Source organism: Lepidochelys kempii, chromosome 1 (assembly GCF_965140285.1).
Source record: "Lepidochelys kempii isolate rLepKem1 chromosome 1, rLepKem1.hap1, whole genome shotgun sequence".
Taxonomy (NCBI): Eukaryota; Metazoa; Chordata; order Testudines; family Cheloniidae; genus Lepidochelys; species Lepidochelys kempii.
This window is the reverse complement of record NC_136380.1, coordinates 49,553,173-50,706,605: the sequence shown is the minus strand read 5'-3', so window position 1 is coordinate 50,706,605 and position 1,153,433 is coordinate 49,553,173. Positions and strand designations below refer to the sequence as shown.

General features: G+C 42.8%; 4 protein-coding genes across 15 annotated transcripts; 2 read left to right on the top strand and 2 right to left on the bottom strand.

The window, feature by feature from the left end:
- The first annotated feature begins 252,260 nt into the window (after window positions 1-252,260).
- On the top strand, window positions 252,261-347,540 carry LOC140902194 (putative tRNA methyltransferase 9B). Of its 2 annotated transcripts, XM_073322058.2 has the most exons (5): window positions 252,264-252,473; window positions 299,101-299,238; window positions 308,865-309,061; window positions 312,338-312,511; window positions 346,265-347,540. In XM_073322058.2, exons 3-5 carry the CDS (start codon window positions 308,908-308,910, stop codon window positions 347,284-347,286), a joined length of 1,350 nt encoding a protein of 449 aa, XP_073178159.1. In that variant the 5' UTR covers window positions 252,264-252,473; window positions 299,101-299,238; window positions 308,865-308,907; the 3' UTR covers window positions 347,287-347,540. The 2 variants fall into 2 exon arrangements, with proteins under 2 accessions (XP_073178244.1, XP_073178159.1); XM_073322143.1 differs by lacking the exon at window positions 299,101-299,238 and having other exon boundaries at window positions 252,261-252,473.
- A 17,973-nt stretch (window positions 347,541-365,513) lies between these two features.
- On the bottom strand, window positions 365,514-384,437 carry RFC3 (replication factor C subunit 3). Of its 3 annotated transcripts, none has more exons than XM_073341759.2 (9): window positions 384,292-384,437; window positions 381,129-381,266; window positions 379,016-379,083; window positions 376,050-376,147; window positions 374,467-374,648; window positions 373,938-374,074; window positions 373,722-373,820; window positions 370,281-370,350; window positions 365,514-367,274 (listed from the first exon to the last, which is right to left on the bottom strand). In XM_073341759.2, exons 2-9 carry the CDS (start codon window positions 381,195-381,197, stop codon window positions 367,083-367,085), a joined length of 915 nt encoding a protein of 304 aa, XP_073197860.1. In that variant the 5' UTR covers window positions 381,198-381,266; window positions 384,292-384,437; the 3' UTR covers window positions 365,514-367,082. The 3 variants fall into 3 exon arrangements, with proteins under 3 accessions (XP_073197860.1, XP_073197841.1, XP_073197851.1); XM_073341740.1 differs by lacking the exon at window positions 384,292-384,437 and adding an exon at window positions 384,058-384,278; XM_073341750.1 differs by lacking the exon at window positions 384,292-384,437 and adding an exon at window positions 384,105-384,277.
- A 48,374-nt stretch (window positions 384,438-432,811) lies between these two features.
- Window positions 432,812-924,173, top strand: STARD13 (StAR related lipid transfer domain containing 13). Of its 8 annotated transcripts, none has more exons than XM_078852676.1 (18): window positions 432,812-432,897; window positions 533,142-534,061; window positions 581,775-581,921; window positions 596,028-596,165; window positions 657,590-657,623; window positions 871,337-871,408; window positions 873,760-873,841; window positions 887,297-887,360; window positions 893,418-894,802; window positions 896,792-896,965; window positions 900,381-900,540; window positions 904,557-904,755; window positions 908,991-909,198; window positions 910,357-910,471; window positions 911,256-911,477; window positions 916,737-916,954; window positions 919,696-919,872; window positions 921,465-924,173. In XM_078852676.1, exons 2-18 carry the CDS (start codon window positions 533,303-533,305, stop codon window positions 921,580-921,582), a joined length of 4,272 nt encoding a protein of 1,423 aa, XP_078708802.1. In that variant the 5' UTR covers window positions 432,812-432,897; window positions 533,142-533,302; the 3' UTR covers window positions 921,583-924,173. The 8 variants fall into 8 exon arrangements, with proteins under 8 accessions (XP_078708802.1, XP_078708804.1, XP_078708801.1 ...); XM_078852678.1 differs by having other exon boundaries at window positions 596,007-596,165; window positions 916,737-916,900; XM_078852675.1 differs by having other exon boundaries at window positions 596,007-596,165.
- An 18,923-nt stretch (window positions 924,174-943,096) lies between these two features.
- On the bottom strand, window positions 943,097-1,016,444 carry KL (klotho). Of its 2 annotated transcripts, none has more exons than XM_073341681.2 (5): window positions 1,015,647-1,016,444; window positions 967,999-968,509; window positions 960,895-961,163; window positions 956,252-957,368; window positions 943,097-945,052 (listed from the first exon to the last, which is right to left on the bottom strand). In XM_073341681.2, exons 1-5 carry the CDS (start codon window positions 1,016,412-1,016,414, stop codon window positions 945,003-945,005), a joined length of 2,715 nt encoding a protein of 904 aa, XP_073197782.2. In that variant the 5' UTR covers window positions 1,016,415-1,016,444; the 3' UTR covers window positions 943,097-945,002. The 2 variants fall into 2 exon arrangements, with proteins under 2 accessions (XP_073197782.2, XP_073197772.2); XM_073341671.2 differs by lacking the exon at window positions 943,097-945,052 and adding an exon at window positions 946,140-948,899 and having other exon boundaries at window positions 1,015,647-1,016,443.
- Window positions 1,016,445-1,153,433: the final 136,989 nt, after the last annotated feature.

Genomic DNA, 1,153,433 nt, shown 5'->3' with positions numbered 1-1,153,433 from the left:
AAGGGTCAGTGACATAGGGGCAGCAGGGAGCTGGAAGCTATTAACTTCAATAGGAGCGAGACCAGATCATTTCCAATGAGGAACATGTTTTTTTTTATTCCAGCCTCTTATGCTGTTGGGCATATAGAAGAGACTGTAAAACAGCTGCCAATTCACTTTAATTCAGATTCGATGGCCATTGAATTTAACGGGGCCAGGATTTCACCCTTGGATCACGGGAGAAATATACCGATTGCATACTTTTATAAATTCCAATATCCAAATATTGGGACCCTCAGAAATATTAAGTCTATTGAAATCTTAATTCCAAATAGCCAGAAAGAAACGCTTCAGATCTTATGCACTCTGCCAATGTTTTGAACAAAACCGATGCAGATTTCCGTTATGAAGCACATTTCTCTCTACCATTATCTAAAACTGATCACGTGTTCTTTATCTTTTCAAATCTTTTTAAACAGTTAATGCTTTTTACCACCAATATCCTGTTAACTGTGACTTCATCACTGTGAAATGCTGATGCAGTTATAGTTCACTAAACTGGAGCAAAAGGCCAAGTGCTATTGGCATTAGATAGCATATAACTATTTAGGTATACTAAACAATGACCCTTGGTAATTTGTTGACTCTAGGCAACTGAGACCATCAATACAGTTTCAGAGATTAGGCTTCAGTTACTGCATCTGGAACCAGTAATAAATTCAGTGAAGTGGCTTTTATAGTCATTGCAGCCAGAAATTAAAATCCCTGCTATAATAAAGACTTTACTACCATCTAAGACATTTACATTAAATTGAAATTATCCCTAGGTCTCATGTATATATGCTTTAATTAAAATTATGGTGGACATAATCATTGTTGCCAGGTCCCAATGCAAAACTCCCTGTTCCTGTATTGTCAGATACTATTGCAGCATCATCCATCTCCACTTCTTCTGGGTCCTCCAGAGATCACTCTGCAGATCCAGGTATGTTCTCAGGTAAGGAATGAAAACTGGTTGAATTGGAGGTAGGATAAAACATTTGTAATTAAAACATTAAGGATCTAACACATTTATATTAAAAGTCTTTACTAAAAAACCAAAACTATGTTGTGGCAAAACAAGTCTAGCAAGCTCTAGTACAGGTAATATAATAGAAAGAAAAAGAGGACAGCACTTAAAAGCCAAATCACTGCCTCAAAGGGAGAGAGAACACTGCAAACATTGCAAGCAAATATTGAATCAAATGAACTGAAAGGGAGCATATTAATGAAGCTAAAGCAACACTGACTAAATACTGAACTCTCTCGTTATGAATGACCCTTATCGCAATACAAGATCAAACATTTAAACAGCATTATGTGGGAACAAATGTAACCGGAGACACCAAGCTAGCATTCATTGGGATACATTAGATAAGGAGACATAGACATTATCTATCTTACACAGACTTCACATTCACACTGTATGATCAATAGTCCAGACTGGTGTTGCATGGGGAAAAGCTGACTGACCGGGGCCAAAGTTCAGAGTGTAAGAGCGTATATTTCATTTAAACAGGTTATGATGATGGAAATCCCACACAGAATTTTCTTAAAATGTAAGCTAAAGCCCTGTACTTCCCTATTGTAAACGATGTAACAGAAGACCACAAAGACAATCCTTGTACCATATAGGCATTACATAGTATGTTAGTCCTACTGGTGAAAAAAAATGCAGACTTGCAGTTCATAGCAGATGTCTTGCTCAAATATGAGGAGTCTTACCATGTTCATCATTGGCTCCATTTCCTGTCCTTGTGTTTGTCAGCATCTGTATCTGTCCTGGCAACTCAGGATATTATTAGGCAAACTAAGAACACCCGCAGAGGCCTTAGGCTCTCAAAGCATCGATATCACTGTTACATTTCAAAACCGTCAATTACATTAAAAAAACTGCCTCCTTCCATAATCATAGAATCATAGAATATCAGGGTTGGAAGGGACCCCTGAAGGTCATCTAGTCCAACCCCCTGCTCGAAGCAGGACCAATTCCCAGTTAAATCATCCCAGCCAGGGCTTTCTCAAGCCTGACCTTAAAAACCTCTAAGGAAGGAGATTCTACCACCTCCCTAGGTAACGCATTCCAGTGTTTCACCACCCTCTTAGTGAAAAAGGTTTTCCTAATATCCAATCTAAACCTCCCCCACTGCAAATTGAGACCATTACTCCTCGTTCTGTCATCTGCTACCATTGAGAACAGTCTAGAGCCATCCTCTTTGGAACCCCCTTTCAGGTAGTTGAAAGCAGCTATCAAATCCCCCCTCATTCTTCTCTTCTGCAGACTAAACAATCCCAGCTCCCTCAGCCTCTCCTCATAAGTCATGTGTTCCAGACCCCTAATCATTTTTGTCGCCCTTCGCTGGACTCTCTCCAATTTTTCCACATCCTTCTTGTAGTGTGGGGCCCAAAACTGGACACAGTACTCCAGATGAGGCCTCACCAATGTCGAATAGAGGGGAACGATCACGTCCCTCAATCTGTTCGCTATGCCCCTACTTATACATCCCAAAATGCCATTGGCCTTCTTGGCAACAAGGGCACACTGCTGACTCATATCCAGCTTCTCGTCCACTGTCACCCCTAGGTCCTTTTCCGCAGAACTGCTGCCTAGCCATTCGGTCCCTAGTCTGTAGCGGTGCATTGGATTCTTCCATCCTAAGTGCAGGACCCTGCACTTCTCCTTATTGAACCTCATCAGATTTCTTTTGGCCCAATCCTCCAATTTGTCTAGGTCCTTCTGTATCCTATCCCTCCCCTCCGGCGTATCTACCACTCCTCCCAGTTTAGTATCATCCGCAAATTTGCTGAGAGTGCAATCCACACCATCCTCCAGATCATTTATGAAGATATTGAACAAAACCGGCCCCAGGACCGACCCTTGGGGCACTCCACTTGATACCAGCTGCCAACTAGACATGGAGCCATTGATCACTACCCGTTGAGCCCGACAATCTAGCCAGCTTTCTACCCACCTTATAGTGCATTCATCCAGCCCATAGTTCCTTAACTTGCTGACAAGAATACTGTGGGGATCACAGCAGGGACCCTGATACCAGCTATATAGTGCTGGTATCATCATCCCCACTGTACAAGTCACACTGGGTCACCTTATCTGTCTAAATGGCTCATGCATCCTTCACTGGCACCTGAATTGCTTATGCAAGGGATGCTGTACTGTTGTCTAGTTATCTTCAAGGAACTTTCTATAGCCCCAAAGTGTGAAAAGTTCTGACTGGATTTGGATACTGCACCTCAGTGGACAGAAAAGCAATGCAATATAAGCCGTTCCACAGAGGTACCCAACGGCAGGGCATTTCTGCCATGCTGTGGTAAACCAGTTTCCTAGATGTTTGGCAGCATGCTGACCATACCAAGAACTCAGAGGCAAGCACAATAGGTGCTCCCAGTAAAAACAGTCACAAATTTCGAATACGTACGAGGATTCCTTTACAGGGGCTGCCAGAAGTAAATGGTGCAAATATCCTAGACATATTTGCTATATTGGCTTACACACACACACACACACAGATAATCACAACATTTCCCAACCCAGCACTTAGGAGCAGTCCCATCCAGGTGAATGAAGGTAACAACATCCCAGTAAGAAAAGGAGTACTTGTGGCACCTTAGAGACTAACAAATTTATTTGAGCCGTGAGCTACAGCTCACTTCATCGGATGCATGCATCGGAGCTGTAGCTCACAAAAGCTTATGCTCAAATAAATTTGTTAGTCTCCAAGGTGCCACAAGTCCTCCTTTTCTTTTTACGAATACAGACTAACACGGCTGCTACTCTGAAACATCACAGTGTAACTACTCCACTCTGTCCTCCCACCTGCAGGCCACAGCTATGTGCTCTTGTTGCAGTTACTACTGGCCACCTGCAGGCAACAATGCATGCTTCTATCCAGCTTTCAGGCCTTCCTTCTCAAGCCCCAACCCCTGCTCTCAAGACTCCTGTCTCCAGCCTGCTACTCCAGCTCGCTTGCAGCCTGTGAGGCTGTCCTGAACCCAGTCCCCTCAGACCTCAGGTTGTACTTCCCTTTTCTGTGCTGGAAGGCCTATGGAGCCCTTTGCTGGCAGAGTAAGAGTGCCAGCAGGATCATTACAATATGACTACAGCACCAGTATCCTCCTTTATGAGGTGCTTTGATACCCTAACTACCTAAGGTATAAAGAAAAGGAGTACTTGTGGCACCTTAGAGACTAAGTTCTTGGTATGGTCAGCATGCTGCCAAACATCTAGGAAACTGGTTTACCACAGCATGGCAGAAATGCCCTGCAGTTGGGTACCTCTGTAGAAGGGCTTATATTGCATTGCTTTTCTGTCCCCTGAGGTGCAGTATCCAAATCCAGTCAGAACTTTTCACACTTTGGGGCTATAGAAAGTTCCTTGAAGATAACTAGACAACAGTACAGCATCCCTTACATAAACAATTCAGGTGTCACAAGTACTCCTTTTCTTTTTGCGGATATAAACTAACACAGCTCTTACTCTGAAACCTACCTAAGGCATGTTTCACAGTATTGTTTGCAAAGGCCAATGCACCTCAGCAGACTGTATTTTGGTTGATGTGGCAGATATGTTATGCTGTGACAGTTGCACATATCACACACATCATTTCATTAGGTGTATGTTTCATAACAGAAAATCATTACAGAGTTTGGCACTGTTAATAAGCTCAACAATGACATCAATTAAGGTTAGGACTTTCAATGGAGCCTAAGGGAGCTCAAATGCTTTTATGTAATAAAGCTATCACATTACTAGTAAGAGAGTGCTACGTTAATATCTGTGGTAAGCTGAATATGCACAATGTGAAGCAGACATTTCCAGAAACCGTAGGAGACTCAGAGTGCTTGTTAAGTTAATAAAAACGCTATGCCTTCTCTCCAATCAAACGACTGCACAGAGCTTACTAAATCTATCACTGTCACTGAAAGGAATGTGATAACTTAAACAACTGGGGTTTGGGCTTTTTGGGGGGGGGGATGTTGTATAAGGGAAAACCACTGTATCAAACACTATCCAATTCCCCCCAAATTACTGTTAGGAGCAGTGTTGCTGAAGAAGTTATGATCAGTGACCTTTATCTTTGAACACAGTGATGTTATATAAGAACTGAAGACAGAGCTGCATGTGGGTGAACCAAATCCAGATCTGGTGTAACTCCACTGCTTTCAGTGGAGTTACAGCAGGCATGGATTTGCTCCTGTATGCAAACATTGGTCATTTAAGTGGAAGCCTAGATAAAGTCAGTGCTCTGTGGTAATATGCCAGTCACTGACAAGATTGGAATCTTCAGATTGTGGGGAATGTCTATTATGATGGCTACAGCATAGAAATTTAGTAATATGTGCGTTTTTCTTTAGTCACTTGACTTCATTCTCCTCTCATGCACAGTGGTGTAAATCAGGGGTAAGGTCATTGGAGTCACACCAGTGTAAAACCAGTATAATTGAATGGAAAAACAGGGCTACTGCATGTAAAAATGTTGTGGTCTCAGTTTGCACTGCAACTGAGCAGAGCAAGAGTTCTAAACAATGATAAATGTAAAAGTCAGTTACACTGGTGTTTCTAGGCTGAAATTTTAAAAGATGAGTTCTTAACGTTAGGCATCTAAATCTGTATTTAGTTTTTTAAATATAAATAGCCGTATTTTCAAAGGTAGTCACTTTAGGCACTCAGATTTGAAAATTTGGACCATAGTCTCCAGAGCATCACTGAGGCTAGAGATGTATTTTGAGTTTCTCATACTATTCAGAATGTGGAGCTCATTTATAAAAAATTATCATGCTACCTGACACCTTTTGAAAGGCATGGCACATGTATTGTAGTAAACAAAGCAGGCATACATTAATTGGTTTGTTGATAATTAATGAAGCTGACAGATTGGTTGCTGACGTAGATTTAGGGCACACTCTCATCAACAGGTATAACTTTTAAAAAAATCACAAGTGCTAAAGCCAAACAAATAAATATCTGGTTTTAGTCCTGGGTTGGATGTTTGAAACTTTAACCAAATGAAAAGGGCACTCAAAATTCCTTTTACTAGAGTAAAGAGTTTACAGTAACTGTCCCTTACCTAGTAATCTACAGTCTTGAAACCTTAACCACCAGTCTTTCAGCAAAGTTGTATTTTATGTTTATTTGTTTGTTTGTTTATTTGAATAGAAGCATAGTGAAGTTAACCCCTCAATTTCAGGAAATCCTCCAGAGAACAGGCAGAATGTTATGGCTCTCTCATTTGCCTTTAATTTGTAAATGCATTGCTTCCCTAGTGTTCCCCATGAACTGTAACAGCATCCTTTTGCTAGAATTGTTTTGGTTACAGATGACCCATTGCTTCTGTTAGATAAGTGTTATTCTCTTTACAGTGGTTTGTGTTAACATAATATTCTCTATGGATGGATTTGTGCCTCATCCTGAGACCCTTCACAGCAATGCTAATCATCTTGGTTTCAGTAATTTAATTTAAGCAATCAACAGCACACCGACTCCTTGTGGTAACAACTGTAACGTATTGTCTATTGGCTGTGCGTGTCAGAGCTGTAGAATGTGCTAGGGAATATCTAACCCCTTGCTAAAAGTAACTCAGCTGAGTTATTTCATATTTGAATGTCCTCAAACTATGAAGTCAACGGAAGCTGACTGTGCTCAGCATCTCTCCAAATTTGGCAGTTAGCACTTATAAGGTCATCTCTACTACAAATTGAAATGTCATAGGATTGACCTCGCTGCAGCACCCACCAGGAAGCAAACCTAGGCGTGTGACCCTGCAGTTTACCTGATCTGAGGATAACTACTTATTCAGAAATAAAATGTGTATAAAAATCTAATAATATAAGTAGAGGCATGCAAATACAGTCTTGTTTAATCTCATGGGCAAAAGGTGATTTTAAATGTTGCAATGTGTCCAGTATAAAGGAGTGTTGTATAACTATATTTGTTCTCATTATTAGCTTGCTAGTGATGGCAGGCAACCAAAGTACGTTTTATGGCTAAACGTTTCCCCCCTCATCAACGGTTGATTGCAAAAGTCACAAAGGAACATAATTATTATTGCAGGTTTTATAAAGGTGCATAGCTTTGTAGTACACATTGATAAGGAAATGGATGTAAAACAATAAGAGGGCTTAACTCTTTGTTGCATCAGTAGAATTTACTGATACCAAATAATGCAAAATTGAAATTACAAATTAATGTATGCTACATTATAGTATACGAACCTATTACAAACACTATGACTGAGTAATTTATTAAATAATACCGAGTAACTCAAACAAATACTGAAACTTTTACCATCAATAATACTAGCAGAATTTACAAGGGCCAGTTTAGTGCACAGAATTAGAGTGGTTATGCTCTGTTACCTGCAAGGTGAGGGCAAGTTCAGTGCTGACCCCGCCTGGAAGTCTTCTGCGGTGTGTTTAGCAAAACTGCAGAATGCATTTCCTTTCTATTGACTATCTGACTGGCCTGAGTTCTTGTTTATGTGCTAGCATCTTCCTAGATTCATTGATGACCTGCATGGTCATCCATCAATTATTGCACGGCTTCTTGCTCACATAATTATACTGGATGGTGGGTGTGGATCCATCACTAGCTATGGCAAACATCTTAATCCTCATAGGCTCTAACTCAACCTCATAGGTTGAGCTGTGAATTTAGGAACCACTGGTGCAGGTTAATATGATGTACCAGTACATCACATTCAGAGCTATAGCAGGATACAGTTGTGGAGAATGAGGATATCTGTATTTCTAATGAATTTATGTACCTCAGTTTACCTACTAGATATTATTGTGTCTGACTGCATGGATTTAAATCATTCTAAAGGGACTGTTAGGAAGAGCAAACAAGAAACAAAGCTATGATAGAGAGAAAATATCTCCAAGCCCAAATGGACTTGCTAGAGGTGCCGTGGTTATCAAACAGTGGGACTGCAACCCAGAGATCTGGTCTAAGAACAGTTGAACTGCAGGGCTCCACCCTTTAGAGAGGTGAAAGAAGCCAGGCCTGTCACCTGAGGGGTGCATTCAAGTTGGAATACCAAGGAAGTCTAAAGCACCACTCACCCTGTAACCTTGGCAGCTGCCTTTTTCAAAAACCCTAAACTTAGAACTGTAACCAAGTTACTGTGCTGTGTGTGTGTGTGTGACCATAACAGAGATCCCCTAATGGGGGTGGCTACTCCCAGAGGAGAAGGACTACTGGCCCACGTCGTCAGCCTGAGAGGAAAGTCAGGTGAGGGGGTATGCTTCCTGCTTGGGGATGGGGAGAGGAGGCAAAGGGCTTGAAGTCAGCAGCACAAGCAGGAGAGCCACCCTCTTACAGTAATAACAGCGATGTTCTGCTGTTACTGAGTTCAAGCCTGCAACATCATTTCAGGGATTCTGCCTGCTTATACTCACCCACCACAAAGGAGTCTGCAAGTCACCCAACAGTATTCTGCCTTTACATGGAATATGTATATTAACACAACCTTTCTTAGCCACACTTGAGCAACTTATTATCATAACCATCAGCCATTGTGGGATATCTACTGTAATCATGCTGCTACACAAAGCCCTGTCCCTGGATTCAGCAGGGTTTGCCATTCTCTTTCCATTCACAGCTACTATCACATATCTACATGCATGCAAAATTATTAGGCTAACAATAAGAATACTCTTGTAGCTAATGCACTGGCCTGGGACTCCTGAAGCCAGGGTTCAGTTCCCAGCTCTGCCTCAGACCTGGTGTGACCTTGGACAGTCACTTGGTTCCCAGCCATGCCCATGCTTCACTTGAAGCATGTGAATGGTCTCACTGAGGTCAGTGGGAAAGTGCTGTGCGTGCACTAGTAAGAAAAACTAGGGAATAGCGTAACAGGATGCAGCCGTACTTACCAGCAGAAATAGAGGGAGGTACAGCAAGCAACAGCCAGGTGTAAAATGACCACTTAGGAATACAGCTGCTTGTCTCTACCAAATTTAAATAGTTAACCACCAGAAAGCCATGCTAGAAAAAAGTCCCCTTAAGAGGTCAACCCTGAACTAGAGAGAGTTAGCAGGGATGAGGCAGTCATGAAAGAAGGTATGTTTGGGGAGCGGGGTTGTTTCTGTGTCTCAAGGCAACATGTCACAGGCATGTGAATCCATATTTAGGCAGATTTTTTTCCCCAGAGGTACTGAGTACCAACAGTTACCATAGTCTTCAATGTGAAGTTTGAGTGTTCAGCACATCCGAAATTCATACACTTAACTGGATGCTTAGTAAGGATTTTAGAACCAGATCCACTAAGGGACCTAGGCACCTACATCCTGCCGCCTAATCCTGTAGATGCCTAAACTCACTTGGCACCAAACTTTTTGCTGTAAAAGTCCCTATGGCACCTAAGTTTCTGCCTCTGGGCACATGCACTGGTGCCTCACTCTAGGTGTCCAAATGCCTATCTCATGCCTCATCCCTAGCGTGATCCTCTAACTGGGAGGAGATAGACATTCCCCACCTATCTTGCCTTTGGGTCTGAGCCAGTAGGCATGCTTAAGGCACACCTAACTCCACACAAAATGGCTAGAAGCAGAAGGAGGCATCAGACTTCCTTGTAACCTTTAGCCCAGTGATTAGGTTGATCACCTGGATCTGAGAGACCCCAATTCAATTCCCCTCAAACATGGATTTCCTACCTCTCAGTTCAGTGCCCTAACCACTGGCCAGTAGAGTTATTCTTTATGTAGCCCCCTTAATATTTAATTATTTAATACAAAGTATAATAGCATCAACAGGAAAGATTGAGAAAAGCCCATACCCCATAATCCAGTGGTTAGGGCCTATTGATTAATTTTGGATAATTAATGTGTTGAAGGAAATTGTGATCTGGTTGCAGACAAACAAGCAGCAAGAGGCTAAATTCTTCAATTAAATTATTTACTTCCAATTAGTCACTGACCTCTGTTCATGGGCATGTTTCAAACCAACCACAGAGTAAACAAACCTGAACAATGTTGGTGAAGCTAGTTTAGTCACTCTGTCTGTTGTGAGGTTTCACCTTGTGTAGATGTTTTATGGATAGATTTGTGTGCAGAGATAAGCTGCATGTGCTGACCCCCTCTTTTTGGTACGAATGGATGCAGAGTGAGCAAATACATCCTGGGTGCCTAGCACTACTACATATGTGACCTGAGACTCATCTCTGAAACTGATTTTATTATGGTGTAATGGCACTGACTAGAGTGGAGTGATGGTGGTCATTTCTATATGAACCTTTATTGCTTATACCTGCGGTGGCTGATAGGCATATGTTTTCCAGATAATAAGCCACTTGGATTTGAGAGACTGTCAACATAAATGGATTCTGGAGCTCACCACCTTTGCCATCCCACCCATGGGGCAGGTGTTCCCACAGCCCCTTGTCTTATCTGATGATTCCCAGGTAATAAAGATATAATGATCTTTTTGCATGAAGAATAAATCTAGTGCTGTCCTGTTCCTGTAAAGAGGAACATCAAAACACACAGGCCTGGATTACCCTCTCCCACAGTAATACCCACAGAAGGAGGTAAGGCAGGGAGGATCATCTTGCAGAGTTTCCCCCAGCTCATTCTGTCAGGGTGGTGGTTGTCCATATTTGGAGTGAACAGGGGATTCACTATAACCCCAAGCCCCACTCACCTCAGGAGAGATCACGGAAGACGCTCTGGGTCATAGGCTTCTGTGATGAATCAGGGTGGGGCAGGCTAGGGTTGCCAACCCTCCAGGAATTAAAGATTAATCTTTAATTAAATATTATGTCATGTGATGAAATCTCCAGGAATATATCCAACCAAAACTAGCAACCCAGGGGCAGCCCCACCCCCACCCCCTGTCTGGGTCCCTGATAATATGGCTCCATTACAACCATGCTGCCAGAGCTTCTACCTTGTTCCTGGAACTCCTCTCACTTACCCAACACAGAGGGAGTTCCATCCTAAAGGTAATACAGCATGATGAAGTCCTCACTCAGGCAAACTCTGAAGGACTTCAAATAGTTTTGCTTCAGTGAGGGAGGACATGACTGGTCCCAATAATATTTTATAAGTGGTCTGATTTGGAGGGGCCTTGTAGTAGTCAATTAAATGACCCAGCCAGTCATCATGCATCAGAGTATATTTTTTCAACCTTTTATTTAAGCATAAATAAAAAGGATACAGAGTCTTTGAGCCTAATTATCCTTTTACTTACCCCTATATAAATGAGGAGTTATGCTACTGAAGTCAATGTAGTTTTCGCTAGTATAAAACCACTGAAAGTCAGAGGAGACTCAGGCACATTGTGTCAAGTTAAATTATAAATAGTTTACATTCAGATGAGGAGAGGAACTAAGGACTGAGGTCTGCGTTTGGCAATGCAACACACAGATAGGCCACTGGCGTGTCAAGACCATTGCCTATCATACTGACCAAGATTGTCTCATTGTTTCCATGTACTCCCCATCAGTCTGTCTGTATCCATCTGTTGTCGCTTCTCTTAGACTATAAGCTCCTGGAGGCAGGGACTCTCTCTTTGTTTTGTGTTTGTACATTGTCTAGATCAACAGCATCCAGGCCCATGACTGGGACTTGTAGGGGCTATGGTTATACAAACACAGCTGCTACAACTAAGAGTGCTGGGGTGCACCCCCTGGCTCGACATGGTTTCCATCATATACAGGGTTTACAGTTTGGTTCAATGGCTCTCAGCACCCCACTACAAAAACTGCTCCAATGCCATTGTATACAGATAAATAATAATAACAATTTATAGCCGCTCATTTAGCCCCAAACATAGGGCTAACTATTGGTTGAATATTGCCCGCGTGCAGATGTTGTGTAGGTCTGGAAAGCTTCCAGCCATAGGCCTCTCAGAGCCACATCTACCACAGCCTGACCTGCCTGACAGACAGAGGGCTATTCAGAATCCCTTTTTGCTTGCAGTTGTGCTCATATGTAATACATTTGTGCAATCTACAGTGGATCATCCCAACAGGAGCTAGAACTGGACAGCCCTCAACAGCACTACACTGAATAATAATATTTGGAATTTCTATAGCACCTTCTCCCAATGATCTCAAAGTATTTAATATTCATTCACGAATTTAGCTCACTGACCCCTGGCTGATGAATAATATTAGTCTTATTTTACAGAGAAAGAAACATATACAAAGCTACAACACAGTTCTTTTCTGAGTCTGTAAAAATGGTATCCGTGGGTTCGATATTTATCTGTCCAATGAGTTCCATAACAAATGTGCTCAGTTTACAAATAAAAACATGTTTTTCTAACTAACATCCCTGCAAACTCAACCTGGGATTTGAGAGTCAAGTGTGATGCTTTCCTTTTAATATATTAGAAACAGCAATATAAGCCCTGAAGGCCATAAGAGGCCCTTCATATTTGAAGCCCTTTGAGCCCTGTGCAGCCTCATTTTTCCCCCACAACTGGACCTATTGGAACATAGCAAACAATTGTATTGACAATACATAAGGAGGAATAGAATCCAGTTCACAGCCATATATCTGTGCTGCCTGTGTGGGGTTAAAAAAATAAAAATGTATTTTTATTCCAAACTTAACAGATAGAATTCTGCATACACACTGGGAGCAGATCTGTTGACTAAGAAGGTGCCATTTGTACATAGCTTGCTTTTGAAGGTAGAATACTATATTAAGTGGTTTGTGCAGCGTCCCACACAAAATGGGAGTCTCCAGATGCCCAATCCTGTACTTGTACCCCATGATTGCCTGTGCTTGCTAAAAGAGAGAGAATATATAATTAAAGAAAGAATATGCTTGACATTACATTTTTATTTGGTCACTCACAAAGAAGCAGCTTGGTTTGCCAGTTACGTTAGGACTCTTTGAATGGTAGTGTCACTACACCAACCAGTGTGAACAAATTGATATATAAAACAGGATGGGACACATAAACAGGGGAATCTCAAGTAGGAGTAGAGAGGTTATTTTACCTCTGTATTTGGCTTTGATGTGACCACTGCTGGTCAAGTTCTGGTGCCCATGATTCAAGAAGGATGTTGGTATATTGGAGAGAGTTCAGAGAAGAGACATGAGAAGGATTATAAAACTTGCCTTAGAAAGACTCAAAGACTCAATCTATTGAGTTTAACAAAGAGATGGTTAAGGGATGATTTGATTACAATCTATACATACCAAACGGGGAACAAATACAGTAGAGCCCTGTTTAACCGAGCCTCCATTATTCGGCTCTCCATATTAACCAAAGCATCAGCTGCCCACAGCTGATAGTGGCAGGGTTCCTGGTGACAGTCCCAGGCGGCTGGGGCTCCCACTGACAGCCCTGGGGAGCTGTGGCTCCCTTTGACAGCTGGAGCCCTGGCTTCCCATTCTCTGGTTTATCTGGATTTTTGGTTATCTGATCTGGCCCCAGCCCCAGCTGGATCAGATAATTGGAGTTCCGCTGTATTTAACAATGGTCTCTTCAATTCATCTGAGAAAGGTATTACCTGATCCAATGGCTGGACATTGAAGCTAGGCAAATTCAGACTGGAAATAAGGGGTAAACTTTTACTGATGAGATTAATAGTCCCTACTGGCCTTGGAACCTATGAATCGATAGGTATGAGGTTGGGAGTTGGCAGAAGGCCTAAAAGAGACAAAATCAGCCTAATTTTTGGAAAGGCTCTGAAGACCTGGAACAAACCATCTCTATGAAATTATATCTTTTTATAATCCTACTTCTGCAAAAAAAATCTCTGCATTTAGAAAAAGATCTCTGCAAATAGAATTTCTATTTATTAACTAACATTTCTTTGTTAAGAAAACAAGAAAAGTTATTGAAATGTACATGGAGCAGACATTTTGTCTCATGAGCAGAGTTCCAATGCTTTGATATAAAGCATTTACTATTTCCTCAGAAACCTATGAAGCCTTGTCTAGTGTTCATTGATTAAAAGGGTTTAATATAAGAAGCCTTTCCTTAAGTGCTTTCCAAAATTATTTTGATAGCAATCTGCTGTTGTGACATCAATCACACATCTGTATGATGTGGAATAAGAGTTTGAGGGATTAATCTCCAAGATTAAGATACCTGGTATGATGGAAGGAATTTTACATTCTTCGTACTATGCTTAATAATCTAGCCCAAAGTTTTAAGTGAGTTTGATGATCTTTACGTAGTTCTGCAAAACTGCAGTCCATTGTAGTGCCATTATTCGGAACCAGAGCTGTGTAATTGAGCTGAGCAACCTTCCTCCTAAACTGACTGTTCTTCAGATGTGAATTAACTCATAGCACTACAATAAAGTTTTGTTATGAGTGTTATTTTAAATGTGTTCGGATTAAAGCTGCCATCTGATAGCTGCTAAATCTGGGTGTAACTGGGGCCAGATTCATTCCTGCATTAACATACGTCATCATATGGACAGAGAGGAAGAAGTTTGTGCCTCCTTTGTGAAAGGGCTAGCAGGAGCCAGCATGGCCCACTAGGGTAGTCCTGAGGGCTTTCCTAACTTGTGCTCCTGTTTCACTGGGCCCAGTATTTATAATAAGGCCCCCTTTCTCATGTGGGATACCTTCACCCACTCTCTGTCCTGCTCACAGCCTTCCCAGAATGCCATCTAGGAGGAGACAGAGGTCCCTGGGTCTATGGGCATTCTCTGGGAGGAACTAACACGAGAAGGGCCACAGGACAGTGTTGAATCAGGCCCCAGGGGTTTTAACATAAGCTTGTGAGTCCCAGTACAAAATGTGACCTTTGAAAACTCCCCTTCATCACAATTAAGGATTTGATACAAGAAACCACCTTTTTGGCTTCTTGAAAATCCAGATTTGCATTTTTTGGTCAGTTTCACCAGCATTGCAATTTTTTTTTCCAAACACAATAATAATAGTGACTCATGCTGCAGCATTCCAAGTCTCGGGCTCTTACAGCATGTCCATAAACCAATAAAAGTGAGTGACTGTGACTGAATACGGGGCAGGGCAGTAGGAACATTACGATTTTCTTCTTTATTGGTAGAGTTGCTGTTACAAATGAAGATCATAGTAATATGCCTAGCTTGAGGGTCATTAGTAAGATACACATTAGTCATTTGCTTTTAGCCTGTGTGTCATCTCATGCAGCTAAACCTGGTCCAAACCCATCCCCCAAGCTTGGCCCAGCTGCCACATTCCAACACATTTCTGTGATAGGCAGGTCATTTTGAACCTTCATTTTCTATTAAAAGAAATAGATAGTATTCAATACTTCCAATCTGCTCTTTTTAAAGAAGAAGCTGAAAGCCCACAAAGGCCTAGTTACAAGAGAAGAAAGTTGGAAAGAAGAGGCAGCCGGGCTGAAAATCCTGAAGGGGGGAAAAAGGGTCTTGAGCGAATGTATTTAAAAAAAGAGACTGTCAGCACTCAGGCTTTCTGGTGGCTGGGTCACTTAGAAATTTCATTTTCTATCAAAAGAGAATTGAAAATATCTTCTTAATGGAAAATGAAATTCCTTAATGCTCTGGCAACCGGAGAAACACAGAATGAATAGCTAGGCCAAGGCCAGAGGGAGAAATACCAGGAACCCTGGACAGGGCCAGATTCTGGAAAGAGCAAGGATGAAAACACTCTCCATTGCCCTGAATCATTTGGTACATATTTTCTCTACTGCTTTTAGTATCCTCTTACAAAGTTTCTCAAAGCAGGATCCTCCCACCCCAATAAATCATATTCAAAGTAACAATCCCCACCATCCCCAAAACAAAACAGAGTTCCATTGAAGGAGCTAGCCAGAATTCAGAAAAGATTCATTGCATGAGTTCACAGTTTGGAGGCCATGTGTAGAGATTGTTCATGCCAGAACTAAGGCAGATTTAGAGCTCCAAGCAGAGATATAAAGTACCTCTCTCAGGTGGGGAGCTGAGCTCTCTACCCTCCTTTACTAAATCAATAACACTAGTGTCATAAATACAAAGGGAAGAGTAAACCCCTTTAAAATCTCTCCTGGCCAGAGGAAAAACCCTTTCACCTGTAAAGGGTTAAGAAGCTAGGATAACCTCGCTGGCACCTGACCAAAATGACCCGTGAGGAGACAAGATACTTTCAAAGCTGGAGGGGGGGAGAAACAAAGTCTCTCTCTGTCTGTGTGATGCTTTTGCTGGGGACAGAACAGGAATGGAGTCTTAGAACTTAGTAAGTAATCTAGCTAGATATGCATTTGATTCTGTTTTCTTTAAATGGCTGAGAAAACAAGCTGTGCTGAATAGAATGGATAGTCCTGTTTTTGGTGTCTTTTTGTAACTTAACGTTTTGCCTAGAGGGATTCTCTATGTTTTGAATCTAATTACCCTGTAAGGTATTTACCATCCTGATTTTACAGAGGTGATTCTTTTTCTTTTTCTTCTATTAAAATTCTTCTTTTAAAAACCTGATTGCTTTTTCATTGTTCTTAAGATCCAAAGGTTTGGGTCTGTGTTCACCTATGCAAATTGGTGAGGATTTTTATCAAGCCTTCCCCAGGAAAGCGGGTACAGGGTTTGGGAGGATTTTGGGGGGAAAGACGTTTCCAAGTGGGCTCTTTCCCAGTTATATATCTGTTAGACGCTTGGTAGTGGCAGCAATAAAGTCCAAGGGAAAAAGGAAAATAGTTTGTACCTTGGGGAAGTTTTAACCTAAACTGGTAAAAATAAGCTTAGGAGGTTTTCATGCAGGTCATCACATCTGTACCCTAGAGTTCAGAGTGGGGAAGGAACCTTGACAACTAGAGTTACAACACACCCATGCAATCACACAAGAAAGCCCCTTTGCACAGCTAATAAGGTATCCAATGGCAGTAGTCCCTATGCTCCCCCAGGGAACAAGCTAGTAATAAAGGAATGGAGAGGAATGAGGGTCATGCCCAATCCCATGAGGGTGAAACAACCTGTTCCATTCTAATAATGGAACAGATTGCACACACACCCATTTACAATGGCAATACCAAGCAAACCTGTCTGCCTAAGACACAGTCTGTCTGGTGATCATCCAGGGGCAGGGCAGCTGTACCATGTCTGGGATTGGGGTGGGGAGAGGGTGGGAAGGAGTCATTTTGATCACGACAAGACAAGAGGACGTTTTGTACTTTGCGACTAAGTAAGCTGACACTAAAATCGCAGCTGACTCATAGCCCGGATTTCTCATCCAAACAAAGCCCCGGATCCTGGCTAAGTGCTCAGTCCAACATAGTTAATGACAGACCAAGGCCTAAAGAGTGTATGCTCTAAAAGGGGGATGTAACCAACAAGTGGGTGTATGGAGGACCAGGGGTGCATGCAGCAGCAGGAGGGAAGGAAAGATCAAGGTATCACAGTAATAGGATGCTTCAGCATCAGCTACCTGCCAGCACAATTCATAGGTATAATAAGCTGCTGTGGTGAAAATATGAGGGGTATTCTAGGCCCAACAAGGGATAAGATTTTACTAAAACTCTAACAGTTAATTGAGCTCACTAGTTGTGTCAAGTAATCTATGGTTTACTCCCACTGTAGTCACCGTTCATTTTTAACCCTTCGTTAAACACAAGAGAAATCAGCTGAAGCATTTAAAACTTAAAAATTAAGTAAGGCTTTCATTGCAACAGTTTCCCTGTCCCTGTATCATCATGTAGTCATTTATCGTCTTACAGTGGGAAATCCCCTTGACAATCTTTTTAAATGGCATGAACTGTTCTTAAAAGAAAACATTCATTTAGATCAGTGGTGAGCAACCTGTGGCCCATGGGCCACATGCAGCCCGTCAGGGTAATCCGTTGGCGGGCTGCGAGACAGTTTGTTTACATTGACCATCCACAGGCACGGCCGCCCACAGCTCCCATTGGCCAGGAACGGCGAACTGCAGCCACAGGGAGCTGCAGGCGGCCGTGTCTGCGGACGGTCAATGTAAACAAACTGTCTCGCGGCCTGCCAGCGGATTACCCTGACGGGCTGCATGTGGCCCGCGGGCCGCAGGTTGCCCACCACTGATTTAGATGGTCTGAGCTGTTGTAGCTGTTGAAATCCAATCCAGCTTTCTTTAAGACAAACGTAGGAAGTGTAAGGAAGAGCATAGAACAGCTAGCATATGCAACTTCTGTCTCTGATGCTGACTATCACAGGCAACCCAGCCACTGGAGAAACACAGAAGCAGCACATGGTCTTATTAGCTAGCCTGAGTATGTTGACACTCCAATTAAAAACCCGTGATTGGCCTGTGCCAGGTGACTCAGACTTACGGGGCTCGGGCTGTGGGATGTTTAATTGTGATATAGAGAGTCTGGCTCGGGCTGCAGCCAGAGCTCTGGGAACCTCACAGGGTCCTACAGCCCAGGCTCCAGTCTGAGCCCAGACATCTACACTGTAATTAAACAGCCCCACCGCCTGAGCCCCACGAGCTCGAGTCAGCTGGCATGGGTTTTTAACTGCAGTGTAGACATACCCACTGAGGCTGAAAAACTTTTACCAGAGACAGATTGTCTAAAGCATTATTTTACCTGGTCTTTCTGGTCCCAGGCCTGTTGCAAAGCGAGGTATTGTCTTGGCCAGTTAAGCCAAATTCTTTTTGGACAGAAGGAAAAAAGAGAAAGAAGGAAAGCAGAGCGATGAGGTAGGGGGAAGAAGCCACTAGTCAGGGAGTGGGAGACTGCAGGAACTGGGGACACAAATCCCAAGTGTTTAGGATTTAGCCAAGCCAATGGAGTCTATGTCATCATTGGGGTTTTTTTCCTGGCTCAGTCTGATCAGGACACCTTGCAGGCCAAAGATGAAGGCCCAATAGTTGCGATAGATCCCCGGAGATGTTGGGGACTGCACCAGTGATGATGGTGAAAATGGCTCCTTCCAATCTGCCTATCCTGCTGTCTCCATTTTGCTTTTTCAGTGACCCCCCTACAATATTCAATGTCCAAAAAGTGGTTGCAACTCTGTTCTATTAAAACTAAACTAAACATTGACTATGAACATTTTCTCCCATTTCTTGGATCTTTCAGCTTGTTATGTCAAGCCATGGCTTTACCAGGAACCATGGAAACCTCTTATCACAGGGTTTGAAGGGTTTTTTTTATTTTTTTGGTTTTTGTATTTTTTAAATGTAATCCAGTCTATAACTAGTCTGAATATTTTGCTTACTTTATAGCAACTTTACATGATGGGTTGAGTTGGACTTTAGCTACTTTGGGCAACTCAACTATAGGCCTCTTCCCAGGGCTGGATTAAGACCTTTAGAGGCCCTAAGCACTGAAAAGATTATGGTGCCCCCCTATATGTAATTCAAAATAAAAACAATACTATACTGTAAAATAAAAATTTATTTTTTGAAATGACAAAACTTACATGTATGCTGAAATTAAAATAGTTTCTTTCTAGATTTTCTGATTGCAAAATTCTGGATAAGTTCATTGACGCTGACTCGATGAAGCATGTCCGCTTCCATATACAATATGGGGGGAGGGATAGCTCAGTGGTTTGAGCATTGGCCCACTAACCCCAGGGTTGTGAGTTCAATCCTTGAGGGGGCCATTTAGGGATCTGGGGCAAAAATTCGGGATTTGTCCTGCCTTGAGCAGCAGGTTGGACTAGATGACCTCCTGAGGTCCCTTCTAACCCTGATATTCTATGATTCTATGAATAGGAAAAGTGAATCAAGTCTGTCCTGATACATTGTTGTTCTCTGAGGGTTTTTTATTCTTTTCAGCTGAGAAAAATAGTGTTCTGCAGAGCAGTTAGTAATCATCAATGTTAGAAAAATACATAGTGCAATCTCTACATTTGGAAATACACATTGTATTCCATCTTTCAATATTGTGTCATGAAGATCAATGTGACTGAATTTCATTTTTCCTGTTTCATTAAACTTTGCACGCATATAACAGTGGAACTGCCGTACTTCTCCACAGAGATTCAGGTTCAAGTCAACAGGGTATGAGTCAACTAGCTTTTGGGAACCTTGTGAATATTGTTCATCAGATAAGTCCATATCATTTAGAAAAGAAAATCTACTTGATACTTCTTTGTACACTTCACCTCTCCTCTTCATATGAGTGTATCAATTATAATGTAGTAAGTAGTAAGTAGGTACGCGAAATTTGTCTCTAGGATTCAGTGCTGTTTCTGTTGTGGGGATAACTAATAAAAAGAGAACAGAAAAATGGGGGAAGAGTGTGTAGTGGAGTGTAAGGAAGTCTAACAAAGTTCTGATTTTTCCCATGATGACTACTTCAATGTTTATTTTTGAAATATCAATTTTTTTCAAAAAAAAACCCCACATCTCTTTTTTTTGTGCCCCCTGCTTTGCTGGTGCCCTAAGCATGTGCTTAGTCTGCCTATTGTGTAATCCAGCCCTGCCTCTTTCCAACATCAATTAGTAATCACAATAATCTCAAACCATTACATGTTTGAGTGTACTCACTGTACCGTCCTTTCTTTCAGATCTTCCAGGGTTTTGATGGTTTTTTAAACTGGAACTTTAACCTAGTTGTCTTTCAAATGTTTGATAACTCCAGTATTCCAAGAAGGTCATTATTCTTGGTTGCCTTTCCAGTGGTAATTCAGTGTTCCCATCTCCTGCCTCTGTCAGATGACAAGAAACTTTGCACACTTTATAAACTATCAGTAAATATACCTTTTACATTAAAGTCATTAGTTTAGGACCACTGCAGTATATAGCATTAGCATTTGCATAGCATTAGTATATATCATCACTCTTAGCAACTTGTCATCCTGTTGGGACACCAACAATCTCTTAATAATTTGCCCTTTATAGACTGGATCCTTAACATAAAGAGTGACCAAGACATTTCTTTCTGGAAACCTGTTTTTAAATTCTCATTAGAAGTTTTCAATGTCTCTTGTCGCTAAGTACTGCTTATCTGCACATAAGACACAAAAGAGGCAAGGGGATTGTTCTTGTATGTCTTAGTCCATGTGTGTGCTACATAGGTATGTGACTAGAATTATTGATAGACATTTAGTGGAGGTGAGTAATAATCATATGCCTCTTCATAACCCCTTCTGGCACTGCTGAAGGGAGGCACACAAAGTTGTTGTTCATGTGGGCTTGCAAACATATTGCCTGCAGTTCTGAATAATTCCTCTGAATGTACATCACCTGAAGTACATTTGAAAGCCATTTATACCTGCCAGAGTTTACTTTTGCTGTCATTATCCTGTATATTCTTGTTTCCACTAAGTGCTATTGCCCTCAAAGCAACAGTCATAAAACCTGTGCTAAAGCAAATGACAAAAGAGATTCAATGCTGTCACAGCCATTATTTTTCATGACAACAGCCAAATGATGCTACCATACATACGGATGTAAGCAGGATCTGAATGAATTCTCCACTGACAGCTAGCTGGAGGTGGGGGAACAGATTTCAGGAGCAAACTGTATTTATATGAACACATCTACTCTGCTTAGATATCCAGCAGATAAAGCAGTGTTGCTCAAAGTAATCAACTTTGGCCGGTGTTGGGTTACAAATCACTTTAGTATTGAATGCAGGGGTAGTGAAATTCTGTTACATGGGCCACGGGTGAACAAGGGGCTTGGGGAGGCTAGCCCCAGCTGGCCTGCCCCTTCTGTCCAGGGTCCTGCCCCTCTCCCGCCAGAGCCCAGAGCCTCCCCCACCAGCCCCAGGCCACCCGAACACCCCCTGCAACCCCAGAGCTCCAGGCGGGCAGGGAGCTGTGCGCAGCCCGCAGCCCTAGCACAGCGGACGGTGCGGAACTCAGCATCCCCAGGCTTCAAACACCAGGCAGGCAGGCAGGCAGCATGAGCACTGGCTCCATCTGCCCGGAGTCCCTGCCTGCAGACCCTCCACCTGCCCCAGGCCGGTGGGGAGCCCAGGGGGTGGGTCATGGGCTGGGGGTTGCTCTCAGCCTCCACACCCCAGGCAGGTGGAGGGTCCGCCGTGGCTCCCCACAGCTGCCCAGGCTCGCCCACCAGGCTCCATGCTGGCCCACCAGGCTCCATGCTGGCCCGGGCGAGGGTGAGGCCTTGTGGGGGAAGAGGAGGGGAAGGGAGCAGGGTTTTTTTTAAAAAGTGGGAAGGCCCTGGCCCCTAGCTCCCCTCAGTTCCAGCACCCTGGCTCAGGCCCCGGCCACAGGGGAAGGGAGATATTGTTGTTGTATGAATAAAAGGGAGCAGAACTGTGCTTAACCTGCCTCAAATGAGGGGGTCACCCTCAGCTGAAAGGACCTTGTTAAGCCAGGGGCTCGAATGCCAGAGCCCTGTGAAAATAAGAGGGGTGGGGACAGGTGTCCCAGCCATGAGGTGTGGACTTTCCCCAAGGGTCCCTGGTCTGGTTTAACGTGTTCCTCTCCACTGCTCAAAGAAGAGCTAAATAGGCTTCATTGGGAGCCTCTTTATTATTTTAAATGCTCAGTCAAAGCTGAAATCAGTTGTGGAGGGACTGTGTTTCTGCCCAGCCTTCTAAGAGCTAAAAATTACTGGGAGACTGATGTGCAGAGGTCACAGCAGAGAGGCAAGTGAATGAGTGGCTGGTAAGGTGGTGAGCAGAACGAGTAGCTGGCAAGCCAGCAGAGAGGAACTGCAGCTGGCAGGATGGCCAGCGGAGAGGAACCACAGCTGGTGGGGCAGTCAGGTGGCAAGAAGCAGCAGCTGGCGGGGCGGCCAGGTGGTGAGGAGCAGCAGGTGGCGGGATGGCCAACCAAAGCAAGTGCTCAGATTGCAGAGCAAGCAAGGTGCCTTCTTCCACAGGTGGGAGGTGAACTGTGATGCGCCTCACACAGATGCGCCTCTGAACCCTGGGTCCTCTTGGATCAAGGACAACCACTGTGAGTGGGGTATAGTGAGGGAGCAGAGGGGCACATAAAAAGAACTTTTAGTTGTAAAACTCAAGAACATGAGGTGGAAGACACTGTCCCACTCACTCTGGGGTGGGTGTCCTGTTCACAGTTTTATGATTATGAATCCCGCTTGTGGCATTTCCCTAATTAATGTCGGGTGACTTCCCTCCTTTCATTAAAAGTTTCCTTTCTACACTGAGACTCTGCTTACGAATGCGGAAATATTGCCTCTCAGAGGTGCCCAGGGGTGGTGTGTAATTTTCCCAGGTTACTGGATGGGAGCTCGAGCTGGTTCAGTGTTGTATTGTTGAAAAGGAACCCCTAGATATTGAACCCTGCCCTGGTTGCTGCCAGCTCCACCTGGCAGAAGTGTTTCACGGATATCACTAAGTCTCCTGCCTGTGACTAGAGAATATGAAAAGTAAAGGAACAATACAAGACAGTTTAACACATAGGCCAAATGTGTCATCCACTCCATTAGCAGTTGCCCACCTAGACAATAAGAGCCTGCTACTGCTACAAGCTAATGAAGTTCCAACTTTAGCTCTCGTGGTAAAGACCTGATTCTGAATATCCTGGGTTCTATGCCCACTGGCAACCTATGAGGGACAGGAGTTACTAAAAGGGAAGAAAGAAACAGCCTCAAGTATTTATGACATGTAGTTCTTAGGTTTGTCGCTATCATTAAGTCATTTTCTAGCTTTAGATGTGTCTACCTATCCCATGATGAAATTGCATTTCTACACCTCTGTTTCCCCTCTGAAGTAAATCCACTGTCTTCCCCAGGTGGAGAAGTGATATAGGCATTGGGGATTTGGCCCTCTAGCTAAGGAACTACACGAGTCCAGCCCCTTTTGGGAATCAGCCAAAATACAAACACTACTAATGTAAGAATTCACACATGCACCAGCAGGCTCAATAAGTCCTTCTGCCACTTATTAAATAGCCTTTTCACTGGCCTCCCCAGACCATTCAGTACCTTGCAAGACTCAGCTCTCTATCTCATGGTGCAGCAGAAGATATATGGCAGTTTCTTCCACACCATCTCCAGGGGGCTCTTTCTTCTCTGGGCTCTAGCCCTGAGACCATATACCACAAACAGGCTGTCTGGCCTCAAACTCTGCTTCACTCCTCACAAAGCCACTTGCTACCTTGCCTCCTTCTTAAGACCTCTTAAAAGTCTCTCCAGTTTACAAACCCCTCCCAGGGACTTTCTGTAGCTCCAGTTACAGGCTTTAGCTCATGCAGCTCTCACAACAATGCTACAGTCTCCTCTTTTTGTGTGATTAATTTTTTTATTGATTTTCACAAAGAAATAGATAATGCAAAGTACAAAAACCATAATTGACCCATGGCTTGTATATGTTTCTGAATACCACACACTTCATGGGATCTCCAGTAGACCAGACAATACAAAACCAGACCACGCTACAAAGACATAACATATTAGGGAGAGGGCAACAGTAATGAAATAGGAGTAGACATCCATGAATAGGGAGAGGACCATGGGAAAGAGGGGAAAAGAGAAGAGGTTCAGTGGAATGGAGGTCTGGCATTCTTTGAGCCATCTCAATATTTTTTATCCAAACATAGCTACAAACGGGGTCCAAATTTCTTCAAATTCATATAATTGCTCTTTCATACTGAGTCCAGGTTGCTTCTTATAATTTCTAGGAGGACTTCTGTCAATCACATGATCTAGGACTCTCAATACCCTCACCAAAGAGGTGGACTAATCAGGCAAGGACGGGCTGAGCCCAACCCCTTTAAAAGGCTCACTTCCTCTGTGGTGGTGGTGTTATGGATTTGGGAGCTGCTGGGACTCATAATTTTATCACTGTGCTATGGGATGCTCCCATCTGAGCAGAGTTTGATACCTGCTTGACTTTTCTACTCTTTTTTTTTTAATCATCCTTTGTGGCTACTCAGTGGTACCAAAAGAAGCTTTACCAGTAAGCTGACTTTCCAGTTATATCATACTGTCCTTGATTAAACTCAGTCTGTATCTGAGACTCTTATCCAAGGGGATTACTTGACAAATGATAGCTGTGTCTCACTTCTACAACAATTCCTTCAAAAGCCCACAGGATTTAGATGCAAAAATTCGAACATGGATGCACTGCAGAGGAATCTCAGAACTATTGTTCAGCATGTGCACCACTCATTGGCTCTTTTTTCTCCAGCAATTGAAAACTGTATTTTTACCTTCTGATGTTATCCTGATTTGCTAGTATACAAGCTGATTATATTTCCCTTGTATTTTATGTAAATGCTGTTATGTGCATATACTTTTAGTTATGCAAGTGAAAGATCTGATTTACCTTGCATTCTTCAGTGAAGGAGTACAAACACCAAATTCAAACAGCAGATAAAACAATATCTATGCACAAAGCCCCAATATCTATGCCTTTTCTAGGTTGGAATGGTTGTCAGCTACAGTAAAACCATGGACAGATTCTGCAAAATAAGCCAATAATGTCTCTCTCTGTTCAGCTCATCCAGGGTTTAGTCTGAGGTTTGATCCAAGAGAAGTGCTACATTTGGAGAAGAGCCCGTATCTGGGGATTTTTTTCATTTCCATCAGATGTAAAAGAGACCCAGTGTGCTGCCAAATGCGGTATAGGTCCTGGCTGACAGCTTCTCCAGATGTCTGAGGTTGCACATACCACACCACCAACTGTATCTTTGAAAGACATGTTCAGTCTGGGAGCCAATGCTTCATATGTTGCAGAAACACTTATACTTGAAAAATATTCTCTGGATGGCATAAGGTGCTTTGGTGCCAAATAGTTTAAAAGCTCTCTAAAACACATGTGTGTTACTTTGCGCTGAGGCACCAAGTCCAGTACAATCATTTCAGTACAATGTTACGATGGTAACTGCTTCAGAATGATTGAAACTATTTTTCTTTTTCATATGTCTTTGAAATAGCAAGTTGCTGTCTGGCAAATGAGTTTGGTTTCATAAAGCCTGAAGGAAAGGTGAGAGAGACAGAAAGTGGAAAAGGACTTCTGACTAGAAAACTACTAGGATTAGCAGGTCTAATGGAGAAGCTGGACACTAGTGGAGATGCAGCAACACTGTTGCAGTCACACCTCTTTCACAGTTCTTGATGTCTTCCAAAAATATCCCATATATATGGGATATTACAGATGTTTTAATGCTGCAGAAAAAAGCAAGAGCCTCCTTCTTTGCTCTTCTATTGATCCATTTTTTATAACTGGGACATATGACTCACTCACAGTTCATTACATGTATTGTCATATGCAGCACAGTGTACTTTTCTGTGCATCTTAAGTACTTGCATTAGTGCTGATGTGCTATTTCCTTCTCTTATCACCTTTCAGATGTCACACTTCACTATCTTGAGCTACCTATATAGCTCACCTCTGATCTTCCACTGCACAGCTGTCCTCTTTATTTCCTTTCTCTAGTTCTGAATGGTTCCTCTGTACTGTCACCTTAATCAGATCATCATCTACAACTGAGAGCTGATAGCCAAATATACCATTTTAGGGTTTGTCACTCTGTGCAGTGGTCCTTACGTGTTTATTTTTAATTGAACAAACTATTAAAATGTTCAGATTTTTTTTAAAAAAAACCTCTCATATTTCAGCTTGCTCTTTCCATACTAACAGTTTCTCTCTCTCTCTCTTCCATATATATATATACATATTAGTTGAGCTGGTAGTAACCATACCAATGATTTTGATGTTTTGGACAGCTGTGAGTACTGCATAGTATATGATATGCTTCTAGCAGCAGCATCCTGCATTCCACTAGAAAGCTTTTGGATGCTGTGTGACAATGGAAAGAATGCCTTTTTTACTCTTCTTTCCCTCTCCCTCTCTTCACCTGGTCTTATTAGCCTCCCTTGGGGTCAGCACTGGTAGCTGTAACTCTTTCAAACACACACACCACAGCTGTTGGCCAGTACCTTAATGCCTTAGGCTACCCTGAGGACTATTTCTCTGAGACAGTGTCTAATGTGATTGCATGTGTTTCATTCCCATTTTTTAAAAAAGCCTTCCAATTGATGTACTGTGACCTGTCTGTTGCTTTCATGTTCAACTGAACCTTGTAAAAGACTGTTTTTTGAGCGAGAACTTTTATAAAGCCTGTTTTAATTTTTTTTCCCCGCATCCGCAATGCTTCTACCTGTAGCCAGCTCCAGGGTGCCCCTCTCTCGAAGTCTCTGGCCTCAGGCAGCTCTCTGCCATGACTTATCTTTAGCCTTCAAATGCGAGTGGAGCTACTCTCTGGTTAGTGCAGTGACAACATTCAACTGTTACTTGTACTTTTCCGCATTTTAAAGGTTGTTTTTAAAATAATAACCTTTAAAAGAGAGTCAACTAACTTTATCGCACCAGGTCTCCCAGCACTTGAATTATTCCTCTGTATGCTGGGGCCTACAAAATGCTAAGTCTGGCTCCCTCTCTCAAACACACACATATACTTACAGCAACTAACTGGTTGCATGAACAGGAAAGAGAAAGTGTAGAATATGCAGAAGAAATATTCCTACATCTTTGAAAAATGAAAGCCCATTAATTAATCAGCACTAAAAGTGATTACCTATTAGCAACCGCCCTGATTCATGTCAGCCCAAGTAGGATTATCAAACATAAATAAACGGAATTAGGGATTAAATACAAAGGTCCTGATTCTGCCCTTAGCTACGCTGGTTTTACAGTGTTATAACTCCATTGACTTCAGTGGGGTCACTCTTAATTTAAATTTCTGTGCATTCAAAACATATGAAAAGCCAGAATTAAAAACAAAATGTGCACCATTTTGCTCCAATAGAAGTCATTTGAAAACCCCTATTGTCATTCATGGAGACAGACTTCCATGCTACATTTTTAGATTTGTGAGATGTGCATGCATTCATTGTGTTATCACGCCCTGGATTTTCATTAGAAAGAAACTGCATGCAGAAAACAGGTACTTATGAGTAGAGCTGTGTTGATCACTGATTTTTCATTTCACTGAGGCAAGGTGAGTGAGGAAATATCTTTCATTGGACCAACTTCTAGTTCAATAAAAGATATTACCTCACCTACCTTGTCTTGCTAACATCCTGGGATTGCCACGGCTACAGCTACACTGCATACAACAATGCAAGTTTTTGTTTCATTGGCAGTTCTGAAAAAATTGAAAAAAAGTTTCAGTTCATGTCAAGCCAAAACTGATTTTTTTTTAAAAAAAATGTGGCATATCAAAAGCATTGGAAAAACTTCATTTTGGGTTAATGGAACTTTTTGTTCTACCTGTAATGAAACATTTCATGTTGGACCATTGTTAAGCTTTTTTAAATGCAAAGAAAATGAAGGACTAGCTTCACAAAACTGAGACAGAGGAGGTGGTGCCTCCCTCCCACTTGCAATCATTTAACCTAGTGGTTAAAGCAGTCACCTAAGATGTGAGAGAGCAAAGTTCAAATCCCCACTCTAAAGCAGGGCCTAGCACCCACCCATTCCCCCTCATAGGGAAGTGCCATAATCACTAGTCTAAAGAGTTATTTTCACACACTCTCTCTCTCTCTCTGGCCCAATGACTACTCAAGTGTTTTATACAAAATGGAACAGCTTCAACAGGAGAAACTGAGAGAGCCCCGTTAGAGCTCTGCAAATCTGCGGGTGTTCGCTTTATATCTGCGGGTGCGGACATCTGTGGACCATTTCTGCGGATAGCAGCGCAGATGTGGATAGCAGCGCGGAGCCAGTTCGCGGAGAGCCGTGCTGGCAGTTGTGGGGAGCCTAGGTCCCTCCACCTGCCCTGGGTGGAGGGTCTGGGGGGCAGGGACACTGGGCAGCGAGGACTGGGGGGCAGAGACACTGAGCAGGAAGGCGGGGGGGGCAGGGATATTTGGCAGGGGGCCTAGGGGGCAGGAACACAGGCTGGGGGCTCTCGGGCTTCCTGCCCAGGGCAGGTGAAGAGTCTGCCACGGCTCCGCATAGCTGCCTGCCCATCTCTTATCATGGTCAGGTAGGTGGCTCTGAGCCGCCCCCCTGTCCGGAGCTGGGTCTGGGAGAGTTGTGCTGGCAGCTGTGGGGAGCCTTGGTCTCTCCACCCACCCTTGGCGGGGTGGCTGCAGGGCAGGGACACTGGGTGGGGGCCCAGGGCAAGTGGAGGGTCGGCCGCAGCTCCCCACAGCTGCCAGCATGGCTTTCCCAGACCTGGCTTCAGCTGGGGGGACGGCTCGGAGTCGCAGCCCAGCCACGGTAAGAACCGGCCAGGCAGCTATGCAGAGCCATGGCAGACTCTCCTCCTGCCCTGGGCAGGGGGCCCGAGCAGCCCCCGGGCAGCTCCACAGGTCTCCCCCTCCCCCAAGCCAGGCCAGTGTGGAGCCATGCAGTGCCACGGTGCACAGGAGGAGCTGAGAGAGGCTCCCGGCCATGTCCCTGCCCCCCCTCGCTCCCCGCCCAGCCGAGGGCAGGTGGAGGGTCCACAACTCTGCTCCGGCTCCCCACAGCTGCCCACGCGGCTTTCCCTAACCATGCTCTGGTGGGGGGGTTGCCTCGGAGCGTCAGCCTGGCCCCCAATGTCCAGCCCTGCAAATCCGCGGATATCTGCAGATACTTGCATCCGTGGATGCGGATATCCGCAGATAATTTTTGCGGATCAGATGCGGATACACCTTTGTGTATACACACAGGGCTCCCACATACCCTATAGACTAGTGGTTAAGGACAGGAAGACCTACATTCAAGTCCCTACTCCAGAAGTGAGGGCTCTAACTACTGGGCTAAAAGTTATATGGGAAGCACCATTACCTCATCTTCCTCCTGTTTTCTGAGTGGTGCCTCAATGCTCTTGTGAATTTAGGCTGAAAAAACATCAAAATATTTCTGAAGTTTTCTCTTCTCATTTCAACCCAAACAGGTGGCCAAAATCTACATAAACTTGCAAAATTTTTCAGTTGACTCAAATCTGTTTTTCGGCAAAAAAAAGTTTTAGCAGAAAATTCCGCCCACCTCTACCTATGAGTGCAATTTTCCATTTTCCAAGGACAAATGTCCTTTTGTACAGGTCTTTGGAAATCTGGAGAATTCAACAAATGCATGTGCAGATTCTTCACAGACATCCAGTGTCCAAAGTACGGCTCCATATGTCAATGATGACATAGTCTATTATCATCCACTGCGATTCTGGTTTTCATCTGGACTGATCCCCTGCTTTTAGTATTCCCATGTCAAAGCTTTATGTTGATACACAGCATTATTGACAAAAATGACATTTCGTCTTAGCAAATGTGCATAATCTGCTAGTCAAGATGTCTTAAAAACTAATCAAAAATGCCTACAAAATATTCCTGCTTAAATTTTGATTTTTTAAGAAATATATTTCCCAACTGTTCTTTGATTTGTTATATCTTTTAGGAAAATAGAAAGTATCAGTCCTTAAAATCTCACCAGCATTACCATTAACTTACATAACTTAATCATCCTACATTTCTGTGGTAATTGTTTGCATAATATAAACAGCAGAGGTGATCAGATAACACAAAAAGTGATTCACTAATACATTTATGCAAATAAACATGAAGTTCATTCTCCTGTTATTTATGGGCTCATATTGTTTGCCCTTTGGAGAATTAGGATGGATACCAATTTATTCATTCAAATTGTTGTGAATCCTGAAAGTTTCAGGAAATTGAAAAGCATGAGTGATTATTGGTTCAAGAATTTGTACGGGAAATGCCTGTTTTTCATTATTAGCTGTTAATTGCTTTCCTTTTTAAAAAGTTTGTCCTCCAGTCTGAGAGCAGAAACAACGTCATGTTAAATTGGGTGACCAATTAATTGGTGTGAAAAGCAAATAACTAAATTGAACGGTTCTCTAACAACCCATAGGCTGAAATTTCTTCATATAAACTGTGCAGCAAATACTCATGGAAGATTAATATATTCTTAGAAATCACTGTCATCTTGTAAACAGTAAAAAGGGCTAAATTTCTCTATTTTACTTGCAGTGAATAATTTGACCAGTTTTAGGAAAAGGCCTGACTATGATACAACATTGATTGTACAGTATCTGCCTTTTCCCCAAAGTAGGAAGTCAGGTAGTTACTCCACATCTTTTATCAAGGAACCTTATAAATCCCCTCAGTTTCCCACCAGTTTTAGTTTACAAACCCATCCCTTCACCCAGCTTTACAGCTGCTCCTTTACATCATAGGAGGACTGGACACAATTCTGTCTGGCATGCTTGACGCTCTAAGGATTCCTTTCATCGTCCTTAAAATTCATTTTCTCTTTTTCAATATTCCACTTCAAGCATCACTCAGGCATTTTATCAAAATGTATGATTTCTCTGTTTTTGTTGACAGGAAGTTTAAGCTTTACCATCTCCCGTTACAAAGATTTTTATCGAAGCTTTGAAATTGTTATTCAGTGAAGTGAAGTGGTAAATCTGTCCTCATCCATGGTGTGTTCAGACTACTGACTGGAACATTTTGGCTGACATTATTAAAAAGAAATCTAACCCCAATCTATTTTATTTTCAGTTTTCCTTATCTCCAGTGATGTATGAAATTTCTTTTAGGTTATTACAAATCTTCATCCGAATTTTTTTTTACCTTGTCATGCTGAGGCAGTCCTCTGTTATGTTGCTATTTTCACTAGTGCAAGATCATGACCTGAAGCTTGATACAGTGAACACATTTGCCTGGCTTTGGAGCCAAGCACATTTTTTGCTCCAATGAACCCCTAGCAATACGGTGCTAAATCTTGGTCCCATTGACGTAACTGGGAGTTTCGTCTGACTCAGAAATTGACCCAAGATTTTGTTGAGACAAAGGGCACGATCCACAAATCGTGTAAACTGACTTTGATGGAGCTCTGCTGATTTGTGCTGGCTGAAGATCTGGTCTGAAGTGTTTGGAACTTTGTCCGAAGCCTTTCTAAACTATTTGTACATGAGGTCTCTACTGTGTTTTTCAGACATAGGCCCACATTTGGGGCAATTAGGAGGCAGATCACCCAGCAGCAGTTCAAGACTGGGGTGTTCTCCACCTGTGGGGGAACATCTTACCTGCCCTTGGCATATTGCTGAGTGAGGGGAGTCCCAGCTAGATCCTGACAGGATGGAATATGGACCCCTGGGTGGTGTATCATATGACAATGGGGGCTATGGTCTGGTAAAGTTTGAGAACCACTGCTCTAGGAGGCAGTGAGCATGTAGTCATCTTCCCGAGGGGTCACCAAATGAAATTAATAGGCAGCAGATTTAAAACAAACAAAAGGAAGTATTTTTTTCACACAATGCACAGTCAACCTGTGGAACTCCTTGCCTAAGGATGTTGTGAAGGTTAAGACTATAACAGAGTTCAAAAAAGAACCAGATAAATTCATGGAGGATAGGTCCACCAAAGGCTATTAGCCAGGATGGACAGGGATGGTGTCCCTAGCCTCTGTCTGACAGAAGCTGGGAATGGGCGACAGGAGATGGATCACTTGATGATTATCTGTTCTGTTCATTCCCTCTGGGGCATCTGGCATTGGCCACTCTTGGAAGACAGAATACTGGGCTAGATGAACCTTTGGTCTGACCCAGTGTCATAAATATAAAGGGAAGGGTAAATCCCTTTGAAATCCCTCCTGGCCAGGGGAAAGCTCCTCTCACCTGTAAAGGGTTAAGAAGCTAAAGGTAACCTCGCTGGCACCTGACCAAAATGACCAATGAGGAGACAAGATACTTTCAAAAGCTGGGAGGAGGGAGAGAAACAAAGGGTCTGTGTCTGTCTATATGCTGCTCTTGCCAGGGACAGAACAGGAATGGAGTCTTAGAACTTTTAGTAAGTAATCTAGCTAGGTATGTGTTAGATTATGATTTCTTTAAATGGCTGAGAAAAGAATTGTGCTGAATAGAATAACTATTTCTGTCTGTGTATCTTTTTTGTAACTTAAGGTTTGCCTAGAGGGGTTCTCTATGTTTTTGAATCTAATTACCCTGTAAGATATCTACCATCCTGATTTTACAGGGGGGATTTCTTTATTTCTATTTACTTCTATTTTTTATTAAAAGTCTTCTTGTAAAAAAACTGAATGCTTTTTTCATTGTTCTCAGATCCAAGGGTTTGGGTCTGTGGTCACCTATGCAAATTGGTGAGGCTTTTTATCCAACATTTCCCAGGAAAGGGGGGGTGCAAGTGTTGGGAGGATTGTTCATTGTTCTTAAGATCCAAGGGTCTGGGTCTGTAGTCACCTAGGCAAATTGGTGAGGCTTTTTACCAAACCTTGTCCAGGAAGTGGGGTGCAGGGTTTTGGGAAGTATTTTGGGGGGAAGGACGCGTCCAAACAGCTCTTCCCCAGTAACCAGTATTAGTTTGGTGGTGGTGGCGGCCAGTCCAAGGACAACGGGGGGAATATTTTGTACCTTGGGGAAGTTTTGACCTAAGCTGGTAAAGATAAGCTTAGGAGGTTTTTTCATGCAGGTCCCCACATCTGTACCCTAGAGTTCAGAGTGGGGGAGGAACCTTGACACCCAGTATGGCCATTCTTATGTTCTCTATGCCTAGCCACCTTCACTGACCACTGGGGGGAGGGAGGCTGGACTATTGCCCCACCCCTCCCTGCCCAACTAGTACCAGCAGCAGCCCTAGGCTTGCATAGTCCTTAAGTAACGCCTGTGGAGCTGACTTTGGTTTCTGGATGTCTGTGCTAATAATTCAGGGAGATGCATGTTGTCCCCAGGAGGCAGGGGACCAAGGGCAGACTCAGAGTCCTGAATGCGAGACAATTGAGAGGGAGATAGAGGAGACACTAATTTGAGTGAGAGAGGTCTCTGTCAGCTCAGGGGAGTTACTGCAGCATGTCCTTGCAAGGTCACCCATACACCTGCTCAAAGGAGGAAGATGAGAAAGAGAAAAGGATTAAAGTGAGAATGATTGACAGGTTAAGCCTAGGGAAATGAGTTGGCCTAACCAGTGAGGGAGGTTCTCCTGATAGGCCAGCCCCTGAGGAGCCTATCAGGAGATAGGAGAGGCGGAGGTTGTAAGGAGAGGAGGAGCCAGCACTGAGGGGAGGACATGCTTTCTGGTGAGCTTGGGAGTCCTATGCCTGCATGCAGGGTCATCCCTGAAAACTGGCCTCCAGATACTTGGAAGCAATAGTCCTAAGCTTGTTCTGGTCCCTGTTCATGGTTGCTCTTGATTTATAGGAAGAAAGCCAAGGAAAGTGTGGGCCCCTTACTGAATGAGGGAGGCAACCTAGTGACAGAGGATGTGGAAAAAGCTAATGTACTCAATGCTTTTATTGCCTCTGTCTTCACTAACAAGGTCAGCTCCCAGACTGCTGCGCAGGGCATCACAAAATGGGGAAGAGATGGCCAGCCCTCTGTGGAGATAGAGGTGGTTAGGGACTATTTAGAAAAGCTGGACGTGCACAAGTCCATGGGGCTGGACGAGTTGCATCCAAGAGTGCTGAAGGAATTGGCGGCTGTGATTGCAGAGCCATTGGCCATTACCTTTGAAAACTTGTGGCGAACGGGGGAAGTCCCGGATGACTGGAAAAAGGCTAATGTAGTGCCAATCTTCAAAAAAGGGAAGAAGGAGGATCCTGGGAACTACAGGCCAGTCAGCCTCACCTCAGTCCCTGGAAAAATCATGGAGCAGGTCCTCAAAGAATCAATCCTGAAGCACTTGAATGAGAGGAAAGTGATCAGGAACAGCAAGCATGGATTCACCGAGGGAAGGTCATGCCTGACTAATCTAATCGCCTTTTATGATGAGATTACTGGTTCTGTGGATGAAGGGAAAGCAGTGGATGTATTGTTTCTTGACTTTAGCAAAGCTTTTGACACGGTCTCCCACAGTATTCTTGTCAGCAAGTTAAGGAAGTATGGGCTGGATGAATGCACTATAAGGTGGGTAGAAAGCTGGCTAGATTGTCGGGCTCAACGGGTAGTGATCAATGGCTCCATGTCTAGTTGGCAGCCGGTGTCAAGTGGAGTGCCCCAGGGGTCGGTCCTGGGGCCGGTTTTGTTCAATATCTTCATAAATGATCTGGAGGATGGTGTAGATTGCACTCTCAGCAAATTTGCGGATGATACTAAACTGGGAGGAGTGGTAGATACGCTGGAGGGGAGGGATAGGATACAGAAGGACCTAGACAAATTGGAGGATTGGGCCAAAAGAAATCTGATGAGGTTCAATAAGGATAAGTGCAGGGTCCTGCACTTAGGACGGAAGAATCCAATGCACCGCTACAGACTAGGGACCGAATGGCTAGGCAGCAGTTCTGCGGAAAAGGACCTAGGGGTGACAGTGGATGAGAAGCTGGATATGAGTCAGCAGTGTGCCCTTGTTGCCAAGAAGGCCAATGGCATTTTGGGATGTATAAGTAGGGGCATAGCGAGCAGATCGAGGGACGTGATCGTTCCCCTCTATTCGACATTGGTGAGGCCTCATCTGGAGTACTGTGTCCAGTTTTGGGCCCCACACTACAAGAAGGATGTGGATAAATTGGAGAGAGTCCAGCGAAGGGCAACAAAAATGATTAGGGGTCTAGAACACATGACTTATGAGGAGAGGCTGAGGGAGCTGGGATTGTTTAGTCTGCAGAAGAGAAGAATGAGGGGGGATTTGATAGCTGCTTTCAACTACCTGAAAGGGGGTTCCAAAGAGGATGGCTCTAGACTGTTCTCAATGGTAGCAGATGACAGAATGAGGAGTAATGGTCTCAAGTTGCAGTGGGGGAGGTTTAGATTGGATATTAGGAAAAACTTTTTCACTATGAGGGTGGTGAAACACTGGAATGCGTTACCTAGGGAGGTGGTAGAATCTCCTTCCTTAGAGGTTTTTAAGGTCAGGCTTGACAAAGCCCTGGCTGGGATGATTTAACTGGGAATTGGTCCTGCTTCGACCAGGGGGTTGGACTAGATGACCTTCTGGAGTCCCTTCCAATCCTGATATTCTATGATTCTATAGGGTTCAGATTGGAAAGCTCCCATTTAGTTTAGGACTAATTTTGCCATTTGCTCTCTAGCTAAAGCAGCTACCACATGGCAAGAAATACTTCTTATTGCTCGATCTGGAGTTCCTGCTTGCTCTAACCTACAGTTGGGCTTTATAGAATAAGAAATTAGGATTTTGTCAATTATTTGTCTATAGTCTGCACCTATTCCCTGAGTCCCTCTATGGGGACAGGTACCTCAGGGGCAAAATCAGTAAACGTTTGGCAGTGAAAATTCTACATGACCAGCATAGGATAGTGTGGACCTCAACTGAGTCCCCTCCTACAGCTGCTGAGGGAACCACACCAGGATCTGAACCTGAGGCTCATCCACTTCATGGAGACTGTGAGTGCATCAACTCTTAGTTAGGTAATCAGGTCCATAGTGGATAGGTTCTTCTAAACAGACTGTATAACTTGCTCTCTGCTACCACTGAAAACACCACCCTCACCAGCCAGCTAGAGCCCCAGCATAGCACATGTATCAAGGTGACCTTATTCCCCTCTGGCGTAAGTCACAGGTTTGGGCACCGGTGACCCTCAGAGTATGTGTTTGCATTGCTAATTAATGTTCACCTTTTGTTGAATACAATTACCTGGTTTGATATATTGTTTATGTCTCTGTTATTTCTTGGGAGATGTGGCTGGTTAGGGGGTTAGACAAGAGTTAGAATTTTTTTCCTTTCCAGCAGCACCCCTGGTACTTCCACAGAGACAGAGTGTGTGTTTGTGTATTGGGACAAGATGAAGAAAACTCTCAGCTGAGGCTGGAGGAAGGACCCAAAGGAATCCATTGCCTCTCCATCAAATCTACAAGAACAGTGGTCCTAGAGGAGGTAACTGGGTAGGATAAGGGCATTACATTTATGCTCAGGGGACAGGTCACCTCACAGATTACGGAAAGTAAGAGAACAGGATTTTACTAAGACATAGCTGGTGAAATCAGTAAAAATGAGAGAGGAAAAAACCCCTCTACCTCTTCCAAAATATTCCTAGATCCAGTCTCTACACATGCCTCTTTCTGCAACAAAACTCTCTATAGCTCAAACACTGAATGCAACGTGGCAGCTAATTAGGTAATTATAGTTATTGTCAAGAATAGAACCTGCTATTGTTGAGTGACTGTGATGATGCGAGACTCAAGTGTGTGTTGTTGGCTCAGTTTAAGAAAGATGCAGATGCAAATGAAGGGAGCTTGTCTGGTTCAGATGAAGATTTATTAGTGAATACTTTTCTCCCTGGTTTTGGATCATTTCAGTTATTTTTCCCTGCTAAAGCATTTAGCCAGTCATTTTTCTGTCCTTTTTACTTTGAGAGTATAAATGTAAGAATTAAATTTCATTTAACAATAGAGGAGTTTCTCCTGTCACTCAATCACTTTGTGTCAAAAGTTTTTTAATATCTTGCCCTTCCTCCCTGAGTTCAATGGATGACACGAAATGGCCCAGATAGTCTGGCCAAAGGAAAGAGGTATCCAAACTACAGCTCACCTGAGGCTCCACAGCACCATAAGCAGATGCAATTTTGTGTTGAACTGACTCAAAACAAGGCATTTTGATTTGGTTCAAACAAACAGAAATATTTCAACAAAAAATATCAAAGTAAAACATTGTGACATTTAACTGAAGTTTTTTGAAAACTTATCATTCCACATAAGATTGTGATATTTCAACTTTTCCCCCTGCATTAGAACAAAAATAAGTGTTAAAATATTGGAATTTCGAACAGGTTGGAAATTCAATTTTTCATTCAGCTCTAGTCTACGCTCCCTGTCCTTGCACTCTCCACAAAACAGTGAGGAGTAGCCCACACCAAACCCCTGCCTTCAGCCGGCTGAGGGCTTGCCATGGCTTGCCATGGGCAGGAACACATTTCACCCCATCAAAGGGTGTATCAGTGACTGTGTTTCCTCTGAAATCTTGGAGGCACAGTGAGTGCCTCAGTCACTGTACTTCTGGGAATTTCCTCTGGGCTGGTGCATCTCTATGCTTCCCACTAGGATGTGCTCTAATTTAACACCACAGTTTAGTGTTAAGGGGCCGCTAACAGGGAGTTTTCAGAGGGAGTTCTCCAGGTGAAGGAGGAGCAAATAGGGGACCCTTGGGATAAGTGGCTGTCTGTAGTGTGTGTTTGTGTTTGGGGGTTACGTACTGTGTGCTGAGCTTGTGTGTGTGTGTTTGTTTGTTTGTTTGAAGGACCATGTGCTGTGGCTGGCAGTTGGAAGCTGTGAGCTTCTAAACAAGGTTTGAAATCTAGAAGCCTCTGTTAATTGGCTGAGCCTTAGTCAGGGCGTGGGGCTATCAAGGAGGCGAGGGCTTTATAAAGCAGTGAGCAAACGACGAGGGAGCTTTGCAACCAGGGGCCACTAACAGGGAGTTTTGAGAGGGAGTTGGGAAGGGGGCAAAGTACATTTGCCATTCTTTAAAACCTTTACACTAAACTATAATAACTTCTTGATTTAAACAAAAACCCCACCATTAACCAAGGTAATGGTAGGAGAAAATGCAGGCAGAAGCCCAGCAGCAGAGTGGGGGCTATCCTGTTTATTGCACTCAGTGTAGCATGCATGATTACCGGCCCTGTGGGTGGGTGGCATATGCGTGCACTCGGTGCAAGGAGCTCCTGGCCCTCAGAGACCATGTACAGGCTTTGGAGGCCAGGGTGGCAGAACTGTAGGAGCTAAGGGAGGCAGAGAGGTATGTTGATGAGGCTTTCCAGGACACTGTAGATTTGTCCCACCTCCAGTCAGACAACCCCTGCGCCATTAAGGAGGATGAAAGGCCCAGAGAAAGAGCAGTCAACGGGAACAGAGGGAAACCTTCCCATAGTTGGGACCCTCCTTCCAGATGATGTTGGGGTATCCTCTCATACTGAGGTTACCTCTCTGGGGGAGGGAACTCCAGTCATTAGGAAAAGGCAGGTGTTCGTAATGGGAGATTTGATCATTAGAAACCTAGATAGCTGGGTTTGTGATGACCGGGAGAACTGTACGGTGACTTGCATGCCTGGTGTGAAGGTTGCGGCTCTCTTGAGGCATCCAGATAGACTTATGTGTAGTGCTGGGAGGAGCCGGTGGTCATGGTACATGTAGGTATCAATGACATAGGGAAGGGTAGGAGAGACGTCCTGGAGGCAAAATTTAGCCTGCTTGGAAAGAGACTGAAATCCAGGACCTCTATGGTGGCATTCTCAGAAATGCTTCCAGTTCCACGTGCAGGGCCAGGTAGGCAGGCAGAGCTTCAGAGTCTCAATGCGTGGATGAGACGATGGTGTAGAGAGGAGGGATTTAGATTTATTAGGAACTGGGGAAACTTTTGGGATAGGGAGAGCCTATACAGGAAGGATGGGCTCCACCTAAACCAAAGTGGATCCAGACTGCTGGCACTTAACATTAAAAAGGTTGCAGAGCAGTTTTTAAACTAAGAGACGGGGGAAAGCAGATTGCTGCAGAGGTGCACGTGGATTGGACAGAGACTTCTCTTAGAGGAGAGTCTATTGATAGAGATTCTCTAGGTTTTAGTCAGGAGGAGGGGATGAAAGAGGACAAAGTATGGGCCAGATCAGACGAGAAACATGCACCTAAAGAATCTGACACATCAGAAAAGGGCAGACAAATAAACAGTGACAAGTTTTTAAAGTGCTTGTACACAAATGCTAGAGGTCTAAACAATAAGATGGGTGAACTAGAGTGCCTCGTGTTAAAGGGGAGTATTGATATAATAGGCATCACAGAAACCTGGAGGAGTGAGGAGAATCAATGGGACACAATCATTCTGGGGTACTAAATATATTGGAAGGACAGAACAGGTCATGTGGGGGGTGGGGGGGCGGCAGGAGTGGCACTACATGTGAAAGAAAATGTAGAATCAAATGAAATTAAAAATCTTGAATGAATCCACATGTTCCATAGAATCTCTATGGATAGTAATTCCATGCTCTAATAAGAATATAACAGTAGGGATCTATTATTGACCACCTGACCAGGACAGTGATAGTGACGATGAAATGCTAACAGAGATTAGAGAGGCTATCAATAAAATAAAAAAATCAATAATAGTGTGGGATTTCAATTATCCCCATATTGACTGGGTACATGTCACCTCAGGACAAAATGCAGAGACAAAATTTCTCGATACTTTAAATGACTGCTTCTTGGAGCAGCTGGTACAGGTACTCATGGGCGGTGGGGAGACTCTCGATCTAGTCCTGAGTGGAGCGCAGGATCTGGTCCACGAGGTAATTATAACAGGACTGCTTGGAAATAGTGACCATAATATAATAACATTTAACATTCTTGTGGTGGGAAGAACAGCTCAACACTGTGGCATTTAATTTCAGAAAGGGGGACTATGCAAACATGAGGAGGTTAGTTAAACAGAAATTAAAAGGTACAGTGACTAGAGTGAAATCCCTGCAAGCTGCATGGACACTTTTCAAAGACACCATAATAGAGGCTCAACTTAAATGTATACCCCAAATTAAAAAACACACTAAAAGAACTAAAAAAGAGCCACCATGGCTTAACATCCATGTAAAAGAAGCAGTGAGATAAAAAGGCATCTTTTAAAAAGTGGAAGTCAAATTTTAGTGAGGTAAATAGAAAGGAGCATAAACACTGCCAATTAAGTGTAAAAAATGTAATAAGAAAAGTCAAAAAGGAGTTTGAAGAACAGCTAGCCAAAAACTCAAAAGGTAATAACAAAATGTTTTTAAGTACACCAGAAGCAGTACATTAGTACACTGCTAAACAACCAGTGGGGCCCCTGGACAATCAAGATACAAAAGGAGCATTTAAAGACAATAAAGTCATCGCAAAGAAACTAAATGAATTCCTTGCTTCAGTCTTCGTGGCTGAGGATGTTAGGGAGATTCCCAAACCTGAGCTGTCTTTTGTAGGTGACAAATCTGAGGAATTGTCACAGATTGAAGTGACACTAGAGGAGGTTTTGGAATTAATTGAGAAACTTAACAGTAACAAGTCACCGGGACCAGATGGCATTCACCCAAGAGTTCTGAAAGAACTCAAATGTGAAATTGCGGAACTATTAACTATGGTTTGCAACCTGTCCTTTAAATCAGCTACAGTACCCAATGACTGGAAGATAGCTAATGTAAAGCCAATATTAAAGAAGGGCTCTAGAGGTGATCCTGGCAATTACAGACCGATAAGTCTAACGTCAGTACTGGGCAAATTAGTTGAAACAATAGTAAAGAATAAAATTGTCAGACACATAGAAGATCATAATTGTTGCACAAAAGTCAAGATGGTTTCTGTAAAAGGAGATCATGTCTTACTAATCTATTAGAGATCTTTGAGGGGGTCAACAAACATGTGGACAAGGGGGATCCAGTGGACATAGTGTACTTCGATTTCCAGAAAGCCTTTGACAAAGTCCCTCACCAAAGGCTCTTATGGAAATTAAGTTGTCATGGGATAAAAGGGAAGATCCTTTCATGGACTGAGAACTGGTTAAAAGACAGGGAACAAAGGGTAGGAATAAATGGTAAATTTACAGAATGGGGAAGGGTAACTAGTGGTGCTCCCCAAGGGTCAGTCCTAGGACCAATCCTATTCAACTTATTCATAAAAGATCTGGAGAAAGGGATAAACAGCAAGGTGGCAAAGTTTGCAGATGATACTTGTCAAGGTTCCTTCCACACTCTGAACTCTAGGGTACAGATGTGGAGACCTGCATGAAAACCTCCTAAGCTTACTTTTACCAGCTTAGGTTAAACTATTTTACCTTTTGCCCTTGGACTTCCACTGCCACCACCAAATGTCTAACCGGGTTTATTTTTGAGAAAGGTTGTTTGGAAACGTCTTTCCCCCCAAAATCCTCACCAAAACCTTGCACCCCCCCTTCCTGGGGACAGTTTGATAAAAATCCTCACCAATTTGCATAGGTGAACACAGACCCAAACCCTTGGATCTTAAGAACAATGAAAAAAGCATTCAGTTCTTACAAGAAGAATTTTAATAGAAGAAACAGTAAAAAGAATCACCTCTGTAAAATCAGGATGGTAAATACCTTACAGGGTAATCAGATTCAAAACATAGAGAATCCCTCTAGGCAAAACCTTAAGTTACAAAAAGACACACAGACAGGAATATCCATTCCATTCAGCACAGTTTATTTTCTCAGCCATTTAAAGAAATCATAATCTAACACATATCTAGCTAGATTACTTACTAAATTCTAAGACTCCATTCCTGTTCTGTCCCCGGCAAAAGCATCACACAGACAGACCCTTTGTTTCTCTCTCCCTCCAGCTTTTGAAAGTATCTTGTCTCCTCATTGGTCATTTTGGTCAGGTGCCAGCGAGGTTATCCTAGCTTCTTAACCCTTTACAGGTGAAAGGGTTTTTCTTCTGGCCAGGAGGGATTTAAAGGTGTTTACCCTTCCCTTTATATTTATGACAATACTAAAATGCTCAAGATAGTTAAGACCAAAGCAGACTATGAAGAACTTCAAAAAGATCTCACAAAACTAAGTGATTGGGCAACAAAATGGCAAATGAAATTTAATGTGGATAAATGTAAAGTAATGCACATTGGAAAAAAAACGCCAATTATACATACAATACGATGGGGGCTAATTTAGCTACAACTAATCAGGAGAAAGATCTTGGAGTCATCGTGGATAGTTCTCTGAAGACGCAGTGTGCAGAGGCAGTCAAAAAAGCAAACAGGATGTTAGGAATCATTAAAAAAGGGATAGAGAATAAGATGGAGAATATCTTATTGCCCTTATATATATCCATGGTATGCCCACACCTTGAATACTGCATACAGATGCGGTCCCCTCATCTCAAAAAAGATATACTGGCATTAGAAAAGATTCAGAAAAGGGCAACTAAAATTATTAGGGGTTTGGAACGGGTCCCATATGCAGAGAGATTAAAGAGGCTAGGACTTTTCAGCTTGGAAAAGAGGAGACTAAGGGGGATATGAAAGAGGCATATAAAATCATGAGTGGTGTGGAGAAAGTGAATAAGGAAAAGTTATTTACTTGTTCCCATAATATAAGAACTAGGGGCCACCAAATGAAATTAATGGGTAGCAGGTTTAAAACAAATAAAAGGAAGTTCTTCACTCAGCGCACAGTCAACCTGTGGAACTCCTTGCCTGAGGAGGTTGTGAAGGCTAGGACTATAACAGGTTTAAAAGAGAACTGTATAAATTCATGGAGGTTAAGTCCATTAATGGCTATTAGCCAGGATGGGTAAGAAATAGTGTCCCTAGCCACTGTTTGTCAGAGGGTGGAGATGGATGGTAGGAGAGAGATCACTAGAACATTACCTGTTAGGTTCACTCCCTCTGGGGCACCTAGCATTGGCCACTGTCTGTAGACAGGATACTGGGCTGGATGGACCTTTGGTCTGAGCCAGTATGGCCATTCTTATGTAAATATGCTAAGGAAATACCAGTTGTGTTTTCAAATCTTCAGAGTTGACACCATAGGATAAACCAACCATAAATGTTGATGAGAAAAAAAATATATTCGATAAGGGCACAGAGCCATATATGATTTATCTAACATGAATAGCCCTGTGACGCTGGCAGACCACGTACCACTCATGCCAAGGCTCCTAGGCCCTCACTGAACAGTGACAAATGCATAGCTGGAAATCACTGTGGCTCACTTATAAGAATTTGTTTAGTGTTTAGACTTTATGAAAAGCTTGTGAGTTGCTGCATGTATTAATCTCACTTATACTATCTATATCCCATGTTAAAAGGTAATATTTAAGTGTTTGTAACCATAACAGTGTTTGCTATGAAACTGGAACCCCCCTCTCCCCAAGTCAGGAGAGAAGCATTAGCAAGTGTGAAACACTAGTTTACCACAAGAGGTGTCATCTCCTGCCCCAAAAAAGAAGGCCTATAGACACCAGATGAACCCTTGGGGAACATCAGTGGACAAAAGACTTTGTTGATTGCTCCCTCCATGCCCATGAAGAGCGGCTGCACACAAACCGTCATTCCATCACAATTTGAACACTTTTTGAAACCTAAGACTAATTAATTTGTGTGTGTATGTTTACCTGCTTCAACCTTGTAAATAACTCTCATTTCTTTTTCTTAGTTAATAAATCCTTAGATAGTTTATTACAGGACTGGCTACAAGTGTCTTTGCTGACAGAGCTGAAGTACTACTGACCTGGGGTAAGTGACTGGTCCTTTGGAACTGGAAGTAACCTGAATATTACTGTGATTTTTGGTATAAGTGACCATCTACCACTAAGCCCAGCTTGTCTGGGTGGCAAGATAGACTGGAGTGCCCAAGGAGACTGTCTGTGACCCCCTGTTAAAGGCTGTTATAGTGCTTGAGGAGTTCATATTTGACACTTGATTGGTGATTTAATTATAGAACATACAACCAGTTTGGGGTTTGAGCCCTGGTTTGTAACAGTCTGCCCTGAGATTTGGACCCACATTCGTGAGCCACTCCAGACAGCTTGATAAGCCCCACTGCCTGGAGTACTCCCAGGAGGAAAGCAAGCAGAATTTGGCCTATAATTTCCATAAACACTTTTTGTATTTAGAGATGGGTCCATGATCTCTTTCCCTCAGATCACTGAAAATAATCTCCTAAGGAAGCACTGGCAATTACTCCATATAAAAAAATATATTGAGCAGATGTTTAACTTACACTATAATGAAATAGTGCCAATAGTTCACTTCTTGAATTTTTTGTTGTTTTGTGAGGATCGAATGCCCAATAGCTATAATTGCCTATTAAAAAATGGTCATATGATCAAAAGATAGGATTGGTCCATAGTGAAGCTATGGGGGCACTTAGAGCCAAATGCTTCCCTCACCTTCTAGGGTGGAAGGGAACAAAAATGGACAGAACAGGGTAACAGTGGCTTTGCAGCATGCTTGCCTCTCTTCCTCTCCTCTCTGTGTTCAAAGCAAGGAATGGGCTCTGCATGTGAGGAAAGGGTATTCCAGGGGAGAGGGAAGCTGCTCTCTGAAGCACTGTTCTCCCCATTGACACTACAGGGATTTACAATGCAAATTTCTGTCAGCGTTAATTTATGCTGGTCTCCACATTCCTGAGTGACACCATCCCTGAGGCACAGCCAGATTGGGAAGTACACTGGAAGCAGGGGTTCAGCTATGAAAACAGGATGGTAAGGAAGTACTGCAGTGACCAGAGTCTCCATGCAAATGGCCTTTACATTCTCCCAAGAGCTGTGGGTTTTGCGGGCTGAGTTCCCTTGTCAGTTCTGCGGTGGGGCAAGGCCCAAGAGAACAGTCAGTCAGAAACTCTGAGTCCAAATTCACTGATATTACAGTCTTTGGAGGCAAGTCACTTAGTCCAGGATGTTAAAAAATGGGGGAGAACGGAGGGTGCCTAAAGTGAGTGTAAAAATAAGTGGCCTGTTTTCAAAACTCCCCTCCAAAATTGCAGCCCATCTTTTGCTAGCACTCAGCAGCTCCCATTGACCTTCAAAGGGAAGCATTAAAAATCAGGGAAAATGTTGGCTGCACAACCTTAATTCTGTGTATGCATTACGATTAAGAATATGCATTATGAGAAAAGGCCACATCCTTGGGTTTGGTGCAGGACCAGTGTGGAGGTGGGGGAATAGTGACACTGAGCTGTGCTTTAGTTCTGCATTTTGTAAAAAGGAAATAATAGTACCGCAAGCTCAGAGATATTGTGTGAATAAAATCCTTTGTGTTGGTGGGTGCTCAGATACTACCCCCTAGAAAAGCTTAAAAAGGAAAATAAAATACCTTGTCCAGGGCAGGTTTTAGGTGGTGTGCATGAGGCATGTGGGCCACAATAATAATATCTAGTTCTAATCTTTTCATCTGTAGATTTCAAAGTGCATTCAGTGAGGTAGTATGATTATCCCCATTTTACAGATGGGAAAACTGAAGCACAGACAGGTGACTTCCTTCCACCCAGCAGGCCAGTGGCAGAGCCAGGAATAAAACCCCCAAGACCCCACCCCCACTCACTCCTCTCCACCCCTCCCCCCACCGCTCACCCTTACGGCCAGTAAAAAGGGGAGGGCATATCCCTACCGCTTTTAGAAGACATGGGGCCATGGCCCCTTGGTGCCCCCCCCATTCCGGTGCCCCTGCATGACAGGTGAGAGGCACTGGGAGGGAGAGGGAGGCATTGATGGGGGGCTGCCAATGGGTGCTGAGCACCCACCATTTTTCCCCCCATGGGTGCACCTATGAAGCCCTGAGCACTATGGAACTGGTCTCTATGCCAGGCTCTGTGGGGCCAGTATGGATTGAAGATTTTGGAGTGGTCTGAGGGCCAGATAAGAGGCAGCAGATGTACCTTTGTCCACACCCCACTTGGTTTCACTAAGAAGAGATCTAGTGCAGGTGATCATATGGCCCAGTATGTGATCATCCCCTTTCAATGGGAGATAGGCACCTAAATACCATTAAGGATCTGGGCTCTAAACCTTAAAGCTGTGCAAAGGGAGTCTCAAATGCTTCTGAAAATTCTCTATCCCTTACACTAGTGGAAGCGTTTTAAATACCTGCACATAGTATAAGACAGCAGAAGATCAGGTCTTCTACAGCAATAACTCTGACTCTCTCAAATTGAACTTGAGACACTGCAGAAGTGTGCTTGGACCCTTGCAGTTTATTATTGTAACTTCGAGGAGTGTACCCTGAAATTTCCATTTGCATACTAATAAATGCCTTCAGGTAATACAATTTATTTATGCCTTTTTGCATAGAAACACTCAGAAACTTCATACATAGTCATGCTGCATTTAAGGAATGCATCACTAAACTTCTAATTAGGGCAATGATATTTTCCCAAGAGATTTTTTAAAAAGCCTTGGGGTAGAAGAAGCCTATACGCTAGTGTTTCTGGGAATGTAAATGTGCCATGAGGGCTCCACATGAAAGTGGAAAATGCGAAATACAGTGGATGAAAGAAAATGAATTAGAAGAACTTTTCTTGCAATATTATCTGCTTACATGACAGCAGATATACCAGCAGATATATACCAGGAGCAGCAATATAAGGTAGCAGAAAAAAATGTCATAATTGATTTAGTGGCTAGATGCATCAATGCAGAAAAATATCACAGTGATGCAAGTGAAACCATGCGACAAACTTCCAGAAATGCATCAGGACTTGAAAGGAAACAGCAAATACCGCCTGGAGCATGATAACCATATAAACTGAAGCAGACAACACAAGAACATCATGATCAGAAAGCCCTGGACAGTTATCCGCAAGTATCATGCATTGAGATTTAAGGGGGGAAAAGCATTTAGAGACAAACCACCATCATAGGTGGGCATTTGAGGGAATTACAAAACATCAAGATTTTAAAAGTTCCTCATATCCAATAAGCTACCACATTTACCATTTCCTGGTGGTAAAGGTGTATTGTTTATTTACTAGAAGGCCTGAATCAATTCCCCACCAACATTTATGCTGGTTGGCGATGCCCATATGGATACTGAGGGCGCTGAACGAATATGCGGGCTTGGATTTTCAAAGGGATATAAGAGAGCTAGACTCCCAACTCCCATTGAAAATGGGGCACTGTTAATTGTGTTGTGACACTTTCCATGTCACAGATTAACTTTCCCATACTTCCTTATGCCATGCGCACACGTGCACACACAAAGAGCTGGCTGATTAGGGGGTAGTGATCCAACACAGCATGAGAGTCAGAAATTGAGACATGTCACCCAATGGCACACTTTGAAATTTAATTCTATGCACATTATCAAAATAGCAGGAAGAAAACTAGTGTGGAATATTACTGCAGTTCTTAGTTATGGTGTAGAGCCAACATTCTGTTTGCACTGTGGCTTTAAATGTAAGAAGTCTGTCTGCTAGAGGGCAGAAAAGATTCAAGAGGAAGGAATGCTCTGCTTTCCCTTTCATGGGGTTTGTAAATGTATGCTTTGTTGTTTTCCTTAAGCAAAAATAAAAGTCAAAGACAGAAAGTATAGGTTTTGATCTTTGTGTATGTAAAATATGATAATGTACCCAGCAAATCTACTCATGAGTCATTTCAGCATCTCCTCCCTCTTTTCTTTCTCCTACCCTGGCTTTAAGAATATATTCTTGTTTCCAAATGACAATGTATAAAATGAGGTCTAACAGTCACTTTTTCCTTCTTTACGTGATTTAAGAAAAATACAAACCTGTTCCTTTTGAAAAACAAATGGGAATCACCCAGGTAATGCTACCAGTGGTCTCAAACAACAGTCTCCGGAACTCTGAGATTTCAGAACAGTCTCTGGATTGCCATATCAGATGCTGCTTTTTAGCTTTGCTCTCTGAAAGGAGGTGCTGTCCCCTTAATCCTGAAGCAGCCCCCACTTCCCAGCTGATCACACACAGAAAACAGATTAGTGGAGGTGGGGTGGTGTATGTTGGTGGCCAGGACTGCAGCTCAGGAGACAACAGCAATTATATTCATAACTGCTGTTTTCCCCACCACAAAAACATCTCCAGGTTGGAGGGTTAACTGCTTCTGTTTCCCTCCTGACTTCTCTGGATAAGTGGAACCAGCAGGAGGCATTTTGTTTTGCCTTTAACTCGATTCAGTAATATGATCCACTACTTGAACGTTTTTTCCTTTAGATTTTTAAAATAATAACCCTTCAGGCCCAATATCAAAATGGCCTTGGTCCCCACAAAATACTTCTCAAATATGAATTGAGATATTACTATATATGAAGATTCATTAAAGTTTTTACAATTTCTCACCTGTGCTGGAAGATGTACAATACAACATGGAGGAAAGATGTGCTTCACATATAATACAGAATGGCAGATGTCCAACTCCCACATGACATTATCATTGGGAAATGTGGTCTAGATCAAATTACTATAAGGTGGGTGCACAACTGATTGCACCACTATCTTCAAGAATAGTTACCAATGGTTTGCTGTCAAACTGGGAGGTTGTATCTAGGGGAGTCCCACAGGGTCACAGTCTTGGGTCCAGTCCTATTCAATATTTTCATTAATTAACTGGATAATGGAGTAGAGCATATGATTATAAAAATGTACATATTACATCAATTTGCAAGCACTTAGGAGACCAGGATTAGAATTCAAAATTACCTTGACAAATTGGGGAACTGGTCTGAACTCAGCAAGATGAAATTCAATACATATAAGTGCAAAATACTGCACTTAGGAAGGAAAAGTCAAATGCACAACTACAAAATGGGCAATAACTGGCTGGGTGGTTGTACTGCTGAAAAGGATCTGAGGTTTATAGCGGATCCTAAATTGAATGAGAGTCAACAATGTGATGCAGTTGCAAAAAAACGCTAATATCATTCTGGAGTATATTACCAGGAGTGCTATATGTAAGACAAGGGAGGTAATTGTCCCACTCTACTCTGCACTGGTGAGAGCCCAGCTGTAGTACTGTGTCCAGTTCTGGGCACCACATTTTGGGAGAGATGTGGACAAACTGGAGAGAGTCCACAGGAGAGCAACAAAAATGATAAAACATGTAGAAAACCTGACTTATGAGGCATGTTTACTCTTGAAAAAAGACTGAGGGAGGACCTGATCACATCTTCAAATATGTGAAGGATTGTTATAAAGAGGACAGGGGATTCTCCATGTCCTCTGAAGATAGGACAAGAAGAAATGGGCTTATTCTGCAACAAGGGAGATTTAGGTTAAACGTTAGGAAAATATTTCTCATTATAAGTGTAGTTAAGCTCTGGAATTCACTTCCAAGAGAGGTTGTGGACTTTTTAAAGAACAGGTTAGACAAACACTGTCAGGATAGTCTAGGTTTACTTGGTTCTGCCTCAGTGCAAGGGGCTGGACTTGATGACCTCTCAAGGTCCATTCCATCCCTACATTTCTTTAATTCCATGCTTACTGCTCTGGAAGCTGTTAGGCAGTCTTCTCTCTACCTCTTATAGGAAAGGCCCAATGCTATAGCCTCTGTTGTTGTATGTCAGACATCTTCTTAGGAGAACACTGGGCCAATCAGACTTTCAGCCTCTTGAAACAAATACCTGCATGTTCTTCAAATACTTGTAGATTATTATGATGCCTCCTCCTACTTACTGAATTGGTGGACAAATTAATCATTTCACTCTTATCCTTGAGAAGGACTCTACGCTTTCTTGCTGCTTTTCTCTGAACTACCTTCAATATGTCTAGGCTTGCCAGAAAGGGAGAATTTGTGGTTGCTTACCTGGAAAGTTTCCCTTCTTCAAAGGCATAGATCCACAGATCTTCAGTGTGGGTCATCGCCTGTCTATAACTGTAGGGGACAGAATCAAAGCTGATTGGACGGCTGACAAGGAACCAACCTCCCAATTCCAGAGCACCCCTCAGTTTTGAGAGGTTTCCAAAGCTAGCCCCACTGGACCATGAAACAAAAAACGAATCTCTTGCCCTGCCTCAGCACCTTACAAAAATTATTCTCAGCAAGAGAACATTATGAACGAGAAAAATTTAACTGCTGCAGAGGACTTTAGTCATAAGTGAAAGATCTTTTCTTTTCAGGGAGTGCCAGATCTGTGGGAACTTTCCCTTCTTCTAAGGGATAAATTTGCAATTAAGCGACCACAAATTCTCCCATTCTGTCTCAGGGCTAGGTCCACAGATCCTCAGTGTGGGATTTTCTCAGAAGTGACAAAATTCTCAGGGAGGGAACAAAATATCATTGAGAGAAAGGATTCTCTTACATCCAATGAAATGAGCTGTAGTTCACAAAAGCTTATGCTCTAATAAATTTGTTAGTCTCTAAGGTGCCACAAGTACTCCTTTTCTTTTTGTGGATACACTAACATGGCTGCTATCCTGAAACCTGTCTTACTCTAAGGAATCACCACAGTGTACAGAACCCACCTGCCAAAGGCTATGTTGGCTGAAGACAGTATCTATCTTGTAAAACTTGGTAAATGTATGCATGAATGATCATGTTGCAGTTTTACAGATTTCATGCCCTTGTCCTTTATCCGGGGCTTTGGAGCAGAGCCTGGAGCTGTAGCGCAGAGCGGCTTCAGAGCAGTGGAGCTGCAGGTTTTTGCCTGGAGCTGGAGCAGAGCTGGAGCACAGCTCCAAAGCCCTGCCTTTATCTTTCATGCCCCTTTCTCAGCCCATGATGCCACCACCGCTCATACTGAGTGAGCTCTGGTGCAGATTGGAGGATTGATTCTTTGGTGTGTACATGTCAACAATGCACTAGTGTATTCATCATGACACTGATTATTTTGATGCTTTAGCACTGCATTTTCTTGGATGAAATAAAACCAGTAGGCTGTTTCTTACTACTTTTCTAATAAAACTTTAAGGCTCAGCTCACATCCAGCAAATATCATAGCTTTATCCTTTGGTTAAGAAGGATGTGGACAAAAAGGCAGGCAATGAGATCTTTTGTGCTCAATGAAAAAAATCAAATTTACTTTTGGAACAAAGGTGGGATCCATTCTCAAACCATCTTATCTTTGTGAAAGATGCTGCAGGATGGATCAACTGGAAAGCCCCCACACTAATACCTTTCTTGCCAAAGTGATAACTATCAAAAATTGTTTTGATAGTCAAGTAATATAATGAAATGGATGTCATAGTCTCAAAGGGTACCTGCATTAAGGCATTGAGCACAATGTTCAATTCTGAGACCTGAGCTCTATGCACCTTAGGAGGACAAAATAGCTGAACTGCTATAATGAAGTGATATATGTCCTTATGGTGGGAAATGGAAGATTTTCTAGATACACGTACTTTCAAAGTATGATATCAAAACCATCTTGTGGAAGCTCCAAAACACAAGACACTTTAGCTACATGATGATGAATGTCTCTTTCAACACCAAACTTTGAATTCAGACCAGATCCTTGAGTGAGCCCTGCCTGTTGATTGAAACTCTGATAGCATCTAGGAGAACAATGAGACCAGCAGAGTAACCCTTTCATTCTAGAAACTTTCTTTGAAATGCAAAGCTACTGTATTAAACTTGCTTTGATTTTGGTGAAGAATTGGACACTGGGATAACAAATCTGGCCTTGGATTTAGGAACAATGTGGGCTCCACTGGCATGTTCATGAGGTTGGGAAACCACTAAGATCACGTCTACTGCCTTCTTTCTGATCCTCTGTATTTATCCGGATGATGGACACTGGGGGAAAAGCATAAAGTAAGTCCTTTGGCCACTTGAGTAACAGGAGATCTATCCCTAGGACTTCTGGCTCACTTTTTTGAACCTTCCAGTTTGCCTTGGATTAAAAGAGATCCAGCACCAGAAACCTTAAGTTTTTGATGATCAGTCAGAAGGATTTGTTGTGGAGAATCCATTCCACCTGATAGAGTTTCTTTCTGCTCCACCAGTCAGCTTTCGCCTTGCTGGTTCCTTTGATATGCAAAGCCCTGATAGATCATAAGCAGGCCTCTGTCCACTGAATTTATAATGCTGCTTGCTTTTGTACAGGTCTTGACCTTGAAACCCTGAAAATTTACATATACTATTGCTGATGTGTTGTCAGTCACTACCAGACTATATGACCATTTGGCAACACTGGGCCAATTCTTGAAGAATTGCCCTCAGCTCTAGAAAATTTATGTATTTCTTTCATTCCAAGGAGGACCATGTCCACTGAACTCCTGACTTCTTAGAGAACACTCACCATCATTCTAGACTGGCAACTGTTATGACATACCTCTCTGGCTCAGTCATGGCCATCCTTCTCTGGACTCATCCACCAGTTTGGGGATTTCAGCACAAGTGGCAGAATATTCACTTTCCAAGATGAAAAAAATTCAGAAAATGATGGGGGGGGAGGGGAAGATGCAGAAAACTCTGGAGAGTTCTCCTATACATTCTTGCCCAAGGCAGTATCCCTATGCAGGACACGATCATCCCTAGAACTCTCATCAGGGTGCTTGCTGACATCTTTGGGCATCTCCTCACTGATCTTGTCCCATCTTTCAGCTGACAAATATTTTGTGGGCCTCTACCAACACTCAGAGATGAATTAGGCACTGAAATGGTTAAAGACTACTCTTTCTAAAATTTACTATAAATCCATGTTGTTGCAATATTTGGATCATTGACCAAGTCTCTCTCGTGGACCCCTCCTTGGACAGGGCTCTGTCTAGAATGTCATCCAGGAAAGGTTATATCTGTATCCCCTTTTGCCTGAGAAAAGCCACTAGAATGAGGACTTTCATGAACACTCGAGGCACGGATGATGTCATAAGATAATACTTTGTACTGAAAATGATCAGTCCCATGAGTGAATAGCAGAAGTCTCCTGTGCATCTGGTGAACTGGTACATAAAAATAGGCCTCCTTCAAAACAAATGACCACCACCATTATGGACTCCACCTTGAATCTGGTCCTTCTTATGAACTTGCTCATGTTTCTTAAGTCAAACACCACTCTGTCCTCTGCAGATCTCTTGTGTACCAGAAACAAGAGTGAGTAGTAGCCAGAAAACATCTCTGCCTTGGGAATTCTCTATTGCACTGATTCACAAAGGTGATCTATGGTCTTTAGCATATCTTGCTTCTTTTATGGATTTAAGGATAGTGAATAAGGGAGAAAATGATCATTTGGAATCTTTGAAAATTCTATGCAGCACCTTTGTCGACGCATACCCAGGACCCATCTATCTGACATGGAGGGAGATCCTTGAATTTGAATAGTCTTCCCCATAGGTGTTCCTCGTCAGAACTCTGACCATAGTTAGGTATTGTTTCTAGTGTTAGAATTTACATTGTGGGAAGACTGGTTCTCCCCTTTTCAAGGTTAGACATGTTTCATTTGTCTTTGTTGTAGTTTCACCTTCCATACTTAGAGGAGTAACCATAAAAAGGATATGTAGACATGTAATAAGGCCAGGTTGTCATTTTCCTGAATTTGGAGTTAGGAAGATTCTGTAAGGTCTTTTTTGGATGTATCTGAGGATTCTACCACCACTTTGTCTAACAGGTCCCCAAATAACTGACATCCTGAATATTTTGAAGCTGTTAATGTGATTTTTACCTGTATATCAGCCTTGCAGGCTCAAACAGAGGTACCATCTGGTCACAGCATTGGAGGCCATTGCATGTGCTGAAAAAAAATCAAAACAACTCTGGTTGCATCAGTTATGAATTCTGAAGTCACTGAGATTTTCTTTAACTCTGAAACTAACCATGACGATTTCTGCAGTCTGGCTGCTAAATTGTCAGGCCAGGCCAGTACTGCTCTTGCAAAATATGTTCCTGCAGCAGAAATCCTCAGAGAGGAAGACACAGCCACAAACATACAGTGCAGGGATATTTCCATTCTGTAATCATTAGGGTCTGTGACGGGGTTTGACTCACCACCACTGGCACCTCACGCTGGGTGCTCCAGGAATTAGCTCTGTCCATCATGGAGCACCTTTTTGCGTGTGGTGCCTTTCCCTTTGTCTGCTCTGCTGCTTTGGGGACCCACATTGCTCCCCACTTGGCAGCATGCTCTTTAGGACACTGCCCTCTGGCAGTGCCCACTGCTCCGGTCTCACCCCCTTCCAGGGGTTTGGTGTTATCAGCAGTCTTTGATCTACATCAGCTCTAGTGGCCAACTGCAGCTTCAAAGTCTAGCCCCTTTTTCGCAGGGGCCAGCCACAGCCTGCATCAGACCATGCTCCTCCTCAGCCAGATGTAGTACAAGGGGGGGGACCCAGGCCCACCCACTACTCTGGGTCCCAACCCAGGGACCATCTAGCAGCAGCCTCTCTGCCCTCCTTCTCTCCCCTTGTCAAACTATTGTCCCTGGGCCGCTTCCCCTTTGGCCCTGTGCACCTGCTCAGCCCTTTGTAGCAAGGCCTGCAGCCTGGGGTTTTCCTTGGCCGGAGCTCCCCAGCTCCTTCCGCCCTTCCCCAGCACTGCTCTGTCCAAGGTGCTACCTTTCCACTCAGGAGCCTCCCTTACCAGTGAGGGAGAGACTGCCCTGCTCCCTAGCTGGGCAGCCTTTATATAGGACCTTGCCTGGTTCTGATTGGCTGCTGGTTCACGCAGCCTCTCTGGCCTGGTTCAGCCCTTTTCTCAGGGGGTGGGGCTCTGCTCCACCACAGGGTCTTTCAGGAAAATGTCGCCTTTCATTGGGATAGCAGCATCTTTAATGAGTTCTGAAACTGCCCCATCCATTTTGTGGAGAGAAAATCTGCTTTGTCATGGTGCCTATCATAGGATTTTTTGGCACACCTGAACAATCTCAGTCTGTCAGTATTTCCCCTTTGGCTTGAATTACTTTTTCCAAAAAGATATGAAGGGGAGTGTGAGATTCAGATTTTGACTGAGTTAGAAAATACTTTTTTTTGTAATTTCTGTATCAATCACCTCTTCGTTGTCCTTTAGAATCTTTTCTAATGGGCTCGTCGAACAGAAAACCCGGAGTATCTAATCAACTTCCATAATATTTCAAATGATTGGGTTGGAAAAAGGGCCTCTTGCTTTGCTTCATCCTGTGATTCAGACTCTGAGAATAAGAATTCATGTTCCACTTGTGAAGATCCTGACTTTCCTCTTGACCTTTTTTCTGTCTTGGATTTAAATTGACTAGATTTTCTATCCTTCTTTTCTTTGGTAATGCCCATGTAGATGATGCTGAATATTAATTAAATGATGATGAAGCTGAATAAGAACCACTCACAAACAATTCTATTCCTTAACTGTTTGTTCTTTCCATATATGAAAACCTTGTGAGCAGAGTGTTGTTGATGGGTCGGAGGAACTGCTAATGCAGAAGAATGGGCCAGTTTTCTCCTACGTTTCTGAGTTAATTTCTTGAACCCCTTTTCCCATTTTTAAATGTATACTTCATAGGGAAGGTGGGGATTTGGAACTTGAGTCAGACGAGGAATCCTGCAAGCCTCTTCTGCTAGCAGGTTTCTCTTTATCCTTTCCCTTTTTGAGAGTGGATAGCATGCCTGTAAGGGGACACTGTAGCTGTTGCAAGGAGTTCACAAGATGGCAGCCACTGAGGTAAACACACTTTTCATGCCAAATCCAAGAGCGTCCTAGCCCAAGAGGAAATTTCTTGCTGAGATGGAGATTCCCTTCTCCCCTCCAAGCAGAATTCCTGACTTCCCCTGGGGCTAAAGGAAGTAGAACAATTTGTGCAACAAGGGAAGAGAGGGTAGGATGATGAAACGTGTGCTGCAGGAAGGCTCATTTCCAAAACGGTCTGACTGGCCACGCCTTGCTCTGTCTGTGCTGTATTTAGCTGATCCTGCTCATGGTTTCCCTTTGCGGGCCTGTTGCCTTTGGCTGTACTTACCTTCTGAGGCCAAAGGGCTCTCTTAATATGTCCACCGTCCCTTATGGCATTCACAGCCTGGCTATCAGACTCGCTGTTGGTGGGGAACTGTGGCCAGGGTAGGGCAGCCAAGTGAAACCTTTCCAATGTGGCGGATGAGGCGACTGGAGTTCACAAGGCACAAGCCTCTCCTTCTGCACCCTGGAACAGGAATACAGAGCAGGAGGAACACAACCTCTTGGTCTCCTGTTTGGACCTTTTTCCACCATCCTCCTTGCCTAGCACCTGAGCAGTCGGAAACAGGGAAGAGGGGCACTGTGGTAATTCCAGGCATGAGACAAACTGCCTCTTCAGGATTATTGTTTTGTTTTTTTAATGCTTTCGTGCAGTAGGTGCTGGATCCCCCTGACCTGCCAGTAGCTACAGGAGGAAGAACAAAACTGATCAGCAATCGAATCATTTTTAATTCTGCTCCCTACAGCTGCAGACAGGTGACAACCCATACTCAGGATCTGTGGATCTAGCCCTGAGATACTTCTATTAATTGTTGAAATTACAAAAAAATTAAGCATTTAACAATTTTAATTTTCACAGTTTCAGGAAAATAACGGGGGTTAGAGCTAGGGCAGCACTGACAGTGGGGTGCAGGGAGCTCCCTGTGCTAGCAAGAGGCCCAAGATATCCGGGTGCAAGGGAGGCTGCAGTCCTAGCAGTGAAACAGAGACCAGGCCACAATGAGGACGACAAGATGCCACAGCTCTGCAGGGGCCGCCACCCTGCTGCTGAACAGCTCCTGCCTGGGGATAGCCCCCACACGCCCAGCCATGAGTGACTGAGTGGGGCTATGACAGTAGGGCTGCAGGCGGTTCTCTGCATGGCCGTGGGGCTGGTGACCCCTGATCTTTATGGGGGAAGGCCCTGCTTGCTGAGTGTTATCAATGGATTTTTTAAATCGTGTGTGTGTGAGAGTGAGAGAGAGGTGAAATTGATATTTACCAATTACTAACCCTTTAAATCAAATCAATCCTACCAACCCTAAATACGTCAATATTTTCCTGGGAGTGTGGTGCCCAAAGCTGAAAACAGTAGTTGCCAGAATCAACAACTTCCTTGCACCATGCCTCTGCATATGCAATCCCAAATCAATCACTTGGCCCATCCCTGTCACACTGCATTGCAAGTTTGTCTAATTTGCTATACTTCATAATTCCAATCTTTTCTGAAGAGCTGCCCCTGTGTCTGCAAGTGCCTCTTATCTTGTGTGTGTCTAAAATCTCTAGACCAGAAAATATCTTCATATTTTTGACAAGTACAGTGCAGAGCACACTGTCAGTACATAAATTAAATAATAAAACAAGTCTTTCACCACTACTGCTTTCCCCTCCTCACACCAAAATCTCTTTCAGATTATTTTCCCTCTGATTTATTCGATTTTTCCAAGATGAATCTCAGCTTATTTTTGCCCTTTGTTTCAAATCTCTGAAGGTCCCATTCATATAATTTCTGTATCCATGCTAGTGTTCTGCTCCACCCAGTTAAGTATCAGCTGTGAGTTTAATTAATGTGCTATTAATTGTCCTTTCCAGATCATTATTGAAAATATTAAGGCTGGGCCTAAAACAAATTTCTATTACCCGAGTTGACAATTAGTTTTTTTTGATACTCTGCTGCTATCGCATCCCTTTTCTTATGGTCTTTCTGCTAGTTTTCAGTCCACATGACAGCTAGGTCAATCTGAATTAATTCTGAGTAAGTTTAATGAAATACAGTATAAGTGCTTGACACATCATATATATATATGGATTCTATAAATATCTATTGCTTTTTCTCACCTGCTGCTTCAGCAGAGCTATCAAAAGAATCATGTTTGTCTGGCAAATCTATTTTTATAAACTTAGATTATTTATTGCTCATGGTTCCATTATCACTGGAAGTTTAATGTTTTTGGGGCCTGATTCACCATGTTACTCCAGATTTTATGCAAGTGTAACTCCACTGAGGCAATGTAGTGGAGAATCAGGCCCTTTAATTATGGGATTTGTTCCATTATTTTGCTAGGTTTATATTTTTTCTATTTTATAATATCAGATAAATGCCTTAGGCTGGACTCTTAGAGGTGCTGAGCAGCCACAGCTCCAACTGAAACCAATAGGTTCTGCACATACTTGGCACTCTGGACATTCATGGATCCTCAGCTGGTGTAAGTTGGTGTTGCTCCAGCGAAGTGGGAGTTTGCTGCAGCTGTGGATCTGGCCTGGGAAGTGCATATCTAAATAATTACTGAACTCCTCAGGTGGTTGAAACCATCTGACATGAGGCCTCTTCCCCCAGGAGAGGCATAAGGTGTGCAGTAAACAATGTCTGAGGAAAGCACTGTCTGTCATTTTGAATTACAGGCCCAATAATAGGGCTATTGCCATGAAAAAAAGTAAACAGGATTTCTCCCTATGGGTATGTCATAAATATAAAGAGAAGGGTAAACCCCTTTGAAATCCCTCCTGGCCAGGGGAAAGCTCCTCTCACCTGTAAAGGGTTAAGAAGCTAAAGGTAACCTCGCTGGCACCTGAGCAAAATGACCAATGAGGAGACAAGATACTTTCAAAAGTTGGGAGGAGGGAGAGAAACAAAGGGTCTGTGTGTCTGTCTATATGCTGGTCTTTACCGGGGATAGACCAGGAATGGAGTCTTAGAACATTTAGTAAGTAATCTAGCTAGGTATGTGTTAGATTATGATTTCTTTAAATGGCTGAGAAAAGAATTGTGCTGAATAGAATAACTATTTCTGTCTGTGTATCTTTTTTGTAACTTAAGGGGTTCTCTGTTTTTGAATCTAATTACCCTGTAAGATAGCTACCATCCTGATTTTAGAGGGGGGATTTCTTCATTTCTATTTACTTCTGTTTTTATTAAAAGTCTTCTTGTAAGAAACTGAATGCTTTTTCATTGTTCTCAGATCCAAGGGTTTGGGTCTGTAGTCACCTAGGCAAATTGGTGAGGCTTTTTACCAAACCTTGTCCAGGAAGTGGGGTGCAAGGTTTTGGGAAGTATTTTGGGGGGAAGGATGCGTCCAATCAGCTCTTCCCCAGTAACCAGTATTAGTTTGGTGGTAGCGGCCAGTCCAAGGACAACGGGTGGAATATTTTGTACCTTGGGGAAGTTTTGACCTAAGCTGGTAAAGATAAGCTTAGGAGGTTTTTCATGCAGGTCCCCACATCTGTACCCTAGAGTTCAGAGTGGGGGAGGAACCTTGACAGGGTATCTATTGGTAATTCTAAATTTGAATGCCTTCTACCTCTGTGACTGTTACATAACCAGACAGTTTTGAGTACTGTACGTTACTCTTGATTGTGTTATTTTTGCATGTGAATTGCTCAACCGTTTCACTTTTTAATTTGTTTACTTGTAGTTATATTTAACCTTATTGTTCTCAGTATGTGTTTTAAGGCATGACATGACATACAATCATTTCCTTCAGAAAGATGGACGTTTTTACCTGCTGAAAACTTAGGATTCCACCCCCAGCTCTGTCTATTTAATGTGATTTTAACTATTCATGTTGTTTCAATGCTTTATTTCAGTGACTTTCATTGTGACCTTCCATTCTTTTCTCTGTTTGAATATTAAGTGAGTACGTATGTTCATTTATCTATGGGAAAACATTTTTAACAGATGGGACACCTATTTAAAAATTACAATGGAAGATCTGAAATAACAGCATGTAATAGCCTCCAAATCTGTGAATCTCTTCCTCCCTATCAAGCATGGAATTAGAGATATGATTTAATTTAGACCACACAATTCTTATTTATTTTGATTCGACATATGAAAAGCCACCTCCCCAAATCTCTGGGGTAAGATTTTCAAAGGAAGGAAAGGGTAGTGAGGCATCCAATTTTCACTGAAAAAAATCAATGGCCTAGTTGCCATTTGTGACTTTCTAACTCTTTCCCAGCTGTCTTGCCAGGTCTTAAAATCACATACAAAATTATACAACTAAGCATCCGAGTCATCCACACCTCTTCACAAAAAAACAATGATCAAATACCAACAAGCAACCAGTACTCCATAATACCTCAAACTATACCCCATCTCTTCAGCACTCTCACCCAGCCTCACAGCCTGGGAAAACAGCCCTTGTAGTATGCCTTGAATGAAGGGCAACACAATTCAGGCTATTTTGCACCGAAGGAGGGAGGGATTTTGTTCTACTAAAGAGAACTGAGTGCAACTATGGCAATGATTACAGACGTAGAGAGAGAATCACTCAATAGGCAGGTCCCAGACCATATAGAGCTTGCTAAATTAAATCCATCCCAGAAACTAACCAATCATCAGTACACAGCACACCAGCTATATCATGTACACCCAGTAAGCCAGGCCACTTAGCAGGTAAGCAGCCATGTCCTGCACCAATTTCAGTTTTTAAGTAGTTTTATTGTATTGTATTAGAACGAGCTAGGGTCTATTTGCAGCTAACCTTCACACCTGGCGCCAATGAAAGGCTCCCATGTGTGGCTCTGGCCAAGAAGACAGTGCCTCACATCACCGATGACTGCCCTCTGACCAAATTTGATGGTGATCTGAGGGCTCTACACTTCACCGATGAGGCTGCTGCAGATTGGCTTGACAAGCCTTGCATTCAGTAAGAATAGATTTATGGTGTATCTTCATGACGACCCCATTGTACCAGTCTGATTTTAAAGTGAGGAACAATTAGAGATGACAGGAAAAAAAACCAGAAATATTTGGAAAAATGTTTTTTCTCATTTTTCTGACGTTCCATATGGAAAAATGGGGAGTTTGGGGGAAATTGAAAAGAAACTTATGAAATATATTCTCTCAGAATTAATAGTGAAAGAGGAAGGAAAGGGGAAAAAAGAGCTATGCTAGCATTTCCAAGACTACATTCATAACTCTTTATTATATTATACTGGTACGTAGGATCGCTAGTTCTTTCTACAGTTATGACACCATATATATGATAATGCAGTGCTAAAGAGTCTACTGTTGTGACTATAAAGTTTGGATATATATCCAATTTTACTGTTGGTCCTTAATGTTGTACTCTGCTAACTACATTATAGGAAGTTCCTTTTTCTCTAGAAACATGAATCTGCATGATAACGTTAGGTCAAGTTTATTTACATACTATTTCTGAGCCCAAAGGGTATAACCTTCCTTTTTGTCTAAACAGTATCGATGTTTTCCATTTTCAACATTTTCTACTTTTCTCATATTTGAGAACAGGCAAAAAATACAATTAAACACCTTTGTGTGTAGCTGAAGCACCATCCCCAATATTAGCAATATATTTAGCATTATTACTTGATTCCAAACTAAATTTATGCTTATTTATTTAATAAGCATACCAAAATGCGCTAACTGAAATGATATGTAATACATTTTTCATTCTTAAAGAAGCAAATAACATTTAGTTTTTGATAAGCAAGTAACTTGCAGATATTTCAATTTTTTCCCCAAAATTCAGTGGTTTTTTCCCCCCACAGAAACAAAATTCTTTCCCCCCATGCCTGCAAAACTTCCAGAAATTTTGAATCTCTTGGCACAATCCCGCCCTAAGCAGGGCAGCGCTGCAGCATGCCCCATTCAGAATTATGGATAACTGTCCTAATCTTGCCCATTGTGTTCAACCAACTAATGCTATTAGTTACTCATGTAACTTTTTGCATTTGTAAAGGCTTTCAGATCAATTATGCTGCACTATGATGGACCATTCTGCCCTTGGAAGGAATATTGTATCTATCAGCATATTTAAAGCCAAACTGATGCCTTCATTTTTTAATGTTATGTTTTTAAGTGCAGTTCTATCCTGAAAAATGACTATGTAAACCTTTAGAGAGAAAAGGTAAGGTAATACCTTTTATTGGTCCAACTTCTGGTACTGAGAGACAAACTTTTGAGCTTACACAGAGCTCTTCTTCAGGTCTGGGAAACTTACTCAGGGCAAGTCTACACTACAAAATTAAGTTGACTTAAGTTACATGGATGTACAGCCACCGCAGTAATAAAATCGATTTTTCATGGCCACACTATGCTCTCTGTTGGTGGTGTGTGTCCTCACTAGGAGCACCAATTTAACAGACAGTGTGGGGCATTGTGGGGACTGACAGCTTGGAGCCCCGCCACCCTGGGGCTTACAGATGGAGGCGGGGCTTCAGCTGTCATCTCTGGGGTGGCAGGGCCCCACCAGGTTGATTCTCAGAGCCCCACCACCGTGTAATTGGTGACTTACATCAGTGGGAGGGACATTTTAGTGTAAACATTTACAGAGTTAGGTCAACGTAAGCTGCATAGGTTGACCTAACTCTAGTGTTGCACAGGCCTCAGCATCACAGACAAATACCAGATGGAACAGATTGTTTAGCATAAGTAGTTGACACATATTTCAGGACACAATTCAAGGTGAAGTGGCCCATTAACACTTCCATTCATAGGGAGGAGGAAAAGGAGTTGTGGGGGTTTCAGCAGGTTATAGATTGTTGTAATAGTGATCCAGGGGATTAAAATATCATTGATGCATTGCAGGCATATCATTGGTTTCATGGTGATTAGTTCAGAAATTCTTCTAAAGGTGACCCATGAAGAGGTTGGCATATTGGAGAGCCATCCAGTACCCATGGCTGTTCCCATGGTTTGGGCAAAGTGTTTGTTGTTGAATGTAAAATTGTTATAGGTGAGAAAGAAGTGGATGAGTTTAGCAATGTATTTGGGGTGGATATCAGAGTGTTGTCTATTGTCTTGTAAATATTTGAGGCAGGCAGCTATGCCATCATTATGAGGGATTTGGTGTGTAGGGAGGTGACATTGATGGGGCAAGGATGGTGTTCTGGGGGAAGCCCGTTGTGTCCCGGAGGAAGCTGGCCCTTTGTGTTGCGAGTTGTTTGGGGATGGTTTTCAGGAGTCCCAATATTCCCAATATTCTTCAGTGAGAGTGCTGTGGCTAGATATGATGTGTCTGCCTGGTTTCCCTTGTTTGTGTATCTTGGGAAGCATGTAGATGGCTCTTGCGGGGAGGGTGGGATTGTAGACTCTCTTGGAGTTGTTTGGGGAAGGATTTGATGATATCCTTAAATTCCTGAGTAAATTGTGGTGTGGGGAGTCTTCTTTATAGTAGGTGGTTTCCAAGTTGTCGGTTGGTATTTTTAACATAGTCATCATGGTTGAGAACTATGATGGCACTGCCTTTGTGTGCTGTTTTGATCACTATATGGTGGTTACATTGCAGGGTCTGTGTAGCTGTACTCTTGTCAGTAGAGAGATTGTGGTGGATATGATGTTTGTTAAGAAATTTATAGCCAATTTTTTTCCCTGAAGCAATCAATGTAACGATTAAGACTGTGGTGTCATTCACTCTGTGGTGTCCAGTCAGATTATTCTTTTTTCTTATGATTGTCAGTGGGGACACGGTAATTGTGAGTGGTGTCGTCATTGTTGTGAAAGAATTCTTTGAAAGTGATTACTCTATATCTGATCTATCAGTCCTCATCCTCACAGGAGACCTGCACAACACTTTCAAAAGACAAGCCTGGGAGCTTAAATTCATAAATTTGCTAGACTAAAAGTCATGGACTGAGCAGAGAAACTGAATTGATGGCCTATTACAACAATTGACAAACAACTAACACCACCTCCCCTGCCCCTGCCACAACTGCTTCCTCTCTCCACCAACACTCCCTATGAGTGCAAGAGTGAGTTAATGGGCTACTTCACCTTGAATGGTCCTTGAAATGTGTTAACTATTTATGCTAAACACTCTGTTCCATCTTGTATTTAGCTGTAACACCTTGAGCAAGAAGAAAAGGAGTACTTGTGGCACCTTAGAGACTAACCAATTTATTCGAGCATGAGCTTTTGTGAGCTACAGCTCACTTCATCGGATGCCACGGTATGCATCCGATGAAGTGAGCTGTAGCTCACGAAAGCTCATGCTCGAATAAATTGGTTAGTCTCTAAGGTGCCACAAGTACTCCTTTTCTTTTTGCAAATACAGACTAACACGGCTGTTACTCTGAAACCTTGAGCAAGTTTCCCAGACTTGAAGAAGAGCTCTGTGAAAGCTCAAAAGCCTGTCTCTCTCACCAACAGAAGTTGGTCCAATAAAAAGATATTACCTCACCCATCTTACCTGGCTAATATCCTGAGACCAACATGGCTACACCAACACTGCATATGTAAAAACTTTCACCTTCTTACTACTCATTTTTGCTACTTTTAGGTATTCAGAATCAGATCTACTCACTCTGACAAAAATAATTTAATACTTTTCAATCCTGTTAGCCCTGCATCGCCAACACAGTTAAAAGAGGGAGCTGGATTCTATTCCTTCTGAGCCCTGTCAGAATTATTTAAACTCCAGTCACAGAGCCAAATATAAATTATAGTTAGCAAATTCCAATCACAGATACACATCTACAAACATATGGAAGGCTGTAAGATAAATAGGTCTCAGTGAAGGCTTACTCTATAGACCTTGATGTTGCACAGATGTCACTGAAGTCACAATTGGCCTGAAGAGTTTTTTGCACGAGTGATGATGCACAAGGAAAGAAAGGATCCGGGATGGCTTTCACACCTCAGGTTGGGCTTACAGGGTTGACAGTAAAAAAGAAAAGGAGTACTTGTGGCACCTTAGAGACTAACCAATTTATTTGAGCATAAGCTTTCGTGAGCTACAGCTCACTTCATTGGATGCATACAGTGGAAAATACAGTGGGGAGGTTTTATATACACAGAGAACATGAAACAAATGGATGTTACCATACATACTGTAACGACAGTGATCAGGTAAGGTGAGCTATTACCAGCAGGAGAAGAAAAATACCCTTTTGTAGTGATAATCAAGGTGGGCCATTTCCAGCAGTTGACAAGAATGTGTGAGGAACAGTAGTGGCGGGGGGAATAAACATGGGGAAATAGTTTTACTTTGTGTAATGACACATCCACTCCCAGTCTTTATTCAAGCCTAAGTTTATGGTGTCCAGTTTGCAAAAAAATTCCAATTCATTAGTCTCTCGTTGGAGTCTGGTTTTGAAGTTTTTTTTGTTGAAGAATTGCCACTTTTAGGTCTGTAATCAAGTGACCAGAGAGATTGAAGTGTTCTCCGACTGGTTTTTGAATGTCTTAATTCTTGACATCTGATTTTTGTCCATTTATTCTTTTATGGACAGACCCTCCGGTTTGGCCAATGTACATGGCAGAAGGGCATTGCTGGCACATGATGGCATATATCACATTGGTGGATGTGCAGGTGAACGAGCCTCTGATAGTGTGGCTGATGTGATTAGGCCCTATGATGGTGTCCCCTGAATAGATATGTGGACACAGTTGGCAATGGGCTTTGTTGCAAGGATGGGTTCCTGGGTTAGTGTTTTTATTGTGTGGTTGCTGGTGAGTATTTGCTTCAGGTTGGGGGCTGTCTGTAAGCAAGGACTGGCCTGTCTCCCAAGATCTGTGAGAGTGAGGGATCGTCCTTCAGGATAAGTAGTAGATCCTTGATGATGCATTGGAGAAGTTTTAGTTGGGGGCTGAAGGTGAAGGCTAGTGGCGTTCTGTTATTTTCTTTGTTTGGCCTGTCCTGTAGTAGGCAACTTCTGGGTACTCTTCTGGCTCTGTCAATCTGTCTCATCACTTCAGCAGGTGGGTATTGTAGTTGTAAGAATGCTTCATAGAGATCTTGTAGGTGTTTGTCTGTCTGAGGGGTTGGAGCAAATGCGGTTGTATCGTAGAGCTTGCCGTAGACAATGGATCGTGTGGTGTGGTCTGGATGAAAGCTGGAGGCATATAGCAGTCAGTAGGTTTCTGGTATAGGGTGGTGTTTGTGACCATTGCTTATTAAAACAGTATTGTGGATCTCTTTTGTGGACTGGTCCAGGCTGAGGTTGATGGTGGGATGGAAATTGTTGAAATCATGGTGGAATTCCTCAAGGGCTTCTTTTCAATGGGTCCAGATGATGAAGATATCAATGTAGCGCAAGTAGAGTAAGGGCATTAGGGGACGAGAGTTGAGGAAGCGTTGTTCTAAGTCAGCCATAAAAATGTTGGCATACTGTGGGGCCATGCGGGTATCCATAGCACGGCTGCTGATTTGAAGGTGTACATTGTCCCCAAATGTGAAATAGTTTCTTCTTCTTACTATGTCTATGAGCTCTTCCCTTCTCCAGGCCTTTCTGATCCAACTCCTCTCCCCTCCCCCTTCTTAGATGACCCCATGACATTGTTTGTGCAGTCTCTCATGATCCTAGCACCTGTCCAATTAACTCTCACAATGCATGAGGGGGATCTGAAAGGTTCAGTGAAGGACACAGGATAGGTAACAGCTAGAAGCCAGTTTACAAGGACTGTGCTGGAATACAGAGAAAAAGTTTAACAGGGTGGAAAACCAAAATGTTATTAGGAGGTTGTAAGGAATGATGGATTTGAAGGAGGGAGAGAGTAAATGAATATGAATGATTTGGAGACATTTGAGATCTGAAACCTATTTCAAAAACCCACAATATATGTGCTATTTCTTTTTAATGTCTGCAGACATTCCAAATAAAAGGTGATGTATGCATATTGCATAGTACCAGAGTACTTTTACTTTGTCCAAAAAACACATAGAAATGATCTTCAGGATGGTAGGAGTAGTAAACAAGTGCCTTAATTGACAACTTTGAGCCTAGTAATGCCTCCTAATTCAAGCAAACTCCTGTGCTGTTGTATTTTACTCTATAAGAGATACTGGGCCAAACTGGTTTTACGCTGGGGATGAATTTGTCCTTCTACATACAATACAGTTTTCCTTTTCGTATTCCAACTCTTTCCTTGCAGAGTGCTGTTAATTCCCTTTCATTCATATCAATGGATGAAAAAAATACAAACATTACAAAACAACTCAGTTATTAAAATAACCCAAGATCCAAAAATTCAATTCATTTCCATTTTATAGCTAATATTATAATGTTGTTTATATTAAAATGTCAGCCAATGATCTTGTAATCAAGCAATTGTCAGCTCTTCTCTTATGAGTTTTCACATACAAAGTTTTGTCATTTTGACAGTGAGAAAAAAATCACTCTGCTGAAACTTAGCACACAAGGAAGTCTTTGCCTGGCAGCGAGTTTTATTTTTACCAGTTTAATAAAAAAAAATCAAATCAGTCATGTTTCAGAGTGACAGCCGTGTTAGTCTGTATTCGCAAAAAGAAAAGGAGTACTTGTGGCACCTTAGAGACTAACCAATTTATTTGAGCATGAGCTTTCGTGAGCTACAGCTCACTTCATCGGATGCATACCGTGGAAACTGCAGAAGACATTATATACACACAGAGACCATGAAACAATACCTCCTTCCACCCCACTGTCCTGCTGGTAATAGCTTATCTAAAGTGATCATCAAGTTGGGCCATTTCCAGCACAAATCCAGGTTCTCGCCCTCCGCCCCCCCCACCCCAAACTCACTCTCCTGCTGGTAATAGCCCATCCAAAGTGACCACTCTCCCTACAATGTTCATGGTAATCAAGGTGGGCCATTTCCAGCACAAATCCAGGCTTTCTAAACCCCCCACCCCCCCCGGGAACACACACACACAAACTCACTCTCCTGCTGGTATGCATCCGATGAAGTGAGCTGTAGCTCACGGAAGCTCATGCTCAAATAAATTGGTTAGTCTCTAAGGTGCCACAAGTACTGCTTTTCTTTTTGCAAATCAGTCATGTAATTTTTGAAACTCTGAGCAACCACAAAAGGTATTTAGAATTCTCATGCTTTTTTGTGCTTGTAGGAAACAAAAATGACTTGTTTTTTAATCTTCTTTATTCTGGTGAAGCTATTTGGAGGTGGTGTTCAAAAACTATTCTAATCCAGGTAATTTAAAAAAAAAAAAGATATGGAATAAGGGAAATTGTGTCCATCTCTTTTTTTCTTTTAATTGGTTCAAACAACTAGGCCTGAACATGAGAGACTGCTTTATTGAGTACAATTATGACAAATTAACAATTGCACATGCACTGGAAAAAATGGTTCTATTTTAGCTTGAGGCATTAGGGCCTGATGCAGAGCCCACTAAATCAGTGGGAGTCTTTCCACTAAATTCAATGGGCATTGGATCAGGCCCTTACTCATAATAAGCCATACACTGCATATTATATGTGCCTGCTTTTACCATGATTTTTCAACATAGCAATGGGCAGATCAGTTCTTATAAAATAAGGACCAACTCAACCTCCTTCCTTTTTCTGAGCTGTTTTTAAAATTCAGAATAGGCACGCTTATCAGGCAGCTCCTATGCTTTCATCTCTGCCCACAATATTAATGCTGGTTCAAATGCTTCGTAGAAAAGTTTTCCAGGGGAAAAAAAGGCTCTCAAAAACAGAACTTTTGTGAAAAATTGTTGACACAATTTTTTTCCATTTTTCCCCACAAACACTTTGGTGACATTTTTGCTAATATTTTTGATCAAAATCATTGTGTTTGAAGTCATTAGAGAATGGTTTTATCTACTGAAAACATGTCTTTTACTAATTTATAATTATAACTAACTTTATAATTTCTAAGCCAGTTTGGAGAAATATTTTGATAAAAAAAATTTAGTGTGTGTGTAAAATGAAAATGGGGATATTTTGAACCCAGCAAAATGGAAACAGTTTTGAAATTACTCATGACATCCCCTCCCCCCCCATTTTCAACCAGTTTTACCCAATATAAGCCAACAAACTCCTCTTCCCATTGATCTGCTGATGAACGCCCAACGTACCGCTCTCAGCAAACACAACACTCCTTAATCCTGCTCCTTTCAGACCCTCCCCCACAACATGGTGCTGCTTGCCTCCCCTAGATTTCTTCTGGCTCCTGCTCTTAATTTTTAAAATCTCTTGTGGAATCCAGCAACCTTTTAACTGTAGTTTTACCACACTGCTTTAATTGAATGAAATCTCTTACTTGCACTGCAGGTAGGTAAAAACATCAAATTCTAGAGCAGGGATCGGCAACCTTTGGCACATGGCCTGCCAGGTAAGCCCCCTGATTGGCCGGGCCGCTTTGTTTACCTGCTGCATCTGCAGGTTTGGCTGATTGCAGCTCCCACTGGCCACAGTTCGCTGCTCCAGGCCAAATGGGGCTGCGGGAAGCGGTGTGGGCCAAGGGAGGTTTACCGTTTTTCCCCCCCATCTAAAGAGTAACATTCTCTAATACCAGATGGCTATTGGCAATAGCCACTGTTACTTGTTTGTTTAGTAGTCCTCATGCCAGATACCGCTGTAATAGGGCACCATGGTAACAGGCATATTGTAAGAACCTACACAGATGCATGTCTGAGCCAGAAGAACATGGGTTCAAGCACAGTATTGATAATAGGCTACTATCTAATGCTGATGCTTCAATGCAGTAGAATGGAGTGCTCCACTACCAGAATCTGTCAAAAAGCTCCAAAAGGCAGGAAATTTACCAAGAATTATAAAATTAGATAAAATTTAGTTGCAGTGCAGCTACCTATAAGAAATGCAATACCAGATGCTGAACTATATTGTGCCTTTTAAGTGGATTTAAGCAAGACTTTTAATACTGTTGTAGTTAAATAAATCAGAGTCCACAATGCCTCTATCCTCCTTGCACTCAAATTCCTTCTGGAGACTCACTGCTACCAGAACACCTATTGGAAATCCGCTTACTGACAATAGCTGGTTTGCGAGTACTTGGGAATGGTTTAAATATGTTTTTAAAAATCATGTTCTCAAACCATGGATCCAATCAACCCTATGATCAATCTATTTGTTATTGTTCTAGTTTTCATCTGTCTCTCGTCTATTTGCACCGTGCCTAGCACATTATAGGTGCTTCCTAAAACAAGTGATAAGTAATAATAAACATACTGTGGGGCTATTAACTATAAACATTTTGACACAAACTGAAATGCCATTAAATGTCTCTTGTTATGGTGTATATTGGTTCATAGCAAAGTGTGGATATGAATCCATATTAGTATCACCTATCTGTATTACAGAAGAATCCAGTTCCCAATGTAGACTAGGGCCCCATTGTGCCTAGCATAGTACAGACATATAGGAAGACAGTCCCTGGCCTGAAGGTTTTACAATCCAACAGCCCCAACCTGCAAAGAGACTTATGCACTGTGACTAGTCTCACTGACACCAACCGGACTACTCAAAAAGCATAACATTTAGTACAGGGCATAAAGGGCATTTAGTCTTAGCAAAACTGAGGCCTATGATAGCCAAAATGTATTAATCTTGAGCAAAGCAGATAATCAAATCCTTTCATTATTTAGAACCCTCACTTCCTTAGTAGCACAAAGTCATACCCTATAATATTTCTCTAACCCTGTAATGACAGCCACAAAAGAGAAAACAAAGGATGGACTTCTCAAATTCCAATTGACTTCACTGGGAGCAGTTAGACTAGTTGTGAAGGGTGAAACCCTATCATGGGATAGAAAGGTTCAGAGCCAATAAGTTACATCAATTGCACCTATGCCATAATTAGTTGGTTTGCAGCCAGATGTGTGGAACTAAGAGGCATCAGGAGATAACTTAATGAACACTTGGGCCTCATAGAAGAGAGTTCAGTCTGAGGCAGGAACCAGAGTGATTCTTACGATGGGGTCTGGGCTTCAGGGAAATAGATGCTTCAAGAAAACAGTCTGAGGGGCCAGTGCTCAGTACCAGAGCTGGGGAGAATACTCCCAAGTAGCTGAGAAAGGAGATTGAAGACAGAGCCCACAGAAAGGGCTGATTTGTTGAGACTTTGGATATTAGTTTACCTCAAGAGGGAGCTGAACTTGATGCTTCTCAGCCAGAATGCTAAATTGCACAGAGGCAGGTGGTCTACAGTAAGTGCTGTAGGTGTAGACTCCTGCAATTCTGTGACCTGACAAATGCGAATGCATATCATAATGCAATACAGTTATTTTGTGATTTTGAAAATACTTCATGCTCATTTTGGAATTAATTGGAACAATAGAAAATTAAGATTTTTCCATCACTTTTTGACTGACAATAAATATTTGTGGGTGTCGAGGTTCCTTCCCCACTCTGAACTCTAGGGTACAGATGTGGGGACCTGCATGAAAGACCCCCTCAACTTATTCTTACCAGCTTAAGTTAAAAACTTCCCCAAGGTACAAACTTTGCCTTGTCCTTGAACCCTATGCTGCCACCACTGAGCGTTTTAAACAAAGAACAGGGAAAGAGCCCACTTGGAGACGTCTTGCCCCCAAAATACCCCCCCCCAAGCCCTACACCCCCTTTCCTGGGGAAGGCTTGATTAAAAATCCTCACCAATTTGCATAGGTGAACACAGACTCAAACCCTTGGATCTTAAGAACAATGAAAAAATCAATCAGGTTCTTAAAAGAAGAATTTTAATTAAAAGAAAAGATAAAAGAATCACCTCTGTAAAATCAGGATGGTAAATACCTTACAGAATAATCAGATTCAAAACAGAGAATCCCTCTAGGCAAAACCTTAAGTTACAAAAAGACAAAAACAGGAACATACATTCCATTCAGCACAGCGTATTTTACCAGCCATTAAACAAAAGGAAATCTAACACATTTCTAGCTAGCTTACTTACTAACAGAAGTTCTGAGACTGCATTCCTGATCTGTTCCTGGAAAAGCATCACACAGAGACAGACAGACCCTTTGTCTCTCCCTCCCCCTCCCCCCGATTTGAAAGTATCTTGTGTACTCGTTGGTCATTTTGGTCAGGTGCCAGCGAGGTTATCTCAGCTTCTTAACCCTTTACAGGTGAAAGGGTTTTTCCCTCTGGCCAGGAGGGATTCTATAGTACTGAAAACAGAAAGGTGGCTACCCTTCTCTTTATTTTTATGACAGTGGGTCAGGGACAGTATTCCTGTTCCAAGGCCTGAGGATGGTTAGGAGTGTACAGCTACAAGGCAGACTGAAAAGAAGCTTAATTTCCTACAGACATGACTGGGCCTGCAAGGCTGAATAGCAAATGGCTTTTTTTGTTACTGGATGCTGATTCAACCTGAAATGGAATCACATTAGAGGTTTCTTCAGTGTCTGTATGCAACCGTGGGGGGGTTGCATTTACATAGTGACCATAGGAAGAATGTCTACAAAGAGAAAAATAAAGCAAGTTAGAAAAGCTAAAGATATTTTGTATTTGTTTAGTTAGTGGGAGAAACCCTTATTATGGTTATAAATTTCAAACCTTTTAAAAATGGTACTGACCTTGATGGGAACTGGTGGGGGCTCAGCACCTTTTAAAATCACTTATTCAGGTGCCTAATATGGACTGTGGAGCCTCACTTTAAGCATCCTCTTTTGAAAATCTTGGCCTGAATACTTCCCTTCTATCCCTTACCCACATAAACAATTGCTCTAGCTATGACAGAGATGTTCTATCTAGGATGACAAATGGGAGGGAGAGCTGTTCCTTGCAATCATAGTCCAGAGCAAGGATGGCCATAAGACAATCTTGCTAGGCTTAAAACATCAGGCTATGTCAGGTGTCCTCAATCTCCAACTGCTGCATTACCTCACTTGATTAGTTCCTTTAAAAGAATTCCAAACTATCCCCACAACTCTCTCAGATAATAGGCCTCCTCGCTATACACAAGCTCCCTCTTCTTCATGTGGAGCTACGAGGAGATGAGGCCAAAAGATTCTTCTACCCTTTTACTGCTTTTCCAGGTGCCAGGTGCATGAGGGAGGTAAATCCATTGATCATATAGCACATCCTCTGAGGGACTGGTCAAATGCTGGGGCCTGCCATAAATCCATGAACTAACCTCTTACTCAGTGGCCTCCTCTGCAAACACATTCTCTTCACACAAATCCACAAAGCAGCTCACAGAGTCTGCAACTGCTGGCATCACTAGCACCTGATTCCTGAAACTGTAAAGGTATATAGTTTCCCCAGAGTTGCTGGGAGACTAGATGAAAACATGATCATGACCACCCCCTTTCTACATGGGCTTTAGAACTGCTCTTGTCATATAAATAATTTGAGAATTATCCCAGATGAAGCATAAACTATAACAAAACTGAATTGTGAAATACAGCCTTGTAGGAGGTAATCTTTGTGATGGGGTAGCTAGAAATCTTCAGCCTGGTAAAAGTCAATTTTGTGAAAGTTGTCAAACTGACAGGGTTGGAAACAGCAAACTTCTTTAGTCCATGGGTACAGCATATGTAAGGTTCTCTACACCACACATGCCTCCAGCTTGTGCCAGAGATGCCACCTCTAGCAGCAAGAAGATCATTCGGCAATCAAGCTCACTTAGGTCTTGGCCTCTCTGCTGTGACTGTGAATAAAGGTACAAATCAGTGTCCATGGTAATGGTATTTTCCATCACATGGACACCTGTTCTCTCAAAACTGGGCAGACATCAGCAGATGGCCATAATGACTCCCAATCACTTCTGACCTGGACAATGTTCAAGTAATGAACTGAATATGAAGGACTCAGTCACCCATTGCCAATCCACTAAACCAGGCAGTCTCCCTGGATCTTTTTTATTCCTCAGAATTCACTAAAATAGCTTGAATACAATTTTTTTTTAATTGAAGAGCCCTGGAGTTTTTAGGCTTTCTGCTGCTTTATATATAGGCCAAAGAGTGCTTTTCTGCAGGATTGAAGAGGGAATCAATCAGCAAAGTTGACTGCAACCTCCTTCAGAAACAAAATGTTAAAAAAATCAACTACTGTATTTTTATGGTATGTATGAGATTAAGAACTGATTTAGTGCCTTTCAGCATGTGACTCATGTTCCCTTGTAAGTTTATATTGCAGATTTTATCTTTCCTCCTTTGATTTTAGTCTTTACACACAAAGAGCCCAGTCAGTCCTGAGTAAAATCCCAGTCTTGCTGATGGGAAAACTCCATCAGCCAGACATGCCACGTGTCATGTAGCTTATGTGACACTCAGGTGTTTGGCACCCTGTCATACCCGCCCACCTCTCAGGTATGATCTTAGAGACACATCCTCCTTTACAGTTTATGTTTTAACTCAGGGGAAAGTGCACTCAGTTGAGAGCCAGGAGATTGTGGATTCTGGTCTCCTCTTCTACTCACTGGGGTTAGTTTTGTGCAGATCACAACTCTTATTACTGAGCAAGACCCTACACTCCTCCCCTAGGAGTTGGCCCATATCATCCAGCCATTTTATAAATAAGGTAACAGTTTGTACAAAATCACTTCAGGCAGAACCGTGAATAGAACTAGAGCCTGTAATATGACAAGTCTGATCCACATATCACGCTGGCTTTCAGAATTAGTATGCCAAATCTATGTCCTTTGCTCTAACCCAGCTTTATCCATCAGACCATACTGTGCCAGCAATAGATAGGGCTGGTCAAAATTTCATTTTCATGAGTAGTTTAGAATGAAATTACAATTTTTTGGTTCTTTCAAAATTTGTCTGGAGTGTTTGTTATTTTTAAATAGGAGAAACATGAAAAATGGGGGGGGAGGAGAATTTAGAAGACAAAACAGGTCAATTTTCATTTAGTTTTGTTTAGAATCTTCTTGAAAAAGCCAAAACATACGACAAAAAAATTTACCTCCCCACCCCTGGCAAAAGCTATGTAAGCCATTGCATAAGCACAGAATTGCTGGGGCTTAAGAATGTATCTTCCACCCCTAAAGTGGGGGAGGTCTAGGTTGGATATTAGGAAAAACTTTCACTAGGAAGATGGTGAAACACTGGAATGGGTTACCTAGGGAGGTGGTGGAATCTCCTTCCTTTGAGGTTTTTAAGGTCAGGCTTGACAAAGCCCTGGCTGGGATGATTTAGTTGGGGATTGGCCCTGCTTTGAGCAGGGGGTTGGACTAAATGACCTCCTGAGGTCCCTTCCAACCATAATATTCTATGATTCTATGAATGCCTCTGCACCAGCGCCTCCTACAAGGGATCAGATACAGACTGGCTCTGCAGCTCCTGCCGAGTGCCTCTTGCACTGGAGTATTCCCCAGAGGTCCTATATAGCTGGTTTGTACCCCATTTGTGCTGTTACACCTAGTGCAAAAGGGCAGCAGGGCAACCACACATGAGGCTGAGAAAGTCCCCGCTGCATGTGGATCTCCAGAGATAAATGGGTCCTGTATTTATTTTTATTTCTGCTACCTGAACTCTTCCTATTCCTTGCTATTCTTAAATCACGTTGGTTCTAATATTAACTGTAAAGAAAGGTAAACTGCATTCTGCTCCTCCTTTACATATCATATCAGACAACCACATTGACCTGAAGAACGTAAATGTTCAATGATAGCAACAAGACATTTCTTCCACCAGCAATGTAAGACCCTAATCAAGGCCTACAGAAGCAGGGAATGCAACACTGTACTACTGTAATGCATCAGTAACACCAAATGCCAGCTGTGACAGTCAGCTAGACTAATCTTAGACAAAACAGCTAGTAAACTAGGCTATAAGAATCTTTCTAACTTGGATTCAGTTCAGCTATAGACAGAGTCTATGAAAACATCCAACATCCATCTATTTTTCTTTTCTCATTTTTGTTTGGTGTGTGGAGGGTAGAGGTTTTTTTAAAGTTCATTAATATACACCGTACACAGTTATTTACAAGTCACCTTGTTACAGCCTCTGACAATGTGACATTCCATAAGAATGTTTGAGCACTCTGCTTTATTGCCTTAATTTACAGTTTTCATGTGTTCATTAAATAATGAATCATTAACTATATACACACACATTAATGAATGTGTCACAGCCCTGTTTAAGTCCCCTCCCCCTGCTGGCTATTCACCAGGCTGCTGTGTTTGGGTCCTACACATTGGGCCTGTGTGCTCTTAGGCTTCCCTTGGTCCACGTAGGCTGCAGCTGTCTCTCTACTTAACCTCTCTGGCACCCTCACTGGGAACAGGCTCTGTTTGTTACCCCCTTCATGGACATGGGACCTAATGGTTCAGCTGCTCTAAGCACCCAGGAGCTGAGCTCACACACACCCCAATAACTTAAGCACATCCTTTCCTAGAGCTCCACACATGGAGGCATTCCAGTTTACAGTTCACCTATCTAGGAACACATGATAATTGGAGCATGTGATAGACAGACTTTGCTAATGATTCCAAAACTAAAATTCTGGGGTCCACCAAGCAGAGCCAGCACTAGACTCGCTGGGGCTCAAGGCAGAAAGCAGAAGTCCCACCATGTGGAGCAGCAGCCCGGGGCCCTGAGCCCCATCATCTGGGGCTGAAGCCAAAGCCGAAGCCTGAGCAACTCAGCATCACAAGGGCCCCTGTGGCATGGGGCCACAGGCAATTGCCCTGCTTGCTACCTTCTAATGCTAGCCTTGGCTTTCATATGCAGAAAAACATTTGTTGTGGCACAGGTGGGCCATGGAGTTTTTATAGCATGTTGAGGGGGCCTCAGAAAGAAAAAGGTTGAGAATCCCTGCTTTAGAGATTACAAGACAGATACAGATTCAGACAAAACAAAAAATACACCTATTACCCCCAAGGAGATTAGATTCCTGGGGCTCTTTGTGCTGGTAGCTCAGGGAGAGGCATGCTGTCCCGGGTAGGGAGGGGCAGCCAAGGCAGACTCAGAGTCCGCTTGGCAATCAATAGGGAGTGAGATGCCTTTCCCTGGGAGCTCAGGAGAAGGGACAAGTCATTTTGGAGCATTCTGGAGCCAGCCCGGGAAAGGGCAGGACTGGCTGTGTAGGGAGCTGGTGAGTTCCAGGTCTGCAGGGAAATTGTTTGGAAGAGCCCCCCCATGCCCTGAACTGTGTCCTCAAGCCGGGGTGTCAGGGTTTGGGGATTTTATTACCCGCTTCCCTATGAAATCTGCAGAGGGACTTACCACCTTATCCCATTTGGGAGTCTTTTGGGCTGTACTGAAACCAGTCAGCCACATAGCTAACTGCTGCACAGAAGATATTGTGGTCAGAGGTCAAGGGCCACTACAATGTACTCATACCAATGGGACACTAATTGTACATTTGCTATATCAGGTCATGTGACTGGGGAAATTCACAGGTGTTATCAGCATGGGCACAAATGACCCTGAGAATACTGTATTTATCTCCTGTTTAATATCATTACTGCATTATATTGTATGTGCTTGTGTTATTTCTTGGAAGTCTCTAACTATCTGGCAAGAAAATGGGGGTTACCCTGTGATTAGAATTTTCCTCCCAAACTGCCCTGGTGACCCTGCCAGAAGAACCCAGGCCTGTCCATCAACACTCGTAAGGAGATTGGTGCTAAACAAGGTAACCAGATGGATAGGGGAGCAATGCACACCTATTTGCCCTTTTCTACCTCAGTGTCCACACCACTCTGGAGCGGACTTTAGACTCAAGAGCCGCCTCCATCTTCTTTGGCACAGCCTTGATTTCTATTTCTGGAATAGTCTCCATCTGTTTCTAAAATGGCTGGTGAGTAGTGGGAGAGTCTACCTTTTATAAAGTTGCAGTCCCTTCTGTCATGTGACTCCCAATCAGGTGTTCAAACTCCTGCTATCAAGTGATCCATTGCTTAGTTGCCTGCCAGTTTGGGCAAAGTGGTTTAGTGGTCTGGCCACCTTGTTTGTCCAATCAGGCTTCTATTTCAAAAGAAGACTGTCAAGGTTTTATGACCCTCATTGTTAACTCTGAGTTACCACCCCTCAGAATTTCATCCCAAAACCAAAATGAAAAGACAGCAGAGAAGGCAGACTAGCCTTTCGATTCAATGGAATTTACAGTTTGGCAGAGAGTTCATAAATTGTATAAAGAGTTTCCCAAATTATCACAGTATGTAAAGCTTTTTGAAGATGTAAAGTGCAAAGCTTTATAACAGTTTACATTTTGCTTTCCCCTTAATAAATAGAGTCTATTGTGCAGCCAAAGTGTCAGTCAGCAAATATTTATGAACCAAAACAGGATAACACCAAGTAGCTGATACTAATAACATTAGAATGGAAATACAGCTCCTGTTTGTCGGTCAGCCAAATACTGACCCAGGCCCAATGCTTTTCTTTTGCCAAGACTGCTGAGCTTCTCCATCATCTGTCATCCCCTGTCTGTGATATATGGAAGATTACCTGAAAAGCAGGTACCTGGTGATCATTACTCATGTTCTGAATGCCAGGTTCTGTGCAAGGAGAAGCCAAGTTTCTTGAAAGAGCAACATTATCTGAAAAAAACCTGAAGAGTGGTTAAGAGTTATAAGTATGTGTGGGAGCCACAAAGGGACTTAGGTATTGAAATGCTGAGCATCACACAGGACTAGAAAAATCACAGGCACAACACTGAGATCCACAAAGCTGAGTTAGGTGCCTAGACTCCCTATACAAGGAATGGGGAGAAACAGGCATCTAAAAATGCAATCCACAAAAGCCAGCACACTAGGCAGGGAGCTGCCTATGCAAGCCAATGGGGGATGCTGATGAGAGGTGTGTGCACAGCCTTGTCCTCTCTTGGAGATAGGCAGCTATGCCTGGGCTGCTTGGAGATTCCTGTTTAGCAACCCACAAATGGGAATCTGCTGCCTGGAGTCAAACGACTTCGGCACCTGAGGCATTTCTTGTGGTAATGACTTAGGCACATGCCTCATTCCACACGAAATGGGTAGAGGAGGAGGTAGTGGTGCCCACTTTATAACTTTCAGCCCAGTGGTTAGAGCACTCATCTGAGACATATGAAACCCATGTGCCATTCCCCTACTCTGCCTGAGAGGAAGAAAGGATTTGAACAGCAGTCTCCTACATCTCTGGGGAGTGCTCTCACCACTAGGTTATGGGATCGTCTGCTATGGGACTCCTTCAGTCTCTCCCGTTGAAGTCGCTCCACTGTGGAGCAAATAATGGAAGTGATTGGAGCAGGGGGCTGGACGCTGGGTTTCCCACCTCCCAGATGGATGCCCTAACCACTGGATGACAGTCATTCTCGCTGACTATTCCATCATGAATAAATCATTCACGAGCCTGGGTGGGGGGAAGAGACTATCCCAGAACTCAAGGGTGAAAACACCCTCCAGAGTGATGGGAGTTCCTGCTCAAATAATTTTTTCCCCTCAGGTAGAGAGGAAAGAATTAAAGCTGGCTGTCTCACATCTCAAGTGAGTGCTCTCATCACTGGGCTAAAAAGATAAGGTAGGCACAACCCACACCTTCTCCTCCCCCGCTGTTCAGATTTTGAAAGGGATCCAGTAGGTGTGCTCTGAGGCCATCTACCGGGTCAGGCCCCTCACACAAGATAGGCATTTGGCCACCTATCTCGTCCTTGCACGTGATTTGAGCTTAGGTGGGAGATAGGCATCTGGACACCTGGAGGAAGGCAGCAGCATGCATGCTCAGAGGCAGAAACATAGGTGCCTAGGCAACTTTTACCCTGAAAACTCAGGGGCTGAGTGAGTTTAGCTACTCATAGGGGTCAGCAGGAGTTTTGTGAATTGCTGTGGAGCCAAAACTAGGACATAGGCACCTAAATACCTTTGTGAATCCCACCCTAAAAGTCGGTCTGAAGGCTCCTGGAGGAGACTACCCCTGTGCTAAAAGGTATTCAATAGACCCATCCACATCCTGCAGCCACACAAGAAAATACAAAATTAAATCATAAAAATTCATCAAGTAACCAGGGTTCTCTAGCAAATAGTTTGCTGACTTTTGTTTTCTGTGGATTGGACTAGCATCAAGTATTCTGAAAGGATATGGCCAATCTCTCCTCTGCACATTGTTCAAACAGAGGAATGATTAAACAGAACTCATTTTTATTCAAAAGGAGTCCAATGAGTGTTTTAGTTCATATTAAATGGAAAATACAGAAAGTGGAAGAAATACTGTCATCTAAAAAAGCTAACTTTATCATTGTAGCGATCTCCTTTCACCTCACTCCCAACAACATAGTCTCATTGTTAACATTGCTACCATCTCTGCAAGGTGCCTTGAGCTAATGTGCTAAAGTGCCATGACAGATGGATATGAAACAATAGTTTTAATACAAGTACGGACTTTAAAGTACTATTCACGTTCAGAAAACTCAGCCAATCTACGAAGCATTAAACAGACCCCTTTGTAGCTCAGAGTGCTGCTGCTGCCTAGAAATACTTTAATTCTATTAGGTGCAGTGACTTTTTAGCATAAGGCCAGGATTTCACTCTAGGACTCAATGATAGGTATCTCTGCTGAGTCTTGGAGGTTAGATTAAGAGTATCCCATTAGGTTCAGTCTAGAAGTATAAAAGCAGTTGGATCTCTCTGGGACAGGGGGATGGTAACTTGTTTGTGAGCAGCTCACTGTTAGGAATACATCACATGACATGTTCAAATAAAAGAGCTCTCATACCAAATCCTAAGTATTACATTCATCCAATCAGGGCACAGATTCTGATTTCCATTGACCTATAAATTGAAAGTTCTCTTTCTATGAAAATTCCCCAATATTCACTTAAAAATGGCTGTTGTGGTAAACATTTGAGACTCAATGTGTAACCCTTCCGCCAGGTGGTTAATGGCAGCAATAAGGACTGGGTTTAATATTTCTAGGGTCCCTCTTGACAAATAACTAAACTGGCTTAAGCCCCCCCACTCAGAAAAACTAAATGCACCCTTCCTGGGTCCCCCTCACAGGCAGAACTTCCCTACTTAGAAGCACTGGGGGATTGTGTACAATAAGGGATTATTTATTAGGGGAAGAAAACAGACAAACTTTGGAAGATACAGCAACACAGTACAGTAGAAGCGCAGGGTTACAAACACCAGAGTTATGAGCTGACTGGTCAAGCACACCCCGTTTGCAACCGGAAGTACACAATTGGGCAGCAGAGACAACAAAAGCAAATACTGTAGAGCACAGTACTGTGTTAAATGTAAATTAAATAATAAAGGGAAAATTAAAAGAAAAGATTTGGAAGGTAAGGAAACTGTCTGTACTTGATTTAAATTAAGATGGTTAAAAGCAGTATTCTTCTTCATAGTAAAGTTTCAAAGCTGTATTAAGTCGTGTTCAGTTGTAAACTTTTGAAAGAACCACCGTAACATTTTGTTCAGAGTTACAAACATTTCAGAGTTATGGACAACCTCCATTCCCAAGGTGTTTGTAACTCTGAAGTTCTACTGTATATACAAATAAAGAGTAAAATATCTGCCTCTTCCAGTAACTCTGACAAAAGTCCATCTAGCTCCCTTCCCACCTATTGGTGACCATGTTTCACATGTAACAGACTCTTGACCACATCACCTCACTCCACACATGCCACAAACCCACTAGCAGTTTTGGACTGGCCTCCATTTGCAAGGAAGCAGCTTGCCTGGTACCACCTGAAGGTAGCATCAGCTAACCCAGTTTAATGGATTCAGCTTTTTTAATGTCGTGGATAGGTAGGCCCTCACGAGAGCCTACTCAGATTTGTTGTTTTCCTCAGCATCCTCTCACACCAAAGTCCTTAGACTGTATTGTTGCCCTACAATACAAAGCCCCACAGGAGGGGAGTCAAGAGCACTTAGGACCCTTAAACAGAGTCTAGGCTGCTTAAAAATGAGCTCTTTGCACTCTTTAGGAGCCACCAAAATTCAAGTACATTTATAGGCATGATGACTTCCCAAGTGTCACTACCAGGATTATGGGGAAGGTAGCCTATGCAAATGAAGCTCTCTATAGCAGCATTTTCCCCCTTTTCATCAATAGAGGGCTCTTTCCACTCCGCAGCGTCTCATCACAGGACTTTCTAATGTATTTGCTGGAATACTAATGGAGGGCAAATGGAAAAGTTTCAAAGTAATATTTGTGTAATGTATTTTCTCAGCTCTTTCCAGTTCCAATTCTGTCCTTGACTCACTGGTCTTGGGAAAGTTACTTAACCTCTTTGCCTCAGTGTTCCCCCCTCTGTAAAATGTGTATGACACTTGCTAACCTGCCTCACAAGATGTTTTGAGGATTCATTAGTTTAATTAACTGTGGAAATGTGAAGAATGACATAAGTGCTAACTATGATCATAAAACTAACTTGGGTCCACCCTCTCAGACATGACATGAGACATAGCCAAATAGGTTGTTATACTCCCTGTAATCAACAGCCTGAGTAATGAACTAGTCTTACACAGTATCCTGAAGCTCTTTGAAGTGGTTTTGCCCCTATTCTTTCTGCTTCTTGTGCCTGACATTCTGTGGCAAAGAAAATACTAGTTAGACATTTATTATGGTATCTTTTAAGATCATATAGCCTTTCCCCTCTCCCCCCACTATAATAAACTTGAGTAGTTTGTGTTTGCTGGTACCAAGCTCTCTTATTGTCAAGTTCCTTTCAGTCTGGCTTCTCCTATGGTTGGATCCTCTACTTTCTGGATCACGACTGTCTGTCTGTAAGTAGATACCTTGCTGATGTAGCCTTTGGCTCTATTGCTCAGATGTCTGTGGAGTTAAAATCTCCCACACTGACTCAGAATACATTTTGCTTGCTTGACATTCATTAGATTGCTTTCCATTTGAATATATGTAGGCATGTCTCCTTTACGCATTGCTAAACCACATGACTAAAATAGTTTAAAAAAAGAACTATAGTGAAGATCTCAGATGCTTTGATGACAAGGCTATACAAGTACCTAGACATGTGAATAGATAGAAAACTTCCCATAAACATTTACAGGGGAGAAAAAAATCACTAAGGACCAAAGAAGGGCTCCCAAGTTTCTGGTAGCTCCTGAGCAAGACTAATTCATATGCTGACTAGAATGTGCTCTATGAGTAGTTACTCTGCTGTTGAGCAGAACTGTATAATTACAAGAAATGCCACTTCATATGATGCATGAATTCTCTAATCTGAGACACTCCCATGCAAAGCACAAACGTAGCAACTCATATGCCATGTTCTTCAGGGTTTTGGTTTTTTTTTTTTTAAAAGAAACTATAAATAACAGATGTTTTTCCATTTACAGCATTAATCACTTTACTCATTTTACAGTCTTCTGTAGGCCTTCATTTTGCTGTAATTCAAAGGAGATATTTTTGTTACGAAAGAAAAAAGGAGAAATATAAGATAATAGTATTCTGGTTTTGTATTTCTGTGAGACCAAGTCATCTATTCAGTTAGATTTTAAAGTCAGAATGGTCCACTATGATCTCACACAGTCTGATCTCCTGTGCTTTAGTTAATCCCTATGTAAAATCAGCCTAAAAATACTTACCTTCAGTACTGCACAAGGGGCATTATTATTATCAATTTGTTTGTCACACATGTTAAGATCCTTAGAGAAACACTATTCAAGTGCATATCATTGTATGGTCTCAGAATCATATGTACAATATATATCCAATATGAAAATACATAAATTATGCAGTAACACATTGATTATAATGCTGACCTATTGTGTTTGGTCCTTATATGGTCTGCATTGCCATGCCTTGCTTTACCCCTGTGAGGCCATAGTTTCTCCATTTCACAGATGGGGAACCCTGGCACACACTGGCTTCCTCAGGATCACACAGAAAATCTGTAGCAGAGCCTGGCACTGAACCAGAGTTGCCCAGCCCTAAGCAAGTGGCCTGACTACCGGACCAGCCTAACAGTTTATATTCCTTATATTAAGATAGTATGGCAGGGACAATAGCAACTCCATATCTGAGGTTGCACTCAGTTGCCCTGCTTCAATAATTTTTGAAAGTCGAGACTAAAGCATTTTTTTTTTTTTTTGGCAAATAGTTTATTTGCTGAAAAACACAGTTTCAGTTGTCCTGCAACTATTAGTGAATTTGTGTGGAATTCTGCACATAATTTCAACTGAACCAAAACAAAATGTTTCATTTCAACTGCACCCAACATTGTTTTTCAGTCATTTTTACAAAAGCAAAGGAGCTGCATAAATACGTGGGGGGTGTGAAACGAAGGGAAGAGGACATCCCTTATAATGCTTAGCCCACTTGTGAGGGCAATCTCAGGTTCAATTCCCTACTCTTCCTTTGCAGAAGCATTTCTTACAATCTGGGCTCTGAAGTGGGTCTTCAATTTCCCCTATTGAAGCTGTTGCACGGTGTATAAGTAATTAGACATTTGAGCAGAGACTTGAACTTGGATCTTCTATATTCCTTGGTTCAATGATTAGGGATTGTCCTTCATAATGGCAATTTGTAGTCATTCATAAAGACAATGACTAGTCCTTGGACTAGGGAAAGACTGAGAATGATTCTATAGCCTGGTATTTATGGCACTCACCTAGGGTTGCTGGCACACAGACGCACTGCCCTAGTGTTTTGTGAATCTAGTCCTTTGCTGTAGTAAAAGTGCCCAAAGCAAAATATTTCAGGTTGGGTCAAAATGAAACACTTTGTTTTGACTCAACTTGAAGAATTTTCAATTCACTGCAAAATTTCAAAGTTTTTCATTTTTGATGTAACAAAAGGAAACTTTACATTTTTTGGAATTTCTAGAGAACTAAAAAAGTCCATTATTCATCCAGCTCTAGTTAGGCATAGTAAGGATGGGCTTCCACTCCACAGTGGCAGAGAAGGAGTTAATTGAGCCCTGGAGAGGCTGCATGGGAAGCAACCCATAAAAGAGGGGCTGTGAAGAACAGCCAACTCGCAGGCCCATATAAAAAGAGCTGCACAGCAGAGTAGGGTCAGTTCCTGCTGGGAGCCCGGGGAATAAGGACTGTGTCCCTGGAGGGCAGAAAGACCTGTAAGCATCTTGAACACAAAGCAGTGGCTGGCTATGGTACTCTGTACTTCAAAGCAGAACTGTGAAACCCCCATATTCACCCCTGTCATATAATTGATATCTTACATGGCATACTTTGTATGAAATATATCACATGAAAAGTCATGATCTGCTGAAACCCATTATTCTTTCCAAATATGTATATCACTAGTGTGTATGAAGTTATGAGATTTTGCTATATGGTTGTTACTGAAATATGTTGTTAGTTTGTGAATCTCTACTGCTAGTTCCCCAGTGACAAGGGTGCTGATCCATTCCCAGGATGTTAAGTGACCAGTAATCAGCAGAGGAGTTGTAAAGGGATTTACAATGCTGTAAGAGGGCTGCACAAGAATCACAATTGAGGATTGCTCAATTCTGTGATTCAGCAAAGCCCACCAGTACATGTCTGGGCTGGTATTTTCCAGACACGTGGACTGAGGATACAAAATAGGGGACAGTGGCATCATGCAGGGGCCTCTCCTCCCCCGACTTATGTTGGAAGCAACAAGAATGCTGGGAAGACAAAAACTTGAACTGAGGAGACTGGTCCCAGGCTTAAAGAGGAAGCCTGTGTATTAAGAACTGCAACCTACCTACAACATCCAGTGGGGTGAAAAAACTGCTTGATCCAAAACACTGCTTAGTCTAAATCTTAAACTTTATTCAGATAGCACACTTACTTACCAAGGAAAATAAAAGTATCTTGGACTTTTGTCCAAGTTTTTCCTTGTGCCTACCATTTATAGATTTTTTTAAATAATTTATCTTTATGTAGTTAAGAAACCTGCTTTATATTTTATGTGAAACAGTGTGTTTTGCTTGAAGTGCTTGGGAAATCTCAGCTCAGTTTACAAAGGCTAGTGTGTGTACTCTCCACATTGAGGGAGGAGAGGAGTGGGTAATAAACATGTCCTGGTCAGAAGCCTGACCAGTGTAAGATTGTACAGTTCTGGGGTGCAAGGCTGGGGACATAGAACATTTGCTGGTGTCTGTGTGATTTGAGAGTGGCTTTGGGACCATTCATGCAATTTAGCTGGGTGTGGGGCTCCACATGCTGTTGTGCTGAGTGATAATAGCACCTGGAGGGGTTTGCTGCTTGTCACTAGAAAAACATTGAGAGACAGCCCAGGCTGGAGAGTTAAAGGGGTACAGTGGTACCACAGTTCCAGGTTGTACCCTGGAGATCCCATGACACTGGCTCCTGTGGCTGAGCAGCTGAGGCCTTGAGATGAGAGCAAAGAAGGTGCTGGGGCCATGGGAAAGTGGCCCAGGGAAATAGAGCAGTATTGACTGAGATTACAGAGAAGCAGCAGGCTGCTATTTATAGTCATTGGGTTGAGGCCCATAGTAGTGAGTGGACCTGGGTGCCCTCCACTTGCCACTGGCGAAGTGGCTGGACTGTTAGACAGCGATACCGACCTCTGGAAGGGGGAAGACAGATGACTGTGGGGACAGGGAACTGATGGGCAGGATCCCCTGGAAGAATAACATGAAGAGGAAAGGAGTCCAGGAGAGCTGGCTGTATTTTAAAGAATCCTTATTGAGTTTGCATGAACAAACCATCCCAATGTGTAAAAAGAATAATAAATATGGCAGGCGACCAGCTTGGCTTAACAGTGAAATCCTTGCTGATCTTAAACACAAAAAAGGAGCTTCAAAGAAGTGGAAGATTGGACAAATGACCAGGAAGGAGGATAAAAATATTGCTCAGGCATGCAGGAGTGAAATCAGGAAGGCCAAATCACACTTGAAGTTCCAGCTAGCAAGGTATGTTAAGAGTAACAAGAAGGGTTTCTTCAGGTATGTTAGCAACAAGATCAAGGAAAGTGTGGGCTCCTGACTGAATGGAGGAGGCAACCTAGTGACAGAGGATGTGGAAAAAGCTAATGTACTCAATGATTTTTTTGCCTCTGTCTTCACGAATAAGATAAGCTCCCAGACTACTACACTGCGCAGCACAGCATGGGGAGGAGGTGACCAGCCCTCTGTGGAGAAAGTGGTTTGGGACTATTTAGAAAAGCTGGATGAGCACAAATTCATGGGGCTGGATGTGTTGCATCCCAGGGTTCTAAAGGAGTTGGCAGATGTGATTGCAGAACCATTGGCCATTATCTTTGAAAACTCATGGCGATTGGGGGAGGTCCCGGATGACTGGAAAAGGCTAATGTAGTACCCATCTTTTAAAAAGGGAAGGAGGAGGATCTGGGGAACTACAGGTCAGTCAGCCTCACCTCAGTCCCTGGAAAAATCATGGAGCAGGTCCTCAAGGAATCCATTCTGAAGCACTTAGAGGAGAGGAAAGTAATCAGGAACAGTCAGCATGGATTCACCAAGGGCAAGTCACGCCTGACTAACCTAATTGCCTTCTATGATAAGATAACTGGCTCTGTTGATGAGGGAAGAGCAGTGACATGTTGTTCCTTGACTTTAGCAAAGCTTTTGACACGGTCTCCTACAGTATTCTTGCCAGCAAGTTAAAGAAGTGTGGGCTGGATGAATGACTATAAAGCGGATAGAAAGCTGGCTAGATCATTGGGTTCAGATAGTGATCAATGGCTCCATGTCTAGTTGGCAGCCGGTATCAAGCGGAGTGCCCCAAGGGTTGGTCCTGGGGCTGGTTTTGTTCAATATCTTCATTAACAATCTGGAGGATGGCGTGGATTGCACCCTCAGCAAGTTTGCAGATGATGCTAAACTTGGAGGAGTTGTAGATATGCTGGAAGGCAGGGATAGGATACAGAGGGACCTAGACAAATGAAAGGATTGGGCCAAAAGAAATCTGATGAGGTTCAACAAGGACAAGTGCAGAGTCCTGCACTTAGGACGGAAGAATCCAATGCACCACTTCAGACTAGGGACCGAATGGCTCGGCAGCAGTTCTTCAGAAAAGGACTAGGGGTTACAGTGGACAAGAAGCTGGATATGAGTCAGTGTGCCCTTGTTGCCAAGAAGGCTAATGGCATTTTGGGCTGTATGAGTAGGAGCACTGCCAGCAGATCGAGGGACGTGATTGTTCTCCTCTATTTGGCATTGGTGAGGCCTCATCTGGAGTACTGTGTCCAGTTTTGGGCCCCACACTACAAGAAGGATGTGGAAAAATTGGAAAGAGTCCAGCAAAGGGCAACAAAAATTATTAGGGGGCTGGAGCACATGACTTATGAGGAGAGGCTGAGGGAACTGGGATTTAGTCTGCAGAAGAGAAGAATGAGGGGGGATTTGATAGTTGCTTTCACCTACCTGAAACAGGATTCCAAAAAGGATGGATCTAGACTGTTCTCAGTGGTAGCAGGTGACGGAGCAAGGAGTAATGGTCTCAAGTTGCAGTAGGGGAGGTCTAGGTTGGAGATTAGAAAACACTATTTCACTAGGAGGGTGGTGAAGCACTGGAATGGGTTACCTAGGGAGGTGTTGGAATCTCCTTCCTTTGATGTTTTTAAGGTCAGGCTTGACAAAGCTCTGGCTGGGATGATTTAGTTGGGGATTGGTCCTGCTTTGAGTAGGAGTTGGACTAGATGACCTCCTGAGATCCCTTCCACCCTGATATTCTCGGAGTCTATGGCTACCTAGCCAGAGGGCTAAATTGAGAAGAGGATGCTGTGTTTCTGGGAGCTGAGAGAAGAGCCATAAGCAGGAGTAGACATAGAGTGCCAGTGTGTAGACTGCGGACATGGGTGTCAGCTTCAAGCTAATTCCCAGCATGACCAGGAGGATGTGGCAGTCTGACGAGGAGGGTTGTACCCTGTGACATACAACTTAATCAAATTTGCTTGATCGCAAACAAAATAAAGCTAGGTTTCAGAGTAACAGCCGTGTTAGTCTGTATTCACAAAAAGAAAAGGAGTACTTGTGGCACCTTAGAGACTAACCAATTTATTAGAGCATAAGCTTTCGTGAGCTACAGCTCACTTCATCAGATGCATATCGTGGAAACTGCAGCAGGCTTTATATATACACAGAGAATATGAAACAATACCTCCTCCCACCCCACTGTCCTGCTGGTAATAGCTTATCTAAAGTGATCATCAGGTGGGCCATTTCCAGCACAAATCCAGGTTTTCTCACCCTCCACCCCCCCACACAAATTCACTCTCCTGCTGGTGATAGCCCATCCAAAGTGACAACTCTTTACACAATGCGCATGACAATCAAGTTGGGCTATTTCCTGCACAAATCCAGGTTCTCACATCCCCCCACCCCCATACACACACAAACTCACTCTCCTGCTGGTAATAGCTCATCCAAACTGACCACTCTTCAAGTTTAAATCCAAGTTAAACCAGAACATCTGGGGGGGGGGGGAGGAAAAAACAAGAGGAAACAGGCTACCTTGCATAATGACTTAGCCACTCCCAGTCTCTATTTAAGCCTAAATTAATAGTATCCAATTTGCAAATGAATTCCAATTCAGCAGTTTCTCGCTGGAGTCTGGATTTGAAGTTTTTTTGTTTTAAGATAGCGACCTTCATGTCTGTGATTGCGTGACCAGAGAGATTGAAGTGTTCTCCGATTGGTTTATGAATGTTATAATTCTTGACATCCGATTTGTGTCCATTTATTCTTTTACGTAGAGAATGTCCAGTTTGACCAATGTACATGGCAGAGGGGCATTGCTGGCACATGATGGCATATATCACATTGGTGGATGTGCAGGTGAACGAGCCTCTGATAGTGTGGCTGATGTTATTAGGCCCTGTGATGGTGTCCCCTGAATAGATATGTGGGCACAATTGGCAACGGGCTTTGTTGCAAGGATAAGTTCCTGGGTTAGTGGTTCTGTTGTGTGGTATGTGGTTGTTGGTGAGTATTTGCTTCAGGTTGCGGGGCTGTCTGTAGGCAAGGACTGGCCTGTCTCCCAAGACTTGTGAGAGTGTTGGGTCATCCTTTAGGATAGGTTGTAGATCCTTAATAATGCGTTGGAGGGGTTTTAGTTGGGGGCTGAAGGTGACGGCTAGTGGCGTTCTGTTATTTTCTTTGTTAGGCCTGTCCTGTAGTAGGTAACTTCTGGGAACTCTTCTGGCTCTATCAATCTGTTTCTTTACTTCTGCAGGTGGGTATTGTAGTTGTAAGAAAGCTTGACAGAGATCTTGTAGGTGTTTGTCTCTGTCTGAGGGGTTGGAGCAAATGCGGTTGTATCGCAGAGCTTGGCTGTAGACGATGGATCGTGTGGTGTGGTCAGGGTGAAAGCTGGAGGCATGCAGGTAGGAATAGCGGTCAGTAGGTTTCCGGTATAGGGTGGTGTTTATGTGACCATTGTTTATTAGCACTGTAGTGTCCAGGAAGTGGATCTCTTGTGTGGATCAAGAGATAAACCAGTCGGAGAACACTTCAATCTCTCTGGTCACGCAATCACAGACATGAAGGTCGCTATCTTAAAACAAAAAAACTTCAAATCCAGACTCCAGCAAGAAACTGCTGAATTGGAATTCATTTGCAAATTGGATACTATTAATTTAGGCTTAAATAGAGACTGGGAGTGGCTAAGTCATTATGCAAGGTAGCCTGTTTCCTCTTGTTTTTTCCTCCCCCCCCCCCCCCCCCAGATGTTCTGGTTTAACTTGGATTTAAACTTGAAGAGTGGTCAGTTTGGATGAGCTATTACCAGCAGGAGAGTGAGTTTGTGTGTGTATGGGGGTGGGGGGGGATGTGAGAAAACCTAGATTTGTGCAGGAAATAGCCCAACTTGATTGTCATGCGCATTGTGTAAAGAGTTGTCACTTTGGATGGGCTATCACCAGCAGGAGAGTGAATTTGTGTGGGGGGGTGGAGGGTGAGAAAACCTGGATTTGTGCTGGAAATGGCCCACCTGAGGATCACTTTAGATAAGCTATTACCAGCAGGACAGTGGGGTGGGAGGAGGTATTGTTTCATATTCTCTGTGTATATATAAAGTCTGCTGCAGTTTCCACGATATGCATCTGATGAAGTGAGCTGTAGCTCACGAAAGCTTATGCTCTAATAAATTGGTTAGTCTCTAAGGTGCCACAAGTACTCCTTTTCTTTTTTTGAAAATAAAGCTATTTATTCTTGGAGTACATGTTTGGGGATAAATCATTCTCTTAAGTAGAAACTCCTCTGGAGGGGCCAGGAAAGCCTACAAGGGTCCCTCTGCTTTTTTCAATTGGGAGCATATGGTGTGCTTCCTCATGGGAAAAACAGATGTTTCTTACAAATCTTGCAAATCCCAGGAAGTCCATGAAAGACATAAAGCCATCACGTGGAGGCTCTGGCCATACAGCTCTGCCTCCTCTCCCTTAAGGGACGTTAAGATTAATGTCACTTCCCCAGCACAGAGAGAAATTTGCAGTACAGTTAATAGAGCTGAAGGCTGACTATCAGCATTACTCTGGATTATTGGAAGGGTGCTGAGAGGAGGCAGGAAATTATGTGCAGTGATGTGATTAGATAATGGCATAGAGAATACACTTATAAAGTTTGCAGACAATACCAGGCTGGGAGGGGTTTTGAGTGCTCTGGAGGCTAGGATTAAAATTCAAAATAATCTGGACAAACTGGAGAGATGACCTGAAGTAAACAGGATGAAATTCAATAAGGAAAAATGCAAAGTACTTCACTTAAGCAGGAACAATCAATTGCACACATACAAAATGGGAAATGACTGCCTAGGAAGGAGCACTGTGGAGAGGGATCTAGGAATCATAGTGGACCACAAGCTAAATATGAGTCAGTCTAACACTGATGCAAAAAAAACCAACCACACACACAACCAACACCCCATTCTGGGATGTATTAGTAGGAATGTTGCAAGCAAGACACAAGTAGTAATTCTTCTGCTCCACTCCATGCTGATTAGGTCTCAGCTGGAGTATTATGTTCAGTTCTCTGTGCCATTTCAGGAAATGTGGACATATTTGAGAAAGTCCAGAGAACTGTGACAAAAATGATTAAAGGGCTAGAAAACATGATCTGTGAGGAAAGATTGAAAAAATTGAGTTTGTTTAGTCTGGAGAAGAGAAGACGGAGAGGGGACATAACAGTTTTCAAGTACATAAAAGGTTGTTACAAGGAGAAGGGAGAACATTTGTTCTCCTTAATGTCTAAGGATAGGACAAGAAGCAATGGGCTTAAATTTCAGCAAGGCCAGTTTAGGTTGAACATTAGGGAAACTTCTTAACTGTCAGGGTGATTAAGCACTCAAATAAATTACCTAGGGAGGTGTGGAATCTCTATTATTGGAGATTTTTAAAACCAGGACAAACAAACATGTCAGGGATGGTCTAGATAATACTTAGTCCTGCCGTGAGTGCAGGGGTCTGGACTAGATGACCTCTCAAGGTCCCTTCCCATCTTACAATTCTGTGTGCATGTCCAAGTAGAACAATGTATAGCAGCTATGAAGACACACTGAAAACCATACCCCTATAAGGCCTTGCTTAAGATGAGAGAGACACCTACAAACATAGGCCCTTATCTATGATTGGAACCGAGATAGAACCAGAGCAGAGGAAAGAAAAACATTGAAACTTGCTGTGTCTCAACGTTCCATGCATGCTACATGTTATAGTGCTTAGATTTCCGTTTGCGTCACTGTTTTCCCCAACACTGTGTTCCTGAGGACTTCCTGCAGAAATGTAAATTCCCCAGACAGATGGATAGTACAGGCAATTGTTTTCTATGCCATCATTTTGTTGCTTCAGAACACAGCAAAATGCTGATTGATTTTCAATGACTAAGAAAAAAAATATCACAGGAGGAGTCAAGATCATGCAACCAGAGCTTATTACAGACAGAAAAGAATATTTTTCCCTATGCTCACGTTTAATCTCATCAAGGGGGGGAAAAAACCTGATCTCACATGCTGTAAAGACCTCCTGCATGCCAGTCTTAGCCTGCATTAGTCAGATGCTTTTGTAAACCAGTATCTGCTTCAAATAGTGCTTAAATAATCATGGAAATAATAAAGAAAAGGAGGACTTGTGGCACCTTAGAGACTAACCAATTTATCTGAGCATAAGCTTTCGTGAGCTACAGCTCACTTCATCGGCAATGCAGACTAACACGGCTGCTACTCTGAAACCTGTCATTATGCATGGAAAGAATGTGACCTGACTGTGAGAAACATTTAATCCTCATGAAAAAAATGCAGGTTCATACAGTACTCCTGTACAGGATTTTAAGCACATCTTTCCCCTTACCACTTTTTCCTCCTCAGCCCCATTTAATACAATTGGTTCCCTCTGCAATATATTATGTAATATTTCTAACAGCATAACAAATTAACTCCATGATTCTTAAGGTCCTGAGTTGCTGGGGAAGTAGACAAAGTCTGTATTTTATTTAATAGTGATGAGAAAAATTTTTGCAGATTTCTATGAGGAACAGAAAAAAAAAAAAAAGGTGGCCAGGCTGTGACATCTTTAATACAAAAATGTAGCCTATCGATGGTGCAGGTCATGTGGATCAAGATGGAGCATCATATGCTAGGACCTGTAGGCACACCTACATATCAGTAATGAGGCCAACCACCACCTTCTCCCTTTTATACAAGCTCCTGAATGGTTACCTGAACAGTACTGCAGTACAATAAAACTTTTTGGGATATGAGGGAGTGAGAGGTCAGTTTGCTTCCTCTCCTAACATGGAGACACTCCATTTCTCCACAAATGCTATAATTTTGCTCCTAGTCATACTATTGTCTGGTTATCACTGGAGCCATTTTATCCTACTTATGCAAAGGACAGCAGGAATGGCAGGATAAGTTGCCATTAAGTTATAACGATTGCCTGAGTGTGGGGTTTCTTGGAGGATGGTACCTGGAGCTTTTCTCCTGTCTAACAACCCGATTTCTCTTCGAAATGCTTTACTCCATTGTCACAGAGAAAAGGAATAAAGAAATCCCACTGTTGCTTCTGAACAATTCTATATAATGATGTACCATCCGGCCAGCTTGCTGTCAAGCTTAACAGACCACTTTAGGACAAAGGATCCAATGGTACTATATCTGCCAGCATACTGAGAGATTTATTCAGAAGCCTGCATCTTTGTTCAGTACAGATGGTGAGTGTGAATAGTCAGCCAAACCTGTCTCTCCATTGATCATAGCACCATACTAGAGCCTGGCAGGGTTATCATCCCCAATGGCTTCACTTCAAAGTTTCTGTATCAGACAGAGTGCTTCTGATCTATGAAATGTGTCAGGGTTTCGGATTAGAATGTCAGCGCCCCCCTAACCCCTCCCCCACACACACACCCCAGCACATGCTTAACTTTAATGGAACTAGTCAGGGACTTAAAGTCAATAGGGCTACCTACCTGCTTAAAGTTAATCATGTTTGTAGCCACTTTATGGAGTGAGGTATAAGTTCTATTTTGGCCCTTGATTCAGTTACAATCTAATTCTTTTAAAAAATGCATAAAAGGGAGTCACTCCAGTGACATCCTCAGTTTTCCTGATCCTCAAGCATTGTAGAGTTGCCAGTCAGGGTCCTGAAATGAATGAATCCTTTTTGAGAGCCTCCTAAAGATCAGCATAGATAGCAGTCTGGCATCACACTCCCTACACAAGGGAAGATACCCTGACGGCTACCTTAGAGGGAAGAAAACAGAATAGGAAATTTGGGAAAAACTTAAGTCCCCCCCATGACATGGCCTTTGGATCATAGCCCAGCACACCAGCCTCAGAAAGAAAGTTGTAATTCTATTGAAGTAAACACTTGGAATAAACCAATTAAAAATATCTGATGTTGTTCACTGTACTAATTTTATATGCAAAGTAAAATTTTAAGTCAGTTTCTGATGAAAGAATAAAATTGCTATCAATAAATCCTGGGACCAAATGATGAGTTACAATGCTCTAGTGAATGAAGGAATCTGCTCAGTACATTATTAATCAACCTGTTGAAGAAAGTGATTTTGACTGAGTCTCTGAATTTAAAAGGCCTTCACTAGAAAATTTAAATTCCTGAAGTGATTTGATCTGGTGGGCCAAATAGAAAGAACAGCAGCCTGTTGAATCTGCCCTCTCCAGCTACATCTTCCCGCTGTCTCTTGTAAACAGGGCTGGCTCTAGGCACCAGCAAAACAAGCAGGTGCTTGGGGTGGCACATTACTAGGGGCGGCATGGCCGGCGCTGGAATGCCGCCCCTAGTAATGTGTCCCTACCACCCCAGCTCGCCTCTGCCTGAGCACACCACTGCTGCTCTGCTTCTCCCCCCTCCCTCCCAGGCTTGCCCCGCGTGAAACAGCTGTTTGGCGTGGCAAGCCTAGGAGAGAGGGAGGAGAAGCCAAGCGGTGGCACGCTCGGGGGAGGCAGCGGTGGTGGAGTGGATGTGAGCTGGGGCGGGGAGCGGTTCCTCTACCCCCCCATTACTTCCTGTGCTCCCCTCGCTCACCTCCGCTCCGCCTGTTCTCCTAAATGTGCTGCCTCTCCCTCGCCTGAGAGGGAGGGGGAAAAAGCGGAGCGGCAGCATGTTCAGGGGAGCAGGCTTAGCAGAGGTGAACTAGGGCAGGGGGTTGTGGGGGGGAGCTGCAGGAAGCAATGTGGGGGAAATGTGGTACGGCCGGGGAAGGAGGCAGGACTGGGATTTGGGGAAGGGGTTGGGAAGGAAGGGAGTTGGGGTGGACTGAGGGGCAGGGCATGAAAAAAAAGCAGGGGCAGCCAAAAATTTTTTTGCTTGGGGCAGTAAAAATCTTAGAGCGAGCCCTGCTTGTTAAGGAGGGCAGTTTAGCAAAATTGTCCAGGCTGCTTTGTCTAAATTTTTAGAGAGATTCATCAGACCTAAAACCTTTTCACTGAAGGGGAGAAAAAACAAAGGCATCCCCCTTCTAGCAAATTTCTAAAGTATTTATGTTCCCATCTGGAACAGAGATGCTTCTAAAATCCTCAGAGGGGTGAAGCTGCACATTCCATGATTCTTCTGTTTCTAGGCACCATGTGAGCTGGATTAAGCTTCCCAACTCAATCTTAAGTAAAATTAAAGGATCTGAGCTGCCTGCAAGAGAAGCAGCTTGTGTTAGGGAGGGGGAAGAATTCAGATGAAGAGGGGAGGGAAAAGAAAAAACCACACAGGCATCTGGACTGAGAGGAGAGATCATGAAAGAGGTTCTTGGTTTGGAGGTGTATGTAATTTTGGAGGCTGCAGAGTGCTCAAGTACACCCAACTTCTAAGGTGCCAGTAGCATACCAAGTGTACCACGATGTGGGGGGAAGTCAACTAGTCTTTGTAGGCACTAGCCTTGGTAGATCCCAATAACCACTCAGACACTGTTCCAAGTGAAAGGGTATTTTAATAAGGCTAGCAGGAAAGGGAAAGATTGCAAATACCCTTGGTACAGAGGCTTAAACAATTACAGCTCAAAGTGAGCAACAGTGGTAATTGTGTGGGCTTCTGGGGCACTCCAGTTGAGAGTTAGGGCTCTTCAGACCTAGCATGTGGTGTGTCCTCTCTAGTGCAGTCTCTATTCAAACAACTAGGAGCTTGCAGGTTCCAGGCCAAACTCAGTGTCTTTCATTGGGGCCCTTGCATGCTGGCACCCTGCCCAGCCGGTAATGCTCCCTCATAAGTTCCACACAGACCGGCCTCCAGCTGTAATCTCCAGCAGTCACAGCCTGTTCCCCAATCAGCTCTGGTTCAGGACCCTTCTTCCCTCCTGCTCAGGGGAAAAGGGAAATGCAAGGGGGAGAGGGCTGATGGCGTTTTAGACCCCTGTTTAGCAGGACCCTCACAAGTAGAAAGGGAAAAAGTGATCATTTATACTTACTCCTTCCATCTTTCTTCCCCAACACCCCAGAAACACAAACAGGCTAATGGTTCTCTGCCCACTGTCAGCTGTCATTCTATTATGTGCAGTGAGGCCCTAATTTTGCAGAATTTGACGTGCTTGACTTCACTACAGTAATCCCATTGACTTCAATAGGGCTACGTGCAGTTGTAAAGGCATTCACGTGAGCAAGCATTTTCAGAATCAGGGTCTAAATTCAGATCCATTCAATATTCCCAGTGTTTATTATAGAAAGTGTTGAAAATGGCCACTAGGCCACCAGCTGCTGAAGAAAAGTTCAGGGGTCTCCTTGGGGAAACAAGAAGAACATAATATCCTACATATCTTAAGGAACTTTAAACAACATTATATTCACATTAGTAGAGAAAAGGTATATCTAAGCTTTTCCCTTCTATTTCCATGTCTTTTGACTAGGAATTATTCTGCAGTGCATAAACCCCTGAAAAGAGCTACATACACATAATACATATTATTAATACCAATGAGCTATGTCCAGGTATGTACCTGGATGTTAGAGGGGCAGTTTAAGTGGCAAAAGGTATCAAACCATCACAACGCACTCAGGAAGCTAATGGTGAATTTAATAGCATATGCCCTGTTGTGTCAGATATCTATATCTATAACAAACTAGTATAAACACCATCGTTTAAAGTTATTTGAATTTCCTAGAGTTTGGTTGAGCTGATTCTTGAGGGTTTGAAAAGGCCAGGTTGCTCCTCTCTTCCTCAATTAGAGTGTAGAGTTATTCATACTTTAGACACTTACTGATACAAACGGATATCTTAGGAACCCCTTTAGAGTTCCAGAAACCTTCGTTACAAGCATGGGATTGCAATATTGATTTGGCAGTATGCAGCTCTTTTTGCTAGCAACATGACATACAGGAGAATAGGCAGCCCATTTGCTTCCTTTGTCAGCTCTTTTTACACAACCATCTATTTTAACAATTCCTTGGGTAAACCTGGCAGCTGGAGGGGTCAGATGTCAAAGCCTGGATTTTACTATCATTCTCCAGCACCGGCATTTGCTATGGCATTGGCTAATTTCTGGGTAATTTATTAGTTAGGCAATAAGTTGGTCACTGTAGCCTCAGCTATCTAGCCAATTATTCACTGCGTGGGCTTTCTAGCCAAGAACTACATGGCTGCCATTAAAAAGTCAACATTTTACACATTCTCCTTATCTTTAGGCTAAGTAGTAACTGCAATAGCTCAATAGTGGGGTGTGGTAACTCCTTAGTAATGTACATTTGTTACTACTGACACTGAACACCCCAAACTGTAGAGTATTCAAAGCATACACCCAAGTCTGGATCTGTGTTTGTAGATACACTAGACGCCTGTAAACAGTATAGAAATGGCAGGTGCCCAACATAATACCAGTGGCTTGAGTTAAAGATTAGGGTGTGTCTTTTAAAAAAATAAAAAAAATAAACATGCACCACACAGTGGAGCCACATAAATCTGATGTTTGGAATTGTTTTTTTCAAATAATTTGAAAGCATTGCAGTGAAGTGCTACTGAAATCAGTGACAGATATACAGCCAATTTTGGAACCCTTCCTCATGACTTTAGTGGAGCCCCAGTACTCACATCAATGTTTTTTAGCATGAATAAGGGATGCAGAATGGGGCCCTAGTAGAGAGTTTTGAAGCTTGAACAAGCAGCACCTATTTATAAAAGACGGTGCATGTCAAGGTTCCTCCCCCGCTCTGAACTCTAGGGTACAGATGTGGGGACCTGCATGAAAAACCTCCTAAGCTTATCTTTACCAGATTAGGTCAAAACTTCCCCAAGGTACAAAATATTCGCCCCGTTGTCCTTGGACTGGCCGCTACCACCAAACTAATACTGGTTACTGGGGAAGAGCTGTTTGGACGCGTCTTTCCCCCCAAAATACTTCCCAAAACCTTGCACCCCACTTCCTGGACAAGGTTTGGTAAAAAGCCTCACCAATTTGCCTAGGTGACTACAGACCCAGACCCTTGGATCTTAAGAACAATGAACAATCCTCCCAACACTTGCACCCCCCCTTTTCTGGGAAATGTTGGATAAAAAGCCTCACCAATTTGCATAGGTGACCACAGACCCAAACCCTTGGATCTGAGAACAATGAAAAAGCATTCAGTTTTTTACAAGAAGACTTTTAATAAAAAATAGAAGTAAATAGAAATAAAGAAATCCCCCCTGTAAAATCAGGATGGTAGATATCTTACAGGGTAATTAGATTCAAAAACATAGAGAACCCCTCTAGGCAAAACCTTAAGTTACAAAAAAGATACAGACAGAAATAGTTATTCTATTCAGCACAATTCTTTTCTCAGCCATTTAAAGAAATCATAATCTAACACATTCCTAGCTAGATTACTTACTAAAAGTTCTAAGACTCCATTCCTGGTCTATCCCTGGCAAAGACCCAGCATACAGACAGACACAGACCCTTTGTTTCTCTCCCTCCTCCCAGCTTTTGAAAGTAGCTTGTCTCCTCATTGGTCATTTTGGTCAGGTGTCAGCGAGGTTACCTTTAGCTTCTTAACCCTTTACAGGAGAGAGGAGCTTTCCCCTGGCCAGGAGGGATTTCAAAGGGGTTTACCCTTCCCTTTATATTTATGACACACCCCCCAAATCTCAGCTAGGGTGAAACACTGGCTGGGATTTCTTCCTAGAGCTCTAGGAAAAACAGAGTTAATAAGACACATGCATCTCTAAATATACTACCAAGTACATAAAGACTAAATATTTTCCACATCTCAAGGACGATTTTAACCAGTTGATTCTGGGAAACTTTCACGGGAGAGTGCATCAGCCACTTTGTTAGAAGCTCCTGAGATGTGTTGAATGTCGAAATCAAAATCTTGGAGAGCTAAACTCCACCGAAGAAGTTTTTTGTTAGTCTCCTTGACGGTGTGAAGCCACTTCAGTGCAGCATGGTCGGTTTGCAGGTGGAAACGCCGTCCCCAAACATATGGGCGTAGCTTTTCCAGAGCATAGACAATGGCGTAACATTCTTTTTCAGTGACTGACCAGTTGCTTTCCCTCTCAGACAGTTTTTTGCTGAGAAACACTACAGGGTGGAATTCTTGATCAGGTCCTTTCTGCATTAAAACTGCTCCCACACCACGCTCGGATGCATCTGTGGTTACTAGGAACGGTTTGTCAAAGTCTGGGGCCCTTAGTACAGGGTCAGACATGAGTGTTGCTTTAAGCTTGTTAAAGGCCTTCTGACACTTTTCGGTCCACTGAACAGCATTTGGCTGTTTCTTTTTGGTTAGGTCTGTCAGTGGGGCAGCGATTTGGCTGTAGTGTGGTACAAATAGTCTGTAATAACCGGCCAAGCCTAAGAAGGATTGAACCTGTTTCTTTGACTTTGGGACAGGCCACTTTTGGATAGCATCCACTTTGGCCTGTAGGGGGCTGATAGTTCCTTGACCCACCTGGTGTCCAAGGTAAGTCACTCTGTTTAGGCCTATTTGACACTTCTTAGCCTTAACAGTTAGTCCTGCCTCCCTTATGCGCTCAAGGACTTTTTGTAGATGTTCCAGGTGGTCTGCCCAGGAATCCGAAAATATGGCCACGTTGTCAAGGTAGGCGACTGCATATTCTCCTAATCCCGCTAGGAGACCATCTACAAGTCTTTGGAAAGTGGCGGGTGCATTTCGCAGCCCGAAAGGGAGTACATTAAATTCACACAGCCCGAGATGTGTGATGAAGGCTGACCTTTCCTTGGCAGATTCATCTAGCGGTACCTGCCAGTACCCCTTGGTTAAGTCCAAGGTAGAGATGAACTGGGCCCGTCCCAGTTTCTCTAATAGTTCATCTGTGCGTGGCATTGGATAGTTGTCTGGGCGAGTTACAGCATTTAGCTTACGGTAGTCCACGCAAAAACTTATTTCCCCATCTGGTTTGGGAACTAGAACCACTGGAGATGCCCATGCACTTTCAGAGGGGTGGATTACACCCATCTGTAACATATCCTGGATCTCCCGTTCTATAGCAGTTTTAGCTTGAGGAGACACCCGGTAAGGTTGGACCCTAATTGGGTGAGCATTACCTGTGTCAATGGAGTGGTATGCCCGTTCAGTCAGTCCTGGAGTGGCTGAGAACGTTGGCGCGTAGCTAGTGCACAGCTCCTGGATCTGCTGTCGCTGCATACGCCCAAGGGTCATGGAGAGGTTCACCTCTTCCACACCACCAGCACATTTCCCTTCATAGTAGACACCTTCAGGCCACTCAGCGTCGTCTCCTCCCTGGGCTGTAAACTGACAAACCTTTAATTCTCTGGAATAAAAGGGCTTTAGAGAATTAATATGGTACACCTTAGGCTTTCGGTTGGAGGTGGGGAATGCTATGAGATAATTAACAGCTCCCAGGCGCTCCTGGACCATGAAAGGCCCTTCCCACGATGCTTCCATTTTATGGGCCTGGAGCGCCTTTAAGACCATGACCTGGTCTCCTACTTTGAAGGAACGCTCTCTGGCATGTTTATCATACCAGGCTTTTTGCTCTTTTTGAGCATCCTGTAAGTTTTCTTTAGCAAGGGCTAAAGAGGTTCGGAGGGTGTTTTGTAGGTTGGTTACAAAGTCCAGAATGTTAGTTCCTGGAGAAGGTGTAAATCCCTCCCATTGCTGCTTCACCAACTGCAATGGCCCCTTAACCTCACGGCCATATACAAGTTCAAATGGGGAAAACCCTAAACTGGGATGTGGTACAGCTCTGTAGGCAAAGAGCAACTACTGCAATACGAGGTCCCAATCATTGGAGTGCTCATTTACGAATTTACGTATCATGGCCCCCAAAGTTCCATTAAACTTCTCCACCATGCCATTTGTTTGATGATGGTAAGGAGTGGCAACCAAGTGATTTACCCCATGAGCTTCCCAAAGGTTTTTCATAGTTCCTGCCAGGAAATTAGTCCCTGCATCTGTGAGGATGTCGGAGGGCCAACCTACCCTGGCAAAAATGTCTGCTAGTGCCTGGCACACACTTTTAGCCCTGGTGTTGCTTAGAGCTACTGCTTCCGGCCATCGGGTGGCAAAATCCATGAAAGTCAGTATGTACTGCTTTCCTCTGGGTGTCTTTTTCGGAAAAGGACCCAGAATATCCACAGCTACTCGCTGAAATGGAACTTCAATGATGGGGAGTGGTTGTAGAGGGGCTTTGACCTGGTCTTGGGGTTTTCCCACTCTTTGGCACACCTCACAAGACTGGACATAGGTAGAAACATCCTTGCCCATTCCCTCCCAGTGGAATGACCCCCCCAAACGGTCTTTGGTCCTGTTCACCCCAGCATGGCCACTAGGGTGATCGTGGGCTAAGCTCAAGAGCTTGGCCCGGTATTTAGTTGGAACTACCAACTGTCTGAGGATGCCAGTCTTCCTGGTGTCCACCAGAAAGAGTTTCCTTGTATAAAAGTCCTCTTTCTACAACAAACCTGGATCGATTAGAAGAGCTGAGAGGCAGTGGGTTGCTCCGTGCCGCCGTCCAAGCTCTCTGGAGGCTTTCATCTGCTTCCTGTTCGGTCTGGAACTGTTCCCTTGATGCTGGAGACATCAGTTCCTCATTGGATTGTGGACCTAGGCTTGGTCCCTCTGGAAGCGATATAGGGGATGGAGCTGTTTCTGTTGACTGTGAACCGCTCTCCGCTGGTGCACTATGTTGGGATTCAGGCTCCGGCTGAGCCTCTTGTGTAGGGTTATCGGCTGCTGCCAGTTCAGGTTCAGTGGGGCCCTCTGGTGTTGAGGTTGCAAGTACTGGATTCAGTGCTGACACGGGGTCTGGTGTTGGTTGTTCGGCTGGTTCCGGTTCAGGGACTGGTTCTGTCTGGGTCTCTGGGACTGGATCCACTCCTGCTGTTGCAGACATTGGCCTGGGGTCCAGGTCCATCACCTCTGACCGGGTCCTGATAGAAGTTTCCGGAACAGAGCTAGGCCTCACGGCTTGTTTAGCCTGGCTGCAGGTGACCGTTCCCACCCTCTTGACCTGCTTCACATGCTTGGCCAAGTCTTCCCCCAACAGCATGGGGATGGGATAATCATCATAGACTGCAAAAGTCCACATTCCTGACCAGCCCTTGTACTGGATAGGCAACTTGGCTGTAGGCAAATTGAAAGAATTGGACTTGAAGGGTTGAATCGTCACTTGGATCTCTGGGTTGATTAAATTGGGGTCCACTAAGGAAGCATGGATAGCTGACACTTGTGCTCCGGTGTCCCTCCACGCGGTGACCTTCTTCCCGCCCACACTCACAGTTTCCCTCCGCTCCAAGGGTATCTGGGAGGTATTTGGGCCTGTGGACCTCTGGTGTGATTCCGGTGCAATGAACTGTAATCTGTTGGGGTTCTTGGGGCAGTTGGCCTTTACATGCCCCAGCTCGTTACATTTAAAACATCATCCAGCTGACGGGTCACTGGGGCGAGGAGGGTTGCTGGAGAATGGGGTGGTGGGACGATAAGGGGTCTGGAGGGTTCTTTGGGAGGTAGGTGGGGCTTTGGGCGGCCCCCGGTAATAGGGTGTGGTCTGGGGTGGTCCCTTCTGGTCTCCACTCCAACTGCAACCAGTTTTCTTCTTCTCTGCCACCTCCACCCATCTGGCTCCAATCTCTCCTGCCTCAATTACAGTTTTGGGTTTCCCATCTAGGATGTATCTTTCTATTTCCTCAGGAACCCCCTCTAAGAATTGTTCCATTTGCATTAGGAAGGGCAAATTTACTGGAGAGTCAACACTTGCTCCTGATATCCAGGCATCCCAATGTTTCACAATGTGGTAGGCATGTCGGGTAAATGACATGTCTAGTTTCCACCTTAGGGCTCTGAACCTCCGACGAGACTGCTCGGGTGTTATCCCCATTCTGACTCTCGCCTTGGATTTAAACAGTTCATACTTGTTCATGTGTTCTTTAGGCATTTCAGCTGCCACCTCAGCTAAGGGTCCACTGAGCTGCGGCCTCAGCTCTACCATGTATTGGTCAGTAGAGATGTTGTACCCAAGGCAGGCCCTTTCGAAGTTTTCTAAGAAGGCCTCAGTATCATCACCTGCCTTGTAGGTGGGGAACTTTCTGGGATGGGAAGTGGAACTTGTAGAAGGATTGCTAGGGTTTGTTGGGATATTCCGCTGAGCCTTTATCTTCTCCACCTCCTCCACATACTTCCTATCTTTTTCCTTCTCCTCCAGTTCTTTGGCCCTTGCTTCCATTTCTTTGTCCCTTGCTTCCATTTTCAGCCGCATGAGTTCTATCTGTCTTTCATGTTCCCTTTGTTTTTCCTCAGCCTGAAATTTGGCTAATTCCAGCTGTAGTCGAGCTGAGGATTTGGTCATTCTAACCTCTGTTTTTACTTAACTTTACACCCGAGGTTTAGAAATAAACAAACAAAACTTGGCTGTAAAATTTTGCTGTGCTGAAATAGAATACCTATTCTCTGATAGTGATTGTCAGCCTACAGAAAAAGACAATTCCCTTGTCTCTGCTCTGGGCCCAAATCAAAGCAAAAAACCTTCAACTACTTGGAAACCTGCTTACCAGCAGCCCAAAGGAAAAAAAAATTCCTTTTCAAACCTGTGCTCCTTGTAAAACAAAAAAATCAAAATCCTAAAAAAAAAAACCCTGCCACTTTTGTCTCCAGGCAAATGGGTAGAACACACACCCCCTATTTACTTTTAGGAAGAAAAGAAAAAAAAACTCTGGGTTGGAAGACTGAATTTCCCTGCAGGAGTTAAGTACCCTGCCTCCAGGCAAAGAAAACCTGCAATTCACAAAGATAATCCCCTTTTGTCTCTGCTTGGCCACAAAGCAGAGAAAAAACAAGCTGCTTTCAGTTTCAGCTGCTTTCTGGATTTCCTTTCCAAAGGGAAAAAAAAATTTTCCTTTTTAAAATCTGTATTTCTAGTTCAAAAAATCTCAAAATGATTTTAGGTTAATCCCACCACTATGCCACCATGTCAAGGTTCCTCCCCCACTCTGAACTCTAGGGTACAGATGTGGGGACCTGCATGAAAAACCTCCTAAGCTTATCTTTACCAGCTTAAGTCAAAACTTCCCCAAGGTACAAAATATTCCACCTGTTGTCCTTGGACTGGCCGCTACCACCACCAAACTAATACTGGTTACTGGGGAAGAGCTGTTTGGATGCGTCCTTCCCCCCAAAATACTTTCCAAAACCTTGCACCCCACTTCCTGGACAAGGTTTGGTAAAAAGCCTCACCAATTTGCCTAGGTGACTACAGACCCAGACCCTTGGATCTTAAGAACAATGAACAATCCTCCCAACACTTGCACCCCCCCTTTTCTGGGAAATGTTGGATAAAAAGCCTCACCAATTTGCATAGGTGACCACAGACCCAAACCCTTGGATCTGAGAACAATGAAAAAGCATTCAGTTTTTTACAAGAAGACTTTTAATAAAAAATAGAAGTAAATAGAAATAAAGAAATCCCCCCTGTAAAATCAGGATGGTAGATATCTTACAGGGTAATTAGATTCAAAAACATAGAGAACCCCTCTAGGCAAAACCTTAAGTTACAAAAAAGATACACAGACAGAAATAGTTATTCTATTCAGCACAATTCTTTTCTCAGCCATTTAAAGAAATCATAATCTAACACATACCTAGCTAGATTACTTACTAAAAGTTCTAAGATTCCATTCCTGGTCTATCCCCGGCAAAGACCCAGCATACAGACAGACACAGACCCTTTGTTTCTCTTCCTCCTCCCAGCTTTTGAAAGTAGCTTGTCTCCTCATTGGTCATTTTGGTCAGGTGCCAGCGAGGTTACCTTTAGCTTCTTAACCCTTTACAGGAGAGAGGAGCTTTCCCCTGGCCAGGAGGGATTTCAAAGGAGTTTACCCTTCCCTTTATATTTATGACACCAGTACTCACATCAATGTTTTTTAGCATGAATAAGGGATGCAGAATGGGGCCCTAGTAGAGAGTTTTGAAGCTTGAACAAGCAGCACCTATTTATAAAAGACGGTGCATGTCTGTTATGTTGTGCCAAATTTGGTAAGGCTTTGTGAATAAGATATCAGAGCTGTGTAAGAGATGCACATTTCCCCCCACACTAGCTTTCATGGATAAATATAAGAAGAATGGATGAAACCTATTTACCCACCTACAAAGAAGAGTGAAGCCCTTGTATAATCAGTTGGGTGTGGATTAAGCTGGTATTCCCAGAGATCAGAAAGACAGAGCCTCTAGAAAGAGGGAGGATCTTGTATTCACTATGGTCACAGCCCTTATTTGACCATGCAGGGGACAGAGGGGGTGCAAGTCACACCCCTTATGACCCAGCAGAGATTGTGACTCTGGCTAAGATGGAGAGAGGCAAAGCTACACACCTGGTGCTCCCTGCCATGAGCAAATGAGTGGGGAGGTGGGCAGGGGAAGAGTGAGGAAACCTTGGTCTGCTCCGCACTGACTGGCCAAAGTAGCTGGCTGGGCACCTAGATGGGAGAGTGAGATACTTCATCAGAAGGGTGGAAGCAACTTACTCCTCCCCCAGAATAAGGGGGAGCAGGGGAGGACTGTAACTGAGTTCTCATGCATTATCTCTGCCTTGTGGTGTTGCAACTACAATGCCCCCCCTTACTCAGGGCATGGGGTATAGTGAAAAAATAGCCCAAAAGATCTTTATAAAGGTTTCACCCTAGAGGGGGCAGTATGACAGGGCACAACTCACCACTGCAGCACCTCCTGCTGGCTGTCCCAGGAATTAGCACTGCACCTTCTTCTGGTGGTGTCTCACCCACTGTCACCACTGTTCCTGGACCCATGTCACTCCCAGGACCATGGCATCCTCTTCAGTGACACTGCCCTCCAGCTGTGCCACACTCTATATTCCTCCCACTTCCAGGCAGACTTGCAGTCTACTGTCCAGCCACTCCCTTCAGTAGCAAACTGCAGTCCACAATCTAGGCAATTCCTTCAGTGACAAACTGAAGTTCACTGTCTAGCCACTTCCTTCAGTGGCTCCAGCACCCTCTTTGCCCTTGCATCAGGGCCTCAGTCTCCAGATCCCTGCAGCTTACCGGGGCTGTCTTTAGCTCTCTGGGTCTCTTCCTGCAGCACTGCTCTGTCCGGGGTGCTTGCTGCCCTCTGCCTGCAAGGCAGCCAGTCCTCCTCCCTTTTCAAGCTCTTTTCTGCTTCCCTTCTTATATGGGCCAGCCTGGCCCTGATTGGCTGCCTCCTGCGCAGCATCCCTAAGGCTGCTTTTAACCCCTTTTCTGCCAGTGTGGGGCAGATGCCCCATCACAGGCAGACACATGGATTTTATAGAAGTACAGCACATAAGCTGTGCTTACAAAGATGGGAAGAAAGACAGAACTCTGAGGTACAAGGACTACCCACTACCTACCTGTGACCTTTTATAAATAGACTGCTCTAGAAAAGGTTTGTGTAGCCTTTGCCTAACTGAGACTGAGTAAATGTGGTATTTCCCCTCTCTTTCTTAAGTAACTGATAGTTCATTAAAAAGCTCCCAGTTTTTGGATCTGACTGTTAATTATGGGGAACAAGTGTTGACTGTGTCTTAGCGAAGATTTTCTACCTTTGGGACAGAAATAGAAATAAGTGGGAAATCATAGTTTCCTTCTTCTTATCCCACCAACTGTGAGTCAGATCATCGTGCAAGTGTCCACTTCCTTTGTCTGCCCAAGGCAGCACTAAGGTCTACTTGCTTACCATCTTTGATGCAATCCATCCCTTGCTTCCTTTAGGTCTCTTTCCAACTACCTTCTCCTGTCATGCTATCTTCACCCAGCCATCTTCATTCATCCTCTGCCTGTGTCTGAACCAGCGAAGGTGCACTGCCTGGATTTTGCCAGCCACCTCATGGACTTTGACTTCTCTTGTAATACTAATTTCAAATTCTCTCTCTTTGTGTAACTCCTCTTATGGTGTGAAGATATCTCATCTTAGACACCTCTAGGTGATGAATTTGCCATCTCTTTATTGCCCATGCTTCTGCATCATACAGCGTTGTGGGGTGCACAATTGTTCTACCCAGTGGGGCTTTCAGTCTCAGTGGTATAGGCTTTTCGTACACAACACATACAATGTTATTCCACTCGTTCAGCACTTCCCAGTCTGGACTGTATCTCACATACAAGCTTGCTGTCTTCCATGACCCAGTCACCAAGGTACTTCAACTGGTCAGTCAGGTTTAGTCTCTCTCCATTAATTTCTATGTCCACTTTCCCTGTAGCACCTCTAGTGACCCACATGACCTCAATCTTAGTAATGTTCCTTTTCATCCCATGCCATCTTAGCTGGTCATACCACTGGGGATCCCAGTTTCCGTTGTTTGCCAAAAAGGGCAGGGATGGGAAGGCTGTGATTTTGATCCAACAAAGTATCACAAAAGGCAGATTATGAGGAGGTCCCAGCTGGTAAAGAGTGAGCTTTCAAGTCCTTGTGGTGCTGGGACCTGGTGACACACGATTACAAACATTCCCATGGGGTCTACACATAGTTTTGTTTCACTTCTTTGGCTCCTTTCATATAGTGCAACACTCAAGAGCAGCCTGCTTGTAAAAGGGTGAGTCTGAAAGTCAGCTGTGGCCATGACTCCACAGTCCTTTCAGTCACTCCATTCTGGAGGGGGCCCTGTTGGGTCAAATACAGCAAGTCTCAGCCTCTCCTGCATGTTTCCTCTTCTCCCCTTGGGGCTCTGTTGCTACAGAGGGGGTGGGGAGAGCAGGGTAAGGGGACCCAGAGTCCCAACCCAGAGTCCTAGAGGAGGGGTTGTAGTGTTTGCACCACCTGTTGGTCCACCCCAAATTACACTCCCCCCAGGTCTCTTCTTATCAGGCAGGCTCCATTTGGGGTGTAGTCACAGTCTTTGTAGTAGCAGTTTAGTCAGTCTTGGGAGAGGGGAAAACATCCCACTCTTCGGGACCTCTCATGATTTCCCCACTCTGAAGTGGTGGGGAGGGGGGAGACAGGGAAATCACTGCTTCTGGAATGGTCTCACCAGTGCCATAGTCACTCTGCCCACGGCTCCAGGTGTCAACCTCATTTCCTGGTGCAGCCCGTAGCTTCCCCGCCTCCCCATCCTCTGGACTGACAGTGCCCTTTTAAAGTTGTCCCTTCACCTGGGGCGTACCTCACAGTTGCTGAGGGGCGAGGCCTCGCTAGCTGGATATTGCTCCATGCTTTGCTCAGGTTTAGTGTGGAGCTTGTAAACCCCATCACACTGCTGCACACCACCATTCTGATATATCTATGCAGTTGCATATTGATGCCTAGATATCAGGGGAGGGAGTCAGAGCAGATGTGTCATCACTGCAGTTTCTAAAAAAAGAATGAAAGCTATTAATCGGAAAAATAATTCCATTATTACTAAGAAGAATGAAGATTGCAGGGAAAACGCAATTGAAAGCAAATGCATCACCGTGTATTTTGAAATATTCATTTCTATGAACTAAAGCTAATGTTCATTTATATCGACTAAAGGTGCTTAGATTAATATTGGAAACTTCTATATGAAATGCACTACATTTTAATTATTTCTTGCTTTGCCTGGTATATGAATGTTGTGATTACCCTTGAAAGGATATCACCACGGGTGATTTATGCAAACTCAGTTAGCTCTATGACTCTAACAGTTTCAGTTAAAACAAGCAATGGAGGAAGTATGCTGCTTTCATGTAAGCTGTAGATCATCATTATTTTCAATAGCTAGTATGGTCAGTTTACTTAAAGCATTACCTTTAGTCAGTGTTCTGGAACCAGTCCTTTCACAGAGCAACAAATCACTGAGGGAGAAAAAACTTAGAGATTTGGCACCATGGCCTTAGATTTAGGGCTATAATAATGCCATAAAGTAATCTGTTTCATCTGCTGTGCTTTGTTTAGCTTCAGCATATTTTGGCCCACACTTTTATAGTTTGACTGTTAATGGCTGAGCTGGCCAGAGAGTGTATTTAATAGATACAATTTTCTGATTGTGTTAAGCTCTGTATGGTCCATCTCCTGGAACTGTGGGCATTTGGATTTAATCATAAAGCATTTGTACTCACTGAAACCGAGTTAGTGGAGATGCCCAATTGGCTCATTTATCTCAATGACTTAAGGTATCTGGAGGTCAGAGGTTTTTGTGGTGAATCCCAAATATCCTGTTTCTCTAATTACTAATTTGGCTATGGTCATTTTAAATCTCATCTAGAGTTGGCAGCTCTTTCCTAAACCTAATCCAAAGCCTGTCAGAGTTTGCTTTCCTGGTCTGTGAGGAGCTGTTCTGTGATTTCCTGTACAATGAAAGGACAGGCAGTAAAGCCTGCTTTTACTGGCAGCTTCATTTTAACCCCTATTTAGAAACTCTCAATTATAACATTTCCTTGCTACTTCAATGTCTTAAACTTGATAAACTTGCCAGGAGTCTCTGGGTAACATTTAATGTGTGCAGTGATGCAGAATACAGGCATCCTCTTCTCTTATATGGTGGTGGAGCCTGCAGAAGCAACAGATCATAGCAAGTGATGCTTTATCTTGACCTCAAAGAACATCCACAACATGCTGGCAACTATCATTTTCACTGTGCCTCCACATTCCTGATGGCGGCTGGATGCTTTGTAGAACACATTTTGAACAGCCCTGTGTTAAGCCAACTGGAGGTATTAGTATTATGCCTGAATGTCAGAACTAGAGCCGAGCAAGAGGACAGGATTCGTTTTGGATACCATTTTATGACTTTTCATGTTGCCTGTGTTTTTCTTATCTGTAACTCCCCTGCCTGAATTTGGGTAAACAAGGTCGATACTGAGGGTCAAACACAGTAGCTCTATCCCACATACAGAGTCTAGTCCTTTCAAATTGCTCTCCATGGAGCACTAGACAAAGGCCAGCATGAGCCCAGCTGATTTCTCTTGATGACTCCATACCCAGCAGGGGATCTCCCTCAAAGTCTCTCCTATTCTGGCTTCTACCTGCAGCCACTACTGAGTGGCTGTCTTTGATATTAGGTATTATAGCTACAGCTAACATGAGAGATACTGTTTAAGCAACTGCAACAGTTAAGATTGGCACTGTGCAGGTAGGTGGACCTTACAAAAGGTACAGCAAAAAGTAGAAGGGATTGGAAGGGACACAGTACCCATTACTCATGGGGAGTTGAGAGGGAGGAAACTGAGTGAGAAATCAAGAGACAAGAACAGAGCACAATAGGCTACTTGAATTTAGGAAGAAGTTGGTTTAGGACCAAGGACGAGAGTTGGAGTGTGCGCGCATAGTACTCTCTCTCACTCACTCACTCACCTGGAAGATAATGTGTTGGGCTGGGAGGACAGGTCTGTCTGTGGTGGAGTCCGACCTCCTGACATTTTGTTGGACCCAGTTTAGGCCCTGTTTTGTCTGAATCTGCCACTGCTTAAACTATCCTCCCTAGATAGATGCATTTTTTGGTTATGCTGCTAGTGTAATTCAGTAAAAGATGGCTACTGATATATTTGTATTTTACATCTGTCTGTAATTTGTGTTCCAGTGTAACTGGTATTAGTGGTATAGAGTGAGTCACTGTGCAAAAACATTTTGTTTTAAAGTATGCCATGCAAAGTGAGGGGCGTGTTGTGGCTGAGTCATGCAGATGGGATTGGGGGCGGAGGTCCTTGTCATTGGCCAGGCAGAAGAGATGCAGGCAGGGAAAAGGAAATGGAAATGTGCCCTCCCTTCATTGATTTTCGGGGTGTCAGCATGAGTTAGAGGCAGACAACTGGGCCTACTCACCATTTTGACAATGTGTTCTAGAGGGGTTGGGAGGAAGGATGACAAATATATAAATATATAAGAACCCATATTCAAGAGGTTGAGCAGCAAACACTGCAGTTTATTGAGGATGAGAATCAGGTTGAAACATTATATTCTGAAAAGCAAACAAAAGAATTAATTGAAGAGCAGGCAGATATCAGAAGAGCTGTTTAACAGATAAAACACCAGACTGAATGAGAACAGTGCCATCAAGTTATTAAAGGTAAATGGATCTCCGTTAGTTCCCCCACCCACACAATTTGAAACTTTCTTTGTACCAATAGCATGCACAATGGAAACATATACTAATTAGCAAGACCCCTAGACAGAAGTGAGGGGCTACATTCATAAAGGGACCAAATGAGGCACCCAACCGCCTCTTTATGAATGTAAGTCCGAGATCTAGGTGCCATTTGATATTCACAAAGCCACGCAATAACCTGCTGTCTTTCCCTGTGCATAAATTCCCATTGGTGCCTACATTTCTGCGAGTGGGCATGTGCAAAGCGACCTTAAGTCCTGACACTGCTGAGTTGCTCAGCAGCCTAGCTCATGCGTAAGCCCCAGTGAGATTCCCCCACGTATCTTCCCTACAGGGCCTGATCTGATAGTTTGCTCAGTGCACCACCTAACCTGCACAGAAGACAGTCAAGGACAAGCAGGTTAGGAATTTGGGGGGCACACAAAGTATGTATGTGTGTGTGTCAAATAGTCCAGCACCTAGGGCACTGACATGAGCTGTAAGAGACAGGTTTGAATCCCCTTCTGCCTGATTTGGAACAAGAACTTAGGTCTGGATCCACCAAGGTATTTAGCTGCCTAAGTCCTGTTTTAGTCTCCACTGCAATCCACAACACCCCATTCAGCTGCCGCCTAACCCCATAGGCTCCTAAGTTCTCTCAGTGCCTGAGTTTTGGTAGTAAAAGTTTCACCTAAGTTCCTGCCTCTGGGCATGCACCCTGCTGCCTCCCTCTAGGTGTCCGGACATTTATCACCCACCTAGCCCCCAGCACAATCCAAAAACTAGGGAAAGACAGGCAGAGGAGCATCTATCTCACCTGCAGAGTCTCATCCAGTGTCATTCAAAGTGTGGCCAAAGGAGGCCTAGCTTTTAACTTTTAGCCCATTGGTTAGAGAACTCACTGGGGATGTGGAGGTTCAGTTCCCCCTTCCCTCCTGCTAGGCAAAGAGAAAGAAGACACAAGTTCAAATCCTATTTTGTAGGCAAGTACCCTAGCCATTGAGTTATGGGATATTCTGCAGGGGGGGGGGTCTTCCCTCAATCTCTCCTGTTGAAGTTGTTCTACTTGGATAAATAATTAGAGTCATTGTAACAGGGGGGCTGAATGCTGGGTCTCCCATGTGGGTGCCCTAATCACCAGGCTACAGAGTCTTGCTCGCTGTGACCCAATGACTCAGTAATTGTACACAGTGGAATAGCTTTGCCAAAGTGAAAGAGCTTCACATTGCAATATCCTTTAACTTGGTGGTTCAAACACTTGCCCCAGAGGTGTAGCTGGACCCGGTTCCAATCCATTCTCCCCTTTAGGCAAAGGGGGAATTGCACATGGGTCTCCTAGGTGAGTGCTCTAAACACAGGGCTATAAATTGGACACCACCTCCTTCTCCAGCCATTTTGAGTGGAGAGAGGCAGAGTCCTAACCCATTCTCACAAGAAATGACTTACATGCCCAAGCTTCCTGACTCCCGGAAAACATGCTGGCTTTGGTGGATTGGATTGTTAGGTGCCTGTCTCTCAATTCACTGTACTGGAGCCCAGGTGCCTAACTCAGGCTTTGTAGATGGCCATGTTGTTCCTGTGATTTTCTAGCTAGCTAAAAGTTAGGCGTTGCAGTGCTGAGTGTCACAATGCCTACATTCCTTTCTGGATCCAAGCCTACATTCCTTTGAGGGGCAGGACTTAGGCCACACCCCTCTCCATGCCATTTCTGATTGGCTAGCTTTGGCAGCTCCCTGCTCAGCTTGCTGACTTTTTTGAATTCCATTGTTAGGGGCTTGACTTTCCCCAGGCAGTGCATAGGGAGCCTCATTTAGGTCTCAGGATTCCACTACATGGCAGAGCGCCTCACTGTCAGGCACTGCAATGCTGAGCCCAGTTCCCCTTTGGGAACCTAGCCTTTGTGTACTGTCCTCTCCAATGCCTCTATCTGGCCCTCAGGGTGTAATAGATGCCAACCTGTGTAATTTCAGGCCAAGCACCCACAGGCATACACGAGAGCGCTGAGTGAATTGTGTCCTGCCTTTGGAACTCAGCCCCCCTTGGTCTGCCAGAACCCAAGCCAGGCAGCACTGATTTAAGTTAGACACTTTTGTTGGGACGAGCATTTGGTTGATTGATTTTTGTCTTGTCTTGTCTTGTCTCTTTTATTTTCGCTAATTTATTTTTGGCAGCTGCCATGGTTTAGTAGGTACATTGTGGAAAATGTTATATGGCTTGGGTCAAGTTCATCCTTGGCACAACGTGGCTGAAATCAAGATAGTTACATCAGGGATGAACCTGGCCAATTATGTTTTTAATCTGTGTGAATGCCACTTCTAGCATTTGGTGCTCTAGCAACTATAAGTCATTAAAAAGAAACAGAGAGACAAGGTGGGTAAAGTAATACCTTTTACTGGACCAACTTCTGTTGGTGAGAGAGACAAACTTATAGAGCTCTTTTTCAGGTCCTCAAGCTCTGAGTAAGCTTGTCTCTTTCACCAACAGAAGTTGGTCCAGTAAAAAATATTACCTCACCTACCTTGTCTCTCTAATATACTGGGAGCAACAAGGCTACAACTACACTGCAAATAAAAATACATATTCAGGGCCAGATCCACAGCTGGTATAAGTCAACATAGCTCCATTGGAATGACACTGATTTACCCCAGTTGCGGATCTGGCCCACAATACCTGGGCAAGATGACATGAACACTAACTTTTGACTATTTACCCAGTGTGTCCCATTTAGGTACTATCCAAGTCCTGGACTCTTCCTTTCTATGCCTTAAGGTAATTTTATAATTGCTAGCAGCTCCCACTCTTGTCTTTCAGTACAAAAAAGACATTTAGTTTACAGGATTACACAGTATTAGAAAAGTGACATTTTCATTTTTCCTCAAGTTCCATAAAATGTTTGTAAAACATGCCAAGCATTGCTCCCTTGGTTTCTGAATGACAGGTAAGTTATAGTAACTGAAAGGAAAAGGTACAGGTTAGATAACTATTTCTACAAAACTTTTTTTCACTGTAAAATTTTCTAGCAGCAGCTGGTATTTTATTTATCGTATTATTGAAAAGTTTGGGGCTTTCACTCGTCTTTCACCTTTTGCATCAATAAGGGGGGAATGGCGTATATTTGACAAACATACTTCATTTTGTAAAACAATACACTTTCATGGCATTTTTGCATAATTCTCATTTAACACTAGCATCACAATCCTGGCTGAGCTGCCTTTTGTGAATGTTCACCAGGCAGCTGTGTTTGGATCAACACACTAGATTGGAGTGCTCCTGAGCTCCCCAGATGTGGGCACTGTCTTTGGCCTTTTGGGCATACATCCCGGGCACAGGCTGCCTGGTATCCAGGGAATGGGACCCTACTGTCCAGCTGCCTTTTGTCCCAGTATTAGTGCTGAATGACCTCCTTCCCTGAAGTCTCCCCAGTAGACCAAGCACACCCTCCACCCTGCCCCCAGATACTCCAATTTATAGTTTAACCCTTCAGGAACCATGTGATAGTTGAAGCAACTAACAGGGATTTTGCAGAGGGATTTCTAAACTGAACAAGCTTTACTCAGACAAGTCACAAGAGATACACAGATCTAATATAACAACTGCATGCAAAAAACCTGCCTCAGTTTCCTCACCACTCTTGAGCATTCTTTGGGATTTGGTCAATGTCTTTTCAGGGTCCCAGGACCCTCCTCATTCCTGCCCAGTCTTGCCTTTTTGTTCTGGTTGGTGAGGGCATGACTAAGAGCAGATCTTGTCCTTATATAACTTTCAGTTCCCTCTGTCATGTGTCCCTCCTGGTCAGCCTCCAAGCCTCTTTCTTGTGACCAAAGTCCCCTGACAGATGGTCAGTTGCTTGTTGCTGCCCATCTGGAGTCCTAACGAAATCTGGTTTCTTGTAGCTTTGGCTACACTCTTTAGCATACCCATTGTGTTGCCAGGGTAAAGTCCTTCAATTTCTGTCCAAGATGTAGATAAAAAGACAACAGGGAAGATACAGGACAGTCTTGCAATCAAAATGGTATGCATAAATCAAAATGGGGTTTGTAGTACAATATAGGTACATATAGACATAAACTGAATTGTCACAACTAGGTTACTAGTTCAGCAGAAAGTAAACAGCACTACAGCACTAACATCAACTCATCGGCCTTGTTTCTTCCTCCAAGCACAATCCTCCAAAGTGTTATGCAACTCCCACAGGAGACGGACTACCTTCATCTTCTAAGGCCACAACTCTGTGTGGATCCCAGGGATATTTTCATTAAAGCCAAAGTCCTCCCAAGAGGCACTCAGCACCACAGCACTGAAACAATGAATATTCTCCTTGTCAGAACCATAAACCCCTTATCTTCTACTATCATAAATCACAGGACTGGAAGGGACCTTGAGAGGTCATCTAGTCCAGTCCCCTGTACTCAAGGAAGAACTAAGTATTATCTAGACCATCTCTGACAGGTGTTTGTCCAACCTGCTCTTAAAAATCTCCAATTACAGAGATTCCACAACCTCCTTAGGCAATTTATTTCAGTGCTTAACTACCCTGACAATTAGGAAGTTTTTCCTAATGTCCAACCTAAACTGCCCCTGCTGCAATTTAAGCCCATTGCTTCTTGTCCTATCCTCAGAGATTAAGAACAACTTTTCTCCCTCCTCCTTGTAACAACTTTTATGTACTTGAAAACTGTTATCATGTCCCCTCTCGGTCATTTCTTTTCCTGACTAAACAAACCCAGTTCTTTCAATCTTCCCTCATAGGTCATGTTTTCTAGACCTTTAATCATTTTTATTGCTCTTCTCTGGCTCTTTTCTAATTTGTCCACATCTTTCCTGAAATGTGGCACCCAGAACTGGACACAATATTCCAGCTGAGTCCTAACCAGGGCGGAGTAGAGGGGAAGAATTACTTCTTGTGTCTTGCTTACAACACTCCTGCTAATACATCCCAGAATGATGCTCACTTTTTTTGCAACAGTGCTACACTGTTGACGCATATTTAGGTTGTGGTCAACTATGACCCCCAGATCCCTTTCCACAGTACTCCTTCCTAGGCAGTCGTTTCCCATTTTGTGCATGTGCAACTCATTGTTCCTTCATAAATTGAGTACTTTGCATTCTTCTTACTGAATTTCATCCTATTTACTTCAGACCATTTCTCCAGTTTGTCCAGATCATTTTGAATTTTAATCCTATCCTCTAAAGCACTTACATCGCCTCCCAGCTTGGTATCGTCCGCAACCTTTATAAGTGTACTCTCCATGCCATTATCTAAATCATTGATGAAGATATTGAACAGAACCATACCCAAAACTGATCCCTGCAGAACCCCACTTGTTATGCCCTTCCAGCTTGACTGTGAACCACTGATAACTACTCTTTGGGAATGGATTTCCAACCAGTTATGCCTCCACCTTATAGTCGCTCCATCTAGGTTGTATTTCCCTAGTTTATGAGAAGATCATACGAAACACTATCAAAAGCCTTACTAAAGTCAAGATATACCACATCTACCACTTACCCCCATCCACAAGGCTTGTTACCCTGTCAAAGAAAGCTATCAGGTTACTTCGACATAATTTGTTCTTGATAAATCCATGCTGACTGTTATTTATCACCTTATTATCTTCTAGATGTTTTAAAACTGATTGCTTAATTAATTTGCTGCATTATCTTTCTGGGTACTGAAGTTAAGTTGACTGGTCTATAATTCCCTGGGGTGTCCTTATTTCCTTTTTTACATATGGACACAATATTTGCCCTTTTCTAGTCTTCTGATATCTCTCCCGTCTTCCGTGACTTTTCAAAGATAATCACTAATGGCTCAGATTATCAACCCAGTCAGCTCGTTGAGTATTCTAGGATGCATTTCATCAGGCCCCAGTGACTTGAAGATATCTAACTTATCTAAGTAACTTGTTCTTTCCCTATTTTAGCCTCTGATCCTACCTCATTTTCACTGACATTCACTGTGTTAGACGTCCAATCACCACCAACATTCTTGGTGAAAACCAAAACAAAGAAGTCATTAAGCACCTCTGCCATTTCCACATTTTCTGTTATTAATTTTCCTCCCTCATTAAGTAATGGGCCTATCCTTTCCTTTTTCTTCCTCTTGCTTCTAATGTATTTGTAGAATGTTTTCTTGTTACCCTTTATGTCTCTAGCTAGCTTGATCTCATTTTGTGCCTTGGGCTTTCTAATTTTCTCCCTACCTACTTGTGTTATTTGTTTATATTCATCCTTTGTCCTTTGGCCTAGTGTCCACTTTTTGTAGGACTCTTGATTTTTAAATCATTTACGATCTCCTGGTTAAGCCAGGGTGGTGTCTTGCCATACTTCCTTCCTTTCTTATGCAGTGGGATAGTTTGCTCTTGTGCCCTTAATAATGTCTCTTTGAAAAACTGCCAACTGTCTTCAATTGTTTTTCTCCTTAGACTTGTTTCCTATGGGATCTTAGCTACTGACTCCCTGAGTTTGCTAACGTCTGCCTTCTTGAAATCCATTATCTTTATTTTGATGTTCTCCCTCCTACCATTCCTTAGAATCATGAATTCTACCATTTCATGATCACTTTCATCCAAGCTGCCTTTCACGTTCAAATTCTCAACCTGTTTCTCCCTATTTGTCAAAATCAAATCTAGAACAGCCTCTCCCCTAGTAGCTTTATCCACCTTCTGAAATAAAAAATGGTCTCCAATACATTCCAAGAACTTGTTGAATAATCTGTGCCCTGTTGTGTTATTTTCCCAACAGATGTCTGAGTAGTTGAAGTCCCGCATCACCACCAAGTCCTGTGCTTTGGATGATTTTGTTGGGGTTTAAAAAAAACATCATCCACCTCTTCTGCCTGGTTAGGTGTTCTGTAGTAAACCCCTACCATGACATCACCCTTGTTTTTTACCCCTTTTATCGTTACTCAGAGACTTTCAACAAGTCTGTCTCCTATTTCCATCTCAACCTCAGTGCAAGTTTATACATTTTTAATATATAAGGCAACACCTCCTCCCTTTTTTCCCTGCCTGTCCTTCCTGAGCAAGCTGTACCCTTCTATAGCAATATTCCAGTCATGAGTATTATCCCACCAAGTCTCCGTGATGCCAACAATGTCATAGTTGTGCTTATTTTACTAGCATTTACTGAGTTCTTCCTGCTTATTCCCAATACTTATCACATTAGTATACTGACATCTAAGATACTGATTTGATTTCTCCCCCTAGTTTTGTCTTGTCTCTCCCTTATCCCTGCCATAGCAACCTATGCTCCCCCCGAATTCCGACCATGTTTTTGACTTACCTGTGGGCTTTGGTCACCTGCCCCCTTTGAACCTAGTTTAAAGCCCTCCTCTCTAGATTAGCCTGCTCTTCCCCTTCCTCGATAGGTGGACCCCATCTCTGCTTAGCAGTCCTTCTTCCTGGAACAGCATCCCATATCAAGGAAGCCAAAGTCATCCTGGCAACACCATGTTCACAGCCAGGCATTCACCTGCAGGATGCATCTATCTTTGCCTGCGCCCCTACTGACCAGAAGGATCGAAGAGAACACCACCTGCTCTCCCAACTCTTTCACCCATAGTCCCAGAGCCCTGTAGTCACTTCTGATTTGCTAAGGGTCATACCTCTCAGTATCATTAGTGCCCATATGGATGAGTAGCATGGGGTAGTAGTCAGAGGGCCAGATGATCCTCAACAATCCCTCCATAACGTCTCAGATACTGGCCCGTGGCAAGCAGCATACCTCCCAGGATGCCATGTCAGGGTGACAGATGGGTGCCTCCATCCCCCTCAGAAGAGAGGAACCAACCACCAGTACCCTATGTTTTCCTCCTGGGAGTGGTGGCTGCAATCTTCCCATGGCCTTGCTAACCCTAAAGTGACCTTTGGGCTCTTCCTCTCCTCCTTTCCTTACCACCACCACTACAGCTATTTGTCTTCATTTAGGAACATGTTGGCCAGGAAATGTTTTTCTTAAGTACACAGTGTTTTCCCAGCTTCCATGGGACATGGAAGTGCTTACAATGTTGGAAGGAATATAAGGAATAATAGGACAACAGTGTGTTTTGCAGAAGAATTAGGTATGGGATTTTGCTGCTGTGACCTGCAGCATGCTATGATCTGAGCACTATACCAGTCATTGGACTACATCCTTTGGAGCACATATCATTAGGACAGTAGGTCACTGGAGTGCAGGTGGATGCAGCTTTCTTTTCTAATGTAAGATCTATAATTACCCAGAATATAATCTTATAGAATGTGTTTTATACTCATATTTGAAAAATTTGTTTCAAATGTTATCACTCCAGTGACCCAGCGTCCCAGTACCTTACTCTTCAAATAATGTACTTCAGGGAGCAATGCTTTTAAGTCAGGGCTTGGATCACAGTCCTCTTTGTTACCACAAGCGGAATGTCATAAACCACAAACTGAATGGTATTCTTTGTTCAGCTACAGCAGGTTTTAGCAATAAGAACAGAGTGCTGGATTTGCTACATGCAGGCCTGTGATATTGTCAGGATATTTTCTATGGCTCAATAAAAAAAAAATCCCAGTTCTCCTTTCAAATGCACCACAAGAGTGACTAAAGGTGCTACTTTATTCTTGGCCATTTTCATTTGCACTCTGTTTTTATTTGTATTATAGTATTTAAAGAAATAGAGGAAAATATAACAGTAGACAATGACGACTTATGTTCCAGGAATACTAATCTCTTGTAACCCTCACCTATGGTAAGTGATTAGGATAAGAAACAACAATCTGTTTCTTACTGGCCCTCCTGTGTGTTGCACATTTATTGCAAGTTACATCACATTATTCAATGTTTGTTACATGCAGACTTTTTGCATGCTAAAGGAAACCTGACTTTTCTACGATGACTCTTTATACATTAGGTCCAATATTTTTAACATGATAAATGTTTTTCAATCAGATACGGTAATTTTGTTAGATCAAAGATCACTTGACGATTACTTTAATTATTGCCATTAAAATTAGCTGTGTTTGAAACTCAAATGTTGCTTCCTGTTTAAAATACAGTTTGTTAGTTAACTTTAAAAAATGTTTCAATGTAGTTTGATTTGTAGGATTCATGCTTTATTAATCAAAGAGGAATTACAAGTTCATGAAATACCAGCTAAAGAAGGAAAGCATTCTTCATTAATAAAAGCAATTAGTGATTTATTCAGCTGTGTGACCAAGCAGTCTGGCTTCTTCTAGGAGAGGCCCTTGGCATGTAAATATAGCCTGTTAATTGTAATAATCAAGGCAGGAGACTAAACTCTGTCTGTATTCTTTTAATTGTCCTCTGTTCATAATTAAATATCAGTTTCAGGTTTCAGAGTAGCAGCCGTGTTAGTCTGTATTCACAAAAAGAAAAGGAGTACCTGTGGAAGTTTCAGGTGTACTTTGAAAGAAGATAAAAGTTTGATTTATTCCAAAATCATAGCTTGGCAGAAGCTCAGATTACTCTAGATTTAAACATTTCTAAAAGATGATGTTAGTGAAAGCCTGTGAACAAACACAGAGTGATGGGACAAAACTCTTCCTAGCATTTGTGTTTCTTTAGTTTCCAGTGTGTGTTCCCACCCTGCCCTCTTTGGTCCAGCTTTTGTGAAGAGACAAGCCAGTGCTATAGTGTACGTTAGAGGTCTCCAACAAGCTATTGTGGCCACATGGCCACACTGTCAGAGTCAAATATACAGCTCAGGAGTTTCCCTTCAGACCCAGACAAGCTGCAGAAAGAACTCCCACCCAGTTGTTATTCAGGAATTCTATTCCCATTGATCCATAAGGCTCAGCTAGAATTTGGGTCAGGCTTCACTGTGATGCATTCAAACTCCCTCCTGGGACCAGTTGTTGGTCCTTGGATCACTATACATGGCTATTTTTAAGTACAATATGGTTTGTCCTGGTGTAGAAATCAAGGCCAGATAATTATTGCACAAGAGGTTTCACTAGTTTATGTGTTGATCCCCAAAAATGTTTCTACCACACCATCCAGTCACACACTAACTTTGTTGTATGCAGTGTTGTTGTGTCCATGTTAGTCCCAGGATATTAGAGAGACCTGGTGGGTGAGGTTCCTTGAAATATGTGTTAACTACTTACGCTAAACAATCTGTTCCACCTTGTATTTAGCTGTGACATGCTGATTAAGTTTCCCAGACCTGAAGAAGAGCTCCGTGTAATCTCGAAAGCTTGTCTCTCTCAGTAAGGGCTAGTACTTACCATGGCACAGCTGCACCAATGCAACTGCACCGCTGTAGCACATCTGATAAAGACACTCTAAAGCCGACGGGAGAGAGCTCTCCTGTTGACTTAATCATTCCACCTCCACAAGAGGGGATAGCTATGTTGGCAGGAGAAGCATAGAACATAGTGTTGTCTACACTGTTGTTTAGGTCAGTGTAACTTACATGGCTTGGAGGGGTGGCTTATTCACACCCCTGAGCGACGTAAGTTATAACTAAGTAAGTGGTAGAGTAGACAAGCCCTAACTTTGTTGCTTATTAGAGTGCATACAAACTAGAGAAAAGGGGCAAGGATTTATTAACACAGAAGCCCAATAGAGAACTTTACATGCTAAAAACATCCATATTGACAGACTCCCATCAATTTCAGTGATATCTTAGCATCACCAAGGTGGAACTTGCAGCATACTTGAGTGCTTTCCCTTATTCTTTAAAGTTAATATACAGTTTGTGGGCAACCCAGCTTATCAACTCCCCTGCCCCCTAACTGTGAACCACAGTATACTTTATGCTTTAATGCACCTTCTTCAGGGAGCATTTGAAAGTTACAGGCCACATTCTCTGCTGACTTACATTATGTGCATCCCCATCACAGTGAACTGCATTCGGTGCAAGTCAGCATAAAATGTGGTCCTATACCTTTTACTCAGGCAGACTTCTCCAGAAAGTCACAATCTGTACTTCTGAATACAGTTTCTTCCTAACTGTATTAGGTTTAAAGGGGAAGTGTCCTCAAGCTCTGGGCTAGACAAAATTAATTTAATTAACAGATCTTCAGATAGTAGTTGTCCCAAATAGTATACAAAGTTAGACTACATCACTACATATCTTAAATGTTACTTTATGTACAAATATTTTACAAGAACAAGGTTAAAATGGACAGAATGAAAAAAATTGATTAAAGCTATAAATGCATATGCATAGACTAAACATTTTATAATACTTTGTTATAGGTCTTTCCACTTCTCAATTAAGTCTCCCATTCATCATTGAGAAATGAAGGCACAAAAGGCTAGATTTTTAAAAGTATTTAGGTTCCTGAAGATGCAGATACTTGAATTTCAAAAGTGCGTAGGCACCTTACTCCCCTCCAACTAGGTTGCCTATCTGCAACTTTAGGCACTCAAATACTTTTAAAATCTGTCCCAAAGAGACCAAGGTCACATAGCAAGTCACTGGGCACAACACTATACTTCTGGTATAAAGCAGGTGTAACTTCCTTGTAATCAATGGAATTACACCAGTTTAAGTGACAATACAAATAAGTCCATAAAGTCAGCATTGACACCAATTTGTCCAGCCTCCTGATCTGACTTGGAAATTCTTAGTCACAGACATTTCGCTCTCTCTTACAGTGCTTCCCTCTTCATATTAGTTATCCCGTTGACTGGCAAACGGGAATCAGCTTGAGGCAGAGAAAACTCCCTGTTTGTTTAAGCAATATTTACCAAGCCAGACACCTGAGTAAACATCAATCAGAAAAATGATTTGTCAAAACCAAACATAGCACAATCTAAATATTAGATATTGAATATAAAGATTCCTTGGGTGCACCCTTGTAAATAACATTCTAGCAATTTTTTTTAAGTCTGTTTGCATATTACTTGTACAGTATGGAAATAATCATCAGTTCATTCAGGTCATATATAGGCAAACTTCAAAGCCATAGATCAAGTCTGAGACTGCAAATAGAGGGGAAATTGCCTTTCAAATGATATACTGTACAGCATCAAGATTGACTCTGAACAAGCTAGGATGACTTCAATGCTGACCATTAATTAAGAATGTCCACATTAGTTTTATGTTTTTTTAGATTATAGTTGGCATATTTCCCACCATGGTTAGGCCTCTATTTCAGGTCCCAAACTCTCTCCCTATCATATTTTCCCTTACAATGCATAACCTTGCATAACCTGCTTCTGCAGCTGCATTCATGAACTCCTTCTACGGTCATCCTTAACTAGTCTACGCATATGCATAGACTAAACATTTTATAATACTTTGTTATAGGTCTTTCCACTTCTCAATTAAGTCTCCCATTCATCGTTGAGAAATGAAGGCACAAAAGGCTAGATTTTTAGAAGTATTTAGGTTCCTGAAGATGCAGATACTTGTATTTCAAAAGTGCGTAGGCACCTTACTCCCTTCCAACTAGGTTGCCTATCTGCAACTTTAGGCACTCAAATACATAAGAAAATATTTCTTATGCCATACTTCCCACTGTTTTGGAGTGTCTCTTTATATTAAAATAAAACCTATTATGCTCCAGCTGGTGAAATATATAGATTAATCTGAAATCTCTAAAAGATTAGTTCTGACCTTCATAGATACAGGTCAAATCTATCCATGAAAGGAAACAACTTAAACGTCCGCAGAAAAAAAGCATAAACCCATTAAAGAATAAATTGAATGCACCCAGGCTGAGTATTTCAGATCTCTCTTGCATCAAATTGGATTACAATCAGAGCAAAACATTTTAAAGGACCGCAGCTGCTGGGAAAATAACAGTTATGCGTTGGTTGTAGCTTGGTGCAGAAATGCTCATAATACTATTCCACAGTAATACTATTTACTCGCTTTCCGTACTGAAACACAACCTGACAGCAATCTGGGCAAAGATAATATTTTTCCTAATTGCCTGTTGTGATGGTTTGGGGGACCTAGCTATGTTCAACATATGAATCCCAGTTTGATTTTATGCACTTTGTATTGTTATGCCTCATGTTTGCATCACACTTCTTGTGCTAAGGAGAGGGTGACTGGGGCCTGTGCATCTGCTTCTTGAAGGGACAGTCCTTACGGACCATCAACAACTGGATACACCTTGCCCGAGCAGAATAAAGCGTAGCTGCAACTGCAACCTAAGTGAAACCAGTTCTCAAGAGGAGAATGGAAAATCCCATAAATCGGAACAAAGAGACAGAAGTGTCAGTACAAGCCTTTTAAAACCAGAGACTGAGAAGTTCAAGGAAAGAAATACAAATGGACATGCTTGCTGAAGAAGAGGAAACTTTTGATTGCTGGCCCACCCAAAGCTGAAGGACGTTAGCTGTAGGGGTCCATCTTCCAGAGGAGAAGGCATGAACTGGAGGAGTGAGGTCCCGGAGACTGTACTTGGAACTCTGAAAGAACATTGACCCATATCCCAAAGAATATTCAAGAGTGATGAGGAAACAGTCAGGAAATGGCATACAGGTGTATATTGTTTTCCACAGATTTGTATCTCTCTTGTGCTGTCTAAAGATTAGAGTGATTGTTTTAGAAATCCTTCTGAAAACTCTGTGTGTCTATTTGCTTCTACTATCACATGTCTCTGGGAAGGAGCTCTGAGAAGGGTACACTAAGCTACTGGGGAGTCTTGGGAAGGGAGGCCACTCACCCAGAAATAAACCAGAGAGTCCTCTTTCTGAGAGGTTTGTCCCCCGTCCAGTACTGGGGCCAAACTGGGATGGTTTTGTCTGGCATCATATTGGGGATGCCACTCCACCTCTTAAAAAATGAGACACAGACCCCCCAGGAGGCGTGACCTAGTATGCACCATGCATACGAGGTCATGCCATTAGGGGCAGGCCCATGCATTTCCAGAAATACCAGAATGTCAGTATTCCAGGAACATGTGAGTGGCCACCTGAGTCTGGGGAGGGGAAGATGGGCAGCTGGACCATGAGGTCCCAAATCCTAAGAGGAATAGTAGACAGAGAATCTATGCCCAGAGTGAGCCGATTGATCAAGGAAAGATAGAGCTGGAGCCAGTCCAAACAAAAGGAAAATTTAAAAGCACATGGATCCAGCATTGGGAACCAACCACAGCAGTGAGTGTCCAGTGGGGAGAACTCAAGCAGGGTTTAACAGCTTATAAAAATATCTTGAGGCTCTAACAGAAGCCACTAAACTTAAAGTCTGGCCCATAGCATTTAGCATTTACTTTATAGCCTGGCCTGTGCTGGAAGTTGCCTGAGGAGGCATAATCCTTCCCCAAACTCTGACACTCAGAGAAATGAACTTGCTATACTAGCCTTTAGGATGCCTGCTGTGTACTCATGTACAGTCAGCTCTGTGGGCTGATGTGATGGAGAGGGCTAAGACCATGGCCGGTCTTCTTCCCCAACACAAAAAAAAATCGTCCTAACTTTTAGGGGCAATTTGTGCTTCCAGGGGTACATACAAGGTGCAGAATCTATGCTCTTCACAGTGCAGACCCTGCAGTTGACACTTGCCTTTCTGCAGGCTGCATAGTAGATATGGAAGGCTCCTTGTGCTCCCCCTCTGATATGCAAGAGCCGGGGACAATCTGATCATGTAGTACCAAGTGAAAGTCTTGCTCTGGCAAAGTCTGGACCAAGTGGGCATTACAGTGGTGGGGTATTATAAACTCCATATAGGCCTACATGGGCTGAGAGGAAGGATTATCTGGTGGTTAAGATTTCCTGTGTGGTCTTGGGCAAGTCACTTAATCTCCCTGTGCCTTAGTCCCCACAATCATTAAAGATGAGATAATCCTTCCTCCCCCATCTGTCTGTCTTGTTTATTTAGACTGTATGATCTTCAGGGCAGGGACTGTCTCTTACTATGGATTTTTACAGTGGGTAGCACGTGGGCCATGATTTCAATTGGGGGCCACCAAGCAGTACTGCAATACAAATAAGTGCATCGTCAGCTCTCTGCTGGGCTCTGACAATTTCTATCTGGAGACCAATACCGGGAAGTGACTATGCAACATAAAGAGTTACTTGAAAGCAGGAGTTATATGTTTCCAGGAATGCAGAAGAAAGGCAAGTCTTGTCTGGAGTGTAGAAACCTACGATGGCGTCTGGAATGCACAGACAACCAGTACCCAGAATGGCATAACATGCCCATAAAATTAAATCACAGACCACAACTGGAAATAGTGGGTTTAAACCTATTACGAAAAGACTGTTAAGTGTCATTTTTGTAATCTAAATAATAATGCATTCTACCTTATATTTTATATCATTTTAATAGTAAAGGGAGAAATGATGCATCAGTAGCTATTTTACAGCTGATGGGCATTGATCATATATAATTAAAAATGTTTTCTCCAAATGAAATGGATCTTAAACCAGTGCAAGAGGATGTTGGCATGTTTTCACATGAGGCACTGTTATCGTAATTTTGTTACATAGCAATGCAAGTTACAGAATTAAATGTTAAAGTTACACAGACCAGTGGATAAAGCATTTACCGCAAATGTATCTGGTAAAGTGGGCATGATTTGTTTAAAACGTTGCTTGAGCAGACAGAGTAAACAAAAAAGATTTATCTTCAGCTTAACTTCAGTACCCTAGTTTAATTTTTTTCTCCCCTTAACTTTTCCCTTGCTGAAATTTAGTGCACAATAAAAGGACCAGATTAGCAACCCTTGGATAATGAAATCCTGTATCCACTATGGCACAATAGATTAAACACAGCAACACCTCAGTCTTTGCTATGCTGTTCCTCTAACAGGATTCAAAAAAATCATAGGGCCTGATTCTCAGTTCCTCTGTTTGGCAGGAATGAAGGGATTAGGGGGGATGTGAAGGGGAAAGGCAAATGTGACTATAAATTCCCCATAGTCTCTGGCTGTTCTAGCTGTCCTCAGATGTGAATCAGAGCAATCTGATCTTCTTCCCATACCCTTACATGGGCCAAATAAACAGAGGACAGCCTTAACTTAGGGTCTGCTGGCCACACCTCTTCTCTGCCCTTAACACACTCCCCTTGCTGATGGCTAGAGTAGGACAGGTGTAGACCTCTTACTCCAGCTGTACACTGGGAGGAGGCCCCCTGTGCAGTGAATATTCTCAGGGGCAGTGGCATATTAACACCTAGGCCGACAATTTTATAGTAACAGCCAGGGGCTGCTTCCCCCAGCGCCAGTTTGCGCCCTCTTCCCTGGCCCCGCCCCAACTCCATCCCTTCCCCACACCCCCCCTGCCCCTATTGGTCCCCTTCCCCAAATCCCCACCCCAGCCCCGCCTCCTCTCCTGAGCGTGCCGTGTTCCCCTCCTTCCCCCCTCCGCGAACCTGTTTCACGCACAAGCACTAGCAGGGTGCAGGGAGAAGCAGGACCCAGCGGCACACTCAGGGGAGGAGGTGGAGGCGGAGCAGAGGCAAGGTGGAAGGGGGGGGCACAATTATTTCTGGGCCTAGAGGCGGCTAAATCATTAATCTGCCACTGCTCAGGGGGGCTGTTTTTGGCCCCCTTAAGGACTCTTATGCTGCCAGAGTGGCATAATCGGGTCTTAGGGTAAGAGAAATAGGACCATAAACTAGAGATGGAAAAGATTTATTAGCTCAATTGTTCCCTAATGTCTGTAATACTTCTGTCAGCTGGTGTAGGCAGCAACAAGGATGGGTTCAGTATCTAGGGGTTCCTCTTAACAACACAAAGTCAGCTTAACTTCAGTACCCAGAAAGATAATGGAACAAATAATCAAGCAGTTTGCAAACACCTAGAAGATATAAGGTGACAAGTAACTGTCAGCATGGAGAAAAGGAGTACTTGTGGCACCTTAGAGACTAACCAATTTATTTGAGCATAAGCTTTCGTGAGCTACAGCTCACTTCATTGGATGCATACTGTGGAAAGTGTAGAAGATCTTTTTATACACACAAACCATGAAAAAATACCTCCCACCACCCCACTCTCCTGCTGGTAATAGCTTATCTAAAGTGACCACTCTCCTTACAATGTGTATGATAATCAAGGTGGGCCATTTCCAGTACAAATCCAGGATATAACAAGAACATCTGGGGGGGGGGGGGTAGGAAAAAACAAGGGGAAATAGGTTACCTTGCATAATGACTTAGCCACTCCCAGTCTCTATTCAAGCCTAAATTAATTGTATCCAATTTGCAAATGAATTCCAATTCAGCAGTCTCTCGCTGGAATCTGGATTTGAAGTTTTTTTGTTGTAATATCGCAACTTTCATGTCTGTAATCGCGTGACCAGAGAGATTGAAGTGTTCTCCGACTGGTTTATGAATGTGTTAATTCTTGACATCTGATTTGTGTACATTTATTCTTTTACGTAGAGACTGTCCAGTTTGACCAATGTACATGGCAGAGGGACATTGCTGCACATGATGGCATATATCACATTGGTGGATGTGCAGGTGAACGAGCCTCTGATAGTGTGGCTGATGTTATTAGGCCCTGTGATAGTGTCCCCTGAATAGATATGTGGGCATAGTTGGCAACGGGCTTTGTTGCAAGGATAGGTTCCTGGGTTAGTGGTTCTGTTGTGTGGTATGTGGTTGCTGGTGAGTATTTGCTTCAGGTTGGGGGGCTGTCTGTAGGCAAGGACTGACCTGTCTCCCAAGATTTGTGAGAGTGTTGGGTCATCCTTCAGGATAGGTTGTAGATCCTTAATAATGCATTGGAGGGGTTTTAGTTGGGGGCTGAAGGTGACGGCTAGTGGTGTTCTGTTATTTTCTTTGTTAGGCCTGTCCTGTAGTAGGTGACTTCTGGGAACTCTTCTGGCTCTATCAATCTGTTTCTTCACTTCCGCATGTGGGTATTGTAGTTGTAAGAATGCTTGATAGAGATCTTCTAGGTGTTTGTCTCTGTCTGAGGAGTTGGAGCAAATGCGGTTGTATCGCAGAGCTTGGCTGTAGACAATGGATCGTGTGGTGTGGTCAGGGTGAAAGCTGGAGGCATGTAGGTAGGAATAGCAGTCAGTAGGTTTCCGGTATAGGGTGGTGTTTATGTGACCATCTTGTCATGGACAAATTGTGTCAAACCAACCTAACAGTTTTCTTTGACAGGGTAACAAGCCTTGTGAGGGTGAGTGGGGGGAAGCAGTAGATACGGTATATCTTGGCTTTAGTAAGGCTTTTGATACCGTCTCGCATGACCTTATCATAAACAAAGTAGGGAAATACAACCTAGATGGAGCTACTATAAGGTGGGTGCATAACTGGTTGGAAAACCATTCCCAGAGAATAGTTATCAGTGGTTCACAGTCAAGCTGGAAGGGCATATCAAGTGGGATCCCACAGGGATCAGTTCTGGATCTAGTTCTGTTCAATATCTTCATCAATGATTTAGAGAATGGCACGGAGAATACATTTATAGTTTGCAGATGATACCAAGCCAGGAGAGGTTGCCAATGCTTTAGAGGATAGGATTAAAATTCATAATGATCAGGAGAAATGGTCTGAAGTAAATAGGATGAAGCTCAGTAAGGACAAATGCTCCACTTGGGAAGGAACCATCAGTTGCACACATACAAAATGGGAAATGACTGCCTAGGAAGGAGTACTGCGGAAAGGGATCTGGGGGTCATAGTGGAAAGCCAAATATCATTCAACAGTGAAACACTGTTGCAAAAAAAGCAGATGTCATTCTGGGATGTATTAGCAGGAGTGTTGTAAGCAAGATAAGAGAAGTAATTCTTCCGCTGTACTCTGCACTGATTAGGCCTCAACTGGAGTATTGTGTCCAGTTCTGCGTACCACATTTCAGGAAATATGTGGACAAATTGTAGAAAGAGAAGAGCAACAAACATGATTAAAGGTCTAGAAAACATGACTTACAAGGAAAGATTGAAAAAGTTGAGTTTGTTTAAGCTGGAGAAGAGAAGACTGGGAGGGAGCATACATTTTCAAGTACATAAAAGATTGTTACAAGGATGAGGGAGAAAAAATGTTCTTGTTAACCTCTGAGGATAGGGCAAGAAGCAATGGGCTTAAATTGTAGCAAGGGATTAGGCTGGACATTAGGAAAACCTTCCTAACTAGCAGGATAGTTAAACACTGGAATAAATTGCCAAAGGAGGTTATGGAATCTCTGTCATTGGAGATTTTTAAGAGCAGGTTAGACAAACACCTGTTAGGGATGGTCTAGATCAGTGGTTCCCAAACTTGTTCCGCCACTTGTGCAGGGAAAGCCCCTACCGGGCCTAGCTGGTTTGTTTACCTGCCACGTCCACAGGTTCGGCCGATCGCAGCTCCCAGTGACTGCGGTTCGCTGCTCCCGGCCAATGGAAGCTGCAGGAAGTGGCGGCCAGTACGTCCCTCGGCCCACGCCACTTCTGGCCGCTCCCATTAGCCTGGACCGCGGCCACTGGGAGCCGCGATCGGCCAAACCTGCAGACATGGCAGTTAAACAAACCAGCCTGGCCTGGCAGGGGTTTTTCCTGCACAAGTGGCAGAACAAGTTTGGGAACCACTGGTCTAGATAATACTTAGTCCTACCATAAATGCAGGGGATTGGACTAGATGACCTCTCCCAATCCCTTCCAGTCCTACACTTCTATGAAAACAGAGCTGGTTTGAGCCCCCACCCAATAATCTGGAAAAAATAACCATCCCTGGGCACCTCTAAGAGGCAACACTTCCCCACTCACAACCACTGTGTCTAACAGAAGGCAAACACAGCATTAATTTGCGGGGGGGGGAAACAGTGCAATAGTAATTTGAAAGTACACAACCAATATATAATACCCCCACCCACAGTATAGACTAACAAACTTAAAGGCCAGAAGAGACCATCTTGATCATCTAGTCTGACCTCCTGCACATTGCAGGCCACAGAACCTCACCCACCCACTCCTGTAATAGACCCCTAATCTCTGGCTGAGTTACTGAAGTCCTCAAATTATGATTTAAAGACTTCTAGTTATAGAGAATCTGCTATTTACACTAGTTTAAACCTGCAAGAGACCCATGCCCCATGCTGAAGAGGAAGGTGAAAAAAACCCCACGTTCTCTGCCAATCTGGCTCAGGGGAATTAGACTGAGAACAGTAACTTCACACGGGTCACAGAACAGCCATGAGATAGAAACAATTTGTAGTCATTACTGGCCCGAGTTGGATGTAAACAGATGACCTAGAATTAGGAGGTGCCGTTTCATTACAAAATCCTTCAACCATCTAATCCCTCAGTATATGCAGTTCAGGTTAAATTATACTCTTATTCTCATCAATAACAAATCAGCAGGGATATGTCTGATAGCAAGTACGGACAGCAATCTGTTGAACATACATACCTATCATGAAATTTAACTTTGAAATAGTGATAGACCCAACTCAACACCATTTATCAAATTCCTCTGTGAACTTCAGAGGTTTGACGTATACCTATTCCATATCTCTTCTGCTTTGGAGTTTTTCAACTTTTAACAGAGCACTCACCTGTGAGACCACCTCTGAGCAGCAGGGTGCAGTATCACAGTCCTTTTATCACCCCTAGTGCCCCCTGCAGGCCAACCTTGTTGGGTCTTCAGAGGGTTGACCCTCTGGCCAAGTCACAAAGTACAAATGAAGCCCTTCTGGGGTATTAAGGAGTTCAGTAAACAAACTATCTACCCTCAGTAGGGTCTTCAAGCCCTGCTCTGGGCCCTTTAAATTCAGGCTCCCAAATAAACCCTGTCCCCTTCTTGAGGTTACGCCACTTCACCTGTGGCAGGCAGTAGGAGAACTCAGACCACCCACTACTCTGGGTTTTAGCCCAGGAATCCAATAAACAACACCCACTTGCTGCTCAATTCAATTAATTTATGCTCCTTCCCTGGACCTCTTTAGCTTCACTCTTACCTTAGGTTTAAGGTTCTCTCTCTCATTTTATTTGACCCAGAAGAGCCCTGATTGGCTACCCCTTCTAGCCTTTGGAAGACCAGGTTTCTGTGATTTCCAAAATGGTTGCTCTAGAGAGTCCTTGCTAGGTGACCTTGGGAGACCCACCTTCACTATTCTTTTTCCTCTCAGTTTGGGGTGGGGTATGGCAGAGCAACCAACATGGGATTTTGGTCTAATCACAGCACTGGGAGCCAGGAACTTCTGAGATATAATTCCTAACTTTGACTCCCTCTATTATTATTGTTCTATTTATAATTTTAAAGAAATCGTGTGTTTGTGAAGTGCTTCAGAGAACATGCTTGGAAGCCATGGAAACCTATCTGGCCTTAAGATTAAACTCGATAAGTTTATGGAGGAGATGGTATGATGGGATAACATGATTTTGGTAATTAATTGATCTTTAAATATTCATGGTAAATAGGCCCAATAGCCTGTGATGGGATGGGGTGGGATCTGAGTTACTACAGAAAATCTTTTCTGGGTATCTGGCTGGTGAATCTTGCCCATATGCTCAGGGTTTAGCTGATTGCCATATTTGGGGTCAGGAAGGAATTTTCCTCCAGGGCAAACTGGAAGAGGCCCTGGAGGTTTTTCGCCTTCCTCTGTAGCATGGGGCATGGGTCACTTGCATGGGTCTCTGCTCCTTGAAGTCTTTAGACCACGATTTGAGGACTTCAATAGCTCAGACATAGGTTAGAGGTTTATCGCAGGAGTAGGTGGGTGAGATTCTGTGGCCTGCGTTGTGCAGGAGGTCAGACTAGGTGATCATAATGGTCCCTTCTGACCTTAGTATCTATGAATCTATTAATCTAAGTTTAAATATAAAGGCTAGATCATGGTATGTAGGCACAAACCTGAACTGGGGGTGATATAGAGCCTCTCAGAGCTCTCTGATGGCACGCTAAAGGACCAAAAACATTGCTATATCCCTTTAAATAGTGCAGTATACTCCTCCCTGCCCCTCTATGCAACTGGCCAGCTCTGCTGATTTGCCCATGGAGATGGGAGGGGGATGGCTGAAGCCAAGGCTCCACCTATTTTTGTCCCTCATCATATTTTTACCTGAAGTTAATGGATTGCTAACACATGCATTGGTGGATTTTCCCTCAAGCATTTGTTCCAGGCTACTAATGGTTGTGATTTATCCTAGGGATTAACATTGGCAATTAATTAACTTGAGGTAAAAAACTCTAGTGAAGACCAGGGCCAGATTCTCAATGATTGCAGTTCATGTGCGCAATACAGGAACCACATGGGGTAAGAGCGGAAGGAGTAGGGGTTGGTAGGAGAGCAAAGATGACTTTACACAACCTTTGTGCCTACTGTATTCTGGGCCCTACTGGGGTCCAACCTGAGGTCACTAACTTACTCTTAGCATCTCATGGCCCATAAAATAGCCAGCATTCAGCAGCGGTCTGGTCACATTCTCTCCTGGCCTGCCTTGGCACAATCCCTATGGATTGAGCTGTGAAGGAGACCTGTTGAGAGCCACTACGACAGCTCTACGCCAGAAAGGTGCCATCTTCCACAGAGAGTACTGCCTGGTGACAACAAAAAATTGGATCCTCATTATTTTACCCCTTTCCAAAATCAAAATGTTAAGATGAAATTAAATTTATCCTAGGCGCCCATTGCTATATCACTTCACCTCAGTGCATTTCAATAGGTAAATCTTAGCAATGGAGGAAAAATTGGAACTGCCTGGGCACATGGCCTGCAACGCACAGTTATGAACTACAATTGCCTATATCTTTAAAAAGTCCAAGCAATAATTTTCTCTGCCACATATGCTTGATGAAGAGATCCCTACGGTATAGTATAAGATTTTTCTCTGCATCTCACTCTTATTATAAACAATTTCCCCCAGATATTTATGGATGTTTGTAGAGTACTATATTCCATGTCTCCATTACCAATAGATCTCTAGCAAATTTCCGGGGCGGTATCAGGCCAGAATTTTCCCTTCTCTTCTCTTTTCTTGAAGGATCTGAAGCAAAATCAATCTCAGATGTTGTGGTGAACTTTACAGAAACGTAAATATTCAAGACTCATTTGTTTTGAGGAAAAGGTCTCACACGCATGGAGTAAGATTCTGTTTTGAGGCAGCATATGAGAAGTACTAAACTGCCTGCAGATAAATACATATATTTGATCACACACTTCATACAAAATTAGGGATTAAGCATACATTCGCTGTAACTGTTAATTAAGAATGAAACACAGATGTCTTTCCAGGCATGCATTTCTATGAGAAAGGAATGTGTGAATCTAATATGCAAGTTATGGTCTTGTGCCCAACAAAAGCTGGCACAGCCTTAATTAGTCTTGTTAAAAAAAAGAGTTATGTAAGATCCATTATTATTATTCATGACTATTCTGCTACTTATCAGGCCTATACTTAGATATAGAACTGTGTACTGGCATACAAATTTGTTTTCATGCACTATTCTGTCTATATTTTGTGTATTCTGTGTACAGAATTCTGCAAAGTTACTGTGCGAGAGAATCATTGCCTAGACTCAGATTGAGAGAGAGAGAAAGGAATGGCAGAGCTGTTTATACCTTTTTCACAAAGGTCAATCCCAAGGCCCCTGTCTCCCACTTTGGGGCATAGACAGGGGCGAAAGTAAGTCAAGTGACTTACCAATATGCTGGGGCCAGCTCTGGCCCCGGAAGGGGCGGGGCCTAGGGCAGAAGTGGTGGGGCTGAGGGGGTCAGAGCCAGTCCCAGCCCACCCTGTAAGGTAAGTGCCCTCCCCACCAGGGTAGCAGCAGCAGCCCAGGGCTCCAGGGGCTATTTAAAGGGCCCGGGGCTCCCCTGCTTCTACTGCCCCAGTCCTTTAATTAGCTGCCGGAGCCCTGGGGAAGCGACGGGGCTCCAGTGGCTATTTAAAAGACCAGGGTGGCAGAGGCAGCTGGAGCCCCAGCCCTTTAAATAGCTCCTGGAGCCCCCGTTACCCCAGGGCTCTGGGGGCTGTTTAAAGGGCCTGCGGCTCCCCTGCTTCTACCGCCCCGGTCCTTTAAATAGCCCCTGGAGCCCCGCCGCCACTACCCCAGGACTCCAGCAGCGGCGCTCTGCAAGCAATTTAAAGGGTCTGGGGCTCCAGCCAATACTGGGAGCCCCAGGCCCTTTAAATTGCCCCCTGGGGAAGCCGGGCTGCCCCAGTATGGTGCACCGGCTCTTGCCAGTACGCCATACCGGGGTGTACCGGCTTACTTTCACCTCTGGGCATAGATAAGTTAAATGGAAGAAAAAAGTCAACAAGGAATAGAGGGCCCTTTAATTGACAGCTAAAGCAAACTCACTGATGAACAATTCTGAACAATGATCTATGTTAATGAGCAATTGGTGTAATTTAATTGAACAAATGAGAGAGAGATTTCCAAAGGTACACAGGAGAGCTAGCCAGCACCCAAGTCCCATGGGCTTTCACAGGAGGCTCCCAAATTTTCTTTTGTGCCTTTGAACATCTCCTATTAAGTTCCTGGGACAGTCTCTACTACAGAGTTTTAGAAAAAGAATTTGTGAGAATTAAAGTTACAATCCAGACTCCTAAGATGTGGAAAGTATTTAATATGCCATTAAAAAACAGGAAAGCAAAAAACCCTTACAAGACATATACAAAAATGTATTTCCCTATCTTAAGTTCCCCATTCTCCAGTCATTTAGAATGGAATTACCTAACAAAACAGAGCAGCTGTTTTCTGATCCAGTTGTGAGAGGTGCACCTGAAGACCAGATAGTGGTGAACTGAAAATGCAAGGCTTCACCACAGAAGAGAGAGATATGACCTCCAAAACAAAATGGAGCCCTCATCAATACAGTAGCTTAGCTAGGGAGGATGTCATAGGACCAGATCCAGAGCCCACTGAAGACAAGAGAAAAGTTCCCATTAATTTTAGGGGGCTTTGGATCAGCCCCTATTACTTTGAATCAGTTCCTCACCATAAATCCAGACAGCAATTTTGAAGACCAGATGAAGACTCAGTGGTAGGACTCAGTGAGATAGACAGTAGTGAAAAACACACTGCCCTAGAGACAAGTGTTCTTGTTTCCAAACAAGCAACTATTCCCACCTACTCACAGTTTACTTTCTTTATCTCTATGTGAATGATACCTGTGTCTGTACCTAATATTCCTAGTTTACCTAACATTATTATGGTGTCTAAGTGCTAAAGAATCCTTAAATAATCAAATTATCCATCTAGTCTGATGGTAACTGATACTAAGGGTTGAATAATAAATTCTCAAACTAATTAGGAAGTCTTTTAAACAGTCTACAAAATTTAAGCTTTTTGCAACCACATAGTACCTTTTTGAGGCCCAGAGCTGTCAGAGGGTTGATTGTAATTGATAATCCATAAAGTTAATTGTTCCCATATGATTGGTGATCAACCACAACATGAGTGCGTAAGAGCATAGTAATGGATGTTTTGATGGGTTTCTGTGCTAAATGCAATTTGCCTTGAACAAGCCAACTCCTCTCTTCTGTTGGACAGTAAATAAAGATTTAAGCTGTCCCCTAGAGTTTTACCTAGAAAGGGAGAGCAGATTTTATATTCTATGTTCAGTTAAAAACCTGGGTTTAACAAAATTCATAGTTTAACTGCACACGATACAGTAATAATACTACTTCATACTTACATAGCACCTTCCATATCAAAAATCCTTACAAATGATTAAGCCTCAGAACACCTCTTTGAGATAAGTAATTATTATACCCATTTCACAGATGAGAAAATCATTAGTACCACTCCCAGGTGTTTAAAAATCAAGAGATTCACTTAGAAATATTGAGATATTGTTAAAAGAACTGAACAGTTAATTTTTTTATTTGCCTTTTGGTTTTTCATCCTTTAAGGTGAACTTGGGACACATTTTCAAGCTTTTCTCCACAACCATGAGAGCTAAAAACAAAAACAAAATGATTCTCCCATAATTGTACAATTCCAGGAGCTGGAGCTTTAAGAAAAAACTAACATAATGAGACTCACAATAAAATCATGAGGGTTGACAAAAGAAGGTATGGAGATGTTTAAGTCCAGATTTTTAAAGGTATTTAGACACCTAACTCCCAATGATTTAGATAGGCACCTAAATAGCTTTAGAAATCTGGGCCTCCATAACCTGCCTAAGGTCATTCAATGAATGTATGGCAAAGTAGCAGAAGCTAGACATCCCAGCTTCCAGTTACATGCCTTAACCACAAGACCATCTGTCAGGGTTCCCTCCCCACTCTGAACTTTAGGGTACAGATGGGGGACCTGCATGAAAGACCCCCTAAGCTTATTTCTACCAGCTTAGGTTAAAACTTCCCCAAAGCACAAATTCTCCCTTGTACCTTGGATTAGGTAAACGCTGCCACCACCAAGTGATTTAACAAAGAATCAGGGAAAGGACCACTTGGAGTCCTATTCCCCCAAAATATCCCCCCAAGTCCTAAGCCCCCCTTTCCTGGGGAGGCTTGAGAACAAACAAGATGAGCACAGACCAGCCTTGGGTTTTTTATGACACTAAAAAAACCAATCAGATTCTTAAAAAAAACCAGAACTTTATTAGAAAGAAAAAAAGATAAAAGAAGCACCTCTGTGAAATTAGAATGGGAGATAATCTCACAAGGCAATTAGATTCAAAACAGAGAATTTCCCTCTAGACAAAACCTTAAAGTTACAAAAAATTGAAACCAGGAATACACCTTCCTCTCAGCACAGAGAAAATCACAAGCCAAAACAAAAGATAATCTGACGCATTTCCTTGCTAAATACTTACTAAGGAGTTGGAGTGCTTGCTTTCTTGTTCTGTCTCCGGCAAAAGCCACACAGAACAGACAAAGCCTTTTTCCCCCCTCGGATTTGAAAGTATCTTGTCCTGTTATTGGTCCTTTTGGTCAGGTGCCAGCCAGGTTACTTGAGCTTCTTAACCCTTTACAGGTAAGATGTTTTTGTGCCTCTGGCCAGGAGGGATTTTATAGTACTGTATACAGACAGGTGGTTACCCTTCCCTTTATTTTTATGACACCATCTTTCAGAGAGCTTTCTGAAGATAGATGAGATTATAGATTGCCACCTGCTTCAGCCTCACAGGCGAATTTCATCCACGGTGCTTAATTTTTGAGATTTAAAAAAAATCTAACTTTTCAAATGTAGACTTCATCAAGCACATGTAATAACATTGTATATGTTATCAGATCTATGTCCTTTCTATATCCTTAAGTAGGTCCAGCTCCAAGCCCTACCTCTTTGTATTTAGACACTCATTAGTCTTACTGGGGCATAATGCTTCCAGGAACTCTTGCTGGAAAGGTGCTTCTTTACACAACTCCCCAGTGTGAGGTAGAGTGTATTGGGACAATTAGTGAAGCAATTTTCCTTGAAGGGACTCCGGGAGATTATGGCAGTTTTGAGAGGGGCAATGCCATTTAAATTACTTGAGAATAAGCGAGCACAGAAAAGGCCACTAGCCCAGGATACAGTTATCAAAAGAACTAGAAGTGCTCTCAGATTACTATCATTGTACTGAAAATTTAAAATATTTTATTTTAAATTTAAGGGGGAAAACTGACACAAAACAGGCAGTCAAACTATTGAAAAGTAAATTTTTGCTTTTGGCAAAAAGCTTTTGTTCCTTTCTTCCTAATCCTACATTGGGGTTGCGTTCTTGAAAAGGGCAATGGATACCGAAACGATGTATACCGAGGAATTTTTTTCCATAAGAAATAATGGAATAAGGGGGGGAATGCATTCACAACTTCACCAAACTCGTCTATGACAATGCTCTTTTCGTCTAAACGGTGTATCTTTTTACAATGACAGGTTATAAAGTACATATTTTACACATAAAACACTGAAAAAAATAATGTAGAACCTTACTAACACCGTTCAAACACATAGTACATTTTAATACAGCAAATACAATACAATAAGACAGTATAAAACAGTGTCAATTACACTAAACTTAGGTAGGGGTGGTGGCTGGGTTTTCTTGGGCTGGCTTTTCTGTGGCTGGCTTTTTGGTTGCAGAAGTCTTTAAAAAGGATTTTATCGATGTCTGCTCTCCTGCATGGCTCTTTGAACAATAGATCTCCTTGTAGCAAGCCACTGCATCATTGACAGCCCTGGAGACTTCGGCAGACCATTCACGAAAAGGATCACCGCTCTGTATGATTTCCATCATCTCATCCAGCAATCCAAAGAAATAGGAGAGATTCTTGGCTTTCTGCCTTACGTCATCGTCATCCTTGCTTTCTTCAGATATCCGTTTTTTGTCCAGCTCAATCAGTTCTTCATTTGTCAGTTGCTCAATGTGAGACTCCAAGAGCTCCTGTACATCATCTTCCTCCACCTCCTTGAAGCCAACATCCTTCGCCAACTTGACAATTTCTTGCTCGAGAGCAGGAACGGCATCAAATCCCATTAAGCTGTGGACAGCATCTGGCCATGCACCGTGCCGTTCATACATTGAAAAGTGACCTCTTCCCATGGCATGTCAATGTTTTCCATGCCCTTCAAGATGTTGTAGGACTTCCAAAACTCCTTTACACTGGGCTTTCCTTCACCTGCCATCTCCTTAATCAGCATGGAGAACGTCCTCTGTAGGTAATAAGCCTTGAATGTGGCCAGTTGACGTATAACCCTTCTGCCCGTCACAGTTGGCAGCAACTAGGGCCGGGTTCAGTATCGAGAGGTTCTGTTCCAATAATACAATGCACAACCGGCTCTAACCCCAACCCAGTGACCTGGGACAAATATATACCACCCCCCTGGATGACTCTAAGGGGCAATACTTCCCCTCTTGCAAGCACAGAGTCTGAGTGTAGCAAAAGCCTTTTAATAACAGAGAGAAACAATGTGGCATTATGTTGGGGAAACACCACCAACAGGATTCATAACACAAACCATGAGCAAAAACCCACCCCAAGCAAATTGGGCGGTGTCCTTTCCCTTTGGTTCTTGAGTCCAGCAACCCAAAAGTCACCCAAAGTCCAACAACCCCAAAGTCCAGCAATCCCAAAGTCTCTGGTTAGTCCAGAGTTCAAAAGTTTCATAGATTCATAGATTCATAGATATTTAGGTCAGAAGGGACCATTATGATCATCTAGTCTGACCTCCTGCACAATGCAGGCCACAGAATTTCACCCACCACTCCTAAAAAAGACCTCACACCTATCTGTGCTATTGAAGTCCTCAAATTGTAGTTTGAAGACCTCAAGGAGCAGAGAATCCTCCAGCAAGTGACCCGTGCCCCATGCTACAGAGGAAGGCGAAAAACCTCCAGGGCCTTCCAATCTGCCCTGGAGGAAAATTCCTTCCCGACCCCAAATATGGCGATCAGCTAAACCCTGAGCATATGGGCAAGATTCATCAGCCAGATACTACAGAAAATTCTTTCCCGGGTAACTTGGATCTTACCCCATCTAAAAACCCATCACAGGCCATTGGGCCTATTTACCATGAATATTTAATTACCAAAACCATGTTATCCCATCATACCATCTCCTCCATAAACTTATCGAGTTTAATCTTAAAGCAAGATAGATCTTTTGCCCCCACTACTTCCCTCGGAAGGCTATTCCAAAACTTCACTCCTCTGATGGTTAGAAACCTTCGTCTAATTTCTAATCTAAATTTCCTAGTGGCCAGTTTATATCCATTTGTTCTTGTGTCCACATTGGTATTGAGTTTAAATAATTCCTCTCCCTCTCTGGTATTTATCCCTCTGATATATTTATAGAGAGCAATCATATCTCCCCTCAACCTTCTTTTAGTTAGGCTAAACAAGCCAAGCTCCCTGAGTCTCCTTTCATAAGACAAGTTTTCCATTCCTCGGATCATCCTAGTAGCCCTTCTCTGTACCTGTTCCAGTTTGAATTCATCCTTCTTAAACATGGGAGACCAGAACTGCACACAGTATTCCAGGTGAGGTCTCACCAGTGCCTTATATAACGGTACTAAAACCTCCTTATCCCTACTGGAAATACCTCTCCTGATGCATCCCAAGACGACATTAGCTTTTTTCACAGCCATATCACATTGGCAGCTCATAGTCAACCTATGATCAACCAATACTCCAAGGTCCTTTTCCTCCTCCGTTACTTCTAGTTGATGCGTCCCTAGCTTATAACTAAAATTCTTGTTATTAATCCCTAAATGCATGACCTTACACTTCTCACTATTAAATTTCATCCTATTCCTATTACTCCAGTTTACAAGGTCATCCAGATCCTCCTGTAGGGTATCCCTATCCTTCTCTAAATTAGCAATACCTCCCAGCTTTGTATCATCTGCAAACTTTATTAGCACACTCCCACTTTTTGTGCCCAGGTCAGTAATAAAAAGATTAAATAAGATTGGTCCCAAAACTGATCCTTGAGGAACTCCACTGGTAACCTCCCTCCAACTTGACAGTTCACCTTTCAGTAGGACCCGTTGTAGTCTCCCCTTTAACCAATTCCCTATCCACCTTTCAATTTTCCTATTGATGCCCATCTTATCCAATTTAACTAATAATTCCCCATGTGGCACAGTATCAAACGCCTTACTAAAATCTAAATAAATTAGATCCACTGCGTTTCCTTTATCTAAAAAATCTGTTACTCTCTCAAAGAAGGAAATCAGGTTGGTTTGGCACGATCTACCTTTTGTAAAACCATGTTGTATTTTGTCCCATTTACCATTGACTTCAATGTCCTTAACTACCTTCTCCTTCAAAATTTTTTCCAAGACCTTGCATACTACAGATGTCAAACTAACAGGCCTATAATTACTTGGATCACTTTTTTTCCCTTTCTTAAAAATAGGAACTATGTTAGCAATTCTCCAATCATACGGTACAACCCCTGAATTTACAGATTCATTAAAAATTCTTGCTAATGGGCTTGCAATTTCTTGTGCCAATTCTTTTAATATTCTTGGATGAAGATTATCTGGGCCCCCCGATTTAGCCCCATTAAGCTGTTTGAGTTTCGCTTCTACCTCAGATATGGTGATGTCTACCTCCATATCCTCATTCCCATTTATCATGCTACCATTATCCCTAAGATCCTCTTTAGTCTTATTAAAGACTGAGGCAAAGTATTTGTTTAGATATTGGGCCATGCCTAGATTATCCTTGACCTCCACTCCATCCTCAGTTTTTAGCGGTCCCACTTCTTCTTTCTTTGTTTTTTTCCTATTTATATGACTATAGAACCTTTTACTATTGGTTTTAATTCCCTTTGCAAGGTCCAACTCTACTTGACTTTTAGCCTGTCTCACTTTATCCCTACATATTCTGACCTCAATAAGGTAGCTTTCCTTACTGATCCCTCCCTTCTTCCACTCCCTATATGCTTTCTGCTTTTTCTTAATTACCTCTCTAAGATGCTTGCTCATCCAGCTTGGTCTACAACTCCTGCCTATGAATTTTTTCCCCTTTCTTGGGATGCAGGCTTCCGATAGCTTCTGCAGCTTTAATTTAAAATAATCCCAGGCCTCCTCTACCTTTAAACCCATAAATTCTTCAGTCCAATCCACTTCCCTAACTAATTTCCTTAATTTTTGAAAGTCAGCCCTTTTGAAATCAAAAACCCTAGTTGCAGATTTATTTTTGTTAATCCTTCCATTCAGTTTGAACTGAATTAGCTCATGATCACTTGAGCCAAGATTATCCCCTACAACCATTTCCTCTATGAGATCCTCATTACTCGCCAAGACCAGATCTAAAATGGCATCCCCTCTAGTCGGTTCAGCAACTACTTGTTGAAGGAATCCATCAGCTATCGCATCTAGGAACATCTGAGCCCTATTATTATTACTAGCACTTGTCCTCCAGTCTATATCTGGGAAGTTAAAGTCTCCCATGATCACACAGTTTCCATTAGTATTTACTTTATTAAAAACATTAAAAAGGGCTCTATCCATATCCAAATTAGATCCCGGCGGTCTATAGCACACCCCAAGCACTATCCCAGGGGAGGCTCTAATAGTTTTCTTCCCCAATTTAATTATTGCCCAGACAGACTCAGTCATATCCATTTCATCGCTTCTTATTTCTTTACATTCTATCTCATCATTGATATACAATGCTACTCCACCACCTTTACCTTTATTTCGGTCTTTCCTAAACAGCACATACCCTTCAATACCTGTAGCCCAGTCATGACGACTATTCCACCAGGTCTCTGTTATACCTATAATATCTGGTTTCACTTCCTGCACCAGTAACTCTAGTTCCTCCATTTTGTTACCTAGGCTCCTTGCATTAGTGTACAAACATCTTAATTTTTGCTGTTTGGCCTCACTCACATTCTGTACCCTATTAGGCACGGTTATTTTACTACCAGTATAACCTATTAGACTTGTATCTACACTGCCCTTCCTCCTACCTACAGCTGTATCCACTCTTACTTCATTTTCTTTCCACTCTATGCTAAATTCTGGCGTGGAGATTACCTGGACATCTCCCAACCATCTCCCCCAAATTCCTAGTTTAAAGCTCTCTTAATCAGTTGTGCCAGCCTCCATCCTAGAAGTCTATTTCCTTCCCTACTCAGATGAAGTCCATCCCGAGAGAACTGTCCTCTATCCATGAATGCCTCCCAATGGCCATACATCCCAAAGCCCTCCTTATAGCACCACTGCCTAAGCCATCTATTGATAGTCATAATCTTGTCACACCTTTGTTGCCCTTCTCTAGGAACAGGCAGAATCCCACTAAAGATCACCTGAGCCTCAATTTCCTTAAGCGTCCTCCCCAGCCTAACATAGTCTCCCTTAATACTTTCCAGTGAGAATCTAGCCGTATCATTTGTTCCCACATGAAGGATAATTAGGGGATTCTTTCCCGCTCCCTTTAGAATCCTTTTTAACCTCAGGTCTACATCCCGTATCTTAGCACCTGGAAGACAGCACACCCTCCTATTTTCTGGATCAGCTCTGGTTACAGGCCTATCTATTCTTCTCAATAAAGAGTCCCCAATCACATAGACCTGCCTTTTCCTAGTGACGGTGCTATTCTCTAGTCTATCCCCTGTTCCCTCTGGCTGCAAGTTTTTTCCATTCCCATTCTCCCTTGTAATCCTTTTTAACCCATCCTGTATCCTCCTGGGGCTCATATTTGGTGTAATCTCCATTAACTCTTCCCCTTTTCCTATAGGACTAACCGCTCTTCTCTTCTTCCTTGCCCTGTCACCTTCAGTGACTACCTGCTGAGCCCCTTCTTCATTTTCCAACTCTGCAAACCTATTCTGAAGCTCTATTTCTCCTTCACTAGCCCGTCTTTTCCTCTGCCTAGTTCTTTTAGTCACATGCTTCCACTGACCACTTTCCTCACCCAGTCTCCCCTCAGAATTCCCTAGTCCTGCTTCCATCTGCAAGTCTGAGCTTTTCCCTTCAGATACCTCATGTCTTTGCTCCATAATCTGCTCAAACCCCTTCCTAAACTCTACCAGACTTTCCACCTGCATCTCCAAACCTCTGATCTTTTCCTCCATCAGCTCTATCAGACGGCATTTCATGCAGACAAAACTCTTACCAGGTGCCCCCTCCAGGATCACGTACATACCACAGCTTCCACATCCAGTCATCTTCATTGTGTCATCTGCTACATGGGTCACTCCCACCTCTGAATCTGTCATAGCCTTCCCATCTAAATCCTGTTAATCTGGGAAACACAAACCACACCAAAACACCACCACCCACAGCAAAACCAAACCCCACACAAGCACCACAAGACAAACTCCCCTTTCAAACTCCCACTCAAACTCCCCTGTTTACAGCTCTGTTTGCTAGCTCCTGTGCTGCTGCAGCTGTCTGTGCTGCTGCCTGACTGGCTGCTACCTTTATAGGACCCCTAGTCAGTGAAGCCCCGCCCCCTAATCAGGGCTCAGCTTCTCTCCCAGCACAAAGCCCCTACAAGCCTCTACACATACAAATACTACCAATACAAAGCCAAACAAACACAAATACCTTCTCCTCCAACAGAACTCCCACTCAAACTCCCCTGTTTACAGCTCTGTTTGCTAGCTCCTGTGCTGCTGCAGCTGTCTGTGCTGCTGCCTGACTGGCTGCTACCTTTATAGGACCCCTAGTCAGTGAAGCCCCGCCCCCTAATCAGGGCTCAGCTTCTCTCCCAGCACAAAGCCCCTACAAGCCTCTACACATACAAATACTACCAATACAAAGCCAAACAAACACAAATACCTTCTCCTCCAACAGAACTCCCACTCAAACTCCCCTGTTTACAGCTCTGTTTGCTAGCTCCTGTGCTGCTGCAGCTGTCTGTGCTGCTGCCTGACTGGCTGCTACCTTTATAGGACCCCTAGTCAGTGAAGCCCCGCCCCCTAATCAGGGCTCAGCTTCTCTCCCAGCACAAAGCCCCTACAAGCCTCTACACATACAAATACTACCAATACAAAGCCAAACAAACACAAATACCTTCTCCTCCAACAGAACTCCCACTCAAACTCCCCTGTTTACAGCTCTGTTTGCTAGCTCCTGTGCTGCTGCAGCTGTCTGTGCTGCTGCCTGACTGGCTGCTACCTTTATAGGACCCCTAGTCAGTGAAGCCCCGCCCCCTAATCAGGGCTCAGCTTCTCTCCCAGCACAAAGCCCCTACAAGCCTCTACACATACAAATACTACCAATACAAAGCCAAACAAACACAAATACCTTCTCCTCCAACAGAACTCCCACTCAAACTCCCCTGTTTACAGCTCTGTTTGCTAGCTCCTGTGCTGCTGCAGCTGTCTGTGCTGCTGCCTGACTGGCTGCTACCTTTATAGGACCCCTAGTCAGTGAAGCCCCGCCCCCTAATCAGGGCTCAGCTTCTCTCCCAGCACAAAGCCCCTACAAGCCTCTACACATACAAATACTACCAATACAAAGCCAAACAAACACAAATACCTTCTCCTCCAACAGAACTCCCACTCAAACTCCCCTGTTTACAGCTCTGTTTGCTAGCTCCTGTGCTGCTGCAGCTGTCTGTGCTGCTGCCTGACTGGCTGCTACCTTTATAGGACCCCTAGTCAGTGAAGCCCCGCCCCCTAATCAGGGCTCAGCTTCTCTCCCAGCACAAAGCCCCTACAAGCCTCTACACATACAAATACTACCAATACAAAGCCAAACAAACACAAATACCTTCTCCTCCAACAGAACTCCCACTCAAACTCCCCTGTTTACAGCTCTGTTTGCTAGCTCCTGTGCTGCTGCAGCTGTCTGTGCTGCTGCCTGACTGGCTGCTACCTTTATAGGACCCCTAGTCAGTGAAGCCCCGCCCCCTAATCAGGGCTCAGCTTCTCTCCCAGCACAAAGCCCCTACAAGCCTCTACACATACAAATACTACCAATACAAAGCCAAACAAACACAAATACCTTCTCCTCCAACAGAACTCCCACTCAAACTCCCCTGTTTACAGCTCTGTTTGCTAGCTCCTGTGCTGCTGCAGCTGTCTGTGCTGCTGCCTGACTGGCTGCTACCTTTATAGGACCCCTAGTCAGTGAAGCCCCGCCCCCTAATCAGGGCTCAGCTTCTCTCCCAGCACAAAGCCCCTACAAGCCTCTACACATACAAATACTACCAATACAAAGCCAAACAAACACAAATACCTTCTCCTCCAACAGAACTCCCACTCAAACTCCCCTGTTTACAGCTCTGTTTGCTAGCTCCTGTGCTGCTGCAGCTGTCTGTGCTGCTGCCTGACTGGCTGCTACCTTTATAGGACCCCTAGTCAGTGAAGCCCCGCCCCCTAATCAGGGCTCAGCTTCTCTCCCAGCACAAAGCCCCTACAAGCCTCTACACATACAAATACTACCAATACAAAGCCAAACAAACACAAATACCTTCTCCTCCAACAGAACTCCCACTCAAACTCCCCTGTTTACAGCTCTGTTTGCTAGCTCCTGTGCTGCTGCAGCTGTCTGCAGAGTTTTAACGCCCCCAGCCTGTGTGGAAATGGCGGGGGGGGGAGTAAAGGGGCACCTTACATGCTTTAACGGCCAACTGCCCCGGGGGTTTCTGCTGCAGCCTTCACTGCCAGCCATTCCTCTCCAGTAGTCATCCAGCGAGCCACTCCGCCAGCTGCTCCTCCCCAGTAGCTGTCCTGCAAGCTGCTCACAAATATATCTTCAGGCCCCCTACTACTTAACACAATACTCAGTGATTTCAGTTCTTTAGTGATTTCAGCTCACAGTAGGGGAGCCCCAGTGCTGGTGCACCATTCGCCAAAATGAATTCAGCTCTGCAATCTGTAACCAGACTCCTAGTAGAATTAAAATTAGCTCTACTATTACACAGTGGAGAGAGAAGGCGGTACAGTTGGCATTTAAGGCCCTTAGAAGGGACCCATACCACAAGGTACAAATGCCTGTCCCCAGCCTCTCTTCCTTCACTGAGTTGTGGAACCCATGTCCCTTGCCTAGCGAGTGCTACTTAGTTGATGGCGAGTCCCTTCGTCATAACAAAAAGCCAAGTACAGTTCCACTGTCCTTGATTCACATAATCAGGATACTAACACTTTATTCTTCCTGCCCCAATAACAGAGAAACTGGGGATCCCACAGCAGCCAAAGTGACCATCTAGGTGGGGTGGGTATGCCTATGCAAATGAGATCACCCCTTGAAGTTCTTTTCCACAACCCACCAAAACTCACCACCAGATATCAGGGTAGAGCTCATCCTGACTCTGCTTACAGATGCAAGTACAGTACTGTACTGTGCAATAGGGGAATGTTAGGTTTTAGTACCGTTATACAAGGCACTGGTGAGACCTCACCTGGAATACTGTGTGCAGTTCTGGTCTCCCATGTTTAAGAAGGATAAATTCAAACTGGAACAGGTACAGAGAAGGGCTACTAGGATGATCTGAGGAATGGAAAACTTGTCTTATGAAAGGAGACTCAAGGAGCTTGGCTTGTTTAGCCTAACTAAAAGAAGGTTGAGGGGAGATATGATTGCTCTCTATAAATTTATCAGAAGGATAAATACCGGAGAGGGAGAGGAATTATTTAAGCTCAGTACCAATGTGGACACAAGAACAAATGGATATAAACTGGCCACCAGGAAATTTAGACTAGAAATTAGACGAAGGTTTCAAACCATCCGAGGAGTGAAGTTTTGGAATAGCCTTCCAAGGGAAGCAGTGGGGGCAAAAGACCTACCTGGCTTTAAGATTAAACTCGATAAGTTTATGGAAGAGATGGTATGATGGGATAACATGGTTTTGGTAATTAAATATTCATGGTAAATAGGCCCAATGGCCTGTGATGGGATATTAGATGGGGTGGGATACGAGTTACCCAGGAAAGAATTTTCTGTAGTATCTGGCTGATGAATCTTGCCCATATGCTCAGGGTTTAGCTGATCGCCATGTTTGGGGTCGGGAAGGAATTTTCCTCCAGGGCAGATTGGAAGAGGCCCTGGAGGTTTTTCGCCTTCCTCTGTAGCATGGGGCACGGGTCACTTGCTGGAGGATTCTCTGCTCCTTGAAGTCTTTAAACTACGATTTGAGGACTTCAATAGCACAGATATAGGTGTGAGGTTTTTTGCAGGAGTAGTGGGTGAAATTCTGTGGCCTGCGTTGTGCAGGAGGTCAGACTAGATGATCATAATGGTCCCTTCTGACCTAAGCATCTATGAGTACACAGACAGACAGCTGCAGCACCACAGGAGCCAGCAAACAGAGCTATAAACAGGGGAGTTTGAGTGGGAGGTCTGTTGGAGAAGAAGGTATTTGTAGGTATTTGTATTTGTATTGGTACTGGTATTTATAGAGGCTTGTAGGGGCAGTGTGCTGGGAGAGAAGCTGAGCCCTGATTAGGGGGCAGGGCTTCTCTACTGGGGTCCTATAAAGGTAGCCAGCCAGTCAGGCAGCGGCACAGGAGACAGCAAACAGAGCTCTACACAGGGGAGTTTGGGGGGAGGAATAAGAGCCAGGCCAAGGAACAGAGAGGCTAGTGAAGTGAGTGTGTGGTGGGCTGGCAGTGTTTTGGTGTCAGAGTAACAGCCGTGTTAGTCTGTATTCGCAAAAAGAAAAGGAGTGGCACCTTAGAGGCTAACTTGTGGCACCTTAGAGACTAACCAATTTATCTGAGCATGAGCTTTCGTGAGCTACAGCTCACTTCATCGGATGCATACTGTGGAAACTGCAGAAGACATTATATATACACAGAGACCATGAAACAATACCTCCTCCCACCCCACTCTCCTGCTGGTAATAGCTTATTTAAAGTGATCATCAAGTTGGGCCATTTCCAGCACAAATCCAGGTTTTCTCACCCTCCGCCCCCCCACACACAAACTCACTCTCCTGCTGGTAATAGCCCATCCAAAGTGACCACTCTCTTTAAAATGTGTATGATAATCAAGGTGGGCCATTTCCAGCACAAATCCAGGTTTTCTTACCCCCCCACCCCCCTCCAAAAACCACACACACAAACTCACTCTCCTGCTGGTAATAGCTCATCCAAAGTGACCACTCTCCCTACAATGTGCATGATAATCAAGGTGGGCCATTTCCAGTACAAATCCAAGTTTAACCAGAACGTGGGGGGGGGGGGTAGAAAAAAACAAGGGGAAATAGGCTACCTTGCATAATGACCTAGCCACTCCCAGTCTCTATTCAAGCCTAAATTAAGAGTATCCAATTTGCAAATGAATTCCAATTCAGCAGTTTCTCGCTGGAGTCTGGATTTGAAGTTTTTTTGTTTTAAGATAGCGACCTTCATGTCTGTGATTGCGTGACCAGAGAGATTGAAGTGTTCTCCGACTGGTTTATGAATGTGTTAATTCTTGACATCTGATTTGTGTCCATTTATTCTTTTACATAGAGATTGTCCAGTTTGACCAATGTACATGGCAGAGGGGCATTGCTGGCACATGATGGCATATATCACATTGGTGGATGTGCAGGTGAACGAGCCTCTGATAGTGTGGCTGATGTTATTAGGCCCTTTGATGGTGTCCCCTGAATAGATATGTGGGCACAGTTGGCAACGGGCTTTGTTGCAAGGATAGGTTCCTGGGTTAGTGGTTCTGTTGTGTGGTATGTGGTTGCTGGTGAGTATTTGCTTCAGGTTGGGGGACTGTCTGTAGGCAAGGACTGGCCTGTCTCCCAAGATTTGTGAGAGTGTTGGGTCATCCTTCAGGATAGGTTGTAGATCCTTAATAATGCGTTGGAGGGGTTTTAGTTGGGGGCTGAAGGTGACGGCTAGTGGCATTCTGTTATTTTCTTTGTTAGGCCTGTCCTGTAGTAGGTGACTGCTGGGAACTCTTCTGGCTCTATCAATCTGTTTCTTCACTTCCGCATGTGGGTATTGTAGTTGTAAGAATGCTTGACAGAGATCTTGTAGGTGTTTGTCTCTGTCTGAGGGGTTGGAGCAAATGCGGTTGTATCGCAAAGCTTGGCTGTAGACGATGGATTGTGTGGTGTGGTCAGTGTGAAAGCTGGAGGCATGTAGGTAGGAATGGCAGTCAGTAGGTTTCCGGTATAGGGTGGTGTTTATGTGACCATTGTTTATTAGCACTGTAGTGTCCAGGAAGTGGATCTCTTGTGTGGACTGGACCAGGCTGAGGTTGATGGTGGGATGGAAATTGTTGAAATCATGGTGGAATTCCTCAAGGGCTTCTTTTCCATGGGTCCAGATGATGAAGATGTCATCAATATAGCGCAAGTAGAGTAGGGGCGTTAGGGGACGAGAGCTGAGGAAGCGTTGTTCTAAGTCAGCCATAAAAATGTTGGCATACTGTGGGGCCATGCGGGTACCCATAGCAGTGCCGCTGATCTGAAGGTATACACTGGTGCTCATTGGGGGTTTGTTTTGCTGTGGGTGGTGGTGGTTTGGTTTGGTTTGTGTTTCCCAGACTAACAGGACTTAGATGGGAAGGCGATGACAGACACAGAGGCAGCAGTGGGAGTGACCCATGTAGTGGAAGACACAATGAAGATGACTGGATGTAGAAGCTGCGGCATGTACATGATCTTGGAGGGGGTACCTGAAAAGAGTTTTTTCTGCATGAAGTGCCGCCTGATAGAGCTGATGGAAGAAAAGATCCAAGGACTGGAGATGCAAGGGGAAATTCTCGTTGAGTGTAGAAGGGGGTTCGAGCGAATGATGGAGCAAAGACATGATGAGGCTGAAGGGAAAAGCTCAGACTTGCAGATGGAAGCAGGACCAAAGAACTCTGAGGGGAGACAGCTGGCTGAGGAAAGTGGACAGTGGAAGCATGTGACTAAGAGAACCAGGCAGAGGAAAAGACAGGCTAGTGAAGGAGAAATAAAGCTCAGGAACAGGTTTGTGGAGTTGGAAAATGAAGAAGGGGCACAGCAGGTGGTCACTGAAGATGAGAGGGCAAGGAAGAAGAGAAGAGCAGCTAGTCCTACAGGAAGAGGACAAGAGTTGATGGAGATAACACCACCAAATATGAGCTCCAGGAGGATATGGGATGGGTTGCAGAGGATTGCAAGGGACAATGGGAATCAAGAGGACTTGCAGCCAGAGAGAACAGGGGATAGATTGGAGAATCACACCACTGTCAGGAAAAGGCAGGTCTACGTGATTGGGGACTCCTTGCTCAGCAGAATAGACAGGCCTGTAACAAGCGCTGATTCAGAGAACAGAAGGGTGTGCTGTCTGATGGGTGCTAAGACACGGGATGTGGACCTGAGGCTGAAGAGGATCCTAATGAGAGCGGGAGAGAATCCACTGATCGTTCTTCATGTGGGAACAAATGATAGGGCTAGATTCTCACTGGAACATATCAAGGGAGACTATGCCAGGCTGGGGAAGATGCTTAAGGAAATCGAGGCTCAGGTGATCTTCAGTGGGATTCTGCCTGTTCCTAGAGAAGGGCAACAAAGGTGTGACAAGATTATGATGCTCAACAGATGGCTCAGGCACTGGTGCTATAAGGAGGGCTTTGGGATGCATGGCCACTGGGAAGCATTCATGGACAGAGGACTGTTCTCTCGGGATGGACTTCACCTGTGTAAGGAGGGAAATAGACTTCTAGGATAGAGGATGGCACAACTGATCAAGACAGCTTTAAATTAGGAATCTGGGGGAGATGGTTGGGAGATGTCCAGGTAATCTCCATGCTGGATTTTAACATTGAGAGGGAAGAAAACGAAGTAAGAAAGGATATGGCCGTGGGTAGGAGAATGGACATAAGGAGGAAGGGGAGTTTACATACCAGTCTAATAGGTGATACTGGCAGTAGAATGTCTGTGCCTAATCGGGTAAAGAATGTGAGCGAGGCGAAACAGCAAAAATTAAGATGTTTGTACACTAATGTGAGGAGTCTAGGTAACAAAATAGAGAACTAGAGCTACTGGTGCAGGAAGTGAAACCAGACATTATAAGGACAACAGAAACATGGTGGAGTAGTCGTCATGACTGGGCTACAGGTATTGAAAGGTATGTGCTGTTTAGGAAAGACCAGAATAAAGGCAAAGGTGGTGGAGTACCATTGTATATCAATGATGAGGTAGAATGTAAAGAAATAAGAAGTAATGGAATGGATAAAACAGAGTCTGTCTGGGCAAAAATCACATTGGGGAAGAAAGCTACTAGAGCCTCCTCTGGGATAGTGCTTGGGGTGTGCTATAGACCACTGGGATCTGATTTGGATATGGATAGAGACCTTTTTAATGTTTTTAATAAAGTAAATACTAATGGGAATTGTGTGACCATGAGAGACTTTAACTTGCCAGATATAGACTGGAGGACGAGTGCTAGGGCTCAGATTTTCCTGGATGCAATATCTGATGGATTCCTTCACCAAGTAGTTGCTGAACTGACAAGAGTGGATGCCATTTTAGATTTCGTTTTGGTGAGTAGTGAGGACCTCATAGAAGAAATGGTTGTAGGGGACAACCTTGGTTTGAGCGATCATGAGCTAATTCAGTTCAAACTAAATGGAAGGACAAACAAAAATAGATCTGTGACAACGGTTTTTGATTTCAAAAGGGCTAACTTTAAAAAATTAAGGAAATTAGTTGGGGAAGTGGATTGGACTGAAGAACTTGTGGATCTAAAGGCGGAGGAGGCCTGGAATTACTTCAAGTCAAAGTTGCAGAAACTATCAGAAGCCTGCATCCCAAGAAAGGGGAAAAAAATTCATAGGCAGGAGTTATAGACCAAGCTGGATGAGCAAGCACCTTAGAGAGATGATTAAGAAAAAGCAGAAAGCCTACAAGGAGTGGAAGATGGGAGGGATTAACAAGGAAAGCTACCTTATTGAGGTCAGAACATGTAGGGATAAAGTGAGAAAGGCCAAAAGCCATGTAGAGTTGGACCTTGCAAAGGGAATTAAAACGAATAGTAAAAGGTTCTACAGCCATATAAATAAGAAGAAAACAAAGAAAGAATAAGTGGGACCACTAAACATGGAGTATGGAGTGGAAGTTAAGGATAATTTTGGCATGGCCCAGTATCTAAACAAATACTTTGCCTCAGTCTTTAATGAGACTAATGAGGCGCTTAGGGATAATGGTAGGACGACAAATGGGAAGGAGGATATGGAGGTAGATATTACCACATCCGAGGTAGAAACCAAACTTGAACAGCTTATTGGGACTAAATCGGGGAGCCCAGATAATCTTCATCCAAGAATATTAAAGGAATTGGCACATGAAATTGCAAGCCCATTAGCAAGAATTTTTAATGAATCTGTAAACTCAGGAGTTGTACTGTATCACTGGAGAATTGCTAACATAGTTTCTATTTTTAAGAAAGAGAAAAAAGTGACATCTGTTAGTTCGTTTGTTAGGCCTGTTAGTTTGACATCTGTAGTATGCAAGGTCTTGGAAAAATATTTGAAGGAGAAAGTAGTTAAGGACATTGAGGTCAATGGTAATTGGGACAAAATACAACATGGTTTTACAAAAGGTAGATAGTGTGAAACCAACCTGATCTCCTTCTTTGAGAAGGTAACAGATTTTTTAGATGGAGGAAACGAAGTGGATCTAATTTACTTCGATTTCAGTAAGGCATCTGATACAGTTCCACATGGGGAATTATTAGCTAAATTGGAAAGATAGGGATCAATATAAAAATTGAAAGGTGGATAAGGAACTGGTTAAAGGGGAGACTACAACAGGTCACACTGAAAGGTGAAATGTCAGGCTGGAAGGAGGTTACCAGTGGAGTTCCTCAGGGATCGGTTTTGGGACCAATCTTATTTAATCGTTTTATTACTGACCTTGGCACAAAAGGTGGGAATGTGCAAATAAAGTTTGCAGAAGACACAAAGCTGGGAGGTACTGCCAATACAGAGAAGAACCGGGATATCCTACAGGAAGATCTGGATGACCTTTTAAACTGGAGTAATAGTAATAGGATTAAATTTAATAGTGAGAAGTGCAAGGTCATTCATTTAGGGATTATTAACAAGAATTTTTGTTATAAACTGGGGACACATCACTTGGAAGTAACAGAGGAGAAGAAGGACCTCGGAGTATTGGTTGATCACAGGATGACGATGAGCCGCCAATGTAATATGGCCATGAAAAAAGCTAATGCGGTCTTGGGATGCATCAGGCAAGGTATTTCCAGTAGAGATAAGGAGGTGTTAGTACAATTATACAAGGCACTGGTGAGACCTCATCTGGAATATTGTGTGCTGTTCTGGTCTCCCAGGTTTAAGAAAGATGAATTCAAACTAGAACAGGTACAGAGAAGAATGATCCGAGGAATGGGAAACCTATCTTATGAAAGGAGACTCAAAGAGCTTGGCTTGTTTAGCCTAACCAAAAGAAGGCTGAGGGGAGATAGGATTGCTCTCTATAAATATATCAGAGGGATAAATACCACAGAGGGAGAAGAATTATTTAAGCTCAGTACCAATGTGGACACAAGAACAAATGGATATAAACTGGCCATCAGGAAGTTTAGACTTGAAATTAGATGAAGGTTTCTAACCATCAGAGGAGTGAAGTTCTGGAATAGCCTTCCAAGGGAAGCAGTGGAAGCAAAAGACCTATCTGGCTTCAAGACTAAGCTTGATAAGTTTATGGAAGGGATGATATGATGGGATAGCCTAATTTTGGCAATTAATTGATCATAGAATCATAGAATATCAGGGTTGGAAGGGACCTCAGGAAAAAAAGTCTATGATTCTATGTGTTCCATTTCACGCCGGTCCTGATCCATGCAAATGACAGATATGAGGATCAGGGCCAATGTAAATTGGAACACGTTCCCCTATTCATGAGCGACAGATATCTGAAACAGTGGATAAGAGGGAGACTGATACCAGGGAACCCCTGTACAGCTTTTCCTGTCACTCTACACCTCTCTCTCTCCTCATTTGCATCTTGAGATATCGCAAGGAAATTTATTTTTTGCCTAGACTATGCTCAATATGGAGAAAAAAAGTTCCATTTGATTCCAGATATCTTGGGTGAAATCCTGACCCCACTGAAGTTAATGGGCGTTTTTCACCCCTTATGTATCTTTCTCACCTCACCCTTCCTGTGGGTCAGCTACATTGAGATTAAAAAAAAAACAAAGGCACAGAGTATCAGAGCCAGGGACAGATGATTTATGCTGCAGGGCTAAAAATTGCACTGTAGAAGTTCAGGCTCAGGTTCTGAGACCATCACCTTAGCATGGTCTCAGGGCTTAGGCTCCAGACCGAGCCCAAACTTCTACACTGCAATTTTATAGCTCCACTCCCTGAGTCAACTGAGCCAGGCCAGCTGTGGCCCTGCTGTGGGTCTTTTATCGCTGTCTAGATGTACCTGTAGGCTCCTCTTTCTGGAATAAATTTTTGTTACATTTTGTTTACGTATTTTATCAAAAATCCTTCAGTGCTATCAGTCAGGTGTGGCACTAGACTTCCACCACTGGTGCTTTATCTGTGTTCCATCCTGCTCCAGAATTTTGCAGGTCATCTCTAATCCATGGAAATTTATAAGGATGAAGAGGAGAGGTGTGGACACCTACCAGCCAATTCACTGATAGTTGAGGACCAAAAATTGTGAAGTTCTATTAGGCCATTGATAGAGTGGTCTGTTGGAGGAACAAGATTTTTCCACCGACCATCTTTGAAACTTTTAAGTTCCATTAAAAAACAAATGTGGAGAATCATAATTGATCCTCACACCAACAGGAAAGCTGTGCCCCATCCCAGAATTGCAAGAGGTACTCAGCAGTCTTCAATATGGGTAAAATTTCCAGATATCTCCATCTCTAATCTCAACCCAAACACCAGATCAAGAGTGTGCCCAGTTGTATGAGCTGAGCCAGAAGACACCTGGGATAGTTCCATGGTTGACACATGCCTATGAAATCCTGCACTGTTTTGTTACCCTCACATGCATAACATCTAAAATTTGGCTTTAAGCTGTCCAAAGAAAGTGCTATGTCTTTTTCTTTATTCCACAATGTGATTAGCAGACTTAGGGTGCTGCAACAACAACAAGCAGGTGGTGGTTTGTATATTTGCTGGTGTTTTATCTATTAAAAATAAAAGGGAAATGCTTTTTGGCTTATTTTAGCAGTACTGTGCACATTTTTCCCTGCCTTGAAACCCCACTACCATGAACCTTTGAATTATGTTGCCTTCAATGCATACAAGAGATTTTAGGCTGAGTAATCACGGGGGGGGGGGGAATCCACAAAAGTATGTGTCAGAATTGAACTAATTAGAGCTGAAAATATGACTTGCAATATTCCCCAGTGCTGTCACCTTTCTGCTTTTCGGGATATAAACCTCTTTAATTGCAAGCCAAATATTAAGGAAGCCTATTGTATTCTGAACATCTACTGTAAACCTCCATGCTAATTTAATCATAGATTTAAAAAAGGAAATGCTGCAGGAAGCTAGCCCTCTGACTTACATTTACTTTGAATATTTAGAATCAAAAGGAACCCTTCTCCCCCACTACTAAAATAGTGCACAATATCTAGGGGGAAAAATAAATTTCCCTGCAATATTGCAATATGCAATATGCGCAAAGGTGAAAGTCACATATTTTAAATTAACAGTATAATGACAACACTTTATTTATTTATTTTATTCCTGGTTCCTGTTAGAAAGTTTGGTACTTTCTAGGCATCTTGGTATAAGAGGGTGCTAATGCAATTCTCTGTGATGTTATGGACCAAAAAACAAACAAACCCATTGTCCTAAAGGGCTTCTTAAGCAAGTGGGGAAAGGCTTAACGAAAACCAATGTCTGGAAGCTAAACCCAGACAAATTCAAATTAGAAATCAGACACACATTGTTAGCAGTGAGGATAATTAACTGCTGGAACAAACTATCATGGGAACTGGTGGATTCTCCATCTCTTGACATTTTCAAATCAAGACAGGATGGCTTTCAGGAGGATACTCTTTAGTCAAACAAGTTATTACGCTTAATACAGGATTGGATCAGACTCTGGCCTTAAAATCTATTAATCTATTTTTCAGCACCCAGCTCAACTAAAGCTACCTTGCCATGAAGAAAACTCTAAATATTGCCTTTTAAGATTTCCATATATTTCTGTTGTTTATGAATGTTTTATATTTCAAAGTCTCATCTCCAGTCCTTAGCCCATTGTTCTGGGCCATTGATTAGAAATAAAACACTCTCTCTCTCTCTCTCTCTCATTATATTACTTACATTTATATAGAATCATATAAGATTAGGGTTGGAAGAGACCTCAGGAGGTCATCTTGCCCAACCCCCTGCTCAAAGCGGGACCAACACCAACTAAATCATCCCAGCCAGGGCTTTGTCAAGCCAGGTCTTAAAAACCTCTAAGCATGGAGATTCCACCACCTCCCTAGGTAACCCATTCCAGTGCTTCACCACCCTCCTAGTGAAATAGTGTTATCTAATATCCAACCTAGACCTCCCACACTGCAACTTGAGACCATTGCTCCTTGTTCTGTCATAGGTCACCACTCAGAACAGCCGAGCTCCATCCTCTTTGGAACCCCCCTTCAGGTACTTGAAGGTTGCTATCAAATCCCCCCTCACTCTTCTCTTCTGCAGACTAAACAAGCCCAGTTCCCACAGCCTCTCCTCATAAGTCATGTGCCCCAGCCCCCTGATCATTTTTGTTGCCCTCTACTGGACGCTCTCCAATTTGTCCACATCCTTTCTGCAGTGGAGGGCCCAAAACTGGACGCAATACTCCAGATGTGGCTTCATCAGTGCCGAATAGAGGGGAATAATCACTTCCCTTGATCTGCTGGCCATGCTCCTACTAATGCAGCCCAATGTGCCATTAGCCTTCTTGGCAACAAGGCACACTGCTGATTCATACCCAGATTCTTGTCCACTGTAATCCCCAGGTCCTTTTCTGCAGAACTGCTGCTTAGCCAGTCAGTCCCTAACCTGTAGCGGTGCATGGGATTCTTTCGTCCTAAGTGCAGGACTCTGCACTTGTCCTTGTTGAACCTCATCAGATTTATTTTGGCCCAATCCTCAAATTTGTCGAGTCACTCTGGACCCTATCCCTACCCTCCAGTATATCTATATCTAGAATAAAAATCTCAGTATTGGAGAATCCAGAAAAAAAAGCTTTCTTTATTTGTAAACAGCGAAACATTGACACTTCTCTCTTTTCAGCATTTTTCTGGTGAATATTTAGATTATTTGCTTCAAAAAAAAAAAATCAGGATTTTGCACAAATACCATCTTTACCCTGTTCCCTGTATTTACAGATAGATATGACAAAATGCCACCCTGGATCATGATTTATTAAAGACCTTTGCTGAGGGAGAAGTCTCATTGTACCAAGAGCTGTGCACTGATATTGATCTTAATTTAAAGTAATCAACAAGGCATTTATTATTTTAGTGTGCACACTTCTGCAGGAAAAGCTACAAAATATAGTTGAACCAGGATTTGAACCCAGGTTGTCTCACACCCACAGCAGTGTCCAGTGTATTAGACCACCCCTCCTACCTTTAACAAGGTCTGCTCTGCCCCCATTATAGCCTTCCTCTGGGGCTCCCCCAAGACTAGATAGCTTGGAAAAGGAAAGGGGTACATCAGAATGCAGAATACTTGTGTAAATCCCCAAAAAGGGAGGACAACAATCTTACTGCAGAAGGACACTTCCATAATACAAGATAGAAATATTTGATGGGGCACTCCCTTTATCTGAAATAGTATGCACCAAGGGGGTTAGTTTAAGAGGTGGTGAACACCAACAACTCCACTGACTTCAGCAGGAGCTGCAAATACTCAGCACATCTGGCTATCAGGCCCTAGGGATGTCCGTACTCCTTGATAAAGAATCTACAGATTGCTGGTGGGGAGAGGGGCTGGTACATTATATCACTTCTGAATTAGAATTCAGATACTACATGAAAAAGCACTTAATCAAACCCATTGTCACAAATTAACCTTTAGAAAAGGAGTAGTTTTTATTGTACTGAACAAAAACCCTTCATGAAACGGGGGAAGAAAGTCTGAACCATGATGCTCTAAATCTCCAGCTCAGATTGTGACCTTTGGGTTCTAATTACATGAGAGCTTAATATGACATGTGGCATTTTTTAACCTTTGAGGTTTTATTATAATAAAATTCCTGCGATAAGTTAAAGATGCAGGATTTTACAGGTTAAAAAGCTTTACTAGGAACTTGCATATTCCAGATTTAACTGTCTGCAAGCACCACAGTATGGAGTAGGGAATTACTTTATAATGATACAGACACATGAACTGTTACCTCTGGGTTATGCAAATTATATCTGAGACTGGTGTTTATTATTACCATAGCACTGTTCAGATCTTTTTAGTTAAGGCTGTACATATATTTTTATTATAAAACCTGTTTTTAAAGGCTGAATTATTTTATTTGGTTGTAGAAAGTTGGTCAAGGTGGAAAAATGGGCATGTAAGATCTTAGCCTGAAAGATATTTTTGTTTCAATATGTAATCTAGAAGATCACTGATTTACGACTGCCTTGTGTGTATGTAAACTTCAAAGACCTGGCTGAGGACTCCCATTGGAGCCTGTCCGTACGGCTCATTAATAAGACATGGGAGTTATCCTAGGGGATGAATGCTCCCTGTCATAAATATAAAGGGAAGGGTAAACCCCTTTGAAATCCCTCCTGGCCAGGGGAAAGCTCCTCTCACCTGTAAAGGGTTAAGAAGCTAAAGGTAACCTCGCTGGCACCTGACCAAAATGACCAATGAGGAGACAAGATACTTTCAAAAGCTGGGAGGAGGGAGAGAAACAAAGGGTCTGTGTCTGTCTGTAGTCCTCTTGGCCAGGGACAGAACAGGAATGGAGTCTTAGAACTTTTAGTAAGTAATCTAGCTAGGTATGTGTTAGATGATGATTTCTTTAAATGGCTGAGAAAAGAATTGTGCTGAATAGAATAACTATTTCTGTCTGGGTATCTTTTTTGTAACTTAAGGTTTTGCCTAGAGGGGTTCTCTATGTTTTTGAATCTAATTACCCTGTAAGATATCTACCATCCTGATTTTACAGGGGGGATTTCTTTATTTCTATTTACTTCTATTTTTTATTAAAAGTCTTCTTGTAAAACACTGAATGCTTTTTCATTGTTCTCAGATCCAAGGGTTTGGGTCTGTGGTCACCTATGCAAATTGGTGAGGCTTTTTATCCAACATTTCCCAGGAAAGGGGGGGTGCAAGTGTTGGGAGGATTGTTCATTGTTCTTAAGATCCAAGGGTCTGGGTCTGTAGTCACCTAGGCAAATTGGTGAGGCTTTTTACCAAACCTTGTCCAGGAAGTGGGGTGCAAGGTTTTGGGAAGTATTTTGGGGGGAAGGACGCGTCCAAACAGCTCTTCCCCAGTAACCAGTATTAGTTTGGTGGTGGTAGCGGCCAGTCCAAGGATAATGGGTGTAATATTTTGTACCTTGAGGAAGTTTTGACCTAAGCTGGTAAAGATAAGCTTAGGAGGTTTTTCATGCAGGTCCCCACATCTGTACCCTAGAGTTCAGAGTGGGGGAGGAACCTTGACACTCCCACAGACTACCAAACTGGTCCAAAGCGTTTTGTTTTTTTTTTAAATGAGCTACTTTTTGTACTATATTTAGGATTTCTGTGGAATTTAAATTTTATGCCAAAATTACAATTCTATAGTATGTTTAAGTGTGTTCTGCACAGTAGTAAAAACATCCAACATTCCATATCTCAGCAGAGTTCACTGTTAGCTGCAGAATGTCAAGATCCCTGGCTTTTCAAAGTGTCATGGTTCTTAAATGATCCTATTAAATTTTTAACACCGCGACTGAAAGAGCTTCTGCCTCCCTGCCAAAAACGAATGGACTGGAAACAATGGAGGACAGACTGTTCTTGAAAAGGTGTCTAAATTATGTAGCTCAAACATTTTCTTACACTGTCATGTAATAGCTTTCTTATCTGAAGGGTAGTTCCTTCCAATACTCTCATGGTAGACAGGTCTGAGGGAATGGAGGCCTGATCCTTAGAGGACTTTCAATGACGTTATTAATAAATACAGCATAAGTCACAGTGTATTTTAATAATCCTTTAAATATGCTCCTCAGGAGAATTGCCAGGCTTCATGGCCAACTTTGTCATGAATGTCCTAGAGCGTATGAACTAAGAGAAACATGAATAAGGAATCTTGTCCTCTATGAAATCTGTGCCTTGCACAATGGCACTCTTTCTATTTTTCATCCTGTAATTTGGAGAGCACAGAGTATTGTTCAGTTTCACTGTTGCTTTCTTCCTGCTCCTTGGGCAATTCTAAAAACACCTGGCAAAGATGTTAAATGAGCCTAACTCCACTCATGATGCTGCTGTCTGGAAAAACAGCCTGAAGCATACACAGTAAAGCAGCTTCAACAGCAAACTGCAAACATGGTAAAGGTGGAAGTCAAGGCACTACCCCCAAATGAAACATTGTTTGCATGCGACCTAATCTATAAACAACTTTAATTGGAGAAATAATCAAATAGCCACCATACCTAAGATTAGCTCTAGAATATTCTGCACAGACAGAAGTTTAGAAGTGAAAAGGCTGCATGCAATTAGTAAAACTCATTATGACCTAGCTGTCTGATCCAGTGAGTCAAGTTTTATATAAACTTTCAAGTAGCAGAGAAGAACAAATTGATCAGCAGCTCACAGCTAAGTATAAAAAACGGTTTCCACACAGAGAGTTAGATGTTTGGGGTGGGGTACATGTAATTTTCCATGTAATCCTTCTCCAGGTTAAGCTAGCAGCAACAAGGGCCAGGTTCAATACCTAGGGGGTTCCTTTCCATCGATACAACACAAAACCAGCTCAAGCCCCAACCCAGTAACCTGGGGAAATTACACACCATCCCTGTGCGCCTCTGAGAGGCAATACTTCCCCACTTGCAAGCACAAAGTCTGAATGTAAAAAAGAAACCTTTAATGGAAGAAGGGAATTCACCCAGCATTAATTAGGGAAAATGCCACAAGTGAGGTTCGTAATCATAAAACTGAGCAGGTCACCCACCCCAGAGTGTGTGGGGCAGTGTCTTCTGCCTCATGTTCTTGAGTTCTACAATCAAAGATTCCTTTTCTGTGCCTCTCTCTGCTCCCTCACCTTGCTTGCTCTACCAGCTGAGCACTTTCTTTGGCTGGCCGCCCCACCAGCTGCTGCTCCTGGCTGCCCTGCCAGCCGCTGCTGCTCCTCGCCGCCTGGCTGCCCCCACAGCTACGGTTCCTCACTGCTTTGCCAGCTGCTCATTCTGCCCTCTGCCTCACCAGCCACTCATTTGCCAGCTGACTGTCAGTCACCTTCTGCTGCCACCCACCTCTCTGCTGTGACCTCTGCACATCAGTCTCCTTCAGCTCTTTGCAGGCTGGGCAGAAACACAGTCCCACCAAAAGTGATTTCAGCTCTGATTGAGCACATTTAAAATAACAAAGAGGCTCCTAATGAAACCTATTTAGCTCTTTCTTTAACAATGGGGAGGAACAGGTTAAACCAGTCCGGAGACCCCTAGAGAGAGAGAGAGAGAGAGAGAGAGTCCACACTTCCTGGCTGAGACACCTGTCCCCACCCCTCTTACTTTCACAGGGCTCTGGCATTCAAACCCCTGCCTTAACAAGATCCTTTCTGCTGAGGGTGACCATTTGGGACAGGTTAAGCACAGCTCTGCTCCCTGTCATTCATACAATAATGACAACACATTAATAACAGCATTTCACTACCCCTACATTCAAGAACAGATTTAAAAATTTTATTAAAGCTAATGTTAAAAAATTATACAATACATAGATTGGGAAAAGAGTGTCTGTACATCTGGGTATAGTGCTTAGATTATCCACAAATATAGTTAGTTTTTAAAAGTTGTATGATACATAGAGTACATAATCAGCAATAACCCAAATTTAGGTGACAAGATTTAACAATACAGTTTAGATATTAGAATCTGAATACTCATGAATACATCACTCATGAAAAGCTGTGCAGAGATTTGGTTGTGGAAAGAAAAATATATCAATGAGTGGAGATTGTCCCTCAGTAATTGAGAATTAGGTTGGTTGTCCATTTAGAAAATACAATCCATGAGGAAATATTTCAGTTACTTTCCTCACTGTGCTTTGCATCGGCACTCCAGCTCTTCTCTCCTGGCATTGCCGATGTTCGGTGATGTGTTCTATGGCATCCAACACCATGAGTTGCCACCTCAGCCGAGCATAGCATTGACTGATTCCGCATTCCCTCAGCACTCGCCCATTACTGGGGTCACATGTGCCTAAGGCTCCGACAATCAGTGTTTGTGTCTGGATACTAAAGTGATTTGTAACCCAGAACCAGCCAAAGTTGACTACTTTGAGCAACATCGCTCTATTTCCTGGATGATAGATTTCATGATTCTAAGGAAGGAAGGAGTGAAAGCAGCAGAATAAGGATAATGGACTTCAAAAAAAAAGCAGACTTTAACAAACTCAGAGAACTGGTAGATCAGGCCCCCTGGGAAAAAAATATAAGGGAAAAATGAGTTCAGGAGAGATGGCAGTTCCTCAAGGAGACAATATGAAAGGCACAACTGCAAACTATTCCATTGCAAAAGTAAGATAGGAAGAACAATAAGAGACTAATATGGCTCCATAAGGAGCTCTTTAATGACCTGAAAATCAAAAACAAATCTTACAAACAGTGGAAACATGCTTAAATTGATAAGGAGTAGTACAAAACAACAGCATAAGTATTTATGGACAAAATCAGAAAGACTAAGGCACAAAATGAGTTACAGCTGGCAAGGGACATAAAAGGCAATAAGAAGAGTCTCCTCAACAGCCTGCTACCTATATGTCATTTTGTCCTTGGTCCTGCATGGTACATCCTTCCACTGACAGTGCTTTACAACGATGAATAAATATGATTGTGATGTTTTGGCCACTGCAAAATCCTACCTCAGCACCTCATCATGGCGCAGTGGTGACCTTGGCCGTCTGACAGCTATGATAGCGGGGCATATGCCCTGTAGGTCTAACTATGCTTCAAAGGTGTTGGACTATCCAATCCAGGGAGGGGGATTGCTCTCTCAGAGAAAAGAGTGCTTTTCCTTCTCCTTAGAGGTTGAAGGCTAGCTAAGCTTGAGGAGGTACGCATGCCTGCCTGCCTAGCCAGTGGGATAGCTTGAAGTTAACGGCTAAAACAACACGAGTAAATGGGTCTTAGTTCCCTGCGTGTCATCAAACCGTTCTACGGTGGCGGAGCTGTTGCGGTTCAATGACAAGACAGCACAGAGCTTTAAGCAAGCAAGCAAGCTGGTCTGCTAACGGGCTTCTGCCTGTCAGCATTCCACCTTCCCCTTTATTCTTTCTCTCCCCCCGCGCATTACATTCTCCAACAGATAAAAGGAATACACTGGCTTTGTTTAACATTCTTATTTACCAATTTCTATCTACCGCATTCCTTGCTCTCGGGCCTTGAGCCCAGTCCTGGGAGGCTTCCCACGGTTCATGTCATCTGGGCGAGATTCCAAGGTTCGTGCCCTTGAGAAGAGCTGTGTGTGCACAGCTCCTATACAACACTCCGGGTGTGCCCTGAATGTTGCCAAGCACATGAACCTTATATGAATCCTACATGGAGCGGAAATTGAGCGACGAGAGGTTGCTAAAAATGTCACATGCTAGGCCAACACAGAAAAGGACAACCCTTGCTGCGTATACTTACAATTGTAGGTTGCTGGCAAGGGAGGAAACGTTAAACCATCTGATGGAGGAGAAGAAAAGGATAAGATGTGATATCCTCAATGTCTTTGAAACCCGACAAAAGAAGGAGTTGGAAGTCAACTGGAAGGATGGAAGCGCTGTGAGGCTCAGAAAGGGAGATGGCGCTAGAAATGTTGGAGGATTCGGATTTATCGCCAGTATGGATTGGTCTTTGAAAGTCATATCATGCCAGCTAATATCATCACATATTGGTGTGCTGCATCTTCAGATGGAACCAAAAGCTACCCTCAAGGTCATCCAGGCCTACACTCCCACAAGTGCAAGTGAGGACAAAGAAGTGGAAGAATTCTATCGAGAGCTCAAAAGAGCCCTCACGTAAAAGTCCACTTACACTGTCATGATGGGAGATTTCAACGCCAAGGTCAGGCAAGGGAAAGCTGGCGAAAAGTTCATAGGGAGATACGGCGGCGGCGAAAGGAATGAAAGAGGAGAAAGGCTGGTAGCGATGGCAGAAGCGAAAGAACTGTACGTGGCAAACACCTGGTTCAAAAAGAAGACTGCAAGAAGGTGGACGTGGATCATGCCAAACGCGAAGAGCAAGAATGAAATCGACTATATTTTAGTCAATAAAAGGTGCATTGTTCAAGACATCTCTGTGGTGCAGCCTTTCAACACCAGCAGTGATCATCACCTGCTTAGAGCGAAGTTGATTGTTGACGAAGCGGTGGAAAAAAAGGTGTTACAGATGGCAAACAGGAAACAGCAGCCAAAGACATTCGATGAAGCAAAGCGGAAGAAAGCGATTTCTGGGTTTGACTGGAGCCAGACGGAAAAGTGTGATGAGGACTATAGTATCTTTGCTGACAAGCTGAGACATTGCATAAAAGCAGCTGAAATTGAAAAGCTGAAGAAGGCAAAGGGAAGAATCTCGAACGAAACGAAAAGCTTGCTGGAGAAGCGGAGAAACATGAAAAGGAGCTCGGATAACAACCTCGAGTACTCCGTTCTGTGCAAGCTTATACGGCGAAAACTGAAGGACGACTTTGAGAACTTCCAGAAAGAAAAGCTCCTCAAAACAGCTGAATCACACAAGAGCCTCAGAACCTGCAAGCGGGAATTGACGCAATATAGATTGAGCGTAACAGCATTGAAGAACAAGGATGGAGAGATAGTAATCGACAGAGCAGGGATGGAGGAGGTCTGCAAGGACTTCTATACAGAACTGTTCAAATCAAGAATCAACGTCCCTCTCCCAATGCTCCAAGAGTCAGAAGAACGCGTCCCCCCCAGTAATCATCAGCGAAGTCTGAAGCGCATTACACCAGATGAAGAAGGGAAAAGCTCCAGGCAAAGATGGAATAACATCAGAAATTATTTCTGCAGGAGGCAAAAAACTTTGGAAGGCCCTCGCTTTAAGATCTAGTCAATATCTTGAAGGAAAAATACCATCAAGCTGGAAGGAGTCAAATACCATCTTGCTGCATAAGAAGGGAGATGGAGAAAATCTTAAGAACTACTGCTCTATATGCCTGCTCTCTCACATCTACAAGCTCTTTACAAAAGTGATAATGAACCAACTCTCGCAGAGTCTGGATGAACAACAGCCGAGAGAGCAGGCAGGGTTTCCAAGAACTTTCAGCACTATCGACCATATATTTACCCTTAGCCAGCTCCTAGAAAGAGCAAGGGAATACAAACTCCCACTGTGCATTGCTTTCGTCGACTATGAAAAGGCCTTTGATAGCGTCAAGTTTAACGCAATATTAAAGGCGCTCGCAGAGCAGGGCATTAACACGCAGTACATCAGTTTGTTGAAGGAAGCAAATACTGGATGTACAACGGACATTACTCTCTTCGAAACTCCCCTCCACATCCCAATTGAGTAAAGCAAGGAGATATGATTTCACCAAAACTATACACCGCCTGCCTCAAAATGGTTATGAACAAGATCAATTGGAGGAGCGTGTCAACATAAACGGAGAACGATTATCCCATCTCAGATTCACGGATGACATCATACTAATCGCCAAAAGCACCAACCAACTGCAGAGCATGCTACGAAGACTCGACAAGAAAAGCAGTCAGGTCGGCCTGAAAATGAACCGCTGCAAAACGAAATACATGCGATCAGACGTCTTACAAAAAGCCCGAATAGCGGTAACAAGAGAAGAAATTGAAGAAGTGGAACAGTAAATATATTTGGGCCAAGAAGTTAATATGTGCCAAGACCTGAACAGAGAACTCTCGCAAAGGATTCGGGCAGGATGGTGTGCATTTAATTCCATCAAGGATGTCCTCAAAGGAAAAATTGACATGACCACACAAACAAATATCTTCAATTCAACAGTGCTGCCAGCCATGCTCTCTGGCAGTGAAATGTGGGCACTGACAAAGAGAGAAGAACAGCGGCTGTCGGTAGCTGAAAGGGCAATGGAACGAGCTATTTTGGGAATTTCCCTTCTGGATCACATCCCAAATGAAATGATCAGAGAATGCAGCAGTGTGAAAGATATTGTCATGGAAAGCAGACATAACAAGCTGCGATAGGCGGGCCACACAGCACGGCTCACTGACAATAGGTGGACCGCAATCATTGCTGAGTGGTACCCGCGAGAACAGAAAAGATCCCCAGTCGGCCTCGAAGAAGATGGGAAGATGACATTGTTAAATGTTTCGGACGAACGTTGAGGAGAATGGCAAGAGTGCAAGAAGAATGGCGGACTTGTTGTGATCAGCGCAGTCTTAACAACAGCTGAAGACCGATCGATCCAGGTGATCAAGGTGATGTTTTGGGTTCCATCTCTGCCTGCTCTGTAACACTGGGGGCTTTGTGCTGTAGCTATGATTCAGATCTCTGACACCAGTAGCCTGCCCACAAGTATAAGGTCTCACCCTGGCTCTCACTAGCCTAGGTACACTTTGAAGGGTGACACCAACAGCCTTTCCAGTTCCGGGTCTCCCCAAATATGTCCTCCCCAAGCTCTTAATAACCAGACACTCAGACTATTCCCCTCTGGTTTGTCACCCCCGAAGGTGTGAAACCAGCCCCCGTAGTTATCAGCTCACTTTGGCACACACACTTCATACAGTTTGCATAACAGAGAACTACTTGGGATGAAAATAAAAAACAGTGTATTTAACAGAAAAATCTCAGATTCAAAGATGCACCCGATGAAATGAGCTGTAGCTCACGAAAGCTTATGCTCAAATAAATGTGTTAGTCTCTAAGGCGCCACAAGTACTCCTTTTTCTTTTTAAGGATGAAATAGTAAGGGAAAGCAAACATACGAGTTACACAGAAAACAAACAAAGATACAGCCTCAGGCTTTACAAGTTCATATTAGATAAAATCTCTTTTCTAATAAGGGTTACCTTATAACAGTTTCCAAGTACACTACCTACAGGAGGGATCCACTATTCTCAGACAATCCCCTCAACTTCTAGATGCTCTTCAGTTCAAACACCTTCCATTTTAAAAGGGCTTGCTCTTTTTTCATCAGTCACCATAATATTCAAAGTAGGGAAAGCTTCCTCCTTGTCTTAGTTTTTGAGGTCTTAGTTCTTTTCAATTTCAAGCTGTTCCCATTTCCTTTGATGGTTCCTCACTGTTTTTTCCTGGGCTGGACAATGGATAGGTGCTTGAAACCAGTCTCGTCTGGTTGGAGAAGTCGTTCCCCAGAGCCGGATTTAGGAGGCAAGTGATCCAGCAATCGCCTGAGATACTGGGCTTGGGGGGCGCCGGGCTCAGATGCTGTTTTTGTTGTTAGTGACAAAAGTGAAAATAGAATGTTTGAAGTAAAAACTTCAGGTATTCCATATGTGGATTCATGTTTCACTAACCTCTAAGAATGTTCTGGACCTTTGTAGAATCTCATGGAACCTTCCAGACTCTCTGAGAACTACATTTTCCTCGAACCTATTAGAATGTTGTCAGCCATGCCCTTGCGGATATATAAGGGGTGGGGCTTTGCCAGTCAGTCTTATATGACAGGGATAAATCATGCAATAAAAAATAAGGTATTCAAAAGTTTAACAAACGGAGGGGGAGCTGAAGACACTCCTCGCATGCGGCAGTATTTGGTCTAGAGCCAGCCCTGATAGCCCCTCCCTGCCTGATTATTTCACCACTTTTTTGTGAAGTGGTGCTAAAGTCGTACCACAGTTACAATTTTTTATGTATACATACATAACCATAACCTGAACACATACCTCATGACAACTATTACGTTCTGTGCATTACAAGCTTTTCATATCCTCTTACAGTAAAACATAGCATGCAAACAATTAGTTTAACAGCTTATTTTTCAGTGTTTGAACCTTCTGTTCTTCCTTAGCGTGTCTGGGCCCTGATTGTCACAAAGTGAGGAGCCAAAACTCCGTAAGACTGAATGCCCGTGCAAGCTAGGTCAGACAAAAGGACAAACTGCCATCATTTTAAAGTCTAAATTATTGGTACACAAAATCCAGAGTTAACAACAATATAGATCTGGTGAGAACAGAGAATGAAATTGTTTTAGCCGTCTTATCTCTCTAGCTTTGTCAGAGTGAATACAAAATCTGTACATTTCCCCTTGTGGAAGAAAATCTTGAATAATCTGCAGAAGTAACTGGATTTTATTATTTGTATTATGGCAGCACCTATAGAAGCCCCACTGTGGAACCACTGTGCTAGGCATTGTACAAACAGCCAGACTCAGTCTGTCATACCATATGTTTGTACATTGTCTTTCACAACTGAACGGGGCCCAATCTTGAAGTTGGGCTAGTAAGTGCTATCAGAATATAAATAATGATAATGGTAAGGTTTAAAACCTTGATTCAGATGTACAAAACATGAAGGCAATTTGAAAAACAAAATATAAAAGTTTCCACTCTGTGAAAATTAGAAATCCCCAAAACAGAACTTATTTAATGGATTTGACATCAAAGGAGGACTGTTCTGTTTTTCAGTTTTAAATCCATCTCTTAAAAAACTCAGTAACTGCAGACATCCAAGAAAGCATGTGCCAGATTCCCTGCTACCTCTAGGTTATGTTAGAGTCCAGTTTTGTTTTATTCCCCATGATTATGATCAGAGCTTTCTTCATGTCTCTCAGGAGATTTCCAATTATATTTCTTGTATTGCACTTTGGGCTACAGGTAGAAGTAAATGATGGAAAGATACGATTTCTGGGGAAAATTCAATACAGGATATAGAAGGCATAGATATAATAGTTGGAAGCAATTCTTTTTTGAGAATTCTTGATGAAGAAATTCCTACTAAGAAGGGAAAATTCTGAAAAATGAAGAGCTGGGAAGCTGTCTTCCCAGAGCACCACATTAGCATTAGCCTCAGAATTATATAAATATTTGTAAAGGATTTCAAATTCTTTTCAGATTTCAGTGGACTGGTAATAGGCTTAGATTCCTTATGCTGGAATAAAGCGAGAGTGTTAGCATTCTTCCTTTACTTAATCTTATTTGCCAGCATTTTATTCGTACCTGTTTCTGTCTTCTTCAGTATAATACTGCTGTTTCATTCTTAGAGGAGAGGTGTTCATATTGCAGACAAAATACATATATACACACATGCAATCAATACAAAAATCATAGAAGTGACACAACACAAGCTTAACATTATCATTTAGTTGCACTGCACACAGAGGTGAAAGTAAGCCGGTTCGGTCCGGTACAGCATACCAACAAGAGCCGGTACACAGCCGACCATACTGGCAGGGGGCAGCTTCCCCAGGCCAGCAATTTAAAAGGGCCCTGGGCTCCGGGCAGCGGCCTGGGCCCCTGGCCTTTAAATCACAGCCAGAGCCCCACTGCCGGAGTCCTGGGGTAGCGGCCGCGAGCCCTGGGGCTCCAGTGCCGATTTAAAGGGCCCGGGGCTCCCAGCCGCCGCTACCGCAGTGGAGCCCCATGCCCTTTAAATCATCGCCAGAGCCCCAGGGCACCTGGCCGCTGTCACAGCTACTGCTACCATGGGGCTCCAATGGGTGATTTAAAGAGCTCGGGGCTCCCAGCCGCCACTTCCTCAGCCAGAGCCCCTGGCCCTTTAAATCGCTGCTGGAGCCCCGGGGCAGCAGCAGCAGCCAGGAGCCCCAGGGCTCCAGCGGTGATTTAAAGGGCCCAGGGCTCCCAGCAGCCACTACTGCAGCAGAGCCCCAGGCCCTTTAAATCGTGATTTAAAGGACCCGGGGATTTAAAGGCCCTGCCCCTTCCGGATGAGGCCTCGCCCTGCTGCTCAGGACCCCGGCCCTGCATACTGGTAAGTCCCTTAAGTTACTTTCACCCCTTACTACAAACCAGTCAGGGTTCCTTTTCCCCACATCTTCTTTGTTATTGTTTATTTAGGGCCCACTCTTGCAACACACAAGCAGACTGCTACTCCTACATAGAACCCCAGGACAGCCCCAATAGAGACTTAGTTTGTGAGGTCTTTAAGGCCTGGACCTTAACTTCATGTCTGTCTATAAAGTACGTAGAAAGACAAGATGGGTGAGGTAATATCTTTTATTGAACTAACTTCTGTGGGTGAGAGAGACAAGCTTTCAAGCCATACAGATCTCTTCTTCAGGGCTGGGAACCCATAGAAGTTGGTCCAATAAAAGATATTACCTTACCCACCTTCTCTGTAATATCCTGGGACTGACATGACTACAATGACACTGCATATAAAGTACCTAGCACACTGTTAGTACATTCAAATATATAAAACATAATAACAATTCCCACATATAAACTAAGTTAACTTAGAGTTAACGTTGTTCAAATATATTCCATCACAATGGGCAAGCAAATAATAGGCTAAGGCAACATTCCCCCCCAGGAAAAGTCTCCAACCACTAGCCCACTACCATCAAAATTCTCATCCACACTAATACCATCTCTAACATATACACCTACAGTTCAATAATGTTAGCACCTCAGTGCACATATCAAATAGCTTTAAAGAACCTGCTAGTCATCAATACATAAATATCTTTTGTGACATCTGCTTGGGTAGTGGAGCATCTAATTTTGGCACTGTGTCTATGGTGATAAAAAGCTAAGTAGTGGAAGAGATGTATTGAGTAAAATAAAGCTCCAGGTCAAGAAACAGCAAGATTCTTTATAGAATTTGTTGAATTCAATTAATCCCATGCAACTGCTAAAAAGCAAGGAGTTTATCTAGTTCAGTCTATGCCTGGAGCCAAGTAGAAGAAACTCAGAGATTGAGACCAAACCAATTATTTATCAACCAGGTCTAAATTTTCAAGAGACACTGGGACAACATAGAGGCTGCTAGTCCAGGTTTAAAAGTATTGTCACTGTTTTGAGCAACATCAGTAGGCTTGGTGTTGCACAAAATGTAGGAGAAAACTAATCCCTTCCCCAAAGATCTTAAACCCTGCATTTTACGCCCACTTTTAAGACTCGGTATCAAGTGGAGTGCCCCAAGGGTCAGTCCTGGGGCCGGTTTTGTTCAATACCTTCATAAATGATCTGGAGGATGGTGTGGATTGCACTCTCAGCAAATTTGCGGATGATACTAAACTGGGAGGAGTGGTAGATACGCTGGAGGGGAGGGATAGGATACAGAAGGACCTAGACAAATTGGAAGATTGGGCCAAAAGAAATCTGATGAGGTTCAATAAGGATAAGTGCAGGGTCCTGCACTTAGGACGGAAGAACCCAATGCACAGCTACAGACTAGGGACCGAATGGCTAGACAGCAGTTCTGCGGAAAAGGACCTAGGGGTGACAGTGGACGAGAAGCTGGATATGAGTCAGCAGTGTGCCCTTGTTGCCAAGAAGGCCAATGGCATTTTGGGATGTATAAGTAGGGGCATAGCGAGCAGATCGAGGGACGTGATCGTTCCCCTCTATTCGACATTGGTGAGGCCTCATCTGGAGTACTGTGTCCAGTTTTGGGCCCCACACTACAAGAAGGATGTGGATAAATTGGAGAGAGTCCAGCGAAGGGCAACAAAAATGATTAGGGGTCTGGAACACATGACTTATGAGGAGAGGCTGAGGGAGCTGGGATTGTTTAGCCTGCAGAAGAGAAGAATGAGGGGGGATTTGATAGCTGCTTTCAACTACCTGAAAGGGGGTTCCAAAGAGGATGGCTCTAGACTGTTCTCAATGGTAGCAGATGACAGAACGAGGAGTAATGGTCTCAAGTTGCAGTGGGGGAGGTTTAGATTGGATATTAGGAAAAACTTTTTCACTAAGAGGGTGGTAAAACAGCGTTACCTAGGGAGGTGGTAGAATCTCCTTCCTTAGAGGTTTTTAAGGTCAGGCTTGACAAAGCCCTGGCTGGGATGATTTAACTGGGAATTGGTCCTGCTCCGAGCGGGGGGTTGGACTAGATGACCTTCTGGGGTCCCTTCCAACCCTGATATTCTATGATTCTATGATTCATGCCACTTAGATTTATTATTCTGGCCAAGGTATAATTTTTAACCAAACATTTATTTAGAAATCTGATTTTTATATACATAAATGTTGGGCTTATATTATCAGTATACAAAATGACAAAGTGGAACTTTATGAAATAAATGGGGGAAATGTACTGAAATTTCAAATATTTATAGTTAATTGCAATGCTAGTTTTTCCAATATATAAATTCAGATTGTGAGCCTCTCATAAAAATGCTACAGTCCAGTTATACAAAAGGAGAATTCTGTTGTGGGTTATTCATAGCCTGAGAAACTAGGTTTTTTATATAAAACAGAATGAACACAACCTTGTCACTTAGTTCTCCTATTCAAACTACACAAATTCTTTGGAGAACTTAGGGTTACACTGGGCTATTGGTTGGTCTAGATGTGAGATCGGAACATATTCAAATGGAGTCAGAAGAAAGTAGAAAAAGACCGGTGAATTGCAACCAGAGATAAGTGAAATTAATAATTTCCATCCCACCTGAAATTTTAATATTTCAACATTTGTTTTCATCCTAAATCAGCACAAAAAATCATAATGAAATTTTTCACAGAATGAAATATTCCCAAAAAACATTTATTCAGAAAGAGTGAAATATTTCACAAAACATTTCAAGAGTCCAAAAATCAAAATATTTTGTTATGTTCAACTGAGATAAAACATTATTTTGAGTCAGTTCAACAGTAAACTATTTGCTACTTGGTACTGTGGTACTTGACCTCATGGAAATTGTAGTCAGGAGCCTGAATCCCCCACTCTCCTCTATGGGCCAGGCTCCCTGGCCAGTCTTCATTTCCCTTGATGCACCCAGAATTATACAACTTTCCTAGTGCACCACACAGTCTGGTCATTGGGGAGCTGACATCATGGGAAATGTAGTCTTCCAGGGACCCTGGCCTATAGCAGAGAATCAGGGCCCCGCAAGGCAATACCCCACAAAAGGGAAACAACTTATTGTTTTGTTGAACTGACCAATTCAGGTCAAACCAGCCTAAAACAGAATATTTCATGTCCTTTCTCCCTGATTTAAAAATTTCAACAAAATGGAAAATTTCAATGTTGCGGAAACTGTATTTTATGTCAGAAGACCATAACAATGGTAAATTCCCATCCAGCTATTATTACAACTAATTGGAACTGGATCTGCCCCAAACAGATGGTTCCCCCAACAAACCATCTCCTGACAAAAGTGTTCATAACCCATGTGCAGTTACTATATGATTCTAATATGTTGGGCCAGATTCACAGGACAATGAGAGAATGGGTAAAGCCTACTCACTAATGCAAAAATTTGGAGGAAATTCCATGAGGTTGCTATGAAGTATTTGTCTTCCCTGTTTTTGTTTTTTTTCCCATTGACTTTTCCTGCAGGAAGGAATGATCTGGACCATGAAGATAGCGTTTAATTGCACATTTATGCAGAGTACATCTTCTCTTTAAACAGAATAGTTTGTGGCCAATACACCAATCCTTGCCTTGTCATATCTTTTTAGAATATTTTACATAAGTGTTTGAACTGTATTATGTACAACCACTTTCACAGTAGTTCACCTGAGTCAATACTTAGGCCATATTTATAGGACAGGGGTCTCTATCCTGGGAAACAGTGACTCTGAAAGACTTGAGGTCTTGGTTTATACTTAGCTGAACATGAGCTCCTAGAGCTATGCTGTCACTACATGGGCTAATATAATCCCTGGATGTATAAATAGGGGAATCTTGAGTATGAATAGAGAAATTATATTGCTTCTGTATTTGGCACTGGTGCTACCACTACTAGAATACTGTGTCCAGGTCTGGTGTCAGCAATTCAGCAAGGCTGTTGATAAATGCAAGAGGGTTCAGAGAAAGATTAAAAGGATTAGAATCAGGAAACTCAATCTATTTAGTTTAACAAAGAAGGTTAAGGGGTGAGCTGATCACATTCTACACATATTTACATGGGGAACAGAAATTTGATAATAGGCTCTTCAATATGGCAGACAACAGTCTAACAAGATCCAATGACGGGAAGTTGAAACTAGACAAATTCCAATTAGAAATGAGGAATAAATTTTTAACTGTGAGAGTAATTAATCACTGGAACAATTCACCAAGTATCATGGTGAATTGTCCATTACTGGGCGATTTTTAAATTAAGATTGGATGTTTTTCTTAAAAGATCTGCTCTAGTTCAAACAGGAATTAATTTGGGGAAGTCCTGTGGCCCCTGTTATACAGGAGGTCGGATATATGAGCAGAGCAGTCCCTTCTGACCTTAGAATATCTGAATCTATAGCCTTTGACTCAAGAGACCCAGGTTTGATTTTTTATTATGCTACCAATTTCCTGTGTGACCTGGGGCAAGTTGTTTACTCTTTCTGTGCCTCAGTTCCCAGTTAGGACAATGGGGATGTTGTGAAGATAAATACATTATAGTTTGTGAAACTAAAGATACTATAATGATGGGGCCATTTGTAAACAGAATTCATGGCCTCGGGGCTGAACTCTGTCCTCCTCTAAACACCATAGGCTTCTCTAGCGCACTGCCCATTTATCTGAGTTGAGTGCTGGATCTAGGATTTAGCCCTTTGTGAACTGAAAAAAGATGGCATAAATTTCAGTGGTATCTCAACATGTGAGAGGAAGAAATCTTGTTATACTGCACTTCAAATAGTTCAGTCCATTCAAGACAATCTAATTTACATTTATTAAATGAGACATTCTCAAAATGACAGCATTTCAACCAAAGACATAAACAATGTTTCTCAAGACATAGGCCAGAAGCAACACAGTGCTTTAAATAATGCTTCCTGTTTTTTTCAGAATCCTCATTCCCAGTTCCTAATGATCTATATAATAGGGAGATTTACTGATATACATTCACAGTGCTCTTCAAGTCACTTCCAGGTGTGAATTAGTTTCTTCAAATAACAAACCTTTCATTTTCACTAGTTACAATGTTGCTTTAGGTAAATGCCTTTTTCAATCATGTAAACATAATATGAAGGTGAGATATTAAAAATCCAAGTTAGACTTTCCAAGTATGTTATCCAGTCCTGAAGATGAAAGAGATCATACCCTAGACTACCAGATTAATATCAAATATGCTTTTAAATGTTTACTCTTCCAATATAACTTATACTGGTAATATAGACTTAAAATCAATTGTTTTTGCTAATTCTTTAAATAATTCTTTAAACCATTAATAGTAGCAGGAAGTAGATGTAATAGCCTGGCTCTGGGTTTGATTGGGATATTAATTGAAAGGATTTGAGAAACCAGCCTTCAGTAAAGTTTTCTTTGTGTACAAAATGTTGCAATGAACGCAAACTTTCCTTCAAAACAAGAAAGAAGCTAAATTGAGAGAGCAAAACCAAAGGGGTTCTCACTCTCTTATTAATAGGCTGAGTGTCAAGAGAGGGGAGAAAGGAATTTGTTTTAATCTCATCTGAGAAATAGCAAACATACCAATTTTAAAAGAAACACATTAGCTTACATTTGAAACTGCCAGTATTGCAAGGACAGCAAACACGGGTAACATCTGTACATACCTGTTGAACCAGACATTCACATTTTTTTAGATTTTACCCCTGTTTAATCCATTAACGCCCCGATCCTGCAAATACTTAAGTATGTATGTGTAGTGGTCTCTCGCTCTCAAGTGGGGAGAGAGGCCACTCCGCCTCACTGCGCCAGGTCGCAGCACCCGGGCCCCGCTGCCGGTGTGGTGTATACACAGTCTCGAGCTCTGCAGCCCCCTAGCAGAGGTAAACAACGAATAGCCTGGTGCTCCAGCCCAGCGGCTCTCAGCCGTCCGCGGCTCAAACCCGGAGCCGGAGCCCTAGCGCCCCCGCGGGGCTGAGGCCGGGAGGTGCAGGGCTCCAATCCCCGGCGCCCCGCCATCGCTCTCCACAGGGCTGAAGCCGGGAGGCATGGGGCTGAATCCCAGAGCCCCGAGCCGTGATTCTCCCTGTGGGGCAGAAGCCCTGAGCTCATCCGCAGAGTTGGGGACATGGACGGCATTGCCCCCTCCCCCGCCAAACGGCAACACAAGAGCAAGACAGTCCCGGTGGCAGCTCCGCACCTCCCCCCAGTCTTCTCTCCCCACCCTCTGGCGAGGTCGGAGGCGGGAAGCCGGAGCCAGGCAGGGCAGGGCAGCCGCTGCTGTGGCTGGTGCCATGCGTTCCCTCATCTCCTGCTGGTGCCTCGATTGAAGCTGCTCCTCAGCTCCCAGCCCCCTTTGTCCCTGGGGAGGCAGCCGGTAAGAGCCGCCTGGGTGGAAGACCTGGCTCCGTGGCTGGCAGACCCCTCCCGGAAGCGGGACCCACCGCAAGGGAGCCCTCCCATGAATCATATCATATCAGGGTAGGAAGGGCCCTCAGGAGGTCACCTAGTCCAACCCCCTGCTCAAAGCAGGACCAACACCAACTAAATCATCCCAGCCAGGGCTTTGTCAAGCCTGACCTTAAAAACCTCTAAGCATGGAGATTCCACCACCTCCCTAGGTAACCCGTTCCAGTGCTTCACCACCCTCCTAGAGAAAAAGTGTTTCATAATATCCAACCTAAATCTCCCCCACTACAACTTGAGACCATTACTCCTCCTTCTGTCATCTGCTACCATTGAGAACAGTCTAGAGCCATCCTCTTCGGAACCCCCTTTCAGGTAGTTGAAAGCAGCTATCAGATCCCCCCTCATTCTTTTCCGCAGACTAAACAATCCCAGTTCCCTCAGCCTCTCCTCATAAGTCATGTGTTCCAGCCCCCTAATCATTTTTGTTGCCCTCTGCTGGACGCTTTCCAATTTTTCCACATCTTTCTTGTGGTGTGGGGTCCAAAACTGGACACAGTACTCCAGATGAGGCCTCACCAATGTCGAATAGAGGGGAACGATCACGTCCCTCGATCTGCTAGCTATGCCCCTACTTATACAACCCAAAATGCCTTTGGCCTTCTTGGCAACAAGGGCACACTGTTGACTCATATCCAGCTTCTCGTCCACTGTCACCCCTAAGTCCTTTTCTGCAGAACTGCTGTCTAGCCATTCGGTCCCTAGTCTGTAGCATTGCATGGGATTCTTCCTTCCTAGGTGCAGAACTCTGCACTTGTCCTTGTTGAACCTCATCAGATTTCTTTTGGCCCAATCCTCTAATTTGTCTAGGTCCCTCTGTATCCTATCCCTACCCTCCAGTGTATCTACCACTCCTCCCAGTTTAGTGTCATCTACAAACTTGCTGAGGGTGCAATCCACACCATCCTCCAGATCAGGGGTCCCCAACGCAGTGCCCGCAGGTGCCAGGGCATTTTTGTGCGCCTGCAGGACATCCCGCCACCAAAATGCCACCGCTGCGTGTCACCATTTCATGGCGGCATTTCTGCAGCGACGCTTCTTAACCAGCAGCTGCATTTTGGCGCCCACCACAGTCTGCTGGAAATAGCAATATGCTATTCCCACAAGAAAGGCTGAGGATCACTGCTCCAGGTCGTTAATGAAGATATTGAACAAAACCGGCTCCAGGACTGACCTTTGGGGCACTCTGCTTGATACCGGCTGCCAACTAGACATGGAGCCATTGATCACTACCCGATGAGCCCAACAATCTACTCAGCTTTCTATCTACCTTATAGTCCATTCATCCAGCCCATACTTCTTTAACTTGCTGGCAAGAATACTGTGGGAGACCGTGTCAAAAGCTTTGCTAAAGTCAAGGAACAACACGTCCACTGCTTTTCCCTCATCCACAGAGCCAGTTATCTCGTCACAGAAGGCAATTAGATTAGTCAGGGATGACTTGCCCTTGGTGACTCCCAACCAGCACACAGCCCCTAGCTACTCCCTCCATGCACCCTGAGCTACCCCCTGCCCACACACTGCCCCCAGTACCTCTCTCCCTGCACCCTGAGCTACCCCCTGCCCACACACAGCCCCCAGTACCCCTCTCCTTGCACCCTAAGCTACCCCCTGCCCGCACACAGCCCCCAGTACCCCTCTCCCTGCACCCTGAGCTACCCCCTGCCCACACACAGCCCCCAGTACCCCTCTCCTTGCACCCTGAGCTACCTCCTGCCCACACACAGCCCCCAGTACCCCTCTCCCTGCACCCTGAGCTACCCCCTGCCCACACACAGCCCCCAGTACCCCTCTCCCTGCACCCTGAGCTACCCCCTGCCCACACACAGCCCCCAGTACCCCTCTCCCTGCACCCTGAGCTACCCCTGCCCACACACAGCCCCCAGTACCCCTCTCCCTGCACCCTGAGCTACCCCCTGCCCACACACAGCCCCCAGTACCCCTCTCCCTGTACCCTGAGCTACCCCCTGCCCGCACACAGCCCCCAGTACCCCTCTCCTTGCACCCTGAGCTACCCCCTTCCCACACAAACCCCCCTTCCCTGCACGCTGAGCTACTCCCCTGTGTACACACTGCCCCAGCTACCTCCTCCCTGCACCTTGAGCTACCCTCTGTCTACACACAGACCCTAGCTACCCCCCTCCCTGCCCCGTAAGCTGTTTTCAAACTTTTTGAGCTAAGCCCCTGACCTTTGAGCTATAATTTTTGGTTGCGTTCCCCCACCCCCTCGAACCCAGACAGGCTGGGTGGCCTGCTGAGGTGAGTCGGGGGTGGAGGTGGCACTCCCTCCCTGGATCCCGCCATGCGGAGGTAGCTTGAGACCCCCTGCCCCTCCCAAATAGAATTCAAACTACACCTGTGCCCAAGACCCCTGCCCTGAAGCTCTCCCACCCCCGCTGGGCCCTGGAGTTTTTATAGTATGTTGAAAGGGGCCTCAGAGAGAAAAAGGTTGAGAACCCCTGCTCGAGCCCCCTCGGGCAGGGCAGAGCAGTAAGCAGTCTCTAGCCCAGAGTCTCCCAGCTCAGACGGCAGCCAATCAAGAGGGTACAGCTCTGGCCCTCTAAGTGGGGCTGAGCATAAGCAGTCTTTAGCCCACAGCATTCTGGCTGGGATAGACAGCAATTAATAGTCTGAGACTCTGGCCCTTTGAGCAGAGCAGGGAGTGGGCTTTAGCCTAAGCCTCTTGGCTAAGGCAGCCAGCAAACACAGTCTAAATGGTCACCATCTTGTGACAGGGCAGGCCACAAGCCAAGTCTGGTTTCCCTGGGCTAATTCCTACCACAGGCTGGAGAAGGGGTTCTGTGGTCCAAGGGTCCTCTGTCTCCTCAGGGTATATATTGCAGACAGCAGTCCTGGCAACTCCTTCCCAGGCTCAGTCTCCTCCGGAGGTAGGGTAGGGTGCTGCGCTGAGCCATAGGCTCAGATCCAGCAAAGCACATAAGCAGATGCTTGACTTTAACCAGGTAAATATGTCCTCTTAAGCCTGATTTAAGTACTTTTATGAATAAGGAGGAACATGAGCATGTACTTCCAGGCTCAGATTCATAGGCGCCAACTCCGTGGGTGCTCCGGGGCTGGAGCACCCACAGGAAAAAAATAGTGGGTATTCAGCACCTACCGGAGGCCCTACCAATCAGCTCCTCCACACCACACAGTGCCTCCCACTCGCCAGTGATCAGCTGTTTAGCAGCATGCAGGAGGCCCTGGGGCAGACGGGGAGGAATGGGGGCAGGAAGAGGTGGAGCAAGGGTGGGGTGTGCTCGGGGGAGGGGACAGAACAGGTCAGGAAGAGGCAGGGTGGAGGTGGAGCGGGGAAGAGGCAGGTCATGGGTGGGGCCTTGGGCGAAGGAGTGGGATGGGGGTGGGGGCGTGACCTGGGTGGAACAGGGCTCAAGTACCTAGAGAAACCAGAAAGTCGACACCTCTGCTCAGATTTTAAGCTCTTTGGAGCAAGGGCTTATATTTATCTTCTGAGAAATGGATCTTAAAGTGCCCATAAACCAATATCATGTTTTAATGTCTCAAAAGAGATTGTAGAATATGTTTGAAGCATTTTTCCTTCAAACAAACAGACACCTTTGCCCTTGAAACAAGCATGGAAAATTTCAGCCCAAAAGGAATTTGAGGAAATGAGGAGCAATTAAACAAGGGAAGTTAGCCTGGAAGCTGGAACTCAGCCTGAGCTACAGCATGTGTTCAGCAAAGCATGTTATAATAACCATTAAAATACTGAAGTCAGCACTGCCTCCACACCACCATAACACCGGGTGTAGACTATCAATGCACAGTAATGCCAGAAGTCACTGAGTGAAGCAAAATACCTCAGCATGGGGTTGTTTTAATTAAAGTTGTAAGCAAAAAGATCATACTCAAGAGGCTCATTAAATGACAAGGAGGGGTCTAGACTGACAGATTTTTCTGTCAAGATGTCTACCTGTTTTCTCTGGTATTTTACATATCAAAACATTTTTTCCCTTTCTAGCCTTTGAGCACTAATTCTTCCTATATTTTGACGAAGCTTCCAAGAAAGACCGGCCATTGTAGTTCGCATGCAGTTTCAGGACTCTAATATGCTCTGATGGGTAAAACATTTCTGCTGTCTCACTGCAAGAGACATTTATGAATGGATGGGCTGATAAAGCTTATTATGTGCCTGAGATAGCCTCAGAAGAGCCAGAGAATACAACTGTAGGTGAAAAATGTCTGTTCTTGTGAGGGTTTCTTAGCAATAAATTGGATTTTCAATGCAAAATGTATCTCATTTTATGGAGAAAAAGCAATCAGACCTTTGAGAGTCTACTAACAGTAGAAAGAATTAGAAAAATAAGCAAAGACAGACAGCATGTTTTCAGAGTCACACAATGCATCAAAGGGAAAATAAATCAGAATCTAATTGAGGCCCAGCCTTCTGTATCTTTTTGTTCTGGTTCACCTGAGGAGGGGAATGCTAGTTTTCTAGTATTAAGTGCTGTGGTAACTGGGACTGAAAAAAATACAGTTTTTATTTATCTCAGTATTAAAACATGTATTTCATTAAATACATTTGAAAATATAATAGTCTCTAGTATTCTAGAATCTTAAGGATAAAAGTCACAGCTACTGTTTATGTTAAAACTTGTTAAGTTGTATCTAAATAGATGGATGTAAACAAAATTATTCTTCAGGGCTTAGTTCTGAGACAACTGCTATTTCTCCTGTATGAAATCTACTCCCTAAGGAGATGCAAATTATTTGGTGGTACTTAATGGCCTTGTGGTAATTACTATGCCATTTGAGTTCTCAAAATTGCAATATCTAGTGTATAACCATGGCATCAAAATTTCATATAGCTGCATCTGAAATGAGATGCTTAGACAGGGAGTTGTAAAATGACATAATTTGATATATATAATTGTAGCATGAATTCAGCTACAAGCCTTAGGCCACCACCAGTTCAATAAGGGATCAGACACAGGTCAGTTAGATGCTCTGAACATTTTATTCGTAGAGAGCTGCAAGTCTTCAGAACAGTTTAGAAGAGAACTGATGCTCACAGTTATACATTATGTACTGATATACTATTATCAGTTATAAATTGAAAATAGTTTTAGCCCAGATAAAGCCAAAGGGAAACAATTTAAAGGTAGGATCAGATTCTGCAAATCCTACGTATGTTGAATAGCATTTATTCACAAGTAGTCCTGTAGGACCACTTGTGTGAGTAAGTGCCATTTTGCATGATTAAGTGTTGCAGATTCTGGCCCTAAATAAAGAGGAAATGGAGATCAAACCAGGATATATTACAGAGTTATTTTGGCTAGTCCCTTATTCTGGCATGGATGAGGGAGCAATCCAAAGCCCTGATTCAAGAAAGCACATACTGAACTCTAAGCACTTGCTTAAGTCCCATTGACTTAGAATTTGAGCACATGCCCAAGTGCTTTGCTGAATGAGGACTCAAATAGGGAGACTGTGTTCTCGTTGCTGAATACAAAGGCCCATTCCTTCTCTCACTGAAATCAGTAGGAGTTTTGCCATTGACTTCTATGGGAGCAGGATTTGGCTCTTACTTCTTACCGCTATATACAAGTTTGCCTGGATTGCACTACATATGTAAGAATAAAAAAATAGTGTTTAACTCCTTGGATCATTCCAATGGCATCTTAAAGGCAGTGGGTGGGATATTAAGTTTGTTAAACACCTCACAGCATCACTTTTAAGATAGCACTGGAAAGGACCCAACACATATAGTGGCCTTTCTGATGCCCCAATCTCCTCCTAGCACCACATTTCATATTTTGTGTGCTCTTGGGCTGCACTGCAATCTGAGGCATAATGCCCCAGATCATAGAAATGTGGGACTGAAAGGGACCTCAAGAAGTCATCTAACCCATCCCCTCACACTGAGGCAGATTTAAATATACCTAGACCTTCCTTGACAGATGTTTGTTCTTAAAAACCTCCAGTGACAGAGATTCCACAATGTCCCTGGGCAACATCCCTGTTCTACTGCTTAGCTATCCCTATAGTTAGAAAATTTTTCCTTATATCTAACCTAAATCTCCCTTCCTGCAAACTAAACCCAGTCCTTTTTTTTCTACCCTTAGTGGACACGGAGAACAATTGATCACCGTCCTCTTTATAACAACCTTTACATATTTGAAGACTGTTATCATGGCCCTTCTCCTCTCTAAACTGAATATGCACAGTTCTTTCAGCTTTTTCTCATAGGTCAGGTTTTCTAACCCTCTTATCATTTTTGTCCTCTCCTCTTGACTCTCTCCAGTTTGCCCATATTTATCTTAAAATGTGGTGCCCAGAACTGGACACAGTACTGCAGCTGGGGCCTCACCAGTGCAGAGCTGAACAATTACTTCCTGTATCTTACATATGATATTCCTATTAATATATCCCAGTATGATATTAGGCAGGTCGCAGGCTGTGAATTTTTATTTATTGCCCGTGATCTGTCCATGACTTTTACCAAAATACCCTGGACTAAATATTAGCCTTAACATAACCCCCAAATCTTTTCCTGTAATATTACCACCTTGCCAATTATTCCCCATTTTGTAATTGTGCACTTGATTTTTTTCCTTCCTAAGTGCAGGACTTTTCTTTTGTCTTTATTAAATTTCATCTTGTTGATTTCAGACCAATTCTCCAACTTATCAAGATCATTTTAAATTCTAAACATGTCCTTTGAATTGCTTGCAACCCCTGCCAGCTTGATGTCATCTGCAAATTTTATCAGCATGCTTTTCACTACATTTTTCAAGTCTCAATAAAAATATGGAATAGTACCAGAACCAGGATGGACCCCTGCAGGACCCCTGTCATAGGGCCCTCAGTGGCTGGGGAGCCTACTGGCTAGATCATTGGTTAGGGAGGCTGTAGGGCAACTTGACTCCTCCTTCTCCCTCAGGTCCTGGCCCAGGGTCCTGTGTCGCTCAACCCCAAAACAGGGGAGATGGATCTTTCTCCCAGACATGAGGGGGTGTTCAGGGCCTGTTTTCCTGGCCTGCTCTCTATGCAAGTCCTCTTAGTTTGGGGCATGGCCCCGCTAGTCCAGTTGCCCCACAGTTGGGGCTTATCTGTAGGTTCTCCTTGACAAGGGAAAATTTACTTGCCTCCAGTGGCTGCTCTGGCAGGCAGGCATACAGAGATCTCCTGCCTCTTTGCCAGTCAGCCCCTGACTGAGCCAGGCTCCCTTCTTTTCTCCCCCTCCAGGCCTGGTATTGGCTGCAGGAATAACGGGGCAGGGTTAGATGAACCACAGGTGTTTTTTAACCCCTGCTGTGCCCAACTGCAGTCTCTCTGCTCCTTCACAAGCCCACTTATGTCCTCCCAGTTTGACAACAAACCATTGATAACTAGTGTTTGAAAATGGTCTTTCAACCAGTTATGCACCTATCTTAAAGTAATTTCATCTAGACTACATTTCCCTAGTTTGCTTATGAGAATGTCATGTGGAACAGTGTCAAAAATCTTACTAAAGTCCAGGTATATCACTTCTACTGTTCCCTTTTATTCACTAAGCCTTGGTCTACAGTAGGAGTTGAGATCAAATTTATTTAACCTTGCACCTGTCCATATGACAAAGCCCTTTTTTTCGACTTAAAGGGCTCTTAAAATCAATTTCCTTACTCCACCCCCGACAAGGGGATTAGCACAGAAATCGGCCTTGCCAGATCGAATTTGGGGTACTGTGGACACAATTTGACGGTATTGGCCTCCGGGAGCTATCCCAGAGTGCTCCATTGTGACCGCTCTGGACAGCACTCTCAACTCAGATGCACTGGCCAGGTAGACAGGAACTTTTGAATTTCAATTTCCTGTTTGGCCAGTGTGGCAAGTTGCAGGTGAGTGCAGAGCTCATCAACAGAGGTGACCATGATGGAGTCCCAGAATCGCAAAAGAGCTCCAGCAGGGACCGAACGGGAGGTACAGGATCTAATCGCTGTATGAGGGGAGGAATCCGTGCTATCAGAACTACGTTACAGTTTTCAAAATGCCAAAACATTTGTCAAAATCTCCCAGGGCACGAAGGACAGAGGCCATAACAGGGACCCAAAGCAGTGCCGTGTGAAACTTAAGGAGCTGAGGCAAGCCTACCAGAAAACCAGAGAGGCGAACGCCCACTCCAGGTCTGAACCCCAAACATGCCACTTCTATGATGAGCTGCATGCCATTTTAGGGGGTTCAGCCACCACTACCCTAGCCGTGTTGTTTGACTACTTCAATGGAGATGGAGGCAACACGGAAGCAGGTTTTGGGGACGAGGAAGATGATGATGATGAGGTTGTAGATAGCTCACAGCAAACAAGCGGAGAAACTGGTTTTCCTGACAGCCAGGAACTGTTTCTCACCCTGGACTGGAGCCAGTACCCCCAAACCCACTCAAGGCTGCCTCCCGGATCTTCCAGGCAGAGAAGGGACCTCTGGTGAGTGTACCTTTTAAAATACTATACATGGTTTAAAAGCAAGCATGTTTAATGATTAATTTGCCCTGGCATTCGTGGCTCTCCTGGATGTATTCCCAAAGAGTTTGCAAAAGGTTTCTGGGGAGGGCAGCCTTAATCCCTCCACCATGGTAGGACACTTTACCACTCCAGGCCAGTAACACGTACTCGGGAATCATTGTAGAACAAAGCATTGCAGTGTATGTTTGCTGGCGTTCAAACAACATCCGTTCTTTATTGCTCTGTGTTATCCTCAGGAGAGCGATATCATTCATGGTCACCTGGTTGAAATAGGGTGCTTTTCTTAAGGGGACATTCAGAGGTGCCCATTCCTGCTGGGCTGTTTGCCTGTGGCTGAACAGAAATGTTCCCCGCTGTTAGCCATGGGGAGGGAGGAGTGTTGAGGGGGTAGCCACGCGGTGGGGGGAGGCAAAATGCAACCTTGGAACAAAAGCACATGTGCTATGTATGTAATGTTAACAGCAAGGTTTACCGTGAAAGAATGTACCCATTGTTCTATAAAATGTGTCTTTTTAAATACCACTGTCCCTTTTATTTCCTCCACCAGCTGCATGTGTTTCAAGGATCACAGGATCTTCTCCTTCCCAGAGCCTAGCGAAGATTAGAAGGCGAAAAAAACACTCAGGATGAAATGTTCTCTGAGCTCATGCTGTCCTCCCACACTGACAGAGCACAGACGAATGCATGGAGGCAGACAATGTCAGATTGCAGGAAAGCACAAAATGACTGGGAGGAGAGATGGCGGGCTGAAGAGAGTAAGTGGCAGGCTGAAGAGAGGGCTGAAGCTGAAAGGTGGCGGCAGCGTGATGAGAGGAGGCAGGATTCAATACTGAGGCTGCTGGAGGATCAAACCAATATGCTCCAGTGTATGGTTGAGCTGCAGGAAAGGCAGCAGGAGCACAGACCACCGCTACAGCCCCTGTGTAACCAATCGCCCTTCTCCTCGAGTTCCATAACCTCCTCACCCAGACGCCCAAGAACACGGTGGGGGGGCCTCCAGCCACACAGCCACTCCACCCCAGAGGATTGCCTAAGCAACAGAAGGCTGGCATTCAATAAGTTTTAAAGTGCTGTGTGGCCTTGTCCTTCCCTCCTCCTCCACCCCTCCTGGGCTACCTTGGCAGTTATCCCCCTATTTGTGTGATGAATTAATAAAGAATGCATGAATGTGAAGCAACAATGACTTTATTGCCTCTGCAAGTGGTGATCAAAGGGAGGAGGGGAGGCTGGTTAGCTTACAGGGAAGTAGAGTGAACCAAGGGGGGGGGAGGTTCATCAAGGAGAAAGAAACAGAACTTTCACACCGTAGCCTGGCCAGTCATAAAACTGGTTCTCAAAGCTTCTCTGATGCGTATCGCGCCCTCCTGTGCTCTTCTAACCTCCCTGGTGTTGGCTGTGCGTAACCAGCAGCCAGGTGATTTGCCTCAACCTCCCACCCCGCCATAAACGTCTCCCCCTTACTCTCACAAATATTGTGGAGTGGACAACAAGCAGTAATAACAGTGGGAATATTGGTTTTGCTGAGGTCTAACCGAGTCAGTAAACTGCACTAGGGCGCTTTTAAACATCCAAATGCACCTTCTACCACCATTCTGCACTTGCTTAGCCTGTAGTTGAACAGCTCCTGACTACTGTCCAGGCTGCCTGTGTACGGCTTCATTAGCCATGGCATTAAGGGGTAGGCTGGATCCCCAAGGATAACTATAGGCATTTCAACATCCCCAACGGTTATTTTCTGGTCTGGGAATAAAGTCCCTTCCTGCAGCTTTTGAAACAGACCAGAGTTCCTGAAGATGCGAGCGTCATGTACCTTTCCCACGTTGATGTTGGTGAAACGTCCCTTGTGATCTACCAGTGCTTGCAGCACTATCGAAAAGTACCCCTTGCGGTTTATGTACTCGCCGGCTTGGTGCTCCGGTGCCAAGATAGGGATATGGGTTCCGTCTATGGCCCCACCACAGTTAGGGAATCCCATTGCAGCCAACCCATCCACTATGACCTGCACATTTCCCAGGGTCACTACCCTTGATATCAGCAGATCTTTGATTGCGTTGGCTACTTGCATCACAGCAGCCCCCACAGTAGATTTGCCCACTCCAAATTGATTCCCAACTGATCAATAGCTGTCTGGCGTTGCAAGCTTCCACAGAGCTATTGCCACTCGCTTCTCAACTGTGAGGGTTGCTCTCATCTTGGTATTCTTGTGCCTCAGGGCAGGGGGAAGCAAGTCACGAAGTTCCGTGAAAGTGCCCTTACGCATGCGAAAGTTTCGCAGCCACTGGGAATCGTCCCAGACCTGCAACACTATGTGGTCCCACCAGTCTGTGCTTGTTTCCCGAGCCCAGAATCAGCGTTCCAACCCATGAACCTGCCCCATTAGCACCATGATGCCCGCATTGTCAGGGCCCGTGCTTTGAGAGAAGTCTGTGTCCATGGCCTCATCACTCTCGTCACCGCGCTGACGTCGCCTATTCGCCCAGTTTCGCTTTGCCAGATTCTGGTGCTGGATATACTGCTGGATAATGCTTGTGGTGTTTAATGTGCTCCTAATTGCTAAAGTGATCTGAGTGGGCTCTATGCTTGCCGTGGTATGGCGTCTGCACAGAAAAAATGCGCAGAACGATTGTCTGCCGTTGCTCTGACGGAGGGAGAGGCGACTGACGACATGGCTTACACGGTTGGCTTACAGGGAATTAAAATCAACAAAGGGGGTGGCTTTGCGAGAAACAGAATGGCCCCCTCAAGGATAGAACTCAAAACCTCAAGGATAGAACTCAAAACTGGGTTTAGCAGACTGTTGATTTCACGGAGGGAGGGAGGAGAAAATGAATACAAAACAAATCTGGTCTATTTCTTGTTTTGATCCACTTCATCTATCTTTATACATCTAGCTGGCAGCAGACTGTGCAGTACGACCACTAGCCATCGTCAACTCCTGGGTGCTCAGCAGAAGACGATGCAGTATGAGTGCTGGTCACTGTCTTCTGCTGGCTGCAGATTAAAAGTACAGTACTGGTAGGACTGAATCGCCATGAAACAAAACTTAAAAGGGAAATGACTTGGCTGAGTCACTCCCATGTTTGCCCAGGCGCCCCGACCTCATTGAGGTTGGTTAAAAGAGCACCCTGGACCACGTCAACGACGGCTACCAGTCATACTGCACTGTCTGCTGCCAAAAGGCAATAAACTGCTGCTGTGCAGCAATGCAGTACTGCGTCTGCCAGCACCCAGGAGACATACGGTGACGGTTAGCTGAGCAGGCTCCATGCTTGCTGTGGTATGGCATCTGCACAGGTAACTCAAGAAAAAAGGCGCAAAACGATTGTCTGCCCTTGCTTTCATGGATGCAGGGAGGGAAGGGGGGCCTGACGATATATACCCACAACCACCCGCGACAATGTTTTAGCCCCATCAGGCACTGGGATTTCTACCCAGAATTCAAATAGGTGGCAGAGACTGCAGGAACTGTGGGATAGCTACCCACAGTGCAACGCTCTGGAAGTCGATGGTTGCCTCGGTACTGTGGACACACTCTGCCGACTACATGCACTTAGAGCATTTGTGTGGGGACACTCACAATCGACTGTATAAAAACGCTTTCTACAAAACCGACTTCTATAAATTTGACCTAATTTCGTAGTGTAGACATACTCTAAGATAGTTACACTATCGAAGAAAATTATGCAGCATTCATGTTTTCCTTCCCCTGCTTCTTTTCTCTTGTCTCCCATTTTTAGTGTTTTTAAAAGGAAATTCAATGCAAAACAACTATATAAAAGCAAGTTTCAGAACAAAATTAATGCAAATTGAGAATTAAAATTCACAAAAGCTGAGTTTATTATTTTTGTAAACCCCCCATTGGGCTAGGTGCCTCACAAAAACAATTATGGACCTTGTCCCTGCTCTGAAGAACATACAGTCAAAATTATGGTTCCCCCAAGCAACAGTAACTCAGCCACTCAGCACATGTATAGTCATGCATGCATATATTACAACTGTTAGTATAAATAGATCATCTTTATCACCAACCACATTTCAGGGCTGAAAACCAGCGGTTTGGCTTCGCAGGAATAAAAAGGTTGATGCTTGTGCAATACCTCATCACTTGAAGTCTCATAATAGAATTTTATTTCCAGCCTCCTAAGGCACAATGGTTTGCTGGTAGTGTCACCTTCCCACTGTTACAGGAGTGGTTAGAGGAAGAATTACTAAAATAAAATAAAAACAGCATTTTTGAAAGAGGACAAAAAGAAAAGGAGTACTTGTGACACCTTAGAGACTAACAAATTTATTAGAGCATAAGCTTTTGTGAGCAGCAGCTCACTTCATCGGATGCTGAAGTGAGCTGTAGCTCACCAAAGCTTATGCTCTAATAAATTTGTTAGTCTCTAAGGTGCCACAAGTACTCCTTTTCTTTTTGCGGATACAGAGTAACACGGCTGCTACTCTGAAACCTGAAAGAGGAAAAACTCAATTAATTCTTTAAGAAGATTTAAAGAGAGAAAGTATTGAAAATAGGTCACAAGTTTTCTCCATTTGACCAGAGTCGCACCATAGTCCAACACAGCACTACTGAAGCTTCTACATTTAAATGACTACTGGCTCATGCTTTCAGGATTTGGAACAATTTCATCACGAAGACATGTGAAGGAAGAGAACGTACAAGGCCGGGGTGGCTGAAGTTTTGTTTCAGTGAACAAACAGGCTGTTCTCCACAATTTACAAAACAAACTATATTAATAGGCCAACATTTTCAAATCTGATGTAACAGAGCGCTATCTCAGGGTGCACCCCCTTGTGGCACAGCATGGTCCTGCAGGCACCCTGCCCTCAGCTCCTTCATGGTTCTTGCAATTACTTACTCATAGGCCAGAATACTTAAGTAAGAACCCCTGCTGTGGGCCATATTTATTAAGTATTTTTCAGTACACAGGCACTTTTGTCCGTCAGTCCCAAACCTTTCTTCTCCTTGGTTCAGGAGTCCCACAGCCCTCTTCCCTGAGGCCTTCCCTAGTAGGTATTTTTAGTAAAACTGAGCACCTACAAATCATAGTGAAGTTGATGTGAGCTGAAGCTATTCAGCATCTTTAAAAATCAGACCATTTATATTTATAGAGAACCAAAAAATCATAGAAATGTAGGGCTGGAAGGGACCTCAAAAGGTCATCAAGTCCAGCCATCTGCACTGACGCAGGACCAAATAAACCTAGACCATCCCTAACAGGTGTTTGTCTAACCTGTTTTAAAAACTTCCAATAATGGGGATTCCATAACCTCTCTTGGAAACCTATCCCAGCAGTTAGCTGCATTTATAGTTAGCAAATGTTTCCTAATATCTAACCTAAACCTCCACTGTGGCAGATTAAGCCTATTACTTCTTGTCCTCCCTTCAGTGGACATGGAGAACAATTGATCACTTTCCTTTTCATAGCAGCCCTTCACATATTTGAAGACTGTTGTCAAATACTTCCTGCTCCCTACCTTCTTATCTGAAGCCTAGGTCCTGATCAACTAAATATGGACCTAGGAGCCCAACTTTGAGCCCTCTGCTTTGAAAATTTTGCTAAAATGCATAAATTAGCATATTCTTAACACAAAGTATTAATAAGCAAAAGGGGTTGACACCAGGTTCAGGCCTGGTAACACTGTTTCCAAAGAGATGCAGCAGAACAAAAAAGGATTCAAAGACAGGTAGTAGAAATAAGGAAAAACTTGGAAAGATTTCCATTTGAGAGAGACTAAAAATTATTATGATTATTATTTGTATTGTGGTCAGCGTGAAGTCAGAGCCACCTTTGTGCTAGAGTTTACAGTCTAAAAGCAGATTCATAAATTTTGTTTAGAGAGCAGGGCCCGGATAAACAAAGGGACTCAGTATTGCAGTGCCTATATTGTAAGGGCCTTGAAAGTCATTGGAATCCATAAACCTGAGTGAGGTACCTTGGTTCCCTATACAGTGAATGAGGGGGTGGGGGAACAGGTGCCTGAGAATGAGATCCGCAAAAGTCAGTATGCTAGGCAGGCAGCTGCATACACTACCCAATGGGAAGTGCTACGGAGAGGAAGTTCTGAACCCTGCTTGGCTCACAGAGTAAAGCATCTAAGTCTGAGCTGGAGGGAGGTAGCTATCTCTGTGTGCAGTCCACAGCAGGGAAACCCTCTCCTGGAGTCAGGCGGCTCAGGCATCTATGACATTTCTTGCGAGAATGGTTTAGGTGCCTGCCTTGCTCCACACCAAGTGGCTAGGAGTGGGGATAAAGAGGAGGAGGAGGAGGTGGCCTTCCTGATAATTTTTAGCCCAGTGGTAAAGGTATTCATCCAGAGCGTGGGAGACTCTGGTACAATTCCCCCTTCTCCCTGACAAGTAGGGATTTGAGCAGTGGTCTCTCACTTCTCCGTGAATGTTCTAACTATTATGTAGTGTGACAAAGCTCTGTCCTTGCCTCCATGGGTCCCCGTTTCCTGGCGGATTTTGCTAGCCTCAGAGGTTCACTGTGACCCTCCACGTAACCCTTCTCTCTCTAGAGACAAGGGTCACGGTCTACTGAGCCATTTTCATCATAAGCCAGCGAGGGAGGTAAGGAGAAGTTATCCTTCCTTGCACAGTCTCTGTTGTCTCCCAGTCTCAGTGATTAATCAGGGGGCAAAGGTGGGTGGGGGGGAGAGCCCGGGCCCACCCTCTACTCTGGGCTCCAGCCCAGGGACCCTAATAGTATCAACTACGGTAGCTGACCTTTTAGAAACATAACATGTACAATTCCCTGGGCTACTTCCCCCAAAGCAGCCCTCACTTCCTCAAACTCCACTTCACACTTACCTCAGGGCCTCCTTCCTTGTGCCTGATATGGTGTGTACTACTCAGCCTCTCCAATTTGAGCATAAGCTTTTGTGAGCTCACTGTAGCTCACAAAAGCTTATGCTCAAATAAATTTGTTAGTCTCTAAGGTGCCACAAGTACTCCTTTTCTTTTGTGAATACAGACTAACACGGCTGCTACTCTGGCTCCTGTTAATACATCTCAGAATGATATTAGCCTTTTTTGTAACTGCATCATATTGTTGTCTCATATTCATTCTATGAGCCACTATAATGCCCAGATCCTGTCCCAGAGTACAGTGATCACTTGTTTGGAGCCTGCTCCTGCATGGTACTGAGCACTTGCAGAGAGGAGTTGAGTGCCCTCAACTCCCATTAATTTCGATGGGAATTGAGGGTACTCCGCATCTCAGGATGATCTGCGACTTTCTGCGGAAAAGGACCTAGGGGTGACAGTGGACGAGAAGCTGGATATGAGTCAGCAGTGTGCCCTTGTTGCCAAGAAGGCCAATGGCATTTTGGGATGTATAAGTAGGGGCACAGCGAGCAGATCGAGGGACGTGATCGTTCCCCTCTATTCGACATTGGTGAGGCCTCATCTAGAGTACTGTGTCCAGTTTTGGGCCCCACACTACAAGAAGGATGTGGATAAATTGGAGAGAGTCCAGCGAAGGGCAACAAAAATGATTAGGGGACTGGAACACATGACTTATGAGGAGAGGCTGAGGGAGCTGGGATTGTTTAGCCTGCAGAAGAGAAGAATGAGGGGGGATTTGATAGCTGCTTTCAACTACCTGAAAGGGGGTTCCAAAGAGGATGGCTCTAGACTGTTCTCAATGGTAGCAGATGACAGAACGAGGAGTAATGGTCTCAAGTTGCAGTGGGGGAGGTTTAGATTGGATATTAGGAAAAACTTTTTCACTAAGAGGGTGGTGAAACACTGGAATGCGTTACCTAGGGAGGTGGTAGAATCTCCTTCCTTAGAGGTTTTTAAGGTCAGGCTTGACAAAGCCCTGGCTGGGATGATTTAACTGGGAATTGGTCCTGCTTCGAGCAGGGGGTTGGACTAGATGACCTTCAGGGGTCCCTTCCAACCCTGAGATTCTATGATTCTATGAGGCCCAAACACAGCTCCTGTTGAAATCAGTCACTTTATATACACTCAGGAATTTGACATGCCAACCACCATGTGGTCCCTCTCACAAACCTATTACACACCTCATATCCACATACAAAAGTGCTCCCAATGGCATCACTACTAGAGCTGTACAAGTCATTGATTTTTTTTGGTTTGCTAGCCAAATTACCAGTAAAATAAAAAAAGAAATTAAAATAAAGAACAATCAGGTTTAAGAACAATAAGGCTGAATAAGGATGGAGTGGGAGAAAGAAAGAAAATGAACTGTCGGCTGTGGGAACTGAAGAACTGAAGAAGGATGAGTGGGAGAAAATGAGAACAATCACAGAGAATTAAAAATAAACCCCACCAACTTTTCATGTCAAAAGCTCACAAATAACAAGCTGATTAACATCAAACAACTCTTCCCAAGTTCTATAGAAAGAGCATTTGATGTTATCATCATGTGTTTTATGCATTTAATAATCACATTTTTAATTGGAACTTGCATAATTTAATATGTACTAAGGTCTACTACTTTACCATTAGAGTCTAATTAGTAAATCTTGGAAAGGAAGGAATGCAAGCTGATGCTTTGCTCAATAAGCTTGTAACAGTGCTGGAAGAATATCCCTAGGATTAAATGCCAAGTAAAACTAAAGCTTTATTAATTTTCAGTGAACTCTGCCACAACATATTAACCATGCAATTATTTTAAAAGCTGAGTGGCGTTAAACTCCCCACCACCACCTCTTACCTCTCCCCCACTTCTCCTTTCACCCAAAGTAACAGAGAGAACCTCATCCCATTAATCAATAATATACTCTCTTCACAACATCCTGGAGAAGGAGCTCTGCTTAAACTTAAAAAAGTAAATGAGACAAGACTGATATTATTAAAATAGGCCAGGCTAATTGTTCAGTGTGACAACCTGAATTCAGCCCATCAAGGGAAGAGTAAGAAATTCTCTTCTAGTTAAATTGACTGAAACACTGTGCAACACTGGAAAATAATAAAGCACAATTAAAAGTGAAAGTGACCTGCGGCTTTAAGTACCCAAGTACTGTTTTAATGGAACATGAAGACCATTTAAAGGTCAATGCCTTAGGAACAATCTCCTCAGTACAATTTATAAAAGGAAAATCTCTGTTAGCTTTAAATGGACCTATCTTGTAGTTTATAAAAGTGAAGTGTTCTCTTTTCTGAAGGAAACCAAGAAAATAAATATACAGTACTGAATAGCCCAGTTTTCCTAATGACAGGCTTCAGAGTAGCAGCCGTGTTAGTCAGTATCCGCAAAAAGAACAGGAGTACTTGTGGCACCTTAGAGACTAACAAATTTATTTGAGCATAAGCTTTCGTGGGCTACAGCCCACTTCATCAGATGCATAGAATGGAACATATAGTAAGAAGATATATATATACATACAGAGAACATGAAAAGGTGGAATTAGCCATACCAACTGTTAGAGAGCTTATTTCTTCACTCTCCCACTTCCCTGGTCCTTCTCGCATGAACAGAGAGCAACAATACCCGAAGTCCAAAGGTGCAAACAATTCGATGTTTATTGGGGTGAACTTCCACCAAGCTTAAATACAAGTTCCTTTTTCCTTATTTTCGCATCCCAACTTACTTCCTGTTTGCCCCTAATTTATATAGTAATATTCTTAGCTATACCTTAACCAATCATTCTACTGAAATTTAACCAACCAATCCTAACATATTGTAACATGATTAGCTAACCAATTATATCCCACCACCTTAATTAGTTTACACCCAGCAAAATTAATTATACAGCAGACAGAAACAATCACAGAACCAGACAGAGACCATGCCAATAAACAATAGCAAAGTGAGAACTATAATGACAAAACAATACAGAAATGAGGATTTCACAACTACATCTATAAAGACATAGGAGTTTCCCAGCTGTGTCTATTGATAAGTGAGTTCTTACCAGAAAGAAAACTATCAACCTCAATTTCCTTTTACATCTTCTAGGCACTTCCCTTTCTCTGGAGGTGATAGGCACTATCAGGACAGGATTGTATTCCTAACAGCCCAGTAGCACCTTCTTTCAATGTAACTACTTGGGAATGTGAGGATGTGACCAGTCGCTTCCCAGCTTATAGCTGCCTCTGTTGCTTAGCCAAAGGCCTTAGCCTAAGAACAGGGCCTCAGACTGTCACAGTAAGAGAAGGACCTTACACTGGCAGACAGTGATTTTGATTCTTTCTTTTATACCTCTAACTAGCTAAGTGATAAGAATACATCTAAATTCTTAAAGTACAGGCCTTTGCAGACAGGCCTGAATATCTATATCCTAACACCAACTGTAAGAGGTATGGCTAATTCCAGGACACACCACACGATCCATTGTCTACAGCCAAGCTCTAAGAAACAACCACATTTGCTCCAATCCCTCAGACAAAGACAAATACCTACAAGATCTCTATCAAGCATTCTTAAAACTACAATACCCACCTGCTGAAGTGAAAAAACAGATTGACAGAGCCAGAAGAATACCCAGAAGTCACCTACTACAGGACAGGCCCGACAAAGAAAATAACAGAATACCACTAGCTGTCACCTACAGCCCCCAACTAAAACCTCTCCAGCGCATCATCAAAGATCTACAACCTATCCTGAAAACTGATCCCTCACTCTCACAGATCTTGGGAGACAGATCAGTCCTCACTTACAGACAGCCCCCCAATCTAAAGCAAATACTCTCCAGCAACCACACACCACACAACAAAAACACTAACCCAGGAATCTATCCTTGCAACAAAACCCGATGCAAACTCGGTCCACATATTTATTCAAGTGACACCATTATAGGACCTAATCACATTAGCCACGCCATCAGGGGCTCGTTCACCTGCACATCTACCAATGTGATATATGCCATCATGTGCCAGCAATGCCCCTCTGCCATGTACATTGGCCAAACCGGACAGTCTCTATGGAAAACAATAAATGGACACAAAAATTGACATCAGGAATCATAACATTCAAAAACTGGTAGGAGAACACTTCAGCCTCTCTGGCCACTCAGTAATAGTGGCAATTTTGCAACAGAAAAGCTTCAAAAACAGACTCCAATGAGAAACTGCTGAGCTTGAATTAATATGCAAACTAGATACCATTAACTTGGGTTTCAACAGAGACTGGGAGTGGCTGGGTCATTACATATATTGAATCTATTTCCCCATGTTAAGTATCCTCACACGTTCTTGTCAACTGTCTAAATGGGCCATCTTGATTATAACTACAAAAGATTTTTCTCCTGCTGGTAATAGCTCTTCTTAATTAATTAGCCTCTTACAGTTGGTGTGGCTAATTCCACTTTTTCATGTTCTCTGTATGTATATATATATATCTTCTTACTATATGTTCCATTCTATGCATCAGATGAAGTGGGCTGAAGCCCACAAAAGCTTATGCTCAAATAAATATGTTAGTCTCTAAGGTGCCACAAGTACTCCTGTTCTTTTTGCAGTTTTCCTAAGACACTCTTAGCAATCAGAGTTTCAAGTCCTTGGTTCAAGAAGAACAGCTAACTATTCTAAATGGCATGACAGTTAGACAAGGGAGGTCTAAGAGTATCGTGCTTGTCAAGTATCATAGTTTCCAAAACCCTTTTTTCTTTGGGCGAAATGATGACTGGCCCAGTACAGATTGGGTAGCGGGTACAAAAAGCCCGTACTTCTCAGAACTCCTACACAGAAAGCAGCAATTAGCTGGTGGACTTCCCTTCCTATGTGTGAGATGGAGAGCACACTGTTGATGCTGGCAGTATTCAGAAGGCATTTCTGGGTGAAACTGGGAATGGCCACTACCTGTCCCTTCTGTCCCCTGTGCCTCAGACAGTAGAAAGGAGCACTCACAGAGTGCAAGCTACAGCTTTTCTGTAGGAGTTGCAAAGGCCTCCGGTGAATGCACATCCCACAACGCACATCAGGGCATGATACCGGGTCCTGCCCTACCTGGGTACTAATGTCTCCAGTCACTGCACCTCTTTTTCTCAGCCATGTGCACAGCTCTGCATCTAGAACCTTAATTTCATCCCTTCTCCCTAGAGACCAGCTGTCTTGACTATACTGGGGTTGGGACTTATAAGACTAGGACTTGGGGGTCAGAAGCACAAAGATACAGCTGTGAAAATGGAGTATTTCACCTGTATTTGCCATTATACTGCATCTTTCTACTGGAAATAATCCTTCTGCAGTTGAAGTCTTCTCAGTCCTATCCAATCCAATGCATTTTCTCTCCCCTGTGTGAACTCTGGACTACTGTACTGTGTTCTACATGGGGCTACCCTTGAAAATCACTTAGAAATAACCATTAGTGGAGAATGTGGCTGCTCTCTGACTTGGTGTTGTTAACCAAAGGAGACATAATACTCCAGCTGTTCTCTTTTACACTTTTGGCTCCCAAAGAAAACAGTACTTACTGGGAGAGTAGCTAACATGGTGGAGTGTGACGGGTGCAGACTTCTCAAGCAAGGATCCAAGCCTGCAAAGCCATGTTCACATGAGTAGACCCATGTCAAAAACTATTTCTATGCTGTATTTAATGTTTCATTTTTTTTTCTCACCACTTAGCTAGGTGCTCTACAAACACAGGGAGATGCAACCTCTGCCCTGAAAGTTTATAATCTCGTTGACTATTCAGGAGAAGAAGACCTGCTCCCATGAATATCCATTCCCTGTTTACTAGGTTCACAACCTTCTTGATCTTCACAAACCTTGGTCCTGACCATTCAGCTATGTCTGTCAGAAAAAGTCCTTTCTCACACAAACATCCCTATTGACTACAGTGAGCCTTCAGCCATGAGTAAGGACTATTGATCTGAGAAAAGTTTTGCAAGATCAAGTCAGTTGTTTCCTATTATTTAAATCTATATTGAATTTAAAAAAATAAACCTACATTTGTATCTATCTCAAGGGAAGCCTATGCTATGTATTAGCCAGAGTAGAATACCCCATTATCTCACCCCCCAAAAAGCTAGGCTGGCAGAAGCAGCCACTGTACACATAAGGCATAGTTGAAACATGTCTTCAACCATTCCTTAAAGATGGACAAAATCAGTAGCTTAAGACAGGAGGCCTTCTAAAAATGGATCAGAATTTTACTCAATACATTAGGGAATTCTTTGGGGGTGGTCTTTTAATATTGGAGTTTGTCTAATAAAATTGTTATCCTGTACAATACAGGTTTCATGTCTATCCAGAATCTCTTATTTCTCTCTCTCACTCACTCTCTCTGTTCTCTTTCTTCTGCTTTCACAGTCACTCTGTATTTGTTTTTCATTCTCTCTACTCTGTTCCATTTCATGTACTGTGATTTCATTGGATTGACTCCCTGCCCTTTCTCTGATCTCCCCCTCCCCACCCCCGCCACAATTTATCCCAAGCAGAATAACACCCTGGCTTGAACTTTAGAACCCAGAATGTTCAAGTCCATCCAAAAATAGACAAAATTCTTTTGTCATTATAGTAAAGTGCCATGAGGTTCTTGTTAAGCTATTCGATGGTATTATTGATATTTTAAGATAAAGAATCTCCTCTATTTTTTCTCCAAGTAAAATTCATTCATGGTATATTGAGCATGCATTCTGTGCCCAGACAGTTGAGTATCAGACACAGCTGATCAAATATAACCAACAACTTAAATTCAGCTCAATACTTTTCCCATTGCCTGTAAAGGAAATGAGATTTTTATATATTTTATCTAGGTATTTCTTCTGAGTTACAAACATAGGGATAAAACAGGAAGCTGGGTTGATTTACTTCCATCAAAACTGTAAAACAGTTTGTAACAGGGGCCTGTCTCTGCCCATGTCCTCTTCCCTGCAAAAACTGCACGGACTCCATCGCGTGTGCTCTCAGTGAAACTTTATTTGGATACCCCTTCACCACTATCTCCACAGTTCCCCGTGCTCCTGCCTATTTACAATATTTGATGAGCTTTAGGCTCTCTCAGCAGGACCTGAGGGGAACAGAGGTCTCCCTGTTCTGGGGCCTCTGTATGACTAGACTCAGCTAGCCCTGTTTTTCTTCCTCTCCTCCTACTCTCTCCACCTGTGCTTCCTTCCTGTGCCTCTTTTATCAGCCCTGGGCTGATGGGGCCAATTGAGTTCTTACCCCACCCAGCCCACCAGCTTGATCAGATAATTACCCAATCAGCTTCTCCTTGAGCACTAGTTAGCACCCAGGTGATCAGAGTGCAGGCTCACCTACTCACTCCCTGCACTCTGCCACAGAGCTCAATATACTTACTTCTGTACTAAAACAAGTACCAACCCTTAAAAGGATGGGTGAAATCCTGGCTCAATGGAAGTCAATGATAAAACTCCCATTGACTTCACTGCGGCCAGGACTTCACCCAACATTTCCACTGATCTCCCCAACCACTAATAGCTCCAAAACTACCACACCTAATATGCTATCTTATGGTTCCATATAACACATAAGTATAAATGACGTACTTTTCATCAGAAAACTCCCCACAATGTTTGACTAACCTTATGAAAACAAAAATTGTTTCATCCACCATTAAAATGGTGAGAATTAAGAGTGCACAGCAACACCACACAGCAGTTTAGCACAGGAAATTGTGAAGAATACCGTCTGCCTTGTTTCTGCTGAAAGATGATATAACAAGAACCAGACTACACCACTGTAGTTCAACAGTGACCCACAGAGACGTATGACATTACCAGCACAAATTCCTGTTGCATAAAACTTTAGGAACGCCTTTCAATTTTCTAGTGGGATGTGTGCTTGATTTGGTTAGTCTGTGACCTAATGTATATATTATAACCTCCCAGACAGGTATGTCTAAAAAACATTTTCAGGCACACCGCAATTTTGCCAATTACAAAAATGCCAGAGTAAGTGGATTTTGGAGAGAATGCCATTCTGTGTTCCCCTTACTTATTCTCAACATGTATGAATGTACCTCAGGCTAGACGTAAGGGGAATTGCAACTGAGTGACCTTTTTGAGCTACCACATTAATGAGTCAAATGCCTGCATGGATTAGGGTGATCAGATACCAAGTGTGAAAAATCAGGACAGGGGAAGGGGGGGAACATGCGTCTAAATAAGACAAAGCCCCAAATATTGGGTCTGTCCCTATAAAACCAGGTCACCCTAACACAGATAGATATACAGGCCAAGACAATAATCACCTCCAGACTTCACACAGCTTGTCTACAATTGGAAATTTACTTTGTTACAACACGACCTTGAAGATTCATGATAACAAACACAATATTCAAAACTCAATGTAGACAGTTAACATGGTTAACTCTGTGGTTCTCTTTAGGGTTTACTATGACCGGCTGACATGGTGGTAAACACAACAACAGTCCCTGCCTATAGGAAGTGCTATGTTGTGTTTAGCATCATGTTAGTTACTGTGACTCCATGGGGTCATATTCTAACACAAAATACTCTCCTAATGTGAACAAGCCCACAGACAGCAGAGCAGAAGCACTTAGAGAAGAATGAAAAATAAACTACAGAAACATGGCTTTCAGCAGGCAATTTTAGGGACAGGATGTGCCTGGCTCTTGTAGCAGTGTGTGGGTGTAAAGGAAGAAGTAATGAGCCTTTCCTTCCTTCACAGGTTTTATACAGGAGCCTGGCGTTATAGCAGTCCCTCTACACAGTGAGTGCACCCTCCTCCTGCCCCCTAGAGTGCAAAGAACTCAAAAGGAGACAGGGAAGAAGAGATGTCAGAATTGCAGTACGCACACGACCCCTGCATGGTGGATAACTGGGGGAGGGATTGGGCTTCCTCAGTAATAATCCTTCTGGCTATTGCGTTGGGGTGGTGTGACTCTGCAGCACCCTGACACATCCCATTCATAAACTACATTATCAGGCCACTTGTGTTTGATCTACACTGGCTTCAAATATTTATTTTCAAGGTGGTAAGGGTCTTTAAAATGAAAGCATTCTTCTCTTTACAATGGACTCTTCATGGCAAACGTATAACATTTATCTTCGCTGTCCCCCCAGCTCAGCAAATGAGATCACCTTGTTCTAGACCGCAACTTCCAAAACAGCAAACTCTCTATAACTTTTCATCTGCCCAGATGCACTACAAAAGAAGAAAAATATATTTTTACAGCCAGATGGCTGGAAGGATTTTCCATGAGTGCTGCTACATTTGCACTCACTGTTCACAGAACAGGGTTATATCACACTGACTTGTCTACCATTACCTGTAAGTTAACATGAGATATAACAAAGTAGAAGATAGGAGTACAAACCAGCTGATTTTAAGCAGAATGCATAGTAATGAAAATATAGGCTATATTTTCTCAGCACCAAGCTACCCTAGGTGCAAAAAAAGTGGGAGGACCATCAGACAGCCATTTATGGTTTCCTGATTCTCAAGAAGCGTGGCCCTGACTCCACTGACAGCTGGCTATTTCCCAGGGGTCCATACAGCAGATGAGAAATGCTTCTAGTGGAGCTCTGCTCTGGTTTCTTCTCCCAGCTCCCACTGCTTAAATTCCTTACGTTGGGATAGCACCAGCTATGGCAGCTCCTCAACGGGCTAGTTTCAGCCAGATTAGGTCCCTTTTGCACCACTCATATGCAAAGGCGACAGAACTGGGGCTGAGAATCAAGCCCACAGAATACACTAGATCTCAACACACTTTGCAAAGGTGGCTAACCATTATTTCCCTCATTTTATGGGTGGGGTAACTGAGACACTTTGGGTATGTCTACACAGTAAGTGGCAGCCCACAGCAGTGAGTCTCAGGTTATGTCTACACTGACATTAAAAACCCGCCTCTGGCTCATGACAACTCATTCAGGCTCATAAGGCTTAGGCTAAGGGGCTATTTAATTGTGCTGTAGATGTTCAGGCTCCGGCTGGAGCTTAGGCTCTAGAACCCTGCTAGGTGGGAGTGTCCCAGGCTCAGACTGCAGCCTGAGCCCAAACATCTATGCTGCAATTAAACAACCCCTTAGCCCAAGCTCCATAAGCCTGAGTCAGCCTTGGGTGTCTGATTGCCATGTAGACGTACCCTCAGAGACTGGGTCCACAGACTCAGATGTGCTGGGCTCATGCTACAGCGCTCAAAATAGCTGTGTAGACATTGCAGCTTGGGCGGAAGCTTGGGATCTGAAGCCCACCTCCTCCCTAGGCTTCAGAGTCTGAGCTTCAGCCTGATCCACAACATCTACACAGCTATTTTTAGTGCCATAGGGCAGGCCATAGTCTGTCAACACAGACTCTGAGACTCACTGCTGCAGGCTGCTGCAGGCTGTGTAGATGGACCCAAAGAGAAAGAAGGCTCAAGTATGCAAGAATGACCTCTAGTTTGGGTTGCCTCCAGGCTGGATTCCAGACTTCGGACACCCCAGATGTATAATACTAAGTATACAAAGATGGGGGCCCCCAAAAAATGAGAAAATCTGCAATGTGAGAATACCAGGCTTGATGAGTAAGTCAGCACCAGAGTGAGAAATAGAATCCAGAGTTAGAGCTTGTTGGGAATTTTCTGTCAGATAGAAAAAATGCCCTTTTTGCAAATTCAAATTTTTCAGCAGGAAAGGTTCAATTTTGACTAAACTGTTTTCCTGTGGAGGCTTTTCCTTCCAGGGCTTCCAGAAAACCCCCTCGCTGCCTACAGGGGTGAAAGGTAGAAGATGGGCACAAGAAGGGCACTTGTAACAAACATCCCTGGAGGCCGCAATATTTGTGTTTCAAGAAGAGTTAAAAGCTTATGAGCAGAGCTGTTTATTTTAAAGTATACAAAGAATGATGGTATTGGTCAAGGAAGTGATTCATAATCTCTGGGCTGGGGCACATGTCATTGCTTGAAACATGAATCTCAATTATTGCTCCAGTCTCCTCCTCCTCCTCTTGCTGCTCCTGCTGCTGCTTTTTATGCCAGTTGAGTGATATGTCAGTATATTAACCTCACTAGTAAAATCTAGCCCTTGAGTGTAATGAAAATCTCTCCTTTATCTGCATATAAAGAAGATTATATTGCTACATTAGCTAACAGAGACTTCCACTGTAAGCTCTGGTTTAGGTCCTCCTGATCCTACACTGGGATACACACGGGCACACATCTCAGTGCAGGTTTGGTGCCTTACCGGGACCCTATCCACCTATATGCTGGTGCAGCACCTAACACAATAGGGCTCCTGATCCTGACTGGCACCTCTTGGCATTACCAAAACAGAAGTCAATAAAGCAATAGTAAATCATATCGAGGAGATATGCATGCTTAATCAATAACTCTTCTTAATAAGTTCCAATTGTTTAACTTATTGTCAGCATCTCAGTTTGAGGTTGGTGTTAGAATGGGGTTGCTTGGGTGGTAGGGGAGGATGTCACTGAGCTCATTGGCAAAATATATGAAAAGCAGGCTCTGGTAACATGCATAGATAAAGGCCTAAAATTTCAATCTTGTCCACTCATTTTTGGAGGTCTCCAATTTTTGGAATATACCATGGGACACCTAGGGGTTGAAGTTCCATGCATGAAGGGCAGGGAGAGAGAAGCAGAAGAAAGCGGGGGCTGGGAGAGCAATATATCACAGCAATGTGGAGTAGGGAAGAGTATTATGCAGCTGCTCTGAAGGAATTAAAGGAGGAGAGGCTGGAAATGGTAGGAATCAGATAGATGCCATGAGGCCACCACAGTCTCAACTGGGGCAGGGGGTGACTAAGAGATGGAGAAGAAGACTTCCACGGGCTAAATTCACAAGGGGGACTTAGGTGCCTAAAGGAGAAGTTAGGCACCATAGGAGTTCATAAACCCACCTAACCCTGCCACCTAACCCTAGTAGGCACCCAATTTGCCAGTGGTGAAGTCACCTAAATTTCATCCAGTGGGCATGTACAAAGCCATCTAAATGCTGATGGCACAGAGCAGCTTGGCAGCTAAATCGTGCCTAAACCCTAGCAGGATTCTCAAACTAGATGTTCCCCTGCTATGTCCCCTATGGAGCCCAATCCGGCAGGCGTGCACTGAGCTCACCTAACCCATACTACCAGAGAAGAAGATGATGATAGTGATCCCTTCATACCAAATAGCCCATAGTTAAAGCACTCACATGGGATGTGAGAAACCCATGTTCAAATCCCCACTCTGCCTGAGTAGTAGCAGGGACTTGGGTGTAAGGGTGTGGGGGGGCAGGTCTATATCCTCCTTAGCATTTCATGTGACAGGACTGACCTAGCTTAGGTGCCTAACTCCAGGTGAGGGATCATAGATATTAATCCCAACCAGAGACAAGGTTCTCCCTTCAGCCTGGAGTTAGGTGTCTAACTGCCTTTGAGGAGCAGAGCTTTGGCCACACCCCTCTACTCAGCATTTCCTACTAGGTAAATTAGGAGGTTCTCTGCTCAGTGTGCTGGCTTCAATGAATCTCTTGTTTAGGTGTCAGAGTAACAGCCGTGTTAGTCTGTATTAGCAAAAAGAAAAGGAGTACTTGTGGCACCTTAGAGACTAACCAATTTATTTGAGCATGAGCTTTCGTGAGCTACAGCTCACTTCATCGGATGCATACTGTGGAAACTGCAGAAGACATTATATATACACAGAGACCGTGAAACAATACCTCCTCCCACCCCACTCTCCTGCTGGTAATAGCTTATCTAAAGTGATCATCAAGTTGGGCCATTTCCAGCACAAATCCAGGTTTTCTCACCCTCCGCCCCCCCCCCAAACTCACTCTCCTGCTGGTAATAACCCATCCAAAGTGACCACTCTCTTCACAATGTGTATGATAATCAAGGTGGGCCATTTCCTGCATAAATCCAGGTTCTCTCACTCCCTCACCCGCCTCCAAAAACCACACACACAAACTCACTCTCCTGCTGGTAATAGCTTATCCAAAGTGACCACTCTCCCTACAATGTGCATGATAATCAAGGTGGGCCATTTCCAGCACAAATCCAGGTTTTCTCACACCCCCCCACCCCCATACACACACAAACTCACTCTCCTGCTGGTAATAGCTTATCTAAAGTGATCATCAAGTTGGGCCATTTCCAGCACAAATCCAGGTTTTCTCACCCTCCGCCCCCCCCCCCCCAAACTCACTCTCCTGCTGGTAATAACCCATCCAAAGTGACCACTCTCTTCACAATGTGTATGATAATCAAGGTGGGCCATTTCCTGCACAAATCCAGGTTCTCTCACCACCTCACCCCCCTCCAAAAACCACACACACAAACTCACTCTCCTGCTGGTAATAGCTTATCCAAAGTGACCACTCTCCCTGCAATGTGCATGATAATCAAGGTGGGCCATTTCCAGTACAAATCCAGGTTTTCTCACCCCCCACCTCCATACACACACAAACTCACTCTCCTGCTGGTAATAGCTAGGGAGAGTGGTCACTTTGGATGAGCTATTACCAGCAGGAGAGTGAGTTTGTGTGTGTATGGTGGTGGGGGGATGAGAAAACCTGGATTTGTGCTGGAAATGGCCCAACTTGATGATCACTTTAGATAAGCTATTACCAGCAGGAGAGTGGGGTGGGAGGAGGTATTGTTTCATGGTCTCTGTGTGTATATAATGTCTTCTGCAGTTTCCACGGTATGCATCCGATGAAGTGAGCTGTAGCTCATGAAAGCTCATGCTCAAATAAATTGGTTAGTCTCTAAGGTGCCACAAGTACTCCTTTTCTTTTTGTTTAGGTGCCTAACTCTCCCCATGCCTGCTATACGGTGCCTGGTGCCTACCTTGGGGCTGTGAATTCCATTAGGAAGCAGGGCCCATAAAAGTAAGGGGTTGCAATGCTCGGCGTTGTGACACCAAACTCCCCCTTGTGAATATCACCCCATGTGAGAGGGCAGGAGCAGAGGTGGAGTCTGGAGAAGAGTTGTATTAGTGGAAATAGGTGAAAGGAGTGGGAAATGTTGAGAAGGCAAGAGGAACTGGAGGTGAGGAAGGTAGGCTGGAGAGGAATCATGGCTTCTCCTGACCACTAATGAACATTGCTTCAATAATTAATTAATTAATTCAATTGAAGCCTTGAAGAAATGGGTGTTTTCCATAGAAACTGATGTATTTTCAGTGCATCAGACTGCAACGATTAATCTGGCTTCTGGTCAGACTAGTCTGTGGTTTTGCAGCCTGCTGTGGCACAATTCTTTCTGTGCTCCTGCCTTGCTCCAGGGGTGGTTGTAATCTGCTACTTGTCTGTACTCATGGCCACTACATTGGTGAGGGTGGAGCCCACACTTCACCCACCCACTTACTTGGGTGGGGAGGAGGGCAACCCTAGCAGTGACATTGTACATCCACTTATTCCTCTACTCAGAATATGGGAAGGCCACATGGAAGGTACAGTCTTACTTATACCCGTGCATAATCATGTAGCCTGGCCTATATTCTAGCCCTTAAGGATTTAGGATGAAATTTGGTCATGGTCACTGTGGGAGGAATGCTATGTTTATTCACTCACTCGCACAGGCATCTGAAGATTACTCACTGCCTTGACCAAAGAGCCTCCCTCCCCCAAAACAACACTGCAAGAGCTAACTCACATTTATAAATGACTGTATATACTTTACCGCATTCTCTACTGAACAAATCTTTCATTTTGTCGGCTAATTTCTTTTTAATGTACTGGCTGCTATTATTGCTTGATAGTGATAAAAGACCTGAAGCAATTCAGAGAATTCAAGAGGAAAAAAAATCTTTGTTGGATGGGGGAGCATATTTAATGCATGCAGAAGGTGTTAATTAAAAATCTCTTCATCTGACATTATAGCCCTCAAATCACGAGTACTTTGAGTCCTGAATGTCTCAGTTATCATCGTAGAATATATCTGCCATGGCACCCAATTTCTTTCCCCTCAGGCATAAGTATAAAATTAAAAATAGGCATTTGGAACAAGAATGCTTTGATCTAATTGAATTAGTTGCCGGATCAAATCCTAATGTACCCACAATTTGCTGATCTCATCCCTCCCTTCTGGCAAATGATACTAATGGACACTTTAACCTACTAAGAGATTAGCTATAAAGTAAGCTGCTTGATCAGTGCATGACATATCATCATACTAGTCCCAGCAAAAAGTCAAATCTGCATGTTTTGTAAATGACACAGAAAGAATCAACACCATTAAAATTTGGAAGGTATTTTTGCCTCATGTTTTTCTTTTGCTGGTTGGTGCACACTGCACTGTCTAAAGTTGCAAATCAATTAATTTGGAAATGATTTCTTTTTAATCCCTCTCCTTTGTGGCTCCAATTTCTCTTCTGTTCAGAGAATGAGAACAGTTTGCAGTGGAGAAATGCTGAACATTAAGTCTGAAATCTAATAGAGAGCAATACATATCCGGGTTACATTGAAAACAAAAATATATATGTTTTTCAAAGCAGGAAAATTGTAAAGCAAAAATTGTATATGTGTTTTTTCACCCCAAAGATTTTTACTATGAAACAGTGAATTCTGCAAATGAAAATAGGCACCAGTCATCAGTGGAAGACACATATGGAATCTGAAATAGCAAAGTAAGGGAACATTAAAAGTTTGGCATAGAAAAGATGGGTGAGTAATTTAAGACCACTCAGGAAGAAGTGTGATTTGTTCATAAAACTGTTATGAAAAAAATTGCTACAATTGTTCCTCTGGTAAATAAAAATTACCATAGCAATTCCATCTTCAAAAAGACATGCATATATTTTAGCTGAGAAAAGTTTCTCTACAATGTTTTTCTCTTACAATGCACTTCTCTATAATACTATTCTCTTTTTCAAATAAATTTTATATGCAATCCTATGAGTTTCCTGGTATTCATTTCTACACATTGCTCTTTGGACTGTCCCTTAGCCTTGACCTGAAAAGACTGCCTGGAGCAGGGGTTCTCAAACTGGGGGTCAGGACCCCTCAGGGGGTTGCGAGGTTATTACATGCGGGGTTGCGAGCTGTCAACCTCCACCCCAAGCCCCACTTTGCCTCGAGCATTTATAATGGTGTTAAATATATAAAAAAGTGTTTTTAATGTACAGGTAGGGGTTGCACTCAGACACTTGCTATGTGGAAGGGGTCACCAGTAAAAAAGTTTGAGAGCCACTGGCCTAGAGGATGAGAATATAGCTCAGCCTTCATACTTAATAATCCCTAGTCCTCTTCACTGACACAGTTAAACTGGGCCAGTTCTGACTGTGATTTGTGTGATGTGGACAATTAGTAAACAGTTATTCAACAGTCATAAAGCCATCCGATACTCATTTGTGGGCTGGATTCTAAATAGTGTCTTAGAAGCGAATGGTTTTATAGCCAATTATAAATACCCTGAATATATGTGCTTGTACATTCCATATTTTTAAGAGATAGAAGGTGGATATTCCAGATATTTACATAGAGAAGGGGAGCTGCTCAATGTTTGTGTTTAAACACAAAGTGCTAGACTGTTGAATTTAACCACAAGCCCTGAGTAAGTGATGGTGTGGACTCAGACTGTCCAAGGAGGCAACAGGAGATTGAACCTCAGTGGTTTTCAATATTTATTGACTGGGAACACACCTTAAATTTCTTTAAAATTCTAAGTCAGACCTTTCCAAATGAAAAAGTCTCTAATCTCCATCAGACTCACTTGATATGAGGTTGATGGAAAAGGAACTGAACATCATTGTTGAAAAGTGCATCTCAGACAAGCACATAGTGGCAAAGAACAATACTAACATGGTTTGTGATCAGTTCTGGGGAAGCTTTTTCTATAAGCAACAAGAACTTATCCATTAAACTTGTTCATTCAGCTTTGGACCTAGTTCTACATATACCTATGTAAATCCACTGAACCCAACGGAATTTCACCAGCATAAAACTGCTGGATGTAAGAAAGTGGAGAATTAAAGACAGTGTATCTTTAGTATATGGTCTATATTTATCTTGACTAGCTTCTTCTTGCATCTTTATCACCCATGCATATGTCAATGCGTTTCTCACCCCCTCAAACCCTATTACCTGGAATGAGGGAAAAGAGCATCCAAATGGCTCTTCAGGAGTATAGAGGTGACCAGTAATTACTGCTACTGACAGGTCTGAAATTTGGCTCTACTTCAGCAGCTACTGGGAACATATTTAGTGTACCTGCATCCATATGTTGCCTCCACAAGGTTATTTCAATCTGAAACCTTCTATCCATTCTACGCTTAGTTGATTCAGATGGCCAAAAATATCAGCAAGGTTAACCTACTTAGCACAGCAAAAATCTGTGAGAAAAAATCAACAAACATTGATTCCTTCAACTTGAAGATTATCTCAAGTTCATCTCTTACTCCATAACCTCTACAAGGATCTTTTCTCAATAAAGACATCCTGCTTCTGTTAGATAAGAGTAAGCTCTGATACCCTGCCCCATTTCTCCACATAGAAAGACAAAAGTAGGGTAAAGTATGCGTGCTGATGCAGTTTACCAATTTCCCATTTTGATCAATCTTTTTTTCCCAGTTCTTTGCACATTGTTTTGACGATAAGAGAGTCTCTGTATCAATGCCCTGAGTTACCAAAATGAGCACTGAAACAAACACAAATTTGATTGCAAATGCTCCATCTGTGCAAACAGCAATATATCACTGGTCTAAAGAAGAATTTGTTGCTTTTACACACTGGCATTTGTCTCACGGAACTGGTTTGCTCTGGTTATTCACTTCAGCAGCTCTTTCAATAAAAGAAGGAAATTCTCATCCACAAATCTTACAATCAGCTGAGTGTGGTCACTTATATCCAGTGACTCAATCAACTGAATTGCAAACCTTCTCTCTGATATTGCTTCCCTGCTACCCAGAATTCTACATCATAAACTCAGAGAAATGTAGGGCTGGAAGGGATCTAGAGAAGTCATCAAGTCAAGTCCCCTGAACAGAGGCAGGACCAAGTAAACCTAGACCACCCCTGACAGGTGTTTTTTCAAGTGTTTTTAAAAACTTCACATGATGGGGATTCCACAGCTTCCCATGAAAGCCTATTCCAGAGCTTAACTACCCATATAGTTAGAAAGTTTTTCCTAATATCTAACGTAAATCTCCCTTTCTGTGGATTAAGCCCATCACTTCTTGTCCTACATTCAGTAGACATGGAGAACAGCTGATCGTCATCCTGTCTTTAACAGCCCTTAACACATTTGGAGATTGCTACCAGGTCCCCCCTCAATCTTCTTTTCTCAAGACTAAAATGCCCAGTTTTTTTAACTGTTCCTCATAGGTCGGGTTTTCAAAACATTATAAATTTTGTTGCACTCCTCGCACAGCTGTTAATATGCCCCAGAATGATATCAGCCTTTTTTGCGCTGTATTGTTCACTCATATTCAATTTGTGATCCACTAAACCCTCAGATCCTTTTCAGTAATACTACCATCTAAGCAGTTATTCCCCATTTTGTAATTGTGCATTTGACTTTTCCTTCCTAACTGTAGTACTTTGCACTTGGCTTTATTGAATTTCATCTTGTTGATCCCAGACCAATTCTCTAATTTGTCAAGGTCATTTTGAATTCTAGTACTATCTTCCAAAGTGCATGCAACCCCTCCCAGCTTGGTGTCCCTGATGCTGGTCGACCAGGTGCCAGCTCATTCCAAAGTCCAGGTCCTCACTGAACAGTGACAAATGCATAGCTGGAAACCAGTTTGGACCTGTGGGTTAGTATAAGAATGTGTTTAGTCTTTATGGAATGTTTGTAGGATGCTGCATGTATTAATCCTACTTATAATATCTGCATCCCATTGTCATGCTGTCTAGAGTGGCTAATGACCACGAGTGCCAACTTCAGGGCAGACTGTCAAGAACCAGGGCAGAGACCCCAAACTTGTGATATGTTCTATAATTGGATTTCACCAACACAGCAACAAATGTGAACTCCTAAAGCACTATAACTGTCTTACCATGGAGTCACAGACAGTCCCGATGGGCATTCCAGTCTATCTTTCCACCCAAGCAAGGTGGGCTTAGTGGTAGAGGGTTGCTATGCACCAAAGATCATAAAATATTCAGGTTGCTTCCATCCCAAGAGACCAGGGACTTACCCCAGCTCAATTTGTACCTTAGTGCTCTCACCAAAGACAACGCTTGTAGCCCGTCCTGTAGTAAACTACCAAAAGTTTTATTAACTAGGGAAAAGAAATGAGATTATTTTTACAAGGTTAAAGCAGACAAACATATACATACAAATGAGTTACAGTATATGGTTTTAAAAAGTGATCGTTGTAGTAATCTGGCAGCTCTGAATGTCTTTTAGAGCTAACCCAGGTTGACCCTGGGGATCTCTGCTTCTGTTTCATAGCTCCAGTCCTATGAGAGTCCAAAAAGCAAAAGAGATGAAAAATTTTCTTGTGAGCCATTTTTATTTCCTTCTCCCAGAATTCAAGCTGATGGGATGTGCCCTTTTGCACATCGCCTCTTCATAGGTGTGAGGGGGCAATTAACAAAGTCTTCGTATTGTGATGTCCACAATGGCACATTTAGTTTTGATAGGGCTTCTTGTTTTGATACTAGAATAAAATGGCACTGTGTAATTTTATTTTTTTCATTTGTAATTGCCCTATTGCCTTTGAGAATAATGGCACTCTATTATTGCATGTGAGCTGCATTCATTTTGTTACATTCCCTAAATTTGTGCAGATAGTATAAGGCCTCATGCAACTTACAAAGGGACAGATTGTTCCTATTTCTTTCAATTGCATGAGTTTGAATATACTGTTCACAAATGAAGACACTTGCATTTTTCTTTTTCCTAATTAGAAAAATTACAATTAATTATGTGGTTTAAAGTATGATGTATTTTGTTAACGTACTTCTTTGATTTAATTATCAGTACCATAGGTTACTTTTTTTTCTATTCTAACGTATTCAAAAGACAAGTACATAACACACATGCACACACCCATCCTGTAACGTCTGTTTTTTATTGCGGTTGCTAATTTAGATCCAGATTGTCACAGAAATACAAGTCTACTTGAACCCTCTAAAGCACCCCCACTTTTGATAGCACCCCTACTGGGGGGCCTGATCCAAAGCCCACACACGTTTTTTCCCTTGATTTCAATGAGCATTGGATCAGGCTTCAAGTTCAGAACCTCCCTCATGTGCCTGTGCAATTCAGTACTGCACAGCTACATATGCTTGCAACCTTGACTTGCATGTGTGCATCAATTTCTATGCTTACACTGGGCACGTGCAGGAGTGCTGCAACAGTATGCTCTTTCATGGCATGATGATTAGTCATGAACTTCTTGACAGGGCCGCCTGGGAGTGGGGGGGCAAGTGAAGCAATTTGCCCCAGGCCCCACACACAGGGCAGGGGCAATTTCAGCTGCAATTCGGTGGCGGGTTTTTCAGCCCCTCTCTTCCTCATCGGCGGCACTTCGGCGGCAGTTCAATCACTCCGCTTCAGTCTTCTGCGGCAATTCAGCGGCGGGTCCTCCTGTCCTCTTCTTTCTTCGGCAGCACAACTTGGGTTTTTCTTTTTTTGTTTCTTCACCGCTTGGGATGGCAAAACTAACTTTTTCTATGGAAGGGGTCCCCAAAATTGCATTGTCTCAGGCCCCCTGAATCCTCTGGGCAGCACTGCTTCTTGAGCATGATAGATTGCAGGGCCACTCCTAGCAGGTCAGACTCTGGTACCAGATATGGGCTGGCTACAGAGCTTCTTTAGAAAGAGATATACCTGATGTGTCCTACATAAGATCCTTTAATGTACTAGTGGCTATAGCTATTACAGTGGAGTCACATCTTATACAAGGGTTAGGATCTAAAGTCAGCGCGTAAGTCAGCGCATTTGTGTATACAACCCTGTACAGTAATGAATAAATGCATAATGTATACAGTAATAATAAAGAGTAGATATGCAAAATATAATTTTACAGTACTGTATTTTTAATTACAGGGGGTTGTCGGGGCTTGATGTTGATCCAGGAGATGGAGGTGACAGAGTGCTTGGGTGACGGAGAACGAGTCATAGATGAAATGGTTGGCTCTGGTTCAGCTCGAGAAGTTGATAGCGTAGGCTCATCTGCTGCTGGTTCTTTTTCCTTGAAAAACATGGTGATCGGCAACTGTCGCTGTTGTCTCTTGAGCTGCTCAAACATTTCTTGATCCAGTCTCAAATCATCTGAAATACTATCTGTGATTTTGAGGCTTCGTTCCATAGAGGGATCTATTCAGAAATTAAATCATTCTTCATTGCCAGATGCAGCTTCACCAGTAGTCTGCACGTTTTTGAGGTTGAAGCGGTTCCTAAAACTGTTAAGCCAACCTTGGCTGGCTTTGAACTCCTTCTCATCAGAAGGCTGTCCCTCTTCGGTGGGAGGTTTAAACAGCGTGTAGAGGCTAAGAGCCTTTTCTCACAATGTGTTGCCATTGATAGGCACACATTTACAGTTCATGTCTTCCAGCCATAAGTTTAACGCCTTTTCAGTCTTCACTAAAGTCTTATCACGCACCTGGCTCGTCACCTTAGCAGTTATTGGAGCACTTGATGACATGGCTTGACGAATTTCTCTCTCTCGAATCTTATGGCATGGATGCCAGATTCGTTGCGGCCATATTTACGCCCCACGTTGGAGACTGACATACCTTCTCTCAATCAGTCCAACACAGCCAGTTTTTCCTCCAGCATTGGAATAGATCGCTGTTTTTTCAGCTGAGCACCAGATGAAGTAGTTGGCTTGCATTTAGGGGCCATGTTGTACGAAAAATATATATCTTTAAACTCTAGAATCACACTCAGCATGGCGAGATGCTCACTATGATAGGCACGCGGGAACTGAGACCAACTGAGGGAACAGCTGATTCACGTCTCCCATCTCACGCTCACGCCGGGGCATACGCTCATTGAGTGGAATGGTGGGCAGAATCTCCCACACTATTTACAGGTATCTTGTTATTTTTCTTTTCTTTTTTTTTTTTTTGCCGAGAGCATATCGTTGAATTTGAGTAAGTTAAATGCACATATGATGCGACTCACCGGTACAACCTCGGGACAGGTATGTTGCACACAGTGTCACCTAGAGGCTGAACATTATAGTACAGTTTAAGCATTCCATCACATCTCACCCTTTAAGTTTTAAATTCCTCCCATTTACAAAATGTACGTTATCATGCTATCTTTAAAGTTCAGTACAGCTCAGTCTTTTAAGTGTCTGTGAATCATATTGGTTTTCTAATTACACAACCCAAATATGTAACAACTTGGTCATCTGACTCTCCAATAGTTACAATGACTGTCTTTGGTTGGTTTGGTATCTTTGAGTCCTCTTCTTGTACTCCATCCACCATCTACAGAGTTTGGTCTGTTGATTGTTCTTTCTGAGAAACAAACTGTAGATGCCGATGTTTTCTCTCTGCTGTCGGTCTCGATCACATGTGAGCTGGAACATAAATACTTTTTCTGTATGAGAGCTGGAGTTGTCTATCCTTTTTCTCCATCCAGTTTGACACAAACAGAGTCACCAGGTTCTAAACCTGGCAGTTCTCCAACTGAATGACGTCTGTTATAAAAGTGTTTGTAAGCTCCTTTTGCCCTTTTATCCAGTTTGGCTACTGTCTTCATGTCTGGCCATTTTTGAGATAGGTTCTTTTCCAAAGTGAGAACAATAGTTCTGAGTTATCTTCTCATTTTTGGTGATGCCTGGCCACCACACTGACTGATTGGTCTGTTCACAGCATTTAGTTAGTCCTTGATCTCCATCATGGATGAGGCTTAGGATTTCTCCTCTCATTGCATTTGGAATTACTTTAATAATGAGTCCATTTGACTCACTTAATTGTCCACATACCACAAAGTAGTCTCTTATCATTTCCTTATTGTCCTTTAGATATTTGGATCAGCCAGCACTAATGTAACTTAGAACTTCTTGAAGAAGTGTCTGCCAAGGTTGCTTTTTGTAGCTGGTGTAGTCTCTTTTCTGATACTGGTCTGTAGGCATCCACACATCTCCTAACATCATCTTTGCACTCACAGTTAGTTGAGTGTGATGCTGGGCTTCACAAGAGAGTTTCCACTATTACCAGATTTTTCCCAGGAAAGTATTTAGCCATTGGATTAAATCTCATTAACATTATCAATAGATGTTGGCATCTCTGTATGAAATTTGATTCAGGTCTTTTCTGTTGATGAGCGTTTATGGTCTATCAGTGTAAAAAAATCCAGTTCACATAGATATTTGTAAAAGCTCTCCATGAGCTTGCCAGGCACTCCTTTTCAACCTGTACGTGTGTGAGAACCAAATACAACTGGCTTCCTCTCAGAGCCATACTGTTGCAATAGCACATCCCTTAGGCCATAACTGCTTGCATGCACACTGACCTTTGTGGTTTTGTTCACATCATAGTACTTGAGAATTGGAGCTGTTGAGATCATTTCTTTTATTTTTTTGAAGACAATTTCTTGATTTGGCCCCCATAGCCATGACTTGTAGGGCTTTAATGGTTCATTCAGGGTTTTTGTCACTGTAGAAAGATCTTGAAAGTATTGACCAAGGTTATTCAACATCCCCAGTATGTGTCTTCGTTCTGTTACAGTTGTTGGTACATTCAGTTCTCAAATTGCTTTTACTTTCTCAGGGCTAGGACTGATTCCATCTTTGTTTATTGTCTGTCTCATAAACTCAATTTGGTGTAGATGGAAAATGCACTTTTCCTTGTTTAGCTTCCATCTGGACTGACAGATTAAGCTTACAACTTGTTGAGGGCTTGTTATGTTCTGTCAAGGTTCCTCCCCCACTCTGAACTCTAGGGTACAGATGTGGGGACCTGCATGAAAACCTCCTAAGCTTACTTTTACCAGCTTAGGTTAAAACTTCCCCAAGGTACAAATTAATTTTATCCTTTGTCCTTGGAATATCCACTGCCACCACCAAACTCTAACTGGGTTTACTGGAAAACGTAGTTTGGACACGTCTTTCCCCCCAAAATCCTCCCAACCCTTGCACCCCACTTCCTGGGAAAGGTTTGGTAAAAATCTTCACCAATTTGCATAGGTGACCACAGACCCAAACCCTTGGATCTGAGAACAATGAAAAAGCATTCAGTTTTCTTACAAGAAGACTTTTAATAGAAATAGAAGTAAATAGAAGTAAAGGAATCACCTCTGTAAAATCAGGATGGTAGATACCTTACAGGGTAATTAGATTCAAAACATAGAGAATCCCTCTAGGCAAAACCTTAAGTTACAAAAAAGACATACAGACAGAAATAGTCATTCTATTCAGCACAGTTCTTTCCTCAGCCATTTAAAGAAATCATAATCTAACACATACCTAGCTAGATTACTTACTAAAAGTTCTAAGACTCCATTTCTGTTCTATCCCCGGCAAAAGCAGAGTACCGACAGACACAGACCCTTTGTTTCTCTCCCTCCGCCCAGCTTTTGAAAGTATCTTGTCTCCTCATTGGTCATTTTGGTCAGGTGCCAGTGAGGTTACCTTTAGCTTCTTAACCCTTTACAGGTGAGAGGATTTTTCCTCTGGCAAGGAGGGATTTTAAAGGGGTTTACCCTTCCCTTTATATTTATGACATGTTCTTTCATGGAAAACCCATAACACAAAATATTGTCCATGAACACTGGAATTCGATTTGTTTTCATTAACAGTTCTGCCATCTTTCTTTCGAAAATTTCAGGTGCACTAGTAATACCAAAAAGTAATCTTTGAAATCAAAATCTCCCAAAAGGTGTGATAAATGTCATCAGTTTAGCACTCTCTTTGGCTAAAAGAATTTGCCTGAATTTACTTGAGGCATCCAGCTCAGAGACCACTATAGCTCCTTTCACTTTGGGAAGGAAGTCATCCAGTGCTAGGATGGTTCATCATTGTCTCTTAAGGTCATTTGTACTGGATCTCCTTTCAAAAGTCCAGTATCACCATCAAGTTCTTTCACCTTTTTCACTATGACAATCATGGCTGCCACACTGAGGCTGAAAAGGTTGTTGGTCTTTGATCATTTGATCACATGCACTCTTAATGCATAGCTTTGTCTTCTATGGTGAACTGGCCCATTAAGTTCAGAACACCTCTAGGGCTAGTCAAGGCTGTGTCAGATTATTTCAGCTCTGAGAGGGGTTGAAGGTGATTGTAAGTCCCTTCTGATATAACTGTCATGTCTGCTCCTGAGTCAATTTTAAAGTCAACATTCTTTCCATGAATATTCAGTTTCACCCTCCAGGCAGGCTCTGTGCCATCCCACATGATACATCCCAGAAATGATGGCTCCCTAACTGCCTTAATGCAGCAAACAGCTGCAAAATGTCTGTATTTTGTGCATTTATTACATCTCACACTTTCGGCTGGACATACCTCTCTTGGGCTATGAATTGTTCCATATCTTGTGCATTTAGTCTGAAAGGCTTTGTAATCATCCTTGACTTTGTCTCTCCTTGTCTCAGGGGCTTTATAATATTGACATTTAGCACTCGTGCTGTGTTTGGTTTCTGTTTTTCCAGGTTTGTCACGTTTGTCTTCCTGCTTCACAAGTTCAGACTGCTTTGCTATTTGAGTAGCTGTGTCTAGATTTAAATCTGTCTTTAATTGTAGCTGTTGTCACAGATTCTTGTCTGTAAAACCAACAACTAATCTCTAATATTTTCATGTTTTACAATCCAACAATCACAGTTTTCTGCCAATGCATGTAAAGCACTGATAAAAGATTCAACAGATTGCCCTGGTTCCTGAATTCTCTGGTGAAAGTACCCCTTTCATAAACCACTTTTCTTGAGGTATAAAGTATGCATCAGACATAGTCAGAACTCTGTCGTAGTAATCTGTGTGACTGTCTTCAGCAAAAGAAAAGGATTTAAAGATATGCTCTGCCTGATTTCCCATAGAATAAATTAAAGACAATTAACTGAATGTCTCCAGTTTCCTTTATAGAGTTTAGTAGCAATGTGAAACCTTGCAAAATGCTGCTTTCCGTCTGTCCATTCTGAAGCTGAAGTTCTCTGGGACACTGCATGTTGCTGAGATCCTGCAACCTTTGTTGCTTTTTTTTCCTCTTCTGTTTGCATCCTTTGTTGCTGCTTTCCTTCTGTTTTTGTTCTCCTCTGGCCCCCATTAGGCTGCTCCTAGCAGGTCAGGCTCCTGTACCTGGACTGGCTACAGAGCTTCCTTTATAGAGAAATATGTCCTTCATAATATCCTTTAATGCACTGCTGGCTATAGCTATTACCATTTTAGGTAAGATATCTTATACAGGGCACCACCTAATGGTTGAATATAAATAAAGTTTAAGCATTCCATCACAATGACATATGGCAATAAGGAACATAGCTCATAGAATATGTGGGTCTTTACTTCCTCAGTATTCTACAAAGGTACAGTGATAAACTAAACCAAGAAACACAGGTCTGATTCTCCACTGCCCTTCACTTTGCACAGTCATTTGTACCTGTATAAAATGACCTTGTTTCTAGCCCCACAGCATCTGCTTTGCACTTGAAGACTGCTGCAAAGCAACCAGAAACCCAGCTAGCTGAGGATTCCCCGAGCATGGGTCAGCATAGTGGCTCCTATAGTGCCTAGCACAAAGGAGTCTCATGCTTGATTGAAGCATGTAGGTGCTATTGTAATACAAATAATAAATACCACCACAATACATGGTAAGAGACCAGTAAATGTTTAATCTTGGAATTAAATTTTAAACCTACTTTTTGACCCCTCAGAAACTCGTGTGAAATGGAAATGCTGAGAGGTTCTAAACTTCAGTAGGGCTGAATCTGAATCCTTCCCACACTGTCAAATGCTCTTTAGGCACAAACAAAGCTCTGCCATCCCTGTCACTCCTGGGCCACTCTTTGCATGGTCTCTGTGGTGTTAAGTCACATAAGTTTTCCCTTGCTGAGTAATGTTCAATGGAGGAATTCTTTTGGTTGGCCCCTTTTTGGTGTGTTCCTCCCACTGCCCAATGACACACTTCTGGCTTCATTCTTAACACATATCGCACATAGTTACATCTGCTTTGCTGGATAACTTTAGAGAAAAGGGGTTGTTGAACTCTGACAAATCTCAGGTTTTGTTATAAATTAATTCCATTTAATAGCTCATATTTTTCTAAGGAATTTGTTTTCAAAGGCATTTAGATTTCTGTTTGTACCTTTGATGGATTTCCAGCTTTCACATCCATATGTTAACATGGAAATAACTTTTGAGTTGAAGAGTCATAAATTGGTCTTTCAATTTTAGATTTTTGATGACTAAACGTTGTTGAAGCTGGTGAATGCAGCTACCACCTTGCCAATTCATTACATTATTTCCTTCTGGGGCATTTTATCATTAGCTTCCCCGAAAGGGGAAAGCTGGCATCCCATATGCTGTACACTATGGACAAAATTCTGTCTGCCTTGGCATAGGAGCACTAGATAACAAAAAAGGTGCATGAGGCCAGACCCAGTAAAGATCTAAGTGCTAGACTTTGGGGCCAGCTGGTTCATCCTGCAGTGCTCCATAGCCCCAAAGAGGCACTTGCAGCTAGGCGTACATCTGGCAGCAGAAACTGGGGGGCCAGGCACAATGTTGTTTTCAAAAGGAGGAGCCAGGCGTATAACAGAGCACACCTCCTTTCAGCCACTGCAGCTCAGCAACCCTGCTCCCCAGAGCACTCCAGAGAAGAACAAGTCCACTGTCCGACTCAACTGTATTTTTTGTTTTTGACTTTTTTACACTATTTACCCAAACTTACCATTTATTTGCAAAATGGAGATTAACAGCAACTAAGTGATTATTGACATTAGCAATCATTAGACAGCTGAATAGTTCCACCCATGCGCACACTTTGAAAGTCTACAAAATTAATGTCCGCACACAGACATTTAAATCTGAATTTAAATCACAGTAAAAGACAGTCTTGCCCTGAAGCAGTTTAAATAGACAAGTCTGCCAAAGGGTAAGAGAAAGGAAGAACTTATGTTGTTGTCTTGGTTTCTTCATGTCTACAAATCATTTTGCATATTTCATGCAAGGAGACTTTTTAAAAAGAACACAGAAATCAATTCTTTCCCACTTTGGAGAAAACAAGCTTGCAGCAGATTTCAGTTCATACATATTGCAAATGTCTTTCCCTGATAAACTTGATCATCAGGCAAACATAATTCCACTTCTGATTATAGTAAGTAGAAATATACTGACCACCAAGACTAAAGTTATAGAGTTATCCTTATTTTAGTTTCAGAGTGGTAGCCGTGTTAGTCTGTATCAGCAAAAAAACCGAATACTTGTGGCACCTTAGAGACTAACAAATTTATTTGGGCATAAGCTTCCATGGGCTGTCTATAAGCGAGGACTGCCCTGTCTCCCAAGATCTGTGAGAGTGAGGGATCATCCTTCAGGGTAGGTTGTAGATCCTTGATGATGCGCTGGAGAGGTTTAAGTTGGGGGCTGAAGGTGACGGCTAGTAGCGTTCTGTTACTTTCTTTTTTGGATCTGTTTTGTAGTAGGTAACTTCTGGATACTCTTCTGGCTCTGTCAATCTGTTTCTTCACTTCAGCAGGTGGATATTGTAGTTTTAAGAATGCTTGATAGAGATCTTGTAGGTGTTTGTCTCTGTCTGAGGGGTTGGAGCAAATGCTGTTGTATCTTAGAGCTTAGCTGTAGACAATGGATCGTGTGATGTGGTCTGGATGAAAGCTGGAGGCATGTAGGTAAGTATAGCAGTCAGTAGGTTTCTGGTAAAGGGTGGTGTTTATGTGGCCATCACTTATTAGCACTGTAGTGTCCAGGAAGTGGATCTCTTGTGTGGACTGGCCCAGGCTAAGGTTGATGGTGGGATGGAAATTGTTGAAATCATGGTTGATTTCAACAATTTCCATCCCATCTACAACCTATCCTGAAAGACAATCCCTCACTCTCACAGATCTTGGGAGACAGGCCAGTCCTTGCTTACATACAGCCCCCCAACCTGAAGCAAATACTCTCCAGCAACCACACACCACACAACAAAAACACTAACCCAGGAACCTATCCTTGCAACAAAGTCCGTTACCAACTGTGTCCACATATCTATTCAAGGGACATCATCATAGAACCTAATCACATCAGCCACACCATAAGAGGCTCGTTCACCTGCACATCTACCAGTGTGATATATGCCATTGTCAAGGTTCCTTCCCACTTTGAACTCTAGGGTACAAATGTGGGGACCTGCATGAAAACCTCCTAAGCTTACTTTTACCAGCTTAGGTTAAAACTTCCCCAAGGTACAAATTATTTTACCCTTTGCCCTTGGTTTTCCACTGCCACCACCAAATGTTTCTCTAGGTTCCTGAGAAAGCATTGTTTGGAAATGTCTTTCCTCCCAAAAATCCTCCCAACCCTTGCACCCTACTTCTTGGGGAAGGTTTGGTAAAAATCCTCACCAATTTGCATAGATGACCACAGACCCAAGCCCTTGGATCTTAGAACAATGAAAAAAAGCATTCAGTTCTTGAAAAGAAACATTTTAATAGAAGAAACAGTAAAAAGAAAAGGATCACCTCTGTAAGATCAGAATGGTAAATACCTTACAGGGTAATTAGATTCAAAACATAGAGAATCCCTCTAGGAAAAACCTTAGATTATAAAAAGACACACAGACAGGAATATTCATTCTATTCAGCACAACTTATTTTCTCAGCCATTTAAAGAAAGCATAACCTAATGCATATCTAGCTAGATTACTTACTAAGTTCTAAGACTCCATTCCTGTTCTGTCCCTGGCAAAAGCCTCACCCAGACAGACACAGACCCTTTGATGTTCTCCCTCTTCCCAGCTTTTGAAAGTATCTTGTCTCCTTATTAGTCATTTTGGTCAGGTGCCAGTGAGGTTACCCTAGCTTCTTAACCCTTTACAGGTAAAAGGGTTTTTTCCTCTGGCCAGGAGAGATTTAAAGGTGGTTAGCCTTCCCTTTATATTTATGACAGCCATCGTGTGCCAACAATGCCCCTCTGCCATATACATTGGCCAAACTGGACAATCTCTATGCAAAAGAATAAATGGACACAAACCAGACGTGAAGAGTTATAACATTCAAAAACCAGTCAAAGAACAAAAAGAAAAGGAGTACTTGTGGCACCTTAGAGACTAACCAATTTATTAGAGCATAAGCTTTCGTGAGCTACAGCTCACTTCATCAGATGCATATCTGAAAGCTTATGCTCTAATAAATTGGTTAGTCTCTAAGGTGCCACAAGTACTCCTTTTCTTTTTGCGAATACAGACTAACACGGCTGTTACTCTGAAACCAGTCAAAGAACACTTCAACTTCCCTGGTCACTCAATTTCAGACCTAAAAGTCACAGTTCTCCAACAAAAAAACTTCAAAAACATACTCCAATGAGAAATTGCAGAATTGGAATTAATTTGCAAACTGGACACCATTAAATTAGGCTTGAATAAAGACTGGGAGTGGATGGGTCATTACACAAAGGAAAAACTATTACCCCATGCTAATTTCCACAGCCCCTACTGTTACTCACACCTTCTTGTCAACTGTCATCTATATCTGATTATCGCTGCAAAAGGTTTTGTTTGTTTGTTTGTTTGTTTTGTTTTTGTTTTTTTCTCCTGCTGATAATAGCCCACCTTAATTGATTAGTCTTGTTAGAGTTGGTATGGCAACACCCATTTTTTCATGTTCTCTGTTTATATATTTATCTTCCTACTGTATTTTCCACTGCATGCATCCAATGAAGTGGGTTTTAGCCCACGAAAGCTTATGCCCAAATAAATTTGTTAGTCTATAAGGTGCCACAAGTACTCCTTACTTTAGTGTAATTAAGGGGAAGGTACAAGATAGATTTTTTTTTTAAACTAAGTTTTCAGTAGTGGTCTGAGTTATGATTGTATTGTCTGTTAGGCAAATCTCTTATCAGGATATTGACTTACTCTCCTAGTTTTCAGTCCAGCCAGCCCATATATCATTTGAAAATATATCTGATTAGTTTATTTCTTTAGCCAAAGAGTGAATGAACAGGAAAAAGTAAGAAAGGTTAAAATATTAGTTATTGATTTTTGGCAGGCAAAATTAATAGAGGTTTCTCCTCCTCCCTAGTTAAATCTATGCTGCAGCTAAAGCCCTTCCTTCATTTGGAAAGTGAAAGGAACACGTACAAGTCCTTAGGATTGCTTCTTTGTGTGAACCAATTAAATCAAAATTTTATTCTTCATAGGAGGTTGACTTGGTATTTGGGCTGCTGATCTAAAACATTTCATTTCATTTATTCTATCAAGGAACTCCTGGCCCAGCTAACAACACTATTTTCTTAGCTTGGGTTTCCAGAGTTTCACAGCCTAGCTTGATATGAGTAGACAAATCATGATTGCATAAGAATCCGAAATAAGATGTATATATTTTAATATGTAGCAAAAAGGAAACTCAGTTACCTAGGATCCAGTCATCTTAAAACAAGTGAAATTTCCATAACCTGAACATTTCTGATTTCCTACAAGCCTAATGTGACTACTGACATATACGGAAAGAGCCTTTAGGAAAAAGCTTCTAAAATCTTTTTCAGTTTTTTTTTTTTCTGGCCCTGGGTGCACACATAACAAAGACGGTGCAATATAACTACTCATGACTTACAACGTTAGAGTCAACTTCATTTTTCTGAGTTATAATAATGAATCACTATTAACCTTCCATGCCTACTCAGGTGAGACCCTTTTCTTTACTTACTTGATCAGTTCATGACATGGTATTGCATTCCCTTTCTTCTCCCTAATTATTGGTTTTATATACATTTTTTAAAGCAGCATCAAAACATTCATCATCTAATATCTCAAAGTCCATGCATTCCTACCTGCTTCAAAGTTTATATTAATAGTTTTTCCTCTATAAACAAGATATTACACCTTCTAGGTGGTTCCGATGTGTTTTTTTTTACCACGGTTTCTGTTATTATTCCCCATGTGGTTTTTCATTTGTATTTTATCATACATTTTCAGTAATTCAAATATTCTGGGTCCAATTCAGTGGTTCATTAATGTTGCTTTGCACTGCACTGGTGGCATAAAGTCTAGTCCATTGTGAGTTTGTATCTGGTATTTCCTTCACAGCCCTTATGAAAAGTCTTTGTTCTGGGCCCCAGTACCTCATTGCATCCTGTCTTTTTTGTGTTTAGAGTAAAAGTATTTAAAGTCACTCTTAAGGTTGTAACCAGATTCCATTACATAAAATCTATTTTTAGCCCCTCTTCCTACCCCTCCATATCTTTGACTAGCAACATCAATTTGACCTGAAAACTGCTAGCTTTATTGTAAAGACTAAGTAGATTTTTTCAGTGAAGACTGAGGAAAATTCTTCAGACTGTTTTTTGAGTGACTGGTCCTTTAATATAGTCTTGTTTCTCATGTTTCTTTGTGTCCCTCTATCTTAAAAAGTCTGCACTAGCCCCAAAGTGGCATTTATGCCATCTGTGAATTGTGGGAGCACAGCCTTCTGAACTGAGTGGGCTGGAAGGAGTCAATGGTGTAGAGCTGGCTTTGATGGTTCTATTGCAGCCATGAGTTTCCCCACACCAGGAGACTCTCTACAGCCTAATTAGAATAGCTTTAAACCAGATCTGTGTTTACAGAGCAGTGCCTTCTCAGTAGGTTTGCCAACCCTCCAGGATGGGCCTGTAGTCTCAAGGAATGAAAGATTAATCTTTCATTAAAGATTATGTCATGTGATTAAATCAGGAATTCGAACAACCAAAATTGGTAACCCTACTTCTCAGAGGCCATAATATAGCCCTATATCTTACACAAACGTTCAAATGATAATACATAGACAATGAAGAACTTTCATGGAGAGCTCCATTTATATGTAATGCAGTCTAAGTACCTTACAAGTACAGAAGCTGATCCTGCAGTCTTTATTTACCCAAAGCTTTCACAGAAGTCAGTGGGAGTTTTGCCTTTGCAAGGACTGCAGCACTGTGCCCTTGAAAAGAAAAGGAAGTCACCAAAAAGTGAGCCAAGAGTAGTCAATAATACAACATACAAAATAAGAGGAGACAAAAAGCTTGGTTCTACAGGGGAAGGAGTCTTCATTAAGACCATCACAAATGCAAAAGGGATCAGCAAAGAACTGTCAGAATTGTAACCTATTTATCTTTAATAGAAATTATACCAAATTTGAAATTGATTTTGTTATTTTTTCCTATAAGAAAGGAAAGTTACAAAAAATGTAGTAAGGTACCATCCCATTAGCTTACTGTTCTCACAAACAGTTACAACCTTTTTGTGAAGATGCTAACCAATAGCATCAGTTATGGAGAATTTGATATGACAATCCCCTCTATTTGGCAGAATTCACTCAATTTCCCATCGTCAACTTGTATATCAAATCCTAGCATTGCAGTCCTTGTGTACCCAACCCCCCCTGGCCCAGTGGGAGTTTTGGATGCATAATATCTACAAGATTGGACCCCTCACAAAATAAAAGTGTTGAAGATCAAATAAAATCATTTGCCTTAGCTTTGTGTACTCATTAATACTCAAGGCTATGTTAGAAGTAGTACAAGAACAAAAAGTGGAAAGTGGGCATACCTGAATTTATAGATGTAAAGGCCAGAATGAACCATTGTGATCATTTAGTATGACCTGTGTAATACAGGGTATAGAATTTCACCCAGTAATTCCTGCATCAAGCCCATTAATTTGTTGTTGAAGTAGAGCATATTTTACCATATCAACAATTCTAAAGACAGCAACAACAAAGTATTACAAAAACATTAGAGAATAGAGGTAGAGAAAGGAGTTTGGTAATACAGCTCCATCTTATCTGCCTTTTTCTTTGCATGCTTGGAGAAAGTTTCCAGAAGGTTAGAGTGCAGTAAGATTAGAGTGAGAATAAATGAAGAATACCTATGCAGTGTGCACATGAAAATGAATTTTTTGTGTATCCAGAGGCTATAGAAAGAGAGTAATAAATTACCTTCATGCAGCAAGCAAGGAATGCAAAGCTAAAATAAATATGAAGAAAACTAAAGGTGACAAAAAACATTTATGCACAAGACAAAATAATCTTGGTAAATGGAAAGTAATAAAAAAGCTGAAATGTACATTTACCTTGGACAGCTTTTCAGTTTAGAAACTGATGATCATGAGAAAAAAATTATAAAGAAAACCTTGGCTAGATGGAGAGCATTTGAAAGGATTAATTTGGTTCTGAAAAGCAACCAAAATATCCTTTATAAAGGAGGTTATTGAATTAATAGATATTTCGCTCTCACTAAGACATATGGAAGAGAGGGAAAGATGGAAGAAATAATGCAAAAGTTGAACATAGAATGAAAAAAGTATGTTACATATTATACAGCGGAACAGAGAGACAAACACATGGATCAGAGAAAGAGTAGATGACATCACTGGGTCAAATCCTGACGTGCTTGCTTAGTTTTTACCAGCAAAATACCACATCTTTTTAATTGAGTCATCAAGATACACAGGCCCAGATCCTCAAAGGCATTAGGCATATAAATACCTTTGAAGACTGGGTATCAGAGTTAACCATGTGATCTTGTTGCTGTTGCATTGTCTTTCCTCACCCCTTCTCCTCATTATTTATTATCTTTTTTACCACTTGTGTGATGTCTCAAACTAGAGTGTAAGCACATTGAGTCAAGGTCAGGGACCATGCCTTTCTGCTTTTCCTGTGAAGCAAGCATCTAGTATGCTTCTGGATGTTGTAATAATAATAATATAAAATTAGAAGGGATCATTCAAGTTGTACCTAACTGACCAAAGAAAGAATCTCTTAAAATAAGGAATGAAATTAAGAATGAGCAGGGAAGTCAAAGAAATGAACTGAATGAATGCTTTGGTAAAAGTAACTTGTAGATGAGATTCTACTAAAATCAACTGTGAAGTACTAACTTTATAGGGATACCATCATGAGATAGAATGACAGCAAATTAACAATGGTGATGAAACAACTATGCATGTTAATTGTATTTCAAATAATTTATTAGCTTTACCTAAAATTACCACATAATCTTTTATGATATAAGTACTGTCTAAATATATGTCACTAATATATCAATTGTCTCTGTGAGTGCAACTGCATTGTAATGAAGAATAATTATTTTTTTCTATTTTCTTAAGACTCTTAGCAATAGACATTTGAATAAATGTAAGACAGCATCATTCTAATAAACGACTGTAGGGAAAGTAAGTGTGTGGAGTGTGGAAGGGAGGCAGGGGACCAGAAGTTATTAATCAGTCACCTAATTTAACTTTTTTTAAAAAATCTTGAGAGCCTCCAGGACTATGGGTATGATTCAATCCCCATTAAATCAATGGAGTTTTGTCACTGACTTTAATGGTAGAGGGATCAAGTCTTGTTTGCCATCATAATCACTGTTATCATGACAACAATACTATAAACTACATATTATTACTTTATTTTTATTGTAGTGGCACCATGAGTCCTCAATCTATTTGTGCTAAGTTTTGAACACACACAGAACAAAAAGATGGTCCCTGCCCCAAAGAGCTTAAATTATATTCTTTAAACAGGCAAACACTTAAAATATGAGGTACACAGAAGCATATTTTCCACTGGTTTCTTTCAGCGTTTCTGTCATTTGGCTTTCCAGAATCACCCCTTCTTGCAGCGTTGGTGAGATGAAAAGCATTGGATGACAGTTTATAGCTAGAAGATCAACTGGCTATCGGAGAACATTATTCTAATTTCTTACCTGGTTCTAATGTCTTGTGTCTCTCCCCCTCCCTCCCCCACAAATCTTCTCAAGGCAAGGATTTTTTTTCTTTTTTTTTACCACTAGATGGTAGTAATAGGTAGCTGCTTGCCTCCCCCCCCCCTTTTTGTTTACTGTCTCTGAGCAGTGATTGAAACACTGATTCCATTTAGAATGTTTGCTGCATTTTATTCAATGATCAAATCATTATCCAGGTACTATAAATCTAATATTCATTGTTTGCAAAATACCCTTTACTATTCGTTACTAATGCCCTTGTCTATATTCCTACATTCTCACTCATTGTACATGTATCTGTGAGGTGTTTTAGAACAAAGACAAGGCCTGATCCTGCCACCATGACTCTTGGGAGTAAGCCTTTCTTGTCTGTGTAATCCCATTGACCATTTCCTCGTGTGAGTAAATATGGCAGATTGAGCACACAATCTGTAATGGACATTTCAGTACTGATGTGTTGTTTTGGCAATGGCAGTGGGTCCCTCCCTTGATCATCAGTCCCTCAGTCAGACACAAGGCCAGCGATCCTCACTTCTTCAAGCAGTAATTTAGAAATATGTCCTCATTCTCCCAGCATCTGAGGTCTGACTCTAGCTTGTCTTTCATATTTACCCCACCACACACACACACACACACACACACGCTTTTGTTTTCTTTTTTTTCTCATTGCAACATAGTCAACGACAATAACCCCTTTCTGATTCTTCAAGGCAAGGCTGTCAAACCCTATGCAATTTGTAGCATGAATGAGCCAAAAGAGGGTGCCCGAGGAGTAGATCAACACTCAACACCAGATAGTGAATGTGTCCGTTCTGTGGCTCCTGTTCCTCCACTTGTGGGCAGGGCCTGAAGTCACTCAGGCCCAGATCCACACAGGCAGTACGGTGCCTAAGTCTGGCGTTTAGGCACTTAAGACAGAGTTTTAGGCTCTACAGAGGTACACTGCTGCCTCACGCTAGGCACTTAGATGCTTGTCTCTCCTAAACCCCAGCGTGATCCAGGGGAAAACAGACATTTGCTCACCTATCTTGGGTGCGGGGCCCCATCTGGTAGGCAAGCTTGGAAGCTGCTTACCAGATTGGGTCCCATTTAAAATCTGACCAAAGGAGGAGCAGGAGAAAGAGGTGGCTCCCACCTTGTAACTTTTAGCCCAGTTGTTGGAGAACTCCCCTGGGGGGTGGGAGATCCAGGCTCATTTCCTTCCTCCTCCCCCACCCGCCTGAGGGGGAGAAAGAATTTGAACTGGGGTCTCCCTCCTCTCAAGAGAGTGCGCTAACTGCTGACAATGGGCTATTCTGACATGGGGCTTCTTCAGTCTCCCCTGTTGAAGGTGTTCCACTGTGGAAAAATAATTAAAGAGTGATTGGAGCAGGGGGACTGGACCTTGGGTCTCCCATGTGGGCATGTTAACCAACAGCCTACAGAGTCATTCTCTCTCTCTCTCTGGCTCAAAGAAATAATTGACAAGTACCTGTATAAATCACAATAGGAAAAAATACAATGAATTATACTATATGGTACATGTAACAAAACTCCCATTGGCTTCAACAGGGCTTCGGAGAAGACTTGTATTGCACTAGCCTGGGCAAGCAGCATGATCCTTGCACGCTCAGCTAGCACACTGATTCGGCATTGTCGGGCTGTCATTAAACCCATATTATGGCTCAGCCCTTCATGTCTCCTACACCCAAAACTGTCAGTGATTTTTAGTGGGAGTTCAGGTGTAAGGAATGCAAAAGTGGATCCAAAGTCTGCTCTGGTGTAAACTGGCACAATTCCATTGAAGCCAGCGGAGTTACTCCATCTAACACCAGGACATAAAATTTCAGTACAGTTTTAGTTTCTAAAAGTATGTATAGGGACACTTCAGGTTCAGTTTTCAGGTATGTTTCAGCTGAGCTTGATGCATATGAGGGCAAAGATGCTGTCAAACTCCCTTTCTACCTTCTGGCATTCTCTGGCCCACAACAAAGCAATTTAACCAATGGTGTAAATTAGAGCAGCTTCAGGAACCCTGAAAGAGCTTATGTCAATGACATCCCTGTAGCTCTAACTTTCACTGGCGCTAGGTGGCTCAGACTCAGAGAGCTGTAAACCATCTTCCTGACACTCCAACCTCTCCTCTGCACCTGAATGGACCTCATGTAGGTTGGAGAATCTGCCCCTAAATATTCAACCTTAAATTCTGTATTTCCTGACTTCTGATTGTTTATATGTTCAACCTTAACATTGCATTAACAACAGTTTGTCTCAATGAAGTCAAAATTTTACCTTAAATGCACTGTTACTCAAATAGAACTGTATATCATTTCAAACCCTTATCTTCTGAGCACTCTGTCTCAAGTGTAATATTGCTGCAAGAATAACAATTTCATTCCTGGCACTGCCAAGAATTTTGCTGAAAATTAGAGGAAATGAAATCATAAATTTTCAGTGGCTTCAAATGCAGGAGCAGCTGCATGATTTTTAAATTGGGCATGTTTTGCTCTGGAGATGAAGCATTAATAACACATTTTTTTAAATTGTAAAATTTTCAACATCCTCACTGACTCCCATTGGCATGTAGGTCATCAACATGTGCGGTACTGAATCCGTTTGACACAAACACCATCCCTCAGAAATGAGAGAAAATACAGACAACTTCGGCTGTCTCAACCCTAATATTACTCTTTGCTATTGATAAAGTACAACTAAAGTAGAGTTTAGTGAGCTCTTGTTCACAATTATATCTTGAAGAGGTGTTTTCATAATAATTTCTATATTATAAACTGATTATATCAGATTAAATAACATACATTGTAATAAGCATGAAGGCTCCTCCAATCCTTCGAACATATGTGCACGCCCAACTTCACTCATGAGAGTAGTACCGGTGAGTAGTACCGGTGAGTAGTACTCATGAGAGTAGTACCAAGAGGCCTGTACATGTGAATAAACTGTGCATACTATTGGGGCTTAAATTACATAGCCACATAAACTAACATCAAATATCTAATCGGGCATAATTAAAATAATGGTACATACAGAAGATCAATAATCTTTAATTAGAGAGCAAATATTTTTTAATCCTATCAGTAAAACTAATGTCAAAATCACGTCATTCCTATCCATCAGAGTATGACTGAGTACGCAGATTGTCCAAAGCTGAATTCTGATTCATTGTTTGGGGTTTCTTTATTATGTCACAGGTATACACCAGACAATAAGTATATTCCTCCATGTATTGGTGTTGAAAAGGAATTAAACCCTTGCCCCTGCTACCTCTGTGCTTTCAGTGAAGTCAATGGAGCTATGCCAATATACACCAGCTTCGGAGCTGAGCCCACGGGGTTTCAGAGCTTCAGGTGGTTAAACAGAAAATCAGAAGTGACATGCACTTTAAACAGCCTTACAGTTTTAACTGAAAAGAGGTTTTCTTTCAAATATTAGTATTTTTTGTAAACTTTACATACTTCATTACCATCTCCAAGTATATTCAGTAGATGATAATTAGCCAAGAAGTGTTCTGTGATATTTTTGTATTGATGCAAAACAAAAATAAACTTTATCAGAGAAAATTGTATGATCTTGTGTTTAAGGCATTTGCACTGGGATTCAGGAGATTTGGGCTCAGCTGCTGGCTTTACCTGAGACTTCTGGGTGACCCTGGGCAAATAAATTAAGGCCTGATCTTGCTCCCATTCAAATCAATGGAAAAGTTCATATTCACTTTAATGATGCAGCATCAAGTCCTTAATCTTGCCTTAGTTCTTCATCTGTAAAATGGGGACAACACTTACTTTCTCCCACAATGCCTGTCTTGTCTACTTAGATTTGTACAGCACTTAGCACAATGGGGCACTGATCTCAGATAAAGCAAGAGCTGGTCGTGATCATGAATCTTCCAACAGACCATTTTTTTAATAGACAATGCAGCTTCTACAAAATCAAAATTTTCTGCAGAAAAATTTAGATTTTGCCAAAATGTTTCAATTTTCCATCAGGAAATTGAAATAAAATATTTCCTTGCAGGAGAGTTTGACCCTAATCAAAATATTTTGCTTTGCTTGAACTGGCCCCAAAATGTTTAATTTCAAGACAGTTTGACTTTAACCTGTGTTTCCCTACTGTGGTGCATTGCATCATGGGAGTTGTAATTCGAGGCCCCATTCTCTCCTATGGGCTGAGCTTTCTGGCCAGACTACATATCCCATAGTGCAGTACAGTCTTTCCTCTGACTAAGCAGCGTGGTACTTCATGGGAATTACATGTTTGCAGGTGCATGTAGTCCTGTCAGGGCACCTGGCCCATGTGGGAGAACGGCAGCATCAGGCAACCTGAAGAACAACTTCATGAGGCTATGTGCCAACATAGGAAAATGCAGTTTAATGTTGTACTGACTCGAAACAAAAGGTTTGTTATCAGAATTTCCTGTGGGATGCAAATTTTGCTTTTCACTCAGTTTTAGTTGAGGCCTCTAGAGACTACTCTAATACAAATAACACTATATCGTTTTAAATGAATAAAATAAAAACACTTTTTAGCAGGCAATCATAGCCAATTTAATTGTCATTTGTTCAATAACATTAATACTTTTTCACTAACATCTTATTAAAAATAAATTCATACTAGAATACAAAAGGAAACCAAAACTCTAAGACTGAAAATGGCCAGTTCTTCTCTGCTGACTGTGTTACATTTCAGTGCCTGTTACATTTTGTCTTTGCCTGATTCATGACAGGATTTTCAATGTGAAATGTTCAGTATACTGTAGGGGTGAAGTCTGCTCTCCGTTACAGTGGTACAATCCCATTGACTTCACTGTCAAACCCTGAGCCTTGAATTCCATTCCAGTGACTGTATATATGCACACACTGAAGTCAAACATGGTTTCTATTGAAACCCTTTGGGACATAATTTCAGGAGTCAGTCACAATGCCTAAAAAAGGAATTGTAGTTGTTGTTCAATATGGTTTCCTCCAGACAATTGTCATCATTAATCAAGATTCTTGCTTTCACTGCCAGTGTGGTTGCTTCTTCTGAGTTGTTATTTCAGCAAGATAGAGGACAAAGAAAAGATCATTTTTAAAAATAAATCCCAGGAAAGGTTATTATACCATGTTGTGCTATTGCTTGGAGTGCTTTAAAATTGGCAGCCAGCTGATGTTTTGGATTCAGATTGCCGTGCTAACTCTTCAGAGGGTAGCGATTTTACAATATAGTAAGTATAGCCTGAAGACATAATAAAAGATAATGAATCAATGTGTTCTTACCAGCAACCAGGTCTTTGCCTTCACACTGATTATGAGAGGATGCATTTTCTAAAAGGCACAGACTACTTATAGCTTTGTGATTTATTGAATTGACAACTCTCTGAGATATTGAATTAATATCTACATATATGCAGCACTGTCACTCACGAGGGCAGATTTTTAAAAGCCTTTTTTTTTTATCTTTGATTTGTTGAAATTTGGGTCAGATAACTGACTGCAATACTAGAATACTACTAAAATAAAAAAAAATCAAACACTGTTTTTCACAAGCAGTGACTTTTCTTTTTTATGCCGAGGAACTTCAGAGTATGAGAGATCCTACCAGGTAATCAGGCTGGCTGTTTAAAAATCAATGGATTGATCAAATGGTGGAAAAAATAGTAAGAAGGTAATTGAAAATACCTCCTGCCACTACGGTGTCAAAGGATTCTGTTATAGCAACAGAAAGCGGTGAAAAAGCTCTACTGAAGAAAAGCTTGTCCTGATATTGAAATCCTGTCCCTGCTATTGTAGCTATGTGAGTTGCTTTTGCTTGCTCATTTCACATTATTAGCTATCACACTGAAGGCAAATTTCTAATAAATGGATAAAGCTTTTAGCATCTCATTTAGTATAAACATGAATCTGTGTATGTATAAATCACAAGATAGATCTAAGTTTGAAGAAATTTCTGAAGATGTTACAACCATTCCTATAGGTTTGGTGGTGGGATTGTACTCAGTGACAAAGTTGCTCCCAAATCAATTTACTCATTTATTCATCCCCTGCAAATATTATACAGTGCTGTTACTGATAAGGTCACACTTGCTTGCAAGGACACCTTCTCTGGGCACATTTTATAATTAAATCTGAGCCAATGGATCATCGACAAACTTTGTATCTTGCCCCTTGAGTTATTCATAATGAGTTTTATTGCAATCAAGAGGATCTGAAATGTAGAAAGATATAAACATTGAGCTTATCAATCAAAGGTGGAAAAGCTGCACTGGATTTAGCTAGGTAATTGCAAATTTTCAGTTTCTTTAACAAATTCCATACAAAAAACTACATTAAAAGAATGTTACAGATGCAAAGTTAGGAGATGATAAAGTGAAGGTCTTTTGATGAAGGGAGAAGAACCAGAAGACAGTCATGCAAAGCAAGGGAAGGCAAGATTCTGTGAGTTAGGGTACGAGTGTCAAAAGCAACAGAGAGGGCTACATAGACTGAGGTCAGTGAGCCGTGAGATTTAGCCAAGATAGGTTGTTCGAGATCTCAGTGAGAACAGTTGTAGTGGACGGAAGATGGAAGAAGTCAAACTGAAGGGGAACTCTGATGGAGCTATAAGATGAGAACTCAAAACAATGACTGTAAATGGTATGTTTGATAAGTTTAGAGAAGAAGTAAGCTGAGACAGCAGTTCAGGGCAAAGGTGGGTTTTGGAAGATGGAAGACCACAGAATTGTATTTTGAGGGTAACGGGACAGAAGATAGAGTGTTTCAGGAAAAGGGAGAGGGAAGTGGGGGGAGGGGCACAAAGGGTAGTAGATGAGTGTGCCTGTATTTGATATGGCACCCAGTCAGATGGAGGCAGAGAGCAAGAGAGAAACCTTGGCCTCAGTAGCATGGGCAAATGATGAATTTACCCTCACAATTCTCCCAGAAGGCCAGGAATTGTTATCCCGGTGTCACAGATGTGGAAATGAAGCACCAAGAGATGTAACTCACCCAAGGTCACCCTGGAAATTTGCAATTACCTAGCTAAATCCAGTGCAGCTTTTCCACCTTTGATTGATAAGCTCAATGTTTATATCTTTCTTACATTTCAGATCCTCTTGATTGCAATAAAACTCATTATGAATAACTCAATGGGCAAGATACAAAGTTTGTCGACGATCCATTGGCTCAGATTTAATTATAAAATGTGCCCAGAGAAGGTGTCCTTGCAAGCAAGCGTGACCTTATCAGTAACAGCACTGTATAATATTTGCAGGGGATGAATAAATGAGTAAATTGATTTGGGAGCAACTTTGTCACTGAGTACAATCACCCTGAATCGGGGAAAAACAAAAACAGATCTCTTGGGAACCAGAGAATGCCTTACACACAAGACCATTCATCCTCTTCTGTTGGACCCCTGCCTCGTTCACTGCACACTACAATACTTCCATGAGAATGAGAATTAATAAGACATCCGCCTTACTAAAGAGATAACATACAGTTATTAGTGTGTCAAATTGTTAACAATGATGCAGAAAAGGCAGAAGTGTTCAATAAATATTTCTGTTCTGTATTTGGAGAGCAGGGTGATGTACTTGTATCACACAATAATGAACTGTTTTCCAGTCCACTGGTAAATAAGGAGCAGAATCTAGTAGGGATAAACATTTCAAAATCAGCACACCGCGATAAATTGCACCCAAGAGTCCTAAAAGAGTTTGCTGAGATCTCTTTTGATAATAAGAGATGATAATTTTTTTAAAGATCTTGGAATTCTGGGGAAATTCCAAAAGAGTGCTGATTTTGGCTAATATTCAAGAAGGTTAAGCAGGATCACATGGGTAATTATAGGCCGGTTACCCTGACATCAATCCAGGGCAAAATAATGGTAAAATGTACATGGGATATCAATCAATAAATGTATGATGTGGCTGGAGCAGCGCCCCCTTATGGTCCTTCTGGGCAAACTGATGCGAGTTGGGGTCTCCTGAGGATGTGGGAGGAAGTCTCTATCACCGGGGTCCACTGAGGCAAAGTCCAACCACTGGCTAATTGTCTCTTCAGTCAGATCCCCTTGTAGGCAGAGCTGAGGGGCTCAGCTGCAAACATTTCTACAACCCAAAAGCACACATAACTCAGTAGAGGGTTATCCCCCAGTCTTCTGTGGGCAGGAGGGGCATTCCTGCCCTTTCCTTCAGGCTTGGTTCCCAAATAGTCTCTGCTTCAAGGTGGCTCACTCCTTGGAGTCTCGCTGTTCCTCCTCAGTGGCTGCTCTGGCTAACAGGCCTATCTCTGCACCTCCACAAGTGACACTCCCTTCAGGCAGAGAGGCAGAGTTCTGTCCTCTTTCTTGGCCAGTCTGCAGCCCTGAGGAGCTAGGCTCTCTCCTTTTATTCCCTCTCCAGGCTTAGCATTGGCTGCAGGTATAGTGGGGCGGCACTATCTGGGCCCAAGGCTCTCCTTAACTCCTTCTCAGCTAATGTGGGGCTGCTTTGCCCCATCACACATCCCCCTCCTGACCCCATTATGGCTTTCCCCCATACCCCCTGAAAAATCAGCATTCAGGTGGGCTTTTCTGGCCCTGCATTGAACTCAGAAGGAGAAGGGCCATAGGGACAGATACCACCTTACACATTAGGGGTTGGTGTCCTTCATGGCATGGAGCCAATGCAATGGGGCATAGTCAGTGACAAAGGTAAAATGATTGCCAAAAAGATAGTATCAGAGGAAGTCCATCACCCACTTCACAGTCAATACTTTTTTGATTACAGAGTGAGCCTTCTCCCTTGGGAATAATTTTCGAAACAGGTAGAGGATGGGGTGTTGTTTGTCTTCCACTACCTGGGATAAAGCAGCCCCTAATCTCACCACCGAGGCATCAATCTGTAGCAGGAATTCGCTGGTGACATCGGAGCTATACAAGACTGGTTCTCAGCAGAGGTGTGCCTTAAGGGTTTGAAAGTCCTCTTCACAAGCATTGGTCCACTAGATCTTCTTCGGGCTACTGTTTGGAAGGAGATCTGTAGGAGGGGCCACAATGGTTGAGAAGCTTGGAATAAACCTTTGGTTGTATCTGGCCAGTCCTAAGAAGCAGCATACCTATTTCTTTGAGGCTGGAATGGGACAATTCCATGGAGCAATTCTGTAGGGCTTAGATCTTATCCAGACCTTATCCCACAAAGATCACACCTTGTCCTTTCCCAGAGTGTACCTGAGCTAGGTTGTCTCATTTTTTGCTCAGCTGGCATTTAGTGGGGCTTGTCGTTAGGCCAGCTGCCTTGAAGAACTAGAGTATGGTAGTTACATGTTTTAAATGGTCTTCCCAGATTTGCCTATGGATCTATGGATTACAACATCTTCTAGGTATGCAGCAACCTACCCACTATGGGGCCAGAGGACCTGGTCCATCAGTCCCTGGGATGTGGCTGGGACCTCATGTAATCCAAATAGCTTTGTCTGAAATTGAAGAAGACCAAAAGGGGTGGCAAAGGCTGTTTTCTCCCAGGATGCAGGTGTGAGGGAGATCTGCCAATACCCCTCGGTCAGATCTAGAGTGGTAACATACTCTGCCTCACGTAGCTGGTCAAGTAATTTATCATCAGAGAGTAGAGTATGCATCAAATTTCAATATGGCATTCTTCTTTCACATGGCTTGGGTAGGTAGCAACGACTACAAATTTATATCTAGATTTGATAGCCAGCACATTGCCGCAGCAGTGAGCTCATGAATGTCCTTCAGGCCTCTGGAGAAAGAACAAAGGGGACACTCAGATATGATGTGCTCCATCATTTGTGCCTGGTGACCCCAGTCGCATACAAGTGTTTACCTCATTTTCCATTTTAAAAGGGTTTGTCCACACCTCCCATGAGATGTCCTGATGTGATTCAATCTGCATCAATCTTTCCAACATAAATCAAAACCCGGTGGTTCCTTGGCAGGGTCAATGATGAGCTCTTTGGTTTCAGTGCTTGAAACACTCCATGTGATTCTCCAATGAGCCTCAGCGTCGAAGATGGATGTAAGGGTCTTGATGCCATTCCATAGAGGGTTGCAGGATTTTAATCTTGTCTTTGTCGGGTTCTGCAGGTCATCATGCAGCAGGATACTTGTGTTTGCATTGACATCGTTAAGAAAGCAAGATGTCTGAGCAGCTATCCTAATCTGTGAAGGCTGGATGTGCAATAGGACCAGGAGCCAGTTGACTGGAGTCAATTTGAGTGACCCTGACACTACGCACACAGTGTTATTGAGTTGAGTATCAAGGAGTTTAATGTGACTGCTGTGAGACCACACAGGCACAAAATATTCAGCTGCAGAATATACCAAGGCAACTGTAGCAGTTCATAAGGTCAGTGGACTGGAGCCCTATGATGTTCTGGCCAATTTTCTAATAAGCGTGACACGAGATCTGACCTTATTGCAGGTGTTCTCGAGGTGTTGTCGAAAGGTCAAACTCCAGTCCAGTGTAATGCCAAGATACTCTGGGTCAGCCACATGGCTGAAGCTCTCACCACAGAACTGCACATCAAGTTTGGGATTAGACATTTTATTGTTCAGATGGAAAGTAGTTACCATGGTTTTTTTCAGGTTAGGCCTAAGTTTCCAGCATTGGAAATAATCACCCATTGTGCTAAAGATCTCGGGTTTGGGTGCAGCTGATGGCATAAAGGATTGTATGCAGAACAGTTAGGGCAATGTCATCTACATACATGAATTTCCTTGACTTTGTCGCTGGTATAACCACGATGTATAGATTAAAAAGTATCAGGGCCAGGACAGAGCCCTGAGGGATGCTTGAGTTAAGAGTTCTTGGTCTACTGACCTGGCCATTAAGATGTACCTTAAAGTGGCGGTCCCTGGTCATCACTGCCAAGAGGCAGATCGTTCGCCAGGAGTGAATGACGCGGGAGATCTTTAGGAGGAGGCCCTGTCTTCAGACGGTGTCGTATGCTGAGGGAAGATCAACAAGGGTGATCCCTGTCTTTGATTTATGTTATAATCCCACTGCAATGTGGCCAGTAAGTGAAGCTATTTGGTCACAGCAGTTCCTCTTTAGGTGAAATCCTGCCTGCTCTGCTGGGAGGATGTCTTCAATAATATCAGATGGTGGAGTAGCGTCTGTTCCATGAGCTTGCTGGTGGTTGAGAGGAAAGAGATGGGGCAGTAGCTGGCTGCATCCTCTGAGGATTTTCCAGGTTTCTATAGGGCAACCACTGTTGCCTGTCACCAGCTTGTTGGCACTTCTCCGGTTCTGTCATGGCAGTAAAAAGCACTGCCAGCCATTCCCATCCCTGTCTCCCCAAATTCTTGAGAAATTTTGGAGAAATGCCATCAACCCCTGCAGCTTTCTGACTTTTGGTTTCCGACAGCACAACAATCATCTCCTCAACAGAATACGGAGAGGAGAGGAGAGATTCGTCCAGGCATTTTTGAAGGTTTCTGTGGAATTCCTGCAGGACCTTCTGGTGTGTAATCTTGTCTGTCAGCATCTTGCTTTTAGAAAGATTAGAGGTGACAGCATTTGTGGTCACCTTTGCCGGGTGTCGCATTACTGCCTGGGATCCTCCAAGTTGCCACAAAAGAGCCCATGCCTTGCGGCCCAAATGGTTGAAATCAAGGCTTTGAACAGTCTCTTTCCAACTTTCCAGGCACGTCGAATTTGAGGACTCAGGAAGCACAATGGGTTTATCTGGGTCACCACTCCTTTCATATTGCCTCAGAAGGGATGCAGGTTCTTTTGTCCAACAGGGGGTGAAAGCCTTGTGGTGACCACACGGGATGTACTTCTTAGCGGTCGATTTTAAGATCTTTGTAAAACTGCTGAAATTTCTAGGTGTCGGTTCAAGCCATGAGATCCTATGTTCTTTTTCTGAATTGTAGGCGGGCCAGTCGGCCTTGTGGAAATTCCAATGCAGCTCTGGCACCAAGCACGGAAGAGGCACTTCCAGACCAATCTGGAGGATACTTGGGCAATGTTGGCTATACAGGAAGTGACTCAGGATGGTTCTTGTTGTGGCCAGTGGGATACCTGGACTGTGACGGGTCACAAAACACAGGTCAGGGTTGTGATATGTTGTCCACCTTGCAGACTGAAAAGATCTGGATGGCTTTGGATCATGGAGTAGGTGGAGGTCTTCGAGAAAGGCCCATTCTGTGATCTGTTCCCTCCTGTGTCATTTGAGCAGTATCCCCAGTCTTTGTGATGGCTGTTAAAGTTGCCTACATAAACGGCCGGATGAGGAAGGGAAGGGAAGATGGGATCAGGCCACATGATGTTAGGTGGCTTGTATATGTTTAGTGTAATGATGTCCCTGATTCTAACTATGTTGATCTCTCTTCCACCTGTCGATGATTCTTCCAAAACTTCCACATCCTCTAATCCATTTTGCATGTACACTGCTAGTCCATGTTTTGAATGGTTGACAGCAGCAATTTTGGTATAGCCATAGATTTTATGTCTGGCAGCTTTATCTTCTTCTTTCAAGTGTGTTCCTTGGAGGGCCACAATGTCAATGTGATGGTCTTTGAGGGTCCTCAAGAGGTAATCCGCTTTTCCCCTGGACATGCCTTCTACATTAAATTGATATATTCAAAGGACTGGCCCAACTATTCTTTTTTGGTCCTGAAAAGGGTGGTCTGAGGAAGTATAATCGTTATTACTTTCACTGGGAGGTTGGTAATATGACGTCCAGTGGCCAATGGATGACATTGGTATGTTAGTGAATTTGCACAAAGCACAGAGCATGAAAAACACCAACACTGAACAGAAGCACCACGTGAAGGTTGTCATATTTGCTCCCAATTTGGCATTGACCTTCCTGGAATTGATGCAAATATGAGTGGTTCCACTGGGCTTAGAGACCAGCACTATTGGGATCTTTCAATCACTAAACAATTCTGCAATTACTCCTAGCTCTAGCATTGACTGAAGTTCTTGACTCCCAATTTCTCTTATCCTCGGGGGAAAGGACTGTGGATTTTCTCTGACTCAGTGTTCTGGTTCAGTTTGGATGTGATTGTAAGTTATTCCAGGCTGCAAAGAAAACAAAGTGGAGAAGGCAGTGATCAGCTGCTGGTCCTGGGCCTTCTGTTCTATTGCTCTTGATTTTGATCATCCCTGAGGGTTTGGTATTGTGGGCCCAATTCAGGTAGGGGGCTATAAAAAGGCTTTATTGAACCTTCCATGGTTTTCAAAGATTCACATGGTAAATTTGCTGGAGTTTCTGTCTGTCTGGTTGTTGGATCTCGTAATTCACAAGCCCCCCTCATGATATCACCTCATCAGCCCTTGCCAGCAGGGTTGCAGCTTTGAGTGTGCACTTGGAAGTAATAAAAGAACCTGATCCCTGGTTTGAAACACCCAAAAGCAGGCCCCTTTACTATAGGCTGCTTCCTGGTGCTCTGGGCATGTAGAAAGTTCTCCCGGGCAAACAAGCCGAAAGCTTCAAGCTTCTCCTGAAAGTTCAGAATGTACTATACCACAGAATGTATGCATCCGATGAAGTGAGCTGTAGCTCACGAAAGCTTATGCTCAAATAAATTTGTTAGTCTCTAAGGTGCCACAAGTACTCCTTTTCTTTTTGCAAATACAGACTAACATGGCTGCTACTCTGAAAAATATACCACTCTAGTGGCTTGAGGTGACTGTCCTCCCCATATCTCCCAAATGAGTTCTAAAATTTCTCATGGCTGTCTCCCATATAATAGCTTCAATGGTGAGAAACTGTGGTACCTCTTGTATGGTGAACAGGAGGGGAGGGAGCAATTGGTCCCAGTGGCAGATATTCATAGCAATGAACCTTTGTAGCGTATTCTTTAAAGTCCCGTTGAACCTTTCCACCAGCCCATCAGAATGGGGATGGTGAATGGAAGTTTGGAGGGTCTTTATTTTCAACAGTCAACATAGTTATTTCATTGTCTGGGACACGAAGTTTGTTCCCTGTTCCATTATAATTTCCTAGGGTACCCCAAACCAGACAAGACCTTCACAAGTTCAGAAGTGACTGCTTGGCATTCATAGAGCACAGGGGTATGGCCTTAGGATACTGGATGGTCAGTTCATGTCTACTGTACTGGTAGCCTGCAGGGCACTTTTCAAGGGGGCCACTGATGTTCACTCCAGTGCATTCAAAGGGGATGCTCATCAGTAGGAGGTGACCTGGGGAGCTTTCTCTGCTGGTTGGGGTGCCATGAGCTGGCACTCTGGACACAAGGATGTTCCCATATTTTGTACCTTATAGACCATTTTTTTTGGCCTGGAGTCTAAAGTTCAAGCCAGTGTTTTCATCCTTCCAAGGTGCCCAATGAAGGGTATGGTGTGGCACCAGCCGTTTGACTGCCCTCCAGTAGGTGTCAGAGTCACAACCAGGATGTGGGCTGTTGGGCCTTATGGTTGGAGCCATGGGGGTAGCCAGGCCTGGAGGTTAGAGCTGGGCTGAGCAATAATCAAAGATCAGGACCATAGGACCTCTGGGGGCATAGTTGACAGCAGAGGATCAGCTGTGCGCTGTGCACTGCTGTAGGTCACCTCACGAAGACCAGTGATGTCTCCCACGCCAGCAAGGTTCACTGGTTTATGCAGAACTGAGGGTGGAGACTCAGGAAGGGAGCCTTATTGCTCAGGAAATCCTGAGAATCCCTCAACAGATCCCTAAAGTATTCTCAGTCATTGCTGATAATAATGAGATAAACGAGGGATGGGGCCAGGCTGACCATCCCCTCTGCCAGTTGGGTCATTTGCATTCTTACAGACAACCATTTTTTCTGTAGAATTTGCATCCTGTCTTAAAGGGACACAGTTAATTTCCACAAGCATATCACGAATAGCGTCCTGAAAAACTGGGACCTAGACTGTGGTACCCTCCGTTACCCCTTTCTCTGTCCCTGAGAAGTCAGCTGTGTGACTACCCCCTCTGGGAGGTCAGTTACACAGTTCCTTCTCTGTATCTGTGTTCCAGTCTGTGTGCCTGGGTGTAAAGTTGCTGAATCAGCCACTCTGTCCTGAGCATCCTCTCCCAAGTGACCAGTGAGGGGACATTCCTGTACTCCCCCATTCTTTCCCCAGTTTCCTTTCCTGGGTCCCCCTCCAAGACACATCTCACTTTGCTCTCTAGAGTGGGATCTCTCCATCTGTAGAGGGCTCACAGCTAACAACCTGGACAGTTTTCTCATTGACAGATCCTACACCCCCATCCCTTACTGAAATGGTGTTGCCTTCAGCTGCTGTGCAGGAGCTGGTCTCGACTACCCCCACACCTAGAAGCATACTGCTTCCCCCTGCTGCAGAGGAATTAAAAAGACTCTGTTCCATTCCTTTAGCAATTCCTGGGACTTTACCTTTTTCCTCATGTGTCCCAGCATAATATTCTTTCTTGCTGTGGGTAAACACCTTAACAGCCTGAGCTACATGGAAAAAATCATTCCCAATTAACATGTCTATGGAGTTATCATCCACCACATCCACCCACAATTCGATTTCTAAACCTTCAGTTTCTATGTGCACTTTGGCCAAAGGCACAAGAATCCTGAAACCTCCAGCTAATAAAAGATCTGCCATCTGTCCTAGCAGTTTGTCACCTTCTTGAATTATACTCTGCTTGACCACAGAAATTTGTGCACCTGTATCTTCCCACCCTAAGTATTCCTTGCCATTAATCTGGACAACCTTTATGTGCTCCATGCCTGGTTTTACAGAGGCTAATCCCACAAAACCAGTATGGTAAGTGACAGGCGCCTGAGGGGCTTCTGTGCTCAGGCCAGGGCAGCAGCATTAACATGGACTATTTGCTGCCTGCTTCCTCCCACCACAGGGCACTTGTTCCTCAGGTGATCAGTGGAATTACAGTGAGAGCACCTTTGGGGCTCTCCTGTTTTCACAGGAAATTTGGGATGGTTCATGAGTGGCTGGGAGACCATTCTTGTAACTCAGTTGGGTGTGTCCCTGTCTGTGGATGTCCATGTAAGCGCAGTGCCTATCAAAGGTTTGTAATTTGACATCAGCATCACACAGTCAGAGGCAGCCCAGATTGGTGGGTTTGGAGGACATCAGTGGTCCCACTGTCCAGGTTGCACCCCGTCACAATTGTATACACCCAGGGGACAGTGCGAAGTCTGCACTGGCAAACTTCACCTTGAAATTTCCTAATGTCTCAGTGCTTCACTTTGAAACCTTAAATTTCTTTTAATGCAGTTTTTAATGGAATTTCCTCTGAATTTTAAAAGCTGTATAGAATGATGAAAATTGGAGCCCATGTGCTCCTGTTGTTTGACAGTCAGTGATAGAACTCGCCACACAGCAGAATATGTGTAATCGCTAAAGCAAGATCTTTGCCTCATTCCATATACATATTTCTACATCACATGGAAGGAGGCAGGATTTCCACAGAGCTCAGCCTTCTTTCATACTATAACAGGGGACACTGATGTCTTGAGTGCCTCCTACTGCTGCGAGTGGTACTGCAGTCCTTTTCCTGATACTGGCGCCCCCTGTAGGTTATTGACGTCACTTGTCAGGTCTTCAGTGCCTTGGCCCTCTGGCTGGGTCATACAGTCAAAATGAATCCCTTTCAGGGTAACAAAAGTCAAAGAGAACTATCTGCCCTCACCAGGATTTTCAGCCCCAGTTCTGGGCCCTTTGAATTCAGCCCTTTGCTCTGGCTTTCAAAAGACCCTCGATCCCTTCTTGGGGTTTACACCACTTTGCTGGTGGCCTGTGGAGGAACTCAGGCCCACCCATTACTCCAGGTTCCAATCAGGCACTCTATAAACAGCAGTCATGTACTGTTCACTTCAGTTCACTGCTGCTGCTCCTCTGGGCCTCTTCCCATCTGGTCCCTTGATCATCTTGTCTTACCTCAGGGTTAAAAGTTCTCAGGTCCTCTCTCTCCCAGCATAAGCAATTGCAGCCAGAACCAAACTCTAGTTTTCCCTTGAGCTACTTTGGACAGAGAGGAGCACCCTTCCCTGACCCTCCAGGCCCAACCAGGAACTAACCTGCTAAGCCTCTGAAGCTCCTTTGGTCTGAGCCTGCTGGCCTCTGATTGGCTTCTTCTTTGAGGATGCTCTAGGCAGGCCCAGAGGACCCACCTTCACTGCTCCTTGCCTGGGATGAGGTACAGTAGGACTGCTTGGCCTCCTTTAAGGAGCCGAAAAGGCCAGGTTCACCCCATCATACATACACACCTTTACAGACTATCTTGCATAGTCCTCTACTTAGTCTGATATTGCGCTCCACCTTTTTGTGTTTACATGTTCACATCTAATAGAACACTAAAACATCTATTCAGTGGAAATTTTCACTCAACTTATATACTCATACATGTGTTGTTCCATGAAAAGCTGGAAGATGGTTATATTCATTTAACATAATCTTAAGTGCCAATGCACAAAGTATGTTATTTAAACCTTTACAAACTAGCCAAATCAAATCTGATTTTCACTAGACCAATGAAAGGCAAATCTATACTCCAGGGACAATATCCTTGCCAAAAAAATTTTCAGCATCTTCTATTGAGCTGCTAGTGCTGTTCAAATAAAGATTGGGAAAAAATCTCAGCAGCAAAACTGCTTCCTGCTCCCCCAACTCCTTCCAAGCTAGCAAATGGCTTAACACTTTTTTTGTGTGAAACCTTTAAAAAAAAAAAAATACTGATCGCTATCTGGGAACAAGGATATCAAATTTCAGCTGAAAAGGTAAAACTTTGAAAAAATTATTCATAAGCAACTGAACATTACCCTTTGTATTAGAAATACGGAGGTAACTTTAATGGTAGGTATCAGTGCATGTGCCACCTATAATCCATCATACTGATATTGTCACCAATCACAACAAAGTATCTAGATCAGGGGTCGGCAACCGTTCAGAAGTGGTGTGCCGAGTCTTCATTTATTCACTCTAATTTAAGGTTTTGTGTGCCAGTAATACATTTAAACGTTTTTAGAAGTCTTTTTAGTGTTTTATAGTCTTTCTATAAGTCTGTAATATATAACTAAACTATTGTAGTGTGTAAAGTAAATAAGGTTTTTTAAATGTTTAAGAAATTTAATTTAAAATTAAATTAAAATGCAGAGCCCCGCAGACCGGTGGCCAGGACCCGGGCAGTATAAGTGCCACTGAAAATCAGCTTGTGTGCTGAAGGCCATAGGTTGCCTCCCCCGATCTAGATTTACAGTGGCAATAGTTAGATGCAGGCATATCCTCTAATAGTAGCATCAACTACTGGTCATCTAATAATGTAATATTAATTGATTCATGGGACTAGCTGGCCATCTATTCCAATTATCTTGTTTTAAGTAAAAATAATGGGTAAGATTCTCTGCTGGCCTAAACTTGTATAACTTTATTGAAGTCAATGGAGCTAGCATGTCTTATGTCATCCGAGAATCTGGCCCTGTATTTGACATTATTATTCTCCAATCTGTGTGGTTGTTGTGATCTTCTTGAGTCCTTATACTGACAGCCAATAGGAATGACACAACCTATTTCAATCCAGTTTCTTGAGATAAAAATATGCTCATATTATACAATAAACACAAACTGTCTTTCGCAGCACAGTATATAATGCAATGTGAGAACAAAAAGAGGGTTCTATCCTGCAAAGAGCAGAATGCTTTCACCTCTCACTCTTGACAGCAGTGGGAGCTGAGGGTGCTCAGCACCACACCGGACAAGAAAGTGCTGATGCCATGATAAAGATCTATGTACAATATAAAAGTTGCTAATATGGTAAGATTTTTAGACCCTGATAGAAAGCTGAATTAAATTAATGGGAGTCCTTGAATTGATTACAATAGGCTTTGGATTGGGCCCTTATCAGATAAGCAAATTCCTGCAACGATTTGATTGACTTCATCTCTCATATATGCTCCTAAGAAATGAAATCCCCAGAACAGTAAAAATTAGGCTCAGAAAACATATCGTACTCTTTATGTTGATAATTTTTTCAAAAACTTTTGTAAGATTTACAGGCACCTTTCAAACCAGTTTTACCAGCCATGCAAGTTACATACCTCAAATTTTTTTAATTGTGCTTCAAGCTACAAATCTATTGTTAATCATCTCTCTAGTCAAGTATCCATTCCTGGTAATTAAAGTGTGGTTTTGTACAGTAGATTGAACAGTACACATCTAACAATACACTTCCACTATAAAACAAAGGGTCAAAGTTAACAATGAATGGGCAGTGTCTGTTGGGTGGGGTGATAATGAGCAATGGAGGATTATATGTTAGTGGGGAAGTGACTGGATCCCCAGTTTATTTCCAGACATTCTAATGTTTTGTTTTGAATTGAAGAATTATGTGAAAAAAATGTAACTGTGTTTGGAGCCATTCACTGCATTCCTTTGAAACATATGTTCAACCTTAACTGCTTTTATTTATGAATTTCCCAAGTTTTTGTATGAGCACCAATAGCATCTGATATAAATGGGCATAGTTCCATTGACTTTAATGGAGCTGCAACAATGTACTTTGAGGATGTGGCCTCCAAAGTTTAAGTTGGGTTGTCATATAAGGCAGGAATAGCCTCCTCTGGAAGACCTTTTGAGGCTCAGCAAAGCAGAACTCCATTCCTCCAGATTGGGTAAGTGCATAGGATGGGAGAGGAGGGAGTTATAATTGGGTGCGGGGTGAGGGAAGAGCATAGCGAAGGTGAACAGAGAGTGAGGCTTTTATTTACATTGAAAACTTTAAGCTCTTAAAGTTTTATAACTAAAAAATTTTAAGCATTTAAAATGATAAAAGACCTGACCTCTCCTGGGTCAGAGCAATAACTCTTTATATTACCCCCGACACAAGCAGCCCAGGAGCAAGGACACAAACTTGGGACCCGATCCTGGATACTTGTACTCAGGTGAGTTGCCCTTATTCATGCAGAGACCCACTGTAAAGGCTGAATTGTGATGACCCTACATAAACCAAAAATAGCAGTAAAAAGTGATGGGAGAGAAAAAGAAAGAAAGATGAGGAGAAAAAGGAAAAAGAAAGAACAAAGAGAGAGAAAAGAGAGAACAGGGAAAAAAGAGACGAGAGAAAGACAAAAGAAGAGAAATATACAGAGAATGAAGGATAGACAAGAACAAGGATAGAGAAGGGACAGCGAAGTCCACACATGTGAGGTTAGGACTACTCACCTAAGTAAGAGTTTGCAGTCTGAGCCCTTGTAAATCCCACATGATAGGACAGGTCAGCCACGCAGAATTTAGCCTCCGATTCTGCAACTGCAGGGGAATCCCCTGAATTTACACAGCTCCCCATGGAAGGAAAGGGTCTCACAAAGACACATGCATTTACAAGACTGGGCCTTACTTTGTTGTCTTTGGTACAGTAGCTTTTTTTTTTTTTTTTTTGCAACATCATCAATAAATTAAAATAAATATTGAAGAAATGCTGAAATTGAAACATATTCCTTTTCCTATTCTGGTATATTTGCTTGGTTGTTCTATAAAGAGGATTATATAAAGGATTTACTGTAGGGTTTGTATATTTTATGCAAAAAAGTATATTTCCCTAGACAGTTTGCTTTGTTTCTGCAGATGCTGAGTTTCTTCAGTTTGTTCTTGTGGGTTGGTTTTAAAGGTTTTTTGATGCAAATAGGCTGTTGCTGGAGATAGTCTTCTGGATTTTATTTACTGCTGTTAGTCAAAGATAATTCTTTCTTTCTCCACACCGGGTTCATGTGACTCAGATTCTTTAACAAATGTACAATAATAACACTTAGTTCATATGTAGCACTTTTCTTCTGTGGATCTCAAAGCACCTTACAAAGATAATGAGTCACCAGGAGAGGTGAAATGACTTGCAGGTCAGTGCAAAACTGAGAACTGAACTCAGGTCTCCTGGCTATCAGTCTAAGAGTCTACCCAATGGACCAGTCTGCTACCAGAAAGGGACCCCTGCCAGAAGAGCACAGAATAACGCAAAATAATTATTTTTGTTCAACTGGACAGAGAGATAATTCTTCCTTAAGAAGAATTCACTAGCTCTCTGATCACTGACCACATGCACAATGTCACTGTACTATATGCTACAGTTGATTTGCGAGTCCTTTTTACCCTGTGTAGCGAAAAGTTCTGTGGTATTTTGTTTTATGGTGTTCTTTTGTTTTTCTACTTCTCCTGATTTGTACTAACTGTAACAACCTACTTCCTTTATCTTTTTAATGCATTAATTAAACTAATGATCTTGTTTCCTCAACCTATTTTTAATACTCTATTAAAAATAATTACAGCAGTTCCTTGCCATTCTACATTAACCCCGAAAAGCAGGTGCCACGACAATAACTGCTATTAATACAGCCATCACCTTTATATTCACGACTATCCTTTACAGCTTTGAGGAGAATTGTCCTAATGGACCAGGAAAATGCAACTAACACTAATGGAAGTTACATATCAAAGTGGGATTATAGGCCTGATTCTCCATGGTCTTGCATCTTGTGTAGCCATTCACACACATCCAAAGTAGGTGGGAGTGCTACCAACTCAAGAGGGCCTGATTTGCTTCTCATTTCCAAGGATACAAACCAGGAATGACTCCACTCAAATCAGCAGCATTACATCTGTGGAAAAGTAAGAAGAGAATCAGTTAAAGATAAATGGCTACAAAAGACAAGAGAAATCTGTAAATCAGAGGGGCAAGCCCCCACTCACCAATCATCCTAAACTATCCCTTCGTCACTTCAGTTTTATACTGTGTCAATCTCACAAAACTGGCACATAAATACTTTTTTGTGTTAGAAGTGTTATTAGCATACTCAGAACATCTAATGACAGGTTTCAGAGTAGCAGCCGTGTTAGTCTGTATCCGCAAAAAGAAAAGGAGTATTTGTGGCACCTTAGATAAATTTGTTAGTCTCTAAGGTGCCACAAGAACATCTAATATTACATATAATAGAGATATGAGAATATCTGCATATGTTACAAGAAACTCTATGAGGGAAATGTTGCAGATTTTTTGTTGGGGGGGGGTAGGAGGGAGTAGTGTTTGTTCTTCTGCAAATCTGACCAGAGAATGGCCTGCAAAAACCATAGATCCACCAGATCTACAGGGATCTTCCAGATGCCCCTTGTGCAGAGGCCCTGGGCCTCTAAACTGTTTCTAGGTGCCCTGACTGACCCTTGGCTCACTGACAGCATGACTCCAGTGGAGTGCTGCCACCAGGAACTATCATGGGCCCCTTCCCTTACAGATGGGCTGAACACCAAAGCTATGACTCCATTAGTATTAACTTTGGTGCTGAATCCCTGCAAGGTTGTAAGCAGGATGATGCATGGAGAGTACCCATCCGCTTCCTCTCCTCTCACACAGATTCCCATCTCTGTACAAGAGTTTAGACTGGGTGTGACGTAAGCATGGGAATCAGCATTAGGTATAAGAAACATAAATGGCTGCCTCGGGCATTACATTTTTACGGTGGCTCTAGCTCAACTGCTCCTCTCCATATCCAAGACAACTTTTCATGGCCTGGCTGCCCCTTTTAAAGTACCCCGCATGCCAGCAGCAACAGCAAGCCAGAAGTTATCATGACAGTGCAGCTCTAGCTCCGCTGTCTCTGGTCAAGATAGCTCTGGGGGGCTGGTCATATTGAGTGATCTTCCACCCTAGTTGTGGTACCCTTGTCACAACCAGGACATCAGAACTGCAAGCACCAGCCTGTGTGGGACACGGGGAACAATAATATACAATTGACATTCTCCTCCCATCATCCTACACCCTAGGTGGAGATTTGTGGCGTTTTGTCTTCTCTGCTCACAGCCATTGATGGGGTGATCTTGGTGGCTGTCTGGAGGAAGGCAGATCCTGGATCTCCCACATACCTCAGCCAAAAGTTACTTGCAGTTGTGGTGCTTCTCTGAGATCCCTGGAGGTGCATAAGGACTGAGGGCAGGACAGTGCAGGGAACTATAGTGAGAAGAGGCCAGCTTCTCCCACCCCTACTCCAGTACTCCTAGTACTCCCAGAGGAGGGGAAGGGGAGCAAAGTCTGCCCCCAAATCAGAGTGAGCCAGCATGGCGCACTCAGGCCCCAGCCAGCTCCTCCCGGAGACATGTACTACACTAAGGATGGCAGAATCCGGCCTAAGGGGATCCTAAAGGTAAATCTACGGGCCCACGGCGTCAAATGCAGGCAGTCCGCTTCGGAGGCCTTCTCCGGAGCCCCTCTGCATCTGCCAAACCCTTCCCGGTCAGGAGCACGTGGAGGGACCCCCCTGCAAGGTTCCCCCGGGTAATCCCCCTCCCAAACACGAAGGCTGGGCCTGCGGCGCCGCTCCAGGGAGTCACAGGACAAAAGGCTCCAATAGGGACCCGAGCGAGCCCGTAACCTAGGAGAGCAGCATTGTTTGGGGGCGGAGGAAGGGCGCCGCGCCGGCTGAGGCTCCAGGGAGACTGGCCCTGGGAGTGAGCCCCGCGTGGCCACTGAAGCGCGCGCCGACAGCCCCCCGCCCGGGGAAGGCGCCTGGACCCGGCGCCAGTGCCTGCCCGGCGTGCGGCAGGAGGGAGTCGGGGTGAGTAGCCGCAGCGACTGGAGCAGGCCGGGCCGGGCCGGGCCGGGCCGGGCGAGCCTCGCGCGGGGAGGGGGCCGCTGGCGCTGTGCGGGGCGAGAAAAGGAGCATCACATGAGGGGAGACGCAGCGGCGTTGCCACTTGACTGGCTGCTTGTGCAACGCGTATGGCGGGAGAGGGGAGTTAGTGTCTGGTGCACAAGGTCGCGGGGGCGGGTGGGCATAGCCTGGTCCCACCTGAGGGAGGGAGGGGTGGCCTTGCCCAGCGCTGTCCCACCCCACCGCCGCTGGTGCACGGGAAGCTGTCGAGGTAGTGCCGGGCCGGCCAATTCTAGCAGCCCTTCCAGGGTCGGAGCAGGGGGTTACACCACACTGGGTGGCATGAAGTTCACCGGAACAGACCGTTGCCCGGGGGAGTTGGAGGGAGCTGGTCCTCCCCTCCGCGCTCGTAGAATAATTAAAATCGCTGCTTTCGACAATGTAAATCAGTTTCCCTCTGCTCCCGCCGCTGGGAAGCCCGCGGAGCATCTAGCCCGCGTTTGCAGAGGAAGTTCTGCAGTTGCAAACTTCAGTTTTACTCAGAAGCAGACCCATGGGCCTTGATTCTCAGTGACTCGGTTCCTGAAAGAAGGGGAAAGGTGCTTTGTAGCTGGGGTCCTCTAGACCTCTCTCTAGTGTAAATTTGCATGTGAGCTGCTTCCTCGGGCCCCTCAGGGGCACGGGAAGTGTAATAGTGCAGTGCCTTCCAGGCATGCCCTCTCTTTGCCCTTGGCCTGTCCCTGACATCCCAGCTGGGAGCAGGAACAGTACAAGAGTGCACAAGGGAGGGGCAAGGCGGTGGAGAATCAGTCCTGGGCAGTTCATCTGAGGTAAATTTCATTCTAAAGTGTAGAGTGCATTAGTGTTTCAGGTTTGCTACAAAGTATCTGAAAGCATTATTTTGCATTTCTTATCTGTCTTAAACATAGCTGTACCAATTTAAATAAAATAGTAAAAACATAATTTGCATCTGGACTAAGAAAGCATATGCTAAATTTAAGCAATAAGCTATCCCAGTAATTTGCATCCTAACATGCTATATAATCTTATTTAATATTTACTTTGCAGTATTGCATAGAAGCCAGCCAGGTCAGTAACCTATCTTGCTAGGTTTTGTAAAACAATATAGTAAACGGCAGTCCCTGTCCCAAAGAGCTTACAGTCTAAAAGACAAGATGTAACAGTGTGTGAGACAAACAAGCAGGTCAGGGTGCGATGAGAGTAACATGAGGTAACAACAACAAAATCCCACAATAGCATGTGCACAGTTCTTAGTCAGGAGCCACACACACAGTTTCCCTTTCAAATGGGGGATTCAACATTTGGTGGAGTGTGAATTGCAGGTTGGCAGGAGCAAAGCTTATGAGATTGCTGCCCACTGTGGTATCACACCTACCTCATTCCATTGGTATTTGCTTTTGTAAGTAAGTCAGTGCAGACCGGATGAAACCCCCTTACTCAAGGTGTGGAGGAAAAGGTGGGGAGAGGAAGTGGCTTGTGGGATAGCTCATGGCAACTGGAGCTGTGCTGCTAAGGAGCTGGAAAGGGCAAAGGGAGTTGTGTTCTTCTTATTATTAAGGCACGGATAGCTTGTATTTAACAGCTACGTTATTTTTAGTTAAACATTACATAACACAGCAATGAGAGGCTTCTGTAGGCTTCTGTCTGCCACAGTCTGTGCTACACCAAATGGTTCAGAACTCCACCTTCCAAAATGGAGGATGACCTTTGGTGTCTGCCACGGCACCTCATGTCTTTACACAACAATAAAGCTACTCCACACAGTGGTGGGACAGGAGCTAGTGTGTAGGCACAGTGCTTCTGTGTACGTGATCCAGGCTCTGGTAGATCTCCTGTGTAGAGCTTGGTTCTAGAGGCAGAGCATGACAAAATCTTAACCTTAATTATTACTGAAAAATTGCTTACTTTCTCATTTTACCATATACTTATAAAATAAATCAAGTGGAATATAAATATTGTACTTAGTTTTCAGGATATAGTATATAGAGCCGTATAAATAAGTCATTGTATGAAATTTTAGTTTGCACTGACTTTGCTAGTGCTTTTTATGTAGCCTGTTGTAAAACTAGGCAAATATCTAGATGAGCTGATGTACCCCGTCACATTCTATGGCTTGGGGGAGCATACTGTAAGCCCCATATTCCTCATTTTCATATAATCGTGATCTTACACATAAAGCATGCCTTGTAAGGTATAAGGGAAAAGGTTATGATCTGCTGAAAGTCATTTCTCTATCCATATATGTATATCATTAATGCATATGAAGTTATGAGAATTGTGAGGTATGGTTGCTGTAAGTTGGGGAATCAGTCAGATATTAACTCCCCAGAGGCAACAGCAAGGAAAGTAACTAATGCCTGGGCAGGGTGTGAAACAATCCATCAACAGCCATTGTCCAGCAAGGGAGCTACAATGCAATGACTCACCTTCATGAGGCCACACCAGAGGAATTGCTCAACCTTGCTGGGTGACGGAGCAATAGCCCCCAGGCATGCCTGGACTTTTGTTCTACAGGCACATGGACTGAGGGTATAAAACAGACACAGTGGACACATACTGGGCCCTTCTCCTGCCCCCACCTATGCTGCAAACAACCAAGATACTGAGAGGAAGACAAGACTCCAGCACGGGAGATTGGCCCAGGTTTAAGGAGCAAACCTGTATATTAAGGACTGCAAGATCCAGTGGGGTGAGAAAAACTGCTTAGTCTAGATGTTGCCCAGCCTAATAGGGTTGAGAGTTTAGACTGCGTGCTTATATTGTATTTTATTTTATTTTGGTAACCACTCTGATTTTTGCCTTTCACTTAATATCACTTAAAACCTATCTTTGTAGTTAATAAATTAGGGTAGAATAAACAAATTTATTAACTACAAAGAGGGGGTAGAATAAACAATCTTTGTAGTTAATAAATTTGTTTGTTCTACCTGAAGCAGTACATTTGGTTTAAAGCGTGTCAGAGATTCCTCTCAGGATAACAAGCCTGGTGTATATCAATTTGTTTGTTAAATTGACAAACTCATATAAGCTTGCAGCATCCAGTGGGCATAACTGGACATTGCAAGACGGAGGTTCCTAGGGTTGTGTCTGGGACTGGAGATATTGGTTAGTGTCATTCAGTTGCACGATCCATGAAGCAGCTTACATACCAGAGACTGTGCGTGAACAGCCCAGGAGTGGGGGCTCTCACAGCAGAGCAGGGTAAGGCTGGCTCCCAGAGTCAAGGACTGGAGTGACCTAGCAGATCACTGGTCCGGATAACACCAGAGGGGAACATCACAACCCCCTGGAAGACCTCTGTGTACTCCCAGAGGTACACGTACCCCTGGTTGAGAACCACTGGAATAGTCTGTGAGATGATGATATGGCCCTTACAAATAAATCAGTACAGGTAAAAATCTGCCCTCCAAATCATGCACATAAGTCCCATGGGCTTCAGAATTTGGTCCATTGGGTACAGCTTGGTTTTATTTCTATGTCTGTGTTAGAGAAGCTTGAGGTTTCCAGTGAATTTTAATTAAACAAGATACAAGTAAATGATTATTTGAAATTGGTCTCTGCGAGTAAGCTCATATAGACATAAATATTTGTATTGAATTACATTTTTTAATATTGTGTAGCAGAAAGATGAAATCAAAGCCGAACTAAAGAGGTTAGTGAAACATGACATTTTAAATGGGGTATGGTGATGGTTACAGTTTGCCCAAAAGCTGAAGCAACTACAGTATTCAGAACATTCGGGTTGGAAGAATATTGCTATGGCAACAAATTACTTTTATATTCACCTAAAGCAAAAATAGATCTCTCTCTCCCTCTGTGGGAAGCACATTTTAAAGTGCTTGAAAGATTAAAGGTGATAGGCAGAAACAGTTGCATGAATATATTTTCATTTTTGTTCATTTGCTTTATATATATTTCTGTATGAATCTGAAATGTAGAAATAATTTAGAGCTAGAAGCATCTTATTGCCAAAATGTAGGAATTGCTTAGGTAAGTGGGGGGAAGGGGAAAGTATAATTCAGACAGAACTTCTCTTCTGACTGTGGTATAACATGTTGGGCTTTAATTTATTAAAAGAAATATTCCCAACAATCTTAAAATAGAATTTTTGTATATATTTGACAAGACTCTTCTCGCATGACCCCACACAAATTTTTTATTCTAGATCAGCTACATTGTATGTTACACTAGTGGATTTTCTGGCAAGACAGAGATTAGTTCATTTCATCTTTTATTTTTCTTTTGAAAAGGTATCTGACTTTCATTTTTCTGAAAGTGAGCAGCTAGCGGGGCTTTGTGCCTGTGTCTCAAACGGTGAGCCTATGTGCAAGGGGGCAGAGTGGCTGAACAGGAGCCGTGTGTCTCATTAGGAAATACCCAATGTGCAAGAGGCCCTCTGCTGGAGCCACAGAGTTGGCTGTGCACCTTGCTCATCCCATTGGAAGACCTGGCAGAGGGGACATTCTGGGGTGGGCCAGGGCAGACATGGGTATATTGGATACAGGAGGGGGAATAAGAGGGTGTTCTCATGCCCTGGCTATTCTGCATCCATGCAGTGTCTCAGATGCTATTGCATCAGTTACCCTGGCCCCATCAGCCCCTGAATAGTTGAGGTAGAGGTTGCCTCCCTTCAGTCCCTGTGCTCAATTTGGATCTTTGTTAGCTGGAGATTGAGGCTGCATGAGGTCTAAATTGAGGTCCAGTTTGGACAAGAGTTAGCTAATTTTGTTTCGTTGGGGAAACAACGAGAAGGAATGATAAAATACATAGCAACTCCTTTAATTGGCTGCGGGTGGCTGTTACTTGTGAATCATGTTTACAATATAGGATAGCTATTAGAACAGAGGCTACTGCTGGATGTGCAGGTAGCAGCCACATCAAGAATACTTTTTACCATCTGTACCTGTTAAAGTGAATGGGACCTTCCATTTCATGCTTAGACCAGGTCATGCATATATGTGCCTTTGTCACCTTGAGATTATACTACTGTAATGTACCTTAACAGGGCAAAAAAGTATATAAAGGTCTATTCTCTGTTCTCCTACAGACTTTTTATAGCACTCAGATGGCATGAGTGGGCTGTAAAGGCAGCTCATCATCCCATCAGAAATATGCCTAAAGGACAATGCAGAGTTCAAAAATTCTTCCACAGCCCCATCAACCTTCTAGTTGGCTTGCTAAAAAAGGAATGTTTCTTAATGACAATAGAACTCTTAGGAAGATCCAACTACTGTAAGTATGTTGAAGTTTGCTCTCAGCAGAGTTAATTGCAGGATTAGGGCCTTTGTCATGTTTATCCATACTTTGTGCCAAGCATATTCAAACAGAAGAGATGGAAAAAGAAACCCTCTAGCTCAGTAGTCTCAAGGAACACCAAAGCAACCTCATGATTGAGAGACTATGCGCAAAATTCTCCTCTCAGTTACACTAGTGCAAACTCATTGACATCAAATGAAGAGGAAAGGATTACAGAGGCCTTTTAGAGGTGCAGCCACTGGAGGGGGTGAGAGGGACTAGTCTTTTTACATCCAGTGATGACCCTCTCCAAATTGCTGCAGGACTATTGATTCTCACTCCTGGTTTCCCCTGATTTCTCCCCAACTTTTAGTGTGGTTGTACCATTGCCTTGAATGGGGTTCCACTGGTAGATCAAATGAGAATTTTGACTCTGTCACTAAGGATGGGGGTAGCATAAGCCTCTCATACTCCTCCATCCCATGGCCTTTTTCAAAGAAAGTGGGATGTAATGTAAGTTCTCTTTTTCTCTTTGTGCCTTTTCTCTCCCTAGAAAAGGTGGTAGAATAGGGGAGGCGGCCTCTGCAGCACATGTACACAGATACCTAAAAGCATAACTAGGGCCCCTCATCCCACTTCGTAAAAAATAAGTGGGTCAGAGTGAGTTATAGACTGATCTTTGTCTATTTTTAATAAATATCCAAGTAGCTTGTATTTACTAGTTTCATCCCCCCATTCCCTCCTACCTAGTTTTGAACAGTCCTCCAAATACTGCTCAGCATTGCTTTTAGATGTTTAGGATTATGGTATTTTGCATGAATATAATTCTATGGGGCTATGCTGCACTTATAGCCTCTTCTACCCTTTCTTTCAGTGTGGGACCCAAAGGAGGATGATACCAGTATGTTCTGGTAACAACTATAGCATTGGCTCCCAACAGTAATAGATTGATGGATGCCTATGCCTATGAGAATCAAATACACAGATAGTGAATTTTCCCATTTTTGTCAAATCCAACTGCTGTTATTTTATAATAGCATAAATTATTGTATATTAACTCTATGACCACATTGATAATGCACATGTGTGTGATAGATCTTCTTCTGTATTAGACTTAGATCAGTTGTACTATCAAAGAAAAAAAATCTGCAAAGGTACCATTATAGACTGTTGTTGGGGTTATTTAATAGAGTTGCTGCATAAGGGTCTCTCTCTCTTTTTTTTTTTCTGTTAAGCAGACTCGTGCAGAATATATATATATATCTCCAAATGCCTTTCTTCATTGCTCTACTAGAAACACAATGGCATCTATGACCCTGTTTAGAGGAAAAAAGCTTCTGTTTGTCTCCTGCTCTTTCTGTCAGCATTCACACAGTAAGTTCTCTAGAAATCCCTGAGGTATTCCAGTGTCAGACCACAAAGCCATTTCTGCCTTTTAGAAAAATAATTGTGTTTCAAGGAACAAAGACACTGGGGAATGTTCCTGTGAAGTAAAGACTTGTAGCAATGCAGATACAGGAACTGAAAGGTTGGTGGGGGAGGGGTAAAAGACTGAAACAGAAGCAAAGTAAAAGGAGAAAATACATATATTCTGATTTTAGTTACTCTTGTGAAAATCCAGAGTAACTCCAGGAAGTCAATTAAGTTCCCTGGGGTAGTGCAGATCAGAATATGGCCTTGCATGAAGAAAAGGTGAGCAGTGATCAAGAGAGACAGAAGAAACTCTAACCCATACCGACAGCAGAGTATTTTGGGAGGAAAAATAAATGGGGTTATGAAGTGTTCCTTCCTTCTTCCCAAAGTATTAAAAACAATTTGGATCAAATTCAGATCTGAGTAAGCAAGTACACATCCTACTGATGTAGATTATTTATTATAAACATTGCAGTAACTCGATCAGGCCCTCTGTGCTAGGGGCTGTACCAACACTTAACAAAAAGAATGGTCCATGCTACAAAGAGCTTACAATCGAAATATAAAAGAAGAGACAAACAAACAGATGGGGGGAGCACAAGGTAACAATGAAACAAAATTGGTCAGCATGATAAATACTGGTCAGACAGTACACCAGCTGCTTAATCTTTGTCAAGTTTTTGTCAGTTTCTCAGAAGAGATGTAAGAAGGGATTTGAGGAGGATAGAAGTTGTGCCTGTTTATAGCAGGGCTGATGTTCTCTCTCTGTCCTAGATTCTGTGCTGAACCCAGTTTTTACTGGGTTCTCTGAGGGGGCCACAAAGGAGTTGGTTGCAGCTCCCAGATTCTGGGGCCAGTTATATACTGACCCTAACGTAGATTAGAGCAGCTTGGGGACTGCAATAAACTTTACTGGTTGGCTATGGCCCCCAAAAGGAAGCTCTGCCAACTTGGGATTGCCAGAGCACAACACTCCAGCTACGCTCTCTTTCTCCCCACCCCTGCCATACACCATCCCTACAGCTGTAGGAGCATTTAATATTTATAAAACAACTATTTTCAGGTTGTTTTTAGTATTCACACTTACTACCCATCTAATCCCACAGCTGTAAGAAAGTATTGGTACAGTGGATAGTATCAGTTCTGCCTGATTTTCTTCTTGTTTACCTCAGTGGAGTTACGCCGGTGTAAAACTGGAGTATCGGTGAGAAGAGAATCAGGCCTAGATTGTCCAGCTCATGTAAACAACTGTGAGGGGAAAAAACAACTCTCTTTTTCTATAACAAAAAAGGTGTTTAGATTTTCATTGCTTCATCTTCCTGAAAGGTGTATTGTTGAACGCTAATCTCTAATTGGTTTAGCTCGTGGGAACCGTCGCCTCTTGAACTTCACATTCTTCATGGATTCTGTGTGACTTTTCAGAGGGGAAGGACACTTTTCATGCTTCACATGAAGAAACCAATAATATGATCTCATCAGGAGATGAAGGCGTTCGAAGTCCAGATTTCCAGTCCCATTGATGCAGAATGTTTACTTGTCAGATCTCGTTTGTTGTCAGTGTTCAAATGCATGTAATTTCTTGCAAGACAGGGTTTTGGAATGTGAGGCCCCAGCAGTAATGAAGGACATTTATATGGTGGTTGAGCAGATAGTATGCTTTTTTTTTTATAAATTGACTTAGTAAAATCAACACAATGCCGGCATTAGTATTCAGTTTAAATTTAGGCTTCTATGAACAGGCGGTCATGCAGTCAATTTCTTAAGCAAAATCTTCAGTGTTAGAGTATGCCTCTGGTATCTCAGATATTTCATAAGAAGAGCACAAGGCAATTTTCAGTATGTTGGGAATGTTCAACCTTAGACTGAGATCCCATTTATCTGTAGAGCACACTCTGAATTCCTGGTATCCTCCTACTCTTTGACTCTTATCTGTTTGTAGCAAAAGTAATTGGTGTATACTTCAACTATTCTTGTCTGACTGCTGCGCATGTAGTTTCTTTAGGTCTTGTTGAAAGCCGGATTAGGAAATACATTACTTAAGAGCAGAACTTGAAACTAACTACTATTAGGATGTCTACACTACAAACAGAGGTGACTGCCACGTATGGAGACAAACCCAAGCTAGTTAGCTCAAACATAAATAGCAGTGAAGCATTGGCAGAATGGGTGGCAGCAGGGGCTGGTCACTCAAGTGCATATCCAGGGTCCTGGGTAGGCTTGTATAGCCCATACTGTCGTGGCTTCACTTCTGTTACCATTTGAACTAGCTAGATCAAAGCTAGCTTGAGTGTCTCTCCATGTGCAGCAGTCAGACTTCTGATTGCAGTGTAAACATACCCTTTGGCTGTTATGGATTTTGGATAAAATTCTGAAGTCCTTACTCAGGTCCCATGTTGTCCACTATATCTGTGAGTGTGCAGCATATTTGCCCTGCCTTCCAGCCCTGAGGAGCTGTTCTGCAGGGTTCCAGCCATAGGTTGTCTTAACTTCTGCTTGTTTCCCCCATGGTTTTGGCGAGAGGGAATCGGGAGGAAGCCAGATGACTTGCAAGCCCTATCCGTTCCTCACCATTTGAGGAAAGGATGGGCCTGCTGAGTTATCTCGCCCCCTCCAGATTCCCTCTTCCCCAAGCCATGGGGGAAGCCAGCAGAAGTTAAGACAACCTATGGCTTATTAATATCACGTTTTCCCCCCTCCACACTGTGGAACATCTCCGTAGGTGGAAAGGCAAGAGACGCCCACATGGTTGTCTTTTGCCTCCTGAAAATCCCCCAGGATCTTTGCAAACTTCAGGGGTGTGTGTGGTTTAAGTGTTTGGAACACCTCACTACTTCTCTAGGGGGAAAACTTCCCTTTCCCACTGTGAAAAAATTTTTAGAAAACTAAATGTTAACTGGTGTGCACTTCTATTCTAAGTTCATATTGAAAATTCCCAATTAGCCTCCTTTCTGGAGACAAGGAGACATGGTAACACATTAAGGGACCCTGCTTAGGGGAAAGAAGACTCCTCAAGTTTGGATTTTGAATTTCCTCATTGTCATTCCTTTAGGACAGTGGTTCCCAAACTTGTTCCGCTGCTTGTGTGGGGTAAGCCCCTGGCAGGCCCGGCCGGTTTGTTTACCTGCTGCGTCTGCAGGTTCGGCCGATCGCGGCTTACAGTGGCCACGGTTCGCTGCTCCAGGCCAATGGGAGCCGCTGGAAGTGGCAGTCAGTATGTCCCTCAGCCCACGCCACTTCCAGCCGCTCCCATTGGCCTGGAGCAGTGAACTGCGGCCACTGGGAGCCGCGATCGGCCGAACCTGCGGTCGCGGCAGGTAAACAAACCAGCTGGGCCCGCCAGGGGCTTTCCCTGCACAAGCGGCAGAACAAGTTTGGGAACCACTGCTTTAGGAGGTGATATTCCCCTATGGAACTAATATGGGGCTTGCCCCCATAAATTTGCATATCTTGATAGATCTTTGGAGGCAAGGACCATCTGCACAGAAGCCTGGTGCCTCAGCACATCTTCCTCCAATAGAGTGGAGGAAGATGGAGTGGAGCTCTTTCATGATTTGTACTGCCAATGCCTCCCCCCGCCGGCCATCTGGTGGGTATACTAGTGAGCCTTTAGCATGGAAAAAAGTAGTTCAGAAAATCTTTGCTTGGTTACAAAACAGAATAGAGAGAAAGCAGCACAGCTGCTATAAATTGTGCCTCTGTAACCTATTAGAATTCTTTGAAAAATATCCACAAAGTAGGGCATAAAAGAACAAATGGATATAATTTTAGACTTTCAAAAGGCTTTTGATAACGTTCCTCAGAATGGGCTATTAACAAAACTTGTTAGCCATGGGGTGATAGGAGAAGTCTTATCATGGATTAAAAACAGATGGGAAATAAAGTGGAAGTAGGAATAAACTGTCCATTCTCAGCATGCAGTGAAATTAATACTGAAGTGTACCAGGGAGCAGTACTACCAACAGGAGCAGTGTTTAATACATTCATGATCTGGAAATGGCTTTGTGAAAAAGTGGACTCACCACTAGAGTGGTTGGGTGTAGCATAATGTATCTCTGACGGGCACTCCCAGCTGATGGCCTCTCTGATGGTCCGCCTCTTCCCATGACTTAGCCCTGCAGCCAACCCTTCCTAGGTAACAGCCTCTCAAAAATAAAAGTCTAATATCCTTGTATCAAGATTCCAGATCTGACTCTGAGCCCCATGGTCCTTGCATCCTTCCGACGGGGCTCTCCATCGATCCATATCCCTGTCTCAGAGCTTCACACTGCTTTCTCCTGTGGCTGGTAGGGGAACCGAGGCCTTCCCACTATACTGGGTTCCAGCCCAGGGACCCTATAACTAGTAGTCAGCGACTGTTTCATCCAACTCCTTGCTGCTGATTCCCTGGACTTCTTCCAGCTCACCCTTTCTCAGGCCTTCACCCCCCACAGCCTGTCTAGGTTCACCCTTCTTCTCAGGGCTGGGACTGTCAGCAAGTTAGGTAGACTCGCGCTAGCAGGGCTTGAGCTAGTGTATTAAAAATAGCGGTGGCACACGGTGCCTCTGGCAAAGACTGCGGCTAGCCACCAAAGCTCAGGCCCATGGGGTCAGGTGGGCCCGAGCTGCTGTGTTCATTCTGCAATTGTTAGCACAGTAGCTCAAGCCTCACTGGCATGAGTCTGTCTACCTGGGCTGGGAGCTTGACTCCCAGTGCAGTATAGACATACTATCAGGGCTGTCCCCTGGAATCCCCTAACAAACCCAGTCCAAAGGTACAAAACAAACCAACTTCTGCTCTCCTCAGGCGTGGCCCTTCATGCCTCTTAAATGCCCCTTGCTGTTCTTCCACTGAACAACTCCCAGAGCTCTCTCCCTGGAAGTCCAGATCTTGCCCTTTTATCAGGGCTTACCGCTGGAACCTGCTCCACTTCCCAGGAATGCCTCATCTCTGTCCTGGCCTCCTGCCTAACTTGTCTGTTCAGGAGAGGGTCCCAGGGCTTATTCTCTCTCCTGGGTTTCCTCCTTGACCGTCCGAGTATCTTTATTCTCTGTAAAAAGAAAAGGAGGACTTGTGGCACCTTAGAGACTAACCAATTTATTAGAGCATAAGCTTTCGTGAGCTACAGCTCACTTCATCAGATGCATATCGTGGAAACTGCAGCAGACTTTATATATACACAGAGAATATGAAACAATATTGATAAATGAAATCAATACATGAATATTGTTTCATATTCTCTGTGTATATATAAAGTCTGCTGCAGTTTCCACGATATGCATCTGATGAAGTGAGCTGTAGCTCACGAAAGCTTATGCTCTAATAAATTGGTTAGTCTCTAAGGTGCCACAAGTCCTCCTTTTCTTTTTGCGAATACAGACTAACACGGCTGTTACTCTGAAACCTGTCTTTATTCTCTGTAGTCTCAGACAGTGACTGCAGACTCTCCATGTAGCCCTCTGCTTCTTGCTTCCTGTTGATGACCATCATGCACTGTACTTTGTATCTTGTTCATGATTTAGAGTCTCACGCCCTTCCTGCTATTCTTAAACTTTTTAAAGAGTTGCAGAAGAGCTTTTCTTATTTTCCTTCTATTCTTGATGTTACAAGGAAAATTGTTACTCTGAAACCTGTCAGGTCTTAATGTAACAGCCGTGTTAGTCTGTATTCGCAAAAAGAAAAGGAGTACTTTCCACGGCATGCATCCGATGAAGTGAGCTGTAGCTCACGAAAGCTCATGCTCAAATAAATTGGTTAGTCTTTAAGGTGCCACAAGTACTCCTTTTCTTATTAAGACCTGAGTTTTCTATATAAACACCTCCTTCACTGGTACAGTCGTTATAATTCCAAATGATATGATCTATTGCGTCCTGGGTTATGCATAATTCATCTTTATGCTTGTTAATTAGAAATAAATTACTATTTAATCTGCAATGCTGTGTTAGAATTCTTAATAGAACCGCTTCGCTCTTCCTCTCAGGGCCTTGGATTACATCACCATTTTCAACAGTTGGGCATACTTATTGGAATGTTTTCCCTTCATTTCATTTGCTCACAGTTCTTGCCATTCCTTCCTTTATCTCATTTTTGATTAGGTATTTAAATTCCAGTTTGCTTAAGGGGATTCCTAAGTCAACTTGTGCATTATCAGTAGCACTTTTTGCCTGTTTGTCCGCCTAGTACAGGTATACCCACGTGCACCAGGATCCCTGCTAGTACTATGGTTATAGCCAGTTGTGTGCCTGTTTGGTTATTAGCAGTAATACTTCATTAAGAATATCATTTCTGCTGTCAGATTTACCACCATAAATTGCCCGCATCCCTGACAAGGAATCAGAGAGGGTGGCCATGGTAGCTGGCCACATATCTATAGCTCAGTTTAGTCCTAGCATAATCCCTGTTAGCTCAGTCATAATGACAGATAAAGTTATTAACCTTGCGGCTTCCTTGAGTCAAAGTGAGTGCACACAGAAGGCTGTTCCCACTCTTCTTGTTCCATGCTATCTGCATATATTTGGCAGTAGTGTCCCCATTTATCACAAATACATAGATTTGGTAAATATACAAGATATAGCAATCTTCTCCTTTTATTAATTTAATTATATAATTCCATGTCTGTCTCAGGGGATGGTTTTCCAATGATAAAATATTTTCCCATAGCTATAGATTTTGTTCTTTTTCAGTCCTTTCTTTACATTAAGATGCTTTATCCACTTCTATACAGTAACTCCTCACTTAACGTTGTAGTTATGTTCCTGAAAAATGTGACTTTAAGCGAAACGATGTTAAGCAAATCCAATTTCCCCATAAGAATTAATGTAAATGGGGGGGTCAGGTTCCAAGGAAATTTTTTTTTTTTTGCCAGACAAAAGGCATTATATACATTTTAAATAAGCAATTTAATACAGGGTATTAAACAGGCTGGCAGCCCCCCTATCAACTCCCCTACGTGCTCCCCCTAGTGCCTACTGCCCGCCAGCGGACCCCATGGATCAGCGCCTTCCCCTGCCTCCTGCCCGTGGCAATCAACTGTCTTAGGGCGTTCAGGAGGCTTTGGGGAGAAGCAAAGACACGGCGCGCCAGCTCCCCCCTCCCTCCCCTGCCTTCCGCCCACAGCAATCAGCTGGTTTGCGGTGTTCAGGAGGCAGGAGAGGGAGGGGGAGCCTGCGTGCCGCATCCTTGCTCCTGCCTCCCGAATGCTGCACACCAGCTGATTGCCGTGGGCAGAAGGCGGGGGAGCAGGGTGAAGGTGCTGATCTGCAAGGTCCGCCAGCGCGTGGGGTGGTGGGGGCGTAGGGAAACTGACGGGGGCTGCCAGCTGTGGACAAAGCAGACGGCCAAATGACGTTATAGCGGAGCATTGCACAACTTTAAATGAGCATGTTCTGTAATGGAGCAGGGACGTAAGATCAAAACAATGTTAAGCAAGAGGATGTTAAGTGGGGAGTTACTCTACTCTACTTTTGTGGGGAATTTTGATATTTTTTTTTGTCCTACCTGACTTCCACTTAATCCCCAACAATCATTATATATTATTAGGGTCATGTTGTTGTCTTTGCAATTGTCTACTACTTTGGCCCAAAAAGTTAAGTCTAGGAGTTTCATTCTAAAAATGACCGGAATTTCACTGGCTGCTATCTGTAGTGTACACACACAGGTGTAATAATGAAGGCATCGCATGCAATACGCAATGCCTGCGCTTGGATATAGTCTAGTTTTCTCAGATTCCCGATCACGGCTGACCCAAAGGCCTGGTATCTATACTCAGTAGTTGCTCTAACTAGAGCTCTGTATCACATTATACCACCATTTTCTTATCCACTCCCCAAAATGTTCCAGAGATACTTTTAGTTAATTCTACCTTTGTACCTTATCTTTAATATTTTCAGTGTGGTCCCTCTCAGTGAGCTTGTTATCAGATATCTCACTTAAGAATTTGTAATTTTTTACTATATTTATCTGTTGTTTATATAGATATAACTTTAAATCTTTTGGATTTTGTTGTGAAGATCATTCCCTTAGTTTTATCTGCAAAAAGAAAAGGAGTACTTGTGGCACCTTAGAGACTAACCAATTTATTTGAGCATAAGCTTCCGTGAGCTACAGCTCACTTCATCGGATGCATACTGTGGAAAATACAGAAGACGTTTTTATACACACAAACCATGAAAAAATGGGTGATTATCACTACAAAAGGTTTTCTCTCCCCCCACCCCACTCTCCTGCTAGTAATGGCTTATGTAAAGTGATCACTCTCCTTACAATGTATATGATAATCAAGGTGGGCCATTTCCAGCACAAATCCAGGTTATCATATACATTGTAAGGAGAGTGATCACTTTACATAAAGAAAAGGAGTACTTGTGGCACCTTAGAGACTAACCAATTTATTTGAGCATGAGCTTTCGTGAGCTACAGCTCTCATGCTCAAATAAATTGGTTAGTCTCTAAGGTGCCACAAGTACTCCTTTTCTTTTTGCGAATACAGACTAACACGGCTGTTCCTCTGAAACCTGTCACTTTACATAAGCCATTACTAGCAGGAGAGTGGGGTGTGGGGAGAGAAAACCTTTTGTAGTGATAATCACCCATTTTTTCATGGTTTGTGTGTATAAAAACGTCTTCTGTATTTTCCACAGTATGCATCCGATGAAGTGAGCTGTAGCTCACGGAAGCTTATGCTCAGATAAATTGGTTAGTCTCCTTTTCTTTTTGCAAATACAGACTAACACGGCTGTTACTCTGAAACCTGTCATGAGTTTTATCTGTGGAGACCTTGAAGCCCTACCTGTTTCCCCATTCTGCACTCCTTTTAAGTGCATTGTTTTTATGTCACTTTCAAGGTTTCTGGTTTTGGTCCATATGGCACAGTCATCGGCAAATAATGTGATCACTAGTCCTCTATTCCTCTCCTTAGGGAGGCCATTTATCATGATGTTGAAGAGGGTTGGGCTAATTATGCTCCCCTGTGGAATTGAATTTCCAATTGAATATACCTTGGCAAAAGTAACCTTATTTAGACTTTTGCTTACTACACTACAGAGTTAGGTTGATTGTAATGCAGCTTATGTCCACCTAATTACATCAGTGTACACACTACAGCCTTGCTTCTGCCGATGTAAGTGCCCTACTACACTGACATAATAACTCCTCCACAAGAAGTGTAGGGCTTATGTCGGTGTAGCTAGGGCAGACGCAGTGTCCATGTAGATGCTGCAGGTTACTTACATCAGCTGTTGGCTGTCATTCTTGCCATCTTGGAGCTGTGAAATTGACAAGAAAGCCTAGTTTCCCCACTCCCAGCTGAGCTGCTGCCTGATTTCCCTGCTCCCAGCCAGACTGCTGCCCATGCTTCTGGCTTCCAGCCCAGGCTCCCTGGTCCCCTCAGGGAGCCCTGCTGGCCCCCAGATTCCTGGCTTCCTGCTCAGAGCCGGGCTGCTGCCAGTGCTTCCCGTTGAGCTGCTGCTGCCTGGGCTCCCCACTGGGAGCCCTGCTGCCCACTGAGCTCTTAGCTCCCCACTTCCTGCTAGGAGCATGGCAGGTGCCCGGGCTCCAGGCATGGAGCTCCCTACTGGGCGCAGCAGGGAACCGGGAACCCAGAGCCTGGGCAGCTGCCATGCTCTCGGTGGGGGGGGAGTGGGGGAAATGGGCTCTCAGTGGGGAGCTGAAAGCTCAGGGGGGTGGAGGAGCGGAGATCTGGAGCCTGGGTGACTGCTGTGCTCCCGGCAGGGGAGCAGATGGACTCTCGGTGGGGAGCCAAGAGCCAGGGGAGGAGAGGAAGCCAGGCTCCCGGTGGGGAACCAAGAGCTGGGGAGCAGCTGAGGCTTTCAGTCCCCCACACTGCCCCTTGTAAGTGGTTGGAAGCACTCCTGGTGAGGACACATACCACCAACAGAAGGAGGGTAGTGTGGACATGAACCACCACAGTAATTACTGGGGTGGCTGTAAGTCAACATAACAGGTCAACGTAAGTTTGTAGAGTAGACATGCCCTTAAGAAGCCCCTTATCTATGGGCAGCACGTGAACCACTGGTTAGGGGAGGCTAGCCCCCAACCCTGCCCCTTCCACCCAAGGCCCTGCTCCTTCTGCACCCCCTGGAACCCAGAGCCCCACCAACTGCAGCCACTGGGCCCTGCCCCAGGCTGGCTATTGCCCGCAGCCCCGGAGCACCGGGAGGGAGAGTGTGCGACAATGCCGCTGTACCCCCCCCCAGAGCACTGGGAGAGTGCACGGCGGTGCTGCTGCCTTTCCAACCCCAGGAAGGTGGGCGGCGTGGCCCCAGCCCTTGAAGTCCAGCGGCACTGCTGAAGTTGAGCCCTGGGGGCAGAGTGTGGGCAGGGCCACGCCTGGCTGTTTGGGGAGGCACAGCCTCCCCCACCCGCTGCCCATGCCCTTATCCATCTGTACGTTCTTCCTAGAATACTCATGGAAGCCAATTTATGTAGTAGTCTTTCTCTATAACCTATGTCCAGGAAGTTTACTATAGTGAATTCTTTGGTTCTCATGCTTTTTTATGCTTCTGTCTCTATCCTTACAATGTGGTTAATCTCACTCCTACCCTGTTTTGAACCCATTTTGATTACATCTAGGAACCTGTTTCTTTCTAGTGGACTTCTAATCTCCTTACCATTGTTTCCATGGTTTTATCTAAACATGCTGTGAATGCAATTGGTCTGTGTGCCTCAGGTCTTGAGTGCAACTTACCTGGTTTCCTAACAGGGATGATAATCACATGTTTCCGGTCTTTAGGTATTTCACCTTATGCTATATATTTTTAGTATCACTCTCAAGCTTCCTTCGCTTAAGTGTTTAAGCATTTCAAAGCTTATTTTGTCCTTGCTGGTGCAGTGCTTTTGCTCCTTTATAGTTTTTTGGTGATCTTTCATATTAAAGTTTTCATTTAAAATAACTGCTGCTCCTCCCACCTCTTCATGATTTCATAATTATCATTAATGAACTTATTTTTCTCTCCCTAATTTCTATCATCTGATCCTTGTCACTACTGACGTTTTGAAACATGGTGCCCAGATTTTCTGCTTTATCTTTGTTGGAGCTTGTTACTCCGAATACTGCAACTCCTAAGTTTGGTATTATGAGGTTCTTACTCTTTATGCCATTCATTTTCCTAATTTGTTTAAGTATTGGTATCTTAGCTTTCCTGCAGTAGATTCTCCAGCCTTCTCTTTTTGTCTTTTATATAATCCTTTGTGCAACTGCCTTTTTAAATATTTCATTGTCTTTGCTATTTAAGGATTTTTTTTGCAGTCTTATTTGCTTTATTCCTTTCCTTAATTACCATTTCACATTTCTTGTTCCACCATCATATATGTGTAAATATATATATGTCTTTATGATTCCCTTAGTAATAGTCCTACAGAATTCCTCAAAATCTTCATTTATACATTGCTCAGTCACATTGCCCTCACTTCTGTTTCAAATGCATTTCCAGTTTGCTTATTTTTAGATTTCAGGTGGGGATATTATCTTCATCTTCAGTATTTCCTTTCCCTTGATATGTAAGTAATGTTAGGAAGTGGTCACTACCAATTCCCTCTTCTTTGTAAATTTTCCAGCTGCATTTACTTGCTATGGTGCTAGACGCTAGTCCCAGATCCAGGCATGAGACGCTTCCATCAGCTGTATTGAACCTGGTGGGGGCTTCATCATTTAATATTACTAAATTATTCTCTTCAAAGAATTGCTCTAAACATTTTCCATTTTTATCACTTTTCTTACTTCTGAGCAATCTGTTGTGACTGTTCATATCACCACAGATAATGAATGGGCATGTGACATCTGCAATTCATTCTTTCAGGTCCATAGCCTCTAGTTTCCTGCTGTCAGACTTAAGGCCTGGCAGCTGCACCTGCTCAGTATTCCTGACACCCTAATGAGGCAGCCAGGCTGCCTGATGGACCCGCCCTGTCTGATTGGCTGAGGAAGCTAGCAGGCTGGTTCTTCAGCTCAGCAGCAGCTCAACACACTCCCACAGACTCCCTGTGTTTGTCTCTTGCCCTGCTCTTTCACAGCTCCAGTCAGCCTTGTTCCCATCCTTGCTCCTGCCCTCCTTAGCATCTGGCAATCTTGGTCTGACCCTTGACTCAGAGTCGGACTCAGGAATCCGTCTTGACCTTTGGCACTGGTATTTGGCTTTGAGCACTAGGCTTCACTGCCTACAACCCAGTCTTCTGAGACCTGCATGGGTCATAAACATTATAAAGTCACAGAGACATAGAATTGTTTTGTATCAGTATCTCAGTAGCATTATACTCAATATTTAGCTTTTTAACCTCTACTTCAGGGGTTCTCAAACTGTGGATGGGGACCCCAAAGTGGGTCATGACCCCATTTTAACGGGGTCACCAGGGCTGATGTTAGACTTGCTGGGGCCCCGGGCCAAAGCTGAAGCCAGAGCCCCACCACCTGGGGGTGAAGCCGAAGCCCAAGTTATATGTCCTCTGGCTGGGGCTGAAGCCCTTGGGCTTTGGCTTTGGTCCCCCCGCCTGGGGCAGTCGGGATTGGGCTTTGGGCCCCCCCAACCTGGGATGGCAAGCTCAGGCTTCAGTCCCCACTCCTGGGTCATGTAGTAATTTTTTTTGTTGGAAGAGCATTGTGGTTCAATGAAGTTTGAGAACTGCTATTCTAATTTAAGGTCGTTCAGGCTTTCCTTAATGCAGGTTTCAGAGTAGCAGCTGTGTTAGTCTGTATCCGCAAAAAGAACAGGAGTAATTGTGGCATCTTAGAGACTAACAAATTTATCTGAGCATAAGCTTTTGTAAGCTACAGCCCACTTCATCGGATGCATAGAATGGAACATATAGTAAGAAGATATACACACATACAGACAGGTTTCAGAATAACAGCCGTGTTACTCTGTATTTGCAAAAAGAAAAGGAGGACTTGTGGCACCTTAGAGACTAACCAATTTATTTGAGCATTAGCTTTCATGAGCTACAGTTCACTTCATCGGATGCATACTGTGGAAAGTACAGAAGACGTACTTGCTCTCCTGCTGGTAATAGCTTATGTAAAGTGATCACTCTCCTTACAATGTGTATGATAATCAAGGTGGGCCATTTCCAGCACAAATCCAGGGTTTAACAAGAACGTCTAGGGGGGAGGGAGTGGTTAGGAAAAAACAAGGGGAAATAGGTTACCTTGCATAATGACTTAGCCACTCCCAGTCTCTATTCAAGCCTAAGTTAATTGTATCCAATTTGCAAATGAATTCCAATTCAGCAGTCTCTCGCTGGAGTCTGGATTTGAAGTTTTTCTGTTGTAATATCGCAACTTTCATGTCTGTAATCGCGTGACCAGAGAGACTGAAGTGTTCTCCGACTGGTTTATGAATGTTATAATTCTTGACATCTGATTTGTGTCCATTTATTCTTATGCTCAAATAAATTGGTTAGTCTCTAAGGTGCCACAAGTACTCCTTTTCTTTTTGCGCACACATACAGAGAACATGGAAAAAGTGGAGTAAGCGGCTAATTAATTAAGATGATCTATTATCAGCAGGAGAAAAAAACTTTTGTAGTGATGATAAAGATGGCCCATTTAGACAGTTGACAAGAAGGTATGAGGATACTTAACATGGGAAAATAGATTCAATATGTGTAATGACCCAGCCATTCCCAGTCTCTATTCAAACCCCAGTTAAAACGGTATCTCATTTGCATATTAATTAAAGCTCAGCAGTTTCTCGTTGGAGTCTGTTTTTGAAGCTTTTCTGTTGTAAAATTGCCACCTTTAAATCTATTACTGAGTGGCCAGAGAGGTTGAAGTGTTCTCCTACCGGTTTTTGAACGTTATGATTCCTGATGTCAGATTTTTGTATTTATTCTTTTGCGTAGAGACTGTCTGGTTTGGACAATGTACATGGCAGAGGGGCATTGCTGGCACATGATGGCATATATCACATTGGTAGATGTGCAGGTGAACGAGCCCCTGATGGCGTGGCTAATGTGATTAGGTCCTATGATAGTGTCACTTGAATAAATATGTGGACAGAGTTGGCATCGGGCTTTGTTGCAAGGATGGGTTCCTGGGTTAGTGTTTTTGTTGTGTGGTTGCTGGAGAGTGTTTGCTTCAGGTTAGCCCTGTTAGTCCTCTGTAAGCGAGGACTGGTCTGTCTCCCAAGATCTGTGAGAGTGAGGGATTGTCCTTCAGGATAGATTGTAGATCTTTGACAATGCACTGGAGAGATTTTAGTTGGGGGCTGCGGGTGACAGCTAGTGGCGTTCTGTTATTTTCTTTGTTGGGCCTATCCTGTAGTATGTGACTTCTGGGTACTCTTCTGGCTCTGTCAGTCTGTTTTTTCACTTCAGCAGGTGGGTATTGTAGTTTTAAGAATGCTTGATAGAGATCTTGTAGGTATTTGTCTCTGTCTGAGGGATTGGAGCAAATGTGGTTGTATCTTAGAGCTTGGCTGTAGACAATGGATCGTGTGGTGTGTCCTGGATGGAAGCTGGAGGCATGTAGGTAAGTATAGCGATCAATAGGTTTCTGATATAGGGTGGTGTTTATGTGACCATCGCTTATTAGCACTGTAGTGTCCAGGAAATGGACCGCTTGTGTGGATTGGTCTAGGCTGAGGTGATGATGGGATGGAAATTGTTGAAATCATGGTGGAATTCCTCAAGGGCTTCTTTTCCATGGGTCCAGACGATGAAAATGTCATCAGTGTAGCGCAAGTAGAGTAGGGGCATTAGGGGACGAGAGCTAAGGAAGCGTTGTTCTAAGTCAGCTATAAAAATGTTGGCATACTGTGGGCCATGGGGGTACCCATAACAGTGCCACTGATTTGAAGGTATACATTGTCTCCAAATGTGAAATAGTTATGGGTGAGGACAAAGTCACAAAGTTCAGCCACCAGGTTTGCCGTGACATTATCTGGGTACTGTTCCTGATGGCTTGTAGTCCATCTTTGTGTGGAATGTTGGTGTAGAGGCCTTCTACATCCATAGTGGCCAGGATGGTGTTTTCAGGAAGATCACTGATGGATTGTAGTTTCCTCAAGAAGTCAGTGGTGTCTCGAAGATAGCTGGGAGTGCTGGTAGCATAGGGCCTGAGGAGAGAGTCCACATAGCCAGACAATCCTGCTGTTAGGGTGCCAATGCCTGAGATGATGGGGCATCCAGGATTTCCAGGTTTATGGATCTTGGGTAGCAAATAGAATACCCCTGGTCAGGGTTCTAGGCATGTGTCTGCACAGATCTGTTCCTGTGCTTTTTCAGGGAGTTTCTTGAGCAGATGGTGTAGTTTCTTTTGGTAATCCTCAGTGGGATCAGAGGATAATGGCCTGTAGATTGTGGAGTTAGAGAGCTGCCTAGCAGCCTCTTGTTCATATTCCAACTTAGGCATGATGACGACAGCACCTCCTTTGTCAGCCTTTTTGATTATGATGTCAGAGTTGTTCCTGAGGCTGTTGATGGTGTTGTGTTCAGCACGGCTGAGGTTATGGGGCAAGTGATGCTACTTTTCCACTATTTCAGCCCGTGCACATCGACGGAAGCAATCTATGTAGAAGTCCAGTCTGTTGTTGCAATCTTCAGGAGGAGTCCATGCAGAATCTTCTTTCTGTAGTGTTGGTAGGAAGGATTCTGTGGGTTAGTATGTTGTTCACAGGTGTGTTGGAAATATTCTTTGAGTCGGAGACATTGAAAGTAGGATTGTTAGGTCACCGCAGAACTGTATCATGTTCGTGGGCCTGGAGGGACAGAAGGAGAGACCCCGAGATAGGACAGACTCTTCTGCCGGGCTAAGAGTATAGCTGGAAAGATTAACAATATTGTTGGATGGGTTAAGGGAACTACTGTTGTGGCTCCTTGTGGCATGTAGCAGTGTAGATAGTTTAGTGTCCTTTTTCTTTTGTAGAGAAGCAAAGTTTGTGTTGTAAATAGCTTGTCTAGTTTTTGTAAAATCCACACAAACTTCCTCATGGATAGAAGGTTGGTTGTGAAGATGTAGGCATCCATACTCTTTCCTGTTTCTCTGTCTTGTCCATATGTGCCACAGTTGGGATTTTATTGTCTAGTGTCTCTATTAGCCAAATCTTTTGTATGCATGTTATTATCAGGCTTTGTTTTCATATCCATAATACTTTTAATTTGTACCCATGCACCACTAGGCTATGGGCATTCCAGCTGAAAATAGTTACCTCCTGTCAAGGTTCCTCCCCCACTCTGAACTCTAGGGTACAGATGTGGGGACCTGCATGAAAAACCTCCTAAGCTTATCTTTACCAGCTTAGGTCAAAACTTCCCCAAGGTACAAAATATTACCCCCGTTATCCTTGGAATGGCCGCTACCACCACCAAACTAATACTGGTTACTGGGGAAGAGCTGGTTGGACGCGTCCTTCCCCCCAAAATACTTCCCAAAACCTTGCACCCTACTTCCTGGACAAGGTTTGGTAAAAAGCCTCACCAATTCGCCTAGGTGACTACAGACCCAGACCCTTGGATCTTAAGAACAATGAACAATCCTCCCAACACTTGCACTCCCCCTTTCCTGGGAAATGTTGGATAAAAAGCCTCACCAATTTGCATAGGTGACCACAGACCCAAACCCTTGGATCTGAGAACAATGAAAAAGCATTCAGTGTTTTACAAGAAGACTTTTAATAAAAAATAGAAGTAAATAGAAATAAAGAAATCCCCCCTGTAAAATCAGGATGGTAGATATCTTACAGGGTAATTAGATTCAAAAACATAGAGAACCCCTCTAGGCAAAACCTTAAGTTACAAAAAAGATACACAGACAGAAATAGTTATTCTATTCAGCACAATTCTTTTCTCAGCCATTTAAAGAAATCATAATCTAACACATACCTAGCTAGATTACTTACTAAAAGTTCTAAGGCTCCATTCCTGTTCTGTCCCTGGCCAAGACGACTACAGACAGACCCACAAACCCTTTGTTTCTCTCCCTCCTCCCAGCTTTTGAAAGTATCTTGTCTCCTCATTGGTCATTTTGGTCAGGTGCCAGCGAGGTTACCTTTAGCTTCTTAACCCTTTACAGGTGAGAGGAGCTTTCCCCTGGCCAGGAGGGATTTCAAAGGGGTTTACCCTTCCCTTTATATTTATGACACGCCCCCCAAATCTCAGCTAGGGTGAAACACTGGCTGGGATTTCTTCCTGGAGCTCTAGGAAAACAGAGTTAATAAGACACATGCATCTCTAAATATACTACCAAGTACATAAAGACTAACAATATTTTCCACATCTCAAGGACGATTTTAACCAGTTGATTCTGGGAAACTTTCACGGGAGAGTGCATCAGCCACTTTGTTAGAAGCTCCTGAGATGTGTTGGATGTCGAAATCAAAATCTTGGAGAGCTAAACTCCACCGAAGAAGTTTTCTGTTAGTTTCTTTGACGGTGTGAAGCCACTTTAGTGCAGCATGGTCGGTTTGCAGGTGGAAACGCCGTCCCCAAACATATGGGCGTAGCTTTTCCAGAGCGTAGACAATGGCATAACATTCTTTTTCAGTGACTGACCAGTTGCTTTCCCTCTCAGACAGTTTTTTGCTGAGAAACACTACAGGGTGGAATTCTTGATCAGGTCCTTTCTGCATTAAAACTGCTCCCACACCACGCTCGGATGCATCTGTGGTTACTAGGAACGGTTTGTCAAAGTCTGGGGCCCTTAGTACAGGGTCAGACATGAGTGTCGCTTTAAGCTTGTTAAAGGCCTTCTGACACCTTCCGGTCCACTGAACAGCATTTGGCTGTTTCTTTTTGGTTAGGTCTGTCAGTGGGGCAGCGATTTGGCTGTAGTGCGGTACAAATCGTCTGTAATAACCGGCCAAGCCTAAGAAGGATTGAACCTGTTTCTTTGACTTTGGGACAGGCCACTTTTGGATAGCATCCACTTTGGCCTGTAGGGGGCTGATAGTTCCTTGACCCACCTGGTGTCCAAGGTAAGTCACTCTGTTTAGGCCTATTTGACACTTCTTAGCCTTAACAGTTAGTCCTGCCTCCCTTATGCGCTCAAGGACTTTTTGTAGATGTTCCAGGTGGTCTGCCCAGGAATCCGAAAATATGGCCACATCGTCAAGGTAGGCGACTGCATATTCTCCTAATCCCGCTAGGAGACCATCTACAAGTCTTTGGAAAGTGGCGGGTGCATTTCGCAGCCCGAAAGGGAGTACATTAAATTCATACAGCCCGAGATGTGTGATGAAGGCTGACCTTTCCTTGGCAGATTCATCTAGCGGTACCTGCCAGTACCCCTTGGTTAAGTCCAAGGTAGAGATGAACTGGGCCCTTCCCAGTTTCTCTAATAGTTCATCTGTGCGTGGCATGGGATAGTTGTCTGGGCGAGTTACAGCATTTAGCTTACGGTAGTCCACGCAAAAACGTATTTCCCCATCTGGTTTGGGAACTAGAACCACTGGAGATGCCCATGCACTTTCAGAGGGGCGGATTACACCCATATGTAACATATCCTGGATCTCCCGTTCTATAGCAGTTTTAGCTTGAGGAGACACCCGGTAAGGGTGGACCCTAATTGGGTGAGCATTACCTGTGTCAATGGAGTGGTATGCCCGTTCAGTCAGTCCTGGGGTGGCTGAGAACGTTGGCGCGTAGCTAGTGCACAGCTCCTGGATCTGCTGTCGCTGCATACGCCCAAGGGTCATGGAGAGGTTCACCTCTTCCACACCACCAGCACATTTCCCTTCGTAGTAAACACCTTCAGGCCACTCAGCGTCGTCTCCTCCCTGGGCTGTAAACTGACAAACCTTTAATTCTCTGGAATAAAAGGGCTTTAGAGAATTAATATGGTACACCTTAGGCTTTCGGTTGGAGGTGGGGAATGCTATGAGATAATTAACAGCTCCCAGGCGCTCCTGGACCACGAATGGCCCTTCCCACGATGCTTCCATTTTATGGGCCTGGAGCGCCTTTAAGACCATGACCTGGTCTCCTACTTTGAAGGAACGCTCTCTGGCATGTTTATCATACCAGGCTTTTTGCTCTTTTTGAGCATCCTGTAAGTTTTCTCTAGCAAGGGCTAAAGAGGTTCGGAGGGTGTTTTGTAGGTTGGTTACAAAGTCCAGAATGTTAGTTCCTGGAGAAGGTGTAAATCCCTCCCATTGCTGCTTCACCAACTGCAATGGCCCCTTAACCTCACGGCCATATACAAGTTCAAATGGGGAAAACCCTAAACTGGGATGTGGTACAGCTCTGTAGGCAAAGAGCAACTGCTGCAATACTAGGTCCCAATCATTGGAGTGCTCATTTACGAATTTACGTATCATGGCCCCCAAAGTTCCATTAAACTTCTCCACCATGCCATTTGTTTGATGATGGTAAGGAGTGGCAACCAAGTGATTTACCCCATGAGCTTCCCAAAGGTTTTTCATAGTTCCTGCCAGGAAATTAGTCCCTGCATCTGTGAGGATGTCGGAGGGCCAACCTACCCTGGCAAAAATGTCTGCTAGTGCCTGGCACACACTTTTAGCCCTGGTGTTGCTTAGAGCTACTGCTTCCGGCCATCGGGTGGCAAAATCCATGAAAGTCAGTATGTACTGCTTTCCTCTGGGTGTCTTTTTCGGAAAAGGACCCAGAATATCCACAGCTACTCGCTGAAATGGAACTTCAATGATGGGGAGTGGCTGGAGAGGAGCTTTGACCTGGTCTTGGGGTTTTCCCACTCTTTGGCACACCTCACAAGACTGGACATAGGTAGAAACATCCTTGCCCATTCCCTCCCAGTGGAATGACCCCCCCAAACGGTCTTTGGTCCTGTTCACCCCAGCATGGCCACTAGGGTGATCATGGGCTAAGCTCAAGAGCTTGGCCCGGTATTTAGTTGGAACTACCAACTGTCTCTGAGGATGCCAGTCTTCCTGGTGTCCCCCAGAAAGAGTTTCCTGGTATAAAAGTCCTCTTTCTACAACAAACCTGGATCGATTAGAAGAGCTGAGAGGCGGTGGGTTGCTCCGTGCCGCCGTCCAAGCTCTCTGGAGGCTTTCATCTGCTTCCTGTTCGGTCTGGAACTGTTCCCTTGATGCTGGAGACATCAGTTCCTCATGGGATTGTGGACCTAGGCTTGGTCCCTCTGGAAGCGATATAGGGGATGGAGCTGTTTCTGTTGACTGTGAACCGCTCTCCGCTGGTGCACTATGTTGGGATTCAGGCTCCGGCTGAGCCTCTTGTGTAGGGTTATCGGCTGCTGCCAGTTCAGGTTCGGTGGGGCCCTCTGGTGTTGAGGTTGCAAGTACTGGATTCAGTGCTGACACGGGGTCTGGTGTTGGTTGTTTGGCTGGTTCCGGTTCTGGGACTGGTTCCGTCTGGGTCTCTGGGACTGGATCCACTACTGCTGTTGCAGACATTGGCCTGGGGTCCAGGTCCATCACCTCTGACTGGGTCCTGATAGAAGTTTCCGGAACAGAGCTAGGCCTCACGGCTTGTTTAGCCTGGTTGCGGGTGACCATTCCCACCCTCTTGGCCTGCTTCACATGATTGGCCAAGTCTTCCCCCAACAGCATGGGGATGGGATAATCATCATAGACTGCAAAAGTCCACATTCCTGACCAGCCCTTGTACTGGACAGGCAACTTGGCTGTAGGCAAATTGAAAGAGTTGGACTTGAAGGGTTGAATCGTCACTTGGATCTCTGGGTTGATTAAATTGGGGTCCACTAAGGAAGCATGGATAGCTGACACTTGTGCTCCGGTGTCCCTCCACGCGGTGACCTTCTTCCCGCCCACACTCACAGTTTCCCTCCGCTCCAAGGGTATCTGGGAGGTATCTGGGCCTGTGGACCTCTGGTGTGATTCCGGTGCAATGAACTGTAATCTGTTGGGGTTCTTGGGGCAGTTGGCCTTTACATGCCCCAGCTCGTTACACTTAAAACATCGTCCAGCTGACGGGTCACTGGGACGAGGAGGGTTGCTGGAGAACGGGGTGGTGGGACGATAAGGGGTCTGGAGGGTTCTTTGGGAGGTAGGTGGGGCTTTGGGCGGCCCCCGGTAATAGGGTGTGGTCTGGGGTGGTCCCTTCTGGTCTCCGCTCCAACTGCGACCAGTTTTCTTCTTCTCTGCCACCTCCACCCATCTGGCTCCAATCTCTCCTGCCTCGATTACAGTTTTGGGTTTCCCATCTAGGATGTATCTTTCTATTTCCTCAGGAACACCCTCTAAGAATTGTTCCATTTGCATTAGGAAGGGCAAATTTACTGGAGATTCAACACTTGCTCCTGATATCCAGGCATCCCAATGTTTCACAATGTGGTAGGCATGTCGGGTAAATGACATGTCTGGTTTCCACCTTAGGGCTCTGAACCTCCGACGAGACTGCTCGGGTGTTATCCCCATTCTGACTCTCGCCTTGGATTTAAACAGTTCATACTTGTTCATGTGTTCTTTAGGCATTTCAGCTGCCACCTCAGCTAAGGGTCCACTGAGCTGCGGCCTCAGCTCTACCATGTATTGGTCAGTAGAGATGCTGTACCCAAGGCAGGCCCTTTCGAAGTTTTCTAAGAAGGCCTCAGTATCATCACCTGCCTTGTAGGTGGGGAACTTTCTGGGATGGGAAGTGGTACCTGGAGAAGGATTGCTAGGGTTTGTTGGTATATTCTGCTGGGCCTTTATCCTCTCCATCTCCTCCACATGCTTCCTTGCCTCCATTTCCCTCTTGTGGGCAGCCTCCTGTACCTCCTTCTCCAGCCGCATGAGTTCTATCTGTCTTTCATGTTCCCTTTGTTTTTCCTCAGCCTGAAATTTGGCTAATTCCAGCTGTAGTCGAGCTGAGGATTTGGTCATTCTAACCTCTCTGTTTTTAACTAACTTTACACCTGAGGTTTAGAAATAAACAAACAAAACTTGGCTGTAAAATTTTGCTGTGCTGGAATAGAATACCTATTCTCTGATAGTGATTGTCAGCCTACAGAAAAAGACAATTCCCTTGTCTCTGCTCTGGGCCCAAATTAAAGCAAAAAACCTCCAACTACTTGGAAACCTGCTTACCCAGCCCAACGAAGAAAAAAAAAATTTCTTTTCAAACCTGTGCTCCTTGTAAAACAAAACAAAAAAATCAAAATCCTAAAAAAAACCCTGCCACTTTTGTCTCCAGGCAAATGGGTAGAGCACACACCCCCTATTTACTTTTAGGAAGAAAAGAAAAAAAAAAAAACCTCTGGGTTGGAAGACTGTGAATTTCCCTGCAGGAGTTAAGTACCCTGCCTCCAGGCAAATGAAACCTGCAATTCACAAGATAATCCCCTTTTGTCTCTGCTTGGCCACAAAGCAGAGAGAAACCAAGCTGCTTTCAGTTTCAAAGCTGCCTTCTGGACTTCCTAAAAATTCCTTTTTAAAATCTGTATTTCTAGTTCAAAAAAATCTCAACTGGATCTCAAAATGATTTCAGGTTAATCCCACCACTGTGCCACCATGTCAAGGTTCCTCCCCCACTCTGAACTCTAGGGTACAGATGTGGGGACCTGCATGAAAAACCTCCTAAGCTTATCTTTACCAGCTTAGGTCAAAACTTCCCCAAGGTACAAAATATTACCCCCGTTATCCTTGGAATGGCCGCTACCACCACCAAACTAATACTGGTTACTGGGGAAGAGCTGTTTGGACGCGTCCTTCCCCCCAAAATACTTCCCAAAACCTTGCACCCTACTTCCTGGACAAGGTTTGGTAAAAAGCCTCACCAATTCGCCTAGGTGACTACAGACCCAGACCCTTGGATCTTAAGAACAATGAACAATCCTCCCAACACTTGCACTCCCCCTTTCCTGGGAAATGTTGGATAAAAAGCCTCACCAATTTGCATAGGTGACCACAGACCCAAACCCTTGGATCTGAGAACAATGAAAAAGCATTCAGTGTTTTACAAGAAGACTTTTAATAAAAAATAGAAGTAAATAGAAATAAAGAAATCCCCCCTGTAAAATCAGGATGGTAGATATCTTACAGGGTAATTAGATTCAAAAACATAGAGAACCCCTCTAGGCAAAACCTTAAGTTACAAAAAAGATACACAGACAGAAATAGTTATTCTATTCAGCACAATTCTTTTCTCAGCCATTTAAAGAAATCATAATCTAACACATACCTAGCTAGATTACTTACTAAAAGTTCTAAGGCTCCATTCCTGTTCTGTCCCTGGCCAAGACGACTACAGACAGACCCACAAACCCTTTGTTTCTCTCCCTCCTCCCAGCTTTTGAAAGTATCTTGTCTCCTCATTGGTCATTTTGGTCAGGTGCCAGCGAGGTTACCTTTAGCTTCTTAACCCTTTACAGGTGAGAGGAGCTTTCCCCTGGCCAGGAGGGATTTCAAAGGGGTTTACCCTTCCCTTTATATTTATGACACCTCCATTCTTTTAACCTTCAATGTTTCCTTCACTTAAGAAAATATGAAGTCTTTTCACTGATATGTTGCTTACCTGAATGTACTTTTCAGCACCTTTTAATTATAACTTTAACTTTCTCTGTGTTTTTCCCTGTGTGAGACATCCAATTTATTACTTCAATCATAAATGCAATGAAGCTCTCTCTTTCTGTAAGTAATATGTCCTCTCCTTTTACCCCATTGTCACTCATTACTTCCATCCCATAATTTGTTGCTGGCTATTCCATTTCTCCAAATCAGGTTCTCTTTGTTTTTTCTTTTTTTCTTTTAAGTATCTCCTAGTAACTTCTTCAGCTATAATTAATGACTTGGTGGTTTTGTTACTCACTTTGTCTCAGTACATCCCCCCGCATGCGGAGCTGAATTTTCCTTCACAGTTGCAACATTGTTGTTCTGTCCCTTCCTCACAGTTTCCGTATGAATGTTCACTTCCACGCTTGCTGCGCCACATTTTTACTTTGAAATTGTTTGCTTTGGTACCTGTAACCTCTCACAGGAGAAGGAGTATATCCAGAAGAACTGATACACTAAAGTTCCTCTATCTGGTAGCATTCTTCCCTTAAATGTGAGCAGCACAGCTGTCGAGAGAGCTTGCTAGCCCCTCTTCTACTGATTAGCCTCTTGTATGCACTGTTGTTGTAACATGTAGGTCCAAGGATATCAGGGAAATAAGGTAGGAGAGGTAATATCTTTTACCTGTGGGTGAATGCTTTTCACAAAGAGATTACTCTACTCTATATCTGACCCCTGAGTCCTCATCCTCAAAGGAAACCTTCACAACTCATTCAAAAGACTAGCATTGGAGCTTAAATTCATAACTTTGCTAGACACTAAATCCAGTGTCTCTATTCACTCCATGATTTTTATGGCCTAATACCACCACCTGTAACCCACTAACAATCCCCCACCAGCTTCTTCCTACCCCCAACCCTTTCCTCCCTATGGCTGTAGGGGTGTTAATGGGCCATTTTACCATGAATGATCCCTAGAAATGTGTTTACTATGTCATACCTTGTATTTAGCTGTGACACTTCAAAACTTGGTTCCCAGACCAGTTTGTGGAAAAATACTGACATTCCATGATGGAGTCCAGAGACATTTGGTCTGGTCACCTGCCCTTGCAGTGTTATGGAAGCCATTGTTTACAAGCTGGCCAAAACGCCCATAGGAAGGTTAAGCTATTCCATTGTCTTTGCTGATGGCCCATCAGCCCTGTCTGGCTTCTTCATTGTTGTACCTGAAAGGCTGGCTGTGGGTGTTCTCCAGAGTAAGCCCATTTCTGTATGGATCCCTAATATCACTGTGAAGAATATGGGGTGCAGTGTCACAACTTTCCATTAGGGATTGTCTACACATACAGTGCTGCCATGGCACAGCTGCAGCTCTTAGGGAAGACGCTACCTATGCTGACAGGAGAGCTTCTCCACCTAGGTACTCCACCTCCCTGAAAGGAGGTAGCTAGCTTGAACCAATCTGTAAACCCTGTATATGATGGAAATGACTTCAAGCCTGGGGGTGTGGCAGGACCCCTAGTTCCAGCACCTATGTGACTGGCTCTAGACAGGGTTTGTTGTCTGCACACAGTGGTCCAGATCCTTAAATAGTGTGGTCTTATGGTGAAAACTCAGTTATTAATTGTGACTGCTAACATCTTACCAGAGGTCTGGCACAGAGTAGGCCTCCTGTAATCTATTTGGCACACTTGTTTTTTTCAGTGTGGAGAGAATCCCCTAACCAGTTTTGCCTGTCATTCCTGACACCTTAAGTACCACAGAAGCCCCAGCTATTGATTTTGGGTTTTTTTTTATTTTGTAACTTGAGGAAGCATGTAGGAGGTGCCTATGATGGATCTGTGGAGTGAGAGTAAGGGAAAAATGTGGTAACTGGAAAACTGATTGCATTATTGTTATCATAATCATCAAATTTTAACAGTTAATAAAATACATGCAGGAATGAAAAACAGTTCTAAAACATAGATAAATCAAAGTTTAAATAAAAATGTTTCAAAAGTTTTTAAAAATGGAAGCTTAAGTTTAAATATAATAAAATAAAATAGACCAGGTAAGAGTTAAATATTGCTAGCATTAATTATAAATAACACAGAGAAACTAGGATTTAATACATACATATATATGCTTTATTCAGATATGAGGAAAATAAGAACTATTTGGATTTATGCTAACTAGGATGGTTACAAATTTTATCAGTCCCACTGACTCCATATTGTGAACATTCTTCCTCCCTCATCCCAGGGGATAGCAGTGCACAATTGTCTGGGTGTATCATGAGAGTTTACCCTGAATTATCTGGATTAAGCTGGAGTCAGAGACAGACTTCCAGACAAGATGGACCTTGGTCTATTCTCATATGGCAGTTGCTTTGTTCATAGAAATAAAACTTGCCTGCAGTAGCGTTAGGAGCAGTTGACTTCATTGCAGTTTGGTGACATAATGTGATCTAAATTAATAATTTTTTGACTGTGCCTGTTAATAATATTGTAGAATATGGTATGTCAGTAGAGAATAACTTTACTCATAAGACTTTCAATTTTCCAAATGAATAATTTAGGGTTGTAATTAAATGAAAGACACCTTCCCTTGTTATAAAATAATTTCTGTGCCTTCTGAAATGTGGGTTATAGTTAAGGCTTGACTGTGTAATTTATATGCACACCATTATTCTGGACTGGATGGCATCAGAGCTATTCATCCTTATGTCATAAGCCCTATATTGGTAACAGCTAATGGAGATTCTCCTTTGGCTTAAGTGGAAAGGGTCTCTACTTTAGGAAGCGTGGAGAGAAAAGTAACTTTTGTGTCCCCTTTTTGGCTCCCAGGGACTAGTCAGGGAGTTGGCCAGACGTTGGCATAAGTTATTGTAGCCCATAGCTTCTTTAACCTATGCCTAGCGGCATAAGTCACTGAAGGACATTCTGGCAGCTGAAGACTGCTGGGGCATACAGATGCCATCTTTGCCCAAGGCATATCCTCTGTATTAGGGGCTGGAAGGTGCGTGATGATTAAGTACAGTGGCTCTATGCCCTTCAGTGGTTCCTCTGTGCTGAAGGAAATTGTCTACCAACTTAGTTGCCTTTATGGTTGTTTTGTGTAGGCAATGCAGGAGGCCCAAGATCCGCCCCACTTTTATTGTTTTATTTATTAAGTACAGTACCTTAAAGTACTTTAAACAAAAATGAGGTCCCTTCAGAAAATTCTAAGTTCTGTTAATGCAAAAATGGTGGTTTTGTTTTTGTTTTCTCTTTGTAACACTGTGTCCCACCTGGAACTTCCTGTACTGCATGCATCCGATGAAGTGAGCTGTAGCTCACGAATGCTTATGATCAAATAAATTTGTTAGTCTCTAAGGTGCCACAAGTCCTCCTTTTCTTTTTGCGGATACAGACTAACACGGCTGCTACTCTGAAACCTGAATGGACTGTGAAAGTTATACAGACTTAACCAGCTCTTATTAGGTCATGACATCAAAAATACCCATCTTTTATATCATCAAGCCATTTTCAGTTGCCATGGTTTGATCTAATAGTTATTCTAGGCAATAGCTCTGTAAAGCAGGAAATGATTGTTTTAGCAGAGGAGACATATTTCAGATACCAGGAGGTCTTAATATCTGTCTAAGCAGCAAAGGTTTTTCTTTTTGCCTGAGAACCCTGGATTTAATGGCATACTGCATGGAACTGGCTCTTTAACATCAAACAGTTCTGAAGTATGTTTCTATACAGGAAGATACAAGTCCCCTTTATACACTAGCTTGTAAATTATTTCATTGTCTGTCTTTATTCCAACGAAGAAAAAATTTAAAGGAAAAATGAGGTTTTCTTTTGCCAATGTCCTAACTTCGGCACATAATTTTACTGAATTTCTGGCTCTGTATGTGCCATATTACCCTGTTAAGGCAAGGGTATAGATTCTAGAATGTAGGAAAGATTGCACAGGCAGAAGAATATACCATTCTTAGTATTTTGGCTGTAGCCTTGTTTACATGGAATCTTTCCTTGCCCATTTGAAGAGTCTCCTTTATTTTGAGTTTTAAAACTGTTTATTCCAAAAGGCCTTCGTCATGGTCTATTGTAATATTTTCATCTATTTACCCTGTTTTATATAAAGGCATAGAAAGCCACCAGTAAACACACACTGAAGAAATAAATACATTTCCTGATAACTTCTTCTGCAATCCCATAAGTGACACTTGGTTTGATTAGTGAATGTTTTATTGGAACTCGTTCAGAGGCATTCACTTGTCTTGCAGACTTAACAATGATGCCAGATATAAATGAAAATAATAAAATGTAACATGTAATTCTTTATCCCCACATCTCAATTGAATTGCCAAACTTTTTTTACAGAAATTTACAAGAGCATACCAGGGTGGATTTGATTTAAATCAAATTGATTTAAATCAAATTGATTTAAACCATGATTTAAATCACTAGTCAGGAAGATGCGATTTAATCATGGATTTCTACATAAAAGTGCATTCTTGTTGGTTGTTATAACCTTAACACACATTCTTCAAAACTCCGAGATAGATGTAGGTTTCATTTTTAGAAGATACACACTATACATTTTTAAGTGATTTATTCTGAAAACTTTTCAGATTATTTTTACAGCTATATCAGAAAATGAATGATTGTTTGGTTATTTCATTTACCAAAGGTAATTGAAGCAGATATTTATGAAGTCATTGGGAGGTGAACTATCTCCAATTCAACAGGTTAATCATTAATATTTGGAATATTTTCTTGTTGTGCTGTATTAGGAGGAGAACATCACTAGACAGACATTTAAATTGTTTCAGTTACCTAAAACAACAATGTTATGGATTTTTTTCTTCAACAGCAAACATATAATATTATAACAAAACAAACATATGTATTTTTGAATTTTGTTAAACATACAAGTTTTTTAAAATCAAGTTTGTTTTTGTTAAAATTGTTTTTAACTAAAACGTTACATGAAATATTAAAAAAAAAATTAAATTGACAATGTCAGCCAGGTCAACATGAGAAACTTAAAGTATTGGCTTCTGCAGCTAACTCTCAGTCGTCCTCACCTTCATTTTCCTGTTTGTTCATAATCTGGAAAAGAAAAACAAGCTTTCCTGCTTTTTCAGGTCCCAAACAATTTCTCAGTTTGGAATGAATTAGTACAAAGAAAGAAAATATTCTTTCTACACTGGCAGAAGAAGTTACTGCTGTTAAAAGTGAGATTATTACTTCAACAGTCTCTGAATCCAAATGCTTAAGTGACTTTCACCAGTTCACTGGTGCGACTTTCTTTAAAACATCATCAGAAAGCATATATTTCTTGAATGGTTCACCCTTAGCTCTGAAGTTTATTATAGTTGGCATTATGGAGGGATGATTGCTAGATGTCCATGTCATAGCCAACCCCTCTTCTTCAGCAGTTAAGATTTGACCCTGGTTGTGAGTGTTCAGAATATTTGCAAGAAAATGAGCTGGAGATAGTGCTTGTCCCATTCATTTTTTTAATGCTCGTAATTTAACTCTGTCATTGCATATTTCTTTTTAAGATCTCACTCAGTTCCTTCCAAATTTCAACCGTATCAGCAATAAAACAGCAATTTCCCTGCATTTTGTTCAAGGCTACAGAAATAGGCTTCAGGGTACTCAGCATGTGTAAGACATTCCTCTTAAGCCCCATGTTGAGAACTTTGGCTGTGACAGTGCCATCTATTTTTTCATGATTTTGTTCACAAACTGTCCTCAGATTAGGCCAGTTCTTGATATAGTGCTCAAAACAGTCCACTACTGAGTTCCATCGCACGTCTTGTGGGAGAGCTAGCTTGGTTCCTCCCCCTTTTTTCAGAGCAGCTACTGCAAAGTGGGGATTGTTACGGAAGTATTTTGCAATTTCAACAATATTAGCCTTTATTTCTGGAACACTGAAGTCTTTGGCTAGGATGTGCATCAAATGAGCCCTGCAACCGTATGTTATTAGTTTGGGACTCTCTTCTTGGATACATTTGCAGCATTGTCTGTGACCAAGCTGCGTACTAGACATTCAAATTTTTTTTCCACAGTTTGTTATAGCTTTTACTGCTACTTCTTGTAAGTATTCTGCTGTGTGTGCATTTCCTGATCTATCAATTTTCTGTAAGGAAGGCATTCCCTTCTTCTGTTGTCACACAAGCACATAGAACAGGATCATTGTGGACATTGCTCCACCCTCTAGACCTTTTGCATACTGCTCAATTTCTCTTTCATACACTTTACTGAGCATTTTGCCTGCGACATCTGCTCTGTTGGGTGGACTGTATCCTGGTCTTAATGACTGAAGCATGTTAATGAAGTGTGGGTTCTCAATCCTAAAGAAAGGAGAGTTTGGTGCATAAACAAACTGGGCAGTTTTTTCATGAATTACCTCTTTTTGTAATCTGCTGGTTCTTATCACAAACTTATCTTTGGTTGTTTCACAATGATGGAGATTTCTTTTTCTTTTTTGCTACAGGTGATATACTGTGGCTATGTGACATACATGATGTGACTGAAACACGATCATTGGCAGATAACTCTGAAACTATAGAAAATGATGGTGATCCTGAAGGTGGATAGTCTTCAGAATCCTGTATGTTGAGGATGTATTCTCCTAAACAAAATAAGTCAATGCAGTTATTTAATTATTATTACCATACTGCTCATTTAGTATTACTCATTACATTCACTGATACTCAGTACTACTTTAAAGGTAAAATTGTGAAAGGAAGATCTGCCTATTTCAGCTATTTAGTTTTTGCCACAACCACATCTAAAATGATAGTACCATAGAGTAACAACTATATTTTTTGCTCAAACATGAGAATTCAAGAATAGTCCAGAAGGAAGTCAAGCAGTCCTTAAGAAAGAAGTATGAAATAAAAAAGTTTACCAACCTAAACATCCTGCATGTTCAGACATGTTCCGTTCATCATCTTCAACGCGGCTTCCTCCTGAGAAGGAACACTTTCATTCGGGAAACCAGGCCTTGCATTTCTTTGTTGCACTGTTGGCATTTTGCACAAATGCCTATCTTACCCACAGGTAGAGGAACTTCATTAAAATATTCCCAAACTGGGTCTCTTATGGCCTGCTGGCATTATAGGTTTTCCCTCCTAGTGAGAGAATGGCATGGTAGATCTCAAATTAGTGACGGCTACACTCAGAAAGACCTCAAGACTTCTGGAATATGCTACTCAAACAGGTTTCAGAGTAACAGCCGTGTTAGTCTGTATTCGCAAAAAGAAAAGGAGTACTTGTGGCACCTTAGAGACTAACCAATTTATTAGAGCATAAGCTTTCGTGAGCTACAGCTCACTTCCTCAGAGATATCTGAGGAAGTGAGCTGTAGCTCACGAAAGCTTATGCTCTAATAAATTGGTTAGTCTCTAAGGTGCCACAAGTACTCCTTTTCTTTTTGCTACTCAAACAGTTTCACTTTTGTTTCTACTGCCTGTCCCTCCCTTCTCACATTTATCTCCAGACTTCTTCTCCTTGTCCAGATCTATTCCGCCCCAACCATCTTCTATTCATAGAACTTTTTGAAACTTTGCACTTTTAGAGAGAGGTAAGGGATTGACTGTGTATACACAAATTTGCAGAGGACAATAGAGTTGAGGTCTGTTATTTCTCACCTCTCTATTTATTTATTTTATTTTATTTTATTTAAAAACATTTTTGCTGTTAACAAGCATGTTATCTCTGGAGGCACAAATCCACAATTTGAGAACTGCAAAACTAAGCATCTCTGATGGTATCTTCTAAACTGAGCACAAGTACTCCTTTTCTTTTTGCGAATACAGACTAACACGGCTGTTACTCTGAAACCATTTGGTAGATAGAAAGATTAACCTAAATAATCTATACAGAAGCCCCTGGAACCCCATAAGATTGGGTCCCTAATCCATGAACTATTGGAACATTTACAAAACTTTTCTTAAACATTATATGAATATATCGCCTTATGCTATAGAATTAGACTTTATGATCCCTAGTCCACGATGGGATATCTTTGAGGAATAATGTGTCTTAATTAAAACTATCTTTAGGTAGGTTTTTTTTCTCAAAAAGCATTTTATCAAATACATCCGATTTTAAATAAAAAAAATGATTTTTTTTTAATTTAAATAATTGATTTTTATCCATTCTGGATGATACCATAGTTCCTGTTTATAAGGGCTATTTTGTTATATATCAATACATAATGGACCTGATTTTTCATCCCTTTGCCCTTGAGTAAAACTAGTGTAACTCCATTGATTTATGCTTGATTTATAGATTTATTTAGTCTTGTCAATGTGGGAGTACCTGCCAGGGCTTTCATTGTTTTTACACAGTTTCAAAGTTGTTGGCTTGCCTATTTCTAACAGAAATAAAAAATATTGGAAGTGAATTTGCTTTCACAATGTGACTTTGAAAATGATGCTTATTGACATTTCTGGTTTTATGTAAAATGTGTGCATGTATAAAAAGCCCTTTTCTTTAGCAATAATTTTGGGGGCAAATTGCTCTGTGGTATAAATATAGAATACATACTTTATCTAGCACCCCTACTCTACTTGCTCTACATTGATGACATCTTCATCATCCAGACCCATGGGAAGGAAGCCCTTGAGGAATTCCACTAGGATTTCAACAATTTCCACCCTACCATCTACCTCAGCCTGGACCAGTCCACACAAGAGATCCACTTCCTAGACACTACAGTGGTAATAAGCGATGGTCACGTAAACACCACTATATACCAGAAACCTACTGACTGCTATACTTACCTACATGCCTCCAGCTTTCATCCAGACCACATCACACGATCCATTGTCTACGGCCAAGCTCTAAGATACAACCGCATTTGCTCTAATCCCTCAGACAGAGACAAACACCTACAGGATCTCTATCAAGCATTCTTAAAACTACAATACCCACCTGCTGAAGTGAAGAAACAGATTGACAGAGCCAGAAGGGTACCCAAAAGTCACCTACTACAAGACAGGCCCAACAAAGAAAATAACAGAACGCCACTAGCCGTCACCTACAGCCCCCAACTAAAACCTCTCCAGCGCATCATCAAGGATCTACAACCTATCCTGAAGGACGATCCCTCACTCTCTCAGATCTTGGGAGACAGGCCAGTCCTCGCTTACAGACAGACCCCCAACCTGAAGCAAATACTCACCAGCAACCAAATACTAACCCAGGAACCTATTTTTGCAACAAAACCTGATGCCAACTCTGTCCACATATTTATTCAAGTGACACTATCATAGGACCTAACCACATCAGGAGCTCATTCACCTGCACATCTACCAATGTGATATATGCCATCATGTGCCAGCAGTGCCCCTCTGCCATATACATTGGCTAAACCGGACAGTCTCTACGCAAAAAAATAAATGGACACAAATTTGACATCAGGAATTATAAAATTTAAAAACCAGTAGGAGGACACTTCAATCTCCCTGGTCACTCAATAACAGACCTAAAAGTGGCAATTCTTCAACAAAAAAAACTTCAAAACCAGACTCCAACGTGAAACTACAGAACTGGAATTAATTTGAAAACTGGACACCATTACATTAAGCCTGAATAAAGACTGGGAGTGGTTGGGTCCTTACAAAACCTAAATCTAATTTTCCCCATACTAGTTTTCCCCCTACTGTTACTCACACCTTGTCAACTGTTTTGAAATGGACCACTCTCTCATTACCACTACAAAAGTTATTTTTCCTCCCTTAGTATCCTACTGTTAATTCAGTTGTCTCGTTAGACTGACCTTGATAAGGCAACTCCCATCTTTTCATGTATTTATACCTGCTCCTGTATTTTCCATTCCATGCATCTGATGAAGTAGGTTCTAGCCCATGAAAGCTTATGCCCAAATAAATTTTAGTCTCTAAGGTGCCACAAGTACTCCTGGTTGTTTTTGGTGATACAGACTAACACGGCTACCACTCTGAAACCTGAGCAGATTTTGGCTTCAGTGTCTTGAATGTATGCATAACACCCTTTTTAAAGAGAAATGCTCTATATCTATAGTATAAAGGCATGTGTATAATGAAATGGATTTGTGCACATTCTTCGGAGAATGGGCCAGATTCACAGATTTTTACATTACTTCTGTAATGCAAAGGTTCCATAAACCCGGTTTAACTGGCCTAGAGCAGCACACAGCAGCCAGGGGATAGTGGTTAATATTGCACAACGCTGGCAAAATCTTCCCAAGTAACCTGGCTGGGTACTTGGCTGAGGAACCTGTACGGAGGAAGAAAGTGGATTCCTTCCTCCATGCTGTGGAGTCTTTCCAAAGCCCTTCTGAGCTGAGGTTTCCATAGCTATCTACAGGACCTGAATGCCCAATTTCCATTGGGATTGTGAATCTGTATCTTTTAGGCAGCTTTGAAAATCTCAGTCCATGAACCTAGTGCTCCCATCTGTGATATGAAAGGGTTGGAACATAGTTAAGTGATGAATTCCCTCTCCCCAGGCTCCCCTCTACTCTGTCCCTTTCTTTTCTATTCCTGTCCCCATTTCTCCACAACAGCACTCTGGGAGCTGCAACATACATACTTCCTTGCTTTGGGAAGGGGTACATTCCTTTTATACAGCTGTCGCCAATCTTAGTCCTTCTCACACACCGGCATTGCAACAGCTACCCTGCATGTGGTCCCCTCCAAATCTATGGAGGGGAGAGCAGGATTTCTGCCATCCTCACAGCTTGGATATTTTGAAGACACAAGTAATTGCTTTTTATTTTAATTACTTTACATTTATTGTGACTGTTTTTATTATGTTGAATAGCACCCTGGCAAGGGCAGAGAAATGTTTTACGAAGCTGTTATGTGTTAAATAATATATGCAGATGGGACCATAGCTATAGCTGGTGTAAATTAGCTCCACTGAAGTCAATTTATGCCAGCTGAAGACTTGGCCCATAACTTTGTGGTGAATACCTAAGGCAATATCCATATGTTAGTACTTTTTAGGAGCTCGCTTATAGCTTTACAACGCCTGTAAAATAGAGGGGTGTTGTGGAAATGCTGATAGGCTTTTACAAAATACGTACAGTGCCAGATTCCTTGCTCGGTCATATTGGAATGATGCCAGAGTAACTGTTGATGTCTGAGTTACGCTGTCAGAGATGAGAATCTAGCCCACAAATGATCGACAACCCTTAAAGCCTAAATATTGGTTTTGAAGTCTTTATGGATTTCCCTTTGAGTCTCTCTCTCTCTCTCTTTGTATTGTGATTGTCTTGACCTGGCTCACTGCAGTAATTCAGGGTTTATTCATGGCGCTTCCTCATTTTTTATCTTTGTCTGAAGATAGTTCTAGAAGTTTTGTTTAGTTTCTCTCAAGGCAAAAAGAAATGCTGCTATCATTTCCTTTGTGTGGTAGAAACCAGTGGAGAAGAGCTTCCTTGTCCTGGAGATCTCTAAGGTTTTTTAAGTACTATCTTTCTAAAGCTGAAAGGGTTTGCAAAATGATGATCCTCTTTGTCTGTCTGTTTTCATCCCAACAACAAGGGCCTTCGGCCTATTCAAGTGAATATTTGCAGACCGGTTAAATTCTCGAGGCCTACAAAGCCAGAGCCTTGTGACTCAGCTGTCAGAAGTAATTTTGTAGTCAATATCCATATAGCAGCCACTTGGAATTGGCTGTGAGTGGAGGACAAGACAGTAGGCACATAGGTTGTATTATCAAAGGCAGCTGAAAGAGTGGAATCCTGCAGGCGGTATTTTTTAGCATCTCCTGTCTGGACCATTTTAGTGCTACCGTTCAAGTTCTGATGATCCTTCCTGTGTGGATGTAGGCTGCTTTGTGTCTTCTTTCACCTTCTCTGTGCTAGTCTTCCCTCAAGCTCAAGTACTGGCTGTATATTAAATCTATTGTGAAAGCAGTTCTGTACGCAAATATTTGAAGTCCTGTTCTGCTCCTGTTGATGTCACATGGAGTATGATTGGTCCCTAACTTTATCAGTTTTGGCCATGCTGTATATCTTGTCATGTCAGTAAAGGTGTTTGATATTGACTTGAATACTAATTCCTGTCTCTTTTTCTGTGTGCTGGTGTACATCAGAAGATACAAAATTTTCAAGGATAATAGGTCAGTAAGTAGATAGAGCCCAGTGTTTTTTCACAAATGTGAAGCAACATGAAATAAAACAAACAACCTATAAAATGGGGAAAAAACAAAATTCCTGTAGCTTCCTGTCCCTCAGGGCTGGGTCCAGCTTCTCACTCTGGGCATTGGGCCTGGATAGCCTGTCTGCTCCTGTGTCATGACAGGCTGGACGTGGGGCAAAATTTAAATGATGGTGGTAGGTCCTGGCACACAGGGTTGCAGCACCACTCAGTTAAATTTGGCCTATCCACTCCCCCTGTCATTATGGAGGGGCAGACAGCCCAAACCTAAGCAGTGCTGCCACACCATGGACCAGGTGGCAATACCCAGGACGGGGAGCCAGGCCCAGCCCTGCAGGACAAGAGCCACTGCTGACAGCTGAGTGCAGGGTGGGCATGCTCTGAAACCTAACCTGCCCCCTGACCCCATGGCTTTTCTACTCACCCCCGAGGCAAGACTTGACACATTTTCCCTGCAGATCTCCTGTAATAGAAAAAAATCCAACAAAATCCCCCCCCCAAATAAAATGAAAAAATTATAAAAAGAATGTCAGCATTCTATCAGTAAGTTTATTCAAATGTGCAGTGCAACTGTGTTCTCGGTTTGCTTTGGTCTTCTCATCCTGAACAAAGCTATTCAGGTTAGTCCACCTTTGATCATTTTGGCTTCAAAACTTATTTTTCACCAATTCTTCCTTTATATTCATTTCCCCCGTTTTGGCCCAGATTCCACAAACACGTACGTGCACAAGTAGTCCCATTGAAGTCTCTGAGGCTATTTCATGCCTCAAGTATTTTCACGACTGGGATCCATTTTTGTATGTTGGGGTGGATGGACATAGATTCTAGTTTGATATAACTTTTTGGTTTATTATGTACATTGTCCCAGACACTGTTGTGAGATAAGTGTTCTATAAACCAGTTGAGGACCTGATTCTGCCACCCTTAAGTTAGATCAGTGTTACTCCCAGACTGCAGTGCACGAGTCGCAAGTGGTTCTTTAATGTGTCTCCTGCAGCTTTTTACAACACATGTTGTTAAAACACTGTGCTTTAATTATTAATCAATAAAGATGCTTTTACTATGTTATTAGTGCAAGTTGATAACTTAGTTGGTTAAGTTAACTTATTTGCTCTGAGAATTGTGTGTGTGTATATGTGTATGTATATATATATTTAAACAGCATGATGGGAAATATTTAGTTTTTTATATATATAACTAAATATTTCCCCTGTCATGCTGTTTAAATATGAATTGTACTATGGTAAATTCACACTACTGTGCCTCTTTTGGGTAATGTTGATTGCAAATTTGGCTCCTGAACCTCTGATGTGTGAATATCACTGGTTTGTAACTTATTCTATAAGTAGTCCCATTATTACTGGGCATCAAGAAAGGTGGTAGAATCAGATCCTAATTAAGTAAATGAATTAAGTGAAATCCTGTCCCTATTGAAGTTAATGGGAATTTTGCCATTGACTTTAATGGGACCAGGATTTCACCTCTAAGATTTATTTTTTTCTAAGCTGCTGAACTTTCTCTTTTCAGTCCTTACATATATTAGATTTCCCATCTTTCATCTTCCAGGCATTTTCCTGTTCATCTTGTTTATATATTTCTTCATACACTTTTCTTCCCTCCCTCCCCGTTTTGTCTGTTGTCAACTAGGCATACTGATCTTTGCTGCCCCTTGGCTACCTGCTCAACTTTACTTTTAGTGTGTATGGTATAAATCAATATTCTAGCAGATAGAGAGCAGAGGTAGCAAGAGAACCTTCTGTTATGGAGCTGTTTTACAAAAGATATATTAAGATGGGCAATGGTTTCATTTTTAGACTAGCTTATGTTTTTATGACAATTTAAACATAATTTAGACGTCAGGTTATCAACTTCTATTTCATTACTGCTAATCTTAATTGCTGTTTTGTACCTGCTTTGAGTTTCCATTTACTATATGCTTTTGAAAGCTGTGTAATCAAATAAAGCATGTAGTGACGTGTTTATTTAAAACATTTTATTTCAGAAGCAAACAAATGAGCTGTTGCATTACAAAAGTAGCAACTGTCACAAATAAAATACAGCACTTGGTTTGACTAAAGTTGTGCAAACCCTTTTATTATAGAGATGCCCTTTTTAAACTGGTTGTAGGTTTAGTGAGGAAGGTCCATTTCCTTTCTGCCCACCTGCTCACAGGGAAAATATCAGGCAAGGAGCCCCTGTCATCCACCCATGGCTAGAGTAAGAATCAGGGGGGTAGCTAGGGAGTGGGCAGCTTATTTGACCTTACTCCTACATGCTCCAGTAAGTATGATCTCAGTGCAGCCTTCACTATGGAGTTGCTGCTGCTGTCTCCAGAATAACAGCTGTGATCAAACAGAGATCAGAAAACACAGATGAGATTGGGGATGATCCAATAGCATTATAAATCTCTTGTATCCAAAAGACACAGCTAGATTTGTTAGAGGTGCCATATCATCACACATATGGGGTGGATTAACAAGAACATTAAACGGTATTTGTTTGTAGTAGTAGAACAAGAACAAAGCTGTATCAACAAAGGAAGGCCCTGATCCTGCATGTGGAGTTGTTGAAGTCTGCTGCATGGGTGTGGGAGAGGAAGCTGCTTACCTGGGCAGCTGGCAATGTTTTCTCCTCTTGTTCGCTGCCATCTGCCTTCAGGAAGCAGCTTTAGTTACTTCTGCATGAATTAGGGGCAACTTTTTTTTCTTTCCTTACAGCTGCTCTGAACCCAAGTGAGAGGGCCACAATCCAACGGTAATCAGTCTGGCCGTAGCCCTCTGATAAATAAAGGGGGGTAGCTCCCTTTGGTGGACACCCAGCCAGCCAGTTAGCTGTAAAATCCCTCTTGGTAGCTGTTTTCTACTTGCTTTACGTGTAAAGGGTTAAAAAGTCCCCCAGGTTTTAAAAATAATAATAATAATGGGCATCTGACTAAAAGAGCCAATGCGTGGGTTAGAACTTTTTAAAATTGGGAAACAAACTTTCCTTTTGTCTGTTGTTCTCTCTGGGCTGCAGGGGCATGGAGCAGCAATGCTATAAGCAGGAATGCTGTGTAAGGTTTGAACCAGGTATGAAAAATTGTCTTTCATACCTAGAAGGAATCATTTGGATAGGGAATGTTTAGATAAACGCGATCAGGTTTATTTCTTTATTTTGGCTTGTGGATCTCCTCTGTGCTAAGGTGAAAGGGCTGAGAGTATCCCACAGGGAGGAATTCCCAAGTGCTCCATCTGGGTCAAAGGGGGTTTTATGCATTTGGGTGCTGACAGCGTTCACCAAGCCAAGATTAGAGAAAAGCTGTAGCCTTGGGAGTTTAATATAAGCCTGGAGTCGTAAGTATTAATATTTTAGAATCCTTGCGGGCCCCCACCTTCTGTACTCGAAGTGGCAGAGTGGGGATTCAGCCTTGACAGGCCCCTACCTATGTGTCGCCCACTCTGTCATCATTTCCCTTTTATGTGTCTGCTTGTAATATTGAGGTGTTGCACAGACATTTCCACAGGGGTAGACTGTTGTCGACACTGGCAATGCCTCATTGTGAACTAGGTGCCTGATCCTGTTTGGGTCTACTACTCCTCTGCTCCTGTTGCACTCAGTTAGATGTGATGGAAGGCAGCACCTTTCAGGATCATGTCCCAGCCAATGTTCCCTCTAATTTTTATGTCCATGTGCGGAATGAGTTTTGTTGTGTGCACCAATATGGAGGTGATGTGGTGGAGCTGGGGCCAACGGGTTTGGACAGTCTGTGGGAGGGGACTCTGGGTGGGGCAGAGGGTTGGGGTGCGGTGGGGGTGTGGGCTCTGGGGTGGGGCCGGGGATGAGGGGATTGGGATGCGGGAGGGGGCTCAGGGTTGGAGCAGGAAGTTGGGGGGTGAGGGCTCCAGCTGGGGGTGAGGGCTCTGTGGTGCAGGCTGTCCTGGGGCAGCAGGGAGAGAGAGGAGTTCCCACAGCCCTCTCTTGCTGCAGCAGCTCGCGGTTGGGGGAGAGGCTCTTCTCCTGAGACGCAGCAGCTCCAGTAGGGCTAGGCCAGGCTGTGGGAGGGGTACCTCTCCCCAGCCATGGCAGCTTCGCCTGGGCTGGGCCAGGATGGGGGGCGGGTGCCTCTCCCTTCCTGTGCGGCCCTTGATAGCCTGCTGCGTGGCCGTGCAGCTTAGAAGGAACTTAGGTCCCAGCTAGGTTTGCATAACCTCTCAAAACACACATCCATGTCACATATGGCAGGGCAGGATATGGTATCAACACAACTATCTTGGAACCCATCTATTGTCCACCAAGGCAGCTGTGTTCATCAGGAAGGATGAAGCAATTAAGGCCTGGACTGAAACTTTCATGAGCCAGAGGAAGAGCATTTTCAGCTAAAGATCCTCATCTGTGGGACCTTCTGCTGGATGACATCCAAATGAGCCTAATCCCTTACTGATTTCAGGTCCCATTGCAAAAAAGCCTTCCTACAATACCAGCGCCTGTGGGGAGGGCGGAAGAAGAAAAGAAAAACATGCCAAATCTAAGCAGCTAAACCAGAAATGGAAAGTATAAGGATTTATGTAGTACACATTACTGTTTTGTAAGTATGACCTACATTCTTTGATCCTAGATATATACATTTACATTTAGCTGTATTAAAATGCAAATTGTTTGCTTGTGCCTAATTTACCAAGCAATCCAGATCACTCTGTATCAGAGACTTGGCCTCCTCATTATTTACCACTCCCACAGTTTTTGTGTAATCTACAAACTTTATCAGTGATGATTTTGTTTTCTTCCAGGTCATTGATAAAAAATGTTAAATAGCATAGGGCCAAGAATTGAGCCTTGCGGGACCCCACTGGAAACACACCCGCTTGATGATGAGTCCCTGTTTACAGCTACTATTTGAGACCTATTAGTTAGCCATCTTTTAATCCATTGAATGTGTGTCATGTTAATTTTATATTGTTGTAGTGATGGCGTGGGCACTTTCACCCCCTTGCACAAGTCACAGAACAAACTGGTTTGTAATCCTTGATTTATCTGAATGATTGCTATGAGGAGTGTTGGGTCCACATTTCTATCTGAAAATGTCATGTATTGAAGAACCCTCGGAAATGCAGATTGCATTAGTCATCTCACTAAACAGAGAGCTCAGAATATGAAAAATTCACCATGTTTAGTTTCTTGATAATCTGGTCAGCCTACTTTTGTACATAGGTTTTTGTTTTGTTTTTTAAATACAGGGTTCTATACTAACAACTATTTCAAAGGATTTTTGTATGTCTCAGACAATTCAAAGGATGCCAATCATGTCACATACTATTTTACTAAATTGACTCACTGTGTTTGCATCTATGCAAAGAGAGACAAGGTGGGCTATTAATATCTCTTATTGGACCAACACAGCTACAACAATACTGCAATCTATAAAAAGATTCAGTCTTCAGTGATCAGAGGCTCAGCTTATATTTTCTTCCCTCTAAAGATTTTTTCCCCCCACAAAACACTGAAAATGTAAATGTGGGTTCTCTGGTTATTGAAATTTCTTATAAACTTTAATCTTTCAGGTATACTTCAGCTATGCAAAATGCAGATTCTGAGTGTAAATATTGGTGTGGTTAATGGAAATTGCATGCATAAATGCTTAAGTATGAAGCTGAAAACGACTTCCTTTCTTTGTTCCTAGCAGCACAATCCCCTTTCAATGCTTCAGGCTTGATGGGAAAGGGGTGGGCGGGGGGAGGGTGTTGGAGGGTTTGGCCATAATGCAGCATGTAAAGAGAGATTTTTTTAAAAAAGAACTGTGGAAGAAAAAGTGCAAAATTCTTATGAAATACAGTTTATTATTTTTAGTTTTTCATTTGTATAAACATGCCCATTTTATAATAGTACAAAGTAGCACTATAGCATTCAATCCAAGATAATCCAATTACTGTTTCACTCTGACATGTCTCACTGTTGTATAGGATAAAAATAAAAGAATCTCAAGCTTGATCATTCTATGGCTTTGTATACACATTTGATCATGTAAATAAATTGTAGGAGTGTATGGAGGTGCCCCCTATTTTCCTGTCCATCTCTTTAATGTGTTGCTATATAAGGTTCTGTACCATCAAAAGAGATTATGAAATTACTTCTTAAAGCTAAAACTATTAATGAAAACACTTATTGCAAACAAATTTGTCAGTGTCTCAAATAGCTGGAACTTGACTTTCTAAAAAGCGGTGTACCACTGTGCAGAGTTTAATTTAGGCACTTGGGGTTTTGCATGACAAAGAATTTGATTTTGTAATTTCACAGAAATGCTGCAGGTCAGGCTCACAGCTTGTTCTGATGGAAGTGCATTTTGGGGGGCTTATTTAGTTGGATGATGGTGCCACCAAGCCTCTGCAGTAGTTGCCTTGTTTAAAATTTATATGCCATTTGGCATGCTGCTATCCGGCAATGTCAGAGTCTGCTATAATCTGGGTATTCATTTTTATGTCCATTTACTTGGTATTAATACTCATACTTTCTTAGCTGTCCTACAGATTCAAAATGTGGTATTGTACTGACTATTTGGCACTTTGGCATGTTTCTACCCTGCACTCTGCATGGATTTACTGAAGAGGGATTTGCAGAATGGTTTGAAAGACTATATTATATTTTCTCTGCCTACTGGGGGTTGGTTTGTTTTTTGTTCACATTTGTTATGATCTATATGTCCAGAATAGCATCAGCTTTCTCGGAAACACTAAGATTTGTTGCAGTGTCTCAAAGTGAAGTTGAATTATACAAGTCCCTCTGCTGGTTAGGTTTCTGGATCAGGCAGGCAAGGGTTATATAGGCTTGTTAATTACCAATGGCGGCTGCCATTGTGTGTTTTATAAAAATTCTCTTTCGATGACAAATGAATTGGGCAGGCCATCCAATTTTTGTCATAATTGTAGTTAAATAAAATTAGGGTTTCTGTTTTAAGTTTTAACCATTAAACGCCCATAAAACCCCCCTGATGATGATAATGATAATAAAATTGGTGATCATAAAATTAACATAGGCGGGGGTGAGGGGGGGGGGGACACCAGAAATGGTTACTTGTACCTAAGGACTTGTGCAGTAATGAGGACTACGGGGTTTGATTTCTAAAGTACATGAATGCATTGCACATAAATTGGACTATACATATCCTGCACTATTGGCTCCCTAGTACACTTTAATATAATGCTGTTTGAAACAGTACAATGTTAAAATGCACTACAGAACATTACAAAGAGATTATTCCTTACAATATATACAAAGAGAGAGTCCCCAAATCTCCCAATTTTTGGACATCTACATAAAACTCAAAAATTGCAAAAAATGAAATTAATAAACCCCCCAAAACAGAAGCCCACATATATCAACAGAGGTGACAAACCACATACAGACCTCAGAAATCTTTCAGGGTAGAATAGAATCATAGAATATCAGGGTTGGAAGGGATCTCAGGAGGTCATCTTGTCCAATCCCCTGCTCAAAGCAGGACCAATCCCCAATTTTTGCCCCAGATCCCTAAATGGCCCCCTCAAGGATTGAACTCACAACCCTGGGTTTAGCAGGCCAATGCTCAAACCACTGAGCTATTCCTCCCCCCGCTCTGAATATATGAATCATATTTGGAAAGAAACTGTTCCTGCACTGGGACCACTAGGGAGAGAGATGTGTGTTAATACCCATCCTCAAAGAGGCTGAGTTTGGGGGGCCCTGCTGACCCAAGAAGTGAACAACCAAGCTTGGTACCAGATTTTGAGGATCTGCCACCAGCCCAGCCCTCTTTCTGTTGGAAGGAGAGGCAAAACCTGACCCTGTTTGCTTAGTGCCAGCCACATGATGCCCCTCTTTTTTTTTTTTAACCACAGTCATCTTTGTACAAGCATATTTTTACACTTATATTATCATTTTTAAGACAAGAACATTGCTGGTACAGGTACAAGATAAGGAGAAAAATTAAACAGTCCTAAAAATGCTCAAGGTAATAATACCTATTTAATGGAGAGCAAAAAAGATTGTCACCTTCTCTCACAAAGTAGTAAAATAGCTATGTCAGAGATGTTGGGCTGGTTTTTTAAGTGCATTAGGCCAGCTTTGCACCATTCTGCTGGTACAAAGCTACCCTAAAAACAAATTTACCTGCTGTTGGAAATTTCCCCTGTGTAGCTGACTAGCAGCTGCTCTTATGCCACCTCTCTAGTCAGCACACGGGGGAAGGCGTCTCTGTGTCCTGTTGCCAGAGTGGTTTGTTGAGACCTTAGGCAGCCAGGTCTCGTAAGATTCTGCAGGCTGTTCCAAACTTCTCTTGGAGGAGGGGTGGACCAGTGCAGAGTAGCCCTCGGGTGGGAGGTAAAGTGTAATGGTGGCTTCAGGGATAGTCAATTATTTTTTGCCAAGGTCCATATTTCTTGGTGAAGGTATAGTCAAGTCCAGACTCCAGAGAAAATAATAATTATTATAAAATAATAATAAGTAAATAAAAACATTTCAGGGTCCATTGAAAAGCATCTGGCGGTCTGGATTTGGCCCACAGTCCGCCTGTTGACTACCTCTCTTTAGGCTACCTTTGCACCTCCCCATTCTGATTTGTACTAAGTGCTCTTGAGCTGAAGGTCAAGATCTTGCCCAAGATTTGCACCATCCTTGACAACATTCACTCCTGGAACTATCTCCGTAACCACAAGCATTCAAATAGTGATAAGAATTTCAATTAACTAATAATTTTATAATCTGGAGGGGACAGAGAGACCTCACAGGTAGCTCTGAGGCAAATAAGAATTGGCATTTTATAAAATTTGGAAAATCATTACATTTGGAAAATCATTACATTTGGAAAATCTCTGTCAGTGGAAGATGTTTCTCTAAAAGAGGCCCTGTATCAGAAGGAAGCCCCCTTACATTAACAATCCCAGCCTTTACAGCCCACATTAAGTCATAGTTTAGCTAGTCAAATTGACGTCATTGACCTCTACCCAAAGTGGAGAATTATTTCTTGATTAAGATCAAAAAGAAAAAATCCTACCATTTTATTTAAAAATAATTTCAAGAAATCTTTCAGAAAAATAGAAATTGCAGCACACACAGGAACAAATTGTGCTCTAGATCCAGAAGTCCAACTACAACCTCCCCACACTGGGATGGGGCAGGACTGCATTATAGCTGAGTGGATTGGTGAGCTGGTGAATTGGCGTTTCTGTCCTAGTTCCCCAAACAAAGTGAGGTAACTCAGGCTTTTGGGGGCTTTCATCTCATGAGGACAGTCGTACGTTTCATAAAACATACATAAGTAAGAAATAATCACATATGAAGACAGCCGCTTATAATTAATCTTAAATTGTTTGATAAGCACCAATTTAATCTCATTTTCAATAATCTTTTGCTAAATTTGGCACAATTTTATGAGACAAATGATCAAGGTGAACTGGTGCTGTGTGCCTCTTAATTTTACTTTTCACCCAGTCCTTCAGAGGAGCATATTTTATTTTATATAAGGTAATGGTTTGTGTACTAAATAAAGTATTTACATTCTCAAAAGCCCTGCTTATGAACAGCATACAGTCCAAATATAATTGATATTACATAATATATACACCACAGAAGCTGCCTCTTGCTTAGTGACTGCTTAGTTCCTACTAGTTCTCCCCACGTACAGGAACTTTATTCCCAGAATGCCTTTCTGGATTAGGCCTTTACATTTGGCAGAGACAAGCAGCCACAGTCCTAAAGTGGCTATTCTCTAATTAGATGCTGCTTCTTTCTTTCTTCCAGCTGGTAAGTACTCATAATTCCTATTACATTTTCCTCTAATTTTCCTTTTCTTATTCCAGAGGAGAGGGCATCTTTACACGGAATACTTGTTAAATTATTTTGAAATTTCTTGCTTTTTTTTTTTAACATCTAAAGTAAAACTTTGTTTCTCACTTTTACCTGTCACGTACCTATTTTTTTTTTGTATTATTGCATAATTGTTTGTTTTAATGTGTCTCAAATAGGGAACAAGTCTTAGGACGTTCATCGTTTGAAAGTAAGGTGTGCTTAGCAGGTGCAAACTTGAAAACTTAAACTCCTGCTTTTAAACATAAAATAAACAATACCTTTCCATCACTCCCTTTGGTTGGTATCAGTCTACAAGTTATTTCCTCCTGTGTAATAAACCGATAGCAAACCTTTGAAATGATGTTGCAGGTTCTTCAAGGAACAGTTTCCCTTTTTATTTCTCTCTCAATACATTTGACAGTACATCATCTTCCCCTTGAAATTACCCCCAGCAGAGCATTTCAACTATTTCATTCTGCATTTTTCTGAAGGCATTTTTTTTTTCTACAAGCTTCTATAGCAGTTTGGTTATTATGAAGAGTAATAATAGTAATTAAAAAGCCCTTCTCGTCCAAAGCTCCTTACATACACTAATGCATGTGATTTAATTTTAGGCCCATGAATAGTCCCATTGAATTCACATTCAGCAAGATTACTCTCACATGCAGAATTAAGTACCTATATACATGCTTACAGGATGGTGATTTTAAGCCTCTGTAACAGCCAAAGAGGAACATATTGCTGTGTAAGAAAGACTAAAGAAAGACAACTAATGGTCATTACTATTTCTCTGTTTCTTTGTATATGCATTTCTAAGGTAGTCATCATTGCATTATCTAGACACCATCACTTACATTAAAAAGAACAATAATGGTCTTCCACAATGGGAAACCACTTCTCCACCCCGCTCCTATGCTTTAAGACATTTTCTTGGGAACATAAAAATAGCCATACTGGGTCACACCAATAGTCCATCTTGCCCAGTATCCTGTCTTCCAGCAGTGGCCAATGCTAGATGTTTAAGAGGGTATCAATAGAACAGGGCAATTACTGAGTGATCCATCCCAGTATCTGGCAATCGGAGGCATAGGGACAACTAGAGCATATGTTGCATCCCTGACCATCTTGGCTAATAGCCATTAATGGACCTGTCCTCCATGAAATCATCTAGTTCTTTTTTTGAACCAGATTACACTTTTTGTCCTTCACAACATCCCCTGGCAACGAGCTCCACCGGTTGTGCGTTGTGAAGAAGTATTTCCTTTTGTTTGTTTTAAACCTGCTGCCTGTTAATTTCATTGGGTGACTTCTTGTGTTATGTGAAGGGGTAAATAAGATTTCCCTATTCACTTTTTCCACCACACCTTTCATGATTATATAGACCTCTATCGCATCCCCCTTTTTAGTTGTCTCTTTTTTTTTTAAAGATGAACAGCCCTAGTCCTTTCAGTTTCTCCTCATATGAAACTGTTCCATATCCTTAATCATTTTTGTTGCCCTTCTCTGTAACTTTCCCAACTCTAATATATCTTTTTTTGAGATGGGGTGACCAGAACTGCATGCAGTAGTCAAGGTGTGGGGTGCCATGGCTTTATATAATGGCATTATGTTATTTACTCTTATTATCTATCCCTTTCCTAATGGTTCCTAACATTGTTAGCTTTTTTGACTGCCACTGCACAATGAGCAGCTATTTTCGGAGAACTATCCACAATAACTCCAAGATCTCTTTCTTGAGTGATATCAGCTAATTTAGACCTCATCCTTTTGTATATGTGGTTGGGATTATGTTTTCCAGTGTGCATTACTTTGCATTTATCAACATTGAATTTCATCTGCCATTTTGTTGCCCATTCACCCAGTTTTGTGAGATCCCTTTGTAACTCTTTGCAATCTGCTTTGGACTTCACTATCTTAAGTAATTTTCTATCATCTGCAAACTTTGCCACCTCACTGTTTATCCCTTTTTCCAGATCACTTATGAATATGTTGAACAGTATGTTACCCACTTAATTTAGGGCACCCCGCCTATACCCTACCGAGAGCTCAAGGCGTGACCTGGTCAATTTATTGCACCCTGCCTATACTCTATGGGTCTGTGGAAACTTTTCCTTGGAAAGAGCCTTACACAGTTGTGCTCTAAACCTCTATTTGTTATCAACACACACACACACACACAAACAAACAAACAAATAAATAAATAAATATATATATATATATATATATATATATATATATATATATATATATATATATATATATATACACACACCAAGCAAATACCTTATCCTCACCACTCCCTATATACAGACAAATTTCATCTGATGACCAGTCAGGATCCACTCATCTGGGGGTTCCCGGCGATGCCTCTACACATCCCGGTCACGTAGAGGGGTCAGAGTTCCAGTAGCTTGATGTTGCACTGTTGTCCGGAAATGGTTCCCAAAGAGCATTGTTTTTCATTTACATTATATGTGTAAAACTATCACATTATCCCACACTCCTAAATAAAAATTTTAACCAATTACATACTGGCACCTATGTGTCCTTCTTTCTGCCCAAGTTTTTTTTACATTTTATCTTTCATGCCCAGATTATAACAAATTATTAGTTGTGACCTTCTCAGTTTATGCAGATGGTCAACATAAAAACACTGGTTAGAGCTTATTTTACCATTTATTGAGTCTCTCTCTCTCGTCCCTAATTTCCTAGTGCCTGGGTGTCTCTACTTTATAACCTTGGTGGTTTTAACACTCGTTAGGGACATTCCTCTGATATGGGCGGGGTGCTTTATCAGCATCAGAACAATTTTTTTTTTTTTAATTTTACTGTGTACCCCTGGTTGAGAACCACTGTTCTAGGTCAAGGCATAGTAATCCAATCTAAAGGTGACAAAAGGATGGATTGCTGTGGCTCAGAAGTGCAGAGTGTACTAGAATTGGCTGTGGGTGTCTCCTCTGGTGGTTGTAATGACTTCCATCAGCACGCAGGGATTGTAGTTCAGCAATGATGTTATTAAAGGATTTTCTTAATGGCGATGGCCCTGATTTTGCCACTGTTTCTGACCTTGAAATTATGCTGGATCGTCCTGTTAAAGTATTGTTTACACCATGGGATACTTCTGGGGGAATTCTGCACCACTGTGCACACACATTTCATGTGCCATGCATATTTTAAATATTTTTTGCAGAAAATAGCTTCTGCTGAAAAGTTGCTGAAGTTCCACGTTTTGCTCACCAGAGGGCGCTGTGGCACTGAACAGAGCAGCAGCTCCTGCTAAGCCCCAGCTATGATAGGGAAAAGGAAGAGCTTGCCTTCTTCACAGTGCCTGTCGGGCCAGGTCAGAAGATGGAGTCTATGGAGAGAGAGACAGCGTGAGGCTGCTGGGGGGTTAGACAGGGGCTCATAAGGGCTAGTGGGGGAGAACAGACTGGGGTAGTTGCTGAATGGGAGTAGATATGCAGGGCCACATGGGTGGGGTGCGTGTGTGGAGAGCTACAGGGGGTAAGAGAATGGCTGAGTGGGGGCCCAGAGACACACGGTGACAGGGGCAGATGTGCCTGACCGAATGGGAGAGGCTAGGGGTCAGCCAGGGTCTGCATGGGGACGCTCCCTAACAATCCTTCCCCACCCCCGCAAAAAACCTGTTCCATGCTTTTCCCACACATACCCAACAACCCTTCAAGTTCATGCTCCTTCCCAGCAATTACTTCCCTCTCCCTCAGCTCCTCTGTTATCCCTGACTACCCCAATCCTTTGCACCACTTCTGGGGGGTGCGGGAAATACGGTTCTGTACTGTAGTTTAAGTGAATTATTACTCAGTTCTGTATTAATATATGCCTAGTAAAGAAATCTGTTTGTCAAAAAAAAATTCCTGAAACTTTTTTGTTGTCTGTATTGTTACATACATACTTGCTGACAGATATTTTGAAATAAATTACTAAAATAATTGAAACTGGTGTGATTATATTGTGTTATTTTGACAAATAAAATATGTTGAATTTTGAAGAAATTTGAAATATTTGTTTACAGATTTTTTAAAAAATTTTTGGTGCAGAATTCTCCCAGGAAAAATGTGAAAAATGTGTTGCTGAATTGGACGCAAAATTAGCAAGTCTTAGTCATGAGGACAGGTCTTGAGTGTGAAACACTTATTTATATCATACAATGTTGTATAACGTCAGAAAGCAACACAGATTAAACAATGCTTTTTGCCTTAAAAATCCCAGTTTTTTCTCTTTGTTTATGATGATAACTCATCCCAAGTTGTAAATGGAGATTCAAAACTAACTGCATAATACTACTAAAATTTTATGGTTGTATTTTAGAAAACGAGACCACACAGGTTTCTGAGATGACTTTGTTTGTTTGTTTTTCCCTTTCCGCTTCTTTAGGACTGTTGCACTGGGTTCAATGAGTTAGTGTAGCCTTTTTGTGATGGAGAAGGAGGCAAGCCAGTTGGAGAAGGACCACGTCCATAGAGTGTATGAGAAAATTGCTCCTCACTTCCATGATGCACGCTACAAGGCTTGGCCAAAGGTACAACAGTTCCTTTCAGATCAGGAACCAGGCAGCCTGATTGCTGATATTGGTAAGTTGAGTCCCTGAGTATGACAACTGTTTTAAAAAAAACCTATTATTATTTTTTTAGTGTTGATAGTGATCAAAGCCAGGCATGCCTCTTCTCTGTATTAAGCAGTACTTTTTGGCATGGTCAGAGTCACCTTGCCTTAGGCTGCAGGGTTTGAAATGAGTGCTCATCTGCAAATGAGTGTGTTTTGGAGCTGGCAGGTACACTTTTAATCATCATAGCCTGGCTGCCTATCAAATTTGCCTCCTGCTGCCTGCTCTCCCTCTTTCTTCTGTAATGGACCTGCTTCCAGAGCCATCCATACATATGTACAAGCCATGTGGCTGTGCAACTTTTCCCATTACCTACTTGTGAAGGAGTGTACCAGGCCTTTGTGTCCCCTCGCTGGAGGGCCCACGGTTCTACCATACTCTGCCCCAAGAAAGGAGTAGTGAAGATGGGTCCTTCAGGCCTGCCTAGAGAGGCTGCACAGAAGCAGCCAATCTCAGCCCAGCAGTCTCAGCTAAAAGGAACTACAAGGCCTTAGCAGGTCAATAGGACCAGAAGAGCAAGGAAGGATGCTTCTTCCTGGTCACAGGAGCTTGAGAGAACCAGAGGATGGTTTGTGGTAGCATTTGCATTTGGTGAGAAGGAAGAAGATCTGAGAAATTCAGCCCTTAGGTAAGAGTGAAGAAAAAGGGGCTACGTGGGAAAAGGGCCAGGCTAGCAGCAGTGAACTGGAGGCAACTGCTGTTGATAGTGTCTCTGGGTTGGGACCTGGAATAGTGCGTGGGCCCTGATTCTCCCACTGGTGAAGTGGTCTAAGACTCTAGAAGGGGACAAGGCTTAGAATCCCAAAGGCAGGGCAGGATTTAAAGGGCCCAGAGATGGGGCTGAAGACCCTGCTGAAGGCAGGCAGTGTGTTGAACTCTTTGCTATCCCAAAAGGGGCTCATCCATTTGACTGTGTAAGTTGGCCAGAGAGCTTAGCCTCTGAAGACCTACAAAGAAAGGCTGACACCCTACTGAAGGCACCAGAGGCCGGAAAGGCCTGCAGTATCACACCCAGCCATAAAGGAGGCACTTGGGAGGTGAATGTCCTGTCACCACTATTAAAGGAAAGTATGAAAGGACTAAATAGCTGAATAATGTTGCAAATAATTTTCCCTTTTTTATTTTAAGATGTTAGTGGATATGAAAAGTTTAATATATAGTATAAATAACTCTGGAATTTGAAATTTTCAATTTTTCTAAAGTTAAAGCATGGACCGTGCCAGGGCAATTTTCCCTATACTGCCGTGCCAATGTGCTTCCATGCCTGCAGGGACAACAGGTGCTGGCCAGCTGGTATTTTTCCACAGTCCTCCTTCATTCTTTAAGAAGTAACATTATCTACAAGGATGCTAACAGTGATATGGACACCTCCCCATTAGAAACTGAACTAAGACCATGGAAGGATTTCACGTTGACCACCAAACAGGAGTCTGATATGGCCAGCTCATGACCTGTGCTGGATTCAAACTAAAAATAAATAGCTTCTCTACTCCTTTTTCAGTTTGCTAAAATCATCTCTCCAGACCCTTTCTTTTTTTCCTTTCAATTCTTAGGGTGTTAATGAAAGTGAAATATCAATAACAATGGCTTGGGCCAAACATGTAATGTCTGATGTTACACAGACTTCTCTACATTGCTCTGTGTGCGTACACTGGGCTTTCTGCTTTACGTGTCTCTGTTATTTCTGAGTGTTCTCATGAATGACTGAGCTAATTTCATAGTGGGTTTTAGTGTATTGTGAACTGTGAAAACATAAGGGATACCGTTCCTCTGGGGCCAGAGACCTGTGACTGGCTGGCTGATTAGCCCCACCTGCTGCACCTGAGAAAGAGTTGGAATTTAATTAACTCACTCTTGGAAAAAGAGGGCAGAAGGAAATGGAGAAGAGGATTGCAACAACCTCCAGAAAGCTGAGGGACCAAGGGCTATGCCCTCAGTAGACTGCTATGGGAGCTATTACACAGAAGAATTGCTCCAGGAACCACATGGACAGAAGGGCGATACAGTAGGGTCTTTTTATTTTGCTAAGCCTCCGAGGTAAGAGCCGGGAAATGTTGGTTACTGGTGTGCGGGACAAACTTGGGGAAAAGGACTACTTGGTCTCCACAGACTTTGAAGGAAGAGTCTGCAACGTTTTTTGATTTGTTTAAAAACACTTAAAATAAATCAACTAACCCTGCTGGAAACTGCTTCTTTGGATTAATTGAGAGAGCTCAGACAGAATTAATCCAGGGAGTGAGCTGACTCAGCAAGAGCAAAGCCTGGTCTGGTCGGAGGAGGGCACTATAAAATAGGCCTCATCCTTTTACATGAACAAATACATAGCATTATGAACCATCAAATTGAATTTTGTCTGTGAAATAAAGAGGATTTGAACTGAGGTCTCCAGAAGTGAAAGGCTATTATATTAACCCAAGGCACTTCACTCCCTTTTCTTAATTTGATCTGTGATTTCAATGACAGTCATTCAAGCAAGAGGTGAGAAGTCACATTTGGTAACTTCTTAGATTTTTTCAAACTATCAGACTTAATAGTATAAGGATTCAGATACCTGAGCCCCAGATGAAAATGTTAGCAGTAAAATAGTTTAAGTTGAAAGTTTTGTTATATTATTTCAACACAGAATTATTGTAGTGTGGGAAGGCTGTACATCTCTACATCAGAAGCATACAGTTATGAAGAAGAAACTGCAGGGAGATATCAGACAAAGAAAGTTCCAGTTGTCATGGCAACAGCAATTAGCAGCAGATAACAAGGAAACAATGGGTTTAACAGCTTGGTCTGATAGTGATTTAATTATTTAGCCTTCTAATTTGTCTGTTTGAATACACAGGAATAATTCAAGGCTGTGCTGCTGCCATATGATGCTTTAATACAGTATTTTTGGTCTTTTACAAGCAGAAGTGTAATAGCGTCATAACATAAATGTTATTGATTCTGTATGCCACGAGAAAGCCAAGATAAATGCTCTTTAGCAAACCCATCTCATCACTTAACGTCACACAGCAAAGAGCCCACTGTTTGACAGATAGGAACAGTCTGTGCTCATTGTGCTAAAATGATCACAAGCCACAATAAATTCCACTATAATGTCATCTTGGTTTTTTTTTTTTTTAAATGGGCAGAGAATTTCAAATTATTGAGGTCAGACACTGGCACATTTCATTGCTCATGTCAGGAGAATATTCTCTTGCTTATAGAAACTGAAAGACACTCTTTTCTCCTCTTTATTTTACTACTTCAGGCTGTGGAAATGGCAAATACCTTCATATCAATTCTCAAACCTATAAGCTGGGCTGTGATTACTGCTTCCCTTTGGTGGAGTCAGCACGAAATGATGGCCATGAAGTAATGGTGTGTCATAGTCTGTGCCTGCCATATCGGAATGAGTGTTTTGATGCAGTCTTATCCATTGCTGGTAAGTTTTGTACATTGGCAATTTCTGTTGGCCAAAATTTCAAAGGATAATCCTGTTTGGAGCTTTTAGGCTGGCTTCACAGTCTCTGCCAAGTATTTTGGCAGAGGGCAACACAAGACTTTGGTGCATATTTCCTTGGTCCACCCATCTAGTTACACCACTGGAAACCACTCCTCAGTTTGCCAATGCAAAAAGGGGGCTTGCAGTGCTGTTAGTAATTTGCTAGGGTAGGTTTCAGAGTAGCAGCTGTGTTAGTCTGTATCCACAAAAAGAACAGGAGTACTCGTGGCACCTTAGAGACTAACAAATATATTTGAGCATAAGCTTTCGTGGGCTACAGCCCACTTCATCAGGTCCTATTTGGGCTTTTCCCAGTGGTACAAATATGAAATGCTGACCACCTGCCCACAGGAAAATATGATGAAAAGCCACTCAGGAGCCAGCAAAGGAGTCTCTGGTTGTCATAAATATAAAGGGAAGGGTAAACACCTTTAAATCCCTCCTGGCCAGAGGAAAAACCCTTTCACCTGTAAAGGGTTAAGAAGTTAAGACAACCTCGCTGGCACCTGACCAAAATGACCAATGAGGAGACAAGATACTGGAGGGGAAGGAAACAAAGGGTTCTCTCTGTCTGTGTGTTGCTTTTGCTGGGACCAGAGCAGGAATGCAGGTCAGAACTCCTGTAAAAAGTCAGTAAGCAATCTAGTTAGATATGCATTAGATTCTGTTTTGTTTAAATGGCTGATAAAATAAGCTGTGCTGAATGGAATGTGTATTCCTCTTTTTGTGTCTTTTTGTAACTTAAGGTTTAGCCTAGAGGGATTCTCTATGTTTTGAATCTGATTACCCTGTAAGGTATTTACCATCCTGATTTTACAGAGGTGATTCTTTTAATTTTCTTTAATTAAAATTCTTCTTTTAAGAACCTGATTGCTTTTTCATTGTTCTTAAGATCCAAGGGTTTGGGTCTGTGTTCTCATACGCAAATTGGTGAGGATTGTTATCAAGCCTTCCCCAGGAAAGGGGGTGTAGGGCTTGGGGGGATTTTCGGGGACAAGACGTTCCCAAGTGGGCTCTTTCCCTGTTATATTTGTTAGACGCTTGGTGGTGGCAGCAATAAAGTCCAGGGACAAAAGGCAAAATAGTTTGTACCTTGGGGAAGTTTTAACCTAAGCTGGTAAAAATAAGCTTAGGGGGTTTTTCATGCAGGTCCCCACATCTGTACCCTAGAGTTCAGAATGGGGAAGGAACCTTGACACTGGTAAAACAGGTTTATGTGGGCCCTGAGTTGCAGGGCCAGCATTCATTCAGCCACAGTAGTGAGAGGTGCTGCCAATTTACTAGCAAATGAAGGATTGAGACCCAAAACTTACCATTTTTTCCTGTTGTTGAACTCTTAAGATGCTTGCAGGGCTTGGTAGGGAGGCAGGGGCAGAGTTATCTTGCTTTTTAGTTTGTCAGAGGTGGAACCCTTATCTTTTGGACATGTGGAAACCCCATATTTGTACATTCAGATCAGGTAATTACAAGCTGCATGTTTCTATATGCAGGAAGGTGCACATGATAAGGGAACCCACTGGAAAGATGGCACTGATGGCTTTGTACGTTTATCCAGGGTTTTGGGTGAAGTTGTGGTAACGTTAATTTCTCAGTCGAATTTGTAAATTGCATGAAATAGCTAGCTGTTCAATACTTGACAAATATCAGTCACTACAATATATTGTGAAATTTTAAAATAATCACCAGTCTTCCATCTTTTCATAACCTGCTGTAGTCACCTGCATCACCACCAACTCCTGTCTCCTCTCTGCTCTTAAGGCTTCTTTTATTTTGTTCCTCTACCCTTTTCAGCTCTCCGTAATGGGAGAGGACGTCTGTCCTTTCTCCTGTAACTGAGACATCAAGTAAGAGTGAGGCGGCAGAAACTTCTATATCCTTCACTACTTCTCCTTAGAAGCTATGGGGCTCTCCTATCTTTGGGGCAATCTTCAGGAAATTACTTAACCAACTGTCCACAAGTCAAATAATCATAGTAAAAACAGGGTTGATTAAAAATAGAGAAATAGTGGAACTAAAACAAAAGTTATTGTTTGCTTAGCAGAGGAAGATTTACTTTTCCTATAAATTAAACAAGATGAGACACACTTAGTTTCATTAAAGCACAATTAAATGTGAATATCTTACATCTCTTTAAATCAATCACTGATTAGGCTGACAGCTTCCACTCCCTGTCTCAGAAAGTCTTTCTTTCAGCCTCTTGGGACTCTGGTTTTCAAATCCCAGATCCATGTCAAGTTCTTCGAAGTTCAGAGGAGCTTCCAGAGTTCATTATCATACTAGATACAGTGTTCTGTTCTGTGTAGGTATTCATGCTCATCACTCAAGTATCTGAGCACCTTCCACTAGTTTATTAAGCAACATGACGACACATTGTAACATGTTTGTTCTCTCATCCTTTCCTCAGTTAGAGAAGTGTGTGTTGCTTGTGTGTGCAGTGGGGTGTTTTTCTTTGGAAATTTTTGTGTGTGTGCATGTGTAATGTTAACACACGCACATTACGTTATGTTTGTTAGAGAATGCAAGGTCACCAACATGTGGCTTGCACTTAGAGCAGAAGGTGGTGAGGTTTGTAATGTTCCTTAGTTCCCATGGAAGTTTATTCCACAGTCTAGGGCCAATCCCCGAGACAGCTTTGTCTTCTGTACAGAGTTTTTCTCAAAGCTCAAGTTCTTGGAGTAATAGGATTATGTGAGAATCTCAGCTTATGGTTGTAACTTTTTTTTTTTAAAAAAAGAAGCTTCTAGCCCACATGGTTGCTGAGAAAAGCTTAAAAACGTGCACTTTAAAGGATCAAAAACCAAAAGGCAAATAAAAAGAACTCCAGTCTTCTTATTTCAATCTCATGATTTATAACCCAATCTCATGGGTTTTGGACCTGACTCATTTTTATTTATTTATTATGAGCAGTGGGTTTTGGCAATACTGCAGATAGCCCTCCCCCCCCATCTCTGAGTCCTATTTGTCACCACATAATCTTCTGAAGATAGATACACACCAGAGGTGATGGTAACCATTTGCATTCCCTATCTTCCAGGAGATTGTTGAGCGACGGGAATAAGGTCCTTCAGCAATGCTAAGGCCAGGACTAGACTAGAAACTTTTGCCAGCATGGCAATGTTGATTAGAAGTAACTAATTTTTTGCCACATTTCTATGCCAATAGAAGCCCTAATGTAGATGCAGATACACTAGCATAAAAGTGCGTTTGCCACTATAGCTTATTTTGCTCAGGGAACTGGTATAACCTACACCAGCAAAAGCGCTTTTTGATTAGTACAAGCTGCATCTATATTCAGAGGGTTTTGCAGTAAAGCTACACTAGCAAGACTTATAAGCATAAAGTAGATCTAAATAGATTCCTTTAAAATGCTTAACTCCTAACAGGCAAATCTTCCACAGTTCTTTGCCTGCATTTGGAAAGGTATCTTGTACATTTTCCCCATTTACTCATAATATAATTTTATTCTAGTTTAAAAATCTTCACTGACAGAAACCAGCCCCTTGATCACAGTCACACATACTGGTGGGTTTTTTTATGATTGTATGCATCACAGTGCCAACCCTGTCCCATTGAAATCACATGGAGGTTTGCCATTGACTTCAACGACAGTAGGATTGGCGCTCATGTATCTCCCCTTCTGTTAAGGAATTATTAATACTGTCTAAATCCACTTGGCATATCTATAGCTGTTTCAAAATGGCTTTATCTCTATCCTAGTGAGATCATGCTCTTTATGAACATAAGAATGGCCACACGGGGCCATTGTGACATTCCCCAGGGTACAATCTGGACTGCTGAATAGCTGTTCCTATCAGTTCTCCAGTCTGGGGTGCCTTTTACACTGCCTCACTGTTAAAGCAACCGCTCCTGGCCTTGCTCGCTCACACACACACACAGAGCTTCTAACATGCAAACTACTCCCAACTATACTGCAAGGGTGCTTCAGGTAGCCATTCCTGAATTATATTGGAGAATGACACCAGCAAATTCTTAGTCCCAGACTTGTCCCCAGAAATATGCGTCTTGTACTGCCCAGCTGTTTCCTTCTGTGCAGTACAAGCTCATAGAAAGTATGTCATCTCAGTAATTGAAAATGCTATGCACAAACCATGTGATCTTAAATCTTCTTAGCATATGTGCAACGTGCCTTATCCATCACCGAATTTGGTCCACTGGTTGGATCATTAGTTTCCCTGGCTTGGGCTGGGTACTGATGGGGAGTTCGACTTGAACGCTGATCCATGCCCCCCATTGGGAAACTTAATTTCAGATAACAAACACTTTAATCCAAACACACGCTGGTGTAGATAAAACAATAAAACAAGTTTAACTACAGAAATATAGATTTTAAGTGATTACAAGTAATGAGGCATAAAAGTCAGAATTGGTTACAAAGAAATAAAAGGTAAAATGCAAACTAATACCTAACTTACCAAGCTTAGCCCTGGTCTACACTAGGAGTTGAGGTCGAATTTAGCAGCGTTAAATCGATTTAACCCTGCACCCGTCCACACGACAAAGCCCTTTTTTTCTACTTAAAGGGCTCTTAAAATCTATTTCTTTACTCCACCCCCCGACAAGGGGATTAGTGCTGAAATTGGCCTTGCCGGGTCGAATTTGGGGTAGTGTGGACGCAATTCGACGGTATTGGCCTCCATGAGCTATCCCAGAGTGCTCCATTGTGACTGCTCTGGACAGCACTCTCAACTCAGATGCACCTGCCAAGTAGAGAGGAAAAGGCCTGCATACTTTTGAATCTCATTTCGTGTTTGGTCAGCATGGCAAGCTGCAGGTGAGTGCAGAGCTCATCAGCAGAGGTGACCATGATGGAGTCAAGAATCGCAAAAGAGCTCCAGCATGGACCGAATGGGAGGTACGGAATCTGATTGCTATATGGGGAGAGGAATCCGTGCTATCAGAACTCCGTTCCAGTTTTTGAAATGCCAAAACATTTGTCAAAATCTCCCAGGGCGTGAAGGACAGAGGCCATAACAGGGACCCGAAGCAGTGCCGTTTGAAACTTAAGGAGCTGAGGCAAGCCTACCAGAAAACCAGAGAGACAAACGGCCCCACCGGGTCAGAGCCCCAACTATGCCACTTCTGTGATGAGCTGCATGCCATTTTAGGGGGTTCAGCCACCACTACCCCAACCATGTGCTTTGACTCCATCAGTGGAGAGGAAGGCAACACGGAAGCAGGTTTTGGGGACGAGGAAGATCGCTCACAGCAAGCAAACAGAGAAACTGGTTTTCCTGACAGCCAGGAACTGTTTCTCACCCTGGACCTGGAGCCAGTATCCCCCGAACCCACCCAAGGCTGCCTCCCGGATCCGCCAGGCAGAGAAGGGACCTCTGGTGAGTGTACCTTTTTAAAATAGTATACGTGGTTTAAAAGCAAGTGTGTTTAATGATTGATTTGCCCTGGCATTCGCTGCCAGTACAGCTACTGGAAAAGTCTGTTAACGTGTCTGGGGATGGAGCGGAAATCCTCCAGGGACATCTCCATAAAGCTCTCTTGGATGTACTCCCAAAGCCTTTGCAAAAGGTTTCTGGGGAGGGCAGCCTTATTCCGTCCACCATGGCAGAACACTTTACCACGCCAGGCCAGTAGCAGGTAGTCGGGAATCATTGCAGAACAAAGCATTGCAGTATATGTTTGTTTGTGTTCAAACAACATCCGTTCTTTATCTCTCTGTGTTATCCTCAGGAGAGCGATATCATTCATGGTCACCTGATTGAAATAGGGTGCTTTTCTTAAGGGGACATTCAGAGGTGCCTATTCCTGCTGGGCTGTTTGCCTGTAGCTGAACAAAAATGTTCCCTGCTGTTAGCCACGGGGAGGTGGGAGGGATGAGGGGCTCGCCACACGGTGGGGGGAGGCAAAATGCAACCTTGTAATGAAAGCACATGTGCTATGTATGTAATGTTTACAGCAAAGTTTACCGTGAAAGAGTGTACCCATTGTTCTAGAAAATGTGTCTTTTTAAATACCACTGTCCCTTTTATTTTTCTCCACCAGCTGCATGTGTTTCAAGGATCACAGGATCTTCTTCTTCCCAGAGCCTAGCGAAGATTAGAAGGCGAAAAAAACACACTCGCGATGAAATGTTCTCTGAGCTCATGCTGTCCTCCCACACTGACAGAGCACAGGCGAATGCATGGAGGCAGACGATGTCAGAGTGCAGAAAAGCACAAAATGAACGCGAGGAGAGGTGGCAGGCTGAAGAGAGTGAGTTGCGGCCTGAAGCTGAAAGGTGGCGGCAGCATGATGAGAGGAGGCAGGATTCAATGCTGATGCTGCTGGAGGATCCAACTAATATGCTCCAGCGTATGGTTGAGCTGCCGGAAAGGCAGCTGGAGCACAGACTGCCATCCCAGCCCCTGAGTAACCAACTGCCCTCCTCCCCAAGTTCCATAGCCTCCTCACCCAGACGCCCAAGAACGCGGTGGAGGGGCCTCTGGCCACCCAGCCACTCCACCCCAGAGGATTGCCCAAGCAATAGAAGGCTGGCATTCAATAAGTTTTAAACTTTCAAAGTGCTGTGTGGCCTTGTCCTTCCCTCCTCCACCACCCCTCCCGAGCTACCTTGACAGTTATCCCCCTATTTGTGTGATGAATTAATAAAGAATGCATGAATGTGAAGCAACAATGACTTTATTGCCTCTGCAAGCGGTGATCGAAGGGAGGAGGGGAGGGTGGTTAGCTTACAGGGAAGTAGAGTGAACCAAGGAAGTGTGGGGGGGTTAATCAAGGAGAAACAAACAGAACTTTCACACCGTAGTCATGAAACTGGTTTTCAAAGCTTCTCTGATGCGCACCACACCCTCCTGTGCTCTTCTAACCGCCCTGGTGTCTGGCTGCGCGTAACCAGCAGCCAGGCGATTTGCCTCAACCTCCCACCCCGCCATAAAATTCTCCCCCTTGCTCTCACAGATATTGTGGAGCACACAGCAAGCAGTAATAACAGTGGGAATATTGGTTTCGCTGAGGTCTAAGCGAGTCAGTAAACTGCGCCAGCGCGCCTTTAAACGTCCAAATGCACAGTCTACCACCATTCCTCACTTGCTCAGCCTGTAGTTGAACAGCTCCTGACTACTGTCCAGGCTGCCTGTGTATGTCTTCATGAACCATGGCATTGAGGGGTAGGCTGGGACCCCAAGGATAACTATAGGCATTTCAACATCCCCAACGGTTATTTTCTGGTCTGGGAATAAGGTCCCTTCCTGCAGCTTTTGAAACAGACCAGAGTTCCTGAAGATGTGAGTGTCATGTACCTTTCCCGGCCATCCCATGTTGATGTTGGTGAAACGTCCCTTGTGATCCACCAATGCTTGCAGCACTATGGAAAAGTACCCCTTGAGGTTTATGTACTCGCCGGCTTGGTGCTCCGGTGCCAAGATAGGGATATGGGTTCTGTCTGTGGCCCCACCACAGTTAGGGAATCCCATTGTAGCAAAGCCATCCATTATGACGTGCACATTTCTCAGGGATCACTACCCTTGATATCAGTAGATCTTTGATTGCGTTGGCTAGTTGCATCACAGCAGCCCCCACAGTAGATTTGCCCACTCCAAATTGATTCCCGACTGACCGGTAGCTGTCTGGCGTTGCAAGCTTCCACAGGGCTATTGCCAGTCGCTTCTCAACTGTGAGGGCTGCTCTCATCTTGGTATTCTGGCGCTTCAGGGCAGGGGAAAGCAAGTCACAAAGTTCCATGAAAGTGCCCTTACGCATGTGAAAGTTTCGCAGCCACTGGGAATCGTCCCAGACCCACAACAGTATGCGGTCCCACCAGTCTATGCTTGTTTCCCGGGCCCATAATCGGCATTCCACAGCATGAACCCCCCCCATTAGCGCCATGATGCCCACATTGCCAGGGCCCGTTCTTTGAGAGAAGTCTGTGTCCATGTCCTCATCACTCTGGTCACCGCGCTGCCTACTCGCCCGGTTTCACTTTGCCAGGTTCCGGTGCTGCATATACTGCTGGATAATGCTTGTAGTGTTTAATGTGCTCCTAATTGCCAAAGTGATCTGAGCGGGCTCCATGTTTGCCATGGTATGGCGTCCACACAGAAAAAAGGCGCGGAATGATTGTCTGCCGTTGCTCTGACGGAGGGAGGGGCAACTGACGACATGGCTTACAGAGTTGGCTTACAGGGAATTAAAATCAACAAAGGGGGTGGCTTTACATCAAGGAGAAACAAAAACAACTGTCACATAGAATGGCCCCCTCAAGGATTGAACTCAAAACCCTGGGTTTAGCAGGCCAACGCTCAACCCACTGAGCGATCCCTCCCCCTGGTATTCGAGGCAGGACTGAATCTCCATTAAACTTTTCAAGGTGCCCCTGACAGACCTCACCGAAACAATTGTTGGCCGTTGATTTCATGGAGGGAGGGGGGAGCAAATGAATACAAAACAAATCTGGTCTATTTCTTGTTTTGATCCACTCCATCTATCTTTTACATCTTTGGCTGGCAGCAGACAGTGCAGTAGGACTGCTCGCCATCCTCATCTCCTGCCTGCTCGCCAGGAGACGGTGCAATACAACTGCTGGAAGGACTAAAGAGAATGACCTGGTCAAGTCACTCCTATTTCAGTCCCTGTGCCCATGTCTGCCCAGGCACTCCTCACCGACCTTATCAAGGCAGCCAAGAGCACCTAGGACATGATGATGATGGTTATCAGGCCTGTTGCACCGTCTTCTGCCACAAGGCAATGAACTGCTGCTGTGTAGCAATGCAGTACCGCATCTGCCAGCACCCAGGAGACGTACGGTGACAGTGAGCTGAGAGGGCTCCATGCTTGCCGTGGTATGGCGTCTGCACAGGTAACCCAGGGAAAAAAGGCGCAAAACGATTGTTTGCCATTGCTTTCATGGAGGGAGGGAGGGCCTGACAACATGTACCAAGAACCGCCCGTGACAATGTTTTTGCCCCATTAGGCTTTGGGATCTCAACCCAGAATTCCAATACGTGGCAGAGACTGCGGGAACTGTGGATAGCTACCCACAGTGCAATGCTCCAGAAGTCCACACTAGCCTTGGTACTGTGGAAGCACTCCACTGAGTTAATGCACTTAGAGCATTTTGTGTGGGGACACACACAATTGACTATATAAAAATGATTTCTAAAAAACTGACTTCTATAAATTCGACCTAATTTCGTAGTGTAGACGTACCCTAAGTGAATTCAAAGCAAAGATTTCTCTCACCGCATGCTTATAGCCATTTGACTGGATCTTTTTGGCCAGTATCCCTCCCCCAGTTCAATGATGCTCCTTAGAGATGGGGGGAGAGAAGTAATTTGTGTCCTCTCTTCTCCCTTATAACATTTCTGGTCTTTGAGAATCCTCTTCAGCTGGGGTTCAGGCGACAGCAAGTCTGTTTGCCAGTAAATTTCTCACTCACACCCTTCTTGCAGCCATTCTTTGGCAGGTTAACCAGGTGATAATCCTTTTTATTATGCTCACACCTGGCAGAGGCGTCATTTTGCTTATTGTCTCTGAGGAACTATTTTGTGCCTGCTTTTCTGAAATTGGAGCATGTCTCAGTAAAGTCATACAGTAGAGTTTTATAATTTTACGTACAACGTTGTCACACATATTTTACCAGGACAATAATGTTTAGCACATTGAGTTTTCAAATGATACCTCACAAGGCATGCTTTGTACAAAATCCATTATAGTCTTGTAAAAGTGGTGAACCTAGAGGTACAGTCTGTCACAGCCGTCTAGCCTAGTATCTTTTCTTCTGACGGTGGCCAATGCCAGGGGCTTCAGAGGGAGTGAACAGAACAGGCAATCGTCAAGTGATCCATCACATTGTCCACTCCCAGTTTCTGGCAGTCAGAGGCTAGGGGTTGAATCCGTGACCATCTTGGCTATTAGCCAGTGATGGATCTGCCCTCCATGAACGTATCAAATTCTTTTTTGAAGAGTTATACTTTTGGCCTTTAAGGCATCCCCTGACAATGAGTTCCACAGGTTGACTGTGCGTTGTGTGAAGAAATACTTCCTTACGTTAGTTTTAAACCTGTTGCCTATTAATTTCATTGGGTGACCCCTGGTTCTTGTCTTATGTGAAGCAGTAAATAACACTTCCTCATTCGCTTTCTCCGCACCATTCATGATTGTATAAACCTCTGTCATATTCCCCCTCAGTTGTCTGATTTCCAAGCTGAAAAGTCCCAATTTTTTTACTCTCTCCTCGTAGGGGAGCTGTTTCGTACCCCTAATCATTTTTGTTGCCCTTCTCTGTAGCTCTTCCAATTCTAATATATATATTTAGATGGGGTGACCAGAATAGCACACAGTATTCAAGATGTGGGTATGCAATGGATTTATATATGGATGAAACCTTGTTTAACTCTCCTATGTATTGAGTTCCTGGACTACTTGAGGTGGGGGCAGTGTTGAGACCAAGCTTTTTCTTTTAATTAAGATATGCCATTTATTTCCTTTGTATGTAAAGGCAAAGCCATCATGTGCTGCTTCTTTCTCTCTCTCTCTCTCAGCCAGATACTCTGATAATTTGGAAATAAATAGAAATTACTTCACTATTTGATCAGTTCCCTTGTCCCACTAGGAGGAAAGAAACTGCTGGAATGAATAGCAAAGGGCTTCCCTTAAAGTTAATGCCATTCTATGAAAGCTAACTTCAGTTTAATCTGTCATATTTTTGGCAGTACAGCAAACTAAACAGAAGGCCAGATCCTGAACTGGTGTAAATGTGCCTAGCCTCACTGAAATCAATGGAGCTATGCCAATTTGCACCAGTTGAAGACTTGGCCCAGTGTTGCTAGGAAGACTCTTCTGCCCACACTGCTTTTTTCGTTGGAGAAAGCTTTAAGAATGTTAGCAAATGGGGAAAGATCTGAACGTGTGAAATGAGAGTAATTAGCCTCTCTGTGACAGTGAAATCAGAAGAGTATCGGTTGTGACTCATCGGGCATATTATCACGCAAGCCATGACACTTCTTCTCTGCATGGAAGAGATTGTTAGAAAAGGGATCGCTTTTATAAAGGGAAAAATTCTCCTGTCAGAGCCGCATTGCAAATACCTGTTGCCTAGAAAACTCTTGTGAAATGTGTTAGTTGTCAATACTACAATATAGAAATCTGCTGAGACGTTCTGCATTAATGGAATCCCATTCTGACATTTTATCACAATGAGGAATTTTTAAAAGCACTCCACTGAAGTTGAAAGGCCTAAAATTAGCTCCACTAGCTGTGGGTGGACATCATATTCTATCCTTTGCTCTAGCTGCCTCTTTCTCTTTCATCACCCTGCCTCTTCACAACCAGGAAGAAGGCATGCAAGGTCTAAACAAAATGCAGCATGCCACTGCTTGTGCTTGTGCTTGTGCTCATACAGAGACCTGCTGCCCTGTTGGGTGGTTGTAAGGGCATCCAAGAGAGAGATTTCGGTTGTCATTGTTGCAGCCCAGCTTGCAATGGCAGTTTAAAAAAATGCAAAATGGTTTAAATTACTGTGTGTATTCTAATACAAGTTAACTGTTATTTCTTTCAGGAGTCCTTTTAACACCTTCAGTGTTCCCTGTGGCTTTCATGGGGATTCTTGCCTGAAGGGCAAGATTCTGATCTCACTTACGTTGGTGTAAATCCATAATTAACTCCAGTGATTAATGCCAGATTTAAACCCATATAACTAAGGCTCTATCAAATTCACAGTCCATTTTGGTCAATTTTGTGATCATAGGATTTAAAAATCAGAAATTTCATGAGTTCAGCTATTTAAATCTGAAATGTCACGGTGTTGGAATTGGAGGGGTCCTGACCCAAAAAGGAGTGGTGGGGGGGTCACAAGGTTATTGTAGGGGGGGTTGCGGTACTGCTACCCTTACTTCTGCGCTGCTGCTGGCGGCGGCACTGCCTTTAAAGCTGGGCAGCTGGAGAGTGGCGGCTGCTGGCCAGGATCCCAGCTCTGAAGGCAGAGCTGCCGCCAACAGCAGTGCAGAAATAAGGGTGGCATGGAATGGTATCGCCACCCTTACTTCTGTGCTGCTGCCTGCCGAGCTGGGACCTCAGTCAGCAGCTGCCATTCTCTGGCCACCCAGCTCTGAAGGCAGCAGCGCAAAAGTAAGGGTGTCATGGTCTGGTGTTGCCACACTTACTTCTGCACTGCTGCTGGTGGGGCACTGCCTTCAGAGCTGGGTGCCCAGCCAACAGCCGCCGCTCTCCAGCTGCTGAGCTCCAAAGGCGGCACAGAAATAAGGGTGGCAATACCAAGACCCCCCGCTAAAATAACCTTGTGACATCCCCACCCCCAAAAAAACCTCCCTTTTGGGACAGGACTCCCAGTTTGAGAAATGCTGGTCTCTCCCTTGAAATCTGTATACTATAGGGTAAAACCACACCAAAGGCCAGATTTCATGGGGGGAGGCCAGATTTCACAGTCCATGACCCATTTTTCATGGCTGTGAATTTGGTAAGGTCTTATGTCTAACAGCAAGTACAGCATTATACAGAAACCAATGACAAACCCACAGTATAAAGTGGTGTAGGTGACCCTAAAAACAGCCTTTACAATTTTTTTTTCTTTTTTTATTTCACCATACACTCATGCCTCTCTGCAAACAATTTCAAAAGCTCTACCAAACCAGAGTGGCAGCGTGGTAAACATTGCACAGTTATAAATGATGGTGCGAGGCAGAGGAGAATAAGGTCCCCTCTCTATTCAGAGACCATTCTATTAAATAATTTCTCTTTTATTATTATTATTATTTATTATTTATTGTTAATAGCAGTGATGATGCTTAACTTTTATATGCCCCAATCCTGCACATGCTTAACTTTTATCCATGTGAGTAGTCCCAATTGAAGGCAGTGATTCATCTGAAGTCAATGGGAATACTTTACTCAGATGGACGCTCCCACTTCCTGACTCTTGTTTTTAAGAGTTCATCTGTTCCTGCTGCATTTTCTCCTCCTGAAGTCATAATCCTCCCGTTGAAAATTATAATTATTGCCACAGCAACTAATTTTTATATTGCAAACAGGGGATTAAGGTTTTAGGTGAGTAAGAGATAGCAGGAGAAAATGAACTCCTAAACCACAATATCGTATTTTTATACAAATGTATATTACATTGTGCTCCATCCTCCAGTTTCCAATGTGATATGCTAACATGATGTTCCTAAGTGCAGGAGTTTTAATGGAAGCTCACAGTCTGACTAACGAACCCCTCTGCATAGTCCTCTGCAGCCAACATCTGGGAGTGCTTCTATGAAAGGAAGTAAACCAAGAATCCTATTACTTATTATGGTAAACCCAAAGGACCCAGTCAGGACTGGGGTCCCATTGGGATAGGCATTAAATAAACACAGACACAGGTACGGTCCTTGCCCCACAGATCTTGCAGCCTAATTGGAAGATGGTAGTTGCAGTTTTTGGTGGGACTGGCAGGACATCCCTGCAGTCTGTTGCTGAGGAGTGCTGTCCTTATCAGCTCACACCACTGCCTATCAGTGGAATTCTTGCTAACTGTTATGGGCTAACTGTTCTTTTCTCACTTACACTGGTACACCAGGAGTAACTCCATTGAACTTCTGTGTTCTAGTGTCCCTGGCACTGACAGATCTTTGAAAAGAGGCAAGTTGTAATGGATTTATGAAGTAAATTATAAGTTTACTTCTAGTGGATGTTACACAGGTAGCTCTGCCTGGTGCATCCCAGAAAGCTCGACCATGCTATTAACTAGAGTTGCTGCCTCCTCCTTCCTCTAGGAACTTACATCAATGGGGAACAACTCTATCTCTAAGCTTCCCTATTCTGTTACAAGTTAGAGCATTGTAAAACAGGTGTGAGCCCAGAATCAGGTCTTGTGTTTTTCCATGTTTCCATTGGACTGTCAGTGGCCTGTTAAGCTTTTTTCAATTTAATTATTCATTTTAGATTGTCATTGGTCATTGGTGGTCTTATTACTGCTGTCATGTTGACAATCTATCTTTGTTTCAAATCTTAGCCACATGCACTTAACAATCTGTTACCTGGTTACTAGGGCTTGGCCATCTGTTCCATGTCATTAAGCTAAGTGACAGCTTGTCACTGACTGAGCAACTTGTAAATATGACTGTTGTCCTCCAGTCGCTCACTGCACAGAACAACACAGCTATTGCTTTAGAATAAGGAAACCGTTTTCAGGTTTAAACAACCTTCACAAGATTTCTTCTCAAGTTCATATTGTCAGGCTAGAAGTTCTAAGGAAGCCAAAGCACAGAATTTTCATGGCATAACTCCATAAAATCACTGCCCTGCTGGATAGGGCACTAAAACAGCTCTAGTCTTTACTTGGGCAAAACTCCCATTGACATCAATAGGAGCTTTATCTGAGAAAATGTGGTGACTTTGGAGTAGGTTATGCTAACTGTAAGAAGAGGCAGAGGCAAACCAGGACAAGGGATCATTTTAAATTTTTAGAACTTTATAAGGGGAAACCCCAAAATTGTACCAGGGGCATAAATAATATAGAACATTACCAAAGACTTACTACTTAATATGGTTAGATATTTGGCTCTGTGTGTGTGTGTGTTTTCTCCCTGTGTGCTGTCCCAGCTCTGCGCAGACAGTTGGCACAGCAGACCTCAAGCGAACCGCCCAATGTCCACAAGATCTGTTAAGGTACGAAGGCACCCAGCCAGGTTTATTGTTGACGAGGCATGGGAATAGCACCTGGCAGACTCTACAGGGATACTAAGACATGTATACCCATGACAACGGATGCAACTCAGTCAGTGGCAGGACTTACCACTGCTCGCTAGGCTGGCCAAGGATACTCCCTCTGAGATACATCTTTATACCCTGATAAAAGCAAGTTGCGTACTGTCCTCCTGACTTATCATTTAGGAGGGGTCAATGTGTTTCTGTTATCCTTGGGGAATGTTTTTGTACCGTCCTTGATATCGGGATGTTCTGGTACCACTTGATACCGGAATGTGTTTGCATGACAACTCGTGTACTTAGCACTTCTTAGGAATGTGTATTTCTGCAATATCAGCCCTGTTCTTGCCAGATTCTGGAGCAGGTCCTGCCACAGGCCTCTGATACAAGGGTTTATGTCTCAGGCTCTCTTTCTACTACACTTATAATAATAAACAACTGTAGGTTACCAACACATTAACTGTTGTGAGCTTGTACATGCTGTGCAGTTAGTACCAAATGCATTATTATTAATGAGAGATCACTGCAGAGAAGAATCAGCTTTTCCTCTCCTTGGCTGTATGTCCAACTGTCCTGTTCTTTTGCTTCTCTTGGACTTGAAGTGCTCCTTAGATTCAGTGTTCTGTGGCTGTACCTCTTTTCATTGCGTTCATCCACAAATGGGGTTTCTTCACGCCTTGGGCCCTCGCTTCTCCATTTAGGCACCTTTGAACTGATTTCCATCAATAGATGTTCAAACAGTCATTCTCTCTGTTCATATACTTGAGATCCTTTGTGGATGGACTTCTTGTTTTACTGCTTCCAGGATCTGTTTTCATCTAACAGAACTTTGTGATCAGTTCTCTTTGTCAGCAATTCTATTTCCTTTCAGTTATTTTCCCTTAATACTATTTCTGGTACAGCTGTAGATTTTATTTCCCTTTACTTCCCTTCTCTAACAGTGTCTGCTAACACACCCAGGTATATTTTTGTTTCTGCTTCTTCTGTCCTGAAACCTTTCCTATTTTCCTTCTTTCCTCCTTCTCACTTCCTAGTCCCCTACTTTTATTCTCCTGTTGTTGTTTTTATTTTATCACCTCCCCTCCTACCCAGGATCCAGTTCATCCACCAGCTCACATCTCAATTCTTATTCTTCCCTAGCAGTTTTTTTGTCCAGTTGCCCACCTCTGGTGGGTTCCAAGCCCCCACCCCAGCTCGGGCTGCCCTTTCATTGGCTGTTTCTCACCCCAGGACAGTGTTCTGTGCTGCTGCATTGCAGGTGCTGGTGCCAGGGTGAGGGTTACTATAAAATGAATGCAGGGTTGCACCCTGCATGGAGAGTGTCGTGAATAATGTTATAGCTGTTTCCTTCCTCACCTTATGCTCCATTTAAAATCCCAGCCCCCTCCTTGGGCCTATCAGTGAGCAACTCAGATTGCTCTCCAGTAACCCCCTCATCCAGCTGACAGAGCAACACTGAAAGGGAGCCACAGCTGCCTGTGTTAAGTACTTACGCTGAACAATCTGTCCCACCTTGTATTTAGCAGCGATGCTCTGAGTACATTTCCCAGACTTGAGGAAGAGCTCCGTGTAAGCTTGTCTCTCTCACCAACAGAAGTTGGTACAATACAAGAAATTTACTTCACCCGCCTTGTCTCTCTAATAGACTGTCTCAGTGAGTGTCATTCCAGGCTCACACTTAGCAATAAGCTCTCCTTGTTACAGAAAAGCAATTTAATATGAAGAAAGAACCAAAGGAAGGGAAGTGAATGTTTGTAATAGATTTACCATTTGAATCATGAGGTTGCCTCAGTGGGACCAGTCCTGCAGACCTGACTGAGGCAAAATTTCAATTGATCTCAGTGTAAATTTAGGATGACTAAAGATTATGGGATCAAACCAGTGTAAATTCTTTGAGAATAGAATTAAGTAGAGAGAGAGATAAGAGGCTCAAAAAGGATTCCCCCCCCCACCCCAGCTTTTTTTAAACCCAACTCGCTGATATTTTACAGTGGTTACCCCTACCTCCCTGTGACCAGGGAGTCTTTTGGTGATGCTGACTTCACCCCTTTATAATTGCGCTTAACTTTAAACACAAAGTAATCCCTCTGTAGCCATTGTAGCCTGATTCTTAAAGTTAGGCACATGAGTGAGTACCTTGCTGAATCAGGGCCTTAATAAACTGACAGTTTATAATTATAATTGTTTATATTAAGATTGCATCCACATGTGTTAAGTGCTGTCCCCAAATATAGGAAAAACCTAAGATGGCAGGAATTTCACCATCTAAGAAATTTGTAAATGGGTATGTTGTGGGGAAAGAAGTAATTATTTCTTATTTGGAAAATAAGAATAATTTTAAAAATAATTTAAAAATAATTATTTGGAAAATAATTTAATTTTAGCTAGTAAATTCTCTGCAGTAAGTCATAGGGAAAAATAATAATAAACTAAAATGCCCGACATTCTTTTAATACTATTGTAAGGAGGAAAATGAAATTGTATTTTACTTGGAATCCTACATTCTGTATCTATTCCGAGTGTTCCTATTACTGGAACTGTCAAAAATAAAGTATATATACAGTCTATAAAAAAGGCTCTGAGATAGTGATTCTCTGATCCTTGAATATTTTCAAATGCCTCCTAAAGGGATTTAACTTTAGTATAAAAATTTGACAAAGTAATTTCTGAATACACCATTTTCCTTGCAGTTTAACAGGGTTTAAATTGAATCAGTGACCTAAAATGCTCATTTTGAAAAGTACCGCTTAAAAAAAAAAAAAAAAGTTGTGGATGCTTTCAGTTTTGTTCTTTGAAGACAGCTGAATGGCATAGACAATGTAAGATACACTTTTGCCTTTTCTAAATAATCCCTTTTAGTAGGATTAGTCACAGTATTAAATTAACAGAAGAAGCAATTAATTATATTTTTATGAAGTGAAGAAGAGGAGAATCTTTGAAATCCTGTCCCCCCCACCAGCATTTCATCTCAGAATTACATTATGCATTTTTCAGATGTGAGAAATCTTTTAGACTTCAATTTAAATGAAAGTGCTGGGATGAACAGCACCCAGTACAAAATTAATTTGGAAAGACTTTTAGATCTGCTGGGGAGAGTTGACACCTGGCTGAAATTAAAAGGAATGTGTAATTTAGAACAACTGTTAGTCTACAAAGAAAGGTGCAAATAGTTTTGTTAATGCAGACCCCTGTCAATTAAGTTTCTGTTTGGCCATAGATATGTTACAGTATACCCTACTTCAATGGGACTCCTCATCCATGCAGGTGTCCACACAAGTGCAACTGTTCACAAGAACAGGACCTAAGTCAGGACAGAATACTTTGATCCCAAGATGAGCATAACCAGAAAGTTAGGAAACTTTAGCTCACCCAAATCAAGTAGTTACAGCCTGGATCCACAAAGGTACTTAGGTGCCTAAGTCCCAGTTCCACAGTAATCCATAAAACTCCTGCTCAGCTGCTGTCTAACCCTGTAGGTGCCTAAACTCACTTAGTGCCTAAAGCTTTTGCAGTAAAAATTCCATCAGTGCCTATGTTCCTGCCTCTGAGCATGTGCATGATGCCTCCCTCTAGGCAGCCAGAGACCCATCTCCCGCCTAAGCACCAGAATGATATGTGAACCAGGGGAGGACGGGTGCTCCTCTATCTATCTTGCTTGATTTGGTATGTTGCTCATCGGCTGCCTCTCTCTCCACAGAATAGTGGGGCAAGGGAGGATCTCCCTTATAACCTTTAGCCCAGTGGTTAGGGTGTTCACTGGGGATATGGGAGACCCCTACTTCAGACCCACCACCCCACCCCCAAATGAGAAGGGATTTGAGGAGAGAGCTGCTACCTCTCAGGTGAATGACCTCACCCCTGGACAATGGGATATTCTGATATTCGGGCTCCCTCAATCTCTCCTATTGAAGTTGTTCCACATTAATTAAATAATTGATGGAATAAATAAATATGAATTTTGCCAGAGAAAGAGGGAGACTCTTTCTATGGTCTGATGGTTAAAGCACTCGCTTGAGAGATAGGAGATCCCTCTTCAAATCCCTTCTCCTCAGGCAAAGGGAGGACTTGAACCCATGCTTGTCCACTTTTCTGCTGAGTTCCCTAACCACTGGGCTAAAGGTTATAAGGGAGAACAGCCTTCCCTAGCTGTTGTGTATGGAGTTAGGCAGCTTCTGAGCCTGCCACCCTGACTCAGGCACCTATCTCGGGAAAAAGAGTGGTTCTCTCATTGGCTCCTGAGGCGGTTCCTGGTCTACTGTGCTGGCTTTTGTGGATCACATTTCAAGGCACCTACCTCTCCCAATTCATTATACAGGGAGTCTAGGTGCCTAACTAAGGCTTTGTGGATTGCAGTGTTATTCCTGTGGTTTTTCTAGGTGCCTCAGAGTTAGATGTTGCAGCGCTGAGCACTGCAATGCCTAAGTCCCTTTTTGGCTCCAGGCCTTTGTATCTAGATTTCTCCTTCACATTGACTTGTTTGGGGGAATTGTAAAATTCAGTGTGTTCCTACTAGTTCCCATCATGTACTACATGGTGTAGGTTCCTAGCTTTAACCTTTCATACACCGCGACCACACAATGCTATCTTTTTTTCCTAAGGTGCCTGTCACAATGGTATCTAAGCACTGAATAAGTTACAGAGGGCATTGAGTGCCGCAATAGACAAAGAACAAGGTTTTCAAAAGGGACTTGTGATTGATTTTTGGGTACCTTAAAGGGGCTTCGTGTTCCAGAAAGTTCTGAACACATAACCTCTAAAAATCAAGTCCCTTTAAGATGTCTTAAAGTTCAGGAGCCAGAAGTCACTCGTCACTTCTGAAAATCATGGCCAGAATTCTCAAAGCTTCCTCTGTTCCTGGTGTACGAGCTTTTTGTTTTGTTTTTTTGTTTCCTCTTCATCCCTTTTTCTTTGTTTCCTTCTCTCCATTCTTCCCAGTTGTGGGTTACTCCTGCTTGAAGAAGAGGCTATCAGTGGGTGAAGATTAAAGCTCCTGTTGAAACCGAACCGTGTACGCCATAATGAGAACATGCTTTCTCCCAATGCATTTAGACTGTATATAGTAACTAACCCATTGCTATACAGAAAGTTTGGGGCAGCTCCTTACCTGGTGAAATCAGCATAGCTCTATTGACTGTAATAAAGCTGCACCGGCTGAGAGTCCGGACCTCAGTGTTTGTCATTCTAATGCAAACCAGGGCCACTCAGAGCCAGCCAGAGACATCAGCCAGTAAGAGCAGAAGCAAGCAAAGCAGGGACTGGATGGAGGGGGTAAAATGGGGGCTAACTGGACCACCTCTACCCCCAGCACCCAGAACTGTGCAGGCTTGAAAGACTTCCCCTGCCCCGCACTCTGAGGGAAGTCCAGCCAGTAGGAGCAGAATCAGCTAAAGCAGAGACCTTTGGACACTTAGAGAGCTTTCCACAGTTTTGACTGAACTTTCTCTGCTCTGTGCTGTTTGGCTGCTTGCTCCAAACCTCCAAGTCTCTTCACTTCAGATTCACTCTACTACCCCTCTTCCTTTCTTCTCCCCTGCTGTGCCCTCTTCCCCCTCCCTTTTATTTCCATTTAGCATAAACGCCCTCCACACACAAAATTGTGGAACTGACATGACATTTGGTGCCATCACATTGTTCACTCAGCTTGTGTGTTCCACCCCTTCTACCACCACATGTCTGTCTTGTTTATTGATATTGTAAGCTCTTTGGGGTAGGGACTGTGTACTATTCTGTATTTGTACAGTGCCTAGCACAATGAGGCACCACTCTTGGGGTTGGCCCCTAGACACTGCTATCATAAACATATTAAATAATAAATAAACTCATAACTCCATGGTGGGAGCAGAGGTAGAGGCCTTAAACAACTGAGGTACAGAATTTCCTTTAATTATTACCAGTATAGAGGCTATAACACTGTCATAAATATAAAGGGAAGGGTAAACCCCTTTGAAATCCCTCCTGGCCAGGGGAAAGCTCCTCTCACCTGTAAAGGGTTAAGAAGCTAAAGGTAACCTCGCTGGCACCTGACCAAAATGACCAATGAGGAGACAAGGTACTTTCAAAAGCTGGGAGGAGGGAGAGAAACAAAGGGTCTGTGGGTCTGTCTATATTCTGTCTTTGCCGGGGATAGACCAGGAATGGAGTCTTAGAATTTTTAGTAAGTAATCTAGCTAGGTACGTGTTAGATTATGATTTCTTTAAATGCCTGAGAAAAGAATTGTGCTGAATAGAATAACTATTTCTGTCTGGGTATCTTTTTTGTAACTTAAGGTTTTGCCTAGAGGAGTTCTCTATGTTTTGAATCTAATTACCCTGAAAGGTATCTATCATCCTGATTTTACAGGGAGGATTTCTTTATTTCTATTTACTTCTATTTTTATTAAAAGTCTTCTTGTAAGAAAACTGCATGCTTTTTCATTGTTCTCAGATCCAAGGGTTTGGGTCTGTGGTCACCTATGCAAATTGGTGAGGCTTTTTATCCAACATTTCCCAGGAAAGGGGGGGTGCAAGTGTTGGGAGGATTGTTCATTGCTCTTAAGATCCAAGGGTCTGGGTCTGTAGTCACCTAGGCAAATTGGTGAGGCTTTTTACCAAACCTTGTCCAGGAAGTGGGGTGCAAGGTTTTGGGAAGTATTTTGGGGAGAAAGACGCGTCCAAACAGCTCTTCCCCAGTAACCAGTATTAGTTTGGTGGTGGTAGCGGCCAATCCAAGGACAAAGGGTGTAATATTTTGTACCTTGGGGAAGTTTTGACCTAAGCTGGTAAAGATAAGCTTAAGAGGTTTTTCATGCAGGTCCCCACATCTGTACCCTAGAGTTCAGAGTGGGGGAGGAACCTTGACAAACACACAGGTGTGTAGTTCTAATTTTTTCCTGTAAAGGAGCATCATATACATACGTACTAGTCAATTCCTTATCATTGATACAATTTAGTAATGGAGATCATGGCAGTCATGGATTCTGTGACTTTACCAGACCTCCGTGACTTCTTCGGCTTCAGCTGTCAGCGCCTGCTGACACCGGGGCCAGAACCAGGGCTGACACCGGGGCCAGAACCAGGGCTGTGCACTGTACCCTCCCTCTCCCTCCGGCACAGCTGCTCCTGTGGCTGCAGTCGGCACCGGAGCCTGGACTGTGTGCCCCGTCCCACAGCTTTGGGGCTGTGCCTCCTCCCCTTGTGGCTGGAGTTGGGGCTGTGCCCCCACCCCATGGCAGTGGGGCTTGGGTTGTCAGTCTCCCCTATGGGGCTCCAGCTATCATCCCCTCCCCCCACCAGTTCTGCTGCCCGGTTACAGGCACAGGTCACAGGCTCTCATGAATTTTTGTTTACTGCTTGTGACCTGGCCATGATTTTAACTAAAAGTAACCGTGACAAAATCTTAACCTTCCTTATCACACTTGTGAGATGTTCATCCATCATTGATGTGCAGCAGCTTCTGAGATGAATCAGAGCAGCAAAGCTAAACAAGTTTAGAACAGAAATTGAATAATACCTTCTGCAGATCAGCCAAAAGGGGGAATTTAATTTATAATTACCCATGCTTAAATTTAACAGTGGCACTTGGAACAAAACTCCTACCTAGGAGAGAGACACTGAATCGCTAACCCTCAAGATAGTGGCTAATTTTAGAATGTAAAACACCTTCAGGACTACCCATTTACTTAAGAAATTCAGGGGGTTACCACAGCATGGTGGAGGTGGAGTAGGGCAAAGGACCAGTGAGTGGGTGGTGGAGGAGTAAAAACCACTGATTCATAGAGTCCAGGGTTGGAGGGGACCATTGTGATCATCTAGTCTGATCTCATGTATAGCACAGGCAATAGACCTTCCCCAAAATAATTTCTTTTGAACTAGAGTATATCTTTTAAAAAAAAAATCCAATCTTGATTTAAAATTTGTCAGTGATGAAGAATCCACCTAACATCTCCTCCACCAGTAATCAGGCCCTGCTTTACCCGGCTGCCCCATCTCTTGCCAGGAGCCAGCAGCAGTCCAGTGACAGCAGAATAAGCTATGATGGGGAGAAGCTGGCACAAACATAAAAACATAAGAATTGCCAGATTAGATTAGACCAGACCACTGATTCACCTTGTCCAGCATCCTGCTCATGAGTGATCAGCATCAAGTGCTTCATGGAAAGGTGCAAGGAACCCTACAGTAGGTAGTTATAGAATAAGGAAATTTGATTAGAAATTTTTGTCCTAACCCACAGTGACTAGAGGTTGGCTTATGCCCTGACACATGAGATCAGTTCCAAAACTCTTTGCTTTTGTTTTTTTAGCAGTTTTTGTAACACTGGATGCAACTTTGTACAGCTCTGTGCAAGCTCTGAAGGTGCAAGCAGAGGCAGGTGAGTGGTGACAGGCTAGTTCACTGAGAGGGAGGGCTCTTTTCTAGTGGTCATGGGGAAAGAGGCTACACTGAGCAGCTGAGAGGGAGTGGAAGAAACAGGGAGAAGGGACTGCTGCATGCAGGGATACAGAGGAGGAGAGAGACAACAGTATAGCTAACTCACTCCCCTCCCTCACCATAGCACCCTAAGGATGAGCGTGTGTTTTAATGGTCGATGACCACAATTGTTTGGGAACTTGAATATAGCTTTCTGAAAGAGAGCACCTCTAGAATTACAGCACGCTTAAGCACCATGCTGGGATTCTAGTTCAGTACTGGCTGTAAAGTGCCACCTACTAATGTGCGAGCACCACTTTTTGCAGCACCTAGATTTTGCCTTGACAGTCTCCCATCCCAGAACAGGCTAGGCCCACCCTAAGTAGGTTGTGAGGTCCAACACACAATCAATGGCTGTAGGTAATTTAGGCCCTGCACTGTGTTTTCCTCTACTAGACAGTACACAAAAGTTAACCAGTAACCTCTGTTCTTCTTTGAGTGCTTGTTCATGTCAATTCCACGGGCACGGTAGCAGGAAGATTTTTTCCATAGCAGCATTCATCGGGTCGGCCTGGGCGCCCCCTGGAGTCATGACTCCATGGTGCTCAATATAGGGCCCTGCCGAACCTCCACTCCCTCAGTTCCTTCTTGCCACCAGTGACGGTTAGCTGGAACGTCCCATAGCCCTTGCTTAAGCTATTGCCTCTATCTTCGTCATTTGTATATAGTTGGTCGTTAGTTTAGAGTTAGTTGGGGGTCTCACCCCCGCTTCTGAATCCCCAGAGCCATGGTATGCTGTGGTCCCCTGTGAGGTCTGCACTAAGTGCATGCCAAAGAGCAACCCTCATGCCTCTTGTTTAAGGTGCCTAGGAGAAGGTCACTAAAAGGACTGTTGTAAAATCTGCTGTGAGCTGCATTCCAGAATTCTTAAAGAAAGGGAACAGCGACTTAAAGTGCTACTTATGGAGGCAGCTCTCTGCCCCTAGTTGGATCTGGGGTCAGGGGACCCCGCTCCCAGCATGTCCTCATGGATGTGGAGCGCCCCAGCACCATCATCCTGGGAACTGGTGCTGCAAAAGGACTCTTCCCGAGATGCTCAGCACTGGAATGGCTCCTCCCGCAACCACTCAGCAGGTAGGCACCGGTCTCACTCACCGGTGGCTTAGAAGAAAAAGAAGCCGGAGAGGGTTCGTTCTCCCTGAGCTGAATCCAAGGAGCCGATGACTGTGAGATCCCAGTCGGGCCACAGCACTAGATCCCCGGGCAGGGCCATGTCGACTCCTGTTGACTCGAGGCCCGCCATGCTCGCCGGACCCTAGTGGCCAGCAACTGCCACTCCCCTCAACTCTGGAGGCTTTTGCAGCGGCTCAGGACTTGCTGACTCCTTGCTCAGGACTCCTCCCCCTAGGATGGAGGACACACCAGCACCTTCGGCACCACCCCACCCCACAGGTGCAATCAAGAGGGAAGCCGGCAATGATGTCCCAGTGCTCTCCTTTTCCACAGCACCCTCCGACACCAGCTCCTCCAGAGAGAACCCAGTCGGTTCCCAAGCTCCCAATGATTGGTGCCCTGAAGTACGGCTCCTCTGTGGTCTTCCTTTTTGGAGACCTCAGAGTCAGAGTCTGACTTCTACTCCTACCACTCCAATAGGAGCAGGAGCCAGGAAGTCCAGGTCCGCAGTGCAAGAGACGGGCTTACCCAGCATCGTGGCTGCCGCAATGGCAGAATCCATCATAGTAGCCCTTCTGGACTCCCTGGGCCTTCCACCAGAGCCAGACTTTGGTAGTTTGGCCACCTTTATTCCGCCTTCAGCCGAATGACCAGCCACTGAGCCGCCACCACCTACGTCAATGGCTTCAGCACTGAGGTCAGCTTCAGCACCGTTAGTGGCATGGGCACTGACGTTGGCTTCAGCACCATCGTGGCACCGACTGAGGTTCCAATACTGATTTTGACACTGAGTTCGGAGCCGACAGCCCCAACACCGAGGGGCATGGCACCGTCAGTGTCGGCACCTGCTTGGGACCCCCGAGAGTCATGGGACCCCTTGGGTGCGGACAGCAGGGAGCAGCCACCTTTCATGGGGGCCGCCTCCTCGTCGCCGGACAAGGCGCTGGCAGGCACTGCCATAGCCCTGGCGCTTGAAGACAACAGGGTGTTACAGCATCTGCTGCACCAAGTTTCCCAGGGTCTGGACATCAAGGCAGAGGAGGTAGTCGAGGATTCTGATCCCAAGGTGGATATCCTCACGCCCTCTGGACTTTCTCGTATTGCCCTGCTGCTCATAAAAACCATCGTTGACACAAGCAAGACCCTGGTCTGAAACAGGCCATTTGAAGGTGCAGTTGAGGATGGCGCATCAGAGCGAGATCTGGATCCACCCCGCCTTACCTTTTTGTCCCGACTATCCCCTTTCTACCCTGCATGGTCCCATATTACTTCAGACCACTGGGTGCTCCACACAATAGAGAGGGGAAACTCCATCCAATTCTGTGCTCTCCTGCCCTTCCACCCTCTTTTCTCAACTCTTTTCAGGGACCCCTCTCATGAGCAGGGGCGGTGGAAGAGGATCCTCAGGAGCAGAAGGGAAAGGGCTTCTATTCCCAGTATTTCCTAATACCGAAAGCCAAGGGCGGACTCAGGCTCAGGCTCATCCTAGACCTGCAAGAACTCAACACGTTTGTGAAGAAATTCAAGTTCTGCATGGTCTCCCTGGCCTCCGTCATCCCTTCATTGGATCCAGGAGACTGGTATGCCACCCTCGACTTGAAGGATGCATATTTTCACATAGCAGTAACTCCGTCCCACAGAAAATACCTCAGGTTTGTGGTGAACAGTACCCACTACCAGTTCACAGTCCTCCCATTCGGCCTGTCAGCAGCATCTTGAGTGTTCACCAAGTGCATGGCAGTCGTGGCCACGTTCCTGCGCAGGCGACACGTACAGGTGTTCCCGTACCTCGACAACTGGCTGATCAAGTGCCGATCCAGGACTCAAGTGGAGATGCAAGTCGCCTTCATAAGAGCATCTTTCCACAAGTTGGGCCTTCTGCTGAATGAGATCACTGAATGAGAGTTGGGCCTTCTGCTGAAATCAACACTGTCCCCAGTTCAGAGGATAGAGTTTGTGGGGGAGGTACTGGACTCAACACAGACCATGGCATTTCTTTGGGAAGCAAGATTTTGAGCCCTTGGCAACATCATTCGAGGTCTCAGGCAGTTCCCCACTACCACAGCAAGGAATTGCGTGAAACTTTTAGGACACATGGCTGCTTGTACCTACGTAGTACAACATGCCAGACTCAGACTTCAACCTCTTCAATCGTGGCTAGTGTCAGTGTATCGGCCAGTCCGGGACAGCTTGGACAGGATCGTAACCCTGTCTCGCCCGGTACTTGACTCCCTCCTGTGATGGCTCGACCCACAGGTAGTAGGTGCAGGGGTCCCCTTCACCAGCCCTCAGCCGTCGCTCTCACTAGTGATGGATGGGTCAGCCTTGGGCTGGGAAGCACGTTTGGGAGACCTTAGGATACAAGGCCTCTGGTCTCAGGCAAAACTCGCTCTCCAAATCAATGTCAGAGAGATGAGAGTGGTATGCCTGGCATGCCAGACTTTGACAGGGAGATGTGTATCACTTATGACAGACAACACCACAGCGATGTTTTATATCAACAAACGGGGTGGGGGGAGGGTGCACATGCCTCTCCCCTGTGCCAGGAAGCCCTCATGCTGTGGGACTTCTACGTAGAGCATTCAATACACCTGCAAGCATCGTACCTCCCCAGAGTACAGAACAAGTTGATGGACTATCTCAGCAGGTCGTTCTGCGGCCACGAGTGGTCCCTTCACCCGGATGTTGTGAACTCAGGGGCTTTCCCCAGATTAGACCTGTTAGCCACGCGACGCAACAGGAAGTGCCAGCAGTTTTGCTCTTTCCTGAATCTCAGCCCGGGTTCCATCACGGACGCGTTCCTCCTCCCATGGGGAAGCCATCTCTTATATGCGTTTCTGCCTCTCCCTTTCATTCAAGGTGTGGAGGGAGCAAGCTTCGGTGATGTTGATAGCTCCAGCCTGGTCCCGCCAGCACTGGTACATATCACTCCTGGAAATGTCCATGGAAGCTCCAGTCACCCTGCCGCTCTTCCTGAACTTATTAACTCAGGATCACAGCCATCTCCAACACCTGAACCTCGAGTCACTGCACTTCACAGCATGGAAGCTCCATGGCTGAATCTGACGAAGCTTTCTTGCTTGGATCAGGTTAGACAAGTCCTCCTTGGCAGCAGGAAGCCCTCCATGAGGGCTACCTACCTTGCCAAGTAGAAGAGATTTTCAATCTGGTCAGCGCAGCACCGTTCGTCCCCAACGCTCACCTCTGTGCCACTAATACTGGACTGTCTTCTCCATCTCAAGCAGCAGGGACTGTCCATGTCGTCAATAAGGGATCACTTGGCCGCCATCTCTGCCTTCCACTCAGACGCAGAGGGCCACTTAGTCTTTGCTAACCCTGTGGTTAGCTATTTCCTTAAAGGTCTCGACAGGCTATATCCGCATGTCCGACAGCCTGTCCCGGTTTGGGACCTCAATCTGGTCCTTTCCAGACTCATGGAACCGCCCTTTGAACCTTTGGCGACGAGCTCCCTACTCTGTCTCTCATACAAGGTGGCGTTTCTGGTAGCGATAACCTCAGCCAGGAGGGTGTTTGAGCTCAAGACCCTAACATCAGAGCCCCTTTATACTGTGTTCTCTAAGGACAAGGTTCGGCTCAGGCCTCACCCAACTTCCCTCCCCCAGAAGGTTGTCTGCCAGTTTCACATCAACCAGGACATCTTCCTCCCTGTATTCTATCCTAAGCCACACTCCAGCGGCAGGGAGCAGAGGCTTTGCTCTTTAGATGTCCACAGAGCGCTAGCCTTCTACATCGAGAGAACGAAGCCATTCTGGAAGTCTGTCCAGTTATTTGTGGCAGTGGTGGACAGAATGAAAGGTCTGCCTGTCTCTTCTCAACAGATTTTGTCATGGATCATGTCCCGTATCCGAGAGTGCGACAACCTGGCTGGGTTGCCTGCTCCTCCGATCACCGCACACTCCACCAGGGCACAGGCCTCTTCAACAGCATTCCTGGTGCAGGTTCCCACCCAGGAAATCTGCAGAGTGGCGACATGGTCTTCCATCTACCCTTTCACCACGCACTATGTGATCGCCCAGCAAACCCAAGACGATGTGGCCTTTGGACAAGCAGTGCTCCAATCAGTGGATGACTCCAAGCCTGCCTCCTGAATTTGGGCTTGAGAGTCGCCTGATTGGAATTAACATGAACAAGCACTTGAAGAAAAAACGGTTACTCGCCTTCTCGTAACTGTTGTTTTTTGAGATGTGTTGTTCATGTCCATTCCAATACCCACCCTCCTACCCCTCTGTCGGAGTAGCTGACAAGAAGGAACTGAGGGGGTGGAGGGTCAGCAGGGCTCTATATTGAGTGCCATGGAGGTGCAACTTCAGGGGGCACCGAGGCCGACCCTGCGGCTGCTGCTAGGGGAAAAATCTTCTGGCTACCGTGCATGTGTGCGCACATGCTCCTGATTGGAATGGACATGATCTCACCCTCTGTGGAGAAAGAAGTGGTTAGGGACTATTTAGAAAAGCTGGACGTGCACAAGTCCATGGGGCTGGATGCGTTGCATCCGAGAGTGCTAAAGGAGTTGGCGGCTGTGATTGCAGAGCCATTGGCCATTATCTTTGAAAACTCATGGCGATCGGGGGAAGTCCCGGACTGACTGGAAAAAGGCTAAAGTAGTGCCAATCTTTAAAAAAGGGAAGAAGGAGGATCCTGGGAACTACAGGCCAGTCAGCCTCACCTCAGTCCCCGGAAAAATCCTGAAGCACTTACGGGAGAGGAAAGTGATCAGAAACAGCTAGCATGGATTCACCAAGGGAAGGTCATGCCTGACTAATCTAATCGCCTTCTATGATGAGATTACTGGTACTGTGGATGAAGGGAAAGCAGTGGATGTATTGTTTCTTGACTAGCAAAGCTTTTGACATGGTCTCCCACAGTATTCTTGTCAGCAAGTTAAGGAAGTATGGGCTGGATGAATGCACTATAAGGTGGATAGAAAGCTGGCTAGATTGTCGGGCTCAACGGGTAGTGATCAATGGCTCCATGTCTAGATGGCAGCAGGTATCAAGTGGAGTGCCCAAGGGTCGGTCCTGGGGCCAGTTTTGTTCAGTATCTTCATAAATGATCTGGAGGATGGTGTGGATTGCACTCTCAGCAAGTTTGCGGATGATACTAAATTAGGAGGAGTGGTAGATACGGTGGCAGGTAGGGATAGGATACAGAGGGCCCTAGACAAATTGGAGGATTGGGCCAAAAGAAATCTGATGAGGTTCAACAAGGATAAGTGCAGGGTCCTGCACTTAGGACGGAAGAATCCAATGCACCACTACAGACTAGGGACCGAATGGCTAGGCAGCAGTTCTGCGGAAAACGACCTAGGGGTGACAGTGGACGAGAAGCTGGATATGAGTCAGCAGTGTGCCCTTGTTGCCAAGAAGGCCAATGGCATTTTGGGATGTATAAGTAGCGGCATAGCCAGCAGATCGAGGGACGTGATCGTTCCCCTCTATTCGACATTGGTGAAGCCTCATCTGGAGTACTGTGTCCAGTTTTGGGCCCCACACTACAAGAAGGATGTGGATAAATTGGAGAGAGTCCAGCGAAGGGCAACAAAAATGATTAGGGGTCTGAAACACATGACTTATGAGGAGAGGCTGAGGGAACTGGGATTGTTTAGTCTGCGGAAGAGAAGAATGAGGGGGGATTTGATAGCTGCTTTCAACTACCTGAGAGGTGGTTCCAAAGAGGATGGTTCTAGACTATTCTCAGTGGTAGAAGATGACAGGACAAGGAGTAATAGTCTCAAGTTGCATTGGGGGAGGTTTAGGTTGGATATTAGGAAAAACTTTTTCACTAGGAGGGTGGAGAAACTCTGGAATGCGTTACCTAGGGAAGTGGTAGAATCTCCTTCCTTAGAAGTTTTTAAGGTCAGGCTTGACAAAGCGCTGGCTGGGATGATTTAATTGGGGATTGGTCCTGCTTTGAGCAGGGGGTTGGACTAGATGACCTCCTGAGGTCCCTTGCAACCCTGATATTCTATGAACCGTTTTCCCCCCTATATTGCGGGTGGTATCTGCACCAAGAAGGAAATGGGGTTTGATCTGCAAAGCCTTACTCATGTTGAAGTCAGTGGTTCTGTGACAGAATGTGCAGGACAGAACTTTTATTTCATATATGGCAACACTCATTCTGTCTCTTTCACTTCCCCTAAACCTTCATTATTCTTATGGTTGAGGACAAAACTGGTAATTTCAGCCAATGGGATTTTTTTTTTTAATTTTAAAACAAAACAAATAAACACCACTTTTCATTTAAAGTATTGGTCACTGTCCTATTAAGACATAAATATATTTCAAGGTCATGGCAACAGGGCCAGATTCTGGCCTTTTGTTAAGGCTCTTTTGTGGTGTTCTGGTACCTTAAAACAACCTTAAAGGTAGCTTGACTAACTAACTCAGGAGTTCCCTGGAAGCATAGAGCTAACATATCAATTCCTATGCCCCCTGGCTCTTGTGTAGGGAGTGCTGCTGGAGAAAGTGGGGGAGGGTGATTGGACCACTGCTGCGCTCTGCTGATCCATGATTGTCTGACTGGCCCTTTGGGGGTTGGTGCTCCTAGTGTAACTTAAGCAGTCCTGAGGCTTTAAGAGAATGAAGAATCAGGCTCAATGCTGTTTAATTTGGTGCTAGTGGAGGGTGAAATCAGGTTCAAAATGAATATTTATATATCCTTGCCAACAAAGTTAAGAAAGCAAGTAGGTCTGTCTTTGAAACAAGACCTTATTGTAAATTAACTAATATTTAGTTATATGTAGCTTCCCTCTATAAAGATTTGAATATTAAAGAAAAAGTGAAATATTTTTTCCCATAAGGAGCCTGCTTTGAGTGGCTGGGAGTGTTCTAATTGTGGTCCCTGACAAGTGTACCTTTGGTTAAAAAGAAAAATGCATAAGTCTCATGAGGATCTGAGATTTAAGTGCAACTTGATGTTATCGTAGGAGAACACTTTCTCTTTGCTTCCTCAGGTTATGCCTTTTTGAATGTAATGAATGCGTCACTCAGGGAATTTGAAACTTACTCCTCATTTCCACACACATTCATTGTACCAACACTAAACTTTTTCTAAGCATATGAAGGTTTTAATAATAAACTGTAACCCTTTAAATGCTACTGGAAGCCTTTTTAATTAAAATGACCATAATGTTTCAATGTCAGACTCTCAGCTATTGCTGTAGAATTTGAGCATTTTTGGAATGGATTTCTGTTCTTCGAGAACCAGTGAAACATACAGGCAGAGTAGCTGAATAACTAGATGTTGAAAGAGCCTATTTCTTTAAAGATTAGCTTTTGATCTTCGCATTGCTGCAGAGAAGGTGAATTCATCATTCTTTCAGGCAGTGTTTCCCTATTTTAGCTTGATTCCATGCTGTTATTCTTTTCATTGTAGAAGTGTCTCTTTTTTTCTTTTCTCTGAGGGAAAGCAGATCTGACTGGACATTCCTCACCCTGACAGATAAGGATGTGCTGAACATCTAGCTATGCTGCCAGCATTTGTGCACATCCATTTCTGTAAGGGGGGAGACAGTGTTCCCCAGTGAGATGTATAATTTGCATATGGGGGCAGGTACTTCAGCACTATAACCCAAAGTTACTTTATCACCGAAGCTTGAGGTGATAGTGCATAAAAACACAGGCAGTAATTTATGTGGGCATTTTCACTAAATAAAATTTAGGGAACAGGTTGGATAAAAATAACAAGTAATACACATGAGCAAAACCATTTCCATACCCAGATCTCATGAAGATGTGTAGTCATAGCTTGTGTTCAGCATCTTCCCCATCACAAATGTTCACAACCTCAATGTTCTGTTTGACTTCTCTCTCTCTCATCTTCCTATATCCAGACTTGCATCAAATTTGGTTGCTCTATCTTGAACAACTTCTTTAATATTAGTCCTTTTCTCTCTGCCACTACTGCTAAAATCCTTGACTGCTCCTTAGTTATACCTTGCCTTCAACGTAAATATGGAATTCATACCCCTATTACCAATCGGCCAAATCCTGAAGTCCCTACTCTATACCAGAATCTGATATCTGTTATTGTCTAGCATGGAATTTTTCCAATATAATTAAGATCAGAATCTGGCCCTCAGTGTTCACTCAGGCAAAATGCTGTGCCAGATCCTGAGCCCTACGCAGGTGGTATTTGGGCACATTTTTTACTGATGTCAGTCAAATCCTGAACTCAGTTCTGACTCAAGCAAAGCTTTTGTGGGTAAAGTCTTTGGGGGATTTGCCCGAGTTTGACTTCAGAATTTGGCCCATCCAATGACAACTATTTATTGCAACATTCTGTAAATAACTATCCACCCAGACACAGCATAAAGGGGAGACTTGTAGACATAGGAACATTTCTACTGTGCATGCTCATTATGCAATCTTCAAATAGTTACGTCTTTATTTAATCAGAACTAATTTGTTTTCACACTTGGCTTCAGTGAGGACTATGGCCATGTTAAGTTTCAAACTTCAGCCATTTTTTTCAGTAGTGTTGTCTAAAAGAGTGAGATGATGATTTTTTGTGATAGGAAAATGTATTTATTTTTCATTTTCTCATAACTTTAATGTGGCCTAAAGGGTTTTGGATCAAGCATGGAGAATTTCAGCTGTGAAGGTGAATGGTTCAGAAAGTTATGAACATAAAAACAAGACCATATCATAGTAAAATAATAATAATATAGCACTTCTTATCAGTAGATCTCAAAACACTTTACCAATGAGGTAATAAAAATCGTTATGCTACTGAAACTACCAAGTTCTCACTATCCTTTAACTATTGATAATAGCATATATATTTTACTAAATAAAAATAGGACTGTAATTATTCAACAAATTATCTTTAACACTGTGAACTAGCAAGACTAGATGACTGGTAACTGGCTATGGACCCTTTCACTGCTATATCAATGGTTTAAATTCACCCAGAACTAGTAGTGACAGATTATCTTTATTGTATTAGTTGTTCAGTGGCTGTTCAATTACTTAAGCAAAATGAATAGGTGATTTCAGTCCAGTTTTTATTTAACAGGTGTCCACAATAATTGGCATCCTTGTTTCACTCTTATTGGAGTAAATTTATATAGAATGGGTAGACCCTTATTCCTTTAAAAGCACTCTCTTCAGACCACAGTTGAGCCATGCTAACAGGGTAAAAAATAGGGAAGCTACCAGTTTTTTCCTTATTTCATGGGTAAGTGGAACCGCAGTTGCTGTCAATCTGGAACTTGTCACTAGCACCAATACATGCATTTTAATTTCATTGTATTTATAAAATAAATCTGCTCTGAGTTCCTTTCACATATGGAAAGGCTGTAGCATTGTGTAGTACAGTAGAAGACCGATGATCCTTTCCTGGGGTTCAAACCAATGTGTCAGAACCAGTATTTTTCCGTGTTCTATTCATTAGTGACTTGATGGATATTTATTCACTTTATATGTTCTGTTCCAGTGATCCACCATTTTTCAACAAAGGAGCGGCGTGTGCGAGCAATAAAGGAGATGGCTCGCACCTTGAGAGTAGGTGGCCAGATGATGATATACGTGTGGGCAATGGAGCAAAAACGGCGAAAATTTGAAAAGCAGGATGTCTTTGTTCCTTGGAATCCTTCACCACCTTCCTGGACCTTGAGTAACACTTGTTCGCGTGGAATACAGAAATCAATTAATCAAAAGGACAAAAGGCTGGCTTTGGACCAACACTCCGCTAAGTTAGCTGGCACTTTGAAAGCAAGAAGCTCATCTTTTGTGAGGGAGAAGGAAACCATGCAAAACTTATTTGAAAAATCCTTGAGATGGTCTCTCTTTTCAGGATCACTTGATTCAGTATTAGACTTGAGTAATCAGTGGCACCAAAGAGAGCTTAGCACATTTTCCAATTGCAATATTCAGCTGGATGAATCAAACAGGGGAAAGCTTTTTGAACAAATCAGGCAAGGTGGCTTCATGAAGCATATTTCCAACTTGTCTTTGCGTTGTAGGCAGAATTCCGAAGATAAGGCTTCTGAAGTAGCTGTAGAACCAGGGTCACCTATGATATTTCACCCAGTGCCTTTCAAAAGTTGTTGTTCAGAATTAGGCCAGGACACTAAGCAGCCCCCAATGTCTCCAGCTATAATTCATGACTGCAGCAGAGTGTGTTTACCTGATCTGCTTTCCCATCAAAAAGATATCAAACAGCAACTTAAAATAGATTATCACCCAAAACAATCAAGTTTCCACAAACTCCAAAACAGAAGCAAAACAGACAGCTCTCTGCAGGATACAGACAATGATTGTTCCATGGCCACACGGAACAAACAGCTGCAAAGGAGTCCAAATGGGGCTTGTCTTAGGTACTACCATGTTTTTAAAGAAGGGGAGTTGGTTGAACTGATTGAACATCATGTTCCTGAGCTACATGTTATTCATTCATACTTTGACCATGCAAATTGGTGTGTGATTGCAGAAAAGATTCATGTGTGGAAGATCTAGGGGAAGATTTTCAAAGGCACAGATGCCTGACTACATTTGAAAGTCAATGGGAGTTCGGTGCTTGGTGTCTTTGAAATCGTCCCCCAAGCTTTTTATCCCCATCTTGTGCTTTGACTCTCTCTGTGACTTTTGTTTCTTTTGTTTTGTACTTGACTGTCACTTTATCATTTTATAGAAACATTTCCTTCTATAATGGTAATTTCAGCTTGGATACATTTTAAGATACATTGGATATGATTACAGGTTGGATACATTTTTCCAGGGCTTTTTAATAGTAGCTGTCAGTTTTGCTTTTTGTTGTTTTAGAATAGTTAAAATGCATTTATAAGTTTTCCCTGTTGGGATGTTTTTATATGAATATTAAAGATGTTTGTTATTCATTTATAATAATTTATTATCTTTAATGTCTTTTTATAATTAAAACGTATTATGTGTTGGGGCTTGGAGTAATATAAGGCTGATGGTACTTTGAGAAGGATTAATTATTTTATTACAGTCTGCCTATCATTCTATATGATACCTCAAGTCACAGTTGAGAGACAGTCCTCCTAAAAGAAGTACCAGGTATATATAACCCAAGTACCAGAGACAGTAGCTGGGGACACCCAGTCGGATAAGTTTAGACAGCTCATCTGTTGCCCCCTAACGGTCACAGGTAAGAATACAATGGACCTACTCAAGTATATATCACAACATAACCTCCCACCACCACCACCCAATAAATCTTAAATCTGTGTATTTCTCTGAGTTTGACATGTATGTTCAAAACAAAAATCTTCTTCTTCTCTGTCACAAAATCTGGGAGAAGAATCAAGGGAATTCTTAATAAGCCATTTAAATTGCTAAAATGGATGATGATGATACAGAAAAATGCTTGGATGACAACAGGTGAATGCAAGGAAATAGTATTTATCAACACTAGCATGCAGTCGTTATGCTTTTAAGACTTTTTTCATCTATAGACAAAGTTTTCTACAGGGGAGGTAAGTTTCATTATTCCCGTTTTACAGATAGGGAAACTTGCTCAAAGCCACATAGCAAGTCAGTGGCAAAAATCATCAGTTATTGCTGTCCCTAATGGTCACTGCTTTAGGTGGTTTGTGTTCTTCCTCCAAAGGTTTTCACTAGTTTCTTTTCTTTAGGTTCTGGAATCACGAAACTAAAAAGTAATCCTGTTTTCTCACTGGGGAAAGACACTGTCATGTCCAGTGCCTTAGGAAATTCTTAATGTGTCTTACTAAGAATTTAGCCTTATGTATGTTGTATCTTAAAGAGTAGTAAGGAACTGTACAGTAATCAATGTTTTTAATGTAACTTTAATTCAATTTGGCTGTAATATCTCTAATGAAATTTTCTCTACTTCCTGAAATAGAATTTATGTAATCTGCAGAGTACTGTGCTACATATTATATTTGCAGGGAAACAGACTGCTTAATCTAATTGGTCTCTTCCATCCATAGTGTCTGTTTCCACAATACTGGGCTTTTTCCCATGATGTTAGTACTTTTGTGCAAATGAACAAAAATCATTATTAGCTTCAAAATATAAATACAGCTATAATTATGTTATATCATTGTTCCACAGTGAAAGGATTTTAATAGTTTCCCGAACTGTGACTTTATAATGTATTAAGTGGCAGTGATGTCATTCTACTTTACAGACTTTCACTAATGTGTCATCCATTTTCCCATTGTTTAACAGATTGTTAACCTGCAGAAAAGCTATGGATAAGTGTGTTTGTCTGGAGCAGCCAATCTCTCCCCTTGAACTCTGGTATTTCCAGAGCAATCTGATCCATTGTTCTCCCAGAAAATGTTCAGTCCTCCCAGACACCAACTAAAGTATCTCATCTTGACTTTCTTCTCCCAGTTACAAAGTTGCACCCTGCTGCTCTTACTAATGGTACCATCCACCCCAGCTACCAGTTGTCTCCCTCCCTGCTCCAAAATGTGATATGCCACCATCTGAGTTCTAATACTTCTGGTCCTGCTGCTGTTCCTCCTCCCACAGACATGTGCCTGAACCGCACCCACGTGACAGATGGTAGCCAGCTTATCTTAAAGGAATTTTACCTTCTGTAGAAATACTTAGGTTTCTAGCAACTTCTGTTCTTTATGTGTGCTTCTCAGAGAAATTAATTTCTCGAGTGAGGGCCTACCTTCATGCGCATGGTGCTACTAAGAATGTTGATTAGTCAGCCTTAGAGAAGAACAAGAAATAATGACTTTTGGTCCAATGCTGAAGTGGTGAGTGCCTTCGACTCCTATGAAGTCCAGGGGCAGTTTAGGGTACTTAATCCGTCACAAATGATGTTCAGCACCTCACAGGATAGGGCCCTAATTATGTGAGGTTTGCAGTAGAGAAAATAAAAACAGCATTAACATGGACAGAGGAAAAAGGCAATATTATAGGACAATGTCCAAACATCGATGCATGTTTCTAAACGTTCGCAAGCCGAAACTGCCATTTATAAAGGAGTGTGTTTTCTGTGGTTACCATTGACAAAGCCCAAGAATCAGTTATCTCAGGATTTACCACTTTATCAGGAAGGCAAAATCATACCTGGAGTTGCAGCTAGCAAGAGATGTTAAGAGTAACAAGAAGGGTTTCTTCAGGTATGTTAGCAACAAGAAGAAAGTCAAGGAAAGTGTGGGCCCCTTACTGAATGAGGAAGGTAACCTAGTGACAGGGGATGTGGAAAAAGCTAATGAACTCAATACTGTTTTTGCCTCTGTCTTCACGAACAAGGTCAGCTCCCAGACTACTGCACTGGGCAGAACAGCATGGGGAGGAGGTGACCAGCGCACTCTGGAGAAAGAAGTGGTTCAGGACTATTTAGAAAAGCTGGACGAGCACAAGTCCATGGGGCCAGATGCGCTGCATCCAAGAGTGCTAAAGGAGTTCGCGGATGTGATTGCAGAGCCATTGGCCATTATCTTTGAAAACTCATGGTGATCCGGGGAAGTCCCGGACGACTGGAAAAAGGCTAATATAGTGCCCATCTTTAAAAAAGGGAAGGAGGAGGATCCTGGGAACTACAGGCCAGTCAACCTCACCTCAGTCCCTGGAAAAATCATGGAGCAGGTCCTCAAGGAATCAATTTTGAAGCACTTAGAGGAGAGGAAGGTGATCAGGAACAGTCAGCATGGATTCACCAAGGGCAAGTCATGCCTAACTAATCTAATTGCCTTCTATGACGAGATAACTGGCTCTGTGGATGAGGGAAGAGCGGTGGACATGTTATTCCTTGACTTTAGCAAAGCTTTTGACACTGTCTCCCACAGTATTCTTGCCAGCAAGTTAAAGAAGTATGGGCTGGATGAATGGACTATAAGGTGGATAGAAAGTTGGCTAGATTGTCGGGCTCAACGGGTAGTGATCAATGGCTCCATGTCTAGTTGGCAGCTGGTATCAAGTGGAGTGCCCCAAGAGTCGGTCCTTGGGCCGGTTTTGTTCAATATCTTCATAAATGATCTGGAGGATGGTGTGGATTGCACCCTCAGCAAGTTTGCAGATGACACTAAACTGGGAGGAGAGATAGATACACTGGAGGGTAGGAATAGGATACAGAGGGCCTTAGACAAATTGGAGGATTGGGCCAAAAGAAATCTGATGAGGTTCAAGAAGGACAAGTGCAGAGTCCTGCACTTAGGATGGAAGAATCCCATGCACCGCTACAGACTAGGGACTGAATGGCTTGGCAGCAGTTCTGCAGAAAAGGACCTAAGGGGGGGAAAAAACCTTTTGTAGTGATTGAAAGGCCTCCCCCACCCCCGCTCCCCTGATGGTAATAGCTCACCTTACCTGATCACTCTCGTTACAGTGTGTACGGTAACACCCATTGTTTCATGTTCTCTGTTTATATAAATCTCCCCAGTGTATTTTCCACTAAACGCATCCAATGAAGTGAGCTGTAGGTCACGAAAGCTTATGCTCAAATAAATTTGTTAGTCTCTGAGGTGCCACAAGTCCTCCTTTTCTTTTATTTAAATATGCATTTTCTATATAAGAAAAGATGGAGTTCTTCGAGTGCTTGCTCATGTCCATTCCATAGTAGCTGTGTGTGCTAGCCACATGCACTGGTGCCAGAAGTTTTTCTCTCAGCAGTGTGGAAGAAAAACGCAGTTTTCACTTTTAGGTTGTTTGCAACAAGTCAGAGACAGTTTATTTTCAAGCAATTGCAAGGGGGAGAGTGCGCATGGTCATGGCTTCCCCCTTCCTAGGCAGGTCTCCGCCAGGTAAACAATTAGGGCAAGCATTTATACCTTTTGTTGCATACAAAATGATCAACAGCCAAGTCTTGTTTATACGTATTCCTTCCTGATATCTTACTGTTTTAAGCAGTTCCTGCTACAGTCTGCATTTCATTTTTATGTAACACAAGGTCAAAACAGCATCTCTTACAGTTTTTCCACTCACTTCCCACTCGCCCAGGCCCTGCCGTAAAGTCTCCTGTTATTAGAGTTAGCCTGACTTTTGCTCTATTCCTAAGTAAACTAAGTTGTCTGCGTTTAAAATTTCCTTTATCCCTTTTTCTGCTTTCACAGCAGTATCCTTAGGGGTCTGGCTCTGGTGTCTCCTGGAGTGGCACCTGCATGGCACGGTATAAAGGGCACCACCGGCTCCCCCCACCTTCAGTTCCTTCTTGCTGCCAGTGATGGTGCTGGAACATCTGCTGCTTCGGCTAGCGTTGTTTCGTTTTCTGTTCTTGTGAACTTTGAAAACCTTTAATATATATATAGTTAGTAGTTTCTTAGTTACCCTTAGTAGTAGTTCTCAACTTTTTGTTAGTCCCAAACAGGACTTGGACGGGGCATGCCCTGGTCCCCAGGCTATAAGCCCTGCAATCATTGCAAACGGCCTATGCCCATTAGCGATCCACATACCAGCTGCCTAAGGTGCTTAGGCAAGGGGCACATAAGTGACAAGTGCCGTATCTGCAAGTCCTTTAAACCTAGGACAAAGAAGGAGCGCGATATCCGTCTAAGAGTGCTCCTAATGGAGTCGGCACTTACTCTGGCACCAGAGCAGCAGTCCGACTCTGCACCGAGCACCGCAGCCTCCATGCACAGTGCTCCGTTAGTTCCAAACAAGCCGGCACCAGTCCCTTTCCATGGCTCTGGTGAAGAAGCCGAAAAACACAGGGAGGAGAAGATCTATCTCCTGTAAGGGAAAGGAGAGGGCTGGGGGTTAGCCACAACCTGTGCTGGACAGCTCAAAGCCCCCATTGGGAACTCAGGCCCCAGCTCAAGTCAAGTGGTGCAGCCCATCCCATGCTTTGCCTGAGACCCCAGATAGCGGTGCAGGCCCAAGCCAGCTTCAGGTGTCATCGACATCTGAAGCTCTTCGAGCGGCTCAGGAGATCCTGACGCTCCCAGTGCTGCCCACAATAGCTCCAGCAGTACCCTGGTCTCAGGGAAAACCTGTGTTAGGACCTGTGTGTATGTCCCTGCCTCAGCAGCACTATTCCCCATTGAGAGGGACATCCCACCAGTGTTCACCCGCCCACAGCTGCCAAGCCTCAGGAATGGAGATGCAGGCTCAGTGGAGCCCTCTTCAGTCCCCACATCGGGGGCACCGATCAAGGAACTCGAGGCGTACCTCGCTGGTAGATTGGCGCAGACCCTGTGAGGCACGCGCCACCTGGCAAGAACTCTGGGACCAGCCCCGACCATCTCCAAGGGCCCAGTATGATCCCAGGACCGATTGGGCACCAGAGACCACTGATTGCTGGGCCGTCATCACCTATCTCCAAGAAGGAGGTCGCCCTACTCAAGACGATCTGGCAACCAGCCCGTAGTAGCTCCTGGTCCCGTTCAACGTCCCAGTACCGGTCGAGTAGCGGGAGGCATGAATCGCTGGGTATACGCTGCAGATCCACCGAACGCCATCGATCCGTGAGAACCCGACCAAGTCAGTCTCACTCGGACAGGTCAGCTTCGGGATGCAGCGACCAGCACCAGTCGGACAAGAACCTCCGCTCAGCCCAGTCCTGGTCGTCCAGTACCGACCACTCCACTGGTGGCCCCGGCTCGGAGCGTGTTTCCCTGACTGCGGGACAAGCCCCGGTACCGGCAGTGCCGACTATGTTATCAGCACCAAAACCTGTCCAATGGCCCCAAGTGCAGTGGCTGGTGCCATGGTATCCATGGAATCCTTGGCGGTTCACCCAACCTTCCCAGGCTGCCTGATTTGTGTCGGGAGCCTCGAAGAGGCCAGCAGCCTCGGTATCCCATCCCCCTCCAGTGCTCAAGGCTTTGGGGGTAAGACTGCACAGGTTCAGGAGGACCCAGGGCAGTAAGCTGCTGGACCACCAATGGACATGGAGGTTCCCGCAGCATCATCATCGCTGGATGAGGCTATCACGGGGCTACTTCTGCCAGTTCCTCAGGATGACGCTGAAGCACACCAGAGACTTTTGAAGAGGGTCGCTTCTAACCTGGGGCTTCAGGCAGAGGAACTGGAAGAGCCCTCGGATTCTCTGTTTGATGTCCTCTGGTCCTCAGCTCCTGCCAGGGTGGCTCTACCCCTTTGTGAAGGGGTTTCCAAAATCCCTAATGCCCTGTGGCAGACCCCCTCTTCCCTGGCCCCTATCTCTAAAAGGGCCGAACACAAGTTCTTCGTCCCAACCGAAGGGCGTGAGTACTATTATTCCCACCCAGCCCCTAAGTCCCTTGTGGTTGAAGCAGTTAACCACAAGGAGAGTCAAGGACAACCTGGGCCACCCCCAAAAATAAAGACTTGAGGAGGCTGGATCTCTTCGGACATAAGGTTTATTCGTCTTCCAGCCTTCAGCTGAGAGTGGCCAACCACCAAACCCTCCTTGGCCAATATGACTTTAATTTGTGGCAAGCCATGACCAAGTTCAAAGGGTCGCTCCCTGAGGCTTCTAAGAAGGATTTCCAAGCGATCCTCAATAAGGGCACAACCGCGGCCAGGGCGGCCCTCCAGGTGGCATCGGGTGCTGCTGATGCTGCTGCCCACAACATGGCTTTTGCTGTGTCTATGTGGCGAGCCTCCTGGCTGTTTCTCTATGGGTTGTCCACTGAGGCCCAGCAGTCCTTGCAGGACTTGCCCTTTGATGGCAGTGCCCTATTTGAAGAGCAAACAGGCAGCAAGTTGCATGGCCTCAAGGACTCCCACACAACCCTGAAAACCCTGGGTCTCTACGTCCCAGCCCCAGTGTGTAAGCAGTTCAAACCACAGCAGCCTGAGAGCCAAGGTAGCCAGCCTTGGCAGGACCAGCCCCACAAACGAGCCAAGGGCTACAAGCGCCACCTGCCTCCACCCTCTACCCAGTCGGGATCGACCCACAACAAGCAAGGAGCCAAATGGTTGCTGTGAGGGTGCGCCCGAGAGCAACCTACCAAACTATTCCCGGATCCACCTTTCCCTTTTCCTTCCTGCTTGGGCAGTTGTAACTTCAGACTGCGGGGTCCTCAGCACAGTGGAGCAGGATTATATGCTACAGTTCCTTTCTATCCCCCTTCGCACCTGCCTTCCCCATCCCTTTTCAGGGACCCCTCTCCCGAGAGCCTCATAGCACAGGAGATAAAGTGGTTGCTCCAGCTGGGTGCAGTGGAAGAAGTTCCTCTCGAGTACAGGAACAAGGGGTTCTATTCCCAGTACTACTTGATCCCAAAGGCCAAGGGTGGTCTACGGCCCATCTTGGATCTGCAAGCCCTAAAGATGCTAAAATTCCGCATGGTCTCTGGCTTCTATTATCCCCTTTCTGGATCCGGGAGACTGGTATGCCGCCCTCGGCTTGAAGGACTCATACTTCCACATAGTGATCTTTCAAGGACACAGACTCTTCCTCCGGATTACAGTGGGACCCCCACCACTTCCAGATTACAGTCCTCCCATTCGGTCTGGCGATGGCACCGAGGGTGTTTACCAAGTGCATGTCAGTGGCAGTGGCTTACCTCAGGCGCTGGGGCATCCAGATCTACCTGTACCTTGACGACTGGCTTGTCAAGGGTAGCTCCAGGTCTCAAGTCTAGAGGGATGTTGTGATACTTCAAGCCACGTGCCGCTCTCTGGGCCTACTGGTAAATGACAAAAAGTAAACGTTAGTGCCAGTGCAGAGGGTAGAGTTTATCGGAGCTGTCCTCAACTCGACCTGCGCCAGAGCGTTCCTGCCACTGGAAAGATTTCATACGTTGACGAACTCATCACGGAAGTCTCCGCATTCCCTCTGACTACAGCCAGGGTCTGTCTGTGCCTGCTGGGCCACGTGGTCCACCATGCCAGGCTCTGGATGCGCCCCTGCAACAATGGCTGGGGATCGTCTATTCCAAGTCCCGAGACCCCTGGAAAAGATAGTTACCATTTCCCAGGCATACTTACCTTGCTGCGATGGTGGACCAACTGGAGGACAGTCCTGGAGGGGGTTCCGTTCGACAACCCTCCTTACTCCATCAAGCAGATGTCAGATGCCTCGGACTTCAGCTGGGGTGTGCATCTTGGCATTCTCCAAACTATGGGGATGCGGTCCCCTGAGGAGGCGTAGTTGCACATAAATGTCAAAGAGCTCCGAACAGTCCGGATGGCATGCAGAGTCTTCCTGCCCCACCTGTTGGATAAGGTGGTACAAATCCTGATGAACAACAGAGCCTCGGTGTTCTACATCAACAGGCAAAGGGGAGCACATCCATTGACTCTCTGCCAAGAGGCATTCCATTTCTGGGACTTCTGCATCAGCCACAAAATCCACCTGGAAGCTCGTCACCTTCTCGGCATCAGGAATATGCTGGTGGACCAGCTCAGCAGGCAATTCTCCTCTCACCACGAGTGGTCACTCCATACAGAGATAGCCTGCACCATCTTCCAAAGGTGGGGAACTCCCAAAGTGGACCTGTTTGCTACCAGACAGAACAGGATATGCCACCGGTTTTGCTCAAGGCAAAGTCTGAGCAATGGCTTCCTCCTGTCAGGGAGCCTTATATACACATTCCCTCCGATTCCACTCATCAGCATGGCCCTGGCAAGGATCAAGAGAGACAAAGCCCAGATTGTCATGATCACCCCGGCGTGGCCTCACCAGCATTGGTTCGGCACGCTCATGAACCTGACAGCAGCCCCTTTCTGGGCCCCGCCCAACCGACTGACCTTGCTGTCACAGGACTACAGTTGGCTTTTACACCCCAACCTTGGCTCCCTCCCCCTCTCAGCGTGGCTGAACCCAGAGGAGTGGACCTGTTTGGAAGGGGTCCAACGGGGGTCCTGAAAAGTAGGAACCCTCAACTAGACTGACTTACCTGGCCAAGTGGAGGAGGTTTTCCCACTGGTCCCACAGTGGGATCTTAACTTAGTCCTCTCTAGACTCACTGGCCCACCCTTTGAACCGCTGGGTTCCTGCTTTCTTTCCCACCTGTCATAGAATCATAGAATATCAGGGTTGGAAGGGACTTCAGGAGGTCATCTAGTCCAACCCCCTGCTCAAAGCAGGACCAATCCCCAACTAAATCATCCCAGCCAGGGCTTTGTCAAGCCTGACCTTAAAAAATTCTAAGGAAGGAAATTCCACCACCTCCCTAGGTAAGGCATTCCAGTGTTTCACCACCCTCCTAGTGAAAAAGTTTTTTCTAATATCCAACCTAAACCTCCCCCACTGCAACTTGAGACCATTACTCCTTGTTATGTCATCTGCTACCACTGAGAACAGTCTAGATTCATCCTCTTTGGAACCCCCTTTCAGGTAGTTGAAAGCAGCTATCAAATCCCCCCCCCTCATTCTTCTCTTCCGCAGACTAAACAATCCCAGTTCCCTCAGCCTCTCCTCATAAGTCATGTGTTCCAGTCCCCTAATCATTTTTGTTGCCCTCTGCTGGAAATTTTCCAATTTTTCCACATCCTTCTTGTAGTGTGGGGCCCAAAACTGGACACAATACTCCAGATGAGGCCTCACCAATGCCGAATAGAGGAGAACAATCACATCCCTCGATCTGCTGGCAATGCCCCTACTTATACATCCCAAAATGCCATTGGCTATCTTAGCAACAAGGGCACACTGTTGATTCATATCCAGCTTCTCGTCCACTGTAACCCCTAGGTCCTTTTCTGCAGAACTGCTGCCTAGCCATTCGGTCCCTAGTCTGTAGTGGTGCATGGGATTTTTCTGTCCTAAGTGCAGGACTCTGCACTTGTCCTTCTTGAACCTCATCAGATTTCTTTTGGCCCAATCCTCCAATTTGTCTAGGGCCCTCTGTATCCTATCCCTACTCTCCAGCGTATCTACCTCTCCTCCCAGTTTAGTGTCATCTGCAAACTTGCTGAGAGTGCAATCCACACCATCCTCCAGATCATTTATGAAGATATTGAACAAAACTGGCCCCAGGACCGATCCTTGGGGCGCTGCACTTGATACCGGCTGCCAACTAGACATGGAGCCATTGATCACTACCCATTGAGCCCGACAATCTAGCCAACTTTCTCTCCACCTTATAGTCCATTCATCCAGCTCATACTTCTTTAACTTCTTTCATGGAAGGTTGTGTTCCTGGTGGCGATGACGTCGGTGAAACGGGTCTCCAAAATTAAAGCCTTGACCTCAGAGCCTCCATACATGGTGTTCTGCAAAGATAAAGTTCAGCTGCAGCCCCACCTGGCCTTCCTGCCAAAGGTGGTGTCCCCCTTCCATATGAACCAGGACATCTTCCTCCCAGGGTTCTGTCCCAAAGAGCACAAGACCAGTGAAGAGAGGCATCTCCATGCCCTGGATGTCTGGAGGGCCTTGGCTTTTTACTTGGAGCATACCTGCCTTTCCATAAATCAAACCAATTCCTCATTGCTACAGCGGATAGGAGGAAGGGTCACCCAGTGTCCTCGCAGAGGATTTCCAATTGGATTACCTCGTGCATAAGGACCTGTTACCACCTGGTGGGTGTTCTGCTGCTGCCGATTGTCAGAGCCCACTTGAAATCGCAGGGGTCTTTGGTGGCCTTCCTGGCACACATCCCTATCCAGGATAGCTGTAGAGCCGCAACGTGGTCCTCTGTCCACACGTTTACCACTCATTATGCCATCACTCAGCAAGCCAGGGACGACACTGAGTTCAGCAGAGCTGTGTTGCAATCTACACGTATGTGAACTCCTATCCACCTCCAGGGGTACTGTTTTGGAGTCGCCTAATATAGAATGGACATGAGCAAGCACTTGAAGAAGAAAAGACAGTTACCTTTTCCGTAACTGGTGTTCTTCGAGATGTGATGCTCATGTTTATTCCTCAATGCGCCCTCCTTCCCCACTGTAGGAGTTTCCAGCAAGAGGGAACTGATGGTGGGGGGAGCTGGCGGTGCCCCTTACACCGTGCCATGAGGGCTCCTCTCCAGGGGGTGCTAGAGCCGGTCCCCTATGGATACTGCTGAGGGAAAAACTTCCGGCACCAGTTCATGTGGCGAGCACACACACCTAATATGGAATGGACATGAGCACCACATCTTGAAGAACACCAATTATGGAAAAAGTAACTGTCTTTTACTCCAGGGCTGTCTGATATCACTAGCAAGAAGCGAAATGTTCATGAGAAGCAATTTTGTTTTGTTTTGTTTTTTCCTACATTTTTCCCAGCTGGATCAAGAGAGCTCCAGACAACTTTGGTACAACGCTAATTGAAAATGGCTTTTATTGCACAGTGGCATGTGACCTTTCTCAGCAAAACAGAAACCAGCTTGAAATGCACAGTGAACAGCAGCCCGATGAACTTCAGAAATAGCTACAAAGCAGTGGTTCCCAGCCTTTCTGAGCTGGAGCCTCCCACTAATTACAGTGAATTGGCCTGTGACTGTCCCTCCCATCAACATGTTCTATCCCCGCTTCTGTTTCTTCCCTCCTGTTTGGTGCTTGCTCTCCATGAAACCATCTGTTCTTGCTCCCCTCCCCCATTTACTGACAATCAATTAAAACATTTAAAATTCAGTTGTAAAGCAGCTGGGGTTCATGCTCTTCCGCAGCTAGCTAGTCACTAGAATCGGGTAGCACAGAGACAGTTTGAAATGACCCTCAACAGAGCACAGCATATGTAGTAAGACTTCAATACTAATGCCAGGAACTAGTATCAGAGCAATTATAATCACAGTGGGAACATTGTGAATAACATAGCAAAGGTAACAAATATAATAAAATTAATTGAATTAGGCTAGTTTTAGATGCTACTGTGAGTTGTTACTGAGCCAGAGAGTGAGAGAGAATGACCCTATAGTCTGGTGGTTGGGGCCCTAACCTGGGAGGTGGAAGACCTAGGATCCACTACATTGATTCCAATTGCTCTTTAATTATTTATTCAAACTGGAACAGCTTCAAGAGGAGAGATTGAGGGAGCCTTACATCAGATAAGCCCATAGCTCTGTGGTTAGAGCAGGCTCTATGCTCCTCACTGGTGGGAGATGTCCTGTTCAAATCTGTTTTTCCCCAGTCAGGCAGAGGGGGGAATTGAACCAAGGTCTTCCACAGCCTGGATGAGCCTGTGAAACCCTGGGATAAAAGTTATCAGGTGGGTATCACCTCCTCTGGCTATTCAGCAAGGAGTGAGGCAGAGCCTAACTCATTCTCATAAGAAATGTCTTAGGTCCCTAAGCCACCTGACACCAGGAGACAGGTTCCCAGTTGTGGCTTGCTAGCAGAGACAGGCACCTACCTGAGAGGGGTGAGACTTAGCACTCACCCCTGTCATTAGCATCTCTCAGTGGCCAACTTAGGTGGCTCCCCACCTAGCATGCTGGCTTCTGTGGACTGCATTCCTAGGCACCTAGCTCTCCCCATTTGTTGTATAGGGAGTGTAACTCAGGCTTTGTGACACAAATTGTTCCAGTGATTTTTCTAGGCACCTGAAAATCAGATGGCACAACACTGTGTGTTGCAAAACCCAGGTCCCTGTGGTGATCCAGGCCTAAGTGCTTACAGCTATTAAAAAGAGGAACAGAGACACTTACAGCTGATTAAGCTTCTTTCTAATGTCTCAGGGGCAGAAGTTCCCCTGGTGAGGAAGAATGGCTTGACAAAGGGCTTGACAAAGCCCAGGCTGGGATGATTTAGTTGGGATTGGCCCTGCTCTGGGCAGGGGGTTGGACTAGATGGCCTCCAGAGGTCCCTTCCAACTCTGTTATTCTATGAATGGAGACACTTCTCTGAGCTGCAAATGGCTCCCTTTTGTCAATGTAGGCAACTATAGATGCATTGGTACCTGCCTACCAGACCTAAGAGTGAGTCTGATGGACCTCACCAGTGTGACTGGAACGATGACTTTGACAAGAATAGCTCAGCGATACAGGATTTAGTTGGTTGTGGTAGGAAACGCTTACCACACCACAGTGGTTGGAAAAAGAGGATACAGAGAAACAGTGGTACTCAGTGCTTTTGAACAAGGAACTTGGAAGTAGAGCCCTGCAGCAAGCTGGGGATCCCACAGGATCTGCTGCCATAATAGCAGGAGCGGGTGGGAGCAGGATTAAAGAATAATCCCACACAAGGCTCTACTTGAAAGTTTTGAAAATGTTTTCCTACGTCTTATGGACCAGCACAACTACAACACTTGTTACAGCTTTGCATCCCCTCCCTTGTGTCCTCTTCAGGGGCTTGATCCTGCAAGATGCTGGGCACCCTAAACTTCCATTGCATTCAGTGAGCATTGGGAGCACTTTAAAGTCTCAAGCCTAAGAGCGTACCTTCCTGTAAATAAAGTCGTTTACATGATACAGCATCCTGTATCTACATCATCCCATTTGTCTCTCACCACATTAAAAACATGCAGCTATTCCTGATCACTCTTTAGGAGTTCAACATATACACTGCATGTAAATGTGGTACAAGCAAATCTGACAAAGGCCTTCTTAATTGCAAATAGACTAATTCTTCAGCCGTGGAAAGCAAAGTGCTTAAAAAAAAATGCTGATTGGCTTAGGGCCCTGAGTGACCTGGCTAATTTTGAGAGAAAATCCTTTCAATTTAACCACAGAAAACTCTCTGCATGATTTCCAAGCCCCGTTGAAGTAAATGGCAAGCCTCCTTGATCTTAGTCTTTTTGGAGATGTATGACCAAATTATCATATATTACATTGGTAAATATGTACAAAATATTGCTGATAATCCTATGGGACATACCCAATAGTGGAAAGTTAATTCCTTATTGCTTGCTAATACATTTATTTCTTTCTACCCACATTAACAAAATATTCAAAGATCAATAGTGAAATGTTTAGAATTTGACATTTAATTGTCATCTTAGTTTTTATCTTGTGAACTGCATTGTTGCCCCTTATTGTTATGATATTTCAATTAGTTTTGTTATGCTGGACAATGCCCCAAGAATGATGGTGAGGAAGAGGGATACGGGGGATTTAATTGTCACTTAGTTTTTATCTTGTGAACTGCAACTTTAGGCTGTTATGGGTCATTGACTGCAATAATTTGGAGGAAGGGGAAGTATATGGCTGATCTGTGCTAACTGTATTCTTTTAATATTATTCCTGAGGTGAGAAAACATTGTAAGTTGCACTTTCATGATAAAGAGATTGCACTACAGTACTTGTATGAGGTGAACTGAAAAATACTGTTTCTTGTTTGTCATTTTTACAATACAAGTATTTGTAATAAAAAATAATATAAAGTGACCACTGTACACTTCGTATTGTGTTGTAATTGAAATGAATATATTTGAAAACGTAGAAAAAATTCAAACAATATTTAATAAATTTCAGTTGATATTCTATTGTTTAACAGTGCGATTAATCACAATTAATGTTTTTTAGTTAATCACATGAGTTAACTACAATTGACAGCCCTAATTAAAATTCAAAATGACCCGGACAAACCGGAGAAATGGTCTGAAGTAAATAGGATGAAATTTAATAAGGACAAATGCAAAGTACTCCACTTAGCAAGGAACAATCAGTTGCACACACACAAAATGGGAAATGACTGTCTAGGAAGGAGTACTGCAGAAAGGGATCTGGGGAGTCATAACGGATCACAAGCTAAACATGAGTCAACAGTGTAACACAATTGAAAAAAAAGGAAACATCATTCTGGGATATATTAGCAAGAGTGTTGTAAGCAAGATACAAGATGTAATTCTTCTGCTCTACTCTGCGCTGACCTGAACTGGAGTATTGTGTCCAGTTCTGGGTGCCACATTTCAGGAAAGATGTGGACAAATTGGAGAAGGGCCAGAGAAGAGCAACAAAATGATGGAAGGTCTAGAAAACATGAGGGAAGATTGAAAAAAATGGGTTTGTTTAGTCTGCAGAACAGAAGACTGAGGGGGCTGGGGGGGGGGGAAGAGAGACATAACGGTGAATAAAATGTTGTTACAAGGAGGAAGGAGATACATTAGTCTTGTTAACATCTGCGGATAGGACAAGAAGCAATGGGCTTAAATTGCAGCAAGGGAGATTCAGGTTGGACATTAGGAAAAACTTCTTAACTGTCAGGGTAATAAAGCATTGGAATAAATTGCCTAGGAAGGTTGTGGAATCACTGTCATTGGAGACTTTTAAGAGCAGGTTGGACAAACACCTGTCAGACGGTCTAGATAATACTTAGTTCTGCCTTGAGTGCAGGGGACTGGACTAGATGACCTCTCAAGATCCCTTCCAATCCTACGATTCTATAATACAGGACACTAATCGGCTGAAAGAGTTTGATTTTAAAATGTAGTTTATTAAATAAATAATTTGACCAAGACTGATGTGAGATACGTCCTCTTCTTTATAAAAGAAGCAGCCTAATTACTATAGGTTAGAAGGCCAGGTGGATAAGAGAAGAATTCATTATCACAAATTCTTTCCAGCACAGGAAATTCAAGATTATTACAGTTCATTGACATAAAGTAATTGGTGTAATTCATCTTGTTGGATAGCGCTCCAGTATGCTTCAGCAATCTTTAATCCTTTGTGCTTAACAGTTTTTTGCCTGCACTAACAATTAGTGCTGCACAAAATTATTGCAGTCAATGACCCATAAGAGCCTAAAGTTGCAGTTTACAAGATAAAAACTAAGATGACAATTAAATCCCCCGTAACCCCCTTCCTCACCATCATTCTTGGGGCATTGTCCAGCATAACAAAACTAATTGAAATATCATAACAATAAGGGACAACAGTGGCCATAATGACCCTTCCAAATAAAAAACCTCCAAGTTCTCATTCTCCAGTAGGGAGAGGGAGGTGTGGAGTATTTCCAAGGGCCCACTGCAGCAAAAAAGACTTTCCTGCCCAAGTATGTCTCAGTATGGAATCCCACATGGTCTCAGAGGCCAGGTAAGTTGAAGGAAGTGATATCACCTAGAGGCAGGGCATTAAAAAAAACTCCATTGCCCATTGCCCACTTAGTCCATCCTGGTAGAAGAGGCCAATGCAGGGCAGGCTTAACACCCACAATTGCTCAGGCCAGTTGAACATGCGCAGACTGCAACAGCGTCTAAGACAGGCCTACCACTTGCAAACAAAGTTACAAAATTTGAGTCATACACCAATATGCATATGTGGTGGTAGGCAGCTATAGGGTACAGCCTACACAGATTCACTTCAGTTCCATGTCCAGCATGGTTTTCAGCAGAAAAAGTGATACTAAGAATCCTAACCTCATTACAGCTGAGTCAGTCTCAGGAAGTGGGGTTTTTTTTTTGCCCCAACCTGCCACCAGGTAGCCACCAATTGCCTACGTTCTTGTAGACACCTGAACAAGGAGCTCTTGCAGATAGATTTGAAGGAGAGGGTAGTGGCCTTGTGAATCAGTTTAAAAATGGTGATAGAAGATGTGAACAAAAAAGCAGCTGATGGCTGGTATAATCAACAGATCAGAAGGTTTGTTACAATAAGAGAGAGGAACAGATAAGTGGAAGGGGCAGAGCTGTGAAGGACCTTGAAAAGGAGGTCATGAAGCTTGAACTTGATGTGGTGGAAAACAAAGGAGCCAGTAGAGGTGGGGGTACCATATGGTGGGGGTACGATATGGTCAGAGCACTATCCCAGGAAGATACCTTAGCAGCTGTGTTATTTATGGACTGAGGAGCATGATATGGGCATCAAACCCAACCAGGAAGCAGCTCCCAACTGTGTGATCACCTTTTTTAACAATGCCATTGTTTCTGAGGAGCACAACCTGTTGAGCAACACTGGTCAGGGACAGGCAGGTCCAGATGCAACCTGGGCCCAGCCTCTTGCGAGCCTTGAACATTAAGACTAGAACCTGGGATTTGATGTGGTATTCAACGAGGAGCCAGTGGCATCTAGTGCATGAGGGCAATAGACTCATACCATCCTGTGTTGCTTTGCAGCTCCACTGCTGTATTTGCAACCAGCCAACTCTTTATATCAATTAGGCATTTGCAGAGATGTGCAGCAGTAGTGAGCATGGAGGCCAGGAATGCCTGGCTTCCTGTGGCCAACTTGGCATCTGATAAGGTAAACTATAGTTTTCTGGCAAGAGATGGATGAAAGGTGGTGATATAACTTTGCTGTTGTTTTACCGTCCTGTCTTGGCAGCTGTTGCTACTGGGGAATGAAGTGGCAGTTAAGAGTCTATGAAGAACCAAATACTGCAAATAACCATGAGACCAAAAACCCTTCTTAGCTTAGAGTGACATGATTTTGGGGTAGGAGGATTTGAAGATTTCCTGAGAGTATGTTATTCCATAACTGCCTACAGTGGTGAGTTTGCTGCACCTTTCTCTGAAGCACTACAACATCCACTACTAGAGCCTAGATGCAGAGCTGGACTGATCCAATATGTGATTAATTTCAATTTTGAATACAATAATGCAGATTAAATCTGATGTTCTACCCCCTGTTCTGTGCAGAAGTTAAAGGGGGTTTTGGATTTAAACATGCACAATGAAACTGACTGATTTCTGAAAAAGCCATGAGGTATTAGAACGAATATTAATTATCATACTGTTTTCATCATGCTCTATTTGTCCCTGGAGTAGAAAACAGTTGAAATGTTCATTTTCACAGTATCTACTCTGGTGGATTAATCCAATTCAGTATTGACAACAATGATAAAATGATGGCTCAGCATCTACTGTAGTCGTCCTACAAGAAATGAAACACCTTGCACTATGACAACATAATGCTGAGGTGTATTAACAGAGTGTTGCATGTAAGACAAAGGAGGTAATTGTCCCACTCTACTCGGCACTGCTAAGACCTCAGCTGGAGTATTGTGTCCAGTGCTAGGTGTCACACTTTAGGACAGATGTGGACAAACTGGAGTGTCCAGAGGAGAGCATATATAAAAATGATAAACAGTTATGAAAACCTCACCTGTGAGGACAGGTTAAAAAGCTGGGCAAATTTCATCTTGAGAAAAGAAGATTGAGGGGGCACCTGAAAAGTCTTCACATTTTAAGGGCTGTTATAGAGGATTGTGATCAACTGTTGTCCATATCAGCTAAAGGTAGGACAAAAAGTAATGGGCTTAATCTGCAGCAAGGGAGATTTAGGTTAGATATTAGGAAAAACTTTCTAACTATAAGGGTAATTAAGCTCAGGAATAGGCTTCCAAGGGAGGGTGTAGAATCCCCATCATTGGAGGTTTTTAACACGTTGGATAAATACCTGTCATGGATGGTCTAGGTTTACTTGGTCCTGCTTCAGCAGAGGGCTGGGATTGATAACCTCTTGAGGTCCCCTCCAGATCCACATTTCTGTGATTATTCATCCACCATTTCAATGCAGCTGCTTTCAAGTAAAATGCAAAAGATATTCTGTGCCAGAAACTTTCAGAAGAGGAAGAACAACTTCAGCAACTATATTCTGTCTACCTAAAATTCCTCTGGTAGTTGGAGTTGGAATTGGCCAGGACACTGGAGCAAATCTCTCTTATGCAAAACTGTCATTGGTTCTTCAGTGAACACAAGTGGCAAGAACTCATTTTAAAGCACGCCTCTACTCTGAAAAAGAACTGAAGAAATGGCATTGTGGGATTTTTTGTTTGTCTCCCACTGACTGTCGTCATCAAATTTTCCAGCCCTGTAAACTTGGTGTGGGACCTGAAAGTCTAGCTGGGTTCTTGCCTTTTCACATACATCCTTATGTAAAGCCAACTGCAATAAAAAATGAATCCTTTAATTGGTTTCAGCTCCGGCTCATATATCACCAACAAAAGAGATGTTGCAGGCCAAGTTATGCTCCCAGTTACATTTCTGCAATCCCAATGGAATCATAGTTTAACCACCACCATCTTTATTACACAAGGAAAGAATCCAACTGGATTTTCAGATCCTAGGATAAGTTTTGCAGGTGTGACAGTTAGAAAAGCCACTTATAAACTGACAAAAACTACATATGGGAGCTATTAAGGGACAGCATACATGGGATCCCCTCAAAGCCTTTTTACAGTACATTTTCAGAGTAGAACAGTTCTTCGCGGGTCTTCTTAGAGAGTGCATAGATGCACAATCATTAGACATTGGAAAAATCAATTTCATTTCATGGAGCACATGGGTTACTCTCTGTAAGCCAGGTACTGGCTAGACTTAACACTGCTGAGCTTAGAATGTGACCTTGCCAGATATAACTAAAGTCTATAACTGTCTTTCTGGAAAGCTTACATGCTTTCTAGTTAGTTAAAGATGACTGGGCTGCCTTGAAGACGTAAGTGTTCAGGATAAACAAAGTTCTGCTCTTATTTGGCTATTATTACCAAATGCAATGATCATAATGCAATGAAGTAAATGAGAGTTTATTGACTTTGACTACAGCTTGTACAACATAAGTCTCATAGGAGTAGACTATGTTATTAGCAGAACTGTCACTGTTGTGACATATTTTATACTATTTAAGTTCAGTGATGTCTTAGAACATCATGTCTTCTAGTCCATCCTCCATAAACTTCTTATAAAGTGCCATAAACTTTGCCACAAATGCTTCCAGATGATAAATGACTTTGCTGCCCAGTTGCAGTCGGTGCTCATAGAAGGCTGCCATCTGTGCAACCTCTCCTTTTAGTTGCCCATCACAATTATTTAGAAGTTCCAACAAAAGGCCCTAGAAGAGAAAAATATGGCAGTTTTTAAAAGGATGAAATATTTCAAAAACAGGGTAGCATGACAGATACTATTGTTAGGCATAGCATATACTATATTCACTAGTATTACACATGGTATATGTGCAGGTATTGGGAAATTATGTTATCTGAATGTATTATGCTCTCCCCACAATTCTGTTCACGCAAATCAAGTACCCTACAATACCTTGCAAAGCTAAATTCAGTCAGCTTTGGCATTAGAAAATAGGAAACCTATCAAAGACAAGATACATTAGTGCTCTGCCGTAGGTACAAGCTCAGGAGGTGCCTTCATGCCTATTAGTACCTAAAATGCTGTATCCAAAACAAAAAGAATAAGGGGTATGCCGTGGTACCAGAAAACAAGTTGAAACTGATGGGTAGAGTCTTAGATGATGTTAGAGGGTTTTAGCTGGTGAATAGCCCCATTATAAATAGAGGTAGTAAAGTGGTGTATTTTGGGAACATGCCTTAGAATCATAGAATATCAGGGTTGGAAGGGATCTCAGGAGGTCATCTAGTCCAACCCCCTGCTCAAAGCAGGACCAATCCCCAATTTTTGACCCAGATCCCTAAATAGCCCCCTCAAGGATTGAACTCTCAACCCTGGGTTTAGCAGGCCAATGCTCAAACCACTGAGCTATCTCTCCTTGTAAGCTGAACTGAACATGCTGCGAGAAGAGAAGTCCCGGAAGAACTGGTGGTGTATTAACTTTCTTTCCTGTATCATACTGTTTTGTTTGTAGGTAATAAATTGCCTGAGCCTGGTTGTTTGATCTTGAACATTTTTAATACTGAACCACAACTGTAACCAAAATCAATTGGCTATGCTATTCAACACCATCATTTTCCCAGAAATAGCTGAGCAAGTAACATCATGATTTTGAACTCACTCAGTGATCCAGCAGAGCAGAAGTTTTCAAGAGCTATCACATCATTTATCCAATAGAACTAACTTTGAATTCCATAAACACTTGTGGAACATTGTCTTTTCAGAAACTTCTCTCTCAGGATAAATTCCTCATCCTGTAAAATCAGGTGACACAATGGTGCAACTGAACAATTTCTGCCTCACTAACAACAATAGATTAATAAACTGACTGTGCACAACCCCTACTAATGTCATTGCAAACTGCAAGTAAGTGTATAGCCTTGAGGATTCTTCATTTGACAAGGGAAGTGAATCTCAATAGCATTAATCAGGAATGGATGTAAATAAGCTCATCCCAACAGAATGACTTATTTTAAAAAAACAAATCCATGAGAGAGACTACTGCAATACTTCACCTCAAAAATGACAAAGGTCTTAATATTAAAATTTTATATTTGAGGAAGAAGGGGATAAAGCTATTGCAGAAGCAGCTCTAATGCAATAAAAAGTGTAAGAGACAAGGTCAGTGAGCACCAACACGGCTACAAGTGGACTGCATACAAAGAGTTTAAGTTAGTTAAGCACTTAAGGACACTGCCAAATATTGGTGTCTTCAAACATGTTAGTAACAAGTATTTGAATTTATCTTTAAGACAGAGAGCACTTGCACAGCAAGACAACTGAAGCTCTCAATGGCATCAACCCACAATAGAGCAAAAAGGACAAGGAAAAGCATAACTGAACAGAATGTGTCAGGAACACGAGTCAGTTGACATGTCAAGGATTTTACCATAATTTAATCAGAGCTGTGTTTTGTCAATATAAATAGAGGTTAATGCTGTTGTTACATTTTCCCAATATTATCTTTAATCTCAACTCTGCCCTCATTTCCTCCAGTATCCTTTCATGCTGACTACACTCCACACCTCCTGCCTGGTTGTTCCATTTGTTTCCATCTCCCATAGCAACTTCTATGCTTGAATCACTGTCCCTTTCTTAAAATGTCACACTTCCTTCATGAGGCCTTTCGATACCATTTACACTTACAAAAAAGCACTGACTCTTGAAGTTGACTCCCAACCTGTGTATCACATCTGTTTAGATGTAATGTCTGCCTCTATTTTAGACTGCAAGCTCTTCGGATGCAGGGACTATGTCTTCCACTATGTTTTCTCAGCTCTGAGCATACCGTTGGTACTCAAAGAATGATCTTGTTTTAATAAGATATTACCTCCCTTTTTCCCAATAAATAATGCACCTTGTCTCCCATTTCAGTCTTGCACCTTTGCTATTTCAGGCAACCATCCATGTACCGTACAGGCTGGGACGCTATCCTCCAGGGCAAGTCCAGGTGTTTCAGTGCTGACCCTGTAGGTGTTCCTCAATCTTTTTTGCGAGCAGGTGGCTGCCACCTCTAAAATGCTGTGGCAAGAACACTATGAATTATGGAGCTTCCCCAATAACACCCCATAATCAATAGCATATCAGCCACCAGCAATTCAAAAAACATGGGGATGCCTTCTAGCATGCAATTATCAGGTAGAGTAGAAGAGTCCTGTATTTTTTGTTGTGTTCAGTTGAGCAAAATGCAGATTATCTAGTAAACTAAGTAGACACTCTTAGCATTCCAAATTAGTCAGCTTTAAACCCACTTATCCAGTCCCCAAAACTTGGATAATTCAATCTAACAAAGGCAATCAAGCTGTCACTGGCTTTGGCACACAGATATTAACTAAAAACATTTGTTAAATAAACGGATTTGAACTAGATAGAGTAGCAAAGACTTCTGGCTCACAGACAATCTGATCTGTGTCTTGTAAAAGCTGGACCTTATTGTTAATGTTGAATTATTTAGATTACAGTTGAACCATGCCTTGTGCTAGATATTTTCCAAAACAAAGAAGAAAACAAAATTTCCTGCCCTCAGGAGCATACAATCTTGTGCCCTGATCTTGCAAACACTTGTGCACATGCTTAACTTTAAGCACTTGAGCTGTCCCTTTGAAGATCCTGAAAACTGTTTTTAAAAAATGTCATTTTAATCCTTTTGCCCCAAGTTTGGATTCTCCTAGCTCTGGTTGAGGTGAACAAAGTAAGTGCTGACGAATTAAATTACCTTCATTATTATCTCAGGAGGAATGCAGTGGGTTAAGAGTTCATAAAGCCGTCCACGAACTTCAAGTAACCTGTTGGAATGAAATCATGAAGTGTTACAATAATGTCCACAAAGCCTATTTTATATTTCTAAAAAACATTTGCTCTGTTATTAGACAATGTTATTGAAATCCCAGACATGGACTGCCAAGCATAATTAAGTTCCCTTAGCCTGAAGCCTTCCTCTAATATTAATCAACCTGCAGTACTCCCACGATGTAAAGTCAGTCTCAATATGCATGTTACATAACTCAGAAGTGGGGAGGGGGTTAATAAAAAAGTTTTGGACAGTAGTTATGATATGCTCAGGATGAATCTGGAAGATACAAGGCTCCAGAACAAGCTGTTCTTGGCGCCCCCCCCCCACTTTTTTTTTTTTTTTTTTTAACTCTTAGTGTGACTTTTGTCCAAGTTCAATGAGAAGTTGCCACAAAATGATTAGAAATCAGGATTCATTTTTATGTTGCTGGTTTACACCTTTCAGTCATCTTGCCCACATAACTGAAGAATCGCCAGTGATAAATTCCCACCAAATTCACCTCTGGCAATAACTGTCTCTTGATAGCCACTTTGTCTCATCTTATCTGAAGTCTGATACCCAGAAATGCTAGCACTTACTGTAGGTGATTACTGTTTTTTCCCCATCTCTAGATCATACAGCAATGACACAGATCACAGAAAAAAAAATCTACATTACAAAAGGAAGGTAATTTGCAAAGAGGAATGTGAATAGGTAGAGGAAATAACAGAATAAGCTTGTCCTTTACAAAGAAAATTTATTAGGGACAATTTGATCTTACAGCAGTTACTGTGCCTTGGCATCTGTTATTTTTACCGTTATGTCACTTATGTGTGTTCTCAGCCTTGTGAATTGTTTTTTGTTGGTTTTTTTTAAAATATAGTTGTGACTCCATTCCAATTACTGTCGATATCTAACTTATGAGTCAGACTCTTAGTGACAACACAAGAGCTTTCTTCCTTAAAAATTACACCTACAAAAATAAAAGGATTCTTCGCCGAAGATTTGAGGGAGGGCTTGGAGGAAGTTATCCTTTGGTCTCTATATTCCAACAACTTATTGATGTGAATTTTTAAAAATAAATAAATAAATACACAGATAAAACGGAATACATTAATTTAGGCAAGTTAAATGAGGTGCAGGGAGAAGGCTAGGCACTTGAGTTTAAATAGAATCATAGGGAGCATGCCTCCCATTAGGGCTTCAAAATAGTGCAATTCTATTTCTGCCAGCACTATATATTTAAAAAATGGGCAACTGTTTCCAGTGACCATAAATGCACCAGAGCAACAGAGAACTAGTGCCAACACTACTGCTCTTCACAGCTAAAGAGGGAAGTTTCATAGTACTATGGAAAAAGAACAACCACATCCATCAGCTTCAGCTGGAAATAGCAGTGCTGTGAACAAGCCAGTTTGTTACCTGATACTGTACAATGTTACAAAGAGCTGTTCAGCAACTAAAAATCACATCTACCATGCTGCCTCACTAGGACAGACGCACACACACATTGAAATTATTCTAGATCCAGCAAAACCAAAAATAAGTATCTACAATTCCATTATTCAACTCATTTCTTCTGTGATCCCCAGTGAGTCAATACTATTTTAAAAAAAAACTTTAACTGCATGAATCCAACTGAAAGGGAGCCACAAAGGAGCCAGTTACCAGTTTTTGTTATTGTGCTTGCTGATGGGTTCATTAATATGTCTGTTGATGGATTTCACTATGTATGCTAGGTTACTACGCAAGCCAGAGTACTGAAGATAATGTTCAAAAATCATCATCATTTGGCTGTCACTCATTTGGTACAAACTACAGAAAGTGATTCAGGGGATGATGCAGCCCAAATTAGAGACATCCTGAAGAAGATTAAGATACGAAAATTTGTGGACGCATTGCATTTGGTGATAGATTTAATTGCCAGGGTAACTGAAGTGTTACATTTCTACTTTGTAAAAAAGTAAAAAATTATATGCTGGAACTCTCAGCAACAAAAGACAATCCTTGTTCCTTATGTCTAAAGAAAAACTTGCCTTAGAGATGACAGATTTGAAGTAGTACATATTTTGGGGTCTTTACAGACAATGCAGCAGAAAAATCAGATCTGTATGCTAGAAACTGCCATTTAATAGATCAGTGCCAGATTCCCCAGGCTATATGGCCTCCACCATTCATATGGTTTCAATGCTTTGACGCCACTCAATGGCTTGATGAAAGAAAAAGAACTGGCTCATTATTGCAATGTACAAGTTTAAATCTTCTAAATAACTTTACACAGGCATTGAGACAAAAGGGAAAAAGGAGAGTACCCTGTATCAGTGACTGCATCTAAAATGTCATATCAGAATCAAATCCACAATAGTAGTACAGGTATATGATCAAAAAATCTTTTAGCTACCAGGTCTTCCAGGATATATTGCAGTTAGTGGAAATATTGTCATTGTCCTACAACACTGCAGTTGTAGAATATGGGTTTTACCCACCAACTTAATTAAAACAAGCCCAAAGAAGTAAAGCACACTCCAGAACTTTATGCATGTGTTAATGGCTCTAGTAAAGATGCTTTCTTGCTCCATCATGATACTATCTATTGACTTGAAGGGAGACTAGGGACAAAACATTCATAAACAAAGCAACATTAGGCAGCACTAGATGTTTTCAGACTGGTGGTGGTAGTGGCATTTTAACGTATACTAAGCAGAGGACAAACTGAATGGAGCATAAGACCAAGCGAGGGTCAGAACAATTTGAAACACTGGCACAATAATCCAAAACAGAATAAGGAAAATACAGAGAAATTATGTTAGACAATCACAGTAGCAACAGTGTTTTATTTCACTTTAACTAAGAAATGAGACAACATCCAGAAACTAGGACAACTTTATTGTCTAACTCAATTTTGAAGTCTTATATGTCTGTGGGCAAATTATCAGAATACTTTCCCCCAAAACTTCCATATACTTTTGGCTACAAAGCTCAGTCATGATTTAAATTTCATGAGGTAAATAACTTTTAGCTTGTTTACCACTTTATCATTTAGAGCAAAACAGACCAGAACTGGCTTCCAAATTCAGACTAGTGCTACTGAACTCCAGGGTACCTGGTCTGTGTTTATAATGAATATATAAATTCAGCACAATCACATCATAACTGTGTGTCCTGCTTATTTATTTTGTGACAGAGGCTAACTTTATTAGTTTCTGAAATCCAATCTACCCACCTCCGTAGGCTTTAAACCCATTTCCTTTGGATGCAAAGCAGAGGCATTCCAGTACAAAGCTATTAAAATGCCATAAAACATTTAATATAAAACACTTCTTACGCTCAGAAGTACTCTGATACCCTAATAATTTACAGTCAGAACCAAATAGCTCCACCTACCTCTGGGGAGTCTGCTGACTGACAATAGCATTTGCAGTCTCTCTCAGATATATCTCCCAGTCTGTCTCAGGGATGTCCTGATCTGAAGTGAAAGGATACCTGCACAACAAGTAATCTCTCATATTTTAGTAACAAGCTTAGAGCGAATGTGGTTTTTTTTTTGTTTTGTTTTTTTTTTACAAGGAGTAACCTACATTAGTTTCTCCAGTGACTTACTGCTGGACTCTGCAAGCCTCACACATAAACAGTGCCTTCCGAAGATTCCTACCAGACTTTTCTGCTAGCCTCCGAGCCAGATCCTGAGGAAGAGTTAGCCCCTCCTTCTTGCACACACTGGACAACACATGACAGATCTAGATGGGAAAAAGGTACCATGATGATATAGCTAACATATGTATTGTAGTTGTAGCTGTCAGTCCCTGGATATTAGAGAGACAAGGTGGATGAGGTCCAAGAAAAGATATTACCTCATCCATCTTGTCTCTCTTTAGTGAAACAGTTCAAAGCCCAAAGACCGTTTTCAGGCTTAAGCATCTCTAGAACAGCCACTGCTTTCTTGCAAAGGTCACCCAGGTATAAGGGAGCAGCTCCAGTTTGCCCAGTCAATGGATACTGTGCATACTGATCAAAGGCAAGTCCTGGACTACAGAGACGGGTCATTTTCTGTAATATACTTTACATACACACAGTCAAAACTTGTCTGATTAAGTTTCTACTGGAGGCTCATTTTTGCTTCCAAACCTACATCTTCAATACTGGGAGCAGGCACTCGCACTGCCAGACATCTGCTTTGAATAGGTGCAATGATTTTTGAAACGGAATTGCAACACAAGATCAATCTGCAGGTGGCCATATACTTCTCCATGGTTCTTCGCAACGCATGCTGAGCATCTTTAGTAAGTTTATCAACTTCTGTCAGCAGCACCACTGCCAGAGGGAAAAAAAAAGTTTAAATTATCTTTATTAGAAGAGTTTCACAGTAAACAAAAGTAATTTTAGAAAGATAATGAAGCAAGGCGCACAGCAAGCAAGGTGCAATGTGGTCCCATGGACCACTGGGCTGGGACTCAGAAGACCTGGGTTCTATCTTCAACTGTCACTGAGATGAGGAGATACCTTGCTCAAGCCATTTTATCTTCTACATCTGTTTACCTCCTACTCTTCATCAGTCTTGCCTATTTACATTTTGCTCTCTTCAAGACAGGGACTGTAAGTGCTACTGTGATGCAAATAATCAAATTAGGTTTGAAGGCCAAGACAGTCACTGTACTGCTTATACTATAGCTAATACAGTAGCTAGCTTGTTTTCCCAAGAATTTTAAGAAAGGGTTGCAGCTGAATTTTCTGAGAACCTATGGTGTAAGGAAGTATTAAAGCAAATAGTTTATCAGTACACTCCTTTGATTACAAACTCATACTTTAATTTTAATGAGTGGGGGAGGTAGAAAACCCCTTGTGCTGAACGTAGGAGGCCCTTCCATGCACATTGCTCTCCATGTTTATCCAAAGATGTTTCAAAGTAGTTAGTGGGCATATTTTACTGGATTGTAGCAGACTGGTAAAATTTGGTAATAGCTCAAATTTAATGTTTCCCTGAGAACGGTGAAGAAAATGGTATAGCATATCAAAGGTAGGACCACTAGTACATTATTTCTACTCTATTCTCTCATCTTTCTTGGGTTTGTCTCATTTTTCCTTTTGCGTTTATCTGGTTGTGGGGTTTCTTGGTTTTTGCGAGGAAAGCAGCTGTAGCAATTTATATTTGGAAACAGTGAAGAGGAAAATGGATATCTTTCAGATTAGCAGCCACCTTCTCTCTGTAGTTCTTCCACGTATGAAGTATTTCTGCACTGAACACTTCATACATAGTAGGACAGCATAAAGAAACTGAAAGTGACAAATATATATGAAGGACACTCAGTCCTACTTCATTTCCCTTTGCTACCAATGCCACACGAAATAGGCTGCTACTGATGGGCTGTCTATCAACCATCACACATACATCCATAATGGCCACCACTCTCTGACAAAGAAGCATGAAAGGTGACCAAGTTTTGGGAAGGCTGATATGTAGCTCACAGTAACAATAAGCAAATCAAGAGCTGCATCTATGCGACGTCAACATCTTTTGCTACAATCATAGAACTACTCTTCACTGTCAAATACAAACCAATGCCATAAAGAGAGAAATGTCTGAGGCAACTGATGAAGATACAAGGTGGAAGAGAGACATGTTTACTTCTCAAGTACATCTTCAGACCTGGTCAAAACAGTCACAGAACTTTTCTCCTCCAAAGTTTTGGCCCACATTTAACTTGTTTTACTAACCTTTAAAATCTCTTTGAGTACTTGTCTCAAGTTGTTGGGATTGTGCTACTGTCTTCAATAGCTCCTGAATTACCACACGGTCACTGTTTCCTGCATCACTGTACAAAGAGTTCAGATAATTGATTTTGTTAGAACACTTATTTCTTTTAAAAATGCCCACACCATATCTACAGTACATTCTTTTAAGTAGCGACTCAGGCAGTTTGTTTTTTTAAAAAAAGCCTAAAATGTAGCTTTTTAAAGAAAGAAAGAACACAAGATGGACTGAGTTTAGAATTCATTTAATCTTTAATCTGTACATTAAGTGGCTATTGACAAGCTATTGTCCTAACATTTTGAAACTCATACCCTACATAGACTTGCATTTTATACGTATGTGGGGAGGGAGACCAGTTAGTAACTGCAACAAATGATGTTTGTGCCTGCATGATTTTAATGTAATGGTATGAGAAATCCGCTTTTAACATCTCTTCCTACCAACAATTTAGGCATATAAATCCAGTATTTCTTGTTTCTCAGCTTTCTAAAAGGTCATTTTGTCTTTGGCAAAAATGCTAAATCAGCCAGTTGTACACATGGCTTTCACTAAACACAAACACTGATTCCAGCATTATGAAGTCCTCCATATCATGTGGCCATGGAAAGGGCTAGAGATTTCATAAGTGGAGATCTTGTTCAAAAGAAACTACAGGTTTAGTGTCAGCTTGAAAGTTTCTGAAGTACGCCGACTCAGCCCCCAACATTGCTTGTTTTCTTTTTATCTGAAATTGTTATAAGAAGGTAGAATCATGGAATATCAGGGTTGGAAGGGACCTCAGGAGGTCATCTAGTCCAACCCCCTGCTCAAAGCAGGACCAATCCCCAATTAAATCATCCCAGCCAGGGCTTTGTCAAGCCTGACCTTAAAAACTTCTAAGGAAGGAGATTCTACTACCTCCCTAGGTAACAGTGTTTCACCACCCTCCTAGTGAAAAAGTTTTTCCTAATATCCAACTTAAACCTTCCCCAATGCAACTTAAGACCATTACTCCTTGTCCTGTCATCTTCTACCACTGAGAATAGTCTAGAACCATCCTCTTTGGAACCACCTCTCAGGTAGTTGAAAGCAGCTATCAAATCCCCCCTCATTCTTCTCTTCTGCAGACTAAACAATCCCAGTTCCCTCAGCCTCTCCTCATAACTCATGTGTTCCAGTCCCCTAATCATTTTTGTTGCCCTTCGCTGGACTCTCTCCAATTTTTCCACATCCTTCTTGTAGTGTGGGGCCCAAAACTGGACACAGTACTCCAGATGAGGCCTCACCAATGTCGAATAGAGGGGAACGATCACGTCCCTCAATCTGCTCGCTATGCCCCTACTTATACATCCCAAAATGCCATTGGCCTTCTTGGCAACAAGGGCACACTGTTGACTCATATCCAGCTTCTCGTCCACTGTCACCCCTAGGTCCTTTTCCACAGAACTGCTGCCTAGCCATTCAGTCCCTAGTCTGTAGCGGTGCATTGGATTCTTCCGTCCTAAGTGCAGGACCCTGCACTTATCCTTGTTGAACCGCATCAGATTTCTTTTGGCCCAATCCTCCAATTTGTCTAGGTCCCTCTGTATCCTATCCCTACCTGCCACCGTATCTACCACTCCTCCTAGTTTAGTATCATCCGCAAATTTGCTGAGAGTGCAATCCACACCATCCTCCAGATTATTTATGAAGATATTGAACAAAACCGGCCCCAGGACCGACCCCTGGGGCACTCCACTTGATACCGGCTGCCATCTAGACATGGAGCTATTGATCTCTACCCGTTGAGCCCAACAATCTAGCCAACTATCAAGTAACCAGCAGGCAATGCCCTGAGTGTCACAGATGAAATCTGTATAACAGTTTGGAGGAAATAAAACTGCTTTGTTTAACAAACGTTTATAATAGATTTAATACCTGTATGTTTCCACCCCCTTCCTTTAAGTTCATTTTCTCTCTGTTGACCTTTTACTGTGCTCCATATTACTTAAATGTACCAGACTACTTCCCTGAACATGGAGTGATAATTCAATCAGAATTCTATAGGCTGTACTGATACTGACATTCATGAACATTAGTAGAACACAGATTTATATGCTGTTTGTTCAGTAACATACACATAGAAAGATACAGATGGCCAATTCAAGACCTAATTATTCAAACTGTTAGGTTTTAGCTCCGATCAATAAAGCACAATGGTAAACAACATTGATACTAACCAAAAAACACTAAAGTAGGCACTGGTATTGTATACATTTAATAGGTAGTCTACATTTTAGGATATTTGCATTTGGAGTAGAATATTTAAATTCGTATATCTACAAGTAGTTTCTAAAACATTAGGAGAAAGTCAACTTATTTGATCAGAAGTCCTGTGGCCTGTGTTATACAGGAGTTCAGACTAGATGATCACAATCCTCCTTCTGACTATATAATCATGAATCTATGAATCAGCAATATCATCAGAGAAACACTAAAATTCTCTGTATTTTAGACCAGAAACACACTTGAGCTTTTTTTTTTTTTACTACAAAATACTTTGTATACCATGCTTACTTTTAACTTTAGTTTTTGCATTCTTATTAAAGGAGGAACAAAACAAAACAAAAATCATTCAGGGCCATGTTTTCAAAATTGTCTTAACTTGACCTCTGAATTTGCAGATCCACCTATCTGTAAGACCCAGCACTCACATTTGTATGCACAATCTGCTGGTAAGACAGCAAACTACTCGATTAACATAGGAAATCCAAGTTTTTCATCATCCAAAATCATGTATTTCAAAAACCTGGTCTGCACATTTAGGGCCTAAACCTCCAAACAAAAGTTTTTCTTTAAACAAACTACTTGCTTGAGTAAGAGGTTGAATCCTTAGAAGTCAAGGCTTTTTGAAAATGTGGTCATTCAAGTACAATATCTAAATTAAATATCCTTTTTATTATTAACTTACCTTGGGTTAACTTCAAGATGATAATTGCTTGCAATGGTGCTAATTTCAATTTTCTTTTTAGAGGGTGTCTGTGTAGAAAATAAAAAAGTTAGATTTCAAAGCATCTTATTTTAATATTAAAAAAAGTCAATTTTTGGATTTGAAGAATTATAATTGGCAGATTTGGTAGCCTGACAGCAGCATTATGGCAAAAGACCTGGATTTGGGGTTAGGTTCGTACATCTTTCTCCCCACGTGAGTGGAGGTCAGGAGTATTGGGATGTGGTTAAACCTCAAAAAAGATAACGATGGCTGTTTACTACAAGAGTTGATCTACTATCAGAATTAATAGAGATTCTGGACATGATAATGTGCTGTCTCTTTCAAACAATCATTTTAGAGAAATAGTTTGCAGACATCAGGAAGGTTTCCTCTCAATGATTTTTTGGAGGGAAGTGTGGGGACATGGGAGGAAGTCCCTTTATCACAGTATGTAATTACAAATCTGTTATTGATGTAATTTATAAGAACATTTATGTTGCCTCTGAATTTGGATCCAAACTGGTATATTTCTACCACTAACAGGATATGTTCTCACTATGTCCAGAACAGTGTTTAAGTGTATTTCTTCCTATTATGGTGACAATGAATCTCCTCCAATTCAAGTGACTTATCAGAAAATTTTTCTAGGACTAATTAGATGGGGTTTTTTTTCCCTATAAACATCATAATCTGTTTCTCTTTTCTAGCTGAGTCACAAGGAAGTAGTACAGTTGATGCGCCTATCCTCACACCAATACCCAGAACATTCTACTAGTTTGTTTCCACTGTCATATGCCTGTTCTAACACAGAAGGAAATGACTAGTCAAGCAAGGATACTATAGGTGTAATCGTTACTAAATTATTTCCTTTAAGTAACAGCAATGAAAAAGAAAAACTACCTTGTAATAAGATGTTAGAATCAGTGATAATGCTCTACCTACCATATCAAATATGATATTCAGACCACTGCTGAAGGAATTAAAAAGTAATAACGGGAGAAATTCTATTGACCATACTATGAAATTTTAGTGTTCCTCTGACGATTTTGCTGATTCATACATTCATTATGTAGTCAAGACGACTGTGATCATCTAGTCTGACCTTCTGTATAACACAGGCCATAGTCTCTGAATTAATTCCTGTTTGAATGTTTTTCTAAAAGACATGCTCTAGAGTTCACTCTTGATCTAAAATTTGCCAGTGGTGAAGAATCCACAACAACCATTGGTAAGTTGTTCCCATGATGAATTACCCTCATTGTTAAACATTTGTGCCTTATTTCTAGTCTGAACTTTTCTAGCTTCAATTTCCAGCCAATGGATCTTGTTATACGTTTGTCTGCTAGATTAACAAGATCTTTATTATCAAATATCTGTTTCCCAAGTAAGTACTTAGACTGATCCAGTCACCCTTTAAAACCCCTTCCCAATAAGGACTTTTAATTGATAACACAGCATCTTAAACAATAGATTTCAAGTGGCTGCCTTGTTCCTGGGGCAGCTAATTACTGAAACAAATCTCTTCTCCTATTGAAATTGTCACTATGGGAATGATTAGATAACAAATTATCACAAACATAAATGGGAGAAAGATAACGTTAATGGTTTATAAGTAAGGGCCACAACATAGATGAACTGAATTCTATCAATTGAAAGTTAGTTTAAATTTGAGTTAACATGAAGCAAAAATTCAAGCGCTGGGCCCAATTCTGATCTCAAATACACGAGTACATTCAAAGTAATGCCAATAAAAGGAACATGAAAGAAATCAACCTCAGAATCTGGTCCTCAGTACTTAATGCTAAGGACATACCCTGCGGTGCAGCCTGGCCACAAAGTGCAAGTGTGAGGGAGACTGACAAACTAAAATTCACTTGGTCAGAGGAAAATGTTCAAGTGACCAATTTTTCAAGTGAGCTTGAACTTTCTACCGAGGTGAAGAAATATGAACATTTTTGAATTTTATTGACTTTCTTTTTGCTATTGTGGACTTCTCTATAGGAATACATACTCAGCATGTTAGTATATAAAAGAGAGGATGTATATATACACAATTACTTTCTTTAAAAAATGCACATGATAAATGTCTTACTGTTATGCTCTGATGTTCAATTCTCAGTTTCTCCACTCCTGCACCATAGAGCTCCCTTAACAAACACATTATCCTGGTCTTTTTTCCAGCTCCGGATGGTCCATACACTAACAGATGAGGGAAGTCACCACACTGAACCTGCAAACAGTACAATAAAACTAATTATAGTAATGTTTCCCCTATGTTAGGAAATTAACAAACTGCATCAGATGAGGACTTTGCTTACAACATTACTATTAAATAATTTTTCATATACAATTCTACAGTACTTCAGTTTAAAATATAACCCAGAATTAGTGGCTCCTTGAATTTCTTTCTTCCAGGTACACTTCCATCATATATGCTGTGTGCCTCTGAAAATTAAAAATGATGTTTTGTTTTGGTTTTTTTGAGAAAGAGTTTGAAGTACTTTCAGGTATTATATTTGCTCCTGAGACTCCTGCCAATTTTTGTGGTTACACGATCACTTTCATCTTTTTAAAAAAATGTTTCTGTCGTGCTTGTTGCTAAGTGAAAAGCTCTCACAAATGGGAAACAGACTGACACAGGGAAACAGTAAAATTATCCACAAAATAAACTAATAGAGAAAACTATGTCTCTGCTCTCTTTCAGCTACAATATACTATGAGTATTACTTGTAATATAAAGATATTCAAACAAAAGCATAATTTTTAAGTTGAGTGTCTCTTTACAACGACAAAACCAGTTTTTGTTTCTGAGAGCGCCAGTAGTCAGTTTTAAAAATATATTTCACTAATATCTACCTTCAAAGTTAGTTTTAGTTAGATATACCAAGCACAGAATGCAAAGAGTGAATCTAGTAGTTAGACAATCTGGATAATACTCAGGACATCTGGGGGCTTGAACATACATTCAGTTTTGTATCCATGGGTTTTATTCCCATCTTTGACCTTAATCCCTGTGACCCTGACCAAGTCATTTATGATCTGATGGTTTCAGAAGTGCTGGACACCAAGAGTTTCCGTAGATGTCAATGGATGATGTGGGTGCTCTGCACTTCTGAAAATCATACTAATAAATCTCTTTGTGCTTCTTTCCTCCCCCATCTGCTTAATGGTAATAGTGATGGTGTGAGGCTTAATTCAATAACACATGTAAAATGCTTGCAAACCTTTGCATGGAGTGCATTCTAAAGAAGAGAAATGTTTTTTTCCCCTACACATTGGGGCTTGTCTTCACTGCAAGTTAGTTTGAGTTAGTCCATATGAGTTGCTAGTCTAACTCAAGTGAGGGTATGTCTACAGTACTACAGAGCCTATGTCAGCATAGGTATGCCGACACAGCCCCGTGCTGTAGATGCAGCCTACACCTACAGGAGTAGGTCAGTGTAGGAACATCACCTCCATGAACAATGTTATGTATGTTGACAAACCCCTCTTCCATCAACATAACTAAACTGGAGGTTTTGTTGGCATAGCTATGTTTGTCAGGGTATGGGTATTTTTTCCCTATCTCAGACCAATGTAGCTATGCTGACGTAACTTAAGTGCAGACCAAGCCTGAGAATGACGACACTGTGAAACAACATTCAAACACCCAGAGCAATCTGATCAGCAAAATGGTGACTGTATTAGCAGCTTCATTGGAGAAACATCTGATGAGTTGTAACTCACTGCTCATCCCCACTGCACTACTAAAGCACAGGAACATCAAACACCATCCCCATCCCATCCCACCCACATCAGACAAGCCAGTTAGAACTCAAGCTAGAGAAATGTGTGTGTAGAAAGAAAGTTGGGCAAAACTTCAGTTGTACCTTGAGCTAACACTGCTGTGAAGACACCACACCAAGGTGCCATCCTGGGTCAAAGAACAGGTGTCATTTTAAATCTGGCTATCAGCTGTTACAATTAATTGTTTGTAAAGCACACTGAAGATTAAAAGAGTTCTGTTTATTGTTTGTGGCAGGGATTAAATGGTCATAATGAGAGCCAGGAAAGTACTATTTGGACTGTTCGCAAATGATTTCCTCATTATCAGTTTTCATATTGGGATATACATTTCCAATAGGGTGACTGTATTACAGTGCACAGTTTCTTCCCAGACTTATCTTTATTCAGATATTGCACTTTTCATTTTGTATTAGCAAAAAAACCGAGGAGTACTTGTGGCACCTTAGAGACTAACACATTTATTGTTATTTGTATTGTAACAGAAGTAAATATACAGTAGTGAAGAGCAGGCAAGTCTGATGTCAACATCCTGCTACCTGAGACAGCCCTAACACACAGTTCCAATGAAGTGAGCTGTAGCTCAGGGAAGCTCATGCTCAAATAAATTGGTTAGTCTCTAAGGTGCCACAAGTCCTCCTGTTCTTTTTGCGTATACAGACTAACACGGCTGCTACTCTGAAACGTAACACAAACTGTAGCTCTTACCCCTTGCTTTAATAAAACAAAGTCACATGCACAAACAGAGTTTGCAAAACTTCATCTCCTTATTCGCCTCCCTAAGCAAAGCAAGCAGGAACTCAGCACCAATAACTGGAGGGCAGAGTCTGCTCGGTTGGCAGCTGTGCGTGACTGGGAACAGCACCAGACTCTAAGCCAGCACTTAGGGGACAGCAGCCTCCCACCAGTAAAGCAGAGGCGCCTGGCCCAGCCCCAGGAGACGCGTAACACGGCTACCGCGGGGCATGTGTTGGTTTAAAGAGCGCGCCCCCTGCTGCCCCAAGGGGGTGGGGGCGGTTCCCGTGCCATGCTGAGAGATTTGGGGAGGGGGCCGGAGGGGGGTCCCCGAGGGAGACGGGGCTAGCAGGGAGGCAGTGGTCCTCGCGGAGGGGAGAGTACCAGCGGGGGAGGGGGTAGCAGATGGGCCGCGGTCCTGAGGAGGGGTTTCCAGAGGAGGGTCGCAGGGGCTGCCCCCGCGCGGCCCGGAGGTGAGGGGGGCCGAGGGGCGGGTCCCTCACCAGGTTGCGGAGCTGGGCCGCCTGCTCGCGGTGATAATCCACCCTACCGAGGGCGCAGGGCCGGTACTTGTCCGCCCAGAGACTCATCGCTGCGAGGCCCAGGCAGAGCGGAGTTGAAAAGCGCGCGCCGCCCCGGCTCTCCCGCTCCCCTCAAGCCCCGCCGAGAACAGCCGCCCCACTACGGAGGCCGCCTCGGGACAGACCTAACCGACATGCGGAGCGGACGGAACGCACCCAGGCAGGCCGCGAGGGCGGGGTCGGGGAGGAGAGCGAAGGCGCCGGGGGCTCGGAACCGCCCCGCCCAGGCTGGGGAGGGGCAGATCGCTCCGTGCCCAGGGCGCGGCCTTTCCCTCAGGGGGACCCCGCACCACAGCGCAGAACACGCCCCCCTCCCCCCGCCGCCGGGCATCTCACAGCACCGTGAGCCCCCGCCCGGGCCAGTGTCCTAGTGCCGCGAGAGCGCAGCGCCCTGAGCCACCGCAGCCCAGCCTGCGGCCGGTGCCTCCCGCCGCCCAGCCTGCCTGCCGCCCTCTGCAACGCAGCACCATTTCCTGCAGCGCGCGGGCAGGCCAAGGTCTGCAGCGCCACTCCGTGACACTCCCCTTGGCATCGCCTCTCCCCCCCCCCCCGACCGCTGTGCAACACTGTGCCTCCTAACACACCTAATGCCCAAGCCCCCGTTGCCCCGCAGTGTGGCAGATTGCAGCGCTTCGGCACAACATCCCAGTTCTGTGGCGTCGCAACACCACAGCCTGGCACGCTGCACAACATGCTGCAGCTCCAAAACAGTGCCTCCGCATCACAGCTGCAAACCCCCTGCAAACCAGTGCCCTGCCCCACTACCACAGCACTGATGGCAGCTCCACCTGGATCTAGCACTCTGCCGGTATCAGGAAATGTTCTCACTCATCCATAAAGTGGTCAAGGAATCTCTTACCATTATTCACAATTGATTTCCATCTCTGGGTAAATTCAAGTCATTCCCATGTAACACTATTTTAAAAAATCATCTCCATTTTCTGTGCATTATATACTTTATTTGTTTCGTGCTGGAAAAATTAAGAGCACAAAATCCACTTGAAGCACCAAGTACTGAGAATACTTGTGCACCCACCATCTTTGGAATTAAGTACTTTCCTGTGGTTTTGAACTGCTTCACAATTTCATATGTGACTGTTATTAGTTGTATGCAGTGTACTTGTAGCTGTGTCTGTCCCAGGATATGAGAGAGACAAGGTGGATGAGCTAATATCTTTTATTAGACCAGACCAATATTACCTGGCCCACTTTCCAGTACATCACATCTTCAAAGTGCTGCAATCTACACAACCACCCAAATCACTACCTTAGTTATCTAAGTGTTTCTCCAAGGCTATCTAAATTAAGTGGGGGCAGGGATTGTTTGGATTGGTCAGTAATATAGTTTTATCCATCTAAAATAGTTACGTCTATCATATTTATTCTAGAATCTGTTTTAGTTGCGTAGTTTGCTATGAATTAGAAAATTCACCCTGCACTGCTTTTCTGCATTGTCACTACACAAGTCTGAGCTTGTGGAGACAGATGCATCAGTATCCTGTACAGTGCTTCACTCTTCAGTCCCTTTAGTTATGCACAGCGCTCCAAAGTAACCTATTTTGTGCCAGGTTTGCATTTTTGGTTCAGCAGTTATTCTCACATGTGGGCGCTATCACACATCACTACCTGCTGCTTTTTTACCAAGTTCCATTATGATTTAGCTTTGCATTTTTGTTTTGCTTATGCACTTTTCTTGGACAGCAGTATTTATGAGTGATCTCTTAAAGCTCTTTCAGAGCCCTTTGATCAGTTACCTGACTTTTTAATAATTTCTAAGTGATGTGCCATTTCTCTTGCATCTGTCAGTGTCATGGCAGATTTATAATTGCAGATTCTGTAATAATTCCTTATCGGAAATGCCAGTTAGTGTTGTCACAAATCTATTCACTTTTCCCAGCGCAAAGATACTGTTTTTTGTTAACTCATGTCAGCTAACAACTGCTTTGACAGATTCCACAGGCTTCAGAAAGTACTAATGAAAACAAAACCTTTATGAATGAGGTTAGTCTTAAGTATCTAGGGCTCAATCCTGGGAGATAATGTGTCCTATGTGGGAGGTGCTGTGTGCGCTTGATGACCACTGAAATCAAGGAGAACTGAAGAGATTCAGCAGCTCTCAGTACCTTGCGGGATCAGATCATTATCAAATTTCTTTAGGACTATATTAAAGTCTTTCCTAAGAAGAAGATGGTGGCATTCATACCCTGATTCAGCAAAGCACTTAATAATGTACTTAATTTTAAGCATGTGCTTAAGTCTGTGATGAGTTACACAAACCCCACACTGGAGTGGAAGGGGTTAAAGGACTATACTGGGCCAGCCAGCCTCACCCCTCCAACCCTGCAGAGCATGCTCAACTGGAGACAGGGTTGAAAAGGAAGCAAGCAGCCCTGATCAGAAGGAGGAGGGTGGGGAGGAGTGCAGACTTATCCTGAAAGGCTCCTGTCAGAAGAGGCTAGAGAAGAATCCTTGAAGGAACAGAACTGTATGCAGAGCTCAGTGGCGGACAGTTTGGTTTCCTTTTTCTTTATCTGTGACCAGAAGCGGAGGGAGAAAAGCAGTGGTAGGAAGTGACCCAGGGAAGGTAGCTCAGAGCCCACCCCTAGGCCAAACACCGCTGACCCTCCAAGGGTCCTGGGTCGGAGACCAGTGAAGTGGGTGGACCCAGGCTCCCCTATCACTGCCTCATAACTAAGTGGACACTAACCACTAGGCCCCTTGGCCCACTGAGAACCCTATTACAAAGTCCATCCTTCTTTTGCAAAGCAGTTAAGCATAGGCTTGAAGTTGTAGACCTTGGATAAACAATGCAAGGAGAAGTAAGGAATTAGAGGTTAACTGTGGACAAAGAATGAACTCATAAATGGCCTTGTAAATAACTAGGATTACCAACCCTCCTGGTTTGATCAGGAGTCTCCCAGACTTGGACTCTTATCTCCCAGAGGCTACTGAAGCCAAACCGGGAGATTTTAGACTGCTAAAAGTCTGGCAGTACAGCGGGGCTAAGGCAGGCAGGAAGCCTGCCTTAGCCCCGCTGCACCGCCGACCAGGAGCCACCCGAGGTAAGCGCTGCCTGGCCGGAGCCTGCACCCCGACCCCCTCCTACACCGCAACCCCCTGCCTCAGCCCTGAGCCCCCTCCAGCACCCAAATTCCCTTCCAGAGCTTACACCCTGCACCCCCTCCTGCACTCCAACCCCCTGCCCCAGGCTCAGCCCGGAGCCCTCTCACACGCTCTGAACCCCTTGGCCGCAGCCCAGAGCCTGCGCATCCCAACCTCCTGCCCTAGCCCAGTGAAAGTGAGTGAGAGTGGGGGAGAGCAAGCGATGGAGTGAGTGGGGCAGGGTCTTGGAGAAGGGACTGGGTGGGAGCAGGGCCTTGGGGAAGGGGCGGGGCAAGGTGTTTGGATTTGTGTGATTAAACAGTTGGCAACCCTATAAATAACATGTAGTTAATAATGAAATAGTAAGAAGAGTGATGTGTGATAAGCTTGCACGTGGAGCTTTGCTTACTAACATACTTTGCAGCTCGTGGACAGTTCATTATCTGTACAGGGATTGATTATAAAAATTAGTAGACCAGTCATAAATAGTATTAAGTGTAAGCGTGTACATAAGCTGATTCATGACTCTGTACATTGGATGTGTGGAATATCCTGTACTCATCCCCTACACTTGAGCCTGATCAATTGAAGTGTAGTTTGATTGTATGCTGGTAAACTTCACTGATGAGTCTGGAGATCAATTGATTCATTGGATTCCAAAGAACTGGACAAAGTGTTCTCCCAGAACTGTATGAGCTGTTCTGGATAAGCCATGTGAAAAAGGTCTCAGAGGGAATCATAACAACAGTTTTGTGTGTTTAAATGGTTTGCAAAATTGGGGCCTTAGCACTTTATAGGATTGGACCTGCAATTTGGTGCCCACTCACCGAAGACTCTTAAGCAAAGTAAGTTGTTGGGTTGGGAAGGTCCTCTCATGGATCAGTAACTGGTTAAAAGATAGAAAACAAAGAGTAGGAATAAATGGTCAGTTTTCACAATGGAGAGAGGCAAATAGCATGGTCCCCCCAGGATCTGTAATTGGGACCAACGCTGTTCAACATAGTCGTAAATGATCTGGAAAAAGGGCTAAACAGTGAGGTGGCAAAGTTTGTAGATGATACAAAATTATTTAAGATAGTTAAGTTCAAAGGTGATTGTGAAGAGTTACAAAGGGATCTCACAAAAGTGGGTAACTGGGCAACAAAATGATAGATGAAATTCAGTGATGATAAATGCAAAGTAATGCACATTGGAAAACACAATCCCAACTATACATACAACATGATGGGGTCTAAATTAGCAGTTACCACTCAAGAAAGAGATCTTGGAATCATCGTGGATAATTTTCTGAAAACATCTGCTCAATGTGCAGCGGCAGTCAAAAGGCTAAGAGACTATTAGGAAAAGAATAGATAAGACAGAAAATACCACAATGTCCCTATACAATGCCCACTTCTTGAATACTACATGCAATCTGGTTGTCCCATCTCAAAAAAAGATGTATTCAAATTGGAAAAAAGTACAGAGAAGGGCAACAAAAAGATTAGGGGTATGAAACAGCTTCCATATGAAGAGAGATTAAAAAGACTGGGACTTTTCATCTTAGAAAAGAGACTAAGGGGGGATATGATAGAGGTCTATAAAATCGTGAATGGTGTGGAGAAAGTGTTATTTAACCCTTCATATAACACAAGAACAAGGGGTTACTCAATGAAATTAATAGGCAGCAGGTTTAAAAACAGACATAAGGAAGTACTTCTTCACACAATGCACAGTCAACTTTTGAAACTCATTGACAGGGCATAGTGTGAAGGCCAAAAGTATAACTAGATTATAAAAGTATAAAAGTTCATGGAGGATAGCTATTGATGGACCTATTAGCCAAGATGGTCAGGAACACAATCCCATGCTCTGAGCATCCCTAAACATCAGACTGTCAGAGCTGGGGCTGGGACTGGACAATGGGGTGGATCACTTGATAAATTGTCCAGTTCTGTTAATTCTCCTTGATGAATCTGGCACCGGCCCCTGTCAGAAGACAGGATAGTGGGACCATTGGTCTGACCCGCTGTGGCCATTTTATGTTATTATTCTAAATGGTATGAAGCATTGTGTGGTTTGTGCCTTATTAGTCTTCCGTGTCTTATTTAAGTGGTTTTCAACCTTTTTTCATTTGTGAACCCCTAAAAAATGTCAAATGGAGGTATGGACCACTTTGGAAATCTTAGACATAGTCTGCGGATCCCAGAGGTCTGCAGATCACAGGTTGCAAACCACTGCGCTAGAAAGACATAGTTTGCCACCAGCTCTTTTTTATTTACATCTGTTTTTCTGATTCCAGTGTAAGTCTAAATAAAAAGGAGTGATTGTGTAGCATGGAATGGTTCAGGGGAGTGTATTGTAAGTGAACAAAAATGCTAGAAAGATATGTAGTACTTTCTATTACCATCAGAACTGACTCCAGTATGAATGCCTTCCCCTATTTTGCTCAACCCAGCAGAAAGTTCAAGAAAGTAAAATGTTCTGCTCTGCATGAATAAACTGTGGAAGGTATTTGAAAATAAAGATTTTAATTAGAAATGGCATTTCTGAGCCTCCTGCTGCTGCCAACCATGTTGCAAAAGCAACATGTCATGCAGAGTGAAAAAAAGAGTCTCCATCCTACAGTCACAGAATTATAAAAACGTAATGTTTAATTTTATATACTTTTTAAACAGTTTTTTCTCCTTATTGTTAAAATAACATTAAAGCAAATTAGAACCTTGTTACTGTAAACTCCCAAATACCTTTTCAGCAAGATGGCTGTCACCGGCAAGAGGGCCAAGGACTGTCTTGCTGAAAAGTGGCCTTATTTCTTCATATAGAAAATTGTGCATTACTTTTTGATCTTTCAGACCGCTAAGCTGAGCAAAATGGATTTTCCTTTCAAGTTCAAATATTGTAGTGGATTGTTGCCATTCTGTCAGCTGTCACTCTAAGTTACATCACCCTGGCCCTGCCACAGTGGCAGTCTGGCTGCAAGTGAATTGTAGTGTGCCTCAGAGCGGTTGGGCCACTAATTACACAGCACAAAGTGAACCTAACAAACTGACAGCTGTTCTGGAGATAGGCTAATGTCACCCAGATTGAATGTGACAGTGAAAAGAGCAACATTAGTGGTGCTAGCCAAATAAATATGTAAAAACAGCAGCAACAAAAATATTTTGTCCAAAAAGGCAGCACTTGAAGCAGCACCTGCTCTTTAAGGGCTTAAAAACCAAGAGTTCCTCTTTCACTCTCCATTTGGATAGGTTTACCTCACATCCTTTCACTTAATCATGTAAAGCAAAATAATGAGAATGACAAAGAAAAAAGTACATTTCTGTGCAATGGCAAGGGATACAACAGGGGAGAATTTGCAAAGTGATGTCATCACAGCTGCTGGAAAGAGCATGTGTCCAGGCAGCAATTTACAACAGATGGTTGTGTGGATTCGTGTGGAACATCAAGCCATACCATGTCCTGCACATTTGTCTGCACTGAAGAAGCTTTCTAGGTGCATTGGTTGACATGGAAAAGATTAAGAGTAGCCCTTTGTTAAAAAGAGTTGGGGAGAGAGGATTTAAAAAAATATGTCCCTGTGTAAAGAAGAGGCAAAGCACTTGGAAATAGGAAAAAAAAACAGGACAATTTTGCTTCCCTATTCGGGACAATTGGCTATTTTACAAAAGGTTCTGATTTAATGAGTACTTCTTTGTGTTCTAATTCCCCATTAATAAGAGTCAGGACCTGTTCAGGTTCTCGATTCTCTGGTGTGCCTGGAAAGTGAGAAGAAATGGAGATGGGATATATTTCACTGCTATCAGTAGGCCATGGCCTCAATTGTGTGTGGCTGTGCAAAGCAAATGTCTTTTCTTCTACCATTAGGGACTGTCAAACTATCTGTTTAAGTAGGATTTACTGCAGCACAGTTAATCAGAATAGAAAAATGTAAGGTGACGGTTTAAATTTTGTAAACGTTCAGAACATAAATCTAAACATATCTTTTTAGAACATTTAGAGTTACAAAGCCTTTCTTCAGATGGACTGCAGCTACGTTGACTAAGTGCTTATTTTCTGCTTAAGGTTTTGATAAAAACTATAGGATATTTTGATTCTTAATTTAGATTGTCTCCCCAGAGATCTTCAAGGTCACTGACTAAAAGATAGTTGTGTTCTTTTATTTCCTTGCAGCCTGCACTTGATAGTAACAGAAGGACAAAGGAAGCTGTGTCCACTCAAAAGGATTACAGGATAGAAAATACAGGTATTCTCTATACCTTAAGAATTATTCAGTAACTGATGCAGGACTCTGTGATATTCTGAATGATATAACTCAGATAATAGGCTTTTGCTGGATTTGTAGAGTATGTGATATTTTTAAGCTTTTCTGTAGATGAATTCTGTAGATGAATTACCCAATTCCTTTAAAAATTAGAGATTAACAACTGCCACCTAAAGATTGAAATGCAAACACTTTTGACTGCATCTTGGCATATTTCCAAAGATGAACGTATAATGTATGACATAAAAATGAATCCTCTCTTCCATTCTTAAGAAGTATAGTGCTGTAGTCTTGATTTTCCTTCAAGTTTCATCCATTCTGTATGATTGGCAGAACATACTGGTATTCCCTGATCATACTCTCCATACATTTACTAAAATCTAAATGTTTTATGGTATCTAATACATTTTATAAACTCAACAAAACTTTAGGGATTAACAACCTTAATTCCATTTTCCTATAAAATTTACTATTCCTAGTGCAACCAATTATACTAGCAGGATCTCTTCTCTTTGGGCCATAGTACTCTTTCAGGTCTTTTCCCTTGAGGAATGATTACATTTTTGTTGGATCAACTGACATTTAGAAGCTTTTGAATTTCCAGTTTCTCCTGAAACCCTTCTCCATACATGAGAGATTCATTTTCAAAAAGAGGTTTCATCTCAAGTTGAGGGGCAGTTTCAGAAAAATTCACTTTTCTTTCAAGTTCTGACATTTTCTTCAGCATGCTTGGTATTATAGGTTCCAGTCGTGCTTTTATTAAAGTCAGTGACAAACTCCAATAGGCTTAAGTGGGCAGCAGGAGCAGACCATTTGAAATCTCGATGTGAAGTTATGCAAGGTGTTATGCTAACCTATCACAATTTGTACCCATAATTTATTTTTTTAGTTAGAAGCTGTAAAACCTCACACTTTTAATAAAAATTCATATATTTGTGTTGTAAATATATGCAAAAACAACAGAATGTGATAGATTATACTGCTATTACATATGTAATGCATATTGCTTGTTTATAATAGTAATGGAAGTCCAATATGTATTAAAAAACTGAACTAACAAAATAATTTTGGAAAACATTTACTAGAGATATATCTGGCTTTGAACTTCAGTAACCAAAATAGGTCAGTACATAGCACTAATATATAATTGTTGGGAAATTATCACAAAATAATAGATAGCATGAAAAGTAGTAGTAACATCAATACTAATATGGCTTTTCTTACAGTTATGTTACTATAGATTGGAAGTGGAATGAACCACAATCCCAGGGCTCTGATGTTGAGAAGCTTTACTAGCTGAGCTACTAGTCTAAATGAATTTCTCATCTCTCATGTTGTAAATCTCTAGTGATGAATCTGTATTGCTACAAAGAAAACTCTTATTTCTACTGCCAGAAAAAAAGGATCCTATGTCAGAAGGTTGCCAAATAACTCCTGAAGGTTCCCATCCTGCAGCTCTTACTTAGATAAAGCTCACTTTGAAATTAGTCAGAGTTTTTCCTGACTGAGGAAAGCAGGAGCAGGCACTGAGTGTTGATAGTACGTCTGTCACTATAGACACGTACTACTCTGCTGTAACACTGAAATTAAGGAAATTAAGGAAATCTTTGTCAGACATAGTCCTTTGCATTTAATGACCAGGGCTAAGGGAATGTGTTAAGTATCACTGTCTTATTTCTTTTTGTGCTCCATTTTTCCACTTTACCTCAAGGTTGCCCTAATTTAGGTTTCTCATACTATACTGGAGATTTGGTACATTGGAGTCATTCAGGTACTGAACCTCGTTTGAGAGTCTCCTATTGATTTTAATGGGTTGTATCAAGCATTTATGAATAGTTTGCCAGAAACATGGGGACCATTTCACTCTTCTTTTTTCACCCCAGATCTCAGTGATTAGAATGATTCAGCTAAAAATATTATGATATTCAGGCCCTTAGGGATTCATTCGGGCTTCAGATATGCAGCAATTAACATTTAGGGTTTTGTTTTTAAAGTGCACATGTGGAAAACTGTACTGGCTGCATGTGGTAGGGGTCCAGGACAGAGTGTGCTTAATATAGGATGGTATTTAAGTGCTATTTGCCGTAGTCCAGCTCTTAACTTTATTCTGCCCTTCTATGTAGGTAGGCACACAACAGCACTTTAGGGGGTTGTAGCTGGCCTGTTTCATGTACCACATGCTGGGTAGTAATAGGAGAGGACTCCATATGTCTCAAACTAAACAGGCTCTTTATTAAGAGAACTATAGAGATGCTGCAACTGTAGCTAGCATTCTAGCCATGTGCAGACAGACTGACTTCCTAGAACCTCCTCCAAACTCTTCCCTCCTGCAATCTGTGCTCCTCCTCCAAGTAATTTGCTACATCTTTCCTTTTAGCAGTCGTCGAGTCTTCTGTGCGAACATTTACTTAGTTGCTGGGGCCAAAGGTTATTAGTACATAGTGCACTCTAGGGACATGGGCTTTACCGCCAGCCTATTAGGCCTGTAACTGGATTGACTAAGCCATCCCTCTGACCTATCAGGGCACAACCCACCTAGCCATGGGACTCTGACAATCAGCTGATGCCTCTCTCTGGTCCAGTGTAGTAGTGCCTGAGCCCTGCAGGTGGGCATACTCTTCTGGGTTATTGAAGTCCAAGAAAAACAAAGGCAAATTGTGAACTGAAAACTCAGGGTCATCTGAGGAATCTTTGGTGAGACCCTAGCCTTCTTCTCAGGGTTTGTGCAGCCAGTCTCTTTTGACTGTCTCCCTGGATCCATTTGTCCCCTTCACTGGGAGGCTTCTCCAGGTAACAGTTCATCTCAGGTTTGGGGCTGGACCCAGGCTTCTCTCCAGGTAGCAGTCTGTTTCAAACTTCAGGTTGAAACCTGACTTCTTTCTCTGGGAGTGATATAGAGCTCTGCTCTCCTCCCTGGTCAGCCCTGAACTGAGCTAGGCCTCCAAATCTTATCTTCCCTCTTCATGGCTTACACTGGCTGCAGATGTAACAGGACGGGATTAGCTAGGTCCAGAGTTCTCTTCTTAACCTTCTTGTCCCTAATATGTGGCCCCCTCAGAGGCCTCATGGTCCTTCAGATATGCTGGTTTTCAAATCAATCTCCCGTTTCTTGTTTATGTTTTTCTATTTATGTGGTTTTGGGAAAAGGGCGGGCCTATGGGTGCATATAGCTAAAGGCCCTGTCTCTTAGCTGGAGGGGAGAGGCCAGTGAACCCAGGCTGCAACTGAATACTGGGGAAAACAAATGAAAAGCAGGGACAGCAGTGAAGGTCATAGGGCAAAAATCAGGTAACCAGAGGGACACTGAGCAGAGAACTCCCAACAGTGCCCACTTCTCAAAGATGTTTAAGGAGTCAGTGGACACTGCCCAAAGGAGTTGTGCTCAGAAGCGTGACTGAACAAGGGAACTGAAATAGGCCCTGCAGTCACAGAGTATCTGCTTCCCCTCCTCCCCCCCGCCACCATTCAACTTCCTCCTCCAGATATGATGGATGGCCATCTTGGCTAGCACCAGGAGGAGGTTGATGAGGAGATCCCATGACTTTGTAGTGCCATGGATTGGGTGTGCCAAGATCAGGAGGTGCAGGGAAAAGTGCAGCCAGAACTTCAGTAAGAGGTTCTGGAGGAACTGGAAGAGGGGCTTCCTGCTTGTGTTATTGCTATTGGTTGGGCACTTGTTTCCATCTTATTGCTGCCTTCATTCTATTGGTTGCTGTCCTGGTGGTCCTTTATGCAGCTCATATACCTTGTTTCTTCTAACTCGTACATCAGGCCAGCTGATGACTGAGGCTTTTTCTAAGTTTTCCTGGTCCTTGCTCTTGGTCTTGTCTGTCTAGGTGTGCGAGCTGTCTGACACTACTCTGAAGCTATCTTAAGTTGTATCTCCATCACTGACCTGAGTCTGTAGCTACTTCATATGCTGTGCATCCCACTGCAGTTTGGATGGCTGCCTTTTGCCATTCCTTTGTGTGCCTATGTGGTGGTTGGATCCAGACTTGCTCACCAGTGAACAGCGACTCTTGTGTTGTAGTGTGCTACCTGTCTAACTTGGTGTTCTTTTAATGCTTTTGTGTCCTATCCATCATTCCTCCGCTGGGCTGGAAAGCCAAGTCTTGTTTCTGTCACAGAAAGCAGAGTTTTGTTTCTTCTGCCTAGGGACCCTGTGCTGGGCTACTTGTATTTAGTCCCTGGGAGGATGTATTGCAATGGTCCAACATCACCAGGTTGGGATCCCTTCATGTCTATTTTACCCTTAGCATCAGTCTCTTGACTGTCTTTATTGCTGACAGTGCCTTCCTGTGGCTTTTATGGTACCCACAGGAACACATCTTGTGCTCAAATTTCCATGTGGCACTGAATCATTTGACTACTGCTGCAGTGTTCTGTGGCCCATTGTCTGAGAGTAGTGTGTCAGCTACTCTAGATCTTGCAAAAGGCACCTTCAGTTTCCAGATCCTGGTTCTTGATTTAGGGTCCTCCAGATACTACTGCAGTTTCTGTGACATGTGCTAATCTACTGTGACTATGTAATTCCTGTCATTAAAAGTGAACAAGTTTGTTCTGAAGTCAGGTTGGGAATTCATGATACTGTGGAGTCTCCATCTGTTGTTGATCACTACTCTCTGTACACAGCTTACACTGTACCATAGGCGCCAACTTCTCATGGTGCCAGTGGGTGCTCGCGCCTCCCCCCGCCCCCTGGGTCCACCCCCATTCCAACCCCTTCCCCCAAAGTCCCCGCCCCAACTCCACCCCCCCATTGGACCCCTCCCCAAATCCCCACCCCGGCCCTCCCCTCCTCCCCTGAGCGTGCCCCATTCCCCCTCCTCCCCGCTCCCTCCCAGCGCTTGCCATGTGAAACAGCTGTTTCGTGGCAGCAAGTGGTGGGAGGGAGGGGGGAAAATGGACACACAGCGTGCTCGCTGAGGAGGCAGAGGTGGAGTGGAGGCGCAGGTGAGCTGGGGCGGGGCGGGGAGCTGCCAGTGGGTGCAGAGCACCCACCAATTTTTTCCCATGGGTGCCCCAGCTCCGGAGCACCCATGGAGTCGGCGCCTATGCACTGTACCATGTATGTTCTCAGTTGGATAGTCATGCCTGATTAGTAGATACTCTCATTGGCTTGTCCCACATATGCCTGTGTCTCCAGCTGCAAAACATGTATCCATCAGATTATGACAGCTCTTAAATCTTCTGGGATTACTGCTCAATCCCCTTTTCACAGAAGTTGCTATAGGCAGACACCCACCCCAGTCAGGAAGGATTAAAGAGCTCCTCTGGGCACACTCAGCCTCAACCAATGCAGCTGTTAGGCTTGTCAAGCTTAGAGATTGGCTGGTCTTTAAAAGGAAGGATCCCTGTGCAGGGTAGACCTTGAAGGAGCCAGTCTGCAACTCAGAGCTCCCTCGTTTCTGGACACAAAGGTTGCTGACCAGGGAAATGGTTTTATAGCTTTGGCCATCCGGTTCCTATTAAAAGGGCAGGTACTTTTCTTTATTTTCCTCTTTGGCTCCCCAGAGGCCTAGAACCCTGCTTTTTGTGGGCTGCGGAAGCATACTGCTGTTTTGTTTGGACTACTTTAACTTGCTGCCCACCCCGCAAGGGGGCTGACACCTTGAACAGCTTATATGTCAACAGTGCCCACAACACAACAGTGCCCACAATCTCCCCAAGAGGGCACTAGAGAGATATAGCCTACTACCAGGGGTATAAGTGAGTGAATTTTCCCCACCCCTCTCTCCCAAGATATGGACTGGCTACAGAATCTACTGTGGCATCTCACAGGTGAATATATGGAAATCTGTAGGAGCAGATCCTCCAGCAGCCCTTCCCCTTGACATTCGCCAAGCTATGTGTGGTTCCATCACCACCAACCTGGGCAATCTTTGAGTGTACCCTTGGAATCCTTAAAATCCACATGTCTTTCCCTTGCCCAGTGGAACTACACTGATTCCAGTGTCAGGGGAGCTTTTGCACCATGGGAGGAAGAGGCGGGATTTAACCTTATGAAAATTATGAAGTAACTTTATATACTGCAGTTTTGAAAAACTGCTGATATTTACAGTCTTGGGACAAATTAAAATCTCAGCAGGAGTAATACCATGCTGTGTGAATAGATTGCAACTGATGCTGCTATTTTTTTCATTGTCAGCATTTGACAGCCAGGAGACTATTTCCCCAACATTTAAGAAAAGTACATTGTTAACCCTATGGATTTCTGCTGTAAATTGATGGTTGCAGAGTCCCTGGTTTTAAAAAGGGAAAAGTTACTCTATATGTGGCTTTAGAACATGGAATGGCGTTTTTAATATAAAGTGACACTCCCACCTCTTTTACCAACTCTGTCTTTCATAAACAGGAATATACTTAGACTCTTGTTATGTGTATGACTTAGAACCACATGACATTCTGATTAAAAAATTAGCATTATACAATATCAATAAAGCACATGTTAAATGCATTAAAAACAGGCTAACTGACAGATCTCAAAAGTAGTTATCAATGAGGAATCATCATCGAATGGGGGTTTTTCTAGTGAGGTTCTGCTGGGATCAGTTCTAGGCCCAGTGCTATTGAACACTTTAATCAATGATCTAGAAATACATATAAAATCACTGCTAATGAAATTTGGAGATTACACAAAGACTGGAAGAGTGGTTAATAAGGATGAGGACAGTGAAGACAAACAAAGTGATCTGGATCATTTGAGAAGCTGGGCTCATTCAAATAAAATGCATTTTGGTACATGATGCATCATGCAAGGTAATACATCTAGGAACAAGGAATGCAGGCCACACCTACAGAATGGGGAACTGCATTGTGGAAAGCAGGGACTCTGAAAAGCAGGGCTTAAATTCAGCTCAAAGCTGACTGGAGTAAAGCTGAAGCCCCAGCTCACCCCCTAGGGCTGAAGCCCCAAGCCTTGGTGCCTCCTGGGGAGAAGCCCTGGGCCACAAGGCTCTGGGAAATACTCAGTGAGAATTTAAGCACTGCTGTAAAGGATCTAGGATTCAGAGTGGATCTCATAGAATATCAGGGTTGGAAGGGACCTCAGAAGGTCATCTAGTCCAACCCCCTGTTCAAATTCCCAATTTTTGCCCCAGATCCCTAAGTGGCCCCCTCAAGGATTAAACTCACAACCCTGGGTTTAGCAGACCAATGCTCAAACCACTGAGCTATCCCTCCCCACCATCTAGGGCTAGTAGTGCAAAAGCAACTCAACATGAGCTCCTAATGCAATCCTGTGTTACATATGTAACCCTTCTGCCAGGCCAAGTTGATAGCAGCAAGGGCCGGGTTCAGTACACAGGGGTTCCCTCTCATCAAAGCAAATGCAAAACTGGCTCGAGCCCCCACCCAGTGACCTGGGAAAATTTTACACACCCCCTGGGCGCCTCAAAGAGGCAATACTTTCCCTCTCGCAAGCACAGAGTCTTGGTGTAGTAGAGAATCTTTAATAACATGAGGTAAACAACATCAGCATTAAATTGGGGAAACACCACAACTAGTGTTCATTAACCAAACCATGAGCAACGACCCACCCCAGAAAAATTGGGCCACATCCTTTCCCTCAGGCTCTTGAGTCCCAGAACCCAAACGTCTCTTGAGTCCAGCAATCCACAAATCACCCAAAGTCCAAAAAGTCCAGCCCCAGAGTTCAAAAGTTCATCTGCAGAGTGTTACTCCCCAGTCTGGCTAAAATGTGCCTGTGTGGGGGGGAAAGAGGTAAGGGGCACCTTACGTGTCCTGAAGCTGACTGCCCCACAGGGCTCTGCTCTGCTACGCTGTCTCACGAACGGCTCTGCTCCACCACGACCGGCTCCGCTCTGCACAGCTTGTGAAACACACCGCTGTTTCACGACCGGCTCCACTCAGCTCACCGTCTCACAAACAAACCGCCGTCTCACGAATGGCACCGCTGCACACTAGATCTTCCGGCTCCCCACTACTTGACACAGTGCTCAGTGATTTCAACTCATAGTAGTGGGAGCGTTAGTGCTGGTGCACCATAAGGCTAAAGTGAATTCAGCACAGTACCTGTAACAAGACTCTTAATAGACCCAAAATTAGCTCTGACATTCCACAGTGGAGAGAGACAGAGGTGCAATTGGTTCTTCAGGCCCTCACAAAGGGGCCTTCACCACCAGGCACTAATACCTGTCTCAAGTCTCTCTCAATTCACAGAGTTTTGGAGCCCATGTCCCTAGCCTAGCGAGTGCTACTCAGTTGATGGTGAGTCCCTCCATCATAACAAAAGGCCAAGTACAGTTCCAAGCACAGTTCCCATAATCAGGGTAATAACAATTTATTCTTCCCGCCCCAATAACAGAGACACTGGAGATCCCACAACAGCCAAAGTGACCATTTGGGCAGTTATGGCCTCATTCTAGGCGGGGTGGGTGTGCCTAAGCAAATGAGATCAGCCCCTGAAGTTCTTTTCCACAACTTGCCACACCTCACCACCAGATGTCAGGGTGGAGCCCACCCTGACTCTGCTTACACATAAACAAGGGAGAGAGTAACAGCCGTGTTAGTCTGTATTCGCAAAAAGAAAAGGAGTACTTGTGAACTGTAGCTCACGAAAGCTTATGCTCAAATAAATTGGTTAGTCTCTAAGGTGCCACAAGTACTCCTTTTCTTTTTATAAACAAGGGAGTAATCAGTAGGAGCAAGGTGGTGGCATTATAGGGCATTGGTGAGACCAATACTAAAATATTGCATGCAGTTCTGATGTCCATATTTTAAGAAGGATGTTGAAAAATTGGAGAGAGTGCAGAAAAAAGCCACCAACATGATTTGAATTCTGGAGACAATGCCTTAGAATGCCTGGAGACAGTGAGAAACTTAGATTGAAATCTGCTTAGTTTGTCAAAAAAGATCGAGGACTTGATTCCAGTGTATAAGTACCTTAATGGACAGAAAATACTGGGTATTAAAGAGCTTTTGTGATCCAGTAGAGAAAGGCATAACTAGACCGATGGGTTGGAAGCTAAAGTCAGACAAATTTTAGATGTAAGGCACAAATTCTTAACAATGAGTGTGATTAAACATTGCAACAAACTACCAAGGAAAACGGTGGATTCTCCGTCTCTTGACGGAGAAAGCCCAGGAAAGTGTGGGCCCCTTACTGAATGAGGGAGGCAACCTAGTGACAGAGGATGTGGAAAAAGCTAATGTACTCAATGCTTTTTTTGCCTCTGTTTTCACTAACAAGGTCAGCTCCCAGACTGCTGCGCTGGGCATCACAAAATGGGGAAGAGATGGCCAGCCCTCTGTGGAGATAGAGGTGGTTAGGGACTATTTAGAAAAGCTGGACGTGCACAAGTCCATGGGGCCGGACGAGTTGCATCCGAGAGTGCTGAAGGAATTGGCGGCTGTGATTGCAGAGCCATTGGCCATTATCTTTGAAAACTCGTGGCGAACCGGGGAAGTCCCGGATGACTGGAAAAAGGCTAATGTAGTGCCAATCTTTAAAAAAGGGAAGAAGGAGGATCCTGGGAACTACAGGCCAGTCAGCCTCACCTCAGTCCCTGGAAAAATCATGGAGCAGGTCCTCAAAGAATCAATCCTGAAGCACTTACATGAGAGGAAAGTGATCAGGAACAGCCAGCATGGATTCACCAAGGGAAGGTCATGCCTGACTAATCTAATCGCCTTTTATGATGAGATTACTGGTTCTGTGGATGAAGGGAAAGCAGTGGATGTATTGTTTCTTGACTTTAGCAAAGCTTTTGACACGGTCTTCCACAGTATTCTTGTCAGCAAGTTAAGGAAGTATGGGCTGGATGAATGCACTATAAGGTGGGTAGAAAGCTGGCTAGATTGTCGGGCTCAACGGGTAGTGATCAATGGCTCCATGTCTAGTTGGCAGCCGGAATCAAGTGGAGTGCCCCAAGGGTCGGTCCTGGGGCCGGTTTTGTTCAATATCTTCATAAATGATCTGGAGGATGGTGTGGATTGCACTCTCAGCAAATTTGCGGATACTAAACTGGGAGGAGTGGTAGATACGCTGGAGGGGAGGGATAGGATACAGAAGGATCTAGACAAATTGGAGGATTGGGCCAAAAGAAATCTGATGAGGTTCAATAAGGATAAGTGCAGGGTCCTGCACTTAGGACGGAAGAACCCAATGCACAGCTACAGATTAGGGACCAAATGGCTAGGCAGCAGTTCTGCGGAAAAGGACCTAGGGGTGACAGTGGACGAGAAGCTGGATATGAGTCAGCAGTGTGCCCTTGTTGCCAAGAAGGCCAATGGCATTTTGGGATGTATAAGTAGGGGCATAGCGAGCAGATCGAGGGACGTGATCGTTCCCCTCTATTCGACATTGGTGAGGCCTCATCTGGAGTACTGTGTCCAGTTTTGGGCCCCACACTACAAGAAGGATGTGGATAAATTGGAGAGAGTCCAGCGAAGGGCAACAAAAATGATTAGGGGTCTGGAACACATGAGTTATGAGGAGAGGCTGAGGGAGCTGGGATTGTTTAGCCTGCAGAAGAGAAGAATGAGGGGGGATTTGATAGCTGCTTTCAACTACCTGAAAGGGGGTTCCAAAGAGGATGGCTCTAGACTGTTCTCAATGGTAGCAGATGACAGAACGAGGAGTAATGGTCTCAAGTTGCAGTGGGGGAGGTTTAGATTGGATATTAGGAAAAACTTTTTCACTAAGAGGGTGGTGAAACACTGGAATGTGTTACCTAGGGAGGTGGTAGAATCTCCTTCCTTAGAGGTTTTTAAGGTCAGGCTTGACAAAGCCCTGGCTGGGATGATTTAACTGGGAATTGGTCCTGCTTTGAGCAGGGGGTTGGACTAGATGACCTTCTGGGGTCCCTTCCAACCCTGATATTCTATGATTCTATGTCTCCAGATCAAGACAGGAAGCCTTTTTAGAAGATACGCTTTTGCCAAACACAAGTTCTTGGGCTCAGTACAGGGAAAATTGGGCAAAGTCTAAGGTCCTATGAGGTACAGGAGATCAGATGCTTCCTTCTGGCCTTAAACTCCATGAATCTACAGAGGAGGAACCAAATTAGCTCCTTATACTGCAATTGCTGTTACTCACCCATTTCCAGTTTTTAGTGAAATTATTGCTTGTGAAAGGTTAATGATGGTCAGCTTTGGAGATGGATGCTCTCCAATTACCCATAGAGAAAACAATGCAGCAGTTGTTGCAATGATGCAAGTTTTGCCAGTCTCTGCACTGCCCCTTCTAACATGCTTCAACCCTGAACTGGAGATACCATCTCTAGAAATGAGAAGGTACAGTCTCTGTGCCCATTCACTCCCTGTCCCCTCTGCTGAATGAAGCTGCCAGTTAGTATCATGGTGGTTTCTGTGATGTGGACACTTGTCAAGTGGGGGCAGTCCACTAAAATCCTTTCAAATGAGCTATCAGAGAAATGTTATGTAGGACCAATTGCTGATGTCTAGGTGTGGAAAGGAGCAAAGAGTCTTCTGCCTCCCTGTGTTCCCTGCACAAAGGCCATTGACAATCTCAGCAACTGTGCTCTGGAGGAGTCAGGGAGTGCTCCCTTCATGTCTCTGGGTGCCCAATCCTCCCCAACAGAGAAAGGGAGGAGGCACACTCCAGATTTGGCTGTATTTGTGGACAAATTGGAGAGAGTCCAGTGGAGGGCAACAAAAATGATTAGGGGGCTGGGGCACATGACTTATGAGGAGAGGCTGAGGGAACTGGGCTTATTTAGTCTGCAGATGCGAAGAGTGAGGGGGGATTTGATAGCAGCCTTCAACTACCTGAAAGGGAGTTCCAAAGAGGATGGAGCTAGGCTGTTCTCAGTGGTGGCAGATGACAGAACAAAGAGTAATGGTCTCAAGTTGCTGTGGGGGAGGTCTAGGTTGGATATTAGGAAAAACTATTTCACTAGGAGGGTGGTGAAGCATGGGAATGGGTTGCCTATGGAGGTGATAGAATCTCCATCCTTAGAGGTTTTTAAGGCCTGGCTTGACAAAGCCCTGGCTGGGATGATTTAGTTGGGGTTGGTCCTGCTTTGAGCAGGGTGTTGAACTAGATGATCTCCTGAGGTCCCTTCCAACCCTAATCCTCTATGATTCTATGTATATGGAAAGAGGAGCAAGCTGTATTGCACACTGCACGTAGGAGCTCTCAGGGTGGGACTGTGCCTTTGAGGCATGGTCTCTCTCCCCAGTTCCCACTGGTACAGTGTATATTCTCCCTATCTCCTATGCAGGGCTGTAACCTAAGGTTCCCACAAATTCGATTTTGATTTAACTGCTGTCTTAGAGATGGAAGGGTCTACTTAAAGAGAAACTGGCCACAATGTCACTGTGAACTGGTGGGATGACTAAGCAGAAGAAACCATACCAGTAAATTCTGTTCAGCAGGAAACAACCTTTATAGATACAAATCGGACATAAACAAAGAGTGACATAACCAAACAAGGGGACATAAACAAAGAGAGGAACAAATGTAAACTTCCCCAGTATGGGGATCAACCCAGCCCTGCTAGGATGTCTGGGGAAGGCAGCGCACCCTATCACTGCCCTGTTATCGGACATCTGTATTAAACAATGAAGATGTAATGACAGGGATTCAATTAATTGTCAAAATAGGTGCTGTAGCTTCAAATGCTTACACATTTCATCTATGTAATCAGTTGCTAGAGAAGATCTTTAACTTTCTGCCATATCACCTCAGAGAACTCTACTCTGCCTGCCATAAATGTAGTGTTAAATAATAGTTTGGTGCCCCTGATTTGTGCTACTGTATTTATATTTCCCTTCCCCCCAACCTCACAATTATCTCACAACTCTGCTAACATCAAGAGAATATTATAAAAATAAATAACAATGTAAAGAAATGTCACAGACGAAAGCTGCAGTGCTTCTGTAGTTTACCACATGAATTTGTGTAGTAGCTATTTTAAATAAACATTTTGTTTACGGAAAGTTTTGAGCGTGGATAATGGAGGCAATAACTTTGTTACATAAACACAAATCTAAATGCTTCTGTAATGGCACTTTAATTCAGCTCTTTTTGTGCCCATGCAGGCACCCTTCTGTAACACTACTCCTAAGGGAAACTGCAGCTTTTTCTGGACCTTTGACCCATAGTACATAGGTCATGCCATTGGTCTTGCTCTGCCTGCTTTCACAAGACAGAGATAACATTCTGTTTACAATCATCAGCAAGCAACTCACATCTAACAACCAATTCAGTTTAACCTGAGCAGAGTAATGCGGTGGCATTTTTACAGAACAGAAAGCAGATAGAAATTTAGGTTCTGATTCAGCAAACCACTTCAGCCCATGCTTAAGTCCATCACTATTCAGCAAAGCACTTGTGCATGTTTTACAATGTGCTTGAAGCTAAGCATGTGTTTAAGTGTTTTATTGAACAGGGGCCTACAGTATCTTTAGAATTATTCTAAGCGTTAGATTACACAGAAATGCAAGATTACCTAGTTTTATCAAAATATAGAAATCTGTCGGGCCTTTGGCCCTTCTCAGAAAAACTGCAAGTTAACACGCTCTTCAGAGGATGTGTTGGTTTAGCAAAAAGTGTCCTCAGTTACAGAGAATGGAGATTGTTGATCTCTGCAGGGACACATTATTACAAGAGGTGAGAGAACAGCATATAATTACATCAACTTTTGAACCACAGACAAATTGGAATTACATTTGCTTTACCTACCTATCTCTCTTAAGGATTTATACTGCTGCCCATTAACTGTAGTTATCTGAGCATCTTCTACATAAAATCAATAGTAATAGCAAAGTCCCTGGTAGAGTCACGGAGTCTCTGGCACGTCTCCCTTTTCAGTAGATTTGATTAAGTTATCCTCTGAAATCATTTCTTTACAAAAATACACGTCCTTGTTCCTGGTACATTAAGATATATTACGATTTGTGTCTTTCATTCTATTGGATCTGTCACAGGGAGGCTAGCCCTTTAAGGAGAGAGAGGTCTTAGCCCCACCTGTGACACAATTAACTGGTAGGGAAAATGGCCTTTGGGATAACTAAGGAAGATTCCTGGATAGTAGGAGAGAGAAGGAAAGATTCCAGAGAAAGAAGCAAACCCTGGGAGTTGCTGCTCAGGACCCCAAGGAAGCCCAGAGGAGCTGATAGGAAGAGGATGAAGAGAGTCTGGGAAAGGTTGTAAGTAGAAGCACCAGGAAGGAATGTAGTGGGACTCATATGTCAAGGAGTGGAATATTGCTAGGACTATCCCACAGGCTCTGGGAAAGAGGGCTGTAGGTCTCTGGATCCAGTGAGACAAAGGGCTATTTTCAGGGCCTGTGGGATAGTCCAAGCAAGAGTCCATTCCTTGACCCAGGAGTCCCCCTGCTCTCCTTCCTGGTCCTCGTACTTTCATCCTTTCCCATTGTGCTGAGCCCAAACACAGAAAAAAGACAATCCCTGCTTTAGAGGACTGTATGCCCCTTGTCTTCGTAGACTATAAGCTCCTTGGGAGCATATATAAGATATGCTTCTCTATAAGTTGCTTTTGCAAGAGGCAGGAATGATTGTATTGCTTGTTTCCTTTGTGACAAAGGGAGTTGTATTTACTACATTTAATTATGGTATGGGAGGGGAAGATGAGTGGTAGTTATGTATATGTTGCACATTTCAATTGGAAATATCACAGCTTCTAATAAACCTGTTAGTACTACAGTGGTAATAGTGGTACTGACACAAAATACCAACTGTATTTAAGATCTGTGGTTCAACATGATTCTGTTAAAGAAAATGCTTCCGTAGATATATACGGGTTCTAATGTTTATGACTTCTGTTTTATTGATCTTTACTTCTCCTTTTTAAAAGTTTCTTTGTTCTTCCTACCATATCCATTCCTAGATTCTCATCTGCGAGAAGGTAGCTGACCACAAGGTGGCATAGTTCATCATAGCGTAACTGTCTTGCTGCAAAACCACTGTTTAGCAAGCACAGAGTTACCTTCCTCCCAAGTCTTCCGGTTACTGATTAATTAAAAAGTGTAGCTTCCTCTTTTGCACATAACTCATAGTTTCCTTAAACTAACAAAGGAAAAATATTTGGACAAATATAGGGGTGGGGACATGTTTTGATACAGCCTCTGACTCAAAGACTTTTCTTTAAACAAAATTGGAGTTGTGCATAATTTTAAGTGTTTACCTCATTATATTTTCAAACTAGTTAAACAAACTGGAATTTGTTTAACCCCATTTAACATCAATAAATGCAAAACTTGTCCAACTGTTCAGCTTTAGAATACCTTCAGTGGTTTTCTGGAAACATTTTACGAAGTAGAACTATTTGTCATTTAGATATTATTGCATTTTGCCCTGCTCCCCATGCAAAGGCTGTATCTGTGGCCTAGTTTATCTAATTTGAGCAATACAAAGGTAACTGAACATGACTGAATTTGAATGTTCCTTTCTGTTTTTACAACTTAGAGGCATTATGGGGTATCAGTTTACAGATTTCACTAAAATAATTCTAAATTAAAGTCACAGAATAGTATTGTAGTAGGAGTGCAATATACATGCTAAGTCTGTAGATCCCTATAAGAAGGCTGAACAGGAGAGTTATTTAGAGAGGTTAAGTGATGTGGAATAAAGCCTCCAAAAGCTGTAATTGAAAGTGACAGAAACATTAGTTTAGAAACAAGTAACATTTAATCACACAGATTATACAGGTTTCAGAGTAGCAGCCGTGTTAGTCTGTATCCGCAAAAAGAAAAGTAGGACTTGTGGCACTTTAGAGACTAACAAATTTATTTGAGCATAAGCTTTCATGAGCTACAGCTTATGCTCAAATAAATTTGTTAGTCTCTAAGGTGCCACAAGTCCTCCTTTTCTTTTTACAGATTATACAGAAGCATAATTTTGTATGTTGTTTTCTTCAGTAGAATTTACATTGTAAGCTGTTGAGACAGTTTATCACTTTTGGCTGTCTAGTTCCACCAGCCTGTCAGAATATGTAAATGGAACAACTGATGTAAGAAGTGGGACTGGCTCTTTCAAAAACTGGCCTCTACTTGAATCACACCTAAAATTGCAGTTGCACATACTTGCGCCTGCATTTTGCAAATGTAAATGCCTGCAGGTCCACCAACACTTGCACATGCCATAATCAAGCATCTGAGCCAGCACAAGCATTTGCACCTGCAAAACCATGCCAACATTTGTGTAATCACAGGTCTAAGAATGTTAAGGGTGCATGATGTGTTAGAAACTGTAGCAAGAGTTTTCATAAACTAGATGCAAAAACATATATACAGGTGTATATGTACAAACTGAGGCTGGGATGAGCTGACAGTTTATGAAATGCAATTTTATTTTAGCCTGTCACAGATAGGCAGGAAAAAACAAATAGGATAAAGTCACAGTTAATGAACATAGAAGAGGAACTGATTATTACAAGTGAACGATTGTTACAAGTGGATCGATTAGCCAGGGCAGACAGAATAATCATCAGTATAACATAGTGGGTCAAGATATTGTAACAGGACGTTGGTCTTGTTACAGCCCTGAGCTCTTTAAAACTGGGAGCTGTAGTTGTAGAACAGATGATTAGGAGCATGAATGTGACATTCAGGAAGTCAGATATGGAGCTTCCTGGATAGCAGACAGGAGAAACTTAGGTTCAGGTATCAGGTTAGCCCTAAGGTGGGTGTATTCACTGTAGCTAAGAAGGGATAGATGGCATGGTGGAAACTGGAAATGTCCTGAGCTATTAGCATCTAGTGTTTTGAGTTTATTTGCTCTTGTTTTGGAGTTCTTGTTTGAAAATAAAGCCAGTCCTAGGAAAGAGTCTTGGATTGAATGGTTGTTGGGGGCTTTATTCTAACTTTCCCCAGCCAATATCTTTGCCCACCAGTTTACAGGTACAAAGAATTATACTGCAAATGCGACCCTTCCTCTGAAGTCTATGTCAGTTGAGGATGCTTTGCATCTTGCAGGAAGTTTATATCAACAAGCTAGCAAGATCAGGTTCTAAGACAATACAGTGTTCTGGAGGCCAAGGAAATCATTTTACCTTTTGGTGAAGACATTAAATAAGAGCAGCTTTCAGGAGAGGAGCTTACTAGAATTAAGACTAGAAATTAAACAGTGAATCCAAAATGAGAATGAAACGGCTTGATTATGGCTTTAACATCACCCTCTGGAAGCAACCCTCAACTGATCTGGTGAGGCAGAACTTGAAAGAGAGGTTTTATTTCAGGACAGGATTCAGCAAAAGTAAGAGGGGAAGAAATAAAAAATCCCAGTAGATTGAGATCTAGCAAAAGTTAATAAGGATCCAGTATGGTATAATCCAATAGGAGTGAAAGGAGAGAAAAAAGACCCACGATGAATTATTTTGTCTGTATTTGAAATTGATCACAATCTCTTTAGGGCAGGTCTCTCCTCATTTGTTTGTATAATTCCAAGCACACTGTCCCTTTATCCATGATAGGTAATAATAATGCAGTGGAAGTGTAAATAGGGGACTTCCTCCCAGGTGCTCCCTTGTGGTCTCAAGGCAGCGTGCAAGTGGCTCCTCGCCGTAGTTTCCCTGTTGATTCCTCAAATGAGGCTAATTTATTACTGAGTCCCACTACCATAAACCCACTACTGAGTCCCAATACCATATTGGAGATCCTACTTCTGTAAGGGGAAACCACTAGTGGAAAAAAGCCAAGCATAACCTGAGGCTGCTCTAAGTTATCATGGCATAGCCCAGCCCTAGCTCAGACCTCACTGACTCAGATCCAGGAAACTGCAAAGGTGGTGAAAAGCCATCTCCTAAATCAAGTCCTGTGCTGAGCATAAACGTGGCTGTATCCTGCAGTTGTGCCCACAGTGTCCCAAACTGATTCTTTCTGATACTATTGATACAAAAGTTTGGTTGATTTGTAGTAAGACAGTGGACGAGAAGCTGGATATGAGTCAGCAGTGTGCCCTTGTTGCCAAGAAGGCCAATGGCATTTTGGGATGTATAAGTAGGGGCATAGCGAGCAGATCGAGGGACGTGATCGTTCCCCTCTATTCGACATTGGTGAGGCCTCATCTGGAGTACTGTGTCCAGTTTTGGGCCCCTCACTTCAAGAAGGATGTGGATAAATTGGAGAGAGTCCAGCGAAGGGCAACAAAAATGATTAGGGGACTGGAACACATGAGTTATGAGGAGAGGCTGAGGGAGCTGGGATTGTTTAGCCTGCAGAAGAGAAGAATGAGGGGGGATTTGATAGCTGCTTTCAACTACCTGAAAGGGGGTTCCAAAGAGGATGGCTCTAGACTGTTCTCAGTGGTAGCAGATGACAGAACGAGGAGTAATGGTCTCAAGTTGCAGTGGGGGAGGTTTAGATTGGATATTAGGAAAAACTTTTTCACTAAGAGGGTGGTGAAACACTGGAATGCGTTACCTAGGGAGGTGGTAGAATCTCCTTCCTTAGAGGTTTTTAAGGTCAGGCTTGACAAAGCCCTGGCTGGGATGATTTAACTGGGAATTGGTCCTGCTTTGAGCAGGGGGTTGGACTAGATGACCTTCTGGGGTCCCTTCCAACCCTGATATTCTATGATTCTATGATTCTAGCAGGGTAAAATTGCTCCTGAGTGGCTTCACCCTTACCTTTCTGACATAATCCAGATGGTTTGTTGTGGGTAATTGTTTCTTTGCTCCAAGGGTTCTCTCCTGCTGTTCAACAATTATCTGAGGCCACTGTGGTGGGTGGCTAGTGAGACAACATGGGATGTGGTGTGTTCAATATGCTGATTGTGTCAGAGTAATGGAACAAAGAAACCAGTGCATTTGGGATTTGGATGAGGGTTAGTCTGTGACTTAATCCCGACAAGACTAAAATAATGTTGGTGGGTTGGGCAAGCAACTGGGAGAGTTGGTGAAATTTGTACTGGTGCCTCTTAGAGTAACCACCATCTATAAAGGTGTGCATGATCTAGACCAGGGGTAGGCAACCTATGGCATGCGTGCCAAAGGCGGCATGCGAGCTGATTTTCAGTGGCACTCACACTGCCTGGGTCCTGTCCACCGGTCCAGGGGGGCTCTGCATTTTAATTTAATTTTAAATGAAGCTTCTTAAACATTTTAAAAACCTTATTTACTTTACATACAACAATAGTTTAATTATATATTATAGACTTATAGAAAGAGTCCTTCTAAAAACGTTAAAATGTATTACTGGCATGCAAAACCTTAAATTAGAATGAATAAATGAAAGGTTGCCGACCCCTGATCTAGGTGTTATGAGATCCTGGGCTGCTTTTGGATGCTCAGGTGCCAGCTGTGGCCAATGACACTTTTTTTTAATCTGTATCTCGTGTGCAGATGTGTGACACTTTCTCTCCAGTTTGGGCCTTGCCACAATCATCCTGTGTTTTGTCACCCCAAACATGGATTACTGTAAAGCATTTTACATGGAAACATCCTGTTGTCCGGCCATGCGGGTAGAAAGATAGGAGGCAACTGATGTGGTTTAATTAGGCAACATCATTATTCACTTAAAAGATCTGGAAGCACCTGGCAATAAATTGTACAGTGCAGGTTATAATCATTTTCTTAATAATTTCCACATAATCCCCAACCTGGTCCCAGCCATCCCATTGCTGGGACCCTGTCTCCCTCCCATCATGAGGTAAAAGGGGACTATAAAAGGAGTGGAGTTGGCTTCACACAGCTGTGGGGAAGGCAGAAAACCACACACTGTCTGGGCCAATCTGCAATGAGGTAAAAAAAATTTCCCAGCACCCAAGTAAAAAAGAGGAACTAGCATAATGCCTGTAGCAGTTCCTGAGGAAACCCTGTCCTTTTGCACATTTCATGGGTGAATGGGTGCTGCCAGCATGATCCAGGTAAAATAGGGCTTCTTTGGGGCTGCACAGGGTATAAATACTTTCCCCACACACACACACTCTTCCAGTCAGTGCCCCTTTCCTGACCTGACCAACTGCTTCCTGCTCTTCCCTGCTCCATCCCTGTAAACTTTCTCCCTTTTCCCCCTCTGCTATTCTTTGTAGGTGGGAGTCCTTAAAAGGGCAACAACCCTTGTCTTCTGTCAGGTAGCAAGGACCCACCACATCAAGCTGCAGTGAGCACATTCAGTCCAGATTCTTAGACAGCCCTCATCACTGTAAGAAGAGCAGTAGGGGCCTCACCTGAAGACTGCTCAGAAACATAAGCTAGCACAGAATGGAGCACTTTACACAAGTGCCTCTAAGAACTGTATTGGATGCCTGTACACTTCTAGGTGGAATTCAAGGTGCTGGTTTTAACCTATAAAGCCCTATATGTTTTGGGACTGGCTTCATTGAGAAGTCACCTCTCTCTCCATGTCATATGGCCACATGGGGTACTTGAGACAGAGTTTTCTTGTTATGAACAGAAGGGATCTGCTGGTGGGGTCTTACTTGTGAGCAATCCTCAGTTTTGGAATAGACTGCTGTGACATTTCCTGGGGATTCCCAGGGTTGTGATGCACATCACTGCCACCTGCCAATAGTGTAAGTAGGCCTTGTCTGTGCCTGCCAGGGGTCAGTGTCCCAACCCCACCGGCCACAGGCAACACAAGCACTCCCCTCGAGGCCTACGCAGACCCTTTCCTCTCTTTACAGGTTAGCTACGGTCAGGATACCCAAGGCTGTGAGGCACGTCGTTACCACCTGCCCTTATCCAGAGGAAATCTTGTCTGTGCCTTCTGTGGGCCAGCTTCCCAAAGTCTTTGCAACCTCTTCCAGTCAGGCTGGCTGTATCGCTACTTTCATAGGACAGAACAAACTGACAGGATGTGTCCTTGCTGAAGGATCCTGGGCATACCTCAGTACCCCCAGTTATGCCCCCAAAATCCATTGTCTTTACTCAAAAACAGAACACCGCCTGCTGTTTTTATTTTTTCCTGCAGATCTTCTCTTATGTGAATTCACAACTTCTTCATTAGCATTATACTCAATAATGCAAATAGACTTACACTGTGAGATACACAATGACCAGCCAGAGAGATAAGTATTTACTACTCCCAGCCTGAACAGAACCAGTTCATCACTTCTCCTGACCTGTCTTAACTTATCTATCTGTCAGGGACTATAGATCTCAAACCTGGGTCCACAGGAATCTTAGAAGCTAGTAAGTTCAATCTGCCATCCAGCTACCTGATAACAGGGGCTAAGGTAGAAGCTGAAACCCAATAGAGGACTCCAATCATGGAATCTGACTGGCAGGATGCTGGAGGTTCTGATTGGTCCACAGCTCCTACATAAACCCAGCACAAGCACAGGAAGCTGTCCATACAAGTGGGATCCACCCTTCTCTGGACTTTGTGCTTCCTGCTCCTGCTTTTCTGGCTTGACTTCCTGGTATCCTGACCCAACCTGACTCATCAATCTGTGGTTCTTCTTCGAGTGCTTGCTCATGTCCATTCCATTGTAGGTGTGTGTGCTCACCACATGCACCAGTACCAGAAGTTTTTCCCTCAGCAGTATCCGTAGGGGACTGGCTCTGGCGCCCTCTAAAGTGGTGCCTGTATGCCACGGTATAAGGGGCACCACCAGTTCCCCCCACCCTCAGTTCCTTCTTACCTCCAGTGACGGTGCTGGAACGTCTTCTTGCTTTGACAAGCCTTTTCTCTCTCAAACCATTGTACAGACTTTTCTCCTGTAAATAGCTGAAAATTGTTAATAGTTTCCCTTAGGGTAGTAGCTACTAGTAAGTTAGTTAGTCCCAGACAGGACCAAACCTAGGGACAGGGCATGCCCCAGTCCCCAGGCTTCAAATCCTGTGACCGCTGTAAAAAGCCGATGCCCATCAGCGATCCTCACAGTAGTTGCCTGAGGTGCCTGGGCGAAACCCATATCAGCGACAAGTGTCGTATCTCTAAAGGCTTCAAATCTCGGACTAAAAAGGAGAGAGACATAGGTCTCTGAGCACCCTTTATGAAGTTGGTGCTGGCACCAGCTCTGGAGCTGTCCTGATCGGACTCTGCCTCCAGCAGTGTGGCATCTGTACATACAAAGGTCCATCTAGCCCAGTATCCTGTCTTCCGATACTGGGCTAGATGGACTTTTGGTCTGACCCAGTGTTCTTGTGTTCTAAGGTTAACAAATCTGTTCTCTGATATACCAAGAAATAGGGGGAGCTGTGACCCCAGCATCCTTTGGTGCTAATTGGAGAGGTCATAAGGGGGTTACAGAGATCCCCTGGGCGGGTCTCTATGTAATAATTCACCAAAGAGTGTCATGTGAAGTCTCCACCGAGAGCCAGTAGTGTATTGGTCATCATAATAATTGTGAAATGTATGTACAGATGATATTTCAGGAATTGTGTATCTGTATTGAAAACTATGTTCTTAAAATATTGTCAGGACCAGGACATGGGCAATCTGATATAGTGGTCAAAGCAGGAGTCAGGCTGGGTCAGATACCATGAGGTCATTGTCCAAACCAAGAATCGAGGATCAAGAAACAGGTAGGGTATGCCTTCTGGGCATGCTATAAAGCCCATCATTTCCCAAAGGTTTTGGGGTTGGGGCTGTGTTTAGGCTTGAAGAGTTAGGTTTCTTTTACATATTTGCTAATGAATATTTATTCATCTGTCCAAGTGGGATGAATAGTCCTTTGAATTGTATTATTTGTATTATATATTTCACATTTATGAAATAAATGCCTTATCATTAGATAAACAACTAGAGAGGCTTTTAAACATCAAAATAAATGAGATTTTTATACACATATATCTGAGACGATAAAAGAAAACCCTAATATATATGGCCTGATTCTTCATTTTATTACACTATTTTCTACCAGAATAACCCACATTAAAATCAATGGCGTTACAACAGCACAAAACAGGAATAATACAGTAGTGACAAAAGTCATAACTGACAAATCTGTGATTATGAATGGAGGGGGAGAAATTAGATAAGCGGTTCCTTTGTTTTTGTAATGAACTGCTTCAGCAACAAAGATATCTGTTAAATAGTACATCCAGCAGCATTACATTAGAAAAGTCACTAATACTTTTTATGGGAAGATATCACAGATCATAGGCCAGTTCCTCAGTGAATTTTTTAAAAGCTTGAAGACTGATAATTTCTACTGTTAGCAAAGTTCATCATATCAACTGAAGACCATTTCCCTAGACCTTTATTAACTCATTTGATAATTCCCAAAAGAAAGAATAGATCCACAGGGATGGATTCTCAGCTGGTATAAATTGGTTTAACTCCATTAGTTGAGGATCTGTGCCTTAATTTTTGGTTTATTAATTTCACATCCAAAAATATTGTCAAACTGATTTCCCTATAAAGATGTAGCTAGAAGGGAAATCTAGAGCATTGTCTGAACCAGGGGTTCTCAGGACAAATTATTTGGTAGCCTCAGAGTATGGCCACCAACTCTTGCTGGTGGCTGCTTTCACACTTTTCCCTAAAATACTTAATTAGCTTTAGGAAAAACAAATAAATATGTGCACATACACGTCTAAATCATTGTAATTTATGTATTGCTAGCTAGTAAATCTGTTGTGAAAAGTGATATTAATAAGCATACAAGTATCACTTTTCACAGCAGACTTATTCAGTCCCGGCAAGTCTGGGGGCTAATTAAGCCCTGGATGGGGGGTCAGGGGAGGCAGCAGGGGCCAGGGGTGATGGGGGTGGGCAGGTAGCTGGGGGAGGCAGAAGGGGGTGGAGCTTGAAGCCCGTGGGTGTGGGACGGAGCCCCAAGCTGCGCAGCCGGAGCCTAGGGCTGGAGCCTGAAGCCCTGTGCCCAGAGCCTTCTGTCCCACAACCCCAGGGCTGAATCTGGGGAGCTCACCAGCTGCCTGCTCCTCCAGCATTGTGCCCAGGTGTCTCCAGAGGTGGGCAGGGCCCAATCTCTAAGCCCAGGCTATTTAAGAGATCGCCCTGCTCCCTAGGTGCTGCTCTGACAGCTGAGGTGAGATAGGGAGCTCTCACTAATTGGGAGCCCCAGCAACCAACATCAAGGCAGTGCATCCAGGAACATGGGGGAAGGGAAGGGGCTGCTGCTTTGCCCCCCTCCAAATCACAACCCAGGAGGCTGTGGCCACAAGAAAAGCCCCTGATGGCCACACATGTGGCCACGGTGGCCACATTTGAGAAACTCTGGTCTAGACAAAAATAAATAAATAAAAATAAATCTTTTTTGCTGTAAAATCACTTTATGTACTCCTTCAAAAGCTACTATCCAGCAACTTCCCCAGCTGTTTTCTTATGTCTTAGTAATTAAATTGTAATCTGTGAGCTGTCTTTTCTTCTAAGTTTTCAGGAAATGCATCTTCATTCTTGTCGTGCACACTTTAAAATGTCCTGCTGTTTTATTTTCAGAATTTGTGGCTTCTTTCAAAGAAATCTAGTTTCCTCCTTTGAACTCTTTCAAACGGAGGAGAGCAGGACACAAAAATAATTTGAAGAACTGCTTCTAAGGCGTTTCATGTTGGAGCAGGAGCTGCTCTTTCTCAGTAGCTAGTTATTTCTTGCAGTATCACCTTATAAACAAAAAACTTTCTTGCACGTTAACTATATAAAATGTGCCCCATTACGAAGTCTCAGTGTTTGTGTACTGTATTTAAATCAACACTTATATCATAGTGGTTGAGAAAACAATAAAGTCTTCCCTCTACAAAATATATACTGACCCCACACCTAAACCCTCAGGCAAGAGCGACAGAGGAGATAGTCAACAGTGTTGGTCTCTTTTGGATCAGTACAAAAATTAATCCCAGAATCTAATGAAAAAATTGTGCCTCCAGCTCCTTGATGTTCAAATCTAGGGACTATTAGTGAGAGTTCCCTATCTCACCTCAGCTGTCAGAGCAGCACCTAGGGAGCAGGGCGATCTCTTAAATAGCCTGGGCTTAGAGACTGTATAAGGCCTTATAAATCAGTCAGCACCTTGAACAGCACCCATAGGCAACAGGGAAGGCAATGCAGTCTTCAGATAGCTGTTCCAGTTTCAGCTCAACAGGCTGGCAGTGCATTTTGGTCCATCTAGCTAGGTTTCGCATGGTCCTGTGAGAGAATGGTCACCACTCACCATGGTCCCACCACATGTAGATTAGAAAAGGTGCTTTTGCCCATTAATGGCACCTGGAACTCCAGAAGCAAAGGGTCCAAAACATACAAATTGTGAACCCCATGGACAAAGGGTGGAAAAACTACTTCAGGCCTCACCCTCACCATACTTTCCAGCTCCTTTCCCCAGACCACTAACATCACCTCAGGCTTGTCTGAATTGAGCTTCGTCTACCTTGTTTCTGTTTGAGGACTGAGAAACCATACATGCCACCATCTTGGTAGCACATACAATGTAAACCTAATAGATATTGTTTCTCCCCATTGGCCTCACGTATATGTTGGAGGGGAGAGGTGACAGAATAGAACCCTGCAGAATCCCACAAAAAGAGGACTTGGGTCAGATGAGCAATTGCTTGAAACACCCTTTATAATCTCTCAGAAAGGAAGAGGAGAGCCACTCAAGAGAAATATCTATGCACTGTAGGTATAAGAACCTACTGGACTAGGACCTGGGACTGTGTGGTGGGGGCGGTGCCAGGTGACTGATATATCCACATAACCATTGGAACCTTACACTAGGTTTCCACTGGGGGAACCCTATGAAGCTAGATGCTGTAGGACATACTGCCCAGCAGGCCCGGAGTGGCAGGCCCCCTCCCAGCCCACTTATTGGCCCATGCCAGTATGTAAAGCAGGAAACCATCATCACCAAGAGCTGCCTGAGCAACGACGCAGACAGCCTGTTTGCTTCCACCCCAGACTTTGCCTTGCTGTGAACCCCAAACTCTGGTTCATCCTGACACTGCTACTTGTCTCCTGTCGGCGTCTTGGTGCCTCATTCTGACCCCGCTTCTTGTGTTTAGACTGAAGCTTGGTAACTGACCTGTGCATGCAGGTCACCCATGGTCCAGCCCTGACATTTTGCTCAGGCTTCCTTTGCACCCACCTCCCCCAAACCAACCCCTCCACAGAAGATGGAAGAGGCTGGCTGCCTTCCAACCAGAAGTTCCCTGAGGGCCAAGGGCCTACAGGACTAAGTTACCCATCTGCAGCTGGAGAACTTTATGCTACAAACCCAAGCTTCATAGTTTTCAACTAAAGCACAGACCCTACATGAGCAGCTAGCCCACTCACAGAAAGAAGCAGCTATACTGTGTGCCAGAGCAGACCACCATTGTCCGAACAGGCTCCTGCAGTGTAGCTGCCCAAATGGTTTGATGGGAACCATCGGAAATTCTGCAAGTTCCTGCTCTGCCCCAGAATGAACACGACAGACCAAAGATGGGACTCATAGTCAGCCTTCTCATTAGCTAAGTGTTCAATTGGGCTTCCCCCCATTGGACCAGAACAGCCCAGTGCTCTCTGACTGAGATGCCTTCTTGTGAGCCTTCTAGACCATCTTTGAGGACCCCCATTGCATCGGCTCTGCAGAGGCAAGGACCAGCCACTTCCTCTGCTGCTTGCTTCAAACAACTTGTGGCTGATGTTGAATGGAATGAGGCAGCTCAATACACCAATTCAGTGAGGAGGTAAAAGATGAGCTAGCCCACCCTGAAAACCCTAGAGGCCTTTATTGATCTCACCCTATGCATGAACTCTTAGTTGCAGAAGTAGAAGGAGGAAAGAAGGGGCAGACCTATGCCAAAGACTGTAAACCAAGTCCAGAACCCATGCAGGTTGAAGTCATCCTAGGGTACTTAAGGAACTAGCTGAAGCAATCTCAGTGCCATTAGTAATCATCTTTGAGAACTCATGGAGAATGAATGAGGTCCCAGAGACGGGGAAGGGCAAACATAGAGGACCTGGGGAATTATAGACCATCAGCCTAACTTGGATACCAGGAAAGATACTGGAATAAATTATTAAACAATGAATTTGTGAGTACCTAGAGGATAATAAGGTTATAAGGAATAGCCAGCATGGATTTGTCAAGAATAAATAATGCCAAACATACCTAATTTCTTTCTTTGACAGGGTTAGAGTGAATAGATAGGAAGCTGTAGTTGTGACATATCTTGCTTTTTAGTAAGGCTTTTAACACAGTCTCACATGATAGTCTCATTAACTAGGGAAATGTAGTCTCAACGAAATTACTATAAGGTGGGTGCGCAACTGGTTGAAAGACGATACTCAAAGAGTGGTTATCAGTGGTTTTCTGCCAGACTGGGAGGGTGTATCTAGTGGTGTTCCACAGGGGTCAGTCCTGGGCCCAGTACAAGTCAATATTTTCATTAATGACTTTGAAAATGGCATGGAGAGTACACTTATAAAATTTGCAGATGACACCAAGCTGGGAGGGGTTGCAAGCACTTTGGAGGACAGAATTAGAATGCAAAACAAATTTAAGAAGCTGGAGAATTGGTCTGAAATCAACAAGATTAAATTCAATAAAGACAAGTGCAAAAATAACTGGCTAAACAATAGTACTGCAGAAAAGGATTGGGGGGGTTAAAGTGGATCATAAATTGAAGATGAGCCAACAATTTGGTGCATTTGAGAAAAAGGCAAACATCATACTGAGCTGTATTAAAGTGATTGTCATATCCAAGACATGGTAGGTAATTGTCCTTCTCTACTTGGCACTGGTAAGGCCTCAGCTGGAGTACTGTGCCCAGTTCTGAGTGCCACACTTTAGGAAAGATGTGGACAAACTGGAGAGACTCCAGAGGAAAGCAAAAAAAAAAATGACAGAGTTTAGAAAACCTGACCTATGAGGAAAGGTTAAAAAACAGGGCATGTTTAGTCTTGAGAAAAGGAAACCGGGGGGACCTGATAAGTCTTCAAATATGTTAAAGGCTGTTATAAGGAGGACTCTGATCAATTGTTTTCCATGTCCTCTGAAGGTAGGGCAAGAAGTGATTGGCCTAATCTTCAGCAAAGGAAATTTTAGGGTAGATATTAGGAAAATAATTCTAACTATAAGTTAAGTTCTGGAACAGGCTTCCAAGGCAGGTTGTGGAATGCCCATCATTGGAGGTTTTTAAAACAGGTTGGATAAACACTTATCAGGGATGGTCTAGGTATTCTTGGTCCTGCCGCAGCAGAGGGGGCTAGACTTAATGACCTCTTAAGGCCCTTCTAGCCCTACATTTCTATGATTCTATAATTTAATGTATTTATTTTAAATAGTTTTTATTATGTGTCCAAACAAAGACAGTTTGTGATCATGTGCTATCATGAACTTCTCATATAAAAGAGCTATTGTGTTATATCACAGCATCATATTTCTTGCTATTCTGCTTTTTCCTGCCTGCTGTACATTTTCCTTTCTAATTATGCTCTCTGTTGTATTTAGTGGTTTCTTACAAGATGGAAAAATGTACTTTTATGTTGATAAACACCTAAGTCATTTGGCTGAATTTTGATTGTTTATACAGGTGAATCCTCCACAAGAAGCCCCTTAGAAATGACACAAAAAAGTTGAATGTGCACTTTGCACAAAGAAATTAAATGTGTGATCAATGCTAAACTGTTTAGAACTGGTAAGCTCAATTTGTTCTTTTCTAATTCAATGGCAATAGTAAGATTTTTGGTTTTATTAGAGTGATCAGTAGGTGGAATCTAGAAATCTTGACAGAGGCTTTTATTATTTCTACCATATCACCTTTCTAACGTCTGCATTTCTCAGAAACGTTGAAGGCACAGACCTTTCTAGCATCGCTGAGAATTTCACATAGACTACAGTATACAATTGATTTACATCATTAAGACAATTAACTGCACTGTTTGTTGTTTCTGTTTATCATTTAAAATGTTCAAACATTCTTTAAAATGTGACAGTGTATTAAATTTGAGTCTCTCTTAACAAATCCCAGCAGTTTTGTTCCATTCTTCTTGTTTTCAATCTGATGAATCAAAGGCTTGCAATGCCAATTTAATACAAATTACCATGAGTTATATTGCAATGAACTTTTCTATACATTACAAATTTGGACATGTACTGGAATAAGAATTACTGGCATAATTTTACATTTTCTGGCTTCTTAAATGGACTACAGTTGTAGTCTTGAAAATAGAAGATGAGTAAGCACAGCAAAATTAATTTAAAGATTTTTCTGTAACCTGAGTGCCAAATTTGTTTCACTAAGGAAATGATCTGTGGACTCATTTTAAAAGTTAAATTAAGTTCAAAATGCTTCGAAAAAAGCAGCAAACATTTTCTCAATCTACAGTAAGAACCAAAATCAGTTCATCTTTATTTCCAAGAATGGAAATTTCAGTAGTTTTCTTTTTTGGTTTATAGAGTTTCTCCAAAAATAAAAGTTGGCCTGAATAGGCTATTGTCACTAACAGGACTTTTCTTCATCAGTTCAATAAATAGTTGAGCTGTTATATCATATAGCTTCAGTTTGTGTATTGTACATCTGTTAAAGTTTTGGCAGACTGAGAGTGGCTGTTTAAATAGTCCATATGCTAACATTTCCTAGCTAGTGATTTCATTCTCTGCTAATGATAGAAGAGGAATGGAGCACCAACAGCTAAAGGAGGGGGAAAAAATCAATATGAGAGTTGTCAGGCTAACTACAGATGTTTAGTATCAGACTTATCTCAAAAATATGAATGACACCGAATGTTGGAAACAAAATATCCTGATCTCACTGCAGCTGTCCTAATACCATTGTCAAAGCTAAGCTTATGAAATACAACAGATTGTGTAATTCAGTCAAGTGGATTTCACCTGATCGTCAGCACTGTTCGTGTCCCTTGATCCATGTATACAATACTGATTGACATCACACTGGAATTTACTGAAGATCAAGATATTATCCAAAGAACAGAAAAAAGGACCTGGAAAATGTCAAACTAGGAAATGAGTAAATATTTAGTTACATCTGTGCTATATTATAAAATCACATTTTTTTCCAGCAAACCCTCCGCCCCCTGAACATTTTGGAGGGCTTTCTTTGTTTGCTTTAATGAGACTGAAATATAATTTACATTGAATAGTTCATATAGATTTTTACTTCATTGATTGAACTGAAATTTCTGATTCATAATGTTTTATATATTTATCTTTGCAATATTTATGTTGTAGCCATGTTGGTCCCAGAATATAAGAAAAACAAGGTGGGTGAGCTAAAATCTTTTTTTTGACCAATTTATGTTGGTGGAAGAGACAAGCTTTTGAATACCTTGCACTAAGTTTGACCACCCTAGTTTCATTCTCCAGACCTGAAGAAGAGCTATGTGAAGCTCGAAAGCTTGTCCCTTCCACCAACAGAAGTTGGTCCAAGAAAAGATATTATCTGACCCACCTTGTCTTGCTTAAATATTTATGATTAATAGTAAGGGCAGTGGAAACATGGAAACCCACAGAGTTATGATCAGCATAATACTTATAGTATGCATTGGATGCCTTACTGAGTGTCAAGTTCAGTGGGCACTGTAGATCTTAACTGAATTCCACTGGCTTACATTTAGGGCCTCTATAGCCATGCTTGTAAAGGTATCTCTTTAAGGCTATCTTACAACAGTAACCTGAGAACACTAGTACTACTGGTAGGATAAGTCAATAGTATATGAGCTGTAACAAGTGTGAAGTGGGCTGCTGCTGGAGCTCTGCAAACAGAAAAGTGCTGGATTGTTCCTGTGTGTAAACCTGGATTTATTTTACACAGGACAAAATAATCCAAAACACTGAGAGAAGGCCATATGATAACAAGCAGTGTCATACGCTGAAAGAGATCTAGGGGTGAGAGTAGACAGCAAGTTGTACATAAGCTTGAAATGCAGTAAGGTGGCCAAAAAAAGCTAAGATAATTTTGGGTTACATGATCAGAGGTATCACCTCAAGGACAAAGGAGGTGATTGTTCCTCTTCAGATGGCTCCTGAGAGACTGCACGTGCTACAGGTAGTTCCCAAAACCTCAGTATGACAAATAGGCCTGAGTTAAAACTCTGGCTGGATATTATATGAATGAAAAGGAATTTAAGAGAACGCCTGAACCAGGATCTAGCCCTGAATTTTGCAGCTGCTCCCCCTCATTCTAAAAACACCACATTTTGGTGGGCTCAAAATATTGATCCAGATATAGATCTAAATTTTGCAGCATGGGGACATTTTTGTATCAGCTGGGCACCAAGCCTTTGGAGAGTAAGGTTCTGGAGAGAACAAGGCATTAAAGAACGAGATTAAAACTTGTTTCTGTAGTTTGGCTAGCAGATTACTGAGGAGAATATAACTTGCTGGAAGTACTGACAAGATCTGAATACCAAGGAGGAAGAGAAATTGTTAGGGTGATCCAAGGGAACCTTGGATAACTAGCAGTAATGGGATGAAATACAGCAAAGGAAGATTTGGGAAGATATGCTAACTGTGAGAACGAAGGGCTAGATTCACAAAAGGACTTAGGTGCCCAGTTTAGGCACTAAAGTCCAACATTTAGACATCACTGATGTACTACTCCAAATTCCCACTCGTGCTGCCAAACTGTAGGCACTGTGGCCAAAAGAGCTAATGTGATCCTGGGATGCATAAACAGGGTAATCTTGAACAGGAGTAAAGAGATTATTTTACCTCTGTATTTGGAACTGGTGCAACCACTACTAGAAAACTGTGTCCAGTTCTGATGCCCACAGGTAATTCGAGTAGGTTTAGAGAAAAGCCATGAGAATGATTAAAGGATTAGAAAATATGCCTTATAATGATAAGACTCAAGGAACTCAATCTATTTAGCGTCACAAGGAGAAGTTAAGGGGTGACTTGATTACTGTCTATAAGTACCTATATGGGGAACAAATATTTAATAATGGACTCTTCAGTCTAGCAGAGAAAGGTATAACACCTGAAAGTTGAAGCTAGACAAATTCAGACCGGAAATAAGGCATACATTTTTAACAGTGAGAGTAATTAATCACTGAAACAACTAACCAAGTATTGTGGTGGATTTTTCATCACTGACAATTTTAAAATCAGCCCCCGACTCCCCCTCCCCCCACCCGAGTAGGCCAAGTAGAAATCTGAGGGGGGCACTTGACCCCACATGCCCCTCCCCACATGTTGCCTAGGCAAGCCTGCGTACCTAGGGTATTTGCACCCGCATCTCTTTCCGTCAGCCCTAGTAAAATACCCTTTTATCTGGCCACGTGTCTGGGTGGTTATTGGTATCCACCAGAGCTAGCACCTACAAGACCTAGCTGCTGAAGCACCTACTCTGCTTGCCTCCCAGCTGTGGTACAGCTGGCATGCTACTGGCACCTGAGAGGTTTGGTGTACTTCTTTTAGTCGCTTTGCGAAAGGAAAGGCCAAACAAAGATTGAGAGAGATTGAAAGGGGAGATGTGATAGCCTGATTCCTTTCACTCCAGTTGGTTTTGGCAGGATTTTATTTGTCCTTTCTGACAGAATTTGTCAGTTCCTTTTCAAGAGATAGAGAAAAGAAGACATGTTAAGAAAGGAATAGCTGTTTTTATTTTTGTATCCTTGGCTGTGGCCATTTGTTGTATTGAGCTGTCTTAAATTCAGGATGATGCTGATATCATATCTGGATCTTTTCTTTTTCCTATCAGTATAAAAATCTGTAAACAGTTATCTGGAAAATTAGTCCAAAGAAAATATAATCCTATTTGGGGAAGGTTTTGCCTCCCTGGTCCCCAACATTTGAATAAATGCATGCAGCCTTCATTGAAGGGTGGTACTGACACAGACTTGAGAGTTCCCCATTCTTTTGTGATGAATCTTATTGCTACCAGATTTCTACAATTATGATACTCAGAGGGCAGATGTGCTTCTCTGAGCTGGATGTCTGTGGCTCATTGGAGCAGCTGCAAGAGCTTTTGGCACAAATAAATAAATCAGCACATCTCTGATATTACATGTCGAAGCTTCACTGTCGTGGGAAATGATTGCTCCAAGTTCACTCCTAAACCTGCCACAGTGCTGAACTACAAATAGACTCCAGTTTATATTCCCATAGCAGCTTTCCTAGAACTTCAGCCATCTCATTCTGTGTTGCCTTGTTCTTTCAGGCCTGTTTACTTCCAGGACTGTCTCTATTATTAACTGTTTCTCTTCTGATACTACCTTTCCTGTCTTCTTCCATCACTCCCTCCATCACTCTCTAAAACCCTCTTTCCTACCTCTATGTCTTCCACACCTAGTCATGCACTGTTAGCTTCACTGCCTGTCATTCCCAACACGGATGCCCCACTAATAACTTGCACTTAGAGTGAGTGAGTGCCTTAAGAGTTTCCTTTCACATCTTTACTATTAGGAATGATTTTACCAGGATTCCCATTCTAAGTATAGGGAACACTGTTCAGACTGGCAGAACCTTACCTTATGGGGAAAAAGATAAGAGAACTTAAGGGTGTCTATCATACCAATATATAGATTTCATCTGTAGATCCTGAAACATTTTGCAGAGGTGGGTGCATATACCTATAAGAACTGGTTGAAAAGGGGAAATTGTTCACAAAACATATATGACCAGTTTTATCTAAATTTAAAATATTACAGATTTGTTGAGGGGTCAGTATTTTGACCAGCTCTGTACCTCGTTCAAAAATAGGATTATTTTTTCCCCAAAAAAATGTCACCCTGTTTTTTTGTTGACATTTTGAAAACAATTTTGTGGAATCATTGAAATTCAGAAAACCTCATCCAGCTTACATAATTATCCCTATTTTACCGATCTGATATTTATGCTCTGCTTATCAGCATGGTGGTTTAGCAGTGAGGAGTTAAAGACCTGGTTATTTAGAGGTTCTGAGCCCTTACTAGTCCAGTTGAAGTCAGTGAGTAGCTGCAGATGCTCAGCACCTCTGAAAACTGGGACCTAAGTGGTTTATCCAAGGTCATACAGGAAATGGAACAGAGCTGGAACTAAGAGCCAGGACTCATGACTTATGCCCTCCCTCTCTCCCTCCCTCCCTAAATGCAATTCCCATACTCATGCTGATGGTGCTTTCCTGGCAAGGAACGGCAGATTATTTTCACTGGCATCCATCCTAGAAGATGATGTGATGAAGCTGCCCCAGTGCTGCTCTGATATTTAAAACAGTTGTATTCGTAAAACAGGGATCTTTCAAAGTTTTCAGTTCTATGTCCACATTTTAAACTGAGAAGTTTGAAATTTCAAATTTGTTCTCCAATACTAGCGGACCTTTGTCCTAAAATGAACACACCCAGTGAATTTTTAACAGATCACTCCTTGGAAGATGAAAACTGAAGCCAGTGTATGTTAGAAGGAAAATGAGAGTCCTATTTAGAGTGCTGTTAAAAGTAAGCTATTGTATCTAGAGCTAGCATTGTTATGAGCGCTTGTGTGGCGACTATGAAAGGGAGGCAATAATGGGACAAAAGTCTAAAATACGTCAATGAATACAATTAATAAACTTAAGTTACAATGTGCGAATTAATACAATATTTATTATTAATAATAAAATTTGTATTATGTTAGCACATAACAGAAGGTGGAGCCTGATTGTCCTTAGTTCCTGGCCTGAAGAGCTTACAGCCTATATAGGCAAGACAGATAAAGGGTGGGAGAATGGAAATATTATTTCCATTTTACAGCTGGAGAAATGAGGCTCAGAGAGATTAAGTGATTTACTCAACATCACAGATGGAGTATGTGACAGAGCCAGGAACTAAACCCACATCTCCCGAGTCCCTATATAGTTAGTACCCTAAATATAAGGCCATCTTTCCTCATGCACATATTTAGAATATGGCCATCATGCTAGAACAACTAAGAAATAGGGTAGTTTTGTTTTCTGTGTACTGAACCTTTTTAATTTCTGAGGAATCTGTCTTCTGTACAGATTTCTGGAGAGAAAAAAACGTAAGAACATAAGAATGACCACACTGGGTCAGATCAGTGGTCCATCCAGCCCACTGTCTTCTGATAGTGGCCAATGCCAGATGCTTCAGAGGGAATGAACAGATCAAGTGATCCATCCCTTGTTGTCCACTCCCCATGTCTGGCTGTCAGAGGCTTAGGGACACCCAGAGCATCTTGACAAATAGCCATTGACAGATCTATCCTGCATGAATTTAGCTAATTTTTCTTTGAACCCAGTTATACTTTTAGCTTTCACAATATCCCCTGGCAATGAGTTCCACAGGTTGACTGCATTATGTGAAGAAGTACTTCTTTTTGTTTTAAATCTGCTGTCTATTAATTTCATTGGGTGACCTTAGGTTCTTGTGTTATTTGAAGGCGTAAATTACATGTAATAACTACTTGTTGTCTCAACACCATTCATGATTTTATAGACCTCTAGCATATCCCCCAAATTGTCTCTTTTCCAGTCTGAAGAGTCCCAGTCTTTTTAATCTCGCTTCATATGGAAGCTGTTCCATACCACTAATCATTTTTGTTGCCCTTCTCTGTCTGTACCTTTTCCAATTCTAATGTATCTTTTTTGAGATTGGGTGACCAGAACTGCACATAATATCTAAAGTGTGGGTGTACCATGGATTTCTGTAATGGCATTATGATATTTACTGTCTTATTATCTATCCCTTTCCTAATGGTTCCTAACAGTCTGTTAGCTTTTTTGACTGCTGCTGCACATTGAGTGGATGTTTTCAGAGAATTATCCACAATGACCACAAATTCTCTTTCTTGAGTAGTAGGAGTTAATTTAGACCCTATCATTTTGTATGTATAGTTGGGATCATGTTTTCCAATGTGCATTACTTTGCATTTATCAGCATTGAATTTCATCTGCCATTGAGTTGCCCAGTCTCCCAGTTTTGTCAGATCCCTTTGTAACTCTTCGCAGTCTGCTTTGGATTTAACTATCTTGACTAATTTTGTATTGTCTGCAAAGTTTGCCATCTCACTGACTACCCCTTTTTCCAGATCATTTATGAATATGTTGAACAGCTCTGGTCCTATATCCCCGTCTTTATTTTAATTTGGTGAAAGGAGATATGCACTAGTGCAATCTAAGGACGGTAAACCCTAAGGCAGTGGTTCCCAAACTTGTTCCACCGCTTGTACAGGGAAAGCCCCTGGTGGGCCGGGCTGGTTTGTTTACCTGCTGCGTCCACGGGTTCGGCCGATCACAGCTCTCAGTGGCTGCGGTTCGCTGCTCCAGGCCAAGGGGAGCTACTGGAAGTGGCGGCTAGTACGTCCCTCGGCCCGCACCGCTTCCAGCAGCTCCCATTGGCCTGGAGCAGCAAACCGTGGCCGCTGGGAGCCGTGATCGGCTGAACCTGCGGACGCAGCAGGTAAACAAACTGGCCCGGCCCGCCAGGGGCTTTCCCTGCACAAGCAGTGGAACAAGTTTGGGAACCACTGCCCTAAAGTATACTGAATAACTAATGTTTGAATTTTCTTAAAAATTAGTTCTTGTCAGTAAAAACATTATAAAGCCTACTCTTTACTAGAGCTGGTCAGGAATTTTCTGTTGGAATGATTTTCTGATAGAAAATAAAGTTTCCAGAAAATCAGAAATTTCCATTTTTTGAACTGACCCAAAACATTTCATTTTGAATCAGTTTAACAAAACATAAATGGCATTTCGCTATATGCATTGCCTTATGGAAGATGTAATTTGGGTTTCCGTTCTCTCCTCTGGACCATGCTCCCTAGAGGACTACATCTCCCATAATGCAATATGGAATGCCCTCTGACTGAGTTGCTGGTGCAACATGGAAGTTGCATAACAAGATGCATTATGGGAGATGTAGTCCACCCAGGAAACCTCCCATAAAGCAGTGTGCCTATATAGGAAAAATGCAGTTTAATATTGAACTGACCCAGCCAGAACAATTTGTTTCATGTCAATTCAATAAAGTGAAATGGCTGAAACAAAATGTTTTGACACTTCCAAATTGAAATTTGTAGTATTTCCATCAACAAAAGACTTCAACTTTTCAGTCCTGATTTGGGATGAAAACAAATGTTGAAATGTTGGAATTTCCCATGGGCCAGAAATTCTGAATTTTACTCACCTCTACTCTTTCGGAATTAGATGAAATGATATGTTTCAGTACTCATTTATGTTATAAGATCTGCTTGTTTTGAGACCATGCAAGAAATTTTAAAAAGATATAGCTCTTCAGTCCAGAAATGATTTTGGCACACAGGCTTTTGATTCAGTTAACAGGTGGCGTGTGGTATTTATGAGCGCAGTTGTTAAATGCTTTATAATGTGAGTCAGAAACTGATAGCTGGCTGTTGAAAGAAACTGAAAGACACTATCATGTTTAAAATGTCACTGAACTGAAGAGAAGACATTGTTCAACTAACCTCATATTTTCTGTTTTATGTAACTGGTTACAGCCAGCAGTCCTCTCTCTCTAAAAATATTTAGTGTCCAAAAGAATACTAATCGTGGGTCCACATCCTGCTCACCTTAATCGCTCACCCCGGTAGTCTCTCAGAACGCATTTTTGTGTGTGAGGTCAATTGCATTTGGCTCTTAGTTCGTGAAAGAAATGGTAGCTTTATAACTGAGTTTACTTGCAGAACAAATACAGTCCCGTGTAACTGCTAGACTTAAGTTTCTTTTCTAGGCCGAGTTTGGTGCAGTTCCTAGTCAATAACTGCAAAAATCTGGGGGGAAATGCAACATAAAACTTGTCTGTAATGTTGGCAGTGGTGTATAAAGTGGTAATTAGAAATCAAATCACTTAAATGGTGTTTTGGCTTCTTGGTGATATGAATTTGAATGAATTTTAGACAGACAGGAGAATGCTTGTCCACATTCATAGTCTATTTAGAAAGTGTAATAGAACAAGGTGGTAACTGAAACTTACTATTTTTAGCAGTTAACTATGCTTTTGAGATTTATTACGAGGGTTTTTAGAGGGAGTGCTGTATATGCCTTCCATAATTATATTCACTTTCTTTACGAATTGGAGGAACCATTGAAAATATGCATCACACACCTTATGAAATCATAGGGATTATAAATCATTCCTACTTTAATGGAGTCTATGACTTAATAGCCTACTGAAAAAATGCCGAACAATGTGAAATGACTGCTAAGTCATCTATGTTCATACAGTTGTTCTGTAGGTTTATTTCAACAAGTTATTGTTTAGGTTCTCTTTTGTGTTTTTAAAATGGTAATGCAAGCCTAATTAAAAGCTTTCTGCTAACATTGCATCTGGCTCAATTTACTCAGGCAGCTAAAGTGACATCAGTAGAGCATTACAGGTTGTTGTAGTTCACTAAAATAAAATTTGGCCTAATATGGCCAGTATTAAACCATTGGTCACATTCACTCTAGGTTTTTGCCAGTTTCTACATAATGTTGACAATCTGTGCCCCAATGCAAATAATCCCTGATGGGGCAAGGAAATGTAGGGTGTGAGTGTAAATTCATCCCTTCTGATTTTTGCCATGGAGGGACCACAAATGCAGCTTCCTCTCCTTCCCCTGGCCCTTTAGATGTCCCTTTGTGTCAACTCTGAAAATTTGAAGTTTTTTTGGCTTTAACGGAACGTGATTGAGTGGGAAGAGACCATGATCATGTTTACTAGCAGCAGCCTCCAGCAAACCCAGGAGGAATTAATATTCCTCTATTGCCCACAGACTCAGTCAATACTTGTTTGATTAATTTTTTTTAATTCAGCTGCCCTCTCAAGCTTACCAGATGTGATGGGATTTCATTGGGGCATTTACAGGGTAAAGTACTATGAGCAGCTAAGCTATGCTTGATTGCAAAGGTTGGGGAAAGACAAATAATGGAGACAACACTGGAAGCGTTGCCACATGCATTCTGTTTACTCAGAAGCCATTTTATTTTATCGGTAAAAGCCCAGAGGACAAAGTACTGGAGAGCTAGAGGCAGAAAAACATTATTGAATGTACTGCACTGCTCAACCTGAGTAATGACAATGGAATTTGGTGCTAAATTACTTAGTATTTATTTGTATTTCAGTACAAGGAGGTCAGAAGCCTTGCTGTGCTACGAGCTATCTAAACACATAGGGAGACATGATCCCCACCCTGAAAAGCTTAGACTCTCAAACTTTGACTGAGCAAACACTTATGAACATGTTTAACTTTACTTGTGTGAGTAGTCTTTCTGAAGTCAATGGATTTCTTGTGGGGCTAAAGTTATGCATGTGTAAGTATTTGGGGATTGATATTAGACAACTAATGTCTGTAACAATCTTGAAGGGAACAGTAGTAAGTTGACAATTACATAGGTTGGCTGGTGCACAACTTTATCTTAACCTCTCTTTCTGTTTTTAATACACCTCTGCCTTTACCTGCACCCAACTACTGCCTTTCTTAAAAAAAAACAAAATCTCCGCCTCAGTCCATTTTTGTAAAACCTCCCTCTGCCTATTTCCATTTTAAAAAAACAAATTGGAGCAAGTTCACAAAAGAGTAACAAAGATAAAAGGGTTGGTGGTATTGACTAATGAGGAAAGATTGACAACTAAATGTAAAGGTTGGCTAACAGGTGGAGATGTGGTAAATCTACAAATATTTGCAGACTATAAACACCAAGGAAGGAGAGGAATTTAGTATGATACATGAGAGCATAACTAGGGCTAATGGCAGAGGGAAAGATATATGCTGAGTATTAAGAAAAACTGCCTGTTTTTTTATGGCATTAAAAAAATGCCATAAGAGGCATTACGTTAGGGAAATAGTGGCTAGGATGGATGGAACAAATGTCCTATGGTGACCATCCTGAACTGGCAGGTAGATGGGCTGGTTAAGCCATCAGGCTTGCTTTATCTTTAACTGCTAAGATTTTTAAATGATTTTTTGGGATCAATTCCTTACTATGAGTGCTATGGGAAAGTCACTTTAGAATTACTTGTTACCGTGACTACAGCCTACTAATTTATTTGTTGCTGCATTACTAGAATTCACTAATAAATTTACTAATAAATTACAATCACAATCTACTGTGAGGATAATACGATGTTCCTATATTGAATGTACAACTTTCTTGATTTAGAAGATTAGGCTTATTTAGGGCAGGATTTTCCTCAAGCCGTAACCTTGACTTTTGGTTGCTAGGCATTCTGAGAGCCAGTCCACTGCATGACCTAAATCCTCTACATACAAGTAGGAATATCTGATCAAATAAAATCAACATAGTGGATCAGTAAAGATAACACTGAGGATGGTTTAAGAATAAGGTGACTACTAAGGCTTGTAGGTCTTGTATTTTTGCTTGGAATGAATGACTTTAACACTGAGATGTGTTTAGTCTCTTTCCCTCTCAGCATGTTGACACTTGTAAATAAATTTACAGATGTAAACAATGTGCAGATATTTATTCATCATACTAAAAGTTTTACAGCCTGATTTCATATGGCTAATTTATTGTACTGTATTATTATTACATTTTACATCTACATAAGTGTGTTCATATCTTTCCACTCCCTGGATATACGGGAAGGCTTGGCAAGCAGCTAGTCTGAAACTTGTGAATGTCTGTCACTATATACGTTTTGCAAGTTATCTGAGAAACAGTTGATCTAAATTTTGTCAAGGTAAACGGATTCAGAAACAAACGTTACCCTTTACTAACAAACATATAGTAAAGTTCTCTGGGGAGGGCATGGTCAGAATTAACCTATGCTGTTGGGGGTAAGAAGAAAAGGGGGGAGATGAAGAACCTTCTTCTGGAGGGAAAACCTAAAAGGGACAGAGCATGGTGGAGAGCTAACAGGGAAGGGAAGGGAAAGGAGGAGGAGAGCGAGAGCGAGCATACTGAGGGAGAAGAAACAAAGTAAGGCCCAAAACTCCAAGTCCATATGCACAGGAAGACCTCCATTTACTTCAGTGGAACTCCATGCAGCACAGGGGTCTGCCCCACATGATTTTGCAGGATCAGGGCCGAAAATTAAGGACAGAAAACATAAACAGGAAAAAACCTAAAGAAAAATACTGAAAAGGAAGATACAATGCAGCAGAAAGAGGGTGAAAAAGATAAATCTTTAAAGATTTCATTAAAAATGTATGAAAAAGGACAGAAATGAAGCAAAGCCCCAAGAGCCATGGTGTGGCTTTACAAAAACTTACTTTATTAAAAGTAATTATAGTGGTTTAGTTTATGAAAAGAAGCACTATTTTGCTTCCACTTTTAAAGGCGGCATAACCCTTCAGCTTTCCCCTGTAGGTCTGTCTTGACATGAGTAATGAAACATGGGGGAGGCCTTATTTTTGTCACCCTCTGCTGTTGTATGGCTAGGATGATGAGCCGGGCACTATGGTTGCATGGGGCGCCCACAGTGAAGTGCTTTGTGACACTAACACCAAGGTTAATTTGGCACCTCAGTCACAAAGAGCATATGCTGATTGTGACAGGCTCTCAGGGAGGCAGCTTCCCACATGTGCTGCCCTGATCTTCCCATTGGTGTGTTCAGCAAGAAGGGGCTGGCCCGTTGCAAGTCATCTTGTGTGCCTCTGACAGATTATATTTTTAAGCAAGAAAACAAAACCAGGATGTCTTATGGGCTGCTTTATCTTTAAGGACAGCTTGGAGCTGCAACTGCGAGGTAAGAAGTCTCATGCCTGAACTTTAAAACTGGGAGTGTAATTAGCATGTCAGCCTTTAAACACTTTAATGTGCAACTTTACATGACATGTATATGATAAATTGTCTGTATAATAACATTTCCCTGACAAACTATTGTGAATCTTCAGCTGATAACAGTTCTTGCTTTGAAAAACTCCACAAAAGGTTAGCTGTGTTTGTTGTGATAATAAATGTGTAGTAGGAAGAGGAGGTTTCTTTCAGTGAATGTAACCAGTCTAGATTGAAATGACTTCGATTATCTATGCCATTTGAAAATGGTTTTATGTGCAGGGCCAGTCCTGCTGAGGGGGGAATCCCATGGGAGTTGTCAGCAAATGTCAGACTGGTTTGTGTGTGTCTTTGTCATGAGCGGTCATTTGGTGCTTGCTTGTGTGTGAAGAGGGATTAGTTTAAATCCTGCTGTCACAATTGTGTGGCACTGCATTCACTTAGATGAAAAATCTGTTCATATCAGGTGTTGGCAAGCTGGCCAATTAATAATGATTGTGGCAAATTAGCTTGAGAGATTATAGCTCATTATGATGCAGATTTACAGAAGTCTTTTTATGACAAAATGATACAGAATGTTTACTAATGTGTGAGAGAATTATCCATGGCAGTTAAAAACAAATTACTGCCCCCTTCCCCCCAAAAAATCCCTTTCTATTTATTTTTTAAATAAATAGGAATTGTTAAATGTTTTTCCGCAGTAGAGCTTTTGGGGCTGAACACCAGTTCTTAATGATCCAGTTCTGCAGGACTGGGCAAAAATTCTGAGTCCAAACTTGAGGAGTGTCAGTTTCCTACTTAGAGAATAACTGAAACTGGGGGGCAATTTGGTCCTAAAATGTTACTTTATACTTTCTCCTATGTAGTTAAAGCTAATGTGTTGGAGCTTTTTTTGGTTTACTAAGTCCTTGATAAAAGCTGAAAGTTACACTATTAAACAAGGTTGTTTTCAATCTTTCCTCAAATAAGTTGCTTTTCCAGCTTCACCCTTCTCTTCTGCCCTTTAACATGTGCATTACACCATCTTTGACTAATCTTTGACTTTGGTCCAAAGTGTTTCCTTTCCATTTATTCGCCACCTTCTGCTGACCACTACAGGATGAACATTTAAACTTTGGCCAAAAGGGAAAAAAAAGTAGTAGTTTTCCATTAATCTGAAGTTGGTATTTATGTGAAGACATTCCAGCAGGAGGTGCTGAAGAACAATAAAAACAACACATATTTTCCAACCAGACAAATGCCCCAGTGCTGTGTGCTGCTGTTCTGACATCAAGAGGCACTTTTAATTGGAAGAAGATTCTTATTCTAAAATCCACAAACACCAACATCTACTTAAGGGTAAATATTTAGAATTGTTTTAACCCTGTGTATCACACAAACCACACTACATTTTAATAATGTTAAAATCAAATGTCTTTTCAGCCATTTTCTTTCCCTTTTCTCCACTAGTAAATTAATGTAAACAGCTGTATAAATAATAGAATATATGTTGATATGCGTTAAGTTATATAGTTTTTAAATGTTAATTAAAAAAGTCTCCAAATTGAAGGGCTTCTATAATCCTTATGTTACAGAGTGTTTCTTCTTTATATGAGTGCTCACTTGGGTTCTTTTATTCAATGAATTTGATAGCGTTTTCACTGTCGGCTATTGCTATATACATACAGTGAACCAGATTCTTGGTTACACAAGTGTAAATAAACAAGAACTCCACTGAAGTCAGTGAAATTACTCTGGATTTGTTTCAGTTTAACTAGGATCAGAATCTGGTCTAATATTTCCAGCTGGTATGTGTGCCAAGCTAGGGTATTTTGACAAAATAAACAAAGCAGTACTGCAATTATAAATATTACAAATAGAAGGGCTGCCAGTTAACTACAGGGTTGGCAGTTGTTTTTCTAGTTAGAGTTTCTTCCAAAAGAAAAGATTAAATTGAACAGCATAGTTAAAATTCTGCACAAGATTGTGTTCTCTCAATTCTTTTCCTGGGAATTTCATTTATTGTTAACAGCACCCTGCAAAATCATATTTAATTCTGGTTTTACACCATGTCCGTCACCATTGTATGTATAACCTCAAGTTATAAAATGTGCACATGCTTATATTTCTTTCTCTCTTCCAGTTTGCAGGGACTGACTTTGGGAGGGTTTTTTTCTCTTTATTTTGTTGTTATTATTGTAAGAAAGTTAGAGAGTGAATTCTGGGTTTTTCTCTGTAAGTGCTGAGGTTCATGATTTCCTAGTTCCTTCTGGAAACAATTTCCAGATTGATGGGCCAATCACAAGGAAAGTTCTGTTACCTGCCCACAGAAGTCTCATTCTTGAAGGTGATAATTGCGTTTTTTCAGTGGCCATCCACTCTGCAAGATAATCATGTGAGATATTTGTGCTAGAAAACCCTAACATGATTATTTTGCAGCATGGATGGGATGTCCTAACTGTGACTTTGACTTCTCAGCTTTCTGTGCAGTATGATATCCCAAAGTGCATTGCTCCACAAATTTCAGGGACGGTTTGTGTGCATATCTGGGCATGCAATCCATCCTGTAGGGATATGCTGACTATGTTTCAGGTGTGGAAGGGAAGTTTATTTTTCTACTGCTGGTCATAGAAATCACCCCTGCATCCATTTCAACTGAAAAGATTAATTCAAACAAAAATCTTAAGTATCTTTGGGGGTCTTGGACCCTAAACCAAAGACAGCTCAGGTGGGCGCTATTCTTCTCCCAATTCAGCTTCACCATTTCATGCAGTCCGGGGACCAGAAATGGAAATGTAGATGCTGTATCACATAAAGGGGAATATTAGCAAGGGAATGAAGAAACCCAACTTGGAACCACCCCATTTCCTGAAGCCTCATAACTCATCGACACTGCAACCTGCCTATACATAATGACACTGCTTCAGACAGACTCTCAGGAAAGTAACTCTGCCAGGGCGTCTCCACCTGAGAAGGGAATGGCTAAAATGCAACAATCCATATAGGATGGATTAACATACATCAACAGGCACATATACATTCCACAGGGGTGCACTCATTTAAAAGTATTACATTTAAGCTACGATGCCCTGGAGACTTCCAGAATCAGCATCGTTCTCCCGGTGACTGTTGAAAGCAATCCAGGAGATTTTAAGAAAATGACATTACGTCATGTTGGGGGGAAAAAAATCTCCTGGAATATCTTCAGTCAGAGGTGGCAACCCTTGCCACTTTGCCTAGAGTCTCTAGGGTTATTATGGTTCTCTCAGGCTTTACATGGGGGGCATGACGAAAAGTAGATGCGCCAGGCCCATCCACTTTCAAAAAGTGGGAGGGCCATGGCCCCCTGGCCTAAGTCTATCCAGGGCCGGTGCAAACACTAGGCGAACTAGGCGGTTGCATAGGGCGCCAAGTGGTTGGAGGCGGCCAAAAGCGCGCTCTGGGGAGGCGGTGGAGCGGAAGTGAGCTGGGGCAGGGGGTGTGGGGAGGGCCGCCTGCAGCAAGTAACTGGGGGGAGGGGTGGCGGCGCATAGAAGAACTGCTCCCCACCCCAGCTCACCTCTGCTCCGCCTCCTCCCCTGAGCATGCCGCCCCCCTCTGCTTCTCTCCCTCCCAGGCTTGCGTGCCAAACAGCTGTTTGGCGTGCAAGCCTGAGAGGCGGGAGAAGCAGCGACGTGCTCAGGGAGGAGGCGGAGCAGAGGTGAGCTGGGGCGGGGAGTTGCCGCACAGCTCCCCGGGCCGAGGGAGGGGGTGGTGGGGAGTTGCCGCACGGCTCCCCGGGCCGAGGGGAGGGAGGGCGCGGTGTGGAGCTGCCACGGTGGGGGGGCGCCTCAGGGCAGAGAGGGGGGCGGGCACAAGGTGGAAGTTTCGCTTAGGGCGCAAAACATCCTTGCACCGGCCCTGGGCCTACCCTATTCCAGCATCAATGCCACAGACTCCCCAAACCCGGGAACCATCAATTGGGTCTAGTAAATTCACCGTCTCCAAGATGAACTCCGGAGGTACCTGGAGGAGGCTAAAGAAGCCTACAAATGGTTTGCAGAATGATGATGCCAAGAGCGTCCAGTATTTGCTGGGGGCTAGAAGGTCTGGCTCACTGCAAAACAGCTTAGGAAAAATCAGCCTTCCCAGAAGTTAAACCACCAGTTCGTTGGTCCCTTCCAAATATGCAATCTGGTCAATCCAGTTGTGTTTACGTTGCAACTTCCCCAGTCCCTCCACATACATCCAGTATTCCATGTGTCACTCCTCAAGCCCAATATAGAGAGTCCCTTGCCAGATGGGTCTCAACCCCTCTGCCAATTGGGATTCAGGGACACAAAGAATATATAGTGCATGAGATCCTTGACTCCTGTTTGTGGCAAGGTTGCCTCCAATACCTCACACTGGGAAGGTAAATGGGAACAATCCGGGGAGCCTGCAACCCATATTCACCCCCCTGAGCTAGTGAAAAAGTTTCACCAGCATCATCCTAACTAACTAGTCCCAGTGGCAGCTCAGAAGGGGGAGTGGTGTAAGGATCAGAGGAAGCAGGTCTAGAACCCGGGGCTGTGAGTACCCTGAATCTCTGACATGCCCTTGTCACCACTAAGGTAGATAGGTAAAGTGCCATCTCAACAATCCTGGAAGGTCATGACCTACAGGCAGTCCTATCAAAGTACCCAAGGTCTGCAGCCACCTGATTGGCTTGCTCCTGCTGCATAAGCCAGGAAATGAGCTGGGTTGGCTGTCGGAGAAATTGAGCAGACTTACTATTGCAATCTGCATTTAGCCCTGTTCCTGCCTCATCTCTGCCCTTGCTTCTAGCTCCCACCTTGCTGCCCCTCTGGTTCCTGCCTTTATGCCTTGCTCCTGACCATCAGCTACCATTCCTGGCTCTAACCCTCCAGCTCAGACCTCTGACTTCCACTTGGCTTGACCCTTGGTTCTGGCATTTGGTATTTGACCACAGCTCTGATCCTCACCTTCCGTTTCCAGTTCTGATGCTGGATGTACCCCAGGCTCTGCTGTTTGTTAGCTGACTCTGGTTCGGACCTGGATGCCTGCTCTGCCCACTAGGCCATACTGCCTATGTTCCAGTTCCTAACACTCTCATTGTGTCAATGTACTGGGGAGTTATGTGCTTGTTGGAGATGGTGAGAAGTAGGGTTGCCAACTGGCTGTTCTTTGTAGTGCCTCAGCAGTGGCTGGTGAATATGTGCCAGAAGCCTTTTCTTTTTTTCCATTAGACAGTTAAGCACAAGTGAGCTCCCTGCTCTGGAGAGAGATATGGAAGCCCAGTAAGTGGTATCCTCCCCCCTTCCACTTTCACAGAGGTCTTCTTGAGTTCAGGATGGTCAGTCAGGCTGCTGGCAGCCTTACTTGGAGAGTTGCATGTGCATTGCATCCACTACCCCCAGACACCCAGCATCCCTCAGACACCCAGCACCCATCAGCTCTCCTCATGTATTGATCACCCACAGCCCTTTACAGAGTTCTTGGCACCACCCATAACCTTGAGTCCTACTCAGAGCCTCTTGCACACACCCCAGCCACACTTAACTAATAATTAGCTATTGTCTGCACCAGTATCCATTTTGTTGGGAGCAGGCAGAGAAGAGGTGGGCAGTGGCTGGTTTTCTGCATCTCCAAGGTGGCAACCAAAATGAAGAGTTGGTCTTCAGCATAGTCATGATGATGAGAAGATACCAGTGCACTTTGCAAGTATTTACTAGTTCTTTCATTTAGAGGGTGTGTGAGTGGGGTTTATGGAAAAGCCTGGCAGAACCAGTATTAACACAGGAGGATACTCCTGTGTGAAAGCATCCCTGTCCACATTGTTAATTTAATAGCAGAACCAGTTGCTGGGGAAAGTAGAAATCTGTTGATATTCCTGCCCCGCCCCCTCTCCAGCCAGGTCTGCTGCTATCCGTGTATCTGCAGTGTTATGTTAAGACCAAATTTTCCATCATTCCAACAAACAGACGTTTCTAGAGTCCACTATTGCCCTTTGTTACCAACCAGCAGTTTGGACAGAAGCATTGTGCCATGCCCTGGACTACCACAAACCACTGACTCCTATTTCTAAAATAATGTTCAGGGATCACTGGTTTCAAAACACCAAAAACAGAACAAAAGTGAATCAATATATTGAGACATGATAGGGTGTGCACCCCACACAAGGCACATCAAGTTAAATTAGGTTAATTAGCCTGTTAGACTGCACCTGAGGGTGAGCGAGGGGTTGAAAAACTGATTGATAATGGAACCCAGCTGAGAGGGCACAGGTGAGGCTGGTATAAAGCCTGGAAATTAGCAGTAGAAAGACACTCTATGTGAGAAGGAAGGTGTATTTGGGGGCCTATGGAGTTAAGTAGTGTGCAGTTATTCCCCAGGAGGAGGGAGTTTAAGCTGGTAAACTGAAATGGGGGGAAGCCAGAAGCTGTAGGAAGGAGTCTAGGGAAATAGCAACAGAGTCTGGGAGAAAACAGATCACAGTTATTAGACATAGGGTCTCTGGACTGGAATTTGGAATACAGGGTGGGTCCAGGTTCTCCTGCCAGCCACTGGAGAAGTGGCACAGTCTGGGCAGTGAATGGGAAGACTGCCTGAGACAGTTTGTATGGAGAGACTTTGATACCCCAGCAGGGGAGGATGATAGAAACTTGGCTGGAGGGCAAAGTCATGAAGAGAGGAACTCTGAGGTGCAGAGAGAGAACGTGGTAGGGTGTGTGACCAAGCAGTAGAATAGGGCATTGGACCTGGAAAGAGCTAATCCTAAGGGTGGCCAGAAGGAGGTGCTCTTGCAGTGAGCAGACCTGTGATATGAGACAATTGGACTGCTGGCATTGGGATGTTGTCATTATAGCCAGTTAGTGCTATTCAAAGCCCTAGTCTCGGATAGGCCCAGTGATTCACCAACAGCTGAGGTAAGTTTTCATGTGCATCTCTTGCCAGTAACAGCAGATCACTTGAAAATCATCTGAATCAGGTTAAATGATAGTGTTACAGTCCCACCTATCCCAATGTAATTAACATTTCAGGCCAATTTATTTATCTATTATCTTGGTGTAAGTCTTAGTCAAAACATTGCAAGAATGTGTAATGTTTTGGTGGTGGTCAACTTTTTCATCTACCTGTCTGTAGACTAACTCCTGGATACTTAGCTATATGTAAGGCATGCAGCTAACTGGGTAGGCCTTCTGCTCACCCTGCTGACTTGCCTGCCACACAAAGCATGCACGTCACAAATGCCCCCTAATTACAAAATAACCACAGAGATAATTGAAGTGAGTGCCTACGTGTGTGTGTCATTATGCTGGCATCTGGATTCTGTTACAGGAGTGAACTAATAGTTTTCAGGTGTTACCTTGAAATAAACTATTAGAATAGGGTTTTCAACATAATCTGAAACACAAATATGTCTGTCATAAGTGGTGTCCTGAAATAATAGGAACAGGAGTCTCATTTCACGGATTGCAACAAATATGTTTTTAAAAGCATATGGCTTGACTTGCTGAGACAGCACAGTCTGTGAGCAGAAAAAACAAGGGTGAGGGGGATGTCCCAGGCACTAACCTAGTGGTTGGTGTCGGTGAAGTGTAAGAATCACAAGATGCACGTACAGAGCCCTCCTTGCAGACAGATGCAAGGAGGAGAGGTGTGCTGCTTTCTGAAGCTGTTTGCAATCTGTGCAAGGGCAGGAGAGAATTCACAAGAAGTTCTTGTGAACTATTTGCAGGAGGTAGTGGATGACAACAACAAGATGCTCAACTGTTGAAGATCGAGGGAGGCTTGGGAATTTAGGAGAGAAGCAAAAGAGCAGCACAGAGGGGAGGAACAGAGCCATAACAAGGCATTTTAGCACCCAGAGCAAGTGAGCACATTTGTGTCCACAAAGATGCAATGCCTCTGCACAGCTGGGCACTCCCTGAGCAGGGCGGGCTGCACAGCTTCGAGCTCCGTCCCTGGCACGCTCTTACCTCTCCCTCAAAGGAGCCTGGCACTGGCTGGTGATGCCCCCTGGAGCCAGCTCTTGCTCATGGAGCCTGGCTGCCAGCAGCAGAGCCAGGAGTACCAGGGTAGTGGTGAGCCAGCACCTCAGGAAGCATCTTATGGCATCTGGGCTCCAGGGGCAGGGGCCGGGGACAGGGGCATTGCCAGCTAGTGCCGGGCTTCAGAGGAGAGGCAGGAGCACATCAGGGCACAGCTCAGAGCTGTGCCACCTGGCCTCCCTGCAGAGCAGAGGCAGCCTGGCTCCGGGAGCAGGGCAGGGAGGGTTGCCGGGCAGCCAGCCAGCACCCCGACTCCCACAGCATGGAGAGCCAGGGGCCCCCAAGAGGGGCGGGCAGCTTCCAATCCACTGGCTCCTGGAAGGAAGTGACTTTTCTTCTTGGAGAGGTGTGCCTGTGGGTGCTCCACTCCAGGTGTGGGTGCATCCCTGCACCTTTGCTCGGAGATTTTTACAGCAGTACTCATATCGGTTGTGCATGCACAAAGCCTGGCCCACCCCGCTCTGAGTGTACCTTAATAGTACGTGTGCACAACCGGTCTCCTCAGTTCCTTCTCTTCCGTCCCTATCCTGAGACAGGGCTCAGCAGACTTGTTAGAGACTCTCTCCCCCTTTGTTCATATACCTTCCCTGTTAGTTAGTTACCAGTAGTACTTAGATACCACTTTCCTGTCTTTTTCTCTCTAAAACTAAAATAAAAAAAAAATAAATTTCTTTGTTCCTGTCAGCCTCAGCCGCTTCCGATATGCCTGGCTTTAAGCGCCGCTCTAACTGCAATGATGCCATCCCTCTTTCAGATGGCAATTTAAAACGTTTGGGAGAGTCCCACATCTGCCAAAAATGTGGCCACTGCAGTAAGCTTAAATCCAGGGCACGTAAGGACAGGGAGCTGAGATTAAAACTCCTCCTTCAGAAATCTTTAGGGTCAGCTTCAAACCCATGTGCCGACTCTGCTATATGCTGCAATCCCACCCTCCACCGCTGCCTCAAAGAAAGACAAAAAAACTTTAAAAAGCGGCACCCGCTCTCACCCACAAAGTTCTTCACAGGGCAAGACTTCTCTGGGCAGGTCTACCACCTCCCTCCCGGCGCTTCCCCGTCTGAGCACTTTTGACGTGCTGGGCTCCTCCGGCGCCAGGCAAAACCCACTTGCAGTTGCGGTGGTAGCACAAAGCTCCGGTGCCGAGGCTTCAGGCTTCCAGTTGTCTGCCTCTCTCATGGCGCTGTTCGGCACCGCTTCCATCGCGGTGCCGACCCATGTCAACATGCCTGACATCCCTCGCACCCCGCAGGCTATTCTTGCTGTCCCAGCACCGTCACCCGCTGAGCTGGCCAGCAGTGAAACAATGATCAGGACACCGGTGCAGCAGATTCCTCTCGCACAGCCCTCACCTCACAGAGGGGCTCCAGCACTGCAGTTTACACAGTCAAGGGACTTGCTGGTGTCACCGATCCTGCAGTCACTCCTACTCAATGCCTACTTCTCTCCAACTGCTCAGTCAGGGTCTGGACAGCCTTCCTCCAGTGATGAGGAAGTTGGACTGCAGGGAGAGTTTTCACCATATCAAATCTCCCATCCTCAGACCCCAATCAATAAAGATCACAGAAAAATTACTTTGTCCTACTCTCAGGAGCCTGCCCCATGGTGTGTAAACCCCTGGATGGCATGACCCAGGCCCTTTCCACCACAGTGGCAATATTGGGCTCCATGGGCATCTTATCCTCAAGACCACGCTTGCTATGCCACCACAGCCAGGCACGACACCTGCCTGCCACCACATCAGTGGAAGATTCATCAGCTGGGAAGGGACCAGGCAGCATCGTCACAACTGCAGGATCAGTCACCACCTGCCTCCAACCCAGTAATGCCTGATGAAGCCCTACTTCCTCCTCCCCCATCATCTTTGGACGACTTCTCAAAATTTCAAGACCTTTTCAAAAGAGTTGCTAGTGAGTTAAGAATTAACTTGGAGGAGGTTCCTGAACAGCAGCATGAGTTAATGGACATCCTGCAGCCCTCCTCTTCTTCTAGGATTGCATTACCGATCAACACAGCCCTTTTGGAACCTGCTAATGCCATCTGGCAGACTCCCCCTGGAAGCCTACCTACCTGTAAGCAAGTGGACTACAAGTACTTCGTCCCTTCCAAGGGCTCTGAATTCCTTTTCATCCAGTGCCAAACTCACTGGTAGTAGACGTAGTGAACCAAAAGACCAAGCTCCAGTTTCCCCGCTCCACTCCATCCAACAAGGGCAGTAAGCGATTAGATCTGCTCTGACGTAAAGTATACGCATCTTCTACATTACAATTTTGCATTGCTAATTATACTGCCGTTCTGGTAAAATATGACCACAAAAATTAAAACAAATTCATGGACTTTATTGATGACATTCCGGAAGAAACGAAACAACATTTATGGCTCTAGTTTCCAAGGGACAAATCATCTCACGTACCGCTCTTCAAGCAGCCCTCGATGCAGCCAATACAGCAGCAAGATCCATTGCTACAGCAGTTGTCATGCACAGAGGTTCACAGCTCTCCTCCTCTTCCTTTCCTCGAGAGGTCCAGAGTACCATTGAAGATCTTCCCTTCGACAGTGACAGACTCCTTGCCTCCACGAAGAACGACGTACTTCACTCAATGAAGGACGCAAGGGCAACTCTTCGGTTCCTAGGAATTCAAACCCTTATGACCAGAAGGCGACAATATAGATCTCAACCTTACCAGCGTCCATGCAACCCTGCACACACCCAGCAACTCCACAGGTCACATGAGCAACACCAGCAATGGCAGAGACCCAGATATCAGCATCACCATCCCAATTCCTCGGCAGCATCTCAATCCCCTCCGACTTATAAGCAGATCTGAAGCCTTGGTCGAGGGTATGGAAAACAATGTTCCCACTTCAGCTCTTACATGCCAAGTCCCTAATTTTGGACACTGCCTACGACCATTCTCCCATCAATTGCAGAACATTACCACTGACAAGTGGGTTATAGAGGTCGTCACAATTGGCTATTCCATCCCTTTCCTATCCCTACCTCCTACCCACCGAACTGCCCCGTTCCTCTGCAGGGACCCCTCTCACGAGCAACTGCTCCTCCAAGAAGTACAACGCCTCCTTCAATTGGGAGCAGTGGAACTCGTGCCTGAACAACATAGAGGGAAAGGGTTTTACTCCCATTATTTCTTAACAGAAAAGAAAACCAGGGGATGGTGACCGATCCTCTACCTCAAGTGGCTCAACAAATTTATCAAAAGCAAAAGTTCAAAATACTTACCTTCACCACCATAATCCCAGCGCTGGAGCAGGGTGATTGGTTTTCAGCCCTCGACCTACAGGACACCTATTTTCATGTGACTGTACATTGGCCCACAGACGTTTCCTTTGTTTTACCCTCAGCCCGACACATTTTCAATACAGGGTGCTACCCTTTGGCCTATACACCACATCCCAAGGTTTTTTCCAAGCTCCTAGCCATAGTCACTGCCTACCTCAGGAGACAAGGGGTCATAATATTTCCTTACCTCGACGATGGTCTCCTCAAAGCCGCAACGCTCAACAAAGCGCTTCGATTCACCCAGCTCACAGTCACTTGCTTCCTATCCCTCGGCCTACAAATAAACAAAACCAAATCCACATTCTCTCCTACCCAGCACCTGGAGTTCATAGGAGCACACCTTGATTCCCAGATGGGATTAGCATCTCTCCTGCTGGACTGCTTCAACAACATAAAACTACTGGCCACAAAACTTCGCAACAGTCCTCAGGTCACTGCACGAGACTGTCTACAACTATTAGGTCACATGGCCTTGTGCACTTTTGTGGTAAAAAATGCACTACTATACACAAGGTGCTTCCAAGCTTTGTTGGCCATGGTTTACAGACCAAATGTACACACTTTCTGAACAAGCTTCTATCCATACTTTTTCAGAGTCAAAGACTCTCTCCTGTGGTGGACAGTTCCCTCCAACCCCTACTCTGGAGTCCCCTTTCTCCAGGATGCTCCATCCCTCATAATGACTACCGATGCATCCCTCACAGGGTGGCGTGCATACATGTCCCACCACACAGTCCAGGGGCTATGGTCTTCAACTGAAACCTCCCTACACATAAACGTCCTGGAACTTGGAGCCATACACAACACCTGCTGTCACTTCCTCCCATTGATCTAACATGTATGGATAATGATAGATAACGTCGCCTGCATGTTCTACAGGCAGGGAGGAGCTCGCTCTCACTTGCTTTGCACAGAAGCTATGAAGCTCTGGAATTGGTGCCTTGTGAACAACATCTGGATATTAGCCACTTATCTTCATGGAGCTATGAATACCACAGTGGATGAATTAAGCAGACACTTTCCCTGGGATCATGAACGGGAGATACACGACACAGTCATCCGCAACATATTCAGCATTTGGGGCTACCCAACCATAGACCTTTTTGCAACTGTAAAAAACACAAAATGTCCCAAATTTTGCTCCAGAGCGGGACTGGGCAACCATTCCCTGGGAAATGTGTTCATGGTCTCATGGGACCAGGACTTACTATATGCATTTTCCCCAATACCAGTTCTCCACAGAGTCCTGACAAAGATATGAACAGATCATGCCACGGTAATTCTGATTACCCCGTCATGACCCAGACGACCGTTGTTTCATTCCTCACCAGAATGTTAATTCACCCACCAATTTTGTTGCCCCTCACACCGAGCCTCCTATCGCAGCAACATGGCTGATTTCTTCATCCCAACCTGTCCATGCTTCACCTCAAAGCTTGGTTCCTACATGATTCTCCCAAAACGAACTAGCATGCTCCGAGTAGGTTCAAAGAGTGCTCCTACATAGCAGAACACAATCTACTTGAATCATTTATCTCCGAAAGTGGAAGCGATTCACACAATGGTGCTCAACTAAACAACATCCTCCTACTTCTGCACCTCTTCCACTCATACTTGACTACCTATTAGATCTTAAGCAATCAGGCCTTTCTTTCAGTTCCATCAAAGTCCACTTCACTGCTATTACAACTTTTCATGACAAGATCAATGATACCTCTGTTTTTTGCTCATCCAACCACCAAGCGTTTTCTCAAAGGGCTCCGATCCCTATACCCGGACATTAAACCTCCTACCCCTCCATGGGACCTTCACTTAAGCATGATAATACTAACTCAACAACCATTCGAGCCCCTAGCCACTTGCTCCCTCTTACACCTCTATGAAAACAGCATTCTTAGTAGCAATCACGTCTGCCAAAGGGGAAGGCGAAATAGCAGCTCTCATGGCAGACCTCCCCCCTTATACACTATTTTTCAAGGACAAGGTTACCCTCCGACAACACCCAAAGCTTCTTCCAAAGGTGCATTTGTCATTCCACATCAATGAGCCAATACACCTACCAACCTTCTTTCCTGAACCATATGCAAACTCTTTTGAATCCACAGTGCATATGTTAGATGTACGCAGGGCTTTGTCCTTCTATTTGGATAGAACCAAGCCCTTTCGGAACTCTTCTAGACTCTTTGTCTCCATTGCGGAGCGCTCCAAAGGGTCACCTATTTCTACCCAGAGACTTTCAAACTGGATTTCTGAGTGTATCCAACTGTGCTACCAGATAAAGAAAGCTACATCTCCTGCTGGAGTCAGAACTCACTCCACTAGATCTGTGGCTACCTCCGTGGCTTTTCTACACAAAGTTCCTCTGGCTGACATCTGTAAAGCGGCCACTTGATCTTCTGAAAACACACTTGTTAAACATTATGCCCTTACTCAAGGCACTCTCTCTGATACACAATTAGGCAGAGCTGTATCATCTACTGCATTCTTACCAAATCCGAAGTCCCTACCTCTTTGAGATACACCTGCTTTTAAGTCACCTGGAGTGGAGCACCCACAGGGACATCTCCTGAAGAGGAGGAGGCTACTCACCCTGTGCATGATATCACTTAAGTATGATAATACTAACTCAACAACCATTCAACCCCTAACCACTTGCTCCCTCTTACACCTCCGCCAGAGGGGCAGTAAATGATGTTCTTCGAGATGAGTGTCCCTGTGGGTGCTCCACTACCCACCCTCCTCCCCTCTACTTTGGAGTTGGGGTAGCCTCCGTTGTAGAGAAGGAACTGAGGAGACCGGTTGTGCACGTGTACAATGAAGGTACACCTGGAGCTGGGTGGTAGGCTCTGCACATACACGACCGGTATAAGTACTGCTGTAAAAATCTCGAGTGAAGGCGCAGGGACCAACACCTGGAGTGGAGACCCACAGGGACACTCATCTCGAAGAATGTCAGTTACTGAACAGGGTGAGTAACCTCCTCTTTTCAAACTGTGGGGTGTCCCTACCCCCACAACTTGAAAACCTCTGTGCTAAATGGAAATCAGGGGGTGGAATGGACCACATGTGCCGCGCCCCCTCACACACCCCATTTTTCTGCCCTGCAGCTTTGCACCCTGGGTAGCTGCCATGCTTGTCCTGGCATGGTTACAGCCCTGGGGAGGAGAGAGAAACAGAAAAGGGGAAAGAAAGATATAGAAGCAGAGTGGCCCTGGAAAAAGAACCCAGTCCAAACTGGAGACTTCAGACAACCCTCTCAATCACTGCCATAGTGAGGCACTCAGTTCCTCTTTCCCCACCAACCCTACAGCAGAGTACTCCAAGACAATACTGTCTAATGCTTCGCCTACGTGTCAAACTTGTCCTCCCAAGCACCAGTCCACAATAGTGCTACAGAGGAGTATAGTGATGGTACACACACTTGCACACCTGTGATAGATGACATCTCTAATTAGTGAGCTCTGATTTTGCTAATGGACTTACCTGATTGTGAGTTGGTCTTTTGGGCGTGTTCTTGTGATTGGTTGTTAACCTTTAATATTTTTTTAAAGACTTTTTGCTCCATCTTTATCAGTAGCTATTGCGCAGCCTTAAATTCTGTAACTGCATATAGGTTGTCATGGGATGATGAGGCAAAGTCCAGATGGTTTTATTTCCAGTTATAGGACAGATTTACTTTAATTGATCAAAGGGAATCTAGAAAGCCCTTCACACATAGTTTTAGCTCAGATCACTACAGACAATTTGAATTCAAATAGAAATGTATGAATTTATTGAACATAAATAAAAATAGTCCTCTGCACCCTGCCCCCATCTTTTGGTCACTGTTAAGAAAATAATGGCATCCCTTACACAGGCTGGCTTGCTTACAACCAGCAACTACTGCATTTCCACCCCCTAGTGAAAGAGTTTCAGGCATGAACTGATCGAATAACTGTTGCTGCACCATGCCAGGATATGCTGTAGCAATTTCCATCCTGTTGGCAGAGGTTGTGGAGCACACAGCATTGACTGATGGGATTTTTATTGAGGTTATTCTCACTTCAGTTAGCCACCTCCCTTCTAGTGTCACAGCAAACTCCTCTCCTTCCTCCTCCCCCTTCAATGTGCATGTGCACACATACTTGTCTAGAAAAAGCTTTTGCTGTCTGTACAATATAACATAACACTTACACAGAGGCACTTTAGTATCTTTAGTGTCATACAAACGTTAGCCTGTTAATATAGCGATATATTGTATTTCCAAGACTTTAATTGCTTAGGATTTAAAATGAATGGTCTCTTAGATATTGGATGTTATATTTTAAATGAGGAGAAAAGCACTGTTGTAGTGGTTAATACACAAGACTTGTCAGAAGATCTGGGTTCTCTTCCTATCTTTCCTACAGCTTTCTTGTGTGGGCCAATGAGTAAATTTGGTGCCTCAGTATCCCTATCTAATACAGGAAACACATCTGTCCCACAGGGGTGTTGTGGGTATTAATTCATTCATGTTTCTAAAGAGCTTTGAGCCTTTCAGGTAAGGTACTATAAGCGTGTGTATGTGAGAACTGTTTGAAAAATGTTGAGTGGTGTCACAATGGGGAACAGGAGAGAATTCCCCTTGAGTTTGACAACCAGTCTGAAAACTTTTAAAATTCCGGAATTTTAAAATGTAAGACACACTTTTGCAAAGATCTTCATAATTCTTCCCCGAACATTTCAGTGATCAAAATGTTTTTAGAAATCTGAAATTTCTCTGTGTATCAAACAGAACATGCACAAAGGAGATTGAAAAAAGCATCGAGGGACAAGTTTTACCCAGATACAGTCCCGCTTATCTTTTATTTTTAGTTTTAGTTAAAGGCCCAGATCCTGGAGACAATTTTGAGACACTATTTTTAAAAGAAAGATTCTAGTCTTTATGGTTGTGGAGAAAAGGTTGAAAATTACTTAAATGCACCCTAAAATCTCAGATAACAGAAGGAAAATATAAACACCACCAAAGGTGGGCCTGTAAAAATATATAATTGAGGTAGCCTCTTCTATCCTTAAGCACTGTACATAGGCCACCACTGAAAGGCAACTATTTCTGCAGCGAAACATAGCAATTCTGCACAGTGATTCTTTTTTTTTATTTTATTTTTATTAGAAGTTACTTAAGGTAGCCCTCTACAGTTTCAACGGAATAATGTCATGAGTAGTGTTAGTTTGGACAGAAGTTAAGCATGTCATGTTTTACAAAGTGCCTTTGAATCTTTAGTGTCCACATGTGATCAGGACCCTAGTATTTTACTCTTAAAAAACAGCATCACTGTCAAATGAACACCATATTGGGCTGTTCTTGTTTTATCTATATTGTGGTAACAGCTAGAGGTCTCGACCAGCAAAGGCCCCTGTTGTCTTAATTACTGTACAACCATATAGTAAATGAGGAGACCCTGCCCTAAAGAACTTAATCTCAAAGACCAAACATAACAGGTGGATGAAACAAACCTGCTGGCAATGGGGGGGTGGGGAAGAGAGGCTGGGATAACAGGACATTTTAGCATAGACTGTCTATGAATTGTTCACATGAATAATCTTGCCCACGTGATCAGGTTCTAACTGATTGTTATATTTGGGTTCAAGAAGAAATTTTTCCTGGTGAGGATGGCAGAAATCTTGAGGTTTTTTGCCTTTCTCCACAGCAGGGAGAGCTTGCACATTTAAACTAATGTAAATGGTAGAATCGCTAACCTGAAGCCTATAAATGATTTGAGGACTTCAGTAACTCAGCCAGAGGTTATGGGTCTATTACAGGAGTTGGTGGGTGAGGTTCAGTGGCCTGCTATGTGCAGGAGGTCAGACTAGATGATCATGATGGTCCCTTAAGACTTTAAATCTGAGTTTAAATACACCTTGGTTTAGTGTTAGTTCCAAGGGAAGCATGCCTCTTACAGAATCACCCATACAATTTCCTGCAGCACCTGTTTACTGGAAGTTTCCCATCGATATCCTGTCTTTGTCCCAGTAGTAAGTCCTGCTGAGGTATGTCACGGTGTGAGACTCACCCCTGCGGCACCTCCTGCTGGTCTCTCAGAGAATTAGCTCTTCCAGCTTCTGGAGCACCCTCTGCAGGCAGGGTGTCCCACTGGCCCCCATGTCCCTCCCAGACCCCAATACCCCTTTTACCCAGGGTGCTGCCCCCTGGCAGTACCCCACAGTCTCTGGTCTCCCCTCCCCAGGGTACCCCCACCCACTATCCCCACCTCAGTCTTGGCTACTGCCAGTCACCACTGAGCCCACACACACTGGGGCGGACTGCAGCGTATAAGCCACTCATCACAGGCAAGGGGAGTTTAGACCTCCTGCATCTGCCTACCTGTGGGCTACCCTGTTGCAACCCCAGTACCCTGGCTTAGGCCATCTGCTAGGCCTGGAGCCTGGGGCTTTTCCAGTCTGGAGCCTCCCAGATCCTCTAGCCTTTCCCAGCCCTGCTCCACTCTAGGTATCTTCTCAAGCTCCCCAACAGCCAGGCCCATCTTCCTCCACAGCTAGAAGAGACTCTGTACTTTTGGCCCATTGTCCTCTTATAAGGGCCACCTGGGCCCTCATTAAGCCAGCTGCAGCCTGATTGGGGCATGGCCCCCACCTGAGGCTTTTCTTTCCTTGCCACAGCCCTCTCCCCAGACTGTTTTAAGGCAGGAGTGGGTGACCACCCCGCTATAAGGTCATAGCACAAACTGGTAGGTCATGCAGTGGTGTATGTAGCTCAAGAAGAGTTTATACTCTGCGGTTAGGTACACTTGTTTCTATTCTCAAATTGTCTTCCACTAGCTTTTTGAAAAAAATCCTAAACTAACTCATGCTCATGAGAAGCATCCTCTTTGGGAGGTGAGATGCTGTTATGCCTTACAAATGTAAATTAACTAATCTTCCAGGAGTAATTGATAGAAAAGTAATTTCCATTATCATGACAAACAGTTTTTCAGCACATGAGTAATGACTTCAATTTAAAAAACACTATAAATTGTGTATTAGGGAGCTCCAGGTCTGACTGTTATTCACCGTGAAATATAAATGACACTTTTCTGCATCTAGGTGATTATAAATAACACTGCAGCTAGGACAACATTCTTTTTCTTCACCAGTTTGTTGTAATTGACAATAGGAACAAAAGATCTAGGGTTGTTTATTTTTTAATAAGCTAACATGGTGCTGCTTAGTGCACTAAATAAAGGTCAAAATGTTCTTAGTAGTCTCAAACTTTATTAGAGATCGGCATGAACCAAACCTACCACCTCAAAAGTGATGGTGGGTCAAAATCCCAGAATCCATATTTCACAAGTTGAACCTATTTCTGTAATAGGCCAATGGGATCAAAATCCTGATCTGGATCCAACTTTTTTGCTCAGGCCCATCTCTGAACCTAACAGCATTTATTCTCTTTAGGGAATGAGGGGGAGGGGAAATAGGTTAGTTATTCTGAATACGTATTCTGGTGGCAACCATTACGTATGCATGCCCACATACAAAAACAGTCTTTGCTCTGAAGAGCTCAGTCTCAGAAACCAACCACTATGCCATAGGTAGGACAGAGGAATGCAATCAAAAGGCACGCATTTATATACATTCATTAAAAAATATCCCTGATTCCTCCAAAGTTGAATAATGGCTAGATTGACTTCTTGTTATGGTAGAAGTGGGCGCTGCGAATAAGGAGAGGAGAGGATGAAGGTGCTTGTGGGAGAAGCAAACAAACTGAGAGGTTGGCATCAGGAAATGCAGAGGAGATGTGGGTACCATAAAAAAAAGTTGTTTGGGCAGTTTGTTAACTCAATTGAGCGAATGTGGTACTTTAAATTGTAAAGAGAATTCTAAATAGAGACTAACCAGCGTCAGTGCAAATATGAGCTTTGCTATGTGTGCTTTCTGGTAATGAGATACTTTCCTAGCGTAAACATTTTCACTGCAGTCCGTGAACTAGGGGATATCATAATGTAAGGAGGATATAAAGGAGAACTGTGTTTTCCTAATGATCCTCATGCAGAGGGGGAAAAGGTCATGGATCTAAAGGATCCTGATTCATTTAAAATTAAAGAAATGTTTTAATATCAGGTGCTGCAAAGATCCACGGGAGACCCATTAAAGAGCCACTTGTGGCTCGTGAGCCTCAGTCTGAGTATCACTGCTTAGACCTATTTCTACTGTACTGCAACTTTAGATAGACATATATGAATACTTTCAGATAAGGTGATTTGTAGCAGTGTCCATGAACTAGAACAAGTAGCAGAAACATCCTGATGCCATATATCCTCAGACACCCAGAAAGCAACATATGGTGATTAGAAATTTCATGGAAGAAATAGTCTCAGATGACCATTGGAGAGACTTTAACTTGAACAAAAGGGATATTTAGTCCAATACAAAGTTAATGGGACCTTAAGGTCAAGACTTAAAGCCACAAAAATCAGGCAAATTTGGAAATCTCTTTTGAAAGTATTTTCTGTGGCTGAGACCAAGCATGTCAAATTTGAGCTCAGAAAAAGTATTTCGGGTCAAGTTAAAGTCTTTGTGGTCGGAGTTTATAATCAGGGCCACCTTAGTCATTTCTTTTCAATCATTGCTGTTATACTTTTTATCCACCCACCCGCCATCCTTACAAAGAGCTCACACTTTATTAGCTGTTTAATCATTTGAAATCCCCTATTACCAAATGCATTATGAGACCCATGTGTGTCAGAGCATTCAGGTGTTGTTTTGTGTATTTAATAACCTGTCATATTTTAGTCCCTGTAGAAATTACTAGTCAATTGTTTTTCCTCTTTTTAATTAATGTGGCCAAACTAAACATTTCTTTGAAATTAACATCACTGATTCTTTGTCTACACCTGAGATCTAGTGTACAGCTCAGAGACAAAGCAGTTGTGTTTATCCAAAATAAAAGTTGCACTTTTAAGGTCCAATCATGTTTCTCTTGAAGTCAGTGGGAATCCCAGTAAAACCCACTCCCCCGCTTCCCCATTTATCTGAAGGTGGTTCATCCCTGTCTGAGACCTTGCCTTGCTGTGTTGCATAGATCTCATAATGCAATAAAATTAACAGATGATTCAGAGATCTAAAAAATGGTGGTGCGCTTTATTAAACTCTGAAAGACATATATAGTCCTCTAATTTACAATACTGCATGCTGTTTTCTTTCCTCTCTCTCTCTTTTTTTCTATATGCAATTAATGACTACAGGCTTGATTCATTGCCTGGAATCTGCTGGGGAAACAGGAAATTCAGAGTTCTTTAAGTGTGCTCTTGGGCTGACAGCTGTAAAATGACTGGCCTGCTGCTGAGCCAGCTTCAGGGGCTCCCATAGCTCTAAAGGCCAAGAATATTTTCTCCTGGATCCAGGCCATGCAATTCAACTGGAAAACTAAATTGTAATAGAGCAACAAATATCTGAATTTGGACGGGGAGGACAAGCTTAATGCTTGTCTTAATTACAGCACAAAATCATATAGCATTAAAAAAAATGTTGGGACATTTAATCCACCCTCTGCCAATGCAGGATAGTTCCTGTGACTATAATCACCCCTATATTTGCACACGAGTGCAATGGTGTTTGTACAAAATATTACTTTCATTTGATATCTCACAAGGCATAATACGCTGGTTATTAATATAATTGTATAATGGAGGTGTTAATGTTATATGTAAAGTTTATGAATTCCCTGCAATGTTTCTAGAATATGTTTAAGACAAGATGGCTGAGGTAAAGGTAATAAACAGGTCTGTCCTAGACAAAGCAATGTGGGTTTACCTCAATTTATATATTAGCTCTAAAGAAAGGAATCAAGCTTAATAAGTGGAGATTATCCTGATCCTGAACTCAAGAGATGGAGAATTAACATGTTCCATGCACCCCAGAGAGATATTGGAGCCTGAATCCCCAGGAGGCCTTCCTGACTCCCCCTTTGGGGATATAAGGAACATAGACTCTATCCTTATCCTTCACCTCAAGAGATGAAGAAACCAAGCAATTTGATCTCAGTGATGGGTCCTAGCCAGTAGAAAGATGGAAAGGTGACCGGGGTGTAAAAAATAATCTTGAACAAAGACTTTATCTTGCTAGATTAAATTTTAGACTTTAGATGTTTTAGACTTGCTAGATTAAGTTTTAGACTTTCACTTCACTCTTATTTGCTTGTAACTATCTCTACCTTTTATCTCTTCAACTTGGTATCACTTAATCCCCACTCTTTTAATAAACCTGTTTTACTTGTACTGTAAACCAATTCAATGCTGTGTTTCAAGGGAAAGGTGTATTTACCCCAGTTAAATTGCTAAGCTATGATGTACTGACTCTTTAACAGAGCAGCAAACTTACTATGTTCTGTGAATGCACAGTGGTAAGAGCTGTGCATTGCAGAGAGATATCTCTGAAGAGTTTGGGGGCTTAAGTTCACTGTTACATACTAGGTGGGGTTTGGACTGGGAGAGCCCTGAGGAGTTTGCTGGTGAGGAAAACAGACTGGTGTGGGAAGGAGCTGACACAGTCTAATCACCAGCAAAACTCACTCATGAGAGGCAGAGCGGTAGTACAGTGGCTCATAGCTGTGGGTATCCCCAGCAGCATGTTACAGTTTCCGACAATACACTTTCTGTCACGAGTTCAACTGACATTCATAGATTCATAGATGCTAAGGTCAGAGGGGACCATTATGATCATCTAGTCCGACCTCCTGCACAACACAGGCCACAGAATCTCACCCACCCCCACCTGCGAAAAACGTCTCGCCTATGTCTGAGCTATTGAAGTCCTCAAATCGTGGTTTAAAGACTTCAAGGAGCAGAGAATCCTCCAGCAAGTGACCCATGTCCCATGCTACAGAGGAAGGCGAAAAACCTCCAGGGCCTCTTCCAATCTGCCCTGGAGGAAAATTCCTTCCCAACCCCAAATATGGCGATCAGCTAAACCCTGAGCATATGGGCAAGATTCACCAGCCAGATACCCAGGAAAGAATTTTCTGTAGTAACTCAGATCCCACCCCATCTAACATCCCATCACAGGCCATTGAACCTATTTACCATGAATATTTAAAGATCAATTAATTACCAAAATCATGTTATCCCATCATACCGTCTCCTCCATAAATTTATCAAGTTTAATCTTAAAGCCAGATAGATCTTTTGCCCCCACTGCTTCCTTTGGAAGGCGATTCCAAAACTTCACTCCTCTGATGGTTAGAAACCTTCGTCTAATTTCAAGTCTAAACTTCCAAATGACCAGTTTTTATCCATTTGTTCTTGTGTCCACATTGGTACTGAGCTTAAATAATTCCTCTCACTCTCTGGTATTTATCCCTCTGATATATTTATAGAGAGCAATCATATCTCCCCTCAACCTTCTTTTAGTTAGGCTAAACAAGCCAAGCTCCTTGAGTCTCCTTTCATAAGACAAGTTTTCCATTCCTCGGATCATCCTAGTAGCCCTTCTCTGTACCTGTTCCAGTTTGAATTCATCCTTCTTAAACATGGGAGACCAGAACTGCACACAGTATTCCAGGTGAGGTCTCACCAGTGCCTTGTATAACGGTACTAACACCTCCTTATCTCTACTGGAAATACCTCGCCTCATGCATCCGAAGACCGCATTAGCTTTTTTCACGGCCATATCACCTTGGCAGCTCATAGTCATCCTGTGATCAACCAATACTCCAAGGTCCTTCTCCTCCTCCATTACTTCTAATTGATGCGTTCCCAGCTTATAACTAAAATTCTTCTTATTAATCCCTAAATGCATGACCTTACACTTCTCACTATTAAATTTCATCCTATTACTATTACTCCAGTTTACAAGGTCATCCAGATCTTCCTGTATGATATCCTGGTCCTTCTCTGAATTGGCAGTACCTCCCAGCTTTGTATCATCCGCAAACTTTATTAGCACACTCACACTTTTTGTGCCGAGGTCAGTAATAAAAAGATTGGTCCCAAAACTGATCCCTGAGGAACTCCACTGGTAACCTCCCTCCAGCCTGACAGTTCACCTTTCAGTAGGACCCGCTGTAGTCTCCCTGTTAACCAATTCCTTATCCACCTTTCAAGTTTCATATTGATCCCCATCTTTTCCAATGTAACTAATAATTCCCCATGTGGCACAGTATCAAACGCCTTACTGAAATCTAGGTAAATTAGATCCACTGCGTTTCCTTTGTCTAAAAAATCTGTTTCTTTCTTAAAGAAGGAGATCGGGTTGGTTTGGCACGACCTACCTTTTGTAAAACCATGTTGTATTTTGTCCCAATTACCATTGACCTCAATGTCCTTAACTACTTTCTCCTTCAAAATTTTTTCCAAGACCTTGCATACTACAGATGTCAAACAGGCCTGTAGTTACCTGGATCACTTTTTTCCCTCTCTTAAAAATAGGAACTATGTTAGCAATTCTCCAGTCATACAGTACAACCCCTGAATTTACAGATTCATTAACAATTCTTGCTAATGGGCTTGCAATTTCGTGTGCCAATTCCTTTAATATTCTTGGATGAAGATTATCTGGGCCCCCTGATTCAGTCCCATTAAGCTGTTCGAGTTTCGCTTCTACCTCAGATATGGTAATATCTACCTCCATATCCTCATTCCCATTTGTCATGCTACCATTATCCCTAAGATCCTCATTGGCCTTATTAAAGACTGAGGCAAAGTATTTGTTTAGATATTGGGCCATGCCTAGATTATCCTTGACCTCCACTCCATCCTCAGTGTTTAGCAGTCCCACTTCTTCTTTCTTTGTTTTCTTCTTATTTATATGGCTATAAAACCTTTTACTATTGATTTTAATTCCCTTTGCAAGGTCCAACTCTACTTGACTTTTAGCCTGTGTCACTTTATCCCTACATGTTCTGACCTCAATAAGGTAGCTTTCCTTGCTGATCCCTCCCATCTTCCACTCCTTGTAGGCTTTCTGCTTTTTCTTAATCATCTCTCTACAGTGCTTGCTCATCCATCTTGGTCTACAAATCCTGCCTGTGAATTTTTTCCCCTTTCTTGGGATGCAGGCTTCAGATAGCTTCTGCAGCTTTGATTTAAAGAAATCCCAGGCCTCCTCTGCCTTTAGATCCATAAGTTCTTCAGTCCAATCCACTTCCCTAACTAATTTCCTTAATTTTTGAAAGTCAGCCCTTTTGAAATCAAAAACCGTAGTTGCAGATTTATTTTTGTTAATCCTGCCATTCAGTTTGAACTGAATTAGCTCATGATCACTTGAACCAAGATTATTCCCTACAACCATTTCTTCTATGAGGTCCTTACTACTCACCAAAACCAAATCTAAAATGGCATCCCCTCTAGTCGGTTCAGCAACTACTTGATGAAGGAATCCATTTGCTATCGCATCTAGGAAAATCTGAGCCCTATTATTATTACTAGCACTTGTCCTCCAGTCTATATCTGGGAAGTTAAAGTTTCCCATGATCACACAATTCCCACTAGTATTTACTTCATTAAAAACATTAAGAGGTCTCTATCCATATCCAAATTAGATCCCGGCGGTCTATAGCACACCCCAAGCACTATCCCAGGGGAGGCTCTAATAGTTTTCTTCCCCAATGTAATTTTTGCCCAGACGGACTCTGTCTTATCCATTCCATCGCTTCTTATTTCTTCACATTCTACCTCATCATTGATATACAATGCTACTCCACCACCTTTGCCTTTATTTCGGTCTTTCCTAAACAGCACATACCCTTCAATACCTGTAGCCCAGTCATGACGACTATTCCACCATGTTTCTTTTATCCCTATAATAGCTGATTTCACTTCCTGCACCAGTAGCTCTAGTTATACAACCCAACTGTTGAGCCTAGGTTAAGTTAGCCCAGAATTCAGTTATTCAAAGAGGCAGAGTGCAAGGGAAGCTGTTGAGTTCAACAGACTGGAAAAGAACAGTCAGTATAGTTACCACATGTTGGGACTCCAGGGCCAGTAGGCCTGATTCATGCTCGATTAGGGAAGATTCTCCAGCTGGTTGGAGGCAGGGAAAGGGAACAGTATTTTTATGTTTAAACTGTTCATGAGGGAACAGGGTGGGGTCTACAGCTGGGAAGGTGGAGGGCAAATGGAGAACTGTTTGTTTGTTTTTTAATTGGTTCAACAATAATGTTTACAGCCGTCCTGGAGGCCACTGTAATAAAAACAAATAATCAGATTGTGCTGCTAGATCAAAAGTTCTCAAACTGTGGGGCACCCCCACCCCTGGGGGCATGACGAGGTTATCAGGAGTGTGCGAGGACCTAAAGGGGGCCATGTCTTGTCCAGCAGGGGAAGTGGATGGAGCTCTGTGCAGGCAGTTTTGGCTGTCAGGACCAGGGTCCCTGGCTGTCTTGCTCCCCCACTGCCGCAGCAGTTATCCTCCTGGGCTGGCAAGGCCAGTGAAGAGACTGCAAGTGGGAACACAAAGACGGTACTCTGGGAGGATTGAGCTCTTCACCCCCTCCCCCAATCCCATCCCTTCAGTGGGGCCCAGAGCCTGACAGGGGAAGCAGACAGGGCTGTGCTGAAGGGCTGGGGTTTGGAGGGGGTGAAGAGATCAATCCTCCCAGAGTGCACTGACTCAGAGGTGATCCTAACAGCTGTGTTTTTTACTTGAGAGGTTTGACAGGTTTTCCCAGGGTGCAACCTGAACCGTGGGACCACTGAGCCCTGTCTTACCAACTTGTGGTATCCCTCTCACACTGTGATGCTGTGACAAGCTACAAACCACTTACACAGACATCCACAGGCAGGGACACACCCAACTGAGTTACATAAATGCTTCTCCCACCCACTCATGAACCAACAATAGGGATCCAGCCAATTTCTCCCCAGCCTGGTACACCAGAAGTGTACCTTCTTGTACTGGTCAGAAGCCTGACCAGTGTAAGCTCATTACTCAGTCTGACTCTCCCTTGATGTGGAGAGGGGACACACTAGCCTTTGTAACCTGAGCTGAGATTTCCCAAGCTCTTCAACCAAACACACTGTTTTAAATAAAATATAAAACAGATTTCTTAACTAGAGTGAAATGGATTTTAAGTGATAAATAGTAAGCATAGAGATCAAAGTTGGTTACCTAAGAAATAAAATTAAATTCACAATGTGAGTTCTATAAATTAAGCAGGATTTGAATCAAGCAGAGTCTTACCCTGATAGTACAAATGGGTCACAGATCTTCAATATACAGGCTGGATCTCTCCTTCAGCCCAGGACCCCCTCTCCAGTTCAAAGTCTTTGTCCTCCACACGTGTTTCCAGATGTTGAGTTGTGGGGAGAGTGAGATCAAGGCATAATGTCACTCCCCTTCTTTTATAGTTTATTCCAGCTTGCTGGAAATATCTTTTGCTATGACATGGATCAAGCAGCCTCCATTATATATATATATATATATATATATGTCTCACTGAGACATGTTCATTGTAAACAGTTCCTTGGATAGTAGTTGGGAGTATGGATTCCCTTTAAGGGGTCACCAGCATGTCTGGCTATTCCATTGTTGTATCTGAAAGGCTGTGTGTTCTTATGTGTGTTCTCAATCCCACAACATATTTCAGTAACATACAGCATAACTTCACATACAATGATAGCACCATATAGTCCAACAGGATATTGATGTTCAACAGATTGAGACTTTTAAAATGATACCTCACAGGGCATAATTTGTGCAAAACATATCATAATTATGACAGTGGTGAATATGGGGCTTCCAGAGTGTTGATTTGAGGCACAGAGCGTCAAAGGGGGTATTGCAACTACCATTAAGTCCAGAGAGGAGGTGATTACAGTAATTGAGGGCTGGCATAAGATGACTAGGGCCTGAATGAGAGCTGTTGTAGTCTAGACAGACAGAAAAGGCCAATAGAAATGTTATACAGGTAGAAGCAGCAAGACTTGGACATGGCCTGGATGTGTGGGTCTAGAGAGAGGGCTGTTTCAAAGATGACACTCAGATTATGGGGTACAGACTGAAGGGATGGTTTAAAAAATGGAGAGGGGAAAGTTCAGTTTTAGCCATGTTGAACCTTTGTCTAACTTTGAGCACAGGAGTAGCCCCATTTACACCATGCTTAAGTGCCTTGCTGAATTGGGGCCCAAATAACTTGAATGACTTTGTACATGAAGACTGAATTCCTGCTCATTTACAAGGTGCTGTACAACTTTGCTCCATTTGTATCTCTGATTTCTACCTGGTCTCCCCCTTGTGACCTACATACTGCCAGCTCGCCTCATTTTGAAAATTCCCTTTGTCTTCTCCCTTTGTCCCTTTTTCCATGCTGCTCCATGTAACTAAAGCAACTTCCCTCTCTGGGGGTCTGACACATACTGTGGTATATTCTCTACATTCAAATGCCTCCTTAAAACCCCCTACTGTTGTCTTGTCCCTGGAAAGGTACCTCTGCTCCAGTGCTATCATCTGCTTCCCAAATCTGTTCTTTAAAGGGTCAAGCACATCTGTTTCCTTTATTTGATGTTACCCTCTTTCATTTCCCTTCGTGCTCTGTTCTTTTAATTCCCTATGTTTGTCTAACATGCACTGTAAACTCCCTAGGGCAAGAAGCACAGGCAGATTCTCATCCTGACTACACTGGAGTAACTTCATAAAAGTCAAAGGAGTTACTCTGGAGTTACCTTGATGTAACCAGAGGCAGAGTCTAGACCTTTTTTTTTTTTTTTTTCCTTTCTGTAAATACATAAATGTGTTTTATGGCAACTAACAATATCAAATCTGCTTCATTTAGAGAGTTTAACGTTGAATTTAAAATCTGCAGAATGATGCTGATCCTGAAAAGTATCTTATTCATGAAATACAGCTACTAACCTACATCAGTTGTCAAACAGGAGCAGTTAAATAGTTTCAGACAGGCCATTGACAACTAGAAGTCAGATGAGATCTTTACTGTTTAACACACTAACTTTAAATGGAATCTGGGGCAGGCTGGAGAAGCATATATACAATGAAGACTTAGCAATTGACTCATGCAGATCGTATCTGACTTCCTCTGGAGCCCTGTCAGCCACCTCAGTTTTTCAAAAAGTATTCTTCAAATTTATCTGAGGAATGTAATGGATGCTGAGATCCCTGGATCTGGAAGAAGAGGTGAAGCTACAGGGGTACTGATCCAAGCTTAAGTAATTGAGATCAAAATATTTATTTTCCATTATGTGATGAGCCCCAGAGGTTGTACCTTACATGGTGCTTCAGTTTCATCTGAAATTCAGCTTCTAGAGTGAGCTTGGGTTACTAAACGTAAACTTTCTCTGCACATCGCACCCTGCTGAAGACACAGCATGGCTTCCTTCCAGAAAAAATGATTTTTAAAATCATTTTATGCTTACTGGACGTGCTGTGAATGAACATAACTGCTCTTTTGTCCTGTCAGCTCCTTACATCCCTGCAGGCATCTCTCTTCTGTTATGCCCCCAAACTCTTTGCCTCTGCAGATTAGGGGACATTGAAGAATGGTGTAACTCTGTCATTGTGATGACAGCTTTTGCAATTGACACGTACTGATGCCTAGTGATGGTTGGTTTGTATGGAAGTTTACCAGTATGCCCAGGTGTGTAAGCTGTTCCAAAAGGAAGAACTTTATTGTATAATTTTGGTCTTACTCATTGAATGAGTCTCCCATCCTATATGAAGTTCCTGGCACAAGAAGGCCACACAGCCATCTTCCGTGGGGGAAAAGGGAGAGAGGAGGGCAGAGAGGGACATAACACTATGCCATACAATGACTAAATAGCAGAAAGGCAAAGAAACTACCACGACTAAGATATTGTTGCAGCTATTGGCATTAATTACCACGAGGGAGTCAGTATGGTTTGAGGGACACAGTGGGAAAACCATGGACAGCTGGTGATCTGCAGCATCTGGCAACAAATCCATGCCCCTTCTCTGTTCACAGGGTTGTGGAAACCATTCCCTGTACCAACTACTGCTTCCTGCTGTGATCTGTAGCTAAATTTCTTTGCTGTCCGTGCCTGTAGTGTTGGGGTGGTACCGGCATTGGAAACAAGCTGTGATTTGGTACTGAGATACTACCAGGATAGATCCATTAAAAATATTTTAGGAGACTCAGTATTGTCCCTTGTCCTCTGTATTACCCACATTCCTTTCAGCCAGGCTTCTTTTGGCTCTCTGTGGTCCTGCCAGTTCTGAGCTGCTGCTGTTGCTGCATAACTAACCATGAGTTATGTAGAAGATATTAGTCTGGGTTCTCCCTTGCTAGTTATTATTATTTATATTAGTAGTAGGGCCTAGAGGCTTCAAGTGAGATCAGGGCTGCGTCATGCTAGTCACTGTGTAAACGTAGTAAAAGATAGTCCCTGCCTTTAAAAGCTTGCAGTCTAAATCAACTAAAGGTGGGTGAGGAAACAGTCCAGGAATAAAACATAGATCTCGGCCCAGTGCTCTAGCCATTTGACTATGCTACCTTCTGCTAGTCCACTCTCTTATGGACATGGGCGCTTGCACTGCTTCCCTTGATCAACTGTTCAACTCTAAGATACAGCTGCACTTTAGCCTACCATTTATTGGGGCTTACAGCTGAGTTCTGGCTACGCACACCACTTCCCCTGCTAGATTGTCTTTGCAGTGTAAATGGGGTAATTGGGTTGCATTTTTCTTCTTCTAAGTATTATGCTTGGTGGCCTGACTGGGGCCCATATGAATATGAAAAATCTCTTTTTGGAGCTTGTCCTGAAGGTTGCTGCACCAAGCATGTATAACTATGAACTACAAATTGACCATGTCATTCAAAACCTTCAGGTGAACTTTTCTAAAGTGCAAAACTGAGAGTACAGAGGGGGGAGAAAATGGTGATGCATAGTAAGACCATGGACTTTCAGAGAGAGAAATGCTGGGGCACTACTTCGTTGTGCCCTCCAGAAACACAGGTGTAAGCACAAGCGGTGGGTGCAAAAGGTAATTCACAGAAGTTTGCTACTCAGGGTTTGTGTTGCATTGCTAATGGATGGCAATAGTAACATGGACAAAAATGTACAGGCAATAGGAATAGCCTGATTGTGCGGAATTAGGAGTCCTAGTACAGGTTAGCAGTGCCAGGTCACAGGAAGCTCTCCAGTGCTCGGGAGCAGACACTGGAGACTTGACAGAGGAAACAAAAGAGGTTGCCTGGAAGGGAACATGAACAGAGTGAATAACATCCAGGGAAGATGGGAGCTTTGGTCTGCAAACTGGAATGCTCTTGTAGTTTCCTGACAGAGCTGCCCGCCGTGCAGTAAATTAATGTAGTGACTCATCTACTTGACAGTAACACCCAACCACTTCTGCCTGCAGACTGCAGTGGCAGACTGGCTTGCAATACTGTCCCTGATGGTTTTCTGACAGAATCCTGTCATATACTTCCAGACAGGTGTCTTTAACCACCATGTAGCTTGATTCCTCTGTGATCCCACTGTAATTTCTCACTATGGTTCAAGATAACTTGTGCATGCCTTTAGGACAAATTTTTGTCAGATAAATGGAGGAATCAAACCCATAACCCACAGGCTTTGCATAATCCCAGGGGCTCTTCCTCTTACATTTTCAAGCATCCAGGCATGGCTACAGCATGCGGTTGGAGCAGGTCATTGCTGTATTATCAAGCAGACACAAACTGCTGCTGAGTGATGCCTTTTTTTTCTCGTAGGGCTTGTGGTTATAAACTGGATGGACAATGAGTCCGTACAGGATAAGTGGGGTGGGTGGGTCACCTGATGGAGGCAATTGTGGGCTAATTTTCTGGTGCAAACTTTCAGGGCTCTTGTTCTCCCTTGCCCAGAGGTAGGTCCCTCAAAAATTCCCTCAAAAATATTTGCTCCACAGAAGGGCCCTTCTTTGCAAATACACAGTAGGTACAACCACAATAGGAACAGTGAAAAGTTTGGGACCAAAATTGGCTTTATTGACTTCACTGGAGAGGCCCCCATTTACACCAGGACTGAAGCTGGCTCACTGCGACTTACTAGTAATATACAGGGGAGCTGGTCTGGAATGTGTTGGTGCAATTTTTTTTTTTTGGGTGGAAAATGCTGATTTGTTAAAATCTGAACGTTACAGCAACTTACCGGTTTTGACAGGAAGGTTTCACAGATCCCGGATGGAATTTCTGATTAGAGAGAGCAAGTCAACAGTGTGCCCTTGTTGCCAAGAAGGCCAATGGCATTTTGGGCTGTATATGTAGGGGCATTGCCAGCAGGTCGAGGGACGTGATTGTTCCCCTCTATTCGACGTTGGTGAGGCCTCGTCTGGAGTGCTGTGTCCAGTTTTGGGCCCCACACAACAAGAAGGATGTGGATGAATTGGAAAACGTCCAGCAGAGGGCAACAAAAATTATTAGGGGACTGGGGAGTTATGAGGAGAGGCTGGGGGAACTGGGATTGTTTAGTCTGTGGAAGAGAAGAATGAGGGGGGATTTGATAGCTGCTTTCATCTACCTGAAAGGGGGTTCCAAAGAGGATAGATCTAGACTGTTCTCAGTGGTAGCTGATGACAGAATAAGGAGTAATGGTCTCAAGTTGCAGTGGGGGAGATTTAGGTTGGATATTAGGAAAAACTTTTTCACTAGAAGGGTGGTGAAACACTGGAATGCGTTACCTAGGGAGGTGGTAGAATCTCCTTCCTTAGAGGGTTGGGATGATTTAATTGGGGATCAGTCCTGCTTTGAGCAGGGGGTTGGACTAGATGACCTCCTGAGGTCCCTTCCAACCCTGATATTCTATGATTCTAATATCCAGTAGCCCAGTGATTAGGGCACTCACCTGAGATGTAGGAGACCAGGATCAAGGCCCTGCTTTGCCTGATTCAGGACAGAAACTTGATGCTGGGTGTCCCACATCCTCAATAAGAGCATTAGCCAGCAGGCCATACAGTCAGTCTCTCTCTCCGGCCCAGTGCTTATTTAATTATTTATACAAAGCTCCACTGGGAGAGACTGACTATAGCCTGGTTATTAGGGCACTCACGGATGGAGGTTCAAATTACTGCTCCTAATCAGGCAGTTGCAGGGACTCGACCCTGGGTCTCTCACATACCAGATGCATGCCCTGGGCTATTGGCTGTTCTCTGGAGGGTCATTTGCTTACTCATGTTTTTTCATGATAAACTTCAAAAGACTCATTTTGGTTCTAGTGTAGAACAAAAACAAATTGTGAAACCTCAACGTTTTCCATAAAATAGAATTATTGTATTCTGACCACCTCCAATATACCAATCATTAGCATAACTCAGGGAACACAACTGCCTGATCTTGCAGCCCTGTCTCACATGAATATCTCTCGCTTCTACAAGTAGTTCAGCTGACTTTAGTGTCATTATCATGTGGATAAAGATTACTCACATGTGGCAGAGATGCAGAATAAGGCTTTGTGCAGTCTGCATTATAGTTATATGGCAAGATTACAGTTGTAACACTATGGAGTGTTAAATGTAATTGTGTATAAAATTGCACAATAATTAAATTGTCTATAAATTGTGAGCACTCAAATCAAGCACAACCATATCTTGCCTGACACCCAAAGTATTAGCTTACTATTGGTGCCATATGGTTGGTTTTTCTGTTTCTCATAACTGTCATTCTTCATCCTTGTCAGCTGCTCATGTAGACTTGCCAGATAATATTTGCACCATAGCCAAAAATCTGTAACAGCTGGTGTAGTACTGGTTAAACACTATAACACTTCAAAGTTTAATGCTCCCATATACATGTTAGAAAGCTGATTCACAGAGCAGATGTTTAGCTTTGTTTTTGAAATTAATTTCACAACTGCTTTCTTGTCAGTTGCTGCCTCTTATGATCAGTTCTGCTGCTGCATTCCAAAAGATGAATGAGCTCATCAGAATCCTGACTTTGAGATTTTTAAAGACACCTAAACTAACAGTATAAATATCAGATTTTGTAGACATTTGTTTAAGAATAAGGGACCTGCTCATGATCATATTGAAGTCAATGGTAAACCTCCCATTGATTTCAATAGAAGCAGGATTGGATCATAAAGACTCTATTCCTTGTAAGATACCATATGCAGACTCTTGAGCTAAATATCTTGTGGGGGACAGGGGATACCCTTGTAAGTTACAAAATAAAATTACAAGAAAAGCCTTGACACATAGCAATACATGTCTTGTATTTGTGGGGGGGAGATCAAGCTGAGTTAGAAGGAAACATTACCATACCATAGCCACATATATATCTCTCACATTTCAAGAATTGCTAGTTAGTATTTACATATGTAAGCAGAGTCAGGATGAGCTCTACCCTGACATCTGGTGGCGAGTCATGGTGGGTTGTGGAAAAGAACTTCAGGGGCTGATCTCATTTGCATAGGCACACCCACCCCGCCTAGATGGTCACTTTGGCTGCTGTAGGAGCCCCAGTTTCTCTGTAAGTGGGGCAGGAAGAATAAACTGTTATTATCCTGATTATGTGAATCAAGGACAGTGGAACTGTACTTGGCCTTTTGTTATGATGGAGGGACTCACCATCAACTAAGCAGCAGTCGCTAGGCAAGGGTCATGGGTTCCAAAACCCAGTGATTTGAGAGAGAGTTTGGGGGGTAGGTATTAATGCTTGGTGGTATGGGGCCTTGGTGAGGGTTCTCTATGGTAATTGCTGTGTCTCCTCTCTCCACTATGGAATATCAGAGCTAGTTTTGATTCCACTAGGAATCTAGTTACAGACTGCTAAGCTGAATTCATTTTGGGCTAATGGTGGACTAGCACTGAGGCTCCCCTACTGCAAGCTGAAATCACTAAAGAGTTAAAATTACTAATTGCTGAAATCACTGAGTGTTGTGTTAAATAGCGGGGGGCCCTGAAGCTATATTGCGGAGCAGTTTGCGGGACGGCTGGAGCAGCTTATGGGATGGTTGGTAGAGCGGAGCGGCTGGCAGAGCAGAGCGATTTGTGAGACGGCTGGCAGAGCAGAGCGATTTGTGAGACGGCTGGTAGAGCAGAGCAGTTTGTGAGACGGCTGGAGCGGCTCATGGGATGGTTGGTGGAGCGGAGTGGCTGGCAGAGCAGAGCGATTTGTGAGACGGCTGGTGGAGCAGAGCAGAGCCCCACGGAGAGGTGGGGCCATTGGCTTTGGACCACGTAAGGTGCCTCTTAACCCCTCCCCCCCATTTCTACCCAGGTTGGGAGGTAAAACTCTGCAGATAAACTTTTGAACTCTGGGGCTGTACTGACCAGGGACAGAGACTTTTGGGTTGTTGGACTTTTGGGACTTCGGGTGACTTTTGGGTTGCTGGATTCAAGAACCAAAGGCCCAATTTGCTTGCGGTGGGTTTTTGCTCATGGGTTGTGTTATGAATCCTGTTGGTGGTGTTTCCCCAACATAACACCACATTGTTTCTCTCTGTTATTAAAAGGCTTTTGCTACATTCAGACATTGTGCTTGCGAGAGGGGAAGTATCACCTCTTAGAGGCGCCCAGTGGAGGTGGTATATATTTGTCCCAGGTCACTGGGTGGGGGCTCTCGCTGGTTTTGCATTGTGTTATTGGAATGGAACCCCTAGATACTGAACCCGGCCCTTGTTGCTGCCAACTCTGACAGGCAGAAGGGTTACACGTAAGAGAAATACTTTGATTCCATTATGGTGTTTAAGTGGATAAATGATTCACAACCCATTTATCTGAGGCCACCAGCTGTGTGGTTAACAAATTGTTGGTTGACTTTTAGTGTACCCATTCAGTCTTGTAGTGAAGGGCAACCAAGGCTTTTTGCAAAAGTCTGTAGGGTCTAGAGAAGGCCTTTCCCTCTGGGATTAGAGGTCATTTGATAAAAACTAATCTTTTAATTTAGTATAGTGCTGATTCTTATGTTGGTGCATTATGGCTCAAATTCTTCGCAGTAAACGTGCAATCAAGTTAGCTATCTTGTATGCAGGTAGTGTTGGCAACCACATGCATACAACTCTAAAAATCTGTGCCCAGGGCCTGATTATGGGCCAAACTGTAGAGGGCCTCATTCTGTGTGCTTTATGCATCCACATCGTGCCATTGGCAGAATGCAAGGAGCTGAAACACATTTCTGAATCTAAAAACACACATTTAAGATGAGGTAATAATGATTAAATTGGGAATTCTCTAATGCCGTCTTTTTGGAAATCAGCTCTAATTCTAAACCTGATGAAATCTATGTACCTTTGTGATTTATGCATTTAAGATTTTATAGTAAATGAGGCATATGCTCACTGATGAATTAAACAACCATACAATTTCATAAACAATATGACTTTATGGATAGCATATGTAGTTCCCTTGAGGCGGTGAATTTAAAGGGCTAATTTATGCCTTTGGAAGGGAGGACTCCTTGCATTTTCATCTATAGTTTCTGTCCCCGCCTCACCATCTCCCCAAAGACAAGGATTTTTTTTCTCTTTTTTTCCTGGCAGATGGAGTCACCAATCCATGGATGATGGTAACCAGGAAGAAATAGTTGCATAGTGTATGCTCAGTCTTCATAGTAGGAGATATTTCTAGAAAGGCTGCTAAAATACCTCTCCCTCCCTCCAGACAGAAGCATTGTAGGGACAAGGTGGGGAGGACAGACCACTGGAAGCCTGTTCTCTCTTCTCCAGCAATGAATAATGCGATCCTGCGAGACTGCTTTTCCCCCCATATAGGGAGACATTGTCTATACCTTCCCAGACACAATGGGCTAAAATCCTCTCAGCTGCACCTTTGTGAATGAAAGGAATAATTTTCCCTATGTGTGTCCTCTTGTAGCTGCACTCTCCCCTGCAACTGTTTTTGCATAGGATGCATGCAAGAGTGCATGAGACACTAGCATCAGAGTGGCTGCAAGAGAATGTTACTAACTTCCATATACAGTTCAGCAGTGTTGTTAAGCTATACATTATTTACATCAGCTGTATGAAACTGTTACTTACAAGAAATCATGTGATACATCCTGCTGTGTCTTGCCATGTGGGATTCATAAATACCAAGCATTCAGAGAATGGATTGTATGTCTTTTGTTTTGCCCTGCATTGATGTTGTTTTACAGCACGTGGAGACCCACTGAGATGAAATGAAATAAATAAATAAATCATGCATACACATCTCTGGAAATGGACTTGTATGGTTCTTGTTTTATGCATTCATTCCCACATTTTTATTATATCTTTGGAAATTACTCATTTTGGAGAGTGGATGGAATTATGCAAAAAAAAAAAAAAGGACCTAATGCAATTATTCACGGATGGAGAACTGGATAAAATGGGCAAAATGGAGACTGCACCTGGGGATGTGCATGTCTGGTTTGCATATGTGTGGAATCACAGGGGATTTTATCCTTGGCATTGACTGTAATAGGATTAACAGATTTTCCATTTATTGTAATACAGCATTTTACCCACATTAAAAAGCATTAGCAAGCCATTACAATCTATCTGTAATGGTTGGTGTTAGTTCTTACAGTAAGGGGTATTCCATGTATCATGCCCTAGCTGAAGAAAATTGATGTATTTAAAAAAAAACCTCAACAAAAATAACCCTCTACATTTGCTGAGGAAATAGGGAAGAAATGAGAAAAATAGTTATTTTATGCCCCAGTCCTCCACTGAGAGAGATGCAGGCAGATTCCTGTATTCTAGTGTAGCCCCTTTGACTCCAATGGGCACAAAGATCTGTTCATGCAGTTCTAGGTGCAGAATTTATTCTCTTCTATTCATGTTCATATACTATCTATATCACTGTAATATCAAAGCACAATCATCTGTGTACTGGAGTTTGGTTATTGTTACCTATATTACTTTAGTTCTGGCATGGAGATGGGAAAGGTTGAAGAGGTTGCTGTCAGTCCCATATTGGATGCCAATGCCCTGTGGTAGATGGTCTTGGGTTAGTGTTTTCATAGCTGCTAAGAAAATGGAGAAAAGGGTGGGTGCCCGTATACAGCTTTGTTTTACACCAGTTCGGATGACAAAGGGCTGAAAGGTAGAGCCACTGCACAGGATGGAGGCAGTCATCTGGTTGTGGAGGAGTCTTACAATGGTGATAAATTTGCTTTGGCAGCCAAGCTTTGACATGATTTTCCACAGAGCCTCACAGCTGACAAAGACCATAGTTTCACACTCAAAGGAGGATCTACAAACAGCCCTTACTTGCTTCTCTGAAGCTTACAAAAGCCTAGGTCTAACTCTGAACATGGGCAAAACAAAAGTTCTCCACCAGCCAGTCCCCGGTTAATCATCAGACCCAGTAAGGAAGATGTACATTGACAAAGAAGAACTGGAAAATGTAGAATACTTTGCCTATCTTGGCAGCCAACTCTCACAGAGGGCAAACATAGATGCTGAGATTCAGAATCCGCTGTGCCAGCCTTGCCTTTGGCAGACTGTCTCACCAGGGGTTCAACAATCACAACATCAGAACATATCCTAGACTTAATTTATAAAGTGGTGGTAATCCCAACTCTCCTCCACGGCTCTGAGACTTGGGTGACCTATTGAAAACACCTGGAATGCCAGTACCAGCACTTTCTTCGGAAGATCCTCAACATAAAGTGGGAGGATCATTGCACTAATATCAGTGTCCTCACAGAGGCCAACATCTTCAGTGTTGCGGCCCTGATTATCCAGCACAAGCTGAGGTGGAGCGGGCACTGTGTGCGCATGCCGGATATATGCTTACCGAAACAACTGCTGTATGCCCAGCTCACCAAAGGAGAAAGGAAAGGGGGAGGCCAAAAGAAACGCTTTAAAGACACCATCAAGATAAACATCAAGAGATGTAGCATTGACACCACACATTGGGAGACAGCAGCCCAGGATGGGGATAACTGGTGAAGAGTTGTGAAAGAAGGAATGTCCACTTTTGAGGAAAATCACCTTGCCCTGGTCACAGAAAAATGCCAGAAAAGAAAGGAAAGACAACGGTCACTCAGCAATCGTGGCCCAACCCTGTCTTTCAACACTACCTGCAGTGTCTGCCAACGAGCCTGTGGCTCAGGAATTGGACTCCTCAGTCACCAAAGGACCCATGAAAAATAAAACCGGTGAAAGAGATCATCCTTGACCTCAAGAGACCGCCGATGAATATCAAAGCACTTTCCTATAGTACCTTAAGCAGTGTGACTAGCATTTGTCATGTGTCAGTTTGGGATCTATTTATCTTACTGTAAATTCTGAGCACCACATAACCTTTTTTATGTTTATCCTCACAAAATCCCTGTGAGGGAAGGAGGTACCATTATTCCCATTTTACTGATGGGAAATTGAGATGCAGAGAGACTAAAGGCCAGATTTTCAAAGGTATTTAGGTGCCTAAAGATGCAGCTATACACCTACTGGGATGTACAAAAGGCCCTAGGCAGGTTGCATGCTAACTCCTGTGAGAGTTAGGTAACTCAGGTGCTTTTTGCAAAGCACGCTAGGTGCCTCTTTGCATCTTCAGGCACCTAAATATCTTTGAAAATCTGGCCCGAAGTGACTTGCCCCAGGTCACGCAGGAAATCTCTGGTGGATTAGAGAAATGAGCCTGAGTCTCGTGACTCCCAGGCTAGCACCCTAATTGCTAGACCATCCTTCCACTAGACTAGGGTTTTATTGTGGTTAATAGCAGTCCAGTTAAAAATATACCATGTGTTGTACAGTAGAAATGAAAAACAGTTGTAAACAAGTTGTTCCAAGCTTTCCCACCAGATAGTTGAGGGTAACTAGCGCTATGTATCTGAAATGAAAGGTGAGGGGGCTTAGTGCCATAAATGTTGTTTTATAAAAACTACAGTAGAACCTCAGAGTTACGGACACCCTAGGAATGGAGGTCATTCGTAACTCTGAAATGTTTGTAACTCTGAACAAAACAATTCTTTCAAAAACTTACAACTGAACATTCACTTAACACAGCTTTGAAACTTTACTATGCAGAAGAAAAATGCTGCTTTTAACCATCTTAATTTAAATGAAACAAGCACAGAAACAGTTTCCTTAATTTGTCAAATTTTTTTTAAACTTTCCCTTTATTTTTTTATTAGTTTATGTTTAACACAGTACTGTACTGTGGGTTTTTGTTTGTTTGTTTTTTGTATCTGCTGCTGCCTGATTGTGTACTTCCAGTTCCAAATGAGGTGTGTGGTTGACTGGTCGTTTCAGTAACTCTGAGGTTCTACTGTAACTGGAACAGTTGACTTAATATGTTTCCAAGTGGGCCCTGTATGTTTAAGAAATGTTAAGGTCTGAGCAGTCTAGTACCATTCTACATGAACTGGCAACTAAAAATGAAGTAGAAGTAGAACTAGAAATGAAGTAGATTCTGCCACCCTGGCTCATGTTGAATAGTAACTTACTACTTAAGTAATCCCTGTAACTATTCATGTAGTTTAGTACTACTCAACATCAGGGTGTTCTTGTCAGCAAGTCAGTATTCTTGTCAGCAAGTTAAGGAAGTATGGGCTGGATGAATGCACTATAAGGTGGGTAGAAAGCTGGCTAGATTGTCGGGCTCAACAGGTAGTGATCAATGGCTCCATGTCTAGTTGGCAGCCGGTATCAAGTGGAGTGCCCCAAGGGTCGGTCCTGGGGCCGGTTTTGTTCAATATCTTCATAAATGATCTGGAGGATGGTGTGGATTGCACTTTCAGCAAATTTGCGGATGATACTAAACTGGGAGGAGTGGTAGATACGCTGGAGGGGAGGGATAGGATACAGAAGGACCTAGACAAATTGGAGGATTGGGCCAAAAGAAATCTGATGAGGTTCAATAAGGATAAGTGCAGGGTCCTGCACTTAGGACGGAAGAATCCAATGCACCGCTACAGACTAGGGACCGAATGGCTAGGCAGCAGTTCTGCGGAAAAGGACCTAGGGGTGACAGTGGACGAGAAGCTGGATATGAGTCAGCAGTGTGCCCTTGTTGCCAAGAAGGCCAATGGCATTTTGGGATGTATAAGTAGGGGCATAGCGAGCAGATCAAGGGACGTGATCGTTCCTCTCTATTCGACATTGGTGAGGCCTCATCTGGAGTACTGTGTCCAGTTTTGGGCCCCACACTACAAGAAGGATGTGGATAAATTGGAGAGAGTCCAGCGAAGGGCAACAAAAATGATTAGGGGTCTAGAACACATGACTTATGAGGAGAGGCTGAGGGATCTGGGATTGTTTAGCCTGCAGAAGAGAAGAATGAGGGGGGATTTGATAGCTGCTTTCAACTACCTGAAAGGGGGTTCCAAAGAGGATGGCTCTAGACTGTTCTCAATGGTAGCAGATGACAGAACGAGGAGTAATGGTCTCAAGTTGCAGTGGGGGAGGTTTAGATTGGATATTAGGAAAAACTTTTTCACTAAGAGGGTGGTGAAACACTGGAATGCGTTACCTAGGGAGGTGGTAGAATCTCCTTCCTTAGAGGTTTTTAAGGTCAGGCTTGACAAAGCCCTGGCTGGGATGATTTAACTGGGAATTGGTCCTGCTTCGAGCAGGGGGTTGGACTAGATGACCTTCTGGGGTCCCTTCCAACCCTGATATTCTATGATTCTATGACAGATTTGGCCCCTAATGGCTGGATATTCAAAAGCTCTGTACCCAGCAGTTCCTTTTGAGAACAATGGGGGCTGTTGGGTACTCTGTTCTGTAGAGTATTCAGTCTTAACTGGTCAATAGTAAATACAGTTATCACATCGAAGCTTTGAATATAACCTCAGAAAGGTAAATGGGGAACTGGTGCTGGTGGTTGTTGTTGTTTCATTTTTGCAGGTTGTAGAATCAATTATTTAAATACACTTTTTATACGATATTAGAGACAGAAGATGCTGCAGAATACAGCACCCAACTGAAACCTAAAGTATCTGTATTTCTGGTGCCTGAACATTTGGATTTTATCTATTAAACTGTCTTATTGATTGGTTGAGATGTAGCAAATCAAGGTGATGTGCTGCAGAAAAGAAAATGCAAAATGTGACTTAAGTAGATTTTACCGGTGGCAGAACATACAGTGCAATGCAGCTCATTGCTTAGTACTGTAGCAAATATACATGTGATTGCAATGCATCATTTTTATTACCCTTTGAAATGAATAGGATTGCAGCCAACCTGTAGGGCTGTACAGACATCTGTGTTCCGAATCAGCAAGTTCTTTTCAGTGCAGTCCAATAGCAAATCCTTCATTTGTGTTTGTTCTGCTGTTTTTCTGTTCTCTTGTTTATGTCTGAGAGTCATCTGGAAGGAGGTTTTTCTAGTGTTTAGGTAACCAGTCAATGCTTTTGGATCAGTGCCAAGCCAAACACTGCAGGAAATCAATGTCAAACGGGAACATAGTTTTGCATTTCTTGCATGCTGATAGGCTTTGTTAAGGAAGGTGTTAAGCCTTTTGCCTTGAGAGCCTGAAGTGAAGTTTCCAAACTAGAAAGCACATGCTTAACTTTAAGCATCTGAGTCCTACTAACTTCAGTGGAGCAGATTGTGTGCTTATGGTCAAACATTTGCATAAGAGTTTGCAAGATCAGGGCCTAACTGAAAGTAGAGGTGTAAATGCAGGCAATGCTTTTGATTTGTCAAATGTTTCCTCTTTTAGGTAGCAGTCATGCCACTGGATTAATGCGGGCAGACCCCATTGACTTCAGTGGAGCTCACTGTGGGCACAAGGATCTTCCACACAGATCCAATGGCAGGATCAGGTGTCTTAGATTGTACTTAAAGTGGAAGAGTATATGTATCAGCATACACAAAAAATTCTAACTAGAGGGAAGAAAAAGAGAAGGACGGGAAAAATACATAACAGGTATTCTGTTTGCCTATTGGTCTGCTGGCTTTATACTGCTGCCCATCATATCTGTATCTGAGTGCCTTCCATGTAAAACAGCAATGGCAAAGTCTGTAGTGGACTTCATGAAGTCTCTGGCGGTTACATGCTGCTTGGGGTAGCGTTATTTTGAGGGGGTGGGTTGGTTGGTAGGAATTTAAGGGTAGAAGAGAGTGCCATTACTGAGTGTCATTCTTATGTTGGAAAGGCTTTTTCGAAGGGCAAGATTTTGCAGCATTTCCTATAGATTGTCAGAGTCTGGATTTGCATGATCTCTGGAAGTTTGTACTGAACTGTTTTTTTGCTTAGAGTATTTTCCCCATTGTATATTTCTTCCCTTCTTATTTAACATAAAAATAAGTAACTTAAAATGCACTGACTAAAAACATTGAAAAATGATTCACACTTCACAAAATTATATTTTTGTTTTGATTGTACTTTAAGAAACATTTAGCTGAATCTTAACAAGGAAAAAGTTATTGTTGTCTATTTAAATTTCATAAATAACTTGTAAAGGTTTCATTTGGCTGACACTACTTGGCCTTGCCTTAATCTTGGGACTTTTTCTCAAGAGATCTAGGGAACACCCACTGATACCAATGTAAAACATTCAGTGTATTTACCAGCGTTTCCACTTGCTTGATCATTCAGGCATGCTTTTACTATGAGGTCAGCAGTGTTGTGTAAGCATAGAATTTATGGGGTGATTTGTACTGTAGGGGAGTCCTGACATGTTTTTGGCAAATACCTTTAGATACCATGGACTGATGCCACTCAGAATTTTAGCTCTGGGATATAATCAGGTTCTAGCATGAATGTGTTGCATTAGAATTCAAACCCTCTGATTGCAGGGAAGATGGGGAAAAGGTTATCTAAACAATATGTGAATACATCATAGGGATTTTTTAACTGAACACATTTTCCAGTCTGTTAAAAGATTATTTAATCATAAAGCATTTTCCTTTTTGCAAACAACAGTGACAATGTTTTTAGAAAACCAGAGAAATTTATCTAGATGAAAGGCACCGCATACATGTAAGCGACTATTGTTGCCGTGCCCTTTAGAACCCGACATGCAGAGCTAAGGGAGAGCACTAAAAAACAAGACTATGGTTAAGAGAGCTGAAATAAGAACACACACACTGTTAGTATGTGAACTAGTGGTAAATGCAGTGGCCTGGATAACAGCATTCCTAGGTTATATTCCTGGTTTTGCCACTGACTTGCTCTATGACCATAGGCAATTCACTTAGGGCCTAATCCAAAACCCATTGAAGTCATTGTGAGTCTTCTTTGACTTTGGTAGGCTTTAGATTATAGCCCTTATTAATCTGTTTGCCTTAATTTACCAATTTTACGTACACCTTATGGGTCCTGTGAGAATTAACTAAGGTTTGCAACCCTTTGCTGAAAGTATATTGGTACATGGGCATATGCAATGCCTGCCACTACCACTGAGCTGCTGTGTAACATGGGGCAAGCAACTTTACCTCTGCATGTTTCTGTTTCTCTTCCAACCCTTTTGTCTTGTCTATGTAGATTGTAAACTCTTTGGGGCAGGGACTGTTTCCTCACTCTATGGTTGTACAGTGCCTAGCGCAATGAGGCCTCACCTTATTTGGGGTCTATAGTGAGACAAATAATCAGGGTTCAAAAAAGACCTCAGGCTTTAAAAAAGAACTAGCTAAGTTCATGGAGGATAGGTCCATCAATGGCTATTAGCCAGGGTGGGCAGGGATGGTGTCCCTAGCCTCTGTTTGTCAGAAGCTGGGAATGGGTGACAGGGGGTGGATCACTTGATGATTACTTGTTCTGTTCATTCCCTCTGGGGCACCTGACATTGGCCACTGTCGGAAGACTGGATACTGGGCTAGATGGACCTTTGGTCTGACCCAGTATGGCCGTTCTTATGTTATGTTAATCAATACAAGTAAATGTAAGATATCTTTTAATTTAAACAGTTCTAGCAGTACTTTTTAGCAATCTATAAATAAAGCCAATGTTGAGTCTGGAGTGCATTTAGCCCAAGAAGCAATACCAAAGAGGAGTCATGCAATGAAAATGTTAATGCTTTACAAAGGTGGCAATCCTAAATATTTATGGAGTTTGTTTCATTAAATGTTTTGGGTTTTTTACTTAGCTTTTTTTAAATTAAAATTTTAATAATTTGTCACTGGTCAAGTATAGGCGAATTACACCAGTAAAGGACAATTATATACCACAATTGGAAGTTTACTATTGTACTATTTCAGGGTGGTGTGCGCAGGAAACATCTCTTTAAATACTGACTTATTGGGGAGGGCTGTGGAGTGAAGGGATCTACAATACAAAAGAAAATGACGAAGGACAGAAAATGCAGAAAGAAATAAGATAAAAGCTAGGAGGAAAAAGTTACTCCAAGAACTTGAGGATCTAACTGTTGTATAAAGATTAAATTAAGGCCAGCTGACCCATGTCCAGGCTGCATGCATGGAGGAGATCTGACTGATATGCCCAATATTGAACCCAAGATATATTTTATACGTCTTGCTGGCTGCACATACAATAGGGATTTTCAGAAATACTCCCTCTATTGATATAACACCCATGAAGCTCCACAGTTGCTAGCAATGTTGAAAGGGCTAGTATAGACCAGGTGTAGGAATTTTTACCACTGTGCTGTCTAGCTTTGTGAGCTATTCCTCATTATAGACAAGGCTACTGAGTCATATAGTTAAAAATTCTCCTCCGTATTGTGATTGTGTGATTTGTTTTTATAAAATAACTTTGTTTTACAGAGTGATTTGCAGGTGAGTGAACTGATAATATAACTGAAGGAAAACACAGTAGCAGAAAAAAATAAATTCCTATTGGGGTTAGACCATCCTCTCTCATAGGAAATAGTATTATAGTTATAAGAAGAACAAAGCTTAATCTCCTTTGACAAACAGCACACAGATTGTTTTCTATTTATACAAAGTAGACCAGCACTCTACAACTGTCTCGAGGAGCTAAATATTATAAAACTAGAGAAACTGGTGTAGTAAAGCTGCCAGTATCAAACACCATTATATCATGTATTTACAATTCAGCACACAGTTATTAACTATTAATAAGAGTTGAACAATTTTTGGGGAATGTTCAAGACCAACACACTATATCCTATTAAATGTCACTGCACAAAGCATGTGATCACTGTAATAGCTGAATAACGTGATGTGGTTAAACACTAGCAGGACATTTATTTTGCTTCTGAACAACTTTTTTGCCTTATGTAACTATAGTTACTGACTTTACTATTTGCATTTTTTTTATTCCCGTTAAGTATTTCACATTAAATACCCCCTTCCCCCCAAGAATGGTCATACTGCGTCAGTAAAAGGTCTGTCTAGCCCAGTATCCTGTCTTCTGACGATAGCCAATGCCGGGTGCCCCAGAGGGAATGAACAGAACAGGTAATCAAGTCGTCCATCCCGTCGCCCATTCCCAGCTTCTGGAAAACAGAGGCTAGGGACACCCAGGCGTGCTGGTTCAGAATCTCAGCTGGTGTAAATTGAAATAGCTCCATTGTCTGCTGTGGCGCTACACGGACTTACAATAGCTGAAGATTTGGTCCATGGGATATTAAAATACAAACCCCTACATTACAATAACACTAAACTTAGGATTTTGAATGCATACAACTTTCCATGGTAAAGTCTTTAAGGAATGTTCTGCACTTAAAGACTTCAGTGCACATTCCCACAGGCAGAAATGTAGGCATCTAGGGAACTTTTACAGTGAAAATGTAGGCGCTGAATGAGTTTAGGCATCTACAGGGTTCTGCAGCAGCCAGGCAGGGGCTTTGTGGATTGCAGTTGTATCTAAACCTAGGACTTAAGTGCCTACATTTGGGGATTAGGTGCCTAAATACCTCTGTGAATCTGGGCCTTTGGCCCTGATCCTGTAGTCTTCTCAAGTTGAATTCCCATTGACTTCAACCTGCCTGTCAGTATCACATAATGCCACCTTTACTGCCCAGGCACTCTTTGAGTTGTGCACCAGGTGGAACTCAGCTGAACCTAAGGATCAAACTTAGCTATTTCAAGAGAGGTGTAATTTGGTTCATTCCCAAGTTTTGGAATGGGTCCAGAGAACAAGACTAATTTAAGAGATGGAGAGTGTGTTTCTGAAGAGATGGTTTTGAGAGCTTAACATGTTGAGCTGTGAAAAAGCAGTAGCTGAAATGGGATCTAATTATGGTGTACAAATATCGGTGGGGAGAAACAAGAAGTTGGGTGTGAATCTACAGGATAAAGGTAAAACACAGAATTGTAGAAATGTAGGGCTGGAAGGACCTCAAGAGGTCATCGATTCCAGCCCTCTGTGCTGAGGCAGTATACCTAGACCATTCCTAACAGGTGTTTGTGCAACCTGTTCTCAAAAACCTCCAATAATGAGGATTCCTCAGTCTCCCTTGGAAACTGATCCCAGAACTTAACTACACTTACAGTTAGAAAATTTTTGCTATATCTAACCTAAATCTCCCTTGCTACAGATTGACAATCGCTTCTTGTCCTACCTTCAGAGGACATGGAGAACAATTGATCACTGTGTTATAACAACCTTTAACATGTTTGAAGACAGTTGTTGGGTCACCCCTCAGTTTCCTTTTCTCAAGACTGGTCTACCAGGTTACATGGCTCTGAGGGAGCCTTGCCATGTGGACTGCTCTGGGCTGAAGAGCCAGGACTTCCAGAGTCCCCAGCTCCAGGGCAGCATCACCATGCCAGGGCTGCCAGGCTGCCTGCCATGGAGCTGGGAGCCCCAGCTCTAACCAGGGCTCAGCTACTGCCTCTGCAGTGGGGAACCTGGAAAGTGAGAGAACCCCAACTTGAGACAGGGCTCTCAGAGCTTCTAGGCTCCCTACCGTGTAGCCATGGAAGTCCTGCAGCTCCAGGTCAGCTCTGCCAGAGAATCACAGGACTGCAAGGGACCTCAGAAGGTCATTTCTTCCAGCCCCCTCACTCATGGCAGGACAAAGTATTATCTAGACCAACCCTGACAGCTGTTTGTCTAATCTGCTCTTAAAAAAACTTCAGTGATGGATATTCCACAACCTCCCTAGGCAATGTATTCCAGTGCTTAACCACCCTGACAGGAAGTTTTTCCTAATGTCCAACCTAAACCATCCTTGCTGCAATTTAAGCCCATTGTTTCTTGTCCTATCCTCAGAGGTTAAGGAGAACAATTTTTCTTCTCCAGACTAAATAAACCAATTTTTTTCAATCTTCCCTCAAAAGTCATGTTTTCTAGACCTTTAATAAATTTTGTTGCTCTTCTCTGGACTTTCTCCACTTTGTCCACATCTTTCCTGAAATGTGGCACCCAGAACTGGATACAATACTTCAGTTGAGGCCTAATCAGCTTGGAATAGACCAGAAGAATTACTACTTGTGTCTTGCTTATAATACTCCTGCTAATACATCAGAAAATGATGCAAACTGCTCTGGTGACTGGAGACCCCAGAGTTTCTAGCCTCTCAGGCTAGCTGCCTCCTCCTGCTACCCAATGAGTGGACAATCCAGGGGACGAGCTGGTCCAGGAGTCTGGAAGCCCTGGCCTCCCTACAATGGGACAGTCCACATGGTGGGGCTGCTCCAGAGCAGCAGAAGCTGGAAGACCATCCCAGGATTTCCAGACTCTTGGCTCCATTGCAGGGAGCCTGGAAGCCTTGAGAGTCCTGGCTGCTCCTGATGGGCATAATTCTTGTCAGTTCTATTGCAGTAGCAATTGACACAAAACACATTCATTTCAATCATTTCCTTTTGTGGAGCACAGTTCCTTCCAGAAATACCATGTTTGGTGTTTCAAAAATGAACATTTTCAGAATTTTTGGTTTGCAGGAAATTTCCAAAAACTAGATTTGGTTCTGAATCAGATAAAAAAACAAATTTTGAAATGTCAACATTTCCCACAAACTAGAAATTCTGCATTTCAGTCAACTCTAATATTAATATGTAAAGAGCACTGTAAGGATTATGTAGTTTTTTGTACAGTTCTTTGAAGCTTCGTGTATGCAGTATTTTAAACCTTGCAGAGGCCTTAATCCTTGCATATGCTGGTGCTGTAGGAGAATATAAAGAATATTCCAAAAATATTCTATTTTAAAGTGGTCAAAAAGGGACTGAAGAACACTATCTTCTGTTATACAAAACAACAGACTAATGTAATATTGGCATATTCATTATTCATTCTTTTCCTGTATTTGCAGCAGAGCAAATAAATGCATTCTGAAGGGCTGTATAGGGCACACACAGCATGAATTTAGACTGTCTTAAGAAATATATCTGTTTACCTTCATTAATTTGCCATGCCTTTTATTTAAATCTTTGAGTACTTTTATGCAAAGGGATGTACAATTTCTGGTGGAACTTGTTATATTTGAGTGCAATGGCTCTGAAAAATATCAGATATATGAGGACCACTTGGAGGTTTGGCTGCCAACCAACAGGCTGAGTAACTATTTCCACTTTCCTTCCGCCCATTTTAAGTAATATATTAATGGAAAAAAATTGTTCAGGTAAAAGGTTAGGCAAAGCATTGTGAAATCAATAAAAATAAACTGATTTACTCATTAGGACAATCTAAATTCATGCTGTGTGTACCCTAAGCAGCTCTCTGAATGGATTTATTACTCCACTGCAAATACAGGAAAAAACATGAGTAATACCTAGTGATTGTTCATGCCAATGCTGCCTCAATGTTGTTGTTCTTTGCTTCTCTAGGGTTTTAGATAGGGTTACCACCTGGCCATTATTTGACTAGCTTGGGCTGGTTTTTTACGGATTTGCCAGTTGACAGAAAAATAATTTAATCTGCCAAGTTTTTTTTATGTGGGTCTAAGGATTTGCGTTATCATCAAAATGCACTGGGATATCTAATGTTAAAAGTTTCTGTGTCCAGCTAAAGACGCTGCAGTGTTCCCACTTCTGCAGTTTAAGCAATAACAGATCAAAACTGCTGAAAATACAGCAGCTGTCTGTCCACCACCAAGCCTTTGGACTGATGAGAGGAAATTGCCTAGGTGTTGAAGTGGTCAAAAGTGAGCTTTGCATTAGATGCAACCTCAGCTATTCCAGTCTGGAATTCTACAATGTTGCCTTTAAAAATAATAAATTGCTAGAAACAGCAAAATCAAATGGCAAATACAAATACAAGAAATAGACTCAAATGGATTTTCTTTATGTGTAAAGTTCTAAAATGTCCACATTCAAGTATATAGTTAAAATATAAAATCAATGCAGTTTGGGGGAAAATAATCTCAGTGAAGACTGACACAAACAGTGCAGTTCGGAGAAACACAACCAATGTAAGAAAATTGTTATCAATCTTATCTATATGTGTTCTGTCTCCAGATACTATAAGGGGGGGTTCTGGAGTTGCCTTGTGGTTTAGGGTTGTGGTGGGCTCGCTTTGTGAGGGGATGTGAACTTGATGTAGCCGTCTACTTCCCCTTACCAACGGGGCTGTGCCCCAAGAGAAGAGGCACAACTTTTGGGCCCCTGTGGGGTCCACCGCAGAGTCCTCCTGGACTGTTGACTTCCCCTGCAGCAAGAGGGGAGGGGTGGGGGATGCGACCCGCCCCATCACCCCAGCAACCCTTCTCCATCAGCCAGTGGGATGAGGGGAGGACAACAGCAGTCCCCAGCAGCCAATTAGAGGGCAGGAGACAGCCAGGCAGACTGCAAGCTGGCTCTGGCCTGTGCAGAGCCCCAGTTGCTGGGAAAGCAGGAAGGAGGCTAGCAATAGTCCCATGCTCCTTCCACGTAGGGTGACCAGATAGCAAGGGTGAAAAATCAGGATTGGGGTGGGGGGTAATAGGTGCCTATATAAGAAAAAGCCCCAAATATCAGGACTGTCCCTATAAAATTGGGACATCTGGTCACCCTACCTCCACCTGGCAGAGACCAGCTGAGGAGTGGAGGGGAGAGGTCTCCCTGCTGCCTGCCAGGATTACAGCCTCCTGCCTGTAACCTTAGCTTGCAGAAAAGCCTCAGGAGGGGGCAAGTAACTGCTCCTGCCCCCAGCCTGCTAGCAACAGGAGGAGATGGCCTATCTCTCCAGCCCCTCACTGCCTGAAGCCTGCCTGCCCTGCAGCCAGCCCACAGCAGATCTGGGATTTTGGATCCAGAGACTTGATCTATTACAGCTGAACCTGTGGGTTCCAAGCTTTACAGACCGCCAGCACCGTTTCAGGAGGGAGTGGGTGGTTAGTCCCTCTCCAGCCACCCTCAGGGAGGATCTGCTTGCCTGCATCAGTCTCCTGACTGCTCTTCCAGAAAAGGAACCTGAATAGTACCCTGTATTGTAGTAGGTAGGTAGTTAGGGATTAATTTTGCACTGTTAAGGCACGTTGCACCTGTAAAAGGGCTTTCATCTACCTTGAATATCAAGACCAGCACTGCCAATTCCCAGTATAATAGTGTTTTTCTAACAGCATCTCCTTACAGGCCTGCAACCTGTCCCCACATGCGTCACCTGGGTAGCTCAGACATAGGGGACAGACAGAACTGAGCAGGTAGACGCTTGTATTTAGAAACGCTGGGGAAGTGTGTGGTCATGTGACATAGTATGCTTACTGGCATAGCCTTTAGTAATTAAAAAGCATGATTGATAATTCTCTAATCCTGTTAATCATTTACTGTTTTTATTGGTCATATATTTCTCTAATCAAATCCATACAGGAAGTTTATAGTTAATTGTTTGAGTTCAAGTGCAGTAGCCACTGACTTAGCATGGTTAACTCCTTGCCTCGCTGGAAGCACTGCCAAGTAGCTTTATTCTTTAGCACAGCGGTTCTCAAACTGGGGTCTGCAGACTCCAGGTAGTCCTTAGAGACCACACTGGGGGTGTACAAAATATTTTTAAAAAATTTTAATTGTCTTACCACATGTCTATATTGCCTAATGATTAAAACTGAGTTACTGATAAATCTGTTGTTTCTGTTTACACAACCTATTCCACAGTGCATGAACAACATGGTAATACTCACATTGCACGGTGGAAGTGGAATATATTTTTACAGCGTGTTAGGAAATTCCATTGAAAATGGGTAAGTTTTTAAAACATCCTCATTCTAGTACTGCTTGTTGTGCTGAAGCCACGGACAATGCAGAGTCAAGTAGTAAGAAACAAATGAAGAACAGAAAGTTTGATGAAAGTTGTATGGAATTTAGCGATTGACGACTGCAGTGATTTGTATGCTTACAAATCCTATCAAATGAAGCGATGAAACCCGCAAAGTTGAAATGACACCTCACAACAAGGCACCTGGAGTATCTTTGGATTGCAAAGAGTAAAAAAATCCCATACCATTGGAGAAGAACTGGTTCTTCCATCTGCCGTAGAAATGTGGGAAGTGATGGTAAGTGAAGATGCAGTGAAGAAACTTAAGGCCATACCACTTTCTAACGATATGGTAGGAGAATTGAAGAGCTTTCAAATGATCGAAAATGCCAACTAACTGAAAGCCTACATCCATGTGAACAGTTTGCAATTCAGCTTGATGAGACCACCGATGTTGGTAATGCAGCACAATTATTAGTTTTTGTTCATTATGTTCGGCTGGGGTAAATTTTGGAAGATTTTCTTTTTTGTCAAGAGTTACCAGAACAGAAAACAGGTCAGCAAATATTGAAATTACTGGATGATTTCATAAAAGCTGAATCGCTTTGAAGTGTGTTGCTGTTTGTGTGAACGATGCTGCTGCTATGACGAACAGTAGGAGTGGTGTTGTAGCAAGAGTATGAGCCATAAACCCGCAGGTAATTGTAATGCTCTGTAAGTTGCATCGCCAGGCCCTTGCATCAAAGAAAATGGAACCCAAGTATCATGATGTTATAAATGCAGCTGTGACAGTTGTGAATTTTGTAAAGTTCTGGGCTTTAAATTCATGCCTTTTTGCAAAGCTCTGTTTAGAAATGGGTGAAGGACATGAGAAATTGTTTCATATGTAAGTGCATTGGCTTTCTCGTGACAGAGTGTGGGAAAGAGTTTTTGAGCTTCGCAAAGAGTGGCTGGGTTTTCTTTCTGTGCAAAATCCCAAGATCGCTGCAAACTTTTCTGACCTGATATGGATCGCAAAGCTTGAATATCTCGCAGACAATTTTAACTTGTGAATGTACTGAACTGTCCACACAAGGGAGAGATACAACCATACTTCAGGTGAATGACAAGATTGCAGCATTTCAGAAGAAAGTACAGATTTGGAAAATTAGACTGAGCAGTGGAATCTCCTATGTTTCCATTACTGTTCAGAATTTCTGGATACTAACAGCAAGACAATCAACTGTGTCAAAGACAGGATTGTTGCTCACCTTTCAACTTTGGCAGGGTACTTCAGTATTTACTTTAAAAATATAAACATGGAAGAATATAATTGGGTTCCAGATCCATTTTCAACTTTGCTATGTCATCTTGCAGAACAGGAGCTGCTCGAACTATCCTGTGACTGCACACTGAAAATTAAGTTTCAGGAACAGACACCTTGCCAATTTTGGCCAACTGATTCCCGGGAGCACCCAGTTTTACTTGCTACCTTTCCCAACAACATGTATATATGTGAAGCATCATTCTCTGCCATGCCAGCTGTGATGACAAAGTTCAGGTCCCTACTGGAAGTGGAGAATGATTTATGAGTTTGCTTGTCAACCATCACACCAAGGATAGATAGACTCTGCAATAAGAAGCAGGTACACCCATCTCACTGATATCTGTGAGTACTCTTCTTTTTTTCTTAAAACATTACTAACAGAACGTGTTTACATGTGACTGGAACTGTCCAGAAACTGTGAGGTAGCTCTCTGTAGTTTGCACATCACACAGGTATTAGGCCAGCACCAAAAGGGAGATTACACTGAGGTGTAGGGGAAATCAGAGGAGGGCTTGGGAGTATTTGATCCTCTTGATCCAGTCTTAAGCTAAGATTCAGCATCCCCTTTCTCCTGTTAGGGGAAAAGGGAGAGGTGCAGTTTAGGGCCGTCTGCACAGTCCTGCCTTCAAAACAGTTTGAAACAGGATTATGTTAACACAAACGAGGTACCTTTTTAGTTCATGCTACCGTGGTTTTCTTTGGGCAGTTACAGCCCAATATTTTAGTATGTGCTGCACTTCACCTCTCGCCCCTGCACAGTCCATGCTGCAGGGATGTGCAGACCGTTGCTTGGATTACAGGTGTGTGACACATTACTATTCAGGGCCTCCAAGGGTCTTGTCAGTGGCCTTCAGGGAGGAGAGGACCTGGGCTTTCAAATGTTAAAGACAAGTATAAAAACATTCTACCTAAATAAAGCTTAAGGCTGTTTTTATACATAGTAAAAGAACAGTAAAGAGCATAAACAATCTGGCTGGTTTTGTTAAGGCAGTGGGCTGGGAGTCTGCTCTGTCACAGATTGTGTGTATCTGTCTTTGGGCCAGGCTCTGGGTCTCAGTTCTTCACCTCTTGAGTAGGGATCACAACATTGCTTTTATCCCAACCTTTATTGTTTTTGTTCATTTAGAGTGTAAGCTCATCGGGGTGGGGACTGTCTCTACTACGTGTATGTAGAGTGCCAAGCACAATAATGCTGTAGTGGCATGGCTGGAGCAGTGCCCCCTTGCAGCACTTCCAGACTCCCGTACACAGCCACAGGTCTCCCTCATGACAGAGTCATGTCTATTTCAGGTGTCCACTGAGACAAGCCCCAGCCCAATGGCTAATTATTTTTTCAGTCTCATCCCCTTCTGCATGGTTTTGAGAGGCTTAGTCCCAAAATGTCCTATGACAAAAAGCAAACCTAACTCAATAGTGGGCCATCCCCTCGCCTGCCAGGGGGCCATTCCTGCCATTTCCTTCAGGTGTAGTTTCCAAACAGTCTCTGATTTGTGCATCACTTGCTACTTGGTGTCTAACTGTTCCTCCCCAGTGGCTGCTCTGGCTAGCAGGTCCATCACTCCACAACTCTGCAGGCAAAACTCCCTTCAGGCAAAGGGGCAGAGCCCCATCCTCCTTCATGGCCAGTCAGTCCTGAATTGAGCCATGCGCCCTCCTTTTATTCCCCCTCCAGACTTGGCACTGGCTGTAGGTATAATGGGGCAGGGCTAGCTGGGCCCATAGTGTCTCTTTAACCCCTTCTCTACTGGTGTGGAGCCTCTCTGCCCATCACAGGGGTCCTGATCTCATTTGGGGCCTCTAGATAGTACTGTAATATAAATACATATATTTTTGATTTTTGCTTCATAGTTATTAATGTAGTGACTTGGAAGTCAATGCCATGAGTAAAGTAATGTTAAACTTTCTTAGAACATGTTAAACATTTTGGCTGTGGAATTCCTTACTAGCTGAAATATGAATGTTAGAATCTGAAAGTCCTGCTAATTAAGATCTAGATAAATTAGTAGACCTCGGCAAAACAGATCTTGAAGGCACAGCTGTACAAGTGCCGAACCAAGATCTACAATCCTAAACAGAAGGCAGACATCTGCAACCAACTTTCTACTGGCTCTGATTCATTTATTTATTGTGAACAAATTATCTGTTGGATTTAGCCTTTTTTCTTTTTTGAACAAGACAAATTAACACAGGATGTAGGCTCTGAAAATACTGCTTGATATTCTTTATAGGTAAAGTTCAGCCCTGCTGTAACTCCACTGATGCCTTTTGCATATCTTTATTTTTCAAAATCCATAAGTAACTCTACACTGGCAGACTGAGAATATGTATTCACAATCCAACTTGGACAATAGACAATTCAGCATTTAATATTAGGAAAGCACATGTTAATTTGGGATGCCTTCTCTGTTACTTAGCATTTGCACAAATTTAGTATTTCTGGGGAGGTTTTGCTCTTAATAATTAAAAAATCATGTTTATGAAATTGAGTCTCCCCAGATTTCTAGCAACATTAATAACAGTGGCATGTAAAACTCTAAGGATTTATGCCTTAAGGCTGATGTAAAATTTAATTCCAGAAGCTTTTTGTAATTAGTGCCAAGTTGGGAGGGAGATGCCAAACTGTCCTGAACACTGTATAAATCTCCATGTTCTTGCTTTCCTAGGAGTCCTTTGCCCCAAGAGTGTGAATACAATATTTATTCTCCTTATACTTTATGGAGCTGCAGGAAAAAGAGGCACAAATCTCGAAAATGGTCTGGAGTAGTATGAATTTACATTATCAAAAAGAATGAATTTTAACTAATTTCTTGCCTGTGGCTGATTCGTTCATTAATCTTAAACATGTCAGACTGAGAACTCTGGTTATATCAGACAGAAGAAGAAATGAGATACCAAAGACACAATAGAACACAGTGGGGTTGTATTAACCATCAGCAGGTTGAAAATACTTATTTGGGATGGGAAAATTAGTTCAGGTAAATTAGACAACCCAAATGCTCACTGAGACCGACCTGTTTGAAAATAGTGCATCTATAACAATCAGCCAACCAACCAGTCTTCCAGTTTTTTTACTAGAAATGTTCTGCACGGTATGCTCCTATTTTTCTGCTTATAGATCCTGATTCTACAGGAGTTTAAGTTGTGGGGAGAAATCAGAACAGCCTAATAATGCATTTTTTAAAATTGAGCCCTGATGTGACTATTTCACTAGTTCCCTGTGACCCATCAGTACGTAGAGCCAAATTCTCCTCCTGTTGGTTAGCCAGCACTTCTTCTTACTCATTATGCTAATCAAGGTTGTTTCACTTGTCCTCGCTTGCATTTATTTGTTTTATCCACCCATTTTATCTCCTCATATGTATAGACTGGAAAATTTTTGAGGCCAGGACTGTCTTTTGTGTTATGTGTCAACAGTACCTAGCATAATGAAGCACTAATCCTCGGTAGGAGCCTTTTGACTCTACCATCTGGCACTACTCCACTCACTGAGTTGAAGGAGTAGTGGAAAGGTGGAGTGTGTGCATGTGTGTGCATTCATGGAGAATTTGGGCTGGTCCATACTGAAAACTTACATTGGCATAGCTTTGTCACACTTCTGAGAGACACAGTTAAGCCAGCCTAAGCTTTGGTGTAGACAGTGCTAGGTCGACAGAAGAATTCTTCCATTGACCTAGGTACCACCTCTCAGGGAGGTAGATTAACTTCAGTGGTAGGAGAACCCTTCCCATCGCTGCAGTGAGTGATTACACTGAAGTAGTCCAACAGTGCAGCTGTATCACTGCAGCGTTTTAAGTGTGGACATCCCCTTAGGCCCCTAGCAATCGTAATTCTGTAACACATCTTCTGGTGAGGTGGGTTTGTTTTTCTAGAGGGGCAGCAAATCTCAGGAAGTTTATTTTGAAAATGCTAGCAACACTGTTTAAACCTCCATCCAGCTAGAATTAAATGCATTTTGATCCTTTTTATGGATTGACATGATAGCAAAAATATGCCTTCGGCCACTTTTTTTCTAAACCGCAGAGTGAAACAGTAAATCTGATGCTTTTAGTACATTGACTGAGGATGCTATAAGAGTGGCTTAAATCACTCATTTTATTCCTCTGGGCAGAGTCCCAGGTCTTTTCTGATTTGCCCTGGTGCTCCCTTATCAGTAGGTGCAGCATTGTTAGTGTAGAGCATATGGAGCTAAAGCAATTATACAGTTGTTGTTGCCCTCTGGCACTGACAAATCTTCAGCTCCCTTTAGAATGGATGCTACTTATCTGTGCCAGCTCAGGCTAAAGCACTGTATGTGAGTCATCTTCACATCACATCATCTTCAGTTCTGCATTTTCAGAATCTTTTGGTTTAATAAGATTTATATATTTGTATTGGTCTTCTCACTACATTCAAGTCACTAACCCTGAAATATGATTTCAACCATTTTACTGTTTCAAAGACAAATGGGCTTACATTCTTTTTCTTGTTCCTCGCTCTCTCATCTTTTCTCTTTTGCAGCAGCAAAACTTGCTTTTTTCGAAGTGTGCCTGTTCGTTATAACATTTACAGGAGTGTACAACAGAGATAAGATAGTCAGATTTCCCCCCTGGTTTTAGGGGAAGGGGTTGTTGAAGAGTTGTGTGGGGTAGTTGGAAGAATTCTGCACCAAAAAAATTAAAAATTCTGCACATAATATTTTAAAATCCTGCACATTTTATTTGTTAAAATAATACAATATAATCACACCAGTTTCAATTTTGGTAATTTATTTCAAAATACCTGTCGGCAAGTATGTCTGTAACAATACAGACAACAAAAAAAAAAGATTCATGAAATGTTTTTTCACAAACACATTCCTTAGTAGGCATATTAATACAGAAGTTTGAGTAATAATATATCCTGCTCCTCTCAGAAGCAGTGCAAAGGCTTCGGGGAGTCAGGGGTAATGGAGGAGCTGAGGGAGAGGGAAGTAATTACTGGACAGGAGCCTGGGCATGAACTTGGAGAGTTCTTTGGGTGTGAGTGTGAAAGTATGGAACAGGGGGGTTTTTTTGAGGGAAGGGAGGGATTCTTAGGAAGCCTCCCCATGCAGACCCTGGCTGACCCCTAGCATCTCATTCAGTCAGGCATATCTGCCCTGTCCCCGTGTGTCCCTGCACCCCCACTCAGCCACCTCTATTCCCCTTGTCCCCATGCCCCCCGTCCCCAAGTGTTTCTGTATCCCCACTTGGCCACTCCCTCCCCTCCCCATGTGTCCCTTCACCCACACTCCCATTCAGCCACTGCCCCAGTCTGTTCCCCCCAACTAGCCCTTCTGAATCCCAGGCTCTGACTCCCCATTATCCAACCCCCCCCATATTATATACCTCCTGACCTGCCACATGGGGCCACTTCTCTTCCCTATCTACAGCTGGGGCTGCTCCCACCTGGGAGTACCTGTTGTCAGTTCTTGTGCCACAGCAGCCCCTGGTGGGTAAAAGACGTAACTGCAGCACTTCTCCAGGAGAATGTGTTTTCTGCTGAGGAAAAAAAAATTCTGCGCAGGACATGAATTCTTCATGTGCACAGTGGCACAGAATTCCCCCGGGAGTATGTCTTGTACCTTCTCCATTACCCGTGGGTAATCTAAAGATAGTCCCCTACAGCAGAGTTGTGAAAGAAGATGATATGATTTAATTTACAGTTTATTCATAGACCATCTATTTTCTATTGTTTATAGTTTGGAGATCCACCATGAAATTTCTTGATGAACTGTGACAAAGTGGGAATTTTTTGTATTTTTTTTTAATTCCTATGTGTGCCTCACTTTCCTCTTACACCTACACCATGCATGACTATCCAGTGGGGAAAAGGATTGTCTGCTCTGAGGCAGAGCAGGAAACATAGATGGGCATGTGTCACCCAGCTGCCTGGTTATTAAAGAACAGGCTGAAACCAACACAAATCAACAGAGGATCCAGCAAGACAAAGACACTCTGCCTCCAGTGATTGAACAATCCACACATAACAGCAGGAAACCCTGGCAGATGGGACATGTGAACTGAACTGGAGAGCAAAGGGGGAAAAGTGTCAGGTGATGGGGTGGAAGAGCTTCCTTTTGGAGGGATTCAGGCGTCTGGACCTGTGGAGACAAAGAGGGACAGGGTTAGAGAGCCAGCAGCTTGGCTGGCTCATCGAATGCACGCTTGCCCAGGAGGGAGTTTGGTATGACTTTTGCCTTACTTTGCTAACCTAAGCACTATAAGAGTCTGTGTGCTAAGTGACTTTGAATGGCTACATTGTTCTGAAAAGGCTGCCTGTGTCACTGCAAATATTCTCTGAGAGCATTGCACTCCGAAGGGTACAGCACAAGCCTCCCACAGAACTCTGGTTTGGCTGCAGTGAGCCATGGAGTCAGACAGGGTTTGCTGGTGTCAAAAGCACGGGCCTGCTTCTGCAGAACTGTGTGCATCCTTAGGGCCCGGCACACTAATGGGTCCTGAGAAACTCATGTCAGGCTACCAAAGTAAGGTATTAGAATATGTAAGGGGGAAAAATCTGGCCCTTACTTTGTATGTTAATGGCACTGAGGTCCTCAAATGCCAGGTGCATGGTGTTTTATATATTCAAAAATGTGAATGATTACCCAAAACCTTCACCAAACTTCCTAGTCTCTGGAGGTCACCTCTCACATTAGGCCTGTATGACCCTTCTGAAAAACCCCTCCCTGCTTACTTCCCTCCGAATTCTACTCCTCAACCTCTTCCCTTTCTCCTTTATCTTTCATCTCATCTGCATTTTAAGATGGGGAAACAATGGATCTAGTAGCCTCCCCAGTGTATCATGCACTGCCAATTTCCCAGCACTATAGGGTTTCCTCACTCCCTTGTGCCCCAGAATATAGTTATAAGGGGAACCTTTAGAACATGAACAAATCTGAGATCTGTAGAACATGGGGGATCACAAGGGAGGTGAGAGAAGCAGAAGTGGGGATGGGATGTTGGGGATTGAAAGGGAGAGAGAACCAGAGAAGATTTGATTTGGTGAGAGAGGGGAACTATTCTAATGGATTTGAGAAGTTAGACTTTGGTCTGATCAGGGTATGGGTGAAATACGGAGTTAGTGCTTGTATTTTTTTGAACAAGTTCACTCATCTCTAATTCTGCCCCTAATATATTTTTTTCTTGGTACCCTTGTACCAGACAGATGAATATACACCCACATGTGACATAATATAACATACTTAACATTAATGTGTTGTCAACATACTATACCAAGCCAGTAATTCCTGTTGATATTAATTTCATACTTTCATCTGAGATGTGCATTTTAATATATCTCTTAATAATGTAATCAGCATTGCCCTATAACCATACTGCTGTTGTAGACATGATCTTCTCTTGAGTAGATACCATTATTGCTAATCACGGTGAACAACAACAACAATAATAAAAAAGCAAAGCACTTTCTGAAGACTTCAGAAGAAACAACTGTCCAGTGTGCCCTGATTTTGCATTCATTGTACACAAAATCTGCAGTTCAAGATCTCCTACTAACCTATTATACAGGTACAAGTTTCTAGTAACAAATGATAATGTGTACAAAATAAGCATTTAAATAACTGTCTGATTTATTCTCTTCCTCTCCAATCACTTTCTTTAGAAGTAACTTTCTTATTGGCAGGATCTTAAATTACATTGCTAACTAAAAGGTAGTTACAATTCCCACTTCTACTGGCTGTGCCAGGTACTGAAGTGCAGTCTCTCAAGCCCAGTAAGATTTATAGATCAGAGGCGCTTTGCATTATACATATCCGAACTGTAATAGAAAAGGCTGCAGTGCTATAACTTAGATAAATGCATTGCAAAGAAGAGAAGGTTTTTAGGCTTGGTTTTTAGGCTTTAGAGATCATAAAAAATGACAACATAAATTAAGTTCTGAAACAAACATTTTGGGTCAGGTGCAGAAGCCAGACCTTTTTACTTTTGCTTCAGAGATCAGTGTTGTATTTTGGATGTTCTGGGTATCTAGAAACAAGCTTTTAGATTTGAGGGGTTTGGCACTGGTGTGAGGATGGGGAGCTCTGAGGGTGATACAGAGACCAAAGGTGAGGTTGGGCTTATTGTATATTAGAGAATCCAAACTTTTTAAAGTCTGCGGAAGTTGAACTTTGCACCCATGTAGCAGAGTGGTACTCAGCCCTGGCTGTTTTGCAGCACAGCAACCTGCTCAGACTTCATTGGGTGGATAGCCACACTGAGCTGTTTATTTCAGACCCCTCCACTAACGCCTTTACAGTGTTGTACAACAATATTATGTACATTTGTCTCTTGTATCCTCAGCCCTTTCCCCAGGGCCCAAGAGATCTCCCTTCCTGGCAGTCTCCTCTGTGCCATTAGCTCCCCACCCCACACACACGCTTCCTTCGCCCCTTTTTTATTAGTCTTGAGTCAATGGGCTAACTGGCTCTTTAGCTTACGTAGCCTCACCATTTGATTAGATCATTAATTTAAATTACCCCAACCGACCCTCTCCTGGGAACTTATGGGTGGCAGAGTGATCAGAGTGCAGGCTAACTGTTAACTGCCTGCACTGTGTCACAACCGAGTTTACTACAACAGAAGTAAATGATGAACCACAATCACCTTCCCAAAAAACTGGTTTCCTTCTGCTGGCTTGTATGGTTAAACACAGAGATACGAGTGACTGGATGAATCAGAGACCTCTGGCTGGCTGTGAACGCACCCTTTTGTTAACATAGCTAAAATAATTTAATCACAACTGCTCACCTAAGACAAAAGGAGTGTTGAACTGAGTGGCTGGAGGTTGCTGCAATTTGTGAGTCATGGGTGGCAATTTCATTTTGGAGGGAATGTAATCAAAGTATTTGGGAAGAAAAAAGGAGATGTGAGTGCTTCTGGGAAGGAGACAGGGAGAGCGTTAAATAGGAATGGGTAGTAGGGGAGGCGAGAGAGGTTGGGGGCTTAGGTGGGGGAGGTGTGGCACCCCTCAACTCTGCCAGTGCATCCCAACCCCCCTGCACCCTTCAGCTCTGTTAGTGCACCCCAACTCCCCTGCACCTCAACCTCTGGGCAGGCCCAGCTCTGCCAGTGCACCCCAAACTTCCTGCACCCCAACCCCAATGCAAGCCCGATTCTCCCAGTTTACTCCAACTCCCTGATCCCCTGCACTCCACAGCTCATCCAGTGCACCTCAACATTCCAACTCCCATCTCTGCTGGTGCACCCCAACCATCCTGTACCTGAACCCCGCAGCTCTGCCAGTAGACCCCAACCACCCCTGCATGCCAATCTGCCTATGCCACACAACTCTGCCAGCGCATCCCAACCCCTCTGCATCCCAAACCCCCTGTACCCCACAGCTCTGCCAGTGGACCCCAATTACGGTGTACCCCAACCTCCTGTACATCCCACCTCTACTAGTGCACACCAACGTGCCTGCACCCCATCCTGAATGCACTCCTCTCTCTGCCAGTGTACTCCAACCACATGGCACCCCAACCACCCTGTACCTCAGCTCTGCCAATACCCCTGAACCCTAATGCTCCATCTCTGCCAGTACACCTCAACTACTCTGCACCCCACCCTTCCGGCACTGCATACCTCTGCCAATGCACCCCAACACTACATAAAAGCTATTTAATAAGTGTTGGAAGAATATTAATTGCGAAATTGGAGGGTTTGTGGCTGACCGGAAAAAGTACAATGTGGCATTACAAGCTCTGACAACTCAGTGTTTCGTGGAGATGGGGCTGGGGTTGGACAGAGGTCAGAGGATCTTTCTCTCAGACATAAAACAGTCAGTATTTTGGAACAGATACCCTGTCTGTGATTTCTTTTGCTGGCTCTTCCACAAACTCCACCCTCCAACCATTGTGAAACACAACTAGGAACACCATTCCACGGTGACCTAGTTGTCCTTTACTCCAGGCACTACAAGTGATTCGGGTTATAGGAAGGGGGAAGTAACAGCAATAGAAATGGCAATAAAAGAAGACTTCAGAGATGTATTCCCTGCTTGTGGTAGGCAAGTCCGGGTGGAGTAGTGGGAAGAGTCCAGGCTGGAGGAGGGAACACATTATATGGATCAGGGACATGGCTGGAGAAGTGTGCCAAAGCAGGGCTGGTAGGGCACAGCTGATGTTGAGGGGAAGGGGGGGAAAGGGAGTGAGGGAGGTGGCTGGATAGCTCACTATGTTAATTGCAGGACATGAGATCTACAACTCCCTAAATGACTACCAAATCCTACCAACATCTGTTCCTTAAAAAAAACAAAAACAAAACCCTGGGAAATCCAATGGCAAAAAATTATGTTAGTGCAGAGTTAAGGTTGCTTGGTGGTGTGTTGTCCCTTTGCAGAGTGCTGAGTTGAGCAAAACTTCAACTTCTGAAAAACCAGGAAATGCAAAGTTAAGATTGCCTATGCTCAGCAATGCCCCAGTATGCCCTGTTGTCACACATACCTTTCCTCTGCCAGTTGAGAGGGGATGGAAGGCATGGGGGACACTAACATTTTTATTTTGCCTAATTTTGAACCTCCTCAAACACTGTAGGTTTGAAAACTTGTACAGAAGTTTAATATTATTTTTGGCTCATATTCTGTTTAGCAGAGAGTATTTCAGGAGAAGCAGAGAGAAAAATCTGAATCCACAAGATGCATATGGCTCATGATCTCTTATTGTTGTAGCCCTGATCCCATACCTCCTTGTTCTTTGTCCATCACTTGCTCTGTTTTATGACTAATGTCGAATTTTAAACTCCCTGAGGGACTGGTCACATGATTTGTCTGTAAAATGCCATATACATATTTAAATAATTCTGATAAAAGTCAGTGGGAGCTTGAGTGTGCAAGGAATGTAGAGTCAGGCCCTCAGTCTTCCCGTATGATACGTCTATGCATGGATCTTGAGTATTATATGGGTTTTTGCAATACAGTGAAGAAGATTCAGTCCATTTGGACTGTGAACTAAATTCCACCTTTAGATATTAACGGTATCAGATATGTGTGTGTTTGGCTTTATAGCTAGTATATTTAGTACTGCTGCTGGATAGACATGGAGTCTTCCATGGTAGAGCAGAGTAGATAGTCCAAAAAGCAGAGTGGGTTAGCCCTAGTCATACAGATTTTTCTGTCCAGATAAAGGTTTGATTGAAGGCCAGTCCAGAGGAATTATTGTAGCCTATACTTGGAAAAACTGACAAGCAGCAGCCTCCTTAGATATGTTCCTATTGGGAAGACAGCCTCCTTAGATATGTTCCTATTTCACCACAAGCATAAAAGTCCTTCAGATATCACTACTCATGGTTATGATCATTTGTATATTTTCCAATAAGAGAAGAAATAAGGAGACACTTCTGTGCTTCACATCTAGAACAAGGCACAAACACATGCTTAAATCTAGCCCCAACTCTAAAGCAAGCTCTTGGTTACATAACGACCATGTGCTGTAGCAGTGCTGATGTAGAAACCCATCTCACAGTGATGCTGACACAGAAAAATCTGCATTGCAGACTGGACATAATTTTGTTTGATTGCCACTGCCAGATGTGAGCAGAGTCTTCAGATAGTTGGCAGACTTGTCCAGGTATCTCCCCACCCTACAATTTTACCCTAAAAATAGAATATTCTCATACAGTGTGCATTTTAAGATCAAATTTAAAAAACACTTGGACTGCTGCTTTGATTGACATAACCTGTACATAAGAGGAGGAGAGACTAAAAAAAATAGCTCTTCAGTTTAGAAAAGAGATGATAAAGGGGCGATATGATAGAGGGCAATAAAATCACGAACGATGTGGAAGAAGTGAATAGAGAAGTGTTGTTTACGTTCTTCCACAATACAAAAGCCATGCATCACCCAATTAAATTAATAGGCAACAGGTTTAATACAAACAAGAGGAAGTACTTTTTTATACAAGGCACAATTAACATGTGGAACTTGTTGCCATGGGATGTTGTGAAGGCCAAAATTATAACTGGGTCAAATACAGAAGTAGATAAGTTTATGGAGGATAGGTCCAGCAGTGGATATTAGCCAAGAGGTCAGAGATGCAACCCCATGCTCGGAGTGACCCTAAACTTCTGACTGTCAGAAGCTGGAAGAGGAAGATGGGTGGATCTCTCCAGAATTGCCCTGTTCTGTACACTCCACCTAAAGCTCTGGGACTGGCCACTGATGGAGACAGGGTATTGGGCTAGTTCGACATTGGTCTGACCCAGTAGGGCACTTCTTTTGTTCAGCATTGCCGAATGGATAGGGCACTGGGATGGGACTCAGAAGAGGTGGGTTCAGTTCTGGCTCTGCCACTGGCCTGCTGGGTGACCTTAAGCAAGTCACTTTAACCTCACTGTGCCTCAGTTTCCCTACCTGGAAAATGGCAATAATGATAGTGACCTCCTTTGTAAAGTACTATGAATATTTTCTAATAAAAAGTACTTTATAAAAGCTAGGTATTATTATTGATACTATATTCCCTGAAAATGAAGAATGTACAAACAGTTGTAAAACAATGCTTATTATCCTACAATGAAATGCTAACTCTGTCTTTCAGTGAGCCAAAGCCTGGAAGTAAGTGGGCCAGCCTATTATCTTAGTTACATAGGTGTAAATTCAGTAAGTGAAGTTATTCTGGATTTACACCACTGTAATTGAGATCAGAATCTGGGTGAATGGAACTTTTTGCTTGAGTAGAAAATGTCTTTAATGAATGAGTACTTTATATGACAGATCGTTAGCTCATTTAAATGGGAACTAATCTATGTATGCTCATTTGATTTATTGGATTTATGGTCTGTATTATGTGACAGGGTCAGGCCAGCTGGCTACAGGAGAGTGATAGAAGGCAGATATATTAGCCCCAGGTTAAATAGGTCCCTTTTCTCTAGGTAAGGTAACAGGGAAGGTTCCAGAACTTTCTGGAAACAATTAAGGCAGACAGGCTGATTAGAACACCTGCAGCCAATCAAGAAGCTGCTAGAATCAATTAAGGCAGGCTAATCAGGGCACCTGGGTTTAGAAAGGAGCTCACTTCAGTTTGTGGTGTGCGTGCGAGGAGCTGGGAGCAAGAGGCGCAAGAAGCTGAGAGTGAGAAGGCGTACTACTGGAAGACTGAAGTACAAGCATTATCAGACATCAGGAGGAAGGTCCTGTGGTCAGAATAAAGAAGGTGTTGGGAGGAGGCCATGGGGAAGTAGCCCAGGGAGTTGTAGCTGTCATGCAGTTGTTACAGGAGCCACTGTAGACAGCTGCAATCCACAGGGCCCTGGGCTGGAACCCGGAGTAGAGGGCGGGCCTGGGTTCCCCTCATTCCCCCAACTCCCTACTTGATACCAGAGGAGTTGACCTGGACTGTGGGTTCCACCAGAGGGAAAGGTCTCTGGCCTGCTCCCTGATCCACTAGGTGGATCAGCAGAGACTGCGGGGATTGTTCTTCTTCCTTTTCCCCATGCTGGCCAGTGATGAGGCTAACTGAGTGAACGGCAGATTTGAGCCACGAAAGTGGTCAAACTGGGGGCTGCTGTGAACCTCTGAGGCAAGCAAATCTGCCAATAAGTGCAGGACCCACCAAGGCAGAGGAGGAACTTTGTCACAATTAAAAATGTGAAAGATCCAGAATGTAATTGAAATGAAAAGAAACTTCATTTTAGACATTAAGTTTTCTTTATTATACCCACAGGGTTTCTAAATCTATCTCTTTTGAGTAGAATTTAAAGGTTCTCTTGTGTATAATCACTTTTTGAAATTGCTCAAATTATCTGCTGATTAGGAACATTATGACTTGAAAAATAAAAAGTTTCATTTAATCAGCTCTTAGATCATGACAGGGTTACATAAAAATACTTAGTACAATGTATTGGTTTGCATGTATCGTAGGCCAAGACAGTCTGAAACTCAAGACCAGAGGCACTAAATACCTTCCTCCCACCACACTTGCTGATTTTTGGGACTCTCTTCATGCTAATCTCATCCTTAGTTTATTTTGTAGCAGTTTTCATTATGCAGGTAGCCTTGAAAATGTAAACCAATTACTAGGGTTAAAAGTGTAACATGATCACTTTTCCTAAAAGTCCCATAAAACCCATTTCTGGTGGGGAATCAGACCAATTAACAGATAGCCAGGGGGTCGTTTGGGCTGCTGCTGCTGGTGCTAGGGCAACGACAGTCTCCCCCCCTAGCCCCTGGACATCTGCCTGAAACTGAGGCCTGGTCTACACCTCAAAGTTAGATCAACATTGCTCAGGGTTGTGAAAAATTCACAATCCTGAGAGTCAAAGTTAAGCCAACCTAAGCTCCAGTATAGATACTGCTAGGTGAGGGAAGCTGCCTCTCAGAAAGGGGGATTAATTACAGCAATTTCTGTAGCAATTGTCCACTACAGTGTTATAGCTGTGCCTCTGTAGTGTAAACATAGCCTGAATTATTTCCTCTGCTGAAGGCCCAGTTTGACCTTCTGGCCACTTCTGGAGGAATAATGGGACAGATTAAGATACTCCTGCTTTCTGATTCCTTCTCTGATAATGCAGTTCCCTCTGTCACCTGGATCACCTACCTTTTGTCCTATTAAAAAGTAAGGACATTCAAAACCTCTTGCTAACAAGATATACAAATTGAAATCTGGGTATTAGATCTGAGTAACATCAATGAGCAAATAAGTTAAAAGTTAATACATAAAATTAGCTGAAGCATTCAATTAAATTTTACTGAAAAATATAGTCTGACCGTATATTATTAAGGAGGAATGAAAAAAGGTAGATACAGTGTTTTGGCCAAATGAAGGCTTTGCAAAGGAGCATTTAGAAATCCTGAAAAATTACATGAATAACTAAAATGCTCCATCTCAGTTAACAGTCCCCAGCCTTTTTAATTATGTTTTAAAAATTCCTTCTATTCAATTAAATCATCATATGAGTCTTTGAAAAAAGACTGGATTTGCATTCTAAAAGTCATATCTATCAAGTGAAAATAAATAATTTTAGACTCCTTTCCACTATATCCTGGAGTAACAGTGAAAAAAGCAAGCTATACTAAAACTTTCTACTATGAACCAATAAAATATTCACCAATAGTCTAATAGTTCCCAAATTTGCGGGAAATAGATTCATAAACAGGAGCCAGTTAACGTTGCATGGGAGACTTGTTTTGCAGGCCCAAAATGCTAAAGCTAGTTCTGACTCCATGATCATTAGCTCCAAGACTGTGAAAAAGGCAAATGAGATCCTAGGATGTCTGAGGCAAGGGATTTGCACTAGCCATAGGGAAGTACTAATACCATTGTACAATGTACTGGTAAGACCTCATCTGGAATACTATGTACAATTCTGGTCACCCATGTTCAAGAAAGATGAATTCAAACTGGAACAGGTGCAGAGAAGCGCTACTATGATGATCAGGGGACTGGAGAGCCTTTCCTGTAAGACTAGATTAAAAGAGCTTGATTTGTTTAGCCTGAGACGGGATGTGATTGCTCTCTATAAATACATCAGGGGGTAAATACCAGGGAGGAGGAGAACTGTTTAAGCTAAAGGAGAATGTTGGCATAAGAAAAAATGGGTACAAGCTGGCTATGAATATATTTAGGTTGGAAATTAGAAGGTTTCTAACCTTTGGGGGGCAGACGGGGGGAGATTCTGGAACAGTGGCGGTAAACAATTGAACTAATTTTAAGATGGAGCTTCATACGTTTATAAAAGGGATTATATGATGTGGTTGCCTTTGATAACAGGGGACTGGATTAATATTTTTAATATTTTATTTTATTTGCTCTCACTAAAAAATTTACTATTTTTAGTGAGAGCAATGTGATTGAAAATGCTTTATTATTTTTGAAAATCTTGGTTTAACACTTTGTGATACAGCAGGCGCTCATGGTGGCGGGCAGGGTCTGGGAGAGAGTTAGGGTGTGGGAGGGCGCTCAGGGCTGGAGCAGGCAGGAGGTGCAGAGCACTTACCTGGGGCAGCTCCTGTTTGGTGCAGGGGGTGTGCAGGTGGCTCTGCGCAGTCCTGCACCACCCCATGGCCACGATTCTGGGAGCCACTATTCTGGGAACTGCCCCCCCCCCACAGCAGGCAGGACCACCCGGAACGCAGGGACTTTAGGGGCTTCAGGTCCCTGGGCTAAGTGGGCCCCGGGGCCCTCGCTTGCAGCTTTAAAGCCCCTTTCGGAATGCGGCCTTGCGAGCATGGGCCGGAGGACTCAGGAGAGCAAGAACAGCCGCGCAGCCAGCGGCCGGAGAGAAGCGGCACTTTCCCTTTCAAAGCGCCGCTTCTCTACGGCCGGCTTTGAAGGAGAAAGTGCCGCTTCTTTCTGGCTGCTGGCTGCGTGGCTGCCCCTGCTCCTCCACGGGCTGGAGGACTTGGGGCCACCCCCCCCCCATTTTTTTCCCCTCCGACGGTACTCCTGCCGCACTGCCCTTTTGCTCCAGCGGCGCTCCTCCTGCTGGACCCCCCAATCAATCATCTTGTGCACCCCTTGGGGTGTGAACACCCCACTTTGGAGACCACTGGTCTAGGTCACTCTGGAACCTATCCCTACCTTCCAGTGTATCTACTTCTCCCCCCAGCTTAGTGTCATCCAAGAACTTGCTGAGGGTGCAATGCATACCATCATCCAGATCGTTAATGAAGATGTTAAACAAAACCGACCCCAGGACCGTCCCCTGCAGCACTCCGCTTGATACCAGCTGCCAACTAGACATCGAGCCATTGATCACTACCTGTTGAGCCTGATGATCTACTCAGATTTTTATCTACCTTATAGTCCATTCAGCCAATCCATACTTTTTTAACATGCTGGCAAGAATACTGTGGGAGACCGTATCAAAAGCTTTGATAAAGTCAAGATATATATCACGTCCACTGCTTTCCCCATATCCACAGTGCCAGTTATCTCATCACAGAAGGCAATCAGGTTGGCCAGGCATGACTTGCCCTTGGTGAATCCATGCTGACTGTTCCCGATCACCTTCGCTCGTCCAAGTGCTTCAAAATGGTTTCCTTGAGGACCTGCTCCATGATTTTTCCAGGGAATGTTCCCCTCACCACCTTGGAGAGGCAGGGGTGAAGACAGAGGAGCCCCTCTTCCCCATAGTACTTACCTCAGAACCCAGGGTGTTTTTGCTTGGGTCAGCGGAGTAGTCCACCTACATTTTTCCCCTCCTGAAACTCAGAGAGCAAGTTGGCATGATTTGGGGTTAACACCCTATTGAGATGTATGCGGTAGTTCACACCTCTCAGAGCTAGTTCCCTCTCTCCGCAGAAACAGCTGTTGTTGCATGCTTGCTTCACCTTTTCAAGCTTTTCTTCACAACCATTAGCATAGGCACCGACTGCGTTGGTGCTCCAGGGCTGGAACACCCACAGGGGAAAAATGGTGGGTGCTGAGCAGCTCCCACCATCAGCTCCCCCTTCCCTCCCCCAGCGCCTCCCACCCACTGGCGGGCCCTGCGGATCAGCGCCTCCCTGTGCCTCCCACCCACCGCAATCAGTTGTTTCATATCATGCAGGGAGGCTGTGAGGGAGGGGGAAGGAACAAGGACACAGCACGCTCAGGGAAGGGGGTGGAACTGAGCGGGAAGAGGCGAAGCGAGGACAGGGCAGGGGTGGGAATGGGTGGGGTGGGGCCTGGGGCAGAGCTGGGGGTTGAGCAATTTGAAAAGTCGGCACCTGTGACCATGAGTACTTGAAACTCTCTTTTTAAAAAATGAAAGGTGATGTTCTGATGAAATCAAATTACTCCAGGATGTGGGTCCCAGGCAAGGACCTTTAGTTCATATGGCCCAGATTTTTAAAGGTAGATAGTTGTTGCTCTGGTCAGCATTGCAATGCCTAACTGATTTAGGACCCTGTCTCATTTTCAGAAGGGATGTAGGCACTTAGGAGCCTAAATCCCATCATTGTTGAATGGAATTTAGGCTCCTAAGTTCCTAAATCACTCTTGAAAAGGAGATTTAGGCTCCTAAAGCAATTAGGTTTAATGTCTGGCAGTCACAGCCTATTCTATACACAGCTCTTTATACACTTCCTGGGGATAGCTTTCTGCAGCTCATGGCTCGCCATGTTGCTGCTGCTTCCCCCAAAGAGCTGGGAAGAAGAGCCCAGGAACTTCCTGATCAGGACCCTTATAGCAAGGGGAAAGAGCAGTGCAGTGGGGTGGAGGCTGATGGAAGTTGTAGTGCCCTGTTTAACTAATTCATCACAAATGTCATTGAAGTCAATGGGATTACACGCATGAAGGTTAGTAGTGATGGGACATCTAACATAGTGAACACCAGTGAAAATGAGGTACAATCTGAGAGAACGAACAAGCTAAGAATTACTTAGACAAGTTAGATCTCTTCAAGTCAGCAGGGCCTGATGAAATACACCCTAGAATATTCAAGTTGCTGACTGAGGAGCTATCTGAGCCATTAGTGATTATTTTTGAACACTCATGAAGTGGGTGAGATTCCAGAGGACCGTAAAAGGGCAAATTTAGTGCCCATCTATAAAAGGGGGCCTAAGAACAAGCCAGGGAATTACAGATCAGGCAACTTAACTTCAGTACCCAGAAAGATAATGGATAAAATAATCAAGCAATCAATTTGCAAGCACCTAGAAGACAATAAGGTGATAAGTAACAGTCAACATGAATTTGTCAAGAACAAATTGTATCAAACCAACCTAATAGCTTTCTTTGACAGGGTCACAAGCTTATGGATGGCGGGGAGTGGTAGATGTGGTATATCCTGACTTTAGTAAGGCTTTTGATACTGTCTTGCATGACCTTCTCAAAAACAAACTAGGGAAATGCGACCTAGATGGAGCTACTATAAGGTGAGTGCATAACTGGTTAGAAAACCATTCCCAGAGAGTAGTTATCAGTGGTTCACAGTCAAGCTGGAAGGACATAACAAGTGGGATCCCGGAGGGATCAGTCCTGGGTCTGGTTCTCTTCAATATCTTCATAGATTGTTGAAATAATGGCATAGAGAGTATATTTATAACATTTGTGGACTATACCAAGCTAGGAGGGGTTGCAAGTGCTTTGGAGGATAGGATTAAAATTCAAAATGATCTGGATAAACTGGAGAAATGGTCTGAAGTAAATAAAATGAAATGTAATAAGGACAAATGCAAAGTACTCCACTTAGAAAGGAACAATCAACCACACACATACAAAATGGGAAATGACTGCCTAGGAAGGCGTACTACGGAAAGGGATCTGGGGGTCATAGTGGATCACAAGCTAAATATGAGTCAACAGTGTAACGCTGTTGCAAAAAAAAAAAAAGCAATCATTCTGGAATGTATTAGCAGGAGGATTGTAAGCAAGACACAAGAAGTAATTGTTCCACTCTACTCCACACTGATTAGGCCTCAGATGGAGTACTGTGTCCAGTTCTGGGCGCCACATTCAGGAAAGATGTGGACAAATTGGAGAAAGTCCAGAGAAGAGCAACAAAAATTATTAAAGGCCTAGAAAACAGGACCTACAAGGAAAAATTGGGGGAAAAATGGGTTTGTTTAGTCTGGAGAAGAGAAAACTAAGGGGGAACATAAAAGGTTGTTACAAGGAGGAAGGTGAAATTTTTTTTTCTCTTTAACCTCTGAGGATAGGACAAGAAGCAGTGGGCTTAAATTGGGGAGGTTTAGGTTGGACATTAGGAAAAACGTCCTAACTGTCAGGGTAGCTAAGCACTGGAAGAAATTGCCTAGGGAAGTTGTGGAATCTCCATCATTGGAGGTATTTCAGAACAGGCGAGACAACACCTGTCAGGAATGGTTTAGTTATTTAGTCCTGCCATGAGTGCAGGGGACTGGACTAGATGACCTACTGAGGTCCCTTCCAGTCTAAACTTCTGTGATTCTATGAATTTCACCCTCGCCATATTCACAGAACCCTGTTTCATCATGGAGTGGGCTCAGTGTAAAGGCTTGGAAGGGCTCTCGCTTTTTATCGAGAGCCCCACTAAAGAAACACAGGTGGAAGTCTCCAGAATGTTATGCTCTTGCTGTTCTCCCGTAGCAGCTATTTCGGTCTCTTGTGTGTTGAAAGGTTTAAAAATCTTCATCTGGAAATTTTCATTTAAAAGGGAGTTAGTAAACTACAAACATGTCATAGCACAGTGTGTGCCTTGAGCCCTCTTTTAACATGATTCTATTTCTGCTCTTCCTGCCCTTCTGATTCTCTGTATTTCAGCTCACAAATGTGCTCAGTGCTTAGAAATCAAAAGGAGCTTGGCTAACTAAAAATATGTGCTATCAGACAGTAATGAAATAAGCACAATAGTGTCCCACCGTTCTCTTTCCTCTCTGATTCTTTCAGCTGCCTTTATGTTGCTCTGTTCTTCTCAGCACTTCAGCTACCGATTCTCTGCTCCCCTAGTGTTACTCTGTATAAAGTCAAAGAAATAGAAATGTAAGTCCCTATTCCACAAACCAAACACAGCATGGGTTAAAACATAGCTTCCCCACGCTGCTCCATCAGCAAGCCTGACTTTCAGGGGACTGTTTGCAGGAAGGAGAGTTAAATCCTGTGGTGAGCTGGAGCCGGTTTGCACTGGTTCGTGCGAACCGGTTGTTAAATTTAGAAGCGGGTTTAGAACCGATCGTTAAAGCGGTGGGCAAACCGAGGCCCGCGGTCCACATGCGGCCTGCAGGACCGTCCTGCCCGTTCCGGCTGGGGAGGTTCCCCTGTGAATTTTTACTCACCCAGCAGCACTCCGAGCCTTCGGCGGCGGGCCCTTCACTCGCTCCGAGCCTTTGGCGGCACTTCGGTGGCGGGTCCTTCAGTGCCACCGAAGACCCGGAGCAACTGACGGAACTGGTTCTTCAGCTTCTGGCAGCTCATCACTGGTTAAATCCCCATGTGCATTCCTTCTGTCCCTGGGCTGAGAGAAGGATACCTCTTGGGACTGGTGGTGGTAAATGGACTGAAACCACCAACTCATTTTACAAAGACTACCTACTAACTGGCAGTAGCTCACTACTCGCCTGGGGTGGAACTAAACCAGTGACCTTTCCGCTCTGTTGACTGGCTATTTGTTGCGGCTTCCTTCTGCTTCTCTCACTCATAGTCCCTCCCTTACTGGCCCTACCCTCCAAAATCCTCTCCAGGTGCCATCACTCCCCTTATATTCTCTTCCTCTCCCTCCAACATTTGCCTTTACTTCCTTTTCCTAAACCCATGCTCCTATGATGCATTCTCTCTACCACCCCCAGAATATACTATACATTGGTATTACAAGCTCCATATTTAAGGCTGAAGCTAGCTCTCTTTTAAAAGCCTGGTTTTCAAACAACCCCCTTCTCCCTTAATTTCTCCAGAAAGAACCCAATTCTCCTGAAATGTTACATGCTGTACCTAAGATATGAGATATGTTTGCTTTTCTGAGAAATGTAGTAACATTCTGACAGAGTGTTAAATTTAAGGTGTTGTGAATATTTAGCTGTACTTTGCTTTTAGAAATTATTCTAATACTGTTTGGGCTCATCATATCTCATAAATGGCTGGGCCTAGAAATCTTAAATATGATTTGGTTTTGTAGGCCATGCTGAGATGGGCCTTTTAGTCTTTTGGGGAGGGGGAATGGGGAGACTTTAAAAATCTAAAGAGTTATTTTAAAGTATATAAATGTCAATATGTGTAAACTGAGTATCTGACTTCAGCTACTGGCCTCAGCCAGAGATGATTGGAGGGGTAGTGAATGGGTGGGAGACAGGGGGGAAACATAGCAGAAGCCTGGGAAGGGGCATGGAGCAGTGGCTTGGAGATGGGGGCAGGGGACTGAAAGGGACTTGGATGGCTAGGTCCAAGGAAGAGTAGCATAAAATCATGCCTCCCAGTCTCAGAATGGTAGGGGCATGTGTGGAGTCAGGAGAAGAGGGCAGAACACTGAATGGTCATGAAGGGAGGGTACAGGTGACCCCAGCAGCATAAAGGAGGCGGGCATGGAAAGTAGTTGTAAAAACTAGGGTAAATGTAGCGGGGACCTGGGGAGATATAGAAGACAAGAAAAGGCTTAAAGGATTTCCATGTGGATAAAAGTTTCCACTTCCTACTTTATTCCAATCAACCATCCACTGTCACCAGCTCCTGTCACTACATAACACATTAGATTAAACAATGCCCGGATGAGGGGAGTCTTGTTTTGATGGTGTTATAACATCTGTTGGAGAAGGATTCCACTCCTGCAGACCTTCTGTGGCAGCTCCTCTTGCATTTGGGAGCTCATTTTTTTTTTAAAAAAAGGAAATGTATAAACAAAAAACTTGGATAGAAAAAAGTTGAGGTTGAAAGTGGGGCACCAAGGGACCCCAGCTATCACCCAAACAACACTATGACACTTTATTGATAAACGTTCAACACATCAAAAAAAGCCCTCAAACCAAAACAAAAAGCCCTACGAAGTCTGGAAATGAACAATTAAGGGATACAGCCAATTTCCCACTGCTATACAATCCTTCATAACTATTTTGATCTTTCTACAGCTTCCCTATGATCAGCAAATCCTTTGTAATTTAGCTTCAAAATGCACTTTTCATAAATAAACTTCTGTTGAAGATTTACTAGATTAAAAATACAGTAGTATGCTACTTGGACATTATAAGCACATGCTTTTATAGGATAGCATGCCCGCTAGTGCCACCGCACTGAGTTAACCATTTGCAAGTAAACCAGTTTTTTGCAAACACATTGATACAATCTTAAAAAAATACATGTTGTTGAATGCTCACTGATATTTTTTTCAACTCGGATCAGGTCAAGAATTTCCAAAGTGATTAGTGATTTTTGGTGCCCAGCATGAGATACCGTAAAGAGGTCTTGATTTTTCAAAATGTGGGTCCTCAGCACTTTCTCGTCAGGCTCCTTTAAGGTGTCTCAAGTTGAGGACCCAACAAGTTGCTTTTGAAAATTTTGGCCTTTATCCATGCAAAGCTACTTTCAAACTAATGAAACGAAAGCTAATGAAAATGTCAAAAATCTATCCATTGAGCTGCTTTTTAACTAAAAATGACTTAAGTGATCTTTATTCCTTTTGGTTAAAAAAAGTCTGTATATAGGATGACAAATACATGCAAAGGTTTCAGCCTTATTTGATTTACAATAGCTAAGGTGCCACAAGTACTCCTTTTCTTTTTGTGGATACAGACTAACACGGCTGCTACTCTGAAACCTAAAAATAGCTAAGTTATACATCCATAAGAAAACTGGTTTACTTGCAAATCGTTAACTCGGTGTAGTGGTGCTAGCGGGCATGCTATCCTATAAAAGCATGTGCTTATAATAAGCACGTAAAATATACAGATGAACACACTAGGATTTTTAATGAATGAAGATTGCATCTGGATTCTTGACACTTCTCAGGCTGGGTCAGGACTTGAAACCATGCAGCTAGTCTCTCTTTTTTATCTCCAGGGAAGAAATTAATTAATTTTGCCCTGCTCTGATGTCAAAATAGGATTAATGACTCTCAACTGCAGGGCTCTGATGTAAGGAATATCTCTAAGGATAGTACAGCACACTGTGTAGTTGCAATAGAAAGATGAAGGGAATAATTTTTCTCCGTGGTAATTTAATACAGTTAGAGCTGCCAAAGCGGTTGGCTTTTGAAAGAAGAATGGTGGCCTTTATATTTAATGATGGTGGATAGGCTCTACTTACAGAAACAACCATTTTTTTCTTTCCAGGACTTGGTGTCAGTAATTAAATGCATACCAAAGTCCATGGGGTTTGGTGTATATGACTGTCATGTTGATGTCAATGGGAGTTAGGCACCTAAATACCTTTTGAGGATTGGGCCCACTTGCCTATCTGAGTCTGAGTTCTGCTCCATATCATAGTAAACATGTCGAGAAGCCAAAGGAAATGTTGCTCTGCCTGGAGTCATGCTCCCAGGGGTCAGGAGGAGGCCAAGAAGAATCATGGGGCAGGGGTTGGGGGTCAGTGATGTTGAAAAGTAGGAAGGGGTTCAGAGAAGAGCTCCAAAAATTATTTGAGGTCTGGAAAACATGCCTTACATTGAGATACTTAAAGAGCTAGATCTCTTTTGTTTATCAAAGAGAAAGTTAAAGGGTGAATTGATAATAGTCTAAGTGCTCCCTCCAGAGAAAGAAATTTGATACTCTTTAATCTAGCAAACAAAGACATAACAAGTTTCAATGACTGAAAGTTAAAGCTAAAAAGTTCAAACTGGAAACAAGATGCTAGAGTTTAACACTGAGGGTGATTAATCATTGGAACAGCTAGTAAGGATAGAAATAAATTCTCCATCACTTGGAATAAAAATTAAAGAATCAAGTTTGAATATTTTTCTAAAAGATAGGCTCTGAATAACTACAAGTTATTGGGAACAATGTAAGAATGACTGAATGAAATTTTGTGGCCTGTGTTGAGCAAGGAATCAGACTGGATGATCATAACAGACTCTTCTGGGCTTAAAATGTACAAAATATTTTGCATGCAGCTGGTTTACGTGTGGGAAGTTGCATATGTACAAATGGAAGCCAAGATGAGGCTGTGATGGGGTATATCAACCCCACACTGGCAATGCAGTGGTGAACAAAGTACTTTGGGCCCTAGAGGCATACCCTTGCTGGCCATGCTCCCAGTGTAGGGAGCATACAGAAGGAAGCGGCTCAGCTCAGTCTGGGTTGGCTGAGAAGGACAGCGGCTATGTGCAGCAGGCTCCTGCCAAGAAGCTGCCAGAACTCCAAACCACTGAAGCCAAGCACCCTGACTATGCCACGGGAAGCCAGGCAACCACAGGGACTGAAGGGGACAATGTGCTGCAAAAAGCAAAAGAGCTACCAGAGATGGAACAAAGGGTAGGAAGCGATCCAGGGGATGCGCTTCGGGATAGGGAGCCCTGTAATAAGGTAACTGGTTTTAAAGGGCCCTGGGTTGGAACCCATTGGTGTAGGGTGAGCCTGGGTTCCCCTACTCTCCCTACACTTGCTACTGGGAACTACAGCTGCTAGAGAGAGCAGCCCCTGTTCGACTCTTGCCACTGGGTGCTACATCCACAAGAGAGAGCAGACCCCAGTGGACTTCCGCCACCAGGTAATACTACCGCTAGAGAGAGCAGTGCCTTGTACTTCAGCTACTTACTCCTGCCAGAGGAGCACCTTCTTAGACTCTCACTGCTGGGTACTACTGCCCTTAAGCAAAGTGGCACCTTGGACAACTGCTGGCCCCCTGACAGAAGCCCATTTGAAAACTTGGCCCTAGAAGTCAGCGGACACTTTGAAAATGAGGGCTCAAGAACTAGACACATACTTTACTCAGAGATTCTTTAGTATGGTTACATGTCACCAATATGTGTGGAGGAGATCTCTGGGACAAGTTGGTAGAAAACATAGGATCAGAGTTAAGTAACAGTTATCCACTTACTAGGAGCTGTATTTAATCATTTCTTGCAAATACAAGGTGTCTTGTCCAACCCCCTCTTCAAGAAACCATTCTTTGCTGCTGGACCCCTTGTCCTTTTTAGGGAAGGTGATTAAGACAGCAATTTTAGTCAATCCCATAGAATCATAGAATATCAGGGTTGGAAGGGACCTCAGGAGGTCATCTAGTCCAACCCCCTGCTCAAAGCAGGACCAATCCCCAACTAAATCATCCCAGCCAGGGCTTTGTCAACCCTGACCATAAAAACTTCTAAGGAAGGAGATTCCACCACCTCCCTAGGTTACGCATTCCAGTGTTTCATCACCCTCCTAGTGAAAAAGTTTTTCCTAATATCCAACCTAAACCTCCCCCACTGCAACTTGAGACCATTACTCCTCGTTCTGTCATCCGCTACCACAGAGAACAGTCTAGATCCATCCTCTTTGGAACCCCCTTTCAGGTAGTTGAAAGCAGCTATCAAATCCCCCCTCATTCTTCTCTTCCGCAGACTAAACAATCCCAGTTCCCTCAGCCTCTCCTCATAAGTCATGTGTTCCAGTCCCCTAATCATTTTTGTTGCCCTCCGCTGGACGTTTTCCAATTTTTCCACATCCTTCTTGTAGTGGGGGGCCCAAAACTGGACACAGTACTCCAGATGAGGCCTCACCAATGTCGAATAGAGGGGAACGATCACGTCCCTTGATCTGCTCGCTATGCCCCTACTTATACATCCCAAAATGCCATTGGCCTTCTTGGCAACAAGGGCACACTGTTGACTCATATCCAGCTTCTCGTCCACTGTAACTCCTAGGTCCTTTTCCGCAGAACTGCTGCCTAGCCATTCGGTCCCTAGTCTGTAGCGGTGCATGGGATTCTTCCGTCCTAAGTGCAGGACTCTGCACTTGTCCTTGTTGAACCTCATTAGATTTCTTTTGGCCCAATCCTCTAATTTGTCCAGCTCCCTCTGTATCCTATCCCTACCCTCCAGCATATCTACCACTCCTCCCAGTTTAGTGTCATCTGCAAACTTGCTGAGGGTGCAATCTACGCTATCCTCCAGATCGTTAATGAAGATATTGAACAAAACCAGCCCCAGGACCGACCCTTGGGGCACTCCACTTGATCTCGGCTGCCAACTAGATATGGGGCCATTGATCACTACCCATTGAGCCCGATGATCTAGCCAGCTTTCTATCCACCTTATAGTCCATTCATCCAGCCCATACTACTTTAACTTGCTGGCAAGAATACTGTGGGAGACCGTATCAAAAGCTTTGGTAAAGTCAAGGAATAACATGTCCACTGCTTTCCCTTCATCCACAGAGCCAGTTATCTCATCATAGAAGGCAATTAGATTAGTCAGGCATGACTTGCCCTTGGTGAATCTATGCTGACTGTTCCTGATCACTTTCCTCTCCTCAAAGTGCTTCAGAATTGACTGGTTACTGACATCTTAGATAGGAATCCAGGCCAGCTTTAGCACTAAGACTGCACTTAGCAGGAGGTAATTCCTGACTATGAGAGTGTTTTTCAACTAGGGATAGCTGGCCATTTTGGTCCTGCTGGACGACTCAACAGCTTTTGTCTAACTTAAGTGCAAAACTCAAACTTTTATTCTTTTGCCTGTCTCTGGGAATGGACCATGCAAGGATTCACTGCAACTGCCACTCATGCACATTGTGAAGGGACACGCCCTTGCCCTGGTATGAAGGAGGCTAACGAGCTAATGAGGCACACTTGCAAAGCTTGCTTAGCCTGGAGGGAGATGAGCTTAAAAGGGGGAATCTTACCACAGAAAGGGGCAGTGAATAGGAAGAAGGTTGCTCTGCCCAGGGACTGCTGGGAACAGAGTGAGTCCAGCCAAGGAGTAGACAGCCTGGTGGCACACTATGTCCAAAGCCATCCTGACGTACGGTAGAACAACAAGCCCCAGGAAGAGGGGTAGAAGGTAAATCCTGTAAAGGGGCAATAGACTCTTTTAGACTGAGCGTTTAGAGCTGACTCTGTAGTCTAGGGGCTGCCTGAGAGAATGATCTGTGTTCCTGCCAAATCTTCTCTCTCTTGCAAAGGGGAAGGAGGAGCAAGAGCCAAACCCTGGACTGTGGGCAGTAGCCCACAGAGAGATCACCCCAAAGACTGTCAACCGGGGAGAAGAAGGGGAAACTGAAGGACCATGTAGGGTGACCAGATGTCCCGATTTTATAGGGACAGTCCCGATTTTGGGGTCTTTTTCTTATATAGGCTCCTATTATCCCCCCTACCCCCGTCCCGATTTTTCACATTTGCTGTCTGGTCACCCTAGGACCAGGGGACGCTGGGGGATCCAGGGAGCATGTTCCCTCCCACAAATTGGTGGAGAATATGGGCAGTATTATGCCTGATACAAGGGTTCTAAAAAAAAAAAAAAAAAAAAAAGACTTGGAGGTAATACAGCTCAGCTGCTCCATACAAGATGGAGCCAGAGCAGTTGTACATTGTGGAAATGCAGCGGCAACAAGCTACAGAACAGCAGCAGCAGTTTCAACACCAGTTGCTGCAGCAGTAGGTTCAGATCACCCAATGACAACAGCTGCTGAGGGAACTGATGACCCAGCAGCAAGAGTTCTGAAAGGAAATGCTCCAGCAAATTGTAGTGGCCATACGCCTGCAGGGAGTGCCAGAGGATCATGCTTACACTGGTACCTCTGCCTATACTAGTGAAGTTCACCAAGATGGGACTGGAGGATGACCCTGAAGCTTTTTTAGTCACATTTGAGAAGTAGAACTGGCAGTCCAGTGGCCCCCCCGGAACAGTGGGCCCTAATCCTAGCCCTGTGCCTAACAGGTCTGGCACAGGCCACCTACCATGATCTAGACTTGGAATGAGTGAAGGATTAAAAAGAAGTTAAGTAGGCCATCTTAGACTATCTGGATATTTCAGATGAGATCCACCACCAATGGTTTAGGCTCAAGAGATACCCCAAGGGAGCATAACCCTGCATGGTAGCAAAGCAATTGAAGGAGCACTGCTAGAAGTGGTTCCACTCAGAAGAACACTCACCCAAGCGGCTGAGACCATTGTTACAGAGTAATTATAAAGATATTGCTCGTGGAAGGCAGGGAATGGGTACTAGAGCATTGCCCAGGGACACTATCAGAAGCAGTCAGATTAATGGATGACTTTGTAGAAGCTGGTGGGTCACTCAAGGCAGATTCACTGTGAACATCAGCAGGGCAAGGGGTCCAGGGGAGAGGGGATGTGAGCTAGCACCTACAGCAGACCCCCACAAGGGACCAATCCGAAATGGGTCCTCCCAGGCAGGCAGACTGGCCTTTGGGACTGAGACAGGCCTAGGAGCACAAGGAGGCCGAACTTGGGGGTCATGCAGCCCGTGGAATCGCCCGGCACTCCAGATGATGGAGGAAGGGCTCACAGATGGAGGTCTGGCCAGCATCCTGCCGTTTGGCCTCCCTAGACCTAGGCAACAGGCTGGTGATTCCCAGCCCAATAATATGCTAGTCTTGTGGGCTGACAGGGCACATAAGAGAGAACGCCCAGTGATGGAATGTGGGTATGCCCAAGGCTGGACAGTAGAAAACTGGGCCCGTAAAAAAAACTCCCTCTAAGTTGATTGTACTGGTGACAGTCCAGGGGAAGCTGGTTCAGGAACTCTGGCTGCAGCCAGGTGGTGGTCCAGGCCTCCATGGTGGGAAACGATGCGACTCCCAAGAACATGATCCAGCTTCAGTGTATCCATGGCAATGTGAAGACCTACCCGAGCCAGCAGTTAGAGCTGTTAGCGGTAGCCCATACTGTGATTGTAGGCTGAGACTGGCCTTTTTTCTGGCAGGTCATTAATAGCCAGATTGAGACTGAAAACAAGAACAGGGAGCCAAGTGGCGACCCCAGCTCCCTGGAGCTTGGTAAACCTTGGAGAAGCCGATGACCCGGGGGAAGGGATGTCCTGACCAATGCAGCCACAGACCCCCTGGGGGAGGAAGAGACAGACCATTGGGACCTGGAAGCCTTCTTTTTGGACAGGAATTTTGTTGAAGAACAAAGGAGTGACCCTACATTAAGCCATGCATACGAACAACTGGACTCCATAGATGAAAAAGTGACAGTCTCAGGGAGACGATCTGTATCCACACTTTGCACTCAAGAACGAGCAGTTGTATCATATCATATCAAGAAGAATCATCAAACGGGGGTGATGTGGGACCAGCTGCTAGTTCTGCGCTGCTACTGCTGAGCGGTGTTGACATCCCCAGCGGGACATCTGGGGAGAGAAAAGACTTTGGATATTAGCCTGATTCTACTGGCCAGGCGTACACTATGAAATGAGAAAATATAGTTCCTCCTGCCCAGAATGTCAACTAGATAGCAGCAGAGGAACCCCAAGGTACCCTTGGTCCCCCTGTCCTTGATCGAGACCCCGTTAGAAAGAATTGGGCTGGACATGATTGGACCTCTAGGAAAAAAAACGCCGCAGGGCACCAGTATATATTAGTGATTGTACACTACGCAGCCAGATATCCAGAGGCCGTTCCTCTCTGCTCCCCAAAAATGACAGCTATATCTCCAGTGCTCTTAAAGCTCTTCTCACACTTAGGATTTCCCCATGAAATATTGTTGGACCAAAGGACTGACTTCACTTCCTAACTGATGCAGGAATTATGCTCCCTTCTGAAGGTCAAGTCTCCGAAGACCTTGGTGTATCACCTGCAGACCAACGGTCTTGAAAAACGGTTTAATAAGACCCTGAAGTGATGTTGAAGTGCTTTGTTAGTGACCACCCCAAGCAGTGGGACCAGCTACTCCCACCACTCCTATTTGCCACAAGGGAGGTCCCACAGGCCTCTATGGGATTCTCCCCATTTGAGTTGTTCTACGGTCACCAACCGCAGAGCATCTTGAACCTGTTGTGAAAAGGGTGGGAAGAGCAAGATGTGGGGGGCCTTACGCGCAACCCAATATATCCTGCAGTTAAGGGAGCAACTCAAAAACATGGGGGTGTTCACCAGGGAGAATTAAAAGGCCAAGCACACCCAGGAACAGAATTACAATAAGGGGGCATGGCTACAAACTTTACAGCTAGATGACAGTGTTCTTCTACTAATGACCTCAGCCAAGTCTAAATTAATGGCCTGATGGCAGGGTCCATTTGAAGTGGTCAGGCAGGTAGGGCCTGTGGACTATGAGATCAGAGTACTTGGGAGAAGGAAGGAAACCAAGGTCTACCACATGAACCTTCTGAAATCTTGGGGGGCATGAAAGGTCCTGCTGATAACTCCTATTTCAGCAGAACCCAAACTGGGGCCCCAGGTGCCTAGTGGCAAGGCCCCAGCAACTGTATCAGGGGCAAAGGGCTCTCCCCTGCACAAAAGAAACAACTGATCCAAGTAATTGGAGACTTTGCCACAGTGTTCTCCAACTTCCCGGGGAGGACGCAGTTGTTCCAACATCACCTAGAGACTACCCCTGGCCAGGTAGTCCAAGAGAACCCTAGATCTTACCCCGAAAGATGTGGGAATGACGCTGGAGATTGGGGGAGGGGAGGATTATAGAATCCAAAAGCGAATGGAAGAGGCCCATACTTCTGATTCCCAAACCAGACGGTACAGTTCCATTCTGCATCGACTTCAGGAAGGTCAGTGTCATCACAAAATTTGACCTCTACCCAACGTCAAAGGTGGAGAAGTTGTTAGAATGACTGGGACCAGCAAAATACCTAAGCACTTTTGACCTGATAAAAGGTTACTGGCAGATTCCCTTATCCTCTTCCTCACAAGAGAGAACTGCTTTCTCCACTCCTTTTGGGCACTTCCAATTTAAGACCATGCCTTTCTTCTCCATGGAGCTGACGCTACCGTCCAGCGACTTATGAATAAGATCCTGAACCCCCACTATCAGTACGCTGTGGCCTACATTGATGACATCATCTACAGTCCCACCTGGGAAGACCACTTACAGTATTTAAGGGAGGTGTTAAAAGCCCTACAGGAGACAGGACTTACAGCCAACCTGGCGAAGTGTAAGGTGGTTCTGAGCGAAGTGACCTATTTGGAGTACTGCATAGGAGGTGGTCTTGTGAAGGCAGTGATCGATAAGGTGCAAGGCCTCACAGCATGTCATGGTGCATCCCCCAGACGAAGAGGCAAATCAGACGTTTTCTTGGTCTGGCAGGATATTACCCGTGGTTTATCTTTGGCTTTGCCTCAATCACGGTCCCAGTTATGGACCTAAGTCAACAATCCTAAGAAGATCCACTGGGATAGGCAGTGCGAGGAAGCATTCAGAGAACTGAAAGCATGACTATGCCTGGCACCCATGCTATTCAGCCCCTATTTCTCTTTGGAATTCCTATTGCACTTGGATGTTGGGTTTGGCACCGTCCTTTCATAAGACTTTGAAGGGGAAGAACACCTGGTCCTTTATCTAAGTAGAAAACTATTCCTTAGGGAAAAATTGTACTCCTAATGCAGACTTCTTTTTGTGGGAGACAACCCAACCCCGGACAGTCTTCCCGTCTTGAGGGGTGGGGTATGTGAAAGGACATGCCCTCACTTTGGTATGGAGGCTAATGAGCTCCTCTGGGCCTATTCCAGACTAAGGAGGCACATCTGCAAGGCTTGCTCAGCCTGGATGGAAAGGGGCTTAAAAGGACAAATTCCCCACAGAAAGGGGCAATAAACAAGAACGTTGCTTTGTCCTGGAACTGCTGGGGACAGAGTGAGTCCAGCCAAGGAGGAGACAGCTGGGAGACACACCACACCTGAAGCCGTCCTAGAATCATAGAATAGAATCATAGAATATCAGGGTTGGAAGGGACCCCAGAAGGTCATCTAGTCCAACCCCCTGCTCGAAGCAGGACCAATTCCCAGTTAAATCATCCCAGCCAGGGCTTTGTCAAGCCTGACCTTAAAAACCTCTAAGGAAGGAGATTCTACCACCTCCCTAGGTAACGCATTCCAGTGTTTCACCACCCTCTTAGTGAAAGTTTTTCCTAATATCCAATCTAAACCTCCCCCACTGCAACTTGAGACCATTACTCCTCGTTCTGTCATCTGCTACCATTGAGAACAGTCTAGAGCCATCCTCTTTGGAACCCCCTTTCAGGTAGTTGAAAGCAGCTATCAAATCCCCCCTCATTCTTCTCTTCTGCAGACTAAACAATCCCAGCTCCCTCAGCCTCTCCTCATAACTCATGTGTTCCGGACCCCTAATCATTTTTGTTGCCCTTCGCTGGACTCTCTCCAATTTATCCACATCCTTCTTGAAGTATGGGGCCCAAAACTGGACACAGTACTCCAGATGAGGCCTCACCAATGTCGAATAGAGGGGAATGATCACGTCCCTCGATCTGCTCGCTAAGCCCCTACTTATACATCCCAAAATGCCATTGGCCTTCTTGGCAACAAGGGCACACTGCTGACTCATATCCAGCTTCTCGTCCACTGTCACCCCTAGGTCCTTTTCCGCAGAACTGCTGCCTAGCCATTCGGTCCCTAGTCTGTAGCTGTGCATTGGGTTCTTCCGTCCTAAGTGCAGGACCCTGCACTTATCCTTATTGAACCTCATCAGATTTCTTTTGGCCCAATCCTCCAATTTGTCTAGGTCCTTCTGTATCCTATCCCTCCCCTCCAGCATATCTACCACTCCTCTCAGTTTAGTATCATCCGCAAATTTGCTGAAAGTGCAATCCACACCATCCTCCAGATCATTTATGAAGATATTGAACAAAACCGGCCCCAGGACCGACCCTTGGGGCACTCCACTTGATACCGGCTGCCAACTAGACATGGAGCCATTGATCACTACCCGCTGAGCCCGACAATCTAGCCAGCTTTCTACCCACCTTATTGTGCATTCATCTAGCCCATACTTCCTTAACTTGCTGACAAGAATACTGTGGGAGACCGTGTCAAAAGCTTTGCTAAAGTCAAGAAACAATACATCCACTGCTTTCCCTTCATCCACAGAACCAGTAATCTCATCATAAAAGGCGATTAGATTAGTCAGGCATGACCTTCCCTTGGTGAATCCATGCTGGCTGTTCCTGATCACTTTCCTCTCATGCAAGTGCTTCAGGATTGATTCTTTGAGGACCTGCTCCATGATTTTTCCAGGGACTGAGGTGAGGCTGACTGGCCTGTAGTTCCCAGGATCCTCCTCCTTCCCTTTTTTAAAGGTTGGCACTACATTAGCCTTTTTCCAGTCATCCGGGACTTCCCCGGTTTGCCACGAGTTTTCAAAGATAATGGCCAATGGCTCTGCAATCACAGCCGCCAATTCCTTCAGCACTCTCGGATGCAACTTGTCCGGCCCCATGGACTTGTGCACGTCCTGACTGACAGTAGACCAACACACCCCGTGAAAGGGCAATAGACTCTGTTAGACTGAGCCCTTAGAGCTGACTCTCTAGGGGCTGCCTGAGAGACTGGTCCTTGTTCCAGCCAGATTTTCCCTCTCTTGCGAAAGGGAAGGAGGAACAAGAGCCAAACCGGGGCCAGTGTGTGGTAGCCTACAGAGAGATTTCCCCCATCCCCAAAGACAATCAACTGGGGGAGAAGAGGAGGTAAATGAAGGACAGTGGGACGCAGGGGGGTCCAGGGAGCCCCTCCCTTCCCATACACATACATATTGGGTGCATAGGGAGAGCCACTGAAACCAGACATTTTCATAGCAGCTGACACAAGCCCTCACTTCTGTTAGTTATCTCAGATCCACCAAGCAGATCTCAGAGAAGGAGCTTGCCCTTAGGCTTGAATCATTGTACTAGGAGGTGTTTATTTCTAGGGTCACCTCTTTATAGAATCCATTATCACTGATGGGAGAGGAGGAGGAGAGACATTACCAGTGTCCAGAATCAGTTTGGAAGTGGGGAAAATTTGTTATGTGAAATGGCACATTAATTAAATTATTGTGTAAGCACCTGCAGATATTTTCATGTAAAGAGCTATCAGAATCTGTTTTGCAGTATGTGTGTGCTATTGGATTTGGAAAGTATCACCAAGACTTTACTTTGTTACAAGCTCTGAATTACCAGGTACAAGAATAATAAAGAATTCTTAAATACTGAACTCAGAATTGACCTGATAAACCTTTGCATTCCTAATAACAAGAGCTGGTGTGGGCTTATACAATTTAAAACTAATTGTCCAGCTAAAATCCTCATTATCATATTGATGCATTTCATAAATCAAAGCTCTGCTTATTCAAGCTTTGTTTGCAAATATTGTATTAAACAGTCTACTTCATTTGAGAAATGTAATGTGGTGCCACAAATACTGCAGAGGTTTTAAAAGACCAGTAGTGTATAAACCTGGGAAGTTAAGCTATCATGAACGGATTTAATACATATAGTACTAATGGTCTTGTTCTCTCTGACTTTTTATTGTATTCCTCTTTAGCCCTAACATTTTCCACAATAATAGTAATGCTGAGGTGTGGATACAGGTTTCTACACCGCAGAATACTGCCAATGAGAGGGTTTTTTTTTTTTTAACCTGTTGATCTATCTGGCGCAGTAAAGCAAGTGCTCTCTTATTTCAGCTCTCTTCTTTTTTCCAAGTCTGTGGCCCTAATTTACACTTCTTTGACGTAAAAAAATATAGCTTCTTACTAAGAGTCTATTGATCTATTTAGCTGATCCCTAGATATCTTGTCAGATACTACCATATACTATAATATCTGAGTACCTTACAAGGACTATTACAACCATATAAGATCAGTGGTCTACATTCCTTTTTACTTCCCCTACACAGCTAAGACTTCTATATTTTCTCTTTCCTTTTATCTCCTCCTCTTCCATCTTCTCCTTTCTTCATTCCTCCCCTGCCCCTTCTGTTGTAACTGTGGGAAGGCTAAACTGAAGAAGCAAATTTTATGCTTTGCTCTGAAGGTAGGGAGTGAGATTTATCTTTTTTCCAATTTCTTTTAGAACGGCATTCCATAGCTTTGGGCCAAGGCTGACAAATCTCTCTCCCATTTTCTTATGGGTTTTACCTTTGCAATTTGACATATGCCTATTCCCAAGGAGCACAAATGTTGAGGAAGATCATCATAGTAAAGAGGAAGGTGATCTCCTAAGTATCTTGAGCCAATTCCATGAAGGACTTTGAAGATTAACAGATAGAGACTTTGAATTTAACCTGATGCCTTATGGGGAGCCCAAGTAGTGAGCAGAGCACTGGAGGGATGTGTTTTTGGAGGCTGGTAGTGTTGCACTGTGGGGGCTGATGCATTCTGGACCAAGTGAAGCTTTTTAAGGTCAATGTGTTCATCCTTATATACAGCCAATTACAGTAATTTATAAGAATGGCCAAACTGGGTCAGACCAATGGTCCATCTACCCAGTATCCTGTCTTCCGACAGTAGCAGGTGCCATATGCTTCAGAGGGAGTGACTAGAACAGGGTAATTTATGGAGTGATCCATCCCGTTGGCTAGTCCCAGCTTCTAGCATTCAGAGGTTTAAGGAGACCCAGAGCATCCCTGACTAACTTGGCTAATAGACACTGATGGACCTATGCTCCATTAACTTACCTAGGTTTTTTTTTTTTAACATAGTTGTACTTTTGGACTACACAACATCCCCTGGCAATGAGTTCCACAGGTTGACTGTGCGTTGTGTGAAAAAATACTTCCCTATGTTTGTTTTAAACCTTCTGCCTATTAATTTCTGGGGTGACTCTTGGTTCTTGTGTTATGTGATGGGGTAAATAACACATGCCTATTCATTTTCTCAAAACCATTCATGATTTTATAGACCTCTAGCATATTCGCCCTCTCCTCCCCTTCTCTCTTTTTCAAGCTGAACAGTTCCAGTCTTTTTAATGTCTCCTCATACGGAAACTTTTCAATACTCCTAATCTTTTTTGTTGCCCTTTTTTATTGTACTTTACTTTTTTCCAATTCTAATATTTTTTTTAGATGGGGTGACCAAAACTGCATACAGTATTCAAGGTGTGACTATACCATTGATTTATATAATGGCATTACAATATTTTATGTCTTATCTATCTCTTTCCTAAAAGTTCCTAACATTGTTAGCTTTTTCTGACTGCCAGTGCATGAAGAATGGATGATTTCAGAGAACTATCCACAATAACTCCAAGATTTTTCTTGCGTGGAAACAGATAATTTAGATCCCATAATTTTGTATGTATAGTTGGGATTACATTTTCCAGTGTGCATTACTTTGAATTTCATCTGTCATTTTCTTGCCCAGTCACCCAGTTTTGTAAAACTCCTTTGTAACTCTTCGCTGTCTGCTTTGGACTTAACTATCCTGAGTCATTTTGTATTTTTTGCAAACTTTTGCAAACACCTCACTGTTTACCCATTTTCCAGATCATTTATGAATATTTTGAAGATGCTCTGGTCCCAGTACAGATCCTTTGGAGACTCTGCTATTTACCTTTCTCCACTGTGAAAACTCAACATTTATTCCTACCCTTTATTTCCTATCTTTAACTGGTTACTGATTCAAGAGAGAACCTTCCCTCTTATGCATGACAGCTTACTTTGCTTAAGAGCCTTTAGTGAGGGAACTTGTCAAAGGTTTTCTGAAAATCTAAGTACACTTTATCCACTGTATCATCATTGGCTACATGTTTGTTGACCCCCCCACCCCCTCAAAGAATTCTAATAGATTGGTGAGGTATGATTTCCTTTTACAAAAGCAGTGTCGACCCTTCCACTACATATCATGTTCATCTATGTGTTTGATAATTCAGAGTCAGAGGTGGCTGTCTTATTCCATGTCTGTTTCATCAGTCCTAAGAGCATCTTGAAGATACTTTGTCAAGGGCAACATGACCCTAAATTAGCCCACTTTATATAAAAGCATTTTTCAATACAGGAAAAATGTATTCCAGTTTCTAACCAAAGTGGTCAGATCCCAGCACATCTGTTGGGCAACCAAGAAACAAACTTAGTGCAATTCTCTTAACAGTTTCAAGAGGAGAGGCCGTATGTAGAGTAGAGGGTCAGCAGATTCACTCACACACATTCCTAGTTGTAACAAACTCTGTGTCCTGGAATTGTTTTTGATTGGCATTCCAGATGAAGAGCTAGGATTTTAACAATGGTACGGTTATCATTCTGGAGGGAGACAGATATTTTCCTGCATAGCTCATCCAGGGTTCATTTTAAATTATAAGGTACAATTGGTTCATGTGACTCTAGGAACAGTTGCCTTATAGTCCTTGTGCTGGTTGTACAAAAACAAAGCAAAGATATTATAGGGCCATGAATAAAGTGTCTACCATCTTACTTGTTTAAAGACAAAATGAGATATTTTACACTAACCTTCTTTCCCCAAAGTATTCGGAATTTTAGCAATGATCCCACGAGATGATAGTTTTAAGGTAACTCAGATTTTAAGACTAACCCACTGGGAAGTTCCTGTAGCCATACCACTCAAGCCAAAATCTTATAAGAGTTTGATCCTGTACATCATAAGTAAGGCTACGATTTAGTCATGGAGGTCGCAGAAGTCATGCAATCCATGACTTCCAGTGACCTCTGTGACTTCAGCCTGCAATGCTCTGGAGCTGCAGGGTCACCCCCGCCCCACACCGCCCATGGAGGCAGGGAGCTGTGGGGTACCCTCTCACCTCTAGAGGCCCCTGGAGCTCCAAGCCACCACGGGCAGTGGGGTACTCTGGGGCTCCTGGCCTCCACGGAGCTGCCAGTGGCAGGGGAACCCCTGAGCTCGCGGGGGCAGCGGGCGAACCCCCGAGCTCCCAGCTGCCACGGGAGGCAGGGGAACCCCCAAGCTCCTGACCACGGGGGGCAGCTGGGGAAGCCCCGAGCTCTCAGCTGCCAGGGGTGGTGGGGGAACCCCTGAGCTCACCGGGGTAGCGGGGAACCCCCGAGCTCGTGGTGGTGGAGGAACCTCAAGCTCCCAGCCAATGCAAGCCCTCGGAGCTGCAGGCAGCAGGGGTACCCCACAGGCCCCAGCTTCTGCAGGTGGCTCCTAGCTCCTGTGCAGCTGCCCCGCTTCAGGCAGTGTGGGGACCAACAGATCCCCATTTTGTCCTGGATATTTTTAGTAAAAGTCACGGACATGTCATGGCTTCCGTGAATTTTTCTTTTTTGCCCATGACCCCTCTGTGACTTTTACTATAAATATCTGTGACAAAACGTTAGCCTTAATCATAAGTGCAAGATAAAATATGCTGAATAGGACAGGGAGTGTATGGGAACTGAAACTGGATTAATAAATACAGTGCTGCATGGCCACTAACTTACTCCTGCCCAGTGGCAGGAGTAAGGCAGAGAAGGACCTGAATAGGTAAGTGCTCTAGTTACATGCTGAGGATCATATTGAAAACCATGTATCCTCAGGAGCCAATTGTCTCCTTTATACCCTGCCTCTTTCTTGCTGTCTTGAGAGTAAGGGATCAGGTAGGCAAGGGGCTTGAGACTGATGTCTGCTAAGTGCAAATCACTATGTCTAGTGCTTAAGTTTACTTGTGCCCCTGCAAAGCTGCTGCTTCCTTTGCTCTACTTCACAACAACCTTTGTCTCCCAGCTGCACATATCATAAAGATTTGTAAGGTCAAGACCCAGATTACATAAACTAACAAGGAAAAAGCTTCATCCAGTAAATATCTAGGTTCTCCAAGTAGTGTCAGTGATTGTGTAGGTGTCATTCTTCCCTCTAAGTCACAACTAAACCATTGTTCCAACATGGTGTTAGGGAGCTGGTATAGCTCCAGTTGAGCTTCCCCCCTTGACCACTGAACAGATTGCTGTGAGAGGATCCACCTGCTCAATCCCATTAGTTTTAAGCCTCCAGAGCTTCAACAGAGTCCAGGCACTGTCCCTGTCTTGGGGTCCTTAGGCACACTCTCCGGGTACAGATCTTCTATCTGGGTCCCCTCCTGAGAGCTGAGATCTTTGCAGTCAAACTGTCTAAGCTCTGTTACAAAAATAATAAACCCTAAATGCATTTCCCTGCTTCAATTTCCTGACCACTCCAGGGCATTCTTTAGGCTGGGATCAGGGTCATCCAGGGTCATTCTGTTGCAGTACGTGGCCTGGGTTCTGAAACATGGAGCCTTTTTTGACCTTGGCCAGTCCATCTCCTGCCCAAAACTTCTTGTGTGTGTCTCTTGAACCTTCCACCTGTTCGTCCTTTTAGAACCTCCTGCTTTGTCACCCCGTCTCTTTGTCCTTCTTGGAGAATTTCTACTCTCCAAACCTCGAGTCCTCTGTTGAGGAAAGTTGGAGAGAACTGGGTTCCCTTAGATCACAGTCACTCTTTTTTGTTCTCATTGAAGTTTGGCTAGTATTCACTTTTGTCCCTGGTTTGAAAGGTAGATGCTTCAAGGTTTGTTAGCAATGGTGGATAGACAGAGAGGCCATCCGTGATACAGAAATGTCATAACTTTATAATATCAGCCAGTATTAATAAATTGTACAGACTGCGTCCCCACAATCCTTGCATTGGCATTGGCAGTGCTGTTGAGGATGTTGTTGTTTTTAGACTGAAACACAAATCCAAGGCAGATTTCACAGCAGCAAGGGTGTTAACATCCCTGACCAAATTAACTTCAAACATGTCTAATGTATGTTCAGCCTATGAAAAATGTCCCTTAAAGTTTAAAGTGGAAAATAGATTCTTTACTTCCTCTGCTAACAACTAAAACTGTTGTGTAGTATACTTGTTGAAGAATGGCTGCTTTGTTCTACTCAAGAGATGGCTGCATTTTGCTGAGTGAGTCATTCATATATATGCCAAGTTCTGTGATGATTGACACCCTGTGTAGCCCTAATCAAGTCAATCTGGCTGCATCAGGCTTAAATACGCCCAACATTTAGAGCTCTCCCTCTAGCCTAGAGATCTATTCTGACTCGGTGAAATGAGTCGGTGGAATTGTATAATTTGCCACAGTCTGTAACGTGCTTTTGGCTATTTAAGGATGAAAGATGTTGTATAGATCTGAAAAACTAAGGAAAAGTTAAAGTTCCTCAGAGGAGAACTAGTATTGCAGCTTTTCCATTTGTACTATCTGTTCTGATCAAAAGCAACACAGAACATTCTTTTATAATTTCTAATTCATTAGAATTCTCCTACATAATGTTCTGTGTTCTCTTCATGGTTACACTTTTCAGACTAGATTTTCAAATTTCTGATTTGTAAATACTGTCAGGGACTTGGATGTCCCAGTGACCTAAATTGTGTGCACACTTAATAGTGGGTGCAAAATTATCTGTAAAACTATGATTGCAAAAAGGGAGAGCTACTGAAATTTGGGCTGTAAAGGCAGCTCTTAAAGTCACTCTCAACACAAACAAAATAGTAATGGAAGTAATTTGGGAAGCTGCTTTTGGTTTCCTTCATGCTGGCTCGAAAGAGCTTCCAAAGGAGTTTCTCAGCCTGTCCTTTCAAAAACTGACAGCAACAAAACCATCCTGCAGTCAACATGAAACTGACTCCAGGTGCTTCAGGTGATAAAGGCAATGTTAGGGTCTGGCATAATATGAAGAATGAGGTCACACTGTATTTTTAGAAGTGGCTGGTATTCCTACCAAGCATGCTCTCTCCCTCTCTTTCTCCCCCTTTTTTTCTGTCTGTCTCTTTCTCTGAATAATTTGGCCAGTGCTTGCAGAAGGCTGTTCTAGCCCCAGGGATTCTCACACATACTTCTGTTGACAGAGTCCTTGTGCAGCAAGCTAGCTGAAATGCCTTTTGTTAAGGATCTATTCACTTCTTTTTCTGTTCTGCCCCAAGACTTGGAGGATCTTTCTGTCTACTGAATTCCTGTTGTTACGCTTATGGAAATTAACTGACTTGAAAAATATGGGGTTATCTTACAAAACAGGTAAAAATATCCTCCGTATCAGAAGTATTCCTGACCACCTAGTTTGTACTGGTCTGTATTTCTCAAATCTTTTTGCTTCATTTGTAAGGAAAGAGAGTTTCTAAGTGAATAGTAGTCCTTAAACAAAGTTACTGTAAAATGGAGACAAACGTATAAGACAGTTTGGGGGTTAAAGCCAGTTATTTAAAAGGAGATGTGTGCTATTGCAGCCTAGGTCGGTGCTTGTTTCATTACTTTAGTTTGTCAGCTCAAGCCTAAGGTCGTTTCATGAAAAGTAAAGAAATTCCACACATTGATCTACTCTGTCAACTTTTTTAACATGCCAACTTTACTGAAAATGAAAATACTAAAATGTACCAATTTAACTAATGCCTGCAGAGATAACATAAGTTATCTATTATTAGAGTTACCATATGAAAAAGTATGCTCATTTGCAATGCAACATTTGCTACAGAAAATAATTCTTTATTAAATAAAGAAAATGCAATTGAGAATATGTATATTAGATGTTTTTGTCCATTTTCCTCAGCTTATGGTTAAAACTAATATGTACACTGGTTATGGTCTCCATCCAAAATTTGATGGACTTGAATAAGAGTTTTGGGTGTGAAAGAAAAACAGGATCAGGCCAAAATATCATGATGATTGTGACTGTGTGTATGCTTGTACATACACATTTCCAGGCATCAGATTGCAAGACATTTAATATTCTTTAGCATTTTAATTGCGCTATTAAAAATCCCTACTGAATGTAATGTTGATTTGTATGAAGTTTTCTTTAGAAAATAAAATTGAGGCTGCCAGTATAAATTTCTTATTATGTAATGAGTGGTATATGTTCTTATGCTTATTGTATTGCACTTTTTACCTCTTGTAATGCTTCTGTGCAGCTTCTTTTGTGATTTTTCTTAAGCCGCTTTGGGGGGAATCTTAGTTTGATTCCAGTCAATTCAAAGTAGGCTAGCTGAGAAACTTGGAGATAGCGTCTGTTTTGTTTTTCTCCTGGATTAAAAGAAAACAAGCATGTCCTAAAGATTTTTATTTCTCTTCAAAATTTTTACCTACATTAGTGCCTGGTAATAGCAAGCATTAGAATACAGACTGAGGCTCTCCCAAATATGATTAAGTTAATGTCTCCATTCATCAAGGTTTAAGGACCTTTTCCAGCAAGTTTACTATTGCATTTTAGAACCTGTAAGTTCAGATATTCATACCTGTGTTACTAATTCTGCTGTCTTGCAGATCCGTGTTGCAGAGCTTTTTATGTGAGTGACTAAAGCAACAGAACTTAGGTTGACTCACCTCTGAATTTCCAGAGATCTGTACGTTAAGATCCTGCAATGGGTGGGCCCTTCTAAATCCACACTCCTGCCAAATATGATCATTGTTTAACCTATAAATGTCTATATGTCAATCCCCACTTACTTGTACAGTAAAACCTGCCTTGGAGATCACCTCTGAAGAGGAACCACTGGTCACGAGCGACTATTTGCAGAGGCCTTGGAACACCACTGCTCTCTGGTGTGCAAACCTTTGAAGAGAGACCACCTCTTAAAAGCGACCACTTTTTGCTAACTCCTATGAGTGGTCAGTCTTGGCAGGTTTTACTGTATTTTGGTCATTACATTCACTCACCCCTGGGGAAGGGAGAGGGGTAAAATATGAAGCTTGGAGAACCACATCCTCTCCTCTCCCCACTGCTTCTCTCTGAAGTACCCTCCATCGCAGCACAGAAAAAGCCCAGTCCTAGGTTCTTCTGTTCTCCCAGTCTGATGATACAAGAACAGGGAGACATTCAATGAAAATAAAAGGTGGGAAATTCAGAACTGAGACAAGGAAATATGTTCCCTCACTATCACTGAGGCCAAGACTTTATCCAATCCCTTTTTGAATCTTGCTATGTATATGGCTAGCAAGAATAGCCAGAGCTGTTATACTTGATTTAAAAAATGTGAGAGATATTACATGTCATGCTTCAAGACTTAAGCTAATCCCATATGTGCCTACTAGAGGGGTCTTATACATTCCTCTGAAACATCTGGTACTGGCCACTGTCAGAGATAGGCTACAGGATTAGACAGACCTTGGGTCTGTACCATTATAGTAATCCTTAGGTGACATGTATGGTAGGGTAGGAAAGTGGCTCATAAGGGTATGCCCTTCATCAGGATATGCGGTGCCAGGGGAGTGGAGGGCAAAGATACATCTTCAAATATATATAACAGGGTTTAAAGAGAACTAGATAAATTCATGCAGGTTAAGTCCATTAAAGGCTATTAGCCAGGATGGGTAAGGAATGGTGTCCCTAGCCTCTGTTTGTCAGAGGGTGGAGCTGGATGGCAGGAGAGAGATCACTAGATCATTACCTGTTAGGTTCACTCCCTCTGGGGCATTTGGCATTGGCCACTGTCGGCAGACAAGTTACTGGGCTGGATGGACCTTTGGTCTGACCCAGTATGACCATTCTTATGTTCTTGTTCAAATGAGGAATAAACAATACTCACATGAACTGGCTTAGGGCCCCAAGCAGCACTAGCCACCCCTCGCCCCCCAATTATTAGTATGTGTGGTGGTGGTGGGAATATACCTGCTCAGGGTCTCCAAAGGGCTAGCATCGGCACTGCAGATGCCTAAGGTTAGCCACCTACGTTTGCAAATGTTGGCCTGTTCATCCTGTCTAACCAAGAAATGGAGTGTGTGTACAAGTTGAAGCTTGTATAATAAAGCTCCTAATGAAGAAAATGTTGTGCATACATTTTCTCTATTCTTCATATCCTAATCATGACTGTTACAATAACAGTATGTATAGCCCAGCAATAAAATATGCTTGGCCTATGTCCATTGGTTATTTTTGATATGTGCAGTGAAAAGCATGTCATGTGCCAGTTTTGTACTTTATCTGCTTTTCACTTTGACAGTCATAATGCTGGCTTCTATTACGCCTTTTCTCTGTGGCTTGCCACATAGCATTAAAGGTTGAAGCATCCATTAACATTTTGAATAGGTTCTGTTCTGTTTTGTTCTCACATGTGACATCCTGACACACACATTAAAATGAGAATCATAGAATATCAGGGTTGGAAGGGACCCCAGAAGGTCATCTAGTCCAACCCCCTGCTCAAAGCAGGACCAATTCCCAGTTAAATCATCCCAGCCAGGGCTTTGTCAAGCCTGACCTTAAAAACCTCTAAGGAAGGAGATTCTGCCACCTCCCTAGGTAACGCATTCCAGTGTTTCACCACCCTCTTAGTGAAAAAGTTTTTCCTAATATCCAATCTAAACCTCCCCCACTGCAACTTGAGACCATTACTCCTCGTTCTGTCATCTGCTACCATTGAGAACAGTCTAGAGCCATCCTCTTTGGAACCCCCTTTCAGGTAGTTGAAAGCAGCTATCAAATCCCCCCTCATTCTTCTCTTCTGCAGGCTAAACAATCCCAGCTCCCTCAGCCTCTCCTCATAAGTCATGTGTTCTAGACCCCTAATCATTTTTGTTGCCCTCCGCTGGACGTTTTCCAATTTATCCACATCCTTCTTGTAGTGTGGGGCCCAAAACTGGACACAGTATTCCAGATGAGGCCTCACCAATGTCGAATAGAGGGGAACGATCACGTCCCTCGATCTGCTCGCTATGCCCCTACTTATACATCCCAAAATGCCATTGGCCTTCTTGGCAACAAGGGCACACTGTTGACTCATATCCAGCTTCTCGTCCACTGTAACTCCTAGGTCCTTTTCCGCAGAACTGCTGCCTAGCCATTCGGTCCCTAGTCTGTAGCGGTGCATTGGATTCTTCCATCCTAAGTGCAGGACCCTGCACTTATCCTTATTGAACCTCATCAGATTTCTTTTGGCCCAATCCTCCAATTTGTCTAGGTCCTTCTGTATCCTATCCCTCCCCTCCAGCGTATCCACCACTCCTCCCAGTTTAGTATCATCCGCAAATTTGCTGAGAGTGCAATCCACACCATCCTCCAGATCATTTATGAAGATATTGAACAAACCCGGCCCCAGGACCGACCCCTGGGGCACTCCACTTGACACCGGCTGCCAACTAGACATGGAGCCATTGATCACTACCCGTTGAGTCCTACAATCTAGCCAACTTTCTACCCACCTTATAGTGCATTCATCCAACCCGTACTACTTTAACTTGCTGACAAGAATACTGTGGAAGACCGTGTCAAAAGCTTTGCTAAAGTCAAGAAACAATACATCCACTGCTTTCCCTTCATCCACAGAACCAGTAATCTCATCATAGAAGGCGATTAGATAAGTCAGGCATGACCTTCCCTTGGTGAATCCATGCTGACTGTTCCTGGTCACTTTCCTCTCATGTAAGTGCTTCAGGATTGATTCCTTGAGGACCTGCTCCATGATTTTTCTGGGGACTGAGGTGAGGCTGACTGGCCTGTAGTTCCCAGGATCCTCCTTCTTCCCTTTTTTAAAGATTGGCACTACATTAGCCTTTTTCCAGTCATCTGGGACTTCCCCCGTTCGCCACAAGTTTTCAAAGATAATGGCCAATGGCTCTGCAATCACAGCCGCCAGTTCCTTTAGCACTCTCGGATGCAACTCGTCCGGCCCCATGGATTTGTGCACGTCCAGCTTTTCTAAATAGTCCCTAACCACCTCTTTCTCCACAGAGGGCTGGCCATCTAGTCCCCATGTTGTGATGCCCAGCGCAGCAGTCTGGGAGCTGTCCTTGTTAGTGAAGAGAGAGGCAAAAAAAGCATTGAGCACATTAGCTTTTTCCACATCCTCTGTCACTAGGTTGCCTCCCTCATTCAGTAAGGGGCCCACACTTTCCTTGGCTTTCTTCTTGTTGCCAACATACCTGAAGAAACCCTTCTTGTTACTCTTCACATCTCTTGCTAGCTGCAGCTCCAGGTGCGATTTGGCCCTCCTGATTTCATTCCTACGTGCCCGAGCAATATTTTTATACTCTCCCCTGGTCATATGTCCAACCTTTCACTTCTTGTGAGCTTCTTTTTTATGTTTAAGATCCGCTAGGATTTCACCGTTAAGCCAAGCTGGTCGCCTGCCATATTTACTATTCTTTCGACTCATCGGGATGGTTTGTCCCTGTAACCTCAACAGGGATTCCTTGAAATACAGCCAGCTCTCCTGGACTTCTTTCCCCTTCATGTTAGTCCCCCAGGGGATCCTACCCATCCGTTCCCTGAGGGAGTCGAAGTCTGCTTTCCTGAAGTCCAGGGTCCGTATCCTGCTGCTTACCTTTCTTCCCTGTGTCAGGATTCTGAACTCAACCAACTCATGGTCACTGCCTCCCAGATTCCCGTCCACTTTTGCTTCCCCCACTAATTCTTCCCTGTTTGTGAGCAGCAGGTGAAGAAAAGCTCCCCCCCTAGTTGGCTCCTCTAGCACTTGCACCAGGAAATTGTCCCCTATGCTTTCCAAAAACTTCCTGGATTGTCTATGCACTGCTGTATTGCTCTCCCAGCAGATATCAGGAAAATTGAAGTCACCCATGAGAACCAGGGCGTGCGATCTAGTAGCTTCCGCGAACTGCCGGAAGAAAGCCTCATCCACCTCATCCCCCTGGTCCAGTGGTCTACAGCAGACTCCCACCACTACATCACTCTTGTTGCTCACACTTCTAAACTTAATCCAGAGACACTCAGGTTTTTCTTCAGTTTCGTACCGGAGCTCTGAGCAGTCATACTGCTCCCTTACATACAGTGCTACTCCCCCACCTTTTCTGCCCTTCCTGAACAGTTTATAACCATCCATGATAGTACTCCAGTCATGTGAGTTATCCCACCAAGTCTCTGTTATTCCAATCATGTCATAATTCCTTGACATCACCAGGACCTCCAGTTCTCCCTGCTTGTTTCCAAGGCTTTGTGCATTCATATATAAGCACTTGAGATAATCTGCTGATCGCCCCTCATTCTCAGTATGAGGCAGGAGCCCTCCCCTCCCAGACGTTCCTGCCTGTGCTTCTACCCGATATCCCGCTTTCCCACTTACCTCAGGGCTTTGGTCTCCTTCCCCCGGTGATCCTAGTTTAAAGCCCTCCTCACTAGGTTAGCCAGCCTGCTCGCAAGATGCTCTTCCCCCTCTTCGTAAGATGGAGCCCGTCTCTGCCCAGTACTCCTCCTTCATGGAACACCATCCCATGGTCAAAGAATCCAAAGCCTTCTCTCCGACACCACCTGTGTAGCCATTCGTTGACTTCCATGATTCAACGGTCCCTGCCCCGGCCTTTTCCTTCCACGGGGAGGATGGACGAGAACACCACTTGCGCCTCAAACTCCTTTATCCTTCTTCCCAGAGCCACGTAGTCCGCAGTGATCCGCTCAAGGTCATTCTTGGCAGTATCATTGGTGCCCACGTGGAGAAGCAGGAAGGGGTAGCGATCCAAGGGCTTGATGAGTCTCAGCAGTCTATCCGTCACATCGCAAATCTTTTTTAATCTTTCTTAATAATGTAATAGACTAAAGCTGCTCAAGTTTTCAATTTCATCTGTTTGCGGCAAAAATGTTATGAGATGATCTAGCCCTAAATTTTGTATGGAATTTTAAATGTTCAGATTGCTTCCACTGTTGCACTCAAAATGCAAGTGTAGTAGCATCAATAAAACCTACCTTTTTTTATTTCAGGAACAGAGAAGATTTGGATCATTTGCATCAATCTCCAAGCATTAAGAATGGTGCTCTGACCATGGTCTTGAAGGAATAATACAAAGACATTTTCTGACTTAGCATGGAAAATAGAGGCTCTCAAGACATCCAGCAATGAAGTGGAGTATGACCTCTGATGGATGAAATCTACTGGAATGGAAGCTAAGCTCTCTGAAGAGGAGCAGGTGTCACCTTATTTTATATATGCCACATGTCTGGGGACTTCAGAGGAGTCAAAAAATGCAAAATATGAAACAAAGGTAGAAGACTGTGATTGCCATCTTGAGTTCCATAATGTTCTGCTTGAATCCGAATTGAGTTCTTCATCTATGTCACAGGTAGTAAGCTACACTGAGACATCCTTGGAACCTAGCAGAGTTACAGGACATGTTGCTGCTGCTGCTGAGCCTGAAATAAAGCATCTTTGTGGAAAATTACTGTATTCTTCAGGGCACAAACCTAAGGACAGTCCTACACACCTGCCCTCACATGAGGCATTTCCCTCACCGCTCCTTCCAAGAGAAAGCTCAGCTGAGAAATCAGAGAGGGTTCAAGAGATCAGAGTAATAACGCACAAACCAAGTGCGATCACTTTTTCTGATTTTGAATTTTTATCACATAGCGCTAACTCTAAACTCCATATTTGTGAGGTCACAGACACAGAGCCTTCTTCATCTGAAGAGGAGGAGGAAGGTGATCATGATGATGACGTTTTTACAGAGCTGCCACTGTATGGGGCATTTTACAGTGGTCTTTATAAAAGGACTATTCTCCTTGGGAAACAAGATAAATGTGAGCATACCAGAAGCCAGTATGTCTGTCATTTAGATGTCTGCAATGATCACTCTGGAAAGAAATTGAATGACCATGAAAAGGAAGAAAAACAAATGGACATGGTGGTAAGATGAACTAATTTCTTGTTCCAAACAGGCAATCTGTACTTTAGCAGCTTGGTTAATGGGGGATTGGTTATTTTATTATATATTTACTAATGGATTATATTGCTGTCACTGGTACAGAGTCAATCAACTAACTGGGTAGTTTAAAGCACAGAATGGTTATAGTTCACTTGAGGAATGCCTTTAATCATATTTTTTCTGGAAACTCACCATAGAGAATATTCAAAAGTTGGGCCTCCATCCCTCTCTGTATAAATGGATCAGGCCTATGTTTTACACGTTACTGCTAAATCTTTAACAGAAAAAGTTACGGGACAGATTCATTCATTTATTATGCTCTGGCTGGTTTATGCTGCTTTGGTGACACAAAGCAGCTGTAAACCCATTTTAACTGGCTGGTTAAGAGGATTTTGCAGCTGCTTATCACTGTCAGAGTGGCACAAAGCAGCTGGAAAGTACCAATGAAATTGGCCCAATATTTTTTATATTAAAAATTGTCAAAAATAAAACTTCCTCCAATCGGCATATAAACATTCTATGAATATATTTTTGATCCTAAGAAACATTCATATTTCTAATAGGAAAAATGGTAATTACACCTGTAGTGCATCCCATGCTACGTATAGGAGTTTCCCTTCATGATTTCTCAAAATAACATAACATGGCATAAGGCCAGTGCAAAACATTATATCATACATTGAGAGTAATAAGACAAAAAGCTTTTGAACCAACCAATTCTATTTCTTCAAACTTCCTACCGGGGTGCTGGAACAATTTGTATAGCGGGGGTGCTGAGAGCCATTGAACTAAACTCTAAACCCTGTATATAATGGAAACCATTTCAAGCCAGAGAGTGCTACAGCACCCCCCGCAGCCCTAGGTCCAGCACTTATGCTTCCTACATTTCCATTAATCTGAGCTTTCAACTTGTGTCATTTTTCTTGTTTCCTTCTAAGGTGGGGAAATTGGCTCTCTCATTTTCCCCTGATGTGGTAAGGCCATACCCTGCACCAGCTCTATAGCTGGTGCAAAATATATCTGCCTGTGCCCTGTTGTGGCTGTGCTAGCCAGCAGTGGAAACCATTCCCAGTGAGTATTGCCAGCTCTAGGGGGCAGAGTTGAGTTTTCCTTGTGGGGATGGAGTATACTGCAACTTTCGTTTTCCTGATTTTTTTCAACAGTTTCCTAAGAGGAAGTAAGAGTAGTGGCTCTGAGGAAGCTGCTTCCCACTTACCATGCACATAGTCAATATCTTATCCATTTACTCCCCTTTGCTGGCCCATAATATATTTAAATTAAAGCAATATCCTCTATCGATTTATTGTGCCATGGATTTTATTATTATTTTTAAAAAACCTAGAGAGGTTTAGGACAACTGCAAAAACATACAGTAATGTGAACCACCTAACAATATTCTTTCCAGCAGAAAGAGAGTAATTACCCATCTTCTCTGGAACTGCTGGAGTATAAAAGAATTTCATAGATGCTTTCCAAGTGAACTCTCAGTAGTCTGGAGAATTAGCAAACAAATTCTTTTATAGTTGGTCACAGACCAGGCATGTGGATCCAAACACGCTGAACTTTGGAGAAGTTTGGTCTGAATCGGAAATACACAGCTATCTCTGTAATGGGAGAAACCAAACCCACAAATTCCAACACTCTTGAACCTTGTGGCACAAGTTAATCTTAAACTGCCTGTTCAATCATACTCTTACACCTCATCCCCCCCTCCCCTTTTTGTTATTAGATCAGTGCCTTTGAAATCATGGTATAGCCTCTAGTACGTGACCTACTGATGGCCACAGCATTTTCCACTTCTGTTGCTCCATTTTTCTCACTGTGTTTGATTCTCCTCTCACTTACACCGACTTTACATCAGAATAGCTCTATTGACTTCTGATTTACACCAGTATAAGTGAGAGGATTCTGACACCATACTGTCTTGAAGACATTTTAAAAATACTCTTGCTTAATTATTTTGAGTCTGGAAGTGTGTATATGATTTTAGCCTCTTTACATCAAAAATATGATCTGTATAATATTTAGCCTTTTCCCTCATCTGCTTGAATTCTATTCCAATGCACCTTGAATCTCATCTTGTTTCTTGGGGTACAATTCTGCACCCATTGAAGTCAATAGGAGTTTTGCTGTTGACTTTCAGGAAGAAGGATCAGACCCACCACTTGTTTCCATTCTTCTAAAATAAGATTATGAAGGCATCTGTGTGGTCGTATTTATATATTTGCAATATTAATAAAATAAACTGGAACAGCAGTTACAAACGTTGGGAGATACAGAATGTTAGATTTTTATCTAGTCATGCCTTTGATTCAAATCCAATCCAGTATTCATTTTGAGTAATGTAATACTTTTCCATATTTGGCACTGCTCATCTCCTGGCCTTTACCAAAAGGCCTCGGTCAAATACTGTACTCATCACATGGGTTTCTAGTAATTTTATGTAATCTAGATGATAATAGTTTTAACTGGATGGGCAATTAGTGGGGTGTGGGGAGGAAGAATTAACTAGCCCATTCACTCTAATACTTCACTCAACCCCCAATGCTAGAGGGAAACACGTCCTCCTGCCCGAGCTACTGATGTATCAGTAAATTCAGCTGAAGTAATTGTTTTATCTTGAAGTAATAATAGTTTAAGTTCAGGTTTCAGAGTAGCAGCCATGTTAGTCTGTATCCGCAAAAAGAAAAGGAGGACTTGTGGCACCTTAGAGACTAACAAATTTATTTGAGCATAAGCTTTCGTGAGCTAGAGCTCACTTCATCGGATGCATGCAGTGGAAAATACAGTGGGGAGATTTTATATACACAGAGAACATGAAACAATGGGTGTTACCATACACACTGTAACGAGAGTGATCAGGTACAGTGAGCTATTACCAGCAGGAGAGAAAAAAAAACCTTTTGTAGTGATGATCAAGGTGGGCCATTTACAGCAGTTGACAAGAATGTGTGAGGAATAGAAGGGGGCAAAAATAAACATGGTGAAATAGTTTTACTTTGTGTAATGACACATCCACTCCCAGTCTTTATTCAAGCCTAAGTTAATGGTGTCCAGTTTGCAAATTAATTCCAATTCAGCAGTCTCTTGTTGGAGTCTGGTTTTGAAGTTTTGTTGTTGTAATATTGCCACTTTTAGGTCTGTAATCGAGTGACCAGAGAGATTGAAGTGTTCTCCGACTGGTTTTTGAATGTTCTAATTCTTGACATCTGATTTGTGTCCATTTATTCTTTTACATAGAGACTATCCGGTTTGGCCAAAGTACATGGCAGAGGGGCATTGCTGGCACATGATGGCATATATCACATTGGTAGATGTGCAGGTGAACGAGCCTCTGATTGTGTGGCTGATGTGATTAGTATCTGACTCTTTGCCACTCCATCTAAATGGATGCTTTGGCTTCATAAACGTCTGCAGTTCTCCTGTCGTCATTATAATCATTGTTTCATTTTTTTAACTGTATTGAGATACCCCCATCCGCTCACAGAGATGAAACTCAGTGATTAAGAACTGTTCTCAACCTCTGCTGTTAGAAAGCCCAAGAACTGAGCTTTTTCTGAAAGCTGCTCAGTAAGATCCAGTGACACTCAGTTCAGTTTATTAAATAGCTATGTTGTCACCATAGTCATCTATTCCAAGTCTTGCGTCTTCATTCAGTGAAGAACACTACTGCCTACATTCCAGCTAATCTAAACATATATCGAAATGCAAGAGTGACATCCCCGGAATTTAATATACTAAAGGTCATTCCTGTAGATAAAAGGAAAAAGTCAGGCATTGTTGTCATTTAGTTTACTTTATTCTTAGGCCATAAAATAAACAAGGATGCGGTTCATAGAACAAAATAATGGATTGTACATTTCCGGACAAGCTGGTGGAATAACATAGTAAATCTTGGAGAATATATCTAAACATTTAAAAACCTTTGTAGATTTAATGACGCAGGGCTTGTTTCTGACTCTTGTTCCATTTAAATAGGCAGAAATCACTGTAAGAAAGGTTCCAGTAATTTAAAAAAAAAAAAGTTTGTGCAATTTTAGCAATAGTGACACGTTATATTAATACTAGATGCTTTCATCATGACTCTAGGTTAGCCCCAGTCCAATGTGTTATTATCTAGTTATTCCCATTATTTTGGGGTAAGGCTATGGAGTGATGTCTTTCTAATGGAAAAACTTTAACAAAGTAAGAGGGTGTAGGAGTACAACCACTATCAATAGCCCTGAAACTTAAAAATAATGTAACAAACAAATCACCTTTACCATATAGATACATGCCTACCAAACATAATAGTGTGACTGATATCCTGACTAACCTCACACTACCAAAGATGGCTATGAAATCGTGATTAGGCTCTATCCTATGGGGCATTCCTAAGTATGTACTTGTGATTGAACTACCCAGCATTAGATGTCAATACTGATCCAAACAGGATAAGACACAGCTTAGTTGCTAAGGGAAAACTAAACTAAAGGCTCTTAATATACAAAGATTTACTATTTATTTCTTATCATGGTAACAAAATATTGGGTGCTGCTTTGCTTTCTTTACCGTGGGCTCCATTGCATAGTGTTGCTAGAACTGTGGTGGTAACTGCTAATAAGCATACCAAGGAACACATTCTGCACCTTATTCACACTGAGTAGCACCTTGCTATGCAAATAATTCCATTGAAATAATCAAATGGGGAGGTACTACTCAGAGTGAGTAAAGGGGCAGAATCCGGCCTTAAGTAGTTGCTGCAGGTGTCTGGGGTAATGAATGTTGAGTTTTTAGCTATGTCATAAATATAAAGGGAAGGGTAAACCCCTTTAAAATCCCTCCTGGCCAGAGGAAAAATCCTCTCACCTGTAAAGGGTTAAGAAGCTAAAGGTAACCTCGCTGGCACCTGACCAAAATGACCAATGAGGTGACAAAATACTTTCAAAAGCTGGGAGGAGGGAGAGAAACAAAGGGTCTGTGTCTGTCGGTACGCTGCTTTTGCCGGGAATAGAACAAGAATGGAGTCTTAGAACTTTTAGTAAGTAATCTAGCTAGGTATGTGTTAGATTATGATTTCTTTAAATGGCTGAGAAAAGAACTGTGTTGAATAGAATGACTATTTCTGTCTGTGTGTCTTTTTTGTAACTTAAGGTTTTGCCTAGAGGGATTCTCTATGTTTTGAATCTAATTACCCTGTAAGGTATCTACCATCCTGATTTTACAGAGGTGATTCCTTTAATTCTATTTACTTCTATTTCTATTAAAAGTCTTCTTGTAAGAAAACTGAATGCTTTTTCACTGTTCTCAGATCCAAGGGTTTGGGTCTGTGGTCACCTATGCAAATTGGTGAGGATTTTTACCAAACCTTTCCCAGGAAGTGGGTGCAAGGGTTGGGAGGATTTTGGGGGGAAGATGTGTCCAAACTACGTTTCCCAGTAAATCCAGTTAGAGTTTGGTGGTGGCAGTGGATATTCCAAGGACAAAGGATAAAATTAATTTGTACCTTGGGGAAGTTTTAACCTAAGCTGGTAAAAGTAAGCTTAGGAGATTTTCATGCAGGTCCCCACATCTGTACCCTAGAGTTCAGAGTGGGGGAGGAACCTTGACAAGCTATATACAGTGAATACTATTTTCTAAAATTAAATAAAACAATACATGCCTTTGTACTTGGCCTTAAACGGTTTTAGCCTAATTAATATTAAGCAGAGGAAAATCACTGTAAATACAGGAAATTGCTAAAACTGCATAAACTGCACATCAGTTCTTTTATAAATGAAACAAACACTCTAAACAATTTTGTACTGTATAGACTTTTAAAAAAAAAAAGGTTTTCCCGCTCTTCCCTTGTCAAGTACACAATCAGGCAGCAGCAGAGACAACAACAAAAAGCAGAGACAGTGCAGTACTGTGTTAAACATAAACTACTAAAAAAATAAAGGGAAAGTTTAAAAAAAAAGATTTGACAAGGTAAGGAAACTGTGATTGTTTCATTTAAATTAAGATGGTTAAAAGCAGCATTTTTCTTCTGCATAGTAAAGTTTCAAAGCTGTATTAAGTCAGTGTTCAGTTGTAAAATTTTAAAAGAACAACCATAATGTTTTGTTTAGAGTTATAAACAACCTCCATTCCTGAGGTGTTCGTAACTGTGAGGTTCTCCTGTAAAGTAATTTAAAATCTGTTGGAACAGTCTCCAAAGGGAAGTGGCGAAAGCCCATCACTTGGGACATTTAAAACTAGATTGGGAATAACCCTGGAAAATATGCAATAAAGAACTATCCTTCATTGGCAGGCAGTTGAAGTGTATGATCTCTCTCTTGGTCTTGATTATCTGATGTCTGTTCATTTGGTAGTTCCATCCTGATACTATATTTAGTAGAAAACTGTCTTCATTATATAATCACTGTTGGGAGACAAAGCCTAATAAGCATTATAGCACGACAGATCATTTTTAGGATTAGACCATGATGGTAAGGGTAGTTCAGATTAAGGCTGATCAAATGGGTCAGGATCTTATGAGAAGGTGTTCATGGCATTGTCCTACATTTTGCCTCTGTTTCATTTTTCTATTTCACAAACACTAAAAAGCTCAACAAATGAAGGGAAAGTATGTAGATAAGAAAAAATAAATTCCACAGAAACCCATGATTCTACAACTATATTCTTTGAAGTTGATTAATGATTCTCCAAAAGAAATGCATTTAATCTGTGTAACTTTTGGATATGTTAATCAATTAAACATCTCCCATTTAAAACAAGTTAGTTTTCACTTACAGAGTTGGACCTTTGACAGCAAGTGAACACAGAGGAACCATTAAAGGGGAAAAAACCATCAGCATGGGAATAACTAATTCAGTGTAAATTATCTAAATAGGGCAGCAACCAGACCTACGCTTATCATAGGGCTGCCAGTTAAGAGTTTTATTGCCAAAATCTTTCCTTCTCTAATTCAGTTATGCAAGAGGCAAAGCCAGTGGAGATTGGCCAGAGGACCAGGGAGGCACAGGTTCCATGTCCTGTTCCCTCATTTTCTCCAGTCCTATGGGAGCTCTGCCTCCTCACACCCCACATCAAGTTAAAACTCCACAGTTGTTGAGGGAGAATGGCTGCAAGGCCCTAGGGACTCCCTTATGAAAAATAACAATGACTATGTTATCCTCCCTTGGGTTCCTCCTGTGCATGGTGAGTGGATGAGTGTTGGAATAGTAATTGTCAGGGAAAACACGGCAGCAAGATCTGGAAGGGGTGGTGCAACTGTAGGGATGGTTTGGAGGTGTTGGACCTCTGAGTTCTTCTCCCCTTTTTATGTGTCTCAAGATTTATGGGATTAGTGGGTCTCCTTCTCCCTTGCCAACTCCACAGGTAGACAAACCTCAGCCACAGCACCTTGGAATGGATAGAAGGAAACTTTCTGAGTTGAAATTTGTGGCATTCATAGCTTCTAGATGTGTTTTTCCCTCACATGGAGGAAGGACTTGGAGGAAAACACTGTGGATTAGCTCACTGGACTTGATCACTAACATCAAAAGCATGTGACTTTTAGAAAAAATAGACACCAGACACATTCTGTTCCAGAAATGGCAGAAACTTTAATTTGAATTTAAAAATTAACTTTTCACAAGTTTCAGAATTCCACACATCTAGTGTGGAACATGATTGTACACAAGGAACATTTCCCCCTTTTGGTGCAATCCTGTTGTTCTCAATACTATACCTGTTCCACAACCGGATATGGCCTATCTTGTGACGTGCTGCTTACTGTGGTCATACAGAGGTGTGGGTTCAAATTTGCTTCTTATTGCAGAAGAGATCAGCAGGACGAATGTTGTACTTAGTCAACTGTTCATCACAAAAATCTCATGCAGTTTGGAAAATATTGATACAGTTGGTAGCGGTATTTCTTGGAGATCCAGCATCATAATATTAAGAGCTTGTCACGATGGAGGTGCAAAGACATACTGTGGCTGTGTAGGAGAGCATGTGCGTAGTCCGAATACTGTCTCTCTCTTCTCAATAAACATGTATGGTACCTATTGCAGCTTCTGTATGACAGCTGCCATACAAAGTACAACACATGCAGAAGAACTAATGATTTATAAAATGTGTATGTGTCAAACAAAAAAAAATACACCTTTCTGGGAAGTTGCAGAAACCTGTACCCTAAGACATTAAGAAGACAAATCACATGACTATCTTTCAGAACTCCTGGTGAGGAATTGAAAAAGAACGGAGTTTGGTCATCCACATGCCATAGTTGAGTAAATATCTGGGCTAGATTCTGCTGCCCTTATGCTTAATAGTACCTCACTCTGCAAGTGGTCACATTGAAGAAAATGGGATAAGATACTGCTCAATAATAGTAAGGGTAGTAGAATATGTCCCTATGTAGTCCTGGTTCAGCAAAGCACTTAAGCACATTTCAGTTCTTTTCTAAAATGGGGCCTGCATCAGCACTATGAGTACTACTCATCTAACAAGTCAATTATTTATTATTTATTTATTTATTTACTTATTTTGGAACAGCTCTCAACAGTTTCTTAGTTGAAATACGTTCTTTTGTGCTGTTAGCTTGAGTCTACAAATCACCATCATTTTGCAAGTATCAGTAATCAGTTATCTAAACTATGATATTTTTAACAAAATTAAAATGCCAAAGAAATGAAGAAAAAAAATCCAAGAAAATGTAACAGGTAGCAACAGAAAAACATACCTATAGATTTTCAAACTGCCCAAGAAGACTGAAGTGTAAAAAGAGTTATTTTTCAACGTGGTGCAGCAATTAAGTAGTAAGGAATGACAGGAGGTGGGATCTTGATGAGTTATGTGGCACAATATGTAGCCCCAGGCTGGGGTTAATGTGTAATAACCATGGCCCTCAGAGTTGTTTCAATAACACTGTGAATTACCTTTAGATTGTTCATAAGGTTTTACTGTGTTTAATTTTACATCTTTGAACTGCAGGAGGATTAGGTAATGTAGTTACAGGTGTAATTTGTTTAGGATTTAGCATGTAAAAGGGGTGACCATTTTAGAGGTTTAAAATATTAAGACATTTACATTTGATTTATATTGGAATGTTTCAGAATCATGTTGTTACAGTTCTTGGAAATCAGCTTATGAAAGTGGTGCTGCCTTCTGAAAGCTCTACATTTCATACACACAGTGATGTAACTGGAACATAGAGGAGCAGTAACACTATAGGCAAATGACGGCATTACTGTATTCATAGAAAACATTCAGAATGTGAAGTACTTGTCAGCATGGTAATATCATGGAATTATAGCAATAAACATGTCCTTTATAAATGTTTGATGGAAATAGTTGTAAACTGTGCAGTGGAAGATCTGTTCAAGTAATTCATTTATCACTACAGCAGAATAAAGCTACAGCTGAGCTGTTTGCCAAATATTTTAACTTAGGTGAACAACCCCAGTAGGATCAATTTCTTGTTTACAATCCTCTGTTTAATCGTTAGTTAATGTCTGGATCAGTGGCCAAGATTCAACAGAAAAATAAAATCCTTCTCAAGTCTTGACTTTGTGGTGGACTAATTACATCAGGAAGAGACACACTCAGCATAGCATGGAAGCTGGGTGTGTGTGACAGAAAGAGAATTACAGCTCCAAGATCTACCAGCAGAGAGAAACCTGCAAAAGATAGACATTCTCCACTTTGGAGGTTTATCTTCTCTAGAGGGATCCAAGCGTAGCCACAGCAGTGAACATGTGTACGGAGGACCGGCCAGACAGATATCACTGTGAGGTGGTAGTAAGCAGAGAAACTTGTGAAACTAAAGAGAGAAGTGGTCAGCTCCCAGACTACTGCACTGGGCAGCACAGCATGGGGAGGAGGTGACCAGCCCTCCGTGGAGAAAGAAGTGGTTCGGGACTATTTAGAAAAGCTGGACAAGCACAAGTCTATGGGGCCGGATGCACTGCATCTGAGGGTGCTAAAGGAGTTGGCGGATGTGATTGCAGAGCCACTGGCCATTATCTTTGAAAACTCATGGTGATCTGGCAACGTCCTGGATTACTGGAAAAAGGCTAATGTCGTGCCCAAAAAGGGAAGGAGGATCCAGGGAACTACAAGCTAGTCAGCCTCACCTCAGTCCTTGGAAAAATCATGGAGCAGGTCCTCAAGGAATCAATTTTGAAGCACTTTGAGGAGAGGAAAGTGATCAGGAACAGTCAGCATGGATTCACCAAGGGCAAGTCATGCCTGACTGGCCTGATTGCCTTCTATGATGAGATAACTGGCTCTGTGGATGAAGGGAAAGCAGTATTCTTGCCAGCAAGTTAAAGAAGTATGGCCTGGATGAATGGACTATAAGGTGGATAGAAAGTTGGCTAGATCGTCGGGCTCAATGGGTAGTGATCAATGGGTCCATGTCTAGTTGGCATCCAGTATCAAGCGGAGTGCCCCAAGGGTCGGTCCTGGGACTGGTTTTGTTCAATATCTTTATTAAAGAGCTGGAGGATGGTGTGGATTGCACCCTCAGCAAGTTTGCAGATGACACTAAACTGGGAGGAGTGGTAGATACTCTGGAAGGTAGGGATAGGATACAGAGGGACCTAGACAGATTAGAGGATTGGGCCAAAAGAAATCTGATGAGGTTCAACAAGGGCAAGTGCAGAGTCCTGCACTTAGGACAGAAGACTCCCATGCAATGCTACAGACTAGGGACCGAGTGGCTAGGCAGCAGTTCTGCGGAAAAGGACCTAGGGGTCACAGTGGACGATAAGCTGGATATGAGTCAACAGTGTGCCCTTGTTGCCAAGAAGGTTAACGCCATTTTGGGCTGTATAAGTAGGATCATTGCCAGCAGATTGAGGGACATGACCATTCCCCTCTATTCGGTATTGGTGAGGCCTCATCTGGAGTACTGTGTCTAGTTTTGGGCCCCACATTACAAGAAGGATGTGGAAAAATTGGAACAGTCCAGTGGAGGACAACAAAAATTATTAGGGGGCTGGAGCACATGACTTACGAGGAGAAGCTGTGGGAACTGGAATTATTTAGTCTGCAGAAGAGGAGAATGAGGGGGAATTTGATAGCTGCTTTCAACTACCTGAAAGGGGGTTCCAAAGAGGATGGATCTAGGCTGATCTCAGTGGTACCAGATGGCAGAAAAAGGAATAATGGTCTCAAGTTGCAGTGGGGGAGGTTTAGGTTGGATCTTAGGAAAAACTTTTTCATAGGAGAGTGTTAAAGCACTGGAATAGGTTACCTAAGGTGGAATCTCCTACCTTAGAGGTTTTTAAGGTCCAGGCTTGACAAAGCCCTGGCTGGGATGATTTAGTTGGGGATTAAGTCCTGCTTTGAGCAGAGGGATGGACTGGATGACCTCCTGAGGTCCCTTCCAACCCTGATATTCTATGATTCTATTCTATGATTCTAAGTGAAATACAGGAAATAAAACTTGTGGAACTGGAGAGATAGGGTGCTTGTTTGCCTTCCAGGTGAGGCAGCTTTTGCAAACTTTCGGATCTCAGTAATAGAACTGCAATATATTATAAAAGTTGAAATCTAAATGTAAATTAACAACCTTGGAAACCAGATTTCAAAACAGGAGACCATTCTTGACACAGAGTTAGGTATGCACATTTCAAATGCCCCATAAGTACCATTGAAAGTCAATGGGATTTAAGCCCCTTAGTTACTTTTGAAAATTTTATGTGGATAGCACTAGTTAGCAACACTGTAATGATACCCAGAGTCCTGCAATCCTTCCTTGTATGGAAATCCCACTGAAGTCCACATGGCAGCTTTGCATATGGAAAGAGTAGAGTGAAGGTCAGAAGTGAAATGGCCCCTGTTCTAATTAACCCTTTTCAATGGCTTATACCACCAAAATGTTTTGAGAGGATGATTTTCTCAAGCTTTGTGTCACCGTGCCTCAGTGAGTCACAGCTGAAAATACCAGGACAAACTGCTGAAAAATAGGGCAGACACCCCAAACTAGTGGTTATTTTATCATTAGATTATACCAAGTGTGACAAAGTTCCTCCTCTGCCTCGGTGGGTCCTGCGCTTATTGGCGGATTTGCTTGTCTCAGAGATTCACGGCAGCCCTCAGTTTGGCCACTCTTGCTAGTGGCTCAAACCTGCTGTCCACTCAGCTAACCTCATCGTTGGCCAGCATGGGGAAAACGGAGAACAATCCCCACAGTCTCTGTGTCCCACCTAGTGGGTCGGGGACAGGGCAGATCCCTTTCCAATTTAGACCTTCCCTTCTGGTATTTCTCACAGACCAGGTCAACTCCTCTTGTGTCCGAGTTGGGGGGGATGGGGTGCAACCCGGGCCCACCTTTTACACCGGGTTCTAGCCCAGGGCCCTGTGGATAGTAGCTGTCCACAATGTTCCCTGTATCAGCTGCGTGACAGCTACAATTCCCTGGGCTACTTCCCCATTTCCTTCCCCACAACACCTTCTTTATCCTCACTCTAGGATCTTCCTCCTGAAGCCTGATCACGCTTGAGCTCTTCACTCCTCCAGCAGCACACCTTCTCACTCCCTGCTCCTGGCACACCCCCCTACTAACTGATGGGAGGTCCTTTTTAAACCAGGTGTCCTGATTAGCCTGCCTGCCATAATTGAATCTAGAAAGTTCGTAATTGGCTCCAGATGTCTTGATTAGCTTGCCTGTCTTAATTGGTTCTGGCAGGTTCCTGATTGCTCTAGGGCAGCCCCTGCTCTGGTCACTCAGGGAACAGAAAACTGTTCATCCAGTGGCCAATATATTTGCCTTCTACCAGACTCCTGTATCCCACTGGTATGGGTCTGTCACACAAGCCAGTAACAAAGGTAAACTTGTGTCTCACCCCATTGGTCAACAAGAAGTCAAAGATGCAGTCTCCTTAGGCATGCCAGCCCTAGCTTTACCACCCGGATACTAGACTTTACAATGAGTGATTACTGAAAACCAATTTTATCACATATAGGGTTCTACTAATCCCAAGAAATCAGCCGCATAGCCAGGTCAATATATAACTCAGATCTTATCCAATAATCATGCTGCTGCCAATCCTTTAGTAACTAAAATCTAAAGGTTTATTAATAAAAGAATAGAGTTAAAATGGTTAATAGGTCATATACATACAATAATTGCAATGTTCTTCTATAAGGTTTGTAGCGGTGATGTTATAGACTGCTGGCTTGTAAAGTCTCTTTGGTAACTTCCAAAAGGTTGGAAGGTCGTCAGTCCATAGTTCAATATGCTCCTTTAGTTGTAAATCCACAGTCCAGAGAATCTGAGCAGGAAAAAAGGCAAAATGGAGTCATCCCAGGGGTCTTTTATATCCTTTGCCATGTGCCTGGAAATTTTCTGTTTCAAACAAAGCTCACAGTCCAGTTGTGGAAAGTTTACTGGCACAAGATCGAGTCTAGGGTCACATGAGTATATCATATGACCTTACATGGCTTGATGACTCACAAGGGTTAGCCATTGGCACCTTGGAGGGTGAGGCATCTGCAGGAAGAGGCATCTGGGCAGACTGAGTTTCTTCTATGGGCCATTGTGAGAGCTAAGTGTCTTTAATGGGCCATCAATATAAAGCTGTCTAGCCTAGATGTAAATCTCATCTGGTAGGTGTTGCTTAGGAATTCAGCACATATGTAAGATATGTTACATGTAAGATACCAGTGCATAGTCAATATTCATAACTTCAGATACAAAAATGATATGTGCATATAAAAAGGCAGCTAGCAGATGGATGCAGCTGGAAAAAGGGTGGGGGTGGGGGAGCAAATAGTTCAGAAAAGTTGGAAGAAATAGAAAACATTAGAAAAATAATTTACCACTACATATGGTCTCAAGGTGAACTCTTCAAGTGGTTAGTGATTTTGGGTAGCTCAAATTCAGGATGCTCCAGTCGAGATATTGGGGCCTGATTTTCAGAATGAGGATGATCAGCACATTCTGAAAATGTCCTCCTTTAAAATGTCTTGGGTTGAGCACCTAAAAATGGAAGCACCCAGAATCAGTAGTCACTTCTGAAAATCTGGGCCTCAATGTACAAATATTGTTAAGTTTAGCCTTGTGCCACACACTTGCTTATTCATGTGCACTACCTCATAGCTTGTTGCTGTATTAGTGTCCAACTGAAATACGAAGGTCAAAGTTTGAATCCAACTCGGAGAAACAAAAACACTCAGAAAATGTAATGGGTGCCTTAGAATCTACATAGGGCCACACTATTCCCTGCATGGTTACTAGGGTGTGTATGTGAAACCAATGCTTTCTGCATACATTTTGTCATGTGGAAACTGAGCAAATGCAGCAACATCATACCTCTTCCTCCAAATCTGCAGCATATTTTGTATTCCAATGACTTTTGGAAGAACATGGCTGGGCAAGGAAGGTGCAGGCCTTGAGGAGAGCTACTCTGCATAACTTTTCCCTACAAACCATAGGAATTGCCCTGTGCTTATTCAGACTCCAGCTCTGCGCATGAAAACCTCCCCTAAGGTGCAGTGTCTGAGGGAACTTAAGCACTAGGACTCTGCACAATGTTCTGTCCCTATGCACATGTGCAGAGATCTGTGCTATTTCCCCACTGACCATGGCACATCTGCAGGTAGGGAGGCCAATTCCCTCCCCTGCTGGCTCTGGTGGGAGTAGAGTGGAGCAAACCCTGCACATCTGGTAGAAGCATAAGTGGGAAACTCCACTTCAGGAGTGCCAGAAAACTGAATTTCAACTCATAGTGAGGTCTTCTCTCTCTGTAGAAGAAAATGATTTTACCTTCATTTCTTTTCTTACTGATGGTTCCAACTGAGGATGGAGTGGAGGTTAAGGATAATCTAGGCATTGCCCAGTATCTAAACAAATACTTTGCCTCAGTCTTCAATAAGGCTAATGAGGATCTTAGGGATAATGGTAGCATGACAAATGGGAATGAGGATATGGAGGTAGATATTACCATGTCTGAGGTAGAAGCAAAACTCGAACAGTTTAATGGGACTAAATCGGGGGGCCCAGATTATCTTCATCCAAGAATATTAAAGGAATTGGCACACGAAATTGCAAGCCCATTAGCAAGAATTTTTAATGAATCTGTAAACTCAGGGGTTGTACCGTATGACTGGAGAATTGCTAACATACTTCCTGTTTTTAAGAAAGGAAAAAAAGTGATCCGGGTAACTACAGGCCTGTTAGTTTGACATCTGTAGTATGCAAGGTCTTAGAAAAAATTTTGAAGGAGAAAGTAGTTAAGGACATTGAGGTCAATGGTAATCGGGACAAAATACAACATGGTTTTACAAAAGGTAGATCGTGCCAAACCAACCTGATCTCCTTCTTTGAGAAAGTAACAGATTTTTTAGACAAAGGAAACGCAGTGGCTCTAATTTATCTAGATTTCAGTAAGGCGTTTGATATGGTGCTACATGGGGAATTATTAGTTAAATTGGAAAAGATGGGTATCAATATGAAAATTGAAAGGTGGATAAGTAATTGGTTAAAAGGGAGACTACAGCAGGTCATACTGAAAGGTGAACTGTCAGACTGGAGGGAGGTTACCAGTGGAGTTCCTCAGGGATTGGTTTTGGGACCAATCTTATTTAATCTTTTTATTACTGACCTCGGCACAAAAAGTGGGAGTGTGCTAATAAAGTTTGCGGATGATACAAAGCTGGGAGGTATTGCCAACTTAGAGAAGGACCAGGATATCATACAGGAGGATCTGGATGACCTTGTAAACTGGAGTAATAGTAATAGGATGAAATTTAATAGTGAGAAGTGTAAGGACATGCATTTAGGGATTAATAACAAGAACTTTAGTTATAAGCTGGTTTCAGAGTAGCAGCTGTGTTAGTCTGTATTCGGAAAAAGAAAAGGAGAACTTGTGGCACCCTAGAGACTAACCAATTTATTTGAGCATAAGCTTTTGTGAGCTCACGAAAGCTTATGCTCAAATAAATTGGTTAGTCTCTAAGGTGCCACAAGTACTCCTTTTCTTTTAGTTATAAGCTGGGGACACATCAATTAGAAGTAATGGAGGAGGAGAAGGACCTTGGAGTATTGGTTGACCACTGGATGACTATGAGCCGCCAATATGCTGTGGCCGTGAAAAAAGCTAATGCAGTCTTGGTATGCATCAGGCGAGGTATTTCCAGTAGAGATAAGGAGGTTTTAGTACCGTTATTCAAGCCACTGGTGAGACCTCATCTGGAATACTGTGTGCAGTTCTGGTCTCTCATGTTTAAGAAGGATGAATTCATACTTGAACAGGTTCAGAGAAGGATGATCCGAGGAATGGAAAACTTGTCTTATGAAAGGAGATTCAAGGAGCTTGGCTTGTTTAGCCTAACTAAAAGAAGGTTGAGGGGAGATATGATTTCTCTCTATAAATATATCAGAGGGATAAATACCGGAGAGGAATTATTAAAGCTCCGTACCAGTGTGGACACAAGAACAAATGGATATAAACTGGTCATCGGGAAGTTTAGACTTGAAATTAGATGAAGGTTTCTAACCATCAGAGGAGTGAAGTTCTGGAACAGCCTTCCAAAGGAAGCAGTGGGGGCAAAAGACCTATCTGGCTTCAAGATTAAACTTGATAAGTTTATGGAGGAGATGTTATGCTGGGATATCATGATTTTGGCAATTAATTGATCTTTAACTATTCATGGTAAATAGGCCCAATGGCCTGTGATGGGATGTTAGATGGGGTGGGATCTGAGTTACTACAGAGAATTCTTTCCTGGGTATCTGGCTGGTGAATCTTGCCCACATGCTCAGGGTTCACCTGATCGCCATATTTGGGGTCAGGAAGGAACTTTCCTCCAGGGCAGATTGGAAGAGGCCCTGGGGTTTTTTCGCCTTCCTCTGTAGCATGGGGCACGGGTCACTTGCTGGAGGATTCTCTGCTCCTTGAAGTCGTTTAACCATGATTTGAGGACTTCAATAGCTCAGACATAGGTGAGAGGTTTATTGCAGGAGTGGGTGGGCGAGATTCTGTGGCCTGCATTGTCCAGGAGGTCAGACTAGATGATCATAATGGTCCCTTCTGACCTTAATATCTATGAATCTATGAAAACTATTGAATATTTTTAAATTGTAATTAAAAGGTGTATTGATTGATGCTATGCTACCCCTATTTCTGGGCTGAAAATGGTTGCCTTATACACTGTCCAAATTAAAAGTCTTGCCCAGATTTCAACTAGTTTAAAACTAAGACTTTTAGGCTCAAGGCAAGGGAAACCCTCCTCTGGGTTATTCTGGAGACTTCCAGAGATGGGAGCAAAGGACAGAAAATTCTGAGTGGCAAGCACCAGCCTTCGGCATATATTTCCTCCAGAAATACACGTAAGCCATATGTGGCCAGGTTTTTAGAGTGTGTTATCCCTTCTTTGTTCATACTTTCTTCAGATCTTGACATTCCCTGGCATTTAGTCTCCTAGCTAATATGCCAAGTATTTGGTCTAGGCAGAGTATTTGTTTCAGTTCTGGAGAAGGTCTAGGAGCATCTATTCTGTATTTTTGGAGAAATGTTGCGTGGCCTTAATCTAAATTCTGTAAGCGTGCCCTGATACCATGGAGACAGGCCCCTTTATAAAGGTGTATAATTGTCTATTTCTATCCAAATAATATAAGTTAAATGTCAAAGATTTGCAAAGGGATTTACCACTATAGACTAAGGATCCAAGGCTTCTGCAAATGACTGAAAGATTTAAATTAACTTTTAAAATACTGCTAGAGCTTTCACTAAAAAGTACTAAATTGTATTCATCTTTTTAAAAACATTTTCATTCATTGCATTAAAACTAAAGGCAAAATGTGCAGAACCTGTATCGGGGATTGGAAGCGTACAATGCTGTGTAAGGTGGCAGTATAAAGATAGCAAGCAAAAGTGAGATGTGCTGTTTGTCAGCAATGTACCTGACCCCGAGTAGAGACTATAGTGAGTGAAACAGGAGTATCAGTGGGGCTTTGCAGCAGAGCAAATCTGTAGCTGTGGTAAGAGACTACTTCCTCTTTGATTGCAACTGTGACTCAAGATTTATTTACCTCACACTGTACATACATCTGCAATATTACCTGAACTTGTTAAAATATAAATCACTGCAGAGGTGGTAAACCGAAAAGTGAAAAGGCTAACTCCAGAAACAGAAAAGTGTAAAGCAAACACAGTTACCCTGAGGAAAAGTTCTTACTTGTAAAGCTGTAGCAACATCCTTGGTCCTGTACAAAAGACACAATGAAAGCCTTACCTTGGGGAGCATTAATACTCACACTAATAATAATACCACTGAGGTAAAAAGAAAGAGAAGACAAAACAAACTGGGAAATACCCCATACTCTAAACATGACAGTACAAACTCTGAGGTTCATGGTTCCTTCTGAAGATAAGGGAAAAATGCATTATACATGTGCTGAAAACTATTTCAAAACCAAATGTCTGCAAACAAGTCAAAGCATGCATTTCACACACGAGGTGGGAGCGAGGGGGGAGGCAATAGTACAGCTTTAATTAGGGTGACCAGATGTTGCGTTTTTAAAGAGACAGTCCCATTTTTTGGGACTTTTTCTTATATAGGCGCCTATTACCCCTCACCCCCGTCCTGTTTTTTCACAGTTGCTATCTGGTCACCCTAGCTTTAATTATAACTGCTACTGTAATGCTCTAATATAGGTTGGAGCCCTCTGTTTTATTTACATGAATAAAAAATAACTGCAAATTCTATAGGGATGTTTTAATAAAAACCATCAATGCTGTATAATGCTTGATATAAATATATATAACGTTGTAGTATTTTAATTTACATTAATTACATTATCTTACGTGCAGTGATTTGCAGTTTTGCACAAAGTTCCTCTTAAAAAGATGAGCTTAAATCACATTAGGTTGAAAGCAGATGTCTGCGCTAGCAAAAAAATACACTAGAGTTTCTGAAAATAGAAAAGGAGTACTTGTGGCACCTCAGAGACTAACAAATTTATTTGAGCATAAGCTGCTCATGCTCAAATAAATGGGTTAGTCTCAAAGGTGCCACAAGTCCTCCTGTACTTTTTGCGGATACCGAATAACCCGGCTGCTGCTCTGACACCTGGAGTTTCTGATATTCCCGAGCAAATTCCCATCTTATTCAGAAATTGTGCCTGGGTGCTTGCTTTGTCTTACGCATAAAGGCTTGATCAGGCAAAGAGCTGATGGTGCTCAGCACTTACCACCTCTAATGGGACCCCAAAAGGGAGCTCAGCAGCAGGCAGGATCACATCTAAAATGGAATAAAATAAAGGAAGGGTAAAATTAAGCTGAGTATCAGGGAAAAGCCTCCTGAGAGTACAAATATATAAGGCTGGGCAATAGCCTTCTAAGCAGAGCTGGGCAGAAAAAGGGATTTAATTTCATCAGGATTTTGCTATTCTAAAATTTGATTTTATTCCTATTTGGAATGAAAACCAAAAATTTTAAAATTCTCCTTGAATGGGGATGGGACGTACGCTTATAAAAGTTGTGGATGACATCAATCTGGGAGGGGCTGCAAGAACTTTGGAGGACAGGATTAGAATTCAAAATACCTTGGGGTAAATTGGAGAATTGGTCTGAAATCAACAAGATGAAAGTCAATAAAGACAAGTGCAAAGTACTACACTTAGGAAGGATAAATCAGATGCACAACTACAAAATGGGAAATAACTGGCTAAGCAGTAATACTTCAAAAAAGGATAGGGCAGGGGGTTATAGTGGATCACAAACTGAACATGAATCAACAATGTGATGCAGTTACGAAAAAGGCAAACCTCATTCTGGGTTGTATTAACAGGAATGTCATATGTAAAACACAGGAGGTAACTGGTCCATTCTACTCAGCTGGAGTACTGTGTCCAGTTCTAGGCACTACACTTTAAGAAAGATGTGGACAAACTGGAAAGAGTTCAAAGGAGAGGAACATAAATGATTAAAGGTTTAGAAAATCTGACCTAAATCTGAGGAAAGGTTTAAAAAGCTGGACATGTCTAGTCTCGAGAAAAGAAGTCTTGGGGGTAGGGACTGTGTGTGGAATCTGATAGTCTTCAAATATGTTAAGGGATGTTAAAAGAGGGTGCTGATCAATTGTTCTCCATGTCCACTGAAGATAGGACAAGAAGTAACTGACTTAATCTGCAGCAAGATTTAGATTAGATATTTAGAAAAACTTTGTAACTGTAAGGATAGTTAAGTACTGGAATAGATTACCTAGAGCCGTTGTGGAATCCCCATCACCAGAAGTTTTTAAAAGCAGTTGAGATAATCACTTGTCAAGGAGGTCTAGGTAGACTTAGTCCTGCCACAGTACAGAAGGCTGGACTAGGTGACCTCTCTAGGTCTCTTCCACCCCTACGTTTTTATGACTCTAGGTAGGCCTGATTCTTGGCAGGCTGCTTTGGAGCCAGAAACCCTGGAAGCGCTGAAGTCCTCAAGCAGCCCACCAGGCCAGCAGCTGAGGAGCTGGGTGGGTGAGCTGGCAGGAAACTAAGCAGGTTTCTGTTGGAAGCCTGCTTGGTTTCTGGAGGAACGTTGTAGAAATTGAACTGTATCCACAGAACATTTTGATTTTTGACAAATTCCAATGAAAAATTGTTTAGTTGGAATTTTCCAACCAACTCTACTCCTAAAGGAACTGGTAGAAGCACCATCACTTGAGGCTTTTTAACTGTGGGTGATAGTGCGATATTGAATGATCTTGCAGGATGGACTAGATATTCAAATAGGTCTATTGCATCTGTAAATTGCATAATTCTAGCTTATTCCTCCTATTTATAGAAAGATATTGATCACTGGTGCTGTGTGTGGCTCTCTTACCTTCTACAATATGATTTTTGCTATGTATATGCACACATTTGGAGAATGTTGAGTGAAATCCTGGCCACACTGAAGTCAGTTTCTAGATATGTGTCAGTTTCTAGATTCTTGCCAGAATTTAGCTCAAAAGGTCCAGAAGGGTTTTGTTGTGGTTGTTTGTTTTTTATTTGGGGAGAAGGCTATGATAGGCTGAAATCTTTCTTATGACATATAATAATGAAATATATGCCCAATTCCATAAAGATTGATCAGTATTGACTTTATTATAATCAAGTTGCTGAAGATTTGCACACACTAAATCCTCTTAGTATTTTTAAACCATGTGTGATAAATGAGAGGGGGGATAGTTCCCTTTTGTGGACACCCAGCCAGCCAGTTAGCTATAGAATCACTCTTGGTAGTTGTTCTCTATGTCCGGGGTCAGCAACCTTTCAGAAGTGGTGTGCCCAGTCTTCATTTATTCACTCTTATTTAAGGTTTCGTGTGCCAGTAATACATTTTAACGTTTTTAGAAGGTCTCTTTCTATAAGTCTATTATACATAACTAAACTATTGTTGTATGTAAACTAAATACGGTTTTTAAAATGTTTAAGAAGCTTCATTTAAAATTAAATTAAAATGCAATTCTTATCAGTTTAGTGTGATCCTTGCCCTTGCTTTTCCTTGCTGAGTTTTCCAATGTCTGGAACGTATTTGGATATTTTAAGTTGCACACAGGCTTCCGAGTGATCAGTTTGTTAACCAGCTCAGAGAGGGACAGAGGACAGATTTCTTGTGTGAAAATACCTGTTCACACAGGTATGTGGATCCAAATGCTGGAAGCATTGCAAACACAATTTTCTTCAAACAGTTAAATTTCACTGGCAGGGACGTCCAGCAGGTCAGAATAGAGGCCCCATGATCTCTCTTAGTAGCTTCAAGTGAACTCCGCAGATCTCCAAACTTTGATGCCCACAATTCTGAGCTTTTTAACTGAATGAGCTGCATTTTGAAATCTTCAACACCCATCCACTGAAATACAGACAAATCCAAGTTGCTTTTGCTGAACTTTTCAGGTTTAATTAGAAAAGAAAGCATTGGGCCAAATCACTGGAAATCTTGAAATCTGTCAGAAAATTCAGCCAGTTCTTGCGTGTACATTCTAATGTCAACGTCAAATGCAGTGCAGTGTTCCAAGTGGCGTAACAGTGATGTAAGCAGCAAATCAAGACTTAAAAATATCCCAGCACAGTGGTGCTGGAACAATTTTTAAGGTGGGGGTGCTGAGCTGCACCCCCTCTTGCTCCTGTCTGCACCCCTCACTGCCCCAGGCTGGGGCCAGTGGGTCACAGCTGGGGGCGGCTGCAGAGCCCCAGGCTGGCGGTCGGGACCCCAGGCCGGCAGCAGAGCCCTCCGGACCAGTGGCTGGGACCCAGGGCCGGCAGCGGGCTGAGCAGGCCCAGCGGATGGAACCCCGGCTGGCAGGGGGCAGAGAGCCAGTACCCCAGGCCAGCAGCGGAGCCCCCGGGATTGGTGGCCAGGACCCAGACAGTGTGAGTGCCACTGAAAATCAGCTCACATGCTGCCTTTGGCCATAGATTGCCTACCTCTGCTCTATTTGTTTTACCTGTAAAGGGTTAACAAGCCCACAGGTAAAAGGAAAGGAGTGGGCACGTGACCAAAAGAGCCAATGGGAGGGCTAGACCCTTTTAAAATTGGGAAAAAACTTCCCTTTGTCTGTGTGTTGTGGTTCTCCAGGAAAGAGGGGAACAGGGAGCAGTTATATTGTGAGAAGCTTAAGCCAGATATGAAAAACGATTAGATCATACCTAGAGATTCCTTATCTGAAACCCCAGATATGTAAGGAAATTAGGGAATGTCTAGGAAGTCGTGATTAGGCTTATTTCTGTTAATTTCTTTTTGACTTGTGGACTCCTCTGTGCTAACCCTACATGCTTTTTGTTTTGCTTGTAACCTTTAAGTTGGACCTCAAGAAGGTTATTCTTGATGTTTAAATTTTGTAAGTGGGTTTTTTTAAATCTAGCAAAAGCCTCAGTTCCAGATGTATTTTCCTTCTTTTTGTTTTTAATAAAATTTACCTTTTTTAAGAACGGGATTCCATTTTTGGTGTCCTAAGAGGTTTGTGCATATGTTGTTAAATTAGCTGGTGGCAACAGCTGATTTCCTTTGTTCTTTTTCTCAGCTCTTTGCAGGAGGGGCGGTGAAAGGACTTGAGGGCACCCCACAGGAATAAATCCCAAGTGTGCTTTTCTGGTTTCAAAGGATTTTTTTGCATTTGGGTGATGGCAGCATCTACCCATCCAAGGTCAGAGAGGAACTGTAACGTTGGGAGATTAATACAAGCCTGGAATGGCCAATATTAATTTTTAGAATCCTTGCGGGGCCCCCACCTTCTGCACTCGAAGTGCCAGAGTGGGGAATCAGCCTTGACACCATGGTATTTATCTATTTGTCTTGGTATGACTATTTTCCTTCAAAATAAAGGTCACACTATATCCCAGGGGTCGTCAACAGGCAAATCGCAGGTCAAATCTGGACCACCTGATGCTTCTAAATGGACCCCAAAATCTTTTTATTTATCATTTTTTAAATTATTTTCTCTGGAGTCTGGACTTTGACTATACCTTGGCCAAGAAATTTGGACCTTGACAAAAAACAGTTGACTACCCCTGCTATATCATCTATTCTAGTCTGGAGAAACAAAATTGTTGTTATATTTGCCCTAACAAAAAGGCATCAAAATGCAAATTTTACAGAAACATATTCAAAGTGTAGTTTCTGAACAATTTAAAGTGCTCTTCTATGTTGAAAATGGCAACTGTTTTATGCCTATGGTCTTTACAACAAAACTAAATTAATACAATAGCGAGACTGTAACAGATTTCTTCAATGGTGGGCTGATTCTGCAGCCCTGGCTTATACAATACAGATATTTTTGAATAATACAGTATGTGTCCATGCTCTGGGGATTCAGAAATCTTTCTTTTCCTGAAACTGTAATGCCAGAGGCATCCTATCAGAACTATCAAAACAACCATTCACCAGAAATGAAATCAAACTGAAATACTTTTTTTCCATCAAGGAAAATGTTGGTACTTTTTAGCTCTCCTTTTATAGTAAAAAAAAAAAAAAAAGTGTGATCAGTGTTGTATTTCTCTGTTTATCATTTGAAAAGCAAATATAAAAACTGCCTGGAAAATAGGATATCCTACTGAGTAAAATAAACAATTTTACATATCCTGGAATATTAGCTCACCCTTCACTGTTGCCTATAATTTTATCAGTAGGGGACTTCTCTTGCTTAAAACTAACATGAAACATGGTATTTGTAACTTCTGAAAGAAACACAGTTAAGATTACAAAAGTTTTGGATATACTACTACAGAAACAACTTAAAAGTGTAAGCCATACAAAGTACATTTTGCATGTGGTAACAATGGGCTAAGGGCCATATCTACATAGAGGAGGATGACTATATCTGCATTTAATATAAATTATCTTAAATTCTGCATTTAAACTGTAGCAGCAATAAGCAGTTGTCTTTGCTGCAGGGTGGGGTGGCAATACAGTACATTAATAATTTTGGGACACGATCCAATGCCCATTGAAATCAGTGGAAAGACTCCCCAGGGGCATCGATCAGAACCTCTAGTAAAAAGCCATAAGAGAGAAAGGGGTTATTTGATTACATAATGGCTGGTAAATTTAAAAGAAAAGTAATTTTTTTCTGTAGGGAGTCGTCAGCCTCTAGAATTCAGTACTGCAGGAAATCATACAGTTAAATACAGCGGCTAGATTTAAAGGTTTGATAATTTTATAACCAATAATGTGCAAAAATAGGATTGTGCAGGGTCAGAAAGAATTTTCCATTTTCCTCAGGCATAGTTCTGCACAAGGTCAAGTGCACTGTGGGATATTTTAGCTTTAATTGGAAGCATCACTAATAAGCCACTAATAAGTTGGAGGCAGGTAGCCAAACTTGATGAAGCATTGATCAGATCTGAGATGGCAAATCCTATGTTCCTAGGGGTAGATTATCTGAGGTGCTGAGCACTTCCTGAAGGCACTGAAAGCACTCACCCATTGAGCTCAGAACCTCACGGGATCTAGTCTTCAATCTCTATTGCTTCTTAATTCGTTGGATAAAATTTTGGTGTAGGTATTTCCACTGTTTTCAAGGGAAAGGGAAGTGCTATTCAATAGCACAGAAGGTGCTATTCATGAGTTTCTTATTTGTATCACGGTAGCATCTAGAGGCCACAACTGAGATTATGCCCCCATTGTACATAGTAAAAGAGCAAATCCCTTATAACGCTTGTAATTTAAATAGACAAGACAGACAAATGGTGAGAGAGGAAACAAAGGCACAGAGAAGTGGACTGTTGTAGATCAGCGGTAGAGTCCAAACTAGAACTTGAGTGCACTGAGTTTCCTCCCAGTTCTGTGCTATTTCCACTGGACCACCCTACCTCTGTAGTTTGAAAGATTCCATCAGTTCCAATGAATATTATTTCTGTGCAAAAGTACCCAAAATCCCCAAACAAGCCTAACTGCAAAGACAATCTCACCTCTCACCTTTACTGGAAGTCTATTTTAGAATTTTGGAGGTTGGGGGAAATGGGGAGAACCTAGACAGTTAGCTGCTTAAAAAAATATTTGGTAGGCTTTCAACTCTTGATCCTTTGTCTGTTTATGAAAGAAATGCCAGTATAGTTGATTGAGTTGTTACATAGTATAAAGGAAAGGCCTCCAAAAAGGCAGGGAAATAATTACACGAAATATACCCCAATAATACTGGCAAGTGACCTGCAGCCACAAGCTGCTGAGCAGGGTGAAAATACCCCAAGGTCACTTCCAATCTGACCTGGGCGGAGATTCTTTTACAACCCCACATATGGCAATCAGTTAGACCCTGAACATGTTATCACAAACCAGCCAGACATGCACCTGAGAGGATGCTTGGTGCCATCACAGAGCCCTGGCCCTCCCCACCCAATGTCCCATCTCCAGCTGTGACCATCCATGACGCTTCAGAGGCAGGAGGAAGAAATAAACAAACAATGCAGAATAAACTGGGGGGCGGGGGCTGGCGGGGAAGAATCCCTGACTGCTGCAGTGGCTGGCTGAAACCCTGAAACATGAGCTTTTAGGAACATAAGACATAAACCAGAAATGAGTCACAGAGCAGCTGAGCCCTGCTCCCTACCATGACAAGCAGCCGCAACATACCATAAATAAAATTGTCCAGCTCTCTCTTAAAACTAATTACGCTGTTTTCCCCCATAACTCCTATCAGGAGTTGGTTCCAAAACCTCACCCTTCCGATGGCTAGAAACCTTCTTCTAATTTCTACCTTGAATGTTCATGGCCAGTTTAGATCTATTTGTTCTTGTGACAATGCCAACATTGTTCTTTATCTTAAATAGCAGTTCTCCCTGATATTTACTCCCTTAACATATTTAAAGAGCACAATCATATCTCCTCTCAACCTTCTTTTTGCTAGACTAAACAAGGCAAGCTCTTCCAAGCTCCTTGCATAAGGTGGTGGAGGGATAGCTCTGTGGTTTGAGCATTGGCTTGCTAAACCCAGGGTTGTGAGTTCAGTGCTTCAGGGGGCCATTTAGAGATCTGGGACAAAAATGGGAGATTGTCCCTGCTTTGAGCAGGGGTTTGGACTAGATGACCTCCTGAGGTCCCTTCCAACCCTGATAATTTATGAATCTATAGGCCTGCCATTACCCTGATCATCCTTGTGGCTCTTCTCTGCATCTGTTCCAGTTTAAATTACTCATTTCTGAACATTATTCCAAGTGTACATAATATTCCAAACGAGGTCTTACCAGTGCCTTTTACAATGGCATTAATACTTCTTTCTCTTTACTGGAAATGCCTCATCTGATGCACCCTAGGATCACATTTGCCTTTTTCACATCCACACCACATAGGTGACTCAGTCATTCTGTGATCAACCCACACACCAAGGTCTCTCTCCTCCTCTGTTAGTTCCAGTTGATAAACCCCAGCCTGTGGCAGAAATTCTTATGACCTTGTACTTTGTACTGGTGAATTTCATTCCATTTCTGTCACTCCAGCCTTCAAGGTGATCCAGGTCTTCTTGTGTAATATTCTGATCCGCTTCTGTATTTACGTTGCCTCCCAACTTTGTACCATCAGAAAATTTCATTAGCGCACTGACTTTTTGTGCCAAGGTCATTAATAAAAATTGTTTGTCATAATCTACCTTTGATAAACTCATGTTGAATTGCATCTCCTTTACAATTTAGCTCCATGAACTTAATTATTCTTTCCTTCATAATTTGTTCTAAAGCCTTGCATACTACTGAGGTCAGACTAACAGGTCTCCAATTGCCTGGATCACTTTTTCCCCCTTTCTTAAATATAGATATATTAGCTATTCGCCAGACATGCACTACCCCAAATAGATTTACTAAAAAGCCTTGCTACCAGACTAGCAATCTCATGTGCCAGTTTTTAGTATTCTGGGATGGAAATTATCCAGTTCCCCAAGGTTGACCACATTAAACTCTTCAAGTTTTTCTTCGATCTCAGATTTGGTAATTTCCATTTCTAGACACTTATTTCCATCAGCCATATTGCCTTTATGGATATGTTTCACTTTATCATCATTACTGAAAAGAAGAAATTATTCATTTAGTTTTTGGGCCATACCTAGATTATTTTTAATCTCCCTCCCATCAAGACTCCATATTATTAGCAAGAGCTAATTCATCTTTACTTTTAGAAATTCTCATCTTCTCCCTACATTTTCTAACCTCCATGATGTAGCTTTCTTTGTTGATCTACCCATTTTTCTCTTGCCTACAAGCTCTCTAGTTACTCCTAATAACCTTTTTGAAATGGTTATTCATCCACCTGGGTCTGGAGCCTTTTCCTACCATTTTTTCCCCTTTGTTTGGGATGCAAATTTCAAACAGTTTTTGTATAGTTGATTTTAAGAAATTCTAAGCCTCCTCCATGTTGAAGTCCTTGACCTCTTCTGTCCATCTGACTTCTTTAACTAATTCCCTTACTTTCCCAAAGTTTGCCCTTTTGAAATAAAAAATCATAATTGAATACCTGGTTTTGATTATCCTTCAATTTAATTTAAACTGAATCAACTCATGATCACTCAATCCAAAGTTATTTCCTACGACCAGCTCTTCTATGATATCCTCACTATTTACCAAAACCGTGTCTAAAATTGCATCACCTCTGGTTGGTTCAGTGACGATTTGATGAAGTAAACTGTCATCTATCCCAATGGTTCTCAACCAGGGGTATACGTCCCCCTGGGAATACGCAGAGGACTTACAGGGGGTACATAAACTCAACTACATATTTGCCTAGTTTTACAATAGGCTAAATAAAAAGCACTAGCGAAGTCAGTACAAACTAAAATTTCATACAATGACTTGTTATACTGCTCTATATACTATACACTTGAAATGTAAGTATAATATTTATATTCCAATTGATTTATTTTATAATTATATGGTAAAAATGAGAAAGTAACCAGTTTTTCAGTAATAGTGTATTCTGACATGTAGTTTTATGTCTGATTTTGTAATCAAGTAGTTTTTAAGTGAGGTGAAACTTGGGGGTAGACAAATCAGCTTCCTGAAATGGGTACAGTAGTCGGAAAAGGTTGACAGCCACTGATCTATCCAGTAAACTCACACCCAAGAATAACTTGTCCCTACCAGTATTAGTAGCATTTATTCTCTAATCTAGGGGTTCTCAAACTGGGAGTTGGGACCCCTCAGGGGGTCACGAGTTTATTACATGGAGAGTTGCGAGCCATCAGCCTCCACCCCAAACCCGGCTTTGCGTCCAATATTTATAATGGTGTTACATATATTTAAAAGTGCTTTTAATTTAGAAGGGGGGTCACACTCAGAGGCTTGACCAGGAATTAATTGTCCTAAAACCTACTCAGAATCAAATGTCTGAAGTTAGGAAGTAAAAAACTATTTAACTCCTGTTTCTACAGGATTTCCCTGAGTATTTCCATCTCATGATGATCTTATTGGACAAGCCAAGATTTGCAGGTTTATTCAAAGAGCATTTGTACAAATTTTACACTACAAAAATGCAGCACTGGCTTGGAAATTGTGAAAGAATTATTAAAAGTCATGCTTACTGTACATACAAATAAATTTAATTAAAACATTCTAAGTTGTTTTCTATCACTTTAATTACAAGATGTAAATCTCAAATAATGAAAATGAGAGGTCCCTTACAAAAAGTGGATATACAGCTGAACATCTTGAAACAAACATTGAGTGGCTTTTTTTAAAACTATTTTAATTAATTTTGATGTATGCAGTCACATACATTTGATTTTTACTACAAGAGGAAAAAATAGGGATTTGGGTTTTATTTGGGGCATTATCTGTATTGCAGTAGTGGCTAAAGTATACAGTTAAGATCAGTTGTGCTAAGTGCTGTACAATACAGAGGTCCTTGCCCTGAGGAGTTTACAATCTAATTTAAATAACATGGGCTAGATTTGCTGCTGCCAGTTTCTCCTAGGCAGTGTGTGAGATGAGCTGCAAGGGATTTGGGGCTGCCTGATTCTGGGGCTAGTTCTACACCATTCCCTCCCCTTGTGTAACTCTCAGGCTAATCTTCAGTGGCTGACTATGGCTTCTAAAGGGGCCAGGGCCTCCAGCTGGGACACGTCCCGGTTCCTGACACACACCTTGTGTACACCCACTAGGCAGATCAGCCTGTTCTCTGGCCCATTGCACCCCAAAGGGGCCAGATCACTAAGAGAGAATATGGCCCTATAACTTCTAGTTAAATATGTCAGAACAAAAAAGTTGTCTCAGTTCCTTCAAGGAACGTACAACTTACATATTCTGCTCTGCCTATGTGTGCAGAACTCACAGGGAGTTTGTGTAAATTGTGCCTAAAGAGTCTTCTTCAACCCACATGACAGAGCTCAACTCAATCTCACTATTCATAGGAGCTAGTATATTCTATAACAGAGGTAAATGGTTATTTTTCTCTCACTGGACAGATACCAGCTATGATAGCCAGTGTGGCACTGATCTCGGAGTTTGGTTAAATTTGACATTCATATGTAAAAATATTGTCTAAATTATCCATTCAGATCCTTAAGTATTGCACACATGGAGATGGCAGAATATCTGAATCAAATTACCATAGGGATTTGAGAGTTTTGCCCTGAAACTGAGCAGAATCAATCTCTATAGCCATATATTTGTTCTGACAACTCTCTTCAGTGCCATGAGAACAGTTTGCGCATTCAAGATATTATAGCTTTGATTTTCAGAAATGTGTGTGTAATGAATATATGCAAAAGACCACTTAAACATATAAGTAGCCATTGTGTGAGCAACTATCCTGCTTATTTGAGAGCATGTAATTGTATTGTACTCCCCCTAGGTTCTTTACTGTCCTGCCAGGGAACATGGTGAGGTGTGGCCCTGCCCTTCTTCACCCTTTGCCAGAGCTGACTGGGTCTCCCAGACCCTCTCCCATCGCCAGAGCATGAGGATCAAAGAGCGTGCAGCCTCCAGCCTCGCCAGGCTGGGCACTCCGCTTTCTGTGAGCTGGGCTTTGCAGAGTCCAGTGGCCCCTAGTGGCAGCCAGAAATTGTGTGGAGGAAAGAGGAAATTCTGTATTCCGCAGTGGTGCAGAATTCCCCCTTGAGTAACCGTACTTGGAATTATGATTTCTATTTTACATATAGGGAAACTGAGACACTTAGGGTATGTCTACACTACACAGACTATAACAGCACATCTCTGTGATATACGTGCAGCCTACACTGACAGGAGTTTCTGTTGGGGTGCGAACATCATCTCCTCAAATGATGTTAGCTATATCAAAAGAAGTTCTCTTTCATTGACATAACCCCCAGTGCACACACATAGCAATGCTGATATAACTTCCAAGTGTAGACTAAGTCTCAGCCTTAAGTTTAGTAGATATTAGCTAAGCCTGACCTAAACTCTACCACTTTTCCTACTCAAGACAAAGTCAGAGAAGTTGTGATATGCATACAGCAGGGATGGAAGCTCCAGGAATCCCGATTTCCAGTTGGGTGCACTAAGGCTTGGTCTGCACTGAAACATTAGTTCGACAGCTACATTGGTTAGACATGTAAAAAAACCCACATCTGTAGTCACCATAACTATGCCTACCTAACTCCCAGTATAAATATGCTCTGTCAATGGAATAGTACTTTTGTTGACATAGCTGCTATCACTCAGGGACATGGAGTTCCTACATCAACAAGAAAAATCCCTTCTGTCTGTGTAGGCTCCATCTATACTATAGGGTTATGCCAGTATAGCTATGGCACTCCAGCTATGCCAGTCTAGTCTCTGTGGTGGCAGACATACCCAAATATCTAGCCATCTTTCCTGCCACTACAGGGGACAGGGTGAATTTGGGAGCTGAATTTAGGCCTGTCACACTATGGATACAGTTCAGACCAGTAAAGGGTCACCACTTACCCTGCAATCCTGGGTGCCTTACAGTGCTTTGCGGCTGTACCTCCCCATTTGGAACACTCACAGCCAGCCTACAAGCATGCAGGTCACCCCCTAAGAGTATGTCTACATTGTAATTAGACATCCGTGGATGGCCCGTGCCACTGACATAGCTACTGTCACTCGTTGGGGGTGGTTTAATTATGCCAGAGGGAGTGTTCTCTCCCGCCATTATAGAGTGGCTACACAGGAGACCTTACAGCAGCATAGTTGCAGCAGTACTGCTATGCTGCTGTAAGGTCCATAGTGTACACATAGCCTAAGTCATTATTCCAATGTATCCAGAACTCTTAATACGCTGAATATACAACACACAAGTTTAATGCCCAGTGCATTATTAGTTTTCCAGTAATATATTACATGACACCTTTTAGAGTATAACTATAGTAATTTGGGGTATATTGGTCACGGCAGCTAAACCTCACTACCTGATACCAGTAAGCTCCTTGGCCTCTGGCACTGGGATGCTCTTAGGGTCACACCTCCCCTGTTACAAAGCTGCAGGAGGGTTAGCTACTAGCTGACCCACAGAGATCAAGTCAGAGGCACCTCTATCTTGGATAGGGCCCTCCCATCATATTTTCTTTCCCTTAAAAAAGAAACTTGTTTTGCTACCTTTGTCTGTTTACAGTCTCCCAGAGATAATATCACAGCACATCCATATTTTTTCTTAGTTGTTACAAACATTTTGCAGTGACATTAATAACCAGTATCTTATTGACTTTCAAACAATATATTTACTACATGTCATCTTTTAAATAAATATAAGGATACCAGTGTGTGAGGTGCAGTATGCCAGGCCTGAGGAGTTGCTGATGCAGAGTAGTGAACCACAAATGGGTCTCCAAATCACAGGCCCTAAGAAAAATATGGTGGCTGCTGCTACTCCTGCTCCCTTTGAGAGGGGTAAAGGTGTTGGCAGTTTTTTACTTTCACCTTTTTACTTTTGGCTAATTTTCCCTAATTTTATAGGGACAGTCCTGATTTTTGGGTCTTTTTCTTATATAGGCTCCTATTATCCCCCCACCCCCTGTCCTGATTTTTCACATTTGCTGTCTAGTCACCCTACTTCCACCTCCCCCACCCCAAATCCACAGCGTGGCTCATTGCTGCTGCTTCACTGCAAGGAATCCTCACTCCTTCACATACCGGGGGTGGCTCCTCCCTGCATCCCCCGCCCGGACAGACAGCTGGGGGCTCCTCCCTGCCTCCTTCCCCCCCCCCAACAGAGCTGGGGGCTCCTCCCTGCCTCCTTCCCCCCCCCTCCAACAGAGCTGGGGGCTCCTCCCTGCCTCCTTCCCCCCCCTCCAACAGAGCTGGGGGCTCCTCCCTGCCATGCCCTCTCTCCGCACTCCCCGCGAGTCCGGTAGCGCCTCCCCGCTGTACCCGCTCCGTTCTCCCCCGGCTGGGGGCTCCTCTCCACCGTACCCTGCCCCTCTCCCATCCCTTCCCCTTCCGGCCGCGCCCTCCCCTCTCCGCGGCGCCCTCTCCCTTCCGGCCCCCCGGGCTGGGGACTCCGCCCTGTCTCCGCGGCGCGGCGGTTCCTTTCCGGAACGTTGGGTTGCAGGCGTTGTCTCACGAGACCGACCGACCGACCACCCGGTGGCGCTACCTCCCCACGAGACAGCAGCCTATGACCACGCCTTTTATCACATGACGTCGCCAAGATCTGCGCGCGCGGGAGCGCACACCCGCTTGGAAGAGGAAGCAGAAGCCGTAGGAAGTGCGCGCGCACCTGAAGAAGGGCGGTCGCGCCCTTCAGTCGGAGGGGTCGAACGCAAACTTATTTTACAGGGCTGGCTCGAGCTGGAGTTTTCTGGCCGTGCAGGCGCGCTACAGGCTGGGAAGAAATTACTGTTATTGTTCGAAGGGGTTGCACGCGCGGGGGGATCCGTTACAGACACTGTCGAACTAAGGCGCCTATGTGGAAAGGGCAGGGCGGGGCTGTGCTCGGCTGCCGCCTTACTCGCCCAGCGCTCAAGGGGAGTCGTAGTTACAGGCTGTCCCGTCCCCCTGCCTGCCTGCCCGCCCGCTGCCGTGATGCGCTGCAGACGCCGGTCGCCAGGGCTCTCCGTTCGCCAGTCTTGGGGGAATCTGGTCATGGGGGGAGGAGCCCTAAGCGGGAGCCCCGGCCCGTGCTAATGGCGGAGTGGAGCCGCCCCGGCGTGTGCTAATGGGGGGGAGGGGGACTGGAGCCGCCCCGGCCTGCGCTAATGGGGGGGGACCTGGCGCTACCCCAGCCTGTGTTAATGTTCCTGCCTTGTTTTCTCCTCTAGCGCTGTGGTGTTCAGGGGCCTGTAACCAGACAGAACACGGGCGTCCCTGCCAGTGTCTTCCACCCTGTGCTCCAGCCAGTCTGTGGGCTGGGGCCGCCATGTTTTCAGATGACCTGTCGCAACAGAGCCTCCCACTGGCAGGTCCCTGTTGAGGGTTTCACGTAGTGAGGAACAGGGTCCCCGTATGTTCATACACAACCCCCCCTCCCCCCCATCGATAGGCAAAAATACTCATGTTCAACCACGTCCCTCTCCTGTAAGGCGGGCACTGAGAACTGCGGCTAATTTCCAGCACCCGCGCTCCTGTGCTCATTGCACACGGAGTGATGAACTCAGAGCACAAACTGGCAGTGACAGGGACTCAGTTTTTGACCATGGGCATGACATCACCACCTCTAAACTTCAGATCTGTGGCATGGAAATAATAATACGGCATGTGAGGCTTATTTAAACTATGTTAGTAAAGGTCTTTGAGGTCCTCAGACAGAAAGTACTCTAGAAGTGTGATGTATCATTATAATGCCTACCTTTCCTGCTTCTCTTTTATAAAATTTTTATAGGTAGAACTAGAAGGAAAAATGTCATTGTTAGTTTTCAGTGGACATAAATTAATATAATAAACAAATAGTTCTGCTAGGTCTAAGTCCTGGGTTTTTTAAAATAGAATTAATTTTCAGTGTGCTGTTTATCTGTAGGACAACTTATTTCAATAAAAGTAATTGTTTGCAGTGTTATAGGCATGTTGATCCCAGGATTTTAGAGAGAGAAGGTGGAGAGGTAATATATTTCACCAACAGATATATATATTATATAATATACAATATATATCTGTTGGTGTGAAAGATAAGCTTTTGACCTATACAGAAGAGCTCTGTGTACCTCCAAAGCTTGTGTCTTTCACCAACAGAAGTTGGTCCAATAAAAGATATTGCCTTAGGTTCACCCACCTTATCTCTAATAAAAGTAATTGTCATTTGAAAGCCATTACTTGGTATTTAGTTATTAAATAATGTTATGAGTGTGTGATAAATGCATATAAATTAATGGATTCAGCACCTTTTTTGGAGCAATTATACTTAGGTGTTACAAGACAGCGTTGGGCCTGTATTACACTAGGTCAACCTCACTGACTTCAGCAGAAAGAAAAGGAGTACTTGTGGCATCTTAGAGACTAACAAATTTAGTCTCTAAGGTGCCACAAGTACTCCCTTTCTTTTTGCAGATACAGACTAACATGGCTGCTACTCTGAAACCTGACTTCAGTGGAGTTATACTGATACGTAACAGAGGAGAATTCAGCCCATAGCATATAAGATCAAACTGATCCCTCTCTTCCCCTAGACCTTTTTAACAGTAATTTTTTATATTTCTGTAAAAACTTCAAGAGACTTTTAAGTATATGTAATATATTGTTTATCTTTCATGTGAATTGAAAGGTATCAATAGATATTTGATTCAAAGCAAATATGTAGATCTATTTCAGTGTATATTTGAACAGTCCTGAATTCCTTAAGTCCTTTCTTAGATGTTGTCAGAGTCTGAATGCAACTAACTTCAAAGCCTTACATGATCTCACCAACATCTTTTTTTCTCTCTGTCTTACTCCCTTTAACACCTTTAGGTCTCCCAGTACTCTTCCCTTAAATCTCCTCCTTAGCACTACAGACAGTGTCATATTTCTTTTCTGTCAAACATTCTCTCCCCCTTCATATCTAGGGTGACCATATATCCTGTTTTGGCGGGGACAGTCCCTTTTTTAAGCCCTTTCCCAGACGTCCCAACTTTTTTTTTTTTTTTTGCAAAAGTGGGCATTTGTCCCATTTGCTCTTGCCGACTTGGGGTATGGTGCAGTACGGTGCGGGGGAGGCAAGCAGAGATGCGGGGGAGGCAGGGTTCCAGCGACCAGCAACAGCCCCTGGGGTGAGGGGGGTTGGCAGGATTCCAGTGACCAGTAACAGCATCGCAGGGGGTGGGCTCAGGCAAGTAGCTGGGAGTGTCTCATTTTCCCTTTGGGAAATATGGTCACCCTATTCATATCCCTCAACTTCAATAATTTTTCCTTCATTTGTTTTCTCACTGTTAAACTTTGAATGCTGCCTCTTAACTGATTTGTTTGCCTTTATATTTTTTTCTCAATTTTAGACTGCAAGATCTTGAGGGTAAGGAATGTCTTCGGTAGGGCACTGTGAATATTCATGATCCTATAGAAATATTAAGAATAATTTGTATGCTGCAAATATTATAATATATACTTAGTAAGAAATAGATTCTAAAGCATTAACGGTTATTAGGAAATCATCAGTAAACTACCACAGAACTTTTCAAACTAGGATTTCTCTGTAAAGTTCTTTAGTCAAATGTAAACCTCAGAATAGGCTTTCCTCATTTCCTCTTGTAACTTATAATGTCTTGTCTTTCTTCATAGTGTGAAGAGGTCCCAAGAACAATATTGACATCTCTTTACTTATTTTCTATTTATATGTAGTATTTTGTAAATTAATTTTTGTGTAAATGTTGTAGACAGCACATAAATGCAATATTAGTTGTATTCCAAGAAATGGTCAATAACTGAAATAATTGCTATTCTAATTTTCTTGCAATCTGCACTATGTCATACTTAAAAAAATTCATATATATGCAGCTGAGACAGTTATACAGATGTATATAAGAGCAATATTTTCAGAACAAAAATCTAATATTACAGTTCCTTACAAGGAGTGTGGGGGAGAGTCTTTAAAGGTATATAGGCAGCTGAAGATACAGATAGTGGGATATTAAAAAGTGCTTAGGCACTTAACTCTGATTGGGAGTGCCTAAATACCATTGGCCTGGAGTATTTTGATTGAAATGTTGACCCTTCATGGATGTTTTTGGGAAAATGGCAAATCTTTGCTTCTGCTGATTCGTTTTTTGTATGTGTTTCTCTGATGTTTTTTTCCTGGACGTGGAATACAAAGCTATTAGCTGATAAGTTGGTTCTTCAATTTCTATTTTTAGCACGAGGGAAATCTCGTCTTTACATCTAGAAAGACACATCATGAAGACAGGAAACATGGCACTTCCTATTTACTAACCTAACCAGAAAGTAAAATGTCAAGACACTTTACTGCATAAACTGTTTGCACCATTTTACCAGTTTTACACCAGAAGGGGCTGTATATAGCATGCAGCTATAATGCCTCAGCTTGTGGACTCATTAGCTCACAAAGCTTATGCTCAAATAAATTTGTTAGTCTCTAAGGTGCCACAAGTCCTTCTTTTCTTTTAGCTCTTATGAGTTATGCATGGTTCGCTGATCACTGTTTGGAGAGGAGATTCCAAAGAGAAATGCTCAGGTTCGTTTCCTTGTCAGTATATCTCTTGCATTGGTAGTGGTCACTGGAGACAGGGGACCTAATGCTCCACTTAGTTACACCTGTGAAAAATGGTGTAACCGAATGAAGACTCAGTCCCTTGATGTTTATCATCAGGAAAATATAGCAAATCATGGCTAATGGATTGTTCGAAGTTCACTCTGGTTGTATTTGCTGACCTGCATAGGCAGCAAAGCAATAGAACTAGAAGTTACCTTGTGAGCTCCAAATTTGTCATTTAGTTGCATGAGTGAAGCATTCATAAATAGTAAATATAGTGAGCATCTATAATACTGCTGCACAGAGTTCAATGATACATTGTGTTGATATTTGCATTTGATAATATGGGGCTTTTAAAACCCTAAGCCAACATCTCTTCCTACTTGATTTGCTTTTGCAGAGATTTTTGTCAAATTCATCAAAATTTTGAGGCTAATCTCTCCTTCACCAGCTAGTTAGTTGTGTGGCACTATAATTCTGTGCTTGTGCTTTTTGTTTTACTCAAAGCTGACCATACAGAATCTTTCTGTTCCTTTCAATTTTATTATAATTGATTTAATTAAGATGATTACAAATGTCAGATATTCCTTTTGGTACCCACCATGAAGATCTTTTTCAAGTCATGTTCTTGTGATATTTTTGGTTTGCTATGATCTGAGAATATATTCAGAGCTTTGCTGAATTTTTTAAAGGACTATGTCACTAACATCCCCCACCTTTTGTGAATGATGACTGGTTATATGTGCATTCTTTTGGCCCAAGAACACTTGCAGGAAAATACCCTTCTGTAAATTGGAGTATGGTATTCAATTATATTTCATAGTGGTCATGATGACAAAGTTACCATTTTGCTGTAGTAAGTAATTTTTGATGGAGTGAAGCATAACTGGTGCAGTCTGGTACCTTCCTGAGCAGTAAAACATCTGGGCATTCTTGGTCACTAATTTTGATATTCAGGAGCAATCTAATGTCTCTTGAAGACCATGCCAAGAGAGGTGTGAATGGGCAAAACTTAGAAGTTTGAGTGTGGTGCAGGTGTAGATGGGATGTGAAAAGCAGAGTTCAATTGTTTAAAGGTAAAAAAAATAGTGGAATAGATAATGCTGATGGGGCATTGGTTCTGAGGTAGCTGAAGATGGGATAACCCAAGAGGATCATTCATATGCTGAACAGGAGCAGATGTCAATAAAGACAGCTTCTCTGGTTGTTCGAATGCCAATTCCATAGCGTGTGTTCACAATGCAAATTTGTCAGCCTGTTTGTGAAATTCACTGTTGCCTGACATCATTGTTTGTTAGAAGGTAAGGATGTTTTGTTGCAAGCAGTGTGAACTGAAGAAAAATATTTTTGATAAACTTGTTAGAACAAAGAAACTTTCTATTTTCTGTTTAAAAAATAACCCCCACATACACTTCCAACCATTGTAATTTTTAAAAAGAAAATTCCTTCACCAAAATTAGTTTTCTTTTTAAAAATCAGAGTTCTTATTTATAGAGTATCGCTCTTTAAAGGCTTTGTGGCTGCATGCTAATGTTTGAAAGGCTTTGCTTACCACCAAGAGAGCACTTTTGGGGGAACTAAGTCACAAACAATGGGGGATTCCTTAAAAAGACCTGGGAATCAGGGACTGGGCTTCCCCTACCCCTTATTTCATGTTACTGCCCTTAAATATAAATAATTAATGTAACTGTGTGGTATGTATAAAAGTTCCCTTTAGAAATCTGTTATGCTCATTATGGAAGTAGGGCTGTCAAGTGATGAAAAAAATTAATCGCAATTAATCGCACAATTAATTGCGCTGTTAATAATAGAATACCATTTATTTAAATATTTTTGGATGTTTTCTACATTTTCAAATATTGATTTCAATTACAGCACAGAATACGTGTCCAGTGCTCACTTTATATTTTTATTACACATATTTGCACTCTAAAAAACAAAATAAATAGTATTTTTCAGTTCACCTAATCCAAGTACTGTAGTGCAATCTCTTTATCATGAAAGTTGAACTTACAAATGTAGAATTACATACGAAAAAACTGCATTCAAAAATAAAACAATGTAAAACATTAGAACCTACAAGTCCACTCAGTCCTACTTCAGCCAGTTGCTCAGACAAAATAGTTTGGTTGCAATTTGCAGGAGATAATGCTGCCCGCTTCTTGTTTACAGTGTCACCTGAAAGTGAGAAAAGACGTTTACATGGCACGGTTGTAGCAGGTGTTGCAAGATATTTATGTGCCAGATGTACTTAAGATTCATATGTCCCTTCATGCTTCAACCAGCCTGATGACAGATTCTGCTTGATAACGATACAAAGCAGAGCAGACCATTTTTATCATCTGAGTCAGATGCCACCAGCAGAAGGCTGATTTTCTTTTTTGATGGTTCAGGTTCTGTAGTTTCCACATCCGAGTGTTGCTCTTTTAAGACTTCTGAAAGCATGCTCCACACCTCGTCCCTCTCAGGTTTTTGATGGCACTTCAGATTCTTAAACCTTGGGTCAAGTGCTGTAGCTATTTTTAGAAATCTCACATTGGTACCTTTTTTGCATTTTGTCAAATCTGCTGTGAAAGAGTTTTTAAAACGAACATGTGCTGGGTCATCATCCGAGACTGGCATAACATGAAATATATGGCAGAATGCTGGTAAAACAGAACAGGAGACGTACAGTTCTCCCCCAAGGAGTTCAGTCACAAATTTAATTAACACATTTTTTTTAATGAGCATCATCAGCATGGAAGCATGTCCCCTGGAATGGTGGCCGAAGCATGAAAGGGCAGACGAATATTTAACATATCCAGGACGTAAATACCTTGCAATGCTGGGTACAAAAATGCCCTGCGGACGCCTGTTCTCACTTTCAGGTGACATAAATAAGAAGCAGGCAGCTCCTGTAAATGTAAACAAACTTGTTTGTCTTAGCGATTGGCTGAACAAGAAGTAGGACTGAGTGAACTTGTAGGCTCTAAAGTTTTACATTGTTTTGTTTTTCAGTGCAGTTATGTAACAAAAAAAAATTTACATTTGTAAGTTACACTTTCACAATAAAGAGATTGCACTACAGTACTTGTATGAGGTGAACTGAAAAATACCATTTTTTGTTTAGCATTTGTACAGTGCAAATATTTGTTATAAAAATAATATAAAGTGAGCACTGTACATTTTCTATTCTGTATTGTAATAGAAATCAATATATTTGAAAATGTAGAAAAACATCTAAAATATTTAATAAATTTCAATTGGTATTCTATTGTTTAACAGTGCGATTAATTGGGATTCATTTTTTTTTTGAGTTAATCACGTGAGTTAACTGGGATTAATCGATAGCCCTATATGGAAGGTTTATATAAAGCTATTTTGAGCATAAGAGAATGCACTGTAGCCCCAGTTACTTAGAAAATGGTCAGAGAACATCCTCTCTGGGTTTGGTCCTGCTGTCTTCTTACAGGCAAAACTGCTGCTACTGATTGCAGGGTTGGTTTGTATCTTTATACAAAACTCCCTTTGAGAATCTTGGGAATGCGTGAGTGGAACAAGAGGCAGATGTGGTATTGAGTCATTGGAATACTTTCAGTAAGTCATTTATTTGGGATTTTCTCCATAGATCAGACAGAATTTGCCCTTGAATATTTGTATTGTATTTTTACATATACGTGTATATATAAACACACACTCACACACAGAATATGGCATTGGTGTTTTTGATCTAGGGTTCAGTAATTTATTTTATTAGTGAATGACTACATAGTTATACATTACAGTTACATTAAAACAATTGGCTTATTGAAATTATCTGAAGTGAAAAACATGAGACATCAACAAAATCTACAATTTTGCAACCTTCTCATAACCCAAATGCATGTATAGCTCAAATCAAAAGGCTTTCTAATTTAAGTATGTGATGAGATCTGGCTGCAAGGTTAACCCTGACCTCGGCGTATTCTATAAGAATGTATTCATTCCTTCAGTTTAAGTTTAGATTTGCTGGCAGCCAGCATGCCTATTGCAACAAGCTTCACAGGCAAAATACTGAAATAAATGTTCCTTTTATCGCAGATGTTTTTGCTGAATAGGATTACTGAAGAAAACTAAGCAGCCGAAAAACAGGGTGCAGAACCTTTTCTGTCCCGGAGGCATAAACAGCCATACTGAATGTCTGGAATGTGTTTACTTCTCATTCTGAGAAAATAACAAATTGTTTTGTAGATTATGGGAAAAACCCTCATGTCTTCATTTCCACCCATGCATTCTCACTGACTGCAGTGGAGTTCTATGTGTGCAAGTGAGCACAGAATGTAGTCTTACATGCTTAATGTTTCTTAGATTAGATTCGCTTGCTGTTCAAAAAACAAACAAAAAAACAAAAAAAAACCCCCAAACCAATGTTAATCTCTGTTAGGAGACAACAGGCTGTAACTATGTTTTATATTTGGTTGATTATCCAATATGTCTCACTAAGTTTGGTGCAGTTAGGTTAATTCTACATATGTAGTAACTATCTGAAGCATAATAATGTTAGGTTTCAGAGTAACAGCCGTGTTAGTCTGTATTCGCAAAAAGAAAAGGAGTACTTGTGGCACCTTAGAGACTAACCAATTTATTAGAGCATAAGCTTTCGTGAGCTACAGCTCACTTCCTCAGATGCATATCGTGGAAACTGCAGCAGACTTTATATACACACAGAGAATATGAAACAATACCTCCTCCCACCCCACTGTCCTGCTGGTAATAGCTTATCTAAAGTGATTATCAGGTGGGCCATTTCCAGCACAAATCCAGGTTTTCTCACCCTCCACCCCCCCACACAAATTCACTCTCCTGCTGGTGATAGCCCATCCAAAGTGACAACTCTTTACACAATGTGCATGACAATCAAGTTGGGCTATTTCCTGCACAAATCCAGGTTTTCTCACATTCCTCCCACCCCCATACACACACAAACTCACTCTCCTGCTGGTAATAGCTCATCCAAACTGACCACTCTTCAAGTTTAATATCAATAAAATAAAAACCAGCAGGATCTTATTAAAGGGAAAAAGGCAAAATACCACATTTATTGTGAATAAAGAAAGAATCATAGTAAGCAGTTAGTTATAGTTATAACATTCCATTCAATCTCATATTTATTCACACACACACACACACGTTCTGCAAGGTTGTTATCATAGTTGCCATCCTTAGAGTTGCTCATGCCAAGCCACTGGCCAGGTGGCCTGGACATGAGGAGGGAGCAGGGCCTTGTCAGATGCTCATCTGATGCTCCTGGAAGTTGGTTTGCAGAATCAGACCCCAAAGTTCTCACTTTTTAGAGTCTATTTTTATAGGAATTTCTTCCTATGCCAGTCTATGGGAATTGCTTCATCATGCTGTTGCTGAATCAATCAGCAGATAGCACATTCCTGACGGCTCCAAGATGTTATCTTGTTCTTTGGTTCTCCCATCCTTGAGGCTGTTGGGTGGATTCCAGTCTTCCCTCCGGGGGGTCCTCTGGTTATTTCCACTTGACGCCGCCTTCAGCCGATGGACACTGGATTCTTAGGCTGGCACCTCCCTGATCATTCAGTTATTATCCACACCAAGCAACCATCCACATACATCCTCTATCTCTATTTTAATCACAATTGTTAATATAACAAAAGGGCATGAAAGTCTCTGGGTGCTGTTTCTGTTGTTAGAGTATTGCTTTGAGTCTCTCTCTCTGTGAATTGCTTTGAGAATAGACTCTGTCTTAGAATGTACGAACACAATTAGCTTGCAAGTTTCACACATAGAGGGAGAGAAACAGTACCAAAAACCAAGAGACCTCTTAATTAGTAATACCCTGGAATTTAAACTCTGGGGAATCAAACTCATTTGTGATTTTAATACAGAACTTCTTTAATATGATCCAACAATAATACATTGGTACTCTTCTGTTCTCCGATTAAGCACAGATCTTATTTTTACTAGCAAGTGATTACATATTTCATTGGTTTTATACTTATGACAGAGGAATGTTTTCCCCCCACATTTAGTGGAAAATCCAGTTGTCACTGTGCAGCCTGACTATTTCAGTTAGGTGGTAGAGAGCCACAGTACAAAGGAATCCACACCCCCAGGCCAGTGTGCCTGCTCTTGCTTACTAGTGATGTAAACTTCATGCTCTAAGTGTGCCCACTCCACAGGGCAGATAGCCTGGAAGAACTGCATCTAAATGGATCCTCTGGCCTCTCTCTTCTGTTCCTACACTATGCCCAAGCACATACTGGTGTGAAGGGAGGCCCTGTGGAGCTAGGCTCCACACAACATAGGAAGTGTTCTTATATGCCCCCTCCAAAACTCTACACCAGCTCCATTTCCATGAGGCCCTCTGCATTCACAGATATAGTCGCAGACCCCGCTGGACCAACTTGGTTCCAATGAATGGGGGAGATTTTGAGAGCTTATGCAGGGGTGTGCTCCCACCACCTCTGGGGCAGACAATGGACAAAGGCATGTTGTTGACTCTGCCCTTTACCAAAGTAGGGCGGGGGCACAAAGACCACTGAAGACAATCCAGCCTGAAGGCCTGAATAGTAGCTATGGAATGGATTCACTGCTGCTCCAAAGCTTGTGAGGTGAATCTGCCATTTCTCTTGTACTCGGAGATCTCAGGCACCCAAGTCAGTTATCCAGGCTAGGTACTAGGGAGTGGATTTGGTCTTTACGATTGCATTCAGTGCAATGTCTTCTATTACAAGTCCTACTGTGGAAGCTGTATGTACCATTAGTTTTTTGCAATTCAGCAATAATTTGAGGCATCCTGAGAAAATACATGGGCTATCAACAATTGTTCCAAACGCAGTTTTTGTGCCAAATTCCAATTAGTGGATGCCATTTTATTAACTAGGCCTATTTAGTTTTATCCTATACAATAATGAAAACTATAAATAATAGAAAAATAATTTTCTCCTCTTTCCCTTAATTTAATGGACATAATTTAGAGTTTTATTGAACTAGAAAAGAACAAATATTAATGGAGGAATCAAAGACAGTTTTACTTTTTGGGAACTCTTTACACCTTATATTTCTTAGCTCCTTAACTACAATTTCTGTCTCTCCTCTAATAAACTTTATATGAAGAATGCAATGGTTTGTTCTTGGTATTTGTTTAAAAGAAAAAGTAAAATTATTTGTAAAAATGGTTTTTGGAGCATACTATATTAATCAGCTATTGGTACAGTACAGACGCGTTTACGTGCAGATGTCGGGAGTCAAGCCGTCACAACCGAGTGTTAACGGATTGCCGGTTAAGAGGGCCAAGCTGAAATATCTTAAGATATCTATATATACATGCATAATTATCTAGGATTACATACGTATTCACAGCATCCCAAATGCTGCAGGCCTATCTGTTAGCGGTGCTTTGCAAGAATATAAATTCAAATGTGTAATCTAATAAAAACATTATTTTTACTACATAGGGGTGAAAGTAACTCAAGACACTTACCGGTACGGGGTGGGGGTGGCTCTGGCCCCCGGAAGGAGTGAGGCCTCGGGCAGAAGGGGTGGGGCTAGGGGTCAGCATCCCCCAGCCAGCCCCTCCAGGCCACCTGGTCTGCGCTGCCCGGGGTTCCCGTGGCGATTTAAAGGGCCCGGGGCTCCGGATGCCACTGCTGTGGTTGCAGCGTCCAGAGCCCCGGGCCCTTTTAAATCGCCAGCCCAGGGGCAGCTCGGTGGCCGAGGGGGGCGCAAAAGGGGCAGGGACCTTAAAGTGTTGCAGGGTCCTTTGCCGCGGCAGCACTTTAACGTTGCTGCCCCTCCCCCCCGGTCAGCGGTAAAGACGTACAACATGTTTCTGCTCCACACTTACTCTCGATTTCTATGTCAGTGAATTAGTGAGCAAATCTGTAGTGCTACATAGCATGTTCCTGTACCGTGTGTTAATGAGTCTCGCTTGTTAAATAGGTAGGGCTGGGAGGTATGGCACTATTGCGCGTTAAGCAGATTCACGCGTAAATGGGTCTGTACTGTAATTGTTGAATAAATACAAAGATGTATTGATTCAAGAGGTAAATACTTACCAAGACAAAGGCAAGGTTGATACGTTCTTCCCAGGACAATAAATCTTGTTTTCTGCCATATTAGTTAATATATTGGCTGTTGTGACATTTAGAATGTCTTAATCAGAAATATCTGTAAATCGTACTCACTCTCTTTTATGGACTGACATCTCAAGTAGAGGACTTTTTTTTTTCTCACTAACTTTCCAAAAGAGAGATTAGAGACCCAGAAAAAACATTATTTTATTCTTCTGGATTTTTAATTGAATCTTTGCATGCTTGTCACCTGGATGGTCAATATAGTCTTCATAGGACTCATTGAGGTCAGACACAATTTTCTAATTTCTGTATTTAAACTGACTCATTAGTATTATCCTATATCTGATTACCACTGACATATGAGGAAGAAAATTTTTATAAAACCGTTTTGTCAAGTTATATCTCAATAATGATGTCTAGAAACTTCCGATTGGATTTTTCCATTAGATTTTGGTAGACAACTAAATGTGTTTTTTGTTTTTACTTGTTTGAGGCATTTTGAAGAAAATATTCACCCTTTCCTTAGTTTTGTAAAGACAAAGTTATCAAGATGCAAAAATTCAGTAAAATGCAAGACCTTTATTTTGATTTAGAAATTGACTTTATAGAAGTACCAAATATTGACATTATATCTTGTATAAGACCATCTCAAACAGAATGTGGCATGACAGATTCTTTTTTGTAGTGTCTCTTTCTGCATATATATATTGTGTATTCTGCATATGTATATTATACTTGTCCCTAAAAACAATATAAAAAGTTTAGTAAAATACAATAAAGAATAGTATAGGAATATATCCAAGTAATGTAATTTTGAGTAGGTACAAATCTGATCTTCCCTACTGTTTAGGACTTTTGACAGCACTCCTGGAAAAAACATTCACTATTATGAATTATAAAAATATTTAAACTGTGCTTGGAAAAAATAGTGACATTATGTCCAGTTTTCTGTTCTCTGAAGCAAATACTAAATGAATACAAATAGAGCCAAAACTATCTCCCTAAGTAAGGAAGCATGGTTTTCTTGTTAAGACACAGGACTGGGAGTCTGAAGATCTAGGGCATTATTCTTCTCTCCTTTATTCTGGGGCAAATCAGGAGTAACTCCATCAGGGACAGGATAGTTACAGTGGTGTAATATTGCTGTAAGATGAGAATGATTCTCCTAGGTTCTATTTCTGCCTGTGTTTTGTGATTGTGAGCAAGTTACTGTCCTCTCTGTGTCCCAATTTCCAGCCCCCATAAAGGAAATGATTCAGCAAGAGGATGTATAAAATGGGAATAATAATACTTACCTCGCACACAGGGATGTAGTATGGCTTGGATCTTTAATGTTTGTAAGGTACTTAGAGCTCTTTGGAAGGACAGTGCTATTGTGCTGCAAAGTAATGTTAATATTAGTGTGCAGTCTGTTAACATTGACTTGTGAAATGATGCTTATGTGAAAATATATATAGCCAAAGTAAGATGGGTGAAAGAAGAATAAATCAAAGCAGCTCAAGATGGGGGAATAGTTTGCACTATCCAGAAGGGGCTGGCCTTGATGACAAGGGAATCCTTCAGCTGCAATTGATGTGATTCTTGTAGCCTCATATTTAGAAATGTTTCACGTAACTAACAATTTGAACACAGAAGAACAGGAGCTAGTTTCTCAGGTCTGAGATCCATCACCTTTGCATTGCTGCATCTTCCTAATCTGGTGATTCCCCCAGAGCCCAATTTGCTACCCCCCCCCCCCAATTAAGAATAGTCTAATTTGTGCTCAGTTTCATATTCTCCCTAAAAGTCATTCTGGCAGTTGGCATTCAATGAAGTGCAATGGCCCACCACCATGCCCCCTTCACTGGTGTGAGTCATAATGCTAACATTTAATGGTGTGAATTACTCTTTATAGGCATCTGGGAAGAAGTGGGCCTTTAGGAGTGATTTGAATGAGGAAAGGGAGGGAGACATGGTGCTCTTGGGATTTAAAGTCATTGCATGTATAGGAAGATGGCTGAAGAGGAATAAGCAGAGGGGTTTGAATGGGGATGATGTGGTTCAATAGATGTCCAAAGATGATGATTTTAACAGTTGTGCTTTGATGGATTAAAGACTCCCACATGGAAAGAAGCAATATATATATATCAGGGAGGAGGTTGCAACAATCAAGGCAGAAAATCAACAGGAAGTAGAGTAGTGTTTTGACCAGACAGAATTTCAAATTGATGTGAAGGAAAAAGCAGCAAGATTTGATGATAGCCTGGATGTATAGTAGGAGGGAAAGTAAGGAATTCAGGATGACCTTCAAAGTTATGAGTCTAAGTGACAAAGAGAATGGGGATGTTGTCCACTCTGATGGAGAATGTTGGAAGTAGAAAGGGCTTTAGAAATAATAAGGAGGTTCTTCAGGGGGAATTCTGAGCTTGAACTGGCAGTGGATCATCCCATATCATATGTCAGAGAGATATTTGGATGTGCACAACTGGATGGAGTTTGATTGGTCAGATATAAAGAGCATCTAACACGTGTGTCAACAGGATAGAAATGATAGTTGAAGTCTTCTAAGTAGATGAGGTCAACCCAGGATAGGCAGAGAGTTGATCATCCAGACTTTGTTGGGGTTTTTTGCAGTGTAGTTTAAAAACAAATCTACAAATCATGAAGAGCTTTAATGTTTTCAGACTTCATATGTGTTTGGTTTTCTTTTAGACCCAACCAGAAAAAGGATCTGAGTGGTCAGACTCTATGTCATCTCTCATGAAGAAACTGGAACAATTGAATTTAGATATTGAAGAGGCTCTCAGTGCTGGCTCTTCTCCTTCCAGCACTCCTTCTACCAAAAAGCGCAAACAGCCGGTAAGAATGCACACCCCATTTACAGAATGTGACTGATTTTTAAAACCTTGTAATTAGATTTTAGTCAAGGAGGGGTGTTCAGATCCAGATTTAGGCTATATTTTGGATATTAGGTTCAAGGATGATCCAGGCTACAGCTCAAGTTCAATAACATTGAAAAATGATGAGCTGTTCTCAGGCTATTGCAGCCCAAATTGGCAGAAATCTCATGTGATCCCTATTCTTTCTGCTTTCATGGGCTGTATTAATAATTCCAGTCCCCTCTGTAGAGGTGGGTTCAGACTCAGATGTATCAATATGGACACACTTCCCTAATTAAGGGGTTTGAATCTGAGGTTTTGATTCAAGCCCTCCTGCACTTGTAATAGTTTTTGTACAGATCTAACAGGAAGGGAGATGATATCTATCTTGATTAGGGGTATAATTAGTTTTTGGTTTTTATTTGACTTGAATAGTATTTTGTCAATATCTGTGTGAACATTGTTATGGCAGGTGTCACTATGTGGTGCTATTACACATAGTTTCCCAATTTTTTTCTTAGTGTGTGAGCATATGTTCAGTCTTTGGAAGACATGCTGTATTGTTGGTAGTTTTTAGTTAGGCAAGACTCTGCATAGAGGCAGGTCATTGGAGAAGCAGCTGGGGAAGTAGCAGGAGAGTCTGGTCTGATTAGAGTTAATTCTTGAGGCAGAATTGGTCTGTGAGATCTGGGCATTGGTGTTGGGCTGAGATGCCTGAAAGAAGGGTTTGACTGCAATGCTGTTTGTAACCATGCCTCCTATTCTCTGCCTGTGGCCTATATAGTTTAGTCTCCCTGTGAGCTGTAATATTTTGTTTGTTGGGTTTAGTGTGCGGGTGCTGGGTGGTATGGGTAGCCTGTGATATACAGAAGATCAAACTAGATGATTTGGTGGTTGACTGCACAAGTTTTCTTATGTAAACAATACAAAAGAGGATGTCAGATGTACAAACATAAGAGAATGCAGTAGAATCAAAGCAGTGTATAGTAGATGTTGATATCTACACAGTGAGTAGGTGGTATGATTCTCAGCTCAAGGTGACATACTTGCGCTAGCTCTCCTCTAGCTAGCAAGTGAAAAATAGAGTGTAGCCACAGCAGTGTGAGTGGCGGGATAGGCTAGCTGCCCTGAGTACATGCCTAGGGCTTTGAATGGGCAGATACTCAGGGCATCTAGCCCATCCCACAACTCACACTTTCTCAGCTACATTCGATTTTTCATTTACTAGCTAGATGAGAGCTAGCACAAGTATTTCTTCTTTAACTGGGAATCACAACCCAAGCTCAAAATGTAGACATATCCTGTGTTACAGTAAGGAAACATGCTGTTATTTTAAGTTGCATATGTAATTTGTCTTTAACTATTCATCCCACCTGGTCCATGTTTCTTCAAAGAGATCTGTTAATTTAATATAGGCAGTAATTTGTTCTACATCCATTAAATATTTTATTCTTGTCATCTACATTTATGTTTTAATGCTAATTTAATAAAAAGAAAAGGAGGACTTGTGGCACCATAGAGACTAACCAATTTATTAGAGCATAAGCTTTCGTGAGCTACAGCTCACTTCCTCAGATGCATATCGTGGAAACTGCAGCAGGCTTTATATATACACAGAGAATATGAAACAATACCTATTCCCACCCCACTGTCCTGCTGGTAATAGCTTATCTAAAGTGATTTCCAGCATTATGCTGGAAATCACTTTAGATAAGCTATTACCAGCAGGACAGTGGGGTGGGAATAGGTATTGTTTCATATTCTCTGTGTATATATAAAGCCTGCTGCAGTTTCCACGATATGCATCTGAGGAAGTGAGCTGTAGCTCACGAAAGCTTATGCTCTAATAAATTGGTTAGTCTCTAAGGTGCCACAAGTCCTCCTTTTCTTTTTGCGAATACAGACTAACACGGCTGTTACTCTGAAACCTGCTAATTTAATGATTTCAGCTTATTTGTGTAATCTTTTGCTTCTGTAATGGAAACTGTGTGTGGCAGATCGATTGTGGATACTTCATATATTTCTCTCTCCTTTTGATTGCATAAATTCTGTGAGAGAGGCAAATAGCTGGAATGCTGGTAAAGAAATGTTTTGAGAAAAGTAAGTAAGTGCAGACAATGGGGCGGCTCAGACCTGTGATGGTAGGGAGGGTGTCATTTGATGATGATGGATGGATATGCAGTATACTGTTCAGGAGCTGAGAAAATGAGAGAAAATAGGGTTGCATTTACCCTATCCAAGGAAACATCAAAGTTTGTGCTTGGATATAACTCAGTCAGCAATTGAATCATTACAATTTGCCTTTGAGCAAAGCCAGTCAATATGTCCGCTATACAGGTTTACACTCCTGCTACAGCACTGGATGACTACACAATTGATTAGTTTTATGAAAGGCTTGAAGAGACATTCGTTGAAATCCTAAGTAAACAAAGATACCTTTGTAATTGGGGACCTGAACAAGACAATTAGAAGTGTAAGCTGTCATAAAGAAGTAATGGGAAACAGTGGTCTTGTTTGCAAAATGAGAGAGGAAGGTGTTTAGTGGAATTTTCCTGCTCTAATTACTTTGTCATTACAAACACCATTCTCTCCCAACATTGTAGACATTTACACCCATTGAGGTCACCAAATCAACTATGTAATAAAACAGAGACGAGATGAGTCAGGTAATATCTTTTGTTGGACAGACTTCCACTGGTGAAAGAAACAAGCTTTCGAGCTATGCAGGGCTCTTCTTCAGGTCTGAGAAAGGTACTCATAGGGCAGGCCTATTAAATTAAAATGCTGCATCAGCTCAGCTGTGCTGCTGTAGCGCTTAAGCGAAGACTCTCCTATGCTGATGGGAGAGCTTTTCCCGTTGGCATAATTAATCCAGCTCTAATTTTAAAGTTCTTACAGTTTTTTCATCATTAAGTTTTTCCTTTTGTTTCTTCATTTCTTTCTTCTCTTCATTCTGATCTATATGTTCCTATCTTTTTCTCTTATTTTTCCTGTGTCCCTTTCAATCTTTCTACCTTTCCCCTCTTTGGATGTCTCTATTTTCTTTTCTGACAATGCTAAAAATTACAGAGAAACTGAACAAGGAGTTTTACTAGAATATGGAAAACAATATTATCTCTAAAGGTAATCTGTTTCTCTTTATTTCACTGTAGAGCTTTTCCCCAGGCCCTCCCCCCTCCCCCCATCTCTCCTGCTCCAGATTTAAAGGAACACATAAAATCCTATTTCCCTCACTCTTTTTTGTCACTCCAGCTCCCTTACTCCCACCTCCCATTGTACTTGCCCAGTCTCTTCAACAGTCTTCAAACCATTGAGAGATAGAGGATACAGATAAAATAGATACCCTGGCAATAGGCCAGCTATGTCAACGGGAGAAGCTATTCCAACCGACATAGCACTGTCTACACTGGGGGTTAGGTCGGTATAACTATATTGCTCAGGGCTATGGATTTTTGTAGTTATACCGATATAAATCCATAGTGTAGACCTGGCCATAGTCTCACAGCTAAATAAAAGGTGGAACAGATTGTTTAGTATAAATAGTTAACACATAAGAGACTTTTCAAGGTGAAGTGGCCAGTTAATACCTATGCAGTCATAGCACAAAAGAGGTGGATTAATAGGTTACAGATTGTTGTAATAAGCTATAAATCCAGTGTCTTTGTTTAGACCATGATTTTTAGTGTCTAGCAAAGTTATGAATTTAAGCTCCCAGGCTCATCTGTTGAAGGTGTTGTGATGGTTTCCTTTGAAGACAAGGACTCAGGTCAGATATGGAGTGATTATTTTGTGAAAAGCGTTTGCCCTTTGGTGATATGTAGAGCCCTGCAAATCTGCGGATATCGGTGGACCATGTATGCAGATCAGAGATGGATGCAGATCCAAATTTTATATCTAGAGCCATGCAAATCTGTAGATATCTGCTTTTTATCTGCGGACCATGTTTGCGGATTGCAGATCAGATGCAGATACAAATTTTCTATCCACCCGGGACACTAATGATGTGGTGTTTTGTCTTTTATCATTTTTCTATGACATCATCAATGGGCGAACACTTTTCACAAAATGATCACTCCATACCTGACATTTAGGTACTTCCCCTCAAAGGAAACCTGAACAACCTGCAGGTTCACTGCATTTGGGCTTGTCCAGAATAAAAAAAAAACTACATGATTTCTCTCCAGAATGGGTTTGAAGCATTCTCATCAGTGAAAGAATGCAACAACTGGAATGAACTTTGGAACAAAATGGAAACTATTGTGCTCAAAGGCACCAAAGCACCCAAGCCAAAAGGTCAGTGTTGGCTTGTGAAAAAATGATGCAGAGTGAAAGAGAATGGCTTATACACTGAAAGATGTAGGGGAGAGCACAAAGAACTGAACAGACAGATCCAAAGGTAGACTAGACAAGACATGAGTGAATACATAAGGGCAAAATGCACAGAACTTGATTATTACAGACAAATAATACAAAAGGTATGTTCACAGTGGTCAGACTTCTTTCCAAAAATATTCTTTGCAATCAAACATAAAGGATCATGATGGCAAAGTCCTCAATGAAGGTGATGTAATCAAACACTGATGAAGAGATTACTGTGCCAATCTGTATGCTTCATCAAAGCCACTTGCAATACAGCACGTGAGGAGAGAGTATGGAAAGGAGAGTATGAAACAAGAGCTATCAATCCTGCAAGAGGAAGTGATGCACGCTATTATGAAAATGAAGCCCGGGAAAACACCAGAGATAGACAGTGTACAGGTTGAATTGTTAAAAGTGATTTGGTGACTGTTGTATTGATCTTACATTACTCCTGAGGGCATTCTGCGCCAAAAAATTAAAAATTCTGCACACAATATTTTACAATTCTGCAAAATTCTGCAAATGTTATTTGTCAAATAAATGTGGATGCCTCTGCATGGCATTGGGGAGCACAGGCCACTGGAGATCATTGTGCAGCTTCCCCCCCACCCCGGGATATAGACTCAGTAGTGAGGCTGCACCCAACCCTGACAAGGTGCAAGGACCGGGCTGGCTCCAAAACACCCCAGGGCCATGCCCCTCCGTGCCAGGTGCACCAGGTGTGGGCAGGCAGGCTCAGCAAGGCAGGATCCAAGTGTGGAGGGGCTTATTATGGGAGGATCCAGGTGTGGGTGAGAGGGTGCGGGTGGCTCAGTGTGGGATCCAGGTGCAGGAGGGATCTGGACGCACAGGGAGTTGTTGGAGGGTTCTGGGTGCAACAGTAATGGGACTCTGGAGGGGGGTCCAGGTACAGGTGGTTGGGGCTCAGCATGGGGGGGTCGTCCTGGTTTGCAGGGGATAGAGCTCAAAAGTGTGGGGGCTCAGTAGGGGGTCCAGATGCTGGGAGAGTGGGGCTCAGTGGGGTGGGGATCCAGGTACAGCTGGTTGGGGCTAGCTAAGGTGGGGATCCAGGTGTGGGTGGCTTGTTGGGGTGGTCCAGGTGCAGGGGGAGTGGGCTTGTCAGGGGAGTTCTGGGTGCGGGGGGTGTGTGTGTGAGGCTTAGTGGGAAAGTCTGGGTACGAGGGGGCCTGGATGCACAGGGGTTGGGTGGACAGGGGAGCAGCTCCCTGTACAGGGATCCCTCCCCCTGCAGCTGAGGAGCAATGGATGCAGGAATCACAGGACAGGGGAGTTTGCAGAGCTTCCTACAGCCAGGGGAGAAATCTGGTGGTGGGTCTGACATGGCCCTGGATGCTGTTCAGGGAAAGAGGAAGTCCTGTCCTCCCCAGACCAGGCCGGGACTAGCAGCTGAGCCTGGCACAGGGTAGAAGCCACCCACTGGGTCTTCCCCCGTTCTGACCCCTTCCCCACAATGATTTACCTCTCTGCCGGCTGCCCTGGGCACCTGAAACATACTGCTGGGGAGGGATGCATGACCGCTCTTGGGGCTTCCCTTTGCTTCCCCTTCAGAAAGTCATTTTTCTGCGGGAAAGCAACGAAATCTGTAGGGGACATAAATTCTGCACATGCACAGTGGCTCAGAATTCCCCCAGGAGTAGTGTCACATGCAAAATTTGAAAGAAATTAGCCAGATGATTGGAAGAGGGAATCCTTCTGCTCTTACCAAAGAAAGGCAACACAAGAAAGTATCGTAACAGTCATAGCCCTGATATCTCAGGTGAGCAAAGTACTGCTTTACATAGTCCAGGATCATATGATGCTAATATTAGAAACAGAAGTGCCATCACAGCAAGCTGGTTTCAGAGAGGGATGAAGTACATGTGATCAAATCACTAAAATCTGTCTCATCATTGAAAAATACAGGGATTTTAATGACCCATTGATTGTGTTTCATTGACTACTCAAAAGCATTTGATATGTCTGACATGACCGTGTTTGGAGTGTCATGCTGCCTAGAGTACCTTGCGACCCTGAGTGCCTATCTCAGGGCAGACAGATACCCCAACTGGGGGTATGTTCTATGATTAGATTTTACCCAAGTTAGTGGCAAATGTGAACTCCTGGATCATTATAACAGTCTTACCGTGGAGTCTCAGACAGTCCCCTTACAGTCTCAAGTCTATCTTGCCAGTCAGATAAACTAGATTTAGTGATAAATGGTCACTTACACCAAAATAATCACACAATATTCAGATGCTTCCAATCCCCAGAGACCAGTCTCTGATACCCTGGATCTTACACCAAAGGAACACCATAGTCAATCCTGTAATAAATTATCTAAAGGTTTATTAACTAGGAAAAAGAAATGAGTTATTTACAGGTTAAAGCAAGCAGGAATATACACACAAATGAGTTACTGTCTAAATCCTAAGAGTTACAGAGTTGTAGTGAACTGTCAGTTCAAAGTGTCTTTCAGGCCAGACCCAGGAGGTAACCTCTGGGGATCTCTGGTTTCAGTTTGGTAGCTCTGGCTGTGTGAGAGTTCAAACAGTAAAGAGATGGAACGTTTTCCTGTGACTTTGTTTTATTTCCTTCATTCAGCTTCCAAGGCCACAGGATGAGCTTCCTTGCACTGGTAGCATTTCCAAGGTGTGATTGGGCTATTAACCAATCCTTTGTGTTGCAATGTTCCTTGATGGCCTGTGTGATTTTGATAGTCCTTCTGGGTTGGGGGTGGAGATGACAATTCCCTTGCCTGGGTTCATAAATTCACAGCAAACACTTTTAAAGCTATAAAGCAAAACTTACATATTTTCTTATAGCATGGAATATTGCCATTACAAGTAAGATTAATGCATGCAGCAACTTAAAAGCATTTCATGGAGTCTAAATACTAAGTACATTTTTAAAGAATAATACCTATTTTGAGCAAAACTGACATACAGGTGAACTGGTCTTGTCTCCAGTTATGAGTTTGTCAGTTCTTAGCTAATATCTGCAGCCTGGGCAAGAGCTGGCATCTGGCCTGCTCATGTCACATGCTGAATACTGGCAGATGTGGGGATTCTCATTGAATTCATTCACAAGTCTCTGGTTTCAGAGTAGCCGCCGTGTCTGTATTCGCAAAAAGAAAAGGTGCCACAAGTACTCCTTTTCTTTTCACTAGTCTCTATCATCAACAACACAGGTGACAGCAAGTGATTTTCCACGGAGCAGTGTGTGAGACAAGGGTGTTTTCTGTCCCCAGCCTTTTCCACATGAACGCAGAAAATATTATGAGACAAGACCTAGAAGTTTGACAAATGGTAGGAGCTGAAATTTTTATTGGTAGACACCTCTTAACCAATGTCAACTATGCCAGTGATGTCACACTCTTTGCTACAACGACTGATGCAGTTCAACAAAAGTTGGAGTATGTAAAAAGGGGTGAGGATTAGGGACTATCCCTCAATGAGGCAGAAATGAAATGCATGCATGTTGACACGATTAACAAAAACAAGAAGCAAATGGACATCACAATTAATGGTCAGGTAGTAGAGGCAATAGATGAATTCAGTTACCTGAGATCATATCCAACGAAGAGCCTGTTCCAAAGAAATTGGCAGAAATCTTGGAATGATTTGGCTTCCCTCATGAAAGTTTGGAAAAACCATGGCATCTTGAAATGTACAAAGATTTGATTGGTAAAAACTTCAATTTTTTATATTACAACTTATGCATGTGGATCGTGGGGAATTAATGGTGCTGACAAAAGAAAATTGAAGCCTGTGAGATGTGGTGCTGACAACGATGCTTGCATATCTCCTGGACTGAAAAAAAGACAAATGCTTTTGTTAGAAATATTAGTATAGAGAAACAGACCCTGGTGTCTGAAATCAACATCATGTTCGTTGGTCACATCAGGCATAGAGGGTGAGAAAATTATCGTGGAAGGAATGGTGGTGGGTCATCGTAGCGGGAGATGACCAGCGAAGAGATGGATAGATGGTGTGCAGCAGATCCCTGGGAGGGCAGCTGCTGAGAGCTTGAAGCTAGTGATGGATTGAGAAAGCTCCTGAAAATTCCACTATGATGTTACAAATATTCAGACATAAATAAACTGATTTTACTTAATGGGGCAAATCACAAGTACAAGATCTCAGAGGCAGGTAACTGTACTGTATACATAACCTCATGTTTGTTGGAGCGGTTAGTCTGAAGATTGCTCTCTTGAAGATGTGGGAAATTTTTAACAAATGACAGAACATTTATTTTGCACAGCAGATGTTGTCTCAGGAGTATAGCCCATGATATAATCATGTAGTTGAATCAGGCCACTGTTTTGTGAAGTGTCTTTTTTCTGTTAATTGAAGAACTCTGTGATTCTCTAGGTCTTCCTTTCTCACAAATTTATTTCATGAATAATTCTCTGTTACATCGAATTTTTGTGTGGGAGGAGTAAAACTTACTTACCGTGTACAGAAAACAATACACACTGCTAATTAATTATCATAGAATCATAGAATATCAGGGTTGGAAGGGACCCCTGAAGGTCATCTAGTCCAACCCCCTGCTCGAAGCAGGACCAATTCCCAGTTAAATCATCCCAGCCAGGGCTTTGTCAAGCCTGACCTTAAAAACCTCTAAGGAAGGAGATTCTACCACCTCCCTAGGTAACGCATTCCAGTGTTTCACCACCCTCTTAGTGAAAAAGTTTTTCCTAATATCCAATCTAAACCTCCCCCACTGCAACTTGAGAAAAACTGGATGTGCACAAGTCCATGGGGCCGGACGAGTTGCATCCGAGAGTGCTGAAGGAATTGGCGGCTGTGATTGCAGAGCCATTGGCCATTATCTTTGAAAACTTGTGGCGAACCGGGGAAGTCCCGGATGACTGGAAAAAGGCTAATGTAGTGCCAATCTTTAAAAAAGGGAAGAAGGAGGATCCTGGGAACTACAGGCCAGTCAGCCTCACCTCAGTCCCTGGAAAAATCATGGAGCAGGTCCTCAAAGAATCAATCCTGAAGCGCTTGCATGAGAGGAAGGTGATCAGGAACAGCCAGCATGGATTCACCAAGGGAAGGTCATGCCTGACTAATCTAATCGCCTTTTATGATGAGATTACTGGTTCTGTGGATGAAGGGAAAGCAGTGGATGTATTGTTTCTTGACTTTAGCAAAGCTTTTGACACGGTCTCCCACAGTATTCTTGTCAGCAAGTTAAGGAAGTATGGGCTGGATGAATGCACTATAAGGTGGGTAGAAAGCTGGCTCGATTGTCGGGCTCAACGGGTAGTGATCAATGGCTCCATGTCTAGTTGGCAGCCGGTATCAAGTGGAGTGCCCCAAGGGTCGGTCCTGGGGCCGGTTTTGTTCAATATCTTCATAAATGATCTGGAGGATTGTGTGGATTGCACTCTCAGCAAATTTGCGGATGATACTAAACTGGGAGGAGTGGTAGATACGCTGGAGGGGAGGGATAGGATACAGAAGGACCTAGACAAATCGGAGGATTGGGCCAAAAGAAATCTGATGAGGTTCAATAAGGATAAGTGCAGGGTCCTGCACTTAGGACGGAAGAATCCAATGCACCACTACAGACTAGGGACCGAATGGCTAGGCAGCAGTTCTGCGGAAAAGGACCTAGGGGTGACAGTGGACGAGAAGCTGGATATGAGTCAGCAGTGTGCCCTTGTTGCCAAGAAGGCCAATGGCATTTTGGGATATATAAGTAGGGGCATAGCGAGCAGATCGAGGGACGTGATCGTTCCCCTCTATTCGACATTGGTGAGGCCTCATCTGGAGTACTGTGTCCAGTTTTGGGCCCCACACTACAAGAAGGATGTGGATAAATTGGAGAGAGTCCAGCGAAGGGCAACAAAAATGATTAGGGGTCTAGAACACATGACTTATGAGGAGAGGCTGAGGGATCTGGGCTTGTTTAGCCTGCAGAAGAGAAGAATGAGGGGGGATTTGATAGCTGCTTTCAACTACCTGAAAGGGGGTTCCAAAGAGGATGGCTCTAGACTGTTCTCAATGGTAGCAGATGACAGATCATCATTATATGTAGGCTCATGGGGGATGAAATGGTTAGCAGCATTTTTCATTGTTGACAATATTTACATGAGGATTTACATGTAAACTGTGTTCTAAAATTTTAAAATTATTTTTCAAAATAAAATGTTAAAGATTTTTCATTTGCCATGCCCTGTTTTGCATCTGTACAAGCTGCAGGTTGCTGCTAGTCAGTTTCACATGGGGAAATGGCACAGGGAATAGGACTCAGAGTCTGGTCAATAGAAGTATGAGAGGAGGGAAAAAAGTTCAACAGGCATCACATTCTTTGCTGAAAAAATTTCTCTCAGACCCTTTTATTTTTTACATGCTGCAAGTACCACCACTCAAAAATGGTCTAACTTTCAGCTGAAAGCTCACAAGTTTTGGAAAACTGCAATTAGTAGTAAAGCTCCTCTAAAACATCTACATTTCCCGCCTGGAAAATATTTTTCAGCATTTCTTATATTTGTACATGAAGTACAACATTAGTGGAAGATACTGTGCATAACAAAAGAGCAGCAAAGAAGTTTTGCTGTGCACAGTATCTTCCACTACTGCTTAAACAATTTGTCTAGTTTCCATGTTACTTCCAATACCTTGTGTTTTAGTAGAAAAAACACCAGATTTGAGAACTGTGAATCTCATCTGTGAGTTTTTATAGTCTCATATCAGTCATGAATATAGTACTGATATAGAAAAAATAGAAAAAATATATAGATAATACTGTCTGATTTTTATTTCAGAGATAGAATTTTCAATAAAATAAAACTCTGCCTTCAAAATATATATTTTTCTTAATTCTTTTCTCAAAATGACAAAGCATTGTACACTAAATTCTGGTCCGTTGATTTCTTTCATTTCTCCAACCCTACAGCACACCATTCTCCAGCCCCACAAATGTACCAGAGAAAATAATCCATTACTGGCATAAACTAGCAGTAGATTACTGCCCCCTAAAGCCAGTGGGGAGCCAGAGAATGAGCTGATTTTAAGACTCAGTTCTCTCCTAACTTTGTTCTTGGTGCAGTGTAGCTACATGTTATCCCAACTTATAAGATTAAAGACAGGTTTCAGAGTAACAGCCGTGTTAGTCTGTATTCGCAAAAAGAAAAGGAGTACTTGTGGCACCTTAGAGACTAACCAATTTATTTGAGCATGAGCTTTCGTGAGCTACAGCTCACTTCATCGGATGCATGCCGTGGAAACTGCAGCAGACTTTATTTATACACAGAGAATATGAAAAAATACCTCCTCCCACCCCACTGTCCTGCTGGTAATAGCTTATCTAAAGTGATCATCAGGTGGGCCATTTCCAGCACAAATCCAGGTTTTCTCACCCTCCACCCCCCCACACAAATTCACTCTCCTGCTGGTGATAGCCCATCCAAAGTGACAACTCCTTACACAATGTGCATGATAATAAAGTTGGGCCATTTCCTGCACAAATCCAGGTTCTCTCACCCCCTCACCCCCCTCCCAAAAACCACACACACAAACTCACTATCCTGCTGGTAATAGCTCATCCAAAGTGCCCATTCTCCCTACAATGTGCATAATTAAGGTGGGCCATTTCCAGCACAAATCCAGGTTTTCTCACATCCACCCCACCCCCATACACACACAAACTCACTCTCCTGCTGGTAATAGCTCATCCAAACTGACCACTCTCCAGGAGAGTGAGTTTGTGTGTGTATGGGGGTGGGGGGGATGTGAGAAAACCTGGATTTGTGCTGGAAATGGCCCACCTTAATTATGCACATTGTAGGGAGAATGGGCACTTTGGATGAGCTATTACCAGCAGGATAGTGAGTTTGTGTGTGTGGTTTTTGGGAGGGGGGTGAGGGGGTGAGAGAACCTGGATTTGTGCAGGAAATGGCCCAACTTTATTATCATGCACATTGTGTAAGGAGTTGTCACTTTGGATGGGCTATCACCAGCAGGAGAGTGAATTTGTGTGGGGGGGTGGAGGGTGAGAAAACCTGGATTTGTGCTGGAAATGGCCCACCTGATGATCACTTTAGATAAGCTATTACCAGCAGGACAGTGGGGTGGGAGGAGGTATTTTTTCATATTCTCTGTGTATAAATAAAGTCTGCTGCAGTTTCCACGGCATGCATCCGATGAAGTGAGCTGTAGCTCACGAAAGCTCATGCTCAAATAAATTGGTTAGTCTCTAAGGTGCCACAAGTACTCCTTTTCTTTATAAGATTAAAGTAAACTTTCTATCTAGCCCTTAATGAATAGCTATAACAAATACATATATATTTTTATTTAAAATGCTATTTCACATACAGTTTTAAAATCATCAAAAATCAACCAAATGTGGATTGTATATTAATTATTTATAAACACAAATAACTTTATTTTCATTGCAAAAATAGAGTTGTTGCTGCAGTATCAAAGATTCAGAGTTAAAATAATAAATCAGAAAATGGAAATCTTTAGATTATAGCAATTCATATTAGCCCATTTTGTATTATTTAAGGTAGACATTTTTCAGCAAACACAATAATGTATTAAGCCACACACATAACCAGAAAAACTGGAACGGAAGGTACTAGATATGTAGGATATGGCTAAGTTAACATTGTTGTTGGAACATAAATTGTTGCATTTCTTGACTTTTGTTATTTTAAACCCTTAATGTTCCAGACAGATTTGTATTTTTTTTCTTGTATGTTGTAACAAGACAACTAGAAACATTTTTTTAATGTTTGCTGTTGTGACAGAGTGCAGAGAACGAATAGATGAACCTGCACTCTGATCTCTCAGATGTTAATTAAGTTCCCCTGGAGAAATCTGATGGAGGTAATTAGAGAATCAGGTTGGCTGGATGGATGGGATAAGGAGCCAATTAGCTTATCAGCCCAGGGCTGATAAAGAGGAAGGAAGGAAGGAAGTGCTAGAGAGAAAGGGGACCAGGGCTAGTTGAGCTCAGTAACATGGAGGCCTCAAGGGAGGGAGACAGACATGTGTTCCCTCAGGTCCTGGGGAGATGGTCAGAAAGTGCTGTTGGTGCTGTAAATAGGCTGTTGTGGAAAAGGTGAAGGTAACTTAAAAGGGCACAGTGAATGAACAGCCTCTGGAGTCCATGCAGTTTCTGCAGGGAGAGGAGCTATGTCCTGTGGCAGCTGGGAATTAAAAGCTGTTTTTGTACTTCAGAATTGCCAAGACTGTCAAATCTGGCCTGTCGTGGTTTGGGGTAGGTTTCTTAGTCCTCAAAGGATCTAAAGAAGTGGATAAGGAGCATTCTTAGTCTCTAATTTGAAGTGGCATGGATGATGATTCTTTAACAAAAAGAGCTTTTTCTCTTAACTGTTTGTAGGATGCTTGAGTTACAGTAAGTGGATGGGGAGGGGGGCGGGGGGGAAGAAACCGCAATTTTCCACGTAACTTTCCCCTCTCAAAATACCAGGTTTCATTTGCTTAGTGTTTATGATGTCATATGTAATCCTACTAGTTCTCCACAGAGGCTTCTAGAAAAAACAGCGTAGACAAGACCTGAATTTCTAATATAAACAGATGCAAAAAATGAAATTAAAAAAAATAACCTTTCAGGCCTGACTTATACTATACATCATATAAACTTAATGGACACAATCTCAATTGTATTTTTGTCTTTGTTTGCATTTTTAAAAGACTTTTTATTTTTTTATTTTTTTTTATTAAAGGACTCATTTATCCCCTTACAGTCCCCTGTTAAGGTGGAGACAGGCCTTGTTCACAGAGATCATCAGAGAAAGGGAAGCTGTGGGAATAAGAGGGCAGGCTACCAGGATTTAGATGGTTTGCCAAGCTCAGTGTCAACTGGAGCACGACCAAAAACTGAAGTAAGTAGCTATTTTTTATATTACAGCATATTCTGGCTTCAATTCTTTACCACAAGACTTGCTATTTATCATTAAAATCTTCATTGTATTTAATTTAAAATAAAAATACAGTCTATAAATACAATGCATCACAACTGTAAATCTTTTACAATAAGACTGGCAAGTGTTCCCAATACAATATGACAGAGTATTCAAGGTCAAGAATCTGAGTCCCGTCACTATTTTTTACTAGCATGTTATCTGCATTATTTTGTTCATTCACTGTTTAAGAAGACCTGAAGTCTCTTGGGAGTCTTTCCATTGACTTTAACTGGTTGTAGATCAGGCCCAAAATTTGGATCCACATCTGAATGTCCCCAAATTTCAGGACTGTTCAAATCAAGAGTTTTAGTCTGGGCCCATTTCTAATCAATAGTATTAATTTCACTTTGTTTCTTTGCCTGTGAGATGGTATAAGCCCTCATCCAAAGCCTATTGACACTAATTGACTTCAACAGACTTTGGAACAGGCCCATAATAAGCTAAGTAGATAGTGATATTTATGTAGATCTATGGAAGGAAAGTAATTCTAAGATCAAGCTCCTAGTTACAAAATAGCAAACCTTTTTATTTGTCCTCTGTAAATTTCTTTGGTGCCTGCAATGGTTAAGACATTCTCTTTCTACTAATGTCAAGTAAAATGTATGCACTTAAGATACGTTGCCTAAGGTGTTTTGATTCAAGTAAAGGTATATTGCCTTAAAAGAAAGATAACTATAATATGCCCCTTTTATCCTAGCGTGAAATTACATAGTTCTCTGTAAATTCTATATTCCATTACAGCTTGAAGGTCTGCTGCTGTCACTCAGACTGAAGTTTGAAACATTGGAGCTGACTTGTTTGTTTGAAATACACTAATGTACTTTCAGAAGAGATTCTCATCTTAGTTAAATAGTTTTCTGCTTCTCTCTTTTGCAGCTGCCCAGCTACTTTAATTTGCTCAAGTTACATTAGATCTCAGAATCCACTAGAGAAAATGAGATATTTGATTGCACTTAATTGTTTTAAGTCAGATGTTCAGGCAAGCACTAATATCTTTGCTTATGTTTCCACCCTACCAATACAATCTATATAACTTTGAAGTGATGTTACAGTAATTTTGGGTTTTTGTCCACAAGTGACTGTGTGTTTGCGGTGGGAGATGCTGGAAGAGAAGGAATAAGTGTGAACATATCTTATTCTTCTTTCCTGATCTCTACAATCCCTCCTAGTATTGTACTTCAAGGAATGTTGGTATAATTAATACCAAACTCAGAAAACTTCACTGATACAGGTGATACGTACATACAGTGTCAGTGATAACAATAATGTAAGTTAGAATGTACTTACCATTGTTTACAATGAAGTCCCTAGAATCATACAGTTTAGAAATTGAGAAGACTTATTAGATGACACAATCCATCCCCCAAGGTCCAAGTAGAACTCTTCCATACCGTACACTTTTTTTAACACTTGATCAAAGTTCCAAGCGTTTTGCTGCATAGTAGCTTACGACATGATTTCTGCAAAATGCTAGTGGTCTTTTTAATAATTCAATAGTACTAGCCACTGCTGTAATTTGGACATAAATAATGAAATTTGACTTCGCTAATTTTGTCTGGAGGATAAAACATCTTATTTTTTCTTTCAAAATTAGATTTTAGTTCAAGTGGTCCTTTTTCAGGCCAAGAGGGAAGAATGAAAATAATGCTCTCTAGTTTCAGAGACTCTGTACATCTGTTAAAAGGCTGTTTCTAAAACATTTTTCTGTTATGGTTAAAAGGCATAAAAATAATGTATTTTTAAATGGACATAGCAAAACTATTTACATTAAAAAAGAGGGATTAATGGGCCTGGTTTGTCAATGTATTTCTCCAGTTTTAACCCTACGTAACTCCACTGATTTGAATGGAGTTACACAGGCAGAAAACTGGCATAATGCAGTGGTAAATCAGAGCAAATATGTTTTAGTGCACGAGTCTATTATCTCTCAAGATTGGAGTTCAAATCTTGGAATGAGTCAAAAAGAGTTTAGCTTTCTCAGCCTTCTCCCTATATAGTCCCACACAAATCCCCTACGCTGCCCCAAACCTGAAATAATTTTGTCTTGATTTAGCAAGTGCAGCTCAAGAGACCGATGTTGGAAATTGCAAGTCAGGAATGAAATGTATTGGCAGAGCTCTGCAAGGGCGTTCTTGTACAATACCTGACACAAGCTAGTGCTGTTAGCCCCTCGTTTTCATGACTACAAAGTTCACTGACTGTTTAAGAACTATAAAAAAGAATAAGTGGCTGTGGAAAATTCACAGTTCAGGAACTATATTGTTTAGATATTTTTAAAGGAAGAACATAAATGCATTGCAACATTTCTGATGAAATACTATTGAACAGAACGTTTCCCTGGCTATGAGAGGGCTTGTCCTAGAAAAGAGAGCATAATAGTTGTTTTAATGAGACATATCCTAGACACAAGTACAATAGAAGACTTAACTGAAAGTTTCATCATGTTAATTTTTCTCCTCCAGTTCCAATGTATAAACTAATATGGGAAATACTAGTTGTGAGGCACTCAGTGCTCTGCTTACTTCTGTAGATTACACAACTGCGGTGTGTGTAGCACACAGTGTGACCAGTAAGAAAACAAGGTTATGAATGCTGTGACCAGTTAGTTTCCTTTAGCTGTAATGCTAGCACTTAGATACAGTATCACAGTTATCACTATTCTAACGTTAGGCCAGTGCTTGGATTTCCTTAACCACCTGGTTCAGAAAAAGGAAAACAAAAATGGTTTCTTGCAATGTACTGTGCTGAAAGACTTTCTGCTCTTTTTTTTCTATAGCAAATATCACTATTAATTGTTTCTCTGGAAGACGTTAGTTAGATGATGTTTTAAAAAAAAAATTGGTGTTTTAGAGATGTCCACAAGGAGTGTAGACAGCGACATATTAATGCCTAGGCTGACAAATTTCAAGGGGCGGCAAATTTATAGTAGCAGCCAGAGGCTGCTTTCCGCAGTGCCAGTTTACGCCCTCTGCCCCTGGCTCCACCCCAACTCTACCCCTTCCCCAAATCCCCGCCTCCTCTCCTGAGCGCGCCACATTTCCCCCCCCCTTTCCCCTTCCTTCACGAACCTGTTTGGCGCACAAGTACTGGCAGGCAGCGGGGAGAAGCAGGACCTGGCGGCGCACTCAAGCGAGGCGACGGAGTGGAGGCGGGGTGGGGGGCGGCAATTATTTCTGGGCCTAGGGGTGGCAAAATCATTAATCCGCCGCTGAGTGTAGAGATGGCTGATGTTATCTACCATTGTTTAGATACGTATAACTAATGATATTGTAACCCACTGGTCAGTGTGTGTTACAGGTCCCTTATTGGCCAGCACAATATTTGCTAAGGTAAACATATAAAATGAGAATTAATATGTGGTGATTTATTTAAATAAATCCTTCTACCAGAATCTGAGGATCTCAAAATGCTTACTGATACTCAGTTGATTCTCACCACATTTCTATGAGGTAGGTAAGTATTATTTCCATTTTACTATGGGGAGGAGGTTGAACCCTCAGCTGGGGGAAGGAAAGCCTGCATTGCTTCTGCAAAAATCTTGTTGCACTCAGTGAGATTTTTGCAGGATTAAGGACTGCAGGATCAAGCCCATTCTCTCTCTGTTCACTTGTCTCCACACATTCAGCATCTGCGTTCTTTCTGTTCCTTCATGCACAATTTTCTCTACGAAACAGAGCACATTGCATTTAATGTTCTACAGCTATTCTGGCATAGGAAATGTCATTTAGGCCAGGTCTATGATAGGAATACTTGGAAATATAGCTATAGTGGTATATTATACCAGCAAAGCGCTCCTAGGGTGGATGTGGCTTATGCTGGCAAAACTACACTTTCACTGACATAGCTTATTCCAGCATGTTGCACCCCTCCGCGCCTCCCCCTCCCCCAACCTTTGAGCAAAACAAGCTATGCTGATGAAAGCACAGCTTTGTCAGAAAAACGGTGTTTACTTTAGGGGGTTTTTGCTGAGACCGGCCCATTGGTCAGGGATTACCCCTCTTCACACCCCTGATGAACATAGCTCTGATGGCAGAAGTCTGTTGTGTAGACATGGCCTACAAGTGATTGAGGATAGTTAGGGTGTGTCTACACAGCCCACAGCAACAAACCTTTCAGCCCAGGTCAGCAAACTTGGGCTAGCGGGGCTCATGCTGGCACTCTAAAAATAGCAGTATAGACAGGGTTTTGAAGTTGCAACTCAGGTTGGAACTCAAGCTCTGAACTCCACTCCTCAGGCTTCAGGGTTTCATTTTTATTGGCGTTAAGCAGAAGTTGTTTTGCTTCAAGTTTGTCATTATTTTAATTAATAAAATGAAACGTTCTGTATAGGAAAGTTGCTCCCTGCAAGTTTTTCAGTCTTTCCAAACAGGCCAAAGTTGAGTGACCAGGAAGTGAATCCAAAGGGACATTACATGATTTTGGCACTTTTAAAACTGGATTGGACAAAACGTCAGTAAGTGTAGTGCAGGGAACAATGCCATCTCTGGTAGCGAGAGACACTGGATGACCTAAGAGGTCTTTTCTGTCTCTTGAGTCTGTTTGTACTGGTAAAGAGCTCTCTCTCTGTGTTTTCGGAGTGGTAATTTTAGATTCCCTCTGTACTGAAAAGATCATGTGGTTTCATGATTAGTTAGAATCTTGAATAACTGTCAGTTCCAAGTAAATAAAGTGTGTGTTTTATGCAGTTTTTATAGATGGATTTTTCATGACATTGTTTTTTTCACAAGAATATTATGTCAGGTACTGTAAATGATAGACGCATTAAAGTTGCTATGCTACATTTCAGGCTTACTGCACTCAGTCTTAGAAATACATTGTTAATTTTCAAAGGCAATTTACAGACTCCGTATCAACAGACTTGGGGTGTAAGTTGTCAGACTAATTTCTTTTATAAATCCAGAGCAAGAGGTAAACAGGAATGGTACTGATAGATAATATTGTGTATATATGCAAATAAATAAGATAAATAACTTCATTTCCCTGACAGATGACTATATACTGTACTCAATCAAGTGAGCAAAGGAAGAAATTTATTTCCCCTTTCGTTTATTCAGGCACTATACATAAGCAGCTGAACTCGTGTTTCTTTAGATTCAGCACATCTGGTTTTTGACTGGGTGACAAAGGCAATTCTCAGCTGTTTTGTAGCAGCCACAAATAAAGGATAGACTATGGGCCATATCCTGTGAGGTGCTGAGCACATTCAGCTCCTGTTGGTGAGACATGAAGATGCTCACAAGATTGGGCCCTAAGAGATCCTGTAAACACTGGCCTTGTTAGTTGGATCTGAAGATGACCTGTGTGCATACCTCTGGGAGGAAGGTATTGCTACACTCTGTGTCTTATCTGTCTAACTAGCTATCGATATTCTATTTACTTTTGGTCTGCCCCTGTAATGTATTTGTTGCCCCAATGTGAGAAAACGGAGTGAGAATGTTCTATCTGTTAATATAGTTTAATCAAAGACATTTCCTCATCAATGTAACCATCATGCATTTTTATTGCAGTGGTCCCTATTTGGGGGCCCAATCCTGTAATCCTTGTTTGCATGGGACTTCAGTGGGACTGCAACATGAGTAAGGGTTGGTCCTTTGTCTTTAACAGTAGTTATTTGGAGGAAGAGAAAAGAGGAGAGATTTTAAAGTTAGTACAGAGATTGTTTAGACAAAATCATCTGGGACAGTGGCAATGGTCCTTGCCGGGCTGCACAGGACATTGGGGTGTACAAGAAGCTGTGCATCTGTGTCAGGACCTCTGCTAATAGCAGTCCCGATGCTCCCTGAATTCTGGGGAGCATAAGGACTACTAGCTCCTGCTCCCCACCCTAAGGAACAAGCAGAGACTACTCTGCACACTAGATGACCAGAGAGAGAGGCCAGCACACACAGTGGAGGGAGCAAATGTTCCACTAAGGGATAGAGCAGATTGCACACCCCACTGCCCATGGAGTAGCTTTTAATAGAGATTGTGCTCCTCTTGCAGAGGTTCAGCTCTACATAAAGGCCACAATCCAGTCCTGCACATAGATGGTATCTTGCAGCAAAATATGGTGTCCTACAATATTTATCAACTATTGCTACCAGTATTCAAAGCTTGCATTATTACTCATTGCAAAGTTGGATATTTCTCTAGACATTTTCTTTCTGTATAAGCCATGTAGCCTGAAGCTGTAGAGGATAGGGAGCTAACTGTAGATGACCAGGGGAAAGAGCGAACAGAACTCCATGGGGGCAGGAGCTATCTGCCACCATCTGTTGGTGAACTGGGGAAAGTATCGCTACAGAGTTCATTTGCATAAGCTTTCTACCCAGAAAGCCTCCAAGTGACACTTAAGGGATGTCTTTAGAAATGTATCCAAACTCCAAATTGGTGGGCTATTGAGACTGAACTGAAGGACAAGATTAGACAGCGTTTCCTATAAGGGCTAAAGACAGGCCTGGCTGAGTACATTCCTAGACTCTGGGACTACACTAACTACTGACCCCTAACTGTAAGTGGAGTGAAGCAGTGGAAAAAGGGGGGAGGGGGGGAGTGATGTGTTAAAGAGATATTTGTGTATTGAACGTTCATGCCCCTGGGTGGCAAATTAAGATAAAAGACTATGACTAATGATACTCTTGTTATGGGTACTTTACTTGTTGTTATTCATATATTGTTGTGTTTTCCGAAGTTGATGATGTGTTCTCTGGTCCCTTAATAAAGTATTTCCTTGTTTTAGACTCAGACTCAGTGCTTGCAAGAGGGGAAGTATTGCTTTTAGGGGCACTCAGGGAAGATACATAGTTTTTCCCATGTTTCTGAGTGGGCATTCAAGCTGGTGGTTTGTGTTAATTATAAAAAGAACCTGTAGACATTTGAACCTGACCCTTGATGCTGTGGACCATGCCTGGCAGAAGCTTACATTTGTTTGAAGCAACCAAATGTCACAATTGTAAACTTCTTTACATCAGCAATTTCAGTGTTACAGTGATTAACCATCTCATATACAGCAAAAAGTGTCTGGTAACTACAGAAGCCCAAGCCTACTGAACTGAAGGACATACTGGTTCAAATTGTTAAAGAGGCCACAAACTAGCCTTTGAACTAGAGCATCAAAATTGTCTCTGATGGCTGTCATCTTGGCCAGCACACCAGGGTTTGAACTAGGCACTTCCAGACTTAAATATGCGAGTGTCTCCAACAGCTTAAGCAAAAGAGCAAGCTCTGTAGCTAGGGGCTGTAACCGAATCACATCCTCTGTCCACTAGGCACAGAAAAGGGTGGCGTAATACACACAGTGGGTTACCTGTATACACAATTGTATAGTTGTACACACTTCTGTGCACTTTCAATGAATTATTGACACTCATACAAAAGAAAAAGCAAGTGCCACCTGGAACCTCAGAGGTGAAGAGCAGAAATTACTATGAAATCCTAATTTGAAACGACTATGCACATTTTAATTACCCCAGTTACCTCTTAAGGCTTGTCTTCACTACCGGGGTAAGTCAACCTAAATTATGCTACTCCAGCTACATGAACAATGTAGCTGGAGTCAACGTAGCTTAGGTTGACTTATTCCCGTGTCTTCACCGTGCTGCGTCAGTGGGAGATGCTCTCTGGTCGACTTACCTTACTCTTCTCCAGTAGCTGGAGTACCCATCTCCCTCCTTGCATTTCAGAGCCCAATCTCCAGCCCAAGTGCGAACTTCTACATGGCTATTTTTAGTATGAGCCCAAGTCTGTAGACCTGAGCTCTGAGACTCACTGCCTTGTTGTTGGTGGTGTGTTTTTGTTGTTTTTTTCTTTTTTTCACGTGTGGACATATTCACTGTTTGTTGTAGGTAACTGGGACCGTAAAATAGCAGAAGTGGAATGTAGATTCTGGGTGGAAAGGTCAACATTCAACCACTAGGTGTAATGTGGAGCTCAGCATCCCAGACATGGCATTTAGGATGAGTCGAGCAAACTGTGCTGTTAGATGTTTTCTGTGTAACCTTCTTTCATTTAAAAAAAATCACTTGTTGTTCAGTGTATAGAGACGGAAGTGAAGTCTTTTTTTAAGACCAGTAAATACAACACTGATGTTGAATCAGAGAGGAAGAACAGAGAAGGGCTTAAAATAACCAGGCTGGCACAAAACTAGAGAACCCTGGTTTTTTGGTTTTGTTGTTTTTTTTTTCTTAAGAGATGGTGGTCAAATTTATGGGTATATTCTCAGCTTCTCCATGTTTATGGCTGTAGTAGCTGCAAATTCCCCATTAATGGCAAATAGCATTGTGGACTCTAACATCCTGTGTGTCATTAGCTTATCCCGTTAATGTCCTAAGAAATGTAACTTGTTTGTTGTTGGTTGACCAAATTTAATCAGTGTGGTTGCACCTGCTTATGCAAAGGTTGAATAATATGGCATGGTATCTTAATTGTTTATGTAAACATGAAATTCAGCAAAACAGTTATTCGTGGACAGAGAGATCCCTGAGATCTGAGGCCTGATTCAGATCTTGTGCCAGTTTTACACTCCTGTAAGTGATGATAGTCAATCACCCTTTTATTTGTTTATGTTGCATTCTGTGTAGATACAGTACAGCAGATAAGGTTTATTGATTGCAAGTACATTGGTATCTGTAGCTCTGCCTCTGTGAGCTCATAAAATCTGTGAGAGGAGCAGCTTTAAGAATGGATAGTTGGGCTGAAAACCACCCGCAAGTTACAGGAAGTATAATTGATAACTCAGTAGGTGGCACTCTTCCCTCTGAATCAGTGGTGAACCAATGTCCCAGAAAAATATTAAGCAACTCTATACAGCTTGAAGTGCTTACTTCTGGATGAGATGTGAAATCAAGGCATTGATCTTTAATTTTCGAGAGTTGGCCTTGATTTACATTTAAGAGTAGTTTAACACTAGGTCCCTTGCCAAATTTCAGCTCCAATAATCTGCCTACCTATAATTCTCCCTATAGCTTCAGTTAAGTTATTCTTTATATCTTGTTCTAAAAATGCTGTCCCATGGTGGTTGTGCTTTGATCTCAGAAATGATTGCATTTCCATAATGGGTAAAATGATTCTTTATGTACAGTGTGTTGAGTGTTTTGAGATACAAGGTCTTGTACAAACTATAAGCTGTTTTTTGACATTATTACCTGAGATCTTCAACCAATCATAGAGTAAACTTAAATTGCCTATTTAAAGGGGTTTTTTTGCCTTAAATTAGATTTAAAAAATCCAGATGAAATTTTTTTTTTGCAGTTTTAAAACCTAACAGCAACTAAGATATTTGTGTATTTTTTTTTGAGTTCTTGATAGTTCTAAAATCTACAAAGGGTATAAATATATCCTATCTTTCTGGCAATGAAATCACTCTAAACAGTAAATTAAAATATTTTTCTTAACTTGAATCGTATTTTCAACTCTTAACATAACATTATAGCTTCAGAGGGGTAGCCGTGTTAGTCTAGATCTGTAAAAGCGGCAAAGAGTCCTGTGGCACCTTATAGACTAACAGACGTATTGGAGCATGAGCTGTCGTGGGTGAATACCCACTTCGTCGGATGCATTTAGTAGAAATTTCCAGAGGCAGGTATAAATATGCAAGCAAGAATCAGGCTAGGGATAATGAGGTTAGCTGAATCAGGGAGGATGAGGCCCTTTTCTAGCAGTTGAGGTGTGAACACCAAGGGAAGAGAAACTGCTTTTGTAGTTGGCTAGCCATTCACAGTCTATAATATTATAGAACAGTTTACCGTATTTTCCCTTTGGTCAGTTGTTGCACTAAAACATAAATTATTAAATGTTTCCCTAGCTCTGGAATGTTTTAGTGGCATCAAATGTTAACATAAATTCTGCACCTTAGGGACATCTGAGACATAATGTGGAAGCAAATAGTATGCATTGTATGGCAACCCTGTACAGTATTTTGAAGAAGTTTAAAGTAGTGTTTAGAGAAAACAAATGTTCTAGATTAACCAGGCTGTGAATCTTTCAGGGCTTAAAAGTCATTTTGGATAGAAGAGGACGGGGGATTACAATGTATTTTGTGCATTGCTTCCTCTTAAATGAAAATTTTGTCAAACTGAGCCTGGTTGTATGGTGTGTGGTTGGTGTGTGGGTTGCGCCGGGGGTGGGGGGGTTTGCATCATAGAGAAGCAAGTGTCAGAACTTTTGAAACTACAGAAACTAATAATAATTTGGCATTTGTATAGTACCATCCATGCAAAGATCTGCAAGCACTTAAAAAAATATTAATGGATTTAGATTCAAAATATCCCTGTTAGTATGTTTGTAATACCGGGCTGTATTCACCACAATGGACAAAAAACTGGCATTTCGCATCTCACCCACTATGTGCTTGCAGAAGAGGGGGTTATCTGCAAGGAGCGTGGTTGCAATATTTTTTTAGGATGGGTAAAAATTTTTTAAAAATTAGATTTTTTTTTTAAATTACACACTTTTGTTTTTAAGAATAAACTTATTTAAAATTTTAACCCTAAATGTTAAAGCCTAAACACACTATAATCTGTTAAAATAATTTAAATGAAATAAAACAATTAATATTAGCCGTACATATTTACTGCCAAAGTTTTAAAGAAAGAAAGACCCACTGATCTGGTGAAGGTCACCAGCTGAGCACCTGGATCCAGAGTTTGCTGAAGTGTTAAACCAGCTTTTGACAGCAGTCTCCTCTACTGCAGGTGCCGAGAGAATGTTTTCTTCATTTCAGTCTATTCAACTTGTACAATTCAATGACTACTTCACTCAAAGTTTAAAAAAAAATAATTGGGAGTAGGCACAAGGAGGAAAGCTTGTTTTCTTCCTCCAATCCATGAATAAAAACTAGGTGTGAGTGGATGAGATCTACTAGTTCTAAAACTATGAAGGACATGGTGGCCAGAAACGATCTCTGCAATTCACTAACTACAGATAATACTCCCTCTGTTAATAAATCAGTTAGTTTTAAATGCAAAGCATGTTTTGATAAACTTTTTCTTATGATCGTACACATAAGCATTTGCACATTTTCATTGAACTCCAATTTCCTTCCAAATAGAACTTGACACAAATCACAAGTAAGGAAGCTACTGTGAAGCAAATCCTGCTGCACAAAGCATTCAGGTGATCTGTCAGAACTGCTTGTTCTTTCCTTTTTCTTTTTCCTTTCCTCTTGAGAAACCCAAACAAAGTGGCACCTCCCAAAATGAGGCTACTGGGATCTATATATTTTTAGTTATACAGCTTTTCACTTTCTGTGCATTCAGTACTGCCACACTTTATTATACAGTTAAGGTTGCCAACTTTCTAATTGCACAAAACTGAACACCCTTGCCCAGCCCCCTTCTCTGAGGCCACACCCCCACTCCAGCCCCACTTCTCTCCGTCGCTCGCTCGCTCTCTCCCACACTCACTCTTTCACTAGGCTGGAGGTTGGGGTGCAGGAGGGAGTGAGGGCTCCAGCGGGAGGTGCAAGCTCTGGGGTGGGTCTGGGGCCAAGGGGTTTGGAGTGAGAGAGAGGGCTCGGGGCGGGGAGTTGGGGTGTAGGAGGGGATTCGGGCTCCGGGAGGGAGTTTGGGGATGGGATGGGGCTGGGGCAGGGGGTTGTGTTGCAGGAGGGAGTGCGGGCTCTGGGAGGGAGTTTGGGAGTGGGAGGGGGCTCAGGGCTGGAGTAGTGGATTGGAGGTGGGAGAGGGTGTAGGGTCTGGGAGGGAGTTAGGGTACAGGAGGGGATTCTGACCTGGGACAGGGGGTGGGATTAAAGGTGCAGGATCTGGGAGGGACTTAAGGTGCAGGAGGGGATTCCGACCTGGGGCAGGGGCTTCGGAGTGCGGGGTATAGCTGGGTGGCGCTTACCTCAGGTAGCTCCCGGTCGGCAACACAGTGGGGCTAAGGCAGGCTCCCTGCCTGACCTGGCTCCGTGCCGCTCCTGGAAGCAGCCGGCATGTCCGATCCCTAGGCGGAAGCATGGCCAGGCAGCTCTGCATGGTGCAGTGCTGCCTGTGCCCACAGGCGCTGCCCCCACAGTACCCACTGGCCACAGTTTCTGGCCAATGGGAGCTGCGGGGGCAGCGTGCGGAGATTCCCTGGCTGCCACTGTGCCTAGGGGCCACAGGGACATGCTGGCTGCCTCCAGGAGTTGCATGGAGCCAGGGCAGGCAGGGAGCCTGCCTTAGCCCTGCTGCGCCGCTGACCAGACTTTTAACAGCCTGGTCAGCAGCCACCTGGATGCCTTTTTGACCAAGCATTCCGGTTGAAAATTGGATGCCTGGCAACCCTAGTTAGCATGAGGATACTTAATCTGTCAGTTACTAGTTGCTTGCTCTTCATATGTGTCCAGTGACTTTATAAAAGTGCTAAATTATTCCCTTTGGTCATATAAAATAGAACCACCCCTTTATCACACATACACACAATGTGCACATGCACACAATTTGCTCACTGTGGAAATGCGGGGTAGATTGTGACTAGTATCACCCATGGGTGTGCAATGTGGTGACAGGCTACAAGAAGATGCTGCTCATGGGAAAGCCACAATTCCAGTCATTGTGTTGTGCAAGCTTTCCAATGATTTCAGGGGGACTTGGATCACGACCTTTAGGGCACAAGGCCCTGTGGAATCTAGCATGGCCAGCAGCCCTAGAAACCTCAAACGAAGAAGTAGGCCATGTCCTCATTTTTCCCTATTCCACTGGCTGAGTTGGCGCAGGGAGGAGAGATGCTATGCTTCAAGGGGGCAGGACGTGGTATGTTTTCACCCTGTTATCAGGATCTTTGGCTTAAAAGCACAAAAGGGGCCTTAAATAGTAGACCAAGGCAGAGAAAACAGAACTACAGTACAGAGCTTAAAAAAAATACATTTAGACTTTAAAGTAAGCATTTTTTTAAAAAATCACAGTAGTATTCCTTTGTTTTACAGATATGTTTTTTCTTTGGGATATGGTGTGATTTCATTTTAAGTTCAACGAATTTTAAAGACATGGATTCAGCTTACCCACAGTGGAAAATGATTTATTTCCGTGTATTCCATATGGTATTTAAGAAAATTAAGTAGAGCAGAGCAGTAACAAAGAATCTGCTGACAAGTGAAATAAAAGGATTTTTATTCGTCTCTGCTTGAGAATTTATAGTAGGTTGAATTTTCTTTGGATGCATATACCTCAGAGTAAGAATTTGCCTTATAACACTTGGTATAAATAGTGTCATAACACTTCTCAGAGCCTCAACTTATCAGGAGAATTCCAAATTCTTACACCAACTGAAGCACACTTGTTGCCATGCTATCCTTGTAAATATTTTATATTGGCTTAAGGCTCAAGGGCAGATATCTATTTTTAATCTGTGCTTATGAAAAACCCTGTGCCTAAAAAATCTTTTGGTATAAAACATTTAAGAATAGCAAAGTCAGTTGAAAGCCATTTCCAGAAATAGAAATTGTGACACAGCTCTTTTATTAGTTGTTGTGTTAAATGATACTTTGCTAAGCTTCTGTCACCTTTACAATAAATAGCTATTTAAAACAAAAGAATCCTCACACAGTACATTTCAAAATAGCATGGATGTTTGTATTATGAAACATCAGCACACCTGGGTACTTAGGGCAGGTTGTATATCAGCTCTAGTAGCTGGATCTCTTACACTTCCATGTTCTACAGTAACATACTTGTTTTTCCAAACTACACTAGCTTTAAAATCTCTGACACTCCCCAAACCATGAGTTCTGATGACTGGTAAATACCCACAGGTTTGGGTTATTCTTTTAGTTTACCCTAAAAAGCTTTCCTAGATCTCTGCTTTTATTGATTTATTTTCCCCCAATAAGATATTTTTTATCTTCATTTGGATGCAGAACAAACAAAAACTAAACTCTGTAGAAAGAACATCAATTTCTGGCAATTCTGGGATACTAGAAAAGAGTGGAAAATATCTTTGATACATCTAGTACAGTACATGAGACTCAAAACTGAGGTCTTGAACACTTGAGGTAATATCCCATGGCTTTTTAAAAGAGCAGGATGTTAATCAACACCTGCTTTACAGAGACTCAGGCCCAGATTTTTAAAGGTGTTTAGGCATTGTTCTGAAACAGTGAAATCCCATTTTCAGAGGTGATTCAGGCACTTCAGAGCCTATGGGAAAATCTACACTCGAGTGCTGCATCGTCACAGCTGCACTGATACAGCTGCGCTGCTGTAGTGTGTCTGGTGAAGATGTGCTAGGCCAGTGGTTCTCAAACTCTAACAGGCTGTGAACCCCTTTCACTAAAATGTCAAGTCTCGCAAACCACCTCCTAAAAATGAATATTTCCAGGGATTTTCTCCTTTACCCGAGTATACATTGTAAAAGCAGTGATATTGGAAATATAAAATTTGTTTTTATGACATGCTTATTACACACTATTATTATTATTACAGTATTTGTATTACGTTATGAAAATGGCAACACTCTTCCAAGATCTCACTTTCGTAGCTTGTATCACTTTGAATAAGCCCCTTAATAAGGGCTCCTATGTTTCAAGGAGTATCAGATGTGAAACAGCATGAAGGTATTTAAGAAGCCAACTCAGAGTTCCTCCTACACAAGCACTGAGATCTTGACCAGTCCAGGCAAACTGTGCACGTTACAACAAAGCTTAAATTTGTTGTTCATAATAATTTTAAAAACAATACTAGCTGCCTATTTAATTTTAAAAACAGCAAAAAATATCCACCTCCCTTTCCATTCTTATAAGGAATCTTGAAGTTTAAATCACCTCAGTGTGATAAGAAAAGGAGTACTTGTGGCACCTTAGAGACTAACCAATTTATTTGAGCATAAGCTTTCGTGAGCTACAGCTCACTTCATCGGATGCATACTATGGAAAGTGTAGAAGATCTTTTTATACACACAAAGCATGAAAAAATACCTCCTCCCACCCCACTCTCCTGCTGGTAATAGCTTATCTAAAGTGACCACTCTCCTTACAATGTGTATGATAATCAAGTTGGGCCATTTCCAGCACAAATCCAGGGTTTAACAAGAACGTCTGAGGAGGGGGGGGTGGAGTTAGGAAAAAACAAGGGGAAATAGGTTACCTTGCATAATGACTTAGCCACTCCCAGTCTCTATTCAAGCCTAAGTTAATTGTATCCAATTTGCAAATGAATTCCAATTCAACAGTCTCTTGCTGGAGTCTGGATTTGAAGTTTTTTTGTTGTAATATCGCAACTTTCATGTCTGTAATCGCGTGACCAGAGAGATTGAAGTGTTCTCCGACTGGTTTATGAATGTTATAATTCTTGACATCTGATTTGTGTCCATTTATTCTTTTACGTAGAGACTGTCCAGTCTGACCAATGTACATGGCAGAGGGGCATTGCTGGCACATGATGGCATATATCACATTGGTGGATGTGCAAGTGAACGAGCCTCTGATAGTGTGGCTGATGTTATTAGGCCCTGTGATGGTGTCCCCTGAATAGATATGTGGGCACAGTTGGCAACGGGCTTTGTTGCAAGGATAGGTTCCTGGGTTAGTGGTTCTGTTGTGTGGTATGTGGTTGCTGGTGAGTATTTGCTTCAGGTTGGGGGGCTGTCTGTAGGCAAGGACTGGCCTGTCTCCCAAGATTTGTGAGAGTGTTGGGTCATCCTTCAGGATAGGTTGTAGATCCTTAATAATGCGTTGGAGGGGTTTTAGTTGGGGGCTGAAGGTGACGGCTAGTGGCGTTCTGTTATTTTCTTTGTTCGGCCTGTCCTATAGTAGGTGACTTCTGGGAACTCTTCTGGCTCTATCAATCTGTTTCTTCACTTCCGCAGGTGGGTACTGTAGTTGTAAGCATGCTTGATAGAGATCTTGTAGGTGTTTGTCTCTGTCTGAGGGGTTGGAGCAAATGTGGTTGTATCGCAGAGCTTGGCTGTAGACAGTGGATCGTGTGGTGCGGTCAGGGTGAAAGCTGGAGGCATGTAAGTAGGAATAGTGGTCAGTAGGTTTCCGGTATAGGGTGGTGTTTATGTGACCATCGTTTATTAGCACTGTAGTGTCCGGGAAGTGGATCTCTTGTGTGGACTGGACCAGGCTGAGGTTGATGGTGGGATGGAAATTGTTGAAATCATGGTAGAATTCCTCAAGGGCTTCTCTTCCATGGGTCCAGATGATGAAGAGAAACTGTTGAATTGGAATTCATTTGCAAATTGGATACAATTAACTTAGGCTTGAATAGAGACTGGGAGTGGCTAAGTCATTATGCAAAGTAACCTATTTCCCCTTGTTTTTTCCTAAGCCTCCCCCCACGCCCTCCTCAGATGTTCTTGTTAAACCCTGGATTTGTGCTGGAAACGGCCCAACTTGATTATCATACACATTGTAAGGAGAGTGATCACTTTAGATAAGCTATTACCAGCAGGAGAGTGGGGTGGGAGGAGGTATTTTTTCATGCTTTGTGTGTATAAAAAGATCTTCTACACTTTCCACAGTATGCATCCGATGAAGTGAGCTGTAGCTCACGAAAGCTTATGCTCAAATAAATTGGTTAGTCTCTAAGGTGCCACAAGTACTCCTTTTCTTTTTGCAAATACAGACTAACACAGCTGTTACTCTCAGTGTGATAGACATACTTGCTTGATCTGCTTAGCTCTTGGAAGTCCAGGGGCTCCAGGCTGCTGGCCCCGCACTGCCTGGAGTCCCTAGGGACAGCTCTATCCACTATTAGGGAATTTTTCCCTGAGAACCCCCTGTAACATTTTGTGAACCCCAGTATGGGAACCACTGTGCTAGGCCAATGGGAGAGCACTCTCTCCTCAGCATAATTACTCCACCTCAGCAAGAAGCGGAAGCTATGTTGGCAGGTAGTTCCTGTGTGGAAGCATGAAACTTGTGTTGCTCCAGGGAGGGAGTGCTCACACCCCTGAGCGACATAAGTTAGGTCAATTTAAGCAGTAGTGTAGACCTGCCCTAAGCCTCATTGACTTTCAATGAGACTTACCCTCCTAGATGCATAAGGGTACATGTACACAGTGATTTTAAAAAAACCACGGCTGGCTTAGCCCAGCTCAGTTGACTCGGGCTTGCGGGTCTGAGGCTCTGGGCTGAAAAATTGCTGTGTAGCTGTTCAGGCTTGGGCTGGAGCCTGAGTTCTGGGACCCTGCGAGGGTGGGGGATCCCAGAGTTTGGGCTGGAGACTGAGCCTGACCATCTATACAGCAATTTTTAGCCCTGCAGCCCGAGCCCCACCATGAACCCAAGTCAGCTGAGCTGGGCCAGCCACATCCATGGGTTTTTTATCCCTGTGTAGATATACTGTAAGTCACTTTGAAAATGGTACTTTAGCCATCTAAATTACTTAGGCCTTGCAATGCTGAGCAGAGTAATGTCTAAATACCTTTTAAAAAGGTCTAGGGCTTAGGTCACTTTTGAATTTGAGTGCTTTTACTAATTTTACCTATTCTATCTTCATACAGTCTCCCATGGTTTCAGATGGATAGGGTATTCTTCTTCACTACTTCTCCTCTTGCTTCCCCTCCACTTACTGACTGGAAACTCTTGTGTTGTTGTATTATACAGTGATAAATGGTTGCTGTGTCCACCCCAGAAGTGGCTGCAGTTCACCGTGGAAATAAAATGATTCCTCTATATACCTGTAAACAGTTTGTTTACAGAGCTTTGCAACCTGAATAATAAATGGCACTGATATAATTTTTTAATCTGGGATCTTAAGTAACTTTTAAAAAACAATGCCATAGTACCACTATGGTTGGGTAGGAAACGGTTTTCCCATCCTGCAAGAATTTTTGAGATGTGGAAAATTTTTCACATCTTACATTTTTCTGGTTTCCATTTGGGTCAATCAAAATGTTTAATTTTAATAATTCTGAAATATTTTGTTTTGATTTCAACCTTTTTTAAAGCTTCTTTAAAGTCTAAATTTATGAAAATTTCCAAACTAAACGTTGTTTTGACTCAGACAGACGCTTTCTGTTTCAGAAATGTTGAGGTGGGATGTTTCAACAATTTAAAAAGAAAAAAAAGTCCCCCGAATTTGTCACGTCGAGATTTGTCAAAACTGACCCTGTTTTGGTTTCAGTGAATTGGCATTTTTGGGTGAAAAACTGGTTTGTTGACAAATTCCCAACCAGCTTTAATTACTTTACCCCAGTGAGGTAAGGAAGTATTGGCCAGGCAAATGAGAAACCCCAGAGTGGAAGAATCAGGGCCATGGCCTCATTTTCCCCTACTGCACTGGCAGAGTCCTTACACAAACGTTAAAGCACAAATTTTAAAGTATCCCTTCATATCGGGGGTGTCAGTTTTTGGGTGCCCAGTTCTAGACACCTAAGCCCTGATTTTCAGAAGCACTGAACCCCTCAGCGGAAGTTAATGGGAGCTTCCAACTGAAGTTAATGGGAGTTGCCAATGCTCAACACCTAGGATGCTAAGTCATTTAGGTGCTTAGACAAGCCCTAAGTGCCATTTTCAACATGAACATTTAGTTCAGAGCAAGCTGGGATGTGGATCTACTCCACGCTAGCCTTGGGTGCACCATGCTGATGCACTAACAATTCCGTAGTGCACTTTGATCTACCCCAATTTGAAAAGGGAGTTGAGTCAAGCACACTAAAGAACATGCCTGCAAGGTCCACACAGACAGTTAGTGTGTGACAGGCTCATGGGGTTGATTCACATCCCAGCTTGCCACAAATGAAATGTTCATATAAACAAGCCCTTAGGCTCTTAGATCACATAGGTGCTTTTAAAATGGCTATGTGGCTTTAATATTAATTTCAGAAAACCAAACTTATAGTAACAGCTTAATGCATCCCAGCATTTCTGTCTTTCATTGGCAAACTTTCAAATATCAATCGAATTGAAAAATCAAATAAGCTTGTCTATTTGCAGGCCTTATTATACATGATTTATTGAGGGCCTGGATTCTACTCTAGTTTGAGCTGAATGTGTGTGACATTATTATTAATTAAATCAGAGCACAGAGCTAGGTTTGGGAGCCAAAGGAAGTATGGGCAGGAAGTCCAGTGTGGGTGAGTCATGTCATGTGAATGCATGGCGAGTAATTATTGATAACATTCAGCCAAAGCACACTGTTGATTTTGGAAGATTTGGTGTGGGAACTAGAAGTAGAATCCTGATCTATTTTGCATTTTGTTTGTATTTATTTTTCCAATAATATTGTTTTGTTTTTGGCATAAATGTTTCTTCTCAGATACTTTGTCCTTATATATTTAACAGTTCTTACTAGAACTAGGAGCCTTACGTACTATAATGCTTTATACATGTGAAGGAGGTATCAGCATTTTTCAGGAGACTTTATCCAGTTTTCTTTGTGAAAGGGAAATTTCCTTTTCGTGGCAGGCAGCCTGCTTTGTAATTTTCGCTGTGTGAGCTTGGACATCTGTCTAGTGATCTTCTGGGAATCCTTGCAGCTTGACATACAGTCTAACTATGTTTAATCACTGCATTTCAAGTGTCTGTAGTGAGTGTGATTACATGAATGCAACTAGTGTTCCCCAGATTTTACTGCTTTGGCATCTGCTCCTTCTACTTCCTCAACCTCACTAGAATCTCAAAGTAATACAAAGGCTATCAGCTTCCAACACTCCACTTTCCAGGAAACTTTTTATTTTAAGTTTCTTTAATTCACAGTGCCAGCAAAATTGAGATGTCAAGTCACATTGTCATATGATCAGTAAAAATCATGTTTCCAGGTTATGAATATTCTTATTGTTGACATAGGTGTCCCCAAGATGTGGAAGCTAATCATCTCTTTAGATTTTAAAACTTACTTTTAAAACAAAATGTGATTGTATATACAACATGGCTTTGATCTGTGGAAAAGGCACTAATTCTGCACCAGCAATCACCAGCACAGTGATTCATCTTGCTTCGTAATAATCATGACACCTGTTCTGTCCCACACCCTGGACCAAATGTATCCTAACTCCTATTCTTAACTGTCCTTGCCTATCCCTATCCTTGGCAGTTGCAGTTACAACAACTGTAGCTTAATTGTTACTACCATGAGGACATGTCCCATGCCACTTGCTGTTGTGCTGAAGTAATGGTCTTGGTTGCAAACTGTACTTGAAGACTAAGGACCAAATTCAGGTCTTAGCTGACTGCAGTGGGAGCCACAGCAAGTTAGTGGGAGCTGCCTACACATATCCAGGGCAGACTGTATCTCATCTATAGTTGGAAACTATGGATCCTATATACAGTACTGTGCAACTAGCTGTAGCAAACATGACTGAGATGTCTTCTAATTTATAGCTTATTTTTAATCGGCTTTTATACGTACTCTCAGGTTAATGAAACACTATTTTCAGGGAGGATGTAGTTGACAAACTCTGACAAAAATAATATAAATGTCACATTTCATTTATCAAGTCCTGGGGCACATTGTAACAGTGGTCATGGTTTATAGTAAGGGTCCCATTTATATATAATTTACAAAATGGTTAATAGATGTCTTAAGAAGGTTGTAGGCATAGAATCATAGAACTGGAAGGGACCTCGAGAGGTCATCTAGTCCAGTCCCTCGCACTCAAGGCAGGACTAAGTATTATCTAGACCATCCCTGACAGGTGTTTGTTCAACCTGCTCTTAAAAATCCCCAATAATGGAGATTCCACAAACTCCCTAGGCAATTTATTCCAGTGCTTAACCTCTCTGACAGGAAGTTTTTTCCGAATGTGCAATCTAAACTGCCCTTGCTGCAATTTAAGCCCATTGCTTCTTGTCCTAACCTCAGAGGTTAAGAAGAACAATTTTTCTCCCTGCTCCTTGTAACAACCTTTTATGTATAACTATTATGTCCCCTCTGTCTTCTCTTCTCCAGACTAAACAAAACCCAATTTTTTTTTCAATCTTCCCTCATTGATCAGGTTTTCTAGACCTTTTATCGTTTTTCTTGCTCTTTTCTGGACTTTCTGCAATTTGTCCAATCTTTCCTGAAATGGTGCCCAGAACTGGACACAATACTCCAGTTGAGGCCTAATCAGCGCGGAGTAGAGCCGAAGAATTACTTATTGTGTCTATCTTACAATACTCATAGAATCATAGAATATCAGGGTTGGAAGGGGCCTCAGGAGGTCATCTAGTCCAACCCCCTGCTCAAAGCAGGACCAATCCCCAACTAAATCATCCCAGTCAGAGCTTTGTCAAGTCTGACCTTAAAAACCTCAAAGGAATGAGATTCCACCACCTCCCTAGGTAACCCATTCCAGTGCTTTACCACCCTCCTAGTGAAAAAGTTTTTCCTAAAATCCAACCTAAACCTCCCCCACTGCAACTTGAGACTGTTACTCCTCGTTCTGTCATCTGCTACCACTGAGAACAGTCTAGATCCATCCTCCTTAGAACCCCCTTTCAGGTAGTTGAAAGCAGCTATCAAATCCCCCCCCCCCATTCTTCTCTTCTGCAGACTAAACAATCCCAGTTCCCTCAGCCTCTCCTCATAAGTCATGTGTTCCAGCCCCCTAATCATTTTTGTTGCCCTCCGCTGGACTCTCTCCAATTTTTCCACATCCTTCTTGTAGTGTGGAAACTACATTCCAACTGGAGGGAAGGCCGACTTCCCTTATCATCTCATCAGATATGACCAGCACTGTGAGAGCTTCATAAAACATTCTTTACAAATTATTATTAGGGCCCAATTGTGCTAGGTGCTGTACCAGGACACCCCCACCCCCTCAAAAAAAAAGAAGGTTTACAGTCTAATTTAAGACAAGATACGCCAAACAGTAGATGAAGTAGGGGTGGCAGGATGAGGGTCGCAGGCACAAAGGTGGTTACATATGTTGACAATTTCAGAACCTGATGGTCAGGAGACATTTACTTTTTTTTTTAATACATACATACATACAATGGTAAACATGCCTCCACAAACCTCACTGGTGCCCTATCTGGCCGTTACCTGGGCAGTGTCCTGTATGCATCGAGGCAGAAGTGGGTCTTAAGGAGTGACTTGAAGGAAAAGATGTTTACTGTATCGATTAGTTTGGGCCTGTTGCCAGTGAGAGTTTTTCTGTTGAATTCAAAGAGAGCAGAATCTGGTCCTCAGAGTGCCTCAGGCAGATAGGAAAATCCTGAACATGCCTAGTGACGAGATGATGGTTTATAATGTAAAACTCAGACACTGCTGCTGTGGGGAGTGCAGGAAAAGTAACTGGTACAGCTTCATTAAGGTCAACTTGCCTTTTCTATAAACAGAATATTACATATCTGAAAGGTTGATATGGCTGAGTTCCCTGAGCTTAGAAAGTCATTTCACTTCAAGCTTTCATTTTTGTCTTTGTTTCCTTGCCTTAGCAAAGTTGTGCCTGGTTAAATCTCCCTACAAAGCAAGTCTCTTTCTGTATCTTTAGTGGTTCATTTCATAAAACCTCCATGGGGTTTTTTCCTGCTCTGTCCATCCCAGGCAATAAAGCAGTGGGTGTTTTTTTGGTTTTTTTTTCTGGTATGGAGAAAATTACAATCACCCTCTGCATCTCACCCATTTTGTTCACTACGCTGGCTTCTCCACTTCTACCTCAGTGGCCAGTTCCTGCTTCCATGATGCAGAGCCTCCTAGAGCTGTGCAATCCATGGAGGTCTGTGACTGCAGAAGCTTATATGTATCCTGAGAAGATCAGAGAACTGGAATATGATGGGTCTAATTGAGGCATGTTGTGAACACAGTGGATTATAAAGCCTTTAGGTATGAGGAAAGCAGCTGGCAGGTCTGTCTATTTTTCAGTCTGTGCTGGCTTGGTTTGTCTCATGGCTCAATTTTAAAATATTTATTTTCAAAGCTCTTCATCACCACCACCTAAACAAAGCAGTTTTTGTGGCACTTGATTTGATTTCTGGACTGAGTTATTTTCCTCCCCTTTAGAACAGATGTATTCAGCTTCTGATAAAATTCCTTTTATGCAGTCTTTGATTAATGAGTAACTTTGGCTATGTAGTGCTGCAAGGCAACTTATTCAGAGGAAGCTGTTTCACACAAAGCAAAGTGAACATATGGTAAAGAATATTTGAAAAGACTTAAAACAATTAGCTTTAATGAGCTCTACAAACATGGAGAGAAGGGGTGTTTTTATTTATTTATTTATTTTTTAGGATACTGTCAAAGTTTTTATGACTTTGTTAGCTGTTTGTTTTTCTCTTTACCCTGCAAAATAACATGAAGAAACCGCATGGGCACGTTGGGACCTAAATAACCATGTTTATTAAATATACTACCCATGTCCTATACCCTGCACTCTTATTAATGATAACTGCTTGCAAGTTTAACATTATAGTCTGTTTCTTTATAGAGTTAGATCTCAGTCCTGCAGTGAGCACCATCTGCCTACAGGGAACTGCCTACGGAGTAGAGGCCTTAGTTTTCCTCCATCGTGATTCACTAGTTTATTATTATAGGATTTCTCAAAAGCAGCAGGATGCTGGCATTATTTATTTATTTTTAGAAAAAGAAGAGAAACTTGTGTGAAGGGAAACGTATGGAAATTACATAGATCTTGCAAAAATTTAATTCAAACAAATTATAAAATGTAGGTCACATTTTAAGCTTACCTATTTTCAAATTGCCTCTTTTAAATACAAAGCGAGCAGAGGAAATAGGCAGAAGGGAGTAGAGAAAAGGAAAATGAGCCAAAGTGATTAGCCTGGTGATCCTTCCTTGTGTCTTGAGGTTTTTGTGCGCATTGTGCCATTGTTTGATGAATAAAATTAACATACTCAATTTATATTCAAAAAGAGGTTTGAATTAATTAATTTATGTAGTGCTGCAACACTACACTACTTAAACGTTAAAAACCAAATTGAAGGTGTAAGCTTTAACTTTACAAATGATTTGTTGTACTTATCTTCTGTTTTTTTTGCATATTCAGTGCTGCGACACAAAAATGAAGAATAATATTTTAAAATGTAGCCGCAGGATTGACTAAGAAAAGAATATCGCTCCCTCTCTTGGGTTTTTGTTAAAAATGGCATATGAACAATTGAACATTGATCTACTTAATAATAGGTTAGGTTATTCTTCAGCTCTCTAAATGCGAAATTTCAATAGAATTATCCCATTGTTAAATGCTTTAAAATGATTTACATGAAGGAAGGTTTTCATTATGTTGGAAAAGGTTTTCCAGTACAAGTTTCCAGGTAAAGCTCAGTTAAGCAAATTGAAGTCTGTATGGTAATTTAACTTAGGCAGATGCAACAAAGACTGAACAGCCCAGACCATCTAAAGTATTTTACTAAGGAAAGTAGTTACAAGCAAAGAAGTTAAAATGAAAAGTTGAGGTCCTAGCTCATAAAGAATCAATGTATTTGTGGTCTTTAGATGCTACTATAAAACAAATAATAATAGTTAATGATAACCCTTATTTGTACCAGTTTATGTATCTTCTAGTGATATATTCTGCTTTTTGCTGGAATGTGTCGGGCATTCTTAAGAACATAAGAATTGTCATACTGGATCAGACCAGCAGATCACCTCGGTCCCTGGAAAAATCATGGAGCAGGTCCTCAAAGAATCAATCCTGAAGCACTTGCATGAGAGGAAAGTGATCAGGAACAGCCAGCATGGATTCACCAAGGGAAGGTCATGCCTGACTAATCTAATCGCCTTTTATGATGAGATTACTGGTTCTGTGGATGAAGGGAAAGCAGTGGATGTATTGTTTCTTGACTTTAGCAAAGCTTTTGACACGGTCTCCTACAGTATTCTTGTCAGCAAGTTAAGGAAGTATGGGCTGGATGAATGCACTATAAGGTGGGTAGAAAGCTGGCTAGATTGTCGGGCTCAACGGGTAGTGATCAATGGCTCCATGTCTAGTTGGCAGCCGGTATCAAGTGGAGTGCCCCAAGGGTCGGTCCTGGGGCCGGTTTTATTCAATATCTTCATAAATGATCTGGAGGATGGTGTGGATTGCACTCTCAGCAAATTTGCGGATGATACTAAACTGGGAGGAGTGGTAGATACGCTGGAGGGGAGGGATAGGATACAGAAGGACCTAGACAAATTGGAGGATTGGGCCAAAAGAAATCTGATGAGGTTCAATAAGGATAAGTGCAGGGTCCTGCACTTAGGACGGAAGAACCCAATGCACAGCTACAGACTAGGGACCGAATGGCTAGGCAGCAGTTCTGCGGAAAAGGACCTAGGGGTGACAGTGGACGAGAAGCTGGATATGAGTCAGCAGTGTGCCCTTGTTGCCAAGAAGGCCAATGGCATTTTGGGATGTATAAGTAGGGGCATAGCGAGCAGATCGAGGGACGTGATCGTTCCCCTCTATTCGACATTGGTGAGGCCTCATCTGGAGTACTGTGTCCAGTTTTGGGCCCCACACTTCAAGAAGGATGTGGATAAATTGGAGAGAGTCCAGCGAAGGGCAACAAAAATGATTAGGGGACTGGAACACATGAGTTATGAGGAGAGGCTGAGGGAACTGGGATTGTTTAGTCTGCAGAAGAGAAGAATGAGGGGGGATTTGATAGCTGCTTTCAACTACCTGAAAGGGGGTTCCAAAGAGGATGGCTCTAGACTGTTCTCAATGGTAGCAGATGACAGAACGAGGAGTAATGGTCTCAAGTTGCAGTGGGGGAGGTTTAGATTGGATATTAGGAAAAACTTTTTCACTAAGAGGGTGGTGAAACACTGGAATGCGTTACCTAGGGAGGTGGTAGAATCTCCTTCCTTAGAGGTTTTTAAGGTCAGGCTTGACAAAGCCCTGGCTGGGATGATTTAACTGGGAATTGGTCCTGCTTCGAGCAGGGGGTTGGACTAGATGACCTCCTGAGATCCCTTCCAACCCTGATATTCTATGATTCTATGATCATCTAGTCCAAGATCCAGTTTTCAGTAGTGACCAGTCCCATATGCATCACAGATGATATAAGAACCATGCAATAGGCAAATGTGGAATAAACTGCCCCCCTACCTGGGTCTCATCCTGATCTCTAATTGTCAGAGATTGGCTTAAATCCTGAAACACAAGGCTTAATACCGCTTTCAAAATTGGCATGATCATTAATAACTGTATATTCTTGATATCCTCTAAATGTCCAGTCCCTTTTTGAATCTTGCTAAATTCTTGGCCTCAGTGACTTCCTGTGGCAATGAGTCCCACAGCTTAATTACACATTGTATGGGAAAGTATTTCTTTTCTCAGTTTTTAATTTCCTGCCTTTTTATTTCATTGACCGTCCTCTTGTTCTTGTGTTATGAGACAAAACAGAAACTCCTGATCAGCCTTCCCTAGACTATTCATTATTTTATATACCTCTATTATGTCCCCTCTTATCTGTCTCCTTTCTGAAGGTGTATCTGCACTCAGGGGTGGCAGGTTTGTAGAAATTTTGGTGGTGCCCAGAACCGGCCCCCACCTGCCCAAGGCTCTGGGGGGGAGTTTGGGTGGGGGAGGAGGTCTGGTGCACAGGCTCTAGGCTGCGGCAGGGGATTGGGGTGCAGGCTCTGGGAGAGAGTTTGGGGATGGGAGGGGGTGCAGAGGGAGGGGTGCAGGCATGAGGGCAGTGGGGTGTGGCTGTCGATGAGGGGTTTGGGGTATGGGAGGGGCTCAGGGCAAGAGTAGGGGGTGAGGACTTAGGCTAGGAATGAGGGGGTTGGGTGTGGGGGGGGGCTCAGGGTGAGTAGGAGTGTGCGAGCTCTGTCTGGGGCTGGAGGGTTAGAGAGGCTCAGGGCTGGGGCGGAGGGTTGGAGTGCAGGGGGATGAGGGCTCTGTCTGGGTCTGGAGATGAGGGGTTTGTGGTGTTGGAGGGGCTCAGGGCTGGGGCAGAGTGTGCAGTGGGGGGTGAAAGCTCTGGCTGGGGTTGTGGGCTCGGGTGGGGCAGTGCTGGGGATGAGTCTGGGGTGCCGGCAGGCTGCTCTGGGACAGGGGCCAGAGAGGAGAACTCCCCCCAGCCCTTTCCCTGCCAGCAGCAGCGAGCTCTGGGGGAGGAGCCCCCCTTTCCCACCCACTCCCCCAGCAGCACACTCAGCCCCACCACTGTCACTGCATGTGCTCCTAGGGCTCCTCTCAGGTCCAGGAATCTCCCTCGCCTCCCCTGTGGTGGGTGCCAGGGGGGTCCTGCGTGCGCCTCCTCCCCTGCTGTTGCCTCTGACTGTAGCCTCACTGGGGGTGAGGGATGGGGCTGCCTCCTTGCTGAGCATGGGGCAGGAATGGTGACTGCGGGTGGGGGTGGCCCTGTGCTGGTGGAGGGTCCCGCCGGAAAGGGGAAGGCTCTGAGGTAGAAGGGCAAGCTCAGTCAGTCTTCCTTGGCAGTCAAGAGGAGGGGTGGGGGGGCACTAGGACCCTACGGCAGCAGTTGCTACAGGGAGTCAGCATGGAGTTTCAAGGAAGAGGCAGAGGCAGGGACGCTCTGCTCCAAGGCCCCGGGGAGGCGCATGGCAGGGGCCGGGGGCAGCAAGAGGGGGCCGGGGGGGGACGACACCCGGCCCCAAATATTGGTGGAGCTGGGCCCCAGGGCTCTGAATTTTGCTGGTGCTAAGGCACCACGGGGAGATATAACTCACTGCCCCTGCCTGCACTGCAATTGAGAGATGTGATCGCAGCACATGTAGACATACCTGAGCTAGCTTTCATCTAAATCAAAGCTGGATCCAGTAACAGTAGGAGTGAAGCTGTGGTAGTCTACACGTGCTGCAGTCACACCTCCCAACTGCAATGTAGACATGCCCTAAGGTAAACAATATAAATCTTTTCAATCCGTCTTAATATTAGTGTGTTTCCAGGCCCATGATCATTCTTGTCACTTTTCTTTGAACCTCCTTCAGTTCTGCAATATCCTTTTTGAGATGGCACCACCAGCACTGCACACAGTATTCCAAGTCAGGCTGCACCACTGATTTATATAAAAGCATTATAATGTTTTTGGTGGTATTCTCTGTCCCATTCCTTATGCATCATAGCATATCAGGGTTGGAAGGGACCTCAGGTGGACATCTAGTCCAACCCCCTGCTCAAAGCAGGACCAATCCCCAACTAAATCACCCCAGCCAGGGCTTTGTCAAGCCTGACCTTAAAAACTTCAAAGGAAGGAGATTCCACCACCTCTCTAGGTAACCCATTCCAGTGCTTCACCATCCTCCTAGTGAAAAACTTTTTCCTAATATCCAAGCTAAACCTCTCCCAGAGCAACTTGAGACCATTACTCCTTGTTCTGTCATCTGGTACCATTGATGACAGTCTAGATCCATCCTCTTTAGAACCCCCTAACCATTGGAACCATCCTAACATCTTGTTAGCTTTGTGGACTGTAGCCGCACATAGAGCAAAGATTTTCAATGAACTGCCTACAGTGATGTTTCTTGAGTGGATACAGTTAATTTAGAACACTGTCAGGGGCTAAAGTAGATTGTTTTTTTCCTCCAATATGCATTGCATTGCATTTGTTGACATTTCTTCTGTCTGTGTCTAAGGAACTCATCAGTGTAAGACCATAGTAAATATATCTGTAAGTTTTAGTTGTACTACATACATCAAATTCTAAGGTTTCAGAGTAACAGCCGTGTTAGTCTGTATTCGCAAAAAGAAAAGGAGTACTTGTGGCACCTTAGAGACTAACCAATTTATTAGAGCATAAGCTTTCGTGAGCTACAGCTCACTTCATCAGATGCATATCGTGGAAACTGCAGCAGACGTTATATATACAGAGAGAATATGAACCAATACCTCCTCCCACCCCACTGTCCTGCTGGTAATAGCTTATCTAAAGTGATCATCAGGTGGGCCATTTCCAGCACAAATCCAGGTTTTCTCACCCTCCACCCCCCCACACAAATTCACTCTCCTGCTGGTGATAGCCCATCCAAAGTGACAACTCTTTACACAATGTGCATGACAATCAAGTTGGGCTATTTCCTGCACAAATCCAGGTTTTCTCACATCCCCCCCCACCCCCATACACACACAAACTCACTCTCCTGCTGGTAATAGCTCATCCAAACTGACCACTCTTCAAGTTTAAATCCAAGTTAAACCAGAACATCTCGGGGGAGGGGGGTAGGAAAAAACAAGAGGAAACAGGCTACCCTGCATAATGACTTAGCCACTTCAAGTCTCTATTTAAGCCTAAATTAATAGTATCCAATTTGCAAATGAATTCCAATTCAGCAGTTTCTCGCTGGAGTCTGGATTTGAAGTTTTTTTGTTTTAAGATAGCGACCTCAGATAGAGACTGTCCAGTTTGACCAATGTACATGGCAGAGGGGCATTGCTGGCACATGATGGCATATATCACATTGGTGGATGTGCAGGTGAACGAGCCTCTGATAGTGTGGCTGATGTTATTAGGCCCTGTGATGGTGTCCCCTGAATAGATATGTGGGCACAATTGGCAACGGGCTTTGTTGCAAGGATAAGTTCCTGGGTTAGTGGTTCTGTTGTGTGGTATGTGGTTGTTGGTGAGTATTTGCTTCAGGTTGCTGTCTGTAGGCAAGGACTGGCCTGTCTCCCAAGATTTGTGAGAGTGTTGGGTCATCCTTTAGGATAGGTTGTAGATCCTTAATAATGCGTTGGAGGGGTTTTAGTTGGGGGCTGAAGGTGACGGCTAGTGGCGTTCTGTTATTTTCTTTGTTAGGCCTGTCCTGTAGTAGGTAACTTCTGGGAACTCTTCTGGCTCTATCAATCTGTTTCTTTACTTCTGCAGGTGGGTATTGTCGTTGTAAGAAAGCTTGACAGAGATCTTGTAGGTGTTTGTCTCTGTCTGAGGGGTTGGAGCAAATGCGGTTGTATCGCAGAGCTTGGCTGTAGATGATGGATCGTGTCACAGACATGAAGGTCGCTATCTTAAAACAAAAAAACTTCAAATCCAGACTCCAGCGAGAAACTGCTGAATTGGAATTTATTTGCAAATTGGATACTATTAATTTAGGCTTAAATAGAGACTTGGAGTGGCTAAGTCATTATGCAGGGTAGCCTGTTTCCTCTTGTTTTTTCCTACCCCCCCCCCCAGATGTTCTGGTTTAACTTGGATTTAAACTTGAAGAGTGGTCAGTTTGGATGAGCTATTACCAGCAGGAGAGTGAGTTTGTGTGTGTGGGGGGGTGGGGGGGATGTGAGAAAACCTGGATTTGTGCTGGAAATGGCCCAACTTGATTGTCATGCACATTGTGTAAAGAGTTGTCACTTTGGATGGGCTATCACCAGCAGGAGAGTGAATTTGTGTGGGGGGGTGGAGGGTGAGAAAACCTGGATTTGTGCTGGAAATGGCCCACCTGATGATCACTTTAGATAAGCTATTACCAGCAGGACAGTGGGGTGGGAGGAGGTATTGGTTCATATTCTCTCTGTATATATAACGTCTGCTGCAGTTTCCACGATATGCATCTGATGAAGTGAGCTGTAGCTCACGAAAGCTTATGCTCTAATAAATTGGTTAGTCTCTAAGGTGCCACAAGTACTCCTTTTCTTTTTATCAAATTCTAAGTTTTCAACCTGTTGGAAGTATCAGTTTTTTGAAATGCTTACACAAACATCTACTGTCTGCTTGGAGGCAGTTTTGATACCAAACATATGTTTTTAACTGAGATGTATTTAGATTTCAATTTGGAATCAACCATTTTGTCTCTGTTAGCAACTCTATTAAAATAATTCCAGTGTTTGAAAGTTGCTGCTGTTATCTGAAGGATACAGCATCATGTTCATGGCAGAGCAGTACACATACAAGATGTACTATATAGGGCAACAAGATTGGAATGAATCCAGATTGGCTAGACATTTTACTTATTCAAATCTAAAGTGAACTAGTTTTCTTTGCCTCCCCCGCCCTCCATGAGTACCTCAAGGTTAAATCTTACAAAGATAAGAAAAACACCTGAGGGATAAGAAAAAAGAACACAATTTTTGTAGAGGTGGCTGGGAATTTTCTGTTGAAATGATTTTTTGGTGGGAAATGCAGTTTTTGCAAAATCAAAATTTTTCTGTTGGGGATAATCTAAATGAAAAGATTTTTGGTTCATTGAACTGAACCGGAACATTTAATTTTGAGTCAGTTCAACATTAAACTACATCTGCCTAAGGTGCCATGGAGACTCAAGGGAATAGTAAGTAGTTTGGGTGTTTCAAGTCCCTATTCGTTCCTATGGGCTGGAACTGAATGATCTTGGGAAGTTGATGCCATATTCCCAGGTTTCAGAGTAACAGCCGTGTTAGTCTGTATTCGCAAAAAGAAAAGGAGTACTTGTGGCACCTTAGAGACTAACCAATCTATTTGAGCATAAGCTTTCGTGAGCTACAGCTCACTTCATCGGATCACCTCCAATTACTCCTGTTTCCTTCTGCTTGCATATTTACAGTCTTCAGTATTTCATTAAAATAATTGTCAGGCCCAGACCTTGGCATTTCTTAGAACTGTATGACTAACTGATTTTTTGATTCACTGGCTGAACAAAAATGTTGAAGAAAAATTCATTTTGGGTTGAACAAAATGTTTTTCAACCTAAAATAAAATTTCATTGGTTTTGAGTTTAACCTTTTAAAATACATTGAAGTAAACTTCTAACCTAAAAGTCATTTTGAATCAAACTATTGAAACATTTCATTTTGAAAATGTTGAAATGAAACTTTTCTGATTCTCCCTCCTCCCTCCCCCTCCCCAAAAAAATTCGACAAGTTTGAAAAAAACTGACAGGAAAAAAAAGCTTTGTCTGAAAATTTTTCCCAATTCTAGTTAGGACTTCATCCCCAGCACCTCCAACTACCTGTCCTGACTATAAGAATATCATTGCAGTAACCTGAAGGGAGATGCTTTCATGTTCCAAAATAGCTCTTCCCCCCAGCTCTGATTCTTTTGTGAAGACCAGAGAAAGTCTTCTCTCTCAAATTTGTCATGATCAGAGCTTGAGATACATTTCTTGAATTAGAGTAAAATAATCTGTTAGTCTTATACTTTGAGGTTGTTCATAATTAATGTTACGTGAATCATAATTACATGTTAACAGTAAGGTTTGGACACTAAATTATTGAAATCTAGGCAGTATATAGTTAGCAAACATTTGAGATGCGATGAGAGGGGGAGCAGAGGTCTATTAAGACAGACTATATGAATGTTGAATGTTCCTTTCTGTCTTGCTCCAGAAATCCCCAGGAGCATGCTCCTATCCTTATCTATAGTAATTGAAAATATTTATTGAGGTAAGCTGTTCTGCTGTGAAAACAAAACACTAAGGGTGTGATATAAAGCTCACTGAAGGCAATGGAAGTCTTTCTATGGACCTTAAAAAGGCTTTGGATCAGGCTCTGTTATAACTGGGTGTTGGAACGGTCAGAGCCGCCCCTGGAAATGACATGACTATGCAAGAGGAGTAAATGGCATCATTGGTATCAGTGTGTTCTGACCAATAAAACCTCACACTCCTCTTTTTCCCCTTCCCAACTGCCACTCTCCAACAATACAATGAACCTAGCCATTCAGTGGTTGTGCAGTGTTATGACCATGGGGTACAGACATTAACCAAATGCATGCACATCCTGTCAATACTTGAGCTTATCTGGCCAACACTACTTCTATCCTAAACCAGACAGAATGCAAAAATAAGCTTTCAACAGCACTGAAAAATGGAGGAAGCACTTGTGTTCAGTTCTGAGCTGCAGCAGCCGCTCCTCAGGGTCTCCTATGCCACTCCTGTCCCAAGGACTCCTATCCTGCAGCTCACAGCCACTTCTGGACCTCATAGGTGGCAGGTGGAAGAGGCTTCTGACAATTTCCTGGGCTTCTTTCTGCAGCTCCTGGGCTGGGTTGGCTAAACCTGTTTGTGTGTTTTTGGATTAAGATTAAAATAAGATTTTCTTATTGTGGCAAATTGCCGGCACTACTATGATGGGTCCCGCGCTTTCTCTTCTTGTGGGGGGATGTTCAGGGCACCATTTCTCACCCCTGATCTGGGGTATTAACTGTCCCACTAGTGTCCCAGAGAAGGGGAGTGGAGAGGGAGGGACCCAGGCCTGCCTTCTACTCCAGGTCCCAGCCCAGGGGCCCTAGGGATAGCAGCAAACCACTTGAACTAGCGATTTACTTCCCTCTCCAGCCCTTCAGCTTATGGGGCTTCCTGCCCTCTCTCTGCTTGGGCCAGGTTTCTTCCAACCCCTTGTGTCTGTGGAGTCCCTTTGCTCTGCACAAGCCGGGTTTCCCTTTACCTAGGGTCTTGGTCTTCTGGCCTGCCGCAGCACTTCTCCAAACTCTCCTCTGCTTCCCTCGAAACTGCTCTTTGCTCCAACATCAAACCACTCTGCTTCAACTCCTCCAACTGTCTGATTGAAGCAGGGGGGGTTTATCAGGTGACTGGCTTCAGGTGCTCTAATTAATCTATAGCAACCTCTCTTCCCTCTACAGGGAATAAGGCTCTCATCATCCTGGGGCTTATATATCTCCCCTCAGTCACCCTTCTGCTGACCTCTGGCCATGCTGTGTCATGTTATATACTGAATACATTTTTACCACTTACCTCTTTTAATACACTTCATAGAACTCCCTTTCCATAACAGTCCCCGACTGATCCATTCACTTCCACCCATCTGTCCATGTCATTCTCATACACCAGACCCCTTGATAAAAACAATTCTCCTCTGTTCCCCCAGCCAGCTGCCCTTGTCTTCCTACTCACTCACATCCTGTAATGTAACCTCTACTGCAGTAACTTTAATGAAAGTCTCTCTAGACAGTAAGCTCTTTGGCAAAGAGACCATCTTTTTATTATATGTATGTACGTATAGGTTTTTTTCATCATCTGTTTCCAGTACAATAGGGATGTGATCCTTGATTGGGGACTCCAGCACTGTTATACTACAAATTTATGATTGTTGTTAATAATAATACCCTGGTGCCAGATGCTTCTTCATTCTACTGTCGCTACCTTGGACCTGTGCTTTGGTCTTGCACATAGAGGGCTTCCACAAGGTGTCCTGGAATGGATTGTGCACCTCGCAAGAGTGCAAAATCACAGCATAGAATCAAGGAAGGAGAAAGTAGTGGAAATCATAGAGATGGGTAGGTTCTGTTATCAACCATGGGGCATGATTATTTGCGATGAAGGTCCTTTGGATAAAGGTAGAAAGATTTTCATTGTCATCTCTTCAGAACCTTTTAAGATTAAGCCAATCCTCATACTGTATACAACTGATGTAGCTGTTTACTTTTATAATTAGTCATTTGCAAATATAATGGGCTTCCTGTTAGAAACCCAGAACCGTTTTAGTTTAGATGCAAGACTTTCAAAAAATAGGCTGGAATAAGTGGCTTCATTTTCAAAATTTCTCAGCACCCCCAATAGCTCCCATTAAAGTCAAAAGGAGTTTCTGGATGCTCAACACCTATGAAAATCAAGCCATTTACGTATGTGCCTAAATATGGACTTAGGTGCCTCACTGTAGGCAAGTGTTTTTGAAAATCGTGACAACAGGATTTCATGTTTCAAATAATTGTGTTAATTTGTAGCTATTATACTTCAGATACAAAGATAAGGAGGGATGATCTGGGGGGAGTAGTTGTCTTAGGGTCCGTCTATATAAATACTTAGTTTGCAGCAAGCTAGCGTGTAAATCTGTCCCACACAAGTCTGCCACACACTAGCTGTCCATGTGGACCCTGCTGCTGTGCACTAAAAGTTCCTCAGTGCTTTTTGATCTGGCGTAGATCAAAATGCACTGGGCAACTTCTAGCACACAGCAGGGTCCACTAGGACACTTAGTGCAGGCAGAATTGTGCAGGATAGATTTACATTCCAGCTCGCCGTGAACTAAGTGTTCATGTAGGCAAGGTCTTAATAGCATCTAGTACTGAAAAATGTGGAGTTTGGTCTCCTCTCAATGTCTAGTATTTAGTCAGCAACTCCCTGGTTAAACATTAAGATGAAAATACACATTTTACCCCTAAATCTTTCAGTGAAGAACATTATTATCATGAAGATATTTTCCTGCTATTATGGTTCTCAGTGAAATGAAAGTTAAAAGTTGCTAAACCATGCCCTTTTTGACATGGGTTACTCCAGAGCAGGGGTGTCGCTTGCTATGGGGTGGAGGGGGCAGTTGCCCTCCCCCTTCCCCCTCCCCAAGGCAAAGACCTTGATTTGCCTCCTCCTGCACCAGACCTTTCACAGCTCCTGGCCAGCTGTCACAGTGGTTTCTCCCCTAGTCCTGCAGGGGCCACTGTGGGGTGGGTCAGCCTAGGGCACCTAATCGCTGCATTGTCAGCTCTGCCCCCGTCTCTGTCAGCAGTGGCGGCAGCAGCCTAGCTTAAAACTGAGCGCAGAGCAAGCCAGCACCTCCCCCCCCGCCAAGCCCAGCATTGCTCTAGGATGCAACCAGCCCACAGGTAGCTGCAGCGTCAGAGGCACATATTAAATGCATTAAAAACTGGCTAACTGATAGGTCTCAAAATGTAACTGTAAACAGAGAGTCATTACTGAATGGATGTGTTTCCCATGGATTCCCTTGGGGATCACTTCTTGGCCCTATGCTATTTAACATTTTTATCAATGATCTTGAAGAAAATACAAAATCATCACTGATAAAGTTTGCAGATGACACACAAATTGGGGGAGTGATAAATAACAAAGAGGACAGGTCACTGATTCAGAGCAATCTGGATTTCTTGGTAAACAGGGCACAAGCCAACAATATGTGTTTTTAATATGACTAAATGTAAATATATACATATAGGAATAAAGGATGTAGGCCATGCTCACAGGATGGGGGACTCTATCCTGGGAAGCAGTGACTCTGAAAAAATATTTGGGGGTTATGGTGGATAATCAGCTGAACATGAGCTTCTAGTGGGATGCTGTGGCCAAAAGCACTAATGCAATTCTTGGATGAACAAACACGGGGATCTCAAGTAGAGGTAGAGAAGTTGTTTGTTTTTTTTACCTTTATATTTGGCACTGGTGCAACCGCTGCTGGAATACTGTGTTCAGTTCTTGTGCCCATAATTCAAGAAGGATGGTGATAAATTGGAGAGGGTTTAAAGAAGAGCCAAGAGAATGATTAGAAAACACGCCTTATAGTGATAAACTCACAGAGCTCAATCTGTTTAGTTTAAGGAAGAGAAAGTTAAGGGGTAACTTGATTACAGCCTAAGTATCTACATGGGAAACAAATATTTAACAATGGGCTCTTCAGTCTAGCAGAGAAAGGTATAACACAAGCTAATTGCTGGAAGTTTAAGCTAGACAAATTCAGACTGGAAATAAGGTGAAAATGTTTAATGGTGAGAGTAATTAACCAGTGGAACAGTTTGCCAAGGGTTATGGTGGAATCTCCATTGATAAAATTTTAAAATCAAGACTGGATGGATTTCTAAAGGATATGGTTTAGGACTTATTTTAGGGGAGTTTTATGGCCTGTGTTACACAGGAGGTCACAGGCCTTGGACGCTGTGACTCTTTGTCTCAGCCATACTGGTAAAAGCACATATTTGCTGGTATATATTTTTCCAGCACAGCTATGTCAGTCAGGGATCTCCCCTCCTCACACCCACATAGCTATCTGTGCAGAAGTCTGTAGTGCAGACATGTCTTAAATAAGGACTGCAGCAGCAACACTGGGCACTTGGATCACTTAAGAGGTGTGTACTCCTCACCAAAGCTGCACATCTTCCTTAGGTATTAATGTAATTATCAAAGAAGGCTGAAATGATTCATCTCTTTTGAAACACCAGAAGAAAAATTAAAGAAAAGTTTGTCCAGAGATAAAATATTTAAAAAAGACAGACTCCATTATAAAAAAAACCAAAACCTCTTAGGTCTATTTAAGATAAATATAAACTGGACTAATTCCTCATAGTATTTGTTAGGATGGTTACTTGAATATTATGGGATTAAATACTCTCTTCTGTGATCAAACTTTAGTTCCTGAATAGCATAGCGGGCTGCACAACTATGTATGGAGATGAAATGAAAAATAAAAAATATAAATGAAAAAAGTGAGTTAAATAATGGTGATTTCCTAAACTCACAAATCTAATAAATTCATAGCTAAGGCTGCTTCTCCATTCTTAAATTACCTGGCCATGCCCTACATATTCCCATTCTTTTAATCATTTGAATGAGAAGGAGTCTTGAAACAGTTGATGATCATTGACACTTGATCAGAAACATGTAGGCATAACGTGCTTCCTTGACCCTTTTTTCTTACTGTTGAACCTTGTCCAGTGTAAACATTTAATGTTGTTTCAATTAATATTTTAATGTAATGTCATTCCTTTTCATCAGTTGCAGAACTTGAATGGGGTGTTGTGACAGTGACAGATGGGTTTTATAGTTCAGTTCAGATAATAAGCCTCTGCATATTTTTCAAATTCAATTTATACCAAATCTCTCTTAATTCTTAGAAAACGTTGATTGAATACAGCTAGGAGACTTTGTGCAGGATCACAAGCGCTACTTAATCAAAACCTTGTGTGTTCTAGGATATGCAATATGCTTTGGAAAATAAAGTCTCAGAATGTGTGAAATTTGAGTTAATTAGCAGTGGATATTTGCAGGGAGGTTCTAAAAGGTGCTGGGCTCTAGGTTCAGATATGGCTATCTGGATACCAGACCTTAATAACAGCTACTCTGAGACTTCACTCCTCAAAGACAAGTTGCCAGTTTCAAAGGAGATTCAGGCATCCCCAATTCTTCACTGTGGTTCTGGAGACTCAAGGCCAGAACTTCATCTGTTGTAAATCAGCATCGCTCCATAGATTTCTTCATACATAACTGAGGATCTGGCCCACAAACATGTGTGATGTGATGTATACTCGTCCTTTCTGTGCCTACTAACTGAGCTAACAGAGATGTAGTATAGGTTTTTTCAAACCTAAAATGCCAGGGCTGCTATCACAGCAAGCCACTGAGCATGTCTGGGGTTCTGTGCTAGCAACAGCAAATGTTGCCATCCAGAACTTCCATAAATATAAAAATTTTTCTAAGTTTAATTAAAAGCAATTTTTGCCAGGTGCAAGCCAGAATAACAAGATGGGATCCAAGTTGTAATTACAGTAATGCCCTTTAAACAATGTTTCACATATGCTAGTTATTCCTGGAACGTCAGAATCCAGCTGTCTGGAAATAGTATTAAAATTGAATAACAATAGGTATTTGCTGAGTTCCTCTATCATATTATGAATTATTATTTTTTTAATCCATTGTGGATTGCTCCATGAGACTAGATGGAGGGAAAACAAATCCTATAATCATTTAAGTGGGACATATATGGGTGAGAAATTGACAGCAACAAAGTTTTTGCTTTAAAAATGTGTGCTCTTTGGACCTTATCTTAATCTGCCATAAATCAGAGCAACACCGATTCACCCCAGCTGGGGCTCTGGTCCTTTTGTCTAATGACTTCTCATACAAGTTAAAGAGGAATCATGGTTTAAATCTGGCTGCTCATTGTGGCTTAAATCAGGTGCTGGCCATTGAGTTGAATTATGAAATGGAAAATGGAGAAGGGGGATATATGTCTAACAATTTGATTAAAGACTATGAGCTATATCAGATGATAAAACTCTTCATCATTTCCTTCTGATAGCATTTAGTTGTAATCACTGATATACATACAGTATCAACCTTGTCATAGATGCTATGCAGTTCATCCAAAATGAGGTATTTTTCTTATATTCTATTTTAAACTTACCCTAATCAGTTACTTGGAATTATATAACCTAAATTCAGTTCAGAAATGTCCTGTGGTTGCCAGGAATAGTAACACTGCAGAAGGGTTGCGGTGTGTTTCTCTAAAGGATCCTTGAATCTTTCTCGGGAAGGTCATTTTGCTCAGCTAAAAAAGAGAGAGAGAGAAAGATATGTTTATCTGCATTGCAGAGAGGCATAAAATCAGTTGATCACATGGCTTCATCCCCAAGGAGCAAAAGGTATGGCAATAATATGACTGTGTTATGAATACATTGGCCTGGCAATCTTCTACATCTGAGATGTAACGTATGCCAATTTTTTTAAAGCACTCTAAGGGAGCATTAGTTTTTTCTTCTGATTTGATAAATCCTGTATGCCTTAAAAAAAAAAAAAAGAGAGCGAATAGTTCATGCATATAAATAGGTCTCAAGCAGCTTACAAGGGAGTGTGTGTGAGAGAGAGATCCAGCCAGTTTATGTACAATCTGATGAATAAGCTCAACCTTTACTTTTTGGGGAGGAGTGGGGAGCACAGGCAATTAAAGAGCTCATCACAAATACTTAAGATAAATGTAAGATGTTGGTTATGGTCCATAAAGCACAGGACTTGCCTACCTAAGATAATGTCTCTCTCCCCTTGACGTATTGTAAAAGCTGTGGTCAATGGAGGTGCTCAAGCTGGATCCTCATTAAAAGAGAGGGAGCAACCTGCTAGGTGATCTCTGTGAGAGCTTGGGACTTTAGAATTTGCTGCTGCCTTGGACCAGACCACCCAAACCTGAGTATTCTCCAAAAGTCATTTATTTGACCAGGTTTTGGGGCAGGTTGAGGTATGTTAGAAGGGCTAAAGGGGCTACTTTAATTTGTTATATGGCTAAGTTAATTGATTATATATGATTACATTTTGCTGCAGGGTGAACCCGCTTTGCAACTGTAAGTCTAAGTAGTTGTTAAGGTGCTTACAGCTTTTGGTGTGGGCTTTTTAATTATAATTTAAATCTAAAGAAATTATAACAAAGCCATGATCATGCTTTGACGTGTGTAGCATCTTTCAGCTGAGACTCTCAGAGGACTTTGCAAAGATGGGCAATTATTGTTATTCCCAGTCTACACACATGGAAACTGGGGTTCAAAGAGATCAAGGCTCAGTCTTTCAGTGTACCAAGGGCTAGAGTCACAAAGGGGATGTTGATACCCAACTACCATTTTAGGCGCCTAAGTCCTACAATCAAGCACCACTGGTATTCAGAAAACTCCTGCTCAGCTGCTACCTAAACCTGTAGGCACCTACACTCACTTGGCACCAAAGGTTTAGCAGAGTAATTGTACCCTAGGTGTCTATGTTTCTGCCTCTGGGCATGCACACAGCTGCCTCACTGTAGGGCATCTGGGTGCCAAAGTCCCCGTGCAATGCATGAATAGGAGGAAGATAGGCTTTCCTCTGCCTAATTTCCCTGCGGGGCCTTATCCGGTAGGCGTGCTCAGAGTCACTGAGACAGAGAGAGAGCATGTGTATGACTTGGTAACCTGGTGGTTAGAATACTCACCCAGAACGCAGGAGACCCAGCATCCAATCACACTGCTTCGTGATTAGTTAGCAGTGGAACAGCTTCAACAGGAGAGAGTGAGGGAACCCCACATGAGAATACCCCATAGCCCTGTGGTTAGGGCAGTCACCTGAGAGGTGGCAAATCCCTGTTCTAACCCCTTCTCCTCAGGTGGAGGAGGAACTTGACCTGGATGTCTCCAGCAAGGCAAGTACCCTATACACTGAGCTAAAAGTTATGAGGGAAGCTCCTCCTCCTCTTTGCTTCTTTCAAGAAATGCCTTAGGCACCTAACTCCCAGAGGAATTAGGTTCACAACTGAGAATCCTAAGCAGAACACAGTGCCTCCCTGCAGCTTAGATTTAGACACCAAACTTTCTGAGTGGGGAGAGCAGGGATTAGGACATATCCCCTTTCTTTGGTCTCTCCCAATGGCTATCTTAGGTGGGGAGCCACCTAGCATGCTGGGTTTTGTGAATTCTTGGTTACCTGTCTCCCTCCATTCATTGTATACGGAGCCTGAGTGCCTGGCTCAGTCTTTGTAAATCCCAGTGGTTTTCCAGACGCCTCAAAGTTAGGCATTGGGGCTAGATTCACAAAGGGAGTTAGTCACAAGTGTCTCAATGGGAGCTGCGGTGCTTGGCACTCAAAAGCCTAATCCAACTCCCTTTAACATCAATTGAAAAACTACTGTTCATTTAAGTGGGAATTGCATTCGGCCCTAGTTGACTTGCCAAAGGCCACACAGCAAGCCAGCAGCAGATCCAGGAATAGAAACAAAGGCTGAAATTTTCAAAGATGCCTATGGGATTTGGACACCCAATTCCCATTCTGCCCAAATCTCTTAGGAAGATTGGAAATTTCTTTCCAAGTCTCCCAACTCTGAGTCCCCTGCGGTAACCACAGCAGAAGGCTGTGCTGCCACCCAGGTGTCAGATTATAAACAGTATTGTTGTAGTCATGTTGGTGTCTGGATATTAGAGAGACCAGGTGGATGAGGTAATGTTTTTTTATTGGACCAACTTCTGTTGGTGAAAGACGCATGTTCTTGGGCTACACAGAGCTCTTCTTCAGATTATAAACTGAAATAGACAGTATATTTTTTCTTTCCATTGTTTTTAGCACCCTTGAATTTGTGATTTATTGCATAATTAGATCTTTAAAGTCTTTTATCATAAATTAGGCAGTTCTCAAAATATTGTAATTTACTCTGCACTTATTAGAGATGCATCCAAATCATGCCATGAAAGATTTTTGCCTATTAGACAAAATAACAGTATTGAAGTTGATTTAAGAGTTGGCCTTAGTATATATTCTAAAAGCTTTTTAAATATGTGTAGCTGAACAGTATTAGAGATATAGGGATGAGAATTGCTTTGTACATACTATGTACAGGTGTACTGACTCAGTTAAGCTTTGCCCTAAAGCATGCAGCTTTTAGCTCTTTTGTTTACAGTATTGGATACAAATATAGTTGGTACTTAAGCACATGCTTAACATGAAGCATGTGAATAGCCCCATTGACTTCAGTTGGACTATTCACACACTTAGTTATGCATATGTTTAAGTACTTTGTTGAATCAGGACAATAATATCCCCCTATTGGGCACGCAAGAATTCTCATTACCCAGTATGGCATAAAATTACACAGCTGGTCTCACCTTCTTAGAGTTGCCATACTGAGTAATGAGAATTCTTGCGCCCAACAGGGGGATATTATTGCCATACATTATCAAGAGTTTGCAGCATGCTTCCCCTTTCCTAAGCTAAGAATCACAGCTATCCAAAGTATTGCTTGGAAATATAAATTGCAGCTATCTAAACTGCACTAGGTCTGCTGCATGAAGCATTTCAGACTTAACTGTATCTATTACCACCAGTGGATGTTGTTGCACTGTGAAATTTGCACTTTCACCGTGAAAATATTAATTTTCAATTATCACAAAAGTTCAATGTCCTTGAACAGAGGCAGAGAGGATTATTTGTAAAACAATCACTATTAAATACTGTATACTATACATCACAAGAGAAAATTGACTTCTGTGCTTATTCTCTTTTGGCCTGGAGCAAAACTAGGTACTTCCAATTTTTGGCAGTTTCTGAATTTGGTTTATAAGGAGTTCACTTTGAATTTATGAACTAGAAAGACAGTTCCATTTTAGATACTTGATACCTCTATTGCTGGAATACATTAAATTCTATATGAGGAAGGCGGAGCTTATGAAATCTACAAAAGAGGCAACATGTCATTTACAAAAGAATTGTTTCTTTTAAAATCTGGCATTATTGCCAACTGCTAAACAAACAGGAAACTCCAAGGCAATCAGAGAAAACGGAATACAAATGACAAGTGTTGTAAAATAGGACTCCAGTAAAGAAATTTCACACTGGTCTTAACATTCATAAAGCCACCCACAAATCCTGCTTTTGTTGGTACGTTCGGGGAAGCAGAGATGCTGCCTAATACATCCCCTACAAAAGGACTTCTGCCGTCCAGGGTGTCTTGAGTGATTCTTGGAGAACGAAGATTGCTGCCCTTCAGTGTAGAAAGTGTGCTTCTGCCTGCTGCCAGCAAGCACTTACATTTGTACTGGTCAGCTTGGTCCCCTAGTTCCCTAATTCACACTCGTGTTAATACTACCCAGAGTGAGATTAGCCTTTTTCACAACTGCATCATATTGTTGATTCATATTCAGTTATGATCCACTGTAAGCCCCAGATCCTTTTTAGCAATACTACCACCTAGCCAATATTTTGTAGTTGTGAAGTTGCTTTTTCCTTCCTAACTGAAGTACTTTGCACTTGTCTTTACTGAATTTTCATTGTGCTATTTTAGATCAATATCAAAGTATGTATCAGATAAGATTTTTAAAATGTCATCTACTAGCAAAGTCTATTACAAAGAAAAAGTTAGAAATAAGTGTGTGTGTGTGTGTATGCGCACATGCATGGAAAGAGAGATGTGCATCACTGCCTTCTGCAGGATGGAATCAGATCTGCTTAGCTGCTATTCACTCTGTCCCTGATGTTGCTAGGTAGTTTCAAGTGGCCATAGAGTGCAGTATAATGACAACTGTGAAGCCCTACACCCCTATCCACCATGGATTTGTTAGAATAATGTAACAGGTTTCAGAGTACAGCCGTGTTAGTCTGTATCCACAAAAAGAACAGGAGTACTTGTGGCACCTTAGAGACTAACACATTTATTAGAGCATAAGCTTTTGTGGGCTACAGCCCACTTCATCGGATGCATTGAATGGCACATATAGTAAGAAGATAGATAGATATATACAGAGAAGGTGGAATTTGCCATACAAACTGTAAGAGGCTAATTAATTAAGATGAGCTATTATCAGCAGAAGGAAAAAAAACTTTTGTAGTGATGATCAAGATGGCCATGTAGACAGTTGACAAGAAGGTGTGAGGATACTTAGCATGGGGAAATAGATTCAATATGTGTAATGACCCAGCCACTCCCAGTCTCTATTCAAACCCAAGTTAATGGTATCTAGTTTGCATATTAATTCAAGCTCAGCGGTTTCTCATTGGAGTCTGTTTTTGAAGCTTTTCTGTTGCAGAATTGCCACCCTTAAGTCTTCTACTGAGTGGCCAGAGAGGTTGAAGTGTTCTCCTACTGATTTTTGAATGTTATGATTCCTGATGTTAGATTTGTGTCCATTTATTCTTTTGCATAGAGACTGTCCCATTGGGCCAGTGTACATGGCAGAGGGGCATTGCTGGCACATGATGGCATATATCACAATGGTAGATGTGCAGGTGAATGAGCCCCTGATGGCATGGCTAATGTGATTAGGTTCTATGATGGTGTCCCTTGAATAGATATGTGGACAGAGTTGGCAATGGGCTTTGTTGCAAGGATAGGTTCCTGGGTTAGTGTTTTTGTTGTGTGGTGTGTGGTTGCTGGAGAGTATTTGCTGCAGGTTGGGGGGGGCTATCTGTAAGTGAGGACTGGTCTGTCTTCCAAGATCTGTGAGAGTGAGGGATCATTTTTCAGGATAGGTTGTAGATCTTTGATGCTCTGGAGAGGTTTTAGTTGCAGGCTGCAGGTGACAGCTAGTGGCGTTCTGTTATTTTCTTTGTTGGGCCTGTCCTGTAGTAGGTGATTTCTGGGTACTCTTCTGGCTCTGTCAATCTGTTTCTTCACTTCAGCAGGTGTGTATTGTAGTTTTTAAAATGCTTGATAGAGATCTTGTAGGTGTTTGCCTCTGTCAGAGGGATTGGAGCAAATGCGGTTGTATCTTAGAGCTTGGCTGTAGACAATGGATCGTGTGGTGTGTCCTGGATGGAAGCTGTAGGCATGTAGGTAAGTATAGCGGTCAGTAGGTTTCCGGTATAGGATAGTGTTTATGTGGCCATCACTTATTAGCACAGTAGTGTCCAGGAAATGGACCTCTTGCATGGATTGGTCTAGGCTGAGGTTGATATCATGGTGGACTTCCTCAAGGGCTTCTTTTCCATGGATCCAGATGATGAAGATGTCATCAATGTAGCGCAAGTAGAGTAGGGGCATTAGGGGACGAGAGCTGAGGAAGCGTTGTTTTAAGTCAGCCATAAAAATGTTGGCATACTGTGGGGCCATGCGGGTACCATAGCAGTGCCTTTGACTTGAAGGTATATATTGTCCTTAAATGTGAAATAGTTGTGATTGAGGACAAAGTCACAAAGTTCAGCCACCAGGTTTGCTGTGACATTATCGGGGATACTGTTCCTGATAGCTTGTAGTCCATCTTTGTGTGGAATGTTGGTGTAGAGGGCTCCTACATCCATAGTGGCCAGGATGGTGTTTTTCTTGAAGATCACCGATGGATTGTAACAGTCTCCACAGATAAAATTTAGAAGTCCCAACAACACTGTAAAATAATTATGATATATTCCAGGAAATTCACATCCTACATCTTTAAATGCTGAAGCTGCTGACTTCTTTGTAAGAGAAACTAATTGATAAATGTTCCCCTCACCTTTAAAATTGGAAGAAGCATCCTTAAAGCTCTTCATCAATACTTTACCAAGAAGGTATCCAACCCTATTACATTCCTTTGTGGTATCCAACATGTCTCTTCTTTATGGAAGACGTTGTTGATCATTTTATGCAGTGTTGTTCATAGGCACTGACTTTTATTTTTCCCGGAGAACCCACAGAGTCTGCACTTATGGTGGTGTTGTAGCCGTGTTGGTCCTAGGATATTAGTGAGACAAGGTGAGTGAGGTAATATCTTTTATTGGAGCAGCTTCTGTTGGTGAGAGAGGCTTTGTCTACGCTACAAAGTTTTGTTGACAAAAGGCAGCACTGTGATGCAACTTTTGGCAGCAAAAATGCCCTCTTTTGGCAGCAAAATAAGACAAGAGACATAAGACTCTTTGCGCAAAATTTTGGTCGACAAAGTGCCAGTGTAGACACCATGCTTGATTTTATCACTTTGCCTCCAGGAAGTGTCTCACAGTGCCCATCGTGACTGCTCTGGTCAGCAGTTTGAACTCCTCTGCCCTGCAGCCAGGTAAATAACCATCCACCCCTCCCCCTAGAAGCCCTGGGAATTTTTGAAATTCCATTTCCTGTTTGCTTGGCGTGGATATGTCTCATCGCATCTTCCCCGGTGACCATGGCAGGTTATCACAGTAAATGCTCTCCTGCTTGGACCACTGCGGAGCTGCTGGATCTGCTCAGTATCTGGGGAGAGGAGGCTATGCAGTCCCAGCTGCGCTTGAGCCATGGGAATTTTGAGATCTAAGGGCAGATTTCTTGAGGCTTGTGCAAAAAGGGCTATGATCAGGACACAATGCAGTGCAAAGTGAAACAGTCACTCCGGTGAGGCATCTAAGACCTGCTGGTTCTATAAGGAGCTGGGCGCTATCCTATGTGGTGACCCTACCTCCACTGCCAAGAGCCCTGTGGATACTTCGGCAGGCATGGAAATGGTGGAAAGAGGACCTAACCCGGAGGATGAAGTCATGGATGAAGAGGTGGAGTTAGACGATGATGTGGAGCTCCTGGTGGGCCAGGCACCCAGGAACTGTTCACCGCTCCAAAGGTATCTAGCCAGTTTCAGCAGTTGCTCTCCGGCAAGCAAGAAGCAGAAGAGATGCTTGGTAAGTGGCTGTAGTTTGTGTAGTGCGGAGGTGGGTTCAGGGTATAGAAATGTACAAGGCTGGCTGTGTTTCTCTGTGCTGGACATTTCCCTGTGCATGGTGGAACAGGGCATTGATGCATGTCGAGATCTCAGGGGAGTCCTCCAGAGAAATTTCCAGAAAGGTTTCCTAGAGGTACTTGGCAATCCTCTGCCACAGGTTCCTTGGCAGAGCTCCTTTGTTCCTTCCCCCATTCTTGGAAACTTTCTGCGCCACTTGACAATCACTTGTGCAGGGACCAAAGCGGCACACAGGCGAGCAGCATAGGGACCAGGGTGGAAGCAACAAGCATGTAGTAGATGTGCCCTCGTTTCCCTGCTTATCCTCAGCAGTCAGATACCTGCTACAATGATCCTGGCCTGTGGACAAGTGTGGGAAAATTTTAGAATTTTTTCCCTAGTTGGCTGCACCACAACCCTTGAAGAGTGCTGTTTTCCCCGTGTAGAGCGCCCCCTATCCCCCGCATCCCTCTCCGTCGCCAACACTCACTATGCTTTTGTGTTCACAGATATGTGTGCTTGCCAAGGGTCAGTGAGAAAGTGATTATGTTTCAAAAGGTGTATTTTACTGAAATGTTTCAATGCTGTGTGTAAATTTAACAATCATGCTTCTGTGCATTGTTCCTTCTGCTTCAGCCGATGTGGCCTTCAGGAACACCCAGGCACACCACAGAGTGTCTCTGCCAGATAAGCAAGTGTTCAAGATGGAGCAAAGAAGACATATTCCGGGAGGTACTGCACTTCTCCAATGAAGAGAAAAGGGGTCGCAAAGAGTGAAGGGAAGCCGATAGGCAGGACAGAAAAGAAAATGAGGAGTTTCTTAAGGACACTACTGAGCAGATGATTAAAGTCATGGAGGGAGCAAATGCAGATGCTGAAATCCTTAATAATGCTGCAGACTAAGCAGATGAGTGCCCGTCCTCGCCTGCAGCACGTTCAGAAATCTTTTCCATGCCTCCCCCAACTCTGCCCCCACAGTCCTTTCCGCTTTCCAGGACTTCTCGGTTTCCCCTTCACTCCGTCCCCTTAAACAACTTTCAAAATGATAGCTGGACCTTCAGCTCTGAAACTCTCCCTGCCCTTCCCTGGTACCTCCCTTCCCACCAAGCATCTTTGTGTGTGTTCTTGTTCTTGTTAAATAAAAGCAAAGTTTTTGAATGGTACCTCATCTTTATTTGTTTCCTACAAATTGAGATAGCAGGCACTACCAATACATACACAGGCAGTTTATTCATGTTCTTACTGGAATGTAAGGCCCCAAATATCACCATTACTTTCTAGAAAAACTACACGTAATGTAACATTGCAGCACCAATCACAGAGAGATACATTACTGGTTCTCATTTTCAAAGAGTTGCCTCAAAACCTCCCTGATTCAGATTGCCCCATCTGGGCTCCTCTGATAGTCCTGGTATCTGGCTGATCAAAATCAGCAGCCAAGTGGTCTGCCTCAGCACTCCACCCCTGAGCAAACCTTTCACCCTTAGCATCACAAAGATTATGCAATGTACAATATGCGGCCATGACCATGGGAATATTATCCTCATTGAGGCCTAAGCTGCCGTAAAGGCATTGTCAGTGTGCCTTTAATCTGCCAAAGGTGCATGCCACTGTCATCCAGCACCTACTCAGCCTGTTGTTGAACTGCTCCTTACTGCTGTCCAAGTTTCCTGTGTAAGGTTTCATGAGCCGCGGCTGTAAGGAGTATGCCGGGTCTCCCAGGATCACTGTGGGCATTTCAACATCCCCCACTGCAATCTTCTGTTTTGGAAAGAAAGTCCCCACTTGTAGCTTTCTATACAGGCCAGTGTTCCTGAAGATGCATGCGTCATGTACCTTCCTGGACCACCCCACATTGATGTCCGTGAAATGCCCATAGTGATCCACAAGTGCCTGCAACTTGGAGTAGTACCCCTTCCTATTGATGTACTCCGTCACAAGGTGGTCTGGTGCCAAAATTGGAATATGTGTGCCATCTATTGCCCCTTCACAGTTAGGGAAGCCCATTTCTGCAAAGCCATCCACTATTTCATGCACATTTCCCAGAGTCATGGTCCTTCATAGCAGGATGCGATTAATTGCCCTGTACACTTGCATTAACACAGCCCCAACGGTTGACTTCCTGACTCCAAATTGTTTTGCGACTGACCGGTAGCAGTCTGGAGTCACCGTCTTCCACACAGCAATTGCCCCAAGCTTCTCTACCAACAGGGCAGCTCTCATTCTGGTGTCCTTGTGCCACAGTCCTTGGGCGAGCTCCGCACAGTTCCAGGAAGGTGGCTTTTCACATCTGAAAGTTCTGTAGCCACTGCTCATCATCCCACACCTGCATGACAATACGATCTCACCATTCAGTGCTTGTTTCCCAAGCCCAAAAGTGATGGTCCGCCCCTGCAACTGTTCCGTGAATGCCAAAAACAACCTAAAGTTGCTCCTATTCATATCACACAGCATGTCAGGCAACTGGAAGTCATCTTCAGTTAGGAACATCTTGATTAACTGCACTGCCATCCACTATGTCTTCATGACAGTTATCAGGACATAGGAGAGCAGTGCTGGATCCATCCCTTCTCACAAAGATGCTGGGGTGCCTAGCAAAGAAGGGCCATTAAAAAATGCCACCAAAGAAAACCAGAAGCCCATGGAATTCTGGGACAGAAAGCAGTGCATCCTGGGACATTGAGCCCAGTCCCAAGAAGTGCCACAATCTGCTCTGCCTTCCCACAAGACCTAGCAGCAGAAGGTGTTGAGCTGGACTGTGGGATAGGTACTCACAATGCACTGCTCATGCTCTCGATGGTAGGTCCCCAAGTGTGGACACGTTCTGCTGACAGAGGGAGTGAATGTGAACCTGCAATACTGATTTTTATTACAGGGCTTTTTGAGTGTCAACATAACTTTTGTTGACAAAACTGTAATGTAGACAAGGCCAAAGACAAGCTTTTGAGTTTACACAGAGCTCTTCTTCAGGCTTGGGAAACTAACTCAAAGTGTCACTGCTAAATACAAGGTTTGAACAGATTGTTTAGCATAAGTAGTTAACACATATTTCAATGGACCATTCAAGGTGAAGTGGCCCATTAACCTGGGGGTTCTTAGTGGGTCATATATTGTTGTAATAAACCATAAATCCAGGGTCTCTATTCAGTCCATGATTTTTAGTGTCTAGCAAAGTTGTGGCTTTAAACTCCCAGCTCGTCTTTTGAGAGTGTGCAGGTTTCCTTTGAGGATGAGACCTGATAGGTCAGATATAGAGTGATCACTGTCAAAAGTGTTCACCCGCAGGTGATAATGGTGGTTTTTGTCTTCTATCATTTTCCTGTGTGAGTTCATTCCAGAGAGTAGTGATTGTCTGGTTTCAACCACATAGTTGTTGGTGGTGCATTTAGTGCACTGGATGAAGTATATCACATGTGATAAGATCCATGGATCTTGAAAGGTGTGTTGTGGACGGAGGGGACTTGATCATTGTAGCAGTAGAGATATGTCTACAGGTTTTGCATTTCTTGTTCTGGCATGGTCTGGTGGCACTTTGAGTTGCTATGTCCTGGTCTTTGGGCAGATTGCTTCTGATGATGAGCTTGGAGAGTTTCGGGGGAGTGTTTGAAGACCAGAAGCGGGGGTTCAGGAAAGATTTCTTTCAGGATGGGGTCCCCATCAAGTATGACTTGTAGTTGTTTGATGATACACCGTTCCAGCGTGAGGTGGTAGGTGACAACTAGGGGTGTGTGATCGGAGGGGATTTTATTTCTGTATTGAAGCAGGTTCTCTCAGGGTATTTGGGTGGTCTTTCCATGATGCAATCTACTTCCCTGGTAGAGTGTCCTTGTTTGGGAAGAGCAGTTTTGAGTGTGATAAGGCGTATATCCTGGTTATTCCCCCTGGGGCATATTCCATGGTATCTGAGTGCCTGCCTGCAGATAACAGACTTTTTGGTGTGGTTGGGGTGGATTTATGAAGGTAGGGGAGGATTTTTTGTATATAGTTATCTGTAAGGTTCCATTGTTGAAACTGGTCATGGTATCCCAGTTGATGCTGTTGTAGGTGTGTTCCAGAAAGAGTGTAATGGACGGGTGGTGGTTGTCCAGAGGATGAAAATATTGATGTATCTCAGGTATATCATTGGTTTCATGGTACATTTGTCCAGAAATCTACTTCGAGGTGGCCCTTAAGAGGCTTATTAGGGAGCCATCCTAGTAACCAGGGCTGATCCCCATGATTTGGACAAAGTGTGTGTTGTTGAATGTAAAATTGTTATGGGTGAGGATTGAAATGGATGGATTTGGCAATGTGTTTCGGGTGGATATCTGAGGGTTGTACGTTGTCTTGTAAATATTTAAGGCAGGCAAGGGTCATTGTGAGGGATGTTAGTGTATAGGGAGGTGACACCCACGGTGGCGAGGATGGTGTTCTCAGGGAGGTTGATAATGTTACGGAGCTTGTAGAGGAAGTCACTTGTGTCCTGGAGGAAGCTGGCCCTTTGTGCAGTGGGTGCTTTGAGGATGGTTTCTATGAGTCCTGGTATTCCTTGAGTAAGAGTGCTGTGGCCAGATATGATGGGTCTGCCTGAGTTCCCTTGTTTGTGTACCTTAGGAAGTATGTAGAAGGTCCTTGGGGTGGGTTCCTGGGGGATGTTTGTAGAGTTTCTCTTGGAGTTGTTTGCGAAAGGACTTTAAATTCCTGGGTCAAATATGGTGTGGGGTCTTCTTTGAGTCCTTTATAATAGATGGTGTCAGAGAATGGTCCCTTGAAATAGGTGTTCACTGCTTATGACAAACAGTCTGTTCAAACCTTTGTATTTAGCAGGGACACTTCCTTTGAGTTCATTTCCCAGACCTGAAGAAGAGCTCTGTGTAAGCTCAAAAGCTTGTGTCTCACACCAACAGAAGTTGGTCCAATAAAAGATATTGCCTGACCCAACTTGTCACTCTTGATCATTCTCTATCAACCCCTTTTGGAATTTATGGATCTGTTGTAAACCACAGGAACATTTTCTTTCCACAGTATACACATTATGGTGGTATCTTGAACAAATCGCAGTGATACAGTGTATTGAACATTATGCCAACATACTAGTAAGAGAAAAAAACACTTCACTACTAGTTACATAATTAAATACTTTGAAACTGTATTCAGCTTGGGTTCAAATTTAGCAGACAAAGCAGTTCGTGTCTGCCATCCCTATCCTCCTATAACTTTTGTGACTTCATTCACTTGCATTAGCCAAATAGGTCAAGGCCAGAGGCATGTGGGTTGATACTAAATCCCACGTGACAAGATCCATGAGGAACAGCATTAACTGAAATGTGCCATGTTAGCCTTTTGAGAAGATCAGTCTTGATAAGCAAGAGTATTGCAGAGTGATGGTGACAGAGAAGCAGTGTTTCTGAAAGCAAGACAAAACCACCAAATCAAATACAACATTAGAGCCGCAAGTCACAGAAAGGATCAAGTCAGTTGTGACAGGTATGATGGAAGGGATTAATGAAACCCCTTTTTTGGAGTACTTTCTGCTTATGCTTCTTATACTGATAGCAGGTAGATGTTCCTGATGCACTAAAAGTAAATCCTTGTACTAAATGGGCCTTGGCTCTTAAAACTTGGATCTAACCTCTATTGTTATAATTTCTGGAAGTTTATGAGGAAGATTATCAACTGCTGAAAATCTGCATAATTCCATTCTGTAAATTAATCAGAGAACTTTTTGATGTTCAAACGTGATAAATGATAACTTACTAAAATGGCAGCTCTTCTAGTATAAACTATATTCGCTTTGTTTTCTTTTGATGGCAGTTTTAATATTGTTAAAAATGGTTTTCATCATTGTAGACATTAAGATACTACAGAATTTGTTCCAATCGCTCAGACAGACAAACACCTACAAGATCTTTATCAAGCATTCTTAAAACTACAATACCCACCTGAGGAAGTGAGGAAACAGATTGACAGAGCAAGATGGGTACCCAAAAGTCACCTACTACAGGACAGGCCCAACAAGGAAAATAACAAAACACCACTGGCCATCACATACAGCCCCCAGCTAAAACCTCTCCCGCACATCATCGGCGATGTGCAACCTATCCTGGAAAACGATCCCTCACTCTCACAGACCTTGGGAGGCAGGCCAGTCCTCGCTTACAGACAGCCTCCCCCCCTCCCCCAACCTGAAGCAAATACTCACCAGCAACTAGACACCATAGAAACACTAACGCAGCAACCAATCCCTGTAACAAACCTCATTGCCTACCCTGTCCCCGTATCTACTCTAGCGACACCATCAGAGGACCCAACCACATCAGTCACACCATCAGGGACTCATTCACCTGCACATCTACTAATGTGTTAGATGCCATCCTGAGCCAGCAATGCCCCTCTGCCAAGTACATTGGCCAAACCGGACAGTCTCTATATAAAAGAATAAATGGACACAGATTGGACATCAGGAATGGTAACATACAAAAGCCAGTAGGAGAACACTTCAATCTTCCTGGACATTCTGTAACAGATTTAAAAGTAGCCATACTTGAACAAAAAACCTTCAGAAACAGACTTCAAAGAGAAACTTCAGAACTAAAATTCATTTGCAAATTTAACACCATTAATTTGGGCTTGAATAGGGACTGGGAGTGGTTGGCTCAGTACAAAAGCAACTTTCCCTCTCCTGGAATTGACACCTCCTCATCAATTACTGGGAGTGGACTACATCCCCCTGATTGAATTGGCCCTGTCAACACTGGTTCTCCACTTCTCTTCATGTGTCAGTATAATAATACTTGCATCTGTAATTTTCACTCCATGCATCTGAAGAAGTGCATTTTTTACCCACGAAAGCTTATGCCCACATAAATCTGTTAGTTTTTAAGTTGCCACCGGACTCCTTGTTGTTTTTATAGACTTTATTGTTACTCTGCTTCAATTATTGCAAACCTTTTTTCCCTCTAATTAACAGGTTATTTAAAAATTGTCACTCTGAGGTCCTTTTCAGCTACATTTCTATTTGATCAAAACTTCAAACACTACACCAGCACTAAACATTGCCTTAGCTCCCACGTCTCTGCCTCATCTCAATGATGAATACACTAGCTGGCCAACTGTCCCCAGTACATGGCTTATTAAAAACCTTCTATTACATATCTGCATGATTCAGTGGATCAGAATATATACAAAGTAGTAGTAGGTAGAGGATAAAGAACCATACAAATCTGGTCTTCTCTGACAGTTGATCTGGGCTTGGAGAAAATCTAGGGGAAGAACTTGAAGAAAACATTTGTAGTGGAAAAAAGGTAATAACAATGGAGGCTATGTTCAAGCTTTAAGAGACAAGGGTCATTTAGTACAGGGATTTATTTTTAGGGTATGTCCTTCACCTTACCAATTAAAATATTATGCTAGAGAAAACTGTATTTAGATCTTTATTAATAAGGAACAAATTATTTTAATACATTATTTAATGATGAAATTACCCTGAAGCCTTTGAAATTACATACAGTGACTAACTCTATTTTTGTACTTGCAGGCAAAATTTACAATTTTCTGGATTTTTAGAGCTGAACTTTGAAATGTCCAGGAAGTTTCAATGAACTTTGAATTTGAATGGGAGTTGGACGTTTAACTCCTTTAGGATCATTTAAAATCCTAGCCTAAAATATTAACTTCAATTCCATTTTCTGTTGTTGCACAATGTAAAAAATTCTGCATGCTGCAGATATCTGGATTCTGTGAGACAGAAACCAGGAAGGGCAATGCAATTTGTGTCACTTTGCCACTATAATAAGAAATAATTTATGGTCTTTAAATTGAACCCTTTGCCAAGACACCAAAAGAGAAACCCACTTCCTTTTATGTACATTCTTACTCTGATTGCTACTTGAAACTTTTCATGAGTATAGGGGAAACAATATGAAGTGGTGGAGTTTTAAAATGTTTGTGACTTCCATTAAAACACTGTCACTTCAATGCTTATACAGAATTGAATATATTTATGAAAGGTTTTTATTTTGATAACATTGCAGAATGCAGGTTTGATCCATGCGGCTAGATGCCCCCATCTCAATTAGTTCTTTTCCTAAGCAATAAAAGTGCCTTTAGGGTCATCCATTAAAGATGTCTATAGTGGGGATTTTTAAAATCTTTTTATATTCACCTATGACAATGGATTAAATCCTACATGCCTTTCTCTAGTGAGTACACCCATTGAACTCAAGTGTACTGATCCATCTAGATTTGACTTTGACAGCTAGAAATTCCGGTCATGTGACTTTTCCACAGCAGCCAGAGTAGTAGTAATTTTTATTATTTGTACAGTATCAACAGTGTGCTAGGTGCTTATGTCTAGGGTCCTAAGGTAACCATCTGCCACTGTGATAGCTCTGTCATAAGCTGATATGGAGAAAACATTTTTAGTGCTTGTTCAGGATTTTTGTTAAATGTGGTGCCATGCAACAGAATCTGCAGTGAACAGCACTTGGTTTGGCCTACAGCTGGAAATTTACATGAATTCCATGGATTATGTTTAGGGGATGGGTTTATTTAGGAACCAGTGGTTGTTGGTTATTATAATGAAGGTCATGTGGTTCATGATCCATTTTCTCTGAAGCTGGTCTAGGGATACCATGGGCCCAGTCCTGCCGTAAATAATCCCACTGAAGTCGATTATTCACAGAAGGAAGGGGACCAGGATTTGGTCCAATGGTAGTGTTACCTTCTAGATGGTTTCCCTGACCAGTGTAGAATATGTTCTTAATGCTACATTATTTAAAAACTTTATTTTGAGAAAAATCTTGAGTACAGTAATGTGTTACACACTGTTCCTTATTACTTAGGGCATGTTTCTACCCTCCATTAGTAGCTTCAACTCTCTGTGTGGTGCAGAACAGCATGTGCATTGAAAAACTGCCTGACACTGTTTATACCACTCATTGGAGGGCAGGATGAAATCCTGAGTGACTGACTTGTCTTATAAGTGTCAGAAGATAATAAGGCACAGATCCTCAAAGGTATTTAGGAGTTTGAGGATCTGGGCAAAGGTCCCTTATTTTGCACAACTATATAGTCCTGATATCTGTTGAGTTTTCTTTTTCTATCAATCTTGTAAAAATGTCTAGCAAAAATGCTGATCTGGTGACTCAGTTTTGTATGTGAATTTCTAGATTGCTCCTTTAGAACAGGGTATATATATGTATAGTTTTAAATTAAGGTCTAACAAACTATTTAATCAATAATATTAACAACAAGCATGATTTCCAGTCTATTCCAAGCAAAGTTAAGTGATGTCCTTCCATAACTATTAATCAACAAGAAAAGTCATCTAACTATATCATATGCCATCTTCAGACAACGTTACGCTTCATAACTGTGCTGCAATTTTTTTCCATAGAATGTAAACCCATAGAATAGAAAACCCTGTTTTTATTAGCATCAGATGTCAAGTGGGCCTGTCAAAATGCCAGGGTTTATTAGATAACAATGATATTTTTGAGTCCCTATCTATGTTGAATTAACTTCTTGGCTTTTTATTAAATGTCGAAAGAATCACTTTCATGTCGTACAAATAACCTAATTATTTTTCTTCTTCTTTTGATGGAGTGATTTGCTTGGAATCAGTGATTGGAGTTTGACAGATGTTCTCAAATACCACTGTCAGATTGAAATGTTTACAATTTGGTTTTAAAATGGCTAATAACTAATGAAATTTGATGGGGGAAGAGGGAAGTAAAATTCTTGGACACAACTGTCATTTTTATTTTTGTGAAAGTGGCAGATGAAGTTACAGGACTGGCTAGCATTGCAGAATCATTGTGCTGTTGCAGATTACAATAATCCTGAGTTCATTAGAGTTCCCATTTCGTGGTCATTTTCATTGTCAAAAAAGGCTTTTATGTGACAAGAAGCTTACTAGGACAAAATCTTACATTATTAAATCATCTAATCCAGCTGTACCATGTAGGTTTCATGCCCACACAATTTATGCATGTCAGAAATAGTGTATATTTGAGGAAAAAATCTTTGAGCATGTTGATCTGTTTTCATTGCTGGATTTATATTACTGGTGTTTTCCTCCTATCCATTTCCACATCATTTTAATTGTTTGTTTGCATAACTTATATATGTGAAATTGCTTTCAGGGATATCTTTAGAATTTTGGATTATTCTTGGGGGTTGCAGGGTGCGTCTACACAGTCTCCTTTTCTTTACCTGCCCACACACTATGAATCATCTTTCCTGCTCTCTTTTGCCACATACCCCAAATATTCTTTCCCTGATTCAGAAAGGTGGCTTCAATGGGACCAATCATGTGCTTAAAGTTATGCCTGTTTTAAAGTATCTTGCTAAACCAAGACTTTTCCCTCTCCTGCTTAGCATGGTCTGGGAAAGGCCTGGCAGCCAGGACTTTGCCCAGAGTGAGCTAGCAGAGATTACACTAGACACAGTGGATACAGCTGCCAGTGGAGCAGGGATCAGTGTTCTCAGACCGGAGACCCACCAGGTGAGGAGCTGTCTACTAAATTGTTGGCTGTTCTGAGAGCAGAGAGATAACAGACACACACATGCCAAGTGCTTTAAAACAGAGCTAGAGAAGGACCTCCCACTCAAGTTTCCCATATTACACGTCCTTTTCTTTTGTAGGAACTGGAAGACCAAGAACTCTGAGTTTTTAACTTAATTCCACAGTGGCCCCAAATGAACTCAGGGCCCCACCCTTGATCATACATTTCTCAGATTCCATAAACCAGACTTTATCAATGTCCTGTGATCATAAAACAAAGCGGGTCTGAGTCCTCTCTCACAGAGGTGAATTAGAAGTGAATCCATTGAGGTCACTGGTGTAAAAGTGGTATGAGAGGAGGACTGAGGCCAATGTCTATCGGAAAACTCTTGGTTTCTGTATTCTGGTTTTTATAGCTCAGGTAAATGGTTTTATCAATGCAAGATATTTGTCTTTGGATTCTATTTAACACTTCCATTTGCAAAATTACTACAGCTGGAGTTGTTAGTGAATTTTCTTCATTATTGAGAACAGCAGGTGCTGGAAACTTGAACTAATCTAGTCCATGGTTTCTGTGGATTTGATTGGATATTGCCATGCAGTACAGATGGGATGCTAGTGCTCCAACAAATGTATTTTGTTCGACAGTCAGTTATATAGTGCCTTACTATTACAATTTCCATAAATCACTCTTAGTCTGGAAGATTTCTGTTGCCATCTGGGTTTGCTCCAATTACAATTTGCATCTTTTGTTGTATGCTGTTCGAAAAAGACACTGGAAGTTGTTGTAGCCTGACTTTGATTGGAAAATAACTGGTGCCCCTAGGGCTATGTTAGAACACTAAAACTGAGGATGAGGGCAGGACTGTGTTGTTATTTATTTTGACTTATATACTCTGAGAAAGTACTTATTCCTGGACTTAGGTGCTCTGATTTAAAAGCACAAACTAAACTAAACAAATAAAATCTAGCAGTTTATCCCCGACTTAAACAACAAAGTTAACCAGGTTTCAGAGTAACAGCCGTGTTAGTCTGTATTCGCAAAAAGAAAAGGAGTACTTGTGGCACCTTAGAGACTAACCAGTTTATTTGAGCATAAGCTTTTGTGAGCTACAGCTCACTTCATCGTACACACAAAGCATGAAAAAATACCTCCCCCCACCCCACTTTCCTGCTGGTAATAGCTTATATAAAGTGATCACTCTCCTTACAATGTGTATGATAATCAAGTTGGGCCATTTATAGCACAAATCCAGGTTTTCCTCCCCCCTGTTAATAAACAATGGTCACATAAACACCACCCTATACCGGAAACCTACTGACTGCTATTCCTACCTACATGCCTCCAGCTTTCACCCTGACCACACCACACGATCCACTGTCTACAGCCATACTCTGCGATACAACCGCATTTGCTCCAACCCCTCAAACAGAGACAAACACCTACAAGATCTCTATCAAGTATTCTTACAACTACAATACCCACCTGCGGAAGTGAAGAAATAGATTTATAGAGCCAGAAGAGTTCCCAGAAGTCACCTACTACAGGACAGGCCTAACAAAGAAAATAACAGAACGCCATTAGCCATCACCTTCAGCCCCCAACTAAAACCCCTCCAACGCATTATTAAGGATCTACAACCTATCCTGAAGGATGACCCAACACACTCACAAATCTTGGGAGACAGGCCAGTCTTTGCCTACAGACAGCCCCCCAACCTGAAGCAAATACTCACCAGCAACCACATACCACACAACAGAACCACTAACCCAGGAACCTATCCTTGCAACAAAGCCCGTTGCCAACTGTGCCCACATATCTATTCAGGGGACACCATCACAGGGCCTAATAACATCAGCCACACTATCATCAGAGGCTCGTTCACTTGCACATCCACCAATGTGATATATGCCATCATGTGCCAGCAATGCCCCTCTGCCATGTACATTGGTCAGACTGGACAGTCTCTACGTAAAAGAATAAATGGACACAAATCAGATGTCAAGAATTATAATATTCATAAACCAGTCGGAGAACACTTCAATCTCTCTGGTCACGCGATTACAGACATGAAAGTTGCAATATTACAACAAAAAAACTTCAAATCCAGACTCCAGCGAGAGACTGTTGAATTGGAATTCATTTGCAAATTGGATACAATTAACTTAGGTTACCTTGCATAATGACTTAGCCACTCCCAGTCTCTATTCAAGCCTATTTCCTCTTGTTTTTTCCTACCCCCCCCCGCCCCTCAGACGTTTTTGTTAAACCCTGGATTTGTGCTAGAAATGGCCCACCTTGATTATCATACACATTGTAAGGAGAGTGGTCACTTTAGATAAGCTATTACCAGCAGGAGAATGGGGTGGGGAGAGGTATTTTTTCATGCTTTGTGTGTATATAAAAAGATCTTCTACACTTTCCACAGTATGCATCCGATGAAGTGAGCTGTAGCTCACGAAAGCTTATGCTCAAATAAATTGGTTAGTCTCTAAAGTTAAAGGTATTAGATGGTTGACCTCAGTCCCAAATACATCTCAACTTTCTCCAACAGCTTTGAAACATAGATAGACCTTGCCCTAATTCAGACCTTGCCAGAGGTAAGCGAGAATTACAAAGCTGAGGGCTCTTTATGGAGAATACCACCAGTACTGACCCTTTTAAACTGAGGAGGTCCCTAGCTTGAGCACCTCTGCTGATTGCATCTGTGAGAGTATGGCTCAGGGAGAGCAGTGCTCTGTCAAGCAGGCAAGACTAAGACCATGTTGGGGTTTTATAGGCTGACACAAACTCCTCAGATTTCATCTAGAAGCTCATTGCAGGTCATGAAGCGCTGGTGTAATGTGCTCCCAGTGAGACACACTGCACCAAAAGCAGGCGGCCACACCGTGTACCACCTTCCATTTCTGCACAGACTCAAGTTTTTGTTCCGTTGCTATAGTCTGATCCAGAGATGACAAAATCCTAGATAATAGAAATGGTTTCAGCTCCAGAAGAAGAGGTTGCAACCTTCTAACCAAATGTATCTCCTCATCTAACAGCTTTTGGGGATCTAACCAGTGATGATATCTCCAACATTGCTTCCAGTTGCTGTCTCCAATTGAGCACCATCACCTAAATCACTGGATTGAGTTTACAGCCAGCTAGTTCTTCCGCCTGTACTGCCTAGGAATTGGGTAGTATCCCTTTAAATAGTTTGTGAGCCCTCTAGAGGGCATCCTTGTCTTCTGTCGCAGAAGCCCCCAGGACCTAACAGAGTATCCGTGTATATATGTAACTAGGCCGTGTATGTTTGTATGTAGTTAATAAACATGGTTATTTAGAACCCAACTCTGTCCATGTTTAAAAGTGGTTGGGGTTAGGTCAGAGTTAGCTAATACACGTTAATTAAATGTCGTCAAATCTCACTCCCATGCTAAGCTAAACCCAACCTAACCTTGACTACTTTTGCTAGACAAAACCTAAACTGTGATCATAACTGGGCTTTTACAAAGTAAAATTGTCTTGCAGTATTTCTTAGGTTGGGAAAACAACTCCATGCTGCCTCACCTAGAAAGAGTGGTTTTTTTTCTAGTGTCAAAATCAGATTCAAGACTCACTGAATTTGTCAGACCACTCTGTTTATTAGCAAAGCGCTTTGCCAATGCACCCAGATATATGTGAGCCTTCTGCAAAAGCTCAAGCTAACTTATTGATACAGATAAGCCAAAGCCAATTTAACATAGGAGACAAAAGGAAGCAGAAACTGACAAATATACGTACATATCTTATTTGCATACTAACGTTTACCAATCTTCTAGCTCAGTAGAAGCTGTAAGTTAATTAGTTTGAGGACCCATTGTCTCACACTCCTTAATGTTTCTCTTCCTGACAACTATATTTCAACAAACTCTTCAAGCAGCATTTCTTTAATGAATTATAATTTCAATATAATTCATTCTACTTTCACACTAGTATGAAAGTAGAAAATTTAATTACATTTTGTATTTAAGGGAGGACCTTTCTGATGTTTCAGTAAAACGTGCATATAAATTAAGAGCTGAGGACTCTCTTTTTTAACTTAAGTTTGTATGGAGTGATCCTCATCAAGGCTGGAGAGGCAGCATTTAATGGATGAGGCAATGTAGCAGTTTAGTGCTTTTGAGAGAGCTGCAGATGATTTTCATGTAGCAGGACCAAAGAATGCACACTAGCTTGACAAAGCCCTGGCTGGGATGATTTAGTTGGGGATTGGTCCTGCTTTGAGCTGGGGGTTGGACTAGATGACCTCCTGAGGTCCCTTCCAACCCTGATATTCTATGATTCTAAGACATGGGAATGGCTGCATCTCAAGCAAATTGCGGATTCTGTGAGGTTCTCATCTGGAATCTTCTTGGTATCCAGAAGGATCAGTTCAGTCTTTTGACTTTACATAAATTGGGTGAAAATTAAGCTTATCTTGTCCCCAGGGCCTTTAAATTAAAGTTATGGGTTGTACTGACCCAAACAAGATGGTGATGTTTCTAAGTTTAAAGTCCGTTCTTACTTTTGTCATAAAATTATATCCTGAGCCTTTTGGGAAAATGTTAAACTAAAAAAAGAATTATTTCTTACAGGTGTTGTCTCAGAAGCTGAGCAAAGAGAAAGCAGGTAAGTCCATAATCTTCTGAAAAAGACATTCTGCTACTTACAAGTTATACCCTATTGAAAGTTTCTTGAGAAACAAGGTAAACATGTTAAAAGAATATACATCGTGATGGAACATCTGTGGGACTCTCTGATGTTTATACTAGACTCGGGTTCTGTATTTTTTTCAGTGCTGTTGTTTTGGACAGTTTTGTACTATTGTCCATGAACACGGTGTATATATATTTATTTAGCCACCGTTAGGCCATAAGGAAGTTGCAAATTCTGCTACTTTGGATTTACAGCTTGTAAAGTGGGTTCTGAAATAAGATAAAATATATATTTCTAGAGAGTCAGTGTTAGTGATGTGGAATTAATCTGGCCTCTTTCTTGTAACTATTTAAAGTGTATTTATTTAGCTAGGACTTTTGCAAATCATTTATGGGACATTAAGGAGGGATCACTGGCAGACTGATGTGGCCATTAAATATTAATGATACCCGCTTATTTGATTAGTACATAGGAAATTATTTCTCTTGTAATTAATTTTAATTATCTGAGGCACCCAAGTTTATGGCAATAATCATTACATTTGTGGAAATAAATAACTAGAAATCCAAACTCACTCAGTGTGACTACTAGGAGCTAAAATAAAGGTTTGGATATGCATCTGTGTGCATAGAGGTCCTCATTCAGCATGGCACTTAAACATATGCTTAAATCACATTGACTTCATGAATCCAATTGATTTCAGTGAGATGTAAGCCTATGCATCAGTGCTTTGCCCAAGTAAGTCCAGAGTTCTTTATTATATTGTAACTGAGAGCAATGAAGAAATGTAGAAAACGGCAGGTGTTTCCAAATGTGATATTAGTATTTAATAGCAGTAACAGAATTTTGCAAAGAAGCCCAAAGAATGACTTGGTGAATCCTTATTGTCACATAACCCTACGTCCGTTCGAACCCTTTTAAAAATCATGAAGTATGGGATTTCTGGATCTGCACAAATCAGAAAAAAAAATGAATTTCCTTTACAGTGCAAAGTACAGTGAATATGCAGTACACTCTGATTAAACATAAAGTAATTGTGGATCATTATTTTAATGATTTTTTTCTCCATATTACCCTACTTCTCCTCTTTATCTGGCTGGGGGACTGGTTTGAACAGGTCCTCTAACCCTGTGATCTCTTCTAGTTTAAATTAACATGTGCCCCCGTTCCTTCAGTTCCCAAATTGCATCTTCTGTCTTTCCAAGGGCTATTTTAACTCTGCTAGATGAGGGAATCATTTTTATTGCCAATGTCACCAGTTCAACGGATCAGCTGGCAAAGGTGCTGATTTAGCACAATGGTTGGAATCTGGCCTAGAAAACAGAGGTCTTAATTGGCAGTTCTGTGCCCATTTACTTTACCATTGTGTCAATGATATGTGATGGTTGTTAATTGTAGTATAGTTCTATTATGTTTTTGTGCACGTTAACTTTATCTACTGGATCAATTGTGTTTTCAGTAAATAATGTCGATACTTGCCTATGAAAAATAAGTGTACATTATTCTAAAGGTGAACAGCTTCCATCAGATGCTGGTATTGATTTAGTGATGAAATATTTTCTTCAGCTCTTTACTGAAATATCTACTTGAATCAAAATCTATATGTTGCACTGAAGACTGGGAATCTTAAAGGATTTACAAGCGTGTACATTTTAAACAAAATGGAGTATTTAAACAGCATTTCCAGTATTTTGACTATGATACATTTCTTAATTGCTTTTCTTTTACAGTAATATATCCTTTGTCTCTGCAAGAGAAATAAGATTTATCACCCATCTTACAGTTGGGGAATGCTTGTTGCAAACTGGCTACCAACAGGCTTTGTGACAAGTGATTTCCTGACATAATTTGATCACTGAAGTTTAACCATGGCATGTTGTCATGTAGTAGAGCTGGTTGGGAAATTTTCATCCAAAAATTCATCCAAAAATTCATCCAAAAATTGTAATTCATCAAAACCAAAACTTCTGACAGAAAATCTGTTTTGACAAATTTCCCATTTAAATTTTTTTTGAAAAATTTATATATCATTAAAATATCATCATGTTTTGATACTTTCAAAAGGAAAAGTGTGTTGACTTTGATTTGAAATTTGAGTTACATTGTAGTAAAACAAAATGTAAAAAGTCAGAATCAAAATGAAACATTTTGAAATGACTGAAACAAAGCATTTCAATTGACCTGAGCTGAATTTTTTCAAATGTTCTAGTTCACAAAAATTTTCAAGTTTTGACATTTTGTCCCAATTCAGGTTGGGAAAATATGTTGAAATCTGAAAAATTCTGTCCGGATGGGAAACCAGTTTCCTACCCTGCTCTGTTATGTACTGCAATACAGTACTTTTTGTTTAATATGGATCTGATCAAAACACAAACACTGGAGTTTCCCTGCCATTGTAAGTTTCCTTATCATTATCCATTATAGGCAATACTTTTTGTTGTTGTTTTTTAAAGCGGAATATTTTTAAAGGCAAACAGAATTTGCAAAAACCTATATTAATGCAATGTCAAGGTTGTGAATTTAAGGAATTTAAGGTTTGTGTTGCAAAATGTACTTTCCCATAATGGGCATGCTACTTATTAAGGTGTATCTTTAGCAGGTGAAATAGATGGTCAGTTTTTACAGGGAGAGATGTAGTGGGGTCCCCCAGGATCTGTACTGGGACCAGTGCTGTTCAACATATTCAGAAATGATCTGGAAAAGGAGTAAACAGTGAGGTGGCAAAGTTTGCAGATGATACATAATTAGTGAAGTCCAAGCTGACTGCAAAGCGATGCAAAGGGATCTTACAAAACTGGGTGAGTGGGCAGATGAAATTCAGTGTTGATAAATACAAAGTAATGCACATTGGCAAACATAAATGCCAACTATACATACAAAACAATGGGGTCCAAATTAGCTGTTACCCTCAATAAAGAGCTCTTGGATTCATTGTGGATAGTTCTCTGAAAATATCTGCTCAATGTCAAAAAAGCTAACAGAATGTAAGGAACCCTTAGGAAAGGGATAGATAATAAAAAAAATCATAATTATTAGTATTATGAAAATATAAATATAAATTATTAGTATTCCCACACACACAGTTCTGATCACCCCATCTCAAAAAAAAAATGTTAGAAAAGTACAGAGAAGGGCAACAAAAATAATGGATGACTAAGGGGAGATATGATAGGTTTATAAAATCACAAATGGTGTGGAAAAAGCGAGTAAGAACTTTTTTTTTTTTTTTTACCCCTTCATATCACATACACACCAGGGGTTACCCAATGAAATTAATAGATGCCAGGTTTAAAACAAACAAAATAAAGTACTTCTTCATATAATGCACAGTCAACCCGTGGAACTTGTTGCCAGAGGATGTTTGTGAAGGCCAAAAGTATAACTGGGCTCAAAAAATAATTAGATAAGTTCATGGAGGATAGGTCTATCAATGGCTATTAGACACGATGATCAGGGATGCAACCCCATGCTGCGAGTGTCCCTAACCCTCTGAAGCCAGGAGCTAGGATGGGATGATGGAATAGATCACTTGATAATTGCCCTGTTCTGTTCATTCCATCTAAAGCATCTGGCACTGGCCACTGTCAGAAGACAGGATAATGCATTAGATGGACCATTGGTCTGAACCAGCGTGGCCGTTCTAATGTTCTTACGAAATAGTCTTCAAAAATACCAAACAGCTATGTGCAATCAGCCACTTAATTTTGCATTTCCTGACTGTTTTGTGTTTAACTTCAAAATCTTAAAGTTGCAATAATAGAATTTGTGCATTCAGTTTCTTTAGTGTGTTAAAGCTCTCTTAATAAAAGAAGAACAAAAGCAGAGAAGAAAGTCCCCAAACTTCACCTCTCATGCTTATTTCTTTGCACTCCTTTCTTTCTCCTTGACATTCCTCCTCATTCTTTTTCCTTGGTCACCACTTCCACATTCCTCTCATTTTCCCTTTATCCTTTCTTTCTCTTTCCTTGGCCCTTTCCTCCTTAAAGATCCCTTCCCTTTTCTTTCAACTTCGGTGTCCCACCCTCCATATTCTCTCCCTCTAGGGTTGTCATGGCCTAAAAAAGTGAATTCCAGGTAATGCTAGAATTGCTCAGCGGTTCATCATCTTCTTCCCCACCTACTATGAAGCTACCAGTTGTTTAGTAGGGAGTCCTCACTTCCAGCCTTGAATAAAGAAGGAGCTAGTGATCAGAGACAGTGCTACTAGAATACTGGACAGTAGGAGTTTGGAGTGGAAATCAAGGCCTTTCCCTGTCATTGGTTGGCACCAGTGTTCCTCTGGTCAGGTCAGGGGCATACATATGTTGTTTTCCTTGGCCTCTAGTCATCTCTCCACAAAACCACATTTGTCTGTGAGGGGAAAATACTTTTCTTTGTACTGTTTTTCTTTCTTTTCTTTTGTATTTTTTAGCTTTTAAAAATAAATTAAAAGATGTTTGGGATGCCATTTCCTGGAGTTTCAGAGTGAGTTCCTCACAATATGTTTATCAGAACACTTGCAGCTTTTCTTAGAAAACATTGTAATGCACAGAGTCACTTGGCCCCTCTGGGAAACCTTTTATGGCATACCAGCATTGTTAGAAATGTAGTGACATGTTCAACCCTCAAGAATATGGCAATATTTTATGAGTATGAATATTGTAAATAACGTTCTGCACATTAAATATGATATACCTTAGGAGAAAATATTAAATACTGGCAAGTGGTGAATTAGTAAAGGGATGACTTGGTCTTCCTGTTCTACTTTCTGATTTATTTCCCTGATATTGTATGCTGTGCTATAAGAGTTTCCACTTCTAAACAACAAATCTAAACTTTTGAACCAAACCCGCCAAAAATGATTTTCAAATAACTTAAACAGTAAATTAGAGGATACTCATTTCCAGAGGAGGAGATGAGTTTTCTCCAGCTTTGGAGTTCACATTTCTGTACAGTTGTGAGTGCATGTTCCTATACCACAGTTAGCTACAATAATTCAACTTGCGTTTGCAGCCCTGGCAGCTTTTAATCGTTTAGTAAAGTAGCGTGGCCAAAATGTTCAAACTTACCATACTTAGACACCCAAGTAAGGGCCCAGGTTGTCAGAGGTATTGAGTAACTGCTGCTCCCATTGACTAATAGGAGACCAGCATTCCTGAAAAAACAGGCCAGTTTTTTAGGAGGCCAATTTTTCAAATTTGGCCTGTGTAATTCTGTGGCGCTAAATTAATGACTTCTTATTAAAAGTTGTAACCATGCTACAAATGTTGTATAATGAGAACATCAGTTGCTTCCTGAAATCTTCTGTCAACTATATTGTTGCTGTCATTTCATAGGGGAGCTGCTTGTCTGCCCTGCTGGGATATAATTACCGTAATAAAATAGCCAACAAAAACAAAAGAGAAAATATATTATGGGGAGAAAAATGAATATCCATTTTGACAGACCCATCATTATTCCATATGATAACAAATTGCACTTTGATTGTTCTTAACAGTACCTCTTAAGAAAACTATTTATAAATGAGGTTTTGGGTGATGTTGAATGCTGCTTAAGAAGAGTGACATAAATAATAGTTTGTAATCCACTAGTAAATGCCTCTCTAGTAAATGCCACATAGAAGATGATGTTCCTCTAACTCAAGTACTAGAGGTCTGTGCTGGAGAAATCAAAGGTCCTGGGTAGAGTTCTACAGAGAGAGGTACAGTAATTCCATTTCACAGAGGATTCTAATATTCTGAAACTTTGTTTCATTCCAATTCAGAACAAAAGCCTCAAATTTTGAAATTCTCTGCAAAACACAAAATTCTTGGGTGTCGGACTTGGACAGTCAGCATGGTGAGCTTCCCCAGAACTGGAACCCCAGGAAACCCTGAGGTCCCTAGAACCCATGCAGTTTGCATTATTATTACTTACTGTTTTCAATCTAGCAGTGCCTAAGGGGCTCAGCCAAAGATCAGGGCCCTGCTATGCTAGGCACTATAGGAACATTTATCGAAAAGATAGCGCCTGTCCTAAAGAACTTAAAGTGCAGGTTAAAAAAAAAATAAGTAAACTGTTTTCTTAAATAATTAGCAATTAAGTTTTCACACTCTAAAAAAGTATGTGTGGGTGAGGGGGAGGATTGGGGTGACAATAAAACTCAGCAACAAAGCTGGTGCCATAGCCCAGTAATGTTCATATCCCCTGGATCTGTCTATGAGCCAGTGTAACCCACACACCTCCTGAGTGTGGTGTTTTGTCCCCTCTAGTGACACCAAGACCACTTAGAGATTAATGACAGGTTTCAGAGTAACAGCCGTGTTAGTCTGTATTCGCAAAAAGAAAAGGAGTACTTGTGGCACCTTAGAGACTAACCAATTTATTTGAGCATAAGCTTTCGTGAGCTACAGCTCACTTCATTGGATGCATACTGTGGAAACTGCAGAAGACATTATATACACAGAGACCATGAAACAATACCTCCTCCCACCCCACTATCCTGCTGGTAATAGCCCATCCAAAGTGACCACTCTCTTTACAATGTGTATGAAAATCAAGGTGGGCCATTTCCAGCACAAATCCAGGTTTTCTCACCCCCCCCCACACACACACACAAACTCACTCTCCTGCTGGGGGTGGGGGGGGTGAGAAAACCTGGATTTGTGCTGGAAATGGCCCACCTTGATTATCATACACATTGTAAAGAGAGTGGTCACTTTGGATGGGCTATTACCAGCAGGAGAGTAAGTTTGTGTGGGGGGGGGGGGAGGGAGGGTGAGAAAACCTGGATTTGTGCTGGAAATGGCCCAACTTAATTATCATACACATTGTAAGGACAGTGATCACTTTAGATAAGCTATTACCAGTAAGAGAGTGGGGTGGGAGGAGGTATTGTTTCATGGTCTCTGTGTATATAATGTCTTCTGCAGTTTCCACAGTATGCATCCGATGAAGTGAGCTGTAGCTCACAAAAGCTTATGCTCAAATAAATTGGTTAGTCTCTAAGGTGCCACAAGTACTCCTTTTCTTTTTTTAGAGATTAATGAGTCTGCTCTATAGCGTTAGCTAAGGGAGAGTTGGCTTTTAGCTCATGCACTAGAGGCTCATGCACTAAGCTTCAGAGGTCCCTGGTTCAATCCCGCCTGCCAACAACCAGGGTCTGTTAGTGTTACAAGTGGGGACTCATCGGGGATATCAACTGGGAAGTCTCTGAAGCTCGGGATGCGCTTCCTCAGCTAGGGGAAGTATGTAACCTCCATACCTCCTGGGTGTGGTGTTCTGTGGCACCGAGACCACTTAAAGATTAATGAGTCTGCTCTAGGAGCCAGTGGGCTTTTAGCTCATGCACTAGAGGCTCATGCACTAAGCTCCAGAGGTCCCAGGTTCGATCCTGCCCACAAAGACGGGGTCTGTTGGTGTTACACCAGTACTTGCTGCGCTAAACATAAGGTACTTACATCATTTAATTTTTCAAGGCATAAGGTCCCTCTCCATACACTAGGTCTAAACTAAAATAGTCTCCTCCAAAACAGCCCTGCTCTACCACCGCTAAAGGCAATCCATTCCCTTATCAGAGATCCAGGATGAAAAGATGTGGCTCTTGCCATTAGAAATGCTGAGTACAGAGACCTGTGCGGTATGAGCAAGAGATCATAACAGAAAGAAAAAGGAGAGCGTGGAGTCACTTGAAAGAAATTTTCAAAGGAACAGGCAGCCCTACTGAAGCCCCTGTGACTTTGTTCCAACCTTCATGACCGCATCTGTGTTACTCCTCTGGGCAAGTCAGAGCACCTGTTCTGTGGAGGATAATCACGGATAGATGTGTGTGTCTGAGTGAAGGAGAGGGATGCTTCTCGTCTCCAGCCAAAGTATAATCATCACTGGATGAAACTAAGCAAGCTAATTTCTCCCAGTATATCTCCTAGCAGCAATTATTCTACTCAGCTTGAGCATTTTGGTTCCTTCATGTATTTTAAAGTTATCACTAAACAGCACAAGACAACAGTTAACTCAAAGCACTCTAGACTGTGGATAAAGGAAGCGAATTTACTCTACTGACAAAATAATGAAGTCATCTTAAGAGCTGACAGAGCTATTTTAATGATGTCTGAAAAACTAAATATAGCAGTTTATAGTCATATTTGCTGATGCAGGGTAATGTAGTCTCTAGCAGCGAGGGGCTGGCAGAGAAGATGGTGCACTGCAGTAATACAATGAAATCCTTACATGACCTTGGCCGTTTGTGAGATGCTCTGTGGATAGACGTGTGCCCTTGACTGATACATTATGAGATACGAAGAGAAGCAGATGTTAAAGCCTTATGGCTTTAACAAATGGCCTGATCCTACTTTTCCAGGCAAAACTCCTCCAGGTGACTTCCAGGATAACTCTCACTGAAGAAATAGGGGCCATATGGCATATCTGCAGTTATATATGTCATGCTGTAAAAGGGACCTGCTGCAAAAAATGGGCCTTATTCTGGGAGATACTAGCACCTGTGGCCCTTAGTGGAAACTGCAGGTGCTTGGCTCAACTCAAGATCAGGCCCATTCTTTTCTTCAGGTCCTTCTGACTACATGCACCTTGTGCTTTTCAGTGGTACAAAGCTTCAGGCTTACCGAATATGCTGTGGCTTTACTGCAGTCCCTGCGCCAGGGGCACAACATAGCTGCACTGAAAAATGCAGATTTATTGTAAATAAACAACCTCATCATCATCATCATCATCAAAAAGGGAGTAAAAACCCCCTCAAACAAAATAAAATGAAAAATGGGGAAGGGGGGGATATTTCAGCTGTAACGATGTTTTATTTGACCCAAAATGAAATGTTTGTTTGTTTGTTCATTTTGGTGAGAAAACCTGAAAAGTTTCCACTTAGGGTTAATCCGGAATGAAAAATCAGTTATTTGCTCAGCTTTGCTCCCCACCTGGGACGGGGTGTATAAACCTCGCACCAGCTGAGTGAGGGTAAATGACCCACTCAGGGTATGAGCACCCCCACTGCACCACAACTGCAAGACATAAGGCCTGGTAGGAAGATGTAAAAGGGAGAAGTTCAGCTGCAGAGCTGGGAGGAGAGCAGACCTTCAGCCCTCGGCTCCTGGAGAGGAGCTCAGCTGAGAGCAGGGACTGCTCGTATGACTGCTGCCTTTTGGAGCCCACTTAGGGGAGATGGGCCTCATGCTGAATAACGAGTGCTTCAGAAGGTTACCAGTGACTCACCTGTAGGTGCCGAGCAGGGCTACGGCCTGCTGGAGAATCTTTGAAGGAGGACAGTCCTGCTGTGGGCTTGTCAGTTTTCTTTTGGACCTTCGATAACTCCAAAGGGGCGGACTCCCATGGCACTCTGCCAGTGGGCTGAGTCTCCTGCAACCAGACCATGATGTTGGCTGCCCAGAGATTGAAGACCTAAGGCCAGGAGAGTGCACAGTGGTGTAGTCGAGTGGGAACACGTCCAAGGGCCGGGCCAGTATTATTAAGCACCAGCAGTATTGTAGTTGAACCAGAAGGCAGCCTGGTCCCCCTACCCTGTAGTTTCCAAGCCGCCTGGGGTGCTGGAGGGACGCACTCACCCATGATGGGCTCTACATTGTGGGCTTGGCCCTGCTTCAGAGCTAGTAGTGGGGCCCATCACAGCCAGCGTAGGTACATTGCAGTCCCACCTCATCCAGGGCACTGGGCCCTTTTAAGCAGGGCAAGGGCTCAGCCAATCCTTCCCATAGGGGCAGCAGCCAGCAAGAGGGAGTCACTTGCCAGCTCTAGCTCTTCCTCTAACCAGGTCACATGAGCCACCACATCAGGGCAACTCAGCTCTGGGGCTGACTGTGTGTGGGGGTCCTTGCACTCTGGAGTGGGCAAAGGTAGGTGTGGGTCAGTCCGCTGGGGATCAGAGACTAAAGGTTGCTGAGGCCGCAGCTTGTTACTGAGCATGGGACTGGGGTGGCAGGGCAAGCTGCAGTGAAGAGGTTGGCAGGAAATCTTTTTGGGAAAGTCACAAGCAGGGTAACCCTAGAGCAGTCAGGATAGGCAGCCAGAGCTTTCCAAAGCTCCCAGGACAGCTTTCGTTTTGTTTCTCTCTGATCCACATAGGTTTGGTGGCTCACCTCCTGTAAGTAAGTATGTGTGTGTGTGTAATTTTTTTTTAACCAGACACCTCGTTATTTCAGATAACCTACATGTCTGCAGACATGCCCAGTTTAGCCAAGGATTACTGTACTAGAAGTTCAGTATACAAATCAAATGTGAATAACAATTCAGAAGAACAAAAATTTTTGTTTAAGAAAATCAATATTTTAATGGTGTACAGATTTAGGACTACACTGCTGGAGTGTAGGGCCCTCTCATGCCCTTAGGGGGCACCCTAGGAGGTGTCCCTATGACATCTCCCCAGTGACCTCTCTGCTCATCCAAATAAGCCTGTGCAAAATTCTGCTCTTGTTGATGTACTGGACTGAGGTCCATTGACTCTTAAAAAACAAAACGTGAAGAATGTGGTATCCTAAGATATTGCAGTTCATGGAAAAAAGATGGAGCAAGTTATAAACATGAATTTTTATTGTCTCAATTTTAATTTGGGAATTGTGCTTGTTTCTGTGGAAGAACACAAAATAACCTGATCAAGTAGTCTATGATGGAATCCTCTAAATATTACTTAAGAGACAAAACCTTCTCCAGCAGTGAAACAGTAAAATTTCACAAAAATGAAAAGGAGGACTTGTGGCACCTTAGAGACTAACAAATTTATTTGAGCATAAGCTTTCGTGAGCTACAACTCACTTCATCGGATGCATTCAGTGGATGAAGTGAGCTGTAGCTCACGAAAGCTTATGCTCAAATAAATGTTAGTCTCTAAGGTGCCACAAGTACTCCTTTTCTTTTTGCGGATACAGACTAACATGGCTGCTACTCTGAAACCAGTAAAATTTCAGTATGTCCGTCCTACCTACTAAAACTCGGTGTCTTAGCAAATGACTGTCTCCTTTTCACTAAGCTGAAAATAAATTATAACCATAGTTCATTTCTATAGATCAGTTAACACATTTTCAATCAAAAAGGAAAATATTTGGAAGACTTGTATCGGGGGAGGGATAGCTCAGTGGTTTGAGCATTGGCCTGCTAAACCTGGGGTTGTGAGCTCAATCCTTGAGGGGGCCGTTTACGGATCTGGGGCAAAAATTGGGGATTGGTCCTGCTTTGAGCAGGGGATTGGACTAGATGATCTCCTGAGGTCCCTTCCAACCCTGATATTCTATGGTTCATGAAAAACAATATATATTAGACAACTTGAAATTAAGGTATTGTAAACATTTTTTCTACTTTAAATCATTTTTGCTTAGAGCTGCCAACGAGACTTTGACACTTAACAACTGATAAATGAGAGAGGGATCCGCTACTTCTCTGGAGACTTAAAAAAAACCTGACAAGAACATTGCTGTAAATGACGATCTAATGTAGGTTGATAAACTGCTCTTAAACTTGCTTCTATTGGAATTAGGGGGTACTGTCTTACAGCAAGCAGCATCTGACATCAAACTTGGGCTGCAGCGTGATTTTATTCTGATGTCTGAACAGTTAACGAGGGTTTTCAACATAGAGCCATGTTCTGCCCTTATTTACACCTGAACAACCAGTTCTTCTGGAGTAGTGTTTTCCCAGGTGTAAATGAAGGGAGCAGAATTTGGCAGTTTATATATTCTGTGCCTCAAGGTAACTTTTAAACAAAAATAAACTGAATCATTTCATGATATAAAATAAAACAATGTAATCTTGTATATCTGTTTTCTATTTAAAGTACTGTAGTTCTTTCCCTCAACCTCTCTGATAGATATACTGTAACAATCCATTGTTAGACATTATTGCACTGGGCGAGGTGTCCTGATTCAAATTTAATTCAAAATTAAAAGGGGGTTAATGGTATTTACACTTACAGGCAATTAGTTAACTCTGAAGTGTTTTTTAATGGAGAGTGAAGGCATTTTTTAAATGAGAGGGAACTAGATGGAAGAGTGTGGTCATAGCATTGGCCTTCTACTTCTGTAATGAGCAGTTCATGAAGGTCATAGTTCAAATAAATTTGGTGATCCGTACTGGATGACTGTTTCCACCTCTGACAGGTTAGCAGGATTATCCTTTTGCTTCATCTAGTTAATTTCTGCTAACTCCTTGAGGCAGGTGTGAGATGTCAAATTCCATCTGGAATATAATGGAGGTAGGGGGTAGCTTTCGGAAAGGACATTTGGGTCTAGTACAGCTGGATGCTGAAGTAAGAGCCTTAGGGCAACCAAATCTGGGAAGATGGCTTAGTCTGGAGTTCATAGTCAGTTCAAGTTATTTTTGGTAATAAATCCCAGGAAGTAGGTAACTTTTGACCTTATACAAAAGGCGTGACCTTGTCGGAACAGAATGGTGGGTTACAGTGGGAGAATCCCCAAGCAATATGGCACAATTGGCAGCTCTGCTCAGAAGCTTGTGAAAGGTGTCACAGGTGCTAGAGGTAGTGGAAACTTCCTTTGAATGAGGAGGGTGGAGGTGCATAGTGAAACCTAAATGTACTATGCACAGTACTAAGCATGGAGGGCGAGGAGAGGCGGGGGGGTGGGAGGAAGTTGGAGCTTTGGGGAGAAGTCAGGAATACTGCCCTGCATGGGGGGAGCAGGAAGAGTTGGGGCAGAGGGGGGAAGTTGGGGTGTTGGGGATGGAAAGATTTGTGCTCTGCATAGGGAGTTGAGGCATTCAGGAGCACTGGGCAGCAACACAGCATGGAGAGGTTGGGGTCTGAGGAATAGCAGGGGGAGTGGGGTGGGTGCACTGCATGGGGAGCAAGGGGAACTATTGGGTCTTGGGGAGGGGGTGTTGGAGAGCTGGCTCCAGGCGGGTCCCAGCCATTCACATCTCTCTTGCTGAGGGTAGCTGCTCCCAGTCTCTGCCCATCACTCCATTTCCTACAGGCTACCCCAGCTCGATCCCAGGCATCACAGCAGCATGCTCCAGTCCCTCTAGGTTCTGTCCCCTGGAGCCACAGAGCCCACCCAGCCTGAGTGTGCAAAGCAACTTGCTTAACAACAATGCGCTGGAGCAGAAGCATGGACCAGTCCTCACAATATTTTCAATGTGGGGCGTTGAGTCCCAGCCTCCATTCTCTCCCCCGTTCCACCGCCCAGGCAGGATGAAGCAGACACAAGACCTGCCTGACTGTGCCTGGCTTGTCACAGTGTAATGCTAGGGTAACGAAACCCTCGGCTGGGTTGTGAGTGGGAGTCCAGGACCTCTTGATCTAAAAGCATGAGCCTCCATTGCTTGAGGTAGAAAACTAAGTCCTGTAGCTCAAGGGCAGAAGTAGACTCAATAACCTCTCTATACAGTGTAGCCACTAGAAGGGGACAAAGAGCTGTAAAGTATTAACGTGGGTTACACACGTTCAGCCAAAGAAGTGCTGCTTCTAAAAAAAGCAATGGGCACTTTTTTTAGTAGGTTTTTACTTAAAATATTATACAGACTCTGCCCTTCCAGTTGTTGTGTATTAGATTCTGTCCAGGCCAGCATGCATCTCTGATAGAAATGCACTAATAGTTACTGATGTTTATTGAGCACTCTGCAGCAGAAGGCAGGAACAAATTAGTAATCACCTCAGTGCTGTCAAAGCACAGCTGAAGGCAGTAGTACAGAGGTGCTGCAGCTGCATGCAAAATAGAAATTCATCCCCAGTGTACAAGCCCATTGAAGTGAATGGATTTTTGTCAGCTATGAATGTGGCCCGGTGTTTTATGAAGAGAGAGCAATAAAGAAGGGCAAGTTCAGAAAAACTGCGGACAAAACGGTGGGGATGTATCTGAATCATCCAGCAGGGATCTGAAATTGTTCACTCCATTCTTGGTGAGGTGTCAGCTTTTCAATGTGGGAGGAGGGAACATAAATGGCTTCAGGCTTTTATTTGAAATATGTTTATACTAGGTGCATACCTACCCGAAATATTTCTTGGTTCTCAAGGACTTTGTTATATAAGGCCAATATATATGTCAGGAGAGTTTATTTTAAAGCACAAGCCTGCATCTGCCCCGATATAACTGCACAAAAGCCAGTGGGATTTATGCTAGGGGTGAATTTGGCTCAGTTTTAATCTTGATTTAAAGTTAAGCAATATGATTAAACGTTTTAAGATTTTTGCTCAAGCTGTCAAGCATACGCTGTACAAAACCTAGCTAAGCTTGTTTGCCATTATAACCTTTCAGTACCAATGAAGATTTTATATGTGTGATGGTTTTATATTGGGTAACTTGCACACATCGGCTTCTGGTGGGTTATTTGTTTTCTCTTATAAAAATCAGATCACAGGGCCTGATCACTTTGTCCCCACCCTCATTATCCTGCCCCAAGGGAGTTTCCATAAATGGAGCTGGCCCTTCTTAAGTAAAAGGGGAAGGCTTTCATCAGCTGCCTCCATCACACCATCACCCCTTTCCAGAACCCTGGGCCATATTCAGGGGGCTAGTTTTCTAGCTTCTCCCTGCCCGCAAGAGCAAATTACAGTCACTTCTCTTCTGTTCATGCCATGCATGAATGCAGTGTTCATGCTGAGACCTATTGACTTATGTAATGTCATTAAGCTATTTTTCATACGATCCTCTCTCCCCTTCTTAACAGAGTTTAACATTTATTCTTTCTTAAAACTACAGTTCACTGAACTGTTGTTTCACTGAACTGTCCACCATGATGCATAAATTAGTTAAATGCACTATTTAAATGTTTCCTTCCAATATGTCTTGTAGTCCCTAACATGAGTCTGGGACTTCGCTGTATTTGGGATTTTGACTCTGATCCTCCCACCAGAAACATACATGCTTAATGTTGCTCATGGGATCAGTCCCTTTGATTTCAGTGGGACTATTTTGCTTGTAAAGTTAAGCACGTGCTTAATGGTTTGCAGAATTAGGGCCTTAATTAATTGTGAATATATTTTGCAGTTGGTTCCATTCTTAGGATTGCCACTCCTCCTGGCTTGGCTGGGAGTCTACCGGAATCAGCCTCAATCTCTCAGTGACTATTAAAAGCAATCCAGAAGATTTTAATAGGCCAAAAGTCCAGTCAGTGGCACAGCGGGGCTAAGGCAGGCTCCCTACCTGCCCTGGTTCTGTGCGGCTCCCGGAAGCAGATGGCATGTGTGGCTCCTCAGCGCAGGGAGCAGCCAAGGGGTCTCCACGGGCTGCCCCCGCGCACCAACTCAACAGCTTCCATCAGCCAGGAACCACAGCCAATGGGAGCTGCAGGGGCACTGTCTGCAGACAGGGGCAGCGTGCAGAGCCCCCTGGCCCCTCCACTTAGGAACCAGACAAGACAGCTGCTTCTAGGAGCTGCCCAAGGTAAGCACCGCTCAGCTGGAGCCCTCACCCCGTCCCTCACCCCATCCCCTGCTCCAGCCCCGAGCCCCCTCCTGCACCCCAACTCCCTCCCAGAGCCTGTACCCTGCACCTCCCCCCACACCCCAACCCCTTGCCCCAGCCCTGAGCCCCCTCCTGCACCCAAACTCCCTCGTGGAGCCTGCACCCCAACTCCTGCCCCAGCCTTGAGCCCCCTCCTGCACTCTGAACCCCTTGGCTCCAGCCCAGAGCCCCCTTCTGGACCCCAAACCCGTCATCCCTGGTCCCACTGCAGAGCCTGCACCCCCAGCTGGAGCCCGCACCCCCTCCCACACCCCGAGCCCCATTCTGCACCCTGAACCCCTCATTTGTGGCCACATCCCAGAGCCTGCACCTCCAGCTGGAGCCCTCACCCACACTTCCGCCCCGCACCCCAACTCCCTGCCCTAGCCCAGTGAAAGTGAGTGAGGATGGGGGAGAGCAAGCAATGGAGGAAGGAGGGATGGAGGGAGCAGGGGGCAAGGCCTTGAAGAAGGGGCAGGGCAGGATCTGACCTTGGAGAAGAAGTGGGGCAGTGCAAGGGTGTTCGTGTTTGTGCGATTAGAAAGTTGGCAACCTTACCCATTCTACACTTTTAATCAGCTTTTCTTAACAATAAATTCGTGCTTTCCTTTTAGTTTCCATTTAGAATTAAACTTGTATGTGCTAAATTTCAAACATGTTAATATCAGACTATCAGGAATTTTCCTACAAGCTAGAGTGACACTGATTGATACCTCTCCAAATTAAAAGACTGTATAAGATGACAGTCCATTCCCTGGCTGTAATTTTATTGTCGCTTGCTCAAATGTTTAGATGGTAATAGGTGTAAGGATTTCTGCTAACATGAAAGGCAATATTTACTGCTAATATATGATTACAAGTGATGTGCAATTAAGAGTCTTAACACTGGGATAACACTTCCCAGTGATATAGTGCTTCCCTTTTAGAAGATATGAAAATACAAAAAGTGCAAGCATCACTGCAGTTAATTAGATTGGGTGAGCTGTTTGTAAGACATTTGATTATTCATTTTTAAAAATATCTGCTTTAATTCTGCAAACTAATTTATCTTCTGCAGCAGTAAGGAGTGTGTGAAAACCAGAGGCTCGTTTCATTAGACAGCCTGATTCAGTGCCTATTACAGTCACTGGAAAGACTCCCACAGAATTAGGTGGGAGTTGGATTAGCCTCTTAAAAATAAAGTAGAATTCATTTAGATCTGTAGAGATATTAAAATAAAATCTTCCTTGAGTTCACAACAGTTCAGAATGGAATAACTACTCTATTTCTCTAAGAGAGAATGTGAAGCTCAGGAACTTAGATGGGGTGGGATCTGAGTTACCCAGGAAAGAATTTTCTGTAGTATCTGGCTGATGAATCTTGCCCATATGCTCAGGGTTTAGCTGATCGCCATGTTTGGGGTCGGGAAGGAATTTTCCTCCAGGGCAGATTGGAAGAGGCCCTGGAGGTTTTTCGCCTTCTTCTGTAGCATGGGTCACTTGCTAGAGGATTCTCTGCTCCTTGAAGTTCTTAAACCACGATTTGAGGACTTCAATAGCACAGACATAGGTGAGAGGCTTTTTGCAGGGGTGGTATGTGAAATTCTGTGAAATTCTGTGGCCTGCGTTGTGCAGGAGGTCAGACTAGATGATCATAATGGTCCCTTCTGACCTAAATATCTATAACTTTTTACTTCTTCTTATATGCAAAGTTGTTTTAACAAGCTTTTTAATGAAAAATTAAAAGGAGACTGTTAGTTTAATTTATTATTATTTATTTATATTATTGTGATGACTAACGTCCCAGTCATGGATCAGGGCCCTGTTGTGCTAGATGCTATACTAACATAGTGAGAGACAGGCCCTACCCTGAAGAGCCGACAGGTTAAGTAACCATTAATTCATTATTGTCTTTTTGCTCCAACAAGGGTGAACCCTAAAGTATTAACATTTGTTTCTAATTTCAACACTTAAATTATCTGTAAAATACCTTTTTCGGAGCCTGTAGCAAAGGACACACTGGTTTAAAGAGGACATTTAAATGGCAGAATAAGGCCTTTGTCCTACAATGTGTTCCATGCTTGGAGACCTGTACCCACACAGAGCTCATTGCAGGATGGAGGACTAAGCTGGCATTGATCATGCTGGCAGCCCCCTCTGAGTACTGAGACTCTGGGAACTTTCTCAACTGTTCTGCCATCCTCTCATGCTCTTCGCCTGGTGTTTATTTCCCTGTTGTGTATTGTCTGAATTGTCCACTGTGAGCTCTCTGGGGCAAGGACTCTGCTTGTGACAGTTATTGGTACAGTGCCTAGCACAATGGGACCCTGATCCCTGCTTGGTGTCCTTAGGTGCTACCTCATTAAATAGTAAGCGAGCTATTCCAGGGCAAACTGGGAGCTGATGTGAAGCACTGGAAGCTAGACAGCCCTAGATTCAGATTCCCTCTGCCCTATTTACTGATGAATGAGACAATGGAGTCTAAGTTACATGCTGATGAGCCTAACAAGGGGTTGGAAGGTTATAAGCTAAAGTAAGGGGTGACTTAGTTTAACTTGTGCCCTCCTTGTAGTTGCTTTTTTGCAACATTTGTCTCGTTTGGCCCTGCAGTATGTGTGTTGCACCAGCTTAGACTCACCACCAACTTGTGGACCACATGCAGAGGAGTGGGGGTGTGTGTGTGGAGTTATCGTTGGTGTGATGTACATGTGTAGGGCCCAGAAGTATATGTTATATTAGCATAGACTTACTTAGACTCAGCTCTTAATTAGGCCCCTGGAATGCTGTGGAGAAAATGTGCTCAGCCTTCAGGTATTCACTTGAAAGGGCTTCACTTTATTTGTGTACACAGAATGGTTTGGTCTGGTGCAGGGAAAATGTTTTCTTTTCCATCTGCTTCCTTCCCTTGGGCTTGATCCTGCTCCTGCTAAAGTCAGTGGCAAAACTCTTATTGACATCAGTGGGTGCCAGATCAAGCCATTTAACAAATACTCTTCTAAGTGGGGTTACAATACAGCGTACATTCGGGGTGTGGTGTACATATTGCTATCCTTTTAAAAATACAGAGTCACTTCTGTTTGAATTACTGGGTTTCTCTAATGATTATTCTTTTAGGTGAGCCAGAAAAGAGACTTCTCTTCTTTGGCTGGAAACACACACCTACTTTGGACGCCTTTCTTCTCTTTCCCTCCTCCCTTGCACCTAAAAGTAAACAAAAAGCTCTCTCAGGGAAAAATGTATGTTTGGACTAGGAACTGAGGCAGCTGAGATTCAGCTAGTTATTTTTGATTGCCTCTTAGTTGTGGGGTATGGGGATCAGATACGGTCAAGATTTCCACTGCGTTCCAGATCTGTTTTCCTCCTAAGGTTAGCAGTCTGCTAGTGTGATTTCCCGCGCCCCCTCCCCCCTTCCTCAGCTTTTCCCACAGTCCGTAAGACTTATCTGACAATGGAGTTAGTGTCAACTGTCCAAAACTAACTAGGAGATATATTCCTTTCATCACTCTTGTGCTATTATTGCTTATCAATGACACTCTCTAACTTAAGTGACTGTGGTTAATTTACAGGCACACAGGGCCAAATTCATGCCTGTGGTAGCTCCATTGATTTCAGTGACATTATGCCCTGGGTGGATTTGGCCCAAGGTGTCTGAGAGACACAAGTGGTAAGAATGTGCTAGTAACAAAACCAAGAGTAGTGAAGACACAGAAAGCGAATAAGAAGCTAAGAGCTGTGGCAGGGTTCACATTTCAGAGTTCTGGAGTATGCTGCTGCATTATGGAGTTTAGAGTTTGCGGCTAGTGTTGCATAAGAAAAATTGTTCTTATTTAAAAGAAAAAAAAGTCCAATGTCCAGATTTTTTAAAAGTGTCCTACTTAGTAAAGGCACAGGAGATTTTCAAACATGCCTAAAGGATTTCAGAGAACAAATTCCGTTGAAAATTATTAGGACTTGTGCTTCCAAATCCCTGCTTAGAGGCTTTTGAAAATCTCCCCCATGGTGCAAAACCAAACACACATAAGCTGGAATTTTCAAATGAGCCTAAAGGAGTTAAGTACTCCAATCCTATTGAAGTTCAATGTGATTCGGGCATCTAACTCCCTTACCTGCCTTTGAAAAGTGCAGCCTTCATATTTCTGATTAACAGATACACTTAAAAAAAAATCTATGAAATGTAAAATCAAACATTTCAAAGGTTAACAGCTAACCTGTGGTTTGCAGTGTAAATATCCAGAAATGTACCCAGAGCAGCCTGTTAGTCTTGTGTGCAAAAATCTCTGGATTGTTCACATTTCCCACTATAGTATTCATCCTTGTTTTCTGTGTACTTCTAGGCTACACGTCTCCCTTCTTACCCTCTTTCCCTGCCTATCCTGCAACTCCAATCTTCAGCTACCATTCCAACCCACGCTTCACTTTCCTCTTCCCCCACTTTCCACTGTCACCTCCCAGCCTTCTTGCTCTCTCCGTTCTCCCTTAGTCCAGTGGTGTCATTCTACCATCTTTCTTCCTTTTGATCCATCCTCATTTTCCTTGTCATCTCCTGCTTCCATCCTACATCTCTGTCTCCTTCAGAACTCCACTCTCACTTTCAGTTCCTAATTACATCCCCTCAAGAGCTCCATCTCCAGAAGTGTGCCCTAAAGCAATATAGCACATTCCCATCCTGTTTTCCCATCAAAATAATTTCCCTGTCTACTCTCAGCTAGTTAATACAGCTGTCCAGTGTCCATGTGGATGGTGGCTCTTTATATGGACTGACTGAGGATTACATGACAGATTTTCAAAAATAAGTGCCTAAAGTTGGACTTCAAAGTCCCTATTTTCCCTCCTAAATAAGTGACCTGATTCTCAAAAGGGACTTCAACAGGAGTTGATGGGCATTAAGGACTTTTGCAAATGAGGTACTAATTGAAGTGCCCAAATATGAACTTAGGAGTTGAACGTTGGGCACCCATTTTTGAAAATCTTGGCCAACGTGCCTGGCCCAGGTATTTTCAGACCTGATGTACAGAGGTGGGGACATTCTGGAGTCACTCTTTGCAAGTAAAAGATGAAGCACTGTCAGAAACTGAGGTATCACAAGAGGAAGTGTTGAAACAAACTGAACACTTTAATTACAATTAATCATCAAAACTAGATGCTTTTCCTCTAAGAGTTCAAAGATGTTAAGAGTTAAATGGTTGTGCTGCTAAGCAAAAATATACAGTAGAATTAGACTTCAGTACTATATGGGCCAGTGACTGTTGTATCTATTTTTCTAAAAGAAATGCTGTAGGTGTGTAACATACCAGAGTACAATCCAGACTGAGCAGCTGTGTCACCCCTTCTCTCTAACCTGGGGTGCCCTTTACAATGCCTTGCTGCTATAACCTCTAGTCTGGACTGCTCACAAACAGCTCCAGCATGCAAGTCACTGCAAGCTATGTCTCTCTGTGTGCTGCAACCAGCCAGCCAACCACACTTTTGCTCTTACCTGCCTTGGTTATACTGCAGGATGACCCCAGCTCTTAGATTGCCCCCCAGAAATGTATGCCCTGTACTGCCCAAACCTCTCCTGGACAATACAAGTTTATTTGAAGTCAGTTATTGCTTTAATAGAAATAATATATACATAGTTGCCGCCCTAAATGGAGTTTCTCAGATATTTCAATCTAAACCCACTGGCTTAGGGGTTTAATAACAAGTTTATTAACTAGAGAGAGATTTTAAGCAAGTACAAGTAATGAGGCATAAAAGCCAGAAATGGATGTGAGAAAAATAAAGATAAAACACAAGAGGTGCCTAATTTAAAAAGCTAAGCAAAACTCAAAGCAAAGTTTTCTCACCACATGCTCTCTAGTCTTACTGACCAAACTTCTTAGGTCAGGACCCTGGACCGCTTCTCCAGTTCAGTGGCTGCTTCCTTTGTCTATTTGGGTGCAGTGAATCGACGGACAGAGAGAGAGGGAGAGAGAGAGAGAGAGGAGGGCTGCCTTGGGGTATTTGTCCCTCCTTTTTATAGTGTCAGTCCCCCTCTTGGAAAACATTTCCACCTGAGATTCAGAAGACAGAGTGTACAGGGAAGGATGTTCCCTGCTGCTTTTTTCCTCATCTGTTAGAGCTTCTTTTGTTTCCCTTCCTGCTTGATGACTCTGTTTACTGCTTACATGCAAATTAAGCAGAGCACACATTCATTTGTTGAGGCCGGCCTGTTTGCTAACCTCAGTTTGGAACATGTTAAGAATATCATACAGTGGGATCTTATAACTTCACATACAATGTTGCCATACACATTTTATCAGGATCATAATAACCATCAAATTATGAATTTTCAAGTGATACCTCACAAGGCATACTTTGTACAAATATTATTACAATAGTGTGTAGAGTGTGGACACGTGTACATTCTGTCACAAGATGATTCAGGAATTACAGACCAAAGAACCTTCTATTCATTATCAGGTATATTTGCTGAAACAATTAAAGAGAGCTATCAAACACCTAAATCAGGGTGATAGCTTGGCTATGAAAAAGAACATTTCTTTCATAAGAATAAACAGTAGATATAACCTACTTGGACTTTCCAAAAACATCTTCTAAAAGCACTCCCAAGAAGCTATGAAGGAAACTAAGGAGTCACAGGGCGAGAAGGGAAGTTTTGGTCATGGAATAGAAACCAGTTAAAAAATAGAAAACAAAGTATAAATAAATAGTTTTCAGCATAGAAAATGTTTAATAGTAGGTTGCACAAAAGACCTTTACTAGGACAAGTATTATTTAAATATTAATCACCTTGAAAAAGTAGTGAACAGATGGCAAACACAAGATTTCTTAGCATACTCAAGGCTAGGGAGGCTTGTGAGAAGCTTCAGAAGAACCTAACAAAGTTAGGTGATTGGACAACATGAAAGCAGATGAAATTTCAATTTTGATAAGTGTGAGGTAATGTACAGGAAACATCTGAACTACTCATACACTAATTTCTTAATGAAGTGCTGCCATTTAGGAAAAAAATGTAGGCATCATTTTGGAAAGCTTAATTAAAACAGCTCAGTGAAAACATCTGCTCAATTTGCAGCCTAGTCTAGAAATCAAATAAAATAGCAAGTTACATAAATACTAGAAAATAATGTGGAGAATGTTATAATGCCGTTATATAAGTCAATGGAACTACGCCGCTCTGCCTTTCAATACTGTATTCCATTTAGTCATCTCATCTCACAATGATCTAGGAATATAAAAGGGTCAGAGAAAATGAGATGCGTGGAAAGGCTAGAATTACTTCGGTTAAAGAGAGAATGAATCAGAAGTGATGTGATAGGATGCTCAAGGGTGCATCCAAGGAAACAGATCAGTCTGGATTTGGAAGCTTTGGTACATGCCTTCAAGAGACACCCTTAGAGAGATCAGTACAGTCAAAGGCAATACTGTTCATACATAAGGTGTGAAATCCTGACCCTAATGAAGTCAATGGGAGTTTTGCCATTGACTTCAATGGAACCATGACTTCACCCAAAGGATGGGATTTTCAAAAGCGCCCAGCATTTCGCCAACTCTGCTCTCATGGAAATCAATGGCAGCAGAGTTAGGCCAATGCTAAGAGCTTCAGTGTTTGCATTATTTACAGGGCCAACATGTGTTAGAGGAACCACCCTTTTATTTTCATATTCTGAAGAAAAAATACTGAAAGTTAACTAAAAATGTTCAGCAATCTAGGCAGGAAACTTGGTTACAAGTAATAAGTAAATACATATATTTGTGACCTGTTCTGCTTGAGATCTACTACAGGCCTCTGAGTCGGAGACCATGGAGTCTGCAGGTTTGGGGGTAGGAGAAAGAGAAAATATGATTTCCTCTATTTAAACCCTTCAGCCCTATCCCCCTTCTCCGAGGAAATGGCTGGCTCTTTTTTCTTCCTGTTACCCCATAGGTGAGTTTCAAATTTACCTCAACAATTAAACATTGTGGGTTCTTTCCTTCGCATACCATGTGCATTTTAGTTGGATTCAAAGACCATTCCTCCTTTTACAGGGAGTTATCAAACAACTGCTTCCTTTGGACCACAAATGTAATGGCTCAGTAGCCTGCTCTCTCCTCCTGGTTCAAATGCAGTGTGCTGAGCCATTATACCTTGACTGGTCTTGGGAAGGGAAAGAGAAAAAATGGTAATAACTAATATAATTAGAAAAATTCTGGCTTGAGAGGAAATGCAAAGCTTTGGAGCAGGGCATATGCTTCTGATAATCATTAGGAAGGCAGTGAGCTTGGGTTTCTTCTTCGAATGCTTGCTCATGTCGATTCGATTCTAGGTGTGTGTGCGCCCACATGCACAGTCGTCCAAGATTTTTGCCTTAGTATCCACAGGGTCAGCTCTGGCTCCCCCTGGAATGCTTTTCTCATACACTGGTATACTAGACGCAGCCGACCCTGCACCCTCTCAGTTCCTTCTTACCGCCTGTGACGGTTGGTCAGAGTGCCTCATCTTGCACTGCAAGAATGTTAGACAATGGGCTGTAAAGAACAGCTATCTTCTTAGTATATAGTTTGTAGGCATTTGGTTAGCCATTAAGTTAGGTGTTAGGTTAGTTTGGTAGTTAGAGTCCCGGCTGGGACTTCACCCCAGAGCAGGGCATGCCCCGTTCTCTTGGCTTCAAACCATGCTTGTCATTCAACAGTCCGATGCCTATTAGTGACCCCCCACAACAGCTGTTTGAAGTGCTTAGGGGAGTCCCACAGAAAGGACAAGTGCAGAATCTGAAAAACTTTCACCGTAGAACCCAGAAGAAGCGGAATATCCACTTGAGGGCCCTCCTCATGGAGGCTGTGCTTCATCCTGTGTCGGAGCCCTCCCGCTTGGACCCCATGCTTGGACCCTGTCGGCATCACTGCAGATCATGCCACCGGCACCAGGCTCCACCTGGCACCATTCCCCCGGGCCGGTGCCTACGAAGTGGCACCAGAGGGGAAAGGGGCTTTAGTCAAAGGACCTCTGTCAGGCCATGTGCCTGCCCTGGGGCTTCAGGGGGGTCCTGCTGCAGTTGAACCCCTCAACCCAGCCAAGGATCCGCCTCCGACTCCCAGGAGCAGCAGGGGACTCTGGCTTCTCCTAGGGCCTTGCTGCCCAAAGCGGCCCCCAGCGGCTAAGGAGCGAACAGTGTGACTGGCACCGCGATCACTGCTCCAGGCTCCAGACTCTGCTAAGACCCCAACACCTAAAGGGCAAGCTGGTCATGGGACTGCCCCATAGGAGAACCCTTTGTCCCTGGACTGCAGGTGTAGATCCCCCATCTCTGCAGCCTAGGACCCCGGCACTGCACCTTGGTCTCCAGTCAGAAGGCCCAGGTCACCGACACCACGCTTTCCACCCCACAAGGCATGGGACACCGTAGTCGAGGCCCTGGTCCCTGTACACCCAGTACTGGCAAGTTTCCTGACAAAAATCACTGCGGCACAGGTCACCTTTGCCCAGACATCGGTCCTCACCAGGGTGGGATCGCTCCCCATCACGGCACCAGTCTCTGCCTCCCTGGTACCACTCATCAGGCAGACACCAATCCTCACCCTTATCTCACCAGTCACTGACCAAGGTCAGTCAGCAAACAGTCCTCGATGGCCCCGCCTTGGTCACTGGAAGGGCAATGGGCGGAGTCAGACTGGGATTCCATAGAATATCAGGGTTGGAAGGGACCTCAGGAGGTCATCTAGTCCAGCCCCCTGCTCAAAGCAGGACCAATCCCTAATTTTTGCCCCAGATCGTTAAATGGCCCCCTTGAGGATTGAATTCACAACCCTGGGTTTAGCAGGCCAATGCTCAAAGCACTGAGCTATCCCTGCCCCCAAAATAAGACCAAGGTTTCTTTGCTGTCTACAGGAAGGAAGTAGTTTTTCATCCCAGATGGGACTTGAACCCACAATCTCTGGCTTCAGAAGCCAATACTTTCTCCATTAAGCCACTGGGCCACTATATTTCAGCCCCTCACCAAGGAGGGGTGATTCGCTGCCAATCTGTGAGACTTGTGCGGTATCTGCAGTGGTGGCGTTGCAGCAGGGACAGTGGCCCACTCAATGGCCATACTGGAACCAGTGGGGCGTAACCGTAATGCAGGTCTTATATTCCCTCCAGTCTTCCCTGAGTGCCTTGGACAAGCCGCCTCTGGCACCGGCGTCAGAACACGGTACCGAATCCGACATGAAGGCAGCATAGCAGGCTCCAACACCTAAGGAGCCGTCCTCAAAGGAAGGGGAACCCGTCCCTCCCCTGGCAGTGCAATCGTTGTCTCTGGATGAAGCGGTGGCTGGTCCCTCCCAAATGGGCAGCCCCCCGATGACTTCAAGGAGCACCAGGCTCTCCTTAAAAGAGTGGCTACCAATTTGAACTTAAAAATTGAGGAGTTCGCGGAGGAGTCCGACGACCTCTTTAATGTTATATCCTCCTCCACCCCAGCCTGGGTCGTGCTGCCCGTCCACCCAGGGGTCCTTCAGATCGCTAAATCGCTGTGGCAGACCCCCTCTTTCATTTAGCCTACTTCTAAGAAGGTGGAAAAGAAGTCTTCTGTCCCTGCAAAAGGGTTCAGATATTTGTGCACACAACCTCCAGCAGCGTTACTGGTCGTGTCCATTGTTAATGAAAGGGACAGGCAGGGCCAAGTCAGTGGCACCCTGAAAAACAAAGACACCAAGAGGCTGGATTTGTTTGGCAGAAAAGTTTATGCGATGGCCAGCCTGCAATTTCGGGTGTCTAACCACGAGGCCCTGTTAGGCAGGTATAATTTTAACCTGTGGGACTCCCTTAACAAATTCAATGGGGGCCCTCCCACATGAGCGGCCCAGGAGTTCACTGCTTTAGTGGACAAAGGCACAGCGGTGGCGAGAGGGCCCTCCAAATGGCCTGGGACACTACGGACTCAGCAGCCAGGGTGGTCGCCTCTGCAGTGGCCGCCATGAGGAGCAGATCCTAGGAGATGCAGTCCACTATTCAGGACCTCCCATTTGAGGGAGTGGGGCTCTTCTCTGAGCTCATGGACTTGAGACTCTACAGCCTTAGACTCCTGTGCCACTCTCTGCTCCTTGGGCCTCCATACTCCTCAACAGGCCAGGAAGCTGTTCCGCAATCCGCTTCCACAGTCTAGGTCCGGATTTGATAGAATAGATAGAATATCCCAGGCCGGGGTTCCAAACACACCCCTGGAACCCAGACTTGGGATATTTATCTACTACCCAAGATCCATAAACCTGGAAATCCTGGGTGTCCCATCATCTCAGGCATTGGCACCCTGACAGCAGGATTGTCTGGCTATGTAGACTCTCTCCTCAGGCCCTACGCTACCAACACTCCCAGCTACCTTCGAGACACCACTGACTTCCTGAGGAAACTACAATCCATCGGTGATCTTCCTGATAACACCATCCTGGCCACTATAGATGTAGAAGCCCTCTACACCAACATTCCACACAAAGTTGGACTACAAGCCGTCAAGAACACTATCCCCGATAATGTCACGGCTAACCTGGTGGCTGAAATTTGTGACTTTGTCCTTACCCATAACTATTTTACGTTTCGGGACAATGTATACCTTCAAATCAGCGGCACTCCTATGGGTACCCGCGTGGCCCCACAGTATGCCAACATTTTTATGGCTGACTTAGAACAACGCTTCCTCAGCTCTCGTCCCCTAACGCCCCTACTCTACTTGCGCTATATTGGTGACATCTTCATTATCTGGACCCATGGAAAAGAAGCCCTTGAGGAATTCCACCATGATTTCAACAATTTCCATCCCACCATCAACCTCAGCCTGGTCCAGTCCACACAAGAGATCCACTTCCTGGACACTACAGTGCTAATAAACGATGGTCACATAAACACCACCCTATACCGGAAACCTCCTGACTGCTATTCCTACCTACATGCCTCCAGCTTTCACCCTGACCACACCACACGATCCATTATCTACAGCCAAGCTCTACGATACAACCGCATTTGCTCCAACCCCTCAAACAGAGACAAACACCTACAAGATCTCTATCAAGCATTCTTACAACTACAATACCCACCTGCAGAAGTGAAGAAATAGATTGATAGAGCCAGAAGAGTTCCCAGAAGTCACCTACTACAGGACAGGCCTAACAAAGAAAATAACAGAACGCCACTAGCCGTCACCTTCAGCCCCCAACTAAAACCCCTCCAACGCATTATTAAGGATCTACAACCTACTCTGAATGATGACCCAACACTCTCACAATTCTTGGGAGACAGGCCAGTCCTTGCCTACAGACAGTCCCCCAACCTGAAGCAAATACCCACCAGCAACCACATACCACACAACACTAACCCAGGAACCTATCCTTGCAACAAAGCCCGTTGCCAACTGTGCCCACATATCTATTCAGGGGACACCATCATAGGGCCTAATAACTTCAGCCACACTATCAGAGGCTCATTCACCTGCACATCCACCAATGTGATATATGCCATCATGTGCCAGCAATGCCCTTCTGCCATGTACATTGGTCAGACTGGACAGTCTCTACGTAAAAGAATAAATGGACACAAATCAGATGTCAAGAATTAACACATTCATAAACCAGTCGGAGAACACTTCAATCTCTCTGGTCACGCGATTACAGACATGAAAGTTGCGATATTACAACAGAAAAACTTCAAAACCAGACTCCAGCGAGAGACTGCTGAATTGGAATTCATTTGAAAATTGGATACAATTAACTTAGGCTTGAATACAGACTCAGAGTGGCTAAGTCATTATGCGCAAGGTAACCTATTTCCCCTTGTTTTTTCCTACCCCACACCCCCTGTTCCTCAGACGTTCATGTTAAACCCTGGATTTGTGCTGGAAATGGCCCACCTTGATTATCACACACATTGTAAGGAGAGTGATCACTTTAGATAAGCTATTACCAACAGGAGAGTGGGTTTGTTGGGGAGGGTGGGGAGAAAACCTGGATTTGTGCTGGAAATGGCCCACCTTGATTATCATGCACATTGTAAGGAGAGTGATCGCTTTGGATAGGCTATTCCCAGCAGGAGAGTGGGGTGGGGGGGAGAGAAAACCTTTTGTAGTGATAAACATCCATTTTTTCATGGTTTGTACGTATAAAAACATCTTCTGTATTTTCCACAGTATGCATCCGATGAAGTGAGCTGTAGCTCACGAAAGCTTATGCTCAAATAAATTGGTTAGTCTCTAAGGTGCCACAAGTACTCCTTTTCTTTTTGCGAATACAGACTAACACGGCTGTTACTCCGAAACTTATCTTCAGGTTACACTCTCTCCCACAACTTACCCCTGGTGCGCTTGACTAAGGCCAGCCTTAGTATGGTCCTCACTGCTGTTGCTCTTAGGAATTGTTCAGCCCGCATTGAAAAATATTATTTTCAATCCCTAGAGAGAGAGGGAACACAAGTATTTTACAGCTTTCATGGCTGAAGACTTGTGTCATGTGAATATAAAGGCAATGCCAACAAAACGTTGCCTATACCAATGAAGTCCTGCAAAAGGAAAATAGCCATTTTTGCCCCCTGCATTCCTCCTCACCCATGCACCACACACCCAAAATTTCAAATTATATGTATGAGCCTACAACAAAATTATGATCTGCTTCAGTGATTTCACTTCTAACATTGAAATAATTTTTTATTTAATGTGGTTACACAGTAACATGTCCATGAATTTATAAAATGTATTATCATACATGCCTCTAATATACCCCAAAGCCTATCACTCTGCCAGTATCTATGTAATATATACCTGTTCCCCAGAAATTCGACCTTGAATGAGACTGTGTGTGTGTTTGTGTGTGTCCCATTCCCTGAACACACATGCACAAGGTAAAGAAAACATATAAAATAAAGTTGAAGAAGCATGAGTTTTACTGTCACAAACATGTTTAATGTTTCAGTTCACAATTATTTTTGCTTTTGTTGGCTTTCACCTGGCATGCTGATAGATAGCGATTGCTGGACCAAGATAGCGATTTCTGGACTAATATCTGACTTCTCCTAGCAAACTTTTTTTCCCCTTAATTCTTCTGTCATGGTCTCAAGGACAGGCTTGCATGTTTGTATGTCTTCAGCTAAAAAGTTAAACATGCAGCATGAGTCACAGTAAACCATTCTCTACTAAACCTTAAAAAATAAGACTGCAGTTGTTATTGCTGACTTGTTAATATAACACAGACATGGACATTTCCTGGTTACTGTAAACAGTGAAATGCTTTTGGAGTTAATGGAATACAGGTGCTGTTTGACGCTACCAAAATGTTCTCACAGAAACAGACATATTTTTGGATGGAAAGAATTGTAGATTGACCTAATCCCACCTCTTCTTCACAGCATGAATATCCTGTTTCTCAGTGGGACTAGACGGATATGTTAAATGTCACCAAATAAGCATCCATCATGCTAGCAGGAACTGCTGTAACACTTAGCCTGCTAAACCATATTGTGCTGTGATCCCAGATATCACAGATGAAGCTGGTTCAGAACTTGCCTGGGAAACCTACATGAAGTGGTTGCAGGACATTATGTTGGTAATTCAGTAGGTGCCAGTCTTCACTTTGAATCTCTATTGAATCAATGTGTAACTTGCTGATAGGGGTTTCTGTACAGCTGGAGCACAGATGAAACATAAAACAATTTTAATGTAGTCAGTAGGGGTCCTATAGTACTTTATATTTGTAGGGATGTTAGCTTGGGTGTTGGCCAAATTCCAACTCTGGTAATTATACTGTGCTTACCTAAAATGCCCTCTGCTGTTGCAGTTGGGTTCCTCACTTTTCATCCTAAAATGTTACGTAGTGTTGCTTTGAGCTGTTAAACTTCTGCCATGCTCCTCCACAGACATGGCTGCATTTGAGTGTTGGTTGAAGTGATTTCTGTGCAATGTGTACTTTCGGATGAAACGTGCTCTGTAAATGTCCATAATTTGTAATATGTAATTATTTGGCGACATTTCCATCAGTCAATACCCTGATTACTGGACAAGAGTGTGTGTGTGTCTGAGAGAGGTTCTTAAATTTGCAACTAAACCAAGTTGGGCTGCAGTTGAACTGTACAGTTGGAACCTGTTGTTGGCAATGGATATGTATTGTAGAGTAGACCAGGATACATGAGGGTTACCAAAAAACTCCTGGTGGCAAACAAACTCCTGATGACTCTGAACTAGTGTCCAGACAACTGATTGTTACAATGCCAGTGTCATTGGGGTGAAAAATCCCAGTTTAGATAAAGCCCCAATGTGTTATTAATAAAGTTGCAAAAAAGGGAGATGTAATTTAATATAGCTTGTTTTTGTTAGGCAACTAATAGAGAATAAATGAAGTCAAGAAGCCGGAATGGAAAGGAGAGAGTCAGGTATGAGTTGCAGACGACTTTCCATGCTGACACATTTCTCATTTCAAGATAACTGCTCATTTTTTCAAGAACATTAAGCACATCAAATTTGCAAACTACTTAATGCATTTTTCAAGGATACCAATCCCCATAACCAAAGTACAAATATCACTGTCTCACCCTTATATAAAAACTCCACTTTAGTAACAAACACATGTGCACATGTTAAATATATTTCACCTTTCCAGACAATTGCCCAGTCACTGAAGGATGGATTCTTCCTTCCCCATCCCCAGGCCTTTTTATACCTGCACTGTACAGCATACAAGAGCGTCGCAAAGGGCATTTTAACAAAGAAAGTGAGACATATTTTAGAAAGTTGAGAGCTTTTAAGGAAATCGTTCATTTTGTCTGTTCCTTTTCCTCTGATAACTGACGGGGACTGATAGGTTTACAATGATTGCTGTGCTGAGGATGTTCAGGGAAGATTTAAATTTACCTTGAAGTGTCAGGCTTGCTTTCCCAGTATCCATTCACATTGTTCTATATGGTTAAAATATTATCCATCCAATAATCTTCCCCTGAAGTTCACCATCCTACCTCTTTTCTCAGTCATTGTGGACAACACTCAGGCCTATAACCTGCATATCACCTTCACCTCACACCTTTCTCTAGGTCCTCCTATCCAGACTGCATCTAAATCTTGCCAATTCTTTTTGCCTAACATCTCTAAGATATAGCCCTTCTTGTCCATTCACACAACTAAAACTAGAACTGGCCAGAAGCTGTAATTCCTGTTGTGTGGGGAATTCTGGAGGGGATACAAAAAAAGTTCTGAAACAGAATGAAAAACACAATTTAGCTATTTCCCACAGAATGGGAAATCTGAAGTTTTTGTTCAGGAAAAAGTCAAAATGACATTTTGTTCCAACCTGTTGGAAAGTTGCTGAGCTGGGAAGCTTGAGAGCTTGGGAGGTGAGGCTTCTCGGGAGCCTGAAAGCTAGAGAGAGCCAGGGAGCTGGGAACAATTTTCTAGAAAAATTGAAATTTTTCCATGGACAATTTTCATTTTGCAAGAAGTGACTTTTCTGTCAGAAAATCATTCCAGTCTGGTCCTGCTCATATCCATTCAGAATGCTGCTGCAAAGATCATTTTCTGAGCCCGTCACTTTGATCCTGTCACCCCTCTCTTTGCACCCCTCTACTGGTTCCCTCTTCTTTGTCACATCAAACACAAGCTGCTACTTCAGTTTTAAGACTCTTCATGTCTTATCCTCAACCTATTTACCATCTCTCATTTACTATCTAATTTAATATAGAAATGAAGGAAATAAATTCTCAAATTGCCTACACACCAATACTAGGAGCCTGGGTAACAAACAAGGAATTGGAATTGCTCATTTATGAGTCTAAATTTGATCTAGTTGGTATTACTGAAACCTGATGGGATGGTTTGCACAACTGGCATGTTAAAATCAATGGTTCTAACCTATTTAGGAAAGATTGAATGTGCAAAAGGGGAGGGAAGTGGCACTCTGTCAAAAAATGGCATTACCTGTTTCCAAGACATTGAGAACTTGGAAGAAAATGACCTTGAATGCTTATGGATCAATGTCCTAACAGATTAAATCACAAGATGGGGTATTAACTGGTGTCTGCTACACACCACCAAATAACAGTAGGGAACAGGATGACACCCTCCTTATATACCTCTCTATAATGTGTAGGAAAAAAAGCTGTATAATCATGGGTTACTTCAATTTGAGTGACATATAATGGACATCTTATGCTGCCTGTACTAAAACATCCTTGGAATGTCTAAAGATTATGGATGACAATTTCCTAATTCAGGAAGTATTGCAGCCAACATGGAGGAATTCTTTATTAGACCTTGTCCTCACAGAAAAAAAGGAACAGATCATAAAACTAAAATGTAATGATAGCTTAGGTACAGGTGGTCATGACTTGATCACATTTATAATGTGGAAGCAGAATAAAGTCCAGACCAGTAATATATAAAACAATACACACATGGGGATTTAAAGGGATAGTTTCAAAAGAGGAAAACAGTTATGATCCAAATCATCTGGAGGAAGAAAAATATGAACGATAATTGGGAATCATTTAAGAACATCTTACTGGATGCTTCAAAAGCCACAATCAAGGAAGAAGGTTGTACTAGTTTTAAAAGCTACTTGATTTATAGGGAAAGTGAAGACAGCTATAAAAATATATAACAAGTGGAATAAAGGGGAAGTTGATAGTAATGAATATAAACCAGAAGTAGGAATTGTAGAAAATTGATAAGGGAAGCAAAAGGACGCAAGGAGAAATCTATGACCAGCACAGTTAAGGACAATAAGGAATTTTTTAAATATATCAGTAACAAAAAGAATCCTGACAATGGTATTGGTCCATTACTAGATAGAAATGGTAGAATTATTAATAATAATGCAGAAAAGGCAGAAGTGTTCAATAAATATTTCTGTTCTGTATTTGGGGGGAAAAAACAGATATAGTCTCATCATATGGTGATAATATTCTTTCCATTCCACTAGTCTCTCTGGAGGATGTTAAACAGAAGCTACTAAAGTTAGACATTTTAAAATCAGAAGGTCCAGATAATTTGCATTCAGGTGTTTTAAACTAGCTAGCTGAGGCACTCATTAGACCATTAATGTTGATTTTCAATAGGTCTTGCAGCACTGGGTAAATTCCAGAAGACTGGAAAAAGGCTAATGCTGTCAGAATTTTTTAAAAGGGTATACGGGATTACCTGAATAATTATATGCTTATTGCCTGACGTCGATCCCAGACAAGATAATGCATTAGCTGATACAGGACTCAATTAATAATGAATTAAAGGAGGGTAATGTAATTAATGAAAATCAACATGATTATGAAAACGAATCCTGTCAATTAACTTGACTTTTTTTTTTTTTTTTTTGAGATTACAAATTTGGTTGATAAAGGCAATAGTGTTGATGTAATATACTTTGACTTCTGTAAGATGTTTAACTTGATAGCCCATGATATTTTGATTTAAAAATATGATATAAAATTAACATGGCATACATTAAATGGATTAAAAACCAGCTAAATAAAAGATCTCAAAATGTAATTGTAAACAGGGAATTTTCATCAAGTGGGTGTGCTTCCAATGGAGTCTTGCAAGACTTGGTTCTTGGCCCTGTGCTGTTTAACATTATTATCAATGACCTGAAAGAAAACACAAAACCATCACTGATAAATTGGAAGAGTGGTAAATAATGAAGAGGACAGGTCACTGATTCCGAGCAATTTGGATTCAAGCAAACACAATGGGTTTTAATACTGTTAAATGTAAAGGTATACATATAGGGACAAAGAATGTAGGGCAGACTTGCAGGATGGGGGACTTCATCCTGGAAAACAGTAACTATGAAAAAGATTCGGGGGTCATAGTGTATAATCAACTGAACATGAGCTCCCAGTAGGACACTGTGGCCACAAGAGCTAATGAGATCCCGAAATACATAAAAATGAGAATGTCAGGGGGTAATAGTGAGATTATGTTACCTCTGTATTTGATGCTGGTGCAACTGCTGCTGGAATATTGTGTTCTGTTTGTGTGCTCACAGTTCAAGAAGGGTACTGATAAATTGTAGAGGGTTCAGAGAAGAGCCATGAGAATGAGTAAAGATTTAAAAAAATGCCTTGTACTGATAGACACAAGGATCTCAATTTATTTATCTTAAAAATAAGGTTAAGAGTGACTTGTTTACAGTCTGTAAGTGCCTACATGGGGAACAAATATTTAATAATGGGCTCATCAGTCTAGCAGAGAAAGTTATAACATGATCCAATGGCTGGAAGCTGAAGCTAGACAAATTCAGACTGGAAATAAGGTCTACATTTTTAACAGTGAGGGTAATTAACCACTGGAACAATTTACCCAGGGTCGTGGTGGATTCACCATCACAGACAATTTTTCAATCAAGACTGGATGTTTGTCTAAAAGATCTGCTCTAGGAAATATTTTGGGGAAGTTCTAGGGCCAGTGTACAGAAGTCAAACTAGATTGTCACAGTGGCTCTGGACTTGGAATCTGTGAAGCTCCCACTTCTAGTCGGACCCTGATCCCAGCCTCTATCACCCAGTCATTAGAATGAAGGTGCTTGTCTGAATTTTTTTTCCCATGCTGCCTTTCACATGTGGGAGGTTCTCCCTGTGAACATCCGCAAAGCTACCTCATCATGCTCCTTCAGATCCCTCCTTACAGCTCTCCTTTGTTGCCATGCCTACAAGAAATTTGACAATGGTTAAGCCACTGGTGTGTTGAGACCACTGCCTGCCATGCTGACCAGTATTGTCTTATTTTTCCTTGTGCTCCCTTGTAGTGGAACTGGTGAATTTTGGGGCAAGTAGGGCATAGCAGAAAAAATTATGCCCACTTGCCCCCAGGGGATCACCCACACGTCCAAACATGGAGAAGGGGAGGATCAGCCCTAGGAAAGTTGCCCTCCTATGCTGCCAAGGGCCTTTAATTACATTGGCAGCCAGTCCTGGGCCAGCCTGGACCTCCTTCGTATGATCCTCGTCCTCTTCTCCTTCTGTTGCGTTTTCTCTTACTACCACCACCTCCTCCTCTTGCTCTGCCTGGCAAGGCCTCCTCCAGCAGCTTCTTCACCTTCACTGCAGCACGGAATTGCACAGTCGCAGACAGCTGAGCCCAAGAGAAGGAGAGAGAGTCTGCCACCCAAGCCAGTCCTAGCGGCTCTGCAGATACAGCAGCATGGGGCTTGGGCAGTGAATCCAAAACCCCACTTAAAATCACCTCCTGTGATCTTGGAAATCATAACTGCATTTGCCACGGGGGTGGTGGAAAGAAACACCCTGCCACTAAATACAAATCACAAACATAGCAAATTTACTGTGTTTTTGGTCAATATTTAGTTACACACACACCAGTGGGGGGCGAGCAGTAGAAAGTAGGAAGGTTTTGGGTGGGCAAGAGTAGCATGGTGAAGGAGGGAGAATGCAAAGGGAATAAGTTGATGAGTGGGTAGAAAAGTGTAAAATAAATGTTGGTTTTACTTTGGAAGGGCGGTATCCCAACACCCTGTATACATTAGCCGCCACTGCTATCTTATAGGTCTGTGCCTGTCTGTTGTCTCTTCTCTGGTACTTAGATTGTAAGGTCTTTGGGACAGGGACCATCTTTTTGTTCTGTGTTTGTACAGCATCTAGCACAGTGGAGCTCTAGTCCATGATGAGGGCTCCTAGGCACTATGGTAATACAAATTAATAATAGTAACTGGATTCTAGACCTGCACTTACAGTGTGGTAATTATGAAGGAGAGTCCTGCACTATTCTTTTATGCTAGTGGTACACATACCCCTAGGGACAAGCAGAGGTCTTCCGGGGGAACATCAACTCATCTAGATATTTGTCTAGTTTTACAGCAGGTTTCTTAAAAAGCAATAGCAAAGTTAGTACAAACTAAAATTTCATACAATGACTTGTTTATACTGCTCTATATACTATACGCTGAAATGTAAGTACAATATTTATATTCCAATTGATTTATAACTATGGTAAAAATGAGAAAGTAAGCATTTTTTTCAGTAATAGTGTGCTGTGACACTTTTGTATTTTTATGCCTGATTTTGTAAGCAAGTAGTTGTGAAATGAGGTGAAACCTGGGGTTATGCAATACAAATCAGACTCCTGAAAGGAGTACAGTAGTCTGGAAAGGCTGAGAGCCACTGTTTCATGCCATATATAGAAGAATATCTTTATTTCCCAGAGAAAAAAGAGTTGGAATGAGGGAGATGGAGCCTTGCAAAAGAGTTAGTGTGACATTGAAGTGCTCCACTTCTGAACAAATGTAAAGCCTATTATACCAGCAGGAGAGTGTTAGAAGGGAGCCTTATTCCCTGTAGGGGGAAGAAAGTTTGCTTTAAATTAACTAAAGCACCTGAAGCCAGTCACATGATAAAACCCCCCTGCTTCAATCAGACAAGAGGAGGAGTTGAAGCAGAGTGGGTTGGTGTTGGAGCAGAGAGCAGTTTGGAGGGAAGCAGAGGAGAGTTTGGAGAAGTGCTGCGGTGGGCTAAGAAGACCAAGACCCTAGTAAAGGGACACCTGGTTTGTGCAGAGGGAGGGCAGGAAGCCCCACAAGCTGAAGGGCAGGAGAGGGAAGTAGCTCAGGGGAAGGAACTGCTAGTTCTAGTGGTTTACCACTATCCCTAGGCCCCCTGGGCTGGGACCTGGAGTAGAGGGCGGGCCCAGGTCCCTCCGTCTCCGCTCGCCTCCTCTAGGACACTAGTGGGGCAGTTAATACCCCAGTTCAGGGGCAAGAAATGGTGCCTTGAACCCTCGCCCAAGAAGAAAAAGTGTGAGACCCGTCATAGTAGTGCTGGCAATTTGCCACACACGTTACTCAAGTTGAATAGTGCTTTACTTTGCAAGAAGTCCCCTTTATCTCAAAGAGGCAATGTGTAGAATGAGATTAATCGCTGTGAGCAAGGGTGACAGAATTTGGCCCTTAATTGGTGAAAATCAGCAGATTGGGGATTTTCTTTTCTCAGCTGTTGGCAGAAATGAATTATAGAATTGTAGGACTGGAAGGGACCTCAAGAGGTCGTTTAGTCCAATCCCCTACACACATGGAAGGACTAAGCATTATCTAGACCATCCCTAACAGGTGTTTGTCTAACCTGCTCTTAAAAATCCCCAATGATGGAGTTTCCACAATCACCCTAGGCAATTTATTCCAGTGCTTAACCACCCTGACAGTTAGGAAGTTTTTCCTAATGTCCAACCTAAACTGCTCTTGCTGCAATTTAAGCCCCATTGCCTCTTCTATCCTCAGAGGTTAAGGAGAACAATTTTTTACCTCCTTACTGTAACAACCTTTTATGTATTTGAAAACTGTTATCATGTCTCATCTCAGTCTTCTCTTCTCCGACTAAACAAACTCAATGTTTTCAATCTTCCTGTAGTAAGAGGAGGCCCTGCAACATAAATTCTTGTATCAGAGGCCCAGTCTGAGGCCTGAAGCCTGAACCAAAGTACTTCCAGGCAGTGATAAGCAAAGCTGGGCTGTGAGCCAGAGGCAGGTCCCACTCACAGAAGTTGGCAAGAAAAGGTTGTTAGAAGCACATGCACACACACACGGACACACAAGTGCTAATGAGAGGAACTTGTGCAAAGACGGCAGCAGAACACTCAACAGACATAACAAGGAACAGGCAGGTGCATCTTAAAGACAGGGTCAAAAGGACAACATGATTGATAGATTCGTTTGAACTATGATGAGTAATCTGTCCTGCAACGGTATAAAAGTAGGTCCCAGAGTGCATAGCTTTGTCCAGCTTAGGGGGCAGTGGAGTGTCCCGCCACTGACTGAGCTGTGTCCAGGGAGCACAAATCTGTAGTATTCCCTCTATAGTCTATAGGGAACTATTACTGTGCTTTGTTTGACAATAAACCTGGCTCGCGTTCCTTTGTACCTTACTAGAGTCTGTGTTTTTGGGGGGGTTCTCTTCGGGTCTGCTGTGTTAGCTATCTGCGCAGAGCTGGGGAAGCACGCAGAGGGAACACTCACGCAGCTGACTTATCATCGAACAAGAGTGGAGCACCACACCAGTAGCTACCGACAACACTTCCATCACAGGTCATGTTTTCTAGACCTTTAATAGTTTTCTTTTGCTCTTCTCTGGACTTTCTCCTATTTGTCCACATCTTTCCTGAAATGTAGCACCCAGAACTGGACACAATACTTCAGTTGATACCTAATCAGCTCGAAGTAGAGTGGAAGAATTACTTTTTGTGTCTTGCTTACAACACTCCTGCTAATACATCCCAGAATGATGTTTCCTTTTTTTGCAACAGTGTAACACTGACTCGTGTAGCTTGTGATCTACTATGACCCCCAGATCCCTTTCTCCAGTACTCCTTCCTATGCAGTCATTTCCTATTTTAATGTGTGCAACTGATTGTTCCTTCCTAAGTAGAGTGCTTTGCATTTGTCCTTATTGAATTCCATCCTATTTACTTCAGACCATCTTTCCAGTTTGATCTCAGATCATTTTGAATTTTAATCCTATCTTCCAAAGCACTTGCAACCTCTCCCAACTTGGTAATGTCCATTACTTTATAAGTGTACTCTCTATGCCATTATCTAAATAATTGATGGTATTGAACAGAACCGATCCCTGCGGAACCCCATTCAATATGCCCTTCCAGCTTGACTGTGAACCACTGATGATTTCTCTCTGGGAATGGTTTTCCAACCAGTTATGCACACACCTTATAGTGGCTCTATCTAGGTTGTATTTCTCTAGGTTGTTCATAAAAAGATCATGTGAGATTATCAAAAAGTCAATCTACTGCTTTCCCCCTATCCACAAGGCTTGTTACCCTGTCAAAGAAAGCTATTAGGTTGGTTGGACACAATTGAAGTGATCCTTTTCCAGAGCTTTGAAAGGTGAAATGGAAAGAGATGGAGATATAGGTGCTAATCTCCAGGTCCAAAGGGCAAGAGAAGCTGTTTCACAGCTGACATATGTATCAGCTGGCTCCCTCCCATAAAAACTACCTTAAAAATTTGGTAGAAATGTTTCAGCTTCTATGTGAGTGCATATGTGAATAACAAGCAAGGAGAGGATACCGGGGAACAAGCTGGGCCATTTAGTGATTGCAACAATGACTCATGTCTTTCTCCGTCCAAATGGTTTGTTTAGATGTAGACCCACACTATAAAAGAGGTCAGCTATCCATGAGCTCTCTGCACCTTTGACGTAACCTAAAAATACCAAAAAAGCCATATCCAAACATAGCTAAAGTTCAGCAACAAAATTCACTACAATGCGCCATCAGCAACCCAGTTACCTCAAAAGCTTCAATCCAGTTCTCCCTCCAACAATTTAAAAAGCTTCAGTGTTCTACACCCAACTCCCCTCCTCCATAATGTTGGCATACTGTAAACTGGCAGTACACCAGTAGTAACAGCTGAGCCTTTGGAGGACTATGCTTTCATGATCATTTACTAGGAATTGATTTTTCTCCACTGCTTTCTTATTTCATACTAAAACAATGCAAAAGTAAATAAGTGGGTGCTGTATCCCCAGGGTGTTATAATTGTACCTCTGTATCTGATGTATTTTCCCCTATAAAAATCGATCCTATTCTATAAATAAATTTAAAAGTGGTTATTCAACTATAAATCTTGGGTAACTGGTAATAACAAAACAGTAGATGAAAGTGAAAAAGCAGCTTTACTTTTGTTTTGTTCTATCAGAAACTTGCAAACAGCAAGCCGAAGTTTTATCATATTTTTCCACTCCTTGGACCTGAACTTGCTGTCAGTGAGAGTTTTGCCATTGACTTCAGTTTGAGCTGGATCAGGCCCCATAACAGAAACTGTAACTTTTTTTTTTTTAATTAAAGAATACTCTTAGTTTGAGGGCAGATTATCTTCTCATGCTGATTATCCTGGCATCTAGTTACCATGGTGATTGGGGGTACTATAAATAGCTATATACCTAAATTAGATCTTTTGTGCCACAATAACAGCAGAACAGAGCTGCAGTTATAGCATGGTTCTTCACCCATGGCATGTAAAAGGTTGGGAGAAGACTGACTAGAAGTTTAAAAAAAAATGAAATAGTTTTCATTCCTGTATATGTTTCATTAGCAATAAGCAAAGCCAAATCACTGTGTACTAGTGCAATCTACTCTAGGGGCAGCTGGGAATTTTCTCCTTTTCTGCTCATCATGTACTTTTATTGAATAACCACAAATTAAACCATTTTGGAATGACTAGTACCAAGCAGCTTAAATGCTGATTCAGTGGAAAACGTGCCCCTTTTTCTCTGGCTAGGTTATCTGGCTTGTTTTGGAAAATGAAAAGTGTTTTATGCTGTAGACACAGTAGCATTGATCTGTTGTCTACTCATTCATTCTAATGTCTACTGCTGAAAATTAAGAAGGTGGTGAACCAAAAATTTACCTCCTAATCATGTTTACTAAAATCATAACAGGAAGTGGGGAAAAATGTAGACATATGAATTGTCAGTTACAAATGCACTTTTTGGAGCACCTTGGAGCATGCTTGCAGTATTATTGCCAGCAAGTTAAAGAAGTATGGGCTGGATGAATGGACTATAAGGTGGATAGAAAGCTGGCTAGATTGTTGGGCTAAACGGGTAGTGATCAATGGCTCCATGTCTAGTTGGCAGCCGTTATCAAATGGAGTGCCCCAAGGGTCGGTCCTTGGGCCGGTTTTGTTCAATATCGTCATAAATGATCTGGAAGATGGTGTGGATTGCACCCTCAGCAAGTCTGCAGATGACACTAAACTGGGAGGAGAGGTAGATAAGCTGGAGGGTAGGGATAGGATACAGAGGGACCTGGACAAATGAGAGGATTGGGCCAAAAGAAATCTGATGAGGTTCAACAAGGACAAGTCAGAGTCCTGCACTTAGGATGGAAGAATCCCATGCACTGCTACAGACTAGGGACCGAATGGCTTGGCAGCAGTTCTGCAGAAAACGACTTAGGGGTGACAGTGGACGAGAAGCTGGATGTGAGTCAACAGTGTGCCCTTGTTGCCAAGAAGGCCAATGGCATTTTGGGATGTATAAGTAGGGGCATTGCCAGCAGATCCAGGGACGTGATTGTTCCCTTCTATTCAACATTGGTGAGGCCTCATGTGGAGTACTGTGTCCAGTTTTGGGCCCCACACTACAAGAAGGATGTGGAAAAATTGGAAAACATCTAGCGGAGGGCAACAAAAATGGTTAGGGGACTGGAACGCATGACTTATGAGGAGAGACTGAGGGAACTGGGATTGTTTAGTCTGCGGAAGACAAGAATGAGGGGGGATTGATCGCTGCTTTCAACTTCCTGAAAGGGGATTTCAAAGAGGATGGATCTAGACTGTTCTCAGTGGTAGCAGATGACAGAACAAGGAGTAATGGTCTCAAGCTGCAGTGGGGGAGGTTTAGGTTGGATATTAGGAAAAACTTTTTCATTAGGATGGTGGTGAAGCACTGAAATGCATTACCTAGGGAGGTGGTGGAATCTCCTTCCTTAGAAGTTTTTAAGGTCAGGCTTGACAAAGCCCTGGTTGGGATGATTTAGTTGGGGACTGGTCCTGCTTTGAGCAGGGGGTTGGACTAGATGACCTCCTGAGGTCCCTTCCAACCCTGATATTCTTTGATTCTGTGCCCTTACGGTAATTGTTGATATAGGTGAAATATATCAAAATTAATCCCTTTTTTACAATCAGATTACAGCCTACTTTCATTAAAGGGTCAAGGGGGGTGAGGTAGTATCTTTTATTGGACCAGTAAACTGAAAGACAAGATTTCCAGCTCAACAGAGCTCTTCTTTGGGTCATTGAAGGGGTAATATCTAAATATGCTGGCTACTGAATGGGAGAGTTAATCCACATTTTTGTCCCCCTGCTGGGTATACAAGCATGGTATCTGCTTTTGCTGCTGATCTCCCTCATTCCCCACTCCCCCATCAGCAACAGGAGCATGAAACAGATGTGATTCTTGTCAGATTCCCTGCACCCTACACAGCTGGGAATAGTCATGTTAGTTTCATTCTGCTGCTGCTCATGGAAAGCTATAAGGTGGAGTACAACTCCAGGAAGATAGCACTGCATTGGTTTAATTTTGATTAACATTTATAAAGATGATTTCATTAACACCATAAGGGCTAGGAACATTTTGAACGGATTAAATTGACATTTTAAAAGGACAATTGAAATATTTCTGAAACTGATCAATTAAACCCTGTCATTCTTCCAGGAAAGTTTCTGATTCACCAAGAAGTAGTGTTTTTTTCAAGCCCTGAATTTTAATACTTTCATTCACTTAAGTACAATCTCCTTTTGTGTCCTGTTGTGCCCCTCTAATTCTTCCACAGAGTGCTGGCCCCCCATTTCTTTTACAGCTCTTCATTAAGGGCTGGGATTTGAGGCTTGCTTTATTGGTCAGAAGGTTAAAGTGGAACTATAGTAAACTCCTGATTTAGCTTTTTGAACAGTAAAACAACCCACAAGTTTATCTAGGAGGAGCTGCTGAAAAAACAAGGAATAGATTGTGGTGAAGGTATCGGATACAAACATCTCTCTACTCCCCTTTTGGTCACCTTAGAGAGTAGCTGAAGAAACAAGGACTGGTAACAGACAAGACATCTGGACATAAAAGAAGATGAGATGTAAATGGTGTGGGAGGAAAACCATTAACAATATTTGGGGGCGTTGAATGACTATTTGGAGTAACAAGTTGGTAAAGTGATACAGAACATTTCATATCTAGGTTATGGTTTCAAATCCAGCGCATGTCCCTAGTGACCCTTGAATGGCTGTTCAGTATTCTGTGGGAAATGAATTGCTGATGTCAGTCTAGTTCCAGGAACCCCTGTCACAAAGCAAACATCTTACGTGGCACACACTTTTATTGGCAGTATCAGTAGGAAAACAAATTAAATGGGCAGAGAGGCAGAAGCATCCATCTTCCCTAGAAGCTGTCTCCCAATCTAGGTTCAGGTGCCTGGGGGCTTGGAGTTGTAGAAATCTGTATGGCTTCTGTCTCTGCTCTACCATTACTGTAGATGAAGTTGGGACTTGACAGTAGAGGGACCTTATACAAACAGTTCTCTCAGGATTATAAGGGAAAATACAGAAAAACTATTTCAGAGCAATACTGTATTAAAACGTAAAGCTCGGACAGGAATCCAGGCAAATCTCAACTATTTTTTGAGACACCAGCCCTATGCAAAAACTTCTGCACAGATCATCCTTGGATTGTTAAAACTAATTGAGCAGTAACACCTGCTCCATCTGTTTGTTTGCTTTTAGCCCCCAGTCTCTGGGTAAGGCTGATATAACAAGTTCTATTTTGATTTACACTACATAGGGATCCCTGTTAATGTTCAATGTGACCGCTTCTTACCCAGCTAGGTACCTGGTATAGTGCAAGGCAGGAGTACCAGAACAGGCAGGACCCCACCACTTTATCCCAGCCATAAGGGTGAGCGATGGGGGAAGAGACGGTGCAGGAGCAGGGCCTTGGGGAGAAAGGGAGGCGGCGCTGCAGAGGCAAGATGTTTGGCTCAGGCACCGGTGGTCCCTCCACTTTTACTGAGCTTTCACTGCTCCTGGTACAGGGCACTCACTTTAGATACCACTAATCCAAGCGTTGGCACTGATGCACAGACATAAGAATTTAAGAACGGCCATACTGGGTCAGACCAATAGTCAATCCAGCCCAGTATCCTGTCTTTCGACAGTAGCCAATGCCAGGTGCTTCAGAGGAAATGAAAGGAACAGGTAATCATCAAGTGATCCATCTCCTGTCACCCATTCCCAGCTTCTGGCAAACAGAGGCTAGGGACACTTCATAGCATGATTTTGCATCAATGCTCATCCTAGCTAATAGTCATTGATGGACCTATCCTCCATGAATTTATCTAGCTCTTTTTTGAACCCTGTTATAGCTTTGGCCTTCACAACCTCCTCTGGCAAAGAGTTCCACAGGTTGACTGTGTGTTGTGGGAAGAAATACTTCTTTTTGTTTGTTTTAAAGCTGCTGCCTATTAATTTCATTTGGTGACCCCCCTAGCTCTCATGTTATGAGTAAATAACGCTTCATTATTTACTTTCTCCACACCATTCATGATTGTATACATCTCTATCATATGCCCCTTTAGTCTTCTCTTTTCCAAGCTGAAAAGTCTGTTTTATTAATCTCTCCTCATAAGGAAGCTGTTCCATACCTCATCATTTTTGTTGCCTTTTTCTGAACCTTTTCCAATTCCAGTATATCTTTTTTGAGATGGATGGCCAGATCTGCATGCAGTATTCAAAATGTGAGAATACCACAGATTTATATAAAGGCAATATCGTATTTTCTCTTATTAGCTATCCCTTTCTTAATTATTCCCAATATTCTGTTAGCTTTTTTGACTGCCACTGCACATAGAGATCTTGGAGTCATTGTGGATCGTTCTCTAAAAACATCTACTCTTTCTTGAGTGGTAAGAGCTAATTTAGACCCCATTATTTTATATGTATAGTTCGGATTATCTTTGCCAATGTGCATTACTTTGCATTTATCAAAATTGAATTTCATCTGCCATTTTGTTGCCCAGTCATCCAGTTTTGTGAGATCCCTTTGTAACTCTTCACAGTCTGCTTTGGCCTTAACTATCTTGAGTAGTTTTGTAACATCTGCAGATTTTGCCACCCTACTGTTTACCCCCTTTTCCAGATCATTTATGAATATGTTGAATAGTACTGGTCCCAGTACAGACCCCTGAGGGACACCACTATTTACCTCTCTCCATTCTGAAAACTCTCTGTTTATTCCTACCTTTTGTTTCCTATCTTTTAACCATGAGAGGACCTTCCCTTTTATCCCATGACTGCTTACTTTGCTTAAAAGCCTTTAGTGAGGGATCTTGTCAAAGGCTTTCTGAAAATCTAAGTACACTATATCCACTGGATCTCCCCCTGGTTCACATGCTTGTTGACTTCCTCAAAGAATTCTAATAGATTGAGACATTTTACAAAAACCATGTTGACTCTTTCCCAAGAAATTGTGTTCATCTGTGTCTAATAATTCTGTTCTTTACTATAGTTCAACCAATTTGCCTGGTACTGAAGTTAGCCTTACTGGCCTGTAATTGCCAGGATTGTCTTTGGGGCTTTTTTTAAAAATTGGCATCACATTAGCTATCCTCCAGTCATCTCTTCAGAAACTGATTTAAATAATAGATTACACAACCACAGTTAGTAGTTCTGCAGTTTCACATTTGAGTTCCTTCAGACTCTCCAACACAGTCATAATTAACAAAGGTTACAACTAAGGGTATGTCTACACTAACTGCTGAATTGGCAGGCAGCGATTGATCCAGCGGGGGTCGATTTATCATGTCCAGTCTAGATGTGATAAATCGATCCCCGAGCACTCTCCCCTCGACTCTCCTGTACTCCACTGCTGCTAGAGGCACAGGCAGAGTCGACGGGGGAGCGACAGCAGTCGACTCACCTCAGTGAAGATACCGTGGTAAGTAGATCTAAGTACGTGGACTTCAGCTACGTTATTCACATAGCTGAAGTTGCATAACTTAGATCGATTTCCCCTCCCCCTTCCCCCCCCCCCAGTGTAGACCAGGGCTAAAAGGACTACTTGCATTGGTTCAGAAAGGCAGAAGGGGTGCCCCCTTCTGCCTATCTCCCTCAGGCTTTGTCCCTGCTCCCAGTGAAGTGGGGAGACAGGCAGCCACTGGTGCTCTGCTAGGGGCCAGAGAAGGGAAGGGGCTGCAGCCACTGGAGCCCCCAGCCACTCGATTTTTCTGGCTGTTTGGTCTGAGGGAGTCCAGGACCTGAAGCTGCTCTCTGGATGGTCAGGGGCTAAGGGAGGTGAGCCCCCTCTGACCCTGTGTACCAAAGGAGTGGCTGCCTGAGTGAGGGTTGTGGAGGAGGCAATCCTGAAAGTGGGGTGTGGAAGGAATGAAGAGGGAGGGGAGGAAAAGGGATGGGGAAGAGGGGAAGGAAAAAGGTGCTGGGGAGAAGTGATAAATTTGAGCTATGCCAGGCAGTTGGTACACTCACAAAACTAGAAGGGAACAGTGGTTGCCAACCTTTCTTTGAAGCAGAGGTCCAGGAGAGTGGGTGAAGGGCTGACACCCCCACCCCCTTGGTGCATGGTCTTAGGGAGTAGGGGAAGGGCCTTGGAGCATGGTTTCCTACATAGGGGAGTCCCCTGAGGAAAGGAACAGAGGACATTGTATGAAGGTGGGGATGCCTTGCTGGTGCCATCCCATCATGGCTATGTGGGGGCGTTGGTGGGTGAGTTCTCCCTGGCGGTGGTCTGAAGCCCCCTCCCACGCACAACGGGCACCTCTGTTGGGGGTGAAAGTGAGGATCCCCGACTCTGAATCCTCTGGCAGCTAGTGGCCGAGCCCTCCCTTCTGTTAGGGTATGTCTACACTACGAAATTAGGTCGAATTTATAGAAGTCGTTTTTTTAGAAATCGTTTTTATATATGCGAGTGTGTGGGTCCCTACAGAAAATGCTCTAAGTGTATTAAGTGCATTAACTCAGCGGAGTGCTTTCACAGTACCAAGGCAAGCGTCGACTTCCGGAGTGTTGCACTGTGGGTAGCTATCCCACAGTTCCCGCAGTCTCCAGAAATGAGATTCAAAAGTTCGTGGTTCTTTTCCTGTCTACCTGGCCAGTGCATCTGAGTCACAATGGAGCACTCTGGGATAGCTCCCGGAGGCCAATACCGTCGAATTGTGTCCACAGTACCCCAAATTTGACCAGGCAAGGCCGATTTAAGTCCTAATCTACTTGTCAGGGGTGGAGTAAGGAAATCGATTTTAAGAGCCCTTTAAGTCGAAAAAAGGGCTTCATCCTGTGGACGGGTGCAGGTTTACATCGATTTAACGCTGCCAAATTCAACCTAAAGTCCCAGTGTAGACCAGGGCTTAGCCTGCTGTGTCCCAGGAGTAGTGGCAGGTCCCCATTACATGGTTGGGGGGTGACCCCTGCCACTAGCACCCCAGCAGGCAGGGGCTCTGGTGGTGGGGCTGTGGCAGTGCAGGGAGCTAGGGGGCCCTGCTGGGAGGGAGCCCAGGGCCTAGCTGGGGTGTGTAACAGGTAAATAGAACCTCCTGGAGGTGTTTCAGCCGATCGAGTCCGGTAGTAAAGACCAAAAATGCTCTCAGCTGGAGCCAGTTCCTGCAGCTCTTACTGGGACCATGCGAGCTGGCCGGGGACTGGTGCTTGGAAGTCTCTGCCAGGCTTCGGCCGGGGGCAAGGCTCCCTGCGTGGCCATGCAGCAGCCAGGCTCCGGAATGGCCCGCAAAGACGGGGCAAACCTTCGGGAGTGATCCGAGCCTGGCGACAAGGGGCTGCGGGGACAGCCAGGCGGGAAGGCAGCGAGAGGAAGAAGAGCGCGGAGCCCCTGGTGCGCTGGGAGGGGAGTTGCTGTGCGGGGGGATAAGCTGCTGTCCAGCTGGCCCGTGCGCTGGGGCGCTCCGCGAGCGGGGCCGCGAGGAGCCAGGCTGGGGTCAGCGCCCGCGGGGAGACAGGCACAGGTTAGCCGAGCCTCTCGGAGCTGCAGTGACACGGGGGGACGCCGCGGGGTCTGACACACACACGCCGCCTGCCGCTCCCGGTGCCTGGCCGCCGCCGCCGCCGCGCGTCCCGGGACGCCTGAGCCGCAGCCCGCGCGCGCGGAGCCGGACCTGCCGCGGGGAGTCCGCGGCGATGTGGGGGACTCAATGATGAGCGGCCAGCGCGGGTCTGCCAAGCCCCAGCTCCGGCGGTCGTTCAGCGAGCAGCTGCGGGACTCCACCGCCAAAGCCTGGGATTTACTGTGGAGAAACGTCCGAGAGAGACGGCTGGCAGGTCAGTCCCGCGAGCGCACTGCCCCCCGCGGGTAGGAGTGGGGGTCCCTGCCCTGGCTCTCCTGCCGGAGCAGTGCCCGCTTCCAGGGGGGTCCTGGGGTCACCTGTCTGGCGGCTCCCGCTGTGCAACAGCAGCTCTGTGCGGGGCTCGTACAGCGCCGAGTGCGCCCTGCACCGCGGGGCATTAGTGCGGGCTACAGCTGTGGGAGCGGGGCTTATACAGCCTAGTGGCTGTGCCCTAGTGCCTTAGCCAGCTGTGAGTAGCGTGGGTGTGCACTCGTGCCTAATACAGCCATGAGTGTGTGTTGTGTTCACTAGCTTTGTGCTCTAGGCAGCGCTTTGTGTGCCCCCTGAGCAGTTGAGTGTCTGTCCTCTGTCCAGTTTTGGCCTGTGTCCCCTCCCTATGGCACTGTGTCTGCATATTATACACCCACGTCTACAGCTGAAGCACCGAAGTACTCTTGCTCCGTTTTTCAGAGTAACAACAGGAGAGTGGGTTTGGGGGGGGAGGACCTGGATTTGTGCTGGAAATAGCCCCCCTTGATTATCATACACATTGTAAGGAGAGTGATCACTTTAGATAAGCTATTACCAGCAGGAGAGTGGGGTGGGGGGAGAGAAAACCTTTTGTAGTGATAGACACCCATTTTTTCATGGTCTGTCTATATAAAAACATCTTCTGTATTTTCCACAGTATGCATCTGATGAAGTGAGCTGTAGCTCAGGAAAGCTTATGCTCAAATAAATTGGTTAGTCTCTAAGGTGCTACAAGTACTCCTTTTCTTTTTGCTCTGTTTTTTGTAACTTCTAAGAGTTCCTATATGTGACAGCTCTCAATTATTGATGGCTCTTTGAGGTACTATTAGCAAACCAAGCAGTAAGAAGGGAGACAGATCCCCATATGGAGGAGGCAGGGAGGTCCATCCCCTGGATGTTACAAAGCCAGAGCAGGTCATGAGGAGGACAATCCGCTCCCATGCCCTTCCTTACCCACAGTGGGGGCAGTGTCCCAGTCATAGAGAGCGTTGTGAGCTCTACCTCAGCTGGCTAAGCAGGTGGGATTCAAAGCAGGTGGAAACTGAGGGAAAGGTTTTTGTGTGTGGATGGTAGGGGATTAGGGTTAAAACCTGGGTACGATCCCTGGTTAACTCTGCAGTGAAGACATACTCTGCAAGGGGAGACTTCAAAATTACCAGATCCAAATTAAGAAGTAAACTGCCCAATTACATTCCAACATCCACCCATTATATTTCTAATTACCTGGAGGATGGGGGACCTGGGGCCAGATTTTCAAATGTATTTAGGCTCCTAATGATGTAAATAAGCTCCTAGTGGGATGTTCAAAAGTTCCTAAGCAGATTAGGTGCCTGACTCACTTTGCAATCTGTCCGCAACTTTTGACACCAAGATGCCTTTGAAAATCTGGCCCCTAGAATTTTAATCTCCTCAAATAAAGTCAGAGGAGATTCAATAAATCACCCCCTTCAGGAGTGACTCGCGTCATATTGAGAACAAGATGGCAGTAACATGTTGATTTTACACATGTAAACAGATGATTAGTTAATGTTTATAAAACACCTTGAAGATGAAAAGATCTAAATGGCACCAAGATAATTTTATGAGCACACTAGATAACTAGATACATTATAAATGCAAGACGAATGTGTCAAATGTAATGAAGATTAATTTGCAAAACATGGATTCTTCAACTACATTCTATTGTCTTGTAAATCGTTTGAAGGACACCATCTAGGACTTTGTAACATGCTGGTATTGGAGTATATAGGGCACATTTTTCTAATGTAGGCATCTAAATTGTGCCCACAAAATAATTGTCCACAGGTTCAAATAGTTAAAATAATGGATACAAATTACATGCTTGGTTTTGAAGACTTAGTACAGAATATTTGGATATGGCAAAGAACTGGTATTTGTGGAGTAGTGTCTGGTTATAGGTAAGGACACAGAGCCCCAGAATCCTATTTGCTTATTTCTAAACTTGATAGTTCTGAGAAAGCATAAAAATAGAGAATATTAATATCTCCATACATGTAATCTGGTTAGCACTTTGTTAAAAGCACATACCAGCAGGGCATTCAGCTGGGACACTGGGTTAGCCATCTTCTGTCAAACAAACCTCAACTACTGCTTGAGTGAGCAGAAGGCCTGGGCAGACTGCCACAGAGCAGCAGCCGACTTTTTAAAGGAACTTGGATTAAAATTGATGGAGTCAGGTTTCTTAGCTAAAAAACCCTCAAGTCCTGGCTTAATGCATTGCTGTAGTTTATATGTTGTTAATACCATTATAATATGCTGGTGAGTTTGTGGTAAAGGTGCCCTTTATCTAATTGCATGGTTCATTTGACAAGATAACAAAATGTGTACAAATAATACCTATGGAGTTAGCAGATTCCAAATATATCCTGCTCCTCAGATGGTTTTATGTCTCTTGGCTTTCTGCCCTTGCATTTGTATTTATTTGTCTTTTGTGTTTATCTTAGTCTTGGCCTCTGTGGTCCCAGTAAATATCCCTGTGGCCTCTCTTTTCCTCTTCCATTAATGAAAGGCATAGAATTTAGGCTGGTCTAAATACCTCATTATTTGCTGGCTGGCTAATCAGTTGGCCATCTGTAGTAATAAATGAGATCACACTGAGGTGAACAGTTGTCCAACTTTCCTTCTTTCCAAAGCGGATATTTATGCTGTAGCTCTGAATGACAATCACACCAGCAGTCCTTGACAGTTAAGTAGGACTTCAGAAGAATGACAGAGACAGGAAGAACACTTTTAACCCTTATCTTACTGGGTTTTTTTTTCCCCCTGACTTCCAGCTAAATGAAACAGTTACATAGCAAATCATCATCATTATTATCAGTGAAAGTAGAAGAGGTTTGGGGGCTCTTATGTATTTACTCCTATGTCTTACTCTACCTTTTCACCCTTTTATTTAAGGCTCAAACATGGGCCTCACAGGGGAGGAGAATGTAAGGCACTCTTTCTTCCCTGAATGGGCTATTGGTATTAACATATGTTGTAGGGGAAAGCAGTTGCTACTCCCACTCCCATGCAGTTAGCTAAGGAGTGGATGAGCAAGAACAGGGAGTGGACAGAGTGTTGGCTCTACTCCCCTCACTGCTTGGGCCAGCCCAGCTGGAGTGCTGTGCACTAGAGGGGGAAGGAAGCTATGCTAGGAAGAGGCTTGTTTAGTGTTACTTCCCTACACACACACCCCCTCACTTAAGCAAAGGTGATTAGGAAGCAGTGTGTGACCAAGAGTAATGCTCTGGTTCCTACTCTGCTTCTGGTACTGGACAATTATGTGGTGCCCCTTATTCAGGCTGGATTGCAAGTTGCAAAACCAGCTCTTACTCTATTTTTCTGTTCCACTGACCCCGACTTGTTTATTAAATTAGTGAGTATACTTAATATAATGACTTAAGTGGTGCTTTTAGTAGTTTATGTGCTTTTTATTATTCTTACCTAGGCAGGTCATGTTCAGGTAAGATTCTTGTTACACTAACATTTTCATTTGACTGTTTAGAATTCACTAACAGGTTCCTTCTCTGGTGTGACTTTGTTATTGTCAGTGTCAGTCCAAGACTGGAAAAATAAATTCAGTCATTACTTTTGAGAAAGTTATCAAATACACTATTGATTTGATGATCTAATTTTTAAAGACGATCTGGTACACTGGAATTTACTCTGAAGACAATTCAGTGGAGAAGTTAGGCCCTTACGTAGCACCTGTTTTAAGTCCCATTGAAGTCCCTGATCACTGAATTTAACCATATGTTTAAGTGCTTTGCTGGATTGGGCCTTGATGATCAGGTTGTCCAAAAGACCATATATAGAAAGACCTTGGATAGTTTTAACCTGGCTGTAAATCTGGACCATCAGACTACCACATTTGAAGCATGACTGACTGAAATCCATTGCTTTATGGATTTGAGTGTTTTTCTTCACGTCTTGAAACTCAGTTATATTGATTTAAAAAAAAACAAACAAACTTATGATCCTATAATGCTTACTGAAATCCTGACTCAAATCATGATCACCTGCCATTGTAAAAGTTATAGTAATAATAATAGCTTACATGTATTTATTCAGTATTGTAGCCATGTTGGTCCCATGATACTAGAGAGACAGGGTGGGTGTGGTAATATCTTTTATTGGACCAGCTTCTATTGGTGAGAGACAAGTTTTCCTGCTTCCACACAGTCTCTCTCACCAACAGAAGCTGGTCCAATAAAAGATATTACCACACCCACTCTGTCTCTCTCAAATTTATTTAGCACTTTTGTTTCAGAAGGATAACTTGTATGCAATTGAAAAGTGCTACGCACATTCTGGCATGCTGTTGTACCAATAAAATAAAAACCAGCAGGATCTTATTAAAGGGAAAAAGGCAAAATACCACATTTACTGTGAATACAGAAAGAATCATAGTAAGCAGTTAGTTATAGCTATAACATTCCATTCAATCTCATATTTATTCACACATTCATTCATACAAACACACACACAGGTTCTGCAAGGTTGTTATCATAGTTACCAGCCTTAGAGTTGCTCATGCCAAGCCACTGGCCAGGTGGCCTGGACATGAGGAGGGAGCAGGGCCTTGTCAGATGCTCATCTGATGCTTCTGGAAGTTGGTTTGCAGAATCAGACCCCAAAGTTCTCACTTTTTAGAGTCTATTTTTATAGGAATTTCTTCCTATGCCAGTCTATGGGAATTGCTTCATCATGCTGTTGCTGAATCAATCAGCAGATAGCACATTCCTGAGGGCTCCAAGATGTTATCTTGTTCTTTGGTTCTCCCATCCTTGAGGCTGTTGGGTGGATTCCAGTCTGCCCACCGGGGGGATCCTCTGATTATTTCCACTTGACGCCTTCTTCAGCCGAGGGACACTGGATTCTTAGGCTGGCACCTCCCTGATCATTCAGTTATTATCCACACCAAGCATCCATCCACATACATCCTCTATCTCTATTTTAATCCCAATTGTTAATACAACAAAAGGGTGGGGAGTCTCTGGGTGCTGTTTCTGTTGTTAGAGTATTGCTTTGAGTCTCTCTCTCTGTGAATTGCTTTGAGAACAGACTCTGTCTTAGAATGTACTAACACAATTAGCAGCTTGCAAGTTTCACACATAGAGGGAGAGAAACAGTACCAAAAACCAAGAGATGCAATTAGTAATACCCTGGAATTTAAACTCTGGGGAATCAAACTCATTTGTGATTTTAATACAGAACTTCTTTAAGGCATGCTATAAATAATTACATCCAAAAAACAAAACAGAAATATTGTTAATGTTGCAAAGTTAAGCACTCGAAAGTTAGGAAATGTCAAAATTAAGGTTGTCTGTGCAACCTTAATTTGTCCTCCGTTGCATATGTATTATGATGCAGTCTTTAGTTACATCATCCCATACTATATTTTCCCCACAGACCCCTTGCCTCTGTCGGTGCACAGGACAGACAGCGCTTACTGAATGAGCAGCTATTCAGTATTTTACTTTCTCCTCATTGTTCGCAGATATTATTTACTGCATGCTATTCAAACGCTGCTTTGAATACAGAATTATTAATTTCCTCATGGGCTTTTCTGTGGTGCTCATCCCCATAGTATCTGAGTGCTTCACAAACATTCATGTATTTAGTTTTACAATATCCCTGTGGGGCCGGGGGAGGGGATTATTACCCTTGTGCAGGTAGAAACTGAGTCACAGAAAGATTAAAGGTCAAAAGTGGCCACTAATTTTGGGTGCCAGATTCAAAATACCTAATATTTCAGAGTATGTAGTTTTATATAGCACTTTATATGGTCAAAGCAGAGCCCCCATTGACTTCAGGTGCAGCTGCTGAGCACTCAGCATGTTTTTTCAAATCAGACTCCAGGATCTGAAGTTAGTCACCCAGAATGAGGAGCACGCAATTTGGGTTGAATCCTACAAAGGCACTTAAGCATTGCAACGCTGAACGTCATGGTGCCTAATTTTTTGGTGCCTGGAAAATCACTGCAGCAACACTGCTGCAACCTACAAAGCTGAGCTAGGTGCCTCCGTTCCCTGTACAGTGAATGGGGAGAGAGAAGCACCTAAGAATGCGACCCACAAAAATCTGCACACTATGCAGGGAGCTGCCTAACCTAGCCAGTCTACTCACTGTCTGTCTCCACACAGACTGGCTGGAGGAGGGGTGCCACCTGCCTTGTAACTTTTAGCTCAGTGGTTAGAGCACTCACTTGAGATGTGGGAGACCCAGGTTCAATTCCCTCTCCCTGGAAAAGCGGGAGAAAGGATTTGAACAGGGCTTGCCCACTTCTCAGGAGAGTGCTCGAGTTACTGAGCCATGGGAACGCCTGCTGAAGCTGTTCCCCTGTGGATTAAATAATGAGAGAGTGACCGAATGACTGCAGTCCAGTGATTAGGGCACCCACCTGTGGGGCAGGAGACCCTGGGTCAAGTTCCCCTGCTCCAATCACTCTTTCATTATTTAGATGTGTTCAGATCAGACCAGTTGGGCAAAGTAGGCAGCCAAATACCTGTCTGTCGTTAAGTTTTCTCGCCTAACCTGTCCCTGTCCTCCCCACCTGATGCTCATCATCTCAGCCCCAGTTTCCTTGCCACGCCTGTCCTAATCTTGCCCCTTTCAGGCTCCTTGACCCAACCTACTCCCTCTGCTGCCTTCCTCCTTCAGGTCCACCTCTTGTTCCTCCTACATTTGAGTCAGACTGCTTCCTCCACCACTGCCTGGGCACCAGTAGGTAGGTAGAGCACTGGAGAGAGTGAGTCTCCCTTCTCTCACTTACAGTGCCCCTTGCTACAGCAGCCCAAAGCAGTAATCACAGGCAGAATCCTTCTCAGCTGTCCTTCCCTGGGCTGGTGCATGCTCAGTGCAAATGAAATCTTTGGATAATTTAGCTGCGGAACTGCAACAAGTCCTTACTAAGTCCGTGGCTTCTGCAATTTTTCAACAGCTCAACTTGGTCAAATTTGGGAAGCTTCTCGTGGAAACAGCAAAAGGCGCTTCCCTGATGCCAAATTTCAAGTCCTTATTCCAAAGCATGGAGGTACAAGAGCTTCTCTGTGAAACAGCTGTAAGAATACTTTTAACATGGGCAAAACATTTTTTTCTAACTTTTCTCTTGAAAATGGCTGAACTCTTTTTGCTGAAACTACAAAAAATTAAATCAGCCTGAGGCAGTCACCTGTCACAGAAGAGTTTAGCCAAGTTATAAGTAACTGAAAACAGGGAGATATCAGGCAAGTTTGACTATAAGCATCATTATCAGCTCCACCTGCAATAATCTAAAAACACTTTAGACTCTGATTTGCAACTATATGGATCACTTCAATCACCATTGAAATGCAACTATCTCAGGGATGGGATAGCTTAGGATAGAAAGCATAATTTGTCCAATTGAATCTTTAGTAAAGGTTTAGGAATAGAGCTGGGTGGGAATTTTGCATCAGAACAGTATTCCAATGGAAAATGCCCTTTTCACAAAATCAGATATTTCCATTGGAAAATTTTTATTTTTTGTCAGGAAAATCAAAGTGACATCTCCCTGGCTGCTCACCAGGAAGGATCTTATCAATTTCACATTTTGCCTGTATGGCAAAAGCAAAACTGAAAAGAGTCTTCCAGGCAGACAGCTGCTGCCTGGCTGGGGGGATGTGAATCAGGCTGAGTGCCCTGGTTGGCTCCCTGCCCCGCAACCTGGCTACCCCTCCAGTAGCAGGGGTCGGATGGGGGAAATGTGGAGAGCCTTGGCACTCAATCTACATCGGCTGGCCTGGATGGCTCTTGTCATTTTCATTTTCTGCCTGCAGGAGGAAAGTGAAGTTGACAAGAGCCTTCCAGGTGGACAGCTGGCAAGCTGAAAAAGTCAGTTTTGGTTCTCTTGAAGTGCAAGTTTTCTGGAAATCCCATCTCACAGATTTATTTTTTAAAACACATTTTGTCCTGACTCAGGGTGTTTTTTATTTATTTTTGTTAAATGAGAGTTTTCATGGGAAGGGACTTCCATTTTCCAGCCAGCTCTGCTTAGGAAGGCAGAAAGTAATTACCCTTTGGAATTTGGCACATCCATAAAGACAATGCCCCTTGTGGTTGGTTTGTTCTGATTACTGCAAGTGACCAGGACCTTTGTTTTGTATGCTGATAGCACCTCTGGCAGTAGTGGTTTCTAGCACCAAGTTGGGGTGCTGATTCTGTACCATCTCAAAGGGCAGAATGCCTCTTAAACTGCCAGCATCACTTCCTGAATTATCTGGAAGTCTCATACATCTATGGAGCAGGCCCAGCCACACTGAGGTGTTAAGGATGCCTTATAACTGTTACTTATCAATTAAAATTAAGCAGTTATGAACTTTGAGGGAACTGATTTATAGGTCATGTGTCTCCTTTCAAATACAGCTCTGATACAATATGAGTGCAGCATACCTGCAGTGTAGGAATGCTATGGCAGCCCAAAAGAAGTTGCTGCAGATCTGGTACCACGTGAGCAAATGTAAATTGGTATAGTAAACCCATTGACTTCAATAGAGCTACATTAGTTTACACTAGCTGAGGACATGATTCATGGTCAATGTTTATATTTAACATCAGTTAAAGAATATGGTGGTGTGTAACACATTGTTTTCCTTTAAAGACTTGTTTTAAAGAACAAGAGAATCCACCTTCTAATTTCTTTTTAGAAAAAATGATTTCACAAACAATTTATCTTACTGATTAATACCACGATATGTTGAACATTCTTTCTGGCATTTTTCTGTAGCAGTTTCCAATGTAGTAAACAAAATCTGTGATTATAAAAAAAAAAAAAAAATCACATCCGAATCACACAAATTAAAATCTGGGCACTCTCCTGTGTAAAATTAGTGAGATTTGGCCCCTGTGACTGTAGACAGAGAATGCAAAGACGGATTTTCCAGTATGCCATTACAGTTTGTTACAATAAGCACATATGGTCTGATTTTTCCAAGAACCTACATTGACTTCAGTGTTTAGTTGTACATGTTCAGTGCCTTTGAAAATCAGGCCAACAGTGGTTATTTTAACATTGCCTAGGGAGTCTGAGGGTATGTCTACACTACAAAATTAGGTTGAATTTATAGAAGTTGGTTTTGTAGAAAGCGTTTTTATACAGTTGATTGTGTGTGTCCCCACACAAATGGTCTAAGTGCACGTAGTCAGCAGAGTGTGTCCACAGTACCGAGGCAACCGTCGACTTCCAGAGCGTTGCACTGTGGGTGGCTATCCCACAGTTCCCGCAGTCTCCGCAGCCCATATGAATTCTGGATAGAAATCCCTGTGCCTGATGGGGCTAAAACATTGTCGCGGGTGGTTCTGGGTATATATCATCAGGCCCCTCTTCCCTCCCTGCATCCATGAAAGCAAGGGCAAACAATCGTTTTGCGCCTTTTTTCTTGAGTTACCTGTGCAGACGCCATACCACGGCAAGCATGGAGTCCCCTCAGCTAACCATCACCGTATGTCACCTGGGTGCTGGCAGACGCGGTACTGCATTGCTGCATAGCAGCAATTTATTGCCTTTTGGCAGCAGACAGTGCAGTATGACTGGTAGCCATCATCGACGTAGTCCTGGGTGCTCTTTTAACCAGGCGCCTGGGCAAACATGGGAGTGACTCAGCCAGGTCATTTCCCTTGTTTCGTTTTGTGGCGATTGAGTCCTACCGGCAGTGCACTGTCTTTTAACCTGCAGCTAGCAGAAGATGATGACTAGTCGTCATACTGCACCATCTTCTGCCGAGCACCCAGGTGTTGATGATGACTAGCGGTCGTACTGCACAGTCTGCTGCCAGCAAGATGTATAAAGATAGATGAAGTGGCTCAAAACAAGAAATAGACCAGATTTGTTTTGTATTCATTTTCTCCTCCCTCCCTCTCTCTCTGAAATCAACAGCCTACTAAACCCAATTTTGAGTTCTGTCCTTGAGGTTTTGAGTTCTGTCCTTGAGGGGGCCATTCAGTTTCTCGCAAAGCCACCCCTTTGTTGATTTTAATTCTCTGTAAGCCATGTTGTCAGTCGCCCCTCCCTCCGTCAGGGAAACGGCAGACAATCGTTCCGCGCCTTTTTTCTGTGCAGACGCCATACCACGGCAAGCATGGAGCCGGCTCAGATCACTTTAGCAGTTAGGAGCACATTAAACACCACACGCATTATCCAGCAGTATATGCAGCACCAGAACCTGGCAAAGTGATACCGGGCAAGTAGGCGACGTCAGCGTGGTGATGTGAGCGATGAGGACATGGACACAGACTTCTCTCAAAGAACGGGCCCTGGCAATGTGGGCATCATGGTGCTAATGGGGCAGGTTCATGCGGTGGAACGCCGATTCTGGGCTCAGGAAACAAGCACAGACTGGAGGGACCGCATAGTGTTGCAGGTCTGGGATGATTCCCAGTGGTTGCGAAACTTTCGCATGCGTAAGGGCACTTTCATGGAACTTTGTGACTTGCTTTCCTCTGCCCTGAGGCGCAAGAATACCAAGATGAGAGCAGCCCTCACAGTTGAGAAGCGAGTAGCAATAGCCCTGTGGAAGCTTGCAACGCCAGACAGCTACCGGTCAGTTGGGAATCAATTTGGAGTGGGCAAATCTACTGTGGGGGCTACTGTGATGCAAGTAGCCAACGCAATCAAAAATCTGCTGATATCAAGGGTAGTGACCCTGGGAAATGTGCAGGTCATAGTGGATGGGTTTGCTGCAATAGGATTCCCTAACTGTGGTGGGACCATAGACGGAACCCATATCCCTTGGCACCGGAGCACCAAGCCAGTGAGTACATAAACCACAAGGGGTACTTTTCAATAGTGCTGCAAGCACTGGTGGATCACAAGGGACGTTTCACCAACATCAACGTGGGATGGCCAGGAAAGGTACATAATGCTCACATCTTCAGGAACTCTGGTCTGTTTCAAAAGCTGTAGGAAGGGACTTTATTCCCAGACCAGAAAATAACCACTGGGGATGTTGAAATGCCTATAGTTATCCTTGGGGACCCAGCCTACCCCTTAATGCCATGGCTCATGAAGTCATACACAGCCTGGACAGTAGTCAGAAGCTGTTCAACTACAGGCTGAGCAAGTGCAGAATGGTGGTAGAATGTGCATTTGGACGTTTAAAAGCGTGCTGGTGCAGTTTACTGACTCAGTTAGGCCTCAGCGAAACCAATATTCCCATTGTTATTTCTGCTTGCTGTGCGCTCCACAATATCTGTGAGAGTAAGGGGGAGACATTTATGGCAGGGTGGGAGGTTGAGGCAAATCGCCTGGCTGCTGGTTATGCGCAGCCAGACACCAGGGCAGTTAGAAGAGCACAGGAGGGCGCAGTGCACATCAGAGAAGCTTTGAAAACCACTTTCATGACTGGCCAGGCTACGGTGTGAAAGTTCTGTTTGTTTCTCCTTGATGAAACCCCCTGCCTCTTGGTTCACTCTACTTCCCTGTAAGCTAACCAGCCTCCCCTCCTCCCTTCGATCACCGCTTGCAGAGGCAATAAAGTCATTGTTGCTTCACATTCATGCATTCTTTATTAATTCATCACACAAATAGGGGGATAACTACCAAGGTAGCCCAGGAGGGATGGTAGAGGAGGGAAGGACAAGGCCACACAGCACTTTAAAACTTATTGAATGCCAGCCTTCTGTTGCTTGAGCAATCCTCTGGGGTGGAGTGGCTGGGTGGCCGGAGGCCCCTGCACCGCGTTCTTGGGCGTCTGGGTGAGGAGGCTATGGAACTTGGGGAGGAGGGCAGCTGGTTACACAGGGGCTGTAGTGGCAGTCTGTGCTCCTGCTGCCTTTCCTGCAGCTCAACCATATGCTGGAGCATATTGGTTTGATCCTCCAGCAGCCTCAGCATTGAATCCTGCCTCCTCTCATCACGCTGCTGCCACCTTTCAGCTTCAACCCTCTCTTCAGCCCACCACCTCTCCTCCTGGTCATTTTGTGCTTTCCTGCACTCTGACATTGTCTGCCTCCACACATTTGTCTGTGCTCTGTCAGTGTGGGAGGACAGCATGAACTCAGAGAACATTTCATCACAAGTGCGTTTTTTTTCACCTTCTAATCTTCGCTAGCCTCTGGGAAGGAGAAGATCCTGTGATCCTTGAAACACATGCAGCTGGTAGAGAGAAAAAAGGGGATAGTGGTATTTAAAAAGACACATTTTCTAGAACAATGGGTACACTCTTTCACGGTAAACCTTGCTGTTAACATTACATACATAGCACATGTGCTTTCGTTACAAGGTCGCATTTTGCCTTGCCTCCCCCCCCCCCCCCCCCCAGCGTGTGGCTAGCCCCTTCACCCTCCAGCGGGGAACATTTCTGTTCAGCCATAGGCAAACAGCCCAGCAAGAACAGGCACCTCTGAATGTCCCCTTAAGAAAAGCACCCTATTTCAACCAAGTGACCATGAATGATATCACTCTCCTGAGGATAACACAGAGAGATAAAGAACGGATGTTGTTTGAACGCCAGAAAACATACACTGCAATGCTTTGTTCTACAATGATTCCTGAGTACGTGCTACTGGCCTGGAGTGGTAAAGTATCCTACCATGGTGGATGGAATAAGGCTGACCTCCCCAGAAACCTTTTGCAAAGGCTTTGGGAGTACATCTAGGAGAGCCGCAAATGCCAGAGCAAATTAATCATTAAACATGCTTGCTTTTAAACCATGTATAGTATTTTAAAAGGTATACTCACCAGAGGTCCCTTCTCCGCCTGGCAGGTCCGGGAGGCAGCCTTGGGTGGGGTCAGGGGGTACTGGCTCCAGGTCCAGGGTGAGAAACAGTTCCTGGCTATCGGGGAAAAATGGTTTCTCCGCTACTTGCTGTGAGCTATCTACAACCTCATCATCATCATCTTCCTTGTCCCCAAAACCTGCTTCTGTGTTGCCTCCATTTCCATTGAAGGAGTCAAACAACATGGCTGGGGTAGTGGTGGCTGAACCCCCTAAAATGGCATGCAGCTCATCATAGAAGCGGCATGTTTGGGGCTCGGACCCAGAGCAACCGTTCGCCTCTCTGGTTTTCTGGTAGGCTTGCCTCAGCTCCTTAAGTTTCACGTGGCACTGCTTCGGGTCCCTGTTATGGCCTCTGTCCTTCATCCCCCGGGAAATTTTGACAAATGTTTTGGCATTTCGAAAACTGGAACAGAGTTCTGATAGCACGGATTCCTCTCCCCATACAGCAATCAGATCCCATACCTCCTGTTTGGTCCATGCTGGAGCTCTTTTGCGATTCTGGGACTCCATCATGGTCACCTCTGCTGATGAGCTCTGCATGGTCACCTGCAGCTTGCCACGCTGGCCAAACAGGAAATTGAAATTCAAAAGTTTGCGGGCCTTTTTCTGTCTACCTAGCCAGTGCATCTGAGTTGAGAGTCTTGTCCAGAGCGGTCACAATGGAGCACTGTGGGATAGCTCCTAGAGGCCAATACCGTCTAATTGCGTCCGCAGTACCCCAAATTTGACCCAGCCGATTTCAGCGCTAATCCCCTTGTCGGCGGTGGAGTAAGGAAATCGATTTTAAGAGCCCTATAAGTCAAAAAAAAGGGCTTCATCGTGTGGACGGTGCAGGGTTAAATCGATTTAACGCTGCTAAATTTGACCTCAACTCCTAGAGTAGACCAGGGCTGAGTTGGGACTTGATACAATGTCTTTGAACATATCTTGTGCAAACTAATTGTCTTTGTAATTGTAATATGCATCATAACTTCCATTGCCATTATACCATGAAAAATACAACTGAATGTCTCCTAATCAAGGTAGAAATGTATAAACATCTCATTTCATTGATGGTGACTTGGTGAAGCTGCAAGTAACGTGCAATGGGAATGTCTGAGCATTGTTTTTCCCTGCAAGCTCTTTTTAAAGAACATTATCTTTCCAGAAGTGGTATTATGAAGTCAGTACTTCCATGTTTACATTATTTCTGGCTAATAAAGACATCAGTGTGAATGAATCATGTTCTGAATTTTAAAAGCAAAACATATATTAACATATATATCATTATTTGACAAAGGAAATAGGTTACAGGTTTTAGAAATATATGTAAGTGCAAAGGGAGCATTCATAACAGAGTGATGACCTTAAATGAATTTGCATTGGTTTCCATCGGAGCTAGTCTTTATATTATAATTTTTCTTCTTAATTAAGACCTTTGTGTGCAGTGCAAATGAAACAGATTAACCCAATTAAAGTAGCTCAATAAAACCACTGAATTTATTTTGAAAGACAATTTCATTGCAGGGTCATTTTTCAAAATGAGCCTCGGAGATGTGTACAGAAAACCTGCTATTTATCATGATGGATTTTGTGTACCTACCCTCCTATGACTAGTTTTGAAATGATACCCACATGTTAAGGAAACAAACCAAAGTCACTGTACCTCCACTGAGAGAGTGAGAGTACAAACTCCTATTAACGTTAATGGGATTGACATGTTTAAATCCCCCACATAGCAGTGGGAAAAGATTTCATTGTTAAAGACAAAAGCTCTGAAAGATGATCATAATTCAGTCCGAGGTGTTTCTGGGAAGAAAAGAAATTACATTTATGATTAATCCTTTGGTGAGGTGTGCCAGAGAATTTCTGTGGGAGTCTCAATCATGTCAAAATTGAATTGTATGTTAATGCTAGGAGTTTGTTTAGGTGGTGAAAATAATTTTTAAAATATAGGTATCCTTTATATCATGTATGTAATGCCAATACTGTATTAAGTAGTGATGGGCAGACTGCCCAAAGATATAATGGCTGTCCTTTCCAGTACCCCACAACAATTCAGTTTCCCCAAACTACACTCCTCTCTTTCTCTCTCTCTCTCATCACAGTGAGTTAACACCAATGAGTAGCAGCCTGAGTCTGAAAAGGGGGAGATGGTGGCAAAGTGTCATTGCATCAGCCATTCTAAGAATACCTCTGCCTTCCCACTCCTGATGCTACTGTCTTCTCATGACCCCAGTGGGTCTGATTCTGTCAGATTTTCTGCACTCTGACTTCTGCTTCCTTTCCCAGGTTCTCATTGGCTCTGGTCCCCTCTTATCCTTCCCACTCGACTGCTAAATTTGCTAGCATCACTTAAAGACACAAGAAAACAAATATTTAATTACAGAAATAAAGTGACATAGAAGCCATTCTGCTTGAGTATTTCTGTGCCAGCCTGGGATTTTACAGAGGGCATGATTCCCAACCATCCCAAAATTCACAGTACCATTCTAACTTCTACATACCCATCCCTGCCCTGCGGGCTCCCTTGTTGCTCCCACTTTTGGGGTTTGGACTGGCTCTGGAGAGTCAGCAGGAACTCTGAAGTTGACAGAGAGGCTCATTTTATTTTCATATCTCCATGAGCCCTACTTCCCCACTTGAACATTTATTACCTAAACAAATTCCACACATTGAAACACAAACATCACAAGAAGCTATGCTGATAAGATGGCAAGTTGGTCGGGATTGTAAGACTGGGATATTTTAAATCACAATCAAATTCTACCCAATTGTTATTTACAGAACTTCTTTGATAAATGTCAGTTCATTCCAGAGGTTGATAGTTCACTTGCTAAGCTGTAGCATTTACCCATAAGCATTTCTGGCAGATAGTATGAATAGCCATTTATAACTGGGTCTCTCAAGGGTGAGACCTATTTTGGTATTTTTGCCACTGACTTCCTGTGGTTCTCCCAACATCCACTGGGTTCTGGGATGGAATCACATCTCATTTCCCAGTAAATAAATCTCCCTCTCCCCACTGCCACTCTCCCAGCTCTCCTAGTGAGGGGACATTCTGGGCCAATGTGTAAAAGTTGTTACTTGGTCAATATGCTAAGGTAAGGGGTATATTGATAGAGGCTTATGGAAGGCACACTGTAAAAAACTTAAATTATCTCCAGTGTATCTGAACACTAAAGTTTATAACATATTGATGTGCTGTCTTTTTCCAGAAAAAAACTAAGAGCACATATTGATTTCTATACTGTCACTCAAATATTTTTCCATTATATTTAGGAGCTAAAAATAGATTGGTGGGAATGTACAGTTTGCAGAGTATTGTGGTTGTCTGGTATTAAACAATGACAATCTTTTTCATTCAGACTCCTTCCTAATATTGGTCATGGCAGTCAAAATCTACAGTTTTCTTACCTGAGTGAGATTGCTAGATGTTACTACTTCCCTTTCCCAGACGGGTGAAATAGAGACAGAGGCCTTGTCTAATCAAGGATGTTTTTGAACTGATAATTCACATTCTATGTAGCTCCACCAGTTGTAGCACCAGTGGAAGCTATTGTGTAGACAAGGCTCAGGCATTAGATGAGACAGTGGAAAAATCCACCTGAGCCCTATCTGTGCTACAGCCTCCATCCTGTTAACACCAGTGGAACTACACTTTTGGGGAATTCTAGGTCTAAAAAATCCTAGTGTAGCTACAACAATAGACAGTCCATGCTAACTGCCTATAACAAACTAGCCTTCTCTACACTGGGAATTTTCAGCCATGTGTGACTAGTCACCAGTATAAGCTGCACCAATGAAAGCCCCTAGAGTACATAGAGTAAACCACAACTTACCCTGGTACAATTGACCCCTACTGCAAGCCAATGCACATCTTGTTTTATAGCAGCTACATTGAGGGTTTGCACCAATGCAGCTTCACCAGTGGCTGAAATTGAGGCAAATACCCAATATAAATAATAGGTGATTTGTGGGAGAGTCACAAAGGGTCAAGTGCCCCCCCCAGCAGCCCGCCCAGGTGGGAAGATCAAGGGGCGGGGCCAGAACCTCTTCCAGCCATGCTTCCTGGGACGCTGCCCGGTGCGGTGCAGTGCAGTGGCTGAAGGGAGAGCACCTGGTTGCAGCAGCAGCAGGCTGCCCCGCCCAAGCTCAGCTTCTGGGGACAGCGGCCAGCGAGCCAGAACCCCACCAGGGCCACATTAACTCTCCTGTGGGCCTGGGGCTATTAGATTTTGTGGGGCCTCTGTATACAAGTTCTGACATTGCACTCCATATGATTTTATGAAAATATGCTAATGAATGTGAATATAATGTAACTGGAATATGCTTCATGCAAAAGGTCTCTTGTAAGGTATCATTACAAAGCTTATAATCTACTTAGTGTGGGCATCCTATTTGTATAAATGTATCATTCTTGAATCTGAAACTAGAAATATGAAATATAACTCTGAGGTCCTATTGTAATTATGGAAAGTGTGGGCTATTAATGGTGGCCTGGAATTTGATGGCTCCCATCAACTAGGACAGTTGGATCTAAATGGCTCTGTTTACTTGCAAGCCTTCCTGTGAGTCAGGCCAGGAAGAATGAAGGCTTGGGGTTTCACAGGACATGTGACCACGTCACCTGGTACTGAAATCCATCTTAAACCTGGTGCTTTTCCATTTACAAGGAGGGGTGGGGACCCAGAGAGACAAAAGATTCCTGCCTTGTGCCAAAGCTATATAAGGGCGTGGAACAGAACAAAGGAGGTTCCGGTCATGAGAAATCCTCTAGTTACCACCTGAGCTGGAGCTAACAAGAACTGTATCAGGGGAACGGATTGGTCCCAGACTAGGAAGGACTCCAGTCTGTGAAAGAAACTTATGGGAACATCTCTGAGGGTGAGATTTAATCTGTAATCAGTTTCTTAATGTTTTGGGCTTAGACTAGCGTGTTTTGTTTTATTTTGCTTGGTAACTTACTTTGTTCTGTCTGTTGTTACTTGAAACCACTTAAATTCTATTTTTTGTACTTAATAAAATCACTTTTGCTTATTAATTAACCCAGAGTAAGTAATTAATCCTTGTGGGAGCAAACAGCTGTGCATATCTCTCTATCAGTGTTACAGAGGGTGGACAATTTATGAGTTTACCCTGTATAAGCTTTATACAGAGTAAAACGGATTTATTTGGGGTTTGGATCCCATTGGAACTGGGTATCTAGGTGCTTGAGACAGGAGCACTTCTTAAGCTGTTTTCAGTTAAGTCTGCAGCTTATGGGATGTGGTTCAGACCTGGGTCTGTGTTGCAGCAAGCTAGCATGTCTGGCTCAACCAGGCAGGGTTCTGAAGTCACAAGCTGGCAGGGAAAATGGGCTCAGAGGTAGTGTCAGCACATCAGGTGGCAGTCACAAGGGGGTCTTTGTGACCGAACCCATCGCACAAGTCTTTTCCTAATTTAAAACAAAATGACCATAATTATGGCATCAAAGCTATTAACGCTATACTAAACTTGCCTTTTAATTAACATAAAGCCGGTCTGTGGTTACATTTCAGTCTTAAAACATGAGTTAATTCAAAATAGCCTACTTCTTACCTTAGAACAGCTGGTATATTAGTTTCTTTCTGGGAGGGAGTCTGGGTGCAGGAGGGGGCTCCAGGCTGGAGCAGGGGATTGGGGTGGAGGAGGGGGTGCAGGGTCTGGGAGGGAATTTGGTGCAGGATGGGGTTCTGACCTGGTGCAGGAGGGGGTGTAAGGTGACGGCTCCAGCTGAGAGGCGCTTACAACAGGTGGCTCCCGGCTGGTGGCACAGCAGGGCTTAGCAGGCTGCCTGCCTTCCATAGCCCCACACTGCTCCCGGAAGCAGCCGGCTGCTGGCACGTCTCTGCGCACCCCGCTGGGAGGGGAACAGCATGTCTCTCTGTGCTGCCCACAAGCACCGCCTCCGCAGCTCCCATTGTCTGGTTCCTGGCCAATGGGAGCTGCAGAAATGGTGCCGGGGGTGGGGGCAGCACATGGAGCCACTTCGCGCCCCCGCCAGGGGCCACAGAGATGTGCTAGTAGCCGGCTGCTTCCGGGAACAGCATGGGGCCATGCAGGCAGCCTGCCTGAGCCCTGCTGCACCAGGGCCCCACTTAGCCCGTGGCCCTGGGCTGCAGCCCCAAAAGCCCCTGCATTAATTCAGCCCTGCTCTTCCCCCCTTCCCGCCAGCCAGGCCGCAGGCTCTCTCACAGCCAGCTATCCTGGAAGCGAAGCCCGGTGCGGGAGGCAGTGTCCAGGAGTGCTCTGTCCTGCTCCCTGCCTGGCTTTGGCTGCCAGGAAGAGCAGCTGAATGTAGCGGGGGTGGGAGGGCAGCGCAGTGGGAGAACAGAGCCCCAAGTAACGTGGGACAGGGAGAGCAAGGGGGGCTCAGGCTGGGGGCGGGGCAGGGGGAAGACAGGTGGGGAGGTCACGTGTCCTCCATCATCTTCCCACTTCCTTGCTTTCCACAGTACAGTAGAATCTGATCTCAAATTGAAGGACTGAGTGAATCTTAGTTTTGAAGTGAATTCTGTCTCATGTCACTTTGGGTTAAAAGGTAAATTAACTCTTTACAGTGCTTACTGTATTTCTCATTTTAAAAAAGAAGCCATTGTTAAAGTTTCTGAATACTTATATTATATGTTATTTGCCAGAGAGACCAGAATGGTTTTACTGAAGAGGTGAATGTTTGAGGTACATATGTCTTCCTAAGCTTTCTCTGTATTTTGTATCACCTATGCGTTTCTTGCTATTTATCTTGCTTTTCTTATTTTTCTACCTAGTGTTGCCAATTTTTGTGATATGTGTTTCCCTTAAAACCCCAGCTATTGGAGTCATGTGATTATGTGAGTCTCAGATTTCATCTAAAAAAAAGTTTCTAGCCATCGTGGCTGCAAAGAAAAACTGGAAAATGTGAACCTTAAGGACTCAAAAAACACACAAGGCAAATAAAAAAATCCAACATTTATTTTATAATATCTCATGATTTTTAAGCCCATCTCATGAATTTTGGAGCTCCAGTCATGTTTTTGGAATGCTTGGGTTTGGCAATATTGCCCTCCTAAAACTAATAAAGTAGTAGTAGTGGTCTCTCTCCCCCAATAGTTACAGGCTTGAAAAAGATGTTAGTATTAGAGGCAGTTCAGCTGGGCTCGGAGCATCAGCAAGAGCACTGCACTTCAGTGGCTCTTTCACCTGTCCTCCTTACAGCTTAGATATGAAACTGCCTTCACCTGATCCCATTATGCCTTGGAAGTGCAGCGTATATTGTAATAATCTGAGACCACTGTCGTAAGTAACAGTATACATGCAGCAATCAGGATCATGTAAAATTCATGATTGTTGGCTCTAAAAGACCTCCACTAGGTCAGCTGAAAGAGCAATTCAGCTAATTTAAGCAGTAAACAATTTTTACATGACAGGTTTCAGAGTAGCAGCCGTGTTAGTCTGTATTCGCAAAAAGAAAAGGAGGACTTGTGGCACCTTAGAGACTAACAAATTTATTTGAGCATAAGCTTTCGTGAGCTACAGCTCACTTCATCAGATGCATGAAGTGAGCTGTAGCTCACAAAAGCTTATGCTCAAATGAATTTTTACACAGTTACTCTGCCATTCCTTTCAGCAGAGGGCAATAATATACATGAATATCTATAACACAATAGGCATCACAATACGATGTGCTGGATTGCCCATTACACTGAGGTTTTGCAGTACAAGAGGCATAGCTGAGGGAGTCAGGTACACAGAGTGACATCCATAACTCTGAACTTCTCTGATTCTGTAAGTACAAGTTAGAAAGTTTCATTGCACTGAGATTTATGCATGTAATTCCCAGTGCACTAAGCTAAAAATCCATGCGTTAGTGTAGCTTTGCATGTCATGGGACCAACCTTTCAGAAGTGCTGATATCTCCTGATTTTTTTCAGAGGTTATATACACACTTAGCTACATTTCTTCATAGGGAATTACAAAAATTATGTTAGAAGGCACACACAAAAAAGTCACAGCAAGAAGGTGTAATTGTTTATGATTGAAAGTTGGTAATCGCCATTGAGCTTCATAATCCATTTGTTAGCACACAGCAGTAGGGTTTGGAATTTGTCTTATTCCTGCACATATCTGTCACTGGCCTGTGCCACTCTAAACATCACAAGGTAAAAACAAACAGGTTGCACATAGGCGCACGCACACACACAAAGTGTGTCCTCTCTCCCCTCTGTTATAAACAAGTCAAGAGGTCTGTATTTCCTGCAGACCATTTATATCATTCAGGAAGGAACATTATTCTTTCGGATGGCTGGTCTAGGATTAGTACTTAGAAAAGTTCCCAGATTCTAAAACCATTTCTGTTGATCTAACAAAGTGTCCCTAACGTGGCAGAATTTGAGACTTTGGACCTTAAAGTCACATCATTCTCAGTGAGAAGTTTTTATTCTTTCAAGTCTTGAGATTATTTTGACAGCTAATCTCTCTCCAGCTTCTATTGTTAGAAATTAATGCTTCCATTTTAAAAAATTCTTTACGCCAGAAACACTTCTGTAGCACTCATCATAATAGCAACATTTGAAGGATGGAATTCGAACTCTTCCTTCAAATGGTCTAAATATGTTATTTTCAAGCAGTTTGTAAGACCGTAACTGCTAAACTTTTGTCTGAAGATGCTGGGTAAAATTTTCAAAAGTGCCACAGGGCCAGATTTCTAAAATGATTTAAATCAGTACAATTAGATAGTTAAGTGATTTTGAAAATCCCACTAGGTGCCTCTATTCTCCTTTGGCATCTAAATACATTTAAAACTCTGGCCCTGAGTGACTTGGGAATCATAGCATCATAGAATATCAGGGTTGGAAGGGACCTCAGGAGTTCATCTAGTCCAACCCCCTACTCAAAGCAGAACCAATCCCCAACTAAATCATCCCATCCAGGGCTTTGTCAAGCCTGACCTTAAAAACCACCTCCCTAGGTAACCCATTCCAGTGCTTCACCATCCTCCTAGTGAAAAGTTTTTTTCCTAATATCCAACCTAACCCTCCCCCCCCCCGACCCTGCAACTTGAGACCATTACTCCTCTTTCTGTCATCTGGTACCACTGAGAACAGTCTAAATCCATCCTCTTTGAAACCCCCTTTCAGGAAGTTGAAAGCAGCTATCAAATCCCCCCTCATTCTTCTCTTCTGCATACTAAATAATCCCAGTTCCCTCAGCCTCTCCTCATAAGTCATGTGCTCCAGCCCCCTAATCATTTTTGTTGCCTCTGCTGGACTCTTTCCAATTTTTCCACATCCTTCTTGTAGTGTGGGGCCCAAAACTGGACATAGTACTCCAGATGAGGCCTCACCAATGTTGAATAGAGGAGAATGATCACGTCCCTCGATCTGCTGGCAATGCTCCTACTTATACAGCCCAAAATGCCATTAGCCTTCTTGGCAACAAGGGCACACTGTTGACTCATATCCAGCTTCTCGTCCACTGTAACCCCTAGGTCCTTTTTTGCAGGACTGCTGCCTAGCCATTCGGTCCCTAGTCTGCAGCATTGCATGGGATTCTGCTGTCCTCAGTGCAGGACTCTGCACTTGTCCTTGTTGAACCTCATCAGATTTCTTTTGTCCCAATTCTCTAATCTGTCTAGGTCCCTCTGTATCCTATCCCTACCTTCGAGAGTATCTACCACTCCTCCCAGTTTAGTGTCATCTGCAGACTTGCTGAAGGTGCAATCCACGTCATCCTCCAGCTTGTTAATGATGATATTGAACAAAACCTGCCCCAGGACCAACCCTTGGGGCACTCCGCTTGATACCGGCTGCCAACTAGACATGGAGCCATTGATAACTACCCGAATCTAAGTTCCCCTTTCAAAAGTGACTTAGGCAGTATTGACTTTCAATGAGACAAAGAAGCCAAATGCTTTTGAAAATAGGACTAAAGTGCTTTTGACTGTTTTATCTGCTGACACAAATTTAAGATGATATACTTTGTCTTCTATTATTAGAATGAACATATTACACCTCCATCTCCACTGGAAACCTAGAGACCAAGCTTTCCAATGCAGTAGAGGTTTTTATTTCTAGGCCCAGTGACAAGATAGCAGACTTTAACCCTATCACTAGCCATTGCATATAGCAGTGCTTTTTAAACACTGGTCCAGGACTGAATATAGCAGTCCTAACTTTAGATTCCTGTCAAGCTATTTTTACAGCTGTTGAATATCATATGTTCACTCGTTAGCAGGTTTTAGGTCTGGAGGTTTTAATCCATCCTTCTAATAAAAGGATCTGCATTTCTTCCACTTCATTTTGGTGATGACATCTTACAAGTATTTTGGAATTGAGACCATTTATTATTCTACCTGGTCTTATTGTGTGTCATTCTGTATACACTGAGTGATTTACTATCTGATGTAATTGGCAGAGATCCAGAACACTTCCCTAGTTTCACACCTGTCATAGGCTGCCCTCCTGCGGTCACAACATGACAAGTGCATCTGCCTCAATTCCCTCTTTTGATTCTCCAGAAATCATCCAAACAGTCGTTCCTGACTATCTGTATCCCCTATGGGGTTAATTTATTACATAAGCCCTGTCAAGGTTCCTCCCCCACTCTGAACTCTAGGGTACAGATGTGGGGACCTGCATGAAAAACCTCCTAAGCTTATCTTTACCAGCTTAGGTCAAAACTTCCCCAAGGTACAAAATATTCCACCCGTTGTCCTTGGACTGGCCGCTACCACCACCAAACTAATACTGGTTACTGGGGAAGAGCTGTTTGGACGCGTCCTTCCCCCCAAAATACTTTCCAAAACCTTGCACCCCACTTCCTGGACAAGGTTTGGTAAAAAGCCTCACCAATTTGTCTAGGTGACTACAGACCCAGACCCTTGGATCTTAAGAACAATGAACAATCCTCCCAACACTTGCACCCCCCCTTTCCGGGGAAATGTTGGATAAAAAGCCTCACCAATTTGCATAGGTGACCACAGACCCAAACCCTTGGATCTGAGAACAATGAAAAAGCATTCAGTTTTCTTACAAGAAGACTTTTAATAAAAAATAGAAGTAAATAGAAATAAAGAAATCCCCCCTGTAAAATCAGGATGGTAGATATCTTACAGGGTAATTAGATTCAAAAACATAGAGAACCCCTCTAGGCAAAACCTTAAGTTACAAAAAAGATACACAGACAGAAATAGTTATTCTATTCAGCACAATCCTTTTCTCAGCCATTTAAAGAAATCATAATCTAACACATACCTAGCTAGATTACTTACTAAAAGTTCTAAGACTCCATTCCTGGTCTATCCCCGGCAGAAACCAGCATATAGACAGACACACAGACCCTTTGTTTCTCTCCCTCCTCCCAGCTTTTGAAAGTATCTTGTCTCCTCATTGGTCATTTTGGTCAGGTGCCAGCGAGGTTACCTTTAGCTTCTTAACCCTTTACAGGTGAGAGGAGCTTTCCCCTGGCCAGGAGGGATTTCAAAGGGGTTTACCCTTCCCTTTATATTTATGACAAGCCCCATGGACATAAATCCCTCAAACATAGTCCAGAATTCAGCATAGTCGAAACAGTATATGTAACATACCAAGTAGAGCTCCAGCAACTCTAATCAGAACATCAGAATAGCATATTGAGTCAGACCAATGGTCCTTCTAGCCCAGTATCCTTTTTTCTGACAGTGTCTGGTGCCAGATGCTTCAGAGGAAATGAACAGAACAAGGCAATTTATTGAGTGATCCACTCCATGTCTTCCAGTCCCAGCTTCTGACAGTCAGAGATTTAGGAACACCCAGACCACTGGGTTGCATCTCTGACCACCTTGGCAAATAACCATTGATGGACCCATCCTCCAGGAACGTATCCAGTTCTTTTTTGAACCCAGTTATACTTTTGGCCTTCACAACCTTAGCAATGAGTTCCAAAGTCTGACTGCATTGTGTGAAGAAATACTTCCTTATGTTTGTTTTAAACCTACTGCCTATTATTTTCACTGGGTGACCCCAGGTTCTTGGGTTATGTGAAAGGCTAAATAACACTTCCGTATTCACTTTCTCCACACTATTCATGATTGTATAGACCTCTAGCACATCCCCCTGAATTGTCTCTTTTCTCAATCTGAACAGTCCCAGTTTCTCAATCTGAACCTTTCAAAGGGAATTAAAATCAATAGTAAAAGGTTCTATAGTCATATAAATAAGAAGAAAACAAAGAAAGAAGAAGTAGGACCGCTAAACACTGAGGATGGAGTGGAGGTCAAGGATAATCTAGGCATGGCCCAATATCTAAACAAATAGTTTGCCTCAGTCTTTAATAAGACTAAAGAGGATCTTAGGGATAATGGTAGCATGAGAAATGGGAATGAGGATATGGAGGTAGACATTACCATATTTGAGGTAGAAGCGAAACTCCAACAGCTTAATGGGACTAAATCGGGGGGCCCAGATAATCTTCATCCAAGAATATTAAAGGAATTGGCACAAGAAATTGCGAGCCCATTAGCAAGAATTTTTAATGAATCTGTGAACTCAGGGGTTGTACTGTATGATTGGAGAATTGCTAACATAGTTCCTATTTTTAAGAAAGGGAAAAAAAAGTGATCCGGGTAATTATAGGCCTGTTAGTTTGACATCTGTAGTATGCAAGGTCTTGGAAAAAATTTTGAAGGAGAAGGTAATTAAGGACATTGAAGTCAATGGTAATCGGGACAAAATACAACATGGTTTTACAAAAGGTAGATCGTGCCAAACCAACCTGATCTCCTTCTTTGAGAAAGTAACAGACTTTTTAGACAAAGGAAACGCAGTGGATCTAATTTACCTAGATTTTAGTAAGGCATTTGATACTGTGCCACATGGGGAATTATTAGTTAAATTGGATAAGATGGGGATCAATAGGAAAACTGAAAGGTGGATAAGGAATTGGTTAAAGGGGAGACTACAACTGGTCCTACTGAAAAGTCAATTGTCAGGCTAGAGGGAGGTTACCAGTGGAGTTCCTCAAGGATCGGTTTTGGGACCAATCTTATTTAATCTTTTTATTACTGACCTCAGCACAAAAAGTGGGAGTGTGCTAATAAAGTTTGCGGATGATACAAAGCTGGGAGGTATTGCCAATTTAGAGAAGGACAGGGATACCCTACAGGAGGATCTGGATGACCTTGTAAACTGGAGTAATAGTAATAGGATGAAATTTAATAGTGAGAAGTGTAAGGTCATGCATTTAGGGATTAATAAGAAGAATTTTAGTTATAAGCTGGGGACACATCAATTAGAAATAACGGAGGAGGAGAAGGACCTTGGAGTATTGGTTGATCACAGGATGACTGTGAGCTGCCAATGTGATATGGCCATGAAAAAAGCTAATGCGGTCTTGAGATGCATCAGGCGAGGTACTTCCAGTAGAGATAAGGAGGTGTTAGTACCATTATACAAGGCACTGGTGAGACCTCACCTGGAATACTGTGTGCAGTTCTGGTCTCCCATGTTTAAGAAGGATGAATTCAAACTGGAACAGGTACAGAGAAGGAAGCTGTTCCATATCCCTAATAATTTTTGTTGCCCTTCTCTGTACTTTTTCCAATTCTAATATATCTTTTTTGAGATGGGGTAACCAGATCTGCATGCAATATTCAAGGTGTGGGCATACTATGAATTTATATAGTGACATTATTATATGTACTATATGATTATGTATTCCTTCCTAATGGTTCCTAACATTCTATTAGCTTTTTTAACTGCCGCTGCCCACTAAGCAGATGGTTTTTGGAGAATATTCATGATATCTCCAAGATCTCTTACTTGAGTTGTATCAGCTAATTTAGACCCCATCATTTTGTATGCATAGTTGAGATTGTTTTTCAATGTGCATTACTTTGCATTTATCAACACTGAATTTCATCTGCCATTTTGTTGCCCAGTCACCCAATTTTGTGAGATCCCTTTGAAACTCTGTCTGCTTTGATGTTAACTATCTTTCGTGACTTTTGTATAGTCTGCAAACTCTATCACCTCACTGTTGACCCCTCTTTCCCAATCATGTATGAATATGTTGAACAGCACCGGTCTTAGTACAGATCCTTGAGAGATCCCGTCATTTACCTCTTCATTATGAAAACTGACCATTTATTTCTAACCATTGTTTCCTGTCTTTTACTGATCCATGAGGACCTCCCCTTTTACTCCATGAGTGCTTACTTTGCTTAAGAGCCTTTCGTAAGTGATCTTCTAAAAGGTTTTCTGAAAGTCCTAGTATAATATATCCACTGGATCACCCTTGTCCATGTTTGCTGATCCTCTCAAAGAATTCTAATAGACTGGCAAGGCATGATTTCCCTTTACAGAAGCTATGTTGACTAATATTATGTTCATCTATGTGTCTGATAATTCTCTTCTTTACTATAGTTTAAACCAATTTGCATAGTATTGAAGTTAGGCTTACTGGCCTATAATGGCCAGGATCGCCTCTGGAGCCTTTTAAAAAAATCATCACATTAGCTATCCGCCAGTTATCTGGTACAGAGACTGATTTAAGGAATTGGTTACATAAAACAGTTAGTAGTTTGCAATTTCATATTTGAGTTCCTTCAGCACTCTTGGGTAAATACCATCTCATCCTAGTGACATTGATCAACATGTTCTAAAACCTCCTCTGACTCCTCAATCTGGGACAGTTCTTCCAATTTGTCACTTAAAGAAAGAGGTTCTCCCTCACATCCTGTGCAGTGAAGAACGATGCAAAGAATTCATTTTGTTTCTCTGCAATGGCCTTGACTTCCTTGAGTGCTCCTTTAGCATCTCAATCATCCTGTGGCCCCACTGAGTGCTTGTCAGGCTTCATGCTTCTGATGCACTTAAAAAAATTTTTTTGCTGATAGTTGTCTTTTGCTAGTTGCTCTTGAAATTCTTTTTGGCCTCCCTAATTATACTTTTATGGTTGACTTGTTAGAGTTTGTTCCTTTTATATTCCTCAATAGGATTTTATTTCCCATTTTTAAAGAATTTCTTTTTGTCTCTAATGGTCTCATTCTGTTAGTTAGCCATGGTGACATTGTTTTGGTCGTCTTACTCTTTTTCTTTAAATTTGCGGTATCCCTATTATGGCATTTTAAAAAAGTTTCCATGCAGCTTGCAGGCATTTCACTTTTGCGACTGTTCCTTTTAATTTCCATTTAACTAGCTTTCTCATTTTTGTATTGTTCCCCTTTTTGAAGTTAAATGCAACTGTGGTGGGTTTCTTCTGTATTTTCTCCCCTGCAAGGTTGTTAAATTTAATTACATTATGGTTGCTGTTACTGAGTGGTTCAGCTACAGTCACCTTTTGGACCAGATCCTGGGTGCCTCTTAGAACTAAATCAAGAATTGCTTCTCCCCTGGTGTATTATAAAACTAGCTGCTCCAAGAAGCAGTCATTAATGGTGTCCAGAAATTTTATCTCTGCACCCATCTTGAGGTGATGTGTTCCCCGTCAATATGGTGGTAGTTGAAATACTGGGTTTTCTGGGTTTTTTTGTAGCCTCTCAAATCTCCCTCATATTTCACAATCATTGTCACCATACTGGCAAGTGGTCTGTAGTATATTCCTACTGCTAGACCGGGGTGGGCAAACTTTTTGGCCCAAGGGCCACATCTGGGAATTGAAATTGTATGTCGGGCCATGAATGCTCACAAAATTGGGGTTAGGGTGCGGGAGGGGGTGAAGGCTCTGGTTGGGGGTGCGGATTCCGGGGTGGGGCCGGAAATGAGGAGTTCAGGATGCAAGATGGGGCTCTGGGCTCTGGCAGGGGAATGGGGTGTGGGGGACTGAGGGCTCTGGCTGGGGATGTGGGCTCTGAGGTAGGGCTGGGGATGAGGGGTTTGGGGTGCAGGAGGGTGCTCCAGGCTGGGATCAAGGGGTTCAGAGGGCAGAAGGGGGATCAGGGCTGGGGCAGGGGGTTGGGGCATGGGGAGAGGCTCAGGGGTGCAGGCTCTTACCTCAAGCGGCTCCTGGAAGCAGCAGCATGTCCCTTCTCCGGCTCCTATGTGGAGGTGCGGCCAGGCGGCCCTGCACACTGCCCCATCTGCAGGCACCGCCCCTGCAGCTCCCACTGGCTGTGGTTCCTGACCAATGGGAGCTGTGGGGGCGGTGCCTGCAAATGGGGCGGCGTGCAGAGCCGCCTGGCCGCACTTCCATATAGGAGCCAGAAAAGGGACATGCTGCTGCTTCCGGGAGCCGCTTGAGGTAAGATCCTGCTCCCTGGCTGGAGTGTCGGAGTGGGGCAAGCCCCAGACCCTGCTCCCAAGGGGAGCCCGAGGGCTGGATTAAAATGTTTGGTGGGCTGGATCCAGCCCACGGGCCGTAGTTTGCCCACTCCTGTGCTAGACTCATTAATCAAGTATGGAATTTCTGTCCATAGAGATTCTGTAGTACTGTTAGATTCATTTAAGATTTTTACTATATTTGACTTTATGCTGTCTTTCACATTATCGTGCGACTCACACCAGGATGACCCACTGTGTCATTCCTGTATATTTTGTACCCTGCTATTATAATGTCCCATTGATTGTCATTGTTCCATCAAGTTTCTGTGTTGCCTGTTATATCAATATCCTCATTTAATATCGGGCATTCAAGTTCACCCATCTTACTATTTTGACTTCTTACATTTGTATACAAGCGCTTACAAAATTTGTCAATATTTAGCTGTCTGCCTTCGTGTGATGTGACTGAATGGGACTCTTTTTTGTTTGACTGTTTTTCAGTGCTATCTGTACTTTATCAATTTCTATCCTTTTACCGGGATATAGAGTATCCCCTTTAATAAATTCTCCCCAGCGGATATGTCTGTCTGAACCTTGTGCTCCTCCACAGCTGTCGGCTTTCCTACAGCCCTTAGTGTAAAAATTCTTGTACAACCTTTTTAATTTTACATGCACGCAGTCTGCTTCCATTTTGGTTTAGGTTATAGGCTTTTCCTTTCCCAAGAAGTTCAACCCCACTTCTCCAATAGAGCTCCCATGACGTTCCTTACATTGCATTTTTAGCTTTCAGTTCTCTCTTGACTTTCTGGGTTCTGCTTTCTCTCTGCTGCACTCAGCCTACAGCCCTCGCCAGTCTTCTCTGGCCATGGCTCCCTGGCTCAAGAAGGATAGCTGGCTAGCCCCTCCTCTGGGCTTCCTAGCCCTCAGCCTTTTTCAGCCTCCCGCCCAGTACTGACTTTGGCTCTTGAAAGTTAGCAGGACAGTCCCACCTCTGGCTTCCTGATGATAATTCCTCCCTCTTTCCAGGGAGGGCCTGCAGAGAGTTTTCTACTCTGTGCAGCTTTCCCTGAAGATCATCCCCAATCCCTTGACTTCCCAGGCACACTCCCCTGCTCTGTTACTAACTGACTTTCACCCACTACCCTGACTCACTTGGTCTCTCCAATTCACCAGTTCTCCGTGGGTGTCAGTGTCTGTGCGTTTCTCTCTTTTAGAATCTCTCTGGTCCTTTATAGCACCAGTCACTGCCCCATCTGGTTAACTGGCCAAACTGGGAACACCTGTTCTGGCACAGGGATGCTGGACTGGCTTCATTTACTGTAGTCAACCACCCTCTGAGAGCCTCATACTCTGTTTTCAGTCAAGGAAAAGGTACTCTAGAACCAAATATGCCTGCAGTAAATATAACAGTGTATAAAGTTATCATAAATCTATGAAGGATATAAACAGAAATCAAACTCACCCCACCTGGGTAGCACACGGTGCACATGATACCTATTACCACCCACTCAAGCCTGGATGATTAGCCTTGCTGTAAGAAGAATGTATGAGGAAAATATGTTCAGCAATGGAACCGAACTCAAATGTGTGATACATTTTGGAATTATAGTCCACTTTAATCGAGTCTATGCTTGGCATTATCTGGATGTTATGGGTTTGTACTTAGCCTGCTGCCGTAACAATTTAGGACAAAAAAAAAAAAAAGAGATGATCTCACAGAGAAGTTCTGCCAGCTCCACAATGGTGCATAATTTATATTTGGATTGTTATAAGTGCTACTATGGGGTACCAAAGCGAGGGCCCAGGTCTGCCGCTCTTACTCAGTTAAAACTCTCACTCACTTCAGTGTTTAATTAACTCTGTGGGAGTTCTGAGTATGCAATCCTTACATTACTCTAGAAAAATGACAGCAAGTTAATGTGGCCCTGAGTAGTATAAACTTCTTGTTGACAGAAATCACACTTCAGTACAGCAAAATATAAGTTTCAGAGGGTGCCTAAGCATCCAGGGCAAATAGCGGGGTTGTGAAAGCTTCATCTTAAGTTGCCCGGGACTCCGAGAAGTCTGTTGCATGTGCTATGGCCCTTTACTGTAGAGTCTACTATATGCAGGGGCATGAAGCTGATTTTTTTTTTAAATATATCCTTTCAATGTGACTCACATGCCCACTGATTACTACAGTTACCGCCACCCCTCCCAGTCTGGATGGCATGATCTATATTAACTTATCCAGAATAATTGTGTAGTAAATTCTTTGAGGCTCTCAGCCTTCTCTGCACCATTTTACTACTAAAGAGGAGCATATGGTTCAGAATATGTAATCTATGCCTCACTGATTTGTTAGTCTTAAATGTTTTCTTTAATTAATCATAAAACAGATTTTACAGTCTTACATAAATAAACCAGTTCTAGAGTGAGAGTTCAGCTATTGGATTTTTAATAAGGCAGAAGCTTGTGTTGTTTAGGCCTTTGGAAAGGCTACAGCTGGGAATGCACTCAAACAGATGGATGCTGACAAGTCTGTGAACTATTCACACCATTTTTAGCAAATGTTCTGCAGCAACCCTAAATTGCAAATGCTACTTCAGAAACAAACACGGAATTTCCTTCATCAGGTACAAAGCATGAAAGTGTGACTTTAAAATAATCTGAGTTGAAGATATGATGATATCCATTCGCAGCTCAAGAAGCAATGCCCTGATAAGTATATAATCAGGCCTGCTTTCCACAATAAAGTTTTTGAATTGAGAACAGACAGCAGCAGAGGGTGTTTGTAGATGTAATGAAGTGAGCACTTTCCACAACAGCTGGTTTCACTTTTTTCCTCCAGACACTAAATAATCTCCATCTGTAGAAATCACTGTTTAGAGAAAGTGAGCACACAGGCTCAGAATAACTGTATAAAGCAGCTGACACAGAATAAAATTAGACCATAATGGAAGGTGCTAGAGGAATTCATGGGAATGATGAGAAAACTGATGGGAAAAGGGCTGCTTTGTGATAATAGAATTCATGGCTTGTACTGTGTCTTCCTATGGCAAAACCAATGGGAGGCACAAAGTATTTTCTTTTATCTGGCTTAAATGTGTAGTCTTTCAAATTAATTGAATGCCATCTTGTTCTTGTATCAGGAGGTTAATGGGAGCACGCAATTTTTCTTCTCTAAGCACTTCATTATTTTATCTACCTCTATCAAATCCTCTCTTATTTGTCTCAGTTGAGCTTTTCAAAGCCATGCAAGGGATCAAGCCTCCCCGCTCCCTTTGAAATGAAAGGGATTTGTATGACCAAAGCCTGTAGTCAGCTTTGAAAATCTTAAAACTCCTCTCTAAGTACACAGTCAGTCTTTTCTATCTCTCCTCAGACAGAAGTTTTGCCATGTCTCTGATCATTTGTATTGTCCTTCTCTGAAGCTTTTCTGTTTCTGCCACATGTTGGTGTCAGCATTGCCATTAGGGGTGCCAGATGTCCAGTTTTTAACTGGAAAGTCTGGTCGAAAAGGGACCTGTGCAGTCTCTTGTCAGTGCTGCTGACTGGACCCCAAAATCTGGTTACCACAGTAACCGCAATCCACCTTCACCACTGTGAGGGTGGGAAGAGTAGCTGCTGGTGAAGGAGCTCAGCTGGTGGAGAGAAACTTAATCTGAGGAATTGGCTCCAGGCTCTGGCGCAGAGGTAGGTACTGGCACTGCCTGGGAATGGGATCCTGACAGCATGTGGCGTTTGAGGAGTGGGGCCAGTGGCCGGGCTTGCCACCCATGACCACCTGTCACACCTTATCAACCTCCTGGGGCCCTGACTCTCTCCGACCCCTCGCTCCACGGACTGACCTCCACCCTCTGCTCTGCTGTGCCCGGATGGCTCCCGGCCTCTCTCTCTCTCCAGGAACTGACACTCCGCTCTGCCCCACCATGCCCCAATAGGACAGGCAGGCAGGCTCTGCATCAGTTCCTCCCAGCCCAGCTCTGCAGGTAGCAGATGAGTCCCAGGGGAGGGGATAGCAGTGAGCAATGGTTGGGCCTGTAGTGTCTGATTTTGAAAAATTAGAAAATTGGCAACTCAAGTTGGCATGTTCTGTTTTTTGCCCACTTTCTTTCCTACAAAAAGCATTAAAATCTCCTTCAGCAGTTAGAAATGTTGGGCCAAATTGTGCTGTCAGTTACATCAGTGGAGTTACTCTATATTTTCATTAAAGTTAATAGAGATATTCTGGATTCTTTTAGAAGAATGGTAGTTTATCAGCCTGGGTTGCTTCGCAGTATCACTTCTGAAGGTAAGGAAGCTTTGGTTTCATAAAAGAACAGGAGCAAATAGCTTTACGTTAATTTTGCAAATGAATATTTTGGTAGCTACTGTCCCTCCCCATAATTACTGGCTCATTAGTGTGGGCAAATGCTTTTATTTCAATACAAAGTTGATAACTTGATTATGGCTCCAGTTAAGCAAAGCACTTAAACACTTGTTTAAACATGTGCCTAAGGGTTGACTCCACGAAGGACTTAGGCATTGCAACACTGAGTGTCATGGCACTTAATTTTTAGGTGCCTAGTAAATCACAGGAACAACACAGCGATCCACAAAGCCTAAGACAGGTACCTCGGGTCCTATACAATGAATGGGGGGAGGGAGGCTCCTTAGAATGTGATCCACAAAAGCCAGCATGCTAGGCAGCACCCTGCCTCAGCTACCCAATGCGAGATGCTGTTGCGATAAGTCCATCCTGTTCTCAGAGATAGGTAGCTAGCTCTGATAGTGGTCATAGAATCATAGAATATCAGGGTTGGAAGGGAGCTCAGGAGGTCATTTAGGGGTTGGTCCATGAAGAGCAACCCCTCTCTTAAGGTGTTATACTCCTCGTTGTTTCTCCTGGCCTTGGTGCCTATGTAGTTTCTTGAAGGAATGAGTTAGAAGCCTGCCTCACTCCATACAAAGTGGGTGGTGGAGGAGGAGCCTATCTTTACCCAACTGAGCTGAATGTTATAAGTACTCACCAGGGTGTAGGAAACCCACATTCAATTCCCTCCCTTTCTGCTTGATGGGGAGAAAGAAGGAGACCCCTGTTCAAATCCTCAGTTGCATGCACCAATCACTGAGCTGTGGGATAGCTGGGAAGCTCCTTCAGTCTCTCCTGTCAAAGCTGTTGCATTCTGGATAAATAAATAAAGAGCAAGTGAACATATGTGTGTGAATAATTTTGTAGTCTAGTGGTTAGGGCACCCACCTGGGAGGTAGGAGACCCTGTCTCAAGTCCCCCTTGATCTCAGCATTCTGATTTGATTTAAATAGAAATAAAAGGAATGCTGGAATCTAGGTTAGAAAAATAGTACACTAAGTAAAATTGAGTCTGGGGCATCCATTTTGTTTGATAGAAATATGTAAAATGTATAATTACAAAAAAGAGGGTCTAAGCTGTGTTTTTCATAAGCATCCTAAACAGCAAGGATAGCAGGGCAAGTGTTACTGACCTCAGCACAAAAAGTGTGCGTGTGCTAATAAAGTTTGCAGATGATATAAAGCTGGGAGGTATTGCCAATTCAGAGAAGGACCGGGATATCATACAGGAAGATCTGGATGACCTTGTAAACTGGAGTAATAGTAATAGGATGAAATTTAATAGTGAGAAGTGTAAGGACATGCATTTAGGGATTAATAAGAAGAATTTTAGTTATAAGCTGGGGACGCATCAATTAGAAATAACGGAGGAGGAGAAGGACCTTGGAGTATTGGTTGATCACAGGATGACTATGAGCTGCCAATGTGATATGGCCATGAAAAAAGCTAATGCGGTCTTGAGATGCATCAGGCAAGGTACTTCCAGTAAAGATAAGGAGGTGTTAGTACCAATATACAAGGCACTGGTGAGACCTCACCTGGAATACTGTGTGCAGTTCTGGTCTCCCATGTTTAAGAAGGATGAATTCAAACTGGAACAGGTACAGAGAAGGGCTACTAGGATGATCTGAGGAATGGAAAACTGGTCTTATGAAAGGAGACTCAAGGAGCTTGGCTTGTTTAACCTAACCAAAAGAAGGTTGAGGGGAGATATGATTGCTCTCTATAAATATATCAGAGGGATAAATACCAGATAGGGAGAGGAATTATTTAAGCTCCGTACCAATGTGGACACAAGAACAAATGGATATAAACTTGTCATCAGGAAGTTTAGACTTGAAATTAGACGAAGATTTCTAACCATCAGAGGAGTGAAGTTTTGGAATAGCCTTGGAATAGTTTTGGAATAACCCTTGCAGGGAAGGAGTGGGGGCAAAAGATCTATCTGGCTTTAAGATTAAACTCGATAAGTTTATGGAGGAGATGATATGATGGGATAACATGATTTTGGCAATTAGTTGATCTTTAAATATTCATGGTAAATAGGCCCAATGGCCTGTGATGGGATGTTAGATGGGGTGGGATCTGAGTTACTACAGAGAATTCTTTCCTTGGTATCTGGCTGGTGAATCTTATCCACATGCTCAGGGTTCAGCTGATCTCCATATTTGGGGTCGGGAAGGAATTTTCCTCCAGGGCAGATTGAAAGAGGCCCTGGAGGTTTTTTGCCTTCCTCTGTAGCATGAGGCATGGGTCACTTGCTGGAGGATTCTCTGCTCCTTGAAGTTTTTAAACCATGATTTGAGGACTTCAGTAGCTCAGACATAGGTGAGAGGTTTATTGCAGGAGTGGCTGGTGAGATTCTGTGGTCTGCATTTTGCAGGAGGTCAGACTAGATAATCATAATGGTCTCTTCTGACCTTTCTATCTATGAATCAAGCAGAAGAGTGTGCATTAATCCTGGTGTGGTAGTGTTGCACAGAAGGTACCAAACTGAGAGGGATTATAAAATGGCTGGAGTGAATTCTAGATGAGATACCGAAATCCACTGTTTTAAATCTCTGGATTCTAGGTCACCATAGTGCCTTGTATGAAGAGCTCTCGCCATAACACTCTTTGTGTTGCTTTCTCTTTAGCAAGCTTTGTGACGCTGAGGTTTGGAACAATTATCGCCCCTTTTATGGAAAGGATCAGTTGGTGCAGTTGTTAAGTTCCTTAAAACAGGGAGAGGTTTAGTGCTGGGCCGGATCAGGCAACATATGGGAGGAAATAGGACAGTCTCCTGAGACAGATTAACTTTTTGTCAAGGCATTTTATTGAAAGTTTGGAAAACACACAGGTCATTAATTGAGTCCAGATTTAGCTACTGCAAATAGTGCAAAGATGCAGCATGCCAGATGCTTTCCCTTACTTGTGTTTTTTTTACTACAGTTTCTGTTTATGGATGTTTTGATTACGTGACATCATTGCTTTAATATAATTCATTGTTTTATAATGGAACTCTTCTCTCTTGATTATTTTTTGCCATTAGCTGCATGTGTAAAATTTGTAAATCAACACAGTTTAACTACAAAAATAATCAGCACTAAGAACTGAGTGGGAAAATAGCTTGTAGATCAAACTCCCTTTAATTGTAAATGAGGAAAGTTTTGGGAAACAATGATCACCCTTAAAGCTAGCATATTTCATTATTCCTCCCAAGTCCTCTCAGCAACAGTGTTGGCATTTTTTTTCCTATCCAAATCATGCTAGTGTAATAAGAAAGCTGAAGACATTGAGCCCTGGAACAGCAGCCTGAAAAAGATGAATTGGCTTCCCAGCATGGGCCAGAAAACAGCAATGCCACCCACACCAACATTTCAGTGTCTTTTCTGAGGCTCTTGGGAAGGTATGATATGCATCCACCAGCCTGACTCCAAGCCCTTTCTGAGTCCTCTCTGTGCCTTCAGCCCAACACTTCCTCAGCCTTGGCTCCTCAAGTGAAGGTTGGGGCCAAGGTGGGAATTTGGCAGCAGAATCAGCTAAGGTAGTCACACTTCATGCAGAATAGTAGAGAGACATCAGAAAGGGAGCCTCCATGCTCCTCCAATTTGGGCTCCACTCAGTCCCAGGAAATGTAGGCATTCCCTGTTCTCTGTCCAGGCAGTCCTGAACTGGGCTACAGGAGCTAGAAAGTGTAGCTCAAATTGCAAGGAGAAATTTTTTTCCAACTGCCGCTTCTTCCAACGTACTCTGGGCGTCTTTCACATCAGTAACAAAGGACCGGATCCACAAAGGGACTTTGCAACGCTCAGTGTTATGATATCTAACTTTTAAGGGCATAGAGAATCACAAGAAGAACACTGTGATCTACAAAGCCTGAGCTGGGCACCTACGCTCCCTCCACAACAAATGAGTAGAGATAGATTCCTTAGAATGCGATTCACAAAATGCAACACCCTAGGCAGGGAGCCACTTAAGCTAGCCAATGGGAGATGCCAACGAGAGGAGGTGACCTAAGCCCTGCCCCCCTTACAGAGATAGGTGGCTTGCTGCAGCCTGGACTTAGGCACCTATCTTTGCTTGTGATCAACTAAGTGGGAGAAGATGGGTACTCTTCTTCCTAAATTGCATGTGCCGCCCAATCTGGTAGGCTTACTCAGAGGCTACCTAACTCCACACAAAACAGTCATGGTGGGGCAAGAGAAAGCCCTCCTTTATAACCTTTACCCAGTGATTGGGTTACTGACCCAGGCTACGGGAGACTCCTGGTTCAAGTCCCCCCTCTGCATGTTGAGATCTGCCACCTCTGAAGTGAGTGCTCCAATGACTAGGCTATGTAGTGATTGTCACTCTCCTAACAATGGTATTGGTCTACTACAAGATGAAAATGTGGAATTGTTTATATTAATGCAGAGAAGGTGGGAGTGTTCAATAAATATTTCTGTATGTAGTTGGGGAAAAACAGATGATGTGTCATATCACACAATATTCTTTTCATTTCACTAGTAATCTCAGGAGGACGTTAAAATCTCAGGAGGATGTTGCACATCTTTAAATCATCAGGTCCAGATAACTTGCATCCAAGAGTTTTAAATCAGTTGGCTGAGGAGCTCATTGGACATTAATGTTGATTTTCAATAAGGGAAAACTGGAGTCTGGAAGAAAGCTAATGTTGTGCCAATATTTTTAAAAGAGTAAACAGGATGACCCTGGGAATTCCTGGACCTTGATTCCAGGCAAGATAATGGAGTGGCTGATATGGGACTCAATAAAGAATTAATGGAAGGTAACATAATGCCAATCAATATGTCTTTACAGAAAATAGTTTCTGTCAAGCAAACGATATCTTTTTTTTTAATGAGATTATAAGTTTGGTTGCTAACAGTAATCGTGTTGATATTATAGACTAACTGTTTTGTGTGGAGTTAGGTGGTCTCTGAGCACGCTTACTGGATCAGGTCCACATGCAAGTTAGATGGAAGAATGCCTGTCATCCCCTGGTTTGTGGATCACTCTGGGATTTAGGCAGGAGATAGGTGCCCAGGAACCTAGAGGGAGGCAGATGTGCATATGCCCAGAGGCAGTAAACTAGGCACCTAGGGAACTTTTACTGCACAAACTTAGGCATTGAGTGAATTTAGGTGACTATAGGGATAGGCAGCAGCTGAACAGGAGTCTTGCGGCTCTCAGTGGGGCCTAAAAACTGGATTTAGGCACCTAAATCTGGGCAGAACCAGATTAATATTTTGTGTGCTGCAGCACCTGGATCGTGGCCCTGCCCTCCGCTCCATCTGTGCTCCACCCTGAGGCCCCACCCCTGCTCAGCCTCTTCCCCCGAGACCATTCCCGCCATTCACACGGTGGGAGAGGGTGGAGAGGAGTGAGCGGCAGATAGGGCCTTGGGGCAGAGTGCAGGCAGGGCCTCAGGGGGAAGAGGCCGAGCAGGGGTGGGGCCTCGGGGCAGAGTATGGGTGGAGTGGGGGGCGGGGACCTTCTGAGTGTGGGCTTGGTGCCACAGCACCATTGGCGCCATTGTAAACCCAGTACTGAATCTGGGGCTTAGGTGCGTAAGTACCTTTGTGCGTGTGGGCCAGAGTTCCTACAGGCCAAATGTGCCCTCAGCAACACCTCTGCCACCTACTGGCTCCAGATTATGCTTCTAGTGACACCTGTTAGATGTAAGTGGGTTGGCACAGGTGTTCATGAGGGTGTGGTTCAAAACGAGTGGGGTTGCATAGTTGTAAGTGGAGGTATAATTTAACTTGCAGATGAAGCTGTATGGCTGACAGGTGCGGGGGGTGGGGAAGGAGCATCTTTTACTGGCAGACTGAGCCCATTTGGTATAGAGGTCAGTGAGACACAATGAATACAAAACCCTATGGTACCATATTTACAAAGTCATTGTCAGGGTAGACCCATACTTTAATATCCGGGATTGTATCCATTTATTTCATTCCGTCTTAGTGCTGTTTAAGGACCCTATTCAACTAAGCATTTAAGCATATGTTTAACTCCCATTGACTCCAACAGGACTTAAACACATGCTTAAAGGTAAGCTTCCCAATACCACCCGCACAACATGTTTAAACCTTGCACAAATAATGTATTTGATTATTTTGCTTCTTTTTCCATTTGCAAAATGTTTATTCATTCAGAATTATTTGCTCTTCTTTTTCCTCAGCAAGTAATTCTTGGTCTGTAGATTGTTTGTGAATTCCATGTTTCAGAGTAGCAGCCTTGTCAGTCCGTATCTGCAAAAAGAAAAGGAGTACTTGTGGCACCTTAGAGACTAACAAATTTATTTGAGCATAAGCTTTCGTGAGCTACAGCTCACTTAATCGGATGCATGCAGTAGAAAATACAGTGGGGAGATTTTATATACACAGAGTACATGAAACAATGGGTGTTACCATACACACTGTAACGAGAGTGATCAGGTAAGGTGAGCTATTACCGGCAAGGGGGTGGGGGGGAATCAACCTTTTGTAGCGATAATCAAGGTGGGCCGTTTCCAGCAGTTGACAAAAACGTGTGAGAAACAGTAGAGGGGAGGGGGGGAAATAAACATGGGGAAATAGTTTTACTTTGTTTAATGACATATCCACTCCCAGTCTTTATTCAAGCCTAATGTAACGGTGTCCAGTTTGTAAATTAATTCCAATTCAGCAGTCTCTCGTTGGAGTCTGTTTTTGAAGTTTTTTGTTGAAGAATTGCCACTTTTAGGTCTGTAATCGAGTGACCAAAGAGATTGAAGTGTTCTCCGACTGGTTTTTGAATGTTGTTATTCTTGACGTCTGATTTGTGTCCATTTATTCTTTTATGTAGAGACTGTCCAGTTTGGCCAATGTACATGGCAGAGGGGCATTGCTGGCACACGATGGCATATATCGTATTGGTTGATGTGCAGGTGAACGAGCCTCTGATAGTGTGGCTGATGATGTGATTTGGTCCTATGATGGTGTCCCTTGAATAGATATGTGGACAAAGTTGGCAACGGGCTTTGTTGCAAGGATAGGGTCCTGGGTTAGTGTTTTTGTTGTGTCGTGTGTGGCTGCTGGTGAGTATTTGCTTCAGGTTGGAGGGCTGTCTGTAAGCAAGGACTGGCCTGTCTCCCAAGATCTGTGAGAGTGATGTGTCATCCTTCAGGATAGGTTGTAGATCCTTGATGATGCGTTGGAGAGGTTTTAGTTGGGGGCTGAAGATGATGGCTAGTGGCGTTCTGTTATTTTCTTTGTTGGGCCTGTCCTGTAGTAGGTAACTTCTGGGTACTCTTCTGGCTCTGTCAATCTGTTTCTTCTCTTCAGCAGGTGGGTATTGTAGTTGAATTCCATAGAATTCACAATTCACTCTCTATTTGTAGTCACCTAAGTCACCTGGTATTGTTTTGGTTTTCTGGTTGGATTACTTAGGCAACAAACATAAGAGCAATACAGACTTTGTACTAAATATTGTAGTGTAAATTTCAAGATTCACAGTTCACACTGTTGGTTAGTTGTTAGTCTATCTGAAGTTTGCTTTCTGCCAGTATTGGAGCTAACAGCTCATTTTTCACAAGCATTTACTACTAAAGCTGAGCACTTGAATGTTTGTGGAAAATGAATTTGCAAGAGTTGCAAAAACTTGTATTGGGATTTGCTTGTAAATCAAAACAAATATTAATGAATAGCTTTTGTACTATTCGTCACTTCTACTAAACCTCGCCCTGGAATAATCAAGTCTAGGAGACAGAGGTTATCTCTGTCTTCATGTTGTTAAATCCTGGACCTCTCTGATATTGTTAACGAGGGTGCCAATTAGGGACAAAGTGATGATGGGATTTATGATGTGAATCCTCATTCACTTCCAAGTGGGGCCTCCTTTGAGCCAGGGTGGCAGCGGAAAGGGCTGTATCCCATTTATAATCTATTGGAACTCTCTAATCCCTAAAATCACTAATGTTATTTTAAAAGGCTATTTCCATATCGTTCACGGGTTTCATGGCAAAAATTACTTCTCACCACATGATCTTTTGCTAGTAAGTGGCAGTAGGTTTATTTTAAAAACAGTATTATAGCAATATGAGCTTTAAAGGTTTTCAAACAAAATGTCCAGGGCTCCACGTATATCTACTTTGTCACATATCATTATCAGGGCCAGAGTGTTCAGCACTTAACAGGATCAGCCCAAAATGTCTAATTCAGTTGTTAGATTCTGATTCAGCAAAGCACTTAAACGCCTGTGTAACTTTACACTCTAGACTGCAGGGATTGCAGCTTCCAGCTCCCCTGGGAGTATGCAGGGACTAGCAAATCCACACCTCCATGCACCAGCCAGCAGACCTAACTGACGATGCTGGGGGTACTACAAGGACGTGTGGTTGTGAGACTGCATGGTTGGGAGTTGGCCAGTGTTCCCTCTGCATCCCCCCTTGCTATGGGCTATGGCTGTAAACCACAATGGGGCCCAGAGTGATTATCTTTATGCTTTTATGGCCTAGCAATATACTCATTTCTAGGTTTTGACATGTATGGGCTGGTAAGCTTGGTGCTTTTCATATCCCCTTATTGGTATAAGCTGAGTAACTTCTTTTGTTCTCTCGCGGGCCTTAGGGCATGTGACAGGGAGCCAATGAAATGAGTCAAATCAGGCAGTTGCAATTCTTCCCTCCCCCTGCCGCCTGCCTTCCCCCCCCCCCCCACCTGGTGAGCCTATAAACACATCACCCCGAGGCTGAGTCCTCATCTCATTTAAATTCCTTGCTTGCATTAGAGATCCTTTCTGTGGTGTGGCCAGGGCATTAATGTTCTTCTAATCAGGGCATATGTTTTATAGCAGTATTAGCTTTTAAACATGAGGTTCTTAGAATACAAATGGATAATCCTCTGATATTAGGACTGGAGGGGAGATGAGAAGTACTGTACGATTCAGAAGCCTCCTTGGTTGATTTGAGGTTACTTAATCGTGTCTATGAGCCTCATTTTCATGCAGAGAAAAGGCCTCGCATAGCAGTATTCATTTTACAAACTCACTATCAGACAGTTTACACCGCAGTTGCCTTGTCTCCAAAACACATCAATATTGTGCATTCCAGTTAGACCGCACTCTGGTGCAATGCTCTACTGAAGTGACTTCTTTACCTCTCAGCTGTGTTGAAATCCTTAATAAACTATTCCTCTCACCTCCTACCACCCCCAATAAAATTCAACTCACAGAAAAGCGGGAGGAACAGAACAGCCTTATGAAGAGGTTGGAAGCTGCAGTCTGGCAGAGTAAAAAGTTTCTGGCTGCTGCAGGGTTCCCACTGCTTTTTGCCATGTATAAACCAGCCTCCAGTCTGCATTAATCCTAGCTCAGCTCTCAAAGGAACTCTACTGTTCAAACAGTAAACATTAAGCAATGAATTGCTTCTGATTGTAAATGCAGTATTTACATGGTCAAGGTTTAAACAGGTAGCCACCTAGGTTATCAAAGTGGGAGCACTAGTCACAAACGCAGCTATGCTTTAGGGGTTCATTTATCTCCCACAAAAATGTGATCTGAATTTGAAAAAGGTTGCTGCTTGCTGGTGCTTCATAAACTAGGTTGTAGTTTTATTTTAAAAAAGAGATGCTTATAAGATGTGTACCAGGTACTAGATATGACCAAAATCTCTCAACTCAAATGTCCTACTACAAATAGAACTATACAAAAAGCAACAAACTAACAGAAAAAGTGTGCATGTCTTCAGTGACTTGAAAGTGGAGTTTTGGGGTTTCCAGCTTTTTATGATTTCATGTTAATAACATCTGTGCGGGTAATTTGACAAGGAAACAATGAGGTTCTCATGGTATTAGTGCTTTAAAATTAAGAGAAATCATAGTTACGATTTAATTTTAGATGTGACATAACATCTCAATGTAAGTAATAATTGAGGGGGAAAGACGTTGCAGCAGTAAGATCACATGGTTATTCATTTGTTGTACAAGAACCATAAATTCCATGCTAAAAAAACTTCTCCCACCTAGGGCACCATACTCCTCTCTCACACTGAAAAGACTGGGAATACTATAATTGTGCCTCACGTTAAGCACCAGCATTCTAAGGCCAGCCCAAGCTACAGGACAGGAACGGATTTATAATCTTACACTAACTGTATGCTCAGAAAGTCTGATTGTAAGTGGAGACTTCAATCAAATATAATTTAGAGTTTCTACAGTATATTGTGTGATGTGCTCTTCACTCCATTACAGAATCCTGTGCTGAACAAAGTGGAGGCAGATTTCCAGTGCTGGTGATGACTGCTCTTTAGTTATGCATTCACACATGCAAAGAACACCCATCTTTCAGTATGGGGCAAACCATAATGTGGCTTTGTCAGATTCATTAATGCTTAGATACTGTGATGATAAGCACATTAGAAACACCATGCTGTCCTTAAATAAATGTTTAAGCCAGCCTCCCGCATGATTTTCTAAAAAACTACAGCATTGCCAAACCCAAGTGTTCATCCTGGGCGATGTAGTCCAGCTGTGGCACTCATCACATAAGGAGAACTGAGACATGAGGCAACCGAATGACAATTCCCACAAGGCAGTGTCATGGCATTTCCAAATTGAAATATTTCAGGTTTTGGCTGAAATTTTTCAGTTTTGCATTTTCAGTTTTCCTATGAAAAAATCCCCATTGTATATATGGGAAAACTGAGACAAAGCGAGCTCAGCAACCCATCCTATGACCCAGTGGCAGAGCTGGGAACAGAACAGAGGTCAGGTCTGGTTCCCCAGCCCCTGGATCATGCTGCCTTCCAAAAATCTGTTTTATACCTGTGCAGAAGTTCTGTAGGTTACTATGCAACCTTTGTATAGTACAGCAGGAAGTTTTCAACTTGTGACCAAATGTCCAATCTCATTAAACTGTGTATTTAAGAATCAGTCTACAGAATTTCCTTTGGGGTGTTAATTAACGTTGAAATATAATTGTTAGTATGTAGTAGCTTTCACTTAGAGGATCTGTGGTTCAGGGTGCTCTTTGTACTTATTCAAAAATAAACACATGAGCTGATAGTTACATTAAATGGCACACAGTTAGAACAAGCTTTGCTCTTCTAGTGCTCATAAATGGAAATATGGCAGCTCTAAACAGAACACTGGAGGGGCAACTAACTCTGATTTCTTTTTCTTCTTTAATTGGACCACTGTGTAAGGACTGGATTGTAACCATACAATGTAGTCTGAGTAGGGTTGCCAGACATCTGTTTTTTTTACCAGAACACCCAGTCAAAAAGGGACCCTGGCAGCTCTGGTCAGCACCACCGACCAGGCTGTTAAAAGTCCGGTCGGTGGCGCAGTGGGGGCTAAGGCAGGCTCCCTGCCTGCCCTAGCTCTGGGCAGCTCCTGGAAGTAGCTGCCAGGTCCTTGTGCCCCTAGGTGCATGGGTGGCCAGGGAGGCTCTAGGCTGCCCCCACCCCAAGTGCCAGTTCCGCAGCTCCCATTGGCCTGGAACTGCAACCAATGGGAGCTGCGGGGGCAGAGCCTGTGGGTACAAGGGCAGTGCATGGACACCCATGTGCCTAGGTGCTGCAGGGACCTGGCTGCTGCTTTCTAGGAGCCATGGTACGCACTGCCAGGACCCTACACCCCGCATCCGACCTCCCTTGCCCTGATCCTGAGCCCCCTTCAACACCTGAGACCCCTCATCCCTGGCCCCACCCCAGAGCCCACACCCCCGGCCCAGAGCCCTTTTCCACACCCTGAACCCCTCACTTTTGGCCCCACCTAGAGCCTGCACCCCCAGTCCAGAGCCCATACCCTCCCACACCCAACCCCCAGCCCCAGCGAGTGAGGGTGGGGGAGAATGAGTGATGGAGGGAGCGGGGCCTTGGAGAAGAGGCAGGGGCTCTGGGAAGGGAACGGGGCAGAGGTGTTTGGTTTTGTGCTATTAAAAAGTTGGCAACCCTAGGTGGGAAGTGGCAGCTGCTCTCCCTACCATCCGAGTTCTAGTGCTGTGGGTAGCCTACAGGGAAGGACGAGGCTTGTTATATCTCCTTACTCCCCTGTGTAGGTGTGCAGCTGGGCTCATCATCACAGAGTCCTAAGTGAGGTTGTTTCCTAGTTGTTACACACTGACATAGGGCCGAACTGTTGCGGGGGTTTTTTATGGTTTAAATTTTTTGTTAAACTGTTTTTTTGTCCTTGGAAAATTAATGAGAAATGAGCTATAATCACACTGATGGAAAAAGTTTCTTGACATTTTAATGAAAACTGAAAATCCCTATGGGATTTGAACTGCATGTTTTGAAATATAATATATAGCGATTTTATCCAGTAGGCTTCATAAGGCTCTGTGATTAGCATCTGTGAAGTTGCATAAGTAATCTGTGGCTAAAAGAAAACTCATATTTTTTTTAATAAATGTAACATAAACATACTGAGAATAAAAAGGGAAAACAAATACAGACTAGACTATAGAGCAGGGATGGACTAATCAAACAATAACTCTTCCAACTAGCAGTGATATCACTTTGGGTAAATAGCATGAATATTGCTGACATTCAGGAGTATTCAGAACACATATTATCCAGGGTTTCTGGGATCATAACTCTACCTAGCTAGGGAAACTGGCTGAGTTAAAGGAGAGCTAAGCATTGCTGTCTCACCCAGCTGCAGCTGAGCCCTTCTTGCTCTTCTGAACTCCACACGACAAGGAAAAGTGGTTCCCCTTCTCTGGATGTGAAAGAGTAAAATATACCCAGGCCTATTCCCCAGTGTTATTTTTTTTTCTAATTGAATGTCAAGTCTTTTCTGTGACTCTCCAAAGGTTCCTCGGTCCTTCATGAAAACAGAGAAGGAATGCAGCAAATATTGGACTGTACAGACCGCTCCAGGTATTGGTTATGGTCTTGGGGTCTTTCACTTCTAAGACACTGGTTTGAATGTCCGTAGTGTTCCCAGCACCAGGCAATCCAAGGACCCAGCTGCTCAAACTCCTATCCCTGCATGGTAACCCTAAGTCAACCATTAATAAAATACAAAATATCAATAAATTATAACATGCCAAAAACTCTCCTAGAATCTATTGTACAGGATGAGAATTAGTGAATAATTTGCGGTGACATTCATTCAGTGGCAACACATGCTACCTCTTCCCCAAAAATCTCAGTAATTATTATGGGGGAGTAGCTATATAGGGGTTGAGGCGATAGAATCCACAGTTGCTGGAATGAGAGCTAACCTCCTTGTGCCCCTCATACTTGGAGGGTCTTAACCACTAGGAATATGTAAGTGCAGATACAGCCTCCATAGTGGCCTATTTAAAACTGGTACAGAATCAACTGTGTGATGTGCAGGTAATCCAGAGCCCACCTGCATGCCTGACATCAGAGATGCCTTCACTTCATGCTGTGTAAATATAATAGTTCTACAGCATCTGGGGCTTTCCACAGCCCTCCTGCTGTTAGGTGAATTGCAAATAAACAAATTTAGAGGGATGGACAAAATGAGCTGTTTATAGGCCTTTTCCTTTCTAATTTCTGTGATTCAATGAAATTGCTTTCCAATTCTGTGAAGCTGCTCCCTATGCATTAGCAGTGCACATGCTGGAAACTGTCATGATCACAAAAATTCATGTTAATGATTCTCCTCCTTTAGACATGAGCTATCCCTTATGGTAGGTAGTGAACCAAATCATTGATATTTACAGACATTATAAAAAATTAACTGACACACAGGCTAACCCATTCCATACACCACATGGCATATCATTTTTTGAATTACTCAGACTTGTTATCCAGATGCTAACAACAAATGGCAGCAGTCTGCTTCCATGTGATTAAACACAGAGGGAATGTGATGCTTTGCAAAAGCAAATGGCTGGTTTTTAAGAATATCTAAAAAACAATGTGCCCATGTGTGTATCAAACAAAAAAATACTTGTTTGGGGAACCAATAGGATGAAACATTTTTCCTCATTTGGTAGCTACTTCTCAGTAACATTAATTTTAGGGATTATTTCATTTCTGTTAACTTCTGCTATGTGAATGCTGCTAAATGATGTTTTCATTGGAAGGATTTCATTTGCTCTGGTGCTGGTTGTACTAGGTGGTTGTTTGGATTAGACAGCCCATCCTTAAACTTCTTTTTTTTAGGGAAACTGTGTGGTATGATGTTAAGAAAATTAGCATGTGCATCTTCTGAAGAAATGAGTAGGCAGCTTTGTGGCAGAGAGTGGAGGAGGATGCAGTTTTCCACAGCTTTGCATGCTAAGGAATTTTGCAGCTAAAATAGGTATTCCTAGATGGTGTGTTTTGTTTTTTCAAACTCTCCTATCACAGCTCTTCAATGCTTAGTCAGCTCAGAAGCATGCCATTTGTATTTGCCTTCAGCTTGTGTGGGATTGGAAATGCCTGAACAGACTTCACTTTCCTCTGTAAGGCAGACTTTGTACTTCCACAGTCTTTACTTTGGCTGATTGGCCCTTTTAGATCATGTGAGGGGAGCTGGAATCCACAGTTATAGCTTTTGCCACTCCTTTTTCTTTTTAAAGCACTTGCTCTTTCCAGCTTCCTTGGGCTTATTGCCTCTCTTTTTTTCATTTCACTAATTAGAATCTGGAATAACCATACAGGGGACCAAAGCAGTGATTTTTAAAGGGGCAGAGATGTTTAGGCAGGTGTCCAGAACTTCAGGCTCAGGCTGTTACTATTTGAATTCCATGTCACCTGAGGGCCAAGAGATGTACTTACGATTTGATCAGACTACGAGACGCTCTCCATACAGGATGAGTAGGATTCTTGCACGCCGTCAGCTACTAACTAAAATTCAGCAAGGTGAGTTACTGAATCTAACTGGCTTCTAACTGTTAATATAATGTCCGCAGGTCAGCTTCTGCATCCTAAAACTTTAGTTAATATTTGAAACTTCAGTGTTTACCTTTCTGTACTCTGAACTGAGTCTAACAGACTCAATTTAAACTAGTCAGTGACAGCATTCTACTGCTAGGTAATTTTTTTTTATATTCACAGACCAGGAACATAAAGATTCACAGCAGTGTGTGATCAGTGACTTAACTATATTGCCTTTTAATCATAAACTACTATGTAACTTAAATGTGGGCAAGGGACTGAAATTCCTCTTGTCTAATTGCTTGAATGTCATGACACCAGGCTGTGTATAATTCTACTACATGTAAAACCTATACATGTAAAACATATTATGTATTGTACAAATGATCAATTTTACAAAACTGCTTAAGACTGCAAGAGGGTTAGAAAAGGGCTGCTCTGATGAGACTCTTCAGAAAAACTCATGTGTGATTGTCAAAGAATTATAGAACTTCTGTCACATGTATTTGAAGATAATTGCTGGCTTGTCTTTTTGTCACTGTTTATATCTATATCTATCTATCTATCTATCTATATCTATTTATCCAGCAGCCACTACACTTTCCTTAGAATGTACAGTGTTAGGGCTAAATATATACATAGCCTCAAAACAAAGCCTTTGGCCTGTGTGCATTTTAAAAGAAATCATCTTCCAAAGCTCCCTAGAACAAATGAGAAAAACATGACTTAAAAGCCACCTGGGTTAATTTTTCTAGGTTAAACTGAAGCTTTTCATTATATAAAAATACATTATATATATATATATAATATTATATTATATATATATTTAAATAAATATATAATATATTAATATAAATATAACTGAAGCTTTTCATTTTCCAAATCAGATATAGACCTACAGTCATATAGAAAGAGAATGCTATGTATTTTTCACCTGGGTGAAAAAATCTGGAAGATGCATAAAAAAATGTTAATTCCTGTCTAGTTCCTGCTAGCTTACACCCAAGGTATTGCATTCCCTTAACTAAAAACAGACAGAGTATTGTTAGCTACCCTATATTACTCTAACATTACTTACTCTCAATCCCCAGAATATAATGTAGAAGTTAATGTGAGTCTCTGCATATGAGCAGTTAAAACGGAGTGGCCAATTTAATTTGTCGCTTTCAAATGTTTTCTGTGTCAGTGGCTGTGGAGCTCTGGAAAAAGGTCAAGGATGCAATTATGAAAACCTTATTGTATTTATGAAGGAACAATACATATTTCATTGCCCAGCATTTGATGAAAGAGATTGTTTCTGTGGCAATTAGGAAAACTCAGTTGTTTGCAACAGAGTTTCAGGACCTGGTGATGTTTGAAGGATATTGGCTCTAACTGAAGCTCTGATATCAGGAAGGATATTATGTCATTCCATATACCCTCAGTCTTAATTGAATGCAAAGAAAAGACAATTTTTCTCCCTTTGGGTTTATTTGAGAATACATGTGGCACAGTATTAGACCCAGCTTAATTTTCAGGAAGGGGCTACAGCATAGGTGCTGGTATTAGGGGAGCTGGGGATCCTCCCGCACCCCTGACTTGAAGTGGTTTGCATCATATACAAGGTTTACAGTTTGGTTCAGTTGCTCTCAGCACCCCCGCTATACAAATTGTTCCAGCACCTCTGAGCTACAGACAAAATTATTTAACAAGACACCCTTATCTGTCTTTCTGACTGTATGACTTTCCTCCTCTAAACCTATATATGTGCCTAGAGTGTGTGCCGAGATAGCAATGTGTGCGTAATGAATACATATAATAATGGTCTACGTTTTCAAAAGTAACACGTGATTTTGGGTGCCTTCGTTTTTGGGTAGCCAACACGGGACACTTAACTAGGGACCTGATTTGTAGGAAGTGCTGAGCACCCACCCTCTGAAATGAGGTCCCTTTTAAAGAGTCTCCAGTTGGCCACCCAAAAATGGAGGCACCCCAAATCACTCCTCACTTTTGAAAATTTAGGCCATACATATCTATCTAGATAGATTTCAGAGTGGTAGCCATGTTAGTCTGTATCAGCAGAAACAACAAGGAGTACTTGTGGCACCTTAGAGACTAACAAATTGATTTGAGCAAAGCTTTCATGGTCTAAAGCCCACTTCATCAGATGCATGCAGTGGAAAATACAGTAGGAAGATATATACAGGTGAGTCACATCATACGCGCATTTAACTTACGCGAATTCAACTACACGCGCTCGGGAAAAAAAAAGAACAAGATACCTATAAATAGTGCAGGCAATTCCACCCACCGTTCCACTCAATGAGCGTATGCCTCAGAGTGAGCGTGAGATGGGAGACATGAATCTGCTGTGCCTCTCATAGTGTGAGCATCTTGCCACGCTGAGTGTGATTCTAGTGTTTAAAGATACGCATTTTTTGTACAACATGGACCTTAAATGCAAGCCAACTACTTCATCTGGTGCTCAACCAAAGAAACAACTATCTGTTCCAATGCTGGAGGAAAAACTGGCTGTGTTGGATTTATTGAGAGACGGAATGTCGGTCTCCAGTGTGGCGTGTAAATATGGCTGCAACGAATCTAGCTGCTGTGCCATCAAGATTTGAAAGAGAGAAAATTTGTCAAGCCATGGCATCAAGTGCTCCAATAACTGCTAAGGTGATGAGCCAGGTGTGTGATAAGACTTTAGTGAAGACTGAAAAGGCATTGAACTTATGGCTGGGAGACATGAACCATAAATGTGTGCCTATCGATGGCAACACATTGCGAGAAAAGGCTCTTAGCCTCTATGCACTGTTCAAACCTCCTGCCGAAGAGGGACAGCCTTCTGATAAGAAGGAATTCAAAGCCAGCCAAGGTTGGCTTAACAGTTTTAGGAACTGCTTCAACCTCAAAAACGTGCAGACTATATTGGTGAAGCTGCATCTGGCAATGAAGAATGATTTAATTTCTGAATACAATCCCTCTATGGAACGAAGCCTCAAAATCATAGGTAGTATTACGGACGATTTGAGACCGTATCAAGAAATGTTTGAGCAGCTCAAGAGACAACAGCAACAGTTGCAGATCACCATGTTTTTCAAGGAAAAGGAACCAGCAGCAGATGAACCTATGCAATCAACTTCTGGAGCTGAACCAGAGCCAACCACTTCGTCTACGACTCGCTCTCCGTCACCCAGGCTCTCTGTCACCTCCGTCTCCTGGATCGATGACCCCGTAATTACCCTCCTGTAATTACCCCTGTAATTAAAAATACAGTACTGTAAAATTATATTTTCCATATGTACTCTTTATTATATACTTACATTACTGTATACATTTATACATATTACTGTACAGGGTTGTATACACAAAACCATGTACAGTATACTGTACTTTATGGGCGATTTAAGGGATTTTCAAGGGTAGTTTTGACTATTCGCAATTTTAGCCTTACGCGCTGACTTTAGAACCTAACCCCTACGTAAGATGCAACTCCACTGTATATATACAGATAACATGAAAAAATGGGGGTTGCCATGCCAACTCTTAACGAGACCAATCGATTAAAGTGGGCTATTATCAGCAGGAGAAAAAAAACCTTTTGTAGTGATAATCAGGATGGCCCATTCCAAACAGTTGACAAGAAGGTGTGAGTAACAATAGGGGGAAAATTAGCATGGGGAAATGGTTTTTAGTTAGTGTAATGACTCATCCACTCCCAGTCTTTATTCAAGCCTAATTTAATGGTGTCCAGTTTGCAGATTAATTCCAGTTCTGCCGTTTCTCGTTGGAATCTGTTTTTGAAGGGTTTTTTTTGTTGAATAATTGCGACTTTTAGGTCTGTAATTGAGTGTCCAGGGAGGTTGAAGTGTTCTCCAACTGGTTTTTCAATGTTAAAATTCTTGACGTCTGACTAGTGTCCATTTATTCTTTTGCATAGAGACTGTCCGGTTTGGCCAATGTACATGGCAGAGGGGCATTGCTGGCACATGATGGCATATATCACATTGGTAGATGTTTAGGTGAATGAGCCTCTGATTGTGTGGCTGATGATGTGATTAGGTCCTATGATGGTGTCCCTTGAATAGATATGTGGACAGAGTTGGCAACGGGCTTTGTTGCAAGGATAGGTTCCTGGGTTAGTGTTTTTGTTATGTGGTGTGTGGTTGCTGGTGAGTATTTGCTTCAGGTTGGGGGGCTGTCTGTAAGCGAGGACTGGCCTACTTCCCAAGATCTGTGAAAGTGAGGGATCTTTCTTCAGGATAGGTTATAGATCTTTGATGATGCGCTGGAGAGGTTTTAGTTGGGGGCTGAAGGTGACGGCTAGTGGCATTCTGTTACTTTTTTTTTTGGGCCTGTCCTGTAGTAGGTGACTTCTGGGTACTCTTCTGGCTCTGTCAATCTGTTTCTTCACTTCAGCAGGTGGGTACTGTAGTTGTAAGAATGCTTGATAGAGATCTTATAGGTGTTTGTCTCTGTCTGAGGTATTGGAGCAAATGTGGTTGTATCTTAGAGCTTGGCTGTAGACAATGGATCGTGTGGTGTGGTTTGGATGGAAGCTGGAGGCATGTAGGTTAGTATAGCTGTCAGAAGGTTTCTGGTATAAGGTGGTGTTTGTGACCATCACTAATTAGCACTGTAGTGTGCAGGAAGTGGATCTCTTGTGTGGACTGGTACAGGCTGAGGTTGATGGTGGGATGGAAATTGTTGAAATCATGGAATTCCTCAAGGGCTTCTTTTCCATGGGTGCAGATGATGAAGATGTCATCAATGTAGCACAAGTAGAGTAAGGGCATTAGGGGACGAGAGCTGAGGAAGCCATAAAAATGTTGGCATACTGTGGGGCCATGCAGGTACCCATAGCAGTGCTGCTGACTTGAAGGTATACATTGTCCCCAAACGTGAAATAGTTGTGCGTGAGGACAAAGTCACACAAAGTTCAGTCACCAGGTTTGCCGTGACATTATCGGGGATACTGGTACTGGCTTGTAGTCCATCTTTGTGTGGAATGTTGGTGTAGAGGGTTTCTACATCCATAGTGGCCAGGATGGTGTTTTCTGGAAGATCACCACTGGATTGTAGTTTCCTCAGGAAGTCAGTGGTGTCTCGAAGATAGCTAGGAGTGCTGGTAGCATAGGGCCTGAGGAGAGAGCCTACATAGCCTGACAATCCTGCTGTCAGGGTGCCAATGCGTGAGATAATGGGGAGTCCAGGATTTCCAGGTTTATGGATCTTGGGTAGCAGATAGAATACCCCTGGTCGAGGTTCTAGGGGTGTGTCTGTGCAGATTTGTTCTTGTGCTTCTTTCAGGGAGTTTCTTGAGCAGATGGTATAGTTTCTTTTGATAACCCTCAGTGGGATCAGAGGGTAATGGCCTGTAGAATGTGGTGTTAGAGAGCTGCCTAGCAGCCTCTCATTCATATTCCAACCTATTCATGATGAGGACAGCACCTCCTTTGTCAGCCTTTTTGATTATGATGTCAGAGTTGTTCCTGAGGCTGTGGATGGCATTGTGTTCTGCACAAAGATAGAGAGGCAGCATATCCAGTTGTTTAAATCATGGGTTGAGACTTGAATTCTAATCCTGTATCTACAATTTACTCACTGGGTGGCACTGGACAATTCATTAACCACTCTGCCTCATTTTTGCCGTCTATAAAATGGGGATAACATTTAACTACTTATCTTCACAGCGAGCTTTGAGAATTCATTTTTGTACCATGTTTTGATGTTAAATGTTACAATTAATTGCTAATTTATACATATATTTTTAGAGAGTCAGATCTACATATTGGATTACTAGGAATTTATTACTTCTCACCTCCAATCTTTTATGTATAGGATTCAGGGTATATATTCTTTTGGTTGGATAAGTAATTAGCAATAATGAATTTATATGCACATGTAGAGATGAGAATAGGCTGGTATGTGTACGCCAGGCTATATGCATGCAAATACCTATCCTCATAGTCCCTAAAAATCATTTTGACTCTATGGTTTCAATTATTAGGAGCATATTTACATGTCTGGAGGTATCTTGAGACGTATGCTTCTATTGGCCAGACATGTCGCTATAGCTGGCCTGCAGTTTGGATAGTCAGCTTGGCTATTCACCCTGTAGAGAATCCAAGAAACCTAGAAGAGTGAGAGGTTAACCACTTATGTTCTTACCGCAAGTGCCTTCTCTTCAGTTCAGTTCCTCCTACAAACTCACTTCTTCTGCAGTGCCCTCAAGAAGTGAGCCAATCATATCAGTACAAATCATTTTATTAATAATGTGAACAAAAACAAGTCTAGCTATTACACTTCTCACTCTTCTAGGTTTCCTGTCTACATTCTATGTGTCACACGGGTAGCCATGTTAGTCTGTATCCACAAAAACAACAAGAAGTCCGGTGGCACCTTAAAGACTAACAGATTTATTTGGGCCTAAGCTTTCATGGGTAAAAAATCCACTTCTTCAGATGCATGGAGTGAAAATTACAGATACAGGCATAAATATATATATTTGCACATGAAGAGAAGGCAGTTACCTCACAAGTGGAGAACCAGTGTTGAAGGCCAATTTAGTCAGGGTGGATGTAGTCCACTCCCAACTGATGAGGAGGTGTCAATACCAAGAGAGGAAAAATTGCTTTTGTAGTGAGCCAGCCACTCCCAGTCCCTATTCAAGCCCAAATTGATGGTGTTAAATTTGCAAATGAATTGTAGCTCAGCGGTTTCTCTTTGAAGTCTGTTTTGTGAAGCTTTTTTTGTTGAAGTACAGCTACTTTTAAAATCTGTTATTGAGTGTCCAGGGAGACTGAAGTGTTCTCCTACTGGCTTTTGTATGTTACCATTCATGATGTCTGATTTGTGTCAATTTATCCTTTTACATAGAGACTGTCTGGTTTGGCCAATGTATATGGCAGAGGGGCATTGCTGGCACACGATGGCATATATCACTTTGGTAGATGTGCAAGTGAATGAGCCTCTGATGGTGTGGCTCGGTCCTTTTCTAGTGACACCATCATAGGACCCAACTAGCCATACTTCAACCAAAAAACCTGAGGATGAGATTCACTGCTGTGTGGAGGTCCTGCGCAAGGACTGTGCCCCATTTAAGTCCTATTTTGAGGTCTTTTGCTGTAGGATTTTACCCGATTGATGATGATTAAATAATGAAGTTCCACAAGACAGTTTAACAAGAGAGTATCTGAAAGCAGATCAGGAGATGATGATGCAAAATGGAAGTCATAGGTTGCTTACTGTGGCCCCCGGTTCAGCAAAGCACTTAAACACATGCTTTACTGCCATTGATTTCAGACTTTTTGCTCATGTGCTTTGCTGAATAAAGATGGACTTAAACATGGGTGTAAGTAGTATGCTGCACTGGGGCCTGTTTGAGAATATACCCTCTACTTCTTGCTCATGTATCTTCCAGTTCTTGGATGATAAACAAGGCTTGACCTTGCATTAGTAACCACTGAGCATTTTAGATCTAGGATGTTTCTTAAGGTCAGTTTTTCCAATAGTCCAAGAAATTATTTATAGAGCAGTATAGGGAGCACTCAGAGCTCTCATTACAGGATATGAACCTAAGCACTAATGTAGTGTAGTAATAATAATAATAATTTCAGATACTTGATCCGTCGCTCATTAATAACATGCACTTTTGCAAATGATGCTGAATTACTGCTTGGAGAAGTCCACATTAGGTTACTACATCCTTGCTGCCATGGCATTGTGTGGTGCAGTTTTTCTTCACCTTTTAAAGATATTTCTTGTGCAGAAGCATTTCTTTGTATTTTCTTTAAGGTGTTAGTTTAAAGTAAACAATATGGTTTATTCCAAGAATTAACCCACTTAGTAATTCTACCACCAGGGAAATCAAACAAACTGGACTGTCATTTAAATTAGATTATACTTTACAAGTCCCAGATATCTGGTTTGTTTTCAGCACCAACTCCTTGAGACAGACTGTGGCGGTGGCCTGAGAGTGTGAGTAGTGATGAGCTGCCTGATATTAAGTCGGCTTTTTCAAAGTGTAATCTTTAGATGATTTATTTTCCCATATAACTCTGTTACTTTCCATGCTGCAGGGGAAGCATGCTTTGGCATAAATCAACAGGGTATAGCATGTTTGGTCTGGAATATTTATTCAAACTGACTGTGCCATAATTGTGTGAGAATTCATTAATGATTACTCATGTTCTCTTTAAAGTAAATAAGGTGGTGGCTGTCAGTAACTCAAATGAGGAGAGTCAGAAAATTGTCATGATTTCAGAGCCTTTCACTAAAGCCACTGCACAATGGAAAGTAAAAAACAGAATGATCTGTCAAACAGAATGAGTAAAATTAAGGTCACACACTGGAAATATGAAGTCAAAAGTATTGAATGCCCAGAGATAATATAGGTAGAGTTAGAAATTTAGGGCTAAATTCTGCCCTCAAGCAGCCATGCACCCCTGTCAGTGAAATCTGTCCACGTGTATCTGCAGATTGAATCTGGACCTTGGACTACACATTTAGTGCAATAAAAGAGTAATAATACTTTTACCTACAATAAGTAATACCTTACTTCATGAGTAGTTCTAATGGTTTCAATGACCTGGGGTAGCATAAGAAAATCCTTCATAAGAGTGATCTCATACTGTACATTTTGAAAGCAACATTGCAGTGCAACACGCTGCAGATGATTATAAAATGTCAGACACTGTAAGGCTTGGTATGAAACTTTAACAAATTGTCAGTGTCATGTAAATACACTTGTGTTTGCCTGCTTTGTGGGGACAGGAGTAACATTAACGACTCCAGGTTTCCGGTCTGAAATCTTGTCGTTCTAGGTAAGGTTAACACAATGTTTTGCTCTTCTCAAGCTCCTCCCTGTACTCTGTGGCTACACTTCCTTTTTGTGGCATTGGTATTGTTGACACATGGGGAAGGATTCATTATCTTGAACTGCCACAAGCAAATTATAATACAGTATTATAATTCATCAAAAAAACTATGCTAAAAGAATGTTAAGGTTGCAAAGTCAAGCGCTTAAAAATTAGGAAATGCCAGAATTAAGGTTGCCTGTGCAGCCTTGATTCAGCCCCCTATGCTGTGTTTGTATTCACTTCAGAGTTTGGATAGTGTGCATAAAATAAGGCCTCAGGTCACACACGGAATATAAACAGAAATATTGAATAACTGAACGAAGCTGTGATCCTGTGGAAAAAATACATTATCATGTAACAAAAGACTGTATTATAATCCATATGTACAAGGGAGCCAAATTAAGGCTTTACAGGCAACCTTAATTCTAACATTTCTTAACTTTGCACCTTAGCAATTTTTTAACTTAGTTGTTTCAGTGTCATTTCCTTTTTCTTTTTTTTTTTTTTTTTAATTGAAAACAGAAAATCCATCATGTGGAGCCATATTTACCCTCAGTTTGGCTCACTGTTGGGATTCAGACCTTTTCATCCACAGCATAGACCTCCACCACTTGAACTAATGGAGTAACTGGTAGCAATGTTAGGTTATTGTCATCTATGTGGCCCAGTCACTAGAGGGAGGATGAGACACACTTTGCCAGTAGGTTTAGCAGCTATTTGCTGACAGCAGAAGAATGGTAAGACTGAGGACTTGTGGGTTTAATTCCAGATTCTGTAGGGGAGTGTGCTCTAGGGGTGACAGACCCTTCTGCCCCTTTGTCACAAGCCTTTCTCTGTCCCACTCTGCTCTTATTCAACCACCCATCGCCATCCTGTCCTCCTCCTCCCCCTCTTCTCCCAACCTGGCCTCTGCCCCTTCCTACTCTGCTCTTATCCAATCCCCCCTACACTCCTCATCCCCCTCCTTCTGTTCCTGTCCAGTCCCCAACCCCCTCAGTTCATGTTCGCCTCCCTCTCTGCTCCTCCTTTGGTTCCTGCAACTTCTCTTCCCCTTCACCCACCCATCCTGTCACCTTCTGTATTCCAGTCTGGCCGCTGCTAAACCCAGGGTTGAGAGTTCAATCCTTGAGGGGGCCATTTAGGGATCTGGGGCAAAAATTGGGGATTGGTCCTGCTTCAAGCAGGGGGTTGGACTAGATGACCTCCCGAGGTCCCTTCCAACCCTAACCTTCTATGATTCTATGATTCTTTCTCCTCCTCCTGACTGTCTGGGCGCCTGCAGCAGGAGCATTGAAAGCATGGGAGAGACAGTCTCCCTGCTCTCAGTTCGGCTGCTTGGCACCACAGTTTGTGTCAACAGTGCATTGTAAACCTGGGTCCGTGGAACTTGTGCTTGTGGAGTTGGTGTTTCCAAGCCTGTGCTTGTGCATCCCTACTGCATTGCAAACCTGGGATTACAGTTGCTGGACCCAGTTCTGACAGCCATGCTAATGCATCCACACTGCACTGTGCAGACCTTCTTACTCAGGTTTATGGCTTGTGCTGTACCCGCACTGCAAAAAGACCGGGCTTGGAACTGAGCCACAGTGAGACTTGAGCTCAGCCCCTTGGGTAGGTCCACAGGCCTGGGTCCTTAAGGCTTGCTGATCTGAGTCAGAAAGACTTATGTGTGGAGGGTTGGGTATAAACTTGAGTCTGAGCCTGGGTTTTCAGTGCAATATAGACAAACCCACAGCAGACCTCAGTTAGTGGGAGGAGCACTTATGGGAAAAGTTCTGCTCAGCCCCTCTAGCCCCAGTCCCATCTCCAAAAGATGGAGGCAATAGAACTTCTCAAAGAAACGTTTGTAAGAATTTTTTTAACACAGCAATACGTTGTTACCTAAATGTGTTCTCAGAAATGGTTGAACCACTTTAGCTGAAACTTTCTCAAAAAGATTCAGTCTGCAGCAGATATCGGACATGGAATTCCACCCAAAATTATAAGCAATTGAAAATAAGGCCAACAGTACGAAGTGTTGAGAAACCTTAACTGGTGTCACTACCTGTACCACATATAGTAATGTGAATAGTTAGAATTGTCAAATTGCCAAGAAATATCCAAGATAGAAAATAATTCGCAGACTATCTACAAGATATGCCCTATCTCTCCCAGATCTTATGTGCTTGATGTGGAAATTAAAATTCTATGGCCTATCTGCTGTGCTGGAGATCAGACTAGATTATCACAATGGTCCCTTTTGGCACTGGAATCTATGAACATATATCAAGTGTCAGTCTTTAGTTTTGCTGTTAGATTCAGATTAAAACGGGGGATGAAATCTTGGCCTTATTGAACTCAACGGGAGTTTTGGCAATGACTTTAACAGAGCCAGGATTTTACTTGTGGTCTGACGGACTAATGTAAGACATTTTTATTTTGAAAAATGTTATGATCTGTATAGTAGCAGTTATCTGTTCTATCTCGGTGAGTCATGAAGATTTTAAATTTTGAAATTCACACTACTGTTATCCTTTGAACCACCATTATGAAAAGCAACATATGGTCCAATAAGTGAAATATATATGCTGAAAAAGTGAATTAATTTTTTATTTTAAGATTAAAATTTAAAGCAAGTTAAGTCATTGGGGCATATAAAATTATATAGAATAGAAGTAAAATTAGAAATTGCACACAAGGATACCTTCATTAATTAACTGTCATTTTTGTTACCAAGAGACACTTTAATGTTGTAGTCTAATAAGCTCAGGCTAATTTCATCCTCATTTATACATAAATCCTTGGAAAGGAAGTTCAGTATTTGTACCCTGAGAACCATAAATGATGATTAAAAAACTCTGCAGTTTTATGTTGCAGTGAGATATCATTTTCCATTCTGGGCAATAGATCCTTAGTTCTTTTGGGGGCAGAAGGGGTTAAGTTTGGCTCTACATCTAATATCTGAAAGTTGTTGATAGCATCTTGCTGCAGTAAGTCTTTTATCTTACTTCAGTTGTGTAATATTAGTTCTTAGATTTTTAGATTCATGTAGGCATTTATGCAGCTAACGAAGAAGGCATCCAGAGTTACTTCAGATAGTATAAAACAATTTTCAGAAGGGATATCAATCCTCATGCCATAGAGCATAGGCCAGCTAGTAACTAAAAGGGATAGATAGAAACTTCTCCTGTGGGCAGGTTGTTCTATAAATGTCCATTGTGGTGTTTGTTGCACCTTTCTCTGAAGCATCTGGTACTGATCATTGTTAGAGACAGGATACTGGGGTAGATGGACCATGGGTCTGATACAATGTGTAGCAATTGCTACACTTCTAATTTACACACCTACAAATAGGTGAATATGGGCAGTTCCAGGCCCTTTCCTGTTCAATGAAACCTCATTGTTTTGTTTTATAAACATTTGTAGACTGGTACATTTCTGTTCAAAGGAACTGTTGCATTTTCCTCCCTTCCCTCTCCCGCTCTGATCCCAAGTCAGTTGTACTTGCCTAGAGCACACAGGGAATCATCACAGCCAGTGTCGCTAACATATATGCTACAATAGTCTCATTGTTACTTTTTTTTTTTACAACCACATTGAGCTAGATTGTCTTGAAACTACTGAAGAAGAGGCACCATGATTCAGAGAATTTAGGAGCATTAATGCTTAGTTGAAAAGTATGTGCATGACTCAGTCTCGAAACATGTTGTGGCTTTTCATTTCAGATCTTTTACTGGGATTGGGCTGGTTCAGTCTATTTGGGGAAGAAAATCATGGAATGACATTTCAGACTACATGGACACACACACACAAACTAAACTTACTCCTTCCTAGTCCTTCAGTAAGTATACTAAACGGGGAAAAGCTTAGTTTTACATATGTGCAGTTCAGTATGTCAAAATCATCATCATGTGCCCAGTGTGGAGACTGACTGTTTAAAAAAAATCGCATTTTGCCATCCTCTCTGTTTAACCCTCTGTGAAAGAAGGATTCAGTCCTGTAACTTACTTGAACCTTCTTCTATAATTAAATAAAATAAGGAATAAATCCAGGGGTGAAAGTAAGTCTAGTGACTTACTTGTACGGGACTGGACTGGGGCCGGCTCTGGCCCCCGGAAGGGGAGGGGCCTTGGGTAGAAGGAGTGGGGCTGGGGGAGGTCGGAGCCAGCCCCAGCCCACCCTGTACCGGCAAGGGCCTCCTTCCCCCTCCCTGGGGTAACAGCGGTAGCTGGGGGCTCTGGCAGCAATTTAAAGGGCCCAGGGCGGTAGCAGCAGTCGGAGCCGTGGGCCCTTTAAATCAGCCCCAGAGCCCCGCCACCACTTCCCCAGGGCTCTGGCAGCAGGGCTCCGGGGACGGGACTCCGGCCTCCACTACCACAACAGGCCCTTCAAATCGTCCCCGGAGCCTGCCAGAGCCCTGAGGGAAGCAGCGGCGGGGCTCCAGGGACAATTTAAAGGTCCCAGGGCTCGGCCGCCACTAGCACCCTGGGCCCTTTAAATTGCCGCCCCAGCCCCGCCGCTGCTTCCCCAGGGCTCTGGCCTTGGGGCTCTGGCAGCAGTTTAAAGGGTTGGGGCCTCCAGCCGCTGCTGGGAGCTGCAGGCCTTTTAAATTGCACCTGGGGAAACCGATCCACCCCGGTATGGTGCACCGGCTCTTGCCTGTACACCGTACCGGGGCGTACCGGTTTACTTTCACCTCTGAATAAATCATAAAAATGTCCATTAGTCCTAATTTAAAGAGCTAGAAATTACATACCTTTAGGGCTAGCTGCTCTGTTTCAATGGAACATTCTGTGGGAGGAAGAGCTGTATATAACTCTTATCACACTGAGCACCATTGTCCCAAAAGATGTATGATTTTTTGGCTCCATAATATATTTTGAATTTACAGAAACATGCTACTTGTTATTTTATTTAATTTGTTATGTCCAATTCTAAATCACTATATTAGAGAGTGGCTTAGGAGTTTGAAAGAAGGGGTGACACAAGTGAGGATGCTTGAATTTACCCCAGGACCTGTTGATGTCTTCTTCTGTGTGTGTCTTCCTTCCTTTTTCAGTGAGGTTATCCTTGCAGTAGAATGTTGCATTCTCCTCTCAAAGGCAGGAAGTCTCCTTGGAGGCGGTGGTGCTGCTTTTATTGTCCAAAACATGGGGGAGCTTGGAGAATGGTGCAGTTAGGTTGCACTTGTCTGTCCCTCTTTACATACCAGAATTGCCAACTCTGTGGAACTTGTAGTCTCTGCTGAATCCCAGGGTTTCTCTCCAGGCCTCCAGCAACTTTCCTTCCACACTCTGACCCACACCATCCACATATGCACTGGGTGGCAGAAATTGGGATGAAGATGGTCAGGCCTAGTGTTTGTAGCTGGAGCAGTCAGGCCTAGTTGTCAGAGCAGGAATAAGGTGTCCAGAGCAGTGTTGGAGTGAGGCTGAAACAGGACTGGGAGCAGAGCTGGAGCAGGTTAAGACCCAGGGAGACTGTTGCCACAGGCAGGCAGGAGAGAGTTCCAAGCCCTGGAGTGACACTGAGCAGACTGAACTGCTGTTCCTCCTGTGGGGCTTGTATGCCTTGATCTGGGAGGCACGTGACTATTTCCAGGCTTGTGGATTGGCTGGAGCCTGGCAGAGGAATGACTCATCACCTTACACTTTAGGCCAGATCTTCAGCTGGTGAAAATGAAAGTAGCTTTATTAAAATCAGATTAATGTTGACTTACACAAGCTGTTTCTGGGGGATGTTGCCCATACCAGGTCGAAACCCACCTTTTCATCAGTTATCGGTTTCTAGAGACACGAGTGTAGCAATTAACAAATGCAGAATGTTGACTGGCCATTATAGCTGAAACACTTCATGGAATAGATGAGATTTTTAGGAGTCTTTTCAAAGAGAACTTGGCAGCATGGTGCTTTTCTTGGGAAGCCATTGCAGATATATGACAAAAGTCTGGAATGGTCAGAAAAAAAGAGAAACATGGGTATGATGTAGGGAGCTAGATGGTTTTTAGGAAGCAAGGAGGGCAGAGCTTCAAGAAGGGAGAGACAAGGCCAGAGAGGAGGAAAAAGAAGAGCTAATCTTGGCAGCTGGATTTTGGATGTATGGGGGTGGTAAAAAATGGGAGATGGAAGCCAACGAGGAAGAGGTTACACTAAAAATTCACTTCAGCAAACTTCAAAGTGAAAATCACAGGACCTAAAAAAAGGCTGAATTTAGGCATGAAATTTGAGACTCCAAAGTAGAGCTATCAAGCGATTAATCACACTGTTAAACAATAATAGAATACCATTTATTTAAATATTTTTTGATATTTTCTACATTTTAAAATATATTGATTTCAATTACAACACAGAATACAAAGTGTACAGTGCACACTATATTTTTTATAGTGCAAATATTTGTAATAAAAATATACACTTGATTTCAATTACAACACAGAATACAATGTAGATGAAAATGTAGAAAAACATCCAACATATTTAATAAATTTCAATTGGTATTCTATTGTTTAAAAGTGCGATTAAAACTGCGATTAATTGCGATTAATTTTTTTGCATTAATTGCATGAGTGTACTGCGATTTAATTGACAGCCCTACTCCAAAGTAAAGTCATATGCAAGGAGTGCCTGATTCTGATGGGACTGCTGCCACTTGATAAAATATTGGTTAAAATGTTCAAATGTGGGAACTGAATGTTCTAAATCTAAAACCCCATTAAGTATCTAAATAAGAGGGCTGATATACAGAGATCCCGAGCACCCACAATTCCCAATGAAGTTACTGTGAGTTTTGAATGCTTATCACCTCTAAAAAAAATCCAGGCACTTTTACTATCTGCCAACACCCAGGTTTGAAAATCTTGGCCTTTTTTTTTTTTAAAGAAAAACACATTAATTAGCTCCTTTGCAGATACAGACGTGGAATACAACACGTGGTTGGGAAAGGTGCCAAGGATGCACGTTGTAAGTAGGCCTGGATGCACACTGACACTAAGCTTTGCTGCCTCACTGAAAGTTCCAGGTCTGCAAAGCACAAAGCCCTTCTGTTCTAAAGACTTACCTGATCCTGCAAGGTGCTAAGCATCCTCAGCTTCCATTGAAGCCAATGGAATTGAGAGCATTCGGGAACTCTTGGAAGGTCCTTAGCACCTTGCAGGATGGAAACCTTTACTGGGTTTTTCTCTTTCTATTGTAGATAACTTAATAGCAAAGTGAAATATGAAGTAAGAGACAGTTTCCAGCAGTTTAATTATCGGAAAGCATTTTTACCAGAGCAAGCTGGTCCCTTTAAGAGCAGGTGCCACCAGTCCAGGTAGCTCTGGGGCTTGGCCCTTTAAGGCAAGGGAGTTTTTAATCTCCCAGATCTCCCTTGCCTTAGCAAGCCAATCTCTAGTACCACCCAGGCCTGCAACATTTGCTCTGGTACAGCATTAATAATCCAGGGTGAACAAAAACCAAAGGTTTGTGTTCTATCTCTGCCTTTTAGGACAAATGCTATAAGCAGTGTTCCTCAGGGAGACCTGTTCTTTTTTCAACACATTCTTGTGATGTTGTTGTTTATAGAAGACAATGCTATAGAAGACACAGACTACAGAGAGTCTCTGCCCCAAAGGCCTCAGAATTTAAACATTAATATTTCAGCAAGAAAAGGAAATGTCTTACCATAAAGTAATTTTTAAATGTTTAAATCTTTTGGGGGAAGTTTTCAAAATCCAGTGCAACTTGTCTCCATGAGCTTCCAAACGTTATTGAATAAATTCAGTAGTAAATTCTGTTACAGAGCAATATTGGTTAGTGAAAAAGTCTTTCATTACTTTCATGTACACTCGGAGTCTGAGCTGACTGAATTCACGTTAGCTAAAGTCAGCAGCAGCCCAGTCCTCCTTCCATTGAAGTTGAGGGCAAAACTCCATTTCACTTAAAGCAAAATCCGGGTGTACCTCTGGTTGCCAGACTTTTTGAAATAATTAGAGTATGTTGTATCTCCTAACGATCATGTAATTAACAAGAATCCTTTCAAAGTATTTCAGTCCAGATTCTTCTTGAGGAAGGAAAAGAAAAACTGCTTTACAAATTCAGATCACATACAAGCTGTCAGGAATCCATGGAGCTCCCTTTGTAGAAAGTTGTTGTGAAGGACATAGAACAGTTACATCTTTAAATAGCAGAAGACGAACATTTAGGGCTAGATCCACAAAGGGAACTTAGCATCTCAACTCCTGAGTTTTAGGTGCCCTGCCACTTAATACAACCCACTTCCCAGAATTAGGTACCCACCCACGCTATACAATGCCTGGGGAGAGTCGGGCACCTAAGCATGGGATTCACTAAAGCCAGGAAGCTGAGCAGGAAGCTGCCAAAGCTAGCCAATAGGTGCCTATGCCCACCTCTCAAAAGAAATTAGGTACCTAGCTCCGGGAAAGAGTTCAAGGCTGTGAATCCTCTGTTCTGGATTCACAGCCTTGAACTCTTTCCCGGAGCTAGGCACCTAAATCAGCTTAGTCTTTTTCAGAAAAAAATTAGGACAAGGAAGCAGTACCCCCACTCCCAATAGTCCAGTAGTTAGAACACTCACCTGCTAAGTGGGAGGCCTGGGTCATATCCCCTCTGCCTGATTTGGAGCAGAGACTTGAATCCAGGACTTCCAGTGAGTGCCCAACCCACTGGGTTAGTGGGTACTTTGAGGTGGGGCTTTCTCAACCTCTCCTGTTGAAGCTGTTCCACTGGGAATGAAATATTTCAATATTAATTGGGCTGGAGAGTGAAAATGACTTTATATACCCCAGTGGTTAGGGCACTAACCTGGGAAGCCCACGTTCCAGTCCCTGCTCCAGTGAATATGAACAACAAGGCTGTGCTTTGTGCAGCGCCTGATCTGGTAGGCCACCTCTGAGCATGCCTTCCCGATGAGGCCCTGCAGGCAAGACAGGCAGGAAAACACCTTGTTGGAGGATCCTGCTGGGGCCTAGGCACTGAACAGTTTGATGTTGTCAGGACTTAGGTGTCTTTGCCCATGCAAACCAGCAGAAATTTAGGTGACTACAGGGTTAGCCAGAATCAGAGCTGCAGTTTTTGAGGATGTAAATTTTGGATATAAGTACCTAAAGTGGCAGTTTAGCACCTAAATCCTTTTGTGGAACTAGCCCTTAGTTTTTTCTGGACTTCCAGTAGGTAGGAAAGTGGCAGACACAAGAGAACAGGACTCATCTAGTGGCAGGCAATGGCTTGTTTATAATGTATTTGGCAAACCTGAGTGTTTTGGGGAACGGCCTGTTGGTTAGTTGTTGTTTTTTAAATTGCAACTGACGGTAACAGCTGAATATCTAATCATCTGTAACTTCAAAGATAATGTTTTTCTCTTCCTAAAAATACTTTTAGAAGGGAAATAGTTTGAAATCCAAGGCCAGTGTTTGGCCACAGCTGATGAGAGAGTGTACCAGTCCCTGTTTTCAAAATCTCTTTATGGCCGGTTTTATGTTTACGAAACCTGCCTGGGGTCTTTGGCAGTTTTAGAAAAATCTAAGTCTAGTTCTACCACCCTTATGTAGTATTGCTGTGGGCCTGATCAACAGTTCAATGAAGTCAAAAGGAGTTTTCCCATTAAATTCAGTGGGTTTTGGGTCAGGCCCTCTGTGAAAAATTAAGAGTGGCAAAATCAGGCCCCATGTAAATAAGGAAGAGGCCACTTCAAGCCTGTACTACAGTGAAAATTATACAACCGGGCAAAAAGCAGAGCCATTGCAGGCCAGGCTGTATTCCACATCACTGTCTGATTAATGTATCATGCATCTAGTAACTCTAGTTGTGAGTCATCCCCTCTGATGGAGCCATTCTTCATTCTGTGTTTCATGTCAAAGTCCAAAACTGTCTTCTTTCTTATGCCCAGAAAAAATGAAGTTCTAGTAAGTGGTGGCAGTTAAAATGTAATGTGAATGTTAGCCAAGCACTTCAGAATATAGTATCTTTTCATTTTGTGCTTTTTATTCATCCATGAGTTATTTAAGGCCATTCCTCTCTTTTTCCAAATGGGAAGCAGACTGTTCTCTTAGAAAAGGATTTTTCCTCCCTGCCTGTCAGTAGCTTACAGTCCTGACTTCATCAGTGAAAGAATTCTGAGTGCAAATGAATTGAACAAAAGGGGAAACAGGCCTGCATTGCATTTGCACAGCTAGTGCACAGGGTTCTGTCTGTTCAAGGAAGAATGATCCATTCATAAGCTGCTCCATTTTGAAGAAAAAAATTTCCTGTGACATTTTAATTCTCTTTTGTGCTGAACCATTTTTAGATTTTTTTCTGCTGCCACTCATGTCAAATGCTTTGTATCTTTCAGTTTGAGCTGAATTGCATATTATGAGCTCAACACACGCTCAAATAATGGCAGCGTTATTTACTGAATGTCTTATTATTTCTGCTGTTCTGGGATTTAATCGTCAGCTCATCAGTACTGTCCTCTGAAGGAGAAGAAAAACTCTTTCAATTACTGTAGGCCTGTAAAACAAATGACATATTTTAAATGAAAATTATAGCTTGTAATATTAATTTCCTGTGAAATGATCTCCTACTAAAAGCTGTTTTAGGAATAATAAAAGCAGATGCCCCATATTTGAAGGCAATAATCTGCTTCCTGACATCAACACTGGAGTTGTTTATCGTGATAAGAGAACTGGATTATTGCTGAGGAAATTGAGCCTGTTCTGTCATGTGGATTATATGTTAGGGCCTAGTGATTCAAACTGCTGAGCACCTCTTGTGTGCTCCATGGGAGCTGAGGACAACAAGAACTTCTCTGGAAGTGCCCAACACCTCAGAGTTTTCAGTTCCTGTTTCGAGGCTGGATTTTGTAAAATGTGAAAATGAATGAATAACATAGATCTCTTGTCCATTCTCTTAATACGTACATGGCTCCTTAGTGATTAGTTCGGTTCCCATCTTGGGCCTGTGCTACTCAGAGACCACCAATGGGATTAGGGATTGTGCAGAGGCATTAAGCCTGCCCCAACTTTCTATACTCTTTATCCCTTCTTCTCAAAAAGTGTGCTTGTCTCATTTGAGATTATTTAAAACCTGAAGGGGGAAATGGGGATCTGACCCTCTTCTAAGCCCCCCACCTGTGCTGCTGCTGTAGAGAGGGAACTAAATACAATGTTAAAAGAAATTGCACACTGTGTGTGTGTGTGTGTGTGTGGGTTGGTTCTGCCTGCCCAACGAAAAGGGTGTGTGTGTGTGTGTGTGTGTGTGTGTGTGTGTGTGTGTGTGTGTGTGTGTGTGTTTGTGTGTGTGTGGGGAGTGGGGTCCCATGGTCAGATAGGGGCAGGGTTTAGAAGTTAAGGCAGCTGCATTTGGTGTGGGTATCAGGATGGGGTTTCGGAAGGCTCTAGCTATTCAGAGTGCAGAGACTTGCCTATTGCACAGTTGGAATTTGCAATGAACTGGAATTCTTTCAGCCAGCAGGATGCAGGGCTGCTGTACAGTAACTGACCCAGCACTGTTTCCCATTTATGTAGTTCATTTACAGAAATATCCTACAGAATTTAACAGGGATAGAGCCAATACAACAGTACAGGAATTAAACTGATTTCCATAAGCATTAATATTTGTGTAAAGTATAGCATTTAATTCAGAATTCTATCATTTTAATAGTATTTTTAAGCCATCCTGCAGAGTGTAATAGATTTATAGTAGCCAAGCAGAGTGCAAGAGTAAGAGAACAGAGAACACATCTTAGTATAACATTAATCCCGACAGCGGATCTGCTCTTTTTCTGACAGAACTCCTGCCTTCACTTTGCTGGCACCTGAGTAAACTGGTTGCTATAAAGCTTTGCTCATTCACCCACCAAAAGCAGCTGGAAAGGAGGCCCCTTGAATGATACTGGCAAATGACTCCCAGTGCCTTTGAGGTCTGCCAGCTACACAGCCTGCCAAGTGTGTGATGTGTATGGAGAAGAATACCATGGTGGGGTCTCACACACACACTGCTTTTAGAAAATGTTAAGACTGCCTTTATAATTAATTCTGAGGGTGTTTCTTGTTCACTTGGCAATCATGGGACTTTGGGGTAGCAGACATCATAATCTTTGACATCAGACCTTTCAGTCCAAAATGCAGTTATTTCTTCACAAGTAAGAACCATTAAGGTTGTTACAAGTAGGAGGGAGAGAAATTGTTCTCCTTAACCTCTGAGGATAGGAGAAGAAGCAATGGGCTTAAATTGCTGCAAGGGAGGTTTAGGTTGGACATTAGGAAAAACTTCCAAACTGTCAGAATAGTTAAGCACTGGAATAAATTGCCTAGGGACATTGTGGATTCTCCATCATTGGGGATTTTTAAAAGCAGGTTGGACAAACACCTGTCAGGAATGTCTAAATAATACTTAGTCCTGCCACAAGTGCAGGGGACTGATCTAGATGACCTCTCCATGTCTATGATTCTTTGAAGTTATTTAAATAACCATTCCTTCATCCCTTTTTGTAAAGCAATACTACCATATTAATCAGAAATAGCCCAGAGCTCTAAAGTAGCACTATTGTAAACAGTAGTGTTTTGGACCACAGCTGTAGAAAGCTGGAGTACTTTTGTATAAGGATCTGCACTCTCACTTGTTGCTAATGGACCACGGAGCCCAGGGATTTACATACTGCACAAACATATTATACAAATAAGACACCTTCAGCCAATCATAATGTATGAAATTGCGTAAGTGAGAAATAACGAGAGCACACTATGCTTCAATTGGCTGAGACCATCCCATTTACTAGAACTGAGTACCATTGAAAAATTACTTACATTTCAAAATGTAGATCTACAGACTCTTAACCACTTGGTCTGGCAGGACTTTATATTGCTTTGTGTTGCTCTGGCTGACATTCAGAGCAGAAGTAACAGGCTTCAGGAAAACTGCACACAGTAAAGGAGGAGAGGGAAATACAGTGAATCACCTATGGAAAATTTCAAAATGTCACTCTGAATACAGATTTTTAAAGGACAAAGATGCAACATTTTTACAGTTTTAAACTATATGTATATATAAACTGTGTATATATATATATATATGTAGATATAGATGTAGATGTGAATAGATATGTATATAGGGTGTGTGTGTATATATATATAGATAGATAGACAGATAAATGTGTATATGTGTGTAGGTATATATGTATGTGTAGATATATGTGTGTGTGTATAAAGCACAACAAAAATGGTACAAAAGTAAATGTCATTCTTCCTCCAACACAAATGAAGCTGATCATTGACAGTTGCTTGGTAAAAGTTGTCTTTCACAGATTATTTTATTGAAACAATATGAAATAGCAAAATCAGAGCATGTGCCTTTAAACAAGTGTTTTGTAGAAGTGTGCACCATCCATTTAAAGTGAATCAAAACTACAATGCATACATTTTAAAGATAAGTATTTATTATTGACTATATGTAGCAGCTGGAAAATTATAGCAAATTTTAATTATCTTCAGAAAACAAAACCCTCTTGCCAACAAGCTGGTTATTATCACGCAGCTGTCATATGCTGACATACACTTTCAGCTCACATGAGGCTCAGCTGTTTTAGACAATCATTGTAAAATGCAGACTATATTTACAGCAATGATCATTTCTTGTTAGATGCTTAACTGCTAATGTCATTCATACTGAATTTGATTTCACATCTTTGTTTCAGTTATAATTAAGTTATACAAAATAATGATTAATGTTTCTGTGATAACAGGTACAAAATGGTGCGGAACAGGACCCTGTATGAAAATACTATTTTGTGACTCTTTACACAGCTTCATATAACTGGCAAGCAAAACACCATTTTCACTGTGGTCAGGCTTTCAACCAGTGTATAAATGAATAAGTTTTATTTTCAATTTTCAGTGGGGATTACCACTTCTTTTTCCTGTCCCAGCAATTCATTGTTTGCCTAGATTAACAGAATTCTTTAACTCTCATAAATGATCCTTGTAGTAGAAGATTTCAAGAGATTTCAGCCTGACCTCGATACCTGGGAAGCTACTAGAACAATGTATAAAACATTCAACTTATAAATAGCTGGAAGATGAAGGGATGATCGCTAGCAGCCAGCATGAATTTACCAAGAACAAATCATGCCAAACCAACTTGATTTCCTTCTTTGACAGGGTAACTGGTTTAGTGGATAAGGGGAATGCGGTGGACATGACATACCTGGACTTCAGCAAGGTTTTTGACACAATCCAACATGATATTCTCATATGTAAACTGGAGAAATGCAGGCTCAGCAGAACTACCATTAAGTGGATACATAATTAATTTAACAACCACAAACAAATAGTAACTATCAATGGAATGATGAGGGGTTGGAGGGAGGTCTCAAGTGGGGTTCCACAGGGATCTGTTCTGAGTCCAGTGTTATTTAATATCTTTATTAATGACCTGGATGTAGGAATAGAGAGCACACTGATAGAGTTTACAGATGACACAGAGCTAGGAGGAGTTGCCAGTACTTTGGAGGATAGAGCTAAAATTCAAAGGGATCTTGATAAATTAGAGAACTGGGCTATAGGCAACAGAATGAAATGCAACAAAGACAAATGTCAGGTGCTACACTTAGGGAAGAAAAACCAAATGCACAAGTACAGAATGGGGGATAACCGGCTTGGCAGCAGCACTGCTGAAAAGGATCTGGGAGTTGTGCTAGATCACAGCCTCAACATAAGTCAGCAATGCGATGCTGTTGCAAAAAAAGCAAAAGCAATTTTAGATTGTATTAACAGAGGCATAGCATGAAAATCATGGGAGGTGATAGTACCGCTGTATCCGGTGCTGGTTAGGCCTCAGCTGGAGTACTGTGTCCAGTTTTGGTCACTGCTGTGTAGAAAGGATGTGGAGAAACTGGGAAGGATACAAAGGCAAGTGACAAAGATGATTGAAGGGATGGAATGCAAGCCATCTGAGCAAAGGCTGAAGGAAGTGGGTATGTTTAGTTTGGAAAAGAAAATATTAAGGAGGGATATGATAGCCGTCTTCAAATACGTGAAAGGCTACCATAAAAAAGATGGAGAAAAGTTGTTTTTTGCCACAAAGGGCAGGACAAGAGGCAATGGGTTTAGACTGAATCTCAGTAAAAACTTCTTAACTGTAAGAACAGTAGGACAATGGAACAGATTGCTTAGGGAGGTCATGGAAGCTACTTCACTGGAGGTTTTCAAAGAGAGCCCAGATAGCTATCTCTCTTGGATGGTTTAGATCCAATAAATCCTGCATCTTGGCAGGGGGCTAGAGTAGATGACCCTTGATCCCTTCTAACCATATGGTTCTATAATTCTATAAAATTGTTTTGTTAGGACCATGGATATTTCAAAATTAGATGCTATGTTTTTGTTTCACAGTTAAAAAGAGGTTGAAAATTCTTTATCAGATTTATATGCACTTCAAAATCAGCAGCACCTTCAAACTTCTTCGACTGGGTGTGCTATAGAAATAATGTAGGTTTAGTAGAACACTTGTCAACATACTTATTGTGTGATCCAACTCCCAATAAAGTTAATGGAAAGATTTCCTGTAAACCTGATTCTCAACTTCCTGTGCAATGTAGCTGTGAAATGTTACCACGCTCATTTGGTAGTATTTTTTGCATTCACTTTGTATAAGGGTAAAGATGGGAAAATCAATTCACTTCACTGTGAGTTAGTTCAGACCCTCACTGAGTGATCTGTTGCACTCTGGGACTAGAAGGATGTAATACATCCTGAGGGCTGGACTCTTGATATTCCAGAGGTTTCCATAGATCTGAATTTAAAAAAAACAAAACATTCTACCCTACATACCTATGATTTGTTTATTGATAAATTGATTCACTTTTGTCATTAGTTTTTGATCCTGTCTAATTATGAACTCCCAAAAACAGCCTTTAGAGACATGGTTCAAACCTTGATTTTAAGTTAGAGGCAGGTGAAGTTGAATTTAGTCTTGTCCTACTTACTAATGGAGGATTGGTTTCATATGAAACTGTCACCATCTCTAAAGACTACTAAGATACCAAGATTCACAGGGGCAACGTGAGGTTTATTTAACTAGTTTAAATTGTTTTGAGATCCTTTGATGAAGGGTGCTATAGAACTGCAAATTATTATTATTATTATTATTATTTCTTTGTGGGGTTTTTTTTTTGTGATCTGTGCTATAAAGGATAATATACTTGATTTAATATTACCGAAGGGGGAAAACATAAGATTTCTATCCCTGATGTTTCCTTTTCTCTACAATTTTGCATTTAATTTACCCAGGCTCCACCCAAGTCAGTGACATCGTTGTTTCCATGGCAGTTGCCATAGCTCATTTGAAGCCCCAGTGATGGTATATCATGTATCTTGGAACATTTCTGAGACCCAAAGGCACCCACTGGCATAACTCAGGAAAGCAGAGAAAAACCCTTCTCTGAAGAGCATTGCTATAATTTACAGGCCTGTAAATTGTGCTGAGGCGCTACAAGCTGTGACCTCCTGTGTGCAATCTGATGTGCAGGAAGTTGATTTGATTGCAATCTTGCCTGCTCGGATGCTTCGGTACAGTTTATAGAAATTACTGAATGATTCTCTTCTGCATCACGGCTCTTATTGCTCAGTTTAAAGGATCTATTGTGACACGAACCCTCCCTTCAGGGGCAATAAACCAACAAATTCTTTAGCATTGATTAGCTTTCCTTTCCTTTATCTAATGTGGAAAAAAATCTATGAGAAATGTTTAGATTTTGAAACAGGTTCTTGTAAAACTCAGAACCTGGAAAAAACTGCACTTTACTTACTCATCTTTGGTTAGATTTTTACACCAACCTGAGGTAGAAAACGGAATAAAACCTGCAGGGTAGAAATCTGCTGTGCAGCAATGTACGCAGGGACTTCAGTGGAACAGCATATGTTTTTCCAGCTTCTTCACTGAGGACAAGATTGTCCTCAGCCTAACTCAGACAGGGTGGGCATAAAGGGCCAGATTTTCAAAGGAATTTAGGTCCTAAAAATGCAGATGGTCACCTAGTGGGATTTACAAAAGTACCTTAGCAGGTAAGACACCAAATACCCATTGATATTTGCATCTTTAAGCTCCTAAAGACCTTTGAAAATCTGGCCCTAGGTTCCTCCCTGCCTTTCATGCACCCTGCACAAAGGCAAACGCAACCCCACTCCCTGTGTATGTACAGGGGACGGCTCTCTGCATGAACTCAAGGGATGCAAACCACCCCAAAGAGAGAGAAGCTAGGGCCATAGTCCCACCCTGCCATAGTTGCCACAGAGCTGGCTGGGCATACTAATGGGAGTAGGCTGCACCATCTCAAGGGGTACTGCACCCTGCATTCTTCACTTTTACGCCATAGAAGCCAGCGTTGAGTGTCAGTGAGTAGCACAGCTTAGCCCTAAATCTGTGGTTTGGCATTTATTTAATGGCTCAGTCTCTTAATTTCAACCTGCCTGCTTAACCTGCAGCAGGATGTTTCACACAAAGCCAGCAAGGCTGGAGATGTAATTAGTGTCACAGGTGTGTGGAGGGGGCTGTGTCTACAACAGACATTTTTCTTAACATTCCTCACTCTTGCTACCACTGGTTCCACTCCAGCAGCGGTGCCAGTAGAAGCAATGGAGGAACACTAGTGTGGACCAGGCCAGCCCCTGGAGTTTTAACTGCTGTTCCATCGCTTAATGCTATTTAAAACAGGTCTTGCCAACATAGCACTTAATGTGTTGGTGGTGACCAGGGGCTGGTTTGCACTGAGGCTCATGACATTCCTGCCACCGACATAGTTGCGCTGCTGGTAACGATGGTGGGAAATTGCAGGACAAAAAGTCTAGTGTAGACTAGCCCTGAGCCTGTGTGTATGTATGAGAATGAGTGTGTTGGGATTCCATGTTAATTGGACTGTCTTAAAGGCTAGTGAAATGCCACCCTAGTAGCATCACACAAGGATAAAGTTTAACTTGTAGTCAGGATGCAAGATATTTTTAAAACTTACTTCTGTTGAATATATAGTTATAGGGTAGTTTTCACTTTCACATCTTTTTGGTCTTTAGGCTAAGCTTATCAATTTAAAATCTTAAAGCATTACATCTAGAGACTATATCCTGCTCTGGCAGTGGCGCAAACTCTGGCATCGGTGTCTTCCATCTGTTTACGTCTATGACTTAAAACACAACTCCTGCTATTTATTATATTTCTGGGACATTGGACAGAAATAGAGCTGTTAGTGTGAGGAGATACAGTTACTACGGAAAGGGGTATAAATAGGATTTGGAACATCACTTTGTAGGAACACTTGGAATAATTCCTCTGTGGGCATTTCTATGTAGCAAAGTATGATGAAAACAGAGGAATGTATATTGACTCTGAAACATTGTTCAGATACATTTGTCTCTGTAAGCTGGTTATAGTTCCCATAAGTCGATACAAATAAGTGCAGTGTATTCACAGAGTTTGAATTATAGCACTGTATCCCAGCCTGAGGAACGGCAGACTAGTCCAGGGCAAAGGAGCAATACAGGAAGGGTGGGGAAGGCTGCATGATGCCACATCTGCCTCACCCTACTGAGCAAACTTGCTCCCAGCATAAACTTAAAGAGGACTGCCCTTCAGTGCACTTCCCTCCCTTAACCTGTGGCTACACAGAAGGCTAGGGAGCAATTAATGCATATGCCTACATGATGGAACAATAACCATCAACCCAGTTTCAGCTCAGCTGCGAAAGTATGTGTGGCCCCGCACCACCAACCACTGAGAGATTAATTTACTTTCCCCAGCCACCTTTAAGCTCACTGCTACCTTTAAGCTCACTGCCCTGAGCAGCATGTCACCTAGAGAGTAAGGAGGAGGGAGGAAAAGCCCTGTGGTCCAGACCATCAAGGTAAGAGAAAAGTTAGAGGGTGGCACCATAGAGAGCAAATGGAAAAATAAGAAAGCAATGGAAAAATACACAGATGGGGGGAAAAAAGACATGGGAAAAGAGACCAAAAAAAGGGAATAAGCATAAGAAGGGAAGACTAAGGCAACAATTCTGGGGAAATGAAGTAAGGCACTGTGGATTCTTGCCCATCTGCCATGCCACTGCAGAAGGATCAGGCACTCTACCAGGAAATAGGGAACTGCTGAATTAGACATTGTTTATGACCGAAACATCTGACCATTAGCAATGGGGAGTCACGCTTAAACTGCTACTACCTAGTCAACAATACAAATAGGTCTCATAGTTTGAATAAGGACTAGTACGTGCAGGTCTACCATGCTGCCTGGAGAGTACACAAATAAGAGAGTGAGCCTGGATGTTTGGCTTTTTTCTTTGAAAACAGGAAAGTTTGGAGATAAAAATATGCATCTAATTATTGCTGGCTACTCTTCTTTTCACGTGCTTCTGCAACAGTTCCTGTCTTTGGGACAAAAATTAACACAAACCCCAAATACCTAAAAATAATTATTGATTTATTTTTTCTAGAGAACACTTAAAATACTGTAGCACACTGCTTATATGTGACCAGTATAGTTGGTTTGTATGAATTTTCCTGACCAGATAAATAATTTTTACTGTTTGCCACTGTTGCTTTTCATAACTTGAGTCATTCAATAAAAACCCTACTGAAATATTGGCTAAGATAAAGGGATTCCATTGTAATCTAGAAATACTTATTAAAGCCTGATTAACTTTGGACATTTCTTACCATATATAAAACTAGAAGTACTTCCTACTCCCTAGTAGAAATGGTAATTTACCAAAGTAGAAATGCAGTAATAACAATGCTTTGCACTTACAATGTACAGTGCTTTATATTTTGAAAGCTCTGTGCAACTCTGAAGGCCTGATTTTCCAGAGGTGCTGGGCACCCACAACTCCCCTTGAAGTCAATGGGAGCAACAGGTGCTCTGCATCTCTGAAAATCATGTCCTTACAAATTTATTTTCACAGTAGCCATATGAGATAGTTACTGTATTACCCCACTTTAAAGAGAGGTTAAGAGACTTGACCAAGGAGATATGGTAATTGACCATGAAAGTGAGAATTTGCACTGAGGACTTCCTAGTTCTCTGTCCAGTCCAGTAGACCACATTGCTGTTCTAGAATAGATAACTGACGAAAAAGAATAAAAGAAAGAATAGAACACATACTTATACAGTGCCTGTCATTTGTAAGCTATCTTGCAACTCTTTACAAAGTAATTAGTTAAGGTAATGCAATAACTGTGACAAGTGTGGCAGCTGTTATACACTTTTGAGGGAGGGTGTGATAAGGCAAGTAATATCCTACATTCATACATTAGAACCTGGTTGATTGAGACAGGCCTGAAGTACCCTGGGACTTTGGTATTTTTTGTACTTGATACTTTGGTGTTTTGGGGGCGCTGGTACTTATGGTACTTTTTGAAAAGTTCCATAACATCTAGGGCTTTCACCTGAACAGAAATCAGAGATGAGCTGAAAGGAGCTCAGTTAAACATTTCATCTGAAGCAGCACTGGTAAAATGCAGCTGCATCTTGCACTGATTACAGTATTAGCAATGGCCTGGAGTTGAAGGACCAGTCCATTTAGGCGGTTTAAGTCAGTGTAAATTCACTGAAATCAATGTAGTGTTGCCACTTTACACCAGCAGAGGAGCTGACCCAAGTGTTGGTGTGGGACAGGAACTCATGACTGTTTAGAGAAGAGACCACCATGCTACCCAGGGATCTATGCTCAGTGGCTCTGATTTTTCCACTACACTGCACTTTGCATAGATATAAATAGCCACCAAAGGTGCTGTGCAGAGAAAAATAAGGCTACTATATTTATCTTATCTATTTCACACATTGCTGTCTCCATTTTTCATAGAAAATAATTAATTTAAATGGACAACTTAAAAGATTTGTGTTTAAAAACTGACTAAATTACAAACACAGCAAGATTATTCATGTAACAAATTTCAAACTTCTGCTCTGTTTTCTTGTACAAAAATCCAATCCAGCCATGTCATTTTCACTGTTGAGCCATTCTCAGATCATCAGTTCAGCATGTTTATCTTCCCTTGATGCATTTGTAATACATTGGTGACTGAAAAAATACAGTTCATTAGTGTTGGAAAACAGTCTTTTTTAAGGCAAAGTCCATCATTCTTATCAACGGTTCCCTAGAAACTGGCATTGCTAAAGGATTAGATGGTTCATTCTGAAATACAGATCATATCTTTTTATTAAGAATTTCTTATGGATATTGAAGCTGTAAAGTTAACATTTCAAGACAGATTACTGGAAGTGAAACACATTGTGGACAGGCAGAGGAAAGCCAAAGTCTTTTTGGCTCATTCTTAAAGAAACACATTAGAAGTTATAGGGTTGCAGTAAGCCAATAACTTAACATTGTAGAGGCCTTTATAATACATGGGGGGAAAACAAGTTTACGCCTTTTATTTTAATTGCTTACCTCTCTACTAGTCTGATTTTTCTCCTGCCAGTTTGTTTTACATCCTTGCCTTATCACACCCTCCCACAAGAATGAACACCACTGATTTTGGCCCTATATTTTACATCTGTCTACAGAGATAACTTTCTGTGATTGCCATTTTCCACATTGGAGATATTTTTTCCCTTCCTTATCACTCTACATTTATGCTACCTCTTCCAAATCTCCTTACAAAGTATGCTAACAAATGTTTTTGTAGTTGTCTGAAATAGAATTGTGAATGCATAAGATCTAGGAATAAAATGCTGTTTAGACATAAGCATCACATAGGAAGCATTATTTTCATTTAACTGTATATGTGTTGTTTGAGCAGTTTATAGAATACCTATATTTTAATTGGTTGTTCAGAGGTCTTGTGTGAATCCCTTGTACACCTCCTCCTTTCCTTTCTCCTACCCCCACCCCATACCCAGGAGATGGAAATGTACCTTAAATTGTCTCAAAAATTTTTTAAAATGGATTTTTTTTATCACAAGTCTAACATAGCTATATAGCACTGTGCTACAAAAGCACAAATTAGACAAGCATGGTTGCCGGCACAGTACCATAAATACTACTCCAGAATCAATGCTGTTGTTGCAGCCAGGTTGCAGGCTTGCACGTAGCCGGAGAAGGAGGGGGCTGATGCAAGTTGGGAAAAGCTTCCCAAAGGGTAATGGCAAACTCCCCCTGCTTGTGATTCAGGTGCTACCAATTCTGAAGTCCCTGGGCCTGAGAACAACCTGTCATAATAGAGGTACCCACAAAGGGTAGGTGTGGTATTGAAACAGCTAGTCTGCGTTGGCCAGCTACCGGCCCATGATTGTAGTGCTCCACAGAATCATAGAATCTCAGGGTTGGAAGAGACCTCAGGTGGTCCAACCCCCTGGCCAATCCCCAGTTTTTGGCCCAGATTCCTAAATGGCCCCCTCAAGGATTGAACTCGCAACCCTGGGTTTAGGAGGCCAATGCTCAAACCACTGAGCTATCCTTCTAGGCCCAATAAAGCAAGACTGTCAGTGAATGGGTACCTCTGCACAGATGATACCTCTCAGCTATGCAAACCCAAGACACAAACACAGCATGCCCTGAGTGGGAAGCCGTCACAGCAGTTTTCCTCTGTGGATCAGGAAGTTGCTGTATGAAAGAAACTGCCTGTTGTAAACTTGCTACCTATGTAACCCTCGCAAAATTGCAACAATAAAAACAGTAGTTGCTGGAGTGTCTGTTAGTCCCCAGAGGGATGCTGCCACTAAAGTGCACTGCTTCGCAGCCCTACTTACTCTCTGTAAAAATTTGTCTACTCTTGCTGCACTCAAGTACAACATGGGGTGTAATGCTGCAGGAACCAGGGCACTCCCTGCTCCACTTATGCCTCTCCATCTCTGTTCCTCTGCAGCCCCTGGAGCTTGCTTCTCCATATGGGCTGCAGAGGAGGCTGCACAACTGGTGCTGACTGTGGAGTAGCCTTTACTCCATGCAAAACTGGCTGTGGGGAGATCTGTAGCTGCCACAGATTGCTCTGCATCTTGGTATGGAGCTGAACCCTAGATGTCGTGTTGGTGGTCTCTTCAAATTCTGAGTCAGAGTTACTAGGTATGGTATCCATTATAAACTCACTCTGTTATATTAGTGAATATCATTGCATTGCATATTCACTCTCTCAGGGCTGTCCTTGTTAAAATTCAGCTTCATATTTCAGTTGTAAATATGATCAAGTTTCCATAGTAATTGTTAATGCAAAAGACACTGCACAAACACCTCCTTGGAAGAACTGTGAACTAGGCCTCTTTAATCTGATTCTCTACAAGTTTTGCTAGAAAATCAGAGCAGGTTTTCTTTTCTTTTTAAAAAAAACTAATTAAAAGGGTGCTTTAGCCCAGCACAAGTGACAGCTTTCTTTTGCTTCTCAAGTGACGCATGAAGAAAAGCCAAGTCATAGTGACCTGAAATACAGATTAAGTGTTTATTCAAGAGAAAGAGTCTTTAAAGAGAAAAAATGAAGGTGCAGAAGTGGGATCTGCTTTGTAACTTGTATTTAGTTGACATGGCTGGCTGGCCTACAAGTTTAGCGTCAGATTGTGATACCATTATTCATGTTGTCTAGCATTTTACCAACCCAGTGTTCCATTTACTGCAAAGGATATACTAGTGGAGTTACATACAACTCAGTGTGAGCAAGGGCATGACAATTCACCCTTCAGTGGTTCAATTTAAAGCATTTGTATTATAGTAGTGCCTGGGGACCTCAGCTCCACTGTACTAGACGCTGTACACACGTATTGCAAAATATGGTCCCTGCTTTAAAAAGCTTACAAAGTAAGGCCCTGATCCTTAATTTTATGCACTGTGTGTAGTTCCACTGAAGCCAAAAGGGGCTACTCACAGTGTGTAAAGTTAAGTACATGCTTAAGTCTTTGCAGGATCTGGGCCTAAGTATAAGATTAGAGACAGTGATGGATTCCAAGGCCAGAAGGGACCATTGTAATCTATTCAGACCTCCTGCATAGCACACACAATAATAACACCCCAAAATCATTCTTAGAGCATTTCAAGTCAGTAGGTGGATACAGCCAACACATAGGAGGAGCCCAGGGTGACAATGAAATGTGTGTCATCAGCAAGTAAAAGCAATCTGTTTCCTATAGCAGGGCTTATGATATGTACTTACAGTGTATCTCTCCTTTGCTAAATACTTCAACAAGGTAAAAATTAACTATCAGGTAGGAAATATGTCTCTTATGTAAGAAACTGTACTGAATGGTTGTGTGAATGGATAGTAAATTTAGGCAGCCAAATAACCTTAGCTCCACCCTGTAGTGATACCATGAGAGAGATAATATGAAAACAAACTAACGTGTCTTTAAAAATTAAACCACAGGCTCTGAAGTACCATAATCATAATTGTATAGTTATTGCATAGTGTCACAACAGGGCAGAGTTAAGGCTGGTTAAATGCCTTAACTGGGCATTTCTTACTTCAGCAATGTTTGGATTTCTTTTAAATGTAACTTTAACTCTGACTTTCCAAGGTTTCTAATATGATGGTTGAGTTTGTAACAGTTACACCATTAACGATATATACTCTCAATCTTAACACCATCTTATTACATTCTTCCCTCACCCTGAAAATTAATGTCTGCACTAAGTATAACTGTACTCCTCTCTTTAATAAATAGCCCCAGAGGCTGCAATGAAAATCTGGGCCCCATTGTGCTACCTACTGTACATATTTAGCTGAACAGGCAGTCCTATGCCCAAAGAGTGGTCTATAAACATATAGCCTTTCCACTAATCATGTGTTAATCAGCAGAGCCTTTGATTCTGTGTAGTCAGCATAATGGGATTGCAAAAGCTGTGTGTGCCAGTCATCCCACAGCAGGGGTAGTTATGAATGACCTGCTTTTCCATTGTTTCTAACTTGTGAGAGTATCCATTACGTAGCTAATCAGAGTTAATTTAGCAACATTTTTACTTAGCTGCTCAATGGTTAAGCTCAAGCTGAAGTCACTCATTTATCATGGAAACTAGATGCTAAAGGTTATTGTTGCTGTGTCATTTTTAATTATGGTAGAACAGTTTTTTAATAAATGGTGATAGAAGTAAACAGAAATCGACAGAGAAAACTAAGGATTGAATTAGATCAAACACATTGTTTAACATCCCGCAAATTATTTGGGTGGTAGCTTTCTATAAGCTTTCACTCTTCAGATGCTGCAGAAAGATTCATAATGAAATCCTCGTTTCCAAGTCCTTGGTAGTATATCCTATCTTTGCCATCTTATTAATATTCACAGGATGAAAGAAATATCTAATATAACTATAAATAACTACCGAGCCAAAGTGCATTTGAGGAAAGAGACAAAAGTATTGATTTACATTATATGATTTTTGCTGATCCTTTATTCTATCTTACCAGTCACCACAATTAAATTGAGGGTCCCCTCTCTTATGTTTGATATATAAATAAAAGTCGTATACCATGTATTGACTTTTTTAATTGTGAATGAATATTTGATATCCCAGCTTCCACAGTACTGCAGTAGTTTTCAAGGAAAGAAAAGAGCCTTTAACCTATTCAAATCCAACCAGGGAGGCAGTGACAGAAAACTTACCATTTTAATGGCTGTTTGGTGACTTATGTGGAATGAGTTTTGTGGTCTCACTCCAATATGTACTGGGCAGGTGTCCACATCACAAAAATCACCACAGCTGGCACTAAACCCACCCATATGATTCTCAGTTTGAGTGCAGGAGACATGAGCACACTCAGCACAAGCCATCGTAAGGCTATGAATATTACCGGTATTCAGATGTTTGAGTGCTTAATAGAATGGAGTTGTTGATAGTCCCACTAGAAAGGCCAAGGACTGAACTGGGCATCTCAGATCTTAAAATGGTTAATTGTCCCTAATATCCTGTATTGCTGTAGCTAGCAGATAGCAAAACTTACTCTGCATTAAATTTCCAACTTCAAATCCTCATAACTTTAAAACTGGATTTTCTTCAAACTTGGCCTATTCCTTAGATCTCAGTGAAATCTATAAAAAAAATTTCAGCAATTATTGAGTTTTTTGTTTGCAGCTTTTAAGGAAAACTGTCTTATTTTTCCATTCATAGTTCAAGAACAGATTAATTGTTTGAGCTTTTACATATATGCACAAATATCTCCTCTGGGCTGAGATTAAGCAGATAAAGTTTCAACCCCAAAGGAATTAATCTGACAGGGTTTCCAGCAACTGTAAAAGAGGGTTAAGCACTTACCTGCTTGATCCTGAGTTCCAAATTATCTTCAAAGCTTTTTACAGACAATAGCTAATCCTTACTCCACACGTCAGTGCAATTCAGTCTGTGAGGGGGGTCAGGCTGCACAGAACTCATGCAGGCAAGGTCCTTTGTGCCACAGATATGTGTTTTGTGGGGCGATGGATCTTCAGTAATATGAAGAGGGGCCTTGGGATAGGTAAGAACAGAGGCAGGGACACAGGCTATGTACACACTACAGCTTACATCAGTATAATTACGTTGCTCAAGGGTGTGACTAAACCACCCCGAGTGATGTAAGTTACACCAACCTGAGCGCCAGTGTGCTCAGAGTACTATGTCAGTGGGAGAGCGTCTGGCACCAACATAGCTACCTCCGCTCGCAGAATTGTGGCGGCTGGAGGACCTAAGTTGACGGGAGAGCTCTCTCCCACTGGCTTAGTGTGGCTGCACTAACAGCACTACGATGGCACAGCTGTGCCGCTGTAAGCTCTGTAGTGTAGCTATAGCCTGAGTGTGGCTCTGACGTTCTGCAAATCCACCTGCCAAATCTCTCTCCTGAGGCACGATGGTATGGTACCAGGGGGCTCCGTTAGCTGATGAGGGCGGGGGCGACTCCTTAACCTTTGAAAGGAGAGAATACAGTTTCCGGACCACTGCAGAATACCCCTCACAAAGCCCTTTCATTTAGGCTAAGTGCAGAGAGAGAATTGCCCCAAGCCACAAAGGGAGTCCGTGTCTGAGCCAGTGTTAGAACTCAGGAGTACCTGGGCCTCAGACCACTCCTTTCTCACTTGCTCTTCTGAGTCAGCTGCACTAGAGTGGTGGGTGAAGCTGTTCCTGTATGTATGGATAGTGTGTACATTTGTAAAGCAGGATTGTCTGTGGTGAAAGATGGAAGATGTGTTCTCTCTTCCCCCCCCACCCGCACCCCCAAAAGAGACCACTTCCCTATTTAGCAGGCACAAGTAATGTAGTGTTATGTGCAAAAAAAAAATACATATTTTTGAAGTGCCCTCTCAGAAAATCTTTCATTTCTAAAGCTAACATCATTCGTATAGCATACAGTTCAACACAATGAGCACATTAGCGACATTGGTGTAAAAGGAATAGATACTAGCTTGAAAAATGCTGTATGCATCTTGCTGGCGTTTTCTTTGAATTTTGTTGGAAAACTACCATATAGATGTAGATAGATATGAGAGAGCAAGAATCCAGAATGCAATTATTACAAATCATGTAAATGATAAAGTATGCTCATAATACCTTTTAAATGCATGAAAGTATTCTCTGTAAATTAACTAATAGAATTCCTGTGATTGGGGAGCAAATATGAGTCACACTTTTCTTGTCATATGGAAGATAGCGGGCCCAATTCTCCTCCAGTGTAAATCTGGAATAACTTTGGTGAAGACAACAGAGTTACTCCAGATTTACACCAAGAGCAGAACTTGGTCCAGAAAATCTACCTCTAGGTAGGCAGATTGACAGTCTCACTTGTCTTGTATGTAAGAAAACGAAGCCAGTGAACTGCTGTCTGGTAGAATTTAAATTCCATTTTTGTTGGCTCATTTCAGAATCAATATTTGTGTCTCAGTGCTGCCCCCTCGCCTAGGCATGAAGCATTAAACTGTGTGTATGTTTCATTACTAAGTTGCCATAAAAATGAGTAGCTTGAGGGCACTGGTTTATTACTGGTATCCCACTCTGTTTTCATTTACTAAATGACATTCTGAAAGCTTCTATTCTGAACATAATCACCTTAGGGTATTAACTGAGTACAACTCTGAGTGATTCAATTATTGCTGAATGTCAGTCCCTTCCCAGAACATAGGCTTAGCACATTAACAGCATGTTTTATGGTTCCCAATTGTTCTCTTTTCACTCATCAGGTTTTCTCATGAACGCTCTTGGGAAAGATAGAATTTGCAGCTACTTTTTAAAAAACATGGTATCTGTTTGCCCCTTTTCGCAGTAACCTACTTCTCCAGATCAGTGCATATAGGCTGCTGGCAATATTTTTAATTTAATTTCTTTGCAAATATCTTTTCCCCAGATTAAATCTCTGCATAGTTTCTGTAAAGCAAGCTTGCAGCAATGTACAGGGCATGGGTCCTGTCCATAAGGATTGTAGGACAAAAATATGGTCTTCACAAAGCTTTCTTGGAGACAGATATAAATGAGTCCATCACCTTCACAATTTTGCTCTCCCTCCAACTACTTTCCACTTAATTCCTTGTGACACAAAGCAGTCTAAAAGAGGAGGTGTAAACCCAAGAATTCCAGAGTGGCTGCACAGGCTACAGTTTACAAGTGAAAGTTGCCAGTTGGTTTGCAAAATTATCATATTTGAGAACTGAAGGTTGAAAGGGAGAAGAGATCCTTGATGTATGCTTCCTGAAATGCCTTTGGAGTTGAATATTTTAGCAGGTGTTTAATATTTGATTTTGCACAGGTTTCCAAATTTCCATGTGCATGGTATCCCAATTTTAGCAGGCATTTTCTAGTCAAAACAGCACCATCCGCTCTGCTGTTTAATTGTCCTGTAATTAAGAACTTACCTTAGCCATGAGTCAAAATCTTGAAACTTGCAGATTAGTCAAAGGCGCTAATAGGTGGGAATTCCTGGTATTATAAACCTCCTCTCCCAAGGAGGCAACATGACTAGACTTCCCCTCACCCCAACCACCACTCTTCAGCTGCATAACCCCATCACCAGAACTATCCCAAGAGACTCTTGGATCTAAACCTCTCCTGGCTGGCTAACCTACAGAAACTCACCCACCACATTTCTGAGCCCTTCCCCCCCCCCCCGACAGCTACCAAGCTCACTAATTATTCCCCTTCACCATCTAACACCTCAACCAACTCAGTTCAACCCTGTAGAAGGGGCACTGTCACCTCTTAAGCACCCCCTTGCAGCAGAGAGTGGCTCTGCTGAGGTCTGCCTCAGTTTTCCCCCTCAGTGGGGTAACAGTGAGGTCATTAAACAGCCAGTCAAGGAGAAGTCAAACACTCAGCTTTACAGTACTATATGTCCCTTTAACAAAGCCTTTTGAAAAGAGCTCTTATACAACTGTTTAAAGGCCTTACCGGAGAGGCCAGATAAAACTTAAAAGTCCCCCCAAAAAAGTCTCTAGGTTCCAGCAGCAGCTCCTTCTGCAGTAAGGCCTCAGGCTTCTCCACTCCCTGGAGAGTTCTCCAGTCTTTCCCCAGTTTGCTAAGGGTCTCTCCCAGGACTCCCTGATGGAAAGCATTTGCAATCTTGCAATGATATTGGATTATTCCTTCCTACAGGAAGTACTTTGCACTGGTCTTTATTGAATTTCCTCTTGTTAAGATCAGCCCAATTCTCCTATTGCTCAAGGTTGTGTTGAATTCTAATCTGTCCTCCAAAGTGCTTGCAACCCCTCACACCTTTCTGTCATCCCCAAATTTTATAAGCATACTCTCCGTACCATTATCCAAGTCATTAATTAAAAATATTGATTAGTACAGGACTCAGGACTGACTCCCTGCAGGACCCCATTAGATACACCCTCCCAGTTTGACAGCAAACTATTGTTAACTACTCTTTGAGTATGGTTTTTCAACTAGTTATGTACCCACCTTATAGTAATTTAAGCTAGACCATGTTTCCCTAGTTTGCTTATGAGAATGTCATGTGGGACTGTGTCAGAAAGCCTTCCTAAAATCAAAATCCATCATGTCATGCTTCCCTCCAACCACTAAGTCAACAACTTTGGCAAAGAAGGAAATTAGGTTTGCTTGGCATGATTTGTTCTTGGCAAATCTATGTTGTCTATTCTTTATAACCCTATCATCCTTTAGGTGCTTACAGATTGATTGTTCATTGTTCCTGTATCTGTCCAGGTATTGAAGTTGGATTAACCGGACTAAAATTCCCCAGGTCCTCTGTGTTCTCCCTTTTAAAGATGAATACTATGTTTACCCTTCTCCAGTCCTCCGAGACCTTACCCGTCCTCCATGAGTTCTCAAAAATAATTGCTATTGGTCCATAATTGCTTCAGCTAGTTCCTTAAGTACCCTCAGATGAATTTCACCAAGCGTTGCCAACTTGAATACATCTAACTTATCTAAATATTCTTTAACCAGTTCTTTCCCTGTTTGGATTTGTGTTCCTTCCCCATTGTTGTTAATATTGATTTTGTTGAGTTTCTGGTCACCATTCATGTCTTTTAGTGAAGATTGAAGCAATATAGGCATTAAATACCTCAGCATTCTTAATGTCATTAGTTATTCGCTCTCCTTCCCTGCTAAGCACTTTCCTTCATCTTTCTTTTGCTCCTAATGCATTTAAAGAACCTTATTATTGCCTTTTATATCCCTTGTTAAGTGTAACTCATTTTGTGCTTTAGCCTTTGATTTTATCCCTACATATTTGTGCTATTCTTTCTTACTCCTCCTTAGCAATTCATCCATGTTTCCACTTTTTGTAGAATTCCTTTTTGGATTTTCAGATAATTAAAGAGCTGATCATTTTGGAATAAAGGAAGCTTAAAACAGCATCGTTTTAAATCCTAGAGGATTTTCTGCTTTTCACATCCCAGCCCTTAATGGGGGACGATAAGAGATTTAGAAGGGACAAGAAGAAAGGTTTATGCAAAATTATGGACATGCCTGGAAAAGGAGGGTTACTTGAGAGCTGAGGAGTGCACAGACTGGTGCTGATCCAAATCTCCCTGTGGTAATGGACAGAAATCCTAACGTGAGATCAAAATGAAGGATATCGAGGGGTTAATCATAGCAGGAACCTCATGTATGCTCCTTCAGAGCTACTTAATCATGTCAGATGCTGTAACAGCCAACTATTATTATTTTATTGTTTTGTATACTTGTTCACCAGGGCCTGCTTACGCTCCATCTCCCTGCGAGAGAGTGTTAATTAAATGGATGATGGCGACAAAAAAATGTCAAACAAAAATCATGGCATTATCAAGGCACATGCTAAAAATCCCTACCCAGTCATCCAGTTTGTTCTGCATCCCTTCCTTCTTTGTCCATACTGACACCTCAGATTGGCCAAGGTCCCAAAGGGACTCAGTCTTTTAAAATCAGGGTTTCATAAAATCAACGTGTAACCGTGCCTTAGTGGGTCACAACTGAGCATGCCAACTTCAGGATGAACTGCAGAGAAATAGGACAAACGCAACCCAGAACTGGTAATTATTCTTTTATAAAATACACCAAACCAGCCACAAAAGTAAACTCCTGGCTTACAAGAAAACATAAAGGCAGTTTCCTCAGGCATTTCAGTTCTTATATCACCACCAAAAACACTGGATTCAGAGACGAGTGGTTCTTTACAACCAGTCTCATCAAATAATAGGTTCTTTTGATCCCAAAGGACCAGCCACACACCCAGGTCAATATATAACTTAGATCTTACCCAAAAAATCACTCTTATCATAGAATCATAGAATATCAGGGTTGGAAGGGACCCCAGAAGGTCATCTAGTCCAACCCCCTGCTCAAAGCAGGACCAATTCCCAGTTAAATCATCCCAGCCAGGGCTTTGTCAAGCCTGACCTTAAAAACCTCTAAGGAAGGAGATTCTACCACCTCCCTAGGTAACGCATTCCAGTGTTTCACCACCCTCTTAGTGAAAAAGTTTTTCCTAATATCCAATCTAAACCTCCCCCACTGCAACTTGAGACCATTACTCCTCGTTCTGTCATCTGCTACCATTGAGAACAGTCTAGAGCCATCCTCTTTGGAACCCCCTTTCAGGTAGTTGAAAGCAGCTATCAAATCCCCCCTCATTCGTCTCTTCTGCAGGCTAAACAATCCCAGCTCCCTCAGCCTCTCCTCATAACTCATGTGTTCCAGTCCCCTAATCATTTTTGTTGCCCTTCGCTGGACTCTCTCCAATTTATCCACATCCTTCTTGAAGTGTGGGGCCCAAAACTGGACACAGTAGTCCAGATGAGGCCTCACCAATGTGCCAATCTTGTGCCAATCTTTTAGTATCTAAAATCTAAAGGTTGAAAGAAGGAAACAAGGAAAGGAAGAAGGAGAGAGTTTGGTTAAAGGAATCGATTACATACTGTCAGGGTTCCTTCCCCACTCTGAACTCTGGGGTACAGATGTGGGGACCCGCATGAAAGACCCCCTAAGCTTATTTCTACCAGCTTAGGTTAAAACTTTCCCAACACACAAAATTCCCCGTATCTGGGATTCAGTATGCTGCCACCACCAAGCTAGTTAAAAAAAGAATCAGGGAAGAGACCACTTGAAGATGTCTTCCCCCAAAATATCCCCCCAAGCCTTGCACCCCCCTTCCTGGGGAGTCTTGAGAATAAACAAGATAAGCACAGACCAGCCTTGGGTTTTTAGGACACTGAAAACCCCAATCAGATTCTCAAAAACAGAACGTTATTAGAAGAACAAAAAAAATAAAAGAAACACTCTAAGATTAGAATGGAAGATAATCCCACAGGCAGTCAGATTCAAAACATAGAGAGTCCCTCTAGGCAAAACCTTAAGTTACAAAAAGACACAAAGACAGGGATACACATTCCCTCCAGCACAGCAAATTTCACAAGCAAAAAACAAAAGAAAAGCTAACACATTTTCTAGCTAGATTACTTACTAACTCTATAGGCATTGGATTGCTTGCTTTCTTGATCTGTCCCCAGCAGAGGCATCACACAGACAGACAGACAACCCCCCCCCCCCCACAGTAATGGCAAAGTTCTTGGTTCAGGCCTATAGCAGTGAAGGAATAAACTGCTGGCTTAATTCAAGTCTCTGGAGGACATCCTCAGCTTGGATGGGTCATTCAGTCCTTTGTTCAGAGCTTCAGTTTGTAGCAAAGTTCCTCCAGAGGTAAGTAGCAGGATTGAAGACAAGATGGAGGTGTTTCCAGGGCCTTTTATAGCTTTTTCCATGTGGCGGACATCCCATTGTTCTTACTGTGGAAAATTACAGCACAAGATGGAGTTTGGAGTCACATGGGCAAGTCACATGTTCATGCCCAATTTCCCTTAGTCATTGCAAGGAAACCATTACCTACACTCCAGACAGCCTGTTTACATGACAGTGCACTCAGTGTAGATGGGCATCTCCCATTGTACATTGTAAACCAAGTTTTTCTTGATGAGCCACTTAATTTGAACAGTCTCTCCAAGATGTGCTGGGCATTACCTTTTGGACGTTACCCCAGGAGCAAACATTTGAAATCCAAGTATAGAGCTAATGCTTATAACTTCACATACAAAAATTTATAGATGCATACAGATAGCACAATTCTAACCAGCAAATCATAACTTTTCCATAGACACCTGTGACGAGGCAAGGCCAGATGGCTATAGAAAAGGCGTGGGAGATAGATATATTAGCTCCAGGATAAGTTAAATGGCAGCTGCTCCAAGTCAATTAAGACACCTGGGGCCAATTAAGAACTTTCCAGAAGGTAGGGAGAATGCTAGGTTGATTGGGACACTGAAGCCAACTAGGGGTTGGCTGAAACTAGTTAAAAGCCTTCCAGTTAGTCAGGTGGGTGTGGATGTCAGGAGCTGTGGAGGGAAGTTGTGTTGTTGGAGAGACTGAGCAGTACACATCATATCAGGCAGAAGTAAGGAGGCCCTGAGGTAAGGGTGAAGTGGAGCTTGAGGAAGTGGGGGCTGCTGTGGGGAAGTAGCCCAGGGAATTGTACGTGTCATGTTTCCAAAAGGTCAGCTACCATAGCTGATACTATTAGGGTCCCTGGGCTGGAGCCTGGTGTAGAGAGTGGGGCTGGAGCCTGGTGTAGAGAGTGGGACTGGGCTCCCCCCTTTGCCCCCCCTCCAGTTAATTACTTTAAGACTGGGAGACAACAGAGAATGTGCAAAGGAGGATAGCTTCTCCTCACCTCCCTTGCTGGTTTATGATGAAAATGGCTCAGTAGACTGTGACCCTTCTCTGTAGAGAGAGAAGGGTTACGGGGAGGGTCACAGTGAGCCTCTGAGGCTAGCAAAATATGCCAGGAAACGTGGGACCCATGGAGACAAGGACAGAGCTTTGTCACAGACCTCACTTGACAACCTTTGTACAAAATATGCTGCAAATATATAACAGTGGTTGCAACAATGCTCTATTGTAATCAGATAACATCACACAAGGGAAATAAAATAATTAGGGCTGTTGATTAATCACAGTTAACTCATGCAATTAACTCAAAATTAATCAGTTTTAATTGCATTGTTAAACAATAGAATCCCAATTGAAATTTATTAAATATTTTGAATGTTTTTCTACATTTTTCAAATATATTGATTTCAATTACAACACAGAATACAAAGTGTACAGTTTATATTTTTATTACAAATATTTGCACTGTAAAAATGATAAACAAGAAATAGTATATCAATTTATGTACTCATTTAAACTTGAAGTTGGTATGTTTGGTTAACAGTATCAACATAATGAAGATTCAAAACCATCATGGCTGGATTTGCCCTTCACAGTTAAATTGGGGTAGGGATGAAAGCTTGCTGGCTGGAACTCAAACCAGATGAGACTGAGGTGATACTGATCAGAAAGGGAAAGCCCTCCAGGGACCTTGCAAAATATACAACTGCTTCATCATCAGCTGATCTGGAGTCCTGGGGTCTTATTAGACTCATCGTTATTCCTAGACTTGCAAGTTGCATTGAGCACCAGACTAGCATATTTTCACCTATGGGAAAGCAAGTGCTCTGCACTTCCCCTCTCAAATGTGGATCTTGTCTCCATCATTCATGCCATCATAACCTCTTAGCTGGCCTTCAGAATCTCAATCTGTTCCAACATGCAGCCACCATCTTTTGAATGGGGTGGGCCAACAAGAGCACATAATTCATGTTGTATACATTTGTCTGCCATCTGAAATGCAAGGCACTGATTACCATATACAAGGCCCTAAATGGTCCAGGTTACCTTATGGACCACCTAACCATCCTCAACTTCTCTATTCTTGCCCTGAGTTTCAGCATTCTGGCTATGTCTACACTGCCCCCCAGTTCGGACTACGAGAGGATGAATATTAGAACGCACCAAAGTGCTGCTCTGTAACTCGCCCATGTGGACACTGCAAGTGCAAACTTAAAGGTCCCCTGTTCTCACTAATGTAGCCTTCTTCAAACAGGACAATGTTGCAAATGAGGGACTTTTAAGTTCGCATCCACAGCATCCACATGGGAGTTGCAGTGCAGCACTTTAGTGCATACTGCTATTCACACGCCCTGAATTTTAGGGCATTGTAGATATGCTCTCAGTGACCCAGGAATGAAGTTTCTGAAGGCCGGACACATGGCATTCTCATTGCCCGTCCTCAGGGCTGGCCCTAGGATTTTTGCTACCCCAAGCAAAACAATTTTTGGCCACCCCTGCTTTTTCTTTTTTCATGCCCCTCTGCCCCAACTCCACCCCTTCCCCATATCCCTGGCCCTGCCTCCTCCCCCAGGCGTGCCCCACCCCATTACTTCCTGTGGCTCCCCCCCTGCAACTCCCTGCCCTAGCTCACCTCCGCTCCGCCTGCTCCCCTGAATGCACCGCCGCTCCGCTTCTCCTCCCTCCCTCTCAGGCAAGAAAGAAGCAGCGGGTTCAGGGGAGCAGGCAGAGCGGAGGTGAGCGAGGTGGGGAGGAGTGCAGGAAGTAACGGTGGGCGTAGAGGAACTGGTCCCTGCCCCAGCTCGCCTCCGCTCCACCACCGCTGCCTCCCACAAGTGCGCTGCCGCTCGGCTTCTCCCCACTCCCTCCCAGGCTTGCTGCGCACCAAAAGCTGTTTTGCGCAGCAAGCCTGGGAGGGAGTGGGGAGAAGCGGAGTGGCGGTGGCGCGCTCAAGGGAACAGGCAGAGGTGGAGTGGAGGTGAGCTGGAGCGGCGGGGGCACATTTCTAGGGGTGCCAGAGCCGGTGCCGGAATGCCACCCCTACATATGTGCCACCCCAAGCACCTGCTTGTTTTGCTGGTGCCTAGAGCCAGCCCTGGCAGTCCTATGCCTCAGGTGTTCACTCCCTACACACTTGTAGAAAGAGCTGTATAACAAACATCTTTGCTTAAGCCTTCCAAAATGATTAAACTCCTAGATGACTTGTCAGATGAAAAGCTGCAGGTAGAAAGTGAACATGACACTTTGTTAAAGTCTCAGTTTAAAGCTTATAGAAGAGCGCTACTATGGTAAAGGACATCATATAGATGTCTATAATAGTAATGACTGTAACTCTGATTTGCAAGCCACAGTTACAGATTCTTGCATCACTACTTAGCAATATTGAACAAAGTCCCAGATACTGCTGTATTCATGATGGATGTGTTTAAAAAAAAAAAAAATTCTGCTGCCATCACTTACACATGTGCAACTGATGGATTCGGTGGGATTGAATGGGTATAACTGAGGGCAGAAATTGACCCTTACATTTCTTAATGATGATACAATAGTTATGTATTTTGTTTAATGTTCATATTACTTACTTCAGCCAGATTAATGTTAATTTGTAGGCTTTTTGTTGGGGACAGAAAGAGGAGCTAGATTCTTAACTCTGTCATACAGGTTGAGTCAAGTCCATATTAACAGTTGATGTGGATGTATGCAAGTGTAACTAAGAGCAGAATCTGGTTTGAGCTCTTTAGCACAGAATGAAAATAGGTATGTTTAATTATACCCTATTAACATAAAGGGTTTATTTTTGTGAATTGGGCTTGTTTTATCATTTGCCATAGTCTTAAATAGGGATGGTTTAAGGCTCATTCACCATGTGGACTGACCATCTGCGCTCAATAATTGCAAATTCACTTCCAATATTAATATACTCTTTATGTGTTCTTGCATGTCTCTGAAATGCCTTAGGCAACTGTTCCTCCCTCATATGGAAAAATCACAACAGCTGTGGGATTCACAAGGACTTCAGTGCTTGTCTTTTGCTCCATTTCTGGCAGCAAGCTGCTAAGTGCAAACTTTCCACACTGCCTAATAACTGTAAACCCATTAAGTGTAACTTCAGTGACATCAGAAAAATAATTTTCTTTTAAAGAGCCTTAATTGGATTACATAGTACCTGAACACCTGTGCTCATTCTCAGGGTCCAGGCCATAGTTTTGAGGTACTTACAAGTCAATAAGAGATAATGACGCAGATCCTCATCTGGTGTAAATCAGCAGTTAGCATGAGCTGAGACTCTGTCTCAATATTTTTAGACCCTTTTCTAAATATATAAATGTTCATGCAACTTCCTACATCTTTATTCTGCTAGCAGATTAATCAAACCTAGCAAATAAAAATTCACCATCTTCACAAATGGAGTTAAGACAGTATTATATTTATTTGGACTTTTAGATCTTTTGATGAAGTCTCTCAAGAGAGACTACTAAGGGAATTTATTACTCATGGTCTAAGAGACAAAATAATGTCATGGAAATGAAACTTTCTAAGATGGAAAACAGACTAAGAATAAATGCAGTTTTCATCATGGCCAATAGTTATTAGCGGAGTGCCCCAACATTCTATGTTAGGACTAATGTCATTTAGTATATTTATGAATGATCTGGAGAAAGTGAGCAGCGAAGTGACAATGTGTGCAGAGGACACCAAATTATTAGGTGGCTCAAGACCAGAGAAGACTGAGGAACTTCACTGGGACGTAACTAAGCTAGGAGAGTCGGCAACGGAATGGCAGATGAAATTCAGTGTTTAGAAATGCAAGTTAATGCACATTTGAAAGGAATAATCTGAACTACTTTTATACCTAATCATTTCTAATTTATCTGTAACAAAGTTTCTGAAAATGCATCAACATAGATTGTATACTCCAAGCTTGCCAGGTGCTGTGCTCCTCCAACTCCTATTGAAGTCAGTTTGTAATATTATCTCTCAATAACATATCCCAATAATGGCCTGATCCCCGGAAATGACCTCAGATGTTCAGCTGTCGGGTCTCTCTACAAACTTTTGCTGGCATAGCTCAGTTGGTCAGGGGTTTGATGAGGTGTGATCCTGATCCACGTAGCTATGCTGGCAAAAGCATGTGGAAACAGTTATCCCAGCAATACTGCACGTTTGCCAGTATAGCTTATTTCATTTGAGGGGCTGGAATAAGCTACACCAGCAAAAGACCAGTTTTGCCAGTATACGTTGCATCCATACTTGGAGCACTTTGCTGGTATAATATATAAGCATAGGTGTACTGGCAAAGCTCCTAATGTAGACCTGGCCCATGTAATCCTGAAAAGGGTCTGTTGTAAAGGCAGATTTTGTTGTTGGTGGTTCTCATTGTCTTCAAAAGGAATTGAGGGTACCCAGTTCTCCAAGGAGGCATTTAGCATACTGCAGGATTGTGCCCATAGATCATAAGCTCCTTGGGTTGGTGTCCGTTTGTCTGGACAGTACCATGCACACACAACTCTATGCAGATATAACAACTTGATGTTCCAGTTTTCTGGGCATGGGGAGCGGCCTGTTTTGTTGCTAATGGGTTGGTTTGATAAGATTTATTTGGGGATCTTGTTTCAATTACTCTGTTTTCTCCAGCCACCCACCTTCACATGCCCTGTTTGTTTGCTATTTTTTTCATCAGGAACAGTGTATCATGTTCAACCTATTATTGTTTGAATTTTTGCAACGTGTCATTTTTGCCCTCAAGTTATATTTGACTAAAGTCCCATTCAGTCATGTGTGCAGCATCTGACTTCCTTCTACATCCTCCAGCTGTTCTAGTTCTCTCCCATTGCCTGAGGGTTCTCATCTGCTTCCTTCTTGTTTGCCTTTGCAGCCTCTCTTCATGTGATATCCCCTTTTTTGGCAGTCCATCTGAGACTGCTATCTTTGAATATATTGTTTACATTCTTCTGATTCATTGGTACCTATTCTTTCCCCAGTGCACATACTCTTCTGCCATTGGATACTATAAAAACATCTTCAGGAATCTTCCCAGGAGGTCAACCCTCACTTCAATTATTATGCGTATGTATTGTTGTTACTATAGTGCTCTACTGAAGCTGGCTCAACCTGCTCTTGTTAAATCCTAACTATTTTTACACCCTCCTTGAAGGCTGCAGTAGCCTTATATAATTAGTTCAAAAGGAATCATTTATTTTAAAAGTGGCCAATTACACATGGCTGCTCATTCCTTAAAATGTGTCTTGTCTAGAAAGGGGAGCTTCTTTAATACCAGCTGCACCATACTGTTATATTCTCATCCAGAGCACCCTTGAACCTTCCTGCACATATGAGAGTAGGTAGCTGCCAACAATGTGTCATGCTGTTAGTATGGAAATGTTTAGTGCTTGGAGAGAACATTTCTTGTGTCTTCCTGTTTCTTTGGTTCTCAGAATCCTGGTTATGAAAGAATATAAGCTCTTCACGGCCTCTAGTGGACAACAGTTCAAACTGCAGGTATCTTTTAACCTATAAATGGATCTGAGGGAAAACTGGGTGTCACCAGTACACATTTTTTCTTAATATTATTTGATCATTGTTAAAGCTGATTGATATAGGCTCCCAAGAACATAAGTCTCTCAAATAACACTAGAAGATAAACGTGGGGGTGGGAGGTGTGAAGGGCATTTCGGGTTGCTAGTATATGTGAGATATGCCATCATGTGCCAGCAATGCCCCTCTGCCATGTACATTGGCCAAACTGGACAGTCTCTACGTAAAAGAATAAATGGACACAAATCAGACATCAAGAATTAGAACATTCAAAAACCAGTCGGAGAACACTTCAATCTCTTTGGTCACTCGATTACAGACCTAAAAGTGGCAATTCTTCAACAAAAAAACTTCAAAAACAGACTCCAACGAGAGACTGCTGAATTGGAATTAATTTGCAAACTGGATACAATTAACTTAGGCTTGAATAGAGACTGGGAGTGGATGGGTCATTACACAAAGTAAAACTATTTCCCATGTTTATTCCCCGCCCCTCCCCCCGCTGTTCCTCAGAACTTCTTGTCAACTGCTGGAAATGGCCCACCTTGATTATCACTACAAAAGGTTCCCCTTCCCCCCCCCCCCCGCTGCTAATAGCTCACCTTACCTGATCACTCTCGTTACAGTGTGTATGGTAGCACCCATTGTTTTATGTTCTCTGTGTATATAAAATCTCCCTCCTGTATTTTCCACTGTATGCATCCGATGAAGTGAGCTGTAGCCATGAAAGCTTATGCTCAAATAAATTTGTTAGTCTCTAAGGTGCCACAAGTCCTCCTTGTCTTTTTGTAGTATAATCTATATCATTACAAGAAAATTCTTTGTCACCACTTATGAACCTGAAGGGATGCTGAGAATGAAGTCTTGATTTCCTTTTGATTATTGTCCTTTAACTGCCAGGTGAAGATCAGTGCTATAAGCAGAACACTGGCAATGTCCAGTTCAACTTCTACGTTTTCAGTACGTAGCACATAACAAGGCTTATTCTGCCTTTTCACTTTTAGATTGTCCACAGTTTATAACAGCAGTGATTACAAACACACCAGAGTATAAATGGGGCTTACTGACAAATATTTCATGAGAGGTAGGAGGAACTGTCTCTGCATGTCATTGAAAACACCTTGCTTTAGTGTTAATAGTGTTACGTTGGATAAGCCCATTAGGGTACTCTACTTGGAACAAAGACTGTACCTGAAGAACTGATGTGGGATTAAGCCAGTTAACATGATGGCACCTGTTCTCTTCCTTGTTTTTAGTTGTCTTTGGTAAAATAAGAGAGAAGTTGTTGTTAGCCTGTAAGTCTTTCCTTGGGAGAATCCAAAAAGTATGCAAAGATAAGGGCAGAAAGAAAAAGTTGTGGTTAATTTGTGTGCTAGAGCCAGAAAATTGAACAATAGTCTGATACAGGGAGAACACATTCTAAATTTAAGTCATTATAATTATCCTGTCTACCCATATTTACATGTATATGAGATTCTTTGAGAAGAATTTATAGGTGGTTTTTTTTTTTTTTTAGGGCAAACCCATAACTTCGAGCTGAACTAGATCATATCTTTTAGCAATACATCCAAGAAGAGATACTAGAAATGCTTATACTTGTCATTTTATCATGGTGAAGGGTGTAGCGTCAGTGTAATTTAGGTACAAGTTAATGGTAAATGCACTAAGGCTAAGGAAGCTGTGTTTAAAATTTAGTTTTTTATGCACTATAGGATTGCTATATTTTCTAACTGTGGATCACACAAGAGGCATTGGAGTTCGAAGTTATTCCTTGTCTTCACACACCAATTTCAGTATCAATATCCATTATCATAGTGCTGAGGCATTGGTTTAATGCAAATTAGAGGAACGAGTGCCACCTACTAGGTCATCCATCCCACTTTCTGCAATACTTGGCTTTTCCATTGGAGGTCTTGTGTTCAAGTCTGCCCCTGTTTAACTTATAAAGTCAAACAAGCTCCCCTATATGACAGTAGTTTGGCTTCAGCATAGTTGCTCAGGTTTTCTATAAAGAGGAACACTAGGTGCCCCTGAAATTATTAGAATATTATTCTCGGTTTCAAAAGCATTTCTATTTCCTAATGCTTAAAATGGAGTGTTGACCAATAAAGTCTCTTATGGATTGTAGCATTGGGTACCATGTCTATGGATTGTGGTTCAGCTGTCTATATTAGGTACCTATATGACCCCCATCATCCAGGTATCTGAACATTCCACAATCTTTAATGTATTTATTCTCACAACATCCCTGTCAGGTAGGGAAGTATTATCCTAATTTTGCAGAGGGGGAGCTGAGGCACCGACCGGTGAAGTGACTTGCCTACACACAGGAAGTCTATAGTGGAGCGGGATAATGAGTGCAGGTCTCCCACATCCTAGCTTATATCCTAAATTCTGGATCATCCTTCCTCTTTCCATTGGCTGTGGAATATTTGGTAGTTTAAATTTTTTTTCTAAAGACTAATTTTTGAAAGTAAAGCTACAGTGTGAGCTTTTAATGTCATCAAACTTTTTAGAGAGACAAGGTGGGTGAGGTAATATCTTTTATTGGACCAACTTCCCGTGTTTGACTTCCTTTTTTCTTCATGTCGTGGAGTTTCCATTTCAAACTGCAAAATTCTCTATGTTCCATTGTTTGCAATGTTCCAAAAATCAATGGTAGCTATAGAATTTTACAGTCTGAAATGGAAACTCGACAAAATGAAGAAAGAGGAAGTCAAACTTAACAGGAAGTTGGTACAAAAAAAATATTACCTCACCCATCTTGTCTCTCTAAAAAGTTTGATGGCATTAAAAGGCCATGTTATAATAAAAGGCCCCTCATCCATTTTTATCTCTTTAATATCTAATATCTTGGGACAACATGGCTACAACTGCACTGAAAATAAAACGTTGTGCCTTTCCCAAGAGTGAAAGGTGACATGAGCAGGGAAAGGCTAATGTGACTTGACGTTCTTATGGACATCACTCCTGTTTGTGAAAATCTAAGGTAGGAAAGTGATATAAATGAAGTAAAATCTCCCTGTGCCTAACTGTTCATACAGCTCTTCAAACTCTTTCCCCAAAGGTTCTTTCAGTCTGTTAATGTTTAGATTACGGTGAGGTCTTGTAAGTTGGCTGTAGCAGTTATAAATGATGGCATGACACCTATTTCTGTAGTTCTAGAGTATGTAGTTAAGTTTTTTTTAAAGCAAGACTTATTTTAGATGAAACATTTTAGTGAAAATCAATACTTTTCTGGTGCTAGAGCTCGGTCAGTTTTTTATTTTTGCCTTTAAAGCAGATTGAAAGGAAAACTGAAAGATCATTGAAAAAGAAATATAATTAGCAAATCTTTGGGGGGGGGGTGTCTGAATGCATGCTTGTGATTGAAGACAACAAATATGTCAATAATATAGATTACCAATAAAAATCAAATATTCTATTAGTTTGTGAAAGGTCATACCACAGGCATAGGAAACTTTGTCTACCTCCAATAAAATGCAGAGGGTCTGCAAGTAATGTAATATTTTCTTTTAAAGAAAAGATCATAAGTTATGAAATAAGCACACACCAAATTCCTTTCCTATGTCTTCAGTCAACATGAGTTTGGAGGAATCACTCATTCACTGACAACTAGAGCTGGGCAGGAAATGGTTTTTCCATCCTGTGAAAATTTTCAAGATTTCAAATATTTTCCTGTTCCACATCGGGATGAAACTAAGATCTTTCAAGGTTTTTTCCACATGTGTGCATACATTCACAAAAAAGAGCAAGTCCCAGCCCAGAATAAGTCAACTGGGATGGGGGAGATCCAGGCTGGAGTCCCTGCTCAGCCTGATTCAGAGCAGGGACTTGAAGCAAGATCTCCCACATCCCAGCAGAGTGCCCTCAATAGTGGGTTACTATGGGGTTTTGGTCTCCTTCTATGGTTTTGATTAGAAATTCCATCCTGGATTTCAGAAACCTTTCCAATGAAAGCTTAGTTGAAATTGGAATATTTCCACAAAAAGTTTGTTTCAGCTAATGGATATTTTTTTACAGATAAATATTTTGTCAGAAAATTCCTAATCGGCACTACTGGTAACCCAGACATTTGTTCTCTTCTTACAGATGCTTGTTTAAAATAAACCCATGATGGGATCATTATTACATCATAAAGTTACAGTGTAAGCAATTTGTCAGAATGAATGTTTATGTGATTACTCTGTCGGCAGATTTTCTCTTTAAAGACTGAAGTAGGACCATGTTCTCAAAGAGCAAGTATTTTCCTGTTTTTATACATAATCTCTGTACGTGATGAGTTGTTTCCATGAAAATCCATACTGAAATCTCTCAAGGGCACATGGTAGTTTCCAGTTGGTGAGAGTTCTTAAAGAGGTCCTGTAAATTGTTAGCCTAGCTCAGGGTTGCTTTTGTCATAGCAGAGGGCGGTAGGTCCTATGTGTGTGGCAGTATTGTGAAAGCTGAGATTTTAATAGGATTATCAAGTTGTGAGAGGGGAAGAACCGGAAAATGTTGGTGTCATATAGGTTCAACGACTTCTCTATTAGGATTATGAGTGCAACTGAGTAGCTGATCTTACGCAAGCAGTATTGGTTCCAGTCTCACTAAGTATGATTAAGAACTTTTAAAAGCAAGTACAGTACACTGTTAGAGCTGCCATGGAGTATTTAGGGCCATGCATACTTCAGATCTGAGTCCTGAAGTGCTGAGCTCTTCCTGCAAGGGGTTTAGCAGTCTAGAATACTTACTAGCCATAATAAAAACCTTTCTGCATTGGAATTTATGCTCTGGAAATATATTTTGATCACATCTTAAGGAAACGTTTGTTTTAAGATACCATAAGTTCTGGAGCTCTTGACTAGATAAGGCAATGCCATACTTATTTATATATGTATTAATACACAATACTCCGGAATAGAGTAGACTTATTAGATAAATAAATAATATCAAATTTACAGCCTGAGGCAGCAAGAAGCTACTGTTAAAAATCAGTGTTTAGGGATATTGCACAATCAGTGATGCATCATTAACTGTAGTTCTGCTGTGGGTGGAGAATGAGGAAATATCAGCATGGGCTATGATCTGCTCAGATTTCGCAAGAGCCGGCTATCGCAGTACTTGGTGCAAGCATCTCAAAGAAAACCTGAGGTGCTACTGTTGCTAATTCATGAGGCGGCTACTTTTCTAGGTAGCTCTGAACTAATGTCCAGTGGGGTGTTTAGGGAGCATTGTGCTTCTACAGGTGTTGCAATTGGACAGCTACTTCAGACTATTAAAGGTCCCCCAGTACTTTGTGCAGGAGTAGGAGTAATTACATTCTGACTACCTGTATTTCCCTTACGGTTTAATTTGGATACATTGTTTTTAACTTCCTATCCTACACTGTTGTGCAGCATTGCTGCATATGGTAAATAGCAGGCCTGTTTCACACCAGAGGCAGCTTCACTTCAGTGGTAGAAGAAGAGAATTGCATATTGTGTGTTAATTGCTTTAGGATGACTGATGATGATATATCAGGCTTAAGTTTTAAGCCATAGTTAGGTTTATGATTGGTGTCATCACACGTTTCATTTGCATATGGCTCTTGAATTCCAACTTTCCTCACAATAGAAAAGATAACTTTACTAGATGCAGTTTCTTGGCAACTGCAATACCATGCCAGCCCCTTAGTGCATTGGGGTCTTGAGGACAGATGCTGATGCGGAACTTTTTTGTGGTGGTTTTTAATTACTGATTTTCATGACACCCAATTAACTTTTTGCTGTGAGCAAGATATGTTTATCCCCTTGAGCAAACCAGAAATTAACATTTGAATATGTACCTTCAAAAATGTTTGAATCATACAACACTTCCAAGAGTTTTTGTCCCTGAGCTCTGTAGAGCATTTGGATCAGCTCTCTCAAATTATTATGCTCTGACATTTACAAATTAAACTAGCTCATGTCATTTAAATACCTTAAGTGATATTTTAGGCCTTGGGAGCAGGGGTTCTCACAACAAATGTTTTGGTGGCCGCCCTGACCATTTTTCCTAAAATACTTAATTAACTTTAGGAAAAACAAATAAATATGCACATATACATGCCCAAATCATTGTAATTTATTTATGTAGGACTTTATTTTTATTATTGAGTTTGGAAAAAAAAAGAATGTACAGTTGTCTCTGTTCTTTACTGGACCTAAACAGAACAGAAGCACAGATAAGGTGCATTGCAAATTCTTGTCTTTTTTCTTATTGTTTCTTTTGCTTTTTTAGTTGCTTTTTTTTTTAACGAACACAAATATCACTTTTCACAGCAGACTTACTCAGCCCTGTCAATCCTGGGGACAAATTGAGCCCTGGATGGGGAAGTGGACACAGAGGCAGCGGAAGCCAGGGGTAATGGGGCACTAGGGAAGGCAGCGGGGGGGGAGGGGTAGTGACCTTGGGGAACAGAGCCCAAAGCCCCGTGGCTGGAGCCTGCCACCCCAGGGCTGAAGCCCAATGCCTCTGGGAAGTTGAGAAACTCACTGGCTACCTACTCCTCCAGCTTTTGTATCTCCACTTCTTTGCCCCTGCACCAATAACCACCCAGAAGGCTGTGGCTGCAAGAAAAGGTTCCTGGTGGCCGCATGCAAGAAAAGTTGCCATAGAATTTACTTACAGTTTTACTACATTCTGCAGTTTTAGTGACTCATTTTGTGTATCGGATGTCTCTGATGGAAGTGGTTTGCAAATCTTGCAGTCTTGTCTCTTTTATTTTAGCAATCATGCAGGCTTTGCGGCAGTAGTTCTGAAGGATGATGTGTAAAGCAGAGAGAAGCCATTTAACTTTCATATGCCAGACTCAAGCTGCTGAATTTAGAGTTAGAAAACATTTATATTGATTGGTAAAGGGACTACATGTGACATAGAGATATGCCAAAAAAAAAAACCCACCATGGGTTCTTTTTTTCCCAGCAGGACAAATAATTGAAAGGCACAAATTAATACAGGAAATCAAAAATGAGAGGTCTTGAAAAAATGTGGAGTTTTGGCAAGGGATGTGTTGTGCATACTTTAATCCTTCACAGTACAAATTTTATAATATCAAAAATGCAAATGCATCCCAGTTTATATCTCTTTATCTAAAGTAGATAGTACTGTTGTCCTACTTTACATAGACATTGAGACTGTGAGTGATTTTAAAAAAAAATCTAGCTAGCTCCCGCAAGAGCCCTCTGGCACAACAGTGCTGTTAGTTGATGGGAGCAGGGAGATGGGACCTTTACCCTCAGCTAAGGGGAGGGAGGTCTGTTATGACTGGTAGCCAAAGACCCATATTTTCCTGTGAAATTTTTCAACAATGTTCAGTCAATAATCTCTACTTGACTGTAAAATTTGAAATGAACATGATGGTTTGATTTTTAATCAAAATTTTCATTTCAACCGAGTTTTCGAAAACCAAAACACTTTTTTTCAAAATTTCAGATTTTGTCTCCCACTTTCTTCCCTTTTTTCTTCTTTGCCGGTGAATGTGACAGAATGTCTGAAAGATGCCTCTATTTTCCAGCTCCCCTTTTTGCCCCCTTCTTCAACTCTGTAGCTTTTCAAAACTTCTCCAACTTTGGAAAAGTTACAGAGTGGAGAAAGGTAAAAAAGAAAGGGAAAATTGTATATTTAGGGGGAGGACCCCAAACTGTAGACATTTTTCATTTCTTTGCATTCAGTGGCAAAAAGAAACAACAAAAATGTGAAATTTTGAAAAAAAATGGTTTTTGCAAACTGAAATGAAAGGTTTTGTTTTGTGTCAAAATGTAATCCAGAATTACCTTTCGTTGTGGAGAATTTCATTTTCAATGAAATCCCATTTTTCCACCACTAAATTTTTTGATAAATTTCAACAAGCTCTAATATCTGCCTCATACTGTAAAGGTGATACACAACCTCTATTTTCTACTGGACTTGTATCTTCTCCTGGACTCCAGTGGACAGGAATCAGTGTAAACTTCAGCTGGCAAGAGATACATTCATTCTTCTTAGCTGCTGACCTGTGCAGTGAGCCACATCTTCATCACCTCAAGCTTGAACTATTGCCATGAGCTTTACCTTGGACTGATCCTGAGGACAACCCATAAACCACAGCTGGCCTTTTAGGTAGAACAGACCAACAAAGCATAGTATACCAATGTCCTGCTCTGTACACTATCTGCCAGTTAAGTTCCAGTTTCATTTAAAATCCTGGTCCTCATTTGCTAGAATTATAAATTAGTGAAGAACAGGATTTCAGAGGCCACCTCTCATTCTGCACCTAATCACAACAGCTACATTGAGTAGATGCTGTTTACAGAGGCCAGATTTGAACTGGTGGGTAAGGAGGCAAGCTCAGAACATTCTCAATTGAAGGTCAGTACCCAGTCCTGGGTGTAGACAAAGGATGTCACAGTATGGGAGCAAGCCTTTAATCTGCTCTGTTTTAACATTAGTTTTTTAATTCTGTAAATATTATTCCAATGGGTATTTACTACTGATTGGTCTCATTTATGTAACTTCAAGTACATTTTAAAGGTAAAGCAAATAATTTTAATCAGTCCCATGTATTTTGACAGGTAATTATTGCACACACAATGGCCCTAGAAAGTTTATTAAAAAGGTTTTTCTTTACATCTACGAATATGGGATAGGGATGGTGTTGCCTCCCTTCAATATATGCACTGCTCCGTCGTCATGTTATTGGCATGGATCAGCCAGTCCATCCACAGGAGTGCCCTATAGCTGCAGCACTTCAAATCTAAATCACAGCTTTTTGGACCAGTGCCCTCAGCCTTGTCTTATGGCTGCCCACTGACAAAGCAGTAGCTTTATCAGGGGATGCGTGGGGGGGCATGCAGGGTCATCAGCCTCCACCAGATTTGCTGCTTTGCTTGTACTGAGCATGCTTACATGGACCGAGCATGCTCAGTAACACTGCTGAAGCCTGGTGCCCTCACTCCTCCCGCCACACTATCGGCAGGCACGGGTTGTCTCCTAATATTCTACCAAGCCTTCCCGGAAGATCAGTATGTGAATAGGTGCCTGGCTTAATGGTTTCCAAACTGTGGTATATGAAGCACTTACTGGTGGTTCGTGTAGAGCTTACTGGTCCCAGTGTGCTGGCTGACCTCAGTTTCCATCTATGCAATCATGTTCAAGGAAACTAAAAAAACCTTAAACTCTTAGAATCATAGAATATCAGGGTTGGAAGGGACCTCAGGAGGTCATCTAGTCCAACCCCCTGCTCAAAGCAGGACCAATTCCCAACTAAATCATTCCAGCCAGGGCTTTGTCAAGCCTGACCTTAAAAACTTCTAAGGAAGGAGATTCCACCGCCTCCCTAGGTAACCCATTCCAGTGTTTCACCACCCTCCTAGTGAAAAAGTTTTTCCTAATATCCAACCTAAACCTCCCCCACTGCAACTTGAGACCATTACTCCTCGTTCTGTCATCTGCTACCACTGAGAACAGTCTAGATCCATCCTCTTTGGAACCCCCTTTCAGGTAGCTGAAAGCAGCTATCAAATCCCCCCTCATTCTTCTCTTCTGCAGACGAAACAATCCCAGTTTCCTCAGCCTCTCCTCATAAGTCATGTGTTCCAGTCCCCTAATCATTTTTGTTGCCCTCCGCTGGACATTTTCCAATTTTTCCACATCCTCCTTGTAGTGTGGGGCCCAAAACTGGACACAGTACTCCAGATGAGGCCTCACCAATGTCGAATAGATGGGAACGATCATGTCCCTGGATCTGCTGGCAATGCCCCTACTTATACATCCCAAAATGCCATTGGCCTTCTTGGCAACAAAGGCACACTGCTGACTCATATCCAGCTTCTTGTCCACTGTAACCCCTAGGTCCTTTTCTGCAGAACTGCTGCCTAGCCATTCGGTCCCTAGTCTGTAGCAGTGCATGGGATTCTTCTGTCCTAAGTGCAGGACTCTGACTTGTCCTTGTTGAACCTCATCAGATTTCTTTTGGCCCAATCATCTAATTTGTCTAGGGCCCTCTGTATCCTATCCCTCCCCTCCAGCGTATCCACCACTCCTCCCAGTTTAGTGTCATCTGCAAACTTGCTGAGGGTGCAGTCCACGCCATCCTCCAGATCATTAATGCAGATATTGAACAAAACCGGCCCCAGGACAGACCCTTGGGGCCCTCCACTTGATACCGGCTGCCAACTAGACATGGAGCCGTTGATCACTACCTGTTGAGCCCGACGATCTAGTCAGCTTTCTATCCACCTTATAGTCCATTCATCCAGCCCATGCTTCTTTAACTTGCTGGCAAGAATACTGTGGGAGACCGTGTCAAAAGCTTTGGTAAAGTCAAGGAATAACACGTTCGCTGCTTTCCCCTCATCCACAGAGCCAGTTATCTCGTCATAGAAGGCAATTAGATTAGTCAGGCATGACTTGCCCTTGATGAATCTATGCTGACTGTTCCTGATCACTTTCCTCTCCTCTTTCTTAACAGTACTTCCATAGAAATGTGGCAATGTCCATCATGGGCCAGAAGCAGGGTTGAATGCCAAACCTTCAACATTGTAATATAGACAGTTACTACTTGAGCTAAAGGGCTACCTATAGCTGCTTGTGGGTAATTCACCTACTATTGATCCTAACTGAGTGGAGGGCAAATAGGGTACATCAAACAGTGGATTACAAACAATTGCTGCAGTTTCCACAGGGCCATTCTTCAATTGCTAATAGAGGTAGTTTATGCAATAGGATTAGGAGGGAGAGATGGGCCATCAGACATTCTCTCTGTGGAAAAAAGTGATCTACAGTATGAAAAAGTTTGAGGCCCCTGGTCTAGCTGAATTTATTTTTTCATTCAGACTATACCTGGTGGCTAACATAGGTCTCTGCACTAATTCTTTGTTTCAGTAGCACTTTCTCTTGACAAGAGTTGGTGAAAATTAAGATATTGTAGAGTATTGATATGAACTGAAGAGCTGATTTATTTTGTCCTTTGGCGTATAGGCTGTAGTGCTAATTAAGTGGTAGCACATACTGTATTCTGTTATTTGTTAAGCATTGATAATGTGTTCAGTGCTGCACAAGAAAAGTAAAGAGTCTCTGCCCACACTGAGTCAATATGATGGTAAGGGTTCCTTACAGCTGGAGCTTCCAGCATATACAGTATATCCTCTGGTTTAATCAGTCTTGTTAGTGGTAGGGAATAAGAGCATATCCAATATAATGGCTGTCAAAAGTACTTTGCATTGTATGTGTAAATTTATCTCTTAAGAACGGCAGCCTCTGATTCTGAGCAGATCATTATATAATACAATTCACTGAAGCAGTGTATTTTGCCATATCCTCCCACTGGAATAGAGCAGAGTACTGTGCTACATTAATTAGTTCCTAAACCTTGAAGGTCACAATGATCTGGCCACTATTTTCCAGTATTAGTGATTTTAATACATGATTGACTTTCATGTATACACCATTAAGAAGAATTGTTTTTCAAGTTTGAGATGGAGCAGCAGGTTTTTCCTGTAGTATTTGCCATAGTTGTACAACTAGTGTTTAAAGGGATGATTTATAGAAAATCCAGCTGTGAGTTTTCGTTTCTTCAAGAGCAGGAGGCGGGACTAGAAACCAACCTAAAACCAAGCAGAGCATTGATCAGACGAGAAATGATGTAGAGCACAGCCCCACAGACAACAGCTAAGCATCGTGGAAACATTAGCTGGCAAAATAACGAGGAGGAAGCTGCACTCAGTGACAGAGAAGCCATCTGTCAGAATCTGAGAAGCAGGTTTCAAGAAACCAGAAAATGAAGTACAGAAGAAAATGATTTTGGTTCAAAGGTACAGTGAAGTCTAAGGATATTTGTAGACAGTAGTTTAAATATTGTAGTAAGGGTGTTTAGTACAACAGTTAACACTGTTTTGAGGAGCTTTTCAGCTTTGAAAACAGTCCTGTCTCCTTCGTAGCCTATCTTTTACTTAAAAGGTTTGAATTACTTTAAAGATGTTAAGAGGCTTATCTGTTTGAGATGGCTTGTTTAAAAAAAACTTGCAAACAAACTTTCAAATTGCTAGTATCCTCCACTTCAGAAGGGGGGATTTTGTTTAATTAACTGAAGGTCACCTCCTGTAGTGAACAAGAATTATTTTGTAATCTTTCTGAAAGGCATCTTTGATGAAAAGCTTGCTTGGTCCCAGATGTGAGCTGAAGGGGGTAGACAAGAATACTATTGTTGGAGAGGAGAGAGTTCTCACCCAAATAACTATAGACTAGCTAGAACTACAATGTATAAACACCTTGGGCTAAATTCTGCCCTTATTTATATTGGTGCAAAATCAGGAGTAAGTCCACAGAAAACTATTCCTGATTTAACTCAGGGTAGAATGTTGTTCCACATTTCTTAAAGCAGAAGAAATCCTATAGTGCTTCACAAAATATATTTTACTGTTTACAGAGGACTTGCTTAAAAACAATAATCAGAATATTTTTAAAATGCACGTTGCATAGCACCTTTTGTCATATGTTTCTGAGAGCTTCCATCCCTCGTATGAAGCACTGTATATGATGTTATAAGCAATTATATTGTTTGATGTTGATACGCTTTCACTTGGGCTTGCACTATTGGCACTAGGTATGTGTTCCATTCAATTTGGTGGTTTGTTTGGTCTGGTCTGCCTAATTCCAAAAGGTTTTTGAGGCTCCAATTTGGAATAATAAGGTTACATTAGCAATAGCAGAGGTGCATGAAAGTTCCAAGCAAGACGCTAGGAAGCTGTTTTATTTGGAATTTGACAATTCTATTACAATTTGTACAGAAAAATAACTTGTTGCAATAGTTCTAATGTACTGCCTGCTCCATGCCAGTAGTGGAAGCGTTGGCTGTAGACTTAAAAGAAGAAAAAAAACACTCCAACATTATGGCCCAATATGGATGACAAAACATTGTAGCATGTGTGGGAAAATGGCTGCAGTCCAATGTCTGGAATCATTTATCTTCTGGTAGAGTCTGGAAGATGACTGTTTTATGTATTTTACAGAAATCCCTGCTGATTGATTTCATTTACTTAAGGGGAGGGGGCACAAAGACTGATTATCGAGACAAATGGAAAAAAAGTGAATCCTTTACAGTAACCCTGACATCCTGTTCTGGTTAGGTTTTTGGCAGTTTTAAATGTGATCTGACCATCCCTGACAATCATGTGGATCTTTCTGTTGGTTTCTTAATAAAATGTCATCTTTCTCCTCTTCGTTTTGGGTCTCGACAAGCCCATCTCTTTCACTAGCTTAGCCTTTCTCCAGCAGTGCATGGGATACATTTTGGAAATTATTGCAGAAGTCTGGAGGAAAGAGAAGAAATGGAAATTGATAACATTCTACATAGCCTATTGTGGGAGTGCCGCATACAGTATGCACAGCTGTTTGGAGAGAGAGGCGGTCTGATTTCCTATGCATGGAACAAAGTCTGTTTTCAATATGCAAGGATTTCTTAAATAGCTGCATTACACTGTGGCAATCCCATGCACTGAGATGATACAGGCCAATACTGACATTTGTTAAAATAGCCATAATTCCTGGTTTTTCTTTATTCATTTTAGATTTTGACAAGCATCCTAGAAACAACTCAGATTCACCTTAACATCATTTCTTTGCCACATCTTAATGTCTTTTTATTGATGGTGCTGTCTGCCTGCCTTCCTGGTATTTGCATTTAAGTCAATTGTTCCCACATCATAGTTTCCTCACTTGGCTCTGTCCCTGCTATACAGTCACAGTGTGGGTTATATAGCAGCCAGATCCATAGGCACTTGCTCTAATATCACAGGAATCCAGTACAAACATTTTTATAGAATGAAACGAGAATAGGAGTTGAGTGGTACATGCACTTACTCTCAAACAGAGTGCTGCTATTTTCAAAGATGAACAAAAGTAAAAGTGGAAAAAAAAAAAAAAAGCAAAATCAGCCTTTTTAAATGTCAGCGCTATTTTATTTTATTCCCAGTAATCTCACCACAAGGTCCTCTGCTAAAGTATACCTGGTAGGAAAGAAGTAGCAAAACAGAAGGCTGGGGAAAGAGTGAAGTAGTGGATTGCCCCACATACACTCAGTTCCCATACATACCCATTCAAACCATTCAGGAGGCTATAGCTTGGGGGTGGGGGGGAAAGAGAGAGAGAGAGAGGAAAAGCTCCCACCTTCTTCCTACCCCAGAGAGGAATAGGGGGCTTCATATATTTATCAGGCACCTACTAGCTAGAGGTAGGACTCCTTAGGAGTGTCCAGAAACTGCACCCTGATAGGGATCCCAGAGTGTTGGCCTTGGTCCTCTTTCTGTCTAGATTCTGTCACTGTGCTACCCAGGTGCCTGGGGAGTTCTTTAGCCAGGTGCCTTGGATAACTTACCCCCTCTGTCTAAACATTTGTAACATGCTGCTTATTACCAGTTTCTTTGTTTGCTAATATGATTTTATGTATTGACCTCTGGATACTAAGTTGATTTCTTTGGCTAGTAGGTGTCTGATCATTATTTTCCAGCCCTGGTTTAATATATACCGCCAGATTTTCAGCACTGACTTCCATGGAGCAATGACAGTTTACACTGGCAGAGTATAAATAGAATCAGAGAAGTTTAGGCTGGAAGGGACATCAAGAGGTCATGTAGTCTATTTCCCCCATCCTGAGGCAGAGTTAACTATACCTGCATTGATAGTTTTTTCCCTTTATGAGTTTGGGTTCATCTTCACCTCATCCACTGTTGTATTAATTTTGATGGAATATACAGGGCCGTCCCTAGCAATTCTGGGGCCCTACGCAGCCCCCCCTACAGGGGGAGCCCCAGGCCTCTGCGGAGCGCGGTGGGGGCAGGCCCCAGGCCTCTGCTGGGGGGGAGGGGAGGGGCTGGCTGGGGGGGACAGCTGGGAACCACCCCACAGCACTCGCCGGTGGCGTGGCTGAGGCCGGGTCGCTGCACTCCTGCTGCCGGTGGGTGCAGGCCTGGCTGCTGAGCTCAGGGGAGCGGGGGCAGGGAAGAGGCGGGGGCCCTGGGCAAGAGCTGGAGCAGCACACAGCTGCGCAAGGCACCAGGAAATGTGGTGCCCCAAGTTTCCTGGTGCCCTACGCAGCTGCGTACTTTGCGTATGGGTAAGGACGGCCCTGGGAATATATAGGCCCAGCGAGACACAGGTGTTAACGTGACCCTGTAACTGTCCAACCTTGATTTAACAGATGACGACAACTTGTAATCTTATACCCCTATAGACACGCGAGCCAAAACGAGTGATTTCCAGGCCTGTGCACAATTAGTAGGGTTGAAAATCAACACAGAGAAAACTATGAGAATGAACATCCAACAGGGGACTTTAATAATACTTTCTAGGACTAACATAGAAGAGTTCTGATATTTCACATATTGGCCTCATTATAAGTACAACAGCTGGAACAGACAAAGACATTAAAGCCAGAACAGTGAAAGCCAGACATGCTTTCATAACTCTAAAGCCAATCTGGAGAAACAGAAAACTTGCCTTGCAAATTAAACTTTGAATCTTTTAACACCATTGTAAAGTTGGTCTTACTATATGGCACTGAAACTTGGAGTCTTATTAGATCCTTACTATCTAAACTCCAAGTTTTCATAAATGCTGCATATAGAAATCTTCCATATCAGATGGCCAGAAAAAACAAACAAAGAACTCTGGAAGAGGATGAAACAGAAACCAATAGTACAGGAAATTTATGGAACGAAAAGAGCTAGGACATACATGGAGGCAAGACAAGAATAACATAACAAGATAGGTGTTGGACTGGATCCCCGAGGGCAAGAAGTGACAAAGTAGATCAAGGAAAACATGGAAACACACAACAGAAATAGAAAGCTATCAAAATGATATGGGAAGAAGCTAAGACAGCAGCAGGAAACCAAATATGGCAAGTGGTGGAGAAGGCCCTATGTTCCACATGGAAAAGAGAAGCATAAGAGAGTAACTGTCCAACATTAAATTTTTTTTAAACCAGGTTCAGGTTTTGGTATACGGAGATATCAGCATGCTTAGTACCATGGCAGTCTGAACCACTAAAAATCTTTTAAACCTTTTACTGAAGATACAGAAAAAGGGAGGAAAAGGTTAAAGCATTTGAAATGTAAAATGTTAAGTAAGGTTTTCATTTTAACAACATCCCTTGTTTTCTTTTAACTGTGGAGAGTCTTTAGAAAGAAAAAACCCTTTATCAATAGTCTCTTAGATGGGAACCACTTTCCCTATAGGAGGAAAAGAGAAAAAGTTAGTTAAGATGTTTGAGGTTGTTAAGGTTTGATCCCGTTTCCTAGAAGACAAAAAAAGACAAACACCCAAAAGAGAGGAGAAAAGAACAGCAAAAATAGAAAATGAAGCTTCTGTCTCTGGTGTCAGAGTAGCAGCCATGTTAGTCTGTATCCGCAAAAAGAAAAGGAGTACTTGTGGCACCTTAGAGACTAACAAATTTATTTGAGCATAAGCTTTCATGAGCTACAGCTCACTTCATCGGACGCATGTAGTGGAAAATACAGTGGGGAGATTTTATATACACAGAGAACATAAAACAATGGGTGTTACCATACACACTGTAATGAGAGTGATCAGGAAAGGTGAGCTATTACCAGCAGGAGAGTGGAGGTGTGTGTGAAACCTTTTGTAGTGATAATCGAGGTGGGCCATTTCCAGCAGTTGACAAGAACATGTGAGGAACAGTGTGGGCGGGGGTATAAACATGGGGAAATAGTTTTACTTTGTGTAATGACCCATCCACTCTCAGTCTTTATTGAAGAGTCAGTTAATTGTATCCAGTTTGCAAATTAATTCCAATTCAGCAGTCTCTCCTTGGAGTCTGTTTTTGAAGTTTTTTTTTTGTTGAAGGATTGCCACTTTTAGGTCTGTAATTGAGTGACCAAAGAGTTTGAAGTGTTCTCCGACTGGTTTTTGAATGTTCTAATTCTTGATGTCTGATTTGTGTCCATTTATTCTTTTACGTAGAGACTGTCCAGTTTGGCCCATGTACATGGCAGAGGGGCATTGCTAGCACATTGGTAGATGTGCAGGTGAATGAGCCTCTGATAGTGTGGCTGATGTGATTAGGCCCTATGATGGTGTCCTCTGAATAGATCTGTGGACACAGTTGGCAATGGGCTTTGTTGCAAGGATAGGTTCCTGGGTTAGTGGTTCTGTTGTGTGGTGTGTGGTTGCTGGTGAGTATTTGCTTCAGGTTGGGGGGCTGTCTGTAAGCAAAGACTGGCCTGTCTCCCAGGATCTGAGAGTGATGAGTCGTCGTCCTTCAGGATAGGTTATGGATCCTTGATGATGCGTTGGAGAGGTTTTAGTTGGGGGCTGAAGGTGATGGCTAGTAGCGTTCTGTTATTTTCTTTGTTGGGCCTGTCCTGTAGTAGGTAACTTCTGGGTACTCTTCTGGCTCTGTCAATCTGTTTCTTCACTTCCGCAAGTGGGTATTGTAGTTGTAAGAACACTTGATAGAGATCTTGTAGGTGTTTGTTTCTGTCTGAGGGGTTGGAGCAAATGCAGTTGTATCATAGAGCTTGGCTATAGACAATGAATCGTGTGGTGTGGTCTGGATGAAAGCTGGAGGCATGTAGGTAGGCATAGCGGTCAGTAGGTTTCCAGTATAGGGTGGTGTTTATGTGACCATTGCTTATTAGCACCGTAGTGTCCAGGAAGTGGATCTCTTGTGTGGACTGGTCCAGGCTGAGGTTGATGGTGGGATGGAAATTGTTGAAATCACGGTGGAATTCCTCAAAAGCTTCTTTTCCATGTGTCCAGATGATGCAGATGTCATCAATGTAGCGCAAGTAAAGTAGGGGCTTTAGGGGACGAGAGCTGAGGAAGCGTTGTTCTAAGTCAGCCATAAAAATGTTGGCATTTTTGTGGGGCCATGCGGGTACCCATAGCAGTGCCGCTGATTTGAAGGTATACATTGTCCCCAAATGTGAAATAGTTATGGGTGAGGACAAAGTCACAATCCTAGCCACTATGGATGTAGAAGCCCTCTACACCAACATTCCACACACATATGGACTACAAGCCATCAGGAACAGTACCCCGATAATGTCACAGCAAACTGGGTGGCTGAACTTTGTGACAATTAACTTAGGCTTGAATAAAGACTGGGAGTGGATGTGTCATTACACAAAGTAAAACTATTTCCCCGTGTTTATTCTCCCCCTCCCACCCCCACCACCACTTAAAACAGTTTGTTTATAGAGCAAGACACCCACTCCCCTAAAATAAAGTATTCTTCTGCCAACATCTAAGATGGCTACTCTTTGCAAGCGAAATGTTTTGGAACATATTGTACCTGTACTTTGGGCACATCATCACTTTATCGCAACCATTACTTGACTAGTTAAAGTTTATCCTTTTGTGTTTCATGACATAGTGTGGGGAAAGGATATGACAAGGGGTAAGAGTTACAGCGTTCTCTTGTTTTCTTATCAGGCTAAGGCAAAGAATTATTAAAAACAGACAAGTTGAGTATACTTGTAAAACATGACTGGGCTGAAAACTGAGATCTTATGTAATATGTCACTGAATCTCTTTGTGTATGAAATATATGGCAACAGCAAAGCCATTTCAGAAAGGAAATCTCTGTATGAGGAGGTTTGTTGTTTTAGGTAGTTTGTTTGTTTAGTTTTTCACTATAAAGTACATGTACACATGCTTTTATAAGTGTTAACAAGAATCATGACATTTTCTTATCTTATGAAAAGGATGACTGTTTGTGAAACTTTAAAAGCTCCAGTAAACCTTTACAAGTTTCCCCAATCTACCAAGTTTAGTAAATTTAATGGTGTTAAGTCGATTACCACTCAGTATGAACTAGGGTTGCCAGTTTTTGGTTGGACGTATTCCTGGAGGTTTCATCACATGACATCATCTTCAATTAAAGATTAAATTCCAGGAGACTCCCGGACAATCTGGAGGGTTGACAGCCCTTTGTCTGAACATTTAGTTAAAACTCATGCATAGATCAAGCAGGCTTTGTATATTATGTGATCATAATCTTCACAAGCAAGACTTCCAGCCAAACCCAATGGTAACCCAAGGTTTCTTAAACTCAAAAGTAAGGTCATCTAATGAAAAGTGCATTGGTATAATATTCAGGCCATCCAAGCAGTTGGTTTTTGCTAGGGCGTTGCTTTAATTAAACAACCAAAAAGTTAAAACGGGATTCTGACTTAAACAGGAATAAGCCAGGAGAGTTAGTATTAAGGCTCAAAGAAAAGGAGTACTTGTGGGACCTTAGAGACTAACCAATTTATTAGAGCATAAGCTTTCGTGAGCTACAGCTCACTTCATCAGATGCATATCGTGGAAACTGCAGCAGACTTTATATATACACAGAGAATATGAAACAATACCTCCTCCCACCCCACTGTCCTGCTGGTAATAGCTTATCTAAAGTGATCATCAGGTGGGCCATTTCCAGCACAAATCCAGGTTGATTGTCAACAACTTGATTGTCATGCACATTGTGTAAAGAGTTGTCACTTTGGATGGGCTATCACCAGCAGGAGAGTGAATTTGTGTGGAGGGGTGGAGGGTGAGAAAACCTGGATTTGTGCTGGAAATGGCCCACCTGATGATCACTTTAGATAAGCTATTACCAGCAGGACAGTGGGGTGGGAGGAGGTATTGTTTCATATTCTCTGTGTATATATTAAGTCTGCTGCAGTTTCCACGATATGCATCTGATGAAGTGAGCTGTAGCTCACGAAAGCTTATGCTCTAATAAATTGGTTAGTCTCTAAGGTGCCACAAGTACTCCTTTTCTTTTTGCGAATACAGACTAACACGGCTGTTACTCTGAAACCTGTCATTATTAAGGCTCAGTTTCCATCCGTTGCAACACATTAAGACAAGTTAAAAGCATCCATTATTTGTTTGAAGAACTGTTCTATGGTGAGGCACAAACAGGGATTGAGGTTAGGAGTCCTGAATTTTCTAGCTTTTGTGTGTTTAAATCAAATCTTCAATATTGTAACAGCTTCTACTAAATCTGTGTATGCAATGGGTGGCTGAAGGCATTGCTAATGAGATACAGCATTTCACCTACAGGTAAAAAATTTCCCCAGGTCAATGGAGCTGGAAGGGATTACTGGTTGACAGCTGTTGAGTAGTTTATGAGAAATGAGTTGGTGGTTTCAGCCTAGCCCCTAATGGATGGGGGCTCCAAATGACTAAATCCACTATCACATGAGCAGCCTTGTTAGCAGTCTTGGCAGAAAGGCCTAACAGTGAATGGGAAGGAAGACTGAACTAACCTTTCCCTATTAGAGATGGTCCTTTGTGCCAGGCTTGGAGTAGCTCACGAAAGCTTATGCTCAAATAAATTGGTTAGTCTCTAAGGTGCCACAAGTCCTCCAGTTCTTTTTGTGGATACAGACTAACGCGGCTGCTACCCTGAAATTTGTAAAAGAGTGTCAGTGGCATGTGTCGCTGCCTGTGCTCTACTTGTTCTGATTAGAGGATGGAAGCTGCCAATCCATTGCCTTCCACGAGCACTAAATTAGAACATTAAAAAGTGTCATACAATTGTCACATCAGGCCTACTTTCAGGGGGTGTTTGGAGGAACCACCGCCCCAGTCGCCTCTCACCACCTCCCCGCTGAGATGGCTGAGCCAGCAGCTGCTTCTTTGAACCTCCCAGCAGAGCTGCCCTGACAGCTCAGTAATCCCAGCAATAGCTCGGCCACTAGCCAAACCTCCCTCCCAGCTCACTAAGACTGGATCTCTTCCCCCCCCCCCATCACCCCGTGCTCCTTGGCCACCAGCATGGCCCTAACCCACCATACCTCCAAAAACTCCTCCCAATCCCCTCAGCCAGTAGCTTCTCCCTGAGTGCTGCCTTTAGCAGCCCCTCTCCCTTCTACACAGCAGCTGCAGGCTAGATATGTCAGTGTCCCCCTTCAATCCTCTCCCATTCAGTACTCCTCCATTCCTCTAACCACTACTCCTTCCCCCCCTTGCTACCTCCTCCTGAGACCCCTGTCCTGCCTACACCCTCCCTTTACACTCTCTCCCACCCACTGAGCTCAGACCCCAGGAAAGGGCTTTGCCTCTTCTCCCAACCCAGTTGAGCATGTCGTGGAGCCATCACTCCTTCCTTCGTGTCTGCCCCTGGCAGGGATTCATAGGGCTGTCATGGAGTCAAAGGGGAGCATGGCGCCCTTTTTCCTTTGAGAGGAAAATGATGATGATTTGCTTGTTTGGAAAAGCTGGACATATCTTTGCTTGCTGTAAATGTGTATGATCCCCCCAGCAGCTAGTGAACTCAAGCAGTTTTCAAATAAGAGGATGCTGTGTAGAATAGCAGAAATGAAAGAGCTATTTATGCAGCTCTGTCCTCTAAATTATGAAGAAATCTGAGCTTTATCAGAATATGCAATCTCTTAACAAGGAGTAAGTAAGAATTACAAAATTTAAATGAAAATTATGATGTGTATTTCCCCTGTTTTTCTCAGCCAATGAGCTCAGAACATAGGCACATAATAATGTTTAACACTTATACAGTGCTTTACATCTTCAAAGGACTGTAGAAACTTGACTAATTAGTACATATACCATATTAGCATACGGTTAGTAATCAGATACAATTGCCAATCTTTTCATTACTGAAACCTCTGAAGAAAGACACTATTTTATTTAGTTTGTTGTCATTTATATACCCAAAGCTACTATTCCATATGCTAAGCTAATCATTTGGGAAAATACAGCCATTCTGCACTTCAGAGAATACATCAAAAAGTACCAGAACCAGTTAACTTAATTTTTTTACCCTTCTGAAAATTAAGGGCCTCAACCAAAGCCAATTAAAGTCAATGGTAGTATGTCCATGGGATTTGTATCAGGCCTTTTAAAAAGAGCTAAACTGCTTTATTTGAAAAAAAAAAAAAACCTGTTAAAAATCATCATCCTTCAAAAAAATCAAGCCATAAAAATAGGGTCCTGAAAATTAAAAAAAACACTGCCAGACCTTTAATACAGCTGTAGAAACACCATGGCTGTAGTACACTTATATTATTCATCCTAGCTTCTTGACTCAGATTCAGCAGACAGCTATAGTGCTGTCTTAATTCCACAGGCCTGGTTGCTATGACATCAAAATTAGAAAAATATCTGTCAGCTCCAGTTGGCTGAGCACAGACTGGGCTTTAGTTGGGTGAACATGAGGAGTAATTTAGGGAGTCATGAGGAGGTACCCAAAGAGTAAAAATATTCTCCATGGTTTTTTGCTTAAGTGGGTAAGGAATTTGGGACATTATTGGGTTTACATTGCTGGAAAACCTGGACTTTATTTAGTTGTGTCAAGAGTGGAATTCTGTATGTCTAAATTGGAAATCTCCACTTCTGCTGAAAGATGCACATAGTGACGTGTGAAATATATTTTGCAAACAATTCTAAACTAAACTCAAGACTAGAGATTAAAAACACACTGTGGGCCAGATTCTGTCATCTTTACTCATCATGAATAGTACTTTACTCTGTGAGTGGCCCCACTGAAATCAATGGGATTCCTCTTGGTATAAGGTTTTAATCTTTAATAGAGTGGTAGAATTTAGACTTTAATTAAAATCAAAATAATGTGCCGAATATAAGTATTGTTGGCCAAATTCTGTTACCATTCACACCCGTGCAAACAAAAGCAGAATTTGTCCATATGTATATTTTACACACACACACATATATATATTAGGGCTCTCAATTAATCACAGTTAACTCGTGCGACTAACTCAAAATTAATTGCAATTAAAAACATTAATCGCAATTAATTGCAGTTTTAATTGCACTGTTAAACAATAGAATACCAGTTGAAATTTATTAAGTATTTTGGATGTTTTTCTACATTTTTATATATATTGTAATCTGTGTTGTAACTGAAATCAACGTGTATATTATTAAAGATATTTGCACTAAAATGATAAACAATAGAAGTAGTATATTTCAATTCACCTCATTCAAGTACTGTAGTGCAATCTTTGTCATGAAAGTGCAGCTTACAAATGTAAATTTTTTGTTACATAACTGCACTCAAAAACAAAACAATGTAAAGCTTCAGAGCCCACAAGTCTACTCAGTCCTACTTCTTGTTCAGCCAATCGCTAAGACAAACAAGTTTGCTTACATTTACAAGAGATAATGCTGCCTTCTTTTTATTTATAGTGTCACCAGAAAGTGAGAACAGGCATTTGCATGGCACTTTTGTAGCTTGCATTGCAAGGTATTTATGTGCCAGATATGCTTAATATCCGTATGCCCCTTCATGCTTCTGCCACCATTCTAGAGGACATGTTTCCATGTTGCTGATTCTTATTATAAAAATAATGCATTAATGAAATGTGGGACTGAACTGGGGGAGAATTGTATGTCCCCTACAGTTTTACCTGCTTTCTGCCATATATTTCATGTTATAGCAGTCTCGGATGATGACCCAGCACATGTTGTTCATTTTAAGAAGTCTTTCACTGCAGATTTCACAGAACGCAAAGAAGGTACCAATGTGAGATTTCTAAAGATAGCTACAGCACTCAACCCAAGGTTTAAGAATCTGAAGTGCCTTCCAAAATCTGAGAGGGATGAGGTGTGGAGCATGCTTTCAGATGTCTTAAAAAAGCAACACTCCAGTGCAGAGAATACAGAACCCAAACAACCAAAAAAGAAAATCAACCTTCTGCTGGTGGCATCTGACTCAGATAATGAAAATGAACACGCATCGGTCCAAACTGCTTTGGATTGTTATCAAGTAGAACCCGTCATCAGCATAGACGCATGTCCCCTGCAATGGTGGTTGGAGCATGAAGGGGCATACAAATCTTTAGTGCATCTGGCACGTAACTATCTTGTGACACCAGCTACAACAGTGCCATGCGAATGCCTGTTCTCACTTTCAGGTGACGTAAACAAGAAGCGGGCAGCATTGTCTCCTGCAAATGTAAACAAACTTGATTGGCTGAACAAGAAGTAGGACTGAGTGAAGTTGCAGGCTCTACAATTTTACATTGTTTTATTTTTGAATATGCAGTTTTTTGTACATAATCCTACATTTGTAAGTTCAACTTCCATGATAAAGAGATTTCAGTACAGAACTTGTAATAGGTGAATTGTAAAATACTATTTTTTACAGTGCAAATACTTGTAATAAAAAATAAATATAAAGTGAGCACTGTACACTTTGTATCTGTGTTGTAACTGAAAGCAATATATTTGAAAATGTAGAAAACATCCAAAAATATGTAAATAAATGGTATTCTATTATTTAACCGTGCGATTAATTGTGATTTTTTAATCATGCATTAATCATGATTAATTTTTTTAATCAATTGACAACCCTAATCTATCTAATATGTTTAACAGAATATAAAAACCCAAACTTTCAAATCCTATCCATATTCTTGGTTAAGCCTCTGGTGCTTTAATAGTGGTGTTTTTTTTTTTCCAATTGTCCACTGTCTGAAATCATTTTGAAAGAGGGCATTAATTTTCACTGAAAGCAATTATTTTCCAACGTTGCTTCATTTCCAGTAAAAAAAGAAACGACGACAAAGGCAACTGAACAAAGTATAACTTGGCTAAAATTTCATAAAATGCTCTTACACAAGAATAGATCAAGCCTGGGAAAATGTGTTCTTTTGTAAAAACATATTTTCCTTTGAAGCCGCTGCTAGTTGCAATAGGTCACATAGCATATCAGTATGTGTGTGTTTTTATATAAGACAGAGCTTTTGCTCTAATTGGAAGTGTGATGTCAGTCACCATGGCAACTACTTTCTTACTGTCAACGCTGATTCCCCACTCTGGCACTTTTGAGTGCAGAAGGTGGGGGCACGCAAGGATTTTAAAAATTAATACTGGCCACTCCCAGGCTTGTATTAAAGTCTCAAGGTTACAGTTTCTGTCTGACCTTGGCTGGGTAGATGCTGCCACCACCCAAGTGCAAAAAAACCCCTTTTAGAACCCAGGAAGGCACACTTGGGAATTTCTTCCTGTGGGGTACCTCAAGCCCTTTCACCCTCCCTCCCCCCCCAGGGAAGAGCTGAGAAGAAAAACAAAGGAAATCCGCTGTTGCCACCAGCTAATTAAACAAGATGTGCCCAAACCTCTTAGGACACAAATCCAATCCTGTTCTTAAAGATACATTTTATTAAAAACAAAAAAAGAAAATGCATCTAAACTCAGACTATTGCTAGATTTTAAAAAGAACCACTAATAAGAATTAAGCATTAAAATAACTTTCCTGAAGTCCAGCTTAAAGGTACAAGCAAAACAAAAGCACCTGGGGTTAGCACAGAGGAGTCCACAAGCCATAAAGAAATAAGAGAGAAACCTAATCGCATCTTCCTAAACATTTCCTGATCTACTTACATATCTGGGGTTTCAAATGAGTAGTTTCTAGGTATGATCTGGTGATTTTTCATACCTGGCCCACAGCTTTTTACAGCATAGCTCCAGCCCTGTCTGCTCTGTCCCCTCTCTGGAGAACAACAACAGGCAGAAAAAGGGGAAGTTTTTTCCCCAATTTTAAAAAGTTCTAGCCTTCCCATTGGCTCTTTTGGTCAGGTACCCACTCCCTTCCTTTTACCTATGGACTTTTTTAACCCTTTACAGGTAAAGCAAGTAGAGAACATCTACTAACAGGGATTTTATAGTTAACTGGGTGTCCATAAAAGGGAGTCTTCCCCCCCTCCCCACCATTTATCACACTTATTGATGTAGCAGAATATACAATCTAATTCAGCGTTGCAGCACCTTACACATTCTTCTTTTTGAGAAATGCTTTCATCTTTTCTGGACTCTAAATAAGATCATTCCTCTGAGGTAGAAAACATAATTCTAACACTGAGTCCTTTGGAGTTGCTCTTTGTGGTATTTTATGAACCTGACGAAGATTAATGTATCAAAAGTATGCGTTATAATGGAAAATATATTTATATACTGATTTCTTGTTATAATTCTACTTCTATACTTTATACAGTCTTTCATCCAAAGATTTTAAAGCTCTTTTAATAATGCTGCACAGAACCCCTGTGAAGTAGGTACTTTATATTACTCATTTTACAGATGGATAAGCTGAGGTTTAGAAAGGTTTAAACATGTCCTCAGGTTACAGAGTGAGACTGGTAGAGTTGTGAATACAGCCAGTCTTGGTGACCTGAATCCCAGCTCCCTACTCTAACCACAATGGGCCACTTCATCTTGAATGGTCCATTGAAACAAGTGTTAACTACCTATGCTAAACGATCTGTTCCACCTTGTATTTAGCTGTGACATTCTGCATATGTTTCTGAAGAGCTCTCTGTAAGCTCAAAACCTTTTCTTTCTCTCTCTCTCTCTCTCCCCCCCCAACAGAAGATGATCCAATAAAAGATATTACCTCACCCACCTTGTCTGCCTAACCACAAGACTCCTTCTTTCCACTTATGCCTAGAGGTGTGTCATACCAATTCTTTATTTATTCATAATATTATGGTGTGCAAAGGCCCCAGTTAGGATCAAGGTCCCATTGTTGCTGTACAAACATGTAGGAGGACTTGGTTCTGCCTCGAAGAGCTTACACGGAGCACAAGTAAGTGTGATAAACAAGAGGGAGGAAGGGGGAAGACATGGGTAACAGTAATAGGTTTATGTGAGTACACAGGCCAGTTAAGTGCAGAACTTGGAGGTTCCAATTTGTGTAAAATACTATTTGGTTATTTTGATTTGCTTTTAGTATTTTTTTCTTGGTTTTGGTTGTATTCATTTTTTTCTTTTTTGCCTTCTGCCCTGGCCCAGCCACCATTAGACAGTTGATTTCTGGTAGGCATCACAGCAGAAGGGAATGGGAAATTCATAGATTTTCAGGCCAGAAGGGACCACTGTGGTGTAGTCTGACCTCCTGTATAACAGACAATAGGACTTCCCTGAATTAATTCCTGGTTGAACTAGAGCGTATCTTTTAGGAAAGTCTCCAATTTTGATTTAAAAATCGTCAGTGGTGAAGAATCCACTGCAACCCTTGGTAAGTTGTTCCAATGGTTAATTACCCTCACTATTAAATATTTGCTTCTTATTTCCAGTCTGAATTTCTCTATCTTCAGCTCTTAGGAAGAAGCGTATAATGACTTTACAGATTAATTTAGGGAGGGTGCCCCATGCACAGGAGGCAGCATGGAAAAAATCACAATGTTGGTTGTGAAAGAGTAAATAAATGTAAAAGTAAATGTTTAGCCAAAAAGAAATTATTTCTATTCAAAGCTAAATGTGATAGAGGAACTGGAAACAAAGCATAATCGTATATACAATCTTAATATTAACAATTTACAAATTATTACAATGGTTTTATTTACACACCATTGAAGAGTGCATCTGGTGAGAACTGGTTGTCAAAACACAGCAGAAAAAACAAGGCTCAACATCTCTAGCATTCTTTAAATATAATTGTTCCTGGCAATTACACATCCTATTAGTTATTATCTAAATATTTATCTTCAGCTAAATTATGAGAAGTGCACAGTCAGAGAGAAAACCCACACTCTTTTTACTGTATGCCTTAAAGATGGAATTGTGCTCAGCCAAATGCTTGATTTCTGGTTTTCTTCTGTATTTTGTTTTCGCGGATAACACTGAAAAAAAGAGAGAAGAAAGACTGGGATGGATGGCAAGCCGTGACAAAGACACTGGGTCTGAGACTGTGGCTTTTAAAGTCTGTTTGCCATGCTAAGTCAGAGACCACAATATGAAATCATTTTAAAAATATTTTGGCTTAAAACAGCTCAGCAACAAGCTTTCCTGGCAACGGGGTTCAGCACAATATAGATCTTCATTTTTCTACAAGGCAGTTGCAGATTTTACACCAACTTGTTGGGACAACTCCTCAGCTGGGGTAAATCGACACAGCTCCATTGGCTGCTGTGTAGTTGAAGCTCAGGCCCATTGTAATTAGCATTATTGTACCAAGTGTTTGAAAAGTCACCTAAATTAAAGATGGGATTGTATTGGATTGGGACTCTGAGAACAGGCTTCTTTTTCTGCCTTTGATAAGTCTCTGCACCTTTGTTTTCCCTCCCATCCTTCGTCTGCCTTACCTATTGAGATTGTAACCTCTTCAGGGCAAGGACTGTCCCTCACTATTAGTACAGCACCAGCACAATGGGGCCCTGATCCCAGTTGTGGCAGCTGGGTACTACTGGACTACAAGTAATAATATTTGTGCATATTTCTCCCCTCACCCCACAAAATTTCAGGGGTAACTTGATTTCACTAGTTGTTCTGTATACTTTTCACCTGCTATCAGTGACAGATGTGCGTCCTGCAGCCTTGGGCTGTGGGGTGGTTGGTAGAGTGGGGAGAGAGTCCCTTCTGCTAGGATGTTGAGTGGTTGATTGGGGAAAGAGTCTCCTTTAGTTCTTTACATGGGTGGGTCTCCCCTGACTGCTGGTGGTGTCCTTTAGCTGACTTGGTGCGGGGGCAGGTAGCAGTATAGGTTGTCTTCTGGGTTTTTTTGGGATGGGGCTCAAGGGTCCTTCCCAATAACTGGCTCTTTAAACTCTTGGCTGGGGCTGGGCAGGTGAGAATGGGGTGGGGGGGGGGGGAGAGAGAAGAAGTGGGCTGCAGGACTCCCATTCAGGGCAACTGCTGTTCAGCTCCACCTCCTCTTTGTTTGTATCTAGAGTGGCCAGCAGTGTGTGGGTAGAAGTGTGAGGACAGCATGGTGCATCTCACAGCCACCCCAGCAGCACTGCTGGGGGATGCAGGAGTAGTGTGCTCCTAGGAGGAGCTGCTGTGAGTATGGCAAAAGCAGGACCAACCTATAGCTCGGCATCTGCATGCATGGGTAGCAGTTGGTCTAGTTCCAGCCTTAGAGAGGACTGAAAGTCAACAATCTGAGCTGACACTAGCATTTTTCGGCAGTCTCCAAAACAATTCACCTGTCCAACAAGTGTCACCAGCTCTTCTCCATGAGCACAGTCCTGTGCAAATGGTTGGCCTAGGGATTTTGGGGTTGGTGAACCGACTCTTTGCAATCCAAGCCTGTCAAGGTTCCTTCTCCACTCTGAACTCTAGAGTACAGATGTGGGGACCTGAATGAAAAACCCCCTAAGCTTATTTTTACCAGCTTAGGTTAAAACTTCCCCAGCGTACAAACTATTTTACCTTTTTGCCCTTGGACTTTATTGCTGCCACCACCAAGCGTCTAATATATAACAGGGAACGAGCCCGCTTGGAAACATCTTTTCCCCCCAAAATCCTCCCAAACCCTACACCCCCTTTCCTGGGGAAGGCTTGATAAAAATCCTCACCAATTTGCATAGGTGAACACAGACCCAAACCCTTGGATCTTAAGAACAATGAAAAAGCAATCAGGTTCTTAAGAAGAATTTTAATTGAAGAAAAAGTAAAAGAATCACCTCTGTAAAATCAGGATGGTAAATACCTTACAGGGTAACCAGATTCAAAACATCGAGAATCCCTCTAGGCAAAACCTTAAGTTACAAAAAGACTCAAACAGGAATCTACATTCCATTCAGCACAACTTATTTTTCAGCCATTTAAACAAAACAGAATCTAACACATCTAGCTAGATTACTTACTAAGTTCTAAGACTCCATTCCTTTTCTGTTCCCGGCAAAAGCATCACACAGAGAACCTTTGTTTCTCCCTCCCTCCAGCTTTGAAAGTATCTTGTCTCTTCATTGGTCATTTTGGTCAGGTGCCAGCGAGGTTATCCTAGCTTCTTAACCCTTTACAGGTGAAAGGGTTTTTCCTCTGGCCAGGAAGGATTTTAAAGGTGTTTACCCTTCCCTTTATATTTATGACAAAGCCAAACTTAACTGACTCCTTTTACATTAAAAAGGGCATGAGTTGATGGGAAGGATCTGCAGGTTCTTGCAGAAATGGAACCCACAGCTGCTTGTTCCTTTTCACCATCATAATCGGTTTAGATACATTTACATTTTCAAGGTTGGCTGCACAAGGAAAAGGGCTAGAATTTGTTTTTTAATTAATGAAAGCTGAGGTTCTGTCCTTCATGGGACTTGCAATCTTTAAACCAAGATTGGATATCTCTAAGAGATATGCTCAAGCTCCATCTGAAGTTATGGGCTTGATGTAGAAATAAGTGGATGAGGTTCTATGGTCTGTGTTATGCAGGAGCTCTCACACTGGGGGTTGCGAGGTTATTACATAAGGGTCGTGAGCTGTCAGCCTTCACCCCAAACCCTGCTTTGCCTCCAGCATTTATAATGGTGTTAAATATATAACAAGTGTTTTTAATTTATAAGTGGGGGTCACACTCAGAGGCATGCTGTGTGAAAGGGGTCACCACTACAAAAGTTTGAAGACCACTGGAATAGAGGATCATAGCCTTATGCTAGCCTCCTAGTTTCCAAATGCCTGGCACCATGGTATGCGAGCGCTGATAGAGGAGTCACCGGGGAAGAATTTGGTCGGAGCTGATCAAGCACAGTGAATAACTAGACCACTGTACAATGGTAAATGTTACACTAATATGTTACTCTGATAAAATAGCATTTGTTTTAGTATAGGCTGTTTCACTGATATCTTAACATTTTTATTAACACTATATACCCTTATAGCTCATTTACTAAAAGAATTATAAATTTGTGTGTATGTATCATTTTAAAATACATTAAAATGTGTATAAAATCAGTGAAAGTTTAGACCCTGAAATGTCTCTTGGCTTTATATATTACTTCATACCACTGCATACATTCAACCTGAGCTGTTGCAACCTTGATCTATCTTTGAGACAGAACGGGTTAGGACTATTACACGTCTTGCAAGCAAAACTAGTATTTAATAATAAGGAATGACCCATACATTAAATTGAATGATAAAGTCAGAGAAGATGTTGTGCTGAGCTTCTTCATCTCTCTGCCACCATTATAGAGATACAAAAATCATAACTTGGGCCTAGGCTTTTTCACACTGTAAAGAAACAGTTTAATTTTGAAAAATAGCAGTTTTTCTATTAATGAGGTTATGAAATTGTCAAAGGGTCTCTAAATTGTATGGGTCCAAATCATCAAAACATTGTATCCATTTTGGCTGCCTGTCTTTTAGAGGTGCTGACTGCCAACCACTATAATTTAACTCTTTGGAATTGCAGGTTCTTTGCTCTTCTGAAAATCAGCCCTTAAGAATCTCAACTAGGGGACCCAAAAACTGCATCACCCACCATTAGTGGACACTTGTGGAAATGTATACCATAATTATGAAAATGCCTAGGAAATGAGATACAAAAAACTATATTGAATTAAAATTAAGCCGTAATTCTACAAAATCAATGGAAATCAACGTCTCAGCATTGTTTTGCCTAAACATTAGTCCCACTAAAGTATTACAATGAGGGACATGTTTTGCACTCACATATGGCAGACAAACTTGTTTAAAATCGGTTTTAGATTGTGCAGACTCAAAATGGATGCTATCTAATCTGTACTTGCTCATTATCATATTCTGAGAGCCACAATACACCTGGGATGCCAAGTGACTTATGAGTCAAAGTCCTAATTTCAAAAGTAATTTAGGCACTTAGAAGCTACTTAGCCTCCTAAGTCACTTAGGCACTTTTAAAGATTTTATCCCTAGTGTATTGTGTGTCTAAATCGCAATGCCTGTGTCTAAAATTAAATTACACACATGGAGAGGCACTATGTCTGTCTCAATGTTCAAGTAGAAAAGCACCAAAATCATTGTCAGGTCTCAATTAATAATAACTTACGTGCATCTTTTACTGAAATCATGAGATTTCAGGGGAGAACTGTTTCAGCGAAGAATTTTCCCATCTGTTTGTAAAGGCTGGCACGAGATAGTGTCCAGGATCACAATCTGTGATATTTTCACACCAGACAATTGTAAGTTACTGATGAGAACACTAGTAAAAATATAGCTGTTTATTTTATTATTTATCTAGAGAGACTTTTACTGTATTTTCACAATATGTGCAGTTATTGCATAATCCACAGGGGGCAGGAGGTTCCCCTGGAGAAGAGAACAGTGAGCACCAACATGAGATGTATGAGCAATGCCCTGTACTCTCAGGGTGCCTTGGGGGCATGCGCTTTGAACATCATCAGAACCTGAAAGCTCAAAGCATTAATTTAAAAAGCTCCTTGATGCTCTTCTCTGAAACCGACAGCAAAATAACCTTTCTGAATAGATGAGGATAGTGATACAAAGAAAGACCCTTGTTATTCCGTCAGGAAACTTGAGGTGGGTTAAGCTACATATTTCAAAATTCAACTCAGCTCGCTGTGTATAGTGGTTTGTGGAATTTTCCAGCTGTAGAATGTTCATACATAAAAGACATGGGTGAGTGAGGAATTTAACTGACAAGCTGCTATACTATTTGGTTTTTATATAACAATGTTTGTACAAACACAAATGCCTTACTGAGAGAGTCACACATACTAAGCTAAAGAAAGAAGGCTGGGTTAGAGCCCACAAGGGTGAGTCTAAATGTCTCCAAATATTGGACATGTGCAAAATTTGGATCTGAATCCAAATTTTGCAAATGTCCCCTGTCTTTACAGTGATCAAACCAAAACCTTTGACTTACACCCCTCCTTTTCACCCCTCCCCCCGAATCAAGGTGTTTCATATCTGGAGTCAGATCCACATTTTCCAGTTTTGACCCTATCACTAATGTGAAGGCAACGCTTAAATAGAGATGATTCAGTTACTTCAAGTGGGAGTGGTGGAGGGGCCCAGTCACAAGTTGAAGAACCACCCTCCCTACCGAACAGTTGTGAGGAGAGGATAAAATGTATCCAAAAATGGAGTGGAGGATTAGGTGGGTCTGAGATCATAGTGGAGTGAGTTCATGAAAGTTTTTGAAGACCAGGGGATTTTTTAATTGAATTAGAAGTATGAGAAACCAATCATGCTGACAGAAGACAGAAGTGGTATGATCCTGCTTCCTGGAAAGAGAAGGGTGTCATCCTGTTTAGGGGCTAGGGCTTTCTAAATCCTTTTGGATTCCTAGCAAACACTCTCAGACATATCTAATAGTAAAATAATCTTTGCTAGGAATGACAGAAAAGGAAGGGTCTAAATACCTTAAGAACTCACTAAGTGGTTATAGATCAATCTAGGCAGTTATGAAAAAAAGATACACATTTTAATTCCTAATGAAAGCCCACAGGGTAGTAGCCCAGTAGATGTGGGTCAGGAATAACCTTACTCTTTAAAATTTCTTAGGACTTGCATCTTGGCTTGTCCCGTCAGATCTGTCCCTCTCCTGGAGGCAAACTTGCCTTGGCCTTTAGAATATAATGGTTGGGAACTCCAGCTGCATCATCCTTTCATGGGTCTGCTGTGTTCAGAGCTATTGTTCCCAGCTTTGGGCTACTCCTGGGGAGGTGACAGTCAATAAATACCCAAAGCCAACTTGGGTGCAGCACACCCATTGTCCAACATATGGCTCCTCTCAGCTTTACCCTGGTGGCCCAGCTGAAGGGATCTGAAACTAGCTTGTATGCTCCTATCTGTACCATGAACTGCTTACCAGTGGATTCACGCTGACAATTAGGGAATGTGCTCCTGTGGAGCACAAGGAGGCTTTCTCCTGGAGCTCTCCCTTTAGAAGGTGGGTGGGACACTACTGCCAGCTTACGGTGGGTGCTGGCTCTCTCCCAAAGCCTGAGGTGCTACCAGTGCATTTAGTCCTGCTGCCCTCTTCAAAGAAGGGCTTAGGCTGACCATCTTATCCCATTTAAAGGGAGCAGAGTAGTCTGTCTTGATCCCTTTTTGGCTCCCAAATAGCAAACCTTTCCTGACACTGTCTTCTTAAGTGTTCCTAGCATGTGCCCTATTGCCAAGTGTCTGATCCAGGCCTTTGCATTTCTCCTCCCATCCCTCCCTCCCCACCCCCACACAAATGACCACTGACCCTTCAGATCAGTGCAGGAGGTGCAGATCCTTTTAATGAAGCTAATTAAAACTCTACCTTCCTTCCGGCACTATCTTAGGACATAGCCAAAGGCTTTGTCACAAATGAAGTGGAAAACAACAACAGGGACAGTTGTCTCTCTTGTTTTGCTTTGTAATTTACTGCAAAAAACTAGTCCAAGTCTATTCATTGCACACATAGTTATATCACTAGGACAAGCTGTAAATCAAGTCAACAGGTATAAAGGAAAGGAGCTAATTTGCTTCATTGGAGGGCAAGAATTGTGTTCAGAGACACTCAAGCCCAGTATCCGTGAAGTGAAATGTGGTAAACTGCGCCCTCTCACATGTTTTGAGGTAGATCTATTGCATAGTTTCATAGCCTGCCTACTTTGCAGAGGACAGATGATGTTATCTTTTCATATGTGACATTATCTAAAACCTTGCAAAGCATACTGGGCATTTTTAAATGAAAGAAAACAAAAAGAAAAGGAAGTGGGGAGGTGTGGAATCTCTATGCTCATGTTCTAAAGGTCGTTTGGGAACTGTGCCGTTCTGCTCAGGCTCTTAGTTGCAAGAAACACTCTAGAAATAGTAACACCACCATGACAGTATAATGATAATTAGTACTACTGTAGTATAATATAAATATTAACTAATTCAAAAGACTGAAACTATTCTTCCATTCTTTAAATCTCAATGTCTTTAAACAGTTAAATGGCTAATATGAGGGAGAAGCAGTCCAGGAGAGCTGGCTGTATTTTAAAGAAGCCTTATTGAGGGTGCAGGAACATACCATCTTGATGTGCAGAAAGAATAGTAAATATGGCAGGCAATCAGCTTGGCTTAACAGAGAAACCTTCGGTGAACTTAAACACAAAAAGAAGCTCACAAAAAGTGGAAACTTGGACAGATGACTAGGGAGGAGTATAAAAATATTGCTTGGGTGTGCAGGGGTGGCCAAAGCACAATTGGAGTTGCAGCTAGCAAGGGATGTGAAGGGTAACAAGAAAGGTTTCTGCAGTTATGTTAGCAACAAGAAGAATGTCAGGGAAAGTGTGGGACCCTTACTGAATGGAGGAGGCAACCTAGTGACAGATGATGTGGAAAAAGCTGAAGTACTCCATGCTTTTTTTGCCTTTGTCTTCTCAGACAAAGTCAGCTCCCAGACTGCTGCACTGGGCAGCAGAGTATGGGGAGGAGGTGAGCAGCCTCTGTGGTGAAAGAACAGGTTAAAGCAGTGGTGAGCAACCTGTGGCCCGTGGGCCATACGCGACCCATCAGGGTAATCTGCTGGTGGGCTGCGAGACACCTGGTCACCCTAATCTCTTTATATGTCTAAGCTGTTCTTTTTGTATGGTAGGTGGTAGTTTCCAAGGTATCAGGACCTAGAAAGATTAACTTAGTATAGTGTATAGTGTGAAGGAGCTAAAGCAGTGGTGGGCAACCTGTGGCCCGCAGGCCGCGCGTGACCCATCAGGGTAATCCACTGGCAGGCCATGAGACAGTTTGTTTGCATTGACTGTCCGCAGGCATGGTCGCCTGCAGCTCTCAGTGGCCGCAGTTCGCCGTTCCCAGCCAATGGGAGCTGTGGGAAGCGGCGGCCAGCACGTCACTGCACCCATGCCACTTCCCTGCGAACGGTCAATGTAAACAAACTGTCTCGCGGCACACCAGCAGATTACCCTGATGGGCTGCAGGTTGCCCACCACCTGGTTAAGGACTATTTTGAAAAGCTGGACTTGCATAAGTCCATGGGGCCAGATGCAATGCATCTGAGGATGCCAAGGGAGTTGGCTGATGTGATTGTAGAGCCATTGGCCATTATCTTTGAAAAATCATGGTGATCCGGGGAAGTTCCAGATGAAAGGAACTACAGACCAGTCAGCCTCACCTCAATCCCCAGAAAAATCATGGAGCATGTCCTCAAGGAATCCATTCCGAAGCACTTGGAGGAGAGGAAGGTGATCCGGAACAGTCAACGCGGATTCACCCAGGGCAAGTCATGCCTGACCAACCTGATTGCCTTCTATTATGAGCTAACTGGCTCTGTGGATATGGGGAAAGCAGTGGACGTGATATACATTGACTTTAGCAAAGCTTTAGATATGGTCTCCCACAGTATTCTTGCCAGCATGTTAAAGAGGTATGGATTGGATGAATGGATGATAAAATGGATAGAAAGCTGGCTAGGTTGTTGGGCTCAACGGATAGTGATCAATAGCTCGATGTCTAGTTGGCAGCTGGTATCAAGTGGAGTTCATCCTGGGGCTGGTTTTGTTCAACATCTTCATTAGTGATCTGGATGATGGGATGGATTGCACCCTCAGCAAATTTGCAGATGACACTAAGCTGGGGGGAGAGGTAGATACACTAGAGGGTAGGGATAGGGTCCAGAGTGACCTAGACAAATTGGAGGATTGGGCCAAAAGAAATCTGAGGTTCAACATGGACAAGTGCAGAGTCCTGCACTTAGGACAGAAGAATCCCATGTACTGTAGAGGCTGGAGAATGACTGGGTAATTGGCAGTTCCCCAGAAAAGGGCCTGGGGATTACAGTGGCCTAGAAGCTGGATATGAGTCAACAGTGTGCCCTTGTTACCAAGAAGGCTAATGGCATATTGGGCTGCATTAGTAGGAGCATTGCCAGCAGATCAAGGGAAGTGATTATTCCCCTCTATTCAGCACTGGTGAGGCCACATCTGGAATATTGCGTCCAGTTTTGGGCCCCCCACTGCAGAAGGGATGTGGACAAATTTGGAGAGAGTCCAGTAGAGGGCAATGAAAATGATTAGGGGGCTGGGGCACATGACTTACAAGGAGAGGCTGAGGGAGAGGCTTATTTAATCTGCAGAAAAGAAGAGTGAGGGGCGATTTGATAGCAGCCTTCAACTACCTGAAGGGGGATCCCAAAGAGGATGGAGCTCGGCTGCTCTCAGTGGTAGCAGATGACAGAACAAGGAACAATGGTCTCAAGTTGCAGTGGGGGAGGTCTAGGTTGGATATTAGGAAAAACTATTTCACTAGGAGGGGGTGAAGCACTGGAATGGGTCACCTAGGGAGATGGTGGAATCTCCATCCTCAGAAGTTTTTAAGGCCCGGCTTGATAAAGCCCTGGCTAGGTTGATTTAGTTGGGGTTGGTCCTGCTTTAAGCAGGGGATTGGACTAGATGACCTCCTGAGGTCTCCTCCAAACCTAATCTTCTATGATTCTATGAGTTGTTTGTAAATATACAGTTTGAGAAGGATTTTTCTTTGCAAAAAGCAGATTAAAAGTCAATCATCATTATCCATGAACTATCTGTAGTTCTTTATATATTTAACTTGTTTTTCAATATATGAATATAAATAAATACCCTATTTAAGGCTAATTTCAGACATTTTTACTCATGTTATGTAGCAACTGTGACAAAGCTCTGTCCTTGCCCCCGTGGGTCTCATGTTTCCTGGCGGATTTCGCTAGCCTCAGAGGCTGACTGTGACCCTGCACATAACCCTTCTCTCTCTAGAGATAAGGGTCACAGTCTACTGAGCCCTTTTCATCCTAAACCAGCGAGGGAGGTGAGGAGAAGCTATCCTTCCTTGCACAGTCTTTGTTGTCTCCCAGTCTCAGTGATTAATCAGGGGGCAAAGGTGGATGGGGGAAGCCCGGGCTCACCCTCTACTCCAGGCTCCAACCCAGGGACCCTAATAGTATCAGCTATGGTAGCTGACCTTCTAGAAACATGACACGTACAATTCCCTGGGCTACTTCCCCCACAGCAGCCCTCACTTCCTCAAGCTCCACTTCACCCTTACCTCAGGGCCTCCTTCCTTGTGCCTGATATGGTGTGTACTACTCAGCCTCTCCAACAGCACAACTTCCTCCCACAGCTCCTGGCATCCACACCCACCTGACTAACTGGGAGGCTTTTAACTAGTTTCAGCCTGCCCCTGATTGGCTTCAGGTGTCCCACTCAACCTAGCCTTCTCCCTGCCTTCTGGAAAGTTCTTAATTGGCCCCAGGTTTCTTAATTAACCTGGAGCAGCTGCCATTTCACTTATCCTGGTACCAAGGATTTGTTTAGCCTGGAGCTAATATATCTATCTCCCACTACTTTTCTATAGCCATCTGGCCTTGCCCCGTCACACAACTTACTCTTTGAATTGTCTCATTGAATAATGCACTGCCCAGTATCAGGCAAAAAATGTCTATTGTTCATAGTGCAGTTTTTGAGGGATGATTATCATCTTGTCCTCTGATCTTTGGTATAATCATGGGTTAACTATTTAGAATTGCGATATATGCCTGTCACAACTTTTTCCCTTTTGCAGCAGACCTAATCCAGTGCATCATCATGTCTTAAGTGGAGTCATGGTTACACAGAATCCAAGCAGCCTCACAGGGAAGGAAACTGTTTAATAAACATTAAATCATTTGATGAATGAGAAAAGTTCTCTTCTAAATTTAACTTAAAAGTATATTCTCATCTTTTTATTTGCCCAGAACATACTCTTCTGGTTCCAGAAACTCAGAGTAATATAAATCTCTCATCCATACAAATTCACAGTCATATGGCGTAGGCAGAACTTTCCTGTGAATTAGATTAAATGAGAGTTAACTATCTTGACTCTGCAGATGATGTTACCCTCCAGCAAACCCTTTCAAAATGTGATGTTGGGTAAAATGTGACCATTTCCATCAGCATCAATGTAAATGTTGCTACACCAGAATTTGTTAGTTATAGGAAGGGAGAAGGAATGCAGGGTAATGTTTGCAGAAAAAGTAGATGAGAATTTTACTAAATTTCTGCTGAATGGCCACAGATGGGGAAATCCAGAAGTAGATAAACGTAAGGACTGGAAAAGTAAGCAGTATGGTCCAGCAGCAGCAACTGAAGACTGTTCAGCTGAAAGGTCTGTCTCAGAACAGAGCTGGAACTGTATCATAAAAAAAGTCTACTTGTGTATAGATCAGTAAATTTGCTACCTGGCTGGTTTTAAACCAAATCACCCAGTTCAGTCAGGTGTAGCCTACTAATGTATTTTTTCAGGGTTGTTTTAGAGTTCCAGATTTGTCTAAGAATAAATATTAATACAGGGTGATTATTTCAGAGCTCTTGGATAAAGCCAATTATTTTGCTAAGTAAAATGAAGGATCTTAATTTTGGGGAGGGCTAAGAGTCCACCCCACTTTTTGAACTAGTAACATTATGGGAAATTAATAGAAGTAATGTCAGCCCAAACTTTCCGAGTTAGATGACTGTAACATGTTTGCATGTATGATAAGTGTATATGTCTAAGAGCCAGGTAACCAACCAAGGAAAGAAGGCTCCAATGTCTTGATAGTCTCTGATGCCCCAAACTCAGAAGCCAGTCACTAGTATAGATGAAGAAAAGAAGCTGGAGAAGGACCAGTTGTCAGGAACTATGGACCTGAGTTCCCTCACCTGAGCCTCCTGTTAGCTGGCTGAGCCCTTAGGCCAACTAATGAGCCCAGCTGGGCTGAGGCAGAATCACCTGATTGGTCGGACCACCCAATTAGCTGCAGGGAGCCTACAAGTCTCTGTTTAAGTTCAGCAGCAGTGACAAATTGCTAGTTGCTTGACACAAGTGCAGCTGTGATTGCTCCTGTGCCTTTCCTGACCTAGTCCTGTTCTATGCTTGGTTTCCAGGTCTAGCTCTGACTGCCCATGCCTTATTCTGTGGTCCTAGTTGAGGAATATAAACCATTAGTGGGAGAGATGTAGATATGGAGACCATGAAACTGCATTTGGAGGGACAGGAGTAGAACCAAGAAATAGGGAGTGAAACATTGTGTGGAAAGCAGGAGGGAAGTGGAGGGGGATGTTGTTTAGAAAATGCACCTCTTTTGTCCATGACATGGTGCTCTCCTTGTAGCCTGAGTTCATCAAATACTTATGCTTAAAGTTAAGCATGTACTTACACTTAAATTCCATTGATTTCAGTAGGACTTAAGCCTGTGCTTAAGGCCAGGTTCAGGAAAGCATCTCTTTTCAGGACAGCATTTAAATATGTGCTTAACCCCTATTTAAGTCAATGGGATCTAATGTATCCTGAAGAAACAAGGTTGGATTTAAGTGCGTACTTAACTGCATTCCTGGATTGGCGGTGAGGGTGAGGGCCAGACTGTTATAAAAAATTTTGTAAAATATCAAAGCAATAAAGTTATAATAAGTGAGGTAGAAGCTACAAGTGGAGAGGACAGTTTAGTGCCTAGATGCTGGATTTATCTGATTTATGGCTTACCAGCCATGTTTAAAGCAGTAGTGCCAAATAACATCATCTTTAGAATTACTTGTATGCAATGCGTCTCTGCGTAGTCACTGTTAAGAATGATGTAAAAACCAGGAATGTTTCATTCCAGAAAGATTTAGACATATTTCAGTGTACAATGTGCAACTCATTTTTCTTAGTATAGCTACATAAATGTAGGTTCTGTATGCGCCACTAAATCAGGACATATATGTTGTATGAGATTTAGATGTATTCAGAATGTATAATGCTTTTTTCATAATGTTGTATTTGTACGTATAGTTTTCTATACTTCACTTATTTGAGAATTTCATTTCATAGATTTCTCCCAGGGAACTAATTTAGTTGGAAAATAACAATGAATTTGCCTTTTGGATATCATAGTGATGGGTATGTTACAGATAACTAGGTAGAGACTCTTAATTGGGATAATATTTACATAAATTCTATTTAACAAGGATGTATTTGGCTGGTACCACCAGGTTACATGGAATTTAATCAAACAATAAAAATTGGTAAAATTCTAAGCCTTGGCTTTTCAATGCAGAAGTTGTCAAAAGAAGAAAAATATGACATGCAGTGAATATCCTCTTGTTCTTACTTTTTATTCAGTATGATGTATTACTGCATTATAAATCTTTGAAGATTTTTTTAATGATTTCTTCTCTTAATTTGGACAGCTACATAATTGGGGGTGCGAGATCAGCCACAAGAATGCAATCAGAATGATTCTACTATGCAACAAAGTTCTACTTTGTACTTTTAGTTTAGAGCAGAGGGAACAATTTCATGTGGTCACAGTCTTTGCTATCACAATAAAAAATGAGCTGGAATATTTAAGACTCTTATAGTATTGATCTCCAAACTCTTTGCAAACATTATTAATTAATTAAGGCTCAAAATGTCCCTTGTGGGTGTTGTGATGCCCCTTTTATAGATAGAGTGAGGCTCAGACACTTAGTGATTCCTCCGAAGTTGCAGAGTAAATCATTTGCAGAACCTGGAAAATGCCCCAAGTGCTCTGAATTCCAGGCCTGACAACTAACTAACCACACAAAATATAAGAGAAACGCATCCACCCAGATCAATGCCGATTGTAAAGCAGCCATAGACATGGTGGATCCAAGCACTGGACAACTCCACCCTGCATAGAAGGATAGCATCAGAGCATATTGCCCTCGTCATAGCCCCTGTGCTGTAACCCTCTGGGGGCCCAACACAGGGAGAGTAGCCAGGAAGAAGGGGGCCTGGCTGGGAAGTTGCTGTGGCTGACTTGCCCCAGCTGCCTTGACCGGCCACTCTTATTTATGCAGGGGACTTGCCCAAGTCCCCAGCAAGCCTGGAATGGAGGAGTGCATTGTGGCCATCTTCACCCTTCCCATCTTCTGCCTCTCCTTTTGCCATCAGTACAGACTACCAAAACCAGAAGATTTTGTTCTTACTAGTACCCAGTATGTCTCCCATTGATGTCAATGGAGGTTTTACCATTAACTTTAATGAGAGACCTGGACCCTAGATATCTGTAATAAGACAAAGGTTAACTATCTGAAATATTTACCTGTCCTGCTTTGCCCTTCAATCCAAAGTTACCTTCACCATGAAATAACACATGAATCAGTTGCAGTAAAGTTTCTATTTTTATTCTGAAATAAAGCAGTGACGATTCAGGTATACACAGGTCAAAACAAAACTCTATAAATACCTTTTTAATGGTGTACGTTTCTATTCATCTTATTATTTGGACTCCTGCTAAGTCCCTGATTTAATTGTTCTTTGCAAGTCCCTCTTGCTGATATTCTGAGGCCCTGCAGAGGGGCAACCTACCTTAGAAATGGAACAGAAAGTTAAGAGAAAATTCAAGCAATCTGGCTGGTTAATGGGCACACCATCAACTTCCTAAAAATGATCTGTCTGTACTTTTTGAGAATGCATCTCCCATAAATAGAATGTGTACCTATTTCTCCCCCCCGTCCCCACCTTCCAGTTTATAATAGGATTAATGTCCTTGATATGAAGCATTTCCTGGGGATTAATAACCATTTGAGGGTTAATGACCTGAGGTTGTGATTTAGGCCATCAACTCCTCCAAGCTGCTCATTAATCCCTAGGATATGCACTATGCTTCAGTCACCATTGCTTAAGTTAAGTATTTCCTCAGCATCTCCTAAGAACAATATTCATTTTAAGGCATTTCCTCTGAAGAGGCCTAGAAGTTGGACATTTGTTTATCCTTGTGTTTTGTTAGGAGAGAGTTCACAACTGCTTTTACAGCTACCTGTATTACAAGTTGCAGCATTTATTCATATTGGCACTATAATGATGGGCACATGAAAAATGGCTAAAATAGATTATTAAATTGTGCATGGAAGTATTAACATCTACTTGTTTTAACTGCTGACAATCTCATAAACTAAATTAAAACAATAACTTCCCCATCCTAATTTTAGTAGATGGTGCATTTCAGATTTACATTTATGGATCTTACCACATCCTGCTAAATTATCTCATCATTCTGGCTGCAAATGATGTCCCAAAATGCGGAGCTGTGTGAAGGTAACAACCAGGGCTGGTGTTAGGAGGTAGCAATCAGGGCAGTTGCCCAGGGCCCCATGCCACAGGGGTCTCTGTGAAGCTAAGTTACATCATATCTACAGAGTCACTGAGGGTAAATGTAATGTGAATATTACAGTAATTTAATCTCAAAAAGTGGAAATAAATCACACTAAAGCAGAGGTTTTTAAGGTATGGAGCATGACCCTCTGGGAGGGAGGAATGTTGCAGAGGAACATTTTTGGGGTGGGGGGATGAGCAACAATGATAGGCCACTCAGGCTTCAGCCCCAGGCAGTGGGCTCAGACTTCGGCTTCAGCCCCAGGCGGTAGGAGGTGGTGTGGGGTCCACTCCTTAGTTTCTGCCCTGGGCCCCAGCGAATCTAACATTGGCCCTGGTAACAGCATAATAGAAAGTGACAGCCTGTAAAAGAAGTGAGATGTCATTTCCAAATCAGATTCCTCCTATCCTATACAGTCTTGAACTAGAGATGGTGTTGTGGTTATAAAGCATGGTACTACAGTGGAAGTGTACTATACAGGACATATTTGCTGCTTGGATATACATACTTGTGAGCAGTAAACTTGTTTTTATTTCTGCTTATCAGCAAAAGATGATAGTTACTGTTGGTTATACTTTTAGATAAAGATCTTTCCGGATAGAATTGATAGTAACTGCAGTAGTTAAGCCTACCACTTCTAGAGTTCATCATCATATTATTAGGGCTGTCAATTAATTGCAGTTAACTCACGCAATTAACTCAAAAAAATTAATGGTGATTAAAAAAATTAATCACCATTAATCACACTTTTAAATAATAGAATACCAATTGAAATGTATTAAATATTTGTGGATGTTTTTCTACATTTTCAAATATATTTATTTCACTTACAACACGGAATACAAAGTGTATACTGCTCACTTTATATTATTTTTGTTACAAATATTTGCACTGTAAAAATGATTAACAAAAGAAATAGTATTTTTCAATTCATCTTATACTAGTACTGTAGTGTAATCTCCTTATCATGAAAGTGCAGCTTACAAATGTCGATTTTTGTTTGTTTGTTACATAACTGATTTCAAAAACAATGTAAAACTTTAGAGTCTACAAGTCCACTCAGTCCTACTTCTTCTTGTTCAGCCAATCACTCAGACAAACAAGTTTGTTTACATTTACAAGAGATCATCAGCATGGAAGCATGTCCTCTGGAATGGTGGTCAAAGCATGAAGGGGCATACAAATGTTAGCATACGTTAGCATATGAATGTTAGCATATCTGGCATGTAAATATCTTGCAATGCCGGCTACAACAGTGCCATGCGAATGCCTGCTCTTACTTTCAAGTGACATTGTACACAAGAAGCGGGCAGCATTATCTCCTGCAAATGTAAACAAACTTGTTTGAATGATTGGATGAACAAGAAGTGAGAAATGTTAAACATGAGAAATGTTAAAACTTGGCACTCCCTGGCAAAATTCATCACAACATTTGCAATGGTTGGTTTCCTGAAGAAGTTCCTTCCTAGGGATTAGAGCTTGCAAGTGACAATATTTGTTAAGTGGACTTGCAGGCTCTAAAGTTTTACATTGTTTTGTTTTTGAGTGCAGTTATTTTTTGTACATAATTCTACATTTGTAAGTTCAACTTTCATGATAAAGAGATTGCACTACAGTACTTGTATTAGGTGAATTGAAAAATACTATTTCTTTTGTTTTTACGGTGCAAATATTTGTAATCAAAAATAATAATATAAAGTTAGCACTGTAACTTTATATTCTGTGTTGTAATTGAAATCAGTATATTTGAAAATGTAGAAAATATTCAAAACTATTTAAATAAATGGTATTCTATTATTGTTTTAACAGTGCGATTAATTTTTTTTAATCGCTTGACAGCCCTAATTATTATTTTTATTGAGGTAGCTACTGCTCAGGGACCCCAAGCAAGATCAGGGCACCACTGTGCTAGGTACTGTACAAGCATATAGTAACAGACAGTCTCTGCCCAAAGAGACTACAGTCCAAAATTTAAGATAAGATGAACCCGCAACTGCAGAAGGTGTAACAAACAAACTGAAAAGAATGCGGGAGGAAGGACATCAGTAACAGTTATAGGACTGAAATAGACAGATTCACATCAGTTACATTGTTTCTGTATAAATTATAAGAGAACTGTGCATCAGCCCTTCAGTCACATTATACCCCCAGTCACATTGGGATCTGCAGCATACGTTGACAGATGATTGTGAGATATCAAAGCAAACTGTAAAGTCTAGAAACAAAAGACTTGTGGAAAAAAGGGATCCCTTACTCTCTAGGGTTACAAGAAGATGGGCCTTAAACTCAACACTAGTCTAGAATCAAACCAGTTTGGCCTGAGCTTTAGACTAGTGTCTTTGGCAGGGGAAGCTCAACATCTTATAGGGAAAAGGAAACACTTCTCTGGCAGTTTTTAAAAATAAATGTTTCAAGCAGCTCATAGGTTCAAAATATTTTTTAAAAAATCCTTGGGTAAAATGTATGTGGGGCACTGAGTCCAGGAGAAACGGTGATACATGCAATGTATTTATCACAATAAATGTGATTCGTTCATCATGTGGAAGGCAGGTAATTGAGGTTGAGAAGATGAATTGGAGAGTGGGGAGTGGATGAGGTGAATGATGTAAGTGCTTATTTCATTGCTTTTTATGGTTTGCATTGGTGGGTTCTGAGATCTAGCAACCCTAATTCAAAGTTAATGGCACCGTTTGTGTGGGAATATATACTGTCTACATACAATACTTAGTGCTTATATAGTACTCTGCATCAATAGATCTCAAATCACTTTGCAAAGGTGGGTATGTATCATTATCCCCAATTGCAAATAGAGAAAGTGAGACACAGAAACATGAAATGGCTTGGTTAAGGTCACAGTTGTTTAAGGCAGATCTCTTTATCTCTAGAAATATACACTTGTCCTGTGTATACATTTAAAAATATATAAGCAACCAAACTACATGACAAAATGATAACTATGCATTAAGGACCAGATTCAGCAAGATAGATATAAGCATATGCTTAATTTTAAGTATGTGACTAGTCCCACTGAAATCTGGTAAGTAAAATCACCCACTGTTCTGAGGCCCCTGCAACAGTGAGGCATAAAGAGGTGTGTTACGGACAGAGCTCCAGCCATAAGTGCTGGAACTAAGGTGCAGGGGGTGCGGCAGCTTGGAGGGACTTCCATTATATACACGGATTACAGTTTGGTTCAGTGGCTCTCAGCACCCATACTATAAAAATTGTTCCAGTACCCCTACTCCCATTAGCTGCATACTGCATACTTGTTAGTTCTGAATTTCCTGGCAGTTACTGGGTTAAGAGAAGCCCTTAGCATCATTTAACATAACTTGTAGGTGTATGAATAAAGTTTTGTTTGGAATTTCCTTTTTAAGGTCTATTGAGAATTTAAATGAGAGCCAGATGATATTTTTCTTCTTCATTGAGAAGACAAATGAAAAACATTATGAGAAATGTTAAAACTTGGCACTCCCTGGCAAAATTCATCACAACATTTGCAATGGTTGGTTTTCTGAAGAAGTTCTTTCCTAGGGATTAGAGCTTGCAAGTGACAATATTTGTTAAGTTTGTATGTTCCTGGTTATGAAAACCTGAATCAGCAAATAGTGACTGGAGGAAGTGTTCTGATATATATTCACAAAAAGAAAAGGAGTACTTGTGGCACCTTAGAGACTAACCAGTTTATTTGAGCATAAGCTTATGCATCTGATGAAGTGAGCTGTAGCTCACGAAAGCTTATGCTCAAATAAATTTGTTAGTCTCTAAGGTGCCACAAGTACTCCTTTTCTTTTTGCAAATACAGACTAACACGGCTGTTACTCTGAAACCTGATATATATTATACCCTGAGACTAGTGTGTGTTTGTCTGCACTACCGTGTAAGCCCAAGGTTTGAACTCAGGCTCAAGTCATAGAATCATAGAATATTAGGGTTGGAAGAGACCTCAGGAGGTCATCTAGTCTAATTCCCTGCTCAAAGCAGGACCAACCCCAACTAAATCATCCCAGCCAGGGCTTTATCAAGCTGGGCCTTAAAAACCTCTAAGGATGGAGATTCCACCACCTCCCTAGGTGACCCATTCCAGTGCTTCACCACCCTCCTAGTGAAATAGTTTTTCCTAATATCCAACCTCGACCTCCCCCACTGCAACTTGAGACCATTGCTCCTTGTTCTGTCATCTGCCACCACTGAGAACAGCCGAGCTCCATCCTCTTTGGGACCCCCCTTCAGGTAGTGGAAGGCTGCTATCAAATCCCCCCTCACTCTTCCTTTCTGCAGACTAAATAAGACCGGTTCCCTCAGCCTCTCCTCTTAAGTCATGTGCCCCAGCCCCTTAACGATTTTTGTTGCCCTCCACTGGATTCTCTCCAATTTGTCCACATCCCTTCTGTAGTGGGAGGACCAAAACTGGACGCAGTACTCCATATGTGGCCTCACCAGTGCCAAATAGAGGGGGGGAAAATAACAGATGGAGAACTCGGACGTAGAGAGGTTAAGTGACTTGTCCAAGATCACACAAGAAATCTGTGGTAGACTAGGATATTGAACCTACATTTCCCAAGTCTTAGCCAAATGCTCTAACCACTAGACCATTCCTTTTTCTACCCCCCTTTCCATCTACAAACAAATCATGCTAACTCAGGGCTCAACATAGGGTCCCAGGACCCCCTAGGGTGAACAGTCCAAGACTCAGTCAAGCCGGGACCCAGAGTTCAAGCCTTGTTGCTTTGCGATATAGACACAGCCACTCTGGACTCATGCTCTGGGAGTCCACCAGAAATCTCTCTCAGTCCCATGGGCTGACTTTCTTTGTTTTCTGGACAGTCAAATTTGGTGGACAGTCATGTTTTCCCACACTGCACCACAAACAAAGGGCTAGAATGGCCACATTTTGCCAGGGCACTAGGAAGTCTGGAATATAGGTGGTTGGACTTGGACCCACATAATGCTGGAGCCCCAGGTTGAGACCCAGGGTTCAACAATTCCTAAACTGAGGTTACAAATGAAAGCAGATGCTCAAGCCCTAGGTTAACAAATCCAGGGTCTGGTAACCCTGGGCTTATATTGCAGTGTAGACATACCCTTAGGCTATGGTTTTTTCAGAATCAATTTTTAATCTTCTTTTAGCAACTGCCTTGATTTGTGGCCTGAGGAGGCATAAGGGCAGAGCCTCCTGTCTGCCACCCTTAAAATCAGTAAATCCAGGAAAGACATGCCGAAGTCAGGGTCAGTCAGTCAATGGAACATCATATCTGGAATGTTACCCTTTGGACAATGTGGTGCTTCTGGAAGAGGCACATGTCCCCACACATTCTGTCATGCCTGTAAATAGATGGAGAACTTGTACATATTATGATGTTTTGGTCATAGCTTATCTCCAGATGACTGGAGGATAGCTAATGTGACACCAATTTTTAAAAAAAGGCTGCAGAGGCGATCCTGGCAATTACAGGTCAGTAAGGCTACCTTCAGTACCAGGCAAATCAGTTGAAACTGTCATAAAGAACAGAATTATCAGACATGGAGATGAACACGATTTGTTGAGGAAGAGTCAACATCGCTTTTGTAAAGGGAAATCATGTCTCACTAATGTATTAGAATTCTTTGAGGGGTTCAACAAACATATGAACAATGGTGATGTAATGGATATAGTGTACTCACCAAAGGCTCTTAAACAAAGTAAGCAGTTATGTGATAAGAGGAAAGGTCTTCTCATGGATCAGTAATGGTTCAGAGACAGGAAACAAAGGCTAGAAATAAATAGGTCAGTTTTCACAATTGAGAGAGTTAAATAACAGGGTTCCCAGGGGACCTTTACTGGGACTAGTGCTGTTCAGCATATTTATAAATGATCTGGAAAAAGGGGTAAGCAGTGAGACAGCAAAATTTGCAGATGATACAAAATTACTCAGAATAGCTAAGTCTAATGCAGACTGCACAAAACGACAAAGCTGGGTGACTAGGCAACAAAATGGCAGATGAAATTCAGTGTTGTTAAATGCAAAGCAATGCTCATTGCAAACATAACACAAATTAAACATAAAAAACGATGGGGTCCAAATTAGCTGTTACCCTCAAGAAAGAGATCTTGGAGTCATTGTGGATAGCTCTCTGAAAACATCCACTCAATGTGCAGCGGCAGTCAAGAAAGCGAACAGAATGCTAGGAACCATTAGGAAACAGATAGATAATAAGACTGAAAATATCATAATGCCACTATATAAATCCACAGTATGCCCACACCTTGAATACTGCATGCAGATCTGGCCGTCCATCTCAAAAAAGATATTTTAGAATTGGAAAAGGCACAGAGAAGGGCAACCAAAATGATTAGGGGTATGGAACAGCTGCCATATGAGGAGAGATTAAAAAGACTGGTACTTTTCAGCTTGGAAAAGAAACGACTATGAGGAGGATATGATAGGGATCTATAAAATTGTGACTAATGTGGAGAAAGAGAATAAGGAATTGTTATTTACTACTTCACATAACACAAGAACTAGGGGTCACCAGATGAAATTAATAGGCAGCATGTTTAAAACAAACAAAAGGAACTGTTTCTTCACACAATGCACAGTCAACTTGTGGAATTTGTTCCCAGGGGATGTTGTGAAGTCCAAGATTATAATAGGGTTCAAAAAAGAGCTAGATAAGTTCATGGAGAACAGATCCATCAGTGGCTATTAGCCAAGATGGTCAGGGATGCAACCCCATGCTCTGAGTATCCCTATCCCCTGACTGGCAGAAGCTGGAAGTGGACAACGGGGCATGGATCACTCAATGATTGCCTTTTTTGTTCATTTCCTCTGAAACACCTGGCATTGGCCACTGTTGGAAGACAGGATACTGGACTAGATGGGTCACAGGTCTGACTTAGTGTGGCTGTTTTTATGTTCCAAAAGTAAAAATTTGCCAAAGAAACAAGGAGTTGCAATAAGCAATTTACTTTTCATAAAGCCAGTAGAGCCCCCACCGCCACCCTGTTCCATGTAAGGAGTATTGTGGGGAGAGAAGAGAGCACTCCAGTGATCCTGGGAGCGCAGCAGAACAGTCCTTGGGGACTGCTCTGGCCCCTTTAAGTTAGAGCAGCCCCATGAATCGGAGAATATGTAAAGATGGCTAGGAGCTCGTGCTCAGCACAGCCCCGGATTCAATCTAAAAAATGTATCCTCACAATATCCTCATGGCATAAGCAGCTATTGTTGTTCCCATTTTTATTTTTCCTAAGTGAAAAAGAAATTAAACATTTTCCCCAATGTTGCACAAGAAATCAGCGGCAGAGATGGGAACTGGATCCAAAACTTCTGAGTCCCAGTACACTGCCTTAACCACAAAACCATTTATCTTCCCCTCTTTAATCACACCATTTTAAAACTCGGCAGAATTATATTATCAGGCAGATTGCCTTTCATCCCTCCAATCCACTGTAAATTTATTTCCAACTTTTACTGCCAAAATACAGTATGGCATTATAATTGCATGCGTTCCTTCAGTGGGGAGCACAAAGCAGCTTCTGTTCAGTGGGAGTACGTTCCAAACCCATCAGCAACATACTGCGAGGGCTGGAGAAAATCGGGAAACATATTCTGAAACTGAGTAGACCGTAAACACTTCATTTTTCTGAATTAGGCGCATAACTTCTGTGACTCTGCTGGGAGGGATGATGGATGTTCCCAAAGCTGGAAAATATTGATGCTGATCTCTGTGTAACCACGTAGCACACGCCGAACAAGCAACAAGTGTTAAAATGTATGCGTTCCAAAAACGCTGTAAAGTCTGGAGGAAATATTTCAAGCATGCCCTTGGGCACTCGTGTCAATATTTATAAAAGCTCATGATCTTTATTTATTTTTTTACTCAACTAGCCTTTATCTTGGATTAAACTAAGCCAAAGCTAAAACTCTTGAACATGTAGTGACTTTTTAAAAAATCCGTTAGTGACCAATTACTAAATTATCAGAAAGCAGAACATAGTTCAGAATGAGTCATTAAACTTGTACCAATAGAATAGGTTAAATAGTTCCATGTACAATACATCTGTCACAGGAAGTAAACTTTAAGGGTTTTTTTTGTTTGGGGTGTGTGTGTGTTTTTTTTTTTTAAAGTACTGCAGCACTAGTTTAACTATGGACCAAATGCCTCAGTGGCATGGAGCCCTCAAGAGGTCTGCAGCATACTGTGACTACAGCCATGGAAGACAAATGCAGAGGAACTGCCTCTGAGGTGACCAGAAAGGTATTAAGTGACCATGCCAACTTCTCTGTCTATCCATCTTAGGTAGCGGTATGGCCCCCTGTCACTGTAGTAGCTGAGCACCTTCCAATCTTTAATGCATTTATCCCCTTCCCTGTGAGGTAGGGAAGGACTGTTACTCCCCTTCCTCCCCCGCCATTACCTATGGGGAGCTAAGGCATAGAGAGAATAAGTGAGTTGCCCAGGTTCCCACAGCAAGCCTGTGGTGGATCAGGGAATTGACTCTTGATCTCCTCAGTCCCATGCTAGCACCCTGATCAATGGACCATCCATCTCTTTTCCTGATGGTGCAATCCATAAGCTCCGATAGGGACACTTTGCCCAGAGTGGCATATTTTCAATTCTATTCATCTCTTATTTTCATTGCCTTTTAATTGTTTTTAAAATATTTTATGGGGAATATCTGATTGTTTAAGATGTGGGCAGCCCTGGAAATGTAAGTGCTCTAATTATACACAACAGAAGCACTTGCAAGGGCAGTGTCAATGCAAGCTTCTGCTGGCTGTTCTGCCAACATACCTCAACCTTTACATGCAGGGAACACTTTTAGGCAAGAGAAAGTCTATTCAGTGCTTAGCCTCTGCTGGGACTACCACCAAAGGTGCCCATTGTACTGGCACTGCCCATGACTGAGACATTTATCCTTTGGGAGAAAGACTGAGACTATGAAACTGATTTCCCATCACTCCCTAACAGGCCGTGAGATTATATTGGGTGTGAGCAAGCAAACTAAACGTACCAGGGTCTGTATCCCTTCCCCTCACATTATACTGCTAGAGACACTTGCATGAAAATAGGATCTTTGTGTCTTCCTATTTCTACTTCCCCTCCTGTTGAGCCCACAGAATCAGTTTACTGCACCTTCAGGGGGCAGCCACTGGCAGATCTCCATCCTTCCTGATGTCTTCCCCGGTGGTAATACATGCACATTGCTGAAGGGAGGATCCAGCTGTATGGAGCGATGATTGCAACACCTAACTTTAAAGTGAGCTTGTCCATGGTGTTTTGGCACAAAAGCAATTTATTTCTTTTCTGCTCATAGTTAAAAAATAACAGTTACCAAGTGTTCTGTTCCTGGGTGGTGAGAGAATTAGTTCTTTGCTAATTCTGCTTTATTGCTGGCAGTGATTACTGGCAAGTAATTAAAGAGTTCCTATGAATCTGGCTTCCATGTGTTGCCTTGGTGTAACAAGGCTGAGAAATGAGAAGTGTCAGTGTAACAGATACTCACAAATTTTCTGAATTTAGCAAAGGCATATAGGGCACAGTTACTCTATTGGTGTTTTAGTGGCTATGAATGGATCTAAATGAGGTGCAAGCGGGAAACCCTGAATTTATATAAAAGTTAGAGATTTAGGAGTCTGTTCTCATCTTTATAGGAGCCTATAACCCGCACTGGTTGCCTTTAAAAGTATCTGCACATGAGTATGGAAAGGAGACTAGAACCTTTAGCCAAAATGCTAAAACCATAATAGCTATAACTATGGTAGCTGACTAGTCTGTTCCCCATTTGCAAATAGCATGGATGGGTGAAAGTTTATGCACAGCCTGTGTGTGGCAATCATATTAGTCTGAGTATTCACTGTTCATATGTATTTCTGTGTAAGCAGCTGTTGTATCAAACTTCAATTTCCATGACAAAAACAACTGAGTAAACAAAACTGATTTATGTGAAGACAAATGCTAGAAATTTTCTAATTTAAACTTCTAGCTCCCGAGTTTCAATTGACTAATGATGATATTCTGTTTTGTACCCTAGTCTTAGTCCTCACTTGTTGGGTCAGCATTTAGATATATAGTTTCAGAACAGTGTAGAATATATCTAGTACTCCAAATCTTGTAACCCAACTCTGACTTCCCTTCGTCATCCTATGTTAGAGTCCAAGGGCCAGATTTTTAATGGTATTTAGGCACATACAGACACAAATAAGCACCTAAATAACTTTAAAAATCTGGCCCTAAAGCTCATCTTTTTTATCTTAATAGGTAGTTTTTAAAATCTACTCATAATTAAGAGTAAGGTCTGTGGTCAATACTGAGATGAAGTGATGTGGTGGATGGCTAAGGTTGTCTCTGAGTTTCTAGTTCACAGCATAGTTGTATCAGGTCAGTGTCAAGGTTCCTTTGGTAACTTAATGTGTTATTTTGGAAGGGTTAATAAAACAACCTCAATTTGGATTTTTCAAAGCTTTCCAACATCTTGAACAACACACTCTTAAGGCTGGGTTTTTTGTTGTTTGGTGTGGAAGAGGGAGAATTTTTTGGTATTAGTGATAGTTAACCTCAAATTAAAATGAAAGGAATCTAAGATTTTGCCTGGAATTATATTAGTAATGAAATAGGGTCACATAATTAAAGGCTGTGGACTAAATTATTCTCAAACTTACTGTAGTGTGACTCCACTGACTAGAATGGGGTCGCACAAACAGAAAAGAGGGCAGAATTTAGTCGACAGCCATTAATTACATGACTACACACTATATCTCCAATAACACAATCCCAGGCAAAACCAGAATGGTTCTTTATCTTATACACACAAGGCAATTAAGGTTGTGTGCTCAGTTGTAACTTAGGCATTTCTTGACTTTGTAGGGCTTACCTGTGTAGCTTTAGGCCTAGTCTACATCTAAAACTTAGCTTGACCTAGCTATTTTGCACATAGGAGTGAAAAATTGACACCCCTGAGAGATGTAGTTAAACCAACTGAGCTACGGTGCAGACACCACTTCCACCGACCTAGCTAGCACCTCTCAGACCGGTGGATTTACTACAGCAATGGAAACCACTCCTTCTGTCTCTGTAGCAAGTGTCCACACTATGGCACTAAGTGGCCCAGCCGCAGTGCCATAGCTATGACACTGTAGCACCCGTAGTGGAGCCACCCCCTTAATATTACATTAACATGGGCTCTGATGCTCGTAAAAGAACTCCCATAACTTCTATGGGTGTTGGATCAGGCTTATAGCTTTATTGGGTGTTTTTTCCATTTAATATTTAAGTTTAATCTTAGTGTTATTGGTTTTTCATTTCTTTATGTATTGATGAGAAGATACTCTGGCAGTTCTGATTAGTAATACAAGTACAGTAAATAACAGCTGAAACAAAACTGTTAAACACTGGTGTGTGTTTGATGTTTAATCCTCTCAGAAACTAAGAAAAAGGCAGTCATTTAAATTAAGCAGATGTTCCCTAATTATGTTAATTTAGGTTTTTATAAATTATTCTCCACTAACAGTCTTGGGGCATGATGAAATGTTAATACTGTAGATATAATTTAATGGTGATAATGACAGCTCCTGTAGACAGTATAGTGAGTCCGAATCAGAGAGAAATCATGTGGCTGCTTTCGTACCAGGGATGTCTTTCAGAATCTAAGGTGGCTGGATTGCTTATTGATGATAGGCTTTTTAAAAATAATGGCTAATAAAGGAATACTGAACCCTAATATACAATGCCAGATACTCAGCTGGTGTTAATCGGCATAGTTCCATCGACTTCAGTGGGATGACGCTGATTACACCGGCTGAGAACTCAGCACCGCATGTTAAATTCACACCCGCTGAAGATCTGTCTCTCTGGCTTACATATTGTAGTTCTTCTTTAAGTGCCGTTTAGTGTATCTTTTTCTTATACTGTAAAGTACCTTCCATCTTACTTGACACTAGACAAAATTAATTAATTGAATATTAATTTATGATAAACAACTGATTTTGTTTATGTTTCAGAATAGCAGCTGTGTTAGTCTGTATCCACAAAAAGAAAAGGAGTATTTGTGGCACCTTAGAGACTAACAAATTTATTTGAGCATAAGCTTTCATGAGCTACAGCTCACTTCATCGGATGCTGTAGCTCACAAAAGCTTATGCTCAAATAAATTTGTTAGTCTCTAAGGTGCCACAGGTACTCCTTTTGATTTTGTTTATGAATTCCTCAGACTGTAATCTAAAATATTATCTGAGTTCTTGACATTTAATATAAATTCACAGTGTGAAGACCACCTCATATGGATAAAGCATTTCTCTGACATATCTGATTGCCTACAAGTAATTTGCATATCTACAGACCAATGATGTGTATAATCAGGCAGTAATTAATATGGTGATAAGAATTTAAATTACACACTTCTTCCCTGGGTAATTCGAAAGTTAAGAACATAAGAATGGCCATACTGGGTCAGACCAAAGGTCCATCTACCCAGTATCCTATCTTCCGACAGTGGCCAATGCCAGGTGCCCCAGAGGGAATGAACAGAACAGGTAATCATCAAGTGATCCATTCCCCGTTGCCCATTCCCAGCTTCTGGCAAACAGGCTAGGGACACTATCCCTGCCCATCCTGGCTTATAGCCATTGATGGACTAATCCTCCATGAACTTATCTAGTTCTTTTTTGAATCCTGTTATAGTCTTGGCCTTCACAGCATCCTCTGGCAAAGAGTTCCATGATTGACTGTGCGTTGTGTGAAGAAATACTTCCTTTTGTTTGTTTTAAACCTGCTGTCTTTTAATTCATTTAGTGACCCCTAATTCTTGTGTTATGAGAAGGAGTAAATAATACTTCCTTATTTACTTTCTCCATACCAGTCATGATTTTATAGACCTCTATCATATCCCCCCTTAGTCGTCTCTTTTCCAAGCTGAAAAGTTCCAGTCTTATTAGTCTCTCTTCAAAAGGAAGCCATTCCATACCCCTAATCATTTTTGTTGCCCTTTTCTAAACCTTTTCCAATTCCAATATATCTAAGATGAGGGATGTATAAAGGTGGATCTGAATCCCCTTGTTTCTAACCTCTAACTAAACCACGTAATTTAGATAAAACAGAGCTATCTGACCTGACTTTGGAGATCACTGTGCTTTGTAAACTGTTTTCTTGTCACTGCATATTATGGGCTGAGACTTTCAAAGACGCCTAGCAGAGTTCATTGCCAAAATCCTGTTCAATTTCAGTGGGATTTAAGTGCCTAATTCCTTTAGATTCCTTTGAAAATCCCCTCCCACATCCATTTACTATATATCTCAACACAGGGATTTTTCATCTAGCTGGGGAATCTGCATAATCAGGAAGTCTCCTAGGCAACCAATTTAGACCTAAAGGTACTTGAAGACAATGACTGATGCTTGATGGGGATGATATTTCCACTTAGTTGGGAGGCCTTCAGGTAATTTAGTGTTTTTGAGGTCTTTGATTGTGTCTCACTCCCATACTGCTTCTAACAGTTGCTCTTCTAACAGTTGTCTTTAGCCAGCAGTCTCAGAGTGCAGTGGAGTAACGTGCACAAAAGCCTTTCCTACAGGAGTGTTAGCAATTCTCCCGCTCTTGCATTATCATTCATTCATGAAGCCCCATCAGTTTTAACAATAGTAACAGCACTAGGGTAGATCCCATACAGGCATTTTTTACTACTATCTAACCATGATCTAGGTCCGAGAAGGTCTAGATGAGAGCATGGTAAAAACAAGCAAACAAAAACAAAAAACAAACGAACGCTGGACACAAGTGTGTCCCCTTTAAGCAAATTCTGCATGGCCTATTATGGGAAACAAAGGAATTGTCACACTGGGTCAGACGAATGGGCCATGCAGTCCTGTCTCCAGTAGTGGGAAGTATCAGCTTGAGTGTGTGTGTTTATCTATATCTATATATATGTGTCTGTGCATATATAGATATAGGTATAGTTAGTGCTGGGAAAGTTTTGTTGTGTGAAACATTTTTGCAGGAAAATGCAGATTTGTTGACACTGAAACATTTAGCAAATTCATGTCAATTTCACCAAATAGTTTTGGTAAAAACAAATATGAAAAAATCAAAACTTTTTGATATTTTTGGTTTGAAACTACTCTTTCTTTCAAAATTTCCATTTTATTTTTAGTTTAAAAACAATCAAAATATTTTAAATGGTCAAAATCAAAATGAAACATTTCAATTTTGTTGAAACAGAATGTTTTGTTCGAAACCAAATTTATTTGTTACTTTTTGATTTGTTAAAATATTTTTTAATTGTTTTCAGTTTGACTCAAAACAATTTTTTTTACTTGTCTGAAAAATCCATTAATTGCACAGCTTGGTATAGGATAACCTGCCTGGCAAAAATTTCCCCCTAGTTCCATTACAGCTCCTAGCTGAGTTCCCGCTCTTGGCTGTCCACCAAATTACTGTGAGGGGAGGCCAATCTTCTGGATCCCTGCATGTTTTAAGCCTCCCTGAACCTGAACAGAATCCAGTCACTGCCCCAATCTTCGTATCTCTAGGAACACTCTTGGGGTTCAGACCTTTCATATAACACCCCCTCCTAGGTGCTGGAACCTGCTATCCAGCTGCCTAGCCTCTGGGCTTAGTGCTGACCCTTCAGACTCCTGCATTTCTTAAATGCAACCTCTCCCAGAATCCTACCACAGGTGTAAACTTCTGGGCTACAGTTTTACTCTTTCAGGAGGAATGTGGCAGTTGTGAGCCATATAACACAGAGAGGCACTTTGCTCAGAAGTCTTACACAATTGCTGTTCTATACTTAACAGATAAAGCCCAAGGAAGTACATATCATACAAAATAACAGCTATTTCCCTGCCTCAGTTTCTTCACCACTTCAGAGCATTCTGTGGGCTGGAGTTAGTACCTACTGTTCTAGTGTACATTTTGTTTCATGTGCTAAAAAACATGGTGTCATAACGTTAGCTACATATTTACATTCGTCACTGTTTGTGGCTAATTTATTATTTCATTCATTGTTATTAACTATTTCGCTGGCTCAGCGCCTGGTCAAAGACCCGCTTGTGTGGAAAGCTGCAAAGCATATGATTCTATTCCTGCCCATAACTTCATGGGTGTCACTCTCTAAGTCCCCTCTGAGAATCCTTCTGTAACCCAGTGGGTGGTCACCTGGTTTCTCTTGTTCTGTGTTTGGATAATTTCCCACTCTCTCTTCTTCCCCCTGTCTTCAAGTAAGAGGCAGAAGTACCTTGTCTTTGCTGAGCAAACCCACGGAGCATAACAGTGAACAAGTAGTCCATAGATAAGTACACCCCATTATCTGCAGTTTGCTGGGTACTTGCTGCAGGTCTAGTCAGCAAAGGTAGATTCCACATTTACATAGGCATTCAATGACACAGCCATTTCATAATACCCACTTCACGAGATCAACCAGAATTAATAAATGTGTATAGATTCCCAAATCGCCACATCCCCCCTCCAATTACTAGAGGTTGTCTTATACCCTGAAGCATGAGTTTATATCCCTTCCAAAATGCTTGATGTTTTTTTCTACATTCCCTATTAACTCTGGACAGTTTTCTTATCCATATAATATACAACTTTTCTTTTTTTAAACCCCACTCAGCTCTTCAGCTCAATGATGATCACAAGGGTCCCTTCTGGCCTTGGAATCCATGAATGTCTGTTCTGTGGCAATGAGTTCTACAGGCTAATTGTGCACTGTGTGAAAAAGTATTTCCTTTTATCAGTTTGACTTTGACACTTCTCACTTTCGCTTAATAGCCCCTTGTCCTTGTGTTCTGAGGCAGAGTGAATAGAATTTCCCACTCTACTTCTCTATATCATTCATTATTTTGCCTACTTGTATCGTGGTCCTCTTTTTTGTCTCTTCTCTAAGGTAAACAGCCTCAATTTTTTTCAGTCTCACATAATATTGAAGTTTTTTTCCATATCCATAATCATTCTTGTTGCCCATTTCTGACAAATGTGAAGGCCTACAAAGCAAAGAATTGTTGACATTGTTCTTAAGCTTGAAAGGATTTTTATAGTGACATTTAAATTATTTTCAGCATCAGTAATTTAAAAAGCCTTATTTTATTGTACTATTACTGGCAGCACAATATTCTGCAGAAAGCATTTATGATCTATTAAAATCATGCTTTGACAGCTTTATTTGTTCCCCACTTGCAAAGCATAACCTTGGTTCTAACAGTAATTATACAACAGAATACAGAATCATAGAATATCAGGGTTGGAAGGAACCTCAGGAGGTCATCTAGTCCAACCCCCTGCTCAAAGCAGGACCAATCCCCAATTTTTCCCCAGATCCCTAAACGGCCCCCTCAAGGATTGCACTCACAACCCTGGGTTTAGCAGGCCAATGCTCAAACCACTGAGCTATCCCTCCCCCCAATATAAAATCAGTTGAATACAATTCTGCCTTTGAAAACCTTCTTATCTGGATGTAAAGAAGAGTGGGCACTATGGTGTAGTAAAACCATATACATTTCAATCTATGCTTATGTTTTGTTTTGTTTGTACTAGAATTGTACTGTAAATGGTAATTTTACAGGTTCATCACCCAGTTACCACTGGATTATTGTTGGAAGCCTTATGGAAAAGCCTTGTAGAATAGAATTTAATAGGGATAAACCATTAGGGTTCTATGGAAATGACTGTAAAAACTTAAGTAATTTAATAGAGAATGATATCCTTTGTGTAGAATTTAAAAAAATCTTATAGATAGAATTTAAAGAAGTATATCCCTGTCATAGAATTCTATAGCATAGTTTAAACATTCCATAGAAAATGTAACATTCTTTATTAAGTTGTATGGGGCTTTCCTATAAGGGAATCCTGAGGATCTTTTTATTTTTCCACAATCAACACCTATGTGATGGGAAGGAGGGTGGGCTAGAGGATAGGGTGCTATTCCAGCATTTAGGAGACCTGGGTTCAAGTCTGTGTTGTGCCACAGACATCCTGCATGAACTGGGGCAAGTCATTTGGCTCAGATGGCACTTGAGTTAAATTGGAGTTAGGCACCTCGCTACCTTTGAGAATAGGGGCTTGGGTGGTCATCCCCAATTGATTTAAATGGGAGATAGGTACTAACCTGTTTAGGTGCTATTAGAATCCCTCTAAGCATCTATGTGAATCTTTAGGTACCTCAATAACTGAAAACCTGGCCCTCTGTGCCCCATTTGTCCTGTAAAATAGGGATAATAATACTTCGCTACTTTACAGTCATGTTGGGAGGATAAATACATTAAAGATTGTGAGGAACGGACACCTGGATTCACAATGTACTTAAGTGCCCAAATCTCTGTTTAGGTGACTAAATCCTAGTTTTGGCTCCACTGAGATTCACAAAACTCCCACTGAACCCTCTAGGCAGCTAAACTCACTTGGTGCTTAAATTTTCAGGGTAAAAGTTCTCTCAGCGCCTAAATTTCTGTCGCTGAGCATGAGCTCTGCTGCCTCCCTCTGGGCATCTGGACACCTATCTCCCACCAGAGGTCCAGAGTGAATCACAAACCGGGGAAGATAGGCGCTCCTCTCCCTAACACAGGTGTGAGGCCCAATCAAGTATATGAGTGCAGAGGCTGCATACCTGGTCAGGTGCCATTCAAAATCTGGACGAGAAGAGCACCCACCTTATAACTGTTAGCCCAGTGACTAGTCAATTTCCCTTCTCTGATTGAGGAGAAGACAGGATCTCAATAGGGGTCTCCCACATCTCAGAAGAGTGCTTTAGACAATTGAGTGGCCTCCATTTTAAACATATCAGTTGCTACTCCTGAATAAACTGGAGGTGTCGCTATTGAATGAATTGCTTCTGCAGTGCCATGGTTGTTTCTCAGCCAAAGGCATGAGAACTCAGGACCAAGAATTAAATGTGTTGAATGCATGACATTGCATCAGACTTAGCAAGCAGAAATACCTATGCGCTGTAACTAACTTACTACTTTATTTCCAAATTTGGGATGTTAAGGGGAGGCCTGTTCTTTCCATGAAGCCTGCGTGTAACTGCCAAAGGGATTCTCTTACAGTTATTCATGGAAAAACTGGCTCCTGTCTAAAAACTTGATTTAAAATGTTAAAAGTTGCTAAATAACATGCTTTAAATCCATTAAAATTAGATTTAAACGAGGTCAAATATAATGGGTAAGGTATGTTGTTGTTTTTTTAAATGTTAAGAAAGTAAATGAGCATGAGTGATGGTGATGGCAAAGGAATGAAAATCAATTCAGCCTACTGGAAGGATAAATTTTATCAAGCACAAGCAAAAGTGTGTCAATAACACAGTAGGCAAGGTGATTATGTACCCCGTTATTGCTCCTGTTCATTATTGCAGTTTGGTGGGTTGCTTCAGTGAGTACCGCAAGGTTAAATAAAAGTTGTAGTAGGAATTGAGGAGAAAGTGGAGAAGCGGAAGAGACAGAGGTGGAGGATAGAAAAGAGGAAAGTGAATAAAAATGTTGAGAGAAGGGAATGAAGTAGCGAGACCTTGGTAAGCAATATTAATGGTCTATGATGTAGCACTGTTCAGAAGTCCCTCGCAGAAAAATGAATTCATTCGGGTTATCTTTTCATGAGAGGGTAGTGTTCTCCAGGAGAGAGATTCAGGAGCTCTCCTGCTCCCTTTCACTCAAAGGAGGAGCAGTCTGGGGGGGTTAGTTTTGTTTGTTTTAAAGAGCAGAGAAATTCAAATGTAATGACTGGTGCCTAGGTGTTATGGAGGGTTGTGATAGGAGAAGTCTTTCACCTGTATGTCAGCTGTTCCTTGTAGCATTGGTTGATACTACAGTGTCAAACTACCAAAAGTAGTTCCCATCGGATAGCTGTTTGGTGGCCCTTTTGATTGATGGCACTCAGTAAAGAAGCCTAGGATTGATGGACCTGAAGAGTGATCTATCCTCTCTTCCTAGAGTCAGACCTCCTAGAGCAGAACAGAGGCATACTGGTGGGACAGCACAAAGAAGCTTTCACTGTCATAGCTGGAGATAAACTCCTCTGTTATGCCACAGAACAGGTGTAATTCCCGGGGCTGAACACTTAGTGACAGAATTCCCTTTTCTGTCAACATACGAACTTAGCGAAACTTGTTTCCTGTCAATTTGCATGATTATTTCAAGTTCAGTTCTTTTGAAAAATAACATTAGCTACATATTTACATTCGTCACTGTTTGTGGCTAATTTATTATATCATTCATTGTTATTAACTATTTCACTTACTCAGTGCCTGGTCAAAGACACGCTTGTGTGGAAAGCTGCAAAGCATGTTATTAATGGATTCTCTGCAGAATATAGAGTCGAGTAAATGAGCAGGGTTCCCCTCCCCCCATCACAGCACACATATGTGCGTGCGTTCAAAACTCCTGGAGTTTCCTTTATTCTCAGTCTGGGAATAACCAAATATAAACCATAGCCTAAGCTTCCTCGTTGCTGGCTGGCTGTTTCTAAGCGTGTCCCCTGCAAGCCCTCCTGCCTTAGTTCTTCCTTTCCAAGCAAGGGATGTGCAAAACCTTTTATACTGGGCATTCGAGCTAATGAAACTCCCCTGGCCTCGCATAACTCAGCAGAATTGCCCTCTCTCTCCTTCGTAGCATCTACCAGCCTCTTACAAGTAGCTTTTCTTACAGAGAAATCTACATTCTGGAAAGAATTCCTCTTTATTACAAAAACGGGGACACTTCTGGCTTTGTTTCCAAGGAAACACACCACCCTATTTCCAGCCTTTAATTTCTGTTGGGTATCTGATTTATTCTTACTGCTATGCAAGGTCCCAGGGTTCCTTTGTCTTTTTCCTGTCTGGCTTTGATCCTCTCTGCCTTTTGAATATAGCACAGCTGCTGCAATCTGGGTCTCACACCTGCGCTAGTCAATAGATCAGAGGCTGGATGTGGGAATAGAGCTGGGCCAATGCTGCAAAACATTGTTTCTATAAATTTCCGTTGACATTTTTAAGGAATTCATTGTAGCTCTCTGCTCGCCCCTTCCCAGAGGAGTCTTCACTAATGTTAGAGCCAATAAATTAACAGAACTAGGAAATTTTAAGCAAATATTAAAGAATATTCATGGAAAATGAATGTTAAACCTGCTGTCTCAGAGCATTTTCACAAGGGAGCTTATTCTAACCATTATATTAATCCAGTGGTGGAACTGGGCTGTACTAGGGGCTAGATGATATATTGGACTACATATTCATCCAGGGGGAGGGAGGGGAATAAGGACTCCCCGTCGGCCTCTGCAGAGGAGTAAGCAGGTGCTGCATGCCTGCTTACATATCCCTGGAGCAGGTAATGGGGGTGGCTAGGAGGAACAGGGAATGGTGAATCCTCAGCAACACTGGCCGGTGCAAATGAGCCACTTTGAACAGTGTCATAATATGCTGCTGGGCTGGGTCCAGCCACCACCAAATTATCACCTCTTCCCTGCCCAAGGCAAGAGAAAAGCAGCGGAGGAATTGCAGAGGCTGTCTGAGTTCTAGTTTCTCCCCAGGGCTGCTCCTGGGGTGGTGTGATTTATGCAGCCCTTCTTCAGTGCTGCATCGAAATTCACAGCCCACTGTGTCCTAGATGATCGTCCACGCAGACTATACTTGGAATACTTGCACCAAGCTGCTCACCAAGGAGCAAGAGACCAAGAAATGGTTCTGCCAATCTTTCTGGGTAATGGATGCATTCAAGAAAATTGCAATCTGCATGTAAACAATTTGCAAAGAGAAAGAAAGGCAAAATTCACTATATTAGTTATACCTTGCAGACATTCATCCATCTCTGCTTTAGACCACATGACCTTCACTTGGGCCACAAGAAAATTCCTGGCAGGCCACACTTGGAGTAGAAACTCAAAAACAGATTGAAATCTGAGAAGCGCATAGGGACACTAGCTGCAGATTTCTCCATTACACACAGTTTCTTCTTGTTGTTCTTCCAGTGCAGATGAAACTTGACTACGCAGCTGTTGTGAGTTGTGAAATATATTTTCCAAGAGGATCAAATAATTTGTGTTTCATGAAACTGTATTTAACAGACCAAGAAAGTAACAGCCCTTGTCTTTTTTCCAAATACTGAACGAAAATATTCTGTCACATTGGAACATAATAGAGAGAGTGCACTTTCAGCATGCAGATGTGCAGCAAAAAGAGCCTTGTTTTATGTTCTTTTGAATAGTTGTATGAACTCAGTGTACTCGCAAAAGCTTTTGGGGGTTAGAGGGCTGTGACATGAATTAATGTCAAAGCAAATGAAGTAAAATGACCAGGCAGAGAATCAGTTGCAGGCAGTGATGAGCTGCCAAAATCTTAACAACGGGTTCCCTCCTCACCCCACGAGAGGGTCGTTGCCCTACCCTGCCCCCCTTGACTCCTGCCCCATCCAACCCCCCCCGTGTTCCTTGATGCCCCCCCAGGACCCCTGCTCCATCCACCCCCCTCCCCTGTCCCCTGACTGCCCCCAGAACTGGGCAGGAGAGTCTTGTGGGCCACTGTAGTGGGTGCCCACCCCACCCCTAAGAGCCAGAGGCACCTGCCAGGGAGCAAGGTGGGGAGTCCCGGCGGTGCTTACCTGGGGCAGCACCCAGGAAGCATCCGGCAGGTCCCTCTGGCTCCTAGGGGCGGGGGAGCGTAGCTAGGTGGGGAAGAAGGGGGGGAGGCCGCTCCCCCACTGATCACATCAAAAGTGGCATCTTAGGTGCCGACGCCCTGGGTGCTCTGGGGCTGGAGCACCCACGGGGAAAATTTGGTGGGTGCAGAGCACCCATCGGCAGCTCCCCATCCTGCGCCTGGCCCCAGCTCACCTCACCTCCGCTCCGCCTCCTCCCCTGAACACACCGCCCCGCTCTGCTTCTCCGCCTCCCACCCCAGCTTCCTGCGAATCAGCTGTTAGACAGGAAGCCGGGGAGGGCTGAGAAGCAGGCCGCGACTTCCCGCTCAGGCCGAGGGTGGCGGAGGTGAGCTGGGGCAGGGAGCGGTTCCCCTGCGTGCCCCCTTCCCCGGTTCTCTGCTGCGGCTCAGGCAGTCCTCCTCGCGCCCCCCAGCCCGAGCTCACCTCCGCCTCCCTGGGCCTGAGCGGGAAGCCGCCGCTTGCTTCTCAGCCTGCCCCAGCTTCCTGCGCGAACAGCTGGTTCGCAGGAAGCCTGGGGGGGGGGCGCGCGGAGAAGCAGAGTGGGACGGCGCGTTCAGGAGAGGAGGCAGAGGCAGAGCCGAGGAATCATAGAATCATAGAATATCAGGGTTGGAAGGGACCCCAGAAGGTCATCTAGTCCAACCCCCTGCTCAAAGCAGGACCAATTCCCAGTTAAATCATCCCAGCCAGGGCTTTGTCAAGCCTGACCTTAAAAACCTCTAAGGAAGGAGATTCTACCACCTCCCTAGGTAACGCATTCCAGTGTTTCACCACCCTCTTAGTGAAAAAGTTTTTCCTAATATCCAATCTAAACCTCCCCCACTGCAACTTGAGACCATTACTCCTCGTTCTGTCATCTGCTACCATTGAGAACAGTCTAGAGCCATCCTCTTTGGAACCCCCTTTCAGGTAGTTGAAAGCAGCTATCAAATCCCCCCTCATTCTTCTCTTCTGCAGGCTAAACAATCCCAGCTCCCTCAGCCTCTCCTCATAACTCATGTGTTCCAGTCCCCTAATCATTTTTGTTGCCCTTCGCTGGACTCTGTCCAATTTATCCACATCCTTCTTGAAGTGTGGGGCCCAAAACTGGACACAGTACTCCAGATGAGGCCTCACCAATGTCGAATAGAGGGGAACGATCACGTCCCTCGATCTGCTCGCTATGCCCCTACTTATACATCCCAAAATGCCATTGGCCTTCTTGGCAACAAGGGCACACTGCTGACTCATATCCAGCTTCTCGTCCACTGTCACCCCTAGGTCCTTTTCCGCAGAACTGCTGCCTAGCCATTCGGTCCCTAGTCTGTAGCTGTGCATTGGGTTCTTCCGTCCTAAGTGCAGGACCCTGCACTTATCCTTATTGAACCTCATCAGATTCCTTTTGGCCCAATCTTCCAATTGGTCTTTATGAAGATATTGAACAAAACCGGCCCCAGGACCGACCCTTGGGGCACTCCACTTGATACCGGCTGCCAACTAGACATGGAGCCATTGATCACTACCCGTTGAGCCGTTGAGCCCGACAATCTAGCCAGCTTTCTACCCACCTTGTAGTGCATTCATCCAGCCCATACTTCCTTAACTTGCTGACAAGAATACTGTGGGAGACCGTGTCAAAAGCTTTGCTAAAGTCAAGAAACAATACATCCACTGCTTTCCCTTCATCCACAGAACCAGTAATCTCATCATAAAAGGCGATTAGATTAGTCAGGCATGACATTCCCTTGGTGAATCCATGCTGGCTGTTCCTGATCACTTTCCTCTCATGCAAGTGCTTCAGGATTGATTCTTTGAGGACCTGCTCCATGATTTTTCCAGGGACTGAGGTGAGGCTGACTGGCCTGTAGTTCCCAGGATCCTCCTTCTTCCCTTTTTTAAAGATTGGCACTACATTAGCCTTTTTCCAGTCATCCGGGACTTCCCCGGTTCGCCATGAGTTTTGAAAGATAATTGCCAATGGCTCTGCAATCACAGCCGCCAATTCCTTCAGCACTCTCGGATGCAACTTGTCCGGCCCCATGGACTTGTGTACGTCCAGCTTTTCTAAATAGTCCCTAACCACCTCTATCTCCACAGAGGGCTGGCCATCTCTTCCCCATTTTGTGATGCCCAGCGCAGCAGTCTGGGAGCTGACCTTATTAGTGAAAACAGAGGCAAAAAAAGCATTGAGTACATTAGCTTTTTCCACATCCTCTGTCACTAGGTTGCCTCCCTCATTCAGTAAGGGGCCCACACATTCCTTGGCTTTCTTCTTGTTGCCACCATACCTGAAGAAACCCTTCTTGTTACTCTTAACATCTCTGGCTAGCTGCAGCTCCAGGTGCGATTTGGCCCTCCTGATATCATTCCTACATGCCCGAGCAATATTTTTATACTCTTCCCTGGTCATATGTCCAACCTTCCACTTCTTGTAAGCTTCTTTTTTATGTTTAAGATCCGCTAGGATTTCACCATTAAGCCAAGCTGGTCGCCTGCCATATTTACTATTCTTTTGACTCATCGGGATGGTTTGTCCCTGTAACCTCAACAGGGATTCCTTGAAATACAGCCAGCTCTCCTGGACTCCTTTCCCCTTCATGTTAGTCCCCCAGGGGATCCTGGCCATCCGTTCCCTGAGGGAGTCGAAGTCTGCTTTCCTGAAGTCCAGGGTCCGTATCCTGCTGCTTACCTTTCTTCCCTGCGTCAGGATCCTGAACTCAACCAACTCATGGTCACTGCCTCCCAGATTCCCGTCCACTTTTGCTTCCCCCATTAATTCTTCCCGGTTTGTGAGCAGCAGGTCAAGAAAAGCGCCCCCCCTAGTTGGCTCCTGTAGCACTTGCGCCAGGAAATTGTCCCCTACGCTTTCCAAAAACTTCCTGGATTGTCTATGCACCGCTGTATTGCTCTCCCAGCAAATATCAGGAAAATTAAAGTCACCCATGAGAATCAGGGCATGCGATCCAGGAGAGCTGGGGTGGGGCGGGGAGCTGCCGGTGGGTGCTCTGCACCCACCAAATTTTCCCCTTGGATGGAGTCGGCGCCTAAGGCGCCAGTTTTGGCCGGTTAAATTTAGAAGCCCTTTTAGAACCGGTTGTCCCTCGTGGAACAACTGGTTCTAAAAGGGCTTCTAAATTTAACAACCGATTCTAGCAAACCGGTGTGAACCGGCTCCAGCTCACCACTGGTTGCAGCACTGCTGATGATCCTGTACATTGCAGATCTGTTATTGACCATCCAATTATATTTGGGAAATTGTGCTTTCAACAAGCAGGCCTTTTATCCTGAATTGATATTTCGGTAACAACTACTGGTGTGAGTCAGTAGTCAGAGGAGCAAAAGGGTGTCTGGGTCACATACTGTACTGTATATTCAAATATACACATTTTCCCAAGCAGGCTGTTCAATGAGCTTCAGTAGGCCAGATTCAATTGCTTTGACCAGAGTTAAACCAGGGGTGAATTTGGCCCACTGTCTGCAAGATGGAAACTATGCACTTCAGTATGAAACAGATTTACACCTGGTTTTAGCATTCATGGTAGGACATTCAGAAGAGCAGCAGAGTCTGTTTTTGATCTTTTTCTTTTTCCAGTCCAACCACCTCTGCTGTCTTTAATAGACATTGTGGGGGCCAGATTTTCTATCCTGGCTGCTTAAATTGTATCTACAAAATCTGCATGTGCCAAACCCTCTCAAGTTATATGGCAACAGGCATAGAAATCTACTCCCTGGAGCCAACATGCATCCAGATTTTGCAAAAGCACTGGATATGCTTGCCTGTCCCTTGGGGCCCTTATCCTGTACATATTTCCACACACGGGTAGTCCCCCCTGGCTTGGTGGGAATATTTGCATCGTATGGTTGCAGGCCTTTATTGGTTCTTTGCCTGAAAAGAGGGTCCTATAGTTGATATTATATTTTTGTATTAAGACTTTAATTTTTCATTGCTACTTAGCTCTCATACGGAACAGATCAGCCCCTCCCACACTAAACGCTCTGGAAGGGGGCCCAGGTTATCTGACCAGGTGGGCAGGGTTCTGCTTCTTCTCCCCTCCCTCCCCCCACAAGAGAGTAGGACCTGCCCACAAACCTGGCAGATGGTCCCCTGGGTATGAGGGCCAACCCTGTGAAGAGGAAGAGGCCATCGCTATTCCTCTGCTCGGGCTCTGGTCCCTGGTGTGGCTCCCTGACAGCATGTCTGTATTGGAGCTGTGCTGCCAGAGCCTGCAGTGGCTCTCAGGACTCCTGGAGAGCTCCATGGAAAAGGAAATACTCCCGAGTCTGCATTTCCTTTCCTTGGTAAGGTATGTGGGGCCAGAGGAGGGATGCTGTGTGTTCTCTCTGGCCCGACTTCCAGCTGCCCAATCTCTCCTCCCCAACCCCTGAGCATGCAAAGTGCCCTCTGTAGGGTCCCAGTGGAGAACTGGAAACAATGCCACAGAGCTGGCTTATCAGCCCTCTGGGTGGAGACAGTCGTCTCTAGTATTGATCTAAGGGTGATGATTTGGCCCATTGTGCTTGAAATCTCCAAAGTGTTGTGGGTGTGTTTCCTAGACATCTGTTTGTTTGATGCCACGTAATAATAACAGTTAAATTTAATAACAGTTAAATTTAAAAGTGTTATAGGCACTCAAAAGGAACATTAAATTCTCTTGTTTCTTCCTTGTAATTAAAATAACTCCTGATGCAAAACAGCACAGTGTGGATCAAGGATGAACCTATTCTCCTTTCTCTTACTTTTCAGAAATCGAAGCAAATAAAGCGTGTGACTGGTTACGAGCTGCTGGATTTCCACAATATGCTCAGCTCTATGAGGGTATGTTGTTATTATTTCTATTCCTTCTAAAGTGTATTGGGCATCTCAGCAGACACAGACCTGGTCTAAAATGTTTACAGTCTACCGCGTTGCCAACTGTTTTGATTTTTATCCTGAATCTCGCAATATTTTGTGTTTTTTCTTAGAGTGCCAGCTCCTGGAGTCATGTGAATATGTGAAAATCTCAGCTTTCATTTTTTTTAAAGTACGTTTCTAGCCCTCATGTTTGCAGAGAAAAGCTTGAAAATGTGGCCTGAATGAGCCCCAAAGTTCAAAAACCAGGATGTAAATAAAAAGAACACTGATTAATTTTTAAGGCCAGCTGATGATTTTGGGGGCCCGACTCATGATGTTAAATGCTTGGCATTCACAATAATGTATCCAATGTCCTGCTTCTGCAAATTACTCTGCTCAGACAAATCCCTTCACGAGCACAGAGCTGCTTGCGGATCACAGCCTAAATTTAGACATAACTTCTAGTTAGACTTATCATAATGAGTGAATTGGGAGGAACAAGGGAGGAAAGGAGAGACAAGGAGGCTGAAGATTCAGAGCTCAGTTCTTTTAACACACTGATGGGAGATGGGACACTCAGAAATCCAAGAAAGAAAAATAATTGTTATGGAAAAGAAAACACAAAATATACAAAAAGAAAAGGAGTACTTGTGGCACCTTAGAGACGAACAAATTTATTTGAGCATAAGCTTTCATGAGCTACAACTCACTTCATCGGATGCATGCAGTGGAAAATACAGTAGGGGGATTTTATATACACAGAGAACATGAAACAATGGGTGTTACCATATACACTGTAACGAGAGTGATCAGGTAAGGTGAGCTGTTACCAGCAGGAGAGGAAAAAAAACCTTTTGTAGTGATAATCAAAAAAACCCCAACCTTTTGTCGTGATAATCAAGGTGGGCCATTTCCAGCAGTTGACAAGAATGTGTGAGGAACTGTAGGGGGGGAAATTAAACATGGGGAAATAGTTTTACTTTGTGTAATGACACATCCACTCCCAGTCTTTATTCAAGCCTAATTTAACAGTGTCCAGTTTTCAAATTAATTCCAATTCAGCAGTCTCTCGTTGGAGTCTGTTTCTGAAGTTTTTTTCTTGTAATATTGCGACTTTTAGGTCTGTAATCGCGTGACCAGGGAGATTGAAGTGTTCCCCAACTGGTTTTTGAATGTTATAATTCTTGATGTCTGATTTGTGTCCATTTATTCTTTTACTTAGAGACTGTCCTGTTTGGCCAATGTACATGGCAGAGGGGCATTGTTGGCACATGATGGCATCTATCACATTGGTAGATGTGCAGGTGAAAGAGCCTCTGATAGTGTAGCTGATGTGATTAGGTCCTATGAACATATCTATTTGGGGACACCATCATAGGACCTAATCACATCAGCCACACTATCAGAGACTCATTCACCTGCACATCTACCAATGTGATATATGCCATCATGTGCCAGCAATGGTTTTTTTCTCCTGCTGATAACAGCTCAATTTAATTGATCACTCTCGTTATAGTGTTTATGGCAACACCCATTTTTTCATGTTCTCTGTGTGTGTATATATATCTTCCTACTGTATTTTCCACTGCATGTATCCGATGAAGTGGGTTTTAGCTCACGAAAACTTATGCTCAAATAAATTTGTTAGTCTCTAAGGTGCCAGAAGTACTCCTTGTTCTTTTTGCTAATACAGACTAACACGGCTGCCACTCTGAAACCTGTCACCATGCAAGGCACAGTAATCTGTGTGCACCCAAGTCACTTTTCATTACAATTCTCAGTTTCCATCATTTCCATCTTGTTTTTAAATTTCAGACTAATATTTGAGGTGACTAGTATAGTCAGCTCACTTCTCGTGTTGCTTGAGTTACCCTTTGTTTAAACTCTTTGTTATTGTGTGTGCTAACAAAATAATCAAGCCATTTTTACTGCATGGTAAAGTCTGTCTAGCAAATATTTCACTAACTCGCTAGGATGGAAGTGGATGGCCTACTGCCCATGTAGATGATGAAAGTGTTGTGGTAATGCTCAGATCTCATTTTTGGGGGATAGTGATCAGGTAGAAACTCTAAGCATCTAATATCTTCTTATAGCCAGAGCCAAACATATTGCTCTCTGTGGTTCACAGGACCGTCAACTCCCCTTTTAATATAAAAAATAAAATAATGTGAAGTGACCAAACTAGCTCTGGATGTCATACAGGGAAATAACGAAGGCCAAGTTAAATAAGCGACACACCATTTCTGCTGATAAAACACATGCAGTGCATCTTTGAAATAAACTGTTTCCATTTGAATAAAACGTAGTTGGTTTAATGCTACGTCTCCTTTTTACAGATTCCCAGTTTCCTATTGACATTGTGGCTGTAAAGAAAGATCATGACTTTCTCGACAAGGACCTTGTAGAACCCCTTTGCAGGTAAATAACATCCACTGTTTCTTTTTTTGGTATCTTAAGAATGTTTGTGGATTTTTGTTTTGAAAGTAGTGGCCTACCCTAAGAGATGTTTGTTTGTCCTTGTCAATTAAATGGGCATAATCTGTAGTTTTTCCAAAATAAATGCTAGAAACCTGGATTCATTTCTCTCCCAAAAAATCCTACAGCAGGGGCCAGTTTGCTCTCTGAAAATTCACAAGATTTAAAAAGGGCCCAAATTTATCAGCCCATCTCATCAACTGGAGTGAGGCTGGCTGCTTTTTGGAAAGAACAGTGCCAGCAAACCCAGCATAAATTAGGGATCTATGTGTGAGTAACACATGGGTAACTCTGCCCCTGACTACTACAAACCAGCAGAAACCCCATTGCACAGAACCTTCTTCCCTCTGACAGCAAGGATGGCTCGCGTGCTGCTATGCTGCCGTTGGCTCCCTGTTGTTATTTAATTATAGTACTGCAGCACCTAGGAGCCCTAGTCAGTGACCAGGACCCCATTGTGCTAGTGTAACACCAACAGACCCTGGTCATCAGCGGTAGGATCGAACCTGGGACCTCTGGAGCTAAATGCATGAGCCTCTGCTGCATGAGCTAAAAGCCATATGAGCCATATGAGCAGACTCATTAATCTCTTTCTCTCTAAGGGTATGTCTCCACTACGAAATTAGGTCAAATTTATAGAAGTCGGTTTTGTAGAAAGCGTTTTTATACAGTTGATTGTGTGTGTCCCCACACAAATGCTCTAAGTGCGTGTAGTCGGTGGAGTGTGTCCACAGTACCGAGGCAACCGTCGACTTTCAGTGTGGGTGGCTATCCCAAAGTTCCCGCAGTCTCTGCCGCCCATTTGAATTATGGGTAGAAATCCCAGTGCCTGATGGGGCTAAAACATTGTCGCGGATGGTTCTGGGTACATATCGTCAGGCCCCCGTTCCCTCCCTCCCTCCCTCCGTGAAAGCAAGGGCAGACAATCGTTTTGCGCCTTTTTTCTTGAGTTACCTCTGCAGACTCCATACCATGGCAAGCATGGAGCCCTCTCAGCTAACCATCACCGTATGTCACCTGGGTGCTGGCAGACGCAGTACTGCATTGCTACACAGCAGCAGTTTATTGCCTTTTGGCAGCAGACAGTGCAGTATGACTGGTAGCCGTTGTCGACGTAGTCCTGGGTGCTCTTTTAACCAGGCGCCTAGGCAAACATGGGAGTGACTCAGCCAGGTCATTTCCCTTGTTTCGTCTCTTGGCGATTCAGTCCTACCGGCAGTGCGCTGTCTTTTAATCTGCAGCTAGCAGAAGACGATGGCCAGTAGTCATACTGCACCATCTTCTGCCGAGCACCCAGGAGATGATGATGGCTAGCAGTCGTACTGCACAGTCTGCTGCCAGCAAGATGTATAAAGATAGATGAAGTGGCTCAAAACAAGAAATAGACCAGATTTGTTTTTTATTCATTTTCTCCTCCCTCCCTCCCCCTGTGAAATCAACGGCCTGCTAAACCCAGTTTTGAGTTCTATCCTTGAGGGGGCCATTCAGTTTCTCGCAAAGCCACCCCTTTGTTGATTTTAATTCCTGTAAGCCATGTCGTCAGTCACCCCTCCCTCCATCAGGGAAACGGCAGACAATCGTTCCGCGCCTTTTTTCTATGCAGAAGCCATACCACGGCAAGCATGGAGCCTGCTCAGATCACTTTGGCAATTAGAAGCACATTAAACACCACACGCATTATCCAGCAGTATATGCAGCACCAGAACCTGGCAAAGTGATACCAGGCGAGTAGGCGACGTCAGCGTGGTGATGTGAGCGATGAGGACATGGACACAGACTTCTCTCAAAGCACGGGCCCTGGCAATGTGGGCATCATGGTGCTAATGGGGCAGGTTCATGTGGTGGAACGCCGATTCTGGGCTCGGGAAACAAGCACAGACTGGTGGGACCGCATAGTGTTGCAGGTCTGGGACGATTCCCAGTGGCTGCGAAACTTTTGCATGCATAAGGGCACTTTCATGGAACTTTGTGACTTGCTTTCCGTTGCCCTGAGGTGCAAGAATTCCAAGATGAGAGCAGCCCTCACAGTTGAGAAGCGAGTGGCAATAGCCCTGTGGAAGCTTGCAACGCCAGACAGCTACCGGTCAGTTGGGAATCAATTTGGAGTGGGCAAATCTACTGTGGGGGCTGCTGTGATGCAAGTAGCCAATGCAACCAAAGATCTGCTGATATCAAGGGTAGTGACCCTGGGAAATGTGCAGGTCATAGTGGATGGCTTTGCTGCAATGGGATTCCCTAACTGTGGTGGGGCTATAGACGGAACCCATATCCCTATCTTGGCACCGGAGCACCAAGCCGCCGAGTACATAAACCGCAAGGGGTACTTTTCGATAGTGCTGCAAGCTCTGGTGGATCACAAGGGACGTTTCACCAACATCAACATGGGATAGCCGGGAAAGGTGCATGACGCTCGCATCTTCAGGAACTCTGGTCTGTTTCAAAAGCTGCAGGAAGGGACTTTATTCCCAGACCAGAAAATAACTGTTGGGGATGTTGAAATGCCTATATGTATCCTTGGGGACCCAGCCTACCCCTTAATGCCATGGCTCATGAAGCCGTACACAGGCAGCCTGGACAGTGGTCAGGAGCTGTTCAACTACAGGCTGAGCAAGTGCAGAATGGTGGTGGAATGTGCATTTGGACTTTTAAAAGCTCACTGGCGCAGTTTACTGACTCAGTTAGACCTCAGCGAAACCAATATTCCTACTGTTATTTACTGCTTGCTGTGCGCTCCACAATATCTGTGAGAGTAAGGGGGAGATGTTTATGGCGGGGTGGGAGGTTGAGGCAAATCGCCTGGCTGCTGGTCATGCACAGCCAGACACCAGGGTGGTTAGAAGAGCACAAGAGGGCGCGGTGCACATCAGAGAAGCTTTGAAGACCAGTTTCATGACTGGCCAGGCTACGGTGTGAAAGTTCTGTTTGTTTCTCCTTGATGAAGCCCCCCGCTCCTTGGTTCACTCTATTTCCCTGTACCCTAACCACCCTCCTCTCCTCCCTTTGATCACCGCTTGCAGAGGCAATAAAGTCATTGTTGCTTCACATTCATGCATTCCTTATTAATTTATCACACAAATAGGGGGATAACTACCAAGGTAGCCCAGGAGGGGTGGTGGAGGAGAGAAGCACCGGGAGGGGTGGTAGAGGAGGGAAGGACAAGGCCACACAGCACTTTAAAAGTTTAAAACTTTAAAACTTTTTGAATGCCAGCCTTCTGTTGCTTGGGCAATCCTCTGGGGTGGAGTGGCTGGAGGCCCCCACAACACGTTCTTGGGCGTCTGGGTGAGGAGGTTATGGAACTTGGGGAGGAGGGCGGTTGGTTACTCAGGGGCTGTAGCGGCAGTCTGTGCTCCTGCTGCCTTTCCTGCAGCTCAACCATACACTGAAGCATATTAGTTTGATCCTCCAGCAGCCTCAGCATTGAATCCTGCCTCCTCTCATCACGCTGCCGCCACCTTTCAGCTTCAGCCCTCTCTTCAGCCCGCCACTTACTCTCTTCAGTCCGCCACCTCTCCTCCCAGTCATTTTGTGCTTTCCTGCACTCTGACATTGTCTGCCTCCACGCATTCATCTGTGCTCTGTCAGTGTGGGAGGACAGCATGAGCTCAGAGAAATTTTCATCACGAGTGCGTTTTTTTCGCCTTCTAATCTTTGCTAGCCTCTGGGAAGGAGAAGATCCTGTGATCCTTGAAACACATGTAGCTGGTGGAGACAAAAAAAGGGACAGTGGTATTTAAAAAGACACATTTTATAGAACAATGGGTACACTCTTTCATGGTAAACCGTGCTGTTAACATTACATACATAGCACGTGTGCTTTCATTCCAAGGTCGCATTTTGCCTCCCCCCACCGTGTGGCTAGCCCCTCCCTCCTTCCCCCTCCCCGTGGCTAACAGCAGGGAACATTTCTGTTCAGCCACAGGCAAACAGCCCAGCAGGAACGGGCACCTCTGAATGTCCCCTTAAGAAAAGCATCCTATTTCAACCAGGTGACCATGAATGATATCACTCTCCTGAGGATAATACAGAGAGATAAAGAACGGATGTTGTTTGAACGCCAGCAAACATACACTGCAATGTTTTGTTCTACAATGATTCCCGAATACGTGCTACTGACCTGGAATGGTAAAGTGCCCTACCATGGTGGATGGACTAAGGCTGCCCTCCCCAGAAACCTTTTGCAAAGGTTTGGGAGTACATCCAGGAGAGCTTTATGGAGATGTCCCTGTAGGATTTCCGCTCCATCCCAGACACGTTAACAGACTTTTCCAGTAGTTGTACTGACCGCGAATGCCAGGACAAATTAATCATTAAACATGCTTGCTTTTAAACCATGTATAGTATTTTAAAAGGTATACTCACCAGAGGTCCCTTCTCCGCCTGGCAGGTCCAGGAGGCAGCCTTGGGTGGGTTCGGGGAGTACTGGCTCCAGGTCCAGGGTGAGAAACAGTTCCTGGCTGTCAGGAAAACCGGTTTCTCCGTTTGCTTGCTGTGAGCTATCTACAACCTCATCATCATCATCTTCCTCGTCCCCAGAACCTGCTTCCGTGTTGCCTTCATCTCCATTGAAGGAGTCAAACAACACGGCTGGGGTAGTGGTGGCTGAACTCCCTAAAATGGCATGCAGCTCATCATAGAAGCGGCATGTTTGGGGCTCGGACCCGGAACGGCTGTTTTCCTCTCTGGTTTTCTGGTAAGCTTGCCTCAGCTCCTTAAGTTTCACATGGCACTGCTTCGGGTCCCTGTTATGGCCTCTGTCCTTCAAGCCCTTGGAGATTTTGACAAATGTTTTGGCATTTCGAAAACTGGAACGGAATGCTGATAGCATGGATTCCTCTCCCCATACAGCGGTCAGATCCCGTACCTCCCATTCAGTCCATGCTGGAGCTCTTGCGATTCTGGGACTCCATCATGGTCACCTCTGCTGATGAGCTCTGCATGGTCACCTGCAGCTTGCCATGCTGGCCAAACAGGAAGTTGAAATTCAAAAGTTCATGGGCCTTTTCCTGTCTACCTGGCCAGTGCATCTGAGTTGAGAGTGCTGTTCAGAGCGGTCACAATGGAGCACTCTGGGATAGCTCCCATGAGGTGTGTGGGTTACGTTAGGTGCTGTATAAACACCCAGTTGCAGATGCTCACAGCTCCACCCTTGCCAGAGAGTTAATGTGTTTCTGTTTGTGTCGCTTTTTGTTCTTTGCCTGTAGGGAGTGTACCACACACAGCTTCTGCTGTGCCCCACCCTAATCCCTCACCTGCTGCGGAGCACCTATCTTGTGGCAGTCCTGGAAAAGGACTTTGGGTGGGGCAGGGAAATGACACTGCAAAGGCACTGACTGCTCCCCTTTTCCTTCTCCTGTGCTCCATTTGGCCTGGGTTCTGCTTCTCTCCAGCTGGGTGGGTACAAGGGAGCATCAGGCCCATAATAAGGCAGGGTCCACTACATGAAACTGCAGCTTTCATAATTTCAGTATCACATTAAGCCTGGAAGTGATTCTTGGTTCCAGACATCTTAAACCCACTGCACATGGGGTGATATGCATGCAAGGACTGATGAGTCTGCGGCAGGGGACTTCAGAGCAGGCTTTGGGAGAAGCCAGTGGATGAGGTCCCTCAAGATACATCTACACTCGAGCTGGGGATGGAATATCCATCTCGGGTAGACGTACAGGCACTGGCAGGCTAGAAACAGAAGAGTAACTGCAGCGGCACAGGCAGTAGGAAGGGCCAGCCACCCTGAGTACAATCCTGCCTGGAAACCGAGGTATTTACACAGGCAGCTCACTCATCACACTGCTCATGCCACCACAGCTACACTTCTCTTCTCTTTTTAGTGCTCTAGCTCAGTCAAAGCTAGTGTGTGTATGTCTGTCAGAGCTAGAAATTAGATCCCAGCTCGCGTGTGGGTGCACTCTCTGTGAATCCTATTCTCCATAGTGCAGGGGAGTGTGAGCGGCTGCAGACCAGCACCCCTGCTGTTCCAGAGCCTGGTAGAAAGGATTTCTCCTTCCACTCCCTATTGAACCCTGCCTCTGTCCACCCACAAACACACATAAATCAAGCCCACTACTCCAGTTTGGCATGAAGGAAGGCATGTTTCAGTATAATCCGGGGTCAAATCTGGGGGGAAAGGTTAGTGGTGCTTGTCTACTCCACCCACAAAATAAGCTCTGCTCATGAGAGTCACCAAAATGAGATGCTGCTCGCAGTAGATTACATAGATTTTCAGCATAAGACTGTGCTGCTCTCTGAGCTCCATTGGGCTCCTTGAGCTTGGCTCTCCATCAGAGGGGCTTGAATGTGCCCATGGAGTCTTCCAGGCTCCTATATCTAGGTTCATTCTTGATTGATGGGAGAAACAAAGTGGTGGTGGTATCACCCAAATGCCACCTATTTGTGGCACCAAAACATGGCCTCACTCACAGTAAATTATGCAGGTATATGACCCTGCCTCTCCTTTCTTACATGAGGAATGAAATAGTTAACAGTGCTGACATTTAAATTATGATCATTGGGCGTTTGAGTTAACACCTCACTGAGATGAATGAGGCAGTTCATTTACAGAGCTGCTGTTCCGAGCTCTGTGCAGACTCACAAAAATATCCATGCAGAGGTCACACCCTGCTCATATTTTTGAGGATTTGTTTGCAACCGGAACAGTTAGAGACCTTTTTTGAAATGGAAGATGAGATTCTGGAGAATAAGGTAGCAGCTGGCGAGGTGTGTCGTCGATCCACCATAACGTTGGGCTGTGTTCTGGACTCTGGTATAGTCCAAGGCCTGCACCACATGGTTATATTTAAAGGTTATGGTTTTAATCATGCTCTGTATATTATTTTAACCAGAAAATAAAAAACCCACCTGTTTTTTCACAGGGTTTTTTGTTTATTTTTTGTTTGTTGTTTGTTTTTATCCAGTGGTCCCCAAACTGTGGGGCATGCCCCTCTATGGGGGCACAGAGGAACATTCAGGGGCTGCGCAGTGGGGCCCAGGCCAGACCCCATGGGGAGACGGGGTGGGAGTGCCACCCAGCCCCACTCTTCCCCCAGACCAACTCATCCCCAGGCGCAGCTCCACTCCATCCCCTGCTCTGCCCCCAGCCCAGCTCCGCCTCCAGCCCCAGCTCCACTCTGCCCCCAGCTCTGCCTCCAGCCCCAGCTCCACTCCGCCCCCTGCTCTGCCTCCAGCCCCAGGTCCACTCTGCCCCCAGCTCTGCCTCCAGCCCCAGGTCCACTCTGCCCCCAGCTCTGCCTCCAGCCCCAGGTCCACTCCACCCGCTGCTCCGTCCTAGCCCAGCTCCACCCTCATTCCCTCTCCATCTCCATCTCTAGCCCCAACTCCTTCCCCATCCCCAGTTCTGCCCCCAGCTCCACCTTCAGCCCAAGCCCCTCTGCTGTGGAAGCCTTCGCTGTGCGTAACGGGGGGAGGGGGGCAGACATATTCCATTACTGGTAAGGAGAGGGGAGCGACAGAAAAAGTTTGGGCACCACTGGTCTAATCCATAGTTGTATGGGAGAGTAACACTGTATCTACCATACAGGCAGGGGCAGAACCATTATTCTGTCAAAGGTTAAATTGTTTGGAAGGATATCTTTTCAGATCCCAGATATTCATTGTAATATGATCAGTTCTTAGTTGAGAGCCGTTGGGTGCATCTGGCTGTCAATATTTATGTCCCATGGTCCATACATAGACACACATTTCTGACAAGTTTCTGTGTTAAATTCGGGCAAACGGAACCTTGCTGGCCCATAGCTGTACTTAATTTCTCCAAACGGAGAGGCCTCATACCCAACAAGAGATCATTACTATCAATATTTTAATTGTTATACTGACCTAGTGGGACCTCTGAGGGACAGGGGAAGGGTCAGTTTTTACTTCCCCGTATTCGGTGGCCCATATGAATGAGTGTGCTCAACGGGAACAACAAATTGTGCTGGCAAGTCACATACTTACAAGCATCTGTATTTTATTAGCTATCTAATCACATTTTTCAAAACTATGCAATATACTCTAACCCCCCCATAGCTTATCTGACCACCGTAGGCAAGCTCCAGACCCTCTCAGTGGTGTGCGATGGCTGGGGCATTACTACAAGATGCATGCTGGGGTGTCATGTAGGAAAAAGCTGGAAAACAAAAAAGTCAACTATTATTTGTATGTGCTGAATGTCCCTCATAGGGCCCAATCTCACATTCCTTAGACACCCAAAACTCCCACTGACTTCAAAAGAATGCATGACCAAACCTTTAGACTGATTAGTGAGGTATTTAACTCAACTACATAGATTTTTCATTTGCAGTGTAACTTTGAAGCTGAATTATCAGAACAGCGCTTTAAAATGAGCAGAGTTTGAACTCTGAACCCTCTCCAACAGACTTTTACCGCTCAAGCTTAGGCTCTGAATTTCTCAGCTTTTGTGGACAGAAGTCAGCCCTTTAACCTTATTTTAACAATGTTTTTTGTGTTATAATATAGTGTAAAAGAGAATATGAGAGACACCACAAAGAAAGCACTTCTCTTATAGGGTAGCTAGTAGCAACCTCTAGTCAGAAAGCCTAACACTTCACATTTTATAAATTCTAGTGGTTTTCTTTTTGAGCTAGTCTAATACCTCTGTTGTTTGCAACATGCCTTTGAAATTTGGCAGGGGGAAAGCCCTCAGGTTAGAGAAGTACCTTTTCTTCGTCCCATGAAATTTTATTCAGGCGTTATTGAGATATAAATGGTACGAAATCATCGTTTCCTTTCTCTCATTTGCATTCCTGAGGCAAGATTTGTCAGATAGCCAAAATGGTAATTGAACATGAACGTTCTGTGGCTGGGCCTACTTCCAAAGCAGCAACAATGGACCCTGATTTGGGAAGATGTTTGAACTTTCAGAGCAGCTGTTGGAGGGAAAGAGCCAGGCCAAGTTCCACCTGCCTTCCCCCTAACTCATCACATGGCTCCATGGGCCCAATGGTGGAGCAGGATCTCTCTCAGCTGATGTGTTCTGGGCCTGGCTCTCCCCAACCAACTCCTGGACCCACCACCTGGCCCCAGTGGACAGTCCCTCAGTGAGAGATAACAGATTTCTCCTGCTACTGCCATCTGAAATTAGTCCTATCGCTCAAATGGCATAAGTATATACTTCAGTGGTGAAAATTCAGCATTCAAACCTTGCTTGTGAGGCATGGTGGAGGCTGTTACAGCTGTGTGTAATACTCTGTTTTTACCTTTTTCCTTTAAAAAAACTCTAGGAAATAATGTGCAAATAAACTACTTTAAAAGAACATTATTTAGGTTGCACACTCTAGCACCTAAATGCTTGACTTTGCAACCTGAATAACATAGAATCATAGAATCATAGAATATCAGGGTTGGAAGGGACCCCAGAAGGTCATCTAGTCCAACCCCCTGCTCAAAGCAGGACCAATCCCCAACTAAATCATCCCAGCCAGGGCTTTGTCAAGCCTGACCTTAAAAACCTCTAAGGAAGGAGATTCTACCACCTCCCTAGGTAACGCATTCCAGTGTTTCACCACCCTCTTAGTGAAAAAGTTTTTCCTAATATCCAATCTAAACCTTCCCCACTGCAACTTGATATAAACATATGTTTATATGTTAATATGTTATGAATATGTTCATATGTTAAACATTCTTTTAACATATTGTTTTTCATGCAAATATATTGAACAAGTTTTTTCACATGTGTGCAATTTTTGAATCTTAGACCACTGTTTAGGCCCCTAAATAAGTGCCCTTATTTTCAAAAGTGTGAAGCACTCACCAGCCCCTATTGAATTCAATATTTTTGAATTCAATATATAATTCATTATATATTTATTATTATAATTCAATATATTCAACTGGGGCCATTCATTCTTTACATAGTTATTCTCTATTTCATAGCTTGTAATTGCTCCAAGGGGAACTATATATAGATTATTATACTGGTGAGGATTTTTTAAATGTATATTATATACTCAATACTCTACGGTGTTATTACAGAATTCCAGATTTTTTTAAAACTTGGGTTTTGGGGAAAAAAAAGCTCAATCCAGTTCCCATTAAAGGCAATAGACAGGCTCCTAATAATTACAGTGAGGGCTGAATCAAGCCCAAGGAACATACAGCATATTGTAAAGTCTGAATACCTCAATCTTCTATGTTAGAGCTCCTAGAAAGTGCTGGATTGATAACACTGGAAAACTAAATCTTGTGTTTAGCCATTGAACAAGTACAGCAGGGTCCTTGGCAGTGCAAGCTTTCCCGCACCACCTCTGGGGAGAACCTCACTCAGGGCAGGTCTGTACCACCACTTAAGCTGTGTAACTTAAGTCCCTCAGGGCTGTGAAAAAGCCACCCCCTGAGCAATGCAAGTTACACTGACCTAAGCACCATCCGCACCGCTCTCCCACCGGCATAGCTTCCGCCTCTCAAGGATTTGGAGTAATTATGCCGACAGGAGAGCGCTCTCCCATCGGCCTAGCATGTTTTCACCAAACGTGCTACAGCAGCACAGTGTCCTCAGTGTTCAGTCCTTGGCTCCTATGCAGAGTCTCCTAACACAGGATCAGCTGTCCTCCTCCCATAGACTAACCCATAATTCTTATAATAGGAGGCTAGGCTGCTGGCAAAGTTTCCTGCAGATCGTCCCCTTGAGAAGTCACAAGAGTTTGGGGGACTGAGTTCTCTCAAACCCATGTATCTTGGAGATAAAGGTGTCACAGTAAAGGGTGCCCCAGATCTGCAGGGGCATAGGTGGCTGACCCCTCCATGCTATTCAATTGCACTTAGTGCCTCCTGGCAGCATAGCTTCTGCGTGACCTTGGTATGCCATTGGCTGGGTTCCCCTGCAGCTGCTACTGAGCAGCTGCAGCCCAGACCCAAATGGAGTTAATACAGTTCCAAGCCACTTTAAGGATGTCTGAGGATAATCTGGAAGGCTGTTTAAGTGGGACAATAGGCCACCCACTGGGCTTCCAATTACACGGCTTCTGCTGTACGATATTGTTATTTATTTATTAATCACTGTTTGGTGCTGTGCATGTCACAAAAGGAAGACAGTTCCTGAGTCTGAAGAGCTTACAGTATAAAAGACAGGAACAACAAATATTGAATGCGTAGGTACTGTATCAGAGACATATGACGTTGATGATTCAAATTGCGCTGCCATTGTGCTGTGAAGGACACATTAAACTGACGTCAGTGTTGCTGTTTTTATAGTATGATTTGCAAGCTTTCCCCAAATTCTGTGCAGCTTTCCTGACAAGTGTTTTGATAAATATTTTTTAAAAGCCCAACCATCCTGAGCTAAACTCTGGATTGTTTATTTGGCATGGATTTTACTGTCTTTCCTTCAAGCTCAGATGTCATGTTTTGTTAAAGTTCTAAATATACAGCCCTCTCCAATGACTTGAGGCAGTGACATGAAAGTGTAGGTAGCATTTCAGTGGCCTCTATCTCTTTGATCAGGACATCAGTGACAGTCTTTTTGTCGTCAGAGCCTTTTGTTTCTGTGAAGGTTTGGTTATCATTCACATAACGGATATAAGCAGATGGGGAAAGCTGTCTGCTGCCATTGGCACATCAACAGCGTGTGAGAAGTTCAAACAGACTGGATTTAATTTCAGATGCCAGTAACAGGAAAACTAATAAATCTGATAATTGGTCCTCTAATTTCACCAGCAGAATCTTTTCACCATATTGGAAGAACCCCAGAAAGCATGTCATTATTTTATAGATGGCTAAATCTAAAAGCAGGGGTTGAATTCCTGGTTCCTATTAGAAGGTAGTTCTGTGTTTTGATGGAGTGGGTTCAGAAAGCAGTCATGATAATACTGTAGCTTTCTCTGTCTCCAGTCCAGCTAAGTAATGAGATCAACTCTTCCGCTTCAGTACTGAAATAATCCTTGTGTTCTGATAGGGTCAGTGAAAAACGAATTGCTTTTGTTTTCATTGTTTGTTTGACCAAATGATTTCAGTATCTTTCCACAAGGGAGCTGGAGGCCCCTTTTAAAATATTGAGACAAATTGTGCCTTTGGTTAGACCTGAGCAATTCCATAGAATTCAGTGGGGTACCTGAATATAAGCCACTGTCTGTAGGATCCTACTTCCCCTTCTCCCATGTATAATTATTTGCTCATTTGTTCTTCAAGTGCATATCACATTGTACTGATGGCAAGGAAAGACTTTGCCCCTTGAATCTGGAATGTTTCCTCTTTCTACTCCAATTTCTCCTCTCCATCAGTTGCAAATAGCTGATGAGCATAGGGCTCCTTTTTAAAGTATTTAGAAAGTTGCTGGCAAAATCACCTCTTGAGGTGTGTGGAGACACAAAGCTTATGCTGTCCCTCGGCTTTTCAGCAGATACCTCTCCAGTGCCCATTCTCTTGCTGACTTCTGGAGTTAAAGATTGATGACTTGATTGAGGTGCTGAGCAATTTCAGAGAGAATTGCACATTCTCAGTAGCGCTGAATATCAGGTCAGGAGTTCACCTCTAAAAACTTGAGTCTCTCAGTGAGCTACCTGGTTCAGCCACACAGAGAGATGAGCTGATTTTGCAGGAGTGTACTGGCTTATTCCATTTTGAAGTGATAATAACGCCATAGCAACTTTATTTAGATAGACTCTAAGTGCTAGGCTAGTGAGTATAAGTGGGGCATGGTGACAGCTCCTCCTCCTCCCTCAATTTTTCCAAGAAAGGACAGACCTGGCATAGGTGCTTAACTCCAGGAGAGGGTTCACAGCTGTGAATCCCAAGCAGAGGGAGGCACCTTCTTTTAGGTGCCAAACATCCTTTAAGGGGCAAGGCTTAGGTGGCTCCCCACTCAGCATGCTGGCTGTTGTGAATCCCATTCTTAAGCAACTAACTCTCCTATGCAGTGTATAGGGAGCCTGGGAGCCTAGCTCAGAATTGAGTATTCTTCTAGGTGGCAGGGTGCCTAAAAGTTAGGCTTTGCAATTCTCACTCTAAGTCCCCTTTGTGGATCTAGCCCTAAATGCCTAAAGTGAGGAATCAAATCTTAAATGCACTTTTTGTGGTTCTAATACATCCTTTGGGATCTCATAACATTCGTTAGGGGTTTTAGAATGATAACATTACACACACAGTGGGCAAGTCACATTTTCACTCTGTGCCTCATTTAAGCCAGCTGTAAAATGGGTTTAATGATCTTTATAGCCTTTATAAAGTGTTTTGTGGTGTGTGGATAAAGAGCTAGGCATTAGGTAGTGACAGCGGTGACATGCCCTTCTGATTCACAAGTCTGTAGCATGGAGTGAAATAAGTGTAGTGAATCCTGCTGTGTAAAGTTACAACCCCACAAGCAGGTGAGAGGATCTTTTGAAATCATGAGAAGTCATGCCCTTGAATTAGTGGGATGCTAATCTTTGGATTTTTCTTTACCTCTAGACGACTGAACACATTGAACAAGTGTGCCTCAATGAAACTCGATGTGAACTTCCAAAGGAAAAAGGCAAGTAAACATTATGAAAACCTCTGGGCTTTGTTCTTACCATTGTAATGAGAGCTCCTGCAATCAGGCCCCAAATCAGGAAAGCACTTAAGTTTAAGTTAAGCATGTTTAACTCTAAGCATGTTTTTAAGTGCTATCCTGAATAGGGATGGTTTCCTGATCAGGGCCTTTAAATATGAATTAAAAATAAATAGCTGTGAATAGTACAGCAGGGTCAGTGTTAAAAGACTTACATGGACACAAGCAGTAATTTAAATATTATATATGTTCAATTCCAGTCAAGGGGAAAAGGGAATTATGCCTTGGTATTATAATGTGTTGTCACATTTGCCCATATCATGTGATCACATAATGGAAAATCCTTCCAGGAAAAAATGGAAGCTTCTGTATAAACAATAGCTTTCCTTATTTCTCATGCTGACTTACTACCAGTTAACAATATGAAAATAAACCATGCCGTACTTACAACCTCTTTGTATAACACAGGCAATATTTAAGGCTCAAAGGGTTTCGATAAGGAATGCAAAAAATGCTTATTGATTTTTAAAAAATTGTGATGGCTCCAGCATAACAGTTGAGCTTTTTAATTTACTCATGACATTGGCGCAGGGGTACTTTATAAGCAACACCATATGATGGAAATCATTGGTTCTGAGAGATATCGCTATATATCACTTTTTCCCCTCAGAGTGTTTGTCTAACACTTTCGAAAACTGCCCATATGAGGTGCTCCTCTTGATACCACTGGCAGTTTAATCTCTTTCTATCCTGCTGTCTGTGCAAAGGAATTCAGACAGAAGCTGTCCGGACATTTTCTTACCTTCTATTCATACCAGATTGTTCTTGTGTGCGACATTCATCAAACAGCCTGTCCACCATCCTTTCTGGCCATTCTCTTCCAAACTGTGTATACGCCAGTGAGGTCCCATCCTTTTTTCCAACTTCAAACTTGCAGGGGTTTTCCTGCCTTTGATAAGTGTATGTAACCTTCATGTTAAATCCCTGTTCTGGTCTCTCTAGAACAGAGAGTGCCAGTCCACCAAACAGTGTGGCGGCTTTATGATGTGGACAAATGTGTGCTATAGGAAGAGACTCAGCTCATCCAAATTCATTTTAGTGTTGAAATACACACCCAAGTCTCCATTGGTGAAAACCTAATGTACTAAGCCCATTGCACCATTTCGCTGCTTCAGGTGGTTTCATTTTTCTTATTTTTATCAAAGACATTGCAGCTTAAACAAGAGAGGGAATAGAAAAAACAAAACATGGATGAACACTGGCTATGCTATTTAAAAATTGTTGCAATGTTACTTCCTGCCTTTTTCCCTGCATCCATTCCAGATCAGCAAAAGGGAAAGTGGAGATTGGCAATTTAGGGTTCTATTCACAGGGGGTGTAGGGGTTTCTGCACCACCAAAATCTGTGTAGATGCAGTTCGTCGCTGTGCCAAACCTGCCAGGTTCAGTGCAGATGCCTTCTGTCGTCATTTTTTGGTTAACTTAAAATTCCCACCTCTCTCCTCTCATCCTAAAACATTCAAGGAGTGGCCAACTGACCCCTATCACTTCTTGGGGTCTTTGGTGAGTGGACAACTGGCCCTTCTCCTTCCCCACCCCCACAACCTTGCCTCTTCAGAGGCAGAGACCGCCACTCTTGTGATATTATTGCAAACCCCATGATTTTAGGTGGTGGTTTGGGGGTGGGGGTTGGCTTTTTTTTTTTAAAGTTGCTCTTTATGTCAGGAAGAGACAATGATTTTCTCACTATCTTTGTTGTTACTGAAGATAGCCACCATCTCCCATTGTTCTGAATGGAACTGAACTCACAGGCTTCCCTTATTTAGCATGGCCACTATTTCCCTACAGCCTTGACAAGTGGAAGTGCCCTTGTAAACTTAGCCACCATTTCAGCGCAACAGAAGCTAGACAACCAACACTCAATGTAAACTCGTTCCCCCATAGGTGTCTGAGGCAAGAGAGGATGAGAGAACAGGAGAATGTGGAGGGGCAGGGAATGAGAGTTGGGCCAGCAGGCATGCAGGATGACTGGAGCAGAGGAAATTGTGGGAACAAAGAAATGTGAGGGGTGGGGAGGAGGACTAGAAGTCAAAGTAATATTGGGGCCTGGGTGGGAAACTGGGGACGGAGAGACTGGACAATAAGAATGCGTGGAAGAGCTTATAATTGAGTCTCCACACAACGACGACAGATCTGGGAAATGTTCCTGTGGTCTAAATGCTGTCTGTACAAATAGCCTTTACAATAAGCTGTCTTACTGGAACACAAAAGCAGCCTACTATTACCCGGTTCTGAGGTTCAACATGAACGTTTTGCACAGTTCTAGTCTGCAGCTGCTTGACAGATTCATGAAAACACAGCTAAGCAAGCTGCCAAACAGCATTATCGGGAAAGCTAATCTGGGTGAAAGCTTGTTCCACTCACTCTCCCCGCCTCCACCCACCCAACCACACATCACTCGAAGAGATACATATGCTATGTGGGGGATTTAGTAATTCAGTTTCCATTAACTTCAGTGAGATTTGCACAGATAAATCTTCGTATATTGTGCTGAAAATATTCCCTTAAGTGATTTGGACAGATAAAAATTAGCCTTTGGATTAGCTGCCTTCTGCAGGAACCTCTCATGAGGAACCAAGGTGACATTACAGAATCAAAATTTTTGTGGTTTTGATTTTTCAAGGAAAGTTGACAATTTTCCATAGAAAATTTCAACACGACAAAACTTTTTCTCATTTTCATTGCAAAGTTCCGGGAAGAAGAATCCATTTCCCAGCCAGCTCTAGTTAGCAAGTAATCCTGGCTCTGTTGTAGTGGGATGTGGAATTCATTCTCCACCACTGTTCATGTTCATTGTTCATCTCTAGCCACTGTTTAAAAGTATCTTTAAGCTTTTTGTCCTCCAAAGGATATTTTAGGTAGAAACATTGTTGGCTTCATATTTACTGCCCTTTCCTGTTACAGTCCCCATCTCCCTTAATTCTCTTGCGCATTGTTTCCACCACTTTAGCTTTATTTCTTTGGGTTTTAAGACAAAGGGACTAGACCCTCATCTGGTGTAAATTGTCATAGCTCCAATGACTTCAATGGAGTTCTCACAATTTTTACCAGCCGAGGATCTGCCCCAATGTCTTTTATTATGTTTGCAGTGTAGCTTACCATTTTATTATTGTGTGGTAGAGGGCCCTCAGCATCTAGGCAGTGGACTGCTTTATAATGGGAGATGAAATTCAGTGTTGACAGATACAAAGTAATGCACACTGGAAAACATAATCCCAACTATACATATAAAATGATGGGATCTAAATTAGCTGTTACCACTCAAGAAAGAGATCTTGGAGTCATTGTGGATAGTTCTCTGAAAACATCACTCAATGTGCAGCGATAGTCAAAAAAGCTAACAGAATGTTGGGAATCATCAAAAAAGGGATAGATAATAAGACAGAAAATATGATACTGCTTCTGTATAAATCCATGGTATGCCCACATCTTGAATACTGCGTGCAGATGTGGTCATCCCACCTCAAAAAAGATCTATTGGAATTGGAAAAAGTTCAGAAAAGGGCAACAAAAATTATTAGGGGTATGGAACGGCTTCCATGTGAGGAGAGATTAATAAGTTTGGGACTTTTCAGCTTGGAAAAGAGACAACTAAGGGGGGGATATGATAGAGGTCTATAAAATCATGACTAGTATGGAGAAAGTAGATAAGGAAGTGTTATTTACTTCTTCTCATAACACAAGAACTAGGGGTCACTAAAGACAGCAGGTTTAAAACAAACAAAAGGAAGTATTTCTTCACGCAACGCACAGTCAACCCGTGGAACTCTTTGCCAGAGGATGTTGTGAAGGCCAAGACTATAACAGGGTTCAAAAAAGAACTAGATAAATTCATGAAGGATAGGTCCATGAATGGCTATTAGCCAGTATGGGCAGAGATGGTGTCTCTAGCCTCTGTTTGCCAGAAGCTAGTGTAACCCACACACCTCCTGGGTGTGGTCTGTCCGCTCTAGTGGCACCGAGACCACTTAGAGGTAAATGAATCTGCTATAGCCTTAGCTAAGAGACATATGGCTTGTAGCTCCAGAGGTCCCAGGTTCAATGCCAACGGCCGGGGTCTGTCGGCGTAACACTGGGAATAGGGGATGGATCACTTGATGGTTACCTGTTCTGTTCATTCCCGCTGGGGCACCTGGCATCGGCCACTGTTGGAAGACAGGATACTGGGCTAGATGGACCTTTGGTCTGACTCAGTATGGCCGTTCTTATGTTCTTATAAAATAATGGTTAAAATATTTAAAATATCTACCCTAATGTTTTTTTTAAATATTCCCGTTGTGGCCCTAGTAAGGCCATAATATGTGGATTTTATAAGTGCCTCACTTGTTTTCAGTCCTCCTCCCCATGAATTCCCCCTTCAGTAACAACTGTCACACAGAACCAGAAGGCATAGCTGTCAAACAGTCCGTCCCTTTTCCTGCAGAAAAGATGACCAAAACAGGACCAGCGGTTTCTAGCTCTTTTTCTAGTGCTTCTCCAGCTGCTTAATTGTTTGTTGTCCCTAGCTGCAGAACTTAGGCATTTACTCCTGTGAACTCATGTCAGCTGTAGAAGAAATGCTACTTGTTATACATAATATAGAAATGAATCAAACCAGCTTTTCTGGTTTAGCAGCTTTATTTTATTTTACAGTTTGGACAAGATCTAAAATTGATGTGTCAAGCTTTAAGTGATGGCCTAGCAAAAGCTTACAACAACAATATGGCTTTAGGGCGATCTGCCACTTTACTGATTACATCACAATGCACATCTTTCAAACTTCAGTTTTATTTAAGATGTATTTTACAAATTATTTTACATTTTCTAACTAGATTAAGCAGCCAGGTTCTAGATGGGAGATAATACAACTTTACTATCAGAATGGCATATAAAAATACTGCTAAGAATAGATTTTTAAAATGAGAATTTTCCAATCCCAAAATAGTCTTTTTAGTTTATGCCTTGTTTTAGTCTGACAGCCTGTTATATTTTACTGCCTTACTGCTGCTTCCAGGAATGAGGGAGTATAAGACGACTGTTTCGATGTCATATAGGTGAAGTTAGTTTGTTCTACTTTAAAACAACTGTACAGGAATAGCTTGGTATGGGACTGGTTCAAAGTCAATAGAAAGATGCTAATTGACTTTAGTGGGCTTTGGCTTAGTGAGTAGTGAGCTAAACAAAAAACTGCATGGCCCATGCTGACAGTGTATGAGTTTTGTCTGGGACAACTGAGTAGCAGAATCTCATATTGACCTTTGCATCTTTTTATTTTAATGATTTTTATTTTATTTTATTCGGTTACTACATTGTTGCCATAGTTTATCGTGCTTGGTATTTTATCTCTAAATATTTGTTTTTGTCTAGAGGGTATGTGTGTATAAATGAACAAATTTAACTGAAGACTTAATCTTCCTACAGGTTAATTCAGATGATTAACTAGGTTTTCCTGCTGCCATTGCAAATATCTGTTTACTTCTCACAGCAAAACAAAATATGATGGGGGGATAGTTTGCTTGAGGTATGCACATGGCCCTATTACTGTAGCATCTCATAACCTCATAATCTTTAATGTATTTGTCCAGCCAACACTGCTGTGAGGAAGCCCCTCCCCTGCCCCCGTATTCTTAAAAAACTGCTTAGGCCGCAATCCTGCATTGCGCAGAGCGCAGGCAGACTGCTTGTGCCTGCTCAAAGCCCTGCTGAAGTCAACAGGCCCTGCATGGGCACATAGTCCATTCGTGAGCTCTATAAGGCAGGAACAGGGCCTTATTCCTTCTATGGTAGCATGTTAATTGCAGAGTCTTTGCTCTGGAATGAGAAAGGCTGCAGTAAAAGAGCTGATGATATCCATTATGCTAAGAACAGACTGCAGTCTTCTAGAGCCAAGTTGCCATCTATGGCTTTCACTGTATGAGCAGAGGATTCATATTTGTTACAATGTAATCAGAAAAGGAAAAAAAGTGCAGTGTTGAACAAAGTGTAACATGCTGTTTTCCAGAGTGAAGACTCAGATGAAGAAGACTTCTGTGCCATCAGTAATAAATGGACTTTCCAAAGGACAAGCAGAAGATGGTCTCGAGTGGACGACATTGACACTTTCCTTCACCGATCAGATAGACATGAGTCTTCAGGGGACATTAAAATGAAAAACACCCCTAGCAGTGAGAGCGTCCTTACTGATCTAAGTGAGCCTGAGGTCTCGTCTATTCACAGCGAGAGCAGTGGGGGAAGTGACAGTCGGCATCAGTCTGGTATCAACAGTACTATCAGGGAGATATGTGACTGCTCAGGACAGCATAGTCTAGAAAACACACTTACACGTTACACCACTCCCATCAGCTGTACCCTCTCCGAGATTCCAAAGGAGATCACAGATTACTCCTGTAACCTTAAGAATGAGAAACCAACACGAACGAGAGCCAAGACCTTTCTAAAGCGCATGGAGACGCTAAAGCCTAGAGGTGCACACGGAAAACTAAAGGGTGTCTTAGAGATAAGCGGACCTATTCTTCAACATGAGCCAAAATCCTTAAAGGACATGCACTATATGCAGATAGTGAATGGAGACCTCCAAAACTTAACCCAAGATGCAGCCAAAAGAGGACTTTCCTTTTCTGCCAAGTCCAGCAGTGACAGTAGTCAGTCAGAAAACAGCAGCAGTGGCATGAGCACGCCATGTTTTAAGGAACGCAAGTGTTATGAAACAAACAAGCGAGGTGGTATGTACCTGGAGGACCTGGATGTTCTTGCTGGAACAGCCCTGAGACAAGTAGACGAAAACTGTAAAAATGAATTTCACTCCCAAGAGAACCTGGTTGTGCATATTCCCAAGGACCACAAACCTGGAACTTTTCCAAAGGCACTTTCCATTGAAAGTCTCTCACCTACTGACAACAGTAATAGTGTAAACTGGAGGACAGGCAGCATCTCTTTGGGCAAACAGAAGTGCTCTACTCCTAAAGAGCCCAGACTCATGGCTTGCTGTCCTAAAGAAAGTAGAGTTAGTATTTATGACAACGTGCCAGGTTCCCACTTGTACGCCAGCACTGGAGACCTTTTGGACTTGGAAAAAGATGACCTTTTTCCTCATTTAGATGACATTTTGCAGCATGTCAATGGACTTAAAGAGGTTGTAAACCACTGGTCAAAGGATTTACAGCCAGAGCTGCAAAGCAATGATTTATTGATTGGGGAATCTGCATCGCTGCCATTCCAGTCACCCACCCAAATCACATTAGACTTTGAGGGGAACTCTGTTTCTGATGGTCGTACTACACCCAGTGATATGGACAGAGATGGAACATCTCTCAATGAATCAGAAACCACTGGTATTAGGGACAGGAGAGACTCTGGTGTAGGGGCATCTCTCACCAGACCAAACAGGTTGGTAGCATAATTCCTTAAATAATTCCTTCTGTTTTTCATTATTAATGGGATAGGTTGTGAAAAACGATATAATAAAGCAGGGGCACACTATCTGAGCATTGTGAACAGGTGTCAAAGGGTCATGATCACCCTTCCTTGCCCATATTGCTAAATTGGGAGGGGGGACCCAGCTAGATAAAAAGGTGACTTCTAGGAGAAGGGGGCCCTGGTATGAAAAAGGTGCAGAGTCATCGTAATAGAGCAAACTACAGTGCACACTTTCTTCCACAATGTATTTTAGTTAAAAAAACATGGTGTCATATTCACAATGGGATGTATATTCAAACTGGCCTCTAAAATGTGCCCATCAGTTTGTGCAAACAGAGGCAGGCACCAAATTTTCATGCACAAAATTAGAGTCCGCTTTGAAAAAGTGGCCCTGTGCTCTTATGTAGAATTTACAGTTTACCCCAAAGCCCGTCCTAGTTGGTTAACACCCAATGTATTTGTTAATGGAAATGTAAGGCTGGACCACCCTGAGTGACACCGAGTGTTTGGAAAATCATTTTGCATTATTAATGAATTTTGTGAATTTGAGAGAAGAGGCTCAGTTGTGCCCTGAAGACACAGGCCTGAATAAGGGACTTTGTGAAGCTGCACTGCCGGGGGTGGGGGTGTCTGAACGTGCAATGGGAGTGTGGCTGCCAGGCATGGTGCTATGCACTCTGTGCTCCGAGGCCAACCGCTTCCATGTGCTCACCCACAAAGGTTCCACTGGACCATTGTTTTTATTTTGTTTTCAACAATTAACATGAGAAATCTTTGAAATCTCCTGTTTGTTCTTTACAGCACTGGACACCACACAAAAAATCAAGCTTTGAGATACTTGAGTTTTATTTATACCCAAACAGCACCCTCTCACACCTACCTTTGCTTTCATTTCTGTATAGTTCTCTTAACACTGAAAACTCACTCAAGTGACACTTTTCAGAGTAGCAGCCATATTAGTTTGTATTCACAAAAGGAAAAGGAGGACTTGTGGCACCTTAGAGACTAACCAATTTATTTGAGCATAAGCTTTTGTGAGCTACAGCTCACTTCATCGGATGCATTCAAGTGACACTGTACATGCCTATGAAAGCATCACTGGTTACCCCACAAGCACATGAGGTTTTGTCAGAGATGGCTTCAGTTAGGCAGCCTTTGTCCAACCCACAAAGCAGGGGATACAGTTACTAACTAAAACATATCATGTGGGAGAGGCTCCAGGAGGCAGGAAAGTGAATTTAAAAGAAAAGATACCCACATACTCTTACAGATTATGGAATGTATACCTGGGAACTGCTTACTAAACACCGTGTACTAAAACAACTGGTCACGAAAGGAAAGAAACTTGGCACTTAGACTATTTTGAGGGACTCCTATGCTATCGCTTACATTCTGGTATCAGTCATTTGAATTACTCTGGATTTATGCTGCTGTAACCAAGAGCAGAATTTGGCCCTATGTATTTTGATCTATGGGTAAGAACACATACAGATCCAGATATGCGTTCAAAGGGCTTAACACTTCAATTACTTACAACCAGCCATATTGCTTACTACTGTGTTGAATTCCACATGAGACTACTTACATATTAAGCACATGCCTAAATGTTTGCAGAATTTGGGCCAAAGTTCATACCTTGAAGAAGAAATGCAAAGGAAATGCAAATGAGTTATCTGCAATAGTCAGTATATAAAATGAGTCGGTATATAAAGGAAGTATCTTGGGTCAGATTCAAAGCTCGTTAAAATCAATTGGATTCTTTCCATTAACTTCAGTGGGCCTTGGATCAGGCTTCCTAGAGCCTCACAGAAGCTAGGCACTGCATTCTCTGTCCCCAAGAACAGTCCTTTTCACAAGAAATCACTGATTTTACATTGACAAATACTGTATATCATCACATTTTTCTTAATTGTGGCACGGTTTAACTTCATTTTCCTTTCCTCCTTTCTTTTGCTGAAGGCGATTACGCTGGCATAGTTTCCAGATCTCTCATGGCCCGAGCCACTCCGCAGCATCGCTACAGCTCAGTAATCAATCAGCAGCCCAACTGAATCTACTGCAAAAATTTTCCTTACTTCGCCTTACTGCCATCATGGAAAAATACTGCATGTCAAACAAACATGGCTGGACATGGTAAGTGCATTATGTGTCTCACAAAACAGATATATTTAGAAGGAAATTGTTTCTCCCAATTATATTATTATCATTCCACTAACCTAGCCCCTTTCATCTGAGAATCAGAAAGTGCATTTCGGTCCATAGTTATATAGTGAGTCAGTGGCAAAGCCAGAAATAGAACCCAAGAGGTCTGATCCACCTCCCTGCTCTAACCACTAGACACCCACCCTCTCTCTAATAGCAGCCAGAAAAATAAACAAGAAGAGTAGGAGTGAATAATTACAAAGAGGAAATTTTAAAATAAGGTTCTCTAAAACTAAAGTTGTGGTTTGAAAGAAGCAGCTTTCATCAAGTATACAAGTTTGTTTTTGTTGTTTTTACTATTAAAAAGAAGCAATTAGCAGTGGGTAGGTGGAAGTCATCTAGAAAATATTATTCTCCCATATATGCAGAAACATTAGTCTAATAATGATAATAATAATACTTCGCAGTGAGACAGTGCTTTGCACCTTCAAAGCACTTTACAAACATTAACTAATCCTCACAAACGCCTCTCTGAGCTTGGCAAAATAATTAAGGTATCTCCAAAGATACAGATGGAGAAAGAGAGATGAGAGAAAGCTAGAGTCACAAAAGGACTTAACTCCCTCTTTAGGTGCCGAACACTAAAATGTCAGCACCACTGCTCAACTGCTGGCTAACCCTGGAGGAGCCTAAAGGTCATCGGCATCTCAATTTCCACCATTAAAAGTCCCCTAGCTGCCTAAGTTTCTGCCTCTGGAAATGCACACAGCTACCTTAGTCTAGGTGCCCAGGTGCCTAGATCCTACAGGGATGCTGCAACTAGGCATTCCCCTGCCTAGCTCAGCTGTGGGGCCCAATCCAATAGTATTCTCAAGGCCTGTCTAATGCACCACAAAACAGACAGCATGAGGCACGGGGGTGGCAGCCTCTTTTATAAAATGTATCCCACTGGTCAGGGAACTCAGCTGAGATGTGGGAGACTCTGTGTCTATTCCCCCACTCTGCATGATGAGGAGAAGAGCTGTGCATTTGGTTCTCCCACCTCTCCCAATAAGTGTGCTAGCCACTGGGCTATGGGGGATCCTGATATAGGGCTATTCCTCAATGTCTCCTGTTGAAGCTGTTCCACAGTGTACAAATACATAAATATTCAGTGGGGGAGTGAATGATTCTATAGTCCAATGGTTAGGGCATCCGCAGAGAGGTGAGAAAACCCCTGTTCAAATCTCATTCCCTCAGGCAGAGGGAAGAGTCTCCCACATCCCAGCTGAGTGCCCTAATGGGTCAAAGGTTAAGGGCTTTTCCTCCAGCCATTTTGTAGCAAGTTAGGCACCTTTCTTGAAAGAAACCTCCAGGAGAGGGTTTATGGCTGTTGATCCTAAGCAAAGATAGGTGACTCCCTCCAACCCAGAGTTAGACACTAACTCTCTGAGCGGCATGGGATTTAGGACATACCCCTCTGGTCAGCATCTGGTATTGGTTGGTTTAGGGAACTCCCTGTTGAGCGTGCTGGCTTTTATGAATCCCAGTCTTAGGGTCCTAACTCTCCCCATGCCTTGTATAAGGAGCCTTGGCACCTAACTCAGAGCTGGGGCAGGGTGCCTAAAAGTTAGGCACTGAAATGCTTGGCATTATAATGGCTAATTCTCCTTTGGGAATTTAGCCCTAAGGGACTTACTCAGGGCCACAGGAGGAGACTCTGTATCAGAGCTGTGATTAGAACTCAGCAGTTTCTGGAACTTGCTGATTTGCGCAAAGGAGCCCTCTCCCCTGACAAATATTTTCAATGATCACGTAATTGATCTGTAAGGCCCAGATCCACAGAGATACTCAGCTGTCTAAAACCCAGACTTAGGCACCTAAGTCCCATTTTTAGGCCCCACTGCCATTCACAAAAATCCTGCTCAGCTGCCGCTTAACCCTGTAGATGCGTAAACTTACTCGGTGCCTAAATTTTTGCTGCAAAAGCTCCTTTGAAGCCTAAGTTTCTGCTTCAGAGCATGCATGTTGCTATCTCACTCTAGGCACTGTATGCCTGTCTAACCCGCAGAGCAATCCACGAAGGATCTCACCCATGGAGCCCAGTGCAGCAGAGGCCATCTACTGGATCAGTTCCCATTCCAAATCTGTCTGGATGAGGATGAGCATGTGGTGTTGGTAGCACCCACCTTAAAATCTTTAGCCCAGTGGTTAAAGCACTTACCCAGGTTCAATTCCCCTCTCTTCCTGACAGGGAGAAAAGATTTGAGCAGGGGTTTCCCGCATCCCAGGAGAGTGCTCTAGTCACTTGGCACCTCCTCCTCCAGCCATTTTGCGTGGAGTTAGGCACCTGCCTCGCTCATTCTCACAAGGAATGACTTAGGTGCCTAAGCCTCCTGACTCCAGGAGAAGTGTTCCTGGCTATCGCAACCAGAGATCGGAGTCTCCCTGCAACCCACAGTTAAGCATCTATCTATGGGGGAGGGGCTTAGAACACAGTGCTCTGGTTGGCATCTAGGTGGCGCCCCACGTAACCTGCTGGCTTTTGTGGATTGCATTCTTAGGCACTTCTCTCTCCCCATTCATTGCACAGAGAGCCTATGCACCTGCCTTAGGCTTTGTGGATCTCATTGGTGTTCCTGTGATTTTCTAGGTGGCTAAAAGTTAGGTGTTAGGTTGCTGAGCATCACAACACTTAAGTTCCTTTTTGGATCTGGGCCTAAGTTTTCATGCTCAGCATTATAGACAATTGGAATTACAAGTAGCTGTGGTGTTGTTTTCCATACTCCTCCAGTGGATCATTTAGATCCAAATATTAACTCCTTCTCACACAAAATTCGAAACCTCCAGCCATGTTTATCCATGTTTTAACACTACTGAAGCAAAGATTCCCACAAAAGGGAATCTGGCCTCTTGGTCTCTTTTCCACCATCATTTATGGGAGAAAGAAAGTTCACCAAGTTTAGTTAATCTACATGACCAGAAATCAATTGAGTTACATCAGGGATGCATTTGCCACATAATGATTTCTCTCTGTAATTTATTACTGTAAATTACTGGACCACAGAAATGCTAAATCACAAAGCTGATATCATAGAAATCATTGGACACATTAAAGAAATGAACTTGCACTCTTTCAGATACATCTTCCACTATGTTTTGTTGTGCTGCTCATGCCCGTCCATGCCAGACATTTTGAAGGCAAGCATACAGCCACAGGCAATCTGCTGGTAAAGGCTCTCAAGAAGACCATAGCATGTGCAGACTTTAAAGGATTCATATATCATGTATTAGAAAGGAAACTTTTATTCAGCTGTCTTTACCAGTTATTCAGCTGCCGTCAGAGCTACTGGCTTCCCTCAGCAATGTTAGCCAGTAGGATCATGTAAGTACTCTCACAGTTTAATGCTAATGGTGTGAATTCCAGGTCTGTACCAAAGTTCATGAAGAGGATGAAAGTTCCTGACTACAAGGACAAGAATGTCTTTGGTGTGCCTTTGATAGTTCATGTCCAGAGGACGGGGCAACCCCTTCCACAGAGCATGCAACAAGCACTGCGCTACTTACGCAGCAATTGTCTAGATCAGGTATGGACTTTACATTCCTGGCTAAGTTTCAAAGGGTTTTTCCATAGTCAGGCTATGCATCAAGCCAGTTGAAATGGTTTTACTGTATAAACATTTTACTTTGCCAGCCCACATCAACGCCACACCATTCTAGAGCACTATGCAGGTTATGGTAGCACTGGACAATGACTGACATATTACTAACACCCATTTTGTTGCTGTATTAACTCACTATCCAAGGGACATAGCTATTATATCTTTATTGTTCCTCCCCTAAAGACAGAGCTCTATGTATATGTACATACATAGCAGGGGGTTGGACTAGATGACCTCCTGAGGTCTCTTCCAACCCTAATCATCTGTGATTCTATGATACATGCTCACAGCATATATTGTGTCCAGAGAGCTCAGAGAGCAAGTTGATGTTTTGTTCTGCATTGCAACAATGCTTGCCCAGTTTTAACATTGGAGTAGCATGTTTCTCACACGCCCCAAGGCCCACTTCTGAATTTACCAGAGTTTCTGCTTCTTGCTCTGCTTGTGACACTGTGCTTGCTGCAGGAGTGGATCTGTTGCTGTGGGAATGGCCTAATGAGAGTTTCGACACTGTGGGCAGAAATGGGAAGACAACTAGGGGCAGGGAGGAAATCATACCACAACTCTCTGTAGCTAAGTTCTCATTCAGCGCCCATCACCATGGTATCTGGGCTTGTATAGTGAGAGTGAAATAATTGGGGAGCAGAGAGCAAGGAGGTGAAGCAGGGCTGGATTAAGTAGTGGAGTTGGGGAAATGGAAATATGTATAGGAGAGCGAAAAGGAGAACAGAGGGAAGGGAAGGGAAAGGGAACAGAGAGCAAAATAGAACAACAGAGACAACTGGGAGAATGATGAGTAACAGTGGAAGAAAGTAGAAAACAAAGGAAAACAGGACAGAGACCAGAAAAAGCAACAGAGAGAATCCAGCCGGCCAGGAACAGCATCTCTTATGACACGTTCAAGTTTCTGCTTCAAGAGGCCACTGGAAGGTGTCCGAGCAACAGGAGAAAGCCAGCTCCGCTCTCCTAATGGTAGAATTGAGGAAATATTAAATAAAAGGTAAAGGTAGAGGGAAAGGTTTAACATCAAAGTGCTTCCAGACTGTGAACATTTAAAAACATATTTGTGCAGAGACTTGCACGCAAACCCAGATACAGGATTTCAAATGTTCTGTTAATTCAGCTTCTGCACTTGACACCTCCTCTCCTTATCCCATCTAATTCAGAATCAGCTAATGCCTGGCCACTGGATTCGTTAGAGACCTAAGCAGCTTCCAGCACCTCCCTGTACAATGGCTAATTAGAGGTATTTCATTGTGCGTGTAGGGAGCCAGCCTAGAGCCCTGCGCTTCTGGGTCTGCCACTGCATGTATTTAACAGAGTTGCAGTTGTTTATATAATTGTAAAGTATGGCTATGGGCACTTGGGATAGTTGTGACTGTTCTGAGATGAAGTAAGGAAATCCAGGCCATTAAGGATTGAAAATGATTATTCAGATACAACCCTGACAAAGAGAAGTCTCTGTACCTTTCTTTGTTGGCTGAGCTTTTATTTCTATCCTACATCAACTGTGCACTTGCAGAATAGACTATCCACAGCACATGAAGAAAATAAAGAGAGTGGGATAAATTAATCTCTAGTGTAAATCCGTTGGTGTCTGTGTGTTTATGGATCCCTTGTAGTTACAGGATACATCTCTAACACTGGTTTCAGAGTAGCAGCCGTGTTAGTGTGTATTCGCAAAAAGAAAAGGAGTACTTGTGGCACCTTAGAGACTAACAAAGTTCACGAAAGCTTCTGCTCAAATAAATTTGTTAGTCTCTAAGGTGCCACAAGTCCTCCTTTTCTTTTATCTCTAATACTGAAGAGAGCCTGAAACACCTGCTTTTATGAAACTAAGAACTACCCTCTCTTGAGAATTGAGCATTTTTCCAAAGAAAGGGAAATAGGAGTAACATCATTACACAATAGTAGAGATTAGCAGTAACTGGATGTCAGGCAACAGGAGATTGTTTTGATGATATTTGATGTCTGACCTCCGATTCTAGAGTAGCTGTGAATTTTTAAAGGTTGTTTATGCCAGCAAGGAGCCTTTGCCCCAAACACAGAGGTTTTGCTTCACATTTGTCCAGCACGCTGCAGAGCTTTATACTTTGAACAGAAACAATCGTGGCCATGAGTCTAGTACATTCAATATACCAGGCTGGGTGAGCATTCAAAAGGGAGAGAAGAAATGATGGACAATCCAGATGAGAAGAGCCAGACGCTTCCTTGTATTTCACTGTCAGATCTAAGGGCAGCTTTACCTCTGAATATAAACATAATCCACCAATGTGCACACAGTGCAGATTTCAGTTCTGTAATTTCTACATATAAATTCAGATTGCAAACATCACAGACATAACTCACGTATATAACTTTTCCTAGACATAACAGAAAAATCTCAAAACCATTATTTGCAATCTGACACTGTATTCTACTTACAAACTAATACACAGCATGCACAGAACTACGTACAGTTTAATTTACGAAAGCCACATCATCTCTATATTAATCATCAAAACGTTTCAGTATATGACCATTGAACATGGAAGGACTTCAAGAGCATCCATTAATTGTTCAGGATGAGGATGGAGCTACATGGGTCTTGGAATGGAGGCTGCAAAATTAAGCAAAAGATGTTGCATGACTGAACTGCATATTTAGTTCCTTTCATGGTTGGAGCTGGTGGGTGGGATATGCTGTCCAGTAACCTTGACTCCAAGTTAACAAAACAAATAACTAGCTATACACAACAGGCAATGAGGAAGCAAGCTTTATAATTTAAAGCCCAAAATATGCCCACTTTATTCTTTTTATAGATTTTCTCAGTATTTCACCTCTTCTCCTATAAACTGAAGAAAAACAACAGGAATACTTCCCAAATGGAACAACAGAAACTCACTTGGGAATAAATATGTGGTTCATGCTCAGGAATTCACCTCAGGGGAATTCCACTTCCGAGAACTACTGTAAAAGGACAACACTGCTGTGAAGGCACTAACAGGGCTCATTTTAAGAATCACCACTTCCTTCAGAATAGAAAGCAAACAAGATAAAAATGTATCTTGGGCCTGGGCTACACTGGGGATTTCGAACTAAGGTACGCAACTTCAGCTATGCTATTCACATAGCTGAAGTCGAAGTATCTTAGTTCGACTTACCTGGTCGTACTCACGGCAGTGAGTCGACCGTGGCGGCTCCCCCGTCAACTCCGCTTACTCCTCCTGCCGAGGTGGAGTACAGGCATCAATTCGGGGATCAATTTATCACGTCTACACGAGACGCGATAAATCGATCCCCAGTAGATCGATCACTACCCGCCAATCCGGCAGGTAGTGAAGACGTACCCTTAGTCTCTACACAGATAATCCATCTGTGGTCTCTGCTTTGTAACTGCTAGTTTTTTCAGTGGAATTTTAGGAAACTTCGGGGAGCAGAGAACAGGAAGGGGAAAAATAGATTTAGCATCTGGGTGTTACTCCTACCAGGATGTCTCAGTCTCTTGACATGTAATATATTACTTAGCTGAAGATCCTAGCATTTTGTTAATCTTCAAAATAGATAGACATTATAAGCCAGATTCTCAGCAAGGGTAAATCAGTGTATCTCCATTAAAGTCAACTAGTTCTGCCCATTTACGCCAGCTAAGGAACTGGTTCACAATTTTTAGGCGCTATCATATCCACATACATTCTGACCTTTTGGTGTGTGATTTGGTATAATAGGGAAGAATTATTAGGTGTTATAGTCCCACAGCAAGAGTATGTAGCTATTTATGTTTTCTCTTGTGAACAAGTCTACTGGCATTTCCATTAATGTAAGAATCTAGCAGTTGCATGAAATCTTGTTAGCTACAATAGTAAAACAAATAACACAACTTCCTCAGTAAGCAAAGCCTCTTGTAAGAAACACTTGAAAGAAATGGCTGTTTAACCAACCCAACGTGGCTCCTGGTTTAGGTGGGTCTGTTTCGAAAATCAGGAGTGAAGTCCCGAATCCAGGCCCTGCGTCAGATGAACGAGAGCTCCCCTGAGAACGTCAGCTATGAAGACCAATCAGCCTACGATGTGGCAGATATGGTGAAGCAGTTTTTCAGGGACTTGCCAGAACCTCTTCTCACCAGTAAGCTAGGAGAAACCTTTCTCCATATCTATCAATGTAAGTAAAATGATGGTTATTCTGAATGTTACTGAAGTGTCAACCATGGGCCTGATTCATTCAGTTAACTTCAAATGCTTTGGATCAGGCAAAATGTGATTGGTGCTGTACACAGCACAAAATAAAGACAATCCCTGCTACTAGAGGCTTTGGCTGAGATTTTCAAAGCTACCTAATGGGATTTGGGCATGCAGTTCCCGTAACTGTCATGGAAATTGGGTGTCCAAATCCCACATGCAGCTTTGAAAATCACAGCCTTCCATTCAAAAAGAAGCACCCAGAGAAGATGAGATAGATGCACAGGGAAAGCCAGAGGAGGAAATAACCTGAAACAGTTTATATTATAATATCATATTTTTTTTAAAAAGTACTGACTCACTTCATAGTAAAAGTCTTTTGAATGTGGAGAGGATGGCGGCTTGGCCTTAAAAATGAGAACATTAATATGAAATGAATTTTCATGAGGATATAGCTTTTGAGGGTTTGCATTTTCATTATATCTGCTAACATTTATATGTACTCTAGTCCCGTAGTTTAGATCCCAAACTTAAGTCCTGTTAAGAGAGCTAATAGGGGAAGAAAACCTTAAGGGATTTTTCTTTTAGTTTCATTCCTCAGCAATGTCTGAACCTCAAACATATCAGAAAGATACCAGTGAATGTGAGCCAGAAAGTGAAACTGACCATTCTAGTCTAATTGTCCAAATTAGGGGGGGGGGGGGAGTCAAAAGTAAACAAACAGTGGAAATAGTGAAAAGTAAATTAACAACTTAAAATGTTCTGTTGTCGGAATTTCAGGTGATACTGATAAGAGAGAAGGTATTTTAAAATACCGTATGAGCCCAGTTTTCAGAAGTCTATCTAAGGTACCCGTATGCCCCCCCTCCTTCCATTAGCATAGTATCTGAACACCGCACAATTTTTAATGTATTTATCCTCACAACACCCCTATGAGGCATGGAAATACTGTTATCCCTGTTTCACAGGTGAGGGGCTGAAATGGAGAGAGACAAAGTGAAACACAGTGAGACCAAGGTCACACAGGAAGTCCGTGGGGAGCAGTGAATTGAATCTGAGTCTCACTAGTCCTAGACTAGTGACCTAATCGTTGACCCATACTTCCTCTCTCTGCTTTCATGCCCAGAAGCTGCAGGGTCACACTGAACTTCAGGCACATTTCATAGCCTTTATAAAAAGCACCTGTAATTATTTGCACCAATAAAATTGCTCCCATAATTACTTGCATCACCAAAATAGCAGGCTAAGTAGAGGATATATCTAATTCCAGGGCCATATTTTATGTTCTCACAGTGACCTTTTAATAAAAGTATGTGTTATAGCCATGGTTTGATGAAAACTGGGAATGCTCGTGTGTTAACACAGGAGGGAAGGCCAGTCAACTGTCACATCTGAATGCCCACGTCTCTAAAAAGCACATATGAGTGTGGAAACTCATATAAAACTACAAAACCAATAAAAAAAAATCTCCTTTTAGGATGTTGCTAGGCCTTGTAGGAGCTTCTGTTTTTGGGAAGTCAGATGTATTTTATTTATAACTAAAGCTGGTCCCATAATACTCTAGTACAGCACATAGAGAAAAGATTTAAAGAAGGAAGTTGTGATATTCCACTTTATGGATCAGCCTTTTACCATATTCTTGTGGTTATAAAATGTCATTTGAGAAAATGATAGTAAAGCCTCCATGTACAGTATATATAGGGAATAAATTAATTCCAGGGCATAGTAAGGCTAAAGAGCTTAAGCCTGTACTGCTGGGAGAAGAAGAAATGGCTCTAGGAAGGATTTCTTTGCACTGTGTGAGTAACTTTAAGGAGCTCACAAGGACTTCCATATGGATTTGTTTAAAACAAAGCAGTAACAAGGAAACAGGTGGGCTTTCCTACATATTGAGAAACAAAGTTTAGATTAAAAACAGGATTTTTTCCTCCATACATTCAACAACATTTATATTTCTCTGCTTCAGTTAGGACTGGACGAACCAACCTTTCTGGATCAAAAAAATAAATAAAAATGAACAGTTACTTGAGTACCTGCGGTAGCTCATAAAGTGTGGGGTTAGATCAGGGGTGGGCAAACTATGGCCCACGGGCCGTGTCTGGCCCATCAGGCCTTTTAATCTGGCTCTCGTGCTCCCATTGGGGAGCGGGGTTCAGGGCTTGCCCCACTCTGCATGTGCTGTAGCTCTGCGCAGCTCCCGGAAGCATCGGCATGTCCTTCTCCAGCACCTATGCATAGGGGCAGCCAGGGGGCTCTGCGCGCTGCCCCCACCCCAAGCGCTGGCTCCGTAACTCCCATTGGCTGGGAACCCTGGCCAATGGGAGCTGCAGGGGTGGCATCTGCAGACGGGGCAGCGGGCAGAGCCACCTGGCCACACCTCCACGTAGGAGCCAGAGGGGAGACATGCTGCTGCCGCCAGGAGCTGCTTGAGGTAAGTGCTGTCTGGAGCTTGCGCTCCCTGACCCCCTCCTGGACCCCAACCCTCTGCCCCAGCCCTGATCCTCCTCCCGCCCTCCAAACCCCTCAATCCCAGCCCGGAGAACCCTCCTGCACCCCAAACCCCTCATCCCAAGCCCAGAGTCTGCACCCCCAGCTGGAGCCCTCACCACCGCCCCTTGCACTCCCCGCATACTCCAAACCCCCCAGCCTGGAGCCCCCTCCCCCGCACCCAACCCCCTGCCCCAGCCTGGAGGCCCCTCCTGCACCCCAGAGCCCATACCCCTGCCTCAATCCGGAGCCCCTTCTCATACTCCAAACCCCTTTGCTCCACCCCAAACCCCTCATCCCTGGCCCCACCCGAGCCCACACCTCCAGTCAGAGCCCTCATCCTTTCCACATCCCAACTCCCAGCCCGGAGCCCCCTCCAACACCCTGAACTCCTCGTTTCTGGCCCCACCCCAGAGCTCGCACCTCCAGCCAGAGCCCTCACCCCCACCTGCACCCCAACCCCCAATTTCATGAACATTCATGACCCGCCATACAATTTCCATACCCAGATGTGGCCCTCAGGCCAAAAAGTTTGCCCACCCCTGGGTTAGATAGATACTTAACTTTGGGAATTTGTGTTTATATGCATGTAGTTTACTTAATCACCAAAATTGGGGTTGGGAAGGATTCTTCTCCCCATGACATACTGGCAAGAACTTGAGGAGCTGGGACACTTGAGGAGCTGAGTTGATATATCCAGAATGGTTGATTTCTGTGATTGCAGGGGGATGAGCATATCACAGTTCAGATTGTGCTCAGTTACCCTATACTTGGCATAGCAGTGGTTTATGTTACTCTGCTTAACCAAAACTCCCAGTTAACTGAAGTGAAGTCCCTCAGGGTTGTATTGTGTTCTTCATTATGTGCCAGAATCCAGGAGGGAGGGATGACACATTGCACAGACTTACCAAAGATTCCTCTGAGTTTTCTGAAGGTTTCCTGTGTCCCTTGCCACCTCTAGAAAGTCAGGGTTGTACTATATCAATTTGCCATTTTTTGTCTGAAACCTGTTCAAATAAAGTGTTTGCGTGAGCTAAGAGACAGAACTTAATAGCTCACTGTTGCATCAATGGTAACTCAGGCTTTGCTCTTCTTTCATAGGGTTATATATAATGTATTAAACACCCAGAGGAGTTCCAACCTGAGGAAACTTATGGAAGCTTTAGAAATGATTCTGTCCAAGATGCTATAAAAGCATATCCATTACTACTTTCATTAAACTCTTCCTAGGTTCAGGACATAAGTGCAAGCATTTTCCCAAGCGTTCCTAATGCTTTTTGAACTGCTCTCCCAAGGGCAGAAAAATCATAGAAAATAGCATTTAATGCTATGGCACGAAGTACTGTTCTCACATCATAAACTCTAAATGAAGTATGATCTCCTTCTTAGAGAACCATCTCCTCAGGGACAGAGAAGGGTAGTAAAATAGGCCAGACAGGCTATGCACTATGGAAAGATAAAAAATATAATAGAGCTTAAAAGTTTGGACTCAGTCCTCTTTAGTACAGATAGGTATTCACTTTCCAAAACATGGAAAAGTAGGATCGAGCAAGCTCAGAATATGTAAGAAAGAAAAGCTCAGGTTTTCATAGTCTGACATTTGAAAGGTGTTTTCCCCCTCCAAAAAAAGTAGTCCCCACAGTCCAAGTTCCTGTGTTCACTTTATCATGTTCCAGTGTCTTTACAAGATGTTATGATTAATCCCATTGAATGACACTTGATTTTCCTCAGATGTTCCCAAAGAGCAGAGACTTCTGGCTGTGCAGGCAGCCATCATGTTGATGTCAGACGAAAACAGGGAGGTTTTGCAGACTCTGTTGTGTTTCCTGAGTGACGTTTCCTCTGTAGAAGAGAATCAAATGACTCCGATGAATGTTGCTGTGTGTCTGGCCCCTTCCCTTTTCCACCTTAATATATTAAAGAAGGAAAGCTCACCAAGGTAAGTAACTGTCTTGGCTGTCCCCTTATCTTTTACAGAAAGGGCTGGAGTTTAAAACTTAAATAATATTTTGTTAGCATGAAACAAAATGATGCTTTTGATGTTTAGACCAACATTTGGGGTCAAATTTTCAAAGGTGACTGTTGAATATTGCACCTCAAGATCTGGGCATGCATTCTTTGAGAAGGCATTACAGAGCCAAAGGGGCATTTACATATTAGAGAAAGTCATTTAATTCTTGCACAAGTAAATGCCCATTTTCATCTGTAAATTCAGTGGGCGTGAGTATGTTTTGTAGGGGTAGTTTTGGCTTTTGAAGGCACCAAGCCTGATTCTGTTGCCATTGGAATCAATTGGACTTTTGCCATTGACTTCAGTGTGCAGAAGATAGGCCCACAGAAGATAGGGCAGGGCTTTTAACAAGCACATTTTCAGTGCATGGTACAAGGTTGTAGGCACACAATTCCTGTCAAAGTCAATGGGTGTGTTGTGGCTTAAATCCTGTGCAACCCTAAACTTCACCCAAATCATTATTAAAAGAGGCATCATGGAAAGGAGAGATAAGCATGGAATGCTTGTGTTCTAATCCCAGCTCTGCCAATGACTCGCTTTGTGTATACTTGAGTAGCATTCTGCTAACTGGAAAATGGAGCTCATTTCAGGCCATGTTCCTGTGGTTCATAACATGGTGAATATAGATTAAACAGGGTTTAGAGCCATCCAAACATTGGTGGCCCATCTAAATGTCCCCTCTGCATTCCCTTCCCATCCCTGCCAAAGATATTACTATGACCATATTTTGAATCTGTTCAGGTATATGGGTCTGGAAAAGTCTCCTTGTAGCCAGTCCCTTGCCAAGCATTTTAAATGATGACAGGGTAGAATACTGGGCGTATTTGTTGAGGGTCTGTTGAACAATGTATCATATGCAATATACAGCATCTTTAACCATTCCTGCTTTTAACTTTGGCTTGAGTTAAACACTTTTTAGGTAAACACTTTTCTCCTTTGGAATCAAAAAAAGGTTTTGTATGGTCTGAATGATCTCTGAGAAATGTAAATGTAAAAGGATTTTCTCTGTGACCAGGAGAACATTGTGCCATTATGTTTACTTCCATATTAAAAAGATGGTACCTGAGACACTGAATTCAATTACAGAGTAATACAGAAAAAATATGCAACAGGAAAGCCAGATCAGAAGGACCTCAGTGAAAACCTGGCAGCTACTCAGGGACTTGCCCACATGATAATAGAATGCAACAAACTTTTTGAGGTGAGTGGAAGACTCAGCATTATTCATGGAGACCACAGTACATAATAGAGCAGCCTTTGAAATATTTACAGTTTAGACTTACATTTCTGCTCTCATTTTAGCTTAGAGGGCGATGGTTCCTAACTTATTTATAAGCTTGTTGCAGCTGAAGTTTATTTCTCATTTCTTTATGACTGTCTCCTTCTACCTTTTCAGAGATGCAGGTATTAGCACCATTGGTTTATTATCCTTGGGGAGTTTGCAGCCCAAAATTCTGGGTTAACAAATTTTACTGTATATCAGAATTTGTTGTTTTAACATTGAATTAGTTATATGCTCTTAGTATCTTACTTTTAAAAAAACCCAAAAGGGAGCTTACATACTTTGTTCTGTATGTAGTGTAACAAAGCTGCGGTTGCCTAGGACTACACAGTGATTACTGAACTACGTGCGCTGGTGCTTGCCGTTTCGGAGATAAAACTTGTACCCTCCTGCTCCAAAAGTCCTCACTAGTCGTCTTGAGCTAAAGGAGAATCGTCATTAGCACTAAAGGGCTTTTGACATACAATGGAGAGAGTAGACCATCCAGTAGAGAGCTGTGGTACACAGACACATTGGCTATTTCATTTTCATATCTTGATGTCTCATGATTAACAGTAGGCACAGATAGCAGTGGGTGTCTGCTTTCATAGATTCATTGTGCTTGTGTGCAGGATAATACATTGTGCTAGAGATTGCTTCTCTTAAAGGGCAGTTCTCAAAACAAGCCTCTACCTCTAAGTTTTACCTGCTTTCTTTGGAACAGGTTCCCCATGAGATGGCAACCCAATCTCGGAATTCCTATGTGGAGGCTGAAGTGCATTGTCCAACAGTGGAGGAACTAGGAAAGCAAATGGATGAAGAAGGAGGAAATTACCAAATGTACCTTGAAAGTCTGATGCAGAACCTTCAGAAAGAAGCAAAAGAGAAATTCAAAGGATGGGTCACCTGTTCTAGCATAGAGAACACAGAACTCGCCTACAAAAAGGTAATTTCAAGAGATGTGGAAGAAGTAAAAAACAAAACAAATTAAAAAAAAAATCTAATCTACCCATTTCTACCCATAGGACCCACTGGTTCATTACATGGCTGAATAAATGCCTTTACTATTTTTTAAATCTTCTACAGGCAGGTAAAATTCTTTAGGGGGGAAAAATCCTGTTAAAACTTACTATATAAATAAATAGTTAATAGAAATGTAACATGGCAGTGATCTTTGTATGATATTCCTGGAAGTGGGCACACAGAAGCCATAGTAAGGTCTCAAACCAACAGGCAGAGGAAGTGATAAAGCAAACCATGAAAAGATAGAGAGAAGAAAAGAGGGAAAAATAGATTGTATTACTTGAGTGAGTTTTTTGAGAAGGGGATGGGTAACATTCCTGGCCTTCTCCTTCTCCTCCTGCAAACAGGTTACTGGAACACAGTAGAGAGGTTTGCTAAAGCTTGATGAGATTTGGAAGGTGGGGGGTGGAATACTTTGTTAATGTAGATACAGTATAGCTTCCTGCCTGTTCTACCAGGGTAGTCCTGCACAGTTGTTGTGAAAATGTTATATCTATGATTTTAGGATAATTTTATCACCACTCTATTCAGATGGAGGCTTTCCCCATTACAACAAGGGGAAGTTAATATTAACAAAGGGGAAGGAATGCAAGCCAAAATAGGGAAAAACAGGTTAAAGAATATATAGATAAGATAGACATATTCAAGTTGGTAGGGCTGGATGAAATTCATTATAGGACACTTCAGAAATGAGCTGAAGCAATCTTGGAATCAAGAAGGAATTCACCCAAGAGTTCTGAAGGAACTCAAATGTGAAATTGCAGGACTACTAACTGTTATCTGTAACCTATCATTTAAATCAGCTTCTGTACCAAATGACTGGAGGATAGCTAATGTGACGCCAATTTTTAAAAAGGGCTCCAGAGGTGACCCTGGCAACTACAGGCCAGTAAGCCTCACTTCAGTACCGGGCAAATTGGTTGAAACTATCATAAAGAACAAAATTGTCAGACACATAGATGAACATAATTTGTTGGGAAGTAGTCAACATGGTTTTTGTAAAGGGAAATGATGCCTCACCAATCTACTAGAATTCTTTGAGGGGGTCAACAAGCATTCGGACAAAGGAGATCCAGTGGATATAGTGTATTTAGATTTTCAGAAAGCCTTTGACAAGGTCCCTAACTAAAGGCTCTTAAGCAAAATTAGCAGTCATGGGATAAGAGGGAAGGTTCTCTCATGGATTGGTAACTGGTTAAAAGATAGGAAACAAAGGGTACGAATAAATCGTCAGTTTTCCGATTGGAGAGAGGTAAATAGTGGTGTCCCCCAGGGATCTGTACTGGGCCCAGTCCTATTTAACATATTCATAAACGATCTGGAAAAAGGGGTAAACAGTGAGGTGGCAAAATTTGCAGATGATACAAAACTACTGAAGATCGTTAAGTCCCAGGCAGACTGCGAAGAGCTACAAAAGGATCTCACAAAACTGGGTGACTGGGCAACAAAATGGCAGATGAAATTTAATGCATATTGGAAAACATAATCCTAACTATACATATACAATGATGGGGTCTAAATTAGCTGTTACCACTCAAGGAAGAGATTTTGGAGTCATTGTGGCTAGTTTTCTGAAATCATCCACTCAGTGTGCCGCAGCAGTCAAAAAAGTGAACAGAATGTTGGGAATCATCAAGAAAGGGATAGATAATAAGATAGAAAATATCATATTGTCCCTTTATAAATCCCTGGTACACCCACATCTTGAATACTGCATGCAGATGTGGTCGCCCAATCTCAAAAAAGATATATTGGGAAAGGTTCAGAAAATGGCAACAAAAATGATTAGGGGTATAGAACGGCTTCCATATAAGGAGAATCATAGAATATCAGGGTTGAAAGGGACCTCGGGAGGTCATCTAGTCCAACCCCCTGCTCAAGCAGGACCAATCCCCAACTAAATCAAAAAAGATAAATCGGAACCAATCCCCAATTTTTGCCCCCAATCCCTAAGTGACCCCCCTCAAAGATTGAACTCACAACCCTGGGTTTAGCAGGTCAATGCTCAAACCACTGTGCTATCCCATATCCCCAAATATGGGGGATTAATAAGATTAATAAAACTGGGACTTTTCAGCTTGGAAAAGAGGCGACTAAGGGGGGATATGATAAAGGTCTATAAAATCATGAGTTGTATAGAGAAAGTAAATAAGGAAGTGTTATTTACTCCTTCTCATAATACTAGAACAAGGGGCCACCAAATGAAATTAGTAAGTAGCAGGTTTAAAACAAACACGAGAAAGTATTTGTTCATGTAACGCACTGCCAACCTCTGAAACTCCTTTGCCAGAAGGTGTTGTGAAGGCCAATACTATAATGGGGTTCAAAAGGGAGCTAGATAGATTCATGGAAGATAGTTCCATCAATGGCTACTAGCCAGGATGGGCAGAAATGGTGTCCCTAGCCTCTGTTTGCCAGAAGCTGGGATTGGGTGACAGGGGATGGATCACTTGATGATAATCTGTCTGTTCATTCCCTTTGGGACACCTGCCATTGGCCACTGTCAGAGGACAGGATACTGGGCTTGATGGACCTTTAGTCTGACCCAGTATGGCCATTCTTATGTTCTTATTAGCAATTATCTTTGAGAACTCCTGGGTAAAGTCCAAGAAGACTTGAGAAGGTTAAACATAGTACCTGTTTCTAAAAGAGGGAACAAAGAGGACCTAGAGAATTATAGACCAGTCAGCCTAACAATCAATTTGTAAGCATCCTAAGGAAAATAGGGTTGTCAGGAATAGCCAGCATGGATTTGTCAAGAACAAATCATACCAAACCAACTTAATTTCCTTCTTTTGCAGGGTTACCGGCTTAGTGGATTGGGGGGAAGCATGACATGGTATATCTTTGATTTTAGTGAGGCTTTTGATACAGTCCCACATGATGTTCTTATAAGCAAACTAGGGAAATACGGTCTAGCTGAAATTACTATAAGGTGGGTGCACAACGGGTTGAAAGACTGTACTCAAAGAGTAGTTAACAATGGTTTGCTGTCAGACTGGGAGGGCGTATCTAGTGGGGTCCTGCAGAGAGTCAGTCCTAGGTCTAGTACTATTCAATATTTTCATTAATGACTTGGATGGCGGAGTGGAGAGTATGCTTTTAAAATCTGACACCAAGCTGGGAGGGGTTGCAAGAACTTTTGGAGGACAGAATTAGAATTCAAGATTACCTTGACAAATAGGAGAATTGGTCTGAATTCAACAAAATGAAATTCAGTAAAGACAAATGCTCAACTACAAAATGGGGAATGACTGAGTAGGTGGTAGTACTGCTGAAAAGGACCTGGGGTTATAGTAGATCACAAATTGAATATGAATCAACAATGTGATGCAGCTGTAAAAAAGGTTAATATCATTCTTGGCTATATTAAAATGAGTGTTGTATGTAAGACATGGAAGGTAATTGTCCCACTCTACTTGGCCCTGGTGAGGTCTCATCTGAAGCACTGTGTCTGATACGGGGTGCCACACTTTAGGAAGCATGTCAACAAATTGGAGAGAATCTTGAGGAGAGCAACCAAAATGATAAATAGTTGACAAAACCTGACCTATTAGGAAAAGTTAAAAGAGTGCATGTTTAGCTGTGAGAAAAGAAGACTGGGAGGGGGGAGCTGTTAAAAGGCTGTTATAAAAAGGACAGATTTCAGAGTACAGCCGTGTGAGTCTGTATCCGCAAAAAGAACAGGAGAACTTCTGGCACCTTAGAGACTAACAAATTTATTAGAGCATGAGCTTTCGTGAGCTACAGCCCACTTCATCAGATGCATAGAATGGAACATATAGTAAGAAGATATATATATATATACATTCATATGTGAATCTATTTCCCTATGTTAAGTATCCTCACACCTTCTTGTCAACTGTCTAAATGGGCCATCTTGATTATCACTACAAAACTTTTTTTCTCCTGCTGATAATAGCTCATCTTAATTAATTAGCCTCTTACAGTTTGTATGGCAACTTCCACCTTCTCTGTCTCTGTGTGTGTGTGTGTATATATATATGTATATATATATATATATATAACTTCTTACTATATGTTCCATTCTATGCATCCAATGAACTGGGCTGTAGCCCACAAAGATTATGCTCTAATAAATTTGTTAGTCTCTAAGGTGCCACAAGTACTCCTGTTCTTTTTATAAAAAGTACTGTGATCAATTGTTCTCCATCTCCACTGAAGGTAGAAAAAGAAGTAATGGGCTTAATCTGCAGCAAGAGAGATTTAGGATAGATATTAGGAAAACCTTTCTAAATATGAGAGTAGTTAAGCTTTGGAGTAGGCTTCCAAGGGAAATTGTGGAATCCGCATCATTGGAGGTTTTTGAAACAGGTTGGATAAACACTGGTCAGGGATGGTCTAGGTTTATTTGATCCTGCCACAGCACTGGGGCTGTCACTTCCAGCCCAACCTTTCTATGATCTTGGGCTCTCTGTGGTTTTCTCCGCACTACAGAGCTGTATCAAATAACAGAACCTGAGGGCTAAGAGCAGATTTTTTGCTATAAAAGCTATTTTACTACTTTTGGGGCCCCAGAAAGAACAACCTTTATCCATCCAGACACAAGAATGAGTCACCATGTCAATTACTCTTGAAAATTCTTATTAATGCAACTCCACAGTTTAGCCAAAAGGGCTAATCCCCTGTGCACAGCATCACCTCAGATTGCCCAAGTGTTTCAGATTGAACATGGGACTCTTTCAGGGCAATCAGAGTTTCAGGTACTGGGCCAAGAAATCAGTCTTATTCTAATCATATTGTATATCACCTACCCTTTCTTCAGCCCCTCTTACCAGCTATTTTTCAAACATTCTATGACCTCTTCAGGAAAAATCCCACGTTCCACGTAATATCTTTGAGGTAGGAACTTTGGGCCGAATTGGCATCTCAGTCCCACCAGTATAAAGAGAGTAATGCCAGTGCCATTGGAGGAGTTCATCCAGATTTACGTTGTTGCGAGAACAGAGTTTAACCTACTGTCTCATTTTTCTGTTAAGTGTTAGCACATGTAGATTTCTATATACACAAATAACATTGAACACGCCTGTAAATGTAAATGCTGTGAAACTTCATCTTAAACTTGAGCTCTGAGTCCTCACCGGAAATTCTTTAAGCAGTCCATACCGAGAACATATTCACAGATCCAGCATTTCCATTTTTTCTTTATTGTTTACTGAAGGTTGGGGATGGCAACCCACTCAGGCTTTGGAAAGCTTCAGTGGAAGTTGAAGCGCCTCCATCAGTTGTACTGAATCGAGTTGTAAGAGAACGTCACCTTTGGGATGAGGACTTCTTGCAATGGAAGGTCGTAGAAACTCTGGATAAGCAAACAGAAATCTACCAGTATGTATTGAACAGCATGGCACCCCATCCTGGCAGAGACTTTGTAGTTCTAAGGTAAACTTTCTAAAGGCAACCTTCTAGCCTCTGACTTCTCCACAAGGAGCTTCTGTCATTAGAAAGATCTGGTCTTATATAGCTTTCTCCTTAACATTTATACACTAAGTATACTATGTCATCTACATACAGACTGTAATATTTTATTTCTCAAAGTGCATTTAAAACTATGTGCTTAGAGCATACTGATCTTTTTCTCAATGACATTTGAGCAACAGTCTTGCAGAACCCATGTATCAGAACATAAATATTGTTCATTCCTTAGGCCAGGTGCCTGAAAATAGCTGCTCTCAAAATAATGCAGATAAAACCCAATTGTTTTTTCTCCTGCTTTTGCCATGCTGTTTGGAGAATCGTGAATATCTCATTTTCTTTGAGTTTGATGAGCCAGCTGTTTAGTAGAAAAAATACTAATACCTTTAAGTCAAGGTTACGAGATAACATTTAAAGTTGGAACATTTGTAGACCAAGAAATGCTACCATTTTTTAAAAAAAAGCTAAATATTTAAAAGTATGGAAATGAACTACGAATGGAAGGTAGATCCATATTCATATATCCTCCCTGTTCATGCAGCATCTCAAATAAATGTGTGTGTGTAAATTGGACATTCCAAAAACAGCCTTAACTCTGCTCATACACAACCGATAAACAGAAAACCCTCTTAAATGCACCCGCCCTTTGAAACCTTAATGGTTGGTTCTTGGCCCACTCATCAGGGCAAAAAGCTGGAATGCTGTGTAGAAAGATTTCAGCTACAGAAGAGCTGTCCCTAACTCAGCCATCAGCTGTTGAATGTTTCCTTTTGATTGATTGTGTGCATTATTGTTCTGGGCCTCTGCTTTCTCTTATTGGAATGATATTCCACTGAAGTGATATGCAGCTTTGACAAAGGAAATGATCCAGCAAATCAGAATTGCATTAGGGAGAAAAATGATGGAAGGTAATAGAAGAGCCCAATGAAATATAATTATCTCAATATATCCCTTTTATTGTTAACTTTTGTATTCTGTCACAGAATAACTTGCAGACATTATTGGTATAAAGGAAAGAACTACTGGAATTCCTAAGAGAAGTTTAAAAATACTTTCTGTAATTTCTTTATGATCAGAAAATATTAGACCTTACATTACACATTTTCCTTTGCCTGCCCAAGATTTACTGACTGCGCTAAATTCCTCCCTGGCATAACTCTATGAACTTCATTTCATTTACACCAGAGATTAATTTGGTCCACTGTGGGTTTCCCTCCTTGCCCCAAGAAGATTGTGTAGCAGCAGTTGGGGAGGTTTTTAACCGCCTTTATTCTGGGTCATATTATTTTCCTTTCAGTTCACCATACGTCACAGTGTTTTATGTTCCTGAAACACCCACAGTGCAGTCACATCAATCAAACAAAATCTTGAGAAAAAGTTTTCATTCTCGTCATTAACCTAGCCAGGATGGCTCAGCAACACCGTTGTATATCACTGGCTGAAACATATATATCAAAAAAGGGAATCCTGGCTGGTTTATGATGCACTGAAAACAGGTAGGAGAGACCAAGCAGTAGGCTTGTTATTTACAGCCTTTGATTTGAGGCTGGAGCTATGTTAACCAATCAGATTGCCTGTCCTAATTAATGCACCTTGATTGGCAGCAACTGAGTTCAGTGAAATTATTAACCTCTAGAGAAGTGAGTTATTCACTGTACAAGACTGCTAACTTCCATCTCGCCTTCAAAATGTTCATTTTACACTTTCTAAATTCAGGGCTATCATTGAAAGGTATCAAAATGTTTCTAAAAATGATAAATGGGATATGTGGAAGAACGCATATGTCTGACTTTATGTTTTGGAATGAATGTGAGCCTTAGAGAAGGAAAATATTGATAGACAGTACTTTGCACTTATATAATACCTTTCATCAGAGGATGTCAAAAGGCTCAACATTAATTGATCCTCACAAGTGCTGTAGTGTGATCTCTTTATTGTGGAAGTGCAGAATTTTTTTTACAGAACTGCACTCAAAACCAAAACAATGTAAAATTTTAGCGCCTACAACTCCACTCAGTCCTGTTTCTTGTTCAGCCAATCACTAAAACAAACAAGTTTATTTACTTTTAGGGGAAATCATGTTGCCTGTGTCTTATTTACAATGTCTCCTGAAAGTGAGAACAGGCATTTGCATGGCACTTTTGTAGCCAGCGTTGCAAGGTATTTCCATGCAGATACACTAAACATTTGTATGTCCCTTCATGCTTCAATTTGTAGGTGTTAAAGTTTTGCATTGTTTTAGTTTTGAGTGCAGTTATGTTAAAAAAAATCTACATTTTTGTATGTTGCACTTTCACAATGAAGAGATTGTACTACAGTACTTGTATGAGGTGAATTGAAAAATAATATTTCTTCTGTTTATCTTATTTACAGTGCAAATATTTGTAATAAAAAATAATAAGTGAGTCTTGCACACTTTGTATTCCGTGTTGTAATTAAAATCAATATATTTGAAAATGAGGAAAACAAAAAATATTTATAATAAATTTAAATGGGTATTCTATTATTAACAGTGTGATTAAAACTGCGATTAATCGTGACTATTTTTAATCCTGCGATACGTTGTGATTTTTTTTAATCGTTTAACAGCCCTACTTAAAACCATGAATCTGTGAATCAACCAGACTTTCAGAGTCTAGCTCTTGCTTTCTGCTCTGCTCAGAGCTTTCGTTCTTTCTCTACTTTCTTTCTTAAATGTCTTGTGACAGGACATGGAGGACAGATTTGCCAAAGGGAGTGTGCACACTAGTGGCCATCTCTGTGGAACATGAAGAAGCTCCTCTGATAGGAGGTGTACGAGCAATTGTGATGGATTCTCAGTATTTAATAGAGCCTTGTGGCTCAGGAAAATCCAGACTGACGCACGTCTGTAGAATTGATCTGAAGTAAGTACCATATCTGCCGAGAGCAGATCAGTGACATCCCGTCAATAAACCAAAAATCTCTAAGCTTAGTTCAGCAGGGTTAGCCAAGAAAAGGCAGTTATGTGTTCCTAGTAGTAATACAAGAACTGTACTATTTCCTGTATGCAGTCAGTGTCAGTAGTTTATAGGGATTTAATGCATTTTCTGAAATAATGTTACTTTTAAAAGATGAGTGAAGCAAGATAAGAACTAAAGTGCTGTTCTCTTCCTGAAAATGGTACCTTCTTCCTGAACAGATCTGCTCTTGGTACTTATTCAGGGGCATAGCCTCTCACATTAGTGACAAAAATATGGCTTTACTTCTGTTTACTCCTGTTAGACCTGCAGTGCTAAGACCATGAGAGACAGATCCTGTTTCTTAGTGTGGTTCATTAGCAGCATTGTTTACTAAGTTCTACCCAGTTATGTTTATGCAAAACTACTGAAGGTCGTGTGGGTTTGCACTGGGGACTTAGTCTGAAAATCATGGGGCTGCCCATGAGCAAGTGGGGATCTAACTTGGCCTGGAGAACTGTTATTGGTTATGATGTATAAAAATGAAAGAACCAGATTGAATTTGCAGGGATGGCAGTTACAAGAAAACAAAAAATTTCTAAGCCAAACACAGTAGAAATAATTGAGAGGCAAACAGAGAATCCCAGTATGCATTTCTGCAGAATCACATTTTATAGCAGAAAGGCTCTTTTAACATATAAGAAAAGTCTTTGGTAGCGCCATCATAGTTCATTGTTCAATGTAGGGTTTATTTCCTGCAGGTCTGGCAATAATGGAGCACAAATTGTATTCTACGTAGCTTTTTATACTGGGCTTATCACCATAGTATCTGAGCACATTTCAATAGTACATTAAGCAACGTGACTAACATCTGTCATGTATTTGTTCCCTCATGAATTGTTTGCAGTGGCATGTTTATGGTTTTGGATAATTTTTAATATATCACAATATATTTTTAGATAAGGCAAAGTTAAAGAAATGTTGCACTTGGAGTGGAAGGTGGTGAGGTTTGTGATGGTCCTTAATTCCTGGAGGAGTTCATTCCATTTCTTGGACCAGTCCCTAAGAAAGTTCTGTCTACCATACATTCAAGCTTTATCCTTATTGTGGAGAGTTCAATTGTCCCAGAGGAGCAAAGCTGTCAATGACACGCTCCATTATGGAGCTTTAGGAGATCTCTTAGATACCCTGGGCCATTGTGCATCTTGAAGATAAGGCCTGAGACCTTAATTCGATAATCCATGGGCAGCCAATGTCACAACAAGAGGACCAATTTGATGTGTTCACAACAGCCAGCACTGCTGAGGGGGAGAAATAGTACCTGCCAACCTCATCTTTCCATCCCACGGATACCACTGTATAGCTGACATTACCATAAGAGTGAAATGTAAATTTGAATATAGCACAGAAGAGTCTTCAAAGTTCACTGGTGATGGTAGTGATGATGATAAAGCGTATCAGGTTCTTCAACAGCACTGTGGGATTTCAGTGAGGCTGGGGTATCACATGGGAATCCCACTCCTATGAAGCAGTTTTTCAGTAATTTTGTTTTCTTTCAGAGGCCATTCCCCAGAGTGGTACAACAAGGGCTTTGGACATTTGTGTGCATCAGAAGTTGCCAGGATCAGAAACTCATTTCAACCTCTCATTGCTGAGGGACCAGAAACCAAAATCTGAGGAAATATTCCAGGAATGTGTGAACCTAAAGCAGAGTATGGTAGACAGCAGAAAGACCCAAAGCAAAGGTTTGAGTAAGGTTTTAGCATTCTCTGTAATAGAAGTCTGACCTGATGTCTGTACAGTGGCAAAACAGGGATTTCACAGGAAGGCCTGCTCATTCCAGAGACTTCACCCACCTATTGCCCCATCCCTTGTATGTTAATTTCAATTACTGAAAAAAACCTTTTTTTAAAAGCTTTTATCATTGTTACTTTAAAATTAGACTATTACCATTACTTGTGTGTTGCAAAATTCTGATATTTAAAAGCTTCTAAGAAGCATATTTTAATTGTAAATAAACCATGTACAGTATGTATATACTTATCTATGTATATTATATATATATCTATATATGTATATGTAAAGTAATTATTTTGTATATAATTTAGTGCTTTCTAGAAGAAATCATCTGCATCAATTTTGACCTTATATGGACCTGTTCTTGTTGCTTGTTTCTCAGTGTTTCACAGCTACATAAGCTGTGTTTGTTATTATCGCAAGGCTATGTGACATAATCTGTGTGATATCTCACAGAAAAATGGATGATTGGCTGTTCTCGTTTTTGTTGTGTGTGGGGGTGTGTAAACTACAAGAAGGTACATAGAAATAGATGTAGGGAGTTTAGAGGGGATAACTGTGTGTTTAAAAATAATGAACGGCGGTTCACTATCACCAAAAAACACTAACATGGACATTGTAACTGGTATGCACATTTTGAAGACCATTTACAATAAGCTGTAGGAAGTTTGTGACTATTCCGTGATAGCTCTTGAAAACTTGTCTGTTGCCTTAAACAACTAAGTAAGTATTTGCAGTTAGAGGACCTCACCATTTGTAGTAGTAAAGCGACTTCCTCTATTAAGTCTAGGGCAGTTCAAAGGAACGTTGCAGAGGGTAACCTTAACTGTTCATCTGTTCATCTGGAGTCAAACTGGCAAGTTATTAAGGGCCACCACTCTGAAACCTTTCTTTTAGATTTCTGGCTAAGTGTGTACTTAGGGAGCTGTTCTTTCCTTCTTCTGTCAAGATATTTAATTGTTAACCAAAGTCCAAAGCAGAGTTTCCACCAGAGATGGACCCATATGTGCAGCTAAATATCACACCTTTACATATATTTTCACTATAAAGAGTAACTAATTCTTGGGAAAATAGCCTTTTTGGGAAGTGCGAACATTTTCATTGTATGCACTGCACTGATCTTAGCTGTGGCACCCATTCTGCTTCTGTTGACAACAATGGGAGCAGGAGAAAATCTACTGGACCATTTCATTTTCAGGGACTAAGTGGAAGAATGCTTTAAAAATGTTTGTTAGCTATGATACAGGGTTTTTGTTTGTTGTTTTTTTTTTTAAACTAACATAAGATCAAAAATGTAATTATATACATGACTCCGTTTAAAAAAAAGCACAGGTCTATTAATACAGCACTCCTTCATTACTCAGATATTTGTTCACCTTGACTTTATTTATTGCTGCATTAGCCAGTTTGGTCATTCATAACCAGTGTTTTAGTTCACTTCTTTAAATGAATTCTACCTACATTTATTGTGAGTTTTAATCTATGAGATTTATCATCCTACTAGTAGCTACTGAGATTTATATCATGATTCCGTGGTGCTGGAGTAATGGCTTCACACAGTGACTCTGCGAGTACTTCGAATCTGCTTAGATTACATCTGTTGTGTTGTGTTTGTTGTCAGCAATGTGCAATTATATTATTAAGAAGTATTAGAGAGATATGAGTACCGAGATACCTTCATATGCCTCCAAATATCATAAGACAGCTGTATGCCACAGTAACCAATCCTGCCATTCTGACTTGTCATTTTCCAGTGATGGTGGTTCAAGAACATAGGATTTTCCATCCCGGATTAGATCATTGGTGAATCAAGATCAGTGTCCTGCTGTCAGCTGTTATCACTACTGTAAGATTCAAGAAGGCATGCCCCCTCATAAGGCACATAGCCACCTGAGCAGTATTTTACATGGAGAGGGACATTTTTGCTGTCTCCGAACCCCCGGCACAGCCTATTCCCTGAAGCATGAGAGTTCAATGCCCTTATCGTACATGAGCTTACAGAAGTGAATACAAGACTGCCTGTGTATTAATCAACACAGAATTATCCAGACACTGGAAACAAATAATTTGTGGAAGAGAAATGTAGCAAACCAGGACAGGTTGTCTTATCCGGGGATAATCAGTTGGAGGAGTTGCCAAAAGCCCCCTATTATAATTACAAAAATGGTAGAGGACCCCTCCTGGTTAGGGGGGAACAGAAGCTTTGCAGCTGTACTTGCAGCTTCTCTTAGCCATATACTGATTAAATACATTTTCTTTTAAAATGTGCCTTAAGGCACATGTCTACCAGTCAGACACTACAGTATGTTGTATTAAGTGTTATGCTGCCATTTGGAATACAATATGACAACCACATTTTGAAATATTATACTCATATTAATACCTCATATTTTTACCTCATTTTTTGGTATCAGTCGTAGATAAGTAATTGCAGAGGTGAATAAGTTTGCATACATTAAAGCTTCAGAGTTCCTTTACCTCTGTGTGTTCATTATTTCTATGTTGGAACTGGAAACAAACCTGGAGCAGCTCCCTCCCGGCCAGTGCTCACACACCATGAGAGCTACAGTGATGTGAGCCTTGCTAGTGGAATGCCTAGAGGGCTTCAGTACCAGTGAGTCTAATGTCTTAGGTTTCTCAGCCCTTACACAAAATTATGGTGATTTTCCCGCCCCCTCCTCTTCTCCCCATAACCATTAACCCAGTAGTTAGAGCACAGTGTTGAAGTCCCCACCCTGCCTGATGTAGAGCAGGGACTTGGATCTCCCACCTCTCGGATGAGTGCCCTAACCACTGGGCTACTGTGTCATTCTTACTCTCACTGTGGGACCATGAATATTTAATTACTTATACAAAGTTGCACAGCTTCAACAGGTGAGATTCGTCCAGGATGTGGGAGCCCTGGCTGTCAATGCCCTAACCGCTGGGCTAAAGGTTATAAGGGGGACCCAACCATTTTATTGTGAGAAAGCACCCAGTCCTGTAACTCCAGCAGAGGGCTGACGGGTGCAAATCCCACCTAGAGGGAAGCGCTTCCCTCCAGCCTACTGCAGGGCTCTAGATTTCACTAAGTGGTAGGGTACACAGCGAGGGCGGAGCATCAATCCCTTTAAAGGACAGGGATTTTGCCTCATCCCCTCACCTCCACATTTCCTAGTAGCAGCTCTCTGCACAGCATGCTGGCTTTTGGGAATCCCGTTCTTGGGCACGTAACTCTCCCCTGCAATGTAGCAGGAGCCTGATTGGCTAAACATGGGGCTCCATATTCCACTATGTGGCAAGGCAACAATGAGGCTAAGTCCCCCGCGGCTCCAGTCCTAAGAATCTTAGGCTGCATCTGTTCTTTAAAATACAATACTCAACCTTGCAAGTAACCAAAGAACTCCTCTTATTAATATGTGTTCCTGCCACCTAGGGCTGTCAAAGACCTAGGGCAGGCAGGAGTGGAGCTAAGGAAAGCGTTGGAGGGACAGGGCTTCATAGGAAGCAAAGTTCCAAGCCCCACAGAGGTTGGCCTGACACAGATGTCTCACCTCTCCTGCTTAAGATGCTGGATTAGGGCCCCACTCTGACTTCCCTTTTTTCACCACGCCACGCATGATGGTAGCACAGCCCCTGCTTGCCCAGGCTGCAGGTTGTTGGCTGCACTCTTTGACTTCACCACGAAACATATGGGATTAACTAATGTTGCTTCTCATTGTTTCGCTCACACCTGCTTCCTCCCTTACTGGTTTCCTCATAAATGCCCTTGCTTTCACAAGATACTGGTATAGCAACGGTGCTAATGATGTGAATGAAGTAGACGCATCCAGGATTAAACACTCCATAGGAACAGTTTAAAGTGCTATGCAGGGAGTCATTAAGGATTTGTGGGAGTTAAAACTATCATGTCTGTTGAGCCTTTAGCCATTTCTCACGGCAGGTCGACACTGCCACTTAAGTTGATCTAACGTATGTCATTCAAAGCCCTCCCCCCCCGAGCGACACGACCTAAGCACTGTTCACACCAACGCTAAGTCAGCAAGAGACACGCTTCCGCCTCTCACGGAGGTGGAGTAATTATGCCAATCAGAGAGCGCTCTCCCGTCAGCATAGAGCGTCTTCACCAGACCTGCTACAGCGGTGCAGCTGCATTGGTGCAGGCAGCAGAATCAGTGTAGGGTTTCCTCGCGTAGGCCTGCCCTCCGCTTCCTTTTTATTTTAGAGGAGCTCCACGCAAGGCAGGTTGAGGGCCAGGACACATTCCCAGACAATGTAAAGGTCAGGGGCTGAGGGAAGAAAAGGGGCATAGGATGTGCTTAAGCACTTTGGCCCAGCTCCTCAAAGTACTTCGGCGCTTAAATATGTTTGAGGGGCTGGCCTTTGATCTTCCTGAGTTTTAGTTGAGTCCTAAAGCCGGGGGGGGGGGGGGGGGTCACAGGCCAAAGACAGCTGCAGCTTGGAACACAGCAGCAGTGCTGTACCTGACGTCTTTGCCTGAGCAGTTTGTTGCCACCTCAATTTAAGAAAACAGTCTTGTGTACAATTTGTAAATAACAAAGAAAATACCTGATTCTGCATTACCAATTTCTGCTGCAAGCAGGGAACCAATCTAACAAGCCCCCAAAATCTCCTTCCTCAGCGCCACCATATATAAAGCCTCACTATGTTATCTTCACAGCAGCAGACACCAGCCAGAGTTCATTTTTTGTAAACAAAACATGAGAGTCTGCAGAAGCACAACAAAGCCAATCACAAAACCCTGCAATTGCAGACGCTGCAGTGCCTTTTGCACCTGTTCACAGCCGCTCAAAGAAAACACTGAAATACAGCTCATACAATAGGCACAAGTGATGATTTGCTAGCACTTGCCTGACCCCCCCCTTGCAATTTATGGGCATAAAGTGGCTGAATGGCCATCTGTCCCTCCTCAAGCAATTCCTACTCTTTTCTTGAGCATGGTAAGAATGACTCCCTTTCCTTGACAGCCTGCATGCCAAATTAGCGTTATCAGTTTTAAAAGGGGGCACCATAGATCAGTGGCCCTATCAGCAGCACCTGCTCATCCCACTGGGCACGCAGAACAAGTGCTGGCTAGGTGCTTACTTACTGCTTTACACTGAACAAGCCTAAACCAATCATACTGATGCAAAATTGGGCCTTTTCCCCTCTATCGCTTGTGTAGCATAGGTGCAGTATGTGGATTGGACTGTCGCACGCAATACCTATGTCGCACGCAATACCCAATACCCATACTAACTTTATACCCATGTTGCCATTCTCAAAGAACGTTCCCAGTGAGCCGATGGGAGTTTGACCACAGCTGAGCACGTTTGAAAACCTCACCACACCCTTTGACTTGGCAAATAAAGTGACTCCAGCCACTCAGTGTTTTAAAACACATTTGCACTGCTTCTTGGACAGAGCTGACCTGTCGGGGGGGGGGGGGGGGGGGGGGGAGGAGGGGAAAGAAAGGCTCTACACGGCTCCCCTGCTACTGACACAGCAAGACCAAGCTACAATGACCAGCGAGAGGGAGGCATAGCAAGGGTGTCAGAAGTAAGCAGGACAGGCAGGGAGTGAGCCCTCGCTGCATGAAATAGGAAGGGAGGAGAGTACGAAACAGACAGTAGCCTGTCGTTGGAAGGATTAAAACAAGTCTCAGCTTCCCCGGCCACCCATTCATAGAGTTACTATGTTTCAGGTTCCCAAAAAAAGGGGAGGGGAGAAGAGCTGGGGAGAGGAGGAGGGGTACAGTTGGGGGAGCTGGAGTGGGTACCTGTGGTGGTGGGTACTCACTGGGGGGCATTGTCACTCACTCTTACAGTGGCAGGGGAGGTGGCACAAGCCTAGGACACAGCCCCAGCCATCAATCAGTGTAACCCTACAGAACCTGCTCCACAGGGCTGAGAGCCTGGGCCTGGGTGGGCAGGATCCTGCAGCTGTGGCTTGCAGGGGACTGGACCAATCAATTGTGGATGTAGGGTCAGGACCAATCAGGAAGCAGACCAATTGGGGGTCTGGCTGAGCTGCAGCTTGTCTGCTCTATAAAAACCCTGGACATTGCCTGTTATTTGGACAGAGAAAGGCAGCTCAAAAAAAGAGACTATGTCTGGGAAAAGCCGGACATATGGGAACATGCCCCATTCAGAGCCGGAGTGAGGCAAAACAGGGCTATAGACCCACCATGACATGGGCCTCCATGTGGTCCCGCTCAACCCATTGCCCCAACCCTGCCTAAGTTATGGTTGCCAGATGTTCAGGTTTTGACCGGACCCCCCAGTCAAAAAGGGACCCTGGCGGCTCGGGTTAGCACCACCTACCTGGCGGTTAAAAGCCCAGTCAGTGGTGCTGCGGGTCTAAGGCAGGCTAGTCCCTACCTGTCCTGGCACTGCGCTGTGCCTCGGCAGCTGCCAGCAGGCCTGGCTCCTAGGCTGGGGGGGCCCATGGGGGCCCTGAGCACCAGCTCTGCACTCCCATTGGCCAGGAATCAGGACCAATGGGAGCAAGGGGGTGGTGCCTGCGTGCAAGAGCACAGTGCGAAGCCTCCTGCCTTCCCCCCCGCCCAACTAGGAGCTGGACCTGCTGGCCGCTTCTGGGGCGCAGCGCGGAGCCAGGACAGGCAGGAGGCCTGCCTTAGACCCGCTGCACCACTGACTGGGAGCCGCCTCAGGTACGTTCACGCCCCCCAAACCCCAGCCTCGAGCCCCACACCTGGAGCACCCTCCTACACCCAAACCCTTCATCCGTGGCCTCACCCCAGAACCCGTACCCCCCCTTCACCCCCAACCTGCAGCCTCCTGCAGCATGAATCCCTCGGCTCCACCCCCCCCAACCCGGAGCCCCCTCCTGAACCCCCAACTCCCTGCCCCACCCCAGAATACCCCTCCTGCACGCTGAACCCTGATTTCTGGTCCCACCCCGTTACAGCTCTCACCCCTTTGTGCATCCCAACCCCCTGCCCCAGCCCAGTGAAAGTGAGTGAGGGTGGGGGAGAGCGAGCCGGCGAGGGCGAGGGAACGTAGTGAGCGGCGGCCGGGAAGGGGGTGGAGGCTAGGGTGTTCAGTTTGGGGCAATTAGAATGTTGGCAACTCCCGCTGAAGTGGCGATGGCAGATGGCTGGCCCCCTTCTCAGAGGGGCAGGGGCAGCAGCATGGGTCCCCTTAGAATCCTGGAGCACTAACACAGGCCTTCCTCCTCTTCAGAGCATGTGGGGAGCCCCTTTTTCACTGCACAGAGGCAGAGTGGGCACCAGGAGAGGCCCCGCCCCTTACCCCACAGCTGGAGTGTCGCTGTTTTGGGCTGAGCCCACTGCATTCCCTCCCGCCACCCACACAACTCTCTGTTGGGTGGGGTTTCCCCACCCTACACAATGGGGCTGGATCTTAACACTCCCTTGAGATGCATGGGGCAGCTCACACCTGCCCACACTAGTGTTTCAGGCTCTCTGCAGACTCAGGCAGACATCAATGCCTTGCTTATGATAGCTTTACATTCCCAAGCTTCTCGCTGCAACCCTGGGGGCTAGTTTTCATTTTTACAAGGTTAGTTTCTGAGCTACTGAGCTTATCACACTACTGCAGGGGCTGGAACGCAAGCACAAACCTATACCATCTGCATATTAATCTTCTGCCTTCCTCCCCTGCCCCACCACTTCATCAGTTCTTGCCCCATTCCAGCTCAGACAATTTAGTTTTCAGCCCCCCCTTCTTCCAAACCTTCCCCCTTCTCATCCTCTACCACCAATTCTCATCCTGACCCTTCCCCAGCATTTCATTTTCTACACCTCATGCCCCTTGCATTAATTCTCAGACTCACAGACACTTAGAAGAAGTCTGCTACTCTCCTCCTCGCAGGGCTGAGGAGTTTCTGGTAGTGGCTTTTCTTCCCCAGCCCAGTGCCCAAATCTTCACTGCACTCTTCAGATTTGAGAGCAGCAGCGAGCCAGCAGGGGCAGCCTCAACCCTCAGGGTAGGAGAGAGGGTCCTGCTGGGAGCCAGACCAGGTGCTTCAGACCCAGCAAAAACAGCTGCTCCTCAGCTAGCTGCACCACCAAGAAGAGCTTCCAGCTCATGAGCAGGGGGCCGTGGAGAGAGCATTAGCTGCTCCTTGTGCTGAGGGACCAGGATGGTACACAGAACCTGGAGCAGCTCTGATTAGCTGCCCTTCCCCAGCCTTCAGCTATGCTTCATTATTGCACTAGTGTGACTCAGAAACGTACACACCGAAGTTTGTCTACCGTGCCAAAAAATAAAAATCTGGGCTTGGAGGGACTTTGTTTGCCAATGGGGAGGAGATGAAAGTAGTTTTTTATATAAAACAGAATATGCCCATCTTACACTGTTAGCATGTCACCAGAGCAGTATGATATGCAAAGCCAGTCAGACACCAGAACAATGCACAAGTCTGGGCCCCCAGCCCCTCTCTGCCCCGTATGGCTTGCTGCACTATCCTCTTACTCATTAAGGACGCCAGTTGTACAGCTGCTCCACCTGCAGAATGGCTGCAGCATTGGTCCCATAACCAGAGTAGAAGGCTTTTTGTCCCTTCTGCTTGGCTTTCCAGCTTCCCTGACTCCTTAAGGATCAGCTCCCTTTCCAACAGGTACAGGGAAATAGAACATTCTGGTCAGACACCTTCCCTGGGCCACTGCCCACCAACAGCACAACTGTTCCCTGGCCTGGCTCAGGAACTGAACTGAAATCATTCGGCTCATTACACCTAAGCTGCTGCTCCAAACTTGGGCAGAGAAGAGGAATATGTGCAGTTCCAATAGCTCCTTCCTTTTCTCCAGTAGCCACGCTGCCCTTTGGCAAGCCACGTGGAGGCCAATGGGAGCTGCGGGGGTGGTGCTTCCAGAGCCTGCACCCCTTTCCGCACTCCCAACCCCCTGCCCCAGCCCGGAGCCCCTCCCACACCCTGAACCCCTCATTTCTGGTCCCACCCCTAGTTGGAGCCCTCACCCTCACCCTCTCCCACACCCCAACCCTCTGCCCCAGCCTGGTGAAAGTGAGTGAGGGTGGGGGACAGCAAATGATGGAGGAAGGGGGAAATGGAGTGAGTGGGGAGCAGGACAAGGGTGTTCGGGTTTCTGCAATTAGGAAGTTGGCAATCCTACCCGTGGACCTATAGCCAGGACCTTATTCTGCTGCTCTGACTGCACTGCAGCGTCCCAGCTCAACAGGGAGTGAGCCACTCATCTACACTGGCCCTTATCTCACGCTCACACTGGTGGTACCTGAGTGCCTCTATACTACATGCAGTGTCCACAGCACAGCCATCGCATTTCACAGCCCAAAGTGAGTCTCCACCTGCCCTCTCTTTCCCTCCCGCCTTGCCCTCACTGTGAGCCACCTCCCAGTGTTGCCAAATCACATCCCAGGAAGCTTGCTTAGCACAATCACCGTGACAAACCTGGCACTCAATCAAAAAGATGTCTGGAGGCTCCTCTAGATCTGAAATGACTTGTTGGCGACTCCAGTTTCCTGCTCCTGGAACTCACTGAGGGTAAATTTGAGAGTTACAAGGTAATCCAGACTGCCTTGAAGTTTTTTGTAGAAATATATATCAAATAAATGTTCTGGGATTCTCTTAAAAAAAAACAAACCTGTCATGGAACCCAGAGCAACTTCCTATTAGCTATAGCTGCTGGGGTGGAGCTGCATGCTCACCATTCTGTCTGAGATAGGGGGACAAAGCCTGCTCAGGAGAGTGTGTTTGTTTTATTAATAATCTAGCTGTAGCCAGAAGGCTAAGTATAGTTGTCATGATCGGTGCTAGCGGTAACATTGAGCTTCGTTCATAAAAACCCTGGCTTGCAGTGGCTGAAAGCTACCTAGAAAAATGAAGAAATGTGTGTGATACTTCCTTTATGTGCAGAGTTCCGGACACAAATATAACTGGATCAGAGCTGTTCCTAGAGAATGATGACAGCTAAATGTGTCTAGTATGGAAACCCCATCACCATGAAACGGGATGAAGAATCTTGTTCGCTAAATGTCTGGAATGTTAAAAGGCATCAGAAGACAGAAACAATAACATAGCCAGATGGAAAAGGTTGCTCATATAATGACCAGGTTTATCTGTTTGGAAAACAGCTACTCAAAGACTTCAGAAGAGATTGCTGCTGTCTGAGATAACTGAGGTAGATTATTGCCTCCAGCAGCATCCGCCGCAACAGCTTTTCTATCAGTTCATGGAGCATGGAACAAATCCTCACAGAAAGCTCTACACAATTGCCACCAAGGTTAATCAACAGCAGGACAAAATCTCAGTGTAAAGTCATAAAGGTGCTAGCTCTTCAGTCAGACGACTGAACTGGGATCTGCTTCCTCTGCAGTAGCTTCTAAAGAAACAAGACTATTTTCCCTCTGCCAGTGCAGTATTTCCACGGAGACCAGACAAAGCTTTTTGATTCTTATGAAAACAACAAGAGCACAAGTTTAGAGCCTCCTTTTGAAAATGTGGTCCCTGAGCCTTAAACAGACAGAGACCTAACTACCACAGGGGCCTGCTCTGGCTTGATCTGCTGGTACTCCTTGGTGATACAATTATAGAATCATAGAATATCAGGGTTGGAGGGACCTCAGGAGGTCATCTAGTCCAACCCCCTGCTCAAAGCAGGACCGATCCCCAATTAAATCATCCCAGCCAGGGCTTTGTCAAGCCTGACCTTAAAAACCTCAAAGGAAGGAGATTCCACCATCTTCTTAGGTAACGCATTCCAGTGTTTCACCACCCTCCTAGTGAAAAAGTTTTTTCTAATATCCAACCTAAACCGCCCGCACTGCAACTTGAGACCATTACTCCTTCTATCATCTGCTACCACTGAGACCAGTCTAGATCCATCCTCTTTGGAACCCCCTTTCAGGTAGTTGAAAGCAGCTATCAAATCCCCCCTCATTCTTCTCTTCCGCAGACTAAACAATCCCAGTTCCCTCAGTCTCTCCTCATAAGTCATGTGTTCCAGTCCCCTAATCATTTTTGTTGTCCTCTGCTGGACGTTTTCCAATTTTTCCACATCCTTCTTTTAGTGTGGGGCCCAAAACTGGACACAGTACTCCAGATGAGGCCTCACCAATGTCGAATAGAGGGGAATGATCACGTCCCTTGATCTGCTAGCAATGCCCCTACTTATACAGCCCAAAATGCTGTTAGCCTTCCTGGCAACAAGGGCACACTGTTGACTCATATCCAGCTTCTCATCCACTGTAACCCCTAGGTCCTTTTCTGCAGAACTGCTGCCTAACCACTCAGTCCCTAGTCTGTAGCAGTGCATGGGATTTTTCCGTCCTAAGTGCAGGACTCTGCACTTGTCCTTGTTGAACCTCATCAGATTTCTTTTGGCCCAATCCTCTAATTTGTCCAGGTCCCTCTGTATCCTATCCCTACCCTGCAGCGTATCTACCACTCCTCCCAGTTGAGTGACACCTGCAAACTTGCTGAGGGTGCAATCCACGCCATCCTCCAGATCATTAATGAAGATATTGAACAAAACCAGCCACAGAACTGACTCTTGGGGCACTCCGCTAGATACCGGCTGCCAACTAGACATGGAGCCATTGTTCACTACCTGTTGAGCCCGATGATCTAGCCAGCTTTCTATCCACCTCATAGTCCATTCATCCAGCCTATACTTCTTTACCTCGCTGGCAAGAATACTGTGGGAGACCGTATCAAAAGCCTTGCTAAAGTCAAGGAATAACACGTTCACTGCTTTCCTCTCATCCACAGAGCCATTTATGTCGTCATAGTAGGCAATTAGATTAGTCAGGCATGACTTGCCCTTGGTGAATCCATGCTGACTGTTCCTGATCACTTTCTTCTCCTCTAAGTGCTTCAGAATTGATTCCTTGAGGACCTGCTCCATGATTTTTCCAGGGACTGAGGTGAGGCTGACTGGCCTGTAGTTCCCAGGATCCTCCTTCTTCCCTTTTTTAAAGATGGGCACTACATTAGCCTTTTTCCAGTTATCTGGGACTTCCCCCGAGCGCCATGAGTTTTCAAAGATAATAGCCAATGGCTCTGCAATCACATCCGCCAACTCCTTTAGCACTCTCGGATGCAGCGCATCCGGCCCCATGGACTTGTGCTTGTCCAGCTTCTCTAAATAGTCCCAAACCACTTCTTTCTCCACAGAGGGCTGGTCACCTCCTCCCCATGCTGTGCTGCCCAGTGCAGTAGTCTGGGAGCTGACCTTGTTCGTGAAGACAGAGGCAAAAAAAATCATTGAGTACATTAGCTTTTTCCATATCCTCTGTCACTAGGTTGCCTCCCTCATTCAATAAGGGGTCCACACTTTCCTTGACTTTCTTCGTGTTGCTAACATACCTGAAGAAACCCTTCTTGTTACTCTTAACATCTCTTGCTATCTGCAACTCCAAGTGTCAAAGAATCAGCTTCCCTTCGACAAACCTGTATTTACAGTGGTGGCCACAAGAGGGTGGAATGAGACACCATGGGTGTTTTGTTTTAATCAGGCCATCCCCATCTCCCTGAATAGGAAAGCTGCAAAGAGTTTTTTTCCGTGGCCACTCTGGTGCCCTAAGGAATTGCACAGCTTGTGGGCCTATGTTCGTTTTTAATGATTTTATGTTTTGGGATTAATGTTATTCTAGCGTAGTGTATGGCTCCCTGAGCATTTTGGCAGGGGAACATGGGCTGTCTGGGGACAAGATTATGCCATGGCTAAGGAACAGGGAGTAGTCAGCAGCTGACGGTGCTGTTCCCAGCTCCATCCTTGGTTCTCCATGTGCCCTTGGACAAGTCACAAACTTTCTGCACTGTATTTATCCCAGCTGTAACAGGTTGGATAAATGACGCATCCTACTTGTTAGATCATTTTGATATCTACAGCTGAAAAGCACTATTGCAAGTGTTCGCTGCTGTTACCAATATAAATAATTATTGCAAATAGGCAGCGGGTTTAAAACAAAGATGAGGAAGTATTTCTTCACACAATACAGCGTCAGCCTGTGGAACTTGTTGCCAGGGGACGTTGTGAAGGTCAAAAGTATAACTGAGTTCAAAAAAGTATTAAAGTCAATGGAGGCAAGTAGCCAAGACAATCGGGTGTAACCCCATGATCTGGGTGTCCCTAAACCTCTGACTGCCAGAAGCTGGAACTAGACAATAGGGGAGGAATCACTCAATAATTGCCCTGTTCTATTCATTCCCTCTAAAGCCTCTGGCAGCGGCCACTATCAGAAGACATTGGCTTAGATGGACTATTGGTCTAACTCCAAATGGCCATTCTTAAGTTCTTATAAGTAAAAGAAAATTAAACAGCCAACACTGGGATAAACTAAAATAAACGTAAACTCTAAAATACCTCCCCCTGCCATCACTGTAAATTTTGCCTGAATCTTTTTCAGCAATCGCTCCATTGATTAGAATAGAAATACACAGATTACTTGATTCTTTGAAAAAACCATGCAATTTAATCTTTTCAGTGCCTCATAAATCGCACCCTGTAATTAGAGATAGGAGATAAATAGCAGAGGTACAGGAGTACTGTAGTACTTTTAAATTAAGTGTGTCCTTGACAGTGTCACCTGTGCATTTATATAATGATTATGCAGCATTAATATGAGCAAGCAGATACAAGGAGAAAATAATAAAAGCTAGGTTGTATTTTTTCTTTCTATCCCATAATAATATGTCAACAGAGGAATGTGCATGTGAATAGCAAACAGAATCAAATGTATGCTGAGCAGTGCAAGATCCATCTAGCTTACTGTATTAAAAGTAAGGGAAGGCAATATCCGGTCACATATCCTGCAGCAATGTGACCGATAAATGAGTTACAAGTGTGTAAAAAAAATTCACAAACCTCCATTAGGAATAGATTTAAAGGCTCAGTTAGTCCTGTCAGGGATCACAACGCTGGCAGTTACTTCACGGGTATTTATTTTCTTAGCTTTCAGAAATAAGAAACATTCACTCCCAACTGGAAGAATGACTGGGGGAGGAGAGAGAGTACCCTGCAAGATTAACTAGCAACAACTACTCACACTTAACTGTAGCTAGCGCTTTAACTTCTAAAATAACCCTTGTGACATTCCTGCAAGATGGGTAGGGATTATTTCATAGCTGGGGAAGCTGAAGACTTGCCCAAAGGCAAAAGAGGAAATAGGAGTCCGTGTCAGGTTGGAATTAGAACTCCAGCATTCCTCATTCATAGCTCAGACCATTAGGCTACACCTCTCCCAAAGGATGTTGAAAAACTGGAGAGACTGCAGAAGAGAGCCACAAAAATGGCTCAAGGGCAGAAAAATGCCTAGTAGTAAGAGACTGCTCAATTTGTTTAGTTTTTCAAAAGAATATTGAGAGGTCACTTGATTGCAGCGTATAAATACCTCCACAGGGAACAAATACTAGATATTAAAGGGCCCTTCAATCCAGTGGAGAAAGGCATAACAAGAACCAATGGCTTGAACATAAAGCCAGACACATTTAAATGAGAAAGTAGGCATGAATTATTAATAGTGAGAGTGATTAACCAACTGGAACAAACTACCAAGGGAAGGGGTGGATTCTCCATCTCTTGGAGTCTTCAAATCCAGTTTGGATGTGCTTTTCTGGAAAAAATGCTTTAGTCAGACAAGTTGTTGGCTCAGTATAGGGGTAAATGGGTAAAATTTAATGGCCTGTATTATACAGAGAGTCAAACTAGATGACCTCATCATCTCTTCAGGCCTTAAGCTTTATAATCTAAGAAGGGTCTCTAGGAGACGTGCACTGCCTGTGAATGGTAGAGCACTAAGCCCATTCCAGAAGACAGAATATTGTTCCTGATCATTCACAACACTCTGTAGTTTGGGAGAACCCGATCATTTTGCCAGAATTCACTGAGCTTTGGCGGGATTTAAGGTGGCCTCCAATAAGCGTTTGACTCTTGCACTGTTAGAGAAAAGAATTTTGTTAGTCTATACAAAACTTTAAAGCTCAATTCCTACAGTTCCCCCTTTTGACACAAGCAGTTAGAAATATTCAGGGTCTTGTGGGTTGTTTCTGTTAGGAGGAGAAACTGATGACGGAGTCTGATTGCCCCAAAGAAATACCTAAAAATGTACATAAAATCCTGTTTCCCCAAACACAGTAGGAATCAAACAACAGGAGAGAATTTCTCTGTGTGTTTCTGTGGTGTTTGTCTCTCGCTCTTGTGTACACACACAAACACACTTGCTCAAACAATAACCAGCCTCATGCATGTGCATTCAGCCCCCAATTTATCCCTTCCACTTACATAGCTCAGATTCTTAACTAGCCTTACGTGTGGTCTGTGTTTTGGGTGATTGTTTCAGCTCTCTAGACTATTCCATAAAAGAAGCTTAGCTGCTTTTTATATTTATCCTAAATAATGGTTGGCTCTTGTGCCCACTCGTTTCAACACGGTTTCACCCAACCCCCATGATAACACCACAAATATGTTTATAGTGATCTTTCCCTTCCACTTTTTTAAAGGAAGCACTAGTTTTTAGTACTAGACTGGAAATAGATTCTAAGCTGCAATGGTGTGAATTTGCTAGTCAAGAATCACTTAAAACAGCATCCCCATTTTTAGAGACTAGGTGGGGACTGTCCCAGGAAAGTGATGCAGCAGTCTGACATACTCCACAATAGTAACCATACAGTTGTCCACAGCAAGAATTCACATTTTGGAAGCCAAACCAAACTAATTCAAGAAATGTATTTCCAGACTAAATTTCACCACATTCCCAGAGAAGATGGCTCCATCCAACCCTGGGTAGCTTACTTAATGCAGCAAAAAAAACTTCGGACAGCTTTATCTGCCCCATATCAACCAGCACCCACCATCACAGCTGCCATCACACCAACATGCTAGCACACAGGTATTTACTATTACACCATTAGTCTCCTTTGTCCTGAAAGACTTTTTGACAGGACCAGATGGGGATTTGAGACTAGATGATGCTGTCACTGCTGTGGCTGGGTTCTGAGCAATTCCTGAGATATGAAATTAAGGTTTCTGATATATTCTGATATGTCCATTTCCTCCCATCTTATTACTCCTCTTTCTTTTCATCCTCTGTTTTGGTTAAGCCAGTTGGCACAAATCTAGACTTGCAATGCTTTGCTCTGTCCAGGCTGGCAAGCTAATATGTTTGCAGTGTGTTGTGCCTGTGGTTTACCAACAGTTTACCAACTACACACATCAAAGAAAAAAGCAACTTTTCCCTTTCTTCCCCTCTTCCTCTCATCTGTGCTACACCTCAGCTTTGTGTGCCTGAAGAAACCAGATAGAACTGTCTCAGATGAAGCTGAGCACTATCACCTAAAACTGACATTTTCTTCTCCTCAGGAAAGGCACTTGTCACCGGAGAGACTTCAGACAAAATGGATCCCCTTTGAAAGATTCCATGCCACTAAAGAGAAGAATACGGCAGTTTGATAAAATTAAGATTTATTAATTTTTTTGTTTTAAATATGTTGACTCTTCCACTGCCACTGTCTCCATTTCCTAACCTTCCTGCTGCTCTCCTTATCCTGAGCTGTTTGGGAATGTTTTCTCTCTCTCTTTATATATATATATATATACACACATACACACAGAGAGAGAAACTATATTGCCAAAAGCACTTTTATGCAGACAACAGTATATCTACAGTTACTCTAAGGCTTATACCAGCATAGACATGTCATAGAAAGGTAGGGCTGGAAGGGATCTCGAGAGGTCATCTAGTCCAGGTCCTTGCACTGAGGCAGGACCAAGTAAACCTAGACCATCCCTGATAGATGTTTGTCCATTTTGTTTTTAATCTCCAACAATGGGAATTCCACAACCTCCTTTGGAAACCTATTCCAGAGCTTAAATACCCTTATAGTTGGAAGGTTTTCCTAATATCTAAACTAATTCGCCCTTGCTGTGTATTAGACCAATGACTTCTAGTCCTACCTTCCATGAACATGGAAAACAATTGACCATCATCCTCTTTATAATAGCCCTTAACATATTTGAAGACTTATCAGGTCCCCTCTCAGTCTTCTTTTATCAAGACTAAACATGCCCCGGTTATTGTTTTGTTTTTTACATTTCCTCATACGTCAGGTTTTCTAAACCTTTTATCATTGCCATTGCTCTCCTATGGACTCTCTCCAGTTGTCCACAACCTTCCTAAAATGTGGTGCCCAGAACTGAATACTTTGTACTCCAGCTGAGGCTTCTCCAGTGCTGAGTACAGGAGGACAATTACCTCCCTTGTCTTAAATACAACATTCCTGTTTATACTCACCAGAATTACATTAGCCTTTTTTGCAACTGCATCACATTGTTGACACGTTTTCACTTTCTGATCCCCTATAACCCCCAATCCTTTTCAGCAGTACTACTGCCTAGCCAGTTATTCCCCATTTTGTAGTTGTGCATTTGCTTTTTCCTTCCTGAGTGTAGCACTTTGCACTTGTTTTTATTGAATTTCCTCTCGTTGATTTCAGACCAATGCTCCAATTTGTCAGTTATTTTGAATTCTAATCCTCTCCTCCAAAATGCTAGCAACCCCTTCCAGCTTGATATCATCCACAAATTTTAAAAGCATACTCTCCACTCTATTATCCAACTCATTATTGAAAATATTGAATAGCACCGGACCCAGAACAGATTCATGCAGGACCCCACTAGGTACATCCTACCAGTTTGACAGCATTCTGGGGAATAAATCACAGCCCTAATCAGCAGAGCTATGCTGGTATAAGTTTTAAGTGTAGACGAGACCTAGTGTAGAGGCAGCTATGCTGGCAAAAAAGTGCTTTTGCCAGTATAGATTATTCCAGTCTGACAAGCAAAATAAGCAAAAGTACTTATATGTCAGTATAACTGTATCTACACTACGGCTTTTGCTGCCAGAGCTATGTAGCAAATAAATAAATAAATAAATAAATAAATAAAAGCATTATAATGCATCTGACATAGCTATGCCAGCAAAATTTAAGGTTAGATCTGGTCTTAGTCATTGGCAATAACCCCCAAAATGCAAATTACTATTAATGTTGTTTCAGAGTAGCAGCCGTGTTTTCTTTCTTTATCCACAAAAAGAAAAGGAGTACTTGTGGCACCTTAGAGACTAACAAATTTATTTGAGCATAAGCTTTCGTGAGCTACAGCTCACTTCATCGGATGCATGCAGTGAAAAATACAGTGGGGAGATTTTATATACACAGAGAACATGAAACAACGGGTGTTACCATACACACTGTAACAAGAGTGATCAGGTAAGGTGAGATATTACCAGGAGAGAAAAAAACCGTTTTGCAGTGATAATAAGGTGGGCCATTTCCAGCAATTAACAAGAATGTGTGAGGAACAGTAAGGGGGGGAAATAAACATGGGGAAATAGTTTTACTTTGTGTAATGACACATTCACTCCCAGTCTTTATTCAAGCCTAAGTTAATGGTGTCCAGTTTGCAAATTAATTCCAATTCAGCAGTCTCTTGTTGGAGTCTGTTTTTGAAGTTTTTTTGTTGAAGAATTGTCACTTTTGGGTCTGATAGTGTGGCTGATGTGATTAGGTCCTATGATGGTGTCCCCTGAAGAGATATGTGGACACAGTTGGCAACGGGCTTTGTTGCAAGGATAGGTTCCTAGGTTAGTGTTTTTGTTGTGTGGTGTGTGGTTGCTGGTGAGTATTTGCTTCAGGTTTGGGGGCTGTCTGTAAGCAAGGACTGGCCTGTCTCCCAAGGTCTAAGAGAGTGATGGGTCGTCCTTCAGGATAGGTTGTAGATCCTTGATGATGCGTTGGAGAGGTTTTAGTTGGGGGCTGAAGGTGATGGCTAGTGGCGTTCTGTTATTTTCTTTGTTGGGCCTGTCCTGTAGTAGGTAACTTCTGGGTACTCTTCTGGCTCTGTCAATGTGTTTCTCCACTTCTGCAGGTGGGTATTGTAGTTGTAAGAATGCTTGATAGAGATCTTGTAGGTGTTTGTCTCTGTCTGAGGGGTGGGAGCAAATGCAGTTGTATCGTAGAGCTTGGCTGTAGACAATGGATCATGTGGTGTGGTCTGGATGGAAGCTGGAGGCATGTAGATACGTATAGCTGTCAGTAGGATTCCGGTATAGGGTGGTGTTTATGTGACCATGGCTTATTAGCACTGTAGTGTCCAGGAAGTGGATCTCTTGTGTGGACTGGTCCAGGCTGAGGTTGATGGTGGGATGGAAATTGTTGAAATCATGGTGGAATTCCTCAAGGGCTTCTTTTCCATGGGTCCAGATGATGAAGATGTCATCAATGTAGTGCAAGTAGAGTAGGGGCATTAGGGGACAAGAGCTGAGGAAGCATTGTTCTAAGTCAGCCATAAAATGTTGGCATACTGTGGGGCCATGCGGGTACCCATAGCAGTGCCGCTGATTTGAAGGTATACATTGTCCCCAAATGTGAAATAGTTGTGGGTGAGGACAAAGTCACAAAGTTCAGCCACCAGGTTTGCCGTGACATTAACGGGAATACTGTTTCTGATGGCTTGTAGTCCATCTTTGTGTGGAATGTTGGTGTAGAGGGCTTCTACATCCATAGTGGCTAGGATGGTGTTTTCAGGAAGATCACCGAGGGACTGTAGTTTCCTCAGGAAGTCAGTGGTGTCTTGAAGATAGCTGGGAGTGCTGAAAGCGTAGGGCCTGAGGAGGGAGTCTACATAGCCAGACAATCCTGCTGTCAGGGTGCCAATGCCTGAGATGATGGAACGTCTAGGATTTCCAGGTTTATGGATATTGGGTAGGAGATAGAATACCCCTTATCGGAGTTATAGGGGTGTGTCTGTGTGGATTTGTTTTGTGCTTTTTCAGGGAGTTTCTGGAGCAGATGATGTAGTTTCTTTTGGTAACCCTCAGTGGGATCAGAGGGTAATGGCTTGTAGAATGTGGTGTTGGAGAGCTGCCTAGCAGCCTCTTGTTCATATTCCGACCTATTCATGATGAGGACAGCACCTCCTTTGTCAGTCTTTTTGATTATGATGTCAGAGTTGTTTTTGAGGCTGTGGATGGCATTGTGTTCTGCACAGCTGAGGTTATGGGGCAAGTGATGCTGCTTTTCAAAAAAAAACTTCAAAAACAGACTCCAACAAGAGACTGCTGAATTGGAATTAATTTGCAAACTGGACACCATTAACTTAGGCTTGAATAAAGACTGGGAGTGGATGTGTCATTACACAAAGTAAAACTATTTCCCCATGTTTATCCCCCCCACTGTTCCTCACACGTTCTTGTCAACTGCTGGAAATGGCCCACCTTGATTATCACTACAAAAGCTTTTTTTTCTCTCCTGCTGGTAATAGCTCACCTTACCTGATCACTCTCATTACAGTGTGTATGGTAACACCCATTGTTTCATGTTCTCTGTGTATATAAAATCTCCCCACTGTATTTTCCATGCATCCGATGAAGTGAGCTGTAGCTCACGAAAGCTTATGCTCAAATAAATTTGTTAGTCTCTAAGGTGCCACAAGTCCTCCTTTTCTTTTTGTTAATGTTGTGGCAGTAGAAAACTAACTAACAGGGTTAATTAAAAATTATCCTAAAAATCCTGCCACTAAAGCTTTACATAGAGCACTAAAAGGCCCGTACTCTTTTTGTTGTAAACAGGAAACTGGCAGATGTACAATTAAAATAAAGTTTGCAGTGTGTGATGTACAGTAAGTTTGATTCCATTTCTAAGTGAGGGCATTGTCCCCCCTCCTGGAGCTGCAAAGCAGGGGACTACAACTGCCATCAGGCCCTTCCCCACTGCACTTTCCTTTCCCCTGGTCGGGTAAGAAGGGGAAAGATCCTCTTGAACTTCCAAAGCCAGAGCCTTGGAAGTTTAAACAGCAGCCACATGACAAGCAGAGAACTGGAAAGAAACTGGAAGCAGGAACAGATGCAGAGCTGCACGTGGAACAGGCTGTGACTGCCGGACATTACAACTAGGCAGGTCTGTGTGGGACTTACAGGGGCCCAGCAACTGCTGGGCAGGGAGCCAGAGCCGAGAGGCCCCAGTGAGAGACAATACATGAGCCTGGCCTGGAAACCTGCAAGCACTTATTTGCTAGAAATAAAGACTGAGCTGGAGATGGCACCCCAGGCACTAGGGCTGAAGAGCCCTGACTCTGGATTGGACTGGCCCTGTCACCAAACGAGAGCTGCTATTGCTCACTTTGAACTGCAATTGTTGAAGCCTCTGTACCTAGGGTATCTGCAATCTGTCCCTTTCCTGCCATCCTTAGTAAAAACCTTTCCCTTAGCCATGAGTTTGGGTGGTTATTGGGACTCACCAGGTCTACCTCTTACAAGGCCTCGCTGCTGAAGCACCCACAGTGCTTGCCTCTGAGACGTGGTACACTGGGAATGCTACTGGCACCCTAGGGGCTTGGGGTACAGAGTAACTCCAATAATAGCAACAACATAAATACAACATATACTGCATACATTTTGAAAACACTTTCTATTAGCATTCATTCTTTACAGCCTGCCCCAGGAAACAAAAACAGCAGATTTCTACCTGTATCACAAAAATATTTTGGATCAAAATATAATTTCATATTTTACAACAGTGTTTGTTTGAGCTGTAACTTTCAGTAAATTGGCAATAATGTACATTCTATTAGCACAATTAAAAACATTAGCATATGCATTTCACACAGCCTATCAACACCAACTATCTCAGGTGCAAAAGCTTGTTAATTTTCAAAACTAAAGTATTATGCTATGTTTAGATCTCACTCTATTTTTATAATAGTGTTCTGTTTGTTTAAAAATTAAAATCTGGTTGCTGTCCCGTCATGGCACAAGATACTATAGATGCTCTCTTCACAGAAGAGTGCTAAATCACCATTTACAAATAAATATCAAAAGCAAAAAAATTCCATCTGTACTATACCCTGATTACAGAGGAGGAGCTGAATCAGTCTGCAGGAGCACAGTGCAGATGTTGCGCAAGACTTAGGGGAGAGGTGTCCAATCTTGGACCATTGAAGGGCCATTTGGGCAATTTTCAAGAAGTCTGAGAGCTGCTCCTAATGTCCATAAAATGAAGTAGACTGCTGAGTCTATACCCTGGCACGTGCTCTACCAAATCAACCTGTAGTTTGCCTGGGCCACCGCTCCATGTTAAAGGTGCGGAATTAATTCACTCAGATTTGTACAGTGTTCTGAAAAGGTAAAGCACTTTATAAGTGCTTATTTGGTCTTATTTGGCCAAGAACTTCCCTTTGGTCACTCCTATCTTATTTAAAAAGAGATTGCTCAGTTTTAAAACAGCCTGTACATGTACTGAAGTAGATAGGATATTGTGGAAAATATTTCTGCACATATTTATATTGAATCCATGAGGTCAGTGTTCTTCAGGGGTATTTAAAGTCAGTTTTGAAAGTAAGAGCACAAAAGGCTGTATTATTTCCACAGGTGCTAGCAGCATTATTGTATGGGATAATGTTTCTCTTACGTCACTGTAATGAATCCCTGATTTACTTACCCTAGATAATCAGTAAGCACCATTAGAAAACTCAACATTTGCCACTCACCAACTACAATATCTCCTAATCTAAGTATTGGAAGAACCTGCAATGGTTGCAGATATTTGATCAGCTCATTTGGTTTAATGGTGCTCAGCCTCTACTGATTTCAGGGGTGCAAATTTTCACTATGGTGATTTTTAAAATGGTCATCACAGCATGGTCATCTGGCAAAACGCCAACCTAACCATGGAACTCTAAACAATCCTATGCTTAGAATCATAGAATATCAGGGTTGGAAGGGACCTCAGGAGGTCATCTAGTCCAACTCCCAGCTCATATCCACCTTATAGTCCATTCATCCAGCCCATACTTCTTTAACTTGCTGGCAAGAATACTGTGGGAGACCGTGTCAAAAGCTTTGCTAAAGTCAAGGAACAACACATCCACTGCTTTCCCTTCATCCACAGAACCAGTTATCTCGTCATAGAAGGCAATTAGATTAGTCAGGCATGACATGCCCTTGGTGAATCCATGCTGACTGTTCCTGATCACTTTCCTCCCCAATAAGTGCTTCAGAATTGATTCCTTGAGGACCTGCTCCATGATTTTTCCAGGGACTGAGGTGAGGCTGACTGGCCTGTAATTCCCAGGATCCTCCTTCTTCCCTTTTTTAAAGATGAGCAGGACATTAGCCTTTTTCCAGTCGTCCGGGACTTCCCCCGATGGCCATGAGTTTTGAAAGATAATGGCCAATGGCTCTGCAATCACATCCGCCAACTCCTTTAGCACTCTCAGATGCAACGCATCCGGCTCCATGGACTTGTGCATGTCCAGCTTTTCTAAATAGTCCCGAACCACTTCTTTCTCCACAGAGGGCTGGTTACCTCCTCCCCATGCTGTGCTGCCCAGTGCAATAGTCTGGGAGCTGACCTTGTTCGTGAAGACAGAGGGGAAAAAAACATTGAGTACATTAGCTTTTTCCACATCCTCTGTCACTAGGTAGCCTCCCTCATTCAGTAAGGGGCCCACACTTTCCTTGACTTTCTTCCTGTTGCTAACATACCTAAAGAAACCCTTCTTGTTTCTCTTAACATCTCTTGTTAGCTGCAACTGCAGGTGTGATTTGGCCTTCCTGATTTCACTCCTGCATCCCTGAGCAATATTTTTATACTCATCCTTGGTCATTTGTCCAATCTTCCACTTCTTGTAAGCTGGACTTAGTCCAGTCCACACCAAACACATTTATCCTATCACTACTTGTGAGAAGACTTTATACATTCTTACTATGTCTAGTCCATCCTAAATGTCTTGCTCTGTATAAATGCAGTTTAGGAATTAGGTTGTTTTTTTTTATAGTGCAGGTGTTATTACACTTTGGTGCAATCAGTGACGCAGATAAGGGGAACAGACATGTCCCCTGCCATCTTTTTGCGACTCTGTTTATGTCCCCCTCGATGTGAATGCAGCTTTCATGCCTTCTCACTTCTGGCCTCCCACTGCCCCCAACATTTCAAAATGTGGCTTCACAAATGACTAGCTCAAGATAGTAACGCATTGATCATTCCTAGGTAGTGAAATAGCTGCATGATAAATACACATTTTAAATAGCCACCCAATGGGGAAGAGAGTAAGAATATAAAATACTTGTTTTGGATTAGGATTTTCAGAGGTACTCAGCATACGCACACACACAATGCAGTCAGTGAGAGCTGCACGTGCTCATCGACTCTAAAAATCAGGCCCAGTATTTATTATTCTAGCATAGTTATAGAAAGGAAAATTAGCACATCGATATATTTGGCCATGTATATATTAAATATTGTCCTTCTCACCATCAGCTGAGTTTTCCACCTGACACCATGAAATAAGCTATATGTTAAATATGTAAATAGGTGACTCTTTACAATGACATGGAGAAATCTATATAGCTCTCCATATATTCAGCAAGAACCATCTCTTTGTATTGCAGTCCATGCAGTGCCATATGGCAGCAGGTAAACGTAGAAACAACACACAGTAAAATTTTAAAATATATTCTCCTTCAGCAAACTTTTCCAAGCTAATATACATTTTCTATACTTTATCACCTACACAGAATTTGTCACCTGAATCCTCATAGCAAAATATATATATATATATAAGTGCAAATGGAGACTATTGTAAGTCTGAAACTAAAATACAAACATATTAATCACTATGATTGAACAATAACTATTTTCTATTTCTGTACATAACCTAAATAGGAAAGAAATGTAATCTAGTTTGCAAATGAAAGTAGGCATGTTTCACATATAAATTTACAGTAGATAAACATTCACATTCAATACAGCAACATCAGCTTCTGCTAGATAAACTACTTATAATTGACACAGAGCATATTAGATTAAAAAATACTCCAGTGATGAACATAACTCATGTGGCAAAACGGAAATAGAAGCATAAACGCATCTGACGACAATGCAAACACGGAGATAGAGAAAACAATCACTGTTCTGCATTATGCACAGTGGGCTCCTAATATACTGATTCATAAGTCAGATAGGCAAAATTACCTTAGGGCTTTTCCAGTCTCTAATTTCTATGATTCTATTAAGAAACAATGTTGCTTTTTGTGTGTGTGTGTACTAATTTATTCCATTGAAAGAGAAGGGAAAGTCGCTCATTTCTAGATCTGAGTGCTATCAACACCTGATCCAATTCCCATTACAATCCATGGAAAAGACTCCAATGGGAGTTGGGTCAAGCTCTTAGAGAATAGATAAGTGAGCTTCAAAAGCAAGGGGTGCAAGACTTAAATCCTTGGCAAACAAGGCAGCAGGTTGCCAGGGTAGAAGTGTGAAATTTAAAGGCTTAAAGCCTCCAGACCCAACATAATTCAAACTCAAACAAAGCCCTTCCTCAAATCATTCCACAGTTTGCTAACCAATGGGAACCTGGGAAATGGTTAATTGCCAGTTTTGTTTTTTAACGTTGGGGGAAGGCGCACAAGTAGGAGGAAAAGGTTCTTGTTACTAGGTGGTGGCATGGGAACATACTGCATTTGCCCCCTGCACCCCCAAAAGACATACCTTTGCTGTGCTTGATAACAGGAAAATGTAAGTGCAGTTCTCCCATTTGTCAACTGGGAGCACCCCATAGCCTTCACAGTTACTACTCTCCCACTTCACCAAACAAAAGACCCTTTAATCCTCTTTAACTCTCCCTTATCTCCAAGGCATGAACCCTACCCCCAGTGCTTAATTTGTAATGGAAGAGGTGCGGGGGCTCAAGCAATTAGGTGCCAGGGTTCAAGCAATTTTTTTTACTTTCATAACTGACGCAGCAAGCCAAGAGCTGGCGGGGCTATGAACTGCCACACCTAGAGGTGCTGAGGCTCAGCCCTGGCATAAATTAAACACTGCCTATCCTCTTGCCAGGAACCACCTTTACGGCCCTCTAGACATGAGTCAATTCCCCTTGCTGCTGTTTCCCGTTGGATTCTTCAGGTTAGACACAGCAAGGCGGAGCTGGATCATGCTCCACAGCTTGGAGCCAGGGCAGTAGACTGGCAAGGTGACAGCACCAATGGAGACAGAGCAGGCAGGGAGTGTGGGTCCAGCAGCCTCCTTTGCAGTTAAGTGATTTACCCAAAGTCACCAGCACAGCAGGGGAAAAAATCCCAATCTCTTCACTCCCTGTCCTCTGCTTTAACAAGAAGACTCTCCTTTCCCTTTTGGTACAAATAGTTGTTGAGTCTCTACTTTCCTGATCATTTAAATTATGTGTTTGTTTTGTATCAGGTGCCATAACACCTGGTTTGGGGAGATAGTTTCTTTTGTTTCCCATCAATCTTTCACCCTGAGAACTCCACACCTGTATTTTTCCACTACTCTAGGTCTTAAAATAAAACCAAAACCAATTTACATCTAAGTTAACACCTTTGTTTGTGTCTCCACCATCAGGCTAATTGTAGGCCTTTTTTAAAAATACCCTTAGAATCATAGAATCTCAGGGTTGAAAGGGACCTCAGGAGGTCATCTAGTCCAACCCCCTGCTCAAAGCAGGACCAAACCCCAATTTTTGCCCCAGATCCCTAAATGGCCCCCTCAAGGATTGAACTCACAACCCTGGGTTTAGCAGGCCAATGCTCAAACCACTGAGCTAACCCTCCCCCCCAAAGTGGAAAATATCTGCCCAAATAAAGGGCCTCAATCAAAGTCCTGAGATAAATTTGATGACAACAATCAAGGATCTGTCATAAACCAAAGGTATTAAAACACAGAGAAGGATTTCAGGGCCCTATGTTCACAATCCATTTTCAACTTCAGTGCTTCACAGTATTACACAGTGCAAATGGTTCCCTAGTATTGAAGTGATTACAACCTTGTGTGCCATTATTTCAGAATTCCCAAGGGAATGCAGACGGAGCAGTAGCGAGTGCCGTATGCGAAGGGGCAGCACTATTTATACCTTCTTTCAACCCTCCTAGAGTAGTAAATAATGAAGAATACAGTAACAATAAAAGCAAAAAATATAAAAGATATAAAAGCTAATAAAGATTTTCTGGTTTGGAAAAAGTTGCATTCAGGGCACAAGACAAGCATTTCTGGACACAGTCTATCAGGAGTTTCTGAACTGGGAAAACCATTATTGTCAATTATCTCTCTGTAATGTTTCATGGAAGGCTTCGGCTCATACTGATTAGCAATGTAACGATAGAGGCCATATTTGGGAGCAGTCCTGTCATTGAAAGAATAGACAAAATATCCCCGTAGATTGACATTATCCAGGGTGTATGCTGCAAAAGAAAACAAAGGGGAGGGGAAAGGAAAATAAATCAGTTATTAATTTATTTAAGAACAATGCTGTGTTCTACTGTATGTTGCTGAGGAAGTTCAAAGCCAAACCCAGATTTGAACTCATCTTCATAGAGAGGGAAGATAGATATGCATACGTACATTAAGAGGTTATCATTAAAAAGTGAGCATTTGATGACAATTACCATACAGCGTGATCACCACACAATTTTTCCTTTTAATTAAAATATATATGGTCACTCTGGGGTAATGGTTGGCCTATTAATGCAGGTATGGATCTGTTTGTATAAAACAAACAGTAGTATACCCATGCACAGACATAAACTTATAGTATAAAATATAATTTGTATGGTCAATGAATACATCTTCATTCAAGGGAGTGAAACCTAGGACATGGAATCCATCACAGAATGCAGCCAGTGAAATTATCTTTTTAAAGGCATGACAAAAGCAGTTTTCATAATTTTCTGCCTGATATGTTGTTTGGGGGTTGGGATTTTTAAAATTTTCTCTGCTTACCCATGCCCCCAGCAGTGAAGATAAATATGGTGAACACAATCAAGCTCTTTACACAGTGCTTCCAAATGGCAAAAGGGGAGCGTCACATTAATCACTCCTGCTTGTGGCACCAGGAGAGCATACACACTAACATGACAGGTTTCGGAGTAGCAGCCGTGTTAGTCTGTATTCGCAAAAAGAACAGGAGTACTTGTGGCACCTTAGAGACTAACCGATTTATTTGAGCATGAGTTTTCGTGAGCTACAGCTCACTTCATCGGATGCAACATGAGGGGAAGGGTGGAGTTGGAATAGTCAATGTAACCTTCCTCAACTGGTATATCCTGCTCCATAACATCAGAAATCATTCCAGGACATGCTATGTGTATCAACCCCATCTCCTCATATTGCCCTGTGATTTTGGACTGAGGTGACCTGAGTCATTAACTGAGTCAGTAAGGTACTTAAGCACAAGTCTAGCTTTAAACACATGAGCAGACCCACTGAAGTCAAGTTAGGCATGTGCTTAAGTACCCTGCTGAATCAGGACCTGACACACATGGACTATTCAGCTGACATCATCTCACAGTGTATCTCAACTCTCAGAAGTAAAGTTATGCATGTGCACAAGTGTTTGCAGGACAAGGCTCTTACTGAAACATACAGGCTTCTTGGCAGCAGGCTGTGCAGCTGGCAAGGAGAGTCAGACTGGAGTGAGGCAATTAGTAAGGCTGGTATGTAACGCTGGCAGTAAATTGCCCCTTAGCACAGGCCCCATAAACCCCTAATCTGCCTCTGGCCTCCTTGACCCTGGTTCCAGCCCCCCTGACCTCCTACCAACCAGTGGGGAATTCACTTGGCAGCTTCCCTATACCCAGCGTGTGGCTCCCACTCTGCATTTTGCATCCCAATGACGATGGATCTCAAAGGCGGGGAAGCAGCTGGCTGCAGCTCATAACCTATGAGTCACATAGGCTATGAGCTGCAGACCGCTGCTTCCCCACCTTTGAGATCCTACTTCCACAGAAGGTGGAACTTGAGTACAAACCTCTCGTGCCTTATGTGATGCCTGCGGTATCTCCATATAACTCTGCAAGGGGGAACATACAACCTAGAAACCCATATAATACAGTAACCACAACACCACATCTCATCTGCCTAAGGGAAATGAAATCCACTGGAAATACCTCAGGCATGTAGCTCTTGGAGGCATGATCTGGTGCAATATTTAACATAAGAACAGCTGTACTGGGTCAGACCAAAGGTCCATCCAGCCCAGTAGCCTGTCTACCGACAGTGGCCAATGCCAGGTACCCCAGAGGGAGTGAAACCTAACAAATAATGATCAAGTGATCTCTCTCCTGCAGTCCATCTCCACCCTCTGACAAACAGAGGCTAAGGACACCATTCCTTACTCATCCTGGCTAATAGCCATTAATGCACTTAACCTCCATGAATTTTATCCAGTTCTCTTTTAAACCCTGTTATAGTCCTAGCCTTCACAACCTCCTCAGGCAAGGAGTTCCACAGGTTGACTGTGCACTGAGTGAAGAAGAACTTCCTTTTATTTGTTTTAAACCTGCTACCCATTATCTTCATTTGGTGGCCCCTAGTTCTTATATTATGGGAACAAGTAAATAACTTTTCCTTATTCACTTTCTCCACACCACTCATGATTTTATATTACCTCTATCATATCCCCCCTTAGTCTCCTCTTTGCCAAGCTGAAAAGTCCTAGCCTCTTTAATCTCTCCGCATATGGGACCCGTTCCAAACCCCAATCATTTTAGTTGCCCTTTTCTGAACCTTTTCTAATGCCAGTATATCTTTTTTGAGATAAGGGGACCACATCTGTACGCAGTATTCAAGATGTGGGAGTACCATGGATTTATATAAGGGTAATAAGTTATTCTCCGTCTTATTCTCGATCCCTTTTTTAATGATTCCTAACATCCCGTTTCCATTTTTGACTGCCGCTGCACACTGCGTGGACGTCTTCAGAGAACTATCCACGATGACTCCAAGATCTTTCTCCTGATTAGTTGTAGCTAAATTAGCCCCCATCATATTGTATGTATAGTTGGGGTTACTTTTTCCAATGTGCATTACTTTACATTTATCCACATTAAATTTCATTTGCCATTTTGTTGCCCAATCACTTAGTTTTGTGAGAACTAAGTTTTGTTATGTTTTGTGCTGTTTGTACGAGAGTATTCTCCATCCCGATGTGCTGTTCACAGGCTGCACTGTGTCACTCCTTACAAACACAGCCGTGTCCTTCAGTGATCACCGGGAGGAGCTTGCCCATTTACAGTGGCAAGCCTCTGATATAGGCCTGTGGGAGGACGGCAGGGGGGTCAAGCAATCCACTGGAAATAGTAGAGGTTTAGCTGTGGTGGGGCAACTTAGAACAACATATAAAAGCAGGACAAATGGAGCAGTATTTAATTTAGCTGGGAGAGGAAAAAGCTATTCCTGAAACACTGCGCCGATTGTCTGATGAATTTGGTTACTTTACCTGAAGCAGATATTTTAGAATACTGTGTCTCAAATAAAAAATATTTTGCTTTTTATTCAGATCAACAGTAAGAATATTATTTTCTACTTGATACAGCAAGATCAAACCCAAGGCCGATTTGGCAGCTCCCTAGGAACCAGAACCCGTGGTGCGTAGAAAGGGAGAAAATGCAGTCTCCCTCACTATTGATACGGGAGCGTGGCCAACAGACCCTACAAATCCCCATATGCAATCTATTGTGAGCCATGCTTCTTCACAGACCACACCTGCTTATTTAAAAGGAGGTTAGTCACAGACTGTCTATTAGAAATCTATGGGCTGAATTTGGATCATGAGATGTATCTTGTCCACCCTGCGATACAAAGGCAGTAATTTAGCCGAAAAAAAAATGCTTAGTAGATAGATGACTAGTTTCTGGATTGATTTGTATCATCAAGCCCATTCAATCATGCTAAATTTAGCCCTGTAAATATATTCCCAGGTGACAGACTGATTTCCAGGCTCACTAGACTAAGCAATCCAAACATATGGAAGAAAACAATAAACACTACAAAACCTCAAAAATCACAATTTAAATTTAAGAAGCATCTTCTAGTTTTCTGAACACATGACTGAGAGCTAGTAACTCCTGAATTCTCTTCCTGGCTCTGAGAATAACACTCTCTGTGGCCTTGGGCAAGGTGCTTAACCCCTTTGTCCTAGTTTCCCCATCTGTAAAATAAGGTAGCAATATTTACCTGAGGGCTGTTATAAGAATTAATTAGCTCTGTTTGTAAACCTCTGAGGATTAAATAATGCTACACAAGTGGTAAGTATTATTATTTATCTCACAGAGATGTGCTTACACATAGTACAAGACACAGAAAAACATAGCCCCCACCTCAAGAATCTTAGGGCCAGATTTTAAAAAGTATTTAGATGCCTAGCAGGCTTTTCAAAATCATCTATAGGCTAAATGCACAAAAGGAATCATAGAATCATAGAATATCAGGGTTGGAAGGGACCCCAGAAGGTCATCTAGTCCAACCCCCTGCTCAAAGCAGGACCAATTCCCAGTTAAATCATCCCAGCCAGGGCTTTGTCAAGCCTGACCTTAAAAACCTCTAAGGAAGGAGATTCTACCACCTCCCTATGTAACGCATTCCAGTGTTTCACCACCCTCTTAGTGAAAAAGTTTTTCCTAATATCCAATCTAAACCTCCCCCACCGCAACTTGAGACCATTACTCCTCGTTCTGTCATCTGCTACCATTGAGAACAGTCTAGAGCCATCCTCTTTGGAACCCCCTTTCAGGTAGTTGAAAGCAGCTATCAAAGCCCCCCTCATTCTTCTCTTCTGCAGGCTAAACAATCCCAGCTCCCTCAGCCTCTCCTCATAAGTCATGTGTTCCAGTCCCCTAATCATTTTTGTTGCCCTTCGCTGGACTCTGTCCAATTTATCCACATCCTTCTTGAAGTGTGGGGCCCAAAACTGGACACAGTACTCTAGATGAGGCCTCACCAATGTCGAATAGAGGGGAACGATCACGTCCCTCGATCTGCTCGCTATGCCCCTACTTATACATCCCAAAATGCCATTGGCCTTCTTGGCAACAAGGGCACACTGCTGACTCATATCCAGCTTCTCGTCCACTGTCACCCCTAGGTCCTTTTCCGCAGGAGTTAGACACTAGAACAGGGACTTAGGCACTTAGGTCCTTTTGTGCATTCATGACTAGGTGCCTAAAACTCATGATTTCAATGGATATTAAGTGCGTAGATGCTTTTAAAAATCCCACTATGCCAGGGGTGGGCAAACTTTTGGCCTGAGGGCCACATCGGGGTGCGAAACTATATGTAGGGAAGCCTGTGCCTCCGAAACAGCATGGCCCCCACCCCCCTATTTGCCCCCTCCCACTTCCCGTCCCCTGACTGCCCCCTCCTGGGACCCCCCGCCCCAAACTGAGCCCCCCCCCCGGGATTCCACCCCCTATCCAACCCCCCCCCCGCTCTCTGTCCCCTGACTTCCCTGACCTATCCAACCCTGCCCTGTTCCCCGACCCCTGACCATCCCAGAACCACCGCCGCCCCTAACAGCCCCCTGTCCCCTGACTGCCCCCCGGGACCTGCTACCCAACCCTCCCGCCCCACCGCTGCATGCACCACCACCGCCCCCTTACCATGCCCCTCAGAGCAGTAATAGCTTGTAGCCCCGCTGCCCATGTGACGTCATAACTGCGTGGGAGGGGAAACAACAGAGGAGGGGCGGATGGTGAGCCTCCTCAACTGGGAGCTCAGGGTCTGGGCAGGACAGTCCCATGGGCCAGATGTGGCCCGCGGGCCGTAGTTTGCCCACCTCTGCAGTAGGCACCTAAATACCTTTAAAAATCTGGTTCCTACCTCATGGAAGCACCACGAGTTTTGGAGGGCTCTGAATGAGGAAGAGTAAGGGAATGTCTACACTGCAATCAGCATGGTACCAAAGCCACAACAACACGAACTTCAGTGTGGTCTAGCTGTCCAAATAAGTACCCAGGGTCCCAGGCAGGATCCTACAGCCCACGCTGCTATGGCTTCACTGCAGCTAGTACACACACTTGCTACATTAAAAGCTAGCTCAGGTATGTCTAAACATGGTGCAATCACATCTCCTACTGTAGTGCAAACATACGCTGAGAACTCATTTCAAGCGTATGGACAGTGTGGAAGAAAACATGAGATTCATAGGCTTTATGGTCAGAAGGGATCATCATTCTCATCTAGTCTGATCTCCTGTACATTGCAGGCCACAGAACCTCACCCACCCACTCCTGAAATAGACCCCCTAACCTCTGGCTTAGTGAGAGAAGTCCTCAAATCATGATTGAAAGACTTCAAGCTACAGAGAATTCACCATTTACACTAGTTTAAACCTGCACTGGACCCGTGCCCCTATGGTGACCAGGTGTCCCTATTTTATAGGGACAATCCCGATTTTTGGGTCTTTTTCTTATATAGGCTCCTATTACCCCCACCCCCATCCCGATTTTTCACACTTGCTGTCTGGTCACCCTACGTGCCCCATACTGCAGAGGAAGGCGAAAAAAACCCAGGGTCTCTGCCAGTTTGACTGGGGGTGGGGAGGAAATTCCTTCCCAACCCCAAATATGGCAATCAATTAAGACCCTGAAGTGTGGGCAAGACCCACCAAGCAGATACCTGGGAAAGAATTCTCTGCAGTAACTCAGAGCTCTCCAAACCTAGTGTCCCATCTCTGGCCGTTGAGGATTTTTGCTACTGGCAGCCATTGATGGGCCACATGCTATTGTAGGCAGTCCCATCATATCATCTCCTCCATAAACTTATCAAGCTCAATCTTGAAGCCAGTTAGGTTTTTTGCCTCCACTTCTCTCTTAGGGTGGATGTGTGAAAGCAAGTGTAAGGTATTTATGGCAAGGGCAAGTTTTAACTTAATACAGAGAGCAAGGGGAGCTAATACAGAGATGTGAAAATGGGGCTTCTGTGTTGTGACTGGAAAGATAATGTGTGTTCTGGAGGGACAGTGGGAGTGATACCCTACATGACACAATCACATGAAGAGATAAGGGAATGCGCAAGTGTTTTAGCCAGCAGCAAAGACAGGACAGACCGAATTTTTATAAATTGTGGAAGATGTCGTGGCAAGACTTGGTGATGGCCTAAATAGGCAGGGAGAAGGAGGAGGAGGAATTAAAAGTGACCCCAAGATTGAAAGCATGAATGACAGGCAGGATGATGGTGTTGTCAGCAATCACAGAGAAAGTATTAAGAGTTTGGTTTTGGCCATGCTTAGCTTGAATTGAAGACAGGCCACCCAAGATGGTGTGCTGGAGAGACAGTCAGATATGTAGCACTGGTCAGAAATAGTACGCAGAGGTAGGCTGGTGAATTGGTGTGAGGAGAGGACATCACCCATGAATAAGGTGCAGGGAGAAAAGGAAGGGACTGTGGACTGAGGCCCGTGGTACTCAAACACAGAGGGGAAAGAGGAAGAAGCACCAAAAGAGATGATGAAAGGAGTAGTCGAGGGGTGGGGAGGAGGGTAGGAATCTCATGAGCAGATTTTGAAGCTATTCACACCAGTTATTTAAAGATATATTTTTCCTCTTCTGCTTTATTAAGAACATGTGGAAGTAGTTCTGTCTTCCTACTGCTTAACAACAACAGTAGATTTATGTACCATAGAATAAGTTATCCATTATAAACTACAGCATAACTACATGTTAGATGCTGTTAGATGCCAATTTTTTTTCCCAGTCATATGCTTTGCCAAAATTTATGCTAGTACTTTCAGTGTATAAACTTTTCATGGATTCCTTACCTTTTAAAGCTTCATTGATATAATTTTGTATATAATATACTCTCAGTTTATCTTGAACCATATTCTGATCATCATCAATTCCATTGGCTATAATATAAACTGGGACATCCCCATACTTGGATTTAACCCACTTGAGCATTTTGCGCAATCCCCAGGGCACCACTGCAGCTCTGCTTGGGGAGTTCAGCCATGTGATGTCTTTTATCATTTGAACTTGAAGATAGTGATCATACTTCAGTGCATCTTCTTTTTCCCAGTCCACAAGAACAGTAGTGTAATGACTTAAGGCAAAAAAATCAAATGAGCCTTGGATTAATTTCTTTTCTTCTTCAGAGAAATAAGGCAAGTGAAAATTGTATAAATCAATGCTGTTTCTTTGGTGAAGCCATTCTCTCATCACATGTGGATAGTCACCATTCCCAAAGATGGGCTCAGCAAGCCAGCCAATGTCAAATTCTAGAACTCTATCAGCAACTTCTTGGTCATTTTTGGAAAAAGGACAGGCTGGCTCTACCCAATCAGCTTGCAGAGCTATAGATATTTTACCTTTCTGAAATCTTCTAAATTCTTTGTCATACAGGTGCCAGGCTTTAGCATGGGCTTTCAACAGATTATGCCCTGCAGAATATGTCAGGTTCCTCACATAGGGTTCATTCATTGTAATCCAAAATTTGACATGGTGGCCAAGAGTTTTGAAGCAGAGCTTGGCATATTCAACAAAGGCTTGAACTGTCTCTGGGTTCTCCCAGGCTCCATATTTGGCTAGCACAACCGGAAGCCCTTGGTTCTCAGCCATAGGTTGCCATAAAGCTACAACAGGAGTTATATTAACTCTGAGAAGTTCACTAACAAAACACTGATAATAGTGCAGGAATGTGTGGTTGATTTGAGACAGGTTACCCAAAGGGAGAATCAAAGACCATTTCAAAGAAAAATGAAAATGTGTGACATGCATTTCCTGCAGCAACGAGATCTGGAGTCTGATGGCAGCAAAGTCAACACAGTGACGCTTACGTTTTGGGGTAACAACTCCATCAACTTTAATAAGCTTCTTCGTGTGGTGAACATCCCACACATATACATTAGTGTCAAGGAATTGGGAGGGGGTTGTGTCTACCTAAGAAGGGAAAAGAAACACACAAGATTCAAATTGTCAGTTCTGATTATACAGAAAATTCATAACCATCAGACAAGGTTTATGAAAAGATAATTATAAGTAGACTATTTCTTTTAATTGATGCTGCCTCCTAAGATGAACACATTTTTCCTTTCAGCATCTCCCTCATACATCTCTAATTAGGGTGACTAGGTGTCCCATTTTTAAAGGGACAGTCCAGTTTTAGGGGACTATTTCTTATATAGGCGCCTATTACCCCTCACCCCGTCCCGTTTTTTTACAGTGGCTATTTGGTAACCCTATCTCTGATGCCATCTCTGACTCATATGAATGAATGCATCTTAATATTGTAAGGTCAGAAAATGCCAAATATATGTAGCACCTTCACCCTACTTTTATAAAAGGCAGTGTACTAGTGTATGCCTTCCGTTTACACTCTCCCCACAACACTCAGTTCTGTGAGGGAAATCAGGGGCTGCTTAGGGACAAAAAAGCAAATCCAGAGAAGCAAAAATACAGCAAAGTGTGTATTTTTAAAATTTTTTTAAAATTTTTCATTTTTAAAATAATTTATTTAAAGTTTAAAAGGCTATATTTTAGGGCTACTTGTACACTATAAATTACCATAAATAAGCCTTCCTTTTTCCTCTAAAGCGGAACAAAATAAGTAATAAATGAAACATGAAGAATTAAACAGTTTCCTTATTGGAACCTGTGATAAAAGAGAAATATGTCTCTGAGCTTGATTTTCAGCATGAATACAATTGATGGGAAAGAATTTTGCTTCTTGCTAAAGAAATGTCCTTTAACTGCACTAGCATATTGAACTAAAAAGTGTCATTCCTTCGCTTTGATGACATGAAATTGGTTAAGATAGCATGCTGTTTATTTCTGAGTCATATTTTTGCTCTGATATCAGAGTCATACCAACGTGCATCTCTCCAACAATAAGCAAATTTTCAACAAATCTTTTGGGCTTGAGAGCTAGAGAATACCTGTATTACCCACTGAAATCAATGAGAGATATAGATGCTCAGAGTCTCGCAACATCACATCTTTATTTTTTAATAAATACCATGATAATACAAAGGACTCTAAAGGGAGGGAAAGAGTTACTTAGAAGGTTTTATGATGTGTATTATTTTTTTCTCCTTCCTAGTCCAGTTTGCCTTTCAAAGGAAAGACCCAAACTATTGGACACAGTTCCTACATATACATCTGTCTATGTCCACTATTTTTCTTCTTAAATTAAGCCTCTGAGCCTAAGTTTCCCTGTTGGACCTTTTGTTTCAAAAGCAGGGTCAGCCTAAACCCACTGTTGAGCCTGTAACTGAGACTGTAAAATTGTGCAGAGCAGCTGCAGATCACTTGCTGTTTTCTCTGGAGAGGTCAGTGTTGTGCTTACAGAGGAAAGCAATAAAAAACAGCATGTCAGAGGGAAATTGCTTTTCTGGAGAATTGTTCCTTGTAGATTACTAAAGCATGCATTTCCACTAATACTGTGGGAATGCTATCAGAAATGTTTTTCCACTGTGATACATCTACAAATCATTCTACCTCAGCCTTACAGCACAAAATGTTTGAATATCCTTTTGAAGTGAAAATATCCAGAGTCTGAAGGGTTTTTTTAAGTGTCTTGAACTAACAGACTCAGTAACTTGACAGCTGTTATTGATCCCAAAGGTAGCAGTGCCATTTCCAGTCTCAATTTATTTGAGACCAGAAGGACAAGGATTGCTGAATTTTCTTAAAAATCAATGCATCAGGTAAGGAGGTTGTAATGTTTCTCAATAGTGTGAAGTTAGAGCTTACTTTTAGGATAAGAAACAAAAAAAAGCTATGCTCCAGCTCATAGGTGCTGGAACTAGGGGTGCTGCTGCACCCCCTGGCTTGAAGTGGGTTCCATTATACACAGGGTTTACAGTTGGTCCAATGGCTCTTAGTACTCCCACTATAAAAATTGTTCCAGAACCCCTGCTCCAGCCTTCAGAAAGTTTCTGTCTTTGTGGAAAATCTAAATTAAAAATTTTGCTCTTGGATCCAATCGGAGAGCTGAATTTTACATTACATCTTTATTGTGGCTACAGGAGCCCTGAAGACAAAACAGTATCTGAGAATTATACAGTCACATTTTCAAAGACACCACAACCTGTCTATAATTTTTGCATGTGAAATGAAGGCTTTAATCATGAAGGGTTGTCAGAGGAAACAGATCTAGCTGGAGAAAAGAAGTGAAAGCTAAGAAGAGGGACTCAGGTTGGTTGCTACAAGTGGGCAGTGATGCCGCAGAGACAGAGGCAACACTGCACTGCCTGGCAAATGAGGAGCAGAGCAGAATTGTCCATTCCTGTTTCAAAGGTATTTTCCTGTACACTCTCTGCTTTTTTTTAGCACATAATGTCACTAACAATGATGCTGTAATGCACATGCAGAAAACATGAACACATTGGGAACAGAACTGAGCAAATAACAGACTTTTCAGTTTGGGGGCTAACCAAAAAAACCCAACCTATCGGGCCGGGGGGAGGGGGAAGCCTGGTTCAATTAAAATCAAAACAATTTTTTTTCAAAATTAAAAAAAAAATCCAACCTCCCACCCCCCCAAAAACCTCTTAAGTTGACTTTAAACAATTTATTTTTGTTTTTTCAATTTGTTTTGGTCATTTTCAGGTGTGGTTTTTTTACCTGGGCAAATTTGAAAACAAGATTCCACTTTGAAACAAAAAGTTAAAATGAAATGATTCAATGTTATTGAACCAAAAGATTTTCACTTTTTAATTTTTTTTCCCATTTTTGGGGTGTGTGTGTGCGGGCAAACTATTCACCAGATTTGACCAAGATTTGCAAATAGTTAGTTTCACAGCCCTGAAAAATGCATTTTTCTGTAAAATTCCTAATTGCCAAAAAAAAGTGAGCGCAACTCTAATTAGGAATGGCCTTTAGAAAACATGCGTAATGATGGTTTCATGACTTTTAGCATTTCCAAATGCAAGGGTATATTTAAATAAATTTCTTGCCATTAAAAGGAATCGATTTGGATCACAACAACCGCATATGCTGCTGTTAAAACTATGGAGATAAAAATGCCACTTGCAATATTTGCCATTTTCATATATTAGTACCTTTGTGTGGAAGTGTTGAATTTAGTAGATAATTATCTTCCAAAATGAATTTGAAAAAGAATGTATTTTTGTTAACTGAACACATAGTAAGTGATCTAGGAAGATGTACATTAGATCACATTTTCTGTTTTTTGTTTATGTGGTGTTTGTTTTTAGAAAGTCTGTTATTTATGATATTTAAATTTGGATCCACTTTCATGGTCACATTTAGGATGCCTGGTGAAAGCTGGGAAGATATTCTGTAAAATGTGCAGCTTTAATAAATTGGTGTTCCCACTACATCATTATGGTAACAGACCTTATATCACCCAAGTTACAATGATTATATACTTGCATAATACAATTATTATATACTTAAAGAACAGTTTGGTTGGAGCATCTATTGACTTTGTCATCAGCCTTACCTGAATGTAGTTATCAACAATTCCCCAAGCAAAGTCGCAGGGAAATTTCCCATCTATGGGTTCATTCTCAGGCAAAGGCGGGAAGCCATTTTTCTCTATTAGCTTTTGGTAGAACAAAGCTGAAGACTTTGGCAAAAACTTCTTGTCATGGCTTTGAAAATCAACATAAAATAATCCACGTCTAATGCTGTATCCTCTATGCCATTCAAAGCCATCCATGAGGGACCAAACGGTGTACCCAAAGACATCAACTTCATCATATCTGATGGCTGAGAAGAAAAAAAACCAAGATGACCTCATATTGTTCATTTTTTCCAGATAGAGTATACCATTTAAAAAAACGATTCTAGTATTTGAGCAATGCAGCAGGATAAATAAATGTCTTAAGGCTTGATTCAAATTCCATTCAGTGGAACTCCTTCAATTTACTTCAATGGGCTTTGGATCCAACTCTTACAGTTTACATCCAAGAAGTTATATAGAAACAAAAAAGTTACTCTGAAGCAATTATCATGAAAAATTTAACACAACTTTTTGGTGTTTTTAGGGATTTGCATTAACTATCCAAGCAATGCAGGTGGCAGTGATAATGCTGATGAGACTTTATTCATTTGATTTTGCACACCCCCTCACATCTGTGATGAGAATACTATTTTCTGGTATAAATATCTGGCACTTATTAACCCTCATACCTAAAGTAGGTGGAAAGCCTGTTACAGATGTAAGGGTCGTACCAGCATTACTATTGTTGTGACAAGTTCCACTGTGTGATTTAATCTGAGGTTTACAAATGGTTTGCATTTCTATAGATATTAAACACTTAGAATCAGCAAAATGTTCTTAGAGAGGGTCCCGATTCAACAAAGTTCTTAAGTGTGTGTGTTTAATTTTAAGCACATAGTTAAATCTATTCCTTTTTAGCAAAGCATTTAAGCACATTTTAAAGTGCTTTGTTAAACTGGGGCCTGTATCAGTATCCAGCACAATTTAGCTTCATCACTCACCACCTTATGTAAACACAAATTGGATACCTATTGAACTTAACATTACACAGCCTAGTTACACTGCCAACATTTAGAATCATAGAATCATAGAATATCAGGGTTGGAAGGGACCCCAGAAGGTCATCTAGTCCAACCCCCTGCTCAAAGCAGGACCAATTCCCAGTTAAATACTCCCAGCCAGGGCTTTGTCAAGCCTGACCTTAAAAACCTCTAAGGAAGGAGATTCTACCACCTCCCTAGGTACACATTGATTTTACACAATCAAATGTCAAAGTGTTCATATTTCCTAGTTTTACAAATGTATCTCACTACAATCAGATATGAGGGGCCAAACTGATTCCTGATGTAGCACCGTTTGAACCAATTAAACCAATGGAATTATAAAAGAGATTAATTCAGCTGTCTCTTTAATTTGCCATGATAAACTCACAAAGAAACTAGAATATTTCTTTCCCTAAAGATTAGTTCTTTTCTGTTTGACAAACACTGATTTTTTTTAAAAAGCCCTCCACATTTACACAACACTTGCTGCTCTAACAGAGTAAAGAATGACCTTGAGCGGATCACTGCGGACTACGTGGCTCTGGGAAGAAGGATAAAGGAGTTGGAGGCGCAAGTGGTGTTCTCGTCCATCCTTCCCATGGAAGGAAAAGGCCTGGGTACGGACCGTCGAATCGTCGAAGTCAACGAATGGCTACGCAGGTGGTGTCGGAGAGAAGGCTTTGGATTCTTTGACCATGGGATGGTGTTCCATGAAGGAGGAGTGCTGGGCAGAGACGGGCTCCATCTTACGAAGAGAGGGAAGAGCATCTTTGCCAGCAGGCTGGCTAACCTAGTGAGGAGGGCTTTAAACTAGGTTCACCGGGGGAAGGAGACCAAAGCCCTGAGGTAAGTGGGAAAGCAGGATGCCGGGAGGAAGCACAGGCAGGAATGTCTGTGAGGGGAGGGCTCCTGCCTCATACTGGGAATGAGGGGCGATCAACAGGTTATCTCAAGTGCTTATATATGAATGCACAAAGCCTTGGAAACAAGCAGGGAGAACTGGAGGTCCTGGTGATGTCAAGGAACTATGACGTGATTGGAATAACAGAGACTTGGTGGGATAACTCACATGACTGGAGTACTGTCATGGATGGTTATAAACTGTTCAGGAAGGACAGGCAGGGCAGAAAAGGTGGGGGAGCAGCACTGTATGTAAGGGAGCAGTATGACTGCTCAGAGCTCCGGTACGAAACTGTAGAAAAACCTGAGTGTCTCTGGATTAAGTTTAGAAGTGTGTGCAACAAGAGTGATGTAGTGGTGGGAGTCTGCTATAGACCACCGGACCAGGGGGATGAGGTAGATGAGGCTTTCTTCCGGCAGCTCACGGAAGCTACTAGATCGCATGCCCTGATTCTCATGGGTGACTTTAATTTTCCTGATATCTGCTGGGAGAGCAATACAGCGGTGCATAGACAATCCAGGAAGTTTTTGGAAAGCGTAGGGGACAATTTCCTGGCGCAAGTGCTAGAGGAGCCAACTAGGGGGGGCACTTTTCTTGACCTGCTGCTCACAAACCGGGTAGAATTAGTGGGGGAAGCAAAAGTGGATGGGAATCTGGGAGGCAGTGACCATGAGTTGGTTGAGTTCAGGATCCTGACGCAGGGAAGAAAGGTAAGCAGCAGGATACGGACCCTGGACTTCAAGAAAGCAGACTTCGACTCCCTCAGGGAACGGATGGCCAGGATCCCCTGGGGGACTAACATGAAGGGGAAAGGAGTCCAGGAGAGCTGGCTGTATTTCAAGGAATCCCTGTTGAGGTTACAGGGACAAACCATCCCGATGAGTCAAAAGAATAGTAAATATGGCAGGCGACCAGCTTGGCTTAATGGTGAAATCCTAGCGGATCTTAAACATAAAAAAGAAGCTTACAAGAAGTGGAAGGTTGGACATATGACCAGGGAAGAGTATAAAAATATTGCTCGGGCATGTAGGAATGATATCAGGAGGGCCAAATCGCACCTGGAGCTGCAGCTAGCAAGAGATGTCAAGAGTAACAAGAAGGGTTTCTTCAGGTATGTTGGCAACAAGAAGAAAGCCAAGGAAAGCGTGGGCCCCTTACTGAATGAGGGAGGCAACCTAGTGACAGAGGATGTGGAAAAAGCTAATGTACTCAATGCTTTTTTTGCCTCTGTCTTCACTAACAAGGTCAGCTCCCAGACTGCTGCGCTGGGCATCACAAAATGGGGAAGAGATGGCCAGCCCTCTGTGGAGATAGAGGTGGTTAGGGACTATTTAGAAAAGCTGGACGTGCACAAGTCCATGGGGCAAGACGAGTTGCATCCGAGAGTGCTGAAGGAATTGGCGGCTGTGATTGCAGAGCCATTGGCCATTATCTTTGAAAACTCGTGGCGAACGGGGGAAGTCCCGGATGACTGGAAAAAGGCTAATGTAGTGCCCATCTTTAAAAAAGGGAAGGAGGAGGATCCTGGGAACTACAGGCCAGTCAGCCTCACCTCAGTCCCTGGAAAAATCATGGAGCAGGTCCTCAAAGAATCAATCCTGAAGCACTTGCATGAGAGGAAAGTGATCAGGAACAGCCAGCATGGATTCACCAAGGGAAGGTCATGCCTGACTAATCTAATCGCCTTTTATGATGAGATTACTGGTTCTGTGGATGAAGGGAAAGCAGTGGATGTATTGTTTCTTGACTTTAGCAAAGCTTTTGACACGGTCTCCCACAGTATTCTTGTCAGCAAGTTAAGGAAGTATGGGCTGGATGAATGCACTATAAGGTGGGTAGAAAGCTGGCTAGATTGTTGGGCTCAACGGATAGTGATCAATGGCTCCATGTCTAATTGGCAGCCGGTGTCAAGTGGAGTGCCCCAGGGGTCGGTCCTGGGGCCGGTTTTGTTCAATATCTTCATAAATGATCTGGAGGATGGTGTAGATTGCACTCTCAGCAAATTTGCGGATGATACTAAACTGGGAGGAGTGGTAGATACGCTGGAGGGCAGGGATAGGATACAGAAGGACCTAGACAAATTGGAGGATTGGGCCAAAAGAAATCAGATGAGGTTCAATAAGGATAAGTGCAGGGTCCTGCACTTAGGACGGAAGAATCCAATGCACCGCTACAGACTAGGGACCGAATGGCTAGGCAGCAGTTCTGCGGAAAAGGACCTAGGGGTGACAGTGGACGAGAAGCTGGATATGAGTCAGCAGTGTGCCCTTGTTGCCAAGAAGGCCAATGGCATTTTGGGATGTATAAGTAGGGCAATAGCGAGCAGATCGAGGGACGTGATCGTTCCCCTCTATTCGACATTGGTGAGGCCTCATCTGGAGTACTGTGTCCAGTTTTGGGCCCCACACTACAAGAAGGATGTGGATAAATTGGAGAGAGTCCAGCGAAGGGCAACAAAAATGATTAGGGGACTGGAACACATGAGTTATGAGGAGAGGCTGAGGGAGCTGGGATTGTTTAGCCTGCAGAAGAGAAGAATGAGGGGGGCTTTGATAGCTGCTTTCAACTACCTGAAAGGGGGTTCCAAAGAGGATGGCTCTAGACTGTTCTCAATGGTAGCAGATGACAGAACGAGGAGTAATGGTCTCAAGTTGCAGTGGGGGAGGTTTAGATTGGATATTAGGAAAAACTTTTTCACTATGAGGGTGGTGAAACACTGGAATGCGTTACCTAGGGAGGTGGTAGAATCTCCTTCCTTAGAGGTTTTTAAGGTCAGGCTTGACAAAGCCCTGGCTGGGATGATTTAACTGGGAATTGGTCCTGCTTCGAGCAGGGGGTTGGACTAGATGACCTTCTGGGGTCCCTTCCAACCCTGATATTCTATGATTCTATGATTCTATAAAAGTCAGGGTGGAGTCACGTTAACTAGCATCAGCAAAAATTTCTCTTAGACTAGCATTACACTCCTGCTGCATGTCAGCAGAGAGAGCTTCTACATTGCTTTTCCGGCACACCAAAAATTCTCCTAAAATCCCTCCTTAAAAGTTTGGTGACTTGTGCCATGTTCCCTGTGAGAAGTGAGTTAAAAAAATTTGGAAGCAGGAAGAAAGTCTCAAATACAATGTAAGCATCAAGCAGTGCACATGCCTTATCGAGTAACCACATGACTTATTTGTATTACTTTTATCTTCTTTCATACTTTCCCCTGCCCCCATGTACAATCTTCAGGGCAGGAACTATATCTTTACTTGTTTCTGTAAAGGGTTGAGCAAATTTTTGGCATTCCAAAATAATAATACTTCTTGTTATTTATTATGGATTTCTTGGTGACCGAGTGGCAAATTGAAAGGGAAAATATAGTCTATAATTTAATATGTTGCCAGTAAGCCCTAGTCACACTGAGAGTGCAGATCTATGTATATATATCAATAATTTTATTAAACTGAATAAACAACACCTTTTTGTTAACAAGAATATGACTATGTAGTTTCCATATAATGCCACATACACCTCTAACACATTGTACATGCAATAATTAATAACTCTAGTACACACTATCCCCCAGATTTTAGATACAACATTGGCTTGCATGTTAATTCAACTTTTAGTTTAGATGTAATAGTGAGGTGTTTGCAAAAGCAGCTGAAACAAATGTAGTAATTCCAGGATCTTTTATCCCGGTTGAGAGGCAAATTGAAATCATCTGCACTATACCATTAAAGGAAAATTCCATTGTAACATGAAAGTTATTTAACCTGAATGAATAGTTTAATTCAGCTACTAATATTGTAAAAACCCTTGAAGCATATAACAGAGAAATAAACCAATTATGACAAGTTTTGTAGTAATAGAAAGTACAGTATAATAAAAATAATCATTAAGGAGGAAACAGGGAACAGTTATCCCAAAAACTTGTTGTTGAGAAGCCGGACTGAAAAAACCTACAGTACTTTGCCATTAAAGAAGTATTAGAAAATGGGACGGGTCAATGTTATAAAGTAAGTTGGGGGGGGGTGTCATTTTTTTAATTCTAGGTTAACAATTGGTAAAAAAAATTAGTTAAAATAAAATAATTTTACTTAAAACTTCAAAGGCCTGATTCTCAGACCAGTGTAAATCAGGATTAATTCCACTGAAGTCCACAGAATTAAACTGATGTAAGAGCAGAATCAGGCTCTAAAACTACAGGAGAACCCCATTTATCCAAGCCTCCATTATTTGGCTTTCCATATTAAGCAAACAACCAGCACACACACAGGATCATTGCAAAGCATTAAAATGTAGCCTCCTTCTTTATTTATAGCGTACACAAACTGTTACTTCTAGGAAACAGTACAATACCAGCTTTTTAAAATGCAAAAACGATAAACTGAAGCAACTCAAAAATAGTACAGTATTGCTGTTGTTGCAACTTAAAACTATCATTTCTGCATTCTTAGAAACTGGATCTTTTTACTAGAAGTAACGGTTCATGTACGCTGTAAATAAAGAAGGGGGATATGTTTTAATGCTTTTCCAGGAGGGGTCAGCTAGTTTAAAGCAATTCTGCATTTTAAAATAATGGTTAGAAAGCTCTTTGCCCATTCTCTGGATTATCCAAATTTTTGATTATCCGGGGTGTGTGTGTGTATATGTGTGTGTGTGTGTGTACACAGGTTTCAGAGTAACAGCCGTGTTAGTCTGTATTCGCAAAAAGAAAAGGAGTACTTGTGGCACCTTAGAGACTAACCAATTTATTAGAGCATAAGCTTTCGTGAGCTACAGCTCACTTCCTCAGATGTACACACACTCTTATTCAGCTAACATATTAAAACTCATCACTGGAGTTTTCCTGTAATGATTCCAAGCAAATCCCATTGATAACTAAACAAACAGCACTTCCTCTTACTGAAATCAATACAAGTTTTGCCACTGGCTTCAAGGAGAGCAGGACCAGACGAACAAAATCCCATCCATATCTCACTCATTAAAAGACTCTTGTCAACCAGTGATAAAAATGAACCTAACTAACTGATTTGAAGTCTCATTTCATAGCAAAAGTCTAGGTAAACATTAAAGACCAAAATTAAGTTTTGGAGCATTTGTTTAATGAGCTTTAGTGGGATAATTTCCATAAGTTTTGTCAGGAGAATAATATTAATTTGTCAACAGAGCTACCTTTTAAAGTTTCCATAATGAACTTCTTGAGATAATAAATATATTTGGCATCATCTCGCTTGGTACTACCAGACACAAACCAGCTGTTCTCCACAATGAATATTTTGGGCTTGTTATATTCACGGCTTATCCAATAAAGGAGCTGCCTCAGGCTTAGTGATTCCACCTGATGGAACTTCATCTGAGAATCCAAGAGCTGGAAACTCAGTGTTGCTCCAAAAGAAAGAGCAAAAAAGTCAGCTGTTCCCTTGATGTACTTCTTCTCTGCGTCACTGAATTCAGGCAGCAGAGATGAGAGGTTATTTTTCATGCTCTGAGGGTAATCACCATCAATAAATATGGGTTTAGCAAACCAGCCCAGCACAAAGTCAAGGGATTTTTGACATTCTTGTATGTCTTGTTCAGTCATAGCTTGAGGTTTTATCCAGTGGGAGCTGAGGGCAATGGACACTTGGCCTCCTTGAGTTGGACGAAAATGATCATTGTAGAGATGCCAGACTTTGGCGTGGGCCTGTTGAGAAGAAAGACTACAATGAATGCATCAGAAATTCTGTCTTGAATAACAGAAATGCAATAGCATATTCACTCACTAATGTTCCGATTTGACTAGCATTGCCTTATCCTCACATCCTTTGGCTAAGTCTTATTCCCTTCTCAGTGATTTATGATTGCTAACTTCTATTATGCTAATCAGAGTAGATAATATTACACTGATCCAAGAAGAGCTTGTTTTAGAAAAGCAGCAAGATCTGCTTAATTTGGTGTATATTCCATGCACTGAATATAATGCTGGTTTTTCTGATCTTTTGAAAAATAGTGTTTTAATTTTACAGTGAAACCTGGCTTTGTACTTACCTACTGGTATGAGTGAAACTTAGGCTTTTGGTTTGAACACACATAAAAGAGAAAGATCATTTTCTCTGATATCATTACTTTTTAAAGTTTTGCTGGTTTTAAATTTTATTAAATTGGTAACAAATTACACCTTACAGTATTATTGGCATCATGAGATTTCAAATAGTTAAAAAGTAAGAGCACATTTTAAAAATGTATTTGAAAAAACATGTTTCAGATTGTATTTTACATTACAGGAGTCTTAGCTTGTTTATCACTGTTTTAGATTAGATGTGTAGAAATTGTCAAAAATTACATTATTACGTTTTTAGACAGTTACAAAGAAAGGCAAAACTAGAAAAAAAGCTATGGTAACTTCTTATCTGGAACTGCGGAAAAAATCTGGAGGTCATACATTTAGCGGTTAGAGCTGGGACTGGTGGTCAAGAGAATGACTTCAAAACTCTGCCATCTCTGTCCTGTATAAAATCTTTTAAAATCTTTTATTTCTTTAATTTATAAATGAATGAATAAATTAAATCTGACTTTTCTTGTTCAAAATAAACTGGAGTTTTCAAACAGATTCTGAATCATAAGGTCTGATTTAAAACTACGCATAGAATCACGAGGATTTGGAAGAAGGATAGACATGAGCAGGAAAAGAAGCCAGTGCCCCTTCACACCGATTATAAATGGGTTTAAGGCTACTAAATCCAGATTGTCAGGAATCTCATAACCCCCACATCTCAACCCCAGCCCTCAAACACACACAGAGACACACCCATTCTCTCTCTGCACCAACCTATTCAAAGCCAAGTAGGAGCCCCATTCTACAACATGCAGGAAATGCAGAGACATCCACGTATAGCCACTGTTTCCAGCCCTTCCTCAAGATTTAAATGATACAGAAGGCCTTGCATCTCCATCCTGATAAATGTATCACTGATACATTGATAATTGCTTCTCAGTTTCATTTTAATCCAGAATTATCATTCACAGCTTCCAGTTGCAATGAAATGCCAGATTTATTAAGAATTAATTGTTTACATGTCAGATTGTCATCTCTATTGCCGTAAGAGATAAATTTATAAAACATGATTAACTACTGAGGAAAAATTGAAAATTGAGAAATAGTAACTCTACTTCAAAACCTCACATACAGACATGATATCTGAATTGCAGACTCACAAGACAATTTTGCCATATTTTGTAACCCCATCCTGCTGACAAAAGGAGAAAACAAAGAAAATACCATGGTGTCCCGCTGTCTGGAGTGGCTCACTACCATGAGCCTCTCAGGGTAGACTGTCAAAAACTGGGCAGACACCCCATACTGATGGTATGTTCTATAATTAGATTTCCCCAACCCAGTAACAAATGTGAACTCCTGGATCACTATAATAGTCTTAACACGGAGTTCCACACAGTCCCTTTAGGCTCTCCAGTCTATTTTGCCACCCAGGCAAGATGGACTATGTGATAAATGGCCACTTACATCAAAAATGATAAAATATTCAGGTTACACCTGTTCCAAGTGACCAGTCACTCACCCGGGTTGATTTGCATCCTAGATCTCACACCAAAGACAATGCTAGGAGCCAAGTCTATAGTAAACTAACTAAAGGTTTATTAGCTAAGAAAAACAAATGAGAGTTACTGAGAGGTTAAAGCAGGTAAAAATATATGTACATGTGAGTCACAGTCTATAACAGTGGTTCTCAACCTGTAGCCCCCAGGCTGCTTGCAGCCCAATGAGCACACAGCTGTGGCCCATGTGACATCCTAAGGGTCACAAAGATCCTATATGTATTGTGTAGATACGACCCACATAACACAGAGGACAGCCCACAATGTAAACAGGTTGAGAACCACTGGTTTATAATTTCAAAAGGCAGCAGAGATGTAATCTGCCAGTTTCCCAAAAGTCTTTTAGGGCTACCCAGAGTAACTCCAGGGATCTCCATCTTCTTTTCTGTCATTTTTCCCTGTTAGAATCCAAACAAAATAATTTTTCATGTGTCCATATTTATAGCTTCTTTTCACAGAAACTAAGCTGACAGGACAGCCTCCAGTGTGTCCTTTCTTTCATGATGGGGAAAGAGGAATGTACTTAGAGACTTTGATCTCACACACAATGACCATATGCTTTCCATGCACAGGAATTTGTACTTTCCTGTTAAAGTTCTTCATTTGCATTACACAAGGGTTTTTTCTCATTTGATGGGTTACTTAGTTACAGGGGTATATACAATGCAAATGTTTGCTATTACATTGTAACAGGGTACAGATAAGAGAAAACAATGCTTGCAACATTCCCCCAGTTTTTCATGAAGTTTAAACACAAAACACATTCTTATACATTTTAACATCTACTTTGAATTATACTAACACACAAGCAAACTGGCTTGTATTACCTCCTCCATAAATCCCCCTACGTTTCCTCATAATAGTGGTATCTATTCTCCCCATGTGACTCATGACCCCCATCCCACATCCCTGACCAGACACCTGGAGACACTCACCATGCATGCTCCCAAAGATACATGACTTCTCTATGTCAACGGAGACCCATTTCACAATCCATGTTCAAAATACCTGTATCCCCGTACGTGCTGTCCTTCTGTGTAACACTGTCCCCTCCAAGGTTGTACAGGGAGTGGCCCAATATGTCCTGATCCTTTCCCTCTAGGGGAGCAAAACAAATGCCTCCTTCAGATAAGCACCAATTCCAGAGGTGCTCCAAGGCTCAAGCTCCCAACGGAAAAAAATAGGGGGTGCTCTGAACCCACAGAGCCAGATTAATCTTTTGTGGGCCCCAGCCTCACCCCCCCCACTCCACTTGTGTTCTGCTCCAAGGCCCCACACCCACTCGGCTTCTTCTCCCCGAGGCCCAGTCCCCACTCAGCCTCTTCTCCTCCAGGCCCTGCCCACACTGCACCCCAAGGCTCAGGCCCCAACCCTGCTCAGACCCTTCCCCAAAGGCCCTGCCCACCACTTGCATGGGGGAGGGAGGGGCAGAGAGGAGGTACTGGCAAAACCAAAAGTCAGCACCTGTGGTCCTGCATCTTCATATCCACCTATCTCAAAACAAAGCCAAAGAGGTAGGGACTTCTTCCAGCTCAATCCTTTCTTCATAGTAAAGAGGGGAAACAGGCGCTGGACAGTTCACCACTGGTGAAAAAGAAAGTACAACAATGGCCAGCCACTAACATTTTGAAAAAGTTGCATTTATACAACAAATGCCTGCCTTCCACAGTTTGCCTGGGTAAAAGGAATGAGACTGTTTTTGTGGCCAAAAATCCTGACACAGAAAATAACATGCCATACATTCATTCTAATGATTATGGACGGAGTGCCAATCAACATTACTGGAGTATTTGGGAATAGTTTGGTGTATGGAACTTTGGAATTTCTGTAATTAAAGGCTTCTGGAGATAAAGCTGCAGGAGGCCAGCCACAGAGCAGAGACAGCTGGTAGTAAATGTCTATTTGTTCCTTTGTCCTTATTTGACCTCTGAACTCCTGATAGTGTAGCAATGGCAAGCAAAAACTAACCTATGGTTCATGCAATTCAGTTCACGGTTGAATGCAATTAAGACCACCAAAATCCACTATTTACTTGTATTAACTGATACTTCTACTGAGCCTGGTTTGCCTAGGCATTTTCGAGCTGGTTGCGCAGCTTGGCATGAGCTTGGGTTGATCTGGAATGGGCAGTGATCACACCTTTTATATTTTGGCTTGGAAGGAGGTGCCTCACTAAAATGGACTTGTTACAAACTGGCCCCCTGACCCCCTGTACAGTCACCAGTCTGTTGCAAGTGGACCCAATCGCTGGGTTCCATATGCTTTCAAGCCACCTGAGTCTGGATGTAGTCTAGTCACCATTTCTTGCTCTTGGACTCTAAGGCTCACTCCCAGGTCCAAGCCTCTAGTCTGATACCTTTTTTGAGGGATGTGAAACATTCCATCCAGCCGCCCTAGACCCTGAAACCTCTGAGCCCTCCAGTTACTTTCAAACACTCCCTCAGCACCCCATCTACACTGAGGGCACTCTGAGCTTAGTAGTTTACCTCCTTCAGGGACAACATGGCAGGGCAGCAAGGAATATGGGGTTAGCAGGGGAATTTCTTAACTACAGTCACTTTACTCTTAAAGTAGTTGAGAGTTACAGCTCTTTGAAAATAACAAAAGCCCTGAGACACACCCTCCCTTAATCTGAGCTCACCCCTTCTTGTGCACCTGTGGTTCATCAGTGTTTCAGGCATGGCAGAGCCCCTCCTGTCCTCTCTCTCCATCTCCTGCCAGTCCTTACATAGAATCAGAAACGTAGGGCTGGAAGGAATCTCAAGAAGTCATCAAGTCCAGCCCCCCTGCACTGTGGCAGTATCAAGCTTAACTACCTTTATAGTAGTAAGAAAGTTTTTCCTAGTATTTAATCTAAATCTAAATCTCCCTTGCTGCAGATTCATCCCATTACTTCCTATCCTACCTTCAGTGGACATAGACAACAATTGATCACAGTCTTCTTTATAACAGCCCTTAACATATTTGAAGACTTATCAGGTCCTCCCGCTCAAGTCTTCTTTTCTCAAGACTAAACATGCCCAATTTTATTAACCTTTCCTCGTGGGTCTGGTTTTCTAAAAAATTTTCATTTTTGTTGCTTTCTGATGGACTCTGTCCAATCTTATCCACATTTGTGGTGCTGAGAACTGAACACAGTACTCCAGCTGAGGCCTCACCAATGCCAAGTACAGCAGGATAATTACCTCCCTTATCTTACATACAACACCCCTGATAATATATTCTAGAATGATATTAGCCCTTTTTGTAATTGCATCACACTGTTCTCTCATTCAGTTTGTGACCCACTGTAACCCCTATATCTTTTTCAGCAGTACTACCACCTAGCTAGTTATTTCCCATTTTGTATTTGTGCATTGATTTTTCTATAGCAGTTTTAGCTTGAGGAGACACCCGGTAAGGTTGGGCTTTAATTGGGTGAGCATTCCCTGTGTCAATGGAGTGGTATGCCGTTCAGTCAGTCCTGGGGTGGCTGAGAACATTGGTGCGTAGCTAGTGCATTGCTCCTGGATCTGCTGTCGCTGCATACGCCCAAGGGTCATGGAGAGGTTCACCTCTTCCACACCACCAGCAGTTTTTCCTTTGTAGTAGACACTTTTAGGCTACTTAGCGTTATCTCCTCCCTGGGCTGTAAACTGATAAACCTTTAAATTTTTGGAATAAAAGGGCTTTAGAGAATTAATATGGTACACCTTAGGCTTTTGGTTTGAGGTGGGGAATACTATGAGATAATTAACAGCTTCCAGGAGCTTTTGGACCATGAATCACCCTTTTCACGACGCTTTCATTTTATGGGCCTGGAGCGCCTTTAAGACCATGACCCGGTTTCCTACTTTGAAGGAACGCTCTCTGGCATGTTTATCATACCAGGCTTTTTGCTTTTTTAGAGCATTTTTTAGGCTTTCTTTAGCAAGGGCTAAAGAGGTTCGGAGGGTGTTTTGTAGGTTGGTTACAAAGTTCAGAATGTTAGTTCCTGGAGAAGGTGTAAACCCCTCCCATTGCTGCTTCACCAACTGTAATGGCCCCTTAACCTTGGGGCCATATACAAGTTTAAATGGTGAAAACCTTAAAATGGGATGTGGTACAGCTTTGTAGGCAAAGAGCAACTGCTGCAACACTAGATCCCAATCATTGGAGTGCTCATTTACGAATTTACATATCATGGCCCCCAAAGTTTTATTAAACTTTTTTTACCAGGCCATTTGTTTGATGGTGGTAAGGGGTGGCAACTAAGTGATTCACCCCATGAGCTTCCCAAAGGCTTTTCATGGTTCCCACCAGGAAATTAGTTCCTGCATTTGTAAGGATGTCGGAGGGCCAACCTACCCTGGCAAAAATGTTTGTTAGTGCCTGGCACACACTTTTAGCCCTGGTGTTGCTTAGAGCTACTGCTTTTGGCCATCAAGTGGCAAAATTCATGAAAGTCAGTATGTACTGCTTTTCTCTGGGTGTCTTTTTCTGAAAAGGACCCAGAATATCCACAGCTACTTGCTGAAATGGAAGCTTAATGATGGGGAGTGGCTGGAGAGGGGTTTTGACCTGGTCTTGGGTTTTTTTACTCTTTGGCACAACTTAAAAGACCAGACATAGGTAGAAACATCCTTGCCCATTCCCTCCCAGTGGAATGACTTTTCCAAATGGTTTTTGGCTTTGTTCACCCCAGCATGGCCACTAGGATGATTGTGGGCTAAGCTCAAGAGCTTTACCCAGTACTTAGTTGGAACTACCAGCTGTCTCTGAGAATGCCAGTCTTCCTGGTGTCCCCCAGAAAGAGTTTTTTGTATAAAAGTTCCCTGCCCGGGCTGCAGGGACATGGCGCCGGCCACTTCTGAGAGCGGCGCGGGGCCTGCAGCAACATGGGGGACAATCCCGCAGGCTGGATCCAAAGCCCTGAGAGACTGGATCTGGCCTGCGGGCCATAGTTTGCCCACCCCTGGTATAAAACATACTTCAGAATTTGATACAGCCATATCACACTCTATCAGAGAGTTCAGCAGAGTTATGAGATAAAATTAATTTAAGAATATATACCAGCCTGCCTACTCCCCAAGATTCCTGCCCCAAATAACCGAGACTTCCTAAGGTTTGGCATTGGCAATACACATCATTCTGTGCAATTTTGGTGTCAATCTCTAGGATTATCCTAACAATATCTATGTTATCCTTACATGGCAGATCCAGAATAAGAGTTTAGGGCCTCCTGACTCCCAGGACCATGCTTATTCCTCTAGACCAGTTGTTTCTCAACCTGGGGATAGCGATCCCCAGCGGACACGTGGGGCAGGTTCAGGGGAGTCACAAACAGGGCTGGCGTTATGGGTTAGGAAGCGGGGCAATTCCCTGGAGCCCCATGCCACAGGGGTCCCGTGAAGCTAATTTACATGTTTCAGCTCAGTGCCAGAGAGGGCTGAAGCGCAGAATCCCAAACTTAAGGTGAGGTAGGGTTGAAATTTTTTCTATTGTGGTGGGGGGGAGGTTCCACGATTTTTTTTAAAGTCCAAAGGGGGACACCAGCACAAAAAACTGGAGAAACACCTGCTCTAAGACCATGTTGTATTAATTTTAATGGTGTTTTCTGAACAAGGAACAGTGTGCTCTTCATTTCACAAATAAACTGTGCTTGCCATGCCCAAGTGACATATCTGTATTTACTCTCTATTTGCATGTTAATGAAACTCTGCATAGTAAAGTGTTACCAAAATTCATTTAGCAATACAAAGAAAAAAGATAACTGGAAAAGACATGCAAAGGATTTTGATTACTGTAAGTACATTAGGTGGGTGAAATTCTGTAGCCTGCGTTGTGCAGGAGATCAGACTAGAGGATCATAATGGTCCCTTCTGACCTAAATATCTATGAATCTTTGAATCTATATCTAAAAAAAAATTCATTATCCAATCCTAGATCAGAAGCCCCTTTGAAACGCATATACTTATCAGTATGGCTTGGGAAGGAAGAAGAAAAATGTAATCTGTGTTTTTCCTTACCATCAAAAGGAAGGATGTGCCATCTTTAGACCCAGAGTGAAGTAGGTTTTATCTATACGATCTCTGAGCTGACATAACATTCCCTCTCAGGAGAAGATGACAGCCCTAGCACAGTATAAGGGACAGATATGGCTATTAAAAAGCTACACTATTTCTTCATATTTGGAAACTGCCAACATAAAATATTCTATATGTAAATTTTAGTACCAATTTGTGAGCCCTTGTTATGGACAACATGTCAGGCATTTAAGATTTTTATTTTTCTTCTCTCTCCTATTACTTCCCATAAATATCTCTAGGTCTACTTCTTTATTAGAACAAGGTGAAGTACTTTGCACCAAACAATTACCAAACAAAATGTAGTCCCTTCTTCTAATTGCAAATATCGGAGACCAGAATTAGTTTTTTACAAGTATGTTTGGTATTTGATGAGTGTTTTATGTGAACCTATTTCAGCCTCTGACAGGGTTCTTGCAACACGTTTTTTAGTGGCCTCAGAGTGCAGCCACCAACTCTTGCTCTGACATTGACACTTTTTCCTAAAATACTTGATTAACTTTAGGAAAAACAAATAAATAGCACATAGACACATCCAAATCATTGTAATTTATTTATGTAGATTTTTTTTTGCAGACTCAATAAAAATATTACCGTGAAAAGTGGTATTTGTATGTTTGTTAATATCACTTTTCTCAGCAAGTCCCAGGACAAATTAAGCCCTTGATGGGGTCGGGGAATGGAGGCAAAGGCAATTGGGGTCCGGGGCACTGGAGGGGTGGGGATCAGCACCCAGCGTTGGTGCCTGCTGCTGTGCAGCTTGGACTACAAATCAGCACCCGGGGTCAGTGGCCAGGACTGGGGGTTGGAGCCCGCAGCAGGGGGTTGGTGCCCAGGGCCAGTGACTGCCGCTGGAGTCGGGGATCAGTGCCTGGGGCCAGCAGCTGCTGCCGGGGTCGGGCTAGAGATGGGGATTGGAGCCTGCTGCCAGGTGGCCAGGGGTTGGAGCCTATACTGAAACCCCATGGCCAAAAGCTGGGGCTGCCTGAAGCCTGCCTCCCAACCACCCCACGGCTGAAGCATGGAAGTGTTGGCTCTTCCCACTACACAGATCAGGGTTCTAGTCCCTGAAGAAGCTCACACCTGCTTTTATAAACCCCCAATGACAGAGATTCCACAACTTCCCTTGGTAACTTATTTCAACACTTCGCTATCCTTAGAGTTAGAAAGTTTTTCCTAATATTTAACCTAAATATCCCTAGCTGCAGACTAAGCCCATTACTCTTTGCCCTACCTTCATTAGACATAGAGAAGTGATCACCATCTTCTTTATAACATCCCTTTGCGTATCTGAAGACTTATCAGGTACCCTCTCAATCTTCTTTTCTCATGACTAAACATGCCCAGTTTCTTTTGTTTTTTTTAACATGCCCTCATAGATCTTGTTCTCTAAACCTCGTATCATTTTTTTGCTCTCCACTCGTCTCCAATTTGTCCATATTTTTCTTGAAGAGCGGTGCTCAAAACCAGACACAGTCACAGTACTCCAGCTGAGGCCTCACCAGTGCCAAACAGAGTGAAACAATTATCATTCATGTCTTAGATACGCCACTCCTATAAATACAACTCAGAATGGTATTTGCCTTTTTTGAAACTGAATCACATTGTTGGCTCATATGCAACATGTGATCTACAATGACCCCCAGAACCTTTTCTGTAATATTACTGCCTAGCAAGTTATTCCCCATTTTATAGTTGTCCATTTGATTTTTACTTCCTAAGCATAGTACTTTACACTGTCTTTACTGACTATGGTTAAACAGCAAAAAATAAAGATCATATAGTCCCTACTTTGTAAATGTTAATGTTTGTATTGTATATATGTGTCATGACAACATGGATTCTTCTGTTTGTATACAAAGGACTTGTTGAAATGTTCTGATTATTAAACTACCAGGTCCTTTTTAATGTAGTTGATACGAGGAAGCCAAGTTTTCAAAGAGCTGGTGTAGGAGTCGCTCCTAGAGTTATTATTTTTCCTGCACTGCAAGTACTTTCCAATTTTTTTTATTTATTAATCCAGCAGAAGTGTATTAGTGTTGCACCACTATACTGCAACAACAGCTTGAGCAGCCAAGAAAAGAAACTGTAGTAAAGTTTGACCTTAATTTGGAACAGTTTTCATCCAAATCGAGAAGTGCATACAGTGGGGCAGGACAAATGATTCGTTGGCCATATGATGGCAATAATTTTTTTTTCGAGATTTGATTCCAAAGCATACAGATTTGAAGACACTCCCGTCCTATACAAATAAAACCAAAAGCTAGTTAGCCATTTCTCTATCACCAAGCCTTGCTTAGGTTGCCAGTTTATTTATCCTAAATAGTGTTTCAAAGGTTCTGAATGGAAACTGATATTGTTTTAGGAGATGGGAACTCTTCTTAGAAATATTGTTAATTGGCTGAGGTTCAGACGTGCTGAGTCTATCCACCTATGCCACTGAACTCAATGAGAGGTAGAGGTGCTCAGCGCTTTTGAAAAATCAGACATGTGGCTTATAACTAAGGCTACGTTTTAGTCACAGGGATTTTAAATAAAAGTCATGGACAGGTCATGGGCCGTAAAGAAAAATTAATGACCCATGAGCTGTCCATGACTTTTACTAAAAATACCAGTGAATAAAACTTGGGGGGGGGCCTGCCCAGGGGCCCCACAGGTGCTGGGGGAGGGTGGCCCAGCTGCTTGGGGGGTGGGGGAGGGTGGTGGTGAATGGCAAGGACCCCCACTGGTGCTGGGGTGGGGGTTGGCAGGGCCAGCAAGCTCCCTATCTCCCCAACAGCAACAGAGCTTGGGTGTGGGAGGGGGCAGAGGGCGGCGCTTACCTGGGGGGGCTCCCTGGAAGCAGCGACATCCCTCTCGCTTAGCTGCCAGCCAATGGGAGCTGCGAAGCCAGCACTCTGGGCTGAGGCAGCGCGCAGAGCTGCCTGGCCATGCCTCTCCCTAGCAGCTGAGCAAGGGGGATGTTGTCACTTCTGGGGAGCCCCCCTGGGTAAGCACCACCCAGAGCCTACCTCACCCCATGCAGGACCCCAACCCCCGTCCCCTCCCACACCCAAACTCTGCTGCTGGGGAGCGCGGTGGCCCAAGACTGCCCCAGGAGTGGACAGTGTGACTGGCACAGAGGCTGCCTGAGCTGCCCCTCAGCCAGGCACACGGGCCGCTGCAGAAGTCACAGAAAGTCACAGAATCCATGACTTCCCTGACCTGTGACCAAGTCCTGCCTTATTTATAATACAGCAGGCCAACATGTTTCAGGTTTCCTTCTTTACTAGTCCTCCATATATGTAATCTCTTTTGGAGTTGAGTAGGCATTTATGAGAAGAGAGTGTACCTCTGCCACGAAGCCTTTACCACCAAAGAAGTTACAAAATATTATTTCAATTTTGGCTAACACTCAGAGGAATAAGTCTTTTTTTATGAAGCACGTATTGTCTGAACTCAAGGAATTGGCCGGGGGGAAAGCCTATGTTATCTGTTTAATTTACTTGAGTGGCACAATTTGTCTTTTGTGCACTTGTACAAAGTACAGTACTACGTTTTGAATTAATCAGAAAAACAGTGTGCTCCATTTGTACCTAGTAATGTGAATGGCTTTCTGTGTAAGAGTGCATATGTGCGTATACATATATCTAGTCAAAATTGGACTGTGCAGCTAAAAACTAAATATTAAACTAAGTCTGAGAGATCCCAATCCTGTCCCCATTTTCTTTCTCCTGCTGAAGCCACACAGGGCTAGCTTTAGGGCACACTCTGTTCCAGATAAGTGTTGTGATTGTTTTTTGGAGATCTTCTAAAACAGAATGAGGAAACATAAGGGGGAATGAAGATCTGAAACAAGTAGATTTTTCACAGTTTTATAGTTTATAAGGTCCTTGGCCAGCGAGTGGGGGCCATGTTGTACTCTCAGTTACACCAATGGAAATTTGACGTGAAGGAAGGCAGTAGTTTGTTGTGTATTCATGCAGCCTGAAAAACATCATGGATGCATACTGCTATGGTGCAACATGCAAATATTAAATCACACAGTACAATTATAATTTGAATAATGATAATAGAAGTTATTCAAGGATGAAGCATGGCCTAGTGAATAAAGCCCTGCACTGAAACTCCTAGCTCTGCAACAGATTTCCTGTGTGACTTTGGTTGAGTCATTTAACTTTCCTGTGTCTCTGCTCCCCATTGCATAATAGGGATAATAATGCTTCTCTACCTATATGATGCCATGAAGATAAATTCATTGAAAATATAGCACTATAGTGATGGCAGCCATATTGATACCTAGCTGGATAGGGATCTATGAATTAGCGGATGTATTAAAGGGGTAGGGTTTAAAGTGAACAATGAGATGTCTCTAATTTATGCTCAAATAAATGTGTTAGTCTCTAAGGTGCCACAAGTACTCCTTTTCTTTTTGCGGATACAGACTAACATGGCTGCTACTCTGAAACCTCTAATTTCTCAGTAATTGATTGAACTACATATCCAATAGTAACAGAAATTTTCAATGAGATTTCCTTATAAAGCAACAGCAATGTGACAGCAAGACAGTATCTGTTTTTTCCATAATTTATCTCAAAACCTAGATGTAAGCACATTTTTGGTACCTCCATGAAACTCCTTCCACAGCTGAAAGACTAATCAAGGACATCTCTGGTCTAAATACTAGAGAACAAATATCAGGGGGTAGCCGTGTTAGTCTGTATCCGCAAAAACAACAAGGAGTCTGGTGGCACCTTAAAGACTAACAGATTTATTTGGGCATAAGCTTTCGTGGGTAAAACACCACTTCTTCAGATGCATGGAGTGAAAATTACAAATGCAGGCATTATATAATGATACATGAAGGGAAGGGAGTTACCTCACAAGTGGAGAACCAGTGTTGACAGGGCCTGACATCTGAATAAATTCCTCAAGGATTCCCTAGTTGAAACAAAACTTTAGTTGCAGCAGTGATGCTGCAGCAAGCTGTTCAGCTGGTAACTCAATAACTACCTACGTGTCCATATGCCAATAAAAACCAATAGGAAGATCCGTATGGGTCAGGGCCCTGAGGGCTTAAGCAGGCAGACATGGTGCTGATCACCCCACAACAAAGCATAAAATTCACACCCCTGAGAGACATAGTTAAGGCAACCTAAGCCCTGGTACAGACACTGCTACATCAACAGAAACATTCTTCAGTTGACCTAGCTACCACCTCTCAAGGGGGTGGATTTAATACTACAGTGATGGAAAACCCATCCCATCACTGCAGCAAGAGTCTACGCTACAGCACTAGAGCAGTCTAGCTGCAGCACTGCAGCCGTGCTGCTATAGCGTTTGCAGTGTAGACATACCCAGAGGTTTGAGCTAACAGGGAGATTAGCACTTCCACACCCATCACTCTAGAGAACCATCTGGCACCAGTTATACACTTTTCCAACAGTACACGGTCAGCCTTCTATAGACACTGTTTTGCACAGGAATCTAACTTTTATAGAAGCTAAATGCATAGGGAACAAGAAAACTAGAACTCATTTATTTCCATATTTTCTTACAGTCTTACTGGCAAGAAGGGATCCCTGGAGAAGAGGCACTTTGAAAGAGAGGACAGGCAACCTCGATTTGTAGCACAAAAATGTCTTTAAAATTCTGTTTCAATAGTATCTCACACCAGCAAGGTTCAAATGCATCTCTCTCACACACCCAAGTGGGGATAAATATTGGAGAAATAGTTGTGATTTTATGTGTATATTGTGGAAGTCTAATTTTAAAGACAGTATTGGGATGTGATTTGTAACCAAATATTACAAATATATTGGACATTTATTACCAAATGATCCACTGGTAAGCCTTTGGGGGTTTCCTACAGAAATTAATCTCTCATCCGTTAGTAGCCTCGTAGATTATTGGAAGAGAAAAAATAAACCCCCAAATTAGGGAGGAGTCACAAAATATATGGGATGTTATGGAAAAATAAATGTATCAAGTGCATTTACATAGCAAAATAAAGGATATCCTTAGCTATTTGGTTAACATTTATTAAATATTTAGGATATAATTACCAACAAAAAATAAATTTAACACATTTCTTTAAAATAATGAATATAATAGGCTAGAACTTTGGTCTGCTAATATGAGTGAAGACAACTATCTATCTATTTATATGTCAATTTAAACAAACAAACGTGTCATAGGCTGTATAGAGAGGATTGTCTTGTAACTTATAGAACCCAGTCAAACAGAAAAAATTCACAACTGTGTTGTTGCATAATAGTTCTCTAATCAAAACAGTGATAGGTTCATTTTCAATCAGTTAATATTTGTATTTCTTCTATTTGTATGGTAAATTTCTCATACTTCCTAAATAAACAGCTTTTAAATAAAAACAATGCATATGGAAAAATAATTGCTACAGACCCTGAGTGAGAAAGGGACGGTGTCTCCAACTCTCACCCACAGTCAAGGAACTGGAGTACTTGTGGCACCTTAGAGACTAACCAATTTATTTGAGCATAAGCTTTCCTGAGCTACAGCTCACTTCATCGGATGCATACTGTGGAAAGTACAGAAGATCTTTTTATACACACAGACCATGAAAAAATGGGTGTTTACCACTACAAAAGGTTTTCTCTCCCCCCACAAACCCACTCTCCTGCTGGTAATAGTTTATCTAAAGTGATCACTCTCCTTACAATGTGTATGATAATCAAGGTGGGCCATTTCCAGCACAAATCCAGGGTTTAACAAGAACGTCGGGGGGGGGGGGGGTAGGAAAAAACAAGGGGAAATAGGTTACCTTGCAAAATGACTTAGCCACTCCCAGTCTCTATTCAAGCCTAAGTTAATTGTATCCAATTTGCAAATGAATTCCAATTCAACAGTCTCTCGCTGGAGTCTGGTTTTGAAGTTTTTCTGTTGTAATATTGCAACTTTCATGTCTGTAATCGCGTGACCAGAGAGATTGAAGTGTTCTCCGACTGGTTTATGAACGTTATAATTCTTGACATCTGATTTGTGTCCATTTATTCTTTTACATAGAGACTATCCAGTTTGACCAACTTACATGGCAGAGGGGCATTGCTGGCACATGATGGCATATATCACATTGGTGGATGTAGTGATAAACACCCATTTTTTCATGGTTTGTGTGTATAAAAAGATCTTCTGTACTTTCCACAGTATGCATCCGATGAAGTGAGCTGTAGCTCATGAAAGCTTATGCTCAAATAAATTGGTTAGTCTCTAAGGTGCCACAAGTACTCCTTTTCTTTTTGCGAATACAGACTAACACGGCTGTTACTCTGAAACCAGTCAAGGAACTGTGTCTTAGAATTTGTTAGCAATTAAAAATTGTGTTTGAATCAAAGTCAAACTTACTGGTTAGGGAGAGCATGATGCTTTAAACCCTGAAAGACCTTCTGCAGTGTGGGCCCGTCATCCCACTAGCAGGCCAGGAAAATAATCTAAAAGGACAAAGCACACTAACTGCATGCTAGCCTATGGCACATTACCACTCTTGCTGAAGCTAAAGTGTAATTGTACCTGGGAAAGAGAATCTCTTAGTTACTTTAATCCAGATTTTAAGGGGATCCCAACAGAAAGAATTAATCTGATAGTGTCCATATAAGAACAGCAAGAAGAATCACATCAATGACCCGATCCACAGGCTGCTGGAGCTGGTTTGGCCTCTGCAGTGAGTAGTTATCTACACACGAACTTGAACCAGTTTAGCAAGTGCAAGCAAGTGCAAACTCTCTTGTGCACACTCTTGTTTTGGTTTACCTTGAAACTGATCCGTGTCAACTTTAACTAAACTGAAATAAGATTGGAATGGAAATAAGAAAAGTGGGAGGAAAGGACAAAACTGACACATGCCAGCCTGACTGAAGGCCATGATTTAGCCCTACTAGTTATGCATTTCCTTAAATTCAAGCAAGAGGATGTTTAATCAAAAGCTAAATTTTCAGTGTTACAACAAAGGATGTCACATACCTTATGTCAACTTTAGTTCAAAGGCAACAGCACTCTGAGCAGGGTTAAAGGCTTAAGGCTTTACCAAAGGCTATTACCTTTCAGAAGCATTTTACATACTATCTTAATACAAAGGGAGTGATCTGGCTGTTAGAAGACTAAGGTAATTTTATTACATTGTGCAAACACATATCATGAAATATTCCGTATTTAAAATGTAATACCAGCTTGCAGAATCTTGTTACAGACCACATGCCAGGCACTTGAGATTTAAAACCTTTTTAATTTTCTGTTTTCTCCTTTATAACTTCCAAAATACATCTATTGCAATATCTAAGATGAATTAGATTTGAATATTCTATCTAGGAAAGGAACTGATGTGCTGAAGAAAAAAAATATTTATCTTCTAACAAAGAGAAATTGTGACAATTTGCATACTGCTTATGCTACAGAGAGGAGTGTAGTAGTCATTGATCCAAACAAAGGCCTCAGCAGGACCTGGGAGTTACTGATGATGGCACAAAAAGGACAAGAGGTTCCAGGCAGTGGTGAGCTGGAGCCGGTTCTCACCGGTTTGCTAGAATCGCTTGTTAAATTTAGAAGCCCTTTTAGAACCGGTTGTTCCACGAGGGACAACCGGTTCTAAAAGGGCTTCTAAATTTAACCGGCCAAAAGTGGCGCCTTAGGTGCCGACACCATGGGTGCTCAAGCCCTGGAGTACCGAAGGGGAAAATTTGGTGGGTGCAGAGCACCCACCGGCAGCTCCCTGGCCCACCCCAGCCCCAGCTCATCTCCACTCCACCTCCTCCCCTGAACGTGCCACCCTGCCCTGCTTCTCACGAATCAGCTGTTCGCGCAGGAAGCCAGGGCGGGCTGAGAAGCAGGCTGCAGCTTCCTGCTCAGGCCCAGGGAGGCGGAGGTGAGCTGGGGGGGGCGCGTGGAGGGCTGCCCGCGCCGCAGCAGGTGACCCGGGGGGCGGAGGGGGCGCGCAGGGGAACTGCTCCCCACCCCAGCTCACCTCCGCCACCCTCGGCCTGAGCGCGAAGCTGCCACCTGCTTCTCAGCCCTGCCCGGCTTCCTGCCGAACAGCTGATTTGCGGGAAGCCGGGGGAGGGGGTGGAGAAGCAGAGCGGGGGGGTGCATTCATCGGAGGAGGTGGAGGCAGAGTGGAGGTGATCTGGGGCCGGGCACAGGGTGGGGAGCTGCTGGTGGGTGCTCTGGACCCACCAAATTTTCCCTGTGGGTGCTCCAGCCTTGGATCACCCAGGGAGTTGGCACCTAAGGCGCCACTTTTGATGTGATCAGTGGGGGGAGTGGCTGCTCCCCCCTAGCTACGCTCCCCCGCCCCAGGAGCCAGAGGGACCTGCCGAATGCTTCCTGGGAGCTGCCCCAGGTAAGCACCGCTGGAACTCCCCACCTCGCCCCCCGGCAGGTCCCTCTGGCTCTTAGGGGTGGGCACCCACTAGGGGTGCCCACGAGACCCTCCTACCCAATTCTGGGGGCAGTCAGGGGACAGGGGAGGGGGGTTAGATGGGGCAGGAGTCCCAGAGGGTGGGGGTGGGCAACAACCCCCTTGTGGGGTGAGGAGGGAACCCATTGTTAAGATTTTGGCAGCTCATCACTGGTTCCAGGCAATATTACTATTATAAAGTGTGCTCTCTTTTAACTGTGGGGTGAGAACAAAAGTAATCAACTGTCAATTTTTTGACTGCATTTGTTAATTTTCTTTTATGTTTAGTAAATACTTAGCACATTTTGGGCACATCTGGAAGCTGCGCCAAGTGCTTGGCACATGTGGTGGAGGGGAATCAGTAGGACAGTAGGCTACTGGAGTCCAATTATTGAACAGCGCTCTATAACTCCTCACCCATCACACTGTCACCTCTGACATCACAGGAGGAGGGAAGGATGGAAGGATCCACCCTACCTACTCACACCCTTATGCAGAGCACCCCGTAGAGCTGAGCTACACACAGCAGAAAGTTTATGCACCCCAAGGAGGTCTTCTGGAATCCTGTCCCCCTTGCAGATTGGGGCTTCACCAGCCACACGGCCCGCAGAGGACATGATTTTATTTGGGATAGTTGTGCCTACATAGCATGGGCAGAGTCTGGAGGGAGGAGCATTGCATCCCCAAACTGCAAGCCTCAGGCAGGCAGGCAGCCTGAGTGTGCAATGTAATGAGTTCTGCAGAGGAGACAAGAGACTTCTCCCAGCTTGTACCCCCTGAGGCAGGGAGTCAGAATTTTGTTTTGACAGGTTTCAGAGTAACAGCCCGGTTAGTCTGTATTCGCAAAAAGAAAAGGAGTACTTGTGGCACCTTAGAGACTAACCAATTTATTTGAGCATGAGCTTTCGTGAGCTACAGCTCACTTCATCGGATGCATATCGTGGAAACTGCAGCAGACTTTATATACACACAGAGAATATGAAACAATACCTCCTCCCACCCCACTGTCCTGCTGGTAATAGCTTATCTAAAGTGATCATCAAGTTGGGCCATTTCCAGCACAAATCCAGGTTTTCTCACCCTCCACCCCCCCCACACACAAACTCACTCTCCTGCTGGTAATAGCCCATCGTTGTCACTTTGGATGGGCTATTACCAGCAGGACAGTGAGTTTGGGGGGGGGGGGGGTGGAGGGTGAGAAAACCTGGATTTGTGCTGGAAATGGCCCAACTTGATGATCACTTTAGATAAGCTATTACCAGCAGGACAGTGGGGTGGGAGGAGGTATTGTTTCATATTCTCTGTGTGTATATAAAGTCTGCTGCAGTTTCCACGATATGCATCCGATGAAGTGAGCTGTAGCTCACGAAAGCTCATGCTCAAATAAATTGGTTAGTCTCTAATTTTGTTTTGAGTGATTAACAAGTGATTAAGATAAGAAAGGGCTATGAGAATATTTCCTTAAGTTAAATGATCTGTTCCAAGCTTGGTGAACTGCAAAAAGTAAATACCCTAAATGACAGAAAGTAACTGTAGATTTTTCTACAATTGTTAGATTCAAGAGGTAGTAACAAAGTTACTAATATCTTTTTTGAGAAGATAACTGATTTTTTAGACAAAGGAAATGCAGCAGATCGAATCTACCTGGATGTCAGTAAGGCATCTGATACAGTTCCACATGAGAAATTATTAGTTAAATTGGAGAAGATGTGATGAATATGTGAGAACTGACAAGGAACTGGCTGAAGGGGAAACTACAATGGGTCATACTGAAAGGTGAACCGTCAGGCTGGAGGGAGGTTACTAGTGGAGTTCCTCAGGAACCAGTCTTGGGACCAATCTTATTTAACATTTTTATTACTGACCTTGGCACAAAAATTGGGAGTGTGCTGATAAAATTTGCAGATGACACAAAGTTGGGAGGTACTGCCAATACGGAGGAGGACCAGAATATCATACAAGAAGATCTGGATAACCTTGTAAACTGGAGTAATAGAAATGGGATGATATTTAATAGTGCAAAGCGAAATGTCATGCATTTAGGGACTAACAAGAATTTTTGGGATAAGCTGGGGACTTATCAGATGGAAGTGACAGAGGAAAAGAAAGACCTGGGTGTATTTGTTGATCACAGGATGACTATGAGCCATCAATGTGATGCAGCCATGAAAAAGACTAACATGGTCCTGGGGTGCATCAGTAGAGACATTTCAGGTAGAGACAGGGAAGTGTTAATATCATCTTACAAGGCACTGGTGAGACCTCATCTGGAGTACTGTGTGCACTTCTGGTCTCCCATGTTTAAAAAAGATGAATTCAAACAAACAGGTGCAGAGAAGGGCTACTATGATGTCTGAGGAATGGAAAACCTACCTTATGAGAGGAGACAAAGAGCTTGGCATGTTTAGCCTAACCAAAAATGGCTATGAGGAGATGATATTGCTCTCTATAAATACCTCAGAGGGATAAATACCAGGAAGGGAGAGGAGTTATTTAAGATAAGCACCAGTGTAGACCCCAGAACAAATGGTTATAAATTGGCCATCAACAAGTTTAGGCTTGAAATTAGGTGAAGGTTTCTAACTATCAGAGGAGTGAAGTTCTGGAGTAGCCTCCCAAGGTGAGCAGTGAGGGCAAAAAACCTAACTGGCTTCAAGACTGAGGTTGATAAGTTTATGGAGAGGATGGTATGACAGGACTGCCTACAATAGTGTGTGGCCCATCGGCGACTGCCTGTAGCAAAATCCCCAATGGCTGGAGATGGGACACTAGATGGGGAGGGCTCTGAGTTACTACAGAGAATTCTTTTCCAGGTATCTTCCTGGTGGATCTTGCCCACATGCCCAGGGTCTAACTGATCATACTAGTGGTCAGGAAGGAATTTTCCCCAGGTCAGATTGGCAGAGACCCTGGTGGGTTTTTTGCTTCCTCTGCAGCATGGGTCATGGGTCACTTGCAGGTTTAAAATAGTGTAAATGGTGAATTCTCTGTAACTTTAAGTCTTTAAACCATGAGTTGAGGACTTCAGTAACTCAGCCAGAGGCTAGTGTCTTAACAGGGCTGGCCCTGCGGGTGGGCGGTCTGGGAGGTGGCCCAGGGTGGCCCGCTAAAGGAGGGTTGGGTGCAGAGTTTGCCTGATTCCTACCTGACCTGCTGAGAGCCAGCTTGGCTGGCAGAGGCAGGGAGGTGGAGCAGCAGTATGTGGAGTGGAAGGAGGGACACGAGCTGAAGGGGGGCAGTTGGACAAAAAGCCAAACCAGGTGACTTCTCCAGAGCAGGGTTGCCCCTCCTTCCCATTGCTCCACTGCCGTCTGCAGCCACCGCTGCTCCTGTCCCCGCTCCCTGTTCCTCCCCGGAGTCCCTGGCTACTCCACTGTAGGTGTGGGTGATCGCCACATGCACCAGTGCCGGAAGTTTTTCCCTCAGTGGTATCTGGAGCGGTGCTTGCATGGCGCAGTATGAGGGGCGCTCCGACAGTAGGGAAGGAGGGGCAGGTCATGAAATGGACATGAGCAACACATCTCGAAGAACACCAGTTACCAAAAAAGGTAACTGTCTTTTCTTCTTCGAGTGTTTGCTCGTGTCCATTCCATTGTAGGGGACTCCCAAGCAGTACCACCAGAGGCAGGTAGGAGTTCATGGACATGCTGATTGCAACACAGCTCTGCCAAATCCAGCATCATCTCTTCCTTGCTGGGTGATGGCATACTGCTCATGAATGTGTGTACCGAAGACCACATCCCAGCCCTGCAGATACCCTGGATAGGGACATGCGCCAGGAAGGTCGCTGAGGACACTTGAGCCCTAGTCTGGTGGGCCTTCACTATATGTGGTGGCTCGGCCTGAGCCAGCTCATAACAGGTCCGGATGCAGGTAGTGATCCAATTTGAGATCCTCTGTGAGGACACTGGGAGACCTTTTATCCTGTCCACTGTTGCAATAAAGAGCTGGGTCGACCTGTGGAAGGGCCTAGTGCACTCCAGGTAGAACGCTAGGGTGCGCTAGACATCCAAAGTGTGTAGCCACCTCTCCTCATTGGTTGAGTGCGGCTTCAGACAGAACATCAGGAGGAAGATATCCTGATTGACATGAAAAGGGGACACCACCTTAGGCAGGAAAACCGGATGAGGTGGCAGCTGGACCTTGTCGTTGTAAAATACCATATACAGAGTCTTCAAAGCGAGGACCTTAATCTCGGATACATGCCTCGCCAAGGTAATGGCTACAAGGAAAGCAACTTTCCACGACAGATGGGAAATGGAACAAGAAGCCAGAGGCTCAAAGGGCAGGCCTGTGAACTTAGAGAGGACCAGGTTGAGGTCCCATTGGGGAACTGGTTCCCAGACCAGCGGGAAGAGCCTTTCGAGGCCCTTTAGGAACCGGATAGACATCTCTTGCGAGAACACCGATTTGCCCTGGACACACGGGTGGAAGGCTGATATGGCTGAGAAGTGCCCATTGATGGAAGAAAGCGCGAGGCCTTGGTGCTTTAGGTGGAGCAGGTAATTCAGGATGGACTGTAGAGATAACTGGGTCAGGGAGATTCTACACTCAGACGCCCAGCAAGAGAACTGCTTCCACTTTGCCCGGTAAGTCACTCTGGTGGAGGGTTTTCTGCTTTCCAAGAGAACCTGCTGTACCTGACTAGAGCAGGCCTGTTCCCTCTGGGTTTAGCCACTCAGCAGCCAAGCTGTGAGGTGACAAGAGGGAAGGTTCAGGTGCAGGACCTGACCATAGTCCTGAGAGAGTAGGTCCAGGCGGCTGGGCAGTGGCCAGCCATGGGGCAGCCATGGCCAGATCCATGAACATGCGAAACCAATGCTGGTGAGGCCACACCGGGGACTCATGCCTTATCCCTTTTGATTTTTGATGGGACCCTGCTGATCAGTGGAATCGGCAGGAACACATACATCAAATCCCCTACCCATGATAGGAGAAAGGCATCAGAGGGGGCACCGCTGCCAAGGCCTTGGAGAGAGCAGAACTGATGACACTTCCTGTTCAGTCTGGTGGCGAACAGGTACACTTGGGGAGACCCCCGCTTCTGGAAGAGTGCCCAGGCAACCTCCAAGTGGAGCAATCACTTGTGGTGAGAAAGAAAAAGGACCTGCTGAGTGTGTTCCAGACGCCGGGGAGATGCAAAGCTTCCAGGTGGATCACGTGCTGGATGCAAAAGTCCCACAGGCGGAGTGCTTCCTGACAGAGAGCCAACAAGCACGCTCCCCCTTGCCTATGGACATAGGACATCGAGGCCATGTTGTCTATCAACACCTACAGCACTTGACTGGACAACTGTGGAAGGAAGACACAGCAGGCTAGGCAGATGGCCCTGAGCTCTCTGATGTTTATATGCAGTGCCAGCTCCTCTGAAGATCATGTCCCCTGAGTCCGCAGTGTACCGAGATGTGCCCCCCAACCGAGGCCTGAGGCATCCGATATCAGGGAGACCATGGGTTGTGGACTCTCAAACGGCACTCCTTCCAGCACCCACCTTGGGTTGGTCCTACCTTTGGCAGGATTGTGACGACCTTGTCCAGGTGATCCCTAGATGGGGAATACTGTTGCTAGCCACAGTTGAAAAGGCCGCCATCTGAGCCTCACACGGTGAATGATGTAAGTGCACATTGCCATGTGACCCAGAACCAGGCCATGGTGAGTGGGTGCGTGGAAACACTGGCAATGAGATCTGACATCGTCCTGAATCTGTCCTGCAGCAGAAAAGCCCTGGCTCGGGTAGAGTCAAATACCACTCTGATAAACACTATCCTTTGGCCCTGGATCAACATTGACTTTTGTTCATTTATCAACAGGCCCAGAGCATGGCACGTGGCTTGTAGCATGGTGACGCTGCGCTGGACTTGGGTCCTAGAGCTGCCCTTGAGGAGCCAATCGCCGAGGTACGGATAAATATGCATACCCCAATGTCTGAGATAAACCGTCACCACAGACATGCACTTGGTGCTGTTGCTAGGCCAAACGGGAGCACTGCAAACTGATAGTGGGTGATCTCCACTGTGAAACGCAGAAAATGTCTGTGTGAATACTGGTGTGTGAAAGTAGGTGTCCTTCAAATCGAGAGCAGTATACCAGTGTCCCGGATCCAAAGAATGAATGATGGAGGACGTGCTCCATGAGGAGCGCTCTTAATCTTATGTCCTGCTCCTTTTTTGTCTTGAGCTTGAAGAGCTTACAAATGTGACACTTATTGCTGATGTGGGCTTCTCCCAAACACTTCAAGCAACTTTGATGAGGGTCGCTAATCAGTATAGGCTTCCGACAGCGATCACAAGGCTTAAAGCCTGGGGAGCGGGTAATGCCTCATCCCAAGTCCCGGAGGGGACTATCTAAGCTATCTACAACAACACTAACACTCTAACTGTTAAGAAGACAAAGCATTACTTATCTAACTATTTACAATACTAAGATAAAACCACTGGGTAAGTAAGTGCTTGCTGAAGCAAGGAGACATTCTAGCACCATCACTGGTGATAAGAAGGAACTGAGGGTGGGGGGAGCCGGCAGCGCCCCTTATACTGAGGCATACGTGTCACTCCAGAGGGCACCAGAGCCGGACCCCTACGGATACCACTGAGGGGGAAACTTCTGGCACTGGTTCATGTGGAGAGCACACATACCTACAATGGTACGGACATGAGCAAGCACTTGAAAAACTGTGTTTAGTTGGAAGTTTAGGTTGCAACAGGACACATTTCATCCAGCCAAAATCTTAAAAGCACAGAAATAAGAAGGTTTGTGCATTCTATAGGCCTTGCTAGAGCCCTTGGCATTAACTATATGTATGAACCAAAGGCTGTGAACCAAAGTAGTCTTGGCCTTGTCAGAACAGTAAAACACCAGGTATTGGCTAACCAAGGGAAGCACATTCCTGATGGAGAGGATGGTACAAGAACACGCACAAGTAACTACATAAACAAATTCCCAAGATATTGTACAGGAATGCATTGACCCCAACACAGAAGTAAGGGTGGCATGGTATGGTACTGCCTCCCTTACTTCTGCACTGCTGCTGGCTGGGTCTCCGGCCGCCCAGCTCTGAAGGCAGCGCAGAAGTAAGGGTGGCAATACCATGACCCCCACCCTAACATAACCTTGTGACCCCCCCTGCAACTCCCTTTTGGGTCAGGACCCCCCATTTGAGAAATGCTGGTCTCCCCCAAGAAAACTATATAATATAGGGTAAAAAGCACACAAAAGACCAGATTTCACAGGGGGAGACCAGATTTCACAGTCCGTGACGCATTTTTCATGGCTGTAAATTTGGTACAGCCCTACACATATGGCTTTTACTTCAATATCCGTCAGGTACGAAAAAAGCAATATGCACCCCTACTTCATCAAACTAGCACTCTAATGCAAAACCTTAACAATTACCTCATATGCTTTTACACCAACAGATCAGCACATCTGACTGCCACACATGCTATGCATCTGAGAAGTTATTCTCTCTTTATGGTACTGACGTCACCCAATTTGCCATCAAATCTGGCAGGTTCACTTAAGTGCACATCTTTACTGTTATGGCTAAAATACTATAAAATGTTCCATAGACAAAGACTCCCAATATTCTGGGAATCAGCAAGCGAGAAGCAACAATGTAAACAAAGGATTGGTCCCCAAGCATTGTAGACTTCTTTTTGGCAACGGGAGACAATACAGTGAAAAACTGCCAAAAGGCATGATTGTTAAATGTATTGTTTTCTCTGTAGCAATTCTTTTCTCAAACTACTTAAAGGGAATAGGACTGACCTATTTACTGCTGTTGAAAAGTGGATGGGGAGGACAGCCAGCACTGGTAAATATGGTAAGAAGTCAGGGGGTTCTAGTCCTAGGAGGAGAAAACAGTACTATGATGGAAGGGTTGTTGGTTGGTGGAGGGTAGTGGCATGTTAGCCAGGTAATGGAAAGTTGGCAGAAAGAGCATTGAGCTTGGGCTGATGCAGGAGCCAGTTGTCATTGTACATTACTGCTAGAAATGGGCAGAGAATGGTGATTCCATTTCACAGATTATTTCTAAATTAATTTTTGTACCAATTTTGAATGAATTTGAAAGTTTCAAAATTCTCTGCAAAACAAAAATTTGAAAAAAATTGCATTTCAATAATGGGAACATAGGACTGGAGAAAACCTCATGGGTCATCAAGTCCAGTTCCCTGGTGTCACAGGCAACCCCATCAGATAACCCCATTCAAATGTATCAAGCTCCATTTTAAAACCAATTAGGTTCTTTGCCCCGACTACTTCTATTGAAAGGTTGTTCTAGAAATTCATTTCTTTGATGGTAGATACATCCTTCTAATTTCCATCTTAAATTTACTCATGGCCACTTTATACCCATTTATTCTTGTGCCAGCACTGTCTTTTAGTTTAAATAGCTCTTCTCCATCCCTTTTGTTCAGCCCCATGTTTCATGTTGAAATGAAACAGTTCAACCTTTTTCAGCCCAGTACAGAAAAAACCAGTAGCAGCTAGTTTGATTGGAATTTTCACTGCATCACTTAGTCCAGGCAGGGAGAGGCCAGAGAAGGATAGGAGTACTAGTGACTGACAGATGTAAATAAAGGCCAAATAAATAAATAAATAAATAACTCCCCATAGCAGAGATGGAAGAAAGAGTGGTGGGGAGGGGGAAGGTGAAGGGGAGGTAGCTGCTTGCCACGCAACGAGGTGATGCTCAAGTATATGGGAGAACTTTGCAATAGTGACAGGTCAGTCAAAGGTGGCTGCCTGCCACCACTGTGAAGGGGGCTCCCAAGTGCACAGGGGAAAGACTCCGGAATCAGTGCCTCTGGTCCCACCTGCAAAAGAGGCACCCAGAGGTACCGTGGAATCATAGAATCATAGAATATCAGGGTTGGAAGGGACCTCAGGAGGTCATCTAGTCCAACCCCCTGCTCAAAAGCAGGACCAATTCCCAATTAAATCATCCCTGCCAGGTCTTTGTCAAGCCTGACCTTAAAAACTTCTAAGGAAGGAGATTCCACCACCTCCCTAGGCAACGCATTCCAGTGTTTCACCACCCTCCTAGTGAAAAAGTTTTTCCTAATATCCAACCTAAACCTCCCCCACCACAACTTGAGACCATTACTCCTTGTTCTGTCCTCTTCTACCACTGAGAATAGTCTAGAACCATCCTCTCTGGAACCACCTCTCAGGTAGTTGAAAGCAGCTATCAAATCCCCCCTCATTCTTCTCTTCTGCAGACTAAACAATCCCAGTTCCCTCAGCCTCTCCTCATAAGTCATGTGTTCCAGACCCCTAATCATTTTTGTTGCCCTTCGCTGGACTCTTTCCAATTTATCCACATCCTTCTTGTAGTGTGGGGCCCAAAACTGGACACAGTACTCCAGATGAGGCCTCACCAATGTCGAATAGAGGGGAACGATCACGTCCCTTGATCTGCTCGCTATGCCCCTACTTATACATCCCAAAATGCCATTGGGCTTCTTGGCAACAAGGGCACACTGCTGACTCATATCCAGCTTCTTGTCCACTGTCACCCCTAGGTCCTTTTCCGCAGAGCTGCTGCCTAGCCATTCGGTCCCTAGTCTGTAGCTGTGCATTGGGTTCTTCCGTCCTAATTGCAGGACCCTGCACTTATCCTTATTGAACCTCATCAGATTTCTTTTGGCCCAATCCTCCAATTTGTCTTGGTCCCTCTGTATCCTATCCCTGCCCTCCAGCATATCTACCACTCCTCCCAGTTTAGTATCATCCGCAAATTTGCTGAGAGTGCAATCCACACCATCCTCCAGATCATTAATGAAGATATTGAACAAAACCGGCCCCAGGACCGACCCCTGGGGCACTCCACTTGACACCGGCTGCCAACTAGACATGGAGCCATTGATCACTACCCGTTGAGCCCGACAATCTAGCCAACTTTCTACCCACCTTATAGTGCATTCATCCAGCCCATACTTCCTTAACTTGCTGACAAGAATATTGTGGGAGACCGTGTCAAAAGCTTTGCTAAAGTCAAGAAACAATACATCCACTGCTTTCCCTTCATCCACAGAACCAGTAATCTCATCATAGAAGGCAATTAGATTAGTCAGGCATGACCTTCCCTTGGTGAATCCATGCTGACTGTTCCTGATCACTTTCCTCTCATGTAAGTGCTTCAGGATTGATTCTTTGAGGACCTGTGTCAAGGTTCCTCCCCCACTCTGAACTCTAGGGTACAGATGTGGGGACCTGCATGAAAAACCTCCTAAGCTTATCTTTACCAGCTTAGGTCAAAACTTCCCCAAGGTACAAAATATTACACCCGTTATCCTTGGACTGGCCACTACCACCACCAAACTAATACTGGTTACTGGGGAAGAGCTGTTTGGACGCGTCCTTCCCCCCAAAATACTTCCCAAAACCTTGCACCCCACTTCCTGGACAAGGTTTGGTAAAAAGCCTCACCAATTTGCATAGGTGACCACAGACCCAAACCCTTGGATCTGAGAACAATGAAAAAGCATTCAGTGTTTTACAAGAAGACTTTTAATAAAAAATAGAAGTAAATAGAAATAAAGAAATCCCCCCTGTAAAATCAGGATGGTAGATATCTTACAGGGTAATTAGATTCAAAAACATAGAGAACCCCTCTAGGCAAAACCTTAAGTTACAAAAAAGATACACAGACAGAAATAGTTATTCTATTCAGCACAATTCTTTTCTCAGCCATTTAAAGAAATCATAATCTAACACATACCTAGCTAGATTACTTACTAAAAGTTCTAAGACTCCATTCCTGTTCTGTCCCTGGCCAAGACGACTACAGACAGACACAGACCCTTTGTTTCTCTCCCTCCTCCCAGCTTTTGAAAGTATCTTGTCTCCTCATTGGTCATTTTGGTCAGGTGCCAGCGAGGTTACCTTTAGCTTCTTAACCCTTTACAGGTGAGAGGAGCTTTCCCCTGGCCAGGAGGGATTTCAAAGGGGTTTACCCTTCCCTTTATATTTATGACAACCTGCTCCATGATTTTTCCAGGGACTGAGGTGAGGCTGACTGGCCTGTAGTTCCCAGGATCCTCCTTCTTCCCTTTCTCCAAGGACCCCACTAGGATCCTCTGATGTGCAGATCAGACTTAGAGGATCCAGTGGTCCCTTCTGGCCTTAATCTCTATGACTCTGAGTAGGCCTATGACATTCCCTGTCAAGAGACTCATGCACCTGCTGGAGACTGTTGGGTTTGTTGCACAAAAGTAGTGCTCCAAGTACATATTTGATGGTGGGCAGGAGAAATGGGTAACAGCCAGCTGATGGAACGACTGGCCATACACCCTTCCTTAGTTGCTAATAATGAAGAGGGTCTGAGTTAGGCATACCAGCATCGTATCTTGTAAATATTCCTCCACCATCCTCTCTGCTGCAGCAGCATCAGGCTTCTGCTCCTCAAGATGGGAAGAAACAATGTGACAACTTCAAATCCCCCAACCTCTGCCAAAAGGACGACGACGACCTTTTGCTCTCTCCCTTGGTAGAACCCATGTCGTACTGCCCTCTGCTAGTGTTGCCTCCTGGTGGTGACAGTGTCTTGAATCACCCCATCAATGACATTAGCCACCATGTCTTTTAGGGTGTGACTACCTTACAGTCAGAGGTGTGACTGCAGCACATGTAGAATAAATAAAAGCTAACACAACAATTATCAATGATGCCATGGCAGCAAGGGTGGCAGCACAAGCTGTTTTTCCACCTGGAGCATGCCTGCCTCCCTGTTCTCTGATGAGAGGAAGGAAGGCAGGCATAGTACTTTTGAATCAACAGTCTAGATATGTTGCTATCCAGTTATGCTCCTTCTCCCAGATGTCTAAGAGATGGTGATTTCCCAGAAGAAAAGACCACGACTCCCACCAGGGATTCCCCACTCTGTTTCTGGAACATGCGTCTCAGTTCTCTCTCCAGCAGACACAGCAAGGGAATTACTTGGTTGATCCCTGTGGTCTCAAAATGTCATAGGAGGTTGGTTAACTTCTTCATGAGGAGCCGGTGGGTGAAGTTTGGAGGCTGGTGTTCATCTGTACATTCCTGGGCCCACAGAGCTGGAATCCTACCATTGCTTTTCTCTGCTCATACAGACTTTCCATCCTGTAAAAGGTGGAGAGCCACCTGCTCACCACCTCCTACTTCAACTGGTGGCAGTTTGAGTGACTCCTGTAGCTCTCTAAATTTGTAGTGCACTTAGACTAGCTGAAGTGGCCACAGAGCTTCCTGGCCATTGACAGCAGCACCTGCAGCCTTGTATCACACCCCTCCCAGGAATTCCCTCACAACGAGACTGAGGCAGTGAGCAAGACAAGGGACAAGCTGGAAGCAATCATCACACTCTGCCTTTGTGATGTCTACTCCATTGTCCATTGCCAGAAACCCAGCAGAGAGGTCCAGAGGCTTTAGCCACTTGGTGACAGCACACCTTCTCTAAGATGTTTCTGGAGGTGTGCTGTTTTTCAAGGCCCCACATGCAAAGCATTGTGGGCTGTTGACTGAGGGTATACATATTGCAAATGCTGTTGCTAATCAATCTGCTGCTGCTCACCCAGTAGATCATAAACAGTCATGCAGTCACTATCTGATCACTGGTACACATGTTCATGGGCAGATGCGCCCTTCCACCTTCAGTTACCCAGTCAACCCTACTTCACTTCTCACAGCAGTACACAGACCTGGAAATGCATTTTTAGGAAAAGAGGAGTGTCTAAGGTTCTGCCATCTGCAGACAGCTGCAGCCATAAGGTGTCTGCAGCCCTCATCCTCCACATGGGAGAAAGGAAATATGTCCACAGCAGCATCCATACACATTCTGTAACCAGTGTCACAACGCTAGGGTGGCTGCAATCATATTTTTGCCCCTTCTGAACACTCTCTCCTAAGCTGTCAAAATCATGGAAATCACAGGTTGCGCCAGCCTCTGCTCCGTAGAAGACCCAGTGCCTGGCTGTTTCTCTCCGAAGCTAACCTATTTCAGTATGTGTGCTCTGTGATTGAGTTCCATGTGTGCCAGCATGCCTGATGTCCCCAGCCTTTGTGGTGACAGCCCAGCCTGAACCAATGTCTGCATAATTGGCAAATGGCACTGATACTCTCTCCAGTATCAACTTTGAAGTGTTTGCAAACCCAGGAGGATATCTATTTAGTGCATTTTTCAGGAGAGATTTGGGGGATTGTAGCTGGCGACAGTTGCTGCTAAGTTACATGCTGCCTAGGAGCACTGCCTTCCCCTCTACTGTTCCCACCAAAAACCACGGCCAGCAGAGATGGAGTCAGTGGTTGTCCTCTCATCTGGGAGCTGTGACTATAAACCACATCCTTTCCAGAAAGGAATGAGTGGGAGCAGTGGAGCTAAGCTTAAGAGGAAGCTAATGGTCTCTGAGCATAGCTTGCTGGTGGTCAGCCTCCCGATCAGAACCTGCAACCTGCTAAACTAACTGGAGATACACTAACCTCCTCCACCTCCTAGTATTGCTACGTCCCTCAGCCTGACTGGTCAATTGTGCCTCAGGGAAATATTCCTTTTCAGAGGAGCTGTCTGCCTGGGGCAAAGTGGATTCTGCTAATTCCTATTCCTTATGAGATTCTGGTTTCACTCCCTGGGGTTCATGCTGCAGAGCTTCCACAACCCTTTCTCCACTGAGAAAGCCAGAAGTCATCTTTCTTTTTCCCAACCCTGAACTGCTCCATGGAAGAACATTGCTTCCGAGCAGCTGCGCACTGTTTTGAGACAGGCATTCTGAGAGGGATGGCACAAGTTCACCACTGCTCATCCTACAAGCAGTTTCTGAAAATGTTTTTGCCCTCAAACTATTGCTGTTTTAAAATTCCTCTTTTCATCTTGGAGGATAGGATGATGGGGGAATGAAGGCAGGCAGGCTCCTGAGGTGAAATAAATAATTGAATAATTACGGTCTCACACAGCAGTCATGCCACCAGCCAGCAGCTACAGAGGTGAGTTAGACAGTACCTACTATGCCAGAGGAATTCTATCCCGACAGTCCTCAGTCTGCTACATTTCTTTCACTAAAGAATAAGATGCATCAGTCTGCAACTTCAAGCAAACAAAGTAAACAGTCCTGCTGCAGCAACTCACACTGGAACTTCACATGGGTAAACTGAACAAATGTGAAACAATGTGTTCTCACTCAAGGAAGGAACACACAAGGCAACATGTGCCTCTGCCATGTACATTGGGCAAACTGGGACAGTCTCTACATAAAAGAAGAAATGGACACAAATCAGATGTCAAGAATTATAACATTCATAAACCAGTTGGAGAACACTTCAATCTCTCTGGTCACTCGATTTCTGATCTCAAAGTGACTATCCTTCAACAAAAAAAACTTCGAAAACAGACTTCAATGAGAGACTGCTGAATTGGAATTAATTTGCAAATTGCAATTAACTTAGGCTTGAATAGAAACTGGGAATGGTTGATTCATTGTAAAAAGTAACCTATTTCCCCTTGTTTATTCCGGCCCCCCACTGTTCCTCAGACGTTCTTGTTAAACCCTGGATTTGTGCTGGAAATGGCCCACCTTGATTACCATACACATTGTATGGCGAGTGATCACTTTAGATAAGCTATTACTAGCAGGAGGGGGGGGGGGAGAGAAAACATTTTGTAGTGATAAGCACCCATTTTTTCCATGGTCTGTGTGTATAAAAACATCTTCAGTATTTTCCACAGTATGCATCCGATGAAGTGAGCTGTAGCTCAGGAAAGCTTATGCTCAAATAAATTGGTTAGTCTCTAGGGTGCCACAAGTACTCCTTTTCTTTTTGCGAATACAGACTAACACAGCTGTTACTCTGAAACATGCGAACAGAGTGACTGACACACTACATTGTAATGGAATTTTTCAACAACAAGGTGAAATAAAACAGGAAACTCAGAATGAAATTCTAAAGTTGGAACAAAACAAAGTGGTAAAGTCAATGCAACTAAGTTTTTAAATTTCACTTTATTCCAAATTTTTGTCAAAATTGAAATGTCTCTGTGAAATGTTTTGATTTCAACAAATCAGAAAATTTTGATGAAAAAGATCAATCACAATTTTTTCAACCAGCTCTAATTCCTATATATCATTTTGGGAGGAGAGGAAGTGTCAGGAATCTGAGCAAGGGGTAGCTGATCTGATAAAGGGCACCCTGAGCCCTCATGGATGCAGTTAACGCAGCTAATTGGACAGAGGTCATTGGTTCTGCCAGACTAATTAACATCAGGGAGGCCAATAGCAACATTCCAGATGCTTTGGGACCAGGAAACCTGAAGATGGAGCCAGCCTCACCTGTGCCTTAATTAATTAATTGTTTCTCTGTCTGTGGGACCAGGACTAACTGGGGGTCAGGTGATAGTTTAATGAAAAGCTGGGTCTCATAGGAGAGCGGAGAGAGATCTGTCTGGGGAGTGGGCAGGCTTCTGTGGACGGCCCTGAGCCATTGTCATCAATCAGGTGGGTACCCCAGGAAAACCAGTGCTCTATGGCAGAGCAGTGAGAAACCTCAGGGAGAAGCTGGGTTTCTGTAGAAGGTCTTGGAGTAGCGTCTTGAAGAAATATGGAAGTCTGGGATCTATCCCAGAGCCAGGAAGGTAGCCGAGAAGGTAGTCCAGACTGTGAGAGGGACTCCAGCGGAGTCCAAAGCAAGGTAGAAAGACCCTTTCGTCTGTTTAGAACTACTGTTACCCTGAAAAGGGACTGAGAGTGACCCAGACAGAGGACTGAGCCATATGAATCTCAGAGAGAAAACCTGGGTGAGGAGAACTTGAAGCAGGAAGTGCCTGCAGTGCCATGTACAGCCAGCAGGTGATGCTAAAGGACACCCATTGCCCACTACTTACCCCCAGAGAAAGTTCCCTTCACACTCAACACAACAGAAGGGGAGCAGAGACCTCTCAGGAAGTTGGATTATCTCCACTGACAGTAGAAGCCCTCCTGTTGGTGTAGACAGCATCTTCACTGAAGCACTGCAGCTGTGCCACTGCAGCCTTTGAAGTATAGACAAGCCCTTAGGCTCCTTTGAAAAATCCCAAAGGCCAAATACCTATGTGCTCATATATTTTGATGAGGTGAATAGACTTACCATTTGATGACACATCATATGCCATTTACCCTTTTCTTATGGCTGGAGGGTGGAGTCCCCCTTCAGGGAGGCTAGCCCCTGACTCTTCCCCTTCCACCTATCTCCCCACCACCACCACCGGAGGAGCTCTGGGCTGGCCAGAGAACCAAGCACCCCCCCACACCTGCCCGGAGGAGACCCAAGCCAGCTGCACCATTCCCCTTCAGACCCCAAAACTGCCATGGGGAAAAGCGTCTCTGACTCTCTCCAGAAGAAGCTTTTGCTATGCCTCATTCAGGTTCCGGGGCGGCCGAGGAGGCGGTATTTGCTACTCAGATTCCTGTGTTCATCAGTAATCTCTCTCTCTTCAGGGAGATTATTTATGAAGCCGAGAAGCTGAGTACCAAATACCACCTCCTCAGATGCCCCAGAACTTGCATGGGGCATAATAAAACAAAAACTTCCCCCACAAACCCCGCAACTGGGGTTCCGGCAGCAGAGCCTCCCCATGCCTATTATACCCACTACCTATGCCTATTCTGTTTTTCAGATTGTTTGGATCTCCCTCCCTTTCTCAGAGTCTTGAACTGGCAATGATGAATATGATCAATCACATCTCTGCAATCCAGATCAAGTGCAAAAATCTGAATCTTGGCCTTTAGCTCCACCACCTACACTGAAGCTCATTAAATGATGAGTCAGACTCACCAGAATCATAAGATTATCTTCAAAATCTTATGATTTGTAAGCCAAAGTCATGGTGGGGTTTGCCAGCTTTCTGATATTTTTTTTGCCTTTGGGGAAGGCCAATTGCCCCGAATTCCATTTTAGGTTCAAATGTCAAGCTTTAAAAACACATCACACAAATGCAGGCCTCCTTGTTTGCGACTCAGAGGGGAATCCACTTACCAACACATACTTCTAAGTCTGCCTCCTCCACTCTACTTTCTCCTGACTCCTCATAGGATCAGGTCCTGTTTCCTAACACATTCCTCATGCCGTTTTCCTCACAGTCTCACTATCAGCACCTCTGCATGCTTCTGTCCCCTGCCTGGCTTTCACATGGCCACCAAGAGGCCACCATTTTGTAAATAATGAGAGATGCTGGCCACTTTAGCTCAGGGCAGCCTCACTGTCACCTACAAAAGGTTAAAGGGATAGGGGGACCATCTTGCTGAGGGCAGCCTGTTGCTATGTTTATAGTTGAATAAGATATAAAATACGATGCCAACAATACAGTAAAGTACATTATCATGATAAAGGGCCCAATCCAACATTAATTTAAGTTAATGGGTTTCTGGAATTGACCTTTTTGTAGAGAAAATTAAATTGAAATCTAAGTAAGAGGATACTCATCTGACTACACAATGTATTTCAAACCAACTTTCTCAAAAGAGAACCAATAATTGGCATGGGACTGGTGTTTGCAAATACTTGTGGCTTAAGACAACACAATCAGAATAATGAATCAGTGACCAGGTTCGAGAGTTACTGGGGCTGCTTTTAAAATGAGAATTTTTAAAAATGCTAAAAGTTAAACAAATTAGGTACACTTTGCCCTTAGCTCTGGACAACAACTGATTTAATGGAGCTGCTAAATACACAGAGCAATAACTGAAAAAGAGAGCTGATTAAAAAATAGCTCTGAAAATTACCGTGGACTTTTATCAGATAATACCATTGACTAGCTACCAAAACCAGATTACCTTTTGCTGTTTTCTTGAGAAGGAAATGAATATTCTTATCTATTCAACTGTAAAAGCAAACATTCTATATTGGGATGGACATGTAATGAGTCTAGTGGTGCCAAAGTTTCCTAACCTTTGCTAAGGACATTAAGCTGTAAATAGATTTCTAGGTTGACTTTTGGACTTACAAAATAGCAAGGCATTTCCAGAAAATAATCTCGCCTGGCTGATTTTAAACTGTCCTGTTGCTCTGTGCTGTGGTGGTAAATTGGAGTAAAACATAAGTCCAAGATCAATGGCTATGACAGCCTTAAAATTGGAGAAATGATTGTCTCAATTTCAGGGAATGCTGGGAGTCTCAAAATTAATTTATGTTCACTAGAGCTGGTTGAAAATTTTTTCAACAAAACACTCTTCCATTGGAAAAACATAATTCATTGAAATGCGGAAACCTGTTGATTTTGACAAATTTCCATCAGAAACCTGCCTGATTTCCTGACAGCTTTTGGACCTCCTCTGCAGCCCACCTAGGAGGCTGCCACAGAGCCAGAACCCCCAGGCTCCCCAGTTTGAAAGCCAGCTAGCTCTCTGGTAGTCAGGCAGCTGGGGGACCCAGCTGGCATGGGAGGTGGGAAGCTGTTGGAGCCCCAGCCAGGTGGCATGCTGCAGATCTGGGGTTTCCGGCTCCCAACCTCCAAGCCTCCTGACTCAGTCCAGGGATCCCGGGGCTTCTAGGCTCACTGTTTGCCTGCCTGTTTTGAAATGATCAAACAACATTTTTTTTTCAAATAAATGTTTTTAATAATCTTTGTTGCACAGAGAATTTATAAATTTTTGGTTTTGTCTGAATTGAAACAAAAACAGATTTTGAAATGCTCCATGAAACTGAATTACAGCTGGGCAGAGAATGGCAATACACATAGAAATGAAGAGCCATGGGTTTTGCATGTCAGAGAGGCAATGTACTTCAATTTGGGCAAATTCAGAAATGCTGGAAGGTAGTTATCAAGGAGCAGTGCTGGACCAAGTTATGCCAGTTAAAATTCAAAATATCTCCATTGACATCAGTGCAGATATACTGTGTAAAACTGGTGTTAAGCGGGAAGAGAATCAGTTCCAGAGTCTGACCCACAGTATTTAATTTACAATTCTTTTGCCCACCCACAGAATGCTGAATCAGTGCAAGTTATACTACGTTACCAATTATGGGTGAGATTCACCAGCATCGTCTGGCTGCTTTGAGCTGCTCAGACAACACAAAGCAGCCATAAATCTGGTTTAAAAGGCAAATTAAGCCTTTCTTACGACTGTCTTGCCCTGCTGAAGCAGTGTGAGGTGCCTCGAGCATGCCCATAAATCTGATCCCCATATCCAGTTTTATGACCAAATTAAATCAATGACTAATGTACATCATCTTTGAATTTCGCTCATTGAATCCAACTCCTACTGATGGTACCCTACCTCTCACCAGCCTACCCTATCCCTGCAAGAAAAAAAATACTCTCAACACCGGTTATCTGCACACATGTATTATTTTGGCCATATTTCAGGTTAGTGAGAAGCAATAGTTGAAGCCAGGGGAAATTCACCTTTTGTTTTTCGTTGTAGATAGATTTGTGAAAGGAAGATTTTATAACTCAGTGAAAACTTTATAACTTTACTGAAGGAGTTAGTGTTGTAAAGAACACCGAGGGCCAGATTCTGCAAGTTACACCAGTATAAATCCAGAAGGACTCCTATGAGTCCATCAGTGTCTCTGGGCCCAATTGTGATTTCATTTCCACCAAAGCAAAAAAGACATTAGAATCAGGCCTCCATAGGTTTAAATCCTGAGTAGGAGATAAGGACACCAAATGTCTTTTACCCCAGAGTTCCTGTATAGCTTTCTGCTAAGACGTGCTGAATAGAGATTGCTCTTCTCTTCGTCATAGCTCACACAGCTTTGCTGTCTTCAGTCAAGAAGTAAAGGCAGGAATTACAAAATTATAAATGCTATCAAATTAAGCTATCAATTTCACCCTTTAAAAACTGAAGTTGGTTTTTATTCCAAACACCCAGACAAAAGTACGGTTAGGGATTATTCCCACCCTTTACCTGGAATACTAGGGAAAATTTGTGAAAATAAGGAGAAATGTAAAAATAAAAATTTGTACAACTATAGAGTAGAACTGTGCATCTCATGAGGTATTTAAGGAGCACTCTGTAGAAGTATTCAAGTCAAGAAAGCAGCCACTCCTGCAGCCCTTAATCATAACAGCAGGCCCACAGCCCCACTATTTCCAATGGGACTACTCCTGTGAATAAGGGCTGTGGGACTGGGCACTGGATCTTGATCAAATCCCACTGAAATTAGTGGGAGTCTTTCCATTGACTCCAGTGGGTTTTGAATCAGGCCCTCAAAAGTACAATTATAAAGAAGTAAAGGTTCTGAGCTACTTGATTGAAGTGTAAGTACCAAGAGCAGGGCCGGTGCAAGGATATTTTGCGCCCTAGGCAAAACTTCCACCTTGTGCCCCCTCTCCTCTGTCGTCCGTCCCCCCCCCCAGACTCGCACACAATTGACACAAAGTATTAGCAAAATAATGCAGCAGCAATTGCCAGAGTCTTAGATCTGAAACAACTCAACAAAAATAGTTTGCCTCAGTCGACAATCTCCAAAAACTAGTAAACATAGCACTATAACCAGCCTGTCAGGCTGCGCGTGACGAGGAAAATGACGTCATTGCCACTTTGTACCGTAGTGAAGCAGTACGCTTGTCCCACCCACCCCAGACACTCTCCCCAGATCACAGCCCTCCCCAGAGGCCCCCAGCACACAACCCCCCTGTCTCCCCCCGGAGCCTGGCAAGGCACACAGCATCCCCCCCACATCCGCCTAAAACCCGGACCAGGGCACTCCACCTCACTCCACAGCCCCCTCCCCAGCTGGCTTGGCCCGCTGGTTCCCCACCTTGCCCCCAAAGCCTAGTCCAGCACACAAAGAGCCCCCCAGCCAGGCACACAGCCCCCCCACTTCACAGCGCCCAGCCAGACATGCAGCCCCCCTCCGCCTTCTCCCGCCCCGGCACACAGCACTCCCCCTCCACTTTCTCCCCCCCAGCCCTGCTCAGCAGACAGCACCCTCCCCCAGCACACACACACCCCAGCCCTGCCTGGCACATAGCTGAGTCCTGCTCCCGTCTCCAGAGCATGGCATGCAGCCCCCTCCAGCCCAGCTCACCCGCGCCTCAGGCTGGCTCACGGGACCCTGGCCCCGACTCCAGAGCTTGGCATACAGCCTCCCCACCCTCTCATTTCTCCCCCCGGCCAGCCACGCCACACCGCCCCTCCTCCCAGAGCTTGGCACACAGAGTCTCCCCCCCCCTCCCCCCGAACCCACAGCACCAGCAGGCCCCTGCCTCCCCACCACAGGGCAGAGCCCCCCGGGCAGCCCATGGAGCCCCCTTCCGGCAGCCCAAGCCTTCCTCCTTGCCCCACCCCCTCAGCCCTGGTGCCCAATGCTCCCTCCCCGCCGCCCACCTCACCTCCTCAGGTCCGGTGGAGCCGGGGCTGGCCAGGGGGCTGGCACCTGTAGGGGGAGAGGTGGAGGCAGAGCGATCAGCGCGGGGGGGGGGCGCGACCCCAAGCCCACACCCTTCCGCCTGGCCACCTCCTACCTGTGAGCTCATCGCCGCTCATCCCACCGGAGCCCTTTTTGGCGCCCCCAAATCTTGATGCCCTAAGCAGCTGCCTAGTTCGCCTAGTGGTTACACCGGCCCTGACCAAGAGGTCCTTACCACTCTATCATCTTCTATTAGATTAACATAGAAAAGGGTATCAACAAAGAGCAAACACCTTTTGACTTTCAGTCCTTCAGTGCCGAGTAAAGTTTTAGGAAGGATTCTTTTGGTGACTATCCAAATGCCCTTTATCTTTATTAAACTGCAGTTAACCAATAGTTCACTATCTTCCTGGCAGTGAGCAGAAAATATCCTATCCAATATGTACCAATGTCAAACTAGAACTTTGATCTTAAATAAAAATATTGGCACTGCTTACAGAGGAAAGCAACAACAGAGAATTTACACATTGAGTTTGAATAGCATTTCCTTTTATCTCTTCAAGTTCTGATCAAGACATAATATGCCTACAGTTGAATGACATCCATTTAGAGCCTAAACTTATCACTCTTACACACCTTGAATAGCATCTTACTTCACAAGTAGCCCTAAGTAGTAGAGTAAAGTTAGCAATTGTGGTACAACTGGGACTTTATTTACTCAGACTGAGTATTTGAAAACAACTCATTCTGTGAATGTACTGTGCAATCATATGCTTGGAGGACAAAATGGGATTACTTTCATCCTTTCTGCACCAGGTATTTACAGTTGATTTTTATAAAAATACAGCCAACCCAAGAATTCCTGCCTTTTGTTTTAGCACAGTTTACAACTGAACTCTTACTTTTTGTTTTTAATTTTTTTCATTCATGATAAAAGCTTCAAAGAGTCTCTCACCTCACAAATGGTAGAATTTGTGATTATATCAGAACCACCTACATCAAGAAGATTACATTATAGGAAATCATGATGTCTAGTCTGAATTCTCTATACTGGTTTAATTATACTTGTTCACCATCTCTGACACTTTAAAGCCACATGACTCAAAAGATGAGTGATTAATTTCCATTGAAATAAAATATTTGCAAACAAATACTATCCAAGAAGAGGAGAGGAAAAGATATTAAAAGCTAGAAATTAGATAATTTCTTATTTGTTTCCATTTCCATTGTAACTGGTAATATTTAAAAAAAAAGGAAGGGGAAAATCTGCATGATGTGACAAAACAGGATTATTTACAGTTGCTCCTTGTTAAAAAAAAATCTGTTAGATGTATTTCTACAATAACTATCAGGTGTATTCACCTCTAACTGGGCCAAGTTCTGCTTTCAGCTATTTCAGAATAAATAGATCAATTGACTTCAATGGACCTACTCTGCATTTCCAAGTGAAAACAATGTGGTGCACCGACTATGCATTATTCTTATTTAATATAAAGGAGGTAGTGTGCATGCACTGAGAGGAGAAAGTTCCTAGATTTAGAATTGTTCACACTTTTTAGGGTTTAGTGTTCAATGGTCAAACCCCAAAAGGTCAACACCTAAGCACAGTATTTATCCAGGAAAAGGAGAGGAAAGTCAGCATCCTGTCTGTGACGTGACTGGTTTCTAGGCAGCAGCTCCTCTCCACTTCTTAAAGAAATAAATGTGTTCTTTGATTTCTGAAAAAAATGCAGTTTATATTGTGCAAATTGGCCCAAGTTCAATGCACAAACAATTCACTTGGATCAAGAAACAGAAAAAATGTATTTGCAGAAACAGATCATTTCTCTGATTCTTTGAGGAGAAAGGGGACCGGCCACCAATACTCTAGTCACTCAGTAAGGGGACACGAACTCTTCTCTTCCCTATCTGAAGGATAGTGTTGCCCCTTTTCAATTCGAGGGGCTCGTCAAACTTCAGGCCCTTGAAGGTGTTCCAAATGGAAGTATAAACTGATAATGGAATCTTATATTTTCTTGGATGCAATCTTGTTTATTTACAAGGAATGTACAAGGTCCTGCTTCTCCAAATGCAGGAGGAACTAGAATAAAAACAATAGCTTCTTAGGCCTAGTCTACACTAGAAAATTAGGTTGGTTTAACTATGGCAGTCAGAGACAGAGCTGGCACTAGGCATAAGCAGACTAAGTAATTGCTTAGGGCCGCGAGCAGCTCAAAGGGCCCCACGTTCGCTTTTTTATTATGTGTTGTGAGTGGCGCCCCCCCGAGTTTCCCGCTTAGGGCCTCCAATGAGCTAGCACCACCTCTGATCAGAGATGTGAAAAATCCACACCCCTGAGTGGCACTGTTTAGATGACCTCAGTCCTCATGTAGACAGCGCTAAGTCGACAGAAGAATTCTTCTACAAACATAGCTAATGCCTCTTGGGCAAGTGGATTACCTACGCTGACAGGATAATCTCTCCTGTCAGCGTAGGTAGTGTTTACACTGAATCACTACAATGGCGCAGCTGTGCCACTGTGAAGTTTTAAGTATAGACATGCCCTTAGTTTACAGTCCCAAGCCTCCTGAGTCAACACTAGACCCAAAAACCCTCTCTCTAGCTTTTTTCCAGGGTCATACACCATGCTCACAGGCTGTTGCTTGGATTTTTTGCTTCTTACCTCTGAGTCTGTCTCTGTTCTGACTGTCTTCGTTTCTGTATCTGCACCCCAGTTTCTCTCTCTCTCTCTCACTCACACACACACACACACACACACACAGTGGAAACCTCCGGCTACACATGCTGGTTTGTCAGGTGTGGTCCCTTAACCGTCTCTTACAACGATCTGAAGTGAAGGGCGCATTCACACATCAGTTTTAACAAGGTTCTAATGCGGCCCATAACAAGATTTAACCCAGCTCATAAAAACAGGATGCATCCTACATTTGTCAACTTTCTACCATTCTGTTTTCTGACTGTAGACTTGAGTGGGTGTCAACTTCTATGGATTCAACCTGTTCTATTCAACTTCTTTTGTTAATAAAAAGGCACATAATTGTACCTATTTCTTACCCAGTTTTGGAGTCTGAGACCAGTCAAAAACAAAGCGTTAGCTTAAGAAAAATATTCATTTTCCCCAGTACCCTAAAACTAAGGGCCAGATCTTCAGCTGGTGTAAATCAGCATAGCTGCATTGACTTCAGTAGAACTATCCAGTGGTTTGTTTCCTACATACACTCACAGAACAAAAATAATCTCAACTATACTCACCTACATTATACATCTTCCTTACTATTTATTAGTCATACAAAATGTGCCTTATTTTATCAATTCAGAATTTGAAATGAGGCTACCACAAAGAGCTCTGTAACTAGTGAGTGGACATTTATAGAACACGTTATGACGCTTTCCAGCAGTACCCGGGGTTGTGAGGCACCTTGCTAATACCTGCCCTTAACGTGAGGAAGCTATAACTGTACCTTCTGCTGGTCAGCTCTCCAACTCTACCTGACAAGGCAACACAAGCATGCACCTCTAGGCCTAGGCAGGCCCCACTGTCTTTCTACACGTTAGCAATAGGTACACTGCAATCTCCAAGCTCTCTGAGCGTATCCCTGGAGGGCCCAGCCCCTGGTCCACTGGACACCCACAGAATTCCCAGATCCACCGTTCCCAAAGGAGTAGTACACCCCTGCTTACCAGATTCACCTCAGGAGCACAGCTCCGTTCAACTCACAGCACTTAGATTTGTTAATAGTGAAATCAAGTATAAGTTTATTTAACAAAACACAGAGACTGACGTAATAACAAGTAGAAGTATTGGAAACAAATAGTTACATATAAAATAAAATCATAACATGCATTCCAGAACCTAGACTTAATTAACTAGATACTTTCATGTCTTGTAGAGTAATGTTCACCCAAAGTCTTTTCAGTATTTTACAGTCTAGCTGGGACCCTTCTTTCATATGACAAATACGCTGTTAGCTTGTCTCCTCAGTGAAGGATACTGTGTTTTTCTGTGCATTTCCTGACGTACCAGACTAATCCTTTGATCTTAGTCATAAACAGGATACTCCTCTGCTATTATTTTTCTTCCTGTAGATTTTCTCTCTTGTAGATTTTGCAATTTTTTTGACTGACTTTTAGCTTAGTGTGCATATAAGCTTCCATTGTGAGACATACAATGCACAATACACATGTGGCCAGACAGAGAATTAAGCATCTGTTACCTCCTGCCTGAAAGGAACATGTCCAAGTATGTCACTTCCCAGATACCTGCCTTAACTCCCAGACCTTAAGAATATACTTTTTTTAGTATAGCTACATAATTTCTGAAATATTATCCATACATACATTTCACAATGATAAGGATGACCAGTGGGCTACGGACTCTCAGTAGAGACCTCACATGCCAACCTTTGGTTATGCAGCTATTTCACTCAAGGAATCCCTGTAAAAATCTTTGTACCCCTCTGTGCCCTCTGGCAGTTGGCACTGAGAAGTCCCTGTGTCGCGCGTGCTTATATTTCTATCCAAAATTAGCACCTGTGCACATGCAGTTTCACTAGCAAGCACTTTAACATTTTCAACAGGTGGTGCTATTGGACAAATCCTACAAAGGTGACTTCTATAGGAGATGAAGTTGCCTCAGCACTTCACAGGAAGCTCACAGCATTTTGCAGGATTGGGCTCTAAATCATGAGAACTACTGTGCACCTAAAAGAGAGCACAAGAAGTGGTAGGTTGGCCAGGGGTTATGACAATAAGCATTCAAGTGACTATGCAACATGATTAGGCACATCTTTAGGCACCTAAATTTAAGCAACGTATTTATGCTTGCAAGTATTCATGATGTATTTTAAAAGTTCTCCATTTATAATGTTTCATTCCACAATTCCTACATGTCAAAGTATGGAACCATATACTGGATTTTCAACATTATAAACATTTTTTTTAAATTGTCACCTTTGCACTAAAGTTCAAAAATTGAAAAATGTTAATCGCAAAGCAGAAAAAACAGTGACTACATAAATTAAAAAGTTGAAAAAAAAAGAAAAGAAAGAAAGGTAGCACATATAACAGTTAAAAATGAACACACAACCAGACACATTCAGACCCAGGTAAATGCACAAAATTCCACTGACTTGTTTATACCAACCCTGAATTTGACTCGCATTCTAATTATTATCTGATTACTTATTTAGATAATAAATAACTTGTCCTCAGAAGGAGTTCAAAATCCACATTAGTATCTGTGGGATTTAAAGGATTTGAGGGACATGAATTAATACTTTATGGTAATCAACATTCTGTAAAATGCATCAGTATAAAGACTTGCGCAAGCTTCTTTTTGCTCATAAAGGTCTTTGTTTGAATAAAAGCAAAAAAGAAGCTAGAAACTCTGTACATATTGTAAATTAGGGGATAAATGTGAAAGGACATATATATTGGAGAGGTAGGGTGTTCATCTGTTGATAGGCAAAGAGTTGAGAACAAAGGAGTTTTTCTGAAGATATTCAGCAAGCTTGATTTCACTGGGACAAGTAAGGAAGGAGAGGTAGTAGCGGAGAGACTCAGGAGGTCAGTCCGTGGAGACAGATCAGATGACATGCTGGGACCAGGGGAACTGGGACCAGTGGGGGAGAGAGACTGGGAACAAGGAAGAGAACTGGTAATGGCTGGACATTGGACTGGGAGCAGAGTAACTGGGAATGGAAGCAGGAGGGGAGCCTGGCACTCGGACAGGAAGACTAAGGGGGAGACTAGCGTGGGCTGGGCAAGGAGACTTGGATTGGGATGAGAAGCCTGAGGAGTGGAGATCTGGACTAGAGTGAGGAGCTGGGTTGTGGGTAGAGACAAGACTGACACAAGGATAAACTGGACTGGATGGGGCAGAAGGGGTCAGATTTCAAGGTAACAGACAAAATAATCTGTGTCACTAGCAGTGCTTAATTTATGCCGAGGCTTGCTAGGGCTGAGCCCCGGCACCTCTAGGCTTGGCAGTTCATAGCCTCAGCAACTCTGGGCTTGCCGTGTCAGTTATGAAAGTAAAAAAAAATTGCTTGAGCTCTGGCACAAGTTACATTACAAATTAAGTACTGGCCACTAGTCAAAGCCTGGAATGAAACCCAAGATTCTTGAATCTCACCACTGCTCTGCTGTCAGCAAATATCCATGAAAACTACCGAAGAAGTGCATGTCTCATCCTCATCTAGTGCTGGTCCACAATGAGGATGACAACCTATCAATGTTACTCAGTTAATCAGTGACTCTGTTAGCTCAAGTGGCAGTGGTGTGTGTGTGGATTTAAAATCCCCTGCTGATGATCCACGTGGGTGTCAATGTGATGTTACATGATGGAGTTTGGGGACGGGAGGAGTGCTTCAGTTTGCTTTAAAAAAAAATTAGAATTTTACACACACCTGTAACAAAAACTGTGTTAAAAGAACATTATTAAGGTTGCAAAATAAAGCACTCAAAAGTTTTGAAATGCCTGTGCAACTTTAATTCAGTCCCCTTATGAGTATACATTATCATATGTTTTTTAAAATCACATACTATTATTTTCTACAGGACCTTTGCCTCATTCAGTGCACTGAATGGGATGGTGCTGCCACACATCTTCCAACTATTGCAACAGGGGGGTGGTTTATTCACAACCCTAAGCAACATAAATTATGCCTGCATAGGCTATTGTGTAGACATAGCGCTAGCTACTATAACACAGGGAGGTGGAGTTCCTTCAGCGATGGAAAAAACACTTATGTCGCTGTAGTCTCTGTCTACGCTATGGTACCATAGCTATTCTGCTGTAGCACCTGTAAAGTAGACATGGCCTAACACAAAAGAGGCACAAGTACTGAAGGGAAAACAGAAATTTTCTTTGTATCCAAAGATTAATATTAATTTGTGCTAGGTACAATGAACTTTGTACTTTGTCAGTGAAATTAAGACAAAATTTGTAGGTACTTTTCTGAACTCTGATTGGCAAATTGCAAGTGCTTCTGCCAGATACAAAAATTCACAAATATGACCCAACAGGTAAACTATACAACTGGCCATTTGTATAACTGGTTAGGAAATGATTTTTTCTTGTTCAATATTGTCACAAAAATGCAGGTGAGAAATAAAAAAAAACAAATCTCCATTTTGTTAAAGTTTTGTCCGGTCAAGAAAACATTCTGATGGAAAATTTTCAACTAGCTCTGTCATCTACATTAATCTATGAAAATATTTTTCTCAGAAATATTTTACCACTATACCAAATATTTCCACTGAATCTTTAAAAGGAGATGCTACAAGTCAACATATCTGGATGATTCAATTAACACAATTACACAGATAGAATTGAGTCTACAGATCTTTTGGATCACAATATGTAACTGTTCTACAGTGTATTAATGAATGAAATAATGTGAGGCTTAGTTTAATTTATTTTCACGAGTTAGGGTGGACCGTAAATGCAAAGTGCATCCACAAGTTGCTGTGTATAGACATCGTTAACTAACGAAAAGATAGCGTATTACCCAGCTCAATGTAATACGATATATATTTACACAGTACCAAGTCATGTTTTATCTTAATTTACTATTTTATTTCAGTTTTGTAAGAGGCTTTTGCTACACGTTATTTGAGTGGAGAAGACAACTACATCATTCCATCAGGCAGACATACGGCGCTGAAACTTTTTTTAATATTGCAGATGGCATAGTCTGAATTTGCAGATTTACTATAGTGGCAATGTTAGCAAGGATGCCAAATGTATTTCATCTTCTCTGGTGGATGGCAATGAATTCACAAAGTCTGTGCACCACACAAAAGTTCAGAGGTGGATAGACATTGGGAAGATGAACATTATCTGCAAGCAATCTACAAATATGTAGAACTCCACCTCATCTCTTTTGCCTGTCTCTGAATCCCATTCATCTACTCTAGAAAATATCCCCTCTGTCTCAGTAAATCCCAGTGTAAGATATTTACAGATTTCCCCCAACCGTTCTTAGGGTAGGCGTACATCGTTTGCAATGCTCGTCCTGGGAGCCTCCTTTCTTCCACGTTTCTTCGACCGGCAACTCCTGCCAGGCATTTCCCAACTTGGCCAAGCCCCCGTATCACTGCCAGTGGAAATCTGCACTAACAAATCTGACTGTGTAAACCCCAGCTCCTGAGCCGATTCCTCGTTGTGTGCGAGAGACAGCCCCTTTTCCCTCTCTTCCCCTCCACTACCCACTCACCCCCCGCTTCTCTCCCCTGTCCAGCCACCGCTCCTTCCCAGCTGCGGGAGGGATTTTCTCTCCTCTCCAGCTCAGAGGCGGGCTAGGAGAGGAGACTGCGGCGCTTTCGCCTTCTCCCTCCATCCCCACTTGTGGGGCAAACTCCTTGGGCGGCCATCCAGCTCTGCACCCCTCGCTGGGAGTGGGCAGCACCCCGCCCCGCCCCATCCCTCCCTCGGCGTCTCCTCCCCTCCATCCCCTGCCCGCCGGGCGCCCAGCCCGTACCTGCAGGAGGTTGTGCGCCGCCCTGTAGCCCAGCGGCGGGCCGCCCTTGACGCCCGGGGGCAGCCTGCCGGTGGCGTAGCCGTGCCAGGCCACCACGTAGGGGTTGTCCATGGTGAGCCAGTAGCGCACCTGGCCGCCGAAGTGCCTGAAGCAGAGCTCGGCGTAGTCCCGGAACAGCTCGGCCAGGGCCGGGCTGGCCCAGCCCCCGTAGGCGTCCTGCAGGCGCTGCGGCAGGTCCCAGTGGTAGAGGGTCACCACGGGCTCCACGCCCCGCTGGCGCAGGCGGGCCAGCAGGCGGCCGTAGTGCGCCAGGCCGGCGGGGCTGGGCGGCGCGGTGCCGTTGGGCAGCAGGCGCGCCCAGGCCAGCGAGAAGCGGTAGTGGGAGACGCCCAGGCGCCGCAGCCCCTCCGCGTCGCGGAAGAGGTTGTTGTAGCTGTCGCTGGCCACGTCCCCGCCGGCGGGCGCCGGGGGCTGGCGGGCGCCGGGCGGCGCCGCCCGGTGCGCGAAGGTGTCCCACACCGAGGCGCCTTTGCCGCCCTGGCGCCAGCCCCCCTCGGCCTGGTACGCGGCGCTGCCCGCCCCCCACAGGAAGCCCGCGGGGAAGGCGTCGTAGAGGAAGAGCTCGTCCTCCGGGTAGGGCCGGCGGGCGAAGCGAGCCCAGGTGCCCGCGCCTTGCCCGGGCTCCCCGCGCAGCCGGCGGCCGCCCAGCAGGCAGAGCAGCAGCAGCAGCAGCAGCAGGCGGCGGCGGCGCGGGGCCGCAGGTGACATGCTGCCGGGAGGGCGGAGAGGGGACGCGTGTGAGCGCCTGGCTCCCGCCCCGCAGCCCCCTTTATCCCCTCCCCGCCCCGCGGGTGGGCACGGCCATTAATCATTACCTAGGTGCTCAGCGCCCTTCGGCGGCCTCGGCCGGGGGGGGGGCGAGCTGGGTGCCCGGGGGGCCGCCGGGCTTCGCCGTGACTGGGGGGGGGGGGTCCCAGGGTGCGCGGCCCGCGCTGCCAGAACAGGGAAGGGGACGGGGAGCAGCTGCCCCCTAGGCTCCAACTCTTCTCCCCTGAGAAGCAGCGCGTCGGTTTGTCTCTTTCCCTCCCCTGCACCTGGAGCAAAGACCCACCAGCGCTTCAGAGACAAACGCTGCGGGACCCATGGCACAGGGCGGTTATGGCCTGGGTACCTAAAACGCCCTGTGCTGCCTCACTTTAAGCCCGCGCCTTTGAAAACGAGCCCTGTGCTGCTGCCGCCTTGCTCCGCTCCCTTCTCTGGAGAGAGCCATTTAAAACCACCTCTGGGTGTTTTCTGTGAACCGATTACATGAATGATTGCTGGAGCGCAAAGGCAGGTGAGAAATAACCTCCGGCTCCTGCGGAGCAGTATGGCATACTGTACTGGGGAAGGAATCTCTCTGCACCCTCACGCATGAGCCCAAATCTGACTGGGGAGACACTTATTTCTGTAAGGAAATATTGTAAGGAGAGTGATCACTTTAGATAAGCTATTACCAACAGGAGAGTGGGTTTGGGGGGGTGGGGGGGTGGGGAGAAAACCTGGATTTGTGCTGGAAATGGCCCAACTTGATTATCATACACATTGTAAGGAGAGTGATCACTTTAGATAAGCTCTTACCAGCAGGAGAGTGGGGTGGGAGGAGGTATTTTTTCATGCTTTGTGTGTATAAAAAGATCTTCTACACTTTCCACAGTATGCATCCCATGAAGTGGGCTATAGCTCAGGAAAGCTTATGCTCAAATAAATTGGTTAGTCTGTAAGGTACCACAAGTACTCCTTTTCTTTTTGCGAATACAGACTAACATGGCTGTTACTCTGAAACTTATTTCTGTGTTATCAGCCCCAGGCTTGGGATGTGACAGCGAGCACGCTTTTAAATGCAAAGCACTGATGCAGAATGGGTTTATTGGACAGAAGTGATGAGTTTCACCAACTATAAAAGTCAAAATAAAACAGTCTTCAAGAAACTTTTTAACAGGCGTCTAAATGTCAACTCTTCCAGAGCTCTTGAGACAAATGTATGATTAAATTGCCTTTCATGGTCATTTTTCCACCTGTGCGCATGGACAATTAGGAAAGAAAGGGGGAAAGTACAATACCATCCTTTAATCTTAGTTCCAACAGTGGAAAAAACTGACTGTGACGAATTAAATGTTGGCATGTATTTAAGACTAGCGTATGCTGCTAACTGGAAGGCTGTACTTTGACTCGTTAGGACCACAAGCTAGAATCATACCGACAATCACAGACAATAGAAATGGAAATGACTTATAATGCCCTGGAGTTACAACCCCCTTGCAGTACATTTACATACAGCACTTTGTCTAGCAGTTTTAAATGTCAGAGGCACAGCGGCATTAACATCCTATAGAAAATTACCCTAAAATAAATGTATCCCACGTTTTTCATGGTACAATATCAAGAGTCATCACAGCTGCGATCATTCCACTCATGCAATAAAAAATTAATTGACCAAAAACTCTACACTCTCACGCAGGCGTATACTAGTTTCTGGGTGGCCACCCACAGGCAATATCCTATTTTCCTTTCTGGAGGGGAAGACTATGGTATATGGTTGTTTGCTGCATGCAAAAACGTTTCAATTAGAAATGCCTCACAGATCTTCACAGGGCAAAATCCATCAAGCAGTGTATTTAAGTTTAATGATTTTAGTCACTCCCTTTAATTGCTTGTGTGAATGTGATATGTGGACTGTTTCTAAAGGTCAGGTTTCAAATGGCTACTCTTCTTATCTCATTTAAACCAAAAAAATCCGACTAGAGCAGTCAAATAAAAAATGTTGAAAAGGCCAGTATTTAAAATTCAAATATTGGGGCATCTAAAAGCAATATGCATCCGCTAGAGAGGCTGATAACTAAAGATAGATGTTCCCAGGAGATAAAGTTATTATTTAACCAAAGAATGAAAGTATTATGATAATTTAACTATTTTTAGAAAAATAATCATCTGCAGGGGGGGAAAGGCAAGTAATTGCTTATAATTCATTGTATCTTAAGCAGCAATTGCTGCTGAAGCTGGAGGTTTTACTTATTTTTCAGGTTGGGTCTAACCTTTCACAAGCACGACAGACCATTTTACTTGGCTTTTGATAGTGTTCCATCTTTTTCCCCTTTGCACTGATTAGACTTGAAAGGGTTTGTTTTCTTTGTTTTTTAAATATAGGAACCCACATTTGTCATACTGGATCATACTACTTCTCCATTAATTCTGACTAATTTATTCTTCTGTCAGATGGCTAGAGCTTTAAGTTGATGGCTGTACAACGGCAGACTGTACCCGTTAATGCTGTGTGCAGGAAATTTATTAAATGGAAGCAAATAAGAGTGTAGGTAGGGGTTGATACTGTGATGGTGGTTAATCAGCTGCAAGGAGTGTATTTCCAGGCTGATAACCAGACAGTAGCAGTACAATCTGATCAGCTGAATAAATTTGACTCCAGTTCAATTAAATACAGCAACAATTGTGGTTCAAACGGGGCAATACAAAACAATTCTGGGTTTGTGCTGAGTAGCACCTAAAAGGTTTAATCAGTGGCTCCAGCAATAAATTAGGACTGGACACCAATGAAACATTTCAGTGCAAAGAGCAGTTTAATTTTTCTGGTACTGTACTGTGAAAATACCTTGTTTGTTGGAAGAAGAAAAGGAGTACTTGTGGCACCTTAGAGACTAACCAATTTATTAGAGCATAAGCTTTCGTGAGCTACAGCTCACTTCATCAGATGCATATCGTGGAAACTGCAGCAGACTTGTGTATATATAAAGTCTGCTGCAGTTTCCACGATATGCATCTGATGAAGTGAGCTGTAGCTCACGAAAGCTTATGCTCTAATAAATTGGTTAGTCTCTAAGGTGCCACAAGTACTCCTTTTCTTTTTGCGAATACAGACTAACACGGCTGTTACTCTGAAACTTGTTTGTTGGGTGGTCTATAAGTTTTGCATTACTTTTAAACATGCTCTTTTGTATAACATGCCATGTTGCTGTTCTCTGTTTTTTCCTATGAGTTTACTGTTTAAGGAAGAGAAACATATGATAACTATCACTGATATTAAAGGTAGTGACCAGAAGCTCCAGTTATACTTGGGCCCTTTGTGCTGCACAAACACATGGTAAGAAACAGTTCCTATTCTGAAGAACTTACACCTCAGAACTGCCACAGACTTCACTGTGTAATGAGTGTAGAATGAAGTTCATTCAGCTACTGATCAAGGTTCTTAAATCTATCTAGTTTATCCCATACCATGATATCGGAGTACCTCACAATGTTTTTAATTTATTTATCCTCACACCATCGCTGTGTTACCACTTAAACAGTTTTGCATTTCTTAAATAGAAGATTTGTAAGTCATCTTTGTAACTAAACTGTGCTCAGTGGTAAAAGTAAATCAAAATAGGAAAGGGAACTCACGTGTTTTGGAGGGTGTTGTGTCTGGTCATGACATCAGATCATCTTGAGGTGTGGGATGCAGCAAGAAGAGGAGACTGCGGAGAAGAGAAGAAATGTATCTTTAACAAACAAGCCCACAGCCATCTAGGTAAAGGTGTGGAGCTGTGCAATAGCGCATCTCTGAAGCTCCCCACTCCCTTTCCAATAAATCCCATTGTATATATTTAACCAGGAAGGAGACTCTGAACTGATATAGAAAAAAATACAAATGGGGGAGGGGAGGGGTTTCCCTTGGAGAATTTTTAAATATCGGATGCAACATTTTTGAAGATGTTTCACGAGAGCACTTTTATGAAAAAGGCAACACATCTCATATAGTTCCAATGACAACTATATATTCTGTTAAAAAAAAAACCAACAGTGAGTTTTCACCACTAACATCAAGGCTCCTGTCAGTCATGCACACTTAAAAATAAAAACCATGACAGGTGTTAGTAGAAATGAAGAACAGAGACAAAAAAACAGGGAAGGTTATCCTGCTAGTCTGTGCATACAATACTGGGCTCATTCCCATCCACAACTAGATCTCTCAACCCCCTTCCTCTTTCTTGGTCATGTCCCCTGAAAGCTAAGTTAACGGTTACATATTTCATTGTAATATTTTGACACAAGACTTTCTATATAACAGTGCCTTTTTTAAAAGCTTTCATTGTCTCCCAGATTTTCTCTTTTCTTTTCCTTCAATTCATTCCTTTTCCCCTCTCTTACTCCTATATTTGTCTTTCTCTTTTCATTAATCTTTAGTTTTCTCTATAATTAACTATTAGTTCCCCCATGCTTTTTCTATTGGGCTAGTCCTCTTCCTCCACCTCTTTTATCTTAATTTCCTTCATTCCCCCCACCATCCTCTCAATTCACACACACATATATATCCAGTTCATCTCATCCCCTTCCCATGACTCACAAGCAGGGTGTGAGAATGGAATATTTGGAGTGAACATAGTTCTCTCGATCACTCTCCCATTCTTAGCTTCCCATCTTCTCCTTCCACCCCCTGTTCCTATCTTCTGTCAGGCCACATCCTACTTCCATCTTCAAGTCTCTTGCTCCAATCTCTTACATTTTCCCCCAGTCACTCCTATTTGATTCCATCTCCACAAAGGATGAAAGAACTGACATGGCTGTTTTATTGCCTCTAGGATCTAGCTAGGTCTATCTTTTCTTCCAGAGAAGAAGGTAAGGCAGTATCAAAATGTGTCCCCTTCCTATGCTCTGGCCCTGAATGGGTGAGGAAGTCAACAGAGGAACAGATCTTCCTCTAGAGAACAGAAGATTGGTAGAGAACTTTTCCTGACTCGGACATCTTGTCTTCTCCTGTCAGGTTCAGCTACTATTCCATCTATTGGCAGGAAGGCTGAGGACCTCAGAAGCTCTAGCACCTCCTTATGCTACTAGTTCAGATTCCTTCAGAGGCCTCACTTCACCAGCCAAAGAAGATGGGAAACTCTGTGGGACAAAGTCCCAGTAAGAGGGAGAATGAAATGAGCTCTCAGTTTGCTTTTAATAGAGCAAACTGTATTCTGCCATTCTCCCGTTTAATTTCAGGTTGAGTTGCGCCACCAACATTTTGAAACCAGTTAGGTTTGGTCCCCAAATACTACTACAAAAGCTTGATTGTGTGCCACTGATTCAGTTTAGAAGTGACAACACTCTAAAAGTACCTAAGGTGACCTTTCATATAAGAACAGCATCCTTATTTCAGGTATACCTGAAACACTTCAATTCACTGTTGACAGTCCTAATCTTTCAATACTGCTGGCCAGGTGCCATGTCTACTATGATAAGTAAGATCCACAAGGTTTAAATGAATAGATAATGTTGTCTGTCTTAGTTACTATTAAAATGAATGCAATGTAGAGTTTTCAATATAATTTATGTCTGTAAAATTCTGTCCAGACAAACAGTCTATAGATCACTTTCTGCAAGGAGACTGATGAGAACTGCTCTTGCTGAAGTTACACAGCAGGACAAGTAACTGCTAGGAAAATTCATATTTATACTGAGGAACTGAATGATAACATAGGTCAAGTACTTGTTTCTTGCTGGGTACAGCTCATGCAAATATTGGTCCAATTTACTATGAAAGGAAGATTTGGTTCAGCAGGAATAAGTATGGTTTTAAAATATAGTAGCATTGTGTGTATTGCTGCAGTAAATGTTCCATTCACGTTTTCCTTCTTAACGAAACTACATTCAGGGAATTATGTAATTTTAAATTAAATTGGGCTGACACTTCGTAAACATCTAATTTTAAACTATAATGCACTGCACCTTAATACATGTACAAAGAATTTGTATGGCTACACATACAAACATAAAATCATTATATTCATTATATCTTGTTAGGCACTCAATGGCCTGAAGGCATATGGTGCCCGCTAATAAATATAATTCTTGTATTACATGAAATATTTTAAACCATTTTGATTATCAAAAACTATATTTGAGTCTGAAACAGAATGAAGTACAGTAGCTACTATCCAGCATAATTCTGTAAATCAAGACCTTGCAAAAGCAAGGGCAGAACAGAAGAGGAACCTCGTAGTAAGACTGTCCTCTTCATGCATTCTGTTGCTATCAATCCCATTCAGATCTGATATTCCACCATCATTGCTACAATTATCTGTCCTCTTCTTTCATCTGTTGCAACTCTGTGAAGTATAGTGACTTGTGGGGATAACAGGGAGGGGCTGTGGAGGATCACTACATCGAAGGCTGTAGATACCAGGTGGCTGTAATGTTCTAACAATTCATGAACATCCTGCCCGTATCTGATTATTAGTCCCCTTTACCCAGCAGTGAAGTCTAGAAATCTTTGGTATCTATATGCCTGTTAGCAAACCAGTATATTTGGTCTGCCTTTGCAATAGGTGGGAGAGAAGACCCAAATCTTGGTTGCATGAAGTGATGACTGGAACTTGGTAGAGGCATATTTGGTACACCCTTAGTCTCAAAACGCAAGCAGAGGATTAAGTGTCTTGCAGTTCTGTGCAGGTTCAACTGTGGTGCTAAGATCAGCAGGGAGAGGGAATTGGGCAACAGTTTTATTTCCTTGTCAATATTCGCCAACTCTGGACAAAGATGCTGTCTAAATCCTGCAGCATGGTAGAAGAGGACACTTCCACAAAAATAAACCTTTCATTTAAAGTGAGATAAAATAGAAGGATGCATGTTCTAGATGTAAGATACTCAGTTTAATATTTGACAAGACAAACCTTTTAAAATTTTTCCAAGATTTCCAGACTTACAGTAAATGCATCTACCATTGAGCTAAACCACCTAAATCTAACACCTACTAGGTGTCAAACTTTTAATTAAATGCTCTTTTATATATGCCCAAAATATAATCTGTGCAGGAAGTTAGCTTGAAAAATGCACTGCATTCTGTATGACTGAGTTTTATATTTGCACAGATTTATGGAAGAATGTATCCTTTAACAGTTATAGTGTAGGTATTGCTCATCTGAGTCTAAATGAAAAAAATAAGTTATATTTCTCTTTGAGGACAAATACTTTCACATAAATACAGTACACCCACAGAGAGAAAGATGGACCATGATGAAAAGCAGACCATTCGAAACTCGCTTCATAGGAGACAAGATCAAGATGTCTCTTGAATTTAAGAAGTTTGTTACCGTTACTCATTGTAGAGAAACCCATACATTTGGTGAACATAGAGAAAGGATTCATTATTGCCACAAAGAAAAGGAGTACTCCTTTTCTTTTTGCAAATACAGACTAACACGGTTGCTACTCTGAAACCTGTCATTATTGCCACACTTACTGTCAAGGTAACAAAGAATCAAGATTTTTCTATAAGATTTTTCTATCTTTTATGTACCAAGAAGTACAAGAGATTTTTTTATTGACTTAACTAAGCATCTATAGAACATGCCTTTAAAGTCGATTTTCACATGTGCAATTCATGGCCATACATAATGATTGATTGATATTACTCTTTTCAGTATTAACTTTGTGACCTGGTAGCAGATACCCAGCAAAGTTAATTTTGTCTTTTATGATTAACTTTGCACTTGAACTCATGTGGCCAGATCATCAGCTGATGTAAATAAGCATAGGTACATTGAAGTCAATAGAGGTACACTCATTTACTCTATCTGAGGATCTTGGCCGTGTGTCTTTTTATTATTTCTGTTTTTGGTTCTCCTTCAAACTTATATTTCATTAAGGATTTAAAAAGCTGATCAACTTATTAAACATTTTTACATGTTTAGCACACCCTTCTACATTCTATACCCATCAGCATAGTACCTGTGCATCTAACACATTTTCCAGAATTTGAGATTATCATGCTTTTCAGCTGCTCCAAATATTCTTTCTTTAAAGTAAAATGAAATGTAGCATTGATATTTGAAGGTCCTCCAAACAACAATAAAACACAGAAGAGTAAATAATGAGGTTCTTTGAGATGTGTGGTCCCTATTTGTATTCCACTGTGGGTATGTATAGATGAATAGACTGCCCATAATCCAGAATATTAATGTGCATCCAGTTCTCTCGGGGTATACAAGTCCTTTTGGCATGTGTCTGTCCATGCGGGCTCCCCAGCCAAAAAGGGAGACATCTGTAATGATTGTATTGTCTGGTAAGGGGAAAAGGAAGGGAATGCCCACACATACTTGATGGGGATCTTTCCACCAGAGTAGGGATGATGTTACCTTGGTGGGAACTGTTACTATGATGTTCATGAACCGTTTGTGGGTGAGTACACTCTTTGAAGCCATGCCTGTTGGCAACAAATGTGGAGTCTGGCAAATTGTGTAACATAAGTGCATGAGGCCATATGTCCCAGGAGAGAAAACAAGTCCTGATTGGTGTTCCAGGGTTGTGCATGAATTGATCTCTTATTGTCCATTGCTTGGAATCTTTCCATCAGTAGAAAAACTCCTGCTGTGACTGAATTTAGGGTTGCTCTGATGAAGTCTATAGTCTGTGTTGGAGTGAGACTTTTCAAAGTTTACGATGATCCCTAGGGAAGAGAGGAGATGAAGCATTAATGAAATCAACTCGTAGGCTTCTTGATGTGTCTTGACAATGAGAAGCCAATCGGTGAGATAGAAGAAGCTGGTGAAGTTGTCAGGTCTGATATGGGCTGCTATGACCAGGAAGACATTGGAAAAGACCATATAATCTCTATGGATAGAAATTCCATGCTTGAATGATGACTATAACTGAAGGAATATACTACTGACCACCTGATCAGGGGGGTAACAGTGATTGTGAAATGCTCAGGGAGATTAGAGAGGCTATAAAAACAGAAAACCCAATAATAATGGGGGATTTCAACTATCGCCATATTGACTGGGAACATGTCACCTCAGGACAGGATGCAAAGATAAAATTTCTGGACACCATTAATAACTGCTTTTTGGAGGAGCTTGTCCTGGAAACAACAAGACGGGGAGGAGCAGTTCTTGATTTAGTCTTAAGTGGCATACAGGATCTGGTCCAAGAAGTGAATATAGCTGAACAGCTAAGTAATAGCAATCAAACTGTAATTAAATATAAAATCCTTTTGGTGGGGGAGGGGGAATACCACAGAAAACCCCCCACAATAGCATTTAATTTCAAAAAAGGGAACTACACAAAAATGAGGAGGCTTGTTAAACAGAAATTAAAAGGAACAGTCACAAGTATGAAATGCCTGCAAACTGCATGGAAACTTTTTAAAAACACCATAATAGAGGTTAAAATTATATGAATACTTCCCGCGTTGTTCCCCCCCTGTCATAAATATAAAGGGAAGGGTAAACCCCTTTGAAATCCCTCCTGGCCAGGGGAAAGCTCCTCTCACCTGTAAAGGGTTAAGAAGCTAAAGGTAACCTCGCTGGCACCTGACCAAAATGACCAATGAGGAGACAAGATACTTTCAAAAGCTGGGAGGAGGGAGAGAAACAAAGGGTCTGTGTCTGTCTGTAGTTGTCTTTACTGGGGATAGACCAGAAATGGAGTCTTAGAGCTTTTAGTAAGTAATCTAGCTAGGTATGTGTTAGATTATGATTTCTTTAAATGGCTGAGAAAAGAATTGTGCTGAATAGAATAACTATTTCTGTCTGTGTATCTTTTTTGTAACTTAAGGTTTTGCCTAGAGGGGTTCTCTATGTTTTTGAATCTAATTACCCTGTAAGATATCTACCATCCTGATTTTACAGGGGGGATTTCTTTATTTCTATTTACTTCTATTTTTATTAAAAGTCTTCTTGTAAGAAAACTGAATGCTTTTTCCTTGTTCTCAGATCCAAGGGTTTGGGTCTGTGGTCACCTATGCGAATTGGTGAGGCTTTTTATCCAACATTTCCCAGGAAAGTGGGGGTGCAAGTGTTGGGAGGATTGTTCATTGTTCTTAAGATCCAAGGGTCTGGGTCTGTAGTCACCTAGGCAAATTGGTGAGGCTTTTTACCAAACCTTGTCCAGGAAGTGGGGTGCAAGGTTTTGGGAAGTATTTTGGGGGGAAGGATGCGTCCAAACAGCTCTTCCCCAGTAACCAGTATTAGTTTGGTGGTGGTAGCGGCCAGTCCAAGGACAACGGGTGGAATATTTTGTACCTTGGGGAAGTTTTGACCTAATCTGGTAAAGATAAGCTTAGGAGGTTTTTCATGCAGGTCCCCACATCTGTACCCTAGAGTTCAGAGTGGGGGAGGAACCTTGACACCCCCCCACACACACACACACACAGGAACACACAAACACTAAGAGGACCAAAAAATGCCAGCATGGCTGAATAAAAGAGGTGGTTAGAGACAAAATGACATCCTTTAAAAATTGGAATTCAAATTCTACTGAGCAAAACAGAAAGGAACAAACTCTGGCAAGTCAAGTGTAAAACTATAATTAGGCAGGCCAAAACAGAATTTGAAGGTTAACTAGCAAAAGACAAAAACAAAAAGCAAATAATAATAATAATTAAGTACATCAGAAAAAAGAAGCCTGACAAATACACTGTGGGGTCACTGTAAGATCAAGCTGGCAAAGGAGCACTCAAGGAAGACAAGGCTGTTGCAGAGAAGCTAAATGAATTCTTTCTATCAGTCTTCAGTACAGAACTTGAGATGGAGATTCCCACACCTTAGCCATTATTTTTAAGTGACAAAACTGAAGAAATGTTCCAGATTAGGGTATCAGTAGAGGAGTTTTTGGAACAGATTGGTAAATTAAACAGTAATAAGTTACCAGGACCAGATGGTACTCACCCAAGAATTCTGAAGGAACTCAAATATGAAACGTTAGAACTACTAATTGTGGTATGTAACCTATCCCTTAGATTAGCCTCTGTACCTGATGACTAGAAGATAGCTAATGTGGCCCCAATTTTTTTTAAAAAGGCTCTAGAGGCAATCTTGGCAATTCCAGGCTGGTAAACCTAATTTCAGTAGCAGGCAAATTGGTAGAAACTATCATAAAGAACACAATTATCAGACACATAGATGAACACTATATGTTGGGGAAGAGACCACACGGCTTTTTGTAAAGGGAAATTATGCCTCCACAATATATTGCAATTCTGTGAGGGGCTCAACAGCCATGTGGACAAGAGAGATCCAGTTGATACATTGTACTTGGACTTTTGGAAAACTTTTGACAAAGTCCCTCACCAAAGCAAAGTAAGCTGTCATAGGATAAGAGGAAAGGTCTTTTCATGGATCAGTAACTGGTTAAAAGACAGGAAACAAAGGATAGAAATAAACAATCAATCATTTTCAGACTGGACAGAGATAAATAGCAGGGTCCCCTAAGAATCCGTGCTGGGACCAGTGCTGTTCAACATATTCATAAATGATCTGGAAAAGGAGTAAACCGTGACATGTCAAAGTTTGCAGATGATACAAAATTACACAGGATAGTTAAGTCCAAAGCAGACTGTGAAGAGTTACAAAGGGAATCTCACAAAACTGGATGACTGGGCAAGAAAACAGAAGATGAAATTTAATGTTGATAAGTGCAAAGTAATACACATTGGTAAATATAATCCCAACTATACATACAAAAAGAAGGGATCTAAATTAGCTGTTACCACTCAAGAAAGAGATTGTGGAGTCATCATGGATAGTTATCTGAAAACATCTGCTTTACGTGCAGTGAGAGTCAAAAAAAAAAAAGTAACAGAATGTTAGTAATCATTAGGAAAGGGATAAATAATAAAACAGAAAATATCATAATGCCACCACATAAATCCATGATGTGCCCACATCTGGAATTCTGCGTTCAGTTCTGGTTGCCCCATTTCAAAAAAGGTATATTAGAATTGGAAAGTTACAAAGGTGGGCAACAAAAATGATTAGAGCTATGGAACAGCTTCCAGATGAGGAGAGGTTAAAAAGACTGGGACTGTTCAGCTTGGAAAAGAGATGACTGACAGGAGATATGATAGAAGTGTATAAAATCATAAATGGTGTTGAGTAAGTGAAAAGGGAAGTGTTATTTACCCCTTCTCATAACATACAAACCAGGGGTCACCCAATGAAATTAATAGGCAGCAGGTTTAAAATGAGATAAGGAAGTACTTCTTCACACAATGCACAGTCAACCTGTGGAACTCATTGCCGGGATGCTGTAAAGGCCAAAAAAATAACTGGGTTCAAAAAAGAATTAGTTAAGTTCACGGAGGATAGGTCCATCAATGACTATTTGCTAAGGTGGTCAGGGACACACCCCCATGCTGTGGGTGTCCCTAAACCTCTGACTGCCAGAAGCTGGGACTGGAGGGGAAGGGTGAGGATAGGTCACTAGATAAACTGCCCTATTCTGTTCATTCCCTCTGAAGCATATGGCAGTGGCCACTGTTGGAAGACAAGCTACTGAGCTAGATGAACCATTGGTCTGTCCCAGTATGGCCATTCTTTTGTTTTTATGTTCTTATGGCCCCTTCCTCCACACCAACCAACATTAAGTCTATCCCCCACTTCCATTCCCACTATTACCCCACTTCTTGCTGAGGTCACTTTCTCCCTTGGATTTTATCATCATATCTTGCTGCCTTTTCAGATCTTCTTTCAGCTTACCTGATGAATAGTTGATAACAATCTCTGTTGGATCAGTACAATCCCAGGTTTGCAACACCCATCTCATGGAACTAGAGTCCTGGTCAATGCCTCGTTACTGTGACATCTAGTAGGGTCCTTACTGTGTTCCCTACCCTCACCCAGCACTGGAGGAAGGGCAAGTCTTTGAGCAGCCACCACATTTATGGGCTGATCTACACACAATGTACACAACTAGATTAGTTTAGAAATGGATATTGTTAAATTGGTGTAACTGGTATAAAGGTGCTTATATCAGAAGAACTCATTTCTGTATATTTTGTGGAATAAGGTCTACTGATGATAGAACTTTTATATTAGTATAACTGTCCAAAGTAGGGGATTGCATTAGTTTAACGATAGCCATTTTAAACCAACATAATTAAATTGGTACAAAATTTTTTTTTAGATGAGCCTTGTATTCAGAACAGGAGGAACGGGCAATGGTGAGATCATAGCAACTTTTGAAGCCTTGTAAATCACAGTTTGCTCATCATGAGATTCCAGATGAGTTAATAACACATAATGGCTCACAATTCACATGTGGCTCATTTTGGCGATTCTTATTGATATATCAGATCAAGCATACTACATCAGGCCTTTACTATGCACAATCACGTGGGTTAGGAGACAAGTCAGAACAAACAGCAAAGCACAGAAGAGAACAAACCAACCCAAGGAGGATACTAGCTCTTTTTCTTCAGGACATTTAGGATGCTACTGATTTTGCACCTGTACTGACAGATGTAACACAAGCCCATTTAGTCACTGACAGTAAAGGAGCACCAAACAGAGACTTCAGGTAGCAGAGCCACCTCAGTGGCTGAAAAGGGCAATGCTGATAGCACTGTTTTAAGAACAAAAAGTAGCCATGTGCTCAGAAATTATTACAGTTCAGACACAGCAGTTACTGACTGGTTGTATAGGTTTGTAACTGTTGTTAGGTATTATATTATACTTGCATTTTATATATTTTATGCTTGAAAAGAGAAGTTGTAATTAGCCACTGACCCTGTGTTGAGCCAGGAGCATGGTCCTTGGTAACCCAGTCACAGGACAAGTGAAGGATTCAAAACATTCCATTGTGACCTTCCTGATTGTGAAGTTCCTGACTAACAGCAAATCTTCATCCACAATTTCCCCAACATCCCTGATAAACACATGCACACCATGTCCAAATTCTGCAATCATAAGGAGTAACTCCCCTGAATTCAGTGGAGTTATTCCATGTTTACTATGAACTGAGAATTTGGCCTCTGACCTTGCCAAATTACCTGTTCTCAGCCCCCAATATACACATATACACACACACACACACACACACACACACAGCTAGTATGACAAAGGAATGTGAAGCAGGTGGAGGTGGGAAGGTTGTACATGTTGTCTTGGGTCTTGTAGCTAGTAGGCAGTGGAGAAAGGGATTTGAATGATTGTAGAGGCCCAGCTTTGCTAGAAACGGACCTGAGACTGATAATGAAGAAGAAAATATCCTGCTCCAGAAACCATGATCTTGATCAAGTCTTCTGCTTTTAAAAGCTTCAGGCCTTAATAGATGACCTGTTCAACTTAGATTTAGTTTGCTCAGATCGATAGCTCCTTGGGGCAGATCTTTGTACACATCTTTGCATTATGCGTGTGAATAGTGCCTAGTACAACAGGGTTTCAATCCCTAGCTTATGGCCATAAGGGACCTATAGGTTAATGCAATACAAATAATATATAATATTTATAGCTCTTCCCCTGAGTTGTGGCATAAGTCTCCTCCCTTTTCTCTCCCAGGTGCTTAGAATTGCTAATGTTTGCAGTGGCTTGTAGGTCCTCAAGTCTTTATCTTGGTGCCTGGTTCTTTTATTCACGGTGACCCCTCACTGGGCCTGATATTGGGTGCTGTCCTTTGAGAAATCGCTGATAATACTACTACTGGAAAGTAGTGTAAAGCCCAGGGGCCAATAAAATAAACAAAACAAACTTTGGCAAAGGAATGACACATCAATAATAATAGTATAACAAAGTGAGGAACTTTATGAGAACATGAAAATAGGATTTGAGGAAGGAAGGGGTTAAGGCTATCTAATAATTAACCAATATTTATAAATAAGCTAATTCTCCAGCTCCTCACATTCAGACTTTTCCCCTGAGTGGGGCTGGGTCCTCTCCTGACTTCAACCAACTCACTGGTTTCCTTGGTCTGGAATCCTTCTGGGATCTCATCTGGTCAAAACTGTCTCTAGATCCTAGTCACTGCAGTGCTGGAGCTGCCTGATTCCTCCAAGGAGAGTCTTAGGGGGTACAAACTCCCTTCAGGGAAGTAGTAATTTAGCAGAGCCTCCCTGAGCCACGTTGTCTCTCTCTTAGGGTATGTCTACCTTGCAATTAAACACACATGGCTGGCCTGTGCCAGGTGGCGCAGGCTATGGGGCTGTTTAATTGCAGTGTAGATGTTCAGGCTCGGGATGGAACCCAGGCTCTAGGACTCTGCAAGATGGGAAGATCCCCACATCTACACTGCAATTAAACATCCCCTTAGGTTGAATGCCCTGAGCCCAAGTCAGCTGGTACAGGTCAGCAGCGGGTTTTTAATTGCAGTGTAGACATAACTCTTAAATTCCAAACTCTTTGTCAGTCTGCCCCTTCCCCAATTAACTTGCTGGACTGCTCAGCTAGATCACCCTATTCAGACACCTCCCTAATTGCACCTAGCAGGGGGTTCCAGTTTCATCTCTTCCCTGCTGCCTCCAACCAGGCTGGGGATAGGGTCACAGGACTTTGGTAGCCATCTTAGTAGTAGTGCACCCTAGAGAGCAGAGCACTAGAACCTGGCAAACCCCAAGTGGGGATTACACCATTCAAAGAGAGTCATGGACTCCTTGGTGGACTGTCTACGCTTTTGCTATACTTCTGCTAATCTATTTCTCTCTCCTCTTCCTTCTCTCTGTTCTTCATTCATCGCTCCTCTTTTGTTCCCCCTTCCTTCTTGTTGCTCTGATTAGTCCGTAACTTAGGGGTAGGTTATGCATTTAGCCCTGCACAAGTGCAGTGCATTAACTGCGTGGCCTGAGGAAACATTGTGCCTTTTCCCCTTGTTCTGAGAAAGAAGTTAGGTAGGTCCAGATCAGCAGTGGTACTCAAGTCCCATTTTAGGCACCTTCGCAAGCCACAAAACTGCTGCTTGGCAGCTGCCTAACACTATAGGCACCTAAACTCAGCACATCAGTTTTTGCAATCCCTAGATGCCCATGTTTCTGCCTCTGGGCATGTGCACTGCTGCCCACCTGTAGGCATCTGGGCACCTATCTCCCACGTAAGCCCCAGAGTGATTCATGAACCAGGGGACAATAGGCGTTCCTCCACTTAACTCACATGCCACTGGACTACGGGATATTCATGGGGGCAACCTCAGTCATTCCTACTGAAGTTGTTCCACTTTAATTAAGTAATTGAATAATTAAATGGGCCAGAGAAAGAGTGAGAATTATTCTATAGCCAGTTGTTGGAGCATTCATCTGAGAGGTGGCAGAGTCCTATACGAATCCCTTCTCTTCATCGGCAGGTGGCAGTCTCCCACATCCCAGATGAGTATCCTAACCACTGGGCTAAACGTTATAAGGGAGGGCCTCCTCCTCCCTACTCCAGCTGTTTTGTGTGGAATTAGATGGCCTCTAAGCATGCCAACTGGACGTTGGCCCTTGCATGCGAGTTAGTTGGAGGAACAGCAGAGCATGTATCTTTCACTGGTTTGTGGATAACAACCAGAGATAGGCACCTTCCTGCAGCCCAGACTTAGGTGCTTATCTCGGGGAGAGGGGTAGGGTTTAGCACACACTCCTCTTGTCAGCCTTTCCTGTTGGGTAGCTTAGGCATTCTCCCAGCCTAGTGGGTTGCATTTTGTGGATCACATTCCACATGCCTGTCGCTTTCCATTCATTGTAGAGGGAGCCTAAGCATCTGACTCAGGCTTTGTGGATTGTTCCTGTGATTTCCTCGGTGCCTAAAAGTTAGGCATCGTGACACTGTGTGTCACAACACCTCAGTCTATTTGTGGATCCATTCTTCACCACTACCCTTCCAACAGTACAGCTTATTTCCTGTCTTGTGCTTTGCCAGCACGTTGCAGGTGATGGAGATGGAGATACAACTCTGCCCCTCCCAACCCCCACGTTTACAGGGAAATATCTGGAGAGCAAGGGGTGCACTCTGCACCCCACAAGACCTGGACCCAAGATTTAGGTAGGTCTTGCTCAGCTGATCAAGAGGAGTGGGGAGTCTTACTACCCTGCTCAACCAAGTAAGTCACAATCTAGGCTTTTTGTAATTTATCAAATAACAAGAAAGAACACAAAAGGAACAATTATGTGTTACATAATCACCATTCTGTTGTATTAAAGGCATTCATTTTTTCTGCCTGTGGCCATGACATTTGTCTTTTCCTTTCAAAATGTTGAGTGAATTTACAGGTGACTTTCAATAAGACATTTGTAGTAATTTTCTTTTTTTCTAAAATAAATTTCTTTTAAGGAAAAATAACGTCTCCCACATTCATTATAATGGAAGTCCTTTTGCAAGACACATTCTGCCCAACACTTTTACTTACAACAAAAGAGTAAATGACGTGACAGATTGCAGTTTCTAGTCAGCCAAACAGCATTACAGTCCTATTCTTTTCAATAGCTTAAGACACTGCAAGGAATATTTTACACAAACTTTTTGTTGTTGCTTACATGTACAAAAGACAAACTAAAGTTATATTTGTGCTTTTTTTAAGAGATTTTTTTTATTATCTTTTTCTGTTTTAGCCCCCTGACCTAATGGATCAAAGCATAAAATAAACAAGGCTATGTCCACTGACAGAAAAGAAGCGTGTTTGCAGAGAACTTTGACTCGATTCAAACTAATGCATTTGCCAGCAGTTTTGTAAACTTCAGCCATCTGTTGTTGAGTTTTGGAAACCATGATTCCCTTTTACATGGAATAAAAGGTGCTAAATTTAGATGCTATTTAAGAACAAGACAAGCTATCAGGGTGAAAACCTTGAGAAACAGCAGAAGCAATAAGTGAAGATAGCTCTGAAAAAATTTAAGGTGTGCAGCCTAACAACATCACAACACGTAGTGGGGGTAGATTCTCCTCTTACTTACACTGGTGTAAATCAAGAGTAATTTAATCAAAATTGATTTAGGTGTCAAATTGATGTGGAATTAGAATGAGGCCCATAGATTCTAAAGATATCTGCCTTAAGGATTAAATTCTGCTCTCAGTTACACTGGCATCAATCTAGAATAACATCACTAACTACACGATTTGCACTCGTGTAACTAAAGCTGCATTTGGCATAAAAAGTTGTTTATGTCCTCTGAAATAATGGCAAACATCCAGACTGACAGATATATTCAATGTTTTGGCCACCTGAAAAGAATTGGTTGGCTAAATGCAATAGTTTGTTCTATTTCTTTTCACAAATCATTCCTATTTCCTGCACGTTTTAAAAAAAAAAGATTTCAGATAATTCTGTCATTCAAGTACCTTATCATCAACTACAATGAAATTTATCTGTTTCCAATTATCAAAATGTATTGCAGAGCACATCATCCTTGAGAACGGAAGCTGATAACTTTAAAAATAAAAATATAAAACTTACAGCAACAACAAAAAACACAAATGAGAAAAGCATTTTGTTTCCTTTTGGTGGATATTCTGTGCAGAGGATATAGTGGCTACATGATATTCAGCAAACAAACCCTCACACCTTATGAGACTTGTGCCTGACATCGGGTTTGGCACAGGTTTCAGTGCTGATTTGAACTCCATGATTTTTTAACCAAATTCAAATATCTGTGTGTCTTTTCAACTTTCTCTCTATGCAGTTCTGTTTGTTTTGTTTTGTTTTGTTTACCAAGTACATCAGGGGAACAGATAACTTGGGGTGGGAGTTAGCATTAAAAAATAAGAAGATAATAGCTGTTGAAAAGCACTTTAATGAGTAGTTTGCACTATAACTCAAGTTGTCCACTTTTAATAAAGTGAAATAAACAAACTTCTGTTCCAAACTCAGTGTTTGTTTATTAATGAAATCCCTAAATTTTGAGGGGATGCTAAAGCCCTCATTATCTATATCCATGTACATATAAAACAAATTGGTCATTTAGGTTATCATGCAAGTATAACCCCAGAGTAACTCCATTAATTTCAGCAGAGTTTTAAAAACCTAAGAATGGCCATAATGGGTAAGATCAATGGTCCCTCTAGCCCAGTGTCTGGCCTTCCGACATTGGTCAATGCCAGATTTTTCAGAGAAAATGAACAGCACAGGGCAATCTTTGAACTCCCCATCCCATGTCCTCGAGTCCCAACTTCTGGCAGTCAGAGGTTAGGTACAGAGCATGGGGTTGCACCACTGACTATCTTGTCTAAATAGCCATTGATGGACCTATCCTCCATGAACTTATCTAATTATTTTTTTACCCCAGTTACACTTTTGGCCTTTGCAATATCCCCTTGCAATGAATGCCACAGATTGACTGTGTGTTGTATGCAGAAATAGTTCCTTATGTTAGTTTTAAACCTGCCACATATTAATTTCATTTGGTGACCTGTAGTTCTTGTGATACGGGAAGGGGTAAAAAACACTTCCCCATTCACTTTCTCTTTTCCAAGATGAATATTTCCAGACTTTTTAATCTCTTCTCATATGGAAGATGTTTCATTTCCTAATAATTTTTGTTGCCTTTCCCTGTATTTTTTTTCCAATTCTAATATATATTTTTTGAGACGTGGTAACCAGAACTGCATGCATTATTCAAGGTGTAGGCACACAATGGATTTATGTAGTGCCATTATAATATTTTGTCTTATCTATCCCTTTCCTAAGGGTTCCTAACATTCTCTTAGCTTCTTTGACTGCTTCTGCACATCAAGCAGATTTTTTTCAGAGAACTATTCACAGTGACTCCAAGATGTCTTTTTTGAGTGGCAACAGCTAAGTTAGATCCCATCATATTATATGTATAGTTGGGATTGTTTCCCAATGTGCATTCCTGTGCATTTATCAACATTGAATTTCATCTGCTGTTTTCTTGCCCAGTCACCCAGTTTTGTGAAATCCCTTTGTACTTCTTCCCAGTCTGCTTTGGCCTTAATTATCTTGAGTAATTTTGTATCATCTGCAAATTTTGCCACTTCACTATTTACCCCTTTTTGCAGATTATTTATGAATATGTTGAACACTAATGGTCCCAGTACAGACCTTTGGGAGAACCACACTATTTACATCTCTCCACAGTGAAAAATGACAATTTATTCCCACGCTTGGTTTCCAGTCTTTTAACCAGTTACTGATCCATGCGAGGACCTTCCCTCTTGTCACATGACAGCTTACTTTGCTTAAAAGCCTTTGGTGAGGGACCATGTCAAAGACCCCTCAATTTGTCACCTAAAAAGAATGGGTCAATCCCTCACATCTCCTGCAGTGAAGACCAATGCAAAGAATTAATTTAGCTTCTCCCCACAATCATGTCTTCCTTGAATGCCCCTTTAGCACCTAGATTGTTCAATGGTCCCACTAAAAGTTTGGCAGGATTCCTGCTGATTATGTACTTTAAAAAAATCCCTTTTTTTGTTTGTTTGTTTCTTTTGCTAATTGCTCTTCAAATTCTGTTTTGGACTGCCTATTTATACTTTTACAGTTGACTTTCCAGAGTTTGTGTTCCTTTCTATTTTCCTTGGCAGGATTTGACTTCCAATTTTTAAAGGATTTCTTTTTGCCTCTAACTGCCTCTTTTACTCTTTTGTTTAGCCATGGTGGCATTTTTAGTCTTACTTTTTTTTGTTTTGGAGTATACATTTAATTTGAGCCTCTATTATGGTGTTTTTAAAAAAGTATCCATGCAGCTTGCAGTACTCCAGAGTTATACTGTTGTTACAGAACAGCATGTGGCCCACTGTGTGTGAGTACATTCATGCAAACTGTTGAAAAACCCACAAAAACACAAATCAGAGTTTTAACAGTCTTTTCTGTAGAACCAGTATAAATTTGACCCCTGTTGTGTCTGTGTGGTGAGTTAAGAGAACAGTCAATAGGGCTTACCTGCTAAACAGGAGGAATGAGTTCTGACGATCATTCCTTGCACACCCAAAAATCTTGTTGAAATTGGGGCAGCACAATAGTTCAGACCATGGGTCTCCTGACATTCCCATCACACTCCCTCATTTCAAAGGCATCAGACTGAATGTTGTTGTAAATGTGCAATAGTTAATAAGATTGTAAGCTCCTTGGGGCAGGGACCAACTTTTTTGTTCTGTGTTTGTACCGTGTGTAGCACACTATTATCCTTGGTCATGAGTAGGGCTCATAGGTCCTATGGTAACACAAACAGAAAACAAAAATACAAAAAAGTATTGTAACAGTAAATGTTTTAAATATTACATTCAATCATTTATTTATTTTATTACATATTTTCATATTTTAACTTGGTTAACTAAAGATTTAGCTGATGTGAAAGTGATAGATGCAACGATACATGTTAAAGAAACATGTCTGTTGTGATTACATATGCCATCCTCTGCCCCTTCCCCAGAGACTGTCCACACTAGGATCAAAGGTGTATTTTTAAAGACTGTTAGCTAACATGTTTTAACAACCTAGTATAGACAGGGCATGTTGTGTTTTAACACATTAGTCATTCAATGTGAACCCTAGTAGAGAACTTAGAGTTCACCTTGACCAGCCAGCACCTGTTAAAATCCCAAGACAGAAGATAGTGGAGCCACCACCTACCATGGGGAAAATCACTTCAAGGACAAAATGACCATTCTTGGAAATCTGCACAAACAATATGACAATGTTCAAAGCATATGTCTGGAGCACTGTTAGGGCCTAATCTTGAAAGAGTCAATAAATGTTGAGGGCCCTCAGCATCTTGCAGCCTCTAAAATAGACTGATCACTTTTATTAGTCCAAAACTAATTTTGTTGGACACTGCTGTCACGTTTTAGGGTTCAACCTAGACCAGTGAGAGGTTGTATCACCTCTTGCCTTGTAACCTCAGGTGCCTTAAATGCTCTGCTGCTGTGGTTCATAGCCCGGATACCAGCAGTCAGGCATGCTGCAGTTCCCTGAATATCTGTGTGCTGTAAAGCCCTGGTTCAGCACTCTGACCTCAGCAGAATCTACAACAAAACAGATGCACCCTGGTTGCCACCTGCCTTGGTTATGTGCAGGGTGACCCCAACACACCCTCAGTCCCAAATTTACACAAAACTTTCTGCCCTGAAATGTCCAGCCCTGTCATGGAACGTTCAGAGGAGTAATATGGTCTGTTGCTTCCTTAAAGAGGCAAAAGCCCCCAGCAGCTTGTTGCTTTAACTGGCGTTAACAATGACTTCAATGCAAGCACAGCGCTGGGTTGGTTTAGTTTAAAAGTAAAACAAAAGGTTTTAACAAAAGAGAAAGGTTTTTAGTGAGTTCAAGTACAAGGCTAAAGTCAAGACAAAATGGGTTACAAGCAAATGAAAGTAAAATACACTTTCTAGTGGCTAAGATTTAACTCAACAAGCTACAGCCTTGGTTCAAATAGATTTCTTACCAATTTTTTTCTTTATAGCCATGGCTGACTCTCAGTCAAGATGTTCTACAGAAGTACAAGGTGCTGATTTCCCTTGCCTTCCTAGGTGAAAGATCTAAGCAGGTTTTTTCAATTATATTCAGTTTCCAGAGACTTCAAACCCTTGGTCAAATGGCCCAGCTTTCTCAGCTTGCAAGAGCTCTGTCATCCAGGGATGGATTCTAAGATAGCTTCTTCTCTCTCCTTATATCTTCCCAAACTCACTCTTTTGTCCCTAGACTCAGGATGACCTCATGCTGTTCTTCCAGTCCTATGGACTTCCCATCTCCCCGCTGATTTATAAATGTGACTTCCATTGTTTTGGTCACACCTGGACTAATTTTGTTGGAGAAAGTTAAATAGCAACTTTCCCACGTCTGGAGGAAAAACCTGTTTCTCCATGTTTGGTCACAAACTAAAGAATAATATCATTGAGTATTCAAAATTTCACATATAGTGTTAATATATCAGTAATATTAATTATCAGTGTGTCATTAGCTTTCATAAAAGACTTTACCTGATACACTTTTATAATACACTAATATTGTATACAATCAGTTGCGGCAATCACTTACCATTTGAGATTTAGACTCCCCGTCTGTATAATCCAAAGGCTCTCTCTCCCACTCACTAAGTTGGTGGCTTTGTTTACCTTTTATGTAAACGTACTTTCATTGTCTGTGCCTGACAATCAGGCTGGTCAGACAAACAAATACACATTCCATTGTCCAGGGCAGCCTGGACTTATACATTGCTTGCCAGACACATTTTAAGAATGTAATTCTAGCACATACCTGTAACTCTTTGTACATGCCCTGTACATACATCACATAAGAATATTAATGATCAGTGAGTTACTAGTTTTCTAATGTTATATACCCAAAAGGTGGCATGTAATATATCATGACAACAGTGTGTTAGGTGTAATGAGTATGTAAGGCCTGATCAGAGTTGTTCACACAGATTAGTGAACCATCAGTGGGCCATTGTGTCACAACAGCTTAGGAAGTGCAACCATTTCCCTTAATGTTTTCATCACAATTCTAATTTCCTATCTAACTGAGTGGAACAATGGCACCATGTACTTTAATGTATTCCATAATATGCAGTATCAGTCCTTGCATAAGTTGCTTCCTGCAGCTGACCTGCTATTGCAATAAATAGCACTGAAGATCTATTTATTTAAATGGCACTTAATGTAAGAAATGTAGTAGAGCACCCTATTCCTGCCATTGTGTTGTTCAGCAAAGGGATAGTATAGTGCACAAGAAGAGGTTGGTTTTATAGTATACAATAGGATTGCTGCTTCATGTAGTTTTCTTCTCCTAATGTTTATCCTGCCATAGCTTATGTTCAGAAAGTTGCTACTCCTAAGTGTAAATACAGTTCACTTACCACTTGCTAGTTGCAGCATATGCTCAGGGCAAGAATAGAAGGGACACTTACAATTCACATTCCAAAGTGAAAAATACCTTCCCACCCCAAATCAGACAACTCTAATCAATAACCAATAATGATTCTTTATTATAACAAGATTTACATAGTGCTTCTCATGCTGGAGGTACTATATACATAGAGTAACATTAGTATGCAGCTACATGTGGAGTTCATGTAGGGGGAGGTGGAATCCAGCCAGAAAACACACTGCACAACCATGAAGGGAGATAAAAACTTTGGCCAAGTTCCATAAGATCTTTAATGTCATCTCAGAGCAGTAGTACTGAATATTTATATAATTATGACACCTGGTGGCCTCCATCAGGATTAAGGCCCAATTATACCAGGTACTATAAAAACCATACAGCAAAATAAAGTCCCTGCCCCCAAATAATTTACAATTCAAGAAATCAATAGTCTAAAAATAAATACCATAATCTGGGTTTATTTGGCTCCAGGCTATTTGGCACAGGAATGCTCAGTGCCACGCAAGAGGCTCACTCCAGTTTCCATTGAAGTCCGCAGACAGATGCCCCTTGTTTTCAACAGGAATCAAATAAGACCCAGCGTGCACATTCAGTGAGACAAGGATTCTCTGCTCACTGAATAATCTACAAAAAGAAAAGGAGGACTTATGGCAACTAAACTAAAACCTCTCCAACGCATCATCAGCGATCTACAACCTATCCTGAAGGACGACCCATCACTCTCACCGATCTTGGGAGATAGGCCAGTCCTTGGCTACACACAGCCCCTCAGCCAGAAGCAAATACTCACCAGCAACCACACACCACACAACAGAACCACTAACCCAGGAACCTATCCTTGCAACAAAGCCCGTTGCCAACTGTGTCCACATATCTATTCAGGGGACACCATCATAGGGCCTAATCACATCAGCCACACTATCAGAGGCTCGTTCACCAGCACATCTACCAATGTGATATGTGCCATCATGTGCCAGCAATTCCCCTCTGCCATGTACATGGGCCAAACTGGACAGTCTCTACGTAAAAGAATAAATGGACACAAATCAGACGTCAAGAATTAGAACATTCAAAAACCAGTCGGAGAACACTTCAATCTCTCTGGTCACTCGATTACAGACCTAAAAGTGGCAATTCTTCAACAAAAACCTTCAAAAACAGACTCCAACGAGAGACTGATGAATTGGAATTCATTTGCAAACTGGATACAATTAACTTACGCTTGAATAAAGACACGAAGTGGATGGGTCATTACACAAAGTAAAACTATTTCCCCATGTTTATTCCTCCCCCCCCGCTGTTCCTCAGATGTTCTTGTTAACTGCTGGAAATGGCCCACCTTGATTATCACTACAAAAGGTTCCCCTTCCCCCCTGCCCCCCACCTGCTCTCCTGCTGGTAATAGCTCACCTTACCTGATCACCCTCGTTACAGTGTGTATGGTAAACCCATTGTTTCATGTTCTCTGTGTATATAAATCTCCCCACTGTATTCTTCACTGAATGCATCCGATGAAGTGAGCTGTAGCTCACGAAAGCTTATGCTCAAATAAATTTGTTAGTCTCTAAGGTGCCACAAGTCCTCCTTTTCTTTTTGCGGATACAGACTAACACGGCAGCTACTCTGAAACCTGAATAATCTACCTGGCAGACTGAAAGAGGTGGAGATCACTTTAAACAATACGCATTGTGTCTACATAGCCCTGCTTTATTCAAAGTGTCTATTTGCTATGCAGCTAAATTATCCATGCACAGTTCAGACTTACCTTCCTTCTGAACATGGCTTATTTAGTGCTATCATTACTAAACATTTACTGCACATGCAGAAAGTGTGATGGTCAGTCATAAGCTAACCAAAATCAGGGTTCATTGGAACATTCAAAGACACTTCTTAGTCAGAGCTAATGCTCGCCCAACTTTCAACCCCCAACCATGTCAGCTCTAGAGTTGTTCAGAAAAAGGTTGGCAAGGTTTGTATTTATTTATATTAGAGGATAAAGTGTGGGGGTTTTTTCACCTCTCATATACTCAAAAATGGATTTCAAAATATCAATTTTAGACAGAGAACAGGCCTGGGAAATGTCAGCCTGATACGTGAAAGTCTGAGAAAGTTATGAGCAATTCAAAACAGGATCTCTTCACCTATGCAGAACCCAACTGGTGGATCTTATTTCAGGATCTGGAAATAGTTTGGGTACTTTGCACACACAGCAGCCATACTGGTTTATAAGCCCCTGAGATAGAAAATAAAGTTTAAAGACATATATTGCATGCCATGCATCCATGTGATTTTAAGGATTAAGGAAACAAAGTGAAATTTACCACTGTGTGACCTATGCAATACTTAAGTTCTCCTTAAGCCCTCAAAATAGAATCATAGTGCTAAATTCTCTCCTAGAGTAGCTCTCTTGAAGTGATTAGAGTTAGATGAGCAGAAAATGTGGCCCATAGATTTTAAGACCAAATGGGACCATTCTGATCATCTAGTCCAGGGGTGGGCAAACTTTTTGGGCCGAGGGCCACATCTGGGTGGGAAAATTGTATGCAGGCCAGAGCAGGGGGTTGGGGTGTGGGAGGGCATGCGGTGTGCAGGAACCGGCTCAGGGCAAGGGATTGGGGCAGAGGAGGGGGGCAAAGGACAGGTGCAGGGTGTAAGAGGGAGCTCAGGGTGGAGGATTGGGGTGCAGGAGGGAGCTCAGGGCAGGGGATTGGGGTGCAGGAGGGGTGAGCGGTGCAGCAGGGGTCTCAGGGCAGCGGTTGAGATGCAGGAGGGGTGCAGGATGCAGCCAGGGGGCTTAGGTCAGGGGTTGGGGTGCAGGGTGCAGGCAGGGGGCTGAGGGAAGGGAGTTGGGGGGCGGGGTGCACGAGGGGTTCATGTTCCAGCCCGGCGCTGCTCACCTAAAGCAGCTCCGGGGTGGCAGTGGCGCACACCAAGACCAGGGCAGGCTCCCTGCTTGCCTGCCCTGGCCCCATGCCACGCCGGGAAGCGGCCGGCACCACATCCCTGTGCGGCCCCTAGGGGAAGGAGGGCACAGGGCTCCACGCGCTGCCCTTGCCGCGCCTCCAGGTACCTACCCCAAATCTCCCATTGGCCACGGTTCCCTGTTCCCAGCCAATGGGAGCTGCAGGAGGTAGTGCCTGGAGGCAAGGGCAGTGCCTGGAGGCAAGGGCAATGCACAGAGCCCTCTGCCCCACCCCCGCACCAGGCCACGGGGCCTATGGCACTATGTGGGGGCAAATCCTGCGGGCTGGATCCAAAGCCCTGATGGGCTGGATCTGGCCCGCAAGCCGTAGTTTGCCCACCCCTGATCTAGTCTTGAGAAATCTCCCAATGTTTTCAGTAGTATAGGGAATTATTCTTTGCTATTAGGCAAGTGAACACCGTCAAGCCCAATATTCAGAAAGACCTGAAATCTTAAAGACTCTATGTGATGATGAATTTACAACTTCCTGTGGTAAAATGTTCCAATTATTAATAACCCTCTTAAAAGTCACTTCTTACCGGCAATTTTAATTTTTGTAACTTTAACTTCCAGCTGTTGAATCTTGTAATTTATAGACTATGATCAAGTTGCCCTTTAAAAACAGAGCTTAAAGGGAACTTAAGTTGTGCGTAAGTCTTGTGCAGGCCCTCTGCACGCGGACAAGTTTCACCCACTGAGAAGAAGGCAGGCAAGGGGAAATATGGAATGGCAAAGTAGTGGGTTTATTCCAGAGTGATAGTAGAATGATAATTGCTCCTGTAATCTCAAGCAATTACAGATCTTGAAACACAATTAGGGTTTCTAATATTAAAGTTATTGTAACTACACTCATGATATTTACACTGTAGCCAAAGTATGTGTTATCATGAAAACATGATGGTATTATATCTAACGATCAGTATTACTGCAACAACTAATTCTTAGTTTTCCTATAAAATATAGTTTTCTGATTTTTTTTATGTTTGCATATTTCTGAAATTCTATTTAAAATGTTAAATGTATGGTGGGAATAACAAGTAAGATTTGCTTTGATTTTTCTAGAAGTATCACTTTAAAGGTTCTTCTTATAAGGCCAATGTGGGGGGAAAAAACCTGAAACAAATGGAGATCCTTTATAAATTAGAACAGCTCACCTTTGCTATAACTAAGATTTGGTAGAACTGTAATATTAATCAGACTGAAGAGCAGAGGAAAGTATTTAAATGGTCAATTTGTATATTAAAAATATTGAATGGTGATGGACAGAATGTTAGGAGAAGGAGAGAGAGGAGGAGGAAGAGAAGGAGAAAACTTCTGGAAGAGAAAACTGAGGGAAAGGAGAAAGAATTGGATGGAAGAGAAAGAGACAAGGAGGAAAGGGAGAACTGGGAGAAACAAGGAGAGTGCAGAAAAGGAGGAGAGATTTGGTAGAAAAATGGAAAGGAAAACTAGGGGAGGGAAAGTGACAAGACAAAAAAGAGGGGAGAGAGAAAATGGGCCAAAAAAGGTCAGAAATATTTTAACCATAACACTTTTTGGCATCTGGGGAAATGCAAAACAGGAGCTCAGGCAGTTACAAAAGTGTGCTTTCCAACCAGAAAGTTGGCAACCATTGCCATAATGAATAATGGTTAAATAATGAATCGCCCACATAAACAGTCTCATATATTCCAAGACCATATTGCATGAACTACTTACTGTGCTTTACAATAATGAATTAAGCCTTACAAACTTCCCTTTGAAGCAAGCATCATAAGTAGTCATTCCACAGAACCCACAGGAAACTCACGGGACACAGAGTTTTAGTGACTAGCCCAAGATCACACAAGAAGTCCTTGGCACTGCCAGGAACAGAACTTGGATCATCTGACTGATGGTCCTGTACTTTAACTGCTAGATCATGTTCAAACTCTAGAATGATCATTTAGAATCATCATGGTACAACAGAAAACACAAACTGGTAGACAATCTCATCAGTTAACCGGGCTAATATATATGCTTAGAGTGTCCCTTCTATAGCAGCAGCTATAATAATTATCTTCTAAAATTGATGCTGTGTGACAAGTGTATAGCAAATTAGCAGCATCAAAAGCTTAATAAGGTTGCTAAGCAACGTAGCTTTGCATCATTCACAGACTGATTTGTATAAAGTCACTCTAGAATGACTTTGATGATTGCAGCCTTTCTCCTTGATTGCCCATTAGGAGTAGGAACTGTAATTTGGGGTTGCCACCTGCCTGTTCTATTATTAGTATGACAATTTCTTATTCTCATTCTCTGTCCTGCAGACTGCACCCAAGATAGTGGTGTTTGGGGAGAGCAGGGAGAAGAGGAAATTTCAAGCTGGAATCAAATTGTCATGTTTTAAGGTTCCAGCTGGAAACCTGTTACTTTGAATGTAGGAGAGGTACTGAGCATTTGCCATTCCCACTGAAGTCAAAACAACTGTGGTAGCTCACCACCTTTAAAATCAGGCCATGTATGTGTGTTTCCAACTCCTGATGACCTATGCTGGAAGATGGCTGAGATAGATCAAAGAAGAGGGACTTCTTTGCATACCAAAGACAGCAAAGTTTTCTAAAACAGATGGTGGTTATTTCATGTTTTAGAATAAACAGTATATCATACTTTGTGACTGTTGTACCTTACTTATCCTCACTTTGGCTCCCTTCTGAATTTTGCCCTATGAATTCTATTGAGCATGAGTTTTGTGTAACTGCAACCATGGATCATTACAATTAGACTCGCAGGCAAAACTGAACAGTTGCTTGAGTCTCCCAAAGCTTGAGTTCACTAAGAAATATGAGAGTGGTAAGTATATGAAAGAAGAAAATAGGATTTGTGAATAGTTATATTTGACCAGGAAAAAGATAAGATTAGTTCTCTAGTGAACGTATGAGATAAGCATCATTAATTCTTTCTAAAAGCATTGTCATAAGGTCATCAAGATCAGCAATAATATTTTAAGTTCTTCCTTCTTTAGGACAGGGACCACATTTTTGTTTTGCATGTATACAGAGATACCCTAATCTCTGACTGCTGCCTCTAAACAACCACCAGAGTATAAACAATAAGTAATAACCTTAAATGGTGGAAACCTGGCAAGAACATCTAGTCTCATTACATTTTTGAGCCAACATGTAATGAGAGATTATTTGGATGAGATTTCTGTTATATCAAATCATTTCTGCATACTACCTTCCAAAGGCAGAAAACCCAGAATTTGCATTCGTAGTTACATCAGGATACACATTGCTTACGGAATTTTCACTGACTGCAACAGCCTCATTATTTTTGATAAAACATGCCAAATGGATGTTATGCCAGATGTTGACCTGGCAGATCTATATGAAAATATTAAAGAAGAATCAAAACTTATATGCTTACAAAATGTCAGTATCAGCTTTACTAGTTCTAAGATGGGTTAGTCAAGTGGTAAGGACTAGAGGCAAATTGAAAAGCAAGAAAGAGCTGGTAGCCATAGTAAAGAATCTGCTTAGAGGTGATCCAGGAAGATATTGCTATTTACTGCTTGACTTGGAAACAGCATTCATGTTCTGCACATCTTACGTTGGAAAAAACTGCTCAGCATGTATCTATCAAACAATTTTAATGGTTTATGTATCATCCATTGCTGTGGTATCTAGAAATTTTTAGCATAGCTGTGCTCACCCTCTGTAGGGAATGGGTAGGATAAGGTGGTGTTAAAATTATCTGTTTTAATCAGACCAGCAAAGAGCATTTGGAAGGGCACCAGATAGCACATGATATCCAGTCATTTTCACCTTTTGAAAACCAAAAGAAACTGATAAACATGGTTGGATGTGGGATACATAGGATTCCAGAACTATGGATTAATGCTCAGCTAGCATAAAAACCTGTTTTGATTTACCTGAAGCATCCCAAGACATAGGGATTCATTTTAAGATCTGTATTTTAAGAAATCATATGCACATTGTGCATAAACTGCATGCTCAAATCATCCACTAAACGTATGACTGCTGGTTTGTGTGCACAAACACAGAATATGCATACATATTAGACATTTATTTACACCCATATATTTCTGAAAATTTAGGTTGAAATCCCTTCAGATATTGGGGAAAACTAGATAGACAGCATTAGAAAACCAAACCCTAACTTGGAGACTCTTCAATAATGCCCCATATTCAGAATGGAAGTTAACCAAGGAATTCTTGCCTTGGTGTAGTTCGCTAAGGTAAGTTTATAGGGCTTGATCAATGGAGGCCTTTCCACTCATTTCAGGAGGTTTTAGATCAGTCCCATAACCCTTTATATTGTTATATATAGGTTCTAAATCTATATAGAAACTAGCTTTGCTTGTGTTTGGGATAAAAATATGCTTCATTGCTTCTATTTGAGGGACAAAGATGATGGTTTGCTCAAATTAAAAAACAAAAACCACAGACCTCCACATTTTCTATTTTTTCCTCTGTTTTCAATTGTTTCCCTTCTTTTGTACAACAAACAGACGAAAGTGTGGGAACCACATACACACCTGTACCCAAATACTGGATTGGGGAAAGCTGTAGACATGATATATCTTGATTTTAGACGTTTGACATAGTTCCATATGACATTCTCATATGTAAACTAGGGAAATGTGGTCTACATGAAATTACTAAAAGGTGGGGGTAAAATTAGTTGAAAGACCATACTCAAAAAGTAGTTATCAATGGTTAGTTCACTGTCAGACTGGGAAGCCATATCTAGTGGGATCCAGCAGTGGTCAGTCCTGGGTCTGGCACCGTTCAATATTTTCATTAATAACTTGGATAATAGAGTATACGTATGTTTGCAGATTATACCAAGCTAGGAGGAGACACAAGCAAGCACTTTGGAGGATAGGATTAGAATTCAAAATGACTTTGAAAAATTGGGGAGCTGATCTGAAATCAACAAGATGAAAGTCAGTGAAGACAAGTGCAAAGTACTACACTCGAGAAAAAAATCAAATGTACAAATGCAAAATGGAAATAATTGGCTAGGCAGTAGTACTGCTGAAAAGGATCTGGGGGTTATAGTGGATTACAAAATGAATGAGTCAACAACATGATGCTGTTGCAAAGAGGCTAATATCACTCCGGAGTGTATTAACAGGAATATCATATGTAAGATGAGAGCTAATTGCCCCACTCTACTCAGCACTGGTGAGACATTAGCTGGAGTGAAGTGTCCAGTCGTAGGCACCACACTTGAAGAAATATGTAGAAAAACTGGAAAGAATCCAGAATAGTAAAAATGGTTTAGAAAACCTGACCTATGAGGAAAGGTTAAAAAACAAACAAACAAACAAACAAACAAACAAAGAAACAAACTGGGCATGTTTAGTCTTGAGAAAAGAAGGCATAGAGGACATAATAGTATTTAAATACGTTAAGAGCTGTTATAGAGAGGATGGTGACCAATCTTTTTCCATGTCTACTGGAGGTAGGACAAGTAATAATCAGCACTAAAGGAGATTTAGGGTAGATATGAAGAAAAACTTTCTAACTAGAAAGGTCATTAAGCACTGGAATAGGCTTCCAAGAGAGGTTGTGGAATCCCTATCATTGTAGAACAAACACCTATAAAGAATGGTCTTGGTATATTTGGTCTAGGGTGACCAGATAGCAAGTGTGAAAAATCAGGACAGGGTTTAGGGGGTAATAGGTGGCTATATAAGAAAGTCCCAAATATCAGGACTGGCCCTATAAAATTGGGACATCTGGTCATCCTAATTTGGTCTTGCCTCAGCACAGGGGCAGCGGGTGGATTAGATGACCTCTTGAGGTCCCTTCCAGCCCTACATGTCTGTGATTCACTATTCTAATTTTACTACTTAACAAATGTAGCATTGAAAAACTTCCTTAGGTTTGGAAAGCATTTTGCCTGAGGTTGAATGCATTTAATATTTTCTCTAAACACAAATTCCATGCACCTGGTCTATATACAATCAGATATTATATAGATATGAGAATATTCATAGTTAAATTAAATAGGCTACTTCTATAAAAGATACAAACCTACGGCATAATACAACAATTAACTAACATGGAGTGGGGGAAAAATTTCCTCTCTGGATAGGTTATTGCAAAACTCTCCATTATGTAGCTTTTTGCACATTTCCTAAGCATCTAATACTGGCCACTGTTAAGGACAGGAGACTGACCCAGATTATCTGATCTGGTATGGCAATTCCTATGATTCAGAAATGTTCAGTGCATGAAATTTGCTAAAAGCTGCTACTTGAACAGAGATATGCTGGTCTAAAAATAGAGATAAGCATTGCAAAAATACACCTGTCTACCAACTCAGCTAGGGCCATTATCTTCATTGGGTTTTTTTATTTTTATTTTTGAACAGTTATTCTAAACTAGAGTAAAATGATTTTTAAATGGTGTTAAACAAGTCATTCAGACCGCTTTCTCCTAAATGCAGTCCTTCTCATTGGTTTCTTTGTATTTGTCCAGTACCCTAGATGACAATGTTCTTTCTTCCTTTTGTCCAGTCCTTTATTTTTTATCACATCCTTTTCTATTGATGTATACAGAAAAGAAATACAAATTCACAACTAAAAGAAGGTAACACTGGCAACAAGAAACACCATGTTGCCAGGAGCACTGAGGCAGATTCAATGTACTGTAGGTGAATTAATCCTGGTAATATTAATAGTTTACATTCAAATCATACCTACTATCAGAACAATACTAATGGTACAGAAAAATAAAAGAGCAAGGGACATAACAAATAATGCTGAGGCAATTAACAACAATCCCAGCACTGATTACAAGGAAGCTTTGAGCAGAGAAGCTTGCAGTTGGAGATAAAGAGGTGGGGAGGGAAGGTATATGCTGGAGCTCAGCCATATGCAGAAGTAGCTTTCTAGGTGTTCTGGATTGTCCAGCAGATATTGCCTGCTCTGAAAGTTGGTGAAAATTCTCCCCCTGCCCCACCCATAAGTTACTGTTATTATTTCTTTGAATTTATACAGATTTTGAAGTCAGAAGGGACCATTACATCATCTAGGGTGGACACCTATATATCACAGGCCATAGAATTTCACCCAGTTACCCATGCATTGAGTCCAAATACTTGTGTCTGACTAAAGCATACCTTCCAGAAAGGCAGTCAGACTCCATCCGAAGACATCAAGAGATAGAGAATCCACCACTTTGTTAAGCACCCTGACTCTTAAACATTATCTATAGCAGCAGACACCCATGCTATGTTCTGGACCTAACTGGTTTGCCCAGAAAGATAATCACCCCAGCCCCAGCTTGATCAGTAGCTTGAGAAAAGAAATAAGAAAGATGAGCTCCCATAAATAACTTTATTTTCAACAGTTGTTCCATTTGTCAGTGCCAAAATACAAGTGTATATTTTGAAGATGCAAACTGCACCCACAAAGAGGGAGGTGCCCATCCTGAAAATCTGTCCAAAAAGGTATTCTTTGAAAATGTAACCCTGAACTTGTGTACAACTGTGACTCACTGAGAAGCCCAATCCTTTTGCCATTGACTTCAATGGCAAAACACCCCAGTGACTGCAGTAGATGGAGATGGAGCAGTTCCTTAGTTAGCAGCAAGCCTTCTAACCATTCTCAAATCTGTTCTCAACCAACAGCCTTTTATAATGACAGTAAAGTATACAACTTATTTTAAAAAAATCAGTCTAGCTCTGAAATATTCTGAAGGCTCAATCGTAAATCTTGTACACATAGTACCAATATTTTACTGTTCTGGGACAAATCAAATCAAAGAGTACAGGCATTTTATTTTTAAGTGTAAAATGTGTTTGCTGAAGTTAAAGATTAATGTGAAGACAGTAGTTCAGAATTCCAGTAATCACTGAAGCTAAACATACCATGTGTACAGGGCTTGGACTTGTTTTTCTCAGTCTTGTCCCAGTTCACTGATCACAAATGTATAAGGAACTGTAGAGCTATCTCGTCTTCAGGTCAATCTTTGTTGAGTCCCTTAGGTGTTTCCTTTTGCTACTTCAGGTATGTTTCTTTCAGATTTTACATTTTTTTAAAATCACATTGAAGATAGGATTTCTTCAACATATTGAACCTCAGCCCATCCTCAAGGAATCAAGCCGTTAAGTCTTTATGGCACTTTGCTACAAAAATTATTTAACATGCATCTAACATTTCCATTTTGTGCTATTCTATAATATTTCTTTTTCTTCTTAACACAGGCTTTTCAAGATTTAAAGACTTTGATAACATTTCCATCATAAGATATATATTGCAAATCGTAAGAGTAATTTTATAAGTGAGGCTAGACAAAATGGATCTAGTTAACAGTTTCATTTTTTCCTATTCCTTCATATATAGAACAGATAAAATGAAGAGTCATAAATAACAAAGAAAATTAGTTTCCTTTTGTTTAAAATTAACAGACCAGATCAGGCCTATTTTATACACCGAGATGCAAAAGAAATATTGTGAGTTTATTAATTGCAAAGTATAAAAGAACAGGAGAGCTAATTTTTTCCTGTGACCTTGTACAAATCTAAATTTGTCCTTCTTTGTCTGGAACTACATATTGGGGGGAATTAACTACTCCAAGTTACCCAGTGGTTCCCTTCAGGTAGTCATGGAAAATGTATAACAATAACAGCAGCAACAAATAAAACTATTGACTTCTACAGTACTTTTCAGCTGAATATTTCAAACGTTAAGCCTCACAACATGCTATTATTCCCATTCTATAAATGTGGAAATTGAGGAAGAGTGATGCTAAACTACAAAACAAGTTAAAAACAGAGCTGGAAATAAAGCCAAGAATACCTGACCCTAACCGGTAGACTCCATTCCTAAGTCCTTTAATTTTGCTGTTAAACTCCAATTTCCTAAATAGCAGAAACTAAACCTAGATATATGGGAAGAGTTTTCCAGTATTATAACCCGGCCAGTCAAAAAAACATAGCTTCCGCCTCTCGTTGAGGTGGGGTAATTATGCCGAAGGGAGAGCGCTCACCTGTCGGCAGGGTGTGTCTTCACCAGATGCACCACAGTGGCTCAGCTGCTTCGATGCAGCTGCACCAAGGTAGCATGATAGGGAAGCCAAGCTTTCAAGCTACACAGAGCTCTTTCTTCGGGTCACAGTAGGATGTATACAAAATAATGAAGGGAAGGTAAATCAAGAGCTACGTGTCCCCTCTCCTAACAGATGAAAAAGGCAACAACTTTAAGAAATTTAAAAGTAATAAAAAGAAATACTTCACAGAATTAAACTGTGCAACTCATTACCACAAGTTGGCATTTAGGACAAGAATTTATTAAGTTCTTTTAAAAAATGGGGGGGGATTAGGCATTTATATGGAGAGAAAATAGCCACAGTTACATCAGACAGGGGGTTTTGGATGGGATATAAACCCTCATGCTCCAGGACAAAAGAGAACTGCTAACGGACAGATTAGAAAGAAATTTTACCACAGGCAGGTTATTTTATATTTCTCTCTGTGAGGTTTCTTGTACCTTCCTCTGAAGCCTCTGGTACTGGCTTGTCAGAGAAAAGATACTGGGGACTAAATAGACAGCTAGTCTGATTGGGTATTCCAATTTGAAGTCAATGGAGCTTCACCACCAAAGATGATGATGATCATGATTTATGATGGCCCTGCTACGCACTGGACACTTTCCCAACAATCAGGAAGACTGGTTCCTGCTCTGAAGATTTCACAATCTACAGGGGAAGGAGAAGAATAGCAGGCAATGATATTGTGATGTATTTGGCCCAATGTTTTACCCAAGATATTCAATACTATCCATTAAATCAGATAACTGCACTTCGTTAGGAGGAAAATATGCCCATTCTTTGCTTTATAAAATTACCCCTATCTCAGATTCATGTTCCCAGATAAAGCAGGCTAAGGCCACAAATGCCTGGCAGAGATTTCCCTGCTGCAATGAAACTCCCTGTTGGGCACAAGTATCCTACGGAGGGGGCCTGTGTCCGTGCTTCTGCTACCACCAGGCATAGGTGATATGTAAGGGGTATGTAAGAGCCTGGAGGAGCTCCACTTTAGCCCCAAACTTGGACCAAACCTTTACTGAGGTTTAAAGAAAGAGGAACTAACTTTTCCATTACTATACTTCATTTTTGTGTTGTAGCCTGAATGGGAGCTATGCTCTCATGAAAATCTGGCCCATGAACACGTTTTATGGTAAGCTTCTGATCTGCTATAGTCTTAGATAAACATTATCACAGGATCAAAAAAAAATTGTAAAGGCTAAAGGTAAAAACATTTTTTTAAAAGCCAGACATTAAAAATTATTTTAATTTGATAAAAAAGAAAATGCTACAGCTAATTATAAGCAAAAATAGAAAAGATTCAGGTTACATATAGAAATCTATAGACAAATTGCAAGGATTACAATTTTTTTAAACAGATAATAAAATGGAACTAATAAGCCATGTGCTCATTATCGTCCTGACTACTTTGCACATGTTGTATTTCTTTTGCTCTCTGTATTTTTGTCTCCTTAAATTGAAAGTTCTTTAGGGCAAGAACTGACTCTTCCCATGTTTTTGTACCTCAGTAAGTTGGGGTAGAGCCTCTGAGCACTAAGTAATTTTAATAATAATGCATCAGTTGTAGCATGCAATATAGAAGACTATATGTCTCAGGTTTGAATGCCCTCAGCACCAAGAATTCCAATTGACTTCACTAGGAGTTCCAAGTATGAAAGGCTTGGAGAACTGAGCCAATAGCAGAAAGAACTTTACTTCTCATTGAATGTATTTTCAATTAAAGTTCTTAATTTTAATACTTCAGATGTTTCAGCACTAATTTTCTGAGGCATTCAAGGTATTTCAGTTGAAAAAAGAAAAATAATTAATATGCCCAGTTTAGTTTTCCAGTTTCTCAGATCTTGTTTTCTTATGTTGCTTCCAGAAAAATGTAACTATTAAAACAGACTTTAATAATTCAATAATTCAGCAGCTGCTCTTAAGTTCCCTTAGTAACAAAGACAATCATGAGAACCCAAAAAATTCCATTTTGCTGTGCTATTATGCAGGCCAGTAAAAAATATCCTGCCAACTGATATCAGGCTTTAATTTTTCTAAGGGACTCTAACTACGTTGCAAATCCTGCCATCATGTACCACCATTTAGTCATTATTAGTAATATTTGTAATGCTTTGGGGTACTATAGATTAAACAACGTACTCAGTTATACCTGAAGTCCATGGTAGAACAGGTAACAATCCAGACCTCCTGAGTCCCAGTCCAGAGCCTTAGCCACAAGACTGTCCTTCCTCATTATTCATTTTGGAGCCATATAAGTTCCTCATTAACTCAATGACAACAACATAGGATAGGTAATGTACAGTACCATGCCATAGTCTCGCATTCCTAAAGTAATGCTTTGAACACCACAGAGGAGCTCCCCATTAATGACTGGCAAACCCGACGAGATGAAAAACATGGGATCCACAGACCTATCCTCTGAAATTTTGCCCAAAACTTGAACCAGAACATTTTTTTAGGTGTAAAGGAAAAAGAAAAAGAAAAGGAAAACTTACTAACTTCTGTATTACTGCTATTTTTCAGTTGTTCTTCTCTTTACTTGTAAGTGGCAGTTAGGACTAGACTCAACAATGCCCAGGAGAAGGTGAGAAAGGCTGTTTTTGTAGTATATCCAGCCAGAAAATCAGAGGAAAGAACCAGGAATCTCACAAGAAAGCCTGATCTCCAGAGATTTCTAGCCACATTTTGCAGAACCAAGAGATTTGGATAAAGTCTGGGTAAGCATCCAAACTTGTGATGGCTTCTCTGACACAAACCAAACCTTATGAGATGTCTATCAATCTCAATACATAAATAAATATGGAAAATCTTCTGTGAACGGACTGTCATTCCTTGTGATTAAAATAACCTAGAGAACACAGGAAACTTACCTGTAAAGTACATTTCAATATAGGAGCCTGAGACACTATCCGCCTTTGAAGAGAAGTGAGCAGCATACTGAATTCTTAACCTTCAAAATAAGAAAAGACTCATAACCCATTGGCTAGTGAGTTTTTGAAAACAGTAAATATACAGTGGCTTTGCTTATAACAAATAAAAAGTCCCTGTGATATTAACCCTTCGGACGTTAATATGGATGTGCTTGTCCTCAGCATTTTTCATATTTATTCATTCAACTTTGTAGAAGCCCCTACCCAGAACTGTAGGTGCAGACAGATATGTCACATACATTCAAAAATTCAGGAGACTAAAATTACCATAAAGCCCTCCCACACCAGTACACATGCTTCTTCTTCCCAATAACCCTTGGAAATTAACAGCCTCCAGAGGACATCCATCTGGCTACTAACTATCTTCCAAAGAATTAAAAACAAATTAAAAAGTTGACATTTTGTACAGTAAAAGGAAAAATTAGCTCTCTTGAAACAGCAGAGATCAAACCATGTTCAATTTAGTCATACTGTTTGGAAGGGAAATCTTTCAGGTTCTCTGACATTGGATCAGTGTTTGCAAAACTCATCATGCCCAGCTGTGTAGAGGCTCCAGTTTGGGACCTGCATTAAATATTTTGGGGCTCAGATTACTGCTGAAACTTGTTGGTTATCTTGAAACATGGGGTCTGCTTGCATGGACAAGTTGCCTCTTTCAGTGTTGTGTTTAGGGCAGCTTTGATTTTCCATAGGTTCAGGGAGCGCTTGAATTTAATTCCTATCAATAGTAATCTCCAATGATGGAGCTATCCTGTAATAGTGCTAGCTAGAGCCAGGTATGAGTCAAGCGAGGTGCATTGTCAGATTCTCTACACAGCGCTGCCAATGCTCATTAGTTCTGACTTACAAAACTGCTATTATTCCAATCCTGGGACCCTGCTAGGCAGAGGCTGCCAACTGTTTATGAGGCATGGACAAATAGGCACTGGTGCTGGAACTAGGGGTGCTGCCTCACCGCCTGGCTTAAAGTAGTAATAAACACCAAATACATGGTTTCCATCATCAGCACCCCCACTATAAAAATTGTTCCAGCACCTCTGCAAATAGGGTCTTGCCCAACCCGTTTTCAGTTGACACCTAACAAGATTTAAACTCAAATATCCAGAGGTAAAAGATTATCACAGCAGTCCACTGGACGACCTAATTTTTAGCTGACACTGACCCTTTCATATCCAAATGTATAGTGTATTTTACCTTTCACCCTGATTTATATTCTCTCCTTTTAGAACTCCTCCTTTAATAAAACAATCTTTGGGATGCATTTGTTTTATATGTGTAGTTTAGGTTTATTCCACCTATTACTAAATTAATAGACCACCATGCTGCTGCTGTTATGCTCTGGATAGGTTTTTTTTGTTTTTTCCATACAGATTAATAGATTCCAAGGCCAGAAGGGACCATTGTGATCATCTAGCTTGACTTCCTGTGTAACACAGACAACAGAACCTCCCCCAAATCATTCCTAGAGCAAATCTTTTTGAAAAACACCCAATCTTGACTTAAAAAAATGGAGAATCCATCACTGCCCATGGTAAGTTGTTCCAATGGTTAATTACCTTTAAAAATGTATGCCTTATTTCCAGTCTCAATTTATCTAGCTTCAGCTTCTAGTCATTGCATCATATTATACCTTTCTCTGCTAGATTGACTAGCCCATTGTTAAATATTTGTTTCCATGTAGATACTTACAGACTGTAATCAAGTTACCCTTTAACCTTCACTTTGTTAGACTAAATAGATTGAGCTCTTTGAGTCTATCGCTATATGGCAGGTTTTCTAATCCTTTAATCATTCTTATGGCTCTTCTCTGGACCCTCTCAAATTTATCAACATCCTTATTGAATTATGGACCCCAGAACTGGACATTGTATTTCAGCAGCAGTTGCACCAGTGCCAAATTCAGAGGTAAAATAACCTCTCCACTCCTGCTCGAGATTCCCCTGTTTATGCACCCCAGGATCGCATACCAGCTCTTTTGGCCACAGTGTCACACTGGAAGCTCATGGTCAGCTGATTATCCACCATGATCCCCAAATCTTTCTCAGAGTGACTATGTCCCACAACAGAGTCCCGCGTCCTGTAAGTATGGCCGACATTCTTAGTTCCCAGGTGTATACCTTTATATTTAGCTGAATTAAAACACAGTTTGCTTAAGGCCAGTTGATCAAGAGATGCAGATCATTCTGAATCAGTGGCCTGTCCTCTTCATTATTTACCACTCCTCCAATTTTTGGGTCATCTGCAAACTTTATCAGCGATGATTATATTTTTTTTCCAGATCATTGATAAAAATGTTAAATAGCATAGGGGGACAAGAACAGAGCCCTGCAGGAGCCCACTGGAAACAGACCCACTTGACCATGATTCTCTATTTACAGTTACATTTCAAGACCTATCAGTTAGACTGTTTTTAATCCATTTACAGTACGTCATTCTAATTTTATATCTTTCTAGGGTTTTTTTTAATCAAAATTATATGCTACCAAGTCAAATGCCTTACAGAAGTCAACACTATTATCTTTATGAACCAAACTTGTAATTTCATAAATAAATATATCAAGTTACTTTGACAGGGCCTATTTTCCTTAAACCCACATTGATTGGCATTAATTACATTAACCTTTTAATTCTTTATGGAGTCCCATATCAGCCACAGTATGGGTTTTCCTCTTCCTAGCAAAAGTGGGAGGCATTATGCTATTTTATTTCAGTGAGAAATAGTCAGGAGTTCTGAGGGAAGCAATATATCCTACCTGTGAGCCCAATACAAGGGTAACAGGATGACATTTAAAGGCCTGTGATACACAGGTCAGACTAGAGCTAATGCTCTCTTCTGGCCTTTAACTACATGAATCTATGAATTTGTCTTGTGGAAAAGAAACTTGTTTAGGGGAGCAGCTGGCAGCACTAAGAGAGGAGACTCGGGATTGTTAATGGTGAAGTATGTCTGCATTTTCAAACAACATTCATTTTCTATAAAAAATATAATAAACAAAAGCTGCATAGTCTACATAAAGTGAAAGCTTTTGTGTAAGGGGATAAGGTTATTGACTGTTCTTTAATCCTTGCTCAAGCTTTTTTGTACAGTAGGCATACAAAGTGTGTCAGTCTGTACCTCATAAATAAACACGATCTTGGCTGTTTGTCGTTCACACAAACAAGGAGACAGTAAAGTAAAAAAGGATCAGACTCTACGTAAGTAACTGCTGGATGTTGAGGTGTGAGAAATTAAGGGCCTGATTCTGTTTGCACACGGCTGTTACTGCTAGGTTCCAGTGGTGCAAGGTCAGAATTTGGCTCCAGGAATACATATACACTTGGAAAATTCACACATGCAGTTCTCCACAGGCAGCACCAATGGTAGAAGCTATAACGTAGACAAGATGCCGGCATTTTAAACACTGTATTGTCTAACTCTTGGTAGAGCTGCACCCTGGTTTACATGCCTAACCCTCAAGAACTTCACCCAACCTTCCCTGGCTAAGAGGTTGGTGTTTGCAATACAAGGTCTAGACAGCTGGGGATCACACTAAAAGGAACTCTTTGGGGGCAAGATTGTGTTCCTTTTTGCAACAAACTAATTAAAAACATGTGCACGTGTGCATGCACACACATACACACACACAAGATTGAGAGCTGCTATTTCCTGGTGCATTTGTGACATAGGTTTATTTTTATATTTGTGAATAATGTAAATATATATATTACTTCCCATTCCAGGAAGAGGCTCTCTTTTAACATATAACTTTGCCACTATGCAAAACGTTGCCATCAGTTTCTACCAATATCCACCCTCTAGCACATCACTATGGCTCCTTGGATGGTTGATTTAATTGCCTCTTTCTCATTTAATTAATCTCCATTAACTGTGTGTTCTTTTGAGACACAGAATGAAAACCAGTATTTCCTAGTAATTGAAGACAATGAAAAGAGAAATTTGAAAGGCAATTTAGAGGTATAATAGGGTTTGAGCACAGGACTGGGAGTCAAGACTCCAGGGCTTTCATCCAGTCCCTTCCACTGGTGTGTTGTATCCTAAAAAAGGCTAAGTAGTAAACTTTAGTATGGAGACATGAGAAATCTGGGGCACAACTCCACCAAGAAAGTCTTGCTCTATAAACTTGTATGTTTTTAACTGATGAGCCCTTGACTAGTTCTGGTTCATACCACCATTTTGAAGCAGTTGAAGTCCTTATGTTTGGAAAGATTCAACTAAAAATAGGATCATGTAAGCAGTCTGTCAGCCTTTATAACATTCAACAAAAGTCTGGCCATTTTATGATGTTATCAGATCTCCAAAGATTGGTGCAGGACAATAGGCTCCACAAGACCTCCAGGAAATAGTGTACCTCATATATGGAGAGAAAGAGAGACATTCATTCCAAGTGAAATCTGGGTTAGGATTTCAGCCTCCATCTTTTGAAATCAATTATCTTCAAAGTGTTACAGACAATTAGTTTAAAAAACAAACAATTCAGGAAATTTTTAGAAAAAAAACCTCTAAGTTGGAGTGAAGGTGATACATATGTATCAATATTTAAGGAGGATGTGGGGAGGTGTGGAGAATCTTAAAATAACAGTCTTTTAAAAAAGTTTCAGAGAGGCAGAAAACCCATAGTTAAGGTTTCACTTTAAAAAACACTGCAAATTAACGAAAGTAGCCAAAGCAGAATAAAGGCAACTAAGGAACTCCACTTCCTTCCTTCCTTCACTCAAGCTCATGCAACAATCTTACACCCACACATCATACATTTTCAACAGCATAAACTGTGGCAGGGACTCCCCTCTCTGATAGTTACCTTCACACTCCCACCCCTTGTCTTGGAGGCGAGAAACCAGCATTTGGGGTAGGAAGAATTCACCCAGAAATCACTTCTGCACCTCTATCAAAATATAAAAAAAATCACCTTTTCCAGCAAATCTATCTAAACACCCTTTCAGCTTCAATTGCTCAGTCAATGATCTGGGTGCCTCCTTTCCACATGGGGGTCTGGCTGATTCTCACTTGTGATGCAAGTTTATAGTGACACAGACTGCTCCCTGATCCTGTCCCCCTGCCCTGGGCTCAGACTCTCAGCCCACAATGTCCAGCAGAAGCATGTGCCATCTCTGACAACCTGCACAGCTCCATCTCAGAAGGCATCTGCATCCTCCAGTTGGAGGAGATCAGGCCTCAGGAAGAAGAGGTGGAATTTCCTGCCAGCTCCCTAGAACAACCAGGACTCTGGGGACAAAGGACTGGCCTATTCACACAGTTGGTATCAGGAATAGGGGCTACCTCACTGTACTCTCCCATATGTGACATATTAACATATTTGCAACAGCCACATACTCTACTTCTTCTCTAGAAGGAACCTTGCTAAGTCACAGGACTAAGAGTAAAGGCATGTCTCCATGAGCACTTACTGTGTGGCAAGCTGGCTTATAAATCTACAGAGCTCTAGTCTGCCACACACTAAGTGTCCATATGGACCTTGCTGATGTGCATGTTAAATCAGAGTGTCCTAAAGAACTTTTAGTGTGCATCAGCAGGGCCCATACAGACACTTTGTTGGTGGCAACCTGGGGCATAAATATACTTCACACTAGCCTGCCAGGCACTAAGTGTTTGTCTAGACAAGCCCCTGGTTCTCATTGAAATGCTGCATTCTGTTCTTACCTCCAACCACTGTACACAGGAAAAGCAGCCTGTGAAATTAAAAAAACACACACTTGTGCAGCTGTCCCTTTACAGATTAACTGAGTTATGATAAACATTTGCAGACGCTTGAAACTTTCACTGTAATGTTTACTATACCATAGTAGATGGTGATAAGGATCATATTCGCCCATCACGTTCACCCCCATATATTAGCCATCCTAGAGAAGGGTCTAAAACAAACCCCCAGATCTGAGCACACATCAAGCTTGAGGTGTTAAAAAAAAAAATCAGATCTGGATCTGAAGGTGAAAGAGTCACCCTAATTTCATTTCTGCAAAGTATTATTCATAATGTAATTCTCAGAAGCCTTGCTCAGGATTGGGGCCCTCTTGTACTAAGGAACTGTGCCAACATATAGAGAGGCATGGTGCTAGCCCTCTCTTCTTGATAGTTAATGGTTACTACTGTCCTTCCACAGAGCTATTTATTCATCTTCCCTCTCCTTGGATTCCAGAGTTCTATTTTTGTCCATGTTCCTATTCTGGAGGCAGTGCTGCCAGGAGGAATTAATATTTATCTTATTCTCAACTAAAACTTAAGATAAGCGTGTGCCTGACAGCCAGGCCATGGATCACAACATGATTATGCATGAACTACAATACATTTATCTCATCATCTTGGCGGTCTGAAGTGCTACATGTGAACCACGTGGACCAAACTTACATTTTTCATTCCCCTTCAAAAGTAAAGCCAAACTGACAATGGATTACAGAGGCCCTGTCTTCCCACAGTCCACATGCAGATCTTCCTCTGCTGCAAAGAAGTGCCGTCTTTGTAGCACAGTCACCTTAGATTCCATGAGGAAAGGGAGAGGAGAGAACAGGGAAGCAGGGAGAAGCAGCGAGTATGGAATCACTGAACATGTAGGACTATATTAGGTTTGCTGCAGAGTCTTCTCCACACTGTGGAACCTCCACTTTAAAAAATTTCTAGGGCCAGGGAATGGAGACTTGCTGCCAAGGAGCTCTGGGGTGGGCAAAGGACCCCAGAACCAGGCCAGGGCCTCTGTAAAGGTGGTTACCACCATCAGGTACCTGAAAGCTGAATGAATCAATAGAGGAGAAAGTCCCTATTCCCTAACAGAATGATCTAGAGAAAATTGACTGAGCTGAACCCACTCCTCTCCCAAGCCTCCTTCCTGCTCCTGCTATTTTTCTATGGGAGGAGCCAGTCTGGGTTATAGGACAAATGCAGGACTGCAGTAGTGTGTGTGTGACTAGCTGCCTCTTCTTACCTACTGGGCCTATTGCTTTCTGAGCAAGCTAGTGCTCCCCAAAGCATGGACTAGTTACTTTTCCCTTGCAAAGTCCAATAAAATGTGACCCTGATTTAAGATGTCTTGTCTTTCAGCAATGGAGAGACTAATGATTTAACTGTCAGTACCAAGCTTTGAAAAACAAGTGCTGAGAGCTAGGACAGTGAGTGAAGGACAAAAATACCTTAATGAAATGACAGTGCTGATTTTAGTTTCATACGGCTTTCAGTCACATCTTGGGAAACGGACGGTGTTGTCATCTAGACTCTTGTTCTGGGATAGCTGAGGTTAGGACAGGAGGAGAGACACTGGAAAGTCTGAAGAATGACAACAGTGATGTGAAGAGAAATCTAAAGATAATTAGAGGCATTTAAGTTTATAAAATACCTGCACTTCTAAGAAGCCATTGGAAGACATCTGATTCGTACTACTGACAGATCATTTTGTTGCTTAGTGACCGTTTTAAGTAACCTGATGCATTACTAAACAACACGTAATTCATTTAAAAGTAAGGAATGCTACCCACTCAATACCCCTGCCACAGACACACACACATTTATAGCGTCAAAAAAACCAGAAGATATCTTCTTTTAACTCTTTTGAGAGTTTGGCACTCCTGAAAGAGAAGGGCAAATTGTGTTGGCATCAGTCTGGTAATCTGATGCACTGCTCAGACTCCTGAAGTTTACCTTGCTGTTAAGAGAAGCCGCCACCACACTAGGAAGAAACTAATAGGGACAGCAACAATGAAGCAAGGTGACATTTTAAAGGATTTGTTTTAATTAAACAAGTCTGCAACAGAAAGAAAGCTGGTTCTAATCAGCTAGCAAAGATCAAACATCAGGATAATCACAAAGAACACCTCTCTCTTTATTTTAAATTAGTTGTGTGAATTTAATGCTCATGAAAATTGCCCAGTTGATTGAAAGGACTGGAATGCAGATGTAAACTGGTTTCAGGGAAGTTCTGGCTCTGTCATTCACCACCAATGACTTTCACTGGTTTGCTAGGAAAACGTTGTTAAATACACCTAGACTGTTACTATCCCCTCTGATCAGTCAGGGAAATGTTATTTAAGTCTAGATAACAGAGCTCCCTTTTTCCAGTGATTGCAAATTTTGAGGTTTTTGCGGTGGGTTACTTTCTTGTTGAAAGAGATAGGTCGCACAGACACAGTATTATCTGATCCTCTATCTTAATTCACAAAATGTACTTAAAGCCTCTTTACCTTGAGCAAAGATGTAAAACCATCAGCACACCAGGCAGTCCACTGACATAAAATCCACCTAAGACACCACTGTGTCCAGCCCATTTTCCCCAATATTAAAACTTGCCAATGTGTGAGATAAGCAATAAAGATGTAGGACAAATGACCAACTTGCAAAGCACCTGTATTTTGTGGGCATCATACCATAACTGACAGATTATAATTGTTTTTAAGGAAGCCGTGACCAAGTGAGAAAAATCTGTTTTATTTTTTATGAAGATAGTACATGTCTCGGTGTGTGTTTATAACGGGTTAATTACTATGGAGTTAGATCCAACGGGTATGTTAAAGGATCCAGGTACAAAAGTAGAACAATGTCCTAGATAAGGAGCATCCCAACACACACTCAGACACAGTAACCAGATTTACAGCTGCGAAAAGGGAACTCCTCAGCCCCAACCCTGGTACACAGCTGCTTTGCCAAGGCTGAGAAAAGAGACATCAAAAGGAAGACAAAAACACTAGAGGACCCCAGGACCTAGGCAAGGGGTGGGGGATTGAGTGAACAGAGGCTGCCCAGCGAGTGTCAGTGAAAGCTGACAGGCTGCCAAGGGAAATGCTGCAAGCAAGACGATCTGCTTCTCCCAGCCAGAGATGGGGGTTAGCTGGGCTGGGGGAAACTCACAAAACCCGGCAAGGAATGATTATGGTGCAAGACAGACCCAGGCATATTGGTCTGCTGTTATTTTTACCCTTTTCTCTGTGTGCTTTGTACATCTGGGGAATGAATAAATAATGCTTTGTTTTGAAGATACTGGATTTGAGTCGCTTTAATCAACTTGCTGGTCACAGGCCCCTGGAATGAAAGGGCTTACAGGTGCCAAGCAGAGATGGCTTGTCATACAAACTTCATTGGAAAACTGGGGGCTGCAGCTCAGAGATCCTGTCTAAGAGCAGTTGGACCACATGGTTCCACCCAGAGTGAGGTGCAATAAGCGAGGCCTGTCAGCTCAGGTGCATTCAAAGGGACTAAGAGGGGTTTAAAGTACAGTTTGCCCAGTAACCATGACACGTTTTCTCACTATGTGAACTATATAATCCCATTTTTAATAAAGGAAACTGGAAAAACAAAGATCATAAGGAGGCAGCAAGATTCAAACCCTTAACCTTCAGTTCTCCAGCACAGACTTCTACCTCTTCAGCTAAAGAAGTAACTGCTAGCTCTTACGGGGACCTGCCCCCGGGAGGAGACTTGACACACACTTTGCCAGTGGGTTACACAACTTTTTGCTAGACAACAGTGGACTGTCGGAGGTCAACAACAACAACAACAGAATGTTGGGATTTTTTACTGGCTTACAGAGGGGAGCGCAGTCTAGTAGTCAGAGCAGTAGCTAGCAATATGCTAGCCAACCTCATAGACATGGCACGTTCATTCTGAGAAGTAGCGTGGTTGAATGGATAAGACTTGAGTCTGCCTGACATGACCTTGTACCACCTCTCAGTTATGCGCAGGAGATGTATGAGAAATACTTGTGGACGGGGTTGTCAATGCTTGGAAATGCTGAGGCTAGCAACAAAGGTTTGACTTTGGTTGGTGTGGTTTAGTTATTTACTGGAGCTACTTGCCAACGTCAGGCAACGTTTCAGGCTGAGTTTCAACAAATCAGTTTTAAGGCAAAGATGTCAGCTAAGATAACCATGAGGCTGAACACCAGAGAAGCAGACTTAAGTATATTCATAGCAAGGCTCAAGCGTCAACCCAGGTGTCATAATTCCCATTGGATGGTAAAATAGTACTTCTGAATCACTGTGCTGTGCCAGTGTGCACATCAGAGTCTTTGTCCAAAGTGCAGGGAGGTTACTTATCCAACTTACTTTAAGCATTATGTTAAGATAATATCTGAAGACAGAGCTGCTGGAGGGATGCCCAGAGTCACTGCTACTGGACCTTTTCTCTTAGTAAATGTTCCATCACTGGAAACAATTTTCCTCTAATAATAAATAAACTCATCTCCTTTTCCAAGGGGAAAGGTTACCTCTTATAAAACAACACTCATTCACTGCTGCTATCAATTTTAATTCTTGAAATGAAGAAAGAACTGCTCACTGTTAGTTACAGTTGGTGAAATTGGCTATGTATAAACCCTTTGTAACATGCAAGAGTTTCTTTGGTCCTGTAAAAGGAAGCCCTAGAAAAATAACCAGGAGATCTAGCTGCCACTAAGTACTATGTATTTAAAGTGGTGGTGGGACACCTCAATAGCATCCTTTCTTCAAAATGGCCAGAGACTTTTAAACTTCCTATCTACAAAAAGGCAGGGTTTGGGGAAGATTCTTTTCTTCTCTTGAGCAGAGAATGCCAGTCACATAAAAATGTATAAAATTTTGGTTGAGTCTTATGATACAGACAAATGTCCACTTTAGGATTATGTTGAGACCATCACATGTATTGCTTGGGACCTGTGCAGCATTTAGACCCATGTTTCCAGAGAAGAAAGAGTAAGTGCATTACTGTCTCCCATTCTTGATATGTGAACAGTTGGTAAATAATGTAAACAACCCAGAAATATCCATCTCTGTAGAAGTTTTGTCATAGCCTTTCTATGCCACTCTATGAGAGGGGGGTTCCTGCTGAGCAGACTTGGCTGCAAAAGGTTTTTCAATGAAAACAGTGAAATAACTTCCACAATAGTTTTCTCAAAATATATTTTCCTTTTTTTGACAAGCTGGTTCAAATTTTTCAAAATGAAAAAGATCTTGGACCTAAAAGAGGGGGAAACGACAGAAGTATTCACTATTTTTCCACCACCTCTACTGCTGAGTAAAGTGCCACTCCCTTGACAACCAGGGGCTAAGCACACGGGGACGTCAGCTTGAGCAACATCATGTGGAGAAAGACAGTACGTCCAGAAATTGTACCAATGTCTCTTAGATGGCAGAGCAGAGCTCTACCACTAGGGTATCAAACCAGAAGCAGTTACCTGTCTTCGTTAAAAACAAACAAACCTGAAAGGAGGCCTCTGAACTATAGTATAATCTGTTACTGATAAACTGTCTTCATTAACCCAATGGCAGGCGGGACTCACATTATGAAAATCATTTAAGAAAATTATCACAGGCATTTAAGGGAACAATTAAAGATAAAGTGAAGCCTGGAAAAGTCCTGGAAAGAATAAAAGCTACATTTTCAACTAATTTCTTCTTTCAGCTGCAACCATTTGGGACACACTAACATAAGCACAAAAACTCCAGAGCAGGTTCATTTCTTGCAACACTAACATTTTCACTCAGTACAAAATACTTAACAGGTTATGTTTGCCAACAGTCCATTTATATTATTCTTACAGCTGCAGCTGAGCATTTTGAGTTGAAAATGATAATCCTCGATTACACAAGTTCACGAAATACCAAAATCAGTGGGCATCAAAGGAGGATAATGAGCTAAGGGAGGAAAGCAAAAAAAAGCTCCTCACAGACAGCACTTCACTAAACTAATCTTACCACTAAGAAAAGGCCAAACACTAGAAATGGTCTCAAGCCATAAAACTAGCATCAGGATCCAAACTTCTCCAAAACTTGAGGTGTGGCTTGGACCTAGAGCTCCAGTTTGGGCCCACCTCTGCTATAATCCCTAATTTATGTAGACAGAAGCCTTCCCCTGCTAACAGGCAGATAGTGGATTGTTGTACCCTTGGGGGGGGGGGGTTAACATCACAGTTTACTTTGGATTTCTGTTTTTTTCCATCTGCTCATAGGACCATTGTGAATTGGCTAGACTGGCAAATTTGGACCTTGAATGATGCACATTTCTTTACATGGCCAGCTCTGAAGGTTCTTGTAATATAGGATAGGGTTAGTTCTAGTTCTTTCCCATGTACTTAGAGGTGAATGACTTTGATGATTTGCAAGGCCAAGGAAGTACATAAGAATGTTATCATTTCTTGGATGCCATGTTCTTTGTTCATGGATGGCTGCCAGGTAGGTACGATATGTCCCAAGGTACCTGTCACATTCATCAGTGGGAAACTGTGTGTGTGACTGAGTTGAAAACGAAGTTCTTGTTTCAACATGAATAGAGAATTACACAACATTCACATTTTACATTCACATTAAGTTGGTGCTTTGGAATTTAGTATTCTAACCTTTCTGTGGTTCTTCTGAAGGCCCAGCACATTTTATTCAGAAAGGACTTTATTGCAGTGAAGACTGATGAATGCTGAAGCCAGAATGAAAAAACATTTTCAGGGAATTATTGAAGAAACAATATTGTAATTTTCACTGTATCGTTTGATAACCCATGAAGTTCACCTGGAAATTACTGTTCTTTTTAATACCTGATCTAATATTCCTCTACTCCCCAACTACAATCAAAGGGGTATCCCTCCTACACCAACTGTTACATCCAATTAAGAAAAAGACAGCTGCTTTATACCATACCATGCCATTCTCTGTTTGACAAGGCATATCACTAGTTCTTTTTTGGTATCTCCCAACGCTGGCACACCCCTCACAAAGTAAAATTTCAGCCTCTCTCACTGACATCTCCTTGTGGATATCTAGCTACCAACTCAAACTGAATGTGGCTAAAACAGAGCTCTCATTCCTCCCCTTCACCTCACTTCTCAATCAATGTGGACACCACCATAATCCTGTTACTCAGGCCCTAACCTGAGCATCATCTTCAACTTGGATCCTCTCTGTGTCCTCACAACCAGGCTATGTCTAAATCTTGCCCATTCTTGCTGCATAAGATCTCTAAGATACATACTCTTCTAGCCATTCACATAGCTAAAACTGCTATCCAAGCTCTAATCTCACTTGTTGATTACTGCAACATCCTTCTTTGGCCTTGACAAATGTGATTTTGCCCTGCTTGTATCCATTCAGAATGTTGCTGCAAAGATCATTCTCCCAGTCCATCACTTCGACCATGTCACCCCTCTCTTTGCATCCCTCCACTGGCTCCCTTTCTCTATCTCATCAGATATAAGGGCCTTCAAAGTCAATCCACCCTACCTATCATCTCTCATTCACTGTTGAGTTGTTGAGGCTCACCTCCAGTCAGCCCATGATGCCAGCCTCCATTGTCCATGTTACATTTTCAAACAAACACCTGTGTACTTTCTTCCACCCTGCCCCTCACGCTAGGGAGGATCTCTCATAAACATCTGCTAAGATACTTTATCCACCTTCAAACCCTCCTCCTCTGTGATGCCTACAAGAAACTTGATAATAGTTAGGCTGCTAGTGTGCTGAGACCACTGCCCATTGCGCTGACCAATACTCTCATTGTTCACTTGTACTCCCCAGTCTGTACCACATGCACTGACTTTGGGAGTTCCCAGCAACCCCAGGCCCCGCCCTCACTCTTCCTCTCCCCCCAAGGCCCCACCCTGCCTCTTCCCACCCCCGCTCTGCCCTTGCCCCTTCCTGCCCTGCCCCACCTCTTCTCACCCAGTTCTGCCTCCTCCCCCGAGCATGCTCTGCCCACTCCCTCCTGCATGCCGCTGAACAGCTGATCACAGCAGGTGCTGGGAGTGAGGGGGAGAAGTTGATTGGTAGGGCCCACTGGCAGGCAGGAGGCACTGGGTGGGAGGAGTTGATCGGTGGGGCTGCCAGCTATGCTGAGCACCTACTATTTTTTTTTACATGGGTGCTCCAGTCCTGGACTACCCACGGAGTCAGCACATTATGAACTGTAGAATATCAGGGTTGGAAGGGACCTCAGGAGGTCATCTAGTCCAACCCCCGACTCAAAGCAGGACCAATCCCCAATTTTTGCCCCAGATCCCTAAATGGCCCCCTCAAGGATTGAACTCACAACCCTGGGTTTAGCAGGGCAATGCTCAAACCACTGAGCTATCCCTCCCCGACATCTAGATATGGTCTGTATCCATCTCCCGTCTCTTCTCTTATACTTAGATAAGAAGCTCCTTGGACCAGGGACCATCTTTTTGTTCAGTCTAGCCTAGCACAATGGGGTCCTTGGATGCTAGGTCTTCTAGGCAATACAGTAATATAAATAATAAAAGTAATATTCCTCCCACAAGCAGACCTGCAACATAAGAGCATCCTCCTCCCATTAAGAGGGCAGAATTAAGGAGAGGGTGACAAAAATAACCTTAATCTGGCAGTAGGAGAACAATGTATTTTATTTACAAGTTAAAAAATGTATGGCAGCCTAGGACTTCACTTTTATCACCCTGGACTCCTTCTGCTCCAAAAGCAGAAGCCCTTACCACAGAGCTAAAGGATATAATCTCCATTAATTATTAGCAGTATAAAGCCACTGACATGGGTGAGTACTTCTGAGTCTAACCAATAGGCAGTAGTTGCAGCTATATATATATATACACACTAGCCAGTACGTTATACATACATACATATCTACAGTGCTCAAACACAGTAGGGTCTGCTGTCAACCCTCTCTGGAATAGAGCACATTGACTGTCATTCCCAGGAAGAGATTAAGAGGGCCACCAGGGGATACTATGCATCTGACCTGGAAACCAGAGCTTTTAATATATAGTATCTTTCACTGCAGTCTCTCAAGTTAATTTAGAACACATTGCCCTGAATGACAGAGGAAATATAGTTTATTATTGTTCTTTTACAGCATAAGGATTATAAAAAAAATACAGGCTCTTAATCCTCTATTAGCCACTTTCTATATTGTGCAGACGGTGAATCATCCATTCAAAGGAGGAACTGACAAGAGATGAATTATAGTGGTAGGAGCTGTCACTGAATACCTGCTGGGTGATAAATCCACTAGGAGTTTTCAGTTTCCATGCTCAGACTTGAGGAAAAAATATAATATAAAGCACACAACCTAGAAAAGCACAAGATGCCTCATGACCTGGCCTTACCCAATGACATGGGACATTTCTGTCATCGGCATGATAAATTATATATAAATATGCTTAAAAATATGTTGAAAAGATACTAATGAAACAGGCATGATATTCCATAAAACTATGAATTACAAAAAATTCAGTATGCACCATAATCTTGCTAACTTGCATTAATGATTGGGAGACCAATGGCAAAAGACTGAATTTTACAAATTAGTGAATGAACAAAATTTAAAAAGCAAGGACATCATCATAAAATATACTTTGCTCATATACTTGATGGTGAAGCTTAACTTTTACCAAAGGTGAAATAGAGTTACGAAGTCATAGCAACGTGAGACTTCATCACAGTGCCCATTAGCACCATGCCAGTCCAAAACGAGTACCAGATGGATGACATAAGAAGGGGTTGTTGGAGTTGCAAGTCATCAATAACAGCATCTTAGTCTTGGGTCATTCTAAGGAGGAAGATGATGTGAACGTGTATTGTATTCAAGAGTCATGTGAAAATAGTGCATGCCTCAATGCAAAAGGAAAAGAATTATTTGCATTCCAGAAGTATTATTTAACACCAGACATGTAGAGCACATGCAATGAGAGTACCAGTGAAATCCTTGCTGATCTTAAAACACAAAAAAGAAACTTACAAGAAGTAAGCTCATTCTCCACACTCCATTCAACTCTGCCTCACTACTTATTCTGCCAATAAGTTTCAGAGCTGGATTTTTTTTCTTGATTGTCAGGGGCCACACCAGGTAGGACCAGCTGCTGGCTGGCTCCCTGACTAACTTCACTACTATGCGACCAATGAGCTCAGCTGCCCTGCTTTGGAATTGATGGAGTAGCCGCAGCCCCTTATTGGCGGCTGGTTTAACAGGCCTGCTTACAAGCCTGACCCCACAGCAGATCAGTGGTTTCTCAACACATACCACACCTGCAGCTGTGCTTGCCCATGTTCCAACCCTGGTCCAGCCTGCTTCCATTCCCAGATCCTGCTCTGCTCCAGCCTGTTCCCCTCCTGCTTCTGCCTTTGATTCCAGGCGCCGCACCTGGCTTATGACTCTGGCTGACCCTCCGGCTCTGGTTTTCAGCTTCTGTTTCTTCTGTATTGATCCTTTGCTCATTTCTGCACTCTGCCCACCCTGGGCCCAGCTTTAACCAATAGGCCAAACTCTCATTTCAATGACTAGGCCTGACCAACCCAGTCGGCTACAGTTTGAGCAGCCCAATATAAAGGCTAGAGGCCCACCTCAATGTCATGGATCCCACTCAGGCCAATTTTTCCCTTGCAGAGCTGGTGGGAGCTATCTGAAACTTGCAGGTGCCCATCCTGCAGGTGCAGAATACAGCCCTACAAGCCCAGATAGCTTTGCCAGCAAACCTGGCTCTGGCCTCCTGGGAACCAAAGGTGACACTGCCAGACAAGTTTAATGGTGATCATGGTCACTTCCGAGGTTTCCTAAACCAGTGCCGGCTCTTCTTCTTGATACGCCCCTAATTATTCCCCACAGACCAGCCCTGAGTAGGGCTCATCATTAGTCTGCTCAATGGGGAGGCCTCAGCCTTGGTCTCCCCTCTTGTGGAACAAGGGTGTCGATCAGCTGCCCAATACACTGCCAAATTCTGTTGTCTCTCTGCTGACAGTGAGTGGAATGAGGCGGCACAATGTTATCAGTTTCAGACTGGGCTGAACAATGATATAAAAGACATGCTGGTGCAAGTCAAACCACCATCCCATCTCAATGACCTGATTGGCCTATGTATCAGAATTGATGACTGCCTTACCAAGCAACACAGTGAACAGGGCCCAGTCCCTCAAGCCCTGATGACACTCTGTACTCTGACCTCACAACAGCACCCCCTGCTCCAGGATACATGCCCATCGACTGGCCCATCCATGCCTGTCTGAGGCAGAGAAGCGTGGATGGTGAACTTCTGGCTGTGCCTGTATTTTGGGAGAAGCAGACACATTGCCTTGAGATGCCCTATAAAGGTCAGACCAGCTTTGGGGTTGGGAAACACCAAGCCACAGCCCCAGTAAGGGGGCTTGGGTTGGGCCAATCCCTTTCCCCGTCCAGAGATTCTTGATTTCCACCTGCCTGTCAGGACAGAAGCAACCACGAATCCATGCTTGATGCATCTGCGACTGCCATTGCAGCTCCTACTCCCGACAAGTCCAACGGTCCACCTGGAGGCCCAGGTTGATTCAGGGGCTTCAGGTAATTTTATGGACCAGGATGTGGCTAAGGCCCATGAGATCTTTGTTGTGTGTAAGAATTCTACAGGTCAGGTGAAAACCATTGATAAGTTGCTTCTGGCCTCGGGGCTGGTCGCTTTGCAGACTTTCCCCTTAGGGGTCAATACCCTCCAGGGGCACCAAGAGAACCTTCAGTTTGGGTTGATTTGGTCATCCTAGTTTCAGCTTGCTGTCCATGACCCTTGTATCTGTTAGGGAGCAGTAAGGGACGGTATGTTTTTGCTCCAGTGAGTCAGCCTGCCTGAGGACATAGAGAGAACCACTATCCTCTGCAGCTCATGTCATCATCCAGGGATTCCCTGCTGTGAAGGAACAACCCCACCAGAGTTGGGTGAATGCCCAACTGTCCTGTTGCTGTCATTGAAATCTGTTGCAAGTACTATGACCTTGCAGTCATATTTGACAAGGGAAATTCAGACACCCTGCATGTGCACTGGAATTACAACTGCCCAATTGACCTTCAGCCTGCAGCCAAAATTCCCTTTGGCCACATGTACACCCTTTCTCAACCAGAGCTCCAGGCCCTTTGTGTCTATCTACAGAAGACATTTATCTGGCCATCCACCTCTCCAGCAAGGCCTCAATTTCCTTCATTAAAAAGAAGGATGCTTTCCTGAGCATCTGAATTGACTACTGGGACCTCAACAAGGTAACTACTCCCCCTCATTCATGTACTCCTAGACTGATTATGCTCTGCCCGTATTTTTATGAAGTTAGACTTCCATGGGACCTATGGTGTGGGCATGAAAAGATGAGTAGAAAAAAACACCTTCCACACCCAATATGGATACTTTAAATACCTGGTCATGCCATTCAGTCTGTGTAATGCTTCTGTGACCTTCAAGCACTTTAGGGGACATGCTGGATCAGTTCATTATTATCTCAATGACATCCTTATTTTTTCAAGTGACCAAGCACAGCACAACCTGCACATGTGGAGTATCTTATAAAGGCTTTGCCAATGCCGCCTGTATTGCTAGCCAGAGAAATACTAATTCAACCAGGACATAGGAGCATCTCCCAGATACATCATCTCCCATGAAGAACTGGCCACGAACCCATAAAAAGTGACAGCCTTTGTTGACTGGCGGTCACCCAGGGACATCCAGGAGGTGAACCACTTTTTGGGCTGTGCCAATTTCTATAGATAGCTCATTAATGGTTTCTAAGAGCTGGTTGCCCCATTCATTCACAGCCCTCCTGCAGGCCTGACCTCCCACAGCCTAGTCAGTTACACTAATGTAAATACCTGACCACAGGAACTGAACTGATTCCACCCACAAGGTTCACACAGTCCAGTGAACAGCCCTTAGATGTTACAGCTTTGTTACTGCCAACCTGGGTGAGAATTCCAAAACTCTGGATCTCTGAAGGTCAAAAAGGATTTTGCCAACACTCAGTCAATAGAATTTGGGTAATAAATATGAATCATAGAACTGAAAGGGACCTCAGAGGTCATCTAGTCCAGTCCCCTGCACTCATGGCAGGACTAAGTATTATCTAGACCATCCCTAACAGGTGTTTGTCTAACCTGCTCATAAAAATCTCCATTGATGGAGATTCCACAACCTCCCTAGGCAATTTATTCCAGTGCCCAACCACCCTGACAGTTAGGAAGTTTTTTCATAATGTCCAACCTAAATCTCCGTTGCTGCAATTTAAGCCCATTGCTTCTTGTCCTATCCTCAGAGGTTAAGAACAACCATTTTTTCTCCCTTCTCCTTGTAACAACCTTTTATGTACTTGAAAACAGTTATGTCCCGCTCTCAGTCTTCTCTTTTCCAGACTAAACAAACCCAATTTTCTCAATCTTCCCTCATAGGTCATGTTTTCTAGACCTTGAATCATTTTTGTTGCTCCTCTCTGGACTTTCTCCAATTCGTCCACATCTTTCCTGAAATGTGACATGCAGAACTGGATACAATACGCCAGTTGAGGCCTAATCAACGCGAAGTAGAGCAAAAGAATTACTTCTTGTGTCTTGCTTACAACACTCCTGCTAATACATCCCAGAATGATGTTCGCTTTTTTTTTGCAACAGTGTTACACTTTTGCCTTGTATTTAGCTTGTAGTCCACTATAACCCCCAGATCCCTTTCCACAGTGCTCCTTCCTAGACAAGTAATTTCCCATTTTGTATGTGTGCAACTGAATGTTCCTTTCTAAGCGGAGGACTTTGCATTTGTCCTTATTGAATTTCATCCTATTTACTTCAGACCATTTCTCCAATTTGTCAGGATCATTTTGAACTATAATCCTATCCTCCAAAGTATTTGCAACCCCTCTCAGCTTAGTATCGTCCGCAAACTTTATAAGTGTACTCGCTATGCCATTATCTAAATCATTGATGAAGATATTGAACAGAACCGGACCTAGAACTGATCTCTGCAAGACCCCACTCATTATGCCCTTCCAGCATGACTGTGAACCACTGATAACTAGTCTCTGGGAATGGTTTTCCAACCAGTTATGCACCCACCTTATAGTAGCTCCATCTAGGTTGCATTTCCCTAGTTTCTTTATGAGAAGGTCATGCAAGACAGTATCAAAAGCTTTACTAAAGTCAAGATATACCACGTCTAATGCTTCCCCCCATCCACAAAGCTTTCTTTGATGGGGTAACAAGCCATCAGGTTCATTTCACACAATTTGTTCTTGACAAATCCATGCTGACTGTTACTTATCACCTTATCTTCTAGATGTTTGCAAATTGATTGCTTAATTATTTGCTCCATTATCTTTCTGGGTACTGAAGTTAAGCTGACTGGTCTGTAATTCTCCAGGTTGTCTGTATTTCCCTTTTTATTGATTGACACTATATTTGCCCTTTTCCAGTCTTCTGGAATCCCTTCCATCTTCCATGAGTTTTCAAAGATAATTGCTAATGGCTCAGATATCTCCTCAGTCAGCTCCTTGAGTATTCTGCGATGCATTTCATCAGGCCCTGGTCATTTGAAGACATCTAACTTGTCTAAGTAATTTTTAACTTGTTCTTTCCCTATTTTATTCTCTGATTCTGCCTCATTTTCACTGGCATTCACAATGTTAGACGTCCAATCACCACCAACCTTCTTGGTGAAAACCTAAACAAAGAAGTCATTAAGCACCTCTGCCATTTCCACATTTCCTGTTATTGTTTCCCCCCTCATTGAAAATGTCCTTGGTCTACCTCTTGCTCCTAATGTATTTGTGTATATTTGTATATTTTTAATGTATACATTTATGTCTCTAGCTAGTTTGATCTCGTTTTGTGCCTTGGCCTTCTAATTTTGTCCCTACATTCTTGTGTTATTTGTTTATATTCATCCTTTGCAATTTGACCTAGTTTCTACTGTTTGTAGGACTCTTTTTTGAGTTTTAGATCATTGAAGATCTCTTGGTTAAGCCAGAGTGGTCTCTTGCCATTGTTCCTATCTTTCCTACGCAGTGGGATAGTTTGCTCTTGCGCCCTTAATAATGTGTCTTTGAAAAACTGCCAACTGTCTGCAATTGTTTTTCCCCTTAGACTTGCTTCCCATGGGATCTTACCTACCAACTCCCCGAGTTTGCTAAAGTCTGCCTTCTGGAAATCTATTGTCTTTATTTTGCTGTTCTCCCTTCTACCATTCCTTGGAATCATGATCTCTACCATTTCATGATCACTTTCACCCAAGTTATCTTCCACTTTCAAAATCTCAGCCAGTTCCTCCCTATTTGTCAAAATCAAATCTAGAACAGTCTCTCGAGTAGCTTTCTCCACCTTCTGAAATAAAAAATTGTCTCCAATACATTCCGAGAACTTGTTAGATAATCTGTGCCCCGCTGTGTTATTTTCCCAACAGATGTCGGAGGAGCTGAAGTCCCCCAATACCATCAATTCTTGTGCTTTGGATGATTTGGTAGTTGTTTAAAAAAAGCCTCATCCACCTCTTCTTTCTGGTTAGGTGTTCTGTAGTAGACCCCCTACCACGACATCACCCTAGTTTTTTACCCCTTTTATCTTTACCCAGAGACTTTCAACAAGTCTGTCTCCTATTTCCATCTCAACCTCAGTCTAAGTTTATACGTTTTAATATATAAGACAACACCACCTCCCTTTTTTCTCTGCCTGTCCTTCCTGAGCAAGCTGTACCCTTCTATACCAATATTCCAGTGATACATATTATCCCATTCTGTGATGCCAACTTTGTCATAGTTGTGTTTATTTACTAGCATTTCAAGTTCTTCTTATTCGCCATACTTGTCGCATTAGTATATAGGCTTCATACTTCACATACAATAGCGTGATGTTTCTTATGGTTAAGAATGATGCAGCTTTGTTGACTGATGCATCATCCCTGTAGAAATCAATTGCAACATCTTGTATTTATATAATGTCCTTCACTGTCTGCAGGGTCTGAACACTGTACAGAGCAAAACACAAAACATAACATTTTTAGTGCTTGGGAACAATTAAAATCTATTGTGTGAGGAGGTTTGCCTGGAGCTTGTTAGAGTAATCCCCTTGAAGAGACTTTTTGTTGTTGTTAGCTTTGTAACAAATTAAAATAGATCTGTTCACTTCTGTCATTTAGCGGAACCTCAGAGATCAGTAACATGAGAATTGAGAACATCTGGATATATGCTGAGACTGGCTCTGTAGACAGTGTAGGTGTAGCCGCCTTTGTCAAAAGAAAACAAAATTTCAAGGCACCTCTTGGTGATAATTCAGCCTTGGTTTAGAATTTACAATGAGAAAAAATGAGAGTCACTTTCTTCTGAGCTGTGTTTGATGTAATGGTCACTGCGTTTCAGCAATGAGGCTAAACTAGTACTTCAAGCAGTCTCTTGTCTGGCAACTTCCCAGCAATCATGCTTCAACACAAAAAAACTGAAGACAGTGATGACAGAATTTGACTATGGGCAAGAGAGAGCCTCACTCATATTTAAAAGTACTCCACTTCTGGTCAGTGGGACAAGTCACCAAGTAAAATGCTACTGAACCACAGTAATGGGCATCTGGCCCTTTCAGATTTTCTGTTTGTAAGCACAGTACAGACAGTGGAAGAATATGATAAACACAAAAAAGTGATATCAATAAGAGAAATATGAGTTGAGCTAACAGTATAGATTCTTGAAAAAGAACATTCAAGGACTAACCTCATCTTTCTGACCTCCTAGTGCACAATTCCCCTTCCCAATCTCAACAAGTACCTTTCCTCTGCTGCCAACCCATCAAGGAAAGAGGTTGTCTCATATGTGGGGCTCTGTGCTAGGTTTGGCCAAGGTTTTCTTCTCTTCAAATGTTACAGCTTTGGTTTGTGTCATGGTATTACCATGGCTTCAGACAGTAAATATTTGATTGATTTTGAACCAATGCCAGAAAACCCACCTTTACTGTTCAGGGATCATTTTCAATAAGAAGTGTGGTTACTGGTATGCCCTGATTGTACTCACCACTTATATAATCCCCGTTGAAGTCAATGGAAAGAATACCATTGTCTTTCCATTGCCTCCAGTGGGCATTCCATCAAGTCCTTAGGTGTCAAAGGAATGTCAGGGATACAAGGCAAACAGAATGCCTAGCCTAATAGTCATTAGACCACTATCTAGCCATGAAAAATAAGAAGAGATTTGTGAGTGAAAAAGTGTTTTAAATGTTCATATTCTAGACAGTCCATCACTTTCTCTAAATACTATTATTGCCACCTAGCTCAAACATTTCTTTTAATCAATATCTCCTTTATGAAGTGCTTTGAGACCTATTGCACTGGTCTGATTGCCCCTCAGTGGTTTTTCCTGTAAAAACTTACTAATTCCCTTGATGTCATGCTGTTCATCATATACAACTTGTTAGGGGCTTATTCCTTCACCCGCTTCCTTCCCTGGTCCTTCTCACATAAACAGAGAGCAACAATACCCGAAGTCCAAAGGTGCAAACAATTCGATGTTTATTGGGGTGAACTTCCAGCAAGCATTATTCCAGTTTCCTTCCTTAGTGTTCCCCTTCCCAGCTCTGATACCACAGAGCCTTACCTGTGTGCCTGTTCCCATTCCCCCCCTTAGCAAAACATGATTCCAATTTCCCCACCCCCATTCCCTGTTCCCATTTCCCCCCTCACTTCCTGATTGACTATATAGTAAAACTTAGACTGCAACTATATAGTAAAAACTATAGTAAACTATATAGTAAAACTTGAGTTCTGCTTAGCTATACCTTAACCAATCATTTTACTGAAATTTAACTAACCAATCCTAACATATTGTAACATGATTATTTAACCAATTATATCCCACCACCTTAATTAGTTTACACCAGCAAAATTAATTATACAGCAGACAGAAACAATCACAGAACCAGACAGAGATTATACAGACAAACAATAGGGAAATGGGGACTACAATGATAGAACAAAACAGAAATGATGATTTCACATCCCAGCTATTGATAAGTGAGTTCTTGCCAGACAGGATGCTATCAAACTAAGTTTTCTTTAACTCTTCCAGGCACTTCCCTTTCTCTGGAGGCGATAGGCACTATCAGGACAGAACTGTATTCCTAACAGCCCAACAGCACTTTATTTCAATGTGACTAGTTTGGAATGTGAGGATGTGACTGTTCGCTTCCCAGCTTATGGCTGCCTCTGCTGCTTAGCCAAAGACCTTAGCCTAAGAACAGGGCCTCAGACTGTCACAGTAAGAGAAGGCCCTTACACCGGCAGACAGTGATTTTGATTGTTTCTTTTATACCTCTATAACTAGCCACGTGATAAGAATACACCTAAATTCTTAGAGTATAGGCCTTTACAGAGAGGCCTGAATATCTATATCCTAACACAACTGTGTAAGGGTAGCACTTGTGATCACAAGGAAGAGAAGGAACAAATTAATAACACTGCATTCCGTACACAAAAGAACGCTCCACAGATGCTACAGATATTTTTTCAGTGGTCTCTTATTGTTCTGCTTGTGTTGCAGGACTAATCTCAAGAATGAGGGAGGAGGCGTGGGGGAAAGAGGGACATCAGAATTGAAACAGCTTGCTCCCATGCGCACACATACAGATTTCTCGGTGGCAGTCAGCCTGCCTTTAACAATCACATTTATAGCGTGAGCCTACAACTCCCACTGAAGTTCACGCAAGTTTTGCCAGGGTTATCTGTGGGAGCAGGATCAAGCTGCTGAGGACCTCATGTAGCATTCCAAAAACATGGTAATAATTGCTTTTCTATTTTGAAATAGAAATTGGAATAGTCTGCTTGAAATCAGTTTCCACTCCTGGTTGCTGATAAACATTGTTTATAACAGAACACAAGAAAGAAAATCCATCAAGATACAAGTACATCTCTAGCTCTAGAATGGTACATTATTTTGGGGTGGATTAAACTGGGTATTAATTTAACAATTCACAGAAAAACTTTATCAATGCTAATTGGACCAGGTAATATATATGAGGAGGAAGCAGTGCTGACATCCATGATGGTCTGTGGGACTTAATGCTAACTGGCAGAGGACATAAGATGTACAGGGATCCCCTGGGTCTCAGGTCTACATAATAGGGTGGCATGTGAGGTCTCTGCCAACAGCCAGTAATGCACTAGTCATCCTAATCATTGTAAGGTTTATGTACAGACATTTAAGGAGTAATGTATCTATACCAAAAACTGTGTTCTTAAGGTATGTGACAAATCTACTATGAACGAACACACAGCAGGAGGGGCTCCCGTTTATGACTAAGAATGAATTAGTCTGGTATATCAGGAGAATTCAGAGTCACACCGTATCCTTCACCTAAGGGACAAGCTGCCAGCAGTCTTGTCTTGTGAATGAAGGGTTACAGCCAGCCTGGAAGTCTTTGGATGAACTAATCTTTATGGGACAGCAGGTGTATTATGGTTTTATTTTTACATGTAACCATTCGTTTCCAATATTTTTACTTGCTACGTCTCAAATGACTAGGCTTTGTTAAATAACAGTGAAAACAGGTATAAATTTAACAAATCTAAATGCTGTGAGTTGAGGTGATCCTGAGGTGAATCTGGTAAGCAGGGCTTTACTGCTCCTTTGGGAACAGTGGATCTGGGAATTCTGAGACTGTCTAGTGAACCAGGGGCTGGACCTTCTGGGGAAGAGGGGGTACTCAGAGAGCTCACGGGTTGGAGCGCGCCTATCACTAACCTGCAGAGAGGCAGCACAGCCTGCACAGGCTGAGGGGCAAGTGCTTGTGTTGCCCCTGGCTGGTGGAATAAAGGAGCTGACAGGCACAGACAAGTTTCCTCACACTAAGGGCAAGTGGTGGTAGATGCCTCGCAAACCTAGGAAGTGTCAGTCTGCCATCCACACAGCTTCACCTTGAGGTTTCAGTAGACTTGGCTGGAGAACAAGAAATCCATTTTGTGACACCTTTCAAGGTTTTGAAATTCTCTTGTGTTACACATTGGACAAGAAATGAAACTGTGTTGAAATGTCCATTTGTGGATCAAAAAGGTCAAGTGTTTATTTGAATCTCGCTCTCTCCGCCCCCCACAACTGGGGAATCCACCCTGGACCTCAGAAACCTTACCATGAAAACCAATACATTCACACTAAATGTTTCATCTTTGATAAAACTGCATTTTTACCAAAGGGGGGAGGTGGGAGAAGTAGGTTTTCTATTGAACTGACCCTGGGGGATAAGATAATCAAAGAAGTGCAGTCAGTTTGCTCAAGACTATTAACCTGTTTTAAATGGAAGTTTGGTTCATTATTCTGCAAAGCGAGAGAACAGTAGACCCCAGCCCACGTGTGCACAGTGGAGTCCAAGTGTAACTCTTCTGACCGTCAGAGTTGGCAGCAACAAGGGCCGGGTTCAATATCTAGGGGATCCATTCCAATAACACAATGCAAACCGGCTCGAGCCCCCACCCAGTGACCTGGGACAAATATATACCACCCCCGCTGGGCGCCTCCAAGAGGCAATACTTCCCCTCTCGCAAGCACATAGTCTGAGTGTAGCAAAAGGTCTTTTAATAACAGAGAGAGACAATGTGGCATTATGTTGGGGAAACACCACCAACAGGATTCATAACACAACCCATGAGCAAAAAAACCCACCCCAGGCAAATTGGGGCATGCCCTTTTCCCTTTGGTTCTTGAGTCCAGCAACCCCAAATCACCCAAAGTCCCAAAAGTCCAATGACCCAAAAGTCTCTGTCCCTGGTCAGGGCAGCCCCAGAGTTCGAAAGTTTATCTGCGGAGCTTTATCTCCCAACCTGGGTGGAAATGGGACGGGGGTAAGAGGCACCTTACATGATCTGAAGCTGACCGCCCCACAGCTCCATAGGCCTTCGCTCTGCTCCGCCAGGCGCCCCACGAACTCCTCCACCAGCCAGTCCACAAACTGCTCCGTGTCACAACCAGCAGCTCCCGCCGTCCTACGAACTGCTCCACCAGCCTGTCCACAAGGCACTCCAGCTGTCCCGCAAATTGCTCCACAATATATCTTCAGGCTCCCCCACTACTTAACACAACACTCAGTGATTTTAGCTCTTAGTCAGTTCAGCTCTTTGGTGAATTCAGCTTGTAGTAGGGGAGCCTCAGTGCTGGTGCACCATTAGCCCAAAGTGAGCTCAGCAGCCTGTAACTAGACTCCTAATGGAATCAAAATTAGCTCTGATATTCCACAGTGGAGAGAGGAGGAGGTGCAATTAGCATGTAAGGCCCTCACCAAGGGGCCCATGCCACCAAGTATTAATACTTGTCCCCAGCCGCTCTCTCAATTCACAGAGTTTTAAAACCCATGACCCTTGCCTAGCAAGTGCTACTTAGTTGATGGCGAGTCCCTCCATCATAACAAAAGGCCAAGTACAGTTCCAAGCACAGTTCCCATAATCAGGGTAATAAGAATTTATTCTTCCTGCCCAATAACAGAGACACTGGGGATCCCACAGCAGCCAAAGTGACCATTTGGGCAGCTATGGCCTCATTCTAGGTGGGATGGGTGTGCCTGTGCAAATGAGATCCGCCCCTGAAGTTCTTTTCCACAACTTGCCACACCTCACCACCAGATGTCAGGGTGGAGCTCATCCTGACACTGCTTACACAAGTAACAATGTTTATTAACTATTCACAACATGCAAGGCTTAGCGAAGTATACACACACACACACACGTGTTAAGGCAGGGCTTCTGAAACAGATGACAGTGAGGGTCAATAGGACTTATTAGCATACAACTTAGCATAACCAGCTTTCCGGTGGATCTTTCCGAATCATCTGCAGGTACAGTGATCTGCTCCAATATGCCACCATTCCTGCAAGCACGGTCCCACCCTCCAGAAAGCCATAGACCTGATCCAAAACTTATTAAATGGAAACTTTTCCTATAACTTCAGTGAGCTATACTTCAAGTCGTACATGAAGATCATAACTACAGGAGCAGCTATGAAGACAGAGAGATTGAAAAAAAATTATGGGTAATATGTAAGACATTCTATATGATACTGTTTGTGAATGAGTTTTTATAGAGGTGATTTTTAATGTATCTTAACCCTTTACACACGTCCTCTGGGCACACTCAGGGACACTTATTTTAAAGGCAAGTCCAATAAGTTTCTCATACAGACCTGATGTACTATTCATCATGCGATGTATCTGGTGCCCCTTTTGCATAAGATGGACTGGGCAGCTCCTGGGTGCTATGGTATCAGAGCAGAGGCAAAACTCCAGCTTTATATTAGACTCGGAAACTCCATTCATTTTTCTCCCTACTTGGCATTCAAATTAGGAAGGGAACTTCATCTGTATGGGAGAAGTCCTTTTGCACTGCAATTTGCAAATTTCTTTGGATAAAAGTCATTCAGACAGCAAAGAGGACCTATGATTAATCAGTTTACTCATCTAAAAAGTTCACACTATAATGAGTGAATCAGTTTTCAGAGAAATTGCCAGGAACAGATGATTTAAATCCTCCAGGATTGAGTATCACACGTCATTTAGCATCTCATGTGCAAATCTCTTATGAGTCACATGCACCATCTACACAGACTTTTTTTTTTTGTGGTTCTTATCTCAGTGTATTGTGTTCAGTTTATCTTGTTTTAGTCTCACATCCACAGCAGCGTGTGGTTACATTCACAGTGATGTCTGGCAACACAGCCCCTCATTACTTCCAGAAAACTAAGACAAGCCATAACTTCCTAGTGACCTGCACAAGCTAACTGAAGACAGTGGAAAAGTCGATGGTGGATGAAGTAAGAGAGAGTTCTCATGGTCATAGCCTGGTTTGCAGTACAAAATGAGTTGTACACGAGGTCATGTCCATTACACAAGAGCATTGTATTTGTCCAGGGTTTTTTAAAGAATAATTCCCATCACCTAACAAAAGTAAATTGCTTGCCTAATTGTTTTGTGAACAGGAGGGACTAATTGCATAGGCTAGAGTCAGAAATATGTGAAATAGACATTACACAGGCTTCCCAGCACACATCTGCCAATGCAGCCCAGTTCTGATGTACATAAGGCATGGTTATATTGCCCCTTTACCAATAAGGTTCTAGTTCTTCACACAGGCCCATGCAGACCCGGGGGGGTCCCCTAGCATATCATCTTGAAGGCTGGTACCTATATATGCTCTTAAAACTTATTCCTGCAAGGTGCCAAGAGTCCTCAATTCAAGGGGAGTTGGTGCTCCACCCCCAGTGGGATCAAGCCCTTAGTTTAGAGTATTCCAGACATTCCATCAGCACCATGCTTTCAGGTTAAACAAAGCAATTTATGACTTTGGATTGGAAAAATATCAATAGGATCTTGTATCAGATTTGCTAAGCTTCATTAAAGAATAAGGGACATGGGGGTTTGCTACTATTTAGTTTGCTACTATTGCAGTCCCCAGTGTCTGGGTCCTTTAGTATAGTCTAGTCCTTAGTGGAAAGCTCTAATTTACATCCAGCTGCTGCGACACCAAGGGCCATTCCACCAGATGGGAATAGCTGGGGCACAAAGGTAGCCCCCTACTAGGACTGAAAGTGCCTTCTTTTGAGTTTGGACAGCACCTGGCACTTTGTGGGTGCTACTGAAAATAAATACATAAAATAATAAATGAATCTTTACTAAAGTCTCAGAACCATCAGTTTTCTTATTTTGTGTTTTATACACTTACTTTGTGTGTTTTATACAGCTCGGTCACAGATACCTCCTCTAAATTTACTCTGTGGTATTTTAATACATTTCTGGGGGCTCTTGGAGAGAGGACAATTATATCAATGCCTACTTGAAAACCTATGTACTGTGAACAACAAATCTAAATGTATAACCAAAAAACTCAAAATGTCAAATTTCTGTAAATATTCCCAGCTGTGACCACACTTCCACAAAAAATCAGAATGGGCAGATATGTCAGCTAATGCCAAAATCTGAAGAGGAATTGAGAAGATTTAGACAAAGAGGAAGAACAAAAGCACTAATTCCCAAACCCAGTGCAGCCTAAATGAAGCAGAAAAAGAGGAGTAATCCCATACAGAAAAGAAATAGGAAGCAGGATTTCAATGTAGCCAAAAGGAACATACCTGAATACAACCACACATCACAAACAGTTCATAACACCGTCTCCTCACTCATCATGCAGAGAATTCTCGTGGAATGTTACCACATATTTTATATAAACCATTTCACACACACACACACGAAGGTGAAGAACTTGTACACCCTTAATTTCTGCTGGAGAGGTTGTGAGCCACTGTTGCACACAAGTTCTGGGACTTCTCGTGGATTCAGATATGCTGGCCACACATATACAATCCCCTAAAAAGTGTCTTTATTATACAGTTTGATTACAAATTCAATAGACTCTTTTCTTGGATAGTCACCCTCACTCCCCTAAAAACACTGCAAATATAAAGAATAGCACATAAAGCATCATCGTGTTATGACTCCCCCCACCCCCCAAAAACTACAATTAATGAGGCTGAACAAAATGCAAATTGCAGCCCAGAACAAATAATACTAGGACCAATATGAAGTTAGATTGCCTTTAGAGATATACTAAACATGTGAGAAAAATAAACAATTTCCACCCAAGCACATACATATCACCATTGTATATTAACTGTTAAGTGCCAACAACCTGTGCAGTGCCATACAAGTCAAGGAGTTCAGAATCTAGTAGACAAAAAGACAGAAAAGACAAGAGAGTGGGAAATGCAAAGAGGTGCATTTGAAAAGCTGTCTTCAAACAACTGCAGATCTTAAGGCACTTTAAATAATTTCACTCAGTCCCTGAAAAGACATGGTCAGGAGGGCCCCATCTTGGTGTTTCAAGTAGAATTGTCCAATGCCAAGATCATCAGAGCTTACAAGTTGAGGCCAAGAATTTAACCAGATTTAAAAAGTAATTGGATACTTCTGTGAACAACAATAGCAGCCTGTGTTGTCATAATCAATTATGACAAATTTTGGAAGGATATTAAATTTCATGCTTCAGGTCTTAAGGGATCAGGATGAGACCTACGCGAGTGGCAGATTATCCCACCTTTGCCTAGTGTGGTGTTTTACTTTCCTCTGAAGCAGCTAAACCTGGCCCCTCTCAGAAACAGGATACTGGACTCAGTCAACTTTAGTTTTGATCCAGTATGGTAAGTGCCTATGTTCCTACAAGTACTTTATGCTGCTGCTAAGCTTTGTGAAACCAGTGCTCTCCGCTGTGCTGGAGAAAAAAGTCTATATACTTTGTCACTAAAATATTTCATGGATCAGATACAAAATTACCCAACCCTTACTATTTAATCTGTCATACTATCAGGATCATAACCTGTATAATTATGGAAATTATTCAAATATAACAACTACAGCTAGTGATAATGTATTTTATATCACTTGCTGTTACAGTATTAACAACGTGTTACTTAGCAACTGAACAACATCAAAGCTTACAACATATGAAAAAGGTAGAGGAAGTACATTAATCTTTTCTTCCAAATGTAAAATGTGTGATGCTGGGAATCAGAAATTTTTTCTAACTGACAATCTCTCTCTTGGGTTTTATACAGCCACCCATCACATAAAATCAATGGCAACAGCAGAGTCCTTAGTGGCCTTCATGGAGTCTCTGGCTGGTCTTCCTTCTGGGGGTAAAAGCCCTGCTTAGGACATGGTGGGTTGGAAGGTTGATTTGTTTGTTTCAGTTCTCTCCTTAATTGTTTTCCTTTCAGTCTTTAGTATTATACACAAGCTGGCTTACTGTAAAGAAATGTGCCCATGTGCACACACACCCTACTATTTTCTAGATTTCCTGGATAAAATAGCCCAGGTGGTATTTTTTAGCTATCTTCTGTGCTTCCATCATTCATTACCTGCTTTCTGAATCTTTTTATAGGGCAATGTCAAAGCCAAACTTTGAGTTATTAAACTGGAAAAACTCCATGTATAAAAATAAATTTGTCCTTTACACACACACACACACAAAAACCCTAATAGAAGACACTAAGGCCCCAATCTTGGAATCTGATCCATACACCTAGACCTATGCAGCTGTGCAGGGCCACATTTACTCTGATGAGGCTCCCCACAAGCATTCAGGTCCACTCATGCAGATCACACTGCAGAATCATAGTCTAATATGGTACAAAACCCACACATTGAACATCAACTTGTGAATGAGTAAATGAAACCCAGATTACATTTAAGGTTTTTGGGCAGGGACTCTCCTTCATCCTGTGTTCGCAGAGCACAAAGCACAATGGAGTCATGACTGGTTGCCCTATGGGCACAACGGGAATATACATGATAAATAAATAATAATTTTAAGATAGGCTATGTTGTTCAGAAGTTTGATGAATTAGTGTTTCAACTCTTAGAGTGAGGGTTCCACTTAAGATCATACATGAACATTAGTTGGGTGGTCTCAGTCCAGCCTATACCACAAATGCACAGTTTGGCACAAGTCAGCATAGCTATCAGATAGGAGATGCCCTCTGCTGGAATAAGCAAGCTAGGTATTGCAAACTGAACAGAACTCTGTGAAAGAGGTTGCACAATACAAGCCCATACAATAGATGGCTGTAGGCACTGTGGTTGCTGTTGCTTTGATAAGCTTAAAAATTAACATTCACTCCAACAAAAAAAAATTCATATTTATGACCCTAAGTGATAGGGAGGTAAAAATCTTAATTTCAGTGACAGCTAGAAACACTGATACTGTAGGTGATGCACAAAGATAACTATTCTTCATTAACTCAACAGCAACGTACTTAAACAGCTACTCATTTTCCATAGTGGGTCTTAGTTAAGAAATTTACAAAAGCATCCAGATGTTTAGTGGATGTCATGCACTGTCAGATTTTATTAAACCCATTTAAGAATCCTATACCTAAAGAGACTGGCATAAACAGATGGGAAACCACCCCATTTCCTAAACACCAGAAATACTGCAAGAAAAATTAAGGCCATACTGCTTTAATAGGGGGTGCCTGGAAAGTATAAAAACATCCAATAACGTGAATGGTACAAGAAGTTCTATTTCTAACAATACATGGATACACTTTTTTAAAAAATGTCCTATTATCTGATGTTAGTGGCAAACTTAAAACCAAGGTTCCAGTAAGTTAATCTACTCTCCTCTGCAAAGTTGGGTTGTATGTATTTTACAAGGGTTGCAGCAGAGAACTCAATTTATTTTTAATAGTGCGACAGACCGTCCACTAACCTGTGTTGTTTAAGAGCTTCTTAGAGGATGACTGGGGACATATTTATGATCATCCAAAGTTGCACTCTGATTGCTGGCTTGGACATTTTCCATAGCATGCACCAGCTCACAATGATGCACAGACAGAACCTCATTACTCAAAACAAATGAACAAAATCTCTCTCTCTCTGACCTCATTAAGTTCAATGGGTGAGGGAGAAAAAATAAAAAGAGAACTTCCTTTCTTTTTTTAAAGAGAAAGCCCTGCCCTTCCACCTGTGCATTTTTAAGTGTTTTATTTTTAATATAAAAGCCACACAGATGTTGGTGCATTTACAGTGAAACCTATAAACCTACACTTTGACACCTGAATGCCTGAAGTCATGCTCATAAACATAAGGGATATGATTTACAAATGTGTTGAACAAGTGCAGCTCTCATGGAGATCAAAGGGAGCAGAGGGTGCTCAGCACTTCTGAAAAATCAGGCCACTTTTGTGTAGGTGCCTGCCACTATTCATTTTGGGGCCTAACCTTCACGCAACCATTTTTCAAAACATTGGCCTTAGGGTTTCAGCAGTGCTTCAATTCCAGGTGACTGGGTGGGGGTGGGGAAGGGGAGAGAATCCTCCTGCTTTTACTGAAAAGGGCTCTCTAGAGTTGTCTGTTTCCAGCACCCCAAAGAGCTCTCTTTAGTTAATTTTCCAGTCAAATCAGAAAGATAAAATGTCACGGTGACAGGTGCCACTCACTTCTTGAGCACCTCCTGCTGCATCTAGTACAGCAGGCCTCTTCCTACTCCTGGCACCCCTTGTAGAGCATCAGCTTCTTTAGGCAGGTGTTCAGTGGCTCAGCTCTCAGACCAAGTCACACACAGTAGGAATGGACAAACAAATGAACCCCTTCCACAGAGGTCCAACAAAAACTATTTCTGTGCCCTTATTACTGTCTTCAGCCCTGTCTCTGGGCCCTTTGAGTCTATCCCCTTTCTCAGGCTTTTAATAAAGAGTCCAGCCAGAACAGTCAGTCTGTCATCACCAGGTCTTCAGTCTTGTCTCTGGGTATTTTTATTTAGACTTTTAAACCAGCTACATCCCCTTTCTAGGGCTTAGGATTCCAGCACTGGCTGGCAGAGGGAGAGAGGGCAGGTCCCAACATAAAGACCCTATACACAGCAGCCACATACTGCTCCCCCCAGTTCGCTGCTGCTTTTCCCACATAGCCCCCTTCTCTTCACCCTTACCTCCAGGCTGAAGTTCTCCAACCTTCCTCTTCATCACAGAATGCAAAATATCACCAGAAACCATCTTCTGATTCTCTCTCAAGCACCTCTGACCAGCAAGAGGCACCCCTTCTTGCTCCCCTGGTCCCACTAGGAACTGACTTGTTCAGGTCCAGCAGCTCCTTTTATCTGAGCCTGCTGGGCTCTGCTTGGCTGCTTCTGTGCAGCCTTTCTAGGCAGGTCTGGAGGACCCAATTCCACTTCTCCTTCCTGGAGCAGGGTGTAGTAGGACCACGGGCTGCCAGCAGGGAGCCTCAACAGGCCAGGTACAGCCTATCACAGTCACACTGACTGAACGGACTGGGGAGGACCCTTAAAACTTTCAAATGCATGGAGCCTGAATCTCCTTTCGCTTACACTGATGTAAATCAGAAGTAATGTCATTGAAGTCAGTAGATTTACACCAAGGTAAGACTGGTTTAAGCAACAGGATAATCCAAACAATGTATCCATAGATGGATATTATCCCAAATCACCTTTGATATTTTTATGGCTGAAACTGTAGGGTAGGAGAGCAAAGATGGCCCAATGGTTGAAAACTAACCTGGGACTTAGGAGACCTAGGTTCAATTCCTTACTCTGCCATAAGGCTTCCTGTGTGACCTTAGTCATGTCACTCGGTCTGTGTCTCAGTTCCCCATCCATAAAATGGGAATAATAGCACTTCCCTACTTCACGGGGGTATTCTGAGGCACTCAGTGCTGGATCCACAAAGGGACCTAGGTGTTGCAACATTCAGTGTCATGGTGCCTGTAACACACAGAGACCCACAAAGCCTGAATTAGGTACCTAGGTTCCCCATACAATGAACTGAGAGTGATATGTGCCTAAGAATGCAATCCACAGATGCCAGCATTGATTGCAATGGGACTTATGCACATGCTTGAATGCTTTGTTGAATCAGGGCTTAAACTGGGAGCTGCCCATTTTACCATCTTTAATTTTTATAAAAAAAGAGAGAGAGAGAAAATTTGCTGCTGAGTAACCCAGTTGCCAGCAGGGCTTGAAGGAATAGACGCTTGAGGGGCAAGGTATCTAACAGTGCAGGGTTTTACAGTTTAACAACTTTAAAGAGACAGAGAGAGAGAACAGGTTAGAAAAAATTAACAAAAAAGTGTTTTTAGCTTTTTCACTTGTTTCCTCCTCATTTCATAGGAACTACTTTGCAGAGTGGAAAAATAAATAAATAAATAAATATAGTGTAAATCCCCATAAAACTGCCTTTTAAATGTGTGTTTTATTTCTTTAGATTTAACATTAACAAGAATGTCCCCATACAATCATTGAGTAATAACCAGTCAGCATAATCAATACTCAGATACAAATAAATTAATCCCGTCAGGCAGCAACCTGGAATAAACCAATAGAGGTGACAATAAAATTGGGAAAACTCCGGAAAAACTTCTCATCTGTGAATCATACTCTGCAACATGCCCTCCTCCCCCCCCCCTCATTTTTTTAAAATTGTTTTTAAAAGTCAAATTAATTATTCATATTATAGTACCAGTAAACTACTCATGGAGTGCATTAGTAGGCTATTGGTGCAATTATTGAGTTATTGGCCTCAATCAATCCAGGGCTGGATTAAGGCATAGGCACTACAGGCCCATATCTAGGGCCCCCCCGTTCCTGGGGTGTGCAACTAAGTCAGAATTTAAAACAGAAAGTCTCCATCCCTTATGGTTGTGAAGAAAATCTTGACAATGTGACCCGAGTGTACCCAGTTCAGTGATGATTGCCTGAATCTGTAGAGAACCAGAAACAGTAGCTCTGAGAGATGCCCCATTCATCCCAATGTTAACTCCAAGACTGCTAATCTGGGAGGTCATGCCAACACCAACCTAACAGAGGAGAGAGAGAGAGTGTGTGTGTGTGTGTGTGTATGGCAGGGGGAGGTGAATGTAAACAAGCCCTTAGTTCTCACTGGCTCACATTGAAATGCTGCATTCGTGTCTTACCTCCAGTCACCGGGCACAGTTAGGAAAAGCAGCATGTGAAATTAGAACACATTCCACACTGGTACAACTAGTGTTGCATGCCATCCCCATTACAGTTTACCTGAGTTACCACGAACATATGAAACTTTCATTGTAGTGTTTGCTGTAACAGAGTAGCAGGTGCCAAGGATCTCGCCCATCACTTTTGCCTCCATATAATTAGCCAGCTCAGAGAAGGGACTGAACCAACCCCTCAGATTTGAGCACACTTGAACTCATCACAAAATTCAGTCTGATTTTTTTAATGCTTCAAACTTCATCTGTACTCCATACCTGCCAACGTCTGAGAGCTAGATAACGGGGCATTTGGGGAAGGATGCACAGTTAAATTCCATGTAAATACATTGGAGTAGGGAAGCTCTTGAAGGGACACAGTAGACTTTTTCCCCTCTTAAAAATAGGGACATGGCTCCTCCTGCCCTTTGTAAGGATAATTGAGCTGCACTGGCTACTGGTAGGAACGGAATGAAAACACCATGAGAGAGCCATGGAGGATAAGCTGAGAGGATGTGCTTCTCTTTGGCTTCCACTGCATATGTGCTGAAATCCCGGGGTTTGCATAAACATGAGCACTTAAAGAATTTATAAATGTATTAGATTAGATACAGAAGTGCAAGATGTCCCTCCAAAATATACCTGAATAAATGCAACAGGATTCCTGCCAAGCTGCCGCTCACAATGAACAAAACAGGAAGTACAATTGTTGCCATAATTTCAGACCACAGAGAGAAAAAAATTATCAGCATTCAGGGGAATTAAGAGAAAGTCTTAGCATTTGAAGGGAAACTTTGGTTCATTTTTTCAGATCTTCCCACATGAGAGAGGATGTAGAGATGAAATCAGCTTTCTAACAAGACACCAGTGAAGCAACAAATCTGTACTCTGCCCTGCTCAGAATAAAATGATAGCAAATAAAATATATAGCTTTGACCAACTGTTGAAATCAGCAAAGATGAAACAGAAGGTTCTGAGTACAGACTGGAGATGAATTAAGTGTCCTGCTTACAAAATCTTATGTTATTGGAAATCAGAAATCTGTCACTTATAAATGTTTGCTGAACTTGCTGAATTTTTGGTGATGTGTCTGACAAGATTTTGTTTTTCTGCTTCCTGAACTCAGTAAGTGTATGGACAGGCATTTACAATATCCCGAGACTGTAGAATGTGGTGTTATAGATAATGTCATTATATTTAATTGGTGAAATTTGTTTCATATTTGCATATACACAAGTGTGTCTGTATCTTGCTGTTTAGATCTATCTGTACTGAAAAGAAAGAAAGAAAGAAAGAAAGAAAGAAAGAAAGAAAGAAAGAAAGAAAGAAAGAAAGAAAGAAAGAAAGAAAGAAAGAAAGAAAGAAAGAAAGAAAGAAAGAAAAAGTGTAACCCAGCTTCACAGCTCTGTTGCCACTTTTAGTGCCTGTGACAAATGTAATTATCTTCAGTAGCCAGACTATCCAAGTCATGTTACTGCATAATTAGGGGCTCCTCTGGTTTGTCATTATGGTAGGCTAAATAAGATTTTTTAAATGGCTTGATCTTATCTGTTGTTTTCTACTGCGTCATCTGAACTTTCTTGGTGGCTATTAATAGGACAATTAATAAAAAAGGAAACATTTTGTTCCTGTTTTCCAGTAATAACTCTTGCTAATTTCCATTGCAAATAGTTTTCCTCAGGCTTTGGAAAAAAGCATTGCATTGATAAGAAGTCATTTATTTCTGTGAATAGCAAAGCCTCTACTTTACAGCTGATAAACAAGTAAACGTGTTTCTTCAGGGAAAAAAACCCCTAAAATGCTTCAAAATGACCTCTGATGCACAAGCTGACTTTGATCACGGATCTGAAAGTGGCTGTTGCCCCCCCCCCCCGACCCCCCCATAGCAGAATATTGGCTGAGGCTCAGGACAGGGGAAAAGATCAGACTTGTTTACAGGCATTGATGTACCTAGCGACTGAATACTATGTATGCAACCTAAGGCCATGAAAATAGAGCAGCAGGCTTGAGCCTTGAGTAATAGGGTCAAACCACAATTAAGCAGAACTGGCCCACAGATATTAGGAGGTCATTCAAACTCTTGGCTCTGATGGAGACAATTAGTAAAACCAGATCTACTGTTAAAGCAGGCTGAAAATGCTGTCTTTTCACGAACAATGAGATGTTCTAGCATTGCGTGGCTAGAAAAAATACTTGAAAAACACTCTACTAAGCATTATTATTCCTAGAGAAGGGAAAGACAAGGCCCAAAAAGTGACCTGCCCAAGGTCAAATGGCGCAACTGGCAGTAGCATGCATGTATCCCAAACTCCCATCCCAGGGCCATATCCACTGGACCTACACTTCCCTCCTTTACACAAAGAGTAATAACGATTTTGAAGAATATATTCCAGGAAAGTAACAGGTTGGCTTTTCAGAGTGTGAAGCACATCATTACAATGGGGACAATATAATATTCCCTTTTAATTGGCCAAGGATAGGCAAATGGCCAATTTATAATTCCAGATCTGGCACCATCTGACAGTATTTTCTGTTCACATGTATTTACCCAAACTGTAAAGTCTGAGATTGGGAGCAGCTCATTAGCTAACAAAGAGGTCTCCTTTTCTGGTAACTATTATGATGAGATGGCATCCTAATTAAAATATTGATCACAATAGACTCATTATGAATACTTTTAATCTCTATAAGAATTTCACACAATATAAAATTTTGCAAGAAAACTTACTATTTATGCAGATATCACTCTGTTAACAAGTCATACACATTGTAAATAGGCCCATCCCACTCCTTGACCTCCATAGAATTGGCCCAATAGTTGTAAAATGAACATTTGCCAAAGATTATGCTCAGTAGTAAAGGCTGATATGGTGAAAGCACCTGTCAGAAAGCAGGTATAAAAAGGGGACAGAGTTGCCACAGGCCATGAATGTGCTACAAATACATTAACAGAGACTCTGTCACAGGGTAGCTGGTCCCTGTGGATAGACTAGGCTCAGCAACCCTAGACCAGAGCATGGGAATCCAATCCAGTCAATTAAAGGGAGCTGGACTACACCTGGACCGATAAAGGGCTGCTCGTGTGCAGATGGAAGAGGGATTGATTGAAACAGGCTTTGCCTGAAGAGGGAAAGCGATAGAGGAGTAGAACCATTTCCTGTAGTGGGTCCCCTGGAGCAAGGTGCTCAGGGAGACAGAAGCAGGAGAGCTTCTCCTGCCAACAGAGCTACCGTGTCTCACGGAGGTTGTTTTATTATGCCGATGGGAGACCTCTCTCCCATTGGCAAGAGCATCTTCGCTGTGCTGCTATAGTCCTTGTAGTGTAGACTAGCCCAGAGGCAGGGAAGTTGCTACAAACTTTCTTTTAGTGATGGAGTTTTAACTAGAGCTCTGGGAGTCCCTCTAGCACAGTGTTTCTCAATCTTTTTGATACCAGGAACCAGCTTGCTGCTTTCCTAAACTGTGTCAGGGAGATATCTGAGACAAGCACTGGGCCACTGACCAATCACCGAGAAACAGTCTAGCACATCCCTTCTGTGGAAACCTTAATTCTGAATTTTTAGGATGATCAGATGAAGATCAGGAGTAGAACTGGGTGAATAACTGATTTTTTGATTTTCCAGCAATTCTGAAAAAAATAGAATCAGGAAACAAATTGCTTTTGGTTGAACCAAAACATTTTTCAAAATGTTTGTTGAATCAACAAGTAAAAAAAAGTTCTAGATTGAACTAAACATTTTGTTAGACCCAAAACAAAACATTTAAATTTTGAGCAATTTTTAATATTTTTGAATTTAGAAAAAATTGACATTTCTAAACGAAAATCATTTAAAATGGAAACTTAAAATATTTCATTTAGAAAATGTCAAAGTAAAATCTTTTGATTTTTCCATAATTTTTTATTTAGCTCTTTGTTTTGTTTTTCAAAATGAACAATTCAACACAAACTCCACAAATTTGTGAAACATTTTGCTGTCACCAAATCTGCATGTTTTGCCAAAAAATAGTTTTGGCTGAAAAAAATCTCACAGGACTAATCAGGAATAATTTCAGGTTGGTATCAGATACATTCTCTTTCATTGGGAGAGTATATGCTGCTTTTATGGGGATGATTTGGCAGTCTTTTCCATCTTTAATTCCTATTATCCTGGGATGTCAGTCTTTTGTAGCTCATGAACATCATTTTTTTGTGGTTTAATTCCCTTTGTTTCTTCAGAGAAAAAGGGAAAAGATAGACAAATGCTGGGGCTTTGGGGATGAGATTGCTTCTGCTCTAAGATCAAGATGCAAAACTGCCAACATTAAAAAGCAATATTTGAGTCAGGTTTGGCCCAGAGCCAGCCATGCTTCTCCCATCCACCCCTGAGATTCAGGAATCTGTCCGTTTTTCTCCCACACACCACTTCACTAATTTTTAGATGAAATAAAAACTGGATCCCTCTCACCTCCAAAGTACAATAAGCAACACCTGTAACAGAGCTGAAACAGTCTCTCTCTGCTCCTGTCCCTCCATCCCAGACTTGAGAAGGGGAGTCTACTGCTGGTCCTTGGCTCTGTCTGGCTGTTAGAGAGGGAATTGCCAAATAGTGCTTGTCTGTTTACTTGGATTCCCTGTACTGGAGTCGAGGACAAAGTTCTCCCCTCCCTCTCATCACCTGAGTTCAATTATATAGGTGCTTGCAACACAGACTGGAAAGAAAACTTTTGTTCTCCAACCCCTCTTCTCTCTTGGCCTGAAGCCTGCTTACAAGCAATAACTAAAGACAAAAGTCCTGAAGCTAAGTGTGCAGGACGAAGTCTTCTTTTCATACACAATGTGGTTATTTTAAATTGGCTTCTCTGCTTGGTTTTTACTAATGAGAAATTAACCATTTTCCAGTTACCATTGGGCATGACCTATTCCCTATGTTGCAGGCATGTGAAATAAAATCGTGGTGATGTACAATCAGAATTGTACAAGCAAGAGTGCTGTGATATTGTGCCACACAGAAGGATGTACAACAGTTTGAACAATAATCAACACTAAGGATCAGCAATGAGTCAGCTGACCAGGATGAGGGCAGTCTGGCTTAGTGGCTGGGGTCAGAGCCATAGTCAGTCACTAGGAGCCAAAGCCAAGGGTCAAAACCAGAGGCTGAAGCAGGAGCCTGAGCAACTAAGCTTCACGGTGCCTCCTGTGGCATGCAGCCATAGGCAATTTCCCTGCTTGCTACCCCTTAATGCCGACACTGGTTTTTATATGCAGAAAACCAGCTATTGTGGCACAGGTGGGCCAAGGAGTTTTTATAGCATGTTGGGGGGGAAGGGGGTCTCAGAAAGAAAAAGGTTGAGAACCCCTGGCCTACCCCATACTCTGCAGGATACATTTGTGCCAGTGAGCAGAAAGAAAATACTTGTTGTCTTTACTGGCTGAAATGTGACATATAGAAGTTTTATCAGCACCTAACACATCTTTGTCCCACCTGCCCATCTCTCTTACAATCTTTCCCCAACTCCCTCACTCCAATCATGCAAGTTCCAATCCCTCTCACCGAACCAGAAAAATAAATACCCATTTTAAACAACCAAATTAAAATATATTTTTAAATGATATATTGGAACCACCAAAGCCTGCACATAAGAAACCTACATCATAGCATGACCTTATCTTCCTCCAATCTCCTGACACCAGTTTTCTCCTGCTTCCACTCTAAATAGTCTCTGTAGTTTAAATTTTGTTGCAAAAATAATACCTGGCTGACATAATGCTTTTCACCCATAAATCCTCAGTAGTATCATTATCCGTGTTTTACAAATGGGAGGTCTATAAAATAATGACTGATGTGGAGAAAGTAGATAAGGAAGTGCTAGTTACGCCTTCTCATAACACAAGAACTAGGGGTCACCAAATGAAATAAATAGGCAGCAGGTTTAAAACAAACAAAAGGAAGTATTTTTTCACACAATGCGCAGTCAACCTGTGGAACTCTTTGCCATAGGATGTTGTGAAGGCCAAGACTATAACAGGGTTCAAAAAAGAACTACACGAGTTCATGGAGGATAGGTCCATCAATGGCTATTAGCCAGAGTGGACAGGGAGGGTGTCCCTAGCCTCTGTTTGCCAGAAGCTGGGAATGGGCGACAGGAGGTGGATCACTTGATGATTACTTGTTCTGTTCATTCCCGCTGGGCACCTGGCATTGGCCACAATAGGAAGACAGGATACTGGGCTAGATGGACCTTTGGTCTGACCCACTATGGCCATTCTTATAGAGAAATTAAGTGATTTGCCCAAAACTTCAGAGCTTGTCAGTGGCACAGCTGGAAATAGAATTCATTCTAATGCCCTCTCCACCAGATAATACTTTTTTCACAGGGTCTTCAGGGCAGTCACTATACATTTTTAACTTATCTGTCAGGCATTTTGCATGCTGTTGGGTGTGGTATAAATAGGAAATCATTACGAGCATGAGTTTGGAAATACACATTACTTGATGCTCATCTCTAATGTGGTCACCCCAGACTAAGCTGATAAAACCTTTCTAGCACAGCAGGGGGAAAAAACAACAAATTTTTAAATAGTGAAATAAATCAATGTGGAGCGTAGATGTGTTTTTATTAACTTCAGCTTGGAGAAGCTGTGTTCTCCACTGGCAACTGTTACAGGAAGTGTTAGAAGTATGCCGAGAGCAACAAAAGCATTTGGGAAAAGGGTGATCATCTTATTTGTGCACATATATTCCAGAAGAGCCTTTGGAGTTGATCCTGCTGAAATGTATCTTGAAAGGGCTTTCAGTTCATCACCTAAATCACTCACATCAATATCGCGCATGTCATCATGTGTCAACACTGTCTCTAGTGCCCTACATTGCTGGTGTAGGTCGTCTTCAGGTATAGTGAGGAGTTTTGGAATATCGTACAACATCCCAAATATACTGCTGTGTTCCTTGAGATTCATAAAATGTTCTTCAACTAACTGTACTGCACTGTACAGCACCTGGTTAAAGAATTCAACTTTGAATTGTTGTTTGGGGTCTCTTACGGGATTATCCCGTGCCTCATAATCAAAATGTCTTCTTCGGTGACTCTTGTATTCTTGAATGGGTGGGAACATAGCTTCAGTGTGAAGTTCCTCTGCCAACTTCTGTGCACTCTTCAGAACGTTTTGAAATCCCTCATCTGACCGGTAAGACTGTGGGTATGACTTTGCTTTGTCCAGTTGTTCCATTGCTCCAGATATATCAAGGTCAACACCTTGGAGTTTCTTGCGTATTTCAAACAGTATGTCATGCCACAACGCTAAGCCAGACTGAAAGTTGAAGTTATGTATGTTTCTGGTGATTCCATTTTCCTCTGCCACTGTTCTCCCATGAACAGTTCCTCTCATAGCATTATCCTCCATAATGGCAACTATGGCATCATCTATCTTCCCAATTTGGTGTTTGATAGGCTTCATCGCCTTCACTCGACTTTCCCATCATGTGGCACTCAGCGGTTTCAGTGTCAGAGAGGATGTTCCCAGATGTTGCTTCAAAATTTGCCATCGATGAGTTAATGCAGAGAAAAATACATAAATGCTTTGAATTACATTAAAAAATTCAGCAGCCTCACTAGAAGCTGATGCTGCATCATTGACCACCACGTTCAATGAATGAGAACTGCATGGGACAAAAAAAGCAAGAGAGTTTAACTCTCGGATCCGTGTCTGCACTCCTTTGTTCTTTCCTCTCATGTTGGCACCATTAGCCCTGACCTCTCATGTCAGCTATTGCAATTCCCATATCTTCCAGCTTTTTAAGAAGCACATTTGTCAGACCGGCTCCTGTAGTATCATCAATGTCAATAAATTCTAGAAAATGCTCTCCGACAGTCACTATTGCAGGGACATTTTCACTAGGTTCTGTTGTTGTTACAAAACGCACCATTAAAGTCATTTGTTCCATATGGCTGATATCAGGTGTGCAATCCAGAATAACAGAGTAACATCTTGCTGACTTCAGATCTGCCACAATCTTCTGTTTGACTTTTGTTGCCAGTAACTGTATGATCTCATTTTGAATTGTTTTTCCAAGGTAGTGGTATGTGTACATTTCTTGGGTGGTGACTCTTCTTAGATGGTCCTGGAGTACAGCATCAAACTCAACCATCAGCTCCACAATTTTAAGGAAGTTTCCATTGTTTGGCACATACAGCTGATCTGAAGTGCCACGCAGTGCTAGTTTTTGGGTAGCAAGCATTCTCACAATGGCAATGAGCCTTTTCAGAACATTTTGCTAGTAAAGAGACTCTGATGCAATCTTCTCTTGATGCTGATCATCTATGGTGGCCTTTAAACTTAGTCTCATCTCAAGCTCTTTCCACCTATGGAATGCTCTCTGGTGCTTTGCTGCCTTCTCATGGCATGCCAGATTTCTAGTCAGATTTTTCCAGTCCTTTGTTCCTGTAGAACCCAATGTGACTGGAACATTAGACTGGGAAAGTTTGCAACAAAAACAGTATGCAGCATTCTGGGTTTTTGAGTACATAAGCCATGACCTCTCCACTTTGTCACCATTGGGGATTTCATGCCAGTAATGTTTTGGATGGAAACTTCTATTTTCATGGTCTTTGGGGAACATGAAGTTTTTCACTTGCTGTGGCCCACGCAGTACAAGGAAGTCCCTCAGGCTGCTGCTCAAGTGGGTCCAGAGTCCTGGATCATCTAGACTTAAGGAACTAAACTCAGCAGCAGCAGTTTCTTGTGCCTCCACCACACTCTTCTCTGATTTACACTTTTCTTCAGGAATGTGCATGGTTCCATCCATTTGAGATGGAGATATGGATGCTGCAGTAGCTGCCAGGTCACCTGCACTCTGACTAACTGGGAGATCAGTCATCTCCTCACCACTCACATCCTCACTGGGACCGGAAGGCTCACCGTGAACATTTGTGTCTATGTATCTCAGGAGAGCTCCTTCCTGCTTAGATAGGAAAGCTTCTTTTGCTTGCTTTCTTTTTCTGAATACTGCCCCAGAGGGGTGTTTTCTTCTTTCACTGATGACCACTGTTCTGTGCCAGCTATAGTGGCTCTCAACACTCAGTTGAAGGGGACAAATAAGCAGGCTGGTAGCAGGGCCTGAGTGAGGGAAGATATCAGCATCGTAAGGGCCTAACTGGCTCCTACTACTTCAGTTGACTGCCTGTTCTCCTCAAGTGGGTTCAGGGAAGCAGAAGGAAACAGGCCGCTCCCTGTGAAGCTGGTGTTAATCAGTCCAGGCTCCTGGGGGTGCTAGAGAGGTACATAAGAGGCTCCTCCTCCTCCTCTCTCCCTGCAGCTCCTGCTGCTTTCTATTATTCCCTCTCACCTTTTCTCCTGCCTGCCTGTTATGTCTCTTGTGCCCTCCTTCCTCCAGCACAGCACTCCACCATCTCTGTGCATCTAGAGCAGAGAGAATGCATATGCTCCAGCACCAGACACAATTTTCTACACTCTGGGTCCTAGTGGCCCCTCCAAGTCTGGCACCTGAGGCGGCTGCCTGAGTTCGCCTCATGGTAAGGCCAGCCCTGCACCTAGGTGAAAATCCCTACTCCGTACTCAGATATAGTGCAATATTGACTCTCAAAGAAGCGTGTCACCTATGAAATTGCCAGCACACTCCCTGCAACACCTGAGTTTTTTCAAGAGCTCTCCCATCTAACTAGTAACCCATACTGATATTGCGCAGCTTGTGAGATCTGATAAGATCACAGCTCGAGTTGATATAACTGCTGTGGATATGTATGCATGTAGGAGGGATGGAGATATCTACTGCATGGATTATTGTCAACGTCTATTCGGGAAAGGATCCTTAATCAAGGCTGATGTCATAATACACGTCATTTAAAAGGAGAAGCAATACAGAGAAGAAACTGTAAACCACATTGCGTTTCTAGAGTTATGACTCCTTTCCACTGGTACATACGCAGCCACACACTACTTATGACTCATTTATTATTTGTTAAAAACTGACCATGTACTCAGAACTGAATGCAGGACAGAATACATGATCTTTGCAAGGATCTTCAATGGAAAGGTAACCTGTGGGGCTACTCAAAATGAGTAAGGGCTGCAGGAGGCAAGTGTTCAAACAGTACCAGTTTATAATCACATTCACTATTGTGGCTGCCACAAACATTAAATAATAATATTAGCAACAGCAGCTCTTAGCTATCCTGTAAACTTTAATTCTAAGAAACACTTGGTAAGCTGTTCTCTTCCTTTAAGTATATCCCAGTGCAACATGAGTTGCTTTACTTTAATAAAAGGACCTTATGTGCTTGATGAAAACATAGCAGAGCTAGGACTGCTGTTGCTACGGCTGCTAAGCAACGTTACTACCTTCCTGTCTATTCTTGCGTTACAGCTTTGAGTAATTATTCTTTCATGTAACCTTTATTTTTCTGTCACTCATGTTCCATAGCTGAACATCTTCATAACTAAACCAAAACCCTCGATCCAAATGCTTCTCGTATTTGAGGAAACAATTCCTCACTGTCTGTAACTAGCTGAATTGGAAGCCTGGATCCAAACATCCCCAGACTTAGGGGAAGTTCAGGTCTGCATCTAGATCTGAACTTTGTGGCATAGGCCACCTCTACTGATAACTTTCATCATTTTTTGTTTTCATTTATAACAATATATAAAAAAAATTTAAAAGCACACAACCTGGAATCCAAGTGCCTTTGCCAAAACTTAAAAAACAGATCACTCCACTGGCCAAACATTCTGGCACCTCTTTTCGAAACAGGTGTTGGGCTATTGCATTCTCATTCCTAGGGGGAAGGTGTTTCAGTTATGCTTATTACACAATTGGAATGTAAGAGTCACTGCTGTACGTGGTGGGGAGCATTGCTCCATCTGCTTCTGCTGACATCTCCCTTGTAATAGAAATGAGAACACGCAGCTCTACCTCACATCCTTTGTGATCCTGCCCAGGTATTAACCCTCCTGAAGGTCAGGGCAGTTAAAACTTCCCAAATCCATACAAATCAAAAGAGAAGGTATAAGGGCTTCTGGGGAGCGTTTACTTGGATGGCTATTTTGGTTGGCGAGGTACAACAAGTGAAACCAAGCCCTGGCAACCCAATGCCAAACTCAAATTATTGTTACTGTTGAAGCAATATGAAACACAACAATTAGGTTCACTCAGTGCTCAAGTCATGCCAGAATGCTATAGAACACTGTCCCAGCACTTTTTTGGGGTGCTGGAACAGCATTCCAGGGGCAAAATCGTGCATTCCGGCACTACTTCTTTTAGGACTTGAGCACTGGGTTCACTTAGAACTTGTAACGTCCTGAACAGTACACACCAGGTACAAACTGTTCATGTTAGCTGTTTGTTACCTGATTCACCACATTTCTGGCATACTGCATTGCAATTTGAGTATTTTTCATCACGGTTTCTCTATACACAGTATTTAAGATCACAAAACACAGTAGCTGCAATGAATTCCTTGAAAATTTAAGCTATGTATAATCACAAGGTTTATTTAAAAAATTAGAATGAATTGAATTTTGAAATTGCCTCTTGTTTTCCAACTCAAACAACTTCACTAAGTCACATGTCTGTTACTATTCGCCAGATCAGGTCAACGGTAATAAAGCTTAATAAAGTTATATATCTAGGAATGCAGTATTTTAGCTTGCCAGTGGCTTTATATTAAATTTTTGAATTATATGATCACAATACTGTACAGTATAACCACCACTTGTAAATAAAATGCGATTAAATTCAAAATATTAAAACATTCACTGGCATTTGTTAAAATGCCCATTTTCATTTAATTGTACCACCTGTGATACTGAAAGGTGCATAGAAAGTACACATTGACTCAAAATAAATGTTCTTCCTACGTATTCTATGAATCCGGCTCCCCCGGGCCACGATTCAAGGCTTTAAGCATGGGTTCCAGCAGACATGCCTCTTGTCTAACACGCTGGAGGAGAAAGATGGATTTGTGGCAGGAACACACAGCCCGGCGCTTAGACCTGAGTTCTCTTCCCAGGTCTGCTATGTGACTTTGGGAAAGTTGCTGAATTTCTGGATCCTGGTGTTTAGGTAGAGGCAGCGCACCCTCCAGTAACAGCTCGCCGTGGTAGAGACAAGGCGAGGGAAGGCGCACATACCCGCTGCATAGTCAGGCCTTCAGTATTTCAGCTCCAGCAAGCGCACTTTGACCATCCATCTGTCTGTCTCACCTCACAATCTGGTAGAGTTTTTAACGTCTAACCACCACCAGAATGACATGTGCCGGCACACAGAGTGGGCGGAGGCAGTGGAGGATGTTGCTGTGGGTGCATGTGTATTGTGTGTGTCAACAGGAAGGCACCCCCAAAGCACAAGTCCCTGTGCAGATGCACATGCCTAGGCTGTTCCTGTTTCAGCTAATACTTTAAACTAATTATTATAGATCCATTAAGATAGGACCAAGGAAAGAAAATATGTATAAACTCTTGAGTGAGAGTTTCAGTAGGACATTGCTCTGTATATGTGTTGAGAACAATGGCTGCAGAAACACTGCCAATATCAACAGCAATAGAAGTTGGCTTATTCCAGAATTGTACTATCCAGGCAGGCATAACCATCACATTTTAAATCTCTATTTTAACAAATAAAGCCGTTGCTTTGTTTCCAAGAAAATAAAAAGCTATATAATTTCCATAATTTTGGTCTGATCCTAGCAAATTACACGTTATAAATTCCCAGTGCTTTGCTATAGCAAAAGATATGTAAATAATAATGCATTTATCCAACACCTTCTATTAGAGGATCTCAATGCAATTTATAAACATTAATTTACCCACACAACACCCCTTAGTCAGGGGCATATTCACTTCATCAAGTTACTGACTTACACTAAATCAATATGTCAGGTGTAAACTACCGTAAGTGTGTTCACATAGGGGCTTCCATCAGTTTCAGTATATTGATTTTTAAAATAATTTAGGTTATGTACACCAGGCCCATGTCTTCCTAAGTGTCTGAGCACAACACCTCGCACAGTGGGGACCCAATCCTAACTGATCCATTGGGATGCTACCACAATACCAATAAAATAAATAAATAAATAAATAATTTGGAAAAAACAAATGTAACTGGGAAAACTGTATTATTGTTCAAGCAATGGGCAGAGGATTTAGAAAATAATTCTACCCATGGAAATGTGATTCTTTATGTAGAGCAAGAAATTAGAAGTCCCATCCTCAATTCCCACTGGTTTTATTGGGAGTTTAAGCAGTTCCGCACCTTGCCGGATTGAATCCCTACACTTTACACCTCATATCTAAGTCTAGTTTTTAATTATTGCTATGCACCAGTCACAGGACTGCTACAGGATGCACTCTAATGTACATTGGCCTCTGGGTACAATGAGGTCCATTAGGATAGACTAGCTTTGACCATTTTTTCAGCTAGCTCACTGAACGTTTCTATTGACTTTTCTGTGGTTAAGTTTTGGCAGTAACTAGTACACGTAGTAGCAGTGATTGCTTTCCTGTTGCATACAGCACAAGACTGTGAAGGCTATTTCATTATGACCTTAATTTTATAATTGCCTTAAAATTCAATAAGAGTAGAATTTTAATCAAAATGTATTTATGTGGGATTAACCAGGCAACAAATGCAAAACTTCTATTACTTGGGTTTAAAAATTCACTAAATATGTCTTCATGAATATCTGAACAACATATAACAAGTTCCCTAATAAAATTAGCTCTATCTTGAATACAAAGACGTGTTCAATACTAGCAGTTAAACATGTATTTACAGAGGCCTGACACATAACATATGTAGTGTATGACTAATCCTCCGCTTTCATCTTTTAATAATCATACCATTAACACACTGTAACCCCCGTAAATCTAAATTTTAAACCTTCATTTTAATTGTTAACCTGCTTCAGTACAGTATGTACATTGACCAGTAATCTTCCTATCTACTTAAAGTCACTGAAAATAATTTGGTCTATTTGAATTAGGAGGGGTTCAGTGACTGGCAATGCGAATGGTTAGGGATATGGACAAACTTTCCTATGAAGAAAGATTGAAAGGATTGCGACATTTACATTAGAAAAGAGGAGAATGAAAAAGGAAATGATAAAATGAGTATTATAGAGAAGGTAGATGAGGAACATCTACTCTCCTAGGATACATTTTTTAAGTGCCAAAGTGATTTAGGTACTTACAACCCATTTCCCAAAAGTGGCTTAGGTATTTAGGAGCCTAAATCTCATTGAAATTGAGACAAAAGATTAAAATAAATTCCACTCACCATCTCAGCCACTGCCTGCAGCTGGTATTCACCACACAATGCCTGCTCTCTAATCCCTCTGGGCCAGAGCCCAAACCATTCCCGGAAGTACAAGGATGTCTGATATGCTGGGGATGCATGAGTAGCCACCCTAACTTTACCCCAGAGCTCCACTCTTGTGGGAACTTTGTCTTTAGAGATGAATCATAAAGGGACAAATGATCATGGAAGGAGACAGACAGACAGGTGTTGTTAGGTTTCCAAAAAACAATCATTCTATATTGTAGACAACAAAAGAAATATGCAGCTCTCAACTAAATAAAACAGCTGTTGGCATTTCCCTGCCCAATGTCATGACGAACCTTGAGCATTCTTTGGGCTTAAGACAGAGTCCTCTAAGGAGTCCAGGATCCATGCTCCTGGACATGGCTTCTTCTCTGAGTCTGTCTCCATTTCACTCTCCTCTACAGCCAGTTTCCTTCTTCCTGGGCTGGTCTCACAGTTAAAAAGGACTCTTCTGCTACAAAAGCATGCTTGTCTGTTCCTCTCCTCGGCCCAAGCTTACTGTGTCTCAGAGTCCCCCTCCGTCTCTTCTGCCACCTGCACTCCAAGTCTCTCAGGCTCTGTATTTTTTTAAGACTCAGCACTAACACCTCCTTTGTTCTGTTGCTAATGGATTTTCCATTCTTCAAATGCCAGGCCCCCACCAAGTGGTAGGAGAAGACTGGTTTCACCTAGGATATGGTCACACACTGTCCGAAAGTGCTCCCATTTGAACAGGAGCCATCAAGGTTTAATGACCCTCCATTGTCCCAGCCTGGGATATGTATAACACAGCCCTGCTAGCAGGTGGAGGATTCCACATATACTGAGGCATTCAGTAATACAGCTTTGTAAGATCAGCCAGAATTCATAAGCTGTACACAAATAGGCTCCCAAATCATTACAGTGTCTAAATATGGATTAAGGTACCTAATTTTAGGCACCCAAGCAATTTGCCCAAATTGAAACAGGAAGTCTGTGATGGATCTGGGAATAGAAACCAAGTCAAGATGCTGTGATGTTTAGATGTTGCTTGTAATTATTAGAATTGGGAGCACTGGCTGTTGGGAGTCTGAAAGGACAGGAAACAGGAAGGAGGGGGGAGGAGTTGAGAGGCTGGGAGAAAGCTACAGAGGGTGCAGCAGCAGCTTGGTAACAAGGTTTCCACTTTGAAAATAAAGTCCTGTTGAAGCTTGTTAGTACCTTGCCTCGTTGATACAACATTTTGGCGACAAGGATGGATCTTCTGTCTCCAAAGACACCTGCACCCTTTCTGCAAAGCCCAGGTGAGCCTCCAATTGCTTTTACTACGTGGATCCATATGTTTGAGATTTATCTGCTTGCAATCAGTGCTACAGATATTTCTGAAGTAAGAAAGCATGCTCTACTAATCCACTGCCTTGGAGCAGAAGGGCACCATATATTTTACACTTTTCCAGGGTGCAGCAGCAGCTTGGTAAAGAGGTTTCCACTTTGAAAATAAAGTCCTGTTGAAGCTTGTTCGTACCTTGTCTGGTTGATATGAAAGATGCTTAAGCCCTACTGAAAGCCAATGAGACTTAGGAGGCATCAGAATTTCCCCCCATATTACTAAACTTCCTCCGTTAGTAGTAACTGGAGTGGTTGGTTGTTTTTGAGATTAACAAAGTACGGAGCACCATTTTTCTTAGAGGTATCTATAAACCTTGCTCACAGCTCTAAATCAAGGGTTTAATGACCACTTCTCCCAACCCAGCACTTAACATAATGCTAAAACCTTCACTTGTATCTTAATGTGAGTACACTGGCTCTGCATTTACAAGTAAAGGTAAATGTCTTATGGTGGGTAAAATAGCAGAATTTCTTTCTGTTTAGTGGCAATTGGTGTAGAGGATTACCTGTTTAGTCAGAATATGTGAATGGCTGCACTTTGAATTTTGGCCTAAAAATATTTACAAGAGTGATCAAAACCGTGTATTTTCCAACTGATCTGAAGTACAACAGCACAACGAACCTTGATCTGGTTTGTCAGATGAATATGGGTAACATATGGTTCTTACTGATTCAAGTTAAACTGAATAAGAACATAACACAGAATAAGACCTGTTTTAAGCATAAAAACAATTATTGGAAATCATTCTTACATACTGCATATTACTGACAGGACTGAATGTCATTTGGGGCCAATAATCAACCACCATTTAATCCTAGTGTTTACAACCATCATGAGGCTAATGGTTTAAAATACAGACTCATGAATATAAAAAATGTATTGTGGAAGGTGAATGAACTAGCAGAATGGAACAGTACAAAGTGCTACAATATATGTGCAATAACTAGGACATTTTAAATTCAAAAACAATAATAAAATCCGTAAGAGCTGTTATCAGAAAAACTAGGTGGACACACCTTGTTTTAACTGCATGTTTTGCTCTTTAGTGACATGGCCTTGTGGTTTATTTATTGTGAATTAGTTGCTTGCAATACCATGTGGTGGTTAAAAGTCCAAAGCTGCTTTGGGTTACAGACACATCACAGAGCAGAAGCAACAGCAATGTTTCATTAGCAAAGAATGAAGCTGAATGCAGGTTAAGTTGAACCAATGGGACTTTATTAAACCCTGTGCACTGCCCTATCCATGTGGCTGAATTCCTTCCACCTGACTCCGCCAAGTCCTTGTTCCCAGTGTCCTGTCAATAATAGTCCCTCCAGGGAACGTGAACCCTCTGACGCCAGTTCCCCTTATCATGATACATCTTCCTTATTTTATAAACATTTTAATATAAACATTTAAAACAAATAATTGATGCCCCATGTCCCTTTGGCCAGAGGTTGCTAGCACATAGAGTTGGATTCTTGTCTTTACAACACACTCAGCTGGTTACCAAGTTTCTGAGATAGTTTGGTCTCCTCAACAGGTGACCACATCAGAAGTCACCTGTCTAGCAAACTATTTGTCTGTGGAGTCTCCTCCATCCTAGATGTTTCATTGTTATTCTGTTCTGTGATTATCTCTGTAGGCTCTCTCTGGGTGTTGTGTCTGCTGGCTTTTTAGTGCCACCTGTTCTTTTGTATCATTTGTCCATCTTGCATAGTCACCTTATTATGACCTAGGTGCCACTGTGCCCCTTACAACATCTTCAGTCTGCTCTTTCTGGTATTTCTTTTATGGCTAGATCCTCACAGCAGTGCCCGTCTCCAAGGCCAGTAGGTCTTTGGCTGATCTGTCATACCCTAGTGCCTACTTTCTTTGATTGTTGGTTATCTCCTCTCAGAAGTATCGCCTTTCTTCTGGCTGCAACAGGTCTTCCCTCATTGGTAACAGGGTTTGGATCCTTTGTCCCATCAGTGCCTGCATTGGATTGTTTTGGTACCCCAATGATGGGGTGTTCCTGTGCCAAAAATGCTAAGAAGGAGTCTGAACCACAAGGAACAGCCTCATGTAACAGTCGTACCTGTTTTCACAGCTGATTTTACCTTACCATTACTCTGTGTGCATGCTGGAGAGGTGGTGTGGTGGTCAAACGCCCATTTGTGTGCAAATTCCTTGAATGCTTTCCAGGCAAATTATGGTCAGTTGTCAGTGAATACAATGTGTGGTATGTATGTGACAAAGTGGGTCTTCAGTTTGCCCACTTCTTGTATCAGGCAGGGCATTGATATCACAAAACTTTGAGTAACAGTCCACTGTAACCAAGAACTACTTTTGCTTGAAAGTAAATAAATCTGCTCCCACCTTTACCCATGGTAATGGGGGCAGCTCATTTGGTAACCAGGTCTCTTTCTGCTGGTGGTTCTCCTGCTATCAAGGAACAGAGTTGTGTACTCATTCCCAGACAGTAAACAAAGTCTTGAGCCCATTAAAGACAGCCATCAATGCCCAGGTGCAAAGCATGTATATTTTGCATGACATCCTTGTTTCTCTTAACAGAAGTTGGTTCAATAAAATATATTACCTCACCCACTTTGCCTCTCTAATATCCTGAGATCAACAGGGCTACAACAACACTGCATACAACCTATAAGAACTTGTCTTTTGCCTTCTGGCCATCCTGATAGTATTGGTCTCCTGACTTCCTGTAGTTGGATGTCCTTTTCACTAGCCTCTTTGATTTTCAGCAGCTTCGCTGCTGAAACTGGGAGATAAGACACTGAATCCATTAACATGCTGCACTAATACCCTTCACCCAACTCGCTGATGCTGGGTATATATGACCTGCTCAAGGTGTCAGCTAACACCAGTAATCATCCTGGACAATATCTGATCTCTCCCTGGTAGCACTGGAAGTGCATCAAAATGCACTGCAGTCTCTTTGGAGCACTAAGGTGGCGCTTTTCCATGATTGTCTCTCAGGGGTTGTGGTCTCATTATACTACTGTTGAGTGGCCATAAAATGTACTGATGGAGTCACTCCACTCCAAATACCACAGCCAGAACTCTCTTTCTATTTGGATTAACTCCTGTTCAGTCTCTGACAGGGCTCTGTTGGGAAAAGTGATCAGCTGCTCTGGCAAAAGTGCTACACTTAATCCTGTCTCCAGTGCAGCATACTAGAGTGTCAGTGTATCTCCAGTCTGGGAGTACTTCAGAAAAGGGGCATCTGTTACCTTTTGTTTCAGCATGTCAAATGTTTACTGTTAGAAACCTGCCCAATTCCACTCAACATCCTGCCTTGTGAGCTAACATATGGGTTCCGGTTTGTTTACCTGCTGTGTCCGCAGGTTTGGCCAATTATGGCTCCCACTGGCTGCGGTTTGCCGCTCCAGGCCAATGGGGGCTGCAGGAAGCCATAGCCAACACATCCCTCAGCCCGCACCACTTCCCGCAGCCCCAATTGGCCTGCTGCGGCGAACTGCGGCCAGTTGGGGCCGCGATTGGCCGAACCTACGGACGCAGCAGGTAAACAAACCAGCCCGGCCCGCCAGGGGGCTTACCCTGGCAGGTCACGGGCCAAAGATTGCCAATCTCTGTACTAGATTATGTAGTGCCTCTGTACCTTTCCTTGGTGGTAAGCACACAGGTTCCTCTAGGGAGTCTACTTCCAGTCACAGCTTTTCTTCAAGGCAGTCGTCACCTCTGAAAACAGCTACATATGTTTTAAAAATGGTCTCCATTTTCCCTGGGACTCCCCTTTTTTGCTTCTTCCACTGCAGCTATACAGTTCTGATGCTGCACCCTGATGAGATCCAGGGCTTGTATGGCAATATTCCCTCTGAGGAGTCTGTGTGGTGCTTACCATCCACCACTGCACACTGTAGTTAGTATTGTCTTATTTTTTGGGTAAATTACTAAGAGGTCACATTTTCCTATGGACTGCATTATGCTCTCATTGTACATTATTAGCATGCCTCTGCTCTCTGTAGTGGGAGTGTTTGGTTCCTATTCCCCGAGAAATCACACTGCAGGAAGGCCCACTATTCAACTGAAATCACAGAACGTTTCCCTATTAACATTGCTGCATAGTCAGAGGATGGTATTGTCCCTTGTTGCTTTCCTGTCCTGAAAACCTGAACCTGATGAGCTCTCAGACTAAAGGAGAGAGCCATGATATCATCACTACTGTGATGTGCCACTGCCCTTTTGTACAAGCCTGACTGAATCTTTCTGGGACCTTCCTCTGCTCTTGCCCACACTGCTAAAATGGTTCAACTTGCCACATTTCTTGCAATGCTGTCCTAGTGTGGGGTACTTCTCCTTTACCTGCGCATGCTGTTTCCCACAGTAAATGCATCCCACTACAGGTATGGAACTCTGGCCACCTGCTCTCCTTTGCTATTGTCTCACTACGTGTTCTTCTGAGACTTTTATCCTCTCTCGAAGCTTCAGCTACAAGCCCCATGTGTAAGCATCTGTCTAATGTGAGATTGCCTTTCTGGTGGTGATCCCAAGTGCTGCAGACCATCCTGTCCCAAATCTGGAAGTCTGTCAAATTCACAAAATTGCATGTAGCAGCCAGTATGCTTAAGGAAGTAACAATAGTGGTCTATCTCCTTGCCTCCCCTTCAGTTGGCATCTAGTGAAAAAAACCTGTGTCACTCCATGGTTAGGTCCTAGGATTGCTGTGAGGCTTGAGGCAGTGGTGAGCTTCAGAGTGGTGCAGACTTCTCTGGGTTGTTCCTGGTAAAGTAACAGTTTTAGTTTCCTGCTGTTGTCATCCTCCTGCATGCCAGATCTCTGGACAGCTTAACCTCCTCTTTTCCCTGGGTCCATCACTGGGCTAGATGTGTGTCTGCAGGTGGCTTCAGACCAGGAACTGCAGAGAACTCACAGCTCAGATGCTGCCACTGTTTTATTTATAAACTCTGAAGCAGAATGCAATTTAAGTTGAATAAGTGAAACTTTATTAAACCCTGTAGATTGCTGTGTCCATGTTGCTGAGTTGCTGACACCCTAACTCCCCAGTTCCCCCTTAAATAACAGTCCCTCCAGGGAACAAGGGCCCTCTGACTCCAGTTCTGGTGATCGTAATGCAAGTGAGACAACTCATGTCACCAAGGCACAAAGCATTTGGAGCATTGTGTCATGCAGACCTGCTCTAAGTAGGGTTAAGTAATGACTGGCCAGCTCTACAATTGTCTGTGTAGGTAGAATACTGTTCCTGAACAGGTTTTGACATTTGATGGGGCACATGAGCCTTTAAGACCAAAATGTGATTGGATGGCTCTCTATGTTGCCTGGAGAAATGAAGATCCTTTGCTGCTTGAAATTAGGTGATGGTCTTCCAAGAGAGAAGCTGGTTTGTAATGTTCTCATGTCAACATCTAGTCCAAAGACCTAAATCCTCAACTGCAGCCAGCAATGTAGGAAGATTCTTTGAGAGTCCTAAGAGATGGAGAGAAGAGTTGAGTTTGTGTATTTTGATCTGATGCCTTGTCAACATGGATGTTGAAACCTCCAGGCCAATGAGTCTGGGCCACCTCACTACTTTCTCCAACAGCATCTCAGCCACTCTATTCTGAAACCTTTGGTTTTCAGTGGTCTGTATGAAAATCCATGGTGGTATTGGCTCCGGTTTCACATGGTAAGTGTAGGAATTCCCGAGGGGGTCCTTGTTTTGTATTTGAGTTGGGGAAATGGACACACCGCTGCCGGTTATCTTCTCTGCCGGTACCCTTGGATGAGTGGAGTGAGCTGGGCAGATGACAAGAGCTAGCACAGGGTTTGTGTTGTCATCCAGCCAGATGTTAGAAAAGCAGAGTGCATCTGGAGACTTACTGACAATGAGATTGTGACTGGTTTTCTGTCTGTTGACTGCTGATCTAGCAGTGATCAACACACGTTTGAATTCTTGGGGCTTCTTTGCATCACTTTCATTATTGTGTGTAGTTGCTATTTATTACCTGGGTACAGTTCACAAACCTCTGGTGTTATAGGCTTCTAAGGTATATGCCATCTTTCCTAAGGTTGTTCCTTCCATTTAGAATTTTAATAAGTGAGGAGGATGGTGCAATTGAGTGAGGGCTGCTTCCTGTGTGTGCCAGATGAGTCTGCTCCTGGGTGGCATTGTCACCTGGCTGCATGGCGAAAGGAGATAGAGCTGGCATAGCCTGGCTCGGAACGGGTGGTGGTGGGGTGGAATAAAATATGCATAATGAGGCTACACAGTGACTAATGCAGCCTAGAAGGATAACCATCTACAAGCATTTTGAAGGTATAAAACATTAAAGAGGAAGAGGCTTTGTTTGAGGTAGACCTAAGAATAATGGGATGCAACTGAGGAAAGGAAAATTTAGGCTGAATATTAGAAACCATCCCTGAGAGATATGATGTCACCATCCAAAATAGCTAACCGGCACAAGTCAAATATTTAAAACCATGGACAAGTGGCTAGGAGAATTGTAGGGCCTGAGAGGGCTAAACTAGCAGTGTAGCTTACTAGATATTTTCCTATTTTAATTGCAATAAAACACATCTGAGTTAAATCCAAAACACCAGTGAGTTCCCAGAGAGTTATTCCCAGAAAGACTCATAGTGAAAGCAGTGGCGCTTTAGCTGTTGCTCAGCAACACTGAGGATTAATATTTGTAAAGTGCTCTGAAGATGGAAAACACTCAGTGTTTAGTAAATTAATATAAAAACTGTCCTAACAATGGGCTCTATGAAAGGATAGAATAATCCCTCCAGAGAAGTGGCAGAAGCAGCATCACTTCACACATTTTAAACTGGCCTGAAAAATACTAAAGAATATGCTGTAGGGAATGATTCTGCATTTGCCCCCAGGCAACGAACTAGCTGACCTAGCACCTAGCAAGTGTTTTCTATCTCTAGTTTGTAGCAGCCTTTCCTGAGGTTCAAGCAGTGGAGAAGATTATTCTAATTAGATTTTCTTTATAACCAACAAGTGAGATGTATTGACAGGAATTAAGTGCATCATTCACCTAGTAAGGCTGGCAGCTAAATGGAGACTATTAGTTACATATTCTCTAGGATTAAAATATACACACTGGAGAAGAATGCAGGGTCATCTGACTTTTCTTAGTAACCAGTACAAACTTACAAGCCTTTTTCATTCTCTGTGCAGTCCTGCTCACTGGTGGGATGTCACCCAGCACTGGTCAGAAGGAATCCCTGGTCATTAAGAGCCAATCGGAATCCAAGTGAAATGCCAACAGACCCCGGTTGTCGGGATCGAACCTGGGACCTCTGGAACTAAATGCCTGAGCCTCTACTGCATGAGCTAAAGCTGTAGAGCAGACACATTAATCTCTCTCTCTCTAAGTGGTCTCAGTGCCACTAGATGGGACAGAACACCCAGGAGATGTGTGGGTTACACAAGCAGGGGAACAAAGGAGCAGCTTCTGTTCTTTTCTCCTCCTCCCACCATGCAAAAAGCAGCTCTCTTCCCCACCTCCTGTCCACTTAGGGCTCAACTCAGGCAGGGGAAGCAATGCCTCAAAGGGCTGTGGAGCCAGCTTTACAGGCCCTTGTAAAAGTGCTTTCCAAACCAGGGAACTGAGTGCAGTGCAGGCACAGGGCGAGGGAGAGGTTGGGGAAAGAGATGCCCCACTCCGCTCCTCAGTAGGACCAGCTTACTACCACTCACCTGTTCTGATGCGTAACTCACTAAGTGCCTAATGATCATCATTGTGACTCAAATCTTATACATCCTTACACCCTCTGTCAAGGTTCCTCCCCCACCCTGAACGCTAGGGTACAGATGTGGGGACCTGCATGAAAAACCTCCTAAGCTTACCTTTACCAGCTTAGGTTAAAACTTCCCCAAGGTACAAAATATTCCACCCTTTGTCCTTGGATTGGCCGCTACCACCACCAAACTAATACTGGTTACTGGGGAAGAGCTGTTTGGATGCGTCTTTCCCCCCATAATACTTCCCAAAACCTTGCACCCCACTTCCTGGACAAGGTTTGGTAAAAAGCCTCACCAATTTGCCTAGGTGACTACAGACCCAGACCCTTGGATCTTAAGAACAATGAACAATCCTCCCAACACTTGCACCCCCCTTTCCTGGGAAATGGTGGATAAAAAGCCTCACCAATTTCCATAGGTAACCACAGACCCAAACCCTTGGATCTGAGAACAATGAAAAAGCATTCAGTTTTCTTACAAGAAGATTTTTAATAAAAATAGAAGTAAATAGAAATAAAGAAATCCCCCCTGTAAAATCAGGATGGTAGATACCTTACAGGGTAATTAGATTCAAAACATAGAGAACCCCTCTAGGCAAAACCTTAAGTTACAAAAAAGATACACAGACAGAAATAGTTATTCTATTCAGCACAATTCTTTTCTCAGCCATTTAAAGAAATCATAATCTAACACATACCTAGCTAGATTACTTACTAAAAGTTCTAAGACTCCATTCCTGGTCTATCCCCGGCAAAGACAGACTATAGACAGACACACAGACCCTTTGTTTCTCTCCCTCCTCCCAGCTTTTGAAAGTATCTTGTCTCCTCATTGATCATTTTGGTCAGGTGCCAGCGAGGTTACCTTTAGCTTCTTAACCCTTTACAGGTGAGAGGAGCTTTCCCCTAGCCAGGAGGGATTTCAAAGGGGTTTACCCTTCCCTTTATATTTATGACACCCTCAAAGGATTGTGGGATATGTGGGTCATGGGACTATCTATCTGGACTTTTGTATGTCACAAACCAAAAGCAAGTTGATAGATTCATAGATTTAAGGTCAGGGAGGATTACTGTGATCATCTATTGATCCTGCAATTAACAGGCCCCAGAATCTCCCCCACTAATTCCTGCATCAAGCATAACCACGAGGGCTTGGACTAGAGCACATCTTCTAAAACATGTTTTCACTGCTGTGTTAACTTGAGTGACCTACTTTTGAATTTCTCCTCTTGCATTAGCCTAGTCCAAGTGTGAGTGGCAACACTGAAATAACACTGGCGTTACTGTGTCCACACTGGTACTTCACTCACTCATGTGTAGCTCTAAGACTTCTGAGGCATAGCCCGTGTTTCTTATCACTGCTGTAAGCTGAGCTGCTAACGCTATGAATTCTTTCCCAATGGACTGTGAGAGCACTTGTCTGTCCTCAGTGGACACACCAGAGGAATTGTGGGAATGCATTGGAGGACTAGCAACAGTTGAGTGGCAGTAGCCTGTACTCACCTTTCACAGTGTTTATGTTAGCAGATAACCAATTGTGATCACTGGAGCTGAAGCCTGTACCCTCAATGGAGCAGCCAGCTTGAGTTAAAAGCACCACCACACTCAAATTAAGGTGTTTTGTGTAGACAGGACTCGAGTTAGGGGCAAGTTAATTCTGCAGTGAAGAAGTGATTGACCCCATCATTAGTTTCATAACTAACCTGTAGTTCGTAATCAGAAGTAAGGCTTTGGCTAATGGTCTTAGCCCTGGTCTACACTAGGAGTTGACGTCGAATTTAGCAGCATTAAATCGATTTAACCCTGCACCCGTCCACACGACGAAGCCCTTTTTTTCGACTTAAAGGGCTCTTAAAATCAATTTCCTTACTCCACCCCCGACAAGGGGATTAGCACTGAAATCGGCCTTGCCGGGTTGAATTTGGGGTACTGTGGATGCAATTAGATGGTATTGGCCTCCAGGAGCTATCCCAGAGTGTTCCATTGTGATCGCTCTGGACAGCACTCTCAACTCAGATGCACTGGCCAGGTAGACAGGAAAAGGACCACGAACTTTTGAATTTAATTTCCTGTTTGGCCAGCGTGGCAAGCTGCAGGTGAGTGCAGAGCTCATCAGCAGAGGTGACCATGATGGAGTCCCAGAATCGCAAAAGAGCTCCAGCATGGACCGAACGGGAGGTACGGGATCTGATCGCTGTATGGGGAGAGGAATCCGTGCTATCAGAACTCAGTTCCAGTTTTTGAAATGCCAAAACATTTGTCAAAATCTCCAAGGGCATGAAGGACAGAGGCCATAACAGGGACCCGAAGCAGTGCCGCATGAAACTTAAGGAGCTGAGGCAAATCTACCAGAAAACCAGAGAGGCAAACGGCTGCTCCAGTTCAGAACCCAAAACATGTCACTTCTATGATGAGCTGCATGCCATTTTAGGGGGTTCAGCCACCACTACCCCAACCGTGTTGTTTGACTCCTTCAATGGAGATGGAGGCAACACGGAAGCAGGTTTTGGGGACGAGGAAGATGATGATGATGATGAGGTTGTAGATAGTTCACAGCAAGTAAGTGGAGAAACTGGTTTTCTCAACAGCCAGGAACTGTTTCTCACCCTGGACCTAGAGCCAGTACCCCCCGACCCCACGCAAGGCTGCCTCCCGGACCCACCAGGCAGAGAAGTACCTGGTGAGTGTACCTTTTAAAATAGTATACATGGTTTAAAAGCAAGCATGTTTAATTATTAATTTGCCCTGGCATTCGCGGCCAGTACAACTACTGGAAAAGTCTGTTAACGTGTCTGGGGATGGAGCCTGGCCAGTCATGAAACTGGTTTTCAAAGCTTCTCTGATGCGCTCCGCACCCTCCTGTGCTCTTCTAACCGCCCTGGTGTCTGGCTGCACGTAACCAGTGGCCAGGCAATTTTCCTCAACCTCCCACCCCACCATAAACGTCTCCCCCTTACTCTCACAGATATTGTGAGGTGCACAGCAAGCAGTAATAACAGTAGGAATATTGGTTTTGCTGAGGTCTAACCAAGTCAGTAAACTGCGCCAGCACGCTTTTAAACGTCCAAATGCACATTCTACCACCATTCTGCACTTGCTCAGCCTGTAGTTGAACAGCTCCTGACTACTGTCCAGGCTGCCTGTGTATGGCTTCATGAGCCATGGCATTAAGGGGTAGGCTGGGTCCCCACGGATAACTATAGGCATTTCAACATCCCCAACAGTTATTTTCTGGTCTGGGAATAAAGTCCCTTCCTGCAGCTTTTGAAACAGACCAGAAGATGCGAGAGTCATGTACCTTTCCCGGCCATCCCATGTTTATGCTGGTGAAACGTCCCTTGTGATCCACCAGTGCTTGCAGCACTATTGAAAAGTAGTGCTTGCAGTTTATGTACTCGCCGGCTTGGTGCTCCAGTGTCAAGATAGGGATATGGGTTCCGTCTATGGCCTCACCACATTTAGGGAATCCCATTGCAGCAAAGCCATCCACTATGACCTGCACATTTCCCAGGGTCACTACCCTTGATATCAGCAGATCTTTGATTGCATTGGCTACTTGCATCACAGCAGCCCCCACAGTAGATTTGCCCACTCCAAATTGATTCCCGGCTGACCGGTAGCTGTCTGGCATTGCAATCTTCCACAGGGCTACTGCCACTCGCTTCTCAACTGTGAGGGCTGCTCTCATCTTGGAATTCTTGCACCTCAGGGCAACGGAAAGCAAGTCACAAAGTTCCATGAAAGTGCCCTTACACATGTGAAAGTTTAGCAGCCACTGGGAATCATCCCAGACCTGCAACACTATGCGGTCCCACCAGTTTGTGCTTGTTTCCCGGGCCCAGAATTGGCGTTCCACCACATGAACCTGCCCAATTAGCACCATGATGCCCACATTGCCAGGGCCCGTGCTTTGAGAGAAGTCTGTGTCCATGTCCTCATCACTCACGTCACTGCGCTGACGTCATCTACTCGCCCGGTATCGCTTTGCCAGGTTCTGGTGCTGCATATACTGCTGGATAATGCATGTGGTGTTTAATGTGCTTCTAATTGCCAAAGTGATCTGAACGGACTCAATGCTTGCTGTGGTCTGGCATCTGCACAGAAGAAAGGCGCGGAACGATTGTCTGCAGTTGCTCTGACGGAGGGAGGGCGACTGATGACATGGCTTACAGGGTTGGCGTACAGGGAATTAAAATCAACAAAGGGGGTGGCTTTACATCAAGGAGAAACAAAGACAACTGTCACACAGAATGGCCCCCTCAAGGATTGAACTCAAAACCCTGGGTTTAGCAGGGCAATGCTCAACCCAATTCTCAACCCACTGAGCTATCCCTCCCCCCGGTATTTCAGGCAGGACTGAATCTCCATTAAACATTTCAAGGTGCCCGACAGACCTCACCGAAATGATTGTCAGCCATTGATTTCATGGAGCGAGGGAGGGGGGAACAAATGAATACAAAACAAATCTGGTGTATTTCTTGTTTTGATCCACTCCATCTATCTTTTACATCTTTGGCTGGCAGCAGACGGTGCAATAGGACTACTAGCTATCTTCATCTCCTGCCTGCTCGCCATAAGACGGTACAATAGAACTGCCTGCAGGACTAAAGAGAATGACCTGGTTGAGTCACTCCTAATTTAGTCCCTGCGCCCATGTCTGCCCAGGTGCTCCTGACTGACCTTACCGAGCCGGCCAGGAGCACCTTGGACATGATGACGATGGCTGTCAGGCCTATTGCACCGTCTGCTACCACAAGGCAATGGGTTGCTGCTGTGTAGCAATGCAGTACCATGTCTGCCAGCACCCAGGAGACAAACAGTGACAGTGACCTGAGCAGGCTCCATGCTTGCCGTGGTATGGCATCTGCACAGGTAACTCAGGAAAAAAGGCACAAAACGATTGTCTGCCATTGCTTTCAGGGAGGGAGGGCCTGATGACATGTACCCAGAACCTCCCGTGACAATGTTTTTGCCCCATTAGGCACTGGGATCTCAACCCAGAATTCCAATGGGCGGCGGAGACTGCAGGAACTGTGGGATAGCTACCTACAGTGCAACACTGCAGAAGTCGATGCTAGCCTCAGTACTGTGGAAGCACTCCATCGAGTTAATGCACTTAGAGCATTTTGTGTGGGGACACACAATCGACTGTATAAAAACGATTTCTAAAAAACCAACTTCTATAAATTTGACCGAATTTCGTCGTGTAAACATTTACTGTCTTAAGGCAGATGCCTGTAAGTAAAGGTGCCACCCACACTGAAGGTAATCAATGTGTGAGTATTTACAGACTTTGAGCCATTATTTGTTAAAGTAATACAAGACCATATGGGCCACTGTAATGTTGAAACCACTTAGCTACAAATTGACTCCAACAATTAAAGAAGGGGGAAGGGGTGTGTTGCCGGTAATCACCATAAATTGTTATGTTCCCACTTCACATTGTTTCATCTTTGCAGAAATCATCTACTAAGAATATGAGCCACTATGAATTGAAAAAGTCAAGCAAACATGACAGCTATAGGACTATAGTTTGCTTCTCACTCTTTGGGTGAAAATGTTCTCAAAAGCATTTCAGTGTGTTTCTGAGATGTTAAAACACATGGTCAGGAATTTTAGGAAAATATTCCCGCAGGTGCTACTGCTAATTCAGTTCCATTGGAAGGTAGCTTCGATGGGAACCCAAATGTAAACAAGGCTCTGGTGGCTTTCAGCTTTTTTACCACCTGTCTATTAAATTTGTTCCTTGAGTTCTATTAAGTGCTGGAAACCACCCATGCCTTGTCTACACCAGGGCTCCCCCTGAGTCAGCTGAATTGGTGACTGAACAAGGGGGGCATTTCTAAAACCCATAGGGTAGACCTAGACAAAGCCACAGAGGAGAAGGAATAGTCCAAGTTCCCAGCTACATTGGGCTCTTTTTGACACAGAGCTGAAATTACTGACACATCTGAACTGTCAGTTGCCATCCAACTTCCCAGTTCAGGAATGTACTTACACCTAAACAAAGATGGAGAGATATCCTACAGCTTCTGCCAATCAATTAATTTCTCTCCCAACAAAAAAGTAACCGACCCCTGGAGTTCTGTCTCTGCTGACTGCTCAGAAGCTGGAATGCTGACTATCGAGATATGTGGTTATATACTGAGCACACTACCAGTTCAAATGGCACGGCTGGACAAATAGCCACACTACCACAAGGTCATGATTCAGGCAAGCAAGCAGCCTGGAACTCAGAATCAGAGTGGTTTGGTAGGAAGATTTCTAGAATGAGGCAAGGACCAGAGATTTAGCACCTTGAACCACCACAAAATAGATATTATGTGAAATATCATGCTGGGCCTATATACTTTTCAGAACAAGTGGCTATCTCAGAATGCACGTATCTCCATGGTGTGAGTCATACACATTACACTGATGGAGCATGACCTGATAGTGCAGTCCTTGGTTATCAGAATTAGTAGTTAGGATTCTCTCTCTACCTTGAATCAACATCAACATTCAAATTCCCAAGTGCCCAGATTTCACCATCAGCAAACCTGATGGATGTGCTAGAAATGAGTTTAAGACAGTTATTTAAACTTAATTAGGAAATGAGGAGCAATTCCAATAAATCAACAAGGTTTTTGTAAACCTGTGTAAAGATTACTAACAGAACAGTGCACAGAGGCTTACAATATGACAAGGTATGTTAATGTTCATACCAGTCCTGGGAGGATATAAAATGCTGTAAACATACCACATATCACCATTATAAAACTATTTCATTCACTATGATAGACTTATTAATACTTGTAGAATAGTATCTTGTTTTACTGAAAGCTTTTTGTGGTATACAAACATGCAGTGATGCAAAACAAGAACTCAGTATGATGCATTACATTTTGAAAATAGCTTCAGCTTATTTAAATAAAATGTTAATGTACGGACAGGATAAATCAATAAAAGCCATTTTCAGAGACGGTCTCTTAGTAACCACAATAACTCACTTGCCATTGTTTTTGTCCCACCTGCACATTGTGCATTGTTTGGGGGGTAAATAATGGTTTGTAAAGGCTGTTGAAGGATTGATAACAGATTAGGATTATCCAGAATAAAAACACACAGTAATTCATGTAGCTGCAGAGGCAACACATTTACTGAACTACTCCAGATAAAAGTACGCATGTGACTAAACCAGCCGACTGCCAGTGCACAGTGCTTTACATTATCCCCTTTTAATAGTCGAGTTCACTTCCTGCACTTTTTATCCTTCCATCGTCTGCAAAATAAAACCAAGCAATGCAAATCTTTGGCAAACAGTGCCAGGGTAACATTTTTAGTGCTGGGTGTAGGGAATTAAATGAGCAATTTTACCTCTACAGTTCCTCACTCAACCCTCTGAAATCTGGGGAATGCTTTGTTGGAAAAAAGTTTGCACTCAACTTTAGTCCATGAGTTGGCTGATTAGGAATAGACCATGAAGTTACAGTCCAGGCTGGATAAGATGCAGCACGTAGGTGGGATGCCTCTGGAGCAGGTAAGGGATGGAACTGTGACTCAGTCATAATTCTTGCCCTTGTCCCACTTTACTCTAGGGGAGGCAGTAATTTGCTGCTGGAGTCATCATGCTGGTTGGTACCAGTAGCAACTTATGTCTCTGCACTGGCCTAGCTGTTCTGGCTGGTATGCCGTGGGTGGAGACAAGACTCTATCCATTTCTGAGAGGCGAAGGTATCAGCCCTGCTGAAGCTGCTCTTCCCCGGGACTTGGGCACGCCAGGTACATAGCTCATGAGGAAGATCATGACATTCCCTTACCCTCTTGAATGTGGGACTAGGGCAAGGGTAAATCTTGTCCTTAGTCAGCATGATCCAGGAAGTAGGGCACTAGACTAGGAGACAGGAAACTTGGGGTTTGTTCCTGGCATGACCTTGGTCAAATCACTTCATCTCTCTGTGCTTTGGTGTTGCCCATGTTACAAACAGGGACAATAATCCCACTTACCTACCTTTCTAAAGCACTTTGAGACCTCTAGATCAAATGCACTATTTAAAGAGTAATGATGATCATATTAGCCACAGAAGCTAACTCCTTGAAAGTCGTGTCATTTCTGATACGGATATAGTCCCTTTAAATTGTATTTGCAGCACTAGCATCAGACTTGTATCCTAGCACCTTGTGGCTGCTAGTGTCCAAAATAAGTCATGCAGCTGCCACTAGCCAGCTCCCCCCCGCACCCTCATGCCCCTCTTCCACTGCAGGTTGATCGTATTTTGAATGTGAAAAAGTGTAACAATCTCCAGTGCTTGAAAACTTAGCACCTTTGAAGTCGATCATGAGAAACATAAGAGCTGCCGTACTAAGTCAGACCATGGTCCATCTTGCCCATACCACAGCTCCAGGGGGAGTGTACATAACAGGGCAATTATGGAGTGATCCACCCTTCTCTTCCAATCCTGGCATTCAAAGGTTTAGGTTCATGCCAGGCATGGGGTTGTATCCCTGACCATCTTGGGTAGTAGCCATTGATGGACCTATCCTCCATTAACTTATCCAGTTCTTTTTTGAACCCAGTTATACTTTTGGCCATCACAATATCCCATGGTAACAAGGTCCACAGGTTAGTTAGAACATAAAAATGGCTATACTGGGTCAGACCAAAGGTCCATCTAGCCCAGTATCCTGTCTTCAGACAGTGGCCAATGCCAGGTGCCCCAGAGGGAATGAACAGAACAGGTAATCATCAAGTGATCTATCCCGTCGCCCATTCCCAGCTTCTGCGCATAGTTGCGCATTGTGTGAACAAGTATTTACTCTCGTTTGTATTAAACCTGCTGCCTATTCATCTCATCAGATGACCCTTGGTTTATGTTGTGTGAAAGGATAAATAAAACTTCTCTATTCACTTTTTCCACACCATTCATGAATTTAGAGACCTCTATCATATTCCCCGCCCCCGAGACATTTCCTTTCCAAGCCAAACAGCCCCAAACTTTTTAGTCTCTCCTCACATGAAAGCTGTTCCATACCCTTGATCATCTTTGTTGCCACCTTCAGAACTCTTGGGTGAATACCATCTGGTCCTGGTGATCTTCAAAAGGTCACAAATCTTGTCAATTTAACTGACATTTTAATAAAATTTCATCTAGTACTTTTCTCTCCTTACCGACTGGTTTCAGATCCAGATTATAGCCTCATTTTTCTCAAGTGCCAAAAGAAGATCTAAAGATGTATCTAGAATCACAGCCATTCCCCATTTCTCCCACTTATGGTGAGGCTTATAGTGTGGGTGGGCCAGGAGGCTTGTAGTTATAAAGGTCATGTCAATTGATTCCCTCCCTTTATACTCGTTGACACTCCAGTAATGATACCACGTCCTGGCCTGTGTTGAAGATTTTAAATTTACAGGACGATGGGAAGCTTTGTAAGTATCCCACACAAAAATCTGTGAACTCTGAGTTAAGGTTGCTGGCCTGCATAGCTCAACAACTCAAACCATAAAAAGCAAACAAATCAGCAGCTATGCGCTATGCCCCACCCATCAGTTCCCTTTATCAACCTCCTTTATACTCCCCACACTGCCTCATGCTCACCCTGAACCATGTGTGTCCTTAAATTCCAATTTGATTACAAGTATTTGTTATACATTAATGGTGTTCCATGATCTATCCAAGGTTGATTCAACTTTCATAAATTACACCGTACATGGTTTTGCACTGGTATGTGTAAATAAGTGAGCTGCAAGCTATGTTTTTCCTGTGATGTTTAGGTAAGCTTATGTGAATGGGTGATCTTTGTTGTTCATGGTTATTCTAGAGCCAGCAATTAGAGAAAAGCAGTGGATCTGATATGTTATACGGATAGTCTGAGTTAAGACTAAAAAAAAAAATTCGAAGTCCAACTTATAACGCATCTGTGACAGGTTTCAGTTGGTCCACCGAGCTGCTGGGAGGTGGTGGGGAGCTACTGCCTCACCGGCAGGCCTTGGTCACATCTTTCTGTCACTAGGGAATTAGCAGAGGGGGGTGTGCCGGCCAGAGCCAGTGGCGCGCCCCTCAGGCAGGGGGAGTGCCAGCAAGAGTCCGTGGCGTTGTTGGGATTCTTCTACCCAAGGCAAGTTGGCCTGGGTAGGGGAACACAGGCCCACCCAACTCCACTGCATTCCAGCCCCGGGCCCTGACAGTGGTGGGAGGAGAGGGTCCCACCACTGTGTCAGTGGGGGGCCATCTGCAACATGCTGACCAAATAGACCCACTGCACTGTGCAGTTCTGCCCCATGGCTACTTCCTACCTGGTCTCTTGAGCAGGTCCCTTTGGTCCCTCCAGCTCATCGGGGTATTCCACTGATGGCAGCTCTAGCTCCAGCTCCCCCTCTGCGTCAGGCTCACGATGGCCCAGGTTACTGCCTGGCTCCTCCAGTTCCTCGGGGTACTCGGCGGCTGGCAGTCCTGGTAGCCCCAGTCCTTCCTCCAGGTCAGGTTTCTCCTGGCTTGGCAGCAGGGTCTGGAGGGAACAGCCAGCAGCCTGTGTCCGTCTCCCTCCCTGGTGCTGCCCTGACTGGGCTAAGGGCCCCACCCTTTGTACTTCCTGTTCCACCCCTCCGCTTCTGGGGGTTGGAGTAAGCTTGGTCTGGCCCCCTTCCTCTCAGGCTGAGAGAGTGGCTCTTTACCCTCTGGTTCGGAGGGAAATCACCCTGGCTCCCTACCACATCCTTATCTATGGAGTCACCACCAAAATCTCCATAACATCCATTGTAGGAGACTTCATGGATTAGCTTGTTCCTATTAATTTTCTCTAGGTTCAGAATGGCCCTTCCTCATTTCTACTTTTTCTACATTATCAGTTGGGGCCAGTTGCTTCAGTTTACCAGTTGCTGCATTTCTAACAGGACTCTTGCCTCAGCATGGAGGCCCTGTATGCATCATTACAAGTCGTAGCATTTCTGTATGAAAAGGACAAGACTCTGCACCCCTCCCTCATTTTGTTCAGAAATGGGTCATTCTTCATGAGAAAATATTAGTCAGCAACTCCCAATTGTTTTAAAAAAAAACAAACCTAAGAATTTCTATAGCACTCATCACCACATCTGGCTTCCTCAGTTATAATTAGTGAGGAAAGGCCTGTGCAAAGAGAGGACATCTTACCTTGCATTTAAAGGTTACAGCCCATGCCAGACTGTTCCTTACTGTATGTTTCCTAGTATGTTCCTCTCCAGTACCTTTCTAAATATCTCCATGCAAGGGGCTTCTATAATTAGAACAAATACAGTTAACTCATCGACTACTATGGTTTCCCCTTTTTTTCAAAGCAGTCCTCCAATAGCCTGTCTAGTATGATTTGATTTAATATGGGGATTATTTTATCTCCAGTGGAGCAAACGATCAGCATTTTCCCGAGCAGTCTTTACAAGTTTATCTTACTCACATCCTTGTATTTTGATTCAGGAGGAGTGAGATCAAAGCAGGGAGCAGAGGCAGCACACTTTCAAGATTAAAAATTGGCCAGAGGTAATCAACAGAGCAAGTAAATAGCTATTAAACAGTCTAAGGAGCAGTCTAGTCTCATGTACACATTTATGTTTCCGTATGATTCCTGCCGTTCTTGCCCTTCCTCAATTACACAAGCTGGCTCGGGAGATTATGCCTGCCAGTCACACTATTTCTTGTTCCCACTCACCCCTGTTTTAGTTCTTGTACCTTGTTAACAATGATTACAGGATGTATTCTTCTGGTAGCAATAAGTATGCCTTGTGGTTTTTCATTTTTATTTAACAAGACAGGCCAGAGCTTTTTTTCTTACAAATATAGTGGCTAACCATGTAAAGACTTAATGCAGTATTTGACTTCACTGGAACTCCTTAGCCTAGTAAGCATTGTGCCCAGTAGCGAGCAGCTGCCAGATTGAACCATAGTGTTTAATCCCCACCACTAAATATTATAGTATGTAGATGGGGCTTTGCGATGGGAATTTCAAAAGTGCTCAGTACTGGTCTGGTTTCCCCGCCATTGAAATGAGTGGTAAAACTCCCAATGATTTCAGTAGGAGCAGAGTTAGGTCAATACTGGGCTATTCTGAAAATTATTTGCTTGGTGTTTATGTCATGCCAGGTATAACTCAGTTCCTTAACATTGTTTAATGTTTCTCAATATTTTATACAGTAAATGAACCCAAAATTGTGTCATTAAATATTGGTGTCGTACCATGTACTGAGCATAATAATGGGACTGGAAATGAAAATAAAAAGGGGATTATCCTTGTTATTTCCTGGGGAATTTTATACATTTTTGTTTCCATTTTGTTGGCAGTTAAAATTTTAATATGGAAAAAACATACATTTTACTAAAAAAAAATTAAAATGTGTCATTTTATTAGATTTCATTGTAGCTTTACTTTTAAATCAGTGCCTTCCCTCCTCCCTCCAACATACTTGGGACATCATGCATCATAGTTTAAAGCCATTATCGTCTTGCTCTTGGAAATTTATTTCTGATCCATGGTCATTAGGCTTGTCCCATGCCTTCAGCTTGTCAGAGTCACAATGGTTACAGCCCCTTGGTCCGCACCTTTGCCTGAGATATGGCCAAATGCATCTAGAAACAATAAAATGTAGGCCTCACCTACAGCATGGGGGACTGTATCCTGGAAAGCAGTGAAAGGCACCTTATGGATTGTAGTGGCCAAGCCACTGAACATGAGCTCACAGTGGGATACCATGTCTGAAAGGGCGAATGCAATCCTTGGATATAGAGGGGGGGAATACTTAGTACGAGTAGGGAAGTGGTATTACCTCTGTACACGGCACAGGTGAGACCATTACTAGAATACCAGTTCCAGTTGTGGTGTCTATGCTTCCAAAAGAAAGCTGGGAAAAAAATCAGAAAATTTTCATAGAAGTCACAAAAATTATTTGAAGACTGAAAACATGTCTTATAGTGAGAGACTTGAGGAGCTCAAACGACTTTTCAAAGAGAAGGCTAAGAAGTGAGTTGCTCATTGTCTGTGGATCGTGTGGTGTGGAATTCCACCATGATTTCAACAATTTCCATCCCACCATCAACCTCAGCCTGGACCAGTCCACACAAGAGATCCACTTCCTAGACACTACAGTGCTAATAAGCCATGGTCACAAACACCACCCTATACCAGAAACCTACTGACCGCTATACTTACCTACATGTCTCCAGCTTTCATCCAGACCACACCACACGATCCATTGTCTACAGGCAAGCTCTATGATACAACCGCATTTGCTCCAACCCCTCAGACAGAGACAAACACCTACAAGATCTCTATCAAGTGGTCTTATAACTACAATACCCACCTGCTGAAGTGAAGAAACAGATTGACAGAGCCAGAAGAGTACCCAGAAGTTACCTACTACAGGACAGGCCCAACTAAGAAAATAACAGAACGCCACTAGCCATCACCTTCAGCCCCCAACTAAAACCTCTCCAACGCGTCATCAAGGATCTACAACCAATCCTGAAGGACGACCCATCACTCTCACAGATCTTGGGAGACAGGCCAGTCCTTGCTTACAGACAGCCCCCCAACCTGAAGCAAATACTCACCAGCAACCACACACCACACAACAGAACCACTAACCCAGGAATCTATCCTTGCAGCAAAGCCCATTGCCAACTGTGTCCACATATTTATTCAGGGGACACCATCACAGGGCCTAATCACATCAGCCACACTATCAGAGGCTCGTTAACCTGCACATCTACCAATGTGATATATGCCATCATGTGCCAGCAATGCCCCTCTGCCACGTACATTGGCCAAACCGGACAGTTTCTACGTAAAAGAATAAATGGACACAAATCAGACGTCAAGAATTATAACTTTCAAAAACCAGTCGGAGAACACTTCAGTCTCTCTGGTCACTCGATTACAGACCTAAAAGTCGCAATTCTTCAAAAAAAAAAAACTTCAGAAACAGAGTCCAATGAGAGACTGCTGAATTGGAATTAATTTGCAAACTGGACACCATTAATTTACGCTTGAATAAAGACTGGGAGTGGATGTGTCATTACACAAAGTAAAACTATTTCCCCACGTTTATTCCCCCCCACCCACTGTTCCTCATACGTTCTTATCAACTGCTGGAAATGGCCCACCCTGATTATCACTACAAAAGGTTTTTTTCCTCTCCCTGCTAGTAATAGCTCACCTTACCTGCAGTGTGTATGGTAACACCCATTGTTTCTTGTTCTCTGTGTATATAAAATCTCTCCACTGTATATTCCACTGCATGCATCCAATGACGTGAGCTGTAGGTCACGAAAGCTTATGCTCAAATAAATTTGTTAGTCTCTGAGGTGCCACAAGTACTCCTTTTCTTTTTGCAGATACAGACTAACACGACTTCTACTCCAAAACTTGAGGAACTGTGATTATAATCTGCTTCTGTGTCTGGAAGCAGATGGAATGATCTGGCACGCCTGATATTTGTTTACAAAACAGACCAGTTCACGTCTTTAGTTCTCATTCTTTTCTTATACATGTGGTCTTGGTTTCGAAAGGATAAAATATTTAGTAACAAAACAAATAATCACTTTCTTCTAGGAAATAGACTTTAAACAATAAACTTCACAAAACTGCTCACAGTATGGCTAAAAAAACAAAACAATAAGTGTTAGAGCTCATCTGATTCTAGCTTATTTTTCACTGGGCTTTGCTAAATGGCCTTTCATGTCCTGGCTTATGTTAGTCAGAGCTCTGCTATGCATGTGAAATCAAACCACCATTGGGCTGATTGAAGCTAGAGTAGGAACTAGAGGATCAGCCTTAATTACATCTTTGAAAGATGAAACAGCTTCCACAGCCATGTCAGGCATGTCTCAGCCCTGCTTACTCAGACAGCAAATTGAGAGGCAGAGTAAGTCACTGTAATTAGATGGCCTCAGTTCCCTTTATTGTTCCCACAGGAGGTGTTTACAGAAAGAAGCAGATGAAGTTTTGGGAGGCCAAACAATTTAGTATTAACAGGTCAGCCACATTCAGAACCTTGCCCACGAAAAGGATAGGCAGCATTTGTGAAAGTTTGTCACCAAATTATTTCCTTTCTAGGGGTGACTTCATCCGTAGTCTGAGAATTTGGACTGTATCTCACTTTCTGGAAATACTAGAGGCAATTCAGACTTGTCCATGAGGTTGCAGGGCCGGACACTCCCTTTCTACCCTCACATCAGCTGACTATTTCAAAAACTGTATGGAAAGATTACATTCTTCTTTGTGTAACCCTTCTGCCAGGCCAAGTTGATAGCAGCAAGGGCCGGGTTCAGTACACAGGGGTTCCCTCTCATCAAAGCAAATGCAAAACTGGCTCGAGCCCCCACCCAGTGACCTGGGAAAATCCTACACACCCCCTGGGCACCTCAAAGAGGCAATACTTCCCCTCTTGCAAGCACAGGGTCTGGGTGTAGCAGAGAATCTTTAATAACATGAGGTAAACGACATCAGCATCACATTGGGAAAACACCACAACTAGTGTTCATTAACCAAACCATGAGCAAAGACCCACCCCAGCAAATTGGGACACATCCTTTCCCTCGGGTTCTTGAGTCCCACAACCCAAACATCTCTCTAGTCCAGCAATCCAAAATAATCACCCAAAGTCCAAAAAAAATCCAGCCCCAGAGTTCAAAAGTTCATCTGCAGAGCGTTACTCCCCAGCCTGGCTAAAAATGTGCCTGTAAGCGTCTCACGAACGCTCCGCCAGCCTATCCACAAACAGCACCACTGTACTCTAGATCGTCCGGCTCCCCACTACTTGACACAGCTCTCAGTGATTTTAGCTCTTTAGTGATTTCAGCTCATAGTAGTGGGAGCCTTCGTGCTGGTGCACCATAAGGCCAAAGTGAATTCAGCACAGTACCTGTAGCGAGACTCTTAATAGACCCAAAATTAGCTCTGACATTCCCCTATGGAGAGAGACAGAGGTGCAATTGGTGTTTCAGGCCCTCACAAAGGGGCCCACACCACCAGGTACTAATGCCTGTCTCAAACCTCTCTCAATTCACAGAGTTTTGGAACCCATGTCCCTTGCCTAGCGAGTGCTACTTAGTTGATGGTGAGTACCTCCATCATAACAAAAGGCCAATTACAGTTCCACTGTCCTTGATTCCCATAATCAGGGTAATAACAATTTATTCTTCCTGCCCCAATAACAGAGACACTGGGGATCCCACAGCAGCCAAAGTGACCATTTGGGCAGCTATGGCCTCATTCTAGGCGGGGTGGGTGTGCCTATGCAAATGAGATCAGCCCCTGAAGTTCTTTTCCACAACTTGCCACACCTCACCACCAGATGTCAGGGTGGAGCTCATCCTGACTCTGCTTACATTTGTAAAATAATTTAACACTGCCAACTTACATCTCTATCATACCCTTGCACCATGAAGAGATCTCTGCAGAGATAGCTGGAAAATTTGACTTGTGTGGGAGAAACTACAGGGGAGGGTCAGAAATGAAATCAGGTGATAAATTTGCCATTCTGCATTCTAACTCTTGCCACCGTGTGGGACATTTGGGATACAGCTAGCTGGAAGGAAAAATTAGTAGTGAGAAAGAGATAAATCAAACGGGAGAAGAGAGGGATTTCTGATTTCCCCTAAATTAGTAGTATTAATCTATTCTGAGATTACCACTTGGAGCACCTTCCTGACAAAAGATATTTCTGCAGAGGACTGAAGATCAAGACCGTGATGCTTTGTAGAAGTGTTTGCCCAGGTGACAGCTTTACAGATGGAACACTTCTTGGTTCAGGAACATTCTATGTGCCAGTTCACTTTTGTTTTCAATGAGCCCTCTATATAGATTCCCCTGATGGCAGCCAGGTGATGCTAGGAGTGAACCTACTCCTGGTAAGCATTTAGATGTGAACTTCTGGTATCTACTTTCATTACATACGCCATGGTCATTGAGTTGTCTGATTGAACCAGGATATGCTCCCTCCTCAGGTGAACCCAATGAGTCAGCCTGTGCGCTCACCTCTCTTAGGAAACTAATGCTCATGATCTGACTTTGACAACATTACTGTGTATTGTGGTGCCCCACAATTATGCTTTCTCCTGCTCACCCTCTTTCTCTGGCTGGATCTGAGTGATGGCCATCAGTTTCTTCATGATGGGTTCAGATATAGCTGGGAGAAATAACCCTGAGCTGGAGAAGCAGGGCAGGTTGTCCTTGTCAAAGTACCAGCCTCCTTTTTTTGTCTTATGCTCCCATTTAGATCTTAGCCCACTATGGTAGAGGGTTATCCTCAGCACTTGTGCTCATCATCACATGCAATAACTGGAGAAGTGAAGACCAACATCTCTAAGAGCCCAGTATCATTGTGGGAAGGAAAATCAAAAGGATGTCAGATTCCTTGCCAAGTGACTTGATTACTCACTTAAGAATCTGGGATAGGACCGAGGAGCTTTTCCCACTGTAGGTGGATTCAACTAGGAAGGGGTTTGAGGGAATTATTGGGCCGAGGCTCACAACATGCCTTTAACTGCAGACGATGGTCCCAAGAGCAGAAGAGGAATGGGCTTGTGGACATCTCTCTGCTTTTGTGGGGGAGATGGACAGTTATCAACAAGCAATCCAGGGAAAGGATATACAGGCTGGAAGCTATCACAGCAGAATTCCCCTTTCTGTGGCTTCTATTCTCCTCTCAGATAACTTGCTCTATATAGTGTCCTTCACCAAGGGAAGAGGGTATGGAAGAAGGAGCTAAGTGGGTGCCCTCATTTGGAGACCAAATTCACCTACATTTGGCCACCACAGGCAGGGGTGTGATAGCATCCCCTGGCTTGGAGTGGTTTCAATCATATACAGGGTTTACAATTTGGTTCAATGGCTTTCAGCACCCGCACTATACAAATTGTTCCAATGCCACTGACCACAGGAGAGTGAGGGGAAAGGATTTTAGTTGCCACTGCCCCAACTTAACAAATTAATAAAACTGGAACACTGAATCATTGCTCTGTTTGCACCACTGGAAGCAGAGACTCATGTGTGGTCCAATGGGATGGGGCTAAGCTCTCGGACTTTATGGACAATTCTGAATTGTCTCCACTACTTAAAGGTGGAAAAAATGCAGCCCAAATATCAGGAGCAGAAATGTACTCATTTTATTAAATTAGAAATTCATGTATAGATCCCGAAGTTGTGAGAACTTGCAATATTTGAAAGACTGCTTTCCAAGAGTTGGATTTGACAGTTCTTATTTTTCGACACCCAACTTTGCTGTAACATTTTCCAAAGCCAATGCTGCTCTCAGAGTGTTTTTAGGTGCAGAAAGGTGCTTAAATGAGCTCCATATCAGGGTCAGCTGCCTCCCACCTGCCCCCTCATAAGAACAGCCATACTGGGTCAGACCAAAGGTCCATCTTGCCCAGTATCTTGTCTTCCGAGAGTGGCCAATGGCTGGTGCCCCAAAGGGAATGAACAGAACAGGTAATCATCAAGTGATCCATCCCCTGTCGCCCATTCCCAGCTTCTGACAAACAGAGGCTAGGGACACCATCCCTGCCTATCCTGGCTAATAGCCATTGATGGACCTATCCTCCATGAACTTATCTAGTTCTTTTTTGAACCCTGTTATAGTCTTGGCAGTGGCGTAGCCAGGTGAAAAAAACAGTGGGAGCAAAGATTTAAAAAGGCGCCACCCGCTAGTACTCACCCGGGGGCGCTCCAGGTCTTCAGCAGCACTTCGGCGTCAGGTCCTTCACTCGCTCCGGTCTTCAGCACCGAAGGACCCCACCCCCACCTCCCACCAACGCAATGCCACCGAAAGACCCAACGCCGAAGTGCTGCTGAAGACCCGGAGCGCCGCCGGGTGAATAAAAATTTAAAAGGCGCTGAAGAATTAAAAAGCGACTTCTGCTTGGTGGGGGAGCGGCTGCAGCCCCGTTCCCCCCATAGCTATGCTACTGAGTCTTGGCCTTCACAACATCCTCTGGCAAGGAGTTCCACAGGTTGACTCTGCGTTGTATGAAGGAATATTTCCTCATTTGTTTTAAATCTGCTGCCTATTAAATTTTATTTGGTGACCCTTAGGTCTTGTGTTATGAGAAGTAAATAACACTTCCTTATTTACTTTCTCCATACCAGTCATGGTTTTATAGACCTCAATCATATCCCTCCTTAATGGTCTCTTTTCCAAGCTGAAAAGTCCCAGTCTTATTAATTTCTCCTCACACGGAAACCTTTCCATACCCCTAATAATTTTTGTTGTCCTTTTCTGAACCTTTTCCAATTCCAATATATCTTTTTTGAGATGGGGCAACCACATCTTCATGCAGTATTCAAGATGTGGGTGCACCGTAGATTTATATAGAGGCAATATGATATTTTCTATCTTATTTCTATCCCTTTCTTAATGATTCCCAAAATTTTGTTAGCTTTTTTGACAATTGCTGCACATTGAGTGGATAATTTCAGAGAACTATCCACAGTGATTTCAAGACCTCTCTTTTGAGTGGTAACAGCTTATTTAGACCCTATCATTTTGTATGTATATAGTTGGGATTATGTTTTCCAATGTGCATTACTTTGCATTAATCAGCATTGATTTTCATCTGCCATTTTGTCACCCAATTACCAAGTTTTGAGAGATCCTTTTGTAGCTTTTCACAGTCTGCTTGGGACTTAACTATCTTGAATAGTTTTGTATCATCGGTAAATTTTGCCACCTCACTGTTTACTCCTTTTTTCAGATCACTCACGAATATGTTGAATAAGACTGGTCCCAGTACAGACCCCTGGGGGACACCACTATTTACCTCTCTCCATTCTGAAAACTGACCATTTATTCCTACACTTTGTTTCCTATCTTTTAACCAGTTTACTGATCCATGAGAGGCCCTACCCTCTTACCCCATGACTGCTTAGTTTGCTTAAGAGCCTTTGGTGAGGGACCTTGTCAAAGGCTTTCTGAAAATCGAAGTACACTATATCCACTGGATCCCCCTTGCCCACATGCTTGTTGACTCCCTCAAAGAATTCTAGTAGATTGGTGAGGCATGATTTCCATTTACAAAAACCATGTTGACTCTTCCCCAACAAATTATGTTCATCTATGTGTCTGACAATTTTGTTCTTTACTATCGTTTCAGCCAGTTTGCCCTGTACTGAAGTCAGGCTTACCGATCTGTAATTGCTGGGATCACCTCTGGAACCCTTTTCAAAAATTGGTGTCACGCTATCTTCCAGTCCTTTGGTACAGAAGCTGATTTAAATGATAGGTTACAGACTACAGTTAGTAGTTCTGCAATTTCACATTTGAGTCCCTTCAGAACTCTTGGGTGAATACCATCTGGTCCTGGTGACTTATTACTGTTTAGTTCATCAATTTGTTCCAAAACCTCCTCTAATGACACCCTCGTGGTCAGGGGTGTCTCTGCAGTGCTTTATTTCTCCCCTCTCCAGGGCTCTCCCATTACAATCTCACAGGCCCTTTGGGCTGGGTTGCAATCCTGGGTCCTTTCTGGCCAGGCTTTTATTTCTTTTCCATTTTCCCAATGCAGCGAACCAAAGCTGAAAACAACATTACCCTGCTAATCTCAAGCTCTGTTCTGACAGGTCTCTCCCACACAGTTTACTGCCGGGTTTCCTACCTCAGGCAGCCTCAGCAATTCTCAGAGACACACCTTAACTGCAGCTTCCTGTTGCATTTTTTGGGGAACTTCCTGATCCAGCCCAGCTGTGGCTCCTTCGCAGTCGGGGTTAGTTAGCCAGAGGCCCTCCAGCCCATGAGGGCAAGTCATCCTGTTATAATCCCTTTTAAAAAACACAACACATTTCCAGGTTTTTCCTCAGGAATCACAAGGAATAGGAGAGAACAGGGCCACATTCACTAAACTAGATTTTAAAAAGTTAGGAAGTAAACTTTTGTTTTAAAAAGTAACTAGCAGTAAATTTACAACTACAACCATGTGGGACATGTTTTGGAAAGTAATGCAGGTCATGTGCTTGCATACTCTAATGCCAAAATGTTTTAGTGACTCATGCCATGGTTTATAGCTGTACTTAACACTTTACGCTATCTGATAAACAGCTTCAGAAGTTCCAAAACACAACTACAATTTACAGTGGCATTGAACTCCAAATGGCCTCTTGGTCGAATTTAAAGAAAGGAAAAAGTTAGATGAAGGAAACATGTCATCAGTTATAAACAATGCTAATAGGGTATAAATCCTCAGCTGCTCTTCTAAATACATTGATAACTAAATCTGGGTCCACAGATACACTCAACAATGCCATAAGCCCTGCAAGAGCTAACAAGCGTCTCCACTTCAAACTAATTTTTTGGTATGTATGTAAATTATTTAATTTATTCCAGCAACACTTGGTACACAATTTGCAGAACCAGCTGTGAACTCTCTTCTTCCGCAAATATTCATTAATCTGTTTAGAGGTTACTGCTTTTAACGGGACTTCCCTTTCTTTGTTTTTTTTTTTTTTTTTTTGCATTTTGGTGAAATGTTTATGAGTTTGGTAAATGAGTTTCCCTTCACTGTTTAAAACGGAGAGAAACACTTTCACTTTGTATACTTTCTTTTTATTGTCATCAGCATTATCAAGGATGTCAGCATAGGTTTGTAAACTGTCACTTACGCTCCAGCTGTTGGGTGGTTTGCAGTGGCAGAGGAGAAAATAAATATTGCTAGTCATAAAAGTTCTCTCATTTAGAATTTTCTGTCACTAAGTAGTGGATTTAATTCCCTTTCCTCCTCACCACCATTTCCCTACTCTTTTAACAGACAACCAAGTTCTAATTTGCTTTTGGACAACATCCAAATGCACAGCCAATTCTAACACTTCTAAGGTTAGATACTTGAGGTTGTCCCTTTAAATATTTAAGCTTACAATACATAATGCTTCACGGACTGTAGAGTGAGTCTTCCTTCATGGTATTCATAACAATACTGAAAAAATACTGCCAACATTTTAAAAAATTATCCTTGTCAAGGTTCCTCCCCCACTCTGAACTCTAGGGTACAGATGTGGGGACCTGCATGAAAAACCTCCTAAGCTTATCTTTACCAGCTTAGGTCAAAACTTCCCCAAGGTACAAAATATTCCACCCTTTGTCCTTGGATTGGCCGCTACCACCACCAAACTAATACTGGTTACTGGGGAAGAGCTGTTTGGATGCGTCTTTCCCCCCAAAATACTTCCCAAAACCTTGCACCCCACTTCCTGGACCAGGTTTGGTAAAAAGCCTCAATTTGCCTAGGTGACCCCCTCTAGGCAAAACCTTAAGTTACAAAAAAGGTACACAGACAGAAATAGTTATTCTATTCAGCACAGTTCTTTTCTCAGCCATTTAAAGAAATCATAATCTAACATTGTCCTTGGATTGGCCGCTACCACCACCAAACTAATACTGGTTACTGGGGAAGAGCTGTTTGGATGCGTCTTTCCCCCCAAAATACTTCCCAAAACCTTGCACCCCACTTCCTGGACCAGGTTTGGTAAAAAGCCTCACCAATTTGCCTAGGTGACCCCCTCTAGGCAAAACCTTAAGTTACAAAAAAGGTACACAGACAGAAATAGTTATTCTATTCAGCACAGTTCTTTTCTCAGCCATTTAAAGAAATCATAATCTAACATTGTCCTTGGATTGGCCGCTACCACCACCAAACTAATACTGGTTACTGGGGAAGAGCTGTTTGGATGCGTCTTTCCCCCCAAAATACTTCCCAAAACCTTGCACCCCACTTCCTGGACCAGGTTTGGTAAAAAGCCTCACCAATTTGCCTAGGTGACCCCCTCTAGGCAAAACCTTAAGTTACAAAAAAGGTACACAGACAGAAATAGTTATTCTATTCAGCACAATTCTTTTCTCAGCCATTTAAAGAAATCATAATCTAACACGTACCTAGCTAGATTACTTACTAAAAGTTCTAAGACTCCATTCCTGGTCTATCCCCGGCAAAGACAGAATATAGACAGACACACAGACCCTTTGTTTCTCTCCCTCCTCCCAGCTTTTGAAAGTATCTTGTCTCCTCATTGGTCATTTTGGTCAGGTGCCAGCGAGGTTACCTTTAGCTTCTTAACCCTTTACAGGTGAGAGGAGCTTTCCCCTGGCCAGGAGGGATTTCAAAGGGGTTTACCCTTCCCTTTATATTTATGACAATCCTGTTTCTCCAAATAAATCTATGGTTAGTTCTAGAGATCCCCACCATACAATGTAGTATTTAGGAAACTCCCACACTCCCACTTCAGAGATCACAGATGCATATTTTTAATTGATGGTACTGTGTAGCATATAAAGTGAAGTGTTCTACTGCAGGGAGCAATTCTACATTGGAAAAGAGATTAACTGAAAGAGTTAGAAGATATTTTCTCTCTCTACCTTCTATAATGCTAGATAGTGTACTACAATCCACAATGGGATATCCAGATGTTTAGCATCCATCTTACATGATGAAACAGAAAAAATGAACTGTAAGAAAGCATGACTTTCTAAAATATGGAGTAAATACATGACTATATTTAACTGAAAATAAAGTTTCAGATTAAATATAATGCAACTGTATTGACATACTATAAATTAATCTTAAGGGTTTAATTGTACTGTATTGAAAATCTTCCACAATTCAACAGTTTAAAACACCATTGTAGATGAAGGCTACCCCAAAGGCATATGCAAGCGATAAAATATGGTCACGTTGTCCTTGTAGGATGGCATTCACAAATGGAAACACATTTGAAGATGAGTGCAGAGCACTGGACTAGATGACCTCTCAAGATCCCTTCCAGTCCTATGATCCTATGATGCTTTGATTCAAAAGACTCCACAATAAATCAACCTCTCTCACTCCTCCTTCCATTTTATTAGTTTTAAAAATGGGTGCATACAGTTAGAGACTCATTTTCTTGCACCATCTACTGGGTTTTAGCCGTAACTGCAGTCCAAATGCTGGCATACTTGGTTTCCTAGTCTACACATATATTGGCATATGGTTCCTTAATATGTCTTTATTTTCCAATCAGACTATGCATTTTCCTTTGTTTGTTGTAAATTATTGCAATACATTTTCTTTGGTATACAACTAAAGAATTTGTGTCATGCAATTTTTTTTTTTTTTGCAATTCTCTCTTTTCACATGTATATATTTCTCCTCCATGCTATTGCCATTATACTATACGCAGATGAGAATATTTGATGGAATCCAGCCACTTGTGCTTAGGTGATTGATGCTGATTATAAACACTCACCCAGCGTTTGCTATTGTAGCTTTTTCTAGATTGTTTACCTGTCTACACATTGTTTATTTTTAGGGAAGGGTTGTCCTGGTTTCCGTCCATCTGTACCTTGGGCACCTGTAGGATCTCTTTCTGTGCTTGCTCTCGTGTGATACATTTTCAATATTACTGTTACACAGAAGCCCCTGAATAAAAAAATTACTCCTTTTGTTATCTTGACCTAACATGCCATTGCATTTTGTTCATATACCACAACACACTGTTGTGTAAAAAGAAGCAACTAACAAGTATTGGTTTGAACAAAATACTAAACTGATCTGTACCTTCCAAATATTTATACATATCAGCATCTCAATTCCAAGATTTAAAAAAATTCTCAAAAATGTTGATGCTCAATGAGCCAGTGACACTAAGAAAACCAATAACTGCATCCAAAATGCCATGTTAACTGCTGCAGAACAGTCTTAAATAATAGTTATAATCCTGGATTTACAGGTATTTTCAAAATCTACTCTCACTATGTCAGATTTAAGTTCCACATTCTTACCTTCGAAGTCCTACACAACTGTACACTCCCTGTCGTTTCCTTATTCTCCTCACTCATCAAAGCTCACAAACTGCATCTCTAATTTCTTGTCCTTCTCCCACTCATCTCTGGGCTCTCCTCCATTTGGCCCATATACCTGGAACTCCTTCCCTAATCTGACTTTTTCTCCTTCCTAATACACACCTCTTTCAAAAGACCGAATACTCCTAAACCTACCTTCAGATGAGTGTTAAGCTAGAACTAGATGCTTGAAAATCTCTACCTGCAAATTTGCATGTTTCTAGTTTTGAGGGGCTTGGTGATTGTTGTTGCAAATTAACAAGCCACTTTAATTAATCACTAATAAGCCATCTGCCTAGCCTGTTTATGGATTCATTAAAATTTCCTTTCCAAACACTACACTACAAATGTGCACATAGCTAGTCTATGTAACTAATGTTCCTATTACAGTTTTCCTTAACTTCTCCCAACAGCCTCCACCGTGCGCTTCACTCATCTGTGCCTTTAAGACCACCCGAAAGTTTTTGCAACAGGGACTGGCCTTTACTGCACATACTATACATACATCACCCAGTACTAGTAGGAATGATCCAGATCCTTTTGGACTACTGTAATACCAATAATAAATCCAAATGGAAAGTCCAGCCCAGACTATAACAAGCTGACTGGACCAAATGTGACAATAGTGGGACAATGGAAGTTTTTAGTCCATGGAATAAACTTTGCTAAAATAAATAAATAAGCACCCCAAGATAGCAAAACCCTTTAACTCCAACATCTGACAAGCCAACCTGGTGCAAAAATATCTCGTATGTATGCATGAATGATTGACTTCGCTTTCTGACAGCTGGTCCGCAGAGAAGATAAGGGATGAACCGCTACCTTCAGCTACGTGTGTTCTTCATAAAGTGGGAGAGGACTGTATGTAAGGATTGGAGGAGTGAGGGATCTAGCCCCAGCTGCCTCTATGTGAGATTTGTACATTAATTACATCTGTTGCCCGCTAATCACTGATTCATTACACTGTAAAAACTCCAGGAATAGCCTTGCCTGTATCCCAATGATCCTTTGTATACCAGGGGCTGATACTATATTAGTGGAGTGAATAGGCTTTTTGCTTTTTGGAAATCCAGCTGTGCATTTGGCTGGCATAACAGTTAACTTCAAAATATAGAACCAGTGCTATATGATGTATATAGTCTACAGCCTGCAAAGCTAAACAGGTAACACCCCTTACTGGAAAGAGAAGAATACATCAGAAGATAAATCTACAGAAGACATCTACACCGTGGCCTTTTACTTAAGATAACGACCTCCGACCACCTATTGACTGCACAGTAATATGGCAAAACCTATTTAAGTGTGTGGTAAGAACTGGCCTTTGGGGCCTGCAGAACCCACATCTGTAGAGGCACCAATGTTGATGCTGGAGTTCCTCTAAATTACCACCTTATTTTCAATTTTGTTACGAAGGGTGTGCTTCTAGAGCAGAGGTGGGCAAACTATGGCCTGCAGGCCTCATCCCGCCTGCAGGACCACCCTGCCCAGCCCCTGAGCTCCCAGCCGGGGAGGCTACCCCAAGCCCCTCCCCTGCTGTCCCTCCTCCCCTGCAGCCTCAGCTCACCATGTGGGTAGCGTGGCTCGCGCCTGTCCACCTCCCAGGCTTTCCAATAAGCCTGTTCTGCCACTCTGAGGAGCCTAGTAAGGGGGTGGGGGGTGAGGAGGGGGCTGGATAAGGGGCAGGAGGTCCCAGGGGGCAGTCAGGGGACAGGGAGTGGTTGGATGGGGCGGAGGCTCGGGAGACAGTCAGGAGACAGGGAGCAGGGGGGTTGGAAAGGCGGTGGGTCCTGGCGGGAGCAATTAGGGACAGGGTCCTGGGAGGAGGCGGTCGGATAGGTCAGAGGTCCTGGGGGACCTGTCAGGGGGCAGGGGTGTGGTTAGGGGTTGGGGCAGTCAGGTGACAGGGAGGATTGGATGGGGGTGGGGTCCCTGGGGGACAGTTGGGGGCGGGGGGTCCCAGGAGGGGCATTCAGGGGACAAGGAGTAGGGGGGTTGGATGGGTCGGGGGTTCTGAGGGGAGCAGTCAGGGGGGCAGGAAGGGGGAGGGGATGGATGGGGCAGGGGCCAGGCTGTTTGGGGAGGCACAGCCTTCCCTACCCGGCTCTCCATACAGTTTCGCAACCCTGATGTGGCCCTTAGGCCAAAAAGTTTGCCCACCTCTGTTCTAGACCTTTCTGTTGCAGATATCAGCTTGAAATATAAACAAATTGCTGGAATTGAAAATTTGTGGCTGTGATTTTTCCTTAAATCCCCTTATAGCTGCCCAGGGACTGAGTTAAGCCTGGGGCCGTTAATCTGAGACAGAACCGAGAGCGATTTGTGACTGTGCATGTGGGGTTCCCTGGGTGCAGTCAGCTTCCTACCCCAGATGTTTACTTATTCCCACATCTAAACTGGCTTCACTGCTGAGCAGCCAAAATAGCCTCTAACCAGAAGGGCCTTGTCTACACTAAGAAATTCTTTGATACATAATTCACAGGCAGCTCCATTGATGGTAGCAAGAGTGGAAGATTTAGCATAGGAAGGGGTCAGACATTTATTCCACCATAATGTCTAATTCTACCCAAAGTTTCCATCATTATTAGCAGCAATGGAGTTGCACTGATGAAGAATCCAGATTTTGCCCATGTACGGGTAGCAAAGTAGGGACAGCTCCATAACGTAAAAGACCTGCGGACTGAGGAGAAAAGTAGGAGCAAAGACTTCGATATTTGTTAACCCCAGCTCTGACAATGACTGAGGGCTGTATAGAGTATCTCAAGCACTCGGAGAGATTTCCAAAAGGCACAAATGAGAATTAGGTTCTCAACTCCCATTAACTAACTGCCTTTTGAAAAATCTCCCCCATAAGTTACTGCCTTAGCTCCTCCCTATCTGTATAATCACTCACCTAGCCCATACGGGGATGCTATGGCAATTAACTACTTGCTTGTGAAGTACTATATACGAAAGGGTTAATTCTGATTAAAGAGAGCTAGAGTTAGGTCAGGAAGGAACCAAGGAGAGAGAGTGGAAGAAATGGGGAACCCTTGAAGGACAGACTTAAGATGCAATGAGTAAAGAGGACAGACAGTACAGAAGGAGGAAGAAAATGTAAACAGAGAGGACAAGTGGGTGGCCTGGAGACAGTGGAGGTGACTATGACAGAAAGAATGAAGAGATGCTGCTGTTAATAAAAAAAAAGACGAGAGAGAGGGTATGGAGATGGACAGAAAGGGACAGACCTGGAAGGGGAGAAAAGAGGGGTAAAGAAATAGAAGATAGGAAGATGAAAAAAAAAGGCACTTTTATGTTGTATTTAGTTACACTTCTTTATGTCATTGAATTGTCCTGGCAGATATTTTGGGCAAAAGAGATGGGATGGCTATTTTGAACATTTGTATTAATATTGCTGGATACTCTGGAGTCTATGTTACATGATTTTATGTAACACAAACACAGCAGTAGGTGCTGTACAGACAATTGGGAAGAGAAGTTGATAAGGTTGACAAGGGGTCGGTCCTGGGGCTGGTTTTGTTCAACATCTTTATTAATGATCTGGATGATGGGATGAATTGCACCCTCAGCAAGTTTGCAGATGACACTAAGCTGGGGGGGGAGGTAGATATGCTGGAGGGTAGGAATAGGGTCCAGAGTGACCTAGACAAATGGGAGAATTGGGCCAAAAGAAATCTGATGAGGTTCAACAAGGAAAAGTGCAGAGTCCTGCACTTAGGAAGGAAGAATCCCACGCACTGCTACAGGCTGGGGACGAACTGGCTAAGCAGCAGTTCTGCAGAAAGGGTCCTGGGGATTACAGTGGATGAGAAGCTGGATATGAGTCGGCAACAAGGGCACACTACCAAGAAAGCAAACGGCATACTGGGCTGCGTTAGTAGGAGCATTGCCAGCAGATCGAGGGAAGTGATTATTCCCCTCTATTCGGCACTGGTGAGGTCACACCTGGAGTACTGCGTCCAGTTTTAGTCCCAACACTGCAGAAGGGATGTGGACAAATTGGAGAGTCCAGTGGAGGGCAACGAAAATGACTAGGGGTCTGGGGCACAGGACTTACGAGGAGAGGCTGAGGGAACTGGGGTTATTTAGTCTGCAGAAGAGAAGAGTGACGGGGGAATTTGATAGCAGCCTTCAAATACCTGAAGGGGGGTTCCAAAGAAGATGGAGCTAGGCTGTTCTCAGTAGTGGCAGATGACAGAACAAGGAGCAATGGTCTGAAGTTGCAGTGGGGGAGGTCTAGGTTGGATATTAGGAAACACTAGTTCACTAAGAGGGTGGTGAAGCACTGGAATGGGTTACCTAGGGAGGTGGTGGAATCTCCATCCTTAGAGGTTTTTAAGGCCTGGCTTGACAAAGCCCTGGTTGGGATGATTTAGTTGGTGTTGGTCCTGCTTTGAGCAGGGGATTGGACTAGATGAACTCCTGAGGTCTCTTCCAACCCTGATATTCTATGATTCTAAGGTTCCTGCCTTTCTATGTAAACTGTAGTTCTGAATAGAGAAAGACACATGGAAAGTAACATTGTGCTAGGAATTGGCCTAGCAGCCCCCAGAACTCTTGCTTACTAGAATTGTCTCTTGAACATCTTTTTCTGATGTTTGTATGGACCAAATGTTCTGTTAATATAGTGTGATGAGAGTGGAAAGAAGTCAGCTAAGTTTTTAAAGGGATCTGGGTGGCAACTCAGAAGGCTTTTACATGCCCACCCCAAAATGCAGAAGTATATTTATAGGCATGCATGCACCACATCATACAATTACAATTTTCGAGGCAACTTTTGTTTAGTTCACCAGGTCTTTCATTAACACATAGCAAGATCTTTGTTTAACTGCATTCACTGACCATACAATGGCTATGGCAGGTCTGCCACGGGATACTATGAAGGGCAGCAAATCAGCCATCATGAACAAACTTCAAATTAGTGACACGTTGGAGAATGGTGAGAAAGAACAGCGTTAATTTATAACATGTGGGACTAGCAGATCCAAATTTAACCCTTAGGAATATGGCCTGTTCCCAGGTGGCTGTTCACATGTGGCTGGTTAATTTTTGGGCTGCTATGGATGCATTACTCATGAGGAAAGGGGGAATTTGAAACTGCATGAGAGAGTCCAGAATGGTTCCATCTCTGCATACCAGGAAAATCGCAATCTGCCCTGGCCAGTTCTTTCCATATGAGCCACCTTTCCCATGCCCGGTCTTGCTCTCCCCCACAAGTAGGACTGGCAATTTCCTAGTGTGGAAGACAAGCTCTCTGCTGACAAGCAGGCTGAGAGAGAGAGAATGAGCTGTACCTACTTGGAGAGTCAAGGACCTCTTTAGAGGCCACAGGAGGGCTATCTAGGGCTCATTCTGGAGGGAGAAAGAAGACATTAGAGCAAGGATGCGGTAAATGCAGCTTTGGAAAGACTAAGGTGCCAAGAAGAATCACCCTCAGTACCATTTACTGAGGCGGTCCATTACCTCTTTGGAGGCAGACATGTCCTCAAGCTTCCATCTGTCCAGCAATATGGAAATGACAGAATTCTAAAGGGATGAGTTTTAAGTTTATTTCACTCACAGAGAGACTGTGCAAACACTGAAGGTCAGAAAAAAACCACACACTAGCTGCTTAAGTATCTTGCTGAACTGTAAACATATGGTTTGAAAAATATTCTAGTATTTCTTCAGAGAAGCAATGCACGCAAATTCAGTTAGAAATGTGGAGAAAAGCAACTACTGAAGTGTGTGTCTCCTTTTAAACTATCACTTTTGAATTACACAAATATGAACTGAAACTTAAGACAATACACATTTGTGAATGTTATTTGTCAAGAAATGGAGGTCAGGCTACTGAATAACTGACTTCAAACTAAACTAACTTGGGCTAAGGGCATAATCAAACCATGCAATTCATACAGCTCCTAATGGAACAGCACACATCCAAGATGCTATGCCAATTGTATCTTCCTATATTGTTATCCAAAGACTCCACGTCACTAAGAACCACCAATTTTGTCATTATCCTGTAACAAATAACCTTCCCTGAGTCTCTGGGCCACAGCCTCAGCTAGTGTAATTCAGCAGAGCTGTGCTAATTTAGATTGACAGAGGATCTGTTCAATTACAACCTGGAATGATCTCTTTAAAAAGCCTACCTTCAGAGGTGATCATATTACTTGTATGAAAATTGCTGAAAAAATTGTCCTATATTTTGCTAACTTGGAACGGGACCCATTGATTAATTCAATTTAGTTTTTTGAAGAGGAAAATCAACATAATTCCTATGAAGAACTTTTATAGTGATGGAGAAAATGTCAGTGAGTTCTGAAGTTATTGAAAGTACTGAACCATTTGAGCCTTAGCTTCTTCTCATCCATTATTTCCTTTATCTACACTTGCATAATGACAGGTTTCAGAGTAGCAGCTGTGTTAGTCTGTATCCGCAAAAAGAAAAGGAGTACTTGTGGCACCTTAGAGACTAACAAATTTATTTGAGCATAAGCTTTTGTGAGCTACAGCTCACTTCATCCAATGAAGTGAGCTGTAGCTCACGAAAGCTTATGCTCGAAGTGAGCTGTAGCTCACGAAAGCTTATGCTCAGATAGATTTGTTAGTCTCTAAGGTGCCACAAGTCCTCCTTTTATTTTTATCTACACTGTAGCTCAGGGGTCGGCAACCTTTCAGGAGTGGTGTGTCGAGTCTTCATTTATTCACTCTAATTTAAGATTTTGCATGCCAGTAATACATTTTAACGTTTTTAGAAGGTCTCTTTCTATAAGTCTATAATAGAAAACTAAACTATTATTGTATGTGAAGTACATAAGGTTTTTAAAATGTTTAAGAAACTTCATTTAAAATTCAATTAAAATGCAGAGCCCCCCGGTCCGGTGGCCAGGACCCGGGCAGTTGAGTGCCACTGAAAATCAGCTCACGTGCCGCCTTCGGCACCCGTGCCATAGGTTGCCTCCCCCTGCTGTAGCTCAAGGAGTAGCTGAGAATTGGTAATGTAACCAGTTCTGGCCTGATCCTCAGAGGTGCTGAATACTTTCAGCTCCCAGGGGAGTCAAGGGAGAGATGTAGGTGCTCAACAACAGACTCAAATTATTGTATTCCCAAGGCACTTATGAACCACATACCAATGTCAGAGTGTTCTGTTTTGTTCTTTTTTAATGTAGATTTTGTACTGTCCCAACATTTTAAATTTAAAATATTAAAATTCAGAAGTATTTAAATCATTGTCGTACAATCATGATTCTTATTGGATGTGCCTGGAGCTGACAAGGTGTTTTTGGCTCAGCTAAGTCTGATCTGGTTCCAGTTTTTAACAAGTCTTTTCAACAAATTATGAAAAAAATATACATATACCTACTATCCACTGTGCTCTGGCACCAAACACTTCTTCCTCAACCCCCAAATCTGCAACCCCCTAATTTCTCTATTAGTTATCTGATACTGTGTTTTCTCCAATTTTCTCCAAAGACCAATTATGGATAACAAGTTAGTTATTTTAATGTAAGATATCACTACTGATCAAATTTGTGTCACAGCTGTTCAACTCATGTATGTTATTCATGGAGATAACATTCATTTTCTAGAACAAAAATGGTTCAACAGGTACATGATGATGACATTAATCTAAGTAATGTCTGTTCTAATAGAAACAATGCCAAAGCTAATATACACATAACTAATGGATTTATAGGTATGGACACTAAATGGAGTAGCACAAATCACTTGCAAAATTTAATCAGTACTAATTACATGATCCATAATAAACTGTAATAATTAAGAAATGCAAATCCTGTAGAAAGCAAATTCTTCATACCTGATTCTAACAGAGCTGAAACACTGAGTGGTTCATGCGGTTTATAGATCAAAGTCTCTTAATCCATACATTATCCCAAGAGGAAAATAAGTACCCTTAGGAGTTGTCTCCCAAACATTTAGACAAGTCCAGGCCCAGTCCTGCTCTCACTGAAGTTGAGTTCCATGGACTTCAGTGAGAACAAGATGGGGCTCTAAGTTTTCTAAAAGTTTGGTTTGCACAGCAGCATTAGTAATAAATGGCATATTATGCCATACAACAGGGTCAGTATAATGTTTTGATAGTATTTAGGATCATATAAAATGCAATTATTTTTGGCTTCCTAATATGCCTCTATTTCAAATTACACTGAATGAATTGTAAACACTGACATTTACACACAATATCCTGTTTGTGTAGACCATGTTTATGTTACTCAGGAAAACAACTGAACAAAACTCCATAAACAAACTATTGCCTTGTATGCCTAAAAATACTGAAATGATGTGAAATGGACACTCTCAAAGCCATATGCGGGCATCAGTATTATGTGCTAAACAAAATCTGAGCCAATCAGATTGCTGCATGGCTGACCATAAATTTAAAATAAGTCTGCCACTTTAGAATGAGCGTATTTGTGTCAAAGTACAATTAACTCCAAGGTTTTCCTTTGTTTAAAAAAAAAATAAAGGGGATGGGGGCCAGCCTGCCAGTGTGGTCTCTCTTCTTTCCTCTTATGGCTTCAAAACCTTAGTTCCAGCCATCTTTCAGTACGATTGCTTTAGACTGTTTACTGAAAGAACATAAAAAAAGAATACTACGTTAAAGTTTGGCAGTCAATATAAAAGCCAATTGTATTTGTTAAGTACTGCACACTCTCTCTCTGTGTATATATAAAAATTAGAAACTCAAAACATTTTAATGAAAAACTGGTTTCTGATTCATCACTGAAATTCAACACTGGTTCTCCACTTGTAAGCTAACTCCCTTTTCTTCGTGTGCTAATATATATATTTGTGCCTATATCTGCAATTTTCACTCCATGCATCAGAAGAAGTGGGTGTTTTACCCACTAAAGCTTATGCCCAAATAAATCTTAGTCTTTAAGGTGCCACCGGACTCCTCATTGTTTTTGTGGATACAGACTAACACAGCTGCCCCTCTGATCAAAATACAGTAATTTGTTTGGAAAAAAAAGTAATACTTAAGTGCAAGGATGTCAAGACCCACAGGATCTCTTTTACATTTAATAGATGAAAGCTGCAGACTAAGGATGGCAAATTGTTTTAGTTTTGGATGGGAGAGTCTTCTTTCCCTGGCTGCATTTCAGTGGTGGCCACATGTACTCACTCTCTGGCCCAATCAATATTTAATTATTGATACAAAGTGGAACAGCTTCAACTGGGGCAGGGGGAGAGGGGAGAGAGAAAGAACATGTGCAACCCACCCCAGACTTGCCATGGGCTGGTGCTTAGGATTTCACCAGAGAAGGGAGGGCTGAGTTCCAGAAATGAAGCATTCTGACATTTGCCAATTTTTTTTCCAACCAAAACAATTAGCTAAACCTGACAAATTCACACAATGTTTTGATTGACCTGAATCTGCATTTTTCAGGGAGAAAAGAAAAGGATCGGATGAAAAACGTTGCCCAGCTCTTCTTGGCAGAACACACTGTGTACTATGTCTTGCTAAATGCTGCATGAATTGGTAGCCTGGCATCTATCAGTAATAACCACATAACGTGTTTGGGATAGGCAAACCCTGATTTCTGATTCCTCCATACAGAGAGCTTCACAATGGTACATCAGACCTGCACCCACATTTCTGATTAATGCGGTTATGGTATTTTACTTGAACATATCCATCAAACTCCCAAGTATTTTCCTCTAAACCACACTCACTTTTCCTTTTATTCTGACTGATGCTAAAAGTGGCGGATCAGAAATGAATACTTGGATGAAAGGGAAGCTATCCCCTACCCCAGAAGCATTCTACATGCAGCTATGGAACCAGCAAACTGATCTTCAACTTCTCTGAAGCTCCTACCCCACAGATTCCTATTACTCCCGCTGTTCCTCCCCCCCATCCTTGCCTAACTCCCACACAACTCCCGCTACTTCTCCAACCCTGACTTCCAATCTCATTCTTCAGTTTAAAACAAAATAATAAAGGGGTTCCAGGGGCTCCCCTAAAAGCATCATCGCTGAGCTGTCTGAGGGAATTGTTTAAATGACACCATTACGTACAACAGAATTTTAACCTTTTACATCTCCTTAATGCTACTCCTTCAGTGATGGAATGTGGTACTGCCTCACTCAAGGCAGTAAACATCCATAGCACTCTTCAGGTTATGATCTGCTGAAAGTCACTGTTCTATCGAAATATCATTAACGCATATGAAGTTATGAGAATTGTGTTGTATGATTGTCACTAAAATATGCTGTGGGTTTTGGAAGCGCCCAGATACTAGCTCTCTAGAGACAATACCAAAGAAAGTAACCAACGCCCGGGTGGGTGTCAAACAATGGACACCCAGCAAGGGAACTATAATTCAATGACTCACCTGCAAAAGGCCATACCAGGGAAATTGCTCAACCTTGCCTAGGGACTCAGCAATGCCCACCAGACATGGTTGACCTTGTGTTTGCCAAGCACATGGGACTGAGGATATAAAACAGAACACAAGGGCCCCATGCTTGGCCTTTTGTCTGCCTCCACCTATGCTGCAAGCAACAAAGACACTCAAAAGAAGATTGAAGACTCCAACAGAGGAGACTGGCCCAGGTTTAAGGGACAAATCTGTATATTAAGGACTGCAATATCCAGTGGGGTGAGAAAAACTGCTTAATCTAGATGTCGCCCAGTGTAAAAGGGTTGAGCGTTTAGACTGCATGCTTATATTTTATTTTATTTTGATAACTGACTTTTGCCTATCACTTATAATCTTTTGTAGTCAATAAATTTGTTTATCTTTACCAGTGAGTTTGCTGAAGTGTTTGGTAAGGGTTCTTGCTCAAGTTTACAAAGGCTGGTGTATATCCACTTTCAACTGATGAAGTGGTGAACCAAGACGGTATATTCATGAGGTACAAAGCTGGGAGGATTTGGCTAGTGCCTTTCTCTGTGAGGCTCATGAGTGGCTTTGGGACCATTCATGCAACCTAGCTGGGTGTGGGACTCCACATGCCGTTGTGCTGAGTCATCACAGCGCCTGGAGGGGTTTTCTGTTTGTCACTAGCAAAGCATTGTGAGAGACAGCCCAGGCTGGAGAGTTAAGGGGGCACAGCGGTCCCACAGTCCCAGGATGCACCCCAGGGATCTTATTATATCTCCTAAGTGTCTTTGCAGGGACTGGAAACGGGGATCTCTTAGGGAAAGGAGGGCCAGTTGGATTCCTGGTGAGCAAAGTGGGGGTTATTCATGTTGCGGGACACTGAAGCCTGGCAAATAGTTATAGTTGAATTACAGGGGAAGGCCAGAATGGATGGCAGCACAGGTGCCACCATGATTGTCAGGACCCCATTGTGATACGGATCGGTGTCTTTAGTGTTAGCTTCAGTACTCGCAGGGGCCTGGGAAGCAATTGTGGTGCCCTTTTATCATCTTAGGTAACCCCAAGGCATCTGTTCTGGGGTGGGATGTTGGCCTCTCTGTCCTCACTTTTAGCCATGTCTGCTTCATATGTTGCTCAGATGGTGGCTACTTTGTCCTAAGCAGTTGGGTTTCTGGCCTTACTTGTTTCTGCCTAGGAGGCATCTGAAAAAAAGGAAGAAACAACAGTTCAGTTTCTGGGATGGGGACATTGGCATTTTTTTCACTTTAATCAGCTTGGTTTGGTTGGTGTATTTCACCTCTTATCTCAGTTAGATTCCCAATGCCCTGCAACTGGCATTTTGAGTCAGGAAAAGATGGGGATTACAGAGAACACAAATTAAGAAAGAGGATTTAACACACCTCGGATACTAATATCTCACAGCTATGTGAGTATCTGCTTATGTAATCTTCCACCTTCCCACTTCTTTCTCAATTTCCCCAGGCAAGTCATTTATCCTATGTGTTTCCCCATCTGCAAAATGGGGATAATACAGATTTATCTACCTCATGTAGGTATCCACCTTGCAGGCTTCTGTTAATATAAAAAGGTGGCGATCGATCCCATCTCCACTTGACCAGAGGAGTTATCTTGGTTGAAGTTTGATGTCCTGCTACTCCTTGCTCCTACCACCATTTATCTGTGTAGATTACCCTATTCTCAACTCAAATTTCCAGTATTTTCAAAGTGCTTCCTTCCACCAATATCCATTCCCCCTGCCAGCCACACCCCGCCCTCCACACACCAGTGTTTAGAGTTCACCTAAATCATTTCAAAGGGAAACTCTAAGTAGAAGCATGACAAGATTCTCTCTCAACTCCAATTCTCAGTTCTTTTCAACCATTACACACGGAGGGTCAGCAGCTGCTTTAGGAAAAAGTGGAGCAGTATCCGGCCTAGTAGGCAGAAGGCCAAAGGCTAGCACACAGAGAAACGCAGGCATCTCAATATACTTATTCCCAGAAGGTATGTTATTGCACCTATAAAAATAGCTTTAAAAATAAGAAACTAATTTATTTAGAATTAGCATGTTATGGTTTTATTAAATATAGATTTAAAAGAACACATTTCTGTTCTTTCAAATAGTTTTAGCTTACATGTATATTATTTTTTTCTGAATACAAATATGCTACAGGGATTGTAGACACCTGGAAACTTAAAATATAACTCTTTAGGACAAGGACCAATCTTATTCTGTCTGTAGCACACTGTCGGGCACGTGATAAATACTAATAGAAATAGCTGCTAATCTAGAAGCTTCCTTTTATATTAGGTTCCCACATGCTTTGAAGTAATGAGAATAGGACTGGACTAAGTTAAACAAAGTGTACTTCTACTACTATACACACAGGATAAAGTGAGGGGGAATACTGGCATATTCTCCTTATAGTACCCAGCATTTTATATTCTGTAGTTTTGTGCAGAACCAAAGACACTAGCTTATGAAATACAGAACAATTTAAAAAACATTTTCTGCAGTGACTATGTGTCTGAATAAGCAGGGAAATATAAGAAATGCATTCAAACACACTGCTTAGGTTTCCAAAATACTACAGTTCTTTAAACGTGTCTACCTACGTTTAAAGTTTAATACAAAATATCAGAAAATAAAAGTAACCCAATAAAATACCTGAGAGATACTGTAATTTATGCATGTTAAAATCAATTCCAAAGTTGTACTGCAGGATTTCTGAAATGTCAGAGTATGGATTTGTGAAAAATTATTTTTATTTCAGAAAAAAATCCACCCTTACTCCTCAGAGCATACAGATACAAAGGACAGTATATTGCAGCTGCCAAAGAATATACATGCTAATTATTGAAATGAATGTGCTATTAAAAACAAGACTGAATACTTGTAGTGAGGCACTGATTTACAATGCAACATCAGATGCTTTGTTTTAGTTGCTACTTATATGAGATATTTACTATATAATAACTAATGCACATTTATTTACCCTCTGCTGCTCACAAATTTGTTAATGGTACTTAGTGAACTAATTACGTGGAAGTCAGAACTTTTAGATGGCAGGATTTGAATCAAAGTTTAAGAACAAATTGTTTGGGTTCTACTGTTTTCGTTATGCTTGCACCTACAATTGGTAACATTCAGATTTGCAATTCTCCACTGGTCATAATAAGAGTGGATGCTCTCCTGAAGATAAAAGCGCAGTTATTTTTAACAGCATGTTGTGTAATCCTTTGGACACAGCAGTATAAACACATGTTCTGCCTACGTTATAGCATCCACCTTTGCTACCTACAGGGGAGTTGCACCTAAATTAAAGGTAGAATTTTCCTTGTGTAGACAAGGTCTTTGTGCATGTGATGTCCATTAAGGGTAACGAGATTAGAGAATGCCAGCCTGACTCCTACAAGGAACTGAGGGTGAAGAGTTCTGAGTTCTACTATTCATTCTGCTGCTGACTCAATGTGTGGCCATGTTTAAGTTATCTGAACCTCTCGATGCCTCATATTTGTAAAACAGGGATAATGAGAGTGAGATCTACAGGATGGTAGTCAGGAGCTCATTCTAATCATGACTCACTGTGTTGCCTCGAACAAGTGTCTCAACGTTTACCTCAGTTTCCTCAGTTGAAAAATGGGTAAAATACTAAC

Excerpts from the sequence above, each read along its gene's own strand:
- LOC140902194 (XM_073322143.1), top strand. The coding sequence starts at position 308,908 with ATGGAGAAGGAGGCAAGCCAGTTGGAGAAGGACCACGTCCATAGAGTG. Across the intron at positions 309,062-312,337 it reads CAGCCTGATTGCTGATATTG|GCTGTGGAAATGGCAAATAC; the intron begins GTAAGTTGAGTC and ends TTACTACTTCAG. Across the intron at positions 312,512-346,264 it reads TGCAGTCTTATCCATTGCTG|TGATCCACCATTTTTCAACA; the intron begins GTAAGTTTTGTA and ends GTTCTGTTCCAG.
- RFC3 (XM_073341740.1), bottom strand. The coding sequence starts at position 384,144 with ATGAGTCTCTGGGCGGACAAGTACCGGCCCTGCGCCCTCGGTAGGGTG. Across the intron at positions 374,649-376,049 it reads TACTCAAAGAGATTTTAAAG|TGGTGCTGCTGACAGAAGTT; the intron begins GTTAGTAAAACA and ends TCCCTCTGGCAG. Across the intron at positions 367,275-370,280 it reads CTCCTGAGATAATAATGAAG|GGCCTTTTGTTGGAACTTCT; the intron begins GTAATTTAATTC and ends TTTCTCTTCTAG.
- STARD13 (XM_078852675.1), top strand. The coding sequence starts at position 533,303 with ATGAAATCTACTGGAATGGAAGCTAAGCTCTCTGAAGAGGAGCAGGTG. Across the intron at positions 581,922-596,006 it reads CCAAAAAGCGCAAACAGCCG|GACTCATTTATCCCCTTACA; the intron begins GTAAGAATGCAC and ends TTTTTATTAAAG. Across the intron at positions 916,955-919,695 it reads AGAGACTTTGTAGTTCTAAG|GACATGGAGGACAGATTTGC; the intron begins GTAAACTTTCTA and ends GTCTTGTGACAG.
- KL (XM_073341671.2), bottom strand. The coding sequence starts at position 1,016,414 with ATGTCACCTGCGGCCCCGCGCCGCCGCCGCCTGCTGCTGCTGCTGCTG. Across the intron at positions 961,164-967,998 it reads CATTATGGAAACTTTAAAAG|CCATCAGATATGATGAAGTT; the intron begins GTAGCTCTGTTG and ends TTTTCTTCTCAG. Across the intron at positions 948,900-956,251 it reads TATCAATGAAGCTTTAAAAG|CATACACCCTGGATAATGTC; the intron begins GTAAGGAATCCA and ends TTTCTTTTGCAG.